Source organism: Opisthocomus hoazin, chromosome 28, assembly GCF_030867145.1.
Source record: "Opisthocomus hoazin isolate bOpiHoa1 chromosome 28, bOpiHoa1.hap1, whole genome shotgun sequence".
Lineage (NCBI taxonomy): Eukaryota > Metazoa > Chordata > Aves > Opisthocomiformes > Opisthocomidae > Opisthocomus > Opisthocomus hoazin.
Genome location: NC_134441.1, coordinates 3,922,095 through 5,001,469, shown reverse-complemented (window position 1 = coordinate 5,001,469; position 1,079,375 = coordinate 3,922,095). Strand labels below are relative to the sequence as shown.

Sequence of the window (1,079,375 nt, the reverse complement as noted above, 5' to 3'; positions counted from 1 at the left end):
TGTAAACCCGTTCCGTGCCGCAGTGATAGGGCAATCGCACAGGCAGTTGGCTGCTTTGCTTCCAGGCGCGATATTTAAAAAGAAGCGCTGAGAGGGAACGAGCTGGCTGGCGGTCGCGATGCCTGCGGGGCTTCGGATGCAGAGACTGCCTGCGAGAGCCAGGGAGCGAGACTGCGGCGCACCCAGGGGACCCCGAAGTCCTCCCGACGCGCGAGCTGTCAGGTCTAGCTTTAAAACTTTTTAGAACACCCTACGCAGGCAAAATTTCCCATCAAAGGAAGCTGGAGCTCTCCCCAGACCAGCTCGCTGGGAAGCAGGACGATACTAGCGTCTGCAATTCTTTTAAATCTTTTTTTAAACCGCTCTGCCCTGGTGATACTTCCCCCCTGCCCCTTTTGTATTCTGATCTGTGTATAGATCTGCCTCTGAAATCTATGTAACACCAACGCGAAAACAGATTTCAAGACAATGAATGCAAATCTGTGCTCAGAGACCATCTGCCAGATGAGGGAATCAGATGTTCGGTAGTTAAAGGGACAGCGCAAGGATTTCCGTGACTCATTATGTGCAGCTCCTCTCTTTAACCTGCTGTATTATTTTTTTTAAACGAGATAGAAATACAATTTCCATTTCAGAATAAATCCTAACTCCTTCCATCCACGTTCAGCTGTATTTCAAAAAGCCACCTTTCTATTAAATGCCAGATTATTTTCATGGAGTTTCATGCAGTTCTTTCCAGAAAAATCGGAAATTAAAATCTTCCCATAAAACTTTCACAAAAATGTATCCTTAATTCAGGCACGATTGAGCACAAAGCCAGGACTCAGAATTATTCAGTCTACAGAAGTGACAGACATGGTATTAGATGAACTAATACATCTGACACAATCTTTGTTCAAGGAAATTTACCATGCTGACCCATCTCCCCAAATTGATAAATATGCAGTGAGTGATTTCGCCAGGTTAGCAAAAGGCGAGGCTGGCGTTCTTTTAACGTTACAGAAAAGCAACAGCAGTTTGACGGTGCTACGGAGTGGAGGCCAACCTTTCAAGACACTATCTTAGCGTCTTTGAGATGCAATTTGTTAATCTAAGAAACCCAATCCAACCAAACAGGACAAGATATTCAAACAAAAAAAAGTGAGAAAAGAATAACACATGATGTAAATGTACAGACGATGGTAAGGCATATCATGGCGATGTACTGGTTTTGTGGTTTTTTTTGTGGGGTTTTTTTTGGTTTTTTTTACCATTTCACAATAAGCATGGGTACATTTCATCGAATAAAAGCCCTCTCTGTACTAAGGTCATTTTTGACAATGTCACTCTGGCCGTTTCTGCATACATTCTTAAATCTGGGGCAGGGACGTAAGGAGAGGAGGTAGGATTCCCACTCGATCTAACCTTGGCCGACGTGTTCCTAAGGAGAAAATGTTTCCTAATAACCGAAGACCCTCTCTCCTAATGATCAAGCCGAGCCCGTCCCTGTCAGGCGCTAAGGGGAGTCCGGTCGGATCCAACCCAGACGCTTGTTCAGTTCCAGCCTTGTCGCTTCAGAAACCCCGGTGCGGGACCATGCCCGCTTCAGGAACAATGGGGACTCGTGTGCCGCGGCCCCCGGGGAGCCTTGCTTTTAGGGATTCATGGCGGGTCAGAGGGCAGCGGCGCAGGTCAGAGGAGATGCACTCTCTTCGCCCCAAACAGCTGCCACCAGAATTTGGCACTTCAGGGACAAACGAGCGGAGCCTTCCCCTCCTGCCCCAGCGCGGGCTGCTCCCCGCGCCGCGCCCGCGGGGCTGAGCTCTGCGAGCGCCGGGAAGCGCGGCACCGCGGGCGGCACAGCCCAGCCCAGCCCCGCACTGGGCCACCCCCCCGGCTCCCGGAGGAGGAAGCGCTTCAGCAGGAGCATTCTCTCCCCCCAGCTAAGTTTCTCTCCTTTGCAGCGTGTCTTAAAAAGGACAGGAGTTCTTCAATACTTCTGAAATTATAAACTCCTGATCTAAAGTCCCCATTTCAAGCACTGGTTTTAAAGGCAGTTTGAGAAAAGCCCATCTCCCAAACGCTTCTGATGTAAATTCACTGAGTAAAAGCAGCGTTTATACGAGTGCAACCGCCGATCAATCTGGATTTGCACTTTCGAGGCTCCTGCGGTTCGGCTAGGGCAGTCGGTTCCACTGGGCAGGTAAATGGCACCGCCTCACTCCGGGAGGGATGAGCGCGCTGGCTTGGGACAGAGCCCTGCAAGACCTGCGGGGACACCTCGGTGAAGAGCAGGAAGCCTCCGGCCGCGTCTTTCACATCGCACTCGCGCCCCGCTCTAATTACAATTCAGAGGCGCGAGCGGGAGCACGCCGAGGGCGCGGGGAAAGGGTTTCTCGGAGCCGAGCGGCGCCGAGAGTGGAAACGACTCTCAGCCGGCAGCGGTGAGCAGTCGCGGGGCGGCCGCCGCGCACGAAACGAGCGCGCCGCGGAGCCGCCCCGGGGCGGGGAAGGGCGCCGGGCCGCGCACCCCCCGCGCTCCCGGGCGAGCGGCCGCGGGGCCGGGGCTGCCGGAGCTCCCGCGCCGCCGCAACTTCCACGCGCGGTGCGGTGCGCGGCTTTGATTCTCGTGAACCGCTTGAAGCGCTTTTCCTCCTCGTACTAAAAAAGAGGAGGACGAGAAAAGCAACCAGTTGGGTGAGCGCCGATCGTTTCCTTCGGGAGGAAGCGCTACTCCCCTCCCGACTGCCACACTCGTTTACACACGCCGGGGTCCAAACGACAGGTGAGGCGGTGTTGATGCGCTAAAGCGAGACGCTGCCTTTGTTAGTCCGTTTTTAACAACGTCGTTCTCTACACCAGAGTCAACTTTCACAACTCGACACATCTTACAACTCCCAACAGGAAGAAATATATATATTGAAGATAATACTTAAGCCCTTTAAAGGTATAACCTTAAATTTCTATTAACGTTTCCTCTCACGTTGAAGGAGAAAATGTCAACAGGAAAGTTAAATTACAGTTAAAGATGACACTTCGGAGGAAGCATTTCATTCTCGTTCCTATTCATCTGTAAGAACCCACCATCCTTCAGGTGTCTCAAGGGAACGAATCGTAGGTTAAAATTCTGTCAGAATGCAGAAGAGTAACTAATCTTTCCCTCTTTATCCAGGAATCTCACTGGAAGGTTCATCTTTCCAGTACACCTGTACCAGAAAAACAAATGTGCCTGTTACAAACGTTCTTTTAAGCTGTTAACAGCTGAAAGTTTTAAGTCATTTGCAACGCAAGTGATTCACAGTCAAGCACACATCAATCACATTTTTGTAATTATGTGGGTATTTGACCAACAAAGAAGTCCCCGAAAATAACTTCCAGGAGCCTAACATAAGCATAAACAAAATATTTACTTGCACAGGATAGACACCCCGCAACAGCAACGTGGATACAAGCAGCAAGACCAGGCTGTGCTCTGCACTTGTCTATAAGAAGTGTATGGAAGGCAGTCAGAGCACTGGGCATAGAACCGGATTAGAAGTCTGTGTTGACTCATGCAAGACTACTCCTGATTTACTAGACCCTCAAATTAACTGAAATAAGAACATACAGAGCTTAAGGAAAAAAAGCTTCTTAAAACATTTTTAATATGAGTAGTTCAAGGCAGTTCAGGTGCAGCCAACTAAATCACAAAAGAAAATCAAGCTCTTAACTGTGAATGGAAAATGCAAAGCAAGGACTTCAGCACTTTTGGTTATACTTATTGTAAGCCCAGTTTTATATAATCAACATACAGGTTCTCTCAGAAGAGAACTCCCCCATTAGATTGCTGGAAGAAGTTTAACATCCAAGCATAAAATAATTGATCCTCTCCACACACACCCCTTTCCCCTCCCATGCCACTAGCAAATAACCAGAAACGTGGTTTTACAGCTGTAAAATCAGCTGTAAAATACCTGGTCTCTCCCTCTTTTTCTCCCCCTTCCCTCTTGTATCATAAAGACACTATTTACTGGAGGCAACTCTCCACACTGATCAGCACTTACAAAATGTGCAAGTTTCAGAGATTCTACTGATCATATTTACAAGCAGTGAACAAATGAATGCTTTCAAACTTACAAATGCATAAGTAAACATTTAGTAACTTCTTCTCCACCTCATCTTTCCCAAAAGAGAGAAAATATTGTATCCAACAGATCCTCTTTTGAGTCTCCCTAACATTCCAGTAAGTAGGTGCTTTTTTCACTAGAACAGAAAAACACATCTGCTAGGTTTTATATCCAACTCTTTTTTTTTTAAAGATACTTTTACTGCCTTTTGCCTAGCATGGTTTTTGGAACACGTTAGCAAATATATTTTACCATCGGGAGTGTATGTTCCATTTTATTTTACAATGCAGATTTGAGAAGTCTTAGTGCTGAAGTTTGTTTTTCTAACCACGTGGAGGTTTGAAGCAACAAGCACATTCAAGAAAAATACTTTAAGTGGGTGCATATTTGTGCTGGGATCCTCTCTCTCATTTTGCAGTTTATGGAAAGCAATCAAGGTCAGCTTTTCAATACGTCTTTGTATATAAACTATCTAAAATATTCACCAGGAAGAAGAGAAGCTTAGGTTATCATAGCCTTTCTAGTTTCAGGTACATACTTATGACCCAACTTCAGCTGTCAAACAGAGCCTCCACAAGCAACTGGATAAATGCAGACATACTAGAGAACAAATAAATTTGTTCATTAACATGTGAGCCAAATAAAAAGAGGTCCCCAGTATTACAAACATTCTTATACTGGCACTTAACCTACATTAGTTACTCGAGTGGTCTTAGAAGAATTACTTGACAATATATACATGCTTAACCTCATGCTTAAACATCTGTACAGTGAGGGCCTAATTTTTATTTCTTGACTCAACTCAATGCAGCTCTGTCTTTAACAGGTGCCTCACTTTAATTACATGAATAGTCATTCTGAAGTGATGCCACAGGGACACTTCATCTGCTTAAAAGTCAGCAAACCTTAAGCCTCTTGCTAGATAAAAACTAGACTTTTAAAGTGTTTAAAAATATAAGAATTATGAACACCTGGAATTTTCTTCAGTTCTTTCCTGTAGCACAGACTAACATTTTGGTCACTTCCAAGTTACAGTAATACAAAACTCATTCAAACCAGTATTGTAGCAGGAATGTGCTAATTGCATTTAATTCCAAATTTGCCAGTTTTGCCTCCGATTAATAGAAGAGGGGACACATAGCTAATGCCTATCTTGTTCCACTGTTTTAATTGGCTGAGAGAACAGCCCTCATCTACGGCTAGCTACCTAGAAAAGCTTCAGCTTCTAACGTTCTGTCATTTTCCAGGCATATACATACGTATATATGCACACACCAGAGTCTTCTCAAAGAAATATCTGTTTTTCAGAAAGAAAGTATACTGATTTTCATCCTCACGTAACTCAGACAAGTGAGTAAGCAGACCCACCTTAGGCTTTCCACTACACTCTCACTGTCAGGATAAATCAACAACTTCACCACATACAGAAATATAGCAAGTTACAGGGTTTGGTTCAAAGGTTGGTATGTTGTTGAAAACACTGCGACTTCAACAGGGTTTGGATCAGACCAATTTTATGTTATTGAGGGGTCATTATAAGCTTGATTGTAGCATTTGTTTTTCTTATTTTCCGATGTTTTTCCAGCTAAGTTTCAGTGTTTGTAAAGCTTTCAAGGTACTTGCAGAGACAAACTCACTTGATTCATGCAGTATTATTGTTTGATAGGCTCAGAAGCTGAGGCACCAAAAAAGTCACAGTACACAAGAATAAGGGTCCAACAGGCTTATCAGCTTATCACCTACAAGACCATCTTCCCCTTACTGAACCATTTTTCCAACACACAGGAGCCCACAACAAGTAGAAGAGTATTGTAGTCACACAACACACATGCACCAAGAACCTTGGTTAGTATGTAGTCAGGGAAGACTATAAAGGCAGCCTACCTTATGCTGCTCAAGGACATGGATATATAGCTGATGCAGGCTATTTTCAACCTAGAGTTACATAAATTAGTGCAAACCAACTCTGAAAGTGGCATTGAGCTCCACGGTTTTAAAAAAAAACAGGTTATATTATTAGGGGCTGCAATTGCAGGCTTCTTCAAGAAGGAACTAGTTTTAACCATTCTGTAAAACACAGAAGCTCACCTACCAAGATTCTGAATCCCTGACTGGAGTTTATTGGTCACGATCATAATACAAATTATTAGAATTAGGAAAACGTCTCTTCAGAATGGTCAATAATCAAATCATCTGCCTCCTGCAAAGTTTCCTGTGCCTTCTTTTACAGCATCTGGTACTAGAAGCTAAGCTACAATACATAAGATCTGACTATTCCTATGTTCTTTCCCTAAGGCAAGAAAGAAGTAGTTAAAAGCTCTGTATAGCATCATTAGATTTGATTATGCAACTTTACAACCTTGGAGAGACAGTTCTGTTCTTCTCTGAAGTTTATTACCTGACCTGAAGAAGGGTGGTTTTTTTTAATTTGGTGGAACAGAATGATTAACACACCTAACTTCATAAAGTCAACTGGACCTCTGCCTCAGCATACAATATTTCAAAAGTTGCCAAATTACGCAACCAGATTCCGATCCTGCAAACATATGCACTTGTATTGCAAGCAGTGAAGCTGGCAGTACATAACACCAACTGCTCTCAACAGATCTTTCCAAGGTTAGGGTCCATAAGTAGTAAAATTCTGAGCTTTTGTTTTTGAGAGTTTAAGTCATTAGGATCTAGTTTAGTCTAAACATTATCTTCTAGGAGGTGAGAAATCTACTCCAAGTTTTATGCCTTCTGTGCTATTTAATTATGGCTTACCATTTGAACTGCTTCTTTCATCACTGATTTTAAGTATTCATATGCAAGCTAAACATCAATGCTTTGAAATTTACACACACCTAAATGGTTCTGCTACTTAAAAGGATTTGATCACCCTGGTTGTACGACATAACATTTCCATCAGCAGTACCAGTTAGGTAGGGAAAAGTAATATATTTCACTAAATAACCTGATACTATTAAGTATTTCAAGAGCATTACTACTTTATTTTTTTTTAATAAAAAAGTTGTACTATGCGCCCCCCCCCCCAGCCAACCTACTACAATGGAAAGATAAAGAAAAAAAAAACCAGTTTGATAGCTTTGTGCCCCTGACAGACACAGAGTAGATTTGTATGTTTAGTACGTCTTATAGTAAATCTGTGTATAACAATCTTAGACATGGCTCCTCAAGCACATTTTCCGTAACGAGAAACCAGGAGCAGCAAAGCTGGAACTTCAGGATGGAGAAAGAAATCTGTAGAAAATGATGGGCCCAAGACTGATTGGCAGTTATATGCCTGGGCAAGCAGTTAAGTCTCTCTTTTCATAGTGTTCAAGAGAAAAATCCAAACTCCATTAATATACAACACGATAAGTAGATCTCCTTCTACAATCTTCAGTATTCAAGTCAGTTAAAGTTAAGAAATCAAGCTAAGGGCATCAAATTAGAATTAGCTGATAACAGACAAGTACAGAAGTCAGGTTAGACTCACTCTGGTGAATAACTGTTAACACAACACAAAAAGGCACTTTAATGATGCCCAGCCAAAGCCAGGCTGTGCAGTGGGTAGATTTATCCCGTGTAACCTTCATTACAAACCAGAAGATATTTTTAAATCATAGCAAGAGCTATAGTAAACTATTGTATCAGCTCAGCTATGTTTCTCTTTACTTTGTGTTTCTCCTGTAGATGGAAGAATTGCCATGTTAGCTACGATTCATCAGACGACCCCTCTATTCAGGACAGTCCTTTCGTGACAGGCAGCACTAGCTTTATAGATTCACCGTGTACCAGTTGACTAATACGGGGTGGGGGTGAAGGGGAGTGGAAGGAAACTAGTTCTCTATGTGCACCCTCCCCTTCAGCTACTTTCTAAAGACAAAAAATAAGCCTTTGCTGATTCCAAGTCTACAGGACACCAATGACAACAAAACAGATGAGCAGGTTCAGATGTTTCAGAACACCACCCTAAGCAGACACAGCTTTGTGGTCCACATGCATTCTTTAGCTTTAGGGAAGGAAAACACCCTCTGTTGTTTTCAAGAGCATGTGTTCAGAGCATCTGAAGACTAGAATATGTTGAAGCATATGGCATATAATTTCCTTTCTTCCATTCATAATCTGCAGCAAGATCAGTTCTAGTAAGAACGAGCCTCAGCTCTCATTTGAAAATATTTCCACAGCCACGTCCTCCTAGAAATCCTGCTTAGGGATCATCTTGATGCAAGCGAATATCAGAAAAGTAGTAAAGTTACCATTGCTATGGATGGGCTAAGCAATTTGCTAACAGCAAGTACATGCCATACATCATTAAGATTTTCCATCTGCTTCCTACCGCCACTGATCTCTCATGCTGGAAGTACAAACACCGTATGATGGTGCTATCAACTTATTTGGTGCTAGCATACCATCCTAGTAACTAAGGTTTCATCCAAATGAGATAAAGCTTCTTCACTGCACTGCTCATGAGCCAAACATTAGAAGAAACAATGAGGGAAAACAGGCACAGACAGAGAAGCCAGTAGAAGAACTCAGCACACTTAAGACCACACAGTGCAACTATTAAGTAACTGAAGGACAGCTGCTTGCTTTCAAAGACTTGCTATCTATTTGCTTTCCCCTTCACTACAGTCACCTGTTTGGTCAAAGCATTCTCCAAGTACCCGCAGGACAGAGGGAAAGAGAACATCAACTTACAAGAGCAACAGCACCCTCAAACATGAGCCCTGCCTTACACTTCGCCAAGAACCTAGAAAGTTCTGGATGCCCTACAGACTTGTACCTCAACAGCTACAAGATTCCAGACTCCTGAATCTCTGACATATGGTGGGCTGGGTTGTCACAAGACAAAATCTTCCAGCATAGGCTTAACACCAGCTCTTGCCCCAGCTTGTGCGCAGGCACCCTTACACCCAGGGTTTGCTATGCTGACCTTGACTTGACTGCACCGAGATTGCTGGGCAGGGAGCCGGGTAGCTAGAACACACACTGTGGCAGGCCAGTCTGCAAAGCAGCACAGCATGTGCAACCTCCAGAGTGGAAAACTATTTTACAAGATGGTTTATGGCATCTTATTTTTCCCCATGTAGAATATGAATAACTTTAATGGTGACAGAGCCTACAGGCAATAAAAGGCCTTTGCAGGTATCAAACCACTTCAAACTTTGCTTTGGCTCTCTGCCAGCTGCTACAGTCAGCCAGCACTTCCTACTTAAGGCTAGGACCAGTGTCAATTAAGTAATTACATGGCCTTACTGGTTGCCAACGAGAAAACATATAGAAAACATATTATATTTTGATTTTTTAAAAAATCACATGAAAACTGGAAAGGAAGATGTTTGTTTCATGCACACCTGCCACTGTTTTAAATATACATTTCTAATGGATAAGGAAATTCTCATTATTCTCATATTCAGCTGCCAAGGCTCAAAACAAGAAAATAGGATGGGAAGCCAGACAATGGAAAAATCTCTACTTTTATTATCATCCCTTGTTCAAACAGCATGTAAAGGCTCAAATGAAGAGTCCAGAGGCCCCCTGTGCTAAGCTGTTCATAGCGATTTGTAAAGGAGTTCCAAAGAGAACTTAAGTGTGGCAAGAAATTAAGAAATAGACAAAACAAGAAACAAGAATTTTTCTGGACATTATTAGTCTTGCATAGCACACAGCAGATTTGGCCAAGTGGTAAGGGCCTACATTTCAAAGCAAAAAACCCCACATTCCAGTTTCCACTGCTATTCAATTTTTTTTAACAGGCAAGACAACCAGCATACAACACCATCAATTAGGCAAAACACTTTGTATATACTAATAAGTCATCTTAATAAACAATTCTCATTTCACATCGCCAAATCATAGAAGCAAGAATCAAATTCTCATTGATTAGCCCAATTTGGAAGAGTGATATTTGAAGAACTGGCTCAGTTAATTTCTTCATGTTTTCCCTTCAGTTTTCCTGTTTTCATTTCTTTTTTTTTCCTGTTTTTGTTGACCACTGCAAGCTAGTTTCCATAAAAGTACAATTCAGCAATAGTCTAATGGGTTGTTTCTTCATTATTCATACATGAGTCGACAAAACCCATTTCAGTGAATATCTAAGCATCACACACACTTATCCCATGTCCCCACAAGTTTTTCTTAGAGTTAGGTTAGCATGTGTGTCCAATGCCATCAGTCACAAAGCATCAAGAAACCCTACAAAGTGGGTTGTTTGATGTGCTTTTTGTTGTTTCTTTTTTCCTTTTTAATACAAGCACCAAGGCAGGTTTCTCAGCACCTGCATTAGGTAAATGCTGTTGTATCATTCCCATTCAGTAAGAGAGAAAGTGGGAGCACATGAAGTAAAAGTTGCAGCAGGTCAGCTGCAGAAATGAGACTGGATCTCAGGAGCTCCTGGATTCTGGGACAATGCTATCCATGAATATGTGAAAATATTTCCCCAAGGCTCAATTATTGGCACATTTGCCACATACCCTGCAAAATAATAACATTTAAGAAGTAAGCCATCAACATCCAAGACACAAACATCTGTTTTAAGGAATACTCTGTGGGCTGGGAACAAGACAACCTTTGCCTTTCCACCAAGTACTAGTCAAATGAGACAAGTGCGCTTACTTGTATTTACAGTATTATCTAAAAACTCGAACCACTGCACTTATACAATCTAACATGTATACAGTATGCATGAACATATGCACATTTATAACGTATATAAAATTACGTGTTTAGCTTGCTACTAGAGGTAAAACTTCAGATATTGATAAAATGTTAAGAGTTCTACTCAACAGTTTCCACTTCCACACTTATTGTAAAATGGGGAATACAGTTTACAAGTCTTAATAGTTAACAGAACCGCTGTTTTGCATCTGGCCTTATTATTTTATAAGATAGGAACTAAATATTTGATCATCTGACATGTTTTAACACCTGCACTGATTTCCTGTCCCCCAGTATCTTATGTACATTTATTGTTCATAAGTACAACAGACAGAGAATTAGGGAACCGAACCAGCTGTGAAAGTCTTGCCACCTGTTTCAGCAACAGTGAAGCTGTACTTGGGACATCTGATCACTGACTTCACAACGCACACCAGCCCTACACTTTGTCAGAGCAGAACTCCAAGCATAAGACCAGATTTCTCTTGTGCTGTGCAGTCAGGTCCAGAAAGAAAGTCCACGTATCCAGGAGTTCAGAAACTCCGTGCAAGTCAAGAAGTACAGGTTGGACGAAATAAAAAGGCACAAGCCTGTAGGTTAAATATAAAAGCAGCGGTTAGCAGAAGAGCAGACATCGTTACTGACCATTCAGTTGACAGACGCCAAACATCAAAGATTTAAAGCCATAATTCTAGGATCTGATCCATATAACACCGTTTAAAGCTCTTCATAACAAAGCAGATGATTCTGACCTGCATTTTCCCCCCACCCTCCTATGAAGCTCTTCTTCTGATCAAGAGAATTCCTAAGAAAGGAAAAGGAAAATATTCTCAATCTTGTTTTAAACTTTCCAAAGTCTGAAGAGTTTGGCAGGCAACTTTCTCCTGAGACACTGATAGATGATCTAGAAGGAAGGGCATGTGCAGGGAGAGGAAGAGTTGAGCTAGGCCCACACTACTGTCAGGGTAAAGGTGATGGTAAACAGGCTGATAAGACAGCAGCTCTGATAGCACTGGAGAAAGGCCCTTAAAGAGGCCAAGGAAAGGTCTTGGAAAAGGAGGACTGATGAAGGAACAGAAGAAGGAGGCAGTGTAGTTGAACCAATGACCTAAACTGATCCCACTAGCAGCACTTTCAAGAAGCTGGGAGGAAGCACGGGGAGCACAGCAGTTGTCAGCATGGCCACAGAGGCAAGAGATCCCAGTCCTAGAGCAAAAGCCTTGACAGTTCAGGTAGAAAGACAAAAGCCAGGTCTTTAAAATACTATTAAGGCGGGAGCATGGAGGCTCATTCACGGTTCAAGTCCACAGGTCAAAGAATAAGGCTCAGCACCATCTCAATATGGGCTGCCCATTGGTGTGCACCTCCACTGAGCCCCTGTCACTCAACTCATTTGTACAAGTCTATTAACAACTAAATAACAGATGTTTTTGGTATTGTACCTCTTAATTTTGCAAATATTATCAGAGTACTTTAAATACTCGAGAAGAGACAGGATGCTAGTGAGTTAGACACTATATGCACATGTCACACCTGAAGAGGCTGCACAGTAAATAAGACGAGAACAGGAGGTGGAATGGTATATTCCCAATTTACATATCAGAAACAGAGGTCCACAAAAGTTAAACCACTTGCCTGAAATCACAAAGGAAGCCAGGAACTCAACCTTACTCTCACAGTTCCCAGTGCTGTTTTCCAAATTAAAACTGCATTCAGTCCTTTTGTAGCACATCTAGACGTTATTCAAATTGCTTAGTAACTAGGGTTGGGGGAAGCAGGAAAAGTGTTCTAAAAGAGAAAATAAAAGTCCCTCCCATCAAGAAATGTATTTTACCCTTTCGACTGATTAGGCAACAGATTAAATTATTAAACATATGATTGATTTCCTTTCCCAAAACAAAGCTAGCATAAAAGACAAACCTGCAGCTCAAACGAAATAAACCAAAAACCACAGTATTGCACATACCGTTTACCTGGACAATGCCACCACCTTGTGGCCTGTCCAGCCACACCACCCCTAGAACCTTCGTGCCTTCAATAGGAAATAAACCTAATGCTGTCTTGCTCTTCTCTTTTGAGAGAACTTTGCTTCGACTTCACTCATGAACCTTAACAGCTCTGGTATGCACTGGTGGAATTTAACAATGTACAAATATTTAGTCGTTATTACAAAGCTGATACCCCTTCTCAACACAGAGAAAGCTACACTCACTGAATGAGCATAACACCTTCTACTCATGTAACCCTGAAAAAAGGCCTTCCTAGTACTGTTGTTCTGGAATAGATGCCTTTTCTGTCTTATGAACCATATTGTACTCCAACAGGCTTTCCCATCTAAATTTTCCTTACAGCATCTTCAGGTCAAACTGATTCCTATAAAGTCTTGCCACTCCCCACTTTGAGTAGCGTAAATATACACTTTGCTTTCCAAGTTAACATGACATAGAAATATTTCCTGAATCTTTATGTTCAGAGCAGAGATTCAGTATTCTGCCACTATTTTCTTGGCTGGCATTACTGATGAACAGTGCTGTCTGCTGTCCAAGAGGGTAGAACATTTCTTGCCACATAGCACTGACACACACACGAGAGCACCTCTGTGCACGCACAGACTGTGGAATTACTTTAGCACTAGTGGCAGTCAGATGAATAGCACCACAAAAGTTAATCCTCCAGAAACTGAAAACATTGCAACTTCCAGCCAGCTTCCTACCTGTCACAGAACACTGGTGCCACCACCTGTTAGTCAGCCACTACCTGCAAATAGGAAACATTTGGTTAGCTGCCAGCCTTGGGGGAAAAAAAGCCCCACACAAACCAACAAATACCACACACAAATTACTGTCCCTCTTGGGAGTTCTAGTGGCAACCTCTCTGATGAATTTAAGGCGTTATCTTTTGGCTATGGACATGCTACCTGTTTCAAGTACAATATTATCTATAACAAGCAGTTTCTCTAAGACAGTAACATGCTCTGTGTAACATGGATGTAATTTCATCAGGTTGGATGGACTGCTTTTTTCCACAGCACCAGTACTGTAGGTCAGCAGGGGCAAGTCTGCCAGTCTCTAGAGCAGGAGCCCAAATTTACAGCCCTATCCAGGAAAATTTGTTTGAGATGTAATGACCTCAATCAAAACCAAGTTCCATAGAGTTTGGTACGTAAGAAGCCTTCCTCCACAACAAGGCTCTTTCCCCTTCCAAACACAAATGGCAACGTAGACTTGAAGTTATGCTATGTACAGAAGCAAAAGCAAGCAGGATCTTCTGCCACCCTAGAGCAGTTCCGTGTAAAGTGGAACTACCTTCTGGATTAGACCCAGCTTTCAGTGCCTACACAGACCACATCAAGCTGGAGCAAAAAATGGAGGATCAAAAACCCCAGGCTTTGCTAATGAGGCACTCCACATCCTGAAGCATGTCCATCTCTTTTCCTCTACCTTTTAAATCAGCATATCATGCCTTTGCAGTGTGACTAAAGATCCTCAGGTGACAAGCAAAAAAAAAAAAGCAGATATCAAAGTTATCATGTTTGGCCACATGATCATTTACTGCAAAATTCAGTTCTACTCTATCTAGAAAAAGCATATCTGAAACTGCCATAAAGAAATAAAAATACTTTGGATATCTGCTACTGATATAATCAAGACATCCTGTATGATGTAAACCTAGGCTGCTTTCCAGGATACTAGCACACACAAGCATTTATAGCAATTTTTCCTGTGATGATCAACACAGAACTGGTTCAGAGTAACACCAGAGCCAAGAATATACCTTCCAAGAAACAGACATTGACAGCCTGCAGTATCGTCCTCAGAGGCAGAATTACATCCTCCATTTGGACTACAACTCTTTGATGCAACACATGCTACCTTGCTAGTTTTACACTTGGTTTACCAGTTAATTTTGCAGTTCCACTACTCAGTTTAGCTTACACTTGCCAAATAGTCCCAGACATCAGTTTTACATCATGGTCAAATTCATTCCAAAAATATTAAAAGCTAGTACCTTTCCTCTTCTTTTACCTTGCTGCTTCTTTCAGGTCTATGTGGAGCAGCTTCAGAACTCTGCTAGAGAAACAACAGAGGCTACACTCTATGGGAAAGGATGACTGGAATGTTTTATTACAGAATCAGCCATTTTACAACTGTTCTCATTTTCTCCAAAGCAGATCAAGACAAACCAGGATTTCTGGACTGGAAAGATCCGCTTTGGGAGTGATTAAGAACAGTTATGGAGTCATTCCTGTCATTTTTCTCACTTGGACAAGCTCTAAGGTCCAATTTCTACAGGCATTTGAGCACCCTATTCCTTTGAGGTCCTTTTGGAAGTTTTGGCCCATAAAGTCTTTCCCCTAAAGCCCGCTAGCATTTGCTAGATTCATACTCTATATTTAAATCTCTTTATCTAAATCACAAACACTATAGTCTCTTTACAGCAGTCATAGTACACTTAATATTATTTTCATCGCAAACGTGCATTTGTGCAGTTATTAGCATTAAAAAAAATACGTATTGGGGAAAAAAATAACCTTATGGTATAAGGATTGAATTTCATTTGCAAACATCGTAAATATCTGACAGAACAAGTAGTCAGAAGGACATGTTTTAATGAATGCAACACAGACAACGGTGCAGCATGTCTGAGTTTTGCTATACGCTTACATATTTAATATTTCTTTCTAGGTGTATTCATCATTCTCGGGGGGGAAAAAAAAGACCACATCTTGGATTACGTGTTTGAGGACCTGGCAGTAATAATAATAAAGCAAGCCCAAATCTCTAGTAGTCTGGAATTCATCAAAGAGGTGTCCAGCTCACTGAAAACTAAGAACACAGAAGCACTGGCCTCAGACCGCATTAGACGCAAAAAACGGTGCATGAATTCTGATTACAGTCTCTGAAAATTCCTGCTCTACTACTTCACCACACACTGCAGCTAAATGAAGTGTACAGTCCTCGGGCTGAAAAGACATTGACTTGCTACCATACGTCTTTACATTTATTAATTTGATTTGCTACATGATAATCCATGGGATGGGTCAAGTCTTTTTTTTGTGAAATAATTCTTGTTGCAATCAACCAGGCTTCATTCCCAGTGTTACTGCAGACTGTTACAGACACATAATTTTTCCGAGAGGAAGATCATTAACTACCCCACTGAGGTTTTCAGACTGGTGCTTCCATTTCGCTGGTGAGAGAAGCAGAGGCCCCTTCAGAGACCCAGGGCATGTTACTTGCGTGCCTCAGACATGCCCCTGAACCAAAGAGGGACAACACCCCAGAGAGAACACACTGTTTTTAAATCTTGCTGACACCCCAGATACCAGGTCAGAAGTGGATACCCTGGAATCCGCACAAAATACTGTGACAAATGGTAGGACACCACAGAATAAGGTCCAGGACTCAGCACACAGCTGTAGGCATTAGATAGTCAATGAGATGTGCTCAGCATGTGGTCCAAGTCTACCACTTACATTCAGTGCAGAGTGGTACATGCTGCTGCTTCCAAGGTAAAAAAACAGACCCTGGAATCAGAGGGCACCAATCAGTGTTTAAAATGTTCAGACCCATAATACCTGCTCTCCAAATATATACCTTGCTCCATTCCAAAGAGAAATACATACATCCCATTCAAAGCCAAAAGAGCCTTACAGAGCCTTCAACTCCTGCACAGCACAGACTTCCCACTGAGGCTCAACAGATTACCTGACAACACTTGGAAGTACCGCACTCATCCACCGTGCAGTCCTTGCAGCAAGCATGAAGTAAACATTTTCTTGCCTCAACAAGACTCCTGAAGGTAAGGCGACACCTATGCTCACTGCATCCTTGCTCTTAGAGGGCTATCTTTTCCAACAACATTCAGAGAAGGGCTGACACCTGCGCTCACCTTCACATATGCTGGTCAAAACTTAAGCACTTAATGCAGACGAAAGTTTCTGTAATTCATAACAGCCCCAAATTACATCCATGTAACAGCTTATTCTGATTTTTTCAAATCCAGAATTATTAGACCACAGTGACAAGAACCAGAAGCCTCTTGCACTTAGTGCTGTATACACAACACAGGGAAATAATCCCAGCAACAACCAAAGACTACCACTTTGTTACTTTTTATTTGGACACTTCTTGCACTCGCCTTTACACTGAAAACACAACAAGATATTGCCTATCTTTGTTACTTTGGCTCAGCAGGTCCCTGATTCTTGTTTGTAAGTCTCAAATGATGCATTAATATAGGGTAGCTTAGGCCATTATATTTTTAACCAGAAACTACTCAGTCTGGATAAGACTTTAATGCCTTCTATTGAAAGGCTAAGCGAAAGTAACTGCTTCACAAACCAACTTGTTACACATTATTATAAGGAGGAGACATCAATTACTGTAACATTTCTATAGAACACATTGGATTTTTAGATACTTGTCTCAATAAACAACTTAAAACATTTCAATGTAGAAAAGTGAAACATATGGGACAATTACCCTTCTTTAAATGCACGCAAGACTCAGACATAATTAGGTCACAGCCATACTGCAGCATATTCAATTAAGTACAGTTCAGTCTCTGTCATTTTTATCCTGCATTTTTTAAGTGTCTACACAGATTGAAAGTACCTAAATATTTTTCCCCCCAAGGGATGGAGAGGAAAGAAGTTTGAAAGGATTTGTGCAAGTCATCTAATAAAACCAAGAATGTAAGCCAAGTGTTGCAAGCCCAATCTTACATGAAGCAACTGAGTACCAGATTTCAAGCTGACACAAAAGCCCATGTCAGTGATTGCTGAACCTTGTCTTACAAGCACCACCTGAGTACTCTAACTTTTGCTCCTTGCTACTAGACAGTGTAACAGCAATGCCCTCATTTACACCAGATTGGACTCTCCTGTGTTCATCTTCACATTGCCTCCTGCGCTTAGAGTAACAGCACTCCACAGCTGAGCTAAACAGCTGCCAAAGCACAAGCTGTTGAGTATCTAATTCAGGAAACGTGAACCGGTTTGCAGGTTTAAGGGCCCAATAAATATTCCTCCTCCAAGAAGGTCTCCAAAAGAGGTATCATTACATATGCAAAAGTAATCATTTTATACTTCCATTTTCTTCTTTCTGCCCCATCACCTACACTTGCTCAGATGGGAAGGTAAGAACTGGAGTGTTGAGATCGCTCACAAAAAAACCCATCTAGAAATTCCTCCCTAAGGAAATGCAAGTGGGCTGGATTTGCTTTGAAAAAGTGAGAATTGGGTTAAACCAAAACAAAGCACTTCACACTCTGGAGTCCACTGTGTCTACTACATCTCCACAGAGCAGCTGAAATCCAATGCTGTCCAAGAAAACCATACCACAACTGTGCTACCTTTATGCTTTAGTTCTCTGTGTAATAGCACCCTTCTTTCTGTTTGGCACGGACAGAGCAAGAGACATGACCCATCCACCCTAGTGTAAGTCTCAAAACTATTCCACCAAAATATCCTTTCTCCTAAAACTATCTCATTAGCAAGAAATGACGGGGGGGGGGGGGAAATTCCAGCAAACAAGAAAACTTTGTAGAAGTGATGGTTTATGCACAATAGAATATTAGTTTGGATTTAGATATATAAGAAAACAAAGTACAGTAGCTACAGCCCTACATGCAGATGCTTATTCTGTAATAAAAGCAGCTTACATTTGTCATATTTACTGAGAAAAAGGTCAAGCTGTACCAGAACACTTGTGAGTATTTGTGAACAAACTCCTCTTTTTCTGCACGCCTTGGCGCCTTAACTCAAAATATCTACACCAACACTGTGGAGCAGCTTTCACTGCTAATTATTTCACCAGTACACTCTTTACAGTAAACCCAACTGAACTGGCAATCCTACTACGCAGAACACCAGAAAAAGGGCAAAAGTGTTCTTATGAAAAAGAAAAGGCAGCCTGGGCCCTAGCACAGCCCTTCCCAAACCGTTACAAAAGGCAACAGAAAACACAGCCATTTCGGCAGGAGCACAGGCTGCACACCAGCAAGAGTCAGCCACAACCTGAGGAAAAAAAAATTTAAAACACCACAAAAAGTAAGCCTCATCCCACCACAACAAATAAAATAGTCTCCTACCTGGAGAACTTCCTCACACGATTGTTCCTCGACAGAGAAAAGCAGTCGGGGTGAGGAGGACACTTTACCTCAGCAGCCAGGGGCTGCCCCGCCCAGCTCTGGAAGGTTCCACAGCCCCTCAGGGCTCCCCTCAGCAATCAGCAGCTCTGTGGAGGCACCTGGAGCGACTCACACCTGAGGTAATTTTCCCCTTTCTCCCCTCACAGCCATTTTCCCCCTACACAACACGAATAACATAAATATATTGCTTTTTCCTCAAAATTCTCTGTTCCAGGGGTTGGGGGGCAAGCTGTGCTTTCCTCTGAGGATAAGGCACTTGCAGGCATAGCCCTTCCTCAAGCCTTTGGGGTTGGTTTCTACTGCATCCTCTCAGCAGAGAGAGGCAGATTTTCAGCATGTTTTCTTGCATGTTTATCTTGTCTTGTGCATTGCAGCAGGTTCCAGAGTGGGAAACGGACATTAATAGATGGCCTAACACATCACCCTTACTCCTCACTCCTAAAATGTGGCCTTTTCCCATACCTAATATGCAACATCCCTGTCAGGTTCCTACTTTGATACACAAAATGGCACCAAGCTACAGGGCAAGGCCCCACTGCAGTCTGCAGTGCCACATGAACTGCCCCATCATGTGCATATAAGGCAGGCATACTGCATACATGCAGCAAGTCAGGTATATCCCTGAAGAAAGAATTTTTCATGACACCTTCCTCAGCTGTGTCAGGAAAGATGGGGGCTAGAAGTGCTGCCCAGCTCTTTCTGATGTTTTTACAGCACTTAGCATAATGGGGCAGTGATATTTTACATTGGGGCCCTGAGGTGTCACTGTCAAGCAAAAATATTGTCTTAAGGACTAATTTCCGGAACCAATTTCAATTTCAAAACTAATTTATTTGGAAGGAAGAGAATTTGAGCTGCCTCATGTCTAGATTAACAAAGATCCAGTAAAAAATACGAAGTTTTATCAGCAGATCAGAGGTGCATGTTCAAATCCTGTTTTCACAGCTGCAAATGTATTAGCCAAATTGCAGAGGTCAGGTCTGTGAAATTTTCCATAGATGGCAGCATTACTGCAGAGTTTCAGTGAGAAATACAGAAACCTCCCTTATGGAGGGAACCTTCTAGGAATTAATTACTTTTCTACAGTGCTGTCACCCAGCACAGGCAGCCATACAAACCTAGAGGATGAATTAAAAAAAAAGTCCAGCAGAAGGGCTGCCATTAGTATTTAAATTTAAATTGTATTGGAGCTTTTGCTCACCTAATGAGTGGTGAAAGAGAAAACACGATGCCAAAAAGCAGAAAAGTTCAATTTAGGGTGCCTGGTTAGAGCAGTACAAAGACAGCCGTAGCTTTGGAGGGATCAGAATTCATTACTGGCAGGATGCTTTGACTGGGCTCTATAACCCCAGAATCTCTCCCCTATTTACTCACTAATCTGAAAAAAGTACACCGCAAGAGTTTTGAAGACGACAAAGTATGCATTTCCAAAGCTGCTACTCAGTTTTTAAAGTCCTCTTTAATACTCACCAGTGACACTGTGCAGTGATGATAAAATTCAGAGCAATATAATGCCTATCATGTGGATGTTGAGGGCATTTAGCAGCTGCTTGCAATGCTGAAACTCAAAATGAGTATTTAACTGGTTTAAAATATTGCAAATAGTGGTCTTGAATTCCAGTCAGGTTTGTACCTTTCAGTACTTTTCTCCAGTGCTGTGAAAAGACTAACTTTGGAAATTGTTATATTTCAGGTAGGTTTCTGTGTTAACATATACAATGAAATGAAAATAAAATTGGCTAAGGAAGCTCAGCTGAAGAGTAGAAAAAGCATTTTATCATTTTTTTTCTTTGTCTTTAGAGAAGTCTTCAATAAACTTGCTGCTTTAACTTCTAAATCGGAGTTAGATTCATGAATCACTACTGTTTCATTGCTACTCCTTCAATTTTGGGTGGGAAATGTTTTATGTAACTGTACAATGTTGCATTTTCAACTGAGAAAAGACACATTACTTTGCTCTCTCAATATCCTGAGATATCTTCTGACCTATAAAAATGATAACATTACATTATACTATCCTTTAGACATGCAGTGAAATTTATCCACTGATTGTTTATCTTCCAAGCAGCTGAAAGATGATGATTGAAATTATATAATACTTCCCTTTCTCATCACCTCTGTCACATATCTATCCCTTTATTCATAGAGACATCAGAACAGCTAAAGAACAAGCCCTGTAAATCTCTTCTGGCTGATGACCCCCCAAAAAGGGCTGCTCGTAAGGCAAATCCAACCTACTATACAGGGTTATTTGGCTCTAAATACTTACTGGTTGTTGGACCAATATTTTCACAGTATTGGTGTACTGTTGTGAAATGTCAATCTTTCTGGTTCAGACAAGGCTTATTTACATGTGAAACAGCTCTGTTAAAAAAAGTGGTTGCGGTGATCTCTTCCTTTCCCCCAATACCTGTGAATAAGTGATTCCCACTCATATGGAAGATACTATCTTTTCCTTAGAGCGTGGTGTTGGATGCGGTAGCAGTGTGCTCTGAGGAAGCTTGCTCTGTTGTGACATGCACTATGGATATAAGCTTCAGGCTGCAGTTAATCCAGTGCTTTACATGAACCCTAATTTGGTGGTGGTTGCTAATAGCTTCTCACAGGGATTACACCAATTGTTAGAATACACAGAATACAATACAGATGTACAATGAAGGGATGAGGGAATTACCAAATTATTTCCAACCTGTAAGCCATTTCATACAGCACATATCATATAACATAGCTATCCTTTGAAAGAAGGATCTTCCAAAGGATAGCTATGTTATATGTCTTTATTATTATTAAATTAAATTGAAATTCTTTATTATTATGATTAAATTCTTCCAAGGGCAAAGAGACTTAAAGATTACACTTATGGCAAAAATATGCCATTTCACTCTCATAATAACTCTTCATAAATCTCTGAAAGTAAAAGCTGGCTTTATTGGCAATAACAAGCCAAAAAAGCTAGAAAGCTAGAAATTCACAATACATGTATCCAGTTCATTATTAAGCCTTGTTCAGATGCAATTTAATACCAATGCAATTTAAGTATCCCAAAACACTCTTTAAGCTAGTAAAGTTTAGCTTTCATTGTGAGACTTCAATTGGTTGTACTGACATTCACTCATCTTCAGTGCTATGGCCAACTATAGATGGAGAGAAAAGGACAACTAAGGGGCTTACTCCCCAACAGAGGAACACTTACAGCGTAACTTCTATATTGTAGGCAAAGCCAGTGTCCCATTGCAATCCACAGAGCAGTAGCAGAAGATCCTACAAGCTGATTTGCCTCAGCTACCCACATCTCTGCTTAATCAGCTTCATATGTGCATTGATTCTGAAATTCCTGCTTACCCCTTCACAGCTTGTTTTTGGGATACTGGTAAAAAATGTCCAAAAGGAAGCTGCTTATTATTCTCACTGCTGCTATTTCACACCTGCCTCATCTGGTTATGCTTTTGCTTCCCTCTCCTGGGTGATTTCATCCAAAAAAATAAGGTGACAATTGCAAAGTATAGACCAATTCTTTCAGGGAAGGCTGAAGAGAAGACATTCCCTGTTCTACACAACGTGTTGGGTCATCATTTGACAACCGAGACTTAGAATAGAAATTAAGCAGAAGCTGTGAACTCCCATCTCAAACTTCCTTGCCATGCTGATATAGCTAACATTCTGTCCACACACCAAACGTTAACCTTGGGCACATCAAGGACAAATACCCTGAGTTGCTCTGAAGAACTTGGAAGTATTCCTGGATGACAGTATTAACTGAAATGCCACATACCTTTGTGACCATATAAATGGCAGAGATCTGACCAAGCCTGTCTAGAATTTAGGGGGGGGAGCATTTAAAACAATTTTCAACAAAGGGGAAAGAGTGGGGGGTTTTCCACTTCAGTTTTAATTTGAAGCATTATGAGAATTTTTGAGAAGCCCCTACCTCAAAAAAATCACAACAAAAATTTAACATAAGTTAGAAACCCCACAAATTCTCACTTTGTCAATGAGTATTTCATATTTTTACTATACAGTTCTGAAAGTTAGTTATAACTTCTCTAAGTCTTCGCTGCTGTTTCATAGCATTTTAACAAACAGCTCACATTCCCACTAAAAATAAGGGGATGCCCACTAAAAATAAGGGGATGCCCACTAAAAATAAGGGGATGCCCACTAAAAATAAGGGGATGTTTGCATTTTACTTTAGATATTCCAAAAAAGTAAAAAATTTCTGGGTTTTTTTGTGTTCATGACTCTCCGTCTTCCTTCTACTCAAGCTCTTCTCCCTAGTGTCCTCCCCACTTCAACTGCTATACTGAAATTCCCCCTTTTAAAAAATTACCTGAAACAAATTGCCATTCCTATTTTAGCACATTTTCCCAGTCTTTTCTAATACTCTCCCTAAAGCATGGGAATCTCTTTTACCATGACCCATTAATACTACAAAGGGCAGCTAGTATCTGTCACATTGATTAGATCAGTGCTCTGTGAGGTAAGCAAAACTCAGGGAATGATGATGAATTGATTTTTGCTTTCTTAAAATAAATTGAAAAATGCAATGAGCCCACAATTAATTTTTCTATCTAGTCCACACACTAGACTTAATTAACTATTTAATTAAACAATGAATTAACACTGTTAGCAAAACGTGATGCGGGTCATGCCATCCAGTCTTCCACTTTTCCTCCCCTCCTCCATTCATCCACTCAAGTTTTATCTTCACAACAAAACAGAAGCATCTCTGTTACAGCTGCAACACTAGCGTCATTGACTAAAGAACTCCTGTGTCCAAAAATAACCAAGCAAGTGTCCATTCTGTTTGGAGCCATCTAGCATCATGTCCTCATGCTTGGCACATCCCTCGAAATTCTACACCTTCCCAGATGGGAATTAAAAAAAAAAAAGACCCTGACTACTTGTATACCTTTAAAGGGACAACAACTTTGTTTTCCTCCACGTTACATATTTCTGAAGACCTTACAATACTTGCATACCTTAGTAACAACTCTTCAGAATGTTATTTGCCTTGTTCTGGGCCAAATTCCGCCAAGGGTAATTACTCCCTTCATCAAATTTCCCAGACACTTACCTGATGTTTTCCTTTTTTTTCTTTTACAAATTTTTCTGACATCACATAACAATCTTATCCAGCACACATTTTATACATAGATCGAAAAGAATTTTAGGTCTCACTAAACACCAATTATAGAGCCATTCATGTAGCACAAAGAAGTCAGGCTCCTTACGCTAAGTGCAGTAAGATAACCCAAATGCATGAACCTAGCTAAAGAAGCCATTATTGTTCCTGCTTTTAGAAAAAAAGGAAGGAAGGAATTAGATGATTTGCTTAGCTCACACAACAAATGTAAAACAGAACAGAGAACAAAATCCAGATCCCTTAAGTTCCTTGTCTGTCTTCTAATGAAGAACTTACCCTTGATTTTTACAAAGAAAAACTATAGGATCTGTCCCTTTTTGATCTGTCATAATCTTTTTCACTAAGCACATCTCAAAATCTACCCCAGAAATGGCTGCGTTTCAGTGCTATGTGAAGCAGATCCTACAATCGATGCAACTTGTAAAACAAAAAAAGGCAGTTTCAGCTTAAAAAGCATTATATAATCATTGGCATTGCAGATCACTAGGGAATGAAGCTTCTTTCCAAGCTCAGTTAACTTTTTTACCTTCACATTCAACTCTGGAATGATTTTTTACAATATGCAAGCAGAAATATTTGTCTGGATTATTCTGGTTTGTTGATATGTATCAGAACAAAATGAGGAACAACAATATTTAACAGTGCATGTAGCTGCACCCTCTTTAGGAGTCCTAGAACATCAGACACTGGGAAAACAAAGGTTTAATGGTTTATTACTGCTGTCAACAGAAGTCCTAGGTGGACTGGAATGCTCCTCATGGAGATCTTGGTTTGAGTTGTCTTATGGCCAAAACCACATTTCTAAACATGGGGAGTAACACTGGATAAACATCTTTCTGGGTCATGCAAATTTACAGCTGCCAGGTTGGGCCCTGGAGATGGTATTTTCCAATGCACTGTTTATTGCTGCCCCAGCCCCCCCCCACAACCAGTGTCACACCAGTTACAGAGGAATTTGGTGATGCATTCAGACTTAATGCATTTGAGAATTCACTCATGGCAACAGGGCTTTCCTGGTAAATAAAATGCCCATCACAGTCACAACAAAAGCCAGGTATTTATTCCACAGGGGTCCCATTCTATAGAGAGCACTCTGCGTCATGCAATCCACGCTGTGTGGATGGCAAATGTGACCCCGAAATCGGTGGCTTCCTACGACTTGGGAGGGAAGGAGCAGCCAGGCTCTGTGGAAGTGCAAATTTGGCAACATCAGATGAAACTAGTGCTACACCCAGGCTGCTCGCAACAGTTATGCTGATGCTGGCACTCCAGAGACATCAGAAGAAACAGCAAGCAGAGGAGGAATCTATTTCCAGCCGCTGCAGAGAACACCTCTGTGAATTAACACTACAGCTTCATTTTCTGCCATGGCTGTTCTGACTTCTCGTGGCAGACCCAAAGTCCAGTTGTCTCGTTACTGTTCTCAGAGGACAACAGACATACAGTGCTTTCAGCAAACAATGGTCTCCTTATGCAATGTGCCATTGGATACAAGGAGCACCGAGCGAAACCAAGAAAACAGGAAAATGAAGTGGGTACATAGATGACTTACGAAACCAAAGTATCTTTCTGAGGAAGAGAGCAGAGACAAGGGTGCAAAGGAAAGAGGAAAGGAACATACAGCTTGCAATCTCTTTTTGCCTCCTCAGTGAATTACCAGAGCGACCTGAGTGACCACAGACAGATTTTCAAGTGCCCAAAACCTGCAACTGAGGTCAGATTAAAGACGGCTTTCACAAGACACACAGCACCTCGCAGCTCAGCTGAGCTCAGCCTCAGCTCCTGGCTGTCAGCCCACCCAGAAGATCTCCTCCTGCTCCGCGGGCAGGACACCAGAGAGCAGACCCCGCGGGGCTCGCTCCCCAGCGCTGTGGCTGACCCGCGAACCGACCTTTGCTGTACCACCAGCAGCCGGTGTCCCTCAGGCCGGGCCGCCGGCCCTACCCCGGCGCCAGCCCCCCGGGCGCCATCTTGTGGGACCAGCAGCCATTACCAGAGGGGGTCCCTCGCCCACTCCCCCTTTAAAGGGGTCCCGGGCGCCCGGGCCAATCAGAATGCGCGACGTAGCAGAGCAGGGACGCGTGACATCACGCGCACACTGCCTATAAAATGTGGCGGCTCCAGGGCACCCATTTGTGGTGGTATCAGGGGGTGGGGGGCTCTGGGTCTTCATGGCTGGCTGCTTTCTTGCATTGTAGAATAAGCTTTTTAATGTGCATTTTAAGATGAAGTTAATGTGTGCAGGTGGTATTGGATGGTAGCTTGTAAAATGAGGTGATTTATAGAGAGTCTGGGTGAGACACAGTGTTCATGGCTACAGCAACTTGGTTGTGTTATTGCTGCACTGAGGATCCCTGAAGAACCTGTCTGTCTCCATGGTGTTGGGTGATAGCAGGCAGAGAAGTTTTTGAGTTTTACACTTGATTGTTGTGCTATATGGAAAGTTTTCCAAGCTTTGAAATGTACTGTGTTACAGTGTAGTGAAAAACTGAGGCCTTTCAAAACCCTTTTGTTGTTGTTTGGCAAAATACAGAGACAGAAAGAAAGAGACTCAGCTGATGATGGCTAGCAACAAATTTAATTAGGGCGCTGGTTTGTGATGTGACAATATGTTCAGGATCTTGGACTGAATCAAGCAAAATAAGAACTTGAGTCTACTGTGGGAAACATTTACTAGGAAAAGTCAAATTAAAACATTGTACCATACCTTCTTACCTTAGATCACTTCATGGCAATTGCATCCTTTCTCTAAATAAAATAATTATCTTTGTTGCTAGGTATGGTACAATGTAACTGCAATCAATGTGTTTGAATAAACTCACTAGTGCGCTCACAATATTGATAAGAATCATGCGCAGTTTTGCTGAGACTCAAATGTTCAATTTGAAGCATTGCAGGCTGCAGCCTCATCAACTTTCACACTTGAACTATAACTGCTTTATTGTTCCTGCACCCTTCCTTCTTGTGTCCCCATGTAACTACAGAACTGTTTTGTGAACTAGAGCACTGAACTTTGATGCTGTCAGAAACACTGATGCAATCACAGCCTATCTTCTGCTGAATGTGGACTGCCTGAACCTGAGTTTGGTTTCTGCAGGGTCTGTGGAGGAGGAAGTGTCTGATCCCTTTGGTGTGGAAGCCAGTACTTTGCTTAGCTTGGTTTAGGGGCATGGATCATAAAGGCTTGTGGTGTTTAGCAGCAAGATAGTTATCCTGGCAGTTTAGTGGGAAGTCAGAGATGATAAAACCCCTTGTAGTTGTTCAGTGAATTGATGTTCTTGGTAATTTCCTGCCTGCTATTGGAAATGTGACTACTAAGCTTGTTGATTTTGCAGAGCCCCTGCAGAGTCCAAGGAACATCCAGTTTGTGGGAAATATTTCTAGTTGCTGTCCAGGTTGGACTGTAACCAAGTTTTGGAAAGGTGAAGCTTGTCTCAAACCAGAGAACTTTTTTTTCTATTTGGGCAGAGGGTAATTTTCTGGCACTGATTATTTATGTGTGCTCTCTTGTGGCTCAGATTTGCCTAGAGAACAGTTCTGTATTTTCAAAGAGTATCTTTCATATGCCCTCCACTTTCTTATAACTTTCTGCAATTTTGATAAAACATGGCATGTGACAAACTGACTTATTCTACCCTTACTGTTCTGTGCCTCAGGGCTATTTGGCCTTGGATTCAATGTTACCAGCAGGAGGCAAGTAGAGGAGGCTCTATGCGCAGCAGAATTAGAAACAAGCAGCTTTGTAAGCAGCACAACTTTGAAAGTCTGGTCTCTAAGACATGTATGCCTTGTAGTTGGGTTCTGTGGTGCCTAGTAGGATGCAAACTTTGATTAAGGTGTTTCCCACACATGAAATGTTTTAACAGCACTTTTCCGGAATGGATTCTCTGGTATTAATAAGACCCAAACTCCCTGTGCAGCCTATGTCAAGAGCAGGCAAAAATTCAAGCCCTGTGACATTTTCTTGAAGTTGTAAGCAGTTGAATATCTTTGAAGCATCCATTACTAAAAAAACCTAATTGGAATTGATCATTGAGTCAAAAGCTACTATGGGGAAGGGGACAGACATACAGTATGAATATGTAAGTGTCACTTTGGTTTAAGCAATGGGTATAGGTGAGGATTACTTTTTACTTCAGTAAACGTAAAGGAAAAACAATGAAACTGCAGAAGGGTAGGTTTACCCAGTAGTCTGGCTTAATGTTAGGAATAATACTAGCTCCTTGCAAGCTCTCTGGTAAGCAAAGTAAAAGGAGTCAACTTGAACCACTTTTAAATAATTAAACCTTGTAGTAGTGGCTCAGATGAATTCATTTCACTTTGCATGCAAAACACTAGGCAAATGTTATGAGACTATTGCATCTCAGTGCAGTGACTTGTTAGATGTATCAACTGGATCTTGTGTGCTGGTGTGACTGTGTTCTAAATTCCACACAGTTTGTGGATGACTCTTTTCAGTGATCCCTGGATGCCATTTGGATCTATCTGTGCCTGTTTATTATGCTTCACATGGTTACATAGATGTCTCATATAAGTATTAAAACCTCTATAGTGCTTATTTGAAGACAAATGGTGATACTTACACCTATATATGTATAAATGAATCATGACCAAGATTTGCCTCTTTGTACTTCAGCAAAACATCCCACTCGCCTGTCAACACCTGATTTTAAAGTTGTTGGCAGGGTCTGTACCTAAAGCCTGATCTAAATGTCACTGAAACTAATGAAGATCTGTCTGTATTGACCCCTGTGAGTGGGCAAAAAGCACAACATAATCATTAATACTTTTTGTGCTAGTTTAGTAATAATATTTCTAGTTCTGAAATTAACTTTATTGCATGTTCACATTTAAAGGAACGCTGCAGCAGTGATCATATCAAGAAAATTTCAGGTTTGTGCACCTAGTCTTTGCCTGTGTCAGAGAAAGCACCAGCTTCCCCCTCCAAGGACTCTGAGAGCAGTCTTTGATGACGGAATGATGAGAAGGTGGGAGTCTAATTATAGATCAGAAATGGCTGAGGTGCCCCAATGCCAAAAGGTCTTCGGGTTGTGTGTGTTCAGTCTGAGACTTGACCTCCAGGAGGGAAGGGAGCATGTATCTCATGTGTTTGTGCAGCTGGGGTAACTAGCAGCTACACAAAGAGCAGTGAAACACAAGCAAAGATTTTGATGGAGTGAGAGAAAATATCAGTGCCTTATGGAAGGGAGAGTGGAAATCCGCATTTCCACTTTTTTTCTTCTGCTTATTATTTAAGATGCTTGCATGCCAGGAAAGATTAGCCTTAAGTCTAAATCCAAGTGTTAGAATGGATTTGTCTTTTGGAAAGGCTAGCTATTAGCCAAAACTACAAGCATTTCTACACTATGTTTAATATGCCCCTTTGGGAGTATACCGGATTTAATCAAACAGAGAATAGAAATAGAATAACAATAATAGAAATGGACAATTTAATCTGATTATTTAGAAGCAGGAAGTTCTATTATTCTTCTGCATACTGCTGTTTGTGTTAAGAACAGGATTCACATAGTTTAAATGAATTGATAATGAAGTATCAGTGAAGGAGTTGTTTACTTTTCTATTCCTCCATCATTCTTGCCATCTTTTACAAAGTAATTTCTGGTTTAAAAAATAAATGCTATATATTTTTGTCCTGAGATACAAGTACCCAGATCTCTCTTTACTGGCAGAGAAAGCAAAAAACAGAATTGTGTCAAAAACGGTACGTACAGGGAACCTCACAGGAAAATTTGTTCTATTCCAGGTAGTGAAGTAAGTGCAAAGAAGATAAAGGCACTGAAAGGGAAAGGGAGGAAGGTCAGTAAGAAGAGTGATTCAGGGCTTACTGTTGTCTAGGATGGTTAAATAGTCTCTAGGGTAGGCCAATTTAGTGTCACTGTTAAACAACTTGCACTTTTCCTGTTTCTCAGGGGTTCTCTCTACACAGCTACTTGAAGCCATATCTTCTGCTGCAGACCTTGAATGCATTGCAGTTCTGGGGTCTTTGAAGAAAGTGATGCGTTTTCCTCCTGGATTGCAGCAGTTCTCTGTGGCAGTAATCTTGAGACATATTGGCAGGCTTAATTCCAAGTAACTGTTGGTTTCATTGGTATCATGTAATTAGCTTCCCATTTGCCAAACTGAGAATGACTTTATGTAAAGCATGAGCATGTAATCTAGCGATCAGAGTTCTGATCCTGAAAACCACGGGAGTTACTTTGTCATCTGCATGCACTGACAATTCCATGCAGAGTAACTTGTACAGCAGAGAAAAAAATAAAAAGAAAATTGCTGGGCCTGCTGCAACTTTTGTACTGTTTTCACTTCTCTGAGGATTGAAAGTATGGTTTGTATTTTGAAGGGGAAGGGGAGGAAGTGAAACAGGGGAATATGTGGAAAATAAGAAGGAATGGAGAGCATGGGAAAAACAGATCCTGTGAACGCTGGAAGGTGTTTGGACTAACTAAGGAGGTTCCCACCAGTCAGGTGGATTCTTATACCTAAGCAATAGAAGAGAATAGAGTTCTACACACATAAAACTTCATGGCTGAATTCAGGATAGCATATCATGCTCAGGATGAATGATATGCAAACCGGGACCGAGTTTCTTTTACTTCTGAAAGTGAGATGTCTTTCAAACTAGGCCTAGTTTACAAAGATTTTCAGGGCAAGGATTAAATGGAGTTTTAAATAAAACTAGTTATCAATAAGAATACTGAGAAAGTTCTTCTCTAAATTTCAGCAAATTATCAGCAGTTTTGACAACTCAAAATGCTTGCAGCTAAGTGAAAAGCCAACAAGATTTGGTAAGTAACAGACAGCTGTTTACTGAGTTTTCCTTCTCTAATTATGTGATGGAGGAAAACTGTCTCAGTTCTAGAAACATTGTCATGGACTCCTCTGGACTAGGGTGAATTTTGTGTGCTCTGTAGCTCTGAAACTCTAGCTGTAAGCACTAGTTACAGAAAACATGAGAAAGCTGAGGTGAAGGCATGCTGTTTAGGAGTCTGGACTTTCACCTTTCTGTGCTGCTATTAGTAGACCATGTTACTGAAGGTTCTCCCTGATTAAAGTAGGATAAGTTTGTAAGTCTGATTTGTCATTTAGTCATTTACATTGATATGGAGAATCAGCACTAAAAAAAATCAGAATCTCTGCCCTGGCTCCATGCAGGGCTGTCATGCTTCCAGTCTCTATGCTTCTTCAGTATTCCCAGCATCATCATCTGCTGATTCCAGGACCCTTCACGTCAGGCACAGCTGAATGGCTTGCCAGGCAGCTGCATCTGGCACGTGGGGTCACAGGGCACAAGAGACTCTCACACTGCTCAACAAGCAGACTTGTGTGGCTTCTAAGCAGGGCCTGACACACAGAGGAGTCCTCCTAAAGAACATACTCTCCTCAGCTGTAACCCCTTCTTGCACATCTTCACTCACAGGTGTGCTCCCTGCAACCCAAGGGAAAAAAGTTAACAAATCTGTTTACAACAGGGCTAAAAGCAGCCACAGTGTGTACTAGGGATGGCAGAGCAGACTGCCTGACCACAAATCACACAGATGATGGCTATTGGTTGTGAGGCTACATTTCCTCATATCCCTGGTAGAACATCTGCTTTGCATTGCTACAAGTGAGAAAAACAAGGCCTATATGTGCACACTGCTGACTTGGACCCCCAAAGGTCCCTGGTCCTCAGAGCAGGGTAAGGAAATAGCCTCAGACAAGTAGCCAAGTTGATTTCAAGCCTGTGTGCTGTGAGCTGTTTTTAAAGCATGTTATGTTTTAACTGAAAGACTGCTCCTATGAGCCATTTAAGTGCTATCATCCCCAGTTTATTTCTAATTAAAAAAATAGCAACAGAAAGCATTTGCTCAAGGTCTCCAAGGGAATCAACAACACTGCAAGGTTTAGAACTAAGGATTTCCTGTCTGATCTGCAAACCACACCTCTCTCCTGTTTACAATGGTAACTTACTCCCTAGCAGAAAAGCCATGTGAATGGAACAATTCATTCTGCTATTTTGGCCTCCCTTCCTTCCCTTCTCAGTTCATTCCTGGCATTACCTTCAGATCCTTGCAAACCTGTTACCAGAAGAACTGTGTGGCAAAGCAAGCAAAGAATGTCTCAGAACAGTTTCAGTGCAAATACTCGAATAATGTTTGCTAAACTAAAGTTTGAAACACTTCAATACCCTAGAAAAATTGTGTTTCTGTTAATGAAAAATGAAACCAAAAGGTAAATGAGCTCATACATCATGGAGTAAGTTAATGAATGACTAAAGTCCACCATGTTAGTTACCTGCACATGTCATTTTTTGCATGCATGACTGGAGAGAGTGTTACTACTCAGAGTAAGTTACTATTAATACTTCACTTACAGTATGGCTTAAGAATCAAGAGTTTTAAAGAAATAATGTCTTTAGGCTCTTTGAATTTGCTTTTTTTTTTTTTTTTAGAAGCCACATTTTCACATTTCCCTCTGGAATTAAAAGCTAAAAACTCCTTGGAAAATGTCAGCTGGATTTTTTATGTCTTTCTATGGTTCCAAGGCCTAGGACATCAACCTGTTCACACCCTTCAAATGCCACGAGAAGTTAGCAACACCGAGCTGACTCGGCACAAGACTCAACTAGAGCCTAGGGTCAAGAGCAAGAATGCTTGACTTCAAAGACTACAGTGGCATTTTATTCCAAATTATATATTTAATCATCACTTCCCACAATCCATGGGTTTTATGGAACATTTCTCCTGGCAAAGTTGGATCATTGATGTGATAAGTTCATACACCCTGCTGGCACCACACAGAGCTAGCAATTAACTTCTTACTGCAAAATGCTATTAAAATTACAGGCTTCTCCAAAGCACAAAAACATGATTCCAAAGAGCTGATCGTGCTCTTTTTAGATCAGTTGGCTTTTTACATATGTTTTAGTAACAATGGGTTCAGTGATACATGCAAGATAACTACAGGGCTTGAGCTAAGATTTATATTTACATGTCCCTTTTGAAATAAACCTGCGCAGGTGTAATTCTTCCAGCTCTTAGTGAAGGATAAAAGCTTGTTAACTTAATTAATGCATAAAAGAACTTTGCCTTAGTAAGAATTTAAAATAGAAGATGCTAAAACGCACTGTAAAAATAACAGGGAAATCCTATAGACGGCAGTGTTTTTAACGCACTTGCTTTCAACTTCCTGCTTTTGTTAAGCAAAATTGTTTCATAAAAGTGTCTGAGGCTTCTCTTTCACTTGCTTAGATCACCTATGTAGGTTTATTAGTAAGGAAAAATGAAAAAAGAACACTTCTGTTCCCTCGATAACACTGCAACCCTTCCCTAAATGAAATATTTCTGTGTGTAGGCCATGAGAGTTTGAAGGTTTAAAAAAAAAAACCAAACCACCAACAATAAACAAACAACCCCAAATGAAAGCTATTCAGGGCCCTTTGCAGTTTCGTTTCTTAGCTCCTCCCCTTCCTGCACTGTGCCTCATAAAGGTGGTGACGACAAAGGCTCTTTTCACCTGAGTTACACTCTGCTTCTTAGAGATGCAGCATGTTATCAGTTAAGTCTATGAATGAAGTGTTATTTTCCCTCCCAAGTAACTTTTTGTTATGCTTATTGGTATTGCTGTAATGTTCTTTTCATTGTTCTCGATGTAGTCAAAGAGACTGAGGAATGGCAATTATTCTCTTTCTAAAGACTAATAGGAGAAGGAAATCTTAATGCGTTTTAAAGTATTCTCTGAGTATGGATTTATTGGTTTTGGTGTATCTTGATTTTGTCACTGGTGCAAAAAACTTGTGTTTTCAAGATGAAGAATGTAGTTTCTCTGCAGAATGGTGAAAACTGGGGCTGGAAAGGACTAAGGCATCTCTTACCATTGGGCTGGGAGCAGCTCTACTTAGATTATTTCCAGTAGGTGGTTATCTAATCTGCTCTTAAAAGTGCTGCAGATTTTTTTGGCAATATAATTCAGTGTTTAATCATTCTTGTTAGAATAAAAACACTTTCTGAGCGTCTTGCCTTGTGTTTATGGTGCTTAGTTTAGGATGACTGTTCTCATTTTGTTTCAGTTGTTGTTTTTCCTACTGCTAGTAGGTTTTAGAGTTCCAAGTTACGTCCAAATTATCCCGTGGTGGAAGCTGCAAAGTGCTAGGTTATCCTGAACTATGTGCTTTGTTAATTGCAGCTACTGAGTTACAGGAAGGGCTAAATCTAGGTCTTGTGAATCTCCTATCTTTTCCTACAGCTGCAGGTTTAGTTTCAATAGGATCATTAGCTTCCCATAACAGTTCTCTTACTCGTTGTTTGGAATTATTCTCCCATAGAACTTGCTACAGTTTGTAAAAAATGTAGTAAGACACTTAAAAATAATAGGAACATAATTTTTCTGTGCATCTTGAGTTATGCTACCCTCTCAAACAAGCCCTCCTAGTTGAAAAATACTTGTTTTCCTCCCTCTGAACAGGTGCTTCCTGTCTACCTCTAAGACCCTTTTTCTTCTTTTCCAGAAGCCTTGTTTTCTCTGTATCCTTGCATGTATTTTTGCCCTTGCTTTAAAGGAAAGCTTCTGCCAAAATTCAGGTGCATGAATCCTGTACAAACTGTGCTTAAATAATCCAGTAAACTAATGGTTTGCAAATTGCGGTTTCAATCATTGTAATTTAGACCTGCTTTAAACAGGTCAATTTTGGAGCTGGTTTTAATCCTGTCTTGCAAACTACTACTTTAATGAATATATGAAATTCTTTTCAAGCCTAGTTAGCATCTCTGTTTACTTTTATCGGGCTAAAGTTAAGAAAAAAAAGCTGTAGTAATTTCTGAAAAAAAATGTTGGGGCTTCCCCTTGTAATAACAGAGCTTTACACCTTTGAGATGACACAAGCTGCTTGTTTACCAGAATTAGTGAGCTTCCATTGCATAAGTTTGCTCAACGATGAGTAGTTTGGGGCATTCAGTTACAGAACCATTAGGTAGAACTGTTGCATTATTTGGTTTGGGAAATGGTTCTCTAGAAAATTACTGGGACTTGCAAAGTGAACTGAAAGTTGTGTACTGTCCTGTTCTGCTTTTTATCCTTGTTAATACTTCAACTAAACTGCCCAGTGGCTGATCAGGGGAGGGTGACATTTTATGCCACTTCTGAGTATTTCCCCAACAGTACTGATGTGTACAGATGCTCAGAACTGCTAGAAACTTTGATTTAATTTTTCCCCTTTCCAAAAATGAAAACCAGTGACTTTGGTGGAACTGCTCTAGTGCAAATTCAGGACACTGAGGCGGGAACTGGAAATATTTAAACCTTTGTTTAAACCTTCATTTTAGCTGAAAATCACTGGCCACTGCCAGCTGGGGTTTTACAGGTGGGACCTGGTTACAATGAACTCGGGTGAAGTAAAGCCTGACTGTCCGAAAAAGCAAATGAAAGTTCTGCATGGTCACAGAAGGCTTCTGGCGTGGCAGCTGGCACACCGCACATAGTGTTAAGGGCGTACCTGCTTGAGCAAGGTTGGTGTTGATGTAATGTGAAGAGGTTAGATGGGTTGGGACTTGCTTTACATGCAGTTTACTGAGTGAGTTCACCTAAAGCTCATTGCAGAATCAGGGTCTGCCTGACCTTTTGTTAAGCGTGAGCTTCCATGTGGCAGTATTAAGATGTGACTCAGCACTGTTTTGGTAATGGTTGTTAATTAGGTGCCTACATGCATAGAGATAATTATGTAGAATTAAGAATGGGGAAACATGGGGTGAATATTAGCAAACATTTTCTAGGAGCAAAGGCTGTTAGGCTGTGAAACGCTCACCCAAAAAGCAGCGGAAACCTCTTGCTGAGACACTTCAAGCTAGACAGAATGAAGTACAGAAGAGCACACTGTAGGGAATTATTGCCCTGATGTTAACCTGCATGTGACCTCCGATCGCTCAGCTATTATTAAATTCCAGTGATAATTTTGGTGATAATTATTCCCTTTATTTCTGAACTGAATTGTTGTAATTTATTATAGTCTTGTCTCCCGGGTCAAGTTACTGGGAAACTAAAGCAGATACAAAATGAGTTGCAGATAGAGTTCTTCTTTGGGGCCTTAGTTGTTTGATCAGTGATTTGACATTAATACTTATTGTTTGCCAGCCACATTTTACATTTTGAATTTTAAATTGTTCCAACTTCTCCAGCTCCTGATTTACACTGCTGTGGACTGACCACTCTAGTAGTTCACTGGCCTTTAACAAATACAACCAGAGATGGCTTCCTGTGGATCCTTGTCCCTGTACGTCCCTCCTGTTTCCTGGAAGTGTTCTTTAGTCTGAGCTGAAGGGGGTTGTCTGTAGAGTAAGAATTGGTATTTAAAGCATGATTGGAATAGATAAATGTTCGTTAAAGCTTTGTGCTGTCGGTGGTTGTGTATAAATTTAACATAATACAGTTACTGTCTCCCCAGAGCACCTGAACAAATGCTTAAACTCCAGTGAAATCAAAGGGGCACAAGTATGCGCTTACAAACTTTGATTCAGAGCTGCGAAATGCGCTCTTGCTAATTTGCACTAACCATTCATACTTGTGTTGTCTGAATTAACAAGCAAGTGAACACTCAAGCAAAGATTGTGATTCCCAAGATGTCTTACTAATTACCCTGGCTGTGATTTAATGTTAATTATTTATTATACTTCATTATGTTCTGTAGCTCAGTTCAAAACACAAACCTGAAATGTTGGAATTATGATCCATCCTTCTGGCACCATGATCTTAAATCTTTTCTAAGAGGGATTTTGTTTTAATTATAAGGTATGTACCAAAGCTTCATTAATTTATATTGCAGAACTAATTGCAGGTCTTTATGCCTTTTTTTTTTTTAGCAACAGAATTTCTTGAAACAATGCTCATTCTACTATGAGGGCCAAATTCTGCAGTAATTGTACAGAGGGCAATGGACGAAGTGGACTTTATTTGCAAACTTTCCTGCAGAGTGGTTGCAGGACAATTCTGTTTAGGGTTGAAGAGGATGTTTCTAAGGAATCCTCAAAAAAGAGGAATGCCATCTTTCGTTCTGAATTTGGTGTCGACTGAACATGGCCACAAATTTGTAGAATGGAGTGAATTTGTTCTTGAGCTCTGGGAAATGTGGACCTGGGTGTTAAGAGAAGGGCCTTGATGCTGTAGTGATCCAAAAAGAACTTGTCTTGATTGTGAATGTTTTCAAACTTGCAGTGTGTTTGTTTTTAGATTTTTTGGATTGCTCTCAAAACGGACTAAGGAAAACACTTGGTTCCAGATATGCCCAAACTTCGGTGAGTTGCAGTTCTTTAGAATGCCCTGTATGTGTTGGGTGCTCTTTCAAACTTCATTGTTGTTTCCAAAATGGATTTTATTTGCATGTGCAATCTTTGTGAAGGATGTGGAAATGAGGCTGCACTTGTCCAAAGTAGCCTATAATCCTGGCCAGCTGTGGGTTTCTGGTGTTTGCTCTTGAACGTTGGGAGCCTGGCTGCGTCTGTGTGTGTTTAGAGGTGTTCCAATCCCACAGTTCTGTGTTTTGTGCTGTGCTTGACTCGGAATTCAATGGTCTTTCATTTAAGAAAAGCAGCCTCTTCAGTGTTTTGAGCTGGAAATGCAAAAGTAGTGTACGCCATGACTTAGGAGACTGATTTCAAGGCACACGGTGAGTTTGGCAGCGCTGGGTTTGCAGGATGAGCTCATGCATCTCCAGGTGAAATCTGGATTAGCAAGCTGTGCCCAGCCTAAGAAAGAAAACGTTTGCCCAAACATCTGTGAAAGGAAACTGATGACTTCCACAAGATCTTAAATAGATTGTACTGAATCAGTTACCCAAGTGCTTACGTTAACTACAGCTGAGACTGACTGGGCCCAGTGAGCTGAACAGGAGCCTTCACACTCCGGAGCCAGCAGGAGTGGTGCCAGCCCGGGCTCGGTGGAAGCCGTTCTTTGGGGATCTTGCCGGCTGTCACTGTGAGAGGTGGAGGGAGGCTACAGCCGGCTGGGAAGCATGGCTGGGCGTGCGCAGGGAGCAGCAGCCAGAACGGCAAAAACGCTCTGGGCTTCTCCAGTGAAACAAGAACCTCGTGGAAAGCATCCAAGAGGGCGGAAAACATGCATCAAACAGGTTGTGTGGCCGCAGCGAGGAACTGCTGCGTGGGGAAACGGCAGGAGGAAGTGAGGGAGCGGAGGAAAGCAAAAATAAACCAAACCCAGAACCAAACACGGCCGAGGAAGGGGGAGACGGAGGGAAGGAGCGAAACGCAGGGCGAGCCCGCCGAGCATCCTGCCGAGCAGGTGGGGTCGGAGGTAACTGGGGCCCTCGGAGGAGCCTTTCCCTGCACGGGACGAGCCCCCGGGCCAGGCCGGGCGCGGAGGGGGCGGCCGGCGGGCGAGGCCCGGGGTGCGGCCTCGGGGTGCGGGCCGCCCGCAGCCCGCCACGCCGCCCGCCCGGCCCGGCCCTACGGGGGGGGGGCGGCGAGGGACCCGCCGCGCCGCCCCGCCCCGCCCTTTCCGGAGCACCGCCCCGCCGGCCCCCCGCCGGGTGACGTCACCCCCAGCTCGGCCGGCGCCATTTTGAAAGTGGAGGCCGTGGGGGGGGGCAGGAGCGAGGCGCGGAGCGGGGGCAGCCCCAGGAGCGGAGCCGGCCGCACCCCCGCCGCCATCCGCCGCCATCCGTCCCCCGCCGCCGCCCCCCGCCCGGCCCCGCCGGCCCCGCCGCGCAGCGCCGAGACCGCCCGACCCGCCGCGGCCGCTATCGCCAGCCCAACATGGCAGGTAAGGGGAGGCTGCCCCCGCGGGGCACCGGCCGCTGCCGCCGGGCGGGCGGCGCAGGGGAGGCTGCGGCAGCGGCCTGCCGACCCCGGGCCCCGCCGCCCCGGCTCGCCGGGCCGCCCTCCCCGCTGGCGGAACGCCGCGCAGCCGCCTCTGCCCCGCCGAGCCCAGCCGCGGCGACCGGCGTGCCCGCGGCTGCTGCCTCGCTCGGCCCCCTCCCCGTTCCGCCTCGCCTGCGCCTTCCCGGTTTACCCCCCCCACCCCACCCCCGGGGGAACGCGCCTTGCTCCCACCCACCCCTTCCTCCCTCCCCCCTCCCTTCTCGGGGGGGAAGGCGCGGAAGACGCGAGGGGCTGCGGAGGGGGCAGGGGCGTGCGGTGGAGTTGGGCGTGCGGGAGGCTGGCAGGCGGCGGGGGGGTCTGGGGCCGTTCCCCGCCCTCTCCGGGTTTCTGGGTGCGCGGGGCGTTCGCCTCGGCGGGGGCTGCGCGGAGAGGTGCTGTGGGGAGCGGGCGTGCTGGTGCCGAGGTGCGATCGCACCCTTCTGCCGGGTGCAGCTTTTAAGCATCTGCAAACGAGAGTGGAATTGGCTACAGGATGTAGTGAAACGAGACAGGTCTCGCTGTGTCTGCTTTCTCGTTCCTTCCCGTGCTTGCTCCCCATTTTGCATCCTGAAGTGCGCAGGGTAGGCTGGCAGCGTGTTATGCGTGAGGTGTCTCTTTCTTGTTACTTTTCCTTGTCATTTCTTAATTTGGGAATAGATTCATCCCCCTCCTCTGCAAACGAATTGTCTTTTCAGTGCTTTGCGTTTGGAGGAGCAAGCGTGAGAGGCTGGCTTGGGTTTGTGCTTTGCTTTTTTCCCCCTACACCATACGCCCATGCTCCACCCTCCCCTTTTTGTTTTAGTCGGGGGGGGGGGGGGGGGGGGGGCGAAGTGCCAACCTGGTTCAAGTAAATGATATAGAAAATAGAATTTTGGGTTTAAGTAGAAAGGCCAGTGATTTTCCTTGCCAGCTGTCACCTTTAAATGCTTCCATGGTGCCAGCTGCTAAATGACAAATGAAGAGGTTGGAGAGAGGAAGGAAAATGGGTTGTTCGGGTTTTGGGGACTGGTAGAGAGGTGTGTGGCAAACCTTCCCAGCGTATCTGCAAAAAGCATTTTGCCACCTCTTGCACAGCTGGATGCTCGTGCTTCCCTTCACCTTGCCAGGTTAGGCAGCCTGCCTGTCTGTAATCCTCCAGAAGAGAAATGAAGGCAAGCGAAAAATGCAGACTGGGCTGTGATGGTGTCCCGTGATGGTGTCCCAGCACTGCTCTTAACACTCTGAGACACTTGATCTTTTTTGGAAAGATTATTTTGGGGGTGCCGATTTCTGCGTCTCTGACTTTTTCCCCCCCTCTTAACTTAGTGTAGAAGAGGGAGGAAGTCCCTTCTGTATTCTTTGTTATCCCCAAAGCGATGACAGACCTCTGGATTAATGTGTAAATGCCATCTGTTGCTCAGCCTGTCTGAATTGTGTTGAGGAAAAGTTCCATTTTGACAGTGGCTTTCAAAAAAAAGAAAAAAGAGACAAGCCCATTTCAGTCTCTTCCTGTATGTACGCAGCCCTGTGGTGATTTGCTCAGAGAGAAATGCAAAAGAAATGGGTGGTGATTTTTTTGTGTGTTTTGGTGGCAGGGTTCAAATGAATCACTGCCTTCCGCCGAGGCAGTAATGTTCCTGAAGTTTTCGCTTCGATCCGTTTTCTACGGTAGTAGAACTTGTTAACATCAGATTGCTTGTTTACTTTTTCTGCTCAGATTTGCTGCTTTTCTTAAGGCTGATAATTGCTCTCATTACTTCTGCGAAGAGACTCTAAAATTGTGGTAAAATTTTTTTTCTTTAGCCTTTAGTACGTAGGTTCAGTTCAGTGTTTTTGGAAAAGAAGGCAATGAATAGCGTGCTTGGTTTGTATTGAACGGAAGATGGGGATTTTTCCAAAAAGGAGCGGCTTTTTCTGACCGTTACTGTGCAAGTTGTTTGTGTGAGTCTGGAGTGTTCGACTTCGCGAGCAGGAAGAAGCTTTGTGTGAGATGTTTGTGCTCTCTGATTTAAATGCGCAGCTGAAGTTCGCACTGGCAGCGTTGCGTAGTCCACCGAGCTTTTTGGTGATGACCGAGCCTTTTCCCGCTGTTAGGCTTGTGCTGGCGCTGGCTTTGCCAAACGTTGCGCTGAACGCTGGCAACCCCCCGATGACAAAAACAATATCAGTAAAGGAAAAAGGTGGGGAGGGGCCGTTTGTAACTGTGCCGCCGGCGTTGCTGAGGAAGTGGGCGTGTGCGGCGCTGTCTGAAATGTTCAGCTGGGAACTACTGTGCGCGCTTTGTCTGGCTGGGGGGGTCTCACTGCTTTGATTGTGTTTTTTTTTTTTCCCAGGAGCTGGAGGAGGAAATGACATTCAGTGGTGTTTTTCTCAGGTGAAAGGCGCTGTAGATGATGATGTAGCAGAAGGTAAGAGCAATATTTTCGTGCTAAATGTTTTCTGACTTGTTAACTGCTCCTTAGGTAGGTAGATGTGAATGCAGTCTCACTAAATATCTCCGTGTTGCTGTATGCAACGTGAGCAAAGCAAACAGACATTTAATGTGCCTTCAGATACCCAGACTGAGGATTAAACTGTGGTTTGAGAGTGCTGTTCTGCACGCTTTTAAGAATGGTTGAATTCAGGCTTCTTGAATATTTTCTGGAATTGTTTTCCAAGATTGTTAGATTTTCTTGTCACTCAGCTTTTGATTTGTGTTTTTTCCTAATCTCCAAAATGAGGAATGTGAGACTTGCATTCCACGGGGAGGTGTTGTGAGAATTAATTGAAGTTTGTACTCTTTGAAGATCTAAGTACTAGATAAAGATCAAGTAATTTTCCCAATCTTTCCAGCTTCTATTAACCAGAAGGGGAAGAAATCTGAATATTTGTGCATGCTTACTGATGAAGTAAAGAGGGGTTTTGTGCTTGAAATAACACTGGAAATTGCCTAAAACTTTTCGAAGCTGGCAGTGACAAATGTCATCTTACACTAAGATGGCTGCCTCTGATTGCGACTGTAAAAAAAAATGCTTGTTTTCTCCTTTTCCTTGGATTGGGGCTCTTCAGAGGAATCGTGCTTTCTCTGTGCTGCTCAAGAGAGCAGAATTTCTTCTGCAGTCTTTTTTGGGGAACGTTCCACTGACTTCTGTATTTCTTTGGCCACAGAGTCCTGTTTGCACAACACAGCCTATAAGATCATGAGTCAAAATTTTTCTTTTGCAAGCAGTTGGCTGTGCCATTTATGTCATTCTTAGGGGTTTTTTTTTCGATTTTTACCTGTCTTGAATGCTTTGACTTACCTAGTAAGATTAATGCTGTATTCAGAAAAGCAATAACTACAGTTTCCATTACTTTCCCCGTTGACGTGTCGTTCAACTTCCAAAGGCCAAAAAAATCAGTATAAACAAGTGACCTGTTTTTATTTATTAGCTGCAGTGTGTGGCAAACGATGCATTTTCAAAGACTCCTGTCATTTACAAGCTGAAAGATAGCTTTTGGAAACAACAAAGCTGTAACAAGTTTTTAAGGTTTAATTTTAAATTCTTTGGGAAGTATAGTTTTAAAGCTTGAACTCAAAACTACTGTTGAATGTAGAGTAATTTTTTCCCTGGCAGACTTCAAATTCTGTAACCTTTATTTAAATTACGTATCAAGCTAAATGCTTAATTAAGTACAAGTACTAAAAAGTTGTGGTTGTCTCGTAAGTGCTTGCAAATATTTCTTCATTGAAACAGACATATTGATATGCGTATGATAGCAATGAACTTTATATATATATATAGAGAGAGAGTAAATGGCTTTTACAGGTATCTGGAAATGCAGAAATCAGGAAATGGTCCTTAACTTCCTTAGCTGTTCAGAAGTATTGTACTTCATGTTACAAAAGATGACTTGCTAGTCTTACGCTTCCTGGCAGGTTAGCAGCTGTACTGTGTGCTACTGGAGTCCCGGGGGGTGGAGTTCAGGGAAGCCTTGCCTGTGAGTGGATTAACTAGCTTCAGTTTCAGCAGCATAGTCAGGGTGGTTTCCAAACAATTGTAAGGATGTCCATCTTTGAATTTATTGAAGATGTAGCCTTCTGGTTTTGTGAGCCAAACAGCAGAAAGCTATGATTTCGTTGTCAGCTAGAACTGACTTGGGATGAGTCTTAAGTGCAAACCCTAGAGCCTGGCTGTACTGCCAGACATCCTGAACCTTGAATGCCTCGATCCTGGAGTGAGCTCCCGAGGTTGGTATTGTACTTGGTTGTAATGAATTTGTGGAGCTGAAATTCCCTCCTCTTCCTGTGTATTCAGCTCCCACAATTCATGCTGGAAATTGCTGAAAGCCAGCTGTCGAATCAAAGCACAAGTTGAGCTTCAATGCGATCCTTTGAGTTCTTGTTATGCTTCGTGATGTCTCCCTGTGATACTGTTGGAAGGGTTAATAATGTATCAGGCTGGCTGTGTTTTCCATGTTAGCGATATTTCTGGCTTTGAGGTTCACTTTAATGAAACGTAGGCTTGTGTGGTTCTTGCAAAAGTTGGAACAGCAGCTTTGCATGCTGCTGGTCCTCCTTCAGAGTACCCAAGGACAAGTTAACAGTGGCTCTAAGTCTAGTCTGAGGACCTTTGCTCCCTCCCTGCCTTTCTGTCTGCTTTCTTGTGGCAGGCACCATGGTGAAAGCTAAAGAAAATCGTGCTGTCTGAAACGATTGTTCAATGACTGTGATCTGCAAGCTAACAAGCACGGATCCCAGTAATGTCTGTGACTGAGGACAGTGCCAATTTGTGTACGATAGTACCTAGGATGTGGATTTTTGTTTGTTTTTTTTTTCTTTTTTTTGAATTGGTTTAGAGCTCAGATTTTGAAAACTGACTCTTGTTGTGGAATGCTGAAACTTGGACTGAAAACAAACCTGAAAGTAATGTGAGGTTTCACTTTGTTTTCTTCCTGTTCGTAATACAATGTTGTAATATTTGTATTGGAAAGCTAGCTTAAACTAAACAAATGGAAGTGTTAACCAAGAAAACTGCATCCATTTGATTTCATTGAGCAGTAGAATGCAAATCCAGCAGTGGCTCTACAATGTTGCTTATAAAACAGGCCAATGGAGAAAAACAATTTTAATACAGCAATAGTGGCAGTGACTTTAAAAAGCGTGTGAAGAACGCGAGTGCCTAGCTCCCAGTATACTTGAGGTCAGATCTGACCTCGTAACCTTCACATAATGTGTATAACCTATAATTCTTTAGATACTTAGGCTGGAATGGCTGTCTATTACAAAGTCAATATTTGGTGGCTTTGATGGCTGAAACATGAACTCTGATACATAGAGTTTTTAATTTTCTGGCTTTCTAAGCACTGTGGGATAGATGGATGTGACAGTGTTTCTTCTGGAGCTAATAAGGCTGGAAGGGAAAGAAGGGGGAAAGCTGTTCCTAAAGCCTGAGGAAAGAAGAGAGCAATGAGTTTATTTCTGGGGCCTGGCTGTGTCGTTCTGCTCTGGCTCAGCTTGTCTAACCTGAGGAGTGTGGATGTGTGAGGAGCAGAGAACTAGCCTCGCTTCTCTCAGTACGCGTGGAATTTATCCTTGGCTGTGAGCTGTGGCCTGGCCCTATCAGATCACAAACTTAAACACAGAAATCGGGTTATAAATTGAAATCTGAGTGTCAGCTTCATTATAATTGGGGTCCTTAATTTTAACTGATGGCAAAAGTTTGCCTTTCTGTGATTTAGCAGTCCGTTGCGTGAGAGCGAGGATGTCGTAGCTTGTGCTGCCTCTGTTTCTGAAATGGCTGATTCTTTGCTCAGTAGAAGTTTTCCTCCCTTCTTGATTTTTATATTTGTCTTGCTGGACCCCAATCCTACAACATGTCTGTGTTCAGTTTGTTCCATGTGCTCTGGAGAGCCCAGAGCCAGGACAGTAGATGAGGGAGGACTTCTCCAGTGGAGAACACAGTGTCGTTGTCCTTGATAAGTTCAGTGATCAGATTATCAAAAGCGTAGGTAATGCATGGATATTTTTTTCTTTTGTGCCATCACTGTTTCGGTGCAAGTAAGACTTGACCATCCAGAAATACTCAAGGGCACACATAACCATGTTTTCGTAGTGAAAGTTTCCCTTATGGGAATGATTGTAGAAAAGGATTACAGAGGTTTTCTGCAGCAGTTTCATTGTTTCGGGACTTTTTACTCTTCCGCTGTTATGTTCTTCAAGATGTGGCATAATGGCAACTCCAGTTGGAAACAACTAAGAATTGTGAGTTTAAACTGTCTCTGAAAAGTAGGCACTTGCTTAATGGGATGAGTTGTACTTCAGAACAAATTAAGTCAAATTTGTTTAATTACTTGGCAGAAGATAAAGAGTCAAGCTGCTGTATCTAAATGTTCTTTCAAGTGTAATCCAAAGATATGTAAAAGTCTGATAGTCTGGATGCAAGGCTGGGAGCCAGGAACTCAAGTCCTAAGCTTTAACCCTGAGTGATTACTGCTCATCTTTGACAAGTTGTTTAACTATTTCATGCCCAGGTTGTCTCTGAAAGAAGTACTGGAATATCTGCTGTGGGTGCTGATTACTGGCTTAAGTTTCAAGTCTGATGCTTAGCCATTCTTGTTGCTCTGTTAATAATCTTTGGCTTCTTTCACATTCCCTCTTTTATGGTCAAAAGGCTGCTGCAGTCTGCCTCAGTTTGTGCAGATGATGAACAGATGAAGTCTCGTACATTTCTGTCCCTGGCCAGCTCATGTGTGTGGTCAGAGACATAAACAAGATTTGACTTCTCTCTTGTTGAGGAATGCTTTCTGTATTTGATTCTAGGTGTGTTACATCTTTCTAGTTTCATGTTTATTTTTGGCAGACTTCAAAATTGCAGAGTGGTTATGGGAACTGTTGTTGCTTCAGTAATGGTAGTTTGTCTTCAGTGCACGGAAATAGTTATCTCAGAGTAAGGAAAATTGAGGTTAGGAACAAGGGCTGCTGTAAAAAGCAGTTTACCACCATCTGGAGTTCACCATCTTTTCTTGCCTTACCAGAAAGCTTTGTCAAGTACTGTGTGTCTGCAATAGTGGGTTAGAGCTGCTGAGCCTCCTTTGGGAAGTTGGTGAGCTCTGTCCTCCCAGCCTGTTACTCCTGGTGGCACGTTGGTCTCTGTAGGCTTACCAACAGGTGAGTGATAGGGGCCTGTAACTTGTAGGTGGAGGGATGTTGCTGGGATCAGTTGGGAGGAAGGGCTTCTACCGAGCTGTGTGTGTGGGCAGGAGTCACAGAAGAGAGACAATGGCATCATTGTAGAAGTCACTGATGGGATTTTTAAATGGGAATTGATGGAATAGGAGAGGAGGGAAAATTCTCAGAGAAAAGCAGCAAAGATGTGAGAGGTTGCAGTAATAATACTGAAGAAGGATTGGGGTGTAGTTGTGGGAGGGAGCTTAATTTGGGTTTTTGAGGGCTGTGGTTATGTTCTGTACGCTCAGAAGGTGACAGGAGCAAGGACTAGTAATAGGTTTGTTTTTAACAGGTAGTTTGAAATACGCTGTAGATACATAAAAAGACCCATGGTTATGGTCCTGTTCTGTATTCCTAAGTCTGCTCCTGTATTTTAGCTCTTCAGCCATTTGTAGAATGACTGTCTGTATCTAGAGAGAAACAGGCTACTGTGTTCTAGGAACTGCTGGTCTACATTGACTGAAGTGTGAAGTCTCCCAAAACAAAGAGCATTTAGCCAACAGCTAAATAGTAAGTGGCTGTTGAGTTCCCTGGAAGTTACTCAGTACTCTCTCTTGATGCGGCTTTGGTAGCTGGGGCTCTTCAGCGTGTCAGTCATGCTGACCAGTATTGTTCTGTTACTTCTGCGATGCTTTGCTCTGCTTGGAATCTTTTTCGCTTAAATTAAAAGTTAGTTGGAAAAAGGAGTGTTTTTTTTTGTCGTAAATACGGCTGTTATGGTGATAAAGCCATCAGACTCGAACAGTACAAATGAATGGAAGCTGGTTATCAGTGACAATCCTGGTGGATTACAGCTCATGATCAGCTTGGAGACTTCATAGCTTTCATTCTAAAGGTGCTACCTAAACGCTTCTGGTTTGGGTATTTCTACCCTAGAAATTGGTTTCTGTGGTAGCTGTAGCTTCACAGAATGCATTTTGGGAGAACCAAAATGAAGAATAAAACTGCTAGTGGATGCAGTGCTGAAGAGTTAAGAGCTGGGTGTTCCTAGCTGTGCTGTCTGCTTTTTTTTTTTTTTTTTGGTTTCCCCTCCTCCTTTCTGTTCTCTTCTGACTTGCCTATTTAGGCCATGGCTACATGTTTGGCAGCATTTCTGCTTAAAGAGGCACTCCTTCCCACTTTGCTGGCACAAGGGCTCATGTAACTACACAATGAGCTTGTCTGGGAAGCTGATCCAGCTGAGAAATATCAAAAAATTGTGGTTTTGATTGGATTGTTTTTCAGCTGAATTGAACCCTGATCCGGTTCTCGGTGCTTGGTGTGTGCTTGTGCCAGCATAGTGTGGGGAGTGATCGAGTGGTTCAGGGGAACCCAAGGAACTGTGGAAGAGGGCTGGTCTCTTTACAGGACTGTATGTACAGTCAACACAAGACCCTGATCTCTGAAGTACTATGCTGCTACCAATGTAAAATCAGCTGACAAAAAGGACTTTAAACCTTTGCTGTTCAGGGTACATACTTTGAACATGTGCTATCTGAAGGCTGGCAATACAATATATCTAATACCAATACCGTAACAGTAATCCTAAGAGACTGAACCTGCTGGCCCAATAAAATAGGGGAAGGTTTGGTGTGGTGCAGTAGTGCTTGACGGAGATGTGCGTCACTGGTGGTCGTCTTTTTGATGTGAAGAGTGGAGTTGGTCCAAGTCTGTGCTGCTACTGAAAATGAATGAACCTGTGGATTCGTACTGGGTTACACTGCAGTCGAGTCAGATCCCTGAACCGAAGGCTGTGCACATGTGTAAACGCTGGAGGTGTGAAGAAGGGCTGATGGAAACACAGGCCTGAGGGCAGGTGGAGAGTGCAGACCTACCACCTCGGGTAGCAGCAGGGATTGAGGGGGGTACAAGGCAGTTGTCATGCCACTGGGCAGTGTGACAGTTGTAGGTTTTTTGAAATTAGATATGTGCAAACACACGCAGGGACACACACACACAATGTCATTTATCCCTATGTTGTAAATAATCTTTGTGACTTTGTTTTGCAGCAGAACTAGTGCACATGGAATAGGTTTTCTTTCGCTGGTGTCTGCATAAGCAGTGTGTGGAAATGAGATTGGTTTAGGCTTGTTACTAGCTCTGTTAATAAAAAGAGCTGTGTTAATATCAGTACCATTTGTTTCTTGTAAGTTGTTGTAGAAAAGAATACCACCTAATTGGGAGATGGATTACTTACTGATTGCTTTAGTGTAAAGCACTTCAAAAAGATAATCTGACAAATGATAATCTTCTCTTACCGTGTCTTACCGCCTCTTAATATGATTTGAAAAATTGATCCCTCGTTTGGGGTTTTGACTTCACCTCAACTAATGTATTGTCTCACGTTTAGATGCTGTAGAATTAGGCCTTGTTTGAGATGCTGGTAAAGTGTGCGTACAGGTAAATCCACTATGTACTGTACCTCCTGTAGTAAAAACATCAATTCCTGATGGTACCAAAATGAGGCTATTATTTGTTCTTTCCTCTTTAGGAAACACTGTGCTCCCAAAGCAATTTCATTAGTAGAAGATGCTTTTATAAGCGTTTAAAAACAATTTAACTAGTATAAGATGCTTTTATAATTGCCATAAAGGTATTTTCCAGACCTTTTTTCATATTTTCAATGCTCTATAATATTCAGTATCATAAGTGCCTACAATTTTTTTAATATGGAGCAAGAAGTTTTACAGAAGTCAGTGTTCAGTAATTATGTGGAACTGAGGTTTACCCTTCTAAAAAAAAAATAGAAATGAAAATAATTGTAATGAATGTTAAGTCCTGGCATAGGTAGGCACTTAGTTGTGAATGTGAATAGAGACAACAGTTACCGTGTTTCTATGTAAAAAAAAGGTCAGAAATGCAGGAAGTATGATACTTGATCCAAACCAGTTTAGAGTAACCTCTTTCAAGAAGCAGCCGTAGGTCTTGTAGTCAAAATAACTACATCTGGACAGTTTTCTAGATTTTAAACTTCAGTGGAATATGTGTAGCTATAGCTTTGTTATATTGCTTTATCGCTCAGTTATAAAGTGTGCACTAGCGAAATGCTACTTTTGTAGGGTTAGTATGCACGTACGCTGGAAATAAAGGCCGTTGTCATTCTTTTATGCTGTTACATGAGCCTTCATGAAAAAGAGGGGGGCCTAAAAGAGTGTCTTGTCTTAAGAGGAAAGTATTGATACTTTCTCTATAGCAGGACCTCCTTCATTGAATATAGTGCTGCTCGCTTTCTGGCTCCCGGACCAGGACTGCGTTAGGACACTGCTCGGGGCAGCAGGTACTGGTCCATGATGGTGGGCTTGCCTTGTTTTCTGCGACTGGAAGGTTTTGGGTGGTTACATTTGCCTTTAAAATGAACACGCTGGCTAACGAGACATCAGGTAGGATGTTGCTACTGTGAGTTGACAACATTACTGAAAATAATCATTTGAGGCTTCTGTGCATGAGTGTAATTCAGTTACAGAAACAGAATTGGCTGCAAGCCTCTCTCTTCTAACTTATCATGCTTTTGTTAAGCACTGGAGGAGAAATTATTAATTTGGTCAGCCATTCTTTATAAAAATGTATTTTCCTCTTAGCGATCCACAAGTGATAGCACCATTAAGAAAACCAGCATATTTAGGTCACATGTTAAACCCCTTAGGCAGTTACGCTTGTGTCTAATTTTGGAAGCAAATTTTAGGGCCAGGAAAGAGGGTTTAAAAGAGCTGTATTGTAAGAAAGATTGATTTCCCAGGTATATAGAACGCATTTTGTGTGGAAATGTTTCTCTTTGCATTTTCAGTTGCAGTTCTTAAATGAATGCTGTGGGAATAACGTGAGCTCCAAACTAACACAGTTGGCACTCGTATGTTTTTGAGAAGTTGAGAAAAGATAATTGCATATATTCAGGAACAGTTAAGGTAATTGTGACTTCAGACTGTAGCCACTTATTGAAAATTTGGAATGATTTCTACTATGTTCTTGTTGGTTAAATGCTGGTAGCTGTTTTTTCCTTTTTCCCTGATGAATATAAAAAGTAATCCAGGGACCATTCTTTGATTCTTAAAAGTAGTGATTCCAGCTGGCCTTTCTCCTGTTAGTAGAAGGTTAGAAGATGATTCACAGAAATTACGACCTCTGTGTGTTTGTGTATAGTGCTTATAAATGTAGTCCGAAGGACTTATTTTTTTCAAATAACTTAAAATTTTACAGTAAGTTTATCCAGCAGACAAGAGCTGTGTACTGCAAGAAATCTGTAGCTTTAACTCTTGTAAATATATAATGATTCTCAAAGACACTTGTTTGAGAGTTCCTGGACTTTTTTCCAATGGAATTATGTAACAGAAACCTAACTTCTCAGGTACTGTTCTTCATGCATTGTGTAAGCGTTCATTTATAGAAATACTGGAGATAATTAAAAAAAACCCAAACCTTGAATTACCTTTTAATAGTTGCCAAGTTCAGCTTGTTTCGGAGTGAAGTGTGGCCTTGGTATGGAATGAGGGATTAGAATTCAGATTGCATCCTGACTTGCCTCTGGGTTCATTGTCACTTCAAGTAGCTGCCGCTCCTGAAAGCGATGGTCCTTCCTTGTAGCTTCACCAGGTCCCACTTTGAGCTGACACACGTTCACTGAGCTGCAGAGCGATCGCCTCGGGAACTGACCTGAATGAAAATGACACGGCTTGGATTATTTGCTGTCGGATGGATTTCATCCTGGGTTAGATTCCCCAGACTGATGTGTCAAACTGTAACAGATGTTTGTAGGGGAATAGGTAGTGGTGCTGCAGGAATGGGACAAGAGATGCCAGGTGAGGGGATGGATTGCTTCTCTCGGAGATGCAGTAATGGTTTTAATGCAACAGTGAAACTCTGGCGTTGTGAGCCACTTGCTGAGTCTCTTCCTCAGCCTTTTCATGCTTACAGTTGCTATGTGTGTGTTCGTAGACTGCCTTTCATGTGAAGAACTCTACTTCCTGTGAATTGAGATTCATGTTTGAGGACATCTCTTCTAAAAGATCAATATGGAGGAACAGCAATTGAAGCTGAAGCCACAAACTTTTTCATTATATAGTCTAGCAGTGAGAAAATGGCACTGCTTTGTAGAGGTAATACCGAAACACTCATAAGGTATTTTAGTGGAACGTAGAACTGGCAGAAATGGCTTTTTGACCAAAATACTAAAACTTTCTGTCTAGTCCTTCTGCCTTTTCTCAGTCTGTTCTTATCACAGCTTCATGTTTTGGTTTAGGATTTTTTTGATGTGTGTGTTCTGTTTTGTTGTGGTTTTTTTAGCTGAATCTTACTTTCTTTCTGTTTTCAAGAAATATCTGGGATGTTTTGTTTTTACTCCAGACCCTTTTGGAAGTGATAACCTGCTTGTGAAAGTGGTGGGGACTGGTAACATACCAGTTCTGTTACTGGAGCAGAACACATGCTGTGCTTAACGCAGCAATTTTGTCTCTGACAATACTTAGATGCCTCAGAGGGAAGTGCAGTAGGAAGACGGAGAGCACTTAAAACAAACCAAAAACACTTGGAGATTCTGCACGTTGGGTTGTTGGCTCCTTGGAGCTTGTGGATTCCGTTCCCTGGCTTGCCCTGAAGAAGTTCATACCAAACCTGGGGATAGCAGACATCTGCTTGTTTCTGTAGCATTCGCATCTTTCTGCTGTTTCTGAAAGTCAGGGAAGTATGTTCTAAATTGTCACTGACAATGGGGTGACGAGGTCATCTCTCTGTTCTGTTGCTCGGTGTTCTGCACATGGGTTATTAAGGATGTCTGTTGGTACGAAAAATGACGTGGCCCGAGTGATTGCGTCCTGGGTAGGAGCACTTCTGGCTTAGTCTTTCCTTCTTGTTGGTTGCTGTGGTTTTGAAGAAGTCAAGAGAAGATCGGGTACAGAGCACTCTTTGGTCTTGTAAGCTCATTTGTGTATATGTTGGAATTCTTTTTCCAGAAGTTTTACAATAAAGTAACATTCAACTGAAATTGTTTGGCACCTTCCAGTTCATGTTCTTTCTAACCCGTGTCAAATTTTGACGCTCAGATTTCTTACTGAGCTGTTATTACTGTTTTACTTTCTACTGACTTAAACTTTAGATTTAAATTTGGGGGGGGGGGGGGGGAGGATGACAACTGAAAACAATCATCTGGAATTGTTTCATCTGGAAGGACACTCAGTCATTTTAACCCCTTCATGCTTTGGTTTCCCTATCTGTAAGACTAGTGTGGCTGCTTCCCTAAGTGAAGTCCAAAACTTCTAAAAGTTACGGCAAGGAACTTTGAAGTACTGGCAGGACAGTAATTCTACTAAATACTCTCTGTCTTGTTTTCGGCTGTTACACAACTCTTCCAAAATCCAAAGAAAGATCCTAATCTATAAATAGAGAAGGTGAGAGATGTAAAATAATTAACTTAAAAATAAAGGTCAGTATTCTGCTCAGATTAGTAGACTGTATATGCATTTTTTAAGACGTGTTATAAGTGTCTGCCTTAGAATTGTCAAGATTTGTAGATCCATTTTGCATCATTTAGGAAGTGAGCGTTAAGAATCTCTGAAAGTCCAGGCCAGAAACTAGTATTGGCCTCTGTTGAATTTTTTTTTTTTTAAGAAGCTGAGGCGTATATGCTTGGGCCAGAATAGAAACACAGGAAAATAGTTGCCAAGTGGGGAAGAAAAAAACTGAAGAGTCAACTGGTAAAGGGAAGACCATTTTTTCAGGTTCCAAGTGCCACTGAAAAAAATGCAGTAAGTATTAAAATGAACAAAGGAGAGAATGCACATAGTGAGTGCAGTAATCAGATTTTTTTTTTTTTTTTTTTTTAATTCCATGGTCATGTAATAGTTGAAACTGTGTATTCGTCTCTGCTGGAAACTTCAGTTGTACTTGTGACCTTCACAGGCGCTGTGCTCTACGGCAAGCTGCCTGAAATTCATCTGAGGAGTGTGCCTCCCTCCCTCCTTCTCTCCCTTCCCTTGTGGTAGGTAAGAGTGATTTTGCTTTCATTTTCTTCCCTTAGAAGGAGGCACTTTACATGCTGTCTGAGGTGCAGCGGTCTCTTGCATTCTACACATGAACATTAAAAGCCTGAGAAATTCTTGGCCTCATCCTTTCACCTGAAATGAGAGCTTTGGTCACAGAATGTATAAGAAGAGTCTGAAACAGCACAGTAGTTTCTAGGAGATGGGGTATTTTTTTTATCTACAACAGAAATGCACACGGAGTCACAGAATTCTAGTAGATGATTTTGAAAGGCATTCCAAACTATAATATCTTTGTGAAAGACTGCTACTGATTTTTAACTTGCAGTATATGTTTGGGAATGGCTTCAGCAAAAAGAGAAAATCAAGATATTCCAGTGCTCTTGGTCTGTAGCATTCTGAGTGACAAAGGCATTGCCTAAAGGCTTCTGTTATGTACATGCAAAACAATAGCACAGTTTGTTATTTCCAAATATATTGTTATTTGCAAACAGAAAACTAACCACCGGCTTTTCTGTGCTGTGCAGCCTATTGAAATTCTGGCCGTGATTCCAGCAGAGATTTTTCCATAAATAGCTCTGTACTACTTTGGAACACAAACAAGCCCCTGAAAAGATACAAAGTAAGATCTGCTGAGGGGACTATTTAGCCTGTGTTATTAGCGTGCGCTTTGGTGTAGGTACTCTGGTGGAAGTGAGGAATGCTTCTATAGGTTGAGGCAGGGGGGCTGTCGGTGGGAATTGAGGAGAAAATAGTTACTGATTCAGATTACTTTCAGGGACTCACAAATCACCTGGCTTGAGCATAGGGGAAAAAAAAAAGAGGATAATGAAAATGAACACATGTAAGCAGAAGCAGGTCTGTTTTCCTTTTTAGTATTGAAGTTTGGGGTGTTTTTTATTCTCTAAAAAAAAAAAATTAGGTAATGGCTTTAGGCATTGGGTAAGGCTTCAAGTAAATGCAGCTTGAAATAGAAATTATTTACTCTTTCAATGACCAGACATCCAAATTAAAGCATCCTTTTGAAATATGCACGGATTGAATGTTCAGTTACGTGAATTAATACACAGCTAACTTTGTAGTGCAGGTTTTTCAGTGCTGTGTAGGTGAACATCCTCTTGAATAAATAATACAGGGGCAACTTCCGTGTGGATATGTTCAGCTATAATTGGGGTAAGCTATCGTGAGTAAGGTAATTTGTAGTGTTGAGGAGACTTGTAAAGATTCTGAACTAGAAGAAGAGGCGAGTAAATACTTTTGTGATTTGCCTAGTTCACAGGGCTGATCTTCTGCTAGTCCTGTTGCTACTAAATCCTTTTTTTTTTTTTTTTTTTTCCAACAAAGCAGAAATCCCCTTTCAACAGGAATCAAAGAGCATGAAGATAACTTTGGCATTTGTGAAGTCCATGCCTGGAGTGGCAGACTCTTCAGTGTCCTTCTCAGCCCCTGGTTATAACACAGACGTGTCACAGCAGAATGAGGGTGGTATCACAGAGAGTAGGGCGGACAGGACCTTGGGAGCTTGTTAGTATGTTCTCTAAATGCAAATCTTTCAACTATACCTGTTACTCTTGTTATATGGTTATTAAAAACCTTCATCTGTGGAGATTCTACAGTCTCAGAAGCACCTATTTGAGAGCTTAGCTGCCCGTAGCCTTCAGTGACTTTTTTCATAATGTCTAAAATCACCTTCTGTGAAGGAGGACTGAAAATTCCCGTGTGGGGATTGCACACTGGTCTTGCATGGAAATTAGCCCCAGTACCCATACAAGGCAGTGACTTGGTGCTGTTAACTGGAGACAACGTAGTAGGAAGAACAGCTTAACTGCTGACACTTTTTGCTTTTTTAAGGCCTACGTGGTATTTCTGAGCATGCTCAATTCCCCCTCCCCCCAAGAACGTTCTTTTCCATTCCTCCTAGGCATATTGAGAACGGTTCCTTAAGAAAATGGAAGTATAAATAAAACAGCCAGGTAAAACAGCAAAGCACTTCTGCTACCAAGGGGTGATTAGCCTGTTTTTGGAAAATAGATACACTGCTAACATGCTTATCACAGCAAGAGGAAATGAAGCTTGAATAAAACTTAGTCCAATTCTTTTAATGCATTTTGAGGAATCTCATACTACATGTGTTTCATAGCGTGGCTTATGGGAATTATGGAGCACTTCCGTAAGCTTGATGTGTAAATCCTGAAGGAGCCTAGTGAGTGTGTAGTGCTGCGACTTAGCTCTAAGAATACTGGTGTTCCGGAGAGCAGCGGCTTGAGGTGGAGTTCTGGTCTCTTGAATCTTTGCTCTGCATATGGTGAACAGGATGTCCTTTATCTGCAGGTCAGCAGGAATGTGTTCAGAGAGGTCGGAAGCGGCAGTGCTGTTCCGCTCTGGACAGAGGCTATTTAATTTCTCTGTTCCAGCATAAAGTTTGTGCTGGAAAATGAGTAAACCTGAATTTCTGTCCTCAGCAGTGCTAAAATTGAGAAGTTACTTTCTTGGAAATAAGGTGTGCAGAAACAGTTTTGCTGTGGCTTTATTGGTGATACATTGTAAAGCAGAGCTCTGCAGGCAGAAAATATGTTGGAACAAGTCAGGTACCAGAGTACCAAGGCTAGACAAAATGCTGTGTTAGAGCAGGAATAATTAAATCTGTTACTTCTAAGCGTTTTTGTCTCCATTCTCTTCCTGTTGCTCAGTAAGTCCCTCAGTTTTGTGAGTGATAGTGACAGAACATTCAGGCCCCTAAGGAGGTCTTGCGGGCATGTAGTTCCTGCTAGAGTTAATTTTGTTCCCCTGTAATTAGATATGTATGATCTGTATGCAGTTGTATGAAGGACAAAAATGATGAGTAACCCCCCCAAGTAAATTCTACACAATACAAATATAACTTAACCCTTCTGTCATCTTTATCCAGGAGGACCTCTCATAAATCAGTGTAGGTTTTGCTGGCTGAAGAGTGTTTCTGTAATGGAGATGTAACTAGGGTGGATTGTATATCATACTGCATAGTACAACTACTTTGTTTAAAGGGATGATGTATGGTTGAAAGGCACAATCTCTGTGATGGTAGGTGTTTGAAACAGGAAAATTCAAAGGGGAGGAAGCTCTTTTTTTTTTCTTGTGCCATTTAGTCAAGTTATCGCTATGTCTGTAGTAATACTTTAAATGTTTCTTCTAGAGTATAAGCTGTCGAAACGGAGAACACTAACACTGCCAGTTTGCCCCTCCAAGCAAACCAGAGACTTCGCATTCTGCTGGGGTTACATTTCAACTAAGATTTCACATGGAGTTAAAAAGTTGTTTATAGGTAGAGTTTTACTGCTGCAGCACCAAAGAACACGTGTTTGTTTATGATTTATTTTTTAGTGTATTTAAGCCACTGAAGGAAGGCTTGGTTATGTGACTCTTGAAGCCTGAGTGTCTGAGCTTCTTTATTTGCATCTGAACAGGGACACTTAATTTTTCCAGGTTAAGTATAACTGATGCATGCTGTGACAAGAGTGGGGCACAAGCATACCTAGGCCAGATCCCTAAAATGGCAGGTGGCTTTTTATTTGGTAGATGATGCTTTCAGAATGAGTAAGTGAAGAATTCTAATGCATGTGGGTTTTTAAACACAGATGTTGCTTAGGTAGTGTATTTTCTCTACTTCATGATTCTGTTCTTTTTGTTTACATTTCCAATCAAAAACATCCTTTCTGATGGAGTGCTAGGTATAAGGGTGAGTAGCCTCTGAAGGTGATGTTAGCCAGAGGCTGGAAACTACTGTTCACGGTCTCTTTTTGATAATCCTAACCTTGAATGAAGAGGAGTTTTCATTGCAGTTGAAAGGGGACTGATGCAAAACTGGATTTGACACATCCTCAGTAGGAAGGCCACTCTTCTCTTCCCCTTTTCTCACCTGAAAACAGATTTAAGCTTCACAGGTTGGAAACTCTCTCAGCAGCTGAATTTTGTGGTGTTCAGAAACCTGAACCCCATGATAGCTTTCACATTGAACAGCTGGCTGATCTTGAAAAATGCTGAAATGTTGGAGTTGCTGCTGATTACTTTTTTTTTTTTGTTTAAAAGCAGAACAGTTCTGCTGGTTGGAGGGAGGAAAGCTTGCGGACAGGCCTGAGCCTTTTTATTATTATACAGTAGTGCATTGCCTGCAAAGAACAGGCTCAAGGAGCAGCTGTGACCTTTAACTGCTTGTTCCTAGTTGTGAATAAATGTTGTAGTTCCACAACCTGTGAGATTATTCACCCGCCTTTCTGAGGTTATTTAAGACGAGTACCAAGAGTGGGTCTGGATTTCTGCCACTTATGCCTCTTGTGTTTATGATATTAATAAACTGGTGTCAGATGTCCTGGGAACGGGTGATGCAGGTTGAAAGACCTTTGTTTCAGCCAACAATAGACCTGAATTAGTGTGAATAGGAAAAGCAAATAGGCACTTCCTGTCATATTTTAAGGAATACTTGAGTTTGGGGAAGAATGTGTATTAAGAGATTTAAATTAAATGCTCATCATTTGCTTTTTGCCCTAGTAAAATGTTCCCTGCATAGGTATGTGTATTTATCAGTCTTTCTAAACACACTTGCAATACTAAAGTAAGGTAGAAGACCATTTGTTTGAATAGATTCTTTAGGGAAAAACTCTAAACCTACATAGTGAAGATTAAAAAGGGGAGTTGTCTTAGCTGTTGCTTTCCTAACCAGGTTTGTTCCTCAGGTTAAAACTTAGAGGCCTCTTGGAAAGACTAGAAACTATTTGGATTAAAAATAGCTGGGTGGTGCCTCAGACCACTGTGAGGTTCAGTTGCGTTTCCTAGGGTATTGTAATAGTGCAGAACAATGCTATTTGCAGTTTCAAGGCAGAGAATGCCTTTAGAGAATCAAAGGAATTCTTGTCAGGTATTAAATAATTCCTTATTATTGAAGTTGAGGTATTTTCAGGCTGGTCCAGTTTGTGTTGAGTTGAAAAATGGCTCTGTCTTGAGCTCGTTAAGTCTCCACTTTGCAGTAACGTGCATATTGAATTATTTGGGTAGTGGTAGTCTTCCAGACTTGCGGAGGACTACAAGAAGCTTCACACAGACATACCCCTCAATTCCGGGGTGGAAGGGTCATAGGATAGGTCAGCTGAGGTGTGTGTGTAAAACACATCCTCAGAGGTCCTAGTAATACGTCGGTGAAGGCATCTTCCAGAGGGCTTGGAAACTGCACGGATAGGGCTACAACTAACGTTTCGCTAGTTCCACAATGTGTTACATTTTTTTACATCAACTCATGCTGGAGCCAAGTTAACCTTATTAGTTAAATATGCGGTGTCTTGAGCGTGGGTGGCCAAGGCAGCAGTAGTTTTGTGTGGTGGTTGCATCTGGACTGATCTGTTGTACATGTATTTGGTTTCCTGCTTCTCTGAATGTGATTAGACTGACTGCTCCTTACTCTGTTCTCCCAACTAGGTGATGTCTAGCTTAGGGGCAAGACAAGGTACTGGGAACTCTGCTGGCTTGCAGCTTCTTGTGAGTTAAGGTACTGCTGTGGTCAGTTTATTCTCTTTCACCTAGTGGAAGAAGGGGATTTGCCTGTTGGTTTCCTATGTGTGTGTTCTGAAAAGAAAAAAAAAGTCTTAAGGTTTAAAAATAGAAAGCAATTAATCAGGGTGATGAGGGTTAATGGTTTCTGTCCAGAAACGAAACAGCTTTGCATTTGTTTATATATAGACAAAATTCTTCTGGCTGCTGTTGTTACGAGTTTCATATGAGAGGATTTTTCACAGTAAGTTTTGAAGTACTTATTAATAACTAATTTGGAGTTAAAAAAACCCAACCCAAAACTATTTCATTCTCTCAGATGAAATGGTTTCAAGGCACCAGTTCAAGATTGTTTTCAGTTAACATATACTAGCCCTATAGGGGTTTTTCTTCTTCTGTAGGTTTACAACAAACTTTGCATAAAAGGAATTATAGAATGCAGTGCCAGATTCGGTGAGCAGAAATAAAACCTCTACCATCAGGTATAGCCCGGTGGTTACAGTAATTGTGGTACCAGTATTGCTTTACCATTTCCATGGTGGATCACAGTTTTAGATCAATGTAAAGTATAAAAGTTCTTTCCCAAAGCTCATACTAATTTTTAAGGTGAATGCTTGAACTCCTTTCGCAAAGATCAAACTTTAAAGCAATTTTATGTCATTTTAAGGGGTAGGAAGCATGGATCAGTCGGTTCACATTAGTGTGTAACACATCTGTTTTCAGAGTACTTTGACTTGTAGCTACGGGTCGCTTGTGTTTTCTGTGTTGCCACCACAGGTGTCTTGGAGCCGTGTGTACTGGAGACTTTGAGCTTCCTACTATAGATGGGGACAGGAAGGCAGTGGTCTGAGGTTTAAATCAATTTCCTTTCTTTTCTAGCAATGCCGAATTCTGACCTTGTTCAGGGAACTGTTGTAAGCTTGTGAAGGACCGTATGCATGGACAGGAATGCACTGAATTGGCATTTTGGTTTGTGGGCTCGATAGCGTTTTAAATACAAGTGTGCTGTCTGGAGATGTGGTTGCTCCTGAGCATGTTCCTTGCCCTTCGCCCCTCCAGCAAATTTGCTCATACAATGCCTTCAGTTCAGTCTTCTTGAACTCTGTTAGCTTAGCAAAAAAAGAAAAACCTGCTTAAATTTAACTGAAATGTGTTGAGGATCACTCACAAAAGTTTGAGGTGGTGATTACAGTGTTCCCTGTAGTGATTTCTGCTACTTTGAAAGTTGCTGCTGGTTTAGCATGATTGTTTGTTGGCTTCTTGCCTTGGTCTGAAAATGGACCATAGAGGGAACTGGTGATAAATTTAATGGTGGAAACTTGACCTGAATGGAGATGTTGAAGCTTACTAAAGTTGGCCCGCAAACGGCAGTTGCCCAGTGAGGCACAGCAATTGTTTACCAAACACAAGAATTAAAATGTTTGGTATGCTACTCCCTATACAACTTCGATTGTAGTACTGAACACAGAGTGTGCTTTCTATGAATTGTGTTTAAATGAGACAGTTGCTTTGATATTACGGTTAACTTAAGATCACTTAAAAGATTTCTGAATGTGTAAGGAGCTGCTTTTCCAGATGAGAGGCATTGTGTTTTGGTAGATGGTGGTTCTGTTCCCGGTGTTACTGTTACCGTGCTAAAATAATTCATCTGCATATTCATTGTTATTCCAAATTGTAAAGGGTGTTTTGAGAGTCGCTTCCATTTCAGTTCTGTTCTCGGCAGTTCTAATGCCATCTTCTCACTACTGCTTTGCAGACTGGAGCAGCTTCCGTTGCGTAGGGCAGGTGGATTTGGAGTTGTATTCTTCTCTGAGCATTGAGCCTGTTAAAGCTGTTGAGGAGAATTACTGGCCTTACATAAAACCAGTGGCAACAAGATTAAGGCTGGTATCGCTGTATTATTTGAGTAGGAGAGAATGGAAGTTTGCTGCTCAGTAATGGTTGTGTTTTCTAAGAAGTCCAGAGGCTTAGCAAAAATAGTTGTTTGCGTAAAGTTACAAAACCACAGAAAAACATTATTTTGAGCTTAGAACTTCAGTTGCATTATCTCTAGACTATCTAAGAACATGTTATAAATGCATCTGTAAATTCAAAGCCATGCTAATATGTGTATATCCTATAAAATAGTTGTCTTACAGTACTGGTTCCATCCCTGAGCTTGTATTGTTCCTGCTTCCATTAAAAAACGTGACTGAATTCAAGCTGCTACTTCTTAAGGCTGCTGATAAGTGTTCTTACTGTCGCTACTAGTATGTAGGTATGAGGGCATCATCTCAGAAGGATGTGGCGTGCTTAAGGATACTGTGTGAGCCGTGTTTTGCTATTGAAGAGTAGAGCCTGCTTACCTATCAGCCCACTGCGAACTGAATCAGTTGCAAGGTAGGCATCGGTCTTGGCAGTGTAACCTAGGAAGCAACAGGAAACAGCTTTATCAGGATGGGGCCAACCTTTATTTTAGGGAACTGAATAGGAAGTTATAAATAAGATGTGTAATAATAACTAAATCACTCAGGCTTTCAGATCCAGAGTTGAACTAGGACTTGCCTGTTCCAGAAGGCGACATTTTCTCTCAGATTGGCAGAGTTGGAGAGAGAAGAGAAGAAGAAAGAGTAAATAAAAGAAATGGAAATATAGGAAAGTCCAAGAAACTGAGGGAAAGTATTGGGTTTTAGGACTGCTTGACAAGGTTTACATTGGGTTATTTTACTTAGGGTGCGTAGTTCATGCAGTGAACTTCAGATGTGAAGTACTATGCGTATTTGTTATTTGGAGACTGGTATGTTGTGTGTGTATATTGCACACAGATATATATGTAAATAGGACTGGGAGAGTCTCAACACTTAAATACATCCTTACTAAACAGGATTAGAATGCTTTCAAAATTGGTGGGGAAAACGACGAGTTCATGAGGATCCCATGTTTTTCATTTTCAGCATCACAAGCCCTGGAACACTTGGAATGAATGTGGATGCTAGAGAACACCCTGTAAATCTTTCTCCCTGTGTGGAAATTTCCCAGATTTACGCAAGCCAACAAAACCAGCTTAATTACTGTCTGCTGTGTGAAATGCGTCTTCGGCTCCTGCGTGTTTGTGCTCTAACAGCAGTGGGGCCAGCAGCGGTGCGAAGCTAGCTGGCCATCACACAGTTCCCCTCCCCTCCCCTCGCTGCTGAGGTGCTTTGTGTGCTCTTTGTGCGCAGCAGGATTGCAGGACTGCTTCGTAGGAGAGAGCAAGTGACCAGCTGGCTCTTGCAATGCTTCGTGTCACAGGAGTGAGAATTTTTGCCACAGTGGTAACCCCTCTCTTTACTGCTGCTTTGCATGTATTTCATCCTGTCCCCATATTTCTGAAGAATTAATACATTTTTAATGCCCTCCTAGTAAAAAGAGATCTATTTAAAGGACCTCTGGAATGAGTCTTGAGAAGTAAATTGAACAGTAGGAATGCCTTGTCCCAGCTGCCTTTGGCTTTGTTGCCTAGTCACTTCTGGGAGACGGAGTGAATGCAGAGAATCCCTCTGGAAAGTGAATGAAGAAAAGGGAAATGAAGTCAACAGTAAAACGGGTCATGGTAACTTTAAAGTATACAATCCTTGTGCTCCCTTCCCCCTCTACATACATAAATTAGGGATGAGGCTGGAATGCAGAGGGTGTTCTCTTTTACACCACCAGTATGAAATAGTGCTTGCTGTTTTGCTCTCTTATTCTTTCCCTGACACGTATAGTTGTGGTATCCTGTCCGCTATCCTGGGAGCTCTCTTCTCTGCAAACACAGACGTGTAGTCACTCTTTCTTAATCTTATTTAAACAGCCTTCCTGTTTGAGATTAACACTTTACTCTAGCTTCAGAGACGTAATACATGATATATTAGGACTCTTGATAAGTGTGGTAAATGAAAATCGTGCAAACAGCGGGGTGATACTGGGATGACTCAGACATTGTGTGCATTGTGTAGCTTCTTAAAACATCTGAAGTCTTGGAGGAGCTTTTGTGTTCTCTGGTGTTTCTGGTGGTTGTTTCCTCCTTCTCCCCCCATCAATGAAGTACATAAGTCCAAAACAAAACCATTACTGGCAACAAGAAAGCCCAATTAAAAGTCACAGTTTTGTGCCATTAGCTGTGACTTGAGCTTGAGTTTTTGGAAGTCAAATACGTTCGGTAGTAGCAGGAAGGTTTTGTTTCACCCTGGGTTAGGAAGGACCAAAAAAATCACAAGTGATTTCCAGACACAAGGTGTGCAAGTTTTCCTGGACAGAGACACTTGCTCAGTTTTGAGCGTGTTCACTTTATCTTTAGCGATAATCTAGGAAGAATGGCTCAGGTATGCTCAGTAACTGTGTGTTGAATTCAGATATTTCACTGTCTTTATGCCTCGTGATATTTATCCATTCCTGTGCTGCTTCCTCAATTTGAGGCTTTTTGAGCTTCCTTGGATTTAAAAAATAATCCTTGAAGTTGGTTTCTTGATGTTTCCTGTTCCAGACAGTCTCTGGAAAGATCAGTTGATGTTTAGTTTGATGAAAACAGCTTTTTCTGTACTTAAGTCCTGCAAACTGAGGAAGTGGGCTCCACATTTGGTCAGTGAATTGTCTTTTTACTCTTTAGGACAGAACTACCAACCTGTAAGTAATCTGCTCTGCACTATGGATAAGGTTTGTTTAAATTGTTACTTTGGAAAATTCCAGAAATGGTATTCTGAGCCACTGGGAAGGTGAATAAGCAGAGAAGTAGTACCAAAATGCTTTTTAAATACTACAATTCTTTGTTCAGTCCTTGGAAACATCAGGAGATTGCTCCACTTGTGTAAACATACTGATTTACTTGCTCTCTGCTTAGGCAGCAGATCAACGTGATTCCAAAAACTTTCACAGAAACCTTTTAGGTCTGGTGAAATAAAGACGCTCTTTGTTTGCTGCCATGATTGACTTGCTGCTGTAGAGTAGGTGACATGTTTTGCCTACCAAGCATGTTTTATAAGCAGAGTTTATATAAAGTTCATGGTACATTAAAATAGATAGCCTCTTCTGTACTAATAAAATATCTGTTATTCTATTATAGGAAAAAAATTTAATACAGAATTGTTTTTCAGGTTCACAGTGGGCCTTCTGGAACCAAGTCATTGGATTACAGTATTTTTTTGCTTGTTGGGATTGAGAAAGCTGTTTTATTCCCTTATTCCATAGACTTGTCAACAGTGGTAAAACTTCAGCACGACCCTCTCTGTAATATTTCAGAAAACTTGCTTGTGGTGATGCATGGGTGGTCCTTGTTCAGCAATCGCTGAAAAGTGTGGAAGGCCCCAAAGTGTGAAAATGTTTTTTTAACATAGTGACCAAGTTTTTCTTACTTAGAGCATTGTTTTCCTTTAAAGGAGGAAAAGGCATTTGAGATGGGCTGGATTCCTTTATTCCTCCATCTTTGAACAGTGTAACTGGACTGTTTTCATTTGAACTGGTCATCTTTCGTAAGTGCCCTGGCCCAGGGCCTGAGTTTTTCAAACCATCTGAATCCTGCCTGACCATGACAGGTGAATTATTCAATTATTCAAAATAGCAAAGGTTGTGTAATAAATACTGACTAAAAATTCTGAAATTGTGATAGTTGTCTTGAGCCCACTAGGAAGCAGGTGAGGTTTGTGTTGAGTGGCTGTTCTCTTTCAAGATGATTAATCCGCAGAAGTGTGTGTCTGCCACTAGTTAAGAATTGCTTGGGAGCTCCTGGTATGTCTCCTTTTCACATGGTGAACTGTGAACACATTGCTTTAAGCATTTTCAGAACTTGGAGATAAATGTCTTTCCCCCTATCCCACTCTCTGTCAAAACTAAGACACCTTGTTTTGATTCCTTTGGTTCTTCAGGTTCCTGTCTCCATGTCTACCATGGGAAAAGCTAGTCTCACTTGAATCTAGTGAAGATAAGTGTCCAGACCTTGCGGTGGTTTTGATTTCTATTGGAGCACCTTAAAGTGAAGCTGGATCGTCGGAGCAATACATAAAAAGCTTAGAGCAGGTTGTGAAGGTATAAACATCATGTGCAGAAGAAGCAGCAACCTTGACAGCAGTTGAAAGAAACTAGACTGTAGCTGCTGGATCTGGGAGAAGTGTCAGGGGGCTGAGGGCTGCTGGGAAAGCAGACTGCCCTGTTGGCGTGTGCCAGTAGGTCAGGGACCGCAAGCCTCTCTTTTTACCGTACAGTGGGATTTTTAAGATCACTGGCTTGGTTTGTTGTGTGTTTTGTTTCTTTGATGTGGGGATACAGCTGTACAGTAGTACCGTGTTTGATTATAGATGTTCACTTAACCTGCTGCAAAACATTTTCCCTTGGTGATGTACATGTGCAACAACAGTAAATGGACTTCAGCTTGTGTAAGTGATTTCCCCCCTTTGCTTTTAGATCACTGAAAACCATGATACGGAAGTAGTTAGTAGTGTCAGAAGTGTTTCCACAGTACTAACAAGTGTCTGTGAAGGTATATTTAAATGGAACTAAAGGAGAACTCTAGACTTCTGTGCCAAGAAGTACTTTTAGAAACTATAGTAACCCCTGAGCTGTCTATCCCAAGTTATGCAAGAGGGAGAAACTCAGACCAAGTATTGCAGGTACACTACAGGAACGTGGATAGACATAGCCATTTCTGTCCTGTCTTTTGCTTTTATCAGAATGCTGTCTTCATCCTGTGTGTTTGATGTTGCTCTGTAGTGTTTTAAAATCTCAGCACTTGAAATGCCATGCTTCATATTGGTGTCAGAGATGTCTTGGGATGCTTGGGGGGAGGAGAGAGACAAATCTTATCTCTCAAGGCATGGGTAGCTTTCTGGAAGTCTATTAACAGATGATGCTATCTGACTGTATTCTGCGAGGAGTGTGGTTATCAGATAAGGTTTTGGTGGTTATTTATCTCCGATACTGGCGCTTGAAGAGGAGGGCATTGAAATGAGTTCAGCAGTAAACAATAGAATGCGTCATATCGAGAAGCCATTGGTGTTGGTGACAACAGGATGCCTATACATGCATCTGCTTTGGCCTCAGATATTCCTCCGTAGTGCTCTTTGCCTACAGAAGGAATCATTTACAAGCTGATGGGCAGTGAGAGCAGCCCTCTGTGTTGGCAAGACTCCCACCTAGAGACTGTAGCAAAAACAGCATGCACAAGAGGGAGGGTGCAGAGAGAAGGCAGCGCGTTCTGTAGATGCTCTTTTGGCCGTTGCAGCACTGAAGGACTAAAATAACCCTACATGTAACTATCAGGGGAATTATGGTTACCATTTGAAAAGAAAAGGATTACACTGATTTTATTTGGCAACGAGGGTGTTAATACAGATAAAAATACACAAGTGAATCAGTGCACTGCGGAAGATGAAATGCTTCCCCTGTCAATTCTCAAACGCTATTAAATCCGCCCAGTTCAACACCAGTGCCTTGATGTCTGTGTCTGTCTTTGACCAAGGTATGGGAATACAATATTCTTAATGGTGAGTTACTGGATTTAAAATGTATGATTGGTTGCTTTGCTCTCCAGTACTGATTTTTGTATCTCGGCCCTGTTTTGTGACTAGTTAAGCAGAAATAATTTTTCGGCTTACTTTTCTAGCGTGTTTGTTTTGTCCTTGGAAAGGGAACAGTCCAAGATTACAATGTAGAAGGCACATCAGATTCTGTAGATGTATCTTGAGTTTAAAAACTAATTAATAATTTTCTGTTGTGATTGCTGCTAAGGAATGTATTTTATTTCTAATTTAAAATGGATCCAAGTACTTGAAAAGATCTTCTGCATAGTGTCTATATAGCGCTGCAGAGTTTTGAGCACCTCGTCACTGCTGACTGAGCCTGCTAGATTTTTGTGGGGGTTAGTACTGAAAGTTCGGTCATGCAGTTGAGCCCTTAGATGGAGCAGCACTTGTATCAGCTTGGAGAGCACTGGTACCAAGCTTGGATATCTTGCAAGTTAAAATGAATGCAAAAAGTGAGAATGTCTAGAACTGTTACAGAAAAGTGGTTAGCTTTCTGCTAACTTGTATAGTTACTAAATACAGTGTATATTACATCAGCTGACCTAAGAAAATGAAGGCTTTATCCTTAATTTAAGGCTTTTCTGGCTCTTGTTGCTGCCTGTACTAATCATAAGGCTTCAAGCCTAAGGCTTTTGACCTTGTAAAACTTTCAAGTGACTTTCACCAAAGAAGTACTATGATGAATTTATCAGTCTATTCTTAGAGGGATATATAAGAATTTTAAGGCAAATTTTTTTTTGCTGTTCTCCTTCCACATAAATGCATGCATTTAGATCTGCTGATAACGTGCTGTATTGTCTTCTCTGTTCTAAGACTGGGTTAGCTTGCAGTGTTAAATCTCAGTATTTTTTCAAAACTGTAATCATTCTGTGTACTTCTCACTATTGAGAGGCAAGTTACCTTCTTTTTCTTCAATTAATTGACAACTTCCTTATGCTGCTCTCCTTTTAGAGGATTATAACAACATGGTTTACATTGTATTGAACAGTCAAAATTAGATTGCTTGGTTTGCCCTTTACTCTTTCTGCATGCTGGGTTTGATTAATTGTATGTTACCTTTATGCTTTGTTCACCTGTGAAGGGCGCATACTGAATGTCGTATCTTCATCTGAATGCAATGCAGTCTTAAGTCTTACAGATGTGAGATAAATCACTTCATCTTGTTCACAAATATGTTAACGAATGGCTAAAGTAACCTTTACAGGGGGAGGGACACACACAGAATAAAAGTATGTGCACTGAAATCATGGGGGTTTTTATGTGCAATCAGGATCCTGGTTTGTCTACACACCAGCTTACGTCACATTTATGTCCTTAACACAGTGTTCTTGAGTAATTTCAGCCTGTTTGTGTTTCAGTGGTGCCAGATAATCATGGCAACGGAGGTCGATGGAGATGCATAATCTTGTGTTTATCTTTTGTTAAATGGCAGTTTGTGCTGTATATTAGAAAACACAACTGAGCTGTATATACCTGTTCGTGCCAAGAATCTGACTGTGCATCTTTTGCCTCTGAGGATTTTGCAGTTGAGTTCAGCCTGCATATCTAGGCTGTCTTTGCATTGTGCAGTTCTCAGGCAGATACGCTGCATGCTTGAAGCTGCTGTGTAATGCAGTTATTAAAGAACAGCTTGCTAATGTCCTCAGAGGCCACCGCCCATGTGTTTGGGACAAGCTGAGCATGATGTAAGCTTGATTTTGGTATTAAAATGAATAAGAGGAAAATCCTGCATGTTTCACTTCTTCAAAATGAAAATAACCCTGTTGCTTTCTGTGATAAGATAGCTTCCATGATATGCTGCACAATAGTGTCTGTTTAAATTCAGACTGAGTAGCTTTTGTTCAGCGGTAGCTTTCAGTCTGTAGAGCAGGTACTAGACCTTTTTTAACTCGAAAATAGAGAATGAAGAAACCACCCAACAGAAAACATGGATACGTTGTGTTTATCTGCATCAGACTGATGTGAAAGCGAAATAGCCTGAAGACTTGCATATGTAAGAATCTCAGGTACTTTCTTCTGCAGAGAATTAGATTAGTATAGTTGTATTGCAATTTGAAGTTAGTGTTTGAAGAATGGTGTGGCTTCTGATTCTGCTTTTTGAAAGTAGGAGGGGCATGTGCGTATTTGAAAATGTGAATTGGTGTGCTTGAGCTTAAGTAATAATTTGTCCTCTTTTGCTGTGTAAACAGATCAATTTGATAGTAGGCATGACCAGGTTTTTTTTCAATGTATATTCACAATGTAATTTTAGCACTCTGTATAAAAACATTGGTGGTAATGTAAGCCTTCCTCATCCAGAAGAGATACTTGGTTTTGTTTTTTTTTAGAAAGTCTGTTGAATTTATTTTGTAAATTTTCTGTAGCTGTTTTTGTTCCCTATCCTTGCATTCCTTAGAAACTGATGTCTGAGCATCTCTGCCCTAATATGTTTTGCCCTTAAGCTGTCAAATGTGTACAGAGTCCTTAAAAAGAAAAAAAAAAAAGGCTTTGAGAGCCTATAGGTAATGATTGTATAACAGAAAGAATGGAGAAAATAAAGGTAGGAATGTGTATATACACAGTCTCTGCTGTTACAGTAGATAGTATAGAAATGGATTTTCACTATATAGAGTAGCAGTCATAACAGAAAAACAATTATAAGTGATGATACAGAATCTTTAAAAACAATTTAGTGCATGACACTGAACTTGCAGTTCTGGCACGGTGAACTAGTACCTGGCTTTCAAATGTACAGCTTTAAAAAAAATTCTATGTTTTTGAAGAAATCCCTACTTGTATTTTATAACATAAGTATACTTAAACTGAAGTATGCGTTTTTTATTTATAATCATAGCTTTCTTGGCCACTTAGTATTTAGAAGAATGACTAACTTACAGGGTTTATTTTTGTTCCTATGCAGCGGATATAATTTCTACAGTAGAATTTAACCATTCTGGAGAGTTGTTAGCAACAGGAGACAAAGGAGGTAGAGTTGTCATCTTTCAACAGGAGCAGGAGGTGAGTGCTAACTAACTTGAAGTATATTTAATGTTCTCCTTTATTTCTATTCATTCTTTTTTTAAACAAAAAGAGCATGCTTTTATAAAAAACTTTACACAAAGTGCATGCCCGTGTAGTAAGTGATTAAAATAATGAAATTTAAGAGTGCAGAAATCATTGAGAACTATGTGACCCTGTTATAATTTCTCTTTAAACACTATTTAGCTGTGGTCTAAAGAGTCTTTAAAGTGAAAACAAAAAAGGGGAGGACACAAAAAGACCTCGGGGATGCTGAAGGTGGTTGTTTGCAGTGACTCTGCTTGGCTGGGATTATTATTTTACATTTCACTGTAGTTGCGGAAATAGAAGTTGCCCTTAAGTAAATATGTAACTGTGACCTAAGATGCCCTTTTCCATTCTTACATCAGTCAGGTAAAATAGAATCGTAGTAGCAAAGGTATCTTTTTGTTTTATATTTGTTCTTTTGGTCTTTGCAGAATTCTACAGACAAATCTTCTAATTCCAGGAAAGGGTCTCTACTCCCACGTTGAAGGTGGGAAAGCTGAGGTGGAGTGCTTGACTTTTAGTTAAGGCCATAGTTAGAAGTTGACTAGGTTAGAATTCATTTCAGGGAGAGGATAAAAGGCACTTCTGTCATCTCATTGCCTAGAAAAGTCATGCTGCTACTTCTTTCCGTAGTGTTTCTTTCAATGTCAGTTTTGAAAATCCTAAACCTCCAGAGTTGCCCAGCACAGGCTGCGTTCTGCTCGTTGCAGGCCATTGGGTGCAGGACCACCTTCTCTCGAGTCATCCCTGCGGTCGGCTGGGGCCATCTAGTGGGACGGTCCCAGCTGACCACCCTCGGCCGAAGCTGCTTTGGCCGGAGGCCGAGGTGGACAGCGTGAGCAGCAGTACTGTCATCTTACAGTAGCGCCTGAAACCCTTGTGTGGGGGTGGTTTTTGTTTTTTTTCTGTTTGTTTTTTTTTTTTTTCTTTAAAGTCTTGAGTTTTAGTTTGCATCCTTCAAGGATCCCTTACTTTAGTGTAGCTTAAAGCTTAAATAGCTAATTGCCTGTTCTCAAGTGAGTTGTCTTTAAATGACTGCTTTTGGTTTTGATGCATAACCCATGGCTCACAGCCTTACAATCCAGGTACAGTAAGAACCACCCAGGTTACCAGATTAAGTTGCATAGAATTGGTTCTGGCATAACTTGACTCCTCAGTGTTTAGGGAATGAACAATGGGGACTGGATTCCCTAATGCTTTAGTAGTTAGTTACGCCATATGAGCTACTGTCTAGAGCAAGTTGTATATATGAGAGTATCTAAAAGACAATTAAGTATTTCAGTTGGTTTTATGTACCACCACCTATCACTCTGCATTCCAGAGTGCTTTACAGACCATACATACAGGAAGAAAACCACTGAAAGACATGTGCTCTGTGTAGTTACACAGCTTGTGTAACTCTACCCACTGTCCCAGTGCTGCCGCTGTGGGGTTGGAATGCGGTGGCCCTGGTGCAAGGCGAGGCAATGACGCTGCCCGGGTACTGGGCAGGAAATGAATACTGTGTCTGCTTGAAACTGGAGGAGGAATTTGTGTAGGCAGCCTGTAATTACCTAAATTGGAATTTAACATAAGGCACTTGGGCCAACACCTGTTTTTGGGGTTTGTTTTTTTCTGAGTGCCATGAGACAGTCTGATAGTTTAAATTTTGCTTTTATCCCAAGGGTGGATTTTGTATGTTACTTTTTTCATATATTATTCTAGTCCTGTAGAGCCTTACTAGAATACACAAGTAGTATATCTAAGACTTGATCATTATGGTAAGTATAAAATTGACGGAAAGTTCCCTGAATCATGACCAGCATTTCCTAAAGCGTGATAGATTTACTTTAGAAGTTGCCTGTTCTATGCAGTAACCCTGCTTAACTTGTTAGCTCCAAGTGAAACTAAGAACAAAGTTCCTTCCGTTCTCTAGGGTGGGAGAGCCAGTATAATTGATAGGTGTGGTACAATATTGTAGTGCTAAATTTTATTTCTAAGCATTTTTTCCACTTTTCCTTCACCCACAGCTTATTGTAAAATCTTAGAATTCATGCCCACTATTAATGTAAGGGTATGAAGCAAGAGAAAATGATGCAAGGAATGCTAGAAATGTGGGCTAGCAAGGATCCTATCAAGTAGTATGTTTTAGTGAGGTAGGAAGGGATGAGATGAATTGATGGACATGAGACACAGAAGAGAAGGAAAGAGCAAAGTCCCTAGTCGAGAACATACCACAGGAAAGGCATCTGATAGTGCAACCTCTTGAAATGGGTGGAATAGGAATATAGCACAAAATTAAGCTTGAATTAATTTCAAGTACACCTAGTGAGTGCTACTTCCAAAGCGGTTCCAGTTTTCTGACCCATTGGAGGGAATTTAAAGTTCAGTCCATGCAGTGCAAAATTAGTGCTAGGAAGCCACTGCCTAAAACATAGCTTTTAGAAAGAGGCATTATGCAAGTTCAGAGGTTTTTCAGTTTTCCAAACAGTTCCATCCTAAACAGGCTAAGTGGAAGTGTGACTTTTAATGTCAAAGATGTATTTAGCAGAAGTGTTAAGCTTTTTTCCCCCCTCATCTCCAGAATAAGTTAGAAAAAGCTTCTTAAGCAGTTAAGGTCTCAGAGAATGTGAAGATCATAAACCACAACAGTGGAGCTCCTTGTATAAATTTAGCGCTGACAGGGGATTTCTGTAGTGTGCCTAGCAAGTTGAACTTACCCACAGAGTAGATTTGCCATATATGTGGCTATGGTATTTCTCTTGGGGAATATTCTCCTTAAAAATCAAAGATGGAAAAATTAAAGATGAGAGAATGATGAAGACTTTTTTGAGTTTTTGAAAGAAAGAAGACTTATCAGGCCTAGAATGTCTGGGCAAAATGTTAGTTTGTAAGTTCAGCGGCTTGGAATTAATATGAGAACTTGCTGGAGATACTAATCATGTGGTTGAGGGGAGTTTCTGGAAACTTTAGGAATCAAAAGCTGCTGTGATAACTGTCTTCTCTGATGCTTTTAGTCAAAATAGTAGAAAATCTAGTCAAGCTCTTGCAAAAGAGATGATCCTCTTTTTGTCTGTTCTACAGGCTTGTTAAAATAAGGCAAGTTGTACACCAAAGGATACTCATGGCAAATCTAGTGTAGGCAACAACAGAGTGCAGAAGTCTTAACCTATTTTTATGCTAATTAGCAGCCTGCCTGTGCATCTTGCCACATAAATATCTAGTTCTGGCTTCTGCCTGCAGCCTTAAAAAGTGTTCTGTACATTGCATACTTATCTTGATCATTTAATTCTCTTTTTAGAACAAAACGCAGTCTCACAGTAGGGGAGAATACAATGTTTACAGTACCTTTCAAAGCCATGAACCAGAGTTTGACTACTTGAAAAGTTTAGAAATTGAAGAGAAGATCAACAAAATTAGGTGGTTACCCCAGAAAAATGCTGCTCAGTTTTTATTGTCTACAAATGGTAAGTTATGACTTAATAGTTATTATCGCATGGTAAGCTGTTGTTACATAGGTTCACTACTAGGATTTTGTCTAACCCTTTCCACTTTCAACAGGCTGGAAGCTGGCTGGTTTTAAATGCAAGTACCTAGGGATGTGGCTACACGAGAGTTAGGCTGTTTAACTGTACTGCTGTTCCGGCTTACCTGGCTAGAGAAGCCCCACAACATGGGGTGGTATATTAGACACTTCTGCTTTAGTTGCTTTATAGCAAAGGGGCTAAGCTCTTCCTCAGTACCTTCATATGTGTATAACGAACTGTGTGAGAGCTTATATTAGTCATTCATAACAGTCCTGATTCTAACTGAAACTTGCTCTTAACTCTTATTAAAAGAACAAACTGTGGAGGAGGTCTTTTAAATGCTTTTTATCATGTCTTGTTTTCTCCAAGCAGTATTTTTGTCTTTTTTTGGTGCATGTAGGTGGTCTTGTCTTGTTTGAAGGCTTCATGTTAAAGCACATCAACTGTGAAGACTAGTGTCTTTGCTAGAGCTTTGGTTTGAAACTTTGGCTGTTTCATTTCAGATAAAACAATAAAGCTATGGAAAATCAGTGAAAGGGACAAAAGACCAGAGGGTTATAATTTAAAGGAAGAAGATGGAAGGTATAGGGATCCTACTACAGTTACAACACTACGGGTGAGTAGTTCACTCCCAGTGAATTAGCCACATTGAAGTGATTTCTCCTCTCCCTCGGCCAGTACGCAGATTAGCCTGTGGCTCAGTGAGTAACTGCTCCATCGGATTATTAACTTTACATTTTCTGTCAGTTGGCAGACACATTTACTTCTGAGGTGATTTTGAGATACTTTAGTCAGCTTGGTGTATTGAAGGGCTGTGATTATGAGTGCTGATGTGTTTGTAGTACTCGGACTTTCATGGCTTTGTATTTTGCAGGTGCCAGTATTCAGGCCCATGGACCTCATGGTTGAAGCTAGTCCACGAAGAATATTTGCCAATGCTCACACGTATCACATCAATTCCATCTCCATTAATAGCGATTATGAAACATACTTATCTGCAGATGACTTGCGGATTAATCTGTGGCACCTAGAAATTACAGACAGAAGTTTTAGTATCTTTTTTGCACTGTTTTATATGATGGGAACAGCTTGGTTACAACAAAACTGTTGGATTTTATTTACTTTCATGAAAAGGTTTTTATATAGCGTGTTTCTTTTTATTTCCTGGTTGTTTCTCCCTGGTAGTTGTAAGGACTTTTACTTCTGGAGAGGTAGCTTAGCTTGAGCAATAGAGGAAGAACTAGTCATTTGCATGGTGAAAAGCAGTGTCTTTTAAAGGAGAAAAAAAGCATGAGGTTTCAAGTTAGAGGCGCAGTTCCTGAAGGCAGCATTATAGTATGCGAACTTGTGAACATTTTCTTGGCTTGCAGTAGGAGTCAGAGAAGTACCATCCTTGTCTCAAGAATGTTTATTCTTTTTTACCTTCTCACCTAACCATCGGTCCCTCCTGGACGTGCACCTACAAATGTTGCAGGGAGTAGGATCACAGAAGTATGTACTGAGTCCCATTGCTGGGAGCACAGATTTGTGGACAAATCGGCAGGATCCCTCAGCAGAAATAATACATGCTGCCTTTACAATGTAGTAGTGTACTTAGAATTTAAGTAAAATAAAGTTCCTCTTCTGTGAGGAAGAACTTCCTCACTCTGAGGGTGACGGAGCCCTGGCCCAGGCTGCCCAGGGAGGTTGTGGAGTCTCCTTCTCTGGAGATATTCCAGACCCGCCTGGACAAGGTCCTGTGCAGCCTGCTGTAGGTGGCCCTGCTTCAGCAGGAGGGTTGGACTAGATGACCCACTGAGGTCCCTTCCAACCCCTACCATTCTGTGATTTTGTTAAAAAACCTGGGTGACATATATGTAGTGTAGAGCTAATTACTGCTGAAGTGGAGCAAAAAAATAAGCAGGCTTGTGCTGTTACAAGACTTAACTTCAAACCGATACAGAATGCAATATTATGGTCTTGCTTTCTAGACAATCTCTGGGGCTCGATTTTAACTTTTATCCAGCTTGTGACTGGGTCCCACAGTCCTGAAAAAGGGTTGCTGAATATATTTAAAGCTGAAAAATACGTGAAAACCGGAGAAAAATTCTTAACAAAGTGCTGCAGATATTGTAGATATTAAGCCTGCCAACATGGAGGAGCTCACAGAGGTGATAACAGCTGCAGAGTTCCACCCAAACAGCTGTAATACATTCGTATACAGCAGCAGTAAAGGAACGATTCGTCTCTGTGATATGAGAGCATCAGCACTCTGTGACAGACATTCAAAATGTAAGTTCTGTCCTCATTGTTTATTGTTTTTTTGGGGGGAGAATATGGTATCTTGCTGTTAGATGAAACTAAGCACTTAAGAATATATTAAACACTGAAATGTGTATGCATATGTATTTGTATTGGATTTCTGTAGTGTATTGAATAGATCTAAAATGTAAATAAATCCTAAAATTAGACTAATATTTTGCCAGAGTAGTAGTAGTGAATAAAATTATTAGCAGCTTAAGCTGGGGAGTCTGCCTAGACAATAGGACTAGGAGTGGCTCTCTGCAGGCGTCCGGAGGTCAAATACTAGTTGATCTGGTCTGTAACTGATTCTTGATATCTTACGTGTGTGAATGGAGGCTCCAAATATTAGGGAGTAGTTCACTTGTTTAGAAGCTGACCTTGACTTGCTATAGAAAGAAAGTATTTCAGAGTATGGCAGTTGTATTATAAGGCTTTTTCATGGAAAGCTATAGTATATGGTGCAGGCAGACTAGCCCAATGTGGCAAGGTTATTAATAAAATGTTAACGTAATTTGAGTGTATCTTGTCTTGGAAGAGCCATAAACTTACTTCTTGAAATGCTTATCTTATTTTTGCACAGTGTTTGAAGAACCAGAAGATCCTAGCAACAGATCATTTTTCTCCGAAATCATCTCTTCCATATCTGATGTCAAATTTAGCCATAGCGGTCGATATATGATGACTAGAGATTACTTGTCAGTGAAGATCTGGGATTTAAATATGGAAAACAGACCTGTGGAAACATACCAGGTATTCAGTGAAAATGATGTAGGCTAGAAATTAAAACCTTGAAGGATGCTGAGTCTTATTAATAGTTGGGATGTGGCAGCTAAATTTTTGTCCGTAGATGACTATGTCCAGGCAAAGCATCAATGAGATTTGTGGGTTCCACACACGTGCTAAAGGATCTTGCTATTTGCAGGCTGATTGCAGAACCCCAAACCATGTTTGGGTATGAAAAAGCCTCGCTCTTAGACAATGGAGATGTGGAAAGGTAATCTTCAGCCCTGAGATAGCACATCTCTCTCTGAGTCTTCAGTTGACTTCATATTCTGTTCTTTTCTGGCGAAAATAGGAGGTAAAACATTTCTTTTGCGGAAAATGGTTTTAGCCAGCACTGAAAATTGCTGTGGTGTTTTCTTTGTAAGAAAATTTGCAGTGAGCTCCTCCTCTTCATACATAAGAGGAAGATCAGTCACCAAAGCATGAATCTGAGAGCAGCAAAGTCTGATAAATCCTTTCAGATGTCTAATAGGATGGTGGGGATATGACAGCTGCTCAGAGAGGCAAAGCCCTCTGAAGAATTGCCAGGTATTGGGAGCTGTCTCTTTCCCCACCCCAAGGGACTTGCTACTATTTTGAGTTCATTTGAAATCTCTGTAGAGCGGAATATGTTAATTCATGCATCTGTTCATTTTGGTCTTCATCGTACAGTCAGAGGAGGGAGCTCTGTGCTCCTGTGGATAGGGTGTAAGCACTGTCAGATACTTAATTACTTTGGAACAGAATCTGTGAAGGTTATTTTACAGGTATGTATGTTCAGTATCCATTCAGTTTATCTAACTCATTTTTTTCCAGGTGCATGAATACCTCAGAAGTAAACTTTGTTCACTGTATGAGAATGATTGCATTTTTGACAAATTTGAATGCTGTTGGAATGGATCAGACAGGCAAGTTTAATTCTTCTCTGTATGTACTTAAGACATTTCTATGTCATCTGTTACAATCCAACATTGGAATGACTTCTGTGGGAATAAGGCCCATGTACTCCAACCCTGTTGTCTGATTGATGCTCTCACTGTAAGAGTCTACACCAGGGCTGTTGGGGAACCCGTGATTTCTGTTAATCATGTCATTCACTGCTTGTTTGTTAGATCTAAATCAGCTCACTGTTTCCCTATTAGTATTGTCCGACATACCATTTTTTTTTTTTAAACTCATTATCTGTCTGTTCAAATGGGGTTTTTTTGAGGCAAAGGAACGACAGGGCAACTTCTAAGTGTATTTGTCTTACTGAAAAGCTGGTACAGAATAAGGATCTTCTATAAGGTATTATCACAAACTAGGTATGTTAGTACCTAAATTCGTGCAACTTGTGTGTAACTAAAATTATATGGCTAAAAATCCAATGTATATGGCTTTCATTAGATCACTTCCCCATGTGTGCATGAGAAGCACATTGAATGACAACACTTGACTTGAAGTGCTTAGATAACAAAGTGTGTACCTTTTAAAAGGTCCAGTTAAGGAAAAATACCTTTAAAAAAACCCCCAAACATTCAAATACCTTAGTTTCACTTTAGATTGTAGAAGGTATGGGCAGGGATGCTTGCTTTCCGCTTACATAATAAGGCGTGATCTTAGTTGGGAGATGAGGTTTTGTAAAAGGAGAGGTTTTTTTCAACTGAAATGTTACTTTCTTCCTTCCTCCTCTCTGCAGCATTGTCATGACGGGATCTTATAACAACTTCTTCAGAATGTTTGACAGAAACACAAAGCGAGACATCACCTTAGAGGCATCCCGGGAAAACAATAAACCCCGTACCGTTTTGAAGCCACGTAAAGTATGCGCAAGTGGCAAGCGAAAGAAGGATGAAATCAGTGTTGACAGCCTAGACTTCAACAAGAAGATTCTACACACAGCCTGGCACCCTAAGGAAAACATCATTGCTGTAGCTACTACAAACAACTTGTATATATTTCAAGACAAAATGAATTAGGGTTGGCATTCCTAACTGAAGAGTCCACTTCCTGCATAGTTGAAATAGTTGAATCTAGCATTTGTACTTGTAAATGAAAGAGAATGAGAGGTCCATTATGGCACCCCTTTCCAGTGTTTAAAAACGTGCCATATGACAACACACTCTTATAGCTACATGGAGAAAGCTCTGTTGATCTGTCACTGCGTTTTTCTCCATGTCTGCTAGCCATTTAGGTGAGGATAGGGCACTTTTTAATTTAAATGACTACTTGCACCATCTTGCCTAATGGACTAGATTGGACTGTATCAACATCGGTTTACTCCACTTTTTATGCCTTCCATTGTGATGACGTCAAACACAGGGAAAGCCTTCAATCATGCTATGGGATTTAATTGTGTAACCTCATTACTGTATCATTCGTGGCCCCCTTTTTTTATTAAATACAGCTCATTCTTGCTGTGGCTTGTAGCATTCCTCCTCCTTCTGGCCTCCTGGACTCCCCCTTCCCTTTCATCCCCCTCCACCTAGCCTTGGTGGTGGTGTATAGAAAAAAGACAAAATAAAGCACATGAAATGGGTCCGTTTGGGGTCAGTGGTAAAGGGGGTCTGTGTTGCAACAAATGTTTTAATAAACAGTCGACTGTAATCACTCCTTGCCATGTCTGGCACTGAAAAAAAAGAGAAAATAAGGAAAAAAACAAACAAACTACTGAATAAAAGTGACAAAGAATGGAGAATCTGTTTTCTTTTTTTTAATCTACCTCTTTATACAAATACTCTGTGTTTTACCTTAGATGCATGAAAATAAAATGATGTTTTTTGTAATGATTTTAACCAGTATTAATTATTTTTCATGGGAATGAAGAGAGGGAGGGATTTCACAAGTATCTGCATTCATTCATGAATGACAAGAATACCAGCTGTAGTATGTGTTGACCAGTTCCACTTCAAAACCATCAACTGCTGTCAGATTTTGCCATAATCTGAGCAGGTCACTCACTGTTCCAGTATCCTTGAAGGCTCTTTTTATAGCTTAAATTGGAACGAGAATAGAATTTTCAGGTTTTAAAATCTGTTTTATAGGACTAACGTTTTAATGTTGAGTTTCGTCCTGGTTTCTTTAATGCCTTGTTTTAGGATACAATACCTTTAATGCCTTGTTTAGAGTACGAAGTCCCCTGTGGCTTTTTAAAAAGTTGTCTGAATTCTTGTCTGGCAGTATGATGTTATGTAGTACAAAATACTGAGTGATTACATAGATAATTACTATACTGCATTCTGAGATGCTCTATTTTCTGTATTTTATGGCTATCAGTAACTGAGTGGAAATGTAGTTTTTCCATGCAAGTGTTTCTTCTGGCTTTTGGCTTTGCAAAGTTACTGCACTTACAGAAATGTTCAATGGTGCAACGATCAGAAAACACGTGGAGTACAGAAGCTGCATGAAATAAGTGTTCATAGTTATTTGAGAGATTTAAACTCTTCAGCAAATAAGGCTTATCCAAAGATGAACTAGATATTGATGCTTTATCAGGCTCATGAGTTTTTACCTCCAGATATTTTTGCTCATTGTGCTTTTAGGTTTACTTTTTCTTCACAGAAATGTTCAGAATGAAATTTAAAGTCGTAGTGAACTCACCCTGACGGGGAGAATTTTCACTTTTCAGTTACCTGTATTTAAATGATTTCTGTGGCTTAGTTATAGGTAGTTATTATAATGCCTCTATTATTTGATCAACTAAGATACTGTTTCTGCTGTAAAATTATGGCTTGGTTAGAGATTGTTAACAAGACTACTATTGCAACCATACTTTTAATTTCTTTTAAATCCTTGTGCAGTGGTTTGAAAATGTAAAGACTCTATTATTTATTAGATCTGGTTCTCTTAAATACAGTATTTGTCCTGTAACATGCATGCCTGACCATGAGCCTTTGTAAGGATTTTACCTTTTTTTTTTTCACCTGTTAGCCTTGTAAAAAATTTAACTGCCCCAGGGACAACAACTGTTTTCCAGTGGGTGAATAAACTAGTAGGCCCTACTCCTACTTACATAGCATGTGACTAATTTTACTCAAGTGACTACACTTACTAATAGTTAAGGAAACAGCTTGTTGAGTAATGTTAATCATGTGTATAGGTGTTCACAGGATCGGGGCCAAGGTTTATTCTTATCACAAGGGCAAAGAGGTAATTGGATGCTGCTTTTGCATCAGAGCTGGTACAATTCATCTCCATTTTGTGAAGAACGGCGTAGGGTTAATGACTGCCATTTGGGAAAGACCGAGGGTCATGGTATAGAGACTGCTGCTCGTGTGTGTATTTGTATATCTTGAATGACGATGCACTGAATACCTGAGAAGTTGCTTAGCACAAACACACAAGGAAGTGAGGATGTGAAGATGACGCAGAACCGAACAGGTAGATTTCAAGTAGAACAAAGTGCAGCCTTCTAGCAATACTACATTCAAGCGCAACTGCCTCTTGGACCTCAGCTGGGCATGTTGGGATGGAACTGGGGGGGGGGGTTAAAGCTAGTCTTGGGCAAGGTTTTTGGTTTTGTCAGTAGCGGTGATTCCTGGCATGTCATCTGAGGTTGAATTTATCCTCACCAAAACCACCTACTGACTTTGGTGTCATAATATCCAACTAGATAATTCTCTAAGCACACTGTCCATTGACGTATGCTGTAAATCTTATATTTTATTAATAAAAGTATGCATAGAATACATTTTGTCAGGTTGCTTTTTATCCTCTCTCCTGTCCCTGTACTTTTCTCTGTGTACAGGTATTTTTGGAATTACTGATCTCCTCGCTGCTGGATGTGGAGTGGTTCCCCTTTCTGCTAGCTTCTGTGGTGTGGTTTCTGGGCCTTACCCCAGGCAGGGTGGGTGTTGGGGTGATTCTGCCTGCCACCTGCACGCACAGTTACAGAAAAGCAGCTGCTCCATTCTCACAGTCTCTTGCAGTGCCCAGGGAAACCAATGCAAGTTCTCAGTTCCCCTTGAATACCGGACTAAACACAGAAAAGGAGTTCTGTTCCCTAGTGGTGTGTCTTGAAGCCAGTGATGCTACCTAAATGCCAACAACTACCACTTATGTGGTTAGTATCTGCAAAATTACCACCATACTCTGAACTGCAGTGATACTATTGTCAAGAATTAGTGGTCAGTGTAAATTGATTATCTGACTGGTACAATGTTGAGGTGTAGGCAAGGTCTGTGGCTGAAATCACTTCACCATTCTCCTGCTGAGAAGCAGCTGCTGCCTTCACAACCTGTTGAATGTGCAGGTACTTGCCCTCACTGTTCTGTTGAGGCAGGACTGCAACTCCTACTCCAACACTTATTACATATTCTTTTATTCTGGAAAAAGCTCAGCTACTATTGATGAGCAGAAACCTGTACTTTCCCCTCTCCGAGAGAGGGACTGTTGGATGGTGGAATACTAAGATTTTTGTATTGTTTTTTTTATTGGCAGCTCTGGAATTGGGTGTTCTTACGCACGACATAGTTAGGAAGTAACTTCCTGTGCACCGGTGTCTCTTCATCTCAGGCTATAGAGAAGGTGTATAGTCTCCCAGTCACAACATACACTTCTGACTAACAGAACAAAAGGAGATGTTTCCTTTTGCATTTTCCCTTTTCCCGTGTAATCGGGTGTTGTAAACTGAAGGACTGGCATTTTGAATCAGGGCTGGGAGAGCTGTGCTGGAAGTGAGGTTGCTGTGTAAGGGCTACAGGTGTCTTGAGTGATGTGCATATGTTTGCTCTTAGCAAACATTTAAACTGGTATAGAAAAGTTAGGGCCTGTAAAAATGAGTGATGGAAGAAAGCGATAGTGGCTAGAATAAAAACTAAGCATTTCTTTCTACTGTGGAACAGCTGAGAGAGTAAAACAGTGTGAATTCCATTTCGCTACACAATCTACCCTTGAATTTTAATAATTGCAACCTTTTGCAAGCAACTCACCTATTGTTTCACAAGAAAACGGCACTTGCAGTTTTGTCGGATGCCGGTTTTTCTCTGTCGGTGCTCTCCACTAGAAGGCAAAATGTCACCAGCGAGAGATGGGTGCTTCAAAAAAGAAAGGGATCAAGGTTAAGATGTTGTGACTGTCCCTCGAAGTCATCCTCTCAATCGCCAGTTGCCTGCAAGGACTGTATGTTTGATCAGTTGTTGCTAAATATAAAATGCAATAATAACATTTCCAGGACACATCATCGCTACCTGCAGTATAAAGAAACCCACCGAGGTGTGCAGGGAGAAGACAGCCTTTGTGTTTGCTGGATGCTGGGGCGGCATCCATCTTAGCAAGAGGTTAGCTTTTTTTTCAGATTTGGAGGATAGGCGTACTAAATGAGGAAAATAAAAGTAATTGCAGCATGTTTAAGACTTTAGATCATTCTCTATTTAAATTGCTTCAAACAGTGAGAAGACTTTGGAACCATGAGAATAAGACAGTGGGATTAGCTTGATCCAGCTCTTTGAGATAAACTGGGTGGCTTGTTACTTGTCTGATTTCAATCAACTTAAAGGCTTTCTATAGCTTTCTAGAAGAAAAACCTTTTTGTTGCACTTCAGTACAAAAGGCCTTTCCCAGGAGTTGATGGCCATTGTTTCTCTTCTATTAACGTGGTTTTCTGTGCCTCCAACCTTGCTATTGTCATAGCATTTTCCATCCAACGATTCAAATTACTTTACAAACATTAATTACAGCATTCAACTGCCTTAAGGAACCTGTGTAGTGGTTAGAGCACAGGGCTGAAAGTCAGGACTTGTGAATGCTATTTCTGGCTCTGCATTGACTCACGCTATAATCTTAATCAATTTATTTCTGACTCAGAAATTTTAATAGTCCCACTTTACTGATAAATATTCATGCCACAAGTATTACAGCAAATGCTTCCTGAATGATAGAGATGACGAGTACTCATGATGCTAGCCTGAGATTGTTAGGGTTGCAAAGTAGGATAAGGTTACCTAGGCAGGTTTTCTATGCGAAATCATGAGTAGCTCACTGTTCCGATTCCTATCTAGAAGGTATCTGCAGCCCTTCTACCCACAAACTCCTGTTTTATTAAACTGTTTAAATTACTGCTTTCTTTTTATTACATGTAGATAATTCTGTTCCAGTCATATCCAAGGGACATCCAGATTTTCCACGAGATTAGAAGTTCAGTACAGTCATGCAGGGTATGCAGACAATTTGATAAGAAAGGTCAACGTTATGAAAGGCGGATTTCAAATGTCCACACTTCAGTATCTGGATGCTTGTCAACACAGCATAGATGAATAGAAGATGAAAAACACTTCAAACCGATATTCTAGTATGGGACAATTGTGACAGTTGTATGTACGGTCTTTTTTTCCTCTAGCATGAAATAGTTCTGACACAAACAGAAAAAAAAAGTGATTTCTTTGCATGTGTAATGGAGAGGTAACAAAAGATCACTAATGGGAATGTATCTGCATGACTTGTTCAGTCTCTGATGGTATTACTGTTACTGAACTCCTACTGCGGATATAATAATTTAAAAAAACACATTTTATATTCTTGTGGCTGCTGATGGGGGAGATTTATGATGTGAAAGGCTCATTTACTGCTGTTTGGAAGCAAAATGCTTATATATATGTGCACAGTGGGACTTAAGTTACAAAGTTCCACCAAAAAGACTAGGCCTCAAATTCAACCTTGAAGTTTAAGCGATGTCAAATGGAATGAAGTTAGTAAAGTTGATTTCTCAAGCTGTGAAGGCAAATTAAGCCATCATATGTGAGGAAGTTGGTCTCGCTGGTTCTTTTTGTTTGAGAACATCAGTGAAAAAGGAGATTAGAAGAAGAAGCCTGGTAAAGTTTCCGCTACCCGCCATACTAAGTATCTATGAAAACTTGCTCTGCCTTGAGGAACTGACTTGCTTGATTTTCAAGATAAAATGGACTTCTATCTTGATATTAATAATTTACAAGAACCTTATTTTCTATATATGATCATTTCATGAAAGCAACTTAGAATAGGTCATTGGTACAGAAGCTACTCATGGTACAACTGAAGAAGCCTCAGCAGGGTAAGGTAGATGTTCGCGTCTGCATCTCACAGCATTTCAAAGTCTCTTCCCTGGAAACTCAGTGTTACTCCCATTCGCAGTACAGCAGTATGTGCATAAATAACCTGAGGTTGCCTCTGCATTTTCATATTGAAAGGAAACTGTGACACACACTAATAATTTCACTTTATAGCTATACTTTTTTGTCCCAGTTAAGAACAAGTCCAACTTGGTTACATTCTCTACCTTAACTGTCTGCCATTACTGCCATGCACGAGGTTAGTTTGTCTGCTAAACACTGTAATTTCTTAGAATCATACAATCATTAAGGTTGGAAAAGACCACTAAGATCATTAAGTCAACCCATGACCACGGTGTCCTGAAGTGCCACATCTACATGTTTTTTGAGCCCCTCCAGGGATGGGGACTCCACCACCTCCCTGGGCAGCCTGGTCCAATGCCTGACCACTCTTTCAGTAAAGAAATTTTTCCTAATGTCCAATCTAAACCTCCCCTGATGCAACTTGAGGCCATTGCCTCTGGTCCTATCGCTGGTTACTTGGGAGACCAACCCCTGCCTCACTACAACCTCCTTTCAAGTAGTTGCAGAGAGCAAGAAGGTCTTCTGATAGGTATTACTTTTAATCTTAAAAAGAATTAGTTCCTTCAGTGTCTTAATTATATTTCATGGACCTACTAGTCGGCTTAAAATTATCTGAGTCAAAAGCAAGACTGATGAGAGGGGAAAGAAGCGTTTGGAGACTCGCACCGTTGTGCCATGCAGGCCTGACAGGTTACCTCACACCCGCTGCGCCTCGGGAGGAGGCCTCGCTGCAGTCTCTCCTGTGGAAACACCCCTAGAGCGGGAGGCTCGACGGGTACCGCGCTATGGGTCCGACAGCACGGAGCTGCGAAGGCCGATCTCGTCCCCTCTGGCAGCGGAACAGGATCAAGGACGTCCGATGGCTCCCGTGTGGGAGGGCCGAGCACCTCCAGCCCGCGCTTCCCGGTGATTCGGGGTTTGCGAGCAGCCCGCCCCCGCCTCTCCCCTCAGAGCCCGCCCGCCCTCGGCGCAGGCGCGGCGGCGGCGGCGGGACGTGCGCGAGCGCGCTGAGCGCCATGGTGCACGACACGCGCCGCGGGGCGGGAGGCGCGTGCGCAGTGGCAGAGGGCGGGAAGCGGGCCGATCGGCGCCTGCGCAGTGCGAGGAGGCGGAGCGGCCGGGGCCAGGGAGCGGAGTCCAGGTTTGTTGTTGTTGTCCCAGCCCCAGCGGCTTCCTCAGTCGCCGCTCCTGCGCCGCCATGTCCAGCCCTCAGGAGCCTCCGCAGCACAACAACAACAACAACCCGCCGGCGGAGGGGACGCACACCGAGCCGGGCCTCAACAGTGAGTGCGGCCGCCGTTGGCGTGTGGAAGCGAACGGGGCGGGGGCCGGGGGGCCGTCAGGGCCGCGACCCCCTCTCCCCCTTGTCTGGGCCGCGATTGGCGGAGGAAGGGGCCGCGCGAGCCGCCGGGGGCGAATCGGCGGCGTCCGCGGCGGGGGGGGAGCTGTGAGGGAGAGGCGGGTGGTGAGGCCTGAGGGGGCGCGCGGGGGGCAGCGCTTCGGCGGCGCTGCCGGGCGGGGAACGGCGTCGGGGTCGGGATGGCGGGGTGGCGGCGGGGCCGGGGGCAGCGCGGGCAGCGGGCTGCGGGGCTGGGGAAGCGGAGGGGGCTGCGCGCTAAAAGTGGGGTGAGCGCCCGCGGCGCGGCGGGGTTCGGCGCCGGGCCGCTCCTCACAGGAGCTGAGGTGAATCGGCCACGGCGAGCGCAGCCGGAGGAACGAGCTAGCGCCGTGGCTCGGCGGGAGCAGGTTTGTTTCGTGGTTAAACGGAGTTTATTTGGTGGCTGGTGTTAACAGCTAAGATGGGGATACAGCAGGGAGGGGGGAGGAGCATGACTGTGGGAATGAGTTTATTCAGTGGCTGAGTCAATACCACTGACGTGAGCTATTTTCCTCTATATCCGGCATCTCTGTCAGCTGCTCTGCTGCATCCCTTTGTTCCTAGGATAACACTAGTAAGGCACATCGGTAGTTTTTATGTAGGCTCTCATACTGACTTGGCAGATGCTTTTCCCTCGTTTTCAACAGCTACTTCAATGTGTCCTGTCATTTGTTTGTAATTATTAAGGATGCTGTAGTTGAAGAAGTGAATAAATTGCTTTGATCATTAACTGTTACCTTCGTGGTTTACAATGAAGTTAAACTGACAACGAAATGGTTGGTAGATCTCTGGTAACTCAATGGGAATTGTATTAAGAAGGACAAACTATGGCCATTTCATAACACTGTGATTATGTTACGGTAACACTACATCTTGTGATAGGGATGGCAATTTACAACAGTGTTCACCTGAGTCAAATAGGCATTTTAGCAAATTATTCAGGGCTGTTAGTATTAAATAACAATTATGTTGTCTTAAAGTTGTGATGTGCCTAGCGCCGAACTCAATCCTTACTTCAGAAATTGCAATCTATGCTGCTTCTGTATTTTAATATTTCCTTTTCGTATTCTGTTAGTATGTTAATTTACTCTGTGGGCATGTTATTCTGCTGTAGGATAGAAGCAACAAGAGGTGAGTGCACTGTGAGCCTGTGTTGGATCTGCCCACGTAGATCTTACTGCTGGATCAGCACGTAAAGGCTTAGCAAAATCAATGTGATTACTGAAGGTGGTGAGCACAAGGTATGAGAGGAAATGTTTGATAATCTGTGCTCCGTGAACAAAACAAATGCAACCAATCAGCTCCATGTAGGCTTAGTGCTGCTTTCAGATGTTCAGCTGCTCCACAATGCTCTGGTGTTATAGGTACATTTTCTGCCATTATATAAGCTTTTCAGTGAACCTTTTCAGGCTAATGAGCTTAGACACTTACTCATTTTGTTCTGTATGTCGTTTGTGCATGTTTAGGGCCTTTCATTCAAAGATCCCTCAGCACTTGAATTGAAGGTCAGAAGACCTGGGACTAAAACTGGTAACAGAACCTATGCTTTGTTTGGTTCACAAAAACAAAAAAGAATCTTGCCTGCTTGCTCTGGGAATTCTAGATGCTTCCTATATTTTAATTATTATAAGGCGCCATTATATATTGACAAAAGGAAGAAATCCCACTTTAGGCAGGAACCCATCTAGCTCTGTCGTGAAAAAATCTGCTTAATAATTACCATTATGGGAATTTGAACAGCTTTCTTTTCTTCTCTCTCTTTTTATTATTTTTTTTTTCTTTTGGTTAACGGTAGACTTTATTGTAGAAGTGATATTTCTTCATATATTCAAATTCACCATGGCTCAGAAGCCTTAAGACCTACTAACTTGGAGTATTTTTATAAATTTAAAATGCATATTTGTATATAATTTATGTATTGTCCTTGATATCTCCCCCACCCACCCAAGTGAAGTCATAGAGTGAATAAACAAATGAGACCCCTTTTCCTCCACACGTTTAGCTACTGTTGTTTAAACAGTACATTGGTTATTGAAAAACTTGTAATTAAAGTCAGCGTGTATCAGTTCATACAGTCTGAGAACATGGCCAAAATTCAAAGAAGTTTGGAGAAAAATACCATTCATAAAAACAGTTGTGAGTTGTAGACTTCCTCCCCCCAGAAAGTGTGTGTGGTGTGATTTGTGAAGGGAGGACAATTCTACAATATTTCTTAATTCTACCATATTTCCCATTTTACTGTCAAGTTGAAAATATGGTAAAATTAAGAATTCTCATGTGGGTGATTAATGTAACTTCCTTAGTTTGAAGAAAGCTTGGGGCAAAAAACACTACCTGTTACTTGGGCGGTTTATTCTCAAATATATCCTTGTGCATCTTTTTAAAGAAGCAAAGATTTATGTCCCTCTAATCAGAGTCTTTGAAACTACTAGGGCTGTCTGGCTCCCTCTCCCAAACCGGTTGTGACTGCCAGTGGGAGTATGTAGCATGTTTTAGCTTGATGTCAGATTACGCTTCCTTGAATGTATTTTGACTCATTAAAAGTGAGGTCAGATGGAGAACGTGCTGCTTGTCATGTAAACTGCTGCTCGACGTGTTGGTACTCCTTACTCACAGTTTAATTTGAGTGTTCTCCCTAGTATGGCTGCAACACATTTTAGATAAATGGCAAGTTTTGTCAGTCCGGGATAAATGTTAATAAAGATTTTGTTTGTGCGTGAGCGCTATGGAGGTGTGTTTAGTAGCTGCAGACTAGAGCAACCAGTTCTAATCGTCTTACACTGGGTTTTTCTCTGCCCCTGTTCGGTGTCAGAGGAGGACATACCTTTGCATCTTTGCTCTCTGTTCTTTTCACAGTGTTTGTCACTCGCTGCTGAGTTTTTAATAACAGATGTCTTTGCAGATCCTGAGCATTATCGTTTTCCCAATAGATGCTCTCTACTCTAAAATGGTTCTTGGGGAATGCATGATTTTCTGGCCTAACTGTCTTCCAGCTGCACTTGCCATGTGCTTTTCTGCAGGTGTGGCCTCTTTATGTAAAGATGTTGCTACGAGGCAAATCTGCCTGGTGTAGTTCTTACAGCGTGGCCTTTTGATTTTGAAATTTAGACACCAGCAGTCATCCTAAATCTGAAATAACATGGTCTCTGGGTCTCATGCTGACTAGTCTGAGCAAAGGCTGCCTTTTCCTGGTTAGCACTTCATTATCTGAGAAGCCCAGCATGTAGTACCAAGTTGGGGTACGTCATGTGATTGTGCACAAGAGCTCTGTGCACACCCTGAATTCCTTCTTAGTGAATACAGCTTGGGGAAACCAGGCTGTAAACCACCAGGACTCTAACCAGTATGATGCTTCCATGGTCATCAGTACAGTGGCGTGGTTAATAACTGGTATGAAGAATAAACTCTGTTTCAGCTTCACAAAATCAAGTTGAAAATAGGTGAACTCGTTATGACATACATCCCTTCCTGTGTCACTGATGCAGTTTCCAGGGCCAAAACTTTTCTATAGAAAGAAGTACAGGCATTCTAGTGTGCATGTCAGAAGTCAAGAAATCAGTGTTAAAATTTAGAACCTGTACAAATAATGTTTAAAAAGTAGTTTCAGCTGTTGTATTTGTATCTTTAGGCTTTATTTTTTTTCTCGAGTATTTTTACCTCGGTGATGATGATGTCAAAAGTTGAAAAATAAAAAAGTAACCAAACACAAAAAGCCTGAAAGCACTCACCTTCAGGTGGCATACATTAAATTACACAGGAGTTGTCATGATATAAGTATACATGTTTGAAATCATTGTCTGATGGATGATGGGATATAATATTGTATTGAAAACAGTATGCTTTTGAGACATTGGAGATCTTTCCCTCCATTACATGGCTAATAAAGTGGCTGTGTGGTCATGTGATTCTTGGTATATGTCTTAATGAGAAAGTTGGAACTGAAATTGTACAGGGAATGTATTTAAATATTTGGAACAGATAGAACAATAGAAGTCTATTCTGTCTTTATGCCTCAGGACGTTACGCAGTATGTTTATGAATTAAGAATATTTCCACAACCTGTCAATTGAAACATGTCACTAATGAACATACTGGTAAATATTGTTTTGCATTTAGTTAATCTGCACATTAAATACACGTGAAGACATTTTAAAACAAAAATAAAAATCCTCAACCTAACTACAGAGTATATGAACTCTTTAGCAGATGCTTTTATCATTCATGATACACTCTTGCTCTTCTGTTAAATCTCATTGCACACGTGGATATCCCATATTTATAACTACAAAAAAAAGGGGAGGGGAAACCCAGTAAAGCTCAATGTGTAGTCTATACAGCCTTCCTTGGCTAAGGAAAGGGGGGGGGGGCGGGAACACTGAAGTGATAGCGTTGAAATAATTAACTGTTATTACATGTGAGACCTCTGGATTTCTCATGCTACTCAGTTCTTTATTTTAGCTTATTAGCAGTAGAAATCTTTTAGTCTAACTGCAGTGACATGTATGTTAGCATGGTACTTTAGCTGTGTGAGGAAATATAATGCCTACCTCAAGCTTCTGATGGTTTGAATTGTGGTTTGACCCGTTTATTAAGGTTATGGTAGGATAGGAGAGGTGGCAGATGGCATTGGATGGGAGATGTTTGTTAGAGGGCCGGGGCAAAGAAAGCTGAATGATGCCTGAGAATGGCAGCCTGGCTGGTGTATATAACAATCGGGGTTGATTCAGGGCCTTTGGAAGTAGAGGGAAGAAGGAGAATATAAAATTGCAGATGGGGGAACTGTATAGAAGGGGGCTAGGGGATGAAAAGTTTGTTTCAAAAAGGAATGTAGAACAGGGAAGTGGGGTGACTAGTGTAATTGAGTGATACGTAGATAATTGAAGCCTCAGACTGCGGAGAGAAACGTGACTTATTCAAGTATTAATAGTTGAGGAGAGAGGGGGCATTTTATTTGACTAGCTCCATAGGTAGTAGCAACAAAACATAATTTTAGGGGTGTTTTTGTTGGTGAAAGAGGAGGAAGCATGTCACTCTTGTCCTCGGTACATGTTTATGAGTTTTTTCCCAGCAGCAGTGTATGTTATCTGAATTCACCATGTTTGTGGGTTTTTTCTGTGTGTAATTGATAAACTTAAGATGGGTTCTAGTTCTGCTGCTTTTAATGAAGTGACATCTGCCTGGCCCAACAGGTTCCTGGGTGGAGTTACAGATGAACGGCAATGGCAATAGCAACGATAATGGCAATGGGAAGAATGGAGGTCTGGAGCATGTCCCTTCATCATCCTCCATCCACAATGGAGACATGGAAAAAATTCTCCTGGACGCCCAGCATGAATCAGGACAGAGCAGTTCAAGAGGCAGTTCCCACTGTGACAGGTAAAGAAGTGTTTACTGTCCTGCATGCAGTTTATTGCAGTTTTGATCCTGTAAAAGTTCATGAAGGGGTAAAGCTTTTTCTCAGGCTTAAGTTTGTCATGCTCTGGTATTCAGAGTACTTGTCAGCTCATGGTAACTGGCTGTCAAATAAGACATCTTTCATTGCTACAGAAAGCTAAGGAATCCAGGAGCAGGAAAGTCACATCAACACCACAGTTAAATTTTACATTGTCATGAATCACATACAGTATTAAAAAATATCTACTTTTATTGGCTCATTAATAATAAAGTTATGTATGCGTGCTTTATATTTAGTCAAGCATAATAAAATATATCACTGGACTTAATAAAAAAATGATTCTCAGAAGTTGTACTCCTTGCTTTCAGTGTTCTACTTTTTTTTTCTGTGAATGTAAAATATTTCTTGCCTAACAATATAATCCTTCAAGACACATGTGAGCATTATGATATTCTTATGTGTTCATTATACCCTTTCATCTAGGAAGTTTTGGGGCAGTTTTGGAAATCCTTGAGCAGTTTCTGTAGGTAATTTTAGCTGTCCTTCTGCTTGTGCCTCCTTTGGTTTTGCTGGGTAAATGCTGTCTGTCATGTATACTGTGTAGCTTATATACAGCACATACATAAATGGTTGATCAGATATAAAAGCTATTTAAAATTAGTGAGGCCTGATTTAATTACTGAATGTAGGAGACTGTTTAAAAATAATCCATACAAGTATTTCAAATAGAATGGTTACGTATATAGAAAATAGTTTGTTGCATCTGTGTTGCTAAGAAGCGAGCTGTCAGTATAGTACTTTCCAGCCCAACCAGGAATGTTTGGTAGATGATGGTTGTATAGTTTATTTTACTAGTGTAGGATTCTTTCAGTCATTACCCACATTTTGAGTTCTCTCTCTTTTTTTTTTGTTTTTTTAAAACCTTATTTTTCTACTTGTTACCTTTTTGGTAATTCTTTTCCCCTTTTAACAAAGTAACAAACAAGAAAGGGGGAGATATTTTGATATTTTGCATTCTTTTCTAAAAGTTCTAAATGGTAAGTTGCTCTTAAATGTGGTGTTTTGGGTTCTTTTTGGATATCTGTAAAACATGCCTTTTTCACGAAAGCTTAAGTCAGATTAAATAGATGCCCTTAGCGTGTTAGTGAGAGAGACCTGCATTGGTGCATTATACAGCACTTTGTATTGTTCCTGATTTAAATTCTGTAGTGTTTCCTTGGTTGAAGTGCGATAGCTGATTAATTTCTCAAGTAGATTACCAAATTTTTAGTATTCAGTGAGGCTAACAAGGGGAGTGTGTATCCTTGCCAAGCATTAAAAGATGTTTTGATGTGTGATGTTTCTGCTTGTAAATGGTACAAAAAGAGGTATAATTCACAAATACTGGCAGTGTTATCTAAAAGAAGGAAGGGGTCTGCATCTTTTGTGTAGCAGCTGAAGTTATGGGCAATAGTGTATTTGCTTCAGTGGGAGGATGGTCAATCCTGTTGAGAAAGGTAGGATTATAAATGGAAAAAAATTTGAAAAGATGAGAGGTTTTGAAAGACTTTAATATTGCTAACTCAGTTGAATAGTGTGCAGAAGTGCATGTGGAAATGATTCTGCTGAGATGCTATTTACGCTGATGGTTCTTTAGTTGATGTAGTGTAGTATGACAGAATGACGTGACAAAATCAATTTTTCTTTAGCCCTTCACCTCAAGAAGATGGACAGATAACTTTTGATGTGGAAATGCACACAAGCAAAGACAGTAGTTCTCAGGTATTTTCTTAATTAACCTTTAAAATACATTAACTTTTAAAAATATATTTTAAAGTTGTAGATATTGTATATAGTTCATCTCTTGATATAGATCAGTATGGGGAGTACTTGAGGGGTAGAGCAAGCTCTTTATCATGTCAAAAGGTCTAAAATGTTATGTATTCTATGTGTCCAAAAATATGTTAAGCTACTTGCTAGCAATTTGTTTTTTTCATTCTGAGTCTTGAAACTTGGCTGTGAGCTGCAGTACAAGCAAATGAATTGATAAACCTTATTTATTCAAAATTTGGTAGTGTCCTTTAGTCATTTGTGTAAGGCTGTTTAATTGTTGTGTACTTTCTACTTGCAGGTTTTTAGTCAAATGATTTTATTAGAACTTTATGTAGTATCTCCCTGTAAATAGGTATAGTAAGTAATTTTTGTGCACTCAAGCTTATGTCAGCTTAAGTGAATTATCTTTTCTTTTAAGGGGTTGTTTTTGGAATGAAGTTTTATTAAATTAAAACACATTCCAGAACAATTACTTTTAACAATGTGGCAGGGTTAGTAAAGTTGGCTTAGGCTTACATTCTATATTAAGTGAAATTTGACTTGTAGAGATTAATTACTTTAGAGTGAGGGGAAAGATGAGGCCTCATCTTGAAAGCTGAGAAATGCCCTGTCTAGCAGCAGTCATATTATTGTTTAACACTGCTTGTACTGTGTGTGTCAAACCTGTTTTGTTTTTGAAATGTTTGTATTTCTGCACAAGATTTCAGGGTGTCCAGTTTATTGCTCTGCAGATAGTCAGCTCACATCATAGTGAGTAATCTCCATAATACATGCTGAGAGAAGGCTAATGCTGATCTCTTAGTTTAATCATTTAATAGAATTTGCTGTCTTCAGCAGTATCAATAAAAAGCATTCCTGGAAGAATGAAACCTTGCATTTAATTTTGTCAAAGACCTGGCCGAACAGTAGGGCGGTTGCAGTTCTGCCCTGTAGACCCAGAACGATCTGAATGAAGTTGCTGGTTAGGTCTGCCATCTCACTTCTGTGACTGTCATATTTGATTACTTCTGGTTTTGGTATGCTTCCCGCTTTAATGTTGCAAGGGGTTTATCTTATTTTAGTAAGAGTCACTCAGGAATTTGTTTTAATACTAAGGAGGGATTTGTACCAAAGTCAGTGGCATTCTCTAGCCTTTCTGTTTTTTTTTCCTCTATGTGGTAATGTTTGTATCTAGTGATGTAATGTTAAATTTTTGGATCAAGGTGGTTGTAGTGAGCTTGCATTTCCCTACTTTCCCTACTTTATCTGTGACACACCCAGTAGAAGCTGCTAGTTGCCAGTAATCTAAATTTTAAATGAGTAATAACACCTTTTAAAAAAGGTCAAAAATAGTGTTTTTGAAACGTTTTTATTTGGCTGTATTTCTGTGCTTTAGCCACGTTCAGTACACTTTAAATTGAATGCCATCAACTTGCCGTTTGTAAAAACTTTGTTTAATATTTTTTGCATGATGGTGGTTTATTACATTTAGGATTAAAATAATCCTTCTTTTGTTAGTTTAAAAAAAAGCCAAACAACTTGCAATGATGTGGAAGTCCTGGATATAGTAATGAAGTTTGTGGTGTAGTGACTTCTGCAGATCCCCTTGTTTGCATGGTAAAATCTCTTCTAAATAATCAGTAGTCCAAGGACACTTGCTCGTTTATCAAGTGCCACCATTTGGTGCTTATCATTTTACCACTGTTGTTGTCACTTTCAATTTAACACCATGAGGAGGAGCTAACTGAGTGCTATAAGACTTGTCTCATGTCTGTTTACAGTCTGAAGAAGAAGCAGTAGAAGGAGAGAAAGAGTTGGAAGTTTTGAAGAAAAGTGTTGACTGGGTGTCAGACTGGTCAAGTAGGCCTGAAAACATTCCTCCCAAGTGAGTTAAACTTTTTTTTTTTAAATGACTATTTTTTTATATGAGGAAGAATCATAAATCACAGTTGCAGGGAATTTCTCTGGCTGTCCAAATAACATCATCTTAGAAATAGGTAGATTTCTCTTTGGGGAGGCTAAAAGAAGTCAAAACAGTGAAGTATGGAAATCTTTATTAATAGTGACAGAATTACTTTTTTATTGAAAGTAATATAAATCCACAGCAAGCTGATTGCAGGGTTTCTTGACAAAATCATAGTGATTGGAAGAGCTGGGTACTTGGAGCTGGGTTTCATGGGATTTAGTTTTGGCTTATTGAATGGGTTGGTGTTGAGCAAGTCTCCTAAATTCTCTGTACCTTTTTTTCTTTCTATGTAAAATATGTAATGTTCATCCACGGAAGGGGAAACCTTGAGATCCTTGAATGCAAAGCATTTTTATTAAAATAGAGGATGCTGTCTAAATCTGGCAGACTTCTGTATCTCTGTTTGGAACAAAAAATGAGGCTCTTGCTAACAAATCACATCCTGAAATTCCCTCTCTCGGACCTACCTCTATCTTCAGCTACTGCTCCCTTTGTCTCTATACTGTCTGTGTAAGTGGTCTCTCCACAATACCTCCTATTATTCTCTTTGATTCCTTACTCTGTGTAAGGGATCTCTTGCTTTGATCTCTAGCTCTTCGTGCTTTTAACAAAAATGTTCCTACAGAGATCTGTGCATTTGTGTGCAAAAAGAAAGGAAAGAAACGAACAAAAAAACATGTTGAATTTTTCTCCCCTACCCGTCTTCTTTCAGGGAATTTCATTTCAGACATCCTAAACGTACAGTGTCTTTAAGTATGAGAAAAAGTGGAGCAATGAAAAAAGGTGGCATTTTCTCTGCGGAATTTCTTAAGGTTTTCATTCCATCTCTGTTCATATCTCATGTTTTGGCTTTGGGACTAGGGTAAGTATTAACCCAATTTCTCACTTGAACTTTTGCATCTGGCTTTGCTTTTCCACTTTACTTTTATGTCAGGTGCCTGCTGAAAAGGGCTTTGTCTAGAATAACTAGAGTACTGTTGCACCTTGTTCAAGACAGACACTTTTTGAAATGCAGAAAAACTTTGCAGCAATTGAAACTCTGCAGCCATTGATATGTTTTATTTCTAGAATAGGTCAAGTTTCTTAAACTGAAAATGCATGGATTATCATGAATTTGCAAATAACCTTTGCAATTATAATGTGCCATTTGATTATCCACGTCTTCTAATTAAATGCTTCAGGTTATAACGCAGGGAAAGTAAGAACAGAATATTTGGAAAACTGCTGCAACTTCTACTAATTATTACCTAAACACATTGTAGAAATAATGATGCTGAAGTTCTGTGTGTGTGGCACATACTTTGTAATTTTTGGTGTCTAATGCTGCAGCTGTGCGATGTAACTGAAAGTCAAGGTTTGAATGCTTGGAAAGATATATGAAATACTGGATGTGTCCTACAAGATCAGCTACGACAGCTCAGCAATGCTTTTATTGCCTGTGTAATCCAACATAATCTATCAGCTTGCTCAAGTCCTTACGTTATGTTTATCCATCTTATGTTCTTCTGTGATGGGGCAAAGACATGTACTCAAAATGTGTTTTTATTTAGCTTCATATTTGTTTCTTGGGGTGTAGTTCAAGTGTCTCTTTAAATTCTTGTAATATCTCAAAAATTGGGAAGGTAGAATATATGAGAATATATTGTACTATAGCAAAATTGTATATTTCTGCGACGAATTAAATCGTGCCTGAATTTGTTAGAGGTCAGTGTTTGCGTAGATCCTCAGTGCTCAGTGTTTTAAAGCTTACTCCCTCCCTTTATAGGCAGTAATTTATTTGTTTTACTGTAATAACCTGGGAGCGTTGCTCGGGTATTCAAGAGCTGCTGTGTCACGTACTCTACGAACGACACAAAAGCTTTTGGACTGGGGTTCTGAAAATCTCACTCTTTAAGTAACTTTGCAGAAGAGAAATGAAGTCCTTGGAAGAATCTCATCAGACTTACTTGAAAGACAAATTAGAATAGCTGAGTGCGTGAGGACTGTTGGAAAAACAGGGAGTATTTCTGTGAAATACGATATGCCTTATACTTTTTATTTCAGCATCTACATTGGAAAACGACTGACCACACCTTCAGCCAGCACTTATTGAAAGATGGAGTGCAAAACCTGGAAATCCACGTGACCTGTGAAGGTGTTACTGTCTCATTTAGTACATTTGACTTGAGACCATTTTAAGCATGACCCTGACTTCACCCTTTCCTTACATATCCAGGTTTTTGCTAACTCTGGAATTCAGTATTGTGTTGGAACTCTGTTGAGGTGTTTCGCTATCCACATTCTTTCCCTCTCTCCTCCCATTCCCCTGCCTCTTGGCCTGCAAGACACGTCAGAGTTGCTGAATGGAGTTTACAACTGTCTATATGTTGCAAGGGCTTTTCTCAATGCAAAATGCCACCAGCAAGTTTTAATTTCATCAGTGATGCTGTTGCCTCCTTAGTGCAACCTGACTTAAATTGCAGTTGTGCATGGTATAAATGTTGACTGTATTATGGTGATAGAATTAACAGTCTGTTTGGAAGAAAATTATCAATTGGAGTGAAAATGAATTTTTCTTTTGAAAAATAAGCTGGTCGTGAAATAAACTAAGAAATTGCTGGCAATAAGAAACCAGTTTAAATCAGCTTTGGGGGGAATTTACTTGGCCCCTTGTATTGGCTAACACCGTTTGCTTTGCAGGAGGCAAAGACTGCATAAATTTTACAGTAGGATAACTAAATCCATCAGCATATTTTAATATTAGGTAATTGTTGTAATCTTGTCTTTTCTATGAAGTCAGCTCCTTATTCCTTGTAGGAAAACCTGTCTGATGCCTAGAAAATTGCATTGTTTGCATGTGAAGAAGCTTTTCTTTTCCTTACCTGTTTTCCTGGGGAAAATTTTAAATGTGAGATTTTCCTTTTAAAGTAGTTTTAAATTAAGGAAAAACCCAACAGCTGTAGGTGTAGTTAGACTCTGTATAAAAGGATGTGATTCTGTTTGTTGTGGAACCATTTACAATTACGATGATATGGGAGTTTTAGAAGGTAAAGCATTTGACTTCTCTTTAAGGGGGACAATCGTGCAGGTGCGTAGAGATTCAGAAGTTGTAAAGCTCTGATGTCTTATGCAAATGAGTTTTCAATATTCCTATCTCACTGTTTACTGTACAATCTCCTTTGGGGATACGTGGAATCTGAAAGTCACTTGTGATGTCTCATGTTAGGTAGACTTCTCACTAACGTTGTTGAACTTTTATCTTAGGGAACATTAAGCCTTGTCCTCCTTCAGTGACACTTCTTTTCAAAATGTGAAGCTTTAGTACCAAATTGTTACAAAGCATTGGGACAGTCGTGTCCTTAAATAGATTTTATTGGGTTTCAGAAGATGTAGCATGACTCTGAAGGATAGAATACTCTTTTTTTATATATATATGAATATAAAAAGAAATATGATATAGACTTTAATACTAAGTATTTAGGGAACCAATGCTAATTTTAAGACTAGCAAAAATCTCATTTAAATAATAACTTTAGTAGGCTGACTTGTAGAAAATGGTAAGAAAATATAGTCAGCCAGTTTGGAGAGAACAGCTGCCTATAATTGCTTGCGTCAGACTTTATAAAGTTGATTATTTGATATAGCAGTGATCGCTTGAAACAGTTGATGCATAGAAGCCAAATCCCAATTGAGGCTAACTTACCTAGCTCCCAGGAAGTGAAAAAGTTAAATATAAATCCACTGCTAAACTGTATTTATTTTTATTCTCTACTTCTGAATGCTGTTAGAGAATGTTTTCAGGGTGAAAGGGCAGTCTAACAAAAAGTTCTGTTGGAGACATCTGCTTTTTTTCTTTTAATTGTCAGTACTAGTGGCACTTGAGTTGCCTACAGCTGCATATTTGTTTCAAGTGTGGATATTGGGTTTCACCCAAAGGTGGGGGAGGGAAGGGGGAAGTGAAGGATGTTTTAGATAGTATCAAGCACATCATTTTACAGTCCTAGAAACTGAGGGAACGGGGAAAGGCTGAAACATTTTCAGTTCGAATTACAGCACCTTGATTTGTATGGAAATTGGAATAGTGGAAAAATAGATTTTTACTAAGTAGGGAGTACTTTTTTTCAAGGAAAAAAAATTACCCCATTCTAAACTAAAAGGTAATTTTTCTTCACAATATCTGATAAATAATATTGCAAGCTTGTCGCTAGAGTATCAACACAGCTTATACTATTTCAAGGAGCCGTGAAGTAAAAATTGTGAAAACTATAAATGAGGAATGGATACATGATCACTGTAACACTTGCTAAGATACAATACAGTATTTATTGATACCCTATTATAAGCTTTGGATGAAAGTCTACAACTTCTAGTTTTACAATGAACAGAAACAGATTGTTGTATAATTTGAAAAGGGGTTTCAACTATTGATAGTTGAAGTTTTGTTAAGATAAATGTTGTTTAAAAAGCTTTATACCTGTTTACAGTTTTGGAAAAAAAAATGCAGGCTTCATTTTTCTTACATTCAGTGAAAACTGGCCTAGAATATTTGTAAATAGGATCAAGAAAAAAAAAAATGCATAAACTCGCACATTAAAAATGCAGCAGGCTAACTTAACTGCAGCAAATACATATTTACTTACTGTTTTAAAAAGTGAAAGCTGAAGATTGTTAGAAATTCAAATTTTTTAATTGACATTTGTTGAAATATTGGAGTTAACTGAGCCAAAGTGATTACGCATTCTTCATAAATTAGTTAGCACTTTGTAACATTATATACAGTTTACAGTACATGTATAAGTTGTAGCTTAAACATTTTGTGCCATTAAAGCTCTCACAAAACTGGTTGTCTGAAATTACTTCATGCTGCGCCTTCTCTTTTTCTTTCTTTTATTTTCTTTAATTTTACAGGAGTGCTTTGTATAATGTTTTGTGAAACTTGTGTTGTGGGTTATATGAACGTTGAAGCTGCTGTTTATAGACTGGAATAATTTTTTGAAAGATTGCTTGGGTTGTGTTTTAGTGACTTGGGATCATCCGCTTCTTTTCCTGAAGCCCTTAATAAAAATATTTTCATTGTCAGCAGTGTATACCTGCACCAAGCCCTCCAGCACCTTGTCAAGGAAAACTTTTAAAGCAAAATAATGTAGTGGCATATGACACGTAAAGTAGAATTGATGAGCTTTGGTCAATTCTGTTGTACTCCTTGTATTTCTCTTCTGTTTCCTAGTTCTGTTAAATTTGCAGATGAAGGGACATAAACCCTAGTTGTTAATCTGCCTCCATATTCTTGGTTCAAGAGCACTGGTTGTATCTAGGAGTATTGTGTGAAGAGTTACTCATTATTAATAAGTGTGAAATGTCATCATTCTGATACTGTTACTGCCATTTTAGTCACCTAGTGATTCTGTTCAATGTTTTTAATGTAAAAATCCAGAACTTGTGAAAATGGTGTTTTGTTTATTTTTTCTTTTCCTGATAAAATTATAAATCCTACTTTGAGAAAGTTTAGGTGTCTGGAACTTACAGTGAAACTTGGGCTTGAAGATTTGAGTAACTGCTTCAGAGGGCAGGGTTGTGGGGGGTTTTGAGCAGCTTGTTTATCCACAGCCAACTGAACTAAACACATTTAGTAGTTGTTGCAATGTTTTGCAAAAGAAAAAAACCAAGATAATATTGCATAATGCAGCAGTATCTTTGCACTAAGATTTTTCTGGTCTAAATCACATTTTGATGGAGTTTGAGGACTGTCTTCAAATTTCATTCTAGTACAAGAGTGTTCAAATAAAGACTGAGAAAGGATTTATTTGCATACTTGATTTAGAGCAGCATTGTGGTATTATCTGTTCAATTAAACACAATGTCGTTAGGCAAGTGAGCTGCATAGTCTCTTGCTTTCCTCTGTAATCGGTGCCAAGAAGTGTGTTTCATGTCACGTTCTGGGAACGCTACCTTCTACCTTTGCTTAACTACAATGCACCTAGAAATTTAGCCAAGTCAGCTAGTCACAGGAGACCAACAGGGGATGCTGAGTCCTGCTTAGGCTGTTTTCAAACTTAACTGTATACATACGAAAAGATGAGAATTTACTTTGAATTCTGTGTTTTATGAAAAAGTTCTATATGCGAATGTTATTTATACGTTTGTGTGTGTGCATACATGTAAAAACTCTATCTGAAAATGAAATCCTGATTCTGTGCACGTGTTTCTAGGATCTTTGCCTTGTACTTGGTTATATATGAAGACTCCTTTATGTTTTGGGTCTTGCAAACCAAATAAAATCCCAGGACTTGAACTATGCTGTATAGTTCAATAATCACTTTAAAAACAAAACTAAAACCTTAAGATACTCCTGGAAAAATCTCGTGCTGCGTACAGCAAAAAGAACAAGCTAAATTAATTTCTGTTTCATTGAATCACTCTGTGTGTCCTGCACTGTCTGTCAGCTTGGCTAAGCGCAGCTGACTCAGCCGAACTGCTGCTTGCAGTACTTGGAGCATGATGGGTCTTGACATTAGGGGGAGAGCGAGTGATGGTTTTCCATTAAGGAAAGTAAACATGACTTGACTTTTTTTAGGTGTTGCCAGAAAATTGAGAGTATGGAAAGTAGCGTTTTCTATTTTAAACTGTTCCCTAACACTTTTCTGATAAGATTGTGGAGTTTGTTTAGAGACTTTTTTTTTTTCACTGGTTTGTTGTCTAAAGAGAGATTAATGAATTTTAAGGCCAGAAAATACCGTAAGTGCTTATTTTGGTGTATGTAATAAAAGGGAAGAGTAGTGAGTCCTAGGCCTGTTTAAGTTGTTACAGTTAAAGTATGTAATTAAGGTCATGGGAGGGCGTGTGTATCCTTGCAGAGATTTTGGTGTATGGAATTGTGCTGGACCTACTGACTGATTCAGGTCTTACTGCCTTTAACTTACATCTTTCTTTGGACTGAAGTTTGTATTTCAGCCACTGGAGCCTGGAATGCCTTTCTGTGGTAGATGAAGGAGCCTTTGACTCACTACTCCTTAGAGACTGTGTGTCCTAAATGAGTGTTGTTGTGAAAATCTCTGTATTTTAAGACAAATCTTCTCTGGGAATTTTCACAGCCTGTTACTACTGATGTGTAAGATGCATTTAAATACATGCTGGGAGACAGTCATTTATCTGTGACCAATAGAAACATTACTTGTGCAAAATCTTCAGTGAAAGATACTTCTTACTCCTCCTTTCCTTAAAAAAAAAAAAAATTCCTCACTTACTTGAGAAACGTTATATGAGCTTTTAACCAAACAAAATATAAAAGGTGCGTGTGTGGCATTTGAAATAGAAGCTACACTCATCTTTCTTCCAGATAGTTTTGTCAACAGGAGCAAGCAATTTGATTGTCCTTCAGGAGCTTTTGTGGGACCATTCTGATGGATCTGTAGCTGGAAGAACATGCCTCTTCTGCAACTTGCTATTGTTTGAAAACCTCTTGCTTCTGCTTTTCCGTTATTCACCATAAAGTCCATTGCTGAGATGCTTTTGTTCTCGTCTTGCTTCATTGCACTGCTCTTTCCTATGGTCTGCCCAGTCTTCTCTGTTGAGTGATCCTTCCGTTTCCTTCATTGGTGTGTATTTTCATGCTGCTTCTCACTTCTGGTCAAACAACATGAGCGAGCACAGAATCTTTGTGTACCCACCTATTTCATGAAGAGTTTCAGTTATTGAGACAAAATATTGCCTTGTTTTGTCGTGTATTGCCCGGTCCCATGAGATCTGCGATTTCTTCGGGTAGGTATGTGGTCACTTACACAGCTTCAAATCTTGCACCCTGTTAAGCTGTGCTTGATGTGTGTGATTTGATCTGGTGAAGCCCAGGACGGTGCCTGTTCACGAGTCTCTGTTTTGCTTTGACCTCAAAGGAAGTAGGTTATAACGAAAGTACTCTGTCATGTTTCTAGGTGAGAGAGCGGTGAGGGCTTCATAGGTAAGCTAAACTGGGATTCGTCTCCAAACTTGGAATCGTCTTCTGGACTTTGCTGTCTGAGAAGTCCTCCTGAAGGCTTGGAAGATGCTTTGTGACCAGTGTTCACTTCCAGTGGTGCTGGATAAAACAGTTGTTTACAGCTCTAAATTTCATACAGAAGGGAGCTCACAAAAATAAGTTGCTGTTTCTGTCAGTGTTTTGCTTGTCATTGGAGATGAGGTGAAGAAGCTATAGGTGCCGGTATATGAGTTTCAGTAAGACAGGTTAGGTCCTGGTGAGAGGGTAGTGAATCGAGCAGGCACTGACAAGTCGCAGTGGTCTGCCTGGCTCTCTGCAGTCTGGTTCAAGTGGGCGGAGGTCCATAACAGTCCCTACATGTACCTAGCAGTGTGGTGGAACAGCCGAGGTCTGACGAGCTACGGAAACAGCCCTCCTGGGACAGCGTGGCAGGGTTTGGCGTGGCTGTGCTGCCCCAGCACTGGGAAGGAACAGAGCGTTCCTTTTGCTGGGGTCATCTAGTCAGCTCTAGTTGCAGGATTCTGCTTTTTAAAAATGCAGATATTTTTGTAAACACTGATAAGGTAGGAACAAACGTTCACATTAGAATCAACAAGAGCAAGATGGATACTGGAGTTGGATTTTTCATCTTGATCTTTGCAAACTCACGTGTAGTGTATGTGACTGCTATCCAGGGTTGGAGCAGTGCTCAAATAGTTCTGCTGTGAGTGTGAATTCAAAATTTATTTGTACTTACAGGCTTTTTTAGGTGCTGCTGAGTTACTTAGGTTTAAACCTGTGTGCCTAGAGTACAACATACAATCTCTTTTTGAATTCCCACAGAGAGGCCCCAATTTTTTTTTCCTGTCACGAGTAGGCTGTACCAGAACTAGAATACTATACAGACTTGATGTACCAGTTGTCACTGCAGAGTGAGAAACAATTGACAATTACAGCAGCTGCTTTAAGAGTACTGTCTGACAGAAAAGATCTCTGGGGTTCCTAGCAATTATTTTAATAGCTTGCTTCAGCCTGTGACTATATTGTGTACTCGTTTCCTATTTCTCCTCCTGGATGGCAGCTTAGACAGAGTTAGGCCTTGTCTAGTTAAAATAGCGGAGATGTCTGAGGAAAGTCGGGACGTAACCCTAGCTTTAAATTCTCTGCTGTCTCTTCACGGGGTTACAGGCATGGTTGGGCTATCTGGCTGGAGATAATTGCTTTTAATATATTTGGGATAGAAACACAAAGACCATTAGCTGCCCACTGTCACAACAATGAGTGCAAATGACCAGTGACTTAGAAGAGGAAGCTTCTTCCTCCCGCTGAAATTGCTGAACAAAAATATGAGTCTCCAGAACCAGCAGGAAGTTCTTAGGTGAATCACTGCCAAAAGCCTAATACTCAGAAACGGGTTTTTGCTATGTGTGGTGGTTTTGCCTCTGCTGTGTTCTCTGTGTATGTATGTGCATGTGTGCGCGTATGCACGCTGGAGTGGCAAGGGGAAAGAGAGGAGGTGTGGCAAGATAAGCATCAACAATGAAAGAGCAAGTCCTTTTCCAGTGCTGTAACATTTTCCTATAGGCTTTCCTGCTAGGTGAGGAATAACGGCCGCGTGAGAAGCCTCCCCAATTGGCTGCTGGCATAGTGGTATGATGAGTGATGTCACCCTGGCAGGCTGATTCACAAGATTGTGTTCTGGCACTTTTCAGGCTTGGGCTTTGAATTCTCGGCAGAAGTGTGTATGAGAGAGAGGATGATGCTGTAAGGTGCTATGTTCCATTTCCTTCCACGGAAGGGAGAGGTGCTTATAAATCATTACTGTTCCCTTTAGGAGTGCAGTCAGAGGAAAGTTAATGTGAAATTGTTTGGGAGAAGAATTAGATTTCAGTACTGCTGCGCAAGAGTTAGGGTTTCTGAAGAGGAGGCAAACACCTGCTGGAAATACGCTGGTGAATGTAAGAAGATGACAAATGCAGTGGCACTGAAAGTACTGTGTTGGTCATGAGCATTTATGAATAGGTAATTGGATGAGTGCAACAAAAAAGAAGGACAAAAGGCACAACAGAAGAGATTTTCTTGCTAGCATGTGTGTGTCTCAACCCTCTGATTCAGGTTTTGTGATACTGATTTCTACAAACATGGGAAGATGTCTTTTCTGCCCCAAAGCACTTGTATGTTGTTCTTGATGTGCACACCTAATTGAGCAAGCAAATTTGCATGCATAATTGACACACCCACTGAAAGCCAGAACAGTACAAGCGATACAACTTCACTGTTTACACCTTTTTCTTACCAATTTATTTTACTATTTACCCCTTCTGGTCAATTTGACAGTTTCTTTTTTTGTGTGTGTGGTTTACTTTTAATTTGTTCTCCAAGCGTTACGGATTTTTTTTTTCCATTGGCTAGAAACATGAATTGTGGTTTCATTTTCTGGAATGAGTACTTGAAGGAGTGGGCTTCTTTGTGCCACTGACTTAATATTGGCTCTAGGAAAGTCTTTGTGACTCGGTCTTCATCTGTAAAATGGAAATATTAATGTACCGTAGAAAGGTGTTAATGACGTCATTGAGAAGCAAAGGATTTCTGTAATACTTTTATGTAAAGATACCAAACACTAATGATATTTTTCCAGACTCTCAGCCAATGTAGATAATTTTAGTGTCAGCGAATTGTATGCTGATGTGTGCTCTCAGACCTGTTCTGGTTTGATTAGTTTTTGGATTATGTGGTATGTCTGTCTTTGCTTATGAGGCCAGATTTGATGACCCGTGAAGCAATTACTAAATTTATATTCCTATGGAAGAGTATTCCTGTGAGACTCACATTTGTGTGGAACTCGATTTTTGGTGAGCTGTTTTTGTGGACCGTATCATAATGAAGTAATGAGATGATGATCTTTGATCTTAAATTACAGGACTCGCATGTTAGCATGCTGAGTCAGTAAGTGTATTTTTATTCTGTATTTTTGATAGATAAAGTGTAATGTGAATATTTCATGTTTTGTATGTCATACAACACTGTACTTGTTCAGTGTGATCAGGCAATGTGATTGCTGTATGAACTGTACTGTGAGGGTCAGGATCTGAAAATCTGTTGCCTTGTTTCTGCAATGAATTAATACACGCAGAGCCTCACTGGAGAGCAGCGGGTCTGTGTTTGGTATCTCTGGATATCAATTTACGTGTGTGAACCAAACTGCGGGCTTGCAGCGCATTCTGTCGTGCAGCATAGCTGAAGCCTGTGGACATACTTGTGCATTAGAATGTGGATGACACGAAGTGGGATGACCGATGCGGTCATGTTAAGATCCTTTCTCTTTCAGTGCATGCACAGAGCCGGTTATATAATCTGTTCCATACCGTTTTTATCAGCAAGGAAGTCTGCATTGTTCTCAAGGCAGAACCCAGCGGCCTTTCCAGACCTCCTGCGGAGAGCGATGAAAACCTCGTCGGTGAGCCTGAAATGCTTTTATCACGTGCAGTGGGGCAGTGAGCCAGAAACCTAATGATGGTCTCTAGAGGTTAGGCAGAGCCATTAGAATGTAGGTTAGACAGAATAATTTAAACCTCCTAAAGGCTTGTCTCAAATGCGCCACTAAATATCTTCTTTTGACTTTTAAGAGAAATGGAGCTTGATTAACATTCAGATGTACTATGCTGGCACCACTGGTTTCTTCCTTAGAACTATGATTTTATTGAGTCGTCAGCTGCTTTTTCCTTTTCCTGAAGTAAGTTTCTTCATCTTAGTCAAGCTTCTAAAAGCTGGCTAAATACATTTTATTTTACCATCTCTGCCTGAATTTGCTAGCAGTCTGAAACAGCTTTCAGTTGGATGAACTGTCCCACGCGGGACTCTGCTGGCTGTCAGACCTGCTCCCTAGAGTCTGTGACGTCTGTGTGCTGTCCGAGGGCTCTGCATGACAGTGTGTGAGAGCTGGGTCACAGACCAAGCCTCTGGGAGAAAGCTGTGGCAAAGAGGGTCAGTGTGGGGAAAGTTCCTGCCAGGTCCTGGAGAAGCAATGGATACTATGCAGTGTCCTTGCGTCTATTGGAAGAGGACTGGTCTGAAGTCTTGGGAAAAGATGCCGAGGCTTCCAGACAGGCTGGGCGCTGGAGTAGAGTTACAGTAACCTGAGTTTGTGCTTACACCTCATCCTTCACTGGGAGTTGTAGATTTCAGCAGGGGCAAGCAGAGACTTATTTTCTGAAGAACAACTGTATGAAATACAAGCAGCTCTAATTCATCAGCTGTACCGATAAGAGACGTGGGTCAAGTTCCGCATGTACAGGCCTTCTTTTGTGGCACATAAGTGCTGCCCAGGCCTCACGCCAGATCTCTGCTCGGAAGTGAACCTCACTCAGACTTCTTGTGAAGCAAATGCAAAGCTCTTCTCCAGTGTTGTGACCTCCTGCTATTCTGGGTTGCCATGGCCACGCAGCATACTAGTGGCGGAGAGCCTGATTGAAAGCCAAGGCGAGTCTCTCCACCAGCCTCTTCAGGGTGAGGGACAGAGCGTGGGGGTCTCGACTGACAGCTATTCCTTCCGACTTGTTAGTGATCTGGTTCCCCAGCCCAAAGCAGAGATTTAGTAATGGTCTGGCACTCGGGAGCCAGCACGGTAACATGCTTCTCTCTGTGAGCTGTTACGCTGCATTGAGTTCAGTTCTGGCTCCAGATGCTCTCCATGCACCACTCGAACATGCTGTGCTGCAATTAGTCTAGCAGGTGCCCAGCACTAGAGTTTATTATTAGCCATCCCTAATACTGTGCTGCAGATGCACATGATGCTTTGCTGAGAAAGGGATGGCGATTCCTTGCCCCAAGCACCCATTTGCCCTTTGTTCTTGAAACCTCTACTCCCTAGCAGTTCATCGTGGCACAATGATTTCTTCCCCACTGCATGTGTATTCTGAGAGATCATTAACCTTTCAGCAGCTTGATTAACCGAGAAGAACTGCAACCTGCCCTTCCTAGTACACCAACAACTTCCCTAGAAAACCACACTCGATTTCTAGAAAAAAGTTAAATCAGTGGACACTGATTCTGCATGATGTGACCTTTGTGTGTGTTGGTCCTGTGTAACATACGAAGGAAACCCAAGGGGAATAAAATGGGTAAAATCTGTATTTATTTGAATGGTCATATGAGCAGAGAAGAAGGTGTGATACATTTGTAGTACTAGGATCAGACAGGGAAATAAGGAATAGGATTTGGCTTAAAGATGCATCTGCAAAGCATTTAATCACAGCAGTCTGGACAGCCTTATGTTTTACTCGTTAGGTTGTATTTTTTATATCTGCATATTTTTTCCTCTCTAAACATATCGGGGTGGGATAACACAAATTTTTATGAAGCACTTTATACCTAAGATGAGTGTAAAACTTGTAACAGCTGTGCCTGTGCTGAGCTGTAGTCTCTGGCAGACTACTGGTAGATGCATAATTTTGGATTAATCCGGTGAGAAAGCGATGGCCAGCCTAATTGCAGGCATAAGTGAAGGCAGACTTTCTTTAGACGTCGTCTGGATTGTCAGATGAATGGGATCCAAGCAGGTTCACAAAGCAGTCTGCAGAGGGAGGGCTAGCAGCTAGGAAGTGGCTGGTGTCTCAGTGCAGGTAATGGCTGGCGAAACCACAACACAAATGCAGCTGAGTTTGTCATGCTTGTCAGCCTGCTGGGGAGCCTTTGTTTTCTTCCCTTCAGCCAGTTTCTTGGTAACTATTTGAATACAGTGACATGTATTGCCACTGCCCTCCCTTTATTTTTGCTTGGCCAGGTAGCAATCAAGCAATGTGTTAATACTGCAGAAGAAATCACTGTTGTCTTCCCTGAGTTGCAGCTGTATTTATCCTCCCACCCTCATCGCTCCAAGCGCCTGCATTGTATGGCCCTTTCGAAGAGGGATGTACAGTTCCCTGGATTTAAGCAATAAGCAGGTTTTCATTTGTGTTCTTTCACAGATGCTTGCGAACAGTTGCAGCCTGAAAGGCATCTCATAACTATTCTGTGTCAATTAATGCCCCAGTCTTGCTGTAGGCTGTTGTTTCACTGTCTGGTTGACTACTAAAACATCTCTGATTCAGAAAGGTAATTTTCCTAGAACTTTATAGGAAAAATTATAGAGAGATTCGTATAGATTAGGACCTGTTACGCCCTAGGTAGTAATTGTAGGGCACCTGGAGTTTACTGAAGAAGCTAAACTCTGGATTTCAGAGGGCTGTTGCAAACTAGGCCATGTGCATTGCTAGCACACATGCTTCTCTCTTTCTGTATTAGCAAAGCAATACAGACTCTCACCACCATTTAAGGCTGTCTCCAGGGTGTTAAAGCTGCCTGCGGCTGAGGCCTCTAGTGACCGCCTCCTACCTCTTTCAGGGTCTTTGTCTGACAAATGGAGTGGGTAAATAAATAAAAATGAAAAAGCAATACCTTCTTCCTTTGCTGATTCTCTTCTATGTTTCCTTGGCATGGAACAGAGAGATAAGAACATCTCTCTGTTTCCATGTGCCAGGAAATTTGATGCACAGTTTGCTGGAGGCAGACACACTAATAGTCTAGGCCTCTGTAAGATGTCTCAAGTTGGGAATCTTAATTGCTAAGCACTTCTAAAATCCTTGCTGTAAAACTTCAGGGTTTTTCCTGTCAGGATGGGCGTCTGGCCACTGGGTTTCTGTTCTGCACTCTCCCTTTAATGTCAGGATCTTCAGAAGAGCTGTTCATGACAGTGGTGTTGAGTGTTGGGCGGCTCCCAGCTGTTATTTCTAGGATCAGCTGCCTGACTTTCCTGGTTCAGAAACCCTAAGACAAACCAGCGCCGTGGCAGGAGGTTGCTGCCCTCCAGCGCTGCAGCCTGGCTGTCAGACCCGATGTTTCCCCAGTGTCGCAGTAGATCTGCCCATTCTGGTGTGTGGGTCTGTTTGCACTAGCTTGCTCGGTCTGCTCTGTGGTCCTTGATCAGACTCGTGTCTGATGCTGTGTGTGGTACTGCACTCTCATTGAATTTATTTGCACTTAGTGTTAATTCAGGAGTGAAGGATTTGGTTTTTTTTTTTTTTTTTGTTCAGCTCTACACAGAACCCCATGGAATTGTTAAGAACTGCAGGTTTCAGTGGCTGCCCATCTCATATGACAGGGATGAGCTGAGAGAAGGACTTGGCCAACTGAGAGTCTCTCATTTGCCTGTGTCTGAGCGAGCAAAGGGAAGGAGGGCAGTACAGAATGAGTCACAGACTGGATGAATTGTTCTGGCAGGGCTTGACCCTGATGTATTTGGATGTATCCAGGCGTAGCAGAATGAAATTTAATGGTCTGAAATTCTGTGATGATCTTTGCCTAAATTAGGGTGGGTTTTTTTCAGTGTAAGTCTGATATTTAAGCCCTTTCTGTTTCTTTGGTCTGTCCTAAGCTTACTCCCCTCCTGCTCCCCAAATTTTAAGGTTAGGTGCATGGTACTGTCTCGCCCTCCCGCAGAAAAAGAAGCCTGCATGTTTGCTACATCCAGGAAGATACCAGGCAAATTGAATGTACCCCGAAGCTGTTCACTGGGGAGTTCAGTAAAAGATAACAGCCCCCAGAGTGTTTTGGAAATACCTTGCGAGGAGTGTAAAGGCCTGGGGTGATATCAAAGGGTTGCTTAGGATTTCTTCCCCCCCCCCCCCCCCCCAAGTGATACAACATTTGTCATTAAGGTGGAGGAAATCCTTTTTTTCTCCTGCAGGAGCACTAGTTCATTTTGTTAGTTCTAAGATAAGGAAGACATTTCTTTTTCTCAGCTGTGACGAGTAAATAGTGAAGTGTGGCCATTTAGAGTAGTTCCTCTTTCAGGATGATTTCCAAGTGTTTTACTAATGTGGTGCCATGGGGGGGAGAGAGTGGCAACTTAAGTTTAAAGAGGGAACGTACAAGAACGTTGGATGTTTCAACAGGCTAAACTAGGAGAAACTTGACATCCATCAAAGTCAGCATAGCAGTAGGAGATTTTCTGAAGAAAGTGCCGTGTAGAAACACCAAAAACTTCTGGAGCTCTGTCAGCAATGGCAATTTTATGTATTGAAACAAATTATAGTTTTAGGTGATGAGGAGTTGCGAGCAGGCTCAGCGTGACAGTAGGGACTGTCTAGCACCCAGTGCGATAAGTTTGTGCTTCACAACTGGAATACAAGCAATGCAATGAAAATGTTAATATCAGGCCCGTAGTAGCATGGACAGCTCAGCAGAGTTCAGTTTTGGTAAAGAAGATCTAGCCTTGATCACAGAGTGTAGATGTATAACTGCTTTCTCCAGCATGGTCCTGGCTGGGACTCCTGAGCAGTAGTGCCTGCTTGACAGCAGAGTGGCAAGGGACCACTGGCAGCGTGGTCAAATGTTTGTCCACACAACAGGAACAAAGCGTGGCCAGCAGCCACGTTGCAGCACTCGGACTGCAACTGTCCTGGAGAAGAGGTCCCTCGTTGTGTCTAGGGGCTGGTCATCGGAAAGGGGTGATTTGTGATGCTGAGGAGAGTCGGAGAAAGGACTCTGGCTAGTGTGGTATATGCGTAAGAATGATCATAAGCTGGGCCCTTTTGGATAATTGATTCATTACTCTTATTAAGCAATGTGTTAAGTAGGGTTCAGTGCACTAAAAACTCATTAACTAGGGCAATCAGGGACAAGCACAATGAGCACATGCAATTTGATTTTCACAAGGGTTGCTAAACACCCTCACGTATACACAAAACCCCTTTGAAGTCCGAAGTCAGCACATCCCGCAGCCTGGAAGAGCAGCACAGCTAAACTGCTCCACCTAGTACTGTATGTCTTGCAGAAGGCCTTTGCTGTCAGGACCCTGGCTTTGGAAGTTGGTGGGACTTTTGCTTTGGCATCTCTATGGTCAAAACTAAAAGCTGCTTGTAAACTGCTTTGAAACTGTGGTGAAAGCAAGGCAGCTGCATATGTGAGGAGGGCGTGGGAAAAGTTAAGAGCCTCTCAGCAGTTGAGTGATCTAGCCTTACATGTGATCCACCATGTAAAGGAGCAGATTTGTTGTTTGGGTGAACGTAGCAAATGGGCACGAGTCCGTAGTCCTTACCTGGCTTGGAATAAAGTGCTGCCAAACTGAATTCGGGTTAGTGCTTCTGACACGGTCTGAGCAACGGGTAATACTGCATTCAAAGAACTCCCTAAGAACGGCACACCAATACGCATCCTCCCAGCTCACTTCAGAGCACAACAGAGCACTGCCTGATCGCCCACAAGCCAAAATGGGAGCTGGAGCTTGAGTCCTCTTGACAAATCTTTGGCTGTGTTGTCAGTAATTGGGCTGGCAGTCTGTTGTCAACCTTGAATCTTTTGTGGAGATTGGAACCACTTTTGTTATCATAATGGAACTCGTAATGAAAATGTAGTTCGTTTTAGTGTGCAGTATGGCTCAGTGGACCATTTACCACGGCCTCATAGATATTAGTGCTTTGTAGTTGGAGAACCATTGGCTTAATGCAGTGCTGAAAGGTAATTTTGCTGTTACGGTGATGGATGCAGCACAGTAACAAGGGTAGAAAAGAGTGTCTATTTATAGGCCTCTCATCAGGATATATGAACTGTAGAATGAAACATTTTCTTAGCAACAATCTGAAGAATCGTGTGAGAACTGCTGACAGCTTGGACTGTGGCCTGTGGTGGTGAGGTACAGAGACACAGGAAAGATGGATACAGCAATTTCGATGAAGGCGAAGTCAGCTGACAAATTGGCTGTTTCCTTTTTTCCATTCAGTTGGGAGTGACAAATGGTTTAATTTACATTACTTCCGTACATTAAACTGCAGCATGGCTAACTGGAGACTAATACAGTCTATGAGTCTTGCAGATCACATTCATTTTCAAGTGTTTTCTTTTAAAAGGTTCATAGTGAATTTTGCTTTTGGTTCTAGTCTGTTAGCTCCCTGAAATGCAGTGTTTGCAAGAAACCTAGCTGAAAGGATTACAGTGCAATTAAAATTCCTTGTCCTTTTTCTCTTCCCTGTCTGGCACTCCTGGGTGCAGGGTGGATTGTTTCTGTCTGGAAGATCTAATTAAGCTTGCAATGCTGAAAGAGGTGGTAAAGAGAGGTGGCCTTTTCAATTCAATATAGTTGGAGCATGAGAGCTGCGTGATATCTTACTTATTTCGTGTTCTTATATAATTTGCATTTGACATGACAATTTGAAATACCATAAACTTAGAAAGGAATGGTTGTTTAATGGAGTCACATTGATTTACAGTGCTGAGAATGTGGCCTGTACTGTCCAAAAATGGGATTAACTGTATCTAACTATCTCTCTATGCAGAAAAATGCAGAGACCTTCCTTGGTACGTATTAACATTTTAGTGGGCTCTGAATCAATTCTCCCAGCCAGTGCTAAAACATAAAATCAGATGTTATTTTTAACCATGGAATAGTGGATACAGAAAATAGCTAGCTTCTAGGAACAGGAGAATAGTTAACAGAAGCGTAAGCGGTGTTTTACTTGGATTTGGCTTCATTTTCTTGTTTAGATTTATCCACTGACACATCAAAGTGTTTCTCAACGTATCTGTTTATCAAAAGCAACCACTGATTAATCTCTGTAAATTTTGGTCTGTGCTGTGTTGATGAGTGTTCAGCACTCTTAATACAGGCTGGTTTGAGTCCATATGCCAAACACACACCCCCACCCCTTGCCCAGGACCTGTGTGTAGCCTTCAGATCTGACTTGCGTGCTTTTTTGAGTAGGTTGAAATAATGCATGGGCCTAAAGTCAGCAGTTACCTGCTGAGTAAGAGGGGGCTGCTCACAGGGGAGGCTGCTGGGTGAGGACTGAGCAGATGTGCTTTCAGAACGGGCTCAGGTGAGGGCTACAGGCTGTATGAAGCGACCGAGTGCGTGCCCCTGCTAAGGATCTCTAAGTGGCGGTTACAGCCTTGTGGCTTCCTGCTTTTGTCCTTCACTTCGCAAACTTTGCAGACTCATCTTTCGAATTCTGCCTCTGAGCTTCCATTCTTCCTTTGTAAAATGGGTATGATGGGAGTTCTTTCCTCCCTTGCCCTCATTGGGCTACAGAGATTTGGGCTTTGTGCAGCAGGGACTGCCGAGGACTTGGAGTGCACGCAGCACCAGTGATGCCCCAGTTTGAGTTACGTCTCGCTGCCAATTGATGGCAGAGTGAGTGCCAGCTCCTCAGGATGCAGGCGGAGCAGATTTTGCTGTGAAACCTACTTGCATGTTCTTTGTGGCTAAACTGATACTGTGGTGTGTCTTCTGCTACTGGTTTTATTTAGCACTGACCTTGTGATTTATAGAAGACCTCATGAATGATGCCCATCCAAGGGCATTTCCCTCAGGTTTTTTATTTAATTTATTCATTTAAGTCCAGCTTACTTCTGCACTGAGAGCCAAAATCTCTCAGTAGAACAAAAAACAAAACCAAGGCGAAGGTAGATCTCAGCAGAGCTTGCAAAGGCCTGGGCTTGATGATTGGTAACCAAGGCAACGAGGCCTCTTTTGAAATAAGTGCTTGCTGGAGACCCCCATTTTGTGCAGAGAACTGGTCAGCACTAAAAATTAGAGAAGACAAGGTAAGATCTATTAGGCAAACAAAGCTGTTGGACAGGCAATCAGAAGTGCCTGTCATCCAGCTGACTAAATTAAAGCAGGCACCACGTGGGGACGAATATTCACGGCTGGTTTGATCACTGCCTTGCGAATGGTTGAAGAGCCTGGTACTGCTAACCAAGAAATGAAAATATAGATTGCGAGGAAAAGTTTTTATGTAAAAGTGGCTGCAGTCGGCTATTGTTTTACACTGTAAATCTGTAGCAGAACTCGGACTGCAACTGTTGTAGTAGGGGGTGTGAGTGTAGCCCAAAGCCTTCACTGAATGGGAAAATTCCTACAGGTCTGATTTTAATTGCTCGGTTTGTCATGGGCATAAGCAGGAGGGAGACACAAGTGACGGTTGGTTTTAAGCCACTTTTGTGCTCCCATCATCTGTTAAAAGACCTGGGGGTTAACAGGTATTATGGCTGCTTTAATTTACATTGGTAATGTAATGTTCTTTGGCTGATGGTCTCTTTCTTTTCACTTAATAGCCCTGCAACATGCCCTGCATCTCTCCTGGTCGATATTTAAGCTGTCATTTTAGTCTTTCAGAAAATGATCTGTGGCGTAGGGACAGGATCTGGTATGGATGCATCTGAACCAGAGCCTGTTGTGGGGTTGCTTGCAATTGCGGGGGGCCGGTCTCTGTCCCAGTCACTCCTTCTGGTCCAGTATTCCCCAGTGCTCTGCTGCGTTTGTGTCTGGACGATTGGATTTCCTGAAAAGTGAGTGTAGTTTTGCTTCGGCACATAGGGAAACTTTCATCCCTAGACCTGAACCAACAATATTATGTTCATTTCAGAAGAGCCACATCCAGGACTCGTGTGCTGCTGAAGCCTTAGTTGTGTCGAATCCTGTTGTAGGGGTTAAGTCAGTCACTGAGTCCAGCTCTGCAGGTAATCTTATGGCAAGGTCTGAATCTGATCCTGAACATCTGTGCTGCAGAGTCCCTCGCAATACCCTTGTCACGCCACATCCACCCACCAGCAAAACTTTTAACGTGCTGGAAGTGGACAAATCTGTTCCGAAGCTAATTATGTGATAAACTGTCTGAACAAAGGCATCAGCAGAGGGGTCTGTAGACACAGCTGTTTTTACTGCCCAGTCCTTTTGGTCATATAAAGTGATCCCAGCCTTTTTACTGTGCAGCTGTGGGTTACTTTTTGGCTGCTTCAGCACCTGGAAAATAGTGGGTGGGTGGTTGCCTTTTGTCTTCAGCTGGACCTCATTTCAGTGTTGTGTAAGCTGTTGAAGCTAAAATTCAGTGATCTACAATAAGTGTTATATAGAGAGGGGGGTGCATTTGCAAACTGGAGCCGAGCTGTATTTGGCAGCCCCAAAGGATGAAGAGAAACAGACCTCTGCATTTCTGTAAGAGCTCTTCCTGCCCTCTGAAGAGCACCCATTCTGCATTCTGTTGCCATTGCTATAGTAACTTTCTGCCTCCTCATTTTGTTATGAATGGCAATGGGAAAAGCCTCCATGCAGGCTCCAGCTGATACCCTGCTGTTTCAAACATCCTCGAGGCTTGCTTTCATTTTTAACCCGTGAATGGATGGTGCTTTTTAGCTGGGGGTTCCTTTGTGAGCCTGTGTTTTCTTCCTTTTGTCTCTGTGCATTCAGCAACACGCCATATGTCCATTGTACACGAAGAGGAGAAACTTGGAGCAAACAGATTTATACAGGCAAAGGTCTGCATCTTTGGAGGAGGGAAGTGCTGGGCATTTTTGGGAGGTGGCGGTTCATAGTGGTGTTTTTGTGAGATGAACAGGAGCCAGTGGGGTTGAGCAGTGACCAGTGCTGGGCTCTGAAGGCTGACTTTATCTTCCTTTATCATGATCCAGGCATCCCCTCTCCAGACACAATGCAGCTCTTTTCTTTCTGCCAGCACACTCTCCCTCTGGGACTTACTGCTACCATGGAAAACAGCATAAAGCACGGGTGAATCTATTCTTTAACCAGCTGTGAGCAGCAGGTCAGTATTATTGCTGCCATTTAACAAATGTGTAGATGGATCCCACAGAAGGGAAGTGGGCTTGCTCAAGTCAAAAGAATGAACATTGGAACTGGGGAAAGAGTTCAGGAATTCAGTGTTGCTGGCACATGAACAATTTTTGTTTAGAAAAGTACCAAAATGATGTGACCTTGAAAATGACCTAGTGCTAGAGGCTATAGATATGCAGGTAGCTACCGAAAGGACAATGGAGGAGACAGTCACAGGAGAGAGACTGAATCGTTATCTCCAGTGAGGAGACAGGTTTCGAGAGACAGGGTTCCTTGTGTTCTCATACAGGAGTCGAACCCAGCTTTCCAACTTAATTATTATTCCTAGAGATAGTGGAAACTGTTTCCTCCCAGCACCCTGCAATTTATCCGCAGTTAGAACATCTTTTCTGCGTGACCAAAAAGTTTATGCCCCCTACGCTGCCCAAGGCGCTATTGAAACATTTTTCAAGATTTGCCTTAACTTGAATTTTGCATGTTAAAGTTCTAGGGCTTGAATGTGTTTTAGGCTCAGAGAATCTGTCCTACCTCAAATTGAAAGAGAGATCCTTTGAAAAATGATGTGCTTTAAAATCCTGCCTCTCTGAACTGACTGGACTTTCATGGATTTTCAGATGACGGGTATACTGTTTGTGCTAAGTTGTGCACACGTTCTTATTAGAAAATAACTGCTTACCTTAACACTAATGTTTCTCAACCCTGATTTTTGAAATGCTGATTAATTAGTGTATAAGGTGTTAGACTTTGTACATAATTTCATTTTGTTACTCTGTGTTTTTTGTTCTTTAATCCCCACATTTGAAATAATTTTCTACTCACTAAAGAATTAATGAATCTATCATTGTTGCAGATAATTAGTGTTATTGCCCTTTAAAAGGCACAGGTGAATGCAGTGACATGCCAGAGGTCACAAAGCAAGTCAGCTGCAGAGCCAAGCGGGGAGCCTGAGTTTTCTTTCCCCCTCTGGTATAGCAGACAACTGACAAAGCTGCTTCTCTTGACAGGTTTTGGTATGCAGTACAGAACAGAGCGGTAAGCGTGCTAAAGTAGGCCGATCTGCTTGTAAAGACTCACTCAAGTATGTGTATTTATTTCACTGGTACCTAGCCAAAGAAGCCTTTTAGATAAGTCCTCTGCCTAACTCTTACATTTGCACACATTAGCAAAGCAAACAGGCAGTTGTGGAGCAGCCAGTGCAGATTTCCCACTGTGATGCTAACTTGTTGGCTTTTATTTGGGAAAGAAAATGTTGAGTAATTTGAGGGAGATTTTGGTTTTCCTCTGTAAGATTGGAAAAACTGATCCAGATTTAAAACTCATTGGGTACTACTGGACCCAGGGAGAATTCTGCCATATTGTGAGGCTCAGACTTCAAAGTACAGAGCATTGAATCCTGCAAAACACCTGAATGGTAGCTTAAATCTCAGCAGGAGGATTTCTTTACCAATACCGCTGAGGTCATCACACGTTTCTGAGTCTGGGCTGGTTGTTTGCAAGGAGATGCACAGATCAGCCAGGAGATGTAGGTGTGATCCATTTTCTTTTGCATATCAGTATGAGTGCTGTAGCTGCTGAATAAGAACGTGTTTCTTCCTTAGAGTGTTGTTTCCAGAGTTAGATACTGAAGCCATGCTTGTTGTTTGGAAATGTTCTTACGCTTGCAGTGGGGTGGTGTTAGCAATGCTGGGATCCCTGGGGCATTCCCTGACTCTGTGTCTCATCCGGATGTCAGCTCAGCTAAACTGGCTTGGGTCTGGGCATTGCCCATGCTAGAGATTTGTAGTGGTTATAGTGTGAGACCTTTGTGAATATTATTTATCCAAACGTGTGAAGTGAATATCAAACCTACCTAGTGAGCCATGCTTAAAATGGATTTGAACACTTTGTCAAAATGTTTGAGAGAAAATTTCTTTCTTTTTTTCTTTTTAAAGGGTTAAAAATATTCATGCTGGTTCTTGAAAAATTGCAGTTCTTCGTTTTGAAGTCAGAATGTCTTTTTAGGCAGACATTTCCTTTGATACTACGAAAGGTACAACTCAACCTAAAAAAATCTGCTTAACCCCCAAATGAGATGTTTCATATCAGATGGAAGGCAGGTCAGTCTGAAATTCTCTTTTTTGATTCACTGAAGTTTAACAAATTGTTGCATGTTGACCTCAGATCACTGAAACAAAATCCCAGCATAGAAGGGGCAGGAAAGGCTGTTTTGCACAGAGTGTAACACAGAGCCTGACCTCTTGGTACTGCTTCTCTGGAAGAGTTAGTAATACCCTGCATTTTCACGTAATTGCAACAGGCTTCTTTGAATGGTTTTAAACAAATATTTCCACATTTGCATTCCATATTGGAGGGTTTGCAACTTGTGTTTTTTGAAACACCAGTACCAAATTTATGTGGATGTTAAAGCAGCATCTGAGATGCTCCCATCCTCGCTCACTGTTTAAAAGAGAGGATGCACTTCAGTGGTGGGGGAAGCAATCGCCCTGTGTGTCACTCCTCATCCTGCCCGGGGAAAGTGGGCTGTGACACTGGCACATGTCGCTGGCTGTGCAGGGATACCCTGTCAGGGGAGGATGAGGGGGCTCCATGTGCTGGTGACACATTACTATTCCTTTCAAAAGCAGCAGCTGGCAGCCCTCTGATTAGTATGCTACAGATGGCAGCAAGATGCAAAGGGCCTCTCCCATCCCCTCACCAGAGCACCCTCCATGCTGTCAGCTCTGTCCCTAGTTCAAGGGAACCCGTTGCTGCTTGCTGGGGTTTCCCCTGCTGACAGTCGCAGCTGCAAAGCAATGAGCTGCATCTTGGGCTTTGGCCTGTAACGCGTGAGAAGTGCTCTGAGCCTGCTGTGGTTCCTGGGAGCGATGTCATCAGCAGGGGTGATGGTTTTGTCAGGAGTGCCTTCTGGAAGCTATGGGGAGGAAAGGCACAGTCCATTCAGGAGTTAATTCTCTGGGTGATCTGGGAGGCACAGAGATTTATTAAATAAAAGCTTGTAATGCAGTTTAATAAGATTAGATTTATTAAATAAGTGCAACATGAGGACGTTGGTTCATGTTCGCAGCAACTGCAATGCCCCCAGACTTAATGGGTTCTACAGAGCAGCACAAAGAGGTCTGGTTTTTGCGTTGCTTCTTCCTTACTACTACTGTTATTCCTGGCTTTTGACTGCTTCTGCTCCTGCCTAGAGAGAAGGGCTGAAAACTATGAGGGCATAGTGAACAGAACAGTGGTGGTGGCTAGGAGGATCCCCGAGGAGGGCTGACTACAGACAAACAAGAGCCTGAACCAGCGTCTCACTATTGCTCCATGTCACAGGCTGCTGCTGTGGTTTCAGGTGGGCTATTTGAATTTCTATGCCTCATTTCCCATGTGGACGGTGAGGCTAATAATGCTTCCTTTGTCTATCCTGTCTGTTCAAAATGTAATGAGATGAGATTTTCAAAAATGACAAATGATTTTCGGTGCCTTGTATAAGTGCTTAGCTGAAGGCGTCTTCAGAAGTGACTGAACTCTCTCCTGCTGGGCACTGTGGCCTGGTGAGGTTTTCAAGCTGTGTCAGCAAAATGAAGGAACTGAGCAGTACAGAGACAGCCCAGTGTGCATTTCTGCTTGAAGCTTTTACTTCTTAGCTTAACATTTAAATTCAGAAACACCAATGCATCTTACCAGTTAGCATTGGTTCTCCCAGACATCACATGTGGAGAGAAGAGAAACCTTTGTAAAAACAAGATAGAAAAGTGATGTTTTTCTTCTTCTTACTTTCCAAATTGTGGAGTTTGACTTGATTTGATTTTTGCTTTGAAATTTCCACCATTAAATTTTTGTTTAACAATTTGTCCTTCACATTCTTCTTTCTGCCAAGGAGCCAAATCTCAGTTCAGTGTGTCCCTTGAAACACTGGTCATCACGAAGATCTTCGCTTGAGACCTTTGGAAAAGATTGCTGCTTTTGTGCATGTTGATAATATTGTATAGCACATGACATGCTGCAATAGTAATATGGAGAATATTGGGAAGCTTTCGTTCTATCTGTTTCACTTGAAAGTGTTGCACTGCTTGGAAATCTGTTTGCTTTAGTAGGGTTATTCCCCCTCTTTGCAGTTGGAAATGGTATCAGCCTGGCACGATGGCCCAGCTTAACCGTAATGTTCATTAGCTTTCCAGTGTAGGGATTCTGTTCTGTATTGTTGTCTCTGGTTGGCATTTTTATTGCGGAGTGAAGCATAACAGTCTATGTACCTTTATCGATGGACTTATGATACTTTCACTTTCTCTCTCCTGGGGTTCAGCAAGTCAGTCATCGTGTGTGTGCAAACATGATTAACAGTGTATTCAGAGCTGTTTTCTAAATGCCTACCTGTGCAGACTCTTGCAGTGTGTTTAAAATAGGCTCTAAAGCCATCACCAAACGCAGAGCCCGTGAGGTGAAGCTGCTTAATGAAGCTTATGGGTAAGATGCTTTCGTGCTATGAGCAGGGAGAGCTTTCATCCAGTGAAGCTGATACACAGAACCATCAGCGTAAGTAACATCATCTGAACTCATCTGGGCATTTTCATGGAGCATCTCTTCTTTACCTGGACCCTGGATGTGCCCTCCCTCTGTTTTCTTTCAACTTGTGGAGCTCAGATCTCTGCAGTGAAGAGGCCTGAGTCTCTTGATAAGGGATACGGGAAACATTTCAGTGCTCGTGGGACGTGCTTGTGTGCACTCGTTTCTGATGAATATTCTAAGCACAGTTCTGATCCAAGTGTCGATTACACCGCTGACTGTGTGTGCAGAAAGCTGGTTTCAGTGCCCAGGGAAGTCTCCTCTGAGCCCATCATCTTATATTATGGGTGCAACATAGCAGATGATGTACCAGGATATTCTGTAAAGTATATCCATTCCAATAAATGAGGAGGCAGTCCATTTAATGGGAAGTGCTACAGGAATTGCCATGAAATGGCAGGGACAGGAGCAATTCTATAGCAGCTGAAAGGGAAGGTGAAGTTGGACTGCATCTTTGATACAATAGCAGCATATTAAGCCAAATAGTATTTGTTTATTGTGAGTCTAGGATACTTCTCGTATTGAGTTTACTGCTGACTTTTATTTTTAGTGCTGTTGTGTCCTGCATTAAAGGAAACCAGAGAGCTCTGACACTCAAAGTCAAATGAGTCATTCATAGAGCGTGATGTGCTTTATGACCCTTACTATTATTGTTGTCATCATTATTTATTAACATAGTGCTTAGAAGGTGTGTGAAGCCATGTGGATCACAGCTCTGGCATGCTTGCAATGGAAAGATCTTATCTGGAGAGACAGAGAGCAGTCAAGAGATCCCAGTGACAGGACATGGACAGTAATCTTCACCCATTCTTCTTAGCTTTTTGACCAGAGCTCCCTGATTTGGAAGGTCTCCATTTTAAGCCATGTTACAATAGTAAAGATTGCTGTTGTCCATTTTGGGTCCTTTTGCGAAAATGCTGACAAAATTTTAAATACTTTCCAGTCCACAAATCAATAGCTGTTTCCTGCTCAGTCCCAGTTCCATACAGACTTTAGTGGTAGTAAGCCAGTAGCTGTCATATTCTTACAGAGGTGTTCAGAGGAAATGTTAATATTTAATGATGCCTTTTTGTGGTTAGATGGGTAAGTTCTCTTAATGACAGTGTCTGGAAGAAGCATACCTCAAGCCTCGGCCGTAATCAATCCGCACAATCTATTGCTAGGGCTTCAAAATATCACGGGACATTGACGCAACTTAATGAGATAAGCAGTTTTGCTGGAAGTTTTAGCTTAAATACTGAACATTTCAGAAAGATTCCTATTGCTTCTATCCATGATTATAATCCTGGGAATAGCTGAAAAATGTCTGATTTCAGAGCAGGCTGCTACCTTTCACATGCATTTATTTTATAAAGACTGAATTAGTAAGGAGAGATTTTGAAGGCAGTGAGGCTCTCCACTCCCTCTGGAAGGCAATGGGAGTTGTGTGCCTAATTTCCATTTGTGCCTTTGGAAAATCCCCTTGTAATTGACTAAATATTTGTACTATTGGCTGTGGGCATGGTGGCACAATGTGGCTTTCAAACCATCTGTTTTCGTGGACTAAACCCCACTGGCAACAAATCTCGACTGGCAGAAATTCACCAGGGCTGGTTTACATTAGTTGAGGTTGCTGAGGACAAAACCATAAAGGAAAAGAGAGGCATAGGATAAGCAGAAATAAAAAGGACCGTGGAAATAAATGAGCTTTGTTTCAGCATTTGAATGGACTTTACTCATTTATCAAAAGGTTTTCTTCTGATCTTTGGTGGTTCTGAAATATTGTGTTTCATCTTTGAGTGCTCAAAGCCAAGAAAAGCTGTCAACCACTCCAGCAATGATCGTATCCCGAAGGGAAGTTGGTTAATGATTTCTCTGTAGACAACTTGCTCTTTCAGTTCTTGTGCCCTACCAGAACAATTCCAACCCAATGAAGCATTTTAGGATTTGGTTTGATTCTTAATGTTCAAGAAATATTCTGGAAATGCGGTTATTCACTGCCACCTCTTGACACTGAGCCTGCACCTTCAAAAATGGGAATGACAGGGTCAGATGCAGGGATCAGCAATAGGTGAGGCAACAGCCAGAGAGAGGAAAGACGGTTTTCCCAGCTTGTGGTAAGGCAGGGAAATTCTTAGGCAATTGCAGTGGCACATGCAACAGAATCACAGAATCACAGAATGGTAGGGGTTGGAAGGGACCTCTGTGGGTCATCTAGTCCAACCCTCCTGCCAAAGCAGGGTCACCTACAGTAGGCTGTAGAGGACCTTGTCCAGGGGGGTCTTGAATATCTCCAGAGAAGGAGACTCCACAACCTCCCTGGGCAGCCTGTTCCAGTGCTCCATCACCCTCAGAGGGAAGAAATTATTCCTCATGTTCAGACGGAACTTCCTGTGCCTCAGTTTGTGCCCATTGCCCCTTGTCCTGTTTGCTGGGCACTACTGAAAAGAGCTTGGCCCCATCCTCCTGACACCCACCCTTCAGATACTTGTAAGTATGTATTAGGTCCCTTCTCAGCCTTTTCTCTTCTTCAGGCTGAACAAGCCCAGTTCCCTCAACCTCTCCTCGTAGGGGAGTTGTTCCAGTCCCCTCACCATCCTTGTAGCCCTCTGCTGGACTCTCTCCAGTAGCTCCTCATCTTTCTTGAACTGGGGAGCCCAGAACTGGACAGAGTACTCCAGATGAGGCCTCACTAGGGCAGTGTAGAGGGGAAGGAGAACCTCCCTCAACCTGCTGGCCACACTCTTCTTGATGCACCCCAGGATCCCATTGGCTTTCTTGGCAGCCAGGGCACACTGCTGGCTCATGGTTAACCTGTCGTCCACCAGGACACCCAGGTCCCTCTCTGCAGAGCTGCTCTCCAGCAGGTCCACCCCAAGCCTGTACTGGTGCATGAGGTTGTTCCTCCCCAGGTGCAGGACACTGCATTTGCCTTTGTTGAACCTTTTGTAAGCAACGATGGTTGCAGAGGTCAGCACAGGTTATCTTGAGCCCTTGCTTTGAGCATCCTTGAGATTTGGTTGTGGATTCACATTCAAGCTTTGCTTAGCTCCTCTTTGAAAATCACTTGCTAGCGCATGTAAGGTATGTACGGTCATCAGCTCTCTGCTTTTAGCTCCATCTTCCCAGGCATTGTGAAGATTTTCCTCTACGTTCAGTAAAAGCAATTAGCTAACTTCACCATGGCATCTCCTCTCAGTGGACCCAGCTGAAAGCACATGGTATCAACTTGATTTAACGCTGAGGACAAAACTGTGTTCTTAAATTGTGACCCAATGAAACTTAATTGAAGGATTGTCATTGAGTTAAAAATGCCTAGTATTTCACTTGGATTTGCTCCTGAGTGAGAAGGTCGGCTGTGCTTCAGGTAGTGTAAGCCCATGTTTTGGCACACATCCCTACTTCATTTGTATGGATAGCTGCAGCTTTCCCTGGGAAGGTTTTGACCTGTGCTCTTTAGGGCTGTTGTTCAGGTGCTGGAGGTATTGAGCACGGTACCTGTGCAGCCAGGGACAGGGAAATCTCCCCTGTGCAGAATGCCTTGATTGTTGTTCGTGATTTTCTGCCAGATGTCTGGACGAATATCTGGTTGCTATGAAAACTCCAGCCCTGGCTGGATTTTAGGGGCCCTGTGCTATGGGTGGGGGTGGTATCCAGGCTGGAGTTCTGTAAGCCATGCCTGGAGATGGCATGGTGGCTCATACCAGGCTCTTTCTTTGTTCATTTTCACTGGAGAACATGGGTTTTGTGGAGTTCTGCTTTTGCAAATAGCCAGTTTTCAATGGGATCCTGCCTTGCATGATTAATCTTGCACCCACTGGAAGTATTAATAATTAATTATTTGCAATAGGAAGAGCCCCAGATTTGGAAGTACTTGCTGTCACTTGGTTTAGTTATGGCAATTTAATGGCAGAATATACTGCTGTAATTTCTGGCTGGGTTCTTAATCTTTAAATAATGAAGAAAATTCTGGATTTGCAGCAATTGTCTCACCTAAGGATGATAGGCAAATAAAGCAACATAAAGCTTTTATTTCTAATTGAAATCTAGATTGATTGTTCAGCCTTACTCTGCATGTGTAAGTAACTATGGCAATGAAATGTGATAAAGCATCGTTCGTCGTTTTATGCATGAGAAGTAAGTTGGCCTGTCTCGGCCAGACAGAACAGGAGATCAGAAATCACTAGAGCCTTTGATGCAGTGCAGGTTAGTGAAGGAGCCCTGTGCTCCCGAGTTTTTCTAGGCAGGCCACAGATGCCAGGGCACTGTAGCACGCAGGGAGTAAGTAAAGACACCTAATTTTCCACTTGTTTGATAAGGAGCCTGCCTATGTCATATCTTTGTGCTGACATTTTTTGCCTCTGTATCAATGTAAAATTTTTTTGCAAAATGATCCTTGTGAAATGCTTGTGCTCTTCGTGTGGTGCTTTTTCTTGTCTTTGCCAGGGCAAATCCCCAGGCAGGGATTGTCTCTTGTCGTGTGGTACTGCAGTGCTTAAGGTAGTGAGTACTTATGTCACTTAGGACTTTTGTGCACCAGCATAAAAGAACCTTAAATTAAGCCAGTTCTGCCACTGCTTTCCTCTGCGGTTTCAGGCAGGCTGTGCAAGCTCTCTATTCATCGCTTTCCTTATTTGCAGTATTGAGATAGTACTACTAGAAGTCACTTGCCCAGAAGTGTCCAGAGTGTTTTGATGTTGAGAAAACCAGATACTGTGACTCCACTCAGTTTCCCTCTTTCTTTCCTTTTATTACATGGTGTGTGGATAATATAAACTGACAAAAATTAACTAATTTTTCGTGCATTGCTAAATAGTTTATTTATCTGCAAAGAAGTGTTCAAGTTGGTTATTCTGCTTTGCCTACCTGTATCGCTGTGATACTGCAAGGACCAATTCATACTCATCACAGGATGGGAATGTGAAATCCGCTGCATGGAGACTGAAGGCTACCGGTCTCCAACTGCAGCTGGCCTCATTCATTTCTCCAGTTGGGTTCATGTAACTTCAGTGTTTCTCCACCTTTGTGGTCAATAAGGCTGAGTATGATCTGTTATCTGAGGAGTTTTTCTTATTGATGTTTGGTTTATGAAATTCAGATGAGGCTCAGTGTCATTTTCAAAGTAATTTGTGTGGCTCAGAGTGAAAATAGATGCCCTATGGGATCATTAAGCACACGTGGATTATCGATGTCTGGTGATTTCTCAGCAAAATTTGGTTATTTCCCTGCTTAGAGCATGGGCACATCCAGTTGCTGGTTTAGTATGTTACCACTCAGGAGTTGTGCCATGCTAATTAGCTGTAAACAAACTCAAACTGAAATGTAACTTGCATCAGCCTATACTCCTTTTATGATAACAAAGTTGGTAAGGAATCTGATCTATATGCCGGGGAATTCTGGGATCTTAAACAAGACTTGTGTGTCAGACACTATAGAGGCTCAGCCTCACTCATGTGGACAAGAAGTTTCCATGGGTGGTCCCAAAGTCAGAGTGATTTTGGGGATCTAACTTCCCAGTGCGCTGGCTGGTTGAGCTTTGCTCATGACAGCACTCTTTCTGTAGGAAAAAGAGTACCTTAGGAATAAAGTTGTGGTGTCATGTAGGCATATCAAAATGTTGCAGTTCCAAGTATAACAGAAGGAATGAGTAGAATTTGCTACAGCTGGGCATTTCTCAAGATCTGATGCCTGCGTTTCACAGGTGGGAGTAAAAACTTTTGAAATTCCCCCCCCCCCTTTTTTTTTTCAGTGTCCATAAAAAGACCATAAAGACATAGCAAGTACTATACAAACACCCTGTGAAATATCCAAAAAGGAAAATATAGTCAAAGGAGGATGCCTTTTAGTAGTTCAGTGACTCTTAGAGTGCCCACATTTCCGCATGGGTGATGGACGTCATCTTTGGTTTGCTATGTGAGGCCAATAAGAGACTCAGCAGACCAGCCTGTGGTACGGTGTCTTTGATAGACTTCCCATGAGCACAACTGGAAATACAGACACAAAACAACTGAAGACACTGCTGAGCGTGTCCTCAAGTGCGTGTGGAAAGGGGAAGTACTGGGAGATGGCTGTGCAGTATGTGATCGTTGTCCATGTTTTGAGGGTTTATTGGAAAAGAGTCAGATCTGTATGGTAGGAAACCTCAGCTTTTGGGAGTGACCTTTATTGGGTCTGAAACATTTGGAAGTTGCAGTCGTGTCTGCAGTGTTCTGTTCTTGTCTCGGTCACTTCACAGCCTCTGGGCTAGCTTACTGGGAGATCATTCTCTTTCCATCCCTCCACAGAGGCCTGTGTCTGTGGCCGTCTGAGCATCTTCCAAGGATGTGCCAAGTGATGAATGAGCTTTATTTAAGGCTGTCCCTGAAAGCCACTGCATACGTGTCAACACAGTCACTTCAAGGCTTTCAGCTTGCTGGAGCCTCTGTCAGCACTCTCTGCAGCTTCTGTGGACTGCCTGATCAGCAATGCTATGACTATTAATATTTATAAACCTTAAATAATACAGGACTTCAGTGTACCTGAGAGACCATATGTTGGCTTCCAATCCCCAAGAAAGCACCTGAGATCAGTGTGGCTACAACCCTGGCTGATCCACTGTTACGGTCCCAGAAGGGGAAGGAGGTGGAGCTTTTCCCGTGGAGGGCCTCTGCCTTTGGATTTCTCCCTCCTTCATTAGTTACCAGAGCACATCATCTTCATCCTTCAGGGCCAAGCTGCAGCTTATTCCTTTCCTTTTAGTCTGGAGTCTTCTATCACTGTGTCGTGCATTTATTACAGGGCTTCACTTGGTTATGACCTTGGTTTTGGTTGTTTCCCATCTTTTAGTAGAAATGCATTGATTTGGGTGTGGTTTGCAGGGAGAGAAAGCGCTCAGATTTTTATTTATTTATTGCTTTTGGTGGTTTTATTTGGCCAGAATCTTATGAAGGTGCTTGGTAACCATTTGGACACAGATGCCTCTAAATTAACATTTAATATATGCATGTGCGAAGGTGCATATCAATGAATAATGCATAGTAATAAACAGCTTGGTGGCTGGGTTTGATTCAGAGCAATATTGCATATGGATTAGCCTTAAGGACCCAGATCAGCAGTGTTAATAACGTGTATCAGGTGGAGACAACCAAGCTACGGCTGTTGTGTGCTGCACCCCTTACCTTGGTGATAAAGATGTCTCTCCTCCCGTGTACACAGCCTCAGCCGGACTCACAGAGCCATTCGGTGCGCTCTGCTGAAAGAAGCCCTTCGGAAATGACTAAGGCAACCCTCCCTCCGCCTCACCAGCCACCGGAGCAGTTTATTTAGGTACAAACCCGAGAGAATAAGTTAAAAAAAAATAAAAAATACAAAAGGATCCCTGACGCGTGCAGCTGTACCTGACACGAGGAGCAGGAGGGTGTGTTAGAGCCCAGCAGCTCAGGCAAGGCGCTGCGGGGTGGAAGGGAGGGGGGGCTGGGAGGGGTGCGGGTGCCTGGACGGGGCTCTGAGCACCCCCCCGGGGCTGGGCCCGGCCCTGAGCCCCCCGGTTGGGGCGGTCGGGGCCGGCTCCGAGCCCTCCGGCGCGGCCCGTGGCGGGTGGTGCTGAAGGGACAGCTCCGGCGGCCCGGCCCGGCCCGGCCCAGTCCGGGGGGCTCGCCCGGCCCCGGGGGGCTGGCCCGGCTCCGGCGGCTCCTGTCCCTCGCTCCCTGCCGCCTTGCCTCCGTCTGCCAGCCCAGGGACGCTGTCAGCATGGGCAAGGGGCTGCTGCACTGTCTCCTCCTCTAGAAACCTGCGTTCAGCCGGAGCCGCCTTCGGCTGCCTCCCCTGATCCCCCGCAGGGAGGGACTGGGGGCTTCTGGCGTTGCAGAGGCTTAATTGACTAGCAAGGGCACTAATTTCGGCTGCTGGAGGTAAGTCTTGGTTAACCGCTCATTTTCCTCTCTCCCTCGTTTCCCACATCCCTCTCCCATCTGTCTCTCTTCCTCGTTCTCTCTCCAGTGCCATCAATCAACCCTTCTCCCCCCTGAAGAGAGTCTACCCGAGTCACGCCACCAGCCATGCCCCAAAACCCAGAAAGATGAGTCAGCATTGTGCCTCCCAGTAGCCCCACTAACCCAACCGCGATCTGGTCTCCTCCCCGCCCTCCGGCTCCGCTGCTTTGAGGAAAGTGAGGAACAATAGGATTCCCGCAGCACTCCCTGAGTCCACCATTGCGGGGCTAGGGGAGGAAGGGGAGAGGGTGGTGGGAGGAAGGAAGGAAGGAAGAAATACTTTCTCCCCTGCCCTGGGAACACGCCTCCAGAGCAGCCGGGGTGCGGGGGGTGCTCAGTGCCCATCAGCCTCTCTGCAACTTGCAGCAACAGCAGCAGGCTGGGGAAGGGGAGGGGGGAGTGGGTGTGTGGGATGGGGGCTATGCCTCCAACCTGATCGAGTCCATTTGCCAATCCACCGGGTGCATCACTTCCGGATCAGTCCTCAGTTTCTGCTGCAGAGTGAGGATTTTTTTTTTTTTTTTTCCCCTTCTCTCTCCTTTTCCCTCCCTCCCCATCTGGATGCTGGGAACTTGAAACCTCCTCCCTTGATTGCAGCAGGATCTGCCCCAACCTTCCCTCAACTTTGCGCTGCATCACAGAAAACAGCAAGCCACAGGCTATATTGTACCGATGGGGGCAGGGGATCTGCCAGGCACAGCCTTTTGCAACTGATGTTGCCGTATCTCTAGGACCCAGAGCGATCTCTCTCTCTTTTTTTTTTTTTTTTCCTCTCTTCTTTTTGTGTGTGTGTGTGTGTGAAGGATCCTCCTGGTTACCGCTGTTGTTATTTTCCCTTAGCAGGGAGACCACACAAGCCATGGCTGAGAGGAAGCAGTCTGGCCGGCAGGGTGAGGAAGAAGAAGTGCCAGCCTTCTTCAAAAACCTGGGCTCGGGCAGTCCCAAGCCCCGGCAGAAATTCTGTGGCATGTTCTGCCCGGTGGAAGGCTCCCTGGAGAACAAGACCATCGACTTCGACTCCCTCTCGGTGGGCCGCGGATCTAACAAAGTCGTGGCAAAGCAGAAGGATGTTGCCCACCTGGGTCCGGATGCTCCGTCCGTCTATTCCAGGCAGAGCGGGAAGGGAGGGGAACCATCTGTTGATTTCGGGAGAAAGGTGGAGATCAGGACTGCCACTGGGAAGGAGGCGCTGCAGAACCTGAATGACAAGGTGGGTGCACATATATATATATGTGTGTGTGTGTGTGAGAGATGCAACCTGAACATGCGATAGGCTGCAGAAGGGATGTATCTTTTCCACCCTGCAGTTTCTTGCTTTTATGTCACTTGCATGTATGTGGTAGTCAATGTCTTCCTCTAAGCAGCAGCATCTCTACTAGAGCCTTCTTGCCAGACCTCTAATGTTATCCATGTCCTCTCTGCAGGTGTGTGTGTATGTGCACAGGGAGGAGGGCAGAAGAAGAAGCCCCCACGCTCACAAACGCTCTCACTTTCCCCACCCTGCTTTCCTATTTGGTGATAGAGACCGACTTTTTTGTTGCTTAGGCGATTCCCCCCAGCACAACGGTAGCAAAATGCCCCACCCAGCTAGTGAATGCAGCTCACAGGAACAGAAATGCAATTGTTAGCAAAAGAGCATCAATGAGCCTCTTCCTACAGGGATCAAATCCCTGCAGGCTTCTTCAAGAGGGAACTCCTACCCCCTCCTCCCAGGGGAGGACAGACCAGAGTCACCCCTGGGAGCTGTATTTCAATAATGATTTTGATCAAGGCCTTTGGCTACAGTGGGAATTTTTGCCTCAGGAAGGTCTGGGACTTTTCACAGGAATGTGGCGTTCTCTTAGAAACCTGCTGAACTCCTCCCAGTCTTTTAAGACTCCTGAAGCTATTTTCTCACTCTTTGTATGTGTCATGGTGTAATAAAGCCTATACTCTTCCCAAGGCAAAATCCATTCAACCCACAGGTCTAGCTGACCATGCACATTTGTCTTCCTGGATACATAGATTTAATCAAGCTTTATTCAGATCTGAGCCATGAAATACTCTGTGCGTTCCTCTGACAATGCTGGCTCCTATGCATAGGCTGGAAGAGCGGAAATGAATGAAGCACCAACCAGAAAACTGATAAACTTCTGGCATACTGGGAAGGAGTTTCTGTGACTAGTCCCCCAGCGAGTGTACAGAGCAGTCTGTCCTTCTGGAAGATGTTTCTAGGATGTGCTTTCTGATTTTTATTACTAGCGTGGATTGCGTATACAGGGCAGTAGTCTGCCTGGAATTTATAATGTGGGTTTGTTTGCCAGTTTCTCCTGCTTTGAGAAATGAGAAACACTACTAGGAGTATTACTGGGGGCTCGCCCTCCCCAAATCAGACCTTACTCTGCTTTTTCCTGCTACAGTAACCTAAGGGCTCCATCCAGCCGTATTTGCATGTGTGAACAACTGCCATTCACGGTGAGATCACAAAGGTAGGCCCTGATTTTTGGAAGAGCTACGCACCAACCTTTAATTAGGAGTGGGATATGCTCCATGCCTGTTCAAACCCCATTTGCCAAACCCGAACACAAGTTTGCCACTGCAGATGCCTGTGGTTTGATTTGACCATGTTGAAGTGCCTACTAATTGAGTAGCTTTCCATGATTAATTATTCTTTTTGGACTAACTAAGGTGCATCTCAAGAGTAAAGGGCATATACCTTTTCAGTTTGGGGAGTCAAAGGCTTTATAGTTCAGGACATTTTCAGGACTAATTTCATACAATTTGGTGCAGTGCTATCCTGCAGGACATAAACAGGTGCTATATTCTAAAAAGATGAATTATTTTGTGATTGAAGGGTATCAGTATAATAAAACACTAAGTATATCATGGTGAAAAATTAGAAGTCTACACAGAATTAATTACATTTTTAAAAAATGTGGGTTTTCTGTTTTTGAAGATTGACATATAAACGTTAACTGAGGGGATGAAATAATGGGATAATGCAAAACATTTGAATTGTTTCTCATTAGCTTTACGTAACACTGATGCCAATGGATTGTGTTGTGAGAGGTTATGAGCGTTTGGGTAAGTGCAGTCTTTTATTATAAATGTCTTGGTATGGATTGGTACTTTATTGCTGGAGTGTTTTAGCTTTGATGGTTTTCCAGCTGACTGCATCTATAGCTTGAATCAATGGTTAGATCCTCAGCAGGTAAAACTGGCTTTACTTCAGTGTAGTTAATAGAAATGTGTTTATGATGATAATAGAAGCTTAACATATTAAAAAAAAGGTAAAGAAAAATAATGTTGCAGGAAGTGGCATTAAAGGAAGCAGTGCATTAAAATAATCTCAGGAATTAAAAGGGTTCTGAAGTTTTGCAACTGAATTCGGCCTATTATTTTCAAACGTCTGTGTAAGCATTCAATAACACATCTGAAATAGGTTCTCCCTGGATAGATTGTACACTATTTCCATATGATACGAATCTAAATTATAGTGAAAAGGAAAAACATGCTAATTTATAGGATCTTGAATTTATAACGTGCATAAATTATTTCACAACAGGCTAGAAATCTTATTGCTGCTTCTTTAGCTTGAGGCTGACAACAGTTGCAATTTTTGTCAATTCATGTAACAATCAACGTACAGGACGGTCCATGCTCTATTTCAGCAACCAAAGGACCGTACCGTGCTGGTGGGAATGGGTGCTGATCGGCTGGAGGCAGTGGAGATAGGTGGAAGTGTTTTAGCTAGTGACTGGATCCAAAGTGGGTTTAAAACGGTCATCCTTTCTGTCACTGTATAGAAAGACCTTGTATTAATCTCCACTGAAATAATTAACAAAGCAAGATGGACAAGCTATTTTTTATTTTTCTGCGGTCTTAACTGTGCAGAGGATAAAAAAACGAGAATGTAATTATTCCACATTAAATTGCAATATATTGTTCTTCAGGCAAAGATAAGGGTAATCAAATCTCTTTGTGTCTGTCCTGTCTAGGGTATTCTATAGGCATCTATCATGGCCTCGCTTTATTGCCTCTGGGCCATGGTGCCTCATAATTCAGGGTTAAGATCATCTCTAGAGGCATCAGGAAGGCTTTCTATCTTAGTTTAAGCAGCTCTTTCCAGTTAGGCCTCTGGAGGCAGTGTGACCTATTCAACAGGTCTGCAACTCTGCAGATCTGAGGCAAGCTCTGCTACTTCCCAGCTGTCAGGCCTTGGAGAGTGAACTGAGCTTCCATTTCCCATCTTAACCTTTGTCATCTTCCCTGTTCAGGCTGTTACTGCCTGGTCCGGCAGCTACTTCTTCAGTGTCTGAGAACTGCTTAGTGCTTTGAGGCCCTGATGGCAGCTGGGCCATCACTGCAGTCTAACAAGAATGTCATGTTCAAACCCAGGATTTCTTGAATGAGACAATAAACACTTGGCCTGGCTTTCAGAAATTGCTGTGTGCCTGCAAGCCCACTTGCTACAGTGGGATCTGGTAGTCAGATGGCATCAGGGCAGGGACCTGTGGAACTTACTTGTAGTACTGCTTTGTAGTAGTCAGCGCAGAAGCTGCAAGCTACCTTGTTCAGAGCAAGGGGGCTGATAAAATGGCTTCCCAGGGCATTAATCCTCTGTTCCTTAGATGAACAGCCTTGAGACACATGCATTCATCTGGGTTTTGAAAAACCTCGGTCATTGCTTGCTTGACCTGGGTCATTTCTCTGTATTTCTCAGATTTCCCGTGTGTATAATTGGTGTTCCTTCTGTCTTGCTCATCTGTTGAAATTCTTTGGGACAGAGATGGTCGTTTAGGGAACATCTCTAGGGAAAAGAAAGGTTTGATTGCAAGAGGGACCAGCAAGCTGGGGCTTGCTCTAATCTAGTTTGCATAGAGACCCTGAGTAGGTGCTAAGACACTTGAACTCAAGTACGAGCCCTGGGATCCCAGGTCTTTTCTTAACTTGGTAGCTAAAGTTCCCACTGCCAACTTGTTGTTGCTCCAGTGAATCAGGTGGTTCCCCTATGCAACAAACGGTCACCTTTACATACCTTTTCTGCATCACTTAGAAACAGTTCATGGACCTTTGGGAAGTGCCGAGCACTAGGTGTAAAATACTGGTCTAAAACAACAAAGCTATGTCCTATTGTAATAAGATAAATAACAACAATGAATAAACAGAGACTAGGAAAATATTTTTGTTTTGGAATGGACACGAGAGGAGTCGCTTGCAAAACACAGTTTCAGGAAGCTTTTGACATGACTGGACTTTTTGCTAAAGCCTGAAAGCTCTCAAGATCGTGGTTATTCATTCCTGGAGAGAAATAATGAATAACAGGACGTTGTTGAGAGCTCAAATAATCACAGACTCTGGAACATTAATGGAGATGTTGTGTAAAACAAAGAAGCTGTTCCAGACAGTTGGAAATGCAGTTCTGAGTTTAATTTGTTACAATGCCTGTAATCTTTCTAGCCTTATTTTGACAATCATTGCTTGCAAAATAATCATACAGGAGGACGACTTGCATGTTCTTCCAATGGATCATCATAGTTTGTCTGACTACTGAAAAAAAAAAAACCCATAGAGAAACTAACACTGATAAGCACAAATGCCAAATTCGTCCTAACTTCTTAGATCCCTTTCAGAGCCATCAATCTGCATAACTGGAACGTGATATACATCCAGTGAGCGTCTTGTGGAGTGGTCTGTTAGTGTTAGGTCAGGAATTTACCAATGGCACTCTCTCTCAAGGGGCTTTGATACAGGGCCAACTTATTATTTGGGCTAAAGACTGGAGGGAAAACTGAAGCACCTGGGGCCCGATCTCCCTGCTCGGTGTGGAGCTGAGCCAGTCCAGAGGTCCGGTCTTTGAGCAGCACTTTGCGATGCAGGCTTTGTCTCGGGGATGGGTACAGTGCCTGGCACAGTGAGACTGGCAGCTTTGCATGCCACCCTCATGCCAGTGCTATGGCCATCATTTGACGTGAGCCATCTGTTTCTAGCAGGTGCTGAGCAGTCATGTAGGTCTATTTGTGTTTTTTTTTTTTTTTCGTATTTTTTTTACCTGCAGGACCCCGTCTAACTCCCCGTATCACTTGCCTGTCTTGCGGCACATTAAATCAGAGTCTGTCTTCTGTGGTGGTGTTACAAAGTTGGGAAATGACGTGGGCAGCAAAGCTCACATGGAGTTGATATGTGTGTTCTGCATGAACTCTCTTACCCTAAAAAGGGACGGCTTCTGGGAGCAGAGCTGTAGGAAATGTACACAAAATCAAACCTCTTTGCACTTCTGTGTGAATATTACGGTAATGTCCTGTCCCAGAAAGCTGGAATGAATCTCAGGGTGGGAGAACAGAGGTCTGAATTTCATTTTCTTATTGTCTGGCGTAATGATTGCCCTGTACGTCAGAAGTAGGCAAAGCTGGCTGACACAAGCAATGACAGCAATTGCTGACAGCCTGACACTTTGCCCTGTAGGTTTTGGGGAAGGAGAAGAGATTATAATGTTAACTAACAGTGGAAATCACTGTGAAAATGGCCATTTATTAGACCCTACCCATAGTTCCCATGGGCCTGGAGATGCTAAACTCGCTCCGCTGGATGAAAGGGAGGAGCAAAGACAAGGATGCCCAAATGTCCCATGCTGCTGTTTTAGGAATGCTGTATTTAACTACAGTGAAGGTCACAGCACGAGTGCAAGCTGTTTAGAGAGGAGAGCACATTTTTGCTACATACTGTGCTACCCATGACAGAGCTGTTCCTGTCTAGAACCCTGAAGAGGGCTGTCTCTTTCCTGGTAGCATGACATGATAATAAATTAACTGTGGAGCAGCAGCTCGGGCTTGTTTAAGGACAATTAAGATTGTAGTGCACCTGAAATGCTCAGGATATATCCTCTAAGAAACACACTATAACAGTAACAGTCTTCTTAAAAGGTTATTTCTGAACCTTCTCAAGGTTTCCTGGGATTTTAAAGGAAACAAAATCAATTGGAAGGTTAATTTTAATTTGCGGATGAAATGTACATTTTCATCGACCAGTTTGTGTAGCTAGAAAGTGAATGTCCCCCCTCGCAATCTTGGTCTGTATTAAAAAAAAAAAAAGGCTATTCCTCTGAGAAATTGTATTAGTTTATCTTCTCGTAGTAGCATGTTTGACCTCTATGGTCATTTCCATATCACGACATTCAATTTTAATTTTCTCCTGTAAGATAATAAAACAAGCCAAAGATGCCCATTGGCAAGTATAATTCCCCTCTGTAATTTAATTTATAGCGATTAATAACGGACAGTTCTTTCATCATCTTTTGGGAAGGACAGATGTACTCCTTCTGCCATGTATCAGCCTGTATTTAATTCTCCCAATACTCCATAAGATGCAGGGGGCTGCTGGATCCGTGTGAAACTCCTTTCAAGTCATTGAGACTTGGAGCCGATGCAGCAATTGGCGTGGGCAGAGCCATGACAGAAAATTAGGGCCTGATTGGTGAACTTGTGAAAGCTCTTTTGGCCCAGTCCTGCTGCCTCTGATCGCAATACCAAGAGCCTCGCTGACTTTGGCAGGGGGTGATTCCCCAGCAGGGAGTGGGGATTATTAGCATCTAACAAGCCGAAAGGGAAATCTAGAGCTTGTTGATGCTGTGGTGCTTAAATCCATCTCTGATCTCTTTTCATTACATTTTTAAATGTGTATTTCCAATTTACAATTTTATAGCAAAATGTCCTTCTGATAAACCTTTAAGAATTTAGTAGGAGTAAAAGCATCGGGTGTTGCAGAAATTCTTTGGGGTTTGTTGCATTACACTAAAATTTCCCCAACCATCCAGTAACACCACAGTGGGAAGAATATTCCCTGCTAAGTGCATTATGGTTGTCCACAGAAAGTTAAGATTCAGAGCTGATGTAAATTGATTTCCACTGATGCCTGTGATGATTTATTTTAGCATAGATTATCGCTGTGCAGAGATTCTCATATTCTTGTGCCATTTTCCCTCTCGACCTTTCCAGAAGACAAATTTAGACATAGATGTTCCTTTAATACGAAATGCACTTCTGCTGCAAAAAATCCTGCATGAGATGTCCTACACCAGATGATATTTGTGCAGAAATGGCTGTCGGCAGTCTTGGGTATCCACTGCCCAGTATATCCCCCAACTACCCTAAACCTGAGGAGGGGCCTGAGATGCTCAGCCAGTGCAGAGCACAGCGCTCTGTGCCCAGGGTAGCAGCTGGCAGTGCAAATGTGGGCATAATGCTCTGTTTTGGCGTTTCCTCCCCTGTTGTGCCATTTGGGGAATGTTGTCAGGGCCCTCAGCAGTGCTGATGTAGCATAATTGAAGATATTTATGTTCTTTTGCTGTTCATCTACCGCTGATGTGACTTGGCTGCAGCAGCCTTGCTGGTCCTGTCGTAGCAGCTGCAGTCAGGGAGCTGGGCTGGCCAGCCATCCTTCATCGCTTTCCTTCATTAGTATCTGGCAAAGAAGAGTTGGCAGTGCTCGTCCTCTATAGCACCTTCTAATTTTATCCTGCTCAGCCTGCCGTGTGCATTAATAGACCTATGGAAGACAAAGCGCACCAGCGTTATCCAGAAATCCCATCACTTCCTGCAATACCTTGGCAGGTAACGGCAGCACTGTGTGACAGCTGGACTGGTACAAACCTGCAAGGATTTAAGGAGCAAGTTCAACTCCCCTCTTTTAACCTAGGACCTGACTCCTGCCGCTGACATAACTAGTTCTCTTTCTTAATGTAACTAAAGGGGCAATTTATACATAAACTATAGGTTTACCAGGGGAATGAAGCAGCTTTTGGGGAAGAAAAAAAAAAAAGCAGGTGTACATCTTGGTATTTTCTGACTGTTCCCCACTTGTTCTCATCCCAGCATTCTCCTTTACCTTCAATAGCTCTTCTCCTTCCCTCCTGATGACCTCCCCTCACGTGTGTTTATACAGCAGATAATATCCACTCCTTGCCTTTGTTTAGCAAGGCTAAATAAGCCAGTTTGCAACTAAGTTAATAATTTTTAAAGTATTTGTTTTGACAACCTTTAATCTCATTGCTAAAAGGAATGAAAATCAGGCCATGTTGGCACTTGATATAATGGAGCTAGAAGATACACCTGGGTGCTCAGTTCTGGTCCTTTGGATACACGCTGAATCACAAGGAAGTTTTTAAAATTTGGTGCTGTGTAGATATTGAATATTGAACAACTGTGTTTTCCAGCCCTTTAATCTCTTCATTTATTTTATTCTGTACTACTTAGGTTCTTGCAACATGGTGATGGGAAGGAAAAGCTAAGTGTCATCTGAAGATTTGTTATTACTGTCTGAACCTAGTCACTGTTGGATTCATGTTACGGAATGTATTCCAAGTTCAAGAAATGCTGTTCTGAATTAGGCCCATGTGCAGTGAGGATTGCCTTTTAAAAAAAGTATTTTAAATAGTTATCTTTGGCCAGGTGAGAACAGCTTTAGACATATTAGCATGCTGATGACATCATCCCCTTAAAGGTGCTTCTATTTCTTCTACCAGTAGTGCTGTTCCACCACGTTTAGCATAATGCAGAGAAATGAGGTGAGTCGCTGCTGGAGGTGAACGGTTTCCTGCACCCGTGTTTGTGGTCGTTCCTCCAAAACCACCCATGTCTGTGGTTTTCCTCCGTAATCATGCTGCTGCTGCCAGGGCAGGGTCGTGAAATGGTAGCTGGACTTGGCACACCTCAGATCAGCTGCCCAAGGGCCTCGATGCTCTCGCTCCGACCCTTTGGCAGTGTTTGCTTCCTCCGCGATAGCTCAAGATACTCTTACTTGGCAAGCAAAGGCAAGAAACTATTTGGATATAAAGTTGAGAAGAAAGCTAGCATGAAAGAGAAAAAAGGAACAGTTGCGCTGTCTAAATTTAGAAATCTGATGTAGATGGTTTCTTCCATGTTCTGAGCAAAAATATGCTGAGGTTTCAAAACTTCTTCCAGTACAGATCAGAGAGGGGCAGGATAACTCGTTTAACATTGTCTATTCTCATCATTAAATCAAAACAAAGCCCTACAGGCTAACAAATTAATAATTCTGCTACTGCCATGAGCCACTTTGTCATTTGCTACTCATTGGATATTAACTGATTGGCATATGAGCTACTTAAATGTTGCCTGATGCCCTACCTATACCCAGGAAAAACTTTTTTCCTTATAGCCTCCTGTATTACATAAAAGGTCCTGGTAGTCATCTGTTTGAACAGATGTTGCCTTTATAATGATTTACTAGAGTAATATGCTGAAGGCTTTAATTTCTTATGGGCTGAGCAGGGTGTGTTTCACGGAACTGTTTGGGTCTGTAAAGATGCTGACATTTTGTGATAGGAGGAGCTGGCCATTTGCTTGTGTGACGGGAAATTCACCCAGGATTGAGGGAAGAAGGTAAGTCTTTGTTGGACATTAATTGTCTGTTATAACCTTCAAGCAGAACTGGATTTGTGCTATTTATGAGAACTGGTGTCACAGAGGTATTTTGAGCGGGTGTCCCACACTCTGGCCACGAATCCCATCTCTCTTCAGTGCACTGGAAGCGCACTGTAAATAACCAGGAAATGTTTATGCCATTTAATGCGTTTCTTTCCTTGAAGTACCGGCTTATGGAGTTCAGGGACTGAGAAATTTCAAGACTCCAAGCGTGACTGAAACGTTGAACGCGGAGTTGGCAACCCTGGCATAGTAAGAAAGGGCCAGAGTGAGTGGTGAGGACGCCTGCGTGCGTACCCCGGCCCCGGCCTTCCCTGCCGCCGGAGTTCCAGGTCAGTGACCACGGGAGGTCTGGGCCGCGTTTTCCAGACGAGGAGGTGCGGGAGAAGGCACTGAGAAGGCCCGGGACTGCCTTCGAACCTTGCTAGTCTCCCCCGGCAATTTGCTTCCCCCCGCCCCAACAGCTTTCTGCTCCGGTGGCGCCAAGAAGGGCGGGGTGGGACAAAGAAGATGGAGGGCAAGGCGTTCTCCCCGGCGCACCGGCTGCCCGGGCAGCCCCCTCTCCTCCCGCAAGGTCCGTAGCCGGGGGGGCGGGGTCCCGCCATACCCCCCTTCTGCCATCCCCCCCTTCCCGCTCCGCCGCGGGGCGCGGGAACGGGCGGCGCCGCGGGTACCGCGGAGAGGGGCGGGGCCGACATCTCCATTGCGCCACTCCGTGTGTCTGCTCCTTCGCCGCTCCCCATTGCACGGCGCCCGCCGCTCATTTGCATCCCCGCCAGGCGCTCAGCCAATGGCGCGCCGAGCTGCGCCGGCCCCTCCCTCCCACCGGGAGAGGGAAGGGAGCGGGCGGGGGCGCATGCGCAGCTGTCGCTGTTGTTGCGGGCGGTGCTCGCCCCCTCGCTGGGCTGGGCTGGGCCGGGCTTGGCGGGGCTGGGCCGGGCCGAGCGGGGCTGGGCTGGGCTCCGGGCAGAGGGAAGAAAGGGAGACGCGCAGGGGTGGCTGCTTCTCCCCTTCCTGCCATTGCGGAGAGCAGGGCTCGCCTCCCCGCCGCGCCGCGCCCTCCCCGGCGGACCCCCCCCGCTCCGCTTCCTTGGGATCGCATTGATTTGAGCTTGGGGGATTTATTTTTATTCTATTTAATTCTATTCCCCCCCTCCCTTCCCCCCCGTGGAGAGGAGGTCGGGGAGCGGTTGCTGCGCGGGAGACAATAGAGATACAGCAGCCGCTTCTCAAAAAAAACGCAAACCCAAAAAACCCCAACCGCATTAAATAAATCGGTCGGGGGAGCGGGTTCCCGAGATGTCTTACCAGGGGAAGAAGAACATCCCGCGGATCACGGTGAGTGGGGGCCGGGGGGAGGGGTGCGCGGGGATTAAGCCCTTTGTGTGCGCGGCGGGGGAAGGGTGGGGGGGGAGCCGCCCCGGGAGGGCGTCGGGGGGAGCGGGGTTCGCTGTCCTTCCCAGAGCAGCTGCTGGCGGCCTTGGGGCCCGCTCCGCGGTGCGGAGCCGCTACAGAAACCCCTCCCTCGCTGCGTGCCTGGGGGGGCCGGTGTAGGGCAGGTACTGCGGATCCAGCCGCGCCTTACGTAAGGCGAAGCGTTCGCAGCTAGCGGGCTGTGGGCAGCCGCTGGTTTTTCTGAGTTTTGCGTCGCTGGCAGCGGCTGCATCTCCCAGCCCCGCGGACACACCCATGCGAGCCCGCCTTCCTCGGGCTCCGGGGCAGGAAAGGCAGCGCGGGGATGGGGCTTGGCGGTGTCCCACCGCGCGGTTCCCTCGCGAGCGGTGCGCAGGAAATGCGGGCGATGCACAAAACCAGGGGTGAGAAATGGAGCAGCCTCTTTTTTTTTTTTTTTGGAAGGGGGGGGGAATAGTTTCCCTCCGAGACCAGTGGTACAGAGCCTAAAAAGATGCATATGATTAAATAGTGTATGTTTAAATCACGATCAAGGCTGCTGCTGAACTGCTGTCACGGGCCAAGAGTAGCGTGACGCATTTTGCTTATGGCTGAATGCTCTGATTTGGGTTGCGTGCACCCGGTGCAAATCTCTTGAAAAGATAATGGATAGAAAAAATCATATCTGGTCTAATTTGCTGTTGTATAAACACAGAATTGATCTACTGAGAGTAATGCTTGAAGGAGGATAATCAATATCTCGCCACCCTGTGTTGGCTGCGTCAGGAGGGTGAATACGTGCAGATTCAGTGGCAGGCCCTTGCACGGTTGCAAGCTGCGTGCGCTTTTGTCTCCCAAGGTGGTTGAAACGAGCAGAAGGCTTCGCGCTGATTGCAGAGCCTACTGCTCAGCCGCAGCAGGAGAGCTGTTTGCTAACGGAAGCATTCAGAGCATGGTTAAAATGGTCCAGGATGCATTTTTATTGGTCACTATGTATATATATTTTTTTTTCTGCTTTCCTAATTGATGCCCCCTGCGTTAGGACTTGGGCTGTCAGTGGCGTCGATGGCCAAACTAGCTGATTCCAACAGTAGCCGGCCTTTTTGATAGCACAGGGCGTCTGCACTAGAGGTGGGCATCAATACTGCAGTGTTTCTGGAAATGGTAAACATGTAGGACACTTTGCTGTAGAGGCTGACGTTGAACGACAAGTGGGTTTTTCACGCCCCAAGTTAATTCATTCAGGCTTATTGGCATTCACAGCAGATCCTAAATTTAAATCTTGGGGTTTTCTTTCTTTGTTTTTTAAATTGGTGGCGTTATTCAGGGAAACTCTCCATTGCAGCAGTAGGAAGAAGGAGAAGGGAAAAAAGAGAGGGGGAAGGAGAATCATTTAACATCTCAGAGATGTTTAGTGGCTATATAAAAGATGGATATAATGGTATAAATCAGTAGCTGATGCAATTAATGTAGCGCTTTTGGCGTTAAAAGAACTATGTCAGCTTGTGCCAGTTGAGAATCTGGTGCTTCAGCTCCTCAGTTTTATGACAAGCTCTTTGGTTCTTTTCTTGTTCGACCAGCAGAGTCCCAGCTCGAAATAAGGGTCCTGAGCACCACTGTCACTGCCCTATATGTATTTGCTATAGGTTCAGGGCACCACTGAGTTCAAGTCTTGCTTTCTGCCCCTTCTTGAAGTCAGCATTTGGCTTCACCAGCTTTTGGCTGTGCTGCTCTGATACAGCTTTGTTCTCTTACAAAGACATTTTTGGGAGGAGTAAAGCGAGTAAGTACAAGAGCAGATACAAGGGCCAAAGCGTAGTTCAAACTGAACGCGGAGTAACACGTATGTGCTTTGCTTTAAATATATGTGCATCTGTAACATAGGGAATGAAGGCACCAGGGGAACACAGCAGTCACTTTTAACGTTCCTCCCCATCCAGAGCTCTGCAGAATTGTGTTTCACTCTTGTCTATGACTACTGCAAAAAAGATAAATTTGGTTTTGACCTAAAATCTTGGAAAAAAGCAAGATGTAACCTGGGCTGTGATAAAAGCACATTGCTTGGTAGCTGCCTTATTATAATTATCCTTCTGTTCTGCCAAACTGTCTGCTAATGGGATGGAATTTTAGTAACATTTTTTTAAATCCTTCTCTTAAACTTAATTTGCTAATATGTGCTTATGGCTATCTGATTATGCAGTAGTGCGCTGGAAAGGCAGTAAAAGCGTCTGCTGCATTGAAACATCATGAAGTTGGACAAAATTAGTTTGTTTGTGTTGTGTAACCCGTGGCAACAGACTTCTGGTCCACTTCCCTGACAGCAGTTGACTCACAGTAAAGCCAAGTAGTGACTCCAGTGTGTGGGTGCATATAGGAAATTCTGCATACGACCAAGGCAGGAAAAAAAAGAGATGTGGCTATTGCGCATCCCTCGAAGTAGTATTTAATGCTTGTGCTGTAGGTGATGGTGGCAGACTGCAGGTAGGAGTGAAGCTGCCAAGTAGACAAGCCCGCTGGAACTCAGCTCCTTTACTGTTCTGATATTTTTTGGATCATTAGTGTGATGAAAGGACTTGCAGATGAAATAAAATATTTTATCTTCCCAGTTGAAAGTGCGCAGCTGACTGGTGTTTTGACATGCACTTTTGAATAATGCAGAGGTTGTTTCCGTCTCTACTCTTTTATCTCTGAAATGACACTGCAGACTGTCAGCTTTCTCACCGAATAATGGTGTATTGTTGTGTGCTTCTTTGTTGCAGAGTGATCGTCTTTTGATCAAAGGTGGTAAAATCGTTAATGACGACCAGTCGTTCTATGCAGACATTTACATGGAAGATGGGTTGATAAAGTAAGTGAAGCCTGATACCATGTTGTGATGGGAAATGTGCAGAAATGTACTGCAGATTAGCAAGGAAGAACTTCGTCTCAGTGAGCTATATCAGATTGCAGTGAAAAATGAAGATTTCACGTATGTCCTGGTGTTTGATGGAGGAACTTGAAAAAGAAGATGTTAAATTGAATAACAAATGGGTTAAAACTGCATTGTTATTAAAGCGTGGGTTAAAGGATGTACTTATATATGCTTAATTGTAGCTATCTGAGTGGCCCCACGCTGAGATGACACATATGTTGGAAGTTATCTGTATTATAACATTGCACTGAGTTAGGACTGAAGATATTTGAATCCGGAGTTCATCATCCTAATGCAGTTGGTTCTGTTTTAGGGTAGGAGGCTGGACTTAGCTGACCTCTTGAGGTCTCTTGCAGCGCTGTCTTCTGTGATTCTATGGCACGAGGATCAATCTAAAGCCCCTTAAAGTTAAAAATGAGCCTGTAGTTTAAGAATTGAGGTGCAGACCACTTTCCAGCACGCTTTTGTGTTTTTGGTCCGGAGACATGCGTTTCTGGCACATTAAAAGATACTGCGGATTTCTTTGGCAAATTACTCTTAGGAAAAAATGGACAAGCCAGAGGTTACAAACAAAGAATTTTCCTGTTTGGGCTAAACAATCAGCACATGTGCTTTGTTAATCAAGGTTAGAAGTTAAAAGAGCCGGCGAAAAACAGCTAATTAATTGCAATGTGTCATCTACTGTTGCATTTTTAAAAATAAGTCTGTGAAGAGCTAGACTGGGGAGGGCTGTGGGGGTCCATCAGGAATTTGGTAACTGGTATCTATGTGGGTTTATATTTGTGCAGGAACTATGTAATATTTATCCACGAAAGTGGACAGTATAGAGGCAAAAATTCTTCCAGTGCTTCCAAAACAATGCTGACGTGTAAATCGCTGTTAGAATCAAGTGTTGAACTGCCACTTGGCAGCCCCAGTCCGGTCCCAGTAAAGCTGCTCACGAGGCTCTTGCTGTGTTTGGCGCAGAGATGGTCTGATTGTCTCCCTGGTCCCTTCTGCAGCTGCCTGCCAGTGTGGCTGCTTCTTTTCCTTCCTGTTAAGTCTAACATTGCCCTGAGGTCCTGAAGTAATTGCACGCTTTGCTCTCAATTATGCAAAGGCTTCAACGGGAAGAATAAAATATTATCAGCTGTGTCTGTGGATCCTGTACGTTGCTTTAGATGGAGAAGGAAAACGCTAGCCAGGTTAAGCAGCAGAAGGGTGTATGTTTACAGGCTGTTTGCCTTGTCTGTTGTTCGTCTCTGACTTGCTCTTTGAAACCCGTTTACCCAGGCAAATCGGAGAGAACCTGATTGTGCCGGGGGGAGTGAAAACTATTGAAGCCCATGGCAGGATGGTGATTCCTGGAGGGATTGATGTTCACACCCGCTTCCAGATGCCAGAACAGGGGATGACGTCTGCTGATGACTTCTTCCAGGGAACCAAGGCTGCACTGGCTGGGGGCACCACCATGATCAGTAAGCTGGCTGTTTTTTCTTTTCCAAGAAAGCTCTACTTTTTCTCAGGCAAGAACAGAAACTGTGGGCTGTATAAGTCACGTGATATTTTGGACCAGGTACCAGCAGTGGGGGATATCTGATGTCTGTCTAGCCTGCTGAGAAAAACTTGTGTAGGGGTGGGGAGAGGGGTGGAAAATCAGGACCCCAGGATTTCCTCACCTTGCAGCTGTCAGTCATTTCACTCTTGTCGTCTCTGTTGGAGGCATTACCTTGCTACTTGTGTGCTTTACCAGCTTCTTGGGTCTGCTCCTACTGAAACCAGGGTCACTTTGACCTCTGGCTCCAGTATGAATAGCAGATTCTCCACATTCCTCTGCCTCAGTTCCTTTCTCCACGATGTTTATGGATAGATGTCCATCATACGGTTCACACCCAGAAGATTGATCCCCGTGTACAATATGTCTTTGAAAACTGGGCCACTTATTTAAGGATTTGCACTTGTCCGCTTATTTACGCAACTTTAGCACCACGATTTTTGTTAGCATTGTTTCTTTTGTGCTCATACCCTCTTTTGGAGGAAGAGAGAAATCGGGAAATGAAAATACCTCAGGATAAAGACAGACAGACTGACTGTTCTGCTGACACCAGGATTAGACACTCATGGTGTTCTCCTCTGGCTCTAAAATGCCTCATGAATGACTTCCAGGCTATCTGTGGCCGCTTCTGTTGGCTGTAGATGCTTGGCTTGTCAGAGTCAGGACCTTAAAACTCCATAAGTGAGTCATTGTTATTAACCTTGTTTGAGCTAGAGGCAAAAATAAAAACCTGTGTTGCAGTGCAGCTGATAGTGTAAACTGTACCACGGCGCCCTGGAGTCTTGCCACGTACGGGGATCAAGGATAAGGGTGTAAAGTGATAACAATGTCTGAGCATCTTGCATTCTTTCATGTACTCTGAGGTGCTGCCATTTCACAGGAGGGGAGTTAAGGTACAGAGAAATAAAAGAGTGTGATTCGGAACAGGTACTCCTGTCTGTTGTCCGATCCACGGATATAAAGAGATCTTAGGCACAGCCAGGAATCAGCCTAACTCTCCTCAGTTCAAACCGAGCTTCTTACGGACTAGAACATCCTCGTCTCTTTGAGGGTGGTTGTGAGGGATCTTTGATCCCTGGCTTGGTGGGTGGACTTGGGTTGATGGACGTGGAGGTTGGGAGTAGGAGCCAGTGGTCCAAACACAGCCAGACTGTGCTGCAGAAACAGCTCTTTTTCTGGGTCTGGACCTTGCAAAGAGATTGTGTCTGGCCTGTGAACTTGGTCGAATGCTTTGAATAAATAACCTGGGAGATTATTTTTTATAATGTTATCACTTTAGTATATGAAGTTGATGTATGAAGATAACCTCATGCGGGAGTGTAGCTGTGGATGGTCTCACTGTGCGTACTAATAGGCAGTTTTTCTTCAAATCTTTGCTGTCAGTTTAAATTAATGACACTGAAGTGGTATTTTCTTTTCAGCTTCAGTTCATTGCCTTTGTTTCATTGGTTGTTCCTTTGTTGTTAGAACACCTGGTTCACACTTGAGTTATCATTTTGTTCTTGCTTGAACTAGATCGAAATAACATTCTCTGTCATCTGCATCTGACATTTCAACAGCATTATTTGCCCCAGTGGCACTTCTAAAAACATTTTAAGCAGAAATTGCTTAGGGAAAGTTTTCTGAAGTAGCCGTTTACTTTGCTTGCCCAGTTTTACCTTTGCAGAGCTTCATACTTAAGAAATGCTTGGACCTTTCCGTAGACGTGTAGGTGTTTATTGCCTTTGTGACTGTAGTATCTGAATATCTCACTAATAGTGTTTGTAACACGTCTCAGAATTAGGGAGGTTGTAGGAGAGTCCCACATTTTATAACTTCTCATTTTACAGCTGTGAAAAATAAGGGCAATGTAGATTATGATTATGGGCAAACCATGTAGAGGAGGCTGGTGTCTAAACTTGACCTTACTGCCTCCCCGAGTGTCTTGGATTACCATAACAAAATGAAACAATCCTCCCTGAACCAAAAACATCTTCTGAAAGTGTAGCAGCAAGGACAACAGTTGGACTGCTCAGGATGATGGAGAGACGTTTCTGAAGGGTGGGTATCAGCAGCTGGAGCTGAACAGTGGAAAGCAGAATAAATCATCCAGCTGGACTTCAAAGCTTTGGAGACTCTGCTCTGTGTCAGCTCAGCTGTTCTCTTCTTAGCAAAATTATACCATTTGCAAAAATGTTTTTCCACAAGGAAGCATACAGAAGTGCCCGCGTGAACGTGCTCTCGGTGGGTGGCCTTTGGTTTTTCCCAGAGCAGGTGGGAGTTCTGGTTGATTGCCGCCATTTTTCTTTTATGCTAAATAGGACAACGTTTAGTGAACTAGATTCATAATATTGCAAACAAATTGCAGCCTGAAGATGACGTGGTAATGTTTATGTCATTGTATATTTTCAAGACTGTGCCTGGGACTTTTTCAAAACAGAATATGCTCCTCTCATGGAAATGTGTCTAGCTGTGTGCCTACGTTCTTTGGGTGTTTTTAGAAAAGCTAGCCTCGTGGCTGTGAGCTTTTTGGAAAAAAAAACACCCATGTTTCTTCATTTGTGCTTTAAACATACTTTGTATTATTTATTTACCAAATGCCTTCATCCATTTTTTCTTTTATACATAGCCCTCATTTTGGGAAAAAAAAACCAGATTAGTTGGCTTCATGCTCAATTTGTTTCACATTTTAATGCAGGAGGGCACTTGAAGGCTGTTTACTTTACAATCATAGGGAAGTATTTGGCTTATGTACATTTTTAAGTGAAATTTAAACAAGAATCTTGGATAGGTTTCTATTGATTGCTGGTTTTGTGAAAACTGTGGGTGAAATCCTGGCTTTGGCGAGGTAACGGGGAGTTTTGCATTGACCTCAGCAGGGCCAGGAATTCACCCTGTGTGTCTGGTTTGGTTTCGGTGAACTTCATTTTCAGTTCAGATCAAATTCAGTGTTGTTCCTCTAATTCTCAAGGCAAACGCATCCAGGGGAAGCACACAGGAGTTCAGGAATGTAACCTATTGTTTCCAAGCCCAGTTCTCATTTACTTCCGTTCCCCTTTAAAGTAAATTCATTATTACAGCATCAGAGATAGGAGAACCTGACTCTTGGCTGGTGTCAAATGGAACAGCCCCATTTTCTGTGCTGGATCAGTGGAGATTGATCCTGGTGGGAAGCAGGTCTGGCTTCAATCCAGAGCTTCCCAGCTCATCCACTGGTCATCTGGAAGGAGGGAGCATGGCTGGTGGAGATGATCTGAATTAGCCCTTTTCTGCTCCGCATCACCAGTGTTCCTGTAGGGCTCTCCAGTCCTTGCTTTCCTGAGCCCTCCTCTAGGTCGCTTCACTGAGGAGCTAGGACTGTTTTATTTTTCTAGCTACTCATTCCACAGAGGCCATCTGAACAGGAATTCCAGCTATGATCCTTCTGTCTCTACCCTCTTCAGTGCCAAAGGCAAGACTCTAGCTGACTTTGCTAATGTGTAAAAAAAAACATACTTGGTTTTGCTATGAAGAACTGAGAGGTGAAATGATTTACTGTGATGCAATTGTTTTTCTGAAATGGCAGTTACGTGCTCCTTCCTCTGTCCCTACCTTAAAACAATATTAGTGTGGGTAGGTCAGCTGAGGGCAGCACTACATGTTTTAGGGTAACATTACTCTGGAAAAAAACTTGGATTGTCGCCCTTTTGAAATGTCAGAATGCAGTGTTTGGGCATGAAGTTGAAGGGAGTATTCCAGGATGATCCGCAGAAGACCTTGTAGGAGAGAGCGATGTTAGATAGGCTCCAGCTTGTTCAGGGTAGCTTCCCTAAGCTCCCCTGTATTCCATGGAAAGAGAACAGTCCTTCCAGGGTTTTGGGAAAGAACTCAGTCTGCAGTTGCCTGTTGAAAGAGGCTCTTTCTTGTCTATAGAGCCACGGTTTTGTTGAGCTAAGGATGGCATTTTTGAGCCCCTGTTGTCCAGCTTGAGATAGGTTGGTGCCCTAGGATAGAAAACAGTCCCCGAAGCTGTTGGAGAAGGAGGATACCACTGCTAACAACAGGGTGGTCTCTCCAAGTCTTGGGAAGGTTTGGTCACTCATCAACTGAGATGGATGAAATCACCATCAAAATCAATGGGAAAACTCTCCCTGGTTTCAGTAGAGGCAGGATTGCCTTTCTCTGCTCCCAGCCCTTCAGAAAGGATGAAGCTAAGCTGTGCATATTTACTGGCTCTCTGATCCTCTAGCCTGTTTAGTGTCCTCCTGAGAACTGTGTCTATCCAGGCCAGTTCCCACACATGTTTCAGCCCCCCCCCCCCCCCCCCCGAAGACTGTGCTTCTTCCTGGGTATCTGCTGTCCTGGAGTGAAATCGCTTGCTGACGTGTTGACTCAGTCAACCACTGTTATAATCATAGAGAGAAATTACAGTGAGAGAAATTATAGCTCTTTCTGGCTTGGTGACTTGGAAGCCAGCTGCCTTTTGAACTTGACTAGCAGTTATCCTAATAACATGGAGAATGTATGCTGGGAATATGAGCCTTTGTATCTCGGGAGGTTCAGAAAATGGAGAGGAACTTCATGTGGGCTGCAGTCTGCTTCCTGATGCTTCACCCGGCTATTAAAGAGAGCTCGTGTGTGGGGTGGCAGGGGTGTGCGGGAGTGTGAGCTGCTCAGCTCCAGTCAAATTTGTGGTGCACTGACACCAGGTCTCCTAGGTCACCCTGAAGATCACCACCTTGCTAGAAGGAAATGTTTCTGGTCTAGCGTTCTTCCTCGCCTCTTGGTTTTTGAACTGAGCATGACTTGAGACAATGGAGCCACCCCAAAGGAGATCAGAGTCTAAACGGCAATGTGAGCTTAGAGTGGGGTTTAGCACAGGGCTAGGCAGTGTTCTGGTGCAAGGGCAACTTGGCGTGGGGTGGTATTTAGACCCACCAGTGAAGACTAGATCATATTCTACCCTACTGGGTGCTGCTATTTTATGTTATCAGGGTTAGCCCAATCCTGGAAGAGAGTGAGAGTCTAAATGGCGTGCAAAGGAGGAGGATGGAAACGGAGACACAGAAGGAGGTGGCACAGCAGTGGTTGTGCAGTAATTTGTGGCTGAGCTGGAAGCATAAAACCGAGCATTTGGAGTCCAAGGGCAGTGACCACAGAGCTGCAGTGCCTCACCAGGACTCTGTGGCTGTGCATACGACAGCACTGCATTGTTCCGCAGACACCAGCCTGATTTTTGTTTCTTTTTGCACCCAGCAGCAGATATAAAAGAGGAACTGTGCGACTGGGGACTAGCGCTTCAGACTGGCTGCGCTGGGGTGTATGGCTTGTTTCACTTTCCAGCAGCTGGCGGTGGTTCTTCTGCAGCAAAGAAATGTTTAATTCTCTAGAAACGTAATGAAAATGTCCACTTGCTTGTATGAAAGATTATTGGTGATTTATGTGGGTAGAGGCTTCCTTGAAGTCTGTTATGAAGATAATGATGTTACCACACAGGAGTGCAGAGTCCCTCCGGCCCTTTCTCTCCTCTCCCCAGCTCCCCTTGGTGCTTTTTAGACCCCCAGATGCTTCGGCCTCTGCACTGATTCACACTAAATCTTGTTCGCTTCGCTGACTCCCAGCTTCCTGCTGATGTGTTTGTTGCTTTCATTCAGAGCGGGCTTAAAATCATTAATGAGAAAGTTGGTCTGTAAACAGAGATGGGCACTCCCCCGTTGCGAGCTACTCTTCTCGAGCTTTTAAGCCCCTCTAAGTCCATTAGGCATCTCCGCCTGCAGTAGCGTGTGCAGCGACTGCACGGACGATGCCCTGCCTTGCTCTGCTCTCAGCCATCCCTGCGACGCTGGCTTTCTGCTGGATGGGATCGCCTCATTGTTCCGATGGGGTTTCCGAAGGGGTCTCCTTGGATGTGAACGAAACGAATCTGCCAAGCCCTTGATGTCTCTGGCCAGTTAGCACAGAAGGAAACAGCTGTTCTGTCCTCAGCATACGTGGTGCGTTATTGTGTGCATTCTGATTTTTTTCTTCCCTTTGGGCTGAAACTATTGTTTGTCAGCTCTTTGCTGCTGAGAGAATAAGCTCCTGTGAGGAACAGATGAGGACTTTTGAAGCCGTGTAGCTTTGCCTGAGGTTATGCAGGAGGTCTCTGGTGTGATAGGGTCTTTAACCCTGGCTGTCAGACACTCAGCCTAATGACTGCCTACCAGCTGGGCCATCTTTCCTTCTCCGTGCTGAAAGGTGAAATCCGCAGTGTCTGGTTTTGGACTGGAGTCCTGTGAAACTACTGCATCCGGTACAGCTTGTTTGTAAGTCAATCACTAGATTTTTTTTTTTGCCTATTTTCCCATCTTCTGCCATCCCCAGAGCTGCTCTGGATCCTGGCCCTCGCTCCTCTCCCAGAATTCTGCCTCTTTGGCAACACTGATTTTTTTAAAGAGCAGGTGAGCAGGGCCCTTGCTCTGCTCTGGACCCGCTCCACCCCTGTCACTGCGGAGGAGGAGGTGGACGGAGGCTTCCCCACACGTGCCGGAGCCTGGAGACGCTTTATTTAGTTATGAACAAATTGATGTTGAAATGGGAACACCACTGACAGTGCAGGCGTCTTCCTGCAGATGTGACTGACCTAGATTTTTCCGTGCATCCGAAAAGTGGGATTTGGCACTCAGTCAGGAGAAATAACCAATGTTGTCTGTTTATGCAATAGCACTTAATCCCTCTTATTCCGTGTAGTGGTTGGGATCACTCGTGCTGCCTTCCTGCCGCATGGAGAAAACTTCATGTTCTTTGGTTTGAAGAGCTGCTTTTAAATGCTTTTCTTGCTTTCTTGTGTCCAATGCATTCATCCCCAAGTCCTGTGCCTTATGGAGGACACACAGGAGAAGTAAAGAGCTAACAGATATCACCAGTGCGTTGTCTCTTGCATAGCCCTTTACATCAATGAGAAACGCATGGGATACTTTGAAGGGTGTAAAAGTTGGGTACTCCAGCTAAAGCCTGTCTGCTGCAGATGGAAAGGCAATCTTAAAAATAAAATACAATTATCCACCTCCGTTAATGTAACACCATTAGCTGTCTGTGACAGGTTTTCAGGGCATATGTGTTAAATCTTGCTAGATAACCTGTCTTAATCACCTTCAAGTTGAGACAAGGTCTTAAAAGAACCAGCAGGAAATGGCGCCTCCGGCTCTTTTCTTGACTTGTTTTTCTGGGCACAGATTTTTGCCTTCCTACCAGTGTTCAATCCCTTGGCTTTTTCTGCCTTCTTGTGAGCTTGACTCAGCAGAAACCATCCTTGTCAGACAAGGACTTTTAACTTTCCCCATTGGGAATTAGCTTTTTGTGTCAGGGGAAGGAAGCAAGTGATGCCTGAAAGAAGTGATGGCTAAAACTCTGTGCTGCATTTCTCACGTGGGGTTGATTTCAGCAAGTGCTGTCTGTAGAGGGCAACTTGGCATTTTGGGTCAGTGGAGTCTGTCTCCATTTTTCTTTCAGCTGCTATACTTTCAGTTCATAGATCCCATCTGTTTCTTGGAAACGGGACTTTTCTGGTAAGAGAGAGAAATGTTTAAGGAATACAAATTAGCTCCTCCTGTCTAGCATACTTTAATCATGCTTATAAATTGCCAGTTGTTACCAGCCTGGGGCTGAGCCTGCATCTTTGCACAACCCTAACTCCCATGGAAGCCATGTGCATTTAAAAGGAATGCAGCGATGGGCACTGAAGAGTTGTGGCTTCTGGGAAAACGTTTCTTCTCTTGAAACACTACAGCTGGTGTTAGGGCTACCTCTGTGACAAAGAGTATGTCTTTTAATTTCTTTATGCTTGTTGCTAGCTGTCCATAATGGGAGGTGGATTTGTTGCCGAGGGGTTGTAAGCTTTAATTCAAATTAGTTACGTTCACCTACGCTCTTGTCTTATAAGTACAAAGTGATCATTTTTATGTAGAGCTGCCCAGCAGTCCAGCGTGTGAAACACCGGATGGCACCTAGCAATGGGATAGTCCCAGTCCCTCCCAGCTGGGATCCGGACAGATGCAGACCCCCAGTCCCGGCAGCTCATGGTGCACAGCTCTGGTTACTGTGAGGATATGAATAAAAGGAAAAACCTTGTGTGAGGTAGAGACAGGGTGAGCCCTGTGTGTGTTAAGTACTTTTGGCTGCCTGGATCCTGAAAGCCTATTTTAAGTAATAGTAGGAACTGTGAAGACTAAACTTGCAAATGTTAACTGGGAGATCTCTTGGTGAATTCTCAAAGCCCATCAAAAAGGGCTGTGCTTTTGGAAATTCCCCTTCCTGGCTGCTCCTAGGGCATATTTTCACCAGACTGCTTCGTTTCTGAAAGCAGTTACGTATGTGCAGTGTATATATTTTTGGAATCTGGGGGATTCTGTGATGTTTTACATATGAATGAAATTCCCTGGCACAGCCTACAGGCACCGTGAGCTGGTAAAGGAGTTCCTGGAGAATGATCCTGTGTTATTACACAGCACTGCTTTTGTGCAAAGGAGAAGGGGGAAAGTTCCCAAAGCCTAGCGCAGCAAGAGTGAGTGTAACTCAATATTGCTTCAAAAATCTCATTCCAGAAATGCATGTCAGTTCATGATGCTTTCCAACAGTTTTCTTTATTTCAGCTGAGATTTCTCAGGATTTGTATCAGTGTCCGGAGGGAAGACTTCAGCTACTGATGGGCTACAAAGTACTTTTCAGGCTTTTTATCCACTGTGAATTGAAAAAGCTTTGTAAAGTCTTTGTAGTGCAATGATAGCTGGAGAAAAATGTAGATGTGCAGGATGTGAAGTAGAATTAGGCCATGGTACTGAGACCAGAGGTTGCGTCTGCTGCTTGTGAAGCAGTTAGTCCTTTTGCTATGCACTCTCTAAAAGGGAAAAATGGCAGCTGTATGGAAATGACTCGCCACAAGCTGTCCCGCAGCCTGGATCCAGGGACAGTTCAGGCTGTTGATCAGTCTGGCTCTCGTGTTTGAGACAGGAAATGAAGTTGAGGTCTAGAATGTGAGAGTTGCCTGTCAAAGCTTAGTGCATGGAAAAAATTAAAGGCGATGTCTTGGAAAGCTCATACATATGAACTAGTTTGCTGTAGGGGTCCTGGGTCGGGAGAGCTACAGGCTTAGTGTCCATCTTTGGGTTGGCCAGATCTGGTGATGCCCAGGAGCACAACCTTTCCTGCCTCGAAAGTGGTGCTTAGTGCTTCCGCCCCTGGGGGGTCTTCATGGGCCTGGGAAAGTACCAGGCTGCTTGAGAGTCCAGGCAGGGCTATTTCAGACCTGGAGGAAGGAAATTCGGCTGTTAGGGACTGTGTCACAGAATTTTCTATTTAAACTAAGGATGATCTCGTTAGGGCCTCCTGCAGGTTATTGTTACAGCAATCTCAGTAGCTAATTTGCAGGGAATATTAGCCTTACAAAGCTGATAGAAATCTAGCTATGTAGGTGTGGTCAGAAGATTCACATGTGGAGTGTGAATGTGCCGCTTGATCTCTGTCATAAGATGGGATTGTTAGAAAATAGGTTCTGCTGCAGCTCCGCATCAGATCCCGCCCCAATGTTCTCTATGGACACGTGGAAATTTGGATCTGATTGCTTCCTTGCTGTCGTTCTTTTTCAGTCATCAGTGGTTTAATTGAGAACAGAATGGGGACCCTTAGTGTCTTACCAGAAGAGGAAGTGGTATGATGGTGATTGATGAAAACCTGTTTGTCAAATCGTGATGTCACTTCATCACAGCCATGAGAAGAGGAAGTGTCTGGTCTTTGTCCAACAAGGGGAGATGTTTATATGGCAAATACACATAGGGAAAGGACAGGTTCACCAAACAGATCTTTTTTTTTTTTTCCCCCCAATTCCCTCACAAGCTGTTATTTTTTTTTTTAAAGAAGTTATTGCCTAGAATCAGAACTCTTTGCATTTAGTTTATTTTGTTGGGGAAAAAATTCATCTTTCTAGTCCTGAAAACATAAAGCCCTCTCAGAACCATCACAAATTTCCGTTGTAAAAATTCCCGTTCTGCAGTTGTATTCCTCTTCGTCTCCAACACCCCCCTGAGACAACCATGGGCAATGAAATGAAGCTGAGACACCAAAATCTGGTCTTGGCGACAATGATGCAAACCCAGAATTGTTCCAGCTTCCCGGCTAGTGGAAAAAGCCTGACGGGCAGGGTATATCTCCACTGACCTGACAGGGCTGGAACTGGCTTACGGCACTTGATCTTTTGTCCTCTTGTTTCAGATCAAACTTTTGCCCCTTGGATGTGTTGTTACAGTTGTGTTTTGCCTAGACTTGAAATCCATGGCTACAAACGAGGTTTCCTCAGTCCCGCTTCCTGGAGGTTTACAGGCCAATTTATATGGAAGTCTTTGAAGTCCTGTGTGCTGTTTCTTGGTGGGCTTCAAGTGTGGAGTATGCCTAAAAGAAAGAATAAATCTTGGAATCACTTGAATATCTCTTTTGAACTTGGCTCCCCGCCTCCTCTATCATGGTGACCTCCAGAGACACAAGCATAGCTTGGATATGCAATAAACCTGTACTGTAGAGAAATGGAGCCTTTTTTTGATCTGATCTAAATATGTAGTCATTCCAGCTGTTGGAGAGGGTTATTAATTACAGTTTGGACATACAGACCCCTATTCTTTACGTTTGTGTCCAGCTGGCATTAAATTATTAATCATATTTTGGATCTAATCAGCTAAAAAGGCAAGTGGGATATCTGTATGACATCAGTGAGGGAATAACAGACCATTGCAGTCTGAAAATGTAATCAGTGTAGCACGGAGATGCCTAATTCTGCTGAGCCTGGTCCAGCTTCTGATTCTCCGCATGGAGTGTGATAAACTGGATCTGAACTGACAGAAAGCAACATGCGGTGTCGTTTAGCCTGCCCTTTCTTCTGTTAGCTTGGCAGACACATACAAGGAAACAGTCTTTGTGTAGTTGTGTTAGCATGGTGGATGCTATTCTGTGCAGAGTGTTGCTAGTCTTCAGAATAATCTCTGTATTTCAGTATCTTTTCAGGGCGGGGGGGAGGGGAACCACCAACAATAAAATAACGTGGGAATAAATCCCCACAAATATGCAAAGCTGAGGTCTGATTGGTGGGTCCAGGATGTTAAGAAAATTCTTAATTTGACTTCTCATTGCCTTCATCTGTATCAGCTTAGGTATGTCAGGTACATGAAACCTTAAAAGCCATCTTGTAGCTACCCTTTCTTGTCCTAGATAAACTGACGCGGAGCGTGGTTTAGAGGCAGAATTGAGTGTGAAATCAGAACACAGGAGATGTGAGGCTCTTCTAGGTTACTTGATTTGGGATTTTTGAGCTCAGAAGAAATGCTGAGGTCTCTTTGTAGCCTAAACTGATGCAGAGCCGTTGAGCTGTGGTTTTATTTCCATGCTTTGAGCCGAAGTCTTGTTGCTGGGAGGTTTGACTTTTGAACAACTTTGTTACTGGACAAGGCAGTTTTTGGTAGCTCAAGTTCTTGGCATCTAAAAGGGTCATAATGATATATAATTAATAGTAGAAGGGATCGTGGTATTTTACTAGCTGAGAGTTTGAAGTCTCTGGATGAAATATGGTCTGTGATTATGGGATAATCTGTGAGGTTTCTTGGGTCGGTCAGGGGCCTGACTTTAAGTTCACAGGTATTGATATTATTCCAATCACTTTCATAGCATTACTCCCAGTTTGCACCAGTGCCAGGAGAATATTTCTGCAGCCATAGACTAGCAACAATGGCTCCAGGCTTCCAAGTAGGGAGCTGTGCAATTACCAGCGCTGAATTTAATTACAACCTTTCAATAAAACGGCTTGTGACAGAATGTACAACTCAATAAATACACCAGATTTCATCACATGCAGTTGCTGTGAAGATTAAGTAGTATTAAAAAGGCAGATGTGTTTATAGTGATCAAGCTGCTATTTAAATTTTGGTAGGGGCAATCTGCCTGCTAAAAGTTAAGCTTAAACGTTAAGGATTTTCACCTTATAAACTCCTCTTCAACAACAGGCACATTTAATGTAGTAGGAGCAGGAAATAATGTGTAAAACTGCAGTTTATAGTAGCAACTGGAACCCTGCATACATGATTTTATTACATACACAATTTTTGTAACATCTGACCCTAATTCACGTTTATATTGTCCGTATCAAATAGTTTTCCTCTTTTCTGGTAGTAGTGTTCGTTAGCTGAAGACCAAGAAAAATTTCAAGCACGCTTTAGATGACATGTAATTAAACCAGCTGAAAAAAAACCTTTACAGGGGAAAGCTGGAACCAAGGGCTATTAATAGAAGCTCCAGGAAGGGGCTGTTAGCAAGCCAAGGCCTGCTCAAATGAGGCAGGATGCAAAAAAGAAAAAAATGGAACGTACCACAATACCAGGAAGCTATAAAACCCATTAATCCCCACCCATGAGGACATCCATCCAAAAAGTAAAGTTCTGTTTTCAAGGCAAGGCTCTCCCACTGAAGCAATAATTTGTCTTGAGCTTAGCGAGGGGTCAAAAATATAAAGGCATGGCTCTCGAACTGCATTTTTTTGAGCGCTTCACATTGCCAGAGAGAGATTAGATGGGATTTTTTTATGGCTTCAGCCTCAAAGCATCCTGCAGGCTGTTGGTGTGTGATCCCTCGTGCCCGGGCAGAACAGCTACCTCTGTTCTCAAACCGGAGCCTTGCTCAGGGCGTGAGCGAGAGCCGCAGCTATCAGATATTCCCCTGCTTCAGAAAAGCTCTTAAGGACCAGAAAGCCACAGTGTATCCGAGTGTGTACCAGGGAGCCAAGATGTGATGCAACCTTTCACAAAGCCACTGTTTAAAGCTGAGCTCGGCACCATTTTAAGAGTGCTGTGCAGCTCGCGGGTTGGTGTGGTTTTGAAGAAAGTGAGAAGATCCAGCAGCTGAACGAAGGGCAGAGGTATGTGTAAAGCCAACCTGTAGTATGCACACTGATTGGTGATGCGAGTAGTAAATACTAGCGCTTTCTAAACTGATGCTGTCACTGCTCCTGCCCTACTTAGATTTTTCACGCTTGTGTGAATACTACTTTATCTTCCCCCATGCTTGGAAGGTCCCCTTTAAATCAATTCCTCTAAGTTTATTGCCTTCCCCTTTGATTTAACACCGAGTGCCCGATGCACTGGTGGTTGTTATCTCTCCCTCACAGCCTTCGACCATTTCGGCTCCTTGGACGCATAACGTTTGAGTGTGGCTGAAGGCCAGCTCTGGTGTATTAAAGACACACAGATAAGCCAACAGTGGTTAGTGGTGTTGTCTCACTTCAGCTTATTGTCTGCCTTTTAATCTTGAGCCGATTAATCTGTCCAAGGAGGAGCGAAGGATCCTGAGCGAGACAGGCAGAAAAACAGCCATGGATGATGGGTGGGTGGGAGATGAAATACTTGGGAGTAAGAGCAGATGCACCTTGTAAGCAATGTGAAACTGTGTGTAATGACAGGAAAGCAAAACCAGGCACATCAGAGAGGTAATTAAGAGTCTTGGTGATGGTGACTGGAACAATCAGTGCATCTGGGTACACAGGTGCTCAAATCCCACTGCTTTCCAGAGGGAGGTGAAGGCTCGGTTTGTCTGGAAAAAGATAAACAGACCATCCAGTAATTCTGGAATCTTGTCAGTATTTTACCAAGGAAGAAACAGATGATTTGTAAAATATAGAATCCTTTTTAATTATTTTCTAAAGCAGTTATTTTGCTGATGTAAACCAGCTTGCTTGCTTCTAAGCCATAGGCTGTTGAATTTTGGATTCTGCATCTCGGAAGGTTAAAAGATAAATCTACAGAATGTTTTCTGTTCATAGCTGAGAAACCACTGAAATCCTAACTTTGGCTTTGCGATGTAACTTGCTGAGAGTTTATGTTAAATAAAGAGAAACATTAGGATTAGGCCTGAAATTCACTCTTGATTCAGGGAGCCACTACAAGGACTGCAAGTTATTTAGTTCCTCCTTTGAAGGTTTCAGTACTGATGAAGTGATACTTAAATGATCTTTTCCTTTTCTCTTTTTTTCTTCCTTTTGTTTCTGTTTTTGGAGCAAACTTTGAGCTTAAATTGAGCTGGCAACTTCCTTTTCAGACCTCAGCAGCTGACATCATTTGTACAGCAATAATCAACAGCAGGAAGAGGACATCTGGGCTTGGAAGCATGAAGAGATCAAGGCTGTAGCGGTCTAGAGCATAAAGGGGTGGCAACAGTCTGTATTGCAACAGTTTGTCTTGAGTGCGTCCGGCAGACGTGAGGCCGCTCCAGTGGCTGCAGGAATTAAACGTTCATGCTTTCCGAGATGAAGGAACGAAAGATGGGACAGTAAGCTATCGGGTTCCCTAGAGAGCAGTGGTTCAGTGAGGTCAGGACAGCATGCTGCTTTTCGCATGGAAAGCCTCCAGGGTAATCTCCACGGCTGGGTTTGCTGTGTGCTCTGTTGGGTCAGAAGACCTTGTGTCTGTGGTCCTGTGGTGGATCATACCCGAGGGTCATCTCAGGAACCTAGGGCTGTGGGAACGCAGCGCATGGAGCTTTCATCAGCTGCTTTGTACTGATCTGAAGCACAGGGACCTTAAAAGAAAAGCTTTTTGTTTTACTCTGAGCTCTTGCACTGTGCCTGGGGACTGGAAGGAGAACTTCCTCTGAGCTACGTGTGGGCGATTCCTAGCCATACCCATAGGCAGAAGTAGTTGCAATGCTCAGTTATTTTAACAGCAGGCAAAGAATCAATCTTGATTCTTCTCCTTTAAAGAATCTAGGCTCATTCTTGCTTATGTGGGCTCTAACTATTTAAGTTTTTACTTACAAAACCCCAAAACAACAACCCTCCCCTCCGCCTCACCGCCCCAAAAAAACCCCAACCCTTTCATGAGCTCTAGCATGTAAGGATGTAGGCCGTGATCATGCAACGTAGTTGGGCCCTTCAGTTGTCACAAGGGATGGTAAAATTAAGGAGACATTTGCATTTGTCTGAATTACCTCTAGACTAGCACTTAGGGTTGCATCCACCTTCCTCATGTCTTATGTGCAATATCTGCTTCTGCTGCCTCACCTGCAGCAGCTCAGCTTCCTTCCTGCTCCAGGATGCCGTCTGCCAGGCATCCCATGGTTTGCTCAACCACATTGCTCCTTCGCCGAGTCTCTACGGACTAGTTAGATCACAGACGTTTGAAAGCTGTTGGCTTACATTGCACATTCAAGCTGCCTTCTTGCTGACTTCTTCCACGTGAATATAACGAAGTCGTTGATCAGTGATATTTACCTGGCAGAGAGCTGCTATGGAAACCAACTGTGTTCTGTTTTTGTGGAGATGATGGGCAATTTGGCTATCGGTGAGCTCAAGGGAGCTGCTATGAAATGTCAGCAGCGCAGCTTCTATATGAGATATTCCTAATCCCCAGAGCTGACTTTTGTGCACATATGCATCACTACCTCCATCCCTGATCCTTATTGTAACCAGCTGTGGTTTGACTTTGTCAAGTATCTGATAGAGCTCCCTTACCCCCTCTCCCACTACCTCCACAAACTCCCATTAGTCATAGTTGGGCAGTGCATGAAATAAGATGGTGATAAAGCTGTGGTCCTAGACACCAGAGTCATTCCTAGGGGCTCTGTGCTGGGCTGTGAAGACTCCGCAGTGTTAACCCCTTGGTGCCTCAAAGCAGAATTTCCTGATGCCATAAGCTGGGTATCATTTTGGGGGTGATAGAGCACTTAGGACACCTTTCGTCTTAAGTAGAGATGGATTTATTACTGTGATGTGTTAGAGATTAAATGGGCTTTTTAATTAGTCAGTGGGCTGAGGAAGACAGCTCTTGTGTTATGGCACTGGCCGTTTGTGAAAACCTGGGTTTTCTCTGTATCCCATTGGTAACACAGAATGTTATTTTTCTCCTTGTTTTTCGTACTACTTAAGTTAATCTTTAACTTTGGCAGAGTGACAAGGGGCTACGTACTGGCCAAGAAACAATTCAGTCTGGAAGTTAGTGGAAGGTTTCTGACCGCTGGGGAGGAGGAGATCATGGAACAGAAATTGGATGTTGTTTTTTTGTTTTTAAGAACAGGACAGTTTATTGTCCGGTTATATTTGGATTGCTTTTCCCGAGAGTGGTGAAGACCACATCCTTGATCTAATGCCAGTCACCAGGCAAATTTCAGAGCTTTCGCTCATAGCACAGATTTCTCTGATGGGCAGGACACTGCTGTTGGAGCGGGCAAAGGCCACCAGCCACTCCTGAGCCCCGAAGCTGCTGCTGTGCTGCCGATGTACCAGCAGAGAACTGTTCATCACATCCTGCCCTTTGCAGGCTAGCGTGATGCTTCGAGGGGTGAACACAAGCCTTTTGGAAAAGCACAAGCATTTTAACTGCTGTTTTGCTGTCTGTCACGTAGCCACCTTTGCCAAAGGGAGGGAGGGTGGGCAGAGCTTTGCGGGAAGGATCGTTGTTTTGGGTGATCCTCTCGGCATTCTAGGGTGTTTGCACATCTCAGACACTGGAGATGTCGTTACCGACTTGGGTGGCTGAAGCTCAGGGTCATTCAGGAGAGCAGTGCTGCTTTTGCAGTGGGCCGAGAGCTCCCGATGTAAATCCAGTTCTTAAGGCACTGCAAAAACAGTAAATCCAGGCCGATGTGTCTGCGTGGGGGTGAAGCAAAGCTTTGTACTTCACTGAGAGCGAGTAGGGCCCAAGGACTTGTCTCTTACCCAGTTGTGATTTAGAGCTACCTCTGAGCTGATGGGAGGCCAGATACTCACCAGTAAAGTTAAAAATAAATTCCTTTAATTTCTCTGCTGATTGTTGAAGCAACTTTTTATTTTTTGTGTGATTTACTATAAAATCAAGCCAGGGCGCTCTCCGCCTCACCAGCAGTGCCTGCCCAGTTGGTGACCCCTGAAGTCCCGCAGGCTTTTCCTGCTCTCTCAGCAGTGTTTCAGTTCCTAAGATATTGGCTTGCTTCTTATTTCATTGTGTCTAGTGAAGATCGTAGAGATCCCGTGCATTCAAATAAAAATTTGAATGCTATTCAAATTACTGAGAGGAGCACTAAACCTTCAGATCCAAATCTCTTTCGTTACCCTTGGAGGGTGTTCTGCATCTCTAGCACTGGTGCAGTATCCTGTCACTGCCCATGAGCCCAGTTGCTGCTGGACCTAATGTGTTGGGCTAGAATGAGGATCAGACTGAGCAGAAGCCAGAGGGAAGCAGGACCATCTTGTCAGGAGGTGTCTCCAGCCATGACGGGCTGTTGGTCCTGTTCCTTCCAGTCCTCACTCGTATGCCGTCTCTGGAAGGTTCTCTTGGTTGGGATGCTAGCACAAAGCAGCTCTGATACGTGCGTGGAGTCCTTGGTTGTCGCTGCGTACAGGCCAGCAGTAATACGTCTCTGGATGCCTTTTCTAGCATGTCCAGAAGCACGGACGAAGGCCCTGCTTGAACATGAGGTGCTGAGTACTGAGAGCTGCTGACTGATGCACACAGGGGGTCTTGCCTGTGTGGCCGTTCATTTGTCACCAAACGGGAGCGGCGTTTATAGAGCGCTCTGCAGTGGTTTGGGTTTGCTGCCCTGGGAGTTGCGTTTGCTTCATTCACAAACAATTGCAGTACGCGGGCTGTAGTAACTGAACTGTTTCCTTCAGCTTTGGCTCCCGAGTCAGCTTCCTGGCTGCATTCTCAGATGTGGGGCTTTAGAAACCAAGACTTTCAAACTCACATATTTTAAGAGGGAAGGGATGTCTTGTTTTTGTAGCAGCCTCTGCAAAGCATGCGTTCTGTCTTGGACATCCAGGAAAGCTACTGCGCCAGCCATTTACTAATGCTTTGGTTGTCTTTCCCAGTTGATCACGTGGTTCCTGAGCCAGGGACCAGTTTGCTGACTGCATTCGACCAGTGGCGAGAATGGGCAGACAGCAAGTCCTGCTGCGACTACTCCCTGCACGTGGATATCACCGAGTGGCACAAAGGTGTCCAGGAGGAGATGGAAGCTCTGGTTAAAGATCATGGTAAGTTCAGTTATTTGAAGTTCAGAGAAGCCTTTCCTGTCCTTAGTTTTTAGGACTGGCTCCCCTATTTTTTAGGACTGGCTCTTGCAAAATATTTTACTCTCAGTAAAGCTGTTCTCGGCCCTGACTTTAACTTGGCCCATTTTGGCTTCTTGTGGAGGTTTGGACAGTCACGGTTGGGGGGGGGGGCTCATGGGGCTGGTACACGCTGGTGTTGCTGCAGTGTGTTAGGTGGTGAGCATGGACTTTGCAGAGGTGAATCTCTTGCTGCTGCCGTGCAGAGGCCCGCCTTTGTTCAGAGGAGTCCTTTGATTTTCGTTGGTGCAGGTAGGTGATGGGTTTGGCCATTAAACTGTTGTAAACAGGGGAAGGTTCAGGCCCAGAAGGAACAGTCCAGCACTGATTGCTACAAGTGGAGAAGAGGTGAACAGAATGACCTCATAGGTGTTTCCCCTCTTGAATTTCTTTGACGTTTCATCCTTAGGCTAGAGTAATTTTCCATCCTGTTTGTAGTTTAAAAAATCCAACCTTTTACATCCTAATGAGTGCTTTCCCACATGTGCTGGATAAGAGCATTTACTGGTTGGGAGGGCAGGAGAGGGAAGGCTGAGTTACAAGACCTCCCCGTGTCTTGGTCAGTACGAATGCGGTGGAGGAGGACGTGCCTACGGACACAGATTTCCCGTCGCTCTCGCAGGAGGTAGTGGGCGATCAGGCAGCCAGGCCCAGTCTCTGCTTTTGTGTGTGATGCATGTTGCTTGTTTTTTTTACTCAACCTCCTACAGTGCTGAATCCACAGAATTATTCTTATTTCAGTGTTAAGTGGAAGCTTAGGGCTTTAGCTGTCCTCACGGCTGGAGTGCAGGCTCCTCCGTTCTCATCAGTTGTGTTAATAAATGCCACATGGCTGTGGAGATCCTGGCTTCTCGCTGTGATCTGTTGAGTGTGCGTGTGTCTGTGTGCACGCACATCTGTGTACACATTTCATAGCAGATTCAAGTAATTTATTTGCCTACCCATCGTTACTGCTTGCTGGGGGGCTGACTGGTGGGGACGTCCTCTCTCTGTGAGGAGCAGTGAGCTTTGTAGCTTTATCTGTGCCTGCCATTTGGCTGTCAAAGATAACTCCTTTGCCTCTTTCTGCCAGGTGTGAACTCCTTCTTGGTTTACATGGCTTTCAAAGATCGCTTTCAGCTAACTGATTCTCAGGTAGGAAGTCTTTATGTTCACATGCTTCTGTCACTGCAAGCTGTGCATTAATCACATATATAAGGGTTTAAATTCAATACATTTCGATCTGATGTTTTCTTCTGGTTTCAGTCTTTGTAGGCATAACAGTACCTAAGGTTTGCAGTGTACCCGGAGCTCTGGTTTGAAGGGCTGTGTTTGGGCTGTGTTTTTTTTTTTCTTTCTTTAATCAAAAAAAAACAACCAACAACAAACCCTGACAGGCTGGCTGGGGAAAACAATGGCAAAACTCTCATTCTGGGAGACCTAAGGTTTTGTTCCAGCTCCTTTAGTGTGGAAGCAGTGACAGTTTTATAAATTGCTGCTTTATTCCTAGGCGCAGGGCAGGACAGTGAGATCTCTGGCATAACCATTTGTAAGCTGGGACTGGTCCTGGTCCAGAAGTGGGTATCTGGCTTCAGCGTTAGAAGTGCTGGGACCTTAAAATGAAATTGCCCTCTGCTGTTCTAGTGGATATGTTTGGGTACATTTAATTGTTGAGATGGGCAGTTTATATTTCTAAATGTGGTGGGAGGAGAGGAATGCCTGGGAGTCATTTGGAACAGTGTAGGAGGCAGTGGTGTATGACAGTTATCTCTAATGACTCTGGTAAGCATTTTAATGAGTGACAGTTGACAGAGCTGGTGTCAGTTGTGGGTTACTCAACCTGAGCCCTCTTAGACTGGTTGCTGGAGTGGGAACTCACACTGCTCCTGTCCTAGGCAGTGAGAGGGGCAGGTGCAGGTTCTCTGAAAATGAGATGTAAGGGTGTGTTTTTTTTTCACACCAGGCACCAGAAGGCAGGAAACAAATCCGCCTCTGAAAGCTTCTTAAAACCACTCCAGGTGTAGGCCTGTGCAGTTTCTGTTTCTTCCTCCAGTGTTGTAAATATACCAAACCTGGCTTTTGAATAGTGCTCTTTGCCATACCAGTAGTATCCGACTGCACAGGTTGGGAAATCCACTTGTAGGCAGGAAAATGGATTTTATCTATCCAGCAAACCACAGCTTATATTTCTTAATGCTTCCCTTTATCTTTTCCATTCTGGAAAATTCTGTATGCTGGAGAAGTCTGGAGCGTATGCTATATAATAGGTGTGTACCTGAGTGGATGCTCAGTATATATTGTAACATGTGATTTCTGTCTTGCAGATATATGAGGTCCTGAGTGTAATCCGGGATATTGGTGCGACAGCTCAAGTGCATGCTGAGAATGGTGACATCATTGCTGAGGTATGTCATGTTTATTCTGTGGATTACTAACTTCAAAATGCTGGGAGGGTTTTAAACTCTGAATCCTTCTTTGCAAATGGAAAATCACCCAAGACTTCTGGCATGGCATAGCAGTATCAAGAATGCAAGCAAGAACTGTGCATCAAATCTTATCCCCTTCATTGTCACTGATAAAGCAGGTTTTTGTGGCAGCTGTCAGTTTGTGGTGGACATAGGCTGTCTCTGCCTTTCTCCACATAACTCAAAGACTGTGCCTGGGTGCGATTGTCACTGTGTACAGCAGCATGTTCTGCGGAAGCTGAGACTGGCGGGAGTGGGAAGGGAAATAACTTCAGATCTGTTCATTCTTTAAACAGCAGGGAAGAAGAAATGCTCATAATGTTATTTGGATTTAATCTGCTCTCCAGCTCATTTTATGTGTTATGTCTCAAGCGTGCAGAATTTGGTGTTGCAGGGGATTTCTGCATTGCCTGACTGGGGAAGAGCCCACCTGAGTCTTTGAGCCCAGTCACCTGCAGTTGCGGGAGGGTTTTTTCACGAGACAACGTTTTTGCCACATCTTGCGGATTATTTTAAAGATGCAAATGAGTAGTCAGAGTTGAGGGGCTATGAACCAAGTGAGAAGCAAATCAAAATAAAAGGTTTCCCTGACCTCCTGTGAACAAATCAGCAAGGGTTTTGTGAGCTCTGGTTATTCTCAACAGGGGAAGCTGGACAGGACTCTAGTTGTAAGGCCCTTATGTAAAGCCTCATGTGATTATTAGCGAGCACAGATGCTTAGGATCTCACTTGTACGTCTTTCAAACAGCTGTGTTTGCTGCAAGAAGAAAATGCGTGTTGCTTTAAATCTTTTTCCTGCTCTTTTTTCTCTCTGCCTTAGGAGCAGCAAAGGATCCTGGAACTGGGGATTACAGGGCCTGAAGGGCATGTGTTGAGCAGACCTGAAGAGGTGAGGACTTCGCTGCCTTTGCATTTATTCTCCCAATTTATAACATTTCTGCATTGCCATCAAGTACTTCGTACTGGAATGAATGTGGCCAGAAACACAATTTCATCCTGGCTGTAAATGTTATTGCTGCATGGGTTAAGGGAAGAGGCTAAGACACTTCTAGGGACTAACTAGTCCCTTCTAGAGACTGGCTGCTGTGGGTATTGCAATGGGTATGGAATTGAGGAGCTCCCTCAGCTTCCGTACTGGAGAACAGAACACCTCCAGGGAGTAGTTCATCCAGCCTAGGATTGATTCAGCCTCTGGAAAAGCTCATTTCTTTCTGACAATTATGGGAGATAGTCTATAAAGGATCTCCTCACACATCAGTAGCTAAAGTGTGGTGAGGTGTGTTTGAACCACAGAGCCCATGATAAGTACTCAAGATGCAGAGAGCTCTTGGTACTTAGCACATCTTCAGTTCAGCCTTTTGATAGCCTAAACTGAAATTCTGCATTAGGAGATGTAGAAAATGTTAAACTTGAAGCACAGGTAGAGCACAGCCTGCCTGAATCACCAATTCCTTGATGCAGCTGCTGTGCAGGAACACTTTAAGGTAGAGTCCCTGAAGAATTACACATTCCGGTGAGGTTGGTATTTATATAGCTGGATCATGAAGTTCTTGTAATTTCCTGTCGCTTTTGGTTGAATTTTGCATGAGTAAAGACTTCAGAGTTTCGGTTTATGTAGGCAGGATTCTGGCACTGACTTTTCTAGATCCCGTCTCATGGGATTTTCTCTTAGTCCTTATTTTATCAAGGATTCTTCTGAATCAGCAGAAATTTTTAAGATATGCCCAGATCCTGACATTCTGTCTTAGGCACTTACATAGCTTCCATTACCATAATAATTGGTCATTTGATGAACATTTTACCGGTGGTGGATTTTTTATACCACGGGCCTAAGCGGTTTGCTGAGGGCACAGAAAGTATGTACAAGAAAGGGGAGCTAATTCTTAGATCCTAGCCCAGCACTTTAATACAGTTAAGCTCCATACTTCTCCACTGGTTTCGCTAGGGTCAAGCACCCCAGTCCCTCTCACTCCCTCCGAGTCTTTAAACTAAGCCTCAAGAGTAAGCAAGAACCTTAAAACTTTGCTTTTCAGGTTGGTTCCCGATGCATTCTTCATTTCTGGTCTTTCAGTATCTCTAAGCTAGACATTTCACCATGGCATTCTGGGTTTGCGAAGTCCATCCGTTGGGTTCAAGCTGTTCCTTTTGTTCCTCCAAGATACTGGGACTTTGCTGACTGCCAGATGTGGCAGCTGGGTGTGTGAGATCATCCACACGCGCCCCTCATGCTCCCTCTCTGTTTCCTTCCCTGGGTTCAGACAGGCAGCATCCAGAGATGTTTCAGTAGAAATATAAATCATCCAATTGCCTCATGTAGAAGGGGAGTTTAAAAAAAAAAATACTTGGCTTGGGCAGTATGTGAATGCTCACAGAATTTGTGTTTGGCTCCGGGAGCTAGGATTTTTTGCTTCCTGGAAGTTGTGAGCAAACACTTGCACTGAGCTTTCCACCCACCTCTGCTTATTTTTTTTTCTTTTAGACATATTTTTTGGTTTGCATCAGGAGAGCAGGAACAGATGCTGACATGATACTTGGGGCTCATCTGTGGAGCACCCCTAAACTCCTGTGACTTCAAAGGAAGGCTGTTCCTTACCTTAAAGGATCTGACTTTCAAACTGGCCAAGTCTAGTCTGGCTACTTCAAAGCTTATCCTTACTGGAGCAGGAACTTTAAAGTGTGAACTTTGTGGTTCCCTGGCTTGGTTGTTTTGTTACATCTGTGCAGAAATGTGTTTTTTCTCAGTACAGCAAGGAAGGCTGCCTGAGGACGTGCGGCTGCCTCAGACGAGGATCAGTAAAGCCTCTTCTCAGTGTCACTGGGCAACTGATCTCAGCTGTGCTGTCTGCCCAGGATGGAAGCATTTGGTCCAAAATTCTTCTGCTTGGAAGTCATAGGAAACAGAGCAGGAAACGATGTCATCTGGTTCCCTCCCCTTCTTCTCTCCAATGCTGGTGTAACTTGGTGTTTTTAAAAACATCCAACTCCCTTTGAGCTGGCTGATGACAAAGGCTGGATTCTGAGGGTGGCAGCAGATCCTGTGGACTTCAGTAGGAGTGGGAATTTCTTGATATCCTTCTGGGATGCTGTTAACACTAGAATTGGCTCTTTGCACTGACTCTTATGGAGTCCTAAGGACTTCATGATGGTTATCATCTTACTGAAGAGAGCTGCCTAATTCAGACCTCCATCTACAGCAAACTAGCAGGGGTTGTTCAACGAGTCTAAAACATTTATTAAATCAAAACTCCTACTCAGTTCAGTGAGACTGACATCAGAGTGAAGCATTCAGGGTCTGGCCATGTGCATTTGTGTCTTACTTGGAGCGTTCACATCTTCTGAATTGCCAGGTTGAGCTGAAGGCATGAATTAAGCCTTAAGTTTCGCTGCTGACTCATGGGTTCAGCTTGCTCACCTCAGTAACCTGAGTTGAGCTGAGGTGATGGTATTCAGCACATTGTTACAGCCAGCAAAGGGAGCCTTAATTAAGACATCACCACCCCAAATCAGCATCACCCATCACTTTCTGGAAAACTCTCCCCCTCATAGCTCAGATCGTTCTGTGATGACTTTTTGGAACCATCCATCATTTTTTGTTTTTATTTTAGCCACAAAAACGCTGAAAGCACAAGCAGTCCAAGTGCTTCAGGAAATGTCTGTCTTTTTTTCCAAGAGAACTGCTGTGCTAGGGCTTCTAATGCATACTGGTAATTGCAAACATTCCCCTTTGGACTAGTCGTTGGGTTATTGTTATGTGCCTGTCACCATAGCATCTGGGCACAAGGCATGAATTCAGCAGCCCTATTCTCTTCTGTGCAGAAAATATTCTCCTCCCACTTAGCAGTTGCTCAAATGACTTTTGGTCAGAAGTCTGGAGAGGTGAGTTGTTTTATCCCTGCTTTGCAAGTGGGGAAACTAAGGCACGGCATGGAAACGTGATTTCTAAGCGCTGCAGTGACAGAGCTGCACGCAGGCCTGCTTTAAATGGGCAGTCTGCAAACTGATGCCATGGCCTGGCAGCATTGGCTCGTCCTAGTTCTCTCCTTCTCTCTCAGGAGGGACCAGTATGCTTTTCTTGGCTCTTCTTTCAGCCTCCGTCTTCCCTGCAAGTGCTGCTGGCTGTGACGTACTGGAGTCAAATGTTCTGGAATAAACACCCTTCCTCGCAGCCTTTTCCATTTGCGTGAGGCAGTTGGGCCAGAAAATGTCCCCTTCTGCACATCACCCTGCCTGGGGAGGGTTAGTCACAAACCCTGGCGTGGTGACAGGCGAGGACTTTAACCCTTTTGGCACTAGAGACCAACCTGCTGGCTTTCTTTTAAAAACTCCCAGCTGTTGTGGTGGTGTTTTTCTCGAGCAGTCCAGCTGCAAACAGAGCAGTGTTGCAGGGGGTGGCTTTGTCAGTGTGAGCAGGGCTGTTCTGGGCACTGGGACATCAGTGTGGCGAATACACTGTTTCCTAAGCTGAGGAGTCCTTAATTTCAGGTACTTCTTTCAGTGGATCAAGCACGATGCTAGGACGCAGCAGTCAATGCATTCCAGTTCTGGGACTGGTGGTGGTTTACAGTGCTTGGCCTGCAATAAGTCACTGCAGAGCAGAAGACCTGCCTGGACAAGGTCCTGTGCAGCCTGCTGTAGGTGACCCTGCTTCGGCAGGAGGGTTGGACTAGATGACCCACAGAGGTCCCTTCCAACCCCTACCATTCTGTGATTCAAGGGTGCTGAGCGTGTGCCAGTCCCACTGGAGTCCACAGGAGCTGCTGAAAGCCTCCTGCATTTGGGGATCAGGTGGCTGACTGCTCGGGGTTTAAATTTCTTGGGTTATTCAGTAGGAAAATGTCTGTGGTATTGCAGGCTCAGTTCTCCATGGCAGTAGGCACTATGAGCATTACCCTGTTGTTAAATCTGTCATCTGGACTGCTGGGATTAGGATGTGTGATGTGTAAAAGCCTGCAGAGTGATGACGTTCGTTCTAGGACTGTAGTTATAAAGTGGCCCTCAGTCTTGCTGAGGTTATCTCCCAACATATGCAAGAAAAAGTAGTTGATTTATGGGGCGGTTCACACTCTGTTAGATCCCAAGCCAGATACTGCAGTGGAGGGTACAATTTAGGAGGCTGGTTTGCAAACGTGGCTTACCAGAGTATGTGGCTACAGCATCTCTCTTCCGCGTAGGCTGGAACATGAATAGGTTTGTTGAGTCAACATTTAGTTGCGTATTTTTGTCTAGGTTAAAGAAGGGGCTTAATCATTCTGACCTTGAGCACCTGGGGTGTTATTTTAGGACTTGGTCTGATTGCAGAGAAACTTTGAAGCAGCCTGGGAGAAAAGGTAGTAAGGAGAGGGGACTGCGGCTTAATGTCATTTTAATTATCGTGATTACACTGTATATTTTTCTGTCTCAGAATCGAAGAGGTGGAAAGTGTCTCATCTCGGACCTGCATACCCTGTTTTCTCGTGAAAGCAGAGGCTGTGACCCTCTGAAGGTGAATGGGAGATGCTAACATGTGGGGATATTACTCACTTGCTGCTGACTTTGTTTCTCAGGTGGAGGCAGAGGCTGTGAACCGGGCAATAACCATCGCCAACCAAACCAACTGCCCCCTTTATATCACCAAGGTGATGAGCAAAAGTGCCGCTGATGTCATTGCTCAAGCCAGGAAAAAGGGTAAGTTATTTCCCTTGGATGGAAGCATCCTATTAGCTCATGCAGTTCAACTTCTTGCCAACGTAAACTTCATCCCTACAGGAAAGGTTTCTTTTTCCAGTGTTATTATCCAGGCTGTTTTTTGAAAGGTCCCAAGCAACTACTTCTGTCTCATCTCCCACAGACAAGTATTCAGTGGTCATATCAGTGCCACAAGCTCTTTCTTCTCTTCAGCCTAGAACGTCTCTCTTGACGCTTATCCGACCACATCAAGCCGTGCGCCTTCATGTTCTCGCAGAATAATTCTGTGCTGTCTCCATTTAATGAATTCCCTTTGGAGATTGCAGGCTGTGTCTTCCTTCCAGCTGCTGTGGTCTTTCCTTGGTGCTTTCTGCTGAACTGCTTCCTGGGGTCAGAAGTGATTCCCAGAGTCGTGGCGGAGGTCTCTGACTCCTGAGCCTGGTTGGATTTAGTTGCAGTAGCCAAAGAGGTTACAGATGCCAGCTATCCACTGTGCTGCTTGCTTGTGTATAGATACTCCTTATGTGCTGTAACTCACAGCCTGGCATCTGAACAGGAATTTGGGTCTGGGTTACACTGGGAATTGCCATCGCCTCTGACCACTCTGCCTGAGGATGCTGGAAGAAGCAAGACTCAGACCTGCTGTGGATGCTGCTGCCTCGTGTCTCCTCTTGCTGACCGAGGTCTGCGAGGGAGCTGCGCTGCTCTGAGTGATGCAGCAGCTTCTCCCGAGTCCTGACCCTGCTGTCTTGCCCCCAAGGAGCAAGGGTTACAAAGCACAGTGAGTGCCTGTCTCCCTGCTTTATTCTGTGGCTAAACCCTTCGTTTCTATTTAAAGTGGCTCTGGGTGGGTGAGTAAGCAGGAGGGATGATTTTGCCCCTTCTTTCCTCAGAAGGGTTGGATTTAATTTTATGCCGTCTAAATAAGCCTGAATGGCTATACAAATGACATCACTTTCCATCTGGGTGTTTGGTGTGAGAAGAGCTCATTTCCTACCACAGCAAACAGATTTGTGTTTGTGTATTGGCTCAGAAGTATTTTGGTCCCATGATTCCTGTTAAATGAGTTCAGAGTTGGTGAGGAGGACAGATTTCTGAGGCATCTCTTTCAGTTTGTGGTGTGTAAGGGGCTCAAGCTGTTTGGGATCAACCTTTCTCTCCTAGTTCCATTAGTGGAGATCATGCTGAAATGAGAAGATGTGTTGACACAGCAAAGTGGCTGCGTGTTACATTACCCCAGAAAACAACTTGATGTGGTTGTGCAACTCAATCCTGTAAGCCAGGGAAGCATCCATTCCTTTTTCGAGGTAAAGTACGGGAGACACATGCACCACAGAGATGGAGTGTCAACAAAAACACCGTGCTGTGCTCGCCGTCCCCTGAGACCACTAGCTGCTGAGTAGATAGGAACGTTGGGATGAGGACCATAGGCTTACATTGCAGAAGCCATAAAACACAATCTGACTTGACTAGATGTTACCCTGCCTGTGAAAGGTGCTGGGATTGTCCCAGATGAATGATCCCCAGAACTCACTTTACTTAGCCTCCTGAGTGAACTAGTGTACACAGTTTTCATTCAGAATGCATTTTCTCCTTGTAAGGAGAATTTGGGGTATAAATGGCACACCATTCTCTGTTCTTTTATTTAAATAATTCAAATTAAAAGCTGTGCGGTTACCAACTGGGTAACCCAGGAGGGCCACACACACTAGCCTTGCCCTCCCAAGCAACAGAGGAAACAGAACTGAAGACTATCCAAGGCAAAAACAAAACAGAATTGATTTGCTAAATGGAGAAGAACGAATGTTATTTAAAGCCAGATGTTCCCAATGGCATTTGCATGGAGGAGATTCCCTGCAGACTCTATCATTGGCGGATCTGGGAGCTCAAAACATCGCTCCCTGCAGAACAATCCTCCCAATGTGTTGGCCCACAACAGGCCTCCCATTAATAGCCAGCGTGTGTTTTGCCTTGTTCTGATTTTGTAACCCTATTTGTGGCAAGTGATGTCAGACGGCGGCTTCCTCAGCTGGTGGATCCCCTCTGACAGAGGCTGTTCCTACACCTCCTGTTGCAGTGTGGTCCTGGAAGCAGCATGAAGCCAGTTAATGTGTTGTTCTGCCTCAGCTAATGCGCTCTTTCCCAGCTAGCTTGAGAGCCTATAGATGTAACAGTAGCTCAGACAATATGGTTAAAGAAGGATCATATTTTTTCACTCTGTGTGGTGAGGTGTGTAAGACCCTGCTGACCAGTTCTGAGGTTGCCTTTGCCGGTCTTTTCTGATTAAAGTACTTAGGGTTAATATTTTAACTGCCCACATCTTTTGCAGGCAGACACGGGTACATGAAGTGTCTGGGCTCAGAAGCCAGATGGACAGACACTTCAAGATTTCAGGAAGGTTTCATTTGGTGAGCAGATCTGTCAGGCTGCTAGCTTTCACAGCTTTTGAAGTTGCACCATCTTGCATCTGCTTGGTGGGCAGATGTTTCTGGTGCATTCCAGCTTGCAAAGTATCGTGGCCTTAAAGATCCACTGTTCCTTCATGTGGTTCCAAAAATGTTAATGAAGAGGAAGGATGCACTGGTGGTTAGCACACTGGACAGAGACTCAGAAGATCCAGTTTCATTTCCTAGATCTGCCACAAGTTTACCGTGTACCCCTGGGGGAAGCAGTTTCCCTGAGCTGAGTTTGTGAACCAGAAACACTGATTTTTCCTCTGTGATGGGCCTTCTGTGTAGGCAGGAAACTTTCCTGTTAGGAGTTTTTTGTTACCTGATCTAAGCACAGAGCCTGCTCAGAGAAACCATTGGACTGAATTCACTGGCCTGCATAACCAGATGATCAGACATCGTTAAACTCCTGGCCTGTTCAAGGCTTCTCTGAAACTATAGTATGTTACTTAGGGCAAGCTCTTAATTTTACATGCCTACCTCGAGGTCTCTAAAGAAAAACTGAGCATTTTCCAAAAATCAGTCCCTCAGAATAAGCATCCAAACATCCAGGTATCCAAGTTGATAATAAAGACACTGTGTGATAACATACTTCAGAGGAAGTACCAGGAAACCCTGCAGTGTGCAATGCTGGCATAACTGACCCAATGTGTCCTGTTTCAGAAGGATGCTTTGTGCCTGGAAGCCAGGCTGGAGATGCGTACTGCTTGGTGCTCACAGTGGATTTGTCTGTATTCCTGTCCTGTAGGCACTGTGGTGTATGGAGAGCCCATCACAGCCAGCTTGGGTACCGATGGATCTCATTACTGGAGCAAGAATTGGGCTAAGGCAGCAGCTTTTGTTACTTCCCCACCACTGAGTCCTGACCCAACTACTCCTGATTTTCTCAACTCGCTACTGTCCTGGTGAGTAGAGCTCTTTGTGTTCATACCACATGTGCTTGTCATGAGACAAGCGGGCGATAAAAATAATAGCTGTTTTTGCCAGCAAGCAAAAGACTGTTTTACCTTTAGGAGTAAACTTATGACAATAAAATATCTTAAATACTTATCGTTGTCTTTTCCAGTGGAGACCTCCAAGTTACTGGCAGTGCCCACTGCACCTTCAACACTGCTCAGAAAGCTGTTGGGAAGGACAACTTCACCCTGATCCCTGAAGGAACCAATGGGACTGAAGAGAGGATGTCCATCATCTGGGATAAGGCGGTGGTATGTCGCGTGTGTCATAGGCATTCAGAGCTGAAAGAGCTGCAGCAGGGTGGTGTTATCTCCTCCCAGGCGCTTGTTACGGTTCTTGCGCTTGAGGTTTTTGCCCCTATAGAGATCACTGGGAATATGTTGTGCTGTCAGCTGTTTGCTTTTAGCAGTGGTCCCCACCTGGCTAATGCAGTGACTCCGTTTGGCTTTCCCTAGGTGACTGGCAAGATGGACGAGAACCAGTTTGTCGCTGTGACCAGCACAAATGCAGCTAAAGTCTTCAACCTGTACCCGCGGAAGGGCCGTATTGCAGTGGGCTCGGATGCTGATCTGGTTATCTGGGATCCTGACAGCGTCAAGACAATCTCTGCCAAGACTCATAACATAGTAAGGGTATTTTCTATGATGTGAGCTCTGCTGCTCATTTCCTCCTCTCTTCCTTCAATGCCAGACTGTGCCGCCAAGAGCTAAAGCTCATGACAACTCGGGGCTTTGTTTTCCCCATGCCCCAAGCCTTCTCTGGTCTTATATCCAGTACAGCTCAGTTGTGTGAGCAGAAGAGAAGACGATTGAGTCCAAATCTGAAATCACATGTATACCCAGAGATTCCCCTCGGAGCAAAGAGATTGTCTGCTCTGTCTGAGTGTGGGATGCTTAGAACTGAGCACACAGAAAGCTCTTCAAATCTTCTGAAATATCAAAAGGCTTCTTATCACAGTGTGTCGTTTCTGACCCTCTGACTCGCTAGCAGTGGGAATGTGAACGGCCACTTTTCTTGTTGGGGTTGGTGAGGCTTGTCAGCTTGTGGACACCTTAGCTGGAGACCTGATCCAGATCAATGTGTCCGAGTGGATTTACACCACGTACTGATCTGGCCCATGTGTGTGAAGTTTAGACATGATTTTACTGGTGATCATAGCAATGTTAGCTGGCACAGGGAGGCACAAGGCAGCGCCCAGACTAACCAGACCTTCTCCCCGTTTCTGTTGCGGTGCACTGTTAGAGGCACTGTTTGCTTGTGACCTGCAGCCTTGTCCTGTATCTTATACCTGGCAGTGAAAAAGCTGTCCTGCCCTGTGGGAAGCTGCAGAATGGTCCCAGTGCAAAGGGCTGGTTGGAGTTTCCCTGTGACATTCGAGCGCTGTCTCGGAGAAAGCAACCACTGTTTGCATTTGTTGACAACTTGTTTCACTGCTGGCGATGAACCTATGGAATGTTTCCCTGGAAAAAACTCCTTGTTCTTTTTTCCGTGAATGCTTTCATTCACTCTGGAGCTGAAGGAGCAAAATTTTCTTCCACACTTGGATCCCTGGGCACATTCACAAAGAAACTTCTTTTTAAAGGTTTGGTTCACTTCCCTGTGACTGAACTCTGTGTCAGAATTGGTCACAGATGGCCTGGATTCATCCTGCCTGTGCTGAGACATCTAACAGAGGCATCCAGACTCGGAAGTCTGATCACTTCGGTCACCTTAGAGGTGCTTCCAGACTCCTCACGCCTCCAGTCTGGAGAGGAACAAGAGGAGGGAGCCCAGGGACATCCCGCTATTAGGTGCCAAATTTAGCAGTGTGAACCTGGGTTTGTGCTTACGAATGGCTTGGAGAGCTGGAAGGAGTATTTGAAAATCATGGCCATTTTATAGCTGTTGTCTTTAGGAAATGAATTGGACTCTTTAAATTTCCTGACACAAAACTTGGAGACTTTATCTTTTGTGGATATGCTCCAGTACAATCAAAGTTGACTCCATGATTTTGCCATAGATCTGGGCTAGGCTGAAGGAGAGCCAGATCCACCATGGAGCAACCATTCAGAAATGTTTTATAGGCTAAGGACTGCAGTTCCTCCGAAAAGTCTAGTCTTAGTCTAGGCACCGTCGAAGAGGCCTCGGCACTCGGTGATCAGCTGTTGCCAAAGGCAGCATCTTTTAAGTTCGAGCAGGGTGCCAAGACTATGGAGGCTGAAGGGCTCTCGTTTTCAAGTTGTTTGATTAGAGCTTGAAGGGCTGTCTAAGAGACAGCAGCGTTTTTCCTTACAGCTCTGACCTCTTCCCCTCTCTCAGGACATTGCCTGTTATACCTGGCGTTGCACCTGCTGGGGTGTTTTGTGTCTCACACTGCACGTGTGCCTTGTGTTTGAGAAAAAGTTGATAGGTGTGGTCTCTTTAGAAGCAAGGCATGCTAATTTGGTCAAGTATAAAACAAAAGGCCCCTGTGAAAGTCAGGCAGAGCAGTTGCTGCGACACAAGGAGATGTAGTGATTATGTGGCATCAGATGATCATTACATTTTTAAATGCTAGAGCAACATACGGACATTTTCCAAGAGTTCCCACTGCTGTTGCCACTGTCTGGCATGGAAACATTAGGAGCTAGAGAGGGAGGTAGTGTTGTTCTTGGAACCAGCCTAATTCGTAAGCTGCTAACCAGGCCTCCTCCTTTGCCACCACAACTTTTTTTCAGACTGGACCCAGTTCAGTGTCGGTTTAACCGCCATTCTAGCTAATTGTAAATCTGCAGTCAAGCCTACCCATACTTATAACACACTTCAAGAGCAAACTCTGTTATTAACTCAGTAAAAAAGACCTGGATTTGTTTCAAGAGATGGTCGCTAGAGTAACAGTCCCCAAATAACATGGTTGTAGTACAGCTCATTCCAAGGTGCTTCACGGGTGGGACATCTACCAGTGATTCCTTTAAAACTTGTCTTTTTTTGCACGGTGTAACGTTTCCAATCCTGTTAATTGAGGATGAGCAATCCCATTAGAGTGAAACAAGATTGTCCTGGTCCCTGACCCATCAACCAAAACACTGTTTTGAAATACAGCTTTTCAAAATTGCCACTATTTTTGGTATGAAACTCAGATAAAACTTGATTTGGCCTCTAATCCCCTGCAGTTCAGAAGATATGGGTGCCTAAAGGCATTTGAACAGCTGGAGTTTGAGGTATTCTCATTTGAAACTGTATTTCTTCTCATTGCAATGGAGATTTTGCATGAGTAAATCCTCAATAAATTTAGATTGGTAATAAAGACCAGCCTTTCTATTAAACCACAGCATACACAACTCAGGTAAATGCTGTTGAGTTTGCTTCCATCTGTCCTTAAAATTTGGGTGATTAGCATGACTGGTGATTGCTAATTAAAGCACAGCAGGCTTTGCTGGGATGAACATGTTTGCCTCATGTTGCCTTTTTGTGTGTTCTAGTCTGTGGAGTACAACATCTTTGAAGGCATGGAGTGCCGCGGCTCTCCCCTGGTGGTTATCAGCCAGGGGAAGATCGTACTGGAGGATGGGAATCTCCACGTCACCGAGGGATCGGGACGGTATATCCCCAGGAAACCGTTCCCTGACTTCGTTTACAAGCGCATCAAAGCCAGGAGCAGGGTGAGTGTAAACAGTTGGGTACACATTTGTTCTCTCACTGAAACTCCTGAGTTAAAGTGGGTGGAAAACAGATGCTGTCCCCTGGCTGGCGGACACACGCTTCTGCAACAGAAAATGTTCCCTGGATAGGAGCCATATTTATCTCATACCTCTTTCATTTTTGCTATTCACTTGAGTCATCACAGGAATATGCTTTGGCGTGAGCTTGGATTTTCTGCAAATTTTTTTTTCTGCCCTTTATTTCTTCTCTGTCTTGGGACACCTAGACAGAGAACATGTTCAGGAACTGTCCAGTTTGGACACGAGTGAAACTGCAGATAACCCGGCAGGCTTCTCCTGCCACAGGATTACCAAGAGAAGTTATTGATAGCATTTATATGTCAAACCTTTCAGCAACAATTTAGATTTCTGGTTTATTGTTAATAGAGACATTATGCTGCTATCCCTTCTGTCAGATACGATCAGATGCTCTTGTCTGGTGACTGGTGAGTCACAGGCGCAGCCTACTGGCTGTTTAAAAGTGAGAATTTTCTATTTTTGAGATGCTAAAATTGTTGGAAAAGTGTTTTTGTAAATCACGCCCATTCAAAACAGAAGCTGCCTTTTGATATGCCTTTAGTTGGTAAAAACTGACAGAGAGGATGACACTGAGCTCAGCAACTTAAATGCAGAGAATTTAAGAAGGTTATTTCTGGATGAAGTCAGATTTCTGAGGAGAAAAGTATTTTGATGTTTGAAGTGTTGCCCTCTCCTGGACAAAACCAGAGCTGTGTTAGTTCTGCTGATCATAGGTAATCTTCACATTCCTTGCAAATGATCTTTCCTTAATTGTTCTTTTGAAGAAATTGCAAGTTACCAAAATGACAACCTCAAATAATTTAGCACTGTGGAGAGCAGATCTGTGGTTTCTGTTGCGTGCTGATCTCCCGCAGAAATATGCATCTGACCTGTAAATGCAATTGGGCAGCATCTCAACTGGAATAATTGCATTTAACCCAATCTGAAGCTCCCGAGCTGGCGACGTGAAGCTGGCCTGGCTCCTCTTTATGCAGACCTGCCTCTGTCTCAGCATTGTTTTGCTTTTTGGGGATGAGTAATCGGTTTCATTTGAGAGTTGTCAGGAGCCTTTAATACGACGGCAGTTAGGTTGGGATCATTAAAGGACAGAACTTGGGATGCAGGGGACAGACTGGCTGCCTTCTGCAGGCTGCTCCCACCAGCTAGCAGCGAGCTGGAGCCGCAGCAGCCCAGAGCACTTTTTGTTTTATCCATGTTGCCTCCGAGAGCAGCGACCACCCGAGGAGATTTTGTATGATTTCAAATCCTCTTATTATAAAAGACAAATCTTGAAATGTGTGTCTTTGGCTTAGCAGCATCTGGCCAGCTGTTGAGGTCTATTTGGAAGGCTGTTTTGACCCTGAAGGCTGCCTGCTTCTGTGTTTTTCAGCTGGCTGAGCTGCGGGGTGTGCCTCGAGGCCTCTACGATGGACCTGTCTGTGAAGTGTCAGTGACGCCGAAGACCGTCACGCCAGCATCTTCAGCTAAGACGTCTCCTGCCAAACAGCAGGCCCCACCCGTGAGGAACCTGCACCAGTCTGGATTCAGCTTGTCTGGTACATACTCTTACAGGGCGAAACTATTTATTGCTTTGAAATCACGGCTTGTTTATACTCTGAATTAGTTTGGCTGAAATTGGAAGGCAATGAGAGACTGTGATGTGTTTTTTAGCTTGGAGGTTACCCCTCAGGAAGGAAGAAGAGCAGTGTAGGAGTGATTATAAAGTCCTACTTACTTTCATGCCTGGCACGAGCGCCGAGTACCCCATTGCGTTCTGGGCTCGGTCCTCAGCTGGGTGTCTGAAGAGGGCAGATGGCACCAACGTCAGCGGAGCTTTGCCAGCTGAGACCAGCTGTGGGTCTGGTATGTGGCAGATTTGATTTCTCAGCGTGCTGTTTCAGCGCAAGAAGGGAAAACTATAAAAAGGCTCGCTGAGGGAAAACCATTTAGCCAGCTCTGTTCTGTGCAGGGCTGGGTGGCTCAGGTGTTTGGTGCGGAGATGTTAATGCAGAACAAGCTTCAGCAGAATTAAGGCACTGGAGGCCAGTGAGGGCTTTTCCTCCAAAGATGGTGCATTTTGGTGCACGTCGTTGGAGCCTGGCCTAAGAGGACTCGATGGGCTTTGGTGCAGCCGTGCTCTGCTGACTCCCCTCGCCCTGCGACTCGCTCATCTCAGACTCTGGCTGGCCGGGGGGACCTGACGTTACTTCTCTCTCCCACAGGGGCACAGATCGACGACAACATCCCGCGCCGCACGACTCAGCGCATCGTGGCACCGCCCGGCGGACGCGCCAACATCACCAGCTTGGGCTAAGGACCGAGCCCTTCCCAGCCCGCCCTGCGGACCAGGGGACGGGGGCACCTGGAGACCCTTTTGGATTCTTTTAGAGCCTGTGACGGTTACTGTGGGCAACCAGTGGGGGGGGGGGCTGAAGTAAGGCGCCTCTTTCAGTCCCCTCAGATTCCCTCCTCATCTTCACCAACCCCTCTCACTTCTCCCCTCAGCCCCTACACATTTAAAGAAATAAACCCTGTTTTGACACCTCTGACATGCAAAAGTAAATGTAAAGAGGATGTTTGAGATATGTGGCCTCTGTCCCATTCAGCATCTTTCTTTTAATAAAGGAAGGACAAAGTGAATTTCCCGGGAGCTGCCTTTAAGACACACACAAAAAAAGGAATAAACAAATAATAAATGTAAAAAATAGCTTTTTTTTTTTTTTTTTTTAAATGTCAAGCAGAACAGTAGTTGAAGGGTTTTAAACTGGATATTCTGTAGGGTTCTGTGTTCCAGCAGAATAGCTAGGCAAGCATGGAGGGACACGAATCCCAGCCTGTCTGTAACCATTCCCCACCACTGCCTCTGAGGTCAGGAAATAGCTGTCTGCTGCCAAGAGAGAGAAACGGGACCCAGCACTAGGAATTGACAAAGCACATCGCACACAGCCATCGGGTGAGGTAGAATCTTTGGGCACTTCGGTTCTGTTGGTTTGTTTTTGCTTTCTTTTTTTCCTTCTGGATTTTGCTGCAAATTAGGTCCTTGAGGAAACTTTATTTTTAATGTTTGTGTGTGTGTTTTTAATATGTTTGTATCATTGTGTTTACAAAGCCTTATCTGAGAACTGGGAGTCTCCCTGTTCTTCCCAGTCCTTTTCGAACCTCATTCAAGTTCCAGTCTCCCGCCAGTGTTGCTGCCACTTCCACCCTGCTACTTCAGGTATCTTTAGGTTGCATCATTCCAGCCAACGCTTGCCGTTTAGCTGCACTAGGAGGTCGTGGAGCAGGTTCATAAGCTATGATCTTCTCTTCAGTGTACTAGGCCTTGAGCTGGTGCGAACAGACGGGCTGGATACCAGCTGAGGAGCTGGGACGGGGTCTCTTGAGAAGTTTTTAGCAGTTAAGTTTGTCTTCTGTTCCTGGAGGTGGAAATCGATAAGCAGGGGGCCAAGGGCAAAGAGCGACGTGTTGCCTGGAAGGTTTCTGTAGCAGCCACATTCCCTCTTCCTGGCCATCGGTGAGTGGTTATTTAAAACTTTATGAGAGCTTATCTTTAGCTCTCATCGAAAGGCCGGCCACTTGAGCGTGTGCCCGAGCATCTGTGGCAGTTGCTGTTCGAGTCCAGATGCCCAGCTGTTGCAGCTGGGAGCCCTCAGAGCAGCTCGATGGGTCAACAGCAGCTGAGAATCTCTCAGACAGTGCGGATTTCACAGTCACTCACTCCTTCAGGAATCTGCCTTTGTGCAAATAGTCGAGAGAGAGCCTGATGGTTTCCCACCCTTCCTCAGACGCCTGCTGCCTCAGATTTGAGAAACCAGATGCCATGAGTGGTCTTTGAATGAATTTAGGAGTCCGAGCTTCTGTGACAGTCAGCAGGATCTAGGAATTGAAGTACCTTCTGGGATTGAAAGTCTTTTAGCCCAGGTATTGGAGGCTTACTATTTTCAGGACACGAAGAACAAATCTGCTCCATTAGATTCCCACTTAGCTGGAGGGCTCGGCGGTCCCAAGGACTTGGCCTGTCTCTTAGCACAGAGAGTTTTTCCACACGCAGTAAACCCAGCGTTACTTCCACTGTCTGTATGCCCTGGCACTTGGCTGCATCTTCTGCTTTCTCTTCTGTTTGTACTTTGCCACGTACATTGATCTTGTTTTTCCATATTTGTGAGTATTTTCTTAAATGGTGTTTACAGGTTCCTGTAGTGAAAAAAACTAAATATATGAAGGCTTCTAAGAAAAAAGTACCAAATTTGTTGCTATGAATTATCAATGCTGGGATTTGCAAAGGATCTGGAAGCGACACAGGTACCCAAACCCTCCCAGCTTCAGCACCTGATTCCTTTAGGCCCCTTTGAACACAAAAGTTAAGAAAAACATTGCCATATTCATCCATGCATTTTGCATTTAGGTTTAACTCTTGGGTCTTTTAGTTTTGCATAAAAGAGTTTGCACTTTGTTTGTTAAGTAATCCGTGAACTTAATATATATTGCAGCTATTTTTTTTCACCTGTATGTTAAAATCAATTTGAACGAGTTGGGGAGAAAAAAAAAGAATTGCAGATCTGTTTCAATTCTACGAAACACTTGCGGCTCTTCAGTATTCACTTAAGTCTTCCTTTTTTTTTTCCTTCACTGACTCATGATGACTTTTTAGTTTTAATTTGTTCTTCAAAAGGAAAAAAAAAAATCACAAAAAAAGTTTTGCAGGCTATGTAAGCATGTTTTTTCCTGTGAGAGCTCGTCTGCTTTGTGTCTGTTTAATGAATGTCATATGTAAATGCTTAAAGGAAAAAAAAAAAAGACGATGACTTAATTAATTAACCGCAGTGACTTGAAGCTCTAAAAATAAAAAAAAAAAGTAGGATTTAATACTAGCTGGATTTAACCCTTGGATTTGTGATTGTGAACCATGAGTGGAGGAGCTGTAAGTGCTAAAGCTGATCCTGTGTGTAGACAAAAAGAAGTACTGATATTTGACCATTGTCTCAATGGCAAAAAACCCCACCCCAACCCCAAGTCTTGTGTTTTATTCCTTAAGAACTCTGTGTTATATTACCATGGGAACTCCTAATAAAGACAAAATGTTGTTGTTTCACTAGGTGCATCTGTGTCTCAAGGTGATACGTGTTCTGTGTAAGTGCATAGCGTGGCTGGCACCTTCAACAGATAAAAACTGGCCGAGCTCCGATACCACTGCTGGTGGAGGCTGATGGTAGCCCTGTATAGGACTGAGATGTGCGGTAGCCATGGTGCCTTGGAAAATGGCGATGGTCAAGAGGAATAAATGGTCCACAGTGTAATTTCAGAGAAAAATGAGTCTCTTCTCAGGGCAGTTGTCTGTTTAGAACAGTATTTGGCAAAATGGAGACATTTGCCTGAAAAATCCTGATTCTGCATTGCAGAGATCACTGATGAAATGCGTGCAAAAGAAGCTAAAAGTGTTGGCATCGCCATCAGCCCTCCAGTGTGTTTCTACTTGGACCCTTGTAACAGCAGTGGAGGAGGGGAGAGAAAGTACAGCCGTAAATAGAAGCCACACACAGATAACTGAATGGGGAGTGTTGGAGCTGGCTGGAGAAATGCCAGTGAAACTCTCGGTGGTGGTTGGGTTTTAGTGTCGCAGAGATGCTGAGTGAGATCGCAGCGGATGGTGGGAAAGGCTCAGAAAGAGCCAGCGTCGCTGTCAGCTGCCCAGGCTGTTGGTTGCTGTGTCCCTACATCCACCAGATAGACCCTCTTGGTGGTCTTCCCCCAGATCCGAGCACAGCTGGAGTTTGCAGATGACTGTGGTGATGTTCAGCTCTTGTTCCTCATCTGAACAGAACCAAATGTTTAAGCGCTCTGTGAAATGCAGTTAGCTTTCTCCACACAGCTTTAAACCCAATGCCCCTATCCAGTGGAACGTTTTAAGAGGTTTTTGTTTCTGTCTGTTCAGGAGGGACAATGGTCACCCACTGGTTAAAAGATTTCTGGTTAATGTGGGGATCCTGGCTCTGTCACCAATAACACGCAGTTATTGGCATCTTAAATTAGATACTAGCATATATGCTATCAAATCCCACAGAGCAGGGTTAGTGGGTCACCGTCTATGAGATTTATTATCTTGTCCCAACAATAATATCCCAGTGAAAGATAATTCAGCCTAAAGCACTGGTGTTTAGTTAACATGCATCTGCAGAGCTTCCATGTGTTTTTATCATTGTTTCTTCCTCCAGTGCCTAAACTGCAAAGAAAGAAACCACTTCCACTGGAAATCAGTTCCAGGGACTCAGTGAAACTGGTCCGTGTTGGAACAGGCCAAAAAAAAAATCGACTGAAGCGTATAGAAGTTTTTAAGGTCAAGAAGTCGTCATCAACAGCCAGATCTAAACCTAATGCGTACTTGGGAACCAAGCCAGTGAGCAATCTCGGGAAGGTACGCAGGTCAGCGGGGCAGTGCTGGTTTGCTGCTACAGAAGAGCACTGGAATAGTCATATTTTGTCAGCCTGTTAATCCAGGTAATTCCTTAAGATGGCAGCGATGAGGCCCAGCTCATGGCTCATTAGTTATGTGCTGATTTGATTCTCTACAGACCTCCCATTGACTGATCTGTGGCCACGCATATGAGACCCAATAGAGATGTATTCTGACCTGTACATTGGTACACAATTAGTGGCTAAGAGGAGGATGAATCTGACTCGGTGACCTGGAACACAAGCTGTCAGCTCATGAGGAGAGGTGGGTTGTCAGAGCTGAGGACAAAGAGGCTTGATTTATTCCTCCGTGGCAGGGTGTTGGGAGCAATAATTGTCACATCTCAGCTGTCCTGCTTCAGGAAGGGCCGAGACCTAGCACAGGATTTCCAAAGCCAAGGCTTCTCTGACCCTAGGACTCATTTATGTCTACAGCTATATGTATATTCTAGATACATGTGTAGAAGCATACATACATAACATCTCTCCAACCCAACTAGTTTTGTGGCAAAGTTAATGAGTGCTATTTTGCATTAGCTGCAGGCTAAACCCAGTGTTTCTGCAGCTGAATACCTTCCACAGCAGTAATTCGAGGGTGTCTGAGTGCACAGGCCCCCCCGAGGCTCCGTGGCAATGTGGACTTAGTTGCTTTGCACTTCAAAAAACCTCACTGTTGGGTAACCCTTAGTGTGGGTTACCATGATTGGCACCTTCACAGGGGCGGGGAACATGGTGTCACGCTCCTAAGGTTCTACATATGACTCTAAATAGCTTGTGCAGGACAAAAATCTTATTAATTAATATTAAGTTTCATTAACTTAAATTTTCCAAGATTTTTATGACTCTAAAAAATAGAGTACTTTGTACTTTTATCTGCTTGCTCTACAGGGGTGCACACTACGGCTTCAGAACCGGGTTTCTCCCTTCTTTTGGCACAGAAGGTGCCTGTGGAGCTCACTGCCATTAGGTGGCAGCAGGACATGCAAAAATGGAAATGCAAACTCCCTTGGGGCTCATGGATCAGTTTAAGAATGATGTAGGATGTAATAAATGTAAAGCATGTTCAGGGCTTATGATTACTGTGACAGAGAGATGACATACACATATATCCTTTCTATTATATTCATACTTTGGATAGTATTTCAACGTTCAAAAGATATGAATCATTTGAGTGTGTTCTGTTATAGTTCAAGCCTAACAAGACATCCTCCTGTAATAAAATACAGAGCAAGCCATGAACTTTATCAATTTAGTTACAGGAAGAAAAAAACCCAAACATTCTTTTTTTAGGCAGATTTTGTCTTTTCTACACAAAAGCATGATGTCCAAGAGCAGAGGTAAGGTAGGTTTGAAGAAATGGCAAGGTTTGCCTTGCTCTAAACTGGTTCTGTTTCTTCCCTGCCATTTCCTGTCCCTTTTCTGGAGTTAACAGATTTTTTGGTTTTTACCTTAGTGCAGCCGTTTCCTGCATAAGAAGTTACCAGTGGAGGAGGAAAAATAGTTTATCATAGTAGTTGTTCCACTCATTTCTCAATGAGAAAATAGCAAAAAACTAGAAGTGCAAAAAGCCCCTAATGATTCTTCCTCTATAACCTGGAAAACATGCAGATTTTTTACTCCGTGCTGTTTTTACCAGTAGCATGAGAAGTTTTCACTTAAAAACCTCCCCACGCTCAGAGAAAACTGAATGGTTTTGTTTCTTGTAAAAAATAAAATCTAATTCTACTGAGCACTGAGCTATGCCACCATCTCTTTCCAAGAGCTGGCTGCTGGCTAATATCTGCAGGAGAATCATTTCCGTTTTTGCTATTGCTCTACTATTCCTCTTTCTTCTCTTAAAACCAAAAACTTTGCCAGCTGACTGCTCTGCAGTTGGAGGAGATTGTCTGTTTTTTCTCGCATATAACACAGGCCAGAGAAGTTGCCCTCTGCTAGCTCCGATAGGTTGTGGTTGACTTACAGCCTTGGCACTCTGTGAATTTACCACGGTGTACCCAAGCGTGTTGTTCTTTCCACAAGTGTTTTTTTTCAGCTATTAACCAATAAAACTTGCCAGACGCCTTACAGTGAGGCTTTTCAGTGCTGACTTGTGAAGCCTCAAATGGCAGAACATCCCTTGGTTATTTATTCCATGGATTAATTGTCTTCATGGTTAATTTTTTCGCCGCTTCTGGTTTGAATTGGCCTGCCCTTCAGTTCTCACCAGTCATTCTTGTTACAGCTTCCCACAGCAGAAGAAAGATCCCGGTAGGGCCTGTGTGGGACGGTTCCCTGGCGTGGTAGCACTTTGAAACCCGATGGCTCAGCTGCCGAGCCCAACGCGCGGCTCTGGCCGTCTCCCACCCCACATCCCGGCAGGTCTGCAAACACCACCACACTGAATATTTACAAGCTTACACAGCTAATGTGTGCTGGTGAAGGCTGCGATGCCCTCCCCTCGCTGACCCTGTGCTGTTCCTCTGAGTTACAGTCCAGCTAGCCCAAACGGATGAAAGTGCGTTACTGCAGAGGATTCGTAGCACCAGCTAAAACTGTGGGAAGATCTGACCCGACGAGCCTGCGTTCTTCAGGCTTTGGCTATGGATGCGGATTCCTGTTGCTGGTATATGTAAGTGCATGCTGAAAATGAAGAACCTCTTTTTGCAGCAGTTTTGTTTTTAAAGTTGCAAATAAGGTCAATATTTGCTTCCCTTACGTGCACTTTAAAAAGTAATAATGCTTATTGGCCCAAATTAAGTTGCTCTTTTTTTTCCGTCTAAACTGTGAGTAGAATAGTCATCATACCAGTAGTGTTGAATTGTTAGGATTAGAGTGTAGAGGATGACAAGAAATTCATGCTTCAGTGTGCAGGACAGACCCCATACAGCAATTGAGGGCATTTATATTTAATGTCTGTCATGCAAAATGACTCTAAAATATCCAGGTGCAGCCAGACTTACAGCATTCCGATACAAACTGTTGCTTACTCACAGCTAGGTGGTACAGAAATGGGGTGTGATGATTACAGCTGCGCCAATAACATGCAAAACTACTTCAGCTGTTAGCCCAGAAAATCACACAGTAGGTTTTTTACATAAAATGATTAGTTAAATTGCTAACTAGACTGTATTTTCTATGATTCTTAGTCTTATTCTAAGTCCAAAATGAAAATTGCAGCCTCAGAGGCTCTTCTGTTCATCAAAACCACCGGGTACCTGCTCCTTAGGGCTGCTTCCCACAGGAGGGCACCAGACACACGTTGTTTAGCTGCGTTTCTACCAGTTTCCGAGGCTGTTGCTCCCTCCTATTCACATTACTTCCTCCAGAAACAGGTATGGACCTGCTAAAACACAAAGTACACGGGCCTTGGCATTTGTGTATCTGTTACGCTTTTCAACACCAGAACCTGCTGTGTTTTACTTTGTCCTGGATTAGATAGATGCTGGTTCATAGACAACTGAAATGATCTCTTTTTTTTTTTTTTTTCCCCTATTAAAATGGGCTGTAAGTGTGATAGGGAATCATCAGTTTCCACAGAATTATAGAATGGTTTGGGTTGGAAGGGACCTTAAAGATCATCTCATTCCAACCCCCCTGCCATGGACAGGGACATCTTCCACTAGACCAGGTTGCTCAAAGTCCCGTCCAACCTGGCCATTTTCATTGCATTTTTTAATTCACACACAAAAATCTGCAGAAAAGCTATAGTTTTACTAGTGATTTCCTGACACCCCCATCAGAGTCATGCCGTAGGCTTTTTGTACAGATTCTTGCAAGATTTTTGTTGTAAGACAGTCAAAATGTGATGAAAACTGCTGCATCTCTCTCCCTTAATGATATTAACTAAGCAGGAACATGTCCTGGTTTATTTATGCATCTCTTAGTAGATTTTTCCTACTACAAGACAAAGACAAATGTAGCATGGGAGAGGTAGAGAGGTCTGGAGGTGGGTGCCACCTTGGTGGAGCATTGCATTTCTGGGATGGGCAGGGGAAGTCAGCTGCCAAGTCAAACAGCAGCCCGGGGTTGGACAGGGACTAGATGACATTCAAATGTCACAGCTCATCAGCTACACTCAGGCTTCTGCCTCCAAGTCCCAGACAATTCCCAGGGATGGCTTGCTTTTTGTGATACTTTAAAGAGCAGGCACATCATGAGATTTAAAGTGGCCTCTCTTTCCAGGCCATTTCGTATTACCTCTTGGTCAGAGAGAAATGTGAAGTCCCAGAGGACTCAGCCCAGCTGGGCATTTCAAGGCTGAGACCCAAATTATCTGTAGATAGACCAAAGCTCTACAGAAGACCCTGTGGTTTGCTCCCCTTTGCTCTCCTACCCTCTCTAAAGGTTGTCTGGTGATAGGACCAAGCTTTCCCAGGCTCTGGGCCAATTCTGTAATGAACTACCATCCCACATATTTGCTTTAAGCCAGTTGTATTTTGTCCTTTCCTCTAACAAATTTGCAGCAGCCTCGCTGCTCAGTGTAGGAAAGACCTTACAGAGGCTAAGGGGGCTTCACTGCGACCAGGGCTTAGCAGTCAGTTTGAAGTCTCCTGAGATTTTATATTTTAAGAAACTCAGTGAAAAAACTGTCTCTCTCATAGCATCTCATGGTCATCCTGGAAGTGAACCCTTCCTGACTCTGCAAGCATGGAGGCTTGGAGGAATCAGCCTCCTGCGAACCTCACTCCTATAATTAGACCCATATATTGTGCCCATATAGAGACGTAACTGGGGCTGGAAGGTTTCTTCTGCTCATCTCCAGATGTGTCTCCTGCCTCAGCCGAGGCAAGTGCTAGGATTAACAGCTCCTAACAGGCAAGGTCATTCAAGACATCCGCTGCTCCTAACAGCCACAGCAAGGGTGCAATTGCTTTGCCTCATTCGTGGGTATCGCTGAGGTTGTGCTCCTGCAGGTGACATTCTTTATCCTCTCCGCATGCTAAGGAGGAACTTGTTTGTTTGCAATAGACTATTTTTACCATACCTGAATTCATTAATCTCTCCAAAAATAACGTTGAAGGCACATGCATAAAAAAGCATGCTTTCAGCTTGCCATGGACAGGACTAAGCACCCCCAGATAGGACTTTACTGACGGCATTGATTTAGTATTTTTGCATGAACGCAAAATCAAATGCTAGAAAAGCACAAGTGAGTAAACTTTATCTGAAAAGGGGGGAGGAAAAGGACCTCTTTTCCCAGAGCTACCATTGATTTACTGTGATGAGAGTTTTAATCAAAACCCTTGTACCTTTAAGCCATAAGTCATTAGAGGAGAGTAGGGACAATCTTTCTGAGGACTTGCTGACACCCTGAGCTTTCAAGATTATTAATCAAAAATGTGGTATTGGAGGAAGGATTTGGGGGGGTTTGGGGTATTTTTTTTTTTTTGCAGGCACCACTAAACTGCCAAATAATGTCAGATGGCAGAGAACAATGTGAATCCCCCATAGAGATCTATAAATAACAGCTATAAACGTGCCTCATAAATTACTCAAAGGGTTATTTTCTCCTACCCGCATTCCCTCCCTCACGTTCAAATTCAGTTTTATTCATCTGATTTCTCACTCTGCGCTGCTGCGTGGGAAGCTTGGGTAGAAATCTCTAAACGGACAAGGCTGCAGCTCTGCAGGGGAGGTTTCCACTGTAATAGGCACAAACTGGAGGGAGGGAATATTTCTGGTTTAGACTTTTGAGAAGGATGGACAGAAGGTTTAAGACAAGCTAAACAGTGACAATGGAGTGGAAAAGTCCTGCCCAGCATCCCAAAATAACTCAGTGGGACAGGCAGAAATACAGAGTGACTGTCTTCGTTAAACAGTGTTGTTTCGAGAGGCATAAACCAGTCCAATGGGAGGAGCAAGACACAGATGGTAGACGCTGCGTACGTCTGTGTGCATTGTGAGTGTGCGTAATACCTCCGACAGGGCAATTATTGTCCACCCGTGCCTAAGCCAAGGTAACCACTGGCGTAGCCGGATGTGGTTTAAAGTGGGCTCTGCTTACATGTAAATATTGCCACGTATGAAAATGATTAATTGGCAGATTAGAAACGTGGCCCCAAAAGGTATTGTTCTCTGTGATGAAAGATGAGCCTGGCCAAGGATTTACAGCCCAAGCATCTTATTGCCATAGTAGGGCTGTGCTTGCAGGCGAGGTTATTATGGTGAATGTTAATGATGACTGCATCTGGGTAAAAACCTCTCCATCACCTCTCGCTGTCGATGCCTCTTCCGTAGCTATGGAAATGGCACCTTCTGTTCAGCTGCTGCTTCTGATTAAAATTCAAGTGGAGAGGGACGGGGAAAGAGAAGCCAGGGGACAAGCACAGCTGATGAGCCAAGGAGCATGGAGAAGAAGGAGGCTGCAGTGTACCTGTTCAGCTTCTCAGAGAGAGAGAGAAGGTGCTGGGCTTAGTTGCTCTGATGGCAGCGATTCAGGGTGAGAGCCGCTGTCCCATTAGCCCAGCATGAAGTCTAGACTGAAAAAGAGTCCCTGCTATGAGGAACTTGCAGTTGGAGTACCCATAGGAACAGCAAACACAAAGGCAAGGTGCTTTGCCCCAGACATCACCAACCCTCAGCCTTGCAGAGCCAGATAAAGATAGGGGGTTTCCTGGCTGCTGTTCCTTCCCAGGGTTTTGGCTGCTGATTAAAACCCTTCGGTGGTTTTTGTCTCTCTAAGTCTGTAAACGCATTTGCAAGAACAATAGCAGCTTAATGGCAAATTTCAAAGGTCTGTCATACATCATCTTCTAACACAGATTTTGTGTAACTGCCTGTGGCTTCAGAAATTGGAATAAAGAAAGGGGATCCTGCAGTATGTGTAGGAAAAGAACGACGACTTGGTTATTATAAATTCATGCTATTATGACTATTACACAGTGGTAGCAGATGAACATCCAGCCAAAATTGGGGCTATGCATTGTCTGAGGGAAACACGATCGCATGGAGCATTAATATGAAAGATAGATGAAGGAGGTGTGTTATTCTCTGCGACGTTCTCCATTTTAAAGCTGGAGAGCAGAGGTCCAGAGAGATGAAGTGAGTCGTCATCACAGGTTCTGCAGGCATCCTGCGGCAGAGCCAGGAGATGAGTCAATCTGCTGGTCCCACCGCTGGGCTGCGGAGCGCAGGTCAAGCGGCTGCTACAACATTTAGGGCTGACTCCTCAGCCTAACCCCAGCTCCTTAGCCTCATCTCCTGGAGCCTTGCCACACCACAAGGTCAAAGGCACTCTCTGCAGCCTGAGACTGCAGGGCTACCGGGAGCTTTGGCGTTGTGAATGGGGCAACACCTGCTTGCTGAGTGATTTACAGAGTCAACACCTTACTTAGACAAATTCACCACAAAGAAATAGAATTTGGATCTGTTCCATGGCCCTGCTGTGCCATCTTGGATCTCATCCTCCAAAAGCTTTTAAGGCATAACAACATTCTTTCACTGTTGAAATCCTGTGTAAATATTGAATTATCTGCCTGGTCTCCGCGCGAGTCGATTCCCTGTGTTTGAAAGTAGCATATGCTGTCAGCGTTGTGCTGTCATTGCAGTCCTCTGGCAGAGCACAGCCTCCCGGGGTCAGGAGTGCTGGTCCTGGAGGGCTGCCTTGCTCCCTTCCTTGCAATCTTATTGCTTGGGCATAGGTCTGGAGCAGGGTTTGAGCTCAGGGATGCCTGGATCAACATGCGAATTAAAGGGCTCACCCTATTAAATTGCAGATAATGGGATATGCCATGCCCTAGCCACTACAGGGCAACCATAGCTCCCAGGGGGGTAATACAGGTCAGCATGAATGATATTGCAAGAAATACTCAGTCTCTTCAATCATTCAGTGAAGGTCTTAGGTAGAGATGACACAGCATCAGTGTTTTCTAGGAGGCATGCTACCGAGACGGCATACTGCGACTATAAAAGCATCTGTGCAGGAAACTGTCCTTTAAAACTTATTATAAGCAGAAACTTCATTCTGACCTGCCCCTTGCCAGTGCAGTGCTCTGATGCTTGTGACTTGGTAACGTTGACCCTGTACGCAGGGTTCAGCCTCAGGGGACCGACCCTTGCTGGAGAAGCCCAACCCACCCCCATCAGGTGTCTTCAGAGAAAGCACAGGTCTGACTCCAGATGGATTCTTATGTTTGCAAAACACGATGTACCACTTCACTGTTCCCCAAAGCGCTGGAATCAGTCTTTTAGGAAGCACCCTTGCCGGCAACCCCAAAGCAGGCTTATTTTCCATTTTTTAAATGTGAATACAGCACTGGTAACAGATTCTCCAGTCGTTGGGATGTCGTTAAGGCGTTTGCTTACCATCACTATATTGCACCAGTGTAGACTGTGTGATCTGTGGATTTGACCAACTGCTTAGATGTGAAAGGTTTTGTATGGTAACAAGCCTTGGCCCAAAAGGCGTATGTTCAGATCCATTGAACCTGTATAAACCTTTCAATTTTATTTTAGCAGAGCTACTCAGGAGTCGTATCAGATTTTGATCCCAGGTTTACTGTTGTGACTCTTACTGTTTTCACAATGTTCCTGTAAATCCATGCTGTGTTTGGACCTGAAGTTGTACAGTACAAATCATCCTTGGCATGGAAAGAGTTAGAATCAGCTTCTTAGGCCGGTAATTGAGATCAGATTCTGACTTACAGTATCTTCTCGCTCCCTCCAGCTCTGGCTAAACAATTGTGCTGGGAACTTCAGCTAGAACAAATTGGCTCAAAATAATTCTGAACAGTTTGTTTTTTCAGTTAGACAGTGCAGACAGAGGGAGAGACATCCCTATGAATAATTATGGATCTTTTCCCTGCTAAAATCATCACTTTCCCTCCTCCAGATATCACTCATCTCCACATTAGCACCCAGAACATTACCTGCTTTAGTGGACAGCAATGACTCACCCAGGCAAGGGAGTACGCGTTCCTCGCAGCCTGGCAGCCCCGCGGGTCGGAAGACGAAGCAGTAGTTGATGCAGAGGGAACATTGTGCCTTCCTGAGGACTGGATCCAGATGGGAGGTGAGCTATTATTAGCATCAGCGTAGGTGCTTTTAGAAACAAGCCGGGCTGTGCCTACAAAATCAGGAGGGGAGACAACGTGCCCTGGCAGAGGGGCTTCTGGTAGCTCTTGCAGGAGCTGCTTTTCAGTTCATCCCACATTGCAGCCACACATCTGGCTTTGGACTGCTCCTTTATTGGGCATTGCTTCACACACACTGATTTTAAAGTCCCCGTAGGACCACTTCAGGTTCCATTTGTGGGATTGGAAAGAATATATCTTGGCATTAACGTTATTGTACAAACAACTTAGCCAGCATCTCCTTGTCTCAATAGAAAGAATAAGGAAAACAGCCCCAGAGCTGCTACTTAGATCTCAAATACAGCCCTAGTGCCAATTTGTGATTCTGCATGTTCAACCATTGCTTAAAGCCTTTTCCCCCACAGACCAGGCAAGGGGGAAAGGCTTCTCTCCTAGGACGAGCTGCAACAAGCCTAAGAGTGCTGCTTTCCCTGTACTGAGTAGCAAGCATCTCTACTCATCTGACTCCATTGGGGATGCCTGCACTGAAGATGCTTGAAATTCATGCCATGCTCATGTCTGTTTCTGGTTTTGGGGCTGGCTTTGTGCCTCAGTTTACCTTCTGTAAAACAGAAATATGATTCTGACCACCTGTGTAAGCAGCTTGGAGTTCTGACAAAAGCTGTCACACAGAAACTAGATTATTAAACTAAATAAGCTTAGGTTTATTCTTATGTCAGAGCAACAAATCAGATTCTCAGAAGAAAAAAAAAAAAAAGGGCTCAAATATTTTCAGCTCAGATCCATTTTTCTCACTCAGCAGTCCAGTGTTGATTTCAACAACAAAGACCATGTCCTTCACGACCAAACTGCTTTGCCTTTCACCAGCATTAAAATGTAGAGCCGTTCCCTGAACCCTGACAAGGTCTGGCAAACCCTCAGAGCATCCCTGACCAAACCCCAGGGCTGCAGTGGGAGGAACCCAGCTGCAACTGAGGCCCTGAGGTCTCTTGGGCAACCATCTTTGTGATTTACTGGCAATCAGTCTTTGTTAAACGCGTGCGTGTGGATGGTGCTGAGTTTTATTGGACAGTGCCTTCTGGTCTCATGAACAACGGAGAACTCACTAGCACAGCTCTAAAAAAATCCTCCTCCAGCCCCACTTCGTGTAGACGAACAGATCAAAATCTGGAGACACGAGCGGGGGAAAATATAGAAAACAGGATTTGCCCTGTTTGCTCTTGAGGGGCTGCTGCGGTGTTGAGCCGTTCGTTCTCTGTTACTGCAGACTTCTCCCTTCCCAGCACAGTCAGGCTCGTTGGTGGTTTGTAGGTTTTTTTTTTCTTAATCCAGCTGTAAACCACATTTTCCTGGTAGTTTATTCCTAGCCTGAGCAGCAGCCAGCAGAGGGCAAGAGTCCCCCGTCCTGGGCTGGAGAAACCTCTCCCCTGCAGCCATCCAGTGTCAAACCCAGGCTATTCCAAACTCATTTAAATCAATGAGAGTATTTCCATCCGTTTCACTGGTCTTTGGATCGGGTCCTAGAGTTCTTTTAGTATTAAAAAAAAAAATCAACAAAACCAGCAAGATGTTTTATGTAAACTTAGAAACAAGGTTTTATAAACTGAAAAAAGCCCCTGGCATTTATACACTTCGGGTTTCACTGTAACTTGTCACTTGGATGTTAAATGGTCCTTTTTATTTATAAGAAGTTTATTTTTTAAATACCCATGTTATGAACAAGCCACAGCAACAGAGGGGATGTAATCCAAAACCCTGCAACTTTTGTGTTAAATCTTCTTTGAAAAGCTGTGTCTGCCCGGTGTTGTAATGGGGCTAGCAGCGCTCAGCAACACTCACATTCAAAGGTAAGTGCCTATAAGACAATTTTAGGCCATAATTTAGCCGAGTGTGTTGGCATGTGCTTGGCTATAGGCAGGGTACCAGCTCACTGACTGCACTGGGAATTCATGAAGCCTGAGGTTTGAAATCCTACTTTGCTTCCCAGGGGAAAATCCGCAGTCCTAATCCCAGACCCCAGCCCAGACGCTGCCTGCAGAGCTCCCGTAACCAGCCACAAAGTCGTGCAGACAGGAGCGACGGACATAACCCCGTCAACAGAACAATTCACAGCTGGGGAGGCACTTAAGGAGAACTGGAATAAGTTTTTTCTCGTCTATCTGAGTACATCTGAACCTATATTTTCCAGAAGTGTGAATACAAAGAGCTCCTGGGTTCAACACACTAAATCGCTTGCTGACCCATTCAGGGCAAAGCCACATTTTCTTATTTTGCAGCTGAAGAAATTGACATTAAAAACCTTTAATAAGGCTTAGACAGCATCTCAGAAGCTGCCTAGCTCCTCAGGCTGCCCCCGGGAAGGACAGCAGGAACCGTATATTGCCTTCAGCAGGAGAAGAGTTTTGGCCAATGCAAAATACTTAAAAAAAAAATGTCCCCAAAAATGTTTATAAAGCCCTTTCACGTTCTCTGATGAAAGATGCTATTGAAGTGCACAGCGTTTGCTGGAAGTTTTCCCTCCCACCTACCGCACTGTTTCTAGGCAAATATCTTGCCCTTTTGAATAATACGGTGTGGAGTGAAAAGATAAACTCATGTAATTATCCCTTCCCTTAGCAAGGCTGTGCTGAAAAGACAAACTGCCTCCTTCAGCACTACTGCTTACAGAAAAATTGGACCTGAAGCGTACGTGGGAAGATTAGGCTGAGTTTAAAACATCCTTCCTCACACCCTAGTTCTTGAGGATGCTACAGCAGGGTGCAACAACAGTTCAAAAAAGCCCTGGGGACCACCAAGACTTCATTTCCACAGGGAAAGTCATCATCTCCAAGCCGTAGCAGAGCTGAGGAGGAGTCCAGGGGTGGAGGAGGAATCGCTGCCAGTTTATCAAGAAAGCAGGAACAAGGAGTGTGCCTAAACTGTAACACAAAGATTGGTGTTGAATCCACTGCTTCAGCGAGGTTCTTCTGCAAGCCCAGCTGGCCTCCCCACTGCATGATGCTCCTGGCCAACATATGTATGGAGGTCACCAAAGGGAAAGGGTTGGAAACACGCTGGTTACTCTGGCCACCCTCTGTTCTGCATTAAGATTATTTCAGACTTCAGGGCTTCCAAAACTTACACTAGCGCTAAAACCACTTCATCTGAGCACCAAAAGAGCTTAGGAGAAATCTCAGGAACATCTGAGAAGATAATATTAGCACGTCTCCCAGTTTGGAAGTGCAGTTTGCTACCCAATATCAGGGGAGAGTGGAAACTCCTATTTTGAGCAAACCGTCTTGGCATCAGGCCTGCCCTAGGAGTTCGATTTAGAAATAAGGCGAACTGCAGATGCCGTAGTCATAGATCTGTGTTTGCTCTGGGCCAGAAATTATTCACCCACGGGCTCTGTGTTGCATGAAAGTGCTCCCAGTGACAAGCACTCACAATGGAAGGACGCAAGAATGACTTCAGGCTGACATCCAAAGGGAAGAGAAAATAATCTAAAGCCCAGAGGGAGGAAGGCAAGTGCTTCCTTTCTGGCTTGAATGTGAGAGTTAATGAGCTACCGTCGTACAGACCCAGGACATTTCGCTGGGGAACCGTCAATAGAGGCAGCGAGGACAGAAGTGTTGGTCTGGAAGCAGAAGGAGATCCTACCAGGAAAGTGCCCTTCTTGTGATGCTTTTCTTCTCCAAAGAGATTTAATTCATTAGTTACAAGTAACGAGTTGTCAGGCTACATCCAACCCTGTTTCTGGTTACTGCAGTGCTCTCTGTAACAATCTGCAGTTTAAGAATAAAGAGAAAAAAGAAATATTTCTTTTCATTAGAAGAGAAAGACTGAAATAATAAAATAACTGCCAGAAAAATGATCCATGCCTTTGTGCACTTCGAAAGAAGGCAAGCATTTGCAGTTTTATATCTGCCAAAGACACTTAGATTCCTAAATATTAAGTCTACTATGATTCTTTGGTTAATTCCCTGATTTGTTTCAAGATCAGGCCCAAGAGTTTGAGACTGAACTCTCACATTCTATAGACACTCATTTAGCCTTATTAAAAGTCTTTCAGAGGTTGAGAATTTGTCATGCTGCTTAGTAATGTCTTCATGGTGATTCGCTCTTACCAGTAAAACACAATGCAATTGATTTCTAATTTTTCTTCCAGACACCAACTTCTCTAAATGAAGCAAAAAGAGAAGAATAGTCTCAGTTTCTCCAAAGAGATCTCAGGGGTCCCGAAGAGGATGGAAATCCCATTGCTGTATCATGCTGCTTATACGGAGCTGTTCTCAAGCTGCAGGGTTGGAAGCAGCTGGAGAATATTACCAATACGGAACTGAAAAAGGCAAATTCCTTATTCTTCGTCTGTCTTAAAAAATGGCTTCTGGTTTTTTTTAGCTGTTAATTTTTTTCTGTGGCTTAATTCTTTTGTCTTTGAATAATTCCAGCCTTGCCATTTACTGAGAAGTTCTCTCTTCTAAATTTAGATTAGACTGTTATTTGCTTTCACAAGAAGTGCTAATATCCCTTAGGTTATGAATAATTAGATGTTAATTTTCAAAACCTGAAAGGAAATTATACCTCTAATTCATCATTTAAAGTAAAATAGCTGGTTTAAAAGGCATACGTAGGTACATTAAATGAAGGTCTAGCCATTCTTTTCCTAAACAAAAATTAACCTCAATACAAATTAAGATGATACAATTCTAGTTAGATTAATGACACCAATTAGGCTAAAACATTTCTAAAGCTCCCAGAGTTCATGGGAGAAGAAGGCAGATCAGCAGCTGCAAAGCAGCACAGCTTCTCTGGCTGCGTATTGCTTTACGGGCGCTCACGTCTCCAGCACTGACCCGTTCACAGCAGCCGAAGCTGTGCCCCGCTGACAACTGCTCACAACCACTCTTCCCCCAAAAAGCCTTAGGAGTGGGGTTTGCTCTGTTGGAGTAAGGAAAATTTATCCAAGAGGAACTGGGGAAAGTTGGCTGCATAAAACAAGGGTAAGCAGACTTAAAAGCTAACGGTTAGCTCACTGTGGTGATCGAAAAGTTTCACGTGAAGGTTTAATTTTGCCATGTCAATCTTAACATTTCTTTGGCCTTCTCAGTTCTTTGCAAGCATTTTCTGCTGGTGTTCCTGAGGTTGAAGTTCTCCAACAACACCTCCCTACTGATGTCTGCCTGGCTCGCTCCGACATCTCCCCAGCCCGCTGTGACACCTTTGCGGGGTCACCCGTTGCAGGTACCTGTTCAGGATGAGCCTACAGATGCCTATATTAGCCTGTACGTGCCTCAGGCAGTAGCAGGGTGGATTTTCCTCCCTGTATGTTGCCATTACTTCTAGTGGGATCAGAAATCAACTCTGTGTTGTGGTTTAGCCTGGCTGGATGCCAGGTGCCCACCAAAGCCACTCCTCACTCCCTCTCCTCAACTGGGCAGGGGAGAGAAAATATGATGAAAGGCTCGTGGGTTGAGATAAGGACAGGGAGAGATCTCTCGCCAGTTAGCATCATGGGCGAAAAACACTCAACTTGGGGAAATTAGTCTAATTTGTCACCAATCAAATCAGAGCAGGATAATGAGAATTAAAACAAAATCTTGAGACACCTTCCTCCCACCCCTCCCTCCTTCCCATGCTTAACTTGACTCATGATTTCTCCTTCATCCTCAGGGGAGGACTGCTCACACTCCTCCCCTGCTCCAGCTTGGGGTCCCATCCATGGGAGACGGTTGTCCATGAACTGCTCCAACATGAGTCCTTCCCACGGGGTGCAGTCCTTCAGGAACAAGCTGCTCCAGTGTGGGTCCCTCACAAGGTCATAAGCCCTGCCAGCAAACCTGCTCTAGTGTGGGCTCCTCTCTCCATGGGTCCACAGGTCCTGCCAGGAGTCTGCTCCAGCACGGGGTCTCCACGAGGTCACAGTCTCCTTCGGGTATCCCCATGCTCCAGCGTGGGCTCCTCTCTCCACGGGTCCACAGGTCCTGCCAGAGGTCTGCTCCAGCACGGGGTCTCTACGAGGTCACAGTCTCCTGCGGGTATCCCCCTGCTCCGGTGTGGGGTCCTCCCTGGGCTGCATGTGGGGATCTGCTCCCCCATGGACGTTCATGGTCTACAGGGAACAGCCTGCCTCACCATGGTCTTCATCACGGGCTGCAGGGGAATCTCTGCTCTGGCACCTGGAGCACCTCCTGCCCTCCTTCTGCACTGACCTTGGGGTCTGCAGAGTTCTCACTCCCCTCTCGGGCTGCAAAAATGCTGTTATGCTGGGGTTTTTGTCTTCTTAAATATGTTATCACAGAGGTGCTACCACTGTCACTGATGGGCTCGGCCTTGGCCAGCAGCGGATCCGTCCTGGAGCCGGCTGGCATTGGCTCTGTCAGACGCAGGCGAAGCGTCGGGCAGCTCCTCACAGAAGCCATGCCTGCACCCCCCCCTCTACCAAAACCTGACCATGCAAACCCAGCACAGTCCAGCAGCACAGTTCATGGCTCTGACCTGCCAGCGTGAATTGGTTGTCCCAGTGCAGATAATGGAGCAATATACTGCTGTAAAACGGGTGGGCAAACAGGCTGGGGGCAATTCCCTGTCTGCCCTGACCTTTTTCCCATGGGTTAGTGCAGCACCACTTTCTCTGCCCAAGGCACTGTCAGACCCTCTTCTTACCCCACCTTTGCTTTCCCACTTGCAGAGCCGAGCAGACCACAAGATGGCAAGGCTGCACAGAACATGCCAGAACAGCTCTTGGGATGCAACAGGTGGTTATTGCCCATTTTGCTGCTTGCCACCTGCTTCGATAGATACTGAATTGTATTTTTATACATAGCTTCCAGCCAAACAAATGTCCCCAGCGATGTGAACACTGGGTTCTGGAGTATTTAGACACGATCCCCTTGCAGCGCCAGGAAGGGGCATATGATTCTTACGAGTCCTCTGGAGCCTTTCAATATGCCCAGATCCATATGAAAATATAGCTTGAGATGAGATTTATATTGATATTTCCCGGTGAAGCCAGCAGACACTCCAGGCACGTTACAAATGAAACAACAACCCAACCAAGCCTTGTAATTTAATTTAACTGCCTCTTTTGGGCTACGTGTCATGCATTCAGAATTAGACAGCTGAATTCCCAATCAAATGTTCTTTGGATATAGCAACATAGTGAAAGGCATAGAAGTGCCTTAAAATAGCTTGCTAACAACCACATGGAACCTATTCTTTTGGCAAAAGGAGGAGGCAATTTATGGGTCTGGACTCCGTGCCCATTCCTTTTTTTTTGCATTGGCACAGTTTTGGCTTTTCAGATTTGCCATGCACTTTATAAATTCTCATATAACTATTCAGGCAGTAGGTAGGAATGCACAGGCTTTTTTTGGGGACATGAATTTATCCCATTTGAACTGTCTGACTCAAGTTCTCTGTTAACTGCACAAGAAAATTCCTGCCGGGCTGGTTTTTCGAAGTCATGTTCAACTTTAACATTCTGAGACCAAACAAGCTGCTTGTTTACTGAACCTGCTCTAAATATTATTTTCCTTATTGGAAGCAGCAGCGAGTTAAAGCGAACAGTAATTTTAGTTTGCTGCCTCCACATTTTGTGAGATTTGGTAGCAGCAAAATGCCTTTCTGGAAGTAGGATGTGACAGCGTTGGGTCGGGAGTGGAGGAAGGACAGGCAGAACAGCAGAAACACGGGGAGTCTGGCGATTCGGTGCAACAGGCTGCTATGAAGTAGTGCTCGAACTAAGTACTAAAGAAAACAGACTGAAGAGATCTTTTTTGCTGTGATTATGTTGTGATGGGATTCTGAATCAGGAATATTGAAACTGGAAAAGAGAGTCAGTTTGCTAAGAGTCTGTAAGAGTCTAGACAAATGTAAGGTCAATGGAATAGGAGTAGTAATACTGATAATAATAGCAACACCAATAATAATAATAATAATAAAAATAATCCCCAAACCTAAATCACATCCATCTCTGAGATGGATCTCTCTCAGCATTTTTGAGAAAACCTGATTTCTTAGTGGTTGGTTGACACACTGGATAAGATGATATGTGAAGAAAGGGCTGCTTTCTGTAAAAAATACACAATGTGTTAAAAAAACCACAATGGGTGTGAGGATCTAAAAGCTTGAATACAAACAAAAAGCTGTAGGTCTTCTAGGTGTTTTAGGAAAATGGTTGCTCTATATAGCGTTGGTTGTCTCCTCCCTGCACGCCAGCACATCTCTTTCAGAAATGCCAGTGCTGAGAAGCGGCTCTCCATGAGATCGCCTTGACGTTCCCCCTGTGGAGTCCTGGTGTGGGATATTGCTGGTCCAGGCGTCCACTAACTGCAAAAGCCATGGAAAGAGGTGCTTCCCTTTTCCGAAATCGCTGATTTTCTCTAATTCTTGGGATTAAAACTAAATAAATAAAATGTTAGGAAGGTTTGGGTTTTTAAACTTTTGGGGGGCTGATTAGTGACCCCTGGGCTTAACAACACTGCCTGTAAGCAACAGATTTTCTTGCCCTCCTCTTTACACGTGCTTAAGGGAAGAAATGCTTCTAAAACCTAAGCTTCCCTGGTAATATTCTTCCTGCCTGCCCCCTCCTCCACTACATCTCCGGATATAGCACCATTAGCTTGAGATTTTTATGACTCTCAAGGGAAACGCCGAACATTCCTGAAACTGAAGTAGCATTTTGGAGTCCCTGAGCTGGAGTTCAGATAGTACGGTCTCTCTCAAGGATAAATCATGGGAGCTGTCAGCATAGGGGATATTTGGTTTAAGAGGCATGGGGCCAATAAACATCAATACTGTTGCTTGATTCACTAATAAATAGTAAATGTTTCATCTCGAAGTAGCTCAGTGTGATTTCCAGCAGCAACTTGGTGATAAAGAAGCATCACAGCTGAAGGTAGGTAGCATTAGCAAAAACTAACTTGTCATGAAGGCTTCATTTGCTGCCAGCTGCCTCCATCTCAGCAGCTATAATGAGAAAAAAAAGACCAGTAAAGGAACAGGCAGCAGCTCTTCAGCTTTATGTCAACACCCAACAACACAATGCAATTGTGAATGTTAATAACAAAAGGCTATTTAATGGTAAAAAACCCCAACCAGTGAAACCAAAAATGTTAGTATAATAGAGCCTTAGCTGGGCTGAAATACTGCCGTGGATTTCATAGAGTGCGAGAGGAATTTCTCCAGTTTTCACCCCTGAGGAGCTGGTCTATTATGGTAAAAAACTCAGGCTTATTGGAGAGATATTTGAGGGGAGGGAAATATTGTACTAGCCAGAGGATGTGTTGCTGTGTTCGTATACGCTTGGCTCCTCTAAGTTCTTGCTCCTGGGTAGGTTAGCATGAAAACCGGACAGAAGCTGGGCTCAACATTCATCAGCATGGGTTGTTACTTCCCAGCTGTCATCTCCCCTTTCCATTGTATAGTTTAGGATTGATACTACATATGTTTTGTATAACTAAGCCTGCCTAGACCTGGATGCTCTCCTGGCAAACCCTGTTTTCTCTAAGCTTAAGCATGTGTGACTGATGAAGAAAAATGCAATGTGTAAATGCTGTCTCCTCAGCGTTAGTCAGCAGAGGACTTGTCGCTTGCTAAGGAAGCAGGACGCAGCTGCAAAAAGCCCTGTTTTCCTCAGCCTTGGCCAGCTCCATCCGTAGGGATCAGCTGCTGAGAGGAAAATCAGGTGCATGTTGCAGGGAGCGGGGGAAAAATGCAGAGCCATGTGCAAATGTGAGCGTATGGCTGTCCGTAGTGAGGAAACCAGCAACAACTGGGCTATTTAATGAAGCCCTCTAACACTCTCTTCTCTCTGCTTTGCAACAGATACCCGAAGGAGTGAAGAAACAATTTAGGAATGTGCAAAATCAGGTATGTGCTCTTACTCTTGGTCAGCAAGTTCAGGGTAGGTATTTCTATTTGAAAATAGATCTCATACAGAGCTCCAGTTTCTGAAATAAATCTCCAGATCCACTGATAGATTTCTGCTCCCTGCAGACTATATTTTTCCCCCTATTTTTTTCACTCAGTCTCAACTGTGAAAATGCCTTCAGATATTGAATAGGATGCTCTGGGCTAAGGTGAGACAGGATCTGCATCTGTGTACATTACATATACGCATAAATATACATATATGCACACATAGGATAATGTGATAAGGAGTTGGTTTCAGTGCAATAGTCTGGATATCCATGCTGAAAAGCAGGTCTGCTCCCTTTAGTCAGCAGATCTGTGGATGGGAACTTCACTGGTATCCCAACATATTACTGTGCAAAGGGAACTTTATGCTGTCTTGCCACTACCAGTAACATCACAGGCCTTTATTTCTGTGTTGCACATAAACCAAGTGGGGAATAAAACATGTAGGTTGAGAGAATCCTTTGTTGATGCTAATTCGTTACTCGCTAGATGAAATTGGGCACAGTTTTACATCCAGTGGAGTCCCAGTGAAGTTCATTGTTGCCAAGGCCTCAGGGCTTGGTCTAGAAGGTGATGTTACACCTGAAATGAAGAAAGCGGTAAGTTTATCCTAAGAAGTAACAGAAAATCCTCAGCCCAGTATTATATAAATGGGCTTTTCCCCCTGTGTTATCAGTGGGACAGCAGTATGACACGAGACGACCGCGTTTGACTCCCTCAGGACTCTTGGATCTGCAAGCATTTGTTGCTCAGCCTTCTGAAAACTAGTATTGCTCCTCCTTTACCTCCAGGGAGTGCTTATGAGAGTGAAGGAGCAGCTTTCAGCCCGTGATACAAGTGTGCTGGTGATCGCTGTCGTGAGGTTGGTGTTCACCAGGCATAGACCTGCTGCAGGCTGGGGAGCTAAAGGTAACCCGCTGCTGTCCCACCAGAGCTACTGGCCTTCCTTGGTAACTGACTGCTCAACATGGGTAAGGAATGCTGGATCTGCTTCAATATATATTTTTAATTGGGTTGAGGGGAAACAGGATCAGCCCTTCATTTTTTTTCGGATATGGGAGGCATTCATTTTTTTCTGCCCCCGTTCCCCCCCCACCTTTTCTGCCAAAATATGTCAGGAAGAAAATGCAAAAGAAAAAGAAAACATACCCAGAAATCTTCTATCCATCATGCACTGTTTTTTCTTGAAAACAAAACAGAGCACTTCAATTATAACAGACTGTAAAAGCTAAAAGATGTGCTCTGGTGTGGAAGTGTGTTGGGGTACGATCCTCAGCTGAAATTCTGTCCCACTCCGTATTTGTTACGCCTCTTTTGCTGTGCACAAGCCCATGCTGTGATTTCAGTTAAACACTTAGAAATGTTTGTGCAGAATTTCTTACCAGTGTCGCTGATGCCTTTTGTGCAGGTTTCTCTTTGCTTCGGGGGAGAGACTACTATATTAACAGGCCTACTTCTAATTAGATCTGGGAATCTGTCCCTTATAGACCTAATGATTACAGCGATAAACTAAGCCAGCAACAACAGATCACCAGTAGCCTGTCCATACAGCTGCTCTGAATCGATTTACTTCATACAGAAGATAATGTCACCTGCACACCCAGGCCAAATGCAGAGGATGGTGCTAGGTTTGATACTGGGGAGAAAAAAGCCATTTCCCCAAAGTCATTTAGTCAGTTCTGCAGCTTTCTGATAAAGATCAGCGGCTGGTAATTGCATTAATTGAACTAGTGGATTTGAACAAATACCTGTTTGGCTCACTTACCACTTTAATGAACAGCAGAAGTTTACTGTAAGAACTACGATAGCATTAGGTCAATAACAAGCTGAAAGAAAAACTGGATGTTTTCTGGCTCCCGCTCCTCCTGTAATTGCCAGCACAGTGTCACTTATCGTTGCAGAAGTGTTTGAACCTCAGTAAAGCTCCTGACTGCTTTGACCTTTGCCTGCAGCTAGATTAATGAAACAAAAGGTGCAGCACTAAGATTTTCATGCTGCAGGGGAGCGTGATTAAAACCATCGCAAAATTTCTCACCGGGACTGAATCTTTATGAAAAAACCTGAATAGTTCTTGAGAGCATCGGCAGAATTTCTCTGGGAGATGGAGCAGTCCCATTAGCCTCACCCATCTGTGGGTCATTAAACACTGCATTCGGGCAGGCAAAGGCAGTTGTGTTGACTGTGTTCTTGTGGCCAGAGTCATATTTGGGCAGTAATACGCTGCCACTTGCATTTGCCTTGAAGGTCTCACTGGTGAGGGAAATAGTTTCCTTATCAAAGCTGTAGTGTGATGTTAACGTAGACACTAAACCAGATGCTTCCTTTCACACCAGAGGGGAGGATGATTTTACCTTTTCACATGGTTAGTTTAAAGTTACGTTAAGTTAAAAATTGTGAAACAGCTTGGGAACCTTTAAAGGGATAAGTATAATGCGGTCTCTGCATTGGAAAGGCTTAATTGAGCAATGTTTCTAAAAACACTTGGAGATACTTGACTGAAGTGTACTGCTTTAATAGTATTTCGTGTATTTTAACTAGTGTGGCATCTATAAAACTGTATCTTGTAAGGGTAAGGAAATCCAGAGTAAGTCTGGGGTTTCTTGGTGAATCACATATAAAACTGAGAATTGTTTTACATTATTTGTTTAAATCCTATTTGTAATGCTGAGCACAGACATTATTGTTGAAATTCATGTGTAGAACAGAGATGGGGAAAGTGGAAATGTTGCTTTTTTCTCTTGATTATGTAATTCTGGTGGAAATTAAGGACCTCCTGGAGCCTCCTTCATGAGTTCGTTCACCCTGATGGCTCAAGTCAGAGAAATAATCCATAGTAGCCTCCGAAGTGGCCCTGAGCAGAATTTCTCAGCAGTGCAGTACTCAGCTATGCTGGCCCCTGGTCAGGGCATGAGTGACAGCTGAACCTGCAATGTACTTTTGCCTTCACATTGAAGACAGGCAGAAGTAGCAGCCTGGTGGCTCTTTTTCACTGTGCCATTAGCAGAGCAGCAAGAACTCTGTCCTACCTTGGCCGTTACAGAAAAGGATGTGACGGGAACAGTTTATTGATGAGACTGAATGGACGGACGGACAGAAGCTGCTGAGAAACTAGCAAAGTCATCTGAGGAAACGGAAAAGGTTAGGAAATTTATCCCCAGAAAAGCACAAGCAGAATTTACCCAATTCATGTACTTGTAATCAAATGAAACGATTCACCAACAGGCTTTATTTTCCTGTCATGTGTCAGCTTTTTAAAATCATAGACGGTATTTTATGAGGCTCAACATTCCTGGGACACTTGGGATATATCACATCCATTGCGCAGAGGGGAGTTTAGACACGGTGTAAATGCATTGACTTGCCTAAGGTCAGAAAATTATGACCTGGTGAGGAAAAGAAAATTCTCCTCCAAAATGTCAGAAAATGTAACTCCTTCCTCTCCTTACCTGGCAGGTTCAGAGCAAGGGAGTGTGTCCCATAACAGAGGAAGTGCCTATAGCTACATTGCTAAGACAGCCCAACGTAGTCCTACATGATCTTAACAGGATTTATTTTACAAAACCAAGCAAAAAATGCACAATTCCTGCACAATTTTCCTATCATTGATTAAAAATAACTGTACTTCTTTTATCTGATGGTAAATCTAGTGATGAAAAAGGCATTCTGACACTGTACATTACCTATAGTTGAAACATTTCTCGTATCCCTCTGTAAGTTTAGATGGTATTCTTCAGAGCAAGGTCTGTATCAGTCAAGGACCAAATCTTGGTCCTTAGCTGAAGCTCCCGGGCTCTGCTGCAATACCAAGTAACACAGGGTAAATGCAGTTTGTAAGCCAGAGGAAGAACAGACCTATAAAAGAAGCAGGAGCGCAACTGTTTTTTCCACTTGGAGTTTTTGTCCAGAGTTTCCCTGAGCCCTGGGGTGAAATTTTTGAGGGTTTCACCAGTGACAGCTGCAGCTGGGGCTTTCGAAGTTCCTAGTGGATCAGCTGTTTTGGAAATCTGTCTTTCCTTCTCTGTGTCTCAGTTCTCCCTTTATAAATCATGGAAAATAGTAATTCAGCGCTGTCTTTCCCAAAGAGGATTTACATTCTTAGGTTCACAGGGATTGTTCTCTTAATGTTTGTTTGTAAGGAATACAGCAAAATGGGCTGGATTTCGTCTGGGACGTGATGGTTTACTGTACACACACTGAAAAAGGTAAGGGTCTGGGGCCCAAATGAACTTTTCAGTTTCCTTTCAAAATTTTTTAAGAACTTTAACTTTTTACCATGGAAATACAAGTTTGATTCTTTTATTCTCCTTGTACCTTACTCCCACTAAAACCCACTGAGATCAGCACTGTTGGTAGGAATCTTTACCTGATCCTCTGCCTCAAATGTTTGTTGAAAGGGAGAAGTCACATCTGTATAAATACTTTAGGGGAAAAAAAACAAACAAGCAAACAGACTTGCAGCTCACATGTCACAAAGTGCACATTTCCCCCAATAATTTATTTGTTCACCTAGCAATATTTCATATACATTCAGTTTTGTTCAAGAAAATGACCAGCATGACTGTTGGAACAGGTCGCATGATAACCAATGGGCCTTAAAAACAGCACATAGAAAATTCAATGACATCAGAGTACCATGTTCAGAAAATGCAGTGCCCATTTCAAGAAACATCTTTAAAAACCACTGGCAGCCAAACTTGTACAACATGCAGGCAAAATGCTGCGGCAGACAGAAGAAAAATCAAACATTTTTGCAACCAAGGACTGGCAAAGCAAAAAAAGCCCAAACCAGCTTGCATACAATTCCCACAGTCCTAACGTCAGTCAGTGGGAGTGAGTATTCAGCAATATTCAGCAAAGGTTTTGTATCACAAAACAATGATGCTGTGGTCATGAGCTGAGTGGAATTGCTTTTTAAGTGGAAAACCGCTGGCTAGATTTGTGTTTTCTTACTTCAGAAAATGGTTTACAAGGACCAGGTTTTTGCAGATCACAGGAGAAATTCCGATCAATACCAGAAGGTCTTGTTATTCAGTCCGAGACAATGAGTACTAGAAAATCATTTTTGCTTTTCGGTATTAACACTTGGTCATCTTTGACTCTGAAAAAGATCTTAAGTTATTGTGATGCTGAAGGAGAGGACATTTCTCAGCCTGGGTTTGAGCTCAGTATAACAGACAGTAATCTGCATCAACTAGATCTTTGAACGTGTTGTGGAAATAAAAGATGTGTTATTTCTTACGCGATAGTTGCTTGCAATACATAGCTCTCCTCTTCAGCAATTTGTTTCCCCTTAGCTCAGTCTTGCTATTTTTCTCCTTCTCTGTCAGTATGAGAAATATGCAGCCTGCTCTGCGTAGAAGGCATGACATTTTACTCGAATCCCTAATACAAATGCTTAATCTCCTCCTGGGAATATAAGTGATTCAATTACATTTATCAAGCTGGGTGGAAGATCTTTATTTTAATGCACCACAAGCTACCTCGTAGCATCTTGGATTTTCATAATACTGTCATATATTAAACAATCTGCCTTCAAAAAGTAGTTGATTATGCTTATGGATTAGCTCCATTTTACAGATGGAGAAGCTTCAGTTTACTTATGTGCAGTGACAGGAAAAGACAGGATTAGTCTGGCCAGAGAGTATAACCTTCTCCCCGCGAGTCTCATTATAATTAGGCAAGAAACAGAATAAATCTTGGATACATTCATTCACAGAAAGTGCCCTTTGACTCTCGGGCTTCTTGGGAAAAAATTTAAAGGCCAATATGTTAGTGAGACTTAAAGGCTCTGTGCAGAAGGATGATGAAGTAGGTATGAGTAATGCAGCAAGCAGATAGTGAGCAGATACACACAGCTGCCTCACTACAACAGTTCTCTCGTGAGCTATTAGATACCTTTTCCTTCTGGAAAATGATGACACTGCATGGTGCAAGTCCCAGATAAGCCTTGAGCTTAGTGCCACATCTTGAAGACCAGCTGGCTTTTCCCTTTGGCTCTATTGTCGGGAGCAATCATCCAGAAATAATCAGTGTCAACAGCCTGTCCTGCTGAGTGGATTTGCAGCATGGTCTTGCTTATCCAAACAATATGAAGACAAGAAAGAGGATAAGGGTATCTCTGAGTAGGATACAGGGCTGATTACCAGGCATGGATTCAACACGGGACAGCTGAAATCTTCCCTGAGCAAATCACCAGGTCACTCTGTGCCTCAGTAGCTTTATCTTAAAACGGAGTTCCTAATAAAAACCCATTCAAACATCAGCATTAGTTAATGTGAGGCTAACAGGCATACCTAGAATTAAACAACTTCCACTTCAGTAAAGCAACAAGATCTTCTTTAACTGACTTCAACTGGTATATGACACTCCAGTCTGTCATTGTTACCTTTCAGAAAATTGAAAAATTTCTGAGAGGCAGAGGAATTTAGCAAGTAAGACTGAAGAAGCTTTGTGAAATCCTGATTTGCTGAGTCTGATGAGTAGAAAAGCAAGAAATATTCCTAGATTAATGTTTCCTCTTTTCAATGCCGTGGGTTTTCAAGATATTAGAGCCTGGCAAAGGAAAATATTCCTTTACGCTGTATGTAATTTATCCTTGGATTTGGCAGAGCAATGTTAAAAAAAAATGAGGAGACATTTATTTGGATAGCGGGCAGATCTTAGGTATTTGGGATTTGAATAATCTTACAGATTACATGAAACCTCAGAAACGTAAAACAGTTAATCTGAATGAACATTAACTGTAGAAACTGGAATACTGAACTTTCCCTGCCCTACAAGGAAGAGAGATTGGTGACCTGCTTAGCCTCAACCTGAGTAAATGAAAAGTCACCTATATGATACTCCAGCTCTCAATTCTTTGCAGTAGAGACTATCTGCTCCACTCAAAATGGAAATCTTGGCTGTTGCTCTCAGCAGAAAATACTGAGCAGAGAGGACAGTGGGATGTCATATGCATCCCTCAAAGATTTTGGTCGGGACACATCAACTGCCAGGTCAATGTGGTCCACAGGTTGTGACCCTGAGGGGAAAATCACGGCACTCCGCTGTGTTCTTACTTCCCAGCTGACCACCACCTGCTCTCTGTTCTGTGCTCCTACGGTATTTCACAGGACAGAGTCCTGATCCTAGAAAGATTTTACATGCGATGATAGATGGCGAGCCGCTGGGAAATCTCTTGTTCTGCTAGTGCTTTTTAGACAGACAGATACACTCAGCCTCTGTGGCTGCAGCTCTTTTACCAGTGCCAAGTTCACTTTAAATAACAGAAAAATATGGGCTGCTTAAATCTGTACTCCTTTTTTTTCTTTCTTTTCTTTTTTTCTTCCTAGAGTTCTTTCTATGGTTTCTGAGACTTGTCACTCCAAATGTCCATCAAGATGACAAATGCCTATGACTCTGCTTGCAACAAGGGAACAGGGCGGTTTTCATGCAGAAATTCTTGGAGTGAGCCAAACAAATGATGTGTTTGGTTTTGCTGGCAAAGACGACAGCAGCAGAGGTGTGGCTGGGACCAGGCTTGCCTGATGCTGAGGTTCGAGTGCTTTTCAGAGTCGCTGGACAGAGAGAGGTCCTTTAGCATCTGTTTGATGACAGAAAAAAACGATGAAGCTGAGACCAAGACTTCATTATTCTAACCTCTGTCTCTCATAGGCAGGAGTACTGTGCTGTCCAGACATCGCCATCAGCATGCTGACTACTTATCTTCATCTTGCAGGTTCAAATTATATTGCTACTTCAGATTTGCTCTGGGACTAAATGACCGATCCATTTGTGCCAGCCTATGTGTAGCTCCACAACAGCCCCTCGCCTAATGCCACAAAACCCCAACAAATCTGAAATTGCTGGAGGGACCCTGTGTAAATCTCCCAGCTCCAAAGGAGAGGTGGCACAAATGACCTTATTGGTTCACTTTATAAAAGAAGTATACAGATAGGGTTGGGCAGCAAGTGTGTGCAGGGAAGATCTGATATCTTGCTAGTTTTTCTCAATTTAATGGGTGTTTTTCAAAATGCTTCAGAGTTCAGGTTTTGTTCAAATAAGCGTCCCACGTATCTGAACCCCGTGAGACCAAAAACCTCAGCTACGAGTCTCACGTGACTTTCTTATGAGATTTCCAGCTTTTCTGCCTCTGATTTTGGCTGGAAGTACCATGAGAATATTTTCTTGTGGTGTTTCAACACTTCTAGTTTCATATTCTAGATCTTGTTGAAAAACCCTAAGAAAAGCTTTAAGGGGTGGGGTGGGTTTCTTATTTAAACTAAAAATGGGTTAATGCTACAGATTTGCTGTCTGTGAGTGCATGCTTTTGGAAATAAATATGGGTTTGGGTCCAGGGATTTGATTTGAAGTCTTCTCTAATTTAACTTGTTTGGGACGTTCCGTAACTTTCTTACACAGCATTCATGTGGGAGAACAAATAGCTATTTGCTTCAGCTAATCAGCTAAGCTAGATATCTCAATTTCTAAGTATAGGAGGAGGTAGACAATGCCATTCACTGGCCCACCAAACACAACAAAAGCTTGATGGTCTGAAAAACACTGTGCTTCCAAATTCAAGTGTCTTGTCAGTGTCTTCCGGACCGCTGCAGGGTGAGCTGAGAACCGTTAGCTTCATTTTCCCTGTCACTGCATACTCATTTGCTCGAAGGCAGGGAGAAGCAAGTCCTTTGCTTGGGGTGACATATCAGCACCTTTTAGGACATATATCTGAGGCAGCAAGTGCTGCAAGGAAAATTTATGAGTGCTTATAGGACCTAAAGTGTTCTTGGTTATTACACCAGAAAAGAGATGCCAACTTTGCCAGGCCTTTCTTGTTTTCTGACATAGCTCCATCAGGCTGGTGTTTGAGTAAATACTAGGGAATCTGCCCAAGATGTGGTTCTTTCTTTTACAGATTTTATTTTTGATCCTGCAAGGTTAGCAAGATCTGTATATGGGCCCTTTGTAAGAGGTTTCTTAGGTGTACTAATACTGTGCCATAATTTTAATGCATTGAGAACAGAGGCAAATGTAGGGGGAAAATTAGGTGGCTTGTTCTGCCTCTGTGACTTGTCTATGTAAAACCCAAGCTTAGGTCCATCTACTCTCGTCTTTCACTTTGAGCTCAATGTTTATTTACTGTGGCATGCTTCATTAGCATCCTGGCCAGGTACAGATGTGAAGTGCATTTACACTTTGAGGTTGCTTTCTGCTTCTAGGACTGTGAAAAGCAACAGTATTGCAACAACTCCAAGGATCAGATTTTACTTCTGCAAATACGTGTTTGCAGGAGGAAAGAAATCTCATTCATGCATAAATCAAAGACAAAGAAGACTGAAATTCTCTTGGCGTTGGGGACTTAATACTGAATGAGAGATGAATAAACAATGATTCCTTGTCAATAATATTAAGGTGTCCTTTCAAAGCCCTGTGTTGTAAAAGCGAACCTTGAGCTCTTTCCCTTTACAAGCCAGTAAATATTCAGCACAGGAGCTGACATTGAGACATGAGTAAAGGCTTATGTGTTGTTTCAAGAAGCTGCATTCTTTCTTGGCAGGCTCAGGAGGACTTATGTCAAGAGCTGCTTATTTCTAATATTGTAGAGAGAATTCCTCCCACTCTTTCTTCCAGATGCTGAACAGCTCATTTATTTATTTATTTGGATTAGCTATATTAAAATATAGCATGCTTCCAAATGCTTTTCTCCCAAATTCCCCAAGGATGGCCCTTTCTCATGGGGATGTATGTCCTTAAGTCCTTTAACGTGCCTAACTCCCACTGCTTAGAATGAGGGTAAAGTTCCTGACTCCAGGGTAACCAGGATCTTGTAGAAAGCTTAGAGCACTTGGTATTGAAGGAGTCAGAGAAGGAATGTAGCATAACACTGGGCAGGGAGGCAGCAAAATGTCTGCAGCTTTTCCAGTGACTGTGGCACTGATCTGACTAGCAAGCACCTGAGCAAGGAATTGTTGAGTCTTTATGCAGGTCCCTGCTGGACTCAGAACAAGGAAAACAAATGGATGAGTGAAAGTGACCTCTCTGAGCCTTGTTTGATGATAGCTTACCCAGTTTTGAATTTTATTAGACCCGCATCAAAGCACAGAGACCTTCCAAACAAACCTAGGACACATGCAAATTTTCATTTGGTTTTGTTTGGAGATTTGGCAGGTTGGTTGTACGAAAAAGAAAAGTCCTGGTTGGTCTCTGAAGCTAGGTGGAGTGCAGCCACTTGGATCAAGTTTCCTTTGGCAATGGAGTTTACTGAAATCCACAGCACAAAGGGAAACTTAGAGTGACTCCAAGCAGGGCAAAAGCCAAGAGAGTGATTTTGCTATGCCCTCTGAGCTGAAGCGACTGCCTGTCCAGCCAGGTTCAGGACAAGCAGCCTTTTGGGCACTACAGAAGACCAGATTCCTGCCTGGTGCAGCTCAGGAATGAGGACCAGTGCGACTGCCCAGCTGAAGACACAAATCCAAAGAGCTGCCTGTTCTCTTCTACAAGTTGCGCAGGACCTCACCAAGTCAGGACTTCGACATGAACAAAAGAGTCAAGATGTGGTAGGCAAACATTCTTGTCCACAGTGCCTTATTGAAAAGTAAGCAGAGATCTGTAAACACTGTCCCAAGACCTGAGCCTCCCAACCTCAACTCTCCTGGCTGTTGAATCGAGGTTTAGCTTTTTGGGGGGCAGAATCACAAAATGGCTCTAAATGTGGAGCTGTCTGAAAGCATCCCTCTGATGCTTTGTAGTTTGCTCTTCCTCCCCCATTGCACCTACATCAGAGCAGTAGGAACTTTGAAATAGGGGAATACAGTGAAAAAGAAAGCCTTTAAACATCGAGCAAATGCCTTGCAGAGGCCAGTCTCCCGGAAGACCGTCGGGTGCTCACCATCCGCTGAAGCCTTTCACTGGCTTTAAGGGGCCTCATTCAGGCTACCAGCACTCAAAGACATTAATCCTCAAAAGCTTTGGCCCTGTTTTACAGGATGCTATTTGTTTCACCATGGATCATTTCAGCTCTTGTAGCATCTGCATCTACTTCCCAATAAAAAGAGCAACATCCTATTAGCAGAGCCACGAGTTTGCCAGCCTGTGCTGCTAAGCACATTCAGTCCGTTAGACGTCCTCCCCATTTTCACTGAGGGAGATGGTGTGTATTTTAATGCTTGGCACTTTACAATTTTCGTGGACAAGGTTCCCTGAAGTGCCTGCACAGCAGCATTCCTGGAGGAAACCTTTACTTTTTGTTTTGGCAGCAGTACAGTCTTTAGAAACTGCATTTTTCGAAGGCATGCTTTGCACAGCGGAGAAGATCTTCCATTCGCAGACCCCATCCGACTTGGAAATCTTATAGAAGGTTTCTCCTGAGCCAACAGGGATACGGACCACACCTTTGCTGCTCTCCATGCTTTGGCTAGTGGGATGGTTGAGGTTGAAGCTTGGGGATTGCTTCTTTGCTGCTTGCTTTCTTGGGAGGCACTGTGCTCTCAGGACATTTTGGAATGCTTTCTTAAACTCTTGACTTGAGCATGGATAGATGATGGGGTTGATGCAGCTGTTTAAATATCCAAGCCAAAATGTTATTTTAAAAAGTGTGTCCGGGGGTTTGATTGCAGGAAAGAAGGAACCTAAAATGGAAAATACACAGAGCGTTAAGGCAGAGGCAGTGAGAAATTGCAGGTAACCAAAGAAACTTAAACACTGGAAAAAATAAAGAAGGTTCTGTTCTGTCTTGGAAAATTTATGACTTGAAGCCCAATTCCTGCAGGAGCAAGTCTTTCAGAAGGTATGGTGCTGTATAATTACATGGATGTTCTATCAGAGATCAGTTCAAGACATCTACTTTATTATGCAAGCATTGTAATCCCATTTACAGCCAGGGAGGCAAGCAAGTGGACTGGTATCAAGTGCTAGAGGAAAATTGCTTCCTCCAGGACTTCCAGTTCAAGATTAGTTAGCTGGATAACAGTCGTATCCATAGGAGGTCATCAGAAGGGGTTTCAAATGGCAAGAAAATCACACCATTTCAGAACTCAGAGTAAGTGAAAAGTAGGATCACTGAGGTGGTTGCATTCCAGCTAAAAGCCTTAAAAATTATAAAGTATTGCGTACTCATTTTCCCTTGAAACCTTCAGAAAATCTAACTATCCACATTTTTCTGTCTCATAGAATGCATCTAAAATTCGGTGAAGCTAAAGGAAGGTTCCTTCTTCTGTCAGTGAACATTGGAGAAGGTCTCATGGCCAGCCATGATATATACATATATATACTGATATATACTTGCAAAGTTACCTCCCAGAGATGATTCAAAGAGCAAGAGTTTAGGTGGCTCCTTAGTAAGGAAAGTACCATGGGAGTTTTTATTCTATAGAAGGCAGGATAATATTCAAAAAATCTGAAATCTTTTGGTGAAGCTTATTCAGCATATCAGTGACAGAGCCATAAATTGTGCAGTCATTAGTCTTCACTGTCTTGGAACAACAGCAGTCAACTACCAGTGACGATGCAAATTGTAAATTAAAGAGCATTACTAATATACTTTTTAAACAATAGATTATGATATATGGTGGCATAGAATTTCATTATGAGTTATCTGCTGATTTGAAATCTTGGGAACATTTTTCCTAATGCCAGACCTTTGGTTTTTGTTGAACTACAACTTGAGCTCCTTAATGCTTGTATAAGCAAGTTTTTAACTTTAAATGATTTGAAGAGGATGCCAGTAAATGCTTAAGAGATTTACTCATGGGGAGCTGTTATTATAAAGCTAGAGACATAAATTTAAGATATCAAAGAGTCAACACTGCTGCTTATGGAGAATTGTTTAGAAATTTATTGCTTTTCTTGAACGACACAAGAAAATGGCCATTGTAACAAGAGCCTGTAATTCTCTTACTTGGTGCTTCTCTTTGCTTAGAAGCAAAAACAATGTTGTCTGCATGTGACTGAACCAGGAAACTAAACAGTGTGATGCTGGGGTGGCAACAAGTCATAACAGCGCTTCTAAGACCAATTTTGCACTATGAATGTAGAACCAGAGAAAGAGAATTGCCGTATGTTGCCCAGGGGAAAGGCTGTTTCTTACTTGCCTCCTTTACATGAAAGAAAAGAAAAAAGAAAAAAAAAAAAAGTGGTTCTATCATACAAGTGTCAGTAATTAGTTTGGGCACAGGAAGTAAAATCATTTCCCAGAAAACATAATCAGCTTGTTTTGGACTTCATAGTCAAGTTTCTAATAAACAGAAATTTTAGCACTCACAAATGCTTGTCTTCCTGCTCCCCCCCCCCCCCCCCCCCCCTCCCCGCCCCGGAAAAATCATCAGCCTGGGCCTGTTGAAAGAAATACTGTGGAAGATTTCGGCATCGATACGTTTGTCATCCTCTGCAGTTTAACTACGTCTGTAAGCAGCTGCTAAGCTGTACAGGGATCGATCTGCTCGTTGGACCCCCCCTGACTTAGGAAAAGCTAATAACGCAATCAGAGGGTGTTCTAATTTAATTCTGAGAGCTGCTCAACTTTGGTTTCAATCTTTTTCTTCCCATTTTGTCAAACAAAGCTACAGCAAGTGCGGCAAATGCTTTCAAGCGGCAAAAGCCAGAAAGGAATTCTCAGGGTGTTTTTGCCTGTGTGAGAACATATCAAAATATTGCCTGAACCAGAGACACAAATAGTGCGGCGTGATTAATGTCTTGCTCATTCTGCTCAACATGGTCTCCGCTGTGAAACGCGAAGCAAAGTCTTCTTGCCGTGGCACAGCTCCTGCCCTCGGAGTGGAGCTGATGGGCCCAGAGGACGCGCTGCTGTCAGGGAAGGAGCAGGAGCTGTGGCAGGGTGAGAAGCCTTCCAGTTATCTCCGACCTGGGAGAGGTCCCCGAAGACCCAGGCCGTCTGGTGCGCGTTGGAGCTGCACAGAAACGAGGCCGAGCCAGAAGACCCAAAGGCAGCGCAGAACATGCAGCAGGAGCTCGCTCTTTGTATTGGAGCCGCTGAACCTCCGATTCCAGCCCCAGTTACAACCTGGGCATCGAGCACGAGTCGCCACTGCTGCTTCTGTGTTGCTCCAAGCTAGGTAGAGCAGTTTCACTAGCAGTTTCAATACTGACCAGTTTTTAAGACCAAAAATGTTGTGCTAGAGAAAGCAAACGCTGTTGCGCAGTTAAGCATGAGTGAGCAGGCATATTCACCACCTAGAATTTTTCTCAGCAAATTAATACTGCTTTCCTTTAGTGAAAAACAACTGAATAGCGTTCTCAAAGATCTTTCTGGCTGAAGTCATTGGCAGATGAAAAATAACGAAAGGCTTTTAAATGCCCAAATCATGCTCAATTTTTTCTTTATTTCCTCATTTAATTGCAGCATTATCTACTGCTTTCCCATTTTGTGTGAAGACAAAAGGTGGAACAAATCTCAGTTTAGGGAATCAGCTGTGTGCGGCTGAGTGTAAAAACGGGTAAACAATAACAATTCCTGTTTGCTGCAACTTCTGGCTCACTCTCCATGGAATGCAAGTGCCTTGCCAAAGTCTGTTAAAAATAGAAAATCGCCAGTGTCAGAGTCTGTCTCTTGCTCATTTCTTGGGGTGGGGATCTGCATGCTAATTTATTAACGTAACCTTTTTTGGTTCATCAGTGTAGACACTTGTTGCCTTGGAAAAACACACAGTGAAAAGAAAATGAAGTAGCTTTAACAGCATACAAACTTTGCTATCTGTAGACCCCATCTGCCTTTAACTCTGCCTTTCCAATGGTGGCTGCCACTTGGGCTTTAGGACTGTAGTTGCTTTGCTGCGCACTTGGTTGTGGTACGCAGTGGTGTATTGTAAGTTTAGACCAGCTAAAGCTCTGTCTCCAGACTTTGTTATCGCTGTGTGTTGCCCTGTGAATGAAACAGCACAAATATCAATAGAAAGAAATATTGTCAGTAGCATCTTGAAAGGGCTGTGGCTGGAGCTGATAGTCTATGGGCCCAATAGGTTACAGACCTAGATGTAAAGTCAAAGCAGAAATAATTTGGACACTCTTCTTTCTTATGCCGACAGCTTATTCAACTTCCAGAGCAATATAAATCACAATCAGTGTTTCTAAACTTTGAGCCACTGAATTATTGTGCAAAGTGCAACAAAATATTTCACCTCCTGCATCTTCTCTGTATAATGAGCAAAATCCTTCTGTACATCGCAGGACTGCTGTGAGGAGCTATTGACAGGTCAGCATTTGCTTAATGCCTCTATGGAAGTGCCGTGTCCTGTTCAAAGAGCCACGGAAAGCAATGCCCCTCTGTTGCAGACACCTGGTTACCTCTGTACTTCAGAAACTTCCCCTAATTCTTAATTTCCCTTTTCTGTTGGCTACCTGAGACTCTGGCAAAAGGGCCAAATTGCCATAATCTCCAAGTCCTTGGGGAACCGCGTCCCTCCCCACAGAATACAAAGAATGTATTCTTTTCTTCCAGGCCTTTAATACTCAGTGATGTTGCTGTTATGATTAATCTCAGTGGTTGATGTATCTGGTAGCAAGCAGGAGTCATTTCCAAACAGTGCTGCTAAGCCTGGTGATAAAGTGATTTGTTCAGCGTGCGGAAGCATCGAACTGGGCAGAGGCTGGCAGCTCAAGTCAGATGAGTTGAAAGTAGAAATAAAACATGGGCTTTGTGTTTTTGGTTTTTTAAACAGTGACTGTAGTTAACCATGAGATTAAACAATAAAGCGGCGTGCTGAATTCTCTCTCCTTTAAGGTGCACTGTGTGAGGCTGGCTGTTTGCTACGTAGCAGCGAGGCAGTACAGAGAAACCAGGCGGAACTGGGGTAAGCAGTTCAGAGCCTATGTCCAGTCAATTTTTGACCAATTAGCTGCTGTCAATTAGTGTCAACTTGGGTTTGGGTGCTTGCCTACTAGCAGGCAGGACTGAGCAAATAGAATTGTTATAGCGCCTAATTCCCAGAGCAAGCTTTTCCGGTTCTCTCACTCTAGGCTAGGTGTAATCCTAGACTGACCAAGTGCTGCCATCCAGGTATCCTCTGCTAGAGCTGGGGAGTGAGCAGCAGTCGAGAAGTGAAAAGTTTTCTTTCTTACAACTAATTCTCTTTCCTATTCACGGGCCTTAATGTCTTCCCCAGTACACTGTCAGGAATAAAATTGGTAAATATTGGCAAACTGATTACAGTTTAGAGGCTTCATCTTCCACTGTCTCCCTGCAGTCTGTGCTGGAAGGACAGTAAAGCAGACCTCAACTGATCTTTGAATTCTAGATTGACTAAATGATACTTGAATTCCTGCCTTGTTTTCAGGAGGTTGAGGACTCTGAAGTGTCAATAGGACAATTCAATTACTCATTACATGAAAATTAAATAAAATAAAATGTACTATTAGCCTCCTGAGATCCTTTGCCATTAAGTATTTCATAACTCACTTCTGAAAATGTCAGGATTGCAGTCCCTTCTCTCATCATTTATTTTCCTGTTTGTCAGCTCAGAGTTTCTTCAGAGGCGAGAGATAAGTTTTCCATGTACCTCCTGGTGAGTAAGTGCCAATTCAGTCACAAAGATGTAATTTGACTTTGTCATTTGTCAGAAGTTACAGAGCTGCTTGATTATAGGTTGTTTAAACACCAGGACTGATGTCGTGCGTCGTTTCACTGAGGGACAGCAAAGAGGGATTTAGAAGCTGCCAGACTACAGAAACTTGCGCTGTTTACTCTGTATTGTTTCTGTCAGCACCATGGGAATAAGATCCCATACAGTTTTATGACCCATAGACCCACGGCAGTGTTAAAATCCATCTCCTCTACTAAGTCTTGCAGCTCTGTTTAGGTTTGCTACTTTTTTCCCCCTTTATTGTTGTATGGCACGAATCCGGTGACTGAGTCGGAGCGCAGGAAAGGCAGGCAGGGATGTATGACTGCATCGGTGCATGGAGGAGATCAGGACTGCACCCACACGCCATGGGTGACCAGCAATAACCCGCAAAGCAGTCCTGCCCATGTGTTCAGAGCTTGCAATGAGTAGCTGCCTGCAGTACCTCAAAGTCAGCAGCTCCAGATATCACTCAGGAGACGACAGCAGTGCCTGTGCACCTTGTGAGCAGAGACCCAAACAGTATTTGTTAGTGTTGTGTTATCAGGGCTCAAAGTGTCCTAGGGAATCAGGAGCAGAGCTTAAGTTAAACCTTGCACAGAAGCTGAACAAAAATCCTGGCATCTCTTGCCTCTGATGTTTGGGGAATACACCTCAGGAATCAGCAAACTGGAAATGGGGATGGTGATCTGGTTTGCACGGAGGCAAAGCTTCAAACTGAGGTCCTGGGATCTACCCTACAGGGGTCAAGCTGGAGGGCAGCAGCTATTCTAAAGCAATTGCCCTGAAGACCCAGAGGATGAAGGCAGAAAGGAGCACTTATGTCCCCACACAGCTTAACTCTGTACCAGGGTCACCCTAGATCTCTCGTGAGGCAGTCTGCTCTACAAACATTGATAAATGTGTTGCATCTCGTGTTCCCAGGCTCAATGTTAGCACTGAACTTTATTCCATAAGACTGGCACTTTATACTGCATCTCGGGTCGAACACAAACCACCCCCTGGAACGTATATTTATATATATATATATGTATTGCTGGAGACGTGCGACAGCTGCACTCTGTACATGTATGCTCTCCCAGCACGTCTCACCCTGCTGCTCCCTTATGGAAAGTATTTTCTGTGGGAACGAAAAATGGGATCAAAGAACTCTTGAACAGTAGGAAATGCTTCTGGGTTTTGCACAATTAAATTAATGCAACAAATGCAGAATGGCAGTTCATAGATGCGAGGAAGGGTAAAAGCCTGCATCTGTCAAGTCTTGCACATTTACAGCTGTGCCTCTGCCAGGGCCTGGAATATTGTGGCTGATTCAGGTGGAAAAGGAGAGTGACTTTGTGCCTAGATATCCCTGACCCGTAATAAGCGGACGTAGAAGGAGGAGCGAGAGTTTGATTCTCTTCAGAAGGGCCTGAATTCAGACCTCTGGGGCATCAGGAGGGCGCGGGTGTTTGGGCACAGGTGAGCGGTGGAAAGGATAGGCAACAGGAATGGGTCAGCCTGGGAACGGGTGCTCTGATTATCTGGATTTTTTCAGACCTAATTTATGTTCTGTTTCATATTGTACCCACTTAAGATGGATGATATTTCTGGCAAAGAGCAAACATCTCAGCAAGCAACTATTTCCAGATTCACTGCGGGCAGTTGCAGATTTAGAAAGCCGATAAAAAACCATGGGAAGGTAAACTGAGGTTTTGTTACCCATGTAAGCCCAGATAATCACATTGTTTTACAAACCAATTTTGTTGTCATTGAAATTCCAGCTCCCATGCTGTTACTGGAGTGGAATGATTCTGGATCTCATTGCTCGCATTTTTCAGATATTTGATATTTGTCCCGAAGCCCTCACTCCTGGAGTCATGCACTTGCAACAAGATCTTAGCTTTCTTTTAAAAATTAAAAAAAAACCCTTGCCAGTGGTTCAGAGTATAATTCAAAAAGATGAGTCTGTCTCAGCCTGTCTCACCAGTTTGTCACTATGTGGTTGTGGGTCGTGATTTTTTGAATCCTTGGGCTTATCAATGCTTGAATTCTCTTCAGCAAAAGCTGAATATCTATCTGTTACGTATCCAAATTGAAGATAAATCCTGACATTTTCTGGGTGGGATGGGAGAATTGCTCATTGCCTTTCAATCACTAACAAATCCTGAATTGTGCCATGACGTTTGAGAGTGAGTGAAAAATTACATTCTTGGTTCATTTACTCCAGGGACGTGAAAGAGGTGACTACACAAAGCAGGAGAATTTTGAAGACAAGGACAAGCCTTCTCTGACGTGCATGCAGGAGGGCCATGGATGTGAATCACGAAACACAGCACAACTGTCTCCACTTTCTCTCTCTTGTTTTCAGTCTAAATGACTATTAATATCGCCAAGTCCGTCCACTGCTTCGCTGTGTTATGAGTCAGTGGGACACAACGTTTCGGGACTCAGTAACGGTGGAGAAATGTTGGCCACAGGGATGACAGCAGGATCTGTGCCATTGGCTTCAGCGTAGCTGAGTTATCAGCCTAGACCAGCAAGGTCTGTGTTTACGAAAAATACCCCTTGTGATTAGCAAAAAAACCCCAACAACTTGCCAAGGAACTATCTTGGCTGTTTATCTTCAGGGCTTATTTTCTCCCCATTCAATGGCTTAACAGACACACACACACACTTGTGCTCTGTCACTCAAGGAGCGTAAACACCCTTTTTCTCCCTGACCTGTGCTCCAGAGAATGAGCTGGAGCTTTATTCTGGTTTTTTTTCTCCTTTATTTCTTTTTTTGCTTTTTGTTGCTGAGGGAACTGAAATGCTAACGTGGGGAATCTAGCTCTGAATATTTCCTCCATGGCTGGAGTCCAGCATTTTCTGATATGAAAACTATATTGAGATTTAGGTTATCACAGCTTTTATTCATTTTATTTTCTTATATTATTATCAGCTGAACAGTGAAAAGAAAGGGGATTCAGATCCTTGCTTCTCTGAATATCTGGACAACCCAGCCATGATGATGCTGAGCAAGCGCACGGGCTGCTTGCCTTCTTCTCTGCCCTCCAAGGAAAGGGATGGGAGGGACAGGAGGATCCCATGCTTCTATTTACTACTATGAGACCATCTATCCAATTCTACAGAGGAAAAGAGGTGATTTGTGACAAGAAGTGAAGTTATTTACCTTCTGTATGGGGAAGTGCCAGGATGATGTATTGCAGTCCCATGGTTTCCATTGTGATTCCCTGGAAGGCTGGTGCGATTCTACACAGTTCTCCCCAGGAAAACTTTTGCTTTCTCTTCCTTATTTTCCCCACTAGCAAACTTGTTCACCCTCCCATCATGCAAACACCTTCTCTTTAACACTGCCTTCACCGGAGAAGACAATACTACACATTGCTTCAGCATCATCAATCAAAATTGTCTTGATTCTGCAGGAAATTGCTGACTTTCTGTTCAGCACCTACAGTAAATCTATTACTGAGGGACCAGTGCTGAATCTCACACGATGGCAATTCCCATTATACCACTGCTTAAACTATGGGGGATGGATGAATCACAAGCACTGCCTTTTTGTGCCCCAAAAAGGCCCTAGGAAATATATTTAAACTGCTCTCAGAATCTCCCGCCAGCTGGAGCCTGTGCGTTACTCTGAAATGGTGTTCACGGTTTTTGCTCACTAAAGCACTGCTGTCTGCAGGAGTCGGTAAGGAGGGAACAGAGCGAATTGCAGGGTATAAGCTTCAAGACAGTAGCAGGTATTTGAACTGCTGCTGTGATAAGACATGAGTGAAGCAAAGACCTTGGCTTTACTTCCCTGGCCTGACTCTGTCGTGTTCTGGCTCACGATGACAAAGGAATATGGTCCAAAGCTCACTTGCTTCGACAGTAAGCGGGCAGGGTGCAGGATGGCTTATCCCGAAAGCATGGGAGTTGATCTGAACATGTTCTGGCGGGTGAGCACATTGAATCGAGACTCAGATGATCCTGGAAAGAGCAAGAGGCCACAAAGCTGTACCTGATATGTTTTTCACTGCTACCAAAAATTAGATGGGACCTTGAAGCGCAGCCTTTAGGAAATACTGTACCTTACTAGACAAAATGGAAGCTTTATGTTGTCCCAGCGTTGCAGCATAGAGAAGGACAGGTCAAACACACCTTAGCAGTGTGATTAAGGTAAAAGAATTCCTGTATCTGATAGTATACAAACAGCTGCAGCATTTCTGTCATTCCCGGCCACCTTTAACTTCCAAAAATAACTTTCCCAATTACAGCTGAGTAGACTGGGTATGGACTCATGTCTCTGGAGCCGAAGCAAGGTGTTACAGTTAAATCAGCCACCTTGTTAAAACATGTAACAGGTGATGATACATACAACAAGTGCAAACCTCACAGGAAAACAGAGGCATAAGTCCACCAACCTGTAGATGTTGGTGTGTGTTCCTACTCCTACTCCTTGTGACCTCCTGAGACGTTGCATCAATAGCAGAGATAGAAAAATGCATTTTATTTTTCTGGTTTACCTCTAGTGAGAGTAGAGAGTCATTCTCTTTGACTCCAGTTAAAAAACTACCACAAAATACTAATTAGAAATCAGCTGCAGACAGCTGCACGTAGGCAGGATTAGAGGATTCCCTTGACAGCGTTTGTGTCAGTTCACAAGACTAATTTACTACTCTACTACAAATACAAATACCCTCCAGCGTACCCTCTTTTCCTGCTCTCTTCATCATGAGAATGATTGACAAATGCTAAAATACTTCCTCTCCCTTGCCCAGTTTAGTAGTCTGAATATTTTCCCCCCGTGACATCCTGGCTCAGACCTTCCCTTTTTTCTTCTTTCTGCTTCTGAATGCAACCTCTGCAACCAGACAGATTGAAGCTAGCTTGCCATGGAAGGTGGACAACAAACAAAGCTCTGTTTGCTTCTGAGGGTTTGTTAAGATGAGCTGTCAATCCCAGCTTACGACCATTTTTTTAATATCCCAGCCCGTTTTCTTTTTTCTGTCCGTTCTGTGCATGTTTCACCTCAAAACAACCTCCAAGCACTGTCATCCATGTTGTTGAAACTAAACGTTCTGAAAAATTCCCAGAGCAGCCCGTAAGTGTTTCCAGCTACAGGAAAAGGTCAGCCCTGTCAGCTAGCACCACTTTCCAAGGTGATGTTGAGGATGAGGTTATAACACCACGGGCACACACTGAATCTCCAGACTCTTCTAACTCTGAGCATTTCTTTCTGTATCACGTTTTAGCAATTGCAAGAGGAAAATAAAAAACAGAAATGGAAGAAACATGCTGTGTAGCAGGCTGTTATTGTAGAGTCCCAGGGCCCAACAAGACTGAAGTGCCCAGATGAGCCTCACCTGTGGCCTCCACCTGCAAACCCTCTGCCCATTGGCCCAGGAGCTGCATATAAGCTCAGGCTCCTCTCCTTAGCTCTCTTTGAGGGATGTAGATGAGCTCAAGCTTTTTTTTTCCTGCCTCTGCCTTGTTGTTTTGTGTTTGGTTATTATTGGACCGTCAGCTGAACCTGCCTGATGCCACCTTTGCCTATGTCTGCTCAGGTACGGTGGGTGTGTGCTTTTGGGGAGGGCACAGCTCCTTCCTGCCCTCTGTTCCTGGGCTGTCCTTCATCCTGGAGCAGTCCTGCTGTTGCTGCTCCTTGTCATTCAAGCCCCTCTGGGAGCTTGTTCCAAGGTTTCTAGCTCAGCTTCAAGTAGTTCCTATCTGCCGGTGCCAAAAAGAATATGGTTGCTCCAATTTGGAAAGCAATATTGCTTACTTTAGGGATTTTTTTTGGCCCTGAAGTCTTAAAGGACTTTGGCAACATGTTGAGCAAGGTCTTACAAAATTTTGGGAAGAGAGGCAGGGTTTCACTGTATCGCTCACTTGGAAAAAAGAAACTTCATAAGAAGGTTCTGACTAATGTAGAAAACAAAAATGCAGCTCTATCACCTGCTAGTCCTCCCAGCTAGATCATAGTTTTCCTCAGCAGAGCAGTGTATTCTTGTTCATGTTCAGTGTGTGGTGCGTAATCCCCTGCTGATGACACCTGGCTTGCGCTCCTAGCTTTTGAATGGAGTGCTTTAGTGCAGTTATGTTTTGAGACAGGAGACAAGCACGGGGTAACCAAAATGTGAAGGTCAGCACTAAAAAGCTTCCGAAGCTATTCTTATGATGTAAATTAACATGAGGGGGTGTTAAATGGGGAAGATCAGGTTGCTCATAAGTGGCTAGCAGCTGGGAATATGGTGATTAAGTGTTGCAGAAAAGAAATAAGAGATGAAGAAAATGATGCACCAGGTGTAGAAGATGTGTGAGAGCCATAGGCCTGGAGTGGACAGGGAAACATCCTTTCCAGCTGTCTTCTCTGAAGGGCTGAGAACAGACTCTCTGGATGGGGTAGGATGCTCTTGTAGTCTGCTGGCACAAACATCAGCCTGTGCTAAACAAGTGGCAGCCAGTGAAAGTGTTTCGAGCTCCTGAATAGGCAAGTGATACATTCAGGAGATTAACTTTTCCTTACGTTGAATGTGTCCTTTGTATACTTCTTATAGATAAGTGGATGTCTAGTGTAGAATGAGGAAAGATTGGTCAATGTATCAGAAAAGCTTCTGTGTGGGAAGCAGTTGCAGACAGCTGTAGATGTACATGGACCATCAGTCTGTCTTTACAACCTAGTACTGGGGCTGAAGCGTTGGATGTGATTGCTCTTAGGCAACGACATTTATAGGAAGACTCTGAAGAATTTCCCCAATAAAGTTAATTCAGCAATGGGTTTACAGCTTTTTTGGGGGGTAATAGCAATTCAAAGGAAGGTTTGCAAAATAAAAAAGCACTTTACACCGTCAGACTTCCACTGCTGTGGAGCAGAGACAGAATTTGAGCTCACTAAGAAAAGGTGTCTTCCATAGAGGCTTATGGGCATAGGCCAAGGCCCTCACAGTTGTTGCTGGCTCTTGGGTTACGCTTCTGTTTAGGTGCCTGTTGCTACCTCTTACCCTGCCAGCCTAAGGCTTCCCTAAACTACCATGGAAAAGGACTTCTCATTGCACTAGGAAAGATATGTGTCTAGAAAGGAATCGGGATTTAATTAGCGAAATACAAAGACTGGAGAATTAGTTGGGACAACAGTTCTTTTAAATAATTTGTGAAGCTGCGTTGAGTTCTAAGGAGCTTTTACAGGAAAACTTTGAGACTAGGAGCAGGTCCACTGGTTAGCTCTAAAGAGGGAAAGAAAGGGCACACAGAAATGAAAACCTGGCTTCTTCCAGGGGAAACTGGTTGTTTTGATACTGCTGTGTACATGACAAGATTTGTGAAGGGCAGGGTTTACACTCCAGCATGCAGAGAAAAAACAAATCTTAACCTCACTTGTTTTGATGCAACAGGGTGGTTATTCCCTGGGCTACTCCGCAAACATCAAAGTCAAGTAAGAAGAAGGTGTATTGGACTGAAAGCCTTTGCACAGACCCTTTGTCTGGAATGAAACTCCATCTGAGAAGGTAAGAAATACACTACTTACACAGATTGCACCTGGCACCTTTACACACCAATTTCAATTAAGATATTGTCTGATGGCAGGGATACTCAAGCTGTTTCTCCAGTTATTTTCAGCAGCATCTGCTGATATGGATATCGTGCCTTTATACCCCTCTTGATATCCTTCTATCACTCTTGCCCTTCCCATACCTAAACCTCAAAGTTTCTATCTCCATTTGTGATATGCTTTAACAAGCCTGGTATTTCTTGTTTTAAAGTGGTTCTTGGCTGGTAGAGTTGATGTTAATAGATGTGGGGATCTTGAAGAAGCTGTAGATCACAGTAAAATAAACTCCTGTTTTGGGAACTTCTGCTGCATAGAGTGATAAGCATCTGCCAGTTGTCTGAAGTGGTTTGTGTGGCAGAGTTTAAGAATGTCTGTCTCATGGGCAACCTTCATTGAGGGCAGCCTGGCTGATGGGACCGTTTATCTGTCCCATGGCCACAAAGCTGCAGAGCTGGTCTTCTGCACAACAAAGCTCTTGCTCCCTAGCTGCCTGTGTTGTGAACCCTGCAGCTGCCAGTGGTTTCAGCAGTGGAGTATTCCGCATGTCTGAAAAGTCTGACTTCCACCACTCATCAATCTGCTGTGTGATCCTGGCTGGATCACTTCGCCTCCCTATGCCTACCTCCACCTGTCTGCAGAACAGATCTGAAAGCGGCCACTGTCTTTTGGAAAGTCTTCTGCCTGGTGGAGGTATAGAGTGCCATATGCAATTATCTCCGGGTGGGACAGCCTGCCTCAAGATGTTTCCTCAGTTTTTGAAGACATGTTTTTTTGTGCCACTTGTCTGTTGAATGTTTTTTTTCTCTTTAAAAGTAGCAAATAGGTTTTGAGACATGTATTATATGCTTTAAAAATAACATAGTAACCCCACAAAAATAGGGCAACTAACCTCAAGATAGTTTCCTTATAAGGGATCAGAGAAAGATGCAAAACCACTCTCGAGTCCAGAAAATTTCTTAAATCCCAAGCGTATTAATTAACAACAGCTCTGTGTGGGCACCCACATTTGCAGATGAAAATAAGTGTGTTTAATGCGTTCTCGCAAACCCTTTTTGGGTATGTTTCGGACATCTTGGCAACCAGCATTCCAACATGCTGACATCCTGGACAGCAGGAGCCAGGCCTTGCAGGGCTCCTCCTTACGAAACATCTCCAGCTCTTACTCCAGCGCTTCCCAGTATTGACCAACTGAAAAGATTCTGTAGTTTGGGATTTTTTCATGTGGCAACATTAGTGACATGTTTTTGTGAAGCAACCTAGTAATCTCAGCAAATCCAGTGGAAGTTAATTGAAAAAGAACAGCTTTTTGTAAGGTTAAAAAAAAGAAAATCCCTGGATCTTTCTTTCCACGTTTAGGCAAGGCTGGTTGGTGTTCTTAATTGTACACATTGTTCTGTTACTAGTTAAAGTTCCACACAATCTTACTTTCTTTTTCCTGTACAGCACGAGCCTTTTCCATAAGAACAGCTACTGAAATTGAGCAAGTCACAGATCTAAGGTTCCAAGTTTCAAAAATTAATATTTAGTACAGCTAAAACATCAGTGTGATGTGCCACATATGTGAAATTAATATTCTTTTAAATCCTGAAATCACATCAAAGGTGATGGAGCAAGGTTTAATTAAAATTCTAATTACTTCTTTATATTTCAGTGATAGCAAAGCAGAACAAATCCCTGACTTTCCCCCCCTATAGAATTACCAGTGGTGAATAAATATTCATATTCAGCTTGATGGTTGAAGCCAGTGTTTGGCCAGTGGGCTCACTGGGTTTCCATAACAGATGCAAGCCAGAGAAGTATAAAATTAGTTTGAAGGATCCTCACTCCTGTCTTGTGACTGGTCATACAGCAAATTAAAAAATACATTTATTTCACTGGGTGTATGGTATCTCGTCATGTGAATTTCCTGATAGGAAGCTGACTTTTTTTCCTTATAGTGGGAAGTATTAGGTGCTGAGCACTCAAAAATCTGGTCCCAAGTCTGTAAACAGCTACTTTGACCTTGAATGCATTTGTATCTTGACATTTTATATTGTTATATCACCTGAGGAACTGGCTGCAAAATTACACACACAATCTAAAGATATTGTTCCTATAGCAGCGCTGGTCAGAAATAATAATCTGAATTCTGAAAGAGCATTTTCTATATGGAAAAAAGTACTAAAACCTTTCCATTATTTTCAGAATTTTATGCTTCTCATCACCAGAGCTGTTTTGTTTCATTTGAGACTTTCATTTTTTACATTCACTGCTTTGTGATGGTAAATGTTTTGATTTTGACAGCTTTGCAATAGAAAATTATTCCCTCAGAGCTTTTCTGATCAACGTTATTGCACACAGGCGCAAACGCAGCCCTCCCTCCAGGGAAGGTGCAGTAAAAGGTAGAGGGTTTTGCTTTACTTACCAAGAGGCATTACTACAAAAAATGGAAGCCAGCAGAGAACGAAGCATCCCACAACTATTCCCAGGGTCTTGGCAGCTTTCTTTTCCCTGGAGAACTTGAGGAGACGCACTGAGAAATGATGCTTGCTCTTGGGGTTGGATGCTGATCCGCTCGCTTCAGGAGCATTTTTACGATGGATCCGTAGGGTCACTTCTTCAGAATGAGACCTCTCTGTCTTCAGACCAGAAGTCAGACCTTTGTTTTCCCTTTTGGCCACTACATACACTCGGCAATACATCACCAAGATAATAGTCAGCGGGAGGTAGAAGGAGCCTAGAGCAGAGAACAACACGTAGCCAGGCTCCTCGGTGATTTGACAGATGGTCTCATCTTCTGGTGCTGGTTCCTTCCAGCCAAAAAGAGGTCCAATCGATATCACCAGAGACAATGCCCAAACGCACAGTAAGGCCAGGAGGCCTCTCTTCTCTGTCACTATACTCGGGTATCTCAGTGGGTAGCTCACCCCAATGTATCTGTCTATCGAGATGATACAGAGGCTCATAATGGAAGCAGTGCAGCAAAGGACGTCGACAGCTGCCCAGATGTTGCAGAAGATTCTCCCAAAGGCCCAGTAGCCCAAAATCTCCATAGTAGCTGAGAAGGGCAGGACAGTGGAAGTCAAGAGGAGGTCAGCTACAGCCAGGTTAATTATGTAATAGTGGGTAACACTCTGAAGATGTCTGTGGCAGGCTACAGAAAGGATAACCAGAATATTACCCAAAACCCCGAAAACTATCAGCCCCCCTAGAATAACACCTAGTAAAATGGCCTTTGAAATGTTCACAGGCCCCACAGGGTGGGTGCAGTTGGAGCAGTCGGAGGAGTTTCCAGGGAGGAAAGCCATGGTGAGTGGCTCGCAATGCTCACACAAGGCTGTTAAACTTCACTCCCTTTGCAGTTAGAAAGAGTGACGAAATCAGTTCTTGGAGGGTCCTATAGGCAACATTTGCCTGGCTTTGCTGGGGAAAAGAGTTTTTAAGAATGTCTTGGAAGTGCAGCACCAGGAACAATGAGAAGGATCCAGAAACATGTTAGAAAATCTACCTTTCTTGCAAAGTTTTTACCACTACAGCGTGGCTACTAGCCACCATTTCAAAGTCAAATGTAACTCCTTTTGCATTTTTCTTGTGGTGCGGAAGTGAGGCTACACAAAACAGAGGCTATTTGTCCCACTTTCCAGGCTTACATGGTGAGAAATACTGGAACTGCAGGTTAAAATCATTCCTGCCTCTTTGGGATGATTCAATATTTAAGTAACATATATATTCCAGAGATTCTGAACTTTAGGTTTCTCCCAAGAGAAAATCAGCGATGCTTTTAATTACCTTGTGTTAGTCCTGATTCTGCTTTACAACTGGCTTAGAAACCTGACAAGGTGTGGAGGCCGCTGCTGTGTCTGCTCAGCAATGTCATTTGTGATACCTGCTGCTACCCGTCTTCAGGGTCTGAAGCGTCAATCAAAGCTTCTCCATGCTGCGGAGCAGTTGTTATCTGAGCTTCTGGACTGTGGATTAAAGTTTCTTTACAGCAGCTGCTGGCTTGCTCTGAAGGGTAGAGTCAAGTTTGCTGTGTCAACGATGCAGGCTGTTGTGCTCTTTGCAGGTCATCACCCCCCTGAAGGAGACAAAGACATGAACAAGATGATTCCCAGAAGCAACCTTCGCTTACTGCTGTGGTTCCCATATAAGAATAGAGTGGGAGGCTATTTTAGGGAGCCTTCCTCAGGCTGGCTCCAGCCAGGCGAACCAACCTTTTTCAGCCCAGTATTGTTTAACAACAACTAAGAGACCAATGTGGATTTCGTTGCCTGCCTTTTCTGACTGTATTCTCAGCAGCAGCCTGTTCTCCTATGGGGATAGCAATCAATCCTAATTATCTGTTCACCTGCAGAGACCAGTTCTAGGAGAGGTAGAAACCTGCGGGACATAATTCAGGTCTACAAACTGTGAAGCAGTGTTATAAGTCCAGAATTTAGCTTAAAATTTCTTTATTAAGTGACTCTTTTACCCACTGAACTCCTCATTAGTCCAGCTAAACTGCCCATTTCAGAAATCTATGGGGAAAAGCAAATCCTGCCAAGCAGAAGATGTTGCAAGCAACAAGTTTCCTACTGAGTAACACAACGTTTCAGAGGGTCTGGAAGCCAAGCTCAGCCTTAGCTGACTAAATATGGAGAAAAGGTACATCAGATGGAAAAGTGAGGATAAGCCTGGGAACAGAGACATAGAGGAGCACAAAGGGGAAAGCTACAAGTAGGGGCTGAAAAGCCTTTCACAACACCTAGGTGTGGATGTAGTGTTCCCATCCAAAATATGGATCAGACATGTGAAAAATCACCACTAAGATTACTCCTGTTAAATCTGAGATAAGGTAAGACTCTAAGTGCCTGAATGTTAGGTTTCTCAGAGGAGTCCCTCGGATCACACTTTACCCAAACACTGAGCAGCAACAGCTGTCACATGCATGAATCTCAAAACTGAATTTCACTGCAGGCAGGGGCATTTAAAACTCTAAACCCCCCAAATTCCCAGTTCACAAGCAAAGAGAGTGGAGGGGGGGAGAGGAAAATGTATTGCACTATGGGAATTTGACTTCTATGCAGTGAAATGAAATTGGATCTTTATATTTTCTTTCCCATAAGATGTAACATGTTGAAGAACAATTCCAAGACAGAAAAGGACAGATTTTACTAAGTACATCAATAAGTGGCTGTAGCATCAAGCATCTCTAACCATTATTATTGCGGTCATTGTAGGCTCGGTGGTGGACTAGAAAATTGAGAACTGACAAAACTTTTTTTTTAAAGCACATGAAGGAAAACTTCCCAGTAACTCAAAGAGATGCAGCAGAAAGGACTGACAGATATATATATTCACGCTCAAAACCAACCAGACCATACTCAGCCTGTGGAGAGAAGGTTTGGGGCAGAGCATACCCTAGACCCTTGTCCCTGCCCCAACCCACACTCACCTCTTTAGTCTCTAGAAGGCAGCACAGCTCCTCTGAGCATCTGGAAAGGAGATTCACAGCACAACACAGCAGGCTTCTCTCTCTTCATGCAGAGATGGGACTCTGCGCCTGAAAATCCATTGCGTTTCTCCCTTTATTTCCCCACTATGATTTTGACAGCTCCCAGGTGCCCTGATTCCCTGTGTCCCAGTGCTGGGGAGGGGCTTGCCTCCAGCACATCTCCAGGGATCCCTCGCCAGTTGCAGTGTTGAGCTCCACACTGTCAAGGAGCAGCAGTAACTTTACTGCTCTGCTGATGTAGCAGGCAGTATCCTTGCCATTACCGTAATCCCCTGCCATTCCCGTATTGCTCAGAAAGAAAGAGCACTATTCTGATGCCAAGTGGTATTTGAAGTATTTTTTCTTCCCATGCAAACCACCAGTTCCTAAAGAGATCAGGAAGTGGAAGCCAGCGAACTAGCTCTTGTATGTAGGCTGACCAGTAATTCTTGAGATCTAAAAAGAGAATTGCCTGCCAGGGAAGCTGAGCACGAGGAGATAACAAGGAGATAGATGCACTGACCATGCAATCTGCACCCTGGGACAAAGTACTGGGGTAGGCAGCACAGCTAACTAGAGATGGGGGTTTAAATATGAAATGCCTTGAGCAGAACATGCTGTTGAGGTGAGGTTGATTTTTCTCGTGGCTCCTAACTGCATTTTTTTTGAAGTGTCTCAAGTCACTGATGATGAGCAGATGAATGTAAAAAAGATGTCTTGAAGTGGAAGGAGGGGGGGAGCAGAACACAGACCAGGATTTCACAGCCAAGGGAAGGCAATTCCTATAGGCACAGGGAAGCAGATGGACCATGTGACTGTTCTTGCAGGACAGATTCCCTCCTGGGTGGTAACTTTGGGAGGGGAAGTTTGTTTGCTGGGTTCATGTGTTTCCTGAGTGGAGGCAAATTTAAAAGTGATGCTCAGCTTCCCCAGATGAGCACTGAATGCAGATCTGGGCTTGGCAATAGCCCTGATCACTGTTACAACGACTTTACAAGGGGAGGAGAAAAAAATTCGAACGAATTTTGAGAACACTGCAAACCGCAGAAATGAGAGGTGATTTGTCAATGCTTGGCTTGCATTTAGCTGCAGTTTTCTTGGCACCTGTGCTGCTTGCTCTGTAGATGCAACACTTGGTTTCGCAGGCTGCTGAGAGAGGTCTTGGGCTAACATGAGCCCCTGCACTGACTGGAGTGCCAGGCTGTACCTCGGCCCTTCCCTGGGTAACAGAGGATGCTGGAAGAGAGTGAAGTCTAAATGAATAAAGGAAGGCTTGAGTTACCAAAGACCCTTAAAGACAGTGATTCAGCAGACCTATTTTAGATGCCTATCTTAGGACAAGGCAACTCTTTTTCACTGGATCAATTGGAAAATGAGTCTAAATGACTCAGGGGAGGGAAGAAAGGAACCCCACCCAGGGTTTTGTTTCTACTGATATATATGACCTTTTCATACTGGTGGCTTGTTCCAAGCTCTTAAATGCCCAGTGGATATAAATTTATATTCATAGCTTCAGTCATTAACACTGTACTCAAAGTATCAGCTCACTGATGAGTAATACCCTTGTTAGAGGACATCCTTCTGGAGTTGAGGAAGCAGAAGGAAGTGCCAGACAGTAGGGTTTTCTTTCCCTAAAATTGTCAGAGAAAAATTTATGCATCGCAGTGAAGAACTCCTATACCCAGAGACTAGTAACAGTCCAAGGTCAGAAGGGTCCCTGAACAAAGCATGGTACGTTACAGGTAAAGATGGGCAGGGCAGGAGTACTGTCACATGGAAGTTTAATGAAGCAGTCTTTGTACTTAGCTCTGGCAAGACATGCTGGAGTTGCACCTGTCTGATTTAAGTTTTGGGCTAGACAAAGTTCAGGAGAAAGCAGTGAGAATGATACAAGTCTAGAACGTGACCTATGAACCTGGGAAAGGGGGAGCTGCTTAACCTCAGACTTTGTGTCTCTGAAGACAGGTGAAAGACTGATTGTAGAGGTTATGAATATCCATCACTGGAAGTTTTTTAAGAACAGATTAGGCAAGTCACAGGGTTTAATTTAGCTTTCATTTTCTATTGAGAGAGGATTAAATATCCTGTAGGGTACCACCCAACATGGTTTTCTACAGTGAAGATCTGCAGAGAAAGGCAAATATCTGTGTTCAGGCAGCAGAAGGAACAGGAGTCCTGGACGTGGTCCTTCTTTCTGCTGCAGCCTTCTTTGGTGATCTCTGGCAAATCTGTTTCTGAGTGTGTCTTCCCTATCTGTGAAATAGAGGAAATAATGTTTTTCTCTTGTTTCTCTTCTCATGGACTGCAATCCTTCTGGAGCAGGGGATTGTATCTCCTCTGTCTAGATAGCACTCAACCCAACATGCTTCCTATGTTATAAATTATACTCATTAGCATGAGAATGTTCCTAAGGGAGGGCTCCAGGCGATGTGCAGCTGCTCAGCCCTTTCTAAACCTCTGGCCCTTTCTTATCTCCTAGCTTTTTTAAAATCAGAGCCTTAAACCTTGGCTTTTGGCCAGCAGTTGTCTTTTCATTACAAGTATGTCATACGAAGGCCTGGCATCCTTGTGTCTGATGCCATTTAATTGTTGTCTGTTGCTTGTGTCTGATGCCATTTAATAAAGTGCCATTGTTAATCTGCTTAGCTCAGAGCCAGACCGTGTAGGCAACTTGTGTCTAGGACCAGGAGTGGAAGAACTTCTCCCAGGTGCTATAGGCTTTGATGTGGTGAGTTATTCACCTCTTCTGAAAGTAGTGGACTGTATTGCTTAGAGAAACCATCCCTCAGGGTTTAGTAAAGGTTTAGCTTCTGCTTGGGTAAGAGAGAAAACCCACCCAAAGGCAAGAGATATAAAATGCTGTCTATTAAACTTGAAGCTGGAAGTAGACTCGTTCCTCTCTTGAGGTTTGGACAGCCTAAAGCTTATAGCACAGTGGAGCTGAAGATAAATTGCAAACTTCTGAGCATTTAAAAAGAAAAAAAAAAATCAACCCAGAACTGTTGCTGTCGGGCTGCAGCTGCTCATACATGGAAGACAATCTGTCTGCATTGAGAAAAGGGATCTTGGAGGACACTACTACCTGTGGTCTGAGACTTGGAAGAGAGCAGTGTATATTCAGTACTGATGACTTTTCCTGAACTGCCTCATTTGCAGGTACAACAAAGTTTAAATGTAGGGGTGGCATATTGATGGAAAGATCTGGATGTACTAGATAAACAAAGTATAGATAAAACTTGTCCAAGGCACCTGGAGAACTCAAAGTGATCATTCAAACTGTGGGTTAAAAAAATCTTTGGACAAAAGGGCTGAAATTTTCAAACAAGATAGACCGGCCTGTTGATTTCGTACTCACCGTAATAATGAGGTGTCCAACTACTAGAAGTGTCTAAAATTTTCCATCTTGGGATTCATGCTGTTCCTAGATCACTTCAGCATAGGCTAGTGCTGGGTAAACAAGATCCCTGCTTTTGCATAAATTAAGACAACTACATTAAAGCTGAGAATACTTTCTTAATTAGCAACAGATGAAGATTAGGGTGACTGGATTTTGTGTACAGCTACAGGTCTGAAGGCTGCCTAATTACATAGAGAAGCTGCTAAACGTTTATTTCTGTGTAACTCATGAAATTTCCTGGTTTGATTTATTGCCTGGATGATCTGATAAAGTCTAACCACATACAGAGGACAGGGCTATTTTGTAGCCTCAGGAAGATTGATTTTTGTACCTACTGCTGAAACAAATCTATCCAGGGATGAGTGCCGGCTTCAGTTTTCATCCCTTCTGCTTCTTTCTTGTTTACCTCCTGTGTCTAGCTGGGTCCTTTTCCATGATGTTACTGCTGCTTCCCTGTAGTAAAAGTTTGTCACTTTTTTCTCTGCTTTAACTTGACATCAGTATGCAAAATAGCTTGGGGGAATTGAAGGTGTGTCTAAACCATGCCTGTCTTGGACTGTCTTGTTTAAATACTTCATTCAGGTTTTTGTCTGCTGCCTGTCTCCATGTGAGAAGCAACGAGATCCAATGCACTGAAAGACCTGCCTTCGTGCTACTGACTTGATTTTTCTCCCCAGAGCATCTCCCTTTATTTCCCTTTCTCCTTCCAACTTCTGTCTGGCAAGGCAGAGCTCTCCTTAGGGCCAGAGTTCTGACTGTGTGTCCAGTGTGGCACATCCAGCTCTTTGTACAGCAGTCCTGACTGCAATCCGTATAACATCACTGTGACAGAAATAAAACCAGTGTGCTGCTTTATCTTTCCCAGATCTGAGCTAGATTTAGGTCTGATCTTGTGCCTCAGCATTCGCTATGGGCCTGCAAGCTTTCTCTTCCAGCCAAAGCACACAGTAGAGCAAATTGCTTGACTGCTCTAGAGAAGCATGGCTCTGAGAAATCCTGGGGAAGAAATTCAGTCTTTACTCAGAAATGTTCTGTTATTCCGGGGGGGGTTGCAAGTCACCCTGAGCTTTATTTGTCCCCTTGTGTTGGCTGGCGGTCCAAGCTTAGGGCATCCTGCGTGGGCACGCTACATTTCTCTTGCCATGTGACTTTTTTGTGTATAATTGTCACCTCTGCTGAGCCTTCACCTCCCCACTGTGCTAGAACAGCAGCTTTTGTCCAAGTATTCTTCCAAGCAGCTCTGAGCATAACAATAAGTTACATTTGATATATGGAGCCTTTCATCTACAAGGAGCCTGTGGTACTTTGGGATGGTAAATGAAACGTTCGCGTCACCCACTGCCATCTCCAGGCAGAAACTATTTGCTAGCAACATCAGAGAAAAATGTTTAGGGAAAGGATGGGAAAGGATATGTGTTGTGATGTACTGCTCTTTCTATAGGTGTATATTTACCCACTATTTGCTATCACAGCATCTTGTCTGAGGTGCCCTTGAAATGGAAGGGGCCCAAGCTGATGACAGAAGTCAGCAGCTTTAAAACAAATGTGGCAACAGCGAGTACGTTTTGGCAGTGTGTTACAGGGAGCAGCTTTCTGATGGCAGCACTGGCGTGGGCAGGGATGAGATTCAAAGCCCCCTGAAGTCAAAGGCAATAGCTGGAGCTCCAGAAACTTGTCTGTTGAGGTTACTGGGCCCTTTCTCTCAGGCATAGAAACTGTCATGACAAAACAAATCAATGCTCCATCTAATTTAGGAGCCTGTCATATAGTGGCCAGCACAGGATGTTCCTAGAGGAAGAGACATTTGTGGCGTAAGGCCCCAAACCTACAGCTGCTCAGACTGTCATACCTACGCAAGATCACTGTAGCCTCTACTTTAACCTTTTCCAAGCCAACTTGTTGCCCTGCCAACCTGCCACTTCATCTGATGGATTTGGCCAGACAGTGAGATGGTGATGGTGAGTCGTCTTTTGCTGGGGCTAAACTCACTCCCTTCTCCTGATGTGCCCGTTCACTCTTTTACCAGTCTGCTCAGTTATGTCTTAAGCAACATGGGCTTGGAGCTGCCTTTTAGTTCAGACCCCAGCAGAACAGAGCATGCTGTGTTCCTAATTAAGGTATCAAGGTATTGCTGTAGCACCACCACTAAAGAACTGTGCTTTATTTTTTGTCCCTTGGTGGATCTTTCTCTTAAGAACCTCAAATCACAAAAGCGGTTGACAGCTTCCAGGCACCTAGTACTACAACAAAAATCCCTGCCCATTTCTTCTTTCTTTTCATTAATTGCCTCAAATTAATGTTGTCTGTAGAAATGTATACAGTTTGTATCCTGATGGCATGCCAGTAGACATAGGTGTTTGAGAGATACTAGACAGATTTTTATTCCCTTAAAGCAACAAGCTGTAGCTTTCTTCCCAAGTACGTGAGCATTTTAGTAATATGTTCTTTCTCCTGTCTCATTTTTGTTTTCTGGCTCTCTAATCTTTATTACTAAAATACACACACCAATAATTCCCTTCCTCGGAGCCAGGCTCTTACGACTGCATAACACAATTACTGCAAATTAGCATCTCATGAAAAACAAAGAAACAACACAAAGCCCAAAAACCCAAACAAGCCCTCCCTACTGCCTGACATTTCAAAACTCTGCTTAAAACACCAACAGGCAAGAATGGTAATTAGATTTGCAAAGCGAAATGTTTTTACATGTGAAGGACTTTAATTCAACAGTGCTGTGAATTTTATTTATGCTCAGAGTCTGTGTAGCTGGAAGACTTGTAGGTGAAGTAGAAATGTCTTCTCTGTTCTGCAGCCTAAGCCTGTAGGGGAGGGAAAGATGCATTGTGTATTTCTTGCCCTCCAGACCTCTGAAGATGAGGCAGGTGAGGAATGAGGCCTTGGAGTAATGTTGAGGGCAGCCCAGGACAGCTGTGATCGTGGAGCAGCAGCTTGGGGCTGACCACCCCGCTCACTGGAGGACCAGAAGCATCCTGAGTCTCCTTCCGCAAAGCTGCAATCCTCCCGGCGGCAAAGCACTGAGACCGTTTCTGTGCCTTGGATCCTTGCAAAGAGGAAACTCTCAAAATAGTTATGTTACAAAGGAGCATCTTAGTGTCCAGAAGAAAGAAAGAAATTCTTTCCTGTCAGACTTCCCCTACTTCTCTAAAAGTGAGTTCAAATCAAACCTCTTGTGCCCAGATGTGAAGCTGCCAGCACAAATTCTGTCTTAATGTTTGAGAGAGGAAAAACCTCAGCTGCAGATGTGGCTGCACTTTTGATCAAACCCAGCTTTGCTTACTGTTTGTTAAAATACTTGTGGTTCAACAATGAGGGGAAAAAACCCAAATTAAAAACCATAAATGAAAATATTTATATTCTTCAAATGCTTCTTTCTACAACTCAGTGTTCATTTTTCATGTAGGGTGATAATAGCAAAATTGTCCTCGGCTCATTTAGCACAAATTTGAGCTTTTAGTGAGAATTTCTAGATGATACATGACTGGCAATCATGTAATGAAATACGAACCCAAATATATGATTTGCCAGGTTCTCTACATCTGTTTTTAACATCATATACATTAGAAAGCGAGTTAGAAATAGAACAAATTATGGAATTAGTCTCAGAAACTCATCAGTGTTCGTGCAAGGAATAGTCTTACATGAAGAAGGTGATGGAGCAGGAGTTAAGGAACTTGCTCCTATTTTGTTACACCCAGAGCCTGCTGGAGTACCTCTTTGTAAAGCTGGCTATGGCAGAAGTTCCCCTAGTGTTTTTTTCCATGCTGATGAATTAAAGTTCAAAAGAGCAGAGATTTATTTCTGGTATCTTTCATTGTAGCAGAAATTACTATGTAACTAAAATGGGAAATGCCAAAGTATTTGGGTGAAAGCAGAATAAAAAGAAATGGGTTGTTTAGTACACTGTAAAGCCATTTTACAGAGAAGAAATGATGTGTTGTGCTGTTCATTGTTCTCCAGACTCAAGTATAACTGCAAGCAGTAGGTTTTCCAAGAAACTAGGAGTGCAACTAGAAGAAAATATGTATTTTTCTTGCTGATGCTTTCCAGGGAATAATCTGGCTACAGATTAAATACTAAATAAGAATGTGAAAGGAATCGGAGACTATTCTAATTGTGTGGATAGGTTTTCATCTAGAGGTATGGAGTGTTTTGTGGTTGGAGCAGTAGAAACAGGATTCTGATTTGCTTTGTGCACTCGTGCCTGCTGGTGTCGTGTGAATGAGGTGAGAGGAGCAGTGCTGCTCCTGCAGTGATGTTGTATAACCACATTCAGATGCCTGGCAATGGAGAGTCAGCCTTTGGAGTTGTCTTCTGGGTTCTGTTCTTGGTTCTCCAGCTGCCATTTCTGTTGCCTGTGTTTGGAGATAGTAAAAATTTATTGTTACTGTGGAAACACTGTTTCTTCATGTTACATGGCTGTTATCACCTAATAAATGCCACGTTATTTCAGAGACATAAGATACTAGTAATTCCCTCTATCCTTTACCCTCTCCCCATAGCATATTGTATTTGTCTTACTCTTTAGGTATTTCTTTTAATCATGTTGTTTCTGAGTTTCAGTGCAGAGTGGGGAACTGCTTTTGGCTTGTGGCAAAATGATTTGCAGAGATGTTCTGCGGTCTTTTCTGAGCTGACACATGGTTGTTAGTGTTCACCAAGCCCTGGACTGTGACTTAGGGAACTGCTTTTGATGGCTCTTGGAAAGATGACCAAAATATCAAGTGTCTTTATAGCTGTTCAGTTGTAGCGGTTTCCCTAGTTTATGTTGGTCACTAGGGAGGCCCAGTTCAAAGGCAGATGTGTTACATATCATATCCCTGTGCTAGAAAATCCCCATTCCCTACAGTTTCAAAGCTCAGGCATGTGAAGGTGTGAAATTCTTGGGCTGCTCTCTTACCTTGAAACTGGGCCCCATTGAACTGGTGCACGTTTTCCCAGGCTGGCTGGCATCAGAGTGCCAGTGCACACTGCTGCTTGGCAGAAAGATGGGGTACAATGTTCTTGATATACTGAAGAATGATCCCAAAACAAAATGATTTTCCCCTCCAACATTTTCCATGCACAAACAATACAGAGAATTCCTATGACTCGGTGTCAGAGAAACCAGTCTCGAGATTCTTGGGTTTGATAATGGAACTTTGTCCTAAACTTAATACAGCATCGGGAGGTGGAGGAAGTGGTCACATCACTTATTTTTAGGTGCCTAACTCTGTTTGCAGGCAATAGAGACAAGTACTTCTGTCGTAAGTACCTGGAGTAGAAGACTAACTGCTGACTAACTAAAGTTCTTGTCTCATAGCACGGAAAATCCCATGCCTTGAACAATGGTGCAGGAGAGATTTGAGTTTAGAAAGTAGGGGGGGGGGGGGGGGGGGTTGTGAGTGTGTGTAGGTAGTGTTGCTCCTTTTGCTGCTTATTTGACTGTTGGTTTAGCAGATTCTGAAGGGGGAAAAAAAATATCACGCTTATCCGCTTATCTAATACCTAATACTTGAGTTTGGTTTGCTCAGGAGAAGAATAATAATAATAAAAGAGTTCCCAGTATCTGGGGGCACGCTGTTGCTGAACCTTCTCGTCACACTGCTCCAACATGGTGGGGCTCAGAGCGACTCATTTTAGCAAAGAGATGAAGGTGAGAATGGGAGAGCAGTTAAATAAGAAAACCCCCCAAACTGTTCATTAATTCAGTTAATCAGGTAAAGAATCAGTGATATCTCAACGTACGCTTTTCTGCAGATGAACCTCCTTATGAAACCAGTACTCAGGATAGTGAAAAAACAAACATTCTGATTTCCCGGTGTAACAGGAAATGCTACATTCCCTCGCATTGCAGCATGTGCTCTCAGTGGAGTACGGGTTTCTTTATAATACTAATAAAAAATAGCTGTAGTTTAGCTGTTAAGGTTAGCTGTAGCTAACCAAGTAGTATTGCCTTGGAATACATATAAAATCATGTTAAATAATCCACCTCTCGGAGGCTGAAACAGTGTTCTTTTGCTTGTATCAGCTGAAGTGATTGCTTCCTGCAGGGGGTTCTTACTCCACCACACTAAAAATGCACCTTAAAAATTAGTTGTGAAACCTACATTTTCTTTTAAATGAGAAGAGCTATATAACTGGATTTTCCTCCTTTTGTTCAGCATGATGTAGGAGACTGTCTTAGTGAACGGAGCTAGAAATGTTTTGATAATGGAGAAACCAGAAATGAATTGTTGCTGCTTGCAATTTTTTCCTCCCACTCTCTAGAGCACACCAGAACACAAAACTCCAAAGTCATCAGAATCGGCTAGAACTGCAGCAGTTCTCTCAGAAATTGAGTCTCTGGAGTGATGCATGGTCTTAAAAAAAAAAATAAAATTGAATATTAGGCAGCAAATACAGGGGTTTTTGCATGATGCCAGTTCCAAACCTATCTGAAGGGTATTTTAAGATATTTCACAGACAGGCAGGAGAAGCAGGAAACGCTTAAGAAAAATCAGTCAACTGGAAAAATGTGCAGCATCCATATGTTACATCAAGGGAAATTCAGCCAGAAAGTCTCTTGCTGGAGCAAGCTAACACTTCAGTGAGTTGGTATCAGAGAAACCTTGCTAACTTCATGGCCATTTGTGCAGTGACCTCTCTCGCAGGAGGAAAGCTATTGACTACCTGTGCTAACTTCCAGCAGCTGCTTTTGTCCAAAAAGTACATTCTGAATTATTGAAGGCTCTGTGTTGGGACCTGGCAGTAGCTAAGAGATAGCAGAAAAAGCAGGAATTCTCTCTTTAAAGAGTTCAAATGGAGTGCGCATATGTATTCCCCTTCCTGACCTCTGTCCAGAAATATTCTTATTAGAGCCAAGTGGAGGAGGATAAATTCAATTTGACATAACTGCTGACTTTTCATATTTCATTTTCATCTCACGTTAGAACAGAAGCAAAATCTTTCTCTAAAAGACAATGACAGTAGTCCATCTACTTTGGGATTACATGAGTGGCTTCATGCAGGTCTATCCTTGCTCTTTTCCTTTAATGCAGGTCCACTGGCTTGCTCGGAAATAGCAAACGACTAAAAAGTTCTGTACAAAAGCTTCTGTTTGACAAAACCTGTTAAAACTAGCACATCACTGCAAGAGAAATCACTTTCAAAATTTCATTGAGCTGAAAACATTTTGATCAGTCGTAATTCACACTCCCCTGGTTTCATTCTCCTTTTGTGCATTACTGCTGCACAGTGCATTGCACCAACTCAGAAGCTAATTCTAAGCAGATGGACCTGATTTTAGTTGTTTTTTTTGCCAGCCCTTCCATTTCTGTGCCAGCAAGAAATCCAGCCACATTGGGAAACATACTCTTTTCACTTCTATACAAGGCGAACCAAAGCGCTTCTGCTGTAGCATTTGCTTTTTGGCCCCTGCAAGCTAAACGGGTGCTGTCAACCAACAGCCACAGCTTTCGCTTTAGGTCAGCGTTCAGATGGTTCCCAAGCTCTTGTGCCTTCCCTCATTGAGCAAACAGTGGGTTCATGTTTTCACGCTGTAAAACTTCTCCTGTTTACTGGCACTCAATATCACTGTAGGGGGGTGTGTGTGTATATATATATGTATATATGGCATAATATGCCTGAGTTCTTGAGGGCAGACCAGTCTGTACTGGTCATCTGGGAAGTACCTAACACACTGAGCTGTGAGGTTACAGTACAGGCAGCAGCACGGATCCAAACATTAGTGCTGGAAAGGATGTTTTCTATGGAAATTGCCAGGCTTAACACATCAAAATAACAATAATGCTAGAAAAATCAAGAAAATTTAATTTCAGAATGGAGGAAAACCTGTTTATTTCAAACTACTTGGCTGCGGAATTTATTTAAAATACCAAAGAAGTTAATATCATTAAAATAAAAAATGAAACTTCCTAGTATAGTGAAAGGAAATGCTTCAGCTTACACCAGGTGGTTATTTTCTTCCATAACTGATTCCCAAAAGCTCTTGAGTTTGGGCTTTTTGGCGGTCTGGCTCTGGGGTTTGAGATGAAATACCTCCTACTGGTCTCTCTACCCAAGCTAGAAGGGGTACCTATGCTTGCTACCAAAGCTTTGCACCCTTTTCTCTCTCCTTCGTGAGATTTCTGTAATACAACATATTGAGGGCATGTCTGCTGTGTGATTGTTTTAATTGTTTTAATTCTCTGTTATATGAACATAGGAATCCACTCCTTTAGCCTAGCAAAGTATGTCCTGTTGTTGGATCTGTGAGCTGTCATTTGTGCTCTAGCACCAGGACAGGAGTTAACTTCATCCCATACTTACCGGCCACTCGCTGCTCACGTGTTTACACTTGGATGCTTGTGATGATTCCCTGTTCATCTCCTTTGCAAAAATGGCAGAGTATGTGGAATAAAATCTTGGAAGCCACTGTTTTATAAGCAGGGGTCCAACTTAAGGGATTAAAAGACACAGGGAATTGATACTGCAATACCTGCCCAGCCATAGCTGCCTTATTTCTACCTTGCATCTCAGAAAAGTGAAAGTCACACCCATCATGCAGCCATCTGGTGCCTTACAGAAAAGTAAAATATGCCATTAGAACACTGGAGGCAGCTCCAACTTTGGAATATCAGAGAGTCTCCTGAATATTAAGCGAAACAGCCCCTGTGAAATAGGGAAGTGTTGTGATTTTACGGGGGGGGGGAGGGAAATCTGAGACACAGATATTAAATAATGTCTTTGAGCATGTTGAATTGATCCCAGACACCCCAAATAATCTTCTGCTCCATCCTCATGGCTTTTTCTTTCTTGTTGATGCCATGCGTCTGCAGCCACGTATAAAACTGGTGCTGCTTTGGGTTCTCAGCAAGACTCACAGCAGCTGGTCCATGCGGACTGGTGACCCTGTCACAGCCAAATGTAGTGTCTTTAAGTTCAGTGCTGGGGAACACTAGCAAGGGTTGAGGGACACTTGCTGCTAGACTTATTGCTTGGATATGTACTTTCTCCTCATATGCTATAACATATTTCACAAACATAACATTTATTAGAGATCAATATAAAAAATAATATAGCAGTATAGGAAGAAAAAGATTTATGGTTTAGGTACGGGGCTGAGAATGGGGAGAGCAGAGTTCTCTGTTTTGAGTAAGGTGTCTCCTTTGGTTGTAAAAATGGAGACAAAATTATCATTCTTTAGGGCTATTCCTAAACTAGGCTAAGCATCTGTGAGGCATTATTATCATAACAAAGCCGACAATGTAATACTCGGGACTACTTTGTTATTTTTATTTGTGTCATCCATCATCTTATTGCCTTCTTCACCCCCACATCCCAGCAGCCGCTTTTATAGCTCCACTGCTGCAAAGGAGTCGTCGGTGGGCAGGAGGTGAGGCAGGCCATCTCCCTGAGCTGAGGCTGAGGGTTTGAAATCATTTCTGGCGCAGAGAGCAGGAGCAAGGAACGAAGTAGCTGTAATTCCGCAATGTCTGTATTTTTAGCAAGCTGACTTGTTAGATGTAAGATGGTGTATTGGGAATCTTTTAGCATTAAACAAAGTTACTCTCTTACTTTTAGCTGTCAGGCCATTACCAGGCTTTAAAACTGAAAATCTGGTCATTTGTGGTTAGCTAATGTTTTGCTGTAACTCCGTTAAGAAAAGAACAAAACAGAGAAGGAGAAACAGTTAAAATACCTCTGGTGTGTTAAGGGCGGGGGGGGGGGGAGTGGAATATCAGTGCAGGCTCTTCCACGTTCACTTTAGTTTTTATTCTTTGATACAAATCAGAGGTCTGTCTTTAAAAAATTAATTAGAGCTCCTGGTAGTTCCTGAATTCTCTTGCACGGCGTTTGTGTGACCAGCTGACTGTGGTGCCTGGCTGTGGGCAGCGAGGAGATGTCTGACTCCGCAGGCGTTCCTGACTGGCTGCAGACCATCAAACGCCCGCTGAAAATGGCAGCCTGAAATTGCTACCTAAGGAAAATCGGTCTTTTTGCCCGAAGAGCAATACTGATGGCTCATCATCAAAAAGATTACAGCCGCTGGTTTGTTCACAAAAAAGTGCAGATGGAGAACACCAACGCTTTCTCCCAGCTCTGCCTGCAGCATTTGTCCCTCCAGTTTATTCTCTATTTTGCTGATGTTTGTAAAGCATCTCAAGAGGCAGGGGTTCAACGACTCCCAGCGGGAGCCAGTCTCACCATTTAAAATCAGACATTTCTCTTTCTTCTCGATTAGGACGTTAGCCATCCTGGGCATGCAGCCTGCCACAACAAGGTAGAACATCTGACTACAAATCTCCTTCTTAGGAAGTCTGCCTCCTTTCCTGGTGATCTAGAAGATTGCTTTTCATTTGTAGGAATGCTCCTCGCCGCCTTTGAAACAGTGTTTGGGTATTACAGTAAATATCTCTTCAGGTGAAAAACAATCTGACCAGGGAGCTAAGCAAAATTATTAACACCCTGCAGTCAAGTGGGGGCCAGATCCATTCATTTACTTCGAATTCCTCTGGTTTTGTAATGCAGGTTTCGCTGTAGGAAATGGATTAAACGATGTCCATGAGGCATATAAGAAAGAAAAGTAATGTATCCATTTTCTATTTTCATGAATTTATTGCTGCTTTAAAGATGCTCTCAGGGTACTGGTATATTGGGGAATTATGGTTTTGCTGGTTAGCAGCCAGGCACAGCAGTAAACTCAGATCAGCCTGGCTTACCAGAAAAGCGGTGCTTTACGGTTGTCCCAATTTTTTTGTTCTGCATTCAAAGATATTTCCTGACATTGACTCATCTGACTCGGAATCTGCCCATGACTCAAAACATCAAGGTCAGGAAAACACATGAGCAAGATGCTTATCAAGACCTCCTGCCTGGGCTGAATTTGGCCAGAAAACCCATAAAGAAAGTAGGGAGATCGCTCGTGAAACAAGGGTAATTTCTACTAGCTCAGGACTGGCTCACGCATTGTGATTGATACCTTGAAGTCAAAATGGGGTTCTGCTGATGGGCATGGGGAGAGTGGATAGTCAAAGCAAAATGCAGTCAACTGTAGTTACCTATTTTTAGACCTAAGGGAAAACAACTGGTTCCAGAGTTTAGCTGATACATTACCAGCCTGACTTTCACTTACCCTGAGGACTCCCACCTTGGATGGAGCAGGGAGTAGTTCAGTTTTTATTAATGTAAGACAGTCAGAAAGGATAACAGGGCACAGGGTTAACAAGGACCATTTAGTTGGCAACCTGAAGAATTTCACAAAGCCTGCTGTTTAACCCTGGGTGAATTCAGTATTTTTGAGCATTCTTCAAAAGCAAACCTCATTGCCATGCAGCAGCAATGCTCACAAATCCCATCCTTACACAGGCAGACTCCTATCAGCGACTGCTGACCAGCTCTGCCTCCAGGCACATCCTTCCAGCCTACCTGGAGGCAAGGAGGAGAGCCTTTGTTTTGTGAGCAAATGTGAAAATCCAGACAGCCTTGAAAATCCTGAGGGGAGAGGGTCAGGCTTGGTTGCAAAGAAAGAAGTAATTCACAAAAAAAACCTGTCAAAAGTAACAACACTACTCACCACTTGCTTGTTTCTCTGGTTCAAATTCAAGTTTTTGAAGTTGCTGTTAAGGGGAACAGAGTTGTGAAAACCTAAAACTGTTCTGCCTACAGTATGATTTGTGGCAAATTTTTATGGTAGGTTCATTATATCCAAGGATCCTTTCTTTAGTTAATTTCTTGGCAAAGTATACAAATGCAGCTTCAGCAATATTTGACTTTTGTTCCCTGTAAAATAACCTGGCTAGTGTATCAACCTGCTACTCAGTAAAAGTGCTTCTACCATCCCCCAAAATATTAGAAATAAAAGGATATGGGATTGTGCTGCTAGAGTGGGGTCCAATAACAAGCTTCAAACCTAAGTAATCTTTATCTGAGCTCTCCAGGGAAGGTCTGGCTGGGTCATGTCTCAGATCTTTAAGTCATCCTGGGACTGACTTAATTTTTTCCTTGCATTCTAGGTGATGCTCATCTAGCTCTGATGTGCTACGCGTGCATGGTGCTAAGCAGTGAGCCGTATTTCCGTGCACACTGCTGTACTATCGGTTCTAGACCCCTGTCCAGGGGAGGCTTTACTGTAAGGCCAGCAAATCCCTTTCACACAGTTTTCCCAGGGGAAGGAAAACTTTCCTATCTGAGCTCCAGGTATGGAAATTGGCCATTCAATGTCACAAAACAAGTGTGAGCTCTGAAAAATAACAAAAAATCATTCTGAGTTAGCATGAATTGTCAGTATGTTTAAGAGGAGGATAGAAAAGACATGTTGAGTTACTTATGTTGATGGAGAATGGATAAAAATACCTTGAGAAAGGGGGAAGTGTTTACATTGTATGTGTAATGTATGTAAATGTGTGTATGGCATCAGAAATCTGATGAAGGAGGAACTGTACGTACTTGAAACTTGTACGAATCTTGCTGTTGTATCTTCCCTGATCCACTTTAAAATAGACTGGACAGGGTAGGTGGGGAGGCACGGAAGAGATCCCCCGCTAAATTTGTGTCACTGAGTTCTTGCCTGCTCTGAAATGCATTCACTGCTCAGCTAGGCCTGGAGTTGGAAAGGGACTTGAACAGATATTGATGGAAAACAAACCCAGTAATTTTTGTATTTTCCTTAATAATAGGATTTCTAAAATGGGCTTCTTTGAAGGGGCCAGGGGTTAGGAACCTGCTCCTGTGTAATTAAGTTGCAAAACATCAATTTTTTCAGGACTGAAGGGACATTCCTTTCCAATCATCTCATGGCAAACTAGGGTAAGACCCTCTGTAGCCCCTTCTGGCTCTTCGCATCCCTCCCGCTCCGATTCTGTCGTGATCCGATTCCAGATCCCTGTTTGCTGGTGGTGTCTATCTTTGCATACTAATTGTTATGCTACCAAACAAGCGTATTAATTAGTGCTCTTCACCACTCCACCCCTGTGTGCCTGGCAGATTTCCACAGATAGTTTTAGCCTGGTCTCTCTTTTTCTTCAGCCCATTGCATAGCTAAGTAAAAAATGTGGCTTTGAGATAGAGAACAAGTTCTGTGGTGCACGTAATCACAATTACGACAGCTCTTTCTTTCCCAAGGTGTCAGATATCAGCAGTCTGTTCATATTCAGGTTCTAATTAACAGTACAGCTTAGAAGAGGTCTTAAAATGTCTGCGTGGTAATTTCAGCCAATCTATTTAAGGTCTCCTATCTATCTATTTAAGACTCCTAGGAGATGCAGAAGGGGCAAATTGGCCCACGTTTCTAATAACTTCTAATAACATCTTCCTTTGTGAAAGCAGAGAGCGCTATTTTTCTTCTAGGCTTTTTCCATCAATAGATATTGATCACTTAACAAAGCCAGTCTTTAAGCTACGAAAGGCCTTTGATTAAAATTTCACTTGGCAGCCTCTTGGATTAGGTATTTTATCATCCGCACGAACACTAGAGCCCCATAATATGAAAAAAGGAAACGAAATGAGGCAGCAGTAACCTGAAGTAAGAAGTAGAAAATTATGTATTAAATGCCAAACGCATACTCTTAGATACTACTGTGCCACTTTACATATTGTGCAGTCAATTAGATTTCTTAGGGATGGGTGCAATCACTGCAGAAAAAAGTCTTGGGCTAAAAAGATTCTATTTAATGTAAGCATTCTGAATAGCAACTGTAAATCTTAGTGTTTTTGTTAACAGGCTGTAGATTTTCTTCTATGATCGTGCGGTAATTGGAATTCTTTCTGCCTTGTTGCTACCCTGCTCTAAACAGTAACAGAAAACTGAGTTTGTTTTGAATGGGAAACAAACTGTCCGCTACAAAATCTGCTGTGATATAGCTGAAGTTTCAGCCTTCTCTTTTTTTTTTTTTTTAAACCAGAAAACTCCATACCACATGGGGAGATAGCTGATATTACGAATAGATGCTACTGGAGATGAGTCAGCTGCAGAGGAGGAGAGGGCTGTTCAAGTAACTTTCTATAGAAAGAAAAAAAGGTCTTTCAAGATTCTACAAAAAGAAGGCAGCACTTTATTTAGCTGTGAGGCAGTAGTGATGATCAGAGATGACAAAGGATGATTTTTTTTTTTTAATGCAAGAATCAGGAAAAAATGAGGCTATTGCAAATGATTTATTCTGGCACTTGGAGGCTACTACTAATGTCTGGAGGGGTGGTTTCACCCTGCTGATGTGGTACTTTAAACTGTTTCAGCAAGGAACTTGTGCAGCTAACGCTGTATTGAGCTGAGTAACGAATTTGGTTAAGTGTGTTTCTCCAAAATGACATCTGTTTTTAAGTTCATGATAAATAGTAGCAGCCATAGCTGTTCAGGGAGAATGAAATAGTAAAACCAGAGGATAGACTTGCAGATCTTTCGTCATTTCCCTCAGTAACAGGACTTACTTGGGGACCTCCAATGTCAAAACTTCAGAGTCTTGGTAATTACTCAGGGGAAATATGATCATCTCTCACAACAGAACCAAGCTGGTGTTGGACATGAAAGAAAGCAGACACAAGACAAAGTACTTAAAGCTATTAACGAACTGTAAATTATTTGGCTTCCTGTGCTGCTTCCAAGTGCTAACACATGGTCAGGAAATCCACAGGAAAAAGTTGGGTTCAACAGAAGGTAGTAAGTGCCACTTCTCAGTTTTTCTGTCCCAGGCAAGTGTATTCGTCTGAGGCACTGCAGCAATCTCTGCAATGTATGCGCTCATATCGGACCTGGGTCCTTTGGTAGCCTTTGTCATCAACAGACAAAAATACACATATACACACAGGCAAAAAGAGAAGAACTCTAATTTTCATCAACAGATTGGGGGTCCTATAGCTTATATTATCTCTCCCACTCTGTGGGAAGATAATTAAGCAAAACCAACAGTTTCCTGGCGCGGGAGATCTCTTATGACCTCAATTAGAGCATGGGAAAGACGGAAACATTTTTGTTCTATTTTAACCTAATTCTCTCACCAGGCCTCTTCAAAGGCCACAGATCAATTTTTTTTTTTTAATGGTTATTAGATCTTTATCTGTACATAAGAGAAATAGTGCAACATTTGCAAAGGTTAATTCTGACTTGACCAATCCCTCTTTTAAAAGGCAAAACTATATTTCAGTGACCTGGAGCTGCCAGTGCTGCAGATATTGAGCAGTTACAGGACAGAGACACAGTCTCACAGAGATGGGATTCTGGGGAGAGAACCCCCAGGACAGGACAGCAAATGATATTAAGGGGAGGTGAAGCTCTCGCAAGTTCCAGTTCTCATATTTGAGGTTTTGTGGCTGTTCAAACTGAATTTGAATTGTTCTTTAAAACCTGTGTGTCTGTCCTTACTGAACGCACTATGTAACAGAACTAGATAAAATGGAAACACATTTGCTGATCCCTCGAAATGTATAAATAGTACAAAGATGTCATAATCTGGGCAAGACAGTTCCAAGTGGTGTATCACCTTCTTCCTCTTCTTTGTCTTATAATGTTATAGGGTCCAGATGTCACTATGACCTGAAAAATACAGCTTCAAAGATCACCACTACCAAACATGCTGCACAGTAGGTTTTCTATTTGAGTATAAGGCTTTCATGGCACAGCACGGAGGATCTGTTCTCAGCCTTTCTGCTTGCTTGGCTGTGGTGGGCTGCAATATTTTCTTCCTGAATCTTCTCCAGTCACAATTTGCAATCAGTTACTGTAAAGGATAATTTTGCTTGCTCAGCAGGACTAGAAGCTAATAAATTAAAGGAAAACTATTTCATACAAACAAATCAACGCTCATTGACTTCAGTTTTTAATCTTAAGTCTTTTGTCTGTCATTTTGCTATATTAATGAGATCATTAATAGTTCTGGAGAAGGCTAAAAGTTATGTCCACTGAACCAAATCCATCACTCATCTTCTGCTGTCAGCATAAAATGGTAATATACCACCAGAATAGGATACTAAACTATTGCTCTGATGGAGAGAGCAGTGTGGGTCAGTCTTCTACTATTCATAGTAAAATATACTTAGATCTTAATAGCTCTGCTCTGCATTGACTCATGGGTGCATGATTTACATATTAATAAGTTACATTCCACTAACAACAAAAGTATGACGTTTTTCAGGCAACTGCGTCTTTGTAAATATTTCTGGTTGATGCGTCACTGTTACACGTCATCAGCCTAACAAATCATGACACATCAGTCTTATCTTGGCAGACTATCGTGCTCACTTATCTAAACACAAGATACTTGCTGTTGTGTTTTAAAGCAAATAGATTGTGTTGCCTTGATGATGTTGTAACAACAGAAATCCTCCTTTGGTATTGCTGCACGTGGGCCAGTAAAGTTTATATAACCTGTACAGGTGCACGGATACGAAGGGCTTCAGCACCTTAGGGTGATCTTTCTAAGCTCAGCTGTCTGAGTCAGAAGCACTGTCACCCTGGACTCCATCTGCGAGCAACGGGGGATGGACAGCCATCTCCAGATTTGGTGGGACGTCTCTGGAAGCAGCCATCTCTCCATTGCTTGTGAAGGAACCCTTTGGTGACAGCTTCTAGCCTGAGTGACTTCAGTAGGTGACACGAATCTGATCTCATAATTAGATCACAAGCCTCAGGCTCCACTGTTCTCTAAGTTAATTCTACTAATCAAGGTGAATGGCTGTATGGTTAGAAGGCAGATTGTTACATATGTGACTAAATCTCATATCACACAGAATGGTTCATACTTATAGGACAGGCTTAAGGCTTTCTGTATCATTAAGGCCTTTTTTCAATCAGGTAAGGATGAAATTAATTTCATTTATCAGCATAAAACCCAAGGCTCTGGTAGATGGCTGCAGTGATTAAGTTCGGACTAACGAATAAACGCAGCCTTCGCAGCCCTCTACAATCTTTTGCTGAGGTTGTCACAGCCACTGTTCTTTATAGCCTTGCTTCCAGTCTCTTCCTGCTGTGGCAAGGTCCCAATCATTCAATTATCCCAAATGCCAGTCTCTGTGAGAGCCTGTACTAACAACTGTCAGTATTAACAGAGCCAGTGGCACTCAAGTATGAGAGGGCTGGTATTTCTCTGCATAAGGTGATCTTGATAAACTCAAGATTATCAAGTTCTGATAATCAAAGTTTTGAGATTGGACCGCCTCAAAATATTTTTTAATTATATATGTTAAATTAGACAACCTGTTTTGGCAGAATAGATTGTAGGTGGCTTGTATTTGATGTACAAAGGCCAGAAAGCAATATTAACAAAGTGTATTCTGCAATCTTATGAGCTTTAAACTACCTTGTATTAGGCATACCCCTCATACCCCTCTTGTGTTTTAGAAGACTGAATCATCCCATTTTTGTTGGAACTCCCAAACTCCAGCCTAAGGTAAACCTCAGTGAAGAACCTCAAGCAGCCAAGCAAAAAGCAAGCGATTAGATAAGGCACAAAAGTATGGAGACACCAAGGCTGACAGGCAGACAAGTAATAAATAATAATTCAGATTCTTATATCTGAATCCCAAAGCTGATTGTTTGTATTCAGCCCCAAAGCAGAATAGATTGAAATTAGTCTACAGTATTTTTCCCTTTGTTGCCTTATTAGTTTGGAAACAAAGATATTACTGTTGAATGGCTACTCAAAACCGGGAACAGTTCTCCCTTTGGGCTTTAATAATTAAACCCACTCAATGAAGTGAATTCATTGCAGTGCTAAGACAAGGTGGTTTCAAACCCACCAGATTTAATGTTGATTAAAATATTTCCCTAGGCAGTGATAAGCAGCCAACAGCTGACTTCAAGTTTCTTATTAAAATTTGATTGTCCAATTCTCATATCCGTGGAAAAAAAGTTGTTGTAAAGGAAGAGGTTAAAGGATGCACAAGCCAGAATTCACTTTTTAATTCTCCCTGAAGTCGAGCACCAAGTATAGTCATGCCTGCAAAATGGTTGTAGTTAGGGGCAGGATTTTTTTGAAACCCGAAGTGCCCACTCTTAGCAGAATCGCTCTCATCAAGTTTTAAACACAGGTGGATGAAGAAATAGGCTGACAGAATTACAGCCCTGAAAGGTTAAGCCTGTCAGAAACCAATCTGAAACACACTGCATTAATTTTGCCATTTATTGGGGTAAATACTTGTTGGTCACTGGAACAGAAACCTGCACATTTATTACAGGGTGCTCCCAGATTTGTGCAAGAGGCTGTGGAAGAAGCAGCAAATACAGAAGCACAAGCAGCCCAAACTTTCATTTGTTTCTCTCCCCATTTCAATTCACAGTTTACAATGTCTTGACGATAGCACAGCTACAAATAAGTTGGCTGTTTATCCACCGTGAAATGATTCTGTAGGTTTGTATCCATTATCTGAATAGGAAGAGGCACTGCGGCTCTTGTTTACTGTGCTAGCAAAAGAACTTCCAGTAACGCATAGGCTATTGAAAAGGATAGCTGGATGTCGTCTTGTTTTGCTAACTCTGTTGAGTTTGCAACATCAGTGCCAACTTCTTAAGAAAATTTGTTGGCCTCGTCTTCTTTCAACTAATTAGTAGGATATAATAGTCTAGCCTGAAGGATCAGATAAAGAGTACAGGTTTTGTTAACGATTGGCATTGCATCAATCTGAAGCAATAAAACTTCAGATACTATAGGAAACCAACTAGTCTTTTCTTCCCTGCTTTCCAAACTTCTGCTTCAGTATTTATGAGAAGCAGATCATACAATTCCACCAGCCACATTCAAACTGATGTCAGACCTGGCACATACACGCATGTTTAACCAAGCTTACGCCTGTGCTGTGCATCACAGGACAGAGCCTGGGTGATGATGTCAGGCCAGTGGTGGTCACCTAATAAAAATGAGCTGGTTTTTAGCCTGTCCTACTCGCATGAGTAGTTCCAAGAATAGCTATTACTAACTAATGTTCATGGAAAGTATTTAGAAAGCTTTTAGCTCCTGTTGTAGCATCTTTACAATACTCGTGTGTGAGTTTACAGTCCTAACTATAAGTCTGACATATCTGAATATGTTATAAACTTAGTGTTCAGTAAAAAGATGCTTTACCAAATAACATAGTTTGTTAAATAAAAATATGTTTTGAAATGCCAACAATACTGTTTGGTATCGTATAGTGCTGTGCTATTTCTTAGTAACTGGAAAGGAAGTGTATCTGAAAGCAGATGTAAATTGTTCAGCCTACTACGTTTATTTGCACTCGGTGAAAGGTTGAAAGTAAAGATCATAAAGCGAACATTTAAATTCCTTCAAATTTAATCATAAAAGAAGTCTTTAGTAAATGATGTAACCTTTAACAAAAGTGTTCCAATATTTTGAAAAATTTAATGATATTCTCTTCCATTTAATAGCTACTTGCAGTCAGATGAGATTTTGTTATATTCTTTGTACTTATGATTGCATTTGAATAATTGCCCTCCACTGGTATGTGTGTAGACTTCTCCTTTGAAGTTAAAGAAAATCAGTGAGGCAACTATAAATAATTCTGCATTAGTGGTCATTTAAATTGTAAGTGTAAAAACCCTCTTCTTTTACTGGAAATTTACTTAATGGCAAGCTATACACACACTCATTCATATATTATGTAAATAAAATTAACAAAAGGTTGATTTCATGTAAATTTACATGTAAATTACATTTTAATCTCATTTAAAAGTAGTAATTATGTATGCCTTGATCCCGCACTGAATTCCTCTTATGAACTGGAGAACAAGTGCATACGTCAGCGTTGATTTGTTACAGGCTAGGAAACACAGCGCAGTGCAAGATATCTGTGAAGCTGCAAGCATGAGAAGGGATTATCAGCCGTTAATAACAGAAATGATGGAGGCTGATGGTTGAGTTGTGAAGCAGGCAGCTTTCCAAAGACGAGGAAATGGCTCAGAAACTTGTGTGCAACCGCAGGCCTTCTGCAGCAGCGCGGGAAGGAAAGGTAACTTCACCCCCAGCGCCACATTTTAATTTCCGCAGTATGTTGTTCCTCAGGACCCTCTGCAGTACTTTGGGACCTCCCAGCTCTCCTGATTATATGAGAAGATGCTAATCCCCAGATGGAGCTGTTCATTTATTTCGCTGCTGCTAACAATGAGACATAACAATGCTTGTCCATTATTTATAGAGCTTTCACAGTGGTTCATATGGGACCAGCAGACGCTTGCACCCGCTGCTTAGAGTACTGAATGCCCACAGCCCTCCTGGGTCACTCGGTATTGATCAGCTAATGCCACGCTGCGAACAGCTGGCTGTGCTAGATTAGAAGTGTGACCTGCGAGGGTTAGAGTCTAATAAACTAGCGGAGCCACAAGCCGCAGAGACCAAATGATTCATATCCTCTGAGCTTTCACAGAACAAACACTGTCACCCTAAGAGCACGCAAAACCAACAAAGAGGTTTTCTTTGGCGGCAGAGACATCTGCTGTAATTAGAGTGGGATATAGATGGGACATATTGTAGCCAGGTTAACTGTCACTTATTACAATATGTGGTGTTCTCGTTAAGTCCAGGTAAGCTGTCTTATGGTGCTAAATATTCAAAGCCTCATACAAAGCTTGCCACTGTATTTTGCTGTGTTTGTAGGGGTTACATTGTCCCTCAAGCTTGCAGTTGTAAATAATCAGCACTCCCCCTTCCAGTGCGTGCCCAGAGAGACTATGGTCATCTTGCGGCGCGAGATGAAGTACAGAAAAACATCTCAGGGAAAGAGCTGGTCTTGACAGGACAGCAACCAATAGAGATCCGCAAAATACCGTTGTTTGAGATGTACTGTCTGTGCACTAGATATTTTAAAAACATATGATAAGGACCTTGCTCTGGTGAGATTGCAACCTAAAAGAGATGAGACAGAAGAAGAGAGGAGTTAATGCACCTTCCCATTATATTGCCCAGTCTTCTGAACCGTCTGCAGGACTAGGAGTTACCCTCTCATTTTTTTCCTCTGTTGTAAGCAGTATCTGTAAATGTGGGAAAAGCAATTGATGTAACTCAATTATTTCCATCTGTATCTCTATACAGCTCTTTAATAATATGTAAAATAACTATTCCATCCCTCCTAGGGCATATGCAACATTTCTTCCCTTCTACAAATTATTTGGAAAGTCTAAATGTAAACACATGAAGATGCTTGAATCATCTTCTCTGAGACGTTCCACAGCTTACCCTATTCTAGAGAGGTGTAGGAAGCCCATTGCAAGAACAATAATAGAACCAATGAATTTGCAGTTTATTCCTGTTGATCTTTGGGAACTGCAGTGTCTGGAAAACGCACTGCCTCATACAGAAAACTGGCAGGGAAATTTTTGATGTTATTTAGAAGAAATTGTCAACCAGATGAATATGAAGGCTTCAGAAATCCATTTAAAGGTTCAAAATTAGTTGGTTATCTCACTGCATTCTTCTAACTCTGCATTTGACATGAGTCTAAGATTTCTGTTGTCATTTAAGAGTCATGGCTAAATGGAGGAAGACTGAACTTGAAAATCAAATCATTTACCTACAGTCTTCAACAACATTGAGCAATCCTTCCAGTTGTAAAGGGAAAAACATGGAAGCCCTTCTCTCTGCAAAAAATGGAATCCTTACAGACAGTAAGAAAGTGCCAACAGTAATCTATTTCAATAGTATTTGAAGAGTAACTTCAAGGCATCACAAGAGATAATCATAGGAGCTATTTTAGTCTCTGATATTTCACCGTCTACATCACAATATGACCCATTAATATATCTAAGTTGTAAACGGTGCTCTAAGTTCCTTGCTCTCGTTTCTCTCAAGCCCCTGAGCAGAATAGCTTTGAGTGGAATAGAGCTAAGAGTCTACTGTTGGGGATTGTATGCGATGAAAGAATGGAACAGATCTTTACTTCAAAGAGCAGAAGAAAGAGCTATTGAAGAGATATTTGTATTACACCCAATACTTTTTAGTAGGAAGAGGTTTAAGTAAACATAAATGCACTCTATGATTCTTTAATACTGCCAGCATGAGAACCAGACCTCCTCCATTGTACAGTGTCTTAAAAGGTTTTGATATAAGAAGTGGAAGAGCTGCATGGAGAGACAGAGTACATCTGAATAGATAGAAAAGGAAATCGACTCTTCTTTCTCTACTCCTTCAGACGAATGTTGCTCATTTGTTCTTATCTAATTTCCCATTTCGTTCTGCCTCAGGCTGCAGCGTATTGCTTCTCCAGCCACTCCTAAACACCCTTCAGGGCAGGCCTACGTTGGTTTTTTTAGAGTCTGACCTGGAACATGCCAAAGCTAACAAACATCTTTTCCCATTGACTTCAGCAGCTGCGATGTGAGGTCCTTAAAACACAGTTCTGAGCTCAGTTCCACTGGTTTTGCACTGATGTGAATCCGTTGACTGCAGTGAACTTCTGCGAATTATGCTGCTGTAGAATAAGAACTAAATCAAGGCATCAATGACAAAGGATGAAACTGGAAAAATAAACTCCAGAGTCAAAGACCACTTCAGCTGGGGGTTGCGCAAATATTCTCACAAAAAACAAAGCATAAAGGGAACAAGGAAAATAAACTATTTAGCAGTTATCCCAGTGCTTTTAGGCACTAGCTCCTGTGATTCTATGAACAACAGAGAACTGAAAATATTTACTATTGGAATATATAAGGAATATATTTACTAATATATTCCCTTTTGAATGATTTAACCATATTCAACTGTGATTCTTAGACAACACCCACTGGCATGTAATTTCTCATGTGGAGGAAATCTACTCTTTATGTCAACAACAGGTATTTTTTTTACTTGCGTGAACTCTGTGTCAGCAGCATGAAGGCATTTCTTATCTGTAGCAACTCCCAGGAGAAGTTAGTGACACAAACAGCGGGGGTTTGAGCAGCAGCAAGAGCAGGGGAGCAGCGTGCTCTTCCCATGTTCTCTTGGTGGTTCTGATGACAAGTCTTTGGCATCACAGGACGCTTGCTGGAGCCAAGAGACCATGGGCAAACTTCACAGTTTCTATTTTTGTGATTTGTAGGGTTTTTTAACAATTTAATGCTCCCTTTTCTGATAGAGCAAAGCTGTGGCGCCTTTGTAGTCAGAGCTTTCCATGTTAGCGTTCCCGAATGTGACATTACTCGGCCAGATCTAAGTGCTTACAGGGATGCGAACTACATTATTTACCATAAAACAGGAGGAAAAGTATACGTAACGCCCCCATTCCCCTGGCTGCTTTGGCATCAAGGGAACTGTACATTAATTATGAGTCCTGCTGGCTGTTTGACAGTAAAATCCTCAAGAATTAACTTCTTCAATAAATTACTGAAATGTGAAAATAATTCACTACAATCTAGGAATGCCTTGGCATTGCAATATAAGGTTTAATAGCAATTCCTCGCACTTTCTGTTCTCTGGATGAGAGGTGCTTTATAAATATAAGAGGACGTTTATTTCAGAAGAGCTCAACTCGATCGGCGCAAAGCACCTCCAAGACTGTAGCACTCTGGCTGCATGTTTCTTTTCCTTCTGTGGCAAACACATTTTTAGAGATTCCGTTGTTTCTGATTTCACTATTATTGCCATTTCCATAACAGTCTTTCATCTGATTTTATAGCCACGCTTTAAACAAGATTTTGCGAACAGCTGTTTAAAGTATTCAGAACTCCTTCCCAAGGAGGAGCAGCATGCAAAAACAGCCGAGGGGGGCAACCAGGTGCGCTCTGTGCTTCAAGTTTCTTTTATGTTTAGACACTTGACTGGCAACAGAGAGATGGTGGCTTATAAAGGTATGGATCAGCATCTCGGGGATTTTGAAGAGCACCTTGACGCACAAGGTGCCCAATTCCTGTTCATCTGGAGGCTTTAAACACCTCTGATGACCCCTTTCTTTTGCAGGTACACACCCCCTGGTTTCAAAAGTATCCCCTACTCTATTTGCCTTATCAGTTTTAGTGATTTTTTTTTTTTTCCCTGCGTATGCCTGCTGCCTCTGCCTCAATCTGTGGCAGCCAGGAGTGTGCTGCTGTTGGAAGGCTAGCAGTGTGCGTAACATGAATGCTAAAGAAAATTAATATCTTAGCAACAACTGACAGAGAAAAATGCCCATATGCTGGGTGGCACTGGTAGTAGCTTGTGTTTGCTTTCCAAACATATTTGCACAAAAGTGCTTTGCCAAAAAAGTAAAAAGTAAAAAGAAAGAGTGAGTGTTAAACACAGAACATATTTCTACATTGTGCTAATGTCATCATGAGGACGTGGGTCACCCAGGCAACAGAAACAATCCATGAAGATCTCTGAGCTGAAGCGTTTCATATGAACAGCAAGGCCTTAAAGCAATGGCTGCTGTAAATGGTTTGTGAGCAGCCAGTTGCCAGGGCTGACTTATTCAAGGAATGGGTTATGAATATACAACTTCAAAGCATTCCTAAAAATCAAAGTATTTTTATTCTTAAAAATCAAATCCTGTATGTGGTCATTTGAAAAGAGGTAAAGGAGCTACATGGACCCACTTGTTCCCCACAAGCCGCTTGCTCGGTGCTCAAGACGTGTAGCCTTTTCCGTGTTACACAGCTGCACAAAGGAAAAGCATGGCAATTAAATCGTTTGTCCTTCTTATGTACGTAGGGGACTGAGAACAGCACACCAAAGACAAGTTAAAGCAACATGTCTGTCTACTAATGAAGAATTTTTTCCCTGTGATAGATTTCCTTGTTCAATTTCAGGTAATTTGAGCAATAAGACACCCAAATCCCTTGGGAATTGTGAATACAAGGCACTTGAGAACCACATTATTTACTTATGCTGGAAGAGGTCTGATATTCTTTTAATACATGTAACATTTCCTATGTCTCTGTGCAGCAGGGATTTAACCTTGGATTTTTAATTTCCAGAACAAGGCTTTATGTCTGTAGTGAAAGATTGAGCTGTTAGTTTTTACCATCTCAAAGATTTAAGTCACTAGAGGGTGACAGAATCATGTAAGGGAAGTACAGACTACCCACTTAACAGCACTCCTGGTCCTAACTCATACATAGCTAGTGAGTTAGCAGTAGGTTGTAAAAAAAAGTCTCACGCCATTACATTAACGAAACAACTTCATTGACAGTGATTGAGCCAATCTGTTCAGCCCTGACAGTGAGAAATCTCCTCTCTGCCTGCAAAGGCAATTTGTGTAATTATACAAGTGTCAATGAAATGAGGTAAGGAATAAATCAGTGTGAGTGTACTACACCACAGCCCGCTGCTTCTATCAACTTGAAGTATCTTCTTGTATCAACATCATTTAAATTTATTCAGCTTGGTATCTTTTAGTTCTCAGATCTCCTGCCTTGTCCATAGAGGGTTAAAATATTTTGTTTTCTAAAAAATCGCCCTCATTTTTCCGTCTGTTACAGAAAAATAACCCATTTGTCCCATCTGAGAATATTGCTGTCTGATGCGACGTTGCCAGGCTCCAGGACTGCAGTAGGACGGAGAGGTGAGAACTGTTGCGCCCTTAACCCACTTCTACCAAAGCAAGTGACAGCTGTCAGATAACCGTGTGCTCCCATATCACAGAAGTCCTTATTTCTGCAGGCAGAGAGCTAGTGGATCCAAGATAATTATTGTTCTTAAATTTAACCAATGTGCGAGGCTTAAAATACTTGGAATAAAAAAATACTGTCAAATGCAGGCTTATTGAGACTGTGTCTCAGAGCAAGCTTTGTAAATAACCATCTTCTGCTTGCCTTCCTTTAGATGTCTGTGCCATACCGATAACGTGTGTTGCCAAGACTGAAAAGCCTTTTTAATTACAAACTCTTAGGCAGGATTCTTGTGTTTTTCTTGTAAGACCAAGCAATGGACCCTGATTTAATTTAGTGTCTCTGGATTATACTGTAATGAAAATAACTGCATAATCACCATAAGAATTGCAATAGTAATGCTCCAATTGCTGTAGAGCTCTAAACAATCATCACTGCAGGGTTTTAGAAGCAGATCTGGTACAGCCAATAATCATTTTTAAAACACAGTGTTTGAGTCTCAGTATATGATAGCCAATAGAAAGCTCCCCAGCTATTTTCATGAGGTCTGATCAGGTCTCTTTCCATCACCATTTGAGCCCCATTTTTGAAAAATATACTGAACAAACACTACAGATTACACCTTGTGCAGTCAAGCGCAGGGTTTCACATCTAACTTGTCTGCAATTAAAATTGCCAGTGGGATCCTCCTAAACATGACCAAAAAATAGGTACTGCTTTAAAACTGCCTTTGCAGAGCAGAATATTTTATTTTTAGCAAGGTCAGAGTAAGTCCAAAGTGCAAATAAACCAAACTGCTCTAGCTTTGATAAATGAAATCGGTATCTTGTAAATGCCAGTGCCTCCTTTCTGTGAACTGAGTGATGGCGGGTTAAGACAAGGTGTTCTCATGTGTCTGATGAAAACATGAAGCTGCAGCCTGCTTCCTATGTCTTCTCTGGAGGGAGGATGCAGAACCTCCCTCTGCTGGCTAGTGAAGATGTTGGCTGCTCTTGGAAACTGCATCCTCATTGTTTCTAGGAAGAGGTAAAAAGTTATTAGCAGATTTAGGGGAAGTAAAAGAACATAAAAAGCTGAATATGGATAGCCAGTATTAAAAACTAAAAGAAAACCAGGTTGGATGGCTTAAACCCTTGGTGGGTGATTTAGCTGTAGATGTAGAAAAGGACAGCAAATGTCAGTCTGTGCAAAACGGCTGTGGAGCGAGTGCCGACCAAACACAGCAGAGAATGTTCTACCATTTCCTTTCCTGTACTCTCACACAGGAGCAAAGCACACGAATGGTAATGGCCCACTTCTTACAACGCTATAGCTCCAGCAGCTGAATAATCACGTAAGCCATCTAAGAAGTGACATATAAGAAATTATAAGGATGCAGTAGCAGTTTCTAGTCTAGGAAGGAGAAAAACTATTTGTGACCCATTGGGGGATGTTAGAGGATATTTTTATGCCTCATCACAAAAGATCATCGAGGCCATTTAGGGGAATCAACGGAAAAGAAGCAGGCATCTTGAGAACATTATAACATAACATTCTATGTTATAATAATGAGGATGTATTGGTTTCTTTCTTTTTTAATAAACAAAAACAACTGAAGTTCAAAACTCCAGAGCTTAAAAGAAGACTTAGTTTCCTCCAGTAACATGATTTCCATAACTGACCACTGCTGCTCCTTACACCCTTCCCCCGTGGTGTACGTTCTAGCTGTTGCAGGTTGGGCAGTACACTGACTGACTTCTCATGGCAGTTTATAAGGTCCTGCTTATTTGCTGTATGTTAAATTCACCACGGTACTTAAGACTGGCAGAAGTGCTCTGCACTTTACTCATCGAAGTGAGTCCTTGGACTTGCCTTTATTGCTGCATAGTCTATCTGCACTGACGGTGATTTCTACCCTGAGAAGACAGCACGCAACAGGGGGGAAACAAATTCCTCCGGGTTTCAGTTTTAACATATTTGTACCTAGAGACGGGATTTGTGCAGCTTTTCTTGTGTCTGTTTCTGATCAGCTGCTGTGAGAGCTTGTGTGTGGCCTGACCAGGTGCCACCTCGTGCCAGAAAACAGCCCAGAAACAAAGAACACAAATCCTCCCAGATTTTCTGATATCCTCTTAACAACGGTGACCAAAACTGGAGTGTTTAATCTTTGTAATGAAAAAAAATTTCAAACAAATCTGTGATTTCCTCATTTATCTCTCTCTCTGCTTGTACTGTTCTAATATGTGTGAAGAAGGGCTGTTGGCAGAGTTTGGAGATTGGAAATGCTCTGATTGTCTACAAACGAGGTACAGTGTGGCACTCCTAAGGCTTAAATAAAACTCTTCCGTAGTGACACTGAGAGCATTTGACCAAAACAGTAATAGCTCAAAGGCCTCCAAGGAGCAAAGCATTGGTATTTATATCTCAAAGTCTATCCAAATTCAGGAACAGACCTCACTTTTTAACAGAATGGGTGCCCAAGTGTGTAGCATATTCCATACTTTTTAATGTCTGCACCTCTCCTTAGCAAGTTCAAAATGAGTGAAGCAAAACTCTGGCATGTACATTCTGGAAACCCTTTAGATCCAGTGCACAAAAGGAACCTGATCCTGCACTACTGAACTTAGCCTCAGACTTTTTGCAGCTGATCTGATAAAACTTGCTAGAATAAAGCAGAAATCTTCGGAACTGCTGGAAAGGCAACCTAGCTTAATGAAACAAAAGAAATAGAGAGTTTAGCAGTAAAGGTGGCCAAATTCTAAAGCACCTGGATTCATTGAAATGTATGCAATTGATTTCAGTGGGAGCAGAAGCTGGCTCAAAATAGACCTGATTAATTAACAATAATGATATTTTGGCAGACGCTTCCTCAGCCACAGAGGAGCAGTCTATGCAATTACCGTTGCAAAATCATCATAAATATTTGGCTGCATTTGCTATATGAAATAAAAAGTCTATAGAAAACTAATGGATTGAGTGAACCCTTTATGCAGAAGAGGGCCTGTGATTAAGCACCGGTGTGCCATGGAGAAGAAACATGACTTCACAGAAGTCCATGGCAAAATTCCCACAGACTTCAGTGGGATGAGATTTCACTTAGTACAACTGTCTGTGAAGGTGGGAACATTTGCCTAATGCTAGCTTTGTGCCAGCACGCTATCAGCTCTGTGAACAAACTGGCATCTGTTCCAGCTTGCCCAGACCTTTAGCTGAAAGCATCTGCTGCCTTACAGCTGAATGCCCAAATCCCTCCTGTCCCCAGTCTGATTGAAATTCTGCGAGTGCGTGACTCGGAGCTTTAACTTGCAGCCTGGGGAAACAAAATAAAAGGAAAAACAAAACTGAGTGCTGGATTTGAAGTGAGGGGAGAGGGCAAAACTTCTGGCTGCTCTAAGGAAGTTTTTGTTTTCCTTTGTTCAACAGCCTGCTAAGCGTCGGTTATTTAGAATATTAACCACAGGTAGAAAGACGACTACTACTAGGCTTCTTGATAATATAAACCATATCCAGGCTTAGAATCAAACACATATTTAGGACTAGCTAATTAGGTGTCTATCTTGTGAGGTAGTGTCATCCCTAAAATGAACATACTGTTGTTGTTTCACTGAACAGGTTGAGATTGAGAGTTTTAACCTGGATAAAGGAGAACGTCTCACCTTACTGCCCTCAACGCAGCTAAATGGGGACAATGAGAGCCAAAACACCGCAGACGCATGCAGCGGTTGCAGAGGAACGGGCAGGAACACCTCACCCTCCTGCTTCCCAAAATCCAGGTTAGCTCCCCTGCCAGTCTCCTGCGTCAGGCTGTGCCCCATTCGGTGTCTGGCTCATCTTTTGCAGCAGTCACTTCAGTGGGATGGATGATGCTGTTACTCTGCATTGCTAAGATAAAGTCTCATTTATTTTCTGTCTCATTGTCACCGAGGGATAGTTGCAACACAGTCTTACAGTTTGGCTCCTTATAAATAACAGTAAGAGTGGAGAATTTTGTCTTTTGAATTATAATTATGCTGTTTTTTGAACTTCATTTTATTAACCGTGTTTTATTATCCTCCCAGTGCATTGTAACTGCACTAGCGAGGAACTGCCAGCTATATTGTTCGCTGATTGACATGTGATTTTCTACTCTGTGATTAAATGTGAGAAGAAGAGAGCGTCCAACGTGCTCAGGACTAGCACCTTCAAAACGCTCCTGGAATTCCTTTTAGCTAACCATAACCTCCTGACCACTGAGTTCCCCTCTGATATTTTAACTGACTTTCAGGAATGAAGTAATGTTAATTAATATTTTGTCTAAAGCATTTGCATATTTGATGGTGTGATTTGCTTACTGCTAGATCCTGGAAAAAAGGGAGAGAACCCGGTGCCAAGACAAAATTCCTCATCATACCACTCAGGGGGGAAATAAAAAAAAAACAGTTAAGAAATAAAAAAAGTCAGAGGCTGCTAATGAAGAAAATTACTCAGCCTTTTTGGAGGCTGTAAGGGCTTTAAGAGAAGGAAGGATATTGGTGTGGCCATTGATATTATTTTCAGTCTGCGTTTGGAGGCAGTGATGCCTTGATCACGGTTATTGCTGTGCTGTGTAATAAAAGAACTCTCCATATCACCCTTCAGCATAAGTTTACTTCCAGTACAAATTATAACTAAACATGCTGAGACAGAGAGCAGAAGAGAAGGAAAGAAGGAAAAGCAGACCAATATTATTAAAAAGTTCTTTGCTAAAAGTCGTATTGATCCTCTCCCTCTGAATTTCTACACACAACTTGCTCAAACTCCCACTGAAAACATTTATCTAATGAATATATCTTCCTGTAATACATACTGCCAGTTTAAGACAGCTCAAGAAAATGAAATGCTATGAACAGTGTAGTGTGGACCCAGACATTACAGCAAACTAATCACTTGTGACTGCAGTGCAAGCAGTGGTGTTCACCATCTCCAGCATCATTTTTTGACCTCTGTTGTCTGAAAGATTGCAATAAACCCTGTTCTGGCCTTGCTGTCTTTGGTTGAAGAGGAAAGGCTTTTTGAGACTGATCCTTCAGCTGCAAACAAAGCTGTTTCGGTGCTTCATGCACTGGGTTATCCTCACTCTTACTCACAGAACTAAAGGACACTGCACTCCCTGCCCAGCTGGCCTCTGGCTGTTAGGAATGAAAAGTGGAGTAGACCACACTTTCCAGTGATGTCAGACATGTAGATCTGGTGGAATTTCCAGGGTTGTACACAGAAGTACAGCTCCAAAGGCAGAAACGCTGCGCTCTGATCTTTGAACAGGATTCTCAGACACGAACACATACAAGATGCACGGAGCTAAGCTGCTCAGAAGAGTATGACAAGTGTGCGACATTGCTCACTGCTGCTACTGGGTGTTGTCCCTCACGGCCAGATCCCACAGGAGGCCGTGAAAGCAAGAGCAGACCTCGATAATGTTATGAAGCCAGTCTGTAGTTTATGAACCACTCAGGTACTACTCCAATGGGCTCTGTGAAAGTAAGCCCATACTTCAGAAGAAAGAATTGATTAAATTGTGTTAATAGTGCTCCGAGATTTCACAAAAATGCATATTGAGGTGGGTAACATCATCAAGATGGTCTCGGTTACTGCCATTCTTCTGTTATATCTACCCAAGAATGATGAAGACTTGCTAGCAAATCCTGCTGGGATGGTAAGTGTTTGATATCTGGCATTTCTATAGCTAAGCCATTCTCTCAGCTTTTAGACCTATGTGTATGCTCTCGTCATGGTGATATGTCTTGCTTCTGGATTCTAAAATGAGCAAGATCCTATTAGTAGTGGGAACTGAGCGTGATTGGCTAGAGAACTGGAGATGTTCCAGTTGTGCTAATAATACTTCTTGCTTGGAGACAATAACAATCCAGTTATGTTAATTTTTTGCCTGGCGCATACAGTGTGCGATGTACAATAATGTCCATAAGTGTTTTTATGAGTGCTTAACGCACACACTTAAATTTTGCAAAGCAGCTGTCAGAATTAAATGCCCAACAAATCAGATGGTTAATCAGCATGTGAATACGTAAGGAACTGTGTCTGCGAAAGAGGCTTGCTATTTTTAAAACCCTGGGGAGCTCTGCCACCAGATGGCCTTTTTTGAGCTACGAGTATTCCTCAAAACAGTTTGGCTTTGGCATTATACAATATCTAGTAACTTCTAACTACCTTTCTGAAATTGCTCATTCTGTCTCCTAGATATGCAGCTGACATGGGCCCCCTCACCTCGCTAAGGGGAGCCCGCAGTTCAGGCAATTTGCTGTCCCACGAAATTAATGGCTGCAGATGATTGCACGTGGATGTTTTTGCACATAGAACCTGTGTTCTTTTCATTCCTATCCCACTTTGCATGCGTTATAACCAATCATCTAATATTTTAGGCAGGGATTAATCAGGACTAAGGAAGTTAAATCCAAACCTGCAAGAATTTAAAGATACAAAATCTTCTGATTTTCAGAGTTAAACGCCTAGATAGGAATTACGTTTCTACACACTTTTGTGGCCCTGGGCATTAAACATCCAGTTAATTCATAAAAGCCAATGTCTCTAAGCCACTTCACAACCTTAGGCTATTTGGAAAACCCTAAGTGGGGGTTTGTCATGCATAATTAAAACTTGATCAAACCAGATGGAGACTTGAGAGCTAGGATTTTAGAAGAAAGTCAACATGCTGTAGATGTTAGCACCTGTTATTCAGTAACTTTTCTTCCTGTGTCTCTAATGTGCTCATTCTTCTCCCTGCTCCTGAATAAGCAGGGGAGGCAACTTCCATGTGCATGAAGTGGATGAGCCACAACAGAGACATTTTTCTACTCTTAAATGTAAGTTCCTTAGTCTCCAAAATCACTGACCAAGTACATAGTTGTATCGTGTTCCACTTTAACATCATCTGCTAAAATTCATGTCTGCAATGACTTTGCTATTAATGATATGCCTCTAGCAAACTTCCCCTGCATTTCAGCCTTTAATCTGAACAAGACGATAATATTTACTTGCACTAAAAAAATCTTGTCAAGAATTTTCAAGTTCTTTATGCCTATTAATTAAGCTCAAAAAATACATACCAGCACTATTACTACCACTTCATGCCTGGCTAAACTTACTCAGAAAGAGGTGAAGAGAACAGTTTGATTCACTCTTGAAAAAATGTGTGCAAGGAGAAGATCATACAGAAACATCAATATAATAAACACAAAACTTCTTTTCCTAGTTTGATCAAGGAGTAGAGGCTCATCTCACATCTCTTAAATACTCAAAATACAACACAACATCCTATCAGTTATTTCTCTTTGCGTTGAAATAACTGCTGGAACCGTACTTCAGCATCTCATGTAAGTATCATTAGCACTCATACTTCAAATTCTGGGATAGTGAAGAATTTTTTTCCCCTCCTTTCTTTGTTTTTCTTTGTTGCCCCTCTCTCCCACTGTGACCAGGAATACCATTTTTGTTGCATGTGGTACATATGTTCCCACGAAAAGTTTGGGTTTTGAGAAGCTGACATTTTCCAACGGAAACCCATTTCATGAGAAAAATCTCCAACCAGTCCCTTCTCCAGCAACATCCAATATGCCTTTTGTGGGCGCAGATCCAGCAGCAATCACACAAGTTCATTCCATGGACCTCACAAGAGAGATCCTGGCAGCAGAATCTGGCCCACTAGACAGATGTTATTTGGTTCTGCAAACACACTGTTACCAGCTGTTCTCAACTGGGCATCAGCTGTTTACATCACACACATCATTATATTAAGATCTGATTAAGCAAATACCTCTTGCAGAGGTACCCAAAATCTAGCTTAAGCTCTGGTGGTGGCCTTCACAAGCTATCTCAGCTCAGCCTGCCCCTATAGAGAATATTTATTATACATATTTCCAGCTTATTCCGGGGTGCTACAATGCTCTCGCTATGCAGCCATGAAAGACTGCCTGATTTATAATAAATCTCCTCTCTCCCAATCGATACAGGTATAAAGAAACCACTGTAAAAACACAACATGGAAAAGGTGTTATTTTAACAATTCCTGCTAGCTTTCTTCCCCTGGGGAACATATGATCCCAGATTGGACTCTTGGCTCAGAGCAAAGAGCAGCAGACTCCTCCGAAGTGCTGCTGGAGATAATTTGGCTTCCTATAGAATTAAATCGATTACTGCATTAGTAAGGCTGGCAGGGCTTTGCCACAGAGAACGGCAACATTACTGCTGAATACAAACCATATGCACAAGTCACAGCCAGCTATTACTCCTTCCACTTTTACGCTAATTTGATGACTTTGAGGAAAGATAAGGGAATGAAGGACTGTAGGCATCTTTGACTCATTCTTAACAATTTCAGATGGCCAAAAAGGACAGAAGAAAGAGAATGTGTAGCAACAAAAATGCTGCCTGGCTTTGGGAAGGCAATATCTCAACTGAATTAGATTTAGTGGGATGAATTTCAGTTTGATATTTGTGGCACAACTTCTGACTTTATCGAAAGCAGTCTGCTCTATAGATTGCATTGATTCTTCAGTTTCCCGGAACACGCTTTACTTTCTAATTGTGAGTGTGCACTGTAGCGAAAACAGATTTCAGTTTGCTCTTCATCAGCAGACACACACATTACAGGAAGAAAACAGAAGAAAAGACAGAAATTCCCATCAGGGCATAGCAAATGCTTTCCTTTGTATTTGCAAACAAAAGTCATTGTCTAGAAATTTTCAGCACAAGATTCTGAGAAAGAAAAACTATATATTATGTATACCAAAGTCTGTAAAAATGACAGGCGCTGCTTCTAAACTTCTAAAATTTGTCAGAAAAAAAATTCTACGTTGCCTGGCTATCTTATTATGAAATGAAAAACAAATATCAAAATGGTATTTCTTTGAGAGTTGTGAGGCAAGTATAGTTAAATGCATTTAAAAGGCAAACGTAGTTTGATTGATTTGTGTTGTTTTTCCCTAGAGTCATTCACATTGTGTTTTCTTCTTCGGATTTTGATCAGGCTTCTTTCCTTCATGCCCAATATGCTTAAAGGAAAAGACGCTCTTATCCACATCGAGCAAGCCATTCTCTGCAAATCAAAAAGGAGAACACTGTTCCCTTCCAATGAACTCTGATGATCACCCCAGACCTATTCATCTGGGCTGCCGTTTTGGCAAACATTCAGGTGTGAAGTAGACTTAAAATACCTGGAAGCCAAACACAAGCGTGAGTACTCCGCTGGACAAAGACAGCTTAGGTACATGCAGAAAGCAAAGTTTAACAGACTGGGGTGACTCCACGCTACTGCATTAAAAATAGGAATACTTCTCTTTCGAACATTTATTTAGTTTTTCACAGTACAGAACTGGAACAGGAAAAGAACAGTATTATCTATCAGTCATATGGGTCTCAACCTTTTGGAACAGCACATGTTGTGCACTATGTATATTTACCCATTTTAAAAGTCTGTAGATTCATTTTTTTCTCTGACATGAAAAATGTTGATGGAAGCACTAAAGGATTAGAGTGTCTCTGTGATTTGCTTGCTAAAGTAAACACGAGCCAATACTGTAACCAGATCACATACTTGTGGTGGAGTAAAGTGACTAATTTAATTTTCAGCTACACTGAGAAGAAGCAGAAAGTGCACCAGGAAATAGACTGAGCTTTCTTTAGTGTGGGAATGAAAACACATATGGGACAAACGGGCCTGGTGGGGATTTTTGGCCTCATTTTACCTATCTTGCCCATCGGGATACATCAAGAAGAATAGTTCAGAACAAGATTATAAGGATTCTGCAGACAAGTAATAAAATGGATTTCTATTTCTTCCTCATAGAGCAGTTCAAGGAAGGCCAAGTCACCAGATAACTGTAGGAGCGTTACACTGGGAGGTGGGCTCGCTTCAGTTTCCAGGCTTTTGCCGTAGTCATGGTGGTTGATTCAGTTCTCTACTCTTAGACACCAATTTCAACAAAGAAAGGGATAAAGTTATGGAACTGCAATGCTATTAAGAGTCTGGATCTAGACACACCCCCACCCACAGCTAATCTAAACAGAGATTAATTATTTATCAGCTGTGACTTACCCATCTTTTCTCATGTTTGCAGCGAGGTGTATAGGACTTTCTGGGGTTTCTCATATCAATTCAATGTTCGAATAATATATTCGAATATACAAAATGCATCAAATAACAATTCAATGTTCGAATCTAGCTTTGACTCAGCTGTCACGGATGGGAGAAAGGTGATGGGTCAGGAGGCTTCCAAGTCATCCTCCAGCGTGCCAGGGCTGAGCTCCAGTAACAGGACGATCTGGTGCCAGAGCAGACTGGAGCAGTAGGGTCCCACACGCTTTGGGTTTCAGAATACAATCCCATTCCAATAAAGGATTCACAGCGTTTTAGCAAAATACGCAGTACCTTTGATCCTGCTGACTGAAGAAGTGATAAGTAGTCCTGAAAGACATCACTTTCTTAACGTGATTAGAAGTCTGCAGTAAACACTAATGCTGTGCTTTAAGTCCTGTTTTACAATGCAAATGACTGCTTCATGGATCCGTGAGCAGCAAATTGGATTTTGAGAGGTGGTTTTTTTGGCAAGACAGCGATCAGATTTTACAAACTAATCTCCAATAATTTCCATTTTAAATCGCTGTTATCTATTTTTACTATGGTAGCATCTGGGTAACCAAAATAGCCCACCACCCTGCCACAGCCTGAAGTGCTGAACAAAACTCACAATCTGTACTGGAAAAGCACGACTTCCATTTAGTTTAGGAAAGGATGTTTTGATGCCAAAACATCGTGCTGTGGTCACACAAAAACATCTTTTCTCTCCTTGGATGCCGTTGTGTCATATAACAAGAGTTCTGCGCAACGGATAATGTTTGTCTGGGATGACTCCCTAGCGGATGTTGTAAAAGAGTTTGAGAGGCTCTTCCCAACCTGAAACATTCATGCTACTCACACAGCTGATTGCAGTCTGGGGGTAGGTTTGGGGGGAATGCAAGCTGTCTGCTTCTGACTCCTGAAGTTCGGTCCATTGACATCAGGAGCATGCTTCGAAAGGAAATCAAAAAAATAAATAAATCAGGTACTCAACATAAAGACATTTGACAATGAAGACCTTGGTTTTCATCTCCCTGCTACAAGCCAGGAAAGAGAACCTACAGATAAGTTTATGTTTTTTGAGCGTGGTTAGATGCAACACCTAGAGGTAAATTAGAGAAAAAGCAGCACTGTCCTGCAGCAATGATCCATCTTTGCAACTCCCCTGCACTAAGCACCTGTATTGTGGCACTTCCAGGCAGGACTGGGGCTCCGCTACTGTGCAAACGCATGGCAAGAGGCCCTTCCACTCCAAAAAAACTTCAGTAGTTCAAGTGCAGGAAGGGAGCAGCACAGTACTGTCAGTCCCACTGCACTGACTGAAGCATGAAGGGCAGAAATGTCACATCTTGGCTAAGGCCATCCCTGCAGCTTTCAGCAGACACATCCCCTGAGTCCAGGCATTTTTACTTTGAAGTTTTAGGAGGTCAAGTTATAAAACATGCTCTTTTCCTCACCAGCAGTCCATTCCTTCCTTCAAGCACATTTCTGTGCATACACTAAAGAGGATATAACTGTAAAAGGCAGAAAAGTTTGCTAATCATGAGAAATGCAAGCTGAAAATGGCACTTACCAGCTTACTCTGTGTAAAGACAAGCATAACTGCAAGTAAATGGGTTTAAAAATACAGGCTAAGAGCACACTATGGATTTAAGGCAGATGGAAGATAATGAATTCTTCTTTTTAGAAAAATAATAATAACACAATAATGAACACTTCCTGCCCCCATAGCCCTCCCACTTGGCCATGCATTGCTGCCTACTTGACTTTGTTCTCCCTGCATCACAGAGATGACACAGAGAGGTCAGATATCTTTCCCAAACAGAATCAACAAGAGAATCCAAACTCAGTATGGCAACCTTCATTGTATGACTCAGACCAGCAGAAAACTAGCCAGGAAAACATGGAACGTAGAAACCTACACAGTTCAAATCTTCTTTGCTTGCTAATAAGCGAGACAGGACCTTCCACCCTGGGAAGGTTCTGATTTGGTCTTTTCTTTGGAAGGTCTGTGCAAACACTCCAAACATTTCATTGCAAGTGCTCTTTTGCATGAGACTGAAATGTATTAACTGATGACAAAACCAATAAAAAATTCCAAAATACTTCAGATCGAAAATATAAAAATGGGATGCTACCACTTCATCAGAACTTCCCCAGCCATTAAGTAACCATCTACCAAAATAAATTCATTGTTCTGTCGTGTTATTATGAAGAAAGTACATGGTGCAATGGAAGATGGTTCCACCTGTGTCTCTCCAAGAAGCAGTTCCAGTTGTTTTATAACATCCTGCTGTTTTTATAGTGCAAAATTCTATGTACACGGAGTGGGAACTAAATGAGTCACCCAATTTTTGCTGTCATTTTAATACCTTGTTATTTTAATGTCCAAGTGTAAGTACAAATTAGAATAGTCTTCAAATCACAGATGCTCTTCTGGAGCAATCCTAACAAAACAACTTTGCTGAACAAACAGAATGTTGCAGTGCTCAGTTATTTTCTTTGACTGCCTGTGCAAAGCCAGCATTGCACGGCATCCAGAGAATGAAAAGAGAGAAGGAATCTAATGAATGTGGCTTGTATGGATCCCTGGATTTTTTATGTGAATTTCTATTTTAATGTGCTGCTTAACAGCAGTGTCTTTTGGGGGAAATTTTCTGCTTTCCAAATAACCATGCTTTAATATAAATAATAATAATGACAATAAAATTATGCAGTTTGCATTGATGTCTTATCATTTTCTCACAGGGCTTCCAAAGATGCTGAACAGAGGATAGTCTCTAGAAGAAAAACAGCATCTGCCCAGCCAAGCAGATCTCCCCTGCTGCAAAAAGGTGTAACTCCACTGACTTCAGCATAGCTGCCTGGCTTCCAGAAAGTGGTCAGAGTTGATGCTGGAGAAAAAGGCACGTTACTCTGGCTCGTATAAAGAAACAGCACATTCTGTACCAGAACTGGTTATGTGCCCCAGCTGAGCTGAATTTCCCCTGGATAATTTCTTTATGTCTTGGAATTCAATCTCTGGAGATAAAGCCAGCCCAAGACTTTATGTGCTACTTAAATCCAACAGAAACATTAGTTTGGGAGCTCTGGTAATGCACTGTGCTGTGTGCTTGTCTACATGCACAAAAAAATTACACTACAAACTCAATCCTTTGATTTTATTTTTGAAAGTTGTTAAGGCCTGCGAAGACGACTTAAGGTTTTGGGTCAAGTTAGAGAGACTGAAGAGGCAGAGCACATATTTTGTGCTCCAGCAGTCATTGATTTTAGCATACATCTCCTGTGCACGGTCTAGTGAGAGCTGAGTACACCTCTCCTCAGCACCCTTCCCACCAATTTCTGCTACTCTCCTCTGGCAAAAGCACGGGAATTTGTAGTTTCCCCCTCTATGTTTGTGACCCAGCTACCCCATGCAGAGAGAATACTTTTGCACTATGTATTGCACAGCTTTTATTGCTACTTTTCATTTTCTTTGCTGCTAACAATTTCTTAGGTGCGTATTTGGCTCGGTTCTCTTCTCTGTATTTTGCACTAATACAGCTTCATTTCTGTTATGGAGTTCTTGGATTTCGATACTTCTTGTGTTCTTTTTCACATTACTAGAGAAAGTTTGTTTCGCTGAGTTACCTCAGTAATTCAGCCCTTGACAACTGATAATTTACATTTATGCTTAAGAAACTGAAACTTCTAATGGCAGTTTGAAGTAGAACCAGACTGTCTGCCATCTGAAACAAACCAGAGCTAAATTAAGATTTCTGGATAAATCAAAATTAAAGCTTGTCCACCAAGTCCTCGAGTTTGACATGCCAACGTGTGGGAGGTTTTGTGTTCATCCCATTGGGTAAAGGTGGGTTTGGATTCAAGCCGTATTTAAACGCAGGAGAGATGTTCTCTGTAGTTACTTGCTGGCTGTAGTCCCCATCACTTTTAATTAAGTTTTAAGTGACCCTGGCTCTCATTCTCAAGATGTAGCTGGACACCTAATTTCTGTTGATTCTGAGCATCTGAGCGCTAGCCCCTTTCAGAACCATCATAAATTCTGACTACTTCTAGCATTAACACATAATGAAGCCCTTATTGTGCATTATTTAAATGTCAGGTGGCAATGTATGAGCCACACAAGAAACTGGATGGTGTTCTCTAAGCACAAGGTGAAAAATTCCTTCCAGTAATGGCATAGTGGGCTCTGAATATTATATTCCTTGTTTGTTTTACAATGAATAAAACAATCCAGAATCTCTGATGCCTGTTCTCACACAAGGAGACTGCTCTCCGTGCTCCTTTAATGACTTCCCAGGGGTGGCTCTGCTGTTACATTCTGATCTCCTAAAGCATAGAGGGTTCCCTCTGAAAGAATTAGCTAGTTTAATTGGCTTTAAATTAATGGAAGGAAAGCTTGCTTATTGCAGTCACATCAACTTAAGACTTACAAGAAATTAACTACGTAACTGGGAAACAAAAGGAAAACTAATATTCTTCCTCTGAAAACATCAGTTTGGATTTCCAAATGCAATCTGGATTTCCAAATGGATACATTTCGGTTCCAAGTGAAGGAACAGCCAGCTAATATAAATCAAAATTTTCATCATGGGCGGCAAGCTGACCTACATCAAGGAAGAGCAAGGTCTCTGATCTCGGGGACTCCAGACAGAGTCAGCATCTTTAGGTGTGATGTTTTGAGTTTTCTTGAAAAAAAGAAAACTGTGAAAGTGCACATTATTTATTTGAGTCTGGTCTGAATTGTCTTTGTTTAATTTCTGCTGGCCTTTAAAATAAAAAGGAGAAAATAGGAGTATGTTTTAGAAAAGGAGTGTATTTTAGAGATGAAGAAAGATGTGTAAAAAGAGGTGCAAACCATGAGCCAGATCCCATGCAAACTCACCAAGACTTACATGAGCTGTGAATGATTTGCACTTCTGTAATGTTAACCCTTTTTGTTTAGCTGTCTAACAGGACAAACAAAAGACATTCACGGATATAAGTTGAATCCTGCAATGCCTACCCTCCCATAACTGGGGCAGGAGCTGTGTGACACTCTCCAGGGCCCAATAAAATGCCTCAAACCTCCGACGGACGGCGATCTCTTTTCAGATTTTATGGAGTCCTCCCCTCGGGAGGTTACACAGATCTCTTCACTGATGGATTTTATGGAGTCCTCCCCTGATTACCCATCGCAGCAAATTTATCCTTGCTGCAAGACAGCACAGAATCAACGCCTTCATTACACAGACTTGGAGTTGTGCACTGAGAGGTGAAGAGGGACACGCAAGTTCCCTTCATCACCAAACCAGACATTTTGGGATGCGTTAGAAAAGGTGAATCGACTCCCATATTCACTGAGAAGCACCAATTTATAGATCAAGTCATCCAGACTGCATATCTGAGATGCTACAGAAAATTATTTTAGAGGCACGCAGATGCAAATTACTGTCATAAAAAGGGTTCTGTCTTGTTGAACTCTGAAGAGAAGGATGGCTTCTGGCACGACGCACAGACTCAGAAGCATATATCCAAATTCACATGGTGCCTGTCTACTTGGGAGATGAAACAATTTTCTCACAGCTTGAATTTTCAGTGCAGCCTGGACAACAGTCAGAAATTTCCATAAAACAGTAGGTGAATTTATAAAAATTCATGCTCGAGTTTTAGGTATCTCCTATCTTTAGTTATTCTTTAGTAAAGGTGGTGAATTACACAGAGGCTGTTGCTGTCAATTAGAAGTTTTTGTGACAACACAGAGAAGTGACTCATGAGCCTATGAGTCAAAAAGGCAAAACCCACTGTTCTGTGGCTGCTCACTTCCCCAGTGTCTCCAAATTATTTTCCCAGGTGGCTTGCCTGAGACTTAATTCTGGCTTTCTCCTTCCAGAGGCCTCCGTGCTAAATTATCGTCAGCTTTTCATGATTTACTGCAAATGTCAGGAAGTGCTCTGCTAAGGCACAGTAAAATGACTTGGTGAGTAAGGAGTCTGTTTCTGACATTGCTGATAGCAGATGTTTGAGAAGATGCAATGCGAAATTCAGAGTGTGGGTAATTGAAGGGAGCCAAGGAAGAGGAATTTTTTCCCTTTGTCGCCTATCCTAACAAGGTAAAAATAACTGGGAGGGCTTAATCACGTATGTGGATATGAAATTGCCTGCAGGTCAAAACTTCTGAGCTGCTGAGTGCTCAACCCATCCGAGGTGCCACCCTGGGCCCGTCTTGGTCCCTTCTCAGAGGAAAGCGACAGTCCTCTGACAGCACCAGAAACTTCCCTTACGGACTGGAATCCCGCTGCAGCAGGGCTCTACAAACACTGAACAAAAATGATCTAGACTAAAACATTGGGATTTAAAGATACAAGTGTTCTTCAGAGTTGTGTGAATGACTCTTTGCAGCTGAGGATGGGAACTCTTTCATATCTGGCCGGCTCAGACGTTGGGTTTCTCCTCAGCCATCCGTGAGCCAAATTCTTTCTTTCTCTCTGCGCCTCTGTCTGTCCTGTGTCCAGCTCAGAACATGGGAAGGAGAGTTTCTAGACAGATCTAATTGTGAAGTTGAGAGATCCTTAGGTTCACAAATTTTATTTCTCCTGCTAAAGATGCCGACTGTGAAGCATTAGTGGAGAACAAATTTGCTCAGTCATCAGACCAGGAGTTTCTGTTTCAACTTGTAACTGCATAAACTGCTATTTGTTACAAATTTGAAGGAATGCTGAGAAGCTTCACGTCTGATTTGACTTGAAAATGCTATTAGCTATTCTGAAAGCAAAATCAACCACTCTCCTGAGAGCTGTATGAGTATAAATCAAAGCCTGTGGATGCTGTGGCTGCAACAGTGACAGAAACAAAATAGACAACCAGCATGTTTTGGTATAATAACATCTACAGTCAGGAGAACTTCAAAGTGCTTCAAGAATTCCTACCAAAAGTTACCTCACAACAGGTGAGAATTAGATTTTTAGAAACAATTTTTTTCCACCCGGTATAAATTTGAAAAGCACTGCTGAGCTGCAGAAAGGTGGTGGTTTTTTTTTTTTTTTTTTTTTGGCTGTTTCTGCTGTTAAAGCACAGTAAGTTGTAGAAAATTTTATTAAAGGAAAACTACATCAATGTAATCAGAAAATTAGCGTCGATCAAGATTCTTCTTTGAACTGCAAATGCATCAGTCAGGAATAACACCACTGAAATTAAGGGCATTTTGGAGGTAGTAATTTTTTTTTTTAATCAAAACATTAAAAAAAGAAAAATCCCCCAAACCAACCCTTAAAGGCAATCCTAAAACCTTTTGGATGGTCCTAGAATAATTGATAATCTAGGAGGCGAACTAGCGTCAAACTCGGGGGAGAGGGGGGAAAGAGGCACTGCCTATCTTTCCGCCCGCTGCACTCACACAACACCAAATCCCTGAAAACAGCATTGATAAACAAAAGCTTTTTAATTAATTGCCACAGCGGGCATGACAAGGGGCAGCCCGCTCCCTGAGTTACCGGTACGCCCAGCCCTGCCCTTTCTGGCCGGCGTCTCCTGTCGCCGGGGGAAGATTCCCCACCTTCGCGACACGCAGCAGGCTGGCATCTCACCCGCGGGCCGTGGCCCGGTTTCTGCCCGTTAAGCTGCCGGGCTCAGAGCGGCGATGAAGCCCCCGGGGGGGGGGGGGCCCGGAGCCGCCGCCGGGTCCCGCTGCCCCCCCCCCGCGCCCTGCCCGGCCCCGCCGGCGGTTTCGGGGCTCCCTCTCGTGGCTCCATCGCCGTTGAACGGTTTCGCTTCGCCGCTTTCCTCGCTGGGCGTGCGGCTCCGTCCCCGTTCAGTTTAACACACACCGCCCCCCCCCCCCCCCCCCCCCAGCCCGGGGAGCTGGGTTTAAACCCCCCCCGGCGGCCGGGCAGAGCGGCCGGAGAGCCGCAGCCCTTCTCCCTGCCCTGCTGCGAGCTGGCTGTGACTGCAGCACCCAAACCCACGAGATGTCCCGGCGTTTCAGCCACCCACCCACCTACCCTTTACCTAATAGGGGTGGGGGCTTTTTAAGTTCTCTGTACTTAAGAGGCAGTAAACGGCAGCCAGAAGCTTTTTTTTGCTTCTGGAGCATCTCCCAAAACTCTTGGTTCTGACTTGCTCTGTAGTGTGGAAGAAATCATCTAGAAGGAGGAGTTGGCCACCAGAGGCTTCAACCGTTGCTGACCTGAGGTGACCGCCTTACCTTTCTCTACACCCTGTTAATCTGCACAGCACTGAGTCCCAGAGCTCCATAACTGGGATACCCGCGACCTTCTTCTTGGCCGTGTGGAGTATAAACCACTGCCTCACATTTTACGTCATCTTTGCAAAGACATCCTGATCACATGAAAATACCAGCATTAAATAGTAATTTTTCTCTTTTATTTCAGATAAGAAACCTTACCAAAAAAGTACAAGACAGTGCCTGAAATGCTCTGTGTTTTGTCTCTTTGCATTTGAGTTAAAATATCTCCATAAACATAATGCACTCTGGTCTAAAAATAAGGAACACTCCTATTTACAAGCAGTATGTGTTGTTCCCCTTTGCACCCGGAACTAATTGGCGTATATTTTACTGTCCAGAGGTTTTATTAATGAACAATATTTCATTCAAAGCTAATTAAAATCTCTAGGCAGAACATGCTTAGCAATAGAGATGCCAAACATGAAGGCAGAGAACAGGTGAGCAGACAGTCTAATAACTATAATTATTTTGTTGGGAAGTAGGGAGAAGGGGGAATAAAGCCCACGCTTCAGAGACTCATAAATACAAAACACTTAAGAAAGTTGTCAAGTATGTTGAGCCACCGTAAGTAATTCACTGATGCTGCTTGGCAAACCTTGTTTTAAAGATATTATTCTGCAAAAGACATTTAGATCCTGTTCTCAGGGCATGAGGCAGAAGAAACTTAGATCAGAAGACTTCTGCTAGCATGAAAGGCCCCTCCCATAGAGTGAACTTGTTGGAGAATGAGGGGCATGAGACGTGTTTCAGTCTTTCGGTGAGAGTCTGTTGCTGAGGAACAGAAGGCATGGACCACAAACCTGCAGTTTAGCCATTCCTGAACACTCTTGGAGGCTGTAAGAACTCACAGGCATTTACAGCAGCTCTGGACTTTTTCTTTGACCGCATAGGGAAAGGGGAAATACAAAATTCATCGTAACTTCAGGCATGGGTCATCTCGCCCCAGAGGAACACAGCGAGGTGCCTAAGAAGCCGGGACAGCTGGGATGTGAGCACCGTCTGTGGTCTGTCTTTTACAGAAGGCACCAGGCTACTTTGCAGCCTCCACACTTCCCCAGCCTTGGAAACCACATTTGACTGACTTCACTGATGTATTTCTCACCTTTGTGAGAGGTTTCTTCTCTCTTATTTCCCCCCAGGCTTTTCTATCATGCAGAATTTGATTTCCTCCTAGCTGTTCCTTACCCACTGCTGGAGTTAACCCTTGCCTTACCACTTGGAGACTGCAAAACCCTTCTCAGTCACATCTAGAACACATCAAATGCCAAATGATTTCTGTTACTCCAGCTTGCTGCATCTCACATATCTAATTGCCTTCCTCAGACAGTTGAGAAACCTTACACCTATAGCAGCTAATGAGGAAGGGGAAAAAAAAATCTTTCTTCTCACTTTCACAGGAAGAAGAAGAAAAACTGGAGAAATGTGGATTTTAGAGTCCATCCCATGAAAAAGTTTCACGTACTGTGAGCTGGGACATCTGAAGCCCCTTATCTGCAGTCCAGCACTCAGAGCATCAGGAAGTCACCTGAACCCGCAATCAGGAGGAAAGAAAATGATCCAATTCAAAATATTCAGAGAACTTTGCCCTCTGTTGTAGGCCAATACTACCTGCTGTTACCACTTGGAACCAGAGTTCTGTTATTCCATGAGCTAAAGAGATTCAGAGGAGATGTCTGCCCACTCCCCAGTATATCTCTTTCTGAAGGCTGCTATGCCAGCCTTACCCTGCACAGCCAGGCTCTGGGCACCGGCCGGAGGAAGCACGCAGAGCTCGAATATCCACGATGCCAGCTGAGCAAACCAGAATGTCCACGGTCTGCTACTGCTAGGTTTTCTGACACATGCATGTTTGAACCTCAGAGAAAAGATGAAAGAAACAGAATGAGAAATGTGCTGTGACTTGAGCAACGATTTATCCATTTTGCTTTTGCCATTGTATAATCTTGCGTTCGCAGCTGTAATTAGTCGGTACTAGACCATCAACTGTTACTGAAGAGTCTGTGAGTAATTTGATACAAGATTTTTATGGCAACGAGCCTGTTGACCTAGGTATTTACACTGACTAGTCTTCTGAAAGGATGAGGCTAAGGCTCATCACGATGGCATTTCTGCTCTCAGAAATGGTGTGAACATCAGCCGTAGCCATCAGTGTTAAAACAATTTCTTGTGCCTCCTTTTGCCAGTGAGAGGCAGGAATCCATGCTAGCAGGTCAGTTTATGAAGATCTCTCTGACCTGGTCACTGGAATTTGGGAAAGGAAATGTGCTCAGAGTGCCTGGCGTTGTGCAAGCCAAGCTGCAACCAAGATGCCCCTGCGGCTCCTCCCTCGCAGGCAGCCACCTCCGCAGCGCTTGCTGGTGCGTTGGGCAAGGGGCTTTGCTTTTTTTAAGCTGGGGAGGTTTGAAGGGCACTTGGGACATGTATATATACAGGATAAGAGGTCAGAATGAATTTGATTTGTAGTTTCTGGTCTGCTGTAGTCCAGAATAATCTTCATTGTCAGTAGGGTTTCTGATGTAATTAATCCTGTCTTACATTTCTATGTTTCTCTTCCAGAAATCAAGAGGTCCAGAATATTTTACCTGCCACTATAGACGACTGCAGCTTAATCTCTTCCTCAGTGGCCTGGATATCTGTTTCGTTCTGTGTCTTTAATGTGCTTCTGTACTGTTCTCCTAATAAGCACGTTGATTTCTCAGTAAAACACTATCTCAAACTTTGGGGGTTTTACTTAGCAACTTTCCAGCCTGTATCTGCTTTTTTCACACCAGCCAATTCTACCCTGTGTGCATTTTTACCTGTGAAGTGGTTCCTGTTCTTAAAATCAGTAGTTAATGTTCATTCTCAGGTGGGTTATTGTCACAGTCTTGTTTTCAGAGACACTGCGTGCTCCCAAGCCTGCTTTGGAACAGGAGCGCTTGCTACCTCTGAAAAGAAGTCCTTGACTTCTGTTTGTTTCCAGCATGTTTTCTTTTGTCAAGTTTTGTCTGCAGCCAGACAAACTGCAGAGCTTTAGAGACACTTGAATGCAACCACTCCCTCTCCAGCACAGGTGCTATTGCTTTCAGTTAAATGTTTGGAAATAAGCTTCCAGCACACGATGCACGATTTCAGCACAGTTTGAGACCAGGGCATGCCAGTGAGCACATCACCCTCCCACCCCGAGGCGGGGCAGGACAGCGTTGTATTAGCCATGTTGCCATTATTCCTGTGCTGCCCCGCTCTGGCTGTTTGAGCCCCTTGAGAACAACGCAGAAGGCAGCAGCCTAAGACAAATATGACTCGCGCAGAGGCCACAGCTAATCAGTTTGGAAGCAGCGACCATGAAAGCTATTCCGAGTCTATCTGTTTGGGAAGGGGGTTGAGGGGAATGACATGTTTCCTGGGTCTGTATGACAGGACAGTCAAAATGTTTCCATTTCCAGCTGAAGACTCCTTTTACCACTTCCCTGCTCCCCAGCTTCAAGTGGAGGGTTTAAAGGTTAATATTTTACAGTGCTCCTTCATTTCTAGGTTACCTGCTGAAGGTATTTAAAATCCAATAACCCAATATGTAATTTTCTTCTTCTCCAACCCCTTTTTCATCTTGGATGATTTCCCTGCACTATGGCCTGCTCTAGGTGTGAAAGCAAGGAGACATCCTAATTAGATTAAAAATTGTATTTTGGTGCCTGAGCTGTAGGCACACATCTTCTGGTGTTTAAAGTCCGCATGTAGGCACCCGGCTGTTTCTGTGTTTGGTAAATCCCACTCGGTACCAACTGCATTTTAAAAACCTGTATAACTTTAAGTTCAATCAGCAATGCTTTCTGGGCACATCTGAGATTAATTAATAAATTATGCTAGTCATAGGAAAGAGATGAATGTCCTGCAAAAGTAGCAAATAAGCCCCAGCATGCCCATAACTGCAGGTAAATGCATTGGTTTTTCTTGTTCTCACTCAAACTACATCCCTGCTTATACTACGAATCAGCCTTGTTTGTGTTTTGAACCTTTTGAACGTGGGGAATTGCTTGCTTTCCACATTTCACAGCCTGCAGTAATAAAGCTTCTGAGGTGGCTGCAAATGGCATGCTCCGTGCTGGCTGTGCAACACGTTTGTGGTGGAAACAGAGGATCTGGAGGATCGAATACAAGGGTGATGGGCAAGCGTCTGAACTGCCAGGTGGATGGAAGGGGGAATGAGTCTAGTTACCATGGGGTTTCTTCCAATTCTATTTAAAGAACAAATGCTTATTGACATTTGTGCCAATACATTACAAAATTTTTAGTATTGTTTTCCAGAGCAGTTTGTGAGGGTTTGTCCAAATATAATTGAATTTTACTGAAAGAGAATGAGACAGCTTTAACAATTAACTTTCTCCAGGACAATTGACTTCTAATTAACCTGACGGAAATGTCTTTAATGTCAGTGTCATGTTTAAAAATATACCTTGTTGCTTTAATTGATTGTGTAATCACAGTCTTCATGATCTGCTTTAGCGTTGTGCTCATTACAGAGACCTGAATTGTCACCCAGAATTATTAAATCTAAAAAGTTCTCCCTTTAACAATAATTAACATTAAACCAATTCATTTAAAATAGTAGACTGAGATATGATTAACACGTTATTAACTCTTGGTTTTGTAAAGCGAAATCCAGCTAAGCTGAAGCCTTGTTTTTCAGACGGGAAGCGTTGGCACCAGGAGACGGGTTGCCTTTCAGCTGTGTCTTTGGTTTGTTCCCAGAGCACGGCGACATTTCACAGCTCTAGCTGGTGCCGCTGTCTCGCAGAGCTGTTGTGTTGGCAGGAGAGGATGTACACATGTGCAGGACCGCAAGGCTTACATACACATGTGCGGGACCCCAAGGCTTACAGCAGTCAAAATGTGTGTGGCCCTGGATCTCGTCCCCTCTGACAAATGGTGGTGGCTGGCTGCTACTGGCCTTCAGGAAAGCACCTTCTTCAAGCAACAGAAAATACAGGTTTTGCTGATTTGCCTCCAGATTTTACGTAGGCATTTTAATCTTTTGCAGCAAAAGTAATTTTTGTTGACAGACCTTTAAAATGTGTCTCAGGGTGAAGATTTTAGGGTGTGAATTGTATTAGCTTGTTTGTACTAGCTAGTGTATAGTTGATGTAGGATTAAATACCATGGTAGCCGATTATTTATATATGTAGATTTCTCTTTACAAGATGTTAGTGGCAAAAGTATTGTAATTAGCCAGAATACTATATATAAAAGTAGATGCCTGACTATGGTGGTCTAGTGTGCTAAACTGTAGCTTGTATAGATCTTCAGATGCCTAAGCACCAAGCCTTCAGCGACCTGGGGCTGATAGCTTAATTCCTGACTTAAACCTTAGCCCCACGCCACAGATAAGGTTAAGTCTGCCTCCTTTAAAGGGCATATCATCTTTTCGCGAGCAGGTATAAAGAATACATACGCGAGTGGCTGTAGGTATGTGAGACCTGGAGGATGACATTGTGAAGAGTCGTGGATGTCAAATTCCAATGGCAGTTTCAGTCTGTGAGTCTCTGGAGGAGGCCTTCATCCTCCAGCTTACAGAGAACTGTTTGCATGGTTTAGTGTTTGGGGTTTTCTTATTGTGGTAAATATTTGCGTAGCTTATAGTGTGGTATTAAAGTTTATCACCTTGGATTTTTACATTCCACTTTTGGAAAGTAGTCTCGGAATCACTCTAGTTACGTTACCTGAATCTCAGAAGACAAAAAATGTGCAAAAAATTCTGTTTGTCTTTTTAAACTGAGATTTATAGCCAGATTTGCCCATACGCATGTGTGTATATATACCTAGGTGTGTGGGGGTGGGTGTGGGTGTGTGTATGCGCGTGCGCGTGCGTGCGTGTGTGTGTGTGTGTACATATAGATACATAAAGTCCAGGTGCAAATAAGGCAGGTTTCATTACCAGTTCCCTACACACACTGAGCAAAGCGCTACCTGCTGCATCTTGTGTGGAGGTGATACCATCCCTGCCTCCCTGCTCTGTTCCCACCAATTCACCCACTTCTAACAGTCAGGCAATGTTTTCTTTCCAAAGGTGACCTTGAAAATGCACCTTCTGGAATGTGCTCCTGAATTTTCCATCATTTTTCAAGGAAGTAGTAAAACACAGCAGCGTTCCAGCTGTTCCTGCATTTCTGCAGGTTACAGATATTATTCTATTATGCTTATTTGAACATTGACTTAATTTTTAATTAGGCTCCTGTGCCTAATTGCTCGGGAAATACACCTCCCAGTAAAAAACGTCGCTCCTTGCTGCTTACAAGAAGCTAAATACCTCATCAGAAAAACACACTGCATTCTATAAATGTCTATGTTACAGCTCATTAGGCTGATATTTTTAAGTCATTTTAAATAATGTGGCTTTTCTCTTTAAAGCTGAACAGAATAGAGTATTTGCTTTAAAAAGGAAAATTAAATAATGGAAAATAATAATTTATTACTCTTGCTCTGACAGGCTAGACATCAATTTGATGTTGTTCAGCTACTACTGCGATGGCATTGAAAGTTGCCTTCCCCTCCCAAAACAACAAATGAGTTTTGATTTCTCTTCATTAAATGCATCATTAATTCCTCCTCCTAGTTTCTGTTTGTTTTCCCTTCCATACTCTCTTGTTCCTGTAAATTTAATTCCGGCAGCACATCTATGACATTCTTGTAATTAGCACTTGAAAATATGAAGTCTTCTAGGCATTATCACTGCTGTACGAGTGCTGAGATGGACAGGTTCATTTGCCTCAGAACTTTGCACAGATTCTCAAAGAGCCGTAATAATTTGGAGCTTGAATTTGTACCGAGTGGGAAGGCTGTGGGTGCCTTTTCAAGTTCTAGCCACAAACCAGGCATTTCCCACTTTTATAATTTGAAGTTTCCATTCTGATTGCCTTTTCGGCAATGGAAATAAACGCAGCATTACAAGGACGTGTTTTAGAAGAGCCGCTGCTTTGTTGTGATTGTTTGGATTAAGTAGGGACCAGGACTGAACCGTGTGTAGCTCTTTGGAATTTCAGCTTTTAAAGAAATTATGTGGCTGTCAGTCTGCTGTTCACTGAATAGGAAGATGGTGCCTGAGTTAGAGGATGTAGGGGTTTCTCCCTATAGATTTGCAATTTCAGAGAACTTCTATTCAAAGTATAATATTGTACCCCAATTCATGTTGACGAAGGCGTGCCCAGCCGTAAATACATGGCTGTGGAAATAACCACCTATCAAGTGCCGGTTGAATTGTGTCCCCTATCTGTAAGGATGTTACTGCTGAAGAACTTTCACTGTCTTTTTTTACTGTAAAAACCCCAAACCAAAATAGCGTACTTCTCTTTCTCTGGCTTTTTTTTTAAACTCCTTGGCCTGTCATATGGTTGGAAGAAGTCACAGTTTCTTTTGGCCTAAAAGTATGCTGTGATTGTGCTGGACATTATTATAATGCATCATATTTATACATCATATCTGGGAAATCCAAAGTGGTACTTTACTGAGGAGGAGATGAACAGGCTGATGAGAGCCAAATGGGGCAGACCCCGCACAGACAAAACCCTTCTTGCTTTAAATGGGAGCTCACCTGATGCAAGACTCTGTAAGCTTCCGTAGGCTTTCATTACTCTCTCATCTATTTTGATTTTCCTCTCAGCTCTAAAGATGGCTTTCTGTCTCAGGGCACGAACACTAAATACTGTCCCAGATGTAATTGTTTCTAAAGGTGCATAAATAAATGGCAGTGTATTGAGGACCAGAGTACAGAGTAACAAGGCCATTGTGCTGCCTCCATTTATTCCTAGGAGCTCAGGTGAATTTACGTTTTTGATATAAGAAGCTGCATCCTGTGACTACATCTGGGTATTGCTGGACAAATAACTGCTCTTCACCAAGCCACAGTTTATCTGTCCAGCTGGGGTAATGATGCCTGTCTCCTTTATAAAATCCTTTGAGAAGTACATTTGTGAAGTTTTATGTAATAAGTAGGTTTGAGAAATTATATCAGTATTTCATACACGGGACTGAGATTCCAACCAACTGCACCACGCAAGGTCAAACAGCGTGTTTGGGAGTTGCAGTCGAGTCCTTAGCCGTCACCTCAGCCATGGGGATTTTTCTTTATGATGTACTCTATACGCCACCATCCTGACTGTGGAACAAGCCTTTTTTTCGCTTCCCCCTCAGATTGCTTTAATAGCTGCCCTCATTCTCTTTAGTGATTTTAAATCACTGCTTTTGATGTCCAGTTTATCTTCCCAAAATGCAGCGCTGCTGACTGCATCAGATTCACTCCTCAATCCCCTTAGCCTCTCTGATCACTCGAGACTAGAGTGAGATAAACTATCTCAGGTAGCCTTTAACGTCTTTCAAGCAGCAGCCGAATGCCATAAAAGATCCATCATGCTTTCCTTGGTGTCAAAAAGGTTTTGCTATTAAAGATTAGGGAGGCTGGAGGTCACTCCAAATCACAATATTGTTCACTTTATAAGCCCATTTTATCCTGTCATCTAGTATTACGCTTTTGTTTCTGAGGAGTCTGTGGCATATATCAATTTCTTGCCCTTCAGGCCTTTTAAACACTAGGGTTTAAGCACTGATTGATTCATTAAATGTCTCCAAAGTCAAACGATTTATCTTTTCCACTATATTTTACTGTCTCTGTTTCCCTGTGCCTGACTTAGGAACCTCCAGCACAATGCTGAGCTCTTCTGTTCACTTTAAGAATTTATGCAAATACAGGCTATTTTTACATATATGAAAAGAGGCACCTGCACATGCTTTTATACAGCATTCAAAATTGCGGTGTGCCTTACAGGAATTCTAGTGGGTTTTTGCTTTGCTTTTGTAGTATAATTTATTTCCAGTTCAGATTTTCACCCACACTTGTTCTTTTATCCAGCCCTAGTTTCATTGTTTCACTTCACGTTTTTAACCCAGTTAAAATATGGGATATCCCGGTATAGATTTAGGTAGTTAATGTGCCAGAAATGAGAATATAAGAATACACAGTCCTGTCTATACACTGGTAAGAATCAACAAAGTTGCTCAACACTGTGAAAATTGGCTTTAGTGCACAGCTTCTGCCACTGCCTAGCCAGCACCTGACCCTTTCTGTATCTCAGAGAGACCACACCAGGCTTCTGAACGGTGTAAATACAGAATAGGGTGAATTTTTATGGTGTAGAAGCCTTTCATGTGGGTTTGAATTCAGTCTCTGAGACATCTTCTTCCAGATAGCTGACGTCCTGTGAGTGGGCATTAAGATGTTCTGAGACGTGGAAGTGGTGCGGCAGCCTGCAACAGGCAAATGGGTCGTCTGATGTCCTGCAAAACAAAAAGCCTTGAAGGTTTTCTCTGCTGTTCTTGATACTGGCTTCGAACATTGCTTAAAATAACATTTTTATTACCCTTAGGAAGCTTGCTTACCTTGATGTCCTTTTTCTTGACATGCTTTGGCACTTACTCATGCATACACCCGTCTCCTTTCCTGCTAACAGCTATTACCATTTTTAAGCTTTGCTGTGGAAACGCTGGTTCTCTTTGTTGAAAAGGCTCTTGGAAAACTTCACTGTCAGATGTAACATACTAGCTCTCCATAACAGAGACCATAGAAGTTGATTTTGCATTAAATGTTATTAAATATTAAGATGTTTACACTACAATGTTAGCCTACAGTTACACACTGGAGTATTCCTTAACCGTCATCTGTTTTTTCTACGGAGGCTTCCAGCCTGGGCTAATCGGCTTGCTTATGGCTTCTCCCAGCACAGATGCAGTTTCTGACTGCAAATGCTCCGAGAGCGTTTCAGTGCTCTGTCATACAAGTTCCTCCAAGCAACACTGCAGATGCTTTGAGCAATTTTGTGTTGAAACAAAGCCCCAGCCCTCCTATGGGCAGTAGCCCTGTCTCAGCTGAGCACTGCAGATATAGTACGGATGCTGCCAGCCCTTGCACAGCTCAGCTGTCTAGATGTGCCTGGCTTTTAGAAAAAAATCTGTGAGTAGGTATCTAATCCTGTCTGGGGTCTACTGTGGGAAAAGTTTCAGCAAACAAAGCTACATAGGAATTGGCTGGTTTCATATTAATCCTTAAATCTGTACATGTTCATGTGGTAAACCCCAAATCCTGTTTTGGAGCAAATGGTGTGGCAATGCCAGCTTTTGTGGGCCACTGTTCCAGGCACAAGGCTTGATCAAACATGTCGTGATTACACCCCTAAACATGTGGCAGATATAACCTGGAAAGGACTGAAAAATGAAGCTTCAGCTTGCACAGTAACCATGACTTTTCTACAGCGCATTCTCAAAGTGAATCTCATGTCGTGTTTTCTGTAAGCAGAGTTATAAATGTCAACTGATCATCTAAACTACTGGAGAATTTTCTCCATGGTGCTCTGCACAAAGAATCTTGTCCTGCCCAAACTCATTTGGGGCAGAATCACCCCAATTAGCATAAAGAGCTAATAAGTTAATTTGACTCTGCCTGGAGAAGATTAGGGGCAATCACATCAATGTGGAAGGGGGGTGGTGATAGCTTTTAAATAGAGGATGTGGAGAAGAAGCTTGATCTATTAGCAGCTTGGTCTGAAGGGGTCCAAAGGCTGTACCATGACTCCAGTAGAAAGGTAAGGGGTTTAATTGTAAGAAAATATGTTTTATGCAATTTATCTTTGCTCAAATCTAACTTTCCAGCAGTGTTGCCCTTGATCATCCTCTCTGAAACTTTCTTTCTGAGTTCAGGATTATATTAATGATAGTTGTGGGCAGCATGCTCCCAAATACCTGTCCTTCCTTCTTATGCTTATCTGCCTTTGATCAGTTTGAAAGGATTCATTCATTCAGTTAGAAAATTAACTAATTTAATTGTTAAAATTCAAGTTGTCTTGCATGTACTTACTCCCTGGGCAGCATGGTCTTTTCTCTTGCATTAAATAAGGTAATGCACAATATTGTATCGCTATCGTGTTCCTACATGGGTTTGTGGTAAAGTGTCTATGCTTAGGGGATACTTCTTGCACTGGGTAAATATTTAAGAACCATGATAAAAATCCATTTTGTTTAATTAGTGCTTAAATTATGCTGGGAATTATCCAAGGCACAGTAAACTTGTTTCCCCAGTGAGTAATTGCAAGTCAGTGTGAATATGAAAAGTCTGATACAATAACTCAGCAGCACACAGCCCAAAGGTCTGGAAGACTCAAAGTACAGTTTATTTTGAGTGTGAATGCCAGGTAAGGATCCCACACACACACACTTTCCCGAATAGAAAGCCCAAATTCATGTGTTGGGAATGTAAATCACAGGAGACTTATTCCTGAGTTCCCTTGTCTGCTTTGCTGCAGTGGATATTTGCTATGGAAGACTTGACAAATCTGTGTAGCTACAGAGGCTGATAATAGATGATCTAATCTAGTGTTCGTGGCAGGAAAATAAAAATCAGGGCTGCTCTAAGGTTGGAAGTAAGCCTTTCTGTTCTTGTGCTAGTCATTGCTCTGTAACATCTTAGCGAATGTTAGAAAGTAGATTTAGAATTCGATCCAATTTAATACAATTTAAATACAATGTATTCGTCCTTTTGTTCTTTGTTTGCATTTAAGGAAAAGTGATGGGAAAGAGAACAAAAGCTCTTGCTTCTAAAAAGCATTATTTTTCACATTTTCCATTGAGAAAATAATGTTTCTACCAAAGACACTTTTGCAGGGGCACAGGGAGGCACTCAATTTCCTCCACTATAATTAGCACTAAAGAACTGAAAAATGAAATACCTCTAAGTAGTTTGTATTTAAGGGTTCAGGAAAGCATTTTCTATGTTGTAAGTTTTGGAGAAGACAGAGTTAAGAACATGTTTATGTAGGACTGCCAGACAGTGTTTACTAAACCAGTTTGTCCCCAGAAGATAGTTCGGGAAACTCCAAGAAAAGCTACTCATCACTTCTGAGGTAGTTTCAAACTAGTTTAAAAATAATTTGTCTCAGGGAGGACATCCAGGGAATTGTTGAAACAGAAATGTTGAAATCCCTGTCAAAAGGGAGTAATAAATTTTGACTGTATAATAGCTTTAAAAGCACAAGGTGTAGTACCCTCTTATCCCACTGAAAACACAGCACAGAAAAAGGAGGCAAGCTACAAGAATCAGGCTTTTGTTGTGGGAAATATTTTTTCTTCATTACAGTTTACCCTCCCACAGTGTGGATATTCCTCACAGAGTGGCTTTCGAAATCTTCCTGCTCGCACACTGCCTTCAGAACACCCGGCAACAGCGTTTTGCCTCATGCGTTTTCCTCAGCAGAGGCAGCAAAACGTTTTTGGCCGGGGCATTGGTGTGAGGGGAATCCCCGGGCGGAGGCACCAGGAAGCAGAGGAGCTGTGCTCGGGTTTGCGCTCTGAAGACCGGTTTTAGGCTGGTGAAGGAACAAGGCCTTTTATCTCGCTTTGGCACTAGGTGGGGCAAAGGGACCGAACAAGAAGTGAAAAAGCAGGGGCTGAGGCGGGGAATGTGGAAACCCCCAGGAAAACAAGAGGGAAAAGGCTGCGCAGGCCGCTGCTGCCAGGCCGCCTCCGATTTCCTGAGGCCGAGGTTTGCGTGAGGCCACCGTGATGCCACTGCCTGCGCTTTTGTGACGCCGTGATGCTGCGTCTTTGCTGCTGCCGAGAGGCTGAGGCCTGCGTGAGGCCTACATAACACCGAGGCCTGTGCAACGTTAAGGCCTGTGAGAGTTGCCGCCATGATGCCGTTGTCACTGTGATAACACCGAGGCCGCCATGTCACTGCTGTGCCCTGGCAATATCACAGGAAAATAAGAGGGAAAAGCCTGCACAGGCCGCTGCTGCCAGGCTGCCTCCACTTCCCTGAGGCTGAGGTTTGTGTGAGGCCACTGTGATGCCACTGCCTGCGCTTTTGTGACGCCGTGATGCTGCGTCTGTGCTGCTGCTGAGAGGCTGAGGCCTGCGTGAGGCCTGTGTGGGGCCTGCATAACACCGAGGCCTGTGCGATGTTAAGGCCTGTGTGATGCTGCCACAATGCCGTTGCCGCTGTGACAACACCGAGGCCACCATGTCGCTGCTGTGTGGCCGCTGCCGTGACACCGAGGCCTCTGTGACACCCAGGCCATCGATGCTATTGAAGTTCACTCGCTCAGCTTTGACAGAAGAGGAAACAGAATTTGACTCTTCGGGTATTGGTTCGTCAGCACTTCTGAAAGGTCAGTGCTATGTTTTAAGACAGTGAGGCGTGCGCCATGAACAGGCAGTCGCACTTGCAAGCATAACTCGCTTTCAAACACCTCTTTTGAAGGGAGCCTTTTGCTGTGTGCTGTAAAGGGGCCTTTCTAGGAGCAACACCCAGGGCTCCTCAGACTCCACACCTGCAGCATACAGGAATGGCACCGAGAGACAGGGGTGCTCAGTGGAAAGAGCTAATTTTTATGGAAGGGGAAGCAGATTGCTGGGCTCTGTAACTTCAGTGGTTTACTAGGTGACTTTATTTGTTTTTAGTGTTACTGCTTATAGATGTAAGAGAAAATTGGCTTTTAAAATACACAAAAAAGCCTTCTCCTATTTAGATTGTTATTTACTGGACTTTCACCTAATGTCCTATCCAGGTAAAAGACCTGTTGATTATCAGATAAAACAGGGAAATAGCCTACTTTATTCTGAAGCACAATATCTCTTGACTGTCACAGTTAAGGATCTTAACTATCCTTATCAATCCTGTTGTAAATATCTGCTGTTGTACCAGCTTTTGCCGGTACTACTGTGAGTGTTAGGATCCGTTTGTGTGCAAGCAAGATTTCAGTAAAACTGAGCAACCAGCTGTTTTCTCATTTGCTATACGAGTGTGGAAACACTTAATGAGATTGCTTAAGGTTTAATGATTTGTATGGCAGAAAGGATATTTTCATGCTGTCAGTCCTGGACCAATCTCAAATTGCTTGAGGATGTGAACATGAGAAAACACACCCAAACAATTTAATTAGAAATGCTTAATGTACCTGGTGAGGGATTATCTGTTCTGGTTGTATCATTTCTTGCATTTTAAATCTTCTAGCAGCAGGAGTTCCCATTTGTTGCTCGCTTGTTTATTGCACAAATGCGTAAGTGTCAAATAATGGCACAGGGGTGAGGGAATGGGTTTTTTTGAGGATGAACTGAAGAAATCCAGAAACCCTTTGAAGCCTGCAATTTCAGCTTTTGAAAACAGGTTGGAACAAACTCCAAGAGAGAACACAGCACCTTCGGACAAGGGCAACAACCAGAGCTGTAGACAGCAAAGAAAGACTCACTCTCCAAAGGCAGGTTTGGGGCAAGGAAGACTTCTTAGGACACAGTTCTAATTTCATTTAGGATGGTGCTGAGCCAGCTTCAGCTTGTATGGTCTTGACTTTGCAGCTGATCTAGGAGTCATTTTTGGCATGTGATTTTTACCTTCTTTTTGTCCATCTTGAGTGTAAGCGGGACAGAGATGTTTATGTGGATCAGGAACTGCATTTCTCTTGTGTTTGTGCAAAAGTTTCAATCTTTACCCCTCTTTGTCCTTGTATTTGCAAACATTAAGGGCTTGGAACCTTTATAAGTGGGTAGCAAGCATTGATTCTTTGCATCCAGGAAAAAAAAAATAGAGGAAACTCAGGATGTAGTTGCAAAAACTGTCAACCTTTGCCTAATCCTGAAACTCCACGTTTCGTTGCAAATGAAGAACAAGGTACCAAGGCCTTAAACCATTCCCTCTGACCGTGCAAAATAGACCTGTCAGATTTATAACATAAATAACATTTTTGTTATCGTTAGGGTAGCAATCAAATTTCCACTTGGTATATGCGACTTTGAGGAGGGTGGTTAATCACCAGTTAGCAGGCATTCCTTTTTAAAAGGCCAGAAGGGGAGGAAGGCAAAGGAGCATGCTGTTTGAATTGCACACTGGCTTTGGCATTAGATAGGCAGAAGCAATATATTAAAGAGAGCAGTGGGAAGTCTGATGCCACCTACTTTACTCCTATGCAAGTTTTAATTATAGCTCTGGACGTGCCTGAGACATGTCATTGGGCCTTGTGTTAAGACAGATTCTTTATAACTAAAATTGGCTTCCAAGAAGGAAGTATGTGTAGCAAGATGTTGATACTCAGATGCATTTTGCAGAAGTAGTTCTGAGTAGAGTTTCAGAATTAAGCTAGACCTCTTAGCGGGACAAAGAATTCAAGCCAACTAGAAATCTCATTTTTATATATATCTTTATTTTTTCCTGGCGCTGAGGAAAGCTGAGTGGCAGCTCAATTCATGCATTGAACTTGTGACTGCGAAAGCTTTATGGTTTTTGCTGAGACATTGGCTGTAGTTGATTTGCTTGCACTGGAAAAAGTTACGTTTTGGAGACAGTGTGTTACTTGCTACTGGTCTAAAGGAAATCTTCAGCTGGAGGCCTTTGACATAGGTGGAAAGTTATAATTTGATCAAGCAAGAGGTGACTTTGCAATGCTTTACCTGGATATTGCTGTACAAAGGTTTTCTTGGTCTTAAGGTATTCCCATGAAAGAAATGTGCAAGAATGTATTTTCTATCTCTTTTTAGATGTAAAACTTACCCTAGCCCTTCAGTTCTCTCATGAAAAGTTGCTGTTCAGCCCTTCTTCACAACAAGAAAGGATGTGGCTAGTGACAGAGTTGGAAATAAGGTCTGGGAGTCCCTATTATATTATTCCCCTTAATTCCTAAGTTTTGTAATAAAGCATAGACACACAGCTAGAATGGAAATAGGAAACCGCAGTTGCAATTAAACCTCCCTTCCCAAAGCCTTTGCAGGTTATATTTTTTATGTCCCAGGATGATGTCTTTTAGTCTGGTGAGGCCAAAAGAGTGGAGATGTGTATTTCTTTAGCCTTTAGAGTGTATATGCAAATGCTTGTAATACTTGCTTCATGAAATTGAGCTTCTGCAACAGCAGCATGGATGCTGTGAAAATAAGAGGCAAACTTTATGTCACGGTTTAAAGCAGGGTGTCCATACTTACTGTTAGCTCAGTGTAACTATAAACATTAGGTGTTATCAGCTTTGGAGCGGACAGTGTCTGTAAAATATGCAGCCAGCTTCAGAAAAATGCAGTTACTTAGAAGAATTGACCTGTAAGGAAGATTCACTAAAAGAGAATTGGTTCTGGTTTAACCAAAAACCAGACACTTTATTTTGAAGACACTATTTTTTTTGCTTGAAACATCAGCTAGGGACATTTAAAATCATCTGTTTTCAAACTTCTGAACCTTTCTGTATATTGGGGCTAAATTCTACATCACCCTAAATCCCTTTTCATGTGCTCTTGTAAAATAAAGCAGCTTCAATAGGGGCAGAAATGGCCATACTGACAGCTGTTTGAAAGCTGCACGCTGGCTCAGCTCCCAGCATAAGAGATTTTAGAGGCAATGTCAGAATATGCTTTGCAGTACTGATTTCTGGGGATCGGGTAAGGAAATGGGAAGCAAAGTGTAAAACAGAGCAGCCTAGAGGGTCAGGTCATAGCCTGGATCAGTTCTTGGAACAGGATGCAAGGAGACCAGAAATTATTATAAAACCTGCAGAGAAGTGTCATATCTTTTTCAGCCTTCTTTTCCACATGGGATGGTTTTAGTTCTGTGTGCTTTTCTTACTTTCCTGTGCTAAATCTGAAATAAACGTTTTTTGATTAACTTTTGATGGAAAAAATAGAGCTTGAACTGCTCCTGAAATGCTGTTTTGATGATGTACATCTAATCTGTCCTGTGAAACTTCTGAGCATCCCCAGGTCTTCAAGGCAGACCTTTAATGTTGCTTTACCTTTACTGAAACTTGAGTCTTTGTCTCCGTGTCCTAGCTGAAGCCTGTTGTGGTTTGGTTTTCAACTCAGGATGGTTGAAGTGCTAATGGACAGAGGGCTGTGCCTCTGCCTTGAGTCTGAGACATCCTGTACAGGGATATATGAAAGACCTACCTGGATGAAACCTAAATCTGTGATAGGATAGAAACACCATCTGTTGACTGGCTCCACCGACACGACCCTCAATCCAAGAGTAGGTGAATGTGGTATTTTGAGTGTGTGTTTTTATAGTCCCCTATTAAGGAAGTGTTGTTTTACAATTTGTTTTACAAGTAAACTCTATTTAGAGACCAAGCTGCTTGCTCAAGGGGACACAAATTCTGTGGCAAAGAGTAGAACTAAATACTGCCAGTGAAGGACTTCCAATGAAGCATCTTTTTCGCTGAAAAAAAACATTTCTAGGTAATTTACTGATAGCCACCTGGATGCCATTAGGATTGCTGGAAGCAAGTGCCAGTGGGTATGGAAGTAGATGTAAATTTGACTATCAAATTGGAGTATATATTTGTGTATCTTTTAATGAAAGACTAGTTTTAAAAGACAGAGCCTTTCTAAAAGAGATGAGTCTTGAAATCTAAGTCTTGCTGGGTGACTAACCCAAATGACATCTTACGTTATTTGGGTTGTATGCAGTAAAATATATTCTTGCTCACAATGGAAATATTTTTTCATATATACTTGTTTCTGCTGTAAAATCGATGGATCTGTAATGCACTGCATAATTAAACATTGCAGAGGTATTACTTTGGATGGAAAGCATGTAATGAAGGGGATATAGTAAATTTTGGTGATTAGATACAATTGCTTAGCCCAAGTCTATACCATCCTATGATGGTCTGCTTTGCTGATTAAAAAAAATCTGAAAGAACACAATTTTGATTAAGCTCAGCATTGCATTGCGCCGCTAGCAATGGATTAGGTTATTAAGCTATATTTTTCCATTAATAAAACAAACGTTAATGCATTGTTTGATGCTAATAATGAAACTATTGTAAGTAACACAACCACTTCCATTAACATTTATCACCTCGTTCACTACATTTTGTCAAGGCTGGGGATGCATTCAATACTTTTCTTATGAAGGTGAGTTGGGAAGGTACAGCGCTGCAGGAACTGAGCTGCTTGCTTAGTCTGCTTCATGTTTGCTGTGGTCTCGTGGACAAAGCTGAACCAAGGGCTATAGAGAACTGAACTTTAAATACGACCCATTGAATCATCTGCTACACCACATCACTGGCTCCGTTAAATTGTATTAATTCATAGTAGAGTGAGTCAAGGAAAAAAAACTACTAACCTATTCCTGTTTCCAGAATCTACTAGCAGGCTGTAAAATGCTTTACCAGCTAACACGTTGCTGCACAGGTAAAGATCTGCTTGTCCTACGATTTTTGCACTGCAGCTTGTATTCAGCACAGCAATAAAACTTAGTTTTGAATTTACCCTGTCCAGCGTGGTTAGATCTGGCTGTCTTGCACATGCCCTGAGGTAGGCATGTGTGAATTGATCATGAGTTGGAGATATTTAATACCTTGTCCAGCTTTTTAATAGTCTGGTTTTTAATACTTTGTCCAGGTGCTCAGGAGAAAGTCCTCTGAGGACAGGAGGAAGACTTCTTGTGTCTTCAGCGGGCCTCAACTCATTGCAAATAGAAGGCTTGGGTCTTTTTCCCATCTCTGTCAGAGGTAGTTGGGCATTAGTCCTTTTCTCCATGGCAATATTGTCAGATAGCTGGGAAGAGAACAGGAGATCAAGCACCTGCCTGCTGTTTGTTCTTGCTGTTGTAAAGTTTTGTGCAGATACTTAAACTGTGGCCGTTACAATGCAAACAACTATAGCTGCAGATAAAATCTGAAAATGCCAGTTTAAGAGAATGGCTGGAGTCTTCCCCTCAGTGATTTTGGTTATGCTGCACATCAAATTTCCTCTGCAACTGAGTTGCAGAGGGCACAAACAGCTTTGTGAAGCTGATAGCACTGGTGTTCAGTGCGAGAGGTTTTCAAGGTCTGCTGGAGCTTTTAGAACAGGGACACACTATGCACAGGTGTCTGTCGCAAATAGGATGTCAGCAGCTTCAATCAGAAATAAATGAAGTTGAAGTCAAAATATGTTCCAAGATATGTGAGGGCTTCAGCCCACAGCTGTGCCCTCTTTATCCAGAGGAGCAATTTAATTTATTTTAAAGGACTGTAAGGGAAGCACAGTTGGTGAGTCAAAGGCATAAAAACCCATAACAAAGCAGGTTCAAAGAAATGCTGCTGTGCTATTAAGGAGAATATTTTTGAGTTCTCTAGCAGCATCACTGTATGAATTCTAAAATAAAATAATTTACAAATGTGGCTCAAAAAGTAAACTGACTCATTTACTGTGATGCTTCATAAGTCTGTACAGACCTTAATTTGTCTTATCCAAGAATAATCTGTGTCAAGACCTGTAAGAAGACTTGATTAAAAAGGCAATTGAAGTGTGAATGCTGGCATCTGAACAGTGCAGAGGTAGTATTTATTGAAATAATGAGTGAATGTGGTAACGTGGCCTGCGTTTAGAGTTGTGTCAGCGACTTCTTTCAGCAGGCTTAGACACAAGTCAAGGCTGGCTGTCTTTTCCCGCCAAGGTTGTTTCTCTGCTTCATGGCAGTCGCCAGGCTCATGGCTCTAGATGCTGGACAAAACCAATAGTTTCAGCACCCTGAAGCTTTTAGTGAGAGGAGGGAAGAGCAGATGCCTGGCATTTGGGGGTTCAAAGCACTGCTCTGCCCTGGTGTGCTCTTGTAGTAGGTCACTTGGTCTTGCTATGCCTTGGTTTCCCCATCAGCAGGGCATGGGGAACCAGACTGCCTTGCTGTGTGGGAGCTCCTACCAGCCAGGGCACAGTATGGGAGAGTATAGCTTCAATTTGCCAACATCAACGGTTTTTGAGATGTATTTCATTTAAAATGACTGATCTTAAAGCTTTGCTTAAATAACAGATGCAATCTTTTCCAACTCAAATGGAAATAAAATATTTTATTTTTATTTTAATACAATTTTCCATTAGATTGCGAACAGTTATTCCTAGTGGAAGCAAAAAAACCCCATTCCTGTCTAGAACATGTCTACGTATTGTCTGCGTATTGATACCTTCAATACGCAGCCCTGCCCTGCTGGAGTTATGCTGTGTGCAGATGTAACGGTTACCCATTCATACCTGCAAATCTTCTTTATGATCACCCATGGCTGCTGTTTGTGCAGAATGATGGTAAAACACTGCTGTCGTTTGGAATAATACTGTAGCAGGGGACTCCTAATCTGTTTTCTCCCAGTAACACTGTTTTGTATGTTGGGCAACATTAATGTTATATAGTATTATGTGAAGAAAATAGTGTATTTGAATCTCTGCCCTATAATTATGTATGACACAGTTCAGTAGCTGGAAATAAACTAAGTTTTGACTAAAATATGAGTGTTTCTGCTAACAGTAACAGTGTTTGAGCTTATAATTTCCCTTTTGAGCAGAATCTTTATTTTTTTGAAACACTGAAGTGATACTGTTTAGGTTTTATGAGTCTTTTTTGGTTTGCCTGTATTCTCCAAAGTGTTCAAAGTGTCCCCTGTTCAATTCATGTAATTTTGATGAAATTCAGTAGAAAATTTCTCCTTTCCATATTAATAGACCTGTATCAGTTCTTGTAATACTGTCCCAAATACTATAATTTTTTTAATTCAGCTCTTTCATAAAAGAGAGGAACATAAAAAGAATACAACTGTTGAAACCAACGGTTGGAGCAGGACACTGATGAATATAGCCTCCTGCTCAGGTCAGCCTTGCTCAGGTACAGAGCATAAAATTCTGTTCTAAAGACAATTTCTTTCACATTGAATGAGACTTGAAAGCTAATTAGATGTTGACGAGGTTGTATATTTCTAAAAACACTCCATAGGGGAGTGTTGTGCCTTCCGATGTGGTGCGTAGGTGAAGTTAACATTATTTGTGTTACACTGCTGATGGACACAGAGGTAAGATCTGCCAAAGATCACATTAAGACCTTGAGCAGCACTTGCTGTATTCAGGATTCACCACTGGATCAGGCCTGCAAGAGCAGATGGTAGAAGTGACAATGGATTTGTCACACACATTGACACCTCATGCTATAGAGTGAACCCGTAAGAATTTTGTGGTAGAAAGAATGTGAAAAGCACCTTTTCTGCAGGATCTGGGGTGAACACTTAATTATTTGCGTTACTCTTGGGATGAAACTGGATGCACAAACTGTGTGTGGGTGGTGGTGGCTTGCTGAAAGCTTCAAGTCCTGCCATATAGGCGCGGGTTAGCTGGCTGTCCTGTCTTTTGGCACATCTGGGATGTCACAGGCAATATCATTGCCCTTGAATGTTCACAGCAGACAAGTGCTGCCTGTGAATACTGTGTGGGTAGAGTGGTGGATGGGTTTGGATTCTGGGGGGAGAGGGAATGGATGGAGAAGGATGGATAACTGATGATTTATGTCAACTTATTAGGGCAGCCTTTCAGCTACTGTAGCTAGGGAAGGGATGCCCTTTCTTACTCCTGATGAGAAAGCACCTTTTAAAGACATTCTTGGCCTGCATACTTCTAGTTGTGGTTCGCTCATTGGTCCTGAGCTCCCTGGAACTGCATTTCAGCCAGTGCTTCCCATATGCTTGCTTGGCTTGTCTGTTCTATAAAGCTTTTGGAAGGGCTCGATGGGCAGTCATCCAAGAGGAGCCATATCTTTCTTTGCAGATTATGTTGTCTCTGTTAACAGCAGAAAATAATAAAATATTTAAGGAGGGCTGGATAAAGGCCTTGCAAAGAACAATTAATTTGCACTGAAGGTTTGCAGATCAATTTTCAGCCTTGGGCAGCCTTAATTGACAAGCCTAAATGATCTTGTCACAAAAAGGCCTGAACTACGATGTTTGTGTGCCTTGCAAATTTGCTTGCTGTATGTGCGCTGTTAAAGACGACTCCTGTATCACTGCACATCCAGGTGAGCTTTTGAAGCACACTGATGTAAACCAAGCTGACATCTTCCCCCTTGCATTTACTTCCCACCTCTTCACCAGCTTGCTTTGTGGGGTGCCATATCAACATGTTATCTGTCACGCTGTAATTGTTCCTCCATGCTTCATGCTTCCTATGATTGCTCCAGCCTTTGGCTCGTCATGGCCTATGTCTCTCTTCTACCTTGACAGCCAGTGTGGTTTTTCACTCCCTTTGTCTGGTGAGCGCAGAGAATTTGATTTTTGTTCTCCTGCTCAAACAGCTCTGTTGAGCAGCCTTGTGTGACAGGCGAGGAAATGATACAGCATCTAAGCTGAGTTTTAATCAGGCCCAAAAGATGTGCTGAATTTTGAAGGCAAGTAGAACATTTCTTTCTCCCTGGCTGGGTTACCTTCTGCTCTGCGGTGCTCTCTTGGTTGTGGATTGGAAGCAAAACAGTTTCTGTCCCTTAAATGCTGTCTTGGTTGTCATACGCCATGTCTGTTTGTATGCAAGCATAGTGTAGCTATTGTTCGAGCTTTGTCTTCATGGGAAAAGGTGTGTATCCTGATCTGATATGGGTTGGTATCTGAATGAACACAAGGAGTGTGTCATGAACACATGAGAAAGTTAGTGTGCCTTTTTTTTTCCTGAGAGAGCATAAAAGCCTGTGGCTGCACTGTCTGAAGTCCTTGTTTCAGAAATGCTGTGGCAGTGCTGGTACCTGTGCCCTCACACCAACGGCTGCCCCAAACCCTGTACCAAAGGTGGCCGGAACACTGCTTGTGTACCTGTGTTAGCTGGGTATGTCTTCCCTCTCCTAGCTCTCATGTTATCATAACAAACAAGATGAACCTCAAGATGCACTGTGTAGAATAGAAGAAACTGGCAAAGATTATACCTCCAATGGAAGACAGCAAATACCTTTTAACAAACAAGTACTGAAAAATAAAATTAAATCCTTTTGAGAACCCTGATTTTTTTTTAATTCAGTATTCTAAACTGAATATTTTTGACACTTAAAATCATGTGGTCTTGTTTTTCTATTATTTTTACCTCTAGATACATAAAACTAATTTACCTATGAATGCTCGCAATAGCTGTCACAAGGTCTTGAATGTGATTGGGAAAGACAAGGTAGCTGTTAGCAAGACCTGAATGCTTAGAGATGCTCAGGTGATAAGCAAGCTCTGCAGACAGTGGTTAGCAGTTGCTTTGTGCTGCTAAATGACTGCCTGTAGGTCTACTGAAGTCTGTTAGTCAGTTATAATGCTTAGGGGTATAATGGTCCCAATTCAGCATTTCAAATAGGCTTTGCTGAACCTGGAGCCTATATTAATGGAATTTTCAAGCTTTATGTCGTGACAACAGAAAACCCAAGTCCTCAACCAAGGTGTGATATTTCCAGGACACTTTCATGCTTGATCGCCGAGAACCTAGGAAGTACAGTTTACTTGATCTCCGCTGCTGTTCATAAAATTGTCCAGGATAATTAAGTTGAAAACACACAAGTGTGATTTCATAGCATTCCTGGGACATTTTTGTCATCTCTGCTGTGTTTAGTGCCCAAGCCATGGTGATTCTCTTTGAGCAATATTGTTGCAAGTTTAGTGGTCAAGTTCATGATTTTGTAGTGCAAGAGACAGAGGGGGCTGAAACCTGGTGTGGCCATTCTGTGCAACTTAAGCCTGGGAAGAAGAGGTTATGGGAAGGTGTTTTTAAGATTTGGTTTTATTTCTCATTATCCTGCTCTGATTTGATTGGTGACAAATTAGACTAATTTCCCCCAAGTTGAGTCTGTTATGCCTGTGACAGTAACTGGCAAGTGATCTCTCCCTGTCCTTATCTTGCCCCCTGAGCCTTTCCATCTTATTTTCCCCCCACCTTTTCCTGCTGAGGAGGGGAGAGAGAGAGGGGCTTGGTGGGCACCTGGCGTCCAGTCAAGGTCAAGCCACCACACAGTTATTTGCAGCTCAGCTGTTCCCATGTGGTTGCCTTCTATTTGTTCTTTAATGGTATACAAGGAAGCAAGATACAATGTTTGTCTTCTCCTTTAAATCTGTATTCCACTGCTGCCTCATCTGTTTAATACACTTCCTTTACAAATCTGGACTTATGTTTTAGCTTAATGCCAGCAAGAGCTCTGGAAGGATTTATTCTTCTGGACCCTAATGTAAAATGAGTAATGCTAGAACTGGCTCCCTTGGTAGCAGCAACACATTTTAGTACTGATTGTCAGAAACAATAAAAAAGAGAATATGTTGGTAGTTTCTGTGCTATTTGCTTCCTGGGATTTTTGTCCTGAATTAACCTCTACAAATATATTGCATGAGTAACTTTGGAGAAGTTCTCGGCATGTGTGTAGAAGAGAAACAGGGAAAAGAAATCAAGCTGTTGCTACAGTTTTTAGTAGTCAACACCAAGGAAATGAGATGTTCATCCCCAGACTATGTGATCCATTGCACAGCGAGTGTCAGGCGTCCCACTGTATTCTTCAGAGGATGGGAGTCATCCACTGCCAGCATGTACACTGCATACACATAGCTGTAATAACTTGCGTTACAACTCTGCCTTCAATGGGACAGTCTGGGTGTGTGCTGCAGGTAAGCCTCTAGTCAAAGCCTCTTGAAGTCCAGTTCTGTTTAAAAAAAAAAAAAAAAAGGGGGAGGGGGGGATTTGTCATATTCTCTGGGTCCTAGCACAGTCCAAGCTCCCAGGGATAAAGGTATTCTTTTAAAGCAATGGTTAGTCACTTGGCTCAGCACCAGTACCCATCAGAAGCAGTATTTGTTTTATTAGTTTTGCTGGGAAATGCAAGTACTTTCTAGTACAAATACTATGAAAACTAATTTGTTAACAACCATCTGAGGTTTGATTGACAGAGAAGTCTTCAGTGCTGAATATACTCTATAGCTTTTCCAGTAAGAAGTTATAGAAAGTTGTAAAAGGAAAACTAATGTTTGTATTTCAAATTGAAAGAAAAACAAGCTTGATATTTGAAAGTTGGTATAAAGCCCCACCTTAAAGCATGTCAGGAATGCTTTCAGACTGCGCCGCCTGCAGCTTGATAAAGTTCCTGAGATTTGAAGAGTTGTGTAGATACCATATTGCTGTTTCCAAATATCATGGCTGGGTTTAATTCATGTTTTTGTTGCAAATATTTCCTTCATGCCATAGATTCATAGCGCTTTTCTGCTCTGTTTGGAAGGAATTACAATGAGTTACATCTAGATTTGTTGGTGTGACAAAATATCCTGAGGGGTAGAAACCTTCTTTGCGAAGGTTGTTAATGGCTAAAGATTCCCTGAAGTTTCCAACTTTGATGAAGACATTATTTGGGGGGGGAACTAACAAAACAACCTTTCTTTTAAAACTTATGTCTCTGCATTCCCTGAAGTAGTTTCCATTCACAAGCCTCTTCTGATCATAATTACCCCTTTTCCAGATAATTTTGTACAGTAGAATGGTGCATCCCCCACCCCCCGATTTGGTGTATTTATTTTTTGGTTTTTGAATTACACATGCATCTGTTTAGACAGATTTGGGCATAGTGACTTGGAATAAAAGCCTGTGTGGTGTGGGATACTTTTGTGGGAATTATTCTGGCTCTTCACATTTGAGATATGAACCTGCTGAATCTATTTCAACTTTCCAAATGATGCTAAAACATCAGATGTCCTTCCCTTTCAAGAAGGCTATGCAAAATTTGTGGCAAGCAGGGCTGATAACTGGCAAAAATAGCTCCTGAGGACTATTCAAAAATCTAATGTGATAGTTAACAGGTCTTTGGTACATCATTTACTCTTAAAACACTGTGCCTGGTATTTCCTATTGTAATAATGTGCTGCTAAAAGTTCAGCTACTACTTTCCTTTTTCAGATTGAGGAGGGATGGTTGAGGGGAATTGATTCCAAGAACCAGCACCTTTGGCCTGCTGGGTTGTTGGGATAAATCATCCCAGGGCCCTGTGTAACTCAGGGGAGGCAGGGGCAGTGAGAACCTCTTCTAAAATACCTACAAAGGCCCCAAGGCTGGACACAAGCTCACTGAAGTCAGTGGAAGGCTTTCCATTACCTTGATCAGGCTGCAAATCTTGAAAGGGGAAATGGGTTTTATTGGGTTTAGTTGTAGAGCTTTCAGGTTTAATTTGTTCACATCTCTCCTCCCGGGTGCTGTGCAGGCGTCTGTCCTTGCAGGTCATGTTGGTTAGTTCTCGGAGCTTGCCTTCATGCCGTGGTTTAGGGTAACAGGCCAGACTGACTGAACCAACAGCACTGGAGGAACCACTGAACTGAAGCAGGAACACCTTCTTTCCAGGCAAAAACTGGAAAGGTTTAGTGCTACGAGGGCAGATGCAAATCCTACTGCATTACAGCTATGCTGCAATATGATCATATGAGTGCAGACGCCCAAGGCAATCAACCAATACAAAGGATTTACAAAATGCTACCAGCAAATTTAAAGTTAATCTTAGGTTTTGTGAAGCTTAAAGAATATGTCATCTCAGAACAGAAAGCACCTTTTTTGTCAGGAAATGTTTAAATTCCTTCTTTAGAGGTTTGAATACATTTGGAAATTTGCTGGAAAATATTGAAGTTGTAGATAGTGGGGAAAATAAAAATCATGGTTATGAAAACAGTTAATTTGAATAGTTTTAAGAATCTTCCTTCTGTTCTCCCTATTGTTTAATAATTCAAAGAATCAAAAGTTACAACATTTTCCTTATCTATAAGAGAATGATCCAATAAAAATTACAGAGGAAAATTTCCCAAATCTTTTGAGGAGGAGCCTTGCAGGGTCTAGCACACCCCATTTTGTTGTTATTCAAAATACTTCAATTACCCATCGAAGGAGTCAGGAAAGGAGTAAGCTGAAGTCGATGTGAAAAAAGGATCTAAGGAAAGGGCTCTTTCCTTTTCTCTGTGGAGCTATGAGGGAAACATCGCTTTTCTCCTTGGCCGAAAGAGATTTTCCAGAGTTTTAAAGTATGGACCTGTCGTCTTCTGATTGCTGTAGAGTGATGTTTGGTTTAAAGCGGATCTATGCTGTCCTTAATGACCTAATGAGAGGTCTAATGCAGCTTGCACCTTTGTTCCACCTCCAGGTCTCTGCTTCCATTCGGGTCTTAGCAGGGAATATTGTTCTCCCACAGCAATATCTACTGTTTTATCCTTTGCCATTCCCTGTCTTATGCTATGGCATTTTGTGATAGATGGGATAAGCTACACAAATAAGTTTTTTAGAGCATTTTCTTTGGTTCATGTTTTACAACAGTGCAAGTGGTTAAGGTTTGGGAAGCATAACAGACCCGACTGTGTCATGATTTCAACAGGTTTTGCACAAAACTGTTCCATTAAAAATTTTCCTCTTGACCCTGTGTTTGTGAAGTTGCTCTTCAACAGCCTCACTGTGCTGCAAAGGGCTTGACAAGGATTTTACGTTTGTTTTATGTTTGTTGGACTAAACTTGCAGAGGTTTAAAATCTAATATTCCACCTGTCCTTTCTATCATTCACTTGAGAAGGACGAAAGGCAATTAAAATCACCAGTGGTGTCAGGAACATGACGAGAGCTGACATTTTTAGGTTGTTGAGCGCTCCTTGCGATGGATGGCTCTGCAGTAATTGTCACATCTCATCTTTGTCTCCTGCAATGAAGTTTGCTTTTTGAAAATGCTGTTGGGCTTTCCAAATTGCAGTACTTTAGAAACAACTACCATTTTGGGTTTTATTTTTATTTTCATCTGGACAGAGGTGCACTGCAGTGCTCACTGTAGTGTCCTCAAACTAGTCAGCCAAACCAGTGCAAAGCAGAAAGGTAAAGGAGTGTGTGTTTCAGCCCAGAGTCATTGTCAACAGTGATTGTGTGCTTACACAGTTGTAGCCCAAAAGGAGAACCACATGTTTTCAGTTTGCTGTGATTGGAAAGCAAACTTTGCATTGCAGTTCATCCAAGGCAGCCACCACTGTGTTGAGAACTTGGCTGTAGGATGAAATATAAATTATTTTTCCCAGTATTTAGCCATATTACTCTGGTAGAATCTCCATGTTTGTCACATCTGGGCATGGCTGGATAAACAATTCTAAAATGTGGGATGGCTTTTGCCTCAGAGTTTATTACCTAAATAAATAGTTCACACCACAGGGAGCTTTGGGCTGAAGCATACATCTTAAAATGGCCCAGGGAACAGTGATGTAGAGATTCCTGGGCAAGCTGGATGCCAAAATCAGACCATTCATAGATGGGAGTTCATGGTGTGGAGTAAGTATTAAATGTGATTCAGATGAAATCCCATAAGTTTTTTTTCCTTGGCTCATGTTCATTCCTGGCCTACCACTTTAAACTTTGTTTCTGGAGAGCTATAGTGAGGACTTGAAACAGACTTTGCAGCTGTGAGTGTCACCACTAAAAAGGAGAAATAAACATTGGGTTTAAACACCTGTGAGTCTGGGATTTGGCTCTAAGCTCTGGGCTGCTTCCTCATTTCTAGTTGGTGTATATATAACTATGCTTATGGTCTGTGAGAGATATGTTGAAAATAATTTAGGTGAAGTGTGACTCTCTGCTTGGTAAACAACAGAAGGAAATAGAGGAGGGAAAAGGAAGTCTGAGATTTTTCAGAAAGACAAATGGGATGTTTGGGCTGGATGTCCAAGTCCAATTTGTTTAAAGCTTTGTTTTAGTTATTTGAAAGACTGAGCTGCAAACTTTAAAAATTACTTCCTAAATTTGAATAATTTGGGGCTCAAAATCAGCTTAAGAATGGAGCTTGTAACAGTAATGATGCCTCTGGGAAACCTGATATTGCTCTTAGCAAAAGAGATTTATAGAGAGAACCATGAGTCGAGATAGATGCAGTGAACTTGGTCTTTGGGAATTAAAACTGATTTATAAGTTTTGTTTTTCCAGTTTTTACTACCATCAGTATCCAAAGATTGATTCATAGTTTCCTATATTAAATTTATCATCTTTTAGACAAGATCTTCTCTTTTTTGAAGAGGGTTAGATCTCACTGAAAAATCAAGCAACCTTTTGGAATCAAGATTTCCTCCCCCCCCCCCCCCCCCCCCCCCCCAAATAATCGAAACAGATCAGGCAACCCCACTTACATATGTTTGCAGGGCAGCAGGGTCAACTTGTACAAACGAGGACCTCTGGAAGAGTGTTTCTGCTGGAGTGGCTGTGCCAGAGGTCCCAGACGATCCTCTTCACTGGAGATGGAGACTGCATGCGAGTCTCCAGGTCCCAGCTTCACACCCTCAGTGTCCCACCCGTACTTATCAGTGAGGGTGGAAGTTCAGCCTGTGCAGGAGGAAAAATCTCAGTTCCTCTGAAATCTGGTATTTCATGCTGCTCTTCAGCAGTTTTGATAATCATCTTTATTACTTATTTGAATGCTTGTGAAGCAGCTTCCAAGTGGATTAATGGGTTTAGACTAGCAGGTGCTGTGACTTGGATGCTAAGGAGAGTAGTTGTAAGAGCTCTTCTGTATGCATCCCTGTGACATACCTTGACACATGTAAGAGCTCTCAAAATCTAGTTCTAAAGAGTGGGAAGTTAAAGGCCTAGTAAAGTATTGAATTCAGATCAGACTTTGGAAATCTAAATCCAAGTTGGCCATGGTAGAGTCAGAGTTTACGTGTTTGACCTTTGGAGCTAAGGCCTGTCTTAGGTACTTTGAAACCTGTGGCAGATGGGAAGGGATGTAATACTATAGACAAGCCTAGAAGTTGTTTTATTTTGTCTAGCAAGGGAAGTTACATAAAAAACAGAGTATGAATTCTTTACTCTTTTATTGCTTGCCTTAATATAATTAGAAATATCTAGGGGATTCACTACTGATACAGTATTGTACTGTAGGGAATGTGGCTGATGATTAAAAACCTTGCTTTGCCATCCTCATGTCAAGTACCTTGCTGCTCTCCAAGCAGTACCAGTGAAATGTATTTGCTGTAACTGGCCTGGAGTTTCTCAGTGGCACAATGTTATCCCAAGGTAGGCAAACAGACATCTGACCTCTCAAGCTCTTTTGTTCACCTTTGTCACAGATATTAGATGGATCTGTCCACCTTGCCATGTCTGAGCTTATTCCAGTGTACAAAGCCAAATACCTGCTTAAAGGACCGTATTGAGCCTTAATGAATGAATCAAGCACTCTGAATTCCTGCTGTAAGACACTACTCAAATGGGCACAGTCATTATCCTCCTCTTGGCATTTTTTTCAGTGTCACAGAAATTCTAGATGACGTTTATATAAAGCAACTTGCGAAAGCTGCTTCTCATAGTCATCTGTTGGTGCAGGCACCTTTCTGAATAGCATTTATCACTAGAGCTTGAAACCTTAGCAGAAGTTTTTGTGCACGTTGTGGATGGTGCTGTATAGTAAGAAACAACTCTTGCCAATTAAACTGGAGCTGAGATGTGAACCAGCAGCACAAAGATGAAGCAGCTCTCTGAATCACCCAGCTTTCCAGTATTAGAGCCACATGCAGGACCTTGTACCTTGTTTAATGCCCTGCTTGCTGAACTGCTTCTTTGGTTGAACTCACAGCAGCGTGGTAAACTTCAGACTTTGTAACTTGCTGTATGCTGCCAGACATGCTTACTGTAAAATAATTGATAGGATCTGTTACATAAACCCATTAATTTTGATTTTGTGAGCTCATTAATAGACTTGCTTCATCTTTTGCCTTTGTACAAAACAGCATTATATTTAATTGGCGTTGGCTGACCTTTTTTTATTTAGCTGGTAAAAAGGTTATTTAAGTCCTTAAGAAGAATTACTACATCTATAGTTGATCTGATAATTGCTATATTGTTGCTGGGGTAATTGTGCTGGCTGATAGCCAGACTCACAAAGTCTTGTGCGCATGTGAACCCACCTGGCATACAGGTATGTATGGTGCATAGAGAAGGACAGCAGGTATAAACTTGTGTCGTTCTCTAGCAAGGGTCAAGCCACAAAGTAAGGAAATAATGAAGGCAGTGACAAACCACTTAATGGCTGGAAGGTGCTTCGGAGAGAGATTGCCTCTGTCGAAGGCATGTCCTTGGCAACTTTCTCTGCAAACATTCAAGTTTTTCTTCTAAACATAATTAAGGATGTAGCCTAGTGAATACTTGGGGTTCCTCCTGATGATGCTTGGCTAGATAATTGCAGTGATTAATGGAGAAAATACCAGCAAGTCCGACTGTTAAATATTTGATGTCACTTTGGGTACAATTATTTCCTGTAGAGGTAAAAAAAAGTGTTTGCAGAAGCTAACAGATAGCAGCAGGCAACTGTGTTTTCTGTACCTGTGTCAGTTTAATCATGTGTAGTTGTTCTTATATGTCAAGTTCTTTTATTATCTTCAGTTTGCATCTCTTAAAAACAAATACCGGTTTGCTGCACTTGGAATTGCGTGCTGTCCCTGGCAGAACCTGTTCTGAAAAATGAGAATAACAGACATTCATTAAAACTTGATTTGGAGACAAGTTCATACACTGAGCTGGTTTCTTGCAAGTTTTCTTGGTGAAAGCCACGGGAAAACACATGCTTAAAAGGCTTCTGGAATGAAGGTCTAAACCACAGATCTCTTCAATTTCTTACATGGTCTCTTTTGCAAACAGTGGAGGTGTTCTATTGCCTTGTCCTGTTCAAAAAAACTTCTGACTTCTTTGAAGGTACTTAGAGACACTGTCCTTTGGCATGTGTTCTTGTACAAATTCTGCAGATTGCCTATATGTTATCCTGCTGGATCCACACACACCTGATAAACTTGGCAGAAACTTGAGTTATAATTATGTAAAACCTCCAGTTGTAATTATCTGAAACATACCTTTCAAATTACTGTAATAAAGACATAAGTATTATCACTCTGCCCTTTAGGGTTAAATGTGCTCAGACTATCAATCTGTTTTACTGATCACAGACTCTAACTTGATCCAGCATCTGTATTTGCAGTAGCATAAATCTGCCAGTGGTTATGTTCAGGTCTCCACCTACAAGGGGAGTTAATAGCCTTTTATGTTATCCTCAAGGATACAGCGATAATGGGGTGCGAGAGAGCCGTTGAGAATCTGTGGAGCAAAATGGATGTGAACTGGCTGGCTTTATGTTGATAAATTTCTTTTAATTATTTTACTCTGTTGACAGATTGGTGTGAAAAAGGTACATAATCTTCTCAATGTTCTGGAATTAACAGCAGCTCCCCCAGCCCAGCCCCTGTGCCTTAATGTTTGTTAGCTAACTCCTTCATTGAGGTTTGTCACAGTTGTGAAAGTCAAGGTGGGGGTTTAAATCCCTCAGCTTCTTTCTTTGCTTCTCCTCCCATGTCTTCACTGGCCCATTAATTCCCTTGCCATTCCAGAAAGTTGCTTTCATAAGGCTTTGACAACAAGAATACACGTCGCCTTGCATAAGAACTGGCTGCAGTTCTGCTGCTGAGACTGGGTTACTCCTATAAATGTGTTCTTTAGCAATTTGAAGGAGAGTTTCTGGCAGTGCAAGCAACCAAGGGAGCTCAATTAATTTGTCTGTTAAATGTAACAAAATGAACAAATGGTAAGAGTTTATTCAAAAAACAAAACCAAAACAAACCTGTAGAGAGGAGTGATTGACTTTGATGGTACCCATGCTTCTAACAATTAATGACAAAACACTGGTGTGCAGTGGGGTGGTTTCCAACAGCTTTTGAAGTTTTGGGTTTGGTATTGGCTGCTGGCACAGCATGGTCTCAGTGCGGGAAGGATGGCCGGATATACAGACTGTTTTGTATAGGATGTGTTATGGGGATATTTTCCAGATAGTTTCCCAGTAAAATTGTGTTACAAGTGCAGATGATGGAAACTTGTTGTGTGTTAGTTATGTTTGTTTGAATTGCAGAAGCAGAAACAGCTATAGGTGTTGTATTTGTGCTACGGGGTGGGATGGGATATTTAACAAGGCTACTCATGAGAAAGCGAGTTGCTTTTTAAAATGTTAAGTCAAATTCTAGGCTGACTGGAGTGGAAGCAAGCCAGGAAAACTACCATTGCTGTTAACAGATACTTTCTTTGAATGATCCAGGCATCTGTGAATGTTGAGTGTGCTGCTAATTTGGGACTTTTTTTATTGTTCTAGCAGTTTATGTAGAAACTAAATCTATACACTGTAGATATGCCAGCTGAAAGTAACAAAAATCCAGAGGCAGAGCTCCTGTTGTTTGCCAAGGCACATGCATATTTGACATCGTTGTTGTCTGAAGGTTTAATCTTGAGAAAGAAATTTGATCCAATCAATTCTTAAAATCTCTACGAGGCAAAAAATATTGCAATGGAAAATATGTTTTCTTGTCCGCAGTGTTTGGTTCAGCATAATTAACATGAATAATGCAAGACAATTTTCTGATAGTTATTATATTAGAGAGCTTAGCTGACTCATAACTGCCCCCATGACATAGCCAGAATGCAAATTACTTGGCTAGAAATAGCACAGAGCTGGTTTGATTAAAATGTGATACATATTTTGGATTAAAAATATTCAAGGTCTTACAAAATGACCTTAATGTCATTCCCCGCCCCCTGCCAAGCCACCAAGGAAATTTGCATAATCATTTTGAGACAGCTTTTTTCTTTTCCCTCTGTAAATTTACAGAACCTGCCATTCATGGAAAAACAGGGTGTCTTATTTTATTCCTATTCTGAGCCCAGCTGCAGTAGAATAATGATGTAGCATTTTGTCGTTGTGCTCTTTGAGAACCTGGCTTCTTTATCGTAACTACAAAAGATAATGCATCTCGGGCACGAGCCTAACAAGAAACCATAGGACTGCAATCCTTGTTAAGGATCAGAGCCATCTCCAGTTCTTTCTCCCTGCAGCTCCTCAAATCTGACTGTATTGAGTCACTCGCAAGTTCCTGCAAACGACTGTACTGAGACACAGAATGAAATGTTCTGTTGAACTTTCAAAGAGTTTTGTGTGCTCTCAACTTTGGCTGTAGAATCTGTAAATTTTGGGCACTTGGGCCTATTGGGAATCTCATTGAAAACTCTTTCCTAGCAGTGTTTTGCATATGCAACCATCAAACATTCCATGTAATGAAACACTGAGCTTGGGAAAGAGTAGTGTACAGGATGGAAAAGATGGTTGGTAACTAGCGAGGAGCAGTTATTACACAGACTTGCCCAAAAGTTGTGATTTCAAAGCCAGTTTTCACTTGGCATATCTCTTCAAAAAGAAAGTGAAATGGTGTAATGAGATTCTGTGTTACCTGCTGTAGTACGTTTGATCTGGAAGTCAGACATGTTTACAGGTAAAAGGATTGTTTTGCCTATTAACAGGCAGCCCAGCAAATTCCCCTTAGAGCTCTGAGCGAAGCAGCTGGTTTTGTGTGTTCTCTGAGTTTAGACAGGGTACAGCCTGATGTGGTTGGCACCTGAAGCTGTTTAGTGTTTCTGTGGCATAAGTAACAATTTGCATGGATTCGGGGCATAAAGCTGTCTAAAGCTCAGTGCCCTTTGTGTTTGCAGCCAAGCTGGATGCAGGTTTGCTCAGATTTCAAAACCAATTTGAAGGATTTGTGGTCCAAACTTAGGAGACCTCCTAGCAAACCTCTTCAGGGGTTATTTATTTGAAAACACATCAGACCAGATAACTTGCTCCTTAAATCTGTTTTATGCAGCCAGGGCCCATGCCAAATTTCTAGCATGGTTTGGCTCCTGCTCCCACACTCTCTTCCTCCGCTGTATGAGATTGTTTTGATGCAATATGGGGAGCAGATCTGTGATAAAAACTCTTGTACCAAGACTTCTTCCGTTTTGCAGCCCAGAGACTTGCCTTTTGTCTTCCTAGTCCCCACCATTCACTCATTACACACTCTTTTCTTTGGACCCTTTTCTTTGTTTCTCAATTTTTTGATACTTAGAGGTAAATGTGATAAGGAATTATCAGTTATCACTAATCCACATTTATCTGCAGGGAGGCTGCCTTACTCATATATTAATCTGTGCACCAGAGTCTGTCTATTATTTTTGCAGCTACCGCTGTTTGGTATTACTCATCTCCTGTATGGTTTTCTGAGAAAATTAGCTGAAAAATAACATCTGTGTTTCTTATAATGTTTTTCAAGCTAAGGATTAAAATGAGGAAAATTTTCAACTCTGGGTTGAACTAAAAATACAAAGGGAGGAGGGGGAGGCCTGGCTTTGAAATAGGTAATGCAACATGACCATTGCTGAATAAAGAGACAGTTCCCTCAAGGTCATCCAAGGAGTTGTCAGCACAGCTGGGACTGAGGTGACTTGGAACTGCTTCTCCTTGGAATGGTGCCATGTGATGCCCCCTCACTGCCTTTGGTGCAGCTCCTGTCTGGGAGCTGCTAACTGAGGTGAAGTCCTTTTGGTTGTCACTGCCACTGCGCTGCCTGCAGTGAACTCCTTGTTTAGTTTTCGTGTGGTTGTAATATGTAACTCCATCTGAATTTCATTATGCATTGGAATTAATGTCTTCATTTACGTACCACTGCTGCTGTTCTTTGTGCCTCCGGCACATATATTTGTTTTCAGTACCAGCAGACGCAGTAATTGAGCTGTTCGCTGACTTTACTACCACTATTTGTAAAGGTCTTGATTCTCTCTCCTACGGAATGAACAGCTTCTAAAGACCTTGCTTTTCTCTCCTGTAACCTAATAAACCTCACTCACTGTAATATTCAGTATTGGAAATTGCAATGAGTAGCGCTGAGGGAGTAGGTCACCAATTTGCCTGAAGGTGGCATGATCCCACTTAATACAGCCCTGCTGAGCGGTGGGAAGCGTGGCCTTCACTGATGTCAAATTGTTGAATAATTTGTCAGTCTTGTTACCATTTTATTAATTAAATTGGTTTAAGACTGAGGAAGTAGGAAGGACAGATTGTTTCTGACTTTGACTTGGGTTACTTTAATCACGAGTTCATGTCCATATTACAACTTCTGTTTTCTGTATGACTGAAATCACAGGATTTGTCTCAATTTCTGGTATTGTGTTTGCTCATAGACCCTCCAGGCATGAGGAAGCAGATGTTAGCCAAGTTCATGAGTCTTGCGTGATTTTTAAATACATAGTACACTTTTCCCAAGTCAAGGTTCCCCAAAGCAGTCTTCAGATCACCCAAGGGACTTCCCAGCTGCTTCAAGTCATCACACATGTAATTATTTGTTCTACTGACATTCTTTATTTGTTTTCTTGTGTGTCAGGTGATTCACAATTGCAGTTATTCGCGGTAGCTGGAAGAAAATGTGTTTGGGAGTTCTCACCATCCCCACAGCAACAATGCCCAGTTATCCCCATACTAGCCTGTACTCTTCAGTTAGTATCCTGCTGGTTTGATAGAACATGGTATGGTTTTTACCTAAATGTGTTCTAGTGCTTAATACAGGTCTTGGGTTTACAGGTAAGATTTAAAGCACCAAAATAAATTCTTTCCCCATGGCTCGCTTCAGCCACAAGCACTGCCAGCTAAATTTGTCGTGACGTTTGCTAATGGCCAGGTTGATCTTCCCACTGACCCGCGCTGCCTCTTACTCATGTCTGAAGTGGCGGGTGTTAGATTCTGGCTCCTCGGTGTTGTCCAGCTGCATGCGGTGTTGTACAGCTGAGGGGTCCATCCTTGCCAGAGCTGCTTCTGACCAGAGGATGTGCCAAACATTCTTTGAGCTCAGACAAAATATTTTGGCTTGTATAATGAAACCAAAATCTTAGTGACACTGTTTAATTTTCCAGTTACCAGTTGATTGGATGGAATCTAAAACATGGACTGTTTGTGTATGCATGAGCTGCATCTTGAGCTAACTCTACTAAACAAAGTACACTAAACAGATAGTGTAAGCCAGAATTTTGTGTGTCATAAAACTGTGGGTTTTTTCCCATGGTTTTGTTTGAGGAGATATTTTTTGCTATAATGAATGTTCATTAGAAAATTTTAGCTCCGGGATTCATAGGGGGTGATTTACTGTAATTGTAAAGATTTCTCATGTAACATTAACAAATACAAGAGTATAATTGGGTACATGAGGAAGCATTAGTGGAGCAGCGTGCTGAGCTAGGACTGGTACACACTGTATCAGCCAACGGGTCCTGAAATCGAGAATACTCATTATGCAGCCTGACCTGTTCTGGAGCAATTCTGCTGAGAGCTTCTTTGACTGGATTTTTAGTGCTGCTGAAATGTGGCTGATTGATGGCTACAAATAACAATAATAATGTACTTAACACCTTTCACTTGCAGAACTCGGGGCATTTTAGGTTTGTCTGTTTTAGGGATGTGAGAATTATCACTGATTTTCTGCAGAGACATGAAATGTGGTTCACAGATGCTTCATCACCTGTGGTTATCTGCCTTTCTGAGAGCAAGCATATTGCTGTTCCAGGATGCTAATCCCCCAGCACATTTCATTTTTCTGCTCTGCTTTAGCTGCAGCCCAGAACATGGGAAGAGATCCCCTCTGGCCCGATCAGCAGTGATTCGAGTGACCCACAGTCTGCCTTGCAATCCTTTTTCAAGTTGAAGACTGAGAGAACGTAGTTTGAGAAATTAAACTCTTAGGCCAATTAAGACCTTGGTTAATTGTCACAGAGCATCTGTCAAAAGAATGTTTTGAAACTGTCTTCTGCCTCTCACAGGGCAGTGAACGGACTGGGTGCAAGTGCCATTTTTTCATTGTGCAAGGCTCTGTTGTTAGAGATGTATATTTTAGTTGCTATCATGCTTAATCTAGGGTTTTTCTACACATCTCTGCTGTGCTAAGACTGATCTGTATGGTGGAAGAGAGCTCGTGTTCCACTTGCCATGCAGTGGAAGACAGCAGAGATTGGCCTTCATTTTGCCTGAGCTCCCACACCCAGAGGGCATGGGATGGTGCCGTGCTAAGAGATTTTTCTTGGGCCTGAAAGCAATGTAGCGTCACAGGTTATTAGGTGCAGTGAAATGCTGTGCTGACATAGCTGTGCAGTTTGTTTCTGGATTTAAAGTGAGGGAGACAATAGTAATCTGTCTCTTTGCTCGTGAATCCTGCTGCATCTTCACAGGTGTTTGATTTTCTTTCTCAATTTTATTGGATTATTTTTTTCAAGATGATAAAATTGTTTTGGGTTTGACACCCACTTGCAGAAGGGCATATATGATCAAATTAAAGTAAATAACTCTGCGGGAAGCAGTGTTATACCTTGAAATACGAGAGTTTTTTCTTCAGCATGTGTCAATACCTGGAAAACAGTTGTATGCATCTGTGTCCTCGGCAGAATGAGAATGTCTCCCTGCCCCTTTGGGATTCTGCAGATAAATGACATAGGGTCTACGAGGCATTTAAACAATACATTATGGCTATTGGTACAAATACCTGAGACTGTTAGCCCAGCAGTGCCCGAGTCTTGCAGAAGCAGCATGCTTGGCGCTTCCAGAAAAAAGTTGAAAAACGTATTGTTTCAGTGTATGTGACGAGCGTTCGACTTCTTAAAATGTTACAGGAAGACTTCTCTTACCTTGGCTTATTCCTTAGATAGGGCAGTGATTAATATTTATGGATAAGTTAGCTGCCTTCATGAGACGGATCCCCATGGAAATTGTTGCTCTAGGTTCCCTCTGGACTGTTATGTTCTTTACAAAGTGATCCAAAGGGAATTCTTCACAGGAAGACGTAATAAAATTGAAAATAGTGAAAAACAAAACCAAAACATTTATGGAGGCAGAATGGAAAATAAAAGGTCTGGAAAACTGAGCTGCCTCTGAAAGCGATTGAGTCAAATGCCTGCAGATGCAGGCACAATAGCTTATGGAAATCACTCAGAATAAATGGGCCTGGATGGCCTCCGCAGCGCTGTTGTGTCAACGGGTCTCATTGAATATGCTCAGAAGCATGTAACTGTTTGTTTCTCTGCCACATACATTTTTCCACAAGAAGAGGAATGAGCTTGAAAATGATACCTGAATTAATTTGTGTTTTCCCCTAGACTCTTGGTGTCCTGTGGAAATAGAGCGTTGGTAAAGCAGATCACATCACACTGCTGTTCTGCCTTAAATGGGTCTTCAAGGAGGAGTCTTTTCTATTTGTAATCTGTGTTTTACTGGTGATTGCCCACTTAGTATATTGGTAAAAAGGTTTAAAAACAAAACCCCAAATGGCAGAAATCTGTTGTTTGCAGAGAAGCTACCAAGGAGCTGGGTGTCCAAAATTTGATTAAGGAAATGAAACCCTAGAATGGATCAAATCCTACACTGTTTTGACCTTCATCACATTTGCCATCACTTTGTACTCACTTTGTATTCATATTTCATGGTTATGAACCTCTTGGTGAGAAATGTTTAATACCATTTTTTGCCTGTTTGCTTTGGCAGAAAAGTTAGGCTTAACACAGGAGAGAAAAACACTCTTCAAACTGAGAGCAAACGCTTTCAACTTGTAAATGCTCCTCTGGTTCCTATGTGTGCAACTGAAGTTCAGTTACTTTTTGGATATATTTTTCTCTGATGGCCCAATTCTCTGGCTAAGCACTGCAATTTATGATATATCACACTGTCCTTTTTGCTGAGCTGCTCTGGTGTAATGCTGTTATATTTTCCCATAGTAAATCAAGGAAGATTTAATTTGGAAATTTAATTTAGACATGCCTTAGGGAATAAAAGTCCAGAGATACTGCAGTGATACTTGTGAGGAAAGCAACTTGGGGAAAAAATGTTGCATGTGGATGAAATTATTTAGATGGATTCTGTTTGTATAATGCCACAGAAACCTTATATAAATCTTGATTATATAGATCTTGATTATGTTCTTGGTTCTGCCAGTGGCCTATAGAATGATTTCTGGTTTAAAACAAAGGGGGTGGGGGAGTTAGTATGTAAAGCCAGTGTAATGATACCGTCCTCATTTGTGTAGTATCTTGAAATTTATTAGTATTAAAAAAATAGCTGTGTTTTTTTTCAATTTTACTTCCATTTGCTTGACAAGTAACAGACAGACATCCGTAAAATGCTTAGCTGTAGCTTAAACTTCAGACAAGCTTTGAAGCGAATGAAATTCCTTTGCTTTTCCTCTGTCTGGTTTTACATTTGCTAGTGAGACTAGCTTAAAGTGCCGACATCAGAGCTGAACTTCACAGTTTTCGGGAGACATCCACACGGGAACCTACTCTGATTTCTAGCCACTCTGAATTTGAACCGAGTTTTACACTGTTTAGGGCAAGGAGTAAGCCTGGGGTCTAGAAATGCAGATGTACTCAGAAGCTACAACTACCTACAAGGCGTTAATGGTGAACAAATGAGTTGTGGAGAAATGAACAAGTACACTTTTCTTTGCTGTTCATTTAAATAAAATGATGAAACTCCCATGATTAGTAGAGGGTTCCACAAAAAGCTGTGGAGTAGGCATAGGAAATTGGTGAGTGGTTTGAAAATGCCATCCAAGAGGCTTTTTCCCAAATGATTTCTAAATGGCAATCTAAACTCTGAGTTTCTCAATCTGTTTCTGATACCTGCAGAACTATAATCATTTGATAATCGTAGTAAAAAAAACACCACATCAAAATTGACCTGGTTTTTAACACGCAGAGTCTGACTTTGCTGTGGTAATTTGTCCTCAGGTTTCATAATCTGAAGAACAAAGCAAAATGTTTTGATTTGACATTAAGTAGGTGATGAGCATGTCAAGTGAGCTTTGACTGATGTTTCCTCTTGTTCCTGCAATGGAATTTAAATGATTTATTGTTCAGTTAAAGTGCAGGCTAAAAAATAAAATCCATCCAAGAATTATTAATTTTTTTCTTGTTGCTGTGATGGACAAGGTTTTCTGAAGAACTGTGAAGCTGCAGCACGCATTCTCGCTGGCATCAAACAGTGGAGAGTAGAATTTGCTCTGCACGTGAAACTTTCTGCTTTGTATTCAGCATGAAAGTACAAATGTATTCAGTTGGGATATGATTAATTTTTACTTTTTGGAATTGAACTAATTGTTCTGGTATTGGCATAGATGTGTAAAAGGTGTTAGCACAACCGAGACGGAGATGATAAGCCTTGCTGAGAAACAGGTGGTTTTACTGTGAAGGTGGATGTTGTCGGCACGGCTCATTCTCCATCCTGTGTGGGAACAGAGCCAGGTCAGCATGTCAAACTTTTGCTGAGGGAAGCCATATGTATGCAAGGTGCTTGCTATCATGGGAAAAAAATTCTGCAAGTATGTATTTGCTTAGAGGAAAAGTGAGGGTTATGCTTCTCTAGAGGAGTGTACTGCATCTATACTTGGAAGTGTTGCTAACATGGTATGATGACATATGTCACTGTAGCTGGTGAAAGATAGAGGAATTCAGCAATATTATTTTTATTTCACCCCTACCCACAAGTAGCTGTTGAAAAGAAACCGAGCATTGTTGAAGAGTGGAGTTTCATTTCCATTTTGGGTAATGAAACTTTTCAGTTCTAATAGTATGGCACGTTCTTTTTCTGAAATTAATCCCTTTTCTCAATTTCACGATCTTTGGGTATTGAGACTAAACAACTAATTTCTTACAAACATCCCAAGAGATTTGTACATTAGAATACGGTCAGGATGAAACCATCTACCTCAGAGAACCTGTAACCCAAAAAAGAAACCTAAAATCCGAGAAACTTTATTTTTCCCACTGCTAGCCTTGAAGTCTTTAGTACCTGCAAATGCTTCTTGACAAGGAGCATGCAGTGAAGAGACAACCCAGGCTCTTTTTTCCCCATTTGACTAAATTGCCACTTTTCCAGTTTAGGCAACAGCTGAAGCAATTAAGAATAGATCTACTGGCATGTCTATGTCAGCTCTAGAGGCAGGATTTTTGCTTGCTTGCCTTTATTTTGTTGTTGTAAAACATCAGATGTTTGCTTTTGAGAACCTCTGCCCATTTTTTGCGTGTATTAATGGTTAGTAGGCTCAGTTTCCTTCCTCAGCCCCCATAGCAAGATGTTTCTGTGAGGAAAGTACATCTCTCTGCCAGTACTTTTAAAGGCCATATTTTGGTTTCAAAAGTTGAACCTGAGAATTGTTATGTACTGAGCTACCTCCACCTTTGAGGGAGGGAGCATGTGATGAGGTGAGAATCTCTGTTGCTTCTAGTAAGGAACAGCATCCTGTTGCATCTCACCTGAACTATGTGATGCACCCATATATGCCTTGGCAAACCTGGCCATTATTCTTGTATGAGCCAAGATAATTCCTGAAAATATTACTGTAAATATAGCCTTAATTTGTGTTTAAATGAAAGAGGTTTAACAATTAGTTCTGCTCCCTTCATTTTAAAGCAAGAAAGTTGCTGAGTGAACAAAGCTTCCAAGAAGCTTTACATATGTCATTTCTCATCATGATACTTGAAGGGTATAGTAATTAGTTGGAACAGCTTAATTATCCTGAAAACAGGGCAGCACAGCTATTGTGTGCTTCCACATTTCAGTCAAAACATGTGTGAGGTTGAGATATCCTTACGGCGGTGCTAGTTGTTCCTTCCCAGCCAAAATTTAAAAAAGGGGATATTTTTGCTAGTGTTCCTTATAAGTGTGCTGGAAGTCTTAATGCGACAGAATACATTAAAATCAAATGTAAGTTGTATATACAAAATGACTGACTTTTTGTCCTTGCCACTCAAAGCTCTTGGAAGTAGCTTGATTGGAGAGTATGGACTTCTTGTCTTGGGGTTTGTCAGTTTAGGAATAATATAGACGAATGTATTTCTTGTGTACATTTAAAATCTATCTTAGCATAAAACTGCAGTTTTTGGAGGGCACACGTTCATGCAGAGGGTTAGCATTGAGCTACTGCTCTGGCTGCAAGTCTGCCTCGGTGCAGTTGTGGCTGTGGTAATATTCTAGAAGTAAAACACAGTGCAAATGAGTGACACCTTTTCATACATTCCCTGAAACAGGAGAGTATTCCAAAAGAGTACATGTTTTTTAATTTTTATTCTAAAAAGAGACACATATGTGTATGCACTTCTGAAAGTGTTTTTTGTGCAGTTCTTTGACTTGCCTGGAGATGGCAATGTGGCAGTAGAATTGTTACACCACAGCCTACTCCCGGGAATAGATAGAAATTACATTAAATTAATAATAAAAAATAAAGCTCAGTTTGAGCCAGCTCTGCAAAAATATAGGGAATAAATACGCTAGAAACATACAGATAATGTAGCTGAAACACAGCTGATTTAACTAAATGAGAAGCTTTGTGAATGGTAAATTAATTTTTTATTGCACCCGGACACCCAACATAGTTTTAATGTCGTGTAACATCCATTTTAGTGAATGACTTACAATAAACATAAGCAATGGCCCTTTGCTGCCGCTCATCGGCTGCGTAACGCGGGCCAGCACCGATGGCTGCCGCAGAAATAAAGACGGTGAGTTACCTGAGCTCTCAAGGTAGTCATTGCCTTTATGCTCCTGTGCCTGAGTCAGGCAACCGAGGCTTCTTGTTTATCAACTTAAGCCTGGAAGCTTTAAACAAGTTTTCCAGAACATTTTGCTTGCTTGTAGCTGGGAGAATTTTTGGAAAAGCGAAGTGAAAATGTTTTGTGCTTAATTACAGCACTAATTGTTAAGAATAATGCCTGCTCTAGCAGAATATGTTTCACTCCAGCTCATTTCCAGTAGTTCTACTATGAGTGTCAGTGTTATCCTCAACGCACAAATAGCGAGACCAATGTATAAGGAGATGGACCTACTCGCTGCCAAGTCAGCCTACAGGCTAACGGCAAAGCTGGGAAGATAACCCAGGTCTATTGAACCTCAGTTTTATTAGGCTATGTTCTCAGTGAAAGGAATTCAGACAAGAACTCCTATGTCTGTATCTGAATAGACTTAAGTGCAAAAAATCCCCTTGGGTTCTTTGGATCATTAAGAATACAAGGGAAATGGTAGATGATATAATTTGGGAACCCACTTTTATGTGAAACTCCAGGGATATTAGAAAACTGATTGCAAAATTTTTTTATGAAAGACAGTGTCTGCAAACTAAATGCAATGGGTTTGCTCACTAAAGTCTTCTGGCTCAAAGTATTTCCTTAAATTTCCCTTTAGGGTGAAGACATCTGAGTTTGGTAAACTGTGTTCTCTGCTGTTCCAGGTTAGATATTGCCTCCCCTGTGTTATTTCTGTTGCTCAAGCACCCATTCTTCTGTTCTAATACCTTTGCTGACTGGAGGTAAATACAGTATAAATTGTCAGTTTGACATGTTATACTTTGTAGTGTATTGAATAATGCATTTAACATGCTGTCATGATGTACCTGCACCTTGCAAAACGTTTGAAATCGTGCCTGCTTGTTTTACACTTCAAGATGTAGCTGTTTTACAAGGTTTACAAGGCACTTCTTGCTCCAAGAAATCTCATTTTGCACAGTTGCCATCACTGCAGGTATTGATGGAAAGGACGGAAGAGATGTTCCAGCAAATAGGATGAGTGGCCCCACAAAATGAAAGAGGATGGCTTTTCTCCTTTGGGTGGGGTTTTTGTGTCTGTGTGTCATTCCTCTGGCTTGTTGTTTTCTTTCCTTGGAAGCTGTTTGGAGAAGAAAGGAAGACTAGCTCTGATCCTCCCAAGCTCTGCAAGTCACGGATGCTTTATGTAACCCTGGCGTGTCACCCCATCACACTTACTTGCCCAGCTCCTCAAATGGTGGCTTCAATCCCATAAACCACTTCCCTGCCTCCAGGCATGCTTAGCTGTGTTTTTCCAGACCTGTGTCATTTGAAGACCTTACTGTCCCAGCCTGCTTGCGTGCAATATATGCAATCTCTGGCAGTATCTCATTGATGTGATGTCAGATACAATATGAGAGAAGCAGCGTTTATTGCATAGAAATGCTTTGAAAAGGCTTGATGTCTCATAAAACTTGGCCCCATAAAGTCAGGTTCAGAAGCACCCTTTACCTCTTCTTTCCCAGACATAAACTGGAGCATTTGTGACTAGCATTCATCCACAGGAAGGCAAAAAAAGCGAGTTCTTCCAGAGTGTGGCTATGCGGGGCTCTATGGGAAAAGCAGAATTGATATTCAGTTATCAAGTGTCTCATTTGGACACACTTAGTTAATTTGAAAAGCAAATGAAGGAAGGACCTCAACCATCTGCCTAATGCTGTGTTTCTATTCCTGAGTCTTTTTGTGATTATAATATTCTGGCAGCGCTGTGGCATCCAAGGCTACACTCCAGACGGAGCAAAGAGTATGGAGAGTGTAGGAGCAATTAAGCTGCTGTTGGGCCTGGGCTGTGTGTCGTCGGAGGTGTTAGCAGAATTAACTGTAGTCAGTCATAGGAGAATAAAAGCTGGATAAACTGTTGTTAATCTTTTTACACTTAGATTAATTGCAGCAATTGTAATCTCCCAGTTGACTTACAAATGCTTAGTTCAGGATGTGAGTCAACCCTTAGCGTGGACAAGTGCTAAACTGTATGTCCAGTGCCTGGAGATGGTGCAAATGTGGGTTCCTAGAGCTATAGCCAGGCCATTTGTGCCATGCTTTGCTTGGTATTCCTTAGCCAGGCTACTAAGAAAGCAAGTGCAGGGTAAGAAGGATGACTGGAAATAAGGCTTTCGGTTTAGATTAAATGATAGAAATTAAAAATCAAAATGGATAAGAAGACACAGAGGGAACGATTACTGTGGAATACTAGTTTTCACAAGACAAGGAGCAGAGGGGCACTAGAAATTAGAAAGCAGTGGCTTTCAAAAATAAAATGGAGGTCATGTTTAAGAAAATAAGTGATTAAATTGTGGGACCCTTGCAATTGGTGCTGCAGCAACTGAAAATATAGATTAATTCAAAAATGGGTTAAGGGATGTCCTGGAGGACATATTCACCAGTGTTCCAGATGCCACTTCCAGCTCTGAAAAAATGCAAGTCTGTGATTGTTGGGAGGCTGGGTGACAAATCACCCTGTGCTTGTCTCTGATTATACTGTTCTTTAAGCCTCCACTACCAGATAAGCTGGGTTTGGTGGACTATGGGATTGACCTTCAGCCGGACTCGCACTTTCATGGGGAGAAGTGATTGATAACTACACTGTTCTTGTTGTCTTGTGACTTTGATGGCTCTGTGTGGAATGGAGGGTCTTTTTCACATGGTCTATGAAGTTTGAAAAGCTTTTGAATCCTGGCAGAGCATTTGATACAAGAGAGTTTTTAAAATGCAGGTCATTATTGGTCTGTGTTGAGCTCTGGGTAGTGAATATGGATGTATTTCCTCTTCAGAAAGTTCTATTTATGTTGCAATGATGCTGCAGGCCAATTTCTGTATCGTTTCTGTGCATTTATCTTTGTTGATGATGGTTTATTTGAAGAGGTCTGTCTTTATATTGTCAGTGACTTAATGACGAGAATCAGAGCTTTAGGATTTGCAGGAGAAAGGAAGTGCTTGACAGGCACTGCTGAAATGGTTCAGCCAATCTTTCATTTTAACAATAGGGAAATAAAATAACCCAAGTGCAGAAATAGATATTTTTGAAGCAGAGCGTAATGCTCATCAGCATAGATAAACACATAAAGGATTGATGCATTTTAAAACTGTGTCAAAGATTCATGTTCAAAAGCCATGTTAAAAACAATTGGAGAGGGCTCGTTTTGCACCTGTTATGTTCCAGAATGGATTAGAAAGGGCTTAATAGGAAAAGGGGTATTGCCTGGAAGTAGGAGTCTAGAATGGCTTTTCACTGCTTGCTTCCCTGCTCTGCCAACTGCATGCCCTGACCCTTTGGGTAAGACTCCTGTGAATGGAGATGGTTTGCTAGTTGAGATAAATTTTGTGTCTAAATTCTGAAACGGCAGGAGTATCAGGAAACAGGAGTGCCACCTCTGCCAAATCAGTGCTCCCAGACTCTCGGATAAGTAGTGTTGAGCTGAACAAAGCCATGCTTCTCTGGGGTGAGCTACAGCTTTAGGAGAAGTTCCCAGTGAGCCTCACAAAGGTTTCAGCCCATCTGTACCTCTGATTACAATGAATATTATGTCATTTTCAGGTATATCATTTCATGAACTAACAGGCACATCGTGCCTTATGAGCTACTCCAGGAGCTCCAGCAAAGACATAAAAAGGGGTTTAATATCAACCTTTTCAAGTGTGTTAACAAAACAGAGCGTAAGAGCATTGATTTTAATGAAGCGGTTGCTTTTTTCCACCCCGACAGCACAGCAAATATTGGCAACCTTGCTTGTGAAAGAAGTGTTGTTGCCCAACACGGAGGTACCACTACCAGACACTGGAATTGCTGCATCACTGGGCTTTGTTGCTTCCCAGGGGACAGATACAAGCCTTGTGCTGGAGGCTGTAAGGAAGAGGTGTTGAATTCCATCGAATACCTTGTAGAGTCCCAGCCTGGTCATGTATTCCGTGAAGAGAATTTCAAAGGAATTTTCCCTACCCCACATAGTCTGTTCCCTTGTCAATAAGAACCTCACTGCTGCAGCATCATCCAGACCTTTTTACTGCTTCAATAATAGCATGAAGTTCAAATACATTGAGTCACTAAACAAAATCTTCCCCTAAATTAGGCTTTCCTTGTTTGCAGCCAGTAGCAAAAGCCTTTCTAGGGCTGCTCTGCAGTTTAAAATATCCATGGCAAAGTCAAGACTTAAGTATTCATGACCTTCTGTTAAGCTTTCCAGGATGTCTGCAGTGAACTTGGAAACCTCTTTCTCTGCAGGAGAACTGTCTATATTTTAGCTGCACCTCCTGCATCAACTTCTAAGGGTTACTGTCTTGGTTCTTGAGGATCTAGTGGAAGGCCAAGAGTCCAAGAAAAAATTCAGCATCAAAACCCAAACCTAATTTTTCTGCTCCCAGATTGCATTGCAAAGGCATGGCCGAGTTCAGCAGGTGAGGTTGCACAAATCAGCAGTGTTCAAGATCAGCTGCTTTTGTAGGATATTTGACAGGAGTTGAGCTCTTTTAAGTCCATGTAAGAATAACTTAAGATATCTTTATAGCCAGGCATTTGAAGGGCTATTCAATTCCACTGGTGGAAGAAATTAAGAATTCTGTCTTTCACAGAGGCTCTCCTGAAGGTAATGAGTTGGTTACATAATTGCATAATTGTTCCTGTTGGATTCTGGAGTATTTCCCTTCCTCCTTTCTTCCCTCTGTGGTTAATTAAACAACATTATAGTCGTAAAAATTGTTTTTAAGGCAAATGCTTGTTAGGGATCAGAGGAACTTCGTGGGCTGCTGAATGCTATTTGTCTGATTGAGAGACTCCTCACTGATAAACACGTGCTTCAACCTCATCTGAGGTCCACAGAAATCAAGCAGATATTCTGATGCTGTTGTGAACCAATATCACTATTAATAGTTTACATATTACATCTTGTAGGACCCAACAAAACAAATCTCCATGGGAAACTGTAGAAAATGCGGGTGCTTTTGGAAATGAGATTAGACTGCATTAACGCTGACCTACTCAAAAAGCGGTTTGTCTGCCTGTAAGTATTTAAAGAATATCTGTCATTAAGGTATGGTAAAGAGCTGTAGCTGAGTACTTTCTCAGACAGCATTTTTCCCTTGGAAAATACAAATCTACTGAAATATTTCCCATGGTGACTTGCCAGTGTTTTAAATGCAATGTTTTGATAAGGCCAGAAAACGTAATTGAAGCTTTTGTTATCTAAATTAATGGGGAAGATATGAGGTTGATTTGATGTGTCTGAAGTGAAGTACTTCAGGGTTATTTGTTTTGCTTGTTTCATGGAGAATGTATTTGTTTGCTTTGTGCTTGGTAAAAGAGAATGTTTTGAAGTCTGGATGTTTTGCCATTTCCAGCGGAATGGCAACTTCTGTTTTTAAAACAAACAAACAAAACCCCTCTGCTTGGAGGCAGCAAGTTTGCTTGTTCTTTGCCTCTGTGCTCCACACTTGCAACAGAAGAACTAAAATGCTGTTGCTGTTCATGGTTCTTGTCACACAGCAGAGTCTCAATGTTTTTAGAGGAAGAGCAAGGAAAAACCTTGGCTGGATTTGTCAAGCTTTCAGAAAATGTTTTGTGATGTGTTAAACTGAATGACATGCAACCATAGTAATATTTGTTAGAATTAAAGTTTTGAAGAGTAGAAGTTCCCTCAGTATAAAATAGCTGTGAGTGGTAAAGTTCAGGTAATGCTTGCTAAGCCTCTCAATAGCTGTGGTAGGAGAAATTAGCCAAAATTTGAAATGTAATTATAATGAACAGCAAGAAATTCTTCAAAAAGAAAACAGGCATTTAGATGTCTGACTTAAAGGAAACTTAAAAGGGACTGGAGGCCATCTGTGCTTCTGCAGGTCTCACAGATAAAAGGTGAAAGTCTTGATCTTTTACCACTTAAACTAAGTTTGTCTGGCAACTGAAATATTGCACGCTTGAATCCTAGTGCCTCTATTCCGGATGCCATCCCAGTGCAATCAGCCTGGCAGAGAGAGTTTTACCAGGCGACACGAGTTAGGTCAGCTGCATCGCTGCTAATGCGTGTGTAAGTACTGTCAGTGTGAGGGGTTTCTACTAATTGACACGGCCGAAATACACCCTTGGATTCTGGAAATGCCAACAGTAAAAATAATTGTAGTAGATATTTCCGAGAACTGCTCATGACTTCTGGAGTTTTGACTATTGATTCCTGTGTTGAGGTCCCCCTGCGCAGGGGGGTTCAAGCCTTTGAAGGTATTTGCAGCTGGGTTCCCCAAAGCAGTTCTATCTGTGCGTATTTATGTTCCTCACCAAGAAAAGTAGCTTCCAAAAGCTTCCTTGGTGTTTCAAAAGAAAAATAAATCTGTTATGTTGCTGAAGGTCAGTGTATAATGGCGTGACATCGGATGTGACACCACTGCTAATCTAATAAGAGAAAAACAGATGTGGGAAGCTCCTATGATTTCCTGCTTACTAAGATCAGATTTGTTCTGTGATTATGAGTATTTCTTGCCTCCTGGAGATGTGGATGCTTAGACAATGCGCTTAAAGATGCATTTGAGAATTATTAAGAGCTGGTTTGGCATAGTGTCTTCCCTATCTGCTGTTGGTACTAATTTAGTAATGAGATAAATGTTATCCCCTTCAGAAGTAATTAGGACAACTGTTTATGTGTGTGCACATCTCAGACAAATACGAAAATGCTACAGATTTCATAATCTTTGCCTTTTTTCTAAAGACAATTATCTAGGTTAAGCACTCTCTTCCTTGGCTCAGTGGCCGGACTTTTGAACAATGCCTGCCTAGTTTTGCTTACTATTTACTACTTAACATCAGTTACATGTTTCTATATCTAGTGTCCTATTTTTTACACTCGATTGGATTTTTGTTTGAATATTTCCCAGTGCCAAACCCTTACTTATACCTCTGCAGTTAGGAAAGCTGATATTTCTTGTGGTGTAAGTCTGCAGAGACCAGTTTGTTTAGTACTCATGGGGTGCTTACAAACTCTAAAACTCTGTTACATGATGGGTGAGAGAATGGACCTGAAATTTCTCATATTTTTCCGGTAAATTTATGTTATGCAATCATACTTTCCTTCCCCAAAGCCATGACAGGCAGTATATTTATCCTTTCTTGGTGTCTAATAGCATTGCCAATTATCATGAACCTGTAAACAAGCAATGCTAAAGGTTCATTAATTTTAAAACCAAAGTGAAAATGTGGTCTGAGGTGATGTTCTAAAGGATGCCATAAGGGTGGCCAGGTGAGCGTGAAGACACATCAGGGGTTATTAGCAGAATCCCCATAACTCCAATCTGCACAAATGAGTACACCGCAAGCAGATGTTTTACTGCCTTCGCTCAGTGTGGTGCAGCTGCTGTTCAAGCCTTGGAAGTACCAGCTCCTTAGGTTAACAAAGAAATCCAAGGTTGAAGGTAATGATGTCTGAAAATAAACTAGAAATGGCAGGCTGGTGAAAATTAGGCAGGCCTGATTAAAAAGAACATAAGGATCTCTAGCAATGTTTAAATACACCTGCTACCATCAGTTCATTTAAAACCTGGGTTTCTTTGATCCTGTGCCCGCTTGCCCATGTCCCATATCCTTCCCTGAGAACTTCAGTGACATGGTGCGGGTGGGATGGAGCGAGGAGGGATGTAAAGCTGTTAGTGAGAATTACAGCGTAAATCCCCATTGTCTTTGTAGTTCCTTTGTGAACCTGGTCGAATGTCCATCAAATCGATGAAAAGACTGCTCTTAGCTGAGTTCAGGTTGCAACCCAAAAGAACAGAGCTGTTCAAGGTTTGCCTGGATGATTGCGAGTCAAGAATCGAGTGATGCTATTGTAGTCCCAGAGCTTGCCTTTGGCTGCAGCATCGCGGTGTTCATTGAAATGGCAGCACAAAGCACTTCTTCAGGCTTTGACTCTTTTCGTCGGAGACTGATGGGGCACAGATGGCAAATACCGCAGTCCTTGCTTGTTCCAGTGTCTGCAGGGAAACCGTTCTTGTGAAAAAGGGCTGCGGGGTCAGACCTGTGCACTTTTGTAAGATTGAATCCTCAGCTGGAATTGCATCTGCTTCACTCCATTGGTTTTACTTTTGCTTAACAGACCATAAACAATTTGTTTACATAGACAGCTTTTCATCTTCCAGAGTGAATCATAAGCGAGTTCCCTAGGGATCAATCCCTGGTCTGGTTGTTGCTTTTCATTTCTATACCAGGCTTGGATGATTTAGATCATCAGTGTTTCCGTCTGAATTCAAAGGCAGCTGGTTTATGTCCTTTTCCTTGCACAAAGGATCTTACTAAAAATCTACATTATGGATCTGGCAGAATAAGCTTTGCTTTGAAATACTTTGCTATTAACTAGGAAAGAGATGTTATGACCCATGTGCCACAGAGAAGAGAACCCCAGTCCATCAGTGCTAAAAATACAGGTCACTCTCTCTCCAAGAGTCATACTGTAATGGTCCTCTGGCAATAATGATGAGCTCTTACTCTGGATGTACTATTGACTAAAGGGAGAGAGAATGTGTGTTACGGGGGGGACAGTGGCTTACAGACAGAGCTAGAAAAAGATCTGAAATGACAAAATGAGCTGAGGTGATGCCCTAAAGGTGACCAGGTGGGCACGAAAGTGTATCCAAGAGTTCTTAGCTAATAACTGGACTTTTTCTAAGGGTCTGAACATCTGTGCTACAGTGCCACAGGATGAGCTGCAGTTGTAAGCCTCCTGAGCAGGGCAGCCTGTGGTGTAGGAGTATCTGGAACCAGAGGGAATTCAAGAGACCCTCTTTTACCTGCAAAGTCTTATGCCCAAGGCATGACTCGTTTATAGTCACCTCCACAGTAAATTACAGAGGAAGCGTGAACATGATTCTCACGAGTCTCAGGTCAAAATTGCTGGCTGTGTTTCAAAGGCTTTGACTTCCATTTTAATTTTTATTTTTTTTATTTACTTTTTACAGTTTGATATCTCTGAGTCAGTGCACTTGTGTTTGTATAGTTATGCCCCCAATGGCTGAAGGTTTCCAAAATGACTACCAGCTGTCCATATTTCACATATCATTAGTTATTTAAGACCTAATGTCTCCTTCTTCCAGAGCCCTAATAACATATGAATCTTGATTAAAAACATTTCCCTGGAAATGTTAGTGTTGGGGTGATTTCCCTTGCTCAGTTGCAGAGGGGTAACAAAGATTAATAGACCATGATGTTAGTATTAACCTTAGAGGAAAGCAGATGCTGCAGCTACTTAGTTGTGAAAAATACTGGATAAAGTAGTGTGATTATTCTTTGCAACTACACCAAATGTACTTAATTCAAACTAAGTCTTAGAAGGTACTGCTTTTTCCTGTCATGTTGTTTATTTAAAAAATTACTTTGGAGCAAATAATTCATTACCTTCTCGCCTTGCATTTGGTGATTGCTTGTAAAGAGAGTCCACTTTGAGAAGCAGTTGGCTTTTTCCTTCATTACATATACATAGACCCAAAGAATTTTTTATACTCCAGTAAACATAATTTGTATTTCACGACGTTTTATGAGTTTCTCGTTGTATGAATGTCTTAAAATGAATTTATAAATAATTTTTATGGTTCAGTGAGAAAAGCCGTTAAGGTGTTTAAAATGTTTGGAAGTGCAGGAGTTGAAAGAGTAGTTTGAAATATATGGTGCAATGGGAGTTGAGAGCTGTAAAAAATGCTGTTGTAGTTTAGCAAAGAAATCTAGAGGGCTTTGACAACAAATTGCTAAAATTACTAGGTGTAGAAATCGTGTAGAAGAGAATTTAAAGATGAAAGAACATGACCAACACTTAGTAATAACAGCACAGTGTTCATTTCCTCATTGAAATCTGTTTAGATCAAGCTAAATGTTACATACGTTCTTAAATGTTAAAGTAAATATGTGCAGGTCTGCAAATAATCTAGCTGGTAAGGCATTATCAACAACTCTTCCCCTTCCCTTCCCTCTCCCAACTGTTTAGTCTGAGAAATGCCACGTGTGATCCTGCAAAAATCTGATACTGGGACTCCAGGCTACCTGGGAACTCTTCATTACTCTGGACAGCAGAGCATCTAAGAACTGCTGTATTATATGGATCCTGGAATCTCAGAGAAGAATTTCCGTTTATGCATTTCTTTTTTCTCCTCTAACATGCAGAACGTTGTGCTAAATTCATGGGAAATATGTTTAAGTTTAGTGAAGTAGGAGTCTGTGCTGAACTATACTTTCCACAATGAATTGCTCAATCACCTTCATCTGGAAGAAGAACAATTAATACCAGATCTAATTGGCTTACATGTCCCAGGGTAAGGTTTCTTAGCTCTATTTTTGTATGGTATTTTTTATTAACTTAGAATGAGCATTTGTGCATATAAATATCAATGCAAACGTGTGCAAGTGTTGTGATATATGTGTACAGCTGCCATGCTCTTCAGAAAGGGATTTTTGTTTCACTCCGGTTGCTCTCGCCAGCTTGTCCTGGGGAATGTGCTGGCATCAGCCAACAGTCAGAAGAGGGACCGCGGCTGCAGCACATACACAAATGCCTGGATTCAAAATGATCCCTACTCTTTGAATCCCATTATATTAGATGATATTTCTAGATACTGTTTATTTAGTCATCTGAAGTAAATTACTCAATCTCTTAACATTATTCCAGTCACCAACTAAATGATTACATTGCTAATTAGCAGCCTGGGAGTATCATGTAGTGTTAAGACAGCTAGTTTTGATAAAGTAGGAGTGTTGAGACTAGCAGAAGAGGTGCTGTCATCAAGCATAGCCATGTTTACTCTCAACAAAGGCCTTTTTCAGCATGTCTATGTAGTGTATTTATACTGTGTTCAGGTTTGTTTGATGGTCTTGGAAGACAAGATCACCTGCATTTAAAAATGGTAAATAAAGCATAAAATCTAGTTATTTATTATTTCAGATGTTGGTTGTGGAGGAAATCTGTAACTGATAGAAAACAAACTGGGTATTTCTAGGCTACTGCTAATAAACTGATGGGGAACTTTAATCTTCTTGGGGATTAAAATGTCATAGTTCATAAGGAATCTTCTTCATGTAACTGCATAAGTCAAGCTGTTAATTTAAATAAACAAACAAAAACCCCAAACACACAGAGAAAACCAGCAACCTAAACCCAAAAGCGTTTTCTGCAGAATATTTCCCCACTAGAAAATGATGCAAGAAATACATCAGTTTTGACAGTTTTGTTGTAAAGCAGAGAATCAGAGAGTGCCTAATGGTTCTGATCTAGCCTCTTGACCTCCCTCTTACCGTATCTCAGGTTTTGAGCTGACTCGCGTGTGCAGACATTTAGAAGTACAGGTTAGCTTATGGTCTCTCATTGAAACTGTCAGTGAGTGTCTGGGTAGGCTTTTTCTGTAAGGAGACACTTCACTAAACAATACATCTTACAAGCATGTAGGGATTGCCATGGAAACAGTTCTTTTTAAATTAGAAAACAATTAGATATTAAAAACCCACATAATCTATCACCACGTAAATTACTGCCAAGAGGAAGGTAGTGATTTAAGCATCTTCATTTCCAGGGGTTAAAAAAATAGTTCAATTCATGTTTTAACCTTTAATAGTTTCTCTCCACTTTCCTGAAATTACATCACCTACAGAAGAGGAGGATGGAGTAATGGCTTCAGGAGATGTCTCCTGCCCAAGGAGGAGCTATGTGGCATGATCAGAAGTACTGGGGTAGATACTTGTTTGCCACAAATCCATCATTATCAACTGGCCGGCTGGACTCAAACCAAGCGACTGCATTTGGATACGCCTAAATGCTTCGGTATCCTGCTGAAATCAGTAACTTAATGAGAATTAAGGGCTTTGCCCTTTTCAAGTTGAGGGAACACCTGAGTTCTAGATCCACATGCATTTTGGGAAAGGTGGACAAAGACAAGTTTTTTTTTTTTCTGGCAGAAAACTGTATAGCTGCAGGATGGCATTTTTCAGCTTTTCATTATCATTACGCAGTGTGCTTTTAAAACCTGGTGCAGCATAGCACAAGGAAATGGGCTGTGATTTTTTACCTGTAGCGTTTAGGTCCTTTAGGACATATTTCTTAAGAGATACAAGGAAGAAGAGTCAGTTAAAACAACTGGTGTCAGGTTTTTATGAGAACTGGTGCATTTACTTTCCTGAAAATACTTCAGGTTTTAGTTTCAGATTACATTCATGTTAAATGATCTACATGGGGTTTTGAAATAAGGTAACATCCTAGTGCAGGACAGGAACCTGGTTCTGTATTGCTCTTGCACTGCACCTACAGACACAGCTGAAATCTCAGTGAAACGAGGTGGGGGAGAGGAAAAGGCTTGCAGAAAACCCAACCACCCACCTGGATTTCACTGCCCTTACAATTCCCCCGCTGAAGCTACGGTAAGAGGTGTCAGACTAGTCAAACATGCGGGCTCACTTTCACTTGAGCTACATGAATAAATTATGTGATAAGAAAATGCCATCTAAGGCTCTTGACAGCATCTTAGTGCCTTTGGTTTAGCAAAGCCCTGTTTGCATTAGCAGTTACTGAATCGGTCTCTTGTGGCCTGAGCTGCTCCTTCAGTATATGAAATGTTTCTTCAAAGAAGTGGTTGGTGTAATCTAGAGGAGTAAGATTTTTCTTGATTCGGTGATGCTCCTCCTTCATTTTAAACACAGGAGTGAGCCTAACAACTTCTGAGACTTAAAGAATATGCTTATACTTTATATTGAAATGCTATGTTAAATAGAAAAGGGCTAAAACACTTGCCAATGTTTTGATAATTTGAGAGCTATTAAAATAGTTTTCCGAAGAATGAATCTACAGCTTCATCTTCAGTACTACATTGACAGGGTGGGCAAAGCCCATGTCTCACCCTGCTCTGTTTACAGTGTTACAGCTGAAAGAAGGGCGAGTGCCCTGTCTCCTGCCTTCAGACAGCCCCTCGCACACTTCCACTGCTTCGCTGTCGCACACTGTTGTCCTGACACTGGTTCTGCAGACTCCAGGAGGGTCTAATTTGCCTGGCTGTATTTTGAACTGTGGACCCTAAAGTGTTGCTGAATAGCCTGCTGTGCCATGGATGACAGCAACTTCGGAGACTTCCAGCAAACGTGACAAAGGGTACACTCTGAGTAATGTCCTTCCCATTGCAAGACCCTTGAAATGTAAAAAGGAAAAGTACAGGGCTTGTCACAGGGGCAGAAAATCTTAATTTTACCAGACTTGTGTGCCTAGCTGAATAAATGATCGTCTACTAAAAAGATGGGACTGGATCCAATGGGTGGTTGATCGTTATGTCTAAGGCCTTAACATCCTGCAAAAGGTGCCTTGCTAGGGTGGTTCTATCATGCGGCCCTGTGGTCTGAACACAGTAAATGACCATATTTGGGAATGGAAATAATTGCTTGTGGATTTGTGAGCTGCAACTACAAATTATTTCCTGTGCCCCTGTTGTCAGAAGAAACTGTTCTCTTATTTCCAGCTGAGACACCCTTTATGTTGCTAGTGCTGTCTGCCATGATTAGACAGAGTACTCACTAAACCACTCCTTGAAGTCGTATTTAGGTAGAAATGTCCGATTCCATTTTGACTGAATTGGTGTCCTGTAATGATAGTGGCTTTGGTCTAATTAAAGACAACAAACACACCCACACACCTAACCAACATACTGCTAGTGACTAATCTTTAGTAGGAAATGATCGCTTTGTCTTTCAAAAACTTTCACTGGGTGGCTTCTGAAGTATTTTATTTTCTTTAATTAAAAGACTTTGAAGTTTTTGTGTAGGAATTTAGTTGTTTTGCAAATTCCTTGCAGGGTTTGAAAACTTCTACCTCGTTTTCTAGGATGTCTGTCTGTGACCAACGCTTGAAAAGGAGAGGTTTTCTCAACTGCTGGAATTCCACAGCAAATATCAGTATGAATAGAATTAGAATTTTTATGTATCACCACCCGTCTCGTCTGCTGTAGGTAGGCAGCAAAATGCATGTGCTGGCTAATGGTAAAATGTCATTGCTCTGTTGTAAGCACTAGTGGGTATAATCCAGATGTGGGGGTGATATTTTGCCTGCTAGAACTTGGTTTAGAAAAGGGCATGGAGAAAGAAGGGGGAGGAAAAGGGTGTTCTGTGAGCTGGAAGTGAAAGTTTCGTCTGCTCTGGAAAACTGCTGTTTAAGTGATGTTGGTGTAATTGAATGGCACATTTCTACTTCAGCATTAGAGAAATTGGTATAGAAATGCTTCTGACACAGCTAGCATGTCCCTGTGGGCACAGGTGCTGCTACTTTGGTAGAAGGCATCTTCATGACTGGAAGCGCAAGTGCGTTGAAGCTGTGTTTTTACAGATAAAGGTTGATAAAGGTTAACGTAACTGTGCAGAACCATTCAAATGACAGTAATGGCACGAACTCCGAATAACAGCAGAACCACTTCTGGTTTTTATTAGAAGGCAGCACAGAGGCAATTTGTTTCCCAAATTCCCTCTCCTCCCATGGCAGGAGGCATTCATTACCTCTCTGTCGCACCCTTGAGAGCGGATCCCTTCTGCTTAGGAGCAGTTGGATTGCAGGGGCATCTCTGCCAGCCTTGTTTCAAGGACAGGGGAGTTGTAACTAAGCTAAAGCTGGTGGTGGTGACATGCTGGCATGAAATATGAGGGGGTGTGCTGCTGCCTGTGATCTATGTAAAGCAGGTCTTAATATACGTCCACCTCTTCCTGAAAACTCATGTCGATAAGGAAGATGAAAGGTCCTCCACTAAACCTGCCACTCCTTAAAGCGAGAGCCTCCATTTGCAGGACGGCCTTGCTGAATGCATAACTTCTATTTTGACTGGTGATCCTGTGTTGGTGTGTTTGGTGTTTGTGTCGGGTTCTTTTCAAGCGAGCAGAAATATGTAAGTGGTATTATTGATAAAGGCTCCTACATCTCTTTCTTTACCCCTTCTCCTCCACCCAGTGTCCGGTAGCACATGAAGTTTCCATCTTAATTATTCCTGACATTTTCTCCAGGATGCTATTGATCCACTTCAGGGATTTGCAGTTGAACATGCTAGTCATTTTTATTGTGTGGAAATGTGCACTGAATAAACCCATATAGGCTATTTTTGTTGTAAACTATTTAATTTTGGATGATTGCATCAACATGCAGGAAAATTTTAATAAGCTAATAAAGTTTAAATTGAAATATCCTGTAAACACTGCACTTGAAGGATGGTAGCAAGTGTGGTAGGCTGAGGGTCTGCTATTCTTAATTGGGATAGCTGTATAAGGAAAAAAAATGTATTCTGAGTATTGATTTATAAAGATACTCTTGGTGTAACAGAGAAACTCAAATTATGTCAGGAGGTAATCTGAAAGTGTACAACAAGCTTTTTACCCTCAAGTCAGTCTTTTCTGTTCCAAAGTATAGATAAAAATCTAAAAATAATACTACAATATTATGGTGCTAGCTAATACATTATTTTTTTAGGGCAGTTCCTGCACAAATGCTAGCTTAAGGAAATTATGGCATGCGAGAAGTATTTGAGTCAGTATTAAAATAGTCAGGTCTCCTGATTGGATCACCAGGATGCTGATGTTCCTAGAAGTAAATGAATTAAGTTGTTCCCTTTCAAAAGTCTAACATGTCTGGAATGTAACGAAGCAAATGTTCTGTTTTCTTTTAAAAAATAAAATAAAGCAATGACGAAGGGAATGATTGAAACCAGGCTCATAATTCAGCCTGTGTCACACTGCCCCATGCTTCAGTTCTGGGTAACCGGCAATATCTGTGCTGCTTGACTGTACATCAGATAATGCTGGTTGGCCTGGTGACTGCTGCTGGACCAAATGTGTGTTGTGCTCTGCTTGTTTCCTTCAGTGGAGATCCTCGGTGTGGGCCATCTTCTTTATACGCTTCTAGGAGGCTGGTTTCTGAGACTGGTTTTCATTGATTCAGGAAAAAAAAGAAAATAAATCCAATCTTTAAAAATGGATTATATGAACTCTTCACAGGATTTTATTGCATGAGCTGTTATTATTAATTAATAGCTACAGAAACAATATATTTGGGGAATAGAAATAATATCACTCAGGTGATACAGTGAAGCAACAAAGTACGCATGTTAAAGAACAGATATAGAAGTTTTATAGCTTACGTAAAAGGCGGGGGGAATCTAAAGCCTTCAGGAATATTACAATTGCCTCATGTACAAAGAGTGTGCAATTAAATAAGCAATTAGTTATGGATTATTCACTCAGCTTGACTGTTGGATATTTGAGTAGCACGTTAACCTTGAAATGACTGCTTTTATAGCCCTTATTGTTCACTAATAAATTAGATCTGCATTAAAAAAAACCCTTCCTGGGCTTGATCTTGCAAAGAAATTTTGCTGCTGCTTGGTGTATCGCAGCTGGGAGACTGAGGCATCGCAGTGGTACGAGCTGGATGCACATACGGAAGATGATCTTCCCTGCCTAAAATACTTTTAAATAACCAGGGGGTGAGTGGGAGGGGAGAAGAGACAGGGCACTTTCCTTTAAAAAGGGCAAAGCTTTGCAAAGAACTTAAAGGTCAATTGTTTTTTAATCAGTCAGTCTCTATAAAAGCTTAAAACCTTCCTCTGGATCTCACTGAGTCCAGCACCCAAATGCAAGTGTCCCTTCCCTGCCTCAAACTCATCTGATTATTAAACAAAATGTGTGCTGAACACATTCAACTGGTTTGGATTTTCAGTGGCACACTATCCTGGGTATAGGTGTGCTCCCAGGCTGGCATCATATGCCTGTGTAAATTGGCAGTAACTGGAGAGTATTTTATAAATTGAGTGTAATTAGATCAGATTTGAGCTAACTTCTTTCTGAACAGCGAATGTATGTACTCCATCCACTTTATGCTGTCCAACAGCAAAAGTGATGTTCAGCTTCTGTGTGTTGGCACCTCATTTTTCCTCCAGTCTTGTCTAACCAGGTAATGCATTTTTTCTTTCTTGTTCTCAGCTACCTTTCATTGCCTGATACATATCTGCTTGGTATCCTTTTTCTCATTTCAAGTTAAATAAATGGGAAAAGGAGGAGGTAGTTCAGAGATATTGGTTGCTGTCACAAACACATGTGCGTATGTCCTGTTGCCTAAATCCGTTATTGCATTACCCTGGTACAGACCGGTATGGTTCCGTCTGACTGCACAAGCTAAACAACTGAAGGTGATTGCTATTAAATGCCTCCTTGCATTTCTCCATACAATCCCTCACCAAATAAATTCCAGATGCAGTCAAACAAAATCTAAAGCGAGCACAGCCGAAGGCAATGAACTGTGCAGAACAATGGCTACAACATGTAGCTAAAAAGCCCAGAACCTTCCGTGTGCGACTGGCTCACGATGCGGTGTCTGAGGGCAGGCTGCTGGAAACAGCGGTGTTTGGCATTGTCTGCTGTTTGCCTTGGCGCTGACGCCCTGCCCTTCTCAGCAGCTGATACCGCTTGTGATGGTGCTCATCCTCTTTTTACCAGGCGTGATCGCAGTGGTAGCAGTCGTGTTTCTTCGTTTGCATTATTCGTTGATAGAGGGAACACCACAGACGAGAATGCCCCTTCTTTTGAAGACTCATCATTGTTTGAAGTGCTGATGGAATGATATTCTTCATTACTGTATTTGTTACCACATCAGAATGAGGGGAGAAGCAGCTAACCAAGCCCTAGATGATTTTTTTCTGGTTTCACCTTCAGATTCTTTTTCAGCATAATGACAGAGCAGTGTATTACACCGAGCAGGAGAGATGTAACAACACAGTTACTCAGCAGAAAGAAAAGCCGAAGAAAACCACACCCTTCTTGTGGAAAAGAGTTGGTTTCATCTTGCCATTTTAATGCTGATCAAATAAAGTAGTTTCTCATTAGACACCACATTCTCTTCAGTGATCTGATACAGGGGCTAATACTTTTCTTGGCAGTACTTAAAACCCAGGGCAAGCTCCTTGGCTGTGGCATACTGGCAAGGGTTGTTCCTCCTAGGGATTAGTGCGGTGATAGCTTGTTCAGAGATCCAGCCACAGGGACCATGTGGATCTCCAACTGAAACACACAGTACGCTTTACGCTTAGGAACGTTTTACGGATATAGGACACGTTAAGACTTCTACTACCTGCTCTTAATTTTTTTCTATAGTCATCACAAGTGTCAGAGTGGGAAGAGATAGAAAGTCTATTTAGCATTTTCTGAGCTCTACTAAAAAGAAATAGGTCTAGGCAGACAGATCCCCCTGTCCACCAATAACTGATCGCATTAGAAATTGAAAATGAAGTTTTCATTGCTTAAAGGCGGAAAGCTGGTATCTGAAATCAAAATAAATCAGAAATATTAATGTATTCAAGAAATGAGCTTAATGATGTATTTAAAAACTATTAAATTAATGTTTCTCATTAGTGGCACAGCCTAATCATTCTTTGCAAGCAGGGAGAAGAAAGTAAAGCAATGTTGTAAAAGATCAAATAGTGATTCAAAATTAATTAATCCAGCATTATATAAATCAGGTAGCTTCAATAAAAATACTAGTTCAGTGTTCAGTTCTTTCGGGCAAAATTAAAAGTAAAAAATGCCTTAATTAGTGCCTTTTCATTCAATCCAGCTGACCTATTTATTTTTAATTGAGCTACAGGGTGCTAAACATTCTGTGAATGTGATAATTGCAGTAGTAAACTTTTTAACATTTCCCTCTGGACTTAATACCTTGTTTTCTGGAGAATATCTCAGAACAATGGAGAAAATTGGTACCTTGTTGTGCTGGGAGTTGCTGTTCTGCTGCTTCTTGGGTTGCTGACCTGCTTAGTGCTGTGTAAATACCTCGTGGCTCTTGTTCCCGCATCTTTGCTTTGAATATACCAATATTTACTTGGCAGGATGTGGTATGGGAACTAGTTAAAAGAACTGTTTGAATGGACAGTAGCGTAATAGATGGTGTTGTTAATAATTTGTGAAATTAAAAACTTGATGTGCTTGACAACTCTTTTAATGTACTATTACATTTTTATTATATTTATACCAATATACCTTTTTATTCTGATGTTTTCTTGCAGTTCTAGAAGTAGACCTGTTGTCCTGAAACAGTTTCATTATCAATAGATAAAGGAGAGAGGGAAACCAGATCAGTAGACGGAGGGAATGAAGGGACTGAGATCTTTTCATGAACCTCCTCATATGCACTCAATAATCTTATTGTGGCCAATGACGTGAACTGGAGCTCAACGACTGGTATTGTTGTTAAACTGGTATTTCCCACTGCTTTTTTACTACCCTTCTTTCTGGAGATTCAGATTTACTGAATTTTCCAAACACTAATCCCCAGAAATGATTTTCAGCGTTGCAGTCTGAAGAATAGCTCCCTCAAAATAGGCTCTTCTCAAAGCTTTCGCACAAAGAATTAAAGCTAATCTGAATGCCCAATGCTGAGGCCTCGAGTATTAGCATCACTTTGGCAGCTCTTAGGTGAGGTTGTGAAAGCGGCTTTGTAACAGACTGTCTGAGAAAATATTAAAAGCCCAGATAAGATTTATGCAGTCCCTGCGGTGGTTTTTAATGAAGATAAGTTAGGCGCCTAAGCCTCACGTCAGTTCTGATTCTGGGGAAGGTAAGAACATCCTGAGCCTGCCTGACTCCTCCAGTGCTTAAGCATGTGTTTAGCTGCTAGCGTGCAAGAAGTCAGTTTGTATTATTCACTCCATTTAAAGGCTCGGCATCTTATAGAATTGAACCCATAGATCTAGTTCATTCTGCGACAGATATTTACTGCTGGGTCATAAAAGTGATTCCATCTGGCTGACGACATTTGTAGGCTCCCTGAAATGCCTGTCCGCTCATACACATGACAAACAACTTCTGCAGGTAGAATGACCTGTAACAGGAAGAATAAAAGCAGCAACCAAACATGAGTTGGGTTTTGGAATGTCTGGCTATTTTCTGCCTCCTGTTCTGACTAGGATGGCTTATATCAGCTGATGTGGTGAGAAGAAATGCTATAAAAGGCTGAAGTCTGGGAATCTTCAGCTTCATGTTAGACCTAAATTTATAGCTTGAGCACCTAAATATCCATTACCAGTTCCCCAATATTTGAAAATCACAAACCAGGAGCTCTCAAAATAATGAGAGAGAAATTATTTGTGAAATACCTAATTGTCTTCTGCTCCATAAGCCTTAAAGCCTCATTGGCATCACATTTTCAAGTTTTGGCCAGCATCTTCAAATATTTTTTAACTGAACAAAACTTGTATTCTCATACATTCTAGCAGCAGTGGTTTGAGGATCACTTTCCAATGATACAAATCGTAAGAGCTGACAATGCCAAAGATGAGGGTTGACTTTCCTGAATATGCAGAACAACCTGATTGCCCCTGTCACATTAATATGTAGATGCATGCACACACATTTTGTAGACCAATAGTCCGAAATGAAACCAGAGCTTACTACCTAATTTTAGGTAAAAGCAATGGGAACGTATAGTGAACATAAATTCCCTGGAGACTTACAATAGAGCTGCTGTTGTCCTGAAATTGTGCACCATCACTAGGTGGGAGACAGTGTGCTGACGACAGTTACTGGTCTCTGAAAAATAACCTGGTCCCATGCAGAAGAGTCTGACTGTTGAATTCTCATGGGTATGTGCAGAGCAAGTCCTGCTCTCCTCCTGATCACCCTTTTCCTTTCTCAGACAGTCCCACAAAGCTGCTGGTTGCCTGTAAAGCAAACCAAGGCTGTCAAGTTCTGAAGTCACCACTCCTTGCCAGTTTTACTGCAGTTATTCTTTATGCAAAGCATCGTTAAGGAGTTATTCAAACAGCTGTAATGGAGATGATTTTTCCGTAGCTGAAGGAGCTACGGACTACTAGAGCGCTCCATACAAACTGAGAGCACCAGTCTTTAGTTCATAAACCGTATACAATTAAAGAGTTAGGTGCTCCTAGAACAGCAGTGTGCTCTCCCCAGTACGCTTGGGGGTGGAAACAAAGGAGTACAAACAAGGAACAGCTTGAACAGAAGCTGCAGAAGATATCAATTCTGAGATCTGGGGGAGCTCTGCATACTAGAAGATGATCGAATGCTGAAGGAGGTTAAAGCTCGGCACTTCCTCGTTTGGCCTCGGCTTGTGCAGAGCATTCGGTTCAGGTCTGTGTGGCATTCCTGGAAATGTCTCTGAGCATCTAACGGGCATTTGGGAAATTCAAAATGAAGTTTAGCTGCACTCAGAACTCAGCACCTATGTTTCAGGCTGACTTGAGAGACAGCTGTTTAGTTCTCAGACTTACCATGCCAAGTGAATTTGCAATAAAAAACTTCATGGTTTATTGATTTTAGAGATGGATATGGACATAAATACTGCTCTAATTGTTTTAAGTTTCCAGAACTGCATCTGAATTTCAAAGGTGACCCAAGACCTCTGAAAGCCTTGTACTCAACACCATGAACCTGAATATGACTCAAAAACTTTATAGGGAAGACCTGTATCAGTTTGAATGGCCAGGTTTTGCTCTTAAAACCTCTCTACTGCTTATAATGCTTTAGAAGTGTAGGATTACGTGATCTCACACTAGGTAAAAGCGTACCGAGGAGCTGAGATGGAGACAGCTCACATTGTGTGCTGTGTGATCCTACAGACCTTATCTGAGGTAGCACCTTTGAAATGGACGGAGTTAACCCAGGTCTTCATCACAGTAACACAGATCCACAAGTGGTCTGAATGTTCACCATGTAACACACTAAAATCTGAGGTTCTTCTCCTGGCACCAGTTACTGCTAGACTGAAGTCATTACAGTCTGCTTTACAAAGGTAATATAAATGAATTTAGATATGGATTCCATTTTCAAATGCTCCAAAGCTTTGTGCAGCCGCTTCAGTAACCCACTATAGGATTTTGGTTGGATTTCTGTAATCTGATTGAACCTTAGTTTAATTCTTTTTTTACCATTTAAAAATGCAAATGAACAGATAATTGCATCTTACTTAATGAAATCTGTATGATGAGTTAAACCTACGTGTTTGTCGTGATTTCTGTGAAGCCCTGAAACTCCCTCTCTAATACTTTCTTATGGTGTAGATGTGTTTTACCAAAGTAGCTGAATATATTTTCACTGTTGAGATATTTTCCTTCCTAACACCCCTGGGAAGAAAGGGCTGAAGAAACTAAGTGGGTCACACAGATTTGTGCTTTTGCTTTCCCAAAAGCCCGTAGGAAGCAGATGCTGTACCCACGCACTTTTCAAAGTCTCTACTCACATGGCTGGGTCAGCGCTCAAACTTTAGGGCTTTGTGGGAGAGCTGAGAAGGAGGGTCCTGGTTCCTTAGGGCCCCCATCCTGAAGTACAGGGCCACGCTTCCAGATGTAGGAGACTGTTGTAAGGCTGTTCGACTTACAGGACTACTTTAAAAAACATGGGAAGACTTATCCTTTCTGCAGGCATGCTTCTAATTTAAATAAAAGGAATAAATCATCCAAGAATGAAATGCTGTTTGTTCTTTGTGAAAGCTTAAGAGAGCATTGCCTGTCTCTCTTATTTCTCCTGTGTAATTGCTGTATTTCTGGAGTTTCTGTAAAATTCTTTCATTCTTCTCTGCTGAGGGATTTCTTACAAAGCTTCAGTCTTAGCAGTGTTTTATTCATGATGCTTTAAAGGTATTTTGTTGTGGACAGCTCATTCTTAAATGATAATGCAAATAAATTGAAATCTCTGGTTGCAAGGGCTCTGTCCTGGAGGGCTGCTGTAACAGATCATAAAAACCTAATTTCCAAAGCTCTCCAGAATGTGTAAATAAACAAGGGGGCAGTTCAGCCAACAGTTCTGAAAAGTTTACCCTCTATCCAGTGCGTGCAATTATTAACTAGAGAAAGATGATTTGACCCTGGGTCAAATCATAGCGTAACTTCAGGCTGACACCGTCCCCCCTCGGCTTGGCTCTGCAAGGCAGAGCAGCCCTTTCTCACTCTGAGCTTAATTACAGGCTCCTTATCCAGGGAATTCTAAGAAATTACTTTTGAAGGGTTCAGATATGGTTTCAGTGTGTTAATAAAGAGCTAATCACCTGTTTAGGATTAGTGATTAAAGAAGTGTATGAAACTAAAGCAAACTCTTTTATTCTAGGATAGTTGTTTCTGTTTGGTTGTTAAAGAATATCTATTTCTCTCTAAATTCATGTCCGACTGTAACCTTGAATTAACTTTCAAGTGTAGATAACCCCTTAGATTAAGGTATTTTCTGTCTGGAAGGGGTGGAGGGAAGAAAATGAGGTATATAGATAAGGACTAATACAGTCTTACCGTAAGGTTAAACAGGAGGGAGACTGGAGCCTGGCCAGAGGAGTGGGAATACCAGGACGGCTCAGCATCTAGAAAATCCCCATTACAGTGTCGTAGGTACAACAGCTTCCTTGATGGTTTTAAACCAGTTTTGTTTCTTGTGTCGCTCTGAAGCTCCAAGTAGCTGCAGATTTACAGCAGCATGATACATTTCTATATGTTATTATATTAGCTAGAGAACTGTACCAATATACAGTCTGTTAGGTCCAGGCGCGGTTAAGGATTAATGAGTGGCCAGGCAATCTGTCATTTTGATGAATATCAAAACTTCATGCACACAACTAAAGCGTACCCCAAGGGCTGGCAGAAAATGGCTGGTATCTCCCATAGCCCATTATGGGACTTTCTCGCCCCACTCCAAAATAAGAAATGAATTCCATTTTGTTTCTAGTAATCACACATCATTTCACTTCAAACAATGTAGCAGATATTTAATACCATAATTACAGGGTATGCAAAATATCAATCACTGTCCAACTCAATTTGATTACACACCTATTGCTTTAGTGACAGGGCCCAGCTATGGGTGCCCACCTGGAGGCAGTGAAGTGAAAGTCAGGCTTAATTTGATTGCTGTTCAAAAGGAAAATAAATCGCAGTAGATATTGGGATTTAGTGTTCTCAGCACTAGAATTTAACATAAACCAGAGCCTAGACAGGAATTCAGCAGGCATTTGGCTGCGGACACGACTGCAGGCACAGCAGGAATAGGCAGAATATCAGTTTCAGGAACAGCTGCAGCGGGTAAGCTGACTCAGATGACCCCATGAAATCAGTTGATCCCCACTGGTTTTATACAAAGGCGACTGCGTGGCGTTGGTTTGCTGCTTGGGAGGAACCAGAACTTGAAGTTGTGTGCTGCTCGGTGGTACAGCAAGGCTTTAGGATGTATCTGCTATGATAACAAATGGATGGGAGGAAGTCCTGCCTGATTATCCTTTATTCCAATTAGCCTTTCCTCCCCCCCCGCCCCCCGAGCATTATGTCAGCTCTGAGCAGTTCTGGTGTTGGCAGCAAAGATGCTGAAGCTCGCTCTTAGCACAGACAGATATTTCTGGGCATCAGCAGCTTCTGTGGAGCCCGCAGCGAAGGGTGAGATGGGACTACATGGGAGAGAGCATGAGCATGAAAGTGGGGATGATCTGAGAGTGTGAAGGCTGATGGATTTTGACTGGGGGTCTCAGTTAATGAGGCAGGGGTGGGAAAATGATGTTAAATTTGTTAGCATAATTCGCTAATCCTAGAGCATGGAAAGCTTTTCTACACTGACTTCAGGTCTTTGAAATCTCCATGTGAAGGGTCCCAAGAATAAAAGGCAAAATGCCTATGTAAATATGCCTCTTTTGAAGTTGTGATGAAAGGAAAGAGCTATGAGGGAAAAATACGGGTTTGGTGCAATATTTTGTTTTGGTCTTACGGACTAAACAAATAGACAAGTTGCAAAGTGTGAAACCGTCACTGAAAAACAAATGCATCTCTGAGTGGGCCATAATCATCCCAGAGATACCTCTGTGTTAAAAGCTGGTGTCAGGATAAGCCTGGCCTATTACTCTTTCCCTTCTTTGCTTTAATATTTACAGGTCGCAGGTGCCACTTAGCACAGGGATCTCAGGCTCCTGGTTGCTTTTTTGCCTGTCAACAGTATAGCCCAGCCAGAAACTGGTAAATATGCAGAAAAGCAGAGCCACTTGTGAGGTTAGAAATTGAACAGTTTACTTGATTCCCATTTGTGCGAGGAACTGCTTCAAGTACAGATCATGTCAAATAATAATACGGTTTCTGAAGAGGCTCTTTGGTTAATTCTGCTTTGGGCTGCTGCTGGCTCTGGCTGTTGTGTTCTGTGCTAACCTGGAGTCAAACATGCTGTAGTAATATTTGCAAGTGCATGTTTTAATTTTACCGGCAGTTAAAATTTTATGAGGCAGTTAGGTGTTAGTTAAAGGGCCCTTTGTAATAACTAAAAATACCAGGTGAATTTTAAAATATTGGACATTTAAATCCTCATTGCTATTTTAATTAAACCAAATTTAAATATCTGAATGACATCTTTGTTAATACATTAACAGTGTTTAGTGCTGTGAATTGACATGTAACTGGGTAGCAGTGAATTTATTATGTGGCTTAAAATACTGGCTGGTGTGTTTAAAGCTATTTTGGTTTTGCAGTTCTATTAAATGCCAACTATAATTTGCTATACAGACTGCTGGAGACCTGAATATTGATTAAGTTACCTACCAGTGTGGGCGCAATATCTGTCAGTGAACATTTATTATAAAATGGGCCTGAGATATCTTTTTTGGGAGTATCAGCAATGTGAAGGCTCTGAGCTGAAATCTGGGAGATGAGTGAGATAAGGAGGAGTTTGGTGTTTGACACCCAACCAACAATCTGTGCAAGGGCAGGGATGCTGGCTTACCAAGTGGCAGTTCAAGCACTGGTTTGGCTGATATATGAAATAATAATGTTACTGATAAAGCTTAAAAAATAACCCTACAAGAAGAAAGGGTTATTATTAACCTAGATCTGGGGTTTTAAAATGTTTTTATTATTATTATTATTATTATGACCACCATACAGCCTTGCAAGCAGTTATGTCTGCCTGGCTGAAAAAGACTGGGATAGGAGGCAAGAGGGTTAGTGGAAGCGATTAGGGTTAGATGGGGATCTCAGCTGCGGCCCCTTCTGTAAAGTTAAGGGAATTAGCCTTCTGCTATCTCTGCTTTTGCCTGTCTTGCTTATTTAAATGCAAGCTTTTCAAGGAAAGTTATACAAAAAATCTTGACAGAGCCTTATGGTAGTTCAATGTTATGTGAAGATCAAGCATTCTCAAGCTTTTTCTTATTTCCTATGCTGTCTTAAGAGCTGGAGTTTCCATTTCTCCCAGCAAATGATTTGCTTCTCAGGCCTCTGCTATGGAAATTCACTTAGGGTAGTCTAAGCAGCATGGTTACAGTGACAAAAATCTAGTTAGAGTGTGGAAAAATGTGTGAATATTTTCAGAAAGTGCACTTGCTTCCTTGGCTCCCATTAATGTACGGATGCTGCAACAGACAAGGGCTCGTTCTGCTGATCTGTATTCAGAGGCTATCAAGAAGCTGCCTGCACCCCAAAGAACTTACAGTCAAGGTAACGAGTGGTAAAAAGGAAGTTTTATTTACTCTCTCTATTTTTCCAGGTCAGGGTCAGAATTAAAATGGTTTGTTAGAATCACAGCGGGAATCTGGGAAAGGTTGAGGAAACAAACTTTTAAAAAGCATTTATCAAAACAGTGAAATCACCTTCTTTCCATCTCTTGAAATCTCATTTTATTTCGCTCTTACTCAGCTTCATATTGACTTCAGAGGCAAGGACATCATTTAGAAGGGGAACCACATGATGTCAGCGATCACCCTCTCAGGAGGACACCAGGTTGCAGCCACCTTTCCTTGTAGCACCATAAATATGTTGGGGTTTTATGATCTCTTGCAACCAACTTCTGTAGAAATGAGCTACGATGTCGTGCTGTGGCCAATTAGCCCTCATGGATACATAGACTTAAAATGTTTAGCTTTGGGCAAAAGTTGTCACTGGTGTAGGTGGAGTTGCAGGAGAAGCTGAGTAACCTTGGGTTTTAGCTGAGTTCTTGGGGAGGGTTTTGCGAAAATTCATAACTCAGCGCATCAGAAATGTTACCTCTCTTTCCCTCTGTACTTGTTTAGGCCTTACGCAATTTATGGACCGTGTTGTTCTCCTTTCAAGATGCCATCAGAAAGGAACGTGAGGAGTTGTTAAAGGTTCACTAAGTCATCGAACCATTTCCTTAGTGTGGGGCACCTTTGCAGGTGTAATGATATTCATGAAAGAGCCAAAGCACAAAGGAACGGAATCTAATAAACACCTGAACTTCAGAAGGCATAATATCATGGCAGGTCATTTTTCTAAATTATTTAAGCACAGTGTTTGCTATGCACTTCTGCTATTTCTCAGGTGAGGATTTATTACCTTTTAATTCATTTAAATATCTAAAATTTATTTGATTTGGTAGGAGAAAGCAGACAGGAAGGTGAGAAAAATGGCTTTGCTCCCTTTATGGAAAATTTAATTGATGCCACCCGTATTCACTTGCAGCCAGAGGACTCGAGTAAGAGGTATGCAGATCATTTATTGTGTCTTTTGCACTGCTTTGGCATAACAAAGGCTCCTGTGTGAAAATATTCCATGGTCCAATAGGAACTGGGATAACATGCATTTTGCCTTACAGTAAAAATATTCTGAAGTTTCATATGTATTAATACAGTCCTGTGAGATACATGGATAAAAACAAGCTTTAGGTACACTATATGCATAGAAATGTGTTTTTTAAATAAACAAAATCCGCCTTAGATAAAAATTGTAGATGTAGGTGTGGCCTGAACCAGACAATTTCAAGGAATGAAATCATATGGCTTTTCAATTCTGTGTTTAGAAGTAGAAATTATTTTTGGTGATTTTGATTTATAACTTCACATCTCTTTAATAACACTAGTGTCAAGAGGCAGTGCTAGTTTGTATCTGAAACTTGAGGACCCATTTTGCACCAAATTCTGAACTACCTCCAAGATGCAGTGAGTTGTATAGTGATAATGAATGAAGTCAGTCTTAAAGTAGGCGTGTTCAAACACGTAAGGGATTTAGGAGCCAGCTCCCACTGACTTTCATGACTGCCACATTGCAGCCAAACTTCCAAAGTATTTAAAAAAAATTTTTTTTAATTAGCAGAAATTTTTAACTTGAAGTGGATTAATTAAACTACATTTTTAATTCTTATTCAGATTCAGAGTAGCCTTAGGTCAATTTATTGTATTCCATTTATGAAGGATATTGTACTGCACTGAACAAATAGTCTTCATGGGGATTTAGTACAGTTTAATAAATCCATTTTAGGACTTGATGCAGATTAGTTTTATTGTGTTCTTTTGTACAGATAAAGATTTTTAAATGTGGGGGGAGGATTTTTCAGAAAGCTAGTTTCAAGCTAAAAAAAATTGCTTTGTGTGTGTGCGTGTGTGTGTGTTAAAGGAGTAGTTTACAAGCCTAGGAAACAATACATTATGTAAAATTTAGGCAGTTAATCTGTCCATTATTTGTCAAGCAGTATGGTAAGGCTGAAATATATTCTGCAGAGGATAACTTATTCAACAGAGCTTAATCCTCCCCATCTATCACCAAATGACTTTATACTTGCATAAATTTTCCATTATTTGACCAGCTTTTACGGTGCTGGAAATGTAATGCTTGGGCTGTTAAGCCTCTTTTCCTCCATGCTCCTAGAAACTAGCTTTGCTGCTTATAATATTTTGTGCCAAGTGAGCTTTTTCCCAACGATTTAGCCACTGTTTGCTTCAAGGCACATCAGCCCACATCATTGATTTGTTGCAAATTTTTTTTGGGGGTGCAGTAGCATTTGCTTACATTGAAAGTAACTTTGCAGAACTCAAGAGTTTGGTTAGGAGCGGGAATTAGGGAAGATGCTTTCCAGTTCAAGGGAATGTGAATTGATCCACAGTTAATAAATTACAACAGTAGCAGCAGCAGCGTATTTGTAACTGAAATGAGAAGACAGAAGAGATGTCATTCTGCTGTTGTTCCCCAGTCCCATCAGCTGGAAGCTCTTCGCCAGCCGTGGACCGATTTGCATCTCTTCTCCATCCAGGAAATCTGTGGCATGGGACCAATAGATGCTTTCTGAGCTGAAAGTAAGTAGGGAGAGGAGGTAGCTGTTCATCATTTTACGGTGTCGTTCTGTGACTCTGCCCAATGCCTATAATGTGATTCACTGAAAGGATGTAAAGACACTTAAAAATTTGGAGACACACATTCTTGGCTTTTCCTCTCCACTTCTCTCTTTCATTAAGCTTAGGTAATAGCTTGGGTAGAAGTGTCTCTTTCCCTAGAGAATTCAGGAGTGGAAATGATGCTATCTATCTGTATAGGTCCACTTTGAAATTTAGTCTGTTAAGCTATTTCCAGCTACCCGTAATACGGATCTTTGCTCTCTGAACCAAGCAAGTTTGAGAGCAAGCTAGTAAAGCTTCCACACAAGATGATTGCTGCCATCCCTTATTGTATCTCCTTTTGATAAAGTCGCCGTGCAGGGCAGGCAGGCTTCAGATAAAGACAGTTTCTCATTCACCTGGGAGTTACTCATCTGAGTTTAATGGAGTCACATCAGACTAAAAGGGGAACTGGGCCCCCTCAGCTCTTCCTTTAATAACTTCAGTTCAAGCTTTCCCATCGACTTCACTGGGAGTTAAGACTTTTTGGTATTGCACTTGGTTTTGAATTGTTTTGAGGTTAATAACATGAACCCTCAAGAAAAGGGCCTCGGCTTGAACATAAGTTTCCCTGTCGAGGATACCTGACCACTGTCATATCTTCTATCTTGATGGGTAAATTTTCAAAGGCACTTTGCACAATCAGATATCTTTTCCCCAGAGCTGATGGCATCTGGCTACTTTATTTGTCTACCCCTTGCAGAGCAGCGAGGTTTTCAGCAAGCAATTTCTTTGCATTTATTTCTGAAAACCACAAGCCATGTGCCATGCAAAATCCTTCCTCTAAAGGGAGGAGCATTCTTTATCGCAAAGCGTTGGCATGTGAATGAGCCTGGAATTTTTTACATGCTGTTTTGTTTCTGAGTGTCTGCATATGCTAATGGTGGGACTCTGGTGAGCAGATGAGGGCACGGGTTGCCTGTACATGAGATGGCAGCAGAAGCTTCATTTCCCACTCTCAGTTCTGCAGGCTGCAGCTCACGGAAATACTCTGTTCTGGCACAAAAGCAACAGGCTCAGAAATTACATTAGAATTTAAAAGAGAAGCTTGACACTTCAGTGCTGAGCTTACTTTTCTTGCACTTCTTCAAGGATGGGGGCATTGCTTCAGAGAGGACAAAAGTGACGGGAGGGTCTGTGAAGGCTGAAATAATCTCTCAAGTTTACTGATGCCTTGGGAACTGGAGTGAAGTCAGTTTAGGTACTGCTTCTGTTGTGTTGAAATTAAAGGGCTTTTAATTTAGTGTCTAACAAGCAATGCTGAAATGCATTTAATAAAAAGCAGTGACACTTTCAAAGCTGTGGTTTAGGATCCCAATTAATGGATTAATATATGCTGCCAAATCCCTCCTCTAGGAGAGCATCACAGACACAGTGTTTTATTTTCAGAAAGCAAAGTGCACCACAGACCTTTCTTCTCCCAGAAAAGGGGTGTCTGTTTGACTAAGCTGAGATGATTCAGAACTCTGAATGAATGCTATGGATTTTGTAGGGACACACAATATCCTTTGCCCTTGTGGAGAAAGCTTCCATGAATTATATACCTGCTGCTTCTGTTTTTTAAATTGCTAGGATTAAAGGCTAAGAGTGATTCGTTTGATGTCTTGTCTGGATGTTTTCTATTTGAGTTCACTTCTAATCGGAGTCTATTCCACCCAGCCCTTCTGCAAATGCCTAGGACAAATCACACAGCTGATTGTCTAATGGCAGGTCTGATCTTACTGAGAGGCAGTTTGTCAGGGAAACATCAATGGAAAAACAAAGGTAACGGGCAGCCGGAGCAAAGTAACCGGTAGTACGTATGATGGTAGAGAAGGCCATTTGGAGTTGACTTGATAAATGCTATCACTACAAGGGCATGATAAAATACCCAAAAAATGGGCTGTGTAAGACCCTGCCTAATCTCCATTTTCATATAATTGTACCATGACAAATGGAGGCATTAGACCTGATAAGGTTTTAATAAAAATGCAAATACAGAAATCCTGCACTAGAAATGCACGGGCGCTGAGTATGAGCTAGAAGTAAGTTCTTAAAAGTAAAATAATCTACTTGTTCTGGCCATGATGATGATGAATATGAATACACTCTGTTGTGGGCCTTTTTATTCTAAATATTGTGGAAATATGGTCATGGGGGAATTGCAGTTTTACTCTGAAGGCTGTTACAGTCCAGAGAGGGACCATGTGATATCAAGACTCCATTACAGAGGTTGCTGTGCACACACATTTCTTTTTATATGTAAATAACGCATGGGAGAGAAAACAGTAGGTACAGGGAAATGAATCAACTTTCCAAAGTAGCAGCAGGGCAGTGACTGAACTGAGGTTTCTTGGCTCGCAGCCTGGTGTCTTACCTTGTAGTCAACCATTTCCAATGACGTGTAAATCCCAGCATTTCAGTAGCAATTCAAAAGGTACCGCAGTCTACCTGGGGCTTGACTGTAGGATAGAAGTGGAAAGTCAACCAATTGCTCACTGGGGAAATAAAAATTATCCTTTCCTCAGATGCTACTCAAATGGTCATACAGTAAAACAGTGGTAGTCAACACAGGACTAAAACCCTGATTACTGTTAGCAGCAGAGGGAACAAGCCCGGAGTTCCTCAGAGGTACCGTGAACAAGTAGTGCTGCAAGGTGCCAAAAACTGAGGATGCATTTCTTTTGTCCCTAATCAGGAAAATAACATGAGCTCTAAAGGCTGGACAATGATTGTGTGGTTTGTTTCCTTGTGTGTGATGGAAGTGATGTCTCTTCAGATCTAAGCAGAGTTTTAAACTGCCTGTGCCAGAAAAGTGATCAGAAAAGAAGCTTGTGGAAATGAAGTTTGACTGATTTGGAACTGGGTGGGGTGAGATCCGTTTGTGCGGGGAACTCAGGATCGAGACAATCCCTTTGTACTAAAAGAAAACAAGCGTGCAGTTGGACCGTCTAAATGCCTGTCACTGTGGAGCTAGGTTATCCGGCTAATCAAGGTTGCAATTAGTACTTTGTTCAATCAGTAAACTGCCCGATGCTCAACTGTCCTCGCCATCCTTCCACTGCTCTGCAGAGCGTGACAGTTTTCTGTGTTGTCACTGAAATGAGTCTCTTTTCTTTACAGTACCCCTGGAATTATTTGCTTGTTTTTGGGAATAATGTTAATATATGTGTGTATATACGTGTGTGTATACACATGCGTGGACACCGCCCCACCACGCCGATGTTTTTTGTCTGGCCCTGACGCTGCACTGCAACAGCGACAGCTCATTAGTGTGCTTTGCGTTACTACTGATTTTTGATTTTTTTCTTTTGGTTCACACTGTCCATGTTACTGATACCTCGACTGCACCAAATAAGCTTTGGATTCCTAGCGGCCAGGTCAGCTCTGATATTCCTGAAGCTGTTTGGTCTGAATGATATCTCTTGTTAACAAGTTACAGAGGATGAGTGAATCTACGTATAGGAGAATTTAAAAAGAGAGAGTAGCAGGCATTCTGCAAAGCTGTCAATGGATTAGTGCTTGTGTGACCCTGATGAGTATTTGGCAGCCAGAGAAGCCATTTGTTTTGATCAGATGAAGACAACATTTCTGCAGTGGTATGAATTTCTGTGCAGGTAGTTTATACATGATCCCTGTCCTGGATAACTTAGTCGTGTTATTGATGCGGGTGCAGGACCCCATTTTCAGGGGTCACAATGCAAGATCTGAGCACTCTGTTAATAGGAAAAATAGATACATACTGCTAATGTTTATACCTATTTGCCAAGTGTTATAAAACAGCTGGGGAAGAGCCTGCTAAGCTGATCTGAAGTTTTAAATGATGAAGGCGAGTGGTGTAATGAAGGGTCTGGAAGACTGTGCATATTAAGCAAAATTAAAAGGCTTAGAAAGCCAAAGCAACTACATAAATAAAACATTTAAATACTATTTTATAGGTGCAAAAATCTGTTGTGGAATTCCCTGTGGAGATAATTTTATTATTTTTGTTTCATGTGATTAAAATGAATCGTTTTGCTTCACAATACATCCCAAAATAGTGCAGTCCAAAAGGCTGATAATTAGCAGAGACCATATGCTGGAAGGGAAGGCTCCTTTGAATAAGAGGCTGAAGTCAATTTTAAAATACCAGAAATTTCACCTGAAGTAGAGAAATGCTGAAGAAATGACATAAATTTGAACATGCAAGCCTTTCCTTAAGTGGGAGTGATCTGTGTGACATCTTGTTGCACAAGATTAATTTCCAATTTAGTATGCACTACTCAAAAGCATCTTTCACAACACGAGTATTTCTCTTTGTACTTGCATCAAGAGTTGGGACAGGCTAAGATACAGAATGAAACTTGCTTTGTAATGGCCCCAGGATTATGTATTTGCATATCCTGTTTAGTTATTGAAAAAGATATGATTTGTTAGATTTTTGTCTGCCTTTAATTATTAAATTTCTTCCATCTCCTCTCTCACCTTCCCATGCTTAAGGCTATTCTGAAGTTACCAACTCCAAGAACTACAAAATAAAACATTTGGTTTAAGTCATGTGACTGTTTAGTAACATTTTTAAAAATTCTTTTGCCTTTTGATGCTTAAGGCTTTAGGGTCCACAATCGCTAATCTTCCCTTACACGCAAGAGAAGAAAACATCTCATTTTTAAATAAACTTCAGATTTTCGTTCTCTTTTAAAATTGCTTTATGAACTGGGGTTTGAAAGGGAAAAAAAAATCACATATTAAGGGAGTAAATTTAAAAATAAATTAATTTGCTATTTTGCATCCAGGATACAGCTTCTAATGTACCTAAACACAAACTCTCCTGCCAAAAACCCCAGCCTTGATGTTATATGGAAACCCTTCCGGCACTCATGACCGTGCTGCATCCTTCATATTACGTGCATATAACACAGCACAGGGCCTTCCTCCAAAGAGAAGAAAGCGAATATAACCTTTTAAAAGGTGGTTGATTTTGCATGCCCAACTTGAGATTATTGGAAGAGACCATCTTTTCTGAAAGCAGCCATACGGCTTGCACGTTATGAAAATCAGGCTCTCTTGCAGCATCTCCAGGTAGGCACCCAAAGCCACTGAACCTTTTTTAAAAACCTATCTAACTTTTATTATACGATAGCAATCAATCTTTATTGACTTAGGGCTTAAAATGAAAACTATTGCTAATATTCACAACACACTTTTGATAGAGTAGATGAGCAGGGAGACAGGCCTTTCTTGCAAGTGAAGGAGTTGGATTGGAGCTATCGGAGTTTAATATCTGCAATCTTGCTTTGAGATGATTTTATTAAATTTTGGAAATGAATGTTATATTATTGAGAGGTGAAAGGGGGAGGGAAAGGAGGAGCAAAACTGCAGTGCCATATGAATCTGCGCTCAGAGGGAGCACAGGAATGGTCACGTCCTGTAATTGCTCCTGCACAATGAAAAAGTTCTAATTACCTGTAAATGTGTGTGCATGCACACACGCAAACGGAACTGCCACCTCTCTGTCTGTCTTTTGAAAGTCAACGTATTTCTTTTCTACGTATGTGCCTGTGATCTTCGACGGCCTTCAGCAGCACTGAAGCTTCCTACCAGTGGCTCTTTGGCTGCCCTGACATGATCCTTGTACGAAGGATCTGCTCTGCCCTTCAGAGGGGCTGCAGAAAGCTGCGGCCAGCTGAGGCACCGATAGGGAATAATGTGACAGACTGTAGCAGTTGGATCAGTCCATTTAATTTACAAGTTCTAATTAAAACACAAATGACAGGATGGGGCCCACAATACAATTTTGTGTATATTTCTACCACTGTCAGTTTCTGTCAGCAAGAGAAATCAGCTTTCTGGGTCTCCGTCTTCTATGAACCTTTTCAATTTGCCTACTGAGACTCTGAGTTTTCTTAATAAATACATATTTGGTATCCAGCATCTCTGGGATCTAGATGTTCAATTGAGTTCTGAGATCTGGGCAGTGGAAACATCAGGCTTCAGCCTGGACGCTTCCATAGCTCAATCACATACCAATCACAGCAGGAAACAGTAACACATTATTTAATTTTCCCCACTGTTTTCGTTTACATATGCTAAATTGATGGATACTTTTGTGTGTTTCTTATTGCAGCCTGAAAATATGGATGGTTAACTCTGGGGTTCGGTTTTATTTTTCATATACTAACAACCCAGATTTTACTCCTGATGTTGACAGAAGAGATTGAGTTATTTTCCTTCTGAATGGATTTTGTTGACAGGATGGATTTAGGCTGTTGACAAAACACATTCTGTTAGCATGGTGGCCTAAAGCTTTGATGAAATATGTTTTATTGGCAGAATGGATTGAGATTGTGGTGACAAAATGCAAACAGCCTAATCCATTCCATTGATAAAACACATTTATCTAACTATCAAATCCATCCAGTTGACAAACCCATTTTTGTTTGAAACTTAAAAGCATCTTTTTGAGAGGAAGAAATAAATTCCCACAGAGCTGTGAGAAGCAGCTCAGCTTATTGAGAAGCTGGGCTAGAGCCTCTCTCACATGCTGTGGAAAATAGAGATGTGGACCTGTATAATAACAGTATTAGAAATGGCAGTGAAGACAACTGCAGATGGAAATGTCTCCCATTTCCACAGCACGACACAGCCCTGCACTGAGTCTACGCGCTCCATGGGTGCTTTGCAAGTCCTCTGCATCCTATAGCATCCTAATGGGTTTTCAAGGCAGACCTACAAGGTGTGTTCGAAGTCGTCCTAGAAAATCAAAATTAATCTCTTAATACTAAAAACCATAGTGTCAGCAGCTCTGTTGGGTTTGGTACCCCCAACCCGTCTGCCACATGAAGCACCTGGGTTTCACCAGCAATACCTACCTGCTGTTGGTCTGCTTCCCTCTGTCCAAAGGCAGTAAAGACTTGGTTCTCTTCCCTTGCTAATGCTTCTGTCCATCTGCGAGGACTAACTCTTCCTTTCTCTGAAGTTGTCCGATTGATTAATATCGTTTGGTTCCAAGTTTGTCCATTCTCTGCTTCAATCGCAGTTTCTTTCCCCTGAAGGACCTCTGCTCTGAGTTCAGCCCGATCCGTTAAAGGCTGACAGGCAGCAAACAAATGACAGCGAAATTCAGAGCTGTCTCGTTAGGCTTTCATGTTTCAGATGTTTTCCTTCAGTTCTAAGGTCTCAAAAGCAGGTATTCCCCTCCCCTACGTACGCACAATCTGTTTCCGACACGTAGGAAGGGAAGATCGTGTTTGTCCTTGACGTGATACCAGGCATAGCATTTTGACCATTTTGACATTTAAAGTAATCAGAAATGTACTTTTCCACTCCATCAATGAAATTGTGTTCTTCATGTGCCAGAGGACGTAAGAATCAATATATTAATACCACAAAGCAAACATTTTGACATTTGAGTTGTTTAGTTTACAGTTTCTATTTAAAAATATTAGATTTGATCAGGCACCTGAGAGATTCAGAAATTAACATTCCTCCCCCAAACTTCATGTTATTGAAGTTTTAAAACCTGAGATTTATATTAGTGGCTTCCTTTTCCATACATTAAGAGCAATTTTTCCTTCCCTCTGCAGGGAGATTAATAGAAAATAACGGAATATCCATGTTGGGGAGTTGTTGGCCCTTAGGTTAGCTCTTGAAACCTCACTGTGCACTCACACTGTTGCAGTGCAGGGAGCAAATGCGTGTTGTGAACCCTCCTTTCGAAACTGTTATTCTTTGGCACCGTATGTTTTGGGCGACTGCCGCAAGGCACACAGAGCATCTGTACTGCTGCCAAATTAAAAGCATTTGATGTCAGTTGTGCTCAAATGTAAATGACCCCACAAATGGTGAAGAAGCACCAGGGTGAGGAAGTCTGGAGCGGTGAGGCAGTTTCCCTTGTTGACTGTTTTACTCTCCGTCCCAGCGACTGCCTGTTTGATGCCCAGATTGAGCGAGGCGTGGGGTCCAGGGAAGGATCTGCTTTAATGAAGTTTAACTGTGCAGTAAGCACAAGCTAATGGTGTGGCTGGACAGACACTGGGGAAGGGTTTTTCCTGCAAGAATATTGTTCCGAATCCTCCCATCAGGGCAACTGCCTGACTGTCGGGGGGAATTCTGACTTAGAGGAGTGTTTCCCTGTATTTATCAGTCCAAAATACAGCAGCAGCAGCTCTCGTAGGCGCCTCTGTTAACCAAGTAGGGATACTGGCATATCGGCATGACTAAAATCTTGTAAGCAGCGATAGCATTTTGCTTCTGTTTGTTGGAACTAGAATGCTTTTTGCCTCCAAGGCTGGAGAGTCTCAGCAGTGTGGTATTAATCACAGAGGTGGTGGGGTGTGTGAGGTTATGCTTGAGGAGCACAACTGGTTCGCTGAAGACGCAAAAAACCCCTGTACAATATTAAAGGCTATATTATTTCTAATGACCTTTTTGTAATATGGGTGCATGCATATGTGTAAAAGGATGAAGAAAAACAAATTAATTCTTCTGTTCTAGTTAACTGAGTCCCTGGAAGGGGTTTGCAGGCAACGGTAAGGTCTAGGAGCAATCAGACCAGTAGGAAAATATTTCAGTGCCAATCTTGCTGACCATCAGCAAGATGGAAGGAAAAGGGAAAGTGAGCCATAAATGCTTTCATACACTACTCTGTGCTCACACTGTGCCTGAAGGCAAGGTCTAACTCTGCCTGTGGAGAGCTTCAAACCTCCGGTTAGTCTGGTTTCCAGCATCTTTCCCAGGACGTGACTCTGCAGTATAATAGATTTCCAGCAATAGGCTGGCTGCATTTATCTTTGTTTCATCCCATTACTTCCAGCTGTTATATTTTACTATTTACTGAGTCCTGGCAATGTGTTTAGGTCCTTTGCGTCATTCTGCTGTGTCTCCTCTTCCTTTGGTGTCAAAGTGGGTTTACCTGACCTGTGTGAGATGGCGTTTGTTCTACCATCCTAATTAATTATGCTGACACAACTGGTGAAGAGGATGCCAAGCAGCGTGGCATTAGCATTCAGAAGCATTTTATCAGGATGAAAAAGGGCAGAGCACAAAACCAAAAGAAAGCAAAGAGATAATGAGGGAGTCTGTGACCTTTCTGAGGTCTCATTCCCAGAGACTCATGCATTATTTCAGTGCCTGTGCAATTAACTGATGTCGTTCCCGTACATGTGTGCAAACCCTTCCAGGGAGGTCCTGTGGAACCGAAGGGAAAAGTGACAACTTTTTAATAGGCTGAAAACAGAAAACTGGGGCTGAATTTTGCACAGAACACTATTTGTCCTGAGGGCTTTGTTGTGCAGATATTAGTGTATAACCATGTCCAACAGCTCATTTCAAGGAAGCAGGAGCAATCTGATAGTTCTGTATGCAATATTTATTGTCATACGCGCTAAGAAAAATTCATTTGCATATGACAGTCAATGGAGGCCATAAAATAGCATGCGTTGACTGTAACCATCATTGTTGAATAAGCTAAAATACCAAATGATTTATGAATGTTATTTTCCTTGATTAACGGAGATGATGTTGGTTCCAGAGGGTGCTGCTGTTCAACAGCTTTCCTTCCTCAAACTTAATGCCACCTTATAAATTTTGCTGAGTGAGAGCAGGCGTGATTATGAAATGCTCCTAGACTTGCTTCTAGGTCTGATTTGAAAACTTCTAAGAGGGCAGCTCTGCCTGTCACTATTCCAGTCTTCATGGCAATTCACCCCTGTCCCTTTTACCTCTGCCCAGCTCATACCGAGAAACATCCTGGGTCTTTCAACTCTCATGTGCCTTCTCAAACATGATGTTTTGTCTCGGTTGTCCTTTAAGTTCGCGATTTAACAGGCCTAGGCTGAAAAGTTTTTTCTAGGGGCTGTCTCTTTATGCAGTGTCTGTATAGGCATCGATACAGAGGAGTTCGGGTACTACAGTTTGTTCTGGGGTGCTGTTATTACAAAGTAATCCTCATCCTGGTAGTGTAGACTTGTTCTGGGCAAGTCTCTTTACAACTGAGTTTTTCTTGAGCATACACTACAGGTTTTAACATATTACTCACCTACAGTAGGTAATGCATTAAACCACTGCCTGATTTCAGAGGAGAATGGTGCGCAATTTCCACTCCTGTACAAGGTCCAACTTACTACTAGACTTAGGATAAACTCACAGCATTTCTGCATTTTCTTGATATTTCTTTTAATTTGGGAAGTCTGGGTAAATATTGGCTCCATTGAAGGTGATAAAAACCCCTCAACTCAATGTGATGAAGCCAGGAGTTTATGCGCACCATTTTGCCCTATGTTGTGCAGTGTTTTGAGATCTGGGAATGAAAAGATAGAACAAGTGCAAAGCGGAGTATTTTTAAATGAAAATGAGCCAGAGAAGATTAATGTTCAGTGAATACAGTTTCCTTAAAGCAAAATTGTATTAAAAATCATTCAGCTCAGATAGAGCACTAATCTCATGGTTTGTGGTTGTGAAGTTCGGTGGTTGAAAGAAGTTAGGGTCTCTGAGCCTCAAAAAGCAGCTGTTAACACTGTTAACACTGCTCCAGCAAAAAATCAAGTGGAAGGCAAGCTGTGGATACTGGACAGTGACTTGAAAGGCTGAGGTTTAATTTTGGATTTCCAACTGCTATTGCTGTTGAGTTTTAGTTCATGTGTATTTCTAGCACCACTCTTTCCTTGTTAGATAATACAGAAAACTTGGTGGAGTTTTACATAGCAATTGCATTTATTCTGCGGTTACCTTTTTTAACTGGTACTGTAGTTACCACAGCAACAGTAAAATGGCTTAGTTATAATATGAAAACTTTCTTTACAGAAGCAAATCTGATAAAATGTCATGAACCATCTTGAAGAAATATGTATGTTCCAATAAAAATCACTCAATATTTCTGGGGTTACTGTAGCAATACATTAACAATTCTACAGTTAAGGTCTTGTCAGTATCTCCCTTATAAATCTGCCATAGTTAGTCCTGAAACCAGCCTGAAATGTTGCATTGCCAACTCTCAGCTGGGGAATGATTAAAAAACGGCACTCCAAAGCAAATTAATTCAACTGAATGCAAAAAGAAGCAGGTCCTGTTACTTCCCCGCCAACATACAAAGAGAGACCTGAGGACCAATGGTAAAACGAAGGTTTGAGAAGGGTATTTTTTAAATTTGTGTTTCAGAAGCATCGTTTAGTAAGCGGTAAAGAGGACAGTTAGTGAGATGTGCCACTCTGGAGCAGAACGAGGATCTCCCTCGCCTGGCACCTTGTCGCAGACATGGCCAGTGCCGGATACCCAGCTTTGTGCACGAAACCCATCAGTAACCATTGACTGCCATGGGTATCTGCACGGCTCCCATTTCAATGTCTGATGCTCTCAAGGCTTTCCGTGCGTTCATCCTTTTAATACTAAGCCAGGTAGAGCAGCAATGCTGTTATTTCTGTTATAAAGATGAGGTGTGGGCGAATTACCTGCAGATTTTTCTTTTTATCTCCAATAATTGGTTCACGCTGTGAATATGGAGAGTTTATATCCCTTTTAGTCTTCTCAACCCATCACCTTCCCAAAGGAAACAATACACAACAGTGTTTTTATAGTTGAATCCTGGGTAGGAGGGGGAGGAAGGCTGAGGCTATTCTGCCACTGAGGTATTACTGTTCAGAGTATTATACTGTGCTTGGAAGTTGCTGAGTTTTCATACCTCCTGTTCCCATGTGGATACTCACAGCTCTGCCATAAATACAGGAAATTAATCTATATATTTCCATCCAAAGATGAGAACTAGGGAATGAAATTCAATTAAAATCTGGTTGCTGGGAGCCACAGCAGATAAGCACAAGAGCTGCCCTGTCTGTAAGAAATCCTTACGGACCCAGCAAAGCCGCATCTGACACACATCTGGAAACCAGTTACACTGAAATAAACGTCAAACTCTACTATCCTACATTTCCAGCCAGAATTCTCGACGCCAGTATTTTCGCTTGATAGTGAGGTGTGTTGGGACTGATATTAATAAAGTTGTTAGTTAGCAAGAGACAGTTTTATACCGACAATGTACCGACTAGCAGGACTGGTGTTCAGTTTCATCAAAATTTAGGTTTAATGGGAGCTTTTTTTGCACCAGACCTCTGTAACAAAGTGACACACAAGGTACCACTGAGGTTTTGAAAACATTCTTAAACAGCTCTTGCCTGTTAGAGTGTGATTAACAATGTGAAGCATTAAAGCAAGCATTAGGAAGAAATGTAGTACTGAGGAAAAACCAAGAATTTCTTATCAGATTACACAGTAGTCTTAGATAGTCAGCTATGTGGAGACCTGAGTGTCTCTGAATTCAGGAGCTTTCCTGTTCAGGAAAGGAGGAGACCGTGTAACAGATAGATGGGAACCAGGAGGCTGTATCGTGAAACATAATCCGCACCTTTTGGAGGACATTAGAAACAGGAACCTTCAAGCCATTTTCTTGCTAATGGCAGATGCCGTCCCCCATGTAACTCAGCGCAGATGAGCAGCAGTGTGAGAGCAGGAGCGGAGTCCTTACAGGCTGACCCGCCGACGCACCGCGCCGTGCCCGCTGACTTAGGCTCCAGGAGAGACCCCGACCCGTGGCAGATGGCAAAACACTGATGGCAGCAATTGGAAAGGCCCTGAGGACCCACTCTACCTGGTGACCCTCGTAATGGGTTTTTGAGGTCTGAGCTGCAGATAGAGGGTAACTCATCAGAATACCTCTGCTCCTTGACAGCCCAGTGAGGGCTACAAGGATGATGAGGGGACTGGAACATCTCCCCTACGAGGAGAGGCTGAGGGAGCTGGGCTTGTTCAGCCTGAAGAAGAGAAGGCTGCGAGGGGACCTAATAAATGCTTATAAATATCTGAAGGGTGGGTGTCAGGAGGAGGGGGCCAAGCTCTTTTCACTGGTGCCCAGTGACAGGACAAGGGGCAATGGGCACAAACTGAAGCATAGGAAGTTCCGTCTGAACATGAGGAAGAACTTCTTCCCTCTGAGGGTGACGGAGCCCTGGCCCAAGCTGCCCAGGGAGGCTGTGGAGTCTCCTTCTCTGGAGATATTCCAGCCCCGCCTGGACAAGGTCCTGTGCAGCCTGCTCTGGGTGACCCTGCTTTGGCAGGAGGGTTGGACTAGATGACCCACAGAGGTCCCTGCCAACCCCTACTATTCTGTGATTCTGTGATTCTGTCAAGGTGGATACTGGCTTAGGGGGACACCGATGGCTTGTATTCAGTCAAGGGCACATCGGTTTGGATTTTCTTGTTGTGCTGCAGAATATGGTTGCAGAGTTGCGAATGGGTAGCTGCACAATTATATCAGCCTTTCTATCTAGATATCAGCTATAATTATGTTTTTCAGAATCTGGCTACATTATAACTAATATCTACCTAACCTAGCCAGATTATCTATAATTCAGTCTTTTTACACTAGCTGTTACAATCTAATTTGATCTGGCTACTGGTGAGAGATTTTAATTTAATATGTAGTATATTTTTACTTTCTTCTGTTTTAAAATGCAAAACCCAAGATGAAGAGTTTGGGGTTTTTTTACTGTACTTTTCCTTCAGGCACGGTCTCAATGTTTTTCAAGCAACCTCAGAACAGCTTTTTGTTTAGGGACTTGTTTGAATACTTAAAATGAAAAATGATTTATTTCATTTGGTTAGTGTGAGAGGAGTGTCCTCTTTCAATGCCAGCTGGCAGAATTAGGTAGCTGGGAAAGAGATTGTGTACTGCAGTACCTAAAAGGAAGATGAAGATTTCTTTGATTTCTATAGCCAGGATATAATTCAACTATTCAGTCTGATCAAAGAAAACTAGATCAACTAAATTTGCTGGTTTTTTAGAGTAATTTTTATGAATCTCTGATTTTACAGCTGGTAGGTACATTTTTATTCCCATGTGATCTTCTTTAGAGACTGAACTTTGGTAGCATCAGCCTGACAGAAAAATTGGATTTCAAGGCATGCTGCTGTCAAAATGCCCTCTTTCTTTGGTGAACTTACACACAGTGATCACAGAAAGAAATTTCCAGCCCAGCCAGACTGTGACACCTGCAGTAATTACCAACTGTGCAGGTCTGGGGTTAACCTGAGGACAGGTCATTAGATATGCAGAGCAGCACAAACAAGCAGCAAAAGGAAGAATGAAATATATCAGAAGAATGGTTCTAGGCTCTGCTGTATCTTTTAAAATCAATGGGTTCCTACCCTAGTCTTCCAGTAAGAGGGATGTTAAAACAGAGCTATGGATGCAGGTCATTGGAGGAAGGCTTGAGCAGCAGATCCGGGGGCTCGCGTTGTGCCAACACCTCTTGTTATGCCCTGATGTGTCAGGCACAGACCTACAGCTGGGCGGGTTCCACCGAGCATCACACGGAAGCGTGTCCTGCTGTGTGTTGCTAGCCAAATATCCCTCTCTTCTTCCTCCCGCCTCCCAATGTGAACATGGTTTCGATGTGAATAAAATTACGTGTACTGGCAGGAACGTAAAAATCTAGTGAGCGTTGGCTAACATCATGTTGAGCAGTGGTAGCACAGGCTGTGGCATGCATTTGTATACGCCCTGGTAACTCTTGTGTCCCTGATTACTCATGAGTTTTGGGGTTACTTTGCTCTTTGCTCCTGTTTCAGTATGAATAGCCAGACGTGATACATTAGTGATAAGGTGTGGACTCTATATGTTCTTTGCTATCCTCCATCTTCTTGCTGAATAAAATCAGTGCACATGCTTGAAAAATTTCCCTCATCTCAGTGTCATGTCGTGGACAGGAAAGAAGGGAATTAAAAAATAGTATTTCCCTACCCCACAGTTGTTCTATGGAGATTTGCTCATGAGCAGCCTTGGATAAAAGGATGAATATGACTGTATTCTTATCATCACAGGCATGGCATACATTAACCTCTTAACCAAAATACGAGAGTTAACATATCTGTCCCTACAAGGACAATAAAGCTGCATGCAGTGCAGCTCCTGTCTGGAAGGCTTGCGGAGGGGACGTCACCAGCTCTCAGCATAAATGGCTGAAGTCCTTTTGCATGAGAGAACTTGGAAGAAATGAGAAGGGCATTTGCATTCCCTGCAGAGCAGAGAGTTTATTTTCAGAGGCAGATCTCAGAAGCGTGGTCCCTGTTAGAGCCCTCTCCCCTGCATCTGAGACACTGAACACAAACGTAACTGCCTTTGTATAAGTGAAAATTTTCCGAAGAAAGGTTTCTCTGGAGATAGTATATTGTTCTCAGCGGCAGGAAAAGCAGCAAATATTCTGAAGGACTAGTACAATCCTGGAATGGGATTTAAAATGAAGGATTCTTTTTGTTCTTTTTTTTTTCCTGGGAGTGGCCGACCTTCCTAGGTGAATTGCTAATGACTGCAGCCAGTGCTACCCCTCAGTTTCTTTTAGATACTTCAGATATGAAAGCAGCCCTTTAATTAAGTCAGCTTTTTGTGGTGTACTTACTAAAACCAGCTATTTGCTAAACTTCATCTGACCCTGTTATTGCTTCTTAATTACATAACAGAGTCACAGAGTGCAGCCAACTTCAACCTCACCTGTCTGAAATTATATTGATTTTCCCTACAATCCACCTGGGGCTTTGGTCAATTTTCGCTGTGTCTCGGGCAGCTGTGCCTCCCAGAAGGTGTATCCGTGCCTTTAAAAGCCCCCTCAGTGGGCAGGGCCTCTTGTTTGCTGTTTCTTAAGTGTGTGGCTAGTTTGGAGAAACAGGAATGGGCAAATACCACTGCAGGAAAAAGTGATCAGAAAGTGTCCTATTAATTTGGTATCTTCAGTTATTTGGCAGAAAATACCGATTTAAATTGCTTAAATGCAATAAGTTTGTTTGTGGAGCATGCTAGTGTTGTTGCTGGAGTCACATAGTACAAGACTGGAAATTCTTTCGCCTTCTCCTGAAGTCTCCGGTCCTCGTGCTGAGAGTCTCAGTGGGCAAGGTAAGGACTGGGAGTGGTGTTGGCCTTGCTGTTTTACGCAAAGATGAGCATAAACAGGGATTCTGAAACAGTCAGACTTGGGCAGAACAACTGCTTAAACCTGGCTATTGCTGCATTTTTATGTCTTCTCATTATCTCTAAAGCTGATGGAATAAAAGAAATAAAATAATTTCTAAAAGGTAATTGCATCTTACTGAAATATTTGAAAGGCCACTTAATTAATGAAGTGTTAGACCAAAGTATTTCAAACTCCATTTAAAAAATCCCTTCCAAAGCTCTCACTGAGCAGGATTCATGTGAAGGTTTCTAACGTCTCTAATCTGTTCTGAGGTGCCATTTTGTGTCCGTGATTGCTCAGGTAGAGCAGACGTGTAAAACCTTAACCAGTATGGATTTATCCATTTTACAGCAGGCATTGTCTCTCCTAGCCCAGCGTCCCCTTAAAAAAAGTCCTTATTTTCGATCCTGTTTGGGGAGAAATAACACCTTTATACCATTTACTTTTTCCTCAGGCAGAACTGTTTTCCCAGCAGCTCTGTTCCTGAGGTGCATCTGTAATATCAAGTGGAAGCAGTTTAGGCCATGTGAATTGAAAATTCAAGTGTTTAATTACTTTGGTGAAGCATGCTAATTATAGATATTTGTGGTCTTGCTCATCACACAGCAGAATTTCTTTTATTAAGAGCAGCTACAGCTTAGAGAAATTCCATTTGTTTTCTCTGAGGGGTTAGAGGACATTTTCAGACAGAAATGTAGATAGTAACTGAATGTGTTATAATACAAATGTTTTGGGGTAAATAGCCTGTTTTCTTAAATGTCATCAAAGCATTTGTTGCATCAACAAATCCTCAAACGTTTTCATTTTTCATATACATTTTAATACATATAAAACAAGTATAAATTCACAGTTTAAGACACACTCCCACACCACCAGGGCTCTTTTGCTCTGTAATTGGCTTTCTTAAATGACAAGTGCAAAATATGTAGCGCTTTCCTAAATAATAACTTGCAGATTGTTCTGTCAGTTTGCTCACATATTCATAGTCCTTTTTATTATTATTTTTAAAAAAGCTTTTTTCCTTCATCTCCACAATCTCTGTGGGTCAAATGTGTAGTGTCTTCCTTTCCAGTGTTTTGCATCTGCTTGGAAAAAGCACATATCATGCCTAGTGGAATATCTCTGTTTTGAAGTGAAATACTCAAGAAGGTAGAAACAATTTAAAGATTATTAGTGGTTTTAAGTTGTTTTGAATCATTAGTGATTTTAAGATTAGGGACTTAATTATGTTTCAGAGCAGGCTCTTTCAACAACTAAACATGCCCTGTTGTCACGGTTTGGTAGCCTGCACCATGAAGCTACAGTTTTTCCTGGGCCAGAATTTGCAGAATGAAAACAGGCAGTTGATTAATTTAGTTTGTCACATGTGTAGCTGCTTGTTTTGGCAGTTTTTTAGATTATTTTCATTTCTACAAATAACTCTATCCTTATAAGAATGAAAGCTCTTCCTAGTATTCATTTTGATTCAAACTGTGATAGCATTGGATTCCTTGATACCTAGGGTAAGGCACGCAGGTAATACAGATGTTAGCATGTCCACCAGTCACTCTCCCTTAAAGGGCTGGGGATATGACAGTTTCAGTCTCTCCATAGTTGTTTATTGTCCAGCTTCTTGCTTTCTGCGAGCTCTTCTACACCCTTGATTCAGACTTGTTTAGATTGCTGTGTCTTGTGTAGCTGCGAGCGATTGCTTCACCAGGCAGTCACCTTTATAAGCCATCTGACCAAAACCTTAACTTTCCTATTTTCAGTTTTTTTCTGGTCCCTTGCATTTTCTTCCTCTTAGAATTAATTGCATGTGCTCACTGGTGTAAAACTTGGGCATGAGTGAGTGGAGAATGATCTTTTTGGCTTATTTCTTACTTTGGGTGGTTTTTTTGCTAAATTTAGTTCTTCTGTCACTTTGCACACAGAGACAGCAGCACGCAGGCCACCAGGGACTGCAGTGGCCCCTTGGGAAGTGCTCTGGATACCCCCGTGTTGCTTGGCTGATTGCCTTATCTGAAAGGTGGAGTGAGAAACAGTGGAGCAGCGAACCCTTTGGGGAATCACCAAATGCCTTAACACCAGCTAATTTATTGTTAACAGTATATCGTTACTCAAGCTGGATATTTGTCTATATGAATTCTTTTAAATGAAGAATTATTATCATGGTGGTATAGCTAACAGGAGGCACATGAGCAATTTTATTCTCCTCATCCTGCGTTTTACCAATCGTGATAAGATATTGCTTTGGAATTAAGAGAGCCCAGTTTCAATACTTAGCTGAGAATATGAGACTCAAAGTGCTTTTTTCTTTAGCACGCGTATTCTTGGGACACACTTCTTTGGTCTCTGCAAGGCAATGAGGCTGCTCACGTACCCTCATTCGTGGTCAAATAGCTAATTTTTCCTAGCTATTCACTTGAATGTGCTATAGGTGAGAAATCTTTAAAAAGGCCCCACTAAGAGACTTTGCAAGAAAGCTAGAACTGCACCTTGTGAGTCTGTTCAAAGGACTGGGGGAAGGTTTTGGGCAAGCAGCTGCTCTGAAAAGGATGCATGCTCACAATCCTGAATGCTCTTCAGGATCCATGAGCCATGTATGCAGGCAGCTGAGGCTTGGAGTTGTGCTCTTAACTGCTTTTCACTAATACTTGCTCCACTTTCTTGCAATGACTTCTTGCCTGACCTTGGGCTGGTCCAATGGATTAGATCCAAACAAATTTGTCCACCATGTACCTCACGGGCTCACAGTGAAAGCCCCAACTCCTGCAGGCTTAGCGGTCATCACGCCACGAAATGATGGAAACTCGTTCTGCTTTTGTGAACTGAGAAGCATGAGTGGCTGCAATCCGAGACCAAAGCCTGGTTTAGATGTGACACAGGAGAACATTTAAAACATGCTTCCCATGGATTGCAAAGATGACTTGAGCAGCAGCAATACTTGCTATTAAAATGAACAGTTTGTAATGGCATTATTACTGTCCGAATAGAGATATGAAGATAATTGCAGCTCAGTAAAAATGACTTTGCATCTTGAAAATGAGAAGCAAGTGGGAATCGTGCCCTGAACACAAGCAAGGCGAGGCTGAACAGATGGCTCTGCAAGAGAGTTTTGGGGTGAACTTCCTGCCTGTGACAGAATCCCTGTATGAACTTACAGAAATCACTTCTGCTCCTTGTATCTCTTCTCTTGGTCCAAAACTAAGATGATTCTTTGTTACTGGACAGGATAAAACTGCAACTCCAGTTGAAGTGTCAAAGACATTTTTTTTTTTTTCCCCTCTTTTTCCCTCCTTTTCAAATAACTTTGATTGTAATGGTTGCATTAGATTAGTAGATATTCTTCCCCCTCTCTGGCAACAGCTTGTATAGAAACTTGTCTTTTGTTTTGAACAGAACTACACAGCCTTGGAAATCCTTGTGGCAGGGGAGGTCTTCAGGAAAGTCTTTTCAGGATAAATAAAAAGTGTGGGACTAGGCATGCCAGCTTAATCAAATTCAGTCATCTTGTAGTTTGTCATCTCCTCTTCATGCAGTTCTGTATTTAAGATTGATACATGTTTGGGTAGCACGAACCCAATTACAGCAGCATTTTAAAACGAGCAGCAGTTGACATTCTCCAGGTGAGCCTTGTGGGTTTTTTCTCATCAGGGTCTAAATTCAGCCAAACAGCACAGAGCAGCTCTACTGTAGATCAAGATGCTTTGCCATTACCTATATTTCATGGTGTCAGTACAATGACAGCCACAGTCCGCAGAGCTGTCACTGGAGTCCGTGCCGTCAGCCTGCATTCTGCAAGGTTATACTCTGTCTTAAATTAACATTACTTTCTGTTGATGCCCAGCACTCAGAAATTCCTTATTATAAAGCGATCACTGCAAGGGTGTTTTTCCTCATCCATCATGCTGTCGCTACACCGCTTTCCCTTTTGCAATAGTTTCCTTGTACTTTTTTCTGATTTTATACGTGAGCCTTCTCTGTCAAGTCCACTTTTCTGTATTAAGTTGGCCACCTCTCCAGATCTTACAAATTTAATGGGGTTCATGGCTGCTAATAAAAATTTTGGTAAGTCTGGGGAGAATAGATTTAGTGGCTGGGCAAAGATCTGTCTGGTTTTTGGTTCTGTGAAGCACCAGCATAGCCTTTCACAACTCTTCTATCTCTCACAAAACCTCCACGTGGCCACTGGCATATTTGTTTAAAAAAAAAAAAGAGTTGAGGTACGCATAAACCTGTGGAAAAGCAAGTTTCGCATAAATCTGACTAAATCCACAGTCTGCGTTTTGGCCTTCTCTTGGTGCAACAGAGTTATATAAGGAAAATTGCAACAAATCCTTATTAATAATAGCCATTCCCTGAAGAAGCAGTTAGCTTTCTCTCCACTGATGTGCCCCGGTGCTTAGTGCTGAGAAGCTGTCATACTAATCAGGAGGAGCCCAGTGTGTGTAATAAGCACAGTTTTGTTAAGGACTCCTTGTGACAGTAGAAGACCGAGGAGGGAGGCGGAAAGCAATGCTGGTCAAACCAGAGAGGATGTGCTGCTGTTGAGGAGAACAACAGGATCATCTTTCAACTGAGTGTTCAGTGCCTAGGGGGAAAATGGAGCAGGGAAAACCAGGTCACAGTAAGCATGCACTGAATGAAATTTTGTAGAGCTAAAGGACCAGGACTGATTTGTAACCGTTATAGCTCAGCTAAAGCTGCTTTGGGAACATGGAGGCTGACATCTCTAGCTCCTACTTTTGCTTTGATTGCCAACCAGCTTGGGGATGCGTGCGCTTTCACTGGCAAGGGTCACGTAGCTGAGCAGGGCGGCAGAAGGATGCAGCTGGAAAGTTATATATCCATAGGTTTGGGTTAACTGACAAGTGAGGCAAGATAGCCCTGTCAGTATAGGAACTGTCTCAAAGTGCCTGTGAAGTATCAGGCACGGCCATCCATCTGCCTGCGACACCAAGACAATAGATCTGAGATCACATTGCTCGTGGTGTTACGCTGCATGACACTGCTGGCAAGTATTTCCTCCCCGTGGCAGCAGTTGTTTGGGCCGCTGCTCTGTAAACACTTGTGTATCGGCTTTATCTGAGAGCTAGCTCAAATGAATGGCATTACTCAAAGCAAAGCACATACGCAGAAGCCTCAGGGAATAGAAATCTGCAGGTCGGCAGTGATGCTTTTCCATTTCCAGTTCACCAAACTGTGTGGTTTATAACGACAGTAACTAAGAAAGTGATAGGTAAAACACTGCACAAGTGTGTATTTCCGCTTTTTAAGCTTATTTTAACAAATACGTATTTGGTGGAGTTCGTGATACTTTTATAAGCTTCAAAGTGCCCGGGTTTTAGCAATAGCTGCGTTGATCAACCTAAACGCTCATATATGTTCAGCTTCAATTTTACTGTTTTCTTCAGAAGTGAAAAGGATTCATCTGCCCAAACCCTTGCTTTCTCTGTTGAACTGGCTATAGGTCGTTAACACATCCTCTAGTAGATAGAATTCAATTGTACAGTTACAGACCTAAATTATGATCGTTTTATTCAGCTACTTGGTCACCATCCTGATGGCTATGAATTGATATCGTTCCTTTTTTTCCCCTGAGTTTTCTCCTGCTGAGGCTCTCGTGCTGTTAGCTGACTGGGTATGTTTGCATTGGGCATTTTGAGTTGTACTGGACCCTGGGGAATGTGAAATGTTCAAGCCAGATATTTTGACATGTGGCTGGCATCATGCAAGAGGTGTCACACATGGAAGCTTGAGGCTGGAATGTTTAAGGGAAGTCTTGTATTCCTGATTCAACAAGAAATACAAGTATGTATTTCATACCCACTGAAATTCAAATTGGGCATTTTGTCTACTTACTGTGCAGGCAGGAGGCCGGTGAGGCTGGGTTGCTGTGTGCTCTGTGCAGAGCAGCCAGCAATGTGTCCTTCAGCATCTGCTCCAGCTCTGCGGGCTGCAGCAGAATGCTGGGGTGGCTTTTGCTTATGGGAGGTTCAACAAACTAATAGGGAAAAAACTAGGAGGAAAGAATCCAAGTAGAGCTACCACCGATGGGAAGGTAACTCTTGGGGTTGCAGGGGGAATAAATAAGCTGTCTTGCAACTTTATTATTTCTATGGATCACATTTATGAAGATGGCATGAAGTTGCAAAATGTTATAATACCAAAAAAAGGCAGTTACAGCAATGCAAAGTGGTCTATCATGTAGTGTGTGTGACAACTTTATTACTGCAACGGGCTAATATCACGGTGGGGAAATACAGTACCATAAGTTATTTTGAAACAAAACACAGTAGCCAACATCTTACTATATAAAATTTATTTTTTATGAGCCTCAGTAATTATAGTGAGCAGTTATCAAAATGTACAGACAAAAGGGAATAAAGTGAGATGTCATAGCCAGAGCAGCTCCTTTTTGTTTCATCTCTTAGAATCATGTTGTGCATCTGTTAGCACTTGAGTTGGTAGGGGCTGATCCAGCATCAGCTGATGTTGATGAAAGGAGATCTATTATCTTCAGGGGCTTCTGGATTAATAACAGATTTATTAAAACTTTCAACCTGGTCCCAGTTGGCAGTTTGGAAGGTGAAAGCATCTTGTTTCTGCAAGTGTCTTAAAACATTAATTATCTAGGACATCTGTCACATATCAAGTATTTCCACGGGTTTGACGACTCTTTACCTACTTTAGTAGGTAAAAAGGTGTACAATATTGAAATAGACTTTCAGACTTGTATCTAACGGTCTGCTTTGCAATTAAAGAAAATGTTTTATGTATTTTTGTATTTCTATTCTCTTGGAATGCCTTCATCTGGGGCATTTAAGTGTTTAGAATAGGAGTTCTTCATATAGAAGGAAAGGAGCTCTGGATGTACAAGCTCAGTTCCTGACCCTGTCTTTACTTGACTAAGTCATAAAATCTAGACTGCATCCCTGTCTGCAAAGTGTGTCTATTAGTGCTTCCTTATACAGGAGGAAGATTACAAAGCTGTTGATGATTTTGAGATCCTTCGCTGGTAAATGCGCTGTTGGAAAGGCGGGTGGAAAATGGAAATAAATCAGACGTTCCTTAACATTTTCAAAACCAGCTTTGCAGAATATAACCTAGAGGCTAACTCACCATGAAATGTATTATTCACTTAAATACTGCATTGCTATATTGTGTTCCAACTGAACAATGTTTCCTACTGCTCACTATCAGAGGGAACAGTCTGCTGCAACTACTTCATAATTGTTCTACTAATGTGTACTTTATTAAACTCCTGCTGCTTTCTTGACTGGTTTATCTACTAAAAATAGTCTTATTAATAAAATGGATGTCAGATGTATCCATCTTTATGTATTTTTCCATGGAATTAGACAGTGCTAAACAGTAATTTGAATTTTTATTTTTCTTTTAGTGTTAAGCAATGCCAGTTATTCTCTGCAGAGGTGCCAGAGGATTACTGGTAGGATATTATGAATTTGAATTCAATTCAGGTTGGCAGGGATGAGAATTCAGGTGTCAACTGGTCTGTTGCGTCATGGCAACCATGGAACAAATTACGATGCCACTAGCCCAAGTGAACTAACTCTAGATGGAAGACCTTTTCTTAGATTTTAACCTTACAAAATCTGAAAATAAATATGGTTGGGAAGACCTCATTAAAATCACTTCTGCATAATTACATGCTGTGTATTTTAAATTTCCTCTGTAGTTTCAGATGGATACAGTTACACATTTGTGAGTCTGCCCTTTGCCTGCTTCTTTCCAAATCACAACAATTATGACAGCTTTTCTGTGGCTATTTTCAGGCTGCAGTGACATTCGAACACAGCTCTGGTGAGTGTCGTTATGCAGATGTAAAGCAGTATTTCATTCTTCATCTGTGTTATGTATTCAGATGTTAATGATGTATTGTCTGGAAACTACAATTATGTCACAGGATATCAGTGAAAGACTCTTTACTAAATAGTTCAATGACATGATACACTACACCGCGCAATATTTGTCCGTGCCATTTGAGACTCTTTACATGTTCCCTATAGGGTTTTGGAAGGAGAAATGGGCAGTTGCAGAGGGCTTGATTATCCTCTCATCAGCAGCCATGTCACTTGGTTGATTTGATGGCATTCCGTCAGTCTACAATGCTAGAAATAAAAGGAGGATCAAGTATTTTGCTTACAGAAACAATATGTTAATTTAATGCATTAAAATAACACTATTGGCTTCACTGGGATTACTCTCCAGGATTAACTCATGCTTTTCTTCAGCGATACATAGTGGGAATTCACTGCTCTGAACAACCATGGAGTAGGTGTCTCACAATCCCTCTGCATTTCTCATGTGAATGGCATCTTTCTACTTGAAAAAATAAAAAACACTAAATGTGAAAATGAAAAGCATCCTTTGTAGACATACGCAGTTTTCTGGGCAGGCTGTGCGGTGCTGCTCTGAAGCATGGCGTGTCTTCCACTTCTGTCTCCATGCATTTGATGAAGAAGGTCAGCAGAACAGTAAAGAGAATAAGGCTTTTCTCTGTGAGCATCCGTCACCTGAAATGGGAATGCAAGTTCACATCAATTAGGGTTTGACATTGCCTTATCTGTAGTCATGCTCTGTGCAACACAGAGACCGTGAGGATCCTCGCTGTATTCAAACCTGCTCCCTCGCTCAGAGCTCAGAAGTACCAATAACTTTAAAGGCATGCCAATAATTCTCAAAGTGGAAGCTATGCTCTGATACGACCAAACTTCAAACATCAAGCTAAAAGCTCAAAGGTTTTAGAACTTGATACTTCCAGTAGTATCTCTCCCTGTCGAGCTGGAGGGCACACGTATGGCGCTTTGTAGCATACTTTAGAGTATTTCCATCTCCTAACGTGTTCATCTACACAGAGACTTTCTCAGAAAAAGGGCAGGGAAAGAAGGAAGGCTCCTCTGGCATGCTTAATTTCAGCAAGTGCAATAAAAGGTTTTGCATGGGTCTCGCTGGAACATACAAAGCTGTGAAGTTTTCCTTTAATGGGGCTGCATTGATCGTCTGAATCTCTGCCATTCTTTTAATTGCATTTCCTGTTCAGTGTGAGTAATCAGTATCAGTAAGTGATATTTTTTTCTCCCAAACAACAAAAATCTTTAGCAAGATGAGGCTAAATTGTCATGCAGAAAAGCACTGCAAACAAAGGGTTTGGAAACAGTGTCACGTCCGCGTGTGTCAGACGTGCCCGTTGCATTTAAAGTACAGAGGAACAAGGTTGGTCCCTCTTGAATGCAACAGAAAAAGGCTGATGAGCGCAGTCAAATACGGGGCTGAGCAAACAGTCATCCTTTAGCTAGGCATGGCTTTCTACTCAATAGTTTCAATCTTTTCTTCAAATGCAGGCTTGCAGCCCACTCTTTGGTTGCTGATACGCTTAATTCACTCCAGTTGCCCACAGGGATATCGTATTTCATACTGGCTTTTGACATTTTGTATTTTAATTAAGCTTACCCTGTAGGAAATAAGATGCTAACAACTAGACTTACCTCACTAACACAACATGATGCCTAGCAATGAATTCTGTTGCCTGTGCTCCTTCCAAAGGCTGCACTTTTGTGGTGTAGAATGTCTCCAGAGAGACCAGGCAGGCTCTGTGCACCGTCCAAGCCTGCCGTCGCTAGAAGAGAGCGTGCCTAATTTCTGTCTTACAGTTATGGCAACTTCATTGCGGTGGCAACGTTCAACTAGTTACAGCGTCCCCCTGTCCTTGGGGAGGGAACCAGAAATGAACACAGACTGCTGATTTTAGAGGGGGGAAAAAAAGTACTGAAGGTGTGCTTGCTTTACAGGAAGAGTGCAGGGGTCTAATGTAATTTGTTGGTACCACTCAGTTGGCACCATTCTAGAGTAGGGAACAGCATACAGTAAGATATTCACCCACTCGCCCACGTTTGGCACTGCAGTCTGGTAACAGAGAACGCTATTTGGCAAATTGGTGTAATGGAAGGGGCCTTTAATACCTCTCAGACTCAAAGCACAGACACTTGATCAAAAAAACCCCTGAGGTGATAACTTACTGTGCACCAGGTGATATGTGGCTTTGTGATCCCATTCACGTGGAGCACAGGGTAATTCAGGTTGATTTAATCTGCTTTCACTGGTGGTTAAATCAGTTTGAATTGCCTCATATTTGCCACGTGTTGATGTGGGCTGGAAAGGCGTATTTCACTGCTCTGAAGTTTCCCTGTAAAGGCTAAAGCCCTGCCCCACGTACAGTACTGCCTGCTGCCAGGTGCTGAGTGTTTTGATAGTTTTCAGACTCATATCCTGCTTTAACTGAAGTAGCCAGCCCTTTTTCTGGGCTAGTCACTGAAAATAGAGAAAACCAGCTGCAAATTTTCTAGCTTTGCAGAGTTTATAGGGAACACATAAAACAAAAGACAAGAAGGCACAGGGACAGAAAGGAAGCCCAAAGAAACAGTGAGATGGCTCTGACTAGTGTGAGAGGGACTGATTTCAGCATAGCTTTCTGAAAACGAAAAGGCGGAGGAAGGGTTCTCTGTTAGACTGCGGTGGTTTATCTCCGGCTTGCTGCGCTGACATAGCTTTGTTGAAATTTGTCCTGTCATATGGCCTGGAGCAGGAAAGCTGGTTAAGGAATAGTTTATCTGCGTGTGGTTTGCAATGTTTACCCCTTTTAATCTCAATAGATTTGTTTCTGTTTGTTTTGAAAAAGTTTTGAAAAAGAACAAAATGCTTTGGCAGTGAGGAATGACTGTCGCTAGGCTTGAATAAAACTGCGGTGTGGTTATGTGGGTTTCTTCATTTGCATTATGGGAGAAGAGCAATCTTCCGTTCCAGGAATATAGCTAAATCACAGGTGGCCTCAAAACAATTTTCAGCTTTGGCAAATATTTTTATGTATCAAGTATGTTATTTAAACATTTTCTTTGCCTCTGTTCTCCATTTGCAGTGTTGGTAATACTTCCTTGCAACATATAGGTGTTGGAAACATGAATGTATTAACATTTTACAGAGGGAGTGTTCAGATTTGGTATCAGACTGGGGTAGCAATGCAGATACCTAAGCTGCCAAGGGGACTCAAATGACTTTTTCAAGACCAGTCAGAAAAACAGAGCGTTAACAGTGCCTCATAGTGCTGCTATGAGTGGGGAAAGGAGGAATGTGACTATTATGGATTTTTTTTTTTTTTTTTTTTTTTGCTCATGCTTGGCTTTAATTGCAAACCAAATAACAGCTCTTTTGCAAACTATTAGCAGAAATAGTGGGGAGGTACAGGTTTGTACCACCTGTATATTAGTCTGATGGGCTCACTTGAGCTGACTCTGGTAGCTAGAGATCCTGTGTTTTCATGCAGGACGTCTGAAAGACAGCCATTTACAAAAGCTGCTTCCGCCAGTTTAAACAGTACCCTCAGACGACACAACCACTTTAGCGTGAAGACTGAACTGCATCATTTCCCTGCCCTCTTGAACTTGTTTTTCTGATGCTGCACTGCTTTGTCTTTCATTTCTCTGACCTGAAACACTTGGGTCACAGATGTTTGGGAAGTGATGAAGAGAAGTTGCCCAAATGCACAGTCCTATTTCCAGCACCATACAGAGTGACAAGCTGATTTAGATGTTCAGGTCAAACAATTCTTTTCAGTTGACTGCGTCAACCATCCTGGGCACAGTTGTTATCTTCTGTATTAAGGCTTTGTCCTGCAAGGTGCTAGGTGCTTTTTGTTATTTTGTCTCGACTGCAGAAGGCAGTTAGGATATAGCTTCACCAGCCTATGACTAATGTGTGTCACGTATTTGTTGTCAGAATGGGAGACCAGGGTGCCAACTTCCTGCTGCCTGGCCCAGACCCTTGCAACACGGTGTCGTTAATACAGCCAGATGTGATATGATGTGCCCAGGAGGAAAGACTGCAGGACAAATCACTTCATGTAGGTCTTCCTGAGAAGAGAGACTCAGAAAAGCTTAAAAAAGAAGACGACGAAAAAAAGAAAGATGACGAAGAACTGAATATAGGTTTCTTTTACATGAGAGCAAAGTAAGGGATACAATCCCTTCTGGACTTAAAATGATTGAATCAGTGCAGCCTGGTATCGACCAAGCACCAGAATTGCAAATGTTTTTAATACTGGCTTTGCTAGTAGGAAAAACAGAAAAGCCAGTTACTATTGTTTCCAGAGTACCTCAATGTAAATAGCATCCTGTGGTTTCTATGCAGCAGCAGTTAGCAAACTTAATAATGTACTTTGTGTTTATTAAAGATGGTGATTCTTGAGCTTTGGCAAGCTGGCTTAAATTCAAACAGAAAACACAGAGGAAGAAAATCGATGGATCACAATGGTTTTGCTTTCCCTCTACAAAACTTAGAGTCTGCACACAACTGACTTACAGGTTGTATCATTTGTGTTTGGATTTGTGAAAGGTCCAGGAGGGATGATTGCGTTGCCTTTGCTCCTGACTGCTACTGTCTGAAGCCCCCGTTGACTCGCCTGGTCATTAAAAAGGGGATATCTGGATTTTTCTTGTAGTCTGTCATAGCTTGTTTCTTCTTTTGAATGGACACAGACAGGCAGTAGGCTGCCTGCAGACCGGGGAACAGATGCTGGCTTTGAATCCTGGGTTAATTCTTTGGCTGCTAGCCCGTACTTGTAATAGATACTGGAAACTCCTTTGTAGGTCTTGTTGTTGCTCTTAAGTCTGCACGATGTTTTTAACAAACTGAACAAAGCAGATATGTATGGCAACAGCCTTGCTGGCTGCCTTCCTGAGTGTGTGCTGTCCTGACTTTTGCTGGAAAAATAAGCAATTAAAAAAAATAACATCCAAACCTCTTGAATGCTAGCAGAAGCTTGTTTTACAATCGCAAGAACAGGTTTAGACTTAATGAAGAGATGCAGTTTCTGCTGCCTCTCAGTCACAAGCAGGCGTCAGCACGCTTCTGGCTTTTCTGATCCGTGGAGCAGTCGGAGAGGGGTCGGTGTTGTGCACAGTCTTGCTGGGCGTGTAAGCCCGTGAAAAAGTGAGAAGGGCTTCACATTGGAGTATTGGTCTGAGGCTTGGGAGATCTGCTGTTTCTTTCCTGGCTTAATCTGTTTGTGCCTTGGCCCTGTTTCCTCAGCTCTGCAGAGACGGGCTGAGCCAAGTCTCCCTCCACCTGAATCATTATGCAAAGTAGTTCTAATATTGGTCTCAGTTCTGTAAACATTTCTCTGTTTACGTATTTGTGTCATTAACTTGAGTGGTCTCCTTTCCTTCAGACATAAATTTACGCCTGTGTGTTATTGTTGCTTCTCAGCCTCAGCTTTTTATCAGGCCTTGCTTATAAGCACCTCTCACACAGATGGCCTTAGAAAGTTAAATTACAGTTTTCAATGACTGCATTGGCAATTGCTAAATTTAAATCTAGAATAAAGTACTATTCAATTCCCGAAGCTCTGCACAGTCTGTTAGTCTCTGCTGTGTTAATATTTATTAAATAGCATTTTCTTGAATAATTTTTACTAAAAAGGGCATTGACAATCCATCTCTGTGCCATTGCACCAGTGGTAAGGTCACCTAGGATGCTACAGGCTTCCACTAGCGTTCGTAAGTTGTTTTCTACTGTATCTACAATTATAAGATGCAATCCAGAGGACTGTAAACCATTGGAGTGATGGTCTTCCATTAAAGCATGTTTTATACAGGCATTGCTGAAGGCAATAATGCAGAGTGTTTTGTTCACCCCAAGCATGCCATAAATAATGCGGTGTAATTTTCACACGGAGTCATCTATATATAAAATGCCAGTGCAGATAAACTATATCACAGTACAGATAAGCTATAGTACAGTAAGTAAGTGCTCCCCAAAGTTTTGGGACATTTTGGGGGCTCCCACCAAACAACAGAATGTACTATCTGTCTGCTGCTTAAAGGACTAGGCTTGCTTAAATGGAAGGACTGCAATCCTGAGATGCAAAACCAGCTTGGGAGGACAAGAAGGTTTTTCTAGCCTCTCGTTCTCCAGAAATCAAAGGTTAGGGCTTTTGGTTAAATTGGCCAGCTCTCCTTTACTTTGTCTTTGGAGGACTCAGCAGCAGTGTGGGTAGGTGGCCAGTAAATAGGGAAAATACCAGCAGATGGGCATTAATGAACATGTGGACTTGGTCCTGGGATGTTTTGGGAGGAATGAGGCCACTCGGGTGGCTCTCCAGAGCGCTTCTCTGAGAGCACACCATTGACTCCTCCTCTCACTTGACATCAGACTCAATTAGTGAAGTTAAAATGTCACTTTCTGGGTCAATGGCATGAGCTGCAAGGATTTCGGTATCCCCGTGGGTTAGTGAACAGACATGCGCCGGAACTCTGGGAAATGATAATGAGTGTATGTCCAGATAACTACAGTACATCAGAGGCCTACCATGCTAGAAATTGTACAACTGCAGAGTGAAATTGTTCCTGTCCCAGATACTGCAGTTCTAAAAATGAGCAAAACTGGGCTGTATGTGGAAGAAATGAAGTATCTTCACCATTTTAGATGAGGATGTAGCAAACGGATTTGAGGCCCAGGTGCTCAATAGTCAGCAGCTCTCATTAAGAATTTCACATGATGTTTTAATCAGATTTGAGATCTAATATTAAATTGCTGACCAATTTCTCTTTAACTTCTGTATTTGACAAGATTTGTATGTAATTTCACCATTTTCCTTGAAAATCAATTCCCCAAAAGGAAAAGACCCTTGCAAGCATACAGAAAAGGAAACTGAATAATAGCTTATAATGAAAGCTTAAAAAGGGGTGAGGGGGAAGAGGAAAAATAGGTTACAAAATTGAAACTGTTATATATAAAGATGGATTTAAAAATAATTTGAGTAGACGAAATCTCTTTAGCATTGTGCCTTTATTAAAGCTTGTAAAGCGATTTGAGATTACTTGGGGGATGGACCTCTGAAAGTGAAACTTGTCATTCCATAGTGGAATTAAATCCCTTTTGCTTTTTTAAAATTTGAAACTAACATGCAATGCTGAGGATTTTTCATCTCAGCTGCTTAAATGTCAGGAATTAGTTTTTATCTGAGCAACCTGTTTATCAGAAAAATCCAGAAGTTCAAAGGAAGAGGACTGAAGGCAGCGGAAGATTTGAAACAGGCTCACAAATACATCTCTGTCATGGCTTTATTCTCTGGAAATAAGTAGTACCACTCTTCTGAGCTATGCATAAATAAAAAGTCAGGCATGCCCTGAAGCGAGCAGAAAAAGATCAGTTTAACGCTGTCGTTAATGCTTTGACCAGATGATGGACTCCTAGTCTGTGCTGCAGGTCTGCCCAGTTCCAGAGCCCGGCCTCCCAGGCACCCTGCTCCCTGTTTTGTGCAGCCTTGCTTCTCAGGGGGCTGGAATGGAGACCAGAATTCCTGCTTTCCACATTAATTTCTTTTCTACTTGTAATACTCTGGGGCTTTTTCCCCCAAAAAATGTAAGAAGTCAGATAGCCTTTCTCCATTCTAACCATCAGTTTGTGCTCTAACTATAGTGTATTGGACATTTCATTTTCGCATGTTAGTCATAGACTACTGGAGACAATCCTGATTATACGTGTTCTGTTCCTCCCCTGGAGTACTCTTGGCAGAAAAGCTAGCTTGGTGAACTCTGATCTTTGTGCTTTCTAAAAGCTGACAGCAGGGCCTGGAAAATTGCATGTTTCAGGGGAAAGCAGAGCGTGAGGTATTAGAGGCTGCCATCAAGAAAAGCACCCAAGAAAACCAGGGGAGTTGGCAGGAGCAGAACTGATGCTGCAACAGCAAGAAAATGTGAGTGCAGAAAGCTGAGAAGACCATGGGTCTGTGCACGGAGATCATGCTGTTCGTAGAGGAAATAACAAATTTGTTGTTAGAACTGTCAGCAAAAGAATGGAAGCCCACATAGGAAGGAAAAATGCCTGTAATATAGCACGAGAAATGCTAGAAACAAAACAACCCCTCACCCCGTGCATGGTGTTGGGAAAGGGCTGCGAAGCTGCTGAGAAGCTGGTTCCTGTCTGTACCAGCGTTGGGCACGGCGCCCGCTTGCCTCTGAGGCACTCTGTTTCGCTGCAAGGTGTCGTGGTTGTTCTTGAAGGAAAGGTGTTTTCAGATACTCCATACTGTTGTAATCTAGTGCTGAAACTATAAGCATGTGTATAGTGGCTATTTACTATTACTGAAATTATCAATTCCCTCCCCCCACCAAATATACAAAATAAGAGAGACCAATAGGAAGAAGGTAGCCTTGTGTGCAAGAATGGGAAATTTACATTATACTTCTAAAAGAAAATTTACTTTGGTTCTGCAGTGGCTCCATGCAGCATTCAGAGTGGATCTGAGGACATGGGAAGTTTATGGCTGAGCTATACCAAGAATATTTTTTGCAATAAATAGGGTTTTTTTTCACCCAAGACTAAATTGAACTGTAAGGTTGAGAGTGTTTGCGTTGTCTTTAAGAAATCAGAAGGAAGAATTTTTTTTTTTTTTTAAAGACTAGAATATATAAAATGCTAACTTGTTTTTTTCAATTTTTTCTTCCGTTTACTCCACACAAAGGCTTACAAAATCAGTTTGAATTTTAAAAACACTTTGGAGTTGCTAATTCTATGATACTGCTTGCCGTTCTTGCAATTTTTTCCAGGGGTAAAAATATTTGAGATGTGAAGTTTCAGTTCATTGTAGTCAAGCGTACCAAGGAGGAAAGGGACTTTGCTCGCAAAGATGGAAGCTGTCGAATGTTGTAACGTTATTTACAGTGTATAGCAATTTTTCCTGAGGGGGGGATGCCCGTTGTTTGAGGGAGAGTGAAGGAATGGAACAGGAAAGCCTCGGGGTCTGTGGTGTGCAGGTCACTGGAAAATCCACCAATTTTCATTAATATTACTGGGTGTCTCGACTGATTTGTACAATACACCTTTTCCTCACTGTGTTGGGATCTGAGGGTCTGAAGGGAAAATGTGACAATGTGGCACTGCCACCGAAACAGCAGCAGTTGTATGTAGGTGGAAGATGGGCTGAAAGAAATCAGTGAGTATTCACCATTGCAGTGTTATAAATGTTATAAATGACAGGACTAATTGCAGACTTAATTACAGTGGTGTAGTTCTGGGAAAATAGATTAAGGCGTTAAAGTTAGACAAACATAACAGCTATTAAATGGGTGAGATAAGAATCGGGCTATCATTTTATCTCTCTCTATGTGTGCATGTAATCTGAAGGCTTCTGTAGCTTTAAACCAACAGATTTGGATATTAGTTTATTCCAGATTTTTTTTTTTAAAGCAGACTATGAAATGTAAGCCAATAAACTTCAAGTGGTTGTCACTGGTGAATGAGCAATACTATCTCTTAGCACCCAGGCATGGAGCAATGGTGATATATTTTCCAAGCAAACACAGACATTGTAATTTCATTACCGTGTTAAGTACAGTAATTGTCTGGTGTACCATAACTACATTCCGTTTCCCCTCTGAGGTTGTTCCCACATCACACAATTAATCCTTGTTTTGACCAAAGTGTAACTCTCGTGGCACGCCTGCAATATTCCTGCCAACGCCGCTCTAATAGCGCGGTGGCACTCTGTCACCAGGCTCCCGCCGTTCGGATAATCCATGGCTGCAATACATCATTGATGTGCTATTGTTTTGATGATGTATGACAGTAATGCATCATTACAGCACTGCCAGCAGAAATATCCCACAGGCTGTCATGCTTTGTACGAAGGGGGAGAAAAAAATCTTTATAAGTGTGGAAAAGAGATAAGTTATTTATGGGAGTTGAAAAGGAGGGAGGTGAGAAGGAAAGTAGAGGGAGGAGAGAGAGTAGAATATAGAGATGTTTTGATTTCCAGAGGTACCTAAATCAATAGGAGCTGCAGGTGTTTATTAAATTCTAAAATTAGGAAAGGGAATTTCTGTATTTCCAGTTGCATGCTTTAAGCATAGTGCCCTTTGCCTCACTCTGCCTCTGCTGAAGGAGTGATTAAGGCTCTATTTGGAGCCAGGAGACATGAACTCAGTGCCGGGCTCTCCTAACTAACACTTTATCTGTGTCAGTTCATACACTTAGAACAGACACTTGATGTTCTGATCTGCCTATGCTGTTTTGTGCGTGTCATTGTTCGAATTAGTTGGGTAATTATCAAAATTACAGTATTAGTAGAGGGTTCTTTGATACTGTACATTCACATACTGGAAGGCTGCCGTAAAGAAATTCAAGGCTTAAAGTCCTGATGGAGTTTGACACTTAAATATTTAACACGTGGTTCGGGCATCTGGAGTCACTGGGAGGCTCTCTGGGATGAAGGGCAGTGTTGAACCTCGGCATCAGCCCTGAAAGTGAAGAAGACTCCATACGAGTGTTTGAATAACTTGGCACAAGGGATGCTTTGTGCTCTACTAGTAGAATAAAAGTGTGTGCGAAGACGGGCTGCCTCTGGATAGCTCAGTAGTTACTCTTTTTTGAAAGAACGCTGCGTGGAGACACCTTTGGTTTCATACAGTCTTCCGTATTTTAGATTTCTTGTTGCTTTTCAGTTCAGTGCCAGCAATCTGGCTGGTGTGGTGACATCTGCTCGCATCGCCTCAGTTACTATCTCGAAGCATCCAGGTTTAGGAGGCTTTCTGCGGTCCTGCCTGTTCACAGATAAGGCAAACTGAGGGATGGAGGAAGTGTAAACACATCTGATTACTGGAGAGTAATAAGAAGCTAATAAATGAAAATACATTGAACGGACTCTGCCATGGCTCCTGGGCTGTCAGGGACTGTGTTCAAAAATCACAGGCTGGGGCCTCATGAGGACCTTCTCTTCATTCTTTTCCTGCTTCCCGAAATTGTACCTCATTTCTCCTCTTACTTCTAACAGGCTGTAAAGTCTCTCTCTGCTCTTTTCATTTTGAACCAGAAAGTGAAAAAGCCTTTCAGACTCAGTCTCTCTCTCTTTCAGGTGATTACAAAGTCGATTGTCCTCAGATTTCTTTTCAGCCTGCCTCAGAAGTCCTGGTTTCTATTGCCAGCTTTTGATCACTAATTCTTTTTTTGGTAAAATGCCTGTCTGTACTGCAGCCCATATGATTAATACGTTTTGCAGTAATCAAGAATGGGTATCTAGGTGATAGAAAACAGACATCATTATGTGATGGGCAATACCTTCAATGCAGGCTTAGACAGCTGGGATTGGTTTTTCAAGGAGAAAAGCTGGCCGAAAAGCATTTGGAAAATTACTAGGGCATCTTGAAATTCCATTTGGGTAGCGCTCTGAGGCTTAATTCTACTTTTGGGGTCAAGAAACATCTCTTTATGGTTAAACAGACTTTGAGGCTTGAAATGTATTTTTTATACTTGTCCTGTATAATTTCAGCTGATGTGCTGCTGTTAGCTAACTTTGGTTCTGAATGATATGAAAAATGTGGAAAATGAAGAATGTGTGTATGTTTGGACAAAGTTTCCATAGAGCTCAGCTCTGCTTCAGAATTCAAGTAGAAGAGCTTGAGTCTATTGATAACAAGCTGTGAAAAATCTCATCGGAACGGTGAGGATGATGCACCTGAAAGTTTGGATGTAGATGACATTTGCATGGTTAAGAATTTTTTAAAAAAATTGAGTAAGTGAGTAAGTTTGGCTTTTTGCTTCAAGTCTTCAATTCTCCAGCATCCCATTGACATTGGGGGAAGTTTGTGTGCAGGCTTGGTTAGGAAAGACTTGTTGGCAAAGTGGAAAGCCATTTCTTTGAGAAACAGGTTGCCAGTGATCTGGTGGTGTTTTCTGCTGCTTCATCCCAGCTTTCATTTTTATATAACATGAACTAAACTAACACACCTTGGAGAGGGAGGATAGCACTTGCAACTTTTCACCCAGAGCAATTATGCCTATTATTTCATTACCACAAACTGGGGAGCTTTTCATTTTAGTATCAGGACGCGATAGATATGAGCTGAAGATCTGTGTTACCCTGGCTGGGCTGTGGGCCACCGTCGGTGCAGGGTGCACGTTCTCCAGCTGCTGCGGAGCGTGGCCACGTGGCTTGGCTTCCTTCGCTGGCATGAGAAACTCCACGCAGGATTTGTGGTATTTCCATTGTAGCTTATGAATATGCGGTGCTAATTACTGGGGCAAAGGCTTGTTTAAGAGCCTCGTGCAGCGCCTCGCGAGGGCCTCCCTCTTCCCGTTGGAGGTCTAGGGGTGCTGCTGTAACGCAAAAAATGTTCTCTCCGATTGTTTCCTCTCTGTCCTCAGCCTCCTTCATCTGTTTGTTGATCACATCTCACCTGCTGCTTTCATTTGTATTCCTTGTTTTCTCTTTTCTTTTCAAACAGTAAAAACATGAAAGCAATGCAAGCTAATCCTCACCTCGCACGTACACCCTCGAAACAAATCCAATTTGGAACAAGCAAAGCAGTCCCTTCCTGAATGTTATCTCAGGGCTTCAGTCACTTGGTTTGGCTCCTGTACATGATGCCAGTTCAGGTTTTGGCAGCTCAGCTAGTATAGATTTCTGCTTATGACGATCCCTGCAAGGAAGCAGTGGCTGGCATATAGACTTGCAGAGCAGAAATAATTCGTCTGGCATCCATCTCTTTCTGATGTGTTAGGTGACACCAGTAGTTCTCGTGGGTCCTGGAGAATTTAATAGTAGAAGATGCAGACTTAACAAGCTGAAGTGCGAATTTTAGAGACTGTTCAATGATTGTGGCTTAGTTGTCCTGTGGATATGCAATATGAATGCTCAAAATAAAACAAAGGTATGTGGAGTTTGATAAAAGTGATGGCTCTGTTGAACCATAAAGTCTCTGAACGCAGGAACTGGCACCAAGAAGGGAGTGACTAAGCAGGAATGCTTTGAATCTACAGTACTTAAAGTCTCACTGCATTGCCTACAAAAGAAAATTAAAGCTATCTGGTTTGGTTTTTAAAAAAAAACAGTGATGAAAAACTTACAAAATGTCTTTTGATCAAAACATTAAACCGAGCTCCAAACAAGCTCCCCTAGTTGGATTCATTTGGAGTATATTTACTGTTGATCAAATTGTATTGCGAAATTTGACTGGGAAAGTGTGGTTTGGAATGAGTTCAGATTCAGAAATTGTGCATGTGCACGTCGGCACAGCTCAGATGACTTCAGCACGGTTCTGGGTGTTGCTGGAACCTTGATTTCTTTTACACCCCCTGAGGTGACTAATGCCGGAGAGTCCAGTATGAGCCATTTTTGAGATAAATATGCAAAGTTACTTGGGATTATGCAACAATAAAGCAATAAATAAACTCCTCACCAGTCCCATTACAGGCCCATCTTGAGGTTTTGATGCAATTGAACTTTTTCACAGTATTTGTCCCAACTCACTGCGCTGGACTGAGTTGCACTGAGATGCAACAAATATTAAATGCTCAGACTGCAAATAAGCTTCAAGTTACCAACCCAAGACTTAGCACTGAAGAAAAAAGGGGGGAAAAAAAGAATATATTGTTTTCAGAAGAAAGATACTTAATACTTTATTGTTTCCAGTCTCTTTCTCAGGATCAAAACTTAATCCCTTCTTCTGTATTTATAGGCATCTTAAACATCTGCTTTCCCCTTTATTCCATTTACTAGACCTGAAGGATTGCTAGTTAAAATACACGTGTAGGGTTTTCTGTGTCTTAATTGTCTGAGTGTCATCTAATAAAGAAAGAAATGGATAAAGAGAGGCTGTGATTTTGAATATTTATTGCATAGAATCTAACTTCCTTTGAAAATACTGGATCTAGCCAAAGTAATTTTTAGACGAAGTGGCTGAGATTGTTGATCTTCATGTCAATTCAGCAAACTACAGATGAGGATTTTAAATGGCAAGTAATTTTTTTTTCCCCAGTTGGATTACTGGGAATGGACACAAGGCTAATTAACACGGCATGAATCTGTTTACCCGGAGAGTCACATTATGAAAATGAGGATGAAACCTGGGACATTCACTTCTTTATTACTGTTTTACGGAAAGCCATGCTAACTGTTCTAATTTGTTTCTGTAGATTATAATTGCAGAGATTATTTCCCTTAAAAAGGTATTTTTAACGGAAGCTGAAAGTTGTGGGTTCCAGGGTATTCAGATTGTCTTTAAGCTGAGGTGGCAAGTCGTGTGGTTTTAGCCTAGGAAGCTGTTTTGTGAGGAGTTGTCTTAGCATGCTTCCAGTCTGTAGGATTTTTTTCTATAAATCATCCTGTAAAGCTTTCTGAATGGATGAGGCACAGGCACATGTGAATACGTGGTGATCTAGGCCAAGCTGGACTCCAAGCCTGGCTCAGGATGTGCTGAATTTGACTGGGTTCACATGTAGGTGGAGATGGAAAATACGTGGTCACTGAGTTTTCATGTGCTTGACTTCTTTCACTTGTTCTTCAAATGGCTGTGTAGGTCCAGCAAAGGAAAATTAGCTTCTGGTTCATGGCTGTGACCTGTACCTGGTAAATGATTGTGGAAAGAGCAGGAGCAGCAAACATTGCTTGTGTTTCGTGTGTTGGAGGAGTTGTCTGGTCACAGGCAGATGGCCGATGCACCAGTTAGAATTTCTCATTTTTTCCGCTCTCTTTCACCAAAAGTTTTATCCTTAGCAAAACTGGAGTCTGCGTGTGTGGTTGTCATTTAGCGTGCACCAAGCTGAACTTTCTCGCAATAGCGCTTTGTATTCAGGTTTATGGGAAATGAGATTTATTCTGTTCTGGTTTTGTAGAATATGAAATAAAGTCCATAAAGAGACAGTGTAACAGTTGGACCTCCCACATAGCACAGGGCAGAAGATTACAGCTATTAACTTCATACTGCAAGTGTTAATTACCATATGCACAATGTGCTTAATTCTCTTTTCATAGATGTTTATTGTTTAGTAGAACGCACAAGTTTATTTTTGTCACCTAAAGTGGAGATATTCTTATCTTGCTCAAAAGCATTTAGGCATACATATTGTGGCAAGCCATTGTTTTTAGATAAACTTAGATACTTAATGGTGACAGAAGTGCCAAAGATAAAGAAGCGGAGGCGTTTACCTGCTTGTGAAGGGAGCCTGTGGCAGAGACACGTACAATGAAGCTGTCTTTATTCTCTCCCTTTCAGGAAATTCAGGTTCTATCAGACAACATTATTCTCCTCTAAGTTTGATTGGTTTTTAGTGATACCATTCAGAATCAGAAGCAATGCAATTTAAGGGAATATGGTTACAATTTTGTAAAATCGATGAGAGCCCGCTAAAGAGGGGCGTCGTTGTTATTTGCATCCCAGCAAATGGTCTGGCAGCTGCTCTAAATGCATTTTATCCACTGGCAAGTGATAACAGTTTTCATTTTCTGCTACTTTTACCTGACTTTGTGTTGATGCTTTTCTCAAATGCCAGCTTGAGCAAGAGTTTTACCTTTCATGAAGAAAACATGCATGAACACCTCTGATCTTGTAGTCACACATAGGAAGGGAGGAATAAATTTCAGAGAGGATGTTGTGTGTTTGCTAGCAGGAACTAAATGTATCAATGGTTGGACCATGCAAAAGTTGTAAGGAAGAGGAAAAAAAACATTGGCACTTTCAACACTTAGTCTGATTGTCCCTTTGGCATTTTCTGACGGACTCAGATGGAAATCAAGTCGACATAGCAAAGGCTCTGTCAAAGTGCAATGATTGGAACTTCCCCATAGAAATAAAACACTCTTGCAGATTCTATTAAAAGTCCATGTTAACTCATCTAGTAATGCTTGAACTTTATGCTTTGATGTTAATCCCACATACCTAGAAAATTCAAGGCATGTTTCTTTGGCTTTCTGCACACATGTTATTTCTTCTGGTGGTCCCACTTCATTAAACGTCAATATCTTCTCATTTCAGCTGGCTTAGCTTGTAGTTGAAATGCAGGCCCTCTGCATTCACAATTCATAAAGCATCCTGCCCACTGGGCTGAGCAGAAAATCTCAATTGCTGCATGCCATGTTTTGAAGAGCAGAGCTGGGGGAAGAAGGCTTGGGAACCTGCATGTCCTTGGAGTCAAATGCTTCAATCCACCAAAGAAAACTGTTCATGGATTTAAGGCAGCAGTCAGGAACTTGAGAGGAAAACATCCAAATCTCTGCTCAGCCACAGTACCCAGTGTGACCCCAGACAAGGCTTTTACCTGCTGAATTTCAATTCCTTCCATATCAATGTCATCTTTCCCAGCACAGAGATGGTGTCAGGTAAAATTCGTTGAAGTCCATGAGATGTCCAGATAGTACTCATAGCCTGGCGACTGCTGAGGTGTAGTGGAAGAGCGCAGAACAAAAAGCAGATGGTGGTAGTGAAGAGAGAGGCTCAGTGGTATTACTGCATTTAATTTCTAAGCAGTTAATGACATAGGCCAGGTACCTCTGCCAACGTGCTCCCAGAAGAAATGGTACACTGCTCCACAGTGTTTGCTAGACCAGTTTGTCTGGTTTTTTTGTTATTTTGTATGAATTGCCTTTTTAAGGTAAGGTTTTGGTTTGTAAGTCAGAAGCATGTATTGCGGCGAATGCTTTTCTGCCTTTGATCAGTTGTGCTCCCCTCAAGATAAAGGGTTTGCAAGCAGATGTCCTGTGACTTGTAGTTGAATTGCACTCTTGAATGTTTAGTCAGGGACCAGGAAGGAAAGCTGTCTTTGAAACACAGCTAATTAAATACATTTAGAGGAACTGTTAAACTCTTTTGGCGTTTCTTGACAATGATGGCTTTTTAAGCAGTTCATTATGTGTTACCCGAAGGCCTTCTATCCAGCACGTTAACCTCACCGCCTGTCCCAGGGCATGCGCTGGGTGGAAGCTGAGGGATCGGTTTCGCTGCATTTACTAACCCCGGAGCCAGGTCTCTTTAGGCAAATACACCGTTATTTTCAGTTGGGTTTTTGACCCTATATTTCATACTGAATAGTACTAAGGTGCTTGAATATACCTATTGCACAAATTACTAATCTGTTTTGTGTGAGGAGCAATGTGGCAGATGTGATTTACACCTTTTAAATAATACTTTCTTCCAAAATCCAGAATATCTGGACTTTGGGGAAAATTGCTCCAAATACAAATACAATCATTGCAGTTTACACACATCATGTCTTGAAAGGACCACCCTCATTTTGAGAAGCCATGGATGAAAGTGGAATAAACGTAATATTCAGTTGTGAGCTGCCTGGTAGAGGTACACGGTGACCCCTCATCCAGTCAAGAGTGCCTCTGCTTACGTTCTCCGTGCTGTGTGAGGGGTGATGTGTTCAATTAAAGGGACTACGTATGTATAGTACAGAAAGGGGAATATTGTCACTGGTTCCAAGTGATGGACCGAATACTCAGCTTTAATTTTTCTTGAATTTTTATTAAGTACCTGGCAGAATATTGGCTAGGCTCTGGCTGAAAAGCAGAGTCTTTCTGAATTGATCTCTCCAAACTCACATGCTGCATGTCTGTCACGTTTTGAAAACTCTCCCACGTTGATTTGCAGAGAACCTAATGCTTGGTGTAGCTGCTTGAGCTGACATTGTGACACGGCGCCGTTGTAATCTGCCACACGCGGCGTTCTGCAAATCAGCACGTTTAGCAGTTCCCTTCTTCCACCTTGCACAGAGCTTGGTCCAGAAAGAGCAAAACATCCAAAGCAAACAAGCTGTGAGGAGCCTGTTGTTTCTGTGAAAGCTGAACCAACTGTGCAAGGAGCAAATGCAGGAACCGTTTTGGGTGTGCTCTGACTTGTACCAGTCACTTCGCCCTTCGAAGAGCTGTGAACAGCTTGGCTCTTGGTCTAAACCAGCCCTCTCCCAATATCCACACGACCCCTTGTGCTGCAGCACCTGAGTACAGGGTTAGTGGAATCGTCCTCCTGTCTCTCCACTGAAGTTCAATCATCCCAAAGGGAGATTGGGGTGTTCGAGATTTAGAGGAAAAAAAAAAGTCTTTTAGACACAGAGGGGAAAGAGCCAGCTCCTTAAAAATCACACAAAATTTGCATTGAACTGAGGCATTTCAGTGAAGTGTGAATTTTAATCTAAAGTGAGAAGAGATTCAGGGCCTTAGGATTCAAATAAAAAAGGCAAATAAACTGTTACATAATGATTTCTTCTTCCATTAAGAAAACATTGCTTTAAATATGAGGGTTCTTTAATGACTGTGTTCGATTGCTTGAGAGAACCTGTGCATAATGAGATCTTTTTAATATACAGTATGAATGGTTCTGTTATCATACATATTTCCAATTTGTAATTAAGTACCTTTAAAAAACTGCTCACAATTAAAGTGTCAGTGCTTTCTTGAATAGTCTTAATTTCAGTAAGCTTTTGATGCTTTATTCATGAAGAATATTAAAAGGCACTTAGTCATCCGTGAAAATATATGCATGGTATATAAGGCCAGAGTCAAAAGGATAGATGAGGAATAGCAGTCAAAGGTGTCAGTTGTCATGGACAGAGAGATTTAACAGTTTTCAAGAGTTACTTCAAAAGCAAAATATCTATATGTTAATATAATTTCAGATAGTTATCTTCCATTAGTTAATTTGGGGCTCAGTAGTTAATATGGCTAAAAATTCAAACCCTGCACGTGTTTTGTGTGGGCCAATCTTATTGGCAAATTATTTTTATATGTCTTTTCTTTGTGCCAAGTCAAGTATTGTCATGTGTCTTGGAGAAACCTGTCTGTCTGGTTTGAGTTTTTGCTAGGTGTGGGGTGTTTGGGGTTTTTTTATTTATAGATTTTTAGTTCACTTCCTACATAAATGTTAAACAGATGCTGATTTGAATGGTAGCCTGGTATATTAATTACTGCACATAATGAATCTTAGAAAATGTAATAAAGGATTAATTGGTGTCAATAAAAATAGCACTGACAAATGCCACCTTGTGTAATGTAAGCAATGTTCAGTATCGCATAAGCAAGAGGGAAAAAAAAATCCACCTCCCACAGGGAATACTCTGCCATTTGATTTTGCTCTGGAAGAAAGGCGTTAGCTGGATGCTAAATAAATAAGACAGTGAACATACGAAGTACAGGTGTTCATCAGCCTTGTTGGCTGTTTGCATTTGATTTTATTGATTTCTCCCCAGGAGTATTTGTTTTAAACTCAGGAGAATTTGAGCTGTGATGTTGTGGTATTGAAATCAAAGGTGATGGCACTTTGGCTATTGTGTTTCGTTCCTGTTGTGAAGGCAGCGTATCATCAGGTGCGTCCTGGGTTACGTTGCCTAGACAGACGTGGTGCTCAGGGCGATCCCATGGCCTCCAGAGATCCTGGATGTGGCCAGGCACAGCAGGCGCTGAACCTAAACCCGAAGGTTGTTTTGAGTGTTCTGTGGCCCTGCTCACCTGCCCAGCTGGAGCCTTTCTTCCAGCTTTCCTAGGTCTGATTTCAAATTATATGAAAAGGGAGAAACTTGACGGCTGGTGCCACAAGATGCCAAGAGCTCAGCTCCTGGTGGAGTCATGGTGTTCAATGGAAATGGCTCATCAGACTACTGTTATAATTTCTTATTATCCCTTTTTCTTTCCCCAAAGCTCAGGGTTTCTGTCAAGCATAAGGAAGACAGAAATGACTGAGAAGGAGGTGCCAAGAGCAAGGAAAGGAGGAAAAACATAGCCTTGGAGGTTTTATTCTTTCTTTTTTTCTGCACTCCGTATCCTCATGTGTTGACGTGTTCTGTTTTCACTGTTTTACCAAAAAGTCTTTTCTCCAGAGATATCTATTAGCACCTAGCTGCCTAGGCTTTCTTACACCAGTTTCTTTTGCTCATTGGGCTCTTGTCGTGGGATTTGCTAATAGCTTAAGCATGAGTTATCAAGGTCAATGGAAAAATAATGTGGTGCTCCAATGCGGAAATTCTTGTTTTTCCTAGAAGCAATAATAAAGGCTCAGTTACAATAATACTGCCTTATCTGCCTTTTGTTGACATTATATATTTCACAGTTTAGGGTAATGTTTTTGACATGTTCTTTATGTCCTTTACTTGAGACTCTCTGGGTAAATTGCTTTCTTGTTCCATTCTTGACGAGTTTCTCATGGCGGTTCCTTAGCCCTGATACCGATCGCTTCTCTACTCCTCTGTTCTTAAGCACATTTCCACTGCACCCTTCCGTTTGCTTGCATGCTCCTACCCTTAAATAAAACATTGCTACCTTGATGAGGTTTCAAATGACATTTGCAAAGACACCGAACGTGAGAGACATGCAGGAAAGATCTGGGTGCAAAGAATGATTTCAGCAAGCTGGATTGCTTACTCTTTCTTTTTATTCCCCATCCAAATTTAATGTCAACACTAATTAAATTTTCCCTAAAATTAATCTAAAGCATCTCAAAGCTTGGATTTTTATTTGCTTTGTTTTTTCTTTTGCCTTTTCTTCTCCATTGTCTTCTCTTTCCCCTCCCGTTTTCCCCTCACCCCATCCCTGCTAGTGGAATTCCAAAGGTCTCGAGGAGACCTATGGCAGGTTCACTGGTTCCCCTACTCTCCATTACACAGAAATTCACAGCACTTCTGTTCCCCCCTTCTGCCGCTGACCTGCTCTATAGCCTCCCCTTTACTTATTCTGCTCAATTGTGCTGCAACAGATTCAGGGCAGAGATGTTCCCATAGCATGTGTCTCTGTACCACACCAAGGATCCGGAGCTGCGGCTGAAATTTTTATTGCTTTCAGTATTTCATACCCAAGTAGTAATTGACCAAGGAATGGAGACTGGGAACAAGTTTAAAAAAAAAAAAAAAAAATCGTAGGCTTATTCTTTCCTTTTTTGTTCTCTCCTGGAACAGTTTTCCAAAAGAAATATGTACTTGTACTTGCATACAGACCTGTTGGTGTGTGTGTGAGATTTTTTTTTTTTAATTTTCATATTCATGCCCTTGCTCAATGATGCAGATAACTAATTTAGCAAAAAGCATAATATCCAGAAATGGTTATTTAGCATCCTTATGTATGTGCAAAATGCTCGATATTTGGGTCTCTAGTTTTGTCTGTAGCCTTTAGCTACAGAAGTATTATTAATAAGCTCCGTGTTGTGTATCTGCAGATGTTCCAAGACCTCTTTTCATGGGGAGTTATATAGCATACTAAATTTTCATGCAAGCAGTCTCTCCACCACAGAGGTATAAAATCAGAAAACTTGGATAAATCCACCAAGGCAACTCAAGGAATATGGTTATTTTAGGCAATAACTTTAATAGAATGGGCATATACATAGCAATAAACGTCCCCTCGACTTTACAAAGAGCCTGACAAGGGTCACAGCACAAGGTGTTTATTACTGTAAGAGTCATTAGTGCTGAAAAGACAGATTTGAAGGCATTTGGATTGTCACTATCAAATGTCATCTTTGATATAAAAATGTAAATTTCACAAGTGTCTGTCGACTCTTTGTTATAATTTAATTATCAGAACAAGCACTTTTTCTTCTAGCGGGTGCTGCTCTCAGCAAATTGAAAAGGGAGGCAATTAGCAACTGCCAGTTTCCCAACCGTGGGGGACTGTCGCAGCTTCTTGTTGTTTTAACAGGTACTTGAAGTGATGTTCCTTTATGGGATCAGCCTAAAAACCGACTCGGTACTGGAGCTCTTTCACTTCAGACTTAACCACGGACGGAGTTACTTGCCCAGCCTCATAAATTTATGGGCAGTGTTGGAAAGGAAGAGGCAAAAATAGGTTCAGGTGGGACTTCAACTTCTTTATAAAATAGGTCTGAGAGCATTGCGTAGACTTAGGGCTCAGTTCACCTTTGTTTGTAACTCTGAGCTGGCTAGCGTTACTCCTCACTTTGGCAGAGGTTATTTTTTTTGCCTCCATGTAAAATCTGTGGAGGCTCTCTTGTGCGTGAAGTATTTCAGAAAGCTGCTGTGAAACTTGCTCTGATATGTTACAAGAGCCCCATACCTCATCAAGGCTGCTAATCCATGTCTTTATTACATCTTTTAAATCTTGGGACTACTTATCAGTCATTCATTGCTGGAATTGCATTTCCCAGGTAGGGAAATAATTAAGAATTGACTTTGAAACCAGGAAACATGTAACCACTTAGAAAATAAATAAATAAAAATTATTGAACCAAATTATGCAGGTGAGGCTTGTCAACGATTAGCAATGTAACTGATTTGTAGCCTGAATTCTGTCACTCGTGTTATAGAACCAACCACTTTATGAACAAAGTAATTGACTCCCGGATGCCAATTATGCCTTGTACTACTTAGTTTTTTATAGTGCATGTACATTATTTCATCAAATGTGGGGTTTGCATTTTAAATGCAGAATTCCACTTTATTTAACTCCAGTAAAAACTGAAGGTCACCATTCTCTGAAATAAAAAAAAAAAAAAAAGAGAAAACCCTCAAAACCTACCCCCTGCACCATAGGAAACCTGTGTCAGATGGGTCGATTCCTCTGTACAACACTTTAGAACAGAAATAAGAAAATAGTGCTTATCTAATATTAAAGCATAGCTGCACTTTTTCTTGTTTTCCCCTCAGCCACACGGTGATGCGGGTGCTGGGTGTTTGCAGGATCAAAGTCAGATGTGCTTTCTCTTGCTAATACAGTCTTACGATGTGGTGATTTAAAATGGGGTGAGATTTCTGAAGATCAAGTGTTTGTTAGGTAGGTATACAAAGAAGAAAAAAAAATCCTTTATAATTTGTATTTGTGTTAGTCTGACATATGCAGTAGATTATGCCAACGGAATGGTTTATGGAAATTAAGCCAAACAACTGGCAATAAAAGTGCTGTGCACAGAAGTGCGCAAGCGGCGCCTGGCAGAAGCTGACTGACAAAGTGTAATAAATATTTGACATGTCCTGTAAATATGTGACACTCGGTCAAAATCCATTTGAGTCACGAAGCACCTAGGGGATCATAAAGCTTAATAGCACCATTTCAATTTCACCCATTTGCTTATGATGTTTTATTATTGGTATCTTTCAGCTATAGATTTTTGAGCTCTAAATTCACAATTTAAAGCACAGGGCTTCAAAAAGTATCAAAGGACTGACACCCTTAGATGTGAAAGATAGATTTAATCGCCCAATATTTATAATTTTCCATCCTTTTGGCACAGCTACAACTTGTGCTGAAAGCTTTCCGATGAATCAGTGTCCTCTGGAATGGAAGGAAAAGTTGTAAACTCTGCGGCCTCCTTTGAGCAGCGTGTGAAATACTGAGCAAGGTGTGAACCGAAGGGAGAGCAACCAACCAGAGGGCACCCAGACGAAAGTGAAATGGGGACAACAAACCCAAAGGGAGGGAGACGTCGTTTTGTTGCGTCGTACTAGATGAAAGTTGGGTGAAACCGGTGATTTGTGCAATCAGACAGCTGATGGGTGACCAAAAAAAGCAGCAATAGCTGATTTTGTAATAACTTGTCCTCAGGGAAAGCTTCCTTAGCCCTCATGGTTAAGGCTGATGCAGGCCATGCAGCAGCTCTTTAGAGGACGGGAATGCAGTACCGGCTGTGATTGAGCAGCTGCCTCTCCTGGAGAAAGCTGAAATCAGCTCACAAAGCCGAGGGATGCTGTGGGGAAGCTCTTGCAGGAGCAGCGGGGGGAAAGTGTGGTTGAGAAAATACAAGTAAGGAAGCGGGAGCTGCTTTCACTTTTTTGAGCAGAAAGTTCGTTGATGTTGAAACAATAAATGCACCGCTGGAGCCAGGAACTGAAATACAGATATTGATGTGCTGCTCTGTAGATAAAATAGCTTATGAGGGGAAAAGCGGAGGCTGCAGCGGATTCTAGTGCCATGTAAGTGTTGCTCTGCAACAAAATTCTTCCTTATTTTTGGAGGTCCCTCAAACCGTATGAAAATATTCACTGTAAGTCTGTCTGCCATACGTGAGCTGACAGGTTCCACAGAGTAACAAGAGCACTGTCTTAAATCTTACGCTGACTCCTTTTGGATTGATTTGAATGCTGCTTTTCCCTTTGCCTTCTTCAGTGAAGTCGGTAGTTACGCCTCTAGCTGCTGTAAAACACGGACTGCACTGCCCATGGCAGGCTGTTGATTTTGGGGGGTTTGCAATAAAGTGCAGATAATATTGATAAGGACAGTTTCAAACATGCGTACGGTTTTTATCCGATTTTGAATGTCTAGAGGCCTGTTTCGTCTGAAAATTAGTGTGAGCAGGAATCCCACATGCGGACTTCACCTGGAAGGGTCACAAATCTAACATAGCATTGGTTGGTGGCCTAGAGGGAAACTTTGCTTGCTTGCTTTTAGCAGCGCAGTTATTCTCCTCCTCTGCTGGGTCGATTACTCACACAGTAATAATAAAAATTTCCTTTAGATTAGCAGTGAAAAGAAGTAGGAGGAAAATCTGATATACGAGCTGGTTGCACCACCAGGGCAGTGCTGAAGCTAGCAGAATATTATAGGAACAGAAGCTGGTTCAATGCTGCTTAATTTGAACTCCTAAAGGCTGGGTGTTATTCCGGGCACGTATGTATCCCCGCACAATTAGATATATGTTTGCCCTTGTTCTGGTTGTGAAATAGCCAAGTGAGGTTTAACTTCTTACTGCCACGGCGGCTTATTGCCAATGTAACTAAGCTTGAATTCAAGGAATAGACTTTAACGAAGTTCATGGACCCGATTATTTTTAGTTGACCCTTAGAGGCTTTGTCCCAGTTCAGTTCACAGAGGACGGATGTCCAAGTTACAAAACCTGCCATTATAATTGGCACTAATTGGGCCCCTCGTCACAATCATAACACAGTTTCCAATAATTCAGTGGCCGAGGCGTTTGAACCCCATTCTAGGCAAATGCTCATTAGCCTCCGATAGTATTTGCTCTGAGCATAGAGACTCATTCAGCAGAGGAACTTAGACGAATGGTGAAGCAGTGCAGTGGAAAGCAAGAAGAGGTATTTGCGTAATCACCTCCTTGGAAAGCTACATGATGGTGTCACTGCCTTTAATGCCATTTCTACTAACATTGAGCTTGTGTGTCAGCACGAAGGGACGTTTTCCCGGCAGTATCTCAGCTGTTTTTCCGTTCTGCGTTACGAAGCAGCTCTGAATCTGCATGACCAGGGAAACTGTTGGTGTAGCATGATGACCATTTCTCTTCCATCATCCAGTTTCACGCTCCTCCCGTTTCTCAGAGGCGGGAGAACCAGGTGCCTTCCTCTTGCTGCTTAGCCCTTGGGGCCGTGATGTGTTTCTTAGCAGCAGTTGCGGTCTTGGCTGAGTCTGGAGGTCCCCTTAAGGCTGATGCTACCAGAATGTCTTACACTGATTAGCTAAAGGATAGTCTGTGTAGAGGTTTTCTGTCTATATGTGAAGCTGAATCCCACTTCAAATCTAGCCTTCTTCTATTTTGTACTATTTTACTGTCGCCACTCAAGCAGGTTCTAGCATGCAGAAAAGAAAGCCAACAAGGGTGAAGTTTGGCAATTAGTTTTTAGTCCATGTAGAACGCTGTGTTGTGTGGTGAAATGCTGTCCTGATTCAAAGCAGTGGAATTAGAGCAGTGGATATGAATATGATATTCTTTAACACATTGAAGAAAGGGCTGTTATCTTCTTGTACACAGACTGCAGAGTAAATATTTCTCTCCAAGCTTTAATCTTCTTCCACCTTCTTTCTCAATTTTTTAACTTCTGGTAATCCCTTTGGTTGCTGCTTACTTGATTCCAACAGGTTTTCCATATGTAGGGAAAAAAACAATTTTCCACTGCGGGTCTTTCAGTTGCGAGTCAGGGGCAGATTTATTGGTGTTTTCCAGCAGTATGTTACATATACTTTTATTTATATTTGTGATCAAATACTGGCCAGGTACCTGCTAACTGAAAGGATATTTAAGCAAATAAATGTCACCCTTGCCTAGAAAGAGAAATAGTACTGGAAAGAGATCAGATTTATTCAAATTTGTGGAATATACATAGGGGTTGCTCATGGTTTTTTCTTCTGTTCAGTCTGTAGACTTGATGAAGGGTATGCAAGGTACTCTTTACAAAAATAATTGGTCCATATTTCTAGGGCTTGGCAATTAATAGGTCATGAATCATGTCACAGGTGGTTTTACGTTGCATATTAAGTACTTGCCAGTCATTCATTTAAAAGTGCCAGTAATTTATATGTAAGAATTTGTGATGGGCAGGGAAATATCTGCTAATCTATTTCCAAGTGAAGGAACAGTTTAGAGAATCCCACCCCAAAAGTGATTTAATCTTTAGAGCGTATGTAACTTTCATTAAGCGAAAAGGTAGAAGTACAGGCAGATCTGCAAGCTGTCAGCATAGCTGAGTTTGTGCTTCCGAACGAGATTCCCCGGGGACAGGATGTACGAGGAAGAGAAAAGGCCATCAGGAGTGGCTCCTCTCCATGCAGCCAGTTGGTGTGGGAGGGCAGGAACAATGCAATAATCTGTACAAATTTAGAAAAGGAATGGAGATGAGGCATTAGCTGGAGAAAGAAGTGTGCTCAGATTTTTTAATTATTTTTTATTTATTTATGGAGAGAATAAAATACATCTGTACTATCTAGGGAGGGGAGCAGGTGGATTGGATCAAGGGGAAAAGAGGGCCAAGGGATGAGAAGGGAGATCAAGAGGTAGGGTGAGATTACTGCAGATGTGGAGAAGAGGGGAGGATATTCCCCAGACTGTGTTGGGGAGGAGGAGGAAAGCTGCAGGATGGAAAGGGAGTCCAAGGAGGAAAACCAAGTTGAGTCTCTGGCAGTCCGTTTCCTTCGGAGGAAAAAATCCAAACCCCGTGGTATATTGTGCATGAGAGATGGAGACCAAAACGGGGGAAGGTTTGCAGAGTAATTGGTGGTGAGGAGTGACTGCTCTCAGTAACTTACTGAAAAGTTATTTACTCTAAGGTCCCATGGGGTATCACAGCAAAGGCTGACTAAGAGCTGAGCGAGCCACTATTCAAGGTGGAGCTGTACTTCCAACAGGCTCGAGTAATACAAGCTTTGCTTTAGAAAAGGTCTCCAACTCCAACAGCTGGTTTTCTTTTTCCCCTTAGCTCTTTCCTTAGTCTGTTTTCCTGTTGCTTGCTTTTCTGACTGTGCCTTCTTCCTATCCTATCTTTAAGACTGAGCCCAATTAACTCTGTGATGTGTTTACAAACACAAGATCTCCTAGCCTGCTTCCCAGTCATCCCACAGGGTGTGCGCTCTGTGGTCTGTGTCTGTGCTGACACCATGATGTCTTGCTGCGTGGTGCATTACCATGGAGATTGGGATTGCCATGGCAACTTCCACCTTTTCGAAGGCAGCAGCTAAGACTGAATAAAGGGAGCTCTGCAAAAGTGAAATATCAAAATCTCGGGATGCAATATGTAAACATTAAAAAGAAGCCCAAAATTTTCCTGGTCTGGCATACTCCTCCTTTACTTTGAGAGTAACCAAAGCATTAAATGCTTAAGTATATAGAGTTTTCTTGGTTTAAGTATTAGTAAATAAAAAACCTTTTGAGCAGGCTTGGCATTGATACAGGGCTTAACAAAAAAGGAATCTATTTAGGAACAGCCACTGCAGAACAGCAGTTGCTGTCCACCTTTCTGCTGCCAGTGAAGTTAAAGGCAACCAGTTCAATAGACAGCGTTGCCTCAATTTCCACAACCATAAATTGGGCATGTGAAGCAGACAAAAAGAAAATCATGTTGTTGTGGGAGGGGGCTTTAGGCAATGGGTTGGGAAAGAAATACTAGCAGCAGATTTATAATTGTAGTCCCTTATTGTAGGAGGGATCTAAGAAATGCCTGCTGGGCCATCCTCCCGTCTGTCCTCTCGCTGATGGATGGCAGGTAGCAAATGGCGAGGAATCCTTCGAGGAGATCCAGGCTTGTATGTAGGCAACGTAGTAGTGTGTGACATTCTAGTTATGTGGCTTTGCCCCCTTGCCTTTGGGTGGGGAAAATCCCCATCGCCCTGCAAACACAGACACCACATAGCCCTGCTTCCAAAATTGGAGCATCTCTGGTCTCTGCAAACAGACCGCTTGGATATATCAGGGATTTAATGTATTGCTAAGGAAAGCCAAAATTTAAAAAAGCCTACTTAATGTATGTGCTAGTTGGTTTTAAAACGCCCTGTTATGTATGAGAAAATAACCGAGTAGATCATCAAACTCTTTTCTTTGTTTTATTTAGATTAACTTTCTCCAGAATAGAAAAGCTTTTTTCACTTATTTTCCATATATGTGTGTTGCAAGTTCTGAATGACATTTTAAAATATCAATAAGATACAGGCTTGAGGCAAAATTACTTTTCAGCCACTACTCAGTGTTTGAGACTTTTTTAGTGTTAATCTGTGCTTTTTTTTAAAAAATCCATACAGAGAAAATAGACAACATTGCAAGCCATGTGATCATGAAACTATATGCGGCCATTTTTTGTACCTTTAATTAAAATATCTAAATGTGTTATATATCATTCCTATAAATAGTTCCAGCACTAACCTATGTTTGTGAGAGATGAACGTGTGCTATGAAAGGAGATTTCTTTTGTGTGACAGTAGATATGGATTTTTTTTTTTTGGAAGTGGAGAGAAAAAGGAAAGTGCTCTGTTTTCAGCAAGGAGAGGGCCCTCTCTGAAAGCATTTTAACTGACAGACTAGCAAGCTGAAGCATACCGTACAAAATTGCAGCTGATCACAAATATATAATCATCACTACAGTCGATGCAACAATACATTTAGTAGGGTTGAGTGAATCTCCTGAGACATGAAGAATTGAATCTTGAGGGAGAGATACAACATTGCAAAGGAAAATAATTTCAGTAATGGAAAAGTCAAGGCAACTTGGCCGGCTGGGGTAAATGCTCGCTCTTAACTCTTTAGGCACGTTTGCACTTTGGTAGTGGGACACAGCGGGCAGAAGAGAGATGCCTTGGCTTTGCATTTCATCTGTGTGACGCCAGGCTGGTTTTCCATCTTTGCCCTCCTCACCATTGCTCTTGCTTTTCTTTCTCTCTTCCTCACTGATCCTTGGCTCATATGGTAAAATAACATCTTCCCAGCCCCTTCTGCAGCTGCTTCTGGTCCTGGGTGATAGAAAATGATAAAATTTACTGAAAAGCTTGCTCTTAGGCAGGAGCTCATCCTGAGTGCAGTCTGGATGGTTAAAGAAGTTTGCTGTGTACCGGCACTTGCTGCAGTCATTTCAGTCCAACGTATTCAGGCTACTGTTGACTGATAAAAGCATACACGATTTAGAAAACTTTAGCACTTAATTCTTAGGAACTGTGGTTGCTCAGCAAATGTTATGGTGTGCCCTTTATTCAGCAATCATGAGACAGCGGTAAATTGCCAGAAATGAGTTCAACTGGAAAAATAAAGGCCGAGAAAGGAGGACCCCCCTCCCTAGTCTAGAAATTACTATACACAAACCCACATATTTCATTTCACTGTAAAGATGTATTTCAAACCGATTCAGAAAGATTAAAGTTGGCAACTTTGCAATAAGGTGATTTTTCCATCTTTTAAGTTAATAGCATGATAGATACAACTTTCATCTCTGAGAAGTCAAGCTCTTTTCTCTTTCCCTTTCAAGTGGTATTTTTTTGAAAGGTACAATCAGTTGCTTTTGTTGCAGGCATCTCAACATGTACTTTCTTGTGAGAGTTAAAATCAATGTCTGATATAATCTCGGTTGGAAGTCAGAAATGGAGCTGCTGGTTGCAGCTACTAAGCGAAATTTTGTGAAGATTCACTCTGGCAGCATTCCCCTCCAGATGTCTGAACGTCTGAAGTTTTATCCCTGAATAGACTGTGGAAAGTAAGTTTTAAGGGCCTCGAGTTGCTACTGGAAAGTTTGCACTTCAGTGCCTTATTTTGATGTCATTTCTGACTTCCACGTTTGTGTTTTAAAAATACTGGCGTGATGACTACTGAGACTTCTGCAGACCAGAAGTTGGGGGCCTTCCACATGGGCAGCTGCTTGATTGTGTTTATTTGTACTGGGAGGAGAACACTTGCTAATTTGGAAAGCCAAGATTCAGGACATGATGACTGTGTTCACTTTAAAACAAATAAGTAAATAAGAATCTGGAAAGAAGATTGTTTCAAATGGCGTTGATAGAATATATGAATATTTTAAGATGCTTCTCAGGAGGTCTTCCAGCTGAGTAAACTCCCAAGCTGCTTATTAATGAAGAAGAAATAATTCTGTACTGTCTGCTTGTGGAATGTCCACAGATAGATCATGATTTTAATGGTCAGGTCCTCCAGCTACCCTTCTGCTAGACACTATTCAACATGTAAAATTGCATCTCTCTTGGATTGTAAAAGAGATTTGGATTAAGCCCACGAGGAGAGCTTGGCAGACTTTGGGCTATTTGTTCTACGAGGTGTCGAACTAACAGCAAAATATCACGTCTAACGTTCCACAGCCTCTTCTGCTGTGGAGTTAATGGATGGGCAAAAGGTCAATGTGGTTGCCCGGGAAAAAAATGGAGCTTGCTTACTTAAAGACAGCATGGGCCCCTGTGGGAAGGGCCATCTTCTAAGCGCTGTCACTCAAATCTTTGCTGAGGCTACTTTGAACATAGCTCAATTTTATTAGCTCCCTATTAAAAAAAAAAGAAAAATTCTTAAAATAAAATTCAAAACACCCATCAGAGTATTTTAAGGACACTTGTGAGAGAAAAATTGCAGCTGGTCATATCCTTAATTTTTGCCTACAGCCTGGCCATATGAACTCCAGTGATAAAATTCGCTGGACCACAAAGAACCAACAAAATAAATGGATATTTTACAATATGTAAACAATTGCAGTATGACATTTGGCCTTTCTCTGCCTACTCTGGAAAATTGCCATCTGTAAGCAAACATATTGACTGAATTATTTTCCATAATATAGAAAAAAGGGCTAAAGTACTAGCATTTCAGATAATGGCATCAGCATTATTATGGAGTCATGTTAACTCAAATGGCAGGTGGAGAAGTAAAATTAATCTCCTATGTTAAGCTGTACTGCATAAATAAAGAATTAATTTTTTTTTATATATATTGATTATTTGTGGGTTGCTTCCCAAGAAGATGCTAACATCAGCTTATCTGGATTAATATATGGTATTAGAGGAGGAAACCAACATCAATATTCCAGCACTTTGCAGACCACAACCTGCATGAAGTCATGATTCAGATTCATTGTTACGTACTTTCCATTCAGGAAAGCCCTTGCATCCCTTGGGCAATGGATATTAAACCTGGAATATTTAAATATAAGCCTGTAGGATGTTTAAAGACAATCTGTTTCTGTTGGTGCTAGGGTCTGGCTTGTGCAAAGCAGGGGCAGCTCTGTTGTCCAGCTGCTGGTGCCACGTTTCGTGGCGTACGTTTGGCCGTGGGTCTTGTTTTAGGGTTGCAGTATTGAAGGGGACTGTGTTCGGAACCCACTGAAATGACATCGTCCTCTCCTTGGCGTGTGAACTGGAGCAACTACAATGCTGTTACCATGAATGGCATATTGGAAGGATGCTTTTATAGCTGAGATGTAGAAGTGGGCTTGAAATACTAACACAAGTTTTTAACTGCATGACACCGAAAAAAAATTAGAAACACTTTGCTTTTTCATTTATCTTTTTGATCTGTTTTGTATTTGTACAGCTCCTGGCACAATGCAGCCACAAACTGAAAAGGCGTATGTGTCCAAATGACAATCAAGAAAGGCAATAGTATCAAAATATGACGTAACCCAAATATTCCAATCATGTAAAATCTTTAAAGAGGGTGAACAGTCCCATTTTATTGCAAGAAGACTACTTGAAAGCCTGAAGTTAAGAACAGAAATTTTTTTTGAAGTCTAGACAGTAGCAGAATTAACTCATAAAGATCGAAAGATAAATGTTTTATTATGTTTCAGCCCAGTGCTGATCAGGATGGCTAAGCATTAACTATGATAAGCAGGGCTTTGTATTGAAGTGAAAACCCATCAGGAAGAATAGACTTACAGGATGTTTCCTTAGTTACTCCAAAACAGTCATTTAGATATTGTCTTCGACTTCTTGCCCCATTTCACTTTCAGTGTGCAATTCTTAAAGAAAAGCAAATTGCCATTTTTGGGTGATCAGCAATGAAGCACTGAGTTCTTTAAGATCAGAAAAAACCAAGCTGCTGGAGTGCAGTACTGAGTCGCAGCCTGCTCACTGATGCTTGGTAAATTGTCCAATGGTTCTCAGCTTCCCTTCATCGCTACAGCTGTTGGCTGCAATCTGGTTTTGTGGTTTGATTAAAATAACTTTTTTTTGTAACTTGTCAATTGCCCAGTGTTGGATAACATCGACGAACTCATTCTTTCTTCTAAGCTGAGTCAAGGTATCTATTTAAGAACAAATCACCAGCGTAGCGAGGTAACTGATACAGGAGGAAAGCAAAAGAAAATCTAGGGCTTGAGCAACTTTGCATAGAATATCAGTGGAGAAGCAAACCTGCGGCGGGTTTGCACTGTGTCTGACCCATCTAGCTCACCTCACCTCTTCTGCATGTTGAAGTCTCATCCCACTGAAAGGGAGGACAATTTGCCCTGGTGCTACTTTCACCACACACCAGTTTAGGAATGCCATGTCCTTTAGTAGAATTATTCAAGAATTTTTAAAAGAGCTCAAAAGAGAGACTGAGAGTAAACTGAGGTAAACTATCACGTGATAATTGGTAGAAGAAACTAATGAGCTTTTCATAGGAAACGCAAATAAAGTATGCAAAATTCTTCTCCGAAGACTGGGATGTCATTATTTCGTCTTCGTGGAAAGCAGCAGTCTTTTTGGTGCAGGGTGTCAGATTTAAATAGGCTAGAGAAATGAAAGTTGGCCAAAGCAAGAAATACTGTTCCCATTTTACGGCTGGGGAGTTTTAGCACAGGCAGTTGGAAGAACTTACGCAGTCTCATATAGGAGCAGTCAGAATCTGAATTCAGATTTAGTTCCAATAAGCAGCTTTTATCACAAGATTGTTTTTCTTCCTTTTATAACTTGTAGTTACAGCGTGTGCATAAATAACCAACAGGCCTTTAAAAATGGAATCCCTCTACTTCTCCTATTCCATTTCTAATTCTAATCCTGGTTACATCGGCCAGTTTATTATCTCAAATATTTACTTTCCACTATAAATGGAAATCACTTCTTTCCCTTCTTCATGTTTCATGGTCATAATACCCTCTAGCGTTCCATTATCTCTTGGTACCTATGAGAGATCGGAATCTTATGATGTTGCTCTTTTTGTGATAAATTAAATTGGCTATAATAGGAAACTTAAGTATCTGTAATGGTTTTTTATAAGTGATGGGTAAACTGGACTTTCTGTAGCTGAAATTGATTTCTAAATCGTTTATCATGTTATGTAAATTTGTGTAAGAATGCACAGTGCAACAGCAGGAAAATAACCACCCAGTGTCATTCTGAATGGATTGTATATTTATAGGGACATTGTTCATTAATTTTTGAGAACAGAGTCTGAACTACTGTTTATCAGACACATTCTTCGTTCGATGCTAGTTATATTGCAGTCACTTAACTCCTCTAAAACCTTGCTGGAAAAGGGGAAAGTGTCAGGGAAATTTGGATCAAATGATGCCTTAAGCATCAATGGAGATAAAAAGCTCTTTTAAATTTATGTCACTTATCACAGAGAAAATAGGTTTACCTATAGTATGAATTTGAGGACCCTTCTAAAATATTCCAAGTAAATGGAAAGCTCCTGTTGGAGTTCTGGTGCTTCAATTACAGTTTCAACACTCGTCTTTGTTGCTGTCATGTTTCACCAAAGCAGAAGTATTGATCAAAACACAGAAAGTATTGGCGATTCATCTTCAGTTGCAGTTTTGTACATCTGTTTTGTGTTGAAGTTTTATAACAAACATTTTGACACCCAGCCGTGGAGTTGACTGAATATCTAACAGCTTCTCTGTGTGCTAAATGTCATAAACTTAACGCACATCATAATTCTTTGCTTGCATGTTATTTTGCTGCAAAAATAGTAACGTGGAACGGGTCGTGGTTTGTTTGCCGCTCTTGAGAGCGTGCTGAAACGTGTGATGTACGGCAAAATGACAGGGGACAGAGCAGGTTTTCTGGTGAGAGGCAGAAGTTGCTCGCTGCTTTGCAGGCAGGGTGCTTGGTGTGTGCTGATCACTGTGAATTCTGGTTCTGGCTTGGAATTAAGGCGAAATATTGCTGCAGAAGTTTACATCTTAACCATGGATCTATGCGTTAGTGCTTTCAACCTTGGTTCTCAATTGCATTTATCAGTGCGCTTCTGGTACATAGAAGGCATGACATTACAAATGGAACCAGCCTTCAGAGGATGCTTTCTGCCGAACAGTGGTAGAGATTTAATGGAGTTACTTTACTCTGCCCCATTTTGTGGCTTGAACAGGGCACGTTTGGGGAAAACAGGAGTTCTGGGTGGGCGGTGGAGTGCTGCCCTGAGCACTCCTGCCATGGCTCTGGCTTGTGCTGGCGGCTGGCAGAGGGTGATGGTGTTGCAAGGGCAGTTTAAAAGCCTTTCACTCCTTTGGCAAACCTAAATTAGGAGGAGAGAAGACTCTAGCTTCTCTATTCAGATTTATTATTTTTACTGGTTTTTCCTGTTCTGATTTTCCTATTCTTTTTCCTATTCCAGTTTTTCTGTTCTCTTTTCTCTCATAAATAGCACGTTGGCAAAATTTTCTCTATACATACACACTGCTGTGTGCTGGTGTTTCAGAGGATGGCTTGACACCGTGTGGTGAGGCTCATGCCAGTTCGCTTTACTCCTCCTTGTCCATTCTGAGCCTCTGACCTGTTCCCTGGTGCCCTGACTTCAGGAGAGATGAACTTCATCCTTCTGCAAGAGAGTCTCCCTGTGCCCGAGGAGCAGACCTGTCAAGCACGGTCCTGGTACTAGAGCTTTAGGTGATCTTTTAGGTATTCAGATGGCCAGCGCTGCCCAAGGCAAGTGACAGCCTTAGTACCCGTGAGAGGAACAGCCTCAGATCCATCACTCGGCACAGATCAGCTGTCACGTAGCATCTTGCTGCTGTGGGAAATCCTTAAATCCGTACTATTATTGTGACGGGTTTAGGCTTATCCTACGTGGATAAGAATTTTTACTGTAGGTGCAGAAAAATCTGGGGAGCATGGGAAAAACAAACCCAAAGGAAAAAAGCAGAAGCGCTTGGCAAGGCGAGAAACCTGTGCTTTTTATTTACAGGTCTTCAAATGAAGGGTGTCTTTTGGTGAGCTAATATAGACACCTTTCAACAGCAAAACTTAGTAGTACCAACAAGAGAAGTAATTAGTTCACTGAAAAAAATTAATATCTAAAACTTTAATGCATGCGAAAAGTAATACAGAATATGTAGGATATGGAATGAGCACTAAGTTGAAATGTGATTTTTTTAAAAGCATTTCATTAACTTGATGTTGTATCATTGTTTTATGCTGGGTTCATTAAGTTACATACAAAATAGCTTTTCACTTCAGATAGACTGTGTGCTTAATGAATATTCTAAAATGGTGTTTTATTAATGTGCCGCCTTAATTAGTGGATAAAAAAGGCTCCAAACACCTTTAAATTGTGTTATTTCCAAGGCAGCAGGAGAGAAGCAGAAGGTAACAGTGAATTTCTAATTCCCTTCAGAAAATAAAAATCCAAAGTAATGGCTGCAGCTATTTGTGTCAGACATAAAAATTGATATAACATGTGGTAAACCTCCTATTGGGTATTATTACACATGATTGATTTCTCTCTCCCCCTACAGTTTAGATGGCGCAGTGCTTACTGTACAAACAACTCAGGAAAAGTCAACATGTTTTACAAGTAAATAATTTACAGCCACTCTGCGGAATACAGAATAATATTTTACATTAAGTGACATTAATTAGGGTAGAAATATTCAAATGGTGAAGAACTGGGAGATGACTGTTGCAAAGAAAATTTTTTTACTTGCAGTCTGAATGTAAATCAGAAGCTCGGAGAGTCACGAACACATTGCTCTTGAGGGAGAAATAATTCCCATTAAGTACCCAGCTCTAAAATTATTGCAAGATTTTGGGAATGGGAGCCAAATTCAAGTCAGTGACAGTCTAAACCATTGCTGTCACTGAAGGTTTTAGACACATTTTAGGTCTGTTTTAATTAGAGGTGAGATATATCTCCATAGTCTTGGGTCTTAATCCCATAAACATTAAAGCACAGAGTTATCCTCAGCCCCAGCAGCAAACCAAGGGACTTAGCAGGATTAGTTTCATAGACCTGGATTTTTAAGGCCAGCACAAACTAGTGTGGTTTAATCTTGCTTGTAAAATGTGCGCTAGAATTGCACTCAGTAATTTCTGAATTGATCCTGATGGTAACTCCTGATTATGCTTTTTCAGAAAGACTTAATGATGGATTATCTACCTCTTCCCACCCACCACTGAGAAGCTGTGCTGGTATGGTGCTAGCAGAGCCGTCTCAGTGTGTCCATCGTGGGTTTGTCTAAGTTCACCTGCCTGCTTTCTGCCACTCTAACATCAAAATGCTTTTTGAATTGCACAAAAATCTTAACTGGAAATAGAGATGTGCTTTGTTACTATTTTGTAAATTGCAGAGGTTTAGGGTTTTTTACAGTTTAAGCCTTGCTGCAGAACGAAGAATTTCCTCTGCTAAGCAATGTCCGTGCATGTGCAGTAAAACCAAAGCCCAGACGTGTGGGCTGAGTCCTCCACACACTGCAGGCAGTGCAGTTCTGTCCACTATAGAGGGCACATAGGCTCGTGTAGAAGAGGCTTTGGCCACATGTCTCATATGCATTCTGGCCTACATAGAGCACCAAATGAGCACGCCATTTGTCTACTAGGCTGTGTTAAAAATCAGATATTTAATAAATGTTTTTCTCCTTTGATTTGAAATCAGCTTGATACGATTGTTCTGCTTTACCAGCATGGATCTGCCGAGAGCTATTTACTGCAATTGGCTGTGTGCAAGGAACTCTGAGAAATAAAAATCTGGAATAAAAGGAGGTGAGAGAGGGAAGTGAAGCTTGTTGGGTGGCCCTTCTTGCACCAAATGTTGCTGCACCTCCGTAAAAAAAAAATTCAACCTCTCTCCTGGGGAGAGCGTGTCGCTGAGCTGTGGTGTCTCTGCTCGTGCGGTGTTTCGGCTCTAGAAACCTTCGCTGGTTTAAGCCACCTCCTGCAGTCTTAACTGGCTGAAAGGGAGTGGGAGACAGGATTGTACCTGCAGAGGTATAGTAGAACCCCATATAAAAAGGGTCTATGTATATGTAAAGGTTAAAACAATAAAGAGCAATGATTGTCAAAAGCAATTAGCAACAAAATTAATGAGGAGGGAACAAAAGAGTTCTGGACGCTGATTTATGGAGGGAAGAAAGAAGCCATTTGAGATACGAAGCCTGAGTTAGCTCCTCAGTTTCCCAGTGCGTACCAGAAAAAGCACCCGCCCGGTGCTGGAGTTGGTGGTAGAAAGGCCTGGACACCAGTTTCATGGGCAAAGTGATCTTGTTTGGTAGCATCCCAATAAATGTTTTCTAAGAAGTTAATAGCGTGTGTACACAAGATGTACTCAAAAATTTGCCAAATTTAATTTTTACAAACTTCGAAATTCAGTATTCGGAGCAGGAAAAAAAAGAATATGTACTTTGCCTTTTTTATGTGGAGATTTGTTTTATTTTGGAGTTAACTAAATCTAATCAAGCAGTATTATACTCTAAATCATCACTTACAAAAAATGGGGAAAAAAGAGCTCTTTCAAGATTTTTTTTCACCCCCACTTTCACCAACTTGTTAGTAGTTAGAACAAATACACACAATTACCTCTAATAAAACAAATGTGCCTTTGATGTAGAACAGAAGACTTCTTTCTCTTGGAATTGGGTGCATATTGAAGACATATAATTTCCTTACAAGCTTTGTGACTAATCTGGATGATTTACTTTGGGATTTCCTAGCTCTCTAAACTTCATTCAGAAACAGATTTCACATATTAGACATAAATTAAGCTGTGATATCTTAAAAATAAACACAAACTAAAAAAAACCTAATATGGTTGCTGCTAATTGCAGTTAAGTAGCCTCCTACATTTGTACTTAATAATTGGGAACTGCTGATGTTTGTACATTGTGGTATTTGAAATGGAATGTTCGTGCTCCCTGTAGAAGTAATTTATATTATGATTGTGTCAAATATCTGCTAAAACTGGCAGGATAATTAAGGAACTGTTCTGTTGCTTGACGTGCTGTAGAAGCCTCTCTGCTCTGCATTGGGCTGGCAGAGCTGCAGAACGCTGTGACAGGCGGCTGGCTGCTGCGCCGACGGGAGGAAGGGCAGCTGTGGAGGGGAGGGAGATGCTTTGGGATGATGGAAATGGTGGAAAGTTGGTTGAGGCCCCTGTGTGCCAGTTCTCCAGATTCTCTGTGGTGCCTGATTTATTAAGGTCAGTGGCGAGGTGTTGAATAAGACAGAAAGGTGGAAATCTAAACCTTTAACTTGGACGTTTTAAACATGCCTTTTGGAAATATTGTAGTTTGTATATCTGAGAATTTGCTATGTACGAGGTAATCAGACTTCAGTGCTTTAAAGTTTGCAGATGGTACCTGGTCTTTAATCAGCTGTTCCATCGTTACATCCATAAAAATATTTATATTATATAGAGAGTATTTGTTACCTAATATAGCCAGTTCTCTTTTTGCAGTGCTGGCATAAACTTAAACCATGCTTACTGATGCAATTTCAGCCCTGCTAAGAATTTGCTACCTGCTTCTCTGCCGAAGAAAATTGTATAAAAGCAGTAGGTTAATGTTAATTAGTGGTCAATGGGAAAGAAAAATGGAAATAACTTTTTAAATAATTGATGGAAAGAAAAGTTGAGGGGCCCTAAGCTTTGTACAGTTACACTGATTAGTGAAACGCCATTGCAGTATAATATCAGATCAGAATAAAAATGATGTATACCCTTTTCATGGTTATAAATAATTTCACAAGGTTCAAGGCGGTGAAGAATATTATGAAAAAAACATTCTGTAATCTCCTGAAGTGTGAAAATCAATCACTCGTAAGCATTTGACAGCATGGACTCCATACTTCCAGCTAGAAAATTTGCCCAGCAGCGGAACTTTTATTAATTTTCAGTTCACCGTTTGTATTTTGCTGATGCTCATGCATTTTTCTAGTGGGTTTATTTGAAATTTTCATTGACAAAACCAAAATCAGACTGATTATGGTGACTCTTTTAGAGGCAGTGAAGAGCCCTTTATGTGTGTCTGGTTTTGGTCCAGCGTAAATACCTTTGTGGATGTATTCCTTCCTCTGCCTTCTAGCCCTTGCTGTTGAGCTGGCTGTGGATCATCTGCTCCTCTCTGCACAGCATCTGATTGAAGAGCCGCAGAAGATGAGCACTTCAGATAGCACCTGGCATTGTGCAGAGGAAAATAAGTCTTGCCAATTAACTGTAAAAGCACTCTTGCTAATTCTCTTTTAACTATCCATTCCAGTTTATTATCCACTAACAAAAAAAGATGAACTGTACAGAATCTTGTTTATAAAACAGTATCATTTAACAGGAAATTAAACTCCATGGTTCTCAGTGTGCCCGTACAGCTCAGCACTCTTTAGCTGAGTTGTTTAAGCATCTCTGTGCAGTCCCACGCTTCAGTTCGGTGCTTCTCCTCCCAGCACCTTCAATACACTTGGCCCTGTAGAAAAGTGTAAACTTTTCCTTTCTGATCTTGGCTTCTCTTTGTTTCACTTAGCCTGCCAGCCTTTGGGAGCAGTCGGTTTTTCTTTAGACATCGCCTTGAATTTTCATCAGCCTTTGCCAGCTGCGGAGGAGGATGTTGGCATTTACAGTGTGGACCCGGTAGAGCCCGGTGCTCCCTGCTCAGGGCGAGGTGCGATCCGTTTGCCAGTTCACGGCAGACTGTGCAGTACTACCACAGTGCGCATGGATGACGATCACCGAAGTCAACATACCTTAGTAAAATCAATAATCATAATACAGCCTTTTTTTTTAATCCATCCTGTTCTTTCAGGGCAAAAATTATGCTTAAAATGTTGCTGACTTTGTTTGGATAGGTTAAATCTGTTCCTTTTTTGATCTCTCCTTTTGGGTGGTTTTTAGCTGTATCCATTCGTGTTATTTTGTCTGTTTGCTACCTTTTGATCCTCAAGTTTCATGAGCTGCGTGAACTCCAGAGGACAGTTGTCGGTGCATTCTTCCATCCTCTGGATCTTACATGTAATAAAGATGAAAACGCTGTAAGTCTGACTATGCACAGTGCTAAAAGAAGGGTTGGTTTTATGATTTAGGCATTAAATTGGCATTTGATTTCTGAAAGGAAAGCAGAGCTCCCCTACAGGGTTTCTGTGTGATATCAACAAGACAACTAGACTGAGATTTTAGAAGAACTTAAAAGCCTCAGCTGTGAAAATTGCACTGATCTGTCTCTCTGGGTTTCCTAAATGCTTATATTCTTGAAAGAAAAAAAAGCACCTAGCCTTAATTTCTTGGTGTCTCAGACAGTTTTCTGCCCACTGTTCCTGAATCATACACATGCAAAAATACCCTTCTTATACCTATGTATGTGTTCATGGATCCACTGCGTAAGCAAAAATTGTAAGTATTTTTTAAGTTTATAAGCATCTCTTCTGCTAGATGTCAAAGCTGTCCTGTGATGATGAAAAGCCATTGCACCTCTATGTCAAATATATATGAATTTGTGTTTAGAACTTTATATTTTCCAAAGCTTTCTTGAATTAACGCTTTTGGGGTACTATCTTATTTTATGGAAAAGAAAACCATAGCTGAACTTGAGGGACTTAAAGAAGTAACATCAGCAATTAGGTGGTTGATTTTTTAAATTAGTACCAATTTGGGGGGGGGGGAAATGTGTGATTAAAGAGCCCCAGAGGTCACTGTGACCTTTTGAAAAGTGCTGGTCACGTATGCACCCAAGTGTTGCTCAAAGTGTTGCAGTACTGCTTGGAGTAACGTACCGCAGAGAGAAAAACAGGTTCTGTATATTCATAACACAGTAAATATTTTTCAAATGCTTTTGGCTGCTGACCCCATATAGAGAGTTGAAGACTGTACGTGGGAGTGGGTATCATCTGCAGATACTTCTAGAAGCAAACCATCCTACCTTAATTTGGAATTCACTGGTTTAGTGTTAGTAGTACAAAATGCAAAGCCCAAGTGTTCCTTCTGTTTGTTTAGCACCTGAGTGTTTGGAGTGATGCCTGTAGGAGGCTTTGAGCAGTGCATATTGATAGATGAATCTTTTCTGTGCTTCCACCTTCTCTGCTTCAGGCTCTACTTGTCAGTCGTTTTACGGTACCATTAAAGAGGAGAAGCAGTGAGATGAGATACCCAGTTCATTGGTTTTGGGAAGAAGCCAACCACTAAGTGGTGTTGATCTAAATATGGTCTTATTCCAAACATTAAATCTCACATGTGAATCTTCAGTATTTTTAATTTTTACGTTTGTTGCCCTTCCTCCTCCTGCATCTTTGGAGAGGGAAAAAGAGATGGATGCATTTCTATAAAACATTTTTACAGAACAGAAGTTTGGTCCCTACCATACAATGCTGCATTCTGTATTTTTTCAGTTGGTGCCCCACGAAAGTAGATGGCATAGAAGTATTGAAATATGATTTTAAAATTTCGTTGTTTCAAATTCGTGTGTTTGACCTGAGGTCTTGTGTTTTCCCAGAGCTCTGAAAGGAAAGATAAATAAAACAAGCTTTTGAGGAGATCTGTCTCTATAGAAAACAAGCAATGAAAAAGTACTGTGTAGAAATGCAAAAAAACCCACCCTCAATCTACTTTGCATTCAATGTAGCTAGGAGAAAGTACGTTCTCATACCTATTTTATTAGTGGAATTTGCAGAATGACAGCAATTACAAATTGGAATGCTCTCAGCATTTTGCATAGTTCTGATTTGCAAGAATGTAAGCCTAGAATAACTTAAGATTTTTAACACTGTAATTAGGTTCAGAAATTGGGCCTGGGATGCTAATGTGTCCAGGTTTCAAACCACAAGTCTTCCAGTTAAGGAAACTGAGTAGCTGAGGAAAATTAGAAAAAAACTGCCCAAGTGTTACTCAGAGATGCTCAGCCTTATCTAGCTAAAACCGGGCGGCTTTGAGATCCTGAGTGCTATTTTTTAACGAGTGTTTTGGTTTGTGTTCTGAAAGGTGGTAAGTAGACATTCTTCATGGTACGATGGACCTCTGTAGAGAGCATCTCTCTTTCCCCAGCATAGAAAGAGAGAGGTTTAACATCTGTGAGAATTAGCCACTTAACAAATAAACGAGACAAGGGGGCATTTAGGTGTACTCCAAAGTCCCAGTCAGACCGAATCTAGGGTAGAAGGGGTATATGTTTTTTAACCCTGCTTGTTGGCTAGGGATGTGACAGTGGGGAGTCTCTTGCAGGCTCTGTGACCTCAAATGAGGGACTTTTTTAAAGCAGTCTGAACAGTGTCCTTAGCAGAATGTCCAGACAAATTTTTATCTTTATAAATGACCTGTCTGCATTTAACTGGCACTGCAGTGGGTGGAGGTTGTTCACACAGGCCCAACAGCGTGAAAACTGCCAGCTCCAAACAAATTTTGGACTCAGAAAGCTAGGTTGCTGGTTTTTGCAGAGTTAGGACCTGATCTAAACTTTAATGTTTTGAAATTCCCCAGACTTTAAGAAAAACTGGTTGCAGGTCTCAATTTCACAGCCACACCAAGCCAAAACCCAACATCCAAGGTGCCCCAGTTTCACAGAAGTTGGATTCTCATCTGAGGGTAGGAACTCATACCTCTGAATTTCAGGTCCCAGAGACACAACAGGGCTTTTGCTATTAATGTGGCTGTGAGAAGTGTCCTGTAATCACCCGGGGATGCAATCTAACCAGCAGTCTTCAACCCACAGGACAGATTGTAGCGATATGTTTTGTTGTCTTTTTTCTGTCTTTATCCCTTACCTAGGTTTGTAATCTTCTCTTTAGGTCCTGTCTGTGCTATAAAAAGGACCTTCTGTGTTACTGTTCCGCTTCAACACCTGCTTCATACAGGTTACACGTAGACTCTCTTCCTACTCATTTCGTTTTAAGTCTAAGGTCTACTGGGAATACGGTTTCTTGCTGAGATATGCCACATAATATATTAGTCAACAAGTGTGTGTGAAGCACACACCATGGCTTAGCTGTTAGGGTACCCGAGGGAGCAGCCTTGCCACACAGCCACTCTACAATTGATGGGTTGGAGCTATATGTATTACAATAAACAGATTATTCCTATTAAATTAGCTTGAGCATCTCTGGGAAAATTCATCACACTCCAACATTCAGCCTGTCTTTGGAAGCATAAGAGGAATGGGGAATGTCAAAGGCAATTTATTTATCTGTAATATGTTTCCGAAGGTTGTGTCTTGGGTTCTTTATATCCACAGTGTTTGGCTGCACAAAGTAATATAATGGCGCGGCTGCTGCACGCTGTCAGGGAGAAAGTCTGTAGTTATAGTACACCGTGGAGAGCAGGAGAGACCAGCTGCTGTCTTTGCTCTTTATAGAGCTGTTTGGGAGGCTCTGCCTAGTGGAAGGTGAAACGTGCGATTCAACGTTCAGTGTCAGAGTTTACTGACAGCGGAAAGTTTTGATTTATTCTGAAAGGATAAAGATACGAATGTGTTGCTAAATCAGTCTGTGGGCAGCCTGATTGCTGTACAGGGACAGTAAGGTATGGGCTGGTACTGGGGTCTTTAATAAGGTTTCAGATCTCTGTGCTATCGCTGTCTGCGCTACCCTGGGGAAACGATTTAGGCTTGGTGTACATGACAAAGTCTTTGCCTGAACGTTTTGTAAAGTCTTTGTAGAATGCAGAACATGTCTGAGTGCTTCTATCTCCTTCCAGTGTCCTTTTCACCTTGTTATATAGCATCTCCCATCTAGGAGACTTCTTTTTCTACTTGTGAATACAGAGATAGTGTTTTATTATGGAAAAATATTAACTTTTTGGCCAAAAGCAGGTGCATCTCATACCTTTAGATCTTTCCCTTTACATCCTATCCAAGCTTTCGTCTTTTGACAACACCTCCTGGAAGGAATCAAGGCAGCATTCTATAGCACGGAGAAAAGCAGGGGTGAGAATGTCAGATTTTTCTCCTCTTGCCAGCATGAAAATCTGTTCCTCGGCTTTTTATTTCCTTGCCCCCACTAATGACCTTTCTTTCACTTCTGGCTTCAATATCTTGGCAGCTTGTTAGAATCAGGAGAGTCTTTGCATGATCAGAGTGATAATTTTCAAATCACTTTGTGGCTGAAAGTAAGTTTAGGAGCATTATTTATTCAGATTACAAGCATGAAGGACCACATGGGAAATATGGAGGAGTGCCTTCTGTAAATGACAGCTCAGGGAGAATTTTCAATTGCCTGAGACAGCTGTATCCCAAAATGTAATCTAATTACTGTAGTGTAGTGAAAAATGTCACCCTGAATAAAATCGATACCATCATGTATGTTCATGGTAAATTTTGACTTACATATGGCTGTGTTTGGGATAACCTTTAAATTCTAAATCCAACTTTGTGCTGATGTAATGCTTTTGTAATTAGAGGAATTTGAATGTGTGGAACTTCTTCCTTGCTCTGAGCAGATCAGCTCTGCTCGCAGCTGCACAAAGTTCAGAATAGCCCATTCCTGGAACATATGCTGCCTTCCTAGCACATAGAACAAAACGTACATAAACCTTTGGTTTGTTTCCTTTTTCAAAACCCATCTTTCAAAATGTTTTCCACTTGTGTTTCAGAAATGTAAAAAGAGAGAGAAATTACTCACAGAGCGCTGGAGAGCCGCCCCCGTATGCTTTTTCTGTTATGTTGCACATGAACAATTGTATGATGACTTGAAAAGTTGAGTTTCTGGAAGGCCTTCCTTTTAAGCTGCTAGTGTATGCCAACGAATCTGAATATTAAATCAGATGGAAACCAGCAGCTTGAAAACATGCAATCTGCTCTGTGCTGAAATGCACATCTGTCTGATGCGTGCTGCAGATCTTTGGCTCCCACTAAGGCTGTTGGAGATAACAAAAGAGCATGTTTTGAAAGCTCTGAATGTTTTTTGTTTCAGCTTTTTCTTTTTTTATGTGTAAAATGCTGAATTGACTGTACTGGAGCCAGCAGCTTCTTGATTTTTCCACAAAAACAGATTTAACAGAATATAGAAATGCTGGCTTTCAACCCTGTTGAACCAACATGCTCCCAGCGTCTTGGTGCTGGCAGCGCCTTTCGTCCTGGAACGTTGTCTCAGATAAAGACAGTGGAGAGAAATACAAATATCATGGACTTTCTGTATCTGCTTATTTCCCAGTGAATTCAGGGGAGTCAAGGGCACGCTCAGCACCTCAAGGACTGGTCGTGAAGAGAGCAATCAAGCAGGCATTGTGCGCGTCGGTTAGCGAAGAACTTGGGAGCTGATTTCTGCCAACAACAGGTAAAAGCTGCTAGGGTCTGCTGCTTGCCTGGGAGAATCCACATCCAGCTATTTGGTGATAAACAGTTTAAGAATAACACTTGTGTGCAGCAAGGTGGGGCAGACCTGCATTTCAAACTGCTGAGGAAGCCTGTAGGCCAGCCCTGTATTTTTAATCAAAGCAGGCCTGGAAAATGGAATTGGTGCAGATGTGTGTGCTTAGACTGTATCCAGTGCTGAAGATTCTCTAGGGCTAGCTGCTGCACAGCAAAAGCTCCAAAGGCTGTTGGATGGCTGTCTTGCATAACTCTTATTTTTCACATGCAAGTGTAGTAGGAGAAGAAAACTCAAATGTCTTGGGTTTTGATTTTTTTTTTTTTAATAGTATCTGGATTTCTACAAAGTTTAGACAGACCTATATCATGTAGGGAGGTTAGATGACATTGCTGAGTCAAGGCTTCCTATGTTTATAATTTCTGCTGTATAATGGCACGTTTATGTGTATTGCAAATTGCTAACAAGTGGAGGTGTGCTTTTGTAGAGATGAATGAATAACAAAGACCGAGGGCTCAAGCAAAGCTGAGTCCCATGGAGTGGCAGTCCGGAGACCTTCTTCTGTTTTTTTTCAACCTCTGTGAATTAATTTTATTAGAGACAAACACTGGAAATATATACATGAGGGGGAACATGGAAGCTGTCTAATCATTTTCAGCCCAGCCCATAAAATCTAAGGGGGTTTGCCCAGCTACTTGTTTTGCTGTTGGACTTGATCCTCCCAGGTATTGAGCAAGGCAGAGAAGGAATGGAAGCAGCTCAAAGTTTCCAAGAACAAGACCCTTAAGACTTGCTTCTGCTCCCTCTCGTGTCAATAGCAGAGCTTGCCTTGTTTTGGAGGCCAGCCATAGCTAAAGCCAAAAGCGAATGGGTGCACATCTCTGGCAGCGTCACTCCACAGATTGCATGAACTTCCAGAGCTGTGAACTTCCAGAGCTGTGCTGCAGCAGATCGCTGTGGGGGGAAGGAAGAAGGTGCGAATGGAGTTGCTGACTCCCAAGACCTGAGCTAAAAGTCCCTTTGGCTGTGGAAGGTTTATCTGCTAAAATGCCATGCAGCCCTGATGCCAGCGGGTGATATTTCAGTATTTCCGTGCTGAGGGACAGCACTGCTCCTGGTACCAGGACGAGCTTCCAAAGCCTGTTGCCATTCTTGCCTTCAAGTTGCAGTTTCAGTCTCATTTGTGGCCTGCAAATCATAGGCGTCAAGATTTTATCTCCAGTATAGTTTGGCCAAAGCCTGAAAGTTGGTTTTGATCTTACTTTCTGTTTTTAAAAAACATATAGTAGAAAAATGTTGCCTTTCTTGGTGAAGAGTGGTTACAGGCAATGCGGATGATGCATCATGCGCTTCCTACATAGTCAGCTGTCACCTGCTCAGTGTTAAATCCTGTCTCCACTGTGGTCTCAGTGCATCACTCCAAGTTCAGAAATTCTGACAGAAAGCAGTAAGGTGATGTCTGTGTAGAGCTGTACATGGAATAGATATTAACCCATGTGATTTTTAAAATATATGTATGCTTAGGTGCATATGAAGGCATATTTTGTAGATGTGTACACACACACACACTTCCTCTCTTTTGAAGCCATGCTCCTGGTAAGAAATGCAAGAGATGTTACTGGTGATTCTCTGGGCAATGTTCTGCTCCTCCTCTTGTTACAGATGCATACATGTTCTTTATGAATGGGTATATGGAAAATGAACAGTATATTTCTTATTTGCAAAACCTCAAAGGCTCAGCCATAAATTTTCTTGTTTGAGCAAACCAAATATACTCCGTTACATGCACACAGCTGTAACTGCACAGTTTTATTTGCCATTGCTAATGGCCAGCAAGGATATTTAACAGATACAGGCATTTTATTTCTGCTTTATTACTCAGGCTTCCCTGAATACTAAAAATCCCTTTATTTATGTTGCAGAAAATGTGTTTGAGGACTTCTCCAACGGCTCTTCTGTAGATGTCAAGCCTCAGACTACACTAACGCTGTATCAAAGAGGTATACATTAAGCATTACTTCATGTTTCCAAAGCCTGCATGCGTATATTCTGGTGATGAAGTTAAGCCATATTAAATGCTAAGTTTACTTGAGGGAAGTACTGCTGTTTGGCTAATGACCGGTGCAGTTGCTCCTGTGCAAGCCGCTTGGCCGGGTAACTGTCTCAAGCTGTCTTGTTTCTGATGATATATGTACAACACAAGGTAGTTGATATGGAGTGGTCTGTGGGTTGGGCGAGAGCTCAGCGTAACATACCTGTTCTTACCACCAGTGAAACCAGTGACAGTCTTTCTGTTGTCTCCAATAAGCTTGGGAGCATGTCCTCTGCAAGAAAGGCAGAAAACAATACTGGCGATAGATGACAGGACACAGTCATAAACCATTCTGTAGGCTTTGCTAATGGAAAATCTCGGACGTAACCATGTGAAGCTGGGAGTAAGACTCAGATTGAGAGATGTGTATGTGTCTAAACATTCAGGTGTGTTCGTGGGATTTTCAGGAGCGCTTAATTGGGTTAGATGTCTGACTCTGTAGAAATCAGTCCTGGATTAAACATAGCCTTTGAACGTCGAAGACATTTAGGTTCCTAAATTCCTACTAGACACAAGAAGTGTCTTGCTGGTTATGATCTCATGGGCAGTTATGCTTGTGATCTTTGGGAATCTAGGTCTGTTCCTGCATTTTTTCAAAAGGTCCCCAATGTGTCCTTCTGTGTCTTTCAGAGTTTTAATCATTTTTGAAACCTAAGAGCGTCCAGTAAAACCTATCTCTAAGAACAACACCTTGTATGGCATTTATTCTCCCATTTGTAAAAACTTGGGGATAAAATGTACTCAATACATGTAGTAGTTGTTGTGGTTTAGTTTTTTTAAACTGAGTGCTACCATGAAGTTGTATAGTTATGTCCATAGATTACTTCCCCTAAACTTGCCAGAACATAGGTAACGGTAACTATTTGTTTTGTAATGGTCCCTGAATATGGTTTGGGAAGTTAATTCCTTCGTTTAAAAATGAGAAACACTGTGGGCTGTTGCTGTTTAAAGTGTCCAATATGCAAAAGATCAGACCTTAATTACTAGTCTCTAAGCACCACTGAGTTCTGAGTTATCTGCTCCAGGCATCATTTGTTAGGTACATCTCTGACCTTGGTTCATTTGACTGATAACAAACTTGGGAAATAGGAAAAAAAAAAAGCCCAGTGAATATAATTAACATCTGCTTATTAACAAAATTATTTATGAGAGCTGACTCGAGTTCGGTTAATGGCTGGAATAATTTTTGCAAGAGAGAAAACCTTGCAAACCTTGCAGCTCCACCAACCTGTTTCCAGAGCTGGCTGCCCGCTGCGGCTCGATGCTCGGTTGCTGCCGGTGGGCTCCGGCCACAGTGCTGTGCTCATCTGCGTCAACTGTCCTGTCAGCTCTGAATCTGAACTTGTACCTGCAGGACAGGCTCATCGATAGCATTGCTTGGCGCAGCTCCCCTTGCAGTGTTAATTATGCAGTTCTGCCAGAGCACGAATCTGTGTTGACTTTGAAGATAAATTAGTTACCCTTGCACTTGCCATTGGCCTTCGTCTGTCCGTTAAGGATTATCTTGTTCCCGCTTCTTCTCTGCATGGATCAGAAAGTCAATTAGCTGGTCCCCATCAGACTTGAAATCTTGGGGGGAGAGGGGGAGAAATCAAACTTTTCTAAAGCTTGGTCTGAAGTTTAACCAAATTGTAATTTTGCAGCTCAAGGCAAGTTTGCATTTTCCCTGTAACACTGAGAATCCTTTGTTCCGTCTGGATTGTCACTGGAGGCTGGTTGATTTCCCAGATTCTCCCTTATTTTGTGTGCTTTTAGGCTGAAAGAAAGTTTTTATTGTTGCTCTGTTTTTGTTTCATCCTGTGAAACTATACATTTACGCGAGTGAAAATACTAATGTAACAAATTAAACTAACCTATACATATTCCAGTATAGGTCTTTTTCCATACAAGAACAAATGAACCAACAGGAATAACCTTTGTGCTGATAGAATCTTATTTTTATTAATGCAGTATTGTTAACGAAGGGCAAACTTCGTGCACAGGTAACCTCTGTGTGGCTAGAGACAGCTTGTGTGGTAGGATGAAAGTATCTGAGGGGTGGGTGGTAGGAGAAAAGATCTAGTCATACTGGTCCTCCTGGCTCTTTTCTAGAGAGCTGGGTTGTAGATACTTAAAACGCAGGAAAACTTTTGCAAGGTTGGGTCTAATTCTCTAAAATGCTGACTGCTCCCAGATGCTCCCAGTTGCCTGTCGGGGTAGGGAGCACAGAGAACCCCATGGCACATCAACAGAGGCGTTGAAATTATTGATTAAATTCCAGATCTGAAATTACAGAAGGGCTGGGACAGCTTCCCAGTGTCATGAGCCCTGCCTTGCGAACTCCTGGCATAATGACTTCCACCCCTTGCAGCTGGTGGAATGGCACAATACAAGCAGTGTCTGATTGGAGTTGTAAAGGTGTAAATTTTGTTCAGTCTGAGGAAATAGTCCCTCTCCCAGCTGTGTTGCTGTGTGCTACAACTGCTGCACCTGCTGCAGCACAAGGCTCTGAAGTCTGTGAATCATTGCCTTTTTCTCTGCTGTATAGATAATAACGCAAGCCCTTGGGTTCTTCAATCCAGAATGACTGGGAATATTTGTGCAGAACGCAAGGCGTGCATCCTTGTAAGCAGGTCGTATTGCTAAAGGGATTACAAAGGCTTACGATGAGTTGCTAAGATCTGTGCATCTTTACTGGGCCTCTTGCTGGCACAGGATTTATTGGTTTACAGAAGTTGTCTTGAAAATGGCAGATTTTCCCAGAGACAGTGGGGAAATTAGTATTCCTTTTGCAAATGTCAGACTAGCCTGCTTCGTTACAATTTCATTGTGAAGAGTCTACTTATGGCTCTCTAATGAACACGGGTTCCATTCCCACAACGTGACGCGTGCTGAATGATGTGTCACAGCTCTCAGTGACTCCTTCCCAGAGACGACTCCTGAAATCTGCAGAGATAATTGCCACGGTAGGAACCAAATACAAACAAATGCAGTTTCCCACTTGTTTGTACAACTTTCTGAGATTGCACTCGCTTCCCATTCTGTTGCCAAGTAAATTTTTTCTATTTTTTTTTTAGTGTCATTAAAGCGATTATATTTTGATTCGTAAGTTCTATCCACCTACTTAAGGATGATTGCAACAGTCCCACTGCTTTAAACTGGAGCTGCAGCTTCATCCAGAAAACAGTTGCTGTATGGGCTGAATTACAACCAACTTCTCAAATCACTAAAATTCATTGTCCCAGGCAAGCACTAAGACTAAATTCATCACATCTGATATTAGGCATTAATGCAGTCAGCCTGGCTTAATACACTTCTACGTCAGATCTGACTCGCCCGGGAATTGCGTCTCTCCTTGTCTGCTGTTGACTGAATTTGTCTTGTGCAGCTTCCTAATTTAGATGAGTGGAGTCCAGGAGTAAGTGTGAATGTAACATGAAAAAGTTACCTGCTGCACTTCATTCGGTTCCTCCAAAAGCAGTGATGTATAGGATGATGCTAACATGGTTGGTGTGTTTCTAAAGCTGCAAAGATTTCTATTCTCTAAGGATTCTCCTTGGATGAGTGGGTTTGTCTTCTTGCCGTGGGTATTTGGTCTTTTAGTTATGGTAATTTTCAGGTTCTCTGTCTTGGAGCGACTGTTTATCTCCTTCATTTGCAAAAAGAAAAATATTAAAGTCCTCACTAGATTTTGTTCTGTTTTTTACACTTCCCTTAACAGATGAATTGAATTTGTTGAAAAACAACAACAGAAACAACCAACGTTTTAAACCTTTAAATTCTGTTTTCTATTCCTAAAGTTACCCATCTATTAGGATACTGGAAAAAAAAATCTGGCAAGTAGGATGTCACAGGAGACTGTAGTCTTAATGTAAATAAGATTGGTTTGTATTTCTTCCCCCTCTTACATCCAATATGATTTAAATAAATGTTGCAGTTACTACCCACTACGTGATGTTTATTTCTTTGCAGTCAACTAAATATAATGCATTGACTATGGGAATGTATGTGGAAAAAAACACACACAAAAAACCCCTAGAAAAGGAAACCTTTGAATTTGATTGATATAAATAACGCTATAAAGATGGTGCAAAAGTAAATGTTGCTATTCCATTTAATAGTATGGTATTAAACATGTGCTCTTTACTGCAGCATATAAGTCTTTTGTATATTCTTTATTTAGTGAGCTCTTCCACCATCTTTTTATTTGTTTTGGGTTATGTTTTCAGACGTTAGTTGTTTATGACCATCCCATAATTAGAAATGTAAACTTCTCTGCAGGTGCTGTTATGGGGTCAGGCACATTCTCTGCGGCTGTAAATTGCCAACGTTGCATTAAAGTCCAATATTTGGGCTGTGGTTATGGGAGCTTTGTAAAGCTCTGGTAGGTCTGTGTTTGCGTTCTTAGATGGAGTAAAATTAGAAGAGCTTCGGTTTTGTTTATCTGCTTTCATAGGCAGGTCCCATATTTGTAATACCCATACAGATACCAGTGGAAGTTCCCTAGGAATGTTTTTAGAAGAAAAGGTTGAGTAATAGCTTTGAGTTGAATACTGAGCTGTTTTGCAGCAGTGGAATTGCAGAACAGAGTTTGAGTCATTTCTCTGTGCAGTCTGTAACACAACGAGAAACCCAAATCCCAGCTGCTGAACCCCGTTCCAGTGTTTTAGCCCACAGGATGGTCCTTAGAACTATTTCTCGTTGGCCTTTGTCTTTTCAGTGGATTGAACCAAATTTTGGATCCATACTGTCTGCTCTAAACTTCATTTGTCACCTGGGCTTTGTGGGCCAGCTGGATCTCTGCTTCAGCTAAGCTGTGGATAAGCTGCTTAGCCTCTAGCAGTAATTGAATCAAAGCCAGATTCCCAGGCCCAGAAGGTTCATCCCTATTTAAACAAAGAGAGACAGCAACGCATGGCTATCTGCTACTGAGGAGGAGGAAATTACTCCTTTGAAATTGAATCCAACAGGGAGATTGTATGTCTTTACAATTCGCGAATTTTCCAATAAATGTGTTTTCGTCATGTTAGTTAGCTCATAAAAGTGCTTTACACGAGTCAGTCTGAAAGACTTTAGGAGAAGAAATCCCTTGTCATCAACTCAGCAGGGCAAGTTTTTGCCTTTAGTGGCCACTTTCAGTCATCCTCATTTTCCAGCAGAATTTAATTTATCTATTAAGTAGATTACAATCTGGATTCAGCCCAGCACCTGTCCCCATGGAAAATTTTGACCTCAATGCCTTTGTAGAGGTGAAAGCTACGCGCAGAACACAAGCAAGAAAATAGGAAGAACGAAGGTATTTTGTCTCCCAGCAAACTTAGACCCTCCATTCTCTGCTGCATCCCCTTGAGGTGTGTAAAACAGATAAATGTGAAGAAATTCTGAGAACTGTAGACAGCTAAAACAGGAAGGCTTCACAAATTTTTATTGCATTTACTACAACTTTAAAAAAACAAACCGCCAAGATTTCCAAATACTGAAACGTCTTCTTTGAAAGTTTAATTTAAGAAATACTTTTTCTACTCATCTATTTGCAATCACTGCTTGCTTCAAATGCATTTGTTTTCTAAACTGTTAATGAGAAATGAAGCTTGTTTTCCTGGATTCCAGCAGGGAACTAATTCAGTTTTGCAGCTTCTGGAGCGGAGCTGGCACCCGTCTGATGAAGGAAGCATCGAGCCGGGGCGCGCTCAAGCACACCCACGCTGGAACGCCCAAACGGGTCCCGGGTGGCCCAGGAGATGCGAGGGGTTATGCCCGGTTACATTGCCCATCCTGTAATCTGGTCGCTGCAAGATCCGCCAGATCAGATGACCTCTCAAATCACTTCCTCGTTGCTTTTTAAAATTTATTTTTTGGTTCTAGATTGAATTTTATAGGTCTGGGTAAAGACAGAGCACTTTATCCCTTGCTCGTGTGCAGCAAGTATCCAGAAGTCGGTTTTACCTAGCTGTTTCTCCAAACTATCTGTTTTTAATAATCTGTAATTATTAAAGTGTTATGCTTTTTGATTGTATATCTGTTCAGGAAAGCAGAGATGAAAGTCAAATATGGTAACGTTTTTCTTCCAGTTTATTCATAAGGCCTCAGGAAACTAATGAGATTTATTCTGTGAATTAGTTTATAATTGTGCTTTAACTGCACTGTGACATTTAATAATGTCAGAAGGATTTTTCTTTAGGCAGAGTGATTTCAGCCTCTGTAGAAAATTAATTACCACTTTCTGAATAAACTATTTTTTTTTCTTTTTGTGAGCTAAGCGGTATTTTCAAGGTTAAGCTGCTTCCTGATATTTTCAGAGGGGAAAAAATGCATTGAAGACGTAGATCTACCTTCCTGGTTCACATACAAGGAGCTGTCTTCATTAACTAATCACAAATCAGAAGCTATTGTTATTATAAATCTTTTCAGATGCAGCCTTAATTTTAGTGTTCTTCAATGCCCAGACCTTGTGTGCCTGGTTTGGGGAGCTGCAGAGAAGGGGGACCTAGGGGGAAAAACCAGCTACTGAATTTACACATTTTATTTCACTGGATCAGAGTCCAATTAACTGTTTCGTTGTTTGGAAAGTGTGAATCAAGGAAAATACTGATAATGCTTTCTTAAGCATGATTAGATAGGAAAATAGCCCCCCAAAAATTCTGAGGAAAAACTAAAAGCATGATCTGTGGGATAATTTTGAGTGAGCTTATATGCGTGCATTAGATTATACAATTAAATAGATGGAGTTGTCTGAAAAAAAACATTTAGAGGTTCACATGTTGCTACAAGATTTAAAGTGTATTTATATATGGATCTCTTAATAAGAACTGCAAAAACTGTTGTAACTGTAGCTTTGCTGGGATGTCAGGAGTAGACACTTCCACCGGAGTGTGTGGGCTTTGCAAGGGTAGAGCAGCAAGGCAAATTAATTGAAGCCGTCCAAATGGCAAATCAGATGGATTAATGATTTTCAGAACGACAGCTGCATTTACGTGCCTTTTAGCCTGATCACTTTATATCAGATCCAGTGCTTACTGCATTCAGTGGCGAAAGTGGCCTTTACTTTAAAGGGAGTGGAAATAGTATTTATGGACAAATATTTGCCCATAGCTGTATATACTCCAGGCCTTGAAATGACTGCAAAGTTTCAGAAACTTTCAGTTTTAATGGTGTGCCTGCACACTTTTCCTGTAGTTGCTATTTCCACTGACAGCTCCCAAAATCCTTTCCCTGCTGCCGATGTAGTGAAAAACTCCTTGATGATCTCATCCAGGCCACTACCAATTTTAAACTTATTCTAGGCACATGGCACATTAATTATCATTGTCCCACTTTCTGTAACAGACCTGATTAAAGTAAAGCTCAGTAGGAAATGGCTATTGCCTAAAAATAAATGACTGAGCGTAAGGCGGTGATGCGCAGGGAGGTCTCATCAGTGCGTTTTCCAGGAGGATTTTCCGCCGTTTCCAGGTTGGCAGGGTGCTAGCTGGAATCTATCGGCGTAGCACCATGGACACTAGTGCGTTCACGGCACTGGTGGGCAAGTTGGCTTTACGGGTTCATTGTGCCCCAAAGCTTTGGGGAAAAGCCACAAGGAATACTCTAAATTGATTTGTCTCTCAAAGAGATGCTACTGAAGAAAAATGATAGTGGAATGACACTGGCTAGGGGTCCATTGATGTTTTGGGAACCAAAGGTGAACAAAGCCAAGACGAAGCAAGCCAAGCCCGCATGACGAGGGGTGAGTTGATCTTATTTGCTCTGATTTTAACATTCAGTGCTCTCCATTCAGCTGGTTTGTGGAGTCTGTTTCTACCCTGCAGGTGGGATTTTTATTGTTTCATTGTCCTTGCTGCCTTATGGAAGGAGATTTAAACGATTCCACATCAAAACCCTTGCACAAAAACAAGTGGGCCACAGCCCATCACCCTACTTATTATGAGTGTTGCACAGTAAGACAGAGCAGAATAATCCGCTCATCTGCACGGCCTTACTTGAATTTAGCTCTGGTTACAGACCTGGCTGGCTGCTTGAGGCAACAGGGAGATGCACTCCCCAGGGTGATGGATTTAGGCTCGGGTTCATAGGAACATGAAGGCAGACTGTTAAACTTTCAGCAGACCTCTGTTACTGCAGTGTAAATTTGTCTCCTAGCATTCAGCTGCGCTTGGGAGCCTCATGCCATGGGCTGTCACTGAAACAGCCTCCATTCTGCCAATAAAATACAAGTTAGTCCCTGAAATCCATGCCTCAATCAATAGGAATTTTTTTTCATTGACTTTTATTGAGCTCAATTTCAAACCATTTTTGCCTTTGGAGGCTCACAGATCAATCCAATATTGGCATCTCTGTTTTGATAAAGCTCAGGAGTTGCTGCAGCTTCTCCTGTACTTGGTGCGCTGCTGTCCCTGGCTGTAACGCCTCCCAGCCAGAGCTCACACCGCAGCTAGAGGCAGTTTTGCAAACACTCACCAGTTTCCATGTAAACAGCTCGCTGGTCTTCAACAGTTTTCTGTTTGGCTCTGAGTTGGGGTCTTTGTTGGACTTGCGTTCTTTCAGTTATAAAAACCATCTCTGAAAGCTGTCATGGGCAGTACCACTGCAAGTTAGGTGATTGTGTTGCTTGATCAAATATTGTGTGTTGAAATGGAGTGGCATTAGCAAGGGACACGCATGGACTGATCTGCTGTGCTAGGAGCTGCAGGTGTTCACAACAAGAAGTGATCTCTAAATACCGTACAGTCTGGGTGGTGTTCAGGGTAGGAAGGAAGAATGGTAGCTGACTAATGAGTGTGTATAGCAACGCAGCAAAAAAACTGGGAGCCATTCCATGTGAAATGCCAGGCACAAATTCAGGCTGGGCAAGGAATGGATTGAGAGCAACATCGAGGAGAAGGACTTGGCGGTGTTGGTTGACAAGAAGGTCAGCATGACCTGGCAGTGTGTGCTGGCAGCCCCGAAGGCCAACCGTGCCCTGGGCTGCATCCCCAGCAGCGTGGGCACAGGGCGAGGGGGGAGATTCTGCCCCTCTGCCCCGCTCTGCTGAGACCCCCCGGGAGTCCTGCGTCCGGCTCTGGAGCCCTCAGCACAGGACAGAGCTGGAGCTGTTGGAGTGGGGCCAGAGGAGGCCCCAGCAATGATCCAAGGGCTGGAACCCCTCTGCTGGGAGGAGAGGCTGGAAGAGCTGGGGCTGTTCAGCCTGGAGAGGAGAAGGCTGCGGAGACACCTTAGAGCAGCTGCCAGTGCCTGGAGGGGCTGCGAGAGAGCTGGGGAGGGACTGTGACAAGGGCCTGGAGTGATGGGAGAAGGAGTAATGGCTTTAAACTAAAAGAGGGCAGATTTAGATTAGAGTAAGGAAGAAATTCTTTACGCTGAGGGTGGTGAGGCCCTGGCCCAGGTTGCCCAGAGAAGCTGTGGCTGCCCCCTCCCTGGCAGGGTTCAAGGCCAGGTTGGACGGGGCTCTGAGCACCCTGGGCTGGGGGAAGGGGTCCCTGTCCCTGCCCATGGCAGGGGGATTGGAATGAGATGAGCTTTAAGGTAGGTCCCTTCCAACCCAAACCATTCTGTAATTACATGAAATATGTGCGTTACTGGTCTCAGAATGAGTCAGACACAACCACTTTCCTTTGGTGCTAGAACTCATCAAGAACAGTAGTGTTGCCCAAACTCCTCAGTTTCTCATTAAAAACCCCGCACTTTAAAGTAGATGATTTCTCCCAAATATTTAATCATTAGAAGTTTCATTATAATAACAACTTCAGGGTGCTTCCAATTAGTTTAACAATAACTGTATCTTGGGCTAATAAATGTTCAGCTGCGGGCTTTGAATTTATTAGCCCAGGAAAATGGTTATTGCCTCATAAACAGGAAGCAGCTTCAGGTGATTTAATGACTCATGTTCCTCTCGCCCTTCTCAAATTTAATCTAATAAACAGTTGAGATGAGGAAGATATGAAAAGTAAAAAAGCCACCACCACCACCAAACTTTCCTACTGGCAGTCACTTAATGACAAAATTGTATTAATTCACACTTGAAAAATCAGCCCGCAACATTGCAGAATAAGCTGAAGTTGTTGCTCAAATAATTCACACAGAGTCAGATAACTTCGGTTTTATTTTATGTGAAGAGCTGAATAAATAATTGTTATGGTAATATCTTGCCTTTGCCATTAACATGATGTCCTACATCAGTGTTCAAGGACTACACCTGAAGACATGCAAATGAATTGCAAATTCTTAATGAGGATAACAACCTGCACATTTCATCAGGCAAAATTTGATGTCAGGGTTGTGGGCTGCTGGTTCTTTGTTTCATTTTCGAAGTGCTAGGTAGTATGTTTCAAAAAAAGAAAGATTTGTTGTGTTTTTTGATATGTACGCTAGCAAATGGTTTCCTCTTCGGGAATGCCCGAGCAGCAGCAGCAGCGTTTGGGTGGAGGGCAGCTGGGGGCAGCAGTAACGGCCGGCTGCTTAGGATGTTGTGTAGTGCATTATGCATCGTAGTTTGGGGATTATTTCAGTGCTGTCCTGGTGTTCCTTATCTGCGGCCTCTTTTCACGTTCGTTCAGTTCTCCTTATTGTCCTTTGCTGTCTTGTTGCAAAACAGGGCTTTGTAATTCCGTAAAACTGTGAGCCAAGGGCATCGAGCACCAGATTCCCAAAATCTAAGCATGGCTGGCTGTTAGCATGGTTTGACTTGTCCCTGGAAGAGCGTTTAGGACTGTGAGTCCAGCACAGGCAGCTCTATGAATCGTTCTGCACTGGGTTTTAAGATGTTTTAACTCCTACATGCCCTTATTTCAGCATGGTGATTTTTTTCACAATCTAATTTGAGTCCGATTTTCCCTTCTCGGTTTCTCTGGACGTTTTGAGATCCCTCAGGTTGTCTTGTACACTTGGTTCTCAGTACCGAAGGCCACTTTTGTAAGGTTGTTCAGGCATTCACAGTGTGAATAGGTGACTGGGATTTTCAGAAAATTTGTAGTATTAAAATGGAACTTAGGCTTCTAAATCTCTTGGACATCATTGTGAATATTTCCCTAATCGCTTCTGTGCCTCTGAAAACCCTAACTTACAAGGCTTATTTCCAATTAATGTCTATTCTCTTCATGAAGAATAAATGATACATTTCAAAAAGTTTCATTAATATTGATGAGCTTTACATATGGCTAGTTAGTATTCAATGTATTTCGATTTGTTAAACAGAAAGAGTTTCAACCATTAATTATGTTCTGGTTATTCCATTTTCATCAGATTGAATGAAATAGTGTGTTGGAACAGAATGAGGTGTTGGGACCAAAAATATATTCACTGTTTCTACCTAGAAGCAGAACAAAAATGTCTTGCTCAGCACTTTTCCCTACATTTCATGGCCTATAGTCGATTTATTTATTCTGTTTTGCTAAGGTTATATACAAATACATGTCCGAAAATAATACACATACTCGTTTGTGTTGGAAATATTATTCCTTCTTGCTTACAGATGCAGAAGTGAGGCAGACAGGGGCTGGGGTTTATGTAAATATTTAACTTAACTGAGATAAGAGCCAAGTATCATTTCATGGAAGGAAGAAGAGTCATACAGGCCTCTTACGTTAGGGTAAAATTTCAATTCAGGATAATTGCATTCTCTTTGGATCAGAACTGCTGCACGTTCTCCCACCTACTCTTAAAATGTTATAGGATTGTCCTTGTAAGAAGTAAGGAATTGAAAAAGAAAAACTTGAATTTTTCATCGCTGCTTGCAGGATCTAAAGTTTTAGTTTTCATAAAGGGAAATATTTTTATGTACAATGGAAATGATTGTTTTTGATGTATATTTGTGTGTGCACACATGTATTTCCCAAGGAAGCTTTGCCTTTGTTATCCCAGATGACAGAAATGGACTGAAACTGTATTTTTGGTTTTTTAAAAACAGAATTTGAATTTGTAATTTTGAATTCCATGTTGTTTTGGCAGAATGAGTATGCTTAGTATTTCACTAGGCAAAACCATGTTGGATTGCTTTAGCAGTGAGTTACACAGAACATCTAGCAGGTACAAAAGACAGCAAAGATGCAGAGGGGATCTTCTTTGCTGGTTGTCTTCTTCAGCATTGCAGCCAGTTTGGAAGCATCTTGTCTGTGCTTACTCGAATGCTTCACTTACACACTGGAAAAAATACTTTAGTGTCGTATGATGCCACCACACAGTAAATTAATCCAACCCATACTTTACATTTTAGCAATTAAATGAGATATGACATCACATTTTCATTAAAATCAAGCAGTTTTTTTGATTTTTCAGTTGTTAATGAACTGTTGGTTAAAGTCCAACTTCAGCTTACTATGGACCAAAGAAATGGATATTTAAGATACTGAAAAGACAGTGCTGTTCAGACTTGCAGATCATTTAAGTACTTCTAGAAAGGTTACCCTAAATTAGCGTTTTATGATGCCTACTGCAGCTTTGCAGAAAATGATTCTTTCATTTTTTCTTTCCCTAAGACGCTGTCACTTTAGAGACTCAGTAAATTCCTAAAAAAAAGTCCTCCGTAGTTACTGTAAAAGTACTTCTAAAGTGTCAGCAAGGCTCTGTCATGAGCCTAGAGTAAAAATGTAGATCCTTTCCATAGTGTGTTTCAAAGTACACCTCGTGGGCCCAAAGAATCGCTTTTTGAATGCTTTTTACTGGGGGAGGCGGGTGAGATGGAGAATGAATCTTAGATTTCAGAAAGATTTTTCTTCTTTCAGTATTTCGCTGAATAGCACAAATGCTGGCATTCACCGTAGGAATCATTAGTGTGCTGTTAACTCAAAGTCACTCTGACATTAAAAAAGCGGTGTAGAATTGACTGCTGATTGCTGAAGAGCTCTACCAGCAGACAAATGGCAGAACAGAACAGGTTTTCCCTGTTAAATTATCTCGATACACTTGCATTACCAGCTACTGAGTACTCTTCCCCCCCCCAACTTATGTGCTCTCCGTGCACGAGTCTTTACACTGACACTGCGGTTGACTGCAGCTCAATACAAGAAAAGGGGCTAGAAAAAGACAGTTATTACTATTCAGAAAGTGAAGAACTGGAAATAACTGGTTATCCTTGCTTTGAACAGGGGGTTGGATCAGACGACCCCCTGAAGGTCCCTGCCAGCCGTAGGCACTCTGTGATTCTCTGAAATGGAAAAGGATGCGATGTCAGATGGTCACAAAATTGTTTGAGGTAGAAGGAGTATTTTTTATTTGTTTACAGCTGGTGAAATGCAGCTCTGCTGAACAAGAAAAAAGCTGAAAAGGTTTGTTGTTGATATTAGTAAAGCCATTTTTTTCACATTTTATGTAGGATGCTTTTATCAGAACGAAGCTAATGCGATTACCAGTAGCCCGTTTCCTTTACCCTGTCTCAGCAAACAATTCAGATGGTTTTGTTTCAGAAGTGGTGTCAGCAGACTTCTGTGTATGAGAAGGCTCTCTGGGTTTTATGCTTTTATGGTTTTTGCTGGTTTCAAGAATGGTCTGAAGTGAATGAAGTCTCATAGACTTTGAGGAGTCCTCCTCTTTCGTTTGTTCTTGTTTCCTGCAGTCGAGTACTGACAAAAGACTCCTGTGGTCAAGTAGCCAGGTATGACTCGGCTTCTTCAGAGGAATAAATGATGAGTTTGAAGAGTATAGCTCTGAGATAGTTGTCTGTGCATGTAGATATTTTGGAGGCAAGAAAGAAGAATTAAATTCTATGGAAAGACTGTAGTTGTGTTTTGGTTCCTCAAAACTTATGGGTCAGGGGGTGTCAGCGGGTGGCCCACAGTGAGACAAGGAAGTCTTCTCTGCAAGATGCCATTTTCAATCACAATTCCTTCCATGTGAAATTTAGGTTTTGGGACTAAAATTACCATTCCTCAGGATGGGCTAAAACTTGGTTTTTGTGATAAGAAGGAGACGCCTGCAACTAGCAGGAACAGGCAAACATTGCTGAGCTGCAGTAGTCCAGGGCTCAATCCAGTGCTGAAGAGGTCATTTGGAAGGTTCTCGTTGGCTTTAAATAGCACCAGATCTGGCCCACGTCAGGATTCTGTGAAAACCCGGGACTGTCTTTGCATTTCCATATTGATCACAGTTCCAGTGGTAGTGGTTTGTTCCAAATCAGAGGCTTGTCCCACAGCTGAGTGAACTCGGGAGACTGCTTTCTCCCACCAGTCCTTCAGCTACCCGGTCTTGCCTTGCCAGGCAGCTGCCGTTCAGTTAAATTTCTCTTGACAATTAATGCGTTATTGCAGCAGGTGCCATGACAGGAGTAACGTTTTAGTAGCTCGGATCTAGCTGATGTGACATTCTGCAGTGAGGAAGGGCGACTGTTGAACACACACACACCTCTCTTAGGCAGCCACATACAGAAACCGTTTACCTTCTTTAAGGAGACTAATGAACTAATTGAGGACATGAAGGACTGCGTTTTATTACTGTTAAAAGTAGACACTTATTGAGACAGTTTAGGCTAAAGCTGGGTCTTCAGACAAAGTAGGTGGCCTGTCACAAACCATTTGGGAATGTACAAAATGTAGTTTTTTAAACAGAAGAAAAGTCTGTGGAATCACTTGCAAGATAATCCCTTAACTTTATTATCAAGTAACTTTGATGTAGCATTAAAACAAATTTGCATTTTAATACCTAATTCTCTGGATTTCCTCTTTGAGGTAATCCTCCATTTTGGAGAATTTTTTTGAAGTGTACTTTTCTTGCTTTTAATAGTGTTCCTTTAACGAGAGATGGAATCAATACGGTACAGAAACGTTCATGCACAGAGAGGTCTTAGGAAGGTGGTGCTTGGAGAGAAGTGACATTTGACTACCTGCATCCTGACTCCAAGTGTTCTTCTTTATCTGGACATTCCCGAATAGAAGTTTTTCCTGGAGAGTAATGAACAGCTGCTGTGTGATCAAAAGGAAATCCCTTAGCATCTCTGCTTCTTAGCTGCACTGTGAATGATAGAGCATTTACAGAGAGAAAATCGGCTGAAGATGGCCTGTGGCAATGCTCAGAGGCATCGCTGCTGCGTTGTGACCACACCTGCAGAGCAGGAGGTGGATGCAATTCCAGGCTGGGAGCCCGGATGCGCCCCGAGGGAAAGGACTATTTCCTATTATATCCAGTAAGCTTCTGCCACCACTTGACTGGGAAAGTTGATGCGCTTCCAAGTCCAAGGGTGTTTTGTGGGTTTCTTTATTTTAATCGGCAATTTTCCCTGCTGTGTGACTCTGTGCAAATCTTTTTATGTGCTTTTTTTTTAATGTATAGAATGATGTTGTTCATAGCTTCCTAAATGATACTGTGATCCAGAAATATGAAGCACTACATGGGAACAAGAATGCTGACAGCTGTTTTCTGTTAATAATGTGATTTTTTCTAAGAATTTCTAACTTCTGTTCCACCAGAATATATTTCCAGTGCTTCCAATGGTATCCAAAGCAAACAGCAACTGTAAGCTGACCACATTTGTCAAATGATGTAATTTTTATTAGTATATAAAGTGTCCTAGAAGCCACGCTAAAATATAAAATGTAATCCTAAAAGTTATTACATTTCCTCCGTACAGATCCACTCTTGTGTCAACTGAGAATGTTTCAAGCCTTGCAGGTGACATACAGCACCATGGAAACGATATATTTTTATTCTTAGGGTCAGGTCTTCCTGAGGGTAGAATTTGGACCAACAAATTTGTCACTCTATTAATGGACCATAAAATAAACTTCAGTGCCTCAGTTCTGCCAAATCTCCGCTAAGTGTTGTGCAGGAATCAATACCTTGTTTTTATATCATAGAAAGCTCTTTAAATCTTAAAGAACACGAAGAACAAGAGATCAAAGGAAGCACTGGAAAATGACATGTACAATGAGAAAATTTAGAGCTAAAATAGTGCCGGTGATTAGGTGTTCTGAAATATTGAAGGAGTGGGTGTAATTCTTCTGAAACACTTCGTGTAGCAGCTCCTGTGCTTTTCCCTGGAGCTGCAGCTGGGCTGTTTCTGACAGCAGCGTGGACAGGAGGGATCAAGAACCCGACATGGACGGGCAATTCCGAATTTATTAGACTCTCCCCTAAAGCTGACGTTAGACTTTTAAAAACCTTTTCAGTTCTGTTACCAGGTAGCTCAAGACAAGTAATATTCAAGGGCATAAGAGAAAATATATGACTTTATTTCTTTTTATCATGTGTATTGAAAAGTGGCTTTTTTCTTTTCTTTTTTCTTCTTGTGGGTTCAACACCACCTTCTGAAGAGAATTAAAATGGGAAATATCTTTGAGCAAAAATTGCAGAGGTGTGTAATAATTGCCTGGTATTTCCATACACTCCAAAAGCAGTTTGAAGCTTTAAAAGCAAGCATATTGTCCAATTCATCATCTTCCATGCAGCATTTTTACTTTTAGCAAGGGACATACATCATAAGGCTCAGCAAGTTTTCGAAATGGATGCTCAACATGGACAGATGGTGTTTAAGACGCCTGATGAGAGGGCTGACTTTCCTAGAGTGTGGCAATGTCAGAAGAGGAGACAGCTTCTTGGGCTGTTGTCTCATTTTCCACGAGTGAGCAGTGTCTGAAGTCCAGCACACTGCGCTGCTGCAGCGCGGAGCCCAGCAAAAATTCCGCGACAGACTTGAGGCAGCATTGATGTGAAGTAACCAACTGCCATCCCCGTATGGGCTAGCAGCCTGGAAAGAGCTGCAGAATTTCTGAACCTGGGATTATGGCCTTGCCGAGCAGGGGGGCTCCTGACCTCCCTGAGTGATAGATTTGCGAAGCAGCTTTTCCTCCCTGCTGCAGTTGGGAAAGACACCCCAAAGGGCTCTATTGCGTGTTCCAAAACAGAGGTGAATTAATGGTCTGATTTGCACCATGAGCAGTCTGAAATAACTTGGGAGATATTTGTGCATTGAAACTAGCCACATACTTGCCAAGGTCCTTCCGATCTCAACTTCTGTTTTCTTTTATTAGAGCAGAACATCATTTTTAATCAGCTTGCGTATACATTAAGCGTGCCAAGTTGATGCAGTTGCAGTAGCTTTCCAAGCAGTAATCCACACCAGACAGCTGTGAGATGTGCTGTGCACTAAAGAAGATTGCTCACATCCTAGCACTTCTATTTTCACACAGGAACCAGAGTTGGGAGAAGCTAAGCTTTCATTCTGGTGTGATAGCAAGGAGAAAGAGAAATTACTTCACCTCCCAATTTGATACAGAAGTCTGCAGGAGATTGGGGAGCATCCACAACGCGTAGGCATTGGTTAGGATCCTTCCATACCACATATTAAGCAGGCAGGGAACAGAAGGACCATGAGAAATTTTTCAGTAGATTTTTGATATCTGTCTGTGTGGCACTTGGATATCTCAATATATTTTTGTCCAAGAATGGTTTGAATATTGTATGCGCTCGAATACTGAATAGGCTTCAATGATGAGGATGCTGAAAGCAAAAGTTATGCCTTCCACTCTTTATATTCCACGGAAATTTTATGCTTTCTTTAATATCTTAACTGAGAAAAACTCTAATAGTTGAAGATCTTTTACTTGTTTTGCAAGAGCTTTGTACAGATTAAATTTTAATTATTTTTCTCCTAACAGCCTGTAACTGAGTAACACACATGTAGCTGAGAGCTTTCTGCTAAAGAAACCTTATAAATTGTTCTTTAATGGGGCCGCCAGTTTCCTGTTCCTTTAATTGGAGTTGCTTGTTTTGCAAACCTTCTGAAGTATCTTGCTTGTCATGTGTTAAAAATATTCAGCAAGAAATTAAGTTATTTCTGGGTACATCTATTACAATTATTATCAAGTACTTTTATTGTTTTCCCTTTCTTCACAGATACACTTGACTGGCTCTGAAATGGTTAACTAAGGCAGAGTTAGCATCATACCATGTCCTCAGCACCACGGGAGAGCTACTCCTTTGCTGCTCCTGAAAGGGAGAGAAACCATTACTGGAAATTTGTCAAGGTCTTTCATACAAGCATAAGCAATTAACATTAATTGTTCAAGATCGTTCTTGTTCAAGATCACTCTGGTGTTATTTTTTGCTAATGAAAGTAGAGAGTTAATTAGTTCTTTCTTACAAAATGCTTTAATCGAGTATCCTTCATCTCAAATGACCGGGCATTTGGGCTGCAGGATGCACCACCAAACCTTGGAAAAAAAATGTGGGAGAGACAGGCTGCAGGTTTTGCCATGTGGTGGTAATATGCACTTGCCTTGTTTTTTTCTAGGAAGCCTTTATGTTCAATTTCTGTAAAATATCTTTCATCTTAGCTGATCTTGTGTTAATGATCGTTTCGGGGTAGTTGGCTGGCATTGGTGCATTGCGTTTGGTTAAGATGGAAAACGTTGTGCTGGAAGACACGCGTTCACCAACAGACTCTGTGGTTATTGGTGACCCCCAAGGGACAGCAGGGCTGTGCTGCTGCTCGGCCTTAGGTTTGACGTTAGCATCCTGTGGTCGCCCATATGCGTAACCCACGCCAACAGCTGCAGACTGTGACTGTTTAATGAAACAAATGTGGTATTTTGGAAATCAGAAACATGTAAGCACTTTCTTGCATGGGTCTTTCTGGTAAGATTTATAATTTTTAGATGCTGTCTTGTTCCTTATGTGTGTGCTGACATGGAAATAGATATTCATCACAAGCAAATAAAACTAAGTGGAATTGAATGGGGTTTCCAAGGAGCTGCCTCTTCAAGGTGTGAAGTCTGCAGGCTGAGGTACAAAGAGCAGCTTTTTTATAATGCAGATCACAATATAGCTCTTAATTTTCCATCGGAGACGCTTAGATGCTTCCTGCTGTCTTAGTCATTAGTAAAAGAAACTAACTTCAAGTACAAATAAATTTAAAAGTTTAAATCTTAATGAGGTCATAGAGAGGGAAACAAAGGAGCTGTATATGTACCGGTGAAACTGGGGGACATTGTGCAGTCGCAGCAACACAAATAGTAAGACCAATGTTTTGCCTCTGACAGTTAAAGTACAGGACTAGAAGTGTCTGCTCAGATCTGCCGACAGCGGTGCGGCTGTTGGGTATCAAGTCGATGCTGAAATTTCAGAGATTGTCAAAAAAGGGAGAGGAAAAAAATGAGTGTGAGAAGCCAGCATCATCGTGCTTGAGAGATGATTGTAGAAGACCGATTTTTTGGATAGATTGTCTTGCTTTAGAAATGAGCCTCCTGTCTGCCTGAAGTAGATGTGCCTTTTAAAAATAACAGACCTAGAGTAGCTTTGAACTTGCCTTCGTCCAGAAAGACAAAGCAGCCCGTGGAAAACAAAGTTTCTGCTGAGTGACTTCTCTGCTGTGAGTTTGCCCATCTGCCCTGAGCTGTAGGAGACTCGCGCTGTTACTCACTTTACTACAGATGTTCCTGAGGGCAGGAAGGTTTCATTTTTAAAGAGAACTCCTGCCACCATCCATCCTCGCCCAAGTAAAACAAACCCGCTTTTCATTAAATTGCCTTTCATGCAACTTCAGCCAGTAACAGCAGAGGCTGGTAAAGCCTTGCCTCTCCCTCTGCGGACTTGGAAAAGGTTAAACATCTGCACGTGCTCGATGTAATTAGGATGTGATGGGCCAGTGTCGTCTTCCCACCAGCTGCCAGCGAGCCTGCTGGCATGGCTCAGGCAGTCCTGAAACACCGAGAAGGGTCAAAATTTCTATGAATTCCATTAAAAACCATATGCATACATGAAAGCTTTCTGCTCTGTGCTCGGTCCCAAGGACATACTGTGAATCTCAGCTGGTCAGAATTGGACACAGTTCGTCTGGTTAGCGCATCTCGTGCCACGGATTAAGGAATGTGAGCTGAGCTGGGGCGGCCGAATGCCCGTGTGAAGTGCAGAGGGGAGAGCTGGGCAGATTAAGGGCAATTGGGTCAGCGTGGTCAGGCCACCGAGATGGCACAGCGGTCCAGACGGCAAGGCCTTAGAGTGCAGAAAAGCAATGGAAGTGTTTCTAGCAATGTCAGCTGAGTGTTCTGTCTGAGAAGAGAGTCTGAGGGTGGCTGAAAATGGAGATCTCGGACTGAACCCCTTGTTGTGTTGAGGACGCAACGGTTTGGTGCGGGTATGGCAGCCAACCAGTTGCTTTTATTAGAATTTGGTTTAAGAAAAATGCAGGAAGCAGGAGAAGCCACTTAATGCATGAGTAGAAATAATGGTAGCCTGCGTTTTTCATTTGCTGGAGGCCCCTGCAAATTTCCTGCCAGAGGAGGGGACCAGGGAGAGCTAAGTGATGCTGCAAAGTTAAACAAACAAACAAAAACCTCCATCGCCGCCGAGATGACGGCAGCGTCTCAGTCCTGTTTTGTCTCTGTAATGTGTTTATGATCCAGCTTAGCTCAGTGAAATACAGGGATCAGTTCCATTTTTTCTTTGTATTCCGTTATTCTTTCTGACTTTCCTGCATCAACACAGGAATGTTGTTCTTTGGCTTTGTAAAACAGAAATGACTTTCTTCCTCAGAGTGCTGTTAAACCCAGAGATGGGAGTTCTGCAGTATAGGATCTGTCCTCTTTTTAGCAAATGTAATTTAAAAATATTATCAACTGTTGACCTTGTTTGTTCACATTAAGTTCTAAGGAACAATTTCATAGGCTAAATGCATTGCCATTTAGAGCTCACGTACGTGCTAAAGGTTGTTGAACGGAGGTTTGGATTTCTGGTATAAATGTTGCACTACAACTAATGTTTGGCTGAGATTCAGGCTCAGACAGGGTTTTTGAAGATGTATTTTGTGGCACTCAGGTTTTGAGAAATGTGAAATAGTTTTTTGTGATATTTCTCCAGTCAGGTCCCTGGGCGAGTTGTTTTGATGAAACTTGGCAGATATATAAAACTTGCAGAGATCTCATCCTTGATTCATTTTTTATCACGGGGCCTTGTCATAGTGCCAGAGAAGCGCAGCACCTGTAGAGGCAACAAATATGAACAAGGGATTTTTTTTTTTTTTTTTTAAGTATAAACCTGCAAATAGTAAAAAGAGTTGTACTGGTTGGCAGAAAAATATGCAAAAGGCTGTAAGCTTTGCTTTTCTTTATTTTGACCTGTACTTCAAAATGCATTGCTCTTCGTGTGGGTACTCTTATCTTTACGAGAAATTGAGAAACATCACATTCCCTATGACTCTGGTAGCCTTGCACATCTAATATATGAGAACTTTGTTTTTAAAAATGAAGTTGTTTGTCACTGTGGCTTTAGAGTAAGGAGATAAATAAATGTCGGTAATCTCATTCTCCTTTGTTCACCTGGGGACATGAGAGTCTGAAGGTGCTGGACAATGCGCCCTGCACCCTGTTACCAAGCATGGTAGTATGTGTAAGGCTGACTGTTAGAAGCTGCGGGGTGAAAGACCCCCTAAATGTCACAGTCGTGCAGCCATTGTCACGCTCAGGCTTCTGACTTGTCCCTTCTGTCTTTCTGGAGAAATCCAAGCTTCTCCTTTCACCTCCTCGTTGACCAAGACAACCGAGTTCACGCCCTGAGTGAAATTGTGCTGGAGAGTAAATACAACACATGCAAAGCCCTGCGGCCTTCAGCTGCAAAGTGCTGTGCTGGGTATGCATGGATCTAGATGTCAAATTAATTATGTGAAGCTTAATCAGCTGTAATTTGAAGTGACCTATAATTTCCTATTACTTGACCGGAGTATACTAACAGATGCCTTTTGCCTGTCCGCTTCTGACTTCCTCTCCCTTAAAAAGGTGCCGTTGCTAACGTGAGATGTATGGAAATGGCAGGAAATCAGCGGTCATTTCCACATCTATTTCAATTTATGAAGAACATGAGACCCTTTGACTTAGAGGACATGGAAGCAGACCAGGTTCTGGTCCTTCTGTTCAGAGATGCATCTAACTAGGGCTGACAAACGGAGTAAACTTGTGGTGAATTGTTACTCCTGAAAAATAGCCTTCAGCTCTGCTCCACGGTGACAAACCACCCGTAGGAGTACTCCATCCACTCCCTCCTCCTCAGGACAAAATTGTTCATTTTTTCTCTACACAGAAGAACCGCTTTTCCTAGTAGGAATAATATTTCCTTATTCTTAATCATACAGTCTTCATAGGGCTGCTGTAAATATACAGCTATGGTAATAGTGCACCTATACAGCATGTGGGTGTGGACTATTCTTTTAAATAGTCCACCCAACCAAGGGGAAATAATTTTTTGCTACCCAGCTTTAGGAAAGGTTCAAACACAGTTAAGGAACTGATTTTCTTCATTGCTTGGTCCCATCATTCTTCCTGCCTTCTGGTGATAAATTATGCAATAGCCACTCACGGCATCCGAGACTCTCTTCTGTTTAATTTGCAACGAGGATATCATCATGGCAGTCACGCCAAGAGGCTCTTCTGGGAGCTGGGCTGCAATTTGATATATTTATTAATAGAGCCACACTGACAATATCTCTATGATATAATTGATTGGAAAAGTAACAACGTTCCCAGTGTGGTCTAGCAGGTAAACATGCAATAAACTGAAAAATAAAATGGGGGAAATAGTTACCCAATGGATAATAAACTAAGGTGACGTACAAAGCAGTAAAACCCAAGGGCTTATGCAGCTGTAACCATTCAAAAGGCACTTAGCAAATTACAGAAACTAAACAGGATTTGGCTGAATTAGCAGTGAGACAGGAGACCTCTAGGGAAAACCCAGGTGCTGCAGATGCTTTGTTTCAGCAGGTGCTGCTCGTTCTCTAAATAGGTATTTAATCAGTGCCCCAGGAGGAACTGGAGAGTGAGGGAAGCTGAGGGTTGCTCGTGTTCTGTGAGAGTAGCTGCAGTGTTTCTGCCACCCATCAGTCTGAAGGTAATACATATTCAGATTTCTTAAATGTGCTGATATTTCAGGTAGAGAAAAGTTCTTTCTGCTGTACACTTGGAGGTGTTGGTGTCTAATGGTCTTTGGTGAACGAAGCTGGTCCTTCTTGGGAGCAGCCTGTGAAGCGCTGTCGGTGTTTTGAAAAATATGTTTGGGATGGGAGGAAATCCTTGATATTTGTGCTAGAAAAGCCTGTGCTATGCTAAAAAATGAGCATGTTGACAGTCTTTTCTGATGTGTGCGTGATGGGTCCCTGTTGCTTATTTAGGAACGACTATAATAAAAGTGACTGGCAGTGGTGACATACAATGAGAGTCTTCCACTTGATTTTGGTGCTGTTTGCCATCTTAAGATCCTTTTTTCTCCCCTTTCTACACATAAAGTCTATAGGAAGTGTCCCTTAAAATAGCAGGAGTGTTCTGAGACTGCTCCTAATTTATCTCAAGTCTGCTTTACACCACTTACTACAGTACTAAAAAGACTAGAGGACTCTTTACATGTCTGTAATGGTTTTAGAACACATGAGAATAAAATCGGGTTCTTCAAATTAGAAGGTTCATATCCTGATCTAATCCTCTAGCTGCCAGGCAGAGAGGATTGCTTCCTACGCTCTTATGTACTTTTTAGGATTACAGCTACTGTTCTGCTGGCCAGGAGCTCATTTAGTCGTGTCATCTGCCATCCTGCTTTACTGTTGGCATCTCCTTTTAAACTCTTGGGAAATGTGGACCCTCACAGAGCATGTTTTTATCAGTCAAGGGATGAGGAAAGCAATCCTTTCCCCCACGCCCTGGTAGCATTTCAGGAGCTTCTCTGGCTATATCTTGTAATATTTTGCCATGCAGAAATGCTATTGTTGCTCTGTTTCTGAGTGTAACTCAACTTTTCTCAACTTCCATCCAGCAAAACCTTGTCACTTTGTAAAATCTGCTTATGATAAATGATGCTAATAATGGTTTTTTGCCACCCAGACCAATTCGTGATCATGCTGGTCTTGGAGATCAGACAGGGTCAACACCTCTATTTCAAGAACCCTTGCGATGCTGAGGTTGATTTAAAGCACTCGGATTCTTTTCCTCCATGAGAGGGAAACTGTTGTTTTCAGCCAACAGTTTGAACAGTGCCAGAGAGACTTCATGGCCTGGGTTTTTCCTTGTTTTGTATCTGGTGCTGAGAGAGAAGAAAGCTAGCGCTCTCAGATGTGTACGATTACACAAGTCATCTCCTTGCATCTCATGTGCTTTAAGTAAACTTCATCTTGTGTGGTATTTGGTGCTTTTTCAAGTGCCTTCCTCTAAAGATCAGTAGTTACAGAATAGACTATAATCTAATTCAGAAATCCCCCTGCGTTGTGAAGGTGTTTGCAGAGGAGAACAGCAGCAATAGCGTCTCCTCTGAATCGATTGCAGTAGGGAGGAGGAATACGAATGTTGCAAAAAGCAGGGAGTCCCACACTGTCCTGGCGCCTCCGTATAGAGGGAATATGAGCTACCGGATTTCTGCTTGGGAAGTAGGATGTTTTGTGTAATCACAGGGAAATAGTTGCCTCTTCAAAATTCATCCTCTTTTTTTTTTCTGTCCTCCATTTCTTTGTGTTATGAACCTGTGTTATGCACTACAGTAATATTGCATGGCCAGGTTTAAAAGACTGTTTCAGAGGTCCCCTTTGGGCTATCCAGTTTTATGTGGACAGGACACCAAGGAGCACTGAACTGCCTATTACTTTGGAGCAGAAATGGTGCTGCAGTGAGATTGATAGCAGCCATGTGCCTCCATACGCAATGCTAGCTGCATAAATTACAGCCTCTTAACGATAAGGCATAGCTAAATTTCAGCTAAAGTATAGCTGTGCCTCTGTTATTTTGGTTCTTTCTAATACACGAGTATGTAAATACGCATGCCAGGGAATGAAACCTTTATCTGAGCTTGGGGCTGAGAGTGGGGAGGGAGTGTGGCTGGAGCATAAACAAACGAGAAATGCAATCAAATCTATAGAATTCACTGTATTTGAACCACACTGGATCTTGAACAGCTTGGCATTTGTAACACAGCAGGATGTTTTATTACGGTGCATTCCCACAAGGTGAATTAAAATAAGGATTAAAAAGCCCCTATAAATCAGATTTTATAGCTGCCTAAACCACCTGCAAACTGTTGGTACCTGTTTTCCAAATCCACCATCATTCTGCTGTCAAATTGATTTCAGTTTCATTAGCAGAGCTGGCATCGCCTGTGCTGGCATCGCCTACTGGCTGCATAAATTACTAGGAGTGTAATTGTGAGCAATGTCTTAATTTTGTCAACAGTATTCCAGAGTGCCAACGATACCCTTTATGCATTATTTTTAATTGTCTTGGCTGGGTGTTTTTTCAGCAAGTTTTACCTCAATGGGGGATAACAGCAAGAATTACCTGAGCCTCTAGTGGTTAGTACAGGCAGAAGGATGCTGCACATGAAACCCAAGAAGAACATTTACTAAGGGACTCTCCAGTATTTGTAAACAGTTTCCAATTCAAAAGGTAACTTCTTAAGTACTGAGGATAAGTGAAAGAGCATGTTTTGGTGGCCCTGTGTAGTACAGAGGCACCAGAAATTATTGCAAGTGAAAGCTGATGGCACGAGCTGCACTCCAGGCGGGGAGTTAAGCTTTAGTTCACAGTCAAAATTGTGCGACTGCTTCCGGCGCACAATTCTGTTCTGTTCTCACGAACTCTGAGTAGTGAGGAGGCGCTTGGTTCCCCGTGGCTGTGCAGCCATTGCACCATCAGGAGGTTGGTTGCTCAGATCAGTATTTTGCAACCTGACACAATGTCTGTGAAATCTGGATCAGCTTCCAGTACATTACATCTGACCAAAATAAGCATCCAGAGGTGTCTGGGTTCACCTCTCCTTAAGGTTGCACCACCATTAGCTGCATTAAACACATGTAAGATGATGATGGGCTGCATGGTCTGTGTCTTCATTTTGGTGAATTGTCTCAAAATCGTTCTGTATGAATGAGGTGTCTATAAATACATAATTAATGAACATGAAAGAAGCTAACAGCCAGCAATCAAGTCTATGTGATATAAATCCTGGGTAGTGTGTGCTCAGTAAGTTGTTCTGTACCACAATTGATTTTTACAGCTGAAGACTTCAGGCAGAATAAATGTTTTTCTGTTTGCTTATGAGTAAATATAAGCAGCGCAGTAAGATTCATATTGTGATGGGAGGGAATGTGTTTGCCCTGTAAAAGTGGAGACTTAATGCTACGGTGTATCTCTGCATAAAATAAGTCTTAGTAAGGTAGGTGATGGGTTTGTTCCCTTCCGTGTTCAAAAGCATTCATTATTAGCAATATTATGTATATTAAAAGCAATAGTAATGGATTTGTTAAATGTGAAAGTTGTCCTGTTTCAATTTAAAACACGTAGCAGATTTTGCTAATGCATGTTTTACAAGTAACAATTTATTTGTCTGAAAAAGCAAAGGTAGAGCCAGGGAATTCTTAAACGCTTTCCAGGGCTGTCCCCAGCCGCTCTCCCTCCTCTTTTCCTTGAAGACTCTGGACCGAGATGACCATTGTAGGAAGAGCTTTTCACATCAGTCAGGAATGGATTCTGACTGCCAATATGCAGAAAGCCAATTTAGCTGTCTACTCGAGTATGTGGTCTAAGTCACGCGGAGGTTAAAGCCTTATCTAAATCCTATTAAAGCCAATGCTAAGACGCCATAAACTTAATTGGGTTTAGTGTAGATCTACTTTACGGATTTCTTTTCATATGTTAGCACGTTGGTATTTTTTGATCAAGAAGTACCTTTTGATAAGCTGTAGTTATACTTGTCTGGAACAGTACCGGGTGTCCTTACTTTCATCCTTTTAAATGAGAGGGGCATATGGAATGTGCAGGCTGGGAAGACAACTAATATGTTGAAACTCAAGAAACGCTATCCATAAGAATTGAGCCTGACATTTTTTTGCCATTAAAACCAATCTCTGCCAATTTTGATAACCTGGTAGTTGAGGTTTACGTTGGCTACTTTGGGTAGGGTTCAGTCCTGCTCCTATTTACAGATTTTGGGATTTACTTTAATGTATGAAAGGCTAAACCGATGAAAATTGATGCATTTTTGATACTTGTTATATGAGCTGCCTTAGATATCACACTACAGAAATTCAGCAAAAGTAAAGCCGAAATACTATGCACAGAAAGGGCACAGAACTACCCTCATTCAAAGGGAAGAAATTTTCTGTAATTTGGCATCATAAGGTCAGGCAAGTTCTTTTCCATGCTGTTCCTGTATTTCGTTGACTTCAGTAAACCTAGTCTCCCTCACAAAAAAGTAGCTGTGAAAAAGGTTTTATTTGCATCTTTATTCATTTAGGTAGGTTTACTGTGATGAAGGTAGAAAGGGCAGTTGTGCCTTGAGTGGATACTATCACCTGCACTCCAAATGATGTCTCTTATTAAATATTCAGCTTTGACAGTGGGCCAAGCTGTAGACACCCTCGTGTTGGCAATTACTTGATTGAATGAATAACCTTAGGAAGTTTGATACAAGTAATCTCACAAGTAAGTACTCACCAATGTGACGGGAGCTTTGGCACTTGTAGTGCTTTTCAGTCCTGATAATTGATCTGTAGACTGGAGAAGAAATGAATTGCAGTGTTGTTGGCATGCTTGGTAAGTTAGCAGAACTACTGAATATACGAGTCATTGTTGGCTTACCTGTGATTTAGGATTGGGGTCCTAGTTCAGTGGGGTTTTCTGGTGTGTTAATAAAATGACTACTCCATGGGAAGCAAGGATTGGTTATACTTCTCTTGCACAAGGTGTTGGACTCAGTGGGACATTTTATGTTGACTTCCCAGAGATTAGCCTTCTATGAACATGTTTTATTCATTAGCCTAAAACTCTTGTGAGGAAATCAGTGACAGCGATTATTAAACATTTGCTGCATTTAATTTATTCCTCTCAAATTCTTCTGTGGCTTAATAGCTAAGGAAAAAGTTTGCAAGGTGATAGTGCAAGACTCCATCTGTTCAGACAGATTAAAGGAACCAGAGGACAACTTTTAAAGGATGAATACTAAAGGTATTGTTATTGCTCTTGCTAAGTTTAATTACAGAGAATAGGGACCGATAAATATGTCTACAGGACATATTGATTGCTCTGTGAATGTGTGCATCCATTTAAAGGCAAAGTCAAAGATGTTTCAACTGGGTATGACCTATCAAGACAAGCATAAAGCTGAAAGGCGAATATTTGGCAAAGTGGACGGCTGGTTTTGTTCTACATGCTGCTTTAAGGTACTTTAAAAGGTCACTCAGTGCATCAGGTGAGTAACTGTGTGTGTTCTTCACCACAGAAAGGCTGGGGTTGGATGGCACCTCTGGAGATATTCTAGTTCAATCTCTCTGCTCACAGCAAAGTCAACAAGAACAGGTTGCGTGGGACCATGTCCGTTTGGGTTTTGATGACCTCCCATGATGGAGACTCTGCAGTCTCTGAAGGCAACCTATTCCAATGTCTGAGCACCCTCACAGCAAGAAAGCTTTTTCTTATGTTTTTATGCAACTTCCCATATTTGAGCTTGTGCCCGTTGATCTTTGTCCTGTCTCTGGGCAGCAGATAAGAACCTGGCTCCTCCCCCATCAGGTACTTGGACACATTGATGAGATCCCCCTGAGGCTGCTCTCCTCAAGGCTTAGACGGTCCTGGCACCGACACCCTCTCTTTATCTGACAGATGCTCTAATCCCATAATCATCTTTGTGGCCTTTCTTTGCATTTTCTTGGGAGTCTAATGAATGAAAGTTTGGATGTGGAATATTTTAGGTTGCACTCAGGCAAGTGATTTCATTTCCCAGTTTATGATTTTCTTGTCTGTTTAAAGAAAAAAATTCCAAACAACTTTGCACTTATTTAAAAAAAGAAGCTTTGACTGAAAACAATTTACAGAAATCAGAAATTACCTTCATTATCTCATCAGAAGACAGTGTAAAGGATTGCTATTCTTGCAGTTCTCTGTAATATGCCCTTTAGCTAATTCGGATTTCTAGGTCCGGTGAAAGGTCGAAGGCCTGAGCAGTGTTCATGGCAGAAACTGAAATCCGAATGGATCAGAGGAGGGATTTGAAACTTTGGCTCTATAATCCAGAGGAAAATCATTGCCACAGATGGGTTACTCTGTTAAATTACTGTTAACCCATGCTCCCAAGAGGTTCTGCCTTTGAGGATACCAGTAAATTCATTTCCAGGATAACTGACACCGATTGATTTAAAAAAAAAAAAAAAAAAAAAAAAAAGCCATAAACTTCTGAACAAAACTGTCTTTAGTCACTTGGATGATTTCAAAATTTCTGCCAAACTTGCAGTAAACTCCCAATTAACCTATCGTTGCTGAAATAGTGAATTTAGCAAAAATAACAGATTTCCCCAGTGAGACCAATAATTAGAGCTTGTGATGTGGTTTATAATCACTTTGAATAGGGCAATAAGTATGTATATTTTAGTAGCAGTCATTTCATCCTTTTCATTAAAATTAAGGTTGCAAATGTGTTTTTTATTTTCCTCAAAGGTTATCTTGTTTTTTCTTCCCTGTAGGAACTAAATGCCCTAAAGACACACTGGATTACTTATCCAATTATGGCTGCTTTCCTAACTAATAGTTTTTAGATATTCATTTTTAATGATTTTTATGCCTCTTGAAAATGCCAGCAATATTGCTCATAAATCATTGTCCTTTCCTTTAGCTCTCCTGGATTAATATAAATTCACTTTAATTATTATTCTAGTTGGAGCACCTGCGTTTAATCCTACCTGGTTTTTGAGGTAGATATTTAGTTCAGTACAGCTCATTAAATAGCAGCGTATAGGTTAATGTCATGATTAGATGTAGAATGAGATACTGGGGGAAGGCAGTTTATATGCTGCTAGAGATATTGCAGCTTGCCTTAAGAAGCATTATTCTTTAGTTATGCACAATCATGCTGTATTGGGGGGGGTGTTATATTTTCGGCTTAATACCATATCTTTGTGTGAAGGCTTTGTACACAACGCTTGTATATTTTTGAAATAATTGCGTGAATGTTACTAGCGATAGTAACTGGCATCGCCGCCTCTCCTCTCAGGGCGTCCATAGACAGAGGTACGGCAGTGAAGGCATTGTACTTTCATTGGAGGTCAGGGGTTGCTGGTGGAAAGAACCAAGATTCATGACGGCTTGCAGATGTAAGGTTGAGTCAGCAACGTTTGGTGTTACGGGTTCTGTGCCTTTTGGCCAGCCATGATGTGTGGAGGTACACCGAACCCGGTCCCTTCCGTGAAGGGAGCTCCTCTGCCACCTTGGATATCCACTGGAGTATAACGGCTATCATTTCATATTCATGCTGTGCTAGAACAAATGAGGGGAAAAAATCAGCTGCAACAAAGCTGTATTGAATATGAAAAAACTGCTTTTGACTTCTGTTCACAGGGAGTGGAGTCCAAATTGAGCCCAAAGGTGTAAACAGAGGTGTAAAACCTTATGTAGCCCACTGCCTCTTTAAGAAAACATCTATTTCTTTTGCTAAATATCAATCCAGGGAGAAAGACCTCTGTGTGTTTCATTTTTCTTTGCTGACGTTTTGATGTGATTAAATTCATGGTGCTGCAAAGAAATATTGCCAAGCAAACCTTACAGCCGAAGAAATAGTGCTGTGTTCTTCCAAAGCCAGCAAATGCACGGCGGCTTTCTCTTTAGCATGATTAGTAAGAGCACAGTTCCACTCTAACCTGTAAATCTCTTTTTCTCTGCATGGGGCACTTCTCTTAAATGCTGACTATCTTCTTTCTATCAACTGGCACAGCTAAACAGGCGAAAATATGAACACCTTAACTCTTGGCGAGACATTTGGGGAGTCTGAGGCAGATGTGTAATCAACAGAAAAACTCTGCTTACATTGAATAATTTCATTTCTTTAGCCATTCATTTCTAGGCTACTGATAAATGTGGAATTTAGGAGGCTGATGTAATATTTATTGTGATTGTTGGCTTTTCTTAAAGAAAAAAAACGCTGGGAGTTACATTTCCTTGCATGTCTCAGTTCCCTGAGGAAGTGTTGCTTCTTGCCTTTGACTAGGCACTAAAATACTTTATCCTCAATGCTTTCACAGTGGAAAAACATTTCTGTGAGAGACCAGTCCTACTGGTTTGAGAAGATAGGTAGCGTTATGGCTGAAGCACTATCTAAGCCTTTGGCTTAATTTTTTTTTGTTTTTAACTCCTTTCAAATTTTTCTGACAGTCAGAATCACCAGAGGGAATTTTTGATGTGAAGGGAAAATAACCGATTCATGCTGATTTTTGTAGTTGAACCAATTTCGAGAAGAAAACCACCTTCCAACCAGCCTTACCGATTTGTCTTTAACTGCCTGATGGTCTGGCCCCACTCTTCTTCTTTTTCTTCTTTCTTTAACCTTAGCTGCAGGTTTTTCTTTTCTAAGCATTCACTGGCTTTCCATAAAGGTTTAAAGCACCAAGGTGATTGATTGCATATGTAATTACAGCCTCTTCTTCCATAAAGCAAGGTAGCTATTCTACCACGGCAGGATTTAGTTTCTTAGAAGAAACCCCGGTTTCTTTCGAAACAGTCGGCAGCTGCCCTTTACGATGCTTGTGTGCAGTAGGTACGATTGGTTATGTCTGGTTTTGTAATGAAAGGCTGAGTAGATATTTTCAAGGTCACCAAGTGAGAAAATGAACGGTCTGGAAACAGGAACTGAGAGCCCTGGTTCCCCATCTCATGCTCATAAATGCCTTGCCTTCCGTTGTCACCTTCACAGGCATCCTTTGTGAAGGTATTTGGTTGAGCAGAGCATGAATGTGCAGGAAAATTAAGCAAGACTCACAACTTTGGGAAGTCAATAATAAAACACGGGTTTCTTGGTGTTGAGCTGGTCACTCTTCCACCCAACTCCAGAGTCCTTTTACCCAGTTCTGGGCAGACATCTCCTGATCCCTCTGTCTTTGCTCCTGGACAACTGAGTGTTTGGGAAAACGTCTGGTTTATGAGGTGTGGAACACTCTTGTTTTGAGCTCTCTCCTTTTCTGACATTGGAAGAAGTCACTAAGCCACTTACGTTTTCAGTACATCACATAAAATGCAAAGTGTATTTGATGAGGAGCCACTTACACAGTTCTTTACAACATGCAGACAGAGTTATGAGGTTGGGCAGCAGCTTTGTTGATGAAAGAATAAAGTAGTAGATTTTTTTTTTCCGCCCTTTGAAATGGTCAGAATAAAAATTTTAATTACTTGTTTGTCTATAAATAATTCAGAGAAGCTATAGGTTTTGCCTATACACATGCACACGCAAGCGAGATACATATCTAGTGCCCGAAAATTGCTCGAGCCTCTCGTAGGTACTCAGTTCTCCAGGTGTTTATGGCCAATAGTAGATGTGCCCACACATGCCGACAGAGAAATTGTATGTCAAGGTGGTCAGTAAAGGGCAGCAGGAAAGAGTCTTTTCCCTTCTGTAAAGGCAGCCAGGTGTTGGGCTTTCTCTGGGTGGTTTTTGCTACAAAGAGGTTGACTCCCCTTATGGACAGAAAAAATATTTCTCACCTTGGCAGGCAGAAGAGCAGATCGCATGTCAGATTCCTCTTATCTATAGGCTTGTAGCCATTCATCATCATCATGTGTTCCTTAATCCCTTAGCCCACAGTTCCTCTTCTCCTGAGGGTTTGTTATGTTTTTTATAATGTCCTGTACTCTGTGGCATCCGATATGACAGGAGAGTCCTGACGTGCGTGTTCCTGCTGTGCAAGTGATGCCGGACTTCGCAGGAAGCACCTGTGTACGGCCATTTCCTTCTGCAGGTGCATTTCTGCCCAGTCCTTCCTCTCTCCCCACATACTCTTCAATAATTATTTGCAAGACAAAGTGTGAAGGAATTTGTAGGTGAAGCCAGGTGATTCTTGAATACACAAAGATTGATAACAGAACATTTGAGGGAGGAGGAGTTGTGAATGAGGACAGGTAATTGTCTATAGAAATCTGTGAATAGGAGCTAGCTCCCTATCAATACAGAATGTGTGTTGCTTTATTTCTGTAGGAAGAAATGAGATTGAGTCGTATATCAATTAACCTTAAGCCAGATAAGTGGCTGAGGATTAATTTACTAGATAATACTGGAATCTGGGAGGATGTGGAGGATTTGTTGGAAACTATTTAAAGTGTAATTAATGTTCCTTTTAAATATACAGAGAGATAACAGAATTAGTTGAAAAATCTTTTTTCTTAGAAAATGGAACATTTTCAAAGGAAAATAAATGTTTAAGCGTCAGTTCCCAGCTGCTGGGAGGTGATGTGGTTTCATGCAAGACAAAGGAGCTTTCCAGAGTTACACGCTAGAGGATCACGTCCTGGTCTTAAAAGGACAGAATTGAAATGCCGAGTTGCTGAGCGTTTTTGCAGCCTACCTATTAGGATGCTGGTAATGTTAATTGGAGCTCTGTATCCTGACATGGGGCCTCTACGCTTGCATTTGGAACAGGATTTGCCTTGTCCCTGTTGCTGTGGTGCACCGAACAGTTTTCACTGGGGTCCAGAGCTGCTTCAGTTTCTGCCGGCTTTTCTTCTTCCAGGGCGAGGTACCGGGAGAAACTGTCAGCAGTTCTCTGTGTTTACCCTTTGGGGCAAAGTGCGTCTTCAAAAAATGTAAATATTTCGATTGCTAATTTATACCCTTGGCATTCAGGGTGACTTTTTCAAGTGACTGACATGCTGCGTGATTAGTTGCTCATAGCCTCATAATTAGCTGAAATGTCATTTACGTTGCATTGCCTTGTTGCATGTTTTGCTACGTGTGTAATCACCAGAAAGGAAAGCGCGCGTACGGCTACCACTGCAGTGGCAGCATCGCTGCGTAGCTGGGGGACAGAGTTGCTCTTGTAGGTTAGCAACCTGTTAAAAAAGTGAAAAATAAGAGCAATTATGTGCCACCTCCAGTTACCACACCATAAAAACGGAATCTGTGTCTAATTGGTGTTCCCTCTGAGAGTCTGAGAGGACCTGACCTAGAATAATTACGCCCGCAGAGAGTCTGTCCTGTGTGCAAATGCTGATTGGTTTGGGTTTTTTCCTTTGATGCATTTTTCATTTGAAGATCTCGAAACCCTTCAAAATTTTCTGCCAAGTTGTTCACCTGCAACTCCAAAGAGCTTCGAGGTGTTTTTTTCTGTTTCTGCTGTCGTTAATACGCTTCGGAAAGCCAATGCTTTATGCTGCAGATCTAAAATAGTGTCAGTATGTACCTTTCCATTGGGTTTTTGATTTTGTGTCTGATTGTCTGGCACGCCTAGCACCCAGGTTCCGCAGCTGACATTATTTCAAACACCTTGTTGAAAAGAGATTACATTCATGGGTAAGAGTCAGGTTTTGAAAAGGAGTTAAGCACCTGAGCTCCTTTCAAACCTAGCCTGCATGTTACAGGAGGCAACATTTTGGGATCTATTGTCCGCTCCCTTGTGTCTGGGACTTTTTTACTCGACCAGTGTTGTTCTGCTGCAGCTTCTACTGTACTGGTACCCAGTTTAATGCAGTCCTGGGCACAGGGTGCTGGCAGAGACACAAAGCTTGAGCCAGCCGCTGCGAACAGGTCTGTAGAAGACTCCTTCAGACCCCTTTGCCATGCGTTTAGCACCGCGGTAAGTGGTTCTGTTTAGCTAGAGAAGCCAAATAATGAGAAATATTCTTTTAGCATCACTTTTATATCAGAAAGAGTGCGATAGTGTTTTTACCCATCAATAGGATGCCAAAGTGTCTCTCCCTTCTGATTCCCATATAACCGGATTTCACATTACTCAATACAGTGCACTCCTGTGATTGGAAATGTCAAAGCGATTAGGGAAAGCTGGCATTTAGAACGTGCTGGAGTGTGTCTGTGGCTACACAGCCCGGCAAGAAGTTCTGAATTATCTTAGGATGCTAAAACACAGACTTTCTAACCCACAAATGTGATGTTATTTTCTCTTGTGGTGCAGATTATAGGGGAAAATGACCCTGCTCGGCTTCCTCTGGCTGTGTTATGCATTCACAGCAGTTTCTGAGAGAACTGAGTCCATGTGATTTACATTAGGTATGAAAAATCTGTCTTATAATAGCTGTAGTTCAGTATTTGCTTACATTTAACCAATATACTGAGATCATAATACTGATGATCATTTCATTTTACCATGAAAGGAGATGTTTTCTGATACAGTCTGCAGCCCTCGCAGTCCGAACAACCATTTCTCAGAGCTTTGCAAGATGTTTTTTCTGTTAGGAACAGGTTGGGCATAGCCTGGCTCGTTTGGAAGGTGTATGCACAGGCCAAATTCAGAGTGACTGGAGGCCGAGTTAAATACCCGAGCACTTGAATGCAATGTGCCTGGCCCTTTCAGGTGCTTTAGAAAGTGTGCATTAGACATCAAGCTCCTTTTACAGTGAACAAAAAGAAGGGTGACCCTGGTACCAAGAGAAGGTGATTCATGCTTCTGCACAAGCGCCTTTAAAACAAAAGAAAACAAAATCTTTATTGAACCTCAGACAACTATGAAGTAAGCCAAGCAGCTTTACAGAAAATTAAGATATTAAAAGTGTTTCTTGCACCCAGCTGGTAGTTTTACAATGATGTCTCTTGGCGTGCATCTGCACAGTTAAAAATAATTCTGAAATAGCAAGGTTCTTGGCCCTGCTGATGCTTTTGACTTCTTCCTTTTCAAATAAGGTTTTACTAAGAAGATTTTCTCATATTGTGATTTATGACGACTTGCCCTTTATCAGAGTACTTTTTTCAGGTTGAAGTCTTTGTAATAGCATAGCCGATGGAGGATTTGGGGCATGAAGAAGTTATCAATATTAAAAATATCCTTTCATGACAGTAGCGCCTTTGTTAAAGAAAAACTTTCATTATTTGTTAAAATGGTCAGACCCTGTACTCCTCCACATGTCTCTTCTGTTGTCAGGCTGCCTCTATTGTGGATTCCTCCCCCCCCCCCGTTCTTGCACGTTCGCTTCTGTGATGAAGAAAATGAGAATGGATATGTTGTAATGAAAAATAGATACCTGCAGTTGGGTCCAGAAAGGTAAATGGGGTGTGGGGTGTTGAAGATGTAGTTCACGTTCAATTAAAGTCACTTAATGCTGTAAAACACCTCCCCTTCCAACTCCAGCTTTGCTTTTTGAGTTATCTTGTCCCAGCAATGGCTGAAGCCTGCCAGAGGAGCAGAGTCAGGGCAGTAAGAGATCTCAGAATGGATCATTACTGCTTAAGTAAGCATAAAACATCCATGTATTTACCCACACTTCTGCTATGGGAAAATAAAAACTGTCTGTTTCTCCCTATTTACTGTAGTGGGTTAGCGGTAATCACCATTTATGAAGTCGCTCATAACAAAGTAATAGCCTGAGTAGTGCTTTGGGATTAAAGCACATCTTTAAATGATACTATAAGGAATCATTTATGTAATGCAACGCTGATCTGTAGCCCTGAGATGGGCTTACATCCCATGATTGACCAAACATTGCTGGTTTTATTGCCCGTGATGATATGTAGTGTTCTCGTATTTTTCCTTCTGTGTAAAAGTAGCTTTTGTGGCTGGTGATACTGAGCGTTGGTGAGATGCGCAGGCCGGACCGTGACCGGAGCTTTCCGGTGGCCTTACGCGGGTGATGGAAAGTGATGTTTGCGCCGGTTCCAGATCAATAGTGGGTTTCATTTGTGCCAAGTGACTGCATTTGCCAAAGGGAGAACAGAGCTGTGAAGTGGCGAAGGTTAAGAGCTGGGTAGGTGAGTAACTGGAAAATAGCCAACTGCCGTTTTTCTTTCTAATGAACACCCAGGATGAAATTCAGTGGCAGTACTACACCACGCACTTGCATTAGAAATCATGGTGACAGTTTATTTTCATCCTGGGAATGCAGGGAACCAAGTTGTGTAGCCTAGGGCCCTCTTGAATAAATGCAGTACAAGATAAATTAAAAAATAATAAAATGGTTCCTTAGCCAGTTTATGTGATGGTAATTGTGAAAATGTCAGCATATGGGATCGATCTTCTAGAAGAACCTTCTCAAAACACATACATGGAGTCAGTGTTCTGCGTTGGATCTCATTGTGGTGATGTTGGATGTGTCAAAACTTTTGTAGAAGGAAGGTTTGGACCAGATTTTGAAATATTTCACAGACATGTTTCAGTGTTAACATCAACAGGCAGACACAAGCACTCCTCCTTTCCTGTTAAACACTCTTCTATGCTGTTTTCTCAAGAGATGTGATCATGCTTCGCTTTCGCATGTGAAGCGACATCTTGGAAATTCAGCAGTCGAGGTTGGAGAGCTGCGACTCTTGCACTGCCAAGCAGTGCCCTAAGCACTTGACATCTCTTCCCAGTGTCTCATTCCGACAGTCGCAGCGTGCAGGTAAGCCCCTCTCGTTATTAACACATGGCTTCCAGGCAGGTTATACTTGCATTTGACCCAGGGCTTTGTGGGTTTTTTCCTAAAAATCTTATCCACCTTTGCAGATCTGAAACAGCTTCCCTAATGGCCTTCTGAATACTTGGTAAAAGCCATTAATTTGGAGCAAGGACGGCAATTATATTCATAAGAGAGCTTAAGAGACTGTTTTGCTGCTTTGGGTTATTGGATGACTGAGCTAATTCATTATTTGTATAGGAATCTTAGTTTTTACTGCTGGATGGTCATCTGTTCAGGACTGTAAATCTAATTAGTTTGAATACATGAGATTTGCAAGAGGATGTTTCTGTTTTGGTTGAAATAAATGAAATAATTAGCTAGCAAAAACTTTGCTGCTTTGTAACTAACTTTTTGGCAGTTCTGCAGTTAAAGCTATAGGCAGTGTATTAAGTCCAAGAAGAGAATATGGTGATTAAAAGTGAATTCCTTACTACTTGGATGCTATCAACAGCTTAGCTTGTGTTTGTTAGGAGAGGGCATCTGTCTCCCTGCCTTATTAGATGAGAAGAAGGCAAATCTAAATGCAAGAAAGAGCCAATCTAGCCCCTTACATGGCTTCTGCTTTGCCAAGAGCCACTGTACTGACTGTTCTAGTGGGCTGCTGCAGCTGCGAGTACATCTGCTGCCACCGTGCCTCTTGCCACAGGGCTTGTCCCTGTGGCTTTCTCTAAAATGGCAATCTGTCAATATAAATATTGACAAGTGCCATCTTACTGCTGCGGATGTTAACCAGATCAGGTTCCCCAAAAGGAATGGCATATGCGGAGGTGCTGAACAGTAGCTGTACGCTTCGTTTGTACGGATAATAATTGGCAGAGACGGGTTGGTGCAGGGGAAAAATGAGTGTTCTGTCAGCCTTAAATATTACCTGCAGATAAATGGACATGATCAATTCTTGCTGTGCAGTTAGCACCAGATTTACACTAAAAAACCTCTAAAAATTCCTTGACTTTCCATCATGTAATGGAGGATAAGGATTCTGAAATAAGCTGGACGTCATAACATATCGCCAAAGGGCTCGCATGTAGAGGGATGTCCACGGTGCCAGGATTCAGACAGTGTTGCCAAGACGCAGTGGTAGGATGGAGGGAGAAGTCGATTTGCAGCACAGTTCCAAGAGAAGCTGGTAAACATATGGAAGGGACAGACATTACAAAGGGTACTTCTGAGACCAAGCCGAGAAAATCTGCGTTCGGTTCCTTATGTTGGCATGAGCTGCCGGCAAATTTTTTCGCTTTGAATGGATTCCTGTATTCTTGGTACCTGGTGTCAGAGTGACTGTGTCCTAGGGCAATGAGAGTAGACATTAATGAGTAAAGCGGGCACCACAAATGCTTCTCTGCTACAGGCATCCTAATATAGGCTGATAGAAGCCAAGGAAGGCAACATTTTGAGTGCTAAAACTGCTTAAGCAGGTCTCCAGTAGAGATTGATTACTGGGGAGAAGGGAGCGTGGCCGGTGGCGTGGGGCTGCTCGCAGGGCACACGCAGCTCTGTCCTGTACCTGCAAGGAGCCCAGGCTGATATTAATTGAAGCGGTATTTGAATTGCATTGAGTAAAAATTTAGTTCCTATACTACATTTCAATGAACGTAATGGTCCTGTTGGCATTTTATATAAACCTTAGTGAAATTTGGAATGACTGCTTAGAAAGGAGAAATCCTCATGCTTTGGACAGGACTGCTCACAGGTGTGACCTTTTTTTTTTTTTTTAATGGGACTGATGGAGATGCAGTGAGATTGGACTGGGCAAAGCCTGTAGCTCAGTTTCTCGCTTATTTTTTGGTGGAAATGTGATCTTTGTGCCGGCAAGCATCTTCTGCATATAGGTATTTTGATGAGATTCTAGTGATGTTACCTGGGAAAAGGCGGGTGGAACAGGGAGGCTCCGTGGGGCTGAAACTCATTCAGATGATCTGTTGGTTACCGTGTCTACTGCTGTTGGTGCCTGGCACCTTGGAAGCGGGTGCTGGGGCTTTTTGCAATCCTGATTAACAGAGCTGACCTGCTCAGTGTGTCAGCAGAGCCTAATGCTGTTTGCTCAGGTCCCCACTTCGCTGCAGCAAACCACCAAGAAGGGTAGTTCAGCATCTTGATGCTAGAAATCTCTGATAGAGATTTTCATTTTGGGGTCCCTTTTACTTGGAAATTAATGTTAAAAGCGTTTTCAAAGAGAACAACTGTGGGACAGTTATAGTTTCTTCTGCTCAGCTTTGATTAAAGCCTCTTCGTATTTATTTTTGAGAGAATCACAAGGCATTTTCTTGTCGCTAAATATAAGCAGGATGACTCAAAGAGAATGCTGAGGTCCAGATTTTGAGAAATGAATCAGTGAGATGCTCTAAGCACTATTAAATTCCACTTCATCTTTCCAGAACTGCCAACAAATGTAAACAACAAAAATGAAGCTAACATGTTGTTTTGGTCTGTATTTTTAGGATGACATATGCTGCCGAGTCTTGGCGAGCACCTCGCAGACATGCGAGTGCTTTAGTACCGTGGTCGGTAATGATTCATATGTACGTGACACTTCTTATCCTAACTTGGATTTCTGCAATGCTTCTAAAGGAGACTGACATCATTCCACTGTTAAATTGGGTATTGCACCTTGCTTGACCATCCCTGCAGAGTTTTGAGTCTTTTTAAGGTATTTAGGCATCTAAAGAAGCAAGTTGATATAAGTGGTTTGGTCTGGTGGGCTGTTTTTGTGCTTAAACCAGGTATTTTCGCTTGGCTTTACATGCTAAGTTATTTTTCAAAATCCTGAAGAATATTTGTTTATACGTTTCAGCAGGTGGGCACCTTCAGAAAACTTATCCATAGAGAACCTGCTGTGTATCACAGCAGAGTAAGAAAGATTTTAAAAAAAAGAAAAAACCAAAACCTAGATCAGTCTAGTTTCTAGGGTAAATGAGGGTAATAAAGCCTCATAGATTCCCCCCCCCCCCCCCCCCCCCCTAAGATTCTTCATTCTAAATCTAAATTTTAAGCCATGGCTCTTCCAAGGGCTTCATTCTTCTTGCTGAGGCTGTGATCTTGCATCTTTTAGTCCATGTTCAGTTGTATTTCAAAAGGTCCCTTTGCACACTGTAAATATGTTAAGTCCAGATTAAATGAGGGAGCATCGGTGCAAGCATCCAGCTTCATGAGCAAATCTATTTCTGCTCTTGGAAGTGAAAAAAAGCCATTTGACTGTCTGAAATGTGGCAGTTCAAGCTTTGGAATGTTATCATTTCTGTCTGTGATTGTGTGGTCACAGTTGATGCAGTTGACCAGAAGTGCTAAACTGAGAGAAAAATCATGTCTGTAGTCAGAGCCCGAGGATCTGGCTGAGGATGTGAGCGAATTCGCAAGATGTCTGTGCCTCACTCGGGTGTATCCTTTTAAAAGCGAACAGATTTGTAAATGTTGATGCATATATAACTTCTAAGGAACGAAACTGAACGTTGACTTTTTTGTTAGATGTTTTTCTATTCACAGTGCTCCTTAATTAAGGTGTAATTTTTTTCCATGTATTTCCATTACATGGAAAATATCCCTTTATGAAGAGGCTGTAGAATATTAGCATGAAGCTTATCCTGTGCAGAGGGAGAATTCGAGATATCATTGAAGTAACAAGAATCATTGTTCTACAGGCCTGAATTTCCCATTTATTGCCTGCTTACAGAGTCTGGTTCTCACTTGCGCTGTTTCCCTATAGCCCTGACAGGCTTAGGGTGCCCTTCTGCTTAAGCAGTGGATTCCTTTGATTCTTGATGTGTTGGGTTCGGGCTTTTCCAATATTGAGAATAAGATAATTCGTATCAAATTTCAGATGGGAACAGAAGAAATCAGACCACTTTATATCAAATACGAAAACTCATATTGACTCTGTGTTTGAAGTTGGAAATCCTAATCAGCTAGAGTGCATTCTCAGGTCTGATAAATCTTAACAGACTTTCTAATCAATAGAGCTTGGAGTTTGTGCCAGAGCACATAGCCAGCTATAATATATACGACTTTCGGTAAAGTTACAGGATTCCTGCACATGGTTGTGGGTTTTTTTTTTTTAGTGTAAGTATCTCTCTAAGATGTTGTATTGTTGCTCTGTAGAAGGGGTTTAAGCTGACTTTGAGCTTAAATTACTGGGCCTTTTCTTCCCAATTCAGAGCTTTTTCTGGTGTCACAATCGAGGGGTGCTACTATAAATGAGAAGCAGGCCTCTGGAATGGTTCTGCTGATTTCACAGGTGTGTGTGCATGTGTGCCTGTGCTCCATTATGCACCATTGCTCACTTTTCAAGTGCCCCTTTTAGTCATTTGCATGACCTTCCCAAGTGCTGGACTGAATATCACTGAGTATCACTTATGGGCAGGAGCTAAAGGCCAGCGATGTCCCTTTAGAACTCGGTTCAGTAAGCTTTGGGCTGACCTTAACAGACTTTCTGTATTTGCAGCCCTGATGTTCTTGGCAATCTGCTTGTTCCCACTGCTGCTTACATGTAAGAACAGATTTACCACCTCCAGGTACCTTGGATCTGATTCTGGCATAGCTGGCTGAATCGGTCTATATTTACAGGGTTCTGTGCTGTGGATGAAAACACAAATTGGCACCGCTGCCCATGCCTGTGACAACAGCCTTTCCACGGAAGACGTGTAGCAGGAGCAGACTAACTCGGGCTGCTCGCCATCTCCCTCTGGGCGTACGCAGCCCCTGTTCCAGTAGGTCGTACACGGCATTTGGTTTCCTTGCTAGCTCCGTATGCGGCTGATTCTTGTGGAAGCAAAGGTTAGTCTAGCTGAAGTGGTTTCTGCTGTAGAGAGACATGATACTGCCTGTGTTCTGGGTCTTGATGTGCTGTGGAGGTGTAGCCCTTACTGCACATCTGTCTTGGGCAGCTGCAAGAAGAGTCGTACCCTGCACTTGAAAGCAGGATAGAGCAGGGAAAAACTGTTTTCACTTCTCTTGACTGTACAATTACAAAATTTTAAACTTGAAAAGCTTTCTTTCTGCCAGGATTTCTCTAAACAAAAAAGATAACCTTGGCATGCTACCGTAATTGTCACTCGCTATTTCCCCTGGCACTGTTAGGACAAGCATTGCTTATACCCTGAAGGCAGACAGCAGTGCTAAATTCTATCCGACTGTGACTGTTGCTTTATTGCCATGAGGACGCAGGACTGAGCAGACACTGCAGAGGAAGATATTTCAAACCCCTCTTATACCTTCAGTTTGGGAAATTACATTTTGCCATGTAGTTTTTAATCTGTCGGCATAGACCATACAAAATGACAAGCGAGCATGATTTAATTTTATGATAGCACTGCATTAGATGACCACTTTATGTTGCTGTAAAAGAGGGATTTGAAGTAGTAGTGTGCTTTGCTCTTCCTTCCACATTTGAGATTCTTGTTTCTTGAAATCTGACAAGAAAATCTTAACAAAGTTAAGAACAGCGTTACTGTTGTCTCTTATGGTCTGGTTACCCACGCGGAGTCGTATTTGGCAAAATAGGTACCACGGAGGCACTGAGTGTTTTGCATCATTTTATCAGGACTTGTCATAATGTTTTATAATGGAGATCAAGCCCCATCCCTTATTTCACAGGTGGGAAAAAACAGGTCCAGGGAGCATAAGCAGATGGCCAGAATCCAAATCCCGGTTGTGTTATCTATTCATGCTTGCGTGTGTGAGCTTGCATTGCTTGGTGGAGCATGACAGAGAGCTGCTGGACGTAGCACATCCACGTGCTGTAGCCAAGCGCTTCCCACCAGCACTAACCAGGCTCCTGAAGGCTCGGGAGCGGTGGCTGAGCCCCAGCCCCACCTGAACACGAGGCGCGTGGCTCCTGGTCCTGGAGCTAACAGCGTTAATGTGGGCATCTCTGCTCAGAGCGCAGCTGTGCGGAGTAGATCATCCAGCTCCAGAGGGCAGGAATGACAGCGGCTAACTGCTGTATCGGGCTGCTCGCCCTCTGCGCTTGGTTACCAGTAACTTCACACCAGGGAACGGGATGAAGTGGTGGCCTGTCTGGGTTGTTACTCATAAGGTTATGCATCTTGCACTTGCCGTGAGCAGCTGGGTCCTGATTGCCTGCTGGTCTCTTATTTTTTTCATTTGTACTGCTACAAGTTCAGTGCAAGTAGGCAGTGGTAGTTTCTTACATCAGCATTGCAGCTGTGCAAGAGATAACAGGATTGCAACCGTATTGGGCACATACATATGAAGAAAAAACAAAAAAAATAGGTTTGTTTCTGACCCTCAAGCGGAAAGGAGAAGAATACATATTCTTGTATAAATCAAGAGTAATGCAGTTGGTGTCACCAAATTTTATCTTGATAAAACTGAGGTAGGAAAGAACTAGTATTACTGTATGTGATTCTGGTAAAACCTTGTCCAGAAAGTTGTGCACAGTTCCAGGCACTTGTATGCAAAGAAGATGAACCAAAACAGATGCAGAGCAGAGGTTTTGGGGCGCTCAAGGAAACGATTAACAAGAGGAGATTGGAATAGTCATGCTTCATTAGCTTGTCAGAGAAAACCGTGGCAATGCATCATGTAGATATGCACCGGGGAAGAGGAGGAATAGGCAATAATTCAGGCTGAGGTTGGTTTGAGCGCAAGTGGCCAAAAACGGACCTGAGAAGAAGTTTTCTCCTCATTATGACAAGCTCTGCACTTGTTTCAGACAGCTTCCTAACCAGAAGGGTGCAGGTAAAAATTCACTTGTCTTTAGGATGGTGGTCTATTATATTTAATTAAAAAAACAAACACCCAAACAACAAAAGCAGTAACATTAGGATTGTAGTCTTATCATGATGTTCTCTATTTTAATTAATGAGCAAATTGCTTTCGTTTATTCCAAGTCTCTGACACTAGAACAGTTCATACCATGTGGGAATCTGATCCTGGATTTTCAGAGGTAAATTAATCTCTATCTGCCGTATCATCACGGGAAGAGATACATGTCTGCGTGCCAGGGAAAAGAGGAGGGAAGGCAGAGTTAACGCGCTGTTCCCTGGTGTCCCAGCCAACGGAGGATCCTGTGACTGAAGAAGGAGACACAAACATTGGGCTTCTGTTTTGGGTGCTCAGGGAGGGAATTTAAAGCAATGACAAATATGTAGCAGTTCCGTGTAATCATCATGCGATCTATTCTATTGAACTGTGGAAATGAAATAAAATCCAAGGTGAGCATCCACTTAAGCGTTCCTAAAGGGTTTCTTGAGCACCTGCCAAATTCAATACATCTCCAGGTGCCTTGAAAGTTCACGCAGAGAAAACACACTCTGCTGCCAAAATTTATTAGAATGGGCCATTACTGGAGCTCTGAGGACAATTGCTTAGAAGGCACTTGTTTCATCGTTCTGTATCTTAATTATTGAAGTGATGGAAGTCAACAAGGCTAATCTGATTTGTGGGAGTAACTGAGGTCAGTTTGCAGGGAAGAGGGAGAGAAAGGGAAAAGGAGGCTTGCCATTTAATGCAGATCAAATGATAACTTCCATTTTGGTAAGCAGAGAGCAACCTAGAAACAAGTAGAGTAAATTTCCCTCAAAAAATTTGAGGCTTTAAATATTTACAAAAAGAAAGGAGGGGTGGGGCAGAACCTGCTGATTTTATAACACTATGGGAGACTAGGCAGAGAGGGGGGGGGAAAAAAAAATCACTGCAGCGCAAAACAATCTATTCCATTTTAATTATTTCACATGTGCCATAATTAACGGAATCTTAATAAATTAATGCAAACTATTATAGAGAACACAAAAGAAAAAAAAATAGCTCAAACCTACTAGGAGTTGTGGTGATGGGAGTCCTGGCGTGAGATTTAGCTGCAGGCTGTTTTACTTCCCCTCTAATCTCGGTACCCTACCTCATCTGCGTTGCAGATATCGCAAAGCTGTTCACTGATTTTTAACTGAGCTATAAAATAAAATAGGCACAGCTAATACACCCGAATTCTTATTCTGTTAGGTTTCCAGTTTTAAGATGTATGATGGTCTGAAGTCGGCACATGCTTTGTGGTGAATGCTAAATGATTCCCCTCTCTTTATTTTATTTTTCTCTCCAGGATAAGGTGATGGGCTTTCCAGCGCAGATGTGTACTATTTTAAGATTAGCGTATTCCTGCCCACTCCATCCCACTCACATAAAACACATTAATTTCTTCTGCAACTTTGCATCTTAATTATTGAATCCAATTCTTTTCAGATAACACTGTGTTCTCATTTACCAGCAGATGAAGCCGATGATTTGAAAAAATGGGAGGCAAGAGGGCACAATTACTCCTAAGAATTTTCTTATTTCTTGGCATTAGAAGTCATGGATTAGACATCTCCAGCCCAGCTGATATTTTTATCACTTTTCCAAATCAGAATAACTTTAGATTAATTGTGAATTGAGAGCTATTTCCAGTTTAATAGTAGTAGCTCTAACACAAACAAATTAAGGGAACGGATGGTAAAAGAACAATAATAAATGTAATAAATGACAGCTTGGGCTCCCCAAATGTGGAATTCCCGATAAAAAAAATCTGTTTGCTGATGCACATCACATCCATGTACCTAGTTAGCATGTGGGACGGGCAAAACGTTCTCCCAGATAGTTCCTATTTACCTGTGCAGGAAAAAAAATAATCCTAAAGGCTTATTAGTATGTGTTCACATTGTAAATAGTGCTGGTAGGGTGCTAACTGGCACAACACCTCAACATCGAAGTGCAGTTATGGCTTTCAAAATAGCCTCTGACAGTGCAATGACAGTTTTCTATTCTATTGACACAGGGAAGACAATCTGCACTGTGTTGAGCCTTAGCCGTGTTTGAAGCAGGCTTTTTTTTGCTTGTTTGCAGCACTTGAGGGTTAAATTGTCCTGAGGTTTTTAACTTTATGGTAGACACCTTTCTACAAGGTAGTTCTACTGCTGAGTGTGACGGGGAAACATTTTTTTTTTTCTTCCTTTTTCTAGTTTTTATTTTTTTTAAACCCATCAGACGTGCTTATTTGTAGAGGAGAAGGAGTTTCCCTTGAAACAAAGCAAATTCAAAGCTGCTTTTAATGATGGCTCACTTCAATCCACAGTTTGGGAATAGCAGCCTCCGAATACTTTTTTCCTCCTTCGTGGCTCCTTGTTCTTTCAGCACAGGTTACAACACAAAGGCTGCACAAAAAGGTTTCCTGGCTGACGCAGGAAGAGTGGTTGGTTCTGGTGAAGTGGCACGTGGTAGGAAAGGGACCCAGGCCCTCTCGTAGGAAGGAGCAGTGTGATGGCTTGTTAGGCAAAGGACTTCGAAAGATGCATGACTCTTCAATCCCAGCACTTCGTTCAGTTCCGCAGAGACGCACACGCAGAAAGTGAATTTATGCTTTTTTTGGTTTGTTGCTCCCCCTTCATGGACCCAATGATGTGATCAAAGGTTCTGTTAGCAGTGTTGGTCGGTTGAAAGATAACCCTTGATGCTACATGGTTGAGCCTGCTCGTAGCACTGCTTAAGTCATCTTCCTCAGCAGTGATTACAGGAGCTGAAACGAAGCCGGGTTTTAAATATCTGCAGACACCAGGAAGCCTGTGGATTCTGCATCGCTTTTGGATTGGAAGTTGTGTTCTTTTTGCAGCGCGTTGATCTAAATGACTACGTATCTAAGAAGGCATTAAACTGATTAGCCAAATGTTGTAGCTAAGCCTGGTAGAGGGCTGCAGTATTAAAGAAATGCTCTGTTACAGACTGGACGATAAAGGTAGAAGAACACGTATTAGGCTTGCGCTATGCTCAGTACGCGCATGAGCAGCGAACTGCAAGTTACGGCAGGCAGTACGATCGGAACGTCTCGGCTGTTCTGCCTCTCCCACCGGTACGAGTGTGCCCCAGCCTGCCCCAGCTTTCTGGAGAGCTGATCTGGTTTTGCAGCTCTGTACTTCGTTGAGGCTTAGAAATTCAGTAGCTTCGTGTTGAAATTCTTATTGCTTGTGGTCGGTTTTACTGTCAGGTTTTCCTGGACCTCTTGGTAAGCTTAGTGCCAGTGTTTTGTACCGCTCCTCTGAAAGCGCGCTGCCTTCGGTGCTGGGCTGCTAGTGAAAACGCTCGTGCGTGCTTGATGGTACCACTGCTGAAACATGTTTGGATTTCTGCTTCCCTTCAAATGTAAATGTGAACTTGATAAGCTAACAAGGACACTTCTGTGCATACAGAATTCATGAACGCATGTTAAAAACTGCTATAAAAGGACACTTCTTGTCTTCAGCTAAATTGACAACCACTCTTTCAATATATACTACTTGTGCTTGAAAAATGAAGACACATGATTGCCTCTGTTTCAGCTAAGAAAAAAGGATTTCTTTTTAATGTCTGTATGAGTGAAAATCTATGCTATTTGCTATGATGTTTCCTTTCAAGAGGTACTGCTTTGTTTTGGTATGTACCTATTGCTTTTCCCGTTGCTTTTCTGTCTTAAAAATACAAATTCCAGTGGGTATACACATCTGTATTAACCTCCCTTCCACTGTCAGTCAGAGCCTTCTCAGTAAGAAGTTTGTTTAGAGTTTAAAAATCATGGTGTGGAGAAGTTGCCCAAAGGAGAAATTTGATGGTAATAGGTTGCAGTGAGTGGGATTCCTTATTTCCTTTTGCTTTTTTCCTTGCAAATAATGTAGGCTTTGTATGCTTGGTTGCAACATGCAGCAAATCAAGAGGTTGAAGGCTAAAGGAAAAAAGGTTAAGAAGGAAATCGTCTGCTTTTCATCAGGTTTTCTCTCCCTGCAATAAGGGGGTATTCCGTGTAGTACCACTTAATGTCTGAGCAGATGCACAGTGACTGGAAATGATCAGCTATTTTCTGCTGGGCTGGATTGTGCAAATGGATCTCCTGCCCTGAGATAGCTATCGCTGCGCACGCTGAGACCGTTGCCCCAGAACTGTGCTCCTTGCAGGGATCATGCAAACTGCCTTTAATCAGCTTTGAATGACGCCAGCCAGCTTCACTTTACAAAACCATTCTCAGTTATTAAGCCAACCTGACTGATTTTGCTGAAGGCAGATTAAGGAGCACAGACTGCCCTACGCGTAGGTCTTTGAAGAAGGTAGTTTCCAGCCCAAGGGTTACGCTGCAAGGCAACAACGTGTTTACCCAACCTGGCCACGTACACAGCAGATGTCTTTCTATCACCTCAGTAGCAGAAGTGTTGAGATCCATGGAAAGACTGATTTAGAATTTATTATATTATTAGCAGTTTCTTCAGTACTGGCAAGAAAAAAAAAAGCAGAACATCTTGGACCCTCACCACAGTAAAGTATGTGTCTGGAGATTCACCCGAAAGTTAGGATAGGCTAATTTCACGTTTTAATTCCCCAGCCTCTAGTTCATACTGCGATTCCCTGCAGCTGTAAGACTGTCTAAAACTACAACGTTCTCACATTTCAGGTACCACAACTTGACAAAACATGTTGCTTAGAAATATTACAAGCTTGATGAGGGATGGCCAAACACCAAGTGCGCTTTGACTGGTGAGCTCTGACGAACCTTGCTCGAGTGATTTGAAATGTTTCAGAGTCAGCACTGTACCCCCCAACCTTGCTGAGCCCCAGCAGAGCACAGTGTTAGGAAGACGGGTGCATCTGTCTGTTCACTGACCTTCCCAGTAGAAGGCTGGACACGTCGGTTTAGAGTGCTGAAAGAGGTATGAGGGAAGAAGAATGATGGAAGACAAATGAAAATTTTAAGTGGCATCCTGAGGTCAGGACAAATTTCTAAAACCTTAAGCTTCCCTGGACAGTGCATATTGAGATTCAGAGATCTGGTGTTAGGATCTAGGTTGCTTTTGCACTTGTTTAGGAGGAATTGACACTCCTGGCATGGATTGTATTTTCTTCAAATGCGCCTCCTTCGAAAGCAGATTGAATTTCTTCCAGTGGCATGTTGAAGTTGATGGGAATAACTCCGCCTCTTAAGCTGTTCCACATAAATAGGAAAACTCTAGATATTTAAATCGGAAACCTGGGGGGATATACTGTCAGGCTGGAGGTCTGCCCTAAGAACATCTGTCTGCCTGAACCTTGTGGCATTGTACCACTTCAGACAAAACCTGTTCTCCTTCAGTGTCCCCAATGAAGTTGCGAAAGAATGCTCCGAGCAAACGCAGTTTGGCAAGGCTCATCTTCTCTAGCTCATGAGTGTGAGGAAGGATACTCAAAGGGAAATCTTGAAAAGCACTCTGATTTGCCTACATATTAGAGCATATAACTGAAAAATATTTGTGTCCTTAGATTTAAAAAAATGTGTTGTAATACCTACATACCACAGGATGGAGTTACAGACTTAGCTTTAGATTTTGTTGCCTTCTAGCCAAACTATTAATGTTTATGATAGGTTTTTAATACTCTGCACTTGCAACAGGTGTGTACAACTCTATTGGAGAAGATGCTTCCACTTTGCCAAGGGTAGAACAAGGTTACACCTGGCGCAGATCCTGCCTTTGTTGTATGTTGAGGGTACAGGTTGCACATGGTGCTTGTGTCGTTATTTTGCGTGCTTTAATCTGCTACGACTTGGGATTCAAGGAAGATACACATTTTCAGAAGTCCAGAGGACTCTGTTAGAAGTTACGGTCAGCGTACTGCTCGCATCTGGGAGAACATGCTGAGAAAAGCAGTCCGCAGGGTTCAGGGACTGACGGCAGCGTATGGGGTGGTGCGGCCATCGCCTCGCGTGGGGCAGCAACACATTGCCAAAACCGTGGGCTGGAGGCAACAACCAGCTGAAGGCTGGAGCAGCAACAGAAAATCCTCCATGAAAGATACGCTGCTAGGAGTGAAATGAAAGCATAAAGGCATCTTCTGGTTTTGTTGGGGGTGTTTTTGTCTCTTTGGTTTTGTTTGCTGAAGGAAGGGGCTGTGCTCTAAGAGTCGGTGCTCTCGAAATTCTCGCTCTGAAAGAAGACCTAACGCAACGAAGCTGAAATATAGCGGGTCCTGGAGCTGGTACTGCAAAACAGCTCATAACTACTGCTGCGGCTGGGAGAGGCATTCCCAGAGGGTTCGTTTCCAGGCAGCCAAGCTAGCCTTTAGCAAAATTAGTATTCTTCAGCTTCTCTGTCTGTAGAAAGGTGATAGGATTTAATTAGATACTGAAAAGAATTATGAAACTGAATCGACTTATGTTTGCCAAACACTTGGAAACCTTCAGATTGTAGAATTGGCAGTATTAATAATTATGATGTACATCATCCTTGCCATTTTCTGCCTATCAATCAGGATAGGGGAGTACTTTCAGAAACTTCAGAAATGTCCTTTCTCATTAGCAGAGCTGCTTCAGAAGAGGTGGTTGCCCATTTGTGAGAGTCTGCAAAGCCGCCCTCGTGTGGAGTGATGTAAACAGTCTTGCTTCTCATTTCTCAATTACTTCACAAACATAATTGAAATTTTACATTTGTCAAAAAACTCATCTTCAATTTTAAGTAATTTAAATCTAAAATGACAATTCAGGCTTTAATAAATGCACTTAATCAAAAGTTAATGAAAACCTTGTTAAGTGTTTTATAATTTTTGAAAGGCTTTTTTATCAGTAAAGATTAATTTGAAAATATGCCTGCATGTATTCATGAGACAGGTTAATTCTGAAAGCAAAAGGTTGTTACGACATTCAGGTTCTGCTTTCTCCACTTGAAATGCCTTTCTTTCTTTCCCATTCAGTATTATTAATAAAATATTAAGCAAAGTCTTGGATGCTATGTGCTGTACTAGAGACTTAACATGGAAACCTTGATTATATATATTTTTTTTAAGCCTCTAGACTTATGTATCCTCATAAAATAATTAAGTACAGGGAATCTTTATTCCTTGGAACTGTGTCTCCTTGGTCTCTTGCCTTGTCAATTCTCATAAAGTGAGGCAAAGTCAGATTGGGTCAATACCTGAATGAGAAATCCGAAAGAAAAGGGATTGGCATTAGTGAGTCACCTGTGAGTGCCTCTCTCCGGCTCCGTGCCTTGCAGCATGGGAGTAACCGAGTTATCGTCCTTTGGATGACATGTAAGGCTAAGGTCTTTGAGAAGTGGTCCAATCTGCGAGGATCTTGTAATGAAAAAAGAAACACAAAGCTCTAATGACTTAAATACTGGATGTTATACTGCTTTTGTCTAATTCATAGTATTGTAAGTGTTCTTCTCAAATGATTCTCTATTTCTGTCGGTTCTCACCAGGAGAAATCTCAATTCAGTAGCAATAACGTAATGTCTGAAGCAATTTTCTTCTACTGATTTTATTTCTCACATCATCTTGTATTAACCACAAATCACTTCAGTATTTATTCTGGCTGCATGTGGACTTCAGATCACTTTCTACTATCGGGTCCTGTATATTGGGGTAGGAGCCTAAAAACCCCTTTAATACTTTATTGTCTATGTATGGGCCTAACAGCATGCTCGGTCATATCCCAAATTTAAGGGTATGGCTGTAGGTTCAGTTTCAAGAGGTTGTTCCTTAAGATTAAGGTATTGTACACTTATTCATCTGGGTACCCGGCCCTAAGTGGAGATAAGGACTTGATCATCGGTTCTTTTAATTGGAGTTGATCTGTATGAGAGCTTTAGGTTTGAGCTGATGTGGGGTTTGGAAAAAAATAGCTTGGAGGTTTGGGGTTTTTTCCCCGTCCTATTTGCAACACTTTGATACGCCTTGTGAGGTTTGTGAGCTGGATTCCTTCAGGAAATACACTGTTGTGCGTTGCCATTTTCATTCCTTCCTCTGGTCTCTCTTGAGAATTAACATGTTTCTGGCGGTGATGCAGGTGACGGGTAGTATGTTGCGTTGTGGTTGTTTACCTGCAGATAATGGAATTACAGAACACTTTGGGTTGGAAGGGATCTTTAGAGGTCATCTAGCCCAACCGCCCTGCAGTGAGCAGGGACATCTTCAACTAGACCAGGTTGCTCAGGGTCCAACCTGGCCTTGAATGTTTCCAGGGATGGGGCCTCCGCTACTTCTCTGGGCAATCTGTTCCAGTGTTTCACCACCCTTATCATGAATATGCATATTATTACCCACATGGGTTTGAGTGGAAACTACCAAGGATCTGAAATTTAATTGTAGAGATTTGAAGGAAACAATGACCAGTGCTCAGTCTCCCAGCAGAGCTGGGCTCCTGCCCTGGTCCAGTGCTCCAGCAGCTGAACTTCACTTTCATAAAATTCCTTTTCTGGCTTCTGCTAGTTCCTGAGCTGCTTCCAGAATAAACAAATGACAACTCCTTGTTTTCAGGGCCTCAATTTGCTTTAGGGACACTTTCCAAGCCATGTGTTCTTTTTTTCGCGGTGTTGTCAGCTTGTCTGTTCCCACCTGCTACACTGTCCACCAGGCTGCTGGGAGGACTGTAAGAATAGTATTGACATTTTAGCTAGCTTTCAAAATTCGTTTTGGCTGAGTAACACTTTCACAGCATTATTGTCATCCAGAAACCTTACACTGATAGTACTCCGGCGTTGAAAGCAATGTCGTGGAAAAAATGACGGAATTATTCTAGTGTGAAGTTGGTACAAATGAGAGCAAAACCTCTCCATAAATAACATGATTACATGGATATTAGTGTTAGAATATTATATTGCTTCTAAGCCACACATACCCGAAGATATCCAAAACTCTAAATAATGTTGAGAGGTACTCTGAGAAAATCAGACTACTGTTGGCTGCCTCAGGTAATGCGAATGTAACACGCAGTTACTGTGGTGGTGTGAAATCTCTGGGCACCCGAACGATGAGTTTCTTCACTTCTGTGTGTACCAAGCAGGTAGAAAAACAGGAGTCTAGCACTAGAGTGCATTATTGTTAGGCTGTAGCTTCACACCTAGTATTCAAAATAGCTTAATAGATCTGAGCGGTCAGTCATGGCAATATAAGACACCAGCCCAGCACCCGCTCTCCGGCGTGTGCACAGCACGCAGCTGTTTGCCAGCCAGGTGTTGGATATTTGCAACCTCAAGCAGGATCAGACTGGAAGCATTCAAAGGTTTCAAGGCAGGAAAAAGCAGTTATGGTCACTCAGAACTTCCTATACACACGGTCCATCGAACCTCACCCAGCAGTCTGGGTGCCAAGTCTGCAACTTCTTTGTTATTGATAGTGTCTGTTATGAATATATCCAGTCTTTAAAGTCTGAAAGCACTGGCAAATTCACTGCGTCCCTGGTTACGTTGTTCGCTAAGTCCATTCTCCCATAAAAAAACAGTCTGACTCTGGTTAGGATTTGTCTAGCTTCACGTAAAGCTTCCCCCCCTGCCATTAGCAGGATATCTGTTTAAAAAAAAAAGTCTCTTTCTTCCATAGGTACTTCTAGATCATCATATGCTAATAATGGGCTATATCCTCTCCCTGCAGCAGATGACTGTAAACCTGTCAACAATCATTTGGGTTTATAGCAATAGCAATTATACTAGATTTTTTGATTAAATTTTGAAAGTTACTTGAGTAGTATAGAAGAATAAATTACCCTTAGAGTCAGAATTATACTGGCTATATATTTCATTCATATTTGGGATCACGGAGCATTTATAACAGAATTACATCTGCTCCAGGTATGCAGAAAGATTGCTCTTCGTATGACAGAATAGATTCTGCCCTACTAAAGATTGCTCACGTTGATGCAGAGTAGGTGTTTGAGCAAATGTCTTTAAAGCAATTTAAAATGTGCTGAATCTGAGATAATATGGTGAGGGAGCCTTTAGCACATCTGGATAGAATACCATGAGAGATCAATAAGCTTGCTGAGAAGCAGTGTTTGGCCAAAGTCCGTGCTGTATAAATGGTCCTGATTCTGCCCAAGGTCTGTGCAGGTGTCTTTGCCCTAATTTACTACTATCAGTAGCTCTCCACAGAGATCCGAAGTTCCCCATTTTATGCTGATTTCTAATTACCACACAGTTAAGAAATATCAAAGGGTAATTCTTTATCTGAAGCTTTAAAAGACATGCTGGTTTTGGACAGTGGTGAGAATCTGCTTTTTTAATAGTAGTTTTGCAGCCTGGTCTGTTGATGTTGGCCTGAGAAGTATTCCAAAGGCAAAATGAGAAATTGCAAGATCTAGTTTGTGTTGATCAGTGCTCAGTCAGATTCAAGATAATCAAAGCATGTGATCAGAAATAACATGTGCTTAGGTTTAAGCAGGTTGCCTTAAATGGTATACCTAAAAGCTGATTCTATACAGCCATTTTCCTGAGTAGGCTAGGATATAGAATTGACATCTCTTTGGAGCAGAGACTCATAATAAAGGAGAAAAAACAGCACTCAACAAAATAAATCAATTCCGTGATATTTCTGGGAAACCACCTATAACACGTGTCTGTTCTATAGAATGAATACACAAAGTGAACGTGCAGCTGTAGCATGGTACAGTAGCGCAGTCGTGTATCGCTTGGGCTGGAGCAGAAGAAAGTAGACGAGCAGGATAGAAAGGAATAGGAGGATTTGGTGTTCGAAGCAGGATGGTGATTTTTTTTTTTTCTTCTTTGCTGAAGCTGTACTGTAATGCTTAGTGTGTATTAACCATTTGTCTCAAACACTCAAAACGATAAAACTATCACTGGATTTACTTAAAATAAAGCTGGACAAAAAGCTTTCAGTTCAGTCTCCTGAGCAATATTTTTATGATGGGACTTGGCAAGTAAAGATGAATACACGTCTAAATTATGTCAAAATTATTGAAGTGAGAGGAAATTTCCATGTGGTGATTGACAGAAAAAAAGTCTTCGGGCCGTGTTCTCAACTAAAGCATACCTGGGGAGGTTTATGTGCAGCTGCACAGGGGACAGGGTGACGAGTGTCCTTTTCTTGTTCTTTGACTAGTCATGCTACAAGGACAACTTGATATTACCTTTTCAATCGGTGAAATATTCCGTGTTGTTGCATTACACACAGGGGCTTGTATTGCCCTACCATGAAACAGAACCACATAAATAGCACCAAAAAAAGGCTATGTTTATGATCCATACAGCAAACACTAAAACCCACCGAGTTTCTCAAACTTCCCGACCCAAACTTCGTGCAGCTCTGGGTGCAGAAGCACGCAGGCAGCGTGACAGAGAACAGTGGTCTCCCCAAAGAAAGAGCTGCACTTCCTCAGCCGAACAGGGGCTTAACTTGTGCTTGGCGGAGTTTGACAGCAGTTGTGTCAGTTCCCCCCACAATGAAAATTAAATAAAATCTATCCTTTGAGTCCCAATTCTCAACTGGTGCGATTTGGTGCAGCCGCACCCCAAGTCGGCTGCAGCTGCACTGACTCCAGCCAAGGCTGGGCTCTCCGGCAGCAGGTGGAGAGCCAGAAACGCATCCGCTGCTACCGTGTGTCCGCGTCTGACAATCCAGCTTAACACTGAAAACCCAGGGAAAGTGGATAGATAGGGTACGAAAAACAACGTGGCTTTATTAACAGCTAGCGCTTTCTTTGTATCATTTCAATTATGCTCCCCCGTAATGAGTTCAATATACTTTTGTAATGTTACTATAAAGCTGCCTATGGGATGACAAGAATATATGGTCCGATGTTACAGTCCTTTCATAACTTTCTGGAGTAATTAGGACATAAAATTGAACTGAAACTTTAAAACACATTTCAACTCTGTTCTATATATATTACTCTTCAGCAGGCAAGGGCAGTAATTTAATATTGACTTCTGGCTGCAAGATTACCATATAATCTAAATGCTAATAACAATTAAAGCACAGTGTGGTGATTAAAGTGTCTCTTGGAATATTGAAAATACAGGTAATAAATGGTGTAAGGATGTGAAGCAAAGCTGGAATTTAAGAATCTGTTCTGCAGGTCTGTGCTGAGAAAAATAGGTTGGGCTGAAGAAAAGGTTTCTGTGCAGTCTGTGCACTTCTTTCATGCCAAGCCCTCAAACACACAGTTTTGTTTGATATATTTTTATTCCAGGCTCTATCATATGGAAAATAGACCTTTGAAGCCCAACTCTGTAGTCTTTTTTTTTTTTTTTCCCCTTCTCCCTTTTCCCAAGTTTGTCTTGGGAGAGGTTAAAGAAATGGCTTCCCTCACAAATTGAGAGGAATATTTTCCTTTTAAAGTTCTTATTAATGAAATACACACTTCAGAGTTTTCTAGGAGGTAAAAGAACCATGAAAGGCAGTGAAAACAAGAAAGAAATAAAATGCATAAATGCTTTAAAAACATACAGCCATATGTGACAATGCGTGAGACTTACTAAGCAAGATGCATGCCGTGGTTTTGTCCAGCGGAAAAGGTCTCTTGGCTTAGCTGTTAGCTCTTCCAAAACTCTGTTTGTGTTCAGCTGTGCTGGTAGCTTAAAGCAGTTGTACTTGTTCCCCAACATGCTGAATTTCATGGGTTTTTAAGGTTTATTCACAGTAGCATAACAGATCTGGATTAGAAGTGCTGGAGCAATCAGGATCTAGAGTCTGGCTTGGTACCTGCCTTGCACTGGTGGCTTCCTGGGTTACAGCAGCAGGGGAGGTTTTGGAGGGACCCCAGTGATATGGCTGATGCCAGGGGAGTCAGGATCTGTCTTGAGGTATTCAGTTAATTTGGTCATCTTTGCCTATCTAATCATATATAGGGGAAAAAACTACTTATGTGGCTTTTGATTTCATATTGCCGTGTCCGCTATGGCGCTAAACCTCCAGCAACCCTTTGAAGATGTTCATCGATGTGCTTGTGCAGCAGGCAAGTTCAAAAGCCTCTGTAGTTTTTCCAGTCAACAGGTTCATTTCAACTTCTGAATTAGTTCTCTTATGAGAACCGAATTTCTTTTTTTTTTTTTCAGTGATAAAAAAAACCTTTGCAAGATTGTTTGCTTTTTCTTGGTCTATAAATTTCTCCATCTGCTTCCACAGATGTAGAGTGACCTAGCAGTGCATGAAACAGTTGTCATAAGCCACGCAGTGGCTGTCCAGGGATCTTTCCCCAGCCAGTGGCTTCTTGTGGGTTTTTTTAGCCTGGTTTAATTTTCTATATCGTGGAACTCACAAGGCTGACAGACTTATTTTGTCCTTCTTTTGCTGTTTTTTTTACTTTGTATTTTTGGGCAAAACAAGGCCATAAAGATAAATCAAATACCAGCTCTTCCAAGAAGCAGTTGCAGCAGTTTCCCCAAGCAGTGCTCCTCTCTCTGGCTGAGCTGCGTGCTCCGAGCTGCAGATGCAAAGGTGGCAGCGTCTGCTGTCACTTTGCAGTCTACGTGTTCCTGCAATTAGCCATTGGGTAGTGGGGCCCTCAGCACTTCATCGGTTTTAAAGAACAGGGACCTGCATTGCTAGTGTGTAAACTAAACTATGGTTTCGGTGCAATGTATTATATCAGAGAAAGCATTCAGAAGAAACACGATGGGGAAGTGTTATGCTCCACAATAAAATATATAACAAATGACTTTGTTCCTCTTGGTGCTCAGAGAAAGGGAGACAGAAAAGAAATCATTGACATTATTTTGGTTTATATTTTTTGCTTCCTTTCCTGGACTGTCAGGATTTACATAGGTAGAGATGCTGTTTTGGTTTTCTGTTCTTTTCCATTTCTCTTTTTCCAATCCGACATTTCAGGATTTTCACAGTGGATCCAGGTTTAGCACAAGAAATCAAAACATTGCTATCTCTAGTGGGTTTCCCTGCAGCCTCCTTTAGCAGGGATCCAGTTAAAAGGCCCTGGCACTGTACAGCAGATAGTGCCTGTTGAGCACAAGCTGCCCAATGCTTTGAAGGGAGCCAATTTGTTCAGTAACTTCTTGTGAGAGGCAACTTCTCTGCTACAAGTACTATTCTACTCTTCAGTGTGACTTCTGGTTACAACGGCAAGCTACAGGTGGTAGATCTTCACTAGTGCGTATGGGAGGAGATACTGAAAATATTTTTCAGATCAGCACTTCGTCGCTGAGGGTGTTGCTATGATTGCAGGGAAGTGAAAGAGTTTAAAAAAAATATTAAATCCTCACTTGTGCTCCTGTGTAAGTTCCTTAGCGATAGAGCCTGAGTGGCTACTGTTCATCTCCAACCAAAATGTCTAAGCCTGCCTCTTCCCTTTGGCATCTTGGGAAACGCCATTGAGTTTGAATGTAGACCTGCTGCTTTGTTGTGTTTCCAAGTCAAAAGCTAAGTAGGATGTGAAGGAGAGGAGTCATGGTCCCCAACTCTTAGGCGTGTTACTTGCTCGGATCTGTATGTTAAGGGCACAGTGTAACCCTGTGCTTTGATAAGGAGCTGTCTCTGAAGACCGTTTGTTTCCTCGCTCCTAGATTACTCACAAGTAGTGTAGGGAGAGGAGAAAAGGAGTCTCATCATCACAGCACTCCAGCTCACTTTTCTTTTTCGCTTCTTTGTGAAGCCATACAATAGGCTGTATGCACGCCAACATCTAGAACCAGAAGCGGCACGGCATCTCCGCAGGCGAAGAATAACGGGATGAAGTAGACCGGTCGTTTTGATTGTTTAGTCTTGCTGGAGCTGGTTGAACAGGGACAAAGATCCCTGCCTTGTTGTGACTTGGGAGTCAAAGGCATTGAGTTGTCTTTGTGAAATACTGTTTAAAGGGAAGAGAGGGGGGAAAATAAACTCAACTGTTCTGGTAACCACTTGAACAAAATGCAAATAAAATGGAAAGGACTTTTGTGTCTCTTGGTGTGTTTGTGAGCTGGGATTTACAGTGCACATATATTATTCTTGATGAAAATGTTTTTATTGCTTTTTGTCAAAACCCTTCTGTGCTATAAGTGCTTCTCTTCTTCATAATGGGTTTTCCTGATAGATATCCCTGCCTGAACCATCTTAACCCAACCGATTCCCAGCTTTATTTCTTTAGAATTTAAGAATGTGGTTTTTATGATAATGCTTTTACTGTGGATGTTGAGCAGTACCCAGAGGTTTGAAGCATTTATTATCATTAATAATACGTTTGATAGATCTGTTTTTTTCTGGAGATTGCAAAGAACTTGATTAATTCTGCAAATGGGGTTATTTCACCTGATAATGTCCTCACCTCATGGGAAGAAGAGAAACTAGATGGGACACAGCAGTTCAGCAGAAGTACAGATTAGTTTACGCATCTGTAGTACAAGAGGAGAATCAAACCGAGGGAATGGAGCCCCAGCCTCCTTCCCCTGGGATCTCAAGAACATTGGGTCTTTGTTCAGACTGGCAAGGAAAAGCATCAGGGCTTTTCAGTGTCCTCTTGCTTAAGGCTGAAAGGAAGCAGTTGAGCTAGGAGTGAGGAGGGTTAGTGAGCTCAAGCAAACCCCAGTCTCCCAGAGAGTGCGCCCTGGCACACCTGCATCGGTACCCGCGGGCTGCCCAGGTACCCGTCACAGGGACACGGGCATCACCGGAGCCCTACCAGCCAGATGGTTTGATCCAAGTTGGCTACAAGTAAGAAATCCCTCTGGGTTGTTGCACTTCGGTAAATCCTGATCTAACATAGTCACACCAGTTAACTAAGAGATAATAATCTACATCCACAAAGGTATTTACATGCTTATCTGTCATTGATATTATTTTTCCTTTGAGGATCTTGGTCATAATCTTTTGTTCAGGTAGTTCTTATGGACAATTAGTTTCTGTCTGATTACTAAAACTCTCAGGTGGAATTCTGCTGATAGGCAGATAAAATGGTCAGGTTTTTGTTCAGGGTATACTTAGTCTCCTAGAGTTCAGAGCCCTAAAAATCCCTGGTAAATATTTAGGGAGGTGTGTAGTTCCAACATTTTCATTTGGTATATCTTTGTACAATTCTGAACTGCTGAAAAGTATAGTTGCTGGGGGCAGTGGAGAACTTGGTGGTGGGAGTGGGTGAAATTTTGTCCAGAAATGTGGACAAGAAGCTGCCAGACTCCTGTATGCAGGAAAGGGGGGAAAGAAAGCCCAGGAATTTTCCACTGGGGAAGGGAGGGGCGTTATCTCAATAGTGTCAGAATCACTGGGCATGTTCTTTCTGCATGAGGTCTTCCTTGCTTGGATAACTTCCGAGTGAGTGAATCAGGAAGGCTATAGGTAAAAATTTCAAACATAAAGAACAATTTTCATGTTGCTGAAACCTGGAAATCTAAAGAGCCTTTGTTATCTTTTGTTTACCTCTCTTCATTTCAAGCAGGCAACAGACAAAAACATAAAGTGTGACGCAGATGGAGATTAAAGTCACGGGGAGATGAGGAAGGGTGATTTGCATGAAAAAACTGAATGTGTGCAAGAAGGAGGAACTCTGGTTTTACATGGTCTATCAAAAATATATTGGGCAGAGCATCTGTTTGGGCCCACAGGAGAGAATTTGCGCAGCAGATTTGCTGTGAAGGCACTATTAATTTGAGCTGTGTTTAATTTTTCACTCTGCTGTTTGAAAGGTATCCTGCCTGCCACTCCCCAGCCCAGGGGTAGGACACAGAGCTCATGTTGAGCGTCAGCACACTGATGTTTGATATGGTGCTGACTTCATCTCTATGCTTATCTGTGAATACGTTTTGTATAAGATAGCAGTAGAGAATTACAATATTTGAGTCTCCTGGCAAGGGGTTTTTGTAAGACAGACTGGAAAATTTAACTGACTTGTGTTTCTGTGGATTGCAGACATTTTAGAAAAAGCAACAGGAACTACTAGTAGAAAATGGACCCCAGAAATCCTTTGCCATAATAGCAACAAATGGACTTAACCTGTGATATGCAAGCTTCTACGTGTGCGTTCTTCTGAAACACAGTTAGCAATGATATGGACTCCGAGTACGCAAGTGAGATGGAGATTGGCATAGTCCATGCAGAGTTTAAGAATCCTTGGTAAATGTCAAAGAAGTGGAATATTGTCAGGCTCTGGGTTTCTGAACTGTACATTGCTTGTGTGGAGCTATTCAAATGTACATGGAAAGAATAGAAAGTGGGTTGTGGGCTCAATAACGAACTGGATAATATCCAAGATCTAAGGCAAAATGATAGTGACTGTGTTTGTTCAGCTTTGTTGGGAGATGTCTGTGGTCTCTAAGAGAAGGGCTTTGAATTGTGCAAACCCACGCTGACCCTTATCATTGCCAATGCCCCTAATTTTGGTTTTAAAGACATTTCCAGTCCAGCAGGCTTTAAGCTTTACTGCTGCAGCTGAGTTTTGTACTCACTGTGGGGTTTGTACCAGCCTAACCTTTTGCGTGTTGTGAAATCTTCCAGAAAGTGGTTATAAATCTGACTGGGGAAACTTTGCTTAGAGATGCTCCGGTGAACCACATGGACTGATCACCTATGTCAACTGCCACCTTATTAGCGGAGTTTATCTCATAATACAGAAATTTTAAGGATAAGAAATTCTTACCTAGTCTGTCAAATGCCATTGCTATTTATTACTGTGATTTCTTTTTTCTGCTGCGTGTTGCAGGAGCTAATTGAAACATAAATTTTGCTTCATTTAACGGATCTGAATTTCTTTAAGATGAGTTCAACTAGGAATTAATTTGGGCTCACTAAATTGTACCTAACAATTGCATTCATTTACCTTATTATGTCTATTAATTTGCTTTGCATTATATTTCCTTTCATAGACTGAACTTGACTGGCTTGACACGACTTTCCCTTTCAAAACTGTTTCTAGTATTTTATTTTATGATTAGCACGTCATTTTTCATCTTGATTAACCCTGTGGCATGATGAGTTTCTGAAGAGTTCTCAAGATTCTTGGAGAACTCCAAAGTTTAAAGCACCGGCAACTGTACCTCTTCTTCAATTACTGGGTTTAATTGATTTTAAGAGCATCCCCCCACCCCGTCCACCTTTAGGACTGTGATCTTAGAAACTTCTGAGCGTGAGCGGATTTATTCATGCCCAGTCTCCCAGCTGGCTGTGAAATACTGCAGGTGAACGGCAGAACCAAGACAGGCGGTCCCGACTCCCAGCGGAGTGCACTTCATTACAGGCGCCAGCAATTCAATATTCAGAACAAAGCAATATTTTAAAACATTTTGAAAAGCAGTAGAGACTTTGTACTAAAAATAACAAAGGCTTTCCCATTTAGCTGCTCCAGCTGAGGACTATTGTTTGTTCTCTGAGATAATTAGCAGCGTCCTCAGAGCTTTCCGAATGGCTTTGTACACGTAACTGACAGTTTAAAAACACAGAAGAAATACAGCAGGGCCACTTCGAACATAACACAAAATACCGGATTAATGAGTCATCTCCCAGGCTGAGGGAAGAGTAAGAAAAGTCTTGAATAAGAAGAAAAGCCACTCATTCAGTAATACACATCATCTGTCTTTTGAGCTTGTTTACTGCCAGGCCATCACTCTCCTCTGTAAGCTTCCTTGTCATTATGATTCAAATGCTGAATCCTGCTGGTTGGAGCCAAACGCTTCAAACTTCAGACCTGCTTTTTTTGGGAGCAGGAGAGAAATTCGCCCCTTCAGAAGACTAACCTTAGAGTTCTAAAACCCATACATAGAGTGAAGTATTAGATACTAAGATTGCAACTCATAAGAAACTGAAATATAACTTAATCTTTATTTTTAGTTCAGAATTCTGTAACTTCTATGCTTTATTAAAAATATGTTTGCCATCTGCAACAACTGATATGCAGTTAATGTGTGTGATCTGTATATGTGAGGCCAGATCGGCAAATATTCACACCTCTAGGTGGTCATGGCTTTAAGCTCCATGACAACCCAGCTATGATCATCTGGTTCTGATTCTTTCTGACTTATCAATCTGCCAAGTGAATTTCTCTTCTATTTTTTTTTTTTCTTCTTTTTTAAAAATCATTCAGCAAAGTTGGAGTATTGTTTCATTACTGATTCATTGCATTGATTTCATAGTCCTCGGACATAGCTCTCCAGTCATTTTGACCTATCTAATGGGAAGGTAATCAATGACAATAAGAAAAAGGGATAATTCCCTTGCTCCAAATGAACAGCTTCCTGGCCCTCAAACCACGGGGTTTGAACACCCTGCTGTATATATGTCATTGGTTGATGATGTTGGGATTTATGTTTTGTTTCATCCACAGTTGTTTAAATACTTGCTGTGATTTTTCTCCCTTGGACAGCAGAGGTTGAGTGCCATAGGCTGGCAAATGATGAGTCAGTTGTTTCAGCAGCCTTTTATTTGGGCTAACTTCTGGGTGACCTGCAGCATGGTCTAGAGCAGACAGTTAAGAGTATGCGTTGGAGTGCGCTATCCATATCCTCGCACGTGTGTGTCTCTGAACTGTATTTTGTGATCTCCATGTCAGGGAACAGTGTGCATTTCCTGCCATATTTCCACAATGAGATTAGTGTTTAAAGATCGGGCTATAGACAAGAACATGGCTTGTTAGATCAAAATTACTGTGAACCGTGTGAAAGGTTTTAATCGTCAAAGGCATGCACAGATTAAGTACCTGTGGCTTTGATTTTGTACATTCACTGCTTGCTTTAAAAAAAAAAAAAGCTGTCAAAGGCCATCATTTAGAAGGTAGCTGCATGCCCATCTTTCAGCGTGGAATGTGCACGGTAAATCGGATTGTTTCCTGTTACAGATTTTGTCCATCACGGTGCTTGTAAAGGTTTTCTTTGTCTACTAGATGTGCTTTTATGACAGTCTCTCGGTATTTAATATGATTTCAGTCTCTGTTATTGGCATCTGCATATGAAATGCAGACGAATGTCTCTGCGGCAGAGGATAATGTGACCTCAGGATGTGCCGTGCGATTACAAATGGTATGAAATTTGTCTTCTGAATAAACTTTTATGACAATATGTTAAGGACGATCTAAAAGCAGTAGTGTTATACATGGGGTTATTTAGAGCTAGGGAATTCAGTCCCTGGAAAATTCCTGTTAGGAAAAGCCAAAATTTGCCCCAAGGTACGTATTAAATATTTTTTTTTCTGTTTAATTTGTAACAACCACCATTATTGTTTCTAGCGCTGTCAGGGCAATAGTAATTCTGGTCTCGCTTTGATTGCATTTGCATCTAGTATTTTAATATTGCAAACATCAGAGGCTCACAGCTCTCCATGCGGACTTGCTTGAGACTACATTGAGATTTCTCACCTTGCTCAAGAAGTGTTCTAGGGTGCAGATGCTGCAGAGTTAATTCTTAAAATTATCAGGAACCAAATGGTTAGATTACATAAAAAATTCTGGTGCTCCTTAGTGTGTCTTTGAAATTGTGTTTATTATTGTCATTTTTAAGCATGATATGAAATAAAATAACCTTGTTATGCTTTGCTGGCTGACTTACTATTTGCATCGTCCCCTAATGCGAAGCGCAGGATCTGTGGAGGATTTTGTGCTGTAATGCAGCTGCACCGGGGATTACTCTGTGTTCTCTTGTTGTTCTGACTCTTGCACAAGGTTAAAGAGTCTCAGTAATAGTTAGTTTTATGCAAATGAGTTTTCAGTAGTCTCTTAGAAAACAACTCTTTGAATGTCTCTGCTTTGTGACAGAACTTTGACATTCTTTTAGATATACGAAACATCAATATTTCCCATGTTTTTAACAAATTAACCTTTAAGCTTCCAGCATCGAATCTGCTCGAAAATCACGCGTTTAGTTCAGTGTCTTTCACGCCCAATGCAGTTGGTACAAACTTCATACTGTTGGCTCAGCTGTGTTGCTCCTCTGTTATTTAGGTTTGTCCTTTTTGGGCCTATTCACAATATTAGACATGATCAAAAACAGAACTTCTATCCCCCAAAAAATTCTTGTACTTGAAAGGAAAAACCCCAGTTTATTCAGGCTTTCATGAACTTGGGTACTCCAAAGCACTTTTACTGAGAAATGTGAAAGGATTGTTTTTTGATAATACTGACTGAAAATGAAACGCAGTTAATTTTTTTTCCTAGTAGAAACTGTGACAGAAAATTTTACAAAAGTGATCAATGCAGAGCTTTTTAATTTGCCCAAAGCACATTTTCAGACATAGATCACTTCCATTTGCAATGTTATACCATCCTTTAAATAATACAATAATGCCAGGGAAATAACTCAGCAATCCTGTCCTTAAACCCCAGCTCTAATTGCTAAAGAATGCAGTCTCTGTAAGAAACTGGTGATGAATGTCGAGCTCTGTAGCTGCTCCATACTCCTTCTGACGTTTATGGGTGTTGCATTCCATTCACCAGCTTTAGTCCCTTTCTGTAGTTCCTCTTGCAAAAACTGACATGTGCTGAGACTGAAACGCAGCCTCAGTGCGTAACAGGGCTCTGTAAAGCTGTTTACTCGTCTCACTCCTTGGATTGGCAGATGCGCTATTGTGAAACACGTCAGCGAGCCCCCCATGAAGCTTGTTTCCTCTCTAATGGATTAAGCTGAGCTCTGAGACATGACTGGTCCGGTCAGCAGGCATGCCAGCGTAGCTACAGCAGCCTCCAACCTAAGCACCTGGGGGTCAGACTTGGGAATCTTTTGGGATCTGGCCAGCTGTGGTGCTTGCATATACCAGCTATTACCTCCTGCTGAATTATGGGGAGAGGTCGTTAACGCTGAAATGGCTGTTCCTGTGTATACCCTTACGCAACCCCTGGCTTTACATCGGAGCTGAAACAGAAAATTTCCCTATGGCAGGGTTATCCCATCTAAGCATTCTGCAAGTGACTTGCAGTTGTTTTTAATGTGGAATAATAAGCAAGGCTGGATTTGATAACACTGCACCAGAGCGGTGGCCCAACTTGTCTAGGTTTTGTCCCTTTTATTGACCAGTACCACCCCCTTCCAAGAAAACTGGTTTGACGGGCACGGTCTACAGGCCCAGGCCATGGTACAGTTCAAGGAGCAGGGATTGAAGGGACTGAGCAGGTAGGTTCTTGCCTGTACTTTGTACACAGAGATGAGAAGGAAATGGTCTCTCACACTAGGCTTACCATCTAAGTGAAAGCTAAGTGTAGGTAAGAGGTGGGCCTTTGGATTAATTCATAAATTCCACAGTGAATATCCCCTCTTGTTTGTTTGTGTATTACTGTAGTGCCTGCAGGCTCTGACCAAGCTCAGAGATACATACTGTACAAACACACACTGAATGACAGCTCCTGGTGTGCTGCACTTATCTAACTAGTGATATAAAGCACAGAAGGAGAACAGCGTCTCAGAGTTGCTCATACAGCTGGTCAGCGACAAAGCCCAAAGGAAGATGCTCACTGTGGTGCCAGCCTGGATTCCTCGATCTTTTTTCCCCGCCTTCCCACATCTCCAAAATACGGAATTGTAGAAATGCCAGAGAACCAAGACCCAGGAGATATTAAACAGCAGTGGCAAAACACTATAGCAGGCAGAAACAAACAAAGCATCTACTTGGCAGTATGTGGAAAATACTAAGGCTCCTTTCTTTAAAACATAGACGAAAAAGCTAAAGAATTCAACTGGATCCTTTAATATAAAAAGCTTCCTTCTGTTAGGACTTGCCAAATACGGGGATTTAGGAACACTTCTGAGCTCTGTAATCTGAGTATCCTTGAAGATCATGTCATGGCTTTGGGCTGGGCTAAGACCAAAGTCCACCCAGCCTCCTATTTCTCTTTGACTCAGTGGGGAATAAACCTGTGTTGGCAGTAGGGACGTCCCTCACTGTGACGCCCACCTGAAGTGATTTAAACACTGACCCAGTGATTTCTACCAAACCAATGCAAGACTCTGCCTGGCTTGTAACAGCCTGAAGAAGAGAAGGCTGCGAGGGGACCTAATAAATGCTTATAAATATCTGAAGGGTGGGTGTCAGGAGGAGGGGGCCAAGCTCTTTTCAGTGGTGCCCAGCGACAGGACAAGGGGCAATGGGCACAAACTGAGGCACAGGAAGTTCCATCTGAACATGAGGAAGAACTTCTTCCCTCTGAGGGTGACGGAGCCCTGGCCCAGGCTGCCCAGGGAGGTTGTGGAGTCTCCTTCTCTGGAGATATTCCAGCCCCGCCTGGATGCGGTGCTGTGCAGCCTGCTCTGGGTGACCCTGCTTGGGCAGGGGGTTGGGCTGGGTGACCCACAGAGGTCCCTTCCAACCCCTACTATTCTGTGATTCTGTGATTCTGTAACTACATTTGGTGTGCCCCACAAATGTCTACCCTTAATTTTTTTTTTATTTCTGCCTCAAAAATTTGGGGCATGGAGTACTATAAGTAGATTCACTATGTATAATTTTCTAATATGTTCCTGTGGAGTAATACAGTATTCTAATGAATTGCGTGCTTTCTGTGTGTGAGTATTGAGCTAGTGCTACGCTTTCCATGTTGCTCCCTACCAGTGACTGCAGTTTAGTGCCTAGTGAAGAGCTTCTCGGGCAATATGCAATGCAAATCTCTACAGTTCATGTCAAACTATATTAAATTTAAGTGCAGTTTTCCTACACTAAAACTCACTGCCCTTTGTCTTGTTGCTTAAATAAAATGAATAATCTTTACTTGCATAAGACCTCTGTGGTTTGGAAACAAAGCAGTCATGATGTTTGGAATTCAAAAGCAAGACCAAACCAGTTGTTCAAGTACAGAAAAAACTACATCTTTTTTCCTAGAGAGACCTGAATGACTGAAGAGGGGAGATTTCATTTCGAAAGGAGGCTAGGGAGAAGACTTTCTCACCAGAGCCTGAATTTCTGGCAAACATGTCATTCCTCTGCTTATTTATCATCTACCCTTCATAAATGTCAAGTGTAATAACAAAAGGTTTTAATAAACCTGTCAGAATTGTTTCATGTCAGATTGAGTGAAAAGGTTATGTGTAATAATAAAAACAAGACCTAAAACAATACTAAATACAACTTCAGGAGGAGCCCTGATCTATCCATCTCTCCTGAGAACTTAGCGCTTCACTGCTGCATCGGTTAGAAAAATAAATTCTTTTGTAACATGCATTAAAACCTACATCAGAATCACATGCACACAATACCTAGTAGAAACAGGAGGTTTTTAAGCTCGTCATTTCAGTACTGATGACTCAATTGGGAGAGACGATGACAAACTCCCTTTCTGAGATATGTCAGATAACGAGAAATATCATGGCACCTCTGTGCTCTCTGAAACTGTTATTATTTTTTTTTTTTTTAGGCCAACAAGGGTGAGAATAGGTTTTTGGTTTTTTTTTTGGACCCAGTTCAGGAAAGTCAAGTACTTGCCTCACTGCTTGACTTTAACTGGGTGCGTGCAATTTGTTGCTACTTATTAAAAGCACAGAGTACATCTTATCACTGAGTGAGCTGCTGTCCTCCCACGCTTCCTCCAATGCATTTAATTCTCTCCTTTCCTTCTGCCTGCATAATCATTCCGTTACAATTGCTTGGGAAAGAAGTAATTGGTTTCAAATGTTCCTGGTTGACCAGTTTCTATTTGAATACTCAGTTGGGGACCCTGTGTTCTCACCGGAGTGTCTGATGTTGCCTGTATTAGTGATGGTTCCCTGAGTGCTCATCTTAAAGACTTCCTTCTCGCCACGTTACTGTTTTTGCTTGACCTTGCACAGGCACATTCATTAGAGGATGTTGTTGTTAAGATCTTCTTAACTGAATTACGATAATAATGTATACAGACTGCCCAGCTCAGATCAGCCATTAGCTGGTATAATTACTGCTCTTGTCCATTTTACTGCTATTTGATGATTTGTATTATGTTCATTCCCAGCAGCACAAAATACGTGGCCCCAATGCACTGCATGCTGAATGTGTGTCTCCACAAGGTCTGTGGAGGCAAGACGCTTCTATTAACTAAACAGACAAAAGAAACTGTGGGTCAAAGGGATGAATGTGGGCAGCAATGTGTCTGAGACTCCGCAGTTTCAATGGCAGAACTGGGAATAGTCAGCTTAGCATTTAGGATATCGAGTTCCTTCCATTAGCAGCAGAATTCCTTTACCCTGCTGAGCGGTAGCAGCTGGTCAGCTGGCTTAGGAGCCGTGTGTGTGATGTACCCATACCTGTGCAGCGCGTAGAAATGGGGTGTGAAGAGCCATTCAGAAATGTGGATTTTCTAAGTCTCTTTCACTGTTGAGAAAGAAGTTGCTGCTTGTGCTATCTTGCTAATTCTGTGTTGTTCTATCAGATTTCCATTCACATTCTTATGCCCTGCTCCTCAGAAAAAGAAATATTTCTGCATGTGGGGCAGCTGACCTATTTCACATGGCACTGTTCCCCGTGCAGTGGCACATACTGAAGCATACCAAAACGTGAAGTGAAACTCTGAAGTCATCAACCTGCTGACGGTGACTGCTTTCACCAAAAAAAACCTTTTAGGTTTGGCTGTCCATGTAATGTATGCGTGTTTGATTCCTGTGCTTGTTAGTGATGTAAAGGTGGGGTTTTGTTCCATTGAAAAGGGAAGAAATGTTTATTAAAAAATAAATCTACTGATTTCTATTAATAAGATATTTTCTCATTCCTAAGCAGTTCCAAATGAGCGTGGGTTTTTTTTCCCCACCCCCTCAGGGCCCTAGCAAAAAATGAAGCCCAAGAGTCTAACTAGCAGAGACTGATGTATTGTTATCTATTTCTTCTTCTCCTTTCTTTACAGCTGTTTAACATTGGCTCTTCATGTTTGATCAAAGATTCACGTACAACTCAGGTTACTCTACTTTAGCAGTCTAGTGATCAGCAACTGCCTTCTGGGACAACCGAATTCGAACATGTCATGCATACTAGTAGCGTATTGATAACTTCCCAGTGACGGGATTCATTAAATATTTAAAGAGCAAAATGTTTTAGGTCAGGTATACGCCGACAGTAACTAGCTACTGTGCTGTAAATTGGAAGAATGATTACGGTACCAATCAAAGGCAATGAGCATCTTCATGTAGGCTGCGAATCCTTTTCTGCCCCAAGTCTCTGCATCTAATTTAGGTGTTCTGATTCTTGAATACAACCCTAGCTGCAATGCCAGGATAAGCTCATTGGATTAAACCTTAATAGTCCTGTAAGTTCATAGTTGCTCATTCAGGAACTGTACTAGGCTTTTCCTTCCACTGATGTATGTTGGATATTAAAAGGAGGGATTTGTGGTGCAAGCTGTGACAGCTTTAATTTACTACAAATACTCCTTATTTGTGAACTCTGGTGGTGGAGGTCATAGCAGTGTAAAATGTCCCGCACAGATCCTCTGCAGTCTGACTTTCACCTTAAGCCTATGAAATTAAATGGGACTTTGTTGCTTCATAGTTAGTCTGCCCTCTGTTTAGTAGACAAGGATGCACGTGAGCATCTCTGAATGAAAAACAAAGATCAATTTTGTTATATCCAAAATGTATCTAATAGGTTAAACTCTGAGGTGCAAAACTTGAGTAGGAAGCTGAAATCTGGCTCTGGAACAGATGCAGCACAACAACAAAATAAGAGGCTTTAATAATGACATGAGTTTGAAATGAAAGGATTAGTTTGTTTTGCAAGAAAAGCTAAGGGAAAGAAGTAGCATGGAACAAAACAAAATAATTTTGGGGGTGGCAAAAAAACCCCAAAGCTGTCTGGAGAAGAGGATTTCTGAAGTTCAGCAAGGGCTCTGAAAATTAAGGTGGTAGTTTGAATATGGTGAGATATCATGGGGGATGGAGAACTGAGTCTGTCCTGTAGACTTATATTGCCTTCATTTTCTTGATGTGCTGGATGAAAGCTAGGCATGAAAAAGGAGAAGTATAAAATAGAGATAATAAGGGAAATTAGGGGGATTTAATGAAGACTGTTTCAGTAATTCTTTTGCTCCCCTTGTTTATTACTGAATATTTAGGGGTTCCCATGATGGCTCAAGGATTTGATACCTAATACTAACGGCACACGGTTTACTTCCTTAAGTGACGACGCTAAAGGAGTTTTATTTGGGGCTTTGTCTCTTCTGCTAAGGGTATGTTGGCTTCCGTTGGCATTACTCAGGGAATGGCAAAGATTTTCCTTTGTTTACAAAGATTATGCTGGGATTGTTATCCCTATCGCTTAGTACATGCAGAGGGACTCCTTGGATTTTAACCTGGTCAAGATCTATTACACAGCTGTCACTCATCACAATCCTAGTGCCTATTTACACGGCAGAGTCGCAGCAGAAGCGTGCAGCCAGGCATTGTTTGTGGTCGCTCCAATTTTGAACTTTCTTCTTGTGTGAAGAGCAGTAGTTGCAGGGTTTCTCGGTGATTCATGCTCAGGCATTTTTCATCTGGGAACTCTTAAGAATTGTTTTAGCACTGTCGCACCTCTCTGATTCATTTTTCTCTGGGAAGTCATTTCTAGAAGGCCAAATTGCTGGGCAGAGACTTATTAGGAGAAGAGGGGTGCTAGTGATGAAAGAAATAGTAACATTTGTTTCCTGATATAGATAGTGCTTTAACTGTAATTCTTAGTGATAGACCAATTTCAAATTCTGTTATCTTCTAATTCTCTAGGGGATGAGGGATCCAGTTCTGTAAAACATAGCAGGTATGTGGTATCTTTATTACATGTTATTTAAGTTTTCTCACTGCTCTAGGAGTTCAGTGAACTGCAGTTTAAAGTTTTCCAGTCGGGTTTACATCTGCTAGGTACTCCGTGAGAGCATGACAGACAAGCTGTGGTTGTGCACCAAAAGACTGCTTGGTGGTTTAGACACGACAGGAATTTTATTGCTGAAATTTGTTTTCTCTGGAATGTATGTCCAGAAAAGAATTTGCTAGAGGGAGAAGGCGCCATAGCTATTCCATTTGTAGTCTGACCAAAAATTATGAAATATGTGGGGCCCTATTGTGTATTGAACTCCTTTCGACGGAGAAAGTGTTCAAAGAAGAAATAGACTTCTATGATGTAATTACTTCTATTTGACCCCAGAGTTATGAAGCTCACTGGCTTCATCCTTGTTTAATTTAGTTGTGGCAAAAAGAGATCACATAGACGTTATTCCCATTTTTATCAAGGCTTTTATTCTGATAGAGAATCTTACTGACTTTTTGTAATGCTGAAATGGAATAAAAGAGTCTCAGTAGAAATGAATGTTGACGCTTTGGTAATGTATGTTCCTGCTACATGTTGTAAAGAAGGTATATGTATTTTTTAGGGTTCTTTTTATTAGCAATAAAGGTTATACACAAGCAGTAGTTGAGTAGAAAACTGGAAGCACAGATTTTTGACATAACTGTCTATGACTTCATACTCGTTGTGAACACTTGGAGTGCAGCAATCCAGTGTTGGCTTTTTTATCAGTTGAAATTAATCCTTTGTCATTATAAGTATTGGCAACTTGCATGCAGTAAAAGCTAATGATTCCCAAATATTAAAATTTAGGTAACAAATAGGAAAATTTCTTGCTGTGGTTTAAATTCTAGTCCATGCTCTAGTCATTATTGACCTGGAGAGTGACACTGTTCTTAGTTAGGTCATTGGTGCACCTTGGACACTTTGTCTTGGTGCCAGTTCTTTTGAAAATGCAGGTGCTCAATCAGATCCTTAAATAGAAAATCTGCTGAATATCCGGAAGAATCTGGTTTTATCATTAACAGAAGTGGTATAGCTAAACCATGCTTTTTAAATTCCAACAAATCTTTAATCTCTTACCTTCTTTTGACCTCCTAGGAAAACTGATCGAGGGATTCTATAGTAATGCTATTGCAGCTGATAATTTAAGAGAATGTCTTTATTTTCTGTGGAGCCTACTGCTGACAATATTCCGAACAGATGGCCCTGTGGTTCAGATCAATAGATATTTTCTTCTAGTGCTGATTTAGCTTTGACTGGAAAGGAAAGCAATTAAGTCAGGCATGGAGAATTTGTAAATGTGCATATATGTATTCATGGAGATGGCAGTTAGATGACCCACTTTTCATGATAGTATTGAAATAGTAACATGTTTCAAGTAAATATCAAATGCCATCCAAACAGTTGCCATAGTAATCATAGAAGAAATGTAATTTCAGTCAATCAAATGAATATTCAGTTGATCCAGTTAATTTCCACAAAGGTATTGTACACTCATTTCATACCAGTATTTGATGATATTCAAGCACAGATTTTCCTACAGTTGGCCAACAATTTTTTTCCTCCTTATTTAAAGCATTTTTTTGTGAAAATACCATTGGTGAACGTTGGCCGATCGCACTGTCACTTAAAGACAGTGTTCAATATTTATTAGTTTTCTAGATCTTTATGAAGATAGATATCCAAGTCTGTGGGAAGAGAAGTCTCTAAGAACCCTGCTTAGGGAAGAGTTGTAGCCTGACCTCATTTCTTTGGCGGAAAGCAACGGCACAGGACTCAATTTGCAGTTGAGCATCTCGTTTCTAATGCTTGAGAACACTGTCATGTACAGATAAATGGTCAAATTCTAATTGATTTGGTCAAGATTTCCCTGGAAACTTCCTGTATAATCTTGGCTAGGCTTCTGCTTTTAAGCCTGAATATTCATCTTCCTTGTGAAATGCATAGCTCACACACACTACGAGGATTTAAATATTCGCTGTTGAGGATAAACACAGTGCTTGCAAGCAGTATGTGTTACAAGATGGCAAGAAGATGGATCTGCCTTCTGTGGAGCTTTTGCTCTCCCCGGCCACCCAAATCTTTCCTGGCCATTATTCCATTATTACAGGGTGATAATGAACAAGGTGTTTGGCCAGCATTGTGTTATTCCACAGTGCTGGTGTCGACCATTGACACCTCTGCATTTTTCCTCCCATCCTATTTAAAGATCTTAAGCATCCAAAACTGTTAACCCAACCAGCATCTATTACCAAAGCTTCACAGAAAACCAAGTGAAATGGAGTGGCCGTGTTCAGTTATATGTTTATTTCAGAAGGAGAAAAAAAAAATTATGGTTCTTCCAGTATAGTTTTTAACACAATTTGTCCAAAATGTGGTGCTCTTTTATGCTGGTTGTTCCATTGTCTTGATTATTCTGGTCCATGTAAAAGGATGAACTTCCTTAGAGCCTAAAAGAAAATAAAATTCAAGTCTGATGTCAGCCAGAGTCTGTTAGTCAATGGACTGTTCACAAAGCTCTTTTGCAACAACGAATAATGTATACATTTTTAAGGGCAAAGGGGTTTGTATTTGTGGAATTAAAGCAGTAGGCTACAACTATTGCAATTAGAGCCTAAAGTCAAGGTCTTGCTTTTTCCAGGTTCTGCAGCAGTGTTCAGTAGTTCAGGGTTATGCAAATCATCACCGGGTCTTGGCTTGCATTTGCGTTAAGCCAGTAGAAAACAGTAATAAGTATGGGACTGGATTCAGTTGGGGGGCTTTTTTTTGTCACCTTTTTTTTGATAGAAAAGCTCATGGAGCTTTAGAACAAGAAGCTGTGTTATATTGAAACACATTTGGCAGCACTTTGGCTTTCTCTTATGCACTTCCAGATTGCTAAAAGGGCCAAGTGGATCCTGGTACAGCCCTGGTCCTGTAATTGTCTCAGATGCTCATGAACCCATGCCTGTGGAGCTGATGATTACATTCCCGCTGCATTACTTCAGTTTTTTAGTGTTGCTTATGTTTATAAGCACCGAGCGACTGTTGAGTAGTCTTACCTTGCCTGAAAGACCAGAAATGTAGGTCTTAGTGAAATATAAAGAAAGATAATTCAGGAACTCCAGCAGACTGCCAGATCTTTCCTTGAGAAGTAACAGCTGGGAGGTAGGACCACTTTGAGGGGTGTCCCTGAAGATGCAAGAAGGGATAAAGAGGTGCTGTTAACTGGAGAAAGTAATAAGTTATTTTTTTTTCTTTTCACTTTGGGTGTTGAGAAAGGCACAGGCTTGCTGGAAGTATCACTATGTGTTACTATACTCCTTTAAAAACAGTGGATTTTGTTGACGGTTGCTACTAATGATAAATATTTATTTCCACTTTAAAAAGGAATGCCATTGCTCCTGTCTTCAGAATGTCCTTGAGTACATTTTTAGTGTGACTTTAATCAAATATCATTTTAACTCTAGTCCTATTCTGCAAATCTCTAGTGAAATTCTATTAATTTTCAATTAAACTTCAAGTAAACCAATTAGCATTTTCATTTCTATAGAGCAACAAAGGCAGAATCTGTAATGAGTCTATCCAGTTGTTCACGGAGGAATAAATGGTCTGGATAGATTTCTCCAGTGTATCTTTCTGTGAAACTTTTTCAAGTATATTACCTTTGTCATTTTCTTCTCTGCTTTAGGCTCCAAATTGGATTCCTTATGGTATACAAAACTGTATTCAGCCACTTCTTTCCCTAAGCTGTATTCCAGTATTCTTTCTGTCTTTACGGCAAGGATTTAATATTGCACTAGTGTGTTTTTACCAGCATCAGAATGGTGTCTAGCTGAGGCAGGTACTGTAAAACCCTTCTTGTCCTGAACAACTTCAGGACCTCAGTTTGACAGAGGGCAGGAGAAGGAATTTTATCTTTACATTCTAAATATGTGAATAGAAGTGTCTGAATTATCACAGCTGGAAACAGACTCAGACCCAGATCATTTCTGTCTTCATCCAGTATTTCATCCTCTCTTCCGCTTTCTCTTATTGCTGCCTCCTCCTCACAGACAGACGTGATCCTTGCCCTGAAGAGCTTCATTATAAAGAATATATAGTCCCTGAGAGGGAATCCTGGAGTTCTTCCAGGGTGGGTACGATATCATAAACTTTCATCATTACTTCAAGCTTGCAGCTGTCTGTAGTGGTCTGCCTCTCCTTTAATGTTGTGCTAATCTAATTGCTGGGTGTTACAGTCCTCTACCTTTGCTAGTGCCAGCTCCAGTGCTTCTCTGACCCTGGGTAGAGTTGTCGGAGGTCAGCAAGCTTAGCAGAAAGCTAATTGCTGTTTTTGGTTGGGTTAATTTTGTGCCAGGTTAGCTGTATGACATGGACCCACTTAAGCTGCCACGGAACTGCAGCTCAAATCAGTATTGTAGCCAAGCTGTAGTTATGCGCGTCTCTTCCAATATCCTTGAAACTTGAAAGTGTGAGACGCACTCATCCTGGCTAAGTTTCATACGGACCATAAACACTTGAGTCAGGAAGCTGGTCTGCTGAGGTTCCCTCTGTAGTTGAGATAGGACTGTGCTCTCTAAGGGACGCTTAGAGCACCTCAGGTAGCACCTACTGCAAAATCCTAATGACAGACCTGGTTTCACTGAGTGAAGAGGATATCCAGGGGGCCCAGCCACCTAATTCAAATAATAAAGTTATTTCTGCTTGCAGCAAAGAGATTTAGCTCAACCCAATATAAACCAGACAGCCCTGGGCTTGCAGAAGCATGAGCAGCTCTGTCCTCTAGCCATGACCACAGAAAAGCAGCCTGTCCCTCGCACAGCTGGCACGAGTTAAGCCAGTGATATGCCAAACACATTAATTTCTGGCCCTGGCTTCGAGGATGTTTTAGTTTTAGAGGAAACAGACCAAAGGTTTTGCTTTTAACCAAAACCAGTCTCTGTCTCTGTTAAACCCTCCCCTTGGTGATGTCTGCAGTGGTGTTCTGCCTTCCTGCCGCAGCCAGAGCGTCCTCCATCTGCAGGGCCCTGCTCTTTTTCAGGAGCCCCCTCACAGAGATGATTTTTGGCTTGGGTTTTCCCCTTCTGCTGACTGTAGGAAGAACACTCTCCGTGCTGTGGTCCTCTTTGCCAGACCACGGTGCCCACAGGTTGCCCTCACCTCAGAGCACCAACATTTGCTTGTAAACACCTTCCTCTGTGTTTGTATTATTTTCCTGGTTATATGAACAAAGCGGTTTCCCCAGCTGTCAGAAAAGTGTGAGTACATAACATAGACTTTGGTAATAAAGCTGTTATCTCCAGCAGAAGCTGACACAGAACACTTTCCTCCATGATTTGGATGCTTCAAGCCAGTGTGCAGTGTTCAGAAGCAGCTGTGTCTCAAGACAAATCCCTAATTAAGGAACCTCTGACTGCTTTCCAAAGCATTCATGAGCTGGGAGGGGGTGAAGAAATAACGTTGGTAATGTTTTGACAAGCTTTACGAGTGCATGGCTGGAGCACCTCTGCTGTGTATCCGCTGCTTCAGCATGGCTGACCACCTTCCGTGAGATTTTTGCATCCACTGCTCGATGTAATGCCTGACTCTGTGCGTATTAATGTGGAACGAGGCTTATTCACCTGAAGAATGGATAAAAGGGTTAAGTTACCAGACTTAAGAATGGGGAAGCCTTGCAGCTGGAGCTGCTTGTAGCTGCGAGAGGAGCCCCGCTGGCAGCTGTGCGGGAGGCAGGCGCTGGCCCTGTGGGGAAGGCTGGCGGCGGGGCTGCTCTGGCTTCCCTCGGCCGTGGGGTTTCTGTTTGGCGAGGGGGGGTAAAACCCCTTTTCTGTGAGGAACCGCGGGGCCCGGCCGGGCTGTGCTCCGACCTCGGCGGGACAGCGGGCGGCAGCACCTCAACGGGAGAGCGGGAACCTGCGCGCGGCGCCGCCCGCAGCTGTCCGCCATTCCGGGTGTGGCAGGCGGGGGGCGCCAGCCCGCCGCAGCCGGCCCCGCCGCAGACAAAATGGAGTCCCGGCCTGCTTGGAGCCTCGACGCCGAGGAGCACATGGCTGCTCTGTGAGGAGGAGGTGGAGCCGGGGCGTGGGCACGCGAGGTGACGCTGGAGGAGAGGAGGAGGCAGAGATGGAGATAAGGGAGGGAGGCTCAAAGGGTGAGGTGCTGGAGGTGAAGCTGCGGTGTTTTCTCTGAGCGCTTGCTTAATTTTTGGTTGTCTTTATTTCTCAATACCACAACCGGTAATTAAAAGTTTATGGTAACTGACTCTAAATGAAGTGAAATTCCCCGACCTGAGACAGTTTTGCCTGTGAGAGTGGACATGAGTCCAAACATCAGAAGAAAAAGTGGTGCCAAATCCTCCTGTGGGATTTCGCTGTTTGCAGGTATAAAGAGAAAGTTTTGGAAAGCTCCTAAACAAGTCTCAGTGGGATGTGCAGGTTTTGAAGGCATTCAGCTCTTTAAAATTTTATTTGTGCTATGGAGAACCTAAATACTCATAAACAGCAAAATGATTGTGTCTCGGGAGAAGTGCCGCCCGTGTTTTGTTGAGGCAGGCCGTAATGGAAGGGAACGGCCTTTTCCTGACGCGGCGTTTGGCCCTTTCCCGTCACAGCCCCTGCAGACCAGCGGAGTAGCTAAAAGTGGCCGCCATAACTTACAGAAACAGGAGAAATCACATTAAAGTAGACAGAGCAAAGAATGGGTGTGTTTGGGCAAGAGGAGATTTTTACAATATTGTTTTGCTATTTAAGGAGAGAACAGTGGGGAGGAGGAAATCCAGACTTGCTGTTACTATTCTGAATAACATACTGAGGAATACAATGCAGCAAAGGTGTCATCCAGCCCAGAGGTTAGGCGAGTTACCGGAGGATGTGTTGGCCAGGTGGCTGTCTTGAAGCTTGAAAAGCAAAACCAGAGAGTAATGAAAACACTTTCTTGAGCCTTTCTGATATCCAAGGCAAAAGGATGCACCAAGATGTAAAGCGGCATGTGGCAGTAACGCATGCGCGCTGGTGTTGCGGAGATGTGACTGACTGCTAATGAGCCAAGAGTCACTGGATTATTCCATATGCTGCAAGAGAAAATCTTCCTGCTCAGCACCTATGCCCTGGGGCAGGCATCCAAATGACATGCGAGTGGGCAGCATGACAATTAGTGAGCTATTCCAGGCAGGTAATACATGCTGAGCATAATAAAATCAAATCCACATCTTAGAGGTTATGCGGGTCTTTCTGATGACTCCATTCCTGAGGTAGTATTTCGGTTCTAAGGTATCAATCAAATAACTTAAAAATTTCTTTCTGCTGTTATCAAAACTATCGAGTAACCTGATGAGACAAAAGGTAGAACATGTTGAGCTAAAGGTTGAGGTTTAATGGTACGCAGTTCTGTAACATTTCATGTTAGTTTTGCCCACATGTTTGTCTGAGTTCAGTCTCGCTGAAGCAAAAGACTCCAGACTTATATGCCACCATGAATGAGAGCAGCATCCTTTTTTTAAGAAGTTCCATGCAAATCCTGTTTCATTTGGACTTTTTTAACAGCAAAAAGGCCTATGCAAAGTTGTTAGTGGATTGACCTTATGTTTGACAGAAAACCGTTCTCAATTCTAAATTACTTTTGGGTCACATTTCTTCGTATGGTACAGGTTAAGCTTTAAAGAAGTTGGTTTTGGTTTTGTTTCTTTTTGTTTGTTTGCTTAGGATTTGTAAGCACTTAGGTCATTTCTGTGTGATAAGTCTTGGTTGTGAAGAACACAATGCTGTTTTCTATTTTTGAAAATCTAAAGCTTCCATTATTTTAATAACAATATAGTTTGTGATATTATGTTGTGTGATGTGAAAATAGGGAAATTGAGCATTATGTGGGAAAACTGGGACAATCCTAAGGTGTTCTCTTATACTTTCTTTGGGATTATATTCTAAGGGTGTGGAAGTAAATCTCTTTGGTTTGGATCTGAACAGTTATCACATCTAGGTGTGTTTCAGCGCTGCCCCTGAGGTCTTGATTCTCCTGACTCGTGTCTAGTGTGCTCATCTTTATTACAGCGGAGTTGGGGCAGACTGCTACGCTTTGGATGTAATAAGAATTCACGCTCATTTTGTCCTGCAGTAGGTGTTGGCAGAAGGTGCATCCCAGGAGAAGACTGGGCTCTGAGTGGCTTTTGCATTTTAGCAGTTGAGCCGACATGCCTTATGTCTTAGATTATCTATATAGTGAGGCATTTTAAAATGGTGGGCTTGAGCTCACTAACAGCATTATTGTGACCTCTGGTATTTGGAACTATTGATAATAATAATAATTCGGGAGTCGCTTTGTGGTCCCCTGATGAAAGTGAATGTGTAATTAGATATTTGAATTAATTATGTTGCGCTTGAGTTACCTGGGATGCCAAAAGGCTAAAGGAGTCCCCAGGGGCTCATGACAAGTTAGTGGCAGATCTGAAAATAAACCACAAATATCTTCATCTCCATGTGATTCTCTTTGCCACAGACAAAAATTGGTAATTGCTCTTACTTTTTTTTTTTTTAAGGAGGGGCAATGTGTTCCAAAATACAGGCTAGGCAAAATGCCAGGTGTTGAAGGAAGAACAACTTTGCATAAGCAATATTTGTTTTAGGTTGTATTTGTTTTAGGTTGTGTTTGCTTTAGGTTGTCCTCAGTGTTCTCCTGTCTGTCTCCCACAGACTGAGAGGGGATGCTTTTCAATGGAAAATGTATGGGGTGGTCAAAGAGCTGAAGAGCCTATGGAGAGCTCCATTTTCAGATTCTTCACTGAAGGTAAGTTGTATAAACACACTTCTGTAAATCAATTTAATTTATATAATTGAGGCGACCAATTAGAGAAAACAGCCTAGTGACAAACTATTGTAATTATAGAAAATCAGCCAGTCAACTAATTGAAGTAACAATCTATCAACAAAATTTATGTATTTAAACACCATGCTACATACAATAAATACAAGGATAAAGTCGGTATAATGTCGTCTTCCCTTTACAAAGGGAAAAAATAAGTGGAAGTCTGAATTTTTTAAGGCTCTGTTTTTGGAAGTTATGTAAAGGTAAGCTTGTGTCATACTTTTGTTGCTGCTTAAAGCAGTCAGCTGTAGGCAGAAACTCTTTGAATATTGGGTGAGCTCTTAGAACCGGTGAACTCTTTGGATAGCAATTTTTCCTTGCTTTGTGGTCCAGTAAGAATTCTTGTGACAGGAGTTTTAATAGGTTGTGACAAGTGTATCTCATGTTGGTATACAGTATTTTTCCCCAGATGTACTTGGAATACTATTTTCTGAGCAGCAGTAATCATAGTTAATTATTATTCAAATTGGTCTGTTATTAATTATTACTGTAATTGATAATTTTGAGTAAATAAGCTCTTAATTTGCATTCAGGCAGAATTTTTTGTGCTTATCCTTAACACAAGGAAAAATGAGTGGGAGCAGAGGTAGTTCTGCTTAGCTACAGTTATTTTTGACATAGTATATAATTACCTCTGTAATTCCATTTAGTACAGTGCTAATGCAGTAAATGAGACTAAGTATAAGCGTGGCTTATCTTGCACAAGTATTCTAACCTTCTGACGCAGTCATGGTAACTGGAATGTAAGAGATGGAGTTTCTACTCTTCCAGGCTTGTGCTGTATGCTACAAGTAGGCCCATCAAGAACATCATGGCCATTAGCACAATAAACAGAATTATTGATTTAAAGAAGGGTGGAAAAGTGAAGGAAGAACACTGCTACTTTGCATTTCTCTGTGGGAGTGCTGGGGAAGAAACACCCCTCGCTGTAATGTTAACAGAAAGTGTGACGCTAATAATGCTCCACGTAAACACTTTGCAGAAAGCTGACCGTATAAACAGCAGAGAAGTAAAAAAAAGCATGCGGCGACTTGTTCAGGTTCCCCACAGCTAGAATTTTTATCATCTTTACAAGACATACCAAGACATTATCAAAGGCAATGCCAAGACAGAGTCACCATGATAAAGCATTTACACATATGTTCTTTTCTTGAATAACAGTAAGAAGGAGAGAACAGATTATGAACTTCAAAGAGCTGCCTTTAAGCTAGGAATATTTATACCCACACAGTCAGAAAACTATTAGTCCCTTGCTAACACAGGAACAATCTTTGCTTGAGCCAAGTCTCTAAATGAAAGTCAGAGCAATTACCAGCTTTGAAGTTTTGCTTTGAGTCTTGGCAATTAGACGGTTGGGGTGGCGCTGATGTCAGGAGTCATTGATGCAGTTAATGCATGCATGCGTGCAGCAGTTGTTTCAGATTCTGCGATTCCGTTGGTACGTTTGCTTTACTGTGTAGTTGCATGTGTCATAGCTACAAGCACCAATAACAGGTTATTTTGAAAGATTTTAGAGAAGGCCAGGTAAAGTGAAGTGGTTCATCGCCTAGGTGTGTCTCATTCTTCTTTAGGAAATGGCCATTAAATGAAGGAAAGTTAGCGGTGTCCCTGCTTGCTGCGGGGGGGTTGGACTGCATGACCTCTAGGGGTCCCTTCCGACCCAAAACTTTCTGTGATTCTATAAATAGGAGGCTAGGATAGAAGATGTCATTCTTCTTTCACCAAAGGAGAGTAGTTAGGAGGAATTCAGTAGATAGCTGGGACTAGGGCAGCAGGGGATCGGATCAGAGGTGTGAGGATAGCTCCAGATTGTTGTTCACCCCAGCCAATGTGTACAGTCGGTGCCTTTGGAGTCTTTAAAAATCAGAAAAGAAGTGTAAGGGGTTTTTTTGCTTTGTCTATTTTTTTTTTAGTTTTGCATGCCTGAGGTATTATGCATTGAGAATGTAGTCGGTAGGCCAGTCCATTCTAGGTGTTTTATAGGGTAATGTATCTTGCCCTGTGATTTGGCAAGAAGCAGGTTAAATATATTCAGAATGCTGTCTAGTAAGCAGCTTTGCTCATGGCTTCAAAGTGGCATGGTTGTTTTTTGGAGGGAAGTGACGCTGGCAGGGGGGGTGGAGGTGAGTTAATTTTCGTCATTGAATGCCTGTTTGAATATGCTAGAAGGTGTCCATTTTCAGGCAGGATTTTTTCTGTAATTCTGCAAGCATTTGTGCAAAGCAAAAACTATCAAAATGTAATCCCCTCAGGAACTGGAAACCAAAGTAAAACGTGGCATTCTTTGATTAACTTTTTCGATGGAAACAGAATTAGGCCACTGCCCAACACTTTTGCGTATGATTTTATTTAAGACTTCTGAGCTAATTTAACTGACCTTATTCAGTATCTCATTTCATAAGCAGTTCCATTTGAATCAGTAGTAGTGTGTGGGCATTATGAATTTTTTCTGATACATTTCTTAGTTCTGAAACAGTCACATCATAATTCTTTGTCCTTGTGTTTATTACATGCAAAGTTGACATGTAAATATATTGGATCTTTTGAGTGATTTCTTTGCTGTACCATTCTCCTCGCATTCCCTGGCTCGAATTGGCTCGCTCTCCTCTTCGTGATAAGATTCATGGTTGGAAACTTTTTGCGGTTATGTGCTTCTTTTACTCTCACTATTTTTGATGTGTATCTGTAGAGAGGAATGGCCGATGTGTAGCCATTCACTAAAGGCTGAATCTTATTTTAGCAAGAGTTATGCAAACACATTTAACTCGTTTACTGAACAAACATATATTCACAAAGCTTTGAGTTACACTGTTAACTTCTACTACAGTGTAAAGTGGAAATGAACACAGGGATAGAAGTAGGAGAATAAAAAAAGGAGGATGATAGAAGTGCCATTTTTTTCTCCTAAGAACAAAGCTGGTTTACACTCGGCCACAAACCTCTTCCTTCTTGGTAGTATGTATTTAGAATGATTGAAGAATACTTCAGCATTTTAGATGCCTATTGCAGGATTTCTGAAGCTTTATGCTGTTTGTAGGGCTTTGAATAAATGAAATGCTGTCTTAGTTATTGTCCTCCATTACTATACTATCTGAGCAATTCTTAACCTGTAATGTTCTTACTCTGACAACACCCCTGTATATTAGGGAAGTTCTGTTACCCTTTTCACATGTGAAGAACTAAGGAACAAAGAGGCTCAGCCTGAAATTTTCGTTTTAGGCTCCTTGCCTTGATTTGAGTGAGAAATCTACGTGACTTCTCTGTTTGCATTGAAGTTTTAGTGATGCAGTACTGTTCAGTAACTGAGGTAACATCTAAATTGCTTTAAAAAGGATAAATAAAATAATTAGGAAGATCAGTGAGTAAGGGATGTTTTGGGTAAAGTCAATGAAAGTGAAATTATTTGATTTTAATACATGGTATGAATTAATCAGTTTAGAAAAAGGTAAATAGAGCCTGAACTGCTTTTCAGAGGAACTAATTAGGAGTTAGGGGGTTATATGATATGATGCCTGGGATAGCACATTGACACGTTGGCCTTGTGTAGGAACCAGAGAAAAAAACAAACCTCACTCCTCCCAGACATAATAAACCAATCTGTGATGAATTCGGACTGCCTGAAGTTTACTGAGATTTGTTGGGCTGCTAAACAAAATTGAGTCTCCGTTCATGTGATTATTCCCTGGAAGCAGAAACTGCATGGTTTGGGTTGCTGTCCTGCAATCATGGCTTACCACGCTGCCTCTTGTCTTCCCTGACTGAGCTGGCACCTCTTTAAAACACCTATACAAACATGTTAATTTTTCTCCTACCTTTGTCATATAATTTCATTGTACGTTCCTGATGGAGTCCTGGTTTCAAGTGTGATTTCTTATAACTAATAAACTGTATAACAGGCTTATGGTTTTCATTATATGTAGTTTGAACTTTATGATTTTTTTGACCCAGAAACAAGAAAGCGTATAGCAATGCCTGAAGTCTTAGTCCAGTGTATTACTTTAGAGTCCCAGGAAGACATTTTTTCCCAGGTCAGCAAATGCTTGTAGGTTTTGATAGATATTCTCAATTATGTCTCCAAAAATGAATCATGAGCTGTGAAAGGAACAGAATACATATGCTCTTAAGTCGTTGGGGGATTCAACTGTGTAGTCCCAGAGCTGTTTCTGAAAGGAGGAGGTTATAAGAATCAGGGAAACAAAAAAACGCCTTATTACTCACACTAGCAGTACTGATGAAGGCTGATGCGGAGTGTGTGCTGTATGTATTTGTAGGTGTATTCGTGTTGAGTGAAAATGTTTTATCAGCATGTCTTTTTTTAAAAAAGAGTTTTTCATTAAAATGTGACTTCTCAAGGGAAATGACTTTTTATAAACATGGTTTAGTTTACTTCAATACGAAGAAAAATTCCATATTTACAACAGAGACACTATTCCTGAAGTACCATGTTGTGTCATCTTACATGTGTCCACTGAAAGTAGGACTGACTGAGACTCCAGAACTCAGATTTCTACTGCAGCCTGTGCTAGGGCTCTACTTCAAGATGTTGATTAAGTCAAGTAACTTGTTTTTATTTTCATATTTACTGAGTGGAAAAAATGTTATTGATTTCTTTAGTTGCTTTGATATACACTAAGAAGTACCGTATCCATTGGCTATTTATGTATTTATATTACCTATAGTATGTTGAATAATCACACATGCAGGTACTTGATAATAAATTACACTATGATTATTTGTTATGACTGAGTTTTTTCCAAGGGGTTCTGAGGAGACTGTCTCAGATTGCTATGCAGTTTCTGTCGTAACTGGGCACTTTATCTTTCATAAGAAACCTGTATCTTCGTGCACAAAGCTTGATTTATTTTTTTGTAGAGATGACGTGTCATGGAAGAGGTCTCTTGTAGGTCAGTCACACTGTATGGGATGACTTAATTCTTTCTTGCTGGTGAGCATACCTGTGTATGCATACCTGTATGTTATGTAGGTGATGTAATATCGTGGTTAGCAGTCAGAGAGGTGCCAATACTGTAAGACTTGTTTTATTTTATGGGGCTTTCGTTGAATTTTAGATCAATCTAATGCTGGGTGGGAGGGGAAGCGGAGCTGCTTGTACCTGAGAAAATGAGAAAGGCTAGTGATGTCAGCCATTCTTTGTCAGTGGAAATAAGAGGATTGTCCTCACTGTCATCTGTTTACTTTGTCTAATTTGCAGCTGCTTTCCTGGTGCTGAAAACCAGCCTTCTCCTTTACAGCCTATGGAAAAAAAGAACAAACAGTTCTCTCTTTCCACTCTGGTGGTATTTTTATTCTTGCTGCTTTCCTCTGGACTTTTTTCAGTTGATGTGCAGCTTTTATTCGTCTGTGTTTGTCCAAGGCAAATGCAGTTCTGTAGCCAAATCCTTACTGGTTCTGGACAGATTTGTGTGTCTTCAGCCTTTGTGACCAGGATCTTCCAACACAGAAGAACTTTAAATAAAAAATCTTTGATCTGTGAAACTTAGGACACTGTAAGTGAATCAGAGCTTCCAAGAGCCTTTATTCTTTTTGATATTTTGGCTTTATGTGTCTATGAACATTAGTCTTTTTTTTCCCTCATAGTTTTAAAGCAGCAGGAGAGAAAAATAAAATATAGTCCTTCTAAATAAAATGGTAGCAATTGAACTTACATTGTTTGTGCAAGTCACTGTCTGAAGTTGAGATACTGTATTAGTTTTAAACCAGCTAGTGTCTTATGCAAAGATTGGGAGAACTTAAATGGAAGTAGAGCAACACAGTTAAGGAATACAGTTTTAACAGCAAAAGGTGATTTTTAGGAGGGTTTACTTTACATTCCTAACACTTATTACACTTCTTAGTAGTGTAGATCATGTAGATTATCTTGAGTGTTTCAGACAGCATCTTTGATACTACTGTGGCCAAGGAAGTCTCATAATAAAATGTTTTACCTAAAACAAGAGTGGTGGGGGAAAACACCCAGAGACTAAGCCACCACGACAGGATCTTTCTTTGAGAAAATGCACCATATTTTGGATTGGATGCAAATGTATTTGCGTTCATAGGGTCACTGTCAGCTTTAAGAGGAGCTGCAAATGCTGGGTGTTGAGCAGAGAGTTCGAGTTTGGAAAGCCGTTTGAAATGCACAGGAGCAACTGTATCAAACCGGGTAACATAGCAGCATGGCTGCCTACTGCACTTTGAAACATTTTCAGTTGAATGAAACTTTCCAAAAATATCATGCAGAGAGTGATGAACAGAACTAATAAACTGTTTTGCCCAGGCTTCTGCATGCAGCACCTGAATTTGAAGTTGGATGGTGATAAGCTTGGAGGCATATTTTGGGAAGTTATACTAACTATGGAAATATAGTAAAGCTTTTAAGTGCTGGGAGTTCATAAGTTTTCCCCTTGTCTCCTTATTCTGGCAGTAGCCATTTACAAATGCCTTTTTTAGCCACAGGAAATCCCTGCTCTTGAGCTGAAGAGGTATGTGAAATGTATTCCCTCTAAAGGCAACATCTGTGCTCCTTTGTGAATCATCAGCCAGAAAGGGTGCTATATATGCTAATTAGCTTAACCGTGTTAATGGTGAGGAATGATAATTATTTTCAGGTGGGAGTAGGTGCTGTTTGACACCTAGGGAAGTAAGATTGAGACCATAAATTATTACAGACATCTGCAAAAATGTACTGCTACAAGTTGTCTTTTTCTTTCTGCTTAGCTGCTTGCCTGAGCATGGCTAGATTTAAAAAAGGGGGGAAAATCATGCACATCAGTAAAGTCTTCAGTTAATCAGAACTTGATTACAATAAGAGCTCAGAAATCATCATACAGTGTTGTTAATCATTAGAAAGATGATGTTGTATGTCGAAGTAATTGCAGTAAACAGCCCAGCTGGAAAAAAATTGCTCAGATTTTCAGCCACTAAACTGTATACTTTGAGCTTGTTTCTATCCCTGTCGGTTAATTACTTCATATTTAATTTATCTTTTTACTTTGTATTATGTAAATATCTGACATTGACCATCTAGGTAAGTACATCATTGTCCTAGGAATTTTTTAGACAGGTGAGAAAACACTGTTCTCTGAAAGACTTCCTAAATCTTTGTGCCTTGTTTGTGTAGTTAATAGTATCCTTTCTATGTCTTGGCTGTTTAAGGTACTATATTTTTCTGGCCATCTTGGTTTCAGGTGAAATTAATTGGTCCTGGCCACACACTGGGTTAATGGCAGAGCCAGCACACGACCCCCTGATCCTGTGAGTGCCTGTCTAGAGCTTTTGGAAAAAAACATTTCTTTTACGCATTTTTTGCCTCTCCTTAAACCCAGTCTTCCCTCCACTTGCCTTCTGTTCAGGATTGCTGGACTTCAAGATGATTAAAAACACTATTTATGTATTAACCTGCTCCTCTTGAGTAAGTAACAAAGATTTCTAATGGATTATAAATTTCTGCCTCATTTTACTAGCGCCTCAGTGTATAAGGCTGTTGAGGTGAAACTGTAATGTTCAGGCTGAAATTTTACACCTCTCCTGAATTTTGACATAAACATGATCTTCCAGGTGTGAGAAACTGATACAATTGTTTATTTTATAACTTCCTCCATGGACATTTTCACCTTAAGTGAGAACACTGGAAAGGGCTTAAGTGCATTGAAAGATAAGCTGTTTCATGCAGCTATGAAGTATGGATTTATGTAGACAGCATTGCGAAGGAGCTCCTGATAAGTAGGAATTTGTAGTGATAGCACAATGACCTGTGAGTGTCTTTCCATCTTCTAATTTGAGGTCTTGAAATAGGTTTAAGTAGTTCATAAGCCTCTTGTTCCGCTGCCAGAGGTTTGTATTGCAAATAAATATGCATGGGATGCTAGCAAGAAATTCAAAGGATGAAGGTTTAATTCCTCATGACTTTGTGCATTTTACTTAAACAATGACTATGCTGAAGCTGTTAGAGATACTTCCTTGCAGTGTGAGGATATGGACGTTTTAACTTTAGTGCTGGATGCATTACAGTGGCCTGATGGACCTGCCTGAGGCTGCATACTCTGTTAGCTCTAGCAAGTGTCGTGGTAATGCAGACATTCGAGAGCTGGTGCTTGAAAAACATCAGTTGTGTCTGCGTGGCACTCTGGCATATTGATGCACCTGAAGTCAGGTATAAGATGTCTTCTCGAGTAGAAGTAGAGTATTATGCTTTTTCACCATTGTGATTCGGAATCCTCTTCATGTTACGTAATAGATGTCAATATAGAATATTGAATCTGCTCATCTTTTATGACCTTGGCAATAATAGATCACCTCTGTGTAATGTTAGAATGTTGAAATATATATTCAGTGTATCTCATTAGTTAGTGGTTTTTTGCAGGTGTTGAATTTCAGTTTGAAAAAACAGAAGTAAAAATAAATTTGTTTTTGAACCTTAAACTTCGATGGTACAAGTAATGTTAAATCCATGTATGCATATGTAACCTGATTAATAATTTAGTCCATTTCTAATACAAAAATGACATAGCTTTTTTTAAGAAATGGAATGGTATTGATTTACACAGCAAGTAAAATTAAAAAAGACCCCGACAAATAATTAAAATGTTGGGATCTGTTTGAGCTCTTCAGAATGTACATCCTGTTGGGTTACAAGGAAGGAAAGTATAACTGATTATTGATGTGTGTCTAGGTACTCATGTGTGCTGCTAAAAATCAACTAAAATTTTTGCTTTGAAAAGAAATTATTCTACATGGTAAAATGGTTTTTAGCAGTTGTAATACTCGCCACCAGGGATGGAGTAATGAAGCAAGCTATTAATTGCATTTAGAGATAGATAAATCTAGTATGCTTTATGTTGACTGTTGGTAGTGGCCAAGTCTTAAATACGAGATTGTATGACCTCATAGTTTGTGCTGTGAACAGTAGCCTAAGATTTGGATTTGGTTTCCAGCTCTTCCACATAACTATTGGGTGACCTAAGGGGAGCCATTCTTTAAATCTGTTTGAAAAGGAATGAAATGTTACATAACATTTTCAACGAGTCCAAGCTTGAGCTAAGGAAGAAATTAACCCATTTCCTTTCATGAGAAGTCTTTAAGATCTTTAAGTCCCAAAGGGGACTGAAATTCTTCTCTGCTCAAATAAAACTTTGAAGCCATGCGGCCTTTCTATACAGGCATTTCTTAAATTACAGTCATATTCTTTCATTGCAAGAGGAGTTCTTATGGGAGAATTTCATCTTAGTTTGGAATTGACCAACGGAGAGCTCCTTATTTGATCTCAGTGTAAAACTTACCTGGAGGTAACACTAGAGAGGTAAATTGCCATTCCCGAATATTAAGAGCAGTGTAATGACTTGAAATAGATAGTATGGTGATGTGACTTTTTCTTTAATAATAAAGTAGACATGTTTTATTAAGTGTAGATTAGAAACAAAATACTTCAGTTTTTGGCTAGTAAGTTGAAATTGTACAAGGGTCAATTCTGTGTGGCACAGTGCCTTTTACATATGGTAAAATATAAATTTTTTGCAACTACAGATCTGTGACTATAGGGAGAAAAATCAAGGTTTGGAGGGGTTATCTGTATCCTTTTATTATTCTACTAATCCATCCAGTTTCGCATACCTGCCTATCCATTCATCCTGTCCTTATCTTGAGGGCACTTAAGCTTTTGTTGTAATCCATATGGATAGCCATAAACTCATAAATTATAATTTTGTAGTAAGACAAGTAGTAGAAAAATATCTATCAGCCTGGCAGGTCCTTTGCTTCAGGTCTGAATCTAGGCTTTATTTTTTTCAGTGAAACGGAACTCTATTAATAATGCTCTGTTGCTCACTCTGCATGTTGAGGTGGGGGGGTAAACAATTGTGCTTTATTATGGACACTTAAAAGTCACACAAAATGACAAGCCGTTTGTTTGGAAATGGACATCACTGCTTTAGTATGAAAAATGTTCATAGGCTATAAAGAAGTAATTCCAGTTCAGATATAATCTGTGAAGGGCCTATTAGTTTTTTAGTTGCTAGGTCTATAGTAGGATTACACAGCAAAGCAGAGAGATTCTATTTGTCAAAAATGACAAGAGTTTTTCCAAGAAATCCGTACTGCAGGAGCTAGAGAAGAATCAACCTAGTTTTCCATTATTGGAAAGACAGATTTATTAAGCGTTTAGAGAAGTACTTACGTTATAAGATAAGGTTGGGAAGGACAGACCAACAGGCCAAACTGAAAGGTAGCTGAAAATGAATCTTTCTTTGAAAAGGGCAACAAAAGCTTGCTAACAAAGTACGCAAATGCTGTGTGAGAGAGTATTAGCACCCTGTGAGGTTAATCTGCAGCATTTATCTAAGACCCAAAGATGTTCAGAAGAAAGCTGCAGCCTTTACTGGGCTTTGGGTGGACTCCCTGGGACATTGTATCCCGAGTAGTGGAAATGCTGAGTTTCCCAATCAGGTGTTCCCAATGTTCTGTGATGTAAACATAAAACCTAGCAAATTGGACAGGTGTGGGTAATATAAAAGTAGAGGTAACTATGGTTAGCAGAGAGAAGGGAAGGCTAAGCAAGCAAGCTGGATTCAGGGGTGTTTTTTGCTTCTGCCACAGTGTCTCCCAATGTTTCTAGTAAATCACTTGGTTCTTATAGACGCTCCTCTGGTATTTATTTTTTCTGACCCTTGTCCTGTGTTTTCAGGTGATGCACTTTCAGAATCTTTGCTCAGTATCTTACACTGATAATTTCGGTCTCTAGGAGAGACTGAAATACAGAAAATAAACTTGTTGAATGGATGAAGGTGGCTTGAAGGATCACAAAGTAGGAATTAATTGAATAAAGATTTCATACACTGAGTATGTATTGGTTATAAATGTTGTTTATCCGAATTCGAAAGGCTGTTAATAAATTGCTAGAAATGGGGAGACAAAATGGAGGAAAGACTAGCTCCTCAGGCATAAGGGTAAGTCAGGAAACGCTTAAGATCCTTATCCTGAGAGACACTGAGGATACTCAGCTCTCGGAGGCTTTTCATCTCGCTCGCGTTTCTGTAGTAGTGCTAGGACTGTACGAGTATGATGCAGTTGTTCGGGTAACAAGTGAAGTGTTTTAACGTATGCAATTTAAACTGCTGAGGAGATTTTGGATAGGAATGGTGCAGCAAGGGTGGAAAATGATGTGAACTTCCAACAGACGAGAGCTATCAGAATTTTAAAGTGTTTTCTGTAGGAGATGAGGAAGGAAAGGGGACTGCTTGGATAACTCCGTGTAGGAATAGACTAGTTTGTGGTTTGACTCAGAGTGTAATCACAGCCAAGCCAAGACCGAGATGTTTGTACCAGTTCACTTCTGCCTAAATCTTTCTAATGCCCAAGCAGTGAATTATGGCTGGTTTACAGCATTATTTTCCCTGAGAAAAATAAAGTTGGGCTAAATTATCTTGGTAGATAAACCTTTTCAAAGGGAAAATATGTGTAAATTCCATGGCGTGAAGTTTCACTTGTGTGCCTGTGTTTGCCTAAACCTCACATCATCTCTTCTGTTTCTTCTTATCACCGGGATAATAGGAAAGACAATGTATTCTTACAGGAAATCTTGTGTATGTATATGGATTTTTTTCCTCTCCTGAGAAAAATAGTAATTACACGGTGAGGAACATTTTCTGAATGCGTGTACCTGGATTACATGTGTCATAAATGACAATTATGCAATAGCATTTGAAATGAGTGTTTCACCCATTTTTATCAATTTCTGCATGGAACAGAAAATGTAAAGGCAGTATTTCAGAACTGAAATAAGCTATGTGGAAGAAGGTGGTCACAGTGTCCCAAATAGCCTCTTTGAGCTTAATGGGTGATTACCAACCTGTGTACAGAGCCAGTCAAATGCATCTAATCACTTTATTCAGACTTGAGCTGATGGCATGCAGACCCAAGCCAGGATAAATTCTGGCCTGCAGGGTGACCTTCATATATTTTCACTGGATTAAACTGCAGAAATTTGATTGTTTAGTTTGCAGGAAGCTAAACGTTCTCAAGTTATTGGTAAATGAAACAAAATTTTGCATTAATGCCTTTGCTAGAAAAGTGGGAACACAGAAAAAGTTGACATACTCTGTCAGTTATGTGTCTGTAGGTGGCAAGGTCATTAAACGTTGCCTTTTGGCTCAAGGTAGAGTAGAAAATGTTATGAACTTAAATAAAACACACGCGCATGCTCCCCGCAAAAAAAACCCCAAACCCCACACCTGACGAACTACAGAAGTGCCATGAGGCTTGCTTATCCCTTTGAGAAAAATGGGGTTATTAAATCATAGATTAAAGATAGGGAATTGTTGATTTTTATCTTTCTCTCAGAGGAGATCCAATTTAGCTGATAGAGAGCTGAATCTAAAGAGAATTCTCTAAGTTATTTATTTTCTTCACAAATACTTCACTAATATTTAATTTGCGAAACATGTCTTCTGTTATGTTCATTTTCAAACCTTTTATCAGCCTTGAAGATTATGGAAAGATGTTGAGATAACTTGTCACGTTTTATTCAGCTTCTGGAAGCAACCTAGACTTTTTGAAGGCCAGCAGTAGCCACAGGTGTCTAATTCCGGAAACTTGAAACGGGTTCTGAATGCCCAAGCCCTCCTGGCTTTGCTGGAGATTCTGCATCAAGTGTATAATTTCCCGTTTTTATAAAATCTCTTAGTAGCTTGCTTGTAGAACAGAGTTTGCAAAGGACACTTGTAATCTCCAAACTCATAAAACTTTTCATGGGACTCCCAAGGGCACTACAGCAGAGACTGACAGGAATAGGAAACTACGGTGTTCCTTATAGGTGACAAGAGCCTGGGAAAATCAGAAATTATGCAAATGAAAAATAATTTAAAATATTCCTTCTATCTCAGCAGTGAGAAACCAGATTTTCTGATGCAATTTTCTTCTTTTATCAAGATTTTGGTAATGGTTTACTGTATTTGGTATTTCATTGAACAGTAGAAAACTCACAGAAATAATGCATACGATGAGTTCAGAAGACAGTGTAACTATGTGAGTTCAGCAGACTTGATTTATATAAGCATTTCTGTTTCCCTTATTACGCTAGCAAAGTGCTTTGCAGGTGCTAAAGAAACCTGTAAGGTGGGAAAATCATCGCTTCTGTGCGATAGATACGTAGCTGAGATAGGAGGAATTTAGTGGCTTGTTGGGATATAGAAGGTGATATTAGGTAATGAACTCGCATGGAAATTTCATTGTTAGCTCTGATAAGGCCCTTCGAATTTTCCTGTCTGAAGTGAGGACTCTAGAATGGAAATGCACCCTGTTAGCTCATTAGTGTGAGCAGAGAGTGGATGCTTGTTCTTGCTTTAGCATACAGTCTGTCGAGTTACTTCCTCACACTACTTGGAATATTCTGGATTCCCTTAAATGATGAATGCTCTGGAACAGGGAGCAAACTGTAGCATAATGGCATGTTAGTTAGAAATGAAACCAAGTGACATTAACTACAAATAGAAATACCATTTATTTTAAATAAAAAGGGGTAAATATTTCTGTGAGGATAAGTTTGGTAAAATGTTTTAATGTAGCTTGTTGTTCATCTAATACAAATAGTAGCATGTTACTCCCCTTGACCACTCTGCATTACTGAAAGCACTGTCAGATGCTTCAGTCAGATGTGTGTAAAAGAGCTGGTTTTAATTTTCTGTCAATTATTCAGTTCACTGAATCTGTTGTTTGTAATTTGATATCTGGGTGTCTACAGATCAGCAATAATTCAGGTTAGATGTTTGCCTGTTCAAATGAGAGTAGATCCCTTGACATGGAGAAATTGGACGCATGTTGGATTTTGTTTGGTGTTTCATGTTTTGCCATACTTGTGGTTCTCAAAGCTAATACTGCAGTGTAGGATAGTTTTTCCTATTCTGACAGTGATTTTTGCCCATATGTGAAGCAAAGCATTTGGGACATGGAACAGTTACCCTTGCTTATATTATTGTGTGGATTTATTTGTTTTATTTGTCCTTTTCCGCCCACACCCCTGTGCTCCCTCCCCTGTGGAAATTAGGCCTGATTGCTACTGTGTGGGTTATTGTTTTTACTTGCTGCAGTGTCTACCTCAAAGAGACCAGAAAGCTGATTGCTAATGCAGCGTAAATTTAAAATAGTAAAATAATCACAGAATCACAGAATCACAGAATAGTAGGGGTTGGAAGGGACCTCTGTGGGTCATCTAGTCCAACCCCCCTGCTGAAGCAGGGTCACCTACAGTAGGCTGCACAGGATCTTGTCCAGGCGGGTCTTGAATATCTCCAGAGAAGGAGACTCCACAACCTCCCTGGGCAGCCTGTTCCAGTGCTCCGTCACCCTCAGAGGGAAGAAGTTCCTCCTCATGTTCAGACGGAACTTCCTGTGCCTCAGTTTGTGCCCATTGCCCCTTGTCCTGTCACTGGGCACCACTGAAAAGAGCTTGGCCCCATCCTCCTGACACCCACCCTTCAGATATTTGTAGGCATTTATAAGGTCCCCTCGCAGCCTTCTCTTCTTCAGGCTGAACAAGCCCAGTTCCCTCAACCTCTCCTCGTAGTGGAGATGCTCCAGTCCCCTCACCATCCTCGTAGCCCTCCGCTGGACTCTCTCCAGTAGCTCTTCATCTTTCTTGAACTGGGGAGCCCAGAACTGGACACAGTACTCCAGATGAGGCCTCACCAGGGCAGTGTAGAGGGGAAGGAGAACCTCCCTCGTCCTGCTGGCCACACTCTTCTTGATGCACCCCAGGATCCCATTGGCTTTCTTGGCAGCCAGGGCACACTGCTGGCTCATGGTTAACCTGTCGTCCACCAGGACACCCAGGTCCCTCTCCACAGAGCTGCTCTCCAGCAGGTCCACCCCAAGCCTGTACTGGTGCATGAGGTTGTTCCTCCCCAGGTGCAGGACCCTGCACTTGCCCTTGTTGAACCTCATCAGGTTCCTCTCTGCCCAGCTTTCCAGCCTATCCAGGTCACGCTGAATGGCAGCACAGCCTTCTGGTGTATCTACCACACCTCCCAGCTTGGTGTCATCAGCAAACTTGCTGAGGGTACATTCTAACTCTTCATCCAGGTCGTTGATGAAGAAGTTAAACAAGACTGGGCCCAGTACTGACCCCTGAGGGACACCACTTGTCACCAGCCATAATAATAATAAATAATAGTACTGTGCTGAGTACTTGTGAGTACCCATCATGTTTCAGAGACTGTTCCTTACAATAACGGTCCCATGCATCCCAGAGTGTTATGCTACTGGTGTGTTTGGGATAACAAAGTTGTGGGAAAGGTGGATGGTGATTGAGATGTTGATTTGCAAACCCTTTGCAGCACAGGTGAACTCTACCAATGTGCATATACAAATCCGTATGCAAAGGTACCCACATCTCAGCTGGGACTTGTGTGTAATTCTTGAAATGAATAATCACAACCTTCTGACGATGCTTTTGCCAGGTATATTTATGCAGCACTTCACGCTGCTGCTTCTTTTGTACAGACTGTTAAAAGAGGAATTTTCAGAGCCTTGGGAATTAAAGCTCCTTGCACTGATTTGATTGATGGTCCTTTTATCAAGTGCTGTGCTGGTACATTGTGCATACAACATACAAAGTATCGCACACATTTTCCAATTGAATGACTCTTCTCAGTGAACAAAATCCATATTCTCTACTCTAAACAATGTAGACCAAAAGTCGAATAAACAGTAAAAAACGAATGGAGTAACCAGGGATTAGCAGACAGTGCATTATGTTGATTACCCTCATTGTCTTCAGCTTAATAAATTCTGTTTTGCTGTAAGTCAGTTCAATTGTGTGTGAAAAGAGAGAAGGTGGAAAATGAGACTGAACAAGAGGGTTAAATGACAGTGTGCCATTCCAGAAGCAATTAAAAAAGAAACCAACCCTTGAGGAAAAGAAAAAAAGGAAGTTTTGAAGTGTAAAATAAAATACACTGTTCTGTTTTAATGTGGGAAGCTAAAATAGTCTGTCCAATTCTCATCATTAAACCCACACAAAAGCAGTTGATAAAGCACCTCTTAATGCATCGTGTGGCACTTGCAATACTGCAACATTGACTTGTGCTGTTGAGTAATCACTAAAAATGGGCAAGTGGGAAGTAGCAGTAATTCTAAGTCATAGTTTTGGCATCACATTCACTGAATCCAGATTAGGATCCCTGGGATTTGCTATGAATTAGCATGTGCTCTGGCAGATCCTGTTGCAGAATAAGGACCTTTAACTTTCTGTTGTAAGTAAATCCCTCCTGAACAGACGTGTCTTGACTCAGAAGAGTAACCTTGCATCTGGGAGTTTTTAAAGAGTTGTTTGGAAGGTTTAGTTAATATTAGCCCTTGTCTATTTATCTGCTTTGGTATGCCATGGTAATTATGAAGTTTTCAGTAGACTGCAAGAAAACTGAAAATGCACAAAACATTTAAACCCAACAGCCTGATTAGTCCAGGGAGAGGAGAGTTGAGCATAAAGGAAAAAGTATGAAAGAAAAACTTTGCAACGTAGCTGAGCGGTTTATCTTGTAGTCTGTTAATAACTTTATTTCTGTGTTGAAGTTAGAAATTGATGCCCATAACTCCTGAGCATCCAGAACTCCAGCTGGAGCCAACATGAGGTGGAAGTGCTCAGAAACCTTGGAAAAGTGGATTGGTATATAAGGAAGTAGTGTCATCTAGTGGTTGAAGAAAAAGACCGGGAAATCAGGACTCCTGGGTTACATTTTAAAATTTACTACCTACTTGCTGGTTGATTAATGTATTTGAAAATCTCAGTCTCTCATTTCCCTGGGGGAAGGGAGGAGGAGGTAGACAGATAAGGCAGCTTTTGGCCCAACTGGACTTCTCAGTTTTGAAAAGGCAAAAGGCTAAATGTGCAAGATGTGTGTGCCACCATCAGAACTCTTTGGTACAGCGGCGGTTTGAAACAAACTCAGTACTGTTTCAGGAAACACTAGGAGGGTGCCTCTGGTGCATTTGTATTGAAATGTGACCATGTGTGTTTAGAATCTGGCAGGTTTACATCCCACAGAGTGCCAAATCCAGGCACGGGGTAAGAAATGTGCTTGTCAGTCTGCTTGTGGATAATGGAGGAGAGAGCGAGCTGTTTCGTACATGTATATAGATTCACTAGTAGGCGGCTTAAAAGCAGTTTATGGTGGTTCAGTAGTAGTTTTGTTCATTGCTAATGATAACTTCTGATGTCAGCAGTTTGTGGAGGACTCCCAGCTGTACCTTTTGTTTCCATCAACTATAATCAGTATTATCTCCGCTCTTCTTGGCAGCAAATAAGCTGGGATGAAGGGTACAGCAGTAGAGCTGAATCCCAGAAAGCTTGAACGTGTTGCAGCTGAGGGAAGAGAAATGTTGTAATGGATTTCTCCTTTCCGCAGTGGGCCTGTTCTGAGAAGAGTCTTAGCGCTAGCAGGACAAATCTGCAGCCTTGTAGTCATTGTGGATCCTCACGGCATGTTGGATGCCTGGCGTTTGTAGCACGTGCTTGCCCAACTACAAAGATCCTGTCCTGTAGGCCAGCTGGAAATGGATGACGGCAGGACAAGGGCAGCAGAGCACTGCATATGGTTTAGAGTTATTAACCACTTTTCTCCCTGGATTTTGAAGGTTTCTACTGAACAATCATGGCATAGCTAAGCCTGCCTGCTGTAAACTGTTGGCACCAAAGAATGAATTTGCATGAGGTGCCCTCCAGCTAACACAGTGCAGCAGCCTTAAAACAAAATGACACGTGGTTATTGGCGTTTGGGGTTGGCTCTCATCGCTACTCTGCATCACACTCCTTTATCAGAGATGACACCTGTATGGTTTAGGAAAGCGTGATGGATTTCCTATCTGTAAAGTAGAAATGGGTATAGAGGGACTAAGGCAGGGATTTTCTTAAGTATTTGTGTATGTAATTCTCGTTAAAATCAGTGGAAGTTATGCAACAAGAGTATCTTTGAAAGAGGTTTGTTAGAGCTCCCTGATGGCACAAGAAGCATGTTGCATGCTAGTACTGTTTGTTTCTGTGACATTGACTCAGAGGTCTGTCCTTGCATTCAAATCTCTTCTGACATTCAGATTGGGTCTAGCTGTGGGAGATGCTCTGTCTTTCTTAGGTTTGTTGATTTGCTGTGCTAGCAGTATTTCATTGGCTCAGTGATCCCATCAAATAAACAGCCTATCCGATTCCCCACCGCGAGGGACCTGCAAATAAATGGTGTGAGCGAGGGACATCTTCATCTCTAGTCTTCAGGTGCTGCATACAGGATTTTTCATGTGGACAGAGTCTCAACAGCTCTAAATATGGAACTGCTTCAGTACTTACGTTGGTCAGTATGCTTTTACGATGGCCAAGAGCACATGGAAATTTTCAGGGGAAGGCTCTGAGAATTCTAGGATGTGTTCCTCCACCTCCTGCTCTGTGAAAGCTTTTCTTGACTACCCGATGCTCTTGTTACAAAACAGTGTAGATGTTTTCGTGTTGGCAGTAAGAAAATGCTGGACTAGCTGACCCTTCTGAGCAAACTTTTCTTACCAAGCTGGCGAGAAGCCTTGTCTGTGTTGTGCTGCAAGCCTGAGGAACATGGCAGCATTTGGATCTGCAGCCTGGGCAATGCGAGTGAACAAGGGGAACAACATAAAGGGCAGCCGACTGCAAAGCTGTTAGCATTCTGCACGGCACACAACTTCAGCTCAGTGTTAGATCTAGTATTATAATTCTCTGTTAATTACATAGTGTTGATTATATAACTACTTAGCAGTTCCTCCTCTTTTAATGAGCACAGCTGTTTTCTGTCCAGCTTCAACAGGGAAAATTTCCCATCTCTAATTTAAAAGTAATACACTCAAAGAAAACTCCAGAGGGCTCTTGGGCTCGCGCTGTTTAATATGTTTTAATGCTCATGGTGCCTACAGGCTTCCTTTAGCCTAGAGAGCACTTATGGCCATTCCCCTTACCCTCCTAAATGAATCTTTGTAACTAATGAACTTTATTAATAGTGTTAAAACCTAACAAAGCCGTCACCTCGTTGTTAAGAAAACCGTTTTATTTAGGCAGACTGATACAGGCTGTCGTGTAACTATGCTAATTTGGATCCGTGCGCTGTTTTTGCTGTTTTCTGACCAAACGCTTTCTACAGAGTGGGCCAATGGGCAGTTTTCTGCCAAAAACTCTGCAAAGAGTGAGTGATACAAACACGTATTTGCTTTTACGCTAAGGTAGCTGTGAGTTACTGCTTTCCAGGAGACAGAAGTATTCACATCTGCTGGAGACCAGAGAGGCTGAGGCGCTGGAGCATTAAAGGAAAGTAATATGTAGGCAAACAGCAGCAATATGCTGAACAAAGACCTTCAGGTCATTTCTTGCCCCCAGGTTCATGCCAGACGTGCTGTATCAGTGACAGTAATGTTTAAAGAGCTTGCTGAGAACTCAGTCCAGTTTTCTGCACTGCAGTGGCAGTGCAAACATTTTGGGCATGGACAGTTTGTCTTTGGAAAACATGTTTTTGTCAGAATCGAAACATTTCCCAGGAAGATGTAGGCTTAGATAAAGTTTTAGGTGGAAAAATTGTCAAAACAAATCACTTCAACTTTCTAGCTTGGTTTTCACAAAGTCAAATTCGTTTCACTAAGATTTTTATAACTTTTAATTTTTCAGGTGTATGATAATATGCTGGCATGTTTTGACACTGGCAGAATACAGTCGTCGTGGCCTGAACAGAATGTGCAAGAATGTTTTAAGGGTGTGTTTTTTTTTTTTTTTTTAAACTTTTTGTCTATAAGTAACTCTGAAGGTGGGACGCAGGAGGAAATGGCTGAAGCAGGTCGCAGCAATGGCAGGAAGTCTGCAGCACAGGTTGAGCTTTGTTTCCTAACTGGAGGCCAACTGTTTCTACTTAACATTTCTCTGTTCTAATCCCTGACAAGGTCTGGGACTTTCTCAATCTGTAAACTTAACCTTGCTAACTATATTTTAAAAGCTCAGTAACCGATAAATGCTTGAGCAAATGATTGAACACACTGTGGAGCTGCAAGTTGGTTGTAACCTTCTAAACTAGTTTTTGCTGATGTGCTTTTAAAGTGCTGCTCTCATCTGTAACATCTGTTAACTATGTATTAGTCTGCGTACCCTATACAGGTGTAACCTTAACATAAATTGAGACTGCTTGATCTGTTATTGAGCACAAAGACTGTATTCTTAGAAAGATGATTTATCTGGAAGTCACTCTTTATCTTTGCCATTTTTGAGTACTGCACAGATAAACATCTCTTGAGCTAGAATGTCCTTTTGTTTCGTTACTACGCTTGATTGTAAACATACATCAAGTTGTTTCCCTCAGGGGTCCTGTTCAGATGCAGCTTGCGTTACATTATGGTAATAATGTTCATTCTTTGCATTAATAATTACACTGAATACCTCCTGTTCAGCAAAGTATTGCATTTCTTTGATTTTCCTTGCTATTATGAACTGCTGTGCTGTTACTGGGTATTTTATGCTGACAAGGCGGGTCACCCGTGCTCGCTTTTTTCCCTTTTCTCTGTTTCTTGTGCGTCTGGATAGTAATGTATCATACTAGGTAAAACAGAGTTGGGGTCAGCTAATCCGCTCAGTTCCTAGATCTCACAGGTAAAGACAAACTGAGCGTTGGTATTGACTACCGTCCTTCTGCAGTGAACTTTTCTAACAAAACCAGGAATTGCCAGACTCGGTTGTTTCAGGCACCAAATGATAAGAGTCTAAGGTGAAATGGCTAGTGAAAGTACAGTGTTTATAAGGTTAAAAATCAGTTGCACCTGTTTAAAAAAAAGAAAAATAGGCAGGCTGTTGTAGCAGATGTGTGATGGTGATTTGGTGGGGTGTGTTTTGTTTGTGGTTTGGTGGGGGGTTTGGGTTTTTTTTTTTTAGTTTAATAAATCTTTACGTAATTCCATTGATTTTAATGGCAGTGCGCTCTTTTTTTAAATCAGCAGTGTCCTAAAAGTTTTCTTTAATATTTTTTCTTCTTCTTTTAATGTCATCCAGTGACTGTGTCCTTTGCTCTCTTCCCTGCCCCGCCCCCCCCCCCCCAGCTGCATTGCCTGTATTAACTCAAGGAAACTGTAGCCACTCAAAATTTACAATCTGCTGATGTTTTGTCTTTCACTTCTTTTGGTTCTGTTAATCAGTTAGAGTGGAGGAATTTGAGTTTAACTTCCACACTATGCAGGAATGCACTAAAACAACCAGCATGAATGAAGTTAAACTTGGTTGAAACCAAAATGTACAAGAGATTCCCATGCCCTGAACCTTTGCATCCTACCTAGATAGGAGCTGGGAAGAAAGACAGAGATTATTTGCTTTTGCAAAGGAGAAAATAAACTCAGATGTTGACTTGGCCGTAAGATCAGATGCAGTTTGTTTCAGGTCTATGAAATTAAGACACTTTTGGATTTGTAATCTAATGCCCTTACCATACATTATTTTTGTTTGCTTTAAGAAGCAATTATTCTGCATGGATTTTGCATTCCTGGGTAGCCTGAATTCATCCAATGCTCTCCTGGCCCTTTATAAATGAGGGGGGGGGGGTAATCTCTGTATTGTGAGGGAAGTGGACCACAATGATCTGACAGGGTTGTGGCTTTTTTTTTAATGTTACTGGTACATTCACTGCAAAATTTCATGGAGATTTTTTTATATTGGCAGCATGAATAGATTTAGGTTGATTCATGTATTTAACATATTGCTGACTACCACCACTAGCTTCTAGGCGATGTGTTGAAACTGCATGTGTATTTGCATGTGTTTGACAGAGGGAGGCAGTAAAAGGTGAAAAATTTCCCACAAGTGGCACCTGAGCATCTTTCTTCCAGGAGGAAACCAATCTAGTGTAATAAGACAAAGCCCTGCAGCAGCTAAGAGGCTAATAGCAGCATTACAGAACCTGCTTCCTAGATTTCCTGGGTAGAAAATACATAGTCTGTGACTGAAGATCATCTTTTAACATGGTTAACCTAGATACAGAGATGGAAATAGTAGTACTGAAAAAAGGTTGTTTAGTCCTTGTGTATTGCAACTTTCAGTTTGTTGGTCAACTTACAAGTCAGTCCAGAAAATAAAGGACAGAGCGTTTCTTTGTCCTGGACAAGATTTGGGTGCAGAATTGTTGAGGAGAATCTTTCGACGATGAACAGTGGAAGGGATGGCTTAGAAAGCCAGAGGCTTTGTTAAAAGCTGTGACCTCTTTAGCTCTGAAGACAGCCATAGAAAGAAAAAGTCCTTTGGATCTACTGGTCCTTTCTTCAACCCTTTGTCTCTCCTTCTTTCCTTCAAAGCAGCAATTTTTCTTTGTTTTTTTTCTTTTTTTTCTTCCTTCTCAGTTCTATTTAGCAAAGACTCTCCAGGGAGCCAGTGCAGAGTTGAACTTGGCACAAAGACCCAGGAAGATGACTTGAGCTTAGTGTCTGTACAAATGTCCAGGATAAACTGCTGTATTAATATTTCAGATTATTTCCTAATACAGTATGCACTGTGGCAGGGATCCAGGGAACAAGGTTTTCCTGGTGAAATCTGCCTGCCTTTTTTAATATGCAGCCATAAACAGTTTATTTTTAAAACTGTTATGTGGAAAGAGCAAGTTAGTTAATGGAAAATTCTGACACCCTGCTTTTGGCCTTACACCAATTTTGGTTTTACTTCTGTGAAATGATACTGAATTTTCTTGGGTGTAATGCTGGAGAATCCAGCCCTGTTGATTTATAGCTGTATTACTGTAGTTCTTTTCAAAGCGGGAATGTCTGTATTAGTTAGATCTTCATTGTAGTGAACTCTCATGTCAGACAGGTTTAATTTAGATTTACAAAGCGAGCTTTGGTTGTGTTGTGCTAACAGCCTGTCTGGTACGAGACCTCTAGGCTCTTGTTTACCTCAAAACAAGTTTGGGTTTTTTTCCCCCCCCTCATTCAGTGTTGAATGGAGATGTGAGAACTTGCCCTCTTCTGAAAAAATGGCTTAAAGTGTTTTGTTGAAATGTTTTTGAATGCACGTTTTCCAAAGGAATTAATTTATTTCAATTTAAAAACAGGAAAATTAAAATTTCTGAAATCAAAATGTTATGTAGTCAAAGAAGGTCCTTTTTTGAAATCGCTGGGTTTTAGTGTGTCATTTCATGGTGACTGTTAGAGGATTTTTCTTGTTTGAAGTTTGGAATTCAATGCAGTATTCCAGATGACATGAAATAATTTTAAATTTTGCCTTATGAAACATTAATTCTTTTTTGTCTTTCAAATCACGATGGAAAAATGCTAGCATTTTATCTGGAACAGAAATGCAAAATAGTAAGTCAGATGAACTATGTTTTTTATATATATATATATATATATATTCTGCTAAAGCTAGTATTCAAAGAAACTTTACAGCATGGAGTGCTCGAGGCTGGAAGATCGTCTAGTCTGACCCCACTGCTCAGGGCAGTGTTGACTAGAGCAGCTAGCTCGGAGCCGTGTCCCATTGGGTTTGGAATGTCTCCAGGGGTGGAGATTTCACCTGCTTTCCAGGCAACACCTTCATGTGTGTGACACCCTCGCAGCAAAAAAGGTTTCTCTTCAGTTTAAATAGAATTTCCTGTATTTCAAGTCACATCTGTTGCCTCTTGACCTGTCACTGCGCAAAGAGCTTAGCTCGGTCTTCCGTAGTCCCTACCCTCAGACATTTATTCACACTCATAAGATTTCCCCTTCCTCACCTAGAGGCTCAGTAATCACAGTGCTCTCAGTCTCTGCTGCTATGTATATGAATGCCTTTCCAGTGCTTGGTATCATGCACATTCCTCTTTAATCTTGGATTCATGAGTAGGGATATGAAACTAGAGCCCTCAGAACAGCAGGACACAGGTGCTGATAGGATGGAAACATGAGGATAAGAAGGCATCATGTGTGAACAGTGCCTGCTACTTTTCATGGGTTTTCCGATGTTACAGCATTCTTTTTGTGCAGATTATTTCTGTTTCTAGAGTGGGAGGTAATTCTCTAGCAAGAATAAATTTGGCAAAACTTGCAGAACTACTTTCTTCTCTAATGCTTTACGCACAGAGCAGGGAATGCTGACACTAAGTATGTTTGAAGCCCAGTGACAGGTATCTACCTTAAGGTCTGACTCAATAGCAGTTTAACTTGGTAAAGTCTTTACTTTGCCTCTGTTTGGCTTTTGGAAGCATTGAAAAAGTATTTACTGGTTTGTACACGTAACTAGATGAGTCATTTCCTAAAAATATGTGGTGAGGTAGGCCTCACAAAGGCAGTTATTACCCTTTTCAATCAGTTTTACCAAAAGGATAGTATTTTTTTTTTATTACTGTAGGAGTTGTCTGTTTCAAGTGATTCTGAACTTCATTACTAACTGTATTTTTGAGCTTGGGTTTTATCTTGCCTCTTGTGACTTCTGTGATTCTAGAGGAATTGATTTTGATTCGCCTGCTGTAAGTTCCTTCAGGTCCAAATCCTGACCATGAAATGTCCCATTTATATCATTACTACCAGACTTCATGAAGAGAATCAAATAGGATTGCTGTGACAGCTCTGAATTTGCCTTGGTTGTGGAGTCTTCCTATTTGCATACATTCATAGGCAGATGTTTACATAATATACATGTTGTGAATTAGTCTGTTAATCTCTCAGAGGGACGAATTTTCTTAACCCTTTTAAGTATCTAGGGGTAAAAAGGGTGGGGGTGATTTCCATTCATGCCAGTTTGAGTCTGGACAACTGTATTGGGGTCAGTGAAATTAATTGTTAAGAGCATACGCATGGAGGAATTCAAACTGAAATTGTAATTCTGCCAGCTAAGCCTCATGGTTTCTCAGGATGCACTGTTTTCAAAGGCTCTAAAATCTATCAGCTGAACTGTGGAAAACTGAATCCCACCCTGGGCATGCATTACTATGTGCCCCAGCTGGAATCAGGAGTCCCACGTGGTGATAGATAACGGTGCAAATACTAAAAGACACTGCCCTGTGCCAATCCAGTTTAACCCAAATGGACAGGATGAGGGGAGAGAGGTTGTACTTGCCTGCTGCCTTGCAGCAGATAAGGTTAGGATAGAGGCAGGAATAGAAGCCAGATCTTCTGACTTGCGTTTGAATTATCATCAGCTAGACAGTTCTGCCTGTGAGGAATATAGTTTGCAGACTCATGGACTGAGTTGGGGTGGTCTTGAAATGAAGTAATGGTGACAGGCTTTTTGCTGGAGTGTCTGGGGGAGAAGTGAGAAATGTTGTGCTTGGGGGACACTTAGCGAGATGATTCCTTTTAAAAGGACGTGTGGTCTCATCAGGGAGAGGTGGCAGGAGAGAGACTTTAGTGATTGGTAAGCAGCCACATCACAATCCTAGAAGATGATTTCATTAGAAATTCTCCCCTCCCCGTAGAGAACTACCCATAAAAAAAGCTGAGCGATGGGTTGTGCTGGGACTTGCCTTTGCTTGAGTGAAATCAGAAGCTGAAGCTGTCCTTGGGGAGTTGTGGTTCTGAGATCTGCAGCACTTATGATCTGCGCGCTGAGTCTGAAAAATATCGTGATTGAACTGATGGCTTGTTTGTTAATGCTGAATGATCATGGCTCTCGCCAAGAGTCACTGTGCCTCCTTTAGCAGCCCTTGTAAACTTCTGGGGAACTTTTTTCAAGACCCCTTGAGGCCCTCAGATTGCTTTTGAAGTTTCTTTCAGCTGGCGGAGTAAGGATTTGACCAAGTTTGATCAGTAGCCTGATGTGAAAAGGCATCGGTTTTTGACCTGGCTCTGAACAATGCCTAAAAATGAGTGCTAAGACACTCTTGAATTCACATCGCCCTGATTAGTCCATGTTGCAGACTAGACAGTTTCTAACTACCAGAACCTTGACACTTTTCTGTGCTACTTCAAACTATATTCGGGAGCTGAATAGGCATGGGATGCTTGTTGTGCTGTTTACGCTGCTAGAGCTTGGGCACTGGAGGGCTCATGCAGCAGCGCCAAAGCATGTACTTCCTCCTTCCTAATTTGATGAAAGGGGGGCGCGTCCTGAACCCCAATATTGCCCAAATGAGCAAAATCAAGAAAGGCTGGCTGCAAATAGAAACAAAGCATTTCCCCTGTCTCCTGAACGTTAGTGTTTCTCATCCATTTGATTTAACAAGGGCAATCACCCTGTCACTCTAATTATCTCTTTCAGACCCACAGTGCACATAAAGTAGACCTCTGATTTTTAAGAGGAAGTGAGTATGCTGGTGCCTGCATGCCTTTTAGTGCATCAGGATGCACGTTTTATCAGAGGAAAGCATTTGGAGGTTGCCTTGTTAACATAAGCAGATTTCTGACATACGGTGAAGGGCTATTTTTTATTATTTACACAATTAATGGGAAGGAAACATTGAGTGTCTTTGATTAGAATTAATGGTTTATTAGCCTAGGCTGTCATCACTTGCTAGCACTGTGGATCTGGATGGTGCAGCTGATGAATTATTCTCGTTAGAAGAATAATAGTGAGGACAGGGATTCACAGAGAAATACCGAGTAGGAGTAGGGCTGAAAAACTGTGGAAATGGTTTCGGAGGGTAAGCAGTCCAGAGGTCTGGCTCTGTGCTCACTCTGGGCGTAGATAAATGGGCACTTCCCAAACAGCTGTGCCTGCAGCAGATGTTACTGCCTACTGCTGCCTGTCTTCAGCGCTAAATGCTCGTTACCGCTCCGCTGACAGAGCTTACCAATTCCTAAATCTGCTGGCAGAGCTACTTGTGAGTTGTCATTTATTTGTTTCTGTCAAAATAGGAGCAAATACTGAAACTGTTTCAGCAGATGGATCTTCCGTCCCCCCGATGTGGTGGTACTCAGCTAGTGTCATAGAAGAGAGGAGCATTTCAGGAGAGTAAACCTCCTTCTTCCAGCACAGCTGGATCTAGAAGACTTCCCTCTTGAAAACAAGCTGCAGGGGCCAGAGATACATTTGGACAATGCTTTCCCATCTTCTGAATTGAAGTTCTGATTCAAAACCTCAGTCTTTGAAGACTAAACATGCTGTGTTCAGTGTAGTGGGCTTTGACTATTCAACAGCCACAAGCATTGTGTCTGCTTGTTGCAGTGGGATTGGACTAGGTGACCTTCAAAGGTCCCTACTAGTCCGAACTAGTCCGTGGTTCTATGGTTGTTCCCACTTTAGGTTTATGTAAGAAGGAGGAGGAGATGGTACCACAGCACAAGTCCAGAGGGATTTTTAGCTAATGCATAGTTCTCACATTGCTTTTGGAAGTTTTTATAACTTAGTTGCTCCTTTTGTCACATTTACCACGTGTAAGAGGGGACTCGGAACATGTATTTTATCAAGCTGTTTTTGTGAACTGGGAGCCCTGGTGTTCATCTTTTCGTGTTTTGAAGCAGAAACTGTCTTTTCACGCCACACTGTAACAGAAGCTGCAGGTCCCGGGGCAGAGAATGGGAGAGCCCAGGAGGTCCGCCAGCTTGTACTGACATAGGCCAGGGTAAGGTGATAAACCTGAAATCAAACCTGTATTGAGGAATCTGTTTCACCCACAAGCAAAACCTTAGGCTATTTTAACAAGAGGTTTAGATTTGGGTGTTAATTCTACCTGGGAAAGTAGCAGGGGTGTAAAAACCCACCCCAAGGGTTTTCAAGGACTTCAGAGAGACAAACAAAACTCTCATGGACAAACAGATCACTGTGAAGCACTCAGAGCACTCTGTTTTAGCAGAGATGGCTTCTCCCTTCTGTGTTGGAACTGCTGTGAGAGTGGGTGGAGAGTTAATGTCACATTCATAGCTGGCCCCCACAACAATGAAAATGTAATAATTTTCTCTCTGATACATATTCTCAGCATTAATAGCAAAGAAGCCAACAAACAAAAAGTAATCCATCACCTTCTGTAAAAATGCCTATATAGACAGAAAAAAACCCCACTGCTCCCTGTGCTGCTTTTCTTATTTCTGTTTTATTGTTTCTATTTAATGAACTGGCAAATAAATTACAAAAATCTGTTTTATAAGCCAGTTACTTATTAATTCCATATTTTCTGCAACAGGTTCTTAGATTAATGAATCAAGGAGATGGAAAAGCCTGCTAATTTAATTACACAATTACCATTGCTGTAACATTTATTTTAAGGACATGACATAGCTAATGGATGTTTTATTTATTTATTTAAGTGTAAGTAAGTGATCTTAAAATTAATAGCTGCAAATTTTTTTTTTATTTCTGGCTTTTGGTATTCCCTCCCCCCCCTTTTTTTATTCCTTATTCTGAGTTTAGTGAAATACATTAGAAAAGAAGGATTGTTGACGTGGCTAAAATAGATACCTCTGTGCAGATCCCACTATAGTTACAAACTAGTTATTGCTTTAAAAATACCTTCATTTAATGATGAATGAAACAAAGTGATGTTTCTGAATACTGAACTCCATGTGGCTAAATACCATACATGTCTGTTAGACGGTTGTGTGCCACCTCCCAATTCTGCTGTTTGTAATTACCGTCCTTTAGGTGTAACCTGAGGGTTGTTGTTTTTTTTTTAAATCCAGTTCAGCCAAGGCAGTAGCAGTCTCAGCCACCCTGTGTGAGGACTCTGCCAGAAGACGACAGACAAGCTGTATAGGTTATGCTGAAGCATCTGCAGAAAGTGTTATTTCAGTAAAACAAAAATGTGCCTTTGAGAAACAGTTAGTTGTGAAGGAGGCAGGGAGTTTTGCTTCTGTAGTTGCCTGCAAGAAAGTGGAAAATTAAGAGCTATATTTTTGCATTTCTATGGTTAAATGCTCTTGTTGTAAGGGATACTGATTGGAGGCTTGGCAGACGCAGGACTAGGCGTTTGGTTCCTGATGCAGCGGTCCTCTCCACAGGCTGCAGGTGTCTGCTCAGGTGTTGAGTCCTACTTCAGGATGGGGCTAGAGGGCTGCATTTCCTCCAGGTAAAGGCGTCATCACCTTTGAATATCTTGAACATGCAAGAAATTTGCCTTTGTTGTACTCTAATTGTCTTCATGTGTATAACCAAAAAGGAGATAGATTATTTCTATATATCTATATCCATCATGTTATATATAAACATTTAACGCTTGATTCATTTCATACCTGTTGGAAGCTTCCCTAATGAAACAAATTCTTAAAATGGGGCTTTGAGCATCTGTCTCCTGCTGAAAAAGTATGCACCAAGAAAGGAAACATCTCCCATCAATCTTGGAAGTGTAGGTTATATTATTACTATTAATTCCAGTAATTAGGAGCAAAACATAACAAATTACTCTTAATAAGCCTTTCAGACAGGATTTTCTTTTAAACTACAGGCTCATTTATATCTATTTTTTTATTATTTTTTTACCAAATGAAATTAGCATTCTCTGTACACTCTGAAACAACCTTTATTTGTTTGCTGACATACAACACAGCTTAAAATCAAAGTGTGTCTTTGGTTTGTTGTTTTTTTTTTTTTTTTAAACAGTCAGGGCAACATATAGGGGGAAGGTTCTTTATTTTTTCAGTGTGTGGAAGGGCTTCTACACTCTACATACATTTCTTCCTTAATTCTATTAATATGGGGATATTCATGGTAAAAGACAAAGATCCTTCTTTGGGGATCATATTCATAGAATAGTTTGGGTTGGAAGGGATCATTAAAGGTCACCTGGTGATGGAAAATGCAGACATTCCTCTTGCCTTTCAACCTAAGCAAAATGCTTCCAGTTCTCTCACTGATTTCAATATTTTGGCTTGCATGATTTCATCTGTCTCTTTAGGTGCTAGAAAAATAAGGACTGAATTTAGAAAGTCCTGTTTGCTATGAAAATTGGACAGAACTTGGTTGTTTCAGCAGCCAAGAGCTTTTCTCAGTTTCCAGCCTAGGTGTTTTCATATGCAGTTGTACAAGCCTCAGTAGATGAATGCAGCAGGACTTTTCCACATAGTTATTATCCTCCCTCCTCCCTATTGAAGTCAGTAGTTACTGTGACAGTGTCTGCAGAGGTGTTTGTAGCTGATTTATTTACGCAGTATACAGCCTAAACAGGTAACTGGAACTTGGAAAACAACTGTATTTTTACTTCTGTCACAGCACAATCCTTGAGTTAAGGGACAGAGCCGTGGAATTGTTCCCTAAGCCTCTGAAGCAGTGCAAATTTCAACGATAAACAAACTCCGCAAGTTTACCAGAACTATCAGTCGTCTAAAAAGAGATTCCCCCCACCATTTAGTCAAATTAGATGAGCCCTCATTTTCTCTTGGTCAAACTTTTAAGTCATTTTCCAGGTTTTGTTTAAAGTTAACCTTTAGACCAAAGTATTTGTTGTTAACGTAGAAAGATGCACAATGTTTTTATTTTAGTCTTGCAAGGAACAGATACTCTGCAAATAATGGTGTGATAATGCTTTAAATAAGAATTCTTTACCAACTTAGTCAGCCTAATGGTTTTTTCAATAATGCTATTTTTGAAGTATTGTGCTTATGTCATAGGCAATGTGGAAAAACAGTTTTAAACATGAAGAAATCTTGTCTATAATTTCTTGTGAGGCAGAAGATGAGTAGTAAGCCTGTAATCTTCTACCAATTTATTAACATTCAACAAAATGCTACAAAAAGTGAGTAGTTGATACAACTTCCAGTAATTTTTTATTTTATTAATTCTCAGACAAACTAATTTCTAGTCATCGTAAGTGCAAAGCACAAAAGAAATCTTTCTTCAACTCTCCTGTTCTCTGCTTCTCCTTTATTGGAATAGATATTAAGGCGAGGACATTACTGAAAACTTAAATATTTGCAGAACATCATGAATTTTCTTTGTCCAAATTTTCTCTTCTCTTGGTGAAGAACAACCTCGAAATTTTCTTAAGAAAATAGCTTCTGGATGCTGAGATCCATAGTTTTCAAAGTACTTATTTTCATTTAAAGAAAGGCAAGTGCCTTCATAATGCTTGAGACATTATGAAAATGAGGCCTTTGAAGTTGTGTTCAAGTCCCTTCAACTTAGTGTCATGGTTTTATACGAAAACCTGTTATTTTTGAGACCCAGATATCTGTCTGTAAGAAGCTGGGTGGTAGATTTTTTTTTTTATTATTATTATTTCTATTTTCAAGAGAAGGTAACTTTTTAGTAGACCTTTTTAGTAACCTTATTATCTCAAACTAATGATCTCTGAGTTTGAAGTTGCTGCTCAAGTCTTTGAGGGATCTCCTCCTGTTTATTGTCCCAGAAGCATCTTGGGTGACTGAAGCAGTCAATTCAGGCATCATTTTAACACAACTAAAATACGACTACTTCGTTTTCCTGGGAGCTCTAGCTATTACCAACCGTGTACTCTTCCTCCCTAAGAGGATTTGCATGTGTAAATCTTTGTTTATCAAAACTGTGCTATTTTTTTTGTTTGGGTTTTGGTTTTTTTTTTTTGAGAGGGACAGAGGGAAAACTTGGGAGTGTTGTGGAAGGCCTTTGAAAGAGAAGAATGTATATTGAAAATGTCCTGATTTTTCAGGGTATGGAATTTTCATAAGCACTGTAGTTTTCTGTCTTGTGGGACTCGGGTTTAAAATCCTAATTTTGAAAATGAGATATGATCTCATGGGTGACGGAGCACTGGAACAGGCTGCCCAGGGAGGCTGTGGAGTCTCCTTCTCTGGAGATATTCAAGACCCGCCTGGACAAGGTCCTGTGCAGCCTGCTCTGGGTGACCCTGCTTTGGCAGGAGAGTTGGACTAGATGACCCACAGAGGTCCCTGCCAACCCTGACCATCCTGTGATTCTGTTTCAGAGCTCTTTTAGCAGTTTTCATTCAGTCTTTAAGGCCTCTGAGTATAAGCATAACAAGCAATTGTTTCCTTCTTTTGGTTTAAATCTTGTTTGGAATAGATAGTTGTCTGGAAATCTTTTCTGAAAGTTAAAGCCAGTGCACACCACAGCAGGGAGGAGAATGTACATCTCCTGATTCCCAGTTCTTGCCTTAATCAGCGATTACTTTTTTAATCCCTTTCCTCAACCATAGTAACAGTATTTTTTTAGCCTTTTTTTTATTCCAGCATGAATGCATAGCTGCAGTAGTTTCTTGCACAGCTGGCCATGTTTGTCTTCGTAACCTAATATTAAAGATAGTTGCTGCTGACAATTTAGGTTTTTCATGGGCTGAATTGCTGCTTTATTGGAAAAGTTCATAGAGTTCTTTTCCTTGTGGTAGCTTCTTTCTGTGATTGTCAGTTTTAGATCGAGATCTGACGATAAGTTTTTGTGTCTTGTAGAAGACAACAGAATATTTTCCTGCCGGTTCTGCTGAAAAGGTTGTTCAAGAGTTGACATGGAATATATAAAAAATAAACTTCACCTTGAACTCCAGGACTGTGAACTGATCAGCCTGTTTTGCACAATATGAATGTTGTCTCTCACTGTCTCTGTTTTTCCCTGTGTAATTTGTTTATCAGGCAGAATTTAACATTTTTTAACTGGATTTAACATTTTCTGTTGTTCCACTTGCTTAATCTCTTCCTTTTCTTTTCTGAGTTCTGCCAGAACTCTTCTAAACTCAGAGGTTTGTTTCAGAATCTCTGCAGCTGCCTTTCAGTTGTACTCCATTTTCTATTACCTGAGCATCTCATTTTTTTTTTTTCTCACTACCATATGAGAGAACTAGTTCTGCAGTGAAGAGTGTGGTTAGGAGACATTTAAGGTGTTTAGAGTGGTGAGAAACTAGGAAAGAGTTAATCAGTTGCTGCAGATGACGAAACCACTAGCTGTCTGGACAGATCAAAGTTGAGAAGTATCGCTGCTTTTAAACTAATAGGTACTGTGTAAGAAGAGTAATTGGAAGTTGCATAAAATATGGATTTGGGACTTTGGTTATAAATAATAGAACATATATATTTGATAAGAGCTTTAAAATATTTCTGTAAAGAGTTCCACTTTTGTGATAACTGCAGTATTACAATATGTAATGTTTGTCATATAATCCCACTTGATGATTAGGATTAGCAGAACAGCATTATTTTCTGAACTGCCATGTCAAAGTTTCACCATTATTAAAAACTGTATTAGAGATTTGTCCTTTGGAAGTAGAGTTCAAATCCCTGTAAAGTGGAGGTTACCTTACATTTGTTTTGCTGTTGTCCGCAGCTTTAGAAAGGGTTGCCCCAGTTCCAGCAATATAATAGATACTCATAGAAAATGAACAGTGGTGTGGCTAAAAAGGTAGAACCATAGCTCTAAACAAGGCTGCAGACACAACTGTGCTATACCTTAGTTTGGTAGTAATTAAAGATACTCAGGAATGTTGAAGTTAATTGCTATTTATCCCTATCAATACACTGAAACAGAACTATTTTACAGGAACACAGCAAAAAGCATTCAAAGAAAAATGTTTGGAGTTCAAGTTGCAATAAAACTGATGGAAGAGTACTTAGCAATGCTATAAAAGCGCAGGAGTTGAGGTTATCACTGGGGGCATGGAACAGACTAGATTGATAGTTGTGTTTTACCTGTCAGATCAGACTTGAACGCTTGTTTCACCAGCTATGGTTCCTTTCTTAATTGCTTACTAGCACGGCTCTGCTGAGGCTTTCTTCACAAAGAGCATCTGCTACCTCTTTTATGTCTAAGGTGGAGGTAGAAAGTGACAATGCTGTAAATAATTGAGGAGCCCCTCTCCGCCTTTCCTTCATGCAGAAATAGGGTAGGTTGCTCACAACCTCTTTTTGTGCAATCCCGATAAAAAGAAGTATCTTCAGTGCTGGGAGGAGGATGTGAAGAACTACTATCCCAGTAAAGGAACTTGCATATAATTGTTTGCTCTTCTCAGTTTTGAAGTGGCACAACTGTCCACCTTTAGCGTGATACATCATCACTATATTAAACTAATACAGGTTGCGTTCCGCCTTTGTATTCATCCTCCATACGTACTAAACCTTGTTGCTATGCATTTAATCACAGCTACTGTGATTTAAGCATACTTGGTTTTCCAATAAAACCTGGTATAAAACAAAAGGGAGGGGGAGGACAAGGAAAGCTCCGTTTGCAAATTGAATTGATGTAACCTCCCACCAGCTGCATTAACTACTGAGAAACAATAACTCCAAAAGGCAGTTGACACAGCATTACCATTCCTTTACTACTTTTATCTGTCAAACCTTGGGAGAGATTTGAAGTAAAAGCGTTTTACTACATGTGAATTAGTAGAAAAGTCCAATTCCATATAAATTAATGCTGCTTCTGAAAATCTGAGTTTCTGAAATTTAGGTTCTCGATTAGGGTCTTAGGTTAATAACCATGCTCGCGGGCTCCCAAGCCCCCAGCTATTAAAGATGGATTGGCAGTTCATGAAAGATAGCTTGTGGTAACTTAAAATGTGCTTTTCTATATTTGGCTTTAATTTAGAGGACTTCTTACTGCAGTCTGCAATACCTAGTATGTTTGATATCATGATAATTTTGCAGAAGTCTGAGATGGCTTCAGAAGATAGTCCAGAGCTGGTTTGCTAGTATTTGTGTTCCTGTAAAATGTAGTTGTACACCAAAAGCTCAAAGAAAGTAATAGCAAAGGATAGAACATAATCCAGTCGGATAACCACTATAAATTGTATTTATGAAGGTATTTTCCTTTTTCATTCTGCTGGCTGTATTTCAGGATACGTTCAGACAACTAGTTTAGGCATTGGAATATGCTTTTCCCTTTAAGCAAATCACTTAAAGACATGTTTAAGGCTCCCATGATCTGTGCTAGCATTCAGAGGTTTTGAGATCTCTAACACTAAATGCTGTCTTGATCGTGTTCCTTGACCAGTTATGAGAGGACAGAGGCACCTTTATGTTTCTTAGCCATGGATGGGTGCTACTCCGGTGTACGTGGGCCCTACGCAACAGCTTACGAGTGTGAGCTGGAGATGTAATGCCACTTGGGACTGATGTGGGGCAGAGACTTTTCGTCTCCCAGTAAATATAAGTCACTTTAAGATCTTTTTTTTCCAAGTTGAAAACTTCCAAGGTGAAATACAATAGATTTAGGAATAAATGCTATTGTTACATTCCCTCAAAGGGGCAAGAATTTATCAGATTTAGGACTGGGTGCCCTTCTTTTGTTCTAATAGTTTCTTAATTAAATGGAGGAACATTCACTTTGGCTTTTTTTTCCTTTGTCCGTTGTGGACCATTATACCACAATTATTTGGAGGGGTAAAGAGATGGAGGGGTTTTATTTCATTTATTACTGACTTTTTAGGAGTGGAAGAGGAGTGTGATGTGTCCAGGAAGTGGGTGGATGCTTGCATTTGGAGTGAAAAGCTGATTCCATTTGTCATGGGAGTGACTTTATGTTACGTTCTGCTGACTCTGAATGGCACTGCTGTGAACTTCAGAGTAGCTGCGAATACGACGAATAGCTTTGCCAAAGAGTAACGGCGTGCTGTGCTGTGGCTTACTCGGTTTAGGCTGCATCACGGTTGGTGCATGAGACGTGCTGTGGAGCTTTACAGAAGCCAGTTTAAAGCCCTTGCAAGCTCTTCATGGCTTCTGATCAGAGGCTTCTGCTTCTTAGTAATGTTGCAGTATTTATGCACAGGAACAGAGTGAACATAACCATGTTGTTAGCTGCTTTTTAGCTGTTTAACTTAACACACAAAGAAATTACCAGCCTTTGTTAATTGGTATTGAAATTTGATCTGAGTAAATTTGTTTGGAATTTAAGATTAAATTAATTTAAATAACTTTTGACAGAATACTCTTTTGAAAGGCTTTGCCTTGTGAGTTCCCCACCAAAGTAAATCACTTTCATTGAATTATTTACGAGACAATTTCATAGGGAGAGCTTCAAAAACCCTCCAGGCAATAATAAAATGATCTTCACTGTTACAGTCACAATTTGTTCTAGATAATTGGCTGCCTTTTCTCACTGGGGAATAGAATGGTTTTACGTGCTGGATAGGTGCCTCTTCCTGCCAAGAGGACTAAGTGGTGCCAATCACATGGACTAAGTCTGTGGCTGAATTTCCATTAAAAAAAAAAAAAAGCCGCCAAACCCCTTAGTTTATACCACAAACCTGCCGTGCAGATTTGCAGTGCATGGCAGAAACAAACTTTCCTCCTTTGTTTGCTTGTTTATTTTTAATTATTTTACCTCTTAAATGGGTAACTTAATGATAAAGGAACAGCACTTACAGGCCGTTTTGTTCTCTCACATAGGTGTTTAAATGTAGACTGTATGATTGCAAATGGCTGTTTATAAAGCTTAGTGGAAAATAGGTTTCTTTCTGTGGAGGGGGAAAAAAAAAGTTAAATGTAGATTTCATAGTTCATTGAAGCACTTGAGGAGAGCTCAGTCAGTTGGTGCTTATCCTATCGTTTTCATGTTCAGGGGCTGTCTATTGCAAGCCACCGAGGGAAACGTAGCGCTGGGTGAAGGGGACTGTTGATTTGAACTACACGGGTGCTCCGATGGTTGTCTGCTCCCTCTCACCCCTCTACTTCTGTGAGCTGAGCTTTTTTTGATGAGATTTCTGCAGATTTTTTGGAAGTGGTGTGTCATAACAATTCTGTTAACCTGCTGCGACAAAGACGACTGAAGAGCACTTGCGCCTTAGAGAAGAGAAAAAAAATGAAGCATTATTGCAATGCATAGCCAAAATATTTGGATTTATAGCCTAAACATTATGCCTTTTAACTGTCTAGTTCAAAATTAGATTTTTCTAGATCAAGCAGGCTTGTACTGTTTAAAAGTCAACAAGAAAAATTTAAAAAAATAATTACTTTTGATTCCTTAAAAAAAAGACAGCAAAGAAAAAAAAGCAGCTCAGTTTCTAAAGTTCGGGCAACCTATGGTTAGATTTTGACAATGTCTCTTGAAATAATTTGAGTCGTGGTGGGTTGCTTCGTTTCCTTTAATGCTGGCCACCAGATTCTATCAGAACAATAGCCAGAATATAAAACATGTTTGTCCCAAAGTATTGTCGTCTTCAGTTCAGTCTTTGGTCAAAAGCTTCCCCTTTCCTAGTTGACTTTACTGCTTGAGATCCCCACATAACTTCGTAATTCTACCAGAGTTCAAACTGTAACAGAAGGTGTTACCTCCCTGTTCCCTGTGTGAGGTTCAGCAGTGTTCTTTGCATCGGAAGAAATTCTCTTTTGACCAGGTTGTGGTCTTTGAGAGGACCAAGGCTGAGAGGCACTGGGAAATGAGTAATCTGCTACAGTGGAAATTCTGGGCCTTGCTCAGCTGGCCATTGCAAGCTTGATGGGATTTCCTGCAGCAAAAATGGAAGAGCAAACTTTGGATGGTTTCTCTTTCAGTCTGAATGATGTCCTGATATTTTGTAGGAACTTATCTTGTAAGATTTGGTGAAAGTTGTGACATCAGAAATTGCTCATCCCTTACGGATTTTTCTGTTACATTTTAATTTTAAATAAAATGTTCAGTCAGAATGGAGTTCCTGCTTAAAACCCCAGATAACCTTTTCACAGTGCCTGCTATTCCCTTGTGTATTGACATTCATTTTGTGCTGGGTGAGGCCCTGCCGGTGGTAGAAATCCCTCTCCAACCCAGGGGACAATGTGGATTAAAAGTTGATGGCCTTTTAAACTGCAGGTGGGTTTTCGATCTTCAGCTATGCGTATAAAATGTACCTCGAGTTCTCCCTTCTAGCTTTTATCAGTGTTTATTCTTGCCACTGTTTTAAATGTATTTTTTTCAGTTCTGTTGAAGTAAAATCAAAACAAAACTATTTTGTTTTTAAAAGACATTTAAAAATTGGCTTAATATTAGAAAGCAAAGAGGGAAAGGACTGGCAAATGACCATGCTGTACTTTTTTCATCACTTTTATATGCTGTGGCAAGTGTCGTAAATCTTTTGCCTTATAGTTCTTATTTAAAAAACTTTTTATTATTTTCAGAAGTGTTCATGATATGTGCAGTAATGTTAGCTTAGCCTGTCTTTCCTGACAGTCCCAATGTTTCATAAAAATTGTAACAAAGAAAAATGAATAAAATACCTGTTCTCTGATAGCGTATGAAAAGACCTCCAGAAGATGATTTGTTTCATCTGGGATTTTTGAAAGATGTTGTGAACTGGGTGCCTAATTCTCCTAAACTACTTCAATAATTTAACGTAAACATTTGCTCAATACTGCCAAAACTCTGCATGTTACATGCACATAAATATTAGATCTAATATTTCAAATAATTTTTTACATTAATTTGATTAAACTCTCTGGCAATGCTTATAACTGGTACGAGAATCCATCTTCCATACAGATTTCTCGTTGTAATTTATCATTATTTAATGAAAGCTTAAAATGTCCAAACTTATGCCATATCCCCTCTGATGCGTTGAATGTTTCATCTTCACTGAATGTGCTGCATAGCAACTTGAGCGCACTCTTTAGACAGATATCAGAGCTTCTGATGATTTTTGTTTGCCAATATTCACTGCCTGCCTTCTGGCTCTGACCACTGTTGATAAAATTACAGAAAGGATTAGAGTGTTTCATTCTATGAAATGTCAGGGTGGAGAACATAAAATACATCTGCTTATGACCAGTGCTCAACAAGGACAACCCTGAGTTGAGTATTCAGGATTGTTTGAGCCACAGTTCCCAGTCTTCCGACCACAGCAGTGGATGTGTGTGTTTCCCTCTCAATGTTCGGTTGATTTTTCTTCTGATTTTGGGGGTGGAGGGTTTAGGTGGGGCAGTGAAGATCACCTAGATAGTGCTTTCCCCATGACTTGGGACACAGAATCTCTACTCTTGCATAAACATGAATGCTTCTGAAGGGGTTTCTGTCATTGTTGAATATTGCCTGATTTGAAGTTTGTCATTTATGATTTAGAGGGTAAGAAAGCCATTTCCCAGAATGTCTAGCATATTGCATCAGGCATAAAATACAATGACCTTGTGTGCCTGCATTCTGTTGAGAGCTGGCTGCAGCTGTAGCTATCAGCTTTCTGTCAGCTCTAAAGTAAAGATGACGTTATTTTAGGGTAATTACTGTGACTTTATGCAATGGTGTAGGTAAAATGTTGGGTTTAATTCTCAGGAGTAGCTATATGTTTGTGTATGTGTGCATGTTTGTACTTTGGTGCAGAGGTTTGCATTCCTGGTAAATTTACTGGGAACTGGTCTTTACATGCTCGTAAGCTGGAAATACCTGCAATAATTTGTAGCACATTGGCCATTCTTTGTTGATTTGAATATCTTAAGTTTTCTCGGATGGATGCGTTTTCTGTTCCTCGTGTAGTTCTCAGAAGGCATCTTGCAAATGCTTAAATGTATGTGTTCATTTTCTAACACCTGGTGGAATTCTGAGCTTGCACATAGCAGTGTGGAAACCATGTTATGTGTATATTTATGCCTTTAGGAAAATACCAAATATTTTAGTGGAGAGGAAAATACTTCGGAATCATAAGAAAGTCTGAACAAAGAAATTCAACTTGCTCTAGAATCGTATCGTTGTGAGTGAGTGGAGAATCGGGCCAGATACGTCCTGGGAGAGTACTCAGCTTTGCTTTAAACAAGCTCCTTTGGCTCTGCGGAAGTATTCACGAGACAAAACTCCGCAACAGAAGAGAAAGCTTCGCATCAGATGTACTGAAAATATTCCATGTAAGAAGATGCAGTTTGAAAAGTAAGAGTTATATTGCTGTTTACAGAGATATTTATGGTTAGCTAGGTAAGAGAAGGAAAAAGAATTTCTGAGAGCTTTGTTGTGTGTAAGCTAGTAACTTTTGCCAGTGACAGATTTTTAAACCTGTAATACAGTCATAGACAGACATATTCGTATACAGAAATGTGATCAAAAAAATCATATTCTTTGATTCTTTATTTTGAGCTGGAGCAAACAAAAATGTTTTGAAAGGAGGCAGTGCTGTTGAGACAGAACCCAGATAAGTAATGGGGCATTTGAGGGTGAAATCTAGTAGCCCCTGAGAAATTTGTTATTTTTGGGAATCTGCAGTGTAACTCAGCATGCAGTGCTTTCTAACTAAGTGTGACCTTTAAAAGAGGAAGTGGGAAAAGAAGAGAAAACCTGTGTGTTTGAATGTGAATTTCAACATCTATTAGGAGGTGTTAGAAAGTTAGTTGGTGGCATTTAGCTTCTTTCTGTTCTGCAGGCTTAAAAAGGTTTGTTCAAATGCGGCTGAAGGGGAGAACAGTGTAATTTGCAGATCAGGCCCATTTTTTTGCCATAAAAGGGTAAACAACAAACAACTTTTTCTTCTTCCCCTGTCCCTTTTAAGTAGAAAGCTGTCAACCTTTTCAATTATTCCCACTTAGGAACAATCGCCCAGCTGCTTACAAGGTGGCTCATCTTTTGTCATTTTGCTTTTATGTGAGTAAACAGTAGCTCCATGCCTGTGGGAGCTAATGAAGCCTGCTTTCCAGTGGCTCCGCGTCTTGTGAGTTAACTTTTCTATCGTAATTTCATATGTTGTATTTGTAGGTTGTATTGTGAGTTTGTTTATTTTCAAATATGGGAGAGTCTACATAGGGAAGAGGCAGAATAAAAAAACATATTGCTATTTGCTTCTTATTAAACAAACAAGAAATCACGTAAGTGAAAGTTTATATATTTGGTATCTATGAAGTCATGATCTTCCATTTGGGTCGCATTGATAATGCCTGTTGTGTGTGGATTCTTCTGTGTCTTACAAGCTTAGAGGTATTCTGAATTTCTGGGTGGGATGGGATGCGGAAAAGGCATTAGCAGAGACTCTCTGCTCTTCTGTGATCTCTTTCCCTTTGTGAAATTTGATTGAGGCTGGTTGTCAGTTGCCCCCTCTCTTGAAGGGAGGCGAGATGCAAGTGTGCACCCACGAAGCATGATTACTTCAGCTTCTTGAGTCTGAAAATAGCAACTTGAAAACTTCTTGAAATATGTTTTTATAAGACTGAACGGAAGGCATTGTGTTGACTAGAGCTGCACAAGAAGTGAGTTTGGTTCCCAGATCTGTCATGTGAAATGTCTATGCAGGTTGAGGGGAAAAAGTAGCTAGTTTTTTCAGATGTGTTCAGTACTGCTAGTTGGTTCCCACTAACCTAAACTAGCCCTGAAAATGTTCAGTATGTCTGCTTTGTTTGACCTTGAACTCTGTCTCCATCTGCTGAAAAGCAGCAGCTTTCTGCCTGGCCTGGATGCTGGTCACACACCACGGTCAGGTTCTAGAGGCATCAGGACGTAGCCCACAGTAGTTTACTATTATGTTATCTTTCAGCCATTTATAACAACTGTTTTTAAAGTATTGGACATCGCAGTATGTTACTGGCAAAGTATTGTTAATACCCTTAAAGCCAAGCTTAGTTCCACACTTCAGATACATTTGTCTTATAGAATATAAATGGTTGTCTCTCCATTTCCTCTCTTCCTCAGTTTAAGACATAAATTGATAGTTTTTCATTCCCCTATTGTGACAAGTATGTACTCAAAATGCGTTCATCTCACTGTCAACAGACCTGGAAAAATTCGCTGCTGGAATTGAATCTGAGGCTTTTGAATCTAAATGTATAAGCCCTTGCCACTACAGTTTTAAAGATTCAATTACAGTAGAATAAAGGCATTAATAGATTCACACCCTTGGAGGGGAAAATGATGCTACCTGAGGCCAGGCTGTGTTACATCCTGTTCCACAGACGTAATCCTTCAAAAGCCCTGTTCACAGAAATGGTATCGTTTCTTTGCCTTACTTGTGAATCAAGCATACCTGCATACTTCAATCTCCAGTGGATTTCTTGCGGTGCATTTTGGATCTGATGGAGTTGCATTAATTTACTATGCACTAAAGGTATTCTCTTTCTTTTAGAAAAGAGGAAAAAATAATCTTTTTCAGACATTTGCGTTTGTTGAACTTTCTTATGGTCTACTAGATGGGGAAAAAAAATTACGATTTTGTTCCTAGTTTGCTGCTATTGTGCTATAGCACATGTCAGTTGTTTCCTTAGCTTTTAGTCTGTATACCTTGATGCTGGCTCCAGTGAAATATTTGGATGGTTACAACACAAGGAACATCTTTCTGCATCTGAGAGGTTTTGAATGCTACCCTAATACAAACAATAACGTAATAGTTAAGAAATTAATGCTTCCAAGAATTCCTGTTATGCTTAGTTGGAAATGCTGAATATAGCAGATTGGGTGTTTTCTTTGAGACCGCAAGGAGTTTATGTGGAAATATTTTTTGGGATGTAATTTGAGAAAGAGATCTTGCCCAATCCCAAATAAGAAACAAAAGGGCCACTTAGGGCAGGAGGCAAACGTTTGGCACCTTGCTCTGCCTGGTTCATTCTCCGTGCAGGTGGACTGACTGATCACTGCTAGGGCTTCTCTTACTCATTCCATAACAAAGTACAGTCACGAGAACTCTTCTAGGACGAGAAATTGGCTTCTCATCCTGTAATGCTCTGACAGATAGGAGAACGGCACCCCTCAATTTGGTGTTGCATAGCAGCATTGGTCAAACATGTAGTAACTTGTTTTAAGTAATTTAATCCAATTAACATGCAGCTAATTTAGCATGACATGAACTGTAACTGTGCAAGTCTACTCCAGCTTTGTTAGTTAAATTCAACATTAAGTCACTGTCTCAGCACCTAAAAGATGTATAATCAGTAACCAGTTAATTAGCATCAGTGTGTCAGGTACTCATTAGAATAATTGACTAAAGTCTATCTTATTGAAAATGGCTTTTTGCTTAATTTTATGCACTTAGTGAGTTGGAAAATGCAGTCCTAAAAGATGCAGACAGATCTCATGGGTCATCTGTGTAATTTGTTTGCCAGGTTAGTTCGGGCACATCCTCGAGTGCTTTCTGTAGCTTAGCTGACATAGCTTAGGCAGTAAGTTTCCACCACTTCTTTCAGAAAACATATTTTGTATAATTATCAGGTGACCATAAGTAAAAAACCTGCATGTTAACTCAGACTAACCTGGAACATAAAAATAGTTTAGTTAGCCAACTTCAGAGGAAGGAACTCGTTAGGAGAGTCTGCGCAAGTCCTCCACAGGCTGTCTCTGACGAGAACTGCTTTTGAGACGGGGTTTTGCAAAGACAGATTATCCTTCTGTGTTTCACGCTTTCACCCTCCGTCACTAGGAGAGATTTTTTGCTGTGGCTGTGTTGTGTGTGACTGTGAAGCTAGACTCAAGACACACGGTATGCGCACAAGCATAGGTGAAGGGTGAAATAGCAGCATGCAGAGGAGAGTTGTGCCAGAAGATGTACTGTGTGTCAGATTGGGCCATTGAACTCAGTACTGCCTGTTATTTATTTAGTGTATAAGTGCACAACTATTTAAATCAGCTTTGTTTATGCAAATGAACTTCTAAGAGACTTCTTAGCTTGAGTGTAGAACCATGTTAGGTGATGAGAGATCTGCATGGTTCTGTACTGATTCGTGGTATCTTGGGTCTGGTTAACTGAGGAGCCTTGGCGCTGCATTTGTCTGCGGGGAGTCAGTAGCTACATCAAGTTTTAGAACTTGTGTGTGTTTTCCTGTATTGTTGTGCTCTAGTAGGCGTCTGTCACTCTCCTCTACTCCTGCTAACCTCAAATTGTTACACCAAGCGTTATTATCCAGGACAAATGTCTAGATCTGGCACTTTGCATCTGCAGTGAGAAGGGGAAACTATGCTGAATTTTCTGAACTTGGGTGAGCTGGTGGCTGCCTCTGCTCATCACCCTTCACAGAGCATACTTTGTGCTTGGCGACTGGCAGTATTTTCCCATTCTCTATCCCTTTTGATTGCAAGCGCTCGCAGGGCTGTGCACTTCAGTTCTGAGCACTGATGGAATGCAGCAGACGTGTCGCAGCAATGCGCTGAGCAGCACAGGCTGCAAAGAATCTCTTATTTTCATACTTCAGGGGCCTCTGAAACTAATAGTGTGTCCATTCTGTTTCTTTTTGGCTAGCAACCTACTGTTAGCTTAATTTTAATCTGAGTTAGAGGCATTAGTATTTGGTTTGTTGGTTTAACTCATTGAAGAATTATTTCAGTAGCTTTGCTCTAGTTTCAAGCACCATCCATCACTGAAGATGATTTTCTTCAACGCTGTGAGACACAGTAGAAAAGTTTTTATTTATTTTTATAACTGTCCACAGTGATGTATGTTTTCAAGGTGAATACCAATCATGCAGATGCCCATGTTTGTTTTTCCTGAATTCCCCTTAAGAAGTGCTTAAGATGGACAACCTGTTTAAGAATACTAATAGGACCTTTTTTTCATTCATAGACCTCAAAAAACTTTTAGGAGGAAGTGAACAGCATTTTATATATAACATGCACATAGTAAATAAATAAAACAGTGAGAAAAGGGAGGGAAAGTGACCTTCCCTGAGGCCACCCGGTAAATAACTGCAGCCTGGGAGAAGAGTTTCTGTCACTTGATCTCCTTGCCAGAGATGTAAGATTGGAAATGGCAGAATTTGGAATAGAAACCTCAGTCCAGCGCTTTATTCAGCAACCGACACAGGGGTCTTATTTCCTAGAGTGGAATTAAAAACATGCTCTCAGAGATAATCTAAATATTAACTATCGATTTTCCTAAACTCTGAATTAAGGAGTTTGAAAAAAAAAGTTGTTTGGAGGGCTGTGAGGATGATGAGGGGACTGGAGCATCTGTCCTGTGAGGAAAGGCTGAGGGAGCTGGGCTTGTTCAGCCTGGAGAAGGCTGAGAGGGGACCTTAGAAATGCCCATAAATATCTGCAGGGTGGGTGTCAGGAGGACGGGGCCAGACTCTTTCCAGTGGTGCCCAGCGACAGGACAAGGGGCAACGGGCACAAACTGGAGCAGAGGAAGCTCCAGCTGAACCCGAGGAAGAACTTCTTCCCTCTGAGGGTGACGGAGCCCTGGCCCAGGCTGCCCAGGGAGGCTGTGGAGTCTCCTTCTCTGGAGATATTCAAGCCCTGCCTGGACGCGGTGCTGTGCAGCCTGCTCTGGGTGACCCTGCTTGGGCAGGGGGCTGGACTGGGTGACCCACAGAGGGCCCTGCCAACCCTGACCATTCTGTGATTCTGTGAAAGCTTTTGAGATGATGGACTGCCTGTGTTTGAAGCATCCTGTACTGCCTGACAGACGGTTCCTATAGGAAAAAGGGTAAATAAATACCCAGTTTACTGGGAAGTGAATCTGAAGAAAGTGGTAGATATTGGGCAAGGCTGGAAAAAGGAACTGTGAGAATAACTACTCAAGAGAGAATATTGAGATGACCTTTCTTATTCTGAGTTCCAAGTCTCTTTTAAAGGGCAGCAAGTCTGAACTTCTGTGGATGGGGTTTGCGAGTCCGGGAATTGGTCTATATCTTCTATTACATGAGCCTCTCTATGAATTGTAACCTTTAAATATTAAATACACTTCAGGTCAAGATAACCTAGTTTATGAGGTGGTGGGTATGGTGAGAGAAGAGTAATACTTGCGTTTTATGAGTGTAATTTCAATCCAAATTCCAGGTTTGTTACTCATGCCAAAGATGTACATAAAAATCACTATAACAATCAAAACATGAATCAAGGCTCATAAAGCAAACTTGAATTGTTAATGAAGTTTCTTCAAGGGTTGGTTGCCACTAACAAATCAGCATCGACTGCTTTTTGAAAGCCTAGAGGTCGGACTGCTGTAACAAAGAGCTGATGCCAATTTCAGTTCTGCAAGGTGAATCGTTACAGCTCTGAAAGTCTTTTCAGGAGTAATGCTGTTCATTGGAATACTTTTCCTGGGAGTTGTCTGCATTCAGGAATGTTGCAACATGCATGAATAGAATGGAAACCTTCTGTGGCTGAACCGATGCTATGTTTTAGGCCCAGCAGAAATTTAGAAATGCAAATAGAGCATGATAGGAACAGGCGTTGCAACTTAGTGAAATATTTTGAATGGGTAAGATTTGTAACTTCAAAAAATGTTCTTTGGAGTAGTTACTTTTAGAAATTTGGTTACAATTCACCAAATGGCTATAAAGATTAGTGGAAGTGCATCGATGGTAATTAAGATTTTCATTTTCTTTCCTGAAGTGCCGTTGAAACAAGAGAAATAATTGAAATGAAGGTACTTAATTTTACTCTGTATGCTGTTGTTTCAGGTTTTGTTTAATAAAGATTTACTGAACAAATTACTTGTCATTCAGATCAGTCACAAAGAAAAAGAAGCAATTACTCACCCTGACTTAATACTGCCTGTAAGAGGAACCTAGCCACACTTGATCATAGTTTCCTGGCTTCCAGAAATAAAACAGGATTTTCGTTGCTTAACAGACATTGTTAAAAATGCCCTGTTCTAAATGCTTTAAGCGGACTAAGACTGTAACCTGGCAAATGGAGGGGGCTGAAGAAAACTCTAATGGAACTAATTACACCGAAAGAAAAATGCAGAAACATGTAGTCCGCTGTAGGAATTCTGTGGGTGAAGTCCCTATGTGAATATGTGCATGGCAAACTAACTAGATTACATGAAGGGAAAATGTATTTTGAAAAGATAGAAAGAGAATTTGAAAATAATTGCTGGGAAAGGAGAGATAAATAGGTAGTAGTGGGAGAGGAGTAAGTGGGCTTGGGCTAACGTTATTAAGCTGTTGATGTATCTTGTGTTTTAACTATTGTGCTTCCATTAACTTCAGAAAAAAGCCCCAAAACTTTACAGAAACCACTGTCTCCGGGGTACTGATTATCCAATGATGTTTTGTGAAATGTCCGTAGAAGTTCTTAAATTTTCTGGCACTTACGGAGTTTCTTACAGAGCTCTCCAGTCTAATGAACAAAGTGTTTGTGTCATACAAACCTATATGTATATGACTTAATGATTTTGAGCTAAGCAGAGTCAGTTAAATTTTGCTTTTAGTAGAAAACCAGCAAAAAAAATAATTGCTGAATTCCCCTGCAGAAAGTAAACTTTTTTTATTTTTTAAACTACTATATGGGGCACTGGCATGAATCATGCAAATCTGAAAGTGATGTTCTTGGTGGAAAAAGTTCTCAGAACATTTGATTCAACACTAATATTGCTTGTTTAGACCTGGCGATGTTGTTGTTAGCATACAGAACAGTCATTGTTTTCTGTGAAGATCAAGTAAAGGTCTATTAAATGGCTTGACAACTGGAACAGAAGCAATTGCCCGATTTGCATTTTAAGGGAGCTGTAGAGATGTGCTATCTGAATGCGCTTCCTCTGCTGTATTCCTGATAGAGGAATAAATACTTGATGTGACTGGAAACATCCAAACTTTATTTGTGCGCAGTTAGATGGTCTGAAAAATTTCAAATAAATCTTAGATTTCAGCAAGGGTGAGAGTCCCTGTTTATCTAACACATCTGTCCTGTAAGACTTGTAACAAACTGCGATTTTTCTCATCCTGGAGATCGTTTATAGTTGTTCCAACTGCTTAAAAATAGACATTTTTCTAGTTTTCCGTGACTGGTGGTTTTTGCAGCTACCTCTTTGTTTCTGGGACTCTGGAAGTTGAGCAATCTGAAGAAACTGCCCCTTATGCCAATGATGAAGAAAACATTGCTTTGGTTAGCAGCAAATATCCAGATGTAGTATGCTTAAAGCTAAATTCATTTCTGTGGTACCTATGAAAAAGCTGTACATTGAAGATGTGCTGGAAGTCACTTTCATGACAGTCAATATTGTCTTCAGGTTTCTTTGTATTGTCTTCATCTGTCTCTTGCCTCTTGTTTTTATGGTTAGCTTATAAACCCCTGGAGTCAACAGTATCTTTCTGGTCATATGACAAGCAGGGAAAGGTACTAGTTTAGTTCATGACGAATTTTTTGCAATGTTGTAAGATACTAAACTTCAGGCTGGAAGGTTTACACTGTGAGACAGAATGTGGTCCTGGGTTTGGTCTTGTGCAGTAGTTCCTAAATTCCTGGTGTTTGATATGGAAACATAGGAGATTGTGTTAGGATGGGCTATTAAAAAATTATCATTTTTTTTTTTTCCCCTGGTAATCCAGATACCCTGAAATTTTGTCTTTTCATTTGTATCTCTACTCAGTTATATTTGCTTTGTTTCACTATGGGCAAAACAACTTGACTTTGGTGTTTCGGTGGCAGTGTATGCTCAACTTCTAAGAGTGAAAATAATGATGTGGAAACAAAGCAACATTCTTTGGAATATTTCTCTGAGTGAATTCAGACAAAATTAAAATATTTGTGATTTTTTTTTTTTTTAATCAAATCAGCTTTTCTTCCCTTGGAATGACATTCGGCCAGGGAAAACAAAAAGCTTTAAAGAACCAGTTCTTTCAGAGCATGCTCTGATGAAAATCAGAGAAATTTTTTACACTAATCAGAAGGTACAAGTATGTCAGTCACTGAATGCTATTAATTTTTTTTTTTAAAGTGGCACATTTAAATTTGCAACTATATGTTAGGCAGTGAGTGACAGAGTTAAAAATGGAGGAACACGTAGAGCATGGATAGGAAAAACACAAGCTCTCCCAGAATATTAGACCATGTTCTAGGGGCACTTGTCTGGTGATGACTTTCATTTATTTGTGTCACTGTATTCTGTATTACATTTTCCTTATGCCTTTAAATGTTGAAATCTTTGTGGATGAAATCCAATGTTGGACATGATATTCCTCCTGTAGCACTAACAGCAAGAGCTAGACAAATTTGCATTAAAATTTTTTTTGATGTAGTGAACCACTCTTTGTGGACAGCATGTGGTTCACATAAAATAATTGAAAAAAGGGAAAAAATGCAGTTTTGGCAGAAGATGGAAATAAATATATTAGAAAAATGACCAAAAATTGTTTTTAAGGTTGTTAATTGACTGTAATTTTAACTGAAATCAGCACATGGCCCACCCTTTCTATCCGATGGGAAGTGCCGTATCAAATAGTATGTACTCTGTGCCTGAGATGCAATGCAAGGGTTCTGTGAAAAGCATGAAGCTGATTTGCTAACTCACACTAGTAACTACATTTGTGATTTTCTTTACCTCCAACTTGCGTGTAAAAAATTTGTTGGGACAGATGGTGCTGACAGGAGAAAGGTCTTACTGGAAGGAATTCAGTCATTTTTAAGAACTGAAAGAAGCAGCTGCGGTTTTGATTGTTATTAAGATAATTATGAAAGGGGATGTTATTGGCACTGTGTCACTTGGTGCACCTGTGACAGAAATGGGTATTTGTTGTGCTTCACATTGAGCCGGTGATGGCCAACATCTGCCCTGTGTTAGAACTGGGGCAGTAATGCTTCATGGTCACTGAGATTTATCACCTCTGGCTTTGCACCTGAGTCTTTCCGTAGATGTTGCAATTATAAGTCTTCTGTACTTGAGCAGTGTGCTTCTCATTCTGCCTTTGGGAGCTGCCGTCAGCTCACTGCCTGCTGTCAAAGCTACGGACATGGCATTGCATGCATCTGGTTCATTCTGCAATGAAACAAGATCCTGCACACTGCAACTGGTATAGCAGAGCTGAGGCTTTGCAGATTGCTGTTCTGTAATGTTCAGAAAGGAAAATCAGTGAGTTTCTCACATGGTGCCACACCATATGTTAATGTGATTCATAATTTTGTATCAAAATCCTTCCAGCTACCATTCATGTAGAGCCAAGACTCAAGTTTCTAGAGGTAATCGGGGCTATATGATGTTGAAGTTAATCGAGTGGGCAACGACGCTGTGGAAAGCAGTACAAAAATGTAGATGTGCATTGTTAAAAAAAACGGTGATGAGAAAGTTTTCTTTGATGAATTAGAGGAAATAAGTACTATTTTTAGTGTATAGAGAAAACCAGCAAATGTGTAGTGAAGTGAGTGAGTATAACTGGCTGTACCGGACAAGGGGTGGCACACAGAGGAAGGGTCTTTCACCACTTGCGCTGTTTTATGGCAGTTTAAGCCAGGAGAGTCCCGAGTGTCATGGTCACCGACGGAGGTGATCCAGCTGGAAAGTAACCCTTTTTCTGATTTTGGTTTTTGCTGTTAGGTGAGCCCTTAGCTTCCTAGATTGCCTTGCTGTGTTATCACTGGAGTGTTGGTGCCAGTGCCAGGCTATGCATGGGAAATTCAGGTCTGGCAGTCAGGAGGTGGACCTTTGTCAGCCCAGGCTTAAAGGTGCTGAAATGGCTGTGGCATTGCAGTCAAAGGTTCAGCCCGTTGCAACAGGCTGAAACTTTCTTCTTTTGAGAGGTGTCCGTTGCTGTGAGTGAAGATGAATTTTTAATACATATTTTCTTTCGTCTCAATCGCAGTGATGTCCAGGCATATCCTCAGGATAAAAAAAAAAATATCCTCCTAAGATTTCTGGCAGGCGTGGTAATATTCTGAGCATCACTTCAGAGACTGACTGACTGCATTCCAGAAACATTATGTGGTTTTTTTTAAGAAGTTCACGGTGAACTGAGGAATGGGAAATCTCCCAGCTTAGATTCCTGTGATTTAACCACTGTGCCTACGCGTTGGAGACATGTGGGAAGTGCCTCGGTATGCAAAACCATTGATCTTTCGGTGACAGTGGTTCTTGGGTAGTATCCTGTCCTGGACAGACCTTATCGTTGGTTGGTTGGTTGGTTTGTGGTTTTTTTGTTTTGGTTTGGTTTTTTTTTGTTTTTTTGGTGGTTTTTTTTTGTTCTTTTTTTTTTTTTTTTTGTAAAAAGTCATTGTCATATTTTTGTTGCATAACTACCAAGCTGGTGTTTGGTCAATAATATCCGGTTCAGTTCAGTAGTGGCACCTATTTTATCAGCGTATATAATACAAGTACTAATGAATGTCTCAGAAAAATATAGCTATAGATTTGGTTTACTGTAAATCTTTTATGTGATGCTGATTTTTCAGTTTAAGGTTTATGGAAAAATTTAGGCTCTCTGTGTGTATATAAAATAACTCAAAGTGAAGGAGCACAGAGGTAATTGCGAATTTTAATACATCTAATTCACTGCAGCGTAAATTCCATTTGATCACACTGAATTCTCATAATTCTTACCTGTGCAGCTGATGGAAATGTCGGGTTGCAGGGTGGTAACAAAGTCTGGTGCTTTAGCTAGCTTCATCATCATGTGGTGTTTAGTCAGCATTGCAATCGCATCACGAGGTCTTCATTTTGTTTCATCATTTTCATCTAGGCCCTTGAATGACGTTACACACGAGACTTCATTCTTATCTGCTGTAACTCTTCTGCGCACATGCCTGAAGGGGGAGCAAATTATTTACGTTGGTTTGAAGTCCTCGCTTTAGTGGGGCAGTGTAAAACAAACTTAGTAAGTGTGACTACATGTGACATGCCCCAGACTGATGAGTCCATGGTACAAAGCTCAGAAATGAGTCCTGAAGTCTCCACTCATTCTCTATTTCATCTGCTGCAGTTCTTGTGATACCAGGTTAGTTTTTATGATGCGTGCAGTACAAGGCAGGAGGACGTATGTTAGCTTAGGTGCAGGAGCGTTGTTCTACGAGCGTTGTTACAACCCCGTCCAGAGCAGATCACATAAATGTGGGTCAGGACCGCTACTTGTGCACAGTTGTACTCGGGGGCTTGCTGCAGGGTGTTTGTGTGGTACAGCACTCTGCCCTGTAGAGGTACTGAAAGTGTCTGCTGGGGCTGCTGATGGGCTCATGTCTTAAAAAATGGTGACCTACTTAGGAATGTTGTCAGTGCAGGAAAAGACCATTTGCTATACACTCTGCAGGCTGAATAGGTATTAGAGGCATTTAACTGTGAATCTTCTATCCTTCAGGCTTTATGACCGGGTCCTTTTATTCTTTTTAATCTTCACAGAAGAAAAGGGTAGGGGGGAGGGAAGAGGAGAGGAAATTATCTTATTACAACTTTAGAAACTGTCTTTGTAACTGAGAATAAGAAACTCCAATGAAATGGGAATGAGACAATAAATTGTCTCCGCTTACATGTTACTAACTTGCCATTATTTTCATTAAACATTCACAGGCACAATTTCAGTTACTTAAATCAACATGATGACCTGCTTTAAAAAAATCAGTTGGAAGAAAATATACCTTTAATTACTATCAATGATGGCTTCATAGACTTTACAGAGTATGTAAATGTATTAATGTGCGTTTAAGGCTCCCACATCAGCAAAAAGACCAGCAGAATGGTGAGGGGTTTCTGTAGTCTATATATTCTTTTTTTTTTTTATAGCTGGCTTAAAGTACCTTTGCATCCAAGTTACAGTTTAGGGAAGACAAAAAGAAGTCCCTAAATCCAGTGTATTTAGGTATACTCTTTATTATAAACAATACACTTTGGGGAAATCGTGGCTCCGTTGAAGCTGGTGATGCAATTCTTGTATTTTTTGTTGGATCAAGATCTTGGACGTTGTTCTGGTTCTGAGAAAATTCCAAGTAAAAAGTTCAGTACCTGCAGTATCTTCACGAGTCATTGGGAATCATCCAAGTAGTATTTTTCCCTTGCGAAAGACTGGGCAGTGTAATTCTAATCGAGAAGAGTATTTGGGTCAGGTAATTAACTGCAGTTGTGTAAGTACTAGAATTTAATTGATCCAGAGAATTCAAGTATTGTTTTATTACTTGCGTTCTTTCCCTGAGGATGTAGAATAGGAATGTATCGAATCAGTGCTCATTTCTGGTAATACTGAACCAGCCGCTTCACTAAGGGCAAGAAACAAACAAACGAGCAAGCAAACAACTAACGGCTAATCCGGTTTGTCCAGTGGCGAGTGGGTGAATAAGCTCAGGTCTGTGATAACATCTTGTATCCACGCTGAAGTTCAGAAATTGGCTAGAGCACAATCTCACTTTCATTTTTATTTTATTTTGGCTTCCAGGCAGGCTGATTTCATTACGACGACTGCTATTCTACAGAATTATTAATAATCCGTGTTTCCTATGTGACAACATAAATTTCATCAGTTACCAGTAACAAGCATCATAAAAATAGTTTGCAGTAGCTCTTTCTTGGCAGCTTGATAACCCACACTGCAGAAATAAGACATTCTCTGGGGCTCCTTTTCATCACTAATGTAGTGCGTGAATGCAGAGCTCTTATTTTTAGTGCATCTTAGAACTGGGCAAAGATGTTATTTGGCATTATCACAGTACAAGTGCTCTTTGTTCAGGTCTGCTCCGATTCCTGTAAAACACTAAATCTCGCCTTTTTAATGTGTGATCACACCGTGCTGTAATAAATGTTAAAAACAAATGACAAAGAAAAATTAAAGTATACCATAGTTGAACTCCTGAGATGTGTTGCAACAGCACTTTAACTTGCACTTCAATTTTGCAAAAATAGCTTTCGATTTTAGGTGCTTTGCATTTATGAAACAAACACCCCAAAGTTCCATTTATATTGAAGATGCAAGGCTACCAATATGCAGCTAGATTACTTACTGTCCTCTGGTTTTTTTTATACTGCAAGCATTGTTGGCAATCCATGTCAGTTACAAATGAAGTTGCATGGAGATATAGTTCTCAGTAGAAACCAATTTTCAGTACAGAATGGCTTATTTGCAGTTTTATGGCTTAAAACTACTTAGATTAAGTGAATTATTGTTTGCAGTTAGGAGAGAAGGCTATTGAGGGGATGACTGTCTGATCTGAACATTTTTAGTCTTTACTGATGGTGTTTGCTTTCAAATATTAAATGTAAAATAATACACTATTAAATATACAATTAGTCTCAATCATTACAATATACCAATCTGTTGTCACATGGGAATTTGCATGATATGCAAGATTTTGCCCAGTGAATGGCATGATGTTGCTCAAATTCTACAAGCTATATTTCAAGCTGTCAGAGAGTGGAAAGGTGAAGACCAGGCACTGCTGAAGGTAATGCAAACTGCATCTTAGTTACTGTATTTATTGATAGATAAAGTTGGGAATACTGCCATGGAAATATAATGAAAGGGTAGCTGGATTACTGTGTAGGCCAGGTCCTCAGGAGCCATAAACTGGTTTCAGTGAAGGGCTGCCTTTTGGCTTCAAGTTAATGTGAAGTGTCTGCCTTACTTGAGGCACCCTTCTAACATAACTGTACTTGTTGCCTGCGGTAAGAATGTATCTTAACAGAGACAGTGTAACAGAATGCTGAAACGGAAGTCCTTTTCTGCACTTGGAGTTAACCTCTTGTTCGTGTTATTAGTGGGGATTTCATCCGTATTTCATTTGCAGAAACAGGAGTCCTCTCTCTTTAGTGATCTGTTCCTGAAGGACAAACTGAGTAACAGGGCCATAGGGCTGCGCGGAGTCGAAACGCAGGTGGATTTTGCAGTGCTGGCCACGTGCTCCGTTGGAAAGGAATAATGTCACTTCAGCAACAGCTTCTGAAAATTGACCTCATGTGGATGATACCAGCTTTTTGCTGGTGAGCTTTGGGCTACAGTCAGGCTTGTGCATTTTGTGCTTGCCTTCTCAGCAAAGTTTATTTCTGTTTGCCTTTTTAGTTTTGTAGAGTAAATATCTGGTTGCATTACATGTTGCCTAATTGTGAGATGTAACATGAGCAGCTGAAAATGATGGGGAAAATGTACCAAATGAAAATCATACTGTCATAACAGGACTGCGTAGCCTCAAAAAAGGAAGCGTTCTGAAGGAAAACAGCCGTCTGCAGCCATACACTTCCAGTTTTTCATAGGATTGTATTTGACTGCTTCTCATATACTACTTCACTATCATGTGGTCACTCACAGTCAATACAACAGAGAAGTTCTTTGTACTTTCTTGTGCTTTTAATTTCGAGGCTATTCATTACTGTCTGCCAGCACTGCCTAATATCCATTTGTTCATCCTCATTCAAGTGGCTTTTCTTCTTAAAAGATGGAAATGACACATACCTCTATATCTTGATTAAAATCTTCACTTTTTTACTTTTAAACTACCAGTTTGTATTTAATGATCCTCGCTCTGAAGCACTGATTCCTTAATATTGTGGAAACGTACTTTTAAAATTACTGCTGTATCATTCTTCTTCTGGTGTACAAAATTATTTTTGTGCACCCAATGAGGACTTCATCATATGTGTAATCTAGTTGAGTGACCCTTGTGTGGTGGGTGAATTTACTGTAATAGCATCCTCTGCAATAATTCCTTTATAAAGGCTTATGCTGGGATGCAGTGTTAGAACGTTGCTGCACAAGGTGTTATTAACTAAATATTTGATGGACATGGTCGTGATATGCAGCGTGGACATTCTGAAGCTGATGGCTTAATGATATAGTCGCTAAGTTTGTTAAGTTTATTAGTGTTATTTTCATTAGTGACACCTACAATCCACTGTGACAGTCCACGAACCCCTTCCGTTAGGTGCTGTACGGACAGTACAGAAAGGCGGCTGTTGTCTAAGCAGCAGTCTTACTGCCCACCACCACCCCAGAAGCACAAGAACACAACCACCTTTTACAGAAACAGACATTGTCATCTGCTGTGTGCTTGGGTCCAAACCGGGGCAAAACCAGAGGTTTTTGCCTTAACACAAAGCATGTTAAGCTCAAGCAGAACTTCTAAGTGTGGAATTGGCGTACGTTGCAGAATGATGTCATGTAAGGAAAGCTTAAGGCATTAAACAAATGGCTACTCAGTAAGATAGACCGTTGTCAAGCTTACCTGGCTGTGGATTGTTGCAGCTGGGACTTCGGAGTGGGAAGGAAGGAAGCTGAGGTGGGAGAGAAGAAATTTAAGAGTGTTTTGAGGACCAGTGTGGCAAGCTGCTGGTTCTGCTGTCGGCCTCTCCTGTGCTTTATGGTGGAGGCGTGCGAGTGCTTTCAGGGAGTGCTGAACCCCATGGTAGTATACAAACCTGGCAGGCACTCAGCTTTTTCTTACACTTTAGTTAAGTTTGTCAGCCTGTGAGATTTGCTTTTGCTGTTTACAGGCTCTGTTTTTCTCTCTCTCATTACTTGCATTTTATTTTCTGCAAAGATAATGTGCCTCACAGTCAAACACAAAAAGAGGCTGGTGATAGACAAGCTGCTTTTTATCGTCTTCAGGGAATTACTGTCATTTGCTAAATATGTGACCCGCTCTCTTCTGCTCTCTTTGCATCTTGGAGACGAATATATAGTGCAGCTGGGAATAAAAAAACCCCACCACGTTGCATTGATGAAAACAAGCTGGTACAGTAGCCGCAAGCTCTGTGGTTGCCCAGCTATATTCCTCCATCAGAACAGCCCCGACTTGTGCCTTGGTGATTACTGGGAGTGCGTGACAACTGCCACTAAGTGCGTTTGATGTGGTGGGTCTTCGCTATTTTAAAAGCATCTTTGAATATGCTGTGTTTGGCTAATTTTTATCAGTTAGGAATCTGGCGCCTATGGCTTCTTTTCCATGTATTTATCCCTATGGAGTGAGGACGTATTTCTTGAAGGAAATGCATGTTGTCTTAAAAGCTTCTTGCACATGGAAGACACAGTGCAGCAGCAGCTCTTTGCTCTGAGTTCTGGCAGAATGCAAGCTGTTTGGATCCTCTTTCTCTATTTATGGTGTCTGTTGCTGGCAAGACATTCGTAAACATGTTGCTGAGATTGATACAGGCCATGCCAATATTCCCTGTGACACTGCGGACAGGGACCTGGAACAGCATAACCCGTGTAAGATAGGCTGAAGCTGGGTGGCAAGTGACAAGGGGCTTGGGGCTGGATTTGCAAAGGTGTTTTGGTGCCCGTGGGGTTGTCTGAAGTATTGTTTATCCCCTGGTGAGCTAGGCACGCACCAGTCTGTTTTTCAAAGCACTAATAATCTGAATATAAACCAGAAGGAAGCAGATGGTTATAGACAGATGGAGTTGAAGGAAAGTGTGGAACAGCATTGGTCACTGTGACAGACAGTGGTCTTGGTACATGTGTCAAGATTCTTTTGTTGTCATTGGCACAGAAAAGGAGTGTTAGAAGAGAGTTTGAAGGGAAATAGTAGGATGGCTCCTAACAAGAGCTGAGGTGCCATAGATTTCATGAAAGCAGCTGGAAAACTTAGCAAGTTGGCAGCAAAGGATGCAGCTGTGAGAAAAGGCAGGAACTGGCTTCTCAGTACTGGAGGAAAAAGATGGCAATATGCACGTGGTGTGTGTCCACTGACATGATGCAAGCTCCTGCAGACAAGCACGGATTTTATATAGAAGTGCCGAGCTATTCTGTAAGTATCTCAGGAAAAATAAAATCACGTGGCAAAAGAGAAATACCTAGACACTGTTGCTTTCTGCCACTAGCTAATAATCTCCAAAGGCTCGTCCCATCGAGAGACCAGAGTCACTGCCTAGGATGTTTTGACATTAATTGTGATGGCACTTGCTATGCAAGGTGAACTTGTCACTTGAATTTTAACTGGTGGGAAAAGCTGACACCTGGGGGGGATGGGGTTGCTGCTCTACACCTACACCCCCCACTGCAATATATTAGATGCATATAGGTTGGGATATGTATGCATGCACAGTTGGTCTCTGCTCCTAAAAGAGCTTGCCATTGGAAGACAGGTAGAAAAAGAACTATTTTCTCTCTGTAACAGGTATGAAACTGAGTTAAAGAGGTGAAATGACTTGTCTCAGCTGACAGGATAATTCTGCGAGGGAGTCCAGAGTCTGACTCTTCTGCAAATACCACCCATGGTTTTTTGTCTCAAGTCTCAACTTGCTACTTTCCTAATTCTCTCCAGTGTCTCTGGATAAACAGATCAGCTCATCTTGATCAGAAAGGAAACGTGCTATTCATGCTTAGCAGTTCACCGCATACGCAAAAGTAACTGTGACATTTGAATCTGTTGCAGTCTCTTCTGGCAGATTACCTTCTCCTCCTGCCTGGCAGAATGTTGAGTCCAATGCAAAGGGGAGAGGCCACCAAGAAGACATGGCTATTTCCTTCTCCAAACTAGCTGCTTTAAATCTATTTACATTTGATATTTCCTCAGGTTGCTTCTGGCAGTTATCGAGGTCATTAGTGACAGGAGGTGGAAGAAGGAATTTAAATCATTTTGTGCTCCAGAGAGAATTCCCTTGGGCTTTGAAGCATGTAAAACCCCTCTGGGGTCCCTATCCTTATGGAACAAGTGAACCTGAGGTGATGTATCTTGAGCTGGATATACAGGATTGAGGACGTTTAAACCCTGGCTTTAAAATTTGGTTTCGTTTAATCTCTGTCAGAAGGTTTAACTTTCGACATGCTGAACTTTGTTTCTTGCCAATACACTGATTTTACTTTCCGGTCATGAAGTGAAGTCTGACACTGGCAGCGTACTTTCTGATGGTCGTGTTCCTTATACTTCTCAGCTTTCATTTCACTAAGCAGGAAAGGCATCAGAAGATGCCTTTTCAGTCTCCCTGACTAAAGGGAGAGAGTTGGGTTTATTATCTGATACCTTGTGAGGATTCGTCCTCCTTTCACAGGTCATGTGCTAAAATTACTCTGCTTCGGACCTCTTACCCTAGGGATTACTTAACTTTATTCTCTTGCCAAAATAGCAAACTGAGTGTCATTTTTCTCAGCCTTATTTACAGTAAACTCGCTTTATTCAACACAGAGGCAGGAAGGGATTCTTAAAGTGGACATAGATCACATTTATGTTCACTTAATTCCCCTTTACACTGCCAGAATGATGTAAATCAACCTCGGAATAGACCACAATCAGACACTCTCTATCAATGGTCTTGCAGTGGGAACTGCAGTAAAGCTAATTCATTTAGCCTTAATTGTAGGTCACTCATTATTTACACAGTTTACAAGTCATTTGAAGTTATGTTTTATTAGCACCAGAGCCAGAAAGATGATGCCAGGAGGAACATTTCCGTCTCTTTAGATGTGTCCCAGCTTACTCAAGGCACCATTTGTATTCTTCATGTTCACTATCTATACCTGCCCTGTTTGAGCTAAATCTGGGGGTGGGAGAGACCTTACGAAGTTATTAGGAAGTTCCTGTTGAGCTAAATGAAATGGCTTTGAGAGATATATGTGAATAGTATTTCTTCTGCATTCATTAAGCTATTGACTACTGTTCCTTTGCAGAGAACTTAGCCGGGCACCGTCAGGAATTCGAGTCCCATTTAATCCTTCTCAGGCAGTGCCATTGGTCCCTCTCTGTTTTGTTTTGTTTTCTTTTTTCCTTTCTCCCTCATGTGGAGTATTTGAGGGTGAAAATCTATCAAAAGCTGCCTATTAGGGAAGGAGTGTGTGAGACATACATGCCTGTCGACCGGGAGAGGATCTCTGCAACTAAATCACCAAACGTTGCTGGCTGAGATAGCTGCCCAGAAACACCACTGGGAAATCTGTCTAGTACAACATTATAGCACTAAGCAGTGTAAGAACATAATGTAGGAGAAACAGCTAAGAAACATCACTGGCAAGGGCTGCTGGTATTAACCTGCTCTGCGGTTGTGTAAAACACGTCCCCTCTGTCCTAGCTTCTCTAGCATTCTGTGAAATGAAGAGGATGATTTGCTTTAATATTAGTTAATAATGTTTCCAGCTCCTGAATAGCTCATTCTGGGTGCAGATGATCTTGCTGTCCAATTACAGAGCATTCGAGTGCTAGGAGAGGAGAGCAAGAGAAAGAGGAGTGGAAAAAGTACAAAAGGAGATAGATGCTCTCATCAGGATTGTGCAATGTACCTTCTTATGTATATCAATTCTAAAAAAGTAAGAGATCATTAACTAGGGTTTTTTCCCAAACCTTGTACTGTTAGCAATTCTATTAATAATAAGCGCTCTTCTGTTAAGCAAACTACCCAATTATTAATCCATTAGCAATTCTATTGCAGAAAAATTCATTGTAATGTATACTCATCAGGCACATTCTGGACGGACCTTTTTTTTGGGGAGGGGAGGAGAAGTATTGTCTAATTATGATTTAAAAGCTTGACTTCCTAAACTTAATGAAGAATTAATGAGTTGCGTTATTCCATAGTACTCTAGCAAAATCTGCTCACAAATGAACTGTGCCTCCTGTTCTCTGGCGTGAAAACTTCTCATGGCATGCTCATGCTTTCTGCTGGCTGCTCTCTTTTTTTGTTAGAAGCAGCAAGATTATGTAAGAAAATGGCAGCAATTATGATATTAACATAATGGGAACAATTAGTACAGCAAAACCCAAGTTTTAATTGAAATGCAGTCATGTCTTTTTAGAAGGTCTTTGTCATATCTTGATTCACCTTCTGGTTGTTACAATGTTCTGCTTTCTGTTAGCGGGGGTGAAAGCCAAGTGACAGCATTCAGGCATACAAAACTCTAAGGGAAAAATATGGAAAACCAGTCTTGTAGCTTTGATATCTGACAAGGGCTCAGATACCGTGCTCATTGATAGTTGTCCCTTAAGTCCTTTTGGAAAGGAGGATTTAGGTGTTCAAAAAAGGACGTCATGGAAACCTGTGTTTTGTCCTGAGAAGCAGCTCTTGGAATACCAAAAGTTCGATTGTGGAAACTTGGCTGCATGACAGTTTTCAGAGTCGAAAATAAAACCAAAGCTGTTTTCACATCAGCTCAGCTGAGAGAAATATAGATCACATGGCCTGCTCGCTCTCCCTGTTTGCTTTTTCTAACTTCAGACAAGGCAATTTATGTCTTAGTAACACTGTTTTCCACACAGAAAGGGATTATAAATATTTCCTTACAACTCAGGGTGTTGTTAAGTGTAAACAGTGTGTGGTACAGGAGTCTAGTAGTGAGGTGTAAGCTTTCTGTCCAACTGTATTAAAAAGCTTGTATTTAATTTTATTTGAGCAAATAGCTACGTTTGATTTGAAACCTTTCCTTAGGTGAAAAGGGAACTGGAGAATGCTTGTCTTTTTTTTTTTTTTTTTTTTTAAATCTACTTTTGCCCTTTCTCAGGTCTTTCCCAGAAAAGAAGATCCATTTATCATAACTGATTATAACATTCTCCTTTTCAGTTACTTGGCTCTTTGCACTGTGTTTCTTACTCGCTGCCATGCATACCTAATCCCAAGGGAGAATTAGAGGAGCCCCATCTGCAACACTAAACAACTGTATGACAGAATTGGAGGCATGCGGCTGTCTGTCCAAGCTTTGTGTTTATCCAGATAAATTATCTCGTTTGCCCATGCTTCCTTCGGGCACCTGAGTGAGGGCAGTGCTCCCTGCCTGCTCCGTTCTTCTGTCTGTGATACTGCTAAATGTTATGAGGTCTGACAAACAGCTGGTTTATGATGGACACTGTAAAACTCCCTAGGAAAGTCAGGAGCTGTTTTGAAGAAAAAGCAGAGTATTAACTTAAAGCTGTTAAACTAAAAGAAGTCCAACAGTGTCCATGTTTTGGAATTTCTTTAGTTAAAGAATGCTGAAAGGTCCAGACACGTGCAGTCCCTTATGACTTACCTTCTGTTGTACGTGACAGGTACACAGATTTCTTTACGGATAGAGTCAGGAGTACAGTTTTCAGAGGACTATAATTTCCATTTTTACACCTGGTGTAAGTACTTAGCACCCTCTGTGCAAGTCAGTAGCACTTCTGGAGAATGAATATGACTTCGGTACTTACGTACTGTACTTGGTTGTTTTGGAAAACAAGATTTTTCATCTGTTAATCAATGCCTTACTGAGCAGAGCAGCATTTGAAAATCCATGGCAAGTTGATTTATAGGCCATTTTCTTCCCATCCGATTGGGAAGTTGTTCCCTCTTGGTTCTGCTTTTACTAGTGAATCATTCTGTGAGGCTTGGGGGTATTCTGCATCAAGAGAATCTGTCTGACTTAAATAATGTTGAAGAGTGTTTAAGGCACTGTGAGTAGCCTTCAGTGAAAGACAGTGAGATACCCAGATTATGATGATTAGATGCATGTTCTACAATTACGACTTACTGAATTTTTAAAGAAACTGGAGCAGAACAGGTGACAAGCATTTTCTCTGTAGCTCTAGATTTTGATTAACCAAGCTGTGTTGTCTTTTTTCTTTTTCTAAAAGTATAAGATTAATAGATTGTTCTGCACTTAAATGACACTGACTCATTTAGGAGGTGAAGTGCACTTTGTCCTTTGTTTTACTGTCTAAAGTAATTTTTTTTCTTTCGACATAATTGTTTTCAAGGGATTTCATTTCCTAGTGTTATTAGTCACAGGTAAATGGAGTTAACATCCATATCATCTTTAATAATGTGCAAAGAACAATTACACTGAAGTATTCTCACCAGCTGGGGCATCCCAGTTTGCTGCTCTGTCTTACCAGTTGACCTTTCTCACTAGACAGGTTAGCTCTTATTGTGCAACTAAGCTGTTGCTGCTGTGGTTTGTATAAAATCGGTGGTTTACAAATATACATGCCTGTAGTTAAAACCCTGGCTTGAGTGGTCATAATCCAAAAAAATTAATTCCTCTTCAGACAGTGTTTGCTAAGCTATTGGTCATTTCTCAGTAGAAGATTCCAAGTGTCCCACTATAAAAAGGCTGTGAAAAGAGTGGTGGAAGAGGAAATTGTGAGAATGAACTCGTTCTCTACATGCACAGCAAAGCAGAAAGAGGACAGTGACAGATGTTTGTCACTGCTTATCTAGTATGCGTGATTTTGTCTAACTTGATATATAGGGCAATTTTAGGATTTTAATTAACAAATTATATTAGGTCTATTATAAAACCAATAAAGGTAGAAGTGTTTTTCAGTTTATGCAACAAACCCAGATTAATGTAGAGAAATTAATCCTTTCATGTGGTAATAACAAACCTTTCTTTCCCCACTGAAAATTTCAATTTGTAATTGCTGAAAACTTTATTTTTAAAAGTGACTTTTCCCATCTTTCCTTCCTTACCTTTACTGCAGGCTTTTTAATGGTGGCGTGGTAATAGCATATGTTTTTGTAAAAGAGTTGCAAAGAAAAAACTCCATTTTCTTTATCTGTACACTAAAATTACTGTATATGTAACACTTTTTTTATGCTTGTGTTACCTTATCTTAGCAAGTTAGACTGGCGGGGGCTTTTGGCAGCACAGACTGAATCTCTGTACCTTCTTTCCCTGGGACATTAGTGGGAGTTAGCTGTGTGCTTGCTGTTTGGTGTGTGAGAGGATGTCCTCAGTGCCTGAGCAAACCCAATCTTGAACCATCCCACGTGTCGAACAAGACATTGCAGTCGCTGAAACACTGCAGAAAAATACCTCACTGGTGTACTACGACCTGCTCCTGAGGAAATCAGCACCAAACCACTGGGTCTGTGTTTCACACTGAGGTTTTAACACCTTTCAGTCGCTGCGTGTTAGCCCCTTAGTGCAGGCTGATATCCCTCGCCTCCGAAATCGCTGTAGTCCCTGTGTTCTGTAAGCGAATTGTGCAGTGCTTGTGATGCTAAAAGGTGGTGAGAACCACGTTGGGACATGGCTCCTCGCTAGGAGAGGCAGAGCTTTAAATTCAGCAATGGCCGAGATCTGTGGCCTTGCCTGAGGACAAGAAGTACCTGGTCTCACCTGCTCCCAGCAAGAGCATGGCTCTTCCCCTGTGGATCCCTGACAAAGCCGCAGATCGAGCTGCAGCGCAAACTGGAATTGATGGCAAGAAGTTGCCGTCGATGAGCAGACTGGCAGAATTTTACTGCTGCAGTGAAGCGAAGGCTCCTGTGCCTGATTTGACCAGCAAACCCTGTGGGACATGGAGGGGAGCAGGAGCTTAGCCAAAGAAGCCCATGACCTAGGTTCTCTCTGATGTCCTGCTGATGCTGCAGTCTCTGCTGTCATTTCAGGTATAGTTTCTTTGGCTACAAGAACTGAGGATGTGTGAAACTATTAAATATGGCAGCGCAGCAAAGTTCTGCTACAATTTACTTTGATTAATGGATAGCTGAAGGAAAGTATTCTGCAGAAAATTTACAAATTGAAAAGTGTTTGCTTCCAGAATATCAGTAACGTTTCAAAAATGCATTACAGCATTTTGATGAATTGATGCATTCCATTGATCATCCCCTTCTGGACAGAAAATGAAATAAAAAAACCCCAAGCCATTTCTTCAATCACAAATGGGTATAATAATGAGCATGTTTCATTTTCAGGTTGTTTGGCTTCTCACGTTTGAAAGATATAATGTCATGTACAGAACTTAGAAATTGTAGCTGGTATGGGAGTTATGATTTGACAGCTGCTGACTTCAAACATTTAATTAAAAGTCAAGGCAGAAAAGTAATAATTTATCAATATTATAAAAGGATTTGTCTCATAGTTAGAGGCATCTGGGGGTCAGAGATCCTAACCTTGCTGAATAAAGAGGGGCTTGGTTTAGCGATCACTGATTCAACATCATTTAAATGTTCAGCTGAAAAAATATAATGGAATGTAATGGTACATAAATTCTCCAAGGAGAAAATAAAGTCTATATGTATGTCTATATTTTATATCCTGAATGTTCTGCGGTTTGACAAGGACATGGATGAAGTTATCTTATGCCAGTGGCAGTAGAACGTTGATTAAGAGCCCAGTAGCAATTATGAATTGGCTGGTGCCAGCAAAACGTTCTAGCCCACTAGTCTGATGTGGATGCACTATCTACATCTGTAACTAGCTGGTTAGCTTCCAGCGAGGGTAGCTTTCTGCTCTTCAGCCTAACATCACATCTCTTCTGTTAATTGCTTGCCAAAGCAGAGTCTGATTTTGTTTTTTTTTCATACTTTGGTTTTATAGAAATACGTGGACTGAAAATATTTTCTTTCTTTAAAAAGCTCTTCAGTACTCTAATCTCACAGTTTAATGAAGCAGTTGTTTGGAAGAGTTGGAATTGGGGAGGGATGGCAGGAGGAAGGACTTCTGGCTGTTGACACTGTTTTGGCAGGAATTTCTTAGTGAGTTTGCAAAGCTGTTTATCGTACTTTAACCTAGTGTTGTATGCCCCAGAGTTTTGACCTCTGCTGTTCGAAATAAACTTAATTAGGCCTTTATTTTATAGTGTCTACATTTAAACCTTGTCTTGTGGTTTTGAGATGGTAGAGGTGACTGCAGCATGTCACACCAGAAAAATAATTCCTTCTGCATTAATGGGAACACCTCCAAAACTGGATATTCTTTCAGAGATCATTTTCAAAATGGTTATCGTTCATTTGGAATATTTGACTTTATCAAACAGTTTTGTTATGGTAAGATGAAATGAGTGCCTTTTGACTTCAGTGTTCTGATGCTTTGAATGATTTAAAATGTTTTTCTTCTGCTGCAGTTAGTAATTTCTCACATGGTTTAAATGAAAGCAGTTTATTTGCATAGACTGTCTTTGCTTTTATCGATGCGCTGTAGAAGGAGGCTGTTCGGTCAGAAGAATACTTGCCAGCTCCATTGACCACAGAACACTACTCTGCATCCTAACCTTATTATTATACTTAATTTTAATTTAAAAATGCGTAGTTGCCTAACCAAGATTAGTGGTCTGCAGTGTCTTCAGTAGAAATAACAGATGATTCCAGGAGGTGGTTATCTAAGTAAATGAAATGGGGAAAGGATGAGGAGTGGGAAGCCGCGTTTTTAGAGACTGAGGAATAGGATCAGCCCTAGTCTGTGTCGTGTGCAAGCTCACAAAGGCAGTGTGAGGCAGAGGCAGGACTGGATACCTGTCTGCTGAGACCTAATCCTGAGCCAAATTCCAAGTTTCAGGGGACCAAAACTCTGCTTGATGTATTAATGCTGAAAGCATTAATATGAAGTGAACCTCCACCAAGATGCCCATGATAAAAAAGATTTTTTCCATCTTATGTAATTAATTCGATTTACTCCATTTTCTTCTGTTCTGCAAGATCACAACTAAGGCAACAAATTGCACATTGCCACTGCTCAGAGTAACAATGGCAACAAATAATTATGAGCAATTGGTAATCGGAGATATATGTAAAAAATCATGTTGAGCAATTTTGAATCACAGAAGATACTTAAAAATGGAATTGTCTTATGGATAATTTATTAATAGAGGACAGAATTAGTAAAATTAGGCTGGAATTTCTGAGGATACCTGAATTGGTATTTAAATCCCACTGAAATTCAATAGAAGTTGAACACCTTTTCCCTCCCCACCCTTTTCCTTTAAGATCCCATTGCTTAAGTTTGTGCTATTCGTGCTTTGTCTGTGTCTGCTTTTAGTGCTGATCCCGTAAATAAACTGTTGGCTACAAGAAATTACGCTTCAAAATGCTTAAATTCTCAGAAACCATCAATCACGCATTTCAGCAGACACAGGGAGACAGAGGTATACTCACACTAGAATCTGCTAAATGAATTATGAAGCTGAACTTACTTGCTGCGCTTTGTTATCTTCAGCAAAAAGTATACGGATGCAAAACCAGAGCTTAATTTTTAGTATCGAACACCTCTTTTTAAGAGTTACTTAAATGCTTTATCAAGTGCCCTATGCCACTTAGAAACATTTTTTCCAATGGCTACTGTAGTCATTTGATTTGCTGCCGTGGTCAGTAGCTTTCTATTGATTCTTCTTCAGAGTGAGGAATTTGCAGGTTGAACTGTAAACCAATTTTGAGACAGTTCCGACAACCTTTCTTTACTGTAAATCAGCTAACGTGCCTTGTTGCTTTATAAGCAGTGCAAAGAACTTTTCCTTGGTGGGATTTTTGCTGTTCCTCTAAAACGGTGCAGAATCAGGCCTGGGGGGAGTGATCCCTTAAAGTTAAGCATGTGCTTAACTGCTTTGCTGGATCACTGCCTTGATCTATTGATGTTCTCAGTGTAATTTGCAGGAGCTGTAATTGCCTGCCCACGTTTTCAGTGGCTACACGGCATTAAATCTCCACGGACTCTCCTGGAGTTGGTGCGTCACCACTGCCTCTCAGAAATGCTCCCTAATGCTTTGAAGGTTACTGCAGAATAAGATGCCTTGTTTGATGAGGAATCAAATGCCTCGGAAGTCTTTCTTTGGCTGCTAATATCTCCACTGCCAAAGGAATGGGTGAAAAGTTTGGTGGATCAGTCTTGCCATCCTTCTCTGGATGAATCAGCACAGCCTTTTACTAGCGAGGCGTAGAGAGCACAGGTAATGAGGCTAAGTCTCTTTAGCTTGATTTCTTGAGGGTTTGTGGATTAGGAATTTTTTGCTAGATTTTTTTTAAGCTGCAGTTCATTTGAGTCTAGCCATTAATAAGCAGAACATTCAGACTCATGCCTGGGGACGGAGCAGGTGATGAATCACTCCCCGACAAGTTTGAGATCGTGATCAAACAACAAGAACTGTAAGGACATGTCAGCATTGGTCAGGCACCAGCTCAGGGTACAGAGCAACGCATGAGGCAGGATCCCCGAATTACTCCCACACAGAGTACTGGGTTCTCCTGCAACAGCAGAAAACCAGCACAGCTCTTGAGCATCATTAGGCTCAAAGCTGGCTCTGCGTGTGTAGCGTTCTGTTCATCCAAAGGCTGCAGTTTTTCCTGCAAGGAAACTTTCAGTCTGTGTTCTTTTGCATTTCACGTAGATATCTGCACCGTTGCACAGTGCGTATAAATGGCACTATTTTCATGCGTGACACTAGCGTTGTCCTGGATGTTTGGTAGCTGCTGAGATACTGGTAGATCATCCAATAGCTGCCTTTTCTTTAATACAGGAGCCCTAGTAATCTAATGACAACATGAAAGCTTTAACTACTCTTAGACTTGATCTGAGGAACGTGAATAGTGGCTTAAGCAATGTAATTGGAGTCGGTTGCATCGGTCTCATGTAAACCACAAGTAGGTTCTGTTGGTCTGTAACTTTGGTATTTCTTTTGTTGCTGCAGCGGGTGTCTTGTCAGTGTCGAGTGGTGAAGGAAGGTTCTGTGCTAAGTAAATAAACCAGGCGCTGGTGTCCTGTTAGCAAATAAATAACATGCAAAACAAAAATTGTTGGCATTTTCTGAAGGAAGCTTACTTAAATTATGAATGGTTGTAAGGCTATTACAGGCAGCAGTGTTATAAATTAAACAGATGTCAGCCTTCTCTCTTCTACTTTCTCTGTATTCTGTACAGAAACCAGGCTTTCAGAAAGGGAAATTGTGCACTTCTTGGCAAAACATAATTATTAGAAGAATTTTCATTACCAAATGAAATTGTAATCAATCATCTTGGCAGACTGGTATTTTCCTTTAATCTGGACCCAGAGTGAGAGCTGTGAGAGTTGAGTATTTCTATACAGCTTTTGTTGTACTTCTCATTGCAGTATTTGAGTACATTTCAATGGTGTATTAATTAGGGTCACTGACAGCTCCGTCGTGCGGCTGCTTCTCCCGAAAAGCAGTGGTGTGCACAGCAAAGTGTTTTCTGTTCATGTTTTTATGCCATTGCTTTGCTTTTGTGTTTTTGTTTGTTTGTTTTGTTTTTTAATTAAAAAAATGCAAGGTCAAAAAAGCGTACCTTCTACTCGGAGCAACAGATGCCGAGGTTATTGCAGTCCTCAGTTCCCATGGGATTTTGTGAACAAACTGTTTGAAATTCACTCCCAGGCCAGTCCCAGTGAAGCGTGCTTTGCTGCGCAGAGGAGCTGCAAGCTGTGTTCAGACACTAGAGTGGGGAGAGCTACCTGCAGCTGAGAGACGGCCCAACTAGAATGCAAACAGTAAAGGTAGAGGGAGAAATTTTTGTCTGCACAGTGAGATTTTCCTGCCCTAGTGAAACTGTGATCTTAGCTGTGAAGGAGGAAGGAAAGAAGAATCTGCTGGTGATAACCATGTAATCTCTGAATATAGCAATCGAATAGCTAAGTAACCATTATTTTCTCCTTCATATAGAGGTAGACTGCTGTTAAGCTTAATTTCAGAATTCCGTGTACTTTTTAAATATCAGGGATATTTCACAGTGGAATATGCGAAGAAAGGGTTGAAAAATTTCAACAAGCAAAAGCAACTCTCCTAAAAAAAAGCGGAGGGAGGAAGGTCAGGAAAAGAAATGGAGTGGGCTTGGTGTTTCCTGCGATGAAAAGAAAATGCAGCAGAAACTGGATGAAGCAATTTTAGCTTTGGTTTTGAGATTAAGGAGCCCATATGGGTAACCCATTACGTTCAACTGGTGCTGCTGTGTCAGCCCATTTTCTGCTTGCTGTGCCTGAGTATAGGCTTCCTGTTCAAAGAAATATACTTCCAAATTTCCTTGCGATTTCTTGGAATTAATAGCCAACTTCGTAAATGTTTTGTAGCAGCACAGTGTGTGCAGCTGTGCTTCAGGTAATACTGTAATTTTTGTCATTTTTGTTTGCTGCATTTTTTTGTTTGTTTTTAATGGAAAGAAGGAAGCTCTTAATTTTTAAAAGGAAAATTAATACTTACTTGTGGGACGCAGCTTTCTTGAAAATGAATATTTATAATATTTATTTATACATAGAAAGTAGGTAGTTGGAGAATCATTTATTTATGAAGCCTTCCCAATACCATTTAGTATAGAAAGGAGGAGCTTTGACTGTTTCAGCTTTCTTTTGGTGCTTGAACCCTGACTGGGAAGCGTGAATGCCGTGGTTATCGCCTTGCATCCGCAGCGTTTGCTGGACACATTAGATGCTTGCCTGAGCGGCTGGACTCCCAAACCAGGGAGGCAGGTGCAGAAGTGGCTGGGCTATCAGGCTGGCAGTCAGGAGACCTGGATATATCCCTGCTGCTATCAGCTGCTTTTTATGTGACCTTGGCATGTTAATTTATCTCTGTTTCTCCAGCCTGGCTGTTAAAATATCCATGTATATATTAGATCAACAACATCTGTTCATGTCAGTGTGTACCGTGTTTACTGAACTGGAGCTTAGGCTTTGCATGGGACCTCCAGCCACAAATTTCCAACGATATTTCTAACAAAGATGTCTGCTCTTGTAGCTCCTGCTGGAAAAGACAAAATTTGTACTTAAGTGCTATGAGACAAATTCTCAAGTAATTCAAAGTGCCACTCACCCAGATGCAGCCCTCACATAAGGAAAACTCAAGAGTTTTCCAAATGCTCAACTAATAGAAACTAGTTTGTTGCCTGGTGAAGTCTCTGGAACTACATCAGTTTACACCAGCTCATGCTTTGGACCAGCACTTGTTCTGCTGAGACGGGGAAGCTGAAAAAACATTGATATGGACAGGCTTTCTTCATATCTCTACTTTACAGCTTCTTATTTCTGTCCCCTTCAAATGCCAATAAATCAGTAAATGTTCCTCCAGGCTGAGGTGGTGGGAAAGTCATGGTCTGCCATATTTCTTTTTTTGTTTGTTTGTTGTGGATTAAGGAGGCAGAAAAATGAATAGGTTTGGTAATGTCATTTCCTCTCACCATCTCTGAAAAGGGAGGAGAGGTCCATTCTCCACCCAAATGAAAATGAAGACAAATACTTGATTACTTTTCTTCTGATCTGGAGTTTGATTTCTATATAGTTAACTAGTAACGCATATGTAGGAATGGTATAAAATTTTTGAAGGTTTGAAGAGGAGAATGCTAGAAGGTAAAATTTGACGCAATGTTAGAGAGGTACTGTAGATTTGATGAGTATAACAGCATTTATGTATCTTTTAGAGGCTTGGAAATCTTTTGAACATTCAGAGTGATGCAAGGTATAATTAACAATATCTACGATTGCCCTGCATCAAATTTTTAGTTGGACAGTTAAAAAAATTAGAAATCCACTTATTATTCCCATCTGATGAACAGAAAGAATGCCAGGAAATCTGTTTCCCATTCAGCCCGATTTACAGCGCAGTTGTCTGTGTTGTGTCCCTTTACCAGCCCCGCAGCTCCTCTGTGGCATCCTGTGTGCTCAGCAGTGTACCTTGGCAAAGCTCTGCCGAGTTCCGTGCTGAAGATGCTCGCCCTAGGAAGCCACTAGGCAGAAGTACATATTTTACAGCTCATAAACTGAGGGGATTGTATGGCTCCAAGGACTGATAATAGGATGCAGCCCCATTCATTCTCCCATCACTGGCTGGAATTTAGCCCAGGTGCGGATGAGGAACAAAACATTGGCAGGGGCAGCATGAGAAAGCTCCGACCAGTGATGTTCATGCTGAGCCTGCTTTGCAAATAAACGCCACGTAGATTTCCCACTCTGCCAGCTTAACACCTTCAACAGCTGCACACAGGAAATAATTTGGAAATCATCTGTGTTTTATAGGTATCAGGCCTACAGTAAGAGCCAGAAGTTTTGGATCCATCCCTGTGTTTTGAGCAAACCAGCGTTTGCAGCATAGTTTGGGGAGAGAATGCTGCCTTTCTGGAAGATCCTTATACGTAGGGGAGAGCTGACTTACTCACAAGTTCCCATGTGTCATACAAAGCGGCACAGTTAAACTGACGCTTGTGAGAGGATTCTCTACTAATGGACTGATGCTAAATTCCATTAGCAACGAAGAATGCAGGAAGGAGTGAGAGTACACGGTATGTTTATTCACCCTGCTTTCTCTAGCTGCAGATGTGTTGTCTGAAGAGATTAAGGCCCCTTGTGCACCTCCAGGATCTCTTATCGTTTTCCTACCTGAGATGTTCAGTCAAGTGCCTGTTGTTTAGCTGCTCTTTTGTTAAACTCCTTCCAGCCAATGATCTGGATTAGCTGAAAGAGATTTAAATACCAGGTTTGTTAGTCCAGATACTTGACTGAGAAAGGCCTTGTGCGTTACACAAATGTGGCAAATCAAAGTTGGATTTGATAAGTGGGAAGTAATGGCTGGAGGAAGCTGGGATCAATACCCACTAAGTCACCATTTCAACCCAGCTGCGCTTCTGGGAGAGAGCAAATGCTCAGGTCGAAGAGCAGCTGTTCTGCAGTATCCTAGCCGTTTTTTACAAGATGAGGAGAAATTGCTCCTTCTGATGCCAAAGGGCACTAAGGGGTCTGTTAACCCTGCGCTTGTACAAGTCACTCATACTACGGCAGAGTGGGTGTGAAGTGCTTGCGGCTGTTATGTATTCCTTGCACAGATGTTTGCACTGCAAGCAGGCCAAAGGCACAACTGGTGTCTAGTTGACCCATACATTTTTCGTGTCCAGCTGAGAAGCAAGGTGGCAGCAGCAGCTAAATGTTTATTCGTCAGCGGATAAAGGTTGGAATTTTTTCCTCTCTTCTGTGCCTGCAGAACTTCCAACCAACCATAAAAAGTTCAGGGGTGTCAGAGTAAAGATCTATGCCCTAATAAAGAAGGATGTCTCCTCAGAGCTCTATTAGCTGCCAAGAAACTACTTTTGCAAAAGTGGAAATCTCTAACCACTCCTAAAATAATTGACTGGACGGACACAGAGTGACCTAGCTGTGCTCAGAAAGATTTCCTGGAACAGATGCTGAGATACCACAGTAAGGAGCTTGATGTAAATACATAGACAGGCATTGCCAGCAAAATGGGGAGTCTAATTGGGTTTAAATCCTTCTTGTATAGGAAAAGTAGCGTAGGTTCCTGGCTAACTGAATAGCTGTTGAAGGAGTGCGGGTCCAGTGACTTAGGCTTTTCTACTCTGGCTCTGGGCTGTAATATTAGCAATTAATTCTCCTCACTTTTCAAGAGGGAAGTCTCACACTGTATCAATCATGTCTGTTTGGACTATAAATTCTTCAATGCCTGTCTTTTATTAGGCATTTACAAGGCAAGGTGGACCTATCTCACCTCATGTCATACAAATCACACTGACATGTATCAGAACTGATCCTTGCGATTTCAGGAACTTTTGTTCACACTTTGCTTCGTTTCATAAAGGCAGGTGGTTATCCAGGTCTGCTTCAGCGTGCTTAGCTGCCTGCAGCAGTTGGGTTGATGTCTGGCCCTTCGTGCTCACTTAAGGCATATGCAAGGCCTGTGTGTGCTACGTAACAGCATGTGTGGAGATCCTGTGTAGCGTAGTTCTTGGATCAACAGATGGGAGTAGAAAGTAGTGCTAGACTTAGGTATTTCTGTGTGTATTTGTGTAGTGTGGCAAACCAACTCATTGTAGCTCTTTCAAATTCTCTCGTTTGAAACTCCATGGAATTACGTCAGCTGAGAGTCCTATCTCGTATAAGGGTCTCATTTCAGCTGCAGCCTCAGAACTTGAAATAGAAGATTATTTGGGAGAGAATTCACTGGGTAAAAGTTTTGATCTAGGTCTCAGATAAACTAATTCCACCTTTTCAGGCAGCTGACACTCATTTTGAGTGAAGGATTTGGTTTATTTCTGAAAGATATAGCTGCAGCTGAGAGAGACTCTAATTCTATATTGACCTGATAAACCTAAAGCTGAAAGCAGAGGCGTGGTTAACATTTCTTGTCTTTTCAATGTGTAATTTCTTCTTTACTATTTGTGTATACAGAAGCTTAAAATATATCAAATCTCTATCAAAACAGACAAACAGATCTTCCAAAATCCTTTCAGTTCTGTGATTTTTGGGAATATGGAGTTTGGAGAGTTAATAGTTTTTAGCTCCAAGTGTCTCTAGTCATCCCTCAGCTGCTGCTGCCATGCTGATCTCTTGCCCTCAACTTTGTGGTGCATGAGGCCCCATTTTTTAAAAAGCAAAAGCAATTTTACTGTAGTCTCCATGATTTAAAGCTTTGTTCCATGCTAAAACACAAAAAACTTCTGAAGATTTAGATGCTCTACCAGCTTCTACAAGGAGAATTTAGGTTCGTACTTCCCGTAGACTGTTGTTGTTGGCCAAAGTTGTATGAGAAGTTTTCTTCAGTGAAGAAACGTGCTTGGCTGGAAATGGCCAGAGCTGTTGCAGGACAAAGGGTCTGCCCAAACCGCAGAGGGTCTTCTCCAGCATCGTGTGTGCGTAGCTGCTGAGCCAGGAACAGCGCACAACGTAACCGAAAGCTTCAGTCCAAGGTCTTCAGTGTCTGGACGAGGCATCTGCTTATAGTCAAATCCACTTCTGTGATATATTTTAGTGCCACAGAGAAAGCAGGCAGAAATGATCTAAAACTCTAGCAATCTAAATGTGGACACAAATAACCTGCCCCTGTACTACTGAAAGTTTTGCGTGGTAATAAAAATTAGCTTAGGAGAACTACTAAGTAATTTCAAGTACCATAAAGTAGCTGTTGGGAATAAAAAGTGTCGTAACTGCTAAGTCTCAGCCCAGTTTCTGCAGGAATGAGTTATTATCATTAATTATCACTCTGTTTTATAGTTATTGCCTGTAATTTCAGACTTTAAATACTCTAAAGCATAAACAATGCTAATTTAATTACGGTGTGAGAGTTGTTGAAATTTGCATGCGGAGGAAGAAACCATTAATAAAGTTTATCCAGAGAGAAACTTAATAATTAGCATTTTTCTGCATTTCTGGTGTAATGGAATTAACTATCCTTTCTTAGCTTGGGCCAATTATTTACAGAAAACAGGCAGCACAAGTTGTAGTAATGATTTAGAGATACAGAAGACTAGAGAGCGCCTCGCGATCTGTCTGTGCTGAGCAGCCACAAAACACATTGCCCCTGTACATCAAGTTCACTCACCGGTTTGTGTCTAAGTACAGCGCTGGAAGAACCGTTTTGAGCTTTGGGAAAATCCAGATCTCGATCCTGTTGTTGAAAGTATTTTCACGTAAATGTGAAACATGCCCCTGAGGCATGAGCCGGAAACGAAAATTGCATTTCCTTTGATTTATTCCATTGTTTTCCTGAATTTCATACTGTCCCCTGTCAGGAACCACTGCTCGAACTCTTGGTTCAGCTTTGCCAGTTTGGTGGTCGCTTATGTCTGTTCTAAGCCCTGAATAAAGAAGCTAACTAGTATAGGACAGTGAGCCAATCGCCAGAGTATTCTGCTGGAAACAAACATCAGACAAAAGGTTCTTGTTTGCACATCTCTCTGTTACAGTGTGAGGCCTCTTTATGTGCAAGAAATCTATTTAATGTGCATCTTTCTAATGTAACATTATTCTAATTTATGACATGGTCATGCAGGGCTAGATTTATTACCAACGTCCGCATAGATTATATCAACATTTTGCTTTTGTCTTCCATTCATATAATCCGATAAAACCAGCAAATTTGATTGATGAGGCCTATATTCCATAGCTGGATGTTATTGACATTTAGAATATTACCTTTTTTAATCAAATCCCTTATTAGCTATTCTAATAGCTATTGCTCAGACTGACAAGATCATCCCACTTAACAGTTTTAAAATACTACGACAATTTTGTTTCTTTACTTTCCCCGGACCTCTTTAATTTCACAGGCTATGCAAAAACCTACCCAGAGAGGTAGTGGAGGCCCCATCCCTGGAAACATTCCAGACCAGGTTGGACGGGGCTCTGAGCAACCTGATCTAGTTAGCGGTGTCCCTGCTCGCTGCAGGGGGGTTGGACTAGATGACCTCTAGGTCCCTTCGGACCCAAAACTTTCCATGATTCTATGATTTAGTAAGATTCCGGGCCACCTCTCAACTCTTGCATATGCATTTTCTAGGTCTCTTGGTTTTAAAATGCTTAGTTTTTAAAATGCTTAATTTTTGAGACTGCTTCTTCACGACATTCCTATTTTCTGCTGCAACAGAACATAGTTAATGCTTCTCCTGGGGTAGTCTGGAAGTGTCCTAAAGATGTATGTACAACTGAACACAGGCACCTCCACTTGCTCAGTCCTTTAACCCAACAAAAGTGCTCTGTTTCATGCTAAATGCCTCAAAAAAATCATGATCTTCCAAACCACCCTGTTCCTGGAATGGAGCAGAGGAATTCGCTGTAACATTTTGTGACGCCTTGTGAGTAGGAGCTGGTTCCTTAAGTCATAAATCATCTTATACATATAGCTGTATCTCAGACAGTAAAAGGCTTTCATAAATACGACAGGAGGTGGAATGTGGGCTGGCTGTGACCAGCAGGTTAAATACAGAGTGAACAGGTACCATGGCAGTTCAGGGAGACTCATGGGTTTTATGTAGCTAGCTTTTACATCCCTTTTTTTTTTTTTTTTTTTTCTTTTTTGATTTAACCTAGATCTCAAAGCACATCACAGAACAATGTCATTGCCCACAGATAAGTAAAACTGCTGGGACTGTAATCCCCAACTCCAGAATCTGCCCCTTTAGACCCAACCCGTAATCGTTTGCATTGCCAGCTTTGGGGAAGAGTATAAATCACAGCTCTAGCAAAGGACTTTTGGATCCCTACTGATACTGCTTAATCACTCTGCCATCATACTGAAGTCTAATGGACCTAAACGCAGAGGATATGTGTTTTAGTCCTGCCTTCAGTATGACTGCCATTCTTTACAGCAGAGGATTTCTGCCATGCTCGTTTTCGTAATGATTTTTGTATGGCTAAAAATAAATCAACATATGGCAAATAGGCTTCTCTCTGAACAGATTACAGACCAAATGGCAGATTAGACAGAGCTTCTGGTTTTGCATTTCTTAAGTCTGAAAGAAGTCAGCATGCCTCTCGGACTTCATCAGGCATGCTTTCTTCCCTAATGAAGGTTACATGGTTAGCATTCCAGAACGTTTCACACAGGGATAAGACGATACTTCTTACTGAATTTTGCAAGCTACTGGTTGTCCAGAAGAGGCTAGCACAATAATGACCACTTGTAATAATTCGATATGTTTGAGTATTGCCTATAGCATGCATATAATGTTTAAATATATAATGTTTACATTTTTCCTATATAAGAACATTATATAATAATGTTTAACTTAATAATACGATCCTTAGTAGTTTTAATTTATTTTCATCTCCGTAGCATCAAAAGAATCTTGTTACACAGCATTCTACCAAGAAGATGATAAAGTTGGGTCATAGCTTAAATTACCTACTTAGCAACAATGTAGTGTCAGGTTTTTTTCTTGTAGATATTTCTAAGATACTTTTCACCTCTGCAACTAATTGTGTGTCAAAGCTTGTACACGCATATGATATCTAATGACTTTTGAATGGAAATGAACTTTTAAGTGGCTATTAACAGAAAGTGGCTTTGAACCTATAATCTTCAGATAAAAGACCTCTTGATCTGTCCAGGTCTTACAAGCATACTTTTCTCTGAATACGGGGAAACTTTGAAGTACAATTATTAGCCTTATTTTTCTTTCATTCTTGTGTATACCTTCTGTTGCCAAGCTTATGCAGCTGACTGATCTTGCTTCCTGTCAGAGGAAGGGTGGTGGGAATGCCTTCAGGAGAGCTGTCTGGCTGCAGGCCGTTAGTGGGATGCTTGGATTTCTACCTGGGAACTGCGTAGGAGTTTTCCATGTAGGTGGTTCCCAATTCATTGGGAATAGTCAACGTTGAAGAGAAAACAGCTGTTTCTGTGACATCGATGTCTGGTTTGGAAACCACTAAGTAGGCTCTTCTTGTCTTTCAAGAGTGCATCTTCCCAACCTTGTTTTGAGAAGGATTTGTGTGTTGCGTGGGCCCTTAGCTAACATCTGCAGCCTATCAGCTGGAAACCGTGGTGGTGTCTGTGGGTACGTTTCTGCTGTTGACACGGGGTCAGCCACAGCTTGGCTCTGCATATGCCATCATGACAATTCACGCTGGCGTCTGCAAAGAAAACACTGATTCAACTCAGCAGAGCAGATGCAAGTGCGTAACTTGAAGTTGCGTCCTTAAATCGATGCCAGGGTGTTGCTCTGGTTCAGGCTGCTTTCTGTATTGCAAGGCTGGAGGTCTGAGGATGTCATTCTGGATTCATTTATGCCACCAATGAACTTCCATTGATTTTTATTGGTGCCCAGCTGGATTCTCACTGTGGACATCACCGTTGTGCAGAGCGGTTTCAGTTTAGTCTGAGAGATAAATTATTGCAGAGGCTTTTATGCTCTGAGCTCTCTGCCCAGGGTAGGAGTCTCACCGTATACCAGAACATTGATTCTTACAAATGCATATTGAGTATCTGTTTATAAAGGTGCTGCAAGGCTGAGCTTGAAAACAAAAGGACAACTGTGTGCTTGTAAGCATTTAGCAGACACGGAACCGACTGTGGAAACACCATCGCTGCCTGACGCAGCATTCAGCTGCAAGGCTCGCCGTGCCCCGAGCCTGTTGGGGCAGGCAGGCAGGTCTGGTTATGAAGCACACGCTTAAATGCTCTTCTGGGCAGAGCTTTCTGTTCTTGCTTCTCTGTGAAAATGCACATTCCTTAATTCCACTTGGCTGGAGGGGACCTGTAGGTGGCCTTCGTTATAAAGTAATATTGATTTTTGCTAATCACATGTGGCTAAATCATCTTGCTGATAGCTGTAGCACACCGGCCTGGATTGCTGACGTGCATTTCTTGCAGACCTGCGAGGCAGACAAACGAGGGAAGGTTGCTGGTGTCACACCAGCTGACAAGCTCAAGTGTCATTTTGTTGCCACATGGTTTTTGGTTCCATTTTTGTTTTTTGAAAGAGGCAGGATGATTGCAAAGGAAAATCAAGCAGCCTATATTTACTATTTATATGCTTCTGTAGTAAAAACTGAGCTGCCAAATTCAAGTGAGGGACAGAATTCCACTGGAAATTAATACAGAAATGGTTTTTTTGTGTGTCAGGTCTGTCTAGTTTCCTGTCATATTTGTTCCGTTTCTCATAGCATCGGATAGTGCTGTGTGTTTAGTTAGTGCCTGGTAGGCATGCAGCCTGATGTATTAGTGTTCTGTGTAATCTGTGGTGAGAACAGCCATTAATGTGATGATGGACCAATATTTGTGTTTCAATGTTCAGTATATTTTAAGAATAAATGCTTTCCTACTTTTTTTACTACTATGGTATTGTGCCTGGGATCCCTTATTTGTACTTCAGCTCTTCTGTTAATCTGGTTTCATTTCCCTTCCACTTGACACAAGGGGAAATACTGCCTTGCTTACGAGATTATGACTTTCTGTGGTGATGGGTGTATTGCTGCAGCTGCTGCTCAAATCCAGACTATTCCCAACTAGTCATGCCCTGTGAGGCTTTGCTGACGTGACAGAAGTGAGATTGATTTAGTCTGTTAGTTCCAGAAGTAGCCAGGTCAAATAATGTTAGACTTGTCGTGAGAAAAAAAAACCCCAAACAAACTACAGTTCATTAATACTTTACCGAATGGGGGAGAGGAGGTATGTGTCGGCATGGCACTGTGTGATTTTCAGTACTACTTACTAGCTTGGGTTCCTAGGTGTAGGAACAAATGCTTAAGGATGTGAATTCTTAAACAGGCATTTCACTGTCCTTTGTTTATTCTTCCTGCTTTCTTTCACTATGCAATTGAAGTGATTAGGACTCGGTTTTTAGTGTGTTCACTTAAGTTTAATAGGGTACATAACCTCCTAGATGAATGTAAGAACAAACAGAAGATAGTAAATGGAATATAGATGTCTTTATGCCTTCTGATACTCTATGGCCAAATTCTATATGGGATGTAGTTATGTGCATGTCAGCTATTTGTAACTCCTGTTAAAGAAACATCAGTGTTTTGGCAAAGAGAAGCTGTCTGCAGCTACAGGAAATAATGAAAACCACTGTCCTGTGCTTTTCAAGCACTGTTCAGCAGGAGTTGAGGCTCGAAGAGAGCTGTATATATGTATGGCGTGTAGGACCGTATGGGTGCACCACAGAGCCTGAGAGGGAAGACTGGGGAGAAGAGGAGAGAGAATGGGAACTTCCTAAATGACTTGGCTGATGAAGGCGGCCCGCGGCGTAACCGAATCCTTTGGTGATTTGCCCAAGGTTAAATGGGCAGGCTGAAATACGCTGAGGGAACTGAATTTCTGTCGCCTTTTCAAATCACTAAGCAAGCTTTAAGCACAAAATTATATTTTTAGTTTAGAAGAGTATGAAAAATGAACTGAGTGTTTTTAATCACTGGGATGAATACACAGAAATTCTGTAGTAGAGGCATTAGTCAAAAGTTACTATTATCTAGCAGAAAATGAGCTTGACAGAAACATGGACTAGCTCTCTAGTCGGTTACGTCTGTCATCCATCACTTTACCAGGTCCTTCACACCTAACACAATGTCAGTGCAACCATTATGATGTAAATGTGGCTATGCAAATTCCCAAGACACTTACTATCAAATTCATTAGAGCTGTCCAGCCACTGTATGAATGATCCTGTTTGATCTTCAGATACTCGTAGATAGTTGCATACATTTTTCTACTTGGAAATGTTGCAGCAATCCAGCCTTATCCCCACAGTGTGGCCTGTTTTTATGTCATCAGCTTTATCCAGTATTTTATGCTGTTTTCCCAGAATTAATACTCAACATGGTTTTTAGTCTTACCAAAAGAAGAAAAATCAATACAGGAGCCCACAACAGACAAACCGCTGGCAATAAAGCAGAATACACACATTCTGGAGAGACAAGACTGTCAATAAGAAAATCGATTTTGGTTTCAGATTTGCAACCACCATAACAAGTTACAAAATTATGACTAGCCCATTAGTTATGTTTTGCCTTTCTTTCTCATGACGTCTTTTCTTGACTCTCAAACATAGTGTGAAGAACCACGTCAAAGGAGTACTGAAACCGCAGTGTAGCAAGTTAGGAAGAATGTTCAGGTTTAAACATGTACCAGCTTACTTTTGTACTTCAAATTTAAAACAAAAAAGATATTTTTTTTATTCCAAAACTGCCATATAGCTGCAACTTTTTTCAGCCAACTTCTGTTAAAAATACTGAAAGACCTGGTTATTTTGGAAGGAAAAAAAAGTTTGTGCGTTTTTCCCAAGCTATCAGCTGCTCGAAACAAGGTTTTCCAATTAGCTGAACTAGTCAGAATAGAAAAAGATGGGAGGAAAAAAGCTGAACTATCTAGACTGTGACCCAGCGTGACTCTGTAGGTTTCCAGTTACTGAAATCCCATCTAAGCTGATTTGTAACGAGGCACTTGCAGATGGCAAGTCCCATTAACATGAAACCTTGGCGGTGAATATTTAATATAAAGTTGTGTTCTACAGAAAGCCCAACTCTTGGAGGCTGGTGAGGAGATGTCCCGAGAGCTCGCAGAGCTGTTGCGCCAGCTGCACGCACATCTGGCAGGAGCCTGGGCACTCCCCTTGCCCCGCGCTGTCGCTGCCCTCGCAGAGTGGCCAAAGTGTTTCTCTGTCCCGCACGAGCGCAGCCACGATCCAGTCAGGCTTAGGGGTGCATCAGTTGTGGGGAGGAATCTTCCTCCACAGGGCGACTCAAGCAAGCAGTCTGGTTTCTTTCACACTTTATGAAATATCGTTGATAAATAATTTTAATCCAAAGTCAATTAAAGGTAATGAAAAGAGTGGTGTTGAAAATATCTGCAGAAAAATCTCTTTCCCTACAAAATTTTACAATTGTTTCTTCAAAGCCTTATTAATTATATGAAAAATTTAGTTTTGGTTTTGTTTTGGGTGTTGTTTTCAAATCTCCTTTAAATACTGTGGAACTCGTACACCTGGAGCAGAACACAGACCATGACACCTGCATGCTGAGAAATCCAGAGAGCTCTTACAGAAGAGTTCCCTTCCTAACGCTAATTCCCCTGATCAATAAGAACAATAAAAATAAGAAACAGAGGGAGTTAATATCCTCCATTTCCTTTTATTTTTTTTCCAATTGCAACAAGCCTGGATACCTGGAACATAAATACCTGGCTCTTCGTTTTTAGGTGACAGTTTAAGCCTGGGTAGCAAATCATTGCACTTGCTCAAAAACTGTGACAGTGGGAGGAAGGCTCGGCGGGTGCCGCAGCTTGGAGAGCTGGCTCTCATCTGGAGCAGTGGTGAAACCAAGCTTGGGATACTGGTGTCTTCTAAAACAACGATGTTGCTTCCCTGGTTTAGAAGACTGTATCCAGTCTATTTCAAGAGAAATCATCCTTTTTTCAGTGCTGTTTTTTTCCAAAAAGTGAAAAGCACTGGCTCAAAGCCATTTCCTACTTGTATCCCTATTGTATTATTACTGTTACTTGCAGTTATGCAGAAAGGCTTCTTTGTGCTCAGTGCGATACAAACACAGAGGGAAGATTGGACCACTGCACAAAGAAATACCCCAAAAAGCCCTACACATACCATCCCAAACAAAACAGATGATGCTTAAATGCAGTCGATGTAGAGAATTATTTATGCCTATGGCTACATCTTCTGCATATTTTTGAGTTTTTTATAGGGAAATGAGTAGGAAGTAGATGCAGACGACAGAATAGCTTGTTTACGTAGCCCCACAGAAACTTCTGGAGTGGGAAACGAATGAAGTCTGTGTTAAATCACCCAGCTAGAGAATTTTCCAGTCTTCTGTTTTGCCACAGTGTTTCCTGAAGGCTGTGTCTGTTCCGACAGGGCTTGCGTTGCGGGGCGAGATGCAGCACGGCCAGCTCTGCTCCTTCCCCAGTTGTGACCCTGGTTAGAGTTCACAGCCGTCACCTTTACTCTGTACCCAGGCTTCTTTTCATCTGCATAAAAGGCAAACTTTGTGGCTGGTCCATATTTAAATCTTGCTGATGGAGTCAGGATTTGCTCAGGGTGCGCTCCTTGTGTCCTATATGACATTGAGCTCGTCGAATGCCGAAATTCGCAATAGGAAGGGCAAGCAAGAAGCCCTCCTGCCGTACGCTGCTGGAAGCTTCCCCGCCTTGGGCTGAGATTATGGCGCTGCTGCTGCTTCGCTGGTCTAACAGGGAGGGACAGGGTCACACCTGGCAATCTGATACGTGTTTAGCTTTCTCTTTTGAGCAATTTTTGCTTTTTATCTGGACCAAAGGGCAGGTTGTCTGGTGTATGCGAAGATGAAGAGAACTTCTTAGGTTTTTTAAAAAAAATTTCATTTTCCATCTAACCTTATGTTTCTTGGACAAGCAGGCTTTCCTGTGCTCTGGTTTTTATTTGGGCCTATATCCCGGCCATAAAATGAAAGACTTCTACTCACGGGGTTTTTGCTTGAGGCCTTTGTTTTGACCATTTTCTCATTTTTCACTATATGCTGCTAGCCCATCGTGTGTGAAGCACTGTGACCTCTCTTTATGCACCGTTGAGCCTGGGTGTAGTAGAAAACAAATTCCTGCAGTTCCAGTTTTCAAGCAGTAAGAGGGCATTTGGAGCTGCAATGAGCTTTTATTGAAAGATTCCATAAAATGGAGCCCAGCATGCTGAATGTACCAAAATATTAGTTTAACTGCCTGTTTACAGTCCCACCGTAAAAGAAAAAATATAGTCTATAAAACAGACCTCCTGAAGCAACATTTAGAACAGTGGAGGAAGGAAAGTATTGTTTAAACAGATGCCATAAATTTAATATGGTAACATTATTGCCACCCAGGATTTTATTGATTATATCTTTTCAAGTTACTTATCTAGAAATTTATTGTAGCCGTTTCCCCTCTTAATCGTGATTTCCAAAAAGAAATTATTAATGAGCTATTATCTGAGAAGTGAAGGGGAAAGTTATTTAAATAAAACAAAGCATCAAAGGCAAACACAAATCATGATAATGTCATATTTTTGTATTTTTTTAATATTCGGATGAGAGAAATTTAGAGAAGAACCATCTTTTGGGACAAAACTGTGCTTTTTTTTCTGTTGCAGCACAGTGGTTTGAGATTTCTACTGCGTGATATATACGCCCCAGCTTCCCTTTTGCCTTGCTCCCTCCCCTTCCCAGCCCTCCCAGTGCCCTTGATGAGTCTTTGCTTTGGAGAAAGAACAGAACATTTCCAGGCAAAGCCTTGCTGGGATTCCTGGCCACACTTCAGATGGCCGGAGAGTGTTAATTTGCCTTAGTTTGCAGATCCAGTGCATTGCTGGATGCGCGCTCAGCTCGAGTAATTGCTAGAAGGCAACAAAGGCAGAAGTTGCTGAAAAACTGGTCAGTGCTTGTGTTTCTGGTGAGAGCGCTTGGCATCTTGGCAGAGATCCAGAAAGCAGAAAGAAGAAATCCAGGAGTGCTCTGTAATCAAGCTGGAGGAATCTAACGAAAGCCATGCCGGCACAGCTTGGCTGCCGGCGCGCCTCTCCTGCAGTAGTGCTCTTGAGGAAAGTCCCAAGAACTGTTTGACCTTAAGCTGAGACTGTTGGCACTGGTTTAGGTCAGCTGGCTGGTTTTTGTGGTATGGAATAGGAAGGAACCAGAGAGGGGAGCAGTCCTTAGACTGTGCTGCCCAGCATAAGTGCTAGTGGGGGCAGACCCCAGAAATCAGTTCTGTTGGACCCTTTTGTGTCAGCTGAATATATTCTTCTCTGCTTCCTTTAGCCTTTCATCTGCTGTTGCCATCTGTGCTAGGTATTTTATTGATGGGGATACATATATTTTAAAAAAAATCCCTTCATAACTACCCATTGCTGTATTTTTTCCTAATTATTTTAAAATGGTACTTACTAGAAAATCTTAAGTAATTCTGTAGACAGAGTTGGATGCTGTAATTTGGTATTGACTTGGGAAGAAGAAATTCAAGTGTATTCTTCCAACCTAAGACAGACAGACAAGAGTCATCTTACTCTGTATTCGCTTAGGTAACGATCATCTCACGTGCTATGTCAGCATTTCTGAATAGCGTAACTGCTTGTTTCACCTGGCAGTTGTCCTATCGGGTATCTACTAGGATGACAACATTATCTGCCATAAATTCTTTGTTATGTGCCTTCATGTAGTAAATGAGGTCTGTTTACCTTACCACAGGGTAACTGTTCAGTTCCTCAGAGCCTGAAGTCAGTTTCTTGACAGGCTCCCAAGTGACACATTTTTTTACATATACCCTAAAAGAGAAAAAAAATTCTGCAGTCAGCTGTCCAGGGGGAGTTTGGCCCAAAGCAATGTACAGGGCAAGAGGAGAAGCGTAGGGAAGGTTGCAGGTTGCCCACAGTTAAATAGGAACTATGTGGCGGAATTTAAATGGAGCTGAAATTTCCTTTTTGTTACATCCTGTCATCCTGATACTCATAAATTGTAACCATAGATAATATCCATGATGCTCTGAGTAGCTGCTGTTAATTTTGGACCTAAAAATATTTGTAAAAGGTATTTGGCGAGTCACTTGACGAGTAAACTCTAAAAAGTCTTCAGCTTCTCTAGTGCAGAAAAAGTGCTGGATACATCATATTTTGTGATGATTTTCTCTTTGCTCAGCATTGATATCAACGTTACTGTGAGAAGAGAAAGTCTCCCAGTTTAGAGAAGGCTACCAGCATCCTGTATACCACTTAGAGAGTCACCTTAGGCTGGCAGTTTCCAGGGATCTCGGGGTGCGTCTGCATGCAAACTGTGACACCCTCTGAGCACTGGAACCAGATCAATACCAAGCTCATCAAACAAGAACTAAGCTGGGTCTGTGACAATATGGTCGCGTTCCTCTGGTGCTGTTTCAGAGCAGCCCCTGAGGGGCAGGAGTTACTGCACCAGGTCTGACTCTCATAAACAGGGCTGTGCGATGTTGCAAACCCGAGCTGATAAGTCCAAGTTGTGGTTTGCTCTTTGGTGTTTGTATGAAATAAAAGCTAGTACCTGACTTGTGATAGCTTAAGGGAACTGAGAGAGTCAGTTCTTAGCATGGAGCACTCCTTTCCTTTTCTTATTTTTTATTTTATTTTTTTCCATAACCCCTATGTTGAGCGATGGCTGTATTAGCCTTTGCTGACATGTTTGAAAAGAATAGATAAAATCCTACGCTGAATGTTAAAGAGCCAAACTTCAGACAGGTTTGCTCTGTGTTCATATTGTAACATAGCGACCTCTCTTTCCTTGCAGAAATAGATGCAGTCTCATGCGAAGGATGGATTGTTGGGCAAGAAAACAGCAATCTCTCCAGCTTGCAGAAGGCTTCTCCAGATCCTTATTCTCAACTGTGAGTTTGCTGTGCTTTATTTATTTCCTGTGCTTGACATTAAACACTCCCTTGGATATTCATTACACTGCTATGAAAAATGAATTTAATTGATGAGTGAAGTCCTGGTTTGCTGCCACTACCTTTCCATCTTCTGATTCAAAGCTTTCAGTCTGTAACAGCTGTGTAGCCAAAGGACTAAGTTCTTCCTCGTTCAGCAGTTCCCTTGCAGCCCGATAGCTGTCATTTACCTTGCCAACCTGCATAAAAGTGGTTAACACTTAGTGTTTATATTATTTCTGACCTTGCAAACAATGTAAACAATGGGTAGGGCTGTAAAAAGAAACGTGTATATAACAGAATCCCAGGATGGTCGGGGTTGGCAGGGCCCTCTGTGGGTCACCCAGCCCAAGCCCCTGCCCAAGCAGGGGCACCCAGAGCAGGCTGCACAGCACCGCGGCCAGGCGGGGCTGGAATATCTCCAGAGAAGGAGACTCCACAGCCTCCCCGGAAGGCATATGCCGTTACAGCCCCCTTGCAGCAGGACAGACAAAGAAAGCAGAATCTGTTCTATTGAATAAATCATTAATTTATTTTTCCTTAGAACTTGTCATTGTCCAGAAAGCTGTGGATAAGGTCTCTTCTGTAAACTTTTTAAAAATGTACTTTTTTGTGTGTTTCAACAGCTAAAGAAAATTGTGTTCTCTGTAACAAAAATGGGGCATAACAAAAATATGACGTAACAAAGAACTGTAATTGCAGCACTCTCAAATATTTTGAGATTTTCTCTTTTGATGTTTATATACCTCAACACTTTTCTAACAGTTCCAAATGGCAAAACAGATTTCTTTTTTATTTTGGAAGTGCCGTAACTTTTATTCCCCCCCCAAAAAAAGATAGAAAAGCAACATTAGATATACTTTTCATGGAGAACTTCAGTTTTGTCACTGTCTTACCCAAAGACATGGTGTTACATGATGGTCATTTCTTCATATGTCTGATTTTGGTATATGTACTATCATCGTATAAACAGCATTAACTGAACAGGATCTTAAGGATGTAGTGGTTGGAGTAAGTACTTCAGTCATTTGTAGCCGAGTCTTCCAAATCATTCTGTCCTAGGCCAGACTTTCTTCCTTGTTGAGGATCTTTTTGAAAGGCTGCTGTTTTCTGAATATTTAGCTCAGAGCAGATAAGAAGAAATCCCTTACCTTAGGAAAAAAAACAAATCAGAACAAAACAATATGTAGTTCAGAACATGTCTTTCTCTTTTTTCATTGCAGTCTTTGACACTTGAGTGCATTAATGCTCCATCCTTTGCTCTTTTTCTCTCTTGCTCTCTTCTCAGAAGTGTGAGATATAGTAATTTTAGTACCCAATACATTATAGTAGCTCCAGTATTGTACAGTATTATGTTAACCTATTTAGTATTTTGATTGTCTGGTTATCGTTTCCCTCCTGAAAGGTTCATGAGATTTTAAGCAAAAGAGTGCAGTGAATAGGCAGAGTAAACTACATGATACGTCAGAATAGTACAACAAAGCTACTACTACAATTTGCAAAATGGTAGGACACATCCAAATCTTCAGTATCTTCTTGCCAAAGAGAAGAGCAACTAAGAAGGAATAGATTGCTATGGAAGGACAGCAAAGATTAAGATGATCTAGGGTTTGATACACAGAGAGAAATTAAAGTGACAAAGTATGAATGGCTTGATTAAACAATGTTTAAAATTGGACTAGAAAAGTTATCTGAGAGCAATTGAAAGGTATGTGCGCCCAGAGGGAAAGAGTGGTTTAGGGTCCTGTGAGGGGATATAACTTCCAGTAGGGGATAAAACAGCACGAAGAAAAATTGAAGAGAAATAATTCAGGCAAAAATGTCAGAGGTTAGGCTGTGCTATTGACTATTTGTCCCTTTCTTGGAGTGAGAGGTGTTAAGATCTTCCTGTACAGCTCTTGATGAGATACTACACCATGAGTTCTGGCTTACAAGCTGCGGGTATCAGCTGTCTGCCTGCTGGAAACAAGCAGGGGTGGGGAATGGGAAGTGGAGCTGGTTCATCTCACACTCTCTTACAGTTTAGAGCAGTAAATGAAAGCCATAAATTAGTGTTTTTCTCCAGAACACCGGGGGGGTGTTTCCTTTTGGAGAAAACAGCATAGGCTACATCGTTTGTAAAATCATAGGCCAAGAGAGCAGGTTTTAGCATGAAATATTCACTGACCGGGGCTCTGTGTATCTGCTTTGAAGTTATGTGATATTATTACACAGCTTGCTGCCTTTTGACACAGCACCACGACTGCGATATCGTACGCAGCGAGCCTGACCAGTTTGCTTGGAGGCGGCTGTGAAACACAACTGCAGACCAGGACACGGGGTACGTGTTGGGAGTTCCGGCCGGACGCGTGAAGTCGTCCAGCAGCACATTGTTCCTTCCTACAAAAAAGCTGTGAATACAGCATAACAGGAGATGCCAATCTGGGCAGTCGTTCTGCCCGTTTGCTGTTGACAGCTGTGTCTGGGGGTGATGCAAGCAGGTGATCGAGCCCTCTTGCTGCCACCTGGAACAGAGATAAGCTGAATGCTGATACAAGAAGCAGCTTTCTGCTTTGCTCAGCTATGCAGCTGCACGTTCTGTATCTAGCCTTTCCTTAGCTCCATTTGGCGCGAAATCGTGGGTAATTATATTAAAAGACATACTCAGAATAATGTTAGTTTGTATGGGGGATAAGTAAGCTGTTTATTGTGCTCTCCACAAGCCTGCAATTTAGGTATGGAAAATCGCGTTGGATTTGCTGGATTTACCTAGTGGTTGACCTTGATGGAAATGGTTGGGAGAATCAAGCTCTAAAAATACATCTGTTTGCCTAGCAGTAAGTCTCTTGCTTTCACTTTAAGTAAACAAACCCAGAAAGAATACGAGACAGACTTTCAGGTTGTTATCCATTGGGATGCCTGCTTATTAGCTGTTGTCCTTATGAAAACAGCAAATTGGAAAGCAGTAATATGAAATAGCTTTCTGCGTAATGCAGTATGTTGAAGTCAATGATTTAGAGATACGTAAAGTCTCTGTATAAAGCATGAACTCGCTCCTTGGAGGTGTGAAATGTTAGAGCTTTGTAGACATTGAAGCAACATCAGTTCACACTGGCCGATGGTTTGGCCCTCATTATCATACCTTTTTTTAAGAAAAAAGACATTTTCTTTAGTCTCTAATGGTAAGACTAAGCTGACAGAACATAAAAAGTTCAAAGGCGCTTTCCCACATATTCATCCTTAAAAAGATCATCTTTATCTTTCCTTTTACTTCAAGTTAATTCGTGGCTGTCTTTCATAATAGGAAGAATACTGTTGCCTGCAGCACAGTATTTGCAGCTCTGGAAGCATAAATAACCCCTATAGTTGTGTATTTTTCACTGTTTTCACTAGGTGAATTGTTTTTGGCTTTAGGGCTTGTGGTTTGGGTTTTGTGGGGGCTCCCCGCCCTGGCAGAAAACCAGAAGTCTATAACTGAGTCCAGTTTATTTTTTGTGAACTGATTCTTGTGATTTGGTAAGAAGTTTCTAAGCGAGAACTTGGTGGGGAGCTGAGTGGGTGGTATCATGCTTACCCAAAGGAATAAAATAAACCACAGTACCTGCAAGGAAAACTCTCTTCTTGCAAGAGATACTTCATCTGATAATTACCTGAAGGTTGTTGGTTGTTTTAGAAAGGCACCTGTAAGTCCCTGAGGGACTATGAAAGGAGGGAGGAAAGGGCAGGAATGATGGAGGCTGAAAAATTGTGTGTTGCTGGTTTAACATGCTGTGGACTTGGCTTTCGTAGTTTCCACCGGAGAAAACAATTTCCTGAGGTGCTACGTGCAAAATGAGTAAATTGGGCTGAATGGGACCCTTAGTGAAAAAGCCAGCGTGCTTCTACTGCAGGTAGTGTCAGTGGCTTCTGCAGGGGCACATCCTTCCAGCGTTGTGCAGACACAGTGTCTGGGCACGGGGCTGCAGGAGCGTAGTGCTTTGAAGGAGGATTACTTTTCCAGGAAATAAAAGCCATCGGCTTGCCTGCGTACCAGACTGCATTTTCCTCTTGGCAGCAGATTATCACAAGTATACTTTGCAAAACCAGTTTTCCTTCATTTTTAATAGCCTTTTCATTTTCAGTTCTGCTGAAGTTCGCAGAGGGTGTAGCCACTATAAGAATTTTTTCCAGTATTGATTAATCCGTGTGCTCGGCATCACTCTTATGCTACTCTTCACAGTTGTAATAGGTCAGAAGTAGATAAAAAATATCTGGTGATACGATTCAGAATTTATGATCATATTTTGTTTGTTAACTTCTGGTGGAATACAATACACCTCCAAAGGACTTGGAATTATCTTGCTGTCTGTCTGTCCTCTTGTGTAAGACTGGTGCCCGCCAAGGTCGTATCCTGCAAGCATAGGAAAGCTTCTGATGAAACTAAATTCTTGAATTCTGAATATTCTAAATGAAAAAATCATTCTTTTTGCTTGTTTGAGAAGATTGTCCTCACAAACTGGCAGGGAAAGAAGGTAATTCTCTGCTCTGAGTTTACAATAACGTTCTCTGTGGCTTGTTGAATTAACTGTATGGAATTAATTAAGAGGTTTACTTTCTGTAGAGTTGGGACATCAGCCTGGCAGCATTTTGTCATGGAAGTAAAACATGGAAATATATCTGCAGGTGAGAAGAGTCTTAAAATATTTATTTTATTTGTTTCTCCCCTTGAAAATGCCTTTCTAAAATGAGGCACGATTTATATGACTGCTTTTGGGATTCTGGCTGAAAGAAGCTTGGCTGTATTTATGTTTGGACCTCAGGGGGCAAGACACTTTGTTCCGTTAAAATAAATCACTTTATGCCAGCACCTGATCTCAGACCCACAGATTTGTCACCGTGACGGGCTTGACACACAGCTATTGTGGGTCTTAACCTTCGTATTTCATCGGCTAACCTCACGCTGTGCGCTCGGCCTCTCCTGGTTTATTCCTCCATTTTCTTCTCCAGCGCGTGCACTGGCAGCTTGAGGCAACTGCAATTTGTGTTCCCATGGCTTGGGGTCTTTTGGTGTCTTTCGAAGATGCCGGTAGCTCTTACTGTGTTAGAACAGAAACATTAGCTCCCGTGCGGCATTTAAATCGTGTCAGGGTTGTTTACGTGGTGTTTGTATGAGCTAAAGTGGTGTAGGAATTTAGAGCCAACCTCTCATGTAGCTCTTTTCATGCACAGCAAAAGCATCTCTGTATGACATAGTTTACTTTAAAAGTCTTCTCTACCATTTTTGTATGTAGCCTTGATTATTAACTGTGCTACACTGTACAGTGACCACTTTGATTTGTGCAATATACATGCCCATTTTACTTACTGATTTTACTTTCTTTTTAAAGAAAGCTGTCTAGCATGGACTTGCTTCAGATTACTGATGTAGGAAATTACCGTGCACGCTAAAAATACATGCCTTAGTTGGTTAAGCACTAACTTCTCCAAGCAGAAAAGTCCTTAAGCAGCAACTGTTAAAGGGCATGCTAATATTGTAGGACTTTTAGTTGTCTGTAGTCTGTCAACGTGCCACTTTCAATTGAAATGTAATCTTTTACACGGGTCAGTTCTGTATATTCTCCGATTCCTTCTCTGCCTTATTTGTGTGTTGGTTTTTTAGGACCTGTCCTGGGCAAGAAGCCTCATTTGCATTGCCTAGCTGGGCTTTGCGAAGCTGGATAGCATTAGGGCAGGCTTTTATTACTGGGTTTATAGATCTTTGCTTGTAGCAGAGAAGGTGTTTTCTGGATACTGAAGAAGGGATCACACCGACAAGTCTGAAGCACCCTTATGACACCACCATGGAAGGTGACAGCAGATCCACCCAAGCCGAATTTCTATGTTTGAGACTTGAATTTAGGCAGAGGGGTAGGCACGTCACTCTGATAGTTAATTAACAGTGTTCCATCTGTGGTATATAGAGGTGAAGAACACACTTTTGTTAAATTGGTTATGCACGGAAAAGGGTGTTTAACAGATCAGCAAAACTATTTATTAATACCGTTGAAATACCTTTAAATGAAATTCAAAATGTTTGGGAGAAATCAAAATTTATCAGCTTCATATCTTCAAAATGTAGTGCACTTACTGCCATTGCATGTTAGAATCTACCAAAATACATTTTTTTGAAAGGATTCAAGTTTAAAAACCTAAATAATTTTGTTTAACGTAAAGAACCCCTACAATATTTGTATAGTACTGAAAAAAATAGAGATTAAGTTGACAATGGGGGGGGTTGTTTTTACTTACTCAGCAAATAAAAAGGTATTAGTTGATCTAATCTTGAATGACAGCTGCTTCTGAATTTTGGCTCCATTATATCCCATGGGAATGAGTTACACAGTTTAATTATTCTCAGTGTTGAAATTCTGTTTGTATGCTCTAACTTTTCTACCTCTGAAGTTTATCAGATCCCTCTTATTTTTAGTGCTGTGAGAAACAGTGAACAACTTTTTACCTTGTGCCACCTCCCCTATTCATGACACAGGCTTCTATGATACCCTGTCTAGGTCATGTCCTTCCCAGCCCTAAGAATTCTGGTCTGAATTTCCAAGCCTGATATTTCAACTCTTTCAGTCTTCCTAGGCGGGGTAAAATGCGTTCGAGTGAGTGGGTAGGTTTTACAGGGCTGCGAACTGGAGAACTACTCTAATTATGAAGGAGAATCAAGCCAAGACTCCACTTGCGAGAGCACTATTTGTTCAGTGGCATCTAATGGAAAAATAACTGGTGTAATGGGCTTCCCTTCCTATTATCTACTCGAGCAGTAGCCATACTGGGTGACCTTTGCCATCTGGAGTCGTTTACTGGGCTCGTGTTAGAAACGAGTTTGAAACATGAAGAGGATAAAAAGTCACTAGAAGTTAGAGGGCAAATCTCAAGAGAATTTTATTTTAGAAACTAGCACTTCCCTTTGTTCCTGAGAGTAGAATAGTAATACAAGCAGAGTTGAACTCAAATCAGCAAGTATCAAATAGACTGTTATTAATGGAAGAAAAAGCAACTTTTTCCAAGCCCTGTGGACAGTAAAAACATGGCAGAAGCTTTTGATCCAATTCTAATTTGGATGACTGTGACATTGAAACAACTCCATTGTTTGCTTTATAGCAGATCCTTTTGAGCAAATGCCTTTCCTTTTTGCAGTTGTGCCAGTTACTAATGTGAAGTGGTGGTGTTAGATGTTTTCAGCAATGAGTTACAAGCATATAACTAAATTTTACTAGTGTTTGCATTAATCGTTAAATTTTTACTAAAATGTAGTGCTTAATACCTGATGCCTCTGCCAGCTCTTCTGGATACTGATTGCACCTTTGTGTGGGTCAGCCAACAGAACATAGAAGGCCACAAGTACTTGTGAGTTGATTGTGGAGGGGTCGTTTTAAATGCTCCAAATTATTCATTAGGGTAAAATGCTTTGCCAACTGACCGTGGTAAGTTGTAGAACAGAATGGTGAAATCCTAGTTGGTTTTGTGGGTTGGTTGGTTGTTTTTTTGCAAAAGTTTGAGGTACCCTGTGGTTTTGGGATGCTACCTCCAACAGAATCTGTCTTTTTATTGGAAGTTTGTTATATGTTTAATGAAATAAGTTATGGAGAAAACATGACCGAAAAGATTTCTGTAATCTATGTTCCGTCGTTAGAGTTGGTCAGGAGCTGTTCTCTGGGAATGCCAATACCTAAAAATGAAATGAAGGGCTTGGAAAAATTTAATTGACAGTCAAAGGTTTATTCAAAATTAAAGCTTGTCTGGATTTTCAGTTAGAGTAAAATGTGTCTCTGTTCATATGAGCTGGGTAGGCAAGTTTAAGAGCCTATTCTTTGAGTGTTCTTGTGGCTACTTTTACGCTAAGGTACAAAAGCAATTTATCTGACCTGTATTAGAATGGGATGAATCAGCCTGTGAAGTGCCTGTTTCTTTCTTTCTTTCTTCTCAGCCAATTATATAGCTCAATGAATAAGTAACCTGGATGAAATTTCTCCTTCTTTTATACAACTGAAGTTAGAGGAAAATTGAGGGGTTTGCATTTTTATCCTGATTTAGCAGAGGAAATACTTCATTTGTTGAATGTTTGGTAGGATGATAAAACGCCTTGTGGTTTATTTCTGTCTAGTGCTAAGTACATTTAATTCACCAAGTGCTGTAGATTTATACTGACAATATTACTTGGAACTAAGCTTTAAACAACGGCAAGTATTGTCATCATCATCACTTCACTAGAGGGGAACTGAGGCAGAGAAGTGAAGCAACTTGTCCTATACTGCACAGTGAATCCATGTTCAAAGCTAAGATTAGATCTTTCCTAAACATTGTTTAGAGTAACATTAAAAAATGTCCCCTGGCGATCCTTGAGCAAGCCAAGACATTTATCGAGGGTGCAGGAGTCTTGTGTATGGACCAGCTAATGTGAGGAAGAAGGAATTTCTAAATGCCAAGGAGCCCCAGGATTAAATCTTTGTTTCTGAGGAACCAAGCAGAGCTTGGAAAGGGCTGTAGTGTCCTAGATGGTCCTTTGTGAGCAGAAGTGGTATGGAAACCCTGAGAAGGTAGATTGTTGGCAGCTTCCCAAGCAAACTTTCTGTTAGCTCAAACTCGTGCTCCCTGTTAATCAGGATTTAATTCAAAGTCGTGGTCTGTCCTTTTATTTGCGTATGCATGCTGTTTCCTCTACTAATGAGATACCTAGTTCTGTGTAAAATTGTCTGCATTAAAGCTGCTCTGAAAATTCAGCTGCTTTTTACATATCTGTCTCCCTCAATAAAACAGGCTGTGGACCTGTCTCAGGAATATAGTGTAAAGATGTTTTTCTGAGCTCACGCGAAGTAAAGTACTGCTCTTGAGGGTCTGGCTGATGAAATGAGCTAACATGGTCCCAAATGAATAGAAAATCTCCCTTACAGTTTCTTATTCCCAATTGATTCTTTTATTTCTGTATTAGTGTACTTAGTAGGCATATTAGTTACAAAACAATGGCATTTTCAGGGAAGCTGCCCATTGGGACAGTCTTTGTATTCTTGTCTGAATGCCCCTGACCTCTGCTCACACCTCTTGTAGGTTCTCGGTTGCTGTGTTCCATTTTACGTGCGTGGCTGCTCAACCATGTCTCCAGCATGTGTCTCCAATAATTCATTATAGTCTATATAGAAAACTGAATGCAGAGAGAAGGAGGTGGAGAGGAGGGAGCTCTTGTGGGATTGAAGGCATGCAGTGCTTCTGGCAACTGTCTGATTTTTAGGACTGGTGGCTTCCTGAAAGTCCCGTTGGTTTGCCGTGGCTCATGGGTGGCTAATGTGAAGCGCATCCGAGTTCTCAGCGCAGATCCTGTGCAGAGCAATCCATAGAAAAGTGTAGCTGAAGCAGAGAGAGCATAGATCCAATGGCATATAAAAACTTGTCCTGACACACATATCAGGAGAAATACAGCAGGAAAGCTATTCCTGTAACGCCTGTTCTTTTCACAATTCACATGCTGATGGGTGCGGTGCTTTTCACCAGCTTGCACACTGAAGTCAACAGCATTTGCACCAGGGATGGCTTTGGGTAATGACACCTGCAAGTGTTTGTTTAATTTGCATCTGCTAAAGGGCTTGCCGTACATTTTGGCTCCAATTCACCAGCTGGGATATGTTTTTGCTTCCTTTCCTTAGCTAGCTAGTGTTTATACGAGGGATAATTTGTAGAATGAATCATTCCAATGCAGAGGTGAACTTCTCTGTGGCTGCAATGCGGCTCTCCTGTGCGGTGCTTTTGAACAGAGAAGGAAGTTGCTCATGACTCTCGCCCAACTACCCTTTACAGACAGCTTTACAGGTAATATTTCAGAGGATCGTGGGGAATGGCGGGCAAAGTCCCGTCAAGGCAGCAGGCAGTAAGAGCATTCAGGGACGGCCACAGGTGCCAGCCAAGATGCTCTGTTGATTTGCCAAGGATGAATCGGCAGCTGCAGACACGCGTCCTGGCCTTCCGAGGGCTTGCCCACATTCTGCAGCTGCTTCCTCCCTCACGGAAAACATCTCTTGGAGTTACTTAAGCCGGCAAGTGTTGGCACAGCCCCTGGGGAGGAAGGAAGGCTGCTTTACTGCCTGCTGCCTTGATGGCGCTTTGCGTATTCTTGCTGATTTGGTCTAGAGAGTTGACTTTTTCAGGCTCTTATTTTCAGGAATGCTTTCCAGTGTGCCCGCTGCATTCCTCCCCTGCAGCGAACTGCATATGGTGCTCGGCGCCTGTGCATCTGATGCCTCTGAGCTTTGGCGACAGCTCCTCTGATGTGCACGTGGGTTTTTACGCGCTCATGGTTCTTCTTCCAGCTAGAGTATTCCTGCAACCTGCAGTGCTTATAGCACTGGACCGTGTTTCAGACCTTCACAGACTTTATTCTTAGATGTGATTTGCTTTAAAGCCTATGTGATGACTGGAAGAAACCCTTCACTGCAAAGGGGTTTCAAAACACCGCTATTTTGCGTTTCATATTTGAGTGCATTTTTCAGTTGTTTATGCTTAAGAAAAAACTTTGCTTTAGACTCATTTGACAGTGAGTCAAAGGCATGCGAACTCTTAAAGAGAGAAAAGAGGGACAAGCAGTGGAGTCCCATGTTCTTCCTGTATCTGAACATGCAGTGCTGTTGGGAAGAATCCTATGTGGCCAATAAAATATCGTTCAAAAGACCGTTTATTTCAAAGGGCTGGCTGTGTCCTACACTATTATTTTTCAGTATTACTGCTCCAAAGCTGCATACCAAACCTCAAAGTAAAGCACATCAAATGTCTGAGTCTATTCAGTGCTGCTTTAGGTGATTGTGAAATCATTGCTTGTGCAGAAAATAATAGTGATTATAGCAAAAGCTATGGGTAGTTTTTTTTTTCAGGTTAGGAAAATGCTTTAATGCACCTTGTACAGTTGTTTTAGATACTTGCTGTACTGAAATTTTCATAGTAGAAATCCAAGTGTGCCATTCAACTTGCATTTATGTTATCAACATGGTTATAAAAACAACATTCACAGTTTTATTTAAAAGGCTATTTGGTTAGGAATGTTTCAAAGAAATACCTGCTATTATTTTTTCCTAGCCTGATCATTAATGTCACTGCTTGCAATAATAACATGTCCACCCATTTTAGCTCTGTATCACAGTTTGTGTGAATTCTGAAGTTAATCAGCTTTTTCAGCACTAGAGCAATAGTTGTGAACGTGTTTTCTTTTCCGCAGTTTGCTGTGAACATGCCAAGTTTTTACATGCTTGGAGCAATACTCAAGTTCATCGCTTATTTAGGATATCGCTTTCCTTAGCTGTTCTGTTTCTTTCAAATTCAAGTTTTTCAAATGTTATGATGCAATTGTCTTGCTCCCTATTCTGAATCTTGTGGTAGACTACAACAAATAAGAGTAACTCCTCATGTTCAGGATTTTTTTTTCAGCACCATACATTAAAAAAATAATCCTGCAGGGACCACTTTCAGAACCAGAGAAAAAGCAGTGTCCTCTTAAGAGTTTTGAAGATGTCAAACAAATAGACATGGTCATCCACATCATCCTGATTTCTTCAGGATGACCTGAGAATTCCTAAAACACATCAAGCTCTGGAGGATTCTTTTGTCCAACTGTTAATAGAAAAATTTTCACCTTATTTTAGTGTCTTGTAGGATGTTTGCTAGAAATCTGCCGACTAGACTCAGTTCTGCAGATCTCATAAGCGCTTGTAGCCCTCAACTAGGGGCTACTTCAGGTGACAATATATCACTGCTTCTCTCAGTCTTGGACTTTTCCTCTCTCTCTCTCTCGAATATTACTGGGAGAAAAAGAATGATCGGCATGGACAGGCAGAGCAGAGTTGGTCTAAATGGGGAATACACCTGTGTAGCTATGGGGGTCTGACTTGTTTACGCTGCGTTGGGAGTGTTTGCACTACACGATGCTGTGTAGTGATGGAGAAGGAGCAGTGGTTATTCCTTCTGCTCGCCCTGGTGAATTTGGAAACAAGTAATGTCACTTAGGCTTCATTAATGACTGCAGCACGAGAAGTGGTCAACTAATGCAGCTTGAACAAACATCTGCAAGAAGCTTTCAGCCTTTTGAAGCCACTGCTTGCGTACGTTTATTTAGCTAATGAAATTCTGATGATTATTTAATTTGATGTAAGTTTGTCTACCATCCTGTTTTATCCAATGTTTTGCTCTAAGAAAAGAGATTTCGGCAGGAAGATGTTGTTCATACAGCAGTTTCAGATTGTAGAACTAGTGTTTTGGGAAGGTATTTGTCCTTTTTATAATGCTGAGTTATGTGAGATTATCTGCACGAGTACAATGGCCGGAAGTCTTTCATGCACACTTTCTAAGTGACTTTTCTTTGGGGAAACAGTTAACCACATACTCATTTTATTTCTACTTTTAAGTAATACATAGTATGTGTGTGCGTCTTCTTAAAATTTCACAACCAATATTATTTTACAGGTTAATAGCATGTCTTGTTCTGTCTATGTATTTTAAAAGTCAGATGATAAAACAGGTTCCATCATCACAAAGCAACAATAGATCTTATTGGAGACAAATTTATAGCTATTACATTTTTGTGCTTGTGTCAGCTAACCTTGGCAAACAGAGTCCTACTTGCTATTGGGATGAAACTTATAAATCTTTTTTTCTCCACTTTCTCTTCCTCCCAATTTTGAAACCTTGTCTTAGACCTTGTCGCCTCCTTTATTCATGGCAACAAGAGCATCCTGTGGGTTGAAGCTTCTTCAAGGACTAGGGTGTAATATTTCACCCCTTTTTTTTATCCTTTTTTTAAAATTTATTTCTCTCTCTCTCGCCTTGATGCATAAAAAAGTGTAGACACCTTTGTGATGGCTTCTGAGATCACAGCTTAAGATAGTTGTTTACAGGCGGTAATTTTCAGAAACTGAAAGTAATCTTCTAGTGCCTTCCATTTCAATGAATCGTTTGATCAGTAAGAGTCTTTGATTTTCTGCCGCAATTCTGTTGTTCAGTGTCTTGGAGTAATACACTTTTTCTCTGTGCAATCCTTGCAGTAACTACTTCACCCCAAGCTGAGAAGTGTTCTGTGTGGGGACCTCTTTTGCTTTCTTTTCTCCATGTCCCCAGAATTTAGTGGAGATCTTTGAAGTCATGTGAAATTTTGTTGCATTTATTGAAAGATCTGTAATAAAGTAATGCTCTCACTCTAGAGCTAAGCGAAAACATCCTGCCAGAACTTTGTGTGAAATTATTTCTTAGCAAAATCTGAGGAAAAAAAACCCCAGAAATATTGAATGTATTTTGTTGAAAAATTGAAATAAAGACAGAATGAAGTAGTTACTGACTCTCATTTCTGAAACAGTTCAAATTTTCCATGTTTAATGGATCTATGTGGTTTTGCCTTTGGAAGAGGTGTGCCAGTGGCATACCCCTAACCTAAAGCATTTAGCTTTAATTGCAGTAGTGCTGGACTTGCTCTGTCATAACCGTTAGGGTTTTACTGCTAATCATCTTTGCAAACAAACAATCTACCCACCTCCGTCAGCCAGCCCCAGCCTCTGCCTGTTCATCCAGAAATACCTGTGCTGTTGGGTCTCATTAATTCCAAAATTTTTACACAAAACCTGACCTGCTTACACTACAACTCCTGAGATTCATAAAGTCAAATGGCAGATTTATACAAGCAGGCAGCTGTCTGCATGCAGAGTTACGGAGTATGGAAGAAATATGCAGATGTCAAATACAACCATGCAGTTGGCAAATCGACTTTGGGTATTTACATATAGTAATTACCAGTGTGGGGAATTTGAGCATAATCCTATTCAGAGAGGGCATGCAATGCATATGGAGCAGCCCAAACACAGACTTTTAACTCTCTGTCTGGCAAAGGACATGTTTCTCCCGATAATTTGGTGTTATTTGCTGTACTTTAGTTATAGGATTGCAGGAATTTTTACAGGATAGAGCTGTATATCTCTTCCAGAGATATTTTGGGTCCAAGAATGTAGAATTAGATAAAGTATATATGTATAAATAAAGTCCTTCAGTGCTGCAAGAAGCAGCTTATTGCAGCCAGTGCTAGCTACGGAAGTATGTTCTTAATAGGCAAAAAGAGAAGAAAATACAAAGATGTGTAGGGCTGTCTATATATGTGGTATTCGTTCGATGCAAGAGGCTTTAGCTCGGATATTAAATAGCAAGTACTGAACTTAGAGAAGCGAGCTGTGGCCATATTCATCCTCCCAAACTGGCTCAGCAAGCTGGCAGCGTGGAATGGCTGATGTTTTTAACGATTAGCTGTTCCCGTGTGTAAAATGAATGGGTCTAGAGCAAGCAGGTTCAGATCCCCAGGACTGACTTTGGAGATGAACGTGTCCCAGATCAGAGTGCGTAAATAGCTATGTAGGTCTGTGTGTTTGACGTCTGCTGGGTTGCATGAGGAGGCTTTACTTTTTCCCTTTCTTTCTCACCCACAATCTAGCAGTGTTCTCACCTATTTTTACTGTGATTGTATTTCTGTTTAAGGCACACAGGTTCTCAGTGTGCACAGATCTGTATCAGAAGTCGTAACTGTGCTCTGTGTTTGAACTACAGCTTTCAGTTTCTCTGCTTAGCATCTTGGGATGGATGTTGTGTCACAAGGAGACAAAGCTGTTCCTGTTTATTATTTACCTGTAGCTATAGCTCAGCTTCTTGAAATGTGCAGTTTTTGTGGTGAGGTATCTCCTGCCTAATATTTTTCTGGAAAATAAAGGATACAGCACATAAAGATCCCTTCCCTGACTCATTTCAACCTCTTGGACTATTAATGCTTTTTAAATGTACACCTCTAGATGGAGATTTGTTTGGTTTCCTTCCTCTGACAAGGCTTTCCCAAAGACCTTGCAGTAGCAGCTCAGTTCAGAGGTTTGATCTGAGTTTCTCTCTAGGGCAATACAAAAAAGGAGAATTGTAATCAAGATTTCCAACTGGTAAAATAGCAAAGAGGAGGGACAGCGCCTGGATTTTTCCATTTTGAAAATGAAGTCTAGCATTTGAAATTTGCACCTAGCAACAGCAGGTGATGACTTTCTGTGTTTTGCTCCCTCAGGTGTATTCGAAGGATCATAATTATTGTCATTTTCAACAAAATTATGATTTGAATATGGTTCAGTACTTGTTACAAATTTGCACAGAAAAGATATCCAAGTTCACAGATAGCACTGTCCACATGTATTTGAATTTTCTGATTCCACATGGGGTAGGAGGTGGCTTTGTGGAAATGGATTTGTTCTGCACTGACACTAGCATAATTGCTCACCCTTTTTAAGACTTTTAGGGGCATGTTGGTAGGGACAGGAAAGCAATTTTTTGGAGGATTTGCTTATGGAGTTAGATGGCTGCAAGTGGCATTGAAAATATAAGTTCTGTAAGCCATTGGCATCTTGCACTATTAAGCTTATGTACATGCATGTTAGCTATAGATGAGGTTTCCCTTTGCTGATTTTTTTAATTTGGAGAAGAAATATTAATAGAAATAACAGTAGAACTATCTTGAATGAAGCTCCCTATCTCTCATCTTATTTTGATTTGTTTTAAAGGGTTTTTTTGTCTCAACTTTTGCTGACAACAGGCATTTGAAGTTGCTTCCAAGTTGAGTTAAAACAGTGCTTGACATCTTTATACAGCATACAGAACCTGACAAGCATAAAATTATTGCCGGAGGTCCTTATTTATGTGAAATGCAGGACCAACAAACCTGCTGGGATGAAAAGAGGTCCCTTCTTGAAGAAGTGGTAAGAAACTTTCTGAAGGTTCATGGTGTATATTATCCTCCCTTGGCACTGACTCCTGTATTTTTCCGAAGGTCAGCGGGACTGTATGCAGTCTGCCTGCTCACCCCCAGTACTGCCTGCCTGTTTTATGCTCTGTGGCCGTTGCATTGAACAATTTAGAGATGTAAACACTCTTCCCTCCAGTAAGGGCTGGAAGTACTACTCTCCGCTTTTTACTACTAAGAAACGGAGAATCTTTTCTCCTTGCCCAGCGTAGCACAGAAGGTTTGTGCTGGAGCAGATTGTGGTTCTCCAAGTCTTGGGCTGTCTACGCCAAGTCCCCGCTGTAGGCACCGTGCGTTGTACTGAGTGCTGGCCCGAAACCCACTGAAGTGCACATAACAAGTCTTAATTATCTCTCTGCTCAGCATCGATTTAGTCCTTGCCTTTTAAACTTTCCCTTTCGGGGTCCACAAATCTGATTTCTTAAAATATAAATTCATCTTAAAAAGACAGGGACATGAAAGAGAACAATAGGCAGATTCTTACATGGCAGTGGGGTTTTTTTGCCATCCATCCTGGAAGTATGTTTGTGGTGATTCTCACATAATGAACAGAAAGCAAGGTGATGATTTGTGCAGATGAAAAACATATTAAAAGTTTCTGGTTATATTATCATTGCTGGAGAATCATTTTATCTTCTGGGAATTAAATACCACGAAGCTAGGTTATGAAATAATCTCCATATATCCTGATGAAATCTCTAGGGGCTTTGTGTCTAGATAAGCACACAAATAGTAATTGGAGAGCAGGGATAAAAATAAAAGGTAGATACTAATTTTTTTGCTAGATTTAAAATTTTTTCAACTTAGTTATGCAAATATTCTGAAGTTAATGATGCCTTCAGTGACAGCAATAATAACATTTCTAAATCTGACCATTAAGTCCTTGGATTTGTTCCATTTACTTGTGCCTAGATAATAAATTTCTTCTAACAACCAAGCGTAGACTCACTCATGACCCTCTGCCCACTATATGTATTTTAATTCTATTTTGAAATGTCACACAGCCTTTGTTTTATCACAGAGATATAATAGTTACTTGGATGAAAAATCATAACCTCCCAGGGAATTAAAATACCAAGGATGCAGTAGATTTTTTTTTAAAACTCATTTATGTATATGAGTTAGCTTAATTTTTATCACTGAATGCAGGCTGTGCAGAATTCTAACCAGACGAAGCACAATTCTCTATCATTTCTGCATGGATGCAGTGCTGCATGTTCTAATAATAGCAAGCATTTTGAAATGTAAGATAGCAAATTCCTGGATGAAAGAGAGAGTTTGGCTTGTTATTGTCAGCCCGAATTCCAGCCTTTCTGCAGAGAAGTTAATAATAAATAAAGACCAAGGGGCATGTATCACATTATGGTTTTGATCCTACAGTTGCTCCCTGGAGATCTTTGCTTGTCTGAGGATGGCAGGGTCAGGATCTTACTTTGAATATAAAGTATTCAAAATACCAGCAGGTTGAGGAGACAAAGGAGGATTGAGAATACGTGTGCCTGATGCTTGATTTCATGCGTAGATTCCATAGATCCCCAGCTACTGGGAAAAAACACCTGCCAAAAGGGGCTGGAGTGAAGATCGGGTTTCAGATAAGCACAGAAGATGTGTATGTTGATATAAATACATAAACACGTGTGCAATATGGCAGCTCCTAAAGGACCTAATGAATCCCTGAGACCCCCTGTACAGGCTGAGACTTAAGAGGCAGCTATTCTTCCCTTAAAATTTCATAAGCTGAACGGGTGAAGAATAGCAGAAAGGAAGAACTGAGCAGCAGTGGCACTCTAGCAGTGGTGTTGCGGCTGCAGCTTCTCCTTCTGACCCGTGCCCCATCCTGTTTTAGTCTCTTTGCCTCTGATTTTTGGATTGTGAGATTTTAGGGCGAGGGACTTCTTCTGAGCAGCTGTGTACAGAATGCAGCCCAGTGTAGCCTCTTTCTTTGCTTTCAGAAGATGTCCTGAGGCCACCTGTCTGATAAATTAAGATGCTTCTGCTGAATAAAATGCTATTTAAAATTGCTGAAGTTTAAATCTGATAGATCCCAGAACACCTGAATGTGGGTAGCCGGTGTGCAATGGATGATACACCCCTGCAGCCCAGAGCGCGGTGCAGGACAGGGCGTTCTCCTCACACCCTCAGTAAACTGAACGAGCAGGTGCTGGCGGTCTGGACATGGCCATCTTCTCGGACCATGGGTAAAATGAACGATCAGGTGTTTGCGGACCGGTGGCACAGCTGCATTGCCACCTCTGACTTAATTGTACACGCACCCAGTCAAAGTGCTTCTAGAGCAGTTATAATCTATAAATAACATAGAAAAAGAATGTGGAAATGGAAGTTTTAGTGGGGGTTTGGTTTTCTGAGTTTTCTGGTGGATAGAACTGAGAGAAAAAGCAAGCTGTGCTTCCCTTCCTATTTTAATTATTTTGTGGCATACATAGCCTGTGAGCAGCAGCATTTGCAGAACCATTGCACTGTCAGTCCCTTCACTTCTGGGCAATTAACACTGAGAAGACACCAGCTAGCACATGCCTCCTCGCAGAAAGCAAAACTACAGGTATGATTATTTCATCACAAAAAAAAAAAAAATTAATGCTGCCGTGTTTTACAACTCGGATGTTAATATGGCCTGACACCCAGTTCTTGTATTTCTCTGCTAAGTACACATCTTGTTGCGGCTGTTCTGTCCCTGATGCAACAAGCTGACAAGAAAGAGCATATTCACAGGGAAACTGGGGTAGGAGCGGAGCTGCATCTTTTGAAGTGGATACATGGTGATGGCATATCAGATCTTTTACTCCAAATTTAAATTCCAAGGGTTCTTCAAGGTTTTGTGGGTTTTTGGGGTTTTAGCTTCTTTTGCTGCCTGAAAAACGATAGGGAGGTGGAATGCAGACCAGATCTCACCACAAAACAATGCCAGAAATAATCCCCCAAATCTCAACCTTCAGAAACCTTTAGATTGCTGGTAAGAAAATGGAGGTTTAAAAAAAAATAAAATCTTTCAGCTTTTAATTTTTCTTAAAAGCACTACTTCCATCTCTGTTTAGTGTACCTCCCGTATAATTCAGTGTTTGCCAGTAGATAATGCTTCTCCACAATCTCATAGTTCTGTGGAGGACCTTCAGCACGAGAGCGCGCGGGCCAGGAGCAATCCCTCTTGGGTGACAGGGAGAATCATCTCATCTTTCCTCGCTGCTGCCATTGCTGGATACCCCTGCGTCCTGATGTTCTTTGCAGCCTCTTCTGTACTTGTGTGGTGACCTTTTAATATTGGTGCTGATGTACTCTCATTTCTAATTCCTGGCAAGGACATTTTCAAGGGTAGCGGTACAACAAAGAGAAAGGCTGTTGCAATGGCATGTTATGTTTAAGAAGCCAGAAATGCTGAGGAAGGATTTGAAGAGTTCTGCGTACCTCATACAGTTGCATACATCTGATGTAAAGGAGGAAAAGGCCAGTAGTTTTGCTGTTAAATTCGAGTTGCTGTCTGATCAAAATTGGCCGGAGACTCCATTCTGAAACACCAACGCTGCCTATTTGAACAGCGCAGGGAACAGGTCCACAAACATCTCCACAAACTGCAGCACAGCTGTCAGCACAAGTGTATTTTTCATTGAAGTTTGCCTGTGATTATTGATGCAGCTCTGCTTTCCTGCTGCTATCGCAAGTTATCTTCGCTCTGCATAACATCTGGTATGGGTTGTAAGCTTTTAGGGCTCGTACAAAAAGCTGCTTTTCCTTCAGCAATGAATGCAGTGTATTTGCTTGTTAAACGGGCTAAATTTCATGTCAGCATTTTCAAAGAGGACCTGGGGTCTTGGTTTCCAGTCTGTGCAGCAGGTTTAGGCCCTGCCGGCAGGTTGGCACTGCAGGCCCAGGAGCAAACTCCAGGGCTGGTTCTTGGTCAGCGGGCGCTCTCGAAGGCGGTTCTGCTGGAGGGCAGGCTGCCCACCAGCCGTGGAGGTTAAACTCGGCTTAAAGCCAAGGGCTGGTCCCTGGCTTGCCTTGATTTAAGGATATGACGTAGCCTGAGCTCCTGAGAAAAGTCTGCAGACTCTGCAAAGGTTTGTTAGCGTATAATGCTTCGTGTGAACTGAATATTTTACCATTTGATTTTCAGGTGTGTCTTGGATTCCTTTTATATTCAGGCCCTGAAGGTGCCTTTGGCACCCTTTGAGAACAGTGTTTTGTGTGGAGCAGCCTGTCTGTAGCCAGCAGATCTGGAAGCCCTGCCCAAAGTTACACTTTTCCCACACAGGTGAGGTGAAACGTCCGATCATGTAGGAAAAGGATAACTGAAAAAAGGCTTCAAATAACACTTCAACATGTTCTAAACAAAAGTATGTTTATGTGCATGCTTTATATGTGATATAGCAGCATTTTTCCCTTTTATTTCTGCGCTTTCATTCTGATACGGAGTCAGTTAAAATGGATTTACGTGAAGCAGGCCCTGTTGTATTCATGAGGACAGAGCTGGTTGCTGGGGGTGGATCTAGCTTTCTTAAGTGATTCTTTGAACTAGTTAAGGTAGAAGGGGATAATGTAGTGAGTAAAAATGGAAAGCAGGAGAGAATTTCACAGTGCTGGCGGCTGCTTTGTTTGTAAAGCACACAGTCTTTATCACAGTGTAATAAATGATACTGCTCTGTCTATATTCTCTCTGTGGAATGGACAAGGGTTTTTCATTTCATGCTTCCTTCACAGCCAGCTACACTGATTTCACAGCGTCAGCACCTGCACTCACCACAGAGGGAAGGACAACAGTAGATTCATGGCCTGTCGGAGATGTGTCACAAACACGTGCTTTTTCACCATACAGCAGAACACCAAGAACAGAATTACGTTGCTTTGAAAGAGAGAAACAGTGGAGAGGAGAGGCCTTGTATATGGGGCCATATGTTGAAAATTTTACAGAAGCACCCAGGTTTCATTCAGGACATGCACTGCCTGGCGCAGGCTCGCGTGGTAACGGCACGAGTGGCTTCAACAGGGACCTTACGATTTTGGAGGAAAAGGATGTTCGTTTTGAAGAAGGGAAGCCAGTTCCTCCACAAACACAAGAGAACGAATAGTGTTGTGGTGGACTAAGCATCCACCTCCTTTTTGACTCTGAGGAGGTAGTTTCTAAGCTAACCTGCTCGGTCCTCCTGTTTTCTCATTTGTATGGCCTGTAATTATTTGGTATCTACCTTCTGATTTCCAAGAGCAGTTGAGTTTCTTTCTACACAACATCAATGGTATTCAAAGAATTAAATTAAATGTCTCTGAATATTTCAAAGATGAGGCATTTGTTTTTTTCTTATCATTGCAACCCATCCCACTGAATTAGGAAGCGAAATTCAAGCTCAGGCCCCAGGTAACTTTTTTCTTCTTATAAGAGCTGTTTTGAGGGGTAAGGTGCTTTGTTTTACTGGAATGTGAATAGCTTTTGGGGGAATATGAACAATTCTCTTGAACGATCTGTTAGTGAATTAGCCAAGGAAAGGCAAAGAACTGAAATCTTCTGTCTCATACAAATAAATGAGCTGCATCTGAAGATTTAAGCTATCAGATTTGCATAATGAACATGTTTATGTCACATTATAGTCACCTGGTTTACAAATTCAGTGAACATTTCACCACTATTATCTGCTGTCGTTGTAGAAAAATGAAACATTTTGGCAAAAATAGTTTGTAAGGCAATGTGAATGTATTTTATTTTGTGTTTTTAAACATCTGATCTTCAAGAAGTTTTTTCTTATTTGAGGAGTAAACTCAGGTTGCCGGATTGGTGGTTGAAAATGTAGCTTGTCGTGATTTGGACAGGGGATTGTTTGTCTGAATTCTCTTCCAGATTACTTAAAATGAGCAACTGGCTGTCTTTTGTAACTTCTAATATTTCTATTTCATTTTCTGTTACAAGCTTTTCCACACAGCTGATGGTGGTTTTTTTCACAGCATTGTCTAGTGCAACAGTGTTTTTTGGTTTCAGCATGGTCCCTTCAGCCTCATTTTATGCAAGATTTTCAAGAGCACAAGGAAGAGTTTGTACACTTCTGTATATGAACATCCTGCAAGTACTGTTGCACTATTTGGGCAACCTGTCCAAATATAGAGTTTTCAGTAATTACTGTATGGATGGTTTTCCCTTGTAGGCCTAATTAATTTCGCTGACGTCTAGAAAATCGGTTCATAAAATGTGAACTACATCTCTCATTGTCTTTCCATACTGTGTCCATTTACTGAGGGGGAGGTTTAGCATTACCTCTTTCCATCCATTTTCTCAAAAAATCCATAGATACTACAAAGATGCATCCTGTTAACACTGTGGTCTGTTCTACAGTTTTTCATATATTGCATTTACTGCTGTGGTCCATGTATTTTCTGCCCTCAAACTTCAAATTGAGGTCTCAGTAGAAAACCTAGCTTGTAAGTGATGTGGCAGAGGACTTTTGGGTGTTTGAATTTGCAAACAATGCATTTGCTTTGCTTGAGATTTGAGCAAGAAAGGCAGATTCCTGGCAAGGAACGCTTTCCTGAAAAGATGAGTATTTCCAGAAGTGTCAGTTTACTTAAGATGCATCCGTTTCTTTGCTTGCCCAAATTCACATATCTGTTAAAGACATCTAATTTTTTTTCTTCTGTCTGAAACTTCCTTAGTCTCTCAGTCTTGACATCCAGTGCTATTTGTCACTTGAGAAACATTGTGGCTGCAGCCTCCGCAGGTGTGAAACTGCAAGCCTGGACCTGCCCTGCGCAGGATGGTTATCTCATGTGCTCGCACAAGCCATATGTGTCTTCTCATTTTTAACATTTAGGAGCACTGTGGATTTTTTTTTTAGAGTGCTAGTTTTATGTGCTGCAGTGTTGTACTCCACGGAGTGGGAATTGCAGCGGTTTAGTTACATGTCAGGACCACTTCCGAGCTCATCTCCTCCTACACAGCAGACAGTGCTTTTTGGGCTGCCTTCCTTTTATCTTCTGCAAAACTGTACATCACAGGCGCAACTGCTTGTGAGAAACTGCGACTAAGTCTACGCTGATAGCAGCGCAGGGTGTGAGAACCGTCCTGCATGGCAGCAATACAGGCAAACCTGTTACTGCACGCTGTGCCAGCTGTACTCTGCTGTTCCGTAGGCTTTGTTCTCCAGGTACCATGAAGGGGGTTGTTTATAATCTGTCTTTTTTCCCCTCTGTGAAAGCAGGACGTAGCTTGCAATGAATACAGTGGATTTGTTTTTCATTAAGGCAGCTGGATATGACTTACAGTTAGTCCTCAACACCTTGAATATTTTAAGCACAGGCTTGGTTGTTCAGACCCTCGCAGAGCGGCAGCCTGGGAAACGGACCAAGCTGGTGTGCAGAGGTGTGAGCGATGCCTGTGGAGTAGTAGGGTCTGAGGTTTAAGTGGCAGGTACAGCTGGGTAGCAGGTTTTGTGGGTTATACAAAATATTTTGTGAAACATTCAAAACAGATCACGAAGAAACTATTTGCAAATTCAGGTCGCGTTTCTTAGTTTTGGCTTAGGAATGTGTATTTGCATACACAGCAATGAAGAGGAGAATTTTATTCTGTTTTCCCAGTAGGTGAGGGACCTCTTACCTTCGAGGCGAGGCTTGGGTTTGAATCCATCCTCCCTGCTGGAGGTTTCAACACAGGCGCTCGTAGAGCAGGCTCTCCTGTCATGCATACCTCTGCCTGAAGATGTTCCATGATTTTTTTGAAATACATGTTTTACCAGTACGGCTCAGGTGCATCCAGTTGTATCAGAGGACACGATGCCAAGATGCTTCTTGTTAGCTTGCTGTTGACTTCCAGCCATGCAAACATAACCTATGTTCTCACAAGAAGCAGTCTTAATTAGGTATGAGATTTGCTAGCCAAAATATTTTCTTCCTAAATGTAGATGTTTTTCATTTATAGGACCGCAAACATTTTTTTATGGCCAGATTCTCAATTAATTTGTTGGAAATTAATGAAGCTGTAGGAGAAACTGAGAGTGAATAGTGGCTTCTGTGGGTTAGTGGCTGAAAAGTGAAATAACTTGATTTCTAGTCCAGGTATTGGTTCCCCTTCTGTTTCCAGTATTTAACTTTCTATTCCTTTGGGGTTTTCTGAAAAAGAAACCCAAACTACAACAAAAAACCACCACATGAAAAACCTGCAGAGACAGAGAAAGGGGAAAAAAAACCTCAAACGAAAACTGAAGTTACTTAGTTATGGAAATGGTTGAATTCTTCCTGCTAGATACTTGCCCTTGCTTTCAGTCGTGTTTGAAACAAGTTTTGGTTTTCATCTTTTTCCTCCTCCTTATGCTCTCTGCACTGCGCTTTTCAGAGGACTCGCTAAAAATATTTTTCCAATTCAAGTGCTCAGTACCTGAGGGTCAGGCTACTTTATTTTTTCCTTTACTTGTTGTTGCTCTGGCTGGAAGTAAAAATGTCAGTGCAAAAGCCACTCATGCTGCCTTTTGCAGGCTCCTTGTCTAATGGTGCAAAATAATGAAGACCACACAAATAGCCTGCTCCTAGGGGAATACACTTTAATATTAACATTTAGTATCTAACGTGCAATCTGTAATACAGAATGCCTGTAATGTAAGGGACCAAAGTTTTCTGATTCATTCCAAATTTATGAAGTTATAATCTTCAGGCTCAAAATGAAGGACAAATTTAGCATCCAAATTCTTAGTATCCAACGTAAAATCTATAATACAGAATGCTTGTTGTCTAAGGGACTGAAGTTGACTGACTTATTCCAAATTTATGATGTTATTTTAGACTCTGTAAAGGGCAAATTTAGCATCCAAATTCTTTTTTTTTTTCTAGCTCCCTTTTGTAGACTGTAGGTGACAGTGTCAGATTTTATGAAGTGCAGCTTGCTTCCAGACTAGAATAAAGGTACCTGTTTTTGTAGTGATTTATACAGTGGTTTTATTTTCTTTTATGGATCTTTGGATGCCTCTTCCCCTTTTATTTTTTTTCTCTTCTAGCATGAAGGCAATTCTTAGGCTAATGATATATTTTCTTGTACAGTAGCTTAAAATAAAATGTTGTTAAAAAGTAAGACTATAAATAAGACCATGTAGTGTGCTCAGAGGTATTGGTATGCTTTGGTTCTTACCCAGTGACAAGGTATCAAACACCATGACACAAATTTTAATTTATCAGAGACACCTTCTATGATAGACAAGCCCTTGATTTGGAAAACAATCTCAAAAAAGAATCCTGCTTCTATAGAACAATTTTTTCCTGGTCTGCAGGGAGACTGTGTCTTTGCTGAAGGTAAGGTGGAAGTATACACCTCGTCTCATGACCACTAACATTCAGAAGTCGTAGTCTGTGGAAAAATGTGTACCCTGCGTGGGGAAAAATGTCTTTCTGAATTCACATCCTGAAATCTACCGAGTGTCTACCCATTTTATAACATTATACGAAATAATTGGCTAAAGTGGATGAATCATTGCTTGGTGTTCTGCTGTCTGGACGAAGGCTAAATGAGGGCTAAGTGAGAGGAATGAGCAATCCAGCAATAGCCTTTACCTTTTGTTAGCCCCCCTCCCCAAAGCACAGATTTGTTGTCTGGATTTGGACTGGCACCGATTCAGATGAAGAAGGGATTTTTAATTTGTGTGGAATCAGAACCTGCATGTGGAGGTCGATACCTGGGGGTGCCAAAAGTTGTGTGAAAAATCAGTGGCAGGACTGGAACAAGAGGTCGTATCTCACAGGCCTTTATTCAGTGGGTTGTTTTCTATGCTCTTTTCCTTGATCTGTCACGGTGCGACTTCTGCCATACACTTTGGGATGAGCTTTGTCATCATGCCTGCTGCGTCTCGAAGCTTTTTAAACCTTGATGTGTGATGTTCTTGTGAAGCCACTGTGCCTCCCTGTGTTTGGATAACAAGTGATGCCGGAGCCTGGTCGTGCCATTATGTTAGAATTACCAAATAATATGGAAGTGATACATGTCATGTGTTGCTTCCCAAACTCATGTTGACATCGTGAGGCTAGGAAAGATTCTTGACACAACTTTTTTCACCAGCATTCTGAGCTATTTACTGGGTCACATCTGTCCCACCCTTTTGACTCTCCAGGTTTTAGGGTTGCTAGTTCCTTTTCGTAAAACTTTTGAGGTTAAACCACCCAGCTGAACTCAAGGAAGCTTAGGCTTGGCCACCAGCCAAAAATCTCTCAAAGTGAAGCATCGCAGAAGGATAATGTTTTCAACCTTTCAAATCTCAAACGGTTCACTGCGGCTCTAATTACAGTCTCCCACCAGAATAACCTCTGATAGCGAGAAGTGAAAAAAAAAACCCCACAAAAAGCATAATTTCGCTCTATAAAGATAAGACAATTGATTGCATGCTATAAAGCTACCAATTATACAAGATTTGCTTGTTGAGTATTTTAACTGTTACCATAGAATAAAATTCAGGTTTCCAGGCACTATCGCAGTTATCTAGTGTGACTGAACAAATGGGATGCTTTAAAAAACATGCAGTAAGTCACCGAGCCTCCGAGAGCCCCAACTGTAAGCATTTAATTGCCATTGACAGTTCTGGCCAATTAAGTCTCTGCAATAATGATTGCATCAGCAAAAATGACTGGCTCTTTTAGATTCGGATAACCACAGTTCCTAATTGGAATGCGGTTTCAATGAAATCTTTTCTCTCCATTACCAAAACTAACATTAGGGATCAGAGGGATCAGTGTTTCCATCGGTGGGTTGTGAACTTTGCTAGCGAGAGAGAGGCAGGCAGGACTGCTGCGAGACAGTGGAGATGTTGGCATAGTTTAAAGTGAAGGAAGTACTGCTGCTCCTCTCCTGTTGCCCCTCAAGATCAGTTCTTTGGTTGTATTTTCACAATAGTGTGGGCTTAATGAGACAGAGCCAAGCCTGAGCTGCTGTGCTCCTGCTTTCAAAGGGAGTTATTAGCCTGATGTTACCCAGGTATGGGATAGAACAGAAAGAAGATACTCTCTCTTTGCAGTGTGAACTGCACTCACTCATAGTTACCAGTGCTCTACTATGTAGACAAGTCTTCTATTAATATCTTAAGCACGTACATGCTTCAGTGCATTTATATATAGATTCATGTTTATGTAAACATATGATAGAGTATTATCCTTGTGCTTTCATCCATGTGAGGAAATGGTAGCAGTATGGTACTCAAAATAAGGCACCTTTTACATGAATGTGCTAATAAAACCTCTTACTCAACCAGCCTTGGGTTCTACCTTTATTGTCTTGCAGTACCTATCAAGTATTTTTCAAGCATTAGCTAGAGAACAGCCTTATTGAAAATAGCTCAGCTCACCAGTCTGCTCTTCCTCACAAGTACTGCGTTTGGAGGAGTAAGCCTCCTTGTATTTCACCTGCCCGTTAAGCGTAGGACTTCAGTGGCTGATTGTCTAAATCATCTAGTGCACGTAACAAGGCAACCCGCGGGGAGGAAACAAGCTGGAATATTCTAGTCAATCTGCAAGTTGTCAGGACGCTGGGGTCTTCGTTAAGAAAGCAGACTCCCCAGTGCCACTGGCTGAGTGCAGTCCCAGGGGGTCAGAGCCTGATGACTTGTTCCCGCTGCCGCGTGGACTGACATGTACTCTTGTATTGTGGGATTACATGATGCGTGTTGTTATGGACAGTATTGTGTTTCTTCGCTTTTATGCATCCCTGTTAGGTTTCTAGTCTTTGAATTTCAATTTTAAGCTCTTTTTCTTTAGAATTCGTATCTCGTTCTTTTTAAAGTGATGTAAGCTAATTTAATCAAGCAGTTTCTAGAATAATAGGAAAGTTATGCTAATTTTTGGAGATTAAATTGTATCTCTCTTTTTTTGCTTGGGAAATAATGTGCTCTTACTTTATGCGAAACTTCCTCTCTATTTTATGGAGAGCTGGAATTGTTTCTTTAATACATTACAGGCTCATCAGGAAAGGATCACATGGAATGAATCCTGCGAGCAAAGGTAATCGACGCTGCACTACGTTTGCACTGCAGCCTTTTATACTGATCAGCAAAGCCTGTGTGGGAATGTGTTTTAATAGGAAGGGTTAAGGCAAGCCTAATATCTGGATTCAGAAGATGGAAATACTGTCATGGCTATTTAAGAATGCTTATTATTTAAAGGTCCCAAAGCTGTTACTGCTGATGCTACAGATGTTTTTATTTATAGGCTTTAGGGCCATAGCATTAGACTGAAACTTGAAGGTCCCGTGTTTGCTGTTGCTTTCTGAATAGCCTTTGTCCCTCACTTCACTGCTTTTATCACCAGATATGAAATGGGGGTAATTACACTGGTCTAAGTTTAAGTGCTTTGAAATCAGTTGATAAAAAGAAATAATGCAAAACCTATTGGTGTGGTACTGTTGTGGTTTGCCAAGGCTACAGAGTTTCTCTGAGATTCATGCGTGCGGTTTTTTCCATATGTGGGATTTCTGTTTGCATCAGGAGGTCTTCATAGCAAGATTTCAAACCCTAGCAAGTGCCAGTTGCAAAACACAGCTTTGTAGCAGTAGCTGCAGCGTATACTGATTTTGCATGGTGAAAATGACTGCGTAAGGGCAAGGCACTGGGGAATAGTACCCACTAACAGTACCTCAGAATAACTTGCTGCTCAAGCCCCGCAGGCACTGTGGTTTTAGCTCTATTTTGCTATACGACATTAAGATTGCATCCCTAATTGCACAGTATAGAAGCCATGCTCTTCTGTCAAACAAGGTAATGTCTATGGTTCGGCTCTGGTCTTGTATTATTTATTCTGTAACTGTAAAGAGAGAGCTTGTTACTGTGATGCTTATAGGGCTGTAGTAACACTTGTACCTTTTAATAAACAAACATTCATAGGAGTGCTCAGGAAGACATCAACTTAGATTCCCATGATAAACAATATGAAGAAGCCCTTAATAACACTTGACTTACAGCAGAATTCGTTGTGAAGCCAAATGATTTTCTTTGCCTGGGGTGGAACACTGAGAGAAAATTATCACAACAAGGACATGATTTTTTATGGTTTCCAATGCCCTTTTTTTCTGTGAAATGGTTTTTAGGTGTGTGGTAAGAATTAAAGGGAAGATGAGACTAGCCTGCAAGCCCAGATTTGCTGGACAAATGGAAGGTTTGAAGTATGAGCGCATGCTTGAATCAGAGTCCAGACTTCAATGTGTGAGCATCCGATGGGTGGAGCGCTGAGCTGGGGAACGGGATGTGCGAGTCCTAGTCCTAGCTCTGGTGTTGAGCCGGAGTGTTACTTGTTCAAAGTCAATTCTCTCTCAGTAGCCTTTTTCTTCCTTCCTACCCCCCTCCCCCTTACCCCATTTTTGTTCGTCTGCAGACTGTGAAAATCCACAGGGGCAGAAATTCTTTCACTGACCGTGTCAGTCCTTATCCTGTCTGTGATCTGTAAGCAAAAGAATAATGGAAGCAACAGACATCAGTTCAAGTCCTAATTTCAGTTCTGCTGGAAACTTAGATCTGTTTAGTTTTTTTGCTTCTAGGAGGTGGCTGAGTAGATTACAATACTTTCCCTTTAGTGATCACTGTCACTTTCTGCTTTTTTCGCAATGTGGCATTGACTTCACTTGTTCTGCTGCCAACCCGGGGTCGGCTCATGGTGTCCTATCTCTTGCTGCTACCACCGTATCTTTCCAGGAATAGAGCAGTTTCCCTTGTGCAAGGGAAGAAAGGTTGATGGTCAGCCGGTGTTACTGCTTCTGTTTTGCCTGACCTCTTTTCCTTGCTGCACAAACGAAGCAGAGATCATCCTTTACGTTCCACAATCTCTATTCATACTCAGCAGTGCAGGGGCCGGATAATGGAATCAGAGTTTCTACCTGTGGGTCACGAGATCAAATTGGGCTCACAGAGGTAACGGGCAAAACTTGCCGCAATTGAATGGCTCTTGCGGTGTCCTGCGAGAGGAGAGGAGTGTATTGGTTCAGCCAGCTCCAAGCCTTGTTCTCTTTGAGGAAGTATACAGCCTTTCAGTCTCGGGTGTCTCTTCCCGCCTCAGTTAACTAAACTGGAGCTGAATTAGCTTTAAGGTTCATCAGTTTTGTACTTTCTGTGGGAAATGAACTTGCTAACGACAGAAAGGAAAATACAGGGTAAATTCAGAATTCAGCTGTTTGATCTTGAAAATAAGGTACTTTAGGACTATAATTCTGTATATGTGTTAATTTCTATACATAGTCTTGAGTTTGTCATGGGATTTTTTAAATGGGTGTATATTTATGCGAGCTTTAAATTCATTTTGCATTGCTAGAGTGGTATAAAGGAGCTTTGGCACAGATGAGAATTTTACCCATTTTTCTTTTTTAAAATTTTCACCTTTTGCACATTTGTCCATATATATTAAGTAATTGTGGATCAGAAGATGTCTATTATAGATGACTCACTTTGGTTAATAAATGTCTTGGTTGGTTTTAGTCCTTAATTACTTGAGTTGACCTATTCCAGTCAAATCGTCTTTGCGCATCAGGAAACATGTTAAGAAAGTTTGACACTCCAAATTGCTGCAGATTTGCGTGGCTACGTGGATACTTTAAAAAAGTATCCCATACACAAGAGGTTCACCAACTCACCGCATGCGCCTGTGACTTCTTTACTTGGCACAGGTTGAAAAGTAATGAGAAAAAATTAGACTATTTCTGGACATCTGATCAGATTTCATATTAAAAATAGGACGGTTGGAAAACTGAAAGTATTCTGAAGGTTAGGATTCGTTGGAATGCAAACAGATCCTTTGAAAGCCTTTTACAAGGAGTAAGGAGACTCAGCAAACACAAGTAGTTCGAACAACGTGGAATCAGATGCTTCTCAGAAGGGTGGCTCACGTTGCTGTTTATGTCTTCTGGCCCTTGTCACAGTGGTGTAAAAGGGCACTATGTAACTGGAAATTATCTCCAGGATATTAGGAATTTTTGGGCATACCAAAGTGACTCCTATAATAGTAAGTTTTCATTTGGGTCAAGCAAAACCCTCTATTTATAAGGCTGTCAAGAAGTTTTGGGCCACTGACTTTTGTGTTTTGTTTCTGAGAGTAGCATTAACTAATTTTAAATAAAACCCGGTAATTCCATGTCATGGAAAGTGGAATTGTTGATGGCATTTTGTTGATGACTGTGACTGCACAGTTTTCTCTTGAAGGCTAGTTTTGTCTGTAGACATTTACCAGCACAAATTCAAGTTCAAGTTCCTGTATGGCTCTTCTAGGACTGACTTAGAGGACCCAATGTATCAACGTTAAGCTAAGTTTTTTGAATACAGTATGTAATCCCTCACCCTTATATTTATCTTACTGTTTACAGTGGAAGGCCTATCTATTTTTCCATCTAGTTGCTCATGAATAAATAATATGACATGCTGTCTCCTCAACAGCTGCTTTTCTTTCCTTCATTCTGCCAGTGATGCAGGAAGTCACCGCATGTTTGCCTAAGAAATACCAACTCCACGTCCCATTTGTGTTTCCTGGACCAATGCACAGGAGAGCAATGAACCACCAAGCAGCACTCTTGGAGCTCTCTGGGCTGGGTGACTTACTTGAACGTAGCTCAGGTGGTGGCCCCTGGAAATTGTTGTTCTCTTGTTCAGACTTAGTGTAAATTTAAGCATCCAGCACACCCCTGCCCTTTAGAACTATCCGTTTGAGCATCAGCAGCGTTTTATAGCTTTCCTGTCATAATGGAAACAGTTGGGGTCTAAGCTGCTGGAAGATCATTGCACTTAAAACTGAGCATGTCTTGCGAATTGGAGGCATTGTACAGAATAAAGAGGGCTGAGCGATAAATTTGAACATCGTAATTGTCTGTCTGTGTTATGGAAAGAATGCCTTTCAAATGTGTCTTTTCCAAATTCCGCTTATTGTTGTTTCTTCAGGGCATAACGATATTTGATGAAAGAAAGAGGAAAATATAACAACGGCAAAACTATCTATTTGTAATGGTGGAAAATAGTTACATAAACTACGGGAGTCTAAGAAATGTAAAAAAAAGAAAACCAAAACAAAAAAACCCAAACCAAACCCCAAAAAACTCAACAGAAAACCTAGAATTAAAAAGAAATAAATACATTTTCAGGCTGCCAGGTGATATGCACATGCTTATCCTTCTGAACTCCAAATGCTCGTGTGTCCGGTGCTTATGTGCTACACCATGGTGTCTCAAAAGCTGTCCTGTGTCTGCCACAGCTGTGTGTTGACTCTAGTGTCCGTTGCTCCTCTTCTTTCTGTTGGAAATACTGAAGTCTGTGAGATGGAACGGGTATGAACTGCTCTCCTGGATCTGGGCAACAGGAAAAGGGCTTCCACGACAAGTGGGACCCAGTGTGAATCACATCCGCCTTGCAGTGCAGAGGCTAAATGACTTCTCGGGCAGTGTGATTGTAATACACAGAGTTGTGCATTTTTTAAAAAATAAAAGTCAGGGCTTTAAATATCAGAGATGTATGTAATATATAACAATCCATTAGAAAAATATAGGAAGCAGTGGGATAAATTTAAGAAACATAAGCAAAAAAAAAAGTCTTGTTGGGCGACTGTGCTATAAACAAGGTGGAACTATAGCTAGGTGGCAAGAGCTTGCAAGAGAGAAGGCTCTAGCAATCAAATGGTGTGCATATTTAAGTGCTTATAGCCCAATAAACGTGTTTTTACACGAGAACAGAGTTAAGATTGTTGGCACAGTATAGGGGTTTTAGACATGCAGAAAAAAATGTTTGTAAGAGCTGTAGTTGGGCGGAAATGATGAAGGTTAAGCCCAGAGCAGTGGACTCGAATAGTGGACGAAAACTGTATCTGCTTGCAGCACATCAGTACGTCCGCTCGTGAACTCTGAGTCTGTGCCCAGTTCTGAAATTCAAGACGACAGTCATAGCTAAGGCATCCGACACTTACGTACTGTGGAAATTCTTAATTTTGCCATTTTAATTTTCAGTTGATTTTAGATGTGAAATCTAGAGTGATTTATTTTCGTTATTTTTCTGACTGGATGTAGTCCAGTGCCCAAAGTCTTCTGAGTAGGGCAGGTGTTAAATGGCTTGATAGAATCAATGAATTCCTTTGATTGCCGTAATTTGTAAATCGATTAACTAAATCAAAAGATAAAAAGCTGAACTGGCAAGAAGGGCAAGTTCGAGTTTTTGCTGGTGGGGATTTTTTCCCTTCTTGTAGATAGAGACATACATTTGCTAATACGTAGGAGCCAGTCGCAAATCCTGAAATGTCAGCTCGGTCGGTGAAAATGGTGGACAAGACAGCGATAACTGGGAAATCAGCTTGCATTGAATGTTTTTATTGATGTTAAATGTTTTAATTAAATGTTTTGGGAGAGTCCTAAGCAAATGAGATAACTTGCTTGAAAAATACAAATAAAATCCTTAATCGGGTATCCACAAGCAAAAGAAGGCATCTCTCTCATGGAAGAACACATTAAAATTTTCGAAAGAAGGTCTGAAACGAAGACTCAAAGGCAGGAAATCAGAGCTGTTCTTCTTACTCTGAGGGAACTTCTGCACAGTTCCACCTTGAAACAAATATCAGCAGTTTCCAAAGTGCTGTTTTCTTTGGCTGTCTGTAGAGTGCAACACTCTTCCAAATCCCGGCCGTGTATCCCAGTAGGAGCTGCTAAGTGGGAACCGTTTAGGAATGTCTGGTCCCCACCAACTGGAAAAATGTGACCATAAAACTAAGGTATGTGGAACATGACAAAAAATATCTAAAAGAAAGAAACCAGTAGGAATTCTAATGCTGGAGTGGGCATGTTTTAATGATAAGGAGGAATTTTCGTGAAAATAATCTGTTAACTTCCTGTAGACTGCTGGAAGTCTCTCTGTTGCGTGTGGTTGGCTGTGATGTAGTAGATGACGTAGTCTGGGGAGAAGATTTCTTCCCAGTGAGGAGCTGATGAATTGGAAAAGTGAAGTCTGAGCCTCCTCTTTATTTTTTTGTCTTTTGGGAGCCTTTAACAATATGAACTCTTCAGCTTTAATAATCTCTTTTATTGTATTTTAATGTTAAAATGTTGCTTCTGTGTTTGCTTTTGTTTTCCTTCCTTTCCACCCGCGTTTCTTTGTTTCATCTTTCCATATAAAGGTCCTTTTGCTTTGCTTATGTGGAAGTAGGGTTCAGTGAGACCCCAGTGCTTTCTGGAACTAATTTGGGCAACTTTATAAGCAAATTCATGTTGAACGAAATGTTTTACAAGATTACTTTAAACCAGGCAATAGCAGGCTAAAAAGTGCATATTTTCCTTCAGTTGCGAATTCATCTGTTGCTAATTAAAGGGAGGTCCAGATCAAATATTTGTTTTGCTTTCAAACTATGATTTACACCTGCTGGTAAGAGCAATTAAACTTTTAATTCAATAAAATATACTCCATTTTATTTGTGCAGAGATTTGATGCTCATATATTAGTGTAAGTCCATCCAGATGAATGGAGCCAAAATGGTGAGGGGGTGTCCAATTACTTTTGCCTCAGCCAGCAAACATGCTGCTCTAATTAAAAGTCTGCATGGAATATTTATAACCAAGGAGAAAAAGAAAAACTCCCAACAGTAAGCCTGCCAAAAACAATGAGTGCAGAGTGGAAATCCTCCGAGTAAAGGAATCATAAACTTTTCTGTAATGTTTGTCTTTGTTTTCCCAGCTCTGAGAGTTTGAATGACGGTTTGGATAAAATATATATGGTGTTATTAAAAAATAAATTGTGGAGTTCACTGCAGAAGTTAGTAGATGAAGTTGTGTTGCTTGCATTATGTGGAGGTCAGAAATTGGTTATAATGTTACTTACTGGTCTTAAAAAGTGCACAAATGCCTGATCGATGTAGGTGTGAGGCTTCAGAGAAGCTAGGGGTGCTGAGGGCTGACGACAGAAGAGCGGCTGATCCCAGACCTAGAAGAAAGTTTCCTTTTCCTCCGTAATCTCAAAATGCTGCTTAGGGTACATTGCATCAGTGGATTTTGAAGGACTTGGCGTCATTGCCCCCACGCTACAGATTTGTGGGGACATGGAGAAATGAACTGCCTTACCTAAGGGTCACCTACAGCAGCTGCCAGTGCCAGAAAGAAACACAAGTCGCTGGACCACTGCTCGCTTCTCTTCCCTGCCTGACGTATCCTGTACTTAGGTTGTTCCTGAGGTTTTATGCACCCTGCTGGGGTTCACAAATATCCTTTAAAATGGCTTTTTTGTGAAGTTTGAAGTTCAGCATGCTAAGCAGCACTGAAGCGAGCGGTTCCTCAGCCCTGTGCTGCACATAGCAGCAGCAGATGGATTAATAATACTCCTGGAAGAGGTATCTGTGAAAGCTGTGGGTGACGAGCAGCTCTTAAGAAGAGTCACTGTTGTCTCCCTATATGAGAAGGTGAAGCAATGTCTGGTTCCAAGAAATGGAAGGCTAATATTTTGTACAGAGTGATGTATATTTTAATTTTTCTTTTCCACCGGTGATGATCCTAACTATGTATTATACAAATCTAATTCATGCGGTGATTGTTTTATTTTCTTTCTCCCCCAGCTTCTTCCTGGAGTACTGATCGTAACAGTGTGCATCCTCTTATGGGGAGGAGAAAAAGCCCAGTTGGGTGGTGTGTGCCCTGCAAGTCATCTTTCTGTTGAGTGGAAAAGAGATGAGAGCAGTTGGGAGCAGACAGGAATATTATGCTTCATTTAGATCAGCTTTATCTGAATGAAGTTCACCTCATAGTTCCTGTGAGGGTCTGTTCACTTTGCCTTTCCATAATTTCATTGCCTGAAACAGTGGCTCTGAAAACTGGCATTTATAGCACAGCGTGGGTTGAGGGAGAGGACAAAAGAAGAGGTCTCGCCCTCCCTTGCCTCTTGCACTCCCTTGGCATGTTGCTTGAATGGGTGGGTCAGGAGCACACTAACAGCTATTAAAAAGAGGTGTTTGCGCTCTCCAGGCAGCGAGAGCCTTCTGCAGACCTGCTCCGATAATCCAAAGGAGAACAACAGCGGGGACTCAGGCGCTTGTGTGCCCCTGGGGCTTACTTGTAAACCCCTGCTATGGAAATGTCGAACCCATCTGTAGAAGTCTGAGTCTGTATGTTATCTGTATAATACTGTTGGAAAGGCTTTTATTTTATTAATCCATGTGCAACTATTTAAAAACTCATTTCTGTAGAATGGATTTTGTACAGAACTGTGTTGATTTTTATCTTTGCAAAGAGTTCCTGTCAGTCCGATAGAGCTTTCACTTCCCTGGTTTTTGGTAGTCTCTTGGTTTAGAGAGGCATGTTCGTTGTTGAAGGCGAATTCAAATCTCCCAGCCTCAGAGAAATTTGTTTATCATTAAATAAATGCATACGTGGTATGTTTAAATGTATGTATTAAACCAGGGTTTTCAGCAGCATCTGCTACAGTGGGCTGCACTGCACAGTTCTCCTGCAAGAAGTATACCCTGCTGATATTTTTAGCATCTCAGCTAGTACATCCACTCTGCTGTCCGCCAGTATAATTACAGCAATCATCATCTTGCTCCAAAAAAAAAAAAAAAAAAAAGGGAAATAACCAAACTTTCCTTACTTGCAGGGACTTTTGAACCACTTCCCCGTGCCCAAGGGCTGCATTTGATCCTACTTTGAGTAGGAGGGAATGGAGCGTTTTGTGGCAAGTGGTCCAGCACTGATGGAGCAAATCAGGACTCGCACAGAGTCAAGCCTTGTGTACAGGGACTCTCTCTGAAAGATACGGGGTTGTTTGCAGCAGGTTTGCTACTCTAGCTGCCACGGAGGAAGGCAAGTTTGTAAGTTTAATTCCTCAAAGGTTGGAAGAATAACAACGTTTATAGGAATATAGGTGTGTTTTTTTTCTGTTGATCCAGGTTTCCAAAATTTTCTTTTGATCTTGCCTGTGTTTTTTAGTGTGTTGCTCTGGAAAAGAAAACACACCCCAGAATTGAATATTACATGAAATATCTCACCATCTTCTTCTTTAATGATTCCTAACATTTGGATTTTTTTTTTTCAGTTATTGTTGGGATTTAAGGTACTGTAATTTTCAGTGTGGATGTGCCTGTGGAAAGTTTTCAGAATAACACTGATGTTGCTTCAATGCTCCATTTTCTGATTTTTTGAGCATCCCTCTTAGTGGTTTCTTTTTCTCATGTTGGAGACATATTGCAACAAAATGTAGAAATGCTTTTCCTTTTAACATAGACTTTAAAAAAACAAACAAGCAAACAAAAGGGCATGAGGGAAACAGTATTGTTCCTCACTGTAAAAATTATGGTTTTATTACTGAGGGAGGGTACCTTGGCAGAACCTTTGGAAAACAATAAAGGAAAGCTTTAAACTGTTTTTGGTAGTAATTTTAAGGAGCTACATTTTCTGAACTGGATGCAAGAAGTCATTAAGCAGGAATTTGGATTTGCATCGTGAAATGCACATAATAGAGTCTGTACGTGTGACAGAACTTTCTCCATCGCTAATGAAAGTTCATTATGGATCTTTGCATATTCCCCTCAACAAGGCCAGCTCATTCTGCCCCAGTAGATCAATTAACTTTTCTTCGCCATCTGTTCGGCCAGCCATTAGTTCTGTCAACATGCATCTTCTGGTGGCTTTGAACAGCATAAGGGCTTTCAGAAGCTGGAGAGGAGGCAGGTGTCAGTGGTGTGCTGGGCTGTGCTTGCTCGACGCTGTGTTTGCAGACTGAAAGACCTTGAAATGTGTCTTGAAACGAGGACTTAACCGATGGTGGACAGTGATTGTATCTGTAGCTTATTCTTTATTCAATTAAACAAGCATTGGATTTGGTGCTCATCATGGTTTCCAGAATCGCGGAAGCAGATCTGTCACTTCAGTTGTAGCCCTAGCAGAAGCCTGATTCTAGTTTTGTAAAGAAGTGATGAAATGTCTCCCTGACCTTCAGTGAGGTTCGGATCAGCCCATAGGAGACCAAGGAGTATGGGACTACTGAATTATGGAAGGACTTTGAACAGTGCGCTGTGCTCAGAAGCCCCCATTCAGGTTGTCACATCTTTGTTAGGAAGGGACAAAAAGTTGAAGACGGTTGAGAACAAGGACGCCAGGTAGCTACTGCATCGTTTTGAAAGTCTGTCTGCTGAGAGCTCTGCCCTAGGCTACACCGTGTACTTATGTAGCTATGAAGGTATTGCACAGCTCCTGGTGCTCCTGTAGAATGGGACATAGAAATACAGCTACAAAGGGCATGCTATAGATCGTACGTGCCAGTGTTAACAGATGCTTGCAAATCCTTGGGCAAAAAAGCAAGTTTCAACAAATGAGATGGCTTTTGGGTGCAGTGCCTCTGTAGAACATCACCTCTTTGGGGCTGTGCAAGGCTTGACATTTCTTTTTGAAGACTACCAGTGTTGCTTTTTTCACTTCTGAAATATATTCTTTGCAGCTGTCCTGCATTCAGAAATAGTATTGTTCAGTGCTCAGAACTCCCGGTCATCCGTGCAGCAACAAAGTGGTAAGAGCACAAAGAGGAGAATACAAAGAAACTTTAGGAAAGAAATCAATTTACTGTTTGAGAGGATTTTGCCATCTAGAAAAGCAAAGGGGAGAGTTTTATTTTTAGATCCTGAAAAAACTGTCAGGCGTTTCTTAAAACATGGAATCATACTTGCTACGTTATCTGCCATGCCAAGTAATTGAGCTTCGACTTTAAGCACCCTGCAGATATTTCACCTTCTGTCGTTATATATGAAATACAAATAACGAAGCTATGGTCTGCAGGGTTTCTTCGTTATTTGCTGCGCAAGTTAGAAGGCAGGTACAGGGGGTGAATCGGGGGACTGTGCGCAGGGAGATTACTACCTGCTGATTAAAGCATCCGAATGCCACCCTGGAAGAGGAGGTGATGTCCCTGGCACTGACGTAGGGTTCCCACTTGCTGGTACTTCAGTGAGGTTAACTGGAAGCGGTACAGATAACCCCTGAAAATAAAGAGAATGCTGGCATAGCTGTTCGTGTAACAGTGAGGCAGTTTATGGAACGGATTCAATTGAAAAATAGCCTTTTTATTAGCTTTCTTGAGGTGCTTTTAAACTGGATTCATTACCCGAACAAATTCACCGTGCAAACAAACAATCACTGGTGCTGTCACGTGGGAAAGGATGTTGTGAGAGTAGGAGTGAATGGTCAGGACAGAATTGGAGATATTTTTGAAAAGAGTCTTGTCTAATCAGATTGTAATGACATGTGCTGACCTTCTTGCCACACAATCCATGAATTAATGTAAGTTTCTTTTTAATTAGGAAGCTCGTGTATACAGAACATGGCGGGGGTGGGGGGAGAAAAAGATTGTGTCCTGGTTTTTCCCTCTGTAGTGAGAATGACAGCAACTCATAGTGCATGGTCTGGAAAATTATAATTAAGAGAAAACAAACATATTGTTGTGAAAACACAAAACTGAAATGCAGCTTTTAAGAAAGGAGGTGAAGTATTCAAGCCTACCAGTGAAACATCAGAAATTGTTTCCTTCAGAAGTATTTGGGTTTTTAGAACAACTCAGAATTGCAGCAAAAAATCTAATGTCATTTGCTCTGCAACTCTCGTTATTGTTGTGATCTTTTCTTTTGAAAAATGTTTTAATCTGAGTCTTTTAGATATAAGCAAGCATCCAAGTGACTCTGGTAATGACTGTCCATGATAGTGTCTCTTTCTGGAGTTTGCGTCTTTTTAAAAACTCAAAAGTATTTCACCCAGCGCAAAGTGAGATTGCTTTAGGTGAGTGATGGAGGTTTTCTGTAGATACCTGAAGCTGCTTATGTTATTTTAGCTAAGATTCCTTATTCTGTGGGTAGAATTTCTCGAGCTGGACATGAAGTCATTTACAGAATTGGGTGCTCTGTAAAGGTCTGACAGCGTAGTGAGACACCGACTAAGACAAAAACTGTTCCATATATTCTAAAATATCCCATGTTTTCTTAAGTGAATATATGGTGCATGTCCCTGACTTTTGACAGATTTGGAGCTAGAGATCCTGTGTCTCACAGAAATGCTTATAGGTACAGCACTGCTCCCACTTTGGGGTCGTTTTGATCCTGAAAGCCATGTGTGATATGAATGGTTCTGAAATAGGTGCTGCGCAGCGAATGTGCCAGAAAGTCCTGTTGATTTTCTGGTGTTGGGAGTTTGTAGTGGGGCAGCCAGAAATAGGATAGATCCTGTGTTACCTCGATGTCATGCAGTTTGAAAAACCTGGAGATTTGTGGCGTGTTCAATGCATCAGAAATCATACAGCTTTAGGCTTTGCACTTTCCACTCTGTTGAATAGTCATAGGAGAAGAATATTACTAGCAAGCTTTGAAGTTCCTCAGAGTCTTATCTAAAACCCCTATAGATCTGTACCCTGCAGAGTCCAGACTTTGTCCAGCTCCCCACTAAGTCTGTAGAAGGATTAAAACCCCGCTTATGCCCGGCCGTAGGTCACAGCTCAGATGTGTAGATCTCTTGCTGTGTTTGTACGGGCTGACAGAGAAGTGTTTATCTGCTGAAAGAGCTGGGTGCCGAGTTTAGTGGTACCCAAGGCCTCTCTCTGCTTCTATTATAATGCCATTAATAAAGAAATAATAATAACAGAAAACCAAAAAAGCCTAGAGCAAATAACTTCCTTGAAGAACAACTTCAACAAATAAAATGGCAAAATTACATCTTTTTTGTGTGTGTTAAAGTTACCTAAGTTGTTATTGCTCAGTAGTATTGCAGTATTACAGACCTCTGGCTTTCAGAGTTTTACTTTCATCTCTGTGGGAATGAATCAATATTAACAACATTATGGTTTAAAATAGTAATAATCTTTACTGAGTTCCTGTTTCCTCTGAGATAGATTACTTTTCTGCACAAGTGGTTACTCTGGGCCCTTTCTTGCTTGCCATTTCACACTCCACACCTGGATACTTCAGTAAATCCTTCATTATAGCAGATTTTACCTTATTTGTCAATATTGTAGCCAGCTGTTTGTGTCTCTGTGGTTAATGTCTTGTTGATACTTCCCTCAGAAATTCCCCCTAAGACTTAGAAATTAGCTTTAAAAAAAAAGAAAAACAAACAAAAACTTCCACCTGAAACTTCAGCGTATTGTCAGAAATGAAAGTGCTTTAAAGATCTCTGTAACAGACTCTCAGGGGAAGAGATGGGAGCCCTGCTTGAAATCTTTGCATGTAGCTCAGAGCGAGCGCGCGTTCCGTGCTGCAGGGAACGATCTGCCATTGGCAGAGGGATTGCCTTGCGGTTTATTTATATGGTAACAGGAGCGAGCAGCGAGAAACAAGAGCTGGCACCAAAGAACAAGCTAACAAGCATTTATTGTGAGTGTAAATCAAATGGTGGATATGTAGAGGTGGCACAGAATTACTAATAAAAATAGAGTTGGGTGACCTAGTTAAAGCTTGTCACCTCGGTCTTCTAGGACGCAACATCTGAAGATAGCCACATAACTCAAAAGACTAGAACATGAGGAAGAACTTCTTCCCTCTGAGGGTGACGGAGCCCTGGCCCAGGCTGCCCAGGGAGGCTGTGGAGTCTCCTTCTCTGGAGATATTCCAGCCCCGCCTGGACGCGGTGCTGTGCAGCCTGCTCTGGGTGACCCTGCTTCGGCAGGGGGTTGGACTGGGTGACCCACAGAGGTCCCTTCCAACCCCCAGCATTCTGGGATTCCGTGAGGACAAGGAGATAAGACATACCTGTAGCCTGGGATTCTCTGTCAAGAAAATTTCACAGAAGGAACTAGCACATAAATATGGCCGTATTGTTAATTCCTAAAGTGGTTGATTCTTCTTTCAGAAATAGTTTTTGTGTTTGCTGCTTCCTCTCTGAAACACGAGTGCATCCTTTAACCTGAAGTGCAAGAGCCTAAATTTTAGAAATGGTCGGAAATTAATTAAGGATCAGAGGTGCCACAGTGCCGGGAGCTTTGCAGTTGGATGGCGCTTCCCTTTGGAGCAGCGGCGGCTGGCAGGCACGGCGCAGAGGTCTGCGTTCGTTGCGTGGGGCGTTGACTCAGCTCTGCGAAGCGGGGCTGCGGGAAGGAGTCGTAGGAGCACTCCGATTTCAGAACAGCCACGCGAACACCAGTTCCTTGTCCTTCTGGCTGGGAAAGATGGCTGCTACTGTAGCATGCTGTAGGGTAAAGAATTTACATTTCACCAATTTCTGTAGTCACTTGCTCTCTGCTTTTCTCCAAATTTTTGTTGTAAACCTGAAAATGTGTATGTTTGTGTAGCCTTTCAAAAGTGCAATGCAAGCAAAGTCTGTTGGGGAAACAAAAGGCATGTACTGCTGCTTGAAAAGAAAGCTATGTTAAGGTTAGGGGAAAGGATGTGACTTATATTGGTTACTACAAAATAAGGAGCTTGGTTTTCAACACCTTAAACATGTGACTCTAAATTTGTGTCCGTGGATATTGCTGCTTGAGCCCTTGAGGATGCTGTAGCCCAGTCGATAAGCAGCTGGAGTGGGCTGTGAGAGAGTGGCCCCTACTCCTGATTCTCTTGCGCGCGTTTCTGCGGTGACTGTGAGCAAGTCCCTTCTCTTGTACGCTCTGGACCCTTTCCTTGGCATCACGTCATCAGGGGAATGATGCGTAAACCTCTTTCACAGAATCATTTGAGGTGTGTGGAAGAAAAGAATTAGCTGCAGGCATTTGGTGTTGTGGTAAATGTTTAATACTTGGGTAAATGCCAATTCTGATAAGGTGTTCAGTGAATTTCAGTTCTATTGTTGACATTAATCCTTGAAGGAGGATTAAACTGCAGTGAACAGGAGATATTTCGCTTCTGGATGACAATGTTCACATTTCTTTTATGTTCATTAACTTGATGATGTCAATTAATGCATCTTAAATTTCCTGAGTGTCCATCTGCAGATGAGTGCAAGATGTCTGTGGAGGGATGTCTGGGTGCTTTTTCAGTTTGGGCCTTTGTTTTCCAGAGCTTTCTTAAATGAATTCAAAGACAATGCACAACACAAAAACAGGCTCTTGTGAAAACAAAATTAACATCAAAAAGATTCTTCTGATTCTAGTTCCCTGAGTTTGATCAGGGGAATGAATAGAATATTAAGACTCAATATCCTTATATCATCTCCTGCCATCAGTACAGAGAGGAAATAAGTATACAAATCACTAAATTGCTTCAAAGCTGCTTGGCAACTGCAAATTACAGAATTGATCATCTGACTCGTTTATATTTCTTTCAAAGAAGAGAAGAAGGAAGAAAACCAGTTCAGGATTATCACAAGGAGTAAATCCTGTTGCAGGCTGTGCTATAATAGCATCGGGGCTTCATCAGAAAAATGACAAAAGGCAAAGCATGCAATAGTTATATTAATAATGACAAAAACCAGCTGTGCTTCCCTTTGGCTTTGTCCTTTCCACTCCCTTTCATCCCCAGAGCAAGCCTAAATAAGAATATAACTGAAACTTGATTATTTTTACCCATGAGTACTTCTATATGCAAACAGATTATACTCACTGTACTTTTTTTTGCCTATTCCTTCTTTCTTCTAACTCATTTTAGTAACCTGGAACTGTAATAGAGGAAAGCAGGTTGCATGTAGGGAGAGTGTGTGGGTCATGCATGTAAAATACTATCTCTAAAGGACTGCAGGGAGAGAACCTTCTGTGGATAATTAAAAGTAGCTTTAAAACAAGATTTTCATTCCATATTCATTAATTTATCTTATCCTGGGCAGAGGTAATCTGAGAAATTTTGCAATCTATTTTTCCACCTGAATATTCAGTGACTTGTAGTCGGTTAACGAGAGTGATGTGACAATTTTTAGTAGGAATTCTCCAGTCTGAGCTAGCTGACTAGCTAGTCTCGTCTTCTGCAGTTTGTTCCCTGCCATTTTTCACTTTGCTGTTTTCCTCTGGTTATATTGTTTGCAGTTTATTATCCTAAATTAATGATTGTCTCCAAACTTTCGTTTTGTGACTGATGTATACTTGGTGCTAGAAGAAGTACTGCCAGCAAGGACAAATCCTGCAGCTGCAGCATTGCAACGTGTCCATAGTCTGTATTTCAGGAAGTGGAGCAGAAAGAGGTAAACACTGAAATCTTTTCTTTCAGAGCCCTTTGTTGTTGTGGAAATCCGGTAGCTTTCTGGAAATGCTATTACATTCTCTAATTTCTTGAAGAAGGATCCCAAGAAAATTTTGTCCTAATTTCAGTATATTACAAAACCTTAAAAAAAGGAGGAGGAAAAAAAAAACCCAAAAGCCAGTTTGGAGTCAGTCTGTGCTAATCTCTGTAGTTCCATAGGGCTGTTTAAGCTACGTTTTTATTTGTCTAAAGGAGAAGTTGGGTGTCATGGCTTGTCTTGAGTAGTAGTACTGGTAAAAAAATGTTGTTTGAAATGGCTTTTTGTTGATAAATGGTGTCTTGGCACAATCTCAGTATCTTTCTTTGCTGTGTTTTATTTTATTTTTGCAAAAATATGTTTTCTTTCCCAGTGAAGATTTTTCCACCATTGTGCTGGAGGAAAAAGAAAAGAGAGTTTGTAACAAACTTCTCTAAACCTGGAGTGCTTCTGTTTGGAGACTCTGGCAGACTGCTTATACAGGTTTCGTGTGTGTCCCCGAGGTGGGTAGGGCTCCCTGGCTGCCGTACCTCTGCTGGTGCAGCCTTCTTCCCCGCTGTGGAAGAGATGAGATTGAGTGCCGTGTGGGTTTACAGCTCAGCCTGGGACTGTGGATTTACACAGAAGACGGTAAGAACAGAAATCCCTGGACTGCAGCTGCCAGCAGGCTTCGTGTCAGGAGTTCCAGAGAGTAATATATTTGTCTTCCCCTGGAAAAGCTAAACAGTTTTCCGTTGTCTGACCAACTTCTGTCATCGCCTGTGTTATTTCTGAACGTATTTGGTTTCCTGATCTGTTTGGGTTTCGAGTACTACAGTTGACTCTGTTCAGATACATATGCATCTTGGTATCTATGTCTCTTGGATTTGAAAATGGTTTTCAGTAAGCATTCTTTTCATATTAGTATTAGCTCTGAGCACCCTGACCTAGTGGAAGGTGTCCCTGCTCATTGCAGGGCAGGCTGGACTAGATGACCTTTAAAGGTCCCTTCCAACCCCAAACTGTTCTGTGATTCTGTGATTGTTTCTCAGTTCCTCTCTGTCTAATGCCTTGACTGTTAAAATCAAGGCAGTGGTCTGTTCTTGGACTTCTATGGGTGCTCCAGTGAAGAGACAGGTTGAAGGTTCGTGCAGTGGTATAGACGATCCAGCCTATGTGGAGGCAATTAGATTTTTAATTAATCTAATTGTCCTACAGTTAATGTAAATGTCCCATGAAAGTCCCATACAAATAGGCTTGTGGCTTCCAGAAAAGAAGTTGTGTCTTTTTTTGTTGTGAAGTTAGTCCTCTGTTTATAAGGGGATCAAGAGACTTTTGACTTAAACACAGACAACTCAAAAGTGCATTTGAAAGTTCCTCAGAAGAGGAACTAAAAAACGGCAAGAGCAAAGATAGCTTTTAAAAAGTGATTATCTTGCAGTGTATTGACAAGTTCTGATTAATGACTACACTGCCTAAACTGCCAATATAACACAGTGCTACTATTTCTGAATGTTTCTGAAGTCATTTATTATATTTCCAGTTACTGTTAGCAACAGCAGCTTTTTCTGTACAGGTTTTATTACTTATACAAGCATGGTAACACTGCATTGTTCCAAAAGGTGGCTGGTGTTGTGGATGTTAGAATGCTAAATTCCCTCAATTAGGGTATTCCAGGATCAACAAGTAGTAGATTAGCTCCACACAGGCTGCTTTGCTTAAGATTTTGATTAAATTTCCTCATTTAGATAAGTGAAATTTCTTACTGGTGCTCCTAAGTGTTATGGAAGCACTTTGTACGTGGTTCAGAGGGGAAGCTGCTCTTGCTGGTAAGGGACTCGCCTGAGATTTAGGAGTGCTACATACAGTGTTCTCTCTCTGCCACAGACTTTGTGAGGGGCCTTAGGCGAGTCATTTATCCTTCAGCTGGTCCCGTTCTCCAAATTCTACTTGAAAGGATGGAAAAACGCAGGAAAAGCCCAAAATGACACTCTTTGTTTTCTACAGGCAGCAAAGTGGGACATGTGGGGACTGGCTTTTTCAAGACAGCAAAAAATGGGAGGTGAAGTTTTGCTGCCTACATCTCCTTGCTGTAACCGGAGGATTGGCTGTTCTTTCTGAAGTGTGCCAAATGTTTCATTCATTGTGCAGGCATCTCAAATCTTAGTGTGGTGCTAGCTTTCCATGTGTGAGAGCTCTTGAAATCACTTGCTAGGGGTATGAAATTGCTCAGGGTGTCTTGTCCTTGCTGTAGTAAAATACTGCGACACAAAGGAGGAGCACTGCATCCCGGCTCAGCCTGCCATCTCATCGTCCGCCTTGCTGCTGCTTGTCCCAAGCAACTGCTGCTCTGGTGAAGTCAAAGTTAAATAGTCTGGGTTTTACAGGAGCAGCTTTTGGTGCCGCAGGTGGGCACCATCTACAGGCTATTAATGGGTTTTCAAAATAAACTAGAATAAACTATTTGTCCAGGCAGTCAGCTCTTGGAGCTTGGGTTTTTTGGGTTGTTCCCCCCCCACCATGTCTTTCCCACTTTCTTCTTCTTCATTGAGAAACTTTTTGCTTCTTAGTCATCAACAAGGGATAATGGAACAACCAGTATTTTCTGCAATCAGTAAATAATGTAGAGCTCGAAGGGAGGAAATAGGAAATCTATTGAGAGAAGTAAATGAAAATGAAAATGGAATTACATTGCTTTACAAGATGCGGATATACTGAAAGTAGTTTTAGACATAAGAGGCAATACTTTGTCATTTGTATTTAGGTCTTAGGATGGGTTGATGCTTTTTGCTTTGTTTCAGTATTAACTCTTTATTAAGATCTCTGTCACGGATTCCACTGTTTTATACGTTTGCTAAACGTATCTGTACAATGCAAAGAGCTTTTTATTAGCGTTTTTAAAATGAGCTGTCCTTTCACAGTGATGAGAAGAGGCAGAACACAGAGTGGATGAGAATCACAATTAAAACGCACAGATTGTGCATCCTTGAAACGACGTGAAGCTGACACATCCTGCCTGTGTGGTAGAGTTTAGGTGAGGAGTAGAATGTAAAGATTTTCCGCAGCTTTTTTAAGGTGTTCATCTAGACTCCTTCACTGGTAGCAAATGATACCTCCTTATGGGCTTTGGTCATCGACAAACCACTTAGGGAAGATTGTATCATCTCCCATTTTGCAGAGATGTAAAACTGAGGCACTGCGACTTGCCTGGAAATGCACTGGAAGTGAACGGCAGAGGTGGCATTCTGAGTTGCCAAGTAAAGGTGTCTGTGATTGCTTGACACACAGCATAGAAGTGTGAAGCAGCCACCTAAAAGAACTATTCCTTTACCTCAAAACCTGCATGTTCTTGTTGAAGACCCAAAGTTCACCTCATGTCTTGGGTGAAGAAATTTAGCTTTTGGAGAAGTGTCAGCAAAGGAAAGCTTCTGTAACCTTGGCTGTATGTAGGCCTCTGCTGTTGCTTCCAGGAAGAACACAACAAAGAGCCAGAATTTGCCACTTATTGAGAGGGGTTTAAATAGTCAGCTCCCATTTATGTTTTCCCAGAAATAGCTCTGAGCAGAGCTCAGAATGGAGCTTTCCATTCCAGGGAAATGGAATTTGCTCTGGGCTTGTCTTTTTATTGTGACTTACAGAGATTCTGCCAGGTAAGCGTTTGTGAACTCATACAGGTCTGAAGATTGCAGCTATCATCTTGATGACAAAAATATGGGAGTTTTATTCGTGCCTTCTGGGAGCCAAGAGGTTAAGAAAATGACTTAAATTTTTTCTTCATTTCCCAGAGTGTCTTTAGAAGCGAGAAATACACACATCAGTCCTAGAAACACTGATCAGAGCTCTGCCCTATCTCACCCCTTCAAATCTAACGACTAGAAAATTGACAGCCGAGCTAAAAGGGGAGGGAAGAAGAAAAGAGTGGGATGAGCAAAGGACACTTTTAGCTCCTCAAAATTCAACCCGTGCTACAGGAACGGTTAGGGACTCTGTTAACCTGTATTTTATACCTAATTCTGTTCCTTGTCTGCCAGATCACCACGTGTTCCTAAACCTCTTGGGTATTTTTGACCATCACTTCCATTATTCTTTGCATTGAAATATGTAGAGATTGAGGACCCATCCATTTGTAGCAGTGGGGAATTAGTTATAAGGAGTCAGATTTCTTCCTGGTGGCGATATGGTTAATAATCCAGGACTACTGAAGATGATTCCTGTTTGGGCCCCATCTGGGAAAACGTGGGTCAGGTAGGAGAGTGTCAGTCCTGGAAATTTTGTAGCAGTCATGGCAAAAGTCATGATCTCTGCTGGCAAAAGCATAATACTTATCCCCCTTCCTAAATATCTGCTACATTTTGTATTTTTTCTTGTATGTGAATCTCAGTTTGCTTCTGCCTTGGGTTTTTAAAGGTCATGTAATAACATTCAAGTATCTATAGAATAGTTGCAGCCTAGCTAGATTTCATAACATTTATTTGTGTTGGCTGGGCTTTTCATATTTTAATCTTGCTCAAGAATAACTGACAAAATCAGTCAGGATAATTCTCTGTGTACTATTAATACTTGTCACTAGTTGGCAGTGACAATTCACTTTGAGCTCCCAGTGGATGGGGGAAAGGACACCTTTCTGACACGTAACAAATAGTCGTTTGGAAAAGAAACAACAAAAAAAAGGCACGTCTGCCTCTCCTTTGCCTCTGTGTTTAAAGCTAAATGAACCACCAAGAGCACTTAAGGGACTTCTAGGTCCAGAAAGGAGGAATGCAGTACATTGGCAGTGGTGGGGTAAGGCTTCATTCTAAGCAGATGTATGCTGAAGATAAGCTCTTCCTCAGCACGCGATTAGAAAAAAGATGGCTTACCCCACATGGATCACAGCACAGGTCATGCATATTCAGAAAGCTTTTCTCCCTTTTGGAGCCTTTTATTGTGCACAGTTCTTCAACATAAAAGAACAGCTTGATTTACTTACGTTTTTCCAGATCACAAAATAACAAACAGCAGCCCGCAATTCTGGGCCCGGAGCTGAGAATGCAACCAGTGGTCCACGAGCCCTTTGAGGAGGAATTCTCGGGAGATCTGCAGGTGTTCCCTGCGTAGCGGTTGGCAGCACTGACAAAGCGTTTTGCTAAGTGAGAGGGAATCCCCCGTTTGTGTTCTGCACAGCTCGGTAGCTGATGACGGGGTGGCTCTGGGTTTCTTGACTGATGCTGGTAGTAGCACTATGGACGTTTTTTTAAATGCATTTTATGTAACTTCTGAAGAGTTATATTGTACTGTAAATTGCTGTCTTGAAGTCTGACCATTTGGGTTTTTTTTTTTTAAATTTTTAATTGCTGTAGCATTGAAAAATCTTAGAACAATGGAAGTACATATTGGCTATTGCCTATCCAATCATTTAGTATGTTGAATGCAAAAAAAAGACCCAAAAGTGGTCATTTTAATGAAATTACAGAGAGTGGGAAGTGTTTTTGGTTTTTTTTGGTCTTCATTATGTTTATGTTCATTAAGTTTATCTTGGAGCTGGAGGCAGAGTAGTTGTGCAGTGAAAAAATAAAAAGAACACTTGGGAAGAGGGTAATTATGGTTATGAAGCAGTTGCCCAGTTCTCTGCACCTCTACTGTGAAGCATTTCTCTTAGGAGTGTCTACCTGTATCATTGGTAATTAGTTGTTTAAGGTCTGAACCCAGGTCTCCCATTTGAAATCAGCGGAAATACTCTCCTTGAATCTTGCTATAAATGTTTGGTCCTGTAAGAGCCTTTGATTTATGGGGCTGCTGCTGGTTTCAGTGAGTGTTCTGTGACCACAGAGCTCCCAAGACAGGTCTCAAGCTGTGGCAGATAGCTTGCATGTTAATTCAGCCGTGTGTTCTGGTTTGTTTTGTTTTTTAAGGGAATAGTTGGAATGTTACTGTGCTTGTATTAAAGATAAGTACTGGAGTTCAAAAACATAAAACAAGCCACTCTTTTGAGCGACTAACCACTGTTGCGTGACCAATTTTTGCAATATATTTAAGGAAACATGATTTTCAGAAGAAGAAATTGCATCAATACATTTGTGACAATATGAGAAGCGTTAGACTCCAATCTTGGCTGCTTACAGAACACTTTAGGTTCAAGAACTGGGTATTCTGGTTTACTCATCTCTGCAAGAACTGCAACTAGGGTTGTGTTCTTCATAGGAATATTGAGAAATTTTCCTTCTTGTACATTAGGAGAAATGTTTTGCAAGCTTATAGAGTTCTTAAAGAGTCCTTACTAGGGTAGCAGCAAATGCCCAGCCCTTAGACTGTTCAGAAAACAATCCTATCTGTATAAAAATTACAGGAGGACAGAAACAGGATTCTCACATAGGTTAAATAGGAATTTCACTGAATGCAGTGATGCCCTATTTTCCAAGGCAAGATCCTGTTGAATCACTGAAAAACAGTTTCATTTAGGGTTTTTATTTTTCCAGCTAATGTCGGTTTCAGAAATTTGTAATTCACTGCTGCGACTTTCCCAGATTTGTCTCTTAATTAACTGGCCCACGTGATCTCTCACATTGTAGACATCAGAGATTTTTCCTGGAATAAGGAAATATTTAAAAGTTATTTGCAGTCATTCAGTGTTTCCTCCCCTAATGGATTCTATGGCACTTAGCATGCACTTACCTCAGTTTTTATCTTGCTGTCCATCGCCCTAGTATCTGAGTTCTTCCCATCAAAAGTAAAATCTCTTTCCCTGAAATACTGATGATGAGAATGGACAGGTTGTTTGCTTTAGAGAAGCAATAAAAAGAAATCCAAAAAGGCAAAGCTTAATGAAGAGAAGCAGTTGCATTTAGGAGTATCAGTGCTCACAAACCAAGTCGAAAAGATGGGGTTTGTATTTTAGATCTGAAAAAGATAAGGACTCTTTAATTCACTCTTTTTCTAGTGTTGGAGATTTTAAAGGGCAGAGTCTGTTTTTCCATGTGGTGATGTAACACAGCTGGTAGGATTTCGTCCAGGCAAATTGGTTAGGGTGATCTCTTCGAGAATTGACGTTGGAGTGGTGCAGGTCCCTCAGAAGTTCCTCTCTCTTGCTAAGACAACTTTCTTTTCATTTACTTTTCTGTAAGAAGCCAGGCTTCTGGGAGGAGGTCCAACTGCAGCAGAAAATGGCTGTTCTCTGGGTTACTGGAAGCGATAGTCACACTTGGAGTATCTATGTGAAGACTTTGATTCAGGTTCTAAAGGCCTCTGTTTTCATTGCCATTGGATCCATGTTCTCTTATACCTGAATAACTGTAGGCTCCTATGGAATTTATAGAGTGCTTCAAGCCCACGGTTTAAAAGAAAAGTGCCAGATACTGCTTTGAAGATACCTATCAATCTTATTGCTTGTGAGCCCAGTGTTTCCAGTATCTGTGTATTTCCTCTGATAATTTGTGAGCTCGTCCTTTCAGCAGGCCCTGTAAGCTATACCTGTTCTATAATCCATCCTTTGCAGTTGGAAGGCTGAGGCACGGAGATACTGAGCTGCTTCTCCGCAAAGAGCATCTGTGATAAAAATGGCACTTGAACTCATGTCTCCTCTTCCTTAGTCCTTTGAATTTAACCAAAGCTGCTGCTTGAAACCAAGCCCTCTCTGACCTTTCCAAGAGATCTCAAAAGTTTCCTTACCCCTAGGGGTGTTGTGAAGCTTAATTAATGTTTGTAAAGTGCCTTGAGTTCTTTGGATGAAAGCGCTTTGGATTATTAATATTAATAATAACAGATGAGCCCCTGAAACATTCTGGTACAGTAGAATGAATTAACATGAAGCAAGCAATCAACAACAACAACTCAAACTGGTAATGCCGTCATAGCCTTGGGCGATGCGTACAGCTGGTGGTCTGCTAGATGTGACAGATGAATCCACTGATATTCTCTGCAGTCATTTCCATTGTAAATTAAACTGTCTCCCATGTCCTCATAACAGCAGCGTTTGAGGCAGAAGTCACTTGCAGTAGTAACTAGCTTTTTCCAGTAGAGGCTTTTTTTTTTTTTAAATCATCTTCAGCAGGTCATATTCAGACATGACAAGAGCTGATACATAACTTTTTTGGCTGCTTTTCAGGGACATACATAAACTGTGACAAATTGGGCACCATTCTCATAGTCACGTTGGCCCTTGTACTCCGAGAGAGACTTACTCCTTCTGCAGTGTTTCCACCACAGTTACCTGGTGCAGGTACCTCATGAGGAGGGGTTGCTCCTGCTACAGAAGTGTCAACAAGAAAAATAACAAGAGAAATGAAGGCACAGGGACTAGATGACTCAGCCAATGCCTTTCAGTCTGTCAGAGGAAAGGTAGGGTGTAGAGTCCGTGGTCCATGTCGAGTATCCTAGGTACTAAACTGTGGTGTTTCAGCTGTTGTGACCTCCTTTCCTTGCACAGGAGTGTGAAAGAGCCCAAACGGAACTGAGAGTGAAATCCACGGTGCCCTTTTCATGTAAGCAGGTATCACGCTAGTAGAAAAGAGCTGCTTCATACTTGCACAATCTTATTTTTCTTTCAACCTTCTCTTCCTTCTAGCATCAAAATGCAATGAGACAATATAAATTTTTGTATGTAAATTACGAGCCTAAAAGCTGCCGTAACCTTGGTAGATCAGAATAAAAATCTGTTATGTTGAAAAGTAATTGAGGAAGCCTTAGGGCGATTTCCCGCAGAAGAAGCATAGTAAGGAATATATATTTTCTTGGACTATTGAACAAAGAGTTGGACTATTAAGGAGAGCGTATTAATGATTTATGCGAGGTTTTTGGAAGAGGGACTGCTGCTCAGATGCAGGTTTTGCACAGTTCCTGTATCAAAGCGCAGTCGGTAATACTGTAATTGCTATTGGTCATAAGGGAAAGATTCACTCTATGGAAAATGACATTTCAGGAGAAAACTTCATTTGTTGTTGGAACAAGTTCGAAATTTATAACTGAATATGAACACCAAAATGTTCTTAGATTGGATTTGTTTGCAGGTGTGAAAGAAAAAGGGAACAGGGAAGGAGGGAATGTAGGCATTCAATTTTTCCACGTAAATACCACTATTCTCCCTGAATTTCTCTGACACCTGTTCACTGAATTTATATGTACAGCTAGGAATCCGACAAGCTCATGTGAGGACTAATTTTGTATTTTCATCCTGGCAACTTTTGCTTCACAATGTGCAAATCTTTTTTGGTTTAGCATGCTTGGCATTTTGCAGGAGCTGACCCTGAGTTGTACTGTTTAATTAAGATAACATGGAGATAGAGTGAAGATCCAACAGTGGATGAACAATTACTTTTAACCTTCATGCCTCTTCTCTTCCCCACAGTATCTATATCAGTGCTGAATATGTAGTCATGAACATCCCCTCTTTTCTTTTTAAGGGCTGATTGCTTATCCCATTGGACTATTTTTCATGTTTTTTTTTCCAATGTGATCATGCAAAATCAAACATTCACCTGCCCATATCTCATTGAGCTCCATCTGTGTCTGTGTCATGGCCTTGGTTCTGTGCTGAATAAGCTCAGTGAGCTGCTTATAATGTGATGGAGCAAAACCAAAACCCGTGTCTTGATGGGTAATACGTGGAAGAGACTGAAGGGAGGGGCACTTTCTCCATTGGTTCAGTTATCGCTGATTCTGGTGAATGAGAGGTAAAGGCTGCAACATGGCATGAACAATTGAAAAAGCATGGCTTTTGTGTATGTGGGAAGAATTTATTTATTTATTTGTAAGTGGACATGTTTATATCTCTGCTGTTCTTGTTGCTCGAGGATGGTTCTTGCTCATCTTGACTGCAGCCGGCATCTCATTTTGCAGTGTGCAGAATGCGGTCCCCCTCTCCTCGCCACCGCTCAAGTTGTCAGGTACTCTGGAAGTTGGCGTAAAGGGTCCTACAGCTGAACACCCGTTCCTGTGCTTCGAAAATTCCTTGTTTCAGCACTTCTGCACAGCTCTGAAGGGCAGGACTTCACACCACAAAGAGTAAATCTTTCCTTACAGTGTTTTCCGTTGTGAAGTAATTTGCTTGTTGCCATGTTAGGTCATTTATTTAATGAGACAGGGCAAGCCCTATGCTGATGCATTTCACCACAAACTGGTTGGTAATAAAGTCACTAAAGTGGTGTGGCAGGACATTAAACCTGTAATTATGATAGTGGTCAGCTTTTCACACAAGACGCTGCTGGCAAGCTTGTGGATTTCTTCACTCAGTATCGCTTCCAATTTTTTTCTGAAGTCCAGCTTTGATATAATGCACTGTTGTGGGTCATCTGTTTCCACAGCATCGTTTAATGTCTTACATATGCAGCAATATGTATGCCATTTGGTTAGGTTCTTGTTTTTATTGGTTCTGATTTCCACTGATAACATTGAATCTTGATCTTGGATATTCCCTGCCCCTGTCACAAGTAAAAATTGCACTTAACTAGAGAATTCTTCTTTTGCTTTGGCTGTTCTGTTAGAAACCATCTCCATTCATCCTGCCTTTTACTACTTACAAATAATAAACTTAATAAGGAAATTAAAAATCAGTGTTGATTAGTTCTGATGATTTTAACTTAGATTCCAGATTTCTTTTCTGCTTAGTTGATGTTGACATGTGTGTCTTTGAATTCTAATTTAGTCAAATGTATGCCTGTTGATTAAATTGCAAATATGTGGCACCTTTCTTGTGAAGATAACAATGCCACTTTTTGCTTAGTTTTACAATACTCTGTTATGTCTGCTTGGATTAAAATGTAAAACATGGCATGGAGGGACCAAGTGGACTGCTCTAAGCCGAGTGCCACATCTAGAGGGGAAACGATGGACAGTGGGAAGGCCTCAAGAGAATCATGGTCGTCTTGTAGGCACAAACACAGTGCTTCATCTGTATCTGAGCCATTAGAGAAACGTCTCCCACCTCACACCTCCTTCTATGACGACTCCTGTGCTTGTTTTCCGAGCAGCTTTCTGCTCGTCCCATTACCCTAACAGTCTATGTACAACCATGTCCTCATGCCCACAGCTACCCATCCATAGATGCAAAGACCCCGCAGTTTGCTACCGGTTTGCTTTGCTCAGTCCTTTTTTCGATTACATTAGCTGTCTAACATGTCAGCTTGGTTTGTTTCTTCTTTTTATTTGTCAAGTTTGTGACTCAAGGACCTTTGTCCCAAATGTATCTCAGTGTGTATCCACACAGTTCTTTTCTTCTACGGCTGTATGAGTCGCTAGATTAAGCTACTGAGATTCCCTATAGTTTGATTTTTATCCTGTCACAGTATGCGGATCAGTTCTGTTTCCTTTCAGATCATGTCAGTCTGTCCTCTGTAGATTATTATCTTTTTTACTGTAAAGCAGTAAAGAAATTGAACGCGTACTAGAACAAATGTTGGAAGTCACTTCAGTTAGTAGCCAGCATATCCACAAACTATGGCAACTGATGTATCCAAAGACACGTAAGATACAGGTTTATTTTCTACTGATTTGTAAGAAGTATTTCATATATATTCATGGAGTTTCCAGCTGGGGAGTTTAATAACAAGCTGGTTTTTGAGTTCTCCAGTTTCTGAGGATCAAGTCCAGCCATTTTTTGTATTTGAAAGGGTTCTGAAGTCACTAAACCCAAACCTCAGACTTCTTTCAAATTGCCTTCTGACAGCAGTCCTAACTTCAGGCACTCAAATGTTTACTAGTTTAAAAAAAAATAATTATGGTTTGGAAAGACATTACTGTTAATTTAAACAATTCTGGCCAACACAGATTAGCTTTTAGCAACATCGTATTCAGTATAATCAGGATGATTACATGAATATCCAGTGTTTTCTATATGAATATTAAATAGCCTTAAATTCAGCAAGGCGTCTTTCTTTGCATTATCGGTGCACTGTTTTTCTCTTCATTTCTTACTATTTGAAGTGCAGTAGAAAAAATAAAGTGGGCTAGGAAGTGTCTGAAGTCAGAAACGTATTCCTGTCCTTCAGTTTTGTGGCAAATAATTGGGCCCTGAAGGAATTGGCTGCTCGGTCGTTCTCTCGGCAGGAGTGTGTGTATGTTGGCTGTGTTGCTGATAGCTGCCTCCCAGCACTTCGTTTTGGCGGGAGCCCTGAGGACTGACACCTCAAAGGATTTCGGGGAGGGAATGCTCAAAGTGGAGGGGTCAAGTTAATATGATCCAGAGCCCCATTCAATGGAGATATCCACAAGGGAAAAACATCCAAACGTTTTAGTAAATTCCGTTTTACTCTTAGGGAGGTAAATTCACTGACAGGTTTTTATTGTTCACCCTGTCCAGTGTTGGCTACATGTCACTCTTATTAGCCTCTAAACCTTTTAGACAAGCTCTTTCGCTCTACTGGTGTGTGTATAATAATGTATCCGTGTAAGCAGCATGCACTTCTGTTGGGGGAATTTTTTTGGTTTACCGAGGTGTTGCTGATTAAAATTTCACTGAAATCTTTCACAAATACTTACTAATTTAGGAGTATAGGTCTCATTTATGGACGTTGATGCTCAAGAGGCCAGAGGGGTTGGATAGTGCATATGGAGGTCAAAGTAGTGGTGAACAACTGGAGAGACAACTCTGCTTTCAGGGGCAACGTACAATACTTGACTACTTTGGGCTGAGTTATTTAGATGTAGCAACATTTGCATTCTGTTCCTTGTGCTCTGTAACTCTGCTACCTCTGGAGCTCAGTTTCACCATTTGTAAAACGATAGTAGTAGTTTTACTAATGATAGATCACAGTAATTGTGTCGCTCCCCTGCACAGCAGGTGTTGATCCTGGTGGAATGGTATGCAGGTACTTGATAAAAATGAGTGATGTTTTCCCAGAACCTAAGGAAAATTTGCTTTTTTTACTGCTGAAGTTGTGTTTGAAGATTGAAATATGACTCTAGACAGACATCTGGTTGCAGTCAGAAGCAGAACATGCTTGATTCCGTATAGTCATCCATTTTCTTCAGCGAGTCTCAGCCCAACATGAGGATCTGCTAGATAGATTCAAAATGCAGGCCTGTTTTAATGCTGAGTGTTATAATAAATGGTGAATGTTATTGTACATTCAGGTACTTTTACAAACCTCTTTTCGTGCAGTTCTTCCATATTTTCAAATAACAACACCCAATTAAGCACTTGAATCAGTGCTGCCCTCAGCAGAGATGTAATTAAGCAGGTGTTTAAATCCCTTGTTAAATTAGTCTCTTATATTTTTCTTTCCTAATCTACCATTACTATTCCTGTCCAGAAAAATAATGGGAAAACAAATGAATCCTGAAACCCTAGCTTTGGGCTTGTAAGGGTCAAACTGTATCGGCCATGCACAGTAGATCTATGGAATCTAATCAAATTTAGGTGAAACAAAGCAGATTTAAATAGAAGCTGCTGGATAACAGCAGTGAATGGCAAAACATTACTTCTCCAGGAAAGAAAAAAAGTTAAATGGAATAAAAATCCACTTGCAGAAGGGCATTATGTGGCACTTTTCCCAACTAATGGCTTGACTGCTGTAATTCAGAATGCTCACGAAATGCATACATGGCCTGGCTATAAAGAGAATAGGGAAACAAAGAGGTTGCTAATTCAATTACAAATGTTATAGATCAAGCTCTTTACTATTCATCTAAATGGAAATTTACACTAAATAACATTATCATGAATTGGCTTAGCAACTTAATGGACTAAGATTCTTACATCTAACAGATTGCCTGGTCTCTGCTTGGTCTTGAAAATTCTCTCTTGTGGATACCTTTAACCAAGCCTCAAAGCACTCTTGTTATGGAGTAAATGAAATAAAGTCACATCATCATTTTCATTAGGTTCACTTAGCTAATAGATGCATTAAGTAGTTTCTGTGTAAAGTTTGGTCCAGTCATGCTTATGGCCAGGACAAGAGATACAGGGTCTTTCAGAGTTCTGTACTTTTAGACAACTTGGTGGAGGTGTTTGGTAAGCATAACATGCAGATTCAAGTGCAGTTTTTGTTCTATATATATATATATATATGTAGGTGTGGGGGGTTTTTTTTGTTTGTCTGTGTGGTTTGTTTAGGACACAAAGCATCTCATCTGGGACCCTTGAAAAATTTTCTGGGCCATTCTGGTCTTACAAGTTGTTCTTTTAGATTTCAGTACCATGTATATTAATTGAAGTACGTCCATTTTAATTTTCCCTGGTCCTAAGGCTGCTAGGTATTTCAGACCATTGCATTAATACTCTTTAATGAGGAGTGTGTGTCCTGCTGTCCAGTTATCAGGCTTTGCTGGTGCTGTTTTCACCAGAATGGTGACAAACACACAGCAGGATTGGCCTGAAGACTATTAAAGACTTTGTAAGGAGGAGCTTACAGCATATATTGTAAAGGCTTATTTAAAGTAAAAACAGATGGGAGGAAAGGAGGGTGAATGTGTGCAGACGTGTATGTAGATGGACTCTGGTGGTGCTGGGTGATGCTGTAACAGCTCTGCTGGTGCTGTGAAGAAGTAACGTAAAGTTGAGCAAAGAAGATTTCCATATGTTTTAAATATGCTGTTTCTCGTGTCGTGGGTAAATGTATTAGTTCTGCTTGATGTGGTGGAGCAAAATGAATGGTTTGGTAGAAAAGGGGCTCAGATTTCAAAGTAGTATGAAAATTATGTCCTGCATGATGTTGGCTCACCCAAAAAATGAGGCTTGTCCCTTGTTAGTGCACCTACGCTGAACTTCACAGTATTTCTAGGATAATTTGGATGGAATCAGTTTCTCAGTGGGTTTCTCTGTTGCCACGATGTATGATGTCTATGGGCAGCTAAACTTCTTGCAAAACTCTGGTTTTGAATTTTGGTGGCTTCTGCTTTGGGAACTGCCTAGGACTAGCTCCCTGAAGGCAGCTGGGACGCTTCAGCCTTGGAAAGAGAAAGCTTTGGGGGACTCTTATCAGTGTGTTACCTGACGGGAGGGAGTAGAAATGATGGAGCCGGACTCTTCTGAGTGGTATCCAGTCACAGGACAAGACATACTGGGTAAAAATTGAAATACAAGAAATTCCATTTAAATGTAAGAGAATCCTCTTTATTGTGCAAGTGGCCAAACACTGGAAGATATTTCCCAGAGAGGTTGTGGAGTCTCCGTCCTTGGAAATATGCAAAACCTCAATGGTCACGGGCCACCAGCTCTAGCTCATCCTACTTTGAGCAGGGATTTGGACTGATGATTTCCAGAGGTCACTTCCAAGCCCCAACTGTTCTGTGGTTCCGAGATTTAAGAACCTAATCCATATTGAACAGCAATGAAGATAAGCGTCCTAGACTTTGAAATGGCTTTTGAAAATGAGACTCCAGCTCCTCAGTCAGTTACGATGCTGAGTGGAGGAATAATGTAATACTCTGAAAAAACATTGTGTTCGAGTTCTACACACCCTTCAAAAAGTTTACACGTGAATGTATGGTTCTGGTGCTTGATATGAAGCACTTCAGAAAAACTTTTTTAGGATGCTTTTAAAGCTCCAAAATACTTCCATTTGTACAACTGTTTCTTAATTCTTAAAATAGTCTTAATTCTTTTTGTTGAATTTTGAATCCTAGCTGAAGTAGGAAAATAAGACATTTCTGCATAGTTCTGTGATTATTGGATACAGACTGGGAAATGCTATTGATGAAGAGTTCATTGCTTCAAAAGGTTACTTTCCTAAAAATAAAAAGGAGCCAAGCAATGTTTGCTGTGCCAAAGCTCATTTCTTCTGCCTAGGAGGGACAATAAGCATGCGATTTGAAAGGTCATTGGTTCTTTTGTATGCTAATAAACAATTAGTAAGGCTGGGGGGAAAGATGTGGCATCAAATTCTTTAGAATGTATTTCTGAGCAAATTAGCCATTCATGACAAGTTGAGAATACTGAGGCTAACATCTCCTGAATGATTTCTTAGCCATCATTTCAGTCTCTCTGAAAATATTGCTGTTTAATCAGCTCTGGCTAACAATTATTTTTCTCCTTGACAAGCACCTTCTGGGACTTCACCCCTGAGATTACTATTTTTTTTATTGTAACATTTTATAGCCGATAAGGAAAAAGGATTTAGGAGAAGAAAATAACTGACTTTTCCTTCCAGGCAGTTATGATGTTGTATGCATATGAAATATATGTGCTTAGAATCGAAATTTGATGTTACTCCAGTCATTTTATTGCAGTGGTAGCAGTGCAGTTTCACGCGTTATCATTACAATCCCTCTCCCTTATCCCCCCACCCTCTCTCACACACAGACACGCTGCTGCCACACAAAAACTGACCATCTGGGCTACATTTTGAAAGCAAAATAACTGTGATTGTGGGTGGAAGGACCTAACTTTCTGAATGCCAGATACCACAGTTTAAATAGTACCCACAAAAGACTTGCTCTTCCTATTCCTGAATTGCTCGGGAACATCTGCAGGCTAGCAATCAATTTTTATTTTTCCCCCTAATGATTGGAAAACACATTTTAGACTTCCTGGAATGACTTTCACCTGTCCTATTTCTTTACTTGGCTTTCATATTAGTTCTGCCTTCCATTTTTTGGATGCCAAGGGATATTCTCTTACTAAGTTTCCAGAATACAGGAACATTGAGTCAGGATTTTTTTTTTTTTTTTTTTTTTTGAAACAGCAGGAAAGCTGCTGCTGCACAAAGAAGTGCAGCCAAGGCTGGTGGCTGGGAGAGCAGAGTGCAGTAAGGAGGCAGGCTGCACGCATCCTTTCTGCCTGCAGTCAGGTTTCTTGGTAGTTACGTTGGGGCAGGTAGGAGGTTGGAACTCTGTGTTAATCTGCTACTCCTCCTGCTCCCCAGAGCACCTAGCTGACATTGTCCTGCTCGCTCTGTCCCCAGGCTTTCTCCAGCACGCTGCAGAGTCCAAACTTCTCAGCGCAGAAGTCTCGGGAGGATTACCCAGCACAGCCTTTCTCCCAGTCTTAGGCAACATGCGGCTCCGAACGTGGGGGAAAACAGGGTATGTATGCAGAGCGGTTATTTCCTGGGTACGAGACGAGCTTGGTTGATTCTGATCCCAAGGGGAGGACCAAGCTGTGCGTGTACAAGAGCTGGACGGAGTGGCAGGACTTGTACAGTGCCTGAGAAATCTCAGACAAATGATGAAAAGTTAGCAGACGTGCCTGGTGCAATGACAGGGCAGCAAACTCGCACGTATTCAGATGGATGCGCACAGAGGCATTTTCCAGTTGCATCACGGTAGAAGCAGAAAGCCCGCAGTTAGCAATAGCTTTGTCGAAAGTGCAGCGTTGGCTCGAGTCAAGGAGACGGCTGCTGCCAGTCTAGCACGTTAGCTTCTGCAATTACTACAGCTACAAATACTGCTCAAGACAAACATGGGAAATAATGATCATTATCTTTTGAATAGTTTCATATCTCCTTCTTTACACAGCTCCTTTAGTCAACAAAAATATTTAGGTACTGGAGTTAAGTACGCTTACCTTTTGTTTGTGGGAGATGCTTGTGTGGCATCAAAACAGCATCTAAAATATCTGCTGCTGTTACATGGAAGCTTTCAGTTTACAACTTCTCTTGCTTATATTTGTTTATTTTTAATTAACTTTTTTATTGTTTCAGCACACAAAACAACGAAATTATAGCAGTTAGAGGACATTAGTGAACAGAGATACAATCTTCTGTAAACAATAAACAAGGCAACATTGCACCACTCACTGCCATACGTGAAAGCCTTACGTTGCACGTAGGGCATGATAGTTGGCATCTGAGCCACCAAGAGAGAGAAATGACTGAGGGAAAAGCAGAAGAGTCCCTGATTAAACAGCAGTCTGCAAATGAATTAACTTGGTAAACATGATATGCAAGAGGTATAAAGAAATTGTTCTAAATGTCAAAAGAACTTTCACAAATCCTCGTAATAAAATTTGAATTTAGGTTTCATTTATAAGTAGGTTTTAAAGGATTAATACAGAAGTGCACAGGCTATAGATTTTCCCTCCTAGGAATGTTTTTGAGATTGCTAAAAGTTTGCACTTGAAGACAAAGCAAAAGCTGGAGGGTGTGAGAGGGCAGACAAACACACAGAGGCTTGACCAGTTTCCGTCCCCTGACCAGCGCGTTGACCCGGGCACTTCTGTGGAGTGCGAGACTGAACTCAAGTCCTGTTTTGACTTAATTCAGACTCTTTGGCTTCTGTGCTCAGTCCAGCTAATACATGCTTGTTAGCTACCTTAATAAATTGTTATTTATAGGTCTGAAGACTAGAAGAGCCCATTCAATCATTTTGTCTGACCCCTTTCCACAGTAGGTCACAGAATTGCCATATTAATGTCAATTGATTGCTGTAATTAAGGGATCGAATCAGTGAAGACATTGCTTCGAACTGTGGGTTATACTCGCATCGAATAACTTTTCTAGATGGACTACTACTGATGCTGCCACTATGCTAGTAAAATCTGTTTATCATAGATAAACTAGTCCTAGAACCTCTTTTTCATGAATAATAATTCTTAAAGCAAATTTAGAGATGGTGAAAGGTGGCCTCTAATTTTGAATACTGTAAGTGCAGCTTAAGTTAGTCTAGGCCTTATTTCCAAATCAACCTCAAATCAGTAAGCGCTCATTACCTGTGCGGGCTCCAAAGACTAGGCACAAGGTACTTAGTGCTGTGCAGCCACTAAGGAGTGAACTGAAAATCTAGAAATAGAGCTGGAAAATAGAGGGATTTTTCATCCTGAGGTTTAAATTTTATTTCTCCCCAAAACAAAATGGCCAAGGAAGATACTTTTAGAATTTTCTACAACACAAAATAGTTTGCAGTATGTTGATTTTTCCTTTCCTGTGTTTTGAGAATATAATCTTGAAACATAACAGTTAGGATGAAAGTTTTGAATTAGCCAGAAACAACCTGATTCTTGGACAGTTCTTTCTATTGAAAAGTCAGGTTAAAAACCTTGCATCCTGCTCTGGCTAGAGGCAGCGTGTGACAATGAATTTACACCATTCTCTTCTATTTCTTCAGCATCTATGATACTGGCAAGGGCAAAGTGTGCGTGGAAATGCAGTGTTGGACAGCGCGTCTCAACCTTGGACATCTGAGGGAGCAGTGCTGGTGTTGAGAGGTCAGTTCCGGCTCAGTGCTTGCTTTAGTTCTGGGTTCCTCTGCTGAGAATGACAAGAGTCGCCTAAATTGGTGAGATGTTCTGGTGCTTTTTCTTTATATATCAGTGTGTCAACTGGGAAATCGCCCGAAACTAACGTATCTGGTACAGGACATCTAAAGGCTCTCTTCTTTTCAACTCTCTGGCTGACCCAGATTTGAACCTGTGAGCTACTATTTAAAACACTCGGTAATAATGAGCAACTTCCACATTATCCAGGAATAGTAACTGAAAGACAACTACTTTGGGTGCTTACTCACAAGCCTTTTTTAATCGGCTTTTGTCTCCTCATCATGGGTCTGTACAATTTAGTTGAAAACCAAAGGCTGTGGAAAATTTACATTAAACCCCTGAGTTTCATTGAGCAGAGAGCACTTTTCAATTCAAGAGTGAGCTGCAAAGCTTAAACTGGGCAAAGAATTCATTATTTTAATGATAATAATTTACACTTGCATGGGAGCTTTCATCCAGGAAAATACCATGATAGAATTTTCCATTCATAGTCTCTCCAAGATGGGGTAATTTCACCTTGATAAGTATGTGTATTATATTTGCCTTTGCTATTTGGGAAGGAAAAAATGAAGATTATTACAGTTTGTACAGTTGAGTGTTTATTATAGAAATGTTTTGCATTTATATTGTAGTATGTGAAGGTGGTTTTGAAACACTAGCTTAAACCTGTCAATACCCCTATTATGTAAAATTGCTCCACTGCTGTACGCATGGGGAAACCGAGGTAATAACCTCCTGGGCCTATTCTGTTTCTTGGGGTTTTTTTCTGTTTGAAGTAAATCGAAGCAGTTGGTGGTTTGCATCTCTGGAAATCAGGTCCCATTACCGAGATCAAATCTACTGGTCCAGCTTAGCCGTGCTGTCAAATATAAACTCTTCTCTCTTGAAAGGGCCTTCTCGCCTGCTTAAAATGCAGCATCTGCCGAGTGCTTTGGTGAACTGGAGGGCAAGTCTGTGGCAGAGCACTAGGGAAGGGTGGAACTGTGCAGCTCTTAGGGCCTGAGCCAACACACCTCCTAATCGCTGGAGATTTTTTCCATTATTTCAGTCAAGCTATCAAGATCTACTACATGCAATGCAGCATATCTTTCTTTTCTTCCCGTACATGGTAAACAGAGTCAATTTTGCCTCTGTTGATGTGTAATGAATTCCCTACACAGAAGCTCTGTTATCTTTCAGCTGTTGTCTTTTTAGAACTCTGCATAAATAAACAAAAGCTGATTTCTAATGTTATCTTTTTTTTTTTGCTTAGGCTATTCTCTATGCACTATTTAAAAAATGAAAATGCCTTTTTTTTCCTCCTTTCCTAAAAAGCTGTGGGGAACCTTTCATTTAAACGTGCAAACAGCATAAGGCAGACCAGTAACACAAAGTCAAGGCCAGTTCATAGAAAGTGTTTCAGAAATGCTAATTGATCTAAATGAGCTTAGAAAGCATTTTACAGAGAAAGTATCCAAAATACAGGATGGATTGCAAGATGTAGTCCCTTAGTAATATATTACTGCAGTGTTTTGTTGCTGGATTTATATATCAGTTTAACTACTAGTCTTGATTATGTCATAAAAATTTCATAGATTATTATTGATGGTTTTTTTGCTCTGCCAGTAATCTACTTTATTAGCTGGTGGTTGAGAGTGACAAATTTTGATCAAACTTAAACTTTTAATGTATTCCAATTAGTTGATGGATATGTTGTTATTATGTCTCGGTTCATCATTCTCACAAGTGTTCCGCTGCTTTAAAAAACTCAGCGCTTTGGCTCTGCAAAATTTAGAAAACACTCTAATGTCACCACTAAAGACAAAACTGTTGAAGCAGTTAATCGTTTCAGTCACATTCTACTTGGAAAAGAAAGAAATAATGTGTTTTCATCATTTATTTTCACATGCACATGGAGTAAATATAGTAAAAAAGAACCCGAAAATGATAATGTTGAACTATCTATAGGAATTAATTCAACACAGTAATATTTAATGGCTTGGGTTAATGGATTTGTTATTGCTACATCTGGAAAAACAGGGAGTGGGTTTTTTTCGTATTTTCTTGAGAGTACCTGAGGTACAGTAGTGATTCAAGGTAGTATTTATTTATTAAAGAAGGTGGTTGCCATTCAGCAGTCTGTAGCCACTGGTCCATGGAGTTGGCTCTCCAGTAGGCATCTTTGGATCATCTAATGCAGTGGAGTTCTGTTCCTTGACTAGAACTACAAATACTCCACAGATTGTCCAAAGGTATTCCAAAATGCATTTGACTCAGGCAATCCCAGTTCTATATGCTCAGACAGATTTCCAGAACAGCCTTTGGCCCTCTTTGTGAGAACCGTTTTTACATCTGAATATTTAAACCACCATCGCAGGAAGATGGCTGATTGCCACCTCGGAATTTTTCTGCCAACTAATGTGGGAGGGGAGCCTTAACAGTTCAAGGTTTATGTTGTACATCTTTGTCAGAGAAGCCAGTCTGTTGAATTCCAGCAAATATCCCCAGTAATGTTAGTCCAGAGACCAAGGTTCAAGAGGGGCTTAAAACAAATACGCGGACATAACATTAACTAAAGCTCTTCATTACTTGCAAGATAAGTTTATTTCTCCCTATCCCCGCTTCTTTCCCTGCTTTCTTTCCACCAGTGCCCTTATTAATGAACTGTGAAAGCTGACATTTCCAATAAGGAACAATTAAATCTGAAACTAAATTAAATGAAGTCATTCATTTACAAAATAATAGCTAACTAGCGTGAGGATGGTGAAAAATGATTGTAAGTCACAGGGAAAAAAAAAAGAGTAAATTAAGTCTGACTACATTAATGTTCTTTAAATATTTCTGCTGCTCAGAAAATTAAATGGGAAACATCTTATTAGCTATCTTACGTATAAGGTAGTAATGTGTATATTCAGCATGACAAGTATTAGAGGACAGAAATCCTTCAGAGATGTCAGTGTAAGTAAGGCACTTAAATTCTTAACTTTCAGCTCCCTTTCCTTGCAAGGGTACTACAGCAGGTCTGGAGCAAGGAATGTAATGTGATAAGTGCATTTAACCTTGTAATGCTAGTGAGAGGCAGTAGTGATGGCCCTTCCAGCCTTCAGAATGTTTCAGTAAGGCTCTAAGGCTTTTTAATCCAGGTAACAGGGTCATAGGCATTGTCTTTGGATGGCTGAGTTGAATGGCATTAACCACATCGCAGTATTTTCTCAGTCCCAATGGAAGGAATTTGCTGAGTCCTTCTCTGTTTCGATAGTGTAGAAAGTGCTTGCAGAATAAGGACAGAAGCAAGAACTCATCCTAGGGGAGTTGATTCAGCAAATACTGTCCTCCAGACAATTGACTTTCTCGGCCTTTTTTCTGTTATACTTTATGAGCATAGAATTCACTTGAAACATCAGTGGTTCAAGGCTTAAGTGTGTCGGCCTCATTTTTGGTGTTCTGATGGCTTTAGGGGGATGGAGAATTTTTTTCCTATATAAGAACCTTCAGCCAAAACAGCTAGATTTTTGAAAGCTAGTAATCCACAGCTGATGCTAGGTTATTTCACATAAAATCCAGCCACTTGCACTTGTTGCTCTTGCAGCTGCATTTTTCAGGCTGTCCATCCAACATAGACCCAACACGCTGATCCCTTATAAACCAAACCCAAACAAGATATGCAAACACTGTAGGAACATAATGGAAAAGAACACACATTGCTTGATTTTCAGGGCATGCTGATTTGCTGTGACCAATGCCAGCTTAAGGCTTGCCATGCTGCTTAATGCATTTTTACTTAAAAATGCTTTTTAGGTTTAGCTGTGAATCTCTGAAGGCTCCAGTTAATTTTGCCATCAATTAATTCTTCTTATGGGCATTTGTAGAATTCACAGCTCTTCCATAAGAATTTGAGTTTTGTTTGAATTAATCTAAAAAACTAACCTTCTTGCATACATTCTCTAGAACTCTGTGTGTGTCCCCCCGCAGCTCAGGGATATTTGAAGAGGAGAATTAGAAAGAGATTTGGACGCAGGTTGAAAAAAGCATTGATTTCCTCAGTTATACTTAAGGCCCTTTCCTTTTGTAACACAAAGAACCTGAATAAACATGTCAGGGAAGATTAAAACCTCATTAAAAAGTGCAAACAGAGTGCAAAGAAGAAGGGGGGAAAAAAAAAGCAGCTTGGCTGAATTGAATAATCGTAATAATAAAATCACTAAACAATATTGCTAGTTAAAAGTCCTGTTAAAGTGAATGTACCGTTGAGATGGGAAGCAGAGCTCCTGTTATCTAACACTCAGGATGGAGATTTCTTTTCAATAATTTGATAACATTTTAATGAATAAATTAATAACATTATCCAGGAAATGGAGTTCATAGATAAAGTCAATTCCTTGCCAGTTCCCAAATCTAATCAGAGAAGTTCTGTTCGAGGATGGTCAGCAATGATGCATGTGTGCAGCAATATTTTTCCCTGCCCACCTAAAAGGAGACACAACTGCTGAGGCTACCATTATGGCACTGCATGCATAAGAGGTTTACTTCACAATATTAATGCAAATTATGGCTTTGAGGCTGGCAATTATGCATTTTTATTTTACTGAGGTGAGCAGGATTGTTGCGTATATGCTTAAAATATGCTAAAGAAAACAACTCTGTCTTCTTTTTAAGTGACGTACTTTTAAAGACAAATTCACAGAAAAGGAGAAATATTACTTGTTATAGAGGGAGCACTGTAGCAGATTTTGAGACCAGGATGAAGTTGTGTTAATGTATTGCCAATGCATAAGACGTATTCTCAAGATTTTTAATTTAAGTGGGTAAGGGAGGGGGAAAGGAGCAGAGGGAAGAAGCTGATGAAGGACAGGGCAGAACGAGTGCGGAGAAGTAACGTTTCCATAGCAAATGACAGGATCAGGAGAAGGAGTTATAGTTTTGAATTTAAGGCAAAATTTAATACAAGAGGAGGACTGGAATCTGACTTAGCGCAAGCACCTTGTGATTATAACCTTTGTTTCACTTTGACAGAAGACTGCAACAGTAAATACTGTAATTGTCTGCCTGGCCTTTCAGTCAAGATCAGGCACTGGAATTTTAATAATAAGACCTTTATTCAAGGCTCCAGAGATACCTGAGATAGTGATGAATGAGCTTGTATGCCTTCACCGCAGAGTTCTGTGTATGCGAGGGTGCTAGCTTGAGTGCCAGAAAAAGTATAGCTGTGAACAGTTCACTTGAGCTAATTAGACCTGGTTCGTTCTTTTAGCTTATGAAGGCAGTGTGTTATGTAGGCAATCTCCTGATGCCACAACATCATTGATAACACAGTGCCCCAACAGCACTCATCATTTCAACAGCCCACCTGACATCTGGAGAAAACCCCTCTGTATCCTTTCGTAATAACAGGATGTAATCCTCATCCTCTCCAAAATACTTGTCAGATAGCTGCTCTTTGCCTAATGCCACCTATGTGCTGTCAGACTGCTTCCGATTTTGTTCCCTTCGCCAGGTCTCCCTAATAATACTTACAAACTAAATCCAGGCAGTGCATGCAACGGCGTGAGTGAAACAGCAGACAGAAAAGAGGAGTCTTGACATGGCACAGCTGCAGCAAGGAAGCTGCTCTGGTGCCGGAGCAGACCGTGGCTGTAGATGCAGTCGAAGCGACTGCAGCCTTTACAGTGACAGATCTCACGTGATGTGCTCTTCGGGAATGCTTTTCCTCATGCAGTTCTCTAAGGTACTTCATACACATTCTTAAGCTGTAATGCTAAATACAGAACATTATACTTCAGCCAACATTGAAATTTAGTTAGGATTTCTGCCCTGATTGACGAAGGTGTTTTTCAGTTTGCAGGGCTTGAGAAAGCTACCCAGAGACTGTCTGTTTAAAGCACCTCCCGAAGGCGAGTAGCTGCAGTTCGTACAAAACCCGGTGAGGTTTCCTGCAGAACTTGCTCAGGATTGCAAAGTGAAGAGAAATCAAACCCCTGTTTGCATTCCTCTTCCAGAGCTTCATCCACTCGATCATGTTTCCCAAACCTGTTACATGTGATGCCCATAATCCTTCTGACAAAGCAGTCCACTTGGAAATGTAATCATCTTCTATAACGTGACGTATAGCTCTGCACTAGGAATATCGTATTCTTGTTCCAGAACTTAGACTTTGCTTTTTTGCTCCTTCAGATGTGTTTGGTGTGCAAGGACACTGGAAGTCTCTCTTTCCAAGCCAGGAGAACTGTACTTGTTGGATGATATTGTCAAGTGTAGCAAGTTTCCTGCCTCGGGGTGAGGGTTCTGTTTATGAATAAAAGATATTTATTTTTCCAGCTCCAGTTAAGTATATTAACATAAATGCTGTTGTTATACTCGTGCCCTGTAGACATGACTAGTTCTCTAGGGAGAGCCAGAGAGAGAAAGGCACATATAATGATTTGTTTTTCACTAATGATAGCAATAGATTCCCCTTGATCTCCTTAACAGTATTCATTTCCTCCTAATAAGTCACTTATTTGAGTTTATTGCAGGGGTTTCTATAGATCGCAAGCAGCTCAGATGTGATTAGCAAGATGTCTCACACAGGATCCTGCAAAGGGATCAGCCTGCGTTTGAATGATTTTCAGTCTCCTCCAGGTTAAATTTGATGAAAATGATTACTCTGTGGCAAATGCGTTGAAGAAAGAGCTGGCAGCCTTGCCTGCATTTGCAAAGGTATCGCAAACCAGAAAGTTCACGTTTTTCCTCCTGGGCCTGACTGGGGACTGCGAGCGTTTCAGAGCAGCGCAGCCTGCTCGGATCCCCCCCCCCTGCCCGAGGTGGAGGGGTTTGATCGTTGCCAGGGGCTTGTGCGAGGGCGCGGGAGCCCTCTGCCCCGCACGCCTGCCGCCTGGGCCGAGGAACTGATTCCCGTCCTGTGCAGCTGCAGGCGCGGCCCGCGGAAGGGGAGCGAAGCCGCGCCGGCCGCGGAGCGGGAGCGCGGTTCCGGTTCAAACCCCGACGGGCGGGGCGGGGCCTGGCGGCTCCACCGCCGCCGCGCGCCGCTGGCGCCCAGCCCGCCCGCCGTGCCGGGCTTCGCCTGGAGGGGGGGGGCAGGGCGCGAGGGGCGTGTGGTGAGGCGGGGCCGGGCGCCTGTGTCACGGCGTGAGAGAGAGGGAAACTGCTGTGTGTGACAGAAAAAAACTGTCCCAAAGGGCGAGGAGAACCCTCTTCAGGCGGAAAGTACGAGGCTGAGTGTGGGGAGCTGGGCTGGGAAGGTCTGGAGCGGTGGCTTTCTCCGTACAGTGGAGGAAACGTGCTGTGGAAATGCTGGACAAAATGGCTCTCTGGGGGAGAGGCTGCAGGCTTCCCTGCTGCGGGTTCTGACCCTGCCCTTGGAGCCGGGCAGCCTGACACCGACCAGGAGCTCGACCAGAGCACCCCGAGCATTGCTTTGTCATTTAATGAGAAGTGGGGTTAGTCTGCTTCATGGTGAGCTGGTCTGAAAACAGGGCTGTGAAAAGTAACAAAAGTGGCTCTTTATTGTACAGCAGCAAAACCCTAGTAGCTCTTCTCTATCCTGTTGCGATTTATTGCCTACCTTGGACTTCTCCTGGCCTTCTGTTAAATGTTTCTGTTTGTGGAACTGCTAAAAGCCCAGTCAGCGTTGCTAGTGTTTTATGGCTTGCCATAAGCTTATATGCTTTTTACGTTTAAGACTTTATAGTTGTGTGATTGTGAGGAAATTTATTTTCATTTTAAAATACGTCATTAGTCCTGGTGGCTACCAAGGAAAGCTTAAATATTTAGTAGAAGTTGTTTCCTGGTAGAGCAGGCAAAGCAACACCTAGCACTTGGTGTTAATGATACAGTGGGAACGAGCGTGGAGCTCACGGGACAGTTGAGGGTGTACCGCTGATGGAGGAGGTGGGTAGGGGCTACTGCCAGCACAGCTGTGGAGGAAGTCATTCCATGTCTTGCTGTCGCTGTTTGTGAAGTGGCAGTGTGGCACTGGATGGGAAGAATCATCCTCCTTACTGAAAACTGGTAAAATACTTAGAAGAGGAACAAAAAACCTCTTCTGATCTTTCCTAAGGCGATACCAGGGCTAATTAGGAAAGAAAGGGAATGGACAAATTAGAGTTGGTTGCACAAACTGAGCAATTCATGTTACTTAAGTTACAGTAATGTTCCAGTTTATGCTGGGGATATGTAATGATCATACTAAAAACCCTGCAAAAAATAGCAATTCACTGATATGAAATTTTTTTTCAGCTCATATTTGCAGTGTGGAGAGGAAAAATGGTTTTGAGCCAGAGAGGATGTAGGGTGATGCTACTTGATAAGGTAAGACTCTCTTCATGCAGAAGAAAACAAATTAGTTTATGCCTTCCAGAGTCTAGAAATTAGATGGCATTTCATATTGCTTTTTGAAAATAGATGTGGTCTGCAATACCCACGGAGAAATACTTTATTTGGCTTCAATTAAGAGAGCTCATTCTATTTTATGAAGGAATGAGATACCAGGTTTTGTGGTTAGGAGGTTTATTTATGGACACTTAAAATGATTTTTGCATATTAATGCTATTTTGAGATTTTTGTGAACATGCCTTCAGCCAGAGAAGTGCTACGTGATGTCTGAAGAACAGATCTGCTGTTAATTATAGTGAAGTGTATATGAAGTAGTTTAAATTTAAGAATGGTCTACTAGAAAGGCTCTGCATTTTCATGGGTGTTGGCAAGATTTGCCTTTCAGACTTTGTCTGGATTGATAAGAATAGTAAGTCTTCAGTGCTATTTTTCACTTATCTTCTTGCTTTAACTTAGCAGAGATGTATTATGTCATTGCAAGGCTGGAAATTGTGGCTAAAATTGAGGTGATACTGAGTGGACCATGTAATGACTGCAATTGATTCTGCTTGTCTTCTCCTTCAGGTTACAAGGAATACAAGGTCCATACCAATGCTTTTACTAATTTTACCCAATTGTGTGTTATACACACAGAAAAAAATGTTAAAACTTCCCAAAATATTGTCTTTGTTATTGTTCTCTTTAATATTGGAAATTGGCTTACTTTTCAATGGCTTCTTTTTTTGTCCAGTACTGCAGAGTTCTGCTAGAAAGAGCAGTACTGCAGTAGTATGTATGAGTCTTCAAAGAACAGCCTTGCCTGATGCTGAAGCTGTGTTCTGTCCAGTAGGCTGGGGCAGGGAATCCTTTGGGCTGAAAATTGAAACTGCAGGTGTGTTGAAAACTGGGGGTTTTTTTGAGTTTGCATCTCGTAGCCTGGCTTGGACGACTCAGTTGTGGACAGTGAAAGCCTAATTACTAGCTTAGAAAACATGTTGATAATGATGCAAAAATGATAGTGATGCAGCATCCAAATTAAAATAATTAGCATATTTACCTTTCTACTGAAGTTATTTATTCCCTAATCAGCTGTCCTGGATTCTCCGTTCCCCATAGATGTATGAATTTGCCCAAGGATTTCAGGTATTAGTGTTAGCAGCATTAATACAGTGTTGATTAAGCTTGAACAGGACTCGTGGACTAGGGGCTGGAAGTATGGCACAGAAAGATGGAAAAATACTGAAAAAAATGCAATACAAGGGAATATTGTTGGCGCTTTAGGTCCATTTGTAAACTTATGTGCAAGTCACCTTTTTGTTTGCTTTGTATTCTCTTAGAAAAAAATGTAGTGCTGCAGTAATTATTTAAAAGCCTGGTTATTTTTAAAAGTGCCTATTAACCCAAGTTCAATTAGAAACACAGAACCAGAAGCCTGGAGTTAATCTTTGCCACTCTTTCTGGTCTTTTAAGAGTGAAGTAGCCATGGTCAGGGCTAGATATGAAATGCCAAAGAATCGATGTTTGGAAACAGATTTTGATGAGCAGCTAATGATTAGTGTTGTTGGGACAGCTATGGGTAGACATGCTGATGGGAAAGTCTAGTTACGTGGGCCTTAGTTTTGGTTTTAAAGCGTCAGGAGAGGAGGATAAACCCTTTACTTGGCTACCTCTATGGGAGTTTGAAAGCTTAGGTTTGATGTTTGTATTAATTTCTGTATATTAACATAAGGCTCTGTTGCAAGTACAAATATTTCTTACATAAAATATTCAGCATTCTCTATTAAATATTTCAGAACACCATAAACTTTTATCAGTTACTTTAATTGTCAGGCTCCTTTATTTCTTTTTTGTTTTGAATAACTAAATCTTTCTATCTTTGTAAAGAAAACCCCAAACCTCTCAAAACCTGTGAATGTTCTTACTGTGTTCCGTTCCTTGGCAGTTGCATGTCCTCAGAGTTTCTCTTTGCTGTGTGGCCTCGAGAAAAAAAATGTCACTGACTACTTTCCTGAAGTTTTTAAGTCTTGCAAAAACTCATATCCCCCAGTGGTCCTTCTCCTGTGGGTATTTTGTACTTCAAACCAGTGAGACAGGAGTGCTCTTATTTAGCATTAGGCTTGAGTCTTTGCATAGCACCTACTGTTCTGTGGGCAGAATAATTAGCAGTAACATTTGAAGTCATGTGGATCCCGCAGGATCTGCAGGGGCTTGGCAATGAATGAAACCCATCTGCTTGATGTAAGGATTTGGGTCTTGCGAGCAGATCTGCGAGCATTGTTCCTTGTGCCTCTGGAGGACTCCTGCTAATTTCTCTGAGGATCCCAGGTCTGCTCAAAAGAACGAATGCCTCGGTGTGCAGCTTATTGGTTGAGATGCAAACACGCGAAATTTTGGGCCAGTGGTGCACTTACCTTATACTTTGTATAAGATACGTTGTCTTTTGGTTTTGTCTTATGTTTTCTGGTACACCTGTTCAATAATGTAGTTGTGTTTCTGGTCCTTTCAGAATAATAATAAAAAAAAAATCTACGCTGAGAGATAATAAATGACTAACCGTGTATGAAGTTCCTAAGATACTTTGACATGTTGACCAATGTAGTAAGCTCAGTTCAGTATCTTCCTTCTACTTGCAAATGCTTCAGAGGAAATGATATATTGCCATATTAATTCTTGTTGAAGGCTTCTGCTCCTTGTCAGGGTGCTTGGTCTTGGTGAAGTTGTGAGACTTGGTTTGAGCACACAACCTGCAATGCTTTCTTACTATGATTCTCCTTGAAGAGGAAGTTTTAAAAGAAGGCCCTGCTTTGAGGTAGGAAGTAATCCTTCATTATCCTATCAGATGTGCAGCTCTGTAAATAATTACTAGATACAGAATACTACAAAACAATGTGTATTTCACAAAGTACCATGAAATTTAAAGAACGCGGAACAGGAACGTGGGCTGTAATGAGTAAAAATGCAGCAGCAACGGGAGCCATGGTAACACCGATGAAGGGAATCTCAGAGAAGAATCTAGGATTTCAGCAATGACAGCAATAGTTCTGGAGAAAGACTGCAGCCTCTTGCACACTGGCACCCCGGACTTGAGAGTAGGGGAGAAGCATCCTGTTCTGGACCTATTGTTAGTGTGAAGATCGAGTAATGCTGAATGCCTGTTGCGGAATTAAGGTTTGCTGTGACTTTGGCTGCTGTGTGAGACACGCTGGCGTACAGTTAACACCAGGTACATCACTCTGGCTTGTCTAAACATGTAAATTTGCTTTCCTTTCTCTACTTAATGACCTGTCTTGCTTTCTCAGATAAATGGTTTCTAAAAAAAAAAAAAAAATAGGTAGCTTGTGGACATTTTATTAAAAATTTAAGATTTAATAATATTTGCAGTAACTTCTCTTGTTTGGCTCTACCTCAGACTGAAGCCTGGTAAACCTCGGGCTGGCCAAGAGGTACAATTTTGTGTGATCAGTTTTGTGGATGACAAAGTAAGGGATGTTGGTTGGTGGGGTGTTTGGGTTTTTTTGTTAGTTTGTTGGTTTTTTTTTGGCTTCCCCTGCCCCCTCTTGATTCCAAACACATCTGAAGAAAACCCAGTGTTCCTGAATTAGATTTTAGTGCTTATTCTCCAGTCCATACTTGCTTTATGTAATATAGAGGAGAAGAGCTTCTGTTGCTGTAATATGAAGAGTAATCTTGGTTTTGGTGTAAATAGATAGTAGTAGCATAGTATTTAGTTCAGTGACTCAATTCCTCAAACTTTTAGTCTCAATTCTATGCCTGATAGCTATCAGAGATTCTGGCTGCAAAAACATCCACTTGCACCTTACTCTCAACAGGTCATGACACTAAATCAGCCTTTCAAAAGTAATTAGTCGTTTTCACATCTGCATGATGACTTGAAACTGTTTTGATTCCATTTGTCCCTGTCTGTTTATACCACAGTGGGCTGCTAAACATTTTGTCATGTGTTTTGTAAACACAGATAATCTGTCTGTAGTATTTAGCATTCTCTGTATGAAATTGCATCAGGTGTTCAATTGTGGGGAATTTCCTTGTTTCCTTTTTTTGTCATTGTTTGGGGAGCCAGAAATTCTCCAGGGTGTTTCTGTATGAGCGAGTCTACCTTGGTGAGATCCTGCCCTTTCTGCCTGCAGCTGTTTTTCTGGACTTGAAACAAACAAACAAAAAGAAAACCTTATTTATGAGCAGTAAACAGGAGCCTGAGAAATAATGGGGAATGAAGGAAAGCTATTGAAATAAGCCACAAATGCAAATATAATTCAATGCATGTCAACTATGTGGCAAATACTGCGTTACTGAGTCTTTAGTTCAGATGCCATCCAAGATCAGAAATACCCAGGGGTGAATACACACTACATAATGACATACTTCTGGGACAACAATAATTAAACAACTTCAGTTATTCTTGTTTCATTATGCAAACAGTATTATCCAGCTTATTTTTTCAGATGTATCGGGTAACTTGGACCCTCTTGATGTATAGTTGTTCCCTGTAGATTCAGGGAAGAGTTTCACTAAAGCAATGGTTTTTTAAGACTTGGAATCCCTTCTTCCCGTTCCTTCCTGTTCTGCTTTCCTGTATTGACTTTATTCTTGTGGTGTCTAAGCAGCTGCAAGCTTGGAGTAAAATCTTGACCCTGTTCAAGTCGATGAGATTTTTTCATTGACTGAAAAAAAGATAGGATTTAACGTATAATGATTACCAGCGCATCAGACTCGATTCCTGTTAAGAAGAATGCTTCTTATCCCTGCTGGTTCCAATGTCAGTGACCTTCCTTCCTGTCCTCAAAATCCCATCATCCACAAAAATAAGTACATAAATACATTAGCTGAGGGAAGATGGGAAATAAACTCATCCTCTAGTGGATCTCCAAGTGTTTGTCTTTCCTTATCAGCCCCATAATGATAGTGCAGCGATGGCAGCTTAATGATAGCAGCCCCGGTGACGCCGTTCAGTGCCGAAGAGGTGAAGATTGCACATTTTTTTGGGGAAAATAATTATGCAGCTAATTGCAGCACTTGACTTTCGTCCTTCCCTTCCTTGTGTTCTTGGGGAGGGTGGTTTGCTCAGCTTGCAAAAGACTGCGTCAGTTATTTGAAAGGTCAAAAGACTCTTGTATTATGATTTGTAATTCCTAGTAATAGTGAATAAAATAAGTACAGCAGCATTTTGGATCAGTTAACTCATTGCTTACCTTCTGTGTTACTAATTCTGTTCTATTGTGTGACTGTAAGTACATACTTATCGAAGTGGTTGGAGGAGGGGAAATAAACCAGAAGTCAAGATCTGAACTCTTCTGAAATTCTTCTAAGAAATTTGGAATCCGAACTGCAATTGTAGTGAGTGATCAAACGTAATGGTGCAGAACAATCTGTCTTGGGACTATTTTTTAAAAAAATATGCAACAGTCTACTAAATCCAGAAGTGAATTGCAGGGCAAAGCAACTGCAATGCAATTTCAAAAGTACATTAGCTGAAGAATCTTAGTTTGAGCCTGCATGGCTTTGGGATCTCAGCTGGCTTGCTAAGAATTAAGAATGTTCTTGTATTTGAGTAAGCAAGCCATAATACATGCTTTGTACAGCTTTTTTCTTCTTTTTTCTGCCCCTCATCCCAAAACCCTGCATGGAGCTGTGGAGATGGACGCTCCCTTCCTCCTTTACTTTACATTGTTGTTCCTGAAGAACTCTGGAGACCAAATGCAATTTCCATCCTTTATCCTCTGGTCAACTATTCAATCCCAGGTTGTATAATTGCTCTGGCTTCAGAATCCGGCATGCTCCCTCACGCTTCACGTCAGCTCTAAGTCTTGATTCAGTCTGATTCATTTCAATTTGCATAATCTCCTCAGCCCTCTATATTTCATTTAGACACCAAAGACTTAGTTTAGTTACAGTCTTGTGTCATTTATCATTTACTCGTCGTCTTTCAGAGTTTGATTTAATCCCTTTGGTTTACTTTAAAAGACTGATTTCTTATCCGAACAGTGCTTTATTCCAGTGTGATTTTCAAGCCTTTGTATCTTCTATCTGGATCTTCCTTAATGTGATATTTATTTTATACCTAGAGATAAACCGCTTTCATCTACGATCTTAAAGAAAGTCATAAATTTAACAAGCAGTGTCTAGGCCAGAAACCAATACAGGAACGTTTGTGTACTGCTGATGCTTTTGCTGTGGTTTTTCTGATAATTGCCATGCTAATGTTTCATTGTAGCTAGTCAGTATGAACTTGTTAGGAATCCACTATTTATGTCTGACCCTGTCACTGAGTAACTACATGACCAGAGGCATGTCAGTTCACTTTTGTCTCTTGTGCTTTGTCTCATTTTTTTTTTAAGGTTCTTGCTTTTTAAATGTAGCACACTGTAGTTGTACATTTAGTTTACAACATACAGCGAAGTTCTACCCAACTATCTGATAATGCCAAAATGCTTGAACAAGTGGTGACTTGTAGCGTTTGCACAAGATATTTTTCTCTGGCTAGATTTTCTGTATTCTTTATTACTGCCTGGCAAATATGACAGACTATCTTACTGATAATTTTCTTTCTAATGGGGAAATGTATGCGTGGTAGCAATTTGTAGAAGCTTCTTACTAATAATACAATCCTTCCAGTTAAGTACTTTATCTTTGCTGAGCAAGGTTTTCTTTGTACTTTTTTGGCTTTCACAAAACTATTCTAGGGCAAGAAGAGCAATGTTGGAGAAAGAATCATCCCAATTCATTGCTCCCTAACTAATGCATTTTTCTGTGCATTTCTGATCTAAAATAAGAATCTGACTACTGTGCTCTACCTTGAATCTACTACTTTAAGAACATGACTGATCAGATGAGATCATAAATAAAGCTCTTTGTCAGCAGTCCCACTTCTGACACTAACACTAGGTGCTAAGGAAAACTAATATGAGACGAGGGTAAATAAGGAATAGCGAGCGATCCTTTTCCTGAAACTTCTCCCCAGCTGCTTTGAAATAGCAGTTCAGAAACTTAAGGAGGTGAAGGTGTTGTCTAGGCAATTGTGGTTTTATTATCTCGCAGTTGATGCTCTGAGTGAATCTGTCCTTTAGGAATTTGTCCAATCTCTTTTTAAATCCCATACTGTCTTCTATTTATTTTAAAATTGCTGTTTGGTAATTTCTCTGCATGGCTCAAATATTTGCAAGGCTGCATTAAAAATCATGGAAATTATCTGCTTTATGGTCTTTGGAGGTTTGTGATTCAAATCCTTTTTTTGCGGTTACGAGCACTGAAAATGTCCTCTCTTCTGCCTCCTGTTCAAAGAACTCTGGAGCTTGGGCTTTAACAATATATTGAATCACAAGAGATTCAGTAACACTGAAGTAGAAGGAGGAGAAAAAAAGAGACCTTTATAGCACTTCTCTATAGTTCTATTGTAAATCACAGCTCCAAAAATGCCTACCATATTCTTAAAACAACTAGTAGGCTGCCTCTACTTGTGACAGCTCAATCTCTTGCTCTCTCTCCTGTATCCATGGTAAATATTTGTATTGTAAACCAGTATTTTATTGGAGGAAAAGAAGCCTGACTGGCTTGATGTGGGAACTTAGGGTTATTTAAGTCTTCAAAAATATAAAAGGCTTGTGCAGTAAGGGAGGGAATAGTCCATTTTCCATGCCTATAAGAGATGAGACCAGAATTGCTGGGTCTGAACTACCTCAAGGGAAGCTCGATGCAGAGGTCGGAAGCAGCTCTCTGTAAGACTAGCTGGGTACCAGACTGGCTGGGGCAGGCTGTAATTGTACGCACGCATGCTGCACATGGGCTTTTTTCATATGATTTCAAGTGGAAAATGGTCCACTGGAGGAGGGGTTAGTGGTGTCTCTTAAATATCAGTAGTCAAGCAAGCAAGTTTATAACAATTTGTTGATGATAACTCAGCATTTCCTAGTGTACGTAAGGCCTGGGTGCTTTCCATTTTTGATCTGACAGAGCAACTTGTTTTTGCAGAATGTCTTAGGCTCGTGAGCATTTATAAGTGTGAACGTCTCAAAAGCAGACTCCTGCTTTGTCTGCGTGTACAAGTGCCGTCTAAGAAGCCGACAGTGTAGTAGCAATTTCTTCAGGATAAATGATATAGAATGCTTAGACAGTCAGATACTAGCCTGCTTTATCTTTGACAGTGTTTCTCAGTTTCTGCTGTCAACAAATCAGTTGCGTTCCTCCATGTGGATGGATTGAGCAAATTTGTAGGCACAGAATGCTTGTTGTCACTGGTGCCTGTTGATACTGTGTTTTTTCAGGCTACCTGAGCTTATTGGGTTGGGATACAGGTGGAAAGCTGTCGGTAACAGTTTATCCATTTCATAGTGCTAATACCCATCTAGATAATCACACTGGTGTGGGCATCACCAAATGTAACTAGCTGGGGGAAAGTGTTCTTGCTCGGGCACTGAGGCCACGATTCTTTACTTCTCTATGTGAGTTATTCACGTATTAGGACCGCTACAGTAGCAACGTACTAAGCCTAGGAATGAAGCTGGTGATGCGTAATACAGCTACAAGCAAGACTTCTGTAGGAAGAAGTGGGATGTGGTTAGTATTGCTATGTTTGCTCTGGGGGCCTCTATTACGGCAAGTGATGGCAGCTCTTCCTAATCCTGATCAGAGTAACTACCTAAATCCTTGTGAAAATGCGATGCAACTGAAGTCCTCCTCTTTGTGGCGGAGGAGTACAAAGCCTGTTTGCTTCCAAATACTGTTTTTTTAATAAAAATCTAGTTCCTTTATTACCAGAGTAGCGTGTAGCTGTTGTGCTGGTCCTTTGCTGAGGATGAATTTCAGAACGAGTAACTGCAAAGCAAATGTGTGTGTCAGAACAATGCAAAATTTAAACTTTTTTTGTGGTATTTTGGACAGCCACATTAGGATTTTTTTGAAGTCTGTTCTTCAGTTTATCTAATTCCAGTAGGAGGAAGAGGAATACTGGGCAGCGTTGAAAAGATCAGTTCATTCTTCCCAGTGAATTTACGTTAAAGCATCTTGCTTAAGAGAATAAATGAGGTTTCATAACCTGAACCCGTACAGCATGTGGCCAGAATGTTAATGGTCCTGCATTGTTTTTCATTTGTGTTGTGTGAACCCAAAGTACTCGGTAGCTCTCGGCTTCCATTGGCTCTACGATAAAAATGAAATCTAACACTCTTCAGTCTCACTCCCAGCGCTAACCTTCTTAACTGGCCTACTGCTCTACCTACCACTGAGTCATAGAAGTGGATAAAGGGAATCAACTCACCCATTTCGTGTTTGTCACTGAGAGGTGTCTAAGCGCACCGCCGCCCGGAGAAGGGTAGGTTTCTCTGAGCTCTGCCTGCAGAAAGCGGCCTTGGAAATCACTTGTAACCCACGACTGCCTTCCCTCAGTTATCATAGAATCCTAGAATGGTTTGGGTTGAAAGGGACCTTAAAGATCATCTGGTTCCAACCCCCCGCCATGAGCAGGGACATCTTCTACTAGACCTGGTTGGTCTGACAAAAGGCAAAACTGTTCTGTGTGCTTCCGCACACCACTTAGAAACGTTGCTTTCTTACAATTAAAGAAATTAAAGAGTTTTTAGTTCATTCCTGATATGCCTGCAAATAAAATAAAGTGTTCAGTATTGCTCAAATGCACCGTATATAATGGGTTAAATCTGCTGTTAACAGCTTCATCAAAGCTTTTTCTCATGGTAAATTTTGTCTGGCTCAGACTTTATTTTTTTATTTAATTTACATTCATCTGGTGAAAGTCTGCACTAGCATTCTATCTAGACTCTATTTAATATGCACCAGAATTATTGTATTTGATATATATCAATTTTAAATCTGTTTCAACACAACCTTGAATGCCTTTCGTGGCAGTATATCACTTCATCAGTCTAGCTTAACTAGAGCTGCTTTTTCATTTTTTATTGCCCCCATAAAATCTAGGAATGGAACACTTCGATTTTTCTAGCAGTAATTTTTATTACTTTTAGCCTTTTTTTTAAGTACTTGTCAGTGAGATACAGTACTTTGTACAGAGTATATTTTTCAGCTATGCATTATATTTTTATTTCAATTTATTTTAGACAGAATGTAAAGCATACATCTAAATAATACCTACGATAGTTCAAATGAGTGTATTATGAATGTAATTAGAACGGATATAAACTCGGTTCCTCCACCAGGATTGGTGTATTTCAGTTGCCTGCCCCTAGTCACAGCCACTTTCAAGTAAGGCTTGAAAGGATAACTCATGTTGTAGCTTTAATGTTGCACATAAAATCATATTGCAACACAGGAGGGGAAAATGAATTTACTGCAATTTTTATGTTTTTATTTTAATTTTTAGGTTTTTCTAGATTTTTCCCTGGAGTGTGTTATTGCACTACTTTTTATTTTTTCCCCTTAAGAACACAGAAATTGCCGTATTAGATCAGACTAGTGATCTGTCTAGCCAGATAGTCGGTCTTAACAGGAATGTATGGCAAGCGCGTTAGAGAGGAACGTCAAGGCCTACAATAGGCCTCTGTAGAAACAGTTGTAGAACAATCTCCCTGATGGAAAAGTCTCTTCTAATCACCGTTAATTCAACATTACTCTGAGCTTCAAAGTATTCGAGTTCATATCCTTTTGTCTAAAACATACGGCTTTTGTTTGTTGCTCCCTTCTGCGCTGTGTCTGATTGTAGTAGCTGCAAGGAATAGGACATAGTCTGTCTTGTGTTCTGTCACTGCTGTAGTCATCATGTGGGCAAATTCTGTCATCCTGTTGAGCCTTGGTTGTTTCTTTTATAAAACAGGTAAATGATACAGATTATCTTTCTGTAGAAAGGTTTTGAGATCTGTACATAGTAAAAATATTATGGAAGTCCTAGTAGTGCTATTAGATTTCAGATATAGTTACATTCTTAGCACAATTCAGGTGCTGTGTGCATTGGTGCATTTGTGTGTTTCTGTGAAGTTCTGTGTTGTGGTCTGAGGATATCACGATTTGTTTCGCAGTTCTGTGTGTACACTGAGGAATTTTTTTGTTGTTGGTGGAAGTTCTCTTTTCCTGAAAGTTTAGGAGGGAGGAGTACAAAGGAAAGAAGAAATAGATTTCGCTGTTCAGCTGGTTGAAATTACATATGTAGCAGTTAGCGTTCATTTTAGAACATACTTTTGCGACATTTCCATTAATAATGCTAAGCAAGAACCTATGTAACATGAATTTAAAGTTTCTCTAAGAAAACAAAACTGTGGCCAAGTATGTCTAAACAGTGTTCCTCAACTATACGCAAATGTTCCCTTGTTGTTCTCATTCTGCTTAATGAATAGGAATAATACGTTTTGAATAATACCTGCAATAATGGAATGTGAGGGGAGAAAAGGAACACTTTTCTAATTAGGGCTTTTGAATGACATTGGAAAAGGGTTCTGGCTTAAATCATTTTTCCTTGCTCTGGATTGAATTAGCATAGATTTAATGCCAGTGATAATTTTATGCAATTGTGAGATCAGTAGTTTAATGCATCTGGCAGTGCAACAGGGATTTTCTTTCTCTGACAGCACTGAATAAACCCCTGTAATCCTTTTCCTTTAGCTCTCACACCCATCTAGACTTCAGCTTAATGAAAGGCCGAAGAAATCGGGAGTCTACTGAGCATCTATGACTCAAGCCCAGGCAGAATGAGCAGAATGAGATGCTATCTTAGCATATTTTGTGGTTCACATCATTAAAAAGACTAATGGCCGGAGTGGAGGGCTAAGTTTACATTTCCATCTCCCATCACAGTAAAGCATATATATTGACTTAGTACTCTAACAGCCTGCTACAGCAAAATTGAAAGTAAAACAAGATAGGCTGGACCAGTTGTTATTTTGATGCTTTAGTTTAAATATATTTGTACCACTATGTTATAGCTGGACCACAACCTATGAACTCCAGCGCAGATGCCATTTAATTTTAAGGAGAATGGGTTAGGATGTGTTAAAACTGTCTTTGAAGGGAAGCTATTTACAGTGTAAGTCCACAGGTTTTAGTGATTGTACAAAACCTAAGAACTGTGCAGTATAATTTTTGAGTACAGTTTTACTGGCATGATATTTGTTAGCTCTTTATATGCCTATAAAACTCGGTGTACCTCTGTTGAGTGTCATAGAACCTGTATGTATGACGATATCTATATCAGTCAGTTTGTGCGAAAGTCCAAATAAGGTATTGTTGCTGGTTAGGGTCATGATCCAATTTAATAACAATAGGGGAGAACCCGTTATCTCTGCTCATGTCTAAATTTGACTTTGAAGCTTATGAATGTTGGACTAGACTCTAAATAAAGAGATGACACACAAGGACTCACAATCTTACAAAGTTCAGAACTCTGCATGTGTGCCCCAGACTTCGTTTTAAAGCAGAGTATGCTCATTTCTGCCACTGTTCACAGCCCAGATAACTGAGACATTGTCTTCACTTTGCAAAGGTGAGCATGGACGTATGATGACCTTTCCACTTAGTTTATCCTGAAAGCCTGAGTAATCGGGCAGATAGGACCATATTTTTGCTTGTGTTTAGAAAGGTGGCTGTTCCGTCAAGAGCCTAGAGTTTCGACTATTGTGAAAAGACAATTGTGTGTTCCCCTAAGGACTCCTCCAGCCAAGTAGTAATATGTACTTGACTTTGATTTTAGACCCCTTTGAGGAAGATTTGCTCTGAAGGTCCAGTCTCAGCTGAGTTATTAATCTAATGAAATATTGCCCATAAGTGCCATTTTTACATGATTGTTCAATATTTTCCCTGATTATTGTCACTGCTAATTGTATCAGTTTCTTTTCTGACCTTAAATTCTAGTCCTCGGAGGAGTCTCATGACAGCATGTTTCACAGCTTGCTTTTGTTCTGTGAAAATGTATTACTTTTTATCTGAAAAGTTAAACAGAGATTTCATCTCATCCGTGTCTTCTGAGAGCCCAAACAGCTATCTTTTCCTCCAAATTTAGCACTTGAATAACACGAAAACACTGTATGTGTTATGAGTGTTAGGACGGCCTTATACCTGAAGAGTAGAATGTGGGCTTGTTTAGTCTCAGTAAGAACTGTGCATACATTTCTGCAGAAAATGTTAGACCTTTAATGTCTGTGATTTTTATGTTGGGACTTTCAATATTGTACTTACCTTGACTGCATAGACAATTTTAATACTACTGTCTTGATCTCTTAACAGTTAGTCAATTAATGTGAATTCACTGTATTCCTCATAAGTTATAACCTAATGATAATGCTGACCAAAAGCAGAAAAAGGTGTATCAGAAATGAGTCAGGTTTATTGAATTTAATTCTAGAACTGTTTTTTGTGAATAAATGATGAATTTGAATCAGAGTGATTGGGAGAGGGAGTTTTGGGTAGGGATAGCTGTGAAGGTTTCTATGCAAATGGGGTTTAAGAGTTAATTTTATCTTTGTCATGTAGAAAATGTGCATGTCAAGAATAAACAGCCACTGCTGAAAGTTCGCATAACCAAAATATAATGGGCAGCAGGCGTTGACTTGTGAAGCATAGTAAGCACGTAAGCAAGTTCATTGGACCAGAGTACCAAAATCCCAGTCTTTAGATAGTGAAGGCTTGGCTTGTTGATGATACGCTGTGAAGTAATGGTTAAACCTCAGTAGATTGATTCTAGTGCTTTTAATCTGAGTAAAATGCAGGTGGAGTAAGGGGAGCTCTCCAAAACTCAGAGGAAAGTTATGAATGTATTCCTTTGTGAAGAGGGGTAGATAGAGACTTCAGAGAAGCACAATGAAGTTTGATTCTCCCAACTTTAAATAAAATACTGTATTTTAATAAAGCATTCAAGAATAAAGGCCATTTGGGAGGTGCACTGAAGCTGTTGTTAGCTGCCAGCTCAGAAGCAGAACAGAAGACGTGCTTTGATTAATACATCAAACTTCAGATGTTTCTTATTGCTTGTTTAGCCTTATTCTTAAGTATCAAAAGAGCCTGTTCACACAAGAGTTGGTTTATTTACAAGGATTATACTTGTTAACTGACAGTTTAAAAGAAATTAAATAGGCCTCCAGCACTGATAGGCTAGAGAGTTTTAAATGCTGACCTTGGATTCAGTTAAAGGCTGCCTTTTCCTTCCCTCCTAGCCACTAGCCTGGAGAGGGGATGGAAGTTTAAATATGCCAGAGGTGATAATCATTATGCAATTAGATGAATGATTGAACTAAAATTTCCACTGAAAATGAGTACAGATGTTTTAAGGGGTGATTGTAGACCACGGCAATCTGAGGGAGATTTGCTGCTGATGCTCATGGCATACATAGCAGCAGGATGAAAGCTTTGTACACAAGGTGTTTACATGAATCACTCCTGGATTTTACATTTAGCTCCCCAAAACGTTGACAGAAGCTCTTCCATTCACCTAAAAAGAAGTGGAATGAGGGACAACTTTAGCAGGAAGGGTCTTTAAAGTAGTCCTGGTAGAAAAACTTTAATGTGAAAAGAAGAATAAAGAGTCTCATAAGGGATATGATTGAGGTCACAGCATAACACAAAATACCACACTGAGCAGGGCAGACTTATGGAAGAACATTGTACCCCGGGGTTGCTAAGGGGAATAAAGACAGCTACTGTTAGCTGAGCATCGGTGAGAACGTGGCCTTGACAGGAGCAGCACAGGTCATAGCAAAGCCGCTAAAATGGCAAACTGCTTGTTTAATATAAGAAAACAGTTTCAAATGTGCTGGCTACTCTTATTCTGGTCAGTATTTTGGGTTTCTTTTTTGATGGAACAGTATTACAGGGCAAAAAGATTTTGATACTGAAGTATATGTTAGTGTTATTTTTTCAATGCAAAAGTTATGGAAATTCAAAACCTTCTATTTCATATATTATATACTGTATGGTATTTTAATATAATAGAATTTATCAGTATAAAGAAACTGAAATGTTTCCAGAGGATTTTTTGATGCGAGTTGAAATACTTCAGGTTTTTGTCCAGTATTTTTTTCAAGTTTCAACATTCTATCCTGCTTAGGATGAAAATACATTTTGACATGACTGTAAATGAAAATCATATTTGGCCATTACTTCCAACTGTCTTTGTGTAGTACCTTCTTACTGCAGTACAGCTGCGTGAAAAGGTCACATTGGCAACGTCTCCTATGATGAAACAATATGTGAAGGAGAACTCCTCAGGCGAGCAGATGACATTAATGGGAAATGTAAAATGCTACATTAATATGCTGGAGTTCTGAGGGGGTGCGTGTTTCCTGTATGGTTTTTTAAGGTATAAAGGACAGGAAAGTAGCCCATAAAGCAAGTTCTTGAAGAAGTATGGTTTTAGCCTACCAAAAAAAGGGAAGAGGAGAGGAAATGAAGATTAATAGGAATTTTTCGCAACTTCCATTAAAAACAAGCAAAAGACATTTGCAAAACAGTGAGTACATTTGGAAATTTCAATTTTTGGCCTGTGTTCCTCTTGGCTACAAAGTATTATCTCAGTTCCATTACATTTTCTGTTCAGACAGGCCCTGCTCGCACACGTTGCATATTTGAGGAATATCTTTGTGAAATTCCATGGCGTATTTTCAGATCTTAGTTTCATTTCCATGTAGTGAAAGGCTTCTCTCCCTGTCACCCAGGCTAAAACTTGGACTTCTCAAGACAAGGCATATACTGTAGCAAAAGATTTTTTTTTTTTTTTTTTTTTTAGTAGTAGAACAGTAATGCGATTCTGATAGTAGAAGATAATACAAAGAAGTCTAGAAAAAATTATGTAAAGAGCGTTGTGGTGCATTGTTAGTGTTGTTGTCTCTTACTTACAGGACTGCTTATTTGTACTGCTTTAGATGCCTTGAAGTTCCAGTCAGGAAAGAAACTTCAGTTGTGCTTGGCACTGCACGTACGTGGAATACAATGTAGGGACAGTCTGTGCTTGGAAATCATAGAATCATAGAATGCTTGGGGTTGGAAGAGACCATTACAGGTCAGCTAGTGTGACCCCCCTGCAGTGAGTAGGGACATCTATAACTAGATCAGGGTGCTCAGAGCCCCGTCCAACCTGGCCTTCAATGTTTCCAGTACAGTTTCCTCCACTACTTCTCTGGGCAACCGGTTCCAGTGTTTCTCCACCCTCACTGTAAAAAATTGCTTCCTTATATCCAGTCTAAATCTATCCTCCCTTAGTTTAAAGCCATTACTCCTTGTCCTATCACAACAGGCCTTGCTAAGAAGGTTGTCCCCGTCTTGCCTATAGGCCCCCTTAAAGTACTGAAAGGCTGCAATCTCCAGGCTGAGCAGCCCCAGCTCTTGCAGCCTCTCCTCACAGCAGAGGCGTTGCAGCCCTTCGATCGTTGCTGGGGCCTCCTCTGGCCCCACTCCAACAGCTCCAGCTGTGTCCTGTGCTGAGGTCTCCAGAGCTGGACACAGGACTCCAGGGGGGTCTCAGCAGAGTGGGGCAGAGGGGCAGAATCTCCCCCCTTGCCCTGTGCCCACGCTGCTGGGGATGCAGCCCAGGGGATTGTTGGCCTTCGGGGCTGCCAGCACACACTGCCAGGTCATGGCCAGCTTTTCACCCCCCAGCACCCCCTGTCCTGCTCCTCAGGGCTGCTCTCCATCCCTTCATCCCCCAGTCTGTATTGATACCGGGGAATTCCTCGACCCAGGCACAGGACCTTGCACTTGGCCTTGCTCAAGCTCATGAGGTTCACATGGGCCCGCTTCTCCAGCTTGTCCAGGTCTTTTTGGATGACATCCCATCCTTCTGGCATGTCAGCTGCACCACTCAGCTTGGTGTCATCTACAACCTTGCTGAGGGTGCACTTGATCTCACTGTCTATGTCATTGATGAAAATACTAAACTGGTCCTAGGATGGACCCCTGAGGGGACACCACTTGTCACTGACGTCCATCTGGACAGCCAGCCGTTGACCACTACCCTCTGGCTGCGACCATCCAACTAATTCCTTATCCGCCAAACAGTCCACCCCTCAAATCCGTATCTCCCCAATTTAGAGAGAAGGATGTTGTGGGGGACCATGTCGAAGGCTTTACAGAAGTCCGGATAGATCACATCCATTGCTTTTCCCTTGTCCACTGATGTAGTCTGTATTTTTCACATGCAAACAGCAAAATGGTCGAACGCTCACTGTTTGCCAATGGTAAGATTCTCATCATGTCTTCCACAAGAAAAAAGGATTTCTTAATTTTTTTTTTCGCAATTTAGAACTCCAGGCACTGTGTGACCTTGGCAAGTCTTTTATTCTCTGTGCTTTCAGCATTTCTCGATAGAGAAGAAAACACTATATCCTGCAGCAAACTGAACATACAAAAAAGTAATAATTTCTCTTTTTTTCCTAATTATGATGGTATATTTTAGTATTTTTGTGTGGGCTTGACTGTAGTATTTGGATGCATGGTGCTGACTGTTCTGTGCCTAACTGTTCAAACGGTATTAATATCTAAATGACTAGGACTTTGTACACCTCAATTCTGTCCTGGTTCAACTGTTGTCATGCTGTGTGACAGCAGTCGGAACAACAGTCCTGTAGATAAAATGATGATAATGTTGTTTACTTTCTTCATGAGGCACTAATATCTCTAGATGAAAAGCTCAGTGCTCAGTCATGTTACAATAATCATAACGCTGAGCAAGAGTAAAGGGAAATGGACTTGTGGAGGTCGGTAGAGTGGCTAGAACCTGGTGAGGATGCATGAACACAAAGTCGTCTCGTGTTGGATCATGTGGAACCTTGATAGAGATGAGAAATTGTGCCAGATGTGAACCAGATAAGTTTTTATGAAAGATCATTATTTTCTTTTTGCAATCTCTGTTGGTTTCTGAAAGAAAAGCCTCCAGTATTCTTAATCCTTCAAAAGTGAGGGATTCCTGAAGGAAGGGAGAAAAAAATCCCTGTGTGCATGTGTGTATATATGTATATACATGCTTTTCTAGAGACCTTTAAGCGAAGGATTCTGTGAAGTAACATGCAATTCATATAGTACAACACTATCTAATTATTTTTAAGTTGACAAGACTGACCTTTCTCACATTATAAATGTCACTTTCTTAGGACCTAAAATAAGCCACAAATGAAAACTGCACTCTAACTTGAGCAGAAAAATTCATCCTTTTAATCCTTCCATCATAATTCCTGGCATCTGGTAAAGCAGAGTCGGGGAAGGATACCACCATTTCAGGGGACTGTAATTTGTGTAGTTATCACACAAGTATAAAGCTGTTAAATTCCTTTCTTCCCGTGCTTCAGTATAACAGTTCAGGATCATTCTGTTTGTTTTCCTCACCCAGATTAGAAAGCAGTCCTGCACAGAGGGACACGTGCAGGTCCGACAGAAGAAATGTATTCCAGTTGTCAGGGTGTCAGCACAAGGCTGGGCAACCAGGGCAGAGTTTTTATCACTGTCACATAATTCCAGGCTGATCCTGGGCAAGCCTTTCTCTACAGATTTGTTGATTGATAATATTGCAGTATACTACGATTTAATATATGGGAATTAATAGATGAGATACAAAATGCCTAATGTTCTCTGGCTGGGCAAAGCAGAACAGAGCAAATAATGGCTGAATATTTGTTTGCTAGATAAAGTTTTGGATTTCATAGAGGACAGAAGAAAGGAACGCCAGCTGAAAAACCTGTGGCAGTTAAATTGCAGTTTGACAGCATGAACCAAACTGATCTTTTTTTTTCTATTTTTAAAGGGTTTTTTTAATCATTGTATTTAAATTTTCCCTGGAACAGATGCTTCCAAATAAAATGTAAGTTGTTTTTTCATTTTGAAATTTGTAAATGAAACATTTTAGCAATTTTCAACTTTTATTTTAATTTTTTTAGCTGACAACGCTTGCCCAAATTTCTCATTTGACAAGTATGAGAGATTTCAATCTTTGTGAAACAGAGTTTTTGACTCACTTTTTAAAAAACTGTCCCTCTAATGAGTAATTCTGAAATCTGATAACAGAGCTAATGGCGTTTCATGAATTAAATGCTAGTGCATTCTTCTGTCAAAATCTGAATCCTGAAAAGTCATGAGCAGTGATAAGTCCCAAAATATGCCACTTTTGTCCTTTACCCAGATATGTGGATGGTACATTGCTCAAAGGACCATCCACGTAACTTTTCAGTGGAGGAAATTCTAGTAGTGTATGACCTGGCTGGCAAGAAAGATTAGACTGATAGCACTCAAGTGCCACGTGAGTTTGGAATGACACAGTTCAACTCTACTGCATTGAGTGGTTTGGAATTGCTTAAAACTGATTGACATTCAGCATTCGCTGATCGATAAAGGATGTAGTTCGAGTGACTAAACAGTGAGGTTGTCACCCAAATGATTTTATCTTTCATTAAATAAATGAAAAGTATGTTTTCAATAGTTTCTGATGAAAACAAAGGCAAGCCTAGGGGAAAAAAATTACGCGTGTGGGAACAACTAACATGGGATGAACTGAAATGCCTTTGCTGCTTTTTTTAATTTTGCTTGGAAACTGTTGGACCACTTTGTATTTCTGGAAGCAAAAAGCCGTGAACATTTCAAAGGCTTTTTCTCTGTTCTTACAGTTGTGTTTTTGTTTTTTTTTCCCTGATCTGTTTAATCTTGTTTCTCCAATTTTTCCACACTCTGCTATATTCTTACTCAATCTGTCAACATGAGTTTTTCCTCCAGATCTTTTCAAGAACCTGTTTTAGGTTTGAGTTGTGTGAAGAATCTGGGTTTTTTTAGTGATGTTTCTACCTTTCAGATCAAGAAAGGGAACCTGGGGAATTGCAGTAATAGTTTTGTAAAACTCAAGAGGATTTTGGAATCCGAAGAATATTTTCTTAATTTTTTTAAACAGTGATTGCTAAGTAGTTAACGTGACACCTTAGTTCTGATTCATGGAATACTGAAATTCTGAAAATGTAGTTCAAAATTTTTATTTCTCTCCTGGATTTTCCCCACTGAGGCCCTCTGCAGGCTGTTACTTGCAATCTTTATATTGATATCTAAATTCCAGAGTGAAATGTTACATTACTTCAACCCCAAAATATTAGCTGAGGTGGTTCATCTGGCTTCATAAACAGTAGCGTTTTCCAGATCAAACCACTGACTTCAAGCTTTCTGGTGCCTGCTGGAGATCAAAATGCCAGAACATAGCGAAGGCAGCTGCTCTTAAGAGATCCTAACTGGATGATGAGGGTTCAAGATCTTCAGAAAGCTGACTCTGACTAGTTTATTAATGTATCTTATTTTAATTGGATCCATGAAGGGTGTGAGTCTGTTTCAGTTCCTGGTTTTTATATTTAGAACCTGAGGTCAAGCTGCAGATGTGTGTAATTTAATCTAAAGAGGGATTTTTACATTGAGTCCCTTTTTATAAGCAAAAAGGCAAGTCTTATGCAAACCTGTAGCTGTAACCTCCTGTTGTTGTACACCATTTGATTCTGGTTTGTCAGAATGTTAATGCACCAGTGATAGGGGAAAGGGGAGGAGGCTAGTACAGTACTTATAATTCTCCACTTGTTTTATCATACACTGGAATATTTATTTTCAATACTATGTCTGAAGAATACATAGGAGTATGAGCAATCACTGCATTTTCTGGTAGTAGTAGACTCCCAAAATGTACATATTAATGAGATTTTTACTGTGCCGAGATGAACGGTCTAGGTGCTTTTTGAATTAAGACGATGCCTCCCTCCAGGGGGAAAAAAAGGCTCCTTGTCCTGGCACTGTGCTGTTGCTTGCTGAGAAGTTCTTTGTGAAGAAGTCATCTTTAGTCTGTGTTTTGAAAGTACTCAGTTATTCTGTTGACTGTATAATGTTAGTGCTGAAACCATTATAAATAAATAAATTGTAACAAAATTTCTTCCTTCCTTAGCTCCTGCAGAAGGTGAAGCGCTAATTTCAGTAAATCCTAGTCTTAGATGGTGAAAGCTTTCTTGGAGAGCTGTACGTGAACGCAGATGTTTTTCTATCTCTAAATTATTATGCTAGCATCATATCACTTAACTTGGGTTATCCTCTCTGTTTTCCTAAGGCATCATTGCCAAAATGATGCTAACGTAAGTTTGTGAACAGCTTTGTTTTCACACGGGGAAGTTTGTATTGCAGAGGGACGTGCTTTACTACTTTGGGGTTGTTGCTAGTTTAATAACAGTTTTTAAAAGCCAATTCTTATAGAGAAGTTTCTCCGAGCCATTCCATTCTGAGTGTAATTGGTAGTGATGTCCCTATTCAGAGCTTTCAAAATACGCAAATAGGAGTTTCAAGCTATTGGGAGTATCAAGGGATATCTCACTGGTGTTAGAATTCCCAGTTATTAAAATTGGGACTATTGAGCTGATCTAGCACAAGGATTCTTGGCTTTAGTAGTGAAAGAAAACTGCAAATATGTAAAAGGGGCTGAAGAGAGAAAATTAACAGAAATACAAAACCACTTTCAGGATTAAAACCAGAGCTGTTTCTTTTAAGCTGAGTCTTGTTGATTAGGACATGCAGCTTCTGCCACATTGAGAGCTTGACTTCCATCTGATACCACAATATGGAACATAAATACCAATAGCCCTTTTATCCAGCAGCTAGAAACTCTGACCTTTAAGTAACGGATTAGGAAGTGTGAAGGCATTTGCAATCAATGAAGCTCATCTCTTAGCTGGGAAGCGGAGCTGTATGTAGGGACTGATACGAAGCCCATTAGAGTAGAGTTTTCCTGCTTTCAGCAGTGTTTCAGTTTGGCCCATGGTTAATTAATGAAGCTGGCTTTCAAACAGCTAGACATCTCCAGACACCTAACAAGTTGTTCGAAACTGTGAGTTGTCAGCACAGAGATGGATGGGATAGTTCGAATAACGTAAGTCTGTTGGCTCTGTAACAATACAATTGCAAGAAGTTGTCTGGCTAGCTTTCCTGCTAGACCAGGGACGCTTGTCATGGGTGTGATACTTAGAGAGGCTACTTCTGGGAAAATGGTGAAAAGCAAGATTTTTTTTTTTTTTTTTTTAAATTCCCCACATTCTTCCTCATGTAGGAACTCCAAGAGGATTTGTATTTTCTTAACTGCATTTAAAATAAATATTTCGTACTGTACAAATGTATCATGACCTCTCTAATGGATGTCTATCTGGGGCCTTCAGATTTCAGTTCCATGTAAGATTGTTCATTGTATATGATGAACAGTTCAGGCTTTTGGCTATTCTTGAGGGAAAGAACTTCATCTGACAATAGTAGTGACTCTCCTATCTCCACAGACAAGAGCTATAGGTCAAGATCTGTTCTTTACGGGGAAAATTTTAATCTGAAAATACCAGTCATGGGAATAAACCAAGAAAAATCTTCAGGATTGCATAGTACCAAAACTAGCTGTTTTCCTTTCCAGTCGAGACTGTCAAGGACTTTAATGCCTCTGTTGAAGAGAGGTGAACCGCCTTTACCGTTAGGATGGTCTCCAAGAAATGTGCAAATTTTTGTAGGACAGAATTGCAGCTGCAGAATTGATCTTCCGTGGCAGTAAAGAAAGAGAACGAAAATGATATAGAAGAACATAACTTCTTTTTTTGACATCAGATAGCGCTGTGTTATACTCCCTAGCATGGATAAAACATTTTAATCTCATTTAATTTCAAGTAATAAATTACTTGCGTTTACCCTAGGAGATAAACGAGTTCCATCATTAGATTGCAGGATTTGAAGTAAGCTGTGGTCTTTTCTCTTTCACCTTGTGTCTCCCACCCTCATTTGTCTTTTTTGTCAATTTGTTGCAACTCTTCTGGTGGCTGGATGGTTAGGTTTTTTTATTTGGGAACTAAATTTTGTGTGTCTGTGTCAATAGTTTCATAAATAAAGAAAGCTGATCCTTGCTTGTATGATTTTTAGGTGGCCATCATGATACAGATAATGATAAAACATTTATTGTTTTAGACATAAGATGCACCATCTCCGAAGTCTGTATGTTAGACTGTCTTGGGAATTGTTGTGCCTTATCTATAGTAATAAAAGATAAGTTAAACTTCATCTTAAATTAGAATTATTTTTCTAAAGCAACATGGAACCATTCCTGATGAGCCATACTAGCTCTGGCTCTGAATGTTCAGAATGAACTTCTCCGTGACTTTGTCATTCTTGCTGCATATTTGAGCTAAGCAGAGGTCTTATTTTCTAGTCTTGGTGTGATATAAATGGTTTATCATTTCTACAGTGCTGGTTCTGTATGGAAATCTCATTATGTATTTCAAAAAGAATGCAAGCAGTATGATTTTCAGGAAGTGTAATTACATTTGGAGCTGAAAGGTAGCTGTCTTGCAACATCTGACCTTCCTAATAGGCTGGGCAGTACATGTAATGGATACTTAGGTTTTAATGGTCTTGGAGGACTGAGTAAAGGTGATCTAAAGGAGATCCTCTTCAGAGCTTGTACCAAGGATGTGTTTAGCATAGGCAAATTTATAATGGGGAACCAGTGCCTCTCCCCGCTGTATAAAGATTTGTAATAAAAAAAAAAAAGTACTGAAATAGGTAGTGTGACATGCTGGATTTTGCCACAGTGGCTATATAAGGAAATGTAGGTGAGAATGAACACCTGAGGTTTGAACCAAAACCCCCAGTGAAATCAAAGGTTATCTGACAACTTAAAGATTTTCAGGGAGGGAGGAATTGGGCCTTACCATATCAAATCTTTGTCGCTTGGTCCTTGCCTGTAGAAACTTAGCTTGAACAAAGCCGTGCTTAGTGTTTGTGTTCATTGTTTCAATAATATTTTCAGAGCTGGTATCTGAATTTAAGTTGTCAACTTTAAGCACATAGCTATGATTATCTGTTCATTGCAAGAGAAATACATCACAAGTTACAATGCATTTCAAAAAAATAACCATAATGTTTTTGGATCTTTTATATCTAGAATTCTGGATTCACAGTTTCATTCATTCTAGCAGGCTTTTCAGAATTTTTATTGTGTTAGGCATTTTGTTAGTTAGAGAACATTTGAATGTACATGTGTGTGCAAATACTAATATTGCAATTATCAAAGCTTAAACAGATTCACCCTTGGATTACTGGACTCAGCATGCAAATGTGTCAGCTGAGGGACATCTCGGCTGCCTTTAAAGCTGGGAGTTTGACTGTGGAAAGAGCGCGGTGCAGTGACGGCAGTACCCTAGTCCTTTCGGATGTATAACAGTTCCTTTCTGTCATAACTCATGCGATTTCCAGCAAGTTGCTTAATGTCTGTGAGTGATATTTTTAATGGCCAGTGTTTGTCACTGTGAGACTAATCTTCCTAGGCTCCTTTAATAGGCAGTGAGGAATGCAGTTAACTGCACTGAGCACTTGGATTGTAAAGGAAAACTAAGGAGATAACCTTAGCTAGGCTAACATTAGCCTTTGTGAAATCAACTTGTATTTGTGTGCTTTTAAGGTGCAGAAAGGTGATTAGGGGACTGTTCTGCTTCAAAGGGATCTACTGAGGGTCGTTGCATCTCTGTAGTATGAAAAGGAAGGCCAAGAGTATCACAAATGTTATGTTACGCTAAGTAGTACTCTGTATACTCTGGCCATCTAAATAACTGTAAGGTAAATGGGTTGGTGTTCATTTTTGTTACCTTTACTGCTGCAGCAACGAACAATGTCCAATATTATTTATTTAAAACCTCTCTGGAATGTTAACAGCCAGCAACAATCAGAGGCTTGAGCTTTATTAATATCAGCAAACCTTCTGCATATGGGAAGTACAAGCAGTTGGAGATGTATTGTATGCCACATGACAGAGAGACTGCTTGACGTGTATTTTATTTTTAAAATGTCACTAGCTGAAAATTAATCAGACCTGTAATGCGTGTTTGAATTAATTTATATTGCTGTTGGAAGCAATATCTCAAGAGCCGTAGACAGATGTGTGAATGCTGTAAGCAGGCAGCGTTCTCAATGGATCAGAAAATGCTTCAAAACAGCACTCCCACCTCTCCCAACTCCGCTCTGCCTTTGCCTGCCTGACCTTTTGGTACAAACTGAAGGTTTTAGCATGAGGAAAGAATAAAACCCCACCATACCTGAACTCATGCCTTCTGCTGCCCTCTGGACCTTCTCTAGCTTGGCAACTTTTGGAGTTTTTCCTGTGAATACTGTTAGTGGCCTGTACCTATTTGTGTAGCCTGCGTGACCTCTTGGTGCAGCTCTACCTTAAGGAGCTGTGGAGTGTAATGGAGTTTTCTGCCTAGAGAAACCCTGAGATGGTCCCATCTGTTAATAGTGCATAATACTAGGAATTGCCATTTGTTGAAGCCCTAGAGTTCGTACTAGTCAGAACTCTGAGCAGATCAGCTGAATTGGGCACGATCATATACAGTGCAAGATCGCAGCAAATCGCTCATTTGGAGCCTTTCAAGCGTTGCAGGGTCAGTCTGCACATGGTTTCCCTGTGCTTCTCAAAGGCGAGGGTGGGGGAATAGCTCCCCTCCTGGGGACTGTGTTTTTTAAATCATCAAGAAGTCATATGTGCGTGCTTTAATTTGTAGCTGTGCTTAAATTATCTGGAGTCCTTCAAAAGGAAAAAAAAAATCAATTTGACTTTGGCAGCTGTCTCTACAATGCCTGCCAATCACCATAGTATCTTGGCTATTTTTAAGTCTCCTGAAATCAGTCTGCATTAAGGCAATAGCTGTGCTTGGATTTCAGCCCGGGACTCTATCAATATAAAATGATTTGTTGCAAGTTTTAAAGATGCTTCATCCCTATTCTCTCTCTTTTCATTTACATTTTAAGCTTTCATCAAAATGTGGATCAACAGTACTAATAGAGCCTTTTCTTCCTTTATCCTACCTGATGCTTCCTACAAAGAATACCTGAGAGTGTAGGTTTTTAACCTCTGTCTGACATGAGGGTATTTTTCCTTCTGTTCAAATAAGAAGGACCAATTTGTTCCATGAAAGAACCTGCTGTGAGTCTTGCCAACCTTGTACCATTGGAATGTTTCCCAGTAGAGTTCTGAGGGACATGAATGTGTATAAGAGAGTGATCGGAAGCAAAAAGGAGATGATCTTTCATGCAGCAGTTAATGGAAATAATCATTAAATAAGAGATTTTGTTTTCCCAGATTTAAGACCCAAGTTTTCAAAGTGCTAAGTGTGTTAGACCAGCCCTTCTTGGTCCTAGTGACAGACTAGCTGTGGATGTCCTCAGGACACTCGCCTGTTACCTGCAGTTGACATGAGGTTTGTGTTTCAGTATTCGCTATAGTCTGGTAGGAGTCGTGCACACAAGGGGAATTGTAGGGGTTTTTTTTCAATAATCAAGTTTCTCATCGCTAATATTGCCATTTACTTCAGTCATTTTAAACTGGCCAGTAATCACTCTGTCCAGCCACACAGGTTTGTTGTTCCGTGTGATTCCCCCTAAGGGAAACCCATACCTGGTATTACAGTCCATGCTGTGGAGAACCGCTGACCATTAAGTACTCCAAATCACTTTGTTGTGATTGAGTAGAATAGTGCTGTTGGATTCAAGCTTGTTTTAAGAACAATTAAAAATCAAGATAATGTTCATTGCTTCAGCTTCTCTTTAGTAGAAGCATAATTTCCTTGTATGTATTTTTCCAGATTTCAAGGGATTTGTATGGCAGTCACCATCATACAGAGGAAGAAGGCATTTGTATTCTGTGACATAAAGCCAATGATGCTGTCAATCTCAGGGGTGTAATCTTTACATGCTATTAGAAAGTATTAGCTCTCCTTTCTCACAGCTCTCAAAGCAGTGCTGTTATGAGAACTGTTAACAGAAAAGAGTATTCAGTTAAGTGTGGACCATTCCTTTACAAATACATTTTAAAAGTATTATCGTATTTTCATGACTAAAATTATGCTTTATTTGTAAATAGCAGCTGTGGCCCTCAAGAATGTGGGTGATTCAAAAGAAACCTTTTTCCTTAATACCCCTTGCATCTGAGATTTTTGGTGGCCAGCTCCCTCTGCTCGAATAGCCCTGCTGCTTCCCATCCTTCTGTTATCATACAGCTGATCTAGGGATAGCACTCTCTACAGAGGTTATCCAAGGGGTGCAAATTGTTTCTTCCATAGGTTTTGCCATCAGCAGAACATGGAAGTGTTTTTAAAAACTAATTTCTGTTGGCATCCCTGTTTTATGAATAGTTAACTGCATAAAAGTGAAGTAACTTTCCTGAGGTTGGGTGAAGGTAGGAATTAGGTCTGAGTGTGCTGATTTCCATCGAGAGCTCTGCTGACCTCCATCTGCGGGGGTGTGCTGCTTGCCTTTGGGAGAACTAAACATCTGACTCAGGGCTAGGTCGTATGGATGGGGTTTACACTCACTGCTTAGGCCTGACGAAGTCTCTGGTAGTGTGTATGTGTGGCCTGGTTTCCTCTGAGTCACCTGGGGCAAACTTCTGTGATGTTATTGCATAGTGCCAAAACCACTGCAAAGATTGTGTCGCAGCCTGCCGGGGTTTGGGAGGCGGTGGGAGCGTGTGTCCACATCTAGGGCTTTGTGGGTGCAAAAGCTGCAGGACACTTGTGGGTGGAGGAAGCTTAGTGTGTCACAACCCTTGTCTATGGTATTTGCCTGTACTGGAGTGCAGAGCAAACTGTCCTTTCACCTAAATCTGTGTTTCACCTCAGAGGAAACTGGTGGGAGGGAACTGGGAACCAGCAGACAGCTGGTTACCCGAGTCCTGGAGAGAAATACAGTGGTAATAGCGACTATTGGAGTTCTTTGAGAGGAAAGAGAAGGAACCTGCTCAAACTGAAGCCTATATTTTGGCTGTTTTCTGATTTTTTTCAAGACGTGATCATCAAATACCTTACAAAAAAAGTAAAACCCAAACTTTAAAACAACTAAAACCTGTTACTTAATCTGGAACAAAAAGATTGGACAGTATTTTTCTTGAAGCTGCAGCTTTTCTGGAAATATTTCTTAAAAACAGCATCACTTTATGTGTTCTAGCTGAATCTGATTTCTTTATATGTATCTCTAATTTAAAGCAGAACTGTTCAATGTTCTCTTTGGGTGAGGGATTGTCTAAGAAATAGTAATACTGGTTTTCTTGCCTGTCTTGTCTCAATATATGCACTAGATATAAGTAAAAGTTCTTGTTTGCTGTTCAATTCTGCATTGTGTTCAAGGCATGCTGCAGTAGCATTAAAGCCTATGGAAAAGTAAATAGTTAATTCTTACTTAATTCTTTAAAGTTTTGTAATGTCATGAGATGCCTAATTTGTATAATTTGTGTGCTTTTCGCTTGAAAATCTCTTCAGGCTGTATCACTATTTTCACTTGTGGCTTAGTATTTTGAGCTCTTTAGTTTATCATCAGTATAAGGAAAATATTCCTGGAGACTTTCCATGAAACCCATTTGTTGATGAAAGAGGGAACATCTTTTCTAATGCTTTAAACAGGAGCCATAGATTTTGAAGTGAACTTCCAGTGCCCCTATTAATAGATAAGTAGTTTTTTTAGCATCACGCTGACCTGAGTAGGTAAAAGGGGACATGTTGGGAAGGTGAATGCTGTGAATGGGGAGACTGATTTAGGGAAAGTGGTTTTGCTTTGCTCCTTGATGCTGTGTGTGTAGGTGTGAGAGGGGAAGAGAGAGAGATGAGAACTCTGTGGATTGTGTACAGGCGAGTAGTTCGCTGGCTGGATAGAAAAAGAGTTTGCTCCTTCCTTGTCCATCTGCAATTTGAGTTCCAGTAGTTCTGGATTGCCTTTTGGTGTTAAGCTGTGTGAAGCTGGCACAGCTGGTGTTGAGGGCAGCATGAATCTGCTACTTCATGGTGTCATTTGCTGCAGAAGATGATGTGTATGGTGTCTCTGCTAACCTGTAAGCTTGCTCTTTGGTTCCGCAGAACCACCGTGTTGATCTAAGCCTAAAATGCAGATCTTCCAAAAGCCTGAGGCTGAGGACTGCTCCAAACCCAAGGCGTTTCTTTGGCATTCAGTACATTATGTGTAGAAGAATATAGTAATATGTTCTTTCAAGAGGCACTGCAAAGGTCATTGCTGGTGTAGTCTCTACTGGCTGATACCTAGTAACTTCACACAGGACCCTAATGCCTGCTGCTGTGTGAAGCTAGTTTAGAACTGTTGACTTCTACCAGCAGTGGCACTGTTTCACAGAATGGTTAGCCCTGACATAATTCTTGTGAAATGTTTTCTAGGGAGAAAAAAGATTGCGTTTTTCAAAGCTCCCTGAGAGTGGCTGCGTTGAAAACAGTGCTCTTCCATTCTTATTTGTCTTTTAAAAAAATAGCCTTGAATTAATAAGATGTAACTAGAAGGGAGAGGAAAAACAGGTACCCACCAATTGTTGTCATAAAAATAACCAAAAGAATCAGTGTGGTCATAAAAGTGTCCAGTTATGATGTTGTGCTGCAGAAATAATAAAAAAAGATGTAAACAGAATATAACCTTGAAATGAAATAAAAACATGCAAATGTCAGGCCTTAGCATAAGAAAAAATAGTCACCTGGGCTTTGTTCCAGACAATTCAGTGTGGGATCCTAATTGCTAGGAGTATATATAAGAGCCAAATCTCCAAATCCAGCTGTTCCACTAAGCCCACCCTGTTCCTGCCGCCAGCCAGTGGGTATCCTTTCATTTATGATGAAGTTCTTCACTAACAATACAGATTCTTGTATGCATGGGCTCTCCTTTATATCGGAGGAACTCAGCTGCAATAAGAAAGACTGTTTGAGTTCAAGGACTTTTTCCCTTGTCTTACTGCATGTCTAGTTAATAGTCGGTATTAGAAGGTGGCAGTTTCTAAAACCGGTATGTGGTGCTGTGAACTCTGGCACTTTGCTGGAACACCCCCGGCTTGTCGCAGCGTGCTCTGAGCTGCAAGACTGTTGGAGTTTCAAACATAAGATTGCCAGGCTCCCGGGGAAGAAGTTCTGCTAGATGTTTGCCACCCAAAATCTAGTTTTAGTACTTTCAGACACTGAAGTAAACGTTTTTTAAGAAGAAACCTTTTTTGTCAGTGTGAAGTTTAGTAAAGCATTTACTGTATAAACACCTGAAAACTCTGATCTTGAGACTTCAGACAGTTTTAGTTTTTTTTCTAAGGTTGATTGAACTTCAGTGAGCAGTCAAGGCAAGCAGTCTTAAGAGGCTTTATCCACTCCTTAACTGAGATGTTATTTCTTTAATAAGCGCTATTATATTCAGCTTTTCCTCTCCTAAATATGGGAACTGATGGCAAGTTGATCCATTTTATCTGTAAGAATGAAGTTTAAATTCAAATTCTCTGTAGGACTTTCATGTAAATCCAAAATTTTATCCATAATCACTCAATTGATTTTAAACACTTCTTACGGGGGATTATTGGTTTCTTAAGATGCTTTAGGTATCTATCTGATTATGCTAAGCAGATAGCTTATGTTGACGTCTCAATACCATGGTGTCACCTGGTTAGAAAAGAAACCATTTACTCAAAGTGAATGCAATGCAATCTACCTGTGCAGGCTGGCAGTGCAGAGCTGGTCCGGCATACAAATTGGAAACAGTGTCTTACAAAACGAGCAGTGAATGCAGGCAACTGTAAGTCTCGCTTTGGGAAGACACGTAGGATAGGTGATCCCCAACCACTGCTTGCTGTCAAATGCTGTATCAGGACACTATGTGGATATCTAGATTCAGAGGGTTAGCTTTGTCAGTGAAGTGTGTTCGCTTCTGAGGTAGGATCTGGCAGATGCTTCGAAAAGAAACCTCGATTCACTTGAAAGATTTCCCAAAGTGAAGAACAGCTGCACAAACCCTACTCAGTGTCTATTTGGCAAAAAACTTTGGTTCCACACATTTTTTGGGCTGCTTACCATGAACAAAGCTTCAGGCCAAGTCTAACACACAAGTTGTATGTTGATGGACCTTATTTATGAGAATTATAGCGTAGCTGACTTCTCATACGTACGTCTGATTGTATGAAGATAACAAATTTCATTGGCACATATTGTTGTCATACACTATAATCAGTATAATTCTAGTGAATTTGAAGTAAATTGATAAAGGATGAAATTGAAACTTCTGCCTCCCCTCTGTGTTCAAAGTTATTTTTTCCAAATGTAGGAAATTAACACAAATGCAAGAATGAGGATTAAAGCAGATAGTGACGGACTTTTATTTTCATGGACTGTTGGAGCATAAATGCATTTAGGTGGGCTTCTGGACATCAGGCTGTTATTTTTATTATTCAACTGAATCTGAGATGGGGAAACGAAGGTAAGTTACCTGGAAAAAACAAGTTAAGAGAAGTTGGACTGGAACAGTATGAATGAAAATAGATAGAAAGCAGTAGAGAACTTGCTATATTGATTTTAGGAGCATTTGAATTTCATATGCATAATGAGATAGAAGTTGTGAATGGGAAGGACAGAAAGATGGGATCTAGAAGATGAGAATATTTAAATGCAGAGCAAGAAGTTCTTAAGAAGCAATTGAATCTTGATGTCTAGCACTGCTTTTTGTTTGGAAGCTGAAGTCTGTGCCTAACCTAAGAGTAAATCTTACTGAAATTACAATCCCTCTAACCCGTTTCTACTCCTGTTAAGCTTTACAAGCACTAAGGAGGAAGGTTCTGAATTCCTCAGGACAGTCAGGAACATAGATCAAGTAAAATGCCCAAGGAAGAAGACTGAATAAGTTTGCAGATTTGTAAGGCAGTGGTTATTCTATTTCTGGCCTTGGACAGTAATTACATAAATCATTGTGACTACAGGACACGTATGAAACCTTTGAACTAACTCTTTTCTGAATGCAGTAATGCAAATTATAGTAGTTGTGTCCATATGTATTTTCCTGACTATTCTGCTTAATTTTATTTTCTTGTTGCTTTCTCATTTCATTGCTGAAGCTGTGTATTTTTCAGATAAGATTATACCTTTTACTGATAACAATGTGTTGCTTTACTAACAGTCAGTAACAGTATATGTTTAAATGTGTATATTATTCAGAGGTGTTGCATATGCCAGTTGACGTATGTTATGTTCTGTCAGTCCTGTATTTTGGTAGTTTAAAAGGATTGCTGTGGAACTGAAGTTTCGATGGATTGCTAGTTAAGCTGAAAAATTATCTGTCTGGTTGTGTATTTTAGATTTGCAACTGTACTACTAAGAAGATGAAAAGTTAGGTGCAGCTCTGCTCAAGGTGCGCCTCTGCTCAAGGTGCACCTGGGCTTAGGCAGAGGCTTCTGGATGTACAGGTCTGGAATCTTTCTGTAGCTTTGCCAAATTTCATTTTGGGTTAAACGTATTTTAGTTGTTATACCAGTACTTTTGCCTTACTATATTGCAACATAATCATTACTTTTTCAATTAAAGGCTATTCTGTGCAAGAACTGTGCTATTACGTGAATTCACAGTGCTTTCTATTACAGAGCTTTGCTTTTGATTTAAGCCTTAGGCTCTACTTTAATATAAATATTTAATAGCAGTGTTAAAAGGACGGTGCAAAGGTGAGCAGAAGGCTAGATGCTTTGGAAAACTGAAGTGGAAGGTCAGGAAGAAGACGAAAGTATTGGAGCTCTTAGTTTAAAATATTTTTTCAAATTTTAAAAATCTAATGTAGTTGTTACTGGCTGCTATGGCCACATCAGCCCAAATGCTATGTTTTTTTGAATTAAACTGCACGTTGCATATGGCAGCTCAAGTTTTGATGAGCTTCACACTCAGATTTTTCTTCTCAGTATTGTATATAAAATAAACCTAGTGTGTGTTGACACGGTTGTGTCTCTTGTTAAGTTTACGGTGGGAATAGCCACTTTTTTCTCTTTCAAATTAGCAACAGCTTGCAGATCCCATACTTCTTGTTTCCCAGATCAAATGATGATCAGTAGTGATAACTGCGAGTCATTTGGTACCTGAAGTGTGCTGGTCACTGAGACTGAGCCTTTTCAGAAAAGCAAAACAATGTCTGTAGACCATACGTTTCTAAGTCACTGCTGTAAAAATGGCTGGAATTAGGAAAGCTTCATCTTTTTAAGCCTTTGAAAATTTTGGTCTATAAAATCTTTGTACTTCTATTGTCTTTTGAGGCTTGTTTTTGTTCAGCTGTAGATGAAATTAATTTTTCTGTTAACTGAATTATTCCCTAAAATATGGTTTTAGAAGAATGAAAATGTTCATCAGCTTTAGGCATGCTCACCAAAGAGCAGACGAGAGTGAATGAAACTGTACTGGCTTTTGATAGTTGGAATCTACAAGCATCACGTTTTAAAACAGAAAGGGAGTAAAATGAAGAGGGAGTCATAATGGAAATAATGATAAAGTAGGAAAAACGGTATTGCTTTCCACTCACGTTTCCCATTCCGATTTTTTCATTGCAAATGAGATTTTGTTTGCAGAGAAGAATTTGCAGAATATTCTTTTTTTGAAATGTCATGTTTTTCAAAGGTGGTTATTTAATATTTCTGTTCCTTTCATTGTATGTGTTTCTTCTGTCGGCTGACACTGGCGTTGTAAGTGCTTTAGGGTATGGCCTGTTATTCTGTTACACGGAGTGCCTAATGTAGTTTGGTTTCCAGTTCCTAGTCAGATCCTTCAGACTTTGTCAAAATACAAACAGAATCTACACAAAAAGAAATTCAAATAGCAAGTCCAAGACTGTCAAAAAACAATTACACAGCCAGTAAAGACCTGGGGAAGTTTCTGTGTTGGTGTGCCAGATAGTCTTAAAAATGTCCACAGCTTTTAGAATTCATCCCCTCACTGTTACTAAGTATCAAATCTTGTCTGTGAAGAAGAAAATACGGCTTAATTAGCTGTTCATAGTGCTTAATGATAGGGTAAATTTATAGTAAGAGTCTGTACAGTAGTGCAGCAGTCAGGTTTCTTGCTTTGTGTCGAACTCCTGGAAATGAGAATAGTTTTCAACATGTCTCTGTGGTGAAAAGTAGCATCGTTTCTAGCATTCCGCCAGCCAGATGCAAAGGAGGTGGAGGTGGCTTTCTGTGGTGGTCCAGGCTTTATGATCCCACACTCCCAAGTCTACAAAAAAAATAAAAAGCAGGCATCAGACTCAGTACTGAGCTTGCAATTTCCTGCTGAAGTCTTGAGCCTACTGTGAAGCTAAACACGATCTCTTCCATTTGATAGGACACTGTAATATTCTTCTGTTCTTTCCAATAGTCGGGTGTTACGAGGAGACACGATAATAGATCCTCCAGCCATTTGCTGCATATGCACAGTACTTCCCATTAGCACTGGAGGGGTGATAGATAGTCTGAGAATTCACTGAAGCAAGGAAATGAGAGTGAAACCAGTTAAAAATTACAGGTCTTGATTTTAGCTGCCCAGAAGATGTAATGTAATTCACATCCAATTACATGCCATTTCCCAAGCACAGTTCTGTCTTTGTACCAGAAACAAGCTGAAAGCTGGAAGTGTGTGTATGCGGAATTGTGATTTTAGTCCGTTTCTGAGGGATATTGATAGTTAAACAGTAGTAAAGATCCTCTTTAGTAGCTGATCACAGTTGTTTGTTTTGAACCGCCCACCTAGCAGTTCCTTTTGACAATCTGTAGGTAACGAGCGACTGTGAAGAGCCGTTCCCTATTATGATTTCATATACATCTATCAGGTGCCTACCTCAAAGTGTTCTCTTTTCAAGGCTGGAGAATCTTCGACTGGTTTCCAGCGCTTTTGTAAATAAGGGCAGGAGCAGAACCTTATGTATTACAAATTTGACTTCTTCAATCGAAATTAGATTTAAGACTGGCTCAAGTTCCAAACTAAGTGACTACAGTGGTCTCTGCAAAACTTAGATTCATGACAATATTCATCCATCACAGAGAATCAAACTCACCATTTTTGTGATCCTCAGTCGCTGCTCAGTAGAGGCTCACATGCATGATGACTGAGTTATTTCAGTCCATCTCAATTACTACAGCCTGTCTCTCTTTTGAAAAATACGGTGTATTGTAATTCACATCCAATTGTGGGTGAGAAGCTAACACTAAAAAGCAAGCATTTTAGGGTAATGAGTATGTGTGCACATGGTCTTGCTTATGGAGCCTACATCACCATAGGAATAATTGAAAGACAGCAATTTTCTACAAGGAACAGGCCTTTTCAGGCAAACCATTTACAACACAGACAGAACAAGGACAAAAGTGGTTCAAATTCTACTCTCCTATCAGAAGGGAACAGATTGATTGGCTCTGCTACATTTAGAGAGGTTTTCTAGATGTATATTGATAGAACAGAACATGTCCCAAAGTATCTCAGACACAAACAACTGAGAAGATGATGTAACATCTATCTTCTTTTACAAAATCCTCACTTTGTTATTTAAAGCCAGTATTGAAGAATAATGCTTAATCATAGTATTTAATTGCTGGGCACTTGCTTATTGTAAATCTGTTTCGATAGTAATTTCCTGTTCCTCTAGGTGACACATTCCTTTAGTGGAACCTTCTAAGTTCAAATCCATTCTTAGGGTATATAGTTCTGCTCTGTTGACCTCCATCAAGGTCATCTTCCACTCCTGTACAGGATGACAGATCAGATATTTTGCAAAAAAACTTCTGATTTTTGAGAGGAGGTTGGCTGTAAACAGGTATATTTTCTGTTCTCAGCACTCTCAAGAAACATGGGGATTAGATAGCAGATGGGCAACCAAATTTATTCTGAACTTGAAAAAGCCATTTTGAGCAAAGTTTAAGTATTTAAAGCAAAGCAACTGATGCATTTCATCTCACCCATTGCTAAAATAAGCCACATGCATTTTTAAGTAATCTTATTAAGCAAGGGTCTTAAAGGCCTTTGGGTTTGGAGGGGTGGTATTTTATTTTTTATTCTTTGGGTGGGATATGGGGAGGAATTTTGAGTTTAATTTTTCTGCTACACCTTTTTTTTAATTAACCTCTGAAATATATTATATTAGAAGACATAGGAAATTGCTCAGAGAGCACTCACCTCTTACAGGACCTGAAAAAAAATCTTTTTTTTTTTTCCCTGATAATCCTCAGTTTAAAAAAGTCTTTTAATATTACTGTTTTTTTCAACAGTAGAGTGAATCCATTAACAAATATTGAGAATCTGGCTGAAAAATCCAGAATTTGTTCATCTGGGCATTCTTCCTCCTGTTTGCCTAATGTCCATTTCTACTACTAATTTAATCAACTTCCAACACATCTGCAGTATTTATCATAAGCTCGTCTACTTTAAGCTAAAGACTCTAAAAAAGACATAAAATGATGGCACTACATTGATCAGAAATAAAGCTTATTTAAGCCAAAATACTTATGAACTGATTTAAATACTAATGAGGCTGACAGTTACAGAGTGGCAGAATGAGAACAGGAGTACAGAAAATACCAGTGGCCTTGCTGCATTGTGAGACCCTTAAGTGGACTGTAATCAGCTACTAAAGAGGATCTTTACTACTACTGTTCGGTGACCAGTTCCAGTATCTAAACTGGGTGAGAAGTCTAACAAGTTAGAGAAACACCTGCATGCCCATGTAAATAGGTTATGAAACTCTCAAAGGCAGAATATAACCAGTTTCAAGGTAGCTTTGCAAATAAGTTTAATGGGCTGCATGAGGTAGTTGCTTAGAGCCTCCTAAGAGATCTGCCCCCTGAAATACTACTTGAAAAAAAAGATAGAGGAAAAAAGAGAAGAGAAAGAGAAGGAAAAAAAGAGAGGAAAGAGAAACCTTTTCACGTGGTGAAGCATCCCACTCACCACAGTGGGAGGAGTTATGGAGTTAGATATTTATTTAAAAGAATAAAGATGTCAGAATCTGTTCTGAAATTATTTACATATATCTTCCCTTAATTGAAAATGAATTACTTGTATTTTGTGTAGATGTGCATAAAACACTTCATATATCAAACTCCACATTGAATAGTCTTCTAAAGTAAGAAAACATATAAGTTATTACCCAAACAATAGGTTATATATTACTGACTGTGTAACTGTAATAGAAGCCCATCAATCATCGGACAGGCTTTGTGACTTTTTTTGATGTATGCTAAGTGAAGCAGACCCATGAAAGCAGCTCTAAGTCAGGTAGCTGCTTAGCTAAATCTTTTCCTCTGTCAGCAGGAGTAGGTCATAAATGGATTCATTTATTCCAGTGAGATTCTACTTACCAGTATTTTACAGATTCATATGTACCACAGGTTCATACATGTAATCTGATTCCTTCTCCAGTCAGGTTGTTACTTAGGAGTGCACGCGGTGGTCATAATTGGAGTTTTATTAACAGTGAAACTCTGTAATGGACAGCCCTTGACTGGAGTGTTGCAGCCCAGTTTGATTTTCAGAAGACTTCTGTAGTGGAGAAATCTTTTCAACTGTTCAGATTCCAGAGGAATTGCCAGTACAGCCTGTATTTATAACCAGATCTCTTGCAGTCATGCGTGTGTGCATACATGTATTCATATGCAGGAAAAGAGACTTTAATCAAATCACAGGAAGTCTAAAGGTGTTGCCGATGTTGTACATCCTAAGTGTCGTAGGCAAACCTGAAAATACATCTTGCTTTGGGAGACAAGTTCTGAGATAGTGCCTCCGTTTGGTGACAGAGCCAGGCAGAAGCGGTCGTCTTGATCACCGGACAGGGAGAATACCATGGAAATGTGCTGAAGGCAAGTGGTTTGCGCTCTCCGAGGGTACTTGCAAGTAGAGGACCTTGTGCCGTTCGTGGTTGAGTAGTGAGCCAGTTAGGGTTTCCTTTCTCGCACATTGCTCTGTCTTTTGGATCCAGGAATTTCAAAGAAATAGCTACCCAGCAGCTCTTGGGTTAGGCTGAAATAAGGTTGAAGGACAAGATACTGTGTCATTGCACTTGCAGTTTATCAATGCTAACGATGTGCCTGGAGTCGCTGAGTAAAATGAAATTTTGGAACCATTTCCAAATGTGCTGGCCTGACTGCAGCCGGTGGGAATCCCAGGGTCCAGCTGCAGTTCCCTCAGCAATGGAGTGGGGGCTCTCCGGGCAGCTTTGGGAGGAAGATAAGCCCATTTTAAATGAGTGAGAAGTCTCTTGAATGTATTGGCACCTACACCAATAACATTCAAGAGTGAAGTTATCTAGGGAAGGCATTTTTTCCCCTTTGAAAATTGATTATAAGCAATCAAAGTTTATAACAGGGAATCTTTGTTAGTCTGTTACGTTAGGAAAACAACTGATAAACTTAGTTTGAGATGTTTCCTCATCAGTTAATGGTGGTTTAAAACTTCTGCTTGAGTGCCTATTTATAAGAAAATTGCAGTAGGAGAAATAGTTTCTTAAGTATAGGTTACTATGGAATTTTTGTAAGAAACAAGCAGATTGAAGTGACCTAAGAGTCCAGAAAATACATGCTAGACATAGGACCAAACATGGAACAAACTGAATGGAGTGTGTTCCTGCACTGGAAAAAAATACAGACAGGAATAAAAATAGCTCTCTGTACAAAACTCATCACCAGTCTAGAAGGATATTGCATTTCGTTGATATTATTTGTTCTTTGTGGTTTTGTTCAGTAAAGCTGATTTCAAAGTACTGCTCATTATTCACCTCTTATTTGGAGTCCTATAGAAACATTTTATAGTACAGTGTGTAAGTATTGCCAGAACAGACCAAGGGCAGAAAGACTGAATTGCGTATGCGAAGACGGAAAAAGCAGATTAAAGTGAAGTGAGGTACAGAAGGGGGGAAGATGGTAATTCTTGCTGTCTCGAGCAACTTAGTTTTAGTTGAATTAGAAGCGGTAGAAGAACTGGTAAGCACATACAGGAATGGAGGAGGGAAGCTATTAAGAATGTATCAAAGATTACGAGTTTTCTTTTTTCAAAAATCAAATAATAACTTGAGGAGATGTTTGTACAAGGTGCTTACACATGGGTTGATTTACATTAGAAAATAATTTTGGCCTGATTCTGCAAATGTTCCTTTGAATAAGTTTTTTTCTTATCCATTGGAATAACTCAGCTGGTTGATATGAGACTCTTCAGACATAAGCAGTGCTTATGAGATTGTTATACTTAATTAGTTTATAAATCTGTCTCCAGTAGCTGCATATGAAAATTTAATATGCCAACCTCAGAACGACATGGTGCTTTTTTAATTTGCTATGAGACAATATACTAGAATAAACTAAAGATGGAAGTAATAAAGATTAAAAACCTTTAAAAATAGTACAGATGTTCCAGAGTTACTTTCACAGCCGTAACGAGAAAGTGGTGATACTAACAATGGCAGCCAGGTTTTGAATACCCACCTTGATGAACTTTTCAGTAAGCTGGATTGACAATTACTCCCCCCGCCCCGAGCCCATCCCCTAATACTGCATATTGGATAAAAATTGTAGTATAATTACATGTACTGTTGTTTCTGTTGCCCCCTCCTATTTCTTCATCTTTGCTATTTCCAATAGTAAAGACTTTTTGGGTGAAGCCTCTTTTTCTCCTTTCCATTTTTGAGCTGTATTTGCAAACTTAAGGCTGCTTTATAGTCCAGTGCTGCTGAACACCATATGCCCCTCAGTTTGATGGAGGCAGCTGTGTATAGATTTTTCTGTATGTGTTTGGGAGTAGATTCCTCTTCACAAGAAGTGCTTCAGTTGTAAGGACTAGCTATGGACAGGCTTGCTCCTCACTGGCAGGTTTTTTTGTTTGTTTGTTAAACTGAATGCGTAAATACAATAACTGTTGCTGCTCCTTAGAAGGGAAGCTCACCCAGTGTCTGGGAGGCCATCACAGGAATACAAATAGAAGAATATCCTGTTCATGCAGCTCCGAGTAATACATGCTGCACATCTCACAGGTGATAACAGCTTAAACATTAATTCATCTGAGAGCATTATGTGATAGCAAAGGCACGCAGAGTTAATTAAGCCTCGGAGGCATGCAGGATTGATCCTGAGTTGCTGTGAATTGGCTTAGCTTCATTGACTTTAAAGGAATCATCCTTATTTACACCATGGGAGGATTAAGCCTCTCTATTTGAAGATGGTTTAGATTTGAATATCTTAAATTAACGTGTACAAATTCTTTATTAAAAGAATTATATTAATCATTCAGTGTATAATAGGTTGTATTTCAAAGAGCAGACATTAAATAGTTTAAAAGTGGTAGATAGAACAGCAACCCATGTATGAATCACAAAGATTTGTAATGGTTTAAATTTTTTTCTAACCGCGTCTTGGCCTGCACCCATTCTCCATACAAACCAGATGAATGCACAGCGTGGTCCATGTCCGAATAAAGTTGACGCTGCTGATTACTGTTGAGAGACAATTGCTTGCTTGCTTCACTAAAATGTTTCTTCCTTGTGCTGAATCAAAAAAAAATTAGTTTTCTAAAGTTCTGCAGTAAAAAAAGAGAAACCCCTGTTTCAGGAAAGCCAGGACCCTCACCAGTCAGCTCAGTGCTGTGCCCAGCGGGTTCCTAGGATACCGAACGCCTTCCATGAGTCAGGCCAAGCTGGGACTTGGAGCCTCAAGTTAGGGAAAGAATACGTAAAATAGACACGTTGAGCACAATTTTGAGCCTGTTCTCTTTATATAGCAAGTGGTCGGAGAAGTAGGTTGTTACTGCAACAAACATTCTCTCTCACGTTTTGACCAGAAATTGCCAGGTGTGAATAACTTTTCGTGACGACTGTTTCTGGGAGTGGATGCATTCCAGTGAAAAGTTGCATTGCAGTTGGCTCTGCTTCTGGATCTTGGTTGCTAACTAGGGTACTTCATTGTAGGGTTGCCTCTCTGCCTAGCACAGTACAGGGAAATGAGCAGGGAGTTTCTAAGTGTTAAGGCTATTTTTTCAAAGTATTCGGATACAGCGAAGTTTTTTCTTTTGCCTAATGCCTCAAGCTCACTGTATCCTGTTCTGCCCTGTTTTAACTCATCAGATTTCCCTGAGCTGTGGTGTAGGCTGGCGTTTGACTGGGAACCTCCTCCCGGCTGGTGAACGTGGTTCTTTCGTGTGTTCTCTATGTGTATGTATGCGTATGTGTGTACGGACAAACATACATATAGATGTATATACCTACATCTAACTGTGTCTAAAAGAGTGTGTTTTACGTTTGTTTCTTGCATATTCCTAGGATATTTTTATTTTGAGTAGGTACTTTGTGTGGAACTAGTTTCTCATGTCCAAATAATTCCTTTTAGTTTAAAGAAAATGTTTTTTTTATGAGCAGGATATACTAAGGGATTCAGGCTATTGATTTCTTTCAAACAGCCTGGGACGCTACCAGCTTTATCCTTTTGTTCATTTTTTATCGGTAATGAAAAACAGTTTAATATCATTATGCTCATCAGATAAGGCTTAAAAACTCACTAAGGTTCAAAAGAAAGTCCTAAATAGATTGTGAGGCTTAGCTCTATGGATGACTGTCTCAGGAGAGCCATATATTTTCCAGATTTCTAAATCCTGACACGTACAGCCCTCCCCCCAGTGTTTATTTTATACTATCAGAGAAGACTTCTGGGCCATGTTTTACTATGTCAAGGGAGAATTTGGTTGGAGGAAGAACGTTACAGGGTTAGTTATTCTATGCTGTTTTCTAGTCCTGTAGATACTGGCCATGCCACCTAATAAATAATGTAGCAATAATTTAGTTCCTCTTATTTGTCGTCTCTGCTTCCAGGGTGTTTGTTTTACAGTATGGTAAGTAGACATGGCTTTTGAAGTGTAGCTGCAGCTAGCTGTCTGCTAGAAGGTGATGGAGAATTCATTGTCTGAGCAGGGATATGACCCTAGCATAGTGACGGACTGATACTGGGGGGAAAACCTCATTCTCCATGCCCATCTTTGTTGTTCCTCTGTATATGCGTAAAATATTGTATTTTTTCAACAGGACTCACTCAGCTAGTGTTGTGAATCTTACTCATTGCTGATGTTCAATCTTCCTGGTCCTGGTGACAAGTTAAATCAATAAAAGTTTTCTTCTGACTCTGCCTTGTAAACTCTTGTTCAGAGGAAGCCAGCAGGTAGTCTTGCACATAAACACGACCCCCCCATGCATAACCTCAAAAGGGTTATTGCATATTTTTGAGCATTCTGGTGTCACATTTATATAATATGTGATGTGCAGATGTGTTGTTTTACAATAGAGAGTTTATGATTTACAACCACATGAACATATTGCCATATTAACAATCTATTTTAGGGGAATTATTTAACTTGCGTTTTTGGCAATGCTTATTAGTAATGTGTGTAATGTTACCAGCAGTTTCTAGCCTGAAAGGAAGAGAAGTTCCTCACAGTCAAATGAAAGACGGTAGTGTGAAATATTGTCTGTGGTGCCCAGACAGCTGGAGTAAATTCTGAAGTATCTGTAGATTTTATTGTCTAAGATATGTTGATACTATGCACAGGTCCTCAGTGCTTCCTGAAGCAGCGGGAGTTGCCTGTGTTACAGCAAGTGCAAATGTCAGCACTTTAATGAACCATTAAGGCACAACATTTAGGAAATGGAAAAGTGTGTCACAGAGGCATCTCAGTTTTTTTCGATTGTCATTTGATTGTCATTTTTTAAATATGTCACATGTATTGCTGTATGGTAGCATCATTACATAGTCAATGGAGTATATACTATGATGAGGGAAAATTCGGGGTTGGATTTCATAGTTCAGATTATTAATGGAGCTTAAGAAAGGGTGCGACACTGCAGAAGGAACCTAAGCCTTCTCTCAGCAAAATCTTACATGAGCTGTGGAATAGATAATGCTGGTGCAACTTTCCCTACTTCTCTTGCGCGTGTGCCTCAAACGCTTTAAAGAAGATAGGATAGGTGATTTACCATCTCCATTCGCAGTGTAGACTAACCATTGGTATTCATCTTGAGAGAAATCATGCAGATTGCAAAATCATGGGAAACAGAACTGGTGGGATGTGTGAAATCCTTCAGCCTACCTCCTTGCCCAACATCTCCCTTACTTCAATATAAGCCCATTACTACTTATGCTATTCCACCACGGATACAGAGCATAGATTCTCTTTCACCTTGCAGAAATCTTTTTCATACTTAAAGGTGATTATTATCTCGCACTTCAGTCATTTTCCCCCTAAATTAATCACTACCAATAATTTCAGTATTTCCTAGTTGTCAGGGCTCCAAACATGTTCATGGTTCTCTTCTGCATTCCTTTCTATTATTGTATCTCTTCACTGAATTGTAGTGCTGAAAGTTGAAAACTGTATTTCATATTGTTTAATGAGGTGGTCTTTTAGAGCTCTGATCTGGGCAGTTGCAAATTTGTGGTGATTTTGTGGGACACCCAATGCTAAGTATAGAAGCAAGGATACAAAGCTGCAGGTTCGGTTTGTGAGAAAGCAGCTGAAGTGGCTGATGCCTTTGGGGTGTCTCTCTAGGGAGAGGAAGAGAATTTCACTGTAGCTTTGCTCCATGATATTTCAGCTAGAAAAGTACTGCTCTGCCTTGTTTTGCCAAGGGATTTCAATGTGGATTTTTTTTTAAGGCTGCCCCTGACCCCGTTCTGTTGAGTTGGAACTGCCCTGTCTTTGATTCTGAATAAGGAATTTTACCCTGAAGTTGAATAAATTTCAGCAAGATGTTTTCATTGCGATGAATTGTCCTTTCTTCCCCATGGAAGAGTGCTTCCTCTTCAAAAGCTGCTGGTCAATTGTATTGTGAGGTGGTGGTACCCAGGAGAGGACTGTGTGATCAGTACAGAAAGGGCAGTTGGCTCCTGCTCTTTCCCTGCTAGGGAAAAAGGTTGGCTGGTAGCTAGGGTGATATGCTGTAAAAATGGAACAGTCAGGAGAGGCACCAGGAGCATTTGTGTCTCTGGGGAGAAACGTGTTTTGGAAGGCAGCTGTGCAGTGTGAAGAGCAAGTGAAGTGTGTACAGTGCTAGCGTCAGATGGACTAGCAGTGAAAGCCAGAAAAAGATCTTGTGAACAGAATGGTACCTGTAAATTTACTATCACAGTTATAAAGAAGCAATGTATCCTCGTCCCTCTCCCCTGCAGATCTTTCCTATGGTATTCACTACATGTGTTTTCAGTCCATAAATAATAAGTCAAGTTTGCTCTGCCCTTTCCTCCGTACGAATTTGCATGAGTTTCAGAAAATGAGAGATTACACGTGGAAGAGTCGTTAGAGAATGAAAGACTTCCTATGTTTATTAGTCAGAAAGGCAGACTGGCAATTACGTGTTTAACTACTACTACTCTTTCTTCCACTTCAGCCACTGGTAGTGTAGTGGTCACCTGTTGGTGGTAATTAACCTTTTCACCCATACTCCAAATGGAAAGATTACTGGCAGTAATTAGATGAAAGTATTCTAAATGCATGGACTGCTCTCACAGGCTGTCTTTGGGATGCCTTGCAGCAATTTGCACATTAGTAGAGTGAATGACACAAAAGGCCCTGTACGTGGACAAGCCCTGCAGAAAATACAAGCTAAATCTCTTTGAAGATGTTTGAGGTGGAGTTACTGTCAAGGACTCAAGTATTGATTTCAAACTTGAGCTTCAGGTAAGAGGAGACTTGTTCTCATTCCTGCTTATGGTTTTTGTATGTGTGTCTCAGCCACAGCAGGAGACTTACTAAGACCACGTGTCTTCTGCCTGGAAAAGCTTATAAGCAAACAAGGTAAATTCAGGTAGAGTGAGGATCACCCAGCTTATTCCAAACTCTGGCCGATTGAGGAACTGAACTGAGAGTACTCTTGACCCCTAAGATAGAAGCGCAAAATAATGCTGTAGAGTAGTATTTGTGACTCCGACTCATGAGTCTGTCCTGTGCACATAATTTAGTTTAAAGCATACCTTTGGTAACTGTGTTTCTGTGTGTCCATAGCTTACAAAATCAGAAGGGATTGTTTCGATCCTCTGCTTTGCAGTCCTGTAATAAATCAGCTATGGGATTCTCTGAATGAAACACGTGCAAAAAATCTTTTCAGGCAGGGATTTGAGAGGCGTGCGAGCCGAGCCTTGAATTAATAGTCGTGATAAATGGTCAACTTAACTTAATCACTGGTGGCAGGCAGTCTTTAAGCGAAGTGAATTCTCTTTGGAGGTTAATGCTTTCAATTGATATAGGCCTTTAAAAGCAACGCATAGTTGACACAAATTATCTGAAGAACTATTAAACAGAAAAAAAAAAATCCAGAACAGCTATTATTGTCATGAAATTTCATGAATCATCCAGTAGTACTAATTAAAACAAAGATAGCTTTAATACCACAGATAAATCTGAGAAACAAGGAGCTTTTTAATGATAAAGTGAGAAGTAGTATTTCTCTTTTTTGACAGTGCTGTGTAGTTTAACATAGAGCAACTTCTGTAGAGTAGTATGGAAGGAATCAAGACAGGAAATATCGAAAGGGGGGGGGCTGTGGAATCACAAAAACCGAAGATGAGACATCTGTTACATTTATGGTATAGCACAGGAAAAACATGGACCTGTTGGAGTGGGGCCAGAGGAGGCCCCAGCAATGATCTGAGAGCTGGAACCTCTCTGCTGGGAGGAAAGGCTGGGAGAGCTGTGGCTGGTCAGCCTGGAGAGGAGAAGGCTGTGGGGAGACCTTAGAGCAGCCTGCTGATACTTAAAAGGGGCTTATAAGACAGCTGGGGATCAGATTTTTAGTAGGGCCTGTGGTGATGGAGCAACAGGTAATGGTTTTGAACTGGAAGAGGGTAGGGTTAGGTCAGACACAAGGAAGAAAATTTTTACAATGAGGGGGATGAAACTCTGGCCCAGTTTGCCCAGAGAGGTGGGAGATGCCCCATCCCTGGAAACATTCAAGGTCAGGTTGGACGGGGCTCTGAGCAACCTCATCTGGTTGCAGATGTCCCTGCTCATGGCGGGGAGGTTGGACGAGATGGCCTTTACAGGTCCCCTCCAACCCAAACTATACTGTGATTCTTCTAAAATGGATGGGAGATGCGCTTGCTTTGTATGATAGTGAAGAATATGTGGCATTAATAGTAAAATTATTTTGTATGCTAGTGGCAAAAGTCACAGACTGATCTAAAAATTATAGTCAAAGCAATTGGAATTGAGATAATCTTAAGAACCTTGGAGCTGGCGGTATTTTTCATTTGTGTGGCTCGTAAATGCCTAAAATCTTGAGGCTGTCCAGGTTCAGCATTCAACGTGAGCTGCTTCAGCAGCATCAGGCAGTTGAAATCAGACCCACAAGTGCAGGTGCTCTTACTGGTTATTTAATACCATGATCTAGTGGCGGCCTGTGGCTCTGGAGGTCCCTGACTCAGTAATTAGTTGAAATCACTACACTGCACCAGAAAAAGTGTATTTTCTGCGTGCCCTGTTCTCACGATCTCCTAATTACTTGGGTTTTTTGCTTGCTGTTAGAGATGAGATGGGCGAAACTGTTGGAGACAGTGAGATAGAACGAGCTCTTCTCTTACCAAGTTTAATAATTCTTGTTGTCAATAGTTGTCAAAAAGTTCATCAGAGTTAGCTAGGCAAAAAATTACTGAAAGGTCAGTCCTTTGGAATTGTTATTTACAAAATAATACATCTGTATAGCTTGGTGAAGAGTGCATATAGTCTTTGTGAATATGCATGTAACCTTCTGTTAAGGTTCATACTGCAGTATACTTCAGTATTTTATTCAGATTAATGGAATAAAACTGATTCAGATTGCTGAGTCAGATATTGCTTTATATGTTTATTATAACATTTCCCTAACAAGTCCAGCAATAAAGCAATGTTTGCAGCTTTCTTGGGGGGAGAGAAGCAGTGTAACCTCCGGCAAATCAGTTGTGTCTTGCTTCTTTCCCCAAACGCACTTTTTGGTTTAGGTGTGTTTGTTCAGCTTTCATGGCTTGGAGCGAGAGCTCCTTTGGGTCTGCAGACACACACCCACAGTACCTACTGCAGAGGCCCTGGTCCCAGTTACAGATAACCATTTAGAACCTGCTGTAAGAAAATGAGTACTTGCAGGGTAGCGCAGGTCTGCAGCTTTTGCAGTGTTACGTGCTGGTCCTCCATCAGTATCAGAATTTTTGATGTTTGATGTTTTTGTCATCCTTTTCTTGGAAGAGGAGGGCTAAAGCTATGATGAACTATTGCGATGAAAGGTGCATATCGTGCCTGTTGCCACTGGAGGACATAAAACAAGCTATTCTGAGCTCTTTGGGAGGGTGGGGGAAGTACTGCAAAAACCTCTGCAGTAGCTAAGAATGAGCTCAGGCTCAGAGGGGGTTAAAGACACTGGGTTACTTGCACCTTTTGTTTCACTGAATATGGACGTTCACAACATTTTGACCATTGCTGAAAGGATGTCTGGGCACAAGCAGGAGAGCTTTTGGCAAAGGCACAATCTGGGGACAAATCTCAAATTGGAAGGCTGGGTTTGCAGATTGAGTCTACAAAATGATAAATGCAGATAGTAATTTTTTTTATGATTTATTTGCATATATTGTAATTTGTACTGTTCTTAAAGAGTGGAACATAATGTCCAAATTCTTCCTTCCACAACGTGTTTAAGACATCTTGCTAGCTCTTTTTCTCTGTGTATAACACTCACGCAGAATTTCTGCTTCTATATTACCCTTTTTTGGCAATCAGTTTTGCCCTCAGGAGAAGCATTTGTGTATGCGTATGCATCTGTGTGTACTTGATGGTCTTTTTGAATCTTCAGCCAGTCCTAATATGAAAATCAATGGGTCCCAAGGCATGTTTATCTTTAGCAATAGATCTGTTCCATCTATAACCTCTGCACAAAGTATCTTGACATGCGAGCAATCTTGTGGCATATGGAACAGCATTTACTTGTTATACAGCATTTGTAGCAGCAGTATTATTTTTTTTCATTCTGGTTCTTTTAACCTTACATTTTCAGTCAATTCTATACAGTTTTCGTTTTAAAATTTAAATTCCCAGTGGTGAACTTAAAGCAAAAATATTAACAAAGGGACTTTTCAAAAAACCTTCCCTGTAGGCTCATTGTTAGTGAACAGAGATACATTCTCCTGGCTTATCACTGCGTTCTTCGGGCAGTGAGAAAAAAGCAAATGATCCGCGTTGGTCTAATATGAATAGAAGGCTGGAGAATGTATACTTCATAGTATTCTTAGGAGAAAACAACTCCTGGATAATTTTGGGTGTGATGGTGTGATCCCGGTAGGCAGCAGAAAGTTAACTGTATCCCAGCTAAAACTGGTACACTGGGGACTTCCCGGTAGATTTTAATAGACCACGACTGTCCCATGTAGTTTGACAAGGAACTTCTAACACACGAAGAAGAAAGACTAGGTAAGACACCTTATTCTGTACTTCGGTATTCTGTGGTACATTAACTTACCCTGGATCTTGTTTACACTAGTATTTGCAAGCGTTCAGTGGGATCTTAGATAACTAAGTTAAATTGGAACTTAATAGAAGCTGGCCTAAGTCCCCTGGGCACCATTAAAAATGCCAGTTCAAATTTCTAATGACTTGTAATGACTCAACCCAAAGGACTTTGAGAACAAATGTGCTCAAGGACTCCACTGAGCTTTGGAAGAGGCCTTGAGTTGGCAGGATCTTACATTTTTATAGCAACGTGTATGCCCTCAGTATAACTGGGACCAGAATTTGATTATGTTGAATACACATCGGGCAGTATGAAAGCTATTACAGCATACTAATGCCAAATATAATTTAGCGTAGTCTGTAACACAGAAGTGTGTTAAACTTGCACTTTATGCAAATAAATTTTGTTTCCTTTTACATGTGGGATTAACTGTATCTATAGAATTATTTCACTGCAGAGTAGCCGCAGCTGTGTGGTGTGACCATTATGAGTTTGTATTGTTGGCGAACCTTGAAACTTGAACACAGTCCTGGAAATTGCACTGTTGTTCTTTATCATCACTGTTGAATCCTAATTAATTTAAGTCTTCAATACAATGAATTCTATGCATGGATTTTTCCCATTCATTTTTGTTTTTTTCCTAGACAGACAAGGAACTTTACTAATTCTTGAGCTTTGTAGTGACACTACAAAGAATGTAGTGGGAATGCGGTGGAAGATGCCTACCTTTGGCCATCAGTACCTCCTGAAACCGGGCCCCACTGCAATACTCGTTCCTTTGCTTCCATATAAAGGCATCATAAAACAGGAGCCGTATAGAAATAGGAGATGTGATAATACTGCATCACGCTGTTTGGAACTCGGGCTCTCTTCATCTGAAGGGTTATGGAGGGAACACCTGCTGAGGGATGGATATTCTGAATGCACTAGAAAGGTAGATGAGGAGCATGCTGGCCGTCCTGCCTTGGACGGAGAGCTGGGGTGTCCTTCTGCTGAGGGCACGGCTAACCTGAGTGAGACGTCGGCATGCAGTTCCCTACACAGAGTCATGAGGTACAAAGCCTTGGTACTCCTCAGAGGTAGAAGGTAACTATGGGGTATTTTTGTTGTGCTGGGGTTTTTGTGTTTGCTTTTTTATATATATTTTTTTGAGTAGTTAAGTTGGTCTCATGAGCATCTATACATGGGAGCTGAGATACAGTATTTTCTATTTCAGTTGTGCCATGATAAATCATAGGAGCCATCTGGGATTTTTTTTTTTTGATTAAACAGTACTTAAGCAGAAAAGGTTGATTGATGAAAATCAGGAAGGGTGTGATTCAAAAACCATCCTCCCTTTTTTTCCATGAAGATTGAAATTCATTTTGTATAGTTCAATGGAGATGAATATGCAAGTTAAATAGGCAAAAAAAAATTAGCCTTTCCAGAAATGAGCACACGTTAGCAGAGAGAAATGAAAAGAGTTGCCTAAAGCTCAACGGACAGATCCAAGTCTTTGCTAAGCTTTGCCATTCAATACCACGCTAATGAAGGTATTACAGGAATGTGACTAGCAGAGTTAGCCAGAAATGGAAAAAATAATGTTGATGCTTAATCTTTCTGTCTGTAACTGTTGGACAATAGACTCATGTAGTGACATTTGGTGTAATACTGGCATAAAATTTTAAGTGTTCCTGCTTCTAGGCAGCTGAGTCAGATTCTATTTCTTAATGTCCAATAAGAAAAATTGTGTATCAAAACGGCGTCTCCTCTATACCAGTTCCTTGCTTTGTTTCCCATTCTTAGTATCAAAGGAACTAATAGTACTATTAAAAATATTCGAACTCAAGAAAGCAAACGGTCAAAAACCTTGAGAACATATTGTAGTGATTGTAAGAGAAATAGTATGTGGAATGGAGAGAAGGTGCTTTTGGTTTGCTTTAGCTGTTTCAGATTCTGCAGATTTGTTTCCATTATGAAACTGATATTTGCTCTCTTTAGAAGTATGGATCTTTTCTTCTCTGTAATCAGCATTTATTCTGATCCTTCACCCTCTAATGCCTGCAAATCCTGACATGATCTGAAAGTGTCCAAAAATAAATCAGACTGGAAAGATGGAAAAGGTCACATGCATTATGAGTTTGCATAGCGTAAGCCAATTTTACCTGAGGTATAGTTGTGTGGCTGATGCTTGTCTTAACAGTTACAACACAGAAGGGCTTCATTTAGTAAAATGACATTGAGGTGATCTTTGGAAACTAAAAATCAGGCAAAAGTAGAAAAACAGGTTTATGCATTCCGTATGATATGAAATCGCTCCTGTTTATTAGAAGCTTTTGTTAAAGAGATCCTCAAGCAGCCTGAAAAACTGAACAATTTTTAATTCTTTATCACAAGAGCACTTTCATTATGTAACTGGGTCTTGGTTATTTGAACAATAGTTTAAGAAGGGTTTTGCTAAAACCTGTCAAATCCAATTTATCATGTTCGTACACATGGACATGTAATGTCTTCCCTTTATTTCAGTCAAGTGCATTTTTATACTCTGGCCGAAACACGTGCTTAATCTGTTTGCTGGATATCCAGTAGAGCGTGTAGCATATGGATGTCAAAGTGTGACTTTCGGTGTATTAATAACAGTACTGAACCCGGATCCCTCTATTTAGCTGAGAAAATAGAAAGTTTTCTGCAGCTCTACAATTGATTTTTTTTCCTATAAAGATCACAGTTTTTTGAGTTTTGATTTTGGAAATGAATTTTAAATGATTATATTTTCTTACTGTAATGTTTATATACTAAACCCCCAATCGAAACCAGTATATAATTTCCATTTCATTGCTGTATATGGAGGAGTGAAATCAATATTCAGTCTGTTCTGTGCTCATATCCTCCTCAACTGTCCCAATGAGTTCAGATGGTGGAATTTCACATGACGTGCTTGCTTCACCTTGTGTGCTTATAGCTTGGTTGGGGGACTGTATTCAAAGTGCACTCCTGTTATTTTTGATTCTCAGTGATGCAAAAGTCATCTTTCTACCTCTGTTGAAGGGTAATGGGACTAGCAAGTTGATGTTAGTCTGCTATGAACATTTAATTATTTTATGTAGTCTCTTTATACCAGGCTGTTATAAAAGAGGCTCAAGCTCCGTAATGATAAATGCAATTGGATTTCATCATTGCCCATCTGATCTTCCTTGGACTTGTCTTCATTTAGAGACATCCCTCCCCTAAGACGGTCATTAAGCTATCTTGCATAGCCTTCCTACAGTTGCAGTACCTGCAGATCAAATAAAACTAAGGCTCTGACTTGGATAATATATAATGCAAATGATCCATTGGCTGTTACGTCTTTTGTGACAAATACAGGCTCTTTAAGATTTATTCTGCGCGGGTTTTGCAACGGAATTAACTTTCTAATCCAATAAGATCATAATTTTATGATTCAGAAATTGACTAAATAACCAGATTTTTCTTTGTCAGAAAGAAAATAAATAACTGTTAAGACTCCACCAGATATAAATTTGCTTAAAATAGAGAACATTAGATGAGTTAGGGGCCCAGGGGAGAAATGATTAAATCCTGTGGGGATGTGGCTTTTTCAGTCGTGTGCGTTTCAAGGCTTGGTGGCACAGTGAATCTCAGCAATCTTATTTTATAATCCATTCCATGGTGGAGAGTGACGACTGCCACCTTCTTTTGGTCTCTGTGTGAGTTTAAAGATCACTGTCTTAGCTGACTTGCCAGTGCTAAGCAAAGCTTGTTAGTTCTAACTTGTTATTACAGGTTTTTATCTCCTGTGTAGAACTTGTTAATAAGACCTTTTTCTGTATTATTTGATGGAATTTTTTTGAAATGGGATTTTTCGTATCTACGAACTTGATTGTAAACAGAGGCTCTTGTCCATACTGCTTAAAACTCCCTACAAGAATACTTTGAAACATATTCTCCCTACTAAATGTACTGTAAGTAGAACCGATGTGTGAACAGTTTCACCTTTAGTTAGAAAATACAATTTAGTATGCTGACTTTCACCCTGAGTCGCGTCCTTTTTAAGATGATCTAAATGAGACAAATCTCTGGTTTTTGAAACTGCAGTTTTGGTGGTGACGCTTACTTCTGTCAAAATTGTAAAATACTAGGAGAAGGGTCTGACAAGTGGGAATCTTATTGTTGCACACAGAAACCATGTGGAATTAGGTCTTAGCAGGGAAAGCAAGTACAACAGTTCCTTTCTCTGGCCTATGTTAGGGATGTTTACAGAGTCAGTGCAGAAACAGAAAACATCCCAGTTAAATATGGGTGCTGCTATGGAAGGTAAGACTCTAAGAGGAATGTACAGTATGTTGTGGACCTGAGCTGGGAGAGTTTCAGTTAAGAACAGCATTTACTGAAATAAGGTAGTTTACCTCATTGTCTTCTCCATTTGTGGATACCACCTTACGATCTGTGTCCAGTAGTATGCGGGACAGCCATGCCGGGGAGTCTGGTGAGCTCTTGGTTAGAACACCAAGTTATGGCACTTAGATGAGGACAGCCTTAGAATTAATCCAAGTCTTAATATCTGTGCCTCGCAGTTCCACTTCCACAAAGTTATACAATTTTCCCACCACTCAAAAGAATCTTGTAATGATAAATGTTATTTACAGGGTGATGTACTCTTATCATTTTATTGCAAATCTATTTTTCTGAAAGCCCTAGTGTCTGAAGCCATGCAGTTATGAGAGGTTTATCTTACTCTTTCCTCTGAAGGACCTTTCTCCGAAGTTCAGGCCTATGCTTTACTTTTATGGACCAGTCCCGCTTGCTTCAAAAGCTCGAAGAATTGCAGAGTTGATAGTCCCTTAGTTTGTTGGAATATTCGCTCGAATGAACTTGCTGTTGTTGTAAAATTTAATTAATTTCCAGGAGTTGTGATTTATGAGGTTAATAATGAGGATCAGAAATGCTCAAAAATGCTTTCTTTTCCATCCCAAAGTATACTTCTTCCCAGAGAGGCTCCTTCTTTATTTAGAAGCAAGACTCCAAACACAGAGATGATTTGTCTTTACTTTGTCAGCAGCCTACAATAAAAACTGCTTATAAGATCTTTACCAAGCTGGCTGCAGATTTTTAATGTGCATTTTGCATCGGGCTTCTGAAAAACAAACAAACAAACTTGAAATGAGAACCGACTTCTTAGGACTGTGATGGAGGCAAGACAACCATAGCCTGTTACTTGCTATTCATAATACACACACAAACTCAATCCTTGTCTCATGCAGTACCTTACCCAAATAAATGATCTGTGGGATTTGAGAGCTGGCCAAGGCTTGATGCAGAGCTTTGGGACTGCGAAGGTGTCTGAAACTGGTGAATCCTCGATGCATTTGACAAGTTGGATTTGTCTGCTTTCAGAGCTGACCTGTTTCCGTCAGCCAGTCCCTCTCCCCAGCCCCAGCTCTGTTCAGTACGCAGAGCGATTCCAGCTTAAATGCCTGGCAGTAGGTGACCTGCATGTGACTAATTGGCAAAGGTTCCAAGTTACCTACAGTGCTGGGGGCCCGTCTTGTAGCACAGTCCTTGCATGCAATTCGAGTAACTCCTAGTCTGTTTCTGCTCCAAAGTTTTAGAACTTTGGATCTAAAACCTTCATAGGAATGACTTAAGGTTTGTTTGGTTATGAGGATAATAAGCCTTTGATGGCAAATGAGACTCTTGAATATAATAGTCTGGAAAAAAAATCACTCAGTGATTGGAAATCCAAGTGCCTAATTTCTAGCACTTGAGATCATTGATGCTAGAGTGCTTTACTGTTGTAATGCTATTTTAGTTGCATAGTGTAGTGGTTTTCCAAATGGGATCTTAAGACTTTGTTGGAGAGCCCTGTGAAAGGTAGCTAAGGAAAACAAACTTAGTAGGAAGCATGATTTTGTAGCCAGCAGTCCACACCATCTGGTTGAAAACCAGTGGTGTAAAATCACACACGCACAGTGCAGTCGGTGGCTATGAATCTGAAGCGATTCCTTGACTGTCTCCTGCGGGGCTTTCCACTTGAATTAGTCAGCTTGGTAGAGGAGGATACTGCATAAAACCAGAAAATGTGAAATGCTTGTGTGTGGCTGAGGAGGAGGAGTGTGTCCACTCCTTTGAAGATAGGTTGGTACGGTAGGGAAACAATTGATGAAATCTTTATTCTTTGAGAGATGACTGTACATTCTTCCTGAAATTTGTAACTTCCGTAGTAATGGAAGAAGGTACATGCCCTTCATCCTCCGAGGTGCCAGGTGTAACAGCTGCTTCCTGCTATTGCACAGACCACTGAATTGAGGACATGGACCAGTAAAGAGGTCCTTGAATGAGGAGGATGGCTCAGAATTTTCTCTCCTGTATGCTGACAGGTTGGATAGCCTTTGCTTGCTGAGGTCAATGTCAGTGTACGCCCTGCTATCCATTACTGCCTCCATTTCCTCTCTTGATCAGTCTTCTATGACGAAGGATAATTATCACTCTGGACTGGGATTGGTGAGCTCTGGCTCACCTGCTTACTCTGTTCAGGTGTGGATTTACAGGGGGCTTGGGTTTTTCCCTCATCTTAACCCCATGAGCGTGCAGCATGCTTTCCTGCGTCACAGCAGAGGTAAAGGGCTGCTCTGCTCCTTTCACACCACTAGTTAGCTCGTCTTTTTCCTTCCTTGCTCTGCCACAGGCTACCAATGTGGTCTGGAGCTTTAACTTTTAATATCTCTGTCCCCAAAAGACGAGGAAGAAATGAACATACCAATCATCCAGCAATACACAGAAAAAATTGGCTTAATAGAGCTGCGATACTGTGAGGATGTAAAGATGTAGAGTGCATCATCTGTAAAGCAAACCCAGCTGAGTTCCCTCATTTCTGGGTTGCCATTGCAGTTAGCTATTATGGTCCCTCTCCTAATATTCTGCTGTACTAGAAAGCAGCTAGAAAATGATTAAGAATTTCAGCGCTGCAGCAGATTGTTTGTTAGAAAGATAATTTCATTGAGTATACCACAAATCAAAAAGCTGTTTCCAGTTTTGTTTGGATATTCCTGGATAGATTTAGATCAAAACCACATAGAATTCCATGATAGGGAAACTTTCATCTTCGTGTTTTAAAATAGCTGTTCTCCGTCTCTGAGACGAGGGGAAATAACTTGCTTGCAATAGAGAGCTTATTGAGATACAGTTAAGAAATTACTGTCTTAAGGTTCAGGCATGAGAGCCAGTTGATTTCAGTATGGTTAGGATGAATGGCATCTTCTTCATTCTCCTTTCTTGTGGCAGAAGAAAAAGCCTTATTTTTATCTTTAATATTTCTGGCTTCAGATTTTTGAGACAGTATAAATGTACCTCTGTCATTTGAATATAACGTGTTTCATAGGAGCTTTAGCAGATCAATGCTGTGAAAGGCGAGGGCAATTTCATGTATACTGCTGGAGTCCTGCATCTGCAGGCAAGGCAGCACAGGAAGAATTCTGCTGAATACAAATTGATTTAAATTTCCCAGAAGAAAAAAAAATGTCTAGGACCAGTCAGACCTGAAATAGGAGGATTGTAAAAATAGAGTTGAGCATCTTTTTATACCTGTCTCCTTCTTATCAATTTCATTCATCTCTTTAGCAAGGATTGTCAGTAACCTTGGCAACTCTGTATTTGTTTTCTCTTTTCTCCTCTGCTCCTCTGCCAACCAAAAATTTTTTTTTCTTTGGGGAGGGTGGAAATGTAAAACTACGGTCCCAACCGTATCACATTAAAGGAGGAAGAGGGAGGACTGAGAGGAGAAAGCTCAGAATGCTTTTCTAATGCAGATTTTATTTTCCTACAAGGAAAGCTTTGGAGTAGCTGAGGCAGCTTAGATGTGATTGTCCTCTACAACCTACTGTAGGTGACCCTGCTTCGGCAGGAGGGTTGGACTAGATGACCCACAGAGGTCCCTTCCAACCCCTACCATTCTGTGATTCTGTAATGTTTTAAATAGGGTCATTTTGTCAATATATCTTGCTCTCTGTGATTTTTTAAATTCCATCTAAAATGCTATTGAAATCAATTATTGTGCTAAAAAGCCTGCTCAACTAGGAACTGGGCTTGGCTGTAGAGCGTTCCTTCCATCAAGAGAAATCTGGAAAGAGGAGCGACCAGTGAATCAGGTGAAGCCGAGGCCATTGATGTGGCGGTTCTTCAGGTAAAGCCAGTTCTCTCTTATCTGGGCTACAAAGTCTTCCCAGCTCATCCCTTAAGCGAAAAGTTCAGGTGTCAGTTTTGTTCATCAGAAAATGTGAAAGGCTTGAAATCTCAAAATTTGCCTCAGAAATGAAGTTGTCTTCTGTACGGTTTTGGCATCAGATAAAGTACTTTTGCTAGCATATCCATATATATCCTGAGGACTGCTGTGCTAACTGCAGATCACAGCCCTCACTGGTTATGCAAATCTAAGGTGAGAGAATTGTGTTATAAACCTGGCCATAATACTGTTTTCTAGCCAAATGTGAGCTCAGGTGTCTATACCAAGTGCTTGTACCAAGTACTTCCATTAAGATCGTGCTTTTGACCTTGTTTTTGACACCCTCTTTGTTTATGGAAGATGGTACAATTGATGATAAATCTTTTAGCATCTTGGCAAGTTGCAGTGTAGGGCCAGATTCTGAGGGGAAATAATGTCTGTGAATCTTTAACTTTTGTGGCTTGCAAAGATGAGGGTTTTTGAGCATTGTTCTGGACAAACCATAAGTTTTACAGAGCTCACACGATGCACGTCTCATGCAAAGACTGAATGAGCACGAGGAATTCATTATGTGCACATTCGTTTTCCAGGATTTAGGTGTTACATAGGATGGCCAAGTATGCCACATTCAGCTTTTTGTCTGGTTCGTCCAGATGCATTATAAGCACTTAATGCTTGCTGTTTAGACTAAGATGCTATCGTTTGAAACTGAGAATCCTCTGCCATGTTGTTCTACAGTTGTGATGTATTATTTAACTTTAAAAGTCGTACACAGTTGAAGGACTCTGATAGAAGGTCAAGTTTGTTGATAGGAAAAAGTAATTGAAATTTGTTTTACTGGGGCAGGGGAAGGAAGGGAGAATGACTTCTGTGTATCTGATAATAGAAAACATTATGGTCATTTATTTTAGTTTCTGTAATTGAATTTCAAAGCCTTCAAGTTTAGGTGTGTGCACTGTGGATACATCCAGTTCAGAAACTTTCTGTAATTCCCTTGTCCACTCTTGATCAATTTTAGTGATTGCATAGATTTGTCTTTCCAAAAGTTGATTCCCAGATTGCAGTTGAAGAGCAATCTCTAAAGTAGTTACAGCATTGACAAAAAGCTAACATAGGTCGTGCTTCTAATTGATGCTGATGGTGCCTGCCGACCAGAACTGTTTTGGAACACAAACAGAACATCATTTCCTCCTTCCTGCATAGGCTGGGTAGGGTAACAAGCATGTTCTTGAATTTGTAATTCATCATTTTCTTTTCAACCTCTTCCTAATCTGGGTATATTTACTGAAACTCCAGAAACTTCAAACCAATCGACAGGACTAAATTTGAAACATGAAAGGTTTGTCAGTTGGAGATTTAATATTCAATGCAATCTGCAGTACTTCATTTTGTATTCACCTTCAGCCTTCAGATGTAATGTACAGCTGGCTTTTCAGGTAAAACAACATAGCACCTTTGCAGTGGCATAATAAGGAAAGGAAAAGCGTGCTTGGGTTCTGATCTTTAAAAGACTTACCTGTGTTTGGTTTATAACTTTGTAGATGCCCCGGACAGAATAACGATAGGGAGATGATGGCAGGAGCCACGTTGATGCAGGCAATGTCATGCGTTTCCGAGGCTCTGAGTAATCCCGTGGTTGACAGAGAGTGGTTGCATCTGCTTGCGTGTAAATTCAGGGGGCCTGTTAGAAATGTTGGCCTTCGATTTGACAGAACTGCGTTTGCACTGATAATCTTTAAGTAGTTAGAAATGCTGGAACTGGCAGTGTCAGATTAGTGTTCCCTCTCTTAAAACAAACCAATTACCCATCCATGACAAGAATAGAAACAGAAGGTGGTAATTTCTTGCACTCTTTAATTGCCTCCCAAAGAGGATAAAACAGTTATTTTAAAAGACTGTGTCTTCATCTGCAGTGTTGAAATAAAGTCTCTTGAGGATAACTTAAAAGGACAGATGAAGATTCTTGGTTTGTTAAGGAAAGCCAGATCTCAATTAGCTACTGGCTTCAACAAAACTTGCCTATCATTAGGTATTCTCTCTGTCATGTAAAATAGTGCAAATAGCATGGGAATTAACACATGGGTTCCAAAAAAGAAAAAAACAAAATTTAGGTAGCTGATATTTCAGAAGCCATTAGAAGTTTTTGCAATAGAGAAGAATGGTTCAGTAGTCAGGAAGCAGGTCTGGGATGTGGATTGCTCTGTAGGTACCCTGCAATATTCCTGTGTGATCTCAGGTCAGGAATTTCAGATGTCCTTGTGAATGTGTGCCATCATCGGGGACTTCTACTGGAGACGGAGTTCTTTACCTTATCTCTGTAGTCAAGAATATCTCCATGCATCTTTGCAGCAGGCAGTATGTGACAAAGGTATAACTTAACTGTCCCGAATACTGCTTGGAGTAAGTTCATCCTACTCCACTGACGTTGGAGGGGTCAAAGGGAGATGTTCCCATGTAGAGGTGTTTAGGGTGGGTGTTACTTCACTAATCTTCCCTGTGGGAAGCCATTGAGTCGCTGTGGTCAAAATATGTTTCAGGTATGCTTACAGTATTGCTCTCCACCTGCAAAATAGCACAGGGACAACTGTACTCAGAGCTAAGAAAGTGATGCTACAGATCATGTAGCATCCGGTAGTCCTGTAATCAGAGCACAAACACAGGTTGCAGACTGTTGCGTTATTCTGCTTGTGAAGAACTCGGATCTGAATTTCTCGCCTATCTACCCCGCCATAGGCCAGCCTAAATACTCTCTAGCTCCTGGTGTCTTTCCCCACATGAGTTCAGTGTCTGAAAATGCAATAGAAGTGTACTCTGATTGTTATCTCCAAGAGCTGTCAGCAGCTGGGATGGTGTTACGGAAATACCTGCAGTTAATAAAGTTTCTCCAAGCACCCTATACTTAGAAACGCCAATCGTGCAGGTAGTAGGTCTTAAAGATGTGTGGCAGGAAAATGATTTTGATTCTGTTGGCTCTAAACAATCAGTTGCATTAGTTTCCCACCTGTGGTCCTGTTTTCTTCTGGCCGAAGGGATGATGATCATATTTTTCTGTGAATAAGTATGATCTTCTGGGGACTGGCCTTTCACTTGATGAGATCCTGGTTCCTGCTTGTGTAATGTCTCCTTTCTTTGTCGTATCTGCCTTATCTCCGGTGGCCACGGTGTGCGTTGGCTTTCTCTTTGTGTAGGTGCGTGCCTTGAAAAATGTAACACTCTGAATATTTTCAAAAAGCTATTTGATATATTGCACAGGTGTTTTTAAACTTAAAACTTATTTTCAACCAAAATAAAATTTTAAGCCAGCTCTAATGAAAACCTGCAAAGAATAATCTCTAGGGGTTGTTTCCCAGTGGATGTTTAGTAATGCTTCCTTTTTAATAATGTGTAACATACACTAGAAAAACCACTGTGTTGGAAACCCTTCTGTTGCAGGCAGAACACATGCTAGCAAGGGAGTTCAGGGAAATAGCGTAAAGTAGACCAGTGAAAATATGTTTTGCGGGTATAATTGCATTTCTGCAAGGGATTTTTCCAGCATAGAAATGCCTAAAAAAAGAATTACCCCATCCAGCCAACATTGTTAAGGCAGCCTCCTGCAGCTGCCAGTCATACTGATTGGATTTCTCAAATGAATAGGATGTGCGCGTACTTAAGAACTGCGTAGACCCCACAAACTCCCTCCTGTAAGTCACTCAGTGTAGGCAGTTTGTGTTCCTCATTAAGAAAAATGTCGTTCTATTTCTTTACTATTAGATTTATCATATATATCACCTGCTATGGTACGATTTATTCAATTTTCCATCTTTTTCTGAGCAAGTCGCATGCCGTTTGTTCAAGAAAAAGGGCTAGCAGAGACCATACAACTGGTAACTGCTGATTGGCAAAGTGGGCTTTATCGCAGGTTTTATTTTCTTGCTTCTAGGGAGCATTCAGTAGAACCTTTGTGCTTTCATCTTTTATTTCCTGGTGCACCTGAGTGACAGATGAATGCTGAAGCAGCCACATTTGGAGAATCATACTGAAATGCAAAAACGTAACGAACATTTTCTAACTTCAGCCGTTGCATAGAAATATTTCGCTGTAGTTACTGTGTCAAGTTGTACTGATAAACAGTGTTTAATCAGTGTACGAAACAGTGGGAGCAGATGCTTTTTTGTGTGAATATTTGGGTTTTCCCTTGATTCTCTGTTTTTTGGTTAACCTATGTTATACTACTGAATGTTTTGAAGCATGGCAAGCTTTACTCAACACTTGTCAAAACAAAGCAATTTCCATTTTATTATTCTGTCTGGTAACAACTAGCAGAAAGTATATTTCAGAAATTAAATAGTATAGAAAAGGTAGTTGTTTGTGCCTTGTCAGGCATGTCATTGAAGAATCTACCCTTCCATTGCTGGATGCCCCGCTGAGGGCACCTCATGGAGCTGAGCCTCTGTGAAGTTCCAAGAGCCTGTGTAGAATCAGAGTCCTTTAAAAATGTTTCTGATTGGACTCTGGGAATTACTTTACCCTGTTCCCTTGTATACTGCTGCTTTATATTTGATCTTATCACTGTTTTCTCCCTGCAGAAGGTGCTAGCTGGTTGAATTCTGATAGTGGCAAGGCTGGGTTTTTCCCCCAAGAAGTGTTCGGCAAAGATGTGCTTGTCGTAGGTTGCTGGGATGAGAGCGCACATCTTGCAGTTAGCGTGTAAGATGGAGTGCTCTGCAATTGTTCTCAGCCCTATGGAAATGATTTCATTTACTGAAACTGGGTGCTGTGAAAAAGGTCTCCTGTGTTTCAAAATAGTGACCCTATTGGAGGTAATGATTCAGGCTCCACAACTGAATTGAGAGCAAACCCACCATTTCAGATCAGTGTGACCAAACTCAGTGTGGCCTCGGAGTGATTACTGCTGGCTCGCCACCTTCGTACCCGGAGAATGGCAACAAACGCTGGTCTGTACTGGGGGACGGCCTGTGTGGAGTGTCGAACTATCCCGAGCTGGGGTAGTACTTGGTACATCTGGTTCTCTGTACACAGGGATCCCTAGTAAGCATTGCTGTCATTGACTTGCAGTGAAAATCCAAAAAGCCCACGTGTATGAATTTTCTTTGCATTAACCTTGAAATTCAACTAAAATTTGATCATCATGCATAATCTGCACTTGTATTACTACTGATAAAAGAGACTGTGTAAATGTCAGCTTTGGAATGTCTTAATTTACAGAGTTACCATTGTTTGATCCTCGGAAAAGCTAACATGACATCTCATTTTTACTTTAAATATGCCTGATTTTGGGAGGGGCTACAAACTGCAGATTAAATCCCCAGGTCATCAAATCATGGAAGGGTTGTACATTACTTTGAGAGCAGTTTTCCCATACAGAAAGCTGAATGCATGCCAGGCTGCTCAGCACTCTGCAGCAGCAAACTCGGGGGAAGTATGGAAATTGAAGGACCGTTAGGTTTTCTAATTGCGTACAGCAAGCATGGTCTGGCGTAGCTTTCGCAGCAGAGGGACGCAGGTTTAGAGACTGCAGGGCTGACTGCTGTGAGGTTTGTGTTTCGGTCTTTTTTACTCTGGATAACTGGAAGGACAATTCCGCTGAAAGTGGGGGACTAAGGGAAACCTTTCTTACCCTGAAGGATGAAAGCGGAGAGAAAGTTACTGTTAAAGAAAAAACAAACCACTTCCATCTAGGGACTGGAAGAGTTTATATTCTTTACTTAGTGAAGTTGAGGCGTGGTAGATGAGGCTTTCAGAAGTGGCTGTTGATCTGAGGTCTTTATTTTGGTTTTGGGCAACCCAGTCTGGAATAGTTTACAAGAGTGATTTTTAGACTTTGAGTTCTCCTCACTTGCTATACGTGGCATTTGCTTGTGGATTTCTGAAACCAGGTAAGTCAACTGTCGATTCTCCGCAAAAGATTGTGCTAGTTAACTTAGACAAAATTCTAGCAACGTGCTGTCTCCTTTCCTTCATGTGCTTTGCTGACTTGGGGCCAGCATGAGGAAGCAGCCGAGTATTAGTAAGAATATCTTCCACAGCCTCATTCACAGACTCTGATGACTTTTGCTGAGCTGATTTATCCCTTACCCCTTATCTGCCCCATCCCTCTGCTGAAAATGCAGTATGGGGAACATTCTTGGAGACAAAGGAAACCTCCTTGTCTCTAGTTTAAAAAAAAAAAAAAGATAAATCCTTTCTTGATACCAGTAAGGTTTCCTTCTACATTGCTTGTGGCCTTTTTCTTGTTTTTACTTCAAAGTCAGGTTTATGCAGCAGTGAGGAGTGTCTTCTCTTATTCTCTGCCTGTTTCAAGTCAATATAATGACCTTCACTGAAGCTATACTTACGTTGGTCAGGCATACCTCAAACCTCAGAATATTTGATTTGTCCTCAATCTGAGGTGGGGACTCTGAATGTATTTTTTTCTTCCCGACCCTTTGAAACTGTAATTCAGTTTAAATCTGTAGGGATCATTTGAAGATTACACTAATAAAGGAGGTAGGTTAATATCCCTTCTGTCCTTGGCTTTACTGCAGACAGTAGCAACAAGGGGCCTAATTAGTGTTTGGGTTTGCTGGTTATGGAGGTTGCTCCAAGAGAAGCTGGACTGACACCATGAAACTCATTAGACTTAGGTCTTCCAACATTTTGTTTTTATATTAAAGTGAAAAGAAATCTAGCAAGAGCGAAGTCGAGGGAGTGCAAAGTAGAATCCTCATTAGAGTAATTAACGTAAGCCATTATTTCCTAGAAGCCTCAAAGGGCCATGTTTATTCTAAAGAAATACCAAGGGTATGGCTGAAAGTAGCTCCGACATCTGCCTTCGGGAGGGGAGGGAGGGAGTGATGTTTGCTGCCCATGCCCATGTTTGCTTACATTGTCTGACTTAGGTGATATGTGATCCCATTAAGCACAGTATAGCTAATCCTCTTGCGTGGTGCTAATTTCTTGCCATTATCTTTGTTTGGCTGCTGATTTCCCTTATGGTGGTGTTCTCCTATCCTAATGTTAGTGAGTAGCTTGAAATATTTCTCGAGTGTCCTGTAGGAGAAATCCTGCCTGATACCTGTCAGTGTCCCTGAAAGAACAGGAATCACTGGCAGGGCTGAGAAAAAGTGTGTCTCCTAATGCAACCTTTTGCTGTTAATGACAGCTTTTATGAGTGTCTACTGTGTTTCCATTTCTGAAATTCATCTTGTACTCTCACGCTGAAGCTGAGTTATGTTGCCTCAGTGAATATTAACAAGCAGTTTTGCCAGCAAACTTCCTACGCCTTGGCTGGCTAAAGGAGAAAAGGAGATCATGGAGTAGAGAAGTGAGGTGAGCTGCCGCCGTGCTGGAATGCGTTCCTGGTCATTCGGTTGCAATTCAGGTGCTGTGTGTGTGTGCTAGGTCACCCTTTGCATCGCTTCGGCCGTTCACATCGTGCACACGCCCTGCAGGCTAGTGCATAACCTCTTGCTCCTCTCTCAGGCCAAAATTCATTGGGGGTGGACCTTTGCTGTGTCCAGATGTCGTCAGAAACAAGTTGGGGTTTTGGTGTTTTGCTGGGGGTTTTCAGGGGATTTTTTCTAGTGGTTTGGTTTTGGTTTTTTTCAGTTTTGCTTTTTAAATAGTAAAGGATCTTCATTGTGTTGGCATTGGTGGTGGAGCAGCCCTTATCTAATGCTTTTTCAGCCACCATATGCCATTTTGACCAGCATTCTCTGTGAATCAAAAGGTGATGTGGAATTGAGGAACGTGGCCAGACACAACTGCCAGGCAGTTGCTCTGAACTACACCAAAGGTCTGTAGGTTGCATTTCTTTCTACCTGTCTTCTAAGCATCCTGTAGGAAGGATATGAGATAGATTAAATTCTGTGGTATGAATCTAGGAGTTACTTTCTAACACTTTACATGAACCTTTTTATTAAATTATCTGGCCTCACCACTATTTATCAGGTTCTTGTATTTGGTGGACCTGTATCTTAAGAGGGGGCCTGGCTGAGCCTGGTAAGGTACAGTTGTCTGCTCAGGTCATCAAAGAGCTGTGAATTAAAAAATTAAATGTGATTTTTTGTTTTTATTATTAAGGTCTTTTAAACTTTATTTGTTGATTGCCAAACAAAGTGAACAAAAACCTTCAAACGTACATCTTTCTTGAACACTCTCTCTTTGTGAATGATTTGCCTTTCCCAAAGGGTGGGGCGTTAAACAGATCCCCTGGGTCCAAAGGCTTTAGGCAAGGTGGACAGGGCTAAGTGCTTCTGGAAGTGAAACAGAATACTTTAAAGGATTACTAAACTATAAGAGCACTGGGAAATTATTTATTGTAGTATTTTGAGCAATACGTTTTATTCTTCATAGCAAACAAAACTTATTTCTTACATATAGAACTGTTAAAACTGAATCTTTTGTTCTCAAAGATGTGCTTAAATGTTTTATCTAAAATATTTAGGACTTTACATCTGCCTAGAAAAAGCTGATATTTGAAAGATTTAAAAAAATACATAAAATACTTGTCCCTTCCTTGGCTGCTTGTGACAGATTGGCTGCTTGTATTCCTTTTTTTGTAAGAGTTACTGTTTTCTGGCCGGAAATTTCTGGCTAGACAAAATCAGGAATATCACCGCAAGGAGAGAGGCAAACATTGTCTTTAAGTGGACAGCTTTGTCAGGATAAAAAGGCTTTTAGAAATTTACCTTTCCTTGTAAATTTCTGCTTGGGAGGATAGGGTAGCAGAAAGTTTTTCTTTGGGATAAGTGTCTTTTTCTTGCTGCCAGCAATAAGAAGAGAACACTCACTTCACCTAGCAGTATCAGTTGGTGGCTTTAGCTTAGACACGGTGTGAGACTGATTTTCTGCATCTTCTGGATTGCAGACAGAGTGAGGGCCGTTGCTCTTCCCTCACGGTGCAAGGTTATCATCCACCTCGCGGTCTAGTCTTTGCCTACAGCTCCTCAGTGTACACACCGCAAAAGATACAGCTGCAGAACTTCTTGTGTGAAAGACTGGTTTCTTATTGAAGCTGAACATTCTGGGTTTTCTTGCATTAATTCTTTTAAAACAGTTTGTTGTTCTTCAGTGTTCTTTGATAATTTATTGCATTGTTTTTCAATCACTCTATGGTGTCCTCCTTTATCAATAGAATAAAGAGGGTAATAGTTCCGTTGTGGAAAGATTTATTTAAATTTTTTACTCACTGTGAAACTGCGTAGTACCCAGCGCAGTGGTTGCAATTTGCGTTGCGAGTAATTGATAACAAAGTGGTATCAGCAGAGGGAGAAACAAATAACCTAAGCGATGCTAGGGGTAATGACTGTTTTTAAACCTAATTTGTCAGACAGTATTTTCCCCTGTGTTATCCTCTTAAAATCTTTCTCTTTTATGGAGAGAACAGATACTGTAAATTCAAGGTGATTGCGTTTGGAAAAGATCGAAGTGCTGTGTTTTGACCTGGAGATAAAAGGTGTCAAATTAGACCTTTCAGCATCGAGATGCTGTGTGGTTTTAATGAAATCTGTCAGATACGTATGAGTAGTTAAACCAGCTTTCATTTTCACAGCTTATTAAAACATTAAAATACAGCAATAATTATGATGCTTTGACTGGTGTGTTTTTAGCAACCGCAGGGATCCCAGTATACCTAAGGAAGGATTATGCTATGGTGTGAGCTATTGCAGGCGGTTAGTGGTGCTTCTTCCTAAAATAGAATGTGAAACTAGAGTTTTGTCATATTTTGTACATCTGTGGGTTTTTTAAGTGTAGGATCTGATCTACAGAACCAAAAAAGGTGAGATTTTTATTAAATATTTTTTTATTTTTCAATTAGAAATTGAAAATTAAGTCAGTTTATATTCAAAACTGCACAGCTTCTCACAAGAATTGATCCTCTCTCACTTGAGCCACACTGAAGAGCATGTTTGTCCCTGTGGGTCTTCACAGGTTTAAAACAAAGATGATTGGCTAGAATATTGCCTGTGAGGGAAGACCTAATCTTTTAAATCAATGCTCACATGTCCTTGCAATGACATTATGTTATTTATTCTCTATTATGTGGCCAGTAGATATCTCTCTGTGTGTTTTCTCCACAGTTTTTTAACAAGTGAGATTCCCGATAAGCAGGAACACCGTTGTAATTTTGATTCAGGTTGTATGTATTCGTACAGGTTTTTTCAAAAGTCTTGGTATCAGAGCTTTGGTTGTGGTCATGAATTTTGTGACCTTTGCTGCTTGTAATTGGTAGAATCATCTACTAACTGTGCTAGATTTTGGGGATCTATTTCAAAGACCTGATGTTTCAGAAAGCTCTTTTCTTAGTACTAACTGGAACAGATGTATAATGAAGGACATTTCTACAGTGGCAAAATGATTTTTCAGGCTTAGCACTTAAAATGTTTTTCTGTTCAACTGATGCACAACATATAAATGAGCATAACTGAGCTAATTGCTGAAACCTGAAAATATACAGATTTTTGTGGAAATCGTTAGAAAGATTCCTGTTTGCTTTATATCAAGCCTGAAAAGAATGCTTTTGTTCCAGCGTTGCTATTTGATCTTGTCCTTGCCAGCCGGGGAGCCTGGTGTCAAAGAATTTAACTATCAGATCTGTGTGTCTTAAAGACTTTAGAGGGGAGGGAAGGGAGTTCCTTCACATGAAGAGACCTGTCTGGCTCTGTATCAGGATTTTCAATCATTGGCAAAGTAATCAGTATAATTCTTCAGCACAGATTATGCTGGAGAAGCAAAAAAAACTAGCATCATTGATTTGGTTTTGTAATAAGATGACAAGTTTGTAACGATCACCGATTTTGGAGATTAAAGAAATGTATTTTTCACTTTTCTGACATCATGTCAATATCTTTTTTCTAATCTTTTGAACACGTTGATGGTTTTCCTCTTAAAATATGTTTTTGAGAAAGATAAGCAGGGGAAAAGATAGATCTGCCATTGAAACAGTGTCACTTCTATCTCTGTTCTAAATTATTTTGTGTTTGATAAAATAGTAGCATATAATAGTCTTATAAAATCCAGCCAGGTCAGGGAAGGACCTTGTGCTCCACTTCAGAGAGCTTGCCTGCTCCTGCGTTGTTTGTGTGTTTGATTTTCAGTGGTCAGGCAGTATGCAGTGTCATTTATGTTTCAGGTTGTTAGATGGGTTATTCTGGTATCACTGCCTTGCCAGAATTTTTGCAGTATTCTTGAGAAGTCAGTCAAAATTACATTTGTGCAATGAGAACTGAGTGAGGCACAGTGGGGTTGGTGTGGCTTGGTCGCAGCCAAAGCCGTGCCATGCAAGTAAACTGCAAGCAGTCTGAGAAAAGGCGGCGGTGTCCTGCAAGACGAGGAATGGTTTCTGGTCAGGTAGTGCGAAACAGAGAAGGACTCTTCATCTGAGAAAGAGATGACTTGCAGGGTATGACAGAGATCTGTAAAATCATGAATAACATGGAGAAACTGAATAGAGAACAAAAGTTCAGGCTGTTTTACAGTGTAGGAAATAAGGGTCCTCAAATGAGAGTAGCGTGGGGGAAGTTCAGAACAATTGAAAGAGCATCTTTTTTTTTCTTCATGTAATTTAACACTGGATTTCTCAGCCACGGGATATTGTGAATACTGAACTTCAGTAGAGGTTGGAAAAGCAATTAATCACTGGGGGAAAGAGGAAAAGTCTGTCAGAGGTTGTTCAGGCTGAAATCTATTGCTCAGATTAGTGCTGAACACTGACCGCTGCAAGCTGGAAGTGTAGAACACAGAAGTGCTGTTAAATGCTTGCCTTGCCACTTTCCTTAAGCCAGTGCCAGCGGTGGACTTTCTTCTAGCTCAGTAAAGCCGATTTTATTTTTTTATGCTTAATATAGCAGAAGAATTGAAGACTTGAATGGGGAGGAAGTGTATGCAGGGGCTGCAACTTCTTGTAGCAGCAGTGTCCTCTACCCAAGTCTGTTTCCAAACATGATCAGTCCTTTCCAGTTTAATCCTTCAATCCACTGTGTCCGAGGTGTAGAGAAAGCTTACAGATGGAGCAACTGGAATCTCTGTGAACTGCCAGACTCATCTTCCCAGAAGCACAGCTTTTCACCATGCTTTTTTGAAATAGCAATATTTATGAAATTATTTTGACGGGATACATACCTTTAATTGGCTCAGCATGAACCTTGAATCTTGATATGACGCTGAAATATCAAAGCTTCACAGTTCCTGGCTGTGGGTTCCAGCAAAACTGCTGAAACATGGTGTCATGCACAAGATTAATGGGACACCGTAGGCTTACTCTGCACGTGCAGTCAAGCCACGGTGATCTACAGATCCTTGAAGCTAGGCAGCTCCACCTTCAGGAAAATTTCTCTTCTGCTATTTTTCTTTACTTGCTATTTTTAACGAATGAGGAATAGAAGAAGAGAGACTGGAGATGGTATCTCTTACCATGCTAGCTTTCTTGGAATGTGTTGAGGTAGCTTGTGAAAGGATGTAGCAACCAATCAGTTCCTGGTCAAAGGTGAGAAAGTTGAAGGAGGTGAATACTGGGCAAGCCAGAATTACAACTTATGTGGTTTCTTAGGCAGCTGATCCATAGGGTTTGAAACTAGGGTTCAGGTCATGCAAATGGAGTAGTGAGTAGTGTGTTAATAGTCTGTGTATTCAGAATAAACCTCATCAGCATCTAACATTTTATTGCTCTGCTACCTGTACAATCTAAATGATTTAAGAGTGGTCTTAAACTTGCAGCTGAAAGCTAATCCCTGACACACTACTTTTATCATGATTCTTTCTTTGTAATAAAATGAAATAGGATATTGTAATTGACTTCAGCAGAATAAAATTAAGCAATAATGATCAGATAGAACAACCTCTTATAAATACCTCGGATAACCTAATGAAGTCTGTGTGTGGGTTCCTAAAGCACTGTCTGAAGGCATCGTGTTATCATATGAGATAGCCTGTTAAAAATGGGTTTCTTCTCAAGAAACGCAGTCCCTTAAAATTCACTGAGTAAGGCAAACAGAAAGCAGCCAGCATTTATTATCTTGTAAGGTATTTTGATATTTAAAGACATCGTATTCTTTTTTGGGGGGTGACAGAAAAAACACAGGATTCAATTTTGGATGCTGGGAAACAGCCATACTAAAAATTGTTTCCAGCAAGTACACAGGACAGTAAGAACAGGAGACACCAAGAACCTTGCATAAAGGAACTGAGCACAATGCGCTGCTGAAGCCAGTATGGAAACGTCTTTCATTAGCAGTGCATGCACTAAGATGGTTCTATGTCTGTCAAAGAAATGCAACAGCAAGAAAGGAGAAGCTGTCGAAAAATATTTTATTTTTAACAGAATGGAAGCAGGTCCCACCAGGCAGTTGTTTTCCCCTCGGGCTTCATGGACAGGAGCATGAAAAAGCAGCTGCCTAAAAATCAGTCCTTGCACACCGTAAGAACAGCACAGAGATGAAGCAATGTTTTGTACATCAGCTCTTCTACGAGATTTTGTTTGCTTTTGGGATACTGAGACGAAAACAGGGACTGATGCAAGAAAATGCCTACCAGGAGAGTAACCGCCTAATCTTTGAGGTATTCAAACTATTGAGAAATTTTGTAGCTGTGTGAAATAATGCTTAAAGTAGAAAACTACTGTGTCATTCCCGACTCTGTCACTTGAATCGCTAGGTGACCGTGAGTGCATCCCTTGCCTTCTATTTCAATTTTTTCTGCAAAGAGAGGTGGTTCTTGAGCCTTGCTTCCATTGGGAAGGTAGCAGGGGTTGCCTCACCCTCAATAACGGCTGGTTAGAACCTACTGTGGCCGAGAACAGCCATGGTTAAAATTGTTAGCTACTCAGAAATAACTCTGCCCTTTGTAGTTGGCATATGCAATAAGAAATATTGGCAAGCGTGTTTACTAGTTCAGATGAATCTTGTTGTGGTTGTTGGATATGATAACAAGTGCAATTCTGGTGGCTTTTCTCTGATGCAGTGATACCTGACGCTGCCAGGAGACTGCAGAGAATTTGTCTTCTGCTGAAGATAAGCGACCTTCAGCTTCGTCAGACTTTTCGGAGGAAATCATAGAATCATAGAAAGTTTTGGGTTGGAAGGGACCCCTAGAGGTCATCTAGTCCAACCCCCCCGCAGCGAGCAGGGATGCTCAATCGAAGTGTCTCAAGGCAGATGCCCAAACGCGGGTCATGTGGCTCTGCAAGTCCCCAGCTGCTCAGATTTCCTTTTCGTGTTCAGTTTTGTTAGTGGCTCTGTGTAAATCAAAGCTTCCTTGCCTTGATAAAGAGCAGGTAAGGGCATATGTTACTGCAGCCAAACGGGAAGTTTTTCATCAATTGTTGCAAAACATTGTGAAAGATCACGTTGATGCGCTCTGCCCGGTTTTGTTTTCCGAACTGTTCACAGCGTGAAGCACTTTGATACTGTAAATTATTTATAAATTTTTTAGTAACAATAATTGTCTGTAAGTGGTGTTTTACACCATAGTGTGTGCCAAAGCATTCTGTAGTAAGCTGGTTGGAATTTTCAAACGTATTACGCATGTAATGCTAGTAACATTTCCAGAATCAGATCTTGAGAACTTTTTAGGGGATAAAAGAATGGTTTGCATTATGTGTTCTTGTTTTTCAGTGTATGTGCAGTTCACTGATGCAGACTTGCTTGTTTGTTTCTTTGGGTCTGCTTCTGGTTCGACACTGACAATTGCCCTGTCAATAGATTTACCCTGGATACACATTTATGGAAGTGAACTCTGGACTGGATTCACGACAGAAATTGCTGCTGAAAGTACTGGAGCTGATCTGTTAGTTTCCTTTATTCTGTCTGTAGAGGACACAAACCCTTCCTGTCCTTCGCTTTCGCTCTTTCTATATTCTGCAATAAAGTTCTGTGAATTTCGGGAATTTAGTTGAAATTCAGGCATTTGTTTTGTGTTCATGTCACACGTTGTTTCTGCCACAGTTGCTCTCCTTCCCCCCTCAGTGAGTAGCAAACTAAATAAAAGGAGCTTGTGTGAGATTTGGCTCAGCAGACTGGGCTCTTCCTCTGTGCCAAATCTCTTAAAGCTGCAGCAACCCGCGGGTGAGCGAAAACTGCTCTGGCTTCAGGGAGTTCTCAGCTGCACCCGTTCTTTTTTTATCCCATAGCACTTCTGACTGTTAGTGATTCTGTGACAGAGTGAAACGGAGAGGGTCTAATCAGAGTCACTCCTTGTACGCGTGGAAGTGGATTAGACAGTATTGCACTGGTTGGACTGGGGTAGTACGGTGAGCAGGCAGGTAAGATGGTGGTAGAAAAGCAGCTGTTTACTGGGATTCGGTTATAATGTGGAAACTCTGGGCTGATTAAACCTATATGGGGGTATTTTTTTCTGTTGCTTGCACCTTCTACCAGTCTCTGTCCCTGTGGTTCTTTCTCATCTACACTGAAAACATCTGCGACAGGGAGGTTTTCCTTTGCACAGCATAAATATGTTCTTAGAACATGAGAATAATGTTCAGTTGTTAAAAAATTCTCTATGCTGGAGTTTAGTGCCTAAGTTTAACTTAAACTCACTTCAAAATCTGCTGAGGCTCCAGCTTTGAAGTCAGTCAGGTTATTTTAACAATTTATTTCCGTCGCCACATGGACATCAGCTGGAAGGTTCAACCAGCACATAGAGAGAGCACAGGCTTAGGTCGTGCCTGGCCGGTGATTCTGGAAGTGTTACTGCTGGTGCCACTGATGGCTCAGCACTACAACAGACTGCTCCGTTGTTCCGTGTCTCGTCTTTCGCAGTGCGCCCTTACTCACCAGGCACGTGGAGGAGTGCCTAGATCAGTGTTAAAATCTCTTGCCACGGAAAGAAATCACCCTTTGCTGTTCAAAAATGTAAACAGAAATAGGGTCATAGTAAATAGTAAAATTTGTCAAGATGCCAAAAACGAACTGTTGTCTCCTTATAGGAAACCAACCTGATGCCAGCGTCCGTCAAAAGCTCTTTCTGCATAACAGCATTGTAATCCATCTTGCGGTTCTCTGTAAAGACAGGACTGCTCCTTTTCTTACCTTTAATAACTGAATTTGGCTTTGCAAGGAGAGGGGCCTTGTGGCAGCAGAAACAGATACAGGAGGGCTGGCAGCAATTTCTGGCTTTCCTACAAAATCTGTAGCCTTGGGCAAGTCAGTTGGTGCTTGTGCATTTTTTTGATATATATATATAAACAAAACACAAACAGCCTTCATAATGCCTGTTCCAGCTCGGGATTTTCATAACTGCGTGGTGAGCAGCAGGCTGGGCACAGATTGTCACGATCCCTCCCAGAACCCTTCTCACCCAGCAAAGGAAGTAGAACTCCACCAAAAGAGAGGGGAAAAAACTTGTGAGCTCTGTTGGACCGTGAACCAGTGATACTTAGAGCACTTGGCCTTGTCTTAAGCTTAGTGTAGTGATGACTGTGGTGTTACCAGCTGGGGTTGGAGAGTAAATATTTTCATTACGTCTGCATTCTTTTCCACTTTTAAGAGCATTTCTGTATTACTGTTACTAAGCACAATCCCTTGGCTGTTCATGTTTATAAAAAAAAAAAAATCTTCCTTTTCTAATGTTGGTAACTTGCATTACCGTTTTCCTCCTGTAATAACAATGGGGAGAATTGCATTTAATTAAAATAATGCAAAGCAGGGAAAAGTTTTCTGGTTTTGCTCGGTAAGGATTCAGAAAAGAGTAGATGGTTGGGGACTGGGAGAATAAATAGGGGAAGAAAAGCCTGGTCTTTTTGCATACGCTTTTATACGCTCTCATGAAATATTTGGTAATGGGCATGTTGACAGCAGTCTTACTGTTCGGTGAGGCTTGAAGGGGAGCCACACTTCAAACTGATCTTTCTTGGAGACTAGCTGCATTTGTATGCTATACCCACATCAGCCCGGCCATCGTCAGCGTGGCATGCTAATTAGTACTGTCCCTCTTTTTCTCTTCCTTCCCCCCATTTCTTCCCTTCCCCTTCGCTTTCCAGTGCAGCCATCCACTCCCATCAGTGATATATGGGTTATATCTTCCTAGCCATTATGCTGATGACCCAGGGCAGCGCCTGCCACTTTTGATAAACTGTCAGATTATTTTTGGAATGTCCACATATGCTTTTCTGGAGGTACAATTTAGCGCTATGATAATCTACTAAATTGCTTTCTGTGCTATGCCAACTCTCACTTGTGCTGCACTTTTTAAGGTTTTACATCACCAGAAGTGTGCCTAGCAAATTTTGAGTGATGCTGCACCCGAAAAAGGGGACCAGTGTATTCTCTGCTAGCCTGTTTATGAAATACAGGATTATATAACATTTCTGTTTTCCCTTTTTTTTTGGTGATATATATGCAGAATATAAAATTATTGGGGAAATACATGCCTGTTTTTTGCTTTAAAAACTCTGTACCATTGAGTTCCCTTTAATTAATTTTACAACACAATAAATTGACAGCATTACAACATCAGAAAGACTACCTAGCATAACTTTTATGTGAATAATTAGTAAATTTACTGCTCGTAAAATATTAAAGAAAAACTGTGGTTAAATTTGAGTTAGCTGCATATTGACAAGGACTGTGTTTGAAAATGGAAAAAAAGTCCTTGCAAGAGATGTCTGCTCTGCCCTGTTTTTTCAGGACTCTGTGCTGTAGTATGCAAAAAGAATAAGTTGAGTGGGTGCTCTGGGTGGACAGGACAGAAGTGAAGTAGAAAGATTTGGTGGACTTCTGAAGCTGCGTCCTCCAAGTACTTTGTTATGCAGCGTTCCAGTTCGTAGATCCCACGAGCTGTTTGGTTGCCAAAATAACATTGTTTTTATCGGGACTTAGTTCCTGCACAGACATTGGGCTCCCAGCACCATTGGTGATCTGGGCCTGGGTAATAGCAGGGGCCACACTGCTCAGCCTTACGTGTTCGAAACACTTGAAACTAAGGGCAAAAGTGAGTCCCTACATTTGCAGATAAACCACTTCAAGAGGGCTAACTTTGCTGGATTTAATGGGAAGTCAGGCTGGCTCTGTGGGCAGCATTGTGTTAGAGAAGAAAAACCCCTTGAAACCTCTCTCGCCTTTGGATGACGTTGGTGCTCCGATACGGACTTGGAGCTGTGATACCTGCCGAGGCACGGGTCGGAGGATTCATTGGTCGGTGTAATTCTCTAGCGACTCGTCAGGGGGGCGATCAGCAGTGTGTGATGGGTAGAGGTGGGAAGGGGAACTCGGGCAGGGTTTATCAAATAGTATTTCCTTCTCAATGAGACGGCGAGTATAGGCCTGCACTTGGTTGTATGAGTAGAGCAGATTCAAGACAAAATCTGTGAACCTGTGTGTATCTCGCTTTTGGGTTATTCCTTATTGGGATGGTTCTTACTGCAGCAAATTTTATAATAAATTTTTTTCCTACTGATTTTTTTCTCGCAGAGCATGGAAATGTCTTGAAAGACTTGTTTTTAATTATTATTTTTAAATAGCACTGTGCATAAAATTTCATTTGGTTCATTTTGGGAAAAATATGGCTGACCTAAATAGAAAAGCTATCTTTGATCTTGCAGAGATTGCGCTGTTAGCAAAAATTAATAACTGAAAAATGAACACGTGTGGCATCCCTCCAAAGAATAAAATGTATCTTTGAATTAAAGAATCTTAATGCATAAGAAGCCAACTTCCCACAAAGCTTGTGCTTTTAAGCAAAATTATTAGAATTTTGAAAAGGAATGTGTAGGAGATGAATGACCAGACTTTGCTACTATTTTTGTAAATGAAAACTCTCTGTTGTGTTTTGTGCTGTTCCTCGTTTTGTGGGGTAGGTAAATTTGAAGTGGGTCATGCCTTACTCGCAGGTGCTACCTGTGAATAGTTTCACACTGTTGAAAGGTGTGAACCGAGGCGTTCATCTCTGAAAGCACTCTATAATGGCAGGTGATTTTGAGAAGTCATTATCTGTCACTCAGGAAAACTTTCTGATAGGCAGAGTGCCTTGCTTCTGACGTGGCACTTGGGTGAGGAAGGTGGAAAAATAGGAGCTTGCATAGGAAGCCTGAAATACATGGCCTAATTTCGCAGAATTGGCAGGTGCTTAGCATTTATTGAATTTGGTGTTTGCTCAGCGCTTTTGAAAATCTAAGTTACTTACTACAATCCTAAATACTAAGTTAGAAACTCAAATTTATACTCACGGTATTAAAATATTATCGGGGTTTTTCAGGATCTCGCACTCTACCTCTGCATATCTGTTCTCAAGGGCAATGTGTTACTTTTTCTCCTGTCTCTATCTTTCACATTTAGATTTCGGGTTCTTCAGAAGTCTGTTGTTTATCACCATATGTATAGTTCTTAGCATCGTGGACTTCGATTTCAAATAGGTCCTCTATGACATTCTTTAATGTAATTAGCAATGGTCAATCAGATTTAAGTCATAAAATATGTGTAATACTCTGCCCATGGAAGGCTTCATTAATTAAAATTCATTTAATGTATCAGAGCTCGTTCAGTGAGGAGCATGCTGGAAATACCAAGTATTATTTATTACTTCTTTAGCGAAAATGTGGATAATAGCTTGAGATTGTGGTTCTAATTTACAGGATTTGTATATGAACTCAAATTCCCTAAGAGATAATTTGACCTCGATTTCGTTTATTGACAGTGTGTCTGGCTGGCTCACCCTGCTAAAGCATTGTGGTGTGGAATGGGAGATTAAATTAAAGAAAAATCAAAATGATTGCTTCTTCCTGTACCCTGTACCTGGTTTACAATAAAACTGAAAGGATATTTTATATTAGAATGTGGCTTATCCAAAAGAAATACCTCTTCCAGCTCCATGCTCCTTCCTTTTATTGTTTTTGTTAGTACACACATGGCATATTAAGATCAACTTTTATTTCTCTTCAATTTATAATTGTGGTTTCTCATGTAGAACTCTAAACCAGACAGAACACATTAGGACCTGCCACAGCAAACATAAGCCTGGCATTGCTGTGCTTTACTTACTTATTTACTACACATAAAGGGAATTATGCATCACCTCTGTGCTTGGGAGTGTAATTGAGAGGTAGATTTTCTTTACTAGTGGAAGTCTTTAAATCTGGTTTACTAAGTGAAGCCATTCCACTCTCATTGAGTAGGGAATTGGGCCCGTGCGTTCTTGTTACGATGTAGAAGAGGAGAGATGGAGCCTGACCTTTCTGGTAAACCACGTGCACAGCTTCGTGTTGCTGTGTGTCTGGGCTCAAGACCACCTTGCTGGTGGCTGCATGCCGTGAAAGCTGCCTCAAGATCGCTGGGTGCCTATCAGCTGTAAAGCCGAGGAGAAGCTCTCTGTGCCTTTGCGATCAGTCTGAAAGCAGTTCATGCTTTGGTCCTGCCAGATTTCGTAATTAAAGCATGGTGTCAGTTTTTTGCAAACAGCACAGTCATGTTTACCATGTGAAAATAGTTGAATGATGATTAATCAATAGCAGGCTCACAGGAGAAATGTAGTTTTTGTAAGGTGAAATCTGAGCAGTTCTCTTGATTTGTGTGACTGTACATTACGCAAAAATGGAAATCTCTGAAAATTGTGTTTTCTGTCCTTCATGATTTTAGTTTCTTGGAAATACATTAGTCAAGTCTACTGGTCAACAGTTTCTCGTAGAACAGGACCGCAGATTTTTAGAGAGCAGACTGCACCCGAGAGTGACACAGGTATTCTATATACTGTAATGCAAATGTCATTTCAAGTCGTGGTGGTTTTTAAGCAGCCTGCAGATAGTCACTAGCAAAGGTATTATTATCTCCAGTATGACAGTCCAAAAATACTTAACAAAGTACTTTCTTTTTTAAAAAAGCAGCATTTCTTAAGCAACACTTTAGTCTTCCACTTCTGCTGTTGCAGTGTGGCAGTGCCTGCATCTGCTTCGTCCCCATGCAGCTGGCATTCTGTCTGCTGTGAATGCGCTCAGACTGCAGTGCATGCTGGAAGGCTGCATGTTGCATTGTGCTTGAGATAACTACAGCATTAATTTACTTCTTCTCTTACTCTTTGAATAATCTGGAAGAACTGCACCATGAATTACTCTGCATCTGTTCTTGATGCTAATCCTATTACTGGCAACAGGATTAGTTCATAAACAAAAGAGCTGTGCTAGTCTGTTCTATATGCTGTACTATGAAAATTGAACAGGACTTACATGTAGTACACCACTTTTCTACTCTTACGTTTTGCATCACATCCAAAGCTTGCGACTGCCGAAATTCACTGTGCTGATACGTAAATTTGTGTGGTTTCCTGAAAAAAACTATATAAAAATGTAGGAGTCATCGTATCTCGTTAGGTTTTGACATTTAATGTTAAATGTAGTGCCAGAATTTAATTCAAAATAGAAGTTGCTGTTTGTGGCTAGTTTAATTACATAATTCAAATCAGGTCATGTTACCTTAATCTGAAATTATCCTCTCATATGTACCTTAGGTTTTTTAGAATCCTCTTTTACCTGTGCCAACAACCAACTTCCACAGTCAGTTTTGCTGAAGTACATCGTAGCTGGCAGATTCAAACAAACGATGCAGAACTCGGGCAGTTCCTTGGGGATTCTGTGACATCCTTGGGGATGCTGTGACAAGGAGACTGGAACACTGCGAGGAGGTGCTGCGGAGCAGCTCTGGTCTTCCTGCCTGCGTGGGATGCCGCAGTGTCCCTCCAACACGGGTGCGGCTGGCCCGGCTGGAAGGAGGCCGCTGCGGTGGATGCTGGATTGCAGAAGTTTTGCTGATGGGTTGGAGTGAGCAGGCTTTGTAATGAAGAGGGTCTGTCCCGCCTCGCTGACTGATGCAGGAGCGTTTCACAACTGCCGGTCCTCTCTTCCAGACTCTTGAATCTGTAGACTTGGGGGGTGGGAAGCAAGCAGTAACAGGCAAGGTTATTAATTATGCATTGGCTGTCATTCTGATGTGAGGGTGCTGCTCTTCTGTATGCCTCTGCCTCACTGGGTGGACAAACGTGTTGGAAAGGAACCCGATTTCCTTACGCTTCAAGTTACTCATTTGAAAATGGCTATAATGATGCGGAATTATTACTGGAGATTGGGAGATGCTTGAGATTATTTTATTGCTATGCAATTCCTGGGCATTGTTGCTAAATCTAATTTGCATAGGAATAACGAGACAGTAATCAGATGAGAACACTAAAACTTCCTTTAATTTGTCATAGTTCTCTTCCCTTGTTCCAAGATTATGTTTCCAGGTAATAGAGAAAGGAGTAGGGATAATGTATGTGAGCTCTCAGACTGAGGAGCTGAAGGGTAGCAAAGACACATCTTTGCTCTTCTAATTATTTCTGCAAAACTATGTTGGCAGATTCTCCCTGTAGAACTACAACATATGCCAACAAAACTTTTTCTGTTGGCATTGCTACATGAGTTCCTCAGATGATGTGAACTAAAATGACAAAAGCAATATTTTGTCAGTGGTGCTACATCTCTCGGATTCAATATTTCAGGACCAGACAGCATAGATGTTGGGTGGTTTGGTTTTTTTCTCTGTCACCTCCTTCCTTGCTGCTCTTCCTCCCTTTACCTGATGTCTTTCCCCATCATTTTATCCACTCAAGGGGAGAAATGACAGACAAACCAAATCCTTCCCAAGGCAACAACACAGACGAGATGATCCAACTGACTCCAGATACTTAATTTCAGCTGTGTATAAATGGCACAGAAATATTTTATCATTTTATGCAGCTTGTCTGACCTGTGCTGTTTCCCCATGTGATCCAGATTTTTTAAAACTGGTGATCTTTGCTTTCCAAAAGAGAGAAATGCCTTACCAAAAAAGAGCAAATGCTGTCACTTGACCTTTTCAGCCTTTGGATTCTCAGTGTATCTGAGTTGGCCAGACAGGTCTGGGGAAGAAAAGAATTAACAGCAGATGGATTTATGAAAAGAGCTTGGTGGCAGATGGTGCCTACAGACATTTGCTGACATGTCCTCGTCTTAATGGGTGTGGTTTTCCCCTTTTAGCAGCACTGATAGCACATTCATAGTTGTGTGTGTGTGCATTATAAATCTGTGCTGGCATTATTGTCAGCAGAAGAAGAAACTTGGGGGCCTCTAATAGTTAGAGTTCATCTTTGCTTGTGGCTTAATCCAATGGCAGTCGCTGTCAGTAGGGATCTTTCCAGTCTCCTTCAAGCAGTTTGATCAAGTCTATAAATTCTTGACTCACCGTTTTTCTGAAATCAGTTCATCTTCAATGTGTGGGATTTATTTCTTCTGATAATCATTGTCATGTATGCATTCAAAATAAACCCAGAGCCTTCTGGCTGTACCTGTATAATTGGAAACAATGTTGTAATTTTTAATGTTCATTAGTTGCATCATTTTTTGAAAAGATGTGTGGGGTGGACTTAACCAAAACCCAAAGCATTCTTAGCATTAAGCGTATGAGCAGGCTTAGAGAATCCAGCTTGCCTGCAGCTAGGTAAGCAGTGTGTTAAGCGCACTGTTGGATCTGCTGACCCCTAACACAAACTCAACATGCAGACCCAGGCTTTGCTGTGGAAAAACGTGTATGTTACAGACTGCTGTGGAAGCTGCCTTCTGGTTCAGAAACACTGTCCTAAATCCTAAATTTGGATTTACTTGACATTATGATCTCTTGCTTCTCCTTTGAAATCTTTCCCTATATGCGTAACTTAGGATTCGTTCACAGAGAACTGGTGCTTGACAGAAACCAGGTCTTCAGTCAATCTGTTTACCCATATTAGGGTCACAGAGAGAGATGAATAACTGGTGCACTTCTTTGCTAGAGGCCTCAGAGAGAATGTCCACAACAGAGGCGATAGCAGCATGGAGAGAGAGGGGATCGGGTTGATTTGTTGTATTTCAGTGCATCCATCTCAGCAATTCCTGTCAGCAAGGTTTGCCCTACAAATACCGCTTAAGCTGCCCTAACCCTCTCCCACAAGCTGAAAATCCGCTGTCTGAAATCTTTCTTTAGAGCGATTGATACTTCCCTGACTTAGCAGAAGTAAACCTGCCCAGTGACATACTTTGTCCTAGACTGAATCCTGGTTTTGCCTAATCGTTCTTTACTGGCTCGCTTTCAGTCTGTCCTTCTCGATCTCGTGAATTTTTCAGAGGCTGTAAAGAAGGATTGTCTTCTTGAGTCAAAGGAGAAAGATGAATTAAAAATGAGGAGCAAGTGTAGTTAGGTTATAATAGGCCAAGTTACTGCCTTGGGTTTTGGTTTGTACAGAAATGTGGATGGCTTTGAAAAAAGAATATTTAGCTGGAGACGGGCTGGAGAAACCCCCTTGAATCTACAGATCTCTGAACCCTAGTGTTGCACAGCGATGATGTGATCTCTGCCTGTATGAAATATCTGAGCTAAAATGTTGTTTTAACGGAAGTCAAGAGCAAATCAGGGCAGAATGTTGCTCAGGATAAAATTGTCATTCCCAGACTGACAAGAAGGTTAGGTGTTAGGGTTTTGCCTTTCAGTTACTTACAGGACGTTGCACTGCTGACTGTACATTTAAACACTGTGATCCAGGGATGGATCCTGTTGCAAGAATATTATTTTTTTTTTCCTAATAGTAGAACAGTCTCATAATTCTGAGTTTCATCGAGAGGGGTGTTTCCTTCTACATCTCATGAAGTTTCGTGTCTTTAGGACTGCATTGATTCATTGGAAGTAATTTTCTCACTGAGAAATCCAAACAGATGAAGGGATTGGAAGATCTGTACGATGAGTCAAACTTTTGGACAAAGTGGAGTAAGAATGTAGTGGAAAAGATGTGGGCTTTTTATTCTTTAAAAGCAAGTTAGGGAGGGAACAAACAGTTAAACTGGAGATGAGAAGTATATTGAGGAAAAAAGTAGTAAGTGGTGCAGTTCCAATGATACTGAAATCTGAATGGTATTAAATCCAAACACACTTTGATCTAACATAGCAGTGGAGTTTGGAATTGAGGCAGCTGAAATTGCATGAAAAATCAGTATCTGGCAAACGCGCAGCTCAGCTTTTTGGGGGGGGACTGAAGTCTGGGACTCGACAGACCTGAATTTGGCTGGTTCGTCCAGTGTCCTGCTGGACCTGAGAGAGTACTTTGGGGGGCACTCGCATCACTTATTTTTGAGGACCCTCAACTGGCGATAGGGAGCTTTCTCTGCAACTCACCGCCTCTGCGAAAGGAGTGGAGTTTGAATTGCTTCTGGAGCCGCCCATCATTCCTTTCACTGACTGTGCTATGTTAGACTCGCCTCCTAATTTTGGCGCCTTATGTCTCTAAAGTTAGGGCTTGTGACTACCCTTCCACCAATGCTTCAGTTTTTGTACTCGGATAATGGAGATAATGAGGCTGGCCTTGTTTATGAAAAGAGCCGAGATTCACAATTCAGAATGTTTCTATATATGAGCTAGATATAATTAATTTCTTTCTGTCGTTACATGCGAAATTCCGTAACAGATGGACTAGTTCCCTCATCAATCATTAAACAATTGGTATGCTTCTTCATTGTGCACTCAGCTTTAAATCCAGTTTTGTTCGATGTTCCACAGCACGCTGATGGCATTGGTCTAGAGCCATTGAAACCAGTGAGGAGGCCGACTGGCTCGAACAGGCTGTGAATCAGGCCGCGTATTTTTATACCAGATGATCTCAAAAGGTAGCGTCATAATTAGTGAATGGGCAAAGTCTAGATTCATTAGAAGTGAGCAGGGTCTTACATTGTAATGTGTTTCTCTGGGTGTCCCTCTGCATGAGGCATAGACACCAGTAGAACGGGAGTAGTATTTTACACCGGTGGTAGGAGCCTGTGTTTGAGGGTGTGTGCCTGCGTACGACAGCAGTAGATTTGTGCAGGTGTACAGGATCACGATCTTACTACTGAAGTCCACTTAAACCTCCCATTCCTTTCCCTGTCCTTTGGTGGTTGAGTGCTGACAATTTCTGACGTTGTGGAGAAGTTCCGTGATATTCAGTAGTTTTCTTAATGTCCAAGCTACTTGATGTGTATTAACATCCCCCTGCCCCAAGACAGTGATTTTTTTCTGTGTAATTGTAGGACAAAAGTTTGAAAAAGCTGACCTAAATGGATCCTACCGGCTCATTAAACAGTGGCAAACGATAAATCTTTTTTTTTAACGGTCTCTTGAATTTTTAAGTCTTGGAGTTGGTAATGCCCATGCTGTAGATGTATGGAAATGGATATTTCAAAACTGGGTCCTAACTTTGAGGGGTGATTTGGATAAATGATTTCCCTTTTCTTCCACCTTTTAATTAAAACTACTGTGGCATGGACTGCGTACTTCAACAGATTTCTTTTAATAAATTGCATTAGGTGCTATTAGCTTTCAGGGTATTACTCCAGATTAACTCTCTCCTTTCTAGGATTTCCTCAACTCGTTGTTATATCATTCGTAATGAAAATAGCCAGCTTTCTTTTCCTCCGTCCCCTCCCTTTATTGCATCAGTATGCATTGCAAAGCCAGTGGCTTGTACATCCTAAGCTAAGATAATGAGACCAATATTAATTCCACTACAGCTGCTACAGGCATGTAAATGAACCTTTCATGTGTCCAGTAAAGCAGCTCTGAGACTTGCAAAGAACACCCGGGCTAAGCAGTGTGAACAGTCGGGGAGGTGGCAGAGGTGAGGGTGAGAGAAGAGGGTATGCTAAAAACGGCTGAAATTCGAATGTCCTGAATTAATATTTCCTGCTAGAATCAATGCTGTTATTATCCACTGCATTAATTACTGCAAGGACATTTTTTCCTGTTTGTCCCTAGTGATTGGCCTGTAGCAATCAGTGTCCTTTTAGCACTAAAAAGGACCCTGCGTGAACCCCCCGTACAATTTTCTTAGCGTGTTAGCTTCAGTCTCTGCTAGGGGCCGTGTCTTCTAGGCTGCGTCCACAGGGCGTAAGGCAGGTTAGGGCAGGCTGGTTTGTCTAAAAGCAGTGGAGCGGTAGCAGGGCAGTGCATGGGCTAATTAGCTCTGCCTCTCAGCAAAGCTAATTAATCCAGGCACACTGTTGTGTTGACACGACTCTGACTTGACTCAGGCAGGAATTAGTTTGTGGCTCATGTGGCTCAGATGCCTCTGCTGTCGGTTTTTTGTGCATGGGTCAACTGTGCCCTAAGAAAACTTACGCACTAGCAGTTGGATAGGGTGGGAAGAAGACGTTGACCCTCGGCCGTGTATTATCCCTTGTAATGCGTTTATATTTTACCAACGAAAAGTGCTTCCCAGAGCTCTAGAAAGTTTTTTGTTTTTTTTTTAAATGTGGGATTTCTTCCGTGTAATGGTGCAATAAGGAATTGGCCATGGTGTAACCACAGGAGACTGAATAACTCTGCATTATTGTAGAAAGCCAGACCCATTCAGTACATAGCTGGTAGTTCTGCTTTTCAAACGGGCGTACTTCCAGTCCTCTTGAGTGGCTGCGATGGGGTTTAACCACATGTTACAGGTAAGCATATTTTAAACGCTTTGCTGGATTGAGGCCGAAGTGAAAGCGATATGCAGAACCTTTTGACAAACATCTGATTTCTCTGAACTCAAGTGGTCCATTACTACAGGTTTGAAATCTCCAAGGAGGCGAACAATGTGTGTTGAGTAAATTACAGCCTGATCTGATTATTGTAATGTATTCAGTTCGCTGTGTGGTGACTCAGAGGTGCCTGTGCAGGATGTCGCTTTCCTCTAAGTTTTGTGCTAGTGGCAGCAGCAAGGAGATGAACTTGGGTATGTTTTTATCAGTATCTCCTCAAATAAAAAGCCCATTCAGAATGCAGATATCCAGGTTTAATATAGTTAAGCCAGAAATAAGCAGGGACTTATCTGGCAGGCACTCCTAATCTTTGATGGAGTTTGGAATTCAGATACCTGTTTTCTTCAGCTCCCTCTCTGGTAGCTGTTGGGATGATACAGCTGTTTGGTGGGCTCAACTGGTTATTAATCCTTTAGGAAACTGTTTTAATGGAATAGCATGTGAAGGGATGCAAGGTACAGCCTTGGAGTTTTGGGGGATCGATCTGAGACTGTGAAGTTGAAAGTTCAAAAGGCATTCTTCATCATTACTGTTGGAAAATAGAAGAGTTGAAGCAACTTCTACCAGAACAGTACAATTTGGAGATAATATGGAGCACGTCATGGAGGATGTTCCAATTTTCCAAGGCTCCAAACTAGGGGGGACTTCATGTCTCATCCAACCGGTTATTCCTCGGTTGAACTTCCCTTTGTTCCTGCATCCTCCGTAGTCCAAGATGTATGCTGTCATTTTACGTGTTCAGGGGGATGCTTGGAGCCAGGAAACCGTGGAAATGGCTGGTGCTGTGAAGGCCACCTGTGTCGTCACGTTTACCTTCTGAAGGCCAGGCAGAGGAGGGACCCAGATGCTGGTGGCCTGTGCTTGGGATCAGTTTTTCAGCTGTGTCCTGCGTTCAGCCAGGACAGGGTTAATTTTCACCGGACTCCAGGAAGGGGCACAGCCGGGGGGTGGGCGCTGACCCCACCTGGCCAAACAGAGCCGGGTATTCCATACCCTGTGCCGTCACGCTGGGTTCCAGTGGGGGGGGGGCGGCGCGGCAGGAGCTCTCTCGCGGCTCGGGAGCGTGCGGCGCCGGTGCGGTCCGAGAGAGCGGGTCTGTTTTTGTTGTGTTTTCTCCTTATCTGTATCGTTGTTGTTACTGTTCCCTCTGTTTGCTGTTCTGTTAAACTGCCCTTATCCCGACCCACCAGTTTTCTGCCTGTTTTCTTTCCATTCTCCTCCGCACCGCGGCGGGGGGAGGGGCGGCCGCGTGGCGCTTTTGTTGCCGGCGGCAGCCGAAACCAAAACAAGCTGGGAGGGAAAGAGCTCTGCTGTTTCTCGGTCTTTTTCTTTTTCCTTCTGAATGTTCACTCTCTGTGTTAGTCTTTTTCAAGACAATAACTAACTTTGACAACTGGTTTATTTTAGTTACTGTGTTAGCATGTGGTTTGGCCTGCTGTGAAAACAGGGCAGCACTCACCCCCTCACCCCCCAAGGCAAGGAAAAAGTGAGTCCCTGGAACAATTTCCACTGAATGTGTAGTAAGATGTGTGGGACAGATGAAAGCAGCTCCTGAGGAGCTATTGAAGCGTGTTGACTAGATGATGAGTATAACGGCAACGTTTTAGATTTGGTTTCATTAAAAACATGTAAAACCCAACACCATGGTGAGGGCAGTTCCAACCTCCCAGGTAGATGAACATGTTAACAGAAGATGTTTCCATATGCATCGCAGGTTTTTGGACATCTGTAATCTGTATTTAAATAATAGACTAAAGCAGCCTTTTCAGAATTATGTCACCTATGGGAAATAGAATTTTTTATAAATGTTTTACTTATTAGATTTTGTTCACTGTGGAAGAGCTTTCCTAGATTTTTTTGTGATTCCGTATGCAGCTGCCTGATGAACATACACCTACTGAGCAAGCACTGTTCTGAAGAGTTGTAAACAGTTCTCAGCATGAGACCGCTTTTGCTTTGCTTAAATTCAAGGGCTTTATGGATAAACCATCCTTAACAGAGGCCAGCCGAGATCAGAAGTGTCTTGGGCCACTTGCTTTTGAGTAGGGAACACCTCTTGAGATTCTCTGTACACATCTCTTAGATGCCAGCACAAAATAAATCACACGTAACTAGTTACAAGAGAAAAACCTTGTCCCAGGAGGAGGAAAGGTGAGAACAGACAGGGGAGGTAACTTGTCAAAATGTAGCCAGAAATAGAAACCAAATTTCCAGGTTCATCCCACACTGTCTGCCGAATGATGTTTTTTGCTCTGTGTTTTCCCGTACTTTATTGCCTGATTATTTTTTTTTTCAGATTATTGTAGGTCAGCATTTTTAGGGGATTCATAATCATAAATGAATGTTGACTCAAATAGTTATGGATCACATAATTTTCTGTAGTGCATTCTTGCTTTTTTCCCCCTCTTCAAGGCATTTGTGGCTGAGGATAATCTTGAATCACTCTTACGCTGTGTGAGAATTTAACCCCAAACGATGGCCTTCTGTAGCTTAACCAGCAGCCGCAAGGGTAGGAACTGGCGTTAAAAGCGATGAGTGAGATTTTCAGAGGCATCTGTGGTAGCTGAAGACGCATTCCAACTAAATAAAAGTACCTCCTTGGACAGAGATGGGGTATTTCCCTCCCCCCTGCCCTGTCCTTAGCTGTGTCTTTTGAGTGTGTATTTCAGTAGATAGCAGGAGTTTTGCCAGCTGCCGGCACACGCAGCGAGCTCCCCTTCACTGAATGGCTTGCTTGGAACGCTCTGGAGCATTGCTGCTTCATGCATCAGGCACCTGCCCTGCCTGACGAGGGTCACCGAGAAATGCAGCCCTGCAGCCTCGTGTTCAGAGGGGGGAAGAACTCGTCACGGTTGAACGTGGAACCCCCCCCCACTGCGGTTTGCTTGCGAGACTGAAAATCAAAGATGCAAAAGCAGACGATCAGATGCTGGAAGTGATCTGTGAAAATAATTCATAGAGTGTCCCTCTTTGTCAGCCCTCTGATGAATATGCCCAGTGCTTAAATAATGTGGCACCCTAGGGAGACGTGTCTGCTGTTCTAAGGGGGCAGCCAAGAATATGAATTCCTTTGCTGCTTGGAGAGGCAGGGGCAGCAGTTGTGTTACCTGAAAATTGTTGTGGGAAAATTTTTCGATTAAAAAATGTAGGCTTGTCATCAGGAAAAAAAATAGGCCATTTTTGTTCAATTTAGGGGTGCTTTTGGAATCCTCCACTCTCGCCTTTCAGGTTCAAGTACAAATCCACATTGCGTTATTCAGAGAAGCGTTTCATTCCTATGGTGTTTACCTAGGTATGTAATAGAGTTTAGTGTTCCTGTACTGAAATAATGCAGAGTTTGATCTGTGTGACACTTTGACTTTTCTTAATTTGAGGTTGTTTGATTTTCCCCCAGAAGATTGTAATTTCCAGGAAATTGATATTCTGTAATCAACCTGTCCTTAAAGAGTGAGTACTTCTATATTAAGGAAGAGTTTTTCAGAAAAATAGGAAAATATATTAATTAAGTTACAAGAAGAATCAATGCCTTAAAGATGGATGCTTTCTGACACTGCACATACTTTACAACAGGCTGACAAATTTTTTGCATATTAAAATACTCTTAGGCATTTTGTGCAGACTATCTAAAAGACCTCAGTAAATATAACCCCTCACAACTTGCTCTAGTCTTATAAAGCAGAAACTAGGACAAAAAAATGAATAAATAATGAATAATTGGCCTCTTGAGTATAATGATACTGTCTGTTTCTAAAGGACATTTGCTTGTGGTAAAATCAACCTTTTTTTCAGCAAAAAATACACATTTCTTTGGCACTAAAGAAAAAGTAATTGCCAAAGTTATTTGTGTCACAATAACTTATTAATCTGGAAGGATGAAGACACTACCCAGAGGTCATGTATGACCTGGTAATGAGACCATCAAGCATCACCGTAAATAATTAAAGCAAGACACATTACTTGAGAACTTTTTCCCCCTTCCTCAGGCACCTTGAAGTTCCTTTGCTAGCTATATAATTTGTATGATGGGTGGATTACCGGAGTGCAGAGCTGCAGTTTGAATCCTTCTTGGAGGATCACGGAACAGTTGTGACTGGAGGGGGTCTCTAGAGAGCGACCAGTCCAAGTCCCCTGCTCAGCGCAGGGTTGCGCAGGGCTCTGTCCTCTGGAGTTCGGAACAGTTCCGAAAAGGGAATCTCCACAACCTCTTTGGGCAACCTCATCCAGTGTTTGAGCACCCTCACAGTAGAAGGTTTTTTCTTACCTTTAAATGCAGTTTCCCAGGTTTCAGTGTGTGCCCGTTGCCTCCTCCCCTGTCTCTTCTCAGCAGAAGGAGCCCGGCTCTGTCGTCTTTGCTCCTTCCCAGCAGGTGCTTCGACGCTTCGAGAAGACTCTCCTGAGCCTAAGTAGTCCCAGCTCTCGGCCTCTCTCTGGCTGATTTGATCTGGTTTTCTTTTCACATTCATAGTTTCAAGCAGAGACCAAAAATTTAAATTACCATGGTGTGTGACTAAAACTTGAACGATGGTGCCCTTGATTTACCCTCCCACTGCTCCCTAAGAATGAACAGCTCCTGGAAAAAAAGTGACGAGTTCTACAGGGCAGATGAGGAGTTGTGACTTGCGTGTATCCAGCTGATGGAGAACGTTTGGTATGCTGGGAAAGGAGAAGGAGCTGGCGTTTTAGATCGCTAACGAGGTCTTGTTGTCAGGGTGAGAAGCAGTTGATTCAATACCTCATGATTCAGTGCTTCATCTTAGCCAAGATGACAGTCGTCATGTTTACCTGAAAGGCATAATTAATCTGAAGTTAATTGAGTAATTCTGTATTTAATCTGTTACAACAGAGAATTCAATTGACTTCCTGAACCGATCAATTTTTCTCTCTCATAGTGCTTTTCAGGAGGGATTGGGTCTTTGTTGTTGGTTTTTAACTATTGTCAAAATCCACTTTTGTTTCGTCTGCAGCAGACAGAGACAACCCCCTCCCCTGCCACAGTGGGTGGGACAGCACCTACATTTCCAAAACACTTCCGAAGGGCTTTTGCCAGTCTGTTCCATATCATTGTTGGAATTAAAAAAAGCCGTGTTGTAAAAGTCCAGCAAATATCTTTTCACCACCATTTAATGTGCTTGGTTTCTAAACAATGGCAATTGATTTTGTTTGCTCTTGCAAACACGAATTATCCCGTAATCATCTTAGCCTTCCAGCCCTGCTTACATTGACTTGTTTGTGTTTTAAAGTGAGAAAACGCAGACATTGTCATGAGAATAAGAAAGGCAAGTAAAAGGTGGGGTTTGTTCTTGCTGGTTGGCAGGATGTGCATCCACTTCAATTAATTGTCACCCTTGTAGCTTATTTAGTACAATGCAAGGAGTGAGAGAAATTTCAAAATTAAATAAATGACCTTTATTTTTGCTTTTGCTTGTGGTTTCTGCTAAATGGCTATTTCAGGGTTCATCAGTGACAGTCTCTTAGACTGTGTGATCGCTTGCTTTTAGTCAAAATGAGTCCACGCAGCAGAATACTAAAGGGGATGGTATTTTTCAACTACAATACATTTCTTTACAAGCAAGGCTTTGTGGCTCAGTGCAGTCAAAGTCCTGGAGAATGAAATTGTACAGACAATTACCCAGCATTTTTGAATAACCAAGCATTTCATTTCCTCCGACAGCCATGCAGATAACAGGGGCGAGCATTGCTGGTACTTTGACTCCCTTTTATGGCTAAGATGTTTTATTTTTTAAATGGCTTTATATCTTTTTTTCTGTGCTCTTTGGCTTTTCATATGGTTTGGATTTCTACTGTTCAGTGACTAAGCAGTTACTTTGGATAATTTGCACTTCTTTACTCTTCTGTCCTGCAATATATATGATGCATGTGCCTATTTTATAGAAGTCTCTTGCAAGAGTTGTATGAAATATATTAGCCTGAAACCAGACTGTCAGATCTGTAGCTAGTTATTTTGTGGGACATACAAGGCTCATTCTTGGAGAGGGATGAACCCCCAGTGCCTTATTGTGGGGTGGTGAGAAAGCGCAGGGTGCATGAAAGGAGAGAGCTGCAGGGTCCGCCATCCGCGAACAGCGCTTGGGTGTTGTGTCCCAGAGGATTTTGGTAGAGATTTTGTTGTGCATGGACCTGCTAAGGAAACAGCAAATGCTGTAAAAATCTAACACCTAGTGAAAGCCAGACAGCAGCCATTGCTGTTTCAAACGGGGCCTGTGTCCAGGCAGCTGTCCCAACCCAAACAGGAAAAACTGATAGGGTCAGATCAGTAGGCAGTCTCGCTGCGGGCTCCAGATAGATGCGTGCAGCACATACCCTGTTACTTGTTCTGCATGGTTACAGATCTCTAAGACGTTCTTACAGAAAGCGCTTGCTGCCGCGGGGGCAGTGGCTGTGATGGCACACCCACAGAACACTCACTCCGGGAGGGGAGTGAGCAGCAGGAGTAGCTGAGCTGCTTCTTGCCAGCGCCCTTGGCAATGAGAAGGAGACGTGCTGGAAAGCCTGTGGTGAAATGGATGGAGTTATTGCTACACAGAGCGAGTTTTTCCACTGCTTTTTTGAAGACGTGGAGGAAGGCAGGGTTTCTCATGAGCCGCTCTGGATTTGCTCCTAGATAACTCAAGTCAGGATTTGGCATGAGTTGCCTTCAAGTGCACTTCATACGTAATAGCAGCATTCAGAAATGCAGATTACTGGTTCTGTAAATCAGCCTTAGGTTTTATTTTCATTTTTGTTCTGAAAAACATGCAGGGGACTTGCAGTAAGGCCTTATTTATTACTGTAGCGTTCTAAATTATCGTTAAGCTGGAAAAAAGCTACATGAAGTATCTCTCCTATGCAGTGTGTTCAGTTGCTTGTTTCAAGTGTAATCCATGCTTGTGTGAGGGGCTTCTTTGGTAACTACTCTGAGGAAGTAAGGCTTGATTTTGGGAGGTGCCGAGTGCCCTTGATGCCAGTCGGTGTTAAGGATGCTCAGCCTCAGGAGAGCACGCTCTGGACAAGGCTGTAACCTCGCTGGTAATAGCTGCAATAATGAGAAGTGGCAGGGCGAAATTTTCCTCGTGGTGCACTCGGTATTTCTTTCACATTTCATACCTCCTGTGGGAACTTTCTCAGCTTTTTTTCATGTCCCTGTTCATAATGACTGAAGCGTTGAACCGAAATAGGTTTTCGGTGAGGAAACTTCAGAGAAGCTGTGTCTTTTAGGACTCACTTGTCGTGTGAGGTCCTTGGCTTAAGCTTGTTTATATTTAATTAGCTTAGGGTAGGGCAGTCTTACTGGAAGAATATTGAAGCTAGAAATGGCAGCCTCTGGAACACAACACTCCAGAAGGGTTCCAAATAGTATTTTCCCAACGACTAACACAAATGGTCCAATTATTTCTGTATCCTCTTTTTCAGCAGCTGCTAATAGTAACTCCTTCAGGACACGACGCAATAGATACAGGATAATTCTCTCCACTAAGAAATATTCCTTCTAGCACCCGGTAATATGGGGTTGATGTACATAAGATTTAGCCCCCTTTCAAAACACATATTGCTTTGCTCCTTATTAATTCAAGGCATTGGTAATCACTATAAGGTTCCGTACCTGTAGAAAGAATATAATAATGATAAAAAAAATTTGTAGGTTAATGAGATCCTGGGGCCATCAATTTTTAGTGTTAAATAAGAAATAACATGAAAGATACATTTCCAAAACCTGCTGAATAATGTTTTCCCAGGTGAATCCCTGAGTTGAGACAGGTTTTTGTGGGTTATTTGTTGTAAGAATTATCACTTTTTCCCCCCTGAAACTCTTTTCTTTCTTTTTTCTCCTCCTGGAGAATGTATAAATAGTTAAATATTTTAACTCCATTTGGTGCTACTGTGTATTGCACTGATCGGTTCAAATTCCTGCTTTTCTGTGGTAGGCACAAGTTTGTTTATATCCACCTCCTGCATTTTTTATTTCATTTATGTTATTAGCTCCTCGAACAATGCTGTCTTTTAATCTGTCTGCACAGCAGTTGGTACCCTTGTCCATGGTGGTGACTTTTAAGTGCCATTGCAATGCAAACAATAAATAAAATTATAGTTAAATAACAATCGCATAAATAGCAGTGTACAGAGAAGGTTTTTGTACCCTCCATGAGGTTTTGCTTTGGGTTGAAGCCTCTAGGCTGCACTGCAGTCTGTGGGAAAAATCCTGTAGCCAGGAAAATTTCTAGTAGGATGCCTACAAGTGCGGTGAATGCATGAAAATAAGGGATGTTAAGGCCACATGCTTGTTAACTTGGATCAGCCAGCGTACCTGCCACGGTGGCATCAGTGGGTACAGCGAGCAGGATCAGAAAGTTTTCGTGGCACAGAACCTGCAGCTGTCATTCCGCTCCGCCGCACCGGAAGGGAAGAGCAGTTAATGATGCAGGAAAAATGACCCGCAGCAGCAGCTGGATCCCAGTGGCTTCTGCCAGTATTTTCAGCAGGACAGCTACAGGCTACTATTCTCAGTCTTTCCTGGGGAGACCAAGGAATAAAAAAGGAAATTACCTCTGCACAGATTCAGAATGCTTAAAAGAAACAGATTTCATACTGTGGCTGGCGCTTGCAAGTGCAGTTGTGGGAGAATGCTAATAGAAGCCTTCGTCGGCTTATGGTTGGACTCCATGATCTCAAAAGTCTTTTCCAACCTAAATAATTCTATGATTGGAGTCCCTGCATCCACACTAGGACTTGAGCAGGGCTAAGCTTGTAGGAATAGATGTTACTTTTGCAAATCATCCCTAGTAGCCTGCCTTTCTGTCTTGTGTTTTAAGCACAGTTCCACAAACTGCCCTCACTGGGAATGTACTATACTGATGCTTATGTACAATTTCAAGATATAGTTAGGTAGAGGCCATTGTTTTCCTACTCCTATTCATCTTAGCGAGGAAATAACCTGGTGGTGGTGTCTGTGGAGTTTATAGTCAATCCAGGTCCTTACAGTAGGTGTCTACCCTCTTGATCATCTGGATCATGAATCTGCCAAGTAGATTGGAAACTTCTGATGAACAGGGTTTGAGGAGCAGAAGTAGTACATTGACAGTGGGAAAAGTTTAAGAAAACCTTTTTGAATTCCAGAACAAATGAAAACCAGAGCAAGGATTAATGCATATGGTATTCCAGGTTGTGTATGTCAGGTTGAACAAACGCTGATTAAAATTCCTGTTTTCAGGGTACTTTCTGTTTGGAATACACTTGCATAAAGACACAGTTAAATATCAAATTAGTATCAGTTAGGATCTTTCACTTAAATGAGAATTGATTGTTGCTAGTGTCTGAAGAGTTCACTTGTTTGTTTACCCACCTGGTCATTCAGAGTTCTGAAAGAATGAAACTTACTGAGCGCTGACGGTTTTCTTTTTCTCTTTCAGGTTCCAGCTGTGGGTACTTCACATGTGAAAACTTAGCCTTTCATGTGAGAGCATCATATGAGGAACTTCAGTCCTGAAGTACAGAGTTGTTCACTTGCTGCGCACGCTGACTGGTGCCTGATAGAACTATACAAAAGCACTAAGGTATGGATCTAATTCACCCTAAAAGTTCCAGATGTGTAATAGAGTAATTGATGCTGGAAGAGACTTCTGGACATCTGTAGTCCATCCCCTCCTGTTCAAAGCTGTTCAACTAGACCAGGTTACTTTGGCCCATGTCCACTCTGGTTTTGAATATTTACAAGGATACAGATTCCACAGCCTCAGCGAGCAACCTGTGCTGAGAACATCCTTCCTTCCATCTAGCTGCTGTGCTGACTTGGATTCGTTTCTTCTTGTTCTATTGCTGTGCCCCTCCATTTTCTGTGGCTCGTGGTTAGTATTGCTTTTAACCTACAGAATTTAACGTAGTCCAGGATTAGGGAACTTCACCATATCCTGCAGGGAGTTTTTTTTGTGTTTTTGTTTTGGTTTTTTTTGTTTGTTTATTTTATCGCAACTTGAGAGCTTTGTTGGACTGCAAGAAGGGTGGGCACAGGTAAGCCATGGATGGAATCTGGAAGGGTGCCAGTTCAGAGTCTGCTACAGACAGTTTGTGAGACTTTGGGCATGTCAATCCTTTGAAGTTTCAGTTTTTCATCTGTCAAATGAGGAGACAGTCATGTTCCCTCTGCATCTTTGTTTGGCTGCAAAGTCCTCTGTCAGCTGTATGTATGCCACCATGCGTACAGGTAGTGGGACAGTGTTGCTGATTGTATGTGCTGCATTAAAATCAGCAATACTTTTAATAGTGCAGAAACACATTCAGGAATACAGACAAGGTTTTACTGTATGCTGGTTTTGATGTACCAGCCACACAGCAGTGGTCATGAGTCGTTGACAATTAACACTTAGCATATGAAGAGTTGAAGATGAGAACTCGGATGTATGCATTTCCATCAATAATTCACAGGAGATTAGAGCCTCAATGTCAGAAGCTGTACCTCTGCACAGGATGACAGTATATTAATGAAGTTGCTCCTGCCATTAGACTCCAATTGCTAATTTATTCATCGTTTACTAGCAGTGGGGAGAGAGGGGGAAAGGGAAACCCAAGGTCTGAGTTCAGCAGCCCTTGAAACAAAGATGCGTGCCAGCTTTATTTGCAGCATTTGATTTCCGAGTCGTGTATCTATTTCAGCCTTGGTGGATGAGACCAGATGAAAAGGAAGCAAGTGAATACAGCCCAGATAAATTGACTTGAAGCAGGCCTTATCACCAAATCATTCCACTGGAGCTGAATGTTAACAAAAGCAAGGCAATCATGTGTTTAAGATGATATGGTGAAACATGTTCTCATTTCCCTAAAAACCCACCCTGAGTTCGTAGCGTTTAATCCAGTGATTTGAATCATTATTGTTGGCCGGTTCACATATCTCTGTGCTGAAGTCTGTTATCCCTACAGAAATTCTCACCATGAGTTAAAATGTATTAAGGAGCTAAAGATTATGGCAAAATACTGACCCGTTCTGCTGGCCGCTGTGTAAGTAGAGAAGTGAGACATGGTCACTTCTTGCGTGCCCTTATTAACCCCTCTATTCTGGAAAAGTTTTACTGGTTGTGAAACGTGGGCGAAGGAGACGGTTTTTTTAAACCAGTTTAGCTGTGCTGGTGCACCGCTTGCAGAGGATGGCTCTGTCATCAGAGAGGCCGCGTGTCATCTTTACAGGATTGTGACAACCCTTCATAGCAGAAGAACCCAGAAGGTTTAGGAGTATTTGTGGGTCAGAAGCTGCAGAAGCAGATTTTGGATGGATTTGGCTTCTGCTGTCACTCGGGTATGAAAGAGTTAATTACTTTGGAGAACTGAAGTGTGGGTGTGCATGCACCCACCCTGTCTGTCCCTGGCCTCCTGCGCCCACCCCCGATGCTTGGTTTTCCAGGAAACTCTCCTAAAACAATTTAGGCAGGCAGGGTCCAATTTCCTTCTTGTTCTTGACTGGCACTCATTTGCAGATACATTTTGAAATTCAATATAGATACCTCAGAAATCACAAAACTGTGCCCCCTAATTATTGTTTTGCCTGTAAATTGCGTTGAGGGAAGTCATGTTTTGAAAGGCTTGCCAATTAACTTTACACAGATGTCTGCAGTTGTCCTCATTTCAGTGGCATTGTGCAAGTACACGTTAAGCAAAATGTGATGTGCAAGCTAGTTCATGAAATACATATGCCCATTTACATACATAAAGAGACTCTTGTTTGTGTGTGTACGTTGCTAGTACACGTCGAATGTGGACACATCTGTTTCATTCAGAATGTGCCAGATAGCTTGCAGAATTTATATACATTTTTAGCCTATAGAATTTGCAAGCTCATTTTGGATGCAGCGGCTTGAAGATCTTTACTTGAAAGCTAAACAGGCTAATTGGAAATGTCGATAAGTTCCGTCAGGAATAACGCTAAGTGGTTGGAAAGGGTGACTGATGGGGAGCGGTGTAGCTGAGATGAAAGAGGGCAAAGCATGTGGCGTTATAGGAGAAGAACAAGATCCTGGATATCTGTGCAAGATCTTACACAAAGTGGAGTTGGATTCCCTTTAACGAGAGGGCAATTGTGACAGCCCCTGCCTGGTGATGGGCACCTCCTCACCCTGAATCCCGGAGCTGGGAAGAAATCTGCTTAAAGGTGCAGTTCCCTATGACGTGGGCATGGCTTGTACCTCTAACCGTCTCTTAATGAAGTGCATAGTCAGTCCTGTGTTGAATAATTGTCCAGCTGGAATGGTCTCTTACTTCTCGTTATTTTAATTAAAGATCTCTCTGCCTCGATAGCACTGGGGATTACATCGACACAGCCTGTCACAGGAGGTCACTGGTTGGCGTCCAGGCTGGGCTGATTCCAGCCAGGGTTGCTACTGGCAGTCTGATGCTTGCTGTGGGAATTAGTGGGTCATCCTCCTCCCCAGTCTGCTGGCCAAATCCACGTGTTGCGAGCCGACCGTCACAAAGGGCACTACCGAGCCGCCTCGGACCTTGTCACTGGCTCAGCCAAAGGGCTGATTTGTGCGTTGGAACCGTCTTCCCAGCTCACATTTCCTGAAATGAAGCGCGTCGGTGGGATGGCGTGGAGGTGTATATTGCAGCTGGCAAATTGTGGTGCTGTTGGGTGGAGGAGCAAGTCTGTGGGTTGTTTGGGTTTGTTTGTTTTTTTCTAATCTGGTTAGTTTGGCATTTTTTAATACTAAAAAGGGAGACAAAAAGTAAATACGTGCTATTGCCTTATAGTCTCTTCTTACCATCGGGAAAACTGCAAAGAGATTATCAAGAAGCTTCTTTCCTTATTTCCAGTTTTCCCTCTTACTCTCTGATCTTGCCCATGAGTAGTTTCCCTGAATTGGCACTTCTTCAGATTCACAGTGTTGTAAGCTTTCTTGCTGCTGTGCAAAAGTGCTTTGCTGTGCTGAAGCACTTTCCATGGATTGTGTCTAGGAGAAGATGTTGAGTGAAAATTACACATTCAGAGTGAAGCTGATCGTATTTCGTATTAGGACTATAGTTATATGTAATTTATGCAGGGCTAACAAATGCTAAATAGCGGTTGAATGCATGGTTTGTAGATGTTAAAGGTGGTTAAAATGTCATTATAAATCATGTGTTAGAACTGCAACTGCCAATTAAGAGAGTATACGTGTAGTAGCATTGTATTAACCCTTGGTAAACTACTCCTAAAGTACTGTTCCTGTACATGATACTCATTTTTGGGCTGAGCTTAAAATAAAGTGCAAAATAAAACTAGATGAAGAAGGGAAGGTTTGTTCAGATTGCAATAAGGAGTTTTGGTGAGATTTTTTTCCACAGATGACAAATAATTTCATTCAGTCAGATTTAAAAAAAAAAGGTAATCAGAAGGAAAATCATTAGATTCATTAAGACTGCATTGAAGTAGAATGAATTGAGATTGATAATTTAACTGCAAAGAAGTCTTGTTGGGGGTGTGCAGATGGCTTGAAGGCTGTAAGCGTGCAGTCTGAAGAAGGTGTTCCTTTCCTACTGCCCTCGCTGCTCCCCCGTGTCGTCCCACGGTGGACTGTGTTTATCCAAGCTGTGGACACAGGACCAGCAGAACCTTGGATTTTCAAAGCGATTGTCATCCTCTCGACCTCCGAAACAAACAATCAAGGTTCAAAACAAAAGAACTCAGAAGGGTGATCTTCTGAGTGACTCTTGATTAGCAGTCTTGGGTAAATCATCTGGAGGAGTGTGAAAATATTCCCTCTGTGACATAAAACAGGTTCTGTTATGAAGTTAGAGACACGTTTAGTAAATCTTCTCTCGATTTAAAAATCATTATGGCTGCCATTCCTGAATGTCAACACTCTCATTTTTTGCATCAAAACATAAATGACAGTGCATTAATGCAGCAACCTAATATTGCAAAGCTTAGATGTTTCCAACTTTAATGACATTAGAGGTAAAGACAAATGACTTCTTAGCACTCCTGATGGTTCGAAGAATTAAGCAAATTGTAGGACTTCAATTTTATTAACAATTTCCAGATTTGAATTACTTTTATTCAATTAACTAACTCAAGGGTGATTTTCAGTGTAGATGATGACCTTAAACACAATCACTGTGGAAAGGAGAAATGAGATGTGGGTAAATGACATATTATTACATGCTTCAGCATCATCTTCAGTTTAATAAGTGAAAGTTAAGTGGGGAAGAGAAATGTGTCACTAAAAAAAGCTGGGTTTTTTCTGGGTACTTTCAGATATGATATGTGCTTCTTCTCTGACGAATGCATTAGACTGGGATAGGGCGAAGGCTTCTGCAGCAGCTGGTCCAGCTGTGGTCCAGGTCAGCTTTCAGGGATCTGCTTGCATTTCAAAAATACTGGCTTTCAGAGGGGTTAGCAGGTGAGAGATCGCCAAGGATTTGGGCTGTTACTGTGCCTCTCTCCCACAGTTGCTTTCAGATTGTGTATTCCAGATTGGCAGGTGCCACGCGATGGGGAGTGGGGGTGGGAATGGTGAGGGAATATAAATGCCGAAGATTATCCATCTGATAGATAAAGCCTCAGGATTTAGCTAAACAGAAATTTACTTTGGTACATAACAGATGTCCAGATGTCCTTTGGGATGAATTCATTTATTTAAATCCTATCTGTCTTAATGAAACACTTTTTAAAAGCTGGAATGCAACCTGACTTAAATGCCCACTGAAATATCTGCCAAAACCCATCTGCTTGACAAGGGTGGTCTAACAAATGCGCTGCAAGGTGTTACCCAGGGGCTGATCAATACTGCGGTGCTGTCTGTGGTAGACAGAGCTGAGCATCTACGGGCTCGCGGCTGCTGCTCCGTTTCCTGTACCGCTGGATGTCTCAGCGGGCTGGTCTGAAGAGGGGTTCAGCGTTACTCAGCTGTCGGAGAAGGCTTGACGATTCCTATCTGCCTTGCAGTGCATTGTGAAGAAATAGGAAAAGATGATGAAAAGGTGTTTTTCACAAGTGAGATTATTCATGGCTTCTTACACCAAAATTATCATAGTGATACAGCAGCAATGGCAGAGGTGCAGTCAGTTTGCCGTCAGGCTCAGGAACTTAGAGTAGGAAGTTTTGGGGTTGTTTTTTTCTTTTTTGTTAAAATGCTCACTACTTTCTATTGATTGTTTCCAACAAATACTGTGGCTGAAAAAATCAAAACCTGGCTAGTTTAAAAATGTAACTGCTTTTCAGCAAAGTGCTAAAACAAAAGAGAATTTCTGAGTGTTCGCAAAATTTCATTCTTGGCACCCAGGATTTCAGGTATTTTCCAACCACTGTAGGATTTTTTTTCAAAACTAGGGTCTTTGCTGGTCAGTTTGCTTTAGCCATCTTTCTTAGCCGAAGAAAACGAGTCAGATGCCCTCCAATGAAGGTTTCACAACTGTCTTTTCAATTCAGCGTGCATTTTTGTTGCACTGGAACAGGAGAGACGGAAGGGAAAACCGCTCTCCCACCCAGTCGGTGTTGGGTGCCTCTGTGTGTCTGGCCCTGGCTAGCTGTCAGCACCCAGCACCAGCTGAGCGCTGGTGCACAAAGAGGAACCTCAGAGCTTTCGTGTGTGGCCCAAGCCTGGAACCTGAGCACCCTGTGTTGGGGAGACGAGTGATGAGGACGCGGGGTGCTCAGTTGGAGGGCCCAGGCTGCTCCAACAAATGGTGCTCAAAAGCAGAGGTTTGTTTCTTGGCTGTGTGTAGAGATGAATTCTTTAAACAAATACAGCATTTTTAGAAGCTGTAGGAGTTTTCAAAGACGACTGCGGAGACTCATAATCGAGTTGATACAGTTGAGTAGTGGGGGTGTTTTACTTAATTTCTTAGAGTTCACTGAAGAACAAATGCATCTCTTATTATCTGACGCAGACTTGTGTATTGCTGAAAGAAGGCAGATAAAGACATTAAAGGCTGTATTTTCAGGAGTCCCTAGCAGTATGCTTAGATGGAGACAGAAGGAATTTAATTTTATTTTCTAGGACCTTTAGAAAATCTGAGTATTAGGGTTTGCGTAAGTAGATCTTTTAGATTGCCCAGCCTACTCTGCAGCACAGAAGATGCTTTACAGTTATGCCTACAAAACCGTGCCCATCTATCTTTCCTTGTATGGAGGCAAAATTTTCAATGACTGTTGAGGAAGAGAAAAATACATTGAAATACTGATAGAAGTGAAATCTATTGTCTAGTTTTTGGGAGATCGATACGCCTTGTAACAATTTCAAATGCGTGCGTTCTGAAGGCAAAAGGAGAGGAAGGGAGGAGAATGAGCACCGACAAAGTCTTTGGTAAAAGACAAAATACCAATTCTAAAATTATTCTGTTGGCTACTGTTGACCTAAAGTAGATCCTGAAATATGAAGACACACAAAGCCTTTTGGCCGCAGCCACCATGACACCAGGAGAAGTGTTACATTAGCAGATTTGCTTTTGTGTCTTACGTAAGGTAATCTTGAGCTCATCGGCGCGGTTTCGTGTTGCGTTTAGGTACTCTGCGTGTTTGCACGTGTGTGCCTCTGTTAGCTGTTCGTCGGCAAGCTTTGCCTTTCTTTGTTGGCAGCTGCGAGGAGAGTTGGTGTTGTACCTATGATACCACTCATTGATGACCTTCTCACTCCTCAATCAATTCCTGGATGTGCTGTTATTTGGCAAATAACAGTGATGTGAATTTAAAAAAAAAAAAAGAAAAAAGTTTTTGTAATCTCAGATGAAATTTATGTGGAGGACTGCTGTATGGTGTCTGCCCACACTGTTTACCACAAAGATGCACCGATGTGGCACTCCAGCGCTGGGTCACGCGGTGAGGGTGTTTCATCTAGCTACAATTTTACGTAGTGTAACTCATTGTGATAATTCCTCTGAAAGGGAAGGATGTGACCATGTACATCTATTTAATTTCCTTTGCTTTTCTGAAATCAGACCAATTACTAATGGTTCATGTTCTATTTTCTTACTGTCTGCCAGGCTGCTACCTACTCCAGAAAAACACTGTCAGCGGTTTGTTTTCCGTGTTGTCCGGCGCACCGCACACCCAGCTAACGCGGAGGGTGGTCGAGCTGGTGGGGCTGCAACCAGCTTTCCATTTCAGTCTCCCAAATGTTGTCAGCAGTAAAGATCTTATCTCCTGGCTTTACCATGCTGCCAGCAAATTCTGATCTATGATCCTGCAAACTATTTGTTAGAGGTATAAACTAAGGAATTGGCATTTGGATAGAAAAGCAAGGCTTGCTTTTGAGGAGGAGTTATGTTCTAGTTAATCTTAGGGTATGAAATATCTGTATTGTTGGGCTGCCTGTTTATTTTTGGGCTGGGTTTGCTAAGGCTGTTGGATGCTTTAAAGCAATTAGAGCTGAGATTAGACATTTGTCACTAAGCAGATAAATTTATAAATAAAAATAGTTATTAGATGTCTGAGAAAAATCTAAAAAAAACCTTAATTAAATGAAGAGGAAATGCATCTTGGTGAAGATGATATGCCTGTGAGAATAATGGTTTGGAAAAAAGCTTGAGAGCATCTAAACCCAGTGTTTGTGCTAGTGTAGAGTCCAGCTTTTCCCGGAGTGTTGGCTGCTGTCTGGGATGAGATGTAGAGACTGAAGCTGGGATCAGCCGCAGCTGAGACGATCTGAGCCTACACTTCGAGTCACATCAACCTTTGTAGTTACACTAGAGAGCAGAAATTCTTTACTTAGAGGCTGCATTGGGATTGTGTCTTTGGCTGCACATTGGAGGATCAGTCGTACGCATTGGCAGGGTACGTTAGCACCTGATGAGGAAGGAGATGTTGGGAGCAAAGGCTTACGTGTGAGTGTTGTGGCTGGTGTAAGGTCGGGGTGGGTGGGGGAAGGCAGTGGTGCAGGGCTCATGCTGAAACTCTCCAGAGAGCTCTGACTCTTACAACTCTCTGGTAGCGCAGATTGTTATGCACAGCAGCAACTTGCACAGGGACTGGGTGGCTCTTCCATCCTTCGTGGCTTTCAGATAAAGGCCACTCATCTTTATGAAATGGACGGCATTGCAGAAATTATGGGTCTGTTGTGGAAACATCTTGGGGAGGTCGTCCTGTTTTATATTCTGTCTGGATGACTGTAACTGTTCTTTTTGTGTCTGAAACCTCTAAATCTGTCCAGGAAGTCTCAATGGTTTTGTAAAGCCTTGAAATGCAACTCAAATGCAACCTAATGGCTGAGTAGATCAGGGGGAAATAAAAAGTGCTATTTGCTGCCTGAGTCACGAGCTTTGTGAACTTGGATCTGGCAGTACCATGGCCAGGCCAAAGCACCTCTTAAGGGTGATCATTTTTCTGTGTCTTTCTCACTAAGGAGTATTTTAATAGACTGTGCAGGAGCATTACAAACCTTAGAGGTCTCCATAGATAGAAAATAAGAAATAGGCCACAGAGCACTAGCTCATTTCCTTCCAGCAGTCGTTCTACCACGGATGCTACTAGAAGTTATTCAGGGCTGTAAATCTCTGGTAACTGAACAGCTGGTATTACAGGAAAGTATGGATACGTTCTTCTCTTCCTTGTAGGCCACGAGGGCTCTTGTGTTGGTACATTTTGCAAAGTCAGCATACTGTGTGAATATTAGTTACTGTTGTTAATTTTTAAATATTTGTGCATGGAAACAAATTGGTAGGCTGAAAGGCTCAGGGCTGAAATTCCAGACATACTTGACAGTGTGTGTATATGTGTACTTGTCATGTATGTATAAAAAATAATCGTAACTGTTAGTATTGCTCAAAAACTTAGACATGTACGGATCTGTTGTCCTGGAAGATCAGCTATAGATCCCATGACACAAACTTATTAAAATGGAGAATGTGTCAGAGGAACTCGCAGTCAGGTGGCAGAAGACTTTGCCAGTTGGACCAGCATCAGCTGAGCACTTAGAACATTCCAGGTTTCAGCTGTGGGCAGGGAGCCTGTACCTCTCACTGCTCGGAAGAAATGGGACAAAACCATAGACAGACGTTTTCATCCTCCTTTCTTCTATGAGTTTCTTTTACCTTTTAGAGTCACGTATTTAGAGTGATTAAAACTTTCCAATTTCTTCCTCTTTAGCAAATGTTTCAATGGATTTTTTTCCTATTGTATCAGAAAATTTAAAGAAAAAAAGAAGAGGGGGTATGTGGCATTCATGCTGTTGCGTAAACACTCACATGGTTTTAACTCAGGTAGTAGAGTTTTCTCGTTTGGAGTTTGAGACGTTTCCCATTACAGTATCACAGGGTTTTTATCAACCTGGAGTTTTCTGGTCTCAGTAAGTATACGGCAGTAGGACAGCTTATGACAATGCTGCTTCAGCTCTCGTAGGATCAGAGGATCCGGGAAAAGACATCCCCTGAAAATCGGTACAGTTCCTTTAGACATCACTCTCCTCAGTTCACTCTCAGATCTGGCAGAGTTTCAAATGGACTCTTCCTGGAGAATTATCAATACAAGGTATAATAACTGCACACTTTAGCTTTTACCTTTATTAGGAAATTATATCATGAATAAATATGGATGTTAGCTAAAATGATACTGACTGTAATGCAGATGTAGTTAATAGAGATATGGAAAAAAATACTTTCAACATAATTTATGATAATTAAGTTCTGAATCTGGTTTGAGGGAGGTGTGTATTGCTGGCCAATTCAGAGTAAAAACAGTGATTAATTATGATACTTTTCTTACACAAGTAAGTCTGATTGTTAGATAGCAACAGATTCTCATAACAGAGCAAAACAAAACCAGGTTTCAGAAGCTTTGAGATGTTTCAGTCTGGTTGCAGATATAGGGGGTGAAAATATGGTTTCTGTGGATTATTTGGTGGTTGGTGGTTGGTTTTTTTTTTTGGTGGAATGGAACTACTTTGCCCATTCTGTGTTCCAACCGTTTTGCTCCAGTGGAGATGCTGTAGGGGACCAGCTGCTGGGGCTGGGCAGGGGGGACTTCATGTGTGGAATGGGTTGCAGGGGCAAGCAAGCTTTGTCTTTTTTTATCTGAGCCAGGAAGAAGGAACTAGAAAAGCTCAACATCTAGCCTGGAGTTTCACGCAATTTTCATTTTTGTTATAGTAGTGGAATTACGAGTAGTAGTACACAGAAACCCCAAGAGATCTGGGCTGTGAAATGCCGAGCAGGGTGCTCTTTAGTCATAGGGGGGGATATTTTAAAAATGTTTTAAAAAAGAAGTAACACATAATGGTTAGCTCATGACAGACTTTTTATGGAGTACTTCCTCCATTTTGGCATCTAAACTCAACATTTGGGCAGGGAATTGCTTTCAAAATCCCTGACGTCTGTGTAGTGCGGGGAGAGGAGGGAGCAGCCGGCCAGACAGCACGAAATGTGAAGGTACAGTACAGTGCTGCCCTCTGAGAAACCTGCGTTTGCTCTGAAACCAAAAATAGCACGTGCGTGTTTGTGCGGGGCTCCGCCGAGGCGCTGCTTCTCTGCTGCTTCTGGTTAACAGGGCTAACCAGAGCCAGCTCCGAGGAGCTCGGTGTGGCACTGCCCTTGCTCCAAATCCCTGTGACATCTTTCTGTGGAACCGGGCGAGAATTAATTCAAGCCCTAGTAAGCTGGCCAGACAGATAGCGGGAGGCGAAACGCTGTAGTAGTGTCGTACCCGGGATCGCACCGCAGCGTCCGTGGGTGAAGTCTGCCGAAACCCAGAGCAGCGCTCTCGGCTGCGAGCAGTCGCCGCTTCGGCGGGGGGGAGGAGGAGTTCGGAAGGAAGAAGGTGTCAGTAGTTCTGCGGCTTCAGTTCTGCGTTGTTGATCAAACTCAGTAGAAGGCACTTGGATTAAAAAAGGAAAAGCCAGCTGTTTTCAGTAGGTTTAGATTTGGATTTGATGCATGCAATGAAATGCCTTTTGCGTGGACGATCAGTTGGTGCATCCCCCCTCCCCACCCCCCCCAGCTCTCACTTGCAAGCTGCAAACATGCCTATTCCTGATCTCACCCTGTGAATATGGGAAAATAAAAACAGTTTAGAATTTGCCCAAAAAGATATACAGGTCGGGTGGATTAGGAAAGGATGAGGTTGCTGAATGCCAGGGGGGCAGGTGTTCTGTGCAGTGTTACATGCTGCCTGCTGGAAAATCCACAATATAAACCTTGAATAACCTGGGGAAGGCAGAGGGGTCCGGGGAGGGATGATGGTGGGCAAAGCAATACTGTGTCTTTAATTTTCGTTTCTGAAGGCAGAAAGTCTGCATAGCAATGACAGGATCACTTGTTCGTGCCTTTAATGTGGGATCTGTTTTCTCCAGTGGAGGGCACTCAGTGTATCACAAACTAGAACATTAGCACCAACAAGCTCCAAAGCAGCATCACCCTCTGGAAAGCCTTCCGAATTAGACAAGAGCTGCCTCTCAGCACAGCCACAAAACACTTAAAACCTGGCCAGCTAAATGGATAAACCGATCCTGCCTAGCTTTTGAACTGGGGTCCTGCACGGCACGGGAGGCCTGCCTGCTTTGGGAGCTGGGAAGCTGGAGGATGGATTGCTGTGTCTGGGGATGGCAAAAGGCAGCAGAATGAGAAACGCTAGGTACCGGGCAAGATTTTGTGATTTCTCCCAGAGAAGTTGGTTTACCTTCGTGGTCTGCTATAGCTTTTACTTGCTGATTGCCACTTAATGCTGATGGTTCTCTGATGACTTACACAATGGCTCTCAGAGCTTAGAGTCCCTCCCTACCCCCCCACACACTCCCCCCATCCTTCGTCCTGTCTTCCCCACCCCCAACCCCTTCCCTATCCTTCCCCTTCCTCATCCCCAAAATTCTTGCTTGTCCTCTCTAGGGAACTTTGTGTGGGTTACTGGCATGCACGCTGGATGGCGGTGATGTGAGTGGCAACCGTGCTGTGACATGAAGATTCGGATGGTTTAAAGACAAGAGACCAGTTTTAAGGAGAGAGAGAGAGAGGCAAAGGGAAAGCAAAAAAGGAAAGAGAGAGAAGAAAACAGCTGGAGAAGGGAAAAGCAGGACGCTTGTGGATGACAAAAGGATGGGTAAGTGAACTTTTCTTGTTTGCTTGTTGTTAGCACGGCTGCAGCTGTATGGTATATTTTTCAGTTGGATTATTAGCTGTTCAAGAGGGGGAAGGAGTCTAAACAGCAGCAGTGCATTCCTTTGCCAGGTGACTCACTGTACTTGCTATTGTATTTTTAGATCATGTATTCCCCCCCCCCATACACACCTTTCCTCCTGCAGTGGTTTTACATGTAATTAGTCTGTAAATGCAAGCACCGAGTTCAGGGCTGTAGAGAGTACGCTCGCTGCCTGTGCAGCCCACCCACGCACCTGCACACGTATAGACAAGTACATGGATGCAGGAGGCACGCTCGCCCAAAATTTCTTCTGGGTTTGTATTCATATTCGATGAGCCCGGAGTGGTATTATTCAGGCTGTCAGAAAGGGCTGTTAACCCTTTGCGGTACGTGGGAGCGAAGGGGAGGGGGCGATTTGGTTGTATAGGTGGTTTTGAAAGGCTTGTTTGGTCTGTGAAAAGATACCCCTAATATTGCTGCTGGATTTCCAGCAGTCATTTGCCAGTCGGATTTTTTCAAGTGTGACAGGTTTATTTCCCTCCCTCCTTCCCCCCAACACCCGAGTCTGCAACAGCGAGAACATATTTCTAGCTGGCTGCTGCTGGCACATAGGCAGGAGCAAGAGATGAGGATTTAAATTAAAAATCTAACCATTAAAGTGAAAGGCAGAGACACATAATCAGGGGCATTTTAGATTAGGAATTATTTTGTAGATTGCCCCGTGGTTTAAAATTAGATTAAATAACTGCAGCACAGGGTTGAGTTTGTGTGTGTGGCAAATAATAATGCAATTATTTATCGAGGAGACCGGCCCTTAAAATATATCCTGTTGGAAGAATGCATTTCAGTTCTTCACGAGATTGCAACTCTGGACAGAGGCACCAGTCCTAAAATGATTACAGGGTAAGGAAAGCGTGCGGACGTGTGCTGGGTTTTCTGACAACCCCTCCGCCCCCTTTCATAATTATTCAAAGAATGTGGAAAATGTGCCTGTCCTCACATAACAGCATTGCTACTAGGTAAATTTGACATCTGAAATGCAAAATCTTAAAATCAGTAGAGCTGTGGAGGAGAGAAGGGATTTGGAATAGAAATATACCCCTTCAAACTTTCTGTGTTTTGCTGCTCCTAAGGCGGTGTTTATATGTAGGTATTTGTGTGTAGATTTTTATGGAGTATACAATGTATTTAAAAACAGTAAGTGCTTAGGTATTCACAACTACATGTAGATAACTTTTTAAATGAATATGTGTTAAGACTATGATTCGTTGGAAAGAAATGCATCTTCTACCGTGGTCTTGGTATCGAGGTCCCATACTAGCGTCATATGGTATGCTTCTCCAGATGGTTGGACTTTGTGCATCTATCAATGTATTTTAGGTACATAAAAGTAATGAGTAAACCTACTTAAACCTGCTCTTAAAAAACAAATTGGTGCAAAAAGTAAAGCCTTTACTTGGTGTCTAATTTCACAATAAATACATGTTTTAAAGATGGATCAAACTTTTTGTTGAGTAGATTTCTCACTTTTTGCAGTAATTTTTGGAGGAATTGAGCTTGTAGTTGCTTTTAGTAAGGAACACGTTTAGCAGCATGTAAATACCAGAAGCTTTGGCTCATTTCCTTTCCAGCACTATGGAGCATTCAGCACAGTGACTTGACAAATATGTTTATTGTTAAAACCTCAGCAGCTAGCGATAAGAATATACCAGCTACACCGAGAGATGATGTACAGGAGAAAAGCGAATAGCAAACCGACTCTTGGTCCTTCTGAGGGATCATAAATCACCCCAAAGTAATTGAATAACAAGAGTAGTACTGGTGACGGTGCAGGCAGGAGAGATGGCAAGCCCAAAACTCAAAGGACAGGCATTTACACAACAAAAAGTGCAAGACAGGAGGCAAACAGGTTGTCTTAAAAATCCACTGCTTCACTAATGCTTTATTAGAAACCCCATTGACGTTAGTAATCTGTCGGCGATTTATTTCAATAGCTTTACGATGCCCATTTGTTTTCTTTTTAATATTGTAGGTTTCCATTTAATTAAGCAGCTGAGAGGCATGAGTGTGGTGTTAGTGCTACTTCCTATGGTGCTGTTTGTTGTGCTTGCGGGGGCTCAGCGAGCTTGCCCCAAGAACTGCAGATGCGATGGCAAGATTGTGTACTGCGAGTCTCACGCGTTCAGAGACATCCCTCAGAATATTTCTGGAGGGTCTCAAGGCTTATCGTTACGGTACAACAGCATTCAGAAGCTTAAATCAAATCAGTTTGCGGGCCTGAATCAGCTCATATGGCTTTATCTTGACCATAATTACATCAGCTCTGTGGATGAGGATGCATTTCAGGGGATCCGCAGGCTGAAGGAATTAATTCTAAGCTCCAACAAAATTACCCATCTGCACAACAAAACATTTCACCCAGTCCCCAACCTCCGCAATCTGGACCTCTCTTACAACAAGTTGCAGGTGTTGCAGTCTGAGCAGTTCAAGGGCCTTCGTAAGCTCCTGATCTTGCATTTGCGGTCTAACTCGCTGAAGACCGTGCCCATCCGAGTTTTCCAAGACTGCCGAAACCTTGACTTTCTGGATTTGGGCTACAACCGCCTGCGGAGCTTATCCCGTAACGCTTTCGCTGGTCTTTTGAAGTTGACAGAGCTCCACTTGGAGCACAACCAGTTTTCTAAGATCAATTTTGCCCACTTTCCACGCCTCTTCAACCTTCGCTCGATTTATTTGCAGTGGAATAGGATCCGGTCTATTAGCCAAGGGTTAACGTGGACTTGGAGTTCCTTGCACAACTTGGATTTATCAGGAAATGACATTACAGGGGTAGAGCCTGGGACCTTCCAGTGCCTCCCCAACCTGCAGAAGCTGAACCTGGATTCCAACAAACTCACCAACATCTCTCAGGAGACCATCAACACGTGGATCTCGCTCATCTCCATCACTCTGTCCGGAAATATGTGGGAATGTACTCGAAGCATTTGCCCGCTGTTTACTTGGCTTAAGAATTTCAAGGGAAATAAAGAAAGCACTATGATATGTGCAGGCCCTAAACATATCCAGGGTGAGAAAGTGAGCGATGCTGTGGAAACATATAATATCTGTGCTGAAATCCAGGTGGTGGTTACTGAAAGGTCCTACCAGGCACCCAAAACCCCCCAGAGACCTGTCTTCATTCCTAAACCTACCATTTCCAAACTGGAGAGCAACCAGCCAACATCTGTTATGCCAAGCCCTTCTGCAGAGCTCCCAACACCGGGAGTGGAACCAGAGTACGAGCACGTTTCCTTTCACAAAATAATCGCTGGGAGCGTGGCCCTCTTTCTTTCCGTGGCCATGATTTTGTTGGTTATCTACGTGTCGTGGAAGCGCTATCCAGCCAGCATGAAGCAGCTCCAGCAGCACTCTCTCATGAAGAGGCGCAGGAAAAAGGCCCGAGAGTCTGAAAGGCAAATGAACTCCCCTTTACAGGAGTATTACGTGGACTACAAGCCAACAAACTCTGAGACCGTGGATGTATCGGTTAATGGATCTGGGCCCTGCACGTATACCATCTCTGGCTCCAGGGAATGTGAGGTATGAACCATGATCCTCCTAAACCCATTTCAGCTGCTGGGAAGGAGAGGTAAATGTTCGAAGCTCTTGAGGTGTCTCTAAACACTAGAAAGATTAATGAGATTATTTTTTTGCCTTTGGGTTTGCTCAGTACGAAAGGTTATCTCATTAAATAACAGCAGTCGGGGAAGCGATGGTGATTGTTTTGAATAATTCAGACTTATAGAAAAAAACAGATTAAGTTGAAGTAAACAACTATGATAAAGGCACCTGGAGTGCTATTCTCGCCCTATTTACACCCATTTTATTAGCAGTGGCTACAAGAGTCTCACTTCTAATGTATTGGTAGAAACAGAGGAGTTTAAGAACCTTTTCCATTTTAAAAATAATTATGGAAACCTCTTTGCTGCAGACCTCGCATCAAATCTTGAGGGGTTTATGGCCTGTTGAAAGATAATGCCGGAGTTTTTCTGCATTTTCTGTCTGGTTCACAAGCAAACCAGGGGACAGCAGGACTGCAGCACAGGCTGAGAGCTAGGCACGCCCTGGCCTCCGCAGGGAAGCAGGAGCGTAGACGCTGCCTCGCTCGCTCTTCTGCGCTGGAGCCTTGTAAAGGCCCCGAGTCAGACAGCACATTTCCAAACATCGGGGTGGGGAGAGGGGGATTCGTGGGGCTTTTTATTTCATTTTGGTGATCGGTGAAGGCTTAACTTGGGAGACAGCTCTACTGGAGTTAGTAGTTTCCCATGCTTGAGACCGAGTTACGATTTTGACTCGGCAATGTGGGAAATACAAATAGGAAAAGCTCTTGGGACCTCTTTTGTCTGTTGTCCAGCTTTGGCAAGACAATATCATATTTCTTTTTATTGCTTTTTGTCAAAGGCTCGATTAATGTGTGTGTAAGAATTGTTTTTCCTGGTGAGTGCCATTGCTTGTTTATACCTGCTAAGGAGGATTTGCACAATTACTTTTCAGTACTTGTTCTTTAATCCTGCACGTGATGCAGCATTAGGGGACCGTCGCTGAGTTTGCCTCCTTGCTTGTGGACATCCTACCTGAGAGTGCTGCACGTGCCGCTTGCGATTTATTCATATCCGTTTATGCAGATTGCGTTGGGCTGTGGTAGATTTTGCCCGATGTCTCTTGACAGCCAGGGAGTACAAAAGGTGTGTTAAAGAGGAGGAGGGTGTGGCTCTAGGGTCCTGATTTTTTAAAATTGGATGTTTTCACTGTGACAATAGAGCATCTTTAAGATGTTTCATATTTGGCACCTGAAATTCCTAGCTGATTTTGGACCACGGAGCTAAGGGGAAGGAAGAAAACAACAGTGTATGTTGTGGAGATGCTATCTCTGGAGCAGTGTTGTCTTCAAAAAAGACAGCCACCTGCCAGACCCTTGTCATTTGTCCCGGTATCAAGTGAATGAAGGGGGGGAGGATTTCCTGTTAGCAGCACAAGTAGAAAGTGATGCTAACAAAGTTATTTTGAGTTTTCACTGGCTGTCACCAGGAGCATTAATTTAACCTGAAAGGCTGTCTCCTCTTCATGCTGAAGTTTAACACCACTGAAGTTTCATTAGCTCCAATAAAATGCTGTTTAATTTACACCAAGATGATATGGAAGACAGCTGAATCTGGACGCCAAAGCTGAAAGTCCATGTAACGAAACCATAATCTGTAACGGAATTTGGATCATGATCGTAGTGCGCAGAAGACAGGGAATATGTCATGTTGTTTGGGAGGCTGCAAGTTGGGTAATTTGCATTATGGCAGATAAATACAAAGTTGAAGAGTCCTACCAGGTCTAGTAACAGAAGATGAGTGTGGTGTAACTTCTTCATGTTGATGTTGATTGTCACACGCAGCATTAAACGCAAGGGGACCCCAGTTCACCTGGCTTCCAGGTGCTGTGGCAGTACCAGAACGATTTTATTCAGCTACTCTGTTCATAGTAAGTTGAGCTGGTGCACAACTTGCAGAACTCTAGCTGTTCATCGTCTGTCTGTGAGATTCCTGGTTCTCGTGTAAATGGGTGAGACTGTACTGAACGTGGTGGTGCTGTCCCAGGCTGCAACTGGTAGCAAGTACACTCTGTATTTGCGTGGTGATTTAGTACGCCTTGGCTAGTAACACAGAAGTCTTCGGGAGGCAGAAAACAGCAGATTATTGGAGGCATGTAGCAACCATAAGCCCCCACTGAAATACTATCTTCAGCTTGGATTTAATGTTCTTCGTCTCCATAGCTACAAGGTTCCACTTGTAAAAGGAGAGATATGCACTGTACTTAAAAATGGTAAGAAAAAAAAATGCTTGTAGTGTCTTCAGCAGTGGGAAGGTTTTATGTTTGCAGAAAAAAAGGAAAATGGAACATCTCATTATTTACTAATTTACCCAGGTGTACGTACTTGTGGGAGAGCGTTCTTTGGTACGAGTGAGAGGTGGCGCAGGCCCAGGCTCCCGTCGGGCTGCCTGGCTCAGCCGGGGGGGCCTCCCCAAACAGGGCCGCGTGGCGGGGAGCAGGGTGTCTGCCTCTCAGCGTGAAGGCAGGCGGGCTTTCAGAATTCATTGCTTATGAGCTTATCAATTTTACTTTTTTTAGTAATATTTTTCAAATGATTGTCTGCTTTCACATGTCTAACCCGCCCCCCCCACCTGTAAGCAGCTAAGGTCCAAAAACTGTGCGTCTTTCAGGAAGGAAACAATGGCTTAGTTCCATTTTAAGCTGGGACAGATGCCGAGCAGACTCTGCTGCTGGTAGTTGGGGATAATGAATGGTTTCTGAGCATGGCCTGAGGTCGTGTGAGCAAGCCTGTTGCGTTCACAGCGATGATTTTGTTTTTAGAAGTATCCAGCTCATCTCATCCATAAACCACTTGTTTTCCATGGCAGCACTGGCCTTGAAACAACACGCTTAGGTATTTATGCAGGTTGATTTTTTCCACAGCAGCTCTGCACGTGAGCAGGGGCAGCGTTTGTCGAGCTGCGAAGTTCAGTGAGATTTCTAGCACAGAGCAACGCCACACAGGTGTACGAGAGCTGCCCTGTGTTGGGTCCTTACACTGTGAGTAGGGGAGTTGCAGGTACGGTTTGTATGGCTGCTTTTTCAAGTCCATGCTTTATGAATTATTTCTGGTACTAGAGAGAGAGAGCGCCAAAGTCAGGCTTGCTGTAAAAGGGAGCAACTCTCTTGGCACCAGTGGGATTAGAATCACTGACACCTGGCCTGTGGTATTCTATTTAGTCTATTGGCAAGGGTTTCTAAAATAACTGGATACTTAAGATTTTGGCTCTCGCCACCCAGTTAGCAGACTGCTGCTATCTCATTTTGGTATTTGCTTTGCTTTGTGCGTGTGCATCTTATTCCCTCTCTCTTTCACATTTATTTCTACATTTGCTGAAGATCTGGGAGCAGTAAAAAGCGATTTCATAAACCAAGCTATAATATTATGTATTTCATACCTATCACACACAAAATATCTGTATATAGCACACTGTGAAGGTGTATGGGGAGAAGGAACATCGCTACAAGAATGTTTCCTTCTTTCTCCTGGAAGGATATTCATCTCCTGTTTCTCAGGCTGGCAGTTACAAAGCAAACAACAACCAACCGAACAAGTGAACATCTTTTCTGTGTTAGCTGAGCACAGCTGATGTGCAGCCCTTTGAGAGACGATCGACACAGACCCTGTGAGGTTACTTTTTACACTTTCGCTTCTCAATGTCTACCCATAGCCCGGCGCTTGACAAACAAGCCCTCCTGTTCGCAGGCAAGTACGTCTCTGCGGTGATGCTCCGGTGTTCTCCATCGGAGTGAAAACCAGGGCCGTTGTCACTTGTGTTCGTACATGCTAAATCAGTCACACAAAATTACGTTCACTTGGAATTCTGCTTCCTCCCCTCTTGCCAGTGGGAAGAAATAGATTGATAAAGGAATGCAACATATGCAGACATGGTGGGCTGCTGTTGACCTCCTCCTTTTGAGCCTAATTGAAAAGGAAATGTTGACATGCCGCTGTTGTTTATTGTTTATTTATTAAACACCATTACTGTCTTGTTTTGAACAAGATGCAAAAAGGAAAAAATGAAATAGTCTCCATGGGCCAGATACTGTTTAATCCGAGGTTCCAGTTCTGCAAGCCCTGGGTTCTGGCACCCTGCAGCTTTGGAAGGGCTGCCCCGGGGCTAAGCATGAGCTTACGGGGTTTTGCGACCTCGTGAGAGAAAACAATGATTTGGCAGAACTTAACTTTTTTTTTTTTTTTTTTTTTCCTCAAAGAACAGGGATTGTATTTCCTTTGGTCATCAGCAATGCTATGTTTTTATAAGGAGCACTCGGCAAGGACTTCAGGGCAGAGGTGCAAGTGCATCATAGCTTGGGGGGATGCAAAAGGAAGATGATCCCACAGGTAGTGCATTAAAAAAGAAGAACGTGGGAGGTGATGAGCGAGGAGTATGGGAAGCTGCTCCTGTCAAAGGCGTTACTATTGTTGTCGTTTCAGGGCCAGAGCGGTGTGGTTTTCTTTCCAGTGACTGTTTTAGAATGCTATAGGATGGGCATTGGTAATTTGTCTTTCTCGTACCCTTGTGCTATGGCTCCTCCTCTGCCTCTCTGTCCCCACCTCTCTGTGATTAGAGATGGACATTCAATTCTTGCTTAAGTTGTACACCGAAGAATGAGTCAATCTAATCAAATCTCTGTCATAAGATCTGTGTTTGTACTGGGAGAGTAAGCAAAGGCTAAGCTGATAGCGCCTTTCCTCAGCGCAGTAGGTCTGAAATAAATATGTCAGCAGTGACTCAGAGGTGAAACCTCTTAGGTACAGGGCCAGTGAGAGGTTTGGGGAGATGGTGAATTAGAGAAATGTCTTCAGGACTAGGACCAAAGGTAGAAATCTGTGTTCGTTACCATTCAGAGCCTTCGTTAGCATTGCGTACTTGTTATTGCAAGTATTAATGTCAGTATACAGAACGTTGTGCTCTAGGAGTGCGAGTGATGTAGCAGTAAATGCACGGGGCAAATTTTCCTGGGCTCAGCACTTGTAAAGTGTGAGATTTCCCAAAGATGTTACCAAAATGACAGGCCGTATTTCCGGAAGAACTCGACCAGCTGTGCATCAGCAGCAATTGAGACACTGGTTGTAAATTTGAAAAGGGAGCTGCAGAAGGGTGCTGAATGCTCCTGAAAGTCTTACTCAGTCCTTACTCAGGTGGCTGGGTGAGAGATTTGCTTGTCTGAAATTTGGCCTGGCGATACAGGTGCTGCTGAGTCCTGGAAAGCAGTTTGCTCTGAGATAATGCAGATAGTCAGTGGCGGAGGACGAAGCTGAACCCACATCTCCCAGATTTTTCACTTAGGCTTGGGAACGTTCCTAACCGTGTTTCAGGGATTAGGTTGGCTCCACTGGGTCTCATCCGGAGGCTGACAGCTCATGGGCAGAACTCTGAGATTGCGCTGAGGAGTCATAGTCCTGAGCACAGCGTCCAGCTGGGAGGGGAACTGAGGGACCATCACCCTCCCTGCCTTCTCATCACCTCTCGTTCTGCTTCCCCTGATTTTGCCGCTTTCTAGAAACTTCATGGTTTGAGTTATGCACAGTGAGGACTGCTCAAATGGAGAGGGTGCTGCATAGTAAAAGCTTTGTACAAGAGAAGAAAATGCTTTGTATTCCTATGACAATCGGTGCTCAGCCCTGTGAAGGATTCCTGCATTGCTGGAATTGTGACAGATGCAGTTTGCCCTCTCCATCTCTCTTTTCCTTGCTCTCACCCCTTCTTCTGCTTTTGCTCAAACTCTGTGATGTGCTGCCAGTATTTTAAGGAGGAGAAAAAAATCGATTTTATTCCATTATGTAGCTCATGCCAGGAGGGAGCACACTAACGGAAATAGCGAAGAAATCTGTTGAATCTTTTCATTTGGTTTTTTTTCTTTTAAACACACAGAAAAAAAATTTTAAACCCCCACAATCAAAAAGGGGCAAACAATCTTATTAGTCAGTGTCCTGCTGCCAGAAATGTTCCTCAAGCTCTCCTCCACAGCAGTAGAGCTGACCTCGTTCTTGCTGTTAAGACTGTTTGCTAAACTGCACGGGCTGGTACGGCACGGGGCTGTCGGAGCTGGTCTGGGCGCTGGAAATCACCGGAGCTGCGCGTGTGCTGGTCTGCGCTGCGCGGTGACAGCGATGACACGCGCTCCTGTCGGCAGGCACTCTGCCCCTGGCAGAAGAGCCCTGTGCGCTGCCGAGCCTTCGGGGCTGCTCTGCAGGGGTGTCCCTTCCCCGGAGCCGGTCGGCCTGTTCGGGAGCTTGCACGCTGCGCTCTGCCTGGCGTCCAGGAGCCCTCTGTCATGCTGTCCGTGTTGTAGATGTTCTGACATGAAAAATCCCGCTGTGGTTTGTGTTTATAGCACTCCTCATGTCCTGGTATTTGGTCATTTCAAGCCAGGTATTTTAGGGCTGAACACAGATGGGCTGCAGCAGTAAACATTTTTGGCACTAATCAGCTTTTATCACAGCTGCCTGTTGTGCAGCCAAATAAGCTTAGGTTGCTTGTAGATCTCTCCATCTACCCAAAAAGATGACTGGATCAATTCTGAGGGATTTCCTGGGAGTTGTCCTCTCTGTTCCTAGCTGCAATATTCCAGCTTTGTTAGAAGCGAGAGTACGTGGCGAAGGGACGGCGCGAGAGGCTGATACTTTATGGGAATATTGACTTCTGACCCTAATGAATTTGCTTTGTCTTTCCCTTTTTAAGTCGCAAGGAAATAGAAAGCTCTTCCTGGTAGATGCATCAGTCGTACTGTTGTCATGGGCGCTCAAATGGGAAGACAAGGATTTTTTTGCTTAGTGCTTTGTATGTGAAGTTCTCAAAACTGATCAGATAAGTAACACGATCCTATTTTTTACCTCCCGTATCACGTCGATCACGATCTTATGCAACAGCTCTTTGCTGTGAAGGTTCCATTTTTTTCTGTTCTTTCGCCATCACCATATTATTCAGTTTCCTCTGAAATACACAACAATATGAAGAAAAATAATATCTCTGGTTTTAGCCTATGGGAAAAACTAGCGTGATCAGCTTGTTTATGATCAAAGGTGGGCCGTTAATGTGCTCTTGCATAGGTATGCGTGTTGTTTATGTGAAGAGCTAAATGGGGAAGGCTGACCTTAATCTTGATTTGATACTGAATTCTGTAAGTTCCTTTGTCGGATAGAAGCACGCAGTCTGTTCTATCCAAACATTTCAACTGCGCTGCAGAAGCGTTAGGAGAAAAAGTAGATGGTTGTTAAGTCACTTGGTATGAAATGTTCTGTGGGAATGTGGCATGTCCTTCATCGCAGCAGGCAGAGCTTGGTAATTATGTAGCGTACAAAGATCTTTTGATGCATTCAGCGTTGGGTGCATGCACAAGGCTTCCAACTGCATACTGATATAAATATACATTGTAGAAAAAGCAATCTCAATCTCGGGTTTTTGACAGACAATGAAAGAACTGGTTTTAAAGCAGGGGGTTCATGATTTTTTTTCCTGTGTAAACTCTGGTCAGGATTTTTTTTCTTGTGTGGAAGAAGTAGGCTTTTCCTGTGTGTTACTTGTATTTTAATCCAGTTAAGAAGCAGACAATAGAAAGTACAAGAAGGTAAACTCAGTGCAATGGTAGCGTTGTTGCTGTGACTGTTTGGGTAGCAGCTGACAACTCCCAAGCTTGATCACCACATGAAAATATTGAAGGAATCATTCTGCGCCTGGGAGAACGGGACACAGCCAGTCATCTGAACAGGTAGGGCGTGGAAGGAGGAAATGGAGCCATGAAGAGCCGTTCACTTGCGGGAGATGAGTTGACCAGTGAGTGCCACTGTCCGGGTTTGAAGAAACCTTTGACAATATTCTGTTTGTTGGAGAACTCCAACTCTGTCTGGTGCAGTGAAGAGGCCATCCCGTGTTCTGCGGTGGCACTGTGCTTGGGTTAAAGCTCACTGCTGGACAGCAGGCCAAGGAAAGACCTGTCTGGCACTGTGCACCAGCTTCCACGGGAAGGTCAGCCTCACTCTTGGTGCCTTGCACTCTCATACACCCTAACTCCATTTTTTTCCAGACTTTTCCAATGCATAGATTGTCTCTGATGAATAGACTTGGGTGGTTTTGTGCATTTTCAGACTCAGTTCTCATTAAAAATCAGCTTCTCCGTCTGTGTGATGGCCTCTGAAACCCCAGATGATTCTTCATTGCTCTCATCTTTCACTGACACATCTATTTGGATTATCTTTGTGCTGTGATGGATGCTTGAAAAGGAACCTACAAGGCCATCAAATTCTTGCCCTCGTTCAACTAGCATTTGTTAATGTTCTAAATCATCTTGGGCCTGAAATGTGCTGCTACTTAAATTTAGAACGATGTGATTGCCTGAAGCCTCTCCATGTGTTAATTAAATCATCATAATTGTGTTTTTTTGAGACTGACAGGTTATAAATAGTTTTTCTCCCCCCCCGCAGTAATTCGGTATGAATGACAGGCAAAACAGCTATTGTTTAAACTGTACCTTTGACACCATCCTTCCCGCTCAGACTCCATTCCTCTGCTCTTGTTTGATTGTCCTGAAATAATTGACGGTGTCATTCTTAAAGGCTAGTTAATTACCATGTACTTCTCACGTTATGTGATGATGAGAGAAATGATTTTTCTGGGCCATCGTTAGCCATTTAATTTTACAGAATGTGTGTTAAGGAGTACTGAAGGTCGGGGCAGATGTTCAGTGTCTGTGTATACACCCACACAAATGTGCGTCAGAACACACAGAACAAGTCCTAAGACCAATACATTTTAGTAATCATTTTCTTGCCATCTATAATGTCATGTCTCATCCAAGATTTTGTGGAAATAGAAGCCTCAGTGTTCTTCACATCGTTTTCCTCTGTTGCTCCCGTGTGGTAGGCCTTCACCTGGGGGAGGGTTCATAATCGCTGTGCTGTAACTGGCAAAAGGCAGAACAACTTCAGAAGATTACACATTGTTTGGAAACAAACTCTGATTACAGTTCTTTTCATTCTTAGTACTGAGAAGGAAAAAATGCTACAAATACTGAAGCTGAGCAAGAATTTGTACGAAGCTCTCCACTCAACTTTTGATCTTTCCTAGCTTCAGAGCAGCTCTGTCCCATGTGTGGGAGAGTGAGGTAGAAACAGTGTTAGTGAGAACATCCTCAGGCTTGCGTTATGCATAATCCCATTAGGCAGTTACACATTGCTCCTCTTTAATGTGGGTCTGCATGCTGTTTACAGCTCTAATTTGTGGAAGAACCTAAGGCTAGAGCTTAGTCTGCTACTCTGGATCCTTCTTACTCTTCCAATTATACAAACAAACCGTACCACTTTCTTACTTGAACTCTTGAGTGTAGAGATGTGTCACGCTGACTGGCATAATTCAGGGTTAAATAGGATTCAAGAATACGTAGGAGAGAGCTTCAAAGGAGGAAGCTCAACCTTGCTTTCCAAGATTGGAGGATGTCCTCTCTCCTTGTGAATTTGGAAAACAAGGTGATCCACCCGGCAGCTGTGGCTGGAGGCCACAAGATTCAGGAACCGTTCTCAACTCTGCTGTTAGTTTATTGTGTGAGCTGTGAGAGATCATTTCATTGCAGACTGTCAAAAGAAAAAAGGAAAGCAAGGTCAAGTTGACTTTCATTAGAATTTGAGCATTGAAACCAATCCTTAATTCTTTGAAGATTTCCCCTGTCATCTTGTAGCCTTCGCCGTCCCTTCTGCTTACACCAAGGGTCAGCTGGGGAGGATCGCCTTCACGCTCTTCATACACGGGGGCCGCAGAACAGGGCTGGGGCTTTAGCTGCTACTTTAATATGAAAGAAAAAGTGTTGTCTGGAGCCCTAAGGGACTCCCACGGAGTCTGTTTTGTTCCCATCATAAAAGCCAGTCTGAAGTGGTCTGCTTTGTCTTGGTGTGGTAGCAGCACATGCCTATTTAGCTCTTTGAAAAGGTCGATACTATATTCAGATGCAATGAGACTGACTTCCAGCTACTCAGGTGCTCACTTGTGCCAGTAGTTTTCTGCAGCGCAGTGAAATTGCATGATTTTAATGTAAATTTGTGATCCATTTCTTTCTCCAGCATTATCATTTTCTTTCCCAGAGCCTTTAAATGATATGTTAGGCTTCTGGCTTAAAAAGCTAAATCAATGTCACATGCAAAGTGAAATGGGGAAATGAAGGCAGTTGGTGTGGTTTTTCAGTTGGAACACAAATTGTACAAATGAAAAGATGAAAGAACCCACTGGTGATTTTGAATTATTAGAAATTTTTAGTTGAAAACAGAATTCATGGGTATTTTCTTTGCTGCCTTTTCTTTGTCGAATATATTAAGAGTCCCAGTGGGCATGAGGCTTCGACAGTGAGGAATTGATTAACCTTTTTCTATTTATGATTAGCTCCCAAATATTTATTATATTAGCTTTTGAGAACAAGGTCCAGACTTACTTGTTTTTCTGTAATAGACGAGGGACTAGAATTAGTGTTGCTTCAGTGAGTTCTCCACATAGTTTATGAGTAAAAGGTAGGCGTAACGTTTTGCATTTCAGTACCTCTCATGTCTAATGAAGTTTGGAGGGGGAGATTTCACCCTGATGCAAATAAAAAGATTTAGGTGGCAGAAAGGCAGTTGGCCATCTGCTTTGCCTGCTTGTATATCAAGGGCCACAAAGCTTCACAAAGTTACACTGTTTATGAAACCAAGAGTTTATTTTGGCTAAAAAGTGCCTCTAGAGAGTCGCTTGAGGACTTTGAGAGAAAACTCCATTTCGCTGATCATTTATCCCAAAGGCTGGTAACCTTCACAGTGCAAAACAACTTGTCCAGCGGTTAAAGCCATTCCTTTCTCCGCAGTGACATTAAGCTAACCTGGGAGGACAATATATCTGATATTAAATATGTGGCTGAGGATATCTGTGTGTATTACCCAGCTCAGTGCAGAACAAAACCACGGAAAATCATGTGGAGGCTTGCACGCTGAAAGAGCCCCACTCCCAGCTTTCAAGAAAATTTCATTTTAATCGAATCGTTATAGGAAAGTGGCTATTTATCCCAGCTGCTGAAGTAAGCAATTTTCAGCACATCTCTCCTGTTCCTTTCGCTGTGTTTTCGATGAGGTCTCCAGCTGCTGAGCTCTACCTCATGGTCCTACCTTGCTCTCTGTTGGAGTTCTCCACTGGTCTCTCGTGCAGGGACTCGCCGTTCCCACACGCCTGGACCTAGAGGAGAAAACCAGAGAGCTGTTACGCGATAGAGGGAAGTCTGTGACAAGCTCCACGTTTATCTCGATGGAACGATGATAGAAATCTTGAGGTGATGGCATTAAAAATGCCAGTGGTCTGTCGTACCACAAAGTACCACTGAAAGCACGTCGCTAGAGCAGTGTCATGAACGTTCGCATTAACTTGATAGTCACAAAACCACTCGTGTACGCAGAAGTCACTCTCTGTAAATAGAGCTCAATGTTATGTACCGTATTTTAAGATTTGTGTGGTCTGAAAATTGTGTTTGTTAGTGTAATTTAACAAGTTGTTCGATATCTGCTGTCCAACTCTAAAGGGCCTTTTTCGCTCGCTCGCTTTAGAACAGCCTGAAGAAAAAACTCTTTCACCCCCTGTCTCCCAAATATGGTGGGGTGGTGGCCTCAGCTACATGGGATTTTACTGTTTTGCTTTTAATAAACTGCTACGATGGGGATATGATTGCTAATGTTGTGTTCAGTTAGCTGCCTACCCATCAGAAAGCAGGCTCTTGAAAGATAGGTATTATTCTAGAATAAATATATTCAAGAGCTTCTGTAAATACAGGATTTGGGTAATTGAGCTAAGGAAAAAGTGAAGGAGTTTGTCAGTGATCCCAGGTCTGTCTTGTTCTGCAGAATTAACAAATGTTCCGGTTATAGGTAATTAATTAAAAATCATTAATGAGTCCAGGAATTGTACCAGTTTTATTTCTCCCATGAATTTGGCATGATAAACTGCTGAAGATGGATTCGGACTGGATGTCAGCAGAGTGCGGTAACTCGCAGAACAGCTGAAATGCCACGTGGGATCAAGCTCCCTTTAAACCACCTCGTAGCACTGCAGAGCTGCTGCTGTACCCAGCTCTGTCTCCCCGTCCCAGTTCATCACACCTTCTCCTCTTAAAGCACGTGTCTTTCCACCTCCTACCTGGCGCTCGGCGTTGCCTCGGTCATACCTGCAGCACTGCAGGTGAGACTTCGCAGCGCTACATTTCCCTCTTGATTTGGAAAGTCAGACTTTGCTCCCAGCTCACTTGGGCGTCTTTTAACCTTTTCTGCTGTTTGCAGCTGCTACAGTCTTCATAGGGTTTTCTGTTACTTTATTTGTTGATTAACCATTCCTCTACTTTTGAAGAGCTACAGATGAAGAATTTGCATGCTATAGCAGATATTTACATAGATATCCTTTGGACTGTATGCATCTGAGTGCATATGTTATGCTTAGGAGCTTAATTTTTAGGCACTTTTCTTTTTTATTTTTTTTTTTCTGTGCAACTCCCACAGTGTTTCTGACTCAATTAATCACAATGTCTTATCATTTAAAAAACTGGCAGTTTCAGGGACAACTGGCAGTTGCCATCTTCTGGAAGCAGATGCTGCTGATGCAGTTTGTGACCTTCCTTCATCAGCCAGCATGCAGCCGGTCAGCGTATTTGTCGTGGCCACGCGACGCTGGGGATCTCTCCTGTAGCTCACCCACCCGGTTAGGTCAGCTGCTTGGAGCGTGCCCCGTTTCTGAGCACACGCCTCTTTGCTGGGAAGCCTACGTTAAAACGGATCCCCGTAGCGCAAGTCTACTGACCGTGTCAACCCTAAGCCAGGAGCCAGCGGGCTCTGGCGTGAGCAGAAGGCAGCCGAGGGGCTGGGGAGCGCGCGGGGCCGAAGGGGCCGCGGGAGGCTGCGGCCGTAGCTGTGCCCTGCGGCGGGTCGAGGGATGGAGCAGCCATCAGCAGTTAAACGCTGAGCGTAAGGTTTCCTGCGCGCTCCGTCGCTACCACAGCGTCCAAGGGGAGAGGACGTTCGTTGCCTTTTTCGCGATACAACAGGAACGACCCTGAATTCGCCCATATTGGGTTTTGTTCGGCCTTTGCCATGGGACTGCCAATTAACTTGGGCCGTACAAATTCAGCTCCCCCATGCCTATCTTTCTCTAAAATGAGATGAGAAAGGCATGGGTTCTCTTCCTAGGGGCTTGCAGGTCTGTATAGAAGTTGAGAATTGCATTGTAAGTTTTATTTTCTTAAAATTTTATCATGAGTTTAATTGCAGGTCATAACCTGGACAGTAGAGCTTGCAGGAAATTATTGCAGGACAACAAAAAGACAGTTTTTGTGACCTTTTTTTCCCCAGAAATATCTTGGTTTTTTAATATCCTCATAAAAACTTGAACCTGCAAAATTGAAGGGATTTCTTTTCAGGGAAAAAAACAACCAGCCACCTATATCCCTAACCCAAGAATTTTCTTCTTTTTTTTTTTTTTTTTAAGTATGTATCTCGAAAGTTTTATTGCAAATGGATGTTTCCTATGGATGCTTTCAGTTCTGAGTAGAAAATGCTTTTTTGACTTAAAAAAAATCAATTAGAATTATAGTCAAGCCTGCTAAAGGTAGGGCTTAAGTATGCTGAGTTCTTTCTACCTCGTTTCAGTACAGCAGTAGTTAGAATTCCTGTTCATGGTCAGGGTCCTACTTTGTGAGGTATATTACAGACACAGAACATTACTATAAAATAAATCTTTACCTGAAAGGGCTTACAATCTATCTTTTAGTTTTTTAGGTATAAGAGCATGTTAGATGATCACTAAGCAGAAATATCAGGACCTGAAAGGGAAAAATATTATTCCCTTTGAAAATGTGTCAGGTGGAAAAATGGAAATGATTTCTCTTCCTTCCCAGCAAGTGTTAACTCCCTTCCTTCAGCGGGGTGACTCGCAGAACCGTTTTAATCTTGCCTGCTGTTTCAAAAAAATAATATATGCCTTTGAATGATTTAACTACTTCATGTTCACTGTCTTAAGTAATGATTAAATATTAATCAAAACTAGAAGCGTACAACTGAATTCAGCTCAAAGGAAACAAAGAGCCTTTTCTCTCATTTATCCCCATATATATGTGTATGTATAAATAGCAATATCTTCATTTATCATCTGGCGTTGCACTGTTTCCTGTTCATTTAGTGGCGTGACTTTCACTGTTGCCAGTAGGGCTGTGATTTGAGGTACGTTAGGTTCCTGTTACTGAATTTCAGCTTGGATTTCTCTTTTTCTTCAGATCCTCCCTGCTCCCTTTTTATTTAAATGCTTCTGTTTTTTTATTTAAATGCTCCTGGGTTTTGTTGACACCCGAGCGCCGTAGTCCTCTCCCACCTTGCCGAGCAGGGCAGGGTCAGGCTGGTGGCTCGCTCCCCCGTGCCTCCGCCGCACGCAAGGCCCCTTCGCCCTGCCGAGCCCTGGCAGCGGCTCTGACGGCAGGCCGGCGCCTGGGGGGGAGAGCAGAAGAAGGGAAGGTGGGTGCTAAAGCCGGCTCGGTGGAACAGGGCTCCTTGCTACGCTGCAGCACCTTTCTCAAGCAGGCGCAGCTCTGCTGGCGTCTCGATTAGTGCAGGCACAGACCCAAGGTTTGGAAGCGTCACTGATACCTCTCAACACTGGGGTTAAGGCAGGGTGTTAACAGCGGGAGATGTTTTACGCTGTCTGTACTGGTCTGCGTGTGGGACGTGCGTGTCTTAACATAGAGCAGCAGAAGAGAAAGATGAGGTGTGCCCTAAGTGTATGGCTCTTCGGAATGTCTGGTTCAGGATCGGGAATGTTAATAGCGGCAGTTCTTTAAGGCAGACAGTTTGTCAAGGTGACAGATCTGGCGTTGAGGTTCATTACGGTGCACATGAAGTATCGTCTGAAGAATGGAGATGTCCTAGTGACTTCACAAGTGTTGCTCTGGCCTTCAAATATTGATCTAGCAATCAGATATTCAGGTGATGGGCTCAGTAGAACTTCCTTCAGAGGTGGATGAGCAGGAGGAAGAAAACAAAGGGATGTTCACTGACATTTCTAGAAGTCCGTAGGAGGCAGTGAGAAGCATGACACTGGGTCACAGGCACAGCTATATTGCCTCGTAATTCAAGGAATAATATTGTGCCAGGGCTCTGGCAGCGCTGGGACACAGCACAAGTGATTGCCTGTGAGAGAGAAGCATAAGCAGAGGAGGTAAGGAGGTAAAATCTGGACCTGGAGAAGATGAGCGTACTGACCACAAGGTCTCCATGCCAGAGTATTAAAAATGGGAACAGCCAAACACAGATGAACTGACAACGCAGGGGAGATTGTGGGTAGGCAGTAAGCGGAGAGGACTGGAGAGACTTCCAGCAACTTCCAGTCTTCCTTCAGAGATTTTAGTGGTGTGGGCCAGTTAGTAAATACACAGTAAAATTAGACTCTTGTCTCTGTTCCCTTAGAGATTTTTTCATTTGTTCACTTGGTTCTACCTACAAAGTTTTCAGTAGCAGGATTCTGTAGAAGCTTGGCTATAAGAAGAATGTAGATTGCTGAAACTGTTTCCTACACGTTTTTTATCCCTGGTTGTGATAGTAATTCATGGCTTAAGTGCAAGTTTTTGCCACCTGTGAATGTGAGGAACGTATAATGGTGTATTTGTATATGTTTGGGTTGTTTCCTTTGAGCTTCCAGGCAAACCTTTCACAAAGCTGGCTGCTGTGCGGGACGGGGACGCGCGTCCCCCTGGAGCCGTGCAGAGCACGCTGGTGCGCACGCAGGCGTTTGCGGGAGTGCAGATGCAGTGCAGCAAGTGTTCAGAACATGCAACAGAGCTTTCAAAATGGTTCTTATCCTGTTCTTAGCCTTTATTTCCAGAACTAATGTGCTTGTGGAATGTTGTGATAGGGAATAATTTTGGTGATACTTTCAAAAAGCTTTTCACGTGACGTGCACAAATGGTTTATCCCTGTAGTGGAGAGCTGAGGAACAGAGAGAAAGGTGACCTGAAGACCAGGTTTGAAGTGTGTTCCACGTAAGAACTGAAATCGGTGGGTTTCCTGTCTGGTTCTCCAGCTTCTTAACCATGTTTCTTAGTAGCTTAATAGCAGTGATGGTTAAGCTTTGTTGTGTGCTTATTATCAAGGATGTGAAGTTAAATTAGCACATGAATATGCGCTTTCACAGGCCTCTTTGCCAAGAAGGGCTCTAAAAAAAATAAAAAAAGAGTGAGTAATACAACCAAATATGTTTCAACTGGGAAAAAGCCCCAACCTTTTCCCTTTAGGGCTTTTTTTTTTTTTTCTGGATGGGCAGGTAAGACAGGCTATGGGTTGGCCATATTTCAAACTTAACAGAGCAATTAATTAGTCGCTACGTGTACATTTTGTAAGAGGTTGAAAAAGTACTAGTTAATCATTGATGAATTTTAAAACAGGATAAGCACATAAATAAGAGGTCACATGTGATTTCTGATAGTTTCTTACAGCGCTTATTAATTATTTATTAATTCTTGATAAGCTATTTACAAATGTGTGCCAGATCTGAAACATACTCAAATGAGCTGTAGTCATAAAGCAAATAAATACCACAGAAAGCTAATGTCTGTGTTGCAGAAAGAGCAGTTAACTGATTCAGGGAAGCTAGGTTGAATCATTCACTGCACAAAATGTGGTTTATAATTGTTTGCATTTGATGCTGAGATGAAAAGTAGAGACTCAGGACCCATTGGTTAGGCAGTTCTCAGTCTGGAACACGGCATCTTAAAAAGTCAGTGGTCAGTCTGAGGTCTCATTGGTCAGCTAAAGAAGTCAGCTGAAAAGTCTAGAGGTCTCATTTTTGATATTGTATGTCATTCAGGACTTTCTCAACACAGGACTTAGGTGGATTGAATTAACGTCTTGCGGTCGTGAGGCTCACTGCCTCGCCCGTTAGCATGGGAGCAGATGTGTCTTACTATAGAGTGGGAAGTTACACCGCGTCGAGGCACCTTCGTACCAAAAAGGCTTTGCCTACAGTGAAGGTTCCGAGTCATCCAGGGCAAGACAGGGGTGAGGACTTGGGCTGCCCAAAGGCTTGTGCTGATGCGAAACAGAAGACACCGCATGGAAGATAGCGGTGGCTTTTGAACATGTTTGCCTGCGGGTTGCGTGTTAGGCTCCGCATCCAGCTGTGGTGGAGGTCCAGCCCAGGGCGTAAATCAGAGCAAGACGGAGTTGTGTGGAAAACGCAAGTCTTGCAGCAAGACTTGCTTTCTCTACAGTTAGGAAAGATCTGGAAGCATTAGATCTTGAAACCAGAAAACCAGCTCACCTGCAAGACCATCATTCCTCTCCGAAGCAGAAGAAATGCTGTCTGGTGTTTCCTTCGACGACAGCAATGATTCAAGTGAAGTAGCTACTGCCAAAAATGCCCCACGGGCGAGTAGCTCTGTTTGGAGAAGAGCAAAGTGCATGGTGGTGCGTGTCGGTTATGTATGGATATGGTACTTACAGATAACATGCATAATTTGTTCTTTGCATCCCAGAGTCTTTACAGACCTTTCAAAAACAGGAAAAGAAAAAATCAGCTTTTCTCTTTGCTTATGTTTACTGAATCAATATTTATATATTGTGATCTCATTGAAAGCCAGTGTTTATGGCTAGTTTTCCCTGTGCACCAGGCTGTGGCTTTATTTCAGAACGCTGTGATATGCTTTTTCTTTCAGGTAGGCACTTAAATATTTTTCTGCTCTCCTTGTGTTGATTGCTAATTATGTGGATGCAAGGTTTGCTTTGTTTTCTTTTAAAAGCCTGTGCTTGGGACTATTTCATCATCACTGAATTGGAGAGCAGCATGAATATCAAACAGAGAGCTGTTAGCAGCTTTGCTTGCCACCTGTCTCCCAGTGAATCAGGGCGGATTTTTTTTTTTATTTCAACTTCTTCATCCATTTGATGTTTTATCACCTGAAGCGTTTCTTTCCTCCCTTCCTTCCCCCCCCTTTTTTTTTATTTGGCATGTGTCTTTTCCCACCTCCGAGCCTCAGCTGATTTCCTCAAGGAAGGTCCTTGAACTTGCCAGGTTTCTTTACAGTAAGGATCCTAAGAAAAGGCTGCTGCTGCTCTACTGCTGTCTGGTTTTATCTTTTTTAAAGGCAGTTTGAAGTGATATTTCCTTCCTCATGTTTTACAAGGCTATCTTAAATTTTCTAGCAAAACACTGTATCCATGAAAAGTTTGATCATGAGTTTCCTCCCAGTTTTGCTTTTCATAGCAATAATTTATAGTTATTGTAGCGTAGCATCATAGAGGCTCTGCCAGGTTTGACCCCTCTGTTCCAGGAGCTGTGTACGCTTTCAGAGTGTCTCTGCTGCAGTGAACCGACTGTCTGAACAGCCTCTAAAAACAGTTACAAATTGTAATCAAATTGTCTCTCAGTTTTGTTAAGTGCAGGTCTGTACAAGCAAGTGGAGACCAAGCTGTGCTCCCTCCGCGTGCTGCAAGCTAGCGTGACCCAGGGCAGTTCTGGACCAATTAAAAATACCACGATGTTAGCGTGACCTTGCATCCGAGCTCAGGAGCAGCGTGCTCTGCGCTCCGACGCCTTCCTGCATCACTGGGATACGGTGAAAAGGACTGTTCCTGCTCACTGCTGTTTTCTCCTGCCCTCCTTTCACTGTGAGAGTTCCTGCTCAGCTTTACACCGCATACCTGGGTGGGTTTATCCCCCTCTTCCCAGCTAGAGACCCCCCCACGCAGTGAGATGCAGTATTTGTCTCGTAGCCAGACAGGCCCCCTGCCTGCAGAGTGTCTTTCTGCTCTCGTCTCTTAGTCTGGTGACCAGGCTACGACATCGCTGTGTCGTTCTGCAGCTTTTCCCTCTTGTGCTGCTAACCAGACCTTTGGCCTATAAATCGTGATCACCTTTCTCATCTACAGAATCCTATTGGAGCCGAAATACTGTGTAATGCCTTGAACTGTGTAGATGGACTACAGGATCAGGACTTACAGGTTTAAACTAAATTTTCTCTTTAAGCCATCCAGATGCTCAGTATCTCTAGTCTGATTCCCATTTTGGAACTTATGTTGTACAAAATTTGCCAGGAACTGCCTGTGTTGTCTGGAATATCATCTCTTCCAGGACATTTGCAGAGCCACACTGAGAAGTATTGCTGCCTTCCTTCAGAAGCATTTGAAAAATTCAGATTTACCACGGCTCGGTTTAGCACTCTGTTCCTATTCACTATCCTGACAGTACGGTTTCTGCCTTTGTCACGAGGGAGCCGTTTCGCAGAGAGTTAAGGTGATGTCTGGGGGTGTTTGGAGCACACAATCCGGTCGGCATCTGGGGTAGGTGTGAAATGCCATCGCGTTTGTCCATCTCCTTTGGCTATTCCCTTAACAGCACGGGGATGGCTGAAGGCTTCAGACCACCCCTGGCTCCCTTTAATTAACAGACACAAATGTGCCCGGGGCTTCGCTGACCGTTGCCGTTGGTGTAAGGCCAGGTCTCTGCTGTCCAGCCACTCCTTCAGGTGCCCGTGCGGGAGGGTCCTCTGAACAAGCACACCGCGGGCAAGTGGAGCATGCCGTTTCGGAGATTCTCTGCGTCCTCCCAAGAGTCGAGCAGTGAGCTGTGCAGGAGAGACATGCTCTTCCCCTGCATTTGAACTGCGTTAGAACAGGCTTCTCACAAAGTTGTGGTTTTATGTCTATGTGCAATAGCAGAAATGAGACACAAGAAGTATTTACGGAAACGAAGCCTAGAAATGAAAAATTGGGGTGTGCCGTTCCTCCATTCCAGAATTACAGAAAGACCTTGAAAACTTTTTTATAATGCTTATATGGAGTACTAGTGTGTGCTGACCTGCTTGATCACACTGTTTGCATGCTGGTGAGCATTGGATGGTCAGTTCATGAAACAGCCATTGCAGAACAGAAGAACAGCTCGATAGGAGCAAAGGATCCGGCGGAGAGGAGTGGCAGCAGCTGTAATTGTCGATGACCTCCCACAATGTGTTGAGTCATCACTGCTTCCTAGTCAAAACTGTAGGGTTTGAGAGAACGCAGAGCCTGGTGCAAAACACGCAGCCCCTTTTGCGGTTGGGAGTGTGTGCTGGGTCACCCACTCCCCGCTTAAGATGAGCTTGCAGGCCCAGCTGTGTGTTTCAGGCACAGGATACGGTGTGGGTTGATAAAACCATGTATCAACAGGACTCCAGCCCAGCTGGGGCATCCCTACTGCACCGGCACCCTGCTGCTTGGGGGGCAGGGCAGGGCAGCGGCTGGTTAAGCATGCAGGGAAGGGTAGGTGCTGGGTACATCTCTGTGAGTGGAATCTGGAAGACAGGAGACTCTGCCACCAGGCAGTCTGCAACAGATCCTGCCTTCAGTTTGTCAGTTTAAATCCAGCTCCGTTAACTACAGCTGAAAAGATTCAGTGCTCTGTAGTGTTCTGGCCGATGTGGAAAGCGCTTGCTGACTCGCAGGTAGCTTCTTAAAGGATGAATGGAATCATTTTTCTGCATTTGTGTTGCACCCAGAACACTGCGTTCCTGATCCATGGGGTCGCAACAACAAAAAGAAGGAATACTTGCAGAAATAGTCCAGTGCAAAGCAGCACTTTAGGGGCTTTGAGAGACGTACCAGGAATTAGAGACTCAGTTGTTCCTTCCACCTCAGGTCTGAAGCGCTCTGCGAGGGGACGGCACAGCTGCCGTACCTGTCTGGTGGCTACCGAGAGGACTCCTGTCTCTGGAGCTGGCAATCTGGAACACTGAATTCCCCCACACAAAGAATCCATCTGTTTCAGTAGTGCACATCCCAACCGTGTGTACAGTTTATTTCAATCTCTACTAAATTACATGCAAATGAGTAAACAAAATAATACAGCCTGTCCCAAGCTGTTGATATTTATTTCAATGTATAAAAACAGATGATAGCTGTTTTCTCTTAAATACCCCTTATGTCATCAAGAAAGTTGAGAGAAAATTATGTTCCAAAGTCTGTCTGTACTCCCCTCACTGAGGTCTTGCCTTTTCCTTCAAAACTATAAGAAAATACGACCTTTCTGGATTATCTCCAACAGGAGATAAGGTTTTCCATTTGTTCTTCAAGAGGAAGAAACATAAAATTGGGAAGCAGCGTTGTCCCTTGAGAGCGCTGCCTTGGGAGTCACGGGGGTCGGGGTCCGGTTCTTGCACCGCTGTCGCATCTAAACAAATTGCGTCCTCCCTTGTCGTCCAGTCTTCCCTTCTGCCTCGTGACACTTTGGGCAGCAAAGCTCTTTGGGACGGGGCTGTCCTCAACCTGCTGCACCCGGTCTGTGAGCCTGGGTCTCCACTGGGGCCTCCGAAGGCTGCTGCAATAAAAATAACAATAAATTTGCCCTTTTCTTATTAGTCTTGAGCTTTTGTTGCCATTTAGAAAAGCAAGCAGCACATAACCATATGAAAATGTCATTTGCAAGCATTTAGCTCTCCAGTGCTCGCTGTGGTTTCATGGGATGCTTTCTAGAAACACATAGCTGAGAAATGGAAATCATTTAGCGCTCGCGTATGCTGGGACTGCCTGAACAGTGTTAGAAAAAGGCACAAGGGAAGCCAAACTAACGAGCTTTTGAACAAGGGGGCTATCAAAGTTGTTTAAAGGAAAATTAAGGAGAAAAGGAGACACTTTAAAAGACTTCCTTATCAATATTCCCCTCTTTTTTTCTGTCGTCCGATGACTTTTATGGGCCTGAGCTGGTTTTTCTTTTCAGTTGTGTGATGGGCTTTGGCCTCTCTGCTTCTAAGTAATGGCCAATATATTTTAATTGAACAAATCCCATTTTCCTTAATGCTTATTAAAGACAATCTAAAAATAATACTGGTGTTTACGTGGATTTTAAATAATTATCATGAATGTTCCCTTGAGCGGTTTAGGACTTACAGTGCATACCTAGTAGGAAGTTGGATCTGGTTTTCAGACTTGCTTGAAACATTGGAGCTTCCAAGCTTTGGCCCTAAGTTTGTGTAGCAGGTTGTTCCTGGTCCTTGGATGCGCTGCGTGGGCAAGGGAGAGCAAAAACTTGGTTGCCCAGTCTGCCGGTTGTTTGCTGAGTTTTCCATGAGGGTTTCCTTTCGCTTGGTATCCAGACTAGCTAAATGTATTTCTCCCTGTTGGATACCGAGTCCGCTGCCGTTGGCAGAGGGCTGAGGTGAGCTGCCGTTGGTGCAAGCGCAACAGAAGCGTGGACATTGGTGATTTCAGCTGTGTGCATGCCTTGCGTTAGCCTTGGCAGGAATTTTATCCTTTGGGAACATTAGGCATTGGAGCTCACGGTCACACCGCGGCTGAGAGAGCCCGTGTGCCCGCACCGCTCCGGCCGGCCAGCGCCGAGGCCGTGGGCTGGAGCCCCGGGGCGCGGCGCGGCCGAGGGCTGTTGGCTGTGGCAGCAGGCGCTGCGTGGCTGTGGGGCCAGGGCGGCTCTGGGTTTGCAGCGCAGAGCGCAGTGACGGGGGCTGCAAAGTCTCTCGTTCTCTGCTGCCTTGTTAAGCTGGTGTTACTGCTGGGTTTGGTTTTGCTGCGGTAGGTAGCACAAGAGGAATTAAGCAAAGGGCATTTTTCGTCTACGTATAAAATTCATTCTGTTTATTCTTCTTATTACGATTTTTGTAAAATACTAAACTCAATTGCAGATAGAATAAGCCATCTGGTTCCTGTCACAGCTACTGTATATTGCATACGTATGGGGAAATTGCTTATTGATTTAACCAAGTGTGAACAAGTGCTACTAGGAAACCACAAAAGTATTCGTAATACTAATAGATACTATCAGGAGTGACATGCCGCACCTCATTCTTGGCTAGAGGGCATCAACTTTTAACCAAGGATTTTTAAAAAAATCAGTTACTCCTATATGGATGACTGTGCTATTAAAGCTGTAATGAAAAATTACTTGGAGAAAGGAAGGCAGTGCACTTAGTGTGTGTGTTTTATTGACCTCACTGTACTTTGTGTGCTGGAATGAGGCCTGGCTCCTGCAAAGTCTGCAAGTTACGTCAGCTGAATCGTCGAAAGGGTAGCGGTGTTGACTGCATACTGTTGTGACAGCATCTGCATACATATATTTAACCAGTTATTTGCATGGCCTGGATGTTATTTTTAACCAGTTTGGCAGATGAAACCACTGCAAGAAAGTGGTACAGGGCAGCCTCAAAATCAGTGTATTCCTACAGTGGTTAAAGCGTCTCGGTGTCCAAATGAACCGCTCTTGGAGCGGTGAAAGTCAAAGAACCAGAATACTTTTTGGAAGGAAAACTGTAATAGAGGCTAAATGTGAGGAGACTAATTCGGTGTGAGACCATTTCAGAGAATGAAAAAAGGCCCAGAGTCTGTAAAAAACAGCCCGAGAACAGACTCTGGTTTTGCTGTGTGGGTTCTTCAGAAATTCGCAGCTGTGACCATCGCTTCCTGCAGGATGCTTTTCTCTGGACTTCTGTGGTTCTCTTGTTTCTGCGTTGATGCTATGGCTGTGCTCCTCTCAGGTGTTTACGTGCATTCTGTTCTCCCAACATCTGTATTTCAGAAACTGTTATCTCACCTTGAAGTACCGAGCCTCTCTCTTTTTGTTGCCACTGTCAAGGAGAGGGAAGCAGTCCTTGCTTATAAACCATAACGGCGTTTTGTCGTGGTTTCCAAATGATGTCTGTCTAGACTTCCTTGAGCATGAATCATTATTAGTAGAATTGCTTATATATCAATATATTTTTCTACATTTTAACAAAGTTTGCCAATCAAAATGCCAAATAACGATCAGGAACATCGTTTGATTGGATGCCAGGAGGTACAGCCATTCGTTTCAGCAGGGAGGAATTGCTTAGCCCAGTGCTAACAGTATTACTGTGCAGCCTCTGCCACCATTTTTAGGAGAGCTGAGACTCTCCCAGCTGCGCTCTGTCTTTTTTTCTTATTCATCATCTTGTTTTGCAATGTCTATTTTTTGCTTTAGAATTGTCTTCAACCTTGTCACTCTTAATGTCTGCGGGACGTCGTTGTGGTTGTATTTGAAGATGGGTGCTTCTGGCTGGAGTGTCCAGAGGTATTTTCATGAGTCTGACGTAAGAAACTAACTTACAGATGCTCTGGATTTTTCATATTTTATTTAGGAAGCAGGCAACTGTGGCTCACAGTGGGTATCTTCTGATCTGACTCCTTGCAGAATGAAATCTTGTGTGTTTGTGTAGGATTCTGTAGTGATTTTGCTCCTAAAATTATAAGTAATTAAACAGCTAATTAATTTTGTGTTATAATCTGTGATAGAGACTGCTGATCTTAGCCTTGTTATATGCATGTAGAGAAGAAGGAGGATCAAGTTTTCAGTGAAAGAGTTTAGGACTTCTGGGGTCTGCTTCGTTCAGGTCCCCGCTCCCCCCCCAACTTCTGTGCGCTCTCTGCCTGCTCACGGCATCGGTTACCCCCGGGGTGGGAGCCCCGGACCCCTTCCAAAGGCAGGGCTTGCCCTGAGGGACAGTGGGTGTGCCAGGCTGTGCACCACCCGCTTGCCTGGTGCGACCTGGGGAGAGAGGTTACCATGGATTGTGATGCCAAGATGGTGTGGATTCAGACGTGGATCGGTACGCCGGCGCTGTGCGAGGCTGTGCTGCCTGTCTTCCCGATTTTCACAAAGTGGAGTCCGCTCGCGTGTGGACCCAAGTAAGGTAAAGGAGTTGTTCGAGATAAAGGAGTAATTTTGACTCCTAAGTTAATACCAGTGGCCTGTGACCTAATATCTAAAATGAGCAGGGGTATTGGAGCACAGAGCCACCGGTCCAGGCTCTTGGCATGCACAGATACCTGCACAGGTCCTGTGCCTGACTCAGATTTTCCGTACCTCCCTTACGGCTGGAGTGGTGACCGCTCCTGGGAAAGCTTTGATCTGGGAGTGCAGTGCGGCAGTCTGGAAGTGGCCATTGCAGTGGCTGTTTGATCTGTGGCTTTTAGCCCAGCTCAGAACGTACCCCACTCTGAGAGTAGTATTTCCAACACACCTGTGGTGGGTACTACTGCTTTGCAGTTTCCCAGGCAAGCACTGGGTGCACTACCTTCAGCATGGGAAGCAGCGCAGTAATCGTCTCCTGGCTCTCAGGCTGGACCAGTTAGTGTTGCTGAGAAGCAGGGACAGGTAGCCTGGCCACAGGGCCATCTTGGCAGGGTTACGTTCCTTTGTGGAGCTGATCTGGGATTTGCGCTGGTTGGTTAAGCTTGTTTGGGAGTCTGAAGAAGTTGCATCCTTAGTTGTCCAAAGGGCAAGCTTGCAGTAAAAGCAGAAGATGTACAGGGTGTGTCAGTGTACCAGGTAACCTAGTGAAAGCACAGGTGACCAAGTGGCACCCCACCTGCAGTACAAGACTGCAGTACAAGTAATCAAGAATAACCCTAGAATTAAAACTTGTTTCTGTGTCCCCGATGTCTGGTGTTCTGAGTGAGGGGCTGGGAGTGGGGAAAGAAACAAAGTTATGTATGGAAGAGCCTGTTGTGTTGGAGATGCAAGAGTTTGCTGATGATTATGTCCTGGCGAGAATGTGTTGTAACTTGAATCATTAAAATGATGGTTTATACTCATCAATGAATTTTAGCTCAGCTAAGGTGCTACACCACTGAATTAAGCATATAGTGGCTGCAGTGCTGTTTAATTAATAGAAGCTGCATCACTGGCTATAACAGTGATGAAAAATCTGTGGGAAAAATGAATACATTTGCTGCGAACATATGCAAGCGCAATTGTCAAAATTCTTAATTTGGCCTTGAAAATGTGCCAACTCATCTCTTCCTTCAAGCGAGAGCTCCTTTGCCATTACTCGTTGTTTGCGTAGCTGAAGCTGAGGAGCTCCGCACTAAGAGTGCTGATGCATCGATTAGCTCTCCGTTGGGCCAAACTCGCGTGCGTTTGCATGGTGGCATCCAAGCTTGGACTCACAAAGGGAGATGCGAAATAGCACAGTCCGCCACTCAGTTACGGTAGTTTCACATAGAATTAAAAACATACACTGGGAAAAGTTTCTGGAGTTAGACTCCCAGAAGAATGCAGATACAGGAGATGAATAGCAATGACTCATCTAAACATAAAATATTTGATTTTCATTCTCACGCCACACTTGATTTAGGAGACATTCATTTTAGCATCTGTCAGGAGTAATGTATGTACACAAATAGACTGTCAGGAACTGAATGTGATTGCAGGTTGTGCAGTGATTCTCCTCTCTGACTCCATAAATGGAGGCCAGAGCCCTTTATGAAACAGCGCTAGATAGTTTTAACAAACCAGCTAAGTGTAATAATTGTCTTTATTGAACGTTTCCTTGAGCCATGGATAGTTACTCACCTGCGGCAAAGGCACCTGTGCGATCCAGACCCCTCAGTCCCAGAGATGTTCAGTGTGGGATCCTCCTGGAGAATTGCCAGCGGCAGAGGCCGAGGTGCTTGGCCTTTGCAGCTGAGAACTGTCACGCATTTTCTGTGGGTCTTGCATAAAACTGATGTACACTGTTCTCTTTCATGGATCATTTACCTCGGGCCCAGAAGTATTTAAAAATTCAAATGTTGGAAGTTTTGAAAGAAAGCTCGATGATTTTTGGTGAAACTCCTTGTGAAAATGATCCTTCTTTCTTTTAGCATAAAAACGCAGGCATGTTTGCTTGCATTAGTGTCCTCTGGACGGAGTCTGACAGCTAGAAATACCAATATACTGTCTTCCAAATGACAGCGGGCTACTCCGACGTTGAAAATTTCCGGTAGCTTAATTTCTTGTCTCTGCATCTGGGGGGAAAAGAAAAGCAATGCAGTATCTGGCATGGTTATTCGCAGCATATTAACCTGTGATATTTATGGATAAGTTACATTTGTCTTGTGTGTAGTGGAGATTTTATTAAATTAAAAGCCCTTCTTAATGGTTATGCTGCACTTCCTCAGAGTTCGTCTTTTCTTAGTCCCAGAAGCAGATACTAAAGCTTTTAATATCAAATAGTTTTGGGTTGTTTGGTTTTTTTTTTTCTCCTTTCTGTGGTAGTTGAGCAGTAAGTTGACCAGGCACTAGATATATCTAGGCTTTAGATTTTTCCAGTCTAAGTAATATCAATGTGAGGCACCTGCATGGCTACATGACTTTAGTAGGCTGGTTATCGGAGGTACCAAACATCTACTGTAGCTTCTGGTACTCTGTCAAATCGAGAGGCCGTCTCATTTTACCTGATAAACTGTAGCTGGTGCGATCTCATGTGTCAGATAAAGTCACACCTCGATTTCAGAGAAGCAGCCTTTAAAATGGCAATAAATCATCTCACTTTTAATCTGCTCAGCAGCAAGGGAGCTGTTAATACTTCCTCCTAGTACCTAATTTGTGCTGTGAATTTTACTTCATGACGAAGGATCAGTATGATACCATGTTCAACTGATCACAGTGCTTTGAAAGAGTGTAGGTGATACCACTCTGAGTTACGGTAAAAATAATTTAAAACTGAATGCTCCACTTAGTTAATAATAATGCTTGAGCACATTACATCTTGAAGAAACTGTACAAACATTAACTAATTAGTACCCCCAACTAAAACATAATACTCCATCATGGTATGTAATTATGTGTTACTATTAGAGCTGGAGGAATTATTCGTTGTGAATAAATTATCCAGCAAACTTTGCGTTTTTCCCTTACGGTTGTGAATTTGTTTGCAAAATATTTCCAGGTGTTGTGGTTGTAGCTGAGCTGACCTTCGCCATAGTGATAGTAAAAGGTATCCTTTCTATTCTGTGTAATCAGTTCCTTTGGCCATTTGATGCAGGTTTGTGACTATTACTTAGTTTATAGCAGCACCTCCAGGCCCGGTGGAGTGCAGGACCTCATTGTGCAAGGTGCTGTTTGTTTATACTTGTTGACGGAACAAGGATTGCTATGAAGAGAAGAAACAGGATGGTGAGGAAGAAAATGGATACAGAGGGGAGGAATAAATGATTGACCCGTGATCACAGAGCGTGTCGAGTAAATGCATTCTGTGTGATTGTACTGGAATTAAACGCAGGTTCCTTGAAATGCATTCCCTTAGACAATGCCTTTCCTCTTAATTAGCTCATAACAATTTACCGCAATGTCACCGTAGATGCTGAAGTCCCCAGAATTTCAGTTTTCTTATCTCTAAAATAGGTCAGCGTTTGCTGCCTTGGCCTGGGGGTGTTAGGAGGCGTGAAGATGGCGGCGCTCCCTGCGAAGGCGTGTTGCTCTGGGACAGAGGGGCCTGGTCAGGTAGGGCCCCCGCGTTTGCCAGGCCCTGGGTTGCTGTGGTGAGGTGAGGTGGCTTCCCTCTGGTTTTACAAGCTGTTTGCAAATAGCTGACGTGGCAACGTGCCTGGAGGTCCCAAAGCAGTTCTGCGTACCAGTTTTTGAAGTGCTTCCTTGAGAAGCCTTGCCCTTTAGCCGAATGCAGCGATACACACGCACACATGTAGTACACACACCAGGAGTGAAGTATCATCTGTAAGTACTTCTTTAGGAAATGTCTCTGTATTCATATTTGCTATTTAATTGTCGTTGCTTTCCCAGCATTTTTCGGAGCAGGAGTGAGATTGGAAGCGTTTAATCTTAGAAGAGAGATGACTAAGTTGAAGCATGATTAAAGCATTCTCAGTAATGACGGATTTGGAGAATAGTTATTTGGAGCTTCTCTTCTGTCTCATTACTCAAAAATTAGAAGACAGTGAAACTGAAAGATAGGAAACTTAGGAAGAAAAAAAACCACAAAAAAACCCAAAAAACAACCAGAAAAAATACTTTCTTCCACCAAAGAAAAGAAATCTGTGGAAGTCATTGTCAGGAGACATCCATAGACAGAGATTTCCTTGCTTTAATGAGCACTGAACAAGAAAAACTAAAAATGTTTTAGATAATATTTTAAAAATATACAAAGATATAAAATTTGATTCTTCACATTTAAGCCAGTCTCAGATCATGAGGGAAAAGATGCCTTTCTTGTTTGGTAAATCATTTTTCATCTTCTTGCTGTGGAGTTTCTTGTGGCCTCAGGGTGATCTATCTACGTTTGTATGATGGAGCGGAAAGGCCCTGGCTCGTAAATACCATGGTAGTTCTTTTGTGTCAAGCAAAGTTGTCCCTCTACGGGAAATGCCACTGTATAGTATATGTATTTCTTGTGGGACCTCCTCTCCTGTCTGCCATATTCACACTTGTGGTTAACAGTTGCTCTGAGTTTGGTCTGCTGTTCAAAGCCATGCACTAAAAATTACCACTTCGGTATTCTGTGTGGAATGCAGATGGAACAGAAGGCTAAGGGTAAGAGATCTGCAAGGAAGTCTCTCATTTCTTTCTCTTGTCGTTTCTTTTGCTCTATTTTAAACAGGAGGAGGTGAAAATACAAATATGGTCCACATGCAGTATGTTAGTCTGCAAAAGCTCCGAGTATTATTATGGTGGGCACAGCATCGTTAGGGTAACCACAGCAACTAGGTGGTTTTTGTATTCTTTACGGCGAGTATCGGAAAATGCCACTTTCTTGTCAATTGCAGTGATTTTTTAAATATCTGCCTGGAACGTACTTTCCAGAATTATTCCTCGTAGATTGACACTGACTGATTTTAATGGTGTTCCACTAAAAAAAGGTATAAAAAGATTTTATTAAGAAAAGGAAGGCCATACATGCCTTAGAAATAAATGTGTCTGATCTGATTGCAGAATTCATGTTCACTCCATACAGGTGTAGCTAGGTGTCTGATCTTCAAAGAATTTCAAAGAAAAAGGCATTAATTAATCCTCAAAGTAGCTCTCATGCAGGAATCTCATCAAGGAGTAAACTTCTCTGTTAAGTGCCGATGGGTCAGAAGTCTCTGTGCCTGGGCAGTTTCCTTTCTCAGGTCAAAGGAATGACATCTGGAATCACATCGTTATCATTAGAAGCCAGGGCATCTTGTGGCTGTCACCAGTTTCTCCGGGAGTTGTGGGTGGAAAACTTGCTGCTGAGTGGCCGAAGAGTAGGATCTGACGGCAATGAATGAGCGCTCAGATACAGGCGCCAGCTCACCTGCCTGGAGGGAGCAAGAGTTGATGTCCTGGGAGCCCCAGCTGGAAACAACGATCTCCTTGTTGGGGAGCGGGCTCTGAAGCGGGGGATTCCCTGCAAACCTGGAGGGGTACCTGGGTCCTGGGGACAGTCATCAGGTCACTGCTGTGCCCCAAAGTGCAAGCAAGGTGGGTGAGGGAGAGGTCGGGCTGGCTGCTCTCCTGTGTTTCAGGTACAGTTGTTTTGGTGTGGTGTGTCTGGAAAAGATGTTCATAAGTGCCTGTTTCCTTGACAACCGAAGACTAACACATGATTGATCAGCTGATAAATATTTTTAGGATTAAGCATAATTTATAGCCTGTTGCCAAATTGCCAGGGAATAGGATCTTCAAGGAGATCTGAGGCCTGTTCCTAGCTTTTGCGTAGACTGTCTAGACTTGTCTAAAGCTGAGTTGGTTTTTGTCTTAGTTTTGTACTCCTTACTGGTTGTTGTAGCGATCAAATCCAAGTGCCTTCAAATTGGCAAGAAGCAAAAACCTCCACGTATCCTTATGTATGCATAGGCACGCTTTGTTTCTTCCACTTACAGAAGTAGTCCCACAATGATCATGGGAATATTACAAAGGGCTTATTCTGACAAAGTTAAATTAAAGAAATGGATGCCTTTTCAGTTCCCTGGCTATGAGATGAGAGTGATCGTGCTTATTTCTTTTTGTACATACGGCAATTCACTGTTACATGCCTCTGTCATTGAAACTAATGAGGGCTACTTAAAAACATAGGCTTTCTATGAAAATTAGTGGTAATGCTGACTTTCACGGAAAAAAATGGCAAAGGTAATAATTTGTGCATTTTTTTTTCTATCCTGTCCTACTCAAATATTAAGCTAAAAATATCTCTAAAATAGACTAAAATTTGGGACACCTGCAATTCCTGGATTTAGGGAGTCCTTTGAGTCTAGTTCTTTTCTAATTATTTAACTCTTAATGTTAAAAAATAAAGCTATCAATAACCAGCCAAACTTCTCTCTCTTTTTGTCCTTTGCCTGTCTTGTTTTGATTATTTAGCTTAGAAGTTACTTGGAAACAGCAAAATTCTTACTGGGTGAGTGGCACAAAGAGGAGTCCTAATCTTGTTCAGTGATTTAAACTTGCCTTAGTTAAAATGGTGTTTGAATAATCTTTGCTCATTGTGCTTTTTTGGGTTTGGTTTTTGGGTTTAGTTTTTTTTGTTGTTTTTTGTTTTTAATTTGTTGGTTTGTTTGCATGGCTCTGATCAGCTGAAGTACAGGATAAATAAGGGCTGAATCTGGAGCGGTGTCTCGGTGTCTTCAGTTCTGACTGGTTTCAGTGGGATGATGAGAGGCAAACCAAGGAGGGTTGTTCGCTGCAGTAGCTGTGGGGTACAGCACAGAACTGAACGGCAGTCTCTGAAGTCAAGGCTTGTTCGCAAACAAGTTGGCCACCCTGCTTGTCAAGGCACCAATGCAGTAAAGAACCTCAAAAAAACCTAATAGAGTAGAAGGTGAAGGGATGGGCAGCTGAAAGTGGGGTGGCCTGTAATCTTACATTCTTTTTAACAGGTACCTCATTTTTTCTAACAGAATGCTTTGTCTCAGGGAGAGGTTGTATTCTTTTTCCTAGGAGCACAGTGCTGTTGGTGGTGGTGGTGCATTTCAGGTATTGGTCAAGCTGCCTTAACATCTGGCTCAAAATTCAGCGTAGTTGACAGAACACAATCACCTTATTTTCTTGCGTGAGTCAACAAATAGATTTCATTAAATAGGCTGAAGAACAAGAAATTCCCACTGCATAAGGCAAAGGAAGACCAAGCTTAAACCACCTCCTGCGTTGAAGGGCGTGTTTAATCAGGTCTCTCTTCTTTTGGCGTTTAAACTTTGATTTGTTGTGTTTTGGTTTCTTTAACTATCCTAAAGACCTTAGTTGATCAAAAGTTCATAAAAGCGGTCTGTGTTGGCCAACTGGAAATGTAGCGGAACAGCAGCACTGAAAGGTCAAATTAATTACGGGATGAAACTCAGCAAAGATATCTCAAATCGTTTCAAGCTAATAGAGCCATTGTCATAACAAATTAAGGCATAGTGCTGTTTTTTGGTACCAAGCTATCATTTGTGGAAGGTTCAATATTAACAGGCAGTCGTTGAAAATAAGATTCCTTTATTTGCTTTGTTATCTTACTGCAGATTATGATTGGGGGATTTCTTAAAGATGGGTTTACAAATTTTGTGTTGAGCACTTACTAAAAAAACAAAACTGTGCTCTATAGGCTAGGTGCCAAGCACTTGGAATTTAAGCTTCAAGACTGCAGATTTAATTGACTTTCATAACCTAATTTTGTAATAGTTTAAAATCATTGACTCACTGTTTTAATTTAATATTTTCTTTTTAAGTTGAATAATAAGCCTAGCTAGGGAGAAATCTATACTGGGTCTTGTCTCGCTTCTTCCAATTAGCCTATAACTTGCTGCCCCTAAATAATCTTGTGGGTTTTCTTCTTCCCTCTGGCTCTTTTACACCGTGGAATTGGTGCAAGAGTTGGCGAGAGAGGTACTTCAGTTCCCTAGAATCAGCTTGTACAGCAGCTTTTCTCACCAGATAGCTAAGAGTGGACGTTGGAAGCTCACCAGAGACTACCAAAGGTGGCCAAGTAGTTGTGAATGTTGGCCTGCATGGCCTTTTTTCTGTGATGAGCAGGCGTAGCAAAACTCACCAGCTTGTGTACTCGGAGAAAGCTTATTCAATTCAACGAAAAGGCAAACACAAGCATTGGAGTTGTCGCTTTTCAGTTTTCTTATTAGGCTCATAAATATGTAAATTAGATGACACCTTTGGGCTTAAGGAGTATTTATAAGGACGTCTTAGATGGAGGAGTATGCATGTTTTGAGGACACTACGACAAGATGTTTGGAAGAGTATTGTGACTTGGGAGTACAAATCCTTTTTTTATAATCATCAAGAATTTTTAGCACTTTTTAATGTTGTTTATCTGCACTTTACTGGCGCAAAAGGCAGCCAGGAGTTAATAATTAAGCAAGACTCCCATGCACCTATTAACGGTAACACGTAGTAGCCTTGCTGCCCTGTGATTGAGTGGATGGCTGAATCAGGATCTCAGTTCCACCTGAAAGGTCGGTTCCTGCAGATTCTCCTTCCATCCCATAAATAGTATTTTTAAAGCTGTTTTGCTCCTTTCATTTCTCAGAGGCTTGGATAATGAAACGCAAGTGTGTGAAAACATACAGTGACAAGTAGGAAAGAAAAAGCAAGTCCAAGAAGCTGGTGTGAGAAGAATCTGCCTTGGAAGAGCACCATGCGTTGCAGCCCGGTACGGGAGCCCTAATCCACCCTGCCACACAGAAAGGAGAGATGTCGAGGGTTAGGAAGCACTGAAGCCTCACAGTCCGTGAGCACAAAGTTATTTAGCCTGGGTCTGGGTATCACTGGGATGCATTTAGAATAAGCAGAGTGTTCAGTGGCCGTCGCATTTCTGCCAGTGGCTGTGCTGTGGTCTTGTCCTAACACTGGCGGTGTCAAACGTACTGCGGGAGAACAGGCAGACAGAAAAGGTGTGCGTATTTGTCGTTACTGACCCACTTGGTGATTATAGAAAAGACAATCCACTTGACGAAGTGCGAGAACAAGGACTGGTAAAAAAAGGTCAGATGAAACACATCTTATAAAAAAAATTTTTTTCCTCTGAGGGAAATGAAAGTCTGGGGGTTCTGAAGTGTGAATGAAATGTTTCATTTCAAAATGAGCCACGAAGTTCCTGAGACCTGCTGCTGGGCGAGTGTGTGATTTGTCAGTCTAGCCAGACTTCTGGGGTGAGTAGGGTGACCGTAGTCAGGGCTGGGATAAAGTCCTGCTGCAGAAGGGGACGGTCAGAAGTGGAGGTGCAGGGTTTCCTGAACTGCAAACCCTGCAAGGGACTGACCAGAACTGAAATACTTCTGGCATTTTTCAACAGATTTTTGCTGAACTTCTTGTTCTATTGAATGTTTTCTTTCTTTGGTTTGGGTCAATAACAAATGCAAAAAAAATTGCAGTTCTCTACACAGCAAAAATTGTATTTTCCAATCATCCATAATTACAATAGATTTTAATTTTAGCTGGTTCTTCAGGGGATAGGGTTTGAAGTTTTACTGCTAGAAGTTGAATACTGTGGTAGGGAGAGACAGGAAGCAAAGCAGGAGTTTCGTTCCATTTAAACCTGTAGAGAATTAACACTGTTACATCTGGTGAGATTGATTTCTCTTGAATTTCAGAACCTGAAAACTGTATTTTATAGGAAGTCTTTCCCTTCTGTAAATGTTTAAGGACACTGAGATATTTATGTTACCAAAAACCAGCGGTTTGCGTAGACAGGGTAGTTTCGTGGAGCTGGGTAGACCATGATGGAGCCGTGGCTGTTCACACCAACTGTGACCTTGGCCTGGCAGTTTTCTGGGGCTCGGGCTGGTGCTGCGCTCGTCCTTGCGTCAGAGCTGGACGTCTCCGGTGGCTCGACTCACTGGCGTTTCGCCCAAGTGAGGACAGCGTACAGGCCTACCTGTTACGTGGCGTACCATGATGGTGTCATACAGCATTGATATTCTGAGATCAGAAATGATTGCCTGCTTTCCAGTTAAACGTCAGGTGTTGATTTTGACCTCTGAAGTCTTAAATGCCTTGAAATTTGCCTGAGAGATCACCTCTCTCCCACAGTTGCAATCAATGGAGGAACTCAAGCTTGAACCCTCCTGATGTAAATAGGAGGGAGCTGCTGGCGAGAGCACGTTTTCTCAGAGACACAATAATTGTTAGAATCCATTCTGTTTTCATCTAAGGCAGGCAGAGTTTATTAAGAATTAGAATACACTGCAAGATCTATTTATTCTGCTTGTGCAGAAGGAGGAGGGGCCAGGAGCGAGGCTGAATGCTTGTGTTGCTCAAATTGGGTCTGATGGTCTTAATTCTGGATAATTATTTCCTGGATATAATGGGACAGATACTTTCTTTGTGGCTACTCTGCTGACCCTGCTTGAGCGGGGAGTTGGTCTAGGTGAGCTTGAGATGAGCCTTCGAACCGAGACGATTTTGTGATTCTGTGATGTCGCCTCTGTCCTAGCCCAAGTGTGTTATTTTGGGAGTCTGTTGGAATAAGTGTTGCTCATTATCGTAGCACTTTCGGGGGTGTGTACGCACACATGCATTTGTGTTTGGCTACTGATTCATTCATGTATTTTTCGCCTTAATGTTTGCTGACAGGAGGCAACTGATTTCACTAGACTGATGACTGCAGTAATCCCAGCCTTGTTAGAGGGAAGTTCGACCTTTGTACAGGTTAAGCTGACGACGAGGTTGTGCTAATGAGTGCCTGGATACCTCGCCTTCCCTGCTGCCTCTCATTATGCTGCAGCTGAGGTTTTGCTTTTCCGTGCACCTATTGCTTTTCGGTGATGGTTGCTGACCTCCCTCATCATACTTTCTTCCTACTTTTATGTCAGGATCCTGAAGAGAAGCTTCTTTTCCTTTGAAAGTATTACCTACCTGTGTTTCCTGGGTATCTAGAAGATGAAAATGAAATCACGTGTCCAGGAAGTTTTGTTGTTGGTTTTAACAGAACGAGTATTCCATTTGAAGGGAGCAGAGGAACAAGAAGAGTCCAGTAGGGAATTCCGTGAAAGGAATTTGTGTGGAAGGGAATCGATTACCTGCCCGTCCTTGCTTCAGAGAGCGCACTTGCTTATTCTGAAGCTGGGACAAATACCTGTTGGATGTTTTTAGCTGTACTTGTCTCCTTTGATGAAGACATGCAAAACTTTTATTTCCCTAGCAGCTGCCCTTAAACTGGCACTTAAGTGTTATGGCAACTCATCTTTGCTGAATATAAATCCTCATTTGCATGTGGTGTCCCAGGTGTATGATTGAGAAAACTCTTATGCTGTTAAAATGATAAACAAGTTCCATTTCAGAAGCTAGAGAAGCAAGTTAACATGTTTACCCACTGCAATGCGTTACCGGTATAATTCTTCATTGCTGACTGCAGATATTGGTCAGACCATCATTTTTGCACCTACCCGTGTCTCTTCCAGCTCACATTCTCTTAACTTCATTGCGTATTCTGTTTTGTTCTGTCACTCCGTTATCAGGAAAATATCACTAAAAGGATGAACACATACAAAATCAGAGTACAAAATGACACAAAAGCATCTATCTTAAGTAGAAGATAGTAGATTAATATGTATGATGACAACAACAACAAAAAGAGATATTTATTTTACTGAAACCTGGGCCTGGGTATCACTTCCTGGGAGGGCTGCGTGTGAAATTATTCCTTGTGTTATATTAGTATTTCAGGTTTCCACCTCAGATTGAATCACAGAACGTAAAAATAACCCTGAAATTGCTTACCGACAGCAAAAATGAGGGGACTTGAGCATACAGAGAGCGCCCAGGCAAGTTTTTTGAAGTTATTGGAGTGAGAACCGGGGGAGCTGGTAATCGGTCCTTCTAAGAATGCAATGCTCTGCTCCTGAGCAGCAGCAGTACCCAGGTAGTTGGTGAGATAGGAGTCTTCCTCCTTCACAGCAGATTCATTATGTATCTATGTACCAGTTTGCTTTTAATTATCATTAAGACTAGCTCTTGGCTCAGATTTCTCTTTAATGCTTATCGAAAACTGGAAACAGTGCAAAACTGTGATTTACCTAGATGTAGGTTTAACAAGAATGTGGGGCCACACAACAAAAATTTGTAGCAGTGAGGGCCTAGTTTCTGCGTTTTCCCTTCTGTCTTCTGTTCCAGCTCGTAGCCCACAGTTTGTCACCCCTCTTGCAGCTCTCTGCGGGGCGAGCAGGGGCCTGTCATTGTGCAAAGGCCACCTTTTAGTCAAAGCCACTTCAACTCAACTAGTAAAGGACACGCTCTGTGTTCTCCCTTGCTTGATGGTGAAGTCCTTTATTCAGGGCAAAAAAAAGTGTGAAATTTGTGTTCTGTCAGGAAGATAATGATTAACATCCTGTTTCCACAGCTCTAAAACAGAGCTCAAAGTCTAAGGGCAATGAATAACATGAATAAAATAAATAAGAAAGATAGCATCTCAACTGCTGCTGTTCTATGGCAGCAGTGACTACAGCAGAGCTTTATCTTACAGTGATGCGCAGAGGCCACAATCCTCGAGTATCTGGTGAGAGAGACTGTAGGACTTAGGTGTCTCAAGTACTTTAATTCTTTTAGTTGCTAATTAAAAAAGAACTCTTGGTGGATATATGCAGCTGTGAATGATGAGGATTCCTTCATGTCCTTTGCGGTTGCATTTCTTTTCCATACCGGGGTTCTGCGTGTGCCGTTTTGGTAACTGGCTGAGTGTTACAGGTAGTGTGGTTCTAAGCTAGACTTGCATAACACCAGCCACCTTTAAAAAAACCAAATAAACAAAGCAAAAACCTCCAAACCATAAACCAACAAACCCCAGACCAAGCCCATCATTCAGAGGTGAGCCAGAGGAAGAAACAGGCCGAGTCAGCTGAGGTCGACTTTCATTCAAATGAGATCCTTTATGCCTCCGAGAACCTCGCATAGATATCCTGTGCCTCAGTGCTCTGCATTTAAAATAGAAAGATCGACGCAGAACAGTCCAAAAATGGGCACAATTAATGTTGCAAGACTTGTAGTTGGTGGAGGCTGTAAAAGTACAGCGTCTTTGCAAGCGGGCGAGTAGAATGGAATTAAATGAAGGAGAGGCAAGAGGTGTTTGAAAGCTTGCATGTGTAAATTCAGACTCTTGTTGGATTGAGTTACTGTTCCAAGGCTGGGGGAGGATAGTTGTTAAAAGAATATGAATTGTAAATTATTTTACAGAACACTTAGATTTCTTTTTCTCTTTCAGAAATAGGAACAGAAAGGGACCCTCTATAAATCTGATCTAATGGGCAAGATGTGTTCCAGCAAAGGCAGATGTGCTGTTTCATGCCTCGGGACGGCATTGGAAGCACTGCAATCATTACCAGCGTGTTTAGTTTTTCTACTTGCCGTTCTGCTATAGTAGTGATAGGAAAAAAGACAACCCTTAGACAGGCTTTTGAAAAAATCTGTTAAGTACCATCCTCCAGTTACATGGGCTGGATTTTCCATATGTTCTGACTCAGGCAGGCTTTGGAAATGGGAAGAGACTGTTAAGAGGGGATTTATCACAGTTAATTAGGAATACTAAACATTATTGCAAAACACTGGAAATTTTGGCTGTTGCTCCTGAATCTTCTTTAGGTTCAATATAACTTAGATTTTTTTTTTTTGCAATAGACTGCTTTTGTGTCACTGGATGTTCAGAAAGAGGCATCGCTGTGGTGAGTGATTTATATGATATTTAACGCTGCTAGGATTGCAAAGAAATTATTTTTTCCATGGGGTCTTTAGGAAGTTTTGAAACATTAAGTGTATTAAATGAGCTTTCAGAAATACCTTTCCCTCTTCACCCCCAGAGAAATTAATCTGACTAGCGGAAAAGCAGGTTTCTATTCCAACATACAGCTGATTTCTGGAAGAAGGAAGAAAAAGATCTGATGTTCAGATGTGTTGCCTAGAAAGATCTGCAAAACTGGTATCCCATGGTGCTGATGTACTGGAGGATCAAAGAGATTTTAAACATGTGCTAAAGCAGAAGGAAGCCTTGACCATACGGAATAGATTCATATTTTAAGCCATCCTTAATAAGTGATTGAGATAAAACACGGGTTGGGAGATCCGTTTGAGCAAGAGGAAGTAATTAAGCCAAAGCCACAGACAAAAAGGATTTGCCGCAGCTCGAGTTCTGGTTTACAGAGGATCCCTCTCTTTATAGAGCAGCTGAAAAACAAGTCAGTAAAGAAAATTTGGAATTTCAATGAGCGTTCAAAATTAAACGTGGTGATTCAGCGGATGTCTTCCAGCACTCGGAGCCATTAGTGGGTCAGCAGTAAAGTGAGGAGTGAACTTTGTAACAGAAGCTGGGGAGGGTTAAGGGGGAGCTGTCTGTATTGTGGGACTACTGACGCTGTGTGCGTATGTCGCCTGCTGTTCTTCCTATTACAGTAGCATGCGGGGGCTGGCTCTGTAAGTCCCCAAAAAGTAGAAGTCCATTGAAAGTTTTGTTGAGGTCATTGTGCTGTCAGCTTTCCCTGAGGATGTCCTCTGTGTGGTGGTGGGAATCGGCTGCTGGGTATTCTGGGTGTGGAGGACTCCTCCCATCCCCACCCCTACAAGTCAGCAGTTGGCATTTCCAGGACTGAGTGGAGGAACTAGGCAGGTGAGAAAAGAATGGCTGAAGTGTCGCTGCTGGCCATAAGAAAACCTCAGGTACAGATAATTGGAGGGTTACAAGTAGAAAGCGTGAAGAAGTTTCTGGTCTCTGAAGCAGTACGTGATACTGTTAGACATCAGTCCTTTTCTCATCAATGCCATGGCTTAATTTTATTTCTAACCCTGGAAAGGAAGTGTGTAGTGGGGTATGTGCAGACTCCTGATATTCAGTCCTCAGGGTAAAAAGTAACGTAGGCTTTTCCAGATGCTAATTCTTATCCCTGACCACACCTGCTCCTGTCTTACAATCTCCTGTCATTCTCTACACTGTCGTCTTTGAGCTGTTAAGAATCTCTTTAGAAGAAATCCTGAGATCAAAATGAATGGTTTTTGCAAGTAGTTGCACTGTTGCGGTACAAGCACGAAAACAGATCTGCTGAACAATGAATTCACACACCATTCATAGAAGAAAGCATTTTCCACTCATCCATCTCTTCTTGTCACTACTTTTCAATACTAAGGCTTATTTTATTTTTGTAAAAGGTACTGTATTTACGGTTCTTACGCATGCATTAAACAATAGTGCCTTTTAAAAGCAAGGTGATAAATTTGCTAGCTTCACAGTTACTGGAGTACTGGGCATCCAGCGTGACAGACGTGCCAGGCAGTGACCGCAGAGCGCAGCTGTTGGGAAAGGCCTGAGATGGGATGGCATCAGACTTGCTACTTTGGAAGTCTCTCGTGGAGGTGAATGCTTACTTAGGTGCTGTCTGTTTATCATTAATTTTGCAGTCATGACTGGAACGCCTGCAAGAGTTAGAGGATTACATGAGAAAAATACTCTTCACAAATAAAGGAGAATGCTGAGAATGTGTGGTTTCACTGCATGAAGAATAGGAACTGGTGGTATAGGAAATGGAGAAATCCCTTTCCCGAGGAGGAAGTTGCTCTGTGCTCAGCGTAAAAATTGCAGGCATTGAAGAAGGATAATGTGATCTGTTGATCTGTACCAAATCTACCTAGCTGAGAAGCTCCCGAAGGAGATGTGTATTCCCCTCAAGACGAGGGCAAACGTGTCTCCTATAAATGTTTTGCACAGCTGCATTGCTGTTCGGGGGAGTAATGTGTCAGTGATACATTAATGGAACAGGGACCTTAGAGGGGAACGCAAGCACCTAAGAGCAGGCTTTGAGTGGCTCTTGCTAAGAGAGCTAGGGAGGATCTTTGTTTCTCCCTCCTCTCCAGCGCCCATCTTGTCTTGGTGCTTCAGAACCTGCTGTTAGCATCTGCTTTTTCCCTTCCCTTTGGGCTGGAAGGGCAGGATGGCACGTGGGAGATCTCCGAGGTGTGAAGCTGTAGAACAGACTGGAGAGGGACAGTTCTACAACTGGTCCCTGAGCAGTATTTTTCGGAGTTGTAATTTTGTAAAAGATCTTTGTCCAGAACAGGACAATTCCTGGAGAGGAAAAAATGAAGCTTCTGATACAAGCCCTTAGGCACCTAGTGTGTTGGTATTACAAGATACTTTGTCAGGTAACAAAGTTTCTGCCTCTTTGTGCCATGTTTGCTAATCCCATCCCTTGCGGCTTTTGTTGGTTGCTTGCGGAGACCAGGAAGAAAATACCCTTCCCCGCTTCCTTGATGTTGTGACAGCTTCTGCGGGGAGCTGCATTTCCTTCCTCTGAAGTACTTACGATCAGCAAGGGCCACAAATTTGATTTAGGATAAAATTTCTCAGGTGTCTGTTTGGTCCATGTTGTCCCTGGGCTCAGGATTAAGCCAGTTGTGATATTGAGAGTCGAGGAGGAATATTTCCTTGAGGGTCAGTTGCCAGCGATATTCTCCCCTCCTTTGTAGTGTGGGGCAAGGCTGGAGCAGTTCAGTCCTCATCAGCAGATCTCCTGCTCTCACAAGGATCCTGGATATCTTTCGCCCCTTCTGCAATTTGTTTTCTCTAACTACCAAATGGCAGTTCTGTTCCAGGAGTAGTGTGGTGCCTGTGGCGTCTGTAGGAGTGGAATGGTTCTGAGGTTTTGTCTGACCCAGATTTCTGCTGGGTGGTTGGCCTCAGAGTGTAAGGGACAAGACTTTGTCACCTCCAGTCTCCTATTGCTAGTGAGAGCATCCCTACTTTTAGAGATCTTTGGAATTCAGGTCTTGGATTAAAGTTAGGTTTATCAATACTATAACGAGTCAAATAAAAGCCATGAATGAGCCTATGCATATATACCATTGGGCTTCTAGAACCAGAAACTTTTCAGTTACTTGTGTGTGCAGACATGGCTTCGGTGGGTTTGGAATGAGCCCGTAGTTCGAGTTCTGGTCCTGCACGCTTCTCTGGAGTCCGGTCAGCAGCGCCAGCTCTGGGCCTGCCTGCCCACCAGTGACGGGCGCAGCGGCACACGGCCCTGGGCTTTCAGACTTGTGCGAAATCTGGCCCCTTACCTCGGCACTCACCGGGTTCCTTTGCGTATAGTGTTAATAGTGGGAAACTAGAAGCAGGTAGTGCAGAAGGTGAAGGTGCCGTTCTCTGTAGCCCTGTTAATGCAACATACGTAATGTCTTGTGAAAGAAAAGTGATCCCAACTGTTCTGTTTAATTAGTTCTGTTTCATAGTTGTGTTCGTGTTCCCCAGTTCAATAAAAGCCGTTTGCTAGCAGCACAGAAAAGTGTGGGGAGAAGGGAAGAGGAGAGGGAGAAAGCAAAGTGGCTCCATAGAGTCAGAATTAGCATAATCAGGCAAAGCATAATAAAATGCGTTGCAGTGACAGCGCTTTTGCATAATGCCATCTCCTCGAGGTGTTACTGAGGCTGTACGGGGCGGGAGGGCAGGAGAAGAGAGGACCCGCTGAAATGGGGGAGTTTGCCATTGTAAGGAAGTCTGTTGGCAGTCTGTTCTCAGCCCTGCTTTCAGGGGGATAACGTGGCAGGGAACGTGAGCAGTGAGCTGAAACTCGACGCGACGTGTCTTCTTGCTGTTGGAAGAAGGGGTGGGTTTGTTTTTAACAGTTGTGTGTATATGTGAGAAGGAAAGAAAAAGCTGTTCTGAGGGATTGTAGTCTTCACAACAATTAAAGTGATTAGGTGTCCCAGAACAAAGTGGATACAGAGTCGTGTAATCTCCTGGTCTGGAAAGTTCAGGACTGTAAGGTGAAAGAGAACCTGATGAGATGACATACGGTTTATGGCGCAACTCTGTGATACTGGTGTTTAGAAAACAGGCAAACAAGACAGTTTGGATGCTCACTACTTCCAAGGCTGCGTTTTCAGCGAATCTTTCCTTCCTTCCTGCACACGTTCAGGCACTTTACCCCGGCAGGCATAACACAGGCATAATTAAGCTTCTTGGAGTCAATACCTGACGTTTGCTATTAGTCCCTAAGGAAATCCAGCTCCCATAACCTAGCTTCTGATTAGCCTTTGCCATCTTGACAGTGCTTTGTGTATGGGCTTCCAGTATTTTAGCTCTCATGTGGCCAAAGTGTATTTAATCAATCCATGATTTAATCAGCAGCTTCATTTACCAATATACTTTAACCAGATTGGTGATTAGCGGCAGCCGTTAACCCCCTTGCAAAACCCTAGGCCTCAGGTGGTGGGCGTGCGGATGTCCGAACACGCCGATGCAGACTGAGCACTTCTCCTCACAGGAGCCTCAGCGTCGCCCGGCATCTGCCTCGTGCACCCTGCACAGCTCGAAGGCGCAGCGCCTAAAAAGCGAATCTTTTGCCTCCTGAGCGTGTCTGCCTGCCTGATCCTGTGTAAGAGCTCAGAAGCGCTGGAGAGTGTTGCTGTGCCTGTTCTTTGGGAACATCCCCTGAATTTGAAAATTTCAGTGAAACTGAAAAAGAGGGTTGAGAAAAACTAAACAAGCAATTTGCTTCTGTCAGGAGAAAAATTGGTCATAAGCAAAGCTTTCTGTTAGAAAATACGGTATTTAACTTACAGACCACTAGCCAGACAATCAAAACAAAGGAAAAAAAAAAAAAATCCCCTTTTTAATCTGCACTTAATAATAAAATATTTTTCCACTTGAAAGGATGTTTATTATTTTATATGGATGTTTTGATTTAAAAGAAATGAGCTTGGCATTTACACCTTAAAGATTTTTTTTACTTCATGAAATTTTGCAGTTGCTGTTCCAATATTGAAACAGAGAAGAATTATGAAAAATCAAATCCCATAAAGAAAAAGATAATTCCCCAAAGATTTCTACTTAGAATCAAGAAATTTAGGCTCAATTTTGTATCTAGACCTGTGTTTGCTAGTAACCACACGTTCACCGTGATACCCACTGCTTTGCGGGATGAGGGGTTAGGCGTGTTTGCTAGCTGATGGGGTTTGGGACTGTTAAAGACAGTATTTAAAAATCAGGCCTTTATCTTAGTACCTTCTTCTAGTGACTGGTTCTGAAGATGTTAAGGGGAGCAACATCCCAATGCTAAACAGCCCTTGGGGAATAGCAGCAGCAATTAGCATAGAATTAACAGATAAATTCTGCACTTACCAAGCTTGTGAGGGTGAGAGGAGTCAAACGGATTCAGTGCAATTTTTTTTCTCCTCTGGTACTGCACCCCACGAGGACCGCTGCATTCCGATCATCCTGAGGTGAACAAAAAAAAACGTTAAACAAACACTCTTTGAGTGTTCATGAGTAATCTGAGGTGGGGTCAAATGTTTTGATTAAGGATCCGTAAGTGAGCGGGGCTGTGTGGTTGTAGTGCAGATATTTCATTACGACCAGGTGGCCCATAGCCAGAACGTGTTCGTCTGTTTATTCACACTACTGTACATGATTAACTGTGCCATGGTTTGTGCCGCCTGAATCAAATCTATTCCGTGCACATTACCATAATTAGGTCAGATACAATGCACAGGCAGAACACAGCTGTTTTACAAATTAATCATGGTTGAAAAGAGTCTTTCTTGTGAAAAACCTTGTGTACTGCATTTTTTAATAGCAGAGATCTGAATATATATAATCTCAGGTTCTCCAGTGTTCTTTCAGGGCCGAGTCCCACTGGTACGATTCTGAAGCAGTGCAGTCGGTCACGTCTGCTCTTCCCATCCCGCTCGGCCCGTCGTGGGTCTGGCTCTGTCCCGACAGACCCAGCTTCAGGAAAGCACGCGGATGCAATGTGGGGACATATGTCGTGCATTTACAGAGTTTTTCAGCTGATAATGACTTAGACAGAAATATGTCACCACATCCAAATATCGTGGATAGGACCTGTTCCCAGTAGAGCATAACTGAAATCAGTGGCACTGGGCTCAGCTAAGACCTGTGTAGATGGTGTATTCAGGACATACTGCAACGGTAACGGGTTACACTTAAAAAAAGCCCAGTTGTTTTCAGAGGTGAAGTGCCTCTAGGCTCCTAACCCACGTAAAAGCTTGGATTTTTTAACCCAAAGTAGGAGTAATTTGTCTATGTCATGTTCCTTTTTCAAAGTTTGTTTTTTAGTCTAATAATTAATTATAATTTTACCAGCAACAACAACCCTTGGATCTTATAAGAGAGACATGTTCTAGGGAACTCGGTTGCACATTGTCAACAAGTGTGTTGAAGTCAGCACATTCATTCCGGATTAGAGCTGTTGCTTAATAAAAGCACAGTACTTAACTGTTACGTAAGTTATCCATTAGTTTGCTATAGGGAGTATTTTGACTTGCATCTTTTGCAAACACTGATGTAATCTCTAAAGAACATCGTGTTTGAGATGAATGTTTTAAGTTCCAGTGCATACAGCACTGTTAAGTGAAATGAATGGGAAGTGCGGAAGCGTTCCTGAAAACTGATCTGGAGACTTTGAATGCGGACTGCAGTGCTGCAGCCCTTCTGAACTGCAGGTATGAGCACAGTGCGTAGTCCACGTCAGCCATGGCAAAGACTGGAGATAGGTATGATTAATCTCAAAATTCAGGGTTCATGTGTTTAAATGTGTTCCATTAGATCCCAAAGACAGTTTACATCGACAGAACTCAGAAGCATGCAGTCCTGAACCTGAAGTTGCCGCTGTTTGGTTTCACGTTTCGAGCGTTTGGAGCAGTCTCCGTTCATATGCTCAGATTTTTCTCCGTATCTGTAGAAGTTAGACCCAAAGTACGGTACGTTACGAGATGGAGTAAGGGCTTGGATTTTTCCAAAGCAGCATTTAACCTTTTGTATAGGCCTCACTTGTAAAGAGGAGAAAAAAATGTGGGCGTAGGTTCATTGCAGTTTCTTTGTGTGTTTTGAACATGCAGATCCCAGGCTGGGGGGGGCAAAGCTACTATTTTCTTTGAAAGTGATATTGCCACCATGACTGTTGAATTAAATTGGTCAAGCAGAAATCAGATGAGTTTCGGCACATAGTAGGTGTAAACTTGATTTATATTATTCTCATAAGGAATTTAAAAGCTCTGTTATAAACACTCTGGTTCCACAGATGTTAAAAGTTGAAAGCTTAGATTTATCAGCCTCAAACTAATTAAAACCAAATTAATACAATTTACTTTTTATATGGCAAAAGAAAAGAGAATTGAAATAAAAGATGGAGTTGACATCAGTTGAACAGAACAGCTTCAACAGTGTCAGGCCATTTCCAGCAGAGAAATGGATCCCGAGCTAGCGTGTGGCAGCACATCGCGCCTTGGCGCTGCACTGGGGTCTCGGCTGTTGACTTCAGTAGTCAAACAGATCGTTTTTATTGGGGTTCTCTTCACTGCCTTCACTGTGAATTCGATCGGATTAATAAATGCCAAGATCTAGCCGTAAGCTGTCTACGCTGTCAGAGCAGGGTGACCACTGGCATTGCGGTGGTCAGTGCTCTAGGAGAACAGCGTGAAACCCCCAAAAAGCAGAGTTACAGCGAAACTGTGCAGGTGTAACTGGAACGAAGTCAGTTCTGGGCTGAACTGCAGAGGACGCAAAAAAAAAAAAAAAGAGGAGAAAAATCTCATCTCCCTTCCTGTTTGAAATATAATATATATGAAAACACAATTTATAGAGACATAAATTTTAAAATGCTTTGAGGTGGATGTTGTCTAATTTGCATTTATGGACTACAGCAAGACATTCTTGTCCAAATTGGGATACCTCCGTTTGGTCCTTGCTGGAGTCCGGTGTCATTGAAGTACTGTTGTATGAGATGATACGGTGACAAAGATTGTTTCCCAGGCTGTGTTTGGGTTGGTATTTCAGTGTCAGCTATTACCTTTTTTAAGGGCAAATAAGTGGCTTTTATTTGAAAGGAAAATATTTTTTAGAAAGCTTGTTTTTATCCATTCTCAAGTGTTCCTGATGAGCCCATGATTTCCCATTTGATCACAACAGTACTTAATTTCTGAAAAATAAGTAGAGAAGTGTTGAGCTGGAGCAGTTCCCTGATCCAGTTCAGCATCTGTGCCAGCACCGCGCGAGGGGCATCGCAGAGGTGGGATGAGCGTCCGGGGGCCGGGGAGAGGAGCAGCCCAGCAGCGCTGCTGTGGCGTCAGGCGCTTCTGCGAGGTCCGGGCCCTCTGATCTGCTGCGATACCCGGCCTTCTGAAGAGTCAGCAGTACTGTGCTGCGGTGTCACCGGCTTTGCTCGGGTTTTCCTTTTCAAGGGCTGCATATTCTTGGTGTATGGCTGGCTGCGAAACACCAGGTTCCAGATGCAGGATTGCCTGTCTGGCTCTGAAGACCGCTCTTGGTAGTCTTGTTGCATCCAGTTGGTGCTAGGCCTTGAGGGTTGAAACTCTCAGGTTTGGAATTTAGCAGCTATTGAAGTCAACCACAGCAGGCTGAAAAACCTTAGAGTAAGTTTTCTTGTCAGATTTCTGCTCTTGCCTGCTTTTGACCCCAAGCAGAAAGATCTTCAGAGCCCTTCACCTGTTATTTTCATTTTTTTAGCTTCAAATTCCAGCTGGAGTGATGTAGCCTTTGGCAAAACAGTAGTTTTTAAAGAAACCCCACATAAACATTTTGGAGTTTGAAGGGAGGGAGAGGGCTCCAAGACCAAGTTCATTTTAAACTTGCCTCCTAAAGTGAAAGGACATGGAGGGCATTTCTTGTGATGGAAGCTTTGTTAGAGTTCACTAGCAGTGGTATCCAGAGGTCTTTCTCCAGAAAAATACCATGGTTAATGGAGATGGATGCCTCCAGAGGACAGAATGCACTGGAACAATTATTTCCAGTTAGCAGTTACATGCAAAATTACAGTAACGGCAGTGTTATGTGAGCTGGCCGTTTGAAGTGCACGTGTGCACAGGTTACGTGTACAAGACTGCTTGCTGTTGGGAGACACAGAAGTTGTTCGACTGCATACGCGGGCACCTGCCCTGCCGACAGATTTCCTTGCACTGGCCCGGTGGCCAAGTGAGCTGTACGTAACAAGAACTTGAAATCCGAAGCGTCTTCCTGCTGCGCTTGGTGTGGCACGGTCACAGTCTGAGCTATCAAGGAATTGCTTACAGCAGTGCTAATTTTTCAGAGGCAGCAAAAGAAGTGGAGAACATAATTCCCTGTAAATGATCATAGAATCCAAGTGCATAAATCTTTTTGGCATCTTAAAAATCCACCATCAAAGATTTTTTTTTTCCCATTAAATTCTTGAAACAAACTGTCTATATCCTTTTGCTCAGTTCACTTCTTGGATGCATTGTGACTGAAGTTTAGTCTGGTTTAAAAGAGAGATAGTCTCCATTATGCCTGGGGTTAAATAATCTGATTACAGAACTCCATTCTTTCTGCTCCATTGATCCAGTTTATTTTCATTTCTATCTGTGCTGAATGGGTTGAATCCATTTGTCACTTCAGGGAAGGCTGTAAATGATCTGTTACCATCTGTGTGGAACTGCCGGGTTGGGTATTGTACACAAAAATCAGAAGGCAAGGAATAGGAAATGTCTGTAGGTAAAGACCAGACATTGCTCCCGAAAAAAATGGAAGCCCTTCTGTGTGACTTGAGTTCAGAGGTGTGTTGGAAATTACCTGATGTGATCATTTACAGTTCAGCACACAAATTCGTTCCTATTCCGCAATAAATAAAGTATGAGGTTTTGCTGTACCTTCGTCTGCCACATAGGCTTACTGCACATGAAAAGGTCCTGCTTTTGGCCTCTCTAATGTTTAACAAGTACCATATGTTAATTATGATAAATCATTTATAAAATAACATAGAAAGGGTATAAAATTCAGATAGGCTATATAAAGGTTTTGCATTATCTAATCTGCTTTTAAAATTATAACATTCTAGATCTTACATCAAAATATACATGTTCTTCATCTGACATGTAATTTGTGATGCTCTGAATGAAGGGCAAGTCTGCTTATCAAGGAGGGCAGTTAAAGCATTGTGCTGTACTTGAATTTCACTTAAAAGCCCAAAGAATAATGGAACCTTTTGAGAAGCTGACAAGAAGCATTTAAAACAAAAGCTTTGCAGTATATTTTTTTCGTGTTATGTAACATAAAGTCATCCTTTGGAACTGATGACTGTGAGATGGCTTTGAAATCAAGAGAGCAACAAGGTGTAAAAATAATGTATTTTCAAAAGGCATATATGTGATTAATGAGGATAATCAGGATTAAAATCATTATGCAAAGAAGTCATGAGTTTTGGTACGGATGCCAAGTCTAGTGTTCAAGAACATGACCTGAAAAACAAGGGGTGAAGTCTGGAAGGTCGTGATGTGTGATAAAGGAATAGTAGCCTGTAACTTTTAACCCATACCAATTTCCAACCTACTTCACGATAGGCCACGCGTCTTTTGTGCTAGAGCGAGCAGCAGTGGTTTGGAGAAGTACAACCTTGGCCTAAGTTTCAGTTCCTTTTGCCACCTGATCTCTTTCTGCCTCCGTTCTCTCCACTCTTTACCTTTCCCATTGTTGTGGTTTGAGACTGAATCGACAACGTGGAGATGAAATGGGCTGATACCAAAGTGTTTTTAATCACGGGTGTATTTCTTGTCAACACGTGGCACAAGGACCTTGTTCAGTAGACGAGTGGGTGCGATCCTGGCGAGAAGCTGGGCAAGCCAGCGCGACGGTTCCGAGCATGACCCCCGGTCTCGCAGGGGAGGAAGCGGGGTTCAGAAGAGAGGTGGGTGGGCCCTGGTGGTGGTTCCAGCTGTGCAATGCGGGGCTCTGGGGTGGCAGCTGTTGGCTCTTGTGCGCTCCCACTGCCTCTCATGGAGTCTTTGTCAGGTCTCGACCCCAGGCCCCACAGCTTATGGGACTGGATCGGCAGTATACAACTCTGATTTCTTCAGATTCTCATGGTGTCTCACGGCCTGCCCCTCTGGAAGGCTCTGCACGTGTTGGCAGTGACACAGGGTTTAACAGCTTAATTAGAAGGAAGTAATTTGAGGGTTGACAAAGTTTGACCAGTCCCAGTGCTGAACTACTACAGCTGTTTAAACCGCAAGCTCATCTGACACGTATGGCACAGCAAGGACCTACTAAAACAACAACAGGAGTGATCACCCCCATTAGCTGCCTCTTGGGAGATATTTTAACATCACCTCTGGCTTGACACCTTTCATCCAAGGATTTAAAGATAATAATAGTAGTAATAACAATTTTTTTGAAATATTCTAAAAAATTAAGTACTTTAAGTGACCTAGGACAGACTGTTGGAAGGGGAACTCTCAGAAGTGTTGCGTCCCAGCACACAGCTTTTCCTCTGCTAGTTTTTTGCAGCAGTCGTGATTCTGAGCTTGTCTTGTCCCTCCATGCAAGATTCTCCTTGCAAGGACTGCAGTTCTTCCTGACCTCGTGTCAGCCTCTCAGAGCCGAGTTGCTGTGAGTATGTTTAGAGCAAGTAGAAATTGCTTTGCTTGATTAACTCTTAAGCTCCCTGCTCCTCTGTGAGCTGGATAAGTAGGGTTTTTTTCCACAGTATAAGCAGAAGTAAACACCGAGGTGCAATGACTGTAAATTTAATTCTAAACTGCTCCCAGATGAAGACAAAAAGTAAGTGTAAAAGAAGGCTCATGTAAATGCATGAGCTCCAAACAGCAAGGTCACCAAAGTGAGCCATTCAAGTAATCATCTTAACCACGACATAGATTTTGCTTAGTTCTCGTCCTCCCCGTGAACACTTGTGGCTGCTTTCTCATGATCTGGTAATTGCGAGCCAACCTGACTCAATCTTCTGTCAGTCCTGGCACAATGCTGACTTTGCTCCTGAAAGAGGAAGGCCTGAAATACTTCCTATCCCCTTTGAATCCACAGCAGCATTAAACTTTCTAGAATAAATTGTGCCAAAGGGTAGGTGGGCAAGCCAGATACTAAAAAAAAAAAAAGCATTTGGCTGGGACTGAGCACAGTCTTCCTCCTCTCTGCCAGGAAATCAAAGAGCTTTTGACAATAATTGCGCAGTATTGTGTGTGGAATAAAATAAGTACATTTTTTTCAGTTTTAGTTGTTTATGACTGCTGTCCTAAAGAAAAGGCTTAATTTGGATATCACCAGTAGATACAAAAATGCTGCTGAAGTGAAGTCGTTACTTTGGGTTGCAGAACAAGGCTGAGTAGTAGCGTGACTTTACATGTATTAAAATAGTATCCAGCTGAGAATGTGTGAATAGGATTCAGGGAGTAGAAGACAGATCCTCTTGCACAGAACTTAAAACCAATGGGGCAATACAGAAATGTCCATTATTATCCCCATTTTACAGGTTAAGAAGTGAGGAACATACATATTGTCATACTGATGGATCTGTGGCAGGCCCCCACTGCATTTTATCAAGCCCCAACCCATGCTTTTCCTCCAGGTAGTGATTTGGTCTCTACGCTTGAGCACAGGGTCTCGATGGAACAAAGTCCGAAACCTGCTTACAGGCATTCTGTCAACATCAGTCCCCAGAAGGCCCCTTGGCTAGAAATGCTAGTTTCCATCCCAGTACAACAAATAATTTGGCTGACTAAACTATTCTATGTATTATGACAAGTGAAGTAATTTGCTTCCACCAGAAATTCTGGCTTCTAATCAGTCTGCTTTAATTGTTAGGTTCGTCCATCTTGAAACCAGAAGTAGTCCAAGAGTCCTGCCTCCCAGGGTTGTGTTCTGAGCACAACTGGGTGCTTCATTCAGCCGAGAAGGCTGGCCTAAGAACTAGTGAGTGTTGTCTCCCATGTCCCAGTGATGAATCCACTAAGCTCCAGCCTTGCCCAAGTGATTTACTTTTGTTAGGTGGGTCCACAAAACCTTATTTTCTAGGGCCGGAGGGGGCTGGGGAGGTGTTGTGACCCCTATTATTTTCTGTGCCATTAAAACATACACAATTTCCAAGCGTAGTGAAGAGAGCCCAAGAGTCCCGGCTTTATAGTCACATGGACACTCTACTACATGATTGCTATGATTTGGAAATATGTACAATTCCAGTTTGCTGGCTTACACCTCTAATCCTTACTTTCTAGGTTTGATTTGTAATCGAGTCCCTTGCAAACTAGTCTTGTCTGTGTAATGCTTCTCCATATCAGAGGCTTGCCTTTAAAATAATGAGGTGATTGGAGAGTAGAACAGTCTCTGTCCTTCAAGGTACTAGCACTCTTTAATAGGTGTTTCATGCTTGCTGGCAGATACCGTGCCAAACACTTCAGGTAGCTGTGCTGCTGCGGCTCTGCTCGCTGCCTGCTGGTACCCTGTATGCTGCTGAACCAGGCAGCACGCCTCAGACTGAGCCTGAGGAGCGGTGGAAATAACGAGGAGCGGATTTTGCTGCTCCTTACGGGGATTGTCTCTGCTTTCTCCACAGAACCATCCAATCCTGGATGCAGCCAGACAGCATGTATGTCCTGCACAGGACAGACTTACAGATCCTGGTATTCCTGTTACTGTGTTTATTGCTATTTTTCAAACGCAACATGAGGTTCTCACTAAAATTTTAATAAAAATGTATCTCAGAGAAAATCACAGGGTTGGATTTTGAGTCGCTATTCAAGACAGACCAAGCCATTTTGAACAGAGGCCAGTATTTAAACTGTTTTTGGCATTTACCTTTTATTTAATATGAGCGGACAGGAGGCTTAGAGTGACAGCAAATTTACAGCCAAGATAAATGCCTAAACACTGGCTTATTTTGTGTTGTGTGAATGTTTCTGGTATGATACTGTTTGTATGCTTTTAGTTCTTGGCCAGGAGGCTCGATTGACGGTCCTGGGAACAGGAGCCAGCCCTGCCCTTCAGACCAAGGAGCTTTCAGCCTGGAGAGCAGAGCTTTTATCTGCTATCAGCCTCGCTGCTGAGAGTGCCAATTAGTACTAATCCTGAGATGGCTACTCATTTAGTCAGAATGGGTCAGATAGCCCTTCTCCCATTTCCTTCCCAAGCTGACCTCAAATCAGATGCTTGGAAGGCGGCAGTTTCCCATTCTGTTCCATCTCTTCCCGACTCACAAGCGGTGACCTACAGAGGAATGACTCACCCAGTTCCCAGAGCCACCGCTTTCCCATTGCGTTGTCCCTTCCCTTGTGTTTTTGTTTCTGCTGCAACGCACTAATGAGTACCTTGGCTTCCCTCTATTCTTTATTTTGCTTTGCTCGCTTCTGCAGAAATAGATGAGGTTCGGTTTGGATTGCTCGCTGTAGCGTGCCACTCTTCAGTGAGACTCTGTGTCACTTGGAGCTATTATTTAATTTCTGCAGGGTAAGTGGTGCATGCCAACCTTGCAGCAGATTTTTAATTTTTAAGTTCTGCTGTGAACCGGTGAAAATCCTGGTATTACAATTCCACTGAATCCTAAGGGCTGCCAAAACTGTCGCACAATGCCTCACTGTACTCTATATTCATATTAATTTGCACTGAGACTAATTGGCTATGAAGACTTGATCTTTCCAAAGCACTGAGGACTCTTCTCTCTATTCTAAAAATGCTTCTGTATGAAGTTCATCAGTAGTAAGGCAAACGTGTTCTGAGCGCCTCTTCCACCATGCTGTACATTAATTCCTCTGCGGAAATGAGCAACTGTCTGGCCGTTTTCCTGCCAAGATGGCAGAGACCATTCTTTCATGACTTTTTTTTTTTTCCTTTTTCTTTTTTCTTCTTCTTTTATGCCCTGTAGTAGGTGTTTTACACATATGGAAGAACTGCCTCACAGAACTTACTTTCAAAATACAGTACCAAGGCAATAGATAGATTCTAATAAGGACTAAGAGCATTTATACTGCTGGTGTTAGAGGGAGACAGAGCTACCCATCTTGGCTACTATTAAAATATTTTAATACCTGCTGAAAGAAGTTCAGATATTACAATGATGAGAAATACAAGAACCTCTATAAAGGATAAGCACTTAAGCACGTGAGTATTCTCACTGATGCTGTGCCTGATTTGAGAAGGTTTACCTAGAAAATACGATAGCGGTGAGCGTACCATTTTGGAACGGACCATAAAAAGAAAAGCAAGTTTTCTTCCTTTCGATAAATGGTGAATCTGAAGGCAATTACTGCAAAATGTAAAGTTTTCCATGATAGACTTGAGTGTAAGAATGGGCTGTTTTGCCTGGACAGTAAGGAGAGTGTGGTGTCGGGAAGCCTGTCCTGTACCGAGCGAAACAGATGCCTGACCTCATCTGAGAAGGTGACTGGAAGAGAAGTGAATTTTAGAAGCTCAACATGACAAGGTTGCATATTCATCATTAGTTTTATATGTGGCTAAACAGGGTGTTTCTAGAATAATTAAGCACCTTAACACATGCAATACAATAAAATGAAAATGTTGTATTCCATCACAGAGCTATATGCCATCTCTTTTTGGGGAGGGCTTGAACTGAGTGTGAGGAAGAAAGGCCTTCCTAGGTCTGTGTAAAACCAGAACCATCCTTCTTTATGTATTGAAAACAGTGGTGCCGCTTGCAACTGGTTTGTCTGCAGATTTCACAGCACTTGATCGGAATAATTATTAGTGAGGGTTAGTCTCAGAGCGCTTTGTAGAGAAGAATTAGATATTTTTCTTGTTTAATGAAGATGAGTCCAAGACACAGAAAGGTTATGACCGAAATTTGATTGCTACCCTCTTACAGCTAGAAACACAACCAGAATGTATTTTTTTAAAAGAAAGGGAAGATTCCTTTTTCAAGCTCTTTTCAAAATCTAACCATTTTAGGCAGATGTTTAAATAGAGACCAATGGCCACTTTTGCATATGGACTATATGCAAATATGATTCTTCAGGTTACCAGGAAGCTGTCCCAGACAATTTCAAAGCTGACAAAACCAGAGCTGCTGAAAACCAGGTGATCATACAACATACTGACTGGAAATCTTAGATAGTGCTCTTGCTAACTCCCTTGATACCTGTGTTTTGTGATTTGTACCTGTACTGCTTTAGTGTTCCTGTGTTCTCCCATTGTTTGTGGTATTCACTGCTTGCTTTTACAGATCTGATCCAAGATCCTGAAGTTACGGTCCAAGAGCTTGAAGTCAGTCTGCTCTTGGATTTCTTTGGGCAAGAATTAGCTCCAGGAGTGTGGCATCTTAATATCACTCCCGTAAATATGTTTTATCATCAGAGGTGATACCCACACATCTAGTGGAAATACAGATTTTTAGCAATTGCTGAGCTATTCTCTGGAGATAAAGAGCCCGGAGTAACACGCTCGTGATGCACGTGCCTTGAGTTACTGAAACTCGCTCAGCGTGGACCTGGAGTCTTAGCCAGTCTCGGGTTCTGTTGATGGTATTCATTAGTTTGCAGGGGCTCTGGGCTGAGGCTGTTTGATGTATATGTGGTGATACAAAGACAATTTGTACTCATCATAATTCTGGTAATACAAATGTAGTAATTAAAATACCGAAAACAAAACAAGGTTTTTGAGACACAAGTGAATAATCAGCATTAGCTTATCAACTGCAATGCTGGTTGCATCAAATCCACTAACAAAAATAAGTCAAATGTACGATGCAGCTAAGCAGTAAGCTGCTCACTTATAGAACTATTAGTCATTTTATCACACCTCCAACCTCTCTTTTTTGTTCTTTTAATTTCTTCTGCATAGACTTATTTTTAGAGGAACTTGCTGCACTTGGATTCATGTGCAGCAACACAGCCTAAAATATCATCCTTTGAATTAATTCTATTTTTTTCCTTCTACATCAAAACAACTAAAATTATACTGCATGGCATATCCCAAGCATTACTTCTACCCACCCTCTGCTTTTTATGTATGAAAAATATATGCAGTCAATGTGCAGTGGCTTGACTGGGCTAATTCTAGTTAATGGTGTTGAAAAATACTTTGTAGCTCTCATTTATAGTGTGCTTTCAAGTTTTAGAATAATTCCTCTGGTTGAACTGCTGAAGACGTGAGGAGGATCTGAAGTGGTTTAGTTCTCTGAAAAGGTAGAACCGAAAGTCTCTGACTGGCAGGGCTCTCTGCTGGTGGCTCCAGCAGTCGGGCAGGTGGGCTCTGCGGGGAACTCTGGGCAGATCTTTGCCTACCAGCATCTGTGCGGTTTGGGAGCCCTGGGAGTGTTCTTTGCTTGTGCAGTTCTTTGGAAAATATCTGGAGTTCCTTGAAGTTGAAGTACGTTATTAGATGTGGTGCTAAATCAGCTATTAGTCATGCAAATTATGGCTGAATTCTAACCTATGAAACTTAAAGGACGCAAGCAGTAGGACAAGATTAGCAGTATATGGTTTTTAGCAGCTGAAATATTAATTGATATAGCTCTTAATATTAATTTACCTTACAGTGGCATTCAGTTGCCAGCTGATGTGACTGCAGTCTCTTGAGCACTGTGCAAACATGCAGGGAGAGTCTTATTTTTTACTGAAGTAATTTGTATGCTGAAAACAGTTTACGCTCCCAACCTGAAAACAGCAAAACAAAATACTTAACCTCGAACATTTCTGAAAGCACATCTTTAGAAGAGATGCTATTTGTCCTGGGAGCATTTTTCTTAGATGTATCATCTCACTTTTGCACTTACATATAAAACTATAACAAATCTTTTGTCTGATGTTTTTCTAGCTGCGGCTGCAACATAAACCGTATACTTTGAGGCAGTCAAGTGCACCATGTAGCAACAGCAGGATTCTCAGGTGTTGAAAAGCATCCGTATAGTCACCAAATGGGCATTATTGGTTATCCGTCACCTTTGACATCACCAGAGTTCCTGCAGTCTGGAGTATGTCTCTGTAGGTAATAACAGGCTAAAACTAGTTTTCTGCTCAGATCACAAGCTGACTGTTAGAAGTTGTCCAGGTAAACTGATGGCCTGATCCAAGGAAGTTCTCTTTGTTGCCTTCTCACATGCACCTTCCTCTCCCCAGTTCTGTGCAGGATTATTTATGCTTTATCATAGTCCATCATGCCATATTAGAGGGTTTCCCCTATTATTGGTTTTGCACGTTCAGTAACACCACACTATCCATCATTTCTTTGAGAGTTTAATCATATATCATGTAATACCTTGCTTGGCTAACTGTCATTATCCTGTTTTTCCATCCTTCACCCTTGATTGATTTGATTGACCTTGATAAGCAGCATGCATTTGAGGTAGAGGATGACAACAAGGAGAGTGGCAGCAAGAACATCTGCACCGAAAAATTTGTTGGGCACTCAGATCTGTCTGAGGACAGCTGAGAAAGATCACCAGGGCGTCGCAAGGTTTGATCTTATGAAGAGATCTGCTGATCAAAATCTCAGGTCAGTAAGCAGTCATCTCTTGATTTTCATTTGAAGAAGTAACCAGTGTTTCCAGCTGCCCACAAGCCAACTTTGAAAAGCCAGCATCTCCTCCACCTCTCCTGTTTTTCTTGGGTATTCAGTTAGCAGCTGACAATTCTGATGAACTTGCTCCTGCCATTCGCTCCTCCATGTTATATGTACCATCCCCATGTATTTAAATTTAGTATTTACATCCCTGTGTGCATCCACTCTCAAGTAATTAATCCCTGCAGAAAAAAAATTACTTAGGCATCCATCTTACTGGTAATTGTTGCACTTTTCAAGAGCACATGCTTGACAGTGTACCGATTGCTGCCTGTGGATTATTCCGAATGGCAGCTCACTGAGAGTTTTGCAAATATTGACAACACTGGGCACGCTGAGAGGACGAGGATGGATCTTCCAGTAGTGAGTACCTTTCCATTGGCGGCATGGTTTCCTGCTTAGACCAATGGTCTGAGGCAGCATTCATGTCCCCCAGTTCTTCCACCCTGAGCTTTTCTCCTTTACAGCACGAGGAGTGGATTCTACGTGGGTCTATAGATTAGGATGCCTGTGGTGGTTGGCTTACGGAGTTGCTCTGGTATTATGTGGTGTCTGTCACTGGACGCGTTTACTGAAGAGAAGTCAATTTATATCCTTTGTTTATCTTCCTTTTTCAGCGACATAATAATTGAAACAGGTACTGTAAAGTGAAGTCAATTAACACCTGTGAAAATAGGAGGTAACCCAAATGGGGAGATGCTCTGGAGGGGCTGGTAGTGGTTGCTTTAATTTCCTACTGAGGTGTGTCAGTGCTGTAAGATTCTGTGTGAATGTGGAATGCTGTGCAAGACTTTGGTTCTAGTTTGTAATATTAAAAGTAGGTCACTGTCATAGAAGTCAAAGACTAATCTGAAAAGTTTTTGAAAGAAGGAAACCGGCTCACCATAATACTTACAACAGTGGTAAAGTAGGGTATTTGCTTAACTGCCACTGCAATCTCCTTGTGCTGCTGCAGGCACTGGCTTCAGGCTCTGTGAGTTATATCTGAAGCAAAACACGGCCAAGGGATAAAAACCTGAGACTTCAAGTAACGCCAGTTTGCTCATGTTCAGTATCAAAATAAGTCAGGCCCAATTTGCTGAAGCTGGTAGCTGAATCTCACATACAGAACTTACTTAGTGAGTTACATGACTGCTAGTTAGTGGAGCGTGACCATACATCTCGCACTGATCAGTTCTCCGATGACTAGTCCTGCTACCTGCTCTCAGAAGTGGCTAGGAAAGACCCATTAATCACAAAGTGTGCTAACAACCTGGTTATGGCCACTGCTAAATAGAGGCAGGAGCCCTCAGTTCCACTACATGCTTTACTTGTCAACAGCAAACGCATGCTGCAAATCAGGACTCTGTTTTCTGGTCTGCAGGGAGAGGCAGCCTTGCTAAACCTCCTTAACGGTTTCTCAGACTGTTGTCTCTAGAATTCATTCACAGACTTTTCTTTCCTCCCATGTCCTTAATGTTACCGCGTGCTCATTATTCCAGTAGGGAAATGAGCTTGGATCGGTCTTAAATGCAGCACAGTTCTGCAGAGTCTTTACACAGGCAGTGGATTTTCTTCCTCACAAATCTGCGGGCTAAAAAGTAGAACTGCACCCAGCACAGAGTGCTGGCTGTGGCTTGCAGCTAAATAACTGGAGGGAGAATCACCCCAGCTTGTAAGCCCATTTAACCCGAAGTGTAGAAGAAGGGTCCCTGTGAACACCTGTTCTCTGTGCTAAGGAATGATGTGAAGAAGTAGGTAGAGTCATCTATCTGTGTGCTTTCTCTGGCACAACTGAGGTGTGAACTAGACAGTTCCTGGGCTCCATTTCCATTCCTGTTTGCCAGAATTAGACTGGAGAGCAATTTACTTCTGGTGTGAGCTGACAAAGGAGAATTACACAAAGTTGTCAGTGAGAGAAAGGGCTTCTGAATTTCTCTGTTGTTTCTGACATAATGCGTCTTGCCCATTATTACCTTTTTTTTTCCTCTCCACTCTGACTCCCAGAGGCAAAGCCTGGGCCTCCAGGGAAGTAGGGTGTAGCTTTACTGACAGACAGGACAGACGCAATGTTTCCTGGAATCAATGGTGAATGCAATCAGTAGTGAATGAGGATGTGCACTCTGTAGCATCTTTTTCGATGTTGCATCATCAGGAAGTCCTGATGAATGTATGACTGGAATTCAAGAACCCTAGGTTTTATGTCTGGCTCTGCCACCGGTCTACTGACCTTAAGCAAGTAATTATATTTCTTCAGATACCCATTTCCCCACTTGTAAAGTGGGGATAATAATAATGATTTTCACCATGAAGTGCTTGAGACCTGCTAACGCAGACTCTGTCTGACAGTGATATGTTGTCCTTACGACTTAAGAGCCTGAAAAAAATTCCCACCCATCTCATCAAGGGCAGCGTGTGGGTTACTTTGCAGCAGGCAGAGCACAAGCACAGCAGCAGCTGAACTTCAAGAAAAGAGACATTTCGTCGCCCCACATGTCAGATGACGGCAGATGCAGGTGGTCAATTAGCTAGATGTGCCAGGGATCAGGAAATCAGACAGATCTGAGGACACGATAAGATATAATTGTGGTGCAGAGGAAAAAGAGCACACAATTAGAAGTGGGTTCTCAAATTAAAGCACAGCATGTGATGTGAAATCCTGTTCATACTCTAGGAGAATATCATATGCCAGTGGGCTATAGCATGTGTTGTGGTTTTTTTTTTCCTTTCTTTTTTTCCCCTCTTTCCTAAACCCTGCTGCTTGGTAACGGCAGTATTTTTGGGACTGATTCTTTTTGCTAATTGCTAACCAGAAATAGCACCTAAGTTTGGCAGAGCTTTCAGGAGAAGAATGAAGGCTTTTGGGGGGAGAAAATTCAGATATGCATAAAACTTGCATAAAAACCTGTTTTATTCGTGTCTCTGAAAATTCATTGCTCAGGCGTATGCAGATTGAATATGATTATGACGAGCGGGAGAAGGTCCAAAAAAGCTGGGCTGCTTTAAAGAGGTTAAAGTTCCAGCCGTTCTCTTTTCAGCCCTAAACCCAAGGCGCACCTGGTGCCAGAGCCTCTGCGTGAGCTCGCGGCCGTGCTGTGGCCTGTGCGCCTCATACCCGTGTCGCTTGCAGGCTTGCAAGGCTGGCTTCTCTCCCGCGGGGGAACACGATGCTGTTCTGTTGGGTGATAAAGAGTGAAGTGAGCAAGCAGGAGAAGTCTTGGAATCTCTCCCCTTCTTAAAAAGTGCTATGCAGCGGGACTTGTGATAGATTAGACTGAAGACCGCTTGGCTCATTTTATCCAGCAGCTAGAACGGGTGGCTCAGGGAAAGGAAATCTGTGATTGCTGTAGTTTCTGGATCTGCCGGGGTGCTGCGGTCCGTCAGCTTTTACTGGAATTTGGGATGCTCCTGGCCTCTCAGTCTTGGCTTACAGCATGTCGTGTTTTGTGATGAAATAATGAAACCTGGAGAGTGGAGCTCCCTTTGTAAACTGTTGGCCTGCATCTGTTCCTTTCTGTTTGTGTGTGAAAAACAAAAGCAATAACTATTTAGGGACCAAATTATAGATGTTTTACTGGTACTGGTGAGCATTTACTCATGTGAGTAGCCTCATTGACTTCAGCAGTTAAATGAGCTGCCTCGTTAAGCTTTTAATGCTTATATCCCTCTCGGATGATCCAAATCAGCAGTATCCTTTCAGGCCACGAGAAGGCATGGCAGCCTGGGTGCAGAGGTACTTGGAGCGTTGAAGTTGGACACTGCGGCACCTGTTGTCTGAAAGCTAATAGAAATGTCTGGGATTAAATATACAGGCTGTGAGGCTTTTGTCTGAGCCCATCACTCAGTAGGGAATGCTATAATTATTTTGTACTGTAGGGTGGTATAATGTATATCCATTTTTATTTTTTCTGAGTCACATATTTTTTATGGCAACTGCAGAAAAAGAAACCAGATAATGTACATAAAGGGGAAGCTGGAAATGAACCAGCTTTGAGCTGTAGCATCTGAAGATGTACATTTAAAGTAAAAGAAAAAGTTGGGAAGAAAAAGAATAAATGGAGTTATTTTTGTACACCATTACGCCCGAGAACAAATCTAAAGACCACAGAACTGTCTTGTCCAAGGGTCTCCTAATTAACGTCAGATCAGGCGGTACAATTGTCTGCAAACCTTTCTCATGTTAAATATTTTTCTCCTTAAAGTATTTTTTCATTTCTGGGTGGATTATACCAAGCTTGTAAGTCAGCATTACTGGTATTGTATGCTTGTTAAGTACATGTGTATCGGTAGTATCAGGCGCTGAGGAGGCCATCAGGGCGTTAAAGGGTTAGACTCCTCCTTGGAAGGGGGAGTCCGAGATCCTTGGAAACAGAGGCCCTGAAGTGCTCTAGGAAACGGCCAGATCTGAGGCCTTGTGGTAGTGACCTGTGCGAACGGAAAATCGTAACTCTGCTGTTTGCTGCCCCTGCTCAGTGTTCCCGTGCGGTGCTGGGAAGACGCCGAGTCTCAGGGGATCGTGGACACCGCAGCTGTGACCTGCTGTTGTTGAGGGCTCCTGGGGCAAACAGGGAGCTCTCCTTGCTTAGACACCTGATGTAATAGCGCTGGGTACAACCTGCCTTTACATGCCAACTGCAAAATGAAGCTGGAGAGGGAGAACTGTGAAGAGAAAGCAAGGGTAAAAGGGATAATAGGCAAGTGGTTTGGTCAGACCGAGCAGAGGTAACCTATTTGTCATAAGCCTGTAAGGGCGTAGCCATTTAGTGTAACTCTCTCCAAATGCTTGGTTTGGAGGAAGGCAAGTAGAGATCTGGCCAGAAGCATAGTATTACGTTTGCGAAGGAGGTGCCACTGCTTGCTGGGTAAAAGCAACAAAGGGATGCTTAGGAGAACCGATTAAAAGATTTGAATGTGATTTGCATCTTATCTGTCTTCCAGGTCAGTAACAGTGTAAGAAGAAAAACCTGTATTTGGAGAGAGAGATGTATATACAGGCAGCTAGGGTGAAATCATTGAGTGATTAAAGATTTTTAACTAAAAGCTTTTAAGATTTATATTAATTTATCTTTTTATATCTAGGAAGGTAAAAAACCAAATCAAACAAGCAAACAACAACTCTTTGCCCATTGGCACATATGTGAAAGGATGTATATGCGAGTACGTGTGCATAATTAGCAACACCTTTCATCAAAGGTCTCCTGAGGGCATTAGGACTCTGTCAGGATGTGAGAGGTTTTTACTGTGTGTGCTTTTTAGCTGGAGAAATGTATTTCTCAGTTCCACCTTCATGTTGCCTGTTTTCCCAAAGTCAGCCTCTGCCACACTGGCAGTTCCAAAGCTCACGGGGAGCAGACCTGGCCCACTTGGGACAGTGCCGTGCAAGGGTGTGTGTTCGCCCAGCTGTGCTAGAACTTGATGCCAGGACTCCCTGTTGGCCTTATCGCTAGAAGGTCTGGTGGGAATGCGATGGTGAGATGCATTTGAAGCGCGTGGTCTGTGTAGAGATGAAATACCTGGGCGTGTTTCTTGGTTTATGGCCACGTCCCTACCTGCACCATATCTCATGGTGATGGTAAGAGGAAACCTAACTGCATGACCAAATGAAAGCCGCTGTGTGCCCCCAAAAGGTTCTCTGTGTGGACTCTTAGGAGATTAAATGAACAAAAGGTTTGTGATACTGTTGGAGCTTATGGAAATAAAGCATAGCCAAGTGTCACTAAGATTATGGCCAAATAAAATCTGGAAATCTTCAGCAGATGGTGTCTATAGAGATGATTTTTGACTGACAAGAGCCTAGAGATGGGAGAGAGTGAGGTCATCAGGTCCTCTCTCCATAGGGCTAACAGCTGGATTCTTAACCACACAAACAAATGCTGCACATTAGTTCTACAATTGATTATTTTGTAAGATTGTCTTCTATACACATGCTCTGTGCAGAGCTGACTAACTGTTGTGAGTTTGATTTAAAACATTATGCTGTCGATTAGCGTTTGAAACTTCTGTGGCTTTTCAGCAGATGAAGGTTCCCTCAATCATCTGGTTTGTAATGCTCTCATTATGTGCTCATTGTCCAGCAAATCAGTTATTTGCAAATATGTGTAGAACTGGGATGAAAAATCTTTGAACCCAATTCTTGCTTACAGAAAAGCCCCTCTCAATTACTGTGGTTTGTAAAAGGGCAATCATGTGAATAGAGTTTTGATTTAACAGAGTCTCCATTTAAGGGGACTAGGTTATGTACTTGTCCATCTTTTAATAATTTGTGTAAGTTTGACTCTTAAGTCTAATTTTTCTTTAAAGATTAAATATAATTGAAAGCCTTGTTATAGTCATATATAATTAATCGATTTCTTCCAAAAGGCAACTGCCTCTCGAAGTAGTGTTCATATTCTGATCTTGATTCAGCGTAGTTGCATTGACTTGCACGTCAGACTCCTGTTGTAGAGCATGCTAGGAGTTCATACAGAAAAGGACTTTTTATTGGGTCAGTGCAGGGTTCAGGCACTCAGTGCAGGCGACTTCAATGCCTAAGACTTACCTTAGAAATTTATTTGGAAGCCTGATTGGTCAATGGTATCGAACGTGCTAAAATATCGACAGCACTTGCCTGATGGAATTTCTAAAGGTACCTGAGTATCCCGTTTGTATAATGCAGTGGTGTTCCTGTATGTCAGAATATTGTATAGGATGACATGCTACATATACTGAATGAAGGATAAGCAAAGCCCATTGCATTTGGATCTCGTTCCGTGAAGCTCTGGCTGTACTGGCCGGAGAGCTGTCCACATGTATGTGGATGTTGATGGTATGTGTATGTTCAATTAAATCCCAGAGCATACAGTGGTACTGTCTACTGGATAGCAGGGAGTAAATGTTGTATGTTATGTTCAGCTGCTACTGCGATCTGTGCATGAGGGATGCAATTGTTTATGGTAAATTTGCCCCTTTTAATGAGGACACACTCTTAATGAGACAATGTTTTGGAGAAGGGTTCATTAGTCATTTACTATTCTTGTCACAGCTCAGAGTTAAGCTGGAATAGCTGGCGTGGCATAAATGCACACTGTTGTGCCTCAGTGTTAGAAGGTCTTGGGATACATTGTGCCACAGGACAGATAGGTATATCGGCTGGGAAGAGAAAATGAAAGCTAATTCACATTGCTGTGGGTACTTCTGCATAGCAAATTAATATATGACTGGAATGCGGGTAGTCATATGTGCATTCATCTTTCATCTAGGTAGTTACGGATTGCAGCTTTAAGGGAGGATTCTTCTGTGCTGGGCTTTGGTCTTGGTTGGATGAGGTTGCTGGGGTCTCCAGGTATTTACCCCAGCTACTGACTTCAGAGCAAATGGGAAAAATCTGTTTGTAGGAGCCGTATGCGCACTGGCTTTGGAGGACAATAGTAGTGAATACATAGTGACAGGATTTGGAGTGTAAACCAGTAATCTGGGTATCTACCCACAGAAATATTGTGCTTCCATATCTTGCAGTTGTGTTGTGAGGATAAGTACAGTGAAGACTGGGACGTATTCAGTTGCCATGGTAATAGAGGCTATATACGTAAATTAGAAAGGTCCATAGGAGATTGAAAACATGGAAGAAATAGGCTGTTGCTGATCAAAAACACTGTCTTTGTGCAACAACTCTGCCTTATTGTTTGGAAAGGCACTGCTATATTGTTCATTTTTTATTATTACTATCATGGTGGCTGTCAAAGATGTCATCTAAGCATAAACCCACTGTGGTAGAAGCTATACAAACAGAGACCAAAGAGGTGGCCCTGGCCTGAAAAGCTCGTGATGGACGTACTTAGTGTATCTCTGCATAAATACTTACTTGACTCAAATAATTCTGTCTGGTTACCATGCCCATCCAAGATGAGTATGAACGAGCACATTTACAGAGGAACAAGCTAAGGATAAGCCAACAGCTATGTCAGATATATGTGGAAACAAATCGTGGAGGATTTTCTCATCCCTTCTCTAGCAGGTCCCACAAGGGAGGGGGAGGAGGTGTTACAGCTGGGGGAGCCCACCATGTGCTCAGTGTCCCCATGTTCTGAGGCAGGTAGTGCAGAAGATAATTACGAGGACATGGGACACAGCGAAGGATGACAAGCTTAACAGATTTTTACCCAAATAGAGAATGACAGACTCGGAAAGAGAAGAATCATTCAGCTCCTCTGATATGATTCATTAACCTATTGTTTAGACAATTTAAGGTGCCACACTGAGTAATGAGCTAAGCCCCCCCCAGTTGCTCTGGTGGGGCAGATGCAACAGATCTTACCGTAGTTCCCACTAAAGGAAATCAATTGCTATGGACTGATCTTTTCTGTGTACATAGTAGCTTGCTGGAATGGCCTGTAATGTCACTGGGGCTTTCTAAGTTTTGAAAAATCATGTCTTTATTCATTTGTTTTGGGAGCTGTCAGGGCAGGGGAAGCATTCCAGAAAAACTTGCCCTTTGCTTCACCAGATTTTATTAAAAACAAAACCCAATACCCTCTAGATTTTTGTCTGTTGACATAATGTGGTGTTATAAATCAGCCAACTCCCACTGAAAAGGGAAGTACCACACAACATTTTCAGAAAACCTGAGCATTTTGTATGCATCCTGTGGTGTGCATTACTTCCATTACAACTTTTTAATTTTTGTAGCCCTTTGTTAGTTTGCCTCTTTTAAAGTGCAGATTCCAGTTTTGTTGTTACTTTAAAAGATACCTTGATACCTAGTAATGAAAATACTTTTTCATCTTGAACTGTTTTAATGAAAGAACCTCTGACTTAGTGTTTTGCTAAAAGCAATACTGTGTTCACTGATGTTGCAACAGAACGGCAACCTCCACAGCCATGAAATAGGTTTCTATTAAGATATCTGCATTGTACAGATTGGTGAAATAAGAAAGCTCAACTAGCAAAGAGTTGATTGGAGATGCAAAATTAGAAGCTATTTTCTGGTTCACAGTTTGTGATTGTATCACTCCAGCTAATGTCGTCCCACACGGGACAGCTTAAAGATTACTATGTGAATAGGGTTGTGCTTGTGTTCATGCACATATAAGGAAAAATGTTTTCTCTACCTCTAATCTAAAGGTGTTTCTGTGGAGATCCATGTTTCTCTGGACTTCCTTTTCATTGGTCTCATAGAAGTAGAAATTATCCTGAAAGAGAGAAAAATGGCACCTATTTAATGTTGAGAATATCTTACCGCGTAGGAGGACACTGACGATTCTGGCTGAAAACCACTGAATTGACACCCTGAGAGCAGAGTAGATTACTCACTAGAAACCTGTTTTCTTATCAAATGAATGACCTTTGAAGGTGTATTAATAGGTTATATGTTGTTTTTATTGCTTAGAGATATTTTTATATTCGAATCAGTTGGAGAAGGCTAACATTTCTGAACTGAGAATACTGGCATAGCAGGTGGAATGAGGACTTAACTTGCATGTTTTTATCAATGGAAATAAAAACAGTATCTATCACCTGTTGTGTGTATTGCAGTACTTCAAAGGGTCTTTATTGTTGTGGACTCTACAAGCCTGTAGTAAATGGTATTTTGTGTAGGAGGAAGTTTACGTACCTCGGTAATAAAAACAAACTTCCAATGGGAGGAGCAACAAAGAGAGGGAGAGGTGAATTCTCCGAGTTGTAAAGATGATAAGCGCTAAAGAGAACAGACCGTTGCAATCTCAGTCTAATGACCTGAGGACTGGGCATGCTGCCTCAGAAATGCGAGGTATTTTACAAAACCTGGTGCTCAGGTAACTTTAAGGTAAGTTTTTCTGCAGTGATAGAAAAATCTAACACATGTATGTAGCCTTGTATAAACTGCTTTCACTTTCTCTCTCTTCGTAATATTGTTGCAGTCATGATATTGTCATTGACAGAAGCTTCGCAAGCAGTCTTGTTTAGCTGGTGCTATGTGCTGGTGAACACAGGAACGTGTAGCTGAAAGGAGCGGTGGGGTCTTACAGCCCCAGCCCCCACAATCGTAGATGAGCATACAGCAGAATGATTCACAGGACCATCTGCTCCTTCCCTGGAAGCCTGAACCATAGGTATAGGTCTTATTAATTCAGATTATTGTTTTAATAAGATTACAAGTTTGGTAATTGTAATAACATGTCAATGTAATGTAATGTGATTAGGAGCTCCAGTTGCAATGTCAGCCTTGAACGGAGCCGCTGTTTAGGGCAATAGTTTGGCTGTATGGAAGGATAACAGGAGTTATCCGGACCTCACCCATCCAAGCCACGCAAGTGGACTTTCTAAGTTATGACCTGTGCTCTGTGCCTACCAGACCTTGTTATATCTCCACTAAATGCAAACACCTGGAACTGCCATAGCTTTGGAAATTGCCGCCCTTTGCCAAATAATTTAACACAAGAGCACACATTAAAAGTAAAGTGGGCCATGCAGAAAACTAATTGCATTTCTAGTGGTTTTACGAAATGTTGTAGGGGTGACAGAGATCATAGAGTAATTGCCACAATAATCTTTCTCCTCTATGTTAGGTCATTGAGGGAAATCTTAAATTTACTCTTCATTGCAGTCAAATATCTATCTGGCATCCCCCAGCCATCTGGTGTGCAATAAATCTAGCCAACAACATGGCTCTCCATCATGAAACTCCAATTGTTACTCAAACGTCTATGATAAGGCCTAACCAAATAGCTTCAAGCAGGTACAAATCTCAAGAGAAGGTTAAGTACAATATCAAAAGAACAGGTCCAATCTTTGGAAAGACAAACAGAACAAAAATATGTTACCCAGCAATAATTTAATCTTCCTTGATTGCTGATTGAGTTGACGGACATCACTAAAAATATGACACATTCACAGCACCTTAGCCTCTCATCAGTCATTTTAATTTGCACTCTCGTATATTTAAAATATGTTCTCAAGGTGACTCTGTGTATTTTTTTTCTTTTCCTCTTCACAAACGAGAAGAATGATGGGAGGACTGAAATTCAGAAAGTGCTAAACAGATTGAGATTTTTTTTTTTAAAGCCATAGTAGAGAAATGTTATTAGTGTGAAAATTAAATGCTTTAAGTTTGCAGTTTCTGCTAGCAGAGTGAGGAAGAAAGCTTTTTTTGGGGGTGAAGATTGTTTGCAAGGTATTAGTGTCATATAATCAGCTTCTTCAAGGCGACATGAATATAATAATACTCATAGGACCTTTCTTCTAAGGAATTCGAAGTGCTTTTCACATGAAAAGTTTTGTCAAGTCTTATGAAGTACAAAGATTTCTTTTGGGAATCTTGGGCTTGTAGGTGTCAGCTAAGGGAATTCTTCCTCTTCAAAACAGTATTTAAGGTTGTGGTAAATTTTAGGCATGTACTGAAGGCCAGCAGAAGTCAGTGGGCTTTTTGCTGAAGTATGTAACTGAGTGTTTCCCTGTGGTGGGATTTTAATAGAATGTGATACAGAGAATCCTATTTCAGAAGGATATCCTGAGAAACAGAGGTGAAATTAATGTTTCAGATCTGTGCAGTGTAGTAACGACTAAGGTAATAATCACTGCTGTCGGTATCAACCTAGAAAAGATGACACAATATCATTGCATCATGTTGTGGGACTTCAGGAGAGACTTCTGTAGCCAACACTGAACCATTCCTCCTTCCGGAAGGGAGCAGTAGTTCTTTAACAGAACAGAAAACCAGCATGGGACACTTCAAGATGAAACTGCAGAAAGAATTTGGACAGGGAAGTCCACTTTGATCAGGATTTTGATTTAACACTTGAGCTAAAAGAGATGTCCTTACCAAAATACAGAGCTGCTAGAGAAACTGTCAGCTCAAGGGAAGAAACTTACATAAAAATAGTAAGAATACTAATTTGGGGAGCAAAATTAAGTCCCTCTCTGAGTGAGGATGATGACACTCAAATAAACAATCACTTAATCAACAGTGTTTTCGTGGTGCAAGTCAAGCCAGATCTAGGGACTGCAGCATAATGCATAACAGAAAACAACCGATTCCTGAAGCCATACTTCTGATTATTGTTCCAGACATGGCTGTGACATGTGAGGTGTCAGCAGACAGTGCTAAAAATATAGCATGGTTTTTGCATTTAGTAAGACTTTCATAACCTGTAGCATATGGCTTCCTCAGGCAACTCATATTATCTCCTGACTGGAATATCGTAGCTCAGGGAGACTGGAAAGCAATTTTCATTATTTTCTGACTGATGTTTCCATGCTAGATATATACAGTTTTGCCCCGGTGATACAGTTGTGGAAAATTGCAGCCAGACAGAATTGGTATGAAATGCAGATATCTATATAACATTCAAAATTGTAGTGTTTGAGCACCTTATAGATGATAGGAAAATAATAACACATTTTACAGAGAAAGTAATTTGATTTGCTCTGAGAATGTGTGTCTGACAGGACTAGGAACGGAACACAGCAGAGGCCTGCACTAGGACTTGCGAAACCTGGTTTCTGTCTTCAGCTCATCAGTGTGATGAGTGAGCCTCATCAGCTTATTGCAGTGTCTCAATTTCCCCATTTGTAAATGGTGATAATGTTACAGAGTTCCTTGGTACAGCACGTGGAGATAAACAGACTGGTTGAAATGTAAAAATGTCATTATTACTGTTTATTTTCTGAGTTACGAGCTCGTGCTTCAGTCACCTGCCTGCACCCTTCTTCCTGAAAAGACTTGCAGAAAGAAGTTATAATTCTAACAAAATTCCCAATGTAAATATCATGAGGTCTTTAGTATTTGCCTCTGCTTACTGAAAGAGCACGATAAATAAAAATTAGATTAATAAGTTTTGACATTGAAAAGGAAACCTTTTCTCCGCTTTCTTGGTATGCATGATATATTCTTTATGCTGGAAGGAGGTAATTTACCATTGAATGGTTAGCCCAGTGCATTGCCAGGTGCTGGTGGGAAGCTCAGAAGTGTATGGATCAGCAGGTGATGTTAGTGTCTGAAAGAGTTTCTTTTTCTTTCCTTTGTTTCTCTTGTTTCTCAGACAGTGGGTGGTTTGGAAGCTTTGAAATTCTGAAAACCATGCAGCCAGCCAGACTTTCCAGTTCTGACATAAACTAGAAAAGAATTTGGTGGAAGATGCAGGACTTCACCTTCTTGCATCTCCTAAGAATCCCGTTCTGAATTGTTTCATCAGAGGCTCTTTAGTTATTAAAAACACAGTTTGGTGGGGTTTTTTTTGCTTTTTCTAATGAACAATAGATCTAGATCATCTGTGGTGGAATAAACAATGTCTACATAGTATGCTTTTTGGATTATGGGCCTGGAGCTAGGCTTGAAAATTGGGTACACTTTGGGTTTTGGGCCAGGACAGAGAAAATAGAAATGATGCATCAGTCATGTTCAGGGCACTCCAACTTGAGCACACCCTCCTGTTTTGCAGCACAGTCTCTTTACAGATATCTTGCATATCCAGTTCAAATGATTGTGAACTATACAGTTACTTGTTTCATGATGCGAAGTTACATCTTAAAATTACCATTTCACTGTAACATATGTGCTGACTCGAGAAACGGAGTGATCTTTCACGTTGCTTAGAGCTCTGAGCTCTGATCTGAGTTTGCGCAAACCGGTCTGTGTCTCGTTCTTGTGAACGCTTAACTCCAACTCAGCTAATGAGAAACAAGGGCATCTCTCCCTGCTGTAAAAAGGAAAACAAAGAACTGGGATTATAGTCTTTGGCCCTGATTCAGGAAGACATTTCTGATTAGGCTTGCCTTAGAGCTTCAGTAAACATGCTCATAAGTATTCATGTGCAATACAGCCTGTGAGAATTTGAAGTACTCTTGGTGGGCAACTTTGATCATCTTCAAACAGTATTTTTTTTTTCCATGCTTCAACAGACATGAGAAGTCACACCAGAAATTTTTTTAAAGAAACAAACTGTAGAATCAAGGAAGTCTGGACTAGTTGTACAGTAACAGATGGATGTTCCAGAACTTGAGAGTGCAGCTGTATCAAGCTCATGGTCACCGTTGTGTTAAAATAGTAATAATACTTTGAATGCTTCCTTTCTCTAGGGCAATGCATGAATGAAGTCGAGTAAATTAGAGGGTTTCTTCAACCTTTTAGGTCTAGAGGGCCAGTCTGTAGTTTTGCAGTCATTTATATTCCATCTGTGCACTACCAGTAGTACTGATTTACCCTTGATCAGATGCAGGTAGACGACTGCATTTCTTTCAAGCTAGAGAAAAAGATAATGAACTTACTCTGGCTTTGCCAGCTGATGTACACACTGGCTGTGGAAGGATGGGCAGTACCCGGTCTGGCCTGAGTTTGGAGCAGCACAGAGAGGAAAGACAAACAGTATCTGATGTAATATAAAGCCTGTGAGACTTGCATGGTTAAAACATCAGGGTTTTTGTAATCGAATTATACTCACAAGACTGATTTGCTACCAAATCGTTGCTTTGCATCATGTGGCTACTGTGGTTTTCATCTGCTTCTAGAAGCCCTAAAGCTAGATCTGCTGTATCGTTGAGCTGTGGCCTCAGTGTCAGCCCTTTCTGTTTCTCTACCAAACCACAGATTATCTCCTGCAGGTCCTGTAAGACTATTTACACTGCCTGAGAGAAAACAGACATGATTTTAGCCATCTGGGAGGGGGGGAGGGAGAAGATGTATGAGAGACAAAAGTTTCAGAATGGTAAAAAAAATCCAGGAAAATAAGTAATGAGATTAGAACTTCAGCATTGCAGCCATTGTCAGCTTTTTATGAACTGTCTCTCTTTTGTTCATTCAAACTGATAATGACTACAGGCTTCTAAAAGATCTTTCACACATACTCAGATCAGCACTTGTAACAACGTAACTATAGATTTGAAACTTAGTTCACTAGTGTTCTACCTTTGCTTCTATCAAGCACTGAATTTACCCACTTTTTGCTTCTGTCAATTTTTGTCATCACATTCAGATTAAACGCTAATCCCTGCTGCCCTCTGAGAAGTTGTAGGTACAACCTTCCCAAATTTAGTTTTAATTTGCTTATTATTTGTTATTTGTATGGCAGGAGCATCCAGCGATTCTAAACAGATTTTGAAAATCTGTTGTGTTTTGTGCTGGTCAAAAAAAAAAAGTATGCTTTATGCTTTCAGGACTTAAAAAAAAAAAATACGGGGGCTAAGCAAATCTAGTGGATGGTATAGGAGCTTTGTGCCCAGCTCTGCTGCTGATCTGTTGTATGTGCCTGGAAAAAGCCCTTCACAAATGTGTTCATTTGATTCTTTTTAGATTACCAACTCTCTGGAGAAAAAATTCTCCTTTACTAAAAAATTGCGCAGTAGCTCCCATGATACATGGGCTTTTGCTCTTTAGATATTAGTATTATTTATAAATAATAAATGAAAATTATATTTTCTACTGTTTGCATTTGTTTCAATGACTGTTCCTTTTCCTCCTTGAATTACAAGAACAAGTAAATAGTAATATCTGATTTATATGGCTTGTGTGTAATGATACATCTGACAGCTCTCTCCAGCAGTTGCATGCAAAGCCTTGATTTCCCAACACTGTAAATGAATAATGCCATTCTTTATTAATTATTCCTTAAAATGCAGATAATTTTCAAGATGCCTCACTGGCTTCTGGTACTATACTCCTTTGCTGATTTTTCCACTGAAGTTTTAACAGTGTGTTGATCATTCAGGGGATATATGACAGCCTTGTGAAACTCACTGGGAAGCAGAAAAATGGTTATGAGGTGTGTTAATGGAGCTTTGAAAGCCAGCACAAAAGTGGTGTGAAAGAGTGTTGACTAATAAGTGTGTGGATTGATCAGGCAGGAGATTTGGATTTTGACTTGATCCCTGGCTCCTTGTGTGACCTTGAATAAATAATCTGGTGTGTTCACGTTTCAGTAGCTGCGTCTTTAAAATAAGTGTAAATAGAAGTCAGAAAGGGAGTGACAGTTTAATTACTGCTAGTGAAACGCCTGGTAGTATTGCGCAGAAAGGTGCTGAAGAAACACAAGATACTCAGCATGTTCCATCAGTCACAGTGAGAGGCGGAAGGTAGTTCTGAAGTGTCCTCCAAGGTGGCTTAGGAGGCACAGTGATTGAGCCCTGCAGTGGCCGTAGGTGACTCCTGCAGCGTGTGGTTCACGCGCTCTCTAGGGCTAAGCTGAGCCCATTGAGCTGTGGAAGTTTTCAGGAACGGTCAAAATGGTTCACAAAGCAATACAGGAAAATGCAGAGTTTCAAGAATCTTCCTTAACTCTGATTCCACAGAACACTCCCATTTTTAGCCCAAATCGTCACGTGAGGTCACTGTCAAAAACCAATCGTTGTGAGCAAAGTATTAAACAGGGGACTTAGGGTGTGCTTTTACAGTCACCAGAGAAGTGCTATTCGGAGTAGTAGTAATTTATGAAATCACATTATTTCTGTGTAACCCCCCTGTATTTAAGTAGACTTACCACACACAAAACATTTTTCCCTTCTTGAGCTGTACCTGTGTCTCTTTTTTTTTTTCCACAGTTGTCACCCTATGAATGTTCTAGTGCATTAATATGTTTAGTGGCTAAGTAATACATGGCAAATAAGCAAAGCAAGACAATAATTACCATGATAAAAAGGCAGTAAGAAACCTGACTAGGGAATAAGGAGCAAAATATTCAACACTGACTTCAAGCATTCTGCTTCAAAATTCTGAGTTATTTGAAACTTAGGTGAGACGCTGGGTTTACATCTGATGCATTCCTGTGTCACTGGTGGTATAAAGCCATCTGTGCCCTTGGATGGTTGTCTCTGTAGTCTGGAATTCAAACAGGCGTTTATATTGTGTGCATGTTTGAAACCTGGTTTCAGGTTTCACCAAACAGCTATGAGAGTAATCTTACGGTCTTTAAAATTTACTCTTCTTTTTTAATGTTGTCAGAAGGCGTCTGTGTATATGAAATTTACAACTCACTCAAGTTTTCCCTTGACAATTTACAAACTACATACAAGATGTTTTACCACTGAGAGTAGTTTACAGGAGCCTGGGGACACACTGAGGAAAATCTGAAGGGGACAAGAATTAAATCATGTTCTGACATCATTTATCAACTGCTGGCAAGATGGACATTGAGGTTGCTGAGCTTCGTATTTATTCGTAACCAGTAGATGGAGCTTTTGGTAACAGAGTTTCGAGGCGTTCCTCAATTATGAATACTTCTTGAAGCACATTTTAAATAGACAACACCATATTAACTATATACAGCTATAGAAACGAGAATATTATTTGTATGACAGGCATCTTTATTTGCTTACGCTGAGTCTGTCTTATTTTGAGAAGAAACATGGAAGGAGCTTGTTGGTAAAAATTATCAAAAGCATTTATGCCTAAGTTTCTAGGTAGGAAAGACAAATAGGGAGTTTTAAAGAGCTGAGTTTTACCATGAGCTGCTATGCCACAGATTCTAATGATGGTCAGATTTTCAGAGAGTATTCAGATACTTTGAAAATTTACCTTGTAAATAGGCAATCAGAATTTAAAAACTACTCAGCATTCAACCAGTTGTAGAAAAAACAGACACTGTGATGGCTTTTTATTGCTTTGTTTAGATATGGAAACAGGAACTGACTGCTTTTAAAACTCTGCCTGTAGTTTTGTATTTTGAAGTCTTTACTGGGAAGTAGCATATGAAAAGGAAGTTTACACTAAGTTGAACTTCTTACCAGTATGATTTTGTCAATATCATTAGGTTGGTAAACCCAAGACATTGCTTCTGTGTAGAAGAAATATATTTTTTTTTTGGATATAGTACATGATCTGGCATGGAAGATTGCCTTATTTCAGTAGCTCAGCTTCAGTGCAACATCTGATGTCCAAATATTTCTAGCAGTGATCATATTCTGCTTTGCCGTGCTTTTTGTGATTGTAGAACTGAATATGGTGCTTCCTGACACTGAAACATTCTCATGATTACCCTGTCATCTTCTACATAAGGAAAAGCCAAAGACTACAAGTACATCCTTCAGTGAAAAGATTTTTAAGACCATCCAGATGATGCAGATGTCCTTTCTTTGCTAATTTCATTTAGCATTTTCTCTAGCCTAAGTCTAACCCAGCAATGTTTTTTCCGGCTTCTGGGTGGCGGTGAAACCAGATTTAAACTCAGTGACCTTGAAATGTAAATCCTGACCTCCTTTTCTTATGGTTTGATCTATTCTCCATGCTGTTGAAGCTGTGAAGATGCTTCCCCATTGCTCTGCTTATATTATGGCTTTTTCGTTGAATGAACAGTGAATTCTGCTGTTTATAATGCTTTATAGATAGGAATTATGTGATCCAATGCATATAATTTTTTTAGATTGAATTGTATCCGCTAGTTTTCTCATATATGATTTGACAAACGTGGCGACTGTGACGAGCTAAATACTGAAGGATGCCACCATTTCTGCTGAGCATCCTTGTGAAGGAGGATGATTTATTTACAAGTGAATGATAAAGATGTACCCTCTGATTTTATGCTATACTTTTTTAGGCTTCACTACAGATGATTCAGTTCCAGTCATGGCACAAGTTCCCACTGGTGTGTCTTGTTTCTGTTTCAACCAAAGCCAGTGCCCGTTTTGGCACCGATTCAGAAGGTTAGTGTTTGGCTCCTGTGGCTTGGTTCTGTGCTGTGGAGATCAGAGAGGTGCTGTCTTCACAACCAACATGCAGTGCTAGAAGACCTAGTAGTTCATTTTAAGGAGTAATGAGCAGATCTGGGAAATATTGGTTCCTTTTTATGAATGCAAAAGTCCATGCATGTTCTGGTGTAGGGAACTGAAAGAGTCAGGGAGAACAGTATAAAATAGATGCAATCTTGTGGAATCTTGAAAGGGAGCAGGTAAAAGGATAGAAAGACCCGAGAGTTTGAAAGAGCCAAACAGCAGAAAAGAGAAGATAATTTTTAGTCATTATGCACCAGATTTTCCAAAGAGGAAAGTATCTTCCGGATAAAGACTACTGAAAGCAAATGGGACTTGAGTATTTTGAATCACGTAATTCCACTTTGGATTTTCAAAAGACTTTAGTATGTGGGATGTTGATTAGAGCCTATCAGAAAATGAAAGGAGTTGGGAAAAAGGAAATTATTTTCCCCTGCTGAAAGTTTTCATGAAAATGAAAAGTATTTTGCTTTCAGATTTGATTTGCTTAAATTTAGGAAACACAGGAAGGAACACATTTTTTTAGGAAAAGGAATAATGATGTACGAGCAATATAAAAAGCACTGAACATTGGAAGAAGTAAATTTTTTGAATAGCAGAGAAAGCTGATCAGATTGAGTAGACTTCCCCCCCCCCCCGGTGATTAGATAAGAACGTGGTGCAGTTTGTTTGACCTTGGAGCACCTTAGCCATGAAGCAACACATAGATTCACAAGCACACGTTCAACTAGTGCTCTTCATTTACAAAAATGCTGAAATACGTAACACCTGAAATTTCTAGGTCTAGGATCAACGTTTCACGTACTGTATAATATCTGTGGTTTATTTGTTTTCAGGCAGCAGTATTAATAATGTAAGAGCCAAGCTATAACATAGTATTAACATATTCTTTAATTTCTCTGTCATCTCACAGCCCTGTCTGCTAGCAGCCAATGACAACGGACGGGCAACTCTGGGCTGTGGTATAGAACTTGCATAGGCTGTACAATTTACAGATCTGCAGAGATTTATAGTACTGTTGGCTCAGATTCTCTCTTTGGGGATCATTTTCTAGAGCTAGGTAATTACCTGAGTTCTGAAAGCAGTGTGCCATCATCAAATACATCCTGATGTTCTCCTTCCCCTTATTCTTTATACTGTAACTATGTCTAGTTTGAAAGCCAGTTTCTTTTTTTATGAGCCTAGAATAGCTTCCCTGCAGTGTTTGTCTTGGATTGTGAAAAAATTCCAAATGTCAGCAAAGAGCATTGCTAACAAGAAATTTACCCGTGTGATGCAATGAACAGAACCATCCCGTAACCATATGATCATGTAATTAATGCTGTCATATGTAACAAAATATGGGCATGAAACACTGAGTGTTCATTTCTTACTGGAGTTTCTTGGTCCTTGTAAGTAGCTCCAAGGGCAGATGAATCAATGGACTTGTGGCTTGTAGTCTAGTAGACCAGCTGTGTACTTGGCAGGCAGAAAAAGCCAATTATTATTGTTTTGGTGGACTTTTTTCATTCTTTGCAGAACGTTCACATTGTTAGTTGAGTGTAGTCTTGAAGTTTATCAGGTTAATCTTTGTACATGTGTTTATACTCAAGGACATTCTCAGGACTCTTGACATGTCCCATTTTGCTACCTAGAAAAATGACCACATGCAGTAGGGCAGAACAGTACTTGGCACAGTTTGAATTCAAAGGTGTGTACTCTGCAAGCTAAAAAAGCAGATCCAATTATTAGAGGCATCTATTAGCAAACTGGCAAAGAAGGTATATAATGCACACTTTATGTCAATGTGTCTTTTGCTGTATATGCGTAATGGTCTTTATGTTGTCCCTGGAGTGTCGAAGAAAAAGTATGGAGGTGCTTTTTCATAGTCCTTTCCGTCCTTTTGTGCTTCTGAAATGCGCATTTAGGCAGATTAGAAAGATCATGGGATCATTTTGTTGAAGTGTGCCCCCAACAGAGAGCTACCATGTACGTTCATGGAGAAATTTCACCAACTGAAAATTCTCAAATGTAATTTGGAGTATAAATGCCATTTTCCAAAAGGACTTATATGCAAAGGACCCAGATTCACCACTTTTGATGCTTGTAACCTGCAAATAAAATCAATGGGAAATCAGGAGTCTATTGAATCTGGCCCAGAGGAGCCAGCGAGTCACCAGCAGTTCCCTGGATACGTAGCCATTAGAAGAAGAGAATGTCATCCTGTGTGTGAGCAAAAATTCCCCAAACGGGGAAATCTCTGTCATCCATTTATGGTCTTTCTGAGGCATCCGGTCACCTTGGATGCACTAGCCTGGCCATCGTGTCTTTATTTCCACTGCAGCCATTAGGCAAGCTAATAGAAATAAAACTTGTCCTTTTTGCCCTCTGTTTAGCATCGTGCCTCGAGCACAAGAGTCATTGAGCATAATGTTCATCCAGTAAATACAAGTGAAAAGGATACTATTCATTTGCAGTTCTATTAGTGGAAGCTACGGTTAACAATTCAAATCTAGGGAGAAAGATAATTGCAGGAGTTGATTGCCAGCCATCCTCCTATGTTGACTCACAGGGCAAAACGTGTGAGAGTGAGAAAGAGAAGCTAAAATTATAGTACAACTCTCTGAGGAATATTAACGTAATAGTTTTAACATGATGCTGCTCACATTTTATCAAGAAATGTTAATAAGAAGGATAGCTCTGGTAATTTTTGCAATATTACATTTTTCTTGGAATAATTGTGACTCGACATTCACGTTGCAAACTAATGAAACTTTTACATATCTGAGTGTTTCTATAATTTTTGTTATTTAGGTGAAGATTATACCTTTGGGCTGAGAAAGTGCATTCTGGAATTTTAATCTTGTTTGCTAAAATATTTATGTGCAATACTCTGAAGGTACTGTACAGTGAAGGATCTTTCTTTGTGGGAACATGTTGTTATGAAATCTCTGGGACGGCTTTGAGAAGCTCATTAGCTATGCAAAGTAGGTTCATTTTGGGTTAAAGCAAATATAAAATTTTCATTATAGCCCTAGTCAAGAATCTAGGCCCCCAGCGTGCCTGGCATTGCCCTTTGTAACAAACACATAGCCACTTCCCTAGAGAACTAACCGGCTGCTCACTAGATAGATTGCTGCAAGCAGATGAAACATATGAGGAGGTAACAATGGAACCAGCGGAGCTTGGCTAAAAAGCAGAATTAACAGACCACTGCCTACATGACCAATTGTTGAGTGGTTTGTAGACACTGAACTGAAGGTAGGTCTTAGCTTACTGTTAGACACAATCTGCATGCCCTGTGCAGTGTTAATATTCAGCCTGTGCTGTGACAGGAACGGAGCCAAGATGCAGATACGATGAGCGTCAGCAAAAAAGTGACTGATTTAGGGACCTGAGCCACTTTCTCGGTTGCCTTAGAGGTAGGTCACGTAGTAACTTTGTGAGAGCCTACAAGAGTCCGAAAGAAATAAGAACCATGTGTAAGTCTGATCTGAGAACAAGCAACCGAATAACAAAGGACAATGTTCCAGCTGTGTCCAACTTGATGGATTACTTGTAGTTTGGCCTTGCTAAGCTGGCACTCTGTAGCCTCTCTAGTTCCTTTGTTGTGGTATCTTGTGTTCTGTGTGTTTTATTTCTTCAGCTGGAGGGTCTGCCTGTAGGTGTAATATTGTTGGCCAGGCATCTGGCACTTCAGCTAGAGAAGTGCCACCATCCAGTGAGCAGCTAATAATAAGCTCCTGTTTTCTCAGCGGACTTACCTACAAACTGTACACCCTATGTGTCTAAGACAGACGTTAACCCTTTCCTGTAGTGGGACAAAATGGGCTTTTTTATGCTGTACTTAAGAAGTCAGACTATATTTTTCTCCATTCCCAATACATTTCTAGGTAAGCTCATTTTTAGCTGTCCTGCTTTGCCCCTTATCTTAAACGCAGCTTATTACTTGCTTCTGTTTGCTAATGCTTTTCCCCTACACTGCCACTGTGCTTTGTACACAAAACAGAACTAAAAATTTCTGTCCAGTTTACTTTTCCCTCCTATGCGCTAGGCAGCTTAATGAGGCCCGTCCAGGATAAAAAATATTAGCATCTGCTGTATGGAGCAGCGCAGAAAGCTAATGCAGTGCATTCAGGTAGGTCTTATGTATTCTGTCAAAAGAAAGTACCTCCTGGGTGTTCATTCCTGCAAATGAGATATAAAATAGTTTCACATTTCCCTGGGGTATCGGCACTGTTCACTCCATCAGACTGCAGTGGACAGAGATCCATTAAAAGTTTTAAAACTAATCATCTGCTCGGTTATGATAGCCTCACCCTGCTTGGTGAGGTATTGTCAGCTTTCCATCACTTTGTCAACAGTGCTGGTTTGCCATGGTTAGAAGGGTAGCTATTTTTGCAGCTATTAACAATCTAATTCTTCCAGTCTTGGTTCTTACCTGCCACCTTCTGAGCATGTGTTAGATTCAGTTTTGTAACGTGTACAGTACCTAGAAGAAAAAGGTCAAGTAAAGATTTTTTTGTTTTGTTTTCCAACCTGTATCTTCAATACAATTATATAGAGCCTTATGGAGATAGCAAGCTAGCTAGGTTGAGTTGTTTTCGTTCTTCAGTGTAACTGCAGTGGTACCAGCTGATGTGGTAGTACATTCTGTGTTGTAAATTATACACAGCTCATTAGACCCCCCCGAAAGAGACCTGAATTCTTTTCACAGGGTACTGAATGCCTTCCAGCTCTCACTGAAGTGAATAGAAGTTATAGCTTGTAGGGTCTGTGTTACTGGGATTTACTGTGTCTGTCGCTGACCCTTGTGCAAGATGTTGTATCACACAGAACAGGTTCAAGTGGAGAAAAATCAGATGATGACTGAAGAAAGAATCATGATAGGCACGAAAAGTACAGTATTTTAAAGATGATAAGTTTTTGGAGTATACATTTTTGCTTAGCCACATGATCTGGAAAATGTCTTTTGTTTTTTTTCAATATAAAGGCTTAAATTCTCATTTATAGCATGACCCTCAGTTTAGACCTGTGTTTTCCCATTCTCATTTCTGCTCTTATTTGACTGACTTTGAAAGCTGACTGATACTTTTAGACAGCTGATATTTTACCACATAGGAGCAGGTAGATGCCATTCAACACCTTTAAAGTGTGAAAGATATTCTGCATCCACTTTTTACTTTCTCCAAGACATTATTTTCTCTTCTCAGGAACTCGGCTCAGCTGAGTCTCAGCTTTAAAACTGTGTGCTAAAAACTGTACAGAACACAAGTGACAATACTGTCGCTAGGAGTCTGCAGCTCCCAGTGAGACGTTTTTAAGAAATGAATGAGATTCTCATTTAAAACAAAGGAAAAAGATGCCTCAATATGGCATGTATTTCAAATGCTGCTTTCCGCGTTAGCAGTCTTTGAAGTGAATGTACTGATTCCGATCAGGACAGCAAAACATCTTTTAAAGAGGAGTTAATTCGTCTGTTCTAGGAAGGGATATTTTTAGTTTGTAAGGAAGTTATTGTTTTCTCAGTATCTGCGTGTGCATGCACGCGCAGGGAAAGGATGGTAGGCATTGTAATCTTGATTCTCAGTGAAAGTAGTCGTCTTGGTTGGGATCCAGTAAATACAATCCAAGGTATTGTTCAGACAGAATCATTGCAGAGAATGCATTTCTTGGCTGTGTGGGAAAGACAGGTACATTCTAAACATGCACATATTATATAGACATGTATGTCTGTCAAAGAAGCGTTTGTATCCTGGTCATATAAAGTTTCCTTGGACTGGAGTTTTAAAACATCTGCTACCAAATGTATTGCAGAGTCAAGATACTCTGAGAATTACCAAGGGAAACCATTATTAGAATAGCTAGCAGTAGTTCTTACCACAATATAGAAATACTCTTCGTGATTTACACCTGTATTTCATCAGTTGTATCATAATTGAGCTTTTTCAGCATGAAGCCTGTATTCAGAGGTTAGGGGAGCTAAACTGAATTTGGAATTGTTCGTTAAAATGCACAAAGGGAGAGGAAAGCATGATATATTGTTAAAATTATTAACACTGTGAGCTCAATTAATACATTCTGAGGCCAGAAGGGACCATTAGAACATCTAGTTCCGCTTCCTGAATATGCAGGCTGTACATTTCACCTGGGGTTATTGAACCCAATAACTTATGTTCGATTAATGCGTACTGCCCAGGCAGTCATTCAGTCTTGATTTGAACACTCCAGAAAACAGAGATGCCTCCACTTCCCTTGGCAGTTTGTTCCGGTGGCTAACCACCTTCACTGTATAAACAACCAAATAAATCCTGACTTCTAGTTTGTATGAGTCTGGCATTTAATGTCCATTTACTGTTTCTTTTGATATCTTTCTATACTAGATTTTAAAAATCTCTTTGGTACATTCTGTTTGCTTTCTCAAAAGGTATGTATACATAAGCTAGTCGCTCTTCTTTTTTAATGGGATAAATAGATTGAGGTCTTAAGGTCTCTTGCTGAAGGACATTTTCTCAAGCCTACCAGTCATTTTTGCCTGTCTTGCTGTACTTTTCCAATTTTCCAAAATCCTCTGCAAATTGCAGTACCAAACTGGCCATCACTGCCACATAATTCTCCTCCATTCAGTACATGCTTTTCCTGCATATTGCAGGATCCTGCTGATCCCTTGTGTGTGGGCCAAGCATTCAAGCACAGGGTAGAAGGCAGTGAATACAGGAGAGGATTTGTAACTTTGTGTTTTACAGAGGAATCTGCTCTCCGGTCAGCGAGAGACGAGTTTATCCAGCTTAATTGGCTGAAATGTGTAAGCCAAATTGTGAAGGATCTGCAACTGGAGTTGTGAGTTTCCACTTTTGGCCTGTGTTGTGGGGGTCTCCAAACAGGCGTAAAGAGAGAGGGGGGAACATGAGATGTACATTGCCCATGTACCTTTGTCCTTGGATAAGCCCATTCGCTGTTTCTACTCACATCCTGTATGCTTTTTCAGAAAGCTAGCATGTGGATTACTGATCAAATAGCCTAATACTAACCTTTCTTGTTTGGTGCTTTGACTGCCATCTGCAAAGGGGGTTCCCTCTGCAGGACCTTACAGGGTCTCGGGGATCTGTATGACTCACGGAGCCAATTTGTCTCTAATTTTTGCCTGTCAGTTCAGTAAGGACCCCAGATGAGCCCAAAGATCTGGATATTTGCACTAGTGAGTCACGAAAGACATTGATTTCAAATATGCTCTCAACATCCAAGAATGTTTATTTTTGTAAGAGGATGAGTCAATACAGTCATCTGATGTGCAGTAGTATTAAGAGCGAAAAAGAAAAGAAAAAAGAGTAGGTCAAATGTCTGAATGGCTAATGGACTTTCTGCTTGAGTGATAATGATTTTAAACCAGCCCCGACCCAAGTGGCTAGAACTGTTTTTTAAGGAAGATAAACACTATTCATTCCAAACTCTTAGCAGTTTTGTGTCAGCACCATGAGGCCTGCAGCCTCTTAACCTTCACTTTCCTTCTCTCTTTTATTCCTTCCCCACTCTGTGGTGAAATTCACTTGTCCAACTGAAGCTTTATACACTAAATTTGTTTGAAATGGAGAATTACACTGTGGTAAGAGTTACGGTTGCTGAATAAGATACTTAGGAGTCACAAAGAGTCCCCAAAGGGTTTGCTACGAGTAAGGTATATGTTTAAATACCTTGATGAATGAGGCAGATAGGTCAAGCAGATGCTGGAAACAGGTCCGTTTTTTGATTCTTTGTATTAATTCAGGCCAGAAGAAAGTTTTGCAGGGCAAGTGGCTACACTGGAACAGCAAAACCCTGAGGGTCCTGCCAAGTTTCGGAAAGTTGATCTATGTTGTTTTCTGGGGTAAAAAAAGGTGTTACTTTTACCTTTGAGTGCTCTCATCCACAGGTTTTCAGCCAGAGAAGTGAAAATGAGGGTTAGCTAGAGTGAGTGGAAATGGACAGAGGTGATCTGCTTCCATTAGGGACAGACATCAAAGAAGATAGCCAGGAACAGCCTGACTCAGTGTACTACGATGTCAGAGTACAGGGTTAGTTTCTCAGTGTTCGGTGGTTGCCAGCCTTCTCTATCAGCTGTTAACAGTTAATGAAAGGACTTGTTCCTGCCTGATCCCTGATGGTTTCTTCTCTCTTCATCTTGTCACGGAAACTGTGAAATCAGGGACATTCACCAACATTTAGCAATGTTACAGTATTTTTATTTTTGTAAGGTGAGATGCTTTTAAAACATAACGTCCCTATGGCATAAGAATGGCATTTTTATCTAGCACTTTGCAGAAACCAAGATAAACCAAAATTTTCACAGGTGGTCTCAGAGTTTTGGAACCTGGTTTTCAGCTCAAACTACTTTTGCCTTGACATCCAGGTGAAAGGAGTACTTGGAGCTCTTAAGGATGAGGTGGCACTTGTGCTTTGCAGTTAAAATATTGAATCTGCACCAAATTTGGACACCCCAGATTTTCAGAAAAAATGTTAACTTTGCAGAGAACTTCAGTAAGTATGGTAATTTCTTTCAAGGAATGTGGAATCCTGCCTGAAACTCAAAAAACAGGTGTCCAGCAGTTGAGCATCTCCTTGTTTTGATGTGCTTCCAACTCTGAGGACTTTGTAGCCAGGAAAAGCAAGAATAGCACCTACGTCTGTTTATAAAGACTAAGAATAAAAAATGAAAAAAGGGGTTTATGGGAGCGAAGTTTGCGGAAGATATTTTGAAAATAAGCTGCAAGAAAAACTGAAGAGTATGGGGAAGGGGGTGGAACCCGTACAAAGCAGGCTGCTTTATGCATTCAGAGGCAAGAAAGAGTCTTCATGCTCAAGAGCTTAGGCTAAAAAGAGCTTAATCAAAGTCAATGGACAATTATAATGTTGGAACAAATGATGATAAAATACTGGATCTTGAAATTGGTCCAAGGGAAGACAGAGGAGCCTAATGTTTTCCATAATTGATTTCAGGGCTCAGATGGGGAATACTGTGTATTATAGAAACATCAATTGTTCCATTTTCTTAATAATTTAGACTGGCTGTTTCTTTGATAATGATGTTCTCGGCAGCTGTGAGAGTAACATTCTGGGTAAACACAGGGTAAAGGCAAATGTAAGCACTTGACATCAGAAACAGTTAAGAAAGGTTGCACTTTTTGCAGCAGTGTTAGGAGTAAATAAAAGAAAATACAAGCATTTGGAATCCATTATTTGGTAATTTGTATGCGGACAGATTCTCAATTACTTTATGACTGCCGGGGACTGCAGGAGACACACTTAGGGATTTCATGTTCAGACTGGATATTGCCAATAATACCTAACCTTTTTTTAATAGATCTCAAGGTAGTTTACAAAGGAGACCAGTGCTATTATCCTCATTGTATAAAATAGGAAATTCAGGTACAGAGGCATATATTGATTTGTTGACTGATTTTAGCCATGTCCTGCCTATGAACGCGGAATGTCACTCCCTTTGTCAAATAACTGTATCCTAATAATTTGTGGAGGTTGCTTTAATTTGTCTCTTAAAAGTAGCACAAGAATGACTGGTTTCCCCTGCAAAGTGATAAATTCAGATTACAATGTCCTAAGAATGTGTAAGCAGGTGATACCAAGGACACTGAATTGCAGTGTATTGGTGCCAGAAGTTGAGTATTTCAGATACTTAGCAACAAAAGTAGACATATTTTAGAGCTGTATTTATTAAAGACACAGGCTTAAGGTCTAGATCTTTATCCTCATCTTTGCTGTAATTCAGGAGCGGCTGCATCCATGTCACAAAGATGTCCCACAGTTAATGTAATGGTAACAGATATCCCCAATGTTCAGAATTATGAAATCAGGTGTCTCATTGTGAAAGAGCTGGAACCTTTAGGGCCAATTGTGAAATCACAGATTTTCACAAAAGTTCAGCATTTGAAGTTTGGGGTGTGTCGGTGGTTTTTTTTTCATTTGTTTTGTTTTTAAATAAAACAGCTCTGAGGAAGAAAGGAAAAAAGTCTTCAGTTTTTACTAGACAGCATTCCAGAATATGAAATCTATCCATATTGAATAAATACATGGACAGCAGTCTACTTGCCCCAGATTTTCCAATAAATTATTTCAGAAGTTAACAAAAAAATCCTTTGTATATTACACTATGCAACCCAGCTCAATATTGGGTTGCTTGTTGCCATAGCTGCAGCTCAGGAAAATGCATTTTTCTCAAAGATTTATAAACAGAGATTGCAATGTTTTAGCTCTGTGTAGCAACACACAATATCCAGTGTCCCCAAGTTGCATATAAATTCAGCCACTAGGGAGTCATTCAGATAACGTTTGAGCCTTGGTGTACATGTAGCACAAGAATAGCATCTCGCTGGCTGTCCATTAATGTGTCTTGTACTGTCCACTCAGAAGATACATTTCACAAAGGTAGATTCTGGCAACAAAGAGTTTAATCATTTGAAACCTTAGGGATTATACTATTTTGCTGAGTAGCCGGGACACACTAAACTGACTGACATTTTTTTTTTTCCTTCACCTGCTCAGCACCTCTGCACTTTCTGTGCTAGCCTCAATTTTAGAAATCCCAGATACACTAGTGAAGATCATTTTTAGGGAGGCTTGATTCAGTAACGCCTTTGAGGTCCAGAGTGATATGGTTTTAGATGACGAAGCACATTTTTTCAATTGTTTATATAAATATACCATTTTCTAGTACTTCTCTGAAGTGTATGTGAACAAATGTTTATTTTCACTCATTTGGGTTTTATAATAATATAAGAAGCACTAGTAACTCACCAGTGTCAGTCCCACGATCTCTCAGGAGGCTGAATCCTTGATCATCTGCGTCTGTCAGGAGTCAAGAGCTGCTGCTCCAATGTCTGTGGTAGGTAGGGGCTGTAGCTGTAGGACACTCACTGAGCCCCAGCCATTCCGGCATTTCCACTGGGAAGTGCACCTGGTCCTGCCAAATTCTTTTGAAATTCTGGCCATTTGGGATGAAATTTCCAGAAGCTCTGCTGTTGTATTAGCTTCATTCCTATGGAAGTTAATGAGTAGAATACTGTTTAGTTAATGGAATTGGACTTAAATGTTTGAAATCTTTTGAAAATCTTTCTTAAGTGTTTTGTTCTGGAGTTATCTCAGGAGAAGCGAGACGGGTATTTTAAAGGCAGCCTGAAGGAGCTAACCTCAGCAATAGGGCATACAAATCGGGGTTGCATTGTTCTCACTTTTGCAAAAGCAAAGTTCTTTCCTGTTCTCACACCCCGTTTTTAATTCTGTTGGCCCTTTGCTTCAGTACAGAATTCTCTTGGAGAGAAGTTTCTTTTTAAAAGGAATTCAGCCTAGGCGAATTACAGTTTATTGCTTGTGCCTTGTTTTATGAGTCTGAAACCCTAGCCTAGGATAGGAATAATGCAGGGTTGGAGTATGAAGGACAAACCGGAGACACTGAACAGAAGGCACCATTGTTTACTGTATTATACATCAGACCCCACTGATGCGTCTTAAGTGTTTTCTCAGTTTCTTTCCCCTCTTTTTAAAAAGTTAATGAGCCATGAGGAAAAGGCTGATAATGAGATGATTATTGTCAGGATCATGGGTTGAGGGTATAGTCTGCTGATGTGTTGTTAGAGAGAAACATTTATGTTCTGCAGTATCATAAAATGTTGGTTTTGAACAACACCTTTTGTATGGTTGGGGATGGATTTATTAACAGGCTGTACGCTTAGACCTTTTATGTATCTTTTTAACAACAGTTTGATTTATGTAGGCTTAGACTTGGTAAATTATCAGTCTTGCCTTTGCTGTATTTTTGGGAAAGCTCAGGAAAAAATGGTATGTGTTTTTACCAGGAGCTGGGATGTTTTGATTTAACTCTTCACTGGCTTCTGATTTTACCTGTTAAGGACTAGTTTCTAATAAATACATCATCAGATTAGGTGGATAAAACAGTTACTTCTGGCATTAAGCTCCAGGAATCAGGGGGGTGGGGTGGGGGTGGTGGGAGGAGGGCGACTAACCTCAATCAAGCACAGAAAGGACAATTTAAGAACGCGTATTAGCAAGCATAACTCTGAATGTATACACTGGAGCTCTTACTTAAATTCTGATGTGAATCTGATGTTAGAATCCAATATCATGTTATTCATATAAAGGAACAGAGCTTTCTTTCATATGCCTGCAGTTGCACCAGAAGGCTAGAATTGTGTTTCTCGAGCCCCAGACCATTCTTTAAATTCCTCTGTGCCCAACTCATGTTGATGTTATTATTTGCAGTGGGGACCACTCCTGTAGGCTCTGGCTTTTTCTGGTCCACTTGTTACATGTCTGCATTTCATGTCCTTCACATGAGATCTATACCACCAATATCTGTCAATCCCTGAATTGACAGAATAATGAATTGAGAAAATCCAGGAAAGTTGCAGAATAAAGGAATTTTCTTACGTAAACATGAAATATTGCGAGATTCAAATAACAGAACATTCCAGGCTGGGAGGACTCTGTGACAGATCTTCATATGAGGCTTTTGAGCAGCTATGACTGTTTTCCAGAGAATGATGAGATTTTGAGCCATATCCTTAGAGTTTGATAACAATTTTCCAAAAGCATACTTGAACAAAATAATAGTATGCCTTCCAGTATATTAATATAATGCCAGACCTTGTCATGTCTCCTCCATTGCCTGTTAAGTGAAAGCTGTTTGTATTATCCGGTGGGTACTATAATGGCTACAGAGAGGAAGGGTAAAGCAGCAATCTTTAGTATCAATTCTAGTGTCTCACTGTTAACTATAAACCTGCATTAAGTGTAGAAATCACCCAGAAAGGATCATATTATATTTTCAAGAACTAAGTGTTGCTGATTCGTAAGCATAATTATATTGTTCTTTCAGTCTTTGGTATGTAAGGGAGAGAACAGAAAGCAGTTCTGCTCTTAGGAAATGCCTGAAATAACCTCCGTGCTAGCTTTGTGCTTCAAGGGCTGCTTAGGGGTTGCTCTAAATTTGTCTGCCTGTCACCTGAAGACAAACTAGCACCTCCAGACACTCACAGAGCACAGTATGTGCTGGCTGCATACCATGTCACCTACAGGATAAATATTTCTTCCCTACAGCATTAATCTCAGTTCTCTTTTATTTCAGAAGGAGCAAAGTATGGCCTGGTTTGTATCGGTAACAGGTTGTCTTCTTTTCCAAGTCAGCATAGACAAGGTCACTCAGCACCCAGCGAACCAAGGGCCAACAAGTGCAAATCTTGCATATGCTTTTCATTATGTCATCTTTACGGTCACTCTGCAAATTATCTAGAGCTGTATTTACGTTCTTGTATTACCAGTGAGTAGAGGTGGGTGATGCAAAGCAAGAAGTAGCTTTGCCAGTTGTTACCTGCTATCCTCTGTGGCTGTATCAGCAAAGGGAGTACAGATGACTCACAGGGACTGCTGAGTTGTAGGTAGAAAAGTGAGGAGGGAAAAGAGAAAAGAAGTGTTTCTTTTTTTAAATCTTACCTGACTGAGGGGGAGTAGCACAGGAAGACCACATACTCTGACTCCCTGAAACAGACACTCACGGAGCCTCCTGTATTCACCTTAGAATGAGGAGCTTTTCTTCTTCACATTCCATGTGAAAGGGACGTTGGATTGGTCTGGTCTGCTGAAACAGCACTTACAGCTTGATCCGACTGTGGCCTTCCCTTGAGAAAAGAGCTGTTAAGAGAGGTGATAAATGATGTTTGTTAGGTTCCCCCTAGACCATGGGGACAATCACTGATGATTTACTTGATCATCTCTGAGTATGTACAGCAGAGCGGCAGTGATGCCTGGTAGCTGAGCATCAGTTCCTGGCATTGCCACCTATAACTGCAGTGTGTCCCTGCGTATGTCAGTTCCTCCTCCGCATTTCACATGGAATCTGATGTAAAGCTTTTGATTTCTGTGTGTAAGTGTGTGGTGATAGAGGTGATAGCTGCAGCTAGACGGATCTCTTGCTAACCAGATATGGTTGCAATATATTTAACTTACTGTGGTGGCATTCTGTAAAAAAATAATGTTAAAGACACAGGGTCTTTGGGAAGTGATCAGGTGTTTTCCATCTAGTATTTGTATTCTGGTGACAATCAAAAGAATTGCAGCGAAGTGGTACACGTGGTTTGCAGTGCAAATGACCATTGTGGCTCTTACTAAATACTTGCACTAGTCTCTGGGAAGGGAAGCCAACATCTCTGCCTTGGTACAGACGGTAGCTACAGAAATCAGCTTGCCAATAGTGTCACTTAGGAAAGAAAGAGGAAACTGTTCCTTTCTCTCATATGACAAGAAAAAGGTATCTTTTAGGAAGAACAAACCTAAAATTAGGTAAGAAGCTGTGGAATGAAACCCCAAATGGTGCAAGTTTCTTGAATCCAGTAGTTGGATGAAAAGCTACCTGGGAGTCTAAAGAATGCATAAATGAATAGTCAGAAATAAACTAACAAAAACGCCAATGCTTGACCCATTCTTGCTGCTGAACAGGTATAATAACAGGAGGAGCTTTATGAGTACTGCTGTGAATAAATCCTCGCTTCTAATATGCTGCTTTATGGATTTTCTGATTGATTTACAGCACTTGTTTATAACTTTTGACAGCCCAGTCTCCAAAGAAACCCAAAAGGCAAAAGCAAAGAGACCCAACCCCCAAACCATTTAGATATTTCTGAGATGAAAACATTTTGTGTTGAAAATGTCAGAATTGAATGATTTTATCTTTTCAAAAGCGTTGTGTCCATTTTTGATGGTGAAACTCTCATTTGAGTTCAACATGGCTTCAGATTAGCTGCAGAGCTTTAAACCCCCCCCCCTTAGTTATTTAATGATTCACTTTTCCTGTAGAAATCTTTATTAACTTTACAATATCTGAAGCTGTATCAGTACTTAGGAGTAGGATTCATTCCTTGCATTTGTCTGTCAGTTTCAAACTTTCTAATTTTTTAAAGTAATTTTACTATAATTATGGTAACAGAATCCTGTTTGGTGACACAAGCAGTAATGTATCCACTATTCATTTCTTCTGGGGACTTCAGATTGCTTTAGGTGAGCACAGACAATAACTATTTACTCAGTATGTTTGGAATATTGCAGACAGAAAGGTAGCATTGATATATCTTAACTACAACTGAACTGTCATGATTTCATAGTCAACATGATAGTACTTTAAAATTGTGCATCATGACAAAAGTAGTAACAATAATGAAAAAATTGTTAAATTATATTGGATTCTGTAAACATAGTACCATCTTACAGAAGTTGCTCTGCCATTTTGTAGTGCAGAACCTGTTCCATAGATTGCTTTGTCAACTGCATTCTGATTAAGGGATTCATAATATAAGACACTTAATAGACATATATGATTAAGATTTTCAAGACTGTCCTAAGGAATAATCCCTATCTCCTGTTTAACTTTAGTGGGACTTGGCCAAGAAATTCCTTTACATTCTCTGAAAACCTTGTCTGGAGAATATTCTGTATTATAGTCTGTACATTCTAAGGCATGTTTTCAAGAGAGAAATGGCTTAAAATGCATGCGGCCCGTTCTCCAGTCTAGCTACGACAGTGCTCCTGTCATGCACATGCACATATACATCTCTTTGCCACTCTAAATCTCCGACCTTCTCTTTGAATTGAGATCTGTATGTGCAAGTGTGTGTTTATATATACAGAAAGTGAACCCTAGCAAGAACACATACTATTATCTATAGGACTTGGACTTGGATTTAATTCCATGTACAAGCTAAGCCCTGATACTTTTTGGTTTTTTTCCTGACTGCATTCTGGATCTTGCTAATTATTCTCTTAAAGGTGGGATGAATTTCATCTCCACTACTTCCCTTGATAGCTATTATTTTACCTTTTATCCTTAACTGCTTGTTTAGTGGGACATCCACATTTTTTCCCCTCTTTTTGTGTTAGGCTGCTAAAAGGTTTCACTTCAGCTTGTCTGAAATTAATGTTCCATCGAAAATAAATTGTCCTGTTCTTGGGCTGATGAAGTTGACAGGTCCTGATGTGTAATTGGCTGCTCTGGGCAGGAGTAACCAACATTTACCAGCCGCAGACATGAAGTTTGCAGATGCCTGGACTCATCGGCTGCTTCTGGCAGTGCCGCTCAGGCCTTGACTGCCAGAGTCAGGCACAGCAGTTTTCTTTCCAGGGATGGAGGAGCTTTAATGACAGCAGGAGCTAGGGTCAAGTTCGAGCTTTTTGGCTTGGTGGTTGTTTTTTTTTGAGTGTGGAGTAATGGATGCGAGAGGGCCTCGCTCCCTCAGCGAGGAAGCATTTCTCTCAAGTTCACCTCACAGCTCACCCCCTCCCTGCCCCTGGGGGGGCCGTGACCTGCCCTGGGGACCCGCCTTTCAGAAGTCCGTCCCGGGGTGGCTCCCTTACCTGGCAGTCGGGGGTGCGGGGACGCCGGGGACCCCCCGGCCCAGCCCTGGCCCTCACAGGGGCCGGCGCCGCCCCGCCCTCTCCCGCCAACGGTTTAAAAGGGCGCGCGCGCCTGGCGGGCGAGGGCTGCGCGCGGGCTGGGCCGTTCCCTCGCGGGCTCTCTTCAGTCCCGTCAGCCCCGGGCGTGGCTGTCGCGACAGCTCGCGGAGGGCCGCCGGGACGAGGGGGACCGGCCCCCTCTGCTGCTGCGTTCGTGCGGAGCGGGAACAGCCGCAAGTCCCGCGCTGGCAGGAGGGCGGGCGGGAAGGAACCAGCCAGGACCGCGCTTCAGGTGCGTGGGGAGGTGTCGGGGCGTCCGCGGGAGCTGAGGGAGGGCTCGCGCTCGAGGCGCCGGCGTGGCCTGGCGGGTGTTGGTACGGGAGGGGCTGGGGCACTGCCCTTGGCCCTGGCGGTGGGCTCCGGCGGGGAGGCCTCGTTTCCTCACACCTCTGCTCTGCCACCGCCTGTCTCCAGGGTCGAGGACGTCTCGTTGTTACGGAAGGAAAGGCTTCCCGAATTTTCTGGGAGCTGTGTGAGCGCTAGACAGAAGGCATTGCGTGTGACAGGTATGGTTCCTTAGCAGCTCACCGCCTGCTATTTTACTGTGTGCTCCCTATTAAGACAAGTAGGAGCATCAAGGATAGTGACAGCAATATCCAAGATGGTTTAAATTGAAATGTCAATGTATTTTAATGATATGCTAAGGAATAGTCATATGAAATGAGGTGTTTTATATAATGCAGATAATAACTTTTCTGTCAAAACCTATCGACACACCTTAATTTTGACTTATTAGCATCATGTCAAAACTCTTGATTGACTTTTTAAATTCCAGGCTTTGAACCTTCTTGAAAACAAGCCGTAAATCAGAACGAGTCATTCAGCGTCAAACTTGAGGCTTCGAGCTCATTTGGGAATATTTGCATGCAGTCACCAGTGGTGTTATTAGTGTCCAGGCAGACAAAAAGACGGTTGTGTCCTGTTCGTTTTTGGCTGTGGCCTAGTTGTTATAAGAGCTGAAAGAGCAAAAAAAAATCATGGTCAGTATTATCTTTCGTTTCTGTTTGTGTTTGCATACTGCTTGCAGATGGATTGCAGTTTCCAGGCAAACAGGCATTGTGCGAACCTGCCTTCCATCTAGCTTGGCTAAATAATTCTCAGCGTTTACTTGTTTCAGAAACATCCGAAGTCCAAGCCATACCGAGGGGAGCGTAGAGGCCATTTAGTGTTGATACTGACAACAGCTTGAGTGAAGGTTGATTTTGGAGTCAAATTAAGATAGCTCAGAAGTGCAGCTGTGAATTCAACAGTTGTTTGCCTCTGAATAGCTCCCTTAAAACACTTGATACAACTTTACTGGGTTTTTATCCTAGTGCAAACAGGTCCACAAAGAAAGATTGCCAAGTGCAGAAAGGCAGCCTCAGCACTCGGGTTCCTCTGGAAGTCTATAGGAGATGAGGCAAAACTTAATGCTTTATCTTCACTAAGTGCTCGCTACAGAATAGCAGACAGAGGCTACCCAAATTGGGCTCTTGGGGGCTACAGGAATTGTGCAGTCTTAAAGATGACCTGAAGTGCAAAAAAAGTACTTTCATTTTTTTAACTTGTTGCCCAGTTTAACTTTCTCCCAGTTACCCAGACACAAGGAGTGGATGGGAAGAGGCCTGTTGAGACCTTTCTGCTAGGGCTTGCTATCGGTTAGAATATAATCCTTTAACAGTGGCTTAAAAACAGGTCTTTTTTTCTCTTTTTTTCTCTGCCTGTTCTGTTAACTTACAGAAAGATGCCTACAGATGCTGTAAGCTCGTTATTGTAGAATTGCGAGGGTTGCTGTGTAGCAGGTCTCTCATGTGGGTCTGGATTGTGGCTGAGCACAAGAGCAACAGCTCTGGGTTGGAAAGTTGCATAGCTGCAAGAAGACAGCAAATGCTTACCGTGTTCTGACGCTCCGTGATAGCATGCAGTTCTAACAGAGACAGGACATTGACTGAACTGGCTTTGGGCTTGATTCAGTGGGTCTGTTCTTACCCTTGTTCCGTTCCTCAGGCAGGAAGTTTTCATTCTGGCTGTATAGCAAAGCAGAGAGAAAAGCTGCATGTATGACTGTTCTCTTCCTTGCAGAGTAGTAGCAGTTAGGCAGGTCAAACGTACCATACTACCCTCTGCCATCTATCCTTGCATAACTGGGGAGGTGATTTGCATCTTTTGATCGCTTGTGTGCTGGAGACTTGAGGACAACTGAGACCTGTGCTATTTATTGAATTGTAGTCTGAGATTTTCTCACTCATGCTTAACTAGATTAAATTAGCACTACAGACATGTAGCGAAGATATTTGGCGTATAATGTTGTTAATGTGAAAGCTGCGTGAGATAAAAATGGAGGTCTTGATTTCTTTAAGAAAACAATTACATTATTGTTCCTAGATTTTCATTTTTAACTTAAGAAAGAGAACAGAATATTCTTATTTAAGAGTTCAGAAGATGAGCTTTCAGAAGAAACTGGACATATCTAGACTCTGGCAGCATTTGCTAGCGATGGTTCTCTCTTTGACAAAGGCTTCCATTCAGAATGACCCTTTATATCACCATTTTGTATTCTCCCTGTCTTTTTTTACATTCAGAAAAGTGCCAAATCTTGTTCAGTAGCAATACCCAGACAGAAAGATGCATGAGACCTCACATTAACCTCATTGACACATGTGATACACAAGAAGATCCGGAGCTGGTGTGGTAATGGCCAACAGTGGAGACTTGCAGGTTAGAGAAGACTATCCAAAACACTTAGCAACATCTGGTAGAACAGAATTGCGGTGACAAGAAATAGACGTTATGACTAATGAGGATCTCCTAAAATCCTGTTTTCTAAGGGACTGTGGAAACTAATAATGCTGCAAAATGTGAAGTACTAAAGGGCAGCACTGCTGGCTTGTCACTTTTTTAGCCTGCATTTACCAGAGATGCTTGACAGCTTAACAAAATGTGCCATAATCTGCACTAAAAGCTGAAAGCGTGCCTTCTGCTTACTCTGGGCCAAATTGCCTGCTATGTATGCTACAAAGCCCTATTAATTTCTTAAGAGGATTGCGTGGGATGTAAATACAGGCAGCCCATGATTTTCAATCTCCAGCGTACTAAATTTTAAGTGTAGCTGAAATCTGGAATGGAGGTCATCGGCATTACATGCCTTCATTAGCAGTAAATGTGTGTGCCAAAGACTAGGGCATAAGGCATTTGTTTTAAATGCTGGGTCTTAACATTAGCAATCACATAAATAATTCAAGTGTTGTGATGTCTGGACCTAAGTTTAATGTTTGCAACTACAGTTCAGCCCTGGAATTGAGTATCTCTTTAACATGTTGGCCATAACTTTCCTATGTTTCCGTTGAACTTAGAGATATTATCCGCAGCTAGAGTCCCAGCGTATTTAGACACACATTGCATAGGCAATATTTAATCCCAAAGCCCTGAAAAGCGAAATAGACCGGATATGAATGTCAGGTTTTTTTCTCCCTTCCCTACCTTTGCCATTCCTGCTCAGCTGGTGGTAATGGGGGCCTGGTGGGTGAAAGAGATGGGGATATTTATCATTCAGTACACAGGGGTGTGCCTGTAATAGGAAAAGCAGTGAAGTGCAAGGGCCTGTGCTGTAGTCTCTGAGATCCCAGGTAAGTCTGTGTGTGCAGTGCATTTCTTAAAGCTAGGTCAGCTGGAGTGTGGTGCTGAGCTGAAGAAGTCCTTTCTTTTAGCAGGGGCAAATATCTTGCAGATACCTTTATGGTGGGTTACTTTTCTGGAACTTGCTTGTCTGTTAAAGTAGTGATCCTGCGTATTTGAAGATGGCCTGTGAGGTAAGGGAGGTAAAAACCAAACAACTGCTTACCCCTGCAGTGTCTTTTCAAAGCAAAAGTCGTGGATCTAGCCGATACTAGCTTTTTAACTTACTGTAAAAAAAAATTACAGTGGTTTCCCCCCAGGTTTTCACAGAGCAATGGCTCATATTCTTTAGCATCTTTCAGCTTCAACTCCTACTATTTTTTCAGTGAAGACCAAAACCAGTGTACACAACTGTTGAAAAATGTCATTTCCTGTTGTATCCATCCTTAATTCTGTCCTGATGCATTTTTCATTATTTCTGTTTTGTGTGCAAGTAACTTGGTATGATAAATGCCTCTTTGCCCGTGTGAATTTACTAATGATCAGCGATAGCTTGCACTGGGGGACTGCTGTAGCGGTTTGCAGCTACTCCCTCTGAGGTTCATCCTTCCACTACAGGATGGCACAGCTGCTGCTAAAACAGTCTGGCTGAAGGTTGTGGTGATTCAGCAACTGCTGAACGTGTAGTTGAGCTATCCCTGCAGCAAGGAGTGGAGCAGGTACTCTCGGAAAGGACCTGGTTGTAAACTACTACATCCATACTACTCATGAATCTGAGTCACAAGTACTTTAGAAAATAATCTTTAGTGTTCATGTTCATTCTCTTTTAAAACCCTTTCGTGAGGGGCTGATTGTATTTTCCTAGGACTTTGTTCTTCAGAACCTGTTTGTACAAATAAACATAATACTCCTAACATTCTATGAAAGCAAATTAGATTTATATGAAGGAGTGGAATGAACAGCATTTTGAATGGGATCCATAATGGGCTTTTTAATTAAACAAATATAGTCATTTCATAGAGGCAGTTCTCATTAGTGTGGCAATATTGAGATGACCATTTCCATCTAATTGCATTGTGTATTTATAGAAGAGGCTCTAGTTTAGGTTTGATTTGAATAGATTGATATGTGATTGTGTCTTGACACCTAGTGCACATATAAAAGGTAAAATAGCTCTGGTTTCTAAATGAAGCTGTTAAGTATTCAGTAAAACAAATGACAGTTGTTTACTGTAGCATGTCCTGGTGCATGTACACAGTGCAGTGTGTACCTGTTGCAGTGTATGTATAACTCCAGCTATTTAAAATTCCTTTGCCAGTAGAGTGAATTTTATTAAATCCCATTGAGTTCCCACTCTAAAGGAGATAAGACACGTTTCCTGTTGTGTGAAAGAGACTTTAAGGGACTGTACATTTGCACCATAATTCAGAAAAAGTGTTTTTCTTCACAACCTTTTCTTTCTTTCCCCTACTTTTCCATGTATAATACAGAGCAGGTATATCTTTCTTGTTTTAACAGAATCAGAATTCTGTCTTCGGAAAATCATATTTCCTTCTTTTTCATTGTGTATGTCTTTCTGTTCTATTTTTTAATACTTGAAAAAAGGAAATTGCCAAGGAGAAGTACTGAACCTCCTTGGATCAAGACCTGTAAAACTGTCAAAAAGTGACTTGTATAAGAGGGGAAGCTGCTGGGAGGCTTGGAATGCATGAGAAACTTTGTCTTCACCACCCCGAAGTCAAATACAGTTCAGAGTTTCATGGTGCGGCAGCCAAGCACAATTTCTACAGAAATCCAGGAAAAGCTCCACTGCAGATGTATAAATCTAGGTCAAAGAGGGAGCCTTGGGTGGTACTTGGGAGCTCCTGAATCAGCAAGAAAAAAGTGTGCTCAGTTGTACATTTCTACTTGTCCCACGGGATTGTTCCTGAGGCTGCTACCTGCAAGAGCCTGTGCGTTGAATTGGGCATTGCTGGCAGCAGGGAGGAGGTCAAAAGTTCATTTCAGGCTCTGCCCTTTAACAGGGAGAGGAAATGCTGGCAGCAGGGAGGAGGTCAAAAGTTCATTTCAGGCTCTGTCCTTTAACAGGGAGAGGAAATGCTCATGTCTTATTCCTCTGTCTTCTTTGGTACTTCTGCTTTAATTGGGAATCTTATTTCTGAAATGTGGAGTGATGCATGGAAAAAAAAGTTCTTGGAGAAGCTTCAATTCCTTTTTCTTTTCACCAAAAGATGTGTGCGTTATTTGTTCACCACGTTTAAGCTTACTGTACTCTGCCACTGAAAGATATTATTTAGCTTGTAGTAAGTTGTTGAAATGCCGATGTAGGTTGCTAATGTTCAGAAAGTTACATCTGGATTCAAAGTGTTTGTCAGTTGCCAGAAGTCTAAAAACAGTCAGCCTCCAGTGGGTGAGTGGTTCAAACAGTTAAAGCTGTGAAGCTTCTTTTAATGACACAGCTGCACAAGTACTTTTATAGGCAGAGCTAAAAATGTCAAAGCATAATTTAAAAATGTTAATTAAGTTTCAATCTTTGTGGACAACATTGTTAATCACAGAAACTGAGTAAAACAGCAACCTTAGTGTTCTCTGTGTCAAATCATGTTGAACAACAATTCATTCCCACTCCTAAGTGTCACTTCAACTTACGCTAGTGAATCTTTCCATGAAAAAAATAATCACTTCATATTGGTTCTTTGTTCAGAAACTTTAGTCAAACATCCAACATTAGTTGGTAAATTTTATCTTCCTTTTTCTTCTTTCTTTTCAAAGTTTTAATTATTACTGTTGCTTTGATTGTCTCCCAAAGGCTGTATGCTTTTCAAGCATGAAGGTTCAACGTTTTAAATAATAAACTAGTCTGGAAGAGGTGTCACGCTGCAGAAGAGATCTGCCGGTGTCTGATCCGTGTATGTCATGCCGCTTTGGTGTTGGGAGAAGTGAAAAGCTAGTTCCATTTGGGGTGCAAGTGGGCACTGATTTCACTCTGATTCACTTCCCAGAGTACAGTTGGTTTAGTTGGGCTAAGTAACAAGAACCAGGATGAGACATCCTTCAGTCTTGGGCAGTTGCGTACTTCGTTCATCTGATTCCAACCTTTGGTGCCTTGGGAATACACAACCTGTGTGCATGATGATAAAGTGGGGGGCAATAGAAGGCAGTGCAACCTTGTCTCCTCTTGCATCACCAAAACCAGACAAGATGTGCTTTGTTCCAGATACCATCTAGAAACTCTAAGCTAATTAGTAGTAGATCCGCAAAATGAAGAGTTGAAAATCGTATACATCATCCATGGCTTCTTCACAGTAATGAAGAAATCGTTGTTGAGATGGTGGTTTCTGCACTTCTTTGGCTTAGTTGTCACCAGTGTATAGAAGACCGCTGTATAACATGATGATAAAAGCCGAAGACTCTTACTATGCACTGGGCAAGGGTGGCTAGGGCCTGCACACCTACCCGACTGTGTGTGTGTAAAAGCGAACACATTCAGCTGTTCTTCGTCTTCAGGAAAGGGAGAGTGTCACTTCACACCGTTCTCCTCCACCTGTTTATCAGTGTCTCGGTTTGGGAACGCTGTCTCTTTGTCTGTAATGTCTTGGTGATCAGCAGAGACAAGAGAGGAGGGAGAATGAGAAGAGGGCTAGAGGAGAGTGCACTGTTTACTTTTTCCATTTTATTTCAGTCTTCCTTTTAGCGCACTTTCAGTGGCACTCAGTGTGACTTGGCATCTCATCACACAGAGTGTGGTAACGCAAGCTGAGACCATGGCTGCTTCATCCCTTTCTGTGACCTCGCAGGTGTGCCTGGCCTTACTGACTGATAGCCCAGTTGCTTTCATCATCAATCACATATTGTGTATGTCTGCTTTTTTCAGGCTGCTGGCCTTGACAGTGATGCTTAATGTAGTGCAGACCTCTACACTGTGCTAACAATTCTTAAATTGCTTTGAGTGTATTTCACTTTGCTCATTATATCACCTCCATGAGCTCCAAGCTAGGCCTAGATGAGCTTTTTGACATATACAGTAGCTTACTGACGCATCCACTGAGTTTTACTTACAGCAGTATTGCCTGCTAATGTTTTCCCCCTTTAATTATTTCCATTACTCTGAGCCAATGTACATTATTTCTCTCAGCTGTCAAGCCCTTGCAGAGGGTTTTATCCCACTAACTGTAATAACATTTCTTTTTTTTCTTTTTATTGAAGTTGCAGCTTAAATCATACTTACTTTGTTCTCACCAAATAAAGGAGGATGCTAACAAGGCTTCCAGTGTGTGCATATGTATCCTAAGTGCATTTTGCATGTATGCTTTTAAGCTGCCTAAAGGATAAGCGCAAATGTTTTTTGGCAACTGCACTTTGTTTAAAAAAAACCAAAAACCACCACCACCAAAAACCCCACAAAACACCTCAACAAAACCCCCCACACTTTGGGTTGTCCTTTAATATATGTCAGGCTTTGATTCATTTGCATAGAAAAATGTAAGTGTGCAGCATGACATTTGTGTCTGGAATTTTCAGCCCTTAGCAGGGCAAGAATTGCCTTTGTGCAAAAGAGTCTGCCTCTCCGAAGCATTGTGCATTTCTTTCTAAAAGTCAGTGTATGGAGGATTTAGATATAGGGAGGCAATAAGACTGAAGCTGCAGTGCACAACAGGAGCCTGCTGCTTCTGTGTGATGCCTAGGGCCATCAGAAAGGAGGAGTACACTGGCAGGAGTGGAGAGTGGAGGGAGCAGTGTGTGTGCCTATGCGTATGACTAAATAATAGTTAAGCCCTGTATCCTGTCTTTCTGATTTAGGAGTTGCACGGTAGCCACACACTTTCTGCATGTTCAGCAGGGTATCTAAGGTCTCTCTATTTAGCTTCTTTCCAAATATTTATTTACTTTTTATAGTACTTACCACTGTGACACTCAGACCGCAAAAGTGCTTCAGCAGATAGTTTGCAAAACCTTGTGCACCTGCAAAAACGTCTTCAACACTGCAAATTAACTGCTTTTGTAATACCATGACAAATAGCATGAACTGTGGTATTTCGCTTGCTGGTAAACACTGTTAGACAAGCCATTTCTATTCCATTTCTTTGACTGAAATACAAAAGGATAGGTGTTTACCAAGAATTCAAACGACTGTTTTGCAAATCTCCTGGTGTCCAAAAGCAGGAACAATTCTGGTTTCACTGCCAGTCGGTGCAGGCAGCGCCTGAATCTCTCTCTCTCAAAATTATACAGGGCCTTATGAAGAATTAAATATACCGATTCAGTAATGCTCGTATGATCATCTATGTCACTGTTTCCTTTCAGTTAATAAGTTGGAAATCATTGCTAGTGGGTTTTTTTTCCCTTTTGTGTTTTGTTGGTTTGGTTTTTTCCTTCCCTTTTTCCCCTCTATGCCAGATGGTGTTTCCCGGAGCTGGGGTCTTACCTCAAAACTGGCTATAGCTAGTGTTTCACTGTGCAGCTTTGTCATCCTTTCTTGCAAATTAAAAAAAACATCTATAAGCCTCTGTTTGGGAAAGGTTCAATCTTTGGAAATATTGAAGTGTTTAAAGTTTGATACCTTAAATAGAGCCATTTCAAATCAATGTATGACTTTGAGACTTTGATTTTGCCGTCAATGCCTCAGTATAACCTTTTTTGACATGCATGTAACAGCCTTCATGCTTGAAGGGAAACACATATGCTAACAAACAGTTGCCAGTCCTGTAGTTGCTCATTGCTACCCAGTGACTTCACTGGGATTTCAGTACTCGGATGCTGCAGGGGAAGTTTCAATGAATCTGTCTATCCTCAAGAGAACAATAGCAGAGGAAAGATGATACGTTAAGCATTGTGTGTAATTTCAGTGGATGAAGTTGCATCACGTAAAATCTGTCTTCTATTCAGGTATGCAGGGCTTGTTTCAGTACTTCTTGTTGTTTTGAAACACAAACACACACCCCCACTACTCCAGAGTGGAATTCAAGTGCTGCAGCTGAGTGGAAACGTCTTTCTATTACCTTGTGTCTGTAAAGGGCCTGGTTTTTGCTGGAGATTTCTGTGTCCTGTTGTGAAACTAGGACATTTGTAAGACCTGGATGCTTCCAGCATCATGTATGAATTTCACATGTGCCTTTTTGGTAGTCTTTGCTTGTCACTAGCCTTATGAGATGATCATAGGTCGGTCACTGTACTAGAGACCTCAAGATTGCAGTCTTAACCTATGTCTTTCAAGGTTACTTGCAGTTAACTTGCTTACTGAGCCAAAGGAGAGCATACAGTCTTAGTCTGAGGCAGTTAACGTGTTTACCCCCACTCAGGAGACTGACTGCTTCCTCCCCTGTGTCATCTACACAAATTACATGAAGTGAGAGGGGCGAAAAAGGTGTTACTGAACTTTGGCATTTCCCATATCTCTGCCAGTGCAGAACTCACTCTTACAGCCCACTGCAGTGTACTTGACCACTGTCATCAAACTCAGACCAGACTACTTGCTACTAAAAATAGTTCCATTGAAGATATATCTGTTCTTTCACCACTGCATTCAAAATTTTACCTTTGTTAATTTGTTCCTTTTTCTGATTCTCCATAGATCCTTTACAAGGTGTTTAATCTATGTTGATGTAAGAATCTAATAGTCAATTATATTTCAGACAAAACGGAAAAAGCTAGTACAAGAACTTTATAGTAGTTAACTGACAAAATTTGTTACAAAAATGCTTTCTGCGACTTTTTTTTTGTTGTCCATTTTTGTGAAAGCTATCTGAATAGAAGGCCTTTAATTACCAAACTTTTGCCTCAGTCTACTGCTGTTCACAACTGGGACCTCAGAGTTGTATCAGCTTAATTAAATGTTATCTACACCTCCATAAGACGGCAAGGCATGATAGTGAATATATTGAGCATGGGATTTCCAAAATCCCAGTTTGTTGATCTGACTTGTCTGTTCTCCCCTGACTGAAACCGACAATTACCATTCTCAGTGACTTGAATTGGAGCAGGTGGAAGTCAAAACTGAATGTTTTTTGCAAATCTTGGTCTAAGTGAAACCTTTGGTTCAGGCGATGGTCAGGGATGGAACTTTAGTGGAATTGAAAGAAAAGGAAAGGCAGACCCAGTGAGAGCAAACAGGGAATTCTTTACCCCTTCTGGAAGTACGAAGTTAAGAAAAATAAAAAAAAAAACAGTGCTGAGGAATTCTAAGCCAGAGGCTTCATGGAGATACTACGACAAAGGTAAATGGATCTTTTTGACAGAACCAAATGGAACAATTTTTTGTAATGTGCTGTGTTTACTGGTGACGGGTGCAGAGAGGGTTGCCTTTAGCCATGTCCCTTGCTATCGCTGTGTAAAGATCCCTGTGTAGTAAATCAGCTAGATTTTTGACCGAAACAGAATTTTAAATTACAGTAGGTGCTTTTGGAGAGTTGAATTTCATTGATTTGGGATAAATGTAGCATTTGAGGATCATAAGAGGCACGTTTAAGACCACAAAGCTGTAGTCTTGCATTGACCTGTACGTGGTAGTGAAGCTTACTGTGTAAGATGGACATTGGTAGGGAAGACTCACTGTGGAATTCTGCTGGGTGACAGCTTGATGTGTGTGTTCCTCTATGCCGCCATTTGCCGTGTGTCCATGCAGCAGTATTCTTGTGCACACAGGAGAACATCTGGCAAGAAGCTGTGTGCTCAGGTGGTGGAGTCATTGGTGGTGGTAGTGCCAGAGTTGCCTGTCTCTTATCCAGATACAGTATTAGTCAAAAGCTTTTTGCGAGAGAAGTTGGAATGTGACACATGGCTGTGCTTTTGATACAAATTCAGTTATTGCAACTTTATTGATTAAAAAAAAAGTGGTCTGTTTCCTAGTGTTTTCTGCTTATTTTAAGGACACTCAACTTATGTTTCAACACCACAGTTACTAGTGCTATGTTTACTGTACTGTGGCAATAATAATTATGTTCTTGAACAAAGAAAATAGAGATTCTTCTTTAATAGTTTTTCAGCTCCTATCAGGTAATTTCTGCTACAAACTCGCAGTCTGGTCTATCTATTTCCAGGAGTTGAGCACATGTTGAGTTAGAGGCTGTTGTTTTGTGAAGGGAGATTGGGTCCAGATTAACTAGTTAGAGCTGATTATAAGGCAAATATGTCCATTGCTTGCAATACAAAAAATATGAATTCTGATATGATGTAGCAACATCATCTGTGATTTTTTAAATATTTTTTAAATTTTTTTTTCTTTTTCAGCTGAAAGTGTGCATTCAGTGGTAAGCATTTGGTGATAAATAGCTTTACAGTGCTCAGCATTAATGGTTTTCAGATAAGTGCTGAAGTTGACCTAGATACTAACAAAATAAACTCGAACAGCTAGCAAATTGAGGGAGAAAAAGCAGATAAATTATTTGCCTGCATCACTGTTACAGTCTGTTGGATTTTAAGTGTGGATCACTACATTTTGGTCCTATGATCTGACTGGTAGGTTGTGAAACTTATGTCAAGATCCTGAGCCAGCTATGCTTGTTCTGGAGATATAAATGCTTGGCATTTCTCTGTCTCAGGCACTGAGTGTCACATGAAAATAAAACTTTGTTTTGTACTTCTGATTGGATAGAAATACGACTAAAATGATGCTGAAGACGCTTTTAAAATTGCATTTAAAGGAAGCTATTTGCTATGAGATACTGAAATTATGGAGAATAAAATGCTGAATATTTGGTTATAGGCTTAAAAGCAACAAAGGAAACAATAAAAAAATCAAAAGATGAAGAATCCAATCTATGTTGGATTAGATAATGTACTCTAGCCTGGGATGTCGGACTGCTCCGGGAGACTAAATTTAGAACCTGATGGTCTTGATGACCTCATTGTAGAGAGAATGTTGCAAAATGGAAAAAGCAGTACTGAGGGCAAGCTGATCATACTAAGATATAAATACACAAAGATATAGTAGAGAATCCAAATCTGTGTTTGGGGGAAATTAGAAGAAGGCCTTGTGAATGAAAAGGTATGTTGCTTATCACTGGTCCTCCACGCCTGCTGTGATGTTTCTTCGTTTGAGGTGTGTATCCTTGTAATAGGTCTGCGTTGCCTTGTTAGTGGAGCATCGAAAGGAAGGGAGATGCTCAGTGGAGATAGATCTACTCTTGTTCTGAAAACAGTAGATTAGGAGTACCAGAGAAGAGAACTGAGGCAGTGACCTCTTGAAATCTACTATAAAACACAGCTATGGTTGTGGGGGAAGAAGGGGAATTATTTTGCAAAACTGGCACTTGTATTATTTCCTTCTAGTTTTCTCAGTGGGGAGGTTTTCAACTTCCATCAATTTTTCAATCATCTGAAGTACTGGCATGTGTACAGAGGGGGTTTTATTTGGTTTTCCCCGCCCTAAATTGCTTGTTCTGATGTATAATGATGCTGTAAAATGAGTAGTAGCGAGAACGCTTTCTTGAAAGATCCTGCAAGCCTGGCTTTATTTAGAATGCATTTATCATGGGTGATATTAGCATTCTCCAGCTCTGTCTGCCATAGAATAGAGGAATCTGCTGTGCAACGGCTCCGAGTTATCGGTATCATTATGGTTGAAATACAAACATCACCCCTTTTTTGTACTCTTTACAACACAGAGCTTCCTAAATTGCGATTTGTAGGTCACTGGTGGTTCATGGAGAGCTAGCTGTTCCTGTAAGATCAGCTCCTCCTCCTCGTTTTCAGCAACAATGCTACATACATAGAACTGTATTTATCTTAGATATTTCTTAATGTCACTACACAAGCAACTGCTATATGTGTAGCACTGTCATCTGATCATCCGTAAGAGGAGTGACCGAAGGACTGTGAAAGAAGAAAACGAACTGAATTGTTCCTAACGGGTCCAGAAGGGGAAGCTTTCCACTAAAAATGCACACTGTCCTTAGAAAAAATACTATAAAAGCCTTATTCTAATCCTAGTCAAAGATCAGTCTCTTAATCTCTTTGACAGTGGAGACTGACTAATCATCTGAATAAAATTTAAAGCCACTGAACCACTGGCAAGAGTAAGAACGTGGTATAATTTGGAGGGGTTTTGTTGATTTTGGCTGTTCTCAATTGTCCAGAAAAGCTTCCTTTCGCTCATCGTTTTTTCCCCTGCAACTAGAAATGAAGACAACTATGGCAAAAGGTTGTTCTGGTGTTAATTACAAGTCCAACAGCTGGAAGACTCTTAGGGAGATGAAAATCGTGCAAGATTTTTTGGTCATAGAGGTCTTTCAGTTCTGGTTTTTCGGGCAGTTTTGCATAACAAATACAAGTCTGAAACCTTAGGCTTACGAGCCTGTGATCTGGTAGAGACTTCTGCCACGTTTGGGGAAATAGTTCCCTGCTTGTAACATTTTTAATCCCTTCTTTAGAAGCTGATGAATTTTGAAATGGCTTTTTTTTCCCTCCCCCTCCTCCCCCTTCGGTAGAGCTGCATTTGACCTGAGCTATTGCATATACTTCAGGTAGAAATCCTGCTGCTGTGTCCCACTGAAGCCTGTCTGAGCTAGCTCATACAGTGAGGGCACAGCGTCACTGAATCCATCGTTGAGAGAGTTTCTTAAATGCCACTGGGTCCTGATGAATTTATATAGACTGTCTTATTTGTTAGGTATATTACCTAATCTTAGTTCAGGTGTGCTGAACACAATTTCTGCCTGCAGCAGGGGTGGAGCCTTTGAGTTGCATGAAGACGGCTGGTTAATGGCAGAAGCTTTATTTTCTACTTTGGTGCTTAGAGACTAATTGGATGGCATGGTTGCCTCACATAGCAAAGGCATGTTTGTATACGTGAGTCTGTGGTAAGTTTAAATGTAACTGTGAAGGAACTATTAAGAAGGCATGTCATCGAGATAAAGAGGAGACATGACCTACTTGCTAAAAATTATGCTGTAGATTAAGCACAACATTATAAGCATCAGTCTTAAAGTGACTCTGGGAGCCAAGTATAATCTCACCAGCCTCATCATCTATTTAATGTTAATGGCACAATTAGGTACTGAGAGGAACTGGTGTCAGTGTTTGGTAAGAACGTGAAGGAAGCGATTGAGAATTCTGAGCTACAGACTGTGCTGGATAGTGTGCTGTGGGCTGGCTGATACTCTCAGTAAATTATGGTCCTATTCAGTACTAGCTATAGGGAGAAACAAAACTGAAATTCAGGCCTGCTCTGAAAGTTTTCTGAACTCAGAATCATTTTTAGAAGATTTATGAGAGTTCTACTTTCAGAAGGAGAATGTGCTGCAGATATCTTAAGGGAATGGCTAACAGCTTGTAACAAATCTCTCTACAGAGTGAGTGCTCATTTGACCTAGGCAATACAAGAAGGCTACAGACAACTTTAGGGTATTCATTAACCATTCTGCTTTCATAGACTGGGTGATGCATTTCTTTTGGAGTTGAATCCATATAACTCTGAGTCTATCTGCAGTTGCAGCAATCCAGTTTTAAAATATGGTTGTATGAGGGAGAGATGAAGATGAACCCACAGAAGTCTGTAAATGTTCAACCTCTCCTTAGCCTCAAGAACTGAAGCATTGATTAGCCTCTCATACCCTTAGGAAACAAGTAAAGAGTGCCTGCTTCTCCAAGTATGTACAGAGTATAGAGTTTACGGTCTTATAGAAGCTGAAATCTATTTCCAAATAGGTGGATGAGTCTGCTGAGATGTGGATAACAGAGCATGGAATTAGCAGAAAGACGGGTAGCAGAGATGCCTGAACTCTCATGCAATTACGGCCAGAAAGACTTGATTCTTGGGAGGGTAGAAAGATGATGACTGCGATTACTGAGGGAGATGATATCACTGCACAGTTAATTTAATGTTTTTGGTAGCTCATGTACAAGTATCACAGTGTCTGTTGTAACTGAGAATAGATGGTGCAAGTTGTAATGGATTTAGATAGTGCTTTATTCAGGCTGGTGTATAATAATGATATGATTTTGTCTTATTCCAGACTGACTTAATGCTTTTCAGTTTAAACGAACCCCAGTTTTTCAAAGAGCCACATCCGCCTTGGTTTATAGAATCAAAGAATCATTAAGGTTGGAAAAGACCTCCAAGATCATGAAGTCCAACTGTCAACTCAACACCACCACGCCTGCTAAATGTATATGCTTATGTGTATCTTCTTTGACTGCTAGGAACCAGAAATATGTTAACAGCATATGACAAACACTCGATTACAACAGGCATTTCACCTTTGAAATGTCCTGGCAAGCTTCAAGCTGAGAGTACTGCTGTGTCTCCCAGTAAGAGCAGAAAGTACTTGCTGATATCTACTTCATGTTCACCTATTCCAGAAGGAAGCTGGAGATACACTGGATGGTGAAGAGTAAGTTATCCATGTTTTGCTACTGCTTGTCGTCCTTTGTACCTGCACAGTTTGTGGAAAGAGCAGATGGAAAATCTTGAATGGGACTGTAGGCGTTCACAAAGCAGAAATGACGCACGTTGCAGTGCTGAGAAGTCATGTTTTTCTGTTTGTTTTCCTCATGTTCATTCAGACAAGTAGAGTGATGAAATTGCAATTTATTTCTCTCTGTCCATCTCCAGAATGGACTGATCTCAAAATGTGTTTTGGAAAGGTGGATCTCTTGCTCCACTGTAGGGCAGAGGAGCAGAAAATACAAAATATATATGGGAAGGCCCCTTCGTACTAGGAAATAGTGGCAATGGGTTTCCAAAAATGCAGGTAGGCACCTCATGGACCTTTTTAAATTACTTCAAGAAAATATGTCAGATAACTTCAGATCTCCCATTGAAAGCCCACAGGAGCTGGACAATTTAAATTGCCTGGTGTCCTTGTAAAGATGTGCAATTACAGACATCAAAATATCTTTGTAAACTTGGCTGTAGGTGTCTTAAACTTTATTACTGATGTAGTTTAATTTTATGTTATGATTTTCTGGCCAAAGTAAATAGCTTCCCAGGTTTTTGGAAGGAGACTAGGAAATAGCTCAAGTTGAGTATTTCGAAGGCATCTTAGTGAATTTACTACATCTTTCCTTAGATACCTGGAACCTTTTTCTTTTCTCCACTGCTAAGGCCCTTTTTACAGTTACTGTCAGCATTCCCAGTTGAACTGAATAATTTACCCTTTTAAACTGACAGCAGCTGTCATTATGAAAATTGCAGGGCCAAGTTTGACAGTATTCACACAATGGGGGAACTTAAACTTTTAACAGGCTTCGAGAAAGCCCAGACTTCTCAGCACATCTTGTCAGTCAGTACATGAGCTCATCTCTTCCTTGTGAAAAGTTGGCAGATTAGAAGATTATATCTGACAGATCTGAAACAGCACCGATGACATCCTCCAACAATAATATCTCTGTGAGGGTTGGAGGGAAGAGGGGAAAATGGTTTAATGAAAAAATTGTTGTTAAAAATTGGGTAAGCACTTCACAAATTGAAGGATGCTTGGTGTTTGTGGCTATCTGGTTATAATTCCTTCTTCTTCTGTGGGCTAGATATTCACCGTTCTTAATTATCCAGAGATTTACTGCTTTCTTTCAGCAAAAGAATGTTTCTCAAGAGTTTAGGGCTTCATGTAGTTGAAGAAGTTGTGTCCTTTCCTATTCATTAGTAGCCAGTATTTGACATTAAGGATTAATGGTGGCACATGTCTTAAGACAAGTGTAACGCAGCAGTGGGTATGTCTGGCATTTTTGAATTGTCTGGCACTGTAAGCAGTTTCTTGGCAAATTAAGTCTTTACTCTGGCAGAGTGTGTGTGACTGCAGTGCCTGACTGTCCTACGGTTGTGCTTCAGGGTTTTTCTACTTTGGTGAGGTTAGTGTCACAAATACTCTTCTACTATGATTTGTTGAATGGGTTTACTGAAGACTATGAAGTTGTTTGTTTATATCTGTGATGAGGGAAGGGCGAGGAGGAGGACCAAAAACTGTAGAAGGTTTCTACTCTCCGCTGTTCTTGTGCTTTCTGGTCTGAACTACAAAACATGGCCTGAGCTGAGGAATGCAGTGCAAGCGAAAGTAAGAGGCACAAATTACTTTTGCGTTCTTGCCAGCATCTTTACAATTTATCCTTTACTGTGTCATCTTGTTTCTTTTAGTCTGTCTTCAGCCTTGCTTCCCTTTCTGAGCCAGCAAAAGTGGTTTTTTGTTATCATTGCTTACTGTTTAAGAGCACATTGAGGAAAAAAAACCACTTTTCTGACTGTGTTCATGCTGGAGAATGACGAGACTGCCATTTAGAAATGTGGCAAATATTTGTGCCTTGTCTTGCAGTGTTCCTGTAGTAATTCCCTTTCTAACAAATCCAGTGCTACCTCTCATTGGTTTACTGCCGTCCCCAGTATCATCCTTTTCAAACTCAGCAGTGATACAATAAATTATTAAAGAACATTAATGTTAAGGATGCTGCGTGTTGGGATTCTCTTTTTGTTATTTCAGAGCTTGAAGGAAAGCATAGATTGTACGGTTTCTAGGTTCTGTAAGCCATATGTGAAAGCGTGGAACACTACAAGTAGTGTCCATTAGACCCACACTAAGAAGTGCACTCCAGCTCGTTTTGAGATCCCCAAATGTTGCACAGGAAAAGGCACCTTATTTAAAATCCACTAGCCCATGTTCTGGTTTGAGATACAGCAGCCATCAGGAAGCAGTGTATACATCTCTTGCACTCGAAATGCCACTGCAGCTCAGCTGCTCCCACATACTAGCAGCGGGCGAGAATAACTATCCATACTGTTTCAGTTGCAGTAACTAGTATTTTAGAAGGTGGAGCCAAGGCTTGCTTTTCTGCCAAGATGGAGTGGGAGATAGATGTTGACTCTGCTTTCTCCTGTTTGTGCAAGTCTCTGTTAATTCTCTGTTTTGTTCTGTAACTAGCACACCACAGACTGACTTAAATCCCCACCTCCATCCCCAAAAACTATGAACGTGTAGTGCAAAAGTGGGCATTGTCTGCAGAGTATCAGCGTTTGTTGCAAGAACAGATTAGAATGAGGTGTTTTGTTTGCATTGCTTGTGAAATAAGTTCATCCTTTTCAGCTGAATATAAACCAAATATGATTTATTCTTATGGACCAAACTTTCAGGAAAAAAGAAAGTCCCACCAAATCAGGCTGATATTCTCATATAATATAAATACTGAAACAAACTGTAAATGCTAAAACCAAATGTCTGGATATTCTCAGAATGAAATGGGAAACTTTGGACAAAACATTTTGACTTACAAAGTCGCTCTGCTGATACAGACATGTTTCAATGAAATGTTTTCAATTTTAATGAAATTGTACATTCTGACAGAAAGCTGTTCCACAAGACACTCAGTAGTGAAGGCTTAGAAGAGCCAGGACTTTGATATTTTTAATATTTTTCTTTCAAGTGCATAGTGTAAAACCCAAACTGCCACCTTCATTTTAGCGGTTCCAGATAAAAGCAATGTCCTTTCAATAATTAAGAGAAGGAAAAAGGTTACTGAATCTGCCCAAGGTCTGCGTGCTCTGTGTCAGGCACTAATGAAACCAGTTATGCTGATGATTTTTCTGACTATCTCCATAGTTACCTTTTTGGCATGAGATAGGAGAAACTGCCTGATTGTATCACAGCTGCTTCCCATAACCATCAGCCTTCATCTCGCTGGGGTAAGTGGAAGAGGAAGGTTTCTCATCCTCCAGAGTGTGATTAATGTATCAATTGTTTTTCTCAATTTTGTTCTTCAGAAAAAAAAAAACATATGTTCATTGCAGAATGGTTATAAAGGGCAAATCTCATCAATTATTCAGGCTATTTATGCACATTTTAAAGTCCAGTATATTATGTGGCTTCCTTTCCTTTAAGAGAAATTGAGAAGAGAATTAAGACAAGTAAAACATCTTGCTGAGATTGTGCTTTAGGTTGTTTGGGTTTGTTGGGTGTGTTTCTCCCCACCTCCATTTACGAATGTCAATAATGGGGTGACTCCTTACAAACAGACTAAGCTGTAAGGGGACTGAAACCCGCAGGATTTAGATAGTCTCCCTGTGTCTGATGTTTGACGCAGTGGGCAGAGCGCAAAACGAGGACACAGCAGATATCAGTTGTATTCCCAGCTCAGGCTGGATTTTGCTTGATCAAATGATGTGATCTTCTGTTTCTCTCTTTGTTGACTTGGTATAAGACTTCCCTGTTGTAAAGGTGACAAGGGAGCAACGAATGCTGGTATGGAAGACTTGGTTACAATATTGATGAGGGCCACACAGTTCCGTCGTGTGATAGGCTCTGCTTTTCGGTTGTGTGTCCAGACACCTGCACTGTGCAGAGCGTCAGCCTTTGCTAGTGTCATTGTGGTAGATCTTCTGTGTTTCACACATTCAGGTGAGAAGCATCGTGTAACAGATACTGATTTCAGGTCCTAGAAAAGTATCCCCCTAAGGAGAGTGGGTGGAAAGGTGATTTCAGTGTACTGAAGATTGTTGAGGAAGAATTTGTGACGAGGACAGTTGTTTTGACGTTTGTATCTATTTGTGGTTTACTGTACCCAGAAAAAATGGCTATCATGGTTAGTATTTGGACAGACCAGCGAGCAGAATAGCTAGAGTCTGGCTGGGGACAGGCTGAGCAAGCGTGCTTCCAATAAATCAATTAGCATGGACAAAATTGGAAGGAGGTAACTCTTACCTACTACTGACATTGTAAACCAGCAGCTGTTAGGAACAGTTCAGGTTGTTGTCATGCAGTGGTGAGGGTGCTCAGCACATTGCAGGAGGTATTCATTATCCAACTGCGCTGGACTTGAGGTGGTTAAGATCATGTTATGTATTTTAGAAGCATTGCAGCATTTGAATGGCTCTGTCTTTGATAATTGTGTTTGTTTCTTTATGTTAAATTTACGAGCACTTTTATGCCTTCTCCCCATGTGCTTGCAGATTTTTCATGGTAATTTGCAAAATAACCCTGATTGCTCTTTCAAAACTCCTTTCAACACGCTGTCTGCAAAAAATGTCTAAAATGGCATTTGGGCAGTGCTTGGAGCTGACAGTTCATCATGCAGACTACAGCTGGTTCACCGATATTCACGTGTTTTCTGTCTTCTTCAGTCTAAGCGTTAACTTGAAAAAATCTCTTTATCAGGAACGTTCATTTGTGTTGGTGCATTACCAAAAGGAACCTAGATCGTCTTGTAACTGCTGTTGCAATATCTGTGATCATTTCCTAAATGCTGCAAATTTGTTCACATTTATTTATAAATAATACTCAAAATATCTCTCTGACCTGTTCGTGGGGGTTAAATCAAGCGACGGCTGCGTGCTCTCTTGTTGCTGTAACCACTGCGTTATGATCTCCCTGTCCATCCCAAGTTACGAAGAGAAAATGTTCTCTTCAGAATGCTACCAGTGTATTGTACAATATGACAGTCCCTTTGGCCCTCCGAGTGATGAATGGCTCTACTTAGACTGCATTGTATTTGGTTTAATTTCAGTGGACACACATGATTCATTCTATTTTGTGCTGCAGAGTCCCTGCAGCACACAAGGTATCCCAGAGTTTCATTTTGGCAAGTTGGTGATAGCCTGCCCTCAGTATGTTTATTGTAGTATTGGTCCGTGTCAGTTTGCGGGGACAGGGGAGGTGGAGGAGGAAATCATGACCGTGACTGAAATGAAAATGTAGGATGCAACAATTCTTCCCTGTGAGGGTGGCAAGGCCCCAGCCCAGGCTGCCCAGAGAAGCTGTGGCTGCCCCATCCCTGGCAGTGTTCAAGGCCAGGTTGGACGGAGCTGGGAGCACCCTGGGCTCGTGGAAGGGGGCCCTGCCCGTGGCAGGGGGGTTGGAACCCAATGAGGTTTTGAAGTCCCTTCCAACCCAACCCGTCATAACTAGCAGTCACCCCAACATTGCTCTCTCTAGTGCTTGGTGCTGAATTCTTTCAAAAATCTGGCCTCTAGTACTTTGCTGGAGGTATTTAATGTAAATGTTTAGGGGTTTCTTCTGGGTTTTTAACTTTGTGTATGTTGTGGGGTTTTTTTCTTGTTTTTTTTTAAACAGGTCATGTTTGGTGATCCAGAAATGTTACTTCCCCTGCCACCCTTCTTCTGTCTCTCCCCTCTCCTGCCAAAGCCCCCGATTTGTTTTCTTTTTCTGCCCTTGGTGTCTGCAGGCTGTATCCAGATGCTTGTATTTCCGCTTCTGCTTGCCTGACAGGGTAAACCCAAATAATGCAGTAGTTTACATGTGTAAAGCTAATATGGTGACAAGAAATCAATCTTGCTAATAAAATTAGCTGAGTCTTGCTTACTCTTTTGCACAACTGGAGACTGTATCATCTGTATTAGGCCAGTTTTACAGCCTAATTTTTTAATGGAGTGTAAACCAGCATTAATCATGTAGGGAAGGGGGGGAAGACATCAAGCATAAATCCCCTAAACGTTCGATGGTTCTCTGTGCATCTAACTACGCAGAGATTATGAAACGCTGACAAATTAGAATAAATTTTGTACTGCACTTGTCAGTCAGCTCAAAGAACAATTGCTGATACTCTTCTTGCATTATTCAGTAAAAATATTATGGAGGAGAAGAGTTAAATGTCTGAAGGTCTACTGGCTCAGCACTCCCTTAAGAACATTAGTGTGATTGGAACATTTTGGGGCACATCTGCTAATCAGATCTCCTGTAAGACTGTGCTGAGTGGTGGTGTTGTTTTTAATACAATGTGCCTTGTTTGCCTATCCGAATAAAGTCATCGCTTGATGCCTTTTACAGGGCTTTGGAGGAATTACAGCAGAGAATCTGATGTTGAGTTGACTGTAACGTAAGAATGCTGTCCTGTGCTGGAAGTCAGACTCATGAAGATAAGGCGAAAGGAACAGTGACGACTGCCTTGTTAGATTAGGATTTTAAAAGATCTGAAAAGAAAAAGAACATTAGTGGGCTACTTTTCCTTGATGATATTGGCAACCCTCCCTTTACTTGACTGGGTGTGAAGTTGGATGCATTTATTCATCCTGGTGTGATTTATGGGATACAGTAAGCTGTGTGATGGCCTCACTTCACTACTGACTCATCTGCTGACATTGAGAAATCCTCTTGCACGCTTAGAACATAGATGATAATTCTTACCTACTTCATGAAGTAATCCAGATTCTTAATTCAGTTATGGCTGGACAGTGCTGCCGAGGAGTGGTTGCATACATAGAGGAAGGTAGCAAAAGATGTTCCCAGGAATTTTCCATTATTTCTGATCTCAAATGGGCAAGGCTGTTGCAGTGTTTGGAATATTTCTGTTGCTAGTATGTGCTTTTGATCTTATGCTTGCCAAATTATATTTTTTATAGTTTCTCTTATACATACTTTACAGTTTCTCTTCTTTTGTGGTTGTTGCCATGTGCCGTGGGGATTGATGATTGACCAACAGAGTTCTCTTTCTTCTGCCCTGCATGTACTTGAAAATTTTGTGTGTGTGGTTCGTATTTGTTTTCTCTCTCTGAGTACACGTGGCTCCAGGTTTGCTTAGGCTAGCTCTCCCTTCTGGAGGAAAAAAAAAAAATAGTGCATTCCAAAATAGACTGTGACCCATTTTTCTCTTTAAAAAAACCCATTTAATTTCAGGGGCTCTGTTTCAGCTCATGTTTGCACACACTGTTTCTGCCTGTTCAGTGTCTTGCATTAGACCTTATTACTCATTGGGCTCCCTTTTGATGGTGAATTTAATGGACACAAGTGAATAGCATGGAAGGAAGCGAGCCCTGGTTTTCTTCTTTGTTCAAGTTCAGCTACCAGGGTAGACAGCTTACTTCTGAGCCAGGGCATGAAGTGTATGTGTTCTGGGGCCAATTAAGCACTTTCCGTCTAATGTGGTGATTTTTGTTAATTTTTGAAGTGTCCTATTTTCACAGAAAAGAAAGGTTAAAAATCCCTCCTCTGAGGAAATAAAATGATGAATTGAAGACCTTCCTGACAAGTCTTTCTACAAAAGTATACGGTTTACTGCTAGGGAAATTTTGACCGAAGTCAAAACAATACACAGAAGGGGTAAAGAACTAGGTGCCTGGGGGATCTCTGTTTTGAATATGCTATGTTTTGCCTTTGGCTGTGTTATGAATTGGATGTCAGTTGTCGACCAATATAAGCTTTTAATAGTTAAATGCTGCCTTTGTCTGTGGGGACAAAAATGAACTCCTTAAATCAAAAGGGTAATTAATTTTCCTGACAAGCTTTCAAAATGCTCGATTGAGATTTTAGCCCTCATATATATGACTTGACAGTTTGCATTTGCCTTCTCCCACCCTCTCGTGAAAACTGCATGCCTTGCTGAATCGTATTGTTACCATGTACAAATCCCCATAACACCAAGAAATGAGATTGTGGCTTAATGTGTAATAAAAACTTTGGAAACTGCTCCTTCAAATGCTTCCAGAGCTTGGAAATGCATCTATGTATATCTGCTTTATGCATAAAGTTTCGAAATCTTACTGGAAAAGGTCCTTTATTCTAAAACCTGTCTTTAAGCTCAAAAGCCAAGGAAATTGTCTAATGTTTTTGATGTGACGGTGACAATGCTTGCAGTGGGAAGCAGTGGGAGAAATGGCGGCCCTGGACAGTACCTGCAGCCTTGGCCCTTTGCTCCTCCTGTCTGCTCTCTGGATGGCTTTGTAGCTTGGAGGCTCTCCTCTCTCCTGTAGTAACTCTGAAAACACAACTTCAGTGATGGTTCCTTTGCAGTACTGCTAGCCCTCGGGCTAGCTACCCGTCTCTAAGCCTGCAGTTCTCAAGTATGGCTATGTGTTTGGGGGTTAACTGGAAAGCCAGTAAAACTGTGCTGTTGTGTATCTGCAGAAAATCTGGCCCTGAGTGAGGATTTTTTTGCTGAATGCTTCTGTTTTGTCTTGTATAGTTCCCCTTGAGCCTAATTAATTCACTGACAAATAAACTTATGTGAAAATTGAGATTGAGAAATCTAAAAGTTTTGTTTCTAGTTATGCCATTGCACTTCTGTGTTAGCTTCTAGGAAATTACTTGCCTTCTGTGTGCAAAAATTACCCATTTAGATAAGGTCAAAAGCAGGTGGTCAGCAGATCATCCTCTGGCTCGGTTTACCCATTACTCTATTCAAGGCCTGGGATTGTTTAGCCAGATTTACTGTTGAATATCCATGGTGATTTCTGTTCTTGCAACCTTTCTTATAAAACTATTCTCAGGAGCCAGGAGTATGATGGCGTAATGGGGGCTGAATGCAGTAAAGATGGTACCGTTTTTTTATAATTGGGTTCAGAATAGTTGGAAGCCAAGTTACATTACATATATTGTAAAATAGCCTAATAAAAGTGACTTATTTAATGAGTAGGGAGTAATTAGGTTGTTTAATTTAGAGAGGAAAATCTCACTACAAAATGAATTGTTATTTTTATGTTTCATTATTCATTTAACATATGACAACAGTTTTTCATGAAGATTAAAAAAGCATGTCAAAATATGCTATGCAGAAGTACGAGGAAAAAGTGATCAGGAGGTTACAATAAAAGAGAGACTTCTGTGAAGCAGAAACTTTCCGAGTCCTATAGAAAATGTCGTGAGGAAGAGAAGTGGTTTCTACAGCGATCTGATTCCAATGCTGCCTTCCCAAAACACTCACAGTAACTCTAGCTTTGATTTTAGGAAAGTAGCATTTGAGTTCTGAATACAATCGGGCAAGTGTCTTAATTATAGGTACGAGATGTGACATGGGGACATGAGCTTTAGATATGGCACGTGCTGTACAGTACCACATAATGTAGCGTTCCGCCTGCCTCAGTAAAGAAGTTCATGGGAGGGGGTAGGAGCTTGTCGTGGGTCCCTGAAGTAGATGATCTGTTCAGTTACTGGTATTCTACAGCACGTGTGTGCATCTTGAAAGATCAGTGTAGAGACAGGATTTTTGTGTTGGACTGTGCTAATACCCCTTGAATGGTGGCCACTGATTTTCTTTTGTGTTGTAGAAATGACAAAGATTTATGAGAAGTGGCTTCAGGCAGGTGCCATCCTGTGTGTTAGCCTGTAAGGATATCTGTAACAGCTCTTGCTGTGGTTACAACTACTGTAAAACCACAAGAGTCAATTTTCTGTCACCTGTGCCAACCACGAGGGTTCATGTCTCACTATTTATAGAAATTGCATCACTGTACATGTAGGCCTTTGTCAAGGCGAGGCTCTTTTGATGTGAGAGCATTGCTGAGGGAGCTAAAGCAGTCCAGTGACTAGAATTGTAAAACAGAATCAGGGCTTTGATCATGGACTTGATGTGTAATTGTGTCACTTAGCCCCTTTGTGCTAAAGGTGCCTACTTTTGAAATTCAGGAATTGGTATTCACAATTGCCAAGCAGAATTGTAAGCCTAAACAAAACTAAAAGTCACTAGAACATAACTGCTGCCTTCTTCCACACATCAAACGTGCAATTGAGTGCTGCAAGGAGCAGCTAATATGATTTATCTGTAGTCTCGAATGAAGAAGTCATACCCAAAGAGCACTTAGCATAGCAGTGGTTTGAATTCTAAAACTAAGCTGTCTTCTGCAGCAAACCTTAAGCTCCTGGTTTAGCACACACTGTCCAGATGGCACTGTACAGCACTCGAAATACGCAGCTATTAACTGGTTAACTTGATTTATTTCCCTTCTCCAGAGGGCTCCCATTTCAACATCCCATGAAGTGACCAAAGTTACATCTCCGATATTTGAGTGTGGCAAAAGGAGGCTCTAGGATTTCATGCAGCCTGGCACTGACTTCGCAGCGGCCAGATGGGATTCTGAGGCTACCAAGGTTTAGTTTTGTTGTCTTTCGTAACAGCCTTGCGAACTGACATAATTGCTGGAGATGAAATGACGTGGTGAAGCGACTTCTCTGTTAGTTAATCAGTAGATCTGTGAATTATGTTACTTTATGGTTTATGGTGGAGTGCTTGCACCAAGCAGAGTTTTCATCCACATGGCTGGAAGCGCAGAGAATAGTGTGTTATGGCCGAACCATTTATTACCTCAATGACATTTTTTCATAACTGTTTGGAAGAAGTTCTGTTCTGAGGGAGGATTTGGTGGGCTGACATGAGGCAAATGAGGTTGAAATTAATTGTCACCGATGTTGTTGTTGGTGTTCGTCTGTTTTACGCCGGCGCACTCCTGCACAAAGGGCACTTGAGGGTCATGCTTGGAATGGCTTCCTGTAATTCGCCAGGTGAGATTTAATGGCCTTTTCAGCACAGTAAATGTCAATAACATAGATCAAAACCGTGATCATAGTAAATATGGAAGAGAAATGTATGACTTCTCCCCTTCAGTTTCATTAGCTAATACCTCAGAATTATCTGTGCCTTTATTGTCAGTTTTCATTACCTTTCCTCCCTCCCCCACACACTGATAAGTAATACTGTAGTCATCATAACAAAATGACTCAGGTTATGTTCATATTAATATTGCCATTTTACTGCTTAGGACACTTTACATATGTAGATTACATACCTTGCTTTTATTTATTCCTCTTCTGTCCATTTTCTTTCTAAGCCTGTGGTGGCTGTTTAATTGCTTAGATTTTTAAGGAAATAAATTTTATGTGACAGTCCATCTGTACTGCATTTGGTAGCAAGGAGCTACATTTTCAATGAGGGACTCTAGAACTTACTGTTAAACTAACAGATAAGATTATTTGGGAAGAGTAGTTGAGTCCTGATGCTCTTGGTGCACATTGCTAAGAATGTCTTCGGAGTGGGCAGAATGACTCAATCTCTTTGCTAAAAGGTATGGTATATTTAGGGGTCATGTGCCTGCTTAGTAATGCGTGAGTTGTCACAGTCAAGCTGATTTGGATCATACATATCTAATTAAAGGAAACTTAACACCCCTGTGACTATCAGAAACTGATGGTTTGAGGAGGTTGGGTGCTGTGACTGTCTAGCTTTTTTACTCTGCGCTTTCACTACTGGTGCTGCTGTGAATGTTGCCGATACCAGTAATACGATAGTCCTGTTGCTTGAAGGGTTGCTGGAATGCCAACAGAAGTAGATTTAGTCGATGAGAACTAAGTCTCAGTTACATTAATTGATAAATTTTCCACAGCAGTGAGGCATTCTAGCATAGGGTACGTTCTCACACTCTTGGCTGCGGGTTTTATTTCAGTCACGTGTGACTCTGAGCAGACAGTGATCAAAAACCCAGTCTGCCTCCTGGTAGCTAACGTAAAAGGCAGGAAGGGGGGATTAGAAGCAAGCAGTGTTAGTTCTCATTTTTTGGTGTCAAAGCACTAGTAAAAGCAGCACTCTGCTCCTGAAAGACATTTCTGCCTGGAATCTCAAATTTAAGACTTCTCTTTCTTGGAGTCTCTCTGCTTCCCATTTCCATATGATCAGTCGAAATGATGCCTCTCTCACTGAACGGTCTTTCAACTCGATGGGAGTAGGTGGGGGGTTTTTTGACACAAGATAGCAAGTTTCTTTAGGTGATTGGTAGTATATTGTCAAAATACCATTGTGATTCCTTTCTCAGGTCACCATAGAAAGAACATAGAGAGCTAAGGTTGCTTCTTGGAATACCAGTGAATGAGATGAGGTGTAGAGTGTTATTTTCTTGTCCTGGTGATGAATTCTTAATATGTACTGTGAAGTAAATGGTGCTTGTATTTTTTGATGAATCCCAGATATATCCCTACCTATGTCATAGATCTGACATTTGACGTTTTGCAGGGGGAAAAGGCATGATTTATAATTAGCTGTATATTGTGGACACCTGCTAGAATGTAAAGACCTTTAGGAGAAACACAGTTTAGTTCAGAGTTTACTTTGATGCAGGCTGCAGATAAATCAGTAGAAATTGCTTAGATTTACATGTGATTTGTGAGTATCAGGGTGTTATGTATATAAAACTGAAATATGTGGTGGCATTCTTGGTTTTTGTGTTACTTGTTCTTAGAAACATTGAAAGCCTTTTGTCTACAAGGGCTGAAACAATCTTTTTTGACGAAAGTAGCAGGTGTTCTCTTGTTCCTCTGTTAGAGGAAAATTAAATTTGAAACAGCAGAATTTCCCTGGGAGGGAAATTCCATCTTCTGGGCGCAGCTCTAATACTGGCTGGTATGTGTTTTCGTATATTCTCTGGTCTGTTTTTTACCTCCTGACTTGTGTCTTGTATCTTCAATATAGCTGTTCTGGGTCAAGGAGTCAGCTTGCTGATCTCTCCATATAATATCTATAGAACCTAATGTGCAAATGGAGGCTGAGACACTGATGAAATGTAACTGCTAGATAAGCAGTGCAGGTGTATGATGTAAGTGCTGAGCTAGACTTGCATGGAACGACTGATGTAAACAAATTTGTTTAGCTTCTAACTGAAGCAAGACTTCGGTCTAAAATTTTGATTATTCAAAGTGGTCTGTTACACAGCGAGGCAAAACAGCAAGCGGATTATTCATAAGGTAGATATTAAGTCTGTAGACATAAACCTGTGTAGATGTAACCCAGCTAAGTCCCTCATACAAGGTAGGCTTAAAATTCTTTACAGCGCAAATGGATTGAGCTTGATAGAAAGGTCAGTTGTCAGGATTTTATATTGTTCCTAAGTGAGCAGTTATCACTTAGATTTCCTATGTACTCATGATTTACATTGTTAATGTTGTTGGGAAAGTAGAAATGGTCAAGCTTTGAAAAGAGGCAGCTGGTGGGCTGGGGAGAAGCAGTAAGAAAAAAGTAATGAAAGGATTAGGCAGGAAAGAAGAGACATGATGATGCAAAGTTAAAGAAGAAGTTGTGTCAGCTCTGTTAAATTCTGAGTTATACTCAATTCTGTTCCATTCTGTCAGCTTATGCTATTGTGATTAGGGAGCCCAAAGAAAGTCTGGGAGTGTGACTGAGACTCTTGCCTTCTATCCTGTTGTTCTGTCACTTCAGTTACAGCCTCCGTCACCTTACCCTTTTCTTCAGTGCCAGGTCTGGAGCTTTACAGCAGGCCTCTGAGCAGCTGGAGTTTCTGACTTTGTCTCCCTCACTGAACAAAGATCATGACTTTCCTGGACTCTCCACAACAAGCAGACTTTAAGGGGCAGCATTGCCAAACAGATTGTTGCTTCCATGCCCCTTTAAAAGAAATCTCTTATTTCTGTATGCAAAGGCATACCTAGATCATGGTGTGCAGATCTTTTCTAACCAGTTTTCTCAAGTGTGCATTTAGCAAATCAAGGCATGGATGAGCCCTGCTGTTCTCACATATTCTATTCCCCAGCCACCTCTAATGTTTTCCTAGGCACACAATAGCAGCAGTACCGTCTTTCCTACCGATATCTCTATTTCTTCTCGATAAGTATCCTCCAAAAATATTCCCAATTCTGTGGATTGTTACTATTCCCCAGTGGCAGACTCCCTCTGCACAGTTTTTAATGTAAAGAATCGAATGATTAAATGTTTGACAAGTGCATTCAGCACTGAAATACTAATAATTTGCATTATCTCTTGGGGCGGAGGGTTTTTTTTTGTCATTTTAACAGCAGAACAGAGTAATAATGCTTTGGAGGTGTGTGGGCAGAAAAGGTTACAGTTTTGCTGCATGTAAATGCAAGCAAGGCCTCTTTTCAGTAAGAGTTTAATATAATTTGCAACTGTTGTTAACTTACCATACTCCCCCTTCACTCCCCCCACAAAACCCCAGTGGTTTAAAAATTCAATGTGTATGTATTAGCCCATTGCTTTTAAAATTCAAGTTTTTAGCACGGAGCAAACTTGAATTCCAGGTTCATTATGGCAAGAAAAATAAATCTTTAAATTGATACTAAAAGAATCTCTGGTCCTAATTTTGGATATAAATTACCTTAATTTGGAATTCAAAATACAAATCTACTTTCTCCCTACCATTCTTCCAGTGTGACAACTGTCTTCATTGTTCTGGTCTGGTTTTCTGCTACTCCCATCACTATGGTTATCTGAACCCCTGATGTGTGGTGCAGAAGAAAATTAGCGCTCCCTTCAGTTAACTGGTGCAGCCCAGCAGAACGAAGATAGCAATGGAGGCATGTGTGACTCAAGGAGAAGGCATAACTATTCTGATTATGAAGCTGCTGTGCTTCCATGGAGTTTACTCTTCAGAGACTGGCTTAGCTGTCATCCCATGCCTGCATCTTTGTTTCTACCAGTGCAAAGTGAAATTAAAATGTAATCATTTGACTTTGAAACCTCAGTCTGCCTTTGCACTGCTGCAAGTGAGTCAAAGTGCAAATTAATGGTCAATCTGTCATTAAGGTGTCGGTCAGCTCGGTTGTGTTGGAAATTGCTATCGACTCCTTCTGTGACCTTGAGAAATTCATTTAGTTTATTGGGTTTTCACATTTGCAAAACAAGAGTAGTAGTTCATTAGGATGCCAAGTTTAGCTACTCTGTGTGAATTTAAGAGCTTTGTCTTTTACTGAGTCACACCAGTGGTCTCTAATGTGCTGTCATACAAAACTCCACTAAAGCTTCCGAACTATGAACTTAACTATCTCTTTGTAAGGGCGCGCAGGTCTGACTGTACAGAGTAAGGTGCAGAATCAGAATCTAAAAGTAGGAACATGAGAGTACCAGAAATGAATATGCATTATTGAGGGAACGGCGTTGGTGTCATCGCGGCAGGCATGACACGCTAAACTGGACTGTTCCGTTGCATCTCTGAGCATTAATGCATTAGCTGTAAGCAGAGTGGTTTCCAAAAAAATGCTGTCCACAAGCCTAACAGTCATCCCCTGTCTGCTGCTGTTCTGAGCCCATTCCAGAATCACAGGAGCAGCAAGCAGGCTCTCTGAGCTGGGATGTGTTTGCTGCACAGATGCCTGGGAAATAGCCCAACTTAACTCGCTGCGGAGATCCAGCAGAATAAAAGGGATTCCTTCCGATAGCCTGGGTCTCTAATGCTATTGAGAACTGGAAAGAAATGGTCATCTAGCTAGTGTTTCATGGCTGCAAAGTAGCCAAGGGAGATCAGAATGCCTTAGTGGAGACAGTATTTTCCAAGTTGGGAAAAAATGAGTTGATTTTCCTAATATTCCTGGGGATGAACAGTTTAGCTTCATTTTAAATGAAAATGGGCTCAGCATTTCTTAACATCTGTCAGAATGTCTAGACAAATGCTGGGGAGGCTGGAGATGGCTTGTCACTGGGCTTTTTTAGGTTTCAGTGGTAGCAATATCCCTGTCCACTTAAAGGATCCAACTTGTTACAAGTTCGTGCAATGCACAAAGCATCACATGTTTTTCTGACAGGTTTTTTGTGTTTGAGGTGAGCCCATTACTCCCCCGTTTTTGAGCAAAATAAAGAATAAGAGGCCTGATCTGCAAATCGCTCAGGTAAAATTATTCTCACACGCTGCTCTTGAAGTGAAATATAGACCATATTCTTTATGAAGAAAATAGCTACTTATTGCTCACCTAAACAATTTTAAAAAGTGAGAATGACAACTCTTCACTGTTTTATGACCCTTATATATCAGATTTGAATTATATTTTTAAATATCAGTTTGTGTCTACAGACAGACTGTTCTGTATATCCTGATCAAATGTGTATTATATTTGGTTGGAAGCTTTTGTTTTGATGAGAGAGAGAATATCTTGAGCAAACTGAGAGGTATTTTTCTTTACGGTGACTGAAGAGTTAATTTGAAAATTTGAGCTTTAAGATGAAATTTCTCTTTTTGTAGCAGACTATTTGTTTTGAAATGCACAAGAAACATCACAGACAGGAATTTGGCCCTGCTGATTATGCGTTATCCTAACCTATTTCATAGGGTGAGTAACATTGACGGTAGTGGGAAATCTTGGGATGAGTTAGGAACTTGGTGCCTCCTGAAAGTCCCTCTGCCTTGTGTATTTCACATTAGCGAATCAGTTTGGTACGGGCAGGTAATATTTAAACTAGCAGAAAATCATTAGATGATTTACAAAATGGTGAAAACACAAGGTGAGACTGTGAGGCTTCTTTTGGAATAGAAAATGATTTAATTATTCTTTGCCGTTCAAAACATTCGTCTTGGTAAAAATTAAAATGATTGTGTCAGGCAGAAAATTGTGTTCCATGTTAATACTTGCTGTAAATGAACAAATGGCAGTGTCAGTTGGTTTCTATGCTGGACTGAAAAAATGAAATACATTCTGTGGTGTTTTTAATACACAGTAGTTTTTCAAAGCTAATAAGGAAATTCTATAAGCCTGCTTGTGCTTTATGTTTTAATTTAAGAAAGTCTGTGTCTTTGTCTAGTGGAATTATTCTCTCTTTCCTCTCTCCCTCAGTGCTAGAATTCTTGCTGGTAAGGATTTGCATCTGTGTCAGATAAGTGCTGCAACAGTGTCTTATCTTCCCGGGCAGATGACACCGTATGCTGTGATCTGTGTTCTGTGGAGGGCTAGGGACTGGAGCGGGTTTCCCTGCGTGTTGTCCTGGGGTTTGCTTGTACTTCGTGGGGCTGCCTGCCCCTGTGCAGCAGGGCTGCAAAATGTGTGCTCCTTTGTTGGCTTGCCAGCGTTCTGTACTCATTCCGTGTAGCACGGAAACAACAGAAGGCAATAATAAAACTCCAGCTTCCTAAAATCTTGAAATACTAGATGGATATGCATAAAGGATTTTTTTTGTTTGTTTTAAAGAAAAATTAGCTAAAATTCAGTAGAATCTGATCATGCCAGTCATAGACATGAAAGAGACTGCATCAGGCTAGGCACACAGTGGGTTCTGCTCTTACCTGAACCTGTGGGACTTAATTTGGCTGCCATGCAGTTGTCCAGTGGATAGAGAGCAAGCAGAAACGTGTAGCACGCCTATAGGACAGAATTTGTGTGGCGGTGGTAAAAAGAAATAATTAGAAATCTTTTACATACTGCAGTATTTTGATTTTTTTCTTTCATAAGCTGGTGTTTTGAAATTGTTTCTTCAGTAGCCTGGTGTTCAGGCTTGGGATACTGAGCCAGATAATCAGCTCTCTCTCACAGATTTCTATATGTATTCTTTTAAAGCCAGAAGGAACATTTAGATAATCCAGTTTAGTCTCCTCTCTAACTGAAAGATTTCATTTGTTAACCCTAGATGGAGCCCAGAGATCTTTTTCAAACGCATTCTGATTTCTTGCACCTGAGAATCCAGTCCATTATTTCTTGTCTCTTCAAAAGGCAAGAAGACCGCAGGCTAAAGTTTAAACACAGCCAAATTAGGACCCCCCCAAAGCTTGCGGATGTGTATGAGCGTTTCTGTAGGTATCTTCCCTCCTCCCACACAGTGGCTGGGAGCAGGGGGAGAGGAGGGGGGTGAGGTTTCCAGCTGCGCTGCTCTAATCTCACCATTTGGGTAATCCATGGGAACGTTGAGTGAGTGAAGCGGTTACGTTCTGCTCCTTGTTTGCCCTCAGCTCCAGATCGTTTTTGAACGCGACGAATGGAGTGTGTCGAGTGCGCAGACCGGGAGGGAGTGAGGAGGGCATAGAAGGCAAAGTAGGTTGATGTTTGTGTTTTCCCATATGGCTTTCAGACCTTTATTTTGAATCCCCTTAAAGTGATCAAACTACTCCAGCATAAGAGAGGTGAAGATCAAGATGGTTTCTGCTCAGTTTGACCTTGTTACTTTGTAAAATATTATAGTGTAAATGAAAATATTATGTGCTGCAGTACAGTCTGCTGAACTCTGGTTTTCAGGCTAAATCTGATGATGCTGAAGGAAAAGGTGGATAAAAACCCTTCCCCTGGTAAAGGGAGGGAAATTTTAACCTTTGCATGTTACAAGACAGCCATTTTAAACTAGAAATCTAAATTGCAACACTTGATAGATAGTATATTTGGGAAAGCATGGCCCAGATATGGACTGGGATATTAGGATTAATGCCTACTCAGGGTTGAAGTACAGACTTAGAACCCCCTGACAATGTTGTTGTCAACTATAGTTATCTTTGTTTCAAACCTTTAGTTACAATAACTTTTTTAATCAGGGGAGAGCATTTGCTTAATTACAGACCTGATATACTAGGCAGCCAGGAATAGTGGCATTGATTAAATTTAGCCAACAAGGCAGTTTAACTAGCATGCCACACCTGTTCTTCACTATTAATTTAATTGTATACTCTAAAGGCAAATGTCTGGTCTTGCTCATTCTCACCCATTTTTTAACATCCTCTTTGCTGGGATAGCCTCAAACTTACGTCGATAAAGCACCACGCAGAGAGGGCTCTAACTCTGCGTGAATGAGGAGGAGGGATTGGGGCTTTTTAGCTCTGAACTTTATTTTTCCTCCTGATTACGCTGTTGTATCGTATCAGGCTGTTCACTGACATTTGAAGCACCTTTCCAGAACCACATGGCGTGTCCTATGGGGAATCTTTCTAGCCTAGCAGATCCTAGGGACACTACTGTAATATCACTTCAATTCTAATATTAGCAGTTGGTTAACAGCTGGGAAAATGGAGAGTCCCCTTGTATCCAAGTACTCAAACGTGTGATATGAGCAACTGTGTATTTGCTTGCTATCCTTTCAGTTTAGATTTTCCTTGTAATGTAAGGGGCCATATACGTGGGTATGTCTATGAGACAAAGAAGTACTGAGGGGTATATTATTTTAACTCATGAGTTTCCCAGTAAATGGGAGGATGCTTAATTATGTTTAGGCCTCATAAATCCGTGAGGCCAACCCTGTTTTCAAGCATTAAGCCTTTAGCCTGTGCTCAACCACAAAAACAGAGATTCCTGATGACGGTGTAATCTAAATCCATTACTGTTATGCAGAGAGAATATCCCCTCAGCAGATTTGTTTGAAACTGGTAATACATTAAAAGCTTTTATATAATGAGAAGGAGTTTAGCACAAAGCTTTTCTGTGTGCTTTTTGCAAAGTGTTTTACTTGTCATACAAGTCCCGTAAACAGTGCTGTGTTTGCAGTGAAAGATCTGAGTTTTGCTGAAGTCTCTTCCAATGGGCAGCACCATAAAATTACAGCTACTGTTCTCCTAGGATGGAGCTCGTTTATGAATCACTGTAGTGATCAGTATAAAGAATTGTTGATGGCTAAGATAAAAGATGTTTTCTGTAATAAAGATTAGATTGTAATATATGAAGATTAAATATAGTCTGTTGACAGATTGGAAATGTTTTCCTCCACCCTTTCCTAGGGCTAATTTTCTGATAATTTCCTAACCACAGAAATCATGTGTTATTTCACCTTCAGAAATACTCCTGGCCACAACCTGCTTTAGGCAATGGAAGAGAAAATAAGTCAACAGTAAGAAGCAACTGCTTTGATACTGTTATTCCAGACCCAGGTAGATAGTTTACAACAGATAAAGATATATGTAAAAATAAACTACTGGAGTTGATTTCCTTTACCCTTTAAAAGCAAAAAATGGGAAGTCATACCTGTCCTGGGGCTGAAGTGCTGTAGAACACGCAGGCATTTATATTGCTAAGTGTGGGACCAGACACCTGCTATCGTTCACCCACCATTAACTTATCCCTGAGAGCTTACACTGGAACTAGAGAAATATTTTTTTAGATGCCCTTGAGTAACAACATCTCAATTAGAATGGGACAAAAGTTCCCAACCTATTCTTTTTTTAATTCTATCTTAATTGTGGTAACATCTGTTTGCTAGTAGTTCTCAGAATTATGCTATTAACATTCCCTTCTTTGAGAATGTCTGGTTATTTACAAATTTGCAAAGCTCTAGAACTAGAGATGTGTCTTTTTTTGAAGTGTGGCTGCCAATTATAATGAATTCTCTGTCTGGCCTTGTTTGTGCTGCCTGCAGATTGTTTACAGCATTTGGAATTTTTAATGATATTCTTGTAGACTAATAGGAATGAATAGATGTTTAATTTAATTTTTACATAGATCAGGAATGTGTTTTCCCTTGTTTCTTGCCCTATTGATTTTTAGCTCAGTAGTAAATATATTCTGTGTTAGTGCCACAAAGCTGGAATCTAGATAAGTGCTTTTTCAGTATGATTCCCAATGCATTCAGCCTAAAGTGTTTTTTTCACAGCTAGGAATATTAAACTCATAACACCAGAGTTTGTAATGGAACAGTTCGGTGTTAGCTATAGCAACACTGCTTATGCACATCACAAATCTGTAATGTTTGCCGCTCAGCTGATTAATTCCACAAATACAGTTCGGAGAGTTTTCTGTGAGACTTTTTCCAAGAAAGCATATGGATTTTGCTCCTAACTCCCATCTGTCAGCGTATCCTGCATTTTAAAGGAGAAGTACAATAGTGAGATAATGAATTTGGGTTAGCTTGTCTGTTTTCTCAGTGTTTCTTCACTCTGCCAGGTTTTGTTTCTTTAGACTGTAAACAGTATAGCACCAAAGAAACCTCCTTGCTGGCATCATGTGGTCAAAGCTACAGGTGTATTCACATGCTTGTATAGAATCCATCCAAGTCGGGTAGTTGAGGAACTCCTGTTGTGTTAAAAGTTAAATTCTATTAGCAGTGTCCTACTCTCTGCATTTATAAATGACTGCTGTGCACTGCCCCACAGTTATTTCTGTTCTGATTTCCTGTACTAAGAATTCCCCGTTTCCTAGAGTAGCATGTGGAATCGTTTCTGCAGCTCCTTGCCCACTGAATGCACAAGGCTGTGGAGCCAACGATAACGTTATCGATATGTGCTGAGTGGAAGAGAGATGTTGGCAGTCTACGTTTGCCGTGCTGTCAAAACAAGTAGCAATTGCAGGTTTTATCACTACTGCAGAAACAAACTGATCTGAACACGTGCAACAGCAATGGACTTGGTGAAGTGAAATTTCATCCAGAAACTTTCACGGCAAGTCCCTGTGCTCTAGAGTTTCCTTCACTTCTGGGGTCAACAGAGGGACCCCTCTCTTGTTGGGATCTGTTGACCCTTAGGCAGACCTTCACGTGAAGACTTAAGGCAATAAATAACTGTAGTAGGAACAGATCTGCTGGGAGTTGCTTATGGGTTAAAAGCCTAAGCTGCCCGTTGGAGTGTTAAAGAGTATGTCTCTGAGATGCTCGCAGGTTCAGTGCTTACATGCCGTAGTCCAGCTTCCCACAGGAAGGACGTAATGTACAGCAGGAGAGAAGTGACTGGATTTGGCTTGCGTGTGAAGGGCCTGGGGCATGCGTATAGGCGTGCAACTGCGTGGCATGGCTGAGAGATGGATTTCTGTCTCTGTGTGTGTTTTTCTGTTACCAGACAAGAAATGGACTGAAGACACAGGACATATGTCAGTTGTAGCCTTAATAGTGCAGAGAAGTTCAGGCTGACACTTAGAGCTGACACACTCTTTCATGAGCTTGAAAATGAGGAAGCCGAACTAAACCAGATGTGATGTATTTGTGGCTGAAGATGGGAAGTCTCTTGACACTGTCGAATTAAGAACAGTGTGTTTGGCTCAAAGGAGGTGCAATTTCCAAACTAGTTTGCCTCCTTTATGTTTTTGTTCTGTGTTTTTGAGATTTGTGTGGGCAACATTATAGATCACTAAGCCTGGCTACGTTGAATGTTTACCTGTGTACTCAAACCATACTAAATCCAGCTACCTTGACCTGCAGCTTAACACTTCTGAACTCTATCATTCACACCAGATGCATATGTGCAAGCATCCGAGAACCTGGGAAAACAGAAAAGCCAAATCTGAACCAGAACTGAGTGCCTCTGTCCCATCCCCAGTTCATAATAAGTTTGGGACAGCGGTTCTGTGTCGCCAGTTCAACCTATCCATTGCTTACGATGTGAGCTCTGGAGTGGGTAGCCATTGCATGTGTATGTATTCAGTGTGTATATGTCCTTTCAAAGTTACTGGGTTGTTTATTTTGTTGCCTTGTCAGAATGATCGCAGATAGTGCATCTGTTTGAGTTATAAGAGTGAGGGTCAGGACTGATAACAGACTATTTTAAGCTACTCTTAACAACAGCCTGTGAAACTGCAAGGTTGTGTGAAAGATAGCAATGGAGGTTTATGGAACTGTGGAGTGAATTATTAACTGATGCCTCTAGCCCAACATGACAAATAAAATTATATTGCAAAAAGATACTCAATTGTGTCAAGCATCGATTTTTGAAGGCATCTAACAAATGGCTTCTGGGTAAGCACAGAATCTTTCTTAATTTGTCTGTCTGATCAGTGAAGTTGAATGGAGAGAGAGCCACCAAATAAAATTGGCATTTTCTTTCAGTCATTATCTGTGCTTCTTAATAAAAGACTTGGAAGCCCCACTGATTTAAATTATAATATAGACATATGCAAATTTCAGATATATTTATTTCAGTTTCCTAGTAAAATCACTGATGGACCATGAATCAACTCCAGACTTTGCAAAACAGATACTCATCTCAATGGTGTTGGGTTTTGGTTGGGGTTGGTTTGTTTGTTTTTTTTAATTGAGATATATCTGTTTGGCACGCTGTTGCTGATCATCCTGTCGTTTCATCTGGCAAACGACATTTGTTCTGTCCACTCACAGTAATTAGCCAGGATGATATGGAAAGGGGAGGGGAGAGTAATTGGAAACTACAATAGCTGAGTTTCTCTTTTGCAAGGCTTGATCCCTGGCTGTGGATCAAAACCAAGAAAGAAGGAAGAGGAGGTATGAAGTCAGCCAAAGAGCATTGCTGCTCCATGAGGTAGATAATGGCTCCCAAGGATCCAGCCTGCCTCCAAGAATATCTTCTTGCCGATGGGTAAGATGAGTAATGCATGCTTATTGCTAATACTGTGGCGTAGGTCAGCTCCTGGAGTCATCTGGTTTTTCACATCTAGTGCTACTTTTGGTAAGATGAGAGTGCTCTCTCGGAACACTTCTTTCCAAGCAAAATTTTCCTCTGTGTGTTCCTTGCCTCAGTCTGCAGTGTGAAACTGTAGCTCTGCGAGGTATTAGCTTCCCCAGTTTAACTGCTGGATCAGTTGACGGGTGGATCCACCTGCTGCTTTTTGGCAGCAAGAAAATGGCAGCGCCGTCGACGTATTTACAGTATTTATACTAAGTAAGTGCATTTACTTCAGCGGGTAGGGCTCTACATGGGAAGGGGGAAGCCTTGCTGCTGTTGGCAGTGTTTAACCCTCTCTGGCGTGGCTGAGGGACTGCAATGCATGAGGGTATAACCCCTCTGTTCTGCAAACACAGATACGTGATCTGTGCTGCGCATGATGATGCAGATGCAGTCTGTCGGGGATGAAGGGGTGCTTTTATCAGGCATATAGATTTATTTCATAAAGGAAATCATTAGAAGCTTTAAGCTTTGAGGCATCTTATCCTACAGAGGTACAAGGCATCTCATCATTAATGTTCACTGTGCAGATAATTCAGGAGTAGTATCTTACTACAGAAACAGGGTGCACAAGAATTTTCATAATAGTTTGGAAGCTGAGAGACTAAGGGAAGTAAGAAGATTAGTTACTTTACAGATAGCATTATAGTACTTGCAGTTTGCAGGGGTGTAAGTGAGGGAGGGTATGCAGAAAGACTGCTCGGTTGAAATTTAGATGTAAAGGCTGGCTTTCCATCATAGTCACATCTCATTGTTCATTCTTATTGCTGTGCTCAGAGTGTGAGGGAGGATGTAATTCACTGGTCTGAAGCATCTGTATTGTTTGTAACTAGTGGAATGAATTAAAAATGGAGTGTGTCTTACTCTGGCTTTTCATGTTCAAAGAGGGTACTGTCACAACTTTCTTCATCATGGTGACTTGAAATCTATTTTAAAATGTATTCTCCTCTATGTTTGAGTGTCACAATAATACTACACAGGTATTAGATACTGGGTGTTAGCACTGACATTCACAATGTTATTTCTTATATTCAGTATTCTGATTTTCCAGTTTGATCTCATGGACAGAAAGGGATTGGGGAGCGGGGGGAAAGATAATATTTTAAGTAAGTTGTGACTTGTGGCCAGATTTGTACGCACTTAAGTATCTAGTGCTAAACAAGATAGGTCTAAAATTAATTTTGAATATAGATTAACTGCTCACAGTCTGTATTGTTCAGTGCAGCTCAGTATGATAATGCATCCTGAGATGTGTCTGAACAGTCGGTCAGCCATGGAGCATAATGCGGTACAAAGGGGAGGTACCTGGCGTAGGTCTGGGACCAGTATGACCACTGATAGAGCCGTGCACCCAAGAGGCTCAGGCTCTGCATGCTGCTGGTCTGCCTGGTGTTGCACCGAGTAGCTCTAAGTGCCTTTAAAGCCTGACTCATGTATGAGAGGCTCTGGTTCCGATCTGCAGTAGCAGAAGCAATCCCAAGCAGTCAGGCTGCCCTGTTACGTTCCATGTGGAAGGAGTGTCTGACGGTCAGCTCGTCAGCTCAGCTTGCTGTGTGGCATATTGACGTGGCTGGAGACCACTGTGTTGTACCTGAATGTTTTAGTTCACGAGGGTTGGTGACTGAGGAGGGACACACCACGCTCAGATATCTTTCTGGTGAGGGCAGGAACCTGTTGCTATGGAATGGTGCCAAGGCTCAGTCTACTTGCAGATACAACTTCGTGATCATAGGAGCCATAAATGGACAAGACATGGGCTCCTAAGTGCCTGAAATCTTTTTTACAATGACTTTGAGGAGCTAAAGCTAGGTAAGTCCTTTCAGCAGTTTCATCTGATTTAACGAGATTCTGAGCTAAGGCCATCATTCAAGAAAGTGCTTATGCACATTCTATTCAAAGAAGCACTTAGCTGTATTTTGCTTAATCTGCTGCGTTGCTTTTCCCCTGTTCTGTTTTATACCTTGCTCTGTAATGGCCAATATTTGAGATCTTTTGTCGCAGAAAAAAGTGCATTGAGAGTAGTGGCGTGACCTCAGCATGCTAAGAATTATTATTATGGAAGCTATGGAGAAGTTCACATACTCTGAAACACAGAATTTAGAGAGAAAAAAAGTATTGTGAACAATTTTGTTGCAAGTTTCATTATAGTGCGTTGTATGAAGGCATTGTGTGCCCTGTTCACGTGGTCTAGTATCACCGCTAATCATTCCTTTCCCTTAAAGCAAACCATTTATCAGATACAGTTCACTGCTTTGTGTTTCAAGTTTTTGAGGGTGGTGGAAGACTATGTCACTTGTGGCATCCTTATGTAAGCTTTTCTTATAGATAAGTTGCAAAACATTGTAATAGATGAGCAGAAATGTGGGCAATTACAAAGGACCATGAAAATTTACATTTTCAGTCTTCTAGAATGCCCCAGAATGCTCAGGTGAAATCCGTGAACTCCCAAATATTGTAGAGCCAGATCACCTCAAATTTCTGACTGCTTTCACTTAAATTTTCTTTGCAAGCTACTAATCATGCCCAGCAGCAGCTGTGAGAAAAGGTATCACAAAGATGTAAATTAAACCTCTGGGAATTGCAGCCAAAAGAGAATTGGCAGTGCTGGGCACCTCGCATTAAGACAGAGGCAGTAATTGGAGTAGCTTGGTTCTCCTGCATGTAAACACTCTCTCTGTTTAACCTGCTTCATTAGAACTGGAAGCTCTAGCTAATTTTTGCAAGGCTTTTCCACGCGGTCAGGGCTCTGTGTGATTAGGGTCAGGGTTACAGTCATCTTCAGTTTCTGCTTCAGGCTGTTCATTCCATGAAAAAGTGAAATTATGATGATGGAGGGAAAAGAATTAAAAAGCAAACACACACGCCTGCCACAAAAAGAAAAAAAAAGGAGAAGAAAAGTGAAAGTGCTATCTTTAAAAAGTATAAAAACTGGCAAAACCTGAAACTCAGTTAAATAACTTACCTTTTGCTCCCCTAACAAACAAACAGAAACACCAGATCTCAGTTTTGCTGTAGTGCAAATGAGAGATTTCAATCTACGTGGTTAAGTCCTGATTGCGATACTACTGACCGCGTCCTTCAGAAAGCTGTTGTTGCTGCACCAGCCTCTCCTGAAATCCCGTCCCTACGTCGGTCTCAATAGACCAGTTTGGGATGGCATAGTTCTTTTACAAACAGGTGAATAGCTCCTGAAGACATCTACACGTTGTTGCTTCCCAAAGATTACGTCTTGTCTTGAATGTTAACAGCCGATATGTTCCTTGGTATTTATATTCATTTCTATTCTTGGTTGACTTCACATAATTTCATGAAGCCTTTTTATTTTTATGTAAAAGGAGATTACTGTGGTTAGCAACAACTGACGCTAGCACAGATAAAATGGCTTAAAATAGTGAGAGAAAGGACGAGAAAGACAGTAGCTTGTATAGAGCATGTAGAAAGTTTCTCAGCATTTACAGCTGATTTTTAACACTGGATAATCTGACTTTCCTTTTTTTTTTTCCTCTCCCTGTGCTCCCCCTGGTGTTCTGGTTTAAGACCCTGTGACTTGCGATTTTTTTTTCCAGATTGCCCATTGCTTTCAAACTCTTAAGCAAGGGCCCTTACACTGCAAAATGTCTCCACAGTATAATTAAAAAATGGTTGGAATGTGATACAGTCCCTTCCTGTGTATGTAAGACAATTTCACAACAGGCTAATTTTGATGGTTTCTTACCTAGCCTTCTGAAGCAGCGTGAAGACACTGTTACCATCAACAAGAGAGTGAGCTTGGGTGGTCCACTGCTAAGACCAGAAACACAGATGATGTGTTCCTTCTTGAGAACCCCTTGGTGATACCAGCATATTGGCCTTCAGAACTGTACATACTCTTTTTTCATGAATGCTAATTAGTTTAAATAGGGCAGGAAAATACGGTCATGCTGTGTTCAAGTGCTTGTACAGCACCCCTGAAACTCGCTATATGAATGAAGTGTGTGTTCCTAGGGCTTTTGAATGTCAGCAGTGGAATGGCTGGGCAGTCTTACAGATCTAGCCTTGAAGAACAAGCAGTATTACAGATCCATATATATATATATATATATGTTAACACAGGCTTTAGCTTCACTAAAATGAATGGAATTCTCTGTTATTGTATTAGCATCACTGGGAGAATTGACCCAATCATTTGATGGGATTAAAGCATATATCTGTCAGCTGAAATGAGTCCAGTTCTTCTGAGATCCCCAGTTGAGCATGCTGCCCACAATATCACACAAAATGTTTCTCAAGTCATTAATTTTCAGGGCTTGTTTATGGGTGACTTCTTGGCTGTAAGAGAAAAGGAGAGAAATGCTTCTAGGTTTATATTTCATAGTACTCCTCACAATTTTGAGATTAAAACTCCTGGATGCTTTCCCTGCTGTTGCATCCATATGAGGGACAGAGTAAAATAGAGTTGACGATGATTGTAATGTGTGTTTGCGGGTGGTCTTTGTTGCAGTGGGGCTAGCTTAATAAATTGGAGTAATGCCGGAAGGTGCTTCTGTCATGGCAGGGGCTTGTAGTCCTGAAGGAAGAATTTATGTTGTAAAATGTAAAGCATTCGTCATTTCGCAGTGATTTTTCTCGGTGCGTGCCAACCTGCCTGCTGCAATGAATTAAATTAATGTGTGCCCCCACTGAAATGGTTTACAGTATAGTAATTGTCACTGGCAACACAATGGTGTTTTTAAGTTGTTATTATGCAGGCACAAGCCCATATGTCATACAAAATTGATATGCTGCGTTATGTATACTACCTTCAAATTAACTTGGTATAATATTTGTCTTGTTAAGAACCAGCTATTCTGTTGATGTCATAAACAAATGGGTCTCCTCAATTTTCTTTATTCAAAAGAGAAAAAAAAACACCACCACCCCCAAGAGCTGAGGTCATATTTAATTTAGAACCAATATCTGGACTTCAATTATTAGCATTCATCCAATGCATTGCAGAGTAGGTCCTGATAATTAAGAGAGAATGAATAAAAAATTAATAAAAGGAAATATGGAAGGACATAGCAGGCTTTTTTTCCATACAATTAGTAAATCTACTGTGAATAATCTGAAAGAGGGGAATAATTAGCTTAGCCAGGTAACTGCACTTGATTTGCCAAGCCTTTTGTGGTAGTTTGCACACTGTGGTGCAGTCTGTGCTTGGCTTTCTTTTAGGCTTGCTCTCCCCCATGTAAACAGGTTCAAGAGGGCTTAGCGGAATCGATGATGATTTATGGTCGAGTCATGTACTGTTACATTGTATTCTTCTTTTTGTGTCTGTTTGCTGCTGTTTTCTTTTAATGAATATTCAGTTACAAGAAAGCATAAATCTCTCTAATGCATGCTGGGTAAACGGTGTTTTGCTGTAGGAGTCTGATCCAAAGCCCACTGAAATCAAACCGTCTCTGTCTGCTGGTGGCAGTAAGCTTGGAGAATTGACCCTTGAAAATTCAAATCTCAGGCACGAATTCCTCCTCTCAATGCCTTTTCTCTTTTTCCTGGAGATCATTCCAGCTAAGATGCTTTCTTCATCCTGGCCATTCCCAATCACCTGCATTAGCCATAGAGAATGTACAGATCCATTTACACTGCAGCACTTTTTCTCTAGGTAAGGTGGTGTGCGAGGGCTATGGGTTATAGTGAGATCGGAAACAGTGCAATGGTTTACAAGCCTCACATGGCTCTTTTTCATTAACTTTGCTCATTCACAGTGAGACTTTTATGTGTTTCTTCCTGGTGATAATACTGAAAATAATGGAGTAAAAGAGAGTCCTGTGTTTAATCAAGAGAGCAGCTCATTCCAACCCACGAAAAGATTTAAGGCTAAGAAATATGTCTGGAGAAAGATTTCTGCTTTCTCTCACTTAAAGAAAGCGACAACAGCAATGAACCAAAAACCAATGAGACCTACAGGCTCTGCATACTGAGTATGTATCATCTTCTCAGTATGCAGAGCTGGTGTCCTGGTCACTGGAGCACCAGGGCAGTGGGTACTAACCAGCATCCTGTTAGCAGCAGGACAGTGTGTGGCGGGTGCTGCTTTTTGTGTCAGGCCATTACAAAATGGTTAACTGGCCTCTATGCATTTCACCGATATTTGCTTCCAGTTAGTTTTGTTGCTGCAAGCCCCACTTTATTATATCTGTTAAATGAACACCAGGGTCAGAGGAGTGAATATTGGGTGGTTTTCTTTTTTTCAATTTCAGGTTTTCCATTTCCTTGCAGCAGAGGGATCAGACCCTGTTGTTTGATTCTTTTAGGGGATCCTATTATGTATAAGCAATGAATAGACTCCTTCACTGGGTGGTTTTGCTCCTTTGGCACCCTTTAGTTTAGTGGCAGAGTTTGCATCAGAAAAAGGGGGTAGCTGGGCCTTGCTGCAATTTTACTGATTTCCACTGAATAAGGTAATTTCTGTGGGATTGTTCTAGTGGTATAATGTAAAGACTGAACACCTGTAAGTGACTGTGGTATGGAAGACTGAACGCATCTGGGTTGGGCTGAAAAATGAGTCCTCTGAAACACCTTTTACCACAACAGATGGATATGGCATGGCATGGTTGGACGGCACTAGATGAGCTGCTGATTTCAGTACAGAATATACTTTCTACAAGAAAAGATCTGCTGCAGTTATAAATCACCTGCAAACCCCAGATCATTTTAGTGATCAAGTCTAGTATCAAACAGGTTACTCTATCTCCTTTCTGTCTAGTAACTCTTCTTGCTTTATTCAAATGTCTGGGAAATATGTTACCATGATATTCACTGCAGCAGTGAATTCCAGAGGTTGATAATGCACTCTGCCAAAAATTCCCGACTGCAGGTATAATTACATATAATTATATTGTTTCCAGAGAGGTATGTTAAAAAGTTCTTAAAATGATCAAAAATGATGACTTTTAAGATTAAACGATGACTTTTTACATTATATCTGTGAGACATTTTAATAACATATTCATTTTATCTTTTATGTTTCCATATAATTTTACACACCTGCAATATGGTGTGTGTTTTAGTGATAGTCAAGCCTTCCTGATATTAAAGGCACCTGTGAGCTGGTAGCTGTTACAGCTGTTAATAGACTTGGTTACTCAAAGCAACAGCCATCTGTGTCGTCAGTAGGGTTGAATTAACAGAGTGAGCAGGGGCAATTCCTGGTGGTTTTTCGCAAAGCTAACATCACTTAATGCAGGGCAGAGTCTGGTTTAGCATTTCGAGCAGAGGAACCTCTGTTTCTGTTGCAGGGTCTGCCAGGCAGTGGTGAGATTTTACACAAAGGCTTTGAACTCTCTGCTCCAGCTTTTCTTCATCCATCAAAGGTGAGTGGCCATCTCAAAATTCAGCAAATTACTAATGAATGTGCAAAATGTTTAAGCTTATTTCTTTGGATGCAGGACAGAGTATTGCTTATCTTAATTTACAACAGATACAGTATTCAGCAATTGAATATACAAAATGAAATAAAACTATGACAATAATTAAATCATTTTTGCTTTGTCTTTAAAACATATCATCAAATGCAAAATACAAACCCAGTTTCTGATCTGTTGTATTTTCACTGTAAAAAGGTAAGCCATCTTTCTGTACCTGTCATCTATTGTATAGAACTGAAGCAGAACCCTTACTTCCTCCAGCCTGTGGACTGGGGATACTAAATGAAGGCCTGTGTAAATGTAGTAATGAGCAGGGCCACCATAGTGAATCTCCTTACGTAAGAGTGAATGCTATGACATACTAGTTGGTTTGGAAGATGAAAATGTGAGCGTTTGTGACAAGGATCAACTGTTGGGTTCTCTACTCCAGTACAAGAATGTTCTAATGGCTTGGGCTTCCGAGGCCCCTCCTTTTGCGTCTCGTAGCGGCATGGCAAGCAAATTGCCTTCAAGACGTTTGAGTGTTGGCAACTTGAAAGCGAATATTTTTTTATAGAACATATTCTTTCAAATTGGATAGTTAGGCATGGAAAAACTTCTGCTACTGAATTTTCTGAGGCTTTTTCCTTCTAATTTAGTAGAGCATAGCCCTAAATATGTCGCTCTTCATGGCAAATGAATTTTGATCTGCACAATGCCACTCAGTGTACAGAAAGCTTGTTGTTACTGCTTTTGGCATTCTTTGGGAGTTGCTGTTTGTTTTGATGTGGAGAATTCTGGCAAATTGTTTGTATCTCCAGGTGTTGGGGATTTTTTAAACTAAATGAAAATGAAATCTTTGCTGCAGAGCACCTTTCAGCTGTGGAACTGTATGTGAGATGAATGTCGTTATTCCTAATTAATGTATTGAGAAAAAACATGAAGTGTCTTGTCTGTGATTGTTCATTAAGTCACTGACAAAAGCTTGGAATAAAATCAGGAGATGTTGAATTTGCATCCGTTGCCCTTCCAATGGCTTGTTCGTTTTATTTATTTCTTAATTTTTAAAGGTGTCTGTTCCCAGCATCTCTGAAAATCATTTTGCTTTCAATTTAGTGGTACTGACATTATGGCTATTGCTTGCATCTGAGTACCTAAGGTAATATACTTGTAAGTAAATGTTTGCATACTTTAGGAGTTAAATCTGCATAAGTTACCAGTGGGGATCAAAGATGTGTGGTTTCTTCAGCAGACGTGTTGATGAGTTCTTCCCTTGATTTCAAATTATAGGAAAGCAGGGCCTTGCACCATTTCAGTTCAAGTTCAGCGAACAAATTGCAAAATCTTTCGGCAGCTCATGTATTTTCATGTGCCAAAAATTACTTCCCTAGGATGTACAACTCTACTTTTAATGTTTACTGGGTTCATTTGGAGAAACAAGTGGAACAGTATGATCTGGGATAGAAAGTGTCTACTGGGCTACCTGTGAAGTTGCTCTAGTTAACAGATAGCCAGTGTAATCTAGCATTGAAATTACTTTAGCAGTGAAGTGCTTCTATAGAGGAGTAAGACTTGAGTAACAGCATCATAAGTGAGGAATCATACAGCTTGCTTAGATCAGAACAGTATTTATATCTATACTTTGTAGCTGCAGAGAGGAGACAGCCAGCCTGTATTTAAGTGACCACAGCATCTCAATATCCCTACGTGTATGTCCTGTGTGCAGTGCCTGCAAGCCTACTCTAAGCCTTTTCTCTGTAAGTCAAACAAGCAGCTCAGCCGGTTGAAGTCATGAATGGGGAATAAAATGACAGTTATAAGGAGAACAGTACCAGTATAGGCTGGTGAACGGGGACGAGAGTGGAAGGCGGTGGAGCTGGGTTTGTTCTTGTGCTAGTAGTCCACTTCATGACTCTCCTTGAAAGAGTACGTTATGCCATCCATTTGGGAACAGTTAAAAAGTGCCTGGAGATCTACCAAGCTGTATTAGAGTTTAGATACTATAGTCATCTTTCTTGGCTTATCAAGTAGCTAAAAGGTGAATGTTGATAGCTTTAATTTCACTGCAAACTGTAAATCTTGTATCAAGTGAAGTGCTTTGTATGCCACAGTTCTCTCTCCCAGTGCATTGGCTTGGCTTCCCTTACAGGATTTCAGAAACAAAATTACTGATTCTCGGTACTTGCTCCTGAGTCTGTTCATATATATGTATATATATACTGTATATATGATATACTGTATATATGCATATATACAAAAACTGTATGTCCATTGGCTGTAACACAGCAAAAAGGAAACTTGGCATCACTAGAAGTCATAGATGAATAGATTCGTTCAATAGCAATAATAATTGAAATCATAAGGATGGTGAATACCTCTCGTTGTGAACAGTTTTGAAGTGAGATCTTGGAATCTTTTCTGTTTTCAAAAAGCAAGAAACCTGTGTGGAATTAAGATCACTGTTACGAACTTTAGTCCATGTAACATGGATAATTTTCTTGGTCTGCTTTCTAATGGTGGCTGTTTAAATTGGTTATAGCAATCTAAAATATTTTCTGTGTGCAAAGATGGGCTGTGTATACCCATCTGAAATTAGTTCACGTGCACGCTTTCAACTGAAAGTGATCCCTTAGTTCAAATATACATGGTAGGAAGGGGTTCATCAGAGCAGCTGTCAGTCCCTGGTCTGTGTGGGACGGAGAAATTTAAACTACAGCCGCATTAGAGCAATGCAGCACTGCTTGGAACTAAAAACATTAAATTTTTGAGATATGCAACTTTGCAGACAAAAAGCAGCGTTTTAGGAAGCAGCCCTTGTTGCCAACATCCTTCTCCCTTCCCCCTGTTTTGTCTAATTTTATTCCTGGGCACTCTAACAGTAAAGGTTTGCTCTCCGGTGTATGCAATCTTTGAAGACCATTGCAATGAAGATGTTTGAGTATTTTCCATCTTCTCTACTGAAGTAGAGGCCAAACCAGATCTGCTCGTTTAAGAACACTTGAAAAGGTTCATAACTGGAAGATAAGCTGAATGACTGAGAACACTGCCCAAAAAGGTTTGAAAGCATCACAGGGAACATACTATTCCTCATTGCTTTGTGCTGACAAAACATGTTTAAAGCTACAAAGCCCTTGACTCTGCTGGGGGGAGGAAGCAAGACACTGAAAAAGCAGTGAGCTGAGTGTTGCCTTGAATGCAGCAGGGCTGGAGCCTGGGGTTGGAGTTCAGCGAGTCCTAACGCCTGGTGCTTTACACAAGGGAATGTTTCCTGGGTTTGGTTCTTCCACTTGTATAGCCAGATTAAGAGAGTGTTTAGCAATCTAAAAAGAGCTGTTTGTTTAATGGGTCCCTGGGATGTATCCCAAGGCTCAGAAAGTACTTTGAAACCTTTAGGTAAAAGCAAGCATATGTTAACTGTTAATTAGTGGATGTATAGCTCTACACAGACTTGATCATTGCTGCATGATCAAGAGTAAGCAGCACTCCTTCCCTTCACGGTCAGTCTGAAACCAGAAGAGGCACTGAAGTTCGACAAAATTTGAGCAGTAAAATCAGACTTTATTTTTGTTGTTTTCTTATGCAGATGTTGTGGTGCTTTGGGGGTAGGCAGACATTCAGTGCAAGACAGTCCCATGCCTGGAAAGAGCTTGCAGCTCCTCATTATTAGTATTATTCTACAGTTTTGCTAATTCATCTTTGGGTTTATGCTTAGTAGCACTTATGTTAATAGAGTTAGATTATGAATTGCTCTGTGGAGAAGTTCTCGGCAGTGTGGATTTTAAAAGGAGGCAGGAAGGAAGAAGGAGAGAGCAAGGAAAAAATAGAATAGAAATTTCCCTCTGTCCTTTTCCAGATAACTGAGAATGGGTTGAAAGTATTCCCAAGGCATGACATAGCATCTATTAATTCTGGGAGCAATGGTCTACACATGGCTAATGATCCACTGCATGGGTTCATTTCCTTGGGTTTCCACAGCTTAGTTCTGAGCATTAGAATAATGGATTTGTCTTGATCCTGAAGGCTTCCATTTGAAAGTCAAAACTGCCTGTGGAAGAATGCTTAAACCTGGCAAAAAGGCAGCCAAAGGCAGGCCAGCAGGCAGAGGGTCTCAGAAGTTGGTAAGCCCACAGAAGTCTTTATCTGGGTGCGAGTGAAAATGGCAAGTTTACTTTGGTAGGAGTCCTAGGAAGGTGAACAAGGATCAAGAGGAAGGGATTTGCATGGGCTGTCTTAGTGTTTGTGTTCAGGTTTCCACTTGGCCCTGTTCAGAACTGACACAGAGAATTGGTTAATGGCAGAGTATGAAAATAAAAGCCATGCAAGGTGTTGTGTGGTATGAAATAACTTTGGTAAGGATAGTATAGCAACCCAAGCTTTAAATAAAATATTACATTAAGCTGATGCTGTCTATGTGAATGCCTAGTGTTCTGTTGGTTAGAAATAAATACATTTAGTAGTTTCTTATTTTTTCTTCTTTATTTAGTCTTTCAGTGATGCATGTACAGAGAGTTGACAGTTGCAGTGGTTAAATATGAGATATATGCTACTTTTTCCCTGCAAATTATGGGCTTGCATGAACTGTATCAAGTTTATTGAGTGTCCTAGAATATTTTACAAATTCAAGATGATTGTTCTTATTATCCATTGTGTACCATTGAAAGGGAAAGCAGTTTTATTAATTTAAAAGTCTAACAAATTGCAAAGCATGAACAATTTAATACAAAAGCCCTATGAGTGTGAATGCTGTGAGCTCACCAGGACAGCGAGTTGGGTGTGTGGGCAGGCGGGCAAGGTGCTGTGCGTGGGGTAACCGAGGTGTGTGTTTGCTGCAGGGCATCGGTCTTGCCCGTGCTATCATCCTGATCGATAATACGTGTTACTTTCCTGTCGAAGAGAGATACCATCTAGAACTCATTTCCCATAGGATAAATGCACGTGTATGGGTGGTTACCATTATGTACGATAAGTTTAAAAATTAATTTGTGATCGGGATTCATGAATTACATTCGTTGCTCTGCAAATTACTTTTTGAAGTAACTACGGGAAAATCAGGTAGGTCTTGTCTGTGAGGTTTTAAGCGAGGAGTTTGTGTTTATTTCATAGCTTTTGCAGTTTAATGGTGCTTTAATTCGATACAGTTTTATGGTCCTTTTTAGAAAGGAAAACAAGTTAAAGAACATTCTCATACTCTAAAACTATGCTTGTTCTGAAAAGTGCTGTCCTAATTTAACTATACTAGGGTAGTTAGAACAATTAATTTATTTAGAGAAAATCTTCATCTGCCTGTGTCTCTGTTGCCCTTGTTTAAGATGAACAGTCAGAGTGTATACAGAGGGAGGCCTCGGAGTAACCACAGTTCAAGACGTGCCACAGTACTGCTCATTTCAGTGATTCTTTTGACCAGGTCAAGGTCTGGCTCAGTGCTGAAAACTGGCACGGTAGAGAGAAAGCACAAGCTCATGGGAGCTGAAGCTGCGATGGTGATTTTCTGTTTGCTCATTACCTGGTTACAGCTATCCGTTCCCTTTTTTTTTTTTTTTTCTTAATGGGAAGATCAGGCTGTGAATAGATGACTCATTTTACCAATGTTTAATATATTGAATATATAATAGAATGTTGAAATAATTGAAAATTGCATATGTTTCGTTCAAGACAGTGGGCCAGGCACTGACCTAGTGGCAGAGCCTTCCGTATCTGGAGAGCTTACTCAACTATCTACAGCAGCTGAGGTGATGTGCTTTCAGACTTTGGTCCATGTATAAATTTGAACATGTGTCCTGGTGTTTAAGGTTGAAGATCTGGAAATTGTACTGGGTAAAAACTGAAATCTTACCAGGCGAATATGGATTTTCAGCTTGACACAAATGTGAGACTCCTTCAGAGAAATGTTTTTAGCCTGATTTATGGTGACATGGCCAGCTGCTGTATGGAGGATTTTTGTTTTGTTTCTTTTTTTTCTTTTCTAGTGGTTTTTGTTTTGGGGTATTTTTGGTTTTGTGGGGTTTTTTTTCAAACAGAGTGACTGAAGCAGCTGCTGTCTAGCTGGGAAGAAAATTGATAACTCCACACTGTAGCCAACGGGGTGCTTGCATTGGAGTCATTGATTTCCTTCCCTGCCAGGCACTGGCTGCTCCAGTCTCTCTGCAGAAGGCAGACTGCATCCTTTATGGACTTCATTATCAGGGCAGTCGTGCAGAGACTCCACCAATAGAATATAATGGCATTATTAGGGAAGGGGTAGCATTTGATGGAACCACTTGGTTTAGAGACCCTAAAGACCACTTCTGTTGTTCCCTTGAAATGATAGCATTTGACTGAGGCTGCAAGCTGTTCCACTAATGCGGAGGTTTCTGCTGCTTTCAGGATGGAGCGTTTGGATGCTTTTCTTCTGTTTCTAATTTTTCTTGCTGACTTACGAAAAAGTCAGGAAGCTAGTTGCAGCTTTGGCTGTGGAAACGGAGCTGCAAAACTGAGATGAGCTCTTTTAAAAATGTACCTTTTGTTTTGGGCACAAAGGAACAGATTCTGATAGATACTTGACCCCACAGGATCCAAATGGCCCCAGCTATTGCTCTTGTTCAGGCAAGACATGATTGCCATTAAAACATTGAATTCTTAAATTTCAAATCCATATTTGTTGAAAAAAAAATTAAAGCATGTAGAGGTTTTTCATGAAACAGAGGTAATTGCAAAATACTGCCATTTTGACTTAATTTGACCTCAATAGAACCAAAAGCTTTGAAATTTTCTTGCAAGTATTTTGACATGGCATGTTGCTGTAAGGTTCTCTTGCATGTTTAAAAAGATGATGTGCAGATGGAATACAAGGCATTAAATCCTTGGATTGTATAAAAAAAAAGATTTCTTTTTCAAGGGAATGATTTTTCTAAAATGCGAAAGGGAATCCGATGCCTAATTTCACTCTCCTACTTTTAGCTATGCATCAAAACCCTTTGTAGCTCTGATTATTTCTTAAGAATAAAAATGCATGATGTGTTTGAATACCAGATGGGGACATAAAGTATACTATTCATTAGAAACGTCAGTATTAATTGAATAATATAAATGATTAATAGTTGTCCAGCTTTGAAAATTAGGATTCCTGTTCCAGGTCATTGATTTTGTTTGGGGTTTTTTTGTGGTGTGATGTTTGGTTTTTTTAAATACCTACCTTGGATCAGCTACAATTAAAATTAATGTTCTCATTATTAACTTCTAGCTATTAGAGCTGATGGTAGTGCTTGTTTTCTATATTCCTCAAAAATACTTCAGGCATAGTTGCTGTCTAGACACTATCATTTTCTATTCAATCCCAAATTGTTCCCAGTGTGGTTTCTGGTTGTAACATCGCGGTGGAAGAAATACCATGAAATGAAAGAGAAAGCTGTCTATAGAATCTTCGTAGGAGAATTCACTTAGACTGGCAAACAGTTCAGATTTTTCCTCTAAATTAAATTTTGTGTGTTACTTGTTTACGATCAGAAAGCTGCAGGATGTCCAACATTGCTAGGATTGAAGGCATTCAAGTTCTTTCCCTTTTTATTGGGGAAGAGACAAAAATAAATAATCTCAACAACGATCAATCTGCTGAGACATTGTGACGACTGCTTACCATGCTAATTGATATTACTTCAGCCTTTCTTTTTATGTCCTGTCTGAGGTCTCTTGTTCTTGCGTGTAAGCTTGCCAAGGAGGGGACTCCTTCAGTCCTGTGTCCACGTAGCACTTCAGCATCGCCGCCAGCAACAGAGTTCCTTCAGCTGATAAAAAAGCTAGTTATGCGTCCCGGGAAGTAAATAATCCATGGATTCTGCAAAGAGCGTTTTGAGCTGTGCCACCAACGTAGCCTGGCTTTCGGAGGGTGGGACATTTTGTTTGGTGTTTTGGTTTTCTTTTTTAGAGAATGTGTGCCTGTCACTGAACATCGTGGTGCTTTGGCAGTATCAACACAGGCTTGATTCTTGCAGCTCTCTGAAGGAGTGCATGGAAGGAATGAAGAACTGACGGGGGGCTCGATTGCTGCTACCTGGGTTTAGGCTGTGGATAGACTCCTGCCTGTGTACCTTAAATCCGTTCAGCCAGTGGAGAGGAGTGTGTATTTTCAGAGGCTGATTTCAGCTTTAACTGGGCTCGCTGATGCTCTGCAGATGTTTGTATCTCTTTTCTAATTTAGGCCTCATCCCAGCAAACGAAACGTTTGTGGTGACAAAGCAGAATTTTGGGAGTTTAAGACACATGGCTTCAAATTGTAACTCAGTGCACTAACGATTGTGCTATGCTCCTTGCCTAGGGTATGCTACAGACAGGGAGACAGCCTTGAGACATTGGAGAGGACAGGCAGGCTCGAGTGTCTGCTGGCTCTTGAAATGGAAGTTGGGCTTAACATTGTAAAAAGACACAAATAAATATCTCTGATTTATTTAAATTGTGAATAGATTGGAATTTAAGCATCTCTTTAAACAAACAAACAAGCAAGAAAACAAACAGAGCCCAAATTCAGGTAGATTTAACATGCCTCTGGACAAGTGAATTTTTAATAGCTAATCTTACCCTGACAGCTCATGGGAAATATCATTCTATTAGGCAGGATTCGAGTGTTGAATTTTTAATGCACTTTTAGTGATTAAAGTGCTCTTTTTCTCCACTGCTTGAAAGAGATCACAGTGGCTTTAAAGAACAGTTTAAAGTCATAACAACAATGGAGAATTAATAATTGTAGTTGACCATATTTCTCTTCAGGAGAGAAGGGCTGTGCCTATTTGCATACAAGCGTTGTGTTTAGAACATTAGAGACAAGGAAAATAATTCATTTTGAGAGTGGCAAATGAGCCAGGTCTGCTTGAAAAGGATCCTGTGACTTTGTTGTCTCTGATGGCAAGTGTTTGGACACAGCTGTGGGCCTCTAGCAAAGGGAGGTGAGGCTTGAAGGGTAGGAATGAGAGTAATACGAACAATGTCAGGCAAGGATTTAGGCTTGGCGTTCAGCTGAGGGCTGTTCATGCAAATAGATGTGTAAGGATGGAATCTCAGTGTTGTTAAGGTGAACATGTGATGGACCTCTGATGTCAGTGAAAGCAGAGCTGGCAGGGAGAGAGGCCCAAATCCTTACAGGTAGCTGGGCTGGTAGCTGCTATTGCAGCTAAAGCAGAAAGGCTTAACAACGTTAACTGTGTGAGATCCTCCCACTGGTATGTGTTCTGCAAGAGAAGCTAATACTTTACCTTCCTCTTGGGGGGGGGAAGTGCTTGCCCATAAGCCAGTTGCAAAGCTGCAGTGTGCAAACCGGAGCATGGCTTTCCGACACCGCAGCATGTGCGTTCCCGGTAGAAGGAAGCAAAAAAACTCTTAGTCCAGGCCGTTCCACTTGACTTACGCACACAAAGATGCATTAGCCTGAGTTCACTTTGCCCATGTGCACCAGTCATACCCTAAAGCATTTTCCACCATGCATTATGCACATCTGTCTACAGCCCCACTTTTAAATTAGTGTATGACGAATCTAAATTCCTATTTAAAAAAGCACTTTTAGAGACTCTCTGCGCAGAATCACCCCATCCGCCCTTAATTTGTCTTTTAAAGATGCTTCCAAATAAGCCATTGCTAGAACTTTTCTTCTCTCACTCTTTCTTGTTTTGGTATTGCGAATGGATCTATTATTGTAATACCCACTGGCCCACGGCAGTAATGAATTACTAAATTTAATTGTGAAACTCAGTCTGGGATTTATGTTGCTGTGCTGAATGTAAGAAATCAATAGCAGACTAAGAGTCCTGTAATGAGAAGGGGAGAAGCTCAAAGCAGGCACATGTACGTTGTGTCTCTGGCTTTACAGCTGACGATTTGAAGGAGTGCTGGCAAACCGCTTTGCCTCTCCTCTGCTTGCATTGATCAGATGCGAAAAGACTAAAAAGTAAACTGGGAGAGGGGTGCTTGGGTTAATGAAATGTTTTCTTAATACTTTGTATCTGGGAAACTTGCAAAGATTGTATTGTGTTCCTTATCTGTTGGCCTCTCGATGGGAAGAGGATTGTCGAGCATGAACTTCTTCCTCCGTCTGCTTCAGTGCACTGGTTAGGATAAAACACAGGGTGCCAGTATGAATTGTCAGGTATTTGGACTGACAGAAGTTAAAATATGACCCACTTCCCAGTCAAAATGTTCAGCTCATCCTTTATCTCCCTCTGCCTTCAAGTGACACTTCCACCTTACCATCTTGAATCCCCTGATCCACCTAGAGTATGCAAGGTGAAGGGAATATTCATGAATATTAAATCAATAGCATGATTTAACAGATGAATTAAGGTATATCTAGCTATTCATTGAGGATCTGCTTTGTAAACCCTTTGACATTGGTAGGGAAATTCTGTTTGCTTTGGAGCTTAATGAATTAGATGGAAGAAAAACACACTTACAAAAGAGAAGAAAGTGTCTGAAAATGTAAAACATAACTATGTTGATTTGCAATGATGGTTTTGCATTCCCTATTAAAATACACATTGCATGACAGCAGCTATCCACTTACAGAAAATAAATGTTAATTGCATATCAGTGTCCTTTGTGGGTAGGTCAGTATAGCCAAGAAACTGTAAATTAAGCAGTACTTCATATTCAAACAGGTAGCCCTGGTTAATTTATGAAGCAGTTTACTGTGAAAGGAGCAGAGCCGGGGAAGGCAGCTGGGCTCTGGTAGATGTCTGGCATCTGACAAGAATGAGAACAGCACTGCTGAGTCTGTAGCAGGAGAGGCAGAGAAAGATGATTTCCTCAAGCTAAAAGAATGCCTGCACTGTTGTAGGGTTTTTTTCCACTCTGTCCTGCAGAGGAAGCAAGATGACATCTGGGAATGTTTATTTATCAGAAGCATTTCTATGATTCGTCATGCTCTTCTACCTTAAAGATGCAGAACAGCATTTATAGTGTTGTTCTTCGTGAAGTGCCCAAAATACAGAGCGATGCTGCGCCCCGGGGACATAGAGATTTGAGTGCTTTGTCTGTGGCAGAGCAAAAAATCAAATGTTTGTTTTCCCACATCGCTGTGTTTTGGAGCACTGTTTGGAAATCTTGAAAAGAGATGAGTGAAGCCATTATCTATAGATGTTACTACAGGATTTCTTATCGATTGGAATATAACACGTTTCTGTAAAATGTGTTGAAATTACTCTCACACAGGGTGGGTATGAACTTGAAGTCATTGGTTTTAGAGTGTTAGCTAAGCAATAAAACACTTGAGTTACACTCTTTTACAAATTTCCATAGTTTATTTGATGCGGTGTTTGAAAGGTACTTTCATCTTCCCTCCTCAAAACAGTTCTTCTCAGAGATATTCGTGACAGCACAGGAGCAAGCAATGATGTTTTTGCAAGACAAAAACATCATTTCTTTCTTGGTTGATTTTTAACTACTTAAACCTTTATGTCTGTGAAATTTGCTTTGAGGTATTTGGAGAGTGGTATTTCTTGTAACGTTCCCTATCTCTGTCCTGCCTGGGAATGGCGAGAATGCGGTGCAAAAGCCCACAGTCGTTCTGTGATCTCTCATTAGGTTGCTTTAAACCAGAATTGAGGGTCTAGGGTGAGCAGACTTGTGGTTCACGTAGCATCTAGTTAGTCTGGGAGCTAGTCAGCAGGAATCCCAGAGTGGTTTTGCAGTATTACCAGGTATTAGTCCAAAAAACCCGTACTGACTAGACCTTGCTCCCTGGTGCAGCCTAATGCCTGGGTCCCCGTCTCCTGTTTCTCTGTCACTGTGCTCAGAAAAGGTGGGATTCCAGTGCCGTGGCTTGAGGAGAGGAACAGGAGTGTCCTAAATGAAAGTCTGGGATAAACTACTGTCTCAAAGATGTGCTGTAGCATACCAGAGAAAATATCCTGAATTTCTGCATTGTCCTAGCCAATTTGGGACAGCGAAAAATCCCAAGAATTGGGTTCTTTAATGTTAAAGTCAAACTTCAATAACTATTTCAAGGCCTGTGGCAGCAGTGATTTAATTGGAACATATTATCTTGAAGATTTTTCAGGTGGAAGTCTGGTGTGCATGTCTGTTCCATTGTGGTTTATGTTGTCTTACTTAAGCTGACTCATGCTGATACAAATGGAAATTAGTGCAGTTTCTCAGTTTCCTGGTATGGCCTGTGCAGAGATGCCTTAAATACTTGTGGAATGCAAACTGTGTTCTTCGTGCATGCAGTACGCTGGAATAAACACTCCAGGGTGTACATTCATCATTTAGATTGGTGCCTCCTTGTGCCAAGGACCACGTTACACTGGCATTTCTAGGAAACAGAACTGCCTCCAGCAAGAGTAACTGTTTACAGAAGTGGGAAGTTAGTACAACAGAAGGCAGGCAGCCCAGATGGCGTGGCTGTGAATGGGACTGGATATCTCCCATGGTGTCAAGAGAGATGCAGTATTTTGCTTACTCCATCTTGACATTCGAAAAACAGGGTAATTGTCAGCTCTTTCTCTGAGCCAGGATTTTTAGAATGCTGTTGGTATGGTACTGTTTTCCAGCCTGACTTTGCTACAAATGGTGTAGTCCGAATCGCACATCTGCAAGAGACTGGCTTGCTTGAGAACCGCAGAACTGGGCTGACGGCGTAATTTCCTCCGTTATCCATTTTGCTGTTAATTTGTCCATCCCTACAATATTGTCCTCTCTTGCCCTCTAGCAGTTAAAAGCTCAGTATGCTTTCAGCAGGCTTTACGGCAAATGAGAAGCAGAAGTATGGAAGGAGGTGTTGTTTTCACTGCCGAGACCACAGAACACCCCTCACTGCCTGTGTTCTGTTCTTTTTCCTACGAGTTTCTACTGTTAAAGCAACTAAAAGAATCTTGCATGTGGATGAGTAGATGTAATATATGTGTAGCGCTCTGTATGTATTTTCTGCTGATCTATGAGTTTCCTACTGTTGGGAGATGTTGTATTGCAAGATGATTTCGGTTAATTCTTACCATAGCTTCCAGATATATTTTTTCGAGAACAAAGCAACAGGATAGGTGAAAACTCATTGTGGAAAGTGACTTTGGCACAAAACATATGCTTTCATTGAGATTTACCTTCTGGAGTGGCAACCAGGAAGTCTCTGAAAATGAAACTTAATCTCTTTACTGACATTAGTATTCTTTGAAAATGTTACTACTGCCTGGGATTGGTAGCTGTTCCATTCATTTTCTTCATTACAGAGGGATTTCCTTGCAGAAAATTGGCGGTCAGTCCTGTCTCTTTGATCCCATTTTTCTCTTGTTCGTACCTACTCTGTTGCATATTTCCCCAGCTGGCATTTTTTGGATTTGTATTTAGGCCCTCTTTTCTCCAACCCCTCACCATCATATTCCATATGTTTATTATCTTTTCCATCACCAAGCTGTGAATAATTTTGTGGGAAATCATGCAGCTGCATGGAAATCAGCTGTTTGGCACAAGCACTGTGCTGGCTTGCTGGAGAAGTCTCTAGGTTAACAGATAATTGCTGCTAAAGTATTTTGAAGAGCACAGAAAAACATCCTTTACCAGTGATGCCAATCTCAAGCCTGTAATAATTGTGAGTTATTATTAGATTGACTGAAAAAATAGTGAGTTTAAAAAAAAAACCCAACGTTCTGTGTATTTATTTGCTTTCTGTTTCTCTTAGAGTTGCAAAGCACTGTTTTTAACCCCAGGATGAGCTAAATGTTACATATTTAATGAAATTCTGGGTTCTTACTTAATGAAAAGCTTAAAATTTAGGAGTGTAGTCACTTTAGTCCTCAGAGGTGTTCAGATCAGATTTGCTTGCTGAGTGTGCCTGAGGACGAAGGAAGCTAAGCTCCTAGACTGGGAACGGTGAGTTAGGTGAAACAAATCCGAGCCCTGCCGCCGTTGATGTTCGTGCTGCTGACCTGCCTCTCTCAGGTCTGCCTGCTTCGCGCTCTGTGGCTCTGGTACTGAGCCTAACCAGTCACGTCAGCATCGGAGCACAGGTCTCCTTTGCCAGCTCTGCTTAGGTCCTGTCAAAAGCCTTAGGCTAATTAGGAGCACGCAGCCAATACACACATTTTGTTGCATAGATGATCCATAGCAAGCAAGACAGTATTCGAAATGATAGTTACTGACATCTGTCTTTAAGGAGCTGGGGGAGGTGATTGTTTTGCTGAACAAAGTAAAGCATGAATTCGGTGCAGTTTGTTTTTTCAGTCTTTCAAGGGCGTGGAATGAGGGAAACTGCACAGGCACAGAAATAATTGTTTTTGATTTTTTTGCCTGATCATCCCATGGTTCAAATAGGCAGCAATCAAAGCAAAGCTCTTTCTGTCTGTAAATAATACTTTAAAGGTTCAGACAGAAGAATAGCGTGAAGGGTTATCATTAGCTAGCTTTAATATCTGCGAGATCAGTGAATTCTAAAAATTATATTTGAATCTACAGAAAAGTAAAGAGGCTTTCATGTTTGATATTGCCATATCAGAGGCAGTGGATTTCTTAAGGCTATTGAGACGTTCCTGGTGTGTATTGACAGATACTTGTTTTTCTGAAGGCACTAACTGTCCACAGGCATCCGTTGTTTGAAATCCTGTTAATTTTTTCTAGCTTGGTACTATGTTAACTTGTTTATATTGCCATAGGACATGACATATTTTCAAGCATTTTTTCATGGCAGCATCAGGATTTAACAGGATGGGAGAATCTGGAGTCATAGAATTGAAGGAAGCTTTCTTTTGGAAGCAGCCTCTGGGGATAATCTAGTCTAACCCTCCGCTCACCAGGGCTAATTTTAAAGCTAGATCAGGTTGCACAGGGCCTTGTCTAGTCCAGGTCTGAAAATCTGCAAGGATGAAGACTAACCAGCCTTTCCGGGCCATGATTCAATCTTTAACAACTCTCTTGGTGTTTTTGTGCGTGTGTGGTTTTGTGGTGGTTTTTGTTGCTTTTTTAAGTATGTACAATCAGAATTTCGCTCCTTGCAACTTGTGAGTTGCCTCTCTGTCTTTTCACTGTATATCCCTGAAACAAGTCTTCTGCAGGCCTTTACTGTAGGTAGAGGATTGCACCCCTCACCCCCGTCAGCTTCCTCCTCTTCGACCTAAAGAAGCCTAGTACCCTTCGCCTTTGCTGATACGCCACGTACTCCAGTGGGTGAGGGAGGTCCAGTTCCGCCCGATGACTTTGAGGGTTCTGTCAGGGCGAGGGCGGGAAGCTGTTGATGGGTATTAATTCGTCTCTCTCCTTTCTGTGTGTTGTGTGTCCCCCCCGGCTTTGGTAGGCAATCAGCAGCTTGCGGAAAGATCTGCTTAGCAGCGTTGCTGCAGGATAGATATTTGGAGTGTCGTATCATACACAGATGACAGAATTTTCTCCGTGTGTTTAATACTGTTACAAGTCGAGCAGAAAAGCTTGCTTACCGTGCACAAGATCCAATGCTGTATCTCTGCTAAAGCAGCTATTTTTCAACTCAGTGGCAAAAACCGCAGCTTCCTTGCTCTTGGTCAAACAGTGTTCAGTATTACGCTGTCTCGCTCTGTAGTATCACAGCGGCATAAAAAAAGGTTGCAAGAGAGGACTCTGAAGTGGTTTTCCACTACTTGTTGTTTCTGTTTGTAATAGTCCCCTCCATTAATCCCCACTGGAGAGAAAACACACTTGTTATAATGATCCTGAAGAGCAACACAATCTCCTTTCTTTTTTTCAGTTTTATACACTTAGTTTATAGCAATTCCACATTACTTCAGCTCGCAACAGATTTGAATGATAAAGTAGTTCAGACAGACCTATTAAACAGAAGAAGCTGAGAACTATGTTATTTGCTGGAAGACTACAATTTGTACAAGAAGCTCTAGATAACCTATTCACCTTCCCCCACAGAGCTGTAATCCATGGGTTTGACCATATGGAAGCTGGTATTCACACAGAGTGAATGTAAATAAAGCTTTTCAATGCCTTTGATATCAAAGCTATTTATGCCTGCCTCTCAGCAAGTATTTCCATTCTCTCCCAGACATAGTTAGCATAAAAGAGCAACCTACTGTTTAGAATACATTTAGATAAAAAAAAAAAAAAGAAAACCCACAAAAAAATCTCCCAAACCCCCAAACTTTAATCTCTTGTTCCCTGACTTCAGAAGATTATCATAAAGTGCTATCCTAGAGTTGTTATTTATTGGGCAGAGGATTTAGCAAACAGTGGAAAGATTTAGGCAGCCAAAGCCCACAGTCCATCACAAAGAAAATCCTGATTTGGTCTTCCAAAATTGTTATTGGATATTTGCAAAGGCTGATTTTAGACACTTAGAGAAAGATACACACGTATGCCTTCACATATGTATATGTTTTATAAAATTGGATGAGGTTAATCCTACCCTTGAAATTAGTTACTAATAGTCTGACATTTGCGTGCTGTGTTTTGAGATGAGAAATTCTTAAGGTGTTCTTTTGTGTAAAAAAATGTTTGTTTGAACAAATTAGCCTTATTTTTAACCAAAAAAAATCTATACCATCCCTCTTGAATAGAATGAGCTGCTCAGCTGAGTTATTGTAAGACTGAATTCTAAACCTTGAGTAATTCCTACAGCATGTTGAGAACCCTTTGCAATTTCTTCCCTATTATGAAGTTTCCATGCATATTAAATAGTACTATATATAGATACAAATATATTCATTAAAGATTTGTTTTGCTGAAAAAAATTATCAATCTACATGCTGTCAAAGCATATGAGCATTTACATAAAAATACAACAAGGAAAATACCCAAGTGTAGCAATGCAAGACACTGATGTGCTATAAAAAGAAGCCACTTGGGAGCTGTGTTTCTTCCCTGAGCCTGCACAGGAATGAATTCTCCGATGCAACCACTGTACAAGTTTCCTTGAGTACTTAGAACTGTGGTGATAGGTACGCTAAAAGTGTGCTGTAGGCAAATGGAAAAAAATTGGCCAGGCATTTCCTAAATGAGTACAATTTAGCAGAGCTCTACAAAGCAATGCTGGGATTTCAACAAGCCGTGGATCCAGCACTTTGTTTCGTGAGCTTAAAAAAGAAGCGTGAGTTAGCAGTGAGAAGCAATGTCACATTTCCTTGTACTAAAGGCAGTAAATGTCTAAAACCAAATGAGCCTGTATTCACATGGCATATCTGTGAGCAATCCCTAAAATCCAATAACCGCTCTTGATTTTCGTTGGACTTGTACCTCTGGCAGTTTGAAGTTTCTGGAGAAACATCAAAGATAAACACAAAAACCTAAAGTTTGATTAAGCACATGAAAAACTCCTGTTAAATTAGGCCTCTAGCTTTTCTTGTGAATCCTTTTTCTTTCTCCTTGCCTTTTCTTTCATTTCATTTTCTTTTTTCGCCTCGACAGGAAGCTCTTTGGCCCAGTGAAGGTAACCTGTCGATAATCGTAAGAATTGCAACAGGCTACTTCAGACCTCTGTTAGAGGATGGACCTATATGACTGGTGAGGATGAGTATCGCCCCAGATATCTTTGTCAAGGAAAGTTAGTTAAGATCCGTAAGCCAGGATCATCTCAGAGAGTGTAATGGGGTCTCAGGGCTTTGGATTGTTGATATACTTTGGACATGATGCAGGTGACCTTTGTTTTATATATATATATATATATATATATATATGTATATGTATATATTTACTTTACAAGGGTGAAAAATGAAAACAACCTTAGTGAACTAAAGGATTTCCTGTGGATATATCCGAGGCATACAGGTACAATTAAATAGATGGATAATTATTTGAAACAACTTGTGCTGCTCCACTTAGTCCTGGGATGTAATTCAGAACCAAGAGTTATGGGCATGAGTCAATGGGAAGGGATCAGAAAACTTCAAAGGGAGTCTCTGTACAAAGGATCAGATTTACCACCGGAGCAGCTCAGAGGAATCTCTAAGCTCTCAGAGCAGCAGAATAACTGCTAGGGTTATGTAAAATGTGTTTATCTCATCTTTTCACTCGATCAGTATATATAATTAAGCATATTGTTATTTGTATTAGCAGAATGCAGAGGTGTCCTGAGATTAGGGCCCTGTTGTGCTTAGCGATGTCAGGTGCTGAAGGAGAATGCAGTCCCTCTCTGAACAGACGAGCTGGATAAAGAGGGCAGTGGCACGGACCGGTGAAGTGATAGATCCCCCAAGAAGTAAGTGGCAAAGCCAGGTTTAGCATTTTAATTAGATGCCCTGTCCCCTTGTCTGCATTGCTTCAGCAAGCTTGTATCTGTTCCTGTGTGTTGGAGCATGGCTGAAAGAGAGCACAGTTACCTCGTGGTTATCGCAGAGAGAAAAGACGTGAGCGGTTACAGCAGCACACCTGTGAACGTGCTCGTGGGCTTGCCAGGGACTGGTTTATGTGCATTTGTCTCATATATGCATCTGCTTTCCCTCTGCTGTCCCCTTGCCTCCCCTTTCCAACATTTGTGCTGGCTGCTTCCTGTAGGCCTTGGCTCTGCTCCCTCGCTCCTCTCGAGACGGTCCCTTTCGTCTTTGCACAGTGAATCCATTGTGGCCACTCATTACGGTAGCGAAGGTCAGCAAAAAGCAAAATGCAGAAAATTAAGAGTGTTCCTGTATCTACTTGTTACTGCTTGACCAGAGTTTCCAGCAGCTGTGGTGGTGGGCAGGGGTTTTTTTTAATCAAAAGCACTCAGCACCAAGCATCAAACCCTGGAGGACTTCTGTGGGAACAGTGGAGTTCAGAGCAGTTTTGAAAAACCGACAGCCCCTGTAGGAGCCTGAAGGAGACAGTGATCAGGTAGTGAGCTCTTCTCGAGTCTGGGCTGTAATGAGCGTGAGTCACATACACCATTGGTTACAAAAGCAGCTGGTCCCTTCATTTCTGCTAACCGGAAAGGAAGATATTCCTCCTGATGGACCCTTCCGTAGCAGTGTGCGTGGCTATTATTTCTGGAGCTGAGTGGGAGGTTTTCGGATAGCAGAGAGGGAGGGCAGTGCTACAAGCAATAGCTTTTATCTTTGCTAATAGTAATCTAATGGACAGAAGAGTGGGCCCGTAATTGGATTTTACTTCAGATCGTGATTAGGAAGATTGCTTTGCAAAGTGTATAGAAGCTGCCTGCAAGAGCTACACACATCTTTCTGTGATACTGAGCAAGAGTGATAGAACAAAATAAAGCTATGATTATCACATGGATCTGAATCTGAGTAGTGCAGGGTAAAGGCAAAGGAGAGGATTCAGCTCTTCCGAAGCTCAAGCACAGAGAAGCAGGCCTTACAGTAAGAAGTCTATGTAAGCAGTAAATTATAGCTCGGTTTATGCCCCAGTATAGCTCTGTAGTGGTCGTTGTGCACAGAACAAGAGTGTTTACTGGAGAAAAGGAGCAAGCACAATCTGATCTTCATTAAAACCCTGTTTCAAGAGACAGCTACGTTCCCCTTGACATTCAGTAAGGGGAGGATATGTGGGGATAGTACCAGCCTCTTCTGTCTTTTGCTTTTTCCTTTCATCTAGTGCGCATTGCTTTAAAGTAGCTTGCAAAATCAGAGTCACTGAGACTGAGAGGGACTTCTGGAGATTGTCTACTCCAGCTTGGGGCAGGGTCACCTAGGGCTGGGTTTTGGATATCTCCAAGGATGGAGACTCAAAAGCATCTCTGGGCAGCCTGTCCCAGTGTTTGAGCATCCCTCACGGTAATAAAGTTTTTCTGATGTTCAAGTGTAATTTTCTCTATTTCAGTTTATGCCTGTTGCCTCTTGTCCTTTCACTGCGCACCAGAGTGTCTGGCTTCAGACTCTGTCTCTCCCCCTCCTTCTCCACCGCCCCTGTCAGATCAGTATACGTATTGATAGGATCTCTTCTCCAGCCTGAATAGTCCCAGCTCTGTTCACCTCTGGTGTGTCAGACTTTCCAGTCCCTCAGTCATCTTTGTGACTGTACACTGCACTCACTCTGCTGTGTTCGTGTCTGTCTTGTCCCGAGGAGCCGAAAGCTGGACACGGAATGGTTTCCTGCAGATCCACGTGGTCTCAGCGGTACCAAGCAGAGGGAACATGCGGCCCCGAACGCTGTTGGTCTGCTGCACTGCGGGGACGTGTTGTTGGCTCGTCACTTGCATTAGCTGCATGTCAGGTCCTCCAAGAGAGGACACAAATCAGCTGCCTACTCCTGGGAGGTGCTGGGGCAGAGGCGGTGGGTCAGGCACAACCGTAAGGCGTTTGTCAGATCTCTCAAGCTCTGGGCCTGTCGTTAATCACTTCCTCGTAAAACTTCTTAGACAGCACAGTCTTGGAAGGTCACCTGGCATAAATCAGTCATGATTCCCAGCAGATCTGATTAATTATTGCTCAAGGTCACACAGATAAATTGCAATGTGTGTCTGATTATTTTTGACGGTAATGTGTGGCTGTTTAAAAAGCAGTCCTGTGTGTAAACTGGCTTTTGTTTGGTTGTGCATGTTGCATAATTAATAAATCACGATAGGAGGACTGGAAATTCATGAACTAGGGACTTGGCCAGAACTGCAGGGGACTTATGGCCACAACCTAGAGAAAGGTGAGGTGATTTCTGATACAACAGTGGGTAAAGCAGGTTTGCCTTTCACGCCTTTTTAGTATGGCTTTAATTGCCCCACTAGTCCAGAGGAGTCCTGGTTTTAAACACTGGTATTTCTCCGCTGTTGGGAGACAAGAAATGAGATCAACAGAATTAAACCCCAAGTAAAGTTGTGGAAAATACTGCTTTATTGAGCTAATGGCAAAGTGTTGCTGCTGATTGAGTTTTAATTTCAGATAAACTAGTAACCATTTTAGCAAGAATAGCACACAAAGATGTGGGTGTTGTGCTGAGGTGCTGTATGTGCCCATCTGAAGACAGTCCACGTGTTGAACAGTTTATGATCTACGTAGTGCAGATAGCAGCCGGATGGGAGGAAGGAAGTGTTTCCAGCTGTGAATTACGGGCACAGGCTGAGGCAGAGAAAGCTACAAACTGCTTGTTTGCTGTCAAACTTCTGTGATTTTTAAGCTGCCTTATTTCTGCCTGTCACTTCAAAAGTCTCTTTAAAGAGACAAAGGGTTAAACTGAACCATTTAAATGGATTGAACTGAAAGTTGTATCCTAGAAGTCTTAGCCAAAGTCTAATCCACGTTTTCTCAATTCTTGACAAGCAGATACCTCACGTTACAATTATTTCTGCAGCAGAAATGTATAGAAATTTCATTGCAGAGCAGACTTCTTAGGTTAATTCAGGCCTGTTGACCTCTTCCCCAAACCTGTCCCGAAGTTAACGTAGGTCTAGTGCTTTCATCATGCAGCAGAAGTTAAAGAAGAAATTGTCAGACAGTTGTTCTTACTTTTTAGAACACGAGGTTTAGTACAGGTGAAATAATAAATGGGAGAGAAGGCTTTTAGGTAGCCAAGGCAGGCGTGCAGCCTGCATTGCCTTCAGGCAGCTTGAGGACTAACATTCCATGTGGGTCACGGTGGAGAGAAATGAACACAAAATGCATCCCAGGTAGAATTCAGATGTTCCTGCAATTTGATAGAAGGCTGCAAAGGTATCATTCCGGTCCACTTGCTGGCAGAGGAATTCATTTAACTTTAAAAAGCAAAATAGATGGATAACTGCAAAGTGATACCTCCAATGTCACCTTCACATTAGAGAAGTCTTGACGTATTTCTACCTTTGTCAAACTGAAGAGAAGCTAGAAATTCATTAAATAATTCTTTAGCATTGTGGAGTATCCAGATCTCCCATTTCCCTTCAGAAAAACAGCGATTGCATTCAGTTTTCTATTTTTTTTTCCACATTCTCTTTAGATTAAACTTTGTGAAGGTGATGGATGTTGCCTGAGTCTTAATTCTTAATGAGATGTCCAGTAGCACTGCAGTACCACTAACTGTAGTTACTTGGTGGCGATAAATTATGTGAAACTCTAAGGAAAGAAAAACATGGCTTTACCTTTCACCTTCGTGAATAAGTAAAAGGGAAGGAAATTGGTGTCATGGTTTACCTAAATGGGAAGTGTTGAGTGGGGCAAAATATGTTTGTTTGGAGGCCTCATTGTTTGGGCCTGAACAAAGTGAAGGTGAGCAGAAGCTGCCTGCCGCTTGCTGTAGGTGAAGCTGACGGGGGTCTGTTCCGGCCACCACCGTTAGCACTCGTGAAGTGCAGTTTGACAGGCCGTTGGGGCAGGGTTTGTGCCTAGGCTGACCTGCTGCTGAGAATAAAGAGCTGTGGTAGCAGAAGCTGGAGGGTATTTCAGCAGGCTGCGCTGCAACCGCTGGCTTATCAAAGGACGTAAGATAATCTGTCTGAAACCTGTGTCCTAGCCTGTGAAATGCACGTATATTAAATGGTCATTTTCACTCGTGGGGTTTTGGTATCTGTCTACCAGTGCTGCGTACTTCCAAGCGCTTGGTCTACCTGCCGTCTGTGTCTCACGGTGTGGGGTCGTTGCCTTGGTTCCGTTCCGACCCGTCTGTGTATTAGCTGCCAGTTGCAGCCTGTCACTTCACTGACTTTTTTCTGGCTGGGCTCTTTGTACAATGAAACCTGTATCAGCCCTTTCATGACATAATTATATTGTATTTTACTCTAGCTAGCCACCAAAGAAAATCCATTTTTTGATCCGATTGAAACAAGGAAAAGGCTTTTTGTCTGTTCAAGTGGAAAGTCTTGGCATCATCTGAATAGCAAATAAGAAAGACTATCTTGTGGAGTGGTCCCATTTACTGAACAAAAACCTGTCTCTGCAGCTTCGGACTGAGAGCTGAAGTGGAGCAGTGGGCTGAATTCCTGTTCTGGTGTGGAGATCAGTTCACCAATTCAGCTGAGATATTTGGGGCTGAATTAAAAGCAAGAAAAGCAAGAATCCGTGAATTAAGGACTTACAAACTTATACCAGTTTTGTATGAAAGGTATTTGAATCCTGTTCATGTTAATGGCAATGGCACAGGATCAATTAATAGAAAATAAGGTCTTTGTTTATAATCTTCTGATTCATTCATACCCAGAATTGTTAATAAAACAGACTTTATTTTTAAACCTGTGGTTTTTCAAAGGAGCCTGACAGTTCTCAGTCTCAGCTAGATGAAAATTATCCCAACTCCTCATGATTTCTAGCATGCACATCCTTCATTCTGTTGATGAATTTAGGACTCATTAACATGAATTTTAAAGACAATGAAAGTGAGGTGCAGAGGGAAAGTAAGCTCCGGGCTCAGGTGTTTGAAGGATTATAGTTACCTAAGTCTCGACACTTCTACAAGGGAATAATACGGAAATACCTGTGAACATAAAGGCCTGTGTAAGCTATCTAAACTAAAAGTTTGGGCAGACATGAAAACCAACCTTGGTCTCTGGCATCTTAGGTGAGTGAAGGAATGACTGAGCCGCTTGTCTCATTGAAATGCGATTTTAATGCCATTGAAATGCACTTGAAATTGCCAGCATAAATTTGTGCCTTTAAAAAGGCAAAGAAAAAGTGTGTGCACATACGTACGTGCAGAAACTTATGTTAACATTAGAAATTGAGATATCTATTAATAGAGCTAGTCAGTGGTGCTAAACGCAGTGATAAATGTGTCATGAATTCAAGCTTGTACTTTTAAATGGAAAAAGTGAGTATGGAAAATAAATCCTAGATTTCCACTGGGGCGCTGTTCAGATTAGCCTTAATCTTTCAAAAACCAGGGGGGTGGGGGAAGGAAATCCTTTTTGTATGTTAAAATAAATGCGTGGGAGAAAGCCTGCTATGCTCAGCTGCTCCCTACAGCATGACTGCAAAAGCCTGTCCCCGGTAGCGGATAGCGTTGCGAAGGGAAAAACCCTCCTGCAGTGAAAGGTGGAAACCCGAGGAACCGCGGGCTCGGAAGGCGGCGGGTTTGTGCGCACGTGGGCCGGTGCCGCGGAGGCCTCGCCGTGCAGCGGGCGCTTTCCTCGTTGAACGTTTCACTGCTGTGCAGGAGAGCTCTTCCAAATTGCGTGCACGTTCATTAACTGTACTGCATAATTTATGCTTCTACTTATTTAATCAGTCTGGAGTTTTGGTATTCCCTGGCAGTTGCTAGATTGCTTTATTAAATTTAGGCTGTGTTGAAGGAAATTTATTTTTGTGTATTCCTCCTTCATAATTTTTTTTTCCTTAGATGTTGTCACATAAATTACTGCGTTATCGATGAATCTGCATGCAGAGCCTTCCTATTTAGTTCTTATTCCAGAATCCTGTAAATCATGTATGGCATATGTATTATATCTTACTTCAGGCTGTCCTTCTCAATGATGGATTCACTTTCTTTGCTTTCTTCTCTTTTATGTCAGACAAAGTTTTCAAACTTGAAAGCAGTGGAGAGAAGAAAAAAAAAACTGGGTTTTGTCTCTTTACTCAAAAAAGCGTAAGACTTTGACATGAAAAAGATCAGTTAAATAACATCATAACATAAAATACAGATATCTTTTTCTTCTCTTTCCCAGAGGAGCGTTAGGGTCAGGGGAGGAGAATGGTGTCACGCGTGTGTGTGTTGGTTAGAGGGGGTGACGCGGAGGAGCAGCTTAAACATCGGGTGCTGTCTGCAAGGAGGAGGAAACTCTTAACAGTCAAAGTGTTAAGAAAGACCTTGGAAAACAGATTCTTTTCTCTCTTTTACAGTACTTGGTCTCATGTCATTTAGTCACATGACAATGAATATGTGAGGTAGATAAGGTGAATATTAGAGAAATGGTGGAAGATGCATGATTGCCCGTAAAACTTTGTTTGGATAAAGGAGGCCTGCCTTAGCTGTATTTTCTTGCAGCTCAACGCTGTAACCTCCTCTGTGGGTGCACTGGGTTTCTTTTTTGAACAGTTCCTGCTGATCCTGTTGCTTGTTGTACATACTTTGCGTGGCATTTTCTTTAGTTAAAACAGGAAGGTGCTAGCAGACGTCCATTTGGGACTGCATAAATCAGAGATAAAACAACCCATGACAACAGCCTTACATGTGTGAGCATATTAGAACATCTGAAAAGTTACCTATGTTTGATTTTTAAGGAGAAATAGCTCTATACAAATTGAAGTATTTGTTAGAAAATAACATTTTTCTTCTTTAAATTGGAATAGATGTGTGTGTTGATGCAAACAGAAAATATTTTTCTCAAAAGTTTTTACAAGAAGCAAAATATTTACTCAGTTGGTGTGTATTTATCAATATATGCTGATGTGTAATATGGGTTTGAATTTAATTTTGTACTTGTTAGTCTGAATGTACTTGATTTATGAATGTATACACATTCATAAATCAAGTATATACACATATATATACATATACACATATATGTAGGTATCTTTCAGCTGGTTGTAAACTACTCCATGAAACTGGTTTTAATGAAAAATTGTTTTTTTCAGTTCTTCATCTCATTGCTAGTGTCTGCTTCCAGTCGTAAAATTAAGTTTCCACCAATAATTTTTTCAGACAGCTGTCAACATCATCCTGATTCTGCATTTCTCTGCCAAATTTACATTCTTCCTGAGCAAAATAAATCTCCCACGAGTTACAGGATTATTTTTTTTTTAATCTATAAAGCTGTCCCTTGGATATACATGAGCGCATAGCTGTGTCACTGTAAATCCTACAAAAGGAAAAAGGGAATTTGAAATTACAGCTTTTTAATGAGAAAATTAACTTTACAGGGGTTATGTTGAGTTTTGAAGGTTTCTCAACCACAAAGGTTGCATTTCAGGTTTTTTCATCTGTTGCGTTAACGATCTGAAAGGGAATAGACCTAATCTTCCTAGATTAAAGTTGCACAAATTGGAGGGCCATGGCACATACAAGTATTCTGTTGTAGTCTTTACTGAAATATTCTGATCCTCAGAGTGGGCGGTAGACTTCCAATACAGAGATTCTGGGCTGTGGTGTCACAAAGTCAGGACAAGGGGCAATGGGCACAAACTGAGGCACAGGAAGTTCCGTCTGAACATGAGGAAGAACTTCTTCCCTCTGAGGGTGACGGAGCACTGGAACAGGCTGCCCAGGGAGGTTGTGGAGTCTCCTTCTCTGGAGATATTCAAGACCCGCCTGGACGCGGTGCTGTGCAGCCTGCTCTGGGTGACCCTGCTTGGGCAGGGGGTTGGGCTGGGTGACCCACAGAGGTCCCTTCCAACCCCTACTATTCTGTGATTCTGTGTATAGAGAAACTCTGCGTACGAACATAGAATTGGAGTCAGAACATCCCGGACCTGTTGAGGCATGTGCTGCTGTCAGGTGTTTCATCTCGGGTAAATCACTTGTGTGTTCCCTTGGAAAACTGGTGTCTCATACTTTATCAGTCACGTATTTGGAATAGTTACTTGTATTGAAGTGTGGTTATATTCATGTCTTTTAAGAAATGAAATGAACCCAAATCCTGGTGGTTATTTTCTGACATAACTTTGTGACTGAAGCTACAGACCAAGATTCATTAAGAGTTGTCGAAACCATTGGCCCTTAACTTCCTCTCAAGGTAATCGATGCTTTGCATACAGAAAGTCACGTCAAGGGAAGCTTTGTCTGGATGCGAGGCAGCGACACACAATTTCACGGGTGAGCGAGCGGGGCGATTGCCTGGGTCCAGCTGGGGCAGGAAGGGCACTGTGTGGGAGTGCAGCGTGTTCGACGTGGGGGGTGAGAGGAGTGCCGGGCAACGTAATGCAGCGCGGTGCAGGCTCTGGTGCCACAGCTGCGTTCCTTGTTGATATTTTCTGCCATTCCTCATAAGAAGGGACGCTAAAAGTCTCATTCTTCTTGCACATTGTTTTTGAGAGAAGCAAGTGAAGTGCAAGGTGCTGAGCCTCTTCTGTTCTCTCCATCCCAGTATTTCAGCAGAGCCTTCGCAATGCCCTTGCACTGGGCCACAGTGAAGTAGGTGGCAGGATTAGAGCTTTCTCCGAAAATAAAATTATGGGAAACTCTGTAATTTCGGTATTGCTTTAGTGAACTTGAAAGCAAACGGGGCTGTCACTCTGTATTGTTTTTCTGCTAGAACTGCAAACAACTTACGTGTTGTTGAGGGTCTTACATGTACTTCGTCCACATCATCCCCTCCCTACTGACTTCTGTATGTAAAACTTGAAACCCAACTGTTCTACATACTCCCAACAAAATTTCCTTTTAAATTACAGCAGCAGTGTCATGAAAAATTTCATTTCTGAATCGCACTAATTTGGAAAGGAACAAAAAATGTCAGGTCCCATTACATTTCTTCAGTACACTGCTCTGTAGTCAGGGCTCTGTCTGCAGCTAACATGGTCTAGCTCACAGCACGCCGAGAGTGACAGTTACACTATGACACTTTAATACTGCATTATAAATCACTGTCATCTGGTGCCAGTCACACCCTGCATTTGATGTAACAGCCTTCTCTGTTGTCCTGCTCTCCTCTCTCTTCTTTTTCTGCCTGGCATTACCTTTCTCATACAGGTTTCTATCCAGTCAGCTGAAACTAAGCGTGATATGGTGGCGGAATATTTCCCCAACCCATTTCCACTGTGCGCTAAGCAAGTGTTGTCCACTAATAAAAATATATTAGGCTGGACTTCATTTTCTAGCAAAGAGAGAGTAGTAATTTGGGAAATGTCATGTCTTTCACACTTCCCTTGTGATGGGGTGCTCTGCATTTCAGCACGGATCTTGCAGGGCCAGCGACTGCACTGTCATGCAGCAAAACACCCTTGTTGAGGAGCTAAGGCATTTACTCTTCTTCTGCAGCCGGGGAAGCGAGGGCTGTAGCACGCTGCGCAGGCTGCTTTTCGCTCTGCCTGGCTGGGTGTGCGGGTGCGTGGCGTTCCCAGTGCCGCGCTGTCATCAGAATCCCAGTGAAACCTCACGCTGTAGAGGAGTCTCGATTGAATGTTAGAGCACTGTATATCATGCAGCATATCAGTCCTGTCACATATATAGCGGTTTGCTTGCACACCTAACCTAATAATCGAATTGGCAACCCATTAACAGAGATCCGCAGGAAGAGACAGCCAGTGAACAGATATTAAGGTCCAGTGAGAAGCTCTGGACTTGTGTTCTTGTGTGGATTGCTTCCCTCTCCAGTGCCTCTGGTTTTCCATGGAAAAAAAATGTAGTAGTACTATTTTCAGAACCTCCCAGGTTTTGATAATTGTAGCATCTATTCTGTTGAGAATGTCTCAAAGTGCTTTCTAAATATTTTAAATTAAAAGCCAAGCAAAATGTTTTTGTCCTTAAGAGTTTGCAATCTGAATAGTCATGATAAGAAAAGCAGTAAAAGCAAGTTGTTTTCTTTTAACAGACCAAGATGGAATGATGAAGGCCTTTTTTGCATAGGAACTGTGCTGTCTTGACAGAGAAGAAAATCCAGATCTCTGGAATTAATTAATATTAATTCATTATTTATGTAATATAAATCATGTAATTACCATGTGCAATTTCCGTTTCAAACTTGGTTAATTTATCATTTTATGTCCTTGTAAGCTATGGTTGAATACAGCTTCTCAGTTTTATCTTAATGTAGCTTTTCTTAATTAATTTTTCTCTAACATAACTTTGGACTTGTTTTCTAACTGACGTATGTATAGTCACGCTTTTAGATATGGTCTGTGGTACCAAAATGTAGCATTAGGGACTCTTAATCCATGGATTCTGGCTGACTCCGTGGTTCCTCCAGAGAAACCGTGAGCATCTGTGAAGTCAGTGCAGGTTTAGGTACCTTTGATCTGCGCATTGAGCACTAACACCAGGAATTTGTATAATGCAGATACAGTGTTTGTGCTACAGCTGCTGAAGAAAGCCTCATTATTGTGACTACTTTTTTTTTTTTAAATGCAGAGCTGCAAATCCTGGCTGGAGGTAGAAAGGATGCTAAATTGGAGTGACTTCTGTGACTTCCACTGCACAGAAATCTGAGCTCCTAATCCTCAGTATAGCTGTGCAGCCAGGTCCTTGTATGAAACACGGCATCGCTGCGTCTCCCAGGCCGCAGGCTCGCTGTGTCTCTGTGTGTACGTGGATTCACGTACGTTCCTTAATCTATTGATATCTTAGTTGTACTGGAGCCTCTCACAGACAGTATGGTACCTGATGATAATTCGGGTCACTTGTCCATGCTCATGCGTCCTTCAAAGAACAGTTGATTGTTTTGAAATGAAACTGAAGTGAGGTGTCTTATGGCAAGGTTTTTCATCTGGAAGAATGACAGGAAAAGGGCTTGGTCTCAGTATCACAGGTTCAGAGATGTGGAGGCCAGAGGTACTGCTTAGTGTTCTCATTTAGCCTCATCTATAGCATACAGCATTCTGTCAGTCGAAGCATGCTAAGAATAAGCCCAGGAACCAGACGATTCCCTGACAGAGTTTTTTAGCAGCCCTGAAATTATCTTTTTCAAAATTGAATTTTGTTGTTGATGTTGCTGCTGCTATGAGCCATTTTCTGAACATCCATTTGTTTTCTCGGCTCTTTCCTTGCCCCCAGCCTGCTCTCCAAAGGCTCCTTCTCTCCCATTCACACTACGGTGAGGTATGGTTCCTGTGAACTTACGGTGCTCTGAGTGTATGGCACAAGGCAACTTGGGTTTGATTTCGATGAAAATACAGAGCAGATGATGATTTATTTCATTCTAGACTCACATTTTCAATTACCTGTCTACTAAGAGCAAGATATTGTTATACCATACATTGACAGTTAGACAGTCAAAGCTGTATTTTTAGTTCTTGTACTTTAGTTTTCCCTCTAGATGCTCATACTCTTTTTTTTCATAATGTTAAAAATATTAATTAATGAGAGGCTATCATTCACACTGTGACACTGGCTGTCAGTAACTAACGAATGCAGTTTAAAAAACTATTTAACAAAACTGTGAGCACATAGCAGCGATGGCAGTATGATAAGGGAGATGAGAGGAGTTAATTGCTGGACTTTAAATATCTTGGGAAGGGAGGTGTTGAAAAAGTTTTCAGGGAAAATTAATGATGTATAAGAAATTAATTAGACTAAAGCTAGAAACGAAATCCTAATTGTAAAAGAAGCAAAGAGGTGGACTGGAGTCTCAGGGAAAATGATCATTGTGCACTAGTTAACAGGACAGTGCCAGTCTGTTTGAGGACCTTGGTGCGGGTCATTTGGACATGGGGAGTCTTGGAAGGGTGCTCTTTATCTTCTGTCTCACCACAGCACGGGAGTCTGCGATGCAGCACAGGCAGCAGGGGTTAAAGCGTTAACTCAGCCCTGCTGAGATGCGTTGAATAGTTTGGCTGTCAGAGCTGATCTTGTTGACAGGGTGAGTTGTGTGTGGACGTCCCAGGGGATGGAAGGGCATGGGTATCATGTGCGTGTCGGAGGGTGCAGATACGACTGCTTTTTTCACTATTTCTGCCTGCAGTCTGCTCTCCCTGGGGTGATATAGCAGTGGGAACAAGGCAACGCGTAGGAGAGAGAAAATTTAGATGCGGGGAAATAAAAAGATGATGTTGTGCAGACTGCTGTGGAGATCAAGCATTGAGGTGCTGTTAGGGGGTAGGAAATAACTACATTGTCCTTAAAATCTACTTCTCTAGGTCTGCTACAAATAGTTAGAGTTTCTCTTCTCTGTTGTGTGCAGTCAGAACCCTCTAAATGGTGGTGTTATGCCTCTCTTGATGAGGTCACCCGGGAATAGGCTCGCTTGAGACATTTCCTCCTTCCTCGGCTGGCCTTTTGACGCTGTGGAAGTGCAGCAGCAATTGAACATGTGATAAGTTCCCTATCACAGGGTTATCTCCATCCTTGAAAAAAGAGATCTGAGAAATGTAATGTCTTTTTCATCTCTGAGCATGATAATGTTGTCTATCAGTCTTTCCTTCAATCCTCTTGGTACCAAAGAGAGTAAAAAAATGCCCCTTGATTTCCTCAGTGAGCTCTGGATCAAGCCTGTACTTTTTATAATATTTTGGATGTGAGGAGAGAAAGACGAACTGAATAATAATAGACAACTGTGAGACAGCGTGGCATCAGAGTCCCCAAGGTATTTCTTATCTAGGTTTTTGGATTGTGTGCTCTATGAAGAGGTCATCTCTTAATAGGTTACAAAAGACTAATTGATGATCATTCAATGTTTTCAATAAATTACAAGTCATTTGTTGACGTAGATGTGGCATTCAACAGGTCAATAACCAAACCAGTGCTGTTTCTGTATTAATGTTTTATCTATATATACAACTGTTTAATCAATTCATAGTACAGATCCTTTCTTAACACACCCTCAAAAACCACATGTCCTTTCAAAGTTTTTGTTAAGCACCTTCTAAGGACGTTTAGATTTTTTACAGATACCTTCTGTTCTCATGTGAGGAGTATTTTAATGTGTTTTAGTAATCTTTTAAGCAGATACTTTTAACATCACCTGCACCTGATCTTCTATTCCATTGCATATCAGTTCATCCTGTCATCTTCCTTGTTCGGCATCCCCTATGGAAGGACTTTTGGAAGTTTGCTTTAGATGGGCCATTCTAAGTTTTATATATTACATTGTCTAGCAGGCTGCTTGTCTCCCTCCATGCCACCTTTTACAATGATTTCGGAACTGAGCCTACGGTTCTCAGAATATCTGTGAATGTGGCTTCATCCAAACACAGATCTTTTTGCTTAGACAATAACAATATTCTCTATTCAAAAAAGAAGTGGTAGGGGGCATCAACCATTCATTTATAGCCTACTTCTTATTGCATTGTGATATAAATACATTGAGGAAGGTACGAAATTGTTTGTGCTGCTGTATAATAAGCCACATGTGTACACATAGATTCCTTTTGCAATATCACTTTCCAAACCCCAAGCCATCCCAGAGTGCTTTACCGAGTCAAATTACTTATTTATAGACTTCTGCAAAAGAAGTCTGATGTACAGTACTGCTTGTGTAGCTTTCATCACTGTAATTGTCTTAGTGTGTCTGCTAAATAGTTACAGATATGATACCTCATTCATTACTTGCAGCTTGCTCGGCATTTCATAGCAGTGAGCGCACTAGGATTTAATTTACTTGAATTGCTACCATGCGATCTTTCCCTGGGTATTTCAACCAAGGCGCTTGGGTTCTGGCTGCGGTGCCTCGTGTGCTCCGTACTGCACTCCGCGCTGAGTGGAAAGCACTCCCGGGGCTGGTACTGCGGCACTGACAAGGCTGGAAGGACAGAGCCCCCAGCAAAGCTAGCCTAGAAGCTTTCATGGAGGAGAGTAAAATTCCTCCCCCCCCCCATGATATTTGCTTTATTTCTGCTGTTGCATTTTGTCCGTTGACTTCTGTGAGGTTTAAAATAACAGTCTTTGAGCTCAGCTGCAATCCCTGGGTAGCTGGGAATGGCAGAGAGCTCCTGTCGTGTGTCAGTATAGACTAAATCAGAATGTTATGTTGCCTTTCTAATCAAATCTTCTCCTTTTGCTTACTAACGGATAGCATAGATCACTGTTTTAGTTTAGGCCTCGCTGTTTTTGACTGGGTTACCAGTGAAAGCTTACTGGAGAGAGGCAGCCATCTCACAGCGAGAAATGAAGTTCTCCGAGTCTCTCTGGGCTGTTCCAGTATGCAAAAGGACTGGACTGTTCCAGCTTACAGGCAGTGTTTGTGCACAAGGGCAAATGTGAAGGATTTGTACACTGAAAGCCTGGGCTTGGAATGGTCCCCAGAGAGCTCTCACCTGTGCTGCAAATCCCTGCTTCCCTGGCCCACAGCTGGGGCCGGATGCTCGGATGATGTACGCTGGCGTAGCTGCCTGCCTTGCTTGAAGTGGAGGTAGTTCCTCCATGCCAGCTAAGCAGCTGGCCTTGGGGCTTGGTTTTGGGAGCTGGCCATCAGTTGGGAGACAAAATCCCAACATGGACAAGGTCTAAAAGCGATTACTGTCTTGGCACGCTACCAGAGTTGATCTTTGAAGGTGAAAATCAAGTTCAATGTGTCGATCTGGACTGCATGAAAGGAGCTGGTTTTCCCCTAGACGATGGTAAAGATATTTTATTAAAACTAGCAAAACTGTGCCCCAGTGTTCTTCATCTTCAAAGCTGAAGTTACTGCAGTTTCATTATTCAACCCATCAGGCAGCAATGGTTTCATAAATGAATATGATTGCATGCCGGGGTGGTAGCATTGCTGAATAAACTGGATTTTCATGCAGCCATGACCATTTGGATTGTAACATTTAGAATCCATCACTTCAGTAACTTCTCTTAAGCAAAGATCATAGCACAACTTGAGCTTTTAAAACCACGGGAGGAACAGAGGAAATGTTTTAAAGGGCTTCAAGTTGCATGTGTGGATTAAAGGAAATCCAAGTGGGAGAGGTTAACAGAGTAATGCCTTTGTTAGTAAGGACAGTGAGAACAGGAAAACAATCCTTCGTGTTTCTTAGATCCAGCATTTATCCCGAAGCTCCTGGTAGATGATCCCTTCTCAGTGCTATTAACAGCTGAACCCAAAGAAATTCAGATTTCGGCAAAGTGAGCAGATACTTCATGTCAAAACAAAACTTAAGGTTTGAACTTAGGCTGGTCAGAAGATTGGTATCTTTGTGATGGACTTTATTAGTGTGGACTAAACCAGGAACTCTTCTGATCAAATCCTGTGGCATCCACAATCCTGCTGTTAGCAGTTAACGATTCCTGTGGTGGCTGTTGGAGTGGTTGAAGGAACCGTACACGATTCTCCATGAAAGCACCCTTTTCTTCCTTCTTTTTGCTGCAGGTAGGAATGCCCTTTTTCAACTTGTTGATGTAGCTGGGAGGCAAAAAAGTTTGTCTCTTTTCTTGTGTCTCCTCTTCGTCTCGATTATATTAGATTTGAGTTTGAATGGAGAGTGTTTATTTACAGTACTTGCTATCTCTGACAGAAACCTGGGTAATTTGGGGCAATGTACTGAACCTTTTTCTGCATCAGTTACCTGTTTTTAAGCGAAGATAATGGGAGTTCTGTTCTACCTGTCTGTGATGTCTCCTAATACATGTTCCTGACCTTGCCTGCAGCCCCTTTTTCTGTAACATTTAGATCACGGTATAAACAATTATGTTCACACTGTATTTATGTTTACCCGTCAGGCTTAGGGGGATTTTTTTATTAACAACCTTTTACCTGTGTTTGTTCAGCTAGAAATTATGTATGCCGTGGCATGCAGGTGAGAGTTTTGTTCTACTATTTTTTCTTTATCGGACTAAATTACAGGTGAGAGAGACAGAAGTGCCAGAGCATTGCTACAGCTGCCTCTCACCTTGAAACCATAGGTGAAACCCATAAATTTTAAATATTGGATTTAAGGTTTTGAAGATTCTTGATAGAAATACTACCAACGGAGAGGCACCATTGGGATTTACACCATACTTTGATTTAATTATTCTTAGAGAAGCATTATGTCCTGTCAAGGCATTTGTCCTTTACTGTCAAGGCTGCAAGCACCAATTTCACTTTTCTAAAGTGGACCCATAATAGTCTGAAAATAAGTAAGTACAAAAAATTGTGGATATAATTATTATAATTTTTGGTGTCAAGAAATGATAATCATTTTAACTATGCTCCAAACAATATATTCATCCATAATTGCATGTATTCAGACTTCCTGTACAGTATTTTATTCGCCTTTGTGTCAGTAACTGTGTCAGCAGGACAAAACCGATACTATTCATGAAATACATCGAGGTCTTTGTGTGAAGATGATGGAGAAGTGACACCGGTGTAAAGAGAGTGGTGCTCGTCTTGCTGTTCAGAGGAAACGTCGTATGCTGTCTTGAAACACACTGTGGTTTTGCATGTGCTTTTCGATTCCGCCAGGAGATCCTTGGAGTCAGGAGAGCAGCTGAGAGGTGCAGGTGGCGACCGGGGCCACTCTTTCAGTGGATGCTGTATAAAAGGTTGTTCAGAAGGCCACTGCCTGCCCCACAGTGTTGCCAGTTGGTCTCCCAGTCAAGGGTTACATTAGACAAAGCGTAAAAGCTGAGCTCCTAACCGCTCTGGAGCCTTTGTACATCACTCGGACACTTTTGTGAACCCATACAGTTAATTCTGATGTTCTGGCAATTCCAGCTTGGTACCGAGTCGGATTTACTAAGAGGAGGTGAAGGCAGCCAGCAGCCTCCTTCGCTTCACGAGTGCTGCCCTGTGCAGCAGGCGTATTTCTGCAAAAAGTTGGAATTGGAGCTGTCTGTCTCCTTCAAGCACCTACGTAACCTTCCCAGGTCTTCCTGAACTTTCGCTTGGCTGTGATGTTGCTTTAATTTCACAGCATCTAAGGCTGGAAGGGACCATTAGATCACCTGTTCTGAACATCTGTATATCACAGGCCATTAAGTTTCACCCAGGTACCCCTGGGTATTCTTCACTTCCAGTCTTTAAACTTTTATGTAGTATGCCTGTGCCATGTTTCATCACAGAGGTAGCCACATTTCAGTGAAATGTACGCTATATAGAACCAGTAATGCTTGTAAAGTGCATTAGGAGCCTTCAGAATGAATAGGACTTGTATATATTTGGTTTGAGATCTTCAAAGACGCTTAGGGAATTAGGAGGCTCAGTTCCCATTAATTTTTATGAGAATTTAGCATCTAAATGCTCTGGGTAGCTTTGAATAATCTTCTCTTTTAGTGGGAGGCATAAAAGTAACCATTTAGAATTAGTTGAATTGTGTATGTAGTTCATTAGTGTTAGATGCTTCAGAATAAAATGATAAAAAAATCCCGTTACAGACAATTATATAATGACCTGTTCTTGAGGTGACATTTCCTTCCTGACTCTAAGCACATTGTTGTTGGCTTGAAGCTTGGGAGTTTATACTCCTTTTTAACTCCTTAGCCCACTTAATATAACTCAGGAGGTTCTTAGGAACCATAAAAATGTCTAACGGTATTTTAGGTTCTACTACTTCATCAATATTGGTATTTATGAAGTAGGACAAAACTCCTAATTGTTTCCCTGTGCACTGACATGTGAACTAGAGTTCTCATTAGCACCGCCTTTCGCTGGTAGGGGAACATGTTGAACAGGGGAATGAATTTTCTCCAAGATAATCGTACTGAATGTTTATTACTGTTCATAATAACTGCTCTTTGACTGAGGTTTTTGTCAGGATTATCCGGCATCAGAATTTCGAGAGACTTCACTGGTGGTAGAAGTGGTCCTAGTAGTCAGGATTTTCTATTCAGAAGCCAGAAAGATGCACAAAACTTCAACTTTGCTCTCTGCAAAAGTAACTTGTAAGACACGGTGTCATTCTGGAAATGTACTAGAAGAGGCTACATCCAGTGCGTCATACATAATAGCTTTTCTGTAGATCATTCTCCACTTTCAGGGTGCCTGACTGCATTCGAGAAATACCTTGCATAGGATAATTTGCTGTTACGTTTCAGAAAGCTACTCCGTAAGCGCCCGTGAAGCTGTCTCCCGTGGGTTAGTTGTCCTGCTCTGCTCCCTTGGGGGCGAGTCTTACGGTCTCATGGTCTTCGGCAGGGACATTTTCCCCACTTACTCATTTCCAGTTTCTTTCAGTCACTTCGCATTGCTCTTCGTCATACCCACCATAAATAATTTTTCTCCAACCTCTACTTTGTATCCTTTGGGTATTTGTAAGCAGTTACGTTCCGTCTCCATGATCACTTAACCAAGGATGGGCTAATGTAAGACAACAGCTAGTAGGAAACGTTGTAGTATGCATCGAGTACACCTGCCTTCCTAATTATTACATGCCAGGTTTAATTGTATGACTGCAAATATCAGATGAGACTACTTCCCGTGACATGTTGTGACTAAAACAGCCCACATTTTTTCTGAAGGTACATGTTGCCCAAAATTGAAATATTTGTCTTATTTGACACAAATTATAATTATCCTGAAGAACCTGAAGGATCTTCCTACTCCCCTCCCCCTTTTTTTGTCTTCCTAATTATCACTGTAGCTCCCAATGAAAATGATTGGTATCGCTGCTCATTAGCCAAATAACTTCTGTAGTGATTATCAGAATTTTATGGAGCCAAGTTGGAAAAAATACTTCAGTGCAAAGCAGAGCTTTTGCCTGTAGAAAATTCACAGATGCAGATTGGGTTCTCTGTTGGTGTAAATGCAAGAAACTACAGTGAAGGTAATCTAGCTGCATTCCCTTTAGGTAGAGACAAATTTAGCTCTCGTATTTAAAACCAAGACACCAAATTTTATTGATTGATAATGAAACTATAAATTGAGCCTGACTTCAGCAGGTATAAGTCTGTATAGCACCAAGTGCTCCCATGGAGAGATGAGATTTATGCTGGCTGGGTATCTTGATGGAAATCCTGTGACCTTTCATTATTTTGCGGTGAAGTAATTTAAGCACAGCGCTGACAACCCTGGACGTTCAAAAACAGCCTCGAACCCCAAGCAAAAGACCATGACACGCTGATTTGTTCTGAGTCCTTAGTTTCTTTGGAGGTCTTGAGGCTTTGCTTCATGGTCATGTTTTAGGTGAAAGGTCTTGAAACCTTCTTTTCAGTGAAAATTGTGGTAATCTCGTGATTTCATGGTATAGGATATTGAATTATTAAGAACATAAATTACAAGACATGATGAAACCCTAGGAGTCTGCAGCAGTGTAAGCAGACCAAGGCTAGGCACAGGTTGGGATGTCGTTGCTCACAGGAATGACCAACTACAGATGTTTTTAGGTAGTTTGTAGTCAACCTTTTCATATCACAGACAGCCCAGGGTGCCTCTGGTTGAAGGGTGGACAGTTAACATGGGACCTGGGCACCCAGGGGTCAAAGAACTTCTTAATGCCTGAGTAAAGATTGAACAAAAAGGTTGGTTTTGGTTTCATGCAGGAAGTGGAACCTTGTTGTGACCAAGGATCTCAGTTTGCCGCTTTGCTCTCAGCAGGAGTTTTCGGAATAAGAGCTTCCAGTTTCACAGCTGTACAGAAGTGCTAATGACGGGCCGGTAGTTGTTATAATTACGACCCTGGAAGGAAAGAGGGAAGGCAGACCCTGGAAAACAAGGGCGAAGAGTATCTTAGGAGTTAAGCTCATGATCTGAGACGTTGGCTTAGTTCCCAGCTCTGTTTCAGTTTTTCTGTGTGACCTTGGACAAGTCGCATAATCTTTCTTTACCTGAGTGCTGTGTGTAGGAGTAATGATGTCTCCCTGGGCAAAAAGACGGCTTTGCTGCTGCATTTTGATGCTGAAGTGCCTGGGATCACAGGTGTTTCTCGAAATTCAGGACATTACTATATAGACTGTTCTATCCTACGTGTGTATGGAGCACTCAATAGGCACATAGCTATATAAATACAGATATAATCACGCAAAGGCCTGCTGTATTCCTTTATTCACACTGCAATCCTGACAGATGTGTTCTCAGCAAGATTCCACCATATTCCACAGTTGAGCGGAGACCGTATGCTATTGAAACAAAAGAAGAAGATTAATTAGGCTGTCATTGTGTGAAATTGGGTTTGTGGATGGCAGGCACGCTCAGTAGCCTGCATGGAGGTTGTCCATTTTTTTAATTATAGAAACAGAGAGGGAGAGAAACCTGGCATAACGGCCAGTCTGCGAGTGGCAGGTTGTTTACCCAAGTGGCTGTGCAGTTTGTTCGGCAGCGGGGACACGGCGAAGGATTCGGTGCGCTGCTCTTCTACCGAAGGAGTACACGCTGCAGAGAGTAGGTAGACAAAGCGTGCTGGAGCTGAATAAATGTCATTTCTCTGTGCTTCTGCAAATGAATTTGCTCATTTCTGGAAGTCTTTGGTCCATTAAAACCTAGAATTTCTTGCATTTCGAGTCAGGCTAGTCTCGTACTCTCTTGGGTCCACATACACAGGGAAGGCTTGACTTATCTCGCCATAAGCTTGGAGGGCTTGAGTTGTCTCACCATAAGCTTGGAGCTTGTTTGCCAGCAAAAGCAGGTGCAGCACAAGAAAATGTAGCCCTAGGGAAGGGCAGACGGTGTCTGCAGTACCTCTGAGCCCTTGGGGCGAAGGGCTGTAGTGCCAAAATCAGCTCAAAGCTCCAGCTGCTGCTGCGTGGGTGCACGCCGAGAGCTGGGGCTGGCATGGGCACTCCCGGGGGTCTCAGGGCCGCGTGGTCTTGCTCCGTCCTGGGGCAGCTCCTGCGGGCAGCTCCGTAGGCTCCAGGTTTGATGTAGACTGAACAGCAGCTTTTTTCCCCAGCCTGAAGTTGAGCTTGTTTATCTGAGGGCTTGGCGGCAAATGATTTTTTGGTATCAATTCATTAAAATGAGACAGCAGCTAGGTAACAGGCTGGAATGCAGTTCCTCTGTTTAAACAACAACAGCAGCCACCTGCAGTAGGGGAAACATCTCCCTGTGCGCAGTTTGAGACCTGTCGTATCCCTCTAAAGATCCAGAAGATCTTGTATGATGCATTGTATTCAAGTTCTTTCCAATTTAGTTCGGCTCCATTATTTGCATCTCAGAAATGAGCACCTGTTTTATTCTTTTCTTCCTTTAAAGAGAAGGGGGGGGATCTGCTTTTGGGCATATTCCAGCCCAGGTAATAATATGCCAACTCCCTCTCCTCTGCTTGCAGTTTCAATTGGAAAAGAAAGTCTTACTGTGTGCCTTCAGTGGCTAGAGGCAGAGTTAAAGTATTTTCTGTCAGAGATGAGGGCTTTGCGGTGGGACAAATCTCCCCTTCTCTGCAAAAATAAAACTGGCGTCCAGGTGGAACAAGAGCAGAACCAAACTGAGACCAAATCGACGCCTTTCTGCGCAGGTGAAAGAAAGGCCAGCGAAGCAGGAGGAGGATCTCAGACAGGAGTGGCAGAGCTTGCAGACGTGGTAGATCTCTGTTATCTGTTGTGCCGTGGTGGCATTAACCCCTGCCATTGCAGCCCATCATCGGGCCCTGATCCGATGCGGTGCGCTGATTTCAAGGAATCGCACTGGGGCTGTGTCAAGGTACTGAACAGAACAGCTCGTTTCTCTCTGTCCCTGCAGAACGTGCTGGTGGGTGATGCTGCTGCCCGAGAAGCAGAGAAACACGCAGTGAATCCCTCTGTCTCCTTGCTGTTTTATAATACATAGGAGTGACAGGATTTTGAAGGCTTTCTTGTGCTCTCTCTGATGTTTCTTGCCAGGCTTCGTTGCTCCCTTCCACAGCCGTACTGGTGCAGTGGCATTGTCCCCAGGACGGGCTGTCCCATAGGTCCCTGAAGGCTGCACTGGAATCCCGGCGGGTTTGCAGGTATTCAGGATCCTTGAAGGCAGACCCTGTGGACCCTGTAATCCAAATGCTGAAGAGCGTGAAGTGGGTTGGCAGGATCCCACAGCTTTTGTTGGAATCAAAGAGAGTTTGGGAGATCTGGCTTAGCCTGGTATCAGGAAGCCGTTTGTGTGTCATCTGGGTGTGACGCAGCGTGGTTGGGTTCCTGGGAGCGAGTTTGAGCTCTTTGTGCTTGGCAGTACTTGGATAAAGAAAATGTAGAACAATGCTGCAATTAACTGAATCAGCACTCTGTTACAACGCAAGAAATAAGTCTTTGTTTACTGTTAATGAATATTTGCAAAGACCGATTAGCGTGATAGTTAGAACTGTGTATTACGTGACCTTTTTTAAAAGCATGACAAGGCAAATGAAGGGGGGGAGTGCCAAAGATCTGGTGCTTAGCCGGTGAGCAGTAGCTTGCCTGAGCCACGGCAGTTTTTCCAGAGGTATACAGCCCTTCTCACCTATCCTCTAGCCTCCTAAAACTGGCAGATACTGCTTTCATCTGTAGGGGTTTCAGCTCAGAGGATACCTTTGCTTGTCACGTGGAAGCGATATATTCTTTATTATCCCTATGAAGAGATTTTCGTGAATGCTTCAGGAGACGTTCATAAACAGAGCCTTAATTATTTAAAACCATTTTTCCCTTTGCTTACTTAAGGATGTTGCCTTTCATCTACCCAAGCTGAATGTATTGCAGAGAATAATAATTTTAATTTCAATTAAGTTTTGTATGTACACATCTCGGAATCTTGTATCCATCTGTTTGCCATCTGCTGATTGGTTTGCTATTTCTATAAAGCTTCAGTTTTTCGATTGTAGATGGTCGTGTACTCGTTACCAGTTTCATCATTCAACTCATCTTGGAGACAACACATAACTGTATTATTCTCTATGTATAATTAGATTTCCAAGACAGCTAAAATCATCAGACTGTTTTAATCTGGCTGTCCCTCTGAGCATGCGCTTCCTCTGAAGATGCTCGTGCTCATCTGGCTCTGTTTGGTGGGTCTGAGGATGGACATAGGATCCGCTTCTTGGTACACATGTGTTACTCCCATTTAGTGGTCCAATTTGTTGGAATCAACCTCGCTCCAAGTAAAAAGGCATTCATACAAAGCGTGTATAAGCTCACCCCTTTTCCTGGTTGGAGGCTTTGCGGGTAGGCTAAGGGACTTACATCTTTGTCTGGATAAACCTAGGTTTATGAGGGTGAAGTTGGATGGGAGTTGAAGAGAGGGAGAAGTGCTTTTCAGAAACACCCAAGTAAAGCAAAACAGAGAACTACAGGAACACTCAGTATATATTAAATCAGATTATATCTTCTCCATAGTAACCAGCCTGAGCTTACCGCTTCTCTTTTCATTGCTCGTTGCTCAGACACGGTCCTGCTTGGGAACATTCCCTGTAGCTGAGACTACAGTTTAGTAGCTGACCTCGCAATCATCAGCGTGCCTTCAGGTAACACCAGATGCTCAGGGCTTGCCCTGTCTCCTGCTCCACTGAGCAGACAGTTAAAAAACGAAATAAAGATAAAACCTACACCAAAATCAACAGCTCTTCTGGTGCCAGGAAGAGCTCATTAACTTGCAGCAGGTGCTGCTACTGGTTTCCATCCGATTGCGGTCCAGCAGTCTGCTGCAAAGCGCCTGACACGGAGTCGGGGAAGGCCAGGAGGGGAAGAGCCTTCCCTTGGAGAAGCGTGAGCCTGTAGCAGTGCAAGAATTATTTTTGTAGCTGTTACCATGACTCAGTGCTTTAGATGGCTGTGGATAACTTTCTCTTCGCTTCCTACATCCAAAATGTCAGTCAGCCAGAGGCAGCTGTCACGTTGATGGTTAAAGGGTAGGACTTTGAGAAAGCAGGTCTGAGGAAACTGCCTCTGGTTTGCTGCAGTTCTGAATGGGTCACGTAACCATTCTGTCCTCACCGTTAGACCGAGAGACCCCAGTTAGCATCAGGGCTCATTGTGCCAGGTGCTATAGAAACACCTGAAGTGTAATGCAGGCGGTTATTTGAATGCCCGACGTTTTTCCCTGGAGTATTCTTACCTGCCTATTTTAGAAAAGTCGGAGCTTTTGTTAAAAAAAAAAAAAAGCTATTGAGCTTTTAGCAAGTGTATTCTAAAGTAAGTTTTCCAAATGTTCAGGATTATCAGGGTTCCTTTTCAGCTGTAGTATAGGTGGCTAGGAGCCTCCCAAACTCTGAAACTCTCAGCTGCTCTCATGCACCTAGGCACTCAAAATTTAAACTGAAGTTCGAGTGCCTAAGCTAGGTCTGACACCAGATTGAAGCTTCTAAGCCACAGAGATGCTTTTTGAAACGTTATCCCAATTTTGACTCCCAGTAAATAAGTTGTTTTAAAGATGAAATCTTACAATCACTAGGGCTTTCTGTGGCTGCCTCTGATTTTTTTTCTCCCCAGCCATAAAGCTGAATTATACCAGGGTATATCCCGTGTAATTCCTCTTCTGGCCCTATCTTATCTCTAGCTCTTAGTTGATGTGATTGAAAAACTCTGCCATTCCGTGACATAAATCCAAATAGCGAGTGCTAAAGGCCATCACTGTTCTTCCAGGAGCAGGTCCAGTCACTTCAAAATGGTGTGTGTGTGTGTATGTATATATATATATTCTTTTTAAAAGGAAAAAAAATCAGGTTGCACCTTCTAATGCTGTGCTGGAACAACAGTATGGGAAATGGGCTGAGGAGAGGAAGAAAGAAGAGTGTTGGTTACAACTGGATGCACTTGGGCGTGGACCTGTTCTATTTTGCAGCTACCTAAAATACCACAATTGATTGGTTCATTTATCACTGTTTTTTCAGAGTTTACTTCATACAAGATAACTGCGAGTCTCGTGCTGCCTGGCAGTAAACCGACACTACAATACATTCAGATTGTAGATGCTGAGGATGGAAAGGACTGGTGGAACGAGTCTGTAGAGGGACATACTGGGTATTAAAGTGATTATGATTTATTTAATGCACTGAGGATTAGAACTCTCTGCAACCACATTTTCTAAACTGCTTTCTCTCATATGGTGACCTAGGAGAGTTCAAGTGGTAGAGCGAAAGTCGCTCATACAGGTGCTCTCTCTGATGCTGAAGTGCTTGTTGAAAGCTACTCAGGACACCAGATGAAATTCCGCTCTCTGAAATAGTGCTGCCAGTGTCTTAAACTCTGGATACAGACCAGTGCTTAGGAGTTTGCAGATTTACTCACATTTAACAGAGAGACAAATCTTACCCGACATATTTAATAAGGATGTTTCTGAGGTGGAATTTACTTGAACTGAGTTAGATATAATTTTTGCTGGCGTGACAACCTAAGATAGAGATGGCATGCCATGGGCAGGATTTAGTGCTTCATCTCTTTGTATTCACCTCACTCAGTAAGGCAGGAAATTTATTTACTATCCAGAGGCAGTTAACTGTCTTTCTAGTGCATTGTTTCAGCAGTGGAAAATGGCAATACATCTATATATCTATTTTTAAATGAATGACTTTCAATACCCAAGAAGAAGGAAGAGAAACCCTATTTGTTCTGGTATTGACAGAGAAATTCATTTCTCCACCAAGTTGAGTCTCAGACATAGATTTGATTCTTTTTCTTACGAAGTTTTCTGTTGTGATTGTGAAGTTTCCACTGCTGATCCTAGAAGCAGCAATTTAAGAGTTCCATATTCCATATCCCTTTCTTCTGCATGAGAGTGGCATACGGCCAATCTCTGCGTCATTAATACCCAAAATGTAACTGTCACTTGAGGGGAAAGATTGCTCCCATGTGCAAGATCTGAGGCTCCTAAAAGGAAATCCATTTTGGGGGAAAGGAAAGGAGGGGGTGGGCAGTTAGCAAATGTCCAAATGGGATAATCTTTCTCGCCAGGTAAGGGGAGTGAGGAGCCCTTCTGTTTCGCAGCACGGCGTTGTTACTTCTGCGTTGCTCTCCTTGCGAGCTCGCTGACCTGATAAAATGCTTTCATCCCACTCCATCATTGTGTATGCAGTTGCATCTGTTCGACTCATCAGAGATTTGAAATGAGAAAAGAATCTTGCGAAACTGGGGTCTGTCCCTGCTTTCCTTTATCTCTGGCAGGTGATTATATCTCTTGGAGGAGCTGTGGCCTGGGATTAGCGTATCCGTGTGCTCTGTCTGTCTAGCCCATTCCAGGCCCTCTTTCAAACCCACAGTGAAGTGGGCAGTGTACACATTTGCTGAAGTCTTAATTGAAGGGGTTGAGGTCTTACAATACTGTGTATAATATATTAATATATAAAATAACTCAAATTTAATACATAAACTTAAATGTAAATAGGTTGATTAAGAAAGTGTAATGGGTTATTTAGAGCAGAAAATGGATATCATGGAGAGCTTTGTCTAGAGTCGTTGGTGCATTACCTTGCAGTCAGATATCTTGAAGTTTTAAGTGTGTGTGTGATGTAGACAAAATACATACTGTGTCTTATTTTAACTAGCTTTCAGTGCTTATTGTGCAGTTAGGTTTTTAGAAAGAAACAGGGAAAAAGAACAAAGAAAGAAAGGCAATTTCTACCATATAGACTGTCAGCGCATCCCATCCTGCGCCAGCTAAGAGATGAGGAACTCTGTCTGGGATTGCTGAAATCTATTAATGCGGATAATATTTTCACAAGATATTTTCTGAAATTTTTTATTCAGTATATCAAAGAAACCAATGCAAGTTTTTTTTTTCTTCATATCTACTATAAAACAATGTAAGTAAAATAAAATTCTGAATTTTACTGATTAAGAAGTTAATCGAGACCAATACATTCCTATGAAAGCCTTTGATTTTTGCAGAAATAGTGTTTTTCAATAGAAAATTGTCCTGGCATAACGTTTAAGTTCTCTCTCTTTTGCCCATTTTTTTTTTTTGACGGGGTGCTCAAGGCTATCAGCCAAGCAATAGAGATGGTCAGTCTGAATGGAAGACACGCAGCTACAAGGACAGTCTTTCTAAATGATCCATGGAATCATATAAGTAGTAAAGTTAACAAACTTCCCCAAGATCTTGTAAGTAATGCACCTTGGTGTGTCGGGGTTGATAGCAGCTGAGTCGAAAAAGTTTGAAAAGCATTGTTTTGGAATAGAGCTTGTGTCTTCAGTGAATGTTGGCTTTGATGGCCCATGCCCTGTAGCTAGTAGGGCTAAATAATCATGTTCCATAAAAGCATAATTAGCATTACATTTTATTTTATGAAGCATCTTTTGAAATCATTATCCTCCGAAGTGAACGCAGTTAATTTTGTCTGTAGTTTCTATGTGATGTATCAGTACCCAGCTGGGTAATTTGCTAGTCCTCTTCTCCCAGCTTCAGTATAACTTTAACCACCTTGCCCAGTGAGGAAATCTTATGTGCTCTAACACATTGTGTTAGATTTGCAGAGACTTGTACAACTGCAAGAAAGGATGCGAGATTGCGGCGTCCTAAGGAAAAACATCCCAGAGCTGAACTGAGAACTTTTAATTCCACAAACAGCGTAAAAAGAGTGAACTGTCAGAGCTCCATGGCTGGAAGGAAATGTGGCATCATCCCTACTCCTACGTGCACCCTGGAAATCCTGGCATCACTTGTAAGGGAAAAATAACAGACAAACCCAATCTTTTGCTTTCACAACACAGTCAGCAGTGAAACTTTGGAACTGTACCAACAGAAGTGAGATTATCCTCTTCTCTTTCATCAGAGATAAATTCCCTTCTCATCACTGTTTTACATCTTGTTTCATATAGGGATCACTCTTTCTTACACTGTGATCACAACTGTGTATTTATACATCATATTAATCTGTGATTATAAATTCTGTATCATATGTACTATGCATTTTCTATGCAGTACAGTGTGTATACTTCTTTATGTAAACCAGAGCTTGGTGGCCATGCTGTTCATCATGGCTGGCTTATGCCCACAAGGGACTAAGTAATCAGTCATCTACTTGCATGGATTGTTTGTAGTCCGAAAGCATTCCTGGTCCAGATGGAGAAGGGAAAACCACAGAAAGGAGAAGCAAACCTGGGTCAGTTACCTTTTATTAGTTCAATAGATGCCTGCATGCAGGCTTGTAATTTGCTCCTAATGCAAATGAAGGGGATGTAAGTGAATCCGAATCACAGAATGGTAGGGGTTGGAAGGGACCTCTGTGGGTCACCCAGTCCAACCCTCCTGCCGAAGCAGGGTCACCTACAGCAGGCTGCAGAGGACCTTGTCCAGGCGGGTCTCTCTCCAGAGAAGGAGACTCCACAGCCTCCCTGGGAAGCCTGTTCCAGTGCTCCGTCACCCTCAGAGTGAAGAAGTTCTTCCTCATGTTCAGACGGAACTGTGCTTCAAACCCTTCCCAAGAGACCTAACGGCCATGAGAGCTGTTGGCTTCATGTTCCCAGAGGCTGAAGTCCCAGTCCTTAGCGGGCCAGAATGTTTTGTCCAGAAAGGAGAGCGCTGTGATCCAAGGTGTTGTATCCACAGAAATGTTCTTGAGGAGCTGATGTCACCACAGGAAAATTTGTCCTCCTCTTGGTTTTTGCGGTTGTGAAATTTGAAGGGCCACAGTTGGAGGGGTTTTTAGTTACCTGTAACGTGAGTTACACTGATGTCTTTTGTCTCTGTTGATAGTGATTTTTTTTTTATCTCTGTGAGATCAAGCATAACAGAACAAAGTGTGTTATTAGACCAAGTAAATTTGATCTTACTAAATGCCTTATGACACTAACACAGGGTAAAAAAGTGTGTTGGAGCAGTGCTTTCACACCCGTGTTTGTATGAGTTTTCTCCCAGACAATTCCTTCCCTAATACAGTAAGGATCTGCTACAACCAAGTTTTTCTTCCCTTTTATTGGTTATTCACTTTTTTTCCTGTGCTAACTTTCCCAGGACAAGTTAGTGGCAAAAAAATAAGGTTATTTTGTGATAAAACTGTAGAGTACGTACTCATTTTTTAACACTCAAGACTGTGAAATACGGACTGGATTTCCAGTTCTCCTGAAGCAGAGCAGTCCCGGGGACTTTGATGGAGCTGTGTAAGTTTCAGGCATCTGAAAATGCCTTGGCATTTTTTATTTTTGGTAGTTAGCACTTACAAACATTACATATCAGCCTGTATCGATTTGCAGATGTGATGCCAGATGAGTTTAATTCCTGATTGTGCTAATTACCCCATGTTGCTCTGTTTAATCCTGCACTGTGGTGAATGCAACTGCGTAGCTCCAGGGATTATTAGAGCTGTAAAAGCATTACTGGCTTTGTGAGTTTTTTCACTAATGCAGAAGATAAGCACTTCATACTTTCTAGCAATCAGGTACTCTGCCCGTGTGGAATCACGTATACATCATCATCCGTTAGTAAGCTATAGTTTGAAAAAAAATAGCGGGTACTCTTTCTGCTCCAGTGAAGCCCCGATTCCCCATGAAGTTTGAGAGACTTTTTCCTTTGCTTAAAAAAATAAGGCCAAATTAATTGGAAATGACAAGAGGAAAATGATCCAGCTGAATGCTTTGATAAGCAATCCAGACTTAATAGATTAGAAAATATAATTAATTACTTAATTATACTCAAAGTGGTTGTTGTTGGTAGATTGTTCATTGAAAAGCCATTGTTGTACAGAAGGATATGCCCGTTGCATGAAGATCAGCCTCCAGGAAGCCATTGCCGCTAGCTGGGACTGTTGGTGAGCAGATCAGTTTTTCTGGTTGATGCGTGCCACTGCACACTTGGGTTACACATCTTGCAAAGGCTTCACAAGCATTTATCAGTTATCTGCCCTCACGGTTAGCTAGCGTGTGATGCCAGTGACCGCAGTATTCCTGGAGTTACTGTCATTCACATAGACACTGACACTAAGGTCTTGCTTGCTTTAAATAGCTGGTGCATTTCTTAAAACAGAAATGCACATTCTGTAAATCCATACAAATATGCAGTGTGCTGACAACACTCCTGTTCGCCTCACTGCGTTCTGTCTGATTACCCAGCGTTACCAGCTCTTGCAATAACTGGCACTGAGGCTGTACCTGGTAGAATCATGGGAATGTGATGCCGAGCTCATTCTGCAGGTCAAGAAGCGTTTTTTTCATTTAGTTTCTGCTGAAGAAACCTGGAATGATGGTGTGGATAAACTCCAAAGCTGTTCCACTGTCCTCTCTCCATCCTTCTCCCCTAAGCCCCTGATAGAAAGGGAAGTAAGAAGGATAAAAATAATTGGTTTTAGAAATGGTAGTTTTCCCAGGTCAATGCGATCAATATGGGAGGGTCCAGTTCATTATTTTATTGCCTTTGAGCCCAGCAGTACCTGTTATTCATTTGGAAAAATCACATTTTAGTATAAAACTCTTATTAAGTGCTGTTGTTGCAATCAATGAAGTAAAGGGAATGAAATTAAATGGAACAAGGACTGCATAGCTGAGGTACTTTGTAGTATACATACTTTTTGCAGCCGATTTCCTCGGTTCTGCAGCACACATCAGGGGCGTTGCTGCCGCCAGCCGCGCTCACGAGTGTTCCACTCGTGTATCCCGCAGGAGCTGCTTCTAGGGCTGCTTCAGGGCTCGGCTGTGTCCGATACTGGGACGGCCGTAAGCGGGCTGTCCTGGGCAGTGTCTGCTGATACTGGCAAACCTGAAACAGCAACTGAAGAAGGCTGGGGGATGTCTGTAGAAAAAACATGGGGATAAACAATGAGTATAGTTGATGATGCTTTTTTCAGGCTAAGAATGATATCTAGTTCTTTGCTTCAATATCTATTTCTTTTCTGATCGCAAAGCACTCGGTAAAAAATTGTGCTGTTTTAAAAATCTCAGAACTGAAGAAGCGATGAAAGAACTGATCTGTCGCAAGCCTGAGACACGAGGCATCTCCTGAGTCCCAGTCAGGATTTCCAGCTAGGGGTGCCAGTAGGAACTGTTTCTTTGCAGCAGAGCAGGAAAGCAGAGAAATTTAAATAGAAGCCTTAAAATGCACTACTTATTATTGTTTAAGGAATTCCATGTTTGAAAAGAGTGTGTTTTAAATAGAAACTCTAACATTAATGTTCTTTTATAAAGTGTCTAGGTGGTTTTAATTCTAGAAATTATTTTCCTTCCCAATCTATGCAAGGCTGCTAAGGAAATATGTAAGTCACTGGAGAGCTGCTTCTTACCAGTGCATAAAAAGTTCGTGGGTTAAATTTTTGGCAGTGACTAGAAAATTATGGTCTTTAGCTACCAGCTATACAACAGAGACATGACTGGCTGAGAGAAATTAATATCTGTTTTCTGAAAATTAGACCCCTTTTTTAAACTTTCTAAAGTTGGGCACTCACAGTCGACAGTTCCTATAGAGGATATTGGTCTTTACTGATCTTTAATTTTCTAGATCTTTTTCTAAGTTTGTGAAGGCACTTAGAGATAACAACTAGGGAGCAGACAAATGTAAGAGGGTTCACTTAATAACGAGCGCTGTGCGTTCGTTCTTTTAAGTGCCATTTAGTTAGATGCAGCAGTAGCAAGCAGTGATGGACTGACACAGATGGAGCTGAAGTCCGCTGGGAAAAGTCCTATCGCTTCCACATGCTGCAGCGTTACCAACAGAAGACTGCGGAGCCCGTTGCACTGCGCTGGTGTAGCAGAGAGTGGCAGCAGCCTGCAACAGCAAGAGAAAACTTGTCCCGATGGTCTCCGTTTGACTTCATTAGCTCCTGCAGTGCCTGGGAGTAGAATGGATTTATATCTCCCCGGAGCCACCCGCACACGCCTCACAGGGCAGGAGTCTTGTGCGCTCGGTGTCATTTTGCCTTCCTGTGAACAGAATGAAATTAGCTCGCTAACAGATTGTCCGATACGTCTTGCTGTACTCGACGCTGTGTTGCTGTTTGGCTGCTGCTGTGTCACTTAGCAATGCTTTCCGTAAGTTAAGGTCTCATGCTGGTTTCTTTAATTGTACTTGGGTTTTGTTCTTCTTCTGCACTTCTTTGCTGCGTCTCTGTAAGCGTGTCATTTGCTCCTGTCGGCGTAAACCCGAGCGCAGAAACACTTTCCTCGGGAGTTGGTCTGAACAGGAGCAGCATTTTGTACATTTGTTGCCTTTGCAACGTCACTGATCCGACAGTTGTTAAACAGGCATCAAAAGTCTGATGACTCCCTAGTAGGAATGTAGTACTTTGACTCAACTACTGAAAAAATCAAAGATGCAGAACAGTTGAAGATAACAGTTCTTGTCTTTATCAGACTGTTTATGCACTACAGAATATTTCCAGCCAGGGTATAAAGGAAAGTCTTCACATTACTCTTTTTCAAGAATACAAACGCAAATAGCTGATTCCAGCGAGAGACTTTGTTTAGAGAGGGGTTTGAGCACTTGCAAGTTGAAACCGTGTGAATGAGACCATCCTCAACTGGAGATGAGAGCTTATCATCCTTGTTAATATACCCTGGAGAACAATTCCTCATTGAGAGGAAAATGTTGTGGTTTCTTATCTCTGATTTTGGATTCTGTGATGTGGTCCTGACATCTGTAAGACAGTTGTAGTAATCTCTTTTGTGCCTGGTACTTAGAACGGCTCATTGTGCTGCTCCCAGAACAGGCATCGAGTCGAAGACCGAGCCTAAGACAGTTCCAGAATTAGGCAGGAATCACGAAGCGCTTTAACGGTTTTGAGCACAAACTGCAATTCCAAATGCCTTTCAATTTTCAAGTAATTCCCTGAGATATTTCAGCATGCTCACTTTAATTGAGCAGGAATTCTGAAAAAAAATCATTCTGAAATTTCAAAAATAATTTTCCTACAAGGTTTTCTGTACTGGTCATATTTACGCTGAAGAAACTGTAAATTACTAATGGTATAAGTAGCTTTCCGTAGGTTGTAATGGGTGACTAGTTTGGTTTTATTTCCTGAAAAACATAAATATATTTCCCATCTATTTATGAACTAAAGAGATATATATATATATATAAGGAAGTGTTTACTTTCCAGCTTTAGCTGTTCAAGAGGCAAAATAACTTGGAGATGTGCATCAAAACTTCCACAGCACCAACTTAGTGGTATTTTACCTCACTGTTTTACACAGTGTATTTTCCAGCCAAAGTGTTTTGCAGAGAGAGCTTTCGTTGCCTGGCGAAGGAATCCAGCGCTCTAGGTTTACATCTGTCAAACTAAGTAACAGGTAGGTGCGACCTGGGTAATTCCTTCCCCCTTCCCAGCGCCTCAGAGGAAAGAGAGAGGACTGTCTGTTCTCCGAGTGGTGTTCGAGCTGTGAGCCAGCGTTGCCACATAGAAGAGACAGCAGAAAACTCTGTTACAGAAAATACAGTGCCAGGGGAGGTGCGGTGGCTTGGTGTCAGTGAGCTGAGGTGTGTCCTTGGGAGATGGGTTCATCCTTCCAGCGGGCAGATCTGGTGGCGTCAGCAAGGACAGGGTTTCTCAGAGCAGCAAGGACTCGCTTCCAGTCGCTGTCAGAAACAAGTCTGCTTTTCCCTGTGCTCTGCTGGGGCTATTGCCGGGTGTGGCACGTTGAAAAGTGCAGTATCCAGGAATCTCCAATTTTGGAAAGCCTACAAATGAATTCTGTTCCACTTGCATTAAATTCTGCCTATCTACATTAGTGTCTCCTAAGTAAAAGCTCTTTCCAGGGTCGTTTAGGGAGCTGAGGCTGGAGTTACTGTGCTCGTTTTGTTTTGTTCTTGGGTTTGGATCAAGCCCTGGCTAAGGACTGGAAGGAATTTAGAAAAAATTGGAAACTTTGCTTCCAAGTTCTGGATCCAAGGCTTTCCAAAAGACAGTTGTGGGGCATAAGACAGAAGAGTGCTAATCTGAGGGTACAGTTGTGGGAAGAGGATACAAGGAGGCTGTGGGGACATATGGGTTAAAGATGATTAAGCACAGCTGGCTGGTTTGGGTTCAGCATGTGAGCTGATAACATCTAAGAACACAAATTAATGGGAAGCAGATTTTTGTAGGAGGCAAACAGTGGAAATGGGCTAAACTCAGTAGGGTCAAACTTGCATTTGAAGATGATAGCTCAGCTACTTGCAGTTGTGCTCGAAACCCTCTTTAAACATCAGTTTGCTGTTAGATTCTGTGATGTACAGCACAGATAAAATAGTTTATGGTATAAAATGACAAATTCTGTATTCAATTGCATGATCCTGTTTACAAAAACTTGGATGTGGTGATAGTAGTACTAGTACACACCAACCCCTTTGTTACTCAGCCAACCTTCTGTTTTAACACACAATTTATAAGGAAATGTATATAGCATTCTGACAAAGGACTGCTTTATAGGATGAGCAAACTTTCACCATTTTTTTGCATTTAATAATGTTAAAAATCAGCTCTGCAAAACCAATATCACGTTACCATGGCAAAGAACAAAGAAATACAATGAGGCTGCTTGTAGTTAGTAAAAAGAGATATTATAGCAGTGGGGAAAGTGCTGCACCTCTTTTTTACTGCTTAGACCATTTCTTACCATCAGTACTGGATTTGGAGGGACATCAGATTTCCATGGTGGAAATCTAACCCTGTTTGCAGATTTCCCTGCACACATCAAAATATGCATCGTGATCCTCTTGTGGATCCAGTATAAACCAGGAGTAAATCTACTGGCATCGACAGGGTTAGCATAACAAAAAGTAAAAGCCCAATAACCTTACTTCTGGTTGTGTGTATAGAGGGTAGTATGCATACATTTTACATATTTATTTGGAAAACAGACTCAGTTATTTGTTTCTAATATCGTAGGTTCAGTAAAGGTAAAGGATTTAAGGCTGCTGTTGCTGTTTCTAATACAATTAAGTGCTGATAAGTTATGATGAGAGCCAGCTAAACACCACAACCTTGTTGAGTATTAAAAAAAGACATGTTTGTGCTGAAGCTCTACAACAAACATTTCTGATGTTAGAGTAGATGGTTGTACATCCCCGAGCTGTTAACATGGATTTGATAGAATCATTAAAGATGCTTCATGTTCAAAGACGTTCCTGTGAAGCAAACGCCTCTGGGGAAACATAGAAGAGTTGCAGTTAACTTTGTACTGACGTTTGAGCAGGGTTTGGTGCACGGTTTCAGCCATATCTGCACAAGCAAGCCTCGCCCTCCTGGTCTCAGGGCATTTGCACTAGGTGGCTGTCCGTGCATCCCCTGTTGCGAAGAAGCCTGCTGCCCATGAAGTTTAGTTTCACATTTGGTTTGATCAGAAGCGCTGGAGACATCTTGCAAATCTAGAAGGGGTCCGGCATCTCCTTTTGCAGTGGACTCTGTGCTACAGATTTGGAGAACAGCGGGGCAGAAGCTCATTTCTAATAAGATGTTTTTTAATGTTAATCCAATCTGCCTCCCCTCTTTAAGCACGTGTCATGTTAGAGCCAGACTTCCAAGGGCTTTCAGGTATTTTAAAGATACTCCAAAAGTGATTCACAGGATTTACAGAAGTGTTTTAGAAGGCTAGGACCCAACTTCCTAAATTTTCAGTGGTTCTCATCTCTGAAAACAATTTTGAAAGTCACCAGATGAATCAGTTTCCATCTTCAGACTGCTAAATGTTGTGGTTCTCCATGTTGTATTTGTGACTGTGAGTAAGTTCAGTAAAAGCAAAACCAATCAACCTCTGCAAACAGAGCCTGCAATAGCAGGCAGCCCCAGTGCTGCTTCTAGCCAGCGCTTTTGCCGATATAATCTGTGAGCAGCAAAGTCAGCTGCAGGCCTGTACAGCGCTTTCCAAGTGTTTTCTCCCTGAAACAGTGAAGTCTGAAAAAAGTTGGAATTGGTAGGATTTTATACAAGGGACCCAAACCTGCAAATGCATAAGATATTTTTGCTCTTTCTGATCTTTGTGAAACCAACGTATCTTGAAAGCTCTGTGATACGCAACTCGGGTTTTGTACAGCTAAGGTGTTTAAACAAAAGGAAACAAAACCAACAAAAAAGGCAACAGATAAATCAACAAAGAAGTAAACTTCCTGAAGTTTATTACTGCTTCACACTGAGCTGCTGAATTAAAAAGGAAAAAAGGTAAAAATTTCAAAATAAGTGTAAGCTTTCCAAGCCTTCTGTATGGTTTGAAAATACGGAGGTGGAAGAGGGGAAATAAAAAGAAATTCACTTTTCCCCAAAAAAAAGTAAAGCCAGTATTACTTTTAGGGACAAATTTAAAGTAATAGATTTTCCTTAAAGGGAACAAATAACTAGCAGTTTGAGATTAAATGACACTGAGTTTTTTTAAGAACAGGGACTGCTCTCACCTTCTTTCAACAGCTCTGAGAAGTGGAGTTACCAGTAGCCATAGCTTTTTTATGGCGATGCGGGAAGAGAATTCGGATTAACGCGAGCCAGAGTGCAGAATGCCCTTGTTTCCCCTGTCTCTGTCGGCTGAGTGCTTAGGACACGAACGCCCGCCCTGATGCTACGCCAAGAAGTTGCTGTGATTACGTGGATTGGATTATGTAAACGGTTTTTCAGTGCCACAGAAGATTGTATTTCAAAGCTTGTTTTGTGTTCATTAGCAAACACGTTTCATTTTACATGTGGAAATAGGTCTGTGCTCTTTGAGAAGTGATATCTCCATTTACTCTAGTGATGCTACTTCCCTATATTTCAAGATAAATGAATTACCTACCTTTGAGTGGGATGAAATATGTCTAAATGAATTGCTGTCTCCAGACCAAGCTGGAAATCAGCAGTGATGTTTGATAGGAACTGCTAGCCAGAATTCTGAACTCCCTGGAGGAACTGGAGAACTCTGCGCTGATGCGGGATCAAACCGAAGTTGTTCTGCGCTGGGGGCTGGTCGATCGGTAGCAGAGGTTTTAGAACAAATCAATACAGTCAATGGCAACAGATCAGTAGGACCAGATGGCTTCACCCCTGACTTCTGAGGACTGTCGTAATATGAAATTGCTAAGCTGACAACTGTGGGGTGCCTATTGCTTGTATCAGTCACTGAATAATACAAGTAGCAAATAGAAGATCTTTTTTTTTTTAGTAAGGTTCTTAAAAACTACCTAGAAGTCAGCGTTGCCACTCGTGGAGGTGTTGGAATCACTGTGCATAGTTCTCTGAAAATAGCTCAGTGGTGGTTGGAAGGGCAGATATCTAGAAAAGAAGTTGAGAATAGAACAGAAAACGTGGCTGCATGGGAGTGTCTCTCAAAGTTCTGGTCACCTCGCCTCAAAAAAGATTTAGCAGAACTGGAAAACAGAGAGAAAAGCAATGAGGAAGATCAGAGGTATGAGAAGGCTTACATAGAGGGAGATGGTAAATGAACAACATCCCACACCTCAGGAGAGAGATGACTGAGGGTGAGACGGGGTGAAATCGATAACGTTACAAAATGCCATTGCAACAGGAGCCACGGAAAGATTACACCCTGTTTCTCGTGACAAAGGAAGGGGTAACTTATTTTTATCCATATCAATTAAAAAGTCTTGTAAACTATAAAACAAGTGGAGCGGGAATGTCTGAAAACAAAATGCAGCTGGTCACAGTTCTATAAAAGAAGGTCCTTGCTGTCATGGTGCCTCAGCTCACCGGTCTCTCAAAATCGCCAGAATCTTACCGTACCTTTTTCTCATGTCAGCTCTTCCAGGACAGAGGTACGTTATCCGCAGGGTTTAAGAAAATGGAGTCGTAATCTTGCTGTGGACTCTGCATGCTGCTTAGGTTGAGCTAGTGATTTGTTTAGTCAAAATAATCCAGCACAGGCTAGAATTGCCGTGGAGTTAGTTTGCTAGACAACAGAATAATGATTCTATAACTGTGCTCATTATATTAGCATATCTGCGCTCTCCGACACGAAGCGAGAGTCAGGGACAGGGGAGATGTGCTGTAGGTTGTTTTCACAGTGAGCGTTCAATGGGACAGGGTTTTCCCCGAATGTGTTTTGTGGCTCTTGTTTTTATACAAAATGTATTGCCAGTTACTGGCTTCGGAGGGCATGCGCGTGGGTGGGTGGAAGAGGAGTTTCTGCTGTGTTCCATCGTTCAGGTTGCTTATCAAATGAATATTCATGTTCAGGAAAGCGTGAAGGCTGCAGTGCTGCAGAATGAGGACCGTGCCTCACACCTGCGTTGGACAAAGCACAACTTGTCAGAACAGAAAAGGTGCTAGGGCTTGATAATTGCATTTACCACTACTCGTAAGGTCTGATTTCCGTAAAAAGGAAAGGGAAAAGTAATTTGTTCTTCTTTCTTGCCTGAGAGGGCATCCTGCAGCCACGCACTTCGATTGCAAAGGTCCTGTTAGTCTTCAGCAGGACCGGATTTAATTGTTTTGTATTACCCGAGCTCCTCAAGGTCTCGAGCGAGGATCCAGGCTCCAGCGTGGCAGCCTCTGTGCTGTGGGCCCCAGACCTGGCACCTTTTCCGAACTTGCCTGAAACAGCGTTTTGTACCAAAGCAACCATGACTCCTGCGAGCTAGGCAGTTCTGTGGGTATACGTGAGTTATGCGGTGGTTAATTGTTAACTGTCCCTTCCCTCCCTTGGTGTACAGCCAGAAAAGAACCAACCATGCCTTGCCATCTATTTGTCTTCCTGTAGTTTTTACCTCATGCACTTGTATGTTAGAAGGTTTGTGTGGTATTTAGCCTGCAGTGGTCAGAGTCCATCCAAGAATGCTTGGAAGACCAGTCAGGTGTTTTATGTGTGCCAGTCCTTCAGTTCTCTTCTGTCCTAAATTTGTGTCAACTTCTAATGTTTAATATTCTGTTGTGTTGTAAACTTTTCTCCCCCAAATTCACAAAGTGCTAGCAGCTGCATATATCACAAAGGGAATGGATATTAATATTTTATTCTGTGGGTTTTTTTGTTTGTTTTTTTTTAAAGAAGTAGGCGTAGGCTGCAGTATGGTTTGGGTGTTTGGGGTTGTTTTTTTTTCCACACTATCTTGAGTGATGCATATAGAAAAAAAAATGTTGGAGCATTAATATGTGTAGAGTAGGCCAGGTGGAGTGTGCTATTGCAGGAGTCTGTAGACCTGACCTGGAAACCAAGGGTTTTGGAGTGAGATATCCACTAGGATTGGAGGGAGTGAATATCAGTCTTTCCGCAGAGTCTGAGCGCAAGAACTGTCATCGCGGCTTTAGTGTACAAATTCACACTGCAGCAGGTATGCTGGGAGACCTGTCATTTATGTCAACGAGTGGCAGCAGAGCCCTCAATGAAAGGACATTTTGTGAGGATAGATGTACTTTATTATTTTCATTTTGTATTGTGATACCTAGGCTGCACTTGCAAGGGAGGGGGGAGAAAAAATAAGATAGTCCCCTGATCTGTCAGGCAAAAACTGTATGGTCGTGGCTACAGCTGAGCCATGGTTGGTCACACTCCCCTTTAATCTGCAGCTGTTTTCTTTCTGATGGATAAATGTGTGTTTAAATAATGTATCCTACCTAACTGTCAATTTTTTTTTAATGTTTCCTTTGACAACTGAATGTTTCCATTATGCCCAGTAAACATCTTGGAGCCTGACCCGTTCCTGCTTTAAATGCACATTAAGACTGCATTTCCTTCGTTTCACCTTCCGAAGGAAACCGTGCAGCTGTTCATTATTGCAGCACTTACTACAAGAGACTCATTTCCAGGAGATAATTTTTTCCCTTAGAACTTCATAAAAATGTTTTAGTTCCTGACCACAAAGACACAGTGAATAAGTATTGCAGAGGAGTGCTGTGAGCTTTGATGTCAGAGCTGTTCTGCTTTAAAAGGGCACAGAAGTCTGTCAATGGCACATTCTTTTCTTCCATGGTAATGGGAAGAGACTGCATGGCATTGTGTTCCATTGTGGTGAGGTTTTGAAGCTGAGCTTGCTACGTACCTGTAGCACAAAAAGGAAGTGGGTAACCATGTCAACCACTGTCCGGCCGCAACCAGTGCTCTGCACTAGGATCCTTCACCCTCCCTCATCGTGCCTTGGGAGCCGCTCACGGGAAGGAGCCGAGGGCTGGGAGGCTCTTCCTCGGGGCAGCGAGCAGTGTGTCGAGGCGGTGAATAGCCGGTTATAGTCACTGTGTCTGTTGGTCTTTCTGATTGCTTTTGTGTTTTGATGCAAGTCTGTGTACTTTATTCCAGGGTAAAGAGTAGGGAGGGGAACAACATAATGGATACTTAAATAACCTTCCTCTGTTTTTGTTTATATGAGTGGGAGAACACACAGGCCAAAGAAAAAGGCCGTATTTGTTATTTAAACTGAGGTGGCACCCAGAGGACTCAATTTTTCCCAAGGACCCCGTTGTTTGTGTCCTTTCTGTTAAGTATTGTGATTATTAGTGAATTATAGCAGATGCTGCAAGCTGTACTGTGATCACAGCCCCGCTCTGCTAGGCACTGTGTGTGACTGCAGTTAAGGAAGAGTCCATCACCAGAACACTTACAGCGCCTTATAGGAAAGTCCTATGAAGACAAAGGATAAAACCAGTTTAATTTGATGGAGATGAAATAAAAGGCTATCTATTGGGCTGCAGAAACAATATCATAGTTTCACTTTCCTGAGTTGGCAGACCATCTCTAATTGATTTAATGGCCCTTGATCTGCAACGCTGGGGCCAGATTTTAAGATTCTGAGACTTCTAAAGCCCCTTTTAATGTGCCCTCCCCGAAGTCTTCTGCCAGTGTGGTCCTTGTGGTTGACTATATTTGGGCCATATCACACAACAGAGCCATGTATCTAAGTATTAAATTAGTATTAGCCCTAGCCAGAAGTCCAGTAGAAAATTCATGGATTAGGGAAATATGCAAATACTAAATATATAGAAGAATTATTCAGGAACTTTGTGACATCTGTATCAATGCTGGGTGAGCAGCAAGGCTGGTTCTGCTGCTGCCAGGTCCTGAGAGCTGGTGCAGACAGCTGAGAAAACAGCCAGAGCTGCCAGGGGCCGAAGCTGGTCCACGGGCTGGGCCATACAAGGCACACCGTCGGGAACCTGCCCTTCCCGGCGAAGACCACCGGGCACCAAGCAAACAGTGCCAGAAGACAGTGAGAAACAATGACCAGAAACTCCCTCTAAATGTTTCATTGCTGTAGGAAACTCATCACTTGCTGTATTGAAGAAGAGAGCGATAAGCAAGCACAGAGGTGCATTAAGGTGCAATGAATTACCATGGTTTTCTTCTAGATAGATCTGATACTTGTTGAATTGGGAGACAACTCGCAGGTGGGGCTATCTTAGAGGCCAAAGATCCAGAGCCAGTTATCTGAGTTGGGCTAACAGTTTCAACTCCTCTTGTCTCTGTTGCCTTTTGTTAGGAATAGTGATATCGGTATTTGTTGAACCCTTTGATGCAGGAACTTAACTCTCTGTATTGCCTTGGGGCAGTTCTTTGACCTCTGTTTGTTTATCTATAAGGTGAGGCTGATGATAGCCGCTCATCTCAAAGCAGCAACGCAAGACTTATCTGAATAATGATTGCAGAGCCCTTGGATGAAAGGTGCAGGACAAGGGCAAACAACTGATGTTTGTTCTTGTTGCTACCATGATTTGACTTCTGAATGTGGCAGGCTGAAAACACGCTCTGTGTAAGATTTTGCAAAGCCCTGATGGGTGAGCACTGGTGGGACTGCAGAACGCTTGCTGTGAATCATGGCTTATTAGTATTATTGTCCATGTTTTGCTGTGTGGAAGATACATATGCAGTAGATCTTGTATCATGCAAGTCTGAATTATTTCTGATTGCCAAACATAAACCACTCCACCAGTGTGAAGAGGATGGGGGTCATTTGGCTCCTGAAATACCCAATGATCTCATGAACCCATTCTCTTAGTGACCGAAAAACGCTATTAGGTATAATGTTAAAGGATATGGTGACATGGCCAGTGCTTTATGCTCTTTTTTACAGAGCTCAGATCATTGAGATAAATTGCCTTTCTTGTATTCCACATTCATCTTCATAAACCTATTGCTATCCCGCGTTTGCTCCCTCCTTGTGTTGGGGCAGAAGAAAGATAAAGAGTGTATCTTTAAACAGCGTGCTCTGTATTTCAGGAAGCCTGTCCAGTCCCCCCGGTGAGAATGAAAACATTCTCAGAGCTGTTTTGATTTGCTTTGCTTTCCAGAGACCCTGTGGGCAGCACACATTTGAGCTGACCCCTTCTGCTTGTTCGAGGTTTTCACGCTGCTCACTGACGGCGGTGAAAACCGTCCGTGCAGAGCGTGCTCTGGGCTCGCGAGAGAGAAGCCGGAGTGCAATAGAAACCCAATGTCTTTTCCACAATCTTTTATCCGTTTCCTGCTGCAGTTACCGTGGGATCATTTTTTTCAGCCTTCCTCGTTCTGTGTCTCCTCACCAGAGAAGTGCGCAGGCTGTGGCCTGAAGTCACAATGTCACCTTTGTTCTCTTCGCAGTCTGAAGAGAGAGGAAAGGAGCCGAGGGCTCTGAGCAACGCCCCGGGCGACGGCAGCCACCGGGCACCGCCGGAGATGCGTGCAGGCCCTGGTTAGCGCGGGTTATCTGCAGCACCTAGCCGGCTTTGTGGGCTGCAGCTCCGGGTCGGGGGGCTCAGCCAGAGAGCTGTTCTCCTCGGGTTCTGGGATGCGATGAGACCGCCGTGTGCTGCCTCTAGGAGGAAGCCCAGCGTGACGTGCTTAAGCATCCATCTTTGCAAGGGCTCTGTTCTGTGAAGGCTTTGTGGAGCTTGGATGAACTGTGAGAAAGTAGAGAGGGCTCTTAAAAGTAGCAGTAGGCAAACCGCTTGCGTGGAGGTTTGTAGCGTCACCCTAAAACTACGGTGTCAGAGTCAAAAACATCTTTAAACTGGGAGGTTTGAGTTCTGTTGTGCTGGCTTGGGACACTAGAGAGCCGCATCACTTCCCTGGCCCCAAATGGATGTATTTACGTTGCTGTTTTAGTTCGTATCAGGGTCATACTTTTGACAGGGGTCTCGAGATTATCTTCCCTTAATGTGCCTCAGTTAGCATCCCAGAGGAGCCGTAGAGAACAGAGGCTGAATCCTTTTGAGACGAACCTGAACTGGGTCTGCTCTGAGGGTTACGGGACCAGACTGGAGCTAGCTGGATGTAAATCCTCTAAAATGGGTATGTTGTGGACACTGTGTACTCAACACCAACCCTTGTGCTCGGCAGATTTGCTCATACTGGGCTGTGTCGCTTACAAATATATATACACAGTCACAGAGGCCACGTGATGAGGGAAGTCATTTAGGGATAAAAGATCTGTATTCATGTATTTAGCTTGTGGAAAAATCTGTCCCTCAATCTGTGCATCGGTTTAGAGATCTTTTTCTTGTTTGCTGTTCTCCTCTCTCCCACCCTTCATCTGTCATGCCTGTCTGGAGTACAAGCTCTGCAGGGCGAGGAGTCTTACCGAACGCGTGAGCGTTGGTTGCCACAGTGCAGTTTCAGTTTTGGTCAAGGCCTCTAGGCACTGCAAGTAAACAACAGATTTTGAATGGTGAGAGGCTTATTTATCTCTAATTCTTCTCCCAGTCTGTTTCACCCGTGCGTAGTTAGGGATCAGGTCACGAGATTGCCTGGATCTCAGAGGAACTAGACCTTGGCTGTTTGTTCGAGGTGTCTGCAGCTGGTGTAGAGCCATCAAAGGGAAAGGTCCCACCCGGGAGGTTTTTAACGGTTACAGCCCCATGTTCCTGCCCACCAGTAATGCACCAAAGCAATGCTACACTCTGAGTAAGCTGAATGCCTTGTCTGCTGATCCCTTCTGACGCAGTGGGGTTATCTTTCCCAAACCGAACCAGTTTAAAAAAGATCGGAGTAGCTGGAAAGCATTTGGCTCATGCTTGGCTGGGTGAGAAGGTTGTTCAAGCCTGCTGTCTCTTGTTGACGTGAGAAGCAGATACTTCTAACAGCAGCTCCTTTGGTTTTCAAAATCTAGCTCACAGGGCAGATTTTCTCTTCCAGCAGGGTTCTTTGAACCGGGTTCTTTTCATTTACACTCCATCGCTGCTGCTGTGCTCCAGCACAGAAACGGTCCGAGTGAGCAGCAGCTATTTTTGCTTATTAATGTTCGTTGCGTCAGAAGGGGTACGAGCCCGCTTTGCTCGGCTTTCCTGAGGTGCCCGAGTCTGTGCAGAGCCAGCAGCTGGCACCGCCGGGTCCGTGTCCTCTACAGCCCTCTGCTGGCGAGATGCAGCAGTGCTCCGCTGCACGGCCCGCGCGCTTTGCTGTTTGTCTGAAGGTGTCGGAACACTTTTTGTTTCTCAGAGCTAGTCCCAGGCTTCCGGTCAGATTACGCTGTGATTACAGCTTTGGCTCTGGCCAGCTGACAGCTCGTTCGAAGGGGAGAGTGGCCAGCGTGACACGGAGCAGTCCCAGAGCTCTTCCATCCCGCACCGAGGTCTGGAGCAGCTCTGTTCGTACTTAGAAAGGGGACAAAATAAAGCAGATTTGCTGCTTTCCGTCTCCACAGAGAACAGACAGCTTGGAGCATCTGTCCTTTCCTCTTCTTTACCATCTTGACCATGTAGTTTCCGTGCTAATTCTCAGTGGATTGACCGCTAAACCTTAGTTTCTGGTGTGTCGCTGTTTTTTTCTGTGTAGTTGCTGCACTCTCTTCTCATGTTATGCAGCGGCTGTTTTGAGGATTTAGCATGTGGTTTGTGTGGGTTTTTTTTTTAAATTCTTATCCAGACATTCCTTTCTGCTTTAAAAGTGTCACTGAACTACTGCTGCTTAATCATTACTTCCATTGTTTTTGCTTTCATGGAGTAATTGAATTGATCCGCTTGGTTTTGTAGCAGCAAAGATTGCTAAGCCAAGAATATTTTCTAACCCGTCTTTCTTCTAGTTTTCTCAGGGATTCTGAGTATGCCTTTACTTGATTATTTCCATGCATATTATAAAACTTGCCCAGAGCAATGAGAAAGTCATTTGTTTCTGAAGAGTATTAAAAAATAATGCTATCGTTGTGAAATGTCCTTGCCTGCAATGCTGGACAGTCTTGCATTAATTTTCTGCTTGCTTGATTTCTGATGTACAAAGATTCTGTAGAACATGACTGAAGCATGAACCCATGTTTGTTAATAGTTTTCTAATGGTGTGTGCTGTGTGAGTGCCTGCCCTGCCTTTGCTGTTTTCTTCCTGTTTGCCGTTCCAGGAGTCTGTTGGGAAAAGCATTAACGCTGCTGCTGTTGCATCCCTCCTTGGCACGTCACGCGCTCCGAGACGAGCAATGGCACAATAGGCTTGCCCTGACACGGCAGAGAGAGGCTTTAGGAATGCAGTGAGTTGTTGTAGCAATTCATCTCCAAGGGTCTCAAGGCTTTTTATGAGCTTTAATTAGTCTTCGTGTTGTTCTGTAGTGTCTGGCTTTGACACAGGTGGGTAAGGGCGGAACAAATACGTAGCTATACCTGCTAGTAATATATTTATAGCGAGGCAGACTGGTAGCATCTGGGGCCCAGGTAGATAGATTTTCTTGGAGCTGATGGGCTGAACAGCATCACCCCTTATCGCTCTAATTAAGGAAGTCGGACTTGCTCTGCCATCACAGTTTGCATGTTCAGAGGGTTTGGCAGAGGAGCTGAGAAGAGCTGAGTGTTTGTTCCCCGTCGCGTCTAAGCCAGGCTGTCTCCCAGGGTCAGGGCACCCTCCAGCCGCTCCACCCTCACTGCTGACTTAAAGCCGATGCCTTCAAGGAGCCCTGACATCAGGTCCTCCAGCCTTTGCACCAGGCAGCGGGTCACCCGCAACTGCATCCTCGTCGCTGGATGATTGTCTGTCCCTCAACCTGAAACAGTTGTTTCCCTCCAGCTCTGCCCTGCTCTACCTCAACTCATGGCGCTGCAAGACGCAGAGGCTGTGCCTTAACTTTTCAATGGAGATGATGATTATATAAATCCTCACCCCAATATGAGTCATATACATCAGTACCTTCTGGAAACTGAGGGGCTGCAGTTTCCTCTGGGTGTAGGCACACTGCTCCCATCAGGGCTAATGGAAGGGACATGCACATATCGGGGGGAGAAGCTGTCCCTTCTGCTGCTGGATTAATGTTCTTGCCAGTATGCTTGTGCCACCATGCACGCTGATTCCTCTGCTAGGAGACAGTGTGGAGGCAATTAAAATCTTGTGATTTCTCATGAATAGAATCCTGCTGAGACATTCAGTATAATAGGAGCTCCCTCCCGTGTCCGAGAAGGTCTGTAGTGCCGGTGGTTTCTTTCTTCTCTCCCACTGGAGTGAATTTATCTCACTGTTTTCTCAGGAGAAATGAATAATTCCTTGAACTTGGGCTCAGTTCACAGTTGTGATGCTTTGCTTGCTCCTCTTTTTTAGTTTGACACTGCTGATCAACAGCTCTGGATGTTGATAGTCTGATGTAGACCATCTGATCCTCAGATCAAGTGAAACAACAGTAGCGTGAGCATCATTTTTCTTTATTTTTTCTGCCAGTTACTCTTTCCTTTGGCACCCATTTTCGGTAAGGAAGGACGCCTTCGAATTGTCTTGAGATGACTGAAAAATAAAACAAATGATCTGCTCTCTTAGGTCAAAGCCCTAATGTTGAGCCTTGAATTTTAAATGATGACAGAGGAGAAGGACCCTCGTGTTACAGCTTGTTGGGGATGCCGGGGCTGGGTACTATCTGTATATTTAATACTGTCATATTAAATGGAACCAGTGCCAATTATAAATGTGGCTCTAAGCATTTTTTTAATGAAAAATGGATTGAGCCTGTTGTCTGACTCCAGCCAAAACCTTTTGGGTGTAGTATAACTAGATAACATAGGAGGAAAAGCTTCTATTTCTTTTATCAGTCTGATAAGGCACCCAGTATCCCTTTCTTATAGCACTGGTGTGGGTTTTAATCATAAGCCGTCATGTTGCCTTGTTTTGTACCTGCTCGTGTCTTAAGGAGAAAGTATTGTGCAATTTGAGTCACGTTTCCTCAGCTTTAGGAAATACATTTTTGGTCTCTTGATGTACAGAATCCATCTGCAACTTCAAATAGTATTTAGAAGTCTTAAAGAAGCCATCAATTTCTGGATAGCTCTTTTGCACACTATAAATCCTAGGCAGATCTAATGAAAAGGCAGTATTTTAATGTGAGACAAAGACTTATTTCACTCATTCTGCAGTGTCTTCATTTGTCACTGTGGCAGCAACATTATCAGATGTTCATATTAAATATTGTACTTATTTATTGTGAGTAATGGATGGAGCAGGTTGCCATCTTTATGATCACAGCATGGAAAAACAACTCTACCTTTTCCTTTATTGTCATAATTCTTTTTGGACAGACGCGATGTGCTCCGTTTCCCAGATGCTGCACTGGACCTAGGGCCTGTCAGGGTGCTCCAGGCTCTTCCACGCGTTGGAAGGTCCGGCTCCGTAGCGTTTCAGGCCTGAAATGCCAGCAATTTAGAAAGCTGACTGAAGCTGGGAGTGTTGGAGGTCAGGAGGATGCTCTGTGGAAGTTATTACCGGGTTGTTGACTTGTGCTCTGCTCTTTCTTCTTGATCCCTTGGAGACTTGGCCAGATGGACCTTTGACTTGTCCTGATAGGTTAGGTACAAATGATCTGCACTTCGCAGCTCCTCATGCAATGCATAGGGAGCAGAAATTCCCGGCGAGAATATAGCTTTTTAAAGTGTCTAAATGAAAGCTGAGTTGCCTTACAAGAGACTACATTTTTGACAGTGTGTGTATTTAGGCGTCCAAAGATAGGGAGAGGTACCCAAAGGGATTCTTTTGCGTCTGGGTGGTAACTGCTACAACGTACTGCATCGCTTTTGAAAAACTCATCTTCTGTCCCTAAGCGACGGAAAAGCTTTTTCAAACCACCAGGCCTCTCTTCCTATTGAATTTTATAGGAAATGATCCTAATAGCACTGAAAGCAATATTAATGGCTTTCCAATTAGAATATCTAGATAGTTTGTTTATTTTATCGGCCCTCTGCGGCGGAAAATCGAAGATTACTGTGAATCTCGCTTGAAGTTTTTCATCAGTGGGCCTTTTTGTCAGGAGCCAGATACTCCATAAAAAACAGATAAAGCAATTTAAAAGAAATGTTTTGCCCAAGGAACAATAACAAGGCTTAGAAGACTCTCTTCTTTCTGGGAGTTTCCTTCAGGGAAACCTTTTTATTTACTGATTGAAAGATCAAATCGGCCCATAGAGGGAGCAATGGGGTGTGCATGGGTTTTCTCTGATCTCTAGAAAAGCACACTTGGTTAAACCGTCCATCGAGAGGTTCGGCTTTAAAGGGAAAGGCGTTGGTGTGATTGGATAGAGGGATTAGGGAGTTATCTGTAGGGAAGGAAAGGAAGGCTTAAAATCCGGTTCACAGTGTCAGTAGAGCTGACAGGGTGATGTTATATAGGGGTTGAAAACATGAAATAGACTCTGCAAGGATGACCGAGTAAATCATAAAATTCTGTCTTTATAGTGTACCTTGTATAGCTTAAAGGTGGTTTAAAAAGTCAGTGAATATATTAACGCCCCATAAGAAATTAATAGATATATTTTAATTAACTTTTCTTTATACAAAATCAGTCAGTTTTGTAGTGTTACATAGTCCCGTGTATCCGTAGGTTGCTTATTAACATGACATATCATTTATTAGGTTAATATGCTTATAATCATATCTAATACAATTATGTTTGGTTAATTCCTGGAGTTATTAATTATCTGTTAACTTTTTATGAACTAGAAATAGACCTTTAATAGGACATGTAAAAGTAACTGGTGGCTGCACTGTCTTCTGCCCGATGTCTCCTGTCTGTTGTTTCTCTACGTTTTTCATCCTAAGATCTCTCCTTTGACAGTCTTTGTCAGTTTTGGGATCCCATTTTCCCAGCCAGAAATACAAGAGATCAGTAAGATTAATGACCCACTTGTCAGTCATTTGTAGTATTTAGGCTCCAAATTTCTACCGATACCGACTTTTCTTACTGGGACGTGGTCTGAGACCTGCCAACCACAACCTTTGTCTCCAGGTTGATTTTTGATCAAGAGGCTTCTGTTCCGTGCGTTGAAGAAGCCGTCCTGTGCCTTCCTCCAACCCCTACATCCTTCCGCAGATTTCAGGCTTGGTTCTAGAGACCTCGCTTTAATCCTCGGATCTGGCTGGCAGAGCAGTCTTTGTCCTGGCCGCTCGCCGCTTGTTTTGACCGGGAACCTGCAGTCTGCTAAACGCGCTGTCGGTTGGCCCAAGGCGCGTTCAGCAGCTGCAGCTCCGTGACCGGCTGGACGCTGCGTTGGCCACGCTCCCAGCTGGGCTGCTAGGATCCAAGTCGAAGCGGGTGGAGGGTGCTCCTCAGGTCAGTTTGTAGGACAGTTACAGTGGACGTAAGCGTGAGGTGAGGGGAAAAAAGACTGCAGAGAAGTGGATCAAAGGAGATGCTGTGCTCACTCCATACAGCACTTTGACTGCGGAACATATAGGCAAGTTTGTGTGTGTGTACAACAATGCAACAGATTAGGGGTGGACAATATTACCAGCCCTCTGTGGATGTTCAGCAGTATGTCCTCGATTTCTTGGGGAAAACTAGTAGATAGAGAGTCGGTGGCTCTTGTCGCGATGGTCGGGATTTCGTGGCAGCGGGCTCAGTACCATGCAGCATGGGACCCTTAGCTACAGGCTGAGGCTTCCTTCTCGTCTCTCTCACCTCCCTGGGGGAACTGCATAGGCCATGGATCTGATTTGGTATGAAATATATAGAGGAGGCATAGAAGTGACTTCTGTCTGGAGTGGGAAGGAAATTGAATATGAAATTGAGAAAATTGATTGTGGGAATTGCACCTGCAATTCAGGCTACCGAAAGACTCTTGCTCAATGCTTCGTGCCTAATGTAGGCATGCCAACCTGAGGCAAAGTTCCCAGTGGGATCTGTAACTCTTAGAAAACCTGGGCTAATTAAAGATTTTGAAGACCTTCTCGTAAAAATCAAGTTGACAGTTTTCCTGAAGTGCTCAGATGTTGCACAGACAACCTCAGTGAAAACAGTACTCGTAAAAAGCTCATAGCACAGCACAACAGAGCACTCAGACTTCTGAGTGCTGAATTTTTTAATAAACGACAGTCTAGTTTTTTTGTCAATATGAGAATTACCTTAGGAAATGTGAATTTCAGAACAAAAGGCCTGTTGTACAAAACATCCAGGCTCTTCTGTGTGTGTTCCAACTGGAAACAGAAGAACACACGTACCCATTCGTATTTCAGAACTAACTTCAGTGCCTGTGTTTGTCCCCTTTAATGGGTTTAGGAGGAAGTGTATGGTTGTGCATTTTCCTGGATAGGAATGTTTTCCTGAGCTGACTCCAAAGGGATGTTCCAGGGTTGTTAACTGTGATTTTTCAGCAGCATGAAATCCGCTGAAATTGTTTATGCCAGCTATATCTGCCTAATGGGCCTAATCAATCTATCTCTAAGGTGAAGCTGTGCGCTTCACTAATCGTAAAGCTACCGCAGTATATCTTGCTTATTTTTACTCTAAATTATGATAGGGTTTAAAATGAACTCTGAATTTGATTTATCAACAGCTATGATGCTAATTCAGCAATGAAGTCATGGTATTCTGAGACTAAATATTAACACTAATGAGAAAACATAGTCCGTATTTTGTAACTCTGAGTTTCCGCTACGTATGGACAACTTCTAAAGTTGTGTGTAATTTAATCGTGTAATCATTAACTAGGCAAATATTTCCACAACAGTCAGTTCACCTGGATTATAGAGTACCAGCAAATGTGAAACCAGGTAACGTTCAGCTGCCTGAGAATACTCATGCTTCAGGGGTTTTTTTGTAGAAGGAAAATGCATCTAATGGCAGACAGCGGTGGTTGTCCCATCACGTTTTCCATCAGGATGAATGGAGCCTGATGTTAGTTCTAAAAATAGAGTGTTCTTTCTCTTTGAAAACAGAAGCAACACAATTGAAGACATAGAAACTGCTGTGTCTAAACAGTGACTGTGCGAAGCCGAGGCACCCACCCTGAGACAGCTGGAACAGTCTGGGTCTCGGAAAGTAGATCACTGCTGTCGCCGGGCTCCAGGTTTCAGGTTCCGGCCAAAGCAGTTACTTGTCTGAGGAGCCCGTGACACCCCACTACAGACCTCTCCCAGAAACCGTGCTGGGGTTGTCGGTCCTTCCTCATATTACATTTCTGTCCGCTTACGGATAATTCTGGTACTGTGAGTCACTGAGACATCCACAGCAAATCATGTTTCTTGGGAAAGAATTTCCTTCTCTGCAGGATAATGAATGGTGGGAGATCATTCTTCAAAACTGAGCATAAAGAAAAAACTCAGTATTTCCAACGTGAAATGGATCTGTTCTGAAAACCTGTGTTTCCAAAATTTGATTTAAAAGTTGACCAGGAAATTATTTCAACCTGGGACTGCTAGTGATTAGGTCTTGCTGAACTGCAAATAATTCTGAGGGAGGCAGAGAGTTCATCTCTGTCTGCTCCTCTGCTAGTCTTCACTGCAATAAGTCTGTTACTGTGAGCGCAGAAGAAAAGACTTAAGCGGGAGTTCGGTCAATGTGGAGAACTTGGTATTCTGTTAACGCTCTTGGCATTACTTGAGAGGGGTGTCACGCCGGAGAGTTCATATCGGGGACGAATTTCAGGTTGTCGGGAGTGTCCTGTCAGGATGCAATTAGAAGTGTACAAGGGTGTGTAGCGTACCATAAGAGGCGGTAGAGAAAGAAAAGTATTTCAGAAATAAATTCACTTAGGCGCCAATCCAAAATTCTTTAAAGCTCACTAGATTCGGTGGCTGTATGGTAAGGTTTGATCTTTTCTTTTCGAGTTCCAGAATAAGGATTTTTACTGATGTTTTGGTAGAAATCTAGGTTTAGTGGCTGCATCTATGAGAAGCAGAAGTCCAAGCTGAATTCTTATAATTTAATTGTTTTAATAGTACTTTGTTGTGTAATAATGATCAGAAATGTATAGAAAAAGTTAGCTAATTTACCTCCCAATATTTCTGACAGAAGTAAACCTGCTGGTAAAATTCAGTGCGGTGTGAAATGCCTGAATCGGAATACGGATACAAGTATTTGCATGTTGGAAAGGACTGAGAGTTTAACTGAACATCATTGCTGAATGTCAAAGGAAAACCGTCCGGGAATGTTGAGAAATGTCTTTTTAATGCAGACCAGAATTTCACTGAATTTCAGGTAAACTGAAGTTAGTCCAGCTTGTTTCGAAGGGAGTTGTTATGCAGCAGCAAGGCTGTTGAGCTGTTAACCTCTCCAGTGTCAGTTCGGCTGTGAAAGGGAAGATTTGCATTCCTGAATTTCCACTGCTAAATCTTTTATCTTCCCCCTGTAGCTGGGGATTTGTGTAAATTTTGCTTGTAATGGAGCCTTTGTTTGAAGTATGTGACTGCTAAGATGCAATGTTTATTACATTTAGAGTGAAGATCTACAGTGGTGTGAACTTCAGAAGGCAATGCTAGCTGACTAATCCCGTCCCTTAGCCCAAAACCCACGTGAACACTTACAGTGCTTAGAGGGCAGTAAGTTCATTGCGTAATGGGGTCAAGGATTTCTTCAGAGCACAGATTTGTTCATTGACTTAACTGTCTGCAGCACTGGGTAGGCCGTATGCTCCCTAATAGTAAGGTGTTAGAGCAGAAGACAATCCTGCTTGGTGCCACGCGTGGACTAAAACCAAAATGTCCATCTCGCGTGCATCAGTGACTTTGGAGTGCCTTCTCCTGTTGATTTGTTGGTTTTTTCCCACTGCAAAAAGTTTTAATCCTTCAAGTAAGTATTAGGCAGTGTTGATTTTGGAAACTCAAATAGAAATGATACAGAAAATGCTGTGAAGAGATACATGCATCATGTGCTGTTAAACGTCTTGGCGTTCTGTGTCCCAGCCCTGAGCTCCGCTAGCTGCACCGGACCGTGCTGTCACGGAGCATAACCGTGAGCGAGCACGCGAAGCCAAGAACTGCAGCAGATGTTATGACAGATTATATGAAGGAAAGAGTTTTGGTTTGTATCTGTTGTGTTTCCGTGCGAGCAACTCTTCATCTTCATTTACAACTGAACTTCCTCCAGAGCGCAGTGTAAGGAATTCCGTAGCACGAATGGCTGCGGTGAGTGGCATGGGCGAGGCAGCGAAGGACACTGTGCTAGAGGATCCCGCTTCTTTTCTTGGCTCTACCTTTGATGTGCTGGAAGGTAAATTCTCAGCCTTGCTCCCACGTTCTAGCCAGTGAAAAAATGTGTCTTCCGTGGAAAAAGCCTAGAGATAGAGATGACAGAATCCTAGAGCCTGTATTGATTTGCTGAGGTATTCAGTGACCTCTTTGGATTTTTTTCGCTCTAGTCATCTGCTTTTTTGTCTCTCGGAGGCCATAGCATCTGCAAGGCCCCAGCTTAGGTTAGAGCTGTGTTTTATTTAGTCTCTGCTGAAACAGCCCTTGCCTCAAAGAGCTTTACTCTCCAAGGGCAAGCAGGGGCAGGACATAATCTTCTCATTTTCCAGCTCATAAAATGACTTGTCCAAGGTCACATCTCTCAGTATCTCAGACATTAGATCCATAGCAATAATGAAACAAAAAAGAAGTTACTTCAGAACTTGAAGCAAAAATACTTATAAAATTAATTTTCAACAGCTTAGATTTTCTTAAATTTGTTTTATTGATCTCTGAATCAGAAAAAATGTAATAGTATCATCTTGGTTTAGAGTGCACAATGTCATCACTGTTCTCCACCGAACGGTGGTACAGTTGTGCCCACATTTGCAATAGTTTCTGCAGTCAAGGCTGTGTCCTGAAGCAGCTTTTGTGGGCTCAGGTTTCATGTACGGTCATTTCACTGTAAATGAAAACTGAGCCCTCAAGTCTTTCTGAAAATGCAACATTATGTTACAGAGAAATCGTTTCAGGGAGGAGAGGACAACCCCCTTTTGTGGGGCTGTTCCTCTGGAGGCTTTCATTTTGAGCAGGAAGGTTCTTTTTTGGGTTGTTCGTGCAAGTGTTACCTTGATTCCATAGGCATCACAAGAACTAACTTGGTCAGAGGTGATGGACTGTTGGTATTTCTTCTTTCAGTCTTGACTGGAGGTACCTCAAGTGTAATGCTTCTTACAGTCATTTGACATGCTGATTTTTTAAAATTCCCTTAATGGGATCTGGCACCCAAAAGAGGGAGAGGAAGAGGGAGAACAGGGAGGTGCAAATCCATTGCTGGGCTTTATTATCCTAGAAATGCTTTCTACAAATTAACTTGCAACTCCTTAATCTCATGGGTTCCCTGATACACCTATTTGATCTTCTTTTCTACACTGACAAAGAATATCCTCCTACCCTCCACACACACGGCACAGCGACCCTGATTAATGTCATTTCAGACACACACAAACCTGACTCTTAAGTGAAAAAACAAGCAAGAGGTCCCATAAAACTACTGAGGAATAGTTGAAGAGGAAGGGTGTTTATCCACCGTTTAGGGCTGTTGTTGAGATCCTGATCCTTTTGACTCTCGTTTGGAGAAGGGGAGAAAACAAGCAAAGAGTGCAGTGCGCAGGACTCGGGTGGTTAATGAACTGTGTGTTATAGCTGTAAAGCCGGGACCTCAATCTCTCAGCTCTCCAGAACACAAACAGTCCTTGGTTTTTATGGAATCGTAAAGAGCTGCCTTAAAGGCTGAGGACATTCAAGCCCTGATACGAATTGGCACAGATATTACTGTATCCAAAGGGAGTTATAGTTGCTTGCACTGTGGCTGAATTTGATCCACAAGTGAACACAGTTGTCCCATCAAATTCTACCGAGCAGCTTGTCTTTGGCATTCCTGCCATTCAACTGTCACATAAAATGATGTTTTCAGCTGAATTCCAGCTAGTGGAAGAGTGTTGGAACCTCTCCAGCATTCTGCAGTGAGCAGGGGGAGGAATCTAACTGCTGAGGTGATCGAAATGCAGGAGGAACTCGAACCCTGCAAAACTTATAATTGGTCTTAATGCCTTTGCTTTTTTCGTACCTTTTTGAATGAAATGTGCTATGCAATGGAAATCTGCGATAAATTAGCTCTGTAGGCTTCACTTGAAGTTCAGCATGGAAAATAAAAAGGCATTTGTTACCAGATTGAATTATGTGTAGGGTATCTCCAGCTTGTAATGAGCTCAGGTTTTCTGGCAGTATTAGAATAAACTCTTGCCTGTCTCCTGCAGTGTGTGGTTTTTTCCCTAAGAGCACATTTCTTTCTACTTGATCAGCTCATCTCTTGCAGATGATAAAATTATCTGCAAAGATCTGTAACTGATGTTGTGCCATAAATCATATTTAGTTGTAGGATTAACATTTGCAAGCATAGAACATTTATGGAAAAAAAGGAGGTGGGGGGCTGGCAGTTTCCGAGTATTTACATAAAGACAGGAGATGGGGTTCGGGATAGATCTTGCAGGCTTTTCGAACACGTGCCCGTTTTTACAAGGTGTGGGTCTGCTCAGCTCCAGCTGAGCCTCTTTGATAGTGTTTCTGTTGGTGAGGTTGTAAGATAAAGAACCCAGGAAATCGTGACCTTGGGCAAGCAGCTTTGTCATAGGAGAGATAAACACGTATTCCAGCTGTGCGGAGAGCTACGCGTGCTGGCAGCCAGGTTTTTCCATCCTTTGACACGCTCAGGCTGGTCTGAGCTTTGTAGAAATGCTGGGCCCCTTTCGAGGCACTGGAAGAAGGGCCAGTTGCTAAAAGGTTTGTGTTACCAGCAGCTTCCAGTTTACCCTTCACAGCCGGATTGTCCAAAGCAGGTCAAAATTCAGCACGTGAGATCATTTTGAAAGTCTGTCCGCAGACACAGTTGCCTAAATGGATGGTAGCTCCCTCTCATCTGGCTTCGGCACGCTGCAAAGGGCCGGGACGAGTCGGTGGTTACGCAGGCTTTCGGGAGCTGTGACGTCCACCCACGAGTGGGGACGAACCCGAGTGTGCACAGCCCTGTGCCGGGGGGGTCTGCGGGTGCTGCGCACAGCCTGGAAGCCGCCAAGGTTCGCCTCGCTGCAGGAACTGCGCGAGGAGCGCGGCTGTGCCGAGCGCCCAGTGCGTTGGAGGCTGGGTTGCGATAGATGCTGTACAAATGCATGGCTGAGCACATTATTTACGTGTTCCTCTCCTTTTGATCTCTTTCTCTGGTGCAGGTTCCTCACCACATGAAGACTTTACCCTATTACAGTTACGACCAACCGGTGATCGGATACTGCCAGGCTCATAAGCCTCTCCATGTAAATAAGGGGTACGACACCATGTCGCGGGAGCAGGCGGAGACGACCAACCTGGAACTCAGTCGAGACCACAGCTTCATAGCTACCATCGCGCGTTCGGCTGCTCCAGCCATTTACATTGAGAGAATACCAAACTAGCGGCGGAGACGGCTTCTTCAGGGGGCGGAGTGGGGAGCTCTTGTGAGGGACCTTTCATCTCGGAAGAGACCAGGGCAAGAAACTAATATCTACCATTCCAGTTACAAATGTTCGAACGCAGACTAAGGGAAGGGGATGAAGCAAACTCCGCAGACTGTGGAAATGCTGTGTGGCAGTACACACTGAGAACTTCAGGATTTTCTTTGCTTTAAACTTTCAAACAAATTCCTCAATGTAAATATTAAAGAGAGATTGTCAAGTTCTTATAAAAAAAAAAATAGATTTCACTCTAGCTACATAAAGGGATGGATTAAGAGTTTTGTTTGTATATTTGATTTTTCTACATTGCACGGTTCCAGGGAAGGAGAACCACAGGTAAAACATAAAGGGGGTGGGGAGGGCAAGGGCTTGGGTGGGGTGGGTCAGCCATGTTTCCTTATTAAGTGTTTATTACTCTTCAAAGATTGGTTTAATATTTTTGTTCTTTTAAAAAAAGAACAACAAAAGATAGATATATATATTTTCTTTTTTCTTTCGGGGGTTTGTTTTTTTGGTTGGGCTTTTTTTTTTTTTTTTTTTTTTTGGTGGTCAAACGCTAATACTTCAAACTTCAGACATGGGCATTAAAGCTTATGTTGAACCAAAAGGACATTGGCAATTGATGCAGCAGAAACAAAGAAACTGGGGTGCATGTACATTTAAGACACAGGCTGTACACTATGGAGGGTGCTTTTGATTTTTACTATCTTCATTGTGCTTCATTGTTGACACTATAATTACTTTTGGGGCTCTAAAAAAGGGGAGACCATGCAACGGAGTAACGACTCTCGTATTTACAGTCCAGCGGTGCTTGTTAAGCAAAATTAATGGACGTTTGGGAACCAAAATGGAAATAATGTGCTTGAAATGGATCAGAAGGAAAATCTTTTAAAGCAAGAGCATTTGGTGCAACTCACTGGCTGACACAATTTCTAAAACACAGGAGAATGTGTAACACTGGTTTTTGTTTTTTTAATTAATTATTATGATCAGTTAGTTTTTGTGTAGTTTTTATCAATAAAATTACAACAAAAAAAGTGGTGGAAAAATAAACATATTATTTTGTGGTTGGGACACCACAGCCAAGCTCCTGTTTGGTGCTTTCTCTGGACGTGTGACACGGTGACTCGGTAGGCGAAGGGAGCAATGCTTTGTCCTGTTTCACCTCGCGCTCGCCTCTGAGGAGGAGCTCGAGGAATTGTTTTGACATTTGAAAAACCTGAGTCTGAAGCAGCTCACTTTATTTGGCTTGTCTGGGGAAAGGTTAAGAGGTGATTTTTATCGGAACTCCTGTATGGGCCTGGGGGAGGGGAGGAGGGAGAAGCTTTTTTTGCTAAAGGGTTTTTTTGTTTCTTCTGTCTGAAGGCAGGCTTTTCAGATACAAACCCTGAGCTGAAGATGAACCAATTCAGATTAGACCATCAGGTGTAAGTTTTTAACTGGAGCGTGAATAACACAACAGTGAGGTTTAGGAGGTAATGAATTTCGCGATTGTTTCAAGTATTTATACTGCGTGTTTTTATGAGAAATACATTTGGCCACCAGGTAAGGGCTTAATGCGTTTCGGTAAGTGCTCAGTCTTGTATCACGTACACAATATTATATTGTCTTCTGTGTTTCTCACCTGAAAAACCCCCATGTTGTTCTCTGAAAGGAAGGAAGGAAGGAGTATGTACGGATGTACGCGTTCTGTGTGCTAGGCAGCTTGCAGGGAACCACGGATGTACAGAGTCAGCTTGATGCACCAAAGGTAAAGTATTTAGAATTAAGTGTTAGGAAATGAAAAGAAAATGGGGTGAAAGGCTAGGTGATGAGTTTACAGCCAGCTCTGTTAGACATCTTGAGATCTGTCAGCTTTAGTGCTGCTGCAGGCAGAGGGAGAAGGCTGCCTGAAACACTGGTTTCCTCCAAGTGGAGTTTAAAACATTGACCCACAGCCTGTGGAGCTGGAAATGGCAGAACTCCCATTGATTCCTGCGGGCTCTGGATCAGCAGTAGGATGCTTTTCAATAAGCATCAAAAGTGTAATGGCATTCCCATGCGCCGAAAAGATGAGGATGGTAATGTTTTTATTATAAGGTTCATTAAAGACAGTTGTAGGATTCTGGTTCAGTTTTTAAGAGGGCAGTTACGTGTCTGCCAACCTGATACTAACAAAACCAGAGAAGGAAATGTCAAGCGGGAATACTTACTGTCTTTTTGTATGTTTTCTACTTAAAGCTCCAGCTGCTGGGGTCATGTGAATATTGGAGAAGAGCTGTTTATTTTTTAATTCTATTTGTAATCTTCATCAGTGCAACTTTCCCCCACGCTTTGGGAAAAGCAACTTTGTAGCTACTGAAAGGGAAGGTAAAATTAAACAAACTCCCTTTTTTCATTTCCTGATTTCAAACTAACTGAAGTTTAGCGGTGGTTTGGGGGATGTTTGGAACTGGCATTACAGTCAGATCACAGATTTTCTTTGCAATTATTGGGAATTGTGCTGCCTGAGGAGAACAAAATACACTACTGTGTGCCCAGCCTCCTGGATGAAATGCTTTTCTGCCTGAAGTGTTGCTGCGTTTCTGCTGGTTATACATCGATGCCGGCTTGTGCAAGAACCCTGTAACTTTTCTCTGTATTCTTCACAATTAAAGAGGTAACGTTCCAAGACGGTTTTGAAGGTGGGGGGTTATACCTTGCTTAAGTGCTAAAGGTCATGGACAGCTAAATATTCATGTCGTGGATTGCTTTAGATCAGAGCAGAAGTCATTGCAGCATGTACTGAGCTACCGGAACTGGTGTTGGTTGTGGTGACGAAACAAAAAGACCGCTAGACAAGCCTGTCTGGGACTCGAGATGTGACAGAAACTGAAGCTTGAACTACCATAGCTGTAATTGGGGCGAAAGAAATTTGATAAACAACTTACTCTTCAACTCTAATGCAAAAAAACAGAACAGTAATACTTTCATGTCCAGTCTTTTGTTGTTTCATATTTGGTTTTTGTTTTTAAAGTGTCAGTTCCTGGAATCAAGCGGTTATATTACAACTTCAGCTTAAAAATCTGCCCGAACTCTTCTTAGGGAAGTCTTTCTAGTCGTCTTCAGACAGCTCTTGTGAGGGAAGCGCCTGCTCTGGAAGCGATGATGGAGCAACTCGCCAGATGCCCAGGTAAGACCCAAGGAATACAGACTTTCTGCAGCGTCCCTAATGATTCCTCTCCTAGCAAACAGCAAATGGGGCCTTACTAAAGAGAACTCATTACAGAGTGTTTGCTTCTGATGGCATCTTTATGGTCATTGCGCAGTGCTGAGTGCCACCGAGCTCCCCAGTCTTGCTGCGAGAGCTCACGGTTGTGCAGAATCCAGGCAAGCAAGGGAAAATATTAGGCTGACCTTCAGACCAAAGCTATTGAACTTTGTGCTGTGCAAAAGACAACAACAGAGCTGACCAAATAACAGGTTCTGGAAGACTTTGGGAAAAATTGAGTGCTGCCTGTCTCTCTAGCTAATGATTGTCTCGCAAATGTCAGTAGGGCGCTGAAATGATACTGGCTTGATAATGCTGTGGGTAGGATCTGCAACCAAGGAAAAAGAGCCTGTAAAAGCACTCCGCCACGCAGAATTACTTCCAAGGCTGGCACTATTTTGCTCTGAGATTTAGAAATCTTCTGGAATAAGTTGCCCTTTTCCGTAATGAATTGGAAGTGCTCTGAAGATTGATAAACACAATTTAATCTTGTCTCCACACTGGAAGAAGTCCCTGAAGGAATTTGGCACGTTGTACGTGGGAAATCTGGTACTTTTATAGGTATTTTTAAGCTGCATGAAGATTTAAGGGACTAATGTACTATATAGTGAAGGTTATTAATTTTTAGCTTTTCTCGCAATTGGGCTCCTTTAAATGTCACTAGTCACTTTCTTAAACCTATGTGAAGGAAAGGGGGGTTGTTCAGGCTGTAAGTCCCTCAAGCTGGAACTTTGCCTTAAATTAAGAAACTACCTGGTTGGTATCATTGCCCATGCACAAGCATTGAATGCCTTCCACATGACATTAAGAGCAGTAAAGAAGGGTCCGACAGACTTTGTTGAGTTTGAGCTTGTTAGAGGGCAAGAATTAAAATCTCTCCTTGCTCCCCAGAGAACAGGGGGAAAGATGGATTTCAGGGACACACAACATGCGTTCCCCAGTGCTCTGCAAGGACAAAAAAATTTCTTCCTCGTCACAACAGAGTCCTGCTCATCACTTTAAAGATGAGATTTGGTTATCGTTATTTTAGCAAGTGTAATTATTAATGCCATAACCAGCCCTTTCCTTACAAATCCAGCCAACCTGTCTCCATACTGGTGAAAGAGTTAAACAGAAAGACTAAAGTAGATAAGTCAAATGCAGAATAAGGAAACCCAAAAACACAGCAGTTTTGGGTCCTAAGTGGAGTAACAGTACCAAATACTCCGTTTGTTTCTCGTGCAGTTATTTCACTGTACTTAGTGCCCATTATTTGCTTCGATGCCCTGGTGGCTGCCATTTTAATAATCTGTAGGCAGGTTAAAGTAAATTAGTCCACAGAAGAGAATTATATCAGTCATTACTGGAGTCAAGGGATACATTACACCTGTGTCATTACTGTGCTAAGACATATTCTAGTACGGCAAAAATAAAACTAGATTTGAGGCAGGCAGATCACAGGGTTCTCTCGCACAAAGTGGCTGCCAAGCAGCCCTCCAGTGCTAGCTCAGCACTTCTGAGGCCTTCACTGAACTGCAGAGATGGATGTGAGCATTAGTTGCTGGCTTCGAAGAAGTGATGAGCTGCAGTGGCTTTAGGATACATCACCCTAGGTAATTATTTAGGTGACTTTAAAAATCAAGCGAGCTATATATGTGTAGAAGTTCTTGTTTATTTTTGTTCTGTGATTGAGCTACAGATAAGACAAGTTTTCTAAATAGCTACAAATAAGCTGCTAAACGCGTTCATGCCTCTTTTACTAATTTTTGTATTTTTTTTTTTTCCCCTAGGAAGTATCCAAAATTGGGCAGAAAAGGAAAAGATTCATTCCAAACCCAGTAGCAGCTGAAACAGTGTGCATCTGCAAGGCAGCCTTTAGTAACTCAGGAGTTCCTGCCTCTCATGGAGGCAAGGTGCAGATGACCGGCTGCCACCTGGCCAGGTAGTAGATCTCATTCCTGTTGCATTCCTGTAGACACTGTGGAGAAAGGGCCGTGTCATTGGTGAAGCAGCAGCCTTTAGCTCATTGCGTTAGCGACCGCAGGAGCTCCAGGAGGACCTGCTGTCTTGGCTGGGTGGAGTCAGGTGTTTCTGAATCTGCTACTGCTTTACTGTGTGACCTTGGGAATATCGCTTTCCTTTTTTTCTTCCCTCCTAGCTGTTAGTGTGTCTCGTTTAAATTGTGAACGTTTCACGACCGAGCCTGCATCTTATGCCGAGCATTTTGCTCCTTGGCGGCCTTGGTCTCGGTGACAACTGTTGGCGCAAGCGAAACAGAAATAAATAATAAAGTCAGAAAAGCCCTCTGTATCCTCCCCCTTCCCTGCCACCCCCCAGTGATATTTTGTGTATTAAAAAGGCAAGCAAAATGAATTTGATAATGCACAAACTATGGTAGCTTGTGACTTTCAATCAGTGCTTTGGACTCCCCAGTGATCTGAAGCACTCTCATTTGCTAAAAGTGTGTTCTCAGAACAGCAGGAACGAGGGGATCTTGATGGGCTGATGAAGAAGGAAAAAGAAAGCATTTTCCTCCAAAGTCCTCCTGGGATTTGGAGTTGGAAAAGAGAGCCTGGTAGCATACACAGTGATGTTAGTGTTCTGCTGGGGGAAAAAAAACAAAATGCGTCTCCCAACAATTTAGAGCCAAATACATGTAAGTCGCCATCGTATGACTTTCTTGTTTATTCAGGCTGGATTTTCAGGGAAAGGTTGAACTTAACTGCATTTGGACATTTCATGAAAAGCAAGAGGGCTGCCCAAATTAAATCATAGAATAGGAGGAGAATGCGGGTAGGAAAAGTCCTCTGGAGGTCAGCTGGACCAGGCTCCTGCTGAACACAGAGTTAACTTCGCAGTGACGTCGGGTTGCTCACAGCCCGCCTGTCCTGGCTGCCCGGCACCTCGCGTGAGAAATTCCCGTGGTTCGGTGAGCGCAGCATCAGAGGCCGGGCGAGCTTTGCTGGCCTGCCCTGTGCAGGAGGGCAGAGCACAGCAGCATGTTCTGATCTTAAGATCTCCGGATCTGTGATTTCCTCTAGGTATGTGTATACCTATAGGACGTTTCTGAGGTTGTGGCAGGCATGAAGAAAGTTTGGCTGACTTAGGCATATTTCTCGTGTATTCTCTGGCGCTGGACAAGCTGGAACTGAGCATTTAAGAGATGTAATAAGAAAAGGAATCGGACCTTGTGTGAGTTGGTATTCACGTTTACCCTGCACATAACCCCAGTCCAGGATCCATGGCCGTAGCTGCTGTAAAGAATGTAGGAAAAAGGTAATCTCTGCCTGGAGAACTTTTTATCGGAGGATCATTGAAAGGAAAACAGATGGATGCAGACATAAAAAAGAGCACATGGACAGATTATTGGCTGTAAGAAGCGTTGGAAGTAGGAATGTTTGGTTGTTAGTGGTTAATTAAAAAGAAAACAGTGCCAATCCTGAAGCACTCTAAGCAATGTCAGGGAACTTTTTTCCCCTTGAACTCAGGTGGAGGAGCCTATAGATCGTGCATGTTTATGGGGGTCTCCTCCAAAGCTGCAAGAAAGGCACAGCAGGAAGAACAAACGCCTTGGCTGAGCAGAAGAACAGAAGTGTAGTAGAGACTAGTGTTGGTGAATAATCAGAGGCAAGGCTTGTATTTTGTACTACTGCACCCCAAGCAGGGGGCCAGATTCTTTTCCAAATTCCTTGTGTGGGGCAAAGGAGCAAAGGTTTCTATAAACTAGTTGATGGTACGCAGGTTATAATTTATAAACAGCGTACTCAAGCCTTGCAGCGTGTGCAATGTATTTAGATCATATTATGTAAGATAAATTGTTGGCAAACATTCATAAAGTATTTATTGGACATGCCACTGTTTGTTCAATGATTTATAAATCAATGCTGTAAAGTGTAAAGTGGTGACAGAGTTTCAGATAAATTCTTTGCAGAATATTTGCTGTGCATCAATAATTCTGATATTAATTAGTTTACAGTTTATCTGCAAGTGCTTTGGGAATGATTTACAGTTCACTTCCTCACTAGCCCAAGCTGCGCAGGGCTCGGAGTCTGGCTCAGGCTGTGTGCTGGACGTGGTGGGTTTTTGGATTCAGAGTTCAGTCTGGAACTGAATCTGTCCCTGTTCCGTGCATCTTCATTGCAAACCCGTTGTAGCAGGGCTCGGGAACCGACTGCAAATGGAAGTAACTAGAGATGCTGAGGAAGACAGGGTAAGCCTGAGTGCTTGCATCAACAGTCAGCTGAAGTTTAGCGGCCTCCTTAGAGCAAGAGCCAGTCCGGTCTCTGCCGCAGGCTTTTTCTGTGCTTCCAGTCGGACCTGCCACGTTCTCCACTTCCAGATTTGAGACGTCTTCCTCTTTTCATCATTGCTTGATTGCTAGTCTGTTCTGTTTCCATACAGACTGACTTCTTAGAAACTTGGCTGAAGTGATGTATTGCTCATTGTTTGAGACCTTAAAGATATAAAAGTTTTCTGGCACTCTTAAAGAAAAAAAAAAGGAATTATAATAGGAACTGAGGTTCTCACTTCACTACAAAATGCTGATAGCCAAGATGACTCTCTGTCCTCTTTTTCACTCTCCCTGCAAAGTTTAAAATGACTCAGAGGAGTTGGAAACACCTAGGGTGAACCCCTCAAGGTTAAAATAACAGAGGTGCTAAGCCTTCTCAAAAACACAGGTTTTTTAAGCCCTGCATGTGCTTTCTAGAGCACCTAAGAGGCTTTAGTGTTTGGTAGAAGTAATGGATTATGAATATGTGTTTGAAAGAAGATCTGCAGCTACTTGTTGCCTTACAGAGTTTTCAAGTGGATTAAAAGAAGCCAGATTTGCAGCAGTTGGAAGGCAGGGCACAGCTGAAGGGAGGGCGAGGTTGGGTTTGATGGTTAAATCCCCTCACCTGGAGGTAGTCACATGCTCCCTGCTCTGCCTGGGGGGCTTTTGTTACGAAATTCGGGTTTAGTTGCTCTGTGGAGCTTCAAAATGGCAGATTGCGGCAGCGAACTTCCTTCCACACGCCTAGAAGTAAGTACCTAAAGCATGTAACTTTTAAAATATGCCAAAATAAGCAGGACTTAGTCTTTGAGGAACCAAAGGTGCACCTGTTGAGATGCAAATGAATGCAAGTTTATATTTATCTATGCAAATAAGTTTTGAAGTAGTGCTTGAAATTCATTCTGGTCCAGTAGATCAGCGTGTAGTCGTCTTTTTGCTCCAACTCATTGATGTTGAAAATGTAGTTGGTTTTAGAACTGTGGAAATTAAAATAGCTTGTACCAATAGGGTGTTTGTAATGTGTGCCTCCCTATCTGCTGATGTGCTTGTTTACGTGGAAAAAACAGCCTGCTGAAGGTGTAAGAAGTTACTCTTACATAGGTGTGGAGGTAGCTTTTTTTGTTGGATGATCTCTCTGAGGTGCTAGGAGCATTTAGGCATGTTTTAATGCCCCAGTGGAGATAGATAAATAGAATAAAACATATTAACTGCTGTCAACAAGAGGGTACTAGAGTACGTAGCTACATACCTAGTCACTCTGGTACCTTTTGGCTGATGGCAGTTAATTGATCTGTTTCACATTGGATAAAGCTTTTGGTGAATAATTGCAGTACATTGAAATGGCTCGGAGTAAAGGCGTCCTAATTGCACTCTCTTGAGAAATTTCAGGAAAGATTTGTGTGGCTCTGTTGTGCTCCGACTTTCTCTGTGAAAATAGACTTCTGGAGAACAGCTCTGTAGAGGTAAAACTGCGTTTGAGCTAAATGGGGCTATCTAAATGCATTACGGCTTATTGTGCTTGCGCTTCCTGAGCTGCATTACTCGGAAGAACCCCCTTTAGGCAAGGGGATGAAGTGGGGGTAGCAACACGCGCGACTCGTGCGATCGGTGTGCGTTACCAGGCTCCCGCTGGCGATAACCGTCAGAAGAACACGTTGACTGATAGCTCTGGATTGCACGCCCAGGAAATGTCAGGTATTTCAGGCAAGGAAAATGAGTTTGCAGTCTGGATGCGGTAACAGGTAGGGCCTCAGGACGCACCGCAGGGAGCCATCCCTTCCTTGTGAGCATCCCTGACCTCTCCTCGGATCTGAGATTATTAGTACAATACATTTAGGCTTATCGATTGAAAGGCAGTGAATTTGTCTTGTCTGGTACCTTTTGATGGATGTTCTGTGGCACACCTGGCTTTCCTCTCGTGCTGTGCCTTGTATCTTTTAGAAGATAAGCTGGTCTCGGCGAGGCCTGGCTGGCTTAGCATCTGTTTTTGGTGGAGCGCTGCGCGTGCTGTCGGACTTGGATAAATAACGTCAAGGACAGACGGTTAAGACAGGTCGATAGAGATGTAGATGAACCAGTGGAAGTCTGTGCTGTGGCGTTTGGAAGTTCAGAGCTAAGTTAACCGATGCACGTGATAGAAGGGATGCTTGTGTGAACTTCTTGTTAAGGTTTTGGTTGCGCAGTTCTAGCGAGCTGCGTTCAGATCTGCTCCGCACAGTGGATTTCTAGCTGTATCGTGCTAGGTAGCTTAATAAGTACACAAAAATGTACACACAGGCCTGAACTTATCAACAAGATGTGCATCAGCTTACTACATCTGTTAGGGAGAGAAAAGCTGAGCGAGGGCCAACAGCAGCGCGCTGGAAGAAACCTCTCCCTGGCTCCGTGTTGAGGGGGCCTTTACACAGGCTGTGTTTTGGGAGTAGAGTCAAAGGGGGATGCGAGGTTTTACCCCAGCCGGAACCTTCTGTGGAGCTTCTGCTCCTCGTTTATGTACAGAGCTGATTTTAGGTAGCAAGCAAGGCAGAGCTAGCTCTGCTGGGCAGGAGCAGGCCCAGGGCTGTGTGGGGCTGTGTCTGTTTAAATGCAAAGTCATATTTTCAACAGTGATTTTACTTGCCAGGTGAGTAAAATCCTGCTACGATCAGCAGGTGTTTCCTGTTAGCCTTCCACAGGTGCCCGTGATTCCCCAGCTAACGAGGCAGCCAGCAAGTGGGTCTGAAACTTAATCACACCAGTCTTTACCAGGGGCTAAAATATGCGTTCTTGTTAATAGCTGTGACGGATTATGTAACGTGAAAAGGCAGACACCAACTGCGATCCATGCTGTTAGGTAAGCTGTTGTGTCATATCTGCCCCCTTTTTCTTCTATGGACCAGATCCATCAAGTTTGTAAGTGCTTTTTCCTCCGAGTTCTGCCTTTGGGGCTGCCTCTTCAGCACTCCGTGCCTCAGTTTCCCTTGTGTAGCGCCTGCCTGAATTAAACCACTGTGGAAGGAGAATATCACAAGCTTTTACCTCTCGTTTGCGTTGAGCACACAGAATTTTAGCGTATTTTCAGCGCTAGTCACAGGCTCAAACTGTTTGCAGAAGAGCCTTTAAGAAATGCCGATTGGTAATACCAGTGGGCAGAGAATGTCTGGAAATTGGGATACTTTTTAATACACTTCTCATGTTGCTCATGAGCAGTTTGAGCGAGGCTGGGATGTCACGCACTCCCCAGGAGCTCCTCACCCCAGCTCTGTAATCTGTCTTTGTCCTGTGAATCTCGGCTGTGCCATGATTCGGTGTTTGGCTGGGAGGGCAGGGAAGACTGGCACCCAGGCTATGAATATTTATGGTGAAATATTAGTGGTTGTTTTAGTGTAAATAACAACAGCGCAGTTGAATTCCTCCCAACAAAACCATCTCTATTCCTGTTAAGATATGTAAATATTACGAAAGCCTTTTAGACTGCATAGAGTGAGCTGACTGCTTATCTGTGAAGATGATTCGATAGTTGTTTATACCGAATTTTCTTGGCATATTCTGTGAGGTAATGGATTCTTTGGCCATAGTAGGAGGGATGTTACTGAATTAGAAAGGCTGCTGGCCTACTGTGGAAATTCTTGAACTTGCAAGAAATTAAGTTTTGTAAAAGAGAGCAAGTCTTTTTTGAACAAGGAAAAGGAAAAAGTTTTGAGTTTTCTTTTCTAGAAAGAAGTGGAGCACAGAAACAGCAGCTTTTAAAAACCTTAAAGATCACCCTGTCAATTAAGAAAATATTTTTCTTTTTTGCTTTTGTATAGATTAAGCTCCAGTATTTTGGGCTTCATACGTGGAATTGAGGTTTTCGGTAGAGGCTTCAACCTTCTGAAGGGCATCAATATTTCAAACGCACAAGAGAGTTGGTTTACAAACTGTTCAGTTGCATTAAATATGTATATATACTTGTGAAGAAAACAAAAAATCAATATCTATTGCACGTTTAGCTCTGAAAGAATCCTAAGGAAATGTCAGCAGTTCTGTGCTATTTCTATTGAGCCCATCAAACGGTTTGGGCTCTCTTTTGAAATGATTTTCCAATATTCACTTTTACTTTGTGGTAAGCTTTATGCTGAACGTTGTTGGAAGAGCCTAAATTCGTGTATCTTATCCTCGGTAATGAGTTCAGAGACCTTTAAACAGTTATTGGAAGAGTGGCAGTGAAGTGATGGGTGGTGAGTTGCATTGCCCTCTGCGTACAACAGGGAGCAAAAACCCCGGCTGTTCCCGTGTGTTGTCCTGCTCGCGCTCGGGACGAGTGTGTGTGCCCGGGGCTGGTTCCACGGTCCCCGAAGCTTAGGGAGAACTTCTGGATGCGTGTGCTCATACAGTCTTTCCTCTGCTTGGGTTCTTAGTTTTGTTGCAGAACAAAAGAGCTCCTTTCTTGTTTGACTTCTGAAGTGGACTACAAGTAGGAACAGAGAACTTCGTAGACGCTTACCGTGGCAATGCTGAGGTGTGTGCACAGAGTAGGCAAGGAGTGTGTGTAGCTTGTGATTCTGTAACTCCGTGCCAGACTGTCCAAAGGTGGCCAAAAAGTAATACATTTAAATGGGTTTAAAAATGCACCTTTGTACAAACCTGCATCAATTTGATTAGACAACGAGTAAGATTTTAGTGCAGCGTGGTGTAGTGTACGGTGACAGGACTCTTTCTTTTTCTGATACCATATTACAATGCTTACAGATGCTTTTGCATGTGAAATAATAGAGATTATTTCAGAAACAATGGCTAGCATTTAGTATATTGTTCAATAATCTGTTCAATTAAATAATACTGTTAAAGATCCTCTGACCTTTTGGGTTTTAAGAGCACTTGTAACATTTCACACTGATCTATAATGGATGCACTTTTTTTAATAAAGTCAGTTTATAAATGAACAAGGGTTACCACTTGTGACTGTCTATAATCTACATGAAAGTATATCTATGTGCTTGAAAGTTTTAGGTGGAAGCTATCAAAGACTAGATTGCAGTGTAGATACTGGTGCTGAATAGTACGAGTGTTCTTGGTGAAATTACTTGGAGTATGTAAAAAGTCAAGCACTACTTGTGGTGAGCAAGGACATCCTAATCTTACTCCAGGGGGGCATAGATATGCTATCCCTAAAAGTAACATCTTCACAGGCTCTTTTGCAACGTTGTTGGTACTTTACTTTCTTCTGGTGTTAGCAGGATTAATACAGACCTACAAGTTTTAAAAGCCGTATCTTGCTTGAATTAGAGCCGCAGTTGAAGTATGTAGGTTGATAAAGGCAGGGCAGCTAGTGGCTCGTGTGTTTGGGCATAGTTTGACAATTCTCGGTGGCCGTATTCATTTTAGTAGCCCCCTGCTTCTCGGTTTATTGCCTCAAGACCCCTGTTTGTGTGGCCAGTTGGTAAATCCGGCTGCAGATGGATCGGATGGCAGAATGGTCAGGAATGGGAGGGAGCAGCTGCGCTTTGAAGGAAAGTGGAAAACAGGAGCAGCATAGCCTGGCAGAACTGGCACCACAGGAGAATCTTCAGCCTCAGTACCAATAACCACCTTTCTGCCGTGTGAATCTGAGCAAGAAACGATGGGGAGTTTCAGCTGCTTTGCCACCCATTAATGCCTAATTCCGCTGTATGAAAAATGAAGTTGACATAAACTGGTAGTTTCCAAATGATTTGTAAGTATCTAGTCTAATGAGTGAGTTAGAGCTTTGTAAATATTTGCAAATAGGGATGTGGAATTAGCTTGTGTAATGCATGCAAGCAATGTAATTTTCAATTTACTTATCAATGTAAACATTAATTTAAACCTGATGCTAACGCTGGTTTACATAACTTTACCTTCTGCGAAGGCAAGGAGATTGAGAATTTGCCTGCGTCTTCAGAGCGAGGTCTGGTAACAGGGATCTGAGTCGGGGTTTGAGGGTTGAGACCGGCCAGCTGTGCAGAGCCCTGCCGGCTCGCACGATCCTGGCTGTGGGAATAATACATCAGTGCGTTGCTTGAGTTGGATCCAGGCAGCGTCACGCATTGCAGAGTGCTTGAAACCAGAGCTGGGGATGTCCGAGTTCCCTGCTTAGTCTGCTTGGATCCATGTGTGCCAACCGTGTCTTCTCCTCCGTGCGTTGTCTGCGCCGTGAGGAGTTTACAGTTCAGCCACCCAAGAAAGGCAAGGCCTCCTCTGGTTTGCACGTATGGCGCCTTACGCAGTTCACCACAGTGCTGCTTGGTGTCTTGAGGCATCGCTGTCGCACCAGTAGCATTAACCATTTTATTTTAATGCTTTGTTTTGCTACGCGAAACTCATTCTTTCAGAAATACTAAATCAGACACTCGCATCCCGGTGGAAAAAGACTTGACACGTTACTCCAAATATTTTTGTCCTTGTATAGTGTGTGCTTTTTCTCTGAGAACAGAAAGAAATCTTTCACAAAGCAAATCTTTTTGTCGCTTTCTGTTTTTCTCCATTATTGTTTAGCAGATCACAATCTTATACATAATGTATATGTGACTGAAATATTCCAGGTAGTTAACATTTACCAGTGTTGCCAAGGGAAGTAATTCTCTTCCAAAGATACAACTTTAATATAAAAGAGTAATAGCTGATATTACAGCGTTCAGATGCAGAAACTGATAATGGAGCCCTGTTGATATTTAATATCAGCTGGATTCGATGAATCTTGCATTATGGTACTTTTTGAAGGCTGGATTTGTGGTTCTGTGATGAATAGCTAGAATAATTACATCCATATAAAATATAGTGCCCGAGAAGTGTGTGTCAGGAAAATACACCTCAGATAGACTGCTTTTCAATTTTAATAAAATCGAAGAAACTTTATGTTTCTGGAATATGACTTAAATTTAACTTGGCAGAGAAGTTCAGTTTATCCAGAAGTTATTAATACAGAAGAACAGAAGGGGTTTTTTGGATAGCTGCTTAAATCAACATTCCTTCTTTGTATCTCAGTTCATATTCTCCTGGGGAAGAGGAGAAATTGCTCCCGTCAAAATATGTTACCGTTTGCAGACCACAGGCTGAAGTCTTTCTGGTTGAGCCTAGCAGGGAGGGGTGAATGATCTCATGTCTTGCTGTACCGCGTAGACACCACCACGCCGTTTCTGTGCTTATTCCTTGCTGAGTTCCCCATAGCTTTTGTTTTATGGAGTACCTGGTATACTGGTGTTAGGCTGAGTCTTAGCCCTGATTAAATTTTACTCAGTGTGAGCACATCAGAATCTGCTGCAAGTGTTCTCCCCCACCCTCGCCGCGTGGGTGGACGTCACGGCGTTCGCACTGCAGCCAGGTAGGAGATGAAGGCTTTGCATACTGCTGGTTGAGACGGGCGTAGACTTGGGCAGAAAGAAAAACAGAGCCAGAGCAGGGAGGAAAATAACCTGCTTTTCCAAGGTTTTTGCAGTTAACGTGAGATGCGGAGGGCTTTAGCGTTGCCGCGTGAGGAGGCAGGAGAGCAGCAAGCCGTCCTTCTGCCCGTGACAGAAGGGAGAGCCGGGGGGAGGAAGCCTGTCTCGGGGGACCAGCTGCTGCAATAAGGCACTCCAGAAAGTAAGCAGGCATCAGGGTGAAACATCTGTGTGGCATATGAACCAAGGTGGGAAGGGGGAAAGGAGCTGGCAGCGACTCAAGATTGAGGCACCGCTCTGGGATAAACAACTGTTCCTTTTTGTGCCCCCTTTTATGTCTGTTTCTTAGTACAAGTAAGTAAAGCAGCAGGGGCAGCGGTGAAGAAGGGAAGCGAGCGAGGTGAGCATCAGGTGGTAGAACTTTCTGGCGAAAAAAATGTTTCAGAGAGCAACAGGACTGCAGCAGAAGATTGCTTGCAGGCTGCCAGCCAGCGTGTTATCGGAGGCTGAAGTTCTTGCCACAGGCTTTGCAGCAGGTTGCTGAAATCATTCTGGAAATGTGCTCTGCAACATGCTTTTCTGCTTGTCTAATCTGAGAAATCGATTTCTTTTTGTGACCATATATCTTTCCCCCTTCAGAACAACCAAGGATATTTCCCCTTTGCTATTTCATCAAAGCTGGAAGAGGTCATTTGTCCCCTTCTTCAGATGTGAGGCCATTCCTTGATCTTCAGATCTTTTCCCTCGAGTTGGTGCTTATAAAGGTGTATGAGAGAGGTTGTCAGCGTGGCTTGAGGAGCAGGGCAATGGATCGTTCCCTGTTGCTGTTTGATCAGTAAGTCTCGAGCTATTTCCCTGAAGTATTGGGGCAACAAGTGCTTGAGTCTTTGCAGTGTTAACAACACCCGTTGTCTAGGGCTGCTGAACTTCCTCGGAGCCTTGAAGTGCCTTTCCACAGAACCATAGTCCAGTTCCGTATTTAACCATTGAGATGAAATAGAGAAGGGCCCAACACCCTCTAAAATTGCTTCTACTGAGACCTTCAGGTATGATGTCCTCTAGTGCACAGTTCTCTGTGTTAACTCAGTCCTGCTGAGCTGGTGTCCATCCAGGATACATTAAATACACCACATCTGTGTGTATTGAGATGAATGTGTTGGTCGCTCAAGTGACGTTGCCTGGAGGGCAGACCTGTTTGAAAGGCTGCACATGCCTCTCCCCCACCCAGTTCCTGCTGTGCTTCCTGCTGGCACCCAGCTAGCTCGTCGTGATTAACATGTCCAAATGCTTATTTATTCTGGCATACTGTTCACCAGGCCCTTGCAAGATCAGCGTGGGTTGACCAGGCAGGATTTTTTGTTTTGTTTCTCTAGTCAGGTTTGTTTTTCACATGGAGAGGCTGGTTTCATCCTTTAATTTGTTTCCTGTGTTTGCCAGAGACACAGGAGGGAAAGCCTGCTGTGTCACTCTCCTGTTCACACATTTCTCCAGAGGAGATGTTTGGTGTGCATCGCGCCAGTGTCGGAGCCTCAGTGGAATAGACGCTGTAGCAAAAACAGTGCAGAGGGGAGCGAGGTGCTCTGTCTGGAGGAGGAAAACCGTGCCTGTCACAGATCGCTGGCGTAGCAGTCTGATTCCTCCTGGGTTGTCGCAGTGGATTCCTTCCTTTGCTCTTGCTGGAGGAGTCAAACAAATGGAAAGGCAGGAGTTGTTGTAGAGCATCCGTAGTCTACGCTGGCTTGCAGCATCAGCTGCTCTGTGTTTAGCTGGTGGCTTCCCTTCCTCTCCCAGAGCACTAATGAGTTTTGAATTCAGATTCCATGAAGCCATGGGCTGAGAAGCGGGGCGCAGGACTCTGACAGAAAAGCCAGCCACACTTCTTGTGACAATATTATCCCAATGAAAAAGCCTGAATCATTGTTCAAAGATTACAGGACTCGGGAACTCTACCTGAGAGCTGCAGATACAGAAACTCCTGCTGTATTTTGCAGATCAAAAGTGACTTCTAGGCCACATAGGTGGGCTTGGAAAAGATTGTTCTTTTTTTTTTTTTTTTTTTTTATTTATTTTTATTACAGTCTGTAACTGTGTCTGCAGGTACAGATGGTCGTTTACCAGGAGGCAAGGGGTCATGTGTTTTGTCCAGCTGGTACTCACTGCAAGGTGTGCACTGAAGTTGCGTGATGTGGTAGCAGGTACACAAACATGCACGCTTCACGGTTGGAAGGAATTTAGTGCATCGTCCATCTGTGATCAGAGCAGAGAGTGAACCCCTATCTCGCCATACAGTCAGTTTTTGAACCAATTCTGGTTTTGCTTAGCCACAGTTTGGCTGCACTTTTACAGGTTCCCTGCACAACACTGAAGGTGGGGTCAAATCGTTGACTTGGAGGGGGGATGCTGTGCTTCTCTGTCTCCTGTAGAAGTTTTGAAGATTATTCAGCACTTCTTCAGAGAGAAAACCTTGAAGTTTTCTCCCATTGCTAACTGGATGGGCAAGAGGGGAATAAGAAATTAGCTGTTTCAGATTTGTCAATTTTAAAATGCTATTAAGCTGCTCCGGTTTAATTTTGGTTAAGAGCCGTTTCATTATTAATGCAGAGAGGAAGTCATCTCTAATGACCCTTGGGACATGCCAAAGCATTTTAAGATCAGTTTGGGTAGTCAGAGATGTGTGAGTAATAAAACGTCTGCTCTGTGAAGGGCCTTTGCCCACCCTTGGCAAGGGAAGCTGGCAGGATGGTCTCTGCCACGTTGCCTGCTGATCACTGCCAGCCTGGTGCCTCCTTGAAGAGCCCCCTCCATCTTTTCCTTTTAATCTCTCCCATTGCTTCTCTGATACTTTTTTCTCATTCCCAGCACAGAAACCTCAAAAGTTAAGGCACTACAAGATGCAATGTGACATAATCGATACTGTAACTTTTCAAGCTCACCAAGACTTTGGATTTTTTTTTTCAAATGTCTTGCTATCCATCAGCATGTGCTAATTGAGCCTACATACCCATATGGCATCTACTCCCTGGAGGAAAGTGTTTCAATAGTTCTGTAGAGTACAGCAAATAGTGGTTGCTGTGTAGGGAAGCATTTGCCTGTGAATATTGTAAAACAGGCTTGGATTAGCATCCGCGAGACACATACCTGAGTTCAAGCCAGCGCTTGAGTTAGAGCCTTTGGTGTCATTGCTGCGCTACAGAACAGTCTTAGGGCACTGGTATTGGGTGGGTTGTGTTAGGCGTCACACAAGCTTAGAAAAATTGAAGATCTTGGTTCTGTGGAGGGTGAGGCGGATGACAGTGGGTGATCGCTAACAAGCACAAACGCGTGGCCCGTGGAAATGAGGCAACAGCTCTGTTAAACATGAGGAATGGTGGTGGCACTGCAGCCGTTGCCCCCGAGGGAAGGCAACGCTCCTCCAGTGCCTTGATAACAGATGCATCCGCTTCAGTGGACTTAAGAAGTAGACTGGGATTTCACATTCGTAACCTCTCTGTGTGCCGCTATATGCGCACTGCTTGGGTTTCACTGAAATCCTTGAAATAGGGTGCAAGTGCTTTCTGGGCCTTGTGCTGGCTGGCTGCAAAGGGGTGAGTTTCACCCTTAGAATTAATTAAGCATCTGTCACTGTGGGGAAGGTAGATGCTCTCTCACATTCACAGATGGATAAACAGAAGGAGAATGGGTTGCCTGAAGCCACGCACTGAGAGAAAGCGTAAAAAAGATAGTCCTGTCTCTTGCTTCGCTAAGGAAGCACGATGTACGTCGTCACGTTGTGTGTGTCTGCGTGGGACCGGAGTGCTTTGCAACCCGGTGACCAGCTTTAGTCAGAGGTGATAAGAGTCCTGGAAGGTAGTAAATGCCTACAAATTTGTGAAAATGGGTGATGTAGAGCAGAAGGGTGCCTCACGACAAGGCGGTGCTACCGGTCGTATGGCCAGAAGTTCAGAAGCAATGGAGATGACACAAGGCTGTTCTGCTTGTCCTGCAAGCTGTGAACGCCTTGGCGAGCGCTGGCTCCCTGCTCAGCACCCAGAAATGCAAGTGCAGCGTCTGAAGACAGGCAACCAGGCTTCGATCGTAGCCCTGTTCCTGGTGGGCGAATGGCTGGAAATCGGGATTGAGTTCCTGTGCCACTGAACGATCTGTGATATTGCATAAATCATGCCGTAGTTGCCAGGCTTTTGCTTTGCAACCCTAATTTACTTCCTGGAACTCAGTAAGGCTAGGGAGGTGAGGGAAAAGAGTTTCTCCCGCTGGCCAAAGGTCTCGGTTCAGGTGTGAGCAAAGGCACTGGAATCCGTCCACTTCCTCTGTGCCATTCTGTGCCTTGTATGTGCGACCATGTCAAGAGGAAAAAATAAGTGCCTGTTACCTGAAAAAGCAAAAATGTGATATATCCATTGACTAATCCGGGAGGAGGGGGGTAACGGGTGGCAGCTGCTCCGTTTTGTCCAGTAACGTTCCTGGTTATCTCAGTATTTAAGAAACCTTATCGCAGCATCTACCTACCATGCAGAGTTGGGGGTGGGGGGGTGTTTCCTTTTTCTTCCTGCCAGGTCTGTTGCTGACTTACTTCCCTGGATGCTATATTAAAGAGTATGGAACGTTGGTTACTCTGTGTGTGTGTGTAGGGAAGCTGTTTGTGTGTGCAAGGTCTTCAGACTGACTTTTGAGGAATATTGAGGACATAACCACACATATTTGACTCTCAAAATCAATGGGTTACTCTAAGAAGGAGAGGTCAGACTGGACCTAGGTCTTTACTTGCTCCTTGTACTGTACTGAGTCTTACTTGGTGTTTATTGAGTGATACACAGAAATCATATGGATGTGCCAAAAGCCACATGTTTGTATAAGAATTGCTGTCCTTTCAGTGAATCGAACTGTGCCTGCAATCTGTAAGGTCTGTTTTGCTGAAGAAAGGGCACTTATTAAAGTTGGTGTAACAACGTGCTTATGTTTGATGCTGTAACTTGAAAGGGTAAGGATTATCGCCGGCTTGCGTTGCCTGAAAACTCAGGCTTTGCGTTGGCTGAGCACAACGGAGACCCGTGTGCGAACCGCTGCGTGTGCCCAGACCCAGCAGCCATCTGATCTTTGATGTTGACCAGGGCCGAGGCACAAACCTGCAACGGGCAGGTGAAATGAGATAATCCGTCCCCTGCAACAGAGCTCTCTGTGACCAGCCTGAGAACAGCTGAACCCCTGAAGGCGAAGGCTTAATAACGTTACTTTATGATAACTTCAGATCTACTCAAAATCCATTTAGTTTTCCCGTGTCCCGTTGTATTTTTCGCCTTGCTCGTTTCTGTGAGGGTGAGGTATAATACTTGTAGGTATTGTTCAAAATGAATGTACATGCCTGTTAGTTTTCAGTGTCTTGCAACTGTTATTGAGTGGACTGCTGTGATTTTTAGATGAGGTTTCCTACTGAAGTTGGGGGTTTACAGTAATCCAATACCTTCTGAAGTATTTGTATTCCTTGCTGCAAAAATTGAAGCAAAAAAAACTCCAGCTGATGAAAAGTACCAGCTCATATATGTATAAAATACAGGTTAATAAAATGCACCCAACACTCTGTGTAATAGATTATCATTTGAAAAGCTGTCGATCGTTGTGTTGAGGTAATGAAGTCTTTTGACACTCCTGCGACGTAAACACCGATCTCCCTCGGTCGCTTTGAGGGGAGGCTGGAAACAGCCTGTCCACGCGTACGTTCGTGTGGTTGGGACCACGCAGTCGTATAAAGTCTTTGCTTCCCTCCAGGGCTTGGTCATTCTAAAAGGCGCTTGACGCTTGTGCTCGCTAAGTCGAGGGGGTTTAGTGCAGCGTCATCCTTTCAGCTTCAGCAAGAATATTGATGCCAAGAGGTGCGAGGTCCTTGGTCCACGCTCTGACTCACGGGACCCGATACTTGGTGCGACAATGTGGTGACGGAGGCTGTGCTGTGGAGTTGGAGGCTGCCGACCTACCTGCTGTGCTCTCCTCGTCCTGCCGTGTTCTGTGATGTACAACATGCAGCAGTGAGGTTTTCAGCTTACTTGGGTGAGCTGTGGCTGTGATGGGACCTAGCTCTGTGGCCTTTCGAAAAAAGGAGGTTTGTGTAGAAAAGATTTTTCTCTTACTGAAGCCAATGGGAATCTTGTTTAATGATTATTATTCACACAAGCACTAGGAGCAATCAGTGCCTGCTTCTGCAAAGTTGCCAACCCCTCTTCAGTCTGCTATAACACTCAAGTTTTTCTCTCCCCTCTCACCTGTCTGAACAGAATCATTGTAGAATGGTTTGGGTTGGAAGGGACCTTAAAGATTCTCTAGTTCCAACTAGGTGCAGCTAGAGTAGCAGAGGAGTTTGCCAAAGCCCGGCCATTGGCTTCTCCCCCGGCCTGTTTTCTCGTGCAGATGCGCAGTCTCTCTGACATCTGAGCTGTGTGCCCTGGCCAGGGTTTAATCTGTATAAATTCCCCCCACAAAATCAGTCTGATTTGGACAGCATTTCCTGACTCCTCGTTTCAGCCTTCCTGCGTGCTTGGTGGTAAGCGAAGCCTCACGTACCCCAGAAACAACTGGAATTAGCAGGGACCTGTGCTTTGTCCACAGGGCGTGAGCTGGGCACTGTGCTGCGTCATTGTTTTCCCATGGTGCATGAAGTTGGCTTGGTAAAAATTGCTGATTAACCCATTCTGTGGGGCAGACTTGGGCGCGTGAGCACACCTGCCCCGCTTGCCTTGGAGAGGAGTGGCCGAGGCCTGGTGCTGCTGGAAGCGATGCTTCCAGCCGGTGTGACCATGGGAAACCCCCCGGGGCCAGGCGGGCACCGCTCTGCGCGCTGGGGACTCGCCGCTGCTGGCACCGGAGCCGAGTTCCAGCTGTGCAGTTGGGTTTTAAGCGTGGCAGCGTTCCACCCAGTTCACACAACAGCATCGCACTTCATGGCCGCTGCTGGCTTTAGCTGGGGTGAATCTCCGAGGGAGCAGGCAGGCTCTCGTGCGCCGAGGTGAGCCGTGGAGTATGGGACGAAGTAAAGAGCCAGGCTGAGCGTGTAACTACCAAGATTTCCTTTGTGTCTGGGTGTAGGAAACGCTCTGATCCCTGAGGGCTGCGCACAGGACAACTGCCGTTGGAGTCCAAGTGGTGATTCATTGGAGCTGACGCTTACTGCCGTAGGCTTGTTGTGTGTATCCTGCAGTGCAAAACAGAAGGGCTGAACACGCTTTATCTCTTCTGTAGCATTCGCTACACCTGACGGGGCACATCCAGATGTGGAACAGCCACGCTTAATGGGATATAGGCAGCTGAAGCGCAGAGATGATAGAAAAAATAAATAACTGAGCCCAAGCCCTAGAAACTTTGCTTTACTCTCTGAAGTTTATTTGGGAAGGAAAACGGTTGTGACCAGCTGTGTGTGGGTGCAGGGAGGAGATGCTGTAGGTTTGCAGAACTGATGGCAAATAGAGAGTGGGCCTAATCAGATTAGAGTAACTTGGATGCCTCTGCGTGAAAGTGGGTGTCTGCATGCAGATGAAGCTTCGCAGCGCTGCTTCGGAAATATCCTGGGACTTGGGATCGGAGCATCCGAACTGCCTTCAGCGCGTTGCAGAGGGTTCAGCAGTATCTGCTCAGAGTCTGACGTGCTGCAGCTCGGGCACGTCTCCGTTACGGAGCAGGCTGAATGGCACTTGGATTGGAGCGTAGATGTTTGCCTGCCGCTCCGCGGGGGTGTAACTTGGTAGACGGCGATCCTCAGGTGGGGAAAGGGGAACAAGTGCCTGGGGTAGAGTGAATGTGTTAAACTCGGCTACTAATGTGGAACCGTGGCCTCAGCCTGGCTATAAATTACCACTTTGCAAAGCAATTTCAGATTTTACTGTGTTCTCACTTGTGATATATTCGCTAGGAACTGTAGGTGTTTCGCCTGTGATTCCTTGTGCTGTTCTTGGAGGCTTCTCCAGGGTTCGGAGTGGGTACTTGTCTGTCTTCCGCGCACACGTACGCTGCAGGTCTCGGACCTGGAGCCCCAGGGAGGTCGTTTTCTTAGTGAAATCTGCTGGTTGCAGCGTATTTGTCTTTCAGAAACAAAGCTTTTTCGGAGAAGCCTATTGTTTATGACTTGGAAACTTTTCTTGAGAACATTTACAGCCTGAAGCAGAAGGCAGACAGACTTGCTGCAAAACAGCCGGTGGTTGTTAGAGTTACTCCCTGGAGTAGGGACGACGAGGGTACCCAATTCCTGCCCTGCTCGCTCCCTGTGTCCAGGAGAAGCGCTCTGAGTACCAGACTGTCGGATCAGACACTGCGTTGTTCTGACTAAGCTTGTTCTGTGTTGTATGTGGATAGGTTTACAAAGGCAGATCCCGCAGCTGTAGGAACAGGACGTTCCCTTGGGATAGCAGTGATTCAGCTTCGCCTTCTTGCACCATACCCGATAGAAGAGAATTTGAACTTAAATCTCCTGCCATTTCAGGTGGCTTCTCTAACCACGGAGAGGCTGCATCTTCTGGGTTGGGTTGTTGGGTTTGTTTTGGTTTTTTGAAAAACCCTTTCATAAGGTCTTGTTTTGTTCTGCTGTGCTGTGAAAACAAGTTGCAAACCATGACTTTTTTTCATGAAATGTAACTTGTGTTTTTTTCCAGCCAGCCCACGGGGTAAGACGTTCAGCACCCCGAAGAGTCAAGCTGACATCCTCCCTGCCAGAAAGGCAGGCTAGCAGTTCAAGTGACAGCTTTGTTTTGCATTTTAGCATCTCTCTGAGGATGACTGACTATCCTAGGCAGAAAGTGTCACCTGATTTGTGTGCGGATGCAGGTAGGCGAAAGATGATATCTGAGCTAGCTGTGAAGATGTACCCTTTGCTGGAAAAATACCTGTTCTCGCCTGTAATCGGACATGCTGTTTGCTGAGGAGTTATGTTGCTTCGAGTATCTTAAATATTAGGGCACCGTATTTTTGAAGGGTCTTGCTATGTATTTTCTTTTGGCCCACTCCCCTGTGTTAGGGAGTGACTGCAGCTGGAGTGGAAGCTCGTGGAAGGGAGATAGCAACAACAACAGTCCTGGGCAGGCCAGGAGAAACAGCCATTTTGTGCAGCTTTCCTAACGCGGGTGTTACTGGGATGGCACATCTCATCGCAGCTTTAGAGCAGCCTCCTCTAGTCCCATAGTCATATCCCATCACTGATGGCCCTGAAAACTTCTGAGTTGAATAATAGGACCACAAAAACCAGCTTGCATTTTTGCTATTGAATTTACCATGGCACATGTGTCCTTGAGCTGGTTTGGGACTACCCTGTTCTGGTGTGTTGTGAAGATATTACAGTCTGCAGCCATCTACCCTGTCTTCTGATGCTGGCTTATTTTAATATGCTGGGCTGAAAAATGGTTGTTTAGGAACTGATTCAGGAGATGAGATGCCCTTGCTCCTCAGAGCCAAAGACTTTAATCCAGTGCCACATGGTGAGGGCAGCGATACAGTTTTAAGCTAGGAAGCTGGAAGTTGGTTATAATGTCAGCTGGAGTGGATTTTCTGCCTGTTGATGCTGTGTCTTGGCAATTTGGCGAATCCAAAGGAGTAAAGTAAGGCTCAGTTCTGGGTTTCTTCTGCTGCTGCCTAGCGGGTGACATCAGTGCTGTGTGGGTGTTTGAGCACGCTGCTGGACTGGTTTGGTCTGGTGCGAAGGGAGAGCTGCGGGGCAGCGGAGAGTTGGGCGTACGGGATCGCTGTCTGGTCGCGGGCGTGTTCCCCCCCAGTTTGGTGCTGGTTGTGACAGCAAGATTTGTTTCTGGCTCTGAGCAGCACACTTGAGCAAGCAGCTCTGTCTGTCTGTCTAGGGTTTTTCATTTCTTGCTCAGTATCTTTCTCCGAGTGCTCTTTGTAGCCTTTGGGCGTAAAAGTCACCCATGAATAAGCAGGAAAAAATCTTTCTGAAGGCTTCTGAAAATGACCAGAGAGATGGAACCAGTAGAAGGGAGGAGCTGATGCAGCAGTAACCCTTGCTGCAAGAGCTCCTGACAGTATTTATTCAACAAGAAATATTAGAAAATTCAACTTTCGTGCAAGGAATCTGACCCAATTTCCACTGGAACCAGTACATGTTCTTGCTGAGTTTAATAGAGGCTGGGATCCAAACATCTAGGTTCTGCTTTGGAATCCACAATTTACAGGTAGAACAGGTGGAGCTGGGGAACCAGAGATTTTAAAGCGCAGCGGTACATAAATGCAAGCATTTATTACATTGTCTATTTTGAATTATTTTTTTTTTCCCCCTAAAGGTCACTGGGTTTGAAAAACCCTTGAGAAATAAGACAGGATGTTTGTTTGGTAATCTGCGGTTAGCGTGAATCCCCGGTTGGAGTAACGGGGCGTAGAGGCCCTGGAGCCTGCGAGAGCGGAGCCTGCCAGCCAGATGCGTGCAAACCTTTGAATGTGTTCAGCAGACTGTGGGCAAAGCCAGCGCCTGCGTTCTCCGCTAAGCCTTGCAGTGGCAGGTACCAGTAAAGAGTTTTAATCAATAAAATAGCAGTTTTGTTTCAGTTTTTTTTTAAATACCTAAAAAAAAAAAAAAAAAAAAAAGGGCTTCACCTGAAGCACAGAAGAGGTGAGGACCATTCTGGAGTCTTTTGAAAGAGGAGGTGAATCCAGTGACTTGGTTCACCAAGCTCCTGGAGCTCCAAATGGCTGGTGCCAGTAGAAACAGATGGTTTTATGCTTAATTGTGGCTCAAATTAAGCACTTGTGTCCATGATTCAGGCTAAGATTAGAATGGGGTTTCAGGGTTTGGCTCTCAGAAATCAGAGCGGAACTGGGAACAAACAATTCCCCTTCCGTTCTCAGATTCACATCACCATCTTCACCTACCTCTGTGTTTTCCAGCTGCTGTGACAGGTTTGTTTGACAGACAGTCTCCTTCAAATCCCAAAGCACATGAAAGCAGCTTGCGAGGCAGCGACAGATGCAGGGATGTCGCTAGCATCTGCTGAAGGCAGGGCAGGGAAGAGGAGCTGGGTAGAGCATGTGTGATGTGGGCGCTCCCACGGTTAGCACGCCCTGCTGAGCATATGGAGAACTTGAACAGCTTTTCTTCAGCGCTCAGTAAGTGGAGTTCAGATTTGTCCAGATAAACGCGATGATTCTCTGTGTTAAAATAGAAGGTTTTTGCTTTGGGGTTGTCTTGGGTTTTTTTCTACCAGGCTAACAGGTCTTGCTGTAAGAGCAGTGAACAGATTTGAACTTGGCTTTCAATAGTAGGGAGAAAAAAATGTAACTTAAATGCTTGGCTGCTTGGTTTTATGTTTTCTGGGGGAAGGATGGTAATCTGTTTTGAAACTGCATGGGAAGTGTCAAAGTAAAGATGCCAGATGTATAAAATAGTTTGATTTCTAGGATTTGTTTGAGACCTAGAAGTTCATAAATCCAGTGACTGGTGCCCAGTTCCTTTGAGCTTCCTCATAGCTTGTCTGGAGTCTGTCCTTAAGGAGTGGCGAATATTTCCTCAGTGCATTTTGGGGGGAAACTTGAGAAAAGTATGTTTATTTTTCTGCATTGTTCAGTGCATTTTTTTGTAAATACTTGCCTGTCTATACGTTTGGCATTAGAAAGTCCTCTATGTAGTTCCAGCAATGTAGCTGAAAACTTCTGAAATGAGGCTGTGTGTGAGTTGATTAGATGGGTCTCTGAAATCCCATCTGAGGCAGTAAGATATTAATCAGCAGTAGGACCATAGGAGTGAAAAGATAACCCCATACTTTGTTTTGCCAGTAGTTTCAGAAGAGGCACACAGTTGCTTTGATTCATAAAGTCTATTTTATTTTCACATAGATCAAAATGTTTTTAAATTTCTTAGTGCTCTTTTTTGCATTGCAGTAAAAAATATTTTAATAATTAAAAAGGAAATGCAGAGTTTGAAATGTCAAAATAAAATATTTTACGGTTACGTTTCTTTGAACCTCCTCACGCCCAACCCATCACAGAAGTCCGGTTACTGAAATCACTTTCACCACAGATATCTGCTTTTCAGTCCCCGGTTGGCTCTCCTTTCCCTACATGTTCTGCACCCAAAAGAACTGAAGGTAGGTTTTGCTGGAGTACTTCAACATGGATATCAAGATCCTTGAAAAAAAAAAAAAAAAAAAAAAATTTTTTTAAATGGAGGGAAAAAATCCTTCTCTCACAGCAGTGCAGTGGGAGACCTACGCACTGTTCCCAGCTCACTGAAGTTATCACTTCAGCCGTGTGCTGGTGCTTGGGGGAGAACTCACCTTTGTGCACACTGTAGCATCTGAGGGCTGAGCTGCACCGGGCTCTAAATGGCCCATCTAAGTCACCTCCTGCTAATTGGCACTCTTATTAGTATTCAGGGCAGAAGAGACGTGAACGTGTCGCAGGGAATTGCCCTCGGGATAGGTGCCTGCAGATTGGGCGTGTTGGGAGAAGTTGCCTCGTCGCCTCCGTCCCTCCTCTGTGAACGCAGAGGAGTTGTATCTTTCGTGCTCCGTTTCTGCAGCTGTCAGTCTGGGATGTAGCAGCAGCACCAGGTTCACTAATGCGAAAAGACAGCGCGCACTGAAAGCCAATGCTCTGGAATGGCACCAGCTAAAAGTCAATTTTCCTTTTCCAGTGGAACTAACAAATAGGGTCCTTGGCTTCCCAGAAATGCACGGAGCGTTAGCTGGAAACCTTCGCTGATTTTTCTCTGCTTCCCTGCCCTGACTTAAAGTAAAAGGTTGAAAACATTAGAAAATATTTCTCTTTTGTTCTGTTTCTGTAGAAAGGATGTGGAGAGGAGGCTTATGCAGGAGGGTCAGCGGCGTGTGTCGCAGAAGGCTTTGCACTGATGCCTTTTAGCAGTATTCTGAGAAACTGCAGAGTGTGGGGTCCAGACCACCGATGTGTTCCTATCTGTACCCGACCGGTGATTAGACCCGGGTTTTGAAATGTCTTCTGTAGGCATTGGAAGAGGCTGCCCAGGGAAGTGGGCGAGTCACCATCCCTGGAGATGTTAAAAAAACGCATAGATATGGCAATCGAGGACATGGCTGAGCAGGCGTGGTGGTGTTGGAATGACAGTTGGACTTGATGATCTTAGAGGTCTTCTCCAACCTTAATGATTCTATGATTCCATGAGCTGAAACTGCCACATTTGATCCCACACCTGCTATGACCAGAGTCTTTGGTCTTGCTCCAACGGGAGATTTGTATCATGTGGCTTCCCAGATAAGCACAAAGCTCTGTACCCAGTACTGATAACTAATGCTGCTGTGGTGGATTAGCTTCACCTGGTCACAGAAACGGGCTTCTGCCGAAGTGGTGATGGCGATGCAGTGCGGATTGCCGCCTTTGCTTCAACCCTTGGGACACTGGCGTTTTTTCCTTCAAGCTTGTGTCATTTTTGCAGAAAGTTTATGCTCCAGCCAGCAGACTGTTGGCTGCTTCACGCTGTGCTCTTCAGAGGTAATGCATGCCCACAGAAAGTATCGTATGTGCTCAAACAATATTGGTAATGTTGACGAGTTCACTTCTGTCATCTGGCTGCCTCCACCTACGGCAATGCTTCAGTACGCAGGCAGAAGCAAGTTATTAATATACAGCGTGGAAAATTGGTGCCTGTTAACATATCATCTAAATTTAACTCCCAGAGCCGTGTAAATCTTTGATATTGTGAGTTGGCTGTTGTCAGCGGTCTCCTGTAAATTAAGAATCAATTCTTCTGGTTTCAGGCCCGTGTTAGGTGTATAAGAATTCAGAGTACTTTTGAGTATCTACGTGTGTAATGGATTAAATTAAATAACAGGTGATATGCTCTTTTGTAGGCCTGTGAGCTGGCTGCTCCTACAAATAGTGGCGAGAGCTGAGAGGAAACTGGAGAGGGGGTTGTCGTGGTTGGTGTAGGGGTGAACTGCCGAGGCCTGGCGTGTTTGGACACTGTGTGTTCTGCAGTCGTTGACTAAAGCTGAGTGTCTGCGATTTGAGAATGGAGATCTGCTCCGTTTCTCGCTTCTGCTCTGAATGTATATTCTATTGCAAACCATTCTGATTCTTATAGAGCTGCATATTTCAACAGTGACATTTCCCAGCAACAAAAATTTTTCCCTGAGTATTGGTGACTGGCTCTGTGTTGCATGTCTTCTGTCTATGTCCGTGGAAATGTAAAGGCCTCAGAGCTGCATCAAGCCAGCCGGCAAGCAGATGCGAGATACTGATCAAATTTCAATTTCCATATGGTCAGTGAACTTGACTTTCTGCGCGGGATTAAACCGTGCAGACCAGGTACAAGTTACGTTCGTTGCCAGTAGCTGTAAATGGCTGCAGTCACTGGGCTGTGTGTGTTCCTAACTGGGGGTCAATCTAATTTTAAAGCCACCTTCTCCTTCCAGTCTGAAGGGCTTTATTTGCTAAATAGCTCAGTGTGTTGCTTGCACTTTGCATGTTGTCCGTGAAGAATGTTGTCAGAAGCATCTGGTGTCAACATGCTAAGCTCTGCTGAAAATCTGGACTTTTATCTGTTCTTACGTCGGTTGTGGTTACACATCTTTGGAAACAACTATTAGAGAAAATATGTTCCCCATATTCCAGCAGCCTTAAAACTCCTGCTCTCTTAGAGGATGAACGCATCTTTCATTTCCTGGATGCTTAGTGAAGCTGTTCTTGTTTTGGTTTGAACATGGCAGTAAAAGACCGCTGAGTCTTTCTTCTCCAAAGAGGTCATTTTTGGTGTTCTCTTTCCCACCCTTGCAAATTGTTACAGGACAAACAGGATGCTGCTGATACTTAATCATTTTTTTGTTTCTTCAAAGTGTGCATTAAAGGTGATGGGAGCTATAGCAGCCTTTAAAACTTAATTCCATGTGAGAGGAACCACTGAATTTGGAAGTTACTGAGCAGTTTAAGGTAAAATTAACAAACATTGTAGAGAAGTTATCCCAGTTACCTACCCTCTGACAAGTATCTGTTCATTTTAATATTGTTTTATGATAATGCAGAGCTGAGGACTACAAAAATATACAAAGAATACATAGAATCATAGAATGGTAAGGGTTGGAAGGGACCTTAAAGTCATCTGGTTCCAACCCCCCTGCCATGAGCAGGGACATCTTCCCCCAGCCCAGGGTGCTCAGAGCTCCATCCAGCCTGGCCTTGAACCCTGCCAGGGAGGGGGCAGCCACAGCTTCTCTGGGCAAGCTGGGCTGGGGCCTCACCACCCTTATGGTGAAGAATTTCTTCCTAATCTCTAATCTAAATCTGCCCTCTTTTAGTTTAGAGCTGTTCCCCCTTGTCCTGTCACTACACCCCCTTGTGAAAAGTCCCTCTCCATCCTTCCTGTAGGCCCCTTCAGGTACTGGAAGGCTGCTATAAGGTCCCCCGGAGTCCTCTCTTCTCCATGCTGAACAGCCCCAACTCCTTCAGCCTGTCCTCATAGGAGCGGTGCTCCAGCCCTCTGATCATCTTCATGGCCTCCTCTGGACCCGCTCCAACACATCCATGTCCTTCCTATGTTGCGGGCTCCAGAGCCGGATGCAGGACTCCAGGTGGGGTCTCACAGGAGCAGAGCTTGAGATTCTGAAATTGCCCATTGTGTTTAAGACTATACGTAGCCGCAGGGATCCACGGACCTCAGCTGAGCCTGGGAGCTGGCTGTCGTAAGCATGACCAGAACGCCCAGTGTGAGACGTGCCCTGACTCCGAGGGCACCAGTGATGCTGGACGTGTGGAAAAGGGCAGGAGAAGATGCTAAAATAGAGAGCGGGAGTGTGACTTACACAGGGCTCCCAAGTGACTACAAGTAAATAGGAACAAGGTAAAGAAGTTCTGGGTTGCATCCTTAGCTGCTAAAACCAGACTGTTTGAGCTGTAGGTCATGGACAGTCATGGTGCTGTTTTTTTTTAATTCCTAGTTGTTTGCAGCCTGGGAGAGCAGAGTAAGCAAAATACCTCTGTCCACTGTTTACTGGATGCTCTCCTGTGATTTGACCCGCTGTACCTTTTTGCCCTATTCACTTGCTTTCCAGAGCCCAGGCTCCTTTCTTTTTCCAGTCTGCAGTCCATCTCTGTCGTGATACTGCTGCCTTTTGACTGTGCGGCTGTCGTAGAAGCAGCAAGCCCGGATTTTTCTTGCTCCCGCCTCAGTGGTAAATCAGGGGCTCTCCACAGGCTCCAAAATTGCTTTGCCCTCTTCTCATCCTGGGGACAAGAAGCTTTAACGCGAGAGGGAGGGAGCTGGGTGGCCTTTATGTGGTGGTTGTGGTGGCAGACAGAATCTGCGTGTTTCAGGCGCTTTCTCTAACAGTCCACAAGTTTTCTAGAAGTGTGTTCAAAACCAAACCCAAACAACAAACCCCAAAAAAACAAACAACTTGGCAATTGCTGCCCAGTTTTAACGTAGATTTTTAGATGCCTTTAAAGCCACCTCAAAACTCACCTTTAGTAATTGTGTTGTACATGGATTTGTAGTGGGGGTTTAACTTTACATTGGTTTTATTTAAAGACTGTGGCACTTATGAAAGATCCTTTGACATAGCGGAATCTTTACCTGTCCCCGCACTTTGTAAATACACTGTGTAATATGTTGTGGAAGTAGGGTAGCACTTTCAAAACTATTTCAAAGTTCCTTCAATGTTAGTATTTTACCACATCTAAGGGGAATACGGACAGTTTTCAATATATGAACCATGCATTCTCCTTCGATACGGTGTATATTTGCATCTGTATAATGAAAAGTCATCTTCTGAGGTGGGAGCTCCCCAAGTCACAGCTGCAGAGTGTTCAGGGCACTTACAGTTCTAGCTGAAGTAGGGGTCTTAAGGAGTTTTGAGTAGCATGATATGAAAGCCTGGTCTGTTCTGTGTTGAATCCTAGCTTGTGCTTAAACATCCTTGGACCAAGCAGTTGTGTAAATACGGCCAAACATCACATACGTGACCATAGTTAGGCGTGAGTAAATGGAGTTCTGTGATTCTTCAACCTTTTGCAAATTGAATTCTGACAAACCCACGTCACCTACGCTGCTGCCTCTGTGGATGCTGTTGTTCGCCTAAGTTACACAGTAATTTTGGGTTTGGGTATAGTCATCTCATGCTGCACTTGGGAACTTAATTGAACCTGGTAAGGTTTGTCTGGTTTAGATAGTGGAGGATCTGCTAAAGTGTACTTCTGTATTCGTTTTCATGCTATGGCATCTTCTGCCAAACCCTTGGTTGTTCTTCAGGCTTGCGATCGATATGAGAACATACGTACCTAGTTCTGGTACGGTCAGTCTGTCTCCCTGACGACCCTTGAGTTGAGTGCTTGTAACCCAAGGAGAAGTTAAAAATAAAGCTGTGGCGTGGCTCCTGCTGCAGGGGGCTTCACTCTTGGACAGTGCTCAAAGTGAGTGGGTTTTCATCCCCTCCTGTTCTAGTCCTGGAGAGCACTTCTGTTAGAGCACGGACAGCAAAGGTAGCAGCAGATGGATTGACTGCAGCTCCTGTTTATGAATGAACCTTTCTCCTGCCTCCCCGCTTTCACTATCACTGACTGTGGGGAGAGAAGCAAATGCCTCACTATGGCTAAGATTAAAGTTAAATATGTAAGTAGGATCTTACTGGTGAAATCTATATTTTTATACTTGTACAGAATTATTTTTTCTCCCTTGTTGCCTACTTATTCACCTCGTGTACTTGTATCTAACAAATTTTTAAATCCGTCTCTATCATGCACCTCATCTCAGTATCGCGTTGCAGCACTGGGAGTGAGTGCCTCGGGTTGTAGTCCCTGCTGCGTCACCCTGGGTTCCTTGGCGCTTCCAGAATAGGAGCTCTTGAGCCTTCTCCTTCAGCATCTCCCTGAAGCTTGTGAGAAGCGTCTGTGAGCATTAACATTCAGCAGAGACCCTGCAGTGACAGGAGAAGAATAAAATGACCTCTTGCCTTCTGCAAAACCCTGAAAAGAGAGGATTCTTTCAGGGGCAGTAAAACCAGTCCCAACGTGGAAAAGCTCTGCCTTGCTGGAGGAAATTAATTTCATCTTGATGTGTGAGCCCTTTAAGTGGTCCTCTCGCTGCGTAACCTGTTCTGAATTTTCGGTCTTTCCAAGTTTGACGCTCCCATGACCCGATTTCCATAAATGCTGCCCATTTGCAATGCAACCGGAGTTTAATAGAAGGATGGGGCAGCCTGTGCCTCAGAGGCCGTGTTCAGGCAATGTAAATTCTGCCTGATCTTTTCCAAGTGACAGGGCCTGGGGCTTTGGCAAAGCCTTGAGAAATTAGTCGGTGTTTAACGAAAGCACCAAGCAGAGAGCTGCCTGGCATGGACTAATAGGAAAGAAGTTTCTACTCTTGGCTTTTAGTGTTTTTTTTAGGGGCCTGGATTAATAGCATGCAAGTATAGAGATAGGGAGGGTGAAGGAATGAGTGTGTTTTAGAGATGGGGGGCAGTGTTCATTCCGTTGCTGCTATGGACTTCAAATCTGATCAGGCGCTGTGGACAATTAGCTTGCTTTTTGCTATGTCCCAACATGTAACATCTTTGGATTTGTTGGCAAGATTTTTTTATTTCAATTTTTTGTGCGAAGCTCTGTTAGTGCAACCCATAAATAGGACCTCCAAGAAGTTTTAGTCTTAACTTTTGCTATTCATATGACAAAGTTTTGCCTTCTCTGGTTGTGGAGTGCTAATTCAGTTGCTGATAGTTTTAATTGCCTTGTACTAAAAGAAATCACTGCAGCCCGTGGAACAAGTGTAGCCAGTTTTATCCTATAATATTTCTTGCCCCCATGCATCTTTGTGAACACTAATTTCTATCTTGGGGAGGTTAGGGTTTGGGGTTTGTTTTTTTTTTTCTCACCTTTTTCTTAACCTCCTAACCTGTCTCACAAAACTGGGTGCTGTGCGGCTGTTGAAGCCACGATAAAAGAAACGGAGCCAAGGTCCAGAACAACTGAGCTTTTCCTTCTGTTACAACAGTATGTTCAAAGCTACCCAAGAAAGAAGATGTGACTGTCTGACTTGGATGAAAAGGCTTGGCGAGGGGCCTTGAAGAGGCCACTACAGAGAGAACCTGAAAGTCAAGGTTATGAAAGGTAGTCACAGCTCAGAAGCCGGGGCTTCAGAGAGCAAGTGCAGGACACACCCATTAGTAGACTTCTGTGGCTTTTTGTACTCATCCCCAGACTTACCCAGACAAACTGTGGAGAGCCACAACAAGGAGAACCTGGCTGACCTTGGGAGCCTTGGAGGGCAGAAGATGCACGTGGCGGGTACAGTAATGAGACTTACCCTATTGTCAGATCCTTCTCGGCAGCAGCAGGTGGCGTGTGCTCTGGGGTCATGGACTAAGGATCGGGTAGTAACAGAGCAAAGGTTGTTGTGACTTTGTGGGACCTCTTTTTTTCTTCATCCGATGTTGCACAGTGAGCTCACATCTTTTTGATGCTGTAGAGGCTGAGTGGTGGATCTGATGCATCGGAGACAATTTGCTGCCGAGCTAGTTGAAACACTTCAACAACTTGTCTTTAACCCAACAAAATGCAGATTTTACTTAACCCTGTATTAGGATGGAATTTGAGGTCAAAATGAGACCAGCAGTGTCCTCTGGCCAAATTAATACAGAATTAGTAAGTTACAGATCGGTGGTGTTAATAAAAGGTGTAATTATCTTGTAGGTATTGCTGGCTACTGTTCAGTGTAACAGCATCCTCTCCAGAAAGAGACCATCGTAATGCCTTGATGAGAGAGAAAAGCAGCAAGATATGAGGTGTTTATCTGACAGGACAGGTTCACCTTGACTTGGTTTTGCTTTGCGAGTTTAGGTGGAAACACAGCTGTTAAGCATTAATTTTATATTTAGTGTTTGTGCACTCCATTTGTTTGTGCAGCCAGTTGCAATTGAGCGCAGGTTTTGCTTCTTGCTGATGTGTTCCTCGGAGCTGAAGTCTGACCTTTAGAATTTTTATGAGGTTGTCGTGTCACAGCACTACAGCAACAACGGGAGGAGGAGCAGGCCTTTGGAGGAAGTGCTGAGGTCAGTGCCGAGCACTTGACCAAGGTGCTAACAAAGAATGGTGTCAGCAGGAGGTAATATTTTATGAAAATACTTCTCATGACCTCTCTAATAGTCATTGTATTTAGTGGCAGAATTGCCACTAAAATGACTTTTTAAGTCTGAGAGCCAACATACCTCCCCAATGATGTCTTTTGGATATAAATAGACTCGGTGAACTCTTAAATGAACAAGGCTGATGATCCCCGTAGGAGCTTTGCATTTCTCCTGGACGCAAGGTGCTCAGGGCTATAGATTCACATTGGGTTGGTCTTGATTTACGGGAGTGATGGGGTCTCGGTTCTAGTTCCATTTTTATCTTAACAGTTGATATCATGCCCTTTGCAAGACTGCGAAGGAGTGACCGCAGACCAGCAGTGGACCTAAGTGCAGGGAAGCTTCTGTATCTTAAAATCCGTGGTGGGAGTTAATGATGGTGAAAACCTTACGAACTCTAGCGTGAAAACTTGATTCGTGGGAAGAGGTATGCAAGGTAGTGTTTTTTACTTTTCTTGGATGTCTTCTGAAAAAAGTGGGTTAGGAGCCAGTGAGGTAAAAGGCAGCGAAAACCAATTTGACAGTGTTCAATTTCTTTAAAATTCCTCCGTATTTTCAGTGGGACAGGAGCCTGGGGTGCCAGTGATGGCCACCAGTGAACTTGTAAGGAGATACTTAAAAGGCTGGTTTCAGTTTATCTAGGCTATTACTCTTAACTTCCTTTACACTGTGAGCTTCTGTCTTTCAGTGGCGGATTACGTCATGTGTGGCTGTGGCTATATAATCTGGTTTATAAAACAGTAGATGGACGTGGTGCGTTGTTAAGTAAAACATTGAGGGATTTTTGGAAGGAAAAACTGTTGAGTTGCTAGGCACATTTCTACTCTTAGTAAAATGAGTGCTTGGTTAAATTTATGGTTTAGCAAAGTAAATGAAATTGCTCTGGATTTACATTGATGTAACAGTGAAAATTGGTCCATTATCGGCTCTTCCTTGTGGACGTGGTACTTAGGGAAACATTACGGGAGTGCAGCTTCACGACAGCGCTAGTGGAAACGAAGTCTGAACTGAAATGACTCCAGCCTACGGGTAGGAATGATGATTTGCCACTTCTCTTTCAAACTTATAAGCATATGCAGGGTATCGTGCAGTGGTCTTTTAAAACTCACCAGCAGGTTTAGAAAAAAACCCAAAGGAAGTTTTGGGGTGGGTTTTTTGCCTCGCAGCATGTTGTCCAGTGGTGGAACTCATTGCTGCATGGTGTTTTGGAGGACAAAATTTTAAGTGAGTTCAGAGAGAAAAGAAGATATACTTATAGAAGAACGTCCTCTGGGGACTAGTAAACAAAAATGATAACGTAAGTTCTTCTGGCTTGGAAAGAGCTACCAATTGCTTTTTCCAAGGAAGTTGGAAGAGTGTACAAAAAGAAGGGATCATCAGTTGTCTGTGTCTCCTGCATGCTTTTGCTGAGCATCCGCCAAGATCCGAGAAGGGATCTTGGGTTCTCTAGACCTTCCACCTGGCCCACGACAGCTGCTCTTCCATTTTGTTGCCGTGAGCAAGGGTAACTGAAATGTTTAATGCGAAACAGAAACTCTGAGCAAAATCCATGTTTACGTAGTGCTAAATGTTTTTCAGGCAAGGGGGAAAGTTGCAATGAAATAATTCTCTAAATTTTTTTTTTTTTGCTTTATCTGAAGGAAACTTCTTGTGTTTGTTGAAGTCGATGTTTAGTTTTGACAGGGTAAAATGCTGTGGTGTCTTGGAGCTGAAGTGTTCTCATTTGGGGAATGGAGGTGACTGGTCTTTGCTCTTTCTCTCTGTCCACAACTTTCAGTCAGACTGGGTTTTTTTTTAATATCCTTTGGCTGTCAGTGACCTGGGAGGGGGAGAAGAGGCTATGTGGGGTTGTTTGTTTGGTTTTGTTTTTGTTTTTTTTTTTTTTGAGAGAGAGAAAAGTGACTGATACCTTTCCAAATGCCAGTCCTCCCACAGTCTTAATCCTGCAGCTCCCTCAGTCTTGATACAGTAGCCGGGTCAGAAGATGAGCACAACTATAACACAGCTTCATAAAAAAGTGAGCTGAAATAGGGATTTACTTTATTCCTGTGAGAGTCACAAGACTGATCTCTCCAGATCCAAAGTTCCTGGCATGAGTCCCTTTTACAGCCATCAGCTTTTCACTGTTGCCTAACAAACGTTTATTTTTAAACTTTAAAATGTTGACGGTAACAGAGAATCCATGTCCTTGGAAGATAAGGAACAAATAGAAAGATTGTTACATGGATTTTCCTGGTGGTATTGTTCTTCTGTGCTGGCCTCGTTGCCCATGCAGTTCTTTTGAGCTGACAGGTAGGTTCTGGAAGTATGAAACGGTTCCTTTCATAATAACTTTAATGGATCCTAATCAGAAATGGAAGTGATATGCCTATTTTAAAGTCACTTTTCTGCAAAAGGTTTACATTAAAAATGAAGGTATTTCATTGTGACAATTTCTCACTCTTTCTGTCCCTGACTAATATACCCTGAACAGTGAGATTAAAGCCTTGGGATCATCAGAATTGTCTCCATTTATTCAGCTTCTATGAGGGCTTATTTAATAACTCACAGGTAGCCAGCTTGGATAACACTACAAATACCTGCTTTACTAAGCTACTGTTATTTCAGACCATTTATTTTCATTAACCCATCACTCACTTCTGTGTTTCATCTCCCACCAGTGTGGCCTGGAAATGAATTTCCATTGTTTAGGTTGCTTGCTGCTATTGAAATCAGCAGCAAAACTGCTCTTAGACCAGGTAGCAGAGGATGGGCTCCTCTTGGCGCCCTTTAGCTTCTCATTACCCCGTCGCTCTTTTCATTACTGCATCCCCACACAGCTTTTTAGTTCACTTGTAAACAATGAAAATGGAAAAAAAATGTGGGTTGCAGAGTACCTTCACCTCCCAGGGAAGCTTCTCAGCACTATGTAGGATGGAACCGTGTCTTGTCTTCAACACTGATGTGATACTGATTTCTGTAGTCTGAGCAATCCTCAAAATACCACAAAATGTAGCTAGGAAAGTGTTGTTAGTGTTGTCGTCCTCCTAATCTTTATCTCCCTTTACTCTGGTCCCTGCTATGTTGATGTTACACAAGGACGTAACAAGAGAAACACTTGCGGGTTTCCCTTTTTTTTGACAGTCTTGCTATCGTTAGCATTTTTTCTCCTTAAATTTTCTGCTGCTGAAATCTAGTGACTGTTGGAGGCAGCCTGAAGTCTTTGCGACTGGGGAATGCACTGCTTCAACTTAAAAGAGTTGAAAGTACATATATGTATAAAAATGCTTCATATAATTTTGGCAATTTTGGGATCTTAAAAATGGGAGAGGAAAGAAAGTTAAATACAAGATTTTTGCGTTTTCTGAAAAGGACAGCTGTTTTTACCAAGATTTGACCAGAATTGACAGGTTTCCCAAAACAATTCCATGAAATGACATGTTTCTAGAGCAAAAATATTCTGTCGATAGTATTCTGATAGAGATTGCTCCTCCTTGGAGCTCAAGTGCTCTTCATATGGTAACCCATTAGTTTTATATTACATTTGTACCGTCAGATGACATCATCTGTGGCATGGTGAGTCTCTGCAGATCAGGTAGAGCTCGTACTTGCAGTGTATTCAGTTCAAAACAGAAATAGTAATGCCCAAGACGTGTTTTTTCAGCTCAAATGGCAGGATATCGGTGATACAAGAGATGATTTTATAGTCTTTTTTGAGCTGGGGTGATGGAAGGAGGAATTAATTGGGAATTTCTTTTTATATTTTATGGTCGTCATTAAGAAATCTTATCCTTGGCTGGTGTAAATACGTTGTGACTTGATCAGGTTCAGTAGAGCAACTCCATGTTCTTCTGGCTGAGATGTGGTCGCCTCGCTCCTGTTCCTGAACCTTGTAGCTGATTATTCATTGTCATAGTTGAACAAGCAATTCTGTCTAAACTGAAGAATTGCTGTCTTTTGGAGGAACGAGTGAATTTTTCAGCAGGTGGAGTCTGATGGGCAGCAAATCCCTGCCAATAGGCTCAGCTGAGTCGGGTGGATGAAACATTTCATGCATGGGATAGAACCAGCTTGTGAGGTTTGTACATCCCTCTGAGCATTCCGTTTCCTAGTTCAGCACAGCAATCTGTTCAACAGAAGCCAATTTTGGTTCTTTCATGATGGAAGCGAGCCATTTTGTTCATCTTAATTCAAAATCTCACATTTGTGTTGTGGGGAAGTTTGGGATTGACCTGTCAAAAATTTCACTGTGTGGAAAATACACAATTTGGTAAGATGCTTTTGGGTTTGTCATCTTGGCCTTTGTTTAATGGTAACTGGGTGGAATTCTACAGCATTATGGTTTTATTTCAAAACACAGTGGAACAGCAGGATTGGGGATGGCTTGAAAGAAGTGCAGAGTTGCTTGCACTGACTGTGGTATTCGACAGCAATGGGAATAACCGGGTGACGATGAGAATGGCTGTAGCATTCTTGAAAGGATCTTTTTTTCTCTCATTAGCTGTAGATGGAGTGAGTAGATTAACCTCGCTAAGCTGGAGCTGGTGTCTGTGAATGCCTCCAACAGCAATGCAGGGGATGCTGTGAAAGCTAAATGAGTTTATGACAGAAAGGTGGGAATGCTCATGAAGCAGTTCGCTGGGTAGTCTGGAGTGTGGCGTGTCTGCTGGAGAGAGAGAGTTCTGCTGGCTGTGGCAAGCAACACGGGAGATTGATGTTTTTTTCAGGTCTGGGCATTTCGTGAGGATGCAGCGCATCGGATCACCTGCCTCCTGCTGCTGGGAGTGACTTGTAGCATTGGTAGTGGACAGCTGTTTACTGACCTGCTCTAGAGATGTGAGGAGTCCTGCTGCTGAAGAGACTGCAAACAGAGCTGTGATCCCAGGTCTAGCATTGCAGTAGATAGGTATTCCTAACTGGTAACGATTTAAAAAGAAAAAAAGTAGTCCCCCAAAAATATACATAGCTTTTTTCTTCTTGCCCTGCCCACGTGTGCACATTTGCATGCTGAACATTGCAAAAGTTGACACCCGTTTCAGTTGCCATGGAGGGGTCGTCAAGTCGAAGCACAGTTTGCATCTGTTCCCCCCTCAGTTAAATGGCATCAGGCTGGAAGCACAAAACATAAAAGGGGGGGAAGGTTTGATGTGTGTCAAATTGATGCAACCTGTACCTCTTTGAAATTCCACTGATACATAAAGGAAACGTTGTGCAAGATAGTCGGAAGTCTCTTCTGGCTTGTTGATGGAAGAAACTCTATGAATAGTAAACCAAAAATTTTAGACTTTGTTGAAATTTTGAGCAGGTTTTTTTTTTTCCTGAGCATATGTCGTTTCTGTCTCTTTCTGTGTTGCATTTTTCCCTGTAACGGCTTTACTAGTGAATTTTGCAGACGGATCTGGAATTTGCAACGTGACCTGAGCTAGGCTGTTTTGAAGCTGTTGGGTGCTTCCAGATTCTTCTGTCCTCACTGGGACATGAAGATGCTTAGCACTTGTGAGAGCTGGGGGATTGTGTTGCTAGGGGATTGTCTTGAAGCCTGGTTTAAGAACTTTTCGTCGGTGTGGTGACTTATTAGATTCCCTGAAGATGACTTCAAGTGGCAGGTGACCCAGTGAAGGTCAAATCAATCGAGTAATGGATAAACAAGCTGATATATTCCTTGAGAGGTACACGCTCTTCATAAGATCAAACTTGTTGTCCTGAAGGCAATTGAACAAACTGAAAATAAATTGAAAATAGAGAAATTGACACTGGCAAAATAAGGCTTTCATTTTAATCCGTGGAACAAGTTCCATAGGAATGTTGTTGATTCTCAGACAGTGAAAGTCTAGATGATATTGAAGTTTTATACCATGTTATTCCAGACTGGTGTAAATTTGGGAGGAATGGCTGAATGCTGTTATTTTATGATTCTTTCTGGACTAAGAAAAAAAAAATCATCAGTTGTTTAGGATCAAATATCCTTAAAAATAACAAGAGGTTGTGCATAAAGAAACATTTCAGGAATTATTACCTAGAACACTTTTATACCTTATTGCCCAGCTTACAATGGGTTCAGCTGAAACGCAACCGTACAATTGCGCTTGCAGCGCAGACGGAGGAGGTCCAGTGTGTTTGTTTGCAGTAGGCTTTTGGTAAGCTCAGTTGACAACCCCTTGAAAAGGACACCTGTTTTGAGGAGGGGAATAGAGTGTTTTTGAAAAACGGAGTATAATTAAAGCGTTTCAGATGGGGTGCTGGAGCATGGAGGCCCCTGAAGTCTTCCATTTCTGGGATCTTCAGAAAAGTTCACCTGAAACTGGAAAGTTAAATGAACCTTTAAGTGAACACATAATTAACGGACTATTTCTGGTTGGTGTCCCGTTTTGATATGTTGAGCATTAACCTATACGGAGTCTGGATCCGCGTTACGTATAGTCCAAGTACTGGAGCGCTGGCTCTCCTTCGAAAAAGCCTTCTTTTAGGTGCGTGAGCTGGGATTCCCCAACTTTTCCAGTCCTTAGGCAAAGATGAGTCTTTGCTTGCATATTTTATACCGTGTTTAGTTGTTGCTTGTCAGGATTCTTGGGGGAGTTGGCTCTCTCACTGAAGTGTTGCTGCTTGGTCTGAATCATGACTTCTCAACTTTATTACGCTTCAGGGGAAAAAAGCAGGATGGATGCAGAGATTAGATTTACTTGGTTCTTCAGGAGGTGCTGCTGGGTGTGATGGTCAGCATCTGTCTGTGATGGCAGGTCAGGTATCTATTTTTAAAAGCGGTTCTGTTAGTGCTTACACTTTGTGATCAAAATTGGGATGAGTTATTTTGTTTTCTGAGACCTGACCCTGCTGTCGCTTCGAATGGAAACCAAACCCAAATGACTGCAGATGCAGCAGCAGATTTTAACAAGGAGATTTGGCATCTTGCAGGTCAGGCAGAAGTGTCCGGGGTTGTTATCACTTTGTCTTTCCCTGTTTCGAAGTGGAGGGGTGAGGTGCGGGGAGCCTCGGTGAAGCCTTCAGCGTTTATCAGTCATGGCAGAATCCAGGGTCAGAAATGGCTGAGAACTGCTGGATTAGACGTGATGGATGAAGAAGTTTGTCTTTGGGTTAAGCTGCCACTGCTCTGGGCAACAGAAATAATGTGTGATAAATGTATTTTCTGAGCCTGCCTTCAAGTCCTCTGCGAAAGCTGCTGGGCTGATGCAGTCCAGACAATTCCCAGGAATACCTGGGACTGCCTGCAGTGCCGAGCTCTTTTCGGGATCTGATGCTTGTTATTGGTCATCCTTTGTTCTGTCGAGATGAAGGGAGCTTCTCCAGCTCTCCTGCATGTCAAGCCGTGTCTCCTGTCTCCTCCTTTCTCTCCTTGCCCTGTTTTAATCTGTGCATGACGCTTCTCTGAGCTAGAGCCCTTCTGCACCTTTACTGGAAGCTGGGTCTGAGCGGTGCGGAGAACAGCCGGGGCGAAGGGGAGAGGGCGCGGCTGGGAATCATCTAGAAACTGGAAGGAAAAGCTGGAGTCTGTCCTGGTGATTTGCATGGAACTCTTATTTTCTATTACATTAGAGAAAGACCCGCTGCATCTTTTGCCAGCCGGCCACTGTAAAAATAGAGTGGGGGAATCCCGCTGATTCTGCCTAAACCTTTGTTATTCATTTATAGGATTGTGATGTGATGCTGTTCCGAATAGTGGCTGAACCCCGAAGAATGCACAGCATTTAATCTTTGCTAAAAGCAGCAAAATTCTCTGAGAAGTTTCTTCCCCTCTGTGGTATGCATTGAGCTGCATTAGATCAAAACTTCCTTTAGATGCTTGGTCGAATGGAGAGAGCTGTGCTCCCTTTCATCCCAGCTGAGGCTTTTGTTATTCCAGGCACTGTCTCAATCTGCTCCTGCCCTTAGGAACTTCATTTAATTTTTTCTTTTTGTCATAAATATGCAAACAGTATTTTGCCCATATTAAAAGTGGAAAATGAAGTAGCAACAGACAAAAAGATTTGTCACGTGTTGAGGAAAAGCCATAAGAGCCAGTTCTTTAAGCAGAATGACAGCCCAGTGTCCTGGAGAGAGAAGAACTGTGGAGAAGTGAGGAGGTCACGTCAAGGTTTTCTCTTCTGGGTATTTATCAAAGGACATTTTTAAATTTAGAGTTTTATTTCGGTCAGTGCTGTTTTCTGTACAGACATCTACTAAATGGGTCGCTGTATTCTATCAGGAAAACACATTGTTGTCGTTGTCCAAATGATTCTCACCGATCAATATTACCTTTTCTGGGGAGAATAATAATAATATTTTGTGAATGTCTGGAGTCGAAGTGATTTTCAGTGCTTATCTACACTTTGTTTTCTCTCGTGCTGAAGTAAATTCATTCACTCTCTACTAGTGTACCAAATTGATCCATAAACATTTCATTACCAGTAAACATGTTGCTACCTCCATCAAGTATTTTATTTCTATGGTGTTAATTGCATCCAAAGCCGAACGTGGGGACGGCAGATAGTGAAACCAAAGCTGCTATTAACAGACAAAAATCAGAAACTGTATTTCCTTCCTACTTTTTTTTTTTAAGTAGTTTTTCTGCATATCATAGCAATCTGCTCTGTCACTTTTCAGCGCATCGAATGTTGTATAATTTCTTCTGCTGAACAGCACAGGTCAGCTATAGGAGGGGAGTGCTTCCATCCAGAGGAGCTTAGTTATATGGATTTCCCTCTGGCAGACAAGGAAGAGAAGCTTTGATCTCCCACCTCTTAGGCATGTGCCCTTACTACAGAGCTTTGTATAAAGAGGAGCAATCGCTACCACCTCTGCCATATCTTCAAAAGAAAATCGCGTCCACTGTGGCATTGGAAGGTGAGAGCATCTCTCTGTAGATGCGGGGTGGGTTTGCTGTAGGAGCTCCCAAGCAGAGAAATGATTCCTGATGAAACTTGCTTAAACTTGAATGTCCCTCTCAGACCTGGAAGCCCATCCCCACAGCATCAGCTGCTCCATGGAGAAGCGAAGCAGGGGATGCAGGTTCTCACAGTTGTGATTGAGACCCCTGTCCTGGTCCTAAGTGTTCTGGAGTAACGTCATAGAAGTGTCACGTTAAGGTAGGAAGGGTGGAGGCTGGAGAATGCCCAGCCTGCCCTGGAGCTCCCCCTCTTTTAGATGTATCATTCAGAATTAATCTGTGTGGACACCGAGGGGTCTGAACGCTGCCATAGGAGAAGGCAGTGGGTAACGAAGCCAATAGCTTGCTTGTGGCCAGGGTCCCCCAAGGACCTGCTGTAGCAGAGGATTGTGAACAAGCTGCGTTGTGGTGTGGGGGCAATGGGTCTGGGCTAAAGCTTGCGATGCAGCAGGCTGCGATGTGATTCGTGAGAAGCTGGGTTTGCTAACAGCTCTGCAGATCAGAACCAGGGCTCTGCCAGGAGAAAACTGGGGAGCTGTGAAAGTACTGGAGCCTCGAGACGTGAATGAATAACTACCTTTAGAAAGCAGGCGCTTTTTTTTTAAGGATGGGGAGGGGGTGGGTGTTGCATTCAGCTTGAGGAAATTATGATAAATTACCCTGGAAGTAACTACTGTATTAGGCATGACACCAGCAAATTCTGCCTTCTGTTCCAGAGGTAAAGGACAAGGTGTATCCGTTTTAGCTGCATTTTCTACATGCATAGCATTAATGTTCTGCACCCTTTTATTGTAGGTACTTGGCATTGTCCACATAAGAAATAGCAATTTGCATTATAGAACAGCAGTGTCTGTTTTGATTAAGAACGACACTTTCCCCTGCTATCCTGTTTCCATGAATATTTAAATTAATTAAGCCCAGCAAAGATTTTATTTCAGCTTAATGACTTATAAATGTAACTTCTTATGTCTGTGGCAATGAGTGAAATGCGACAGACATAGCTCTTAATACACCTAATTACTGAATTGATGCATTCCAAGAAGATGGGGCAGCAGGCTCTTCTCCTTAGAAGATGTTAAGTCTCTGAGCTTGCGGTGATTGCTTGTAGCTGCAAGCCTGTCTTCCATCTGCTTCACTATTAGATTTAATATTAAAAGATTCTGCTTCGATATTAAAAACTCGCATTTTAGAGAGAATAGTCCTCAGAAAGCACTGCAATCCGTGACAAAAGGTGTCGGACAAACTTTGTGTGATGTTCCTGTAATCCTGGGACCAGCCAGGGTTGGGTTTGAGGCACTGAAGATCACTCTGGTTAGCGGAGTGTCAGGTCGTTTGTGCTTTTGGGGAAGAGATCAGATATGCTCTAGAGGTATTCTTGTATTTCAGTAATTTGTGGGAAGGTGGTCGCAGGTGATGGTATCAGCAGAGAAATTCTGGTTTGTATCAAATAGGGGGAACTGGATTTGCTCAAGCTTTTTTTGTCAGATAATTAAACATCTAGACCAACTTTCAAACCTGACTGTGCATCAGAATTGGAGCGAGACCCTGGCTTAGGAAATTGTTGGATAGGCTTGAAAAATCAGTCTCTTAAGGCTTCTGTGTTGTGGTATTTTTAAAGAGAACATTGACATAATTATTGGCTGCTTTTGAAGATCCTACTCCTACTTTCCTAGGCGTCTCTGAACCTCAGACACCCATAATTTATAGTACTGCCTGGTAAAGTGGATTAAATACAAAGTCTGTATTTATACTAGTGGTGACACTGGCATCAAAAGAACTGTATCTAAAATTCCCTGCTCGCAGGAGTAATGCAGTAATCCCATTAGTGACCGGGCAGTCTTTGTGCTAGGTTCTGCAAACAGGAGAACTCTCTGCCCCGAAGAGTTCACACGTCTGCAGGACAGCGTGCGGAAATGGTGGTGGTGGCTGATGTTAGAGATGCTACGGAGCTAAAGAAAGTGTGGAGAGGAGGACCTTGAGAGTAGCACTGAGTGCCCCTTGACGTGCTTTTCAGTCGCTCCTTAGAAACTCCTGCTGCTGTTCTCCCCAGGGAAGACGAAGGAATGCCTGGTGGTGACTGCTGCACTGCCAGGCTGGACAGCAAGTCAGAAAAGGGCACAAACCACTTATTCCTTGCCTGCCCTTTGATGGAGAAGCTCGGGCAGTTTGTACTTCGCAAGACGGATTTGGAAATAACAGCATGGAATGATAGAAGCGTTAGTTGCTTTGTGAGAAGCGCGTGTTTCTGTGGCGCGGGTTCAAGGAGCACGAAGTTCAGGGGGATTCCTCTGAGCCTGCCCTCGCCCGAGGCAGCTCGGGAAGGGCTGCGTGTTCAGAAGAATGCAGCGGCAGCTGAGACTTACGGCTCTAAACACTCATTCTGTGCTTGGGCAACACTCACATTTGGTGAAAGAGGCAGGGGAATGAACCTGTCGTGCTCTGAATTCTTGGATGTTCCCAGGTTGTAGTAATATTTAACTTTTTTTTTATGTTAATCCTTTAAAGTGTTGGGGAGGCAGATGCAGGTTCTGTCTTAAGCACATGGGTCTTGACTCAATTGAAATCCAGCTAAGAATGCTAAATTGACATGTAAGTAGGTGAGTCAAGTGCTAACAGTCTCTTTCAGAACAAGCTGTAGATGTGTTGTGATGCTAATTTATTTCTTTATAACTCTCCTAATGGAAGAAAATGTACAAGAGGGATATAAATACTTGGATGACTAGCAAGAAGACGATGGGGTGTAGTTTCAAGTGAAGTCTGTATCCCCAAAGGTAAATGACAATTGGAATTGGGGAAGCTGATTAGAAGGATGCTCTCACCTGCTGGAGGGTGGTCTCCAGGGGACCGCGCTGGAGGCAGTCGAGAGCAGCGCTCACCCCCTGAGCTACTCCCAGATTTTGCTTCTCTCCCCGTTTCTGCCACCAGATCTGCTGTGCGCTTTTGGGAACCTTAATTATTTCCTCTTCTTCACCCCTTCTGCTCCCCAGCGCAGCAAGATCCGTTCCTGTGGACACGGGGAGCTCCCTCCCCACGTTAAGCGTTACGCAGCGGTGGGAGAGGTGCTGTTTCAGGTGGTTCCCAGGCAGAAACCTTGGGGCTGCTTCCCCTGGACAGACAGACGTCCAGAGTGTGAAGCAGAAAGTCAGCTTTGTGTTACCTGCCATCTCCTTCCCAAAAAGTGCCGCTGGGTAGTGAAATGAGCAGTCTGAAGCCGAAGAATTTGCCGTGACCGCCAGCAGAATGCCTTGGCAGGCTTGGCATGAGCGCCGTCGTTTGCTGCGGTGAAGGGTCTGACGGACCTTTGGGGTGAGCTGATGTGTGGCAAATACTGGAAGACCTAAGTACCGTTTTTAGAGATGACAACAAAACAGATAGCCCCAAAACATTGTTCTTTGGGTGAAATAGATTTTTATTTCGTTGTGGATGGATGGATTAGGAAATAACTCTTCCAAAGCATTTTCAGTATAAAAATTAGAGCTTGAGATTTTGCCCATAAAAGATCTTTTCAAGAGGCTGACTTTTTACCCAGCTGCTGGTTCTTAAAAATTCTTTATGGTCTCTTAAGTCATATGTGCAAAATCCTGTCAGGTGTCACAGTGAATAGCTGAAATACTTTCTTTTTCTTTTTTTTAATAAGATATCTCTCTTTTTGGCTTAAAGGTATGAGGAAGATGAAAAAGAGAAGTATTATAAGCCTTTGTATGGCGAACTGTCTAATGAGGCAGCTTTATCTGCAGCATTGAGAAGATTGATCGGTGAATATAGGTTGAAAAAGCCTAAAATATGTCATTATTGCTAATCTAGCGTATTTGATCTAGCCGAGAATCTTAATCTTCAGATATCTTACAAGGACTGAGGCTGATTGATGTATCAGTTTGCCTAGCCACAGCTTCTGTGTGTTGTGCTGCTATAGTGATGATCTCGGAGCTGGGAAGTTCAATTAACTTATTGAAGTTATGTTCTAGAAATTCAGCAGAAAGTGGTTTTAAGCTCCTATAGATTTTGTGCTAATCTTAAAGGAGTGCCTTAGATTATAATGAAACAAATGAAGGCTCTAAGAGCCTTTTTCATATTTCAAATTCATTGCCAGTGGGGAATACCATATCTGAGACATTATAGACTTTTTCTTAAGATTATCTTGACGCGGTTTTAATTGCATTTTGTAATATGTTTTCTGTATTAATGGGTGGAGAAAAGGTGAGCAAATGAGATTTTTAGCAGCTATCCGTGAGGTTCATGCAGAGGGGGTAGCTGTAATTTGGAGTCCTTTTTTTTTGTTTTAGTAATAAAGGGGAGTATAAGAGGGACACTAAATAAGAATAAATGTGAGTTGGATTAGGGGGAACAGGAACTTAACGTTCCTAAATACTATTCCAATTCAGTGTACTGTTAAAGCACCCGTAAGCTGCCGGTGAGTTTGCAGACAGCGAGTTACACCTGTCAGCCCCTTTGCCCTGTCGCTGCAGCAGAAGCAGGGCTGTTGAGGGCAGTGCCCTGCCGAAAGGGTTGCAGGCGAGGGCAGCTGGGCTCTGCTCAAGGTCCTTCCCATGGCTGGGCTCTGGAAGTGCCGTGGTCTCTCTGCGCTCGTTTGCACATCTCTGCTTCTGTGATTGAGCAACTGCAAATTAGCGTGAGCTACGTGCAAGTGTGAGGCTTGCCCTGTGCTGGCTCAGTGTGATACGTTGGTAGCAGATGCTGTTCTGCTGGCTGCAGATGTAAATGAGCATTAAATGCACAACTGCCTGTAGATGTAGAAAAGCACTGGTGAAAACGTGGCTGGCGTCGCCCAAAGCAGGGCAACGTGAAAAGCATCGCTTGCAGAAGAGAGCTGCTGTGGCTGCTGTGTCGCTGAACTGCCCGCGTACGGCGCAGGGAAATGAGCCTCGGTTCCCCCCTTCGTATGCGCACAGCAAGCGCAGGGCAGAGTCCCTCCTTCAGCTGGCGCGGTGGGGCAGATCGTGATGAGGTTGGCTCTGCTCTCCTCCCAGCAGCGTGCTATTTCCAGGGCTAAGACACTGCCGTGGCTGAGACACCAGGAGGTCTTTCCTCCTCCATCCTACAGACCTGCTGAACTTGGAGGTGGACAGAAATGCTTATGGGAGCTGCTATTAAAGAGCAAATCCAATAGCTATTGAAGTAGGAAGATTTTTATTGAGGTAAAGTCAACTGAAGTTATATCAGTCCTTAGTATCAGAGCTTTTTATTTATACCTAGTTGGGTGCTCGGACAACTTTTGCCTGAAACTTGATGTTTTATTATGAAGTGTGATGTCTGTGTCTAGCTTTTAGTGCTCTGTATCGGTGTGAATAGTAGATAACTTTGTTCTTTGGAGGACCTAAACATCCAGGGAAAATGGGTTGTTTGGGGTTGGCAAGAAACAAATTCATTTGTTTTGGGACATTTCTGTGGTTCTGTTCAGAGACTTGTTTGCTAGTTTGGCTGTCGGAGCTGTCTTTTAATAGCTGTTAAAGCAGTTATGTCTTAGTCCCTCTGCTCCCCGAGTATGAGGTGTTTGCTCTATACTGGAGAAAACGCATCCTCCCTAGAAGAAGGCACTGTGCAAACACATCAGCTTTGCTTTTTAGATTATTGCCTTCTTACATGAATTCTTCACAAGAAGCTTGTGTATTATCAGAAGCTCTTGTTCTATTAGTTAGCACTGTCAAAGGAGAGTGGATGGGCATAATTACCAAGTAGTTCTGGACTGGTGAAGTGGATAATGAAAAGAGCTACAGACATAGTCTTTGCATGCCATTAAGACACATTACTATAATGATTCAACAACTGGAGTTTCACCTGTACTGTCGTCAGCAGCTCTTCGTTCTGTGGTCTTCCTTCAATATACGTGGTGCTGCCCTGACTCAGATGCTGTTTCAGTACCCTCTTTCTGACAGCAATCGATGTCTGCAGAAATACCCCATGGTATGCGGTTGTCGAATAACGTACCCTCAGGTATGGGAAGATTTCCTCCTGGCATCAGCTGAGTAGAGGCTGGCTTGTTCCTTGAAGTAAGAAGGGGGTTTATGATTTTCAAAAGTCTTGCTAGGTTGTGTAGCTGTGGGGGGTTTATATGCAACAATTCTGGGTGGGTTTTTTAGCCCTATAAATGCCCGCTCCTTTGATGACATGGGCTAAACTCTTCTCCTGAAACAATATCCTAACGCAGCGGTGTTTGCTGTAGTGTCGTATGCTAGTGCCGAGGGTATTTTAAAGCAAATCACACTCGTTCAAGGGTAAAGGCTATTTCTCAGCCACTTCATAAAGTTCTTAACGGTCTGGACCTGCTGCGCTTACTGGGGAAGGTACGACACACTTGATACCTGTTTTCAGTTTTGCCTGTTAACGCGAAGAAAATGAAAGGGTTTATTTCAGAAGCAAGCTAGTCGCTGCTTTATGTAGGAAAACCATTTATTTTTTAATGATGCTAAAAATTTCCAGCTTATGTAGTAGCCAGTGGATCACTTCCACTCTTGGAACATTAAAAGTTGAGCGAGTGTTTGGAAGTGACTTGGTCCGGAGTTAATGACACCCTTGCTGTTGACTTCTGTGGAAATGGATGCAATCATGTAGGCAATTAAAAAAATAATCACAAAGTCCAGTAAGAAACCTGGGCTTGCCTCAGAATTGCCTTTAGATAGGACAAGATCTTGTCTGATGTTAATCAACTTAATTTACAACAAGAACTTGATTTATAGGCTAGGCGAGCCTTTTTTCCCCTATACGTTTAAAAACTCAGCAGAATTCTTCATTAAACCCTACAAGGAGGTTCAAAACACTTAAAAATGCATGATTAATTTCTCTCCTATTCTATAGGGCTTTTACTGAATTGTTCATCCTTGACTAGGATGTCCTGGGAGACTTGTGACAGCATTACTCAGAAAATTTCATATTCGGGGAGATTTTGTGCTGCATATCTTCTTGCTGTGAAACACTGCTCAGAGAATGATGATCAGGAGGGGAAGCTGCACAGGGAGTGTCACGCTGCAAACGCCTTTTCACTGCTAATGTGATTAAATGCATTTTATAATAGCTGAGGAAGATCCATGGCAATCTTACCAAATTTTCAGAATTACCAAGTATATGGATTAATATGAACAGAAAAACAAAATTCAGAATATTGCCCGGTAAAACATCCATTGTTTTGATGACTGTAGCTTGGCTGTCAGCACTGAAGCTGCAAATAGGTCAGGCTCTGGGCTGATCCTTCTTCCCCTGAAAGAAGTGTTGGTTTTGATGGCTAATTGCACAGATGATCTGTTTAGCTTAGCGAGCAGGTATTTGACTAATAATTCTTTTAGTTTGTGTGTTTAGTGGCTTCCAGCGATGGTAACGAATGCAAGTGCTAAGTAGGTTCCTGCTGTGGTCCCACGTGGGCGCAATATGGACTCGGGTGAGGAAGCGCTGCCTCGTTCCCATTGCTTCGTTGTCAGCAGCACCGCTAACGAGGTAGAGAGGTTTGCTTTACAGTAAGGGGCTCTCACCATGGGATCAGCTACATCACGGAGGACTTGAAGCCTTTTCTTGTTCATGTGTCGAAAGCTGTGTTTAACTAAGATGGAACAAAACAAACTTACCCCAAAAGATCAGCATCTACGCTGTGAACCTTTACGAAGACAAAACACTGCTCTGCCTTCCCAGATGCGAAATCTTCTGGCTGTCTCTGCAGAGCTGCTGCCAATGTTCTGCCTGAAGACCAGATTTATCTCCTAGCAGGTTGGTAACGCTTGTTCTGTCCTTACCGGTCCTCTCCTTATTTTCACTTCAAGGCCGAAAGGAGAGATGAATCATTTTCAGTAGGGCTGGGTTCTCATAGCTCGCTTGCCTTCTGATAAATCCCAGCCTCTGTGTCTCGGTCATTTAAACACCCCCAGTATGCGCTGGCTTGAAGTAAGTCCACTTCATAAACCGATGGACTAGTGGTATGAAAGAATGTATTGGGCATGTGGTAATCAACTGATATTTAATAAAATAGCTTGGTTTATTTTGGGGACTTAGTGCAGCTCTCCTACGCGGTTTCTTCATAGTGTTTACCGATGTGTCTCTTGGAGAGGAGGACGGGGGTGATGTTGAGTAGGTCTCCCAGCAGAGGAGGGAGATGTATGAGTCATTCAAGTGGGCATTGCGAGGAAGGCATGCCAAATGGTGGCAGCTGGTCTGCTTTGGGAACAGAGGACTTTTTTTTTATTTTTTTTTTCCCTCTAATGAGAAAGCAATATATAATATTATGCATAATGACAAGGGCCAAATAAGTATCTGCAGTCAAGTCTAATAAGATTAAAGACTGCAGCAAGAAAGAGCTGTTGTATATGGAATTCACGTCCATAGCCAAGTACCAGAGCATCTATAAAAGATGATGCTTTGTTCATGCAAAGCAGTTTGATGCTCTGTTATTGAATTTTTATACGGATAACGCTTCGGTTAGGTTTGAATTCTCCAAGGAGGCCTGCAACTTGGTGTTAGGATGGTGCAACTGTTACAAGGGACAGCTGTTCAGAACAGAGACACCTGCAGAAGGAAAAGCAGCGCTGCTTCTACCTTCCCTGCTCTTCTGGCCTCTCCCTGCTCACGCTGTGTCGCGCGTATCACAGAGATCTTGGGTTTAGTAACCCAGATGGAGAGATTTATTGGCCTCTCGTGTAGCTCTTACTGCATATTCTCTATTTAACATCTGGAGCTGGCATGCTGCGCTCTGTTCAAAGCGGCTGATTTACTTCTTGTCAGAGAATTATGTATGTGTTGTGTGGTACTCCGTAGTGGCAAAAGTAACTTTTATCTGCTGCCTGCAGATCAGAATGTGCTGGTATCATTGGGACTATGAGTACATCTTTACCCCTTATAGAAAAGTTCTACATAAACCTCTTTTTCTCCATATGTACAGTGAGTAAAATTTACAAGGAAGCTGGTGGTGTTTTTGCTGCAACTTAAAGTCTTGGACTAAACTTGGACCATGTTTGGGGCACGGGCTGGATTTCAGAGTAAATACTTGGCCAGTTTTAAAATGCCCAGCCTGCTGGCACCGCTTTCCTTTGTGTTAAGAGAGGAGCAGAAGTGGGTTAGGGAGTAAATCAGACTGACGCAGTGGAGACGGTGAGCTTCCTGGATGCACTCATTGTGGATGTTTAAAAGATGTTCTCTGTGTAAAACACGGCGCGAGACGACGGTTGCCAAATTGAGAGCGAGGAGATTGTGTGCTGCTCCGACATCTGCTTGAAAGCGTGATGTCAAAGCAGCGACACAGCAGTTGAAGCCTCCCGAAGTGGAATGTTCCTGTAAGGTTATGGTGATCTCGAACAACACCCGCAGGGAGACAGGGTGGGTACGAGTCTTCAGGCTTCATCTGAACATGTGTGCAATTACCTATCAGCTTGTTCGGTGGTTTTTGTTTTGTTTTTTGACAGCTTCAACATCTGCAGTGATTTGTTTCTATGGCTCAGATCAAAAATTTTAGAAAAAAGACAGGTCTCAAAGAGCAGACATCTACATACAGCAGTGTCAGCACTTTGAAGACCCTTTCTACTCTTTTTGCTAGAAGTTTGTAACAGATTCTGCAGCCTGATGAAGAAGGCTAACTCATGCTTCGTGTAAGCTTTCCACACTTCAGACTGCAACCTTCATTCATTTTCTGGTTTTTATTAGAGGTTTTTCACTGGCTTGCATACACAGGGCTTTTCTGTAGGTTATCTTGGTTTCTGTAAATGAAATTCTGGTTTGGATTGGAACACTTGGGCCAAAGAGGTGGCAACGGGTTTATCAGCGTGTTCGTCTCGGTGTAAATGCGCAAATCTCTCCTTTTAGACAGACCCTGATCTCACAGATCTTTCAGAAGAGCTGAAGATCTTCGTGTTTCCGTGGGGTCATTAGGGGCTGCAGGTACTCGGTGTCCCGAGGACCAGCCTGCTTCCACTAGGATCTCTAGCTGCAAACTCGCGTGCCAGATTCGCTGTGTATTTTTTTGCACGTGCTGTCCTTTGCCGGTGGCTCCTTGGCTCCGTCCCCCGGATCCTCTACCGCTTCTGGTGAGCTGTATTTGTCTGCTTTGCTCCGCTGGAGCAAACAGCACGGTGGATGCTCGTGGAGTCTCTTCTCAAAGTGCTGTAGCTCAGAGGGATGTCACTTGAATGGCTCTTAAAATTAGGTCTGTCTGGGAGAGAATCATTTAAATTCCACAGTTAAAACTCCTGGTGATTGAGAACAAATGAAACTGCGCTGAAGGCTTCAGAAACTTGCTAATGGCTGGAAAGAAGAGGGTCAGGGTCTTGTTGGGAATCATTTAAAATCCTTCCCTCCCCATTACTCACTCTTTACGTGACGCCTTGATAGTTGCGCTAGGGTGGTTAAACAGACGTCATTAATACCACCAGCTTTTGTAGGTAGGGCTTTTTGCTCCAGAATGAAACAGAGTTATTTTTGTGCTGGCTACCACCAGTTGTCTGGGCCATTAGGTAGTCTTAATTACATAGAAATGGATTCACACGCTAGAATCATGGTAGTGCACAGAAATCTGGTAGATGTATTGTTGGTGTATCGTTCTCTAATCACTCAGAAATGATGAGCCTGAAATCCCCCAGTGTCTCTTGCTCGCTGACTTTCGACAGATCGGCACTGAGTAGCGCGTGATTCTGCAGTCTGGCTCGTGCCGTGACCTCGTAAAGCAGCAGGGCTGTGCCCAGCGCCCAGCTCGGGAGCTCACCAGCAGTATTTCTGTGCATGCTCATAGCTGATCTGAAGCAACCCACTGTGGGACCCCTGGGATTAGAGACAGGAGCAGTCTTTCAGCGGTAGGTGACCCAGTGTTCTGGGTCTTAGCTGCCGGGGGTACCTGGGAGGTCGGCAGTGGCTATAAATGCAGATAGTTCAGGGCATGTGTAACATCTTTTTGTGATGTTTTTTGGTTTTCTGAGCCTATTAAAAAGCAATTCAAGGCTGAGATTATTCTAGAAAGCATGAGATAAGTAAGCCTGGTTGCATTGTGTTGTCTTCTTCTGTTGCCCCGTTTTTACACCCATGATGTGGCAGACCCAGCATCGATTCTTGGCACCATCTTAAAGCTTCATCTTCATTTACCCCGTGCGTACGCAGGGACCTCAGCCTGCCACTTTACACTCCCTAGAGCTATAGACTTCAGCTTTAGCCTTGCAAAGGGTAACCACTGAGTAGACTGTGTTGATAAGTAGGAAACAAATCAAAAGCACTTGGAAGTTACTGTTTTCCTTAGAGAACAAACTTGTAACATGATGAGGTTTTTCTCTAAAATTTGCATTGTTAACTGATGATCTTTGGCGTGGTTTGGGTGCTGCTTCAAGTCGTAACGTCTCTGGATACTGCGTCAGAGGGTTACAGGGACCCTGAGCCAGCTGCAGGGTCGTGTTCCCGGCTGTGTGATGCAGACACGTGGGAGCGGGCACCCACCCCAGCCTCGCGCTTCCGTTGAGGGTGCCAGGGTTGCAAATCCCCGTTTCTCACCTGGGAGGCCCAGCCGTGCTCTTCCAGGTACGCGAGAGGCTTTTTGTTCAAGGGTGGGGTCGGTGGTGCTGCCCCGAGCGGTTTTGTGGCACGTGCCAGGCATGAGCCGTGTTCTCCAGGGCCAGTAAATGGGAAGGGGAGGGGAGGAGATTAGTTGGGGATAAACCCTTGTCTCGGTGATTCCTTGCAAGCTGTGACTGCTGACATCAGTGGAGCAATACCAGGTTCCATCTGCCGAGGATCCAGCCCATTAGGAGTGCAGCAAACCCTGTTCTCTGGGTAGAAATAAATGCTTACAGGGAAGCCAGAATCCTCTGCGAACGTGTGTGGATGAAGCCTGGGGAATTCTCACACAAACCTGGATAGTGACGCCTTCAAACAAGCCTGCGCTGTGTCAGATCCCTCCAGACCATGTGCAGCAGTCCGTAGGTCTCAGGGGCATCCTCGTTTTCCCCTCTCTCCTCTTCAGCTGGATCTAATTTTCTTTTTCCTGACTGCTGTAGGCACTTCCATCGTTTGTTATGCAGCTTTGATCCAGTAATTAGAGACGCACTGTGTACTTTAGAATAATCCTGGGAAAACCTGGGGTAAAGGGGGATGGGGGAAGGACATGAGATTATGTGTAATCATCTTCACTATTCTTTTTTCCTTCCCCATTTGGAGACCCAACGAGCTGACACAAAGCAACAGTGAAAGCACTGGGAAGAGCGTGGTTTGGAAGCTTTATGAATGTCAAGGCAGCTGCTCTCAGGGAAAAACAGCTCCTAACCTCAGCTCCCGTTCCATGTCCCCTGGGCCAAGGGGCAGCCCAGGATTATGGTTCCCTTGTATAAATCCAGGGGAAGATGTTGTTAAAGGAGACTCGTGAGCTGCTGAGGTTTCTGTTAGCACTGAAGCCGTGTGCATGCACACACATAGGTCACTGTGGGACGTAAAGCTTGTCTCGGGGCCTGGCAGCTGCTGGCATTTACGGGAATCCTACGAGGAGAGGCTGAGGGAGCTGGGCTTGTTCAGCCTGGAGAAGAGAAGGCTGAGAGGGGACCTTAGAAATGCTTACAAATATCTGAAGGGTGGGGGTCAGGAGGATGAGGCCAAGCTCTTTTCACTGGTGTCCAGTGACAGGACAAGGGGCAATGGGCACAAACTGAGGCTGAGGAAGTTCCAGCTGAAGATGAGGAAGAACTTCTTCCCTCTGAGGGTGACGGAGCCCTGGCCCAGGCTGCCCAGGGAGGCTGTGGAGTCTCCTTCTCTGGAGATACTCAAGACCTGCCTGGACAAGGTCCTCTGCAGCCTACTGTAGGTGACCCTGCTTCGGCAGGAGGGTTGGACTAGATGACCCACAGAGGGCCCTTCCAACCCCCACCATTCTGTGATTCTGTGATTCATACCAGCTAGGTTCCAGCAAGCTTTTAGAAGGAGAAAGCTATGGCATCACCGATCAAAAAGAAGTCGGCTCATCAGCTGCGCACATCACGTTCAAATTAGATGAAGATATTTGGGCTTCCGGAGAGGGCAAGAACGTCCCTAAGAGGCGTGCTTTGACCACGGGCTGTAGAACAGCCTGACTAACAGTAGGAGCTGCAATTCTCCTGTTCCAGCAGCCCTGAGAGGGATGAGCTGGTTGAGGCTGGGCTGAGCTGCTGTGAGTCGTTAAGATGAGAACTAACCAGTGCTGATACGCGGCGCGTGGCCTGCCTGGCCTGGGTGTGAATCCCACAGAAGGGCGCAGGCTCAGCGAAGGGAAACGTACGACTCGTGCGGGTGTCTCTCTCAAACTCGGAATCATTTTTAGAAAGTTTTATAATCATAAGTTGCATTTTGTAACAGTGTGACTTGATCTTGTCCTATGACTCGCGTCTCTCAGCGTTGGGTATCTGATGGCACGATACGTTTTCCTTTGTTTAGATTGCAATAGCCTAGTTCCAAAGTGCCAGGTGAAAAAGGATACCTTGATTACGCTGCCTAACTTTTGTTCCTAATGACTGATGCTCACTCGTGGCAGAGATGACTGATTTGATTTCCATTTAAATTTCTGCGTACAGGTGAGGACCCAATCATAAAGAATAGCTGCTTAGTTGGTTGGGTTTCTGGGTTTGATCGAAATCAAGATGAAAATGGAGGTGTATGTATCGTAATGTTAAAATTCTGAAAACTGTTTTCAGGAGAAGTCTGCTTAAAGTGATAAAACTTGAAAGATCTTCATGTAGTCTAAATGGCACGTGGGTTTTTTGGACTGGCTTCTTGTTTCAGAACAGGACACACGGGGAACATGTTTCTGGTTTATATTTGTGCACGCCCAGTTTCTTTGCATAGCTGGGGGGTCAGGAATGTGTTTGAGATCTGCCAGTGGGGTCTGACATACTCTCTGTGTATTGTGTTAAGTATAAATATATATTTATAGTGCATTTTAATCTGAAATGTGTGTTGGACTTGGCATCTTAAGCAGTATGTTTATCTTCATCTACTGTTTTATTGTTAGATATATTTTGCATGAAAAATCATATATATATATATTTTTATAGAGGTTTATAAATTCAGGATGATCTTAGAGTTTGAATCCCTAGCTGATCTCTCACTTATTCCCCAGATTCCCTGAGCTATTAGTTTATTTACAAGGCTAGTGAATGCCCTATTTTTTTATTTTATTCTATATCAACAGCATAATGTTACGCTTTTTTTTTTTAAATGAACACTTTCCCTAAAAATCTTCTAATAGTATCTTGTTCTTCTAGTCAGTAAATAATTGGAACAATAACTCAGACTTAGGGCTGCTACTGTAATCGTCATCACAGTCAGCTCACTGCGGTGCCTTGTCCGCTTGCCACCCCGAGCAGCGCTGACACGAGGGCAATGCCGCGAGCAGCAGCGCTTCTGCAGCGCGCTCCGCCTGATCGAAACCACAGATTTGGAAAAACCAGTGCTGATAAAGCTTTCCATCCAGCTGGCAGAGACCAGAGGGCTGTTTAGACCAGACGCTGCTGGAAGCAGAGGTGTTTCGGGGCATTTATCTGAGCTGGGCCAGGAAGTCTGACACTTTTTGTGCTGTGTTGCGTTTCGCGTTTGGATTCAAGCACCTATTTTGAAACAACAGCACCCAGCACGTACCGGAGTAGGGATTTGTGCTGGGCCAATGCTTCAGCCAGCAGACAACTGTTAAAACAGTGCTCTGAGTGTTCGGTTTAAAACAATTAGACAGCAGGAACCTATTTGATTATTTTTGTTTTTTCCTTGCGGTTGAGAGGAGCTGTTTGTGGTGATTTTAAGCTTTTGTTTGTGCCTGACTGCAGACCTGCTGCCTGCCTCTAATGCTGTAAGCACGCAGAGCAGATTCTGGGGTTCAGGAGAGTTTGTCAGCTTTGAAAGAAACATCTTTCCCTTGAGAATGGCTCGAGGGACTGTGCAATGTGCATATATAGAAAAATATTCTGATTTGAAAATAATTGGAACAAGGCATACTTGACATTGGAAGTCTAAGAGAATAAGAAGGAATTTCGCTTAATGTGACATAGCACTTTTAATGCCTGGGAGCTAGTGGAAACAATAAAGAACTTCAGGGATTTTAATCTTGTTTGTCAAGTAATTTATCACAGTTGTTTTGGTAAATCTCTCCGATAATCAGCATCCATAGCAAATGGAGACTGGATTGAACATGAGCTGGCGTGTTGTTCTGTTAAACTGTGTCTTGTGTCACGACGTGTCAGGTTTTAGCTGGGCGCAGCGCAAAGCGGCACGGTGTCAGCAGAGTGATGCAACGTGACGTATCGAACATGGAAGAGTGTACTTGGAGGTGTGGTGTCTTCTAATAGTTCTGTTAATGAGCATGTTTGCATCTGCTTCTGCTCGCTCCTGGGTAGCTGAATCTAGAATCCTTGACATCTGAATTCCAATTCTGCAAAGCTAAGAGTTCTGGATGGAGGTGATTTGAATTGAGGTGGTCGTTACGGAGCAATCGCTGCCTTTCTGTAATGGAAGTGGCACCGGGTTTCCATTGTTAAGCATTGCTCAGGATTTTGCTTGAAATGTTCTTTTTGCATGAAAATTGTTACCCTTTTCACTGATTTGAGAGAGATTTGTGGAACTGCGCTTTGCATTCGGAGTGGAGCAAAACCTCGTCGTGGCTCGTTAATACCACGCACAGTTCTGGAGCCACCTGAAGACTCGTATCTCACCACTGTTACTGCTGCTCCTGAAGTTCTAAAGGCTCGTTGCCCTCCTAACCTGCACCCCGAGGCAAACACCGCTCTGCGTGCAGCTCCGCAGATCAGACCGCTGGGAACATAGGTGGGTTTAGATGGAGATCTAGGACCCAGCTAGGACACCGATCAAGTGTTTAGACAGCGTAATCTGCAGTAATGGAGATGATCTAGATCATCCAACAGGTATTTGGGGCATGGGTTTCAGAAGTGTCACCACTTGGTGCTTGCGTGGCTCCCAGGCTGAGTTTGTGGCGTGCTGGACTCCCGAAAACGGTGTGTAGGAGTCTGGCTGAACACCTGGGCTAAGTGCAAACGCTCGTGCTTAATTTCAAACCAGCAGGAATTAACTCTAAACCAGTACTTGAAGTATGTACTTTCTTGAATCAGGACCAGATACTGGATTCGGTGGGAAGCACTCATGCTTGGCTGAAGCGTGGAGATCTGTCTCTATTAGAGTGTTCTCTGGTTTTCAGTTCAGGGTGCCTTTGGCTTCTGCATCAGCTGTATTTTATCACTTTAAAGTGCTGTGTAATGCTGCATCAATAAATTCTGTATTAGTGAAATCTGCAAAGAAGCAACAGCCTTATCTTAATTAAGCAAAATATATAACTCCTGCCACAGACCATACCAGGAGCCAGTCAACCTTGTAACAATCACTTTTTTCTTTTCCTTCATACTCCTTTAGGTTGGGGTTTTTTTTTTACTGTAGAAATTGGTTTTAGGGAAGAAAAGCGTGCAGCATACAAGTACAACCGGTGGCAGTGACAGAAGAGAAGCGAGCTGGATTGCTTGCTGTAGTGGTATCTTACGTGGTGTCTCCTCTTGTAGCCCCTTTGGAACATGGACTGTTCCTCAAGATGTAACCCTGGTGCCTTCCATCTGCTCCCACACACCAGGGCTGGCATCCTGAAGCTAAGAGAGATCTGCTGCTGGTTTTGACTGTTACATTTCCCAAAGAACTTCAAGTGACATCGATAAAATGGATCTGTTTTCCTACAGATCCTTTTTGTTTGAGGTTTGGTTTTGGTTTTTTGACGCAGAAACTTCAGGCAGCTGCCTGATACTGTATGGGTACCTTGTAAATGAGGGATGTAAAATCACATTCCGCTCTAACCCTTGCTGTGTCCCTTGAGCTACCTTGACTGCTTCTTAGAAGTAATGATCAGACTGGCTTAGCTAAGTGTTTGCCAAGCTGATGTTACTTTGCATCTCCAAAACAAGAAGGGATGTATTTTCAGAGAATTTATTCTTTGTTTTCCCTTGCAGAATCTGTTGGCTGGCTTTGCAGAGAGCTGCTGCCATGTTCTGCTGCGTCAGTGGCTGGTTTTATTTGGGGATGACTGACCTCTATCTATATATAATCAGGAAAGCACTTTCTGTTTTTACCGAATGAAAGGCAATGTATAAACGCAAGCTATTACTCAACGCACCAATCTGGGATCATAACTCTCCGGAGAGAGACTACATATGCAGTGGTTTTGTGTGGCTGAGGAGCTCCACGCTCTGCCTGAGTTCCTTCACTCAGGCACTTGATTTACAATAGCTGCTTTGCCTGTACCTATTTCTCTTTAACTTCTTGATTTATATTGGAAGGTTAAATGACTCTGGGTTTTAGGTAGGTAAGTGAACACGCTTCTAAATCGGCTGCACTGCTGGATTGCAGCACTGACCATTTAAAGTCCAGTTAGCTCTCTTTGATTGCTTCCTTGCTTAAAGGCAAAGAGGTGGTGGCAGCTGCCTCTCTGGTTCCACTCGGTGAATTTAACTCTTCCTTTCAGGAGAATTCTTTGAGTCCTCCCCCCCTAGCTATTTCTGTGTCCCCTAAACACACTGTAAGGTCTGTAGGTAGGTGACTTGCTCAGCCAGACTTGCTGGGAGGGTCTGGCTGACTCCGTCACGGGTGGCAGTTTAGCACGGGATGGGCAGGAGCCTCTGCTGCGTCTGTGAGGCAGGAGCAGCCCTTCCCTGCTGCGAGGGCTCTGTGCCTTACCCGAGTGCTGGCTGGAAAGACAAGCTTTGAACAGCGTGCAGGTGCTCTCGTCTGCCTGTGGCACGCTCCCAGGAGAAGGGGATGCGACCCTGCACAACTTGGTCTGTGCCTCTTCTGCACCGGCTCTGCTCCAGGTTCTCTCGTGGGAATCGATGCTGCTTAGTGACAAAAGGAGAGAGGCAACAGGGAGCAGGAATGGTTTATTAGCTGATTGAGAATGAATTCTCGGGCTAGATAGTTATCGCTGAAGATAAGGTTCTTGAACAAAAAGCTGGTATTAATGGAAGTGGTGTTAGCTGAATGCAGAAGAGGGGGATTGAAGAGCTAGAAACCCTTGTCGCTGGCGGAAGGAAATGGAATAGATACAAGAGATGTTTTCCTTCCAAGCTTTAGCCAGGGTTTTTGAAAATATATTATTAGCAAATCTGCGATGAGGAACTTTTTGTAATGCGTGTGATGATGAATTTAGAAGGATCTACAAGACCCGAGTCAGGAATGTCTGACACAGAGCAGGGGAGAAGGGTCTCTCTGTTCTCAGTGAAAATTTAGATCAGCTCTTACCAATACCAGGCCTTTTCTCACCCAGAGCCAAATGGGGTGGCTGCTCAGCTCTTGTGTATTCACAGCAGCTCAACTCCCAGCAGAGCTTGTACTGGGAATCGGTTTATACTGGTACGCAAGTGGGATCAGAATGAGGCTCCTCGGTCTTTATAAAACAAGGAGTGCGGCATGGTGTTCGGTCCTCCTCCTCCTCCCAACTCCTACAGACAGCTAAACGCTATTACTCATTGCTGCTCGCTGGAATCGGAGAGGTACAGATGGTGTCATATTGTTTGGAGGCTGCCACACAGAAACAGCGATGAAAATTCTTTGTTACTAGTGCTTTCCAGCTCAGTTCTACTTGTAAGTGTTTATTCAGTGAAGGAGAAGGAAACCATGGGGCTTTTTCATTTTAATTTAGAAGCCTCACTGGCTCTCTGCTGTTGCCATTGAAAGCGTAGTTATGGTCAGAAAAATGATGCTATGAAAAATAAATTACCTGGGGAATGCCATAAATTTTGCTTTCTCCCTCCGAGACTCCCAGATCAAATTTTCTCTGCTTACAGATCCAAAAGATGCCTGTGCGGGTTGCCAGTACTGCAGACTGGGTGGAACTGCGCTGGCAGCTGTTCCTTCGGCCTCTTTGGGTCTGTGCTGGGCCGGAGTTTCTGCAGCCAGGACCAGCCGGGTTGCTATGGCAGTCAGGTCTGACCATGGATGGACCATAGCTGTGCATCCTAACATCCCATCTGATGCAGCAAGCATCAGATACTGTTGAAAAGGGTGCGGGAAGCTTCCTAGAAAGGAACCCTGTGGTCCCTTTTGATGTAAGTGTTCTCGTATAGCTGGAAGCAGCTTTTTGGCCAGTAACTAGCCTGGTTTTCGATCTTCATTGGACTTCGCAAGCAGCTGCCAATGCTGTTAATTTTACAAAATTTTACAAAAAAAAGGTGAACTGAAGTTTGCCCATGATCCTCTCCCACAGATTTTGTGTTCCTGAGAACAGAAACCAGTTTAGCAGAACAGTGTCCCTGGCTCCCTTGGCAGGACCGCACGGTCCCGCTGGTTCAGAGCTAGAAGATTGGGTGCCTTCCCGAGACAGGAGCTGTGAATGCGATACGTGACCGAAGTGTCCGCGTGCTCTGGGCTAAATGGAACTGGAGATGTCTGTTCCCTGCCCGAACCTCACCTGTCAGGGACCATGTCTGTGTAATTCCTTTTCCGATGACTGAAGTTTTACGCTGGCGTAGCGTTCTCAGCAGGAAGTCCTGAGGGCACTGCCCCATTGACTTTACAAGAGCAGCTGGAAAGCACTTGCCATCCTCCATGACCGGTGCTGTTCTTTAACCACGTTTGGGTTATGTAGAAAGGGACGGACAGCCTGTGCAACAGGTTTGCCCTCTTTGTGGCTTTTTTGCCATTACTCAGGCTCGACTTGATTGCTGCCAGAGAGAACAGACACAACTAAAGTGAAGAAGCAGGTGTAATGAAGCAGATTTAATGAGAAGTTGTAGGGACAATATAGCTGTGGCTGTATGTTGTGACTTGAGTCCAAATAAATAGTCCAAAGAGTAATTTGTGCCCAGCTAAGAAAAGTAGGGCTGGGCAGCCCTGCTAAGCAATCAGCGACGCTTTTACTGGGCTTCTGGCTGACCCAGCCAGAAAAAAAGTCACAGCTTCACATGGTTTTTATACACCAGACCTCCCATGGGATAGTCCTGCCCCACTCCCAACAGATTGCTAAATTTAGGGTGAGTTTACTCGTTATGGTTGACACTGAAAAGAAACTTGTCACAGTGTTGAGCATGAAAGTGAGGAACTGATGTGCAAGAGAGCTGCGATCACTAGCTAGTCGCACAGGCAGGTACAGGGAAAACAGAATTCACCAAAGTGCCTCGAGAAGCTGAGTTATTTTTCCAGAGCAGATCTGTTCTGTCACCAGAGGCCAGGAACTCAGCTGGAGGAAACTGCAAGGGCTTCGCTTTCTGCTTTTTTCTTTTTCGTTGTGTTCCGGAGTGGTGTGCGTGGTGGCAGCCTGGTGTCCAGATGACACAGGCTGGCTGTTGGTCCTCCCCGTTTCCACAGCGGAGGAAGACGGACAGTCAGCTCGGAACACCTTAAATGTTTGGGAGAAGTTTCGTGGTTCCTTTTCTGAGGCTGTCGTCTTGTATTATACACTAGAACAGGAAAATTCTTGTTCTAGTCATGCGTTAAGAATGGATCACTCTATTTTGTTACCAAATAACAGAGGAGAGTGAAGCAGCTGTGACAACTTAAGCATTGAAAAATCGTAAATCATCTTCCCTTTCCCCTGTCCTCCAGAAATCATGAAAAATAAATGTGCAGCCCTTTAGGACTCATTTTTATGCTTTGCATTCTGTATAGCTGGGAGGCTTAAAAATGTGGTGCTTTTGACATCACATGACTTTAGAATTGGGTGTTTTAATAAATAATAAGTGCAATTAAAAAGGCAAGAGATAATGCTAAAGAAGCTTTAAAAATAAAATAGTCTTACAATCCTGTTGCTCCATAGATGGACACAAATGTTCATAAGCATCTACTTTGTGATAGAAATGGCAATATGTAGGCTTCTGCTGGTAAACATACCAGGCTGTTACAAGACCTGTACTCATCAGTAGCTGGGCAGGCAAAATTCCTTTTGTTTAGCTTCTGCTTTTCGGTTGTGGCTGTTCTGTGTTAGTTAGCATTGGAGCCACATTACTTGAAAGCTCTTATCTACCAATTTTCTTTTACAGCAGATAAATTGTATCTTTCTAATTTCTGTCTTTTCTTTCATCGTATGAACCGTGCTGCAACCCTAAAGGATACTCTTGGCCACAGAACTTTTCTTAATATTGATTTCACTGCTTGAGGATGTGAAGGCTCCTACGTTAGCGTCTCCTCAAAGCTCAGCTCCCGTTCCTGGCTGGAGGAATGGTAGCTGCTTCTGTCCTGTGCCGTTTCCATTTGCTGTGCTGTTTATTGTCCTTTGGGAAAACTCATTTGTGTTGTGTCCCAGGAAAACCTCTGGTGTCTTTCTTGCCCCATCCGGAATGTCCAGCAGAGGATACTTGGCTCAGGGAACACCTTGCCTGACCTCCTGGAGTGTTTCATCCTTTCCCCTGCCGAACTGGTGTTTTCAAAATAGCCATTCTGCTTGGCTTGGCTCATGCATCCAAGTGAGCTAACTCAGATGAAGGTATGGTCTGAGTTAGAGGTGGAATTAAGTTGATTTGGTCAATCCAGAATTCACCAGGAATAGCACACACAAAAACAACTCTTTCAGGGTAGCAGCTGTTGTAGACACCCAAGTTTCACTGTGAGGTGTGAAGGAATAAATGTTAGCTCTTTTCATTTGACCTCTTTATGGAATATAGAGGCTCGTGGCCCCCAGGCTTTTTGCTTCATACAACCTCCTTCACCAAACCCTGGAAGCGAACTATCTTATCATTTTCCATTTCACTGCAGAATGTAAGAAAAATAGCTTGTGTACTTGGGTTTGAAGAGATTTTTAACCTTTTTCCTTAAGGTTAATCAGGCCCATTAGCAGAAGTTAATTAGAGTAATTAGGTTAGTTAGCATATTCTGCTTAGTCTTTGCTGAAACTGGGAATTTAAGGACCACAGTAAATGTACTGAGATTAATGAGAGTATCCTGCTATTGTTTGTTCTCTTATATCCTGGAGAGGTGATCAGTGCCCTATCAGTTCTCCTCTGAATGATTCTGTCTCAGGTGACTTTATCATAAATATTGTAAGCAGCCATAGACTGTGCTTTTCTGACTTAATGCATCGAACTTTTATCCTTTTTATTACACCCTCTCTTTGAGAACTGGTGGCCTTAAGAATATGCTGGAGAAAATAGAACTATTTTTCCCCCTCTGAGGGAATTACACTGTGCTCGGTCCAAGGAAGATGTTTAAAGATCCCCTGTGCCATTGCTTCTGTTCAGCCTTACAGCTTGTCTTTAGCTGTTCTGACATCTACCTTGTGAGCTGTTAGGGTTTGGCTGCGAGCTGTTCTCCGATGCACTCATAGTTCAGCCTCCGACATCGCTGGGCAGTCAGACTGGCTGCACTTCAGCTCACATCTTGTCTCAGATAAGGGAGTGTATGCTGTAAAAACTAGATTCTTCTTTTATTTTTTTTTTCTTTAGACAATATAAATCTGATTTCCCACCTGCTGTTTCCACATCCAGGATAGCAGGGGGACAGGGAACATTCTTGTACCTTCTCTCTAAAGGCTTTTTTCTTAGACCTTGAAACTTCTCCCATCTCACTTCCTCATGAACGCCTGGAGTCGACTTTGCGCTGATGCTGGGTGTGACTTCCAGAGTTTACGTTCTGCTGATGAGAAGGCTGCTGGCCTTCCGCTATCTGTCGGTGTCTGGCTGGTGGCTGGAATCGGGGTTTACTTGGGCTTGGTCAGACACTAGCAGGTCATTGAATGATACCTTTTTCACGTGTCTTGCAGTCACAGTCCAGTGCTGCTTAAAGACCATGTTGTCTATGAGCACATCTCATTTCCTCCCGAATATATTTATTTTGGCAGATTTTTCCCAATTTTTTTCCGTAGTCTGCCCCTATATAACTTATTAGATAGCGGAGGGTTATTTAATTTGTCTGCACCTTACCGTACTCTAGGCAGAGTCTATGCCAAACGCTGAAGTTGGTGCGTTCAGATGATCAGTCTTTCATTCCCTGAAAAGCTGCATTTCATTTCATAGCTGAGCACACAATTTCTTCCCTTTTGCTTGCCCCATCCAGAAAGGTGTCACTTAGGGGTGAAAGGTAATTTCAAAAATGCAGATGCTTTTTTTTTTTTTTTTCTTTTAAAGATGTGACAAACACTTCTGGTTAAAGCTCAAGACACATTCATGATGTGGGAGGCTAGGGTTACTTGAAGTGAATTGGAAAAAGATGCAAAGTTGCAGCTGATAACACTTGCTGATGTGCAGCTCATGCATACCAAAGTATGCCCTTAACTACTTCCTACGGTGTTGCTTCGCTGCTCCCAAGTTCATGGCAGCAGGCAACTGAAACCTGGTAATTTAAATTTGCATTGCAATACATAGGAAAGGTGAGTCTATTCCTTCCTGAAAGATCTTCAGAGTCTAAATAGAAAACCTAGACAAGCAGTAGCTGAAAATGGGATACTGATTCCATTTTGTAGATTACTGCAGAGATCTTTTCAAGACTTAAAGCTGGGAGGTTGCCATCCAGTTTTCAAACTGTCCTCAATTAGCTTCACCCCTTGTCAGTCTAGAAGTCTTTGGTTTGAACGGAAATTGGCCGTAAGTCTCCTGGTGATTGCGTGTTTGAGCTTCTGGCCCAGCGTCTTCCACCGTTTACCTGGGTGGCTCCCTACCTGAGTGAGAAGTAATCACTTCTGCGTGCTGTAGAAAGACTGATTATAAATTCATGCATGTACAGAAAGAAGCTGTCAGATTGTTTGACCTTGAAACGTGAAAAGAGTTGGGCAGAGGCAGAGTGATAGCAATGCAGCTGTGCTTGGGTCCCTCCGTTCCCTTTGGCGGTTGAACGGCCCGGTGTGGGAGGTGGACTCTGGTCCCCAACTCACTGGCTGTTTGCCTGCTACCCTGTGGGTATCCCAGCCATCTGGGCGCTCTCTTCTCTGGTACGCGAGGACGTGACTTGGTGCTTTGATCCTGCCGCACTTGGGTTGATGCCCATCGTGTTGAATGGCATCTCTCGGCTTCTCGGTGCCTTGCCATGCGTGCGTACAGACCTGCCTTCCGTCAAGCCTGGCTCCGCTGGGTGCCTGTCTCCTGAGATACTACAGGCAGAAGGCTGCCATTTGAGACATCAGTCTTGGAAAGAAGAGAGAGACGTGGCAGCAGACTTTAAATGCCCTCTCTTTCCTTCCTAATGCACAACTTTGGAGAGCTATCAAGGAAACGCACTTCTGTCCTACTAGGATATTTGTTACTGCCTTTAATCACGACTTTTCCCTTCCCTGTGATCCGCTGTTGGCTGCGTGGGAGCTTTAGCAGTCTCCCAGTGGTCACTGCGTGGGAGACGTAGCAGTGACAAGACATGGCACGAGGACAGTAAGCGTGGGAATGGCAGGCAGTGGATGCAGACCTGCGCTTGAGTACAGCGCTGTGCTGAGACCTGGCATTGAAATGCCTTGGAGCAGGCTGGTTGGACCCCGCTTGGTGCGAGAGTCGGGCGTTAGCAGCCGGGCTGCTGATGGGAAATGGCGTGATGAAACATTTGAGTCCCACAAACTCTTCCCTATGTTCACTAATCTACCTGTTAAAGACTCACTTTTATGTAAATCTCTAATCTGATTTCTCATTAATCACTGTGTTGGAATATCTGCCGACTTGTACGCTGGACAGTTTGCCATATTTAATACTTCCATCACAGAAACACAAAGACCTTTATTGTGGAAAGGTTCTGTGCCAGGTAGTGTACAAATATCAGTTCCACATAGCAAAACCCTGGTCAAAGTTTTTCCTCAGAAAGCTGTGCCAGCGTCGATCTTCAGGATGTAACTTCAAAGGCTCTCAAAAAAGGAGTAACTGGATGAAATTTGACGGCTTATGCTATCTGGGAGTTCAGAGATGATGACACTCTCTGGTCTTAAAATTTTGAAACTTCCTGCAAGTTTTCCTCTTACTACAGCTTGCGTTACTAAAATAAAATGCAGCGTTGATAGAAAAATTCTCTTGTCTATTTATTTATATGAAACAATGTGCAAAGCTCACGGTGCTTTACGAGGCAAAGCAAGTGGTGGTATTCCCACCTTGAACTGCAGGGAAAATGAGAACAAATGGGGGGATAGCAGACCTTGTTCAAGGTCATGTGCAAGATCAAGAGCTAAATCCGAGTATTTGAGTCCAGATTTGGTTCTTCCGCTGAACCCTGCTCTATCTCCAGAGAGAGCTCAGCTTGATGAAAGACGTAGAGCTGAGGTCGTCCCAGCAGTAGCCTCTGCAACCACAGCAGAGTGGTGAAACTTTCCCCAAAACCATACAAACATGCAGCAAAAGTACAATCCAGGAGGAATAATAATTGAGTCAAGGACAAAGGGACAGAGTTAGTAAATCACAAGCGTTATTCAGGGATAATATTTCTTACCGTGCAAAGAGAATATTAAACTACTGCCTAAGAAAAAAAACACTAAGCAGAAAAAAGTTATTAAGAAAAGATAATGGAGGGAAGGGATTATTATGCTGATTCTCCAAACAGTTATGAATGAATATAGATACACTGTCTGTGATAAAAGAAGCACATTTCCCCAAAGAGCACTGGAAAACACAGTCATTTCTAAACACCGATCTGTCTTTCAAATACTGAGCACCAAAATAACCCACCTTTTCAAGTTTTCTGTTGATAACTCCTAATGAGAATCTTTGAGTCATGAAAACATTTAGAGATTTCAATCTTGTCGTATAAGAGCAATAAATCAAAAAGATGGGACAGACAGCCACTTCATGAGAAGTCCCTGAATCAGTCGTTCAGCACTTAAAAAATAAAAAGTGCCGAAGAAGAACCTGTCTTCTGCATAGTGTTTATAATAGATCAAATGTTTCTATTTTATAACAGTAATCAACAAAATTGTGGAAGCAGCTCCTTTGCAAAAAGCTCTGGAATTAGAAAATCAAACGGTCTCTTAACGCTGCAGTCTGCTCGCAGCAAGTCAATTGACTGCATTACCAGAATGAATTTTAAAAAACCAGAACAGCCCTCCAAAAAACCCAGTTACCCTGGCAAGTTCGGACTCCCCCTGGAAGCTCAGGCAGGAAGCGTTTGGCAGCTGGGTGACTGAAATGCTTGCAGCTCGGGCGAGAGCTGGGCTGCGGCCCCTTACCCCACCTCACCGTTTTAGGGTGGCAACTACTGCAAAATCAGCTGCCGGCGGGAGCAGTGCGGTTGTCGGCTGCCTGCCTGTATTTCTGTGGTTCCTGCGGGTCCCCGTGGAGATTGATGTCCCCGTGGAGATGGACGTCCAGCGTGCTGTGTGCTAACAAAACTGCCGTGAGAGAGACACAAGGAGTTGATAACGTTGGGACAAGTTTAGAAGGGGGAACAGGGCCGTAAAGAGCAGCAGTGGTTTGGCAAAGGTCGTAAGGAACTTGCGAGGAAGAGGCTTCAGAGGTGACGATAGATGCTCTTGTCGGTGGCCTGGATCACGCTGCCATCCTCAAAAAGCTGCCTGGTACAAAATAAGGGTGAAGCTGCTCTTCCCAGGCGTGCCACGGAGCTCCTGGCTTCTTCCCGGCAGGGGACGGCCTCTGTGTGCAGTGAAGGATGCGTGCACAGATGGCAGAAACATCGTCGTGTCGTTGGGGCGAGCAGTGTTACTCAGATTTTAACTTCAGTGGAGAGGTGGGGAAGACCATTGCTCGGCTTCTCTTGAGGTTTGCTACGACAGAGAAGGGAATAATTTGAGTTTCTTTGCTGCAGCTTTGTGATGAGGGCAGTTCGATTGCTGGCCTGTATGTGGAAGGAGCGGCTCTCGTGATATCCCCGCTCGGTTATTGCCCCCTTGGTTTTGATTGAAAGCGAAAGGCTTTTTTGGCACTTACTTTCTGGTTCTAGCAGAGCAACATTGGTTTAGGTGCGTAGCGTTAATGATTTTTTTGAAGATTTAAAAACAACTGATGGGTGCAGAACTTGAGAAATTGGTGTCTGCTGCTGAAACACGTGGCCGGTGTACTGGGTGCGTGCGAATGGGCTAACCCCGTATGCACCACGGGGAGACGTGTATCCTTGCTGCTGCAGCAAGCTACGCGTGCAAGTACAGCGTGTTACGCACGTGCTGCTGCACGCGTACAGCTCCATGGGTGTTTGGCTTGGGGAGGAAGCTTGGGTGCATAGCTACTATATAAAATCCTTCTAAAATAGCTTGGTATTTTAGATGGTATCTGTTCTGTTGTCAGTCTGACATCTGTCTAAGATCAACCACTTCTTAATTTCAGTTTAGGATTAAATCTAGACTGTCTTTTATACCAGGGAGTGATAGTAATAAATCTTGCTTTCGCTCTAGGGCAGCACTATAATGACTTGGGCTTGTGGAGTCACAGCAACTGTTCATCTGGTCTGCTCTCGGGGATTCACTCGCTAGGAAGGGAGGCAAAAATGTGTCTGTAGTCTCTTTTCCTGACCCCTTTGGACCAACTGGGTAGTTAATTAGGTGGTTCATAGGGTACAGCCCTCAACAAGGTGTAGTAACGGGTACGAAGCTTTCTCTGTTCCCCTATATTCCAGTTATCACTCTCCTTTCTCTTATTCTATTCAGGATATGTACAAACTAGTTGTGTCCTGTGGATGACAATCTAGTATAAAAGAAGAATTATCTTTTTTATTAATTAATATCATTCTAATGTAAAATTTGGTTTGATTTTTTTAATTATTTCCTTTAGTGCTATGTTTCTTTACTGTTTGATTCTGCAGAAGAGCAGGGCTGCCTTTCCAAGAGGCCAGCTCCAATGCTAGTGCTCCCACTGCTTCCCGTTGAGTGGGGCTGCACAGATTGCTGCAACACCATTTGCAGATTTTGGTTTCAAGGCTGTATACAAACTCCTTGTTGGATGTTGTTATGCTCCTTGTGTGAAGCCTTTTGGATTGCTTTGGTGATGTTTTGGGGTGTATACTGATAGACTGCTTGGTTCCTCTAATACTTTAGAATTCCAAAGTAGTTGCTAATCTTCTGGCGCCTGAGGTAGTTGTTCGTCTGCATTTTATGATTTGCACGTTGGTTTTGGATCAGCATGACATGGTTTTAAGTGTCTTGGTTGATGCAGATGAGCAAGCATAGGGGAGGGTTAACGGGGAAATGTTTCACTCCGAGCCTGTTGAGAGGAGTGGAGTGATTTGCAGGAGATGTGCATTTTAAAGCTGACACGACTCTCAGCCTGGGGTGTCAGGTAATCTTCAGCCTATCGAACAGTCCAGTCACTGAGGCCAAACTTTCTCAGCTTCCAAATGAGAAAGCTGTGGCCCAAGAGCCGGTACGTGCTGCTGGATCTCTGCTAGAATGATAGGAAAACTATTCCAGGTTGGCAGCATTTTGGTACGTGAAACTTTGACCTTCTAACTTAACTAGATGTGTCATAGGAACAATATATTTGTTACTTGCAAAGCCTGATTGACGCGGTTTCCGCTGCTGTCCCATCCACATCTGTCCTTCAGTGGAGCTGTACCAAGAACTTACAGTGGTGTGTTGACAGAGATTGGGGAATGGTTACCTAGTTCAGTTTCCTCTCAAGCTATTTTTACCTGCACTCTTTGCTGCCTCTTTAAAAATTTCTTCTATACTAATTGCCATTAAAAAAGAAACCTGGCAAGTCTTCATTGCAGTAAGAATGAGCCTGGTAACTTTGGCTGAGTTTGAATTACACTTCTTTGTATTGCTTTAAATGAACACGTGCCGTAGATGGACATGCAGAAAAAAATAAAGCGCTGGCCTTTAAAAGGGAATGGCTCAAAATTCGTCTGTACCAGAGCCGCCTGTTTGGCGTAGTCTGTAGTGACTTGTGCTTTGAAAGCTCAGAGGCGAAATATGGTGTGGTTGGGTTGATATTTGTGTCGGAGAGCCTGCAAAGTCGGAGTATCGTATGACTCAGCTGTCTCTCTGGGTATTGATTAGTTGCTGTTGGGTTAGATGTTTAATTAGCGTTAACCATCACGGACTTGTGCAAGCGGAAAGACGCCTGGAAGCCATGTTGATTTACACGTGGCAGGAATTTGATGCTTAGGTTAGCAATGACCTTTCTCAGTACATGTGAAGAAATATTAAAGCATAATAAAGCAGATGCTTGGCTGCATAAATGTGATCTGATTTAGCATTAGTTGAGCATCTGGCGCATTCCCTCCCTGCAACCTGTTGAGAAGCAACCTTTAGGGATCAATTTATGCCAATCCCTGTTGCTGTTTGCCCTTGGCTTCTCGAGCCATTCTGCTGGCAAACAGGATGCACAGGGCAAAGTGTCCAGTGGAACTGCTCTGACAGCGAGAGGTAGCGCAGGCGTCTTGGCTTCATCAGCTGGGATCAGAGTGATCAAAGATGACACCGATGTGTTTTGGAACCGGAGTACTGGACCACGATGTTCTTGGACCAGCGCACAGCAGAATGACTTCAGTGCAGACCTAGGCCTTCAGGTCTCCGTTCTTGTATCAGTTAAATAGTGACAACTGCCACTGACCTCAGGCTTCACCCAGTCCTTTCTTGGGGCATCGTTTGCAATGATCGTTTCTCTTGCTTGTTGGGTGTGGTGGTGAAGAAGCTTGGGGCAGGGTGGTGTCGCAACCAAACGCAAAGAGCTCAGGGACGTGTCTCGATACTAAATGTGTAAATGGGGATTTCACTCTTCTGGTTATCTGGCAGATGCAGAGGGTTGTTATTGCTTTCAGGAATTAAGTAATCCCAAAGGTTAAGCCTGCGGGTTGTTCTCAGCCCTGCAAGAATTAATATGGTGACATTTAACTGCTATTAAAAAAAATACTTCCCCCCTACTTCCCCCATGGTTTTTACTTGAAAAACTGAGTAGTTTGCTTTGCGTGCTGGTGTGGTAGTGGCTATTTAAAAAAAAAATCAACAGACCACACAGCTGTCACTCTCATTTTTAGGCTAATGCCGAGACAGATTGTGGTTATCACTGCTACCACAGCCTGGCAACAGTTGGCACGTGCTGCCTGTTTGATGGCTGCTGTACTGACTCTTCTGCATGGAGTCCTTCCCCTCAAATACAAAGAGATGGGATCCTCAGCAGATGCCAGCTGGCAGATCTCCTTTGAGGATGTTATGGTTTGGTATTTTTCACTAATTTGAGATGTTTTTCACTAGCTTAGATCTCTTGCCTGCTGGGAAGTCCCTGTTCGATTCCTCAAACAAAACTGGACCCTGCTGTCAGCTTTGTGTATGAAAACTAGATGCGGTTTCATTGATTTATTGTGTTTCCTGGCGTACCGAAGGGAGGGGAAGAATGGAATATAGTCAGTGGCTATTTTAGAGGGGCGTCCGTACACAGGCATCGTTTTGCTGCTCTGGATAGAGCTGGTGCTGTGCTTTCTGGTAGTTTGTTGGGCAAGAATGACTTGTTAATATGTTTGGCTTTTTAAAAAAAAAAAAAAAAAAAAAAATCTTTACTTTATTTGCTTCCTCTTCCAAGTGCCTCATTCAAGTGGCTGTTAAAGAAGTTTCCTGCCTTTTCTCCAACCCAGCTGGCTAAAGTAGAATACAGCTGCCATTTCAATTCAAGAATGTTAGAAATGAGAGAACAGGCGCGGTGTGGGCTTGTTCCAGAGCCCAGTGAAGTCTTTTCCCATTGGCTCTACTGGACTTTGGATCATGACTTTTCTTTTTCTCCTCCTTTTTTCCTCCCTTTTTACTCTCTTTCTTCTCCAGAGAAATTAAGTACACATCTATTAATGTTATTTATACTTTCTGTAAAAAAAAGTCCATTCATCAGAATAAACAACCGCTCTCTAGAGTGACGGTAACAGAAACTAGCTGAGTTAACACACATTTTCCTACCAGGTAAGGGGATGGCCACTGTAGCACAGCAGAAAAACAGATGAATAGACCTTGTTTCCCGTGGTTTTCTTAAGAACTCCAGAAGATTCATCTTTTTTTAATTAAATATTGGGAACATGCAGCCATTTTGAACCCAAGTTATGATCTACTTGTGCAATTTTTTATAACCAACAATTTTGTATGATATTAAAAGAGGGTCTTTCTTCCATTTAAATTAGTTTAAAACAGTTTCAATTATATCAAGTCACAAGTAAAATAAACAAGGTATAGAATACTTAAGGTAGCAATGTGGTGACACTACATAGTAGCCTTATTTTGTGGAACTGCACGCAAGACTTGCGGCTTACCTCTGTGATAAGATCCAGTCCAACAAAGTGCCTCACACACATGGCTCCATTTAAAAGCATTTCTAATACCGTTGATTTCATGTGGCCCACCAGCTATGCAAGGAGAACTGAGATTTGAGATGGATCGCTATTGACAGTGGGGTACTAGAGGGGAAAGTATTAGCAATGTCTTTGTCAGACCCTTTTTGGCGAATATCTATCTTGCTTTTGTACCTTTTTTTTTTTTAAATTGTCATAGCTTATTTCGTCTTATTATCTAAATCAAGTCTCTGGAGAGTAGCTTACCCCAGCTTTGATCCATTATGTTGTTTACTCTTGTTTCACAAGCCATTAGGGATGCTCCAGGATGTAAAATAAGATATCCATCAGGCTAAATCTTATGAGCCATTTGCTGCAGATGTAGTCTTGTCCTGATCGTGGTGGCAGGATTTCAGTGTCCTGTTGGGGTCCTTTTTGTGCTGAGAGAACTCTGCTCTCTTCCTGCCAGGTACTGGTAGTGGCTGCTACCATTGCTAACACTGCCGTGCTCTCTGGTGTCGGGCAGGCCTTGCAAAACTCCACACTTAGCTTCTCGCGTGTAAGTAGAGAGGTGTGCTTGGGTTGTGAAGCCCGCAGAGATCGACTGCATAAAAGCTGGGTATAGACCCTGTGTAGCTACCGGGGCCGTGTCCTGTGTCCTTCTGAAAGGCAGCCCTTTGCTGGTAACTAGTCGTGTTCCTTTGGACTTCTAACGGCGTCCGCTGTATCCATCTCTGAGTAAGAACCCAATCTTCCTTTGGTGCCTAAAATTGACAGGTTGTGTTATGAAGCAATAGCCACAAAGCATAATCTTAATTATTTGAATGTTGTGAGCAAATGTATAAATTGGGGTTCTCTTGGTTGCTTTTGGAGAGATACGTCAGACACAAAAAATGCCAGTAATGACTTTGGGCTGGAGCATAAGCTGGATGGAAATATTTTACTTGGTTTGTGATAGCAATAGCTGCTAAACGTGCGTCCTTTTAAGCAGCTTTTTCACGGGAAGTTTGGGTTTATCCCACAAATAAAGCAGTTATGTGTCCCACCCTGTTACACACACCAGCTTCCCCATTATTTGTTCTTGTTTTCCAAGCATTTAGACAGGTTAAGAAATATGCAGGAATTAATTTTTGGTCTTCATATTCTGTGCATTTAGTTGGGCTTACTCTTTGATTGCCTTGAAATAACCAAAGAATTGGGGGGCTGGAGGAGATGCATGCTTTTGAATCGGCAGAAGTCAGAGACGAGCTGACGTGCTCGTCCCTGGCGTAGACAAAGAGGACTCTAAGGACTTTTCTGTGCCAGGTGTTTTCTGGTGGTCGAGAAGCCTTCAGACACCAGCTCAGCAATCCCTCTCCCCCTTCACTCCTGGCCTCATTAGGTATCAGGGTGTCATCTCGGCTTTGCCTTCTCAAAGCTCCGCGTGAGCACACTCTTCCTCACCGGCGGTTCTGCCTCCAGAACTGAGCAATTCCTCTGAGTGCTGCCAAAGCTCTGCTCCAGGCTCTGTGGCTTGGTGTGACACCGGGCAGTGCCACCGACGCGTTGGGATAGTGCTGATGGGTAGGAGCTCCAAACTGGAGTTCTTTCATGCAAGCTTATTCAGAATGTACTAAAAAGTGGAAACTGTAGCAAATACAAATTTATGGGAGAGGGTGTGCTTATTAGATATTTTTTGGTCGTCTTTTCCCCTTCTAAAAGCAGAGCATGATGTAATGTGTAGGCCCATAAAACTCTCGTAAGTAACAACGCATTTTGAACAAGGGAAGGCCGTGTGCTTTAGCTGTTGTGGGATTTTATACAGCATCCACTGAGCTCCCAAAGTCTTAAGCCAGCTCTTCCCCAAAACATTTGCAACCAAACTGCTCCCTACAGCACTCGTGAATTCAATGACATAAATTGTTAGAAGTGCTATAATATAATTTGTCAATGATGTTGATTTACTCATTTCAAAGCCTTTTGAAGTAAATAGATTGTGTTAATTTTCTCCAGCTAGCTGTACATTCAGAATAACCATTGAAACACTCCATTTAAATATATATTCAATTAAACTAATGATGTTTTAGAACATCCTAAATAACAACACATCTCAAGGACAACTGTCCATATCCTTTATTTAGGTTTACATTCCGCACTGCTACATTTTGCTGGTTTCTTTCTCTTACCAATATTAGTGTAAATTATCGACTTTTATGCACTGCAAAGGGCAGCAGCTGCCCCCAGCTCGAGACTGGCAATTAGAGGAGGAGGAAGGTGTGGAGGCGAAGGCTGCAGTTAAAGTGGAAAGGTGTGATGCTTTGGTGTAAAGCTTAATGCTGTCATGGTGGTGTAACGGGACCCTAGGGCAAAGGAGAACTGGGCCCAGTAATAGCCAGTGTAATTATGCAAATTGATAGTACAAAAAGGCCTTTTAATTGGGAATGCTAAACAATGTTTTAATAATGCCAGGTCATTAATCTGTGTGGGAGTCAGTTGTACCAGAATTATGGGCTAAGAAAAAGAAACAGGCCAAGACCTTCGCCGGGAGGCATTTACCGATGTGAACCCCGTTTCGTGTCGGGTATTCCCCAGGAAGGCATCTTCCCCACGCACGCCCGCGGTCGCCTGAGTTTCCTTGCTCTGCACTGAAATCAGTTTCTGATGAGTTTCGTCTTCTCAGTAAATAAATCTCCAAGTAAAACTAACTTCCAAGGTAATGATTTCTGTTTTGAACTCATGTAAACTCCCAACATCATTGTCACCTTTTTATTTTAATAATTACTGCTGCAGTTTGCCGCTAACCTTCTGAGGTTCTTCCATTCCGTGTAGCAATCCACTAATGTTTGGCTTGTTAGGATACGAGAGCCCTCATTAACTCAGAGTATTAAATGAAACAGTTGAGTTAGTAACCAAATCGACAAAGAAACAGCTGACTCTCTCTGTGATTAGGGACTTTGTCATCTCGTTCATGGATTAATTATATGGTCCATTATACTGAAATGTGTTTTTGATATTGAGACTAGTTTTGTTCTGGAGTTTTTGTACTTGCCAGCTGCTTTAATGTTCTTTATCTTTTTGTGCGCAAGCTCCAAATTACAGATTTCTTAACTCGAAGGACAAATGGAGAACTTAGTTTTGCATGTATGTTATTTAAAACAAGTTTGAAGATAAATGTACGTAGAACAATCTTCAGAGGGGTAGATAGCTCTTCTCTGCTGCGAGATGTCCGTGGGAGCAAAAAGCCAAACAAGAACACCAGGAAAACTGGTTTCAATGCCGCAGACGCTTCCAGGGAGCAGATGTTCTTCTGGGAGGAAAAGCCGTGGCGAGAAGACAGCGATGATTAGCTCTTTTATAACTGCTCAGGGCATTAGCCAGCTACACTGAGCACAATCCCTAGTCATCCTAATTATTTATATTTTATTCTGGAATTTAGTTGGATTGTCATTTTGAACCCTTATTTCAAACAAGTGTCTCGGTATGTTGGCACTGTAGGAATTTGGTGAGAAACGGCCCTTGGCACAGGAACTGTATAATCAAAATGGACACAAGATAGGAAAGAATCACAGAAATGTCGTGCGTGTTTTACAGAGGAGGGGATCCAGAATGTGGAATGAAGGATCCTGGAGATGAAATCGGCAGCTGTTGGCCGATCGTGGCTTTAAACCGACGGGGTGGAAGGAGAGTTGAGCTCGCAGAGGTGAATTTCGGTCCCAGAGCACGGGCTGTAACTGGGAGTGCACGGTGCTGCGATTGAGGCTCTCTGCGCGACAGCAGTTTTGAAGAGCAGAATTAGGGGTGGCAGTACTGAAGAAAAAAAAGAAAGTAAATATTTGGGCATAGAAAGGAAGATAGCAAGAAATTACTGGTTTCAAAGCCTCTGTTTTGACTAACAGTTGATTTTGAGTGTCGGAAATGGGCAGCCCTGTACAGGACGAAGTTTGCTCTGAATGAGGAAACCATTTGGAGTCTCTTTGTGTTCATCTCATTAATTCTCTTTCTGCCTGTTAACTTCCAAGCAACACTTTCTGGAGAGGGTGGAAGAGTCAGCAGAGGGGAAAAAAAGTAAAATTCAATAGACTCTGAAAGCCTGCAGGAAAATAAATTAATTGCATAGCATCAAGAGGGATGTTTGAAGGCTTTTCTTTTAGCAGGTAGCAGCCAGCAGAGCTCTGGGCTGAAAGCCTTATCCGGCTTTTAATCCAGGAAATTAATGGCAAAACTCTTTGGCTTGAGATGAGAGAATGGAGTTCTGTAAGGAAAACACTAGAGATGGATTGCATGATCAAATAGACTGAGTAAACTGTGCGGCAGCTTCTTTCCTTCAAGATTCTTGTGGGTTCTAAGCCATGTTTTAAAGTCCTTCCGGGTACAAGTCCCGGGGTATGTTAGGTAAAGGAAAGACCCAAATACAGCAGGTGCTCTGTGCTCTTCTGGAGTTAACTGGAGTGGATGTCCCTACCGTACTCTGCTGGCAGACAGAGGTGTCTGGTATTGAGGAAGAACTTCTTCCCTCTGAGGGTGACGGAGCCCTGGCCCAGGCTGCCCAGGGAGGCTGTGGAGTCTCCTTCTCTGGAGATATTCCAGCCCCGCCTGGCCGCGGTGCTGTGCAGCCTGCTCTGGGTGACCCTGCTTGGGCAGGGGGTTGGGCTGGGTGACCCACAGAGGGCCCTGCCAACCCCGACCATCCTGGGATTCTGTGACCCTCAGAACTGCGTGTTTCCCTGTTGTATTGCACTTGGTCTGCCTTGGGCTTAATGGTTGTGTTAGTGAATGAGCGGCTGTAGTAGGAGCAGAGCAGTGGGTTGGTTGGAATGGTTGGTGCTGGAGCTCCGTGAGTGCATTGTGTGTGATCCAGGGGAAGGTCGCTTGAGATAACGTCTGGTCTGGTGACTTGGGCCAAGCTTCTCACAGCCAAGAGCACTTGGGGTTTGCAGAGTGATAAGAGTTTGATGCTTGCTGGAAGGTATCGGGGCACTGCTTGCAAGCTAGCTTGGAAGGACCCACCCCGCTAAAGGCTGCAAAGATGTTGGAACAGAGCTTCTGGAGCTAGACTGAAAGAAGCTGGTTTGCTCATGCCAAAACTGCTCTGTGGACTGCGCCAACATGCTGTAAAACGAAAACAATTCAGAACTGCTTCAAAATCCTTTCTGCTGCTCCAAACCAAACTGCTGATGTCGATACAACCAAAAGTAGTCTACGACTTAAGGAAAGCTCGATTGGTTTTGTCTGTTGGGAGGGAGAACGCTTGGCACGGCCAGCCCAGCCAGCCGTGGAGGTGGGATCGCGGCGGGGTTCCGTGGGTGGTTGGGGGTCCCCTCTCCGGAGGGCTGCAGCAGGACTTGGCAGTGCATCACCCACGTACTGCGGCTCCGGGCAGAGTGGGACCTCAGCGCTGCGGTTGCTTGCCTGGTGTTAGCGAACGAGTAGGAGCAGCCCTCTGTTCTAGAGAGGGGTTTTTTTAGGCTAACAACCTCCCAGGCTCGAAAATACTCAAGTAACACTCGTGACAGGAGTTGTGTAAGTACCTAGATAACTCGGCGGCATTTGGGCAGTGAATGAAAACGCGGTGTTTGATGAGGGTTATGACACTTCAAAGACAGTGATAAGGAGCAAGCACTTGAAAATGAGGTATGTGTTTATCTACAGCAGCTGCCTAACTCAGGGAATGGGAAAATTAAATTTGTCCCATAATTATCTTTTGTACAAACAGGCAGTGTCCCTCCAGCCAGGCAGCTTCTGAAAAGCCTATAATTATTGCATATAATAACTACCAACATTAATCTTGGCTGTTGCTTGTACAAAAATTATAAATTACTGCACCAAATCCTATTACTGCAAATATTAAAAGTTACTAGACGTTTATTTGAACCTTGATTTTTTTCTCTTGTAACTTTGTGTTAATTTTCTCCATATTTCACAACTCCAGCAATTGCTGTAATAGAGGTTTGAGAGCTTAAAAAATTCATAACTCTGAGATTGGACTAATGCGAAAGAAGAAAAGGTCTGGAAGCCGGGGGGGTTGTGAATATTACTCAGATTTGGCCAGCTCCAGGACAGTTTATTCTTGCAAGTAGGGTGTTTCCCAGGAGTCTTGCTGCTATTAGCAGGATGCCTGTAGTAGTGCATTTGAGCCCCCAAAGCATCCCCTTGTTTCCCTTCAATAGAGCTCAATCCGGCAGGAGTCCTGACTGCTCTCCGGGGAGGCATTGAAACCGGAGGGTGAATGCACTGGAGAGCTTTGCTGGAGCTGTGCTGGAGTGCTGAATGCTTGTGGGACTGGGAAGGAGACAGAATTACGCTCGTAGTTATTATTTGGTCTTACATAGAGGGATGTCGTTTTCAAGGCTTCTATTAAAATACTGCTGGATCAAGGCTTAAATGAGCATTTGTCACTTTTATTATTCTCTGATCCCAGGGTGCTTGTGAAGGCTTGAACTTTTTGAGATTCTGATGTGCAAGAGGACTCAGTTATTTCTTGAGGACCTGACAAGACCATCGTTTGCACACTTGCAAATGGCAGCAGTGACAGAGACAGGTTAGATAGCCATTGAACCAAAAATCGTAGAATCGTTAAGGTTGGAAAAGACCTCTAAGATCATCAAGTCCAACCAATATTATACAGTATTATACATTGCACCCTCTTTTCAGATCTTTGCCCAGAAACCAAGACACTTTTTTTCCTTTTCCTGTTGTGCTGAGAACCGGGAGAAAAGTTTGGGTATCCACTCGCTTAACTCGTTAAGAATTAAAAGTGTAAGACAATGTTGTTGTTTTAGACTATGCTGGTACAGAAATAGAGATTTTTGATATTTTTCTCTAAGGTATTTAGAGCATTTCTCTGTTCTCCCTAAATAGTCTCCTACTACCTTTTTTCCTCTCTACTGCTCAATTTTTGAAGGCTTCATTGGGTGGGTTTTGGATATCATTTTTTTAAATTTAAATTTCAGGGGTCGGCTATTCAGATGTCTCTGATATGTCACGCTCGATACAATGAGCCAGCCACCTCTTGCACTGACAGTGGGACATGGATGGCAAATGCTTTAAAATGCTGAAGGACCTTGGTGGACAAGCGGATGCGCAAGGCACTTAAATGAAAGAAAAATGAAAACAAAATAATTGTCTGTGACCAGATCGTGTGGAGTTTGAGTCAGCTGCGCAGCAGCGTCTTTTGAAATAGATTACCTTTGTGTGCAGCGTGAACACGGCCCTCTGTGTGTGTGTATCCAAGTGCCCTTTGCTGTGGTGGTGTAAAACCAGAATATGAATCATATAACGTCCCTGTGAAGGGAATGGCAGCGGTGGTGGTGTCGGTTTTGCCCGTACACGTTTTCCTCGGTCTCAAGGCTTTGTGGTGCTTTGTGCCGTTGTCTCCAAGCATCTCCTGTGCAGAAGCCGTCGCCGTAGCTCACTGACCTCTGCGGAGCTGCTGGTGCATTGCTGCTTCGGGCCGGGAAGGCCGTTTTGGGTAAGTGCCGTTCGTGTGACGGCTCGTCTGTCAAAAGGGACGGCGAGTTCTGGGTGAAGTTCAGCGCCCTGTGCCTGGGACCGGTCGTCGGTCGCACAAGCGATGCCGCTGTTCCTCGCATGTGCGATATGTGTTTGTATGAGGAGCATGGATTCTCTCAAATATTTTTATGCCTTCTTGCGGAGGAAGAAGCCAAGACATGAAGCGCTGAAATCGCTGACTTGAGATCACGTGGCAGAGCTTGGGGACGCCCCGATTTCTGGGACAGGGATTTTGTATCCCGTAACAAACATGCTCTGCTTTATTCTTACTCCCACTTGCATTAACTACTGGTGGTTTTTGCAGCAGCTTTTTATAACCTTCAATCCAGTTTTGCCAACAGGGAGGGTGTCGGGGGGAATGTGTGCGTCTCCGAACGCGTTGTCGGGCGTGGGAGCATCTGCCTGCGCAGCAGGCTCGGGGACGGGCCGCGGGCAGGTCGCCTTGTCTGCTGCTCTGGCTTCGGGGAGGCTTTCTCTCCCTCAAACCCTGTTGCGAGAGTCAACGATTCGGAAAGCTTTCAGAGCCAGTGGAAAGCCTGATTTTAGAACAGCAAGTGATGTTATTCCAGGTGTCCCTGTTTAGATCTCAGCAGTAGCGTCTTTCTATTCTGTGCAGTAACTTTTGTGTCCACCCTGCTTTTCCTTTCAAAAAGAATGATGGTGGTTCAATTTAGAGGTTTTTCCCTGTATTGCCAATCATTAATTTATCTGTATCAATGCGCAAGGAATTTCTGTTGGAACTAACCATGTCCCATCGTCTGAGCTGTTATGACTAATTCTTTTCTTAAAATGGAATAATTCAGACTGCTTCAAAGGCACCGTATATCTTCCTGTATTTAATAACAATAGTCTGCTTAAGGCAAACATTTTTTCCACTCGGATTGGTTTTAAAATAATTACGCTCTGTTCTGCCCAACACCAGGTTCTAATTGTACACAGCTGTAGAGTTGGTGGAACTGCTTATTTCTGTGTCCTTAGCCCAGACGATCTGAAGTGGCACCTATCTGGCTAGTTATTTGTGTAGTCCACAGCTCGGTGTGATTGCAGGCAGGATTCCCGAGTGCTGAAGACCTGCGGCAATGAGGAGTGAAACAGTCGCTGAAGCAGGTAATGTGTGTGGCTGTGGAAGGAGGGTCGTTTTGACAGGGCGAGGAGATATTTAGTGTCCCTGAAAAGCAGACACCCAGAGCTCTCTGAGAAAACTCTTCTGTATTGAGTTTTCAATGTACTTTGTTTTGTTGCATCACAGCTTTCTGTGCTCTTGATTCAACCCAAAGAAATCAAGAGTCAAATTCTTGCGTCTTTATGGGTGATGATACTCCAGGATATCTCAGACCCACGGCAGAGCTGCATCTTTTGCTTCCCTGGAGTAATATTCATCCATTAGAACAAAAAGCCGCCGTGCTGACTTGGTAGCATTTAGCACTCTTTTTACTTTAACATGAATTACTCCATAAAGTGCAGCAAAGAATGAGGGTCATAAGTTGAAACTTTCTTCAGAGCTGTAACTCTTTTCCTGCAATCCTGTATAACTTTGCTAGGTGAGATTGGTCCCTTCTCTGGATGTGGGAGCTGGATGCAGCTGCAGGCTTCTCGTGGGGCTTTGCAGCCGCTCTCCGGAACGCTGCGTCTCTCGGACACACTGCGCCTTTAGCACACGCCCTCACCCAGAATATCTGGGGTGAATTCCTTTCATCGTACATAGGCGTTTTTGAGCGACATTAGGAGACAGGGAACTCGTGACTTTATGAGCTTCAGGGCAGCAAAAGCTAAATGACTCAGGTTGACGAAGATCTCGTTCATGTTTTATGGACTTGGTTTTGCCAGGCCACAGAAAGTGGGAGGTTGCGGGGTCCCATGAGATGTGAGGGGGGATGCTTGTTCTCGGTTACTGTTGTAGCATCCTTTGGAAGGGTGGGCTCTCACCCATCCACGTAAGCTCTCTTTTCCTCAACTGATACAAACGACGTGTTTCTCTCAAATTCAGCAGTTCAATGGGGGAAAAAATCCCCCAGCAATTACTCCTCACTGGCTGCAGATCTGCACCTATTGCTAAGGGAACGTGGAATACTGATCAGGATTTATTCCTGGATAGCATTTTGCCCATAGCTCCCTGCCTCCAAGTGTTCCAAGAGGGTGGACGGGAAGCTAGGAACAGTTCTGCCGTCTACACAGGGAGACAACAGTCTTACTGAGACCAAGCATAATCCTCTCCGAGTCAGAAATAACTGTATTGGCTTCCGTGTGGCTGGTTTTTGTTTTTTCCCTGCCTCGCACAGGCGTTTAAACCTGTGCAAAGTTAGTGCTAAGTGAATGTAAAATGCTGCCAAATCACGAGAAAAGCTTTTCATCCACTCAGATGTTACTTTGCACGTGCCTTGCTATGCGTGGCTATAAGCAGTGGAAAATTGGGCCCATTAGGGTTAGTAGAATATATCTCAAATGTGGAAAGTTTAAAAAATTTTCAGTCTTAAGGACTTCTGTGTGCCTGAGGGCGTGGTGTGTATCCAGCATTATATCGGGAGACTTTTGGCTGCAGAAAAGACAAGGTGAGCTTTGCTTTCGGATGTGATGTATACTTGACTCTGAAATTATTCGGCAAATAACTTGGGCTGGGTTTGAAGCATGCTTTTTGGGGGCACGTTGATCGTAAATAGGCCTATAACTTGCCTGCCGTCTTTAAAAATGCCATTTAATATTGAGTAACATTGATTTTGCTCTTTGTAGAACTATCCTGGTCTCTGTAGCTCTTATTACAGGTTGTATTGTTGCATTCTGGTTTTTTCTGCGTTGAGAACGGATTTTGAAACTGGAGAGGAAAATGAATCTGGTGGTTGCCACCTTGTAAATATAGCCAGCCAGGGCTGTAAGTCGATGGGCAGGGCACAGCTCTGCTGGAACGGACAGAGTTCGGGTCAGCTAGAGATCCGTGAACGATACAGATATTGGATGAATAAAGGCCAGCTGCTATTAGACCAGTCTCTACTGGGAGGAGCAGGGGACCCCTTATGAATTATTGCAGTAATATTTGCATTTCCGCAAAGCCTCTGGGTACTGTCTTACATAGAACTGGGAATTTTATTCAGATTGATTTGGAAAGGACTGCAGTGTAAACCAAAGGCTGGCTGGAATGCAAGAAGTTACATCTCATCTAACCTTTTTAGCAATGATTTGGAAGAGAAATTGCTGTTTCTGAGGAGTCTGGATGTACAGCCTCAATACAAGCCCCTGCGCTAAGGATTTTGTTGTCATCTTGGATCTGTCTTGTAGCAGGATTGTAGCAAAAGATCTATAGATAATTCTTATCCTGCAGCCAAACGAAGGAACTGTTTGTTTTGTTAATGGCTTCAACGCCACGGTGTAGGTGTCATTTATAACTCTGCACCAGCGCTTGGGTCAATGGATCAATGTACCTACAACTGTGTAGACAAGGTAGATTGGAAACGGTTTCCTGAATTTTTAGGTACCCGGCGAAAAGACATGGCTTGTTTTTCATCCTGAGGTGGTATCGTGCAGTCCCGTAACCTTCTTCTGTTTTAATCCTCTCTGAAATTTTTAGAGGGTTAGATGTTTGACCTGTATTTCTCAGGTTTAGCAGCAAAATGTGAAGGAAATGATGAAGAACTTTTGATGAGGTGGGACAGTCCAATATGGATGTCAGTCTTCGAAAGAGCGAAGAGGCTTATACTTAGAGGACTGGAGAAACTTTCTTCTTGATCCCAAATTAGTGTTTATAGTTACAGATTTTGTCAAAAACAGCCCGTGCCACGTGAAGAGGAGGGGGCTCGCAGTCCCTGCAACTGCATCCCCAGATGCGATTCCCAGTCTGCCCCCTCACTAAGACGTCCTGTGGATTTCAGGTGTCGTTGTGGCCACTGTTCTTAAAATAATAATAATAATCTGTACTTAAAGCTTCTACTGATCTTGCTCATATTCATGGACTTTTTTGTCTTAATCCGAGCTTTCTTGTCCTCATTTGTTTGAGTTGACTGGTTGCAGTTCATCATAAATAGTCTTTCTGCTCCCTAAACTCAGTTGCGTATCTAAATTATCTTCCTGGAGCCCCCGTATCTCATTAAAGACCTTGATGTCTTTTAGAAGGCCTTCCAGTGGTTCCATATGGAAACCACCAAGCGGTTGTTACCATCTGACTGACCTGACTGCGTCTGTCCCGCATTGATCTGCCGTGTCTGTGTGCCGTCAGGGATGTTACTGAGCTCTGCTCCCCTCCTGGCCGCCGGAGCGTGGGAGCGCGTCAGACGATGCGATTAACCTTTGTTATCAGGGGCCTGTTCCTCGGCAGCTCCTCTCCCCAGAGACTGTGCACAGTGCATTGCAGTTGTGTGTGTTGTTTAATTAAGTTATATAGGGAAGGCTGATGTGGCAATTTCTACCTTTGGTTGCCTAATAAAACCATCTGGTGAACATTTTCTCAATTAGCTAAAGTAAGGTCAGAATTAGTCTCTCCCTTTAATGTCATATCAGTCAGTCCTAACATTAGTACTATTTAGGTGCAGGGGCATCTTTTTAGTGTCTTTTAAAGTACTATTTAGTTCAGTATTTTAATTATCTGATGAAATTGCAGTGTCACCTCCAAGACCAAATACTGCAGCGTAAAGGTTCCTGCATGATGTATCCAAATGCCTTCTTCGGTGAGGCTGCATCTGTTCTCATCTCAACTTCGTTGACTTTGGGATAATTGTGCTCTTATGCCTGGTTTATGCTGGTGTGAACGAGGTCCTTGTTCTCCTCCGTCAGCTTCTCGGTCGCTTTGGTAATGAGTGACGTGGAAGGTACCTGAGGGCTGGCGAAGAGCGTAGTTCTGACTCCTTGGTAGTGTGCTGGGTGTCCTACAGCTTTTCGCCCTGTACTGTCACCGGAGGGGCTTTCATGGACCTGCTGCTGTTGCAGCGTAGTCCCAACGGTGCTCTCAGACCCATTCTGTACTCCGCTCTCGGAGCTTCCCTGCCTGTTTCTGACTTACTCCCTCTTCAAAGGTGCAGTGGCTACAGCAGATGCGAAACTATCTCAGTTGCTTCAGACCCGAGAGCAGGGGTCCTGCTCGCTCCCCGCTCCTTTTGCACCTCCTCTCTGTCCTCCCGCTTGTGGAAAAGGAATCAGTCCGTTATGAGAGCACGTCACTGGCTGTTCCAACAATTAATCTGAGGCTTTTGATCTGAACCTTCCTGCCTTTTATCCCTTGAGCCACGTAGAAAGAGACAGAGGCAAAGCATTTTTCTGAGCTGGATCTGGCAGAACTGTGACACCTGGAAGGAGACATTAGTTATGCACATGGCATCTTTCCAGGCAAGGGGGCAGGACTGTTACAGGTTTGTACCCCTGGGGAGATTAGCTCCTCATTTCATTTAATATCAACTTGTTCTACACTGCACAACAGCACACGGATTAATAGTTACAACAGGTATGTAGATACAGTTAATGTCCTCTTGGTTTGTTAATCCGCTTAATACTTGAAATAAATAAGAAAGTGGCTTGGAGTACACTGTGCTCTTAAGGCAGAGCTGGGCCCGGGGCGTTTGTTATTGCAAAGGAAGGGAAGAATAGCGAAACACAGGGATCTTTCATCCATTCTGATTGCAGGAGCAGCCATAAGGCACTCTGGAGTGTTTGAAAACAAAGATCTCTCTTCCAGGGTTGAACCAGAAGAGCGAGACCCGAGAAGCAGAGAAGGAAGCAGCATTGCAGCGATGGTGTTGGGGTCGGGGTTTTTTTGGACGGCGATGCCGTGTCTTTTGTGAGAGGCTTAGCTCGCGCAGAGCCAGCCGGGCTCCTGGCAGCAGGCGCAAGCGATAACGGAGCAGCGCCGAGCTACGTGTGATAAATGCCAACACCTTTGCGTGGCCTGACCTTACTGGGGTTTAGTCTGCAGTGTGCAGCTGCACATTGGTGTTCGCAGATGCCAGGGAAGATAGCCGACGCTATTTCTCTCGCTAGCTGGACGGCACGTTTTTTCTCCTGAATGTATCAGCTAATAAACAGAGTCATAATTTCGTTGCGACTGCTGTTGCTGCAAGACCTGATAAACAAGGAAGCGTTCCGATATTGGATTCTGTTGCTGTCCTTTTTGGGTATTTTTCCAATTTTATTATTGACCTTCAGCTGGTCGCTTGGGCCCATAATATTCTTAGAGTCTTCAGCACCTGATTTTTGGATTCTTTTCTGAACTCAGGGGTGGAGGAAAACATTGGGATACTGTTGGTGTCACGAAGTGTTCATAGATTTCCAGGTAAAACTGCTTGAACATACTCACATTGTTGTGAAACATTTTCTGATATTTTCTGGTTTTTAGCTGACCAAAATACGTTTGAGACCACCCAAAGAAAATCTGAATAGCTTGTCACTAATATTTTAGTGCAATTGTTAATTTTGAAATGCATCCTCAAAATCTTGAGTTAAAGTATCTTAATTTTTTTCAAGGAAATCAGTGTTACTTTCAATCTCTTGACAGGATCTGAGGCTTGCATTAGTCAGCAACCTAAAGGACTGGACCTTGGATAAAGAAATTTATTCCCAACACTTCTTTTGTATGCTAAGTAATAACTTTCCGCCGAGAATGTTACATTTAAGTAAACAAGGGATCTGGTTTTATGCAACTTCATGCAGAGGCATAAAGGTCTGCTGAAGAACTAGCAGTACTTTGAGATGGGCAGGATCCTATATTTGTTTTTGCGTTGATGCTCAGTAGTGTTAAATCTGTTAACAATGTGCCGCTTGGAAAAACTGCTGTTGGGAATTGGTCACTTTTATTTACCACAGAGAAACTGCAGCAGCGGTCTGCCTGTGGGTAGCGGGCAGTTTGGCGTTAAGCGTTCCGTGGGAGTGCTGCACAGGACGGTGGCAAGGACGCAGGCAGAGCAGCCTTTCAGTTCTCCATCCTGCCACCGTTCTTCTGAGCTCGGCAATTCCACCTCGCCACCGGGAGAGTAGTGGAGCTTCCTGATTGAATGCCTCGAAACGACAGGCAGGTGGTACGCTGTTAGATTTAAGCCAGCATAGCCAAATACCACATTTTGCTTTTTTTGTGTCCACTTTCAGCTATGTCAAATGCAGCTGACTCCTGCTTGTTCCGCTGCTGAGCTTCCGTTGCCTTCAGTTGAGGTATTTCAGACTTACACCAATGAGACAGGAGATCGTAGCCACTGAATCTGTAAGAAGACTGCACTGGGTAGTAAAATTGTGTGGTCAAGACACTGACCTGGGAAGTCTGAGTTGAATTCTCTGTCCTGCCACACATTTGCTGTATGATGAGCCGTGCAAAACTTCCCCAGATTCACTACATCTCATTTCTGGCACTAAAACTGCCCTGTGGTGCAGCCCCGTGGCTGGCCGGGAGACAGAGCAGTTCCTGAGACCGATTCACCGTACTGGAATTGAACAGTCGTCTGGGGATGCCTGTCTGGTTTCTCTCTGCAGGTTTTCCATGCAGAATGTGGGAGAACTGCATTTCTAACTCAGGTGCCTCGCTAAGTGCCTGTGCGTAGGCTGGCTGGGTTTCACATCGGTGTCTCTGTTCTGGAGTTCGCTGTCTTGAAAAACGGCGTAACAGCTCTTCTTTATCTTACTGCAGGCACTTGTGAAGAAATCTATTAGGATTATTAATTTTGCAGTGCACTTTCTGATTTACTTGACTTGCTTAAAGGAAAACAAGTAAACTCATTAAATAGTTGGAATGTTAAAAATTTACAGCCGAAACTGACATTTAACAAATAATGTTAGGAGTGTTACATGAGGGTTTCGTCTTTGATACAGCACCTTGTTTTGAGGGATAACGGTAGTAGTACCAGTTGATTAAAGGCTACATTCCCTTTTTTCTCCTGGAGTGTGCTGCTCCATTTTCTCTAATAAAGGTGTTCTTCACCAGGACTACCCTAGCTTTCACATAGGCTGAAATGGTTTTCCCATCCCAAGGGAAAGAATGTAATTAAGCATTTTTGTTATGCTGGGCTTCGTATCAGCTCTGTGCTTTAGCAGGAAAATAATAAACAGATTAGTAACATTGCCAAGAAGAGATTTAGAGTATCATCTCTGATTAAGCTTTTCAAAACCAGCCAGGCAACAATAGAGAGAGGTTAAAGCTGTAGAAAAGCACAGTGGAAAAAAATGGCTCGTTTAGTCAGTGTGGTTCAGCTTATTCTCTCGCAAAGCGGTTGTTAAAGGCAGTGTAGCAGAAGAGGCTGAGGACTGGGGGGTCAGGCCTGCTGGGGTATGTTCCTTGCTTTGTTACTGGGTTATGGAAACACTCTGGGAAATTTATTTCCCTCCTCTTCTGTCACCTGTCTGAAATTTCGGGGAGTACAGATGGTCTTTTTGCTTGTTCTTTTTATAGCATCTCTTGCAAGAACCTCAGATGTTCTCTCTAGGCAATACTGTAGTATTAATGCATCTAGCAGAGCTTGCCGAATCCTACAGAGCAGCCTCAAGACTCTTGCTCATTCTTTCTGAGTTTGCTCCAGTTGTGCTGGAGGCCCTGCAGCGTTCGCAGCTTCCTCCCGAGGGAGAGACTGAGGGCTCAGTGTGACTCTCAGTAGAACGATGGCTGCGGTGAGGTTTGTTTCCTCTCTTGCACAAAACACAGTAAAACAAAGTGAAAACGTAAGTAAAGGAGTGTAAGTAAAACAAAGCAAAGCCAAAGCAAAGCAAATCCTTGTGGGTGTGTGTTATTCTGCTCCAGCTCGTCCTCGTGTGAGTTTGTTTTCCCAGCAGCGCAGACTGCGGCACCTCCAGGCAGGATTACCGCAGTGCGCTCCCCTCCGGGCTCGCTGTAAAGAAGCCTTGGATGCAATGTCTGTTTTCCTGGCTGCTGCTGAGTTTGCCTCTTTTTTGGGGAGTAAGGTGTGTCCTTGCTTCGTGTTGCTAGGAGAGACTAGCTGGTACCCAGGTACCGGTTTTGGTGAGGACTGTCTTCTGATGGGACACGGGCAGCTTGCAACACGGTACCTTCAGCAGAGCTGGGATCCTTTCAACGCCCCGCCGCTTCCCCGGCGTGCTGCTTGATACCCCACAGGTCTGCAGGCCTGCTCTCTCTTCCTAGCAAATCCCAAATACACCTCGTGCAGACCCTATGACACCTCACGTCCCACTGGAGACGCCTTGCCCTTCCATTCCAGGGACAGCAGAGGGTCTAGAGAATGTTAGCCTGGCAACTGCCCTGCCTGTCCCGTTGCCAAATGGCAGCAGAGTTCTAGCTTCGTGTCACCTGTACGAGTGAAGAACTTGCCAAATGATCTCAGGGAAGAACCTGGGCCCGCTGACGGAATCTTTTAGGTCTGCACGGAAATCTTACGTGGCTTGTCGTCAGTTTTTACTAGCTCTCCGATAAGAGAAATCTCATTGACTGCAGAGTTCTTCCACTCCTCCTTGAGGAGGTGCAACTTATCTGCAGGTCTTGTTTTGACTAGTTTGCCTAGTAGCAAATTTCTGTCCAGTTGCCAGCATTTAAGCAAGTCCAACAATGGTTTCTTTGATACTAATATTACTGGAGGAAAGAGAAAGAAAAGAAGCCCTTAAAGCAAGACTCTGGCCTCTTTCTCCCCTAGTTCCCTGCCCTCTCATCTCCAAAGGAATTCCTTGATTGTTCTTTCCAACGCAGTTATAAACTTAGCGTAAAGGGAAGGGGAAAAGAGCTTTCTTTTTGCCTTTTTGTGTCTGCTCCCCTGAGTGCTTCTGTTTTCAGTCATCCAGCCTGATCTCTGTTCAGCAGGGCCTCTTGGATGCTGACCACAAAGAAGGGAAAGAAGCGCTTTGAGTTGAAGTTACTTGCGAACTTTTTTTTTCCACTGCCTCAGAAAATTTCCTAATGGTGGGGGAACATCAGGGGTTCAAGGTTGCATACGTGCAGCTTTGCCTATTTCTCTAGGCTTTGAAATCCTGTTTGAAATCGCACAGGCTTATCCGCACGTTACCTACTAGAATTACCTACTAGTAATTCTAAACCGTGTGCTTCCCAAGGTGACTCCCCTCAAGGAAGGCAGCAACACCAAGCAGGTGCCGCAGGGTGGCCGTAACGGGCCTGGAAGTCTTTTCTTGCCAACTTCAGAGCATAGGAAGCAGCGTTCGAGGGCATTGGGCTGTGTTGTTTTCCACAAAGGGAGGAGCCCGTTTGTCACTGCACCGTGTTTGTGTGTGGGGCTGCTCAGGCCATCGATGTGGATGTGGCAGTCGTAGGTGAAACCTGTTCCTTCACCAAGTGTCCTTTGATACGGGCCTGGTACTGCGTGGGGGATGGTGTGGCAGGGCAGAATCAAGTTCATCATATTGGTTTCTCAAAAGGATATACAGTGTTGTCATCTCTTTTTTTTTTTTTTCCATCTCCATTTCTTTTTTCCATCTCCACTTCTTTTTTCAGTTCTCCCTGCTTCCATAATACTTTCCACCTTGCCTTCCTCAGTCTCCTCTTTTTCCATCTCACGAAGCAACAGGGATAATGCAGCCAGGATCAAAATGTCAGACACGGTACTTTGACTGGATTTAAAAATCAAACAAAAAGATATCTCTGAAATCTCGGTCCTCTCAAAAGATACAGAATAGGTGTCAGCACCTTAAAGAGTATGGATTAATAAACCCGTATGAACTCCATCCGTTTACTCCAGCTGAGAATCGAAGCCGGGGTTTGTGTATGCGCAGCCTTCAGGATTCGGGACGTGCTGGCGGATTCAAAGTTTGATATTCTAGGGTGGAGCACAGGCAGAACTGGACGTCCGGTCAGTGCAGTGCTCTAACCTGGTTTTTTATGTGATCCGTGCTTTAATGGAAGGAAGAAGTGTGTGCATCTGTGAATAACAAAATAGCTTTGGAACATCTGAGATCACCTCTGTAGAGAATAACTTATAGGAAGACTGTATGAGATAATATACCAGACGTATGCTGCTGCTCTTATGACTGTGTAATTGAAGGTGCGTAGTCCAGTTTTATGTGTGTGTACGGTTTGTCTTCTATGCAAGTTCACAAGACAGCCAGTAAGTAAATGTTAGACTCGTCTCCGTGTTTCCCAGCAGCCTGGCCCTATAAAAATCATCCTCAGCTTCCCTCCTCCTGCCTCAGATGTCAGATCTGGCGCAGTCTGGGCCTGATATCTGAAGAAGTTGACTTTTTCTCTGGCTTCTTGACAGGTGCTGAGGTAAGGAGTGAGAAACGGGCAATGACCTAATGCTGCCTTGTGACCGTCGTTAGGTATTGAGAATTTGAAGTCATGAGCTCTTAGAAAGTTTCAGACTCAACTTCTGCAGATGAGTTCATCCAGCTTCCTCCTCAAACCAGAGCTCATCTTAAAGCTGGGGCTGGCTTGTCGAAGGCCTGCTCTGGTCCCCTTGCAAAGCTCCTGAAAGGAGGCAGCTGCAATAACTCTGATGCAGAAGCGGTTCTGGAGCTTACCAGCTCTAAATGGCAACGAAGGCTTTATGGTTCAGCAGGCGTTACTGTGTGCCCTGGGCAGGGGGTGTGCATGTACCCGGTTTCACAAGATCGTGCCCGGAGTAACAGTAATAAAATCCACAGATTTGCTGTTTGCTCTTGGTTTGCGCTGGTGTGGCTGAGACTGCAATCTCTCCCGACTGTTACAGAGGATCAGATGATGGAAAATGTTCTTTCCGTTCCTCTCTCTTCTTTATTTGCTTGCTAACATTGCCATTTGGCTTCTGTCTTGCTCGGGGATGTTCTGGTCTAAACCCCCTGTTTCTGTTGCTGGATTGGGGTCAGAAGGTGGTCTGAAGGAGTGATGAACTGCAAAGGTGCGGAAGCAGATAAACCCTCATAAAAACCACTTGTAAGAATGAAGCCAAGAATATATATTTAGAAATCCATTTAGGTCTCACCGTCTTGCTTAAAATGGAATTGGATAATACTACCTGGCTGGGCAATACGGTTAATGAAAAGCACCGAATGTAAAAGTTACCAAATGTAAAAGTTGAATTTTTAATGTGAGCTTTGCTTTTCCAGTAAGCTTTTAAACCCTATTCTCATTTTAAGCAATCTACTGATACATTTAACAAATGTCAAGATGAAATGCTTCAGCAGAGATCAAAAAGACCAGGGGTTTTATTGTACTACTCTGACAGCGCTGATAGCCTGTATTGAAGGTTCGTGCTAAGGATCAATAGCTTTATTTGATCAAATATGGTGAACTATCAAAGACAGCGGGATCTAACTAAAGGACACTTCTGATTGAGCTGTCTCCCTTGAGAGCACTAGGACTCTTGAATTTGTGCTTTGATATTTGCCCGTGTCCCTGTTTATTTTGAAATTTTTTTTTTAATTATTAAACATTTGTACTGTTGTATATTCATGAGTATTCTCCATGCCCTGGCGTGGCACGTGGAGATCAAAGCCACTGCTTGCGGTCGCGAGGCCAGCACGCTGCTCCTAGCAGAGCGTTTGAGTTGATCTCCACAGCGTATTTTGAGCTAATCTCTGGAAACCAAACCTCGGTGGCGTTGGAAGACTTACGATCGCAAGAAGGGACGTGGCAGGGCTGGGAAGTTCAAACGGACCCATCCGTTGGGGGTGAGGAGGACGGCAGCCCAGGCTGAGCGGTTTGTGCCGACGGCTGCGGTGAGGGAGGGGGAAGACAAGGCTTCCCCGGAGGCTGGGAGCTGAACAATTTGCCCCACAAACTCTGCTATCTTCCCCTCCCTCCCACTCTGCAGTAAATGGTTCGGAGCTCTCAGCCGGGGAATAAACATTTGGTTTTGTCAGCAGAGCTGCTGAAAGAGGAAAGCGGTGGGAGCGGGGTGGAGGTGGCTGGGGAGAGGAGGAGAACAGGGACTGGAAAGGACGCAGGGAAGGAGAACTCAGAAATACCAGAATCCTGCTTTGAACCATTTTTTGGGCTGACTTGGCTAAAGCAGCATTTTAGTCTGAATAAAAGGAATGGCAAAAGCTGGAGGCAGCTGAGATGCAGAGGGGAGGGCTGCGGTGGGAGGTACTGGGAGGGGGGGGGGCTGTAAAGCCCTTGGAGCCGTCCGTTTTCCTCTGACGGTGTGCCCCGAATCGTGGACCTTAAGGCTGCTTCAAGTGGCAAAAAAGTGCTTTGGCTTCTCTGCGAAGCCAGCTGGCATGCTGATCTTGTGGAACGTGCGTGTGCCTGAGTGTAGATCCGTATAGGATGAAAAAACAGATGAGCAAACCACCTCCATAGAGATCCACGGGCCGGAGTAAACAGGCGTCCTTGCGATGAGAACCTACAATGTTAATAAAGAAGAAATGCCAGCACCTACTTAGCATGTGAGATTGGAAGTGGGGTTTTGCTCTGAGAGGGGAATGACAGCTCAGAGAGGAGTCTAACACCCTGAGAGTGATGCTACAAGGAGGAATGTGGCTTTGCTCCTTGCTCTTGGTCCTCCTTTGCTGCTTTCTCAGCTGGCGGGTGTATTTCGGCGTAATGGTGTCAGGCAGGAGGTTGGGAGCATCGCAGACTGGGCAGGAAGACTGTCTCCGTTGGAGAGTCTTGGGGGTCCAAGAGGATGGAGATTTGAGGAGTTATTACCGTAGTGCATTAATTTACTCTGTAGTGAAAGCCAGTTTTGATTCCCTCGTTGCAGTAGAGCTTGTTCATTTTTGTACCAAACAAAAACTGGCAGCCAAATCAATGGCCTGCTCGCCAGAGCTCACCTCACGTGAAAATGTCTTGAATTTTAAGTAGATGCAATATAATGCAAGAGACGCAGCTGCCCTTGCATTAGCTGCGGGCAGTGGTTTTGTCCGGCGCTCCCCGAACGCCGTCCCTCTGCAGGCACCGTGAAGC

The 1,079,375-nt window shown here is 42.1% G+C and overlaps 5 protein-coding genes across 12 annotated transcripts; 4 read left to right on the top strand and 1 right to left on the bottom strand.

Moving 5' to 3' along the window:
* The first annotated feature begins 38,683 nt into the window (after positions 1-38,683).
* On the top strand, positions 38,684-78,396 carry PPP2R2A (protein phosphatase 2 regulatory subunit Balpha). 3 transcript variants are annotated; one of them, XM_075444566.1, is made up of 10 exons: positions 38,684-38,790; positions 41,201-41,275; positions 68,931-69,028; positions 72,357-72,522; positions 73,086-73,198; positions 73,457-73,634; positions 74,689-74,853; positions 75,446-75,615; positions 76,444-76,535; positions 77,306-78,396. In XM_075444566.1, the coding sequence occupies exons 1-10, from the start codon at positions 38,784-38,786 to the stop codon at positions 77,583-77,585; spliced, it is 1,344 nt and encodes a 447-aa protein (XP_075300681.1). In that variant the 5' UTR covers positions 38,684-38,783; the 3' UTR covers positions 77,586-78,396. The 3 variants fall into 3 exon arrangements, with proteins under 3 accessions (XP_075300681.1, XP_009939159.1, XP_075300680.1); XM_009940857.2 differs by lacking the exon at positions 38,684-38,790 and adding an exon at positions 40,484-40,535; XM_075444565.1 differs by lacking the exon at positions 38,684-38,790 and adding an exon at positions 40,843-41,047.
* A 6,407-nt stretch (positions 78,397-84,803) lies between these two features.
* On the top strand, positions 84,804-99,063 carry BNIP3L (BCL2 interacting protein 3 like). Of its 2 annotated transcripts, none has more exons than XM_075444683.1 (6): positions 84,804-84,997; positions 90,282-90,468; positions 92,176-92,248; positions 94,060-94,163; positions 94,957-95,106; positions 96,288-99,063. In XM_075444683.1, exons 1-6 carry the CDS (start codon positions 84,913-84,915, stop codon positions 96,334-96,336), a joined length of 648 nt encoding a protein of 215 aa, XP_075300798.1. In that variant the 5' UTR covers positions 84,804-84,912; the 3' UTR covers positions 96,337-99,063. The 2 variants fall into 2 exon arrangements, with proteins under 2 accessions (XP_075300798.1, XP_075300799.1); XM_075444684.1 differs by lacking the exon at positions 84,804-84,997 and adding an exon at positions 86,585-86,622.
* Positions 99,064-127,943: 28,880 nt separating this feature from the next.
* On the top strand, positions 127,944-182,865 carry DPYSL2 (dihydropyrimidinase like 2). 3 transcript variants are annotated; one of them, XM_075444540.1, is made up of 15 exons: positions 127,944-128,196; positions 129,118-129,487; positions 142,850-142,938; positions 144,274-144,458; positions 162,342-162,506; positions 163,654-163,715; positions 164,885-164,965; positions 165,846-165,914; positions 170,569-170,689; positions 173,888-174,044; positions 174,206-174,347; positions 174,552-174,722; positions 177,537-177,716; positions 179,164-179,329; positions 179,996-182,865. In XM_075444540.1, exons 2-15 carry the CDS (start codon positions 129,137-129,139, stop codon positions 180,085-180,087), a joined length of 2,031 nt encoding a protein of 676 aa, XP_075300655.1. In that variant the 5' UTR covers positions 127,944-128,196; positions 129,118-129,136; the 3' UTR covers positions 180,088-182,865. The 3 variants fall into 3 exon arrangements, with proteins under 3 accessions (XP_075300655.1, XP_009939162.1, XP_075300656.1); XM_009940860.2 differs by lacking the exon at positions 127,944-128,196 and having other exon boundaries at positions 128,869-129,487; XM_075444541.1 differs by lacking the exons at positions 127,944-128,196; positions 129,118-129,487 and adding an exon at positions 139,627-140,036.
* A 31,279-nt stretch (positions 182,866-214,144) lies between these two features.
* ADRA1A (adrenoceptor alpha 1A) lies at positions 214,145-230,493 on the bottom strand. Its single transcript, XM_009940863.2, has 2 exons — positions 229,611-230,493; positions 214,145-214,743 (listed from the first exon to the last, which is right to left on the bottom strand). The coding sequence occupies exons 1-2, from the start codon at positions 230,491-230,493 to the stop codon at positions 214,232-214,234; spliced, it is 1,395 nt and encodes a 464-aa protein (XP_009939165.1). The 3' UTR covers positions 214,145-214,231.
* A 73,683-nt stretch (positions 230,494-304,176) lies between these two features.
* LRRTM4 (leucine rich repeat transmembrane neuronal 4) lies at positions 304,177-983,677 on the top strand. 3 transcript variants are annotated; one of them, XM_075444811.1, is made up of 12 exons: positions 304,177-304,199; positions 421,268-421,390; positions 423,346-423,423; positions 503,767-503,860; positions 589,286-589,382; positions 650,053-650,173; positions 652,193-652,292; positions 753,925-754,068; positions 766,292-766,502; positions 768,574-770,120; positions 908,766-908,840; positions 983,047-983,677. In XM_075444811.1, exons 9-12 carry the CDS (start codon positions 766,499-766,501, stop codon positions 983,266-983,268), a joined length of 1,848 nt encoding a protein of 615 aa, XP_075300926.1. In that variant the 5' UTR covers positions 304,177-304,199; positions 421,268-421,390; positions 423,346-423,423; positions 503,767-503,860; positions 589,286-589,382; positions 650,053-650,173; positions 652,193-652,292; positions 753,925-754,068; positions 766,292-766,498; the 3' UTR covers positions 983,269-983,677. The 3 variants fall into 3 exon arrangements, with proteins under 3 accessions (XP_075300926.1, XP_075300927.1, XP_075300928.1); XM_075444812.1 differs by lacking the exons at positions 304,177-304,199; positions 421,268-421,390; positions 423,346-423,423; ... (2 more) ...; positions 650,053-650,173; positions 652,193-652,292 and adding an exon at positions 663,678-663,855; XM_075444813.1 differs by lacking the exons at positions 304,177-304,199; positions 421,268-421,390; positions 423,346-423,423; ... (3 more) ...; positions 652,193-652,292; positions 753,925-754,068 and adding an exon at positions 765,793-766,040.
* The last annotated feature ends 95,698 nt before the right edge of the window (positions 983,678-1,079,375 follow it).

Coding starts and splice junctions, on each gene's coding strand:
- PPP2R2A (XM_075444565.1), top strand. CDS start 40,858: ATGTTTGTGCTCTCTGATTTAAATGCGCAGCTGAAGTTCGCACTGGCA. Junction 41,276..68,930: donor AGATGATGATGTAGCAGAAG/GTAAGAGCAATA, acceptor GTTCCTATGCAG/CGGATATAATTTCTACAGTA. Junction 75,616..76,443: donor GACCTGTGGAAACATACCAG/GTATTCAGTGAA, acceptor ATTTTTTTCCAG/GTGCATGAATACCTCAGAAG.
- DPYSL2 (XM_075444540.1), top strand. CDS start 129,137: ATGGCTGAGAGGAAGCAGTCTGGCCGGCAGGGTGAGGAAGAAGAAGTG. Junction 162,507..163,653: donor AGCTCTGGTTAAAGATCATG/GTAAGTTCAGTT, acceptor TCTTTCTGCCAG/GTGTGAACTCCTTCTTGGTT. Junction 174,723..177,536: donor CTGCCAAGACTCATAACATA/GTAAGGGTATTT, acceptor TGTGTGTTCTAG/TCTGTGGAGTACAACATCTT.
- LRRTM4 (XM_075444811.1), top strand. Junction 770,121..908,765: donor CTGGCTCCAGGGAATGTGAG/GTATGAACCATG, acceptor TTTCTGTTGCAG/GGTCTGCCAGGCAGTGGTGA. Junction 908,841..983,046: donor CTTTTCTTCATCCATCAAAG/GTGAGTGGCCAT, acceptor TCTCTGGTGCAG/GTTCCTCACCACATGAAGAC.
- BNIP3L (XM_075444683.1), top strand. CDS start 84,913: ATGTCCAGCCCTCAGGAGCCTCCGCAGCACAACAACAACAACAACCCG. Junction 84,998..90,281: donor CACCGAGCCGGGCCTCAACA/GTGAGTGCGGCC, acceptor CTGGCCCAACAG/GTTCCTGGGTGGAGTTACAG. Junction 92,249..94,059: donor GCAAAGACAGTAGTTCTCAG/GTATTTTCTTAA, acceptor GTCTGTTTACAG/TCTGAAGAAGAAGCAGTAGA.
- ADRA1A (XM_009940863.2), bottom strand. CDS start 230,493: ATGGCTTTCCTCCCTGGAAACTCCTCCGACTGCTCCAACTGCACCCAC. Junction 214,744..229,610: donor TTTTGTAGTAATGCCTCTTG/GTAAGTAAAGCA, acceptor TTTCCATTTTAG/GTTCCTTCTTTCCTGCAATC.